The 1119608-nt window shown below is 49.8% G+C and overlaps 1 protein-coding gene, 3 long non-coding RNA genes and 1 other non-coding gene across 10 annotated transcripts; 2 read left to right on the forward strand and 3 right to left on the reverse strand.

Annotated features, from left to right (window-relative positions):
* LOC102163764 lies at positions 5192–531108 on the forward strand. 2 transcript variants are annotated; one of them, XR_002338695.1, is made up of 11 exons: positions 5192–5304; positions 27187–27320; positions 132256–132429; positions 277013–277104; positions 290009–290119; positions 362893–363018; positions 506640–506918; positions 514102–514211; positions 515459–515887; positions 525502–525696; positions 525944–531108. It is a non-coding gene; the product is annotated as an uncharacterized LOC102163764 (long non-coding RNA). The 2 variants fall into 2 exon arrangements; XR_002338696.1 differs by lacking the exons at positions 506640–506918; positions 514102–514211; positions 515459–515887; positions 525502–525696; positions 525944–531108 and adding exons at positions 486536–486607; positions 494081–497376.
* On the reverse strand, positions 536724–571592 carry LOC106506052. 3 transcript variants are annotated; one of them, XR_002338698.1, is made up of 6 exons: positions 570778–571592; positions 570177–570272; positions 559972–563315; positions 544905–559343; positions 543788–543945; positions 536724–541687 (listed from the first exon to the last, which is right to left on the reverse strand). It is a non-coding gene; the product is annotated as an uncharacterized LOC106506052 (long non-coding RNA). The 3 variants fall into 3 exon arrangements; XR_002338700.1 differs by having other exon boundaries at positions 536724–541125; positions 541594–541687; positions 543788–559343; XR_002338697.1 differs by having other exon boundaries at positions 543788–559343.
* Positions 579101–841594, reverse strand: LOC106506054. Of its 3 annotated transcripts, none has more exons than XR_002338702.1 (10): positions 841469–841594; positions 837693–837962; positions 814983–815069; positions 814343–814461; positions 688125–688294; positions 681984–682105; positions 680831–680975; positions 635503–635639; positions 588007–588068; positions 579101–579848 (listed from the first exon to the last, which is right to left on the reverse strand). It is a non-coding gene; the product is annotated as an uncharacterized LOC106506054 (long non-coding RNA). The 3 variants fall into 3 exon arrangements; XR_002338701.1 differs by lacking the exon at positions 841469–841594 and adding an exon at positions 839232–839397; XR_001301036.2 differs by lacking the exons at positions 814983–815069; positions 841469–841594 and adding an exon at positions 839232–839397.
* On the forward strand, positions 859810–1098551 carry ZMIZ1 (zinc finger MIZ-type containing 1). The gene is given in 26 exon segments (XM_013983374.2): positions 859810–863878; positions 905823–905954; positions 927931–928024; positions 948424–948504; positions 987113–987221; positions 993940–994053; positions 1002433–1002538; positions 1061573–1061717; positions 1071514–1071628; positions 1073081–1073298; positions 1074784–1074982; positions 1075946–1076218; positions 1078687–1078750; positions 1078753–1078868; positions 1080094–1080171; positions 1080834–1081008; positions 1081537–1081678; positions 1083171–1083381; positions 1084817–1084922; positions 1085902–1086062; positions 1087007–1087074; positions 1087402–1087470; positions 1087910–1088154; positions 1089663–1089829; positions 1093208–1093465; positions 1094898–1098551. Coding segments are annotated over 22 exon segments (3198 nt in total). The 5' UTR covers positions 859810–863878; positions 905823–905954; positions 927931–928024; positions 948424–948504; positions 987113–987161; the 3' UTR covers positions 1095006–1098551.
* Positions 1051774–1051845, reverse strand: TRNAK-UUU. Its single transcript has one exon. It is a non-coding gene; the product is annotated as a tRNA-Lys (tRNA).

A 1119608-nucleotide genomic window follows, 5' to 3' on the forward strand; every position in this document is an offset into this window, starting at 1 on the left:
GTTTTTTTTTTTTTTTTTTAAGAATAGCTTTAGGAGTTCCTGTTGTGGTGCAGTGGAAACGAATCCAACTAGGAACCATGAGGTTGCGGGTTCAATCCCTGGCATTGCTCAGTGGGTCAAAGATCCGGTGTTGCTGTGGCTCTGGCGTAGGCCGGCGGCTACAGCTTTGATTAGACCCCTAGCCTGGGCAGGTGCAGCCCTTAAAAAAAAAAGAATATTTTTTATATCATTTTATTAGTTTATTTATTTTTTTAGGGCCACATCTGTGGCATATGGAAGTTCCCAGGCTAGGGGTTGATGCCCTATACCACAGCCACAGCAACACCGGATCCGAGCCGCATCTGTGACCTACACTACAGCCTGCAGCAATGCTGGATCCTGAACCCATTGAACAAGGCCAGGGATCGAACTCGCATCCTCAGTGATACTAGTTGGGTTCTTAACCTGCTGAGCCACAGTGGGAACTCCTTCATGCTGTTCTTAAAGAAGCAGGTATGTGCTGGGAACTGGGTCCTGGGAATCTCACCATATCCTGCCTGTAGTTGTCCTCTGGGGACTGGGACTCATGGTCTTGAAGCTGCTCTTGCCGGTTCAGTTCTTCCTTGCCATGGGCATCAGCTGTAAAAGGACAGCATCCTCTGTCATTGGCTCCGAGCAGCAAACGAAACAATTGTGTCTTGAAAAGCTGGCCACTCTGTCATCTCAATTCCATATTTGATGGAGTTCCTAAATTTGTCACATACTCTCTTGTAATTCTTTTCAAGGAATTTTGTTCTAAAGGGAAGGAGAGAAATGAGGTATTAGCTGGAGGGAAAAGTGAGGTTAGGAGAAGCTGCTTAAAAAAAATGAATGAACGAATGAATGAATTAAATAAATAATAAGAGCATGTTTATATACTGAAAGGAATGATCTAGTAGTGAGGAGGCATGTGATGACCTGAGAGAGAGGGGAAAGATGGGTGAAGTCATGTCCACAAGTAGGCAAGAGAGGCATGGATTTAAAACACAGGCTGAAGGGAGTCCCCATCGTGGCTCAGTGTTAGGGAACCAGACTAGTATCCATGAAGATGAGGGTTCAATCCCTGGCCCTGCCCAGTGGGTTAGGGATCCAGCATTGCCATAAGCTGTGGCATAGGTTACAGATAAGGCTCGGATCCTGTGTTGCTGTGGCTGTGGTGTAGGCCAGCAGCTGCAGCTCTGATCCAACCCCTAGCCTGAGAACTTCCATACACTGCAGTTGCTGCCATAAAAAGACAAAAAAGACAAAACAAAACAAATATAGGTTGAAGACTGTTTTCAAACATTTGGCTGAAATCCAGATATCCCATACTTAGAGGACCCTCCAGACCCCACCCCCTAGGCTGGAGGCTGTGTGTTTTGTGAAGGAGCCTTGGGCTTAGCCAGGGAGACTGGATCTCCAGTAGCCCTGTGCTTCCTCTGGAGGCTGGATAACTTCTATGAGCCTTGGTTTTGGTCTCCTTGTAAAATGAAGCTGATCTCACCTACTCCACAGAGTCACAGAAAGTATTAAGATAATGTAAGCAGAACACTTGGCATGGAAAATAAAAGCGATTTCAGTTCCATCATTGAGAGATAACCATGTTTACCATTTTGATGTATTTTTGTGCCAGTCTTTTTTCCACTTAATATAAATACATTCTTAAAAATACTTTGTTCTTATATACTGTTCTGTAACGTGCTTTTAGCACTTAAATATATTGAGAACAATTTTCCATGTCATTAAATATTTTACTGTAACATCACTTTTTAAATGTATGCAGATCATTACATAGGTGGTCTTACCATATTTTCTCTTAACCAATTCCTGTTGTAGAGATGGTGTAAGTTATTTCTTACTATATTCTGTTATAAACAAGATGGTTAAAAATTTCCTTTTGGCTGTATTTTCACACGCATTCATGGTTATTTCCCTGCAGAAGTTCTCTGGCATGTAATTTCAGCTGAGCTGTGGACACAACTCTTTTACCTTCTGTTGACAGAGGAAGAAGAGGATTTGGGGGGATATCACAGACAGGCAGAGTGGAGAGTGATATCTAAAGGGTACTGATGTATGGGATGCTGTCATTCTGGAAGCAGAGCTCTGGGGCCTGAGATAAGTCTCTAGATGTGGCCTATCGCCTTTAACAACTTAATTGCCACTCTGGTTGAAGACATGAAGGCAAGCTTATCAAATATGAGGAAGCTATGAAGTTGAGAGGGATATGTTGAATGACAGAATCAAGATGCAAGGGAGAAATGAGTGGTAGGAAGAGTGGGCTGTGGAGTTCCGTCGTGCCGAAGTGGTAATGAACCTGAGTAGAAACCATGAGGTTGCGGGTTTGATCCCTGGCCTTGCTCAGTGGATTAAGGATCCGGCGTTGCTGTGAGCTGTGGTGTAGGTTGCAGACGCGGCTCGGATCCTGCGTTGCTGTGGCTCTGGCATAGGCTGGTGGCTACAGCTTTGATTAGACCTCTAGCCTAGGAACCTCCATATGCTTGTGGGAGCAGCCCTAGAAAAGGCAAAAAAAGACCAAAAAAAAAAAAAAAAAAAAAAAAAAAAGAGTGGGCCGAAACAAACAAGTGAAACTGAATAGGGAAAACTATACTGCCTTAACAATGATAAATGTGGACCATACAGGTTGAGGCTGGAAGAGAGCTGGATGAATGTCAGGTCATGCCAAAAAGACACAGGGGTTGATGTGATATGGTTGCCCCACAAACTCATGCAAAACAACCCAATAAACTTCATGTGGTATTAGTTTGAGTAATATCTAGACCATATGTCAGTGGAATGTTGATAACCTGGAGCTCAGCCAAAAAAAAAAAAGGTGGTCAGGCTGGTGAATGATCTAGACCATGGCTTTTCAATAGAAATATAATGCAAACTGTCTTTTTCCCTGCCTACTGCCCCCCCCCCAATTTAAACTTTTCTAGTAACAAATACTATATTTTAGATAACCCAGTCTATCCAGAACATTATCATTTTAGCATGTAGTCAGTGTAAAGAAATTGTTAGAAGGATGTTACATTCTCCCCCCACCCCTGAATACTAAGTCTTTGAAATCCAGTGAGTATTTTACATTTCTAGCACATTTTAATGTATATACCACATGTGGCCATTGGCTGCCAGTATTGAACAGGGAAAATCTGTGCCTTATAGCTGCTACTCAGAATATGGTCCATGGACCAGCAGCACCTGCACCCTCTGAAGACTGGTTAGGGATACAGATGCTTAGTCCCCACCAAGAATTCCTGAATCTTAGTTATCATTTCAGCCAACTCTCTAGATGGTTCCTGTGCTTACTACCATTTGAGAAGTAGTGCTCTAGATGTCAGGTCATGATTTGGGGAATGTCTGAAGAAACTGAGTATGTTTTACATAGAAAAAAGGAAGCCTCTGGAGACTCTGATAACAATCTTCAAATATTTAAAGGCCTGTGTGTGGAAGGTGGGAAAGATGTGGTCCCACGTAGAAGAACTAAGACTATAGGTGAAGGTGGGGCTGGGTTGAGAGAAAGGGAACTGAACCTTTTAAAGCTTCCATAGTTAATACTTATCTCATGTAATCCTTATAACAAAAGAACTGGACTTAGAGTTACATCAGTTCCAGGCTTACCTCCGCTAGTCACTGTGCATCCTGTGAAGGAAGAATTACTTAGCCACTCTGTGCCTCAGTTTACTGTCTGTAAAATGGGAAAAATAATAACGCACTTGCCAAGGCTCATGTGAAGACCGTTAGGCAAGGACCGTGTTCGCTGTACCCAACATGCCCTCTCTGGGCTCGGCACAGGCCTGACATAGATTCAGCTCGCAATACCAATTTCTCTGTAAACCAGGCAAAGCTCCAGCCGTGAAGGATGGCTGTTCCTGCTATTAGCGGACTTGTGGTTTGAGGTGATAGGTTATGTTTTTCAGCAGACACAAACGAACCTTGCCCCTGCATGCCTTCATCTCACTGAAAGCCCATTTCTTATTTACAGCCCCAATTGATCTGGATCGATCTATGCTGAAACTTCTTCATCAGGAGAGTGAAAACAGAAAAGCAGGGAGGGGAGGTCGGGGCTCCTCCACCTTCCCGTGCTCAGCACTGGTGCTGGGCCTCTGGCCACTTTCCCATTCTTGGGATAAATATCTCCAAAGCATGGCACTGGGTCATTCCAAAGGAGGGGAAGGACCTGGCCCATCAGAGCGTTTCTCTGAAGAAGATCTCATTGCAGACTCGCCAAGTCACATCTGTGCTCTGTCAAGTAAACAAAGAATATCTACAGCTCTCAGGCAGGCACTAACATTAGCTGAGTGAGGGCTCTTTGGGGACCAGGGAAAGGAGGCTTGCATTTGAAAATGAACCACTGTACGTGGATTTATAGCATTGCTTTTCCGATGGAGAGGGGGAAATATTTTTCTCTGGGAGATTAGAATTTACTAGTGGATTCAAGTGTAACTTTGGAGAGTGGCGGAGGTATTAGATGTGGCAGTATCACAGTATTGTTTTATTGGCAATTAGATTTCAAACTGGCACGAATGTATGAAAATAAGACTCAATTATGGGCCTGTGAAGTTTCCCCACCATCTGTCAACAGTTTGCTCCTTATGCCATAACATGTGTACCTTTGGAGGGAAAATGATTTAATAGCCCAAGTCAAGAGGTACAGCTCACCAAATTATATTGGAGTTTATAGCCAAGGCCTGCATTTGTGATTTCTGATGCAGAGAAAAAGCAAATATAAACTTGTGCACACACACACCCCCTTTCAGGGTCTCACAGATTCACAGCTGTCAGAGGTGGAAAATACCTTCAAAAGGAGTGAGCCTAAGTTCTGTACTTTGCAACTGAGAAAAATCAAGTCCCGAAGAGGGACAGGGACTTGTTAAATGACACTGTGATATGGAGCAGAGCTAGAAGTATGACCAATAGGAAACTTTGGGACCTGCTGCTTAACTAGAGTTTGAACTCCATGAGGCCATGAACCTCTTCTATTTTGGGCATCATTGCTTTCACAGAGCCCAGCACATGCCTGATGTGTGGGAAATGCTCAATAAATATTAGTGGCACATCTTATATTAGGCAGGTTTTGCTGTATTCTGATGCAGTAACAAGCACCTCCCAAATGCCATGTCTTCTAAGAACAAAGTTTTATTTCTCACTCAAAATCTTTTGTTGGCTATAGCTCTGCTCCATGTGTCTCCATCTTAGGGTCCAGACTGATGGAATAGCTCCAATCTGGGACATGAGAATCTCATGCAAGAGGGGAAAAGAGCAGAGGCAGAACCTTGTGATGGCTCTTCAAGTTCCTGCTTAGATAAGGTACTTGGCACTTCTCATTTTCCATTGGTCAGTGGAAGTCATTTTGTGTGGAGGTGTTCTCCACGGCAGGACACTGCATGCCACAGATGTGAGTAGAGATTTATAATCATTCCTCTTATAGGGGAGTGAGAAATGGGGGGTAATAATGCAGGCAACTACACACTTAAAAATAGAATGTGGGGAGTTCCCGTCGTGGCGCAGTGGTTAACGAATCCGACTAGGAACCATGAGGTTGCGGGTTCGATCCCTGCCCTTGCTCAGTGGGTTAACGATCCGGCGTTGCCGTGAGCTGTGGTGTAGGTTGCAGACGCGGCTCGGATCCTGCGTTGCTGTGGCTCTGGCGTAGGCCGGTGGTTACAGCTCCGATTCAACCCCTAGCCTGGGAACCTCCATATGCCACGGGAACGGCCCAAGAAATAGCAACAACAACAACAAAAGACAGAAAGACAAAAGACAAAAAAAAAATAGAATGTGGGACTACAGTCAGGCTTTATCCTGTGAAACTGAATATTTGACCCTGCACTGACCCAGCAATGCCTCTCCTAGGTAGACCCCAGAGAGCTTTTTGCATGTGGGCACCATGAGATGCATGTGGAAGTGTTTATAGATGCATGTTTTGTACAGCACAGAACTCCCAAAACTCAAACAACTGAAATGCCTGTAGACAGGATGGATATATAAATTAGAATATATTTACACAAAGGAATGTAATTCAGCAATGAAAATGAACAAACCTCAGCTATTTGGAACAACATGAATACTTATTTGGAAACATCTTAAGTGAAATAAGCAAATCTATAGGAGACTACACAGAGTTTGGTTCTGATTTTATATATCATTCATATATAAAGAAATTGTACTAAAGACATGAATGATAAGCACAAAAATCAAGATTTGGCTGCTGTGGGTGGGGGAAAGTACGGGAATGGGATAGGTGGATACAAGTTACTGGTGATGTTCTAGCTTTTCAGGTGGGTGGTGAGTTGAGGGGGGGCCATTTTCATATTGTACATTTTGGGAGTCCCCCTTGTGGTTCAGAGGAAACGAACCCGACTACTGTCTATTAGGATGCGGGTTCGATCCCTGGCGTCACTCAGTGGGTTAACAGTCCAGTGTTGCCATGAGGTGTGGTGTAGATTGCAGACATGGCTCGGATCTGGTGTTGCTGTGGCTGTGGTATAGGCCAACAGCTGTAGCTCTGATTCAACCCCTAGCCTGGGAACTTCCATATGCCACAGGTGCGGCCCTAAAAAGCAAAAAACAAACAAATCATATTATACATTTTAACATATTTGTTATATTTATTCTTTTGTCTCTATCAAATGTTGTGTTCAAAATGGAATTAGAAAGAACGCAAAAATAACAACTAGAAAAGGAAATAATTTTTTAAAAGATGAGTGATGATAGAGAAGAGCTGTCTTGCAAAAGTGGGATTCCCAGAAGCAAATTTAGCAAATGCATTTTGGGGCAGAGTTCAGGGGCTTGGAATAGAAGGTGGGGCTTTGAGTGTTCTGGCCTCTCAGTGCAGACGCTGTGCAGTTGGCAGTTCACACCATCAGGCCTTGGGGAGGATTTGTGTCCTCACTGGCCCCAACATCACCCTCATTAGGTTGCTTTGGGCACTGAGATACCTGAAAGGACCCTGCCTATGGGCCTGGACATTTCAGGTCTACAAAGAGAGAGCCGCCACTGTGGATGAATGCAGTTGGCTACTGTGTTTGTCCACAGATGTCCTAATTTAAATGTCCCTGACTTTGGTCCTCTCTGAATGCAGAGAGAAGGCCCCATTTTGGCCTTGTAAAGTTGAAGAGGCCACACCCAGATGGCCAGTAAAGTTGGCCACTGCTCTTGGTTGCCCCTATGCAACAATGACCATCCCACTGAGGCTGCATTCTGCTTGAACATTCCTGGATAGATCTGCTTTCCAAACTCAGGGCAGGAGAAGGAAACTTCAGACAGGATAATCTGTTTCTCTGGCAAAATAATCCAGGATCACCTGCCCCTTGATGTTTTACCACCTTCCTGGACAGAGTAAGTTATATTACAGTGAGGGCTGCCTGCTCTGGTGACTCCAGGGGCCCAAGTGGTGTCTGAGTCCCTTAGAGAGAGGGAGAGGAGGGGGCTGTAGGCCACCTGGAGAAGAGTCAGAGATGAAACCAGAGCACAGGTGAGACCTATGCCACCTCCAAGGGAGGGGAAACCTGACCACACCAGCACTCGCTGAACTTCCTTGCCCACTTGTGGGGTATGTGCAAAATTTGCCCCCTGCTTCCTGCTGAGGGATGTGCTTGGAGATCTCTACTCATTTGGTCTCATTCAGTGTGGTTGCTTCTGGTTGCAAGTAACAGAAATCCAGAACAAATGGAATTTTTGTCCATTTGCACCTAAACAGGAATAGGTAAGCTTTTATTGGTCCAGGTGAAACTTGGTCCAGGAGTCAAAAAAAAAAAAAGCCTCAGAGCCCTCTTTCTCTCTCATCTCTTCTTGAGTCAGTTTCCTAGAGCGGGCTTTATTTTGGTAGACTTCTCACCACTCTTACACCCCAGGGTTCTCCCAGAAGCTCTTGGGGCTCCGTTAAAGTCCAACAAGAAAGAAACAGCTTCTTTGTCCCTGATCCCATTAGAAGCCCCGAAATTCATCCTCTCAGGGCTGGTTTAGTCAAACGTCCCTTCCTAGCCAGTCACAGTGCCTGGAAAATCGAATGCATTGATGGTGTAGCCAGGTTAAAAGATCTCCTTAGAGCTGAGGATGGAGTCAGCATCCCCAGAACCTGTGCGTTTTCAATAGAAATCAAGGACTGTGAGGAAGAAGGAAGGGGGATTGGATGATTGGAGGGTAATCCACAAATAGTCACTTCCTGTCTGCTGAGGCTTATGTTAATCATTTGGGGGAGCACTTTACACCTGAAAGATAGTCATAGTTTATATGCCATTTGGTGGTAGAGGTATTTTTCCCTTTGAAATTTATTTTTTATTTTTAATATTTTTTGTCTTTGTAGGGCTGCATCCATGGCATATGGAGGTTCCCAGGCTAGGAGTCGAATTGGAGCTGCAGCCACTGGCCTGTGTCACAGCCACTGCAACTTGGGATCTGAGCCATATCAGCGACTTACACCACAGCTCACAGCAATGCTGGATCCTTAACCCACTGAGAGACCAGGGATTGAACCTGCCTCCCCATGGATACTAGTCAGAAATGTTTCCGGTGAGCCATGATGGGACCTCAGAAGTTGTTTTTTTTTAATTTTTATTTGTAACCATGATCATTTTCAAATATATATGAAAGCAGAATGAATAGAATAATGAATTTCCCCTGCCCTCTGTACCCACCACCCAGCCTCAACCATTGTCTTATGTTGACTTTTGACTTTTAGAAGTTTTAAATTTGTGCATAGTTCAATCTTGATCTTTTGTACAGTGGTTGCTCCCATTGTTTGTGGTTGTGTTTAGAGAGAAGCTAGATAAATATTCCACTACATTTTTTTCCCCCTAGGTTTGTTTTTTTGGATATATGCTGTGAAGTAGAGTCTAACAGGATTTTTTCCCATGTATCCAGTTTCCCCAACTCTGTTTATTGAATCATCCATTCTCTTCTCATGGTTTCTGAAACAGCTTGATTTGATATTAAGTTCTTACATGTACCAGTATCTGTTTCTGGCTACATATTCTGTTTTATTGACCTGTGTGTTCTTGTACCAATACTGACATTTTAAATTTTATGGATGTATAAATAAGTTTTCATATCCAATATACCTAGTTCCATCACTATATTTCTTTTTTTCAATGTTTTCTTGCCAAACTTTATTCATTCTTTCAAATGAAACTTAGAATCATCTTTCCAAGTTCAAAAGAAATCTCCCTTAGGATTTTGATTAGAATTTGTTAAAGTTCTATATAAAGCTGGAAAAATGGACATTTTCTTCATAGTCACTCTTCAGATGTAGGAATATGGCATCTCTCTCCATTTATTCAGGTCTTGTAAGTCCCTCTGTAAAAATGCATAGTGTTATCTCCTGTGAGGGCCATTCCTGGGTTGTTTTATGTATTTTGCTGTGTCTGTGGATGAGACATTTAAATCTTCCATTTTATTTTCTTTATTCTTTCATTCTGTATGGCTTTCTATTTTGATCAAGTCTGAGTCACTCTGAGAAGCTTAGGCCGTGCTAGCTAGGAACCCACCACCCACCCAATCTACCACTGTTTATATTTGCTCTAAAAATGGAGTCCTTTGAGCTCTTATGTAAAGTGGAAAGAGCATGAGGTTTGACATCTAGATGGTCCTGAGCGCAAGTCCCTGCTCTGGGCTTTATAAGCTGTGTGTCCTTGGGCAAATTTTCATTTTTCTTCCCTGAATCTCATTTTCCTTACTTGCAAATGGTTGTGAGTTGTTTTCTTCATTTTTCGTCTATTTCCATTTATTATGTTTGCATCCAAATTTTTCTTTCTTCTCCAGGGGGAGCTAAATTTTCTGGGAACAGAGGTTATGCCTCCTTCAAGGCTGTATGTGGGGAACATAATCAGATAACGGTGGAAGTGCCGTGCTGCCAGGCAGTACGGACTGCAGAGTCCAGCCCATGGACTCCATTTTGGTTCATTCAAAATAGAAGATACTTTGACATAATCTGGAGTCCTTGCCTGAATTATGGATTTTTAATAAAACTTTGAAATATGGGTGGTTAACAAGATTAAAATAGTCAAGGTTTATTGAGTTCTTAGTGTACGCCAGGTACCAAGTGATCTCACTCCAGGTATGATCTCATGAGACTGCACCATACCCTGGTGAAGAAGATATGATCCCCATCTTAGTTCAGAGAAGCTAAGAAACTAAGATCACATGGTGAGAATGTGGTACAGCTGAGACAAACCAACTCAGTGTCCTGGTACCCTACCATCTTTCCTACAACAACCAAGCAGTGTCTTAACAGTGCCTCAGGCCTGGGAGGTAGCCAGCCAGAAATACTGGTCTTGTCCCCTTCTTCCCTCTTGCTGTCTAGGTCCTGCTTTTAGCAAAGTAGTGAAGCCAGAAAGCCATTGGCTGTGTTAGTTGCCATCTCTCTCTCTCTCTCTTTTTTTTTTTTTTTTGCTTTTTAGAGCCACACCTGTGGCATATGGAGGTTCCCAGGCTAGGGGATGATTCAGAGCTACAGTTATTGGCCTGCGCCACAGCTCATGGCAACACTGGATCCTTAACCCAGTGAGCAAGGCCAGGGGATTGAACCTGCCACCACATGGTTCCTAGTTGGATTTGTTTCCGCTGTGCCACGATGGGAACTTCCTAGTTGCCTTCTCTTTATCCCTCCATTTTAAGAATCCCCAGAACAAGAATGTGGTCAATACTTCTCACTACGGTGTTAAACTCTTACCCATCAAGTCTTCACCACCCCTTACTCCCCTGACAAGAGTGGCAGACTGGCACGGCCTTGAAGGACTGCTAGGTAGAGGAGAAGTGTATGGAGTATGAAGGGGGCACAGAGAATGGAGGCAGAGGGCACAGAGAATGGAGGCAGAGGACTCAAAGCCTGGCAGGATGGCAGTGGGGAAGGAGCTCTGGATGAAGACCCAGATGCATCTGACGCTTGATAACTACGTGATGTAGTGCAAATTACTTATGCTCTCTGTGCCTCTGCTTCCTCATCACAAAAGTGGGGACCATTTGCCCCGATGGGCTAGAGTGATGACAGACTTGGATGGTGGGAACCTGTGCTAGATGGTACAACCTTGGGCATGTGTAAGATGATGGCTTTATTGTTATTTGCACTACAAAAATAATAGGATAAGGAAACCAAAAGCAGCAAGAGAATGATGACTAATCCCTCAAGTTGCTTCTGAATGGTGGAAGCACCAAGGCACCACTGGTGCTGCAGGAGGAAGAGAAGAGAAGAAGGTTGACCAAATGGGCCTCAGGTGGTTTCTGGGTCATACAGATTTCAGAGGCTTGTTTTAGTTTTGAAAATTTTGGATTCCACATTTTTCAGGATCCTAGAGCGGTGTATAAATCAATAATATTAATGATAGCTAATATTTGTGTACTTTTGCTGTGGGCCAGGTATTGTGTGTTTTGGATGGATTATCTGATTTAATCTGTAGAGCAAGCCTATCTACGAAATAGGCATTGTTGTTTCTCCCAAATTATTAGTTTATTTTTATTGTCTTTTTAGGGCCACACCCACGGCATATGGAAGTTCCCAGGCTAGGGGTCAAACTGGAGCTGCAACCGCTGGCCTACACCACTGCTGTTGTAAAGCTGGATCAGAGCAACATCTGGAATTTATATCTCCAGCTCATGGCAATGCTTGATTCTTAACCCACTGAGCAGGAGCAGGGATTGAACCCATGTCCTTATGGATACTAGTTGGGTTCATTTCCGCTGAGCCACAATGGGAACCTGTTTCTCCCATTTTAGAGATAGAGAAGGTAAATCCTGAGGGTTTAAGTAGCTTAAGTTTCCTAAGGTTATGGAGCTGGCAATGGGGATTTATACCAAAAAGGCAGTAGAACTTAAAAAACAAGCAACCAGATACCCAGGTCCCACCTCTGATCAATTAAATCAGAAACTCTAGGGTAGGGTTCTAGGATCAATATTGGTGGACAGCTCTGAGTGATTCTGATATGTGGCCAGGCATGAACATGGCTGGACCAGGTATCTCCCTGGTGGGCAGCAGACGATGGTGAGGTGCTGCAGCCAGGGTGGGGTAGACACTGGTTTGGTTGGGAATGGTGGGGAGGTGGCAGTAGCTGTAGGGTGATCCCGCTGGAGATCCTGAGCATTGACAGCAATGCCATTTTTCTTTAAGGAGAGAAAAGATGGCCAACAGGCTGAGCCTCTCTGTGTGTGCATGTTAGAGAGAGAGAGACAGAGAGAGTGGAAGGTGGAGAGGGGGAATGGAATATGGTGTGTGTGTGTGTGTGTGTGTGTGTTTGAGTATTTGTATGCTCATTGTGGAAATGTGTGTATGGCTGTGTATGTGCGTGTAAGGAAGTATGTTTGTGTATGAGTGTATCTCTGTGTGTGGAACTGTGAGACTATATTTGCATGAGTCTGTATGCCTGTTTATGTATGTATGTTTGTAGGCACATTTATGTGCACATTTGTGTATGTGTTTGTGCTTGGGTATGTATGGGTGTGTGTGTGGCGGGGGTTATGGGTTTGTGTGAATGTGCATGTCTTTCGTCTGTATACATGATGCTTGTGTTAGTATCAGCGTATGTATATGTGGTTGCATACGTGTGTGTGTGGATATGTGCATGTGTGTGTGACTCTATATAGGTATGCATATGTATTTGTGTATCTGTACATATACTATGGACTGAGTTTGTGCAGTGCTCACCCCCTTCATATATTGAAGCCCTAACCTCCAATGTGATGGTATTTGAGTGGAATCTTTGGGAGGTAATTAGGGTTGGTGGCGGTCATGAGAGTTGGTCCATCATGATGGAATTAATGCCCTTACAGAAAAAAGAAGAGGAAGTTCCTCTTGTGGCTCAGCGGTAACGAACCCTACTAGTATCCATGAGGATGGGGGTTTGATCCCTGGCCTCACTTGGTGGGTTGAGGATCCGGCGTTGCTGTGAGCCATGGTGTAGGTTGCAGATGTGGCTGCGTTGCTGTGGCTGTGGCATAGGCTGGCGGCTACAGCTCCGATTTGACCCCTAGTCTGGGAAATTCCATATGCCACAGATGTGGCCCTAAAAAGCAAAAAAGCAAAAAGAAAAGACACAAGAGACTCTCTGTCTGTGCTTCTGAGGATACAGCCAGAAGGTGGCTGTTTACAAGCCAGGAAATGAACCCTCATCAACACTGGATCTGTCAGCACCTTGATATGGCACTTTCCAGCCTCTAGAATTGTGAGATGCAAGCGCTTATTGTTGAAGCCACATAGTCCATAGTATTTTATTATGTTAGCCCAAGCTAAGACGATGTAGTTGTGTACAGGTATAAAAGTGTGCAGGGATGTGTATATGAGAAAGTACGCATGTATGTGTGAGGTGTGGGCAGTAGTACGTACATGTGTGTATGTGCATTTGTGCATGTGTACTGTGTATCTGTGAACATGCTATGTATACACTCATTTATGTATTTGTGCATGAGTGAGTATGGGTGCATATGAGAGAGAATGTGGGTGTGTGGGAGTATGTAATTATGTGCCTAAGTCTGTGCATGCATGTTTGCCTACATATGGGTGTTAGTTTAAGTACATGTGTGCATATGGCTGTGTTCATATGTGGGCATGGGTGTGAGTGTATGACTCCATGTAGGTGGGTATGCATGTTTGTATATATGCCTGTAGATGTTTCTGTGTTCCTATATGTGTGCACAGTTGCCATTTATATACATTTATGTGTGTGCATATGGGCAAGGATATGTGAATGAGTGATGTATCTTTGTGTGTGTAGGATTCTGTGGATATGTGTGCATGGATGGATGTTTATATATGTGTGCATGTAGTTGTGTATGTATGAGCATCTGTGAGTGTGAGTGTGTGCACAGGGGGGCCCTGGTCTGCAGACCTGGGTGCCTTTCCTTCATTCTTGACAGATGGTCTAGCAAACGAGGCCCTCTCTGCCACCTGCCTGCGTGCCCCACCTTAGGGCCTTGCTTCCTTCGTCCAGTCCTGCTGCTGCACTGTGGCTGCTTCTCCCCTCTCTGGCTCCCTCCCTGACATTTGTGCCTTTTTGGCTGGTGTGTGGGGAAGGTGCAGTTAGGACAGAGCTGACAGTCAAGGCTGGCCTGGCCTAAGCCCACTGTGGCAGGGCCAGGAGGCAGGCAGTGCTGAGAGTTTGTGTGTGTGTGGTTACCATGGCAGGGAGGCAAAGCCCAGGCAGCCCTCGCCAGCGCCTGGCCTCCATCCGCAGGTGGGCAGGCAGCCCAGGGTAGAAGGGCCTGTGCTTTGCAGACAAAAATGCCAGATGGTGGGGGATTTAGGGGGGCCCTCCATGGCCTGGCTGCCAGGGGCAAGGAGTTTTTCTGGGGCCTTGGAGAATGAGCTGGGGAGTTGCTTGTGTGCTGCTGGGTTTTTTTTTGTGAGTGTATGGGTGTGTGTGTGTGTGTGTGTGTATGTGTGTGTGTATGTGTGTGTGTGTATGTATGTGTAGGCTTGCTTTTGCATGTTTCAAGATATATTTCCCTTTTGGATTTCTATCAGTTTCCTAAAAAATTTGATCAATAAGATTCAGTTTTTTTTTTTTTTTTTTTTTTTTTTGGTGTAAGGAGAGTGCATGTTCGTTCCTGCAAGGAAGTCAAAACATCTTTTTTAAACAGAAAATATTTATTGACAAGCCATAACAGCAGCATCAAATATGACATTTAGACTGAGTATTTCAGTTTTAAGTGGGCTATAGGGGCATGGCAAGTGGCTGGGTTCTTCTCACGTTAGGAAAGTGTTTTGTCTCCTGCTGGTTGTTTTGCTAACTTTGTCTTCAGTGCAAGGAGTTTTCCTGAGTGGATCTGCTCATTCCTTGCCATGTGCTCTGCCTTGTCCTATGGGAAATGCAAGCTTGCCCCCGTGCAGGCTCAGACAGGGGTGGGGACGGCTCTGCCCCTCCACCCCAGACTAACATGGCATCTCCACAGAGACCTCCCCAGCACCCTGGCCTCACTAGGATGGACACACGTGAGTGGCACAACCATGGGTAAAGACCAGAGGCTTTTCGTCTTGTTGTAAAGGAAATTGATGAGAAGGATGGTTTTATGTGAGTAAAGTATTTCCTGGCCCTCACAGAGCCCAAGTGCTGATGTCTGCACGGGAAGGTGGTGCTCATGGGGTCCCTGGGGACGATGAATGGATCATGATGCTTGCTTTGGAAACAGGTCTTCTCAGCCTCAAAGAAAAAGGCCAGCTCCCTGCCTCTGGCCTCCATTCCCTCATCACCAGGCTCAGCCTCCATGGCTTCATGCTGCATAAAGCCTAGATTCCTTAACAGGGCACTTCAGGCTCTTAAGTGTAGCCAGCTCCCAGGGCACCCATCAGTGGGTGGTTCATCCATCACTACAACCTGTCTGTCTTGCTCAAAGTTCTAAATGCCACTTGCTTTTTAAGCAGAAAAACTTTATCAAGAAGTAATAAAAGCAGTACCAAATATGAAGAAAATCAGACAGACTATCACTCATGCTGCTTCTCTCTCCAGGATTCGCTTCCTGCCCAAATCCCATCTTTCCTTCCTGGCTCAGCTGACTGACACTTTCTCCTTTCCTTCTCTATGCTCCTATGATATTATTATTTTTATTTTGTTATAGGTATGTATGTGTGTCTTGTTGTGTGTAACTGCATTGTGTGATTCCACTGGTCCATTCAGTGGACATGGCATCTACATGGATACAGAGCATTTACAGGTTTCATGCAGGAAATGAGAATGATCCAGAAGTTGTTAGCCATCCACGCGGCATCCAGTTTCACCCTGCAGCACTTTCTGTCTTGAGTGTAGCCTTCATCAACATTGTCATGCATATGGCCTTTCCCCTATCGTTTTTTATTAGCAGCCTTTCTTCCACCTTCTGACACCATCCTGGTTGAATACATTTATATTCTAGTGGGAAAGGCAGGCTAATGATTCCGGGCCAAGCATGCGCTGGGTGCCGAGGATACAGAGATGAAAGAAGCAGGACCCCATCCAGCAAGGAAATCGCATCTGAAATGGAGAGACGTGTGTAGATATTGACATAGCTTTGCTAATACTTAAGTAGAAATAGCACAGATTTGCTTCTGAAGCACAGGGAAGGGAGAGCGTCACACCAGAAAACTCCTACTCATCCTTTAAGGTCCAGTTCATATGCCCCCTATTCTAGAAAGCCTTCTTGTCCTGAAATGTGGTGGATCAGATATAGAATTCAGCCCTTTCCCCTGTACTCCCTAACCCCTGCTACATCACACACACACACACCCACACCCACCCATTCTCTCAAGGCTATGTGTAGAAGGCTTCACTGAAGGGTTGTGAAGGAATGGTTTATATTGCAAAACCACAAACAACTTAAAATTTAAGATTAGGCTTTTTTTGTTTTTCTTTTTTTAAAATGTCCCTTGACCGTTTCCATGACTTGGGTTCTATCCTTTCTTCTCTCTGTCTGGATCAATGTCCCAACCATTCCCATTTCTTGGGAAGAAGAAATGCTCTGTCCACAGCTGCTGGTCCCCGGGATGCGCCCAGCTGGCCTTGCGGTGGTTCACGGCCGGCATCTCTCTGACTGATCCGTGCTCGTGCCATGTTTTGTCATTAGCTGTTTTGAACATTGCCCTGACTTACCTCCAGACTTAGCTCTGGGACCCCCACTGCACATCAAGGACTTGGCTCAGGCACACCCACCTGTTGGGGCCCCTCCCCAGGTTCTGACTGCTGATCGAAGGAGGAGGGTCTCTTGTGCTTTGTTAGGTGCAGTTGCGTTGAGTTTGAGGAGCTCCTAGAGATTGCACCCATGGCATGCAGAAATTACCAACCTACTTCCCCTCACCCAACTCCTCCCCAGAGTAATCTGCCCACAGTACTGAGAGGTGACACTCTCCCTCTGGGCCCACATTCCTGGCTGCTGAATGAAGTGACAGGGAACAAGCTTGCTCCTCAGACAGGGTAGATATGGGGGGGGAGCACCACAAATCTTCCTGTGGAAAATAAAAAGGTCAAACGGTATTAATTCTTCTGCACAACTCACTGGCTTAAAAAGCACAGCCTGAAATGGCTTCTTGATTGAGAGAAGCTGCTTCATTAATCTTGGCCCTCTTGTTTGAGAGTGTGGAGAATGGAGACTAATGGGTGACATTCCAAAGACTCAGGGCTGGGATGTAAACCCGCCGACACTAGGCTGTAATTGCTGAGAAGTCACGAGAAGAAGAGGAGTGAAGGGACCAGTGAGATGAAGGGGGACTCAATATCCTGATGGATAGTGGTGGTGGGGAGGCAGGTGTGTGTGAGCCCCTTTTTGGACATTTTACCTAGTAATTCAATATCCTAAATCACCCTACAGATAGTCTTCCAGGTCCTCAGTGTGACAGCTCTGGCCTGGGAGTCAAGAGTCCTGAGTTTGGTTTCTCCACTGTCCAGCTGGGTGACTGGAACATATTGATGTCACTCTGTATAAAATTCAGGGCAAGGTGATTGCTCAGGTCCCTCTCAGTGTTAGGATGCTTGTCTTTACTGAGTACCTGTGACAGACACCACTTGAGCTAGGCCCTGTGGCCTAGGGTTTAAGGCAATGCCTCTGCCTTTGTGGGATAGCCACACCTGCTCACGAGATCCAATGTGCAAAGAGACCTACACCAAGAAAGTGTCAGGCAGTTAATATGCCAAAGGAGTGTCACATTCAGGTAGTACTCTAATAGGAAAAGAGAGAGACCTCTTTTTAGTTGGGTGTGGGCAGGATCATAAACGGCTTCCTGGAAGAAGAGGGCCTTATGGCAGAGAGGACAAAGGTTGGAAGTTTTTGCTTCCACATGTCAGGTATTTATCTTGGGCCCCAATGAGAAACCCCCCCCCCTTTTTTTTTGGTTGCACCCATGGCATGCAGAAGTTTCCAAGCCAGGGATTGAACCTGTACCACAGCAGCAACCCGAGCCACAGCAGTGACAGTACTGGGCTGGATCCTTTAACCCACTGAGCCACCAGAGAAGTCCAAGAACTATGTATTTTCTGTATATTTCTAGGATGAGGAAAGAGAAAGGCCTGGACATGGCCTGGTTACTTAGAAGGTACCCCCAGTAGCCTTTGAGCTGCACCAAACCTTGTTTCTCACTGCCCAGGATTCCACTATCAGGCAACCTTTCCTGGAGACTTAAAAGATTTTTCTTGTTTGCTTACCTGTATAGTGACTTTGGGTCAGCAAAGCAGCTGCTCCGGACCTTGTTTCTACATCAGTAACAAGGATAATGGCATAAATAGGCAAGCAGATAGTTTGGATTAAATGATATAATGCATATAAAGTATTTAGCACAGTGTCTGGCACATGATAAGGGCTTAAAAACTTTAGCTCCTGTCATATCACTGTCCTGATGACATAATTCCCCAGTACTTACTGTCCCAAGGCGCTGTGCATTACATTCTAATAATAACTAATACATTGTAGTAATAACTCTATGAGGGAAGAAGTATTACCATCCCTTCGTTATAGGAACCTGAGGGCCACATAGGTAGTTAAGGAGTAGAGTAGCATTTGATCCCAGTGAGCTATGCTCTTAACCACCTTGTCACCACCTCTCTTGGAATTAGTATTATTACTTGATATTCACAAGCCAGGCTGCAGGTCCAGCTGATGGGTGGGAGGAAAAGGGTGGGTAGAGGAGGCACGCTAAAATAGCTTTAGGACCCAGGATGAGATCATGGCCTCTGGGGGTATGGATAGGATAGCCTACCTTACACAGAGCTTAACTGGAGTTCCCTTGTAGTGCAGTGGGTTAAGGATCCATCATTGTAACTTCAGCTGCTCAGGTTACTGCTGTGTGAAGGTTCAATCCCTTGCCTGGGAACTTCTACATGTTGCAGGCAAGGCAAAAAAAACAAAACAAAAAACTTACTGTATGGGTGTATGGTTAGGGTGGTGTTGTCCAGGTTAGAATGTAGGTTGGAAACAAAGTCTCAGAAATGGGATAGAATGTTTTGAAGGATGAACTGGGAGCAAGTCCGAGACAAACTTGTCTCACATTTGTGAGGATTCATCTGTCCAGGTTTTGGGAGGTGGTGAGCGAATGGGACTCTTTGGTCATTATCAGGTTATTGCTTCAGACTTGTAGGGTTGCTCGGCCCTGGAGAGCTCCTAGCTTGATATTTGTATGGACTCTTCTGTGGCACATGAGTCCTAGAAGCTGTTGCCCTCAAAGAGTTTTGTGATGGAATTGGTCTTGGAAACTGCAGCTCTCTCCCCCACAGTAGATGCTGCAATGCCTCGCCTGTCTCTCCCGGTTCTTCCATGCCAGCATGCTGGGCTAGACTTAGGTGCCAGATTCTGCAGCCCTGGCCGAGGTCTTTCTGCTCATGCCTGGGAGACAACAGAAAGTCTGGACATTTAATGATAATTAATGACTCCCCTCCCCAGCCTGGCAAGAGCAGCTCTGAACCAACGAATGGCTTCAGTTGGTGTATAAGTACCCCAGCTCCCTTGCTCTCTGTGGGCTAACTCTGAGGCACATGTACCACACCATCTCCCAGAGAGCCCCAGTGGGATAAAGGTCCTGTTGCCCACAGAGGTAACTGGCTTGGTGATTCCTCCTTTATCGCTTCCTTCCTTTCCTTACCTCTATTTTCCTATCGCAGTTTCCTGGGATCACCTCCTAAATAAACTGCTTGCACTCAAGTCCTTGTATCATAGTCTGCTTCTAAGGGAACCCAAACCATGGTAGTAGCTGCTCCTGGAGATTTCTCCTGCACATCGAAGCATTGAAGGCTTTAAGAAACCTTGTAGTGAGATCTAACTTTCACACCGAGTTTCCCAAACCTGTTTGGCCATAGAATTTTTCTTTTCCCCCGCTCCCCGTGGCCTCCCATGGAACACTGCTCTGCAGAACACACTGTGGGCAAGCATGACCTAACCCTACCCTGCAGCTTATAGCTGAGTTATCTGAGGCCCAAAGAGGGAAGTGAGGAGCTGAACCGTTCTTGGCAGAGCCAGTATTAGTTCCCATGCCTTCTCCACTCCTGGTACAGGTGCATTTTCTAACTGCCATACTCCTTCCCTCTTCATCTGTGCTATGCAGAAAATAATATTTCCTCCGTAAGAGCTAATGTAACATGTGTGAAAATCCTGAGTGAGCTGAAGAGGATTATAAAAAGACGCAGGGTGATTATTCTGACAGTGGAAGTGGGGGTGGGGGGCACTAGACATAAGAACCAGGTTAGTTCACTCTCTTGGGGCATTTGAGTTGTTATTGGAGGAGAAAAGGTGACTGGCATTCTTTCAAACTCGCGAAGTTTCCCTCAAGGGCACACTCCTGTGCCCCAGCCCATCCGAGCCAGAGCTGATATGAAATATTAGCTTAGAGGTAAGTCAGAAAATAGCTTGGAGAGGGCCAGCATCCATCTTGGAATGTACTTATCTCATTTTCACAGTCACCGGAGACAGCCAGGAAGGAGAACCAGATGTTCAAGCATCTCTTTCTTGCTCTCACTCACTTGCTAGCTTGCTCTATCTTTTTTGTAAATTGAATTCAAAGGACCTGTTTCTTAGCAACAGCAGCAGTCAGTGATTACAGAGTCCTCCTTGGCCATTTCAACACCCAAGGTTTCAGTAGGCAGATGAACCTCTCAGTATAGGCTGGGGATTGGGGACAGGCCACTGTGGAACCCAGCACATCCAGTGCTGTGTCTGAGGGTTCCCAGAGGCCCCAGGATCAGGGAGGGAGGGTCTACAGAACTCCCTGTCGCTCCCAGGCACATGTGGCATATGATGTGGCTGGTTGTCTCTGGGCTGGAGGGCTGGATGTGGCTGCACAAGCTTTGCCTACAGTGTGTAAAAAGAGCCCTAGATGAAATCTCAGGAAACTCAAGTCTGGTCACAGAAACATTGGTGTGTGACCTTGGGAAGCCATTGAATTTTTCTGAGCCTTGACTTCTGCACCTGTCAGATAGGTGATAACATCCGCCTTGCCAAGCTGAGGAACAAAAGAGACCAGAGCATGTGCATGTCCAAAAAGGCATGAGGAATGATGACAAGGTCAGGGTTAGGAATCTTTCCTTCTTTGGCTCTAATGCTCTGCACCCCTCCTCTTCCTTGGAGAAAGCAAACCATATCCTGGAAGCTCTGAGACAACCTCCCCTCTTCCCCAAAGCCTTTATTTTTTTTTATTTTTTATTTTTTTTGTCTTTTGTCGTTGTTGTTGTTGCTATTTCTTGGGCTGCTCCCGCGGCATATGGAGGTTCCCAGGCTAGGGGTTGAATCGGAGCTGTAGCCACCGGCCTACGCCAGAGCCACAGCAACGCGGGATCCGAGCCGCGTCTGCAATCTACACCACAGCTCACGGCAACGCCGGATTGTTAACCCACTGAGCAAGGGCAGGGACCGAACCCGCAACCTCATGGTTCCTAGTCGGATTCGTTAACCACTGCGCCACGACGGGAACTCCATCTTCTCCAAAGCCTTTAAGATGTCTTGTGGACATAAAAATTATGGAGTGAGGGATGTCCTGCCTGGAGAAGTGGGGGAGAGAAAGCCTCATAGTACAGACCTGGTGATCAGAGCAGTGAGGGGTCTTTGGAGCCACAGGATTGTTGAGAATTGGGTGTGCAGGATCCTTAAGTTTTTGTTTTAATATCTCCTGATGTTTGAATTCTTGAAGACTGAGATTGAAAACCGATGGTTCACAAGTCAGATATGACCCTGATGTGTATTTTATTTGACTTTCATGGGGTTTTGTAATTTGACAAATTAGTTGCTAGCTGTTATCAAATAGGAGACTTCACAAGAAAGTTGTGATTTCCAGCTCCTTTTGAACAGTCAGCAGAAATTTGCACACAATTTGTCTGGAGCTGAGCAGAGGCTGCTCCATTTGGATGGGACATGCACTTTCCAGTTTGTCCCAGGCCCCACTCTGCCCAGCTGTCCGTAACTGGGGCCCCTTTGGTCCTTGTAGGCAGCTGAGCCAAGTTGAGATCTTTGCTTTATTGGCAACCCTTAAACATGTATAAAATCGAGATATTAAAATATCTATCCAAAGGAATTATTACTAAAATAAATAATGCAGTGTGTGTAAAGTGCCTAGAACTTGGCAAGAGTTAAAAAATATTGACTTTTGTCCCCCTAAAGCTTTCAAAACTTTGAGTCATTTGTATTTGTGGGTCAGTTGTACCATTTAGGAAACTAAAATGGGTCTTTCTAGAGGACAACTTTTGTTTAAGCATAAATGCCTTCTGCCATTCATTCAGGCACTACTGTGCCAGAGTTTTGTCTTGAAAGATCAAGGTCAAGTTCAAATCAAGTTCAAGGCTTGGCTGTGTAAGATGTGGGTGTCCTTGGACAAACATTTGACTTCTGAGCTTCCCCAGTTCAATTCATTTGTTCATGCATTTATTATTTGCTAAGTATCCTGGTACTAGGTGATGAGGCTTCAATAATGCTTAAGACATAGACAAAAGCAAGTCTTGGTCTTGTTTACTAGAAGCAGAGCCTGAAACTTATTGAGGGAGTGTTCTTAGGAAATACCTTTAATGGAGAGGGTGAAGCAATATAGAGAAGGAAAAAAAGTTGAGGTCAAATCTTGCCTAGGTCTGATCCACAAGGTGGTGATGGGCCCTGAAGTGTAAACCACACTGCAAAGTGTCCCTCCTTTAGGCAAGAGGAGCAACCTTTTATACTCCCAATTCAATCAGGCATTGGCTAAGGACTGCACTCTGGGGTTGTGAGATCTCTGGGCGAAGCAGCTCTCGTGAGCCAAGGACAGTTCTCTGAAGAAGGGGGATGGCTGTGCCTTAATTAGTAGCCAGCATTCACGGCAGTTGGGAGATGGGTATCCTGTCCAGGGAAAGGGATCTGTGCTGGGCACCGACAGTGTCTGCCGTAGCTCACCACTTGTACCCCTCAGATCCTCTTGATTCTCAAATTAAGTATACTCCACCTGGCCCCAGCTTCTCCAGAATTCTATGGTCACAATTCCCAGGGAAACTTACAAGAGCAGGGTTAGTGGAACAGCTATAGTCCCTGTGGCTGTAGTTGGTCTCAATGCCACAATTGATCATTAGTGTCTTTATCCACTTTTATCTGCTTGAGATTTTTCTTATCCTTGGCCAGTACTTTTGCTGGTCTGGGTGGCTTGCCTGCTGGGGTGGCCCAGTCACTCACCTCTAAGGGGTCTGAGCACCTGGCTACCATACCTCTCTCAGACTGTGATTTGTGTACTGCTATTTATGGATAGCACTAGGCATGGTAGTACCAAGAGGTACTCTGGTGGATCACATGGATTCCAAACACATTTCTCCATGCTCCAATTATATGGAAGAAAGCCACACTTCCTTATGATGACCAGGGCTAGTGACCCTTGACAGTATCGGAACTCTTCCTGTGCCTGCTGTTTGAGTAACCCAGGAAGCTGGGATAGCAGCTAGATGAACCTGGGTGAGAAGAAGCCTATGCTTTTGGGTTCATACATAGCTCAGTCTTTGCCACTTCAGTTACTTTGTCTATGAGCTCATTGTGCAGACTGGAGGTGGTTAAGAACTGAGACTAGCTAACATGGCGCGGCTAAGTCATCCTGTCCAGTCTTTCACAATGCGTGCTCCCTGGTGTGTGTTAACATACAACACAAAGATCTTCACACTTTGTGTCCACTCCCATAAGTCCATTCACATGCCTCTCCCCCAGACTTCCTTGTTCCTGAACTTCAATCTTGTTTTTTTTCAGACTCCTGACCAACAGGCCATGCATGCTCTTCACCATTTCCCATCAGTCTACATATATCCTTACCTCCGGCCACTTCTTTCTCCCTACAAAATGGGTGACCAGATGTCCTGGCTGGAGCTTTGTGCACTGGGAGGGTTTCCCTCACTACTGTCAGGGTCCCCTGAGTGGGGCTGGGGTGTAACAGTATCCATTTTCTGCTTGTACCAACATCCATCAAGCAAACTTGGGCTCCTTCATCCTCTCTCACCTGATAATGGGGAACCTCTCATAGGACCATAAGTGTGAGCTGAGGGAGAGACATTGGTGCCAACATGTTTGGTGACATGGCATATGGGCCCCCTGTTTGTTCAGTTATTTCTAGTTACTTCTGTCCTTGGACCCGTTTGAACCTCATCTTGAATATACCACTTCCAACTTCTGATAAGATTGCTGGCCTTATGACTTAATGGGGCTGATAGTACCCAGATCACAGTGGGTGGCTTTGGTCTCAGGGCTACTTGGGGTCCCATGATCAAATACTCTTTCCTCTACCAGGGCCAGTTAGCATGTTAGGAATTGTTTTTGGAATGGTATATAGTTCTCTGCTGCAAATGGCATGCTTTTGCTCCAGAATCCCATGAGGCTGCCTGTGACTCTTCTGTTAGGACTTGCCAGAGATTCCCTAAGATGTCCTTCCTACCACACATGAGAGACCTTGAGGTCTGTGGTATTATAAGGCTCAAGTAGAAGTGCTTCTTGTACCACAGCCTGAATCTATTGCAGGTGACTTTTCCACCCTGGGCCTCACTCAAAATTAGTAGCCTCCTCGCTGCAGCAGCTCAGGTCACTGCTGTGGCATAGGTTCAACCCCTGGCACAGAAACTTCCACGTGCCTAGAGCGTGAATAAAACAAAGCATGGAGTTCCCACTGTGGCTCAGCGGGTTAAGAACCCAAGGTAGTGTCCGTGAGGATGCAGGTTTGATCCCTGGCCTCACTCAGTGGGTTAAGAATCCGGCTGTGCCGCAAGCTGTGGCATAGATCACAGATGCAGCTTGTATCTGGTGTTGCTGTGGCTGTGGTGTAGGTTGGCAGCTGCAGCTCTGATTTGACCACAGCCCAGGAACTTCCATATGCTGCAGGTGCAGCCTTAAAAAAAGAAAAAAATAAAATAAAACTACAAAACTAGTAGTCTCCTGTATCACTTGACAAATGGGTTGGAACATTATTCCCAAGAGTGAAATGTGTTGCCTCCAAAGCACTTCTTTCTTAGTGGTAGGAGTTGTAAGATACAATAACTAGCTCTTTGGAAGGGATGTCCTAGCATCCCCAAGACAATGAAGTCTCCAAAAACAATGACTGGAAAACTTCTGATTCTTTAAAAAAATTTTTTAATTATAGTTGATTTATAGCGGGCTGTCAATTTCTGCTGTACAGTAAAGTGACCCATATATGTGTGTGTACACACACACACACACATTCTCTTTCTCAGATTATCTTCCATCATGTTCCATCACAAGTAATTGGATATAGTTCCATGGCTATACAGCAGGAGACTTCTGATTCTTTGTAGGGTTTATTTCCTACGCCTCAGACACTTGTGTCTGATGTTATCATACTTGTTACCGCTTACTCATAAAGGTCTGATTTATATGATGTCATCAGTATGGTGGACCAGAGTGATATTCTGTGGAATAGATAGATGTTTCAGGCCCCCTTGGATATCTTATGACAGAAAGGAGAATGAACAGAATCCTGTGAGAGAATGGACAGGCACGGTGGATGAATACTGCTGTTCATCCCATGGGAGTATGAACTGTTTTGGGTTCTCCTTTCTGTTGGGTATGGAAAAGAAAACATTTGCCTACCACTTACCTGCAACTACGCTAATTTGCTCTAGTTAAGGTATCACATCCATGGAGTTCCCGTCGTGGCTCAGTGGTTAACGAACCTGACGAGTATCCATGAGGACACAGGTTTGATCCCTGGCCTCCCTCAGTGGGTTAAGGATCTAGCATTGCTGTGAACTGTGGTGTAGGTTGCAGATGCATCTCGGATCCCAAGTTGCTATGGCTGTGGTGTAGGCCAGCGGCTACAGCTCTGATTAGACCCCTAGCCTGGGAACCTCTGTATGCCTCTAGTGCAGCCTTAAAAAGACCAAAGGCAAAAAAAAAAAAAAAAAAAAAAGGATATCACATCCAGCTGCGATGCCTCAGATGGGGCTAATGTTTGGTTGTTTGGAGCAGTTAACAGTCATCTGGCATGACAGAGGCCAGACAGGTGTATTAAATGAGAAATATGATAGGAACCATCTTCTCTGCATTTTTTAAGTCTTTGAGGATGACACTAATCTCTGCCATTCCCCTGGAAACTGCTAATGTTTTTGATTTACTCTCTTAGTCAAGGGATGGGGGCAGCTGTAGATCCTTCCCCTTGACCTTTTGTACTAAAAGATGTTTTACTCATCAAGGAATCATTGCTACGTAGATTATCATATTTGGGATTATGTATTTGGGAATTGCATATCTGGGAACTGAGAAATGATCACTGATCCTGGGCCATGACTTCATTTTTTTATCTGACCCCCATATACCTCTACTATAATGAAGGAACCATGATGGGATTTTGGGTTTCAAGGTATCCATGGTAGCTTGGATCCTGTATCTAATATCCCTTAAAGGGCCTGGGTAGTCTCTTTTGCCATTGTAATCCTCCTTCCCTTTGAGTAAATGATATTATACTATATATCATATTATAGTGTTGCAGTGCTTGTCTTATGGGGACCAATGAATGGATTCTAGGTCTGAGAACTGGCTCCAGTCTGGAAACTGGACAAGGGACTGTGAGTCTCCAGTGGAGTGTCTAATCTTGGCTTTGGGCTCATCCATTCTTTATCTCATTCAATTCTATATATCTAACAATACCCTGTTGGCTCTTGAATGTTATGTTATTATTAGCCATCTTCATACATCAGAGGTCAGCAAACTTTTCTATAAAGGCCAGACAGTAAATGGTTTACGTTTTAAGGACCGCATGTCCTCCATTGCTGGTTGAATAGTAGTCCCATTTGAGTCTTTGGACCCCTTTCCCTACAGACTGTGGCAGCAGCTTTCAAGAACCATAGCAGCAGCTCTTTGCCTGGAACCATCCTCCAGGGCTCTCTGCCAGAGTGTTAAATCCTGTGATACAGGAGTGCTCCATGTCAATAAGCTTTTTTATCCAGCTTTATATTCAGCTTTCCTCCTTCAGCACCCACTTCCAGATATACTCTTCAGGTTTCTGCTGGTTCGTATTAACTGGGATCTTATAGCTTCTTTGGTGTATAATCTCTCACTCACTCTTAGCAGGCTGAGTACCTGCCCAATGAGCCATGCTGCAATTTCATCCTGGTTATGGCTCTGGTGGCCAGGGAAGGAGGTGGGGGCACATCGTGAGGAGGGCAGCACTGTCTTCTAAGGCAGCTGCCTCATTTGAGGCTTCTGTATAGACTGAAGGCAGGAGACAGTGGGCCTCTTCAGCAGGCCTGGGGGTTCAGGGGAAATGCGGAGTCAGGGGTTCAAGTGTATCTTCCTAAACGTCTTTGTTCCAAATTTCAGGTCCACTTCCCCTCAGGGCCTTGACTTAGCATATGAGAATTACTGGGCCTGAAGAGGCAACTTTCTCCCAAGTTCTGCTGCTCTAAAAGTCACATCCTGGGTCTAGTCTCAGCTCTGCTGTCCAACCGCGGGAGGTGAGTATCTCTCTGGCTCCTTAAATGCCATTGAAGAAGTTGTCTGCCTCTTATAATTGCTCTAAATTAATATTTGATTGCCCAAGCTTTCCATTTTCTCTCTTCAAAGCATTGAGTGCTCTGCAGAGCCACCAGTTTGACAGCCCTTGTACTTACTTACCCTTTCTCCTGTATCATTCAAACCCCAGAGATACTGCATGAGTCTCCACTCCTCCCCTACCTGTTCCCATCCCTGTCACCACAGACAAAAGTCAGCACTTGCCCTGCTCACCCTGCTCTGTGCTCTCGGTCCTCACCTGTGATCAGGCCCTGAGTGATCCACCCCAGAACACCATCCTTAGATCTGCTTCCTAGGTATGCCCACAGCACCGCCTGACTTAGGCTGGGTCCCCAGAGCCTGAGAAGGGATTCCAGTTTCTGTGATTTATTCAGGGAGTGTTCTTCAGTACAAACCTGGGGTGGGGTGAGGGGTAAATTAGGATAGGAAAGGAGAAGAAGCTGGGCGAGGATGTGGCTGCAGATAGTCTAGCTTTGGCCTGGCCCATGGTGGTGGGACTCTGCAGCAGAAATCATCTGCTCTTGGAGCAATGGGTCTATGCTTTCGTATCTCTGTATCAGTTAGTCACTAGCTGTTGGTGTCCCTGGGATGATGCTGGAACCTCCCTGGCAGTATGATGTGGGTGAGCCAAGAGCAAGTTTCTGGAAGAAGGGCTGCTGTGACCTGTCATCAGCCAATCAGCAGAGTAGCTGGGGGTGGGTGGCTCTGGTGAGCAGGAACCTCAGCATCTGCTGCAGAGAGGGTGGAATATTCTGGTACAGGAGAAATTTCAGCAGGGCTGGGGCATAACAGTGAGGAATCCAGGTGCCTATAGTCTTTGGATCAGGGTATTGTTAGATATATAGAATTGAATGAGATAAAGAATGGATGAGCCCAGGAGTTCCCGTCGTGGTGCAGTGGTTAACGAATCCGACTAGGAACCATGAGGTTGCGGGTTCGGTCCCTGCCCTTGCTCAGTGGGTTAAGGATCTGGCGTTGCCGTGAGCTGTGGTGTAGGTTGCAGACGCAGCTCGGATCCTGCGTTGCTGTGGCTCTGGCATAGGCCAGTGGCTACAGCTCTGATTAGACACCTAGCCTGGGAACCTCCATATGCCGTGGGAGCGGCCCAAAGAAATACCAAAAAGACAAAAAAAAAAAAAAGAATGGATGAGCCCAAAGCCAAGATTAGACACTCCACTGGAGACTCACAGTCCCTTGTCCAGTTTCCAGACTGGAGCCAGTTCTCAGACCTAGAATCCATTCATTGGTCCCCATAAGACAAGCACTGCAACACTATAATATGATATATAGTATAATATCATTTACTCAAAGGGAAGGAGGATTACAATGGCAAAAGAGACTACCCAGGCCCTTTAAGGGATATTAGATACAGGATCCTGCGGCATATGGAGGTTCCCAGGCTAGGGGTCTAATTGGAGCTGTAGCCACTGGCCTATACCACAGCCACAGCAACACCAGATCCTAGCCGCATCTGCGACCTACACACAGCTCACAGCAGTGCTGGATCCTTAACCCACTGAGCGAGGCCAGGGATCGAACCTGTGTCCTCATAGATGCTAGTTGGGTTCATTAACCACTGAGCCATGACGGGAGCTCCTCTGGATTTTGGATGTTAAAAAAAAACCTCAAACCCCAACAAAACAACTTCATTGAGGTATAATTGACATACAATAAACTCTACATTTATAGAGTACAGTTTGATATGTCTTAACATATGTGTATATTCATGAAATCATCACAACAATCAAGATAATGAACAAATTCATATTTTAAAAAAACTTTCATTGTGCCCTTTGTAACCTCCTCCTTCTTATCCTCACCACTGCTTGCCCACCATCCCTCAAGTCCCAGACAACCACTAAGATTTCTGTCACTTTAGGTTAGTTTGCGTTTTCTAGAATTTTGTGTAAATCAAATCATACGAAAAGAATCTACCCTTTTTCCTTCTACTTTTTTCACTCAGTTTTATTACTATTATTTTATTGAAATAAAGTTGATTCACAATATTGTGTTAGTTTCAGGTGTACAGCAAAATGATTCATTTATACATACACATATATCTTCTTTTCAGATTATTTTCCATTATAGGTTATTACAAGTTTGACTGTCATTCTCTGTGGCATACAGTAGGACCTTGTTGTTTATCTGTTTTATATATAGTAGTGTATACAGGTCAATTCCATACTCCTAATTTATCTCTCCTTCTTTTCCTTTTGATAATCATAATTTTGTTTTCTATGTCTGTGAGTCTGTTTTTGATTCATAGATAAGTCCATTTGTTTTAATTTTTTTGATCCTGCAATAAATGATATGTGATATTTGCCTTTCTCTGACTTACTTTAGTATGATAATCTTTAGATCCATCCATGTTGCTTGCAAATGACAATATTTTGTTTGTTTTTATGGCTAATATTCCATTGGAGATATCTATCTATCTATCTATCCATCTATCTCACATCTTCTTATCACATGTATGTATGTATATATCATCTTATAACATGTATGTATAGATATAGCTCACATCTTTATCCTTTCATCTGTTGATAGGTACTTGGATGGTACCCATGTCTTGGCTGTTGTAAATAGTGCAGTTGTGAACACTGGGGTGCATGGATGTTTTCAAATTAGAGTTTTTAGCTTTTCTAGTTATATGCCCAGGAGTGGGATTGCTGAATCACATGGTAGTCCTATTTTTAGTTTTTTAAGGAAACTCCTTACTGTTTTCCATAGTGGTTGCACCAATTCATATTCCCTTTTCGCCACACCCTCTCCACCATTTATTATCTGTAGAATTTTTGATGATGAACATTCTGATTGTGTGAGGTGATAGCTCATTGTAGTTTCAATTTGCATTTCTCTAAGAATTAGTGCTGTTGTCAGCTTTATTGTTTTGAGATGTACCCATGTCATAGCATGCATCATTCCTTTTGTTGGTGGTGCATTTTCATTCCTTTTTATTGCTGAGTAATGTTCCATCATGTGGATACGCCACAGTTTCTTTAACACATTCTCCTGCTGATGGACATTTGGGTGGTTTTTCAGTTTTTGGCTATCACAAATGAAGCTGCTATGAACATTTGTGTGGACATGTGCTTTCTTTTCTCTTGGGTAAATATCTGTGGACTGACTGGAGCATATGGTATCTTTGTAAGAAAATGCCAGACTGTTTTCCAAAGCAGTTGGGCCATTTTACCTTCCCACTAGCAATGTATGAGAGTTTCAATTCCCCAAATCCCCACCAACACTTGGTATGGTCAGTCTCTTTAATTTAGCCATTCTAATAAATATTCTGGATGTGTTTTAAAGGTAGAGCCTATGGGAATTTTAATGGATTGGATCTGACATGAGAGAAAGAAAAGGACTTATTTATTCAACAAATATTGAGTGCTTTCTCTGCCCTGGCATTATTCTAGAGGCTGAGGGGCAAGTAAAGAATAAAACAGGAAAGTTCCCATTGCAGCTCAGCAGTAGTGAGCCCGACTAGTATCCAAAAGATGTGGGTTCAATCCCTGGCCTTGCTCAGTGTGTTGAGGATCTGTCTTTGCCATGAATTGTGGTGTAGATCAAAGACATGGCCTGGATCCTGCTTTGTTATGGCAGTGGCGTTGGTCAGCAGCTGCAGCTCCAATTTGATCCCTAGCCAGGGAACTTCCATATGCCACAGGTGAGGCCCGAAAAAGCAAAAAAAAAAAAAAAAAGGTAATAAAACAGATGTGATATCTTTCATCATGGGGCTTATAGTCTACATCTATTTTGTGCTTGTTTGGGGAAGACTGGGGTGGCATGGGGCTCTGGTGGAGGTGGGATGAGAAGGGGAAGGGGGCAGGAGCAGTTGATGGAGGCAGTGAAGAGAGAGGGGGCAGAGGGTGAAGACAGGATGTGCACGAGGCATAAAAACCATTGGGTTTGCTCAAGGAAGATGCAAGGATGTCCTGACTCTACTCTTACTATTAGTGTGACCTTGGCCAAATCGTGTCTCCTCTCTGAGCAGCCTCAGTTTCTTCATCCATAAAATGGGAATAATGATTCCAGCTGCTTAGTAAACTTACTGAAGTCAGTGACCTTGATTCATTTACCCGTTGTGCTTTTTACACTTGATCTTAGCCAAAAGGCCGAGAAGCGATCCGTTGTGCTTTTTAGACAGGACCACAGCCTTCCAAGTGTCCTCAGGAGGGACCCAGGAACCATGAAGCCCACCCACACTCCACCACCTCCTTTCCACCCTCTCTGTCAACCCCTCAGGTGCAGATGCCAACTTATGGGCCCTGAGCAGCTGAGGGGAGTGTGAGGCCTGTTCACAGCTTTATTTTTAGAGCTGCCCCTGGAAGATGGCTCCAGCTTCTGCTCTCTGAGGAGCTGAAGTCAGGCTATATTTAGGAGGCACAGCTGCGTTGCACTATCCCTCCCACATCTCTGGGTTTTAGTCGTCATGGTGTTTGAGGGCACACATCACTTTGTATAGTCTGTGTGTGTTGTCTGCAGGTCACTGGGGAGCAGCAGTCCCTCCTTACTTAACCTCTGTCTCCAGCTCTCTGAGGTGGGAGTACTAGGAGGGGACCATCTGCCTCCTTCCAAGCCCCAGTGGTTTCTGCCTCATTCCCACTCACGGCTGGGATGTGGCTCCCCTTGGTACCCTGTGTGTAGCCATGGCAACTACGATGATCCACTTTTGTTCAGCATTTCTGTTTAGGCGCTTCTACAGCTGTCATCTGTGGTGTCCTCCAGATGGGTAAGGGGCGTGACATCATTGTCACTCTCCCTTCTGCTGGATTGCAAGCTCCCTTAGGGCAGGGATCACGGTCCATTATTTCTATATTCCCCTAGTGTGAACTGCAGGAGCACACAGTAGATGCCTAAGAAGTTCTAATTAAATTTAATTCCCATCAAATTCTGTTACTGGACATTCCCCAGGAATCAACTAGATTCTTGAGCTTATAGCCTGGCTCTGCCATTTGCTAGCTGGATGATCTTGGCTGTTCTCCTAAAAAACTCCAGGCCTCAGTTGGCTCAACCTGTAATTTAGGAATAATCGTAGGAATAATGTCCCATGGGAATAATAATCAGAGGAAAAATCATAAGGTAGGAATCATCTAGTGAGTTTTTTGTGAGGATCAAAAGTGCTGTTGCAGATATAGACCGTGTGCATTACACAGTCTGGTGCATAACAAATGCTAAAAAAGATTTTTTCACAGGAGATTCTTGTTCTTTTCTCAGCAATTTTGTCCAATTCTGTTGGCAGGACCAAGGATCTGCTGACGTGTTACATCAGCCAACACTACGAAGAATAAATGAATGGATATTCATTAAGCATCTGTCATGTGACTTTTTTTTCATTCATTCTCTTGTTCGCTTATCCAGTCAGAGTTGATATGACTCACTTGGGAACATCAGAAAAAGGTGGGAGCTGCCCGCCATCTTCCCTGTCTCATGTTCAGATCTGTGCTCTGGCTATAGAAGGGAGGACCTCTCTGCTTTATTGATGAAGAGGTCAGTAACTTCCCTTTAGCCTCTTTTTATTGTGAACTTGATGTATGTGGCCTCCAGATGGATCAGGAATTAAGAAGAATAAAAATATACTACATGAAAAAGATCCCCTAAAGGAATTATGAGCTGTGAATGTGCCCCTCTCTCCAGCTGTTCCCAGTCCCAGTAGGACTGTGGGCTGGGGACTGGTCGAGAGACAGGGCTTTGGTAGCCTGGGAGGAAGATCTGCCATGGGAGGCTGCCATCTGAGGCAGGGGGATGGCCAGTGCTGGGAACCACAGGTCTGGCAACTGGCAGGGACAGCAGGAGCCAGAGGCAGGGGTCTGTCTGGGGCAGCCCTTTGTAGGAGGGCGACTTGGTTGGCAGAGAAGTAGAGAATTCCCAAGTGTTAAGCAGCAGGGGACCAGTCCTGTTAGCCCTATGGCAGTGGGGGTTGGGGTTGCTCTGGAACCAGGGATGGCTAGATTGGCTTAGTTTGGAAGTGGCACCAACTAGGCACTTTTTGTCACAGAGGAGGGCTTTGCTGACCTTACAACAGGGGCTGCTGACATTGGCCCTGTCGTTGGGGATACTGATGCCCCATTGGCTTGCTTATGGAGAACAGTCTTATGGAGGACAGTCTGGCTTTATTCTGAGGAGATGGGGGAGTGACTTAGTTGACTTTGCAGGAGTGGGGTGTGTCCTTGTATGTGGCAGAGACCATGATGATCACATCACTAAGAGTCCATCTGCTTCCCCAGAACCATGTGACTACTCTGGTCTTTGGCTGAGAAGAGAAGTGAGAGGGATCCCTTCTGGGATGAAGCACAGGAGATCTTACAGCTGTCCCCGCCTCTGCTGCAGTGATGGAGGAGGCTGAAAGATGTAGGCAGTGCAGGGCTAACTTGGAGGAGACTCTGTCAGCCCCGGAGAGTGCCTATGTGGAGCAGAGCTCTCCTGAGACTTCAGTTGGTTCCAGGAGCAACAATAAACCTTTGTTTTGTTGAGCTGCAGAGATTTTGGAGTTGTTTCCACAGCAGAGTAAACACTTGGGGTGACTGAATGTTGGTGGCGATGATGTGGGAGGATAGGGATGTTTCATAGACTCAGCCAAGTATTTTTGTTCAAGTTCCACTTATACTGTGTTCTAGGAATAAACCCCTACCCTAGACCTTGGCCACCTTGCCATCCCTCTTGACCTTACTCAACAGATGAGGCAGTCGAGACCCGGAGAGGTGATGTCACAAGCATAAGGTCACATGACTGGGTTAGCAGCATAGTCCTACTTCTCAACCTCTTCTTTAACCAGCGGCATGTAAATGGGTGTTCTTTCTGCAAAGTGAGCTTCACTTGCCCATTGGCTTTACTCAATCCTCTCAGAGATGCTTCATCCTGATTTTGTTTATGCTTAGGTGAAGTTTAAAGAACCACAGCCAAGGAAGCTTCCTTACCCTTGTAGTCAAGCCTTTTGTGTTAATGAAGAAACACACAGATATGGCGGGAGAGCCCACTCTGAAGGAACACTGGGATGACTCCTTAAGTGAAGTAGGAACTCTTCAAGCAGGGAAGTGATGCCTTTATTACTAGTATGTTTTGCAAACAAGAATTTTTGTGTGTCAGAGATTAAAAAAAAATAGTGATGTCCTGTTTACTTGTGTGTGCATGGGTACATATGTGAGTGTGTATACTCTGGATACCTTGTGGGTGCTGACTTCAAGGGAAGGGGCTGGATTTGCAGAGGATATATTCTTGATCTACATAGACCCAATTATTTGACATTTTTTTTTGTTGTTGTCTTTTTGCTATTTCTTTGGGCCGCTCCCGCGGCACATGGAAATTCCCAGGCTAGGGGTCGAATCGGAGCTGTAGCCACCGGCCTACACCAGAGCCACAGCAACGCGGGATCCGAGCCGCGTCTGCAACCTACACCACAGCTCACGGCAACGCCGGATCGTTAACCCACTGAGCAAGGGCAGGGACCGAACCCGCAGCCTCATGGTTCCTAGTCGGATTCGTTAACCACTGCGCCACGACGGGAACTCCTATTCGACATTTTAAATAATGTTTATCATTTTGTGACAATGAAGAAAGTAATAAAAACCCAGGAATTTGTTTTTGAAAACGAAAACATTTTGGTGTATAGAGGTCTTGAATTTTGATTGTTCCTGGGACCCCAAAAATTTCAGATTATATTAATAATAATAGTTATTATTATTTTCTTTTTGGGGCCACACCTGCTGCATATGGAGGTTCTGAGGCTAGGGGTTGAATTGGACTTGTAGCTGCTGGCCTACACCACAGCCTCAGAAACATAGGTCTGAGCGGTGTCTGCGACCTATACCACAGCTCCCAGCAACACTGGATCCTTAACCCAATGAGTGAGGCGAAGGATCCAACCCAGATCCTCATTGGTACTGTTTGGATTTGTAACCTGCTGAGCCATAATGGGAACTCCTCAGATTATATTAAGAATGAGGAGTTCCCGTCGTGACGCAGTGGTTAACGAATCCGACTAGGAACCATGAGGCTGCGGGTTCGGTCCCTGCCCTTGCTCAGTGGGTTAACGATCCGGCGTTGCCGTGAGCTGTGGTGTAGGTTGCAGACGCGGCTCGGATCCCGCGTTGCTGTGGCTCTGGCGTAGGCCGGTGGCTACAGCTCCGATTCAACCCCTAGCCTGGGAACCTCCATATGCCGCGGGAGCGGCCCAAGAGATAGCAACAACAACAACAACAAACAACAATGACAAAAGACAAAAAAAGACAAAAAGACAAAAAAAAAAAAAAAAGTGAGTGCACATTGGAAAAAATTGAAGTATACCTGACTTGCAATATTATATTAGTTTCAGGTGTACAAAAAAGAATGTTCATTCATTTAATGAATAGTCCATTGTGCATGTACTGTATCCCAAGCCTTACATTGCTGACACTAGGGCTTCAGAGGCAAGGCCCTAACAATGACCTACAGAGGCCTGGAGCTTCCTCAGGGAGAGAAGTGCTTTGTAGGAGGAGCTTCTGCAGCATAGGGAAATCCAGGAGGGAAGTTTTTCCCCACTTAAGACCAGGAATCTGAGAAAGCCTCATGGAGGAGGCATCATTCACATAGACTAAGGGCAGGAAGAACAGGTAGGATTTTGATAAAGAATAGAGGGGCAGGGGAGGCCATTCCTATCAGAGATGCTAGCTGGAGCTCAGGCATGAGGGTAGGGGTGAAATCAGACTAATGTACTTCTACAAGGAGGGAGAAATAAAAAAAGCAATCACAGGTTAACCTCTAATTAACCAGAAAATGCCAGTAACTGGAACCACTTATAGAAGGTTGTTCCATTAATTAAGATTTTCCTGTGTGTGTGTGTAGCGTGTGAGGCCACACAGTCACAGATACACACACACACCTGTTCTGTCCCAGACTCCCCTGAGGATTCTCCTTCCGCACTCAGGGGGTGGCTGGTCTTCGCACCCACCCCTTCCAGGCTGCCTATCAGCCTGGAAGACACCTTCTCCCAGCACGCAGCACCACAGCCCCACAGAGGCTCCATTCCAGCAGGATTGGAAATGTAATCACAACAGTTTTTATTAGCAAAAGAACAGCAGGAGCCCTTCTGCTGTCCATATGGGCAGATCCCGATGGGTATTCATGAAGCAGTTTGCTTCGGGAATAGCCGTGCTTAAAACTCCTCGTCCAATTACCTTTGAACTTGCCTTTTTTTTTTTTTTTTTTTTTTTTTTTTTTTTTTTTTTGCTGTGGTGGCTGTTGCTGCAGCATGTGAAACATCTCGCACACTCTTTTCTCCATGGGAGGGAGAGGTCTGCCTCACCCTGTTTGAGGTTCCTTTGTCCCAGAGGCTGGCCAGTGGTGGGCCAGAGAAGACCCAGGAGTTTGGGGCCTGGTCACTTATCCCAGATATTCTGGAGGTTGACCCAGGTTCATCTGTTTTGTGTTACACTCTCCAGTTAATAGGGGCCAACAGTAGCTTTTGGGGAAGCCCCTCAGGCCTGTTGGGACCTGAGACAAGGCATGATTCTGCAAGGACACCTGGTGAAGTGTAAAGCACTGCCAACCCAAGCATTGCATCCTGGCCTCCTCCACAGGCTGGTGGGTGGAGGACAGTAGGCACAACAATCATGCAACCTAGGTGTTGGGGATGTTTCTAATTCCAAATGCCCTTATCATTATCCCTAGTGGGATATATCACATTACAGGCCCAGGTCTGGGAAGAGAACATGCATTCTGTGCATGGAGACCAAGGGTGTATAAAGCTAGAATAGAATCATTGCTAAAGCAGAAAGAAGCCCATGCCTTCTGAAGGTTATAGGTGCCAGAACTTGGGCTTTGTTGGCTGTAAGAGGACCAGGAAGGAGGATCCAGTAGCTGGATGCAGACATGTGTTTCTGAGTTTGTGAAGATCAATTCCAGGAGAGCCCAGCAGGGCAAACACTGGGCTGATGCTTGTGGGCTGGGCAGGGCTGGACTTCTGCCCTGGACTGAGTTGGGGGGAAGTCAGAGTACATATCTGTTGTTCTGCCTGCTCTGCTGACCGTCTTTGGGCAGTGATGCCTCTGTCTTCTTTCGGGGATCTGTCACTCTCCTGCAGGACAGTTTGACTGAACTGGCTCCCATCCTCCGACTCAGGAGTGACGTGGAACTCAGAACTGGTTCAGTAGATTCTCACAGATTGATTCTAGCATCTTGAAACAAGAAGAATCTGACTTGGGATTTTTGCTGGACGTCTTTAAGAGAGGTTTCTGAGCAGAGGAAATGAACCCTGGCGGTGTGGCTGCCACCTGGAAAGAACCTGCTGAGAATGACTCACATGGTGCCCTAAGCCACATCATCTTGGGTGCTTGATACCATGAATCCTCTTTGTGTTTGAGCCAGTTCAAGAAGGCTCCAGGGGTGAAGATTCTCAGATGACCCTCTTCCCAAAGAGACCAGCACCCCCAGGTCTTTCCTTCCTGTTTCATATACACCACTGAAGGCCTCCCCTCTCTGGTTAGTGTATGGGTTCCTAAGTTGGCTAGAGTCAGTCACCTTCCCTGTGTGTTGTGTCACATATGGCTGTGTCAGATGGTCCTGGGTACAATCCTGGCTCATAGTAGCAGCTCATTAAATCATGCTCATCTGATTGCACACATTTATGAGCCTTTTTTTTTGTTCCCCATCCCTAAAGGCAGAATCATCTTGGGGTTCAGTCTAAGGTGTGGACTTTGGAACCAGGCAGATCTGGATTCTTGTTCTGGCTCTGCTACCTGCAAGCAATGACTTGGGCAAGTTTTTCAACCTCTCTAGGCCTCCATTCATCTGGAAAATGGGTGTAATTATATTTCTCTCTCATGGGAAGTTTCAGAGGACTGAAAGAAAATTCATGGAGAGCAAAGTTTAGCACAGAGCATAGTATGTTTTATGTAGGAGTTATTATTTATAGAACACTCCTCAACCAACCTTTAAAGCTGTTAAAGCAATGCCTCACAATCATTATTCCTTTGGATTTCCCAGTGTGCACACCCATTTCCTTTTCTTTCTATCTTTTCTCCTGGCATCTACCGAGCCCCCCCCACCCCTTTTTATTTTCTGTTCTGGACTCTGGCTACCCAGATGTAGAAGCATACAGCCCAGGAGCTTCTCAGGGCCAGGAACCACAGCAAACAACCAGGAAAGACCAGAGCAGAAGAGAGAATGTTCTAATGGAGGAACAAGAGGCAATGCTCTGTGCCTGAAAGAAGGGGACAGGCTGTGGAGGGCTCATGCATCTATCACCTTTGACCCTGGGATGCTTTATTTGAAACACAAACCCACCCTTGTTCCATCTTGGAGATGGGGAGAGCATTCCTTCAGTTCAGTTCAGTCTTCTGAGCCTTGCTTTGTTCAGTGTTGCGGCACCAACCTCAGCTCAGAGTTTCCCTATCTGTTTTCTTGTCAAATGCTCCAAGTACCAAGAGGGGGTGGGCAGCAACATGGAAATTGTAGAAATTGGCAAGCTGATTCTACAGTTCATATGGAAATGAAAAGGGCTTAGGATAAACAAAACAATTTTGAAAATGAACAAAGTTGGAGGACTAACCCTACCTGATTTTAAGCTATAGTAATTGACACAGTGTCATATTGGCATCAAGACTGAAGAATAGGTCAATGGAGTGCAAAAATAGTCCAACACATATATGGACACTGATTTGTGATGAAGGTGTAAAGACAATTCAGTGGAAAGGATAGTCTTTAACAAGTGGCACTGGTACAATTGAATATCTATGTGCAAAAAAATGAACTTTGACCCATTACTTGCACCATTTACAAGAATTAGCTCAAAATGGATGTGTATTTCTGTTTATAAGTGCATTTTTAGTTGCTTGTTTTACTGGTGTTATGCTTGTCTCCTCCACTTGGCTGGGAGCTCTGATGGAGCAGGGAGCAGCTCTGCATTTATTGCTCTGCATGTATCCCCAGCACTGGGCTCTCAGTAAATATCTGTGGAATGACTGAATGAGATTCCTTTGCTCTATCCTTTGTCCTAATGACCTTGGAGCACGAAGATATGTTTTTCTGTCCTACAGTTTGCACTTCTGAAATCAGGATGGCTCTTATAATTGTTGCGTGTGTTTAATGCAGCAGCATTTTTCCTTCAGAAAACTGCTAACTTGACGATTCAGTCTGGCAGTGGTACACATTATGTCTGACAATTGAAGTCAAAGGAAAAGCTTTGTGTCAGCCCAGAGATGCCATGTCTAACATATAAGGGCATCTGGCCCTTGGTTTCTGGAAGCTTTCCTATTGTCTCTCAGCCATGACACCTGCTTTGTGACCTCACCCTTGTTGTGTTAATCAAATATTTAGTATTTACATTGTTCATATAGATGTGCAGCTTCTCCTTAGCTCAGAGTGTAAGCTTCCTGAGGGCAGTCATGTTGTTTAATACTTTACAGTTCAAGAACTCAGACTGGGCACCAAAGGGAAGAGGACGAGAGAGGAGGGGTGAGGAGGGAAGAGGAGGGGAGGAGGAGTGTCTAGTGGCTCAGCTGTGAGGCCTCTTGAACCCCTCTGGCCTCATAGGCAAGTCCTGTCTTGAGACCTCAAGAGTTCTAGGCTGGAGCTCTCTCTTTTCACCCACAGAATACCCTTGCAACTAGGCCCTCTCTGGTGTGCTGTGCAATTCTAATAACTAGGGTTTGTCTTGTTCATGAGACAGGCCCCACTGATTTATTAGCTGGGTCCCTCCCTTGCCCCTATGAGTGCAGGGCCCTGTATGCTAACTTGAGCAGAGGCTTCACCCCACTCTCTTTGTCTCCCTGGACTTGGAGCTCAGCCTGGGCCACCAGCCTGCAGACCTCCATGCTGATGAGACATTGCGTGATTGGGTACTGTGGCTGGCCTCAGGCCAACTTCAGCTTCATCCCTGCTATGTTTTGTGCTAACAATGTGACTCTGGTTGAGTTGGTTTTTTTCCTCAGAGCCTTAGTTTCCTCATCTGTAAAATGGAGATGATAATAATACCTAACTCATAGGATAGCTGTAAACAGAAGCTATGGTAAAAATGTTGATGACTTGTACTACATGAACACTGGCTGACGGCTAGAACAGGCTCAGGCACTAACCTTTAGTAGCAATGGGGGAGGGGCTGGTGGCTAGGAAGGAAGGAAGACACACAGGGGCCTAGGGATAGCAGCTGTTTACCAACCAAAATGAAAGTGATTCTATATTTTCACAACTCATATGCGCTGCCCAGGTTGTCATGTAACAAATGTGAGGTGTCTAGCCTGGTGCCATGTAGGGAGGAGGTGCTTGATATAAGGTAGCAAATACCAGCGGTATGCTGGTAAAGCCTGTTACACACAAGCTTTCCAGGAAAAGAATTTTTAGTTTGCCAAATTCCATGGTTTAAATATCACCAACATGGTTAATTTCAGAAGAAATACAGCAGCCACTATGATAAATAATTTCCATCATACTGATACAATTGATACAAATAAATTCAACAACATAGATAATAGTAAGATGTAATTAGGAAGTAATATGTTGTGATTACTTTTTACCTTTGTTCTTAATGTAATTATTTAACTGTAGATATATAATTTGATTTTTACTAATGGCTGTGTTTAACAACTATTTGTAGACTTTTTAAAATAATTGCCTCTTGAGGACAGTATAAGCTATGTCTGGCTCCTTTTAAAGAGAATGGCTATTATGTCTGTCTGTCTGTCTGCTAGCTCTCTCTGCTTCTTTCCCTATCTGAGACTTCTGGTCACCCTCTTGCCCATTACCGCTAGCTGGCCCTACTCAATGCTTATTGCATGGCCATCCTTACCTACTGCCATACTGGGAGCCAGGCTAAGTCTGTGCTCCATCCTAGGGGACACACCTGGCCCCAGTCCCTTCCCCTTTCCCTTTGACCACCCCATCATTGCTTCGACCCCCAGCTTCCCTCCTGGGCTGGACCCTGATGGGACAGTGCTAACTGGGGTGGGGAGGGAGGAGACAGTGTGTTCTGGGGTGTGGAAGCAGAGAAAAATGCCTTTCTTCTCAGGTTTAGAGAACCACCTACTAGAGGATTTGGCTCATGGTTGCCAGGTTGCCCCCCCCCAACACGCACACTTGACTACTGTCCTTTAGCATTTCTGCCGGGGGAGGTGCTTGGTAAATGAATCCTCCAAACGCACAAGAAATCTTTCTTGCCAAATTCAATCCTCCAACCAGTGATAAATGCTAAGCACTGGTTTGCAAAAGCAAAAACACAGCACCAACCTCGCAGCAGAGCCTTGGCATCAGGATGGAGAATTGACAACTCTCTGAAACCCTGCAGGTCTGCACTTCACAAGGTTATCAAATGAATTAAAGGAGGAATGGATGCTGCTGAGGAAGGGTGCCCTGCTTAGTTCCAGACTCTGTCAGCAGGCAGATCTCTCATCAAGCCTTTATCTCAGGAAACCTGCTTGAAAGAGTCAGTTTGAGAGTCAGTCTGAGAGGCAGGTTTAGGGAGAGGGAACACTGTCAGCAGACAGGCCTGACCTTGTTTTATGTCTCCAGGATGAGGGGAAGGAGGGTAGAAGAGGAAAGCTAGATTCGGAAGACTGCACTACAAAGTGAAAACCTAGATTTTAGAGGCAAACGGACTTCATTTACATATAGGCTCCGTCAGTTTCTACCTGTGTAACCTTGGCTTGGTGGGTCCCACTTCTGAGTCTCAGTTTCCTCATCTGCAGAAATAGGAATAGTGGTATTGTAATAGATGCTGCTGGTGCTTTGTCTGTATCTCTTGGCACTGACCAGCCCTGGCCACTCTGACCTGGAGGCATCTGTTGCAAGCCCCCTGGGGTATCTATCTAAGGGCTTTTGGATTTATCTGAGTACACACCTGGCTCAGACCAGGTGCAGTGGGGAGTTCAATGCACTGGATGCAGCCCTCAGCCCATGACTGGTGGGAGCTGAGCTTCAGTCCCCTGACTCCCTGGCTCCCAGGGGGACAACAGTGGTAGGCTCTGTAGAATGGAGCCTCGTTTGCTCACAGGAATGGCGTGCTCCACAACACATCTGCTGTTGGCTTCTATCCCTTTTTTGTTTCTCTTCCCTCATCCGAACTGGTGTTTCCTGGGATCACACCCCCAATAAATGGCTTGCACTTGAATCCTTGTCTCAGGGACTCCTGGGGTGAGTCCAAGCTGAGACAGATATTTCTATCACAGGATCAGTTTGAGGGTTGAATGAACAGACACTAAAAATTCTGGGTGCGGGAGTTCCCATTGTGGCTCAGTGCATTACGAACTGAATCCAACTTGTATCCATGAGGATATGGGTTCAATCCCTGGCCTCACTCAGTGGGTTAAGGATCTGGCATTGCCATGAGCTATGGTGTAGGTCGGTATCTGTAGCTTTGATTTGACCCCTAGCCCAGGAACTTCCATATGCCACAGGTGCGGCCATAAAAGAAAGAAAAGAAATAAAAAAAAAATGCTAGGTGAAAAATAAAATGCTTAGTGAATAGTAGTTAGTGGGGGCTGGGCTGAGTAGATGTCAGTATCCTGTCCCTCTCTTCATTGTCCTGTCTCTTTCCCAAGGAGCATCCAACACAGTGAAAATGTCTCCTCTCAGGCTCCCATCCTGATTGCCTGGCAGCCATTTGAGTTACTAACAAGCAAGGGAGCAGGCGAGTGGCTATCTGCAAGGCTGTCTCCCCAGTGCTGGGTTCCTGAGCTTCTCATGGTGTGAAAGTCCCCGCCCGTGGGGTATAAGTGGAGCCTCTGGGAGTTCTTTTGGGGGCTAAACAGACTCAAGGATTAATTAGCTAATGCCTGTGGAGTGCCTCAGAAATGTCAAGTGCCGAGTGTGAAGTGCCATCACTTGAGACAGTTTTCCCTCCTTAAGCCCTCCGTGAAAGATGCCAATTACCACGTCGGGAGGGGCTGTGCTAAGCCTCCAGTTGGGGCTTTTAACCAGGAAGATACTGACAGCCTCCATCAGGTGTTCAGGACCTTGCAGGCCCCCAGAGATTGGCACTCACATCCTGGCTTCAGGCCCAGTGGACAGAAGCCTGGTGAGTGTTGGTGGGCTGATGGCTCCCCCACGGTTCCTCCTTGGGAATCCTGCTGCCTTCTTGTCCCCCAGCTCTAGAACCCATCTTCCAGGGCCTTCCAGCCCTCCCAGCCAAGCCCCATGGTGCTCATTAGTCTTTGATTAATCATCCATCCAGAGCATAGGTGTGAAACCACCCTCTTCTCTCTCAAATCTGTTCTTCTTCCTCCTCCCAACGGTGGCACCATCATACTCCCGGACACCCCAGGCATCTTTGATCATTATTCCCAATGTCCAGCCACTGTGAAGCTGTTTGGATTCTTTCTCTGTACCATATATGATGTCTGCCTCCTCTTTTCCATCCCATAAACACTGCCCTGGTTCAGGCTGTCATCCTCTTCTCGGGCCTGTTGTTTTCATCTCCTGGCCAGTCTCCTAGTGGTCAGCTCTCTGGTAGTTAGTGGAGACTCCTGAAACCCAGTTCTGATGGAATCTCTCCCTCAATGAACATTCAGTGGCTCCCTATTGCTTACAGAATAAAATCCAAACCTTTCTGTTTGCCTAAGGTCCATCATGATTGGCATCTCTTACCTTTTTTGGAACTTTCTCCTTCCATGATCCCGTGGCTCCAGCCAGCCTGAACCACCCTTGAGTTGGAGACCACTCACCCAGTGGACTATCCAAGCCCTCCCCACATCCCCGCACATGCTGTATAGGCCCCATCTTCGCTCCCACTGGTGCCTTTTTTTTTTTTTTTTTTTGGTGGGGAGGGGCACCTTTCCTCTACTTCCCTTCTCCTCTCACCTCCTGTGGCAGTCAGATCCTTATCCTATTATAGAGGCTTCTTCTTTCCTTTTTTTTTTTTTTTTTTTTTTTTTTTGCTTTTTAGGGCCGAACCTGTGGCATATGGAAGTTCCAGGCTAGGGGTAGAATCAGGGCTATAGCTGCTGATCTATGCCCCAGCCATGGCAGCATTGAATCCTTAACCCACTGAGTGGGGCTAGGGATTGAACCCGCATCCTCATGGATACTAGTTGGGTTCCTTACCACTGAGCCACAACAGAAACTCCCTATAGAGGCTTTTTTTTTTTTTTGTCTTTTCTAGGGCCGCACCCACGGCATATGGAGGTTCCCAGGCTAGGGGTCCAATCGGAACTGTAGCCACTGGCCCACACCACAGCCACAGCAATGCCAGATCCGAGCCATGTCTGTGACCTATACCACAGCTCATGGCAATGCTGGATCCTTAACCCACTGAGCGAGGCCAGAGATTGAACCCTCTACCTCATGGTTCCTAGTTGGATTTGTTAACCACTGAGCCATGACAGGAACTCCTATAGAGGCTTTTTGATTTTATATTTCAGTGGTGAGTAGGGGGTCGGCCTCATGCCTCATATTAATGCTGTGTCTGGGGAAGATGATTCTGACAGCAAGTCTGGTGCTGTAATACAGTGATCCCTCTATCAACAGAGAAGATGGTTGCCTTCAGCCTCAGTGCCTGCTCCCAGGTTGTTATCTAACTGAACCTGTGTTTGAGTCTGTATTTTCTCCCAGCCCTCAAGGAGCTCCTTGTACCTAATATTTTTCTTCACTGCCAGCAAATATTAGTTGTTCAATTCTTGTTGAAATAATATGAACTTGTGGCTTCAGAGGCCACCAGGTATGTTATTAAGATGTGGCATCGCTTCCTCAGGATATATTTTCATAAGCTGAGTTAATGGGACATCACAAGCAGTTTGGGATTCCCCTGGGCAGAGGTCTGCTTGAAACTCTTCTGCAGTCCCTTCCAGGTGCTGAGAGCCTCATGTGACATTACTTGGAGGTCCCCCCTGCTGGAGGCGGGGCTTGCAGCAGGAAGGCAGGATTTTGAGACTGAGGCCCTGAAGTGTAGGGATTCAGCATCTGGTTGGGCAGGAAAGAACTCAGGTGATGGAATCATTTCCTTGGCCACACAGTGGTGGGGGTGCTGGGGATCTAGGTGCATTGTTTGGCACTCCTGGGGGTGGGTGGTGAGATCCAACAGGTGCCACAGGAGGATTTCCCTCACTTCTGGGAGGCAGACCAGTCTGGAGTTGGCTTGGAGATCTGAAGGTATTGGGCACAGTTTGGTTCCTTTCCTCTCTTCCTTTTTCTTAAAACAAAGCATAATGGTGTATCCTTTCCTAGTGTAATTCATCCCATCTCAGGAATACTGCCCTGGATAACTCCAGGGTTCAGTGGAGCTCATATACCCAGTAGCCCTGGCAATCCCAGCAGCGCTTTGTAATCTGAACACCTGTCAAGCAGAGAAGTCACTGATAGCAACTTTGACCTGCCAGTGTTTGCAAGAAATTGAACTAACATGTAACAACTGTGAGACTTTTCATATAAGTTTATATTTCTCATTTCTTTAAAAAAAATTAGAAGACCATATATGACTTTTTTTTTTCCTCCCTAAGGCAACTACAAGCTAGAGCCAAGCAGTAGCTCTTGCTCTAGACAGGGAAGGTGGCACCCATGAGCCATGGGTATCATCTGGCTTGCTCCAGTCATTGACTGCCCTGACCCTGGCCTGGTCTTAAGGTCATAGTCCAGGAGAATATTGATACAACAGAGGAGCCTTTGCTCTCAGTAAATGAGGCCAAAACCAAGCCATTGAACCATGTGAATCCAAATCATAGAATGTCAGAGTCAGAAAAAGCCCTTCTGGAACTTGGTTGCCATCTCTCTTATTTGCAGACACAGACCTGGAACTCAGAGCTGGGAATTGACTTGCCAAGGCCACCCAGTGAGTTGATAGCAAAATTGAGACCCAGGTTTCCTTGCCCAGAGCCAGGACTCTTTCCCAGTTAGGGAGGGCTTGTCTCTCTCCTTTCCTTTGTGCCCCTCATTTCATGGCCATCAGCTCCATTGCAGATCTGTGTAGGAACTGGGGGAAGCTTGTGATGGGGAGGGCTGGGGAATAAAGGGTAGGGAGGCCCCAGGCTGCTTGGGATAAAGGCTGAATGCAGGGGCGTTCAAAAGCCACTGGGCACTGAGCGAGTTAAGCCGTGCCTGTCTGCGTTGCCTGGGTACTCTTTATGTATCGCATAATGCCATTGTTCAGTCAGAGCCAGGGGCCAAAATGAGCACTATCTTTGCAGGTAGGCAGCCAGCACCAGCTCAGCAGAAAGAGAGGGAGCAGGAGAGGCTGGAATATTCTAGCTTGAAAACAGCAGCTGTATAATAAAGCCAGACTGGTTCCTCTCTGGGCCCCGCTGTCCCTTCTCCCTGCCTCAAAGTATAAGCAGCATGAATCAGTTCACTGCGGCATTGGTCCAGGCGATGTGACTTGCATCCCCATCAGCTACCTGATTGCGGTCCCTGGATGCACGAGGCACCGGATGTGCCTGGAATACCAAACCGCCTGCCTCTGCACCGCAGCTGCCAGTAAAGAAGATCTTGGCCCCACCCGCCCCCACGGACAGAGCTGGGCATTCTTCAAGGCCACCACTGGCCTTTTATCTTGTCTGGTACTCTGGGACAGTCAGTGAGATTTTGGGGCTGCTTTTGACGGGGGCCACCAGCCTGTCTCAAAGATGCCCTGACAAGCCCCTCCGGCCCCGAGCAGACAAAGGCTTGAAAGGAGAGGAATTGCACACGGTCCAGACGCTGCTGTTTCTAATATGTTATTTTGACACGCAATTAACTGCAAATTTGCTCTAAGCAAAGAGCTTGGGCCCTCACAGGGTCTTCACAGCACAGTTCAGGCAGATTTCGGTCTAGTGCAGACCTTGCCCTTCCCTGCCGGCCGGGGGCCACCTGCTCTCCCTGGTGATGCTACCCGTCTCAGGGCTGGGTGTGGGCACCCAATCAGAAAGTGTGCACCAGCCTACCCAGGGCCGTGCCTGGGGCTCCATACGGGGCAGGGAAACCACAGCACAGGGAGGTGGGGGAGAGCCTGCATGAAACCTTCCAGCAGAGCAGCTAAACAACCCTTCCTGAAATGGTGGTGCTTATCCTCTGCCGACAAAAGGCTGATTTGAGCTCTCCCCGGAGGTGGGATGAAGCAAACACATTGCCTTTTATCTCCCAGTCGCTTTGAGAGGGGAGACAACTGGTACTGAGCGTCGTGGGGAGCCCCAGAGAAGGAGCTCTCGAATGAAAGCATAATCTCCGGCTCCCCAAACCAGGAGGGGAGGTGGCTTTTATCCCCCACCCCCGGCAACCCCCCCCCCATCATGGAGCATCTGAATGGGAGCAGGAGCTGGAAGGAGAGGCTCCTGCCGCTGCACAATGCCACACAATATTGCTTCTCCCCAGGAGCCCAGTGGAGGCCACGGGCATACCGAGTCTTACTTTGAAACCAATCCTCCAATCGGCTATTTAAATAAGAAATATAATCTCATTGAACACCGAGAGCTGTCGGCCTGAGACGCTTCCATTTACAAGGCACTTGAAGAAAGTCCCCAAGCCCCCAGTTTATCAGGACAGCCAGCTTAGGGCTATTTACTGGAGGAAAGAGAGGTGCCAGAGAGGGAAAAAGAGAATTGAAGTTGGCTATTAGAAATCCAGGCTGTTAGCGGCTCAAGAGGTGAACCCGCACTCCCACACCAGAGACCTACATGGAGCAGGTGGGAGAGTCTGTGGGTTCTCTGAAAACCACCTAAGAGCCGGGACGGTGCTCAGCTTAGTTGTGGGTAGGGGGAGAAGGGTGTATGTGCTCAAGACCACTGTTCCCAAGGGACCCTCCTGGTAGACCAAAGCCTGGTTTGTCACTCTTTTGGAAAGAGCTTTTCGATTGTCTGCTAAATTCATCTCTCCAGCAGGATTTGTCAGAGGCGGAGTGGTTGTTAAGACCCAGTGGGAAAAATTTCCCTCATAAAAATCTGGCCCATCAAGGAGGGTGGGACTGATTTGCCCAAGGCCTCTGCTTGAACTCACAGTTTTGCCTCCTGGACCAGCTGTGTTTCTGAGCTTCCAGACTTGGCTCTTCATGGATTCTTGAGAGGGAGACTGGAGAGCCTGTGACTGTGGTCAGTGGTAAGGTCCTGGACTCAATGGCCTCAGTGGGAATCCTAGTTCTGTCACTTACTAACGTTTTAATCCCTGTGTGATTTATTCCCGCAGAGCCTCAGTTTTCCTCATCTACCCATCGGCACATCCAAGTGGGTTGTGAGGGCTGGCTGAGCTAGTACCTGGCAAGGGACTCTGCCCCACATAGGACTGCTATTATTATATTGTAATGGGGTGCCCCGTCTCCACGTACCGCTTGTCAGACACAACCCACTGCTCTGGTTCTGGTATGTCACTTCTGGTCAACAGCTCTGGCCCACCTTGCCTCACTGTGTTCCACCCAATCCTGCCCCACTTCATCTGTTTTGTGAGGAGCCGGGAAGGGGAGTGTCACTTTGAGCTGGAAGGCTGCTTGGATGAGGTGTATACTGAACTGGGCCTGAAGAGTGGTAAGGGCTTGGGGAGCAGAGGAACAAGGGTGTAGTGAGAGAAAGGGAGGGTCAGGAAGCCAGCCTGTGGAGAGGAGACGTGCTGGGGAAAGGAGAAGGGTGGGAGGTGGTGGAAGCTGGTCCTCCTTTCTTTGTTGCTTTCCACCATCTGGGCATCATTGCTCATCAAAGGATGAATTTGCTTTAGAGGGACAAGAATTGAGAAGGCTTCCTGCGTGAGCCACACTGAGCCCAAGTGTGTGAGTCCCTGTCAGTCTTGATCAGGCATGGCCCTGACTGTGTGCTGAGAGGAGCCTTAAGGCCATGGAGGGGCCCTGGGGGACCATGGAGACCAACACCTCCAGTCCAGGGTGAGGAAACCCAGGCCCAGAGAGGGCAGGGAACTTATACAGGGTCACACAGCAAGTCAGCAGTAGGGCAGGAGGCAACCGAGGGGCATCTCAGGTCTGTTTCTTTCCCTTGTTATTAAAGCTAGTTCTGATTGAGCATCTCCTATGTGCCAGGTGCTGTTTTAGCTCTTGTACGTATTTCCATGTTTATCCCTACCACATCCCTATAAAGTAGGGATTATTATCATTATCATTCCTATTTTAGAGACACTGAAGCTGAGCTCACATATCCTGGAAGAGGGGAGCCCAAGCATCTGGTGCTGAAGCTCCTTTCTGTGCTTGGCCCAGCTCCCTTCTCCTTTCCTGAAGGAACGTATCCTTATCGGAGCTGAGGAAAGGAGGTCTCGGCTTTATTTGGTATTCCCTACCTCCTTAGCAAAGCATCGAAGTGCCTTCCCTGCTCCCAGAATGTCAGGGAACATCAGTGAGGCGGGCGAGGAGGCCCCCAGACCCACACCCTGCGCTTCCATTAAACATTTGATGCATCACAGAGCTGCCGAAACTCATCCATCAAGGCACCTCCCTCCGCCTGCCTTCCCCACCTGCTCCCAGAGAGGGCCTTGGCCTGAGCTGCTGGTATGTGGGAAGTGGAGTATGGGAGAGGGAGCATGGCCAGAACTACGTGCCTTTGGCCGCCCTTTCTCTAGTACAGGGGCCCAAGGAGGAGCTTCAGGGTTGGCTGAGTTGTGATAATAACACGAGCACCATTTATTGCACGCTCAGTGTGCCAGGCGGACTGAAGTGCCTTAGGTATTTTATCTCCCTGAACTGCCCCCCACCCCCAACAGGTACAGTACTGCCATTTGATAGACACAGAGCCTCACACTGGAAGATTTAGTCCCTGTGAGCGCTGGCATCACGCTGAGCGCATCCAGGATCTTCCCCACCACCCCCACCCCCACCTCCTCTCTACTTGGGGATGGGCGGGGAGGACAAGTGCTCAGCGGGGAGGTGGAGGGTGGGCCTGAGGGTCAGAGTGCATTTAGTGGTCAGTGACCAGTGGAGAACTGGTCACAGCAGGTCTGAGGACCCCACTGTGAGATAAACCACAGGATCACGTCCAGGGGTGGCAGGACCCCATGCCTCCTTCCATCCAGTTACTCTGGCTAGAAATGGAATCTTTCTGGCACCTCCCTCCCCCTCGGCCCCTAGTTCAGTCAGTCCCCAGTCTCTCAGCTGTCCCCACTAACTGTTCTTAAATCCACCGTCCAGTCCCCTTTCCCATGTCACAGCTGCTCACAGGGGCACTGCTCCAGCTTCTGCTTGTCCCTGGCCTCATCTTCCCAGGTTCTGTTTCTTCTCCCCACCATAGCCAGGGGGACTACTTTGGAACCTATGTGTGCTCACTCACTCCTCTGCTTAAAACCTGCAACCCCACCTCAGGGCAGAGCCCACATGCCTTACTTGACCTGACTTGCAGGGCTGCTCAGCTCTTTAGCCCCTCTTGCCCCTTGCCCTTGCCCAGGCCTTGGACTCATGCTGGGGTCTCTGCTCCTGCTTTGCTTTGGGCAGGTGCACTGTCTCATGCCTCACTGTCTCATTCCTGCTTATCATTCAGACCCCATCTTAGATGGGATTTCTTCCAGGGAACCTTCCCTGGTAGGCTAGGCTGGGCTTAAGGGGCCCTTTCATGTGAGTCCCTTCATGGCACAAACCACTCTGTCTCCAGTTTGTCACCCTGTATTGACTGTCAGATCCGCGGGGGCGGGGCGGGGGGTAGTGAGTATGCCCTCTTCCAGCATTCCCCCAGGCTTTAGCACGGGGCCTGCTCTGGAGCAGGCACTGCATGGATGAACAACTGGTGTGATGCATGAATGATGCTGATAAGGCTGAGATGGGGCCTGAAGGCATTACAGGGGTCAGAGGCTCAGACCTAGGAGGCATGCTGTCACGGGGAAGCAGTGTGGTGTTCTGGTATTTGAACACTGGGATTTAAATCCAGACCCCACTGCTTAATGCTCTTTGTCCGTGGGGTTCTCTCCATGCCTCAGTTTGTTCATGTGTAACACTGGAATAGTAGTAACTGCTTTGCTGGGAACGTGTGGAGAGGGGCCCTGGACACAACGTGTGGACAGCCTCTGGCCCCGTGCTGGGCCCAGAAGAGGATAAAACAGGGTTCCCTTTGGATGGAGCAGGGAACTCAGGTATCTCCCTTGGGCATGAGGCCAGAGCCAGGTTGAAACTTTCCCTGAGATCTGGAGGTGAGGCTGGCAGGCCTGGGCTCTGCAGGCAGGAGGGAGTTGAGGCCTGGACTGCCCGGGAACGTAAAAGAGAGCGGAACACAAAGCCTGGCAGATTCCCATACGGCCCGCAGGCTGCCTGCTGAGGCTGGACTCTCTCTTCCTTAGCTCATCCCTCATTTGTATTTAGCCAGAGTTAGAACTGGCAGCCGGAGGTTTTATGACATGGTAAAGTGGAGTCCCAGGGAGTGAAGGGTCATAACCCAGAGAAAGTGTGGGGTGTTTGGGTGTGGAGGTAAGGAAGGTGGGACACGGGGAAGGGAGCAGACCACCATGTACTAGTTATCATGCAAGCAGGCCCTTTTAATTTTAATTAATAAGAGCACTGGCTTAAAGCCAGGAAGGTGCCTCCAATTCTGGATGTGTGACTTGCAAGTGCTGTGTGAAATGGGAATAAAAAGCACCCCCTTGGTCATTGCAGTGAGCTCTGGTGACAGTGCAGAAGAAATACCCAGTGCCTGTAAATGCAAGCCTATAATGGCATCTTTGGAAAGGCACTAGGGTGATATTATTGTCCCTGTCTCTAGATGAGGACATTTGGCCCAGGGAGCTGAGGCGATGAGCCCCCTAGGGATCAGAGGAATAAGTGACCTGGCTTGGGCCCTCTACTGAGGAGTTTGGCCTCTGGAGCCACAGGGGCGCTGCATATGGTGGGTAGTGTTTTTCTTATCGCCTTCATGTTGAGATTCTTAAAGAGGGAAATTTCATATTCGGCGCCTCATCAATCATTTTTGTGAGCTCAGCTCCGTGGAAAGCACGGAAAACATTTATATTTGCGGCTCAAACTGTCGAAAATGTAAAACAATTTAAATAATATTAACATTTTAACAGCCTCCACTCACCGCTCTGTGAAATTAACCATTATCTCTTGGAGTGTTTGTTAAAATTCAGTAGTGGGTAAGTGATGAGGCCCTGGGTGCGGCCTGGGTTTGGAAGGCTGGACATGGAGGTGGCCCATGTGACTTCTCCAGGGGTCAGTCCCACCCACGCCCTTGCCAAGAGGCAGCCCCCTGGTAGCAGGAACTTCCTGGGGCCTCAGCAGGAAGGCCTCCCAAGTGGGCTGAGTGCGGGAGAAGTAGAGATGAATGAGACACAGACTCTGCCTTCATGGGACTCCAGTGGTGGGGAAGGTGACTGGAAAAGTGTAACCAGGGTGGGATAATGTGCTACATATGAGGAGGGCATGCTGCTGTCCTAGGGGCACTGAAGAGGGAATCAGGATCACTTCCTGGAGGAGGAGGCATCTGTACTGATCTTTGTACCAGTTTTTCCCTGAATGATGGAACAGATCATCTCTGAAGCCTGGCCCTGCTTTAACCTTCAAGAGCCAAAGAGGGTCTGCAGTCTATCCTTAGCAACGAAGAAGAAAGGGCTCCAGAGTGGTGGTGCTTCTATCTGGTCCAAGTCCTGTGCACCTATTGGGAGGGGAATGTGGGCCAGGGGATGGCTGGGGTAGATAACTTGTGGGCATTTGGGTGATGTAGAGGTGATAAACCTAGAAAACTCAAGACTCAGTGGCATAATGATGTCATTTTCAAATAATGGGAATGAGGGATGGAATTTTTTGATGACTTCAATAGGAAGAACTGGGCTTTATATGTACATGTTATCATTTCTGACCTGTTACCTCCTTGTCTATGCTTTTCTGTCCTTTACCACGGAGTCATAAGAGTTGACAAGAATGAAATGGTGAACCTTCAAGATGGTAGTTAAGATTAAATGAGGTTATAAGGGGGGGACCCTAATCCAAGGGGACTGATTGTCCTTATAGGAGGAAGAGACACCAGAGATGGCTCCTTCCCCAAAAGCACAGAGAGGAGGTGCTGTGAGAAAGTGGCAGCCATAAGCCAGGAAGAGAGCTCTCATCAGGATCCAGCCCCATCTGCACCTTGATCTTGGACTTCCAGCCTTTAGATTGTGCGAAAATAAGTTTCTATGGTTGAAGCCACCCAATCTGGGGCACTTTGTAATGTCAGCCAAGTGAACTAACACAGGGGGGCTCACAGTTTGGTGAGAGAGATCCTGTGGTTGCTGATGATAATACAGCATGATCTCATAGGACAGAACACAGGTGTGCACTGCAAGGAGGTGCCTGGCTTAGCCAGGTGGGGATCAGGGCAGGCTCCCTGGAGGAGGCGGTGGTGCTGGAGCTAGGTGCAGAAACATGAGGGAGAGCTAGTCATAGGATGGGTGAGAGGAAGCAGGGAGCGTTGTGTTCAGTGGAGGGAACAAAATGTGCAAAGACACAGAAGTGTTAAAAGAATGGCAGGTTTGGAAGTGTCGAAGGGAGTGTTGTGTTACCTGAGTGCAGAGTAGGGCTGGAATGTGAGGGAGAGAGGAGGTGGGGGGGGGACAGGCAGGGCACACCCACCAGCCAAGGCCCTCCTGCATCTTCCAGGGAAGGCTGTGTAGAATTCAGTGCTGTCCAGACTCCCTGCCTGTCAGGTCTCTGTGATTAGCGACTAACTTGCTGTGTGACCTTAGGCAAGTCACTTAACCTCTCTGCACAGCAATTTTCTCATTTGTAAACCGGAGAGAAGGATCCCTGCCCTGCCCACCTCCTGCATGCTTTGTGGGCTCAATAAGCTAATGCCTGTGAAAGCACTTTGGAGAAAGCCCCACAATAGCCTGGAAGGTGTTATTATTATGTAACCACACTGACTCCAGTCAGAGGAGCGTGGAGTCAATTGGAGTCTTGAGAGATGTCAGGGAATTGGCTGCTCTCTGAAGCTTGTCATAGAGACCCGTCTTTTCATTGTACTCCTTTCATATCACTGTTGGCTCGATGAAAGAAGGGGAAAGAATCTTTGATATGTCTAAATATTCCGCTCCCACCAAGACGGGAGGAATTCCGAGGAAGAGCTATTATTAGAGGCTGAGCTGGAAGCAGGCGCCTTTGGCGGATCAGAGCTGTCAGCTCACATAAACAGCCTCCTGCGCTGTAGAGCTGGCTGGGTGGCTAGGGCCCAGGCACAGAGCAGCCCTGCTGGTTGAGATGTGATGGTGTTGACCTGGGATTCAGGAGGACCCGCTTCTGGTCTTTATTCTGCATTCACTTTGCTTGGCAACCTAGGGCAAGTCGCTTACCCTCTCTGTGTCAAGTAAAGGCTATATACTCTTTATTAATGGAGAAGGTTTTTATGTGCAAGGAAAATAAGATGAGATGCTGCACAGTACAGAGGTCTGAGCAGGCCGGGAGGTGCTGCTGACACCCTGAGTGTGTTGAGGCCAGGAAATTTCCTCTTTGGGAAGGGTGCATCAGTGTCTTGCATCAGAACTACCTGAGGGTTTGAAAAATCAGATTCCCAGGCACCACTCCAGGCCCATAGCATCAGAATCTCTTTGTAAGCTCCCAGGTGGTATGGATGCAAGTGGCTCGCCTTGCATCTGGTGCTCCTGCATTTACAGCCCCCTGGACTGGGTCATCTGTCGGGCTCTGAGATGCTGTGATTCCATGAGAAGAGGGCCAGGGCACAACCCATTGACTCCAGCCCTTTCTCTGTTTGCCTCCAGCCCACAATTAGCCCCCCAGGTGCCTGGGAGCTCTGGGACCTCTAGTCCATGAACTGGGCAGATGGTGGCCTAATGCTGGCTCCTGGTCAGCTCTGGGCAAGATCAGTGTCTTCCGTACCAGTCTCACTTAGATGAGGCCTTGCAGAGACCAAACAGGGAGGGCTTCCGGCTGCTGAAAAATGGACCACATTGGGCTCATTTTTAGCGACTTGTCATTTTACAGAGAGCTTCAGAGAGAGAACCCCGAAAAAGCCTGAGATGTCATCTAAATAAAGCTCTTGTTTCAAAGGTGAAGACATGGGCTTAGCAGGACCAAGCTGTTTACTTTAACCAGAACCTCTGACCTGTTAGGTTAACTCTGGTTCATCTGGGACCTGGGTTAACAGAGCCCAGTGGTTGTAGAGAGTCTTAGCATGTTTTATGTTCTGTGTAGGCTGACAGCCTGGGGGCCGATTAGAGCCTATGCCTGTCCTGGTTCTGAGGGGCACCTTTGAGCAGCTGTGTTGTTATCACTAGGCTGGCTGAATCAACCTTCTTCTCCAGTGCAACACACCACAGCCCCCAGTTCTGCCTACTTTCCCATCACCATAACACCTGGCATCCCAGTAAGAGTCAGATTGTGGTTCTCTCCCCTGGCTGCCTCTTAGAATCTCATCTCCTGGGGAGCTTCTACAAATCCCTGGACCAGTTGAGTCAGCGTCATGGGGGAGATCCAGGCATTAGTGTGTATTTGTTAGCACTCCCCAGAGATTTCACTGTGCTGCTGTGGGAGAGCTGCTTCTCCAGAGCAGCAGGTCTTAGCCTAGGGCAGTTTTGCTCCCAGGGGATGTCTGGCAATGTCTGGAGACATATTTGATTGAAGTGGGGGGTTGCTACAGGCATCCAGCAAGTACAGGCCAGGGGTCCTGCCAAACCTCCTACAATGCACAGGACAGCCCCACAACAAGGAGTCATCTGGCCCCAAATGTCAGCAGTGCTGAGATTGAGAATCCCTGTGTTGGATGAAATGGGAGCAGTGACGTTGCCCCAGGCTTAGCCTGTGGTCTCACATCATTGTTCGTCAGCTCTTGGCAGCTTCTGAGTGAAGCTCTACCAGGGTATCGGAAGTTTCTATGTGGATGTGAGTTTGCTCAGCATATTGGCCCCCTGGGTTTTCTGCCATGTCCAATACCAGTCGTTGAGACAGCTCTCAAAGTCTCAGTGATCTGAAACATTTGCTAGGTGGAAGGTGAAGGCAAACTCTTCTATGATGAAATGAGGGGGTTGGGGACTGGGACCATACCTAGAGCTGGGCTTATACAACTCAGATGGATGACACACACACTCCAAGATAAAAGCTTATTCTCCTGCCATTGAAAGGGGTCTGTTGGAGGGCAGCAGGGCTGCAATGACAGTCCATGTGTCAGGGGTTCAGGCTCCTTCTGGCTTGTTGCTTCTCCCTCCTTAGCCCACTCTTCCCTGATGTGGTCCAAGGTAGATGTTGGAGCTGCTGGATGGACAGCATCAAGAGTGGCAGAGCTCCTGGCACTCCTCGTTCTTCTGTTTGACCCTCATGACATCCCTGGGAGGAATACTGAGTGGTTGATGTGCATGTCCATTTTACAGATGAAGACACTGAGGCTCGGCACTTTGAGTGTGTGTCCAGAACTAGGACTGGACTTCAGGGCTTCTGACTCTCTGAATGGTGCTCTTTCTCCAGCAGGGTATTGAAGGGACATACCCATTCCTCAGCTAAGCCTTCTGCATCTCAGCTCTGGCTGAATTTTTCTGACCCTTCCAAGGAAGGTCCTAAACATATGGTGTTTATACTGAGTTAAACCACCTCATGGCTGGAATGTCCTAAGATAGTGGTTCTCAAACCATTGCAGACCAGCAGCATCAGCATTGCCTGGCAATTCGTTAGAAAAGGAGAGCCTAAAAAAAAAAAAAAAAAAAAGGAAAAGGAGAGCCTTAGGTGGTGCCCCAGATGTGCTGAGTCAGAAACTGGAGGGGGGCTCTGCGATCTCTGTTTTAACAAGCCCCCTGGGGATTGTGACACCCTGCCCTTTGAAGTCCTCTTCTAAGAGACTGTGGAGCCCATTTTGCAAACGCAGCTCAGAGAGGCTTCTGTCAGTCAGATGCAGGACAGAACTGGATCCCAGGATTCCTGTTACTTCCCTGTCTTTGATAGCCAGGACTCTAGGGCCAGGGGAGATGTAATCCCAGTTGCTGTCCACAGAGAGGCTTTGAGATTCAGTAACTGAAAGAATAATGTCCAGGGCGGTCCTCCAGGTTGACGACAGCTCTGCTGCATCGTCTTTCAGGCACCCTCCATCTGCTTTCTCTCCCATCTTGTAGGGCATTGTCCTCATCTGTCTGGGAAAAGAACCCAGAACGGGCTTAATGTGCCAGGCTGGCAGTGGCATGTGTCACTTTCAGCAACATTACAGAACTTAGTCATGTGCCGGGGAGGCTGGGAAGAGTCGTCCGGCTAGGCAGCCCAGCTGCCTTCCAGTGTGGCTGCCTTGCTCTGCTCTTCACTTGCCATGTTCCGGTCACTGATCTTCTCTCAGTCCTCTGAAGTCCCAAGCTCTTCCCACCTCAGGCTTAGCAGATGCTATTCCCTCTGCCTGAAATGCTTTGCCCCCTTTTGGCCTGGTTCATCCTACTTTTGTGGCCCTCGCAGTCTAGCCCTTCCTGCTACTCTCTGTCTCAGACACTTGTTTGTTTCCTTCATTGCCATCCCACTGGAGTTTGCCTCTTTGTCTGATTACTAAACAGTTTTTAGGTCTGTCTATCCTACTAGCTCTAACCTGGACTAGCAGTATTAGCATCACCAGGGGACTTGTTAAAATGCAAATTCCTCAGCTCCACTCCAGGCTTACTGAATCGGGAAATCAAGAACTAGTGCCCTGAGGGTAGAATCAGAAGTCTTCAGGCCTATCAGTGAATCTTGGGGGTGCTACTGCATCCTGCTATAGCCTCTGTGAAGGTGTGAATGTGGGAGCAGATGCGGAATTGGGGGCCAGGGGCACCACTGACTAACCCCCTAGGAAACGTGCAGCATCTACATGAGATGAAGTGCCATGAAGTGTCAAGAAGGGGAAGAGGAGTTCCCATCGTGGCTCAGCGGCTAACGAACCAGACTAGTATCCATGAGGACACAGGTTCAATCCCTGGCCTTGGTCAGTGGGTTAAGGATCCAGCGCTGCCATGATCTGTGGTGTAGGTTGCAAACATGGCTCGGATCTGGCGTTGCTGTGGCTGTGGTATATATAGCTCCAATTCGACCTCTGGCCTGGGAACCTCTATATGCCGCAAGTGAGGCCCTAAAAAGAAAAAAAAAAAAAGAAGGGGAAGAGAGTGGACTGTTGGCCCTGGGAGGTTATAAACATTGGGTCAGAAGGATCGAGGGGAGGTGCTGGGACGCCCACAGCTTGTTGGGCCATCTGGGCAGGCCCTTTCTACTGGCCTCAGTTAATGCATCTCTAAAATGAGATAGCGATGCTTGACAGCCTTTCTGGATCAAGTGGTAAAATATGTGAAGAGTTAAAACAATGAGACTCCTAATAGTACATTTTATTGAGCACCTGCTGTATGCCAGGCCTGGGCCAAGTACTGTACATACATCATATGATTTTGTCTTTCACATCAGCTCTAAGTTTTCTAAATGTTCCCCCATCTGCAGATGAGAAAGCTGAGGCACAGAGCTTATATGACACTTGCCCAGGGGTGACACCAAAGCAGTAGCCAGTGGGGCTGGGCAGAGCTGAGGGAGCACTAGCCCTCTGCTTGGTCTGACGGTGGGCTGTGTTCTGTTCCTGTGATGCAGCCCTTGGACAGCCAGGAGAGGCAGCTGCATGGGCCTTTGTCATGCTCCCTCGTGCTCTCTGCTTATGTGGCATGTGGACTTGATGAGTGCTTGTCAAGTGGGCTAGAACAGAGTTAGGAGAGAACCTTCTTCATCCTAGCCTCTAGGGAGGTCTTCTTCCCAGTGGAGTGGGAAGTGGCTCTAGTACCACCAGGCCTGATGCCACCTGCCTTACCACGTCAGGCACAAGGTCCTGGGCAAATCCTGCCTGACTTTGAGGCAGTGCACTGTTTCCCCAAACCTGTGCATGGCAGTGCCTACCACCAGGATCAGCTGTGTATAGCGGCATGCAGGACTCTTGCCTTTAGTAGATGCTCCACTTAGAAGTCATTCATTCATTCATTCATTCATTCATTCATTGCCATTCATTCATGCTGTCCTCAGTGTGCTCACCAACCCCTTGTTAAAGATGATACGGTATACCAGCCCCTCCATCTCAGTGCAATTCTTAGACACACCAATTAATATGAACATAGAATACTGGGGGAGGGAGGTTGCCTGAGGGTGAGGTATGGGGGTGATATTAAGTGAGGAGGTTGTAGGGAGGCTTCAAGGAGGAGGTGACATTGATGTAGCATCTTAAAGAACCCTTCCCTCTACTCACACCTCTTCTCATCAAAGCCTCCCAATATCCAGCACATAGCCATTCACACAGATAGCACCCAAACTATCAGCCCAACCCCTGTGCCAGGGCTGGGAGGTTCACCTGCACCAGGCACTTCCCCAGGTCCTGGCCGAGACTGTCAGAACAACTTGTGGGTCAAACCCAACCTCAGCTGGATTTTGTTTGGTTTACAATGTTTAATAATCTCTAAAGTGGAGTTCCTGCTGTGGTGCAATGGGATTGGCAGTATCTTGGGAGCGCTGGGACCAGGTTCGATCCCCAGGCTTGGCACAGTGGGTTAAGGATCTGGCATTACTGCATCTGTAGCTTAGGTTGCTACTGCAGCTCAGATCTGATCCCTGGCCCAGGAACTCCATATGCTGTGGGGCAGCCAAAAATGAAAAAAAAAAAAAAATCTCTGAACTAGCCACCAACAATTTAAAAGTCAGAAAATTGTATAAACATGCAGTGTTCTCAACAGCAACAAAACCAACAACCCAATTGAAAAATGGGCAAAAGACCTGAATAAACATTTCTCCAAAGAACATATACAGATGGCCAACAAGCACATGAAAAATGCTCAACATCACTAGTTATTAGAGAAATGCAAATCAAAACTACAATGAGGTACCACCTCACACCTGTCAGAATGGCCATCATTAACAAGTCAACAAATGACAAATACTGGAGAGGGTGTGGAGAAAAGGGAACTGTCCCATACCGTTTGGTGAGAATGTAAATTGGTACAACCACTATGGAAAACAGTGTGGAGGTACCTCAGAAAACTAAATATAGAACTACCATATGACCCAGCAGTCCCACTCTTGGGCATGTATCTGAATAAAACTTTCCTTGAAAAAGATACATGCACTGTGTATTCATTGCAGCACTATTTACAGTAGCCAAAACATGGAAATAACCTAAATGTTCATTGACAGATGAATGGATTAAGAAAATGTGGTATATTAGAAATCTACACATAGAACTTCCATAAGACCCCACAATCCCATTCTTGGGCATATATCCGGACAAAACTCTACTTAAAAGAGACACATGCACCCGCATGTTCATTGCAGCACTATTCACAATAGCCAGGACATGGAAACAACCAAAATGTCCATCAACAGATGATTGGATTTGGAAGATGTGGTATATATACACAATGGAATACTACTCAGCCATAAAAAAGAATGACATAATGCCATTTGCAGCATCATGGATGGAACTAGAGAATCTCATACTGAGTGAAATGAGCCAGAAAGACAAAGACAAATACCATATGATGTCACTTATAACTGGAATCTAATATCCAGCACAAATGAACATCTCAGAAAAGAAAATCATGGACTTGGAGAAGAGACTTGTGGCTGCCTGATGGGAGAGGGAGGGAGTGGGAGGGATCAGGAGCTTGGGCTTATCAGACACAACTTAGAATAGATTTACAAGGAGATCCTGCTGAGTAGCATTGAGAACTTTGTCTAGATACTCATGTTGCAACAGAACAAAGGGTGGGGAAAAAAAAAGTAAATGTAATGTATACATGTAAGGATAACTTGATCCCCTTGCTGTACAGTGGGAAAATAAAATAAAATAAAAAGAAAATGTGGTATATATATACACAATGGAATAGTACTCAGCCATAAAAAAGAACAAAATAATGCCATTTGCAGCAACATGGATAGAACTAGAGACTCTCATACTAAGTGAAGTAAGTCAGAAAGAGAAAGACAAATACCATATGATATCATTTATATCTGGAATCTAATATATGGCACAAATGAACCTTTCCACAGAAAAGAAACTCATGGACTTAGAGAAGAGACTTGTGGTTGCCAAGGGGGAGAGGTGGGAGTGGGATGGACTGGGAGTCTGGGGCTGATAGATGCAAACTATTGCCTTTGGAATGGATAAGCAATGAGATCCTGCTGTGTAGTACTGGGAACTATGTCCAGTCACTTATGATGGAACATGATGGAAGATAATGTGAGAAGAAGAATATATATATATATATATTTCATTGGGTCACTTTGCTGTACAGTAGAAATTGACAGAAGACTGTAAATCAACTATAATGGAAAAAATAAAACCATAAAGTTAAAAAAATAAAAAATGCAGTGTTTTTGCCTCCTCTATAAAAATGGGAGGTCCCTCCAGCAGATATTTTGTGGCTTGGAGCTGAGCTGTGATTTTGCCCTTTAAGAGATGCATGCTGTTTGGTCTCAGCATATTTGGAATCTGCCTGGACCCTGGAGACACCTTGACTTTGAGACCCCTGGGTCTCTCTCAGTGTGTCCTATGGAATTTCCCAGGAGTGGCTGGCTGTAAACTGCCACTAGTCCTTTCATATCAGAATGGGACTGTGAGTGACATTTGTAAAAGAGGATAAATCATTACAAATGTTTGCATTTATTATAAAATGACTTGTGACACACCTCTTACCTGAGTGGGACTTCTGGTGTGATGTGACATCAGGGCTCATAGCACAAGACATTGCCGCAAACTGTGTTTGATTTGGCCTCTCACTGGCATTTTGGGGAAGTTGAGTTCATGCGGACTCTGTCCCAGCTGTCTATGGGAAAGTAGACCCAGTCTGCAAGGTGAAGCTTCCACAGAGGGAACTTAGCTGTCTGTGCTTTCACAGCATACTCGCACTGAAAACACTTCATGCCTTTACTAGAAGGAGATTTCTCAGGTTGAGGCTGTAAGTTTGTGTGTGTGTGTGTGTGTGTGGTCTTTTTAAAGTTGCATCCTCGGCATGTAGAAGTTACCAGGCTAGGGGTTGAATCAGAGCTGTAGCAGCCAGCCTACACCATAGCCACAGCAACGCAGGATCCGAGCCTCGTCTTTGACCTACACCATAGCTCATTGTAATGCCAGATCCTTAACCCCTTGAGTGAGGCCAGGGATTGAACCCATGTCCTCATGAATACTAGTTGGGTTTGTTTCCGCTGAGCCACAACCGGAACTCTGAGGCTGTGTATTTTTCAGTCTCCCCAGATCAGGTGGTAGGGCCTGGCTTTCTGGCCTCAGGGCTAGCTGTGGCCAGGAGGAAAGAGTTGTTTGGAAGATAATTCTATCCTTGGCTTTTCTCTCTAAAGCTGACTTGAAGCAATGGTACTGGGAGTTGGAGGATGGGAGACCCCTGAGAGAAACAGGAGAAGAGAGAAAAGAAGCTGCCTCCCCTTTGTGCCCCCACCATGTTTCCAGACCAGAGCAGAGAGTGGCTGCCAGTTGTTCAAGCACTAGGACCCTGCCTGTATCTGCAGAGGCCCCAGGAGGAATGGCAGTGTGTCTTTCAGCCTCCCTGAAGGTTCCAACCGTAGTGACGGACAGAAGCAGAGTGTGGGACACCTGAAGGGTCTGTGACTGGGAACAGTGGTTGTGTCTGCGGCATGGCCTGGAGGTGTTCCCCAAACCTACGCCTTATATAAGACTCAGGGACCTTTGCATACTTTTTGCATGGGAGGAATAGCTCTTTGCCATGGATGGCTGGGTTACATCTCTAAGCCAGCAGGATCAAGCCTCCAGAATTCAGAATTAAAGTGATTTGTAGAAAAGGCTAAATGTGATTCTTCCTGTAAGTTTGAATTTGGGGACTGAGATTCTCATTCTCAGAATAGATAGTGAAGCGGGTCAGTACCAGAATCATGACACAAGTGGTCAGATGGCTAACATGTATCATCTAGAGACTGACTCAGAGTAACTGGAAGAGGCTACCTAGGGCTTGTGTTGAGAAGGGGAAACAAGCTTTCTTTGACTAGTAAACTGTAGCATATAGGCAATTTTAAATCTTGTTTGACTCTTTCATTTTATAAGCCTGGACGCTGAGGCCCAGAGGGTTAAATTAAGCCTTTTGCCAAAGGTTGCGGTGGAGCTAGAGCCAAGGACTTGTGATTCCAGTTCTCTTCAACTGACGACAATTCACTGGGAATTTTTTGCTTCTTTATTCCAGGCTCTGTGTTAGATCATAGGGCAATTAGAAAGAATGGAAGTGATATAAAAAACTTACTCTTAACTGCCTACCATAGTATTCTAATCCTCACGAGAATACTCTGTGACTGGTATTTCTATGAGTGAGGGTGTGGTAACTGCGTTTGTGAGCAACCTCAGTGTTTCCAGTGAGAGTAGAATGCAGTGTTCCCCAGGTGTGGCCCTCTTGCAGCCAGTCAGGTGCTCCTGTAGCCCTGCCACCTCCCAGGGCTTCGCCATTCTCTGCTGGCAGATGCGGACGTGAGAGGAGTGTGGAGGACTGTGCGAAGAGGTCAGCTGGGGCATGTCACTTCTACCCCCACCCCCTGACCAGGCCTCAGATACCTGCCCACACCCACCCGCAAGGGATGCTGGGAATGTAGGTTGGATGCATGAAGATGGGAAAATGAGAGGGGCTTGTGGTAGATTTGTGGTCCCATTTTATTTATTTATTTATTTTTTTTTAATTTAATTTAATTTAATTTTTTTGTCTTTTTGCTATTTCTTGGGCCACTCCTGTGGCATATGGAGATTCCCAGGCTAGGGGTCCAATTGGAGCTTTAGCCACTGGCCTACACCAGAGCCACAGCAACGTGGGATCCCAGCCGCGTCTGCGACCTACACCGCAGCTCACGGCAATGCCGGATCGTTAACCCACTGAGCAAGGGCAGGGACCGAACCCGCAACCTTATGGTTCCTAGTCAGATTCGTTAACCACTGCGCCACGATGGGAACTCCTGTGGTCCCATTTTAAAGAGGAAGAGACTGAGATTCAGAGATTTAAGTAGCTTGCCTTAAGGTCAGCCAGCTAGTAAGAGGCAGAGTCAGAATTTGTAGGATAAGTTTGCTAGAGCTGCCGTAACTAAGTGCCACAAACTGGGTGCTTAAATGAAAGCAATTTATCATCTCATAGTCTGGAGGCTGGAAGTCCAAAATTGAGCCCAGACTCTAGAACTGTGAGCTGTCAGCAGGACTGGCCACTTCTGAGGGCTGTGAGAAAGAATCTGATCCCTACCTCTTAATGAATGCATGAATGAACCAAGCTAAGTTTTGTAATGGTTAGAGTAGGAACACTGCTGTAACTAATTCAAGACCATCAGGAAAACAATAATTCTAGAAGAATTACCTTTTAGATTATCATCACTTGATAAAGGTGGGCCAAATATTCAAAGATATAAAAATCACGGTATCACTCTCCCATCTCAAAACCTCACCGTTTGCCACTCATTTGCCCTCTTACCGGCTGTCCTCTAGGTCCTGGTAGCCTCAGGCATGCCTTGGCTTGGGTCTTCACTTCTGTCTCTGTGTCCAAACTTCCCCTTTTTATAAGGCATGGATTAGGGCCCGCCCCCATGACTTCGTCTTAATTTGATCCTCTGCAAAAGTGCTATTTCCACATAAGGTCATATTCACAGTTACTGGGGGCTAGGACTTCAACATTCTGGGGGGAAGCAGTTCAACCCAGGTGTGTCTGAAAGTCAGGAGAAGGGTGTGGTGAATCTGCCTAGAGGATTCAGGGGAGGCCTTCCAGAGAGGGTCACGTTCAGGCCGGGCACCGAGGACAGATCAGGAGTTCTTCAGGCAGAGGAGACGGAAGGGAATTCTAGACGGAGGTCTGATGTGTGGCTGTGTTCATGTGTTATTACACGTCATGCCCTAAAGGAATAACATCCTATAATTCAGCTGTGAAATTCAGACAACCTTCCCCCCTTGAATCAACAAGGCCTGACTGCCCAATTAGAGGCAAACATAAATATACTTTGAGGACTGCTTTGTGATGAGCAATCTGCTATCCCTTGGGAACTCAGAGAGTGGTAAAACAGAGCCTCTGCTCCATAGGAGCTCATAGTTTAGGTAAGCACATAGTGAGCCTCCATGAACAAGTAACTAATGAAAGTAGAATAGGAACCTTATGAGAGTGAAGTGAGTGGGAGAGATAGGAACATTTTAGCCATTTATAGGACAGAGCTGGCTTTGGTGGGGACTGGAACAATCATGGAGAGCTTCCTGGTAGAGGAGGACTCTAGGTTGGAATTTGGCAGAGGGCTTGGATATATACTGAGAGGGGGCGGGAATAGATCTTAGACAATGGGCACAGAACACCCAGGATTGCTGGAAGCCAGCCTGAGGATAGAGACTGGTAGAGCCTTGAGCCAGCCTGGAGTTTGGAGTTTGTGCTGTCTGAGGGCCTAGGTGCTGACATCCTCCCACCGGTGGGCAGACTGCGTGCAGGGCCCTACAGGTGAAGGGACACTTGGTTTGGCCAGTACCATGACATGTCCTAGTGTTGCACACCCTGGGGCCTACAGAACCAGCAGTTGTTGGTACAAAAGCTCCTCATCCTCCCCAAGACAGATGCTGTGAGATGACTGTTACGACCGCTGCTTGATATTAGATAAGAGCAAACAAGCAGGCAACTGTGGTTCTTTTCACAAAGGGCATTCGGGGCAGGGGGTGTGGGGGCTGCCAAGATCTTAGCCCAGGGGGCCTGGGCACGGTGGTAGCATCTGCTGCAGCCCCAAATTCACAGTTACTAAATTAAATGACTGCTTCTACAGACACAGCATGGTATCAACCCTCTGTCAATTCTTGAACCTCACTGGGAGCCCAGCTTTTGTTCCTTGCAGCCACCTTGCCTTCCCCCCTGGCCTTCAGAGGTGGAAGAGATGCCCTCCTCCATCTGCTGGGGTGGGAGAGGAGGTTGTTTAAGGCTCACAGCAAAGGCAACCCCTTGGACGACCCAGAGGTTGTAGGTGGAATTCTGGCCTGGGAGGCGGGAGCTCTGGTTCTAGTCTGGGCCCAGCACTGATTCATAGAGAGGTCTTGGGTCCAGCATTTCTCTCTGGGCCTCAGTTTCCTCTCTAATAAACAGAGAAAATGATGTCTATTGGGTTGATTTTATGTTTTGATGTTGGATAAGAAAGAGTTTTCACAACATATGTTCTGTCCTTTGAGTGTTTTGGAAAATTTAGACGCAGTAAAGTTCTAGACTTTCATAACAGACTTAGTAAGGAGGGGATGATTGAGCCAGTCGCCTTCCTTCCCACATCAAGGGGTCCCTGAAACAGACCCTCTGATCCTACCCCATTTGTGCACTGGTTCACAGATCTTTAATTATATGACCAAGAACTGGGAACACAACAACCAAAAGCCAGCCATTGCCAGTTAAAGAAGCCATCATAAATCAGGATTTAGGACTTGAGGCTGACGTAGATGCCAGTGGGAATGCTAATTGCCATGACCCTTTCCAGGAACACTCTTACCAAGCAAATGTTTCCACTCGGCCAAGAGGGTGGCTCCTCTAAGTCCCAGCTTCTCTAGGAAGGCCCCCGATCTCTCCATCTGCCACCCTCCTTCTGCTTACCCCTCTGCACACAGGTGCACAGGCTGCCGTGTCTACGTCTTCCCAGGCTATGGATGCCTCCAGCATGGGGACCATATCATTGTTGTGTCCCCAGAATCTGACACAGGGCTTGGCAGGAGCAGATGCACAGTGAAAAAGCAGTAAGTGGAAGTCTTTGCTGGGCCCCTACATGTGTGCCCAGCAGTGTCAGGCACTGGGCAGGATGCTGACAACTTGTCTGGTCATTGCCCCAAATGTGTGGCCAGGAGGAGCATTGACTGACTGACAGGGTTGAGCAGTGTGGGCAGAGGGTGGGCATGTGAGGGGCTCAGGGAAGGGCAAAAGGTGGTTCTTAGGGAGCCGTGCAGGGCCTGTGCCTTGGGAATGGGCGGAGTTGGGCAGGCAGCAGGGAAGAATGAGGACATTCCAGGGGAATGAGCAACACTCCAGTACCTGGGGAGTGCAGGGTCTCATGGAAGCATGTCCCTTTCTATCCTCTCAACAAGGTTCGTAGACATTATTGTTTCTGTTTTACAGATGAAGGAACTCAGGCTTTTCTAGGTCAGGTGATTTTCCGGGCTTATTCACAGAGTTGCGATTGAGCTCATGTGTGTCTACAGCCCAGGCTGGTGCTCCTGTGCAGGCCAGGGGGAACCACAGGTCCTGGGCAGAGGAGGGGGTGGGCATAGTGGATGAGCAGCAGGGGGGCACAGGAGGAAAAAAGCCAGGGACACAATGGGGCCTCACCCTTCCAAAGATTGTTTCCCATTCCCTACTTGGCCCTGGGACTTCCTGGCCAGTGGACCAGATTTTGATTCCAGTTGGAATGGTGAGAAAATTGAGACTCAGAGAGAGTGCTTTGCTGCTCTGCTGAAGATCACTTAGAGCAGGCACTGACAGAATAGGGGTGTCTCCACTGGAATGTCAGCTCAGAGAGGGTAGCACTGGGCCCTAAACCGAATGACACATGTCCTCATAAGAGACAGAAAAGACCCAGAAACACAGGGAGGAAGGTGATGTGAAGACAGGCGGAGATGGGAGTAATGCAGCCACAAGCCAAGGAATGAACGCCAGGAGCCAGTTGAAGCTGGAGAAGGCAGGGGAGTCTCCCTTTGGAGCAGTTGGAGGGAGGAAGTGTGGCCTTGCTCACACCGTGGTTCCAGACTTCCGGATTCCAGAGCTGTGGGAGAACGCATTTCTTGCTGTTTTAAGCCATCCAGTTTGTGGTCATTTGCCGCAGCAGCCCTAGGAGACTAATGCAGTGCCCAACAAGAGACCCTGACGGATGCTGCTCTGATGGTTACAACCCGAGGCTTGGCTCCCTTCGAAGAGCTCTGCTGTGTTCCTATTTTGCTGCACTCCCCCTGCCCACCCCTGCACCCCCATCCATATTAGAATAAGATTGAATTTTCTAGCTTGGGTTACTAAGCTTTCAGATCTGGAAACTGTGGCCATTAATCAGCTGTCACGGGATGTCGTAAACAAGGGGCTTTAAAAACCATGTTTGCTTTTTAGGCTGATAATACTTGGAGGTGAAGCCGGGAGAGTTATACATAATGCATGCATTTTAATGGGCCGCGCACTACAGCCCTCTTTAGTTGGAATGATTCGTTTTAATGTTCAAAATAAATATCAGAGACAATTTGCCAACAAAGCTGATTTTCTCCGCCCGCCATTAACTTAATCTTTATACCTCAGCCTAATGACAGAGGGACTAGGGATGGGAGGGGGGTGCTTTGTATTGTAAGTAACGGGGAGAAGCCGTCGGTGTGGTCATGAGCCATGAGTGACCACACATTCCAGTTTGCTCAGGACAGCCCTGCTTTTACCCAATGTCCCAGAGTAATTATTCTGAGCTTGGATCAAGTGGGGTTGCCAATATCCAACTAGTTTTGACCTGCAAGATAGAAATTTCCTAGGGTTTAATCAAAACATAGAAATGTTGCTTGGCTTATATGATTAATGATATCACATGCTAAATATGCCCCTTATAGGTGGGGAAACTGAGGCCTTAAATGCTGAGAGGCATTGCCCAGGGCCACTGAGCTTCACAGAAGCAGGGCTCTGGGCTCCCTAGTACCCTGTGCTCCTGTTCCCAAGCCAGGTGTTTCTCTTGGATGGCATCCAGACTATACCTGTCTCTTTTGTGCCTTCAGCTCTAAGGGCTTCTTGCTGCCCTTTTGAAAGGCAAACCTCAGAGTCACAGTTCTTGTCCCTGGCTTCTTGTGGTGATACTTCCTGGGGTGACAACCTGGCTATGGCACCACCATCCACCTGTAATCACCCAAGCACATTACCATGAGAATGGGGGCCACATACTGACCATCCATTTTTTCTTGAAAACAGACACATGTTTGGAGGACAGCCATGCTCAACCACTGTACCACCAATGCAAACCAGCATGGAGTTGACAGGGGAGACAGGAGGAATGTCCCTCAACATGTAGAGGCTGATTCTTTTAGTTTACTTATTTATGTCCCTGTGCAGTTGCTGGTGAATGGGGAGGAATTCAGAAGGTGAGTCAGTCTGAGCATGAGTAGGGCAGGGCAGGGGTGGGATTTACTGAACAAAGCTGATGTTAAACCCAAAAGTGACCTTGCAAAACAAGGAAGTATCATCCCCCCTGCAGTCCCCAGGAAAATATGTATCTACTTGATGGTGTGTTAGGGCCAATGGGAATGTTTTCTGGAGAACCCGTTGCTGCTGGGGACACAGAGAGCAGGAAGCCTAGACCTTGCCCTGCCCACCTGTCAGAGTGAACACAGGACTTTGCACCTCTTATTGGAGAGGTGGGTCCATCTACAGACCGAGCTTCAGAGAAAAAACATGAGGGCAAGAGTCATTCATTCTCTTCTTTATTCATTTAATAAATATGGAGTCCTTAAGGGCCAGCTGTTCTGCTAAGAACTAGGATAAATTCACCTAAAAATCCATGTTTAAGACTTTCTGTGAAAATTGTAAGATCTGGCTTATGGCCTAGCATTCCTGCCTGGCGGCCATCGATAGCGCTGAGCTGTGGCCGCCTGTCCTGGTGTCACCTTTGTCTAGCCCATGTCACTCCCCTAGGCAGCCGGTTTGGTCCTGAAGCTACTTGATTTTGAGAATCCTGGCTTAGTCTCTGCTTCCTATATCAAAGGGAGGTGCCAAAGAAATTCTTGCTGTTTGTTGCATGAAACTGAGTCTAGGTGGTTCTCTAAGGAGGTCCTGTACTTCCTTCAGACATTGCCGTAGCTTGGTACAAGTGCCCTTGGGTTTCGGAGGGGAGGAAGTCTCTCCCCAGGAAGCTCAAATGGGGAAAGGATGCTGAGGGACCACACCTACCTCAGAATCCAGGAGAAGTGAGTGCATAACACTACGGGCACAGCAGCCTTGGTGGGAAGGCAGCTTCACCTAAGCCCTTGGAATGCAACTTGACCACATTTCCCAAAATTTGAAAAGCCCATACCCTTTTGGCCCAGCTGTTCCAGGGCTGTATTCCAAAGATGTGTTTGCAGAAGTGCACTGAGATGTAGATGCAAGCCTGAGTGTTAAGAAATGTTTGTGATAGCAGCTAGAAACCACCAGAATGTCCATCAAGGGGCTGAGCGTATAAGATGTGGTGCTTCCATGCCAAGTGGCTGCAGGACAGAATGTAGCTCTTTTTGTGCTGATATAGAGAGATTCAGAGTTGCATTTTCAGCAAAATAAAGCCAAGAGCATAGCAGTGTATATATGAACACCTCTGTGTATATAAGAAAGGACTGTTGAAAGCTTGGCCTTTGGCACAGCCTACCTGGGGGGTAAGTTCCTGCTTTGCTGCTTTCCAGCTGTGTGACTTGGGGAAGTCACTTGACCTCTCTAGCTTTAGTTACCTCGGCTGGACAACAGAGCTAATAATAGCATCTGATTGTAGCGCTGTTATGAGGATTGAGTGTGTTAAGACACAAAAAGCATGACCAGGGCTGGGCCCAGAGAAAGTCTTTGTCAGCTATTACCATTGTTGTATATACTTACATAATTTTTTTTCCCTAAAGGAAATACAAAATATTAGCAGGGGGCTAGTTTGGGTATTGAGGTGGGGGGCTGGAGGTTGTGTGGGAAGTAAGACTTCCTTTTTATTTTATACTTTAGAAAAAAGTGCAAAAATTTTAATCATTTTTAACTTTTATTTCAAAACCACTTACACACACATGTGCAGGTGCACACACACACATACACACACACACAGAGGACGAAGCTATTTCTGTCTGAAGTGAAGTGGAAGCTGGGAAAGTTAACTGAAGGAGTTGTAGTTGAGCTGGACCTTAAGGGATCATCCAGGCCAAGAAAAGAGTCAAGAACTGGTTTGTTGAATAGAAGAACTGGCATGTGCAAATGCCCCAAGATAGGAAGGATCACAGGGAGCAGTGCAGGGTCATTGTTCAGAGTCACAGAGGAGTTGTTGGAGGAGAGGCTGGAGGGGTGAGGGTTCTCAAAGTGTTTGTGCGAGGGACCCAGGCCTCGTGCCCTCAAACTCATGCATGTGCTCAGGTGACGGAGAATAGATGACTTATTTTTTAGCTGTATGTGAGAATGCAATGTCTCCATTTCCCTGACTATAAAACTGAGGTATGGAGAAGTGAAGTGGCTTACCCAATATCATACATCAAATTAGGGGCACCAAGGACCTCTCGACTTCTGGTGTCATCTTGTTCTGCTACATAGTGCCTGCTTGATCAGTGCCACCAGACAGCACGCAATATAAGGTTTGGGAGATTAAGGTTTGAAAGGAAGCTCCCTTGTTAATTTCTTCATACTTTCTCCCCACTTGGCTGTTAGCTCTAGGCAGGCAGGAATGATGATTATTTTGTGGGCTAAGGTGTGCCCCAGGGCCCAGGACAGTGTCAGGTACATGGCAGACACATAGTAAATATTTGCTGAATGAATGAATAGATAAGGTTGCCTAGGAAGTCAGGGACAACGAGAATAGGAACCAAGGGCTCTGGTCCCCAGTCTGGGCTCTATCCTTCACACTAGGAAACCTAGATTCCAGGGAGGGAGGCTGGGCACTGTTGTTGACTTGTTTCCCAACCCCTTCCAAAAAAAAAAAAAGGGGACACACTGAAGCCCTAACCCCAGTACCTGAGGATGAGGAAGTAGGGTCTTTGCAGAATCATCAAGTCTGGGTCAGGCCATACTGGATTAGGATGGACCCTAAGTCCATGTCTTCATCGAGAGAGACTTGAAAACACAGAGGAGACAGGGAAGAGCTCCACGTGAAGATAGAGGCGGAGGTTGCAGTTATGCTGTCACAAGCAAGGAGGCCAGGGGTTGTCAGCAACCACAGAAGCAAAAGAGGCAAATGAGTCTTCCCTAGAGCCTTTGGTGGGAGCAGAGCCCTGCTGACACCTTGGTTTCAGACTTCTGGCCTTTAGAGCTGTGGGAGAATAAACTGTTGTTTTAAAACACTCTGTTCATAATACTTTATCATGGGAGCTCTAGGAAACTAAAATAGGCATCTGAGAGCAGGGCCTGGCCCTTGTGGTCTGTATTGTCCTCAGTGAGTGTGTGAATGGATGGATATACACATTAAGGAGATGATCTGGCCCCATCCTTTCATGAAGACTAGAGAGGGCAAGGGTGTAGACTAGGTTGCACAGCTGGTGGGCTGAGGGCCAGCAAAGAGCAGAGCCCAGGCCATGTCAGCCGGATGAACAGTACTGTCACTCTGCCTGACTTGGGGCTCCAGGCCAGCCCACCTCTGTGGGACCCCCTTTCCTTCCTATCAGCCTGAGTGGTGCTGGCTGAAGTCGGGTGGAGCCCCTGAGAGAGATGCAGCCTGTCACTTTTGCAAGCATAAGGTCATCTTTCCAAGCCGCTGCCTGTGTTGGTTACATCACTTGCCCATGAATGATACTAACGGTGTCCTAGCCATTGCAGCCAGCCTGCTCCTCACACTTCACTGAACCCTCAAACAGGCATCTGGACCACCACAGGGCCTCTTGGACATCTTTGCCTTTTTCCTGAGGTGAGAAGCCCTGACAAAGGTGAGCCATGATGCTGTGTATGTTGGCTTTGTGCCCTTGGGCGAGTCCCTTCTCCTTTCTGTGCCTTAGTTTCTGCCCCTTTAACCTGTGTGCTTCAGTGCTTCAGTGCTTTTGGAGTAGAGCTGGGACAGCGAGGTGCACAGAGCTGGCTGCAAAGCCCGCTGCACCCCCAACCAGCTGTGTGAGCTGGGGCAGGCTGCACACCTCTCTGAGCCTTGGGCTCCTCCCCTGTCAGGTGGGGCAAGTCATCTAACCTCCTTCTAGTCTACAGTGAGGACTGGATGATGGCACAAGTGGAAAGTACCTGTCACAGGGCTTAGTGTGTAAATGTCCTGGAAGCATAGCTGTCGCTTCTAGTATCATCGCTCCCATCCTGGCACCAGGAGTTTAAAGATTAAAGCATTTTATGTGGCTGCCTCCCCTGTTTACAAGCCTTTGCAAGTGCTGTCCCTTTGCCTGCAGTGCCCTCCCACAGCCCCTGTGCATCAGAGTCACACTGGCTCACGCTTCAAGGCTCAGCCCTGCTGACCTGCCTTCTTCTCAGCATTACTCCAGACAGAACGGTCTTTCCTCTGGGTGCCAGCTGAGGGCCTCATGCCCTGTGACGCAGGCCTCCCTCTGCTGGCTCCCATCTGCTCTCTCCCACCACTCCAGGGCCTTGCCCTCTCTTCCTGGATCCCCCTGCATGCCTCTCCCCTGCTTCAGTTCCCCTGAGGTCAGCGAGGGCCTAGATCAGGCCTTTTGCCTTCCCAGGCCCAGGAAGGGACCGGCCACATTCTTTAGGAACAGAGAACTGAGACTAAGAGAGGCAAAATGGGTCAGTTCCCAGCTCTGCCACTCCCACTTCTGTGGCTAGGGCAAGCAGCCTCATTTCTCTGAGCCTCAGTGTCCTCATCTGTACAATGGGGATGCTAATGGCGGCTGCCTGGCAGGTTTGTCATGGAGGTCATGTAAGCTTTCTGAAGGCGGCTTCCCTAAGGGCTAAGAGTGAGCCACCATTATCATTATCATTATCATCATCATCATTATTATTATTATTATTATTGCTGTGGTTATCCACCCTCCCAGGGGACACACAGCAAACAGAAGAGTATCCTAGCTGGACTGGGTTACCTGGTGCCACAGTCTAGCCAGTTTGCCCCCACCAATCTCCCTTTCACCTGTGAGGCCAGCCTAGAAGCCAGATTTTAAGAAGCATGTGCCGGGTTTTCCCAAGAGGAAAGGAGACTCCAGTCAGGTTGGCAGTGCCCTTCTCTCCTCTGGGTGTGGCTCTGGAGAAGAGGGCAGGCGAGTGGCAGGTGGTGTTGGAACCACAGAGTCTCCTCTTTGCTGTGAGGGACCTTAGTATTGTAACTTGCCTTTGTGCTCCCTCCCTGTGTCTCACTCATCAGATGAGCTCCCTGGGGATTGGTGAGCTTGCCCAGCTCCCTTGAGTTCCCTTCTCTCAGGGGAGCTCTGGGAGCTGCTGAGGTGGGTGGAACAGCACCTCTCTCCCTCCAGAGGCCTTCTCTCTACCTTCTGCATGGTGCTGCTTGTCTGGGGAAAGGACAGCTCAAGTCACAGCAGTGGGTGGTAGAGAGGAGCTGGCGTGGGAGCCTGTGGAACCTCTAATCCCTGGCCCAAGCTTGCTGTGCGACCTTGGGGGCAGCACCTTACCTCTCTGACCTTCAATTTTCTCACTTGAGAAGTAGAGAGCTTGGATTCTGACTCCAGGGAACTGTGAAAATTCTCTCCCTCTTCAGAAGGAAGAGAAAACTGAGTCTTTTATTCAGTGCTGTTGCTGTTGTTGTTGAGTGTGTTTGCCTGGAATTCCACTCTACCTCCTTTGCTCAGAAAGGGCTTAGATATGCCTTCTTCCTCCAGGAAGCCTTCCCTGACCACCCTCTCTGATTGGGTTAGGGGTACTCATAACCTTGGGCTTCCTTCTACCAAGGTATCCATCTCTCTATGGTGCAAGTGATTCTGCCCCTGGATTGGGAGCAGCCTGAGGGTGGGTGTGGGGTGTCCTGCATCTTAGAAATTCCATCTCTGGCACAGAACCTGGTTGGAGAGATTCTCATTCAATATTATTTGAAGCACCCTAACATTAGATCACAGAAGGAGATTCTGGACTTTGCAGTCAGGCCAGGGGAAATGGAAGGCCCTGCTTTCATGGTCTGTGAGGCCCCCTGAAGCATCTTTGAATGACAGAGCTGGGTTGGTATCCAGGAGAAGGGAGGTGGGACCCTCGCCCTCTGAGGGTAGTAAGACTCTCACTTGCATTTTCCAGGCCTGGTTTTCTTTGCAGGCCTTGCTGGAGCCCTCAGTATCCCTGAACGAACCCTGCTCCGTCCCTTGGGGTCCGCGGAGTGTGGTTGGGCCAGTCCTCTCTGATTCTCCCTTTCATGTCAGGCCTCTCTGAACATCCAGCCCTGTGCCCTTGGTCCTCTGTGCTCAGAGCTTCACAGAAGCAGCTCAGCAGGAAGCGAGAGTCGCTCTGACCCCTCTAGTCTCTTAAACTCTTGTAAAGGAGAAATACCCTGACGAGAGTGTCTTCTGTCAGATTTACATTTTTTTTTTTTTTTAATGCCAACTACCGCTCCATGGGTTTCAAAATGGGAAACCCAGGCTCCACGGTGAGGATAAAGGCTCAGGGAGAGAGCCAGTGGCGGCTTCTTTCCTCACTCCCTGCTCTGGGCTGAGGGCTGTTGCCTGCCTGGCTGTCTAGGGGGAGTAGCCACTAGGCCAGCCCAAGGTCTGACTCCCTGTCCCCTGTCCCGACCTGCTCTGGCTCCTCCTCCATCCCCCTTGCCTCACTTGGAGCTTGTCCCTGCCTCTGGATTCCTGAGTGCTCTGCCTCTCCCTGTGCATCATCTCCTAGCTCCTGACTTCCCTGCACCAACGGCAAGGTTATCCTGCTCCACCCTTTAAGGCCACCTCTGGAACCTGGTGTCAGGAAAACACAAGGTCTTTGGGGCCCAAGGGATCTGGGTATAGAGCTTAGCTTTCTAGCCAGCAACTCCCTAACCATCCCTGGGCCTCAGGTTCCCCACCTGGAAAGTAGGTATAAAAGTACCCATCTCTGAGAGTGGCCTGGAGGATGCCATGGTTAATGCATGTGACTTGCCCAGCAGTGACCCTGAGGGCAGCTCTGCTCCAAGTGTGGCCCCAGGGCCAGCACTGTCCCCACACTGTTTATCACAGAAACTGAGAGTAAGAATTAGAAACTAGTATAGCAACTGGGCATTGCTGTGACATCTTAACTTATTTTACAAAATTGCTTTTAACAGATTAGAAATTGAATTGATTGCAAAGATTAAAGTGGTCCTTTTACACAGAATTTTTTTTCAGCTTTTTAGGGCGGCACCTGTGGCGTATGGAAGTTCCCAGGCTAGGGGTCAAATTGGAGCTGTAGCTGCCCACCTACACCACAGCCACAGCAATGCGGGATCTGAGCTGTGTCTGTGACCTATACCACAGCTCATGGCAATGTTGGATCCTTAACCCCCTGAGTGAGGCCAGGGATTGAACCCGTGTCTTCATGGATACTAGTCGGATTTGTTATTGCCGAGCCATGATGGGAACGCCCCATACAGAGAATTTGAGAAGCCTCTCATGGAAATCTCAAGAAACAGTGGCTGTTTTTGTCCATCTATCCATCCATACATTCATTATGTGTCAAGCCCTCACTATCATGCTCAGAGGAGCTAAACTGACTCCTGGCTGTGACTCCTCATTTATTGAGTCTCTTGGGACAGGGGGTTGGCAGAAGCAAGTTTACTTAACAAAGCTCAGATAATTAGACTCACATTATATTTGGAAGGGGGGGGGGTGGACCAGGAGAAGCCCCAGCCCCAATTCCCATCACTTGGCTTGGCACTTGCCTTCTTTGTTGATGGGAAAACTCAGGGCAGAATTTACTTTAAGTCTGTCCTTCATCTTCCCCAAAGTCAAAGTCAGAGTTTGCCACCCCCAACCCCACCCCCCCTTATTTCCTTTTATTATGGAAACTGGGAAGATGACAAGTAATTGTTTGAAGATGTTAGAAAGATTGCATTTTGTCTTGCAACTATCAGCTTAAAAATAATGTTTAAGAGATTATGAATGGATGATTAACTATTTTTTCCATTACTTCCCTCTCAAAATAAAACTGCAATGATTGTGATATGCACAGTAAAACGGAGGCTCTGCTGTCTAAAACCACGAGAGAAAACAAGTAGTCAGTGTCCCTTCTCGGGTGACATTCTACCTCTCAGACCTTGGAGAAGGCTGGGCCAGGCAAAGTGGTGATTGTTGCTAAAACAAACATGGTCTCCATGTGCTAATTTCTCTCCATCGCCCTGTCCCTCCCCACTCCTTATATCAACAGCAGTTATAGGGACTGCAGTCAAATTCGCTATTTACTGCCTTTCCTGAGTCAGTTAGTTTTGGGTGAAAACAGTCTTTGATGCGGCTCTATTGCGCCATTTCAGCAAGTGTTTATCATTTAAAAGGAACAATTTTAATACCTACATTTGCCTTACAGTATGAGCCATAAATGTGATTTAGGCCTCCCTTTATAATAGACTCTTACAAGCGATTGCCTAGGCTCCAGAAGAGCTGTTCCTCCAAGTGGTGGTCATGAAAATGAACAGGCTTTTGCTTCTTTTAGAAAAGTTTTCCTTTTAAAATACCTTTTGAAATTATTGAACGAAGACTGGGTAAATGGGCTGATTTGTGCACCTTCCTTGCTTGAATCCAGAGCTCCCAGAAAGGTCTCGGGGTGGGATGGTTTTCCAGCAGCAGGAGGTAAGGCCCAGGAGATATGGTGCTGATGCTGCACTGATGTCCAGGGGCTGTTTGTCCTCCGTACTGCACCTTGCTTCTGTGGCCTCCAACTTATTCGTCTGTAAGAGGGCAGAGGTGGTGACAATAATATAGATACTCACAGTGAGGTTTGCAGGTCAGACAGTCTCAGCATCACCTGGGAGCTTGCTAGAAATGCAGTTTCCCTGGCTTTGCCCAGACCTGCTGAATTGGAATCAGGGGGTGATGGTGGTGGGGCCCAGTTGAAACTGACAGCCTGAACCTAGCCAGAACACAAACTGGGACTTGAACGCCGGGACTCGAACCCAGCCCAAACCCAGATTGGGACTTGGTTTTAAATTAGAATCACTCACCCTGTGTCTGGATTCACTGACCTTCAGGCTCTTCATGTCTCTGTGCAGAAGGAATTCAGCAAGAGACAAAGTGATAGGCAAGAAGTAGATTTATTAAGATAGGATGCTTGTGAGAGATGCTAAGCGGGCAGGCACAGAAGCTCTGCCCGGAGGATCCGGTGGGCTACAGTTTTGTCATCCACGAGTCGGGTTGGAAAAGCCTGCCTCTTCCTTTCTGGGAGCTCTGGATTCAAGTAGCTCCTCCTTGGTATCCGGTAAGGTGTGTATTCAAATCAGCAGAAGGGTGGTCCTCAAACTCCTGCCCTGGGTCTGAACCTGAATGCAGGCCTCATCCCATCCCCCACCCAACCACCTGAGGCAGTTCTCGTACTTCCATTAGTCAGGCAAGCCTGCCTTGTTTTGATGGCTTTTTTGAGCAATTTATTAACTTACAGTGATCTTCCAAGCCCCCTAGATTTCCCTCTCTATCTATGATCCTTTATTGGGACTTCTACAACCACCTGTGTCTACTCCATCCCTATCACAGTGAGCTGGTTCATCAGCCCACCAGATGATTCTGATGCTTGCCAAAATTTGAGACACTCTGACTTCTTGAGACCAGAGCCCGCAGCTTAATGGAAACATCAGGGCGAGTCATTAAGAGAGTTCTCTAGTTCCCTTAACCAAATGGGTTCCCAATCCTGGGAAGCTGTAGGCCCTCTGTGTGTTTAGGATCCAAATTGACTTATGATAGTAATAATGGGTCCAGGATTAGATGTCACAAACCAAGGTTGACTGTTGATAGACTGGAGTGTGTGTCCTGAGATGACAAGAAGGATGGTGAAAAATCTGGAAGAGGAGCCTTTGTCCTGTTTGTTCAAAATTACTCAATAGATACCCACTGGCCTCCCAAACCCTCCCACATACCACCCTGCCATGGGCCTGGGCATGGGTGTGGTTAACCCAGAGAACAAAAGAAGCCATGCAGGAGAGGTTGAGACCTGGAGACTGTCTTCCAGTTATTGGAGGTCTGGACCATTGATAAAGGAGTTGACAACTATGCAGGTTCAGAGATGCCCCAGGGAGAAAGAGGCAAGTAAGAGGGGGCATTCTCCATCACTGGTGGTGTGTAGGCAGAAGCAGCTGACCGAGGTCCCACTTACCATTAAGGGCTCTCCTACTTTTTGTTCCAGCCTGCGCTTGACCTTCTTGTGGCCTCTCTTCTCCCTGGTGGGAAGGCCATAACCTTGTGAATGAGGAAAGCCCTTCTGTGTGGATATGCCACCTCCTGCTGAGAAATGCCTCCATTCAGGGGAAAAAATGGGATTAATTTTTAGTGGAAGCAGCAGTGGCTGAACCCGCAGTTTTCAAATTGTTGACTATGATATTAAGTAACAAGCAGACTCCTGTCCAATGGATGTTATTAAAATTAACTGTTTTAGCACTACGTTTAGAATCAAAACCAATCTGTCACTCCTAAATTGGTTTCTTTCAACTGCTATTTGCGGGTAAAATGAACAGTTTTAACAATTACATCTCCAGTGCAAATCATAAACTTGATTTACAGGAAAACACTTAATTTACTGCATTTGACTGTGCACCAGGGCTGCCAATTATCTGACTGTAAATTTCCCTGCTTGGTTATTTGTTTCTTAAAGAGCAGCCTTGGTCCCATTGCTTCACTTGCATTTGGGCCCAAGGCCCTACCTGGGGCTGTAGACTCTGATTTGGGGTTTTGTCTACGAGGAGTTGGGTGCTCAAAAGCAGATGGGGATCTGTGTGGAGCCGGATCCCTGAGGGACATCTGTTCTGTGCTGTTTTGCATTGCATGTTGTGAAATATTGAGTGGAAGAGCACTGCTATTTAACCCAATCTGGGCAGGCCATTAAGGAGAGAAGATCAGTGTGTGTGAGCCCTGGGGCCCCTGGAGAAAACTAAGAAATGGTTCATTTGTTCATTTGTTCGTCAAACATTGGATTAAACAGCCACTTTTCCTGAGTGAGGAGCTGTAGGCTATGCAGTGATGGGTGCGTGCCCCACGGTCCCCGCCCTCAGTGAGTCCACAGTCTAATAGGAAACACATGTGCTAGATACCATCACTTTGTGATATAATAAATCACCCCTTTAATGGTTGGCTATTAATGAGCTGATGGGCTGGGGACCACTGAGAGGCATTAGTTCTGCTCAGTGGTATGGTGTAGGGGAGATTATATGCATAAGCTTTGCAGAAGTTTCATTTGAGTTGGGTCTTGCAGGGTCAGTAGGAATTTTTTAGGTGGAGAAGAAGAGTAAAGGGTGTTCCAGGCAGAGGGAGTAGCCGCCACCAACTCCTTCAAGGAAGAGCAGGGTATTTTCAGTGAGGGGCACCCTGTCTGGGGCCTGGCAGGAGGGGAGGGGCCATGACGCCTTGGAGGTAAAGTGGAGCCAGGATGCCTTTTAAGGGGTTTAGATTCTGCTTAGTTTCAGTTGAACTTATAAGTAAGCAAAGGCAAGTCCACAGCTCTGAAACGGCCCTTGTCAGTCAGGAGGGACTATGAATGCCAAGAAGTTACAGGATGGAGGAGGGTTTCCTAGTATTTTGAGAAGTCAGGAAGCATATGCAAACCACATGCAAATGAGATGCAAGACAGCACCTGCTCTGTATTGTGTTGTCAGCCGGCTTTCTGCAGCAGGGAGGGTCCTGTGCATTTCAACAAAGGTGAACAAAAGTAGCTAAGCTACTGGACACTTCATGAGGCTACATAAAAAATAAAATTTCCCCAAGACTTTCCCTGCTAGGGGCCTTTCTGTAGAAGGGAGTGTCTCACTGGGAGAGTGGAGGACCAGAGTTTGGGCTCCGAAAGAGCTGGATGAAGCCCCCGTGCTTGCTCCCGGGTGGGAGCCCAGGACTCAGGATTTCTGGGGTGTGGTTTCCATTGCAGCCAGGAGAGGGCTGGGAGGCTGGCTTGGGAGGTCGAGGCTCTCATACCCTCTGCACATCCCACTCCTCTGAGCTCAGTGTCCCCCTGAGGAAGGGATCAGTGGGATCTGTGGTGTCTCTCAGAGCTGAAGTCCTCTGTCTGGTGAGTGAGTCTTGGGGGTCTGTGGTTTTCTGCTCCTTGTCCAGCACTGACCCTCTGTCCCTGAGCCCCTGGGGTGATCACAGAGATGAGTGATGGCATTTCAGGGTGTTTCTCCTCGCAGGGGTCTTGGGGGTAACTGCCCTGCCCTCCTATGCACCTGAGCTGTGCTGAGATGCTGCTCTGAGCTGGGTTTCCTAGGACCGCTGCAGGAAAACTGGGGCTGACTCAGAGTTTTAGCTTCCAAACTCTCTCTTTCCTCAGGGATTCTATTAAGAAATATGAGGAAAATGACCTCCCCACTACCAGCTTCACATAACAAGGGTCGGGGGCCGTGCCTGGGCCCTGGAAGCTTCCAGGCTTGACTCTTCCTAATCTGCTGTGTGGCATTGGGCAAGTCCCCTCTACAGTGTTTCTGTGAACCTCGGAAGCCCGACCAGATATTTCATATGAGAAACTTTCCCTGTTGAGAGTCAGCCCATCCTGACCTAAGCCCCTTTGGGGCAGGGTCTGCTGGACAAACAGTTTGTAGAGCTGGGGGGGCATGGGTGTCGTGGCCTCCAGGACAGTCTGCTGCCTCAGGTCCCTGCCACCCCAGGGAGGGAGGCTTGCTGCATCTGTGGGTTCTGACGACCTGCCCTTCTGACTTCCTCCCCCATCTCCTTTTTCTCTCCTCCTGTCTTTCCTGCCCCCTCCCTGTCTACTTTTCCTACCTGCCTGACCTTATCCTCCGGGGTCTGGTTCTTTCTGCGCTCTCACTCGCGTTCTCTGGGTCCTGCTATCCTCCTCTTGCTTCTATCTGCCTGTCTCCCTCAGGCCCCCTCTCCTCCTTTGCCTGGGTCCCAAGTGTGGTTCTCTCCCTGCTTCTCTGTGTTTTCCCTAACTGGGCATCTCCTCTCCTTTCCCCATCTGCACCCAAGTCCTGAGCACTATGGGGGAAACTGAGGAAGGGTCTGTGATGAAGGTGGGAGGGGCAAGAAGGAAGAGGACAGAGAGCAGCCTGCCTGCAGCAGGTGGCACTGTTGGGTGACTTTTGCTTGTGAAACCTTGCAGCACTGAAAACACACACCAAAATCTATTGGCATTTGAGAGCCCTTCTTCTTCTTTTTTTTAAATAAAAATAATGACTCTCATTTCCCGGGCATCATTAAACAAGGTGCAATATTTGTGTGTGTGTCTGTGTGTGTGTGTCTGTGTGTGTGTGTCTGTGTTAAGAAGATGTATGAATGCAGATGTCTGCATGTGAGCCTGTGGGGCTAAAACTGTAGGGCCCTAGTGTGTGAGCACATGCCCAGGCCATGAGTATCCATGTCCATGTGTAAACATGATGTAGAGGTGTGCGTGTAGGAGTGTTTGTGTGCAACTGTGTGAATGTGGGTTTTCAATAGCCCAGGGTGTACCAGTGTGAGGCATGTCTACATACGCAGTCAGGTGTTGGGCTCACAGGGCTGTGCCTGTGTGTGTGTGTGTGTGTGGTGTGGTGTGTGTGTGTGAGCCTGTAGGTGCATGAATGGGGTTGTGTGGGGAGTACAGGTGATACATTTGTGTCTTTACATATGCCTGCTGGTGGCGGCTTAGCATAGTGGATGAGAAGGAGAGCCATGGAATCAGGCCTCCAGGTTTAAATTCTGGCTTCACATTTACAGCTGTGTGATTTTGACCTAGTCATCTAACATCTCTGAGCCTTAGATTCTTCTTCTGAAAAATGAGATAATAGCAACATCTACCTCTTTGGATGGTTGTGAGGATGAAATAGGATCTTCCGAGTCAGGGGCCTGGTAGGGTGCTGTCTCAGGTTCAGCGTGAAGGTTAGTAGGGCACCGTCTCTTGCTGTCCAGCTCCACTGTCCACTGGCTGGGCTTGCTGGACTCAGAGGCTGGAAATGCAGCTCTCTGTAGGGGATTGGAGGCCCAAGGAATGGGGGTATCCTCTGGGGTTGGTGGACAGAACCAGTGCTGGAATGAACCCCATGGCAGAGGCCCAAAATGCAAGGGCTGGAGGGGACCTGAAGGCTCATGATTTGGCCCCTCATGGAAGGAGGGGAGGGGGCAATGCAGAGGGGCCAGGGCCACGTCAGGGCCAGGCCAGAGTCTGAGGGCGCTAAGCTGGGCTGACTCCCAGGGGCAGAGCAGCTCCTTGTAACCCTGACTCCCTCCCCTTGTCTCTCTCCCTCCTCTTCCTCATCTCTTGTGGTGACCTTCTCTCTTAGGCTGAAGGTGGAGGGAGGGAGACATCAGTTCCAGTTATCTTCCAATGTGTAACTGTCACCCCCCGATTTAATGTATGGGCACAGTTTGTTATTGTGCCCAATTCTGTGGCTTGGCTGGGCTCAGCTAAGCAGTTTTCATCTGGGGTCTCCTGTCCTGGCTGAGCTGGAGGTCGCTTGAGGAATGGCTGCTTGCCTCCCATGCCTGGCTCCTCAGGGTCGCTGGCCTCCCTCTCCGGGTGGTGTCCCCTCCTCAGCTCCCTCCACATGACCTGGGTCTCTCCCAGCAGGGGGCTTCGGGGTAGTCATACTTTTTCATGGAAACTGGCTGCAGGAGTACAGAAAGTGGAAGCACCTGGGCTAGTTAAGGACCGTGCCTTAAACTGGCTATGTCATTTTCTGTATTCTATGGGACAGAGCAGTTGTGAGCCCAGCCAGACTCAAGAGGGCAGAGAAATTGAACCCTCTTCTTTATGGAGGACAGCAAGGCCATATTGCCAGTGAGCCTGTGGGGTGGGTGATTGTGGTGTGGGTATCTTTGAAAATGCAACCTTCCCTGTATCCTAGTGACATTGTAAGGGGATGACATGCTGGTCCCCAGAATGTTCCTCTCTGTCACTGCAGCGCCTGCGATAGATCTCCCGCTTCTTCACTCATTGTGTGGCCTTGGGCAGTTCCCTTCACTCCCCAGTGTCTCAGTTTGCACATCTGTAAAAATAGGATAATACTAGAGCCTGTTCTCCATCAAGCATGCAGAATGTGGGCCGGCACAGGAAGACCTCAGAGTGTCCTTGTCATCATTGTCATCCTTGTCTGTCCTTCACAGCTGAGGAAATGGAGGCTCAGAGAAGTTAAGGGATTTCCCAGGGCTGCACCGCTTGGAAATGTCAGAGCCAGCTCTAGAATGCCAGAGATCTCCCTCCAAACTCCACACGATTCCCTTGGAGGCTTTGTGTTGTCAGGAGAAGGCTTAGAGGGGGCTGGGAAGCAAGAAACAATAAGAGGATGAGGAGTTGAGGGAAACGTCCTGTTTCAAGTTCTAGGTTATGTCTCCCGGGATGTCCTGACTCACGTGCTGTCTCCTGATTCATCACTGGCCCTGTTCTAAGCCCCCCACTTTGATTCTAGCCCCCTACTACTGGGGGTGGTGGTAGGACCAGCTCTAGACTCCTCCTGGCTAAGAGTCATTTCACAGCTTCCCCCACTGTCCCACCCACACAGGCCCATGGAGGCTGCCCCTTCCAAGGAGAGTAGACTGGGGCCTGGAGAAATCATGTGGTTCCTCCAGGTCCCCCAGGGCTGGCTGTAGGCAGCTCTGACTCATCTGGGCATCTGCCCATGCCAGGAGGGCCTCTCCCCTTGCTCTAGCATGGCTGCACAGGCTTCCAGGCCACGACCTGAAATGACAGTCACCTTGCATTCCTGGCCTTTCCAGACCCTGCCATGTTTCCCAAATGTGTTTGCTGGAGTGCTGGTCCCATGAGACGCTCTGTGATGAAAGAGCTCTGTGGTCAAGTGAGGGAAACGTGGCTTCCTTTGTCCCTTCCTTCTCAGGGACCTACCCTGTATGTCACAGATCAAAGGCCCTGAGGAGTCCTTGGTAAAGAAACAGGTTAACTTTGGTTTAAGCTAAGTATGTCCAATGTAATCATAATACAGCCCCCTCCCCCCCACAACACACACACACACGTATCCCTTCATTTGTTTTACAGATTCACTTTTTTTTTTTTTTTTGTCTTTTTAGGGCTGCACCTGCAGCATATGGACGTTCCCAGGCTAGAAGTCAAATGGAAGCTAGAGCTGCTGGCCTATACCACAGCCACAGCAATGGCAGATCCGAGCTGCATCTGCGACCTACACCACAGCTCATGGTAATGCTGAATCCTTAACCCACTGAACGAGGCTAGGGATCGAACCTGTGTCCTCATGGATTCTAGTTGGGTTTGTTAACCACTGAGCCACGAAAGGAACTTCTCAGATTCACTTCTTGACCCATTTTTGGAATACTCTTTAGAAATGTGGCCTAAGCAATAAAGTCCAAATCTTTATCCCTGATGTTCAAAGAAAGGGCTGCATAGTTGGACTCAACCCCATTTTCAGTTTTCTTTCTCCTTCTCCTCAGCATTCCTTTGTGTCCACAGCACCTGTGGCCTCTCCTCTCCATGTCTTTACTCAGATCTCACTAGTCACTTCTCCAGGGACACTCCCAGCCAGGGGTCACCTCCCTGGGTGTGCTATGACTTCCCTGCCTCCTTCTGTGATGGGTTGTATACCATGTTTGTTGCCTTTTCGTGCCCTAGCCTTGAGGCCCGAGTGTAACATAAACTCTTCGCAGACACAGATGCCTCTCAGGCTGCCATGTCTCCTGCTGCCCTCCCAGGCCCAGCACAGATGTGCACAGTCCTTCCTTGTGGCTGAGTTGGTGGGGAAGCTAAGGAGGGAAGACATTTTGATACCTCACGACTGGCTCAAATGGTTGGAGTTTCACCCCGCTGCGCAGAGGGACCTGTGACTCAGTCTTGGCCTTGGTGTTGGAGACCAAGGACAGCAGACCCCGGTCCATACATCTGCCCCATGTTCAGTTTGAGTTGAACTTGGAACTAGCTCTTCCCTCCTTATTTCTCCCTAGGAGGAATAGGAACAAGAGAAACCAGCTTCTGCTGGAGTGGCAGCGACCCCTGCTAGTCTGGGGGATGGCTTCCCAAGTAGTGGGCTGTTTGAAAGGTTGGAGTTCAGGGGCAGGGCTTGGGCTGAGGGCACCTTTTCTGCTGTCTTTAAGGCCTTAGGAGTGACTGCACTCCTCTGGGTGTGGAAACAAATGACCCTCTCTGCAGGTTTTTATCCCTGCGATTCCCAGGCTGCCAGCTCCCAGGGTCCCTGGTGGCACAGGAGAGGAAGGAATTATGGACCCAGGGAGGAGGCTGGGAGAGGAGAGGAGAGTGGGGGTGTTTTGTGTGGCAGGGTCCAGTCCTGCCCAGATGAAGGGAGGCTGTCGTGCCAAGCCAACCCCAGTGGCTCTTGGAGCCACTCTGAGGCTGCCCCCAGTGCTGTAGTTATTTTTAGCACTGGGATGTGCAGAACATGCTACAGAGAAATAGAGTGGAAAATCTGACACTCAGAGCCCCACTTTGAGGGAGACACAGTTCCTCCAGCTGGGCGTCGCTCACATGTCGATTTGCATCCTTCACGTTTCTCCAGGCAGCCTGACTTCAAATTCCGTGGACCCACTGCAGCTGGTGCCCAGTCTCCTTGGCAGGGTCTGGGGTCCTGGGACTTGGCAGTCATGGCTCCTGGTCAGTCCCTTTTTCCTTCTGCTGACCATCTGCACACAAGCACAGGGTTCTCCTCAAGAAGAGCCCAGCTGTCATCTCCTGGAGCCTCCCATCCACAGTGTGGAGAAGGCAGGGTGGATCTTAGGACTCCTAATGGGTAGGGGATGAAACCAAGGCCCAGAGAGGGTGTTGTGGGGCCCGAGGTTGCACAGAGAGGGAATAACAGAACTGGCCTTTAGGAGAGCCAGAACTTAGGTCCTTGGGGGTGTCCAGTGCAGAATGGAACATCTGGGAAGCCTGGAATCGAAGTCTGAATTGGCTCAGGAGGGGTGTAAACAAACAAAAAAAAGTGGACACAAACCTGGCTCAGAGGTAGGGACAGCTCCTCCCTGCGGGCCTGTGTAGTGGGTATTTAATTAAACATTACTTCAGGTTTTTTTTCCTCTTATTACAAAAACAGACATGTTCTTTGTAGAAAATTTAAAAATACAGATAAGCAAACAGAAGAAAATTAAAAACAGCCCTAATCCCAATACTCAGAGATAAACCCTGTAAATATTTTGGTATTTTGGTAGATATACTGCCAGGTTTTCCCTTTTTTTTTTTTCTTTAAAATGTTTTAATTACACATATAATATAGGAATGCATTCTTGTTAGCAACAGTCACACAATACAGACCAAGGTAACCACCCCCCTCTCTCCCGGCTTCCCTTCCCGTTGAGGTAACCACAGTTATAATTGTGATGTGTATTGTTCCTGATCTTTCTCTGAGTGTACACACACATTTATATCTGTACATATAGAGATACATGGATTTTATTTTTAGTGTGTTGGGATGTTTTTTCCTTCAACAGAAATGGTATCACGCTGTATGTATTGTTCCGCACTTTGATTTTGTCACCTAACTATTAGTCTTGGCGTTCTCTCCATGTCAGTACTTATAGCTCTAACTCGTTTGTTCTAACTGCTGGGTAGCATTCCTTAGCACAGATACATCAGAGTTTATTTAGCTATCCCTCTGGTGATGGGCTTTTAGATTGCTTCCACTTCCCCCGCCCCCATTGCGGTGCTGCCTTCTATGCTCTTAAATAGGCCTCCTTGGATGAGAATGCTTTCCTAGGATCAAAACTGAGAAGAAAAATTGCTGGTCACTTTCTTTTCAGACACATTAAGAAAATGGGAGCATCTTAGACCAACTGCCGTAGGAACTTGCCTTCTTCACTTATCCATGTTAATAAAAAGGCAGCTGTGACAGCATTTCCCCAAAGTCTCTGGACAGCACTGAGGTCCAGTGAGACACTAATAGGTATGCCTGGGGAGGAAGAAATCAGGGCAGGTGTGTACCTGGGCTCTTGGAAGTTCACCAGTGCACATTAGTATGTCAGGAGGCATCCTAAAGTAAAGCCACAAGTTTGTCTTCTCCCAATTCGAAGGCTATGGTGGAGGAAACACAGATTGTAGGAGATGGCAGCAGTGCCCTGCCCACATCCACACGGCCCCGCCACTTCAATGCATGGCTGGTTCCCCTTCCACCTGCTGGTACCTGCATTTTGTTGCCGGAGGACTTTCTCTTGCTGCAGGAGCCTTTGGCGGGCAGGAAGTGAGAGCATCAATGCTCCCCCATCCCAATCCAACAGCCCTCAAGCAAGGACTGAAGGACTTGGTATGTTGGTACCAGCTTCCTTCCCCTCTGGGTGAGGCAACTTTGGAGGCAAGTGTTTTCAGTTGGTCCCAGAGTTTACCAGTGGAATTACGCTCCTGTTGGCCACCATGGTAGCTGGTTTGAAAATACCCCTGTCACTGTCTGCCTGCCTTCATGTCTCACCTCCCCACTGCTCTGCTTTTGCCTCCCATACATTGGAATGTCCCTGCATTTGAGCTTGGATGGGCTCCAGGGAGACCCTCAACTAAGACTGATCAAGGGTTACTTCGTAGTGGCTTCATGTGTATGTCCCAAATATTTTTCTCAACCCATCCTGCATTGTTGGACATTAAAGGTCCAAAAGGCCTTTTTTTTTTTGCTATTATAAACAATCCCATGGTAGACATCCTTGAAGCTCAATAGCTGTGGACATTCTTAATTATTTCCTTAGGGACTATTCCTAGACATTAAGACTCTGGTTCAAAGGGAGTACATTCTTCTAAGGTTTGGGGAAGCATTTGTGGCATCTGTATCCTTCTCTTCTTTTCTTGCTCCTCCACCACCTGGCAGCCCCCATACAGCCCAGAGGGGCCAGCCTTGGGTATGCTCAGGGGATCTGGGGTAGGGGGGGCTGAGGATTTCTTGTAGGGACTGGCAGACCAGAGAAGGTGCCTGCCAGGATCCAGGGGGACAGCCAGCTCTTCACCTGGGAGTTCACAGTAAGGAGTTTGGAGCTTGGTGGTTTGGGGGCCTCTTCCCAGGTTCTTATCTCAAACCCTTCTCATCCTACAAGGCCCATCTGAAACTCTCTATTCTCCAGGAGGTCTTCCTTGACTTTTCTAGCCCATATGAGCCTCTCCCAGAGCCTGCGCATGAGTCACCTCTAACTCTATATGGTCCATATCCTATGGGCAGAGGCTGTCTGTGAGAGTCAGTGTTATACACTGGACAGATTTACCTGCGTGGGGTTTAGTAAATGGTTGTGGTAGGAGCTCTGGCTTGGGAACCAGTGAGCCTGGATTTGAATCCTGCCTTTGCTGTTGATCTCTGGGGGGACCTGTGGACCCTAGAGCAGAGGTCCCAAGGTGGGCTTGAGTGGGAATGGACACAACGTGGGCCCACTCTCTCCCTTTGCAGCCTCTGATTTTACCCCTTTTCCAGGGAGTCTCTGTGCCAGGAGCCCCAGAGGCTGGGCTGTCTGCATTTTGCATGGGCTGCGGAGATCAGTACGCCTTTCCTTTTATCCTTCCAGGTGCACGTTTCCGGAGACAAATATACCCTCCATTCCCAGCCCCTCGATCTGTCTAAACACAATTTGACATGCGTTGCTATTAGCTTAGCACCTTATCAAATAATGCGGCCTGATCGAGATAAAAGGTTTTACAACCCTTGCTGCCTTTGTTTCTGCCTGCATTCACCCGCCGAGACAGCTAATAATTACCACCAAAGACAAAGAGAAATCTATACGCTCAGCGTCGAGGTTCCCGTGCGCATGTTAAGTAGCAGCTTGAGGAGAAAGAGCAAGGAGGAGATGGCCCCGAATGCAGCCTGTGCAGGCCTGATGGGGCTTTGCTCCCTGCTGGGTTCTTGGGCCTCAGGCCCACTGGTTGCTGCCATGACCTCTGTGGTTGGATATTGTCCAGTTCTGGAGGTGGAGAGACAGGTGGGAGGTGGGCTCCAGGGCCCTTCTGGGTTGCCTGGGAGTGAAGTGAAGGGCAAGGCAGGGGATGCTGGCGTGCAGGGCCCGGCCCCATTCAGGGATGCTGGGGCCCCAGGTGTCTGTCTTGGCTCTGCAACTGGGTCATGCTGTGACCTTGGGTAAATCTCTTGCCCTGTGTGGGCCTCAGTCTCGGCTTCTGGAGACCTCAGATCTCGAGTTAGCTTGGCTGTCGACAGGCAGTTACATGCTGTTCTGGACCTCAGTTTCTGCATCTGGAAAATGAGAGTCTGATTGGGATGATGGCTATGGGGGCATTTAAGGGCTCAGTCCCAGGCAGGGATGACTCAACTGGCGTCTTCCTGGGCATCTGTTCTGTGGCCAGGCCTATGTGGAACATTGATTATGGGAGCTGAAGAAGGAGGAGATGTAGGCTTTGAACACAGAAGCCTTTCCAGGGAACCAGTTCTCATCTCAGAATCAACAAACACAGAAAGTGAAAGGAGAGCTTGGAGTTGGGGGTGCTCACTGAAATCTGAGAACACTTCTTGGAAGAGGAGAGCATGGATGCTCTCAAGGCTGATGGGGTGGGGCCCCTGAATGGAGGTATGTGCAGCAAGAGCAATATTTGTATGGCCTTTGGGAAGTGAATAGGTCATGGGAACAGAACCCTTGTGAATGGGATTCATACCTTAAAAAGGGGACTGTGGAGTGCTCCCTCACCCCTTCCATCATGCAAGGACACAGGGAGAAGTCTGCTGTCTATGAACTAGAAAGCAGGCACCACTTCACTGAATGTGCTGGTGCCTTGATCTTGGATGTCTCAAGTCTCCCAGAACCATGAGAAATAACTGTTGTTTGTAAGCCACCCAGTTGTGATATTCTGTGATAGCAGCTCCAGTGGACTAAGACAGCAGTAACAAGGATCATCAATAAGGTAGGTTGCAGGGGCTATGAGTCTCTGATAGAAAGCTCTGGACTCTAGCACTGCAGGTACCAGTTGCTTGCCAGTGGACAAGGATTAACCATGAATCTCAAGACCAAAGGGGCTGTCTGGATTCCCTTCTCCACACAGCCAGCCAGAGCTAGTCAGTGTTTAGCAACTAGCTTTCTGGAGGGAAAAAACAACTCGATTTATATAGTTTGCCAATTTCCATGGTGCAAACACAACCATCATGGTGGATGGCATGTCACTGAATGTGGAGTTGGGAAGAGATACGCAATTGGCTCTTATGATTGGGTATGAGCCAGCTCCAGCACACCACAGGTTGGAACCCCGTTTAAGCTCAGTCTAAGTCAGATCAGAGACTCACAGTGTGTCAAGGCTCAAGAGTCAAGGGATGGTAAGTAGCATATGTTCTACCTCCACTTCCATCTGTGTCTGTGGCAGACATCACTAATTAATCATGTCTGCTTAAACCGCAGATCCTTCTCATCAGTGTTTCAGGCAGCCACTACCAGTCGATTAGGGCTGGTATATAAAATGACACTTCCTTGCCATGGCTGATCTAGACTAACCTCCTCAATGTACACATGGGGAAATTGAGGCCCCGATAGAAGAAGTCACCTAAATAGTTTAGAAAAGCTGAGGCTGGAAGCCCATTGGCCTGCCTCTCAAGCCTGCACTCTCCTGCTCTCCCACACTCTCATTTCTCCCTTTAAGAGCAGCAACAAGGGCAAAACTAACCTCGTTAAAAGAGGTGACTTTGGGCCTGGACCAGGCAGGTCTCTTCCCTAAAGCTCTTACCTTGAAGGCAGGGATGAATCCCCTTCTATTCATGAATTTGTATTATATAAAGACCCATCAGCAGCAAATTGCCCTGTGCCCTTCCTTGGGGTGCAAGTGTGCAAGAGTGTGTGTGTGTGCATGCAGACTTACATATCTCTGCACACACACATGGAAATAATGTATGTATTTCCCATGAGCTGTTGACAAACTTGAGGCCTTCCCCAGTGAGTGGTGGCAGGCCCTCCAAAGAGTGGCCTGTCTGTCTCCCAGATTTATAGTAGGAGCCAGGCACTGAGTCATGATTTATCCCGAAATTGGCTCTGGGCCAGCCTGCTCATGGCTGGGAAGCATTTGGCTTGCTCTCTTTTTTTCCTTCCCCTTTCTTTCTTCCTGGCATTTCCACCCTCAGACACCATTCCTCTGGGAAGCCCTTCCTGGTCCCAGACAGCGACAGTGCGCAGTGCTTCCTGCTTACCTCCGGCTTCCCACTGTCTCCCCACCCATCCCCCTGAGCTGGATTCCTTGCTTTTATGCCCATCTCCCTCCTGGACTGGGAGCTCCTGGAAGGCAGGGCTGTGCTGCTTTCAGTAGAAAAGGCCCTCTATCACTTTTGAGTGGACTCCAGCACTTTGTTTTACTCTCCCTTCTCTGTGCCTCTTTCTGTAGTTGTCCTCATCTTCCTGTGATTTGGAATCCAGGATTGTCAGGTCCAAGCAGAGGCCTGGGGGCCTTGTAGTCACTCCTGCTACAAGGAGTGTATTTATCAGCTAGGGCCTTGAGTTCCAAGCCACAGAAATCGACTTTGGCTGCTGTAAGAAGGAAAGATAACTTATGGAAAGGGTGGTGGGTACTCACTGAATTGCAGGAAGCCCAAAGAACCAAGTTCAGGTTCAGGCAGGAGGCCCAGTTGACAGCCACACTCACAGCCACACAATCCTGCTACACAAGCTGTCTGGGAGGACCCTCCTGCCATGGCACTGCCAGCCATAGGCACTGGACAGCTCTGTGGGCATTGTGGCTGGTTTGGCCTTTGGATATTTGTGCACCTGCTGCAGCCTTTACGAGAATGAAACCTCCTATACCTTATTTTTGGTGTGTCCTCAGCCCAGATTTGAAATTCCAGGTGGCTCCTGGATCACCCGCCATCCCACAGCTGCTGAGCAGCGTCTGGGAGTACAAGCTCTGGGCCTTTTGTCTTCCTAGTATCTGACAGGCCCTGTGGCAAATACTGGTAGAAGGGGTGTAGGCAGGGAGATTCCAGAAAGCAGAGTGGGGTGGGGAAGGGAGAGCAGAACAGGAGGAAGACCATAAAAGGCATGTCGATGAGCAAGCAGGCCCCTGAAAAGAGTGTGGGGTCCCTGGGCATCACCTTGCTGTGGGCGAGGGGGCTGAGGCATGCCTATCCGTTCTGGTCTCTCAAGAGAAAAGGTTGTTCCTGGGCCAAGTTGGCCCCCTGGACTCTGCCCACTGTGCTCACAGCCAGACCACCTTCATCTGGAGGCCTTGGCACCACCAAGAAGTATCTGCAGGAGCCTCTGGGGTAGACCAAGATACTCTCATGAGGTCTTACTGGAGTGTTCCATCCCTCCTAGACTCCAAAAAATGTGAGGGTTCAGGACTGTGGAGTCTATGGGGGCTCCATGGAGCACCCTAGAGGGAGTGAGGGTGGCTCCGTTTCTCCCATTTCATCTTGGGTTCTGCTGTTCTCATCGCACATCCACTTGGGAGTTCGTGGGGACTGTTCTGATACTAAGTGTGGACTCCTATTGTGCCCAGACCTCTTTCCTATTCCCTCTAGTTGGGAGCTCGTGGCCTGAGCCTTATTTGGAGGGCTAATTTAGAAGTGGGACCTGGGGCTGGATTGTCCATGTGCAGGTTTCTAGACAGTGAGTTCTGGGAAGGGTCATAGAGACTCCAGGGCCCCATCCTTAATCATGCATGTGGAAAGGCAGGACCTTCTTCCACAGCACCCCTGATGGACTCCTGGAAGGGATCTGTTCCAGATTCACCAACTTTGCGAAGATGAGTGATTATCAACATTACCTGCCTGCAGCTCTAGCAGGAACTGTGCATGTCTTGTGGGGGTTCCTGACCCAGGGCTAGTCATAATGGATAGTGGGTTTATGGGCCATGTTCCAGGTGCCATCCTGCAGGGGAGCCCAACCATGGGAGCCCAGAGCTTCTACACCTGGGCTGAGGCAGGGTCGTTTGGGAGGGAGGGGGCTGCTGGCTTCAGCTCACTGAGAGGGAAGTTCCTTCATGGCCAGAATTGGGGGATGTGGTGGGGGGATAGCTCATCCATTTCTGCTTCCCCAAAGCACTGGGCTGGGGCACCCGGGGAAAGCCCTGAGTCCCCATGTGCTGGGTGGGAAGATGTTAACCTACGAGGAGGAGCTCAGGCTGGAGGAGGTCCCTCCAGCCAGGGAAGGGTGGGGAGCGTGACTGGGAGCTGAGACCTTGAAAGCTGAGGGAGAGCCAGTGGGGCAGGAGGGGCTGAGGGGTGGGGAGCTCACGGCATCCTCGTTGGTAGGCAGCGCACACTCTTCTGGCCAAGTGTATATTTTTGGGCATTGCTCAGAAGAGTGGGCTGTGCTCAGTGTCACTGTCACAGCACTGCCCTTCCTATCTGCTGATGCAGCTCTGCCTTGGGCCCTCCTTTGTCCTTCATCTGGCTCAAGAACGTGCCACATCCCAGTCAGCTACTCAGTTGCAGAAGTCCTGCTTCCGGGGGCTGGGATGTCACCTCCGTCCTAGCCAGCATCAAAGCAGGCCCTGGAGCTGCCCGTAGGCCAGCTGCCCATCTCTGCAGGAAGAAGGGGCAGAGCTATGTCCTTGCCTATGGGCAGAAAATGGGCATTTATTGAGTACCAACTGTGTGCTTCATATACTGTGCCAGCTTCTTTAATGTCTTATTTCATTTCATCTTCCCAGTAGTATAATATTATATTCCCACGTCAAAGATGAAAGCCAAAATTACCTTTGTCTTAACACAGACTTGCCCAAGATTGGTTATACAGGCTGGAAGGGACAAGGCTGGAGACCTCAATCTGGGTCCTTCTGTGCCCATGATGCCTTACTAAGAGAGAGAGTGATGAAGTTGAAGTTGAAGGGTGAGGCTGACCACCTTAAAACTCATTTTCCTGGGTGGGTCCTGGAGACCGTTTGAGAGTACAAAAGATTGACAAGGCCCAGGGGGACCCCACAATTTTCTACTCCCCAGAGTGAACTCTTAGAAGCCAGGGAAGCACTCACCCTCTCCCAAGGTCTGGGACCCGTATGTCAACTCTGTGTAGGCCTCTGACATCTTCCTCCAGAACTGGAAGTGAATTTAGGAATTTCTTGTTTACACCCCCCTTTTTCAGAGGAGAAGACTGAGGCTGAATAGAGAACTGCCTCAGATTCCTCCCGAGAAGTAGCCAAGGTGAAGATGGCTGCTCTCTGCCCCCAAGTAGCCCTCACAAGCCTGAAGACCCAGACGGGGTTGGGGAGGGCTTGTTAGCCAACAGATGGATTTCTTTGGAAATCTTACAAGCTGGTGTTTAAATGGTAAAACCCTTGAGGTTTGAGCTCATTCATTCTTTTTTTTTTCTTCTTCTTTTTTTTTTTTGGCTGCACCTTGGAATGTGAAAGTTCCTGGGCCAGGGATTAAACTTGTGCCGTAGGAGTGACCCAAGCCACTGCAATGACAACATTGGATCCCAAAACCTGCTGCACAACAGAGGAACTCCTCGACCTCATTCTTGTACCTTATTTACCAACAGAAAGTACTAGCCCTTGGATTGGCACTTGGTAAGGCAACATGAAGGAGTCTGGAGTCCCTGAGCCAGGGAATGTCAGAGCAGCAAGCCCCAAATTCCTGGACTCTGGGTCCAGTGCTCCTTCTGTGGCCTCCTTCTAGAATAAGTAGGAAACACCCAGGCTACAAGGTCTCCGCGGCTTTGGAGAGAGTTTGGACATGGGGCTACAAAATTCTAGAATCCTAAAATCGCTGTCTCTTGGAGATCCTTCTACCCCTGGCAAAAATCCTTAGCCAGTGTTCATTTGAATGCTTCTGGTGATGGAGAGCTTACTCCTCCCCACTGTTGCCATATCAGGTGATACCAAGTTCTCTTTCCTTTCTCCTTATGGCCTGATGGCCATCAGCCTGGGTTCAGGGCTACCTGGGTTTCTGGCTGATCTTCTTGATGTTTTCTCAGCCAGTGGCAGCTGGTTTTCTGGGCATGGCTTTTTTCGTTCTTGCAGACACCCAGCCTAGCTGAGAGTCAGGTATATCAAGTATGACTTGTAGCTCTCCCTCTCATCTTGTGACCTTGGACATGATACTTAGCTTTTCTGAGCCTTTAATTTTCTCATTTGTAAAATGACGGTAACTTTATTGGATTGTTGAGAAGATTAAGTGAGAAAAGGCCTCGGAAGTGCTTAGCCTGGTGGTTGGCACGAGTAAGAATCCAATACATGCTAGGTAGTATTATTATGACCTCCTAATTTGTGAGCTAGGGGTGATAGCCTCTGCCTGGCAGAGTCATCTTGAGGATTAAATGAGATAAACTACATAAGTGCTGATGAGCACAGGCTTTGGCTCATAGTAAAGCTGGCCTCAGAGTGACAGTAGTAGTTTGTCATTCATGTTACCATGGCAAAGGGAGGGTCCTGCCAGTGGAGTGTGTGAGACCCACACTCCCAAGTCCCACATTCTCGATGACATTGGAGACTTATCCAGGCCCCTTAGTTTTTAATTTGGGGTTTTGTTCTTTCTTTTCCTTTTCTCTCCTCATCCCACTGAGGTGTAGTAGTTAAGATACTTTCAGCTGCATTTAATAGGAGAACCAAGTAAAATGGCTTAAATGATAGATTTGTTTTTGTACATTATAAGAATAGTAGAATGATAGCATGATAGCAGAGTCTAGTGTGCCCAGGAAGAGTTCAGAGCCTAAAGCCAGACTGCCTGAGGTAGAAGAATTGCTGGCTTTATGACCTTGAGCTAGTTACTTAAACTTTCTGGGCCTCAATTTTCACATCTGTAAATGGCACTACCAGTAGTCTTTTTCTCAGTGGGCTGCTGTGAGGATTAAATGAATTAATAAAGGCAAAGTGATTAGAACAGTGCTTGGCACATGGTAAGTGATACTTTAGTATTGACTGTTATTTATGACAGAGCTAGGACAGTTCTGGAGCTCATCAATATGGAAACTCAGTGACCTGAGCAAGGCATTGGATTTGTTTTTCCTTTGGCTGTTCTGCCACTGTCTGTCATATTTTTCCATTGCCACTCTGCCTCTGACTTTGTCCTTAGGCTTCTGCCCTCACTGTGTAATATGGCTGCAGCTGCATCAAGCATCACTCCTCATACCACAGTGTACAAAGCCAGAAAGGAGAATATCTTTTTTTTTTTTTTTTTTTGAGAGAGGAAAGTGTTCCCAAATGACTTTTTTTGGTATCTCATTGGTTAGAAATGGATCAAAGGCCTGAACTAATAACCCCTCATGGGAGAGGAGAATGGAATTACCATGATTGGTTGAGGCTAACCCAGATTCTACTTTCTGAACCATCCATTCTTGAACCAACTTGGGGGTCCACCATGATAAGGAAGAGAGTGGAATGAGGAATCAGCCAAACAGTGTCTGATTTGGGGTAAGAGACGTGGGGACACAGCAGTGTGGCAAAGGATCTGCCAATATGCCAGGATCTGCTTTGCAGGCCCTGAGATAATTTTGTGGCTAGTCTTGAAAGCCTGTCTGAGTTGGCTGCCACCTAGACTGTCAAGAGCAGTACAGATGGAGACCTGGAGAAAGAGCACACCCAGGGCTCAGCAAAGGCCTTGTCCACAGCCACTCACAATGATAGCAAGTTCCTTTTATTCAATAGTAACTTCCATTTATCCAGCCTCGCCTTTTTCTCCCTACAATCTAAGAGGCTGATACTATTTTGGCTTTCATTGGTGGATAAGAAAGCTGAGGCAGAGAGAGGTTATGTAATGTGCCTTAGATGATGCTCTTGATGCCTGACTGTAGCCTTTCGGTCCTTCCTGGAGGTCACCTGCAGCCTTGGTGGACAGTAGCTCTACTTGCCAAGAGCTTCCTGCATCAAACTACCCATGTTCGGGGCAGCCCAGGAGCACCAGGAAGTTAATGTGCCTTGTCACGCCCCCAAGAGTTGGTGGATAAACACCCCAGCTTCCTTGGCCCTCAGGGGACATTTCTGAGGTGTGCTCTACTGTCTTTAGAAGTATGCATGACAGCAGTAACCTGCTCACAAATGCACACGCAAATGGATTTCCTCCCCTCACTGTCACACTTTCTGGCTTCCTCACCTGAACTTCTTGGGATCACCTCGCCCACATCCTGGGCTCAGGGGCTGCTTTGTATAACCCAGACTAAGCCACTTGTCTCAAGTTGCAGAGTGAGTCAGTGATGGGCTGGAGAACACATCAGGCCGCCAGCCTGAAGTCTGAGCTCATGACCGCTTACTCTCTTGCATGTCAGCAGAAGAATCAAAAGAGAAACAGGAGACCTCAACCTCAAACCCCAAACCCCACTGTTTTCAGCCTGGCCCACACTTGTGGTGGAGTGATACGTTGGAGCAGTAGCCAAGTCTGGGCTTCCTGCGGGTGCGGGCCTGCTGGGCTCTGACAGCCGCCCTCGGGGACTCCTAAACTGTCTGATGGGATGGGACCAGTGACCTGTGAACTGACTCCGAGGAACAATTCGGCCTTCCCCAGCCGGCTTCAAAGGAGCGATTACGGACCATCCAGGAAATAATACATTTCATGGAAAAGACCGTAATTATGGAGCATTGAGTAAATAATACGTGCTTTTAAAAAGTCTGCAATTATGTATTTATCCTATCTGTAATTAGGGAATTTTTAAAGGGTGCATTATAGGTAATTTAAAAATAAAATAATGACACCACTCAAAACAAACAGCCCCAAACAAAGACAATTCAGGCCACCCCAAACTCAGCTGAGGGATGATTTCAGGGAGACCCACCATGCTCAGCTTTGAGAAACCAGGTGGCCCATTCAGCCTGGGTAAGCAAGGGGAGTTTGACCCCAGCCTTGGTTTGACGCCTGGAAGTTCACTGATGCTAACATTTTCTCGGGAGTTCCTGTTATAGCTCAGCAGGTTATGAACCTGACTAGTATCCATGAGGATGTGGGTTCAATCCCTGGCCCTGCTCAGTGGGTTAAAGATCCAGTGTTGCTGTGGCTGTGGCATAGATCGACAGCTATAGCTCCAATTTGACTCCTAGCCCCATATTCGACCCTATAACTTCCATATGCCACATGCTCAGGCCTAAAAAGCAAACCAAACAAAACAAAAACCCCAAACAAAATAAAATTCACTCTTTGAATAGCCTTCTCCTTGACAGCCTCAATTCTCAGAGATTTCTTCATGTCATGACACAGCTGACAAGTGACTAGTGGGCTCCAGCCAGTTTTTTGCCTTCCTTCTTCTGGAAACCTCAAAACCTCATTGTCCAATATGGTGGCCACCAACCACTAAATAGTGTGGCTCTTTAAATTTAAATGAATTAAAATTAAAACCTTCATTTCCTCAGGTGAATTAGCCACATTTCAAGTGCTCTAGAGCTGCCCACAGCTGGTGGCTACCATGTTGGGCTGCACAGACACAGAACGTTTTACCGACCACAGAAAGAGTGGACAGCATTGCTCCTGTGGTGTAGACCTGGTCTTGATGATCACAGTGAAAAGAAATGTGTTTTCTTTGCCTGGGAGTTTCCTCCCCACTGTTCTGCCTCAGGAATGTACTTCTATTTGTCCTTCCTTCTGGAACCCCCCTCCCCCAAGGGACCCCAGGAGTCACCATTCCCTCTCTCTTTGCTTGTACTTTTGACACTCTTTTGCCCATGTTGTCTTCACTGCAGTCTCCTCTCGTCCTGGGGAACCCTAGTTCATTTATCTTTTTCTTTTTTATTTTTTGGTTAAGAACTCTATTTAAAAGTTTGAATAGCTGATATACTTGTGTATTCAAAAATAAAAATAAAATGGAAGGATTGTAGAGTAAAAATCTCCTCTAGCCCTTCTGCTCCCAACTGTCCATTCCCTCCCCCAGCTAGACATGGCTACTAATTTCTCGTGTTCCAGAGGGTTCTTTTTTGATGTGTTTACATTAAAGCAAACATAAGCATATATTCATTTCTCTCCTTTTTATACCAGCGGCAGCATGGTGAGAGCATGCTGCCCTGAGCTTTGGTTTTTAAGCCGTGTTTTAAGCTGCAGGGTGCTGGGCACGTGTGAGATGTTCATTCACCTCAGACGAACTCACAAGGTCTCTGAGAGCAGGGACTGTGCATCCTTCACTGTGGCTGCCCTCAGGGCATGGCCCAGAGCTGAGCTCAGCATGACACAGCAAGACACAGCATGCATGACACAGCATGGACCTTTGGAGTCAGTGGAATCACATTCTTTGTGAGTTTGGTGGCCTCTGTTTCTATACTGTAAAATGGGAACAGTAAGAATCCCTTTCTGAAAGGGTTGCTGTTGACATGATTCAGTGGAGTGCTGAGTGTATGATGCCTGGCACACAATAGGTGTTAATAGATAGAAGAAATAAGAGCGGGAGTGACATCAGTGTGGCCTTGACAGAGGCGGGCTGAGGGGGCGGTTCAGAGGACCCGGCGGCTCTTCTCTAGCTTGTGGGGCAGGCGGCGTTGAGGGTGCAGCTCACTCCTGGTCCTCATTTACAAGAAAAGCTGGGAGCTCAGGCCGCCTCCTATGTGTCCCATCAGAGGCAAGACTGTGGGTGAATCTTGCCCCAGTGGTGGTGTGATGGTTGGAAGGAGCCAGTCAGGTCTGACCAGGATGTTGAGATGGATGGTCACGGCAGAGGCTCTGTGAAGTCACGCATGTTGCTCCCCAGCATGCCTGCCCCACCCCGTATCCAGTGCTACTAAGGAGGGGTAAGCCCTTTGTCACACAGTCATTGGGTGCACTTAAATGTGACCATCTGTGCCCCTTGGAGCCCATCGAAGCTGTTTTCAGTGCTGGTGGAGAGGTGGGGGAGGACCCAAGGCCCGAATGTTTGCTTTGTTTTCTCGCCCTCCTTGGGTGCCCCTGGCATGACAGAGCGAGGCCCAGACAGGATGCACTCAGATGGACCCCACCTCCAGCCTGTCACTGTAGCAGGCCTCCCCACTTCCCTTCTGTCCCCTCTGGTCTGTACTGCTCACTACCCCTGGAATCACTGACTCACAGATCAGCCCTGATTGCCTTTCTCCCAGGTTTCCTTGAGTGCCTCTCTGGCCTGATTCCCCTCTGCTAGCCCCAGAGAAGCTGCGTCTCTTCATCTGCCCCAGAGTTGCTGGTTTGGGTAGCTCTCAAAGCTGGGCAGAAATGACCTCGAGACCCTCTTACTATTTAGGCAGATGCTTCTCACCTTGTACTCCCCAGCAGTAGTCTCTCTTCCTTCAGCTCCATTCCTGAGCACTTTGCCAGCCTCTAAGGTCCTCTCTATTGCTGGACACCAGGAACCAGGGAGCTTGGCCTGGACCATTTCCCCAGCATCACTTTCTTCAAAGGAAACAGTATACCTTGTAAACAATGTGGCCTTCAGAGTCATAGTCATGCCATCTGGGCTCAAACCCCTTCCTAGCTGTGTGTTTTTGGCAAGGTGCCTCACTTCTCTGAGCCTCAGGTTCCTCATCGGTAAAAAGGAGTAATTGTACCCACCCCATGGCAATGATTGAATGAGCAAATGCAGGTAAATTACCTGTGTAGTACCTGACACAGAGTGAATGGTGGATGCGTGTTAACTATTAGTATGATACCGCTAAGGTCTGATTTCTGTCACAGGAAGAAATAGTCTGACCATCACCCCACCCACCACATGGAGAGAGGCTGGCCTGGTGGGGGACATCAGAGAGGATAATGGTAGTTTATTGGGGGAATACAGGAGAGATCTGATTTACTTCATTATACTCCCCCCAGGTCTCCCCACTCCCAACCCAGACCCAATTGCCTAATTCTCCTTCCCCCAAAGGGATTCCCAGGCTCCCAGAATCCCGATCCATAAACCGTGGGCCCTGCAGGCCGGTGTCGGCCACAGAAGTAGTGGGTTTACAAGGTAAGGGCGTATAAGATGTGACAGGCCCGGAATTAGCAATGCAATTCCTCTGTCATTTTTATCATTGGCCCCTGCAGGGAGGAGCTGATTAAATGGATATTCAACTCTTTGCATTAATGTGCATCCAGCTTCAATTTGCATTTCATTAGCTGCACAAAAAGCATAATTTTATTATTTGCCGTTGGAAAGCAGATCTCTGCTAACAAGCAGCTCCACGCTATTACTGAAATACGATGTGACTGACTTGCTCTGCTGTCTTGCATGCTCTGCCATCCTCTGTCCCTCTGTAGACTTCTGGCTTTCTGTTGAGGGGGACAGTCTTAGCCTCATGCTGGCAGCCTGTGTTCTCCTTCTAGCCCTGACCCCCCAGAGGACTTCTCTGCTTTCCCCATGGCTTCCAGGTTGGGCACCCACTGGCTCCATTTTCTTTTTTTTTCCTTTTTGTCTTTTCTGGGGCCACTCGTGTGGCATATGGAGGTTCCCAGGCTAGGGGTCCAATCGGAGCTGTAGCCACTGGCCTACGCCAGAGCCACAGCAACTCGGAATCCGAGCCAAGACTTCAGCCTACACCACAGCTCATGGCAATGCCAGATCCTCAACCCACTGAGCAAGGCCAGGTATCGAACCTGCAACCCCATGGTTCCCAGTTGGATTAATTAACCACTGCGCCACAACGGGAACTCCATGGCTCCATTTTCCAATGCAGCTAGGAAGGCAAGTGTTGACTGCTATCTTTTTGGATAGTTATTATCATCAGTAGTAACAACAGTGCTACCACTGTCCAAATAATATTTCCACCTTCATAACACCACCACCATTATTGCCGTTATTATCACCATCACCTCCACCATCACCACCATCATCACTTCTATCACTGCTACCCTCATCACCTCCATCTTCATCACTTTTGCTATGTGCACCATGTTGGTACTGCCACGGCCACAACCATTGTCAACATGGTTGTCGTCAACACCCGACCACTCTACCAGCGCCGTTACGAAGCATTGTACCAGTACCAACACCATCTCCGTCGCTATCACTACCACTGCTCTCACCACCTTCCCAGCCCTAATACTTTGACTCCCACGACCAGTATTATCACTCTCTTCATCATTACTGCTGCCGTCATCTCTACTAGCCATACCGTCTCCATTTCTTCTGCTTTCATGAGTACCTTGACCCTTGGTGATGCTGATGGAATAAACAGACTGAATGCAGCCCTTGAGGTGAGCAGGGCCCAGGTGACCAATGCCATGAGGGGATCTGCAGAGTGAAGCAGAGGGATTATTATTATTACAGTGAGAGCCTGACTTTGGACGCAGATAGACCTGATCTCTTGAGTGAGTCATTTTTCTGAGTGTTAGTTTCCTCATCTCTAAAGTGCGACTAACAATATCTGCTTCATTTGTTATGTATATTAGTTAATAGAGGGTTTCACACATATTGCTCCTCAGAAGTATATGCTAACCCCAGGGGTTTCTTAGCATGGGAATTATTATCCCTCTTTTACGGATGTAAAACTGAGGCCTGTGTCTAAAATCATGAAGCTTTTTAAGTGGAAAATTTGGATGTGAACTGTATCTTCTGAATTCAAGTCCAGCCCTTTCCCCCCTATACCAGCCCGCACAATTTCAGAGCTCAGAGTGGGCTCAAGCCTGGGCCGGCATCTATGAATGGTGATCATGGGTCATTTGCCAGGTAGAATGTTGAAACTCCAGTCTTTTTCTCCCCTTACTTTGAGCATCAATAGCATTACCAGCACAGTGAGATCACCGTGGTTAAAGGGATGACCCAACTGGAGGACCTGATGCAGTGAAAGGGACCCTGCTTCCCTGCTCATATGCAGAGTGATCTTGGGCAAACTGCATAATCTCTCTGAGCTCTAGTTTCCCATTTAGTGCTTCCAGTCACTCAGGGAGGCAGGGGCTATTATCATTCCAATTTCTCAGAAGACTGACAGTGGTAAGAGTTGTTCTGAGAAGGGCAAGGTAGATCAGAACAGAGAACGGGTTACTCTCGTCCCCTTCTCCCAGCTCAAGAGTCTTCTGAACTCAATTCCTGACAAAGTACTCCTGGCTTTCCCTCAAAGATTTCTCCATGCCAGGGACCTTGCAGTCTTGCAAAGTAACCCTTTCCAGCATGGCTCTTTTCCATATAGCCAGCTGGATTTTCTGTGATTTCTGCCTGCTGGGTCAGGTTGAATTTGGGGATTGCTCAGAATGACCATGCCACTCAGAGATTTGAATAAAAACTTTCTAAGCTCTCAAGTCTACTTTTTTAAGAAAGAAAGGTCAGTCCCAGCAAGGAGAGGGTAGAGCAGCCCCTGACACATCACTATCATCCCCCTGGTCCTTTTCCGCTGAACCTGTGCTCACCATCCCTCTATCAAGGAAATCGCTATAGCATGTTGGAGCTGTTTATGTTCCTGACTCTTCCATGAGATATGCTCTTTGAGAGTAGGGACCTCATCTTTATTCTCTTTAAATTGTCAGCCCTGGGTCTGGCCTATGGGAAGTTCTCGAAAGTAGCATAATAGAGTGGCCCTTGGAGTCAGACAGACTTGTATTCAGATCCCAGATCTGCTTCCTCTTAGCCGTGGGGTCTTCAGCAAAGCACAGTGCTTCTTTGAACTTCAGTTTCTCATCTGTGAAATGGGTCTGATAGTATCATCTGCTGCATGGGGCTATTATGAGAGTCCAGTGACATCATGAATGGAGAATGCCAAGTCCTGCACTCAGCCTGCAGTGAGAGCACTTGAACTGAGCAGTGACCAGCACCCACTCCCTGCTGCATCTGGTGTCTGGAGCTGGACACTATCCTTGGGGTATCTGAGCAGCTTGAGAATTCTGGGCCTTTCACCTGCCTAGTCCTGGCACCATTCTCACTCTGCCTGGAGCCCCACAGATGGCCGTCTCCCAGTGGAGTTGCCGGGTTGGAGAGGTCTGCAGGCAGCAGATGCAGACAGAGCGGAGCAGGCTTGAGCACCGGCACTGATCACTGTGGTTTGACGGGATACACATCTCCAGACTTCAAGGCAAGCGTCTCTGGCCAAACCCACTGTGGAGATCCTAAATTGGCACCCTGTGGAGTGAGCTGTCTGATTGTACAAAGGCAGTATTTCTGGTTTTCAAAAGAACTGCATAATTTAAAATGCATAAGACAAAAAGTGGGATTAAGGCAATCTGATAGGCTCTCCAGGCTGGGGTATCAATTTACACACTCAACTCGTAAAGCCTTATTTGTGAGATTCAGAATTTATTATCTGTCTGAAGCACTAATTACCAGGTTTCTCTCTTTTAGTCTTACAGGTCTCTTTTCAAATTTATTTCTTGTCCTCCCAACCCCCTCTGCTGTGGCCAAATAACTCTTGTTCCTGAAAAAGGAACTGCCTGCTTGGGAACGAACAGAGGGTGATATTTGAATTTGGCTTGACCCATTCTGGGCACTTTGGGAAGCAGGAGGGAGGGCAGGAGGACTCTGATATATGCATTTCAATAAGTGCACTCTTTCCATTTTAAACTTTTATCAAAGTCATGTATGTTTATTGTTTAAGGGGGTGGCTAGTTCTACATGGTATACTTTACTGTTCCTTTTGTGCAAACTTTTCATTTTCCCTAGAGCCAATAGCTACCTCGTTCTTTTGCTTGCTTGCCCATCTATTTGATGATCACCAATTCCAAATCTTTGCTAACTGCCTGTGCCTTCTCCCAAGGCTTTCACATGCATCAGACACTCTCACCCAGACTCTCTGACCTGGAGCCTTTGGAATGGCAGTGCCCTGTGCCTGGCCACCGTCTCCTCCTGGGGTCTTCCTTTATGACCATCTTAGGCATGCCCTTCGGTCTCTCTTGTGTCAGCATTTCCTATATCCTGTTTTCCTCTATTTTAGATTACACCTTTGTCTTTTCAGAGCACAGCCTCCATAGCTTTTAAGAAAAAATTCATGGGAGGCAAAAATTTTGTCTTTCTGAAAAAATTCACTCTGGTTGGGTGTAGCATTCAGAGTTGGTAGGAGTTGGCATGCTCTCTCTTTACATGTGAAGACTTTTCACCATTGTCTTTGGTTTCCAGTGATGTGAAGAAGTCAGTGTCATTCTGCTTCCCAATTCTGAGTATATTACCTGCTTTTTTTGTTTATTCTTATGAAAGCTTGAGAAAGCTTCTGGGCCCTTCTTGTTTCCAGAGGTCTGAAGGGTGACCTTCAGACTGTGCTGAGGGTCTATTTTTATCCATTGCGTTGAGCACTTAATGGAACTTTTAGTTTATAAACTTATGCCCTCTATTTCTGGGAAATTTTCCCAAATTATTTCTTGGATCACTTCCTTCCCTTTGTTTCTTTGGTTCTGTCTTTCTGGGAATTCTTATATATGTTAGACTTCCTGGATTGGTCCTCTAAATTCATTTTTTCCCCCCTCCTTTTCCTTTGTGTTTTTGACTTCCTTTTTGAAATATTTCTTCAGCTTTATTTTCCAGTCATTTTTGTTGAGTTTTACTACTTTCTTTTCCTATATATTTAATTTTCAAATATATTTCTTTTCCTATATATTTAATTTTCAAATTATTTTCCATAGAGCCTCCGATTGACTGTTGTTAAAATATAGATTCATCATATCGAAGCCTTCCATGGCTATCCATTGCTTCAAGAAGTCCCTTGTCTCTGGTGACCTATAGGCCTAGCCTGTTTCTCAAGCCTCATCACCTTAAGCCTCTCTGTGTAGCCAAAGCTGCAGCTGCTCCAGTCAATTCACCACATTGCCCACATGAAGCAACCTCCTGCCTTTGTGCTTTTGCTCTGCTTCTGCCTAGGGTCCTCTTGCTCTGGCTGCTCCCATAGTTGACTTTGGCTGGTCTTGCCCACTGGATTGTGCCGTCCCTGAGGGCAGGAGCTATGGCATAGTCACATCTATTTGCCCAGCACCTATCAAGCCCCTTTCTTTGGGTAGGTAGGTGTTCAATCAATATTTGATGATTCTTAATGATTATATGCGCTTGTTGAGTGTGCTCATGTGTAGACCTCTGGACTAATCTTATGGAAATCCATGGATGATTTCAACAAAATCCCTAAATTAGGGTGATTATGTAAGGTGGGGTGAGGCCCACTAAGGGTGTTTGCTAACACACACACACACACACACACACACACACACACACACACACACAATTTCTGTACATGCAGGCTGTGATCAGTGTATTAGGAGAGAGACACATAGTTTGCAAGGAGAATGTCTGAGAAAAAACCCTTCCATCCATTCTAATTAAATGAAGCATCAAAGACTTTGTAAGGGGTGTTGGGAGTGTTGCCTCTTTGGAAAAGCATGTGGACTTGGATGTTTCTGCCTGAGCCTCTACCTCTCTAGGTGTGTCTCTCCCTTTGGTCCTTACTGCCACCTCTCCAGGATGCTCTGTCCTCCTCTCAAGGACAGGTGGAAACCATTTTCCATTTGTTTCAACACGAAGCAGCAGGCTGGTGTTTCCAAAAAGTTCTTCTCTGTAAGTAGGAACAAATTGGAAAGAGCTGAATTCTCCCGGGTCAGGCTAACGTTGCCATGGTGGGGTCCATACTTTGTCCAAAGGCTCCCCTGTTTTAATAGTATTTATTTATTTATTGAGTGTTCCCTCTGTGCCAGGCATGTGTTCCTGGTATTTGACCTCGTATCTAAGATCACAACCTCACGACAGATGTGGGCTAGATATTGTTATCATCATTTTCTACATGAGGAAACTGAAGCTCAGGGAGGTTCAGTGTTCAGCTTATGGTCTTGCAGGCTGAAAAGCCAGCCAAAACTAAGATTGAGGTCTGATGATTCCAATTTTTAAGACAATAAGGAAGAAAAACAAGAGAGAAGGAGAGCACAAAGGTTCTCATTTGGAACCCTAATCTAAGGGCTCCTGGCAGGAGGCACCCCAGAGAGACGGGGATCCCATAAAGCTTTCATCCCTGGGCCAAAGCTCGACAGTGTTGTGACCCTGAGAAATCACTGTCTCTTCCTACTGCACAGCTTGCATGATGTTTGGGGTGAGGGCACTGGTGAGGAGCAAGGATGTGACCCCCAGTGGATGCCTCATTTATGGCTGACATTGTCAGGCAGGTACAAAGGCAGCAGGAAGATTTAATTGTGCAGCTTGAATGTGGAAGGGCCCTCAGCGACTGTCCAGCCCAATCGCCTTGCCTCATTCCCCGGGAGGAAGTGACCTGCCCAGGGCCATCTGGTGACTGGGGGCAGGAACTGGCCCATCTCAAGGCTCTTGTCAGGGCAGTTCAGAGACACATCCTTGGCTCTGGAAGGCAAAGGACTCCACTAAGAACATGGCTCAGGTTGTCCAGAGGGGATCGGAAACAATTGGAGATGAACTGAGAAAGCAGGACATGATTCAGGTTATTTGAAAATGCCACGTGTGTTTTTTAGAAGGAGGTGCCATTTCATTGCTTTATGTGCCTGAGAACAGCTCCAACAGCACAGGACAATGTGCTTGAGGAAGGCTTTGAGGCCGAGACAGTTCTCGTTTTGAACCCTCTAAATGGACCCCAGTCTTGTCCCTTATACCCCGCTATGAGGAGAGTACATTGGCCCATTGTTACGGAAAACAATTGGACATTATCCAGAAAAGTCAGAGATGCTCACAGTCTATGACCTGCAAGTGTATTCCTTGGAGTAGAACTTAGCAAATCTCCTGGCCATGTGCTCCAGGAGATTCATGCGGCATTGCCAGTGATAGTAAAAGAAAAGGACACGACCCAGATGCCCATCACATTAGAATGGATAAGTAACTCATGTGTGTTCAGACCAGGGAGAATGAGGAAAGCTTAGCTTCAAACAGCGTGGGTCTCTCTCAGGAACAGAATGTTGAGTGAAAAGAGGAAGCCTCAGAGGAATACACAGAGTGCGATTTTATTTATGGGAATTTTTTTTAAAAAAGAAAAATTACTGTTTAGGGTAGAAATACATACTAAAGTGAAGTTATGAAGAAGAGCAAAGGAATGAGAAGAACAAAATCCATGATGGTGCTGTGTGGTTACTGCTGTGGGGAGGGCAGGGACTGGGGTCATGATGGGTCACAGGGTCCTTAAAGCGCCGTCAGTTCAGTGTTATTCAGCTGCGTGGTGTGTATATGGGTGAGGATATGGGAGGATTATAAGAGTGATGGCTATATGGATGGGTCATGAGTGTTTTTATTTTAACCTTACACGTATTTTGTAATTGCTATTCTGCATTCCAATAAATAGTTAATAGATTTAAAGGGATGATTTTATGAAATCCGGTAAACAAAAAATATCAATCCCTCATTTTTTTCAACCCCAAGGAGATGAACACAGGTAACCTTTTGGTGTAGGTCATTATGGGCTTTTATTTACTTGGTTGTTCATGCATCTGTCTCTACTGGTACTTGTGTCCACCCTGAGACAGAGCTGGGACCAGACTGTCTCTTGCAGAGGGTGGACCTGCTGATTCCCCTCCCCCACCCCATTAAGTTATCTACATGGAAGGGAATTTACATTTTTTTTTTTTTTTGCAGTTGGATGGAGAAAGTTTGGGAGACTTTTTTCTGGAGGAGTGGTGCATGGATGGGACAAGAAGGGAGACCCTTGTCTGGCCTGAAGAATTGGGTTTTGGCCAATTCTTTATGGCGAGGGGATGGGGCAGAATCTTTTTTTTTTTTTGTCTTTTTGCCATTTCTAGGGCTGCTTCTGTGGCATATGGAGGTTCCCAGGCTAGGGGTCCAATCAGAGCTGTAGCCGCCAGGCCTACGCCAGAGCCACAGCAACATGGAATCCGAGCTGCGTCTGCAGCCTACACCACAGCTCATGGCAATGCCGGATCCTTAACCCACTGAGCAAGGCCAGGGATCAAACTCACAACCTCATGGTTTCTAGTCGGATTCGTTAACCACTGAGCCATGACGGGAACTCTGATGGGGCAAAATCTGATTGAGGGGCAACAGGCGCTCAAGGAGGCCTGCTTTGGACTCAGGTCCAACACTGTCAGTCTGGTGTAGAATTGAGTGGCAGTGTGGGATGGGGCCAGGGAGCGGTTCTGAGGTGAGTAGTCCCCCACCAAGTTAGATGGAGGGTCCTGCATGGCACCTCCTTGATTGGCCCTCGGTTCCCATAGGAGGGCGGGTCAGGCTTGCTCATGAGGATACTTGAGGTACCTGTAGCATCTCCGAGCAACAACTGGGCAGATTTGCAGAGGGAGGTGATAACACTTTGAAATTATGCAGGTGGGAGCTCAGAGTTACCAGGATTTGAATATTAATGCTAATATAACTGCATTTATATGCACAGCTGTCATTAAATAATATTTGATTAAATAATTTTTAATAGTTGCCATAGTATCCTATTGTTTGGATGCATTGCAGCAAATTTATCTGATCCCTTAATTAAATTGTTTCTCTCTACAAGCAACTCTGCCATAAATATTTGTGAACATTTGTAACTATTTCCTAGGGAGACATTCTTACTAGGACTTACTAGGACAATGGCTTTGCAAAATTTTAAGCCTTTTCATACAAATTAGTAAACTGTCCTCTACGACTGTGTGAATTTACACTCCCAGTAGCCATAAATAAAAGTTTTCTTACATTCTTGCCAAGATGAGATATTATTATTTAAAAATATATTTTGTATATTGAAGGATGAAAAGTTATAGTGTCTCATTTTCATTTTCATTTCTTTGATTTCCAGAGAAGGTAAACTTTTTCATGTTTATTAGACTTTTATTTTTTGGCATTTTTTTGTTCATCTTTTGTCATTTTTTTTCCATCTGGGCAATTGTATTTTTTCTAATATAGTTTTAAGCATTGTTTATATGTTGAGGATGTAACTTTTTTTGTCACATGATTTACATTTTTCCAGTTTGTCTTTTACATTTTTATATGGTTTTTGTTTTTTACTCTTATTTTGAAATAATCTCAAGCTTATTGCAAAGTTGCAAGTACAGTATAAATATCTTTTCTTTCCCAGACTCGTTTGAGTCTGACTTGATGCCCATCACCGCAGGGTACTTTAGTGCATATTTCCCAACAGGGATGTCTCCCTACATGACTGCAATAAACCATCAAAATCAGGAAACTGACCTTGTACATGGATATTAGCTATTCTTCTGACATCATTCACCTTTGCTAATTGTCCCAATAATGTCATTTGTAATAGAAGAATCTGGTTCAGAATCACACGTTATACTTCGCTGTCATGTCTCTTTACTCCCCTTCCATCTGGAACAGTTCCTCAAGCTTTTCTTGACTTTTGTGACCTTGACACTGTTGAAGAGCACAGACCAGTTTTGTTGAATGTCCACTAAAGTGTGTTTTCTCATGTTTCTCTTGTTTGCTGCAGTTTACCCATAGGTGGTGGGACATCAGAAGTGATGTTGAGTTCCTCTCATTGCATCCCATCAGCTCACACATGATTTGGATTGGTCTCATTACAGAGTAAAGCTTTGATCGCTTGATTAAATCATGGTGGTGTCTGCCAGGTTTTCCCAGTGTAAAATTACTTCCTTCTTTGTAGTAAATACATATTTTGTGGGGGGATACTTTGAGACTATGAAGTTCCTCCTCAAACTTTTAATTTATTCACTTTATATTTTTATCATATAAACTCATGGATTTCTATTTTATGCAACGAGCTATAACCCATTAATGTTACTGTTTATTCTGATGCTCAGATTATCCTTGGTTTGGCCAGTAGGTGCCCCTTCAAGTGGGCTTCTGTGTCTTTTTGAATTTGTCCCCATCGTTCTTTGAACATTTCCATATTATTTTTTTTTTCTGAATCAAAGTGTTCTTAGGCACTGGAATCAGCCATTTCTCCAAGGAACCCTGATGCCTTTTAGTGGAGAATAGTGTTTAGAAGCCAAAATCTGGGTTCTAGGTATGGTCATTAGTATTGGGGTGTCACTGCTTCCAGTTTTCCTCTGTGGACTTGCACATATAAGCATACCTTTACACATTTAATCTACATTTTTTTTTGTCTTTTTAGGGTCACACCCACGGCATGCGGAGGTTCCCAGGCTAGGGGTGGAATAGGAGCTGTAGCCACCAGCCTACACCGGAGCTACAGCAACGTGGGATCCGAGCCGCGTCTGCGACCTACACCACAGCTCACGGCAATGCCGGATCCTTAACCCACTGAGCAAGGCCAGGGATCAAACCCGCAACCTCATGGTTCCTAGTTGGATTCGTTAACCACTGAGCCAGATGGGAACTCCTCATATATATGTTTATAAAACCATTATTTTAATGTCCTCAATTCCAACCTACACCATCTGATACCTTCCAGCTTTCTCTGTTTTCATTCTCGTAACTACCTTCCATGACATGAGAAACCTGGCTCCTACCCCATCATCTATAATACATTTAGTTTGATCAATACTTTGTATGTAAGCAATTTCCCATCACTGTCACTGCCCGCCCCCCTCGGTGCAGATGCCCTTTCATCCTGATGAGGCTCCAGCACCGCATGCTGGCCCACCCCACTGCTTGGTTATCTCCTTGCTCTGCTCAGGCTGTAACACACCTTTCTGGGCTGACCCCACTCCTCAGATGCTCTGCTCACCTCACTTGGGGTATGACACCCCATCTGGGCCACCTGCTCTCACATTTGTCCCCTTGGCCCTGTTCAGACTTTGAGACCCCTTGTTGCCGCCCCCCTCAGATACCCCCTACCTTTGCCCACCTTGTATGGATGCCTGCCTTGCTTGGTCCCACTAATGGTTTTGGCCTGAGTTGTTCTGGAAGAGAAGGGAAGAATGTACATGGTATGTTTTGATGTATAAAAGTTTAACATTTTACAAAAATCTATTGACCTTTTTCTTATGTTTTCTCAGTTTAGTGCTGTATTTAGATCTCACCCAGTCATCTTGGCCTGGGCCCCCTGAAAGCAGAACTTGTGAAGACTTACATGCAGTTTATTTTGATAAATGATCCTAGGGAAGAGGAGTCGGGGGCTGGAAAGAATAAAACAGGGAAGGAGGGGGAGACCACACAAGGGAAGTGGGGTTCAGTCCTGATGGTTTCCTTCCAGGAACTGAGTGCATTGTGCCCCCAAACTGTATCCCTGAGGCCCAGGATTACTTTGGGGAGTGTTAAATCCATGTTAGTGCAACACCAGGATGGCTGAATGGGCTTCTGTAGGTGTCTTCCAGGGCTGTGTCAGAGAAGCTGAGGGGAGAGAGAGACAGAAAAGTAGAGAGAAAGTGGTATAGCTGAGGCAAGGGCCACACCTAGTATAATGGCTGCTACAGCAAGAGCCAGAGCAAAAGTGGATGATATGAAAAAATGAGAAGATGTGAGAAGGGGCATAAAAAATGCCTAGCACATAACACAAAGATAATATAAACATTAGTCTGCATTTTTTTTCTTTTTTTTTCTTTTTTGGGTTGCACCCTCGGCACATGAAGATTCCCAGGCTAGGGTTCTAATTGGAGCTGCAGCTGCTGGCCTACACCACAGCCACAGCAATGCTAGATCCGAGCTGTGTCTGTGACCTACACCACAGCTCATGGCAATGCCAGATCCTTAACCCACTAAGTGAGGCCAAGGATCGAACCCACAACCTCATGGTTCCTAGTCAGATTCGTTTCTGCTACACCACGATGGGAATGCCTAGGTTTTCTCTTAGTATATTTTAATGTTTAACCTAGCTGGAATTTATTGTGAAGTATGATGTGAGGTAGAGACAGATTTCTTTTTTTGTCTTTTTGCTATTTCTTTGGGCCGCTCCCACGGCATATGGAGGTTGCCAGGCTAGGGGTCTAATCGGAGCTGTAGCCACTGGCCTATGCCAGAGCCACAGCAATGCGGGATCCGAGCCACGTCTGCAACCTACACCACAGCTCACGGCAACGCCGGATCGTTAACCCACTGAGCAAGGGCAGGGACCGAACCCACAACCTCATGGTTCCTAGTCGGATTCGTTAACCACTGCGCCATGACAGGAACTCCAGAGACAGAATTTAAATTTGTTCCCTGATGGGTTGATCACTATCCCCAAACCATAATTAACTGAGTATTCCGTAACCATATAGAATTCTGTCTTTATGTTAAAATTTCAGATATATTGAATCTGTGTCATGTTTCTGTCTGCCAGTGTCTTTGCTGGTACCACACTGTTTTCATTATTGTAGCTTTAGAATTCATTTCAGTATCTACAGTGCAAATATCCCTTTAATGGTGTTCTTTTTTTCCCCCAGAAATTTATAAATGACTGATAGTAGTTAATTTTTCTTAGAGGAACTTTTAAATTATTGCACTTTCAGTTCCCTTTCATCTTCCCCTGGGGAAAAGCCCTGACTTGTATATTCTTCAGCTAAATAGCAAACCCTTGTTTCCCAGATGGTAAAAATTATAAAAACAGGACACATAAAGACACAGATGGTATATTTGCACACATAATGCTGCCTGCCTATTAATTGTGCCTTCACAGCAGTCCTGTGACTTTAGGAAGTGGTGGTCATTCCATAGGCCACAAGTAAAGGCTTACAAAGGTTTTGTCCAAGGTCACACAGTACGTATAAGAATAGGACAAAAAAGCAGTTTTGTATTCAGAAGGCTCTCTAGAAAGAGCATCAGTCCAAGAATCAGAACTGAAGTCTATGCCTCTAATGGGAGATCTTTGGTTTTGATATAGATAAATTGAAGCACATTTTTTTTTTTTGTCTTTTTGCCTTTTCTAGGGCTGCTCTCGTGGCATATGGAGGTTCCCAGGCTAGGGGTTTAATCAGGGCTGTAGCTTCTGGCCTACACCACAGCCACAGCAACTCCAGTTCCGAGCCATGTCTGTGACTTACACCACAGCTCATGGCAATGCTGGATCCTTAACCCACTGAGCAAGGCCAGGGATTAAACCTGCAACCTCATGGTTCCTAGTTGGATTCGTTAACCACTGAGTCACGACAGGAACTCCCTGGAGCACATTTTAACTGAGCCTCCAGAAAGACCTTCCTAAGAGTAAGGGGTATAAGATATTAGAAAAATAGTGGGGCATCTTCTGTGTGGGTTCTGAGCCTGGTTCGAAGGACTGTGTCCCTGACACATAGAGCTAATCCTTCCCACTCTTGCAACCCCCACCCTGAGCCTGCTGATAGCTGGTGTTTTGGTTAGGAGCCACTGCTGGCCTCCTCAGTGCTGCCCACCAGGACCTTAGGGCCTTGCAGTCTCTTTGGCCCATTCATTTCCTGCCAGGCTTGTAGCTGAATCTCCGGTTAAAGCTGAGATGGTCCTTCTGTCCTGTTTATCCATTTCTTCCCCTCCTGGACCATCTCAGTTCCACAAAAGCATCCTGGGAACAAAGACATGAAAATAGAAAAGAGGTGGATTCCTTTGGTGATGTTGTCTCTGCCCTCTACGACACTGCTCTTTTTTGTAAATTTCACTATCCTAAAGAAACAGGGTTGGAGTTCCCGCCGTGGCACAGTGGTTAATGAATCCGACTAGGAACCATGAGGTTGCGGGTTTGATCCCTGCCCTTGCTCAGTGGGTTAACGATCCGGCGTTGCCATGAGCTGTGGTGTAGGTTGCAGATGTGGCTCGGATCCTGCGTTGCTGTGGCCCTGGCGTAGGCTGGTGGCTACAGCTCCGATTGGACCCCTAGCCTGGGAACCTCCATATGCTGTGGGAGTGGCCCAAGAAATAGCAAAAAGACAAAAAAAAAAAAAAAATGAACAGGGTGGTGGTGAGAAGAAAACATGACTGAATGCCTCCTCTGTGCCAGGCATTTATTTAATGGGACACATCGTGTAATCATCCCAGCAAGCCTGTCCCCACTTTACAGATTAGGAGACTGAGGCCACGGGGCTTATGGAATTGTACTAAGTCATATGGTATGTTAATAGTGAAGCCAGGGCAAAAACCTGGAGTCTCCCTGACTCCAGGTCTACAAATGGAGATGTTGGTGTCCTCCTGTCTGCCAGGCAGTATGCTTTCAGCCTGTAGCTGCTTCCCTATGGCCAGAGATTTGAGTGGATCAGTTAAGGACAATTTTTGGTAGGTCTCTATTTTTCTTAGAGTCATTCTCCTTTAAGCACATTGGGTGCTGACTTTCAGAGTCTGATTTCTTAAGCTGAGCGTGTATGGAAAGCTATAGAACAGTGGATGTAGACAGGCCATGTGAGATGGAGTCCTGTCTGTTGGGCCCATCAAGCGTCATGTGTTTGCTGCTTTCATTTTCCTTTGGCTCTGGAAAGGATGGTTTGGTTTTGCAAATGAAGGCTGAGGACTTTTGTCAGCTTGCTAACTGCCTTGCCCCCATCAGATGTGTCAGACTCACAGGACATGGCTCCCCAGCTGCAGGCCCACGGTTCTGAAAGTGCCTGAATATAAAACCGCTCATTTCCCTTCACAAGAAAGGCGCCCAAAGCACATATTTCAGTGTATTCCAATTTAGCCAAGGGAAGCCAGAACATGGATGCTGTTGCCAAGGAAACCACCTCCTTCCTCCCTGTGTGCTGTGCATACGTGTATCACTTCATCTTTCTGCTCTCCAAGGTAATATCATAGCCCTGTGCTTGGGGAAGGGTTTTTAAAAAGGCATATAAAACCTCTTAGCATCAAGAAGATTCATTAAATGATCTCACTCCAGAGGAGCTTAAATTATTCTTTTTAGACCCTTTTATGCTGAGGATGGGGAAACGGCTGAGTCAGTGCTATCTCTCGTAGCCCAGCTTGGTGTCTTGGTGGAAACAATTTTTAGAAATAAACAAATCAGGGTGCAGAAGCTTAGACAGGGAGAGTGTGTGTGTAATAATAACGAGGCCGTCATGTAGCTGTAATGTCACCGGCTAATCCCTCTGAGTAGATCTGCTGAGACCACCTTGATCCGCAGGCCTCCTGGGCGCAAGGCCACGTTTCACAGGGCAGGCTTCAAAGTGCAGACAAGGGAGGGTCTGTGTTGCAAGGCCACCTGTCAAAGGTCCCCTTGTTGGGAACTGTGAGAGGATTTCTGCTGCCCGATATGTTCTCAGGCCCAAGCTGGGGCCCATTTCTGTCCTCACTCCAGTGTCTGGTCTCAGTCTGTCTCTCTCCTCCTGATCACCCTGCTCATCTCCACCTGCCCTGATTCTGTATGTTCAAAGAGGGGCAAGTCACCCCCATGCCTCACAGCTGAAAAGGCAAACCGGGCTCCGTTCTAGCTAATCATCTTGGAGTTCCGTGCATTGCTCTGATTTCATGCCTTCTTCTCTCTGTCCTTCCTGGCTCCTGGTTCTCAGGTGCCCTCCTGCCCATCGAATAAGTAGGTTCACTTTGGCTTTGCTTGTTTAATTAATGGCACTAGCCAAGGATACTGGCTTATATTAGTGGTTCTCAACTGGGAGCAATCTTTCCCCCCAGCAGACATCAGCAATTGTCTGAAGGCGTTTTTAGTGTTACCTCTGGGAGAGTCTGCCATCTCTGTGTAGTGGTTTGAGGCCACGGATGTTGCTAAACATCCCTCAATGCACAGGACAGTCGTCTATAACAAGAACTGTCCACCCCCAATGGCAGTTGTGCTGAGGTTGAGAAACACTGGCTTATTATACTTATTCTCTTTGCTCATTCATTTTTTTCTATATCCTTATAGTTTTATTTTTTTATCTTTTATTTATATATATATATTTTCTACTGTACAGCATGGTGACCCAGTTACACATACAAGTATTTAATAAATATTTATTGAGTACCTACTATGCACCTGGCTCTAAGCCAAGGACCTGGGGACATGAGTTAAACAAAGTGGACATAATCTGCTCATTTTTCTCACTTAGAGCCAACTGGGTGACGCTAAATAAATAATTATACAACCAATTATTTAAGTACAGCTGGGATCCTGATAACCAGAATAGGCTTGTATCTCGTGCCCCAGTTCTGAGGCCCACCTGGTATCGCAGCCCATCCCGCCCTGGTTCCTATGGGGTATAGACATCTGTTTTCATCCCCACCCCACCCCCCACGCCCACCCCCCACACCCACCCCACTAAATCTGGCCACAGGGCAGATTGCAGCTGGCCCCAAGGCCTCCTTCCCCAATAAGCCACAGGCTTTTTAAACTGTGTTGTTGCTGATCACTGCAGGGGAATACTAAGGGGACAATGAAAAGAACAACCCTGAGATGTCACAAAAGTTCCAGGACTTTGTCATCTTCTGAAGCCCCAGTCGCTGACCTGCCTCTCCTGAATGACATCTAGGACAGCAAAAAGAAGCTTCCTGTAGCTGCAGCCTCTGCTTTCTTTCTAGGCAGGACTTACCAACCCCACTTCCCAGGCTTCAACCTGGGTTTGAATCCCACCTCCACTACTTACGAGGTGTCTGAACTTGGACAAGTTATTTAACTTCTCTGTACCTCAGTTCATTTTATTTTTTATAGAATGGAGATAATATCTGTCTTGTAAAGTTATCATGAGGATTAAATGAGTTAATATATATGGAGTCCCTGATTCACAGTGCTGTTTGTATTTTGCTATCATTATTATTGCTACTATTTCCCTGGCATGTTGGCCTAATGAGGCAAACAAAGCAGAAATCTTTGTCTCTGCCTCTCGTGGCCATCTGCTCATCTCTGTGGAGCTCAGCCATGCCCTAAATGCCACAGATCTTTCTTTTGCCCTCCCCCCCATTGAGAGATCTGGCTGCTGGAGGGCAATGGGTGCTCTTCCTAGGCATTTTGAGGGTTTCCACATGTAGGAGGAAGATGACAGTGACTGGGAAGCAGAGGGTTGTCATGGAAACCCACCTGTTCCAGGTTGTTGCAACCTGGGCTCTAGGCTGGCTCTGCTTGACTGTGCCTTGCCCTGGGTCTCAGCCTCACCATTTGTCCAGGGGGATGACGGACAGAGATGGACATCTTTCTTCCCTGCCTGTCTGTTCCCGTGGCTTTCTGTGTCCAGTGTCATGCGTAGCTCAGGCTTTTCCTATCTCACCAGGCTTCTGTGAACATCCCATGAGGTGATGGGCTCCGAATAACACTAGTGACAGCTATTGACTGGGTGGCTACCATGTGTATGACAGCAGGGTAGGTGAGGGGAAAGGAACTGAAGGTTATTGGAGTCCTCTTTGTGACTGGGCTTATGTGTGTCATCTCATTTAACTCTCCAGTAGTGCTGGGGCAGCTGAAGCATCCTGATCTCACAGGTGAGGAAGCGCAAGTGTAGACATATTAAGTCACCTGCTCGGAGTCCCACACCAGGGGTGACAGAGCCATGGTTGGTAGCCAGGGGTCGTCTTCCTTTGAAGCTGATGTCATTTCCCCTATATGTAGTTGCTCCCAAGTTGGGGAATCTCCGCTCTATCCTAGAAATGCCAACACAGGCTCCTATCTGGGCGGCCAGAGTCAGCAGAGAGTTTTTGCCAGTTGGGAGGCACCTACACTGCCTCTGTCCTGGGGAGCTAGGGTAGGCCTGGGTCACCTGCTGCAGGGTGGTAGGACTCCAGGGTGCTCTGGGGCCTGACCGATGCTCCCTGCCCCACCTTGTCCAGGAGGTACCTCCTGGGAGGCCAGTGGCTTGTGTAGGGCCCACAACTTGGCTCTTTGATGATCTTTTCCTCCCCCACCACTTGCTAATCTCGCTTCCACACACAAAGCCTCCCCGGCACTCGCTGTGCCCCTCCTCCACCCCTTCCCTGGGTTTGTACTTTATGATGCGGGACTTCAGTGAGGAAACTCATTAGAGTCATTATTCCGCGCGCAGAAATGTGTCTTTCATCCCATTCATATTTCATATTCCTCCCACTTGATCTTTTGATGCTTTTTAATTCCTGATATTACCTGACACACACACATACATAGCTCTCATCGGGGATTGTTCTTTCTATAGAGTTCTTATTATTGCTCTCTGTGTGAGGAGTGCTCCTTGTTACGTATTTATGAATTTCTAAAAAAGATTTTGGGGTTGACGCTGTCTGATGCTTTGACTTTGAGTGATCACAGGCAGTAGGTGGCATTGTGATAGGAGATGTGAAGACAGAGGATCAGGGTCTCACACTTTGTCCCCGTGTCCCCTTTCCTCTCTAGAGGTCAGGCGTCCATCTGTGAAATGGGCAGATCCATACCCCATGGCCTAGTCCAAACCCTGTATCGGGCATCAACTGGGTTTTTTGGGGTGTAAGCATGTGGTTTAAACACTGTCTAGTTTGTGATAAGAAAAATATCTGGGAGGAGTCAGGGCCATCCTCAGAACCACAGAAAAGGTTCAGCCCTGATAGAATAGAGCAGGGCAGCCCCAGGGACCTGGGAGCAGGTCTCTGTAGGCTCCATGGGTGGGAGGAAGGAGATCTAAAGGCTGTCTGTGATTCTCAGCTCAAAGTTCAAATTCCAGGGAGAGAACATGGGATTGGCTCAGCCTGGGTCACATGCCCAAGGAGAGGGTAGGGGGTTTTGACTGACAGTGTATTACAATTTTAGCCAATAAGGCCAAGGTGTTCGCCAAATAAGAGGTTGTTTCCAGAAGGAGGGCAATGGATTCTGAATAGATGGAACAACAGATGCTACGCAGTCCAAACAGTGGAAGTGGTGAGACCACTGGACAAAGAGAGGAGGAAGCACGTCTTTCTGGCTCTCACTTTGTGACCACGAGACATATTTCTGGAACTCAGAGACTGCCTTCCAATTCAGGGGCTGGCAAACTTTCCCCGGAAAGGGCTAGATAGTAACTATTTTTGGCTTTCTGGGCCATATGGTTTCTGCCACACTGATTCAACTCTGCCAAGACCTGTAGGCAGCCATGTAGGCAATATGTAAATGAAGGGGTGTGGCCATGTTTCAATAAAATTTTATTTCGAAAAACAAGCAGCGGGGCCTGGACTGGCCTGCAGGTCACAGTTCTGGTTGGTTCCTCTCGTTTCATGGAAAAGAAGCTCCCTCCCAGCTTTTGCCACCTTGGATCCCTGACTGGTTCTCCGAGTCAGCTCTACTTCAGGTTACCTAAGGAGTCTGCTGAGAATACGGATGCTGGGGAGCCACCTGGACCTCCAGATCAGGATCTCCAAGGATCGCCTGGGGTCTGCATTTTGAACACGTTTTCTAGGTGACTCTGGCCCATGTTTGCAGTGTTGTGAACTATTCTAAGATGCAGTCAAAGAGACAAGATCATCTTCCAAGGACCATAGGAGCAATGGATGAGATGGGCAGGCTTAGGAGCTGAGGGGAGGGAGGCTGTGGGGGTGGGAAAGAGTGTGTGTGCAGGGCAGGCTTCGTGAAGGGGGGCCCAAGCTGCCCCAAAGGAAGTCTGAGCTGTTATGGTTCTAACCTGGCTTTTCCTAGCTCTTTCCCCATCCTGGACTCTGCTGTTAATTAGCCAGGAGGGAAGTTGATTAAAAGTCTAGGTGCTGAACCTGAGACATGTGATTCCCTGCTCCGAGGTCTCAGAACGAGTTTTCCGTTTTCATCATTCTGAAGGGGCCATGCCCATAGCCTAGCCTCACTTCTCGGTCTTCCTCCAAGGCTCCTCTTCCCCTTACCTGTGTCCTGCTCCCTACAGATCTGCTTTCCCACAGCCCCCTTTCTCCTTTGCCCAGGAAAACACCCACCTGTGGATCTTTCTGATCATGACCATGTTCTGACAAAAGCTCCTTTTTGCTGTAATTGTTAATAGGACTAAGAGCCCTGGGAGTGGCCCTCTCCCATATTGCTCCTCTTTGCATGTTTTTTTTCCTAACAAAGACCAACCTCTAAAACTTTGGGGATCTCTACTGATGGGGGAGAGTGCAATCTGTAGGTGCTAGCAAAGCAGCTTCAGCCATAAGGAGGAAAATGGGCTGTTGTTCCTAGGGTGTGGCTTGGACCCTCAGGGCTCCTGGTCCCCACTGCTCTCCCCTTGGACCCAGATAGGGAGTTCTGCTTATTACAATAGTAATCTCTATTGCCTGCCCAATAGTCCTCTCCTTCTCTGGCAATAGAACTCAGTCGGAGTCCAAGTGGATGGAATGTGATAACTCCAGAGTGTGTACGTGACCCAGGACTGGCAAATCTGGATCAGATTCCCCTTGGCACAGTAATTGGTCCAGGGATGAGTCAATGGGCAAAGCTAGTTCAGTACTGGCACTCTTGTAGGGTTGCGGAGAGAAGAGCTCCCTTTTTCTGGATTTGGAATTGTGTTGCTATCAACCTGGAGCCTTTGGAGTTATGCAGGTAGGGAGAGTGTGCCTGAGAGTGAAGGCAGCCTAGAGGAAAACAAAGCCTAGAGACAGACCAGAGAGAGAACAAAGAGTGAGAGAGCAAACACAGGTCCAGAGAGTATGGTTCAAGCTTCTGGAACCAGCGGAAACTGAAGCCAGCACACCTGCTTGTAGATTTTTTTCTGCTATATGAGTCTCATGCTCTCTTCTTGGATTAAGCCAATTTATGCAGAAACTCAGAGAGTCTTGACTGATAGTTGACTTGATACTGGCAGGGTGGGTTCCTCAGTAGGGGTTCCTGAGCTGCAGGCAAACTACCTAGTCAGTTGTGGGCTCCTTATTATGCTAAAAGAACTGCCCAGATAAGTGCTTATGAGGAACAGTTATGAAATAGCTAATTACAACAGGATTAATCACAGGCCTGCTATACTCTGAAAGCTTTGTCAGGACAGGCACATGTCCATTTGCATTCCTGTCCGCCCCTCTCTTGCAGCACCTAGCGTGACCTCAGGAAATGTGTTGATTGTCCAGCTGACCCAGGGGTAGCACGGCCCTCCTGACCACTGGTCACCTGAACACTCTCCCACCAACCGTCTCCTTAGTGTCACTCCACTTACCCATTCTCCAAACTAGAAGCCTGTTCTCCTCGCTCTCCTCCATGTAGCTCCAGACTGTCTCCGCTTTGCTGTCTCCTCCACCACTGCTTAGCCCAGACCTCAGCCTTCCTCAGGAGGAGGCCATATAGCCTTGGATCTGACACCCTCCTGGGTGGCCTCAGTTCACTTGCCTGTGAATGGGGATGAGGCAATACCCTAAAAATGTGAAGTGTACCCAAGAATTTGAATATGACGGGAGTACAATGGCCCTCTGACCACTCAACCAAGATGTTAACCCAAAAAATGGAGCAGAGCAGAGACACAAAATCCCTTTCAAGAAGCAGTGGTCCAGGAAAGCTTGGCAAGCACTGAATGTATGCATAGGTGATGCTTTTCAGAAGGGAGGCTCAGCAGCTCATAGGAAAGGAGGAAAGAGGGTGGCACAGGATCACATGTTGACCGGGCTCTGGATGGCTCCAGCTGGGCTTTGTTGCGAAGATGGACTTGTCACAGCCTGGTGCCACTGGCTCCCCTATGACACTCTAGTGCCTGGCTTCCTGTGTCGCTGGTCCTGGGCAGAGAACCATCTGCAAATGAATACTCTGGCACTTGGGTTTTGGTCATCATCCTTGGGGGCTGTGACTCAGCCTTTTGGAGCCTGTTGAGCCTTGGTGCCTATGACTCTGCCTTTCTGGTTTACAGAGGTGGGTCGGTCTCTGCCCCAGGGTTCTGATGGGTGAAGTTGGGGTGGGGTCAGGCTTTTCCGTTAAACAGCCCCTAAGGAGGCTCTGAGCACAAGCAAGGGGAGACTGGCTGCCAGGGGCAGTGATGTACCACTCTAGGCCACATGGAGCCCCCTGGAACCTCTAGCCTTCATGGGCCTTCCTTTCCCCCTACACTGGTGCTGCTGATTGGCTTCTGGGTTCACTTGAGCGGTTTACACAGAGCCATTTTAATTCCCCCAAGACTCCTTGCAGGCTTTGATGAAATTAACCATGCAAGAGAAGGAAAGATGGGCTCTGTACTTGGAAGTTGTGAACACAGAGGGAAAGGACGTGCCAGCAGCTGCTCCCCTGAGTCATCTGCCTCTAGACCTGTAGTTGGGTGTTGTACCATCCAGGTTTGCTCTCCACGATGGACGTGAGTTGTGGAAGATGGAATCGTCATGATCCTCTGTGCCCCAGAATTTGACCAGATTGATCCCCGTTTTGTAGTGACTTGGCTTTCTGGAAACTGTGGAGGTTGTGCGTTGTCTCTCAGAAGCACCCCCACTCCTGTGTTTCAGAGCCGGGAGCACCCCTCTGGTCCCTCTCCTAAGACTACTGCTGGGTCAGGAGTGGTTGTCACTCATCCACTCCTCCCAGGAGCCAAGTGGAGAAGCAAAAAAGTCTCTTTACTGTGGGCTCCATTACCTTTTGTGACTTGGAAATCCACAAGTATGGTGATTGTAGAAAGCAGACCATTTCTCTGTCTGGGCTCTCTTGACCTGGACAAAATCATCTCCACTCCACAATACATTTTAAACCAAAGTATACTTACTATTGGAACTGTGGAAATCATTAGCACAGCTTTTTATTTTTATTTTTAGAATTTTTATTTTTATTGAGGTATATTTGATTTACAGTGTTGTGATAATTTCTGCTGTACAGCACAGTGATTCGGTTATACATGTACATATATCCATTCTCAGTAGCTTTATAAAATTAAAAAAATTTTATTGCTTTTTTTCTTTCCACAAATCTCTGCTATCACCTCCACACTGCTCTCTCTTTGCCGTTAACCCCACATCCTATTTTGCAGAGAAAATAGATGTCAGTTGGCAATGCCGATCTCTTGCTGCCAAAATTCTAAATTTTAAGATGCCGTCTATCATCCTGTCTTAGTTCCCCAGGCCTCTTTGCAACCAAGGCTAATGCCACCACTTGCTGCTCTCTCAAGGGCATGTCCTTGCTCTCCCCTTACTATACTATTCCATCAGCACTTAGGTATGCTTGTTTCTTCACCATATTCACAATGGAGCTCTTTCCTTCTGCTTCCTCTCCCCCCTCTCAGTTCTGTCTTCTCCGCCTGGTCTCCATTCACAGCCAAGCTTACTGAGAGAATAGTCTACATTCTCCTTCCTGCTTCCTCACCTCCCAGCTACCCCTCAGCTCCTTTCAATAGGGCCTCTGTCCCATACTCTTCCAAGCGCTCTGAACAAAGTCTCCAGTGACCCCCATATTGCCAAGTCCAAGGGACACTTCCGTCCCTGCCTTACTCAAATTTGTAGAAACATCGACACGCTCAGTTTCCTCTTAAAAAATCGCTTTCCTTGGTTTTCAAGACATGAAATCATCCTGTTTTCGGAGTTCCCATCGTGTCTCAGTGGTTAACGTATCCGACTAGGGACCATGAGGTTGTGGGTTTGATCCCTGGCCTTGCTCAGTGCGTTAAGGATCTGGCATTTCCATGAGCTGTGGTGTAAGTCGCAGACGTGGCTCAGATCCCAAGTTGCTGTGGCTCTGGCGTAGGCCAGTGGCTACAGCTCCAATTTGACCCCTAGCGTGGGAACCCCCATGTGCTGCAAGTGCAGCCCTAGAAAATACAAAAAAAAAAAGACTAAAAAATAAAAAAAGAAGAAAGAAATCATCCTATTTTCTTCTTTCTCCTCTTCCTTCTCAGTCTCCTTTGGAAATAGTCTCCCTCTGTCTGTTCTTTACCTCAGGGACTTCCAAATTTTGAGGTGCCTAAAAGTCATCCAGGGTGCTTGGTAAAATGCAGATCAGATTCTCAGGCCCCATACTCCATGCATTTTGATGTTGTATTTTTCACGCAGGCCAGGATTCTGCATTTTATAAACCCTCCTATCATCTATTGCACGTGGGCTTTGGACCGCATTTTGCAAAGACTTACCTTAATCGCTGCTGGTTCTTGGCTTGGGCCCTTTCATCTTCACCATTCACATCCCTTTTGAAATCTCCTCTGGCTCAGTTCTCAGCTACCACCTGGAGTCTACTTTCTATCTGCAGCCCAATCATTGCTGTTGAGTTGAGCAGAACCACATTATCCAACTACTTCCATGAGAAATTTCCAAAGACACTTGAAACATTCAAAGTGGAACCTATCATCTTCTCTAAGCCTTCCTGTCCCCACACTCCCTGTTCCCATCCCTGGTACCATTAGCTACCCCGTTATCCAAGTGAGAAACCTCCACTCTCCTGTTCTCACTGCCCCTTGCTGAAGACCCAATCAATTTCCAAGTGCCATACACTTTGACTCCTAAAAGTGTTTTAAATTTGCCAGTTACTCTTCATTCCCACTGCCACCGACCTGTCCGGGGCCCCATGATTTTTCTCCTGGATGACCCCTACCTGGGCTTTCTGCTTCCAAGCTTGCTTTCTACCACCTGGTTTCCACCGTGACCAGGGGGCCCAAGTCTGACCTTGTCACTCCCCTCCATTCAGGTCTTCATTAGGGTCTCGTTGCCTCTGTTTGGACAAAACGCCACCTTAGCCTAGCACAGAAGGTCTTTCCTGGCTCCCCTCCTGCCTCCATGTGCTCATTCATCGGCAAGATCAACCCATTGCTTCTCAAGCCTGGCTTGGTCCCCGGGCTGGGCAGAAAATTCAAAAGATCACAGCCAAGTTTAGCCAGTTTCTGTCCTTGAGGCAAAATACAATGGGTCAGACTGTCAAATCAGTTTCTTAAGGATCAGCACTCTTACCTGGTATCAAGCTTTACCAATAAATTGTACAGATATAAATATGAAGCACAGGTAAGGTGTGAGGTCAAGAACCACTGGTACTACCCCCCCAAGACCTTTCTTGCCACATTAGGAAGTTCCCTGGCTCAGATTTATTAACAAAAGTCTCTACACGATACATGCAAAGCATCCCTTACTAAAAGGAGAGCTGTCTTGGTCATGCAATGTCTCCATTTTATTCACTGACAGTTACATAGTTCGCACATTTCCCAGGGAGCCATACCCCATAAATCCGCAGGGTCCAGGTTTGTTTACCATAAGCAGGGCTAGACAGATAGGGTACATCTTGCTAAAAGCATTCCATAGATAAGAACTCTTCTGCTAGCCAGTGTCGTTAGTGTGTGTGCCAGAGGCTCTGTCACTAGCAATTATGGGGGGATTTGACCGGGTCATCTTTCTTTTTTCCTTAGTCAAGGTAGAGAGTGGCCTGTTGCTAACCCCTTCCTCCCCAGACCTGCTCAGCCCATCTCTCACATGTCTGTGTTTCCAGGACTCTGTCCTTGACTTCTTTCCACTACACATGGGCCACTGAAGACCTCCTCCATTCCTGGGGCTTCCTTTCTATAAACAGAGACTCCCAAATCCACATCTAACCCCCTTGACCATCAGACCCACTCATTCCACTGCCCACCAGACACCACCACCTCGATGTCTTCCAGATCCTCAAACTGCATGCCCATTGCTGACCCCTTGTTGCCTCGCCAGATGCATTGCTCCTCCTCTGGCCTCCATCTCAGGGCAATAGTGCCCACATCCACGGGTGGCCACCAAAGCTTGAATCATCTTGGTCCTCCTACTTGCTAGCTCTTTGACTGAGGGTAAGTCAGAGAGGATAACCTTGCCGAGCCTCAGTTTCCACAAGTGTAAAATGGGGATATTAGAAATATCTGCTTCATAGCACTGTTGTAGGAGCAAATGAGATGCTAAGTGCTTATCACAGGGGTTGGCACGAGGTGCTCAGTAACTGTCAGCAAGTGTCCTTGATGCCTCATTTCTGCCATCCATGGCTGCTCAAGGCCACGTGCTATAGGTGCTACCTTCTCAGGCCCCTTCTCTGTGTTCACCATCCTCACCCCTGTGCTCCCATCTCTGACAGCCTTGGACCTGCTCTCCTGGCCTCCTCTGTGTGGCCCCTCTAGTCTTCCCTCTACTCCACCACCAGAGATATTCTCATTATACATCAGATTCTGAACTGCCTTGGGAAATTATGCTGCTCTTGGGATAAATCCCAAACTCCTGAAAGTGGCTTAGGAGGCTGGATGAGGTCTAGCTGCTAAGTGTCCCCTCTGACTTCCCACCTCCAGTGCTAACCCCTGGGAACTCCAGACTCTGAGTTCCTGTGACCGTCAGGATTTGGCCAACGCCCTCCCCTCTGCCTGGAAGACTCTCTCCCTTGTCCACCTGAGGTGCTCCCTTTACCCCCTGTCCATCCCTGGCACACTTGCAGTGCTCTGCACTTCCCCCATCAGACCACTTTCCATCTGCATGGACACTGCCAGGTCCCTTGTCAGGACCCCCGTGGGGCTGTGAGCATCAGTGGGCAGGGGCCATGGCTGTTTCAGGTAGTATCTCCAGTGCTGAGAACAATGCCTCACACAGTAGGTACCTGATATCAAGGAATGGAGTCATTAAATGGGGTGTGGGAGAGGGGTGAGCAGGAGGGAGGAGCCCCTGAGTCAGGGCTTTCTTATTTGGATGGAGTTGAGATGGGTGATATTAAGGGAGGTCTGGTTGTATTGGAGTTTTTGTATTAAGAGCTATTTGGACTGGGAGGGCCCAGGTGTTAGGTGGTTGGGTTTGGAGATCAGGCCTCTGGAAACAGACCTAAGCCTTGGCAATAAGGGGTTCCCCCCCCCCACCTGCTGTCCTCTGCAGGTTTGGAGCACAGCACCGGCTCTGCCTCTAGGGGTGGCAGAGGAGCAGGTACGTTTTCACAAGTTTTCTTTCCTCCAGTGTTGCCTTGCATCTAGATCTGCTAGTCTTGCAGCAAACTAGAGCTGGAACTGATGAGGCTGGTCCCTTTCCCCCGTTTCATGTGGCTCGCCTCTCAGGGCCTCTGGGGAGGGACAGTTTGCGTTGGGGGTGGGGGTGTTATTCCCAATTGTCTGCAGGAAGCACTCACTACCACCAGCTAGCTCCCAGTGAGATGGCTTCAATCACCATGAGGGAGAGGTGGGAGCAAAAAGCCACCACTCCCTGCCCCAAATCTGACCTCTGTTTCCATCCCCAAATAAAGTAGGACTTCTGATGACAGTGTGATCGGCTCTGGATTGAAGGGTGTTGGAGGAGGAGGGTGTGGTGGGAGAGGGTGGATCCTTGTTCCCTTGGCCTGCACGTGGTGTGTGGATGCTCCATCTTTGGGGGTGGGGGCATCATTCCTCCCTCCTCTTCTCCTCCTCTGGCATTTTACAGATCCTGCTGTCTCTTCTTTCCCCACTGTGGTGGCTTCTTCTCTGGCCATTTTCTGCTGGCCCTGCAGAGGGACGGCTGCGTTTTGCTCTGAGGAGGGGTGAGGGAAGAGATGCAGGGGGAGGAGGGTGGGAAGGAGTGGGGCGGCTCTCATCCGAGGCTGGGGCTGCTGTCTTCTAAACTAGCAGCAAACAAACATGCCTCACCCCTGTGAGAATTCATTCCCTTCTCGAGCTCCCCTTCAGATAGGTGAGAAATGTGTGTGCCTCCTATTAACATGAGCGTGACCCCGTTTCCTGTGCAATGACAACCCTAGTCTGATTATGCTCAGGGAGCATCCCCACCTGACTGCCCTGGGCTGCATGGCAAAAACTCCCTCATATTAACTGACAAATGAACGTCGTGCGTCCATGCGGCCGTGTGATTGTAGACAATTACTCCAGCCACATGACCGGCTAAGGAAGATGGTCTAGTAACCCTCACCGTGTGCCCAGTGGCACTGGAAGGGGGAGCGAGGCTAGAGGAGTGAGGGGCTAGGAGCAGAGTGGCCCATCCAGTCTGTTTGTTGGCTGTGTATTTGGAATTAAGTCCTTTCCCTTCTATGAGAGCAGAGGGTCAGCCCATTAGACCTGGAAGGGCTTTTGAGTCTGATACTTGGGGATTCCAGGCTCTCACTGAGTACAGTCTTTGAATCTCATAAAAACTGGGCTCCCATTTTCAATGTTGGAAGAAGGGTCTAGAAAGTTCTCTAGGAGGCTGAATTAAGAAGCTGGCTCAGTGGTTGGATAAAGGCCCTCCCCTAAGATACCAGGCTACTCAAGGCACCAGAAAAGCATCTTCTCCTGGAGGCTCAAAGCCCAACCTGTCCTTTGTGTCTAATGGGTGGCAGAGGAGGGTGTCTGGGACCAGGGAGGAATAAGGGTGCATGTTCCTTTGTTCAGACACTCGCTCACCCAGCAAATATTTGTTGAGCACCTCCTGAGATCAGGCAGCATGGGAGAGTGGAAGGAAGTCTGTGGTTAGTCTGAGCTCTGTTGGCCCTCAGCTCAGCCTCTTACTTGTATGTATCTTATTAGAATATATCTTGGACAAATGGCTCCTGGATGCTGGGTTGTGGGGCATGCATCTGCCTGCTTTGTGCTGCCAGCCTGAGGATGAGTTGAGCCATTGTTCCTGGCATGCCATCCTCTTCTACCTCCTCTGCATGCACTGTCTTTAAGTACCTGTCCTTAAGTACCTGGGACAGGGCAGCCAGGTGCGTGTCCACAAATAGCTTTGCTATAGCGTAGGGACCAGTGCGCCACAGTCTGGGGACTCAGAGTGAGAGGTGTGATCAGAAGCAGTTTCATGGGATGGCGCTGAGTTGAGCCTCGAGTGGGCTGGCATTTGGAAGACAAGGGAGGAAGGTCAGTGCAGGGGCAGGGAACAGCTTGGGTTAACGCACGGATGCACAGAGCTTGGGAAGGGCAAGGAAGAGGAAAGAGAAGCCTCTGAGGGGGGTGAGCACGCTGGGCAAGATGGTGGTTCTGTGCAGGTGCTGGGGGAGGGCTGCTCAGACCCCTGTGTCCTGAGAGCTTGGGGTGCCCTGCTGGCATCTGGGGAGCTATCCTAGGCTCCTTACTTACAGAAAAGCAGTCTTGGGGTGATTGTTCCTTCTCCTTTATTCTCCAGGACTGGACACTACTAATACAGGTGTCTGTTCTGTCACTTTACTTTTTCTTAACTCTTAAGTAGGGGGAATACTGTCATTTGTTTGGTTTTGGAAAAATTTTCCCTTTCTTCTTGCAAAATGAGAAGAAGGAGAGCCTTCCTGTTGCCTTCTCTCTGCATTATTGTTCTCCAGAGCATATCTCTCTGTCTTGCACACGTTGACTAGCACTTTGTTTTTGGTTACCTGCACTAGGTTCTTAGCTCTAGGAAGGCAGGGGCCAGCTTTTGGTTTGCTACTGTACCCCCAGCTCTTCAAGGACTGCTGCAACCAGTAGGCTTTCCCTGCATATCTGAAGAATCATTGAATGAATGGCGGTTGGGCTGATGGGTCTTTGATCACTTAACATTGGGCAGGTTGATGTGGCAAGACGTTGAGTAAGTCATCTAAGCCCAAATTCATCTGAGACCCTGCGATGCTTGAGTGGGTGGTGAATGTTTTAGGATGCTGAAAGCTTCCAAGGAGATGACGGAATGATCCCGAAGTTATACAGAGGGCTACACCGGCAGGTTGACTCCTCTCATCTCCCCCAGTGATAATGACTTGTCATTGGAGCTTACTGTTATGGTGATAGCCTGGCTGAACTGGATGGCAATTATAAAGTGCTACAAAAGGAAGATGGGTGTTTAACTTATTCACAGTTTTGTTCAAATGAAGTGCTTTGAAAAGCATTGAGAAGGGGCATTTCCTTTCCCCAAAGAGTTGGTAGGTGTCATGACATCAGTAATATTTCTTAATTTTCAGTAAGCAGACAGACTGGTCCTCATGGGATCAGGGCTATTAAAAGAGAAGAGGGTCTTGATAGAACATGAATGAACATAAATAGAACATAATACGGTTATGAATGGAAATCATTGCCCTGCCCAATTTCTGCCCCGCCATGTCTGTGGGCACTCTCAGTGGATTGCCTTACCCATCTTTCCCCTAAATGCTCTGTTAGCCCTATGCCAGACCTGGAGGTGGATGCTGGATGGGACAGTGCATGACAGTGCAGCTGATAGGGAAGGGACCAGGCACAGACCACGTGGAGAAGCAGGACAGGGGCAGCAGGAGGGGTGGGGGAGGGTGGCGACAGCACAGGAAAGTCTTCAGATGTGAGTGACTCCTGAATGTGACTCCAAAGACTCAAGAGGTAGCCCAGGATTATAAAGATTCCTAAATCTATGAGCTTATTCCCAGGGTGGGGGAGGGAGAGAATTCCAGGCACAGAAAGCAGAAAGCATAAATGTCTCTGTGTGTGTGTGTACCTACAGGTAGGTCCCCGGAGCATGATCCAAGGGGGAAGAGAAGGAGGTGGGAAAGGAGGGGGCAGGTAAAGGAGCTGAGGGCCAGGGTGTGAAGACCTTGAATTCCCTGGATATGATGGGAAGTCACTGGTGGCTTCAGGTAAGCAAGCGACATCACCAGATCTATTCAGAAAAGACGTCCTGCAGCATGTAAAGAATAGATTAGGGGTGAGGCTACAGTCAGGGGCACTACTTGGGAGGCTGTTGGAGTAACAGGAGAGGGACTGGCAGGAACTTGATCAAGGTTGTGGCACTGAGGACAAGCGACAAGGGACAGGTAGGCTGGCTGGGGCCTGGAAACCAAACAATCCCTGTGCAAGGGGGAGGCTTAGGGAGAGAAGTAACTCTAGGAATCCCCTCCCCTAGGGTGTAGTCTACTAGCTGGTGGGAGGGGCAAGTGGTGTCAGTCACCAGGTGGGGTACCTGGAGGAAGACCTCATCCCCAGGCCTGGGAGGGAATGCTTGCACCTCTGGGTGGATGTGAGATGAAGTTATGCAGTGTATAGTAGCTGTTTCCCTTGGGCCTGACCCAGGCTCACCCGGGAAAGGCTGGTTCCTGACTCCTCCCCATCCCTTTCCTTCTTCCTGTCCTTTCCTTCCTCTCTAGTATATTATTTTAAAAAATTATTATTTTTATTTTTTAAATTATAGTCGATTTACAATGTTTCTTCAATTTCTGCTGTACAGAAAAGTGACCCAGTCATACATATATGTACATTATTTTTCATACTATCTTCCATCATGTTCCAACCCAAGAGACTGGACATAGTTCCCTGTGCTGTAAGTAGAACCCCATTGTTTATCCATTCCAAATGTGACAGTTTGCATCTACTAACCCCAAACCCCTGCTATATTCTTTAAATCTCCTCCCTTGCCCTTTCTCGCACCTCTCAGCATGAACAACTGGGCACGAGGTGCCATGGAATAACATCAAATCAGGGAAAGGTTATGAACCCAGGAGTATAATCATGGTGCCTCCTCATGTGTCTTACAGGGAAAAAGGGCAGGCTCGATGGCTGAGCTGAAGGCAAGCTTGGTACTTCCCTCAAGCAGCAGGGCAGCTCGTGGACCACAGAATGCTGCCAGGCCCTCCACAGAATGTACCCCACATCCCTGGCTCTTCCCTGAGAGAGGTGATTGGTCTGCTGTCAGCGTTTTCTCCAAATAGGTAAGACCCATGTTGCCTGTGCCTGTGATTGGCAGCAAAGTGCTCTCAACACTGAGTCCCTGGTTTTGGGGGCCGACAGTCAGCTGTTGACAAGATCGGGCGCGTTCAGGGTGGTATGTCCATAGACAGCAGTCAGCTGTTGAGCAGTTGCATTTTATCCACCTGCCTTGCCTACATCATGCCTTCTTCTGGAAGCCCTGGGATGGGGTGGTGACCTTTCTCTGAGCACCTTGCCTGTGCAAGGCTCTGGGGTCAGTGCTGGGGATGTGCTTGTGAACAGACAGGTTTAGGGACCTTAGGCATTTCTTCAACACTTAGGTCACTGGAACTTGGAGGAGGGGACCGTTGATCTTGGCTGCGTGTGTCTGTCTATGTGAGTAGAGTACAGAAGGTGAGAGAAGGCTACTTGCTAATTTCTAAGTTGCTTCAGCAGCCCCTGTTTGGCTTCTTAGCTCTTTCATCACCTGGGGAACTAATTCTCTATATTAATTTCCCTCTCTTTGAAATACCAGGAATGGTCTTGACTTCTTGACTGGATGCTGATGGATTCAGGTATTTGAGGAAGGTGGAACACAGGTGGTCCTAGGAGAAGGAATAGACAGTGTGATGTTATGTTAAGCAGACTAATATCTTCCAAAGATGTCCTTGTCCTAATCTCTGGAGCCTATGACTGTGTTACTTCACATAGCAAAAGGGACTGGACTATTCAGGATTATTCAGGAAATTATCTTGGATTATTTGAGTGGGCCTCATGTAAACACAAGGGTCTTTATAAGAAGGAGATACAAGAGCCTCAGGATGGGAGATGTGGTGATGGAAGCAGAGGTTGAAGTGATTGGATTGCTGGCTTCGACAGAGAGGAAGGGACCACGGACCAAGGCAGGCAGGCAGCTTCTAGATGCTGAAAGAGGCAAGGAAACAGAGTCTCTCCTAGAGTCTCCAGGAGGACTATAGCTCCACCAACACCTTGACTTTAGCACAGTGAAAAATCATTTCAGACTTTTGACCTGCAGAACTGCAAGATAGTAGATTTATGTTGTGTTAAGCCAGTAAGTGTGTCGTACTTTGTTGTCGCAGCAGTAGGAAACTAATGCAAGGGGCCAGAGTTCATGCTGTAAATCATGCAAAGGAGTTTGGCTCTTGTTCTGCAGGGCCGAAGGCTTATTGCTGCTCCAGAGCCCACATGTTCAAAGTGTATGAGTTCTGAAATCAGACTGCATGGGTTTGAACACCTGCTTTACCAAGGACCAGCTTTGTGAGGCAGGTGTTTTAACTTCTTAAAGCTGTAGTACTTCCATCTCCAAAGTGGTGGAATAGTAATTCTTGTCTCGTAGACACGTAAGGACTAAATGAGATGATGTCTGTAGGGGGTTTGTCCCAGCATAGGCCAGGGAAGCAGTTGTTACTTTTACTTGCCTTGCAACCTTGGAAAATACGGTGTCTCACTTGGAGCCTTGATCTCTGCATCTGCCAAGAGGAGGTAATAGTAGGCCCTCTAGCCTCCATACCCCTTCTGTGGTATGATGAACTGAAGAGGGCTGTTACCTTCGTGTGCCCCTGCTGGCCTGGCATGGAGCTCTCTGCCCGCCTGTGGAGGGAGCAAGTGCCAGCTCACCTTGCCTACCCAACCCCCACTGCCCCCATGCCTGTAGCATGCCTGTATCCCTGTGCCCCTTAAGGGCTGACCTGGTTTCTGCTCCCCTGCACTGTGCTCCAGTATGAGCTATTTTAGTTACAAATTCCTTGAAATGCTACACCTTCCCTGCCCACCCGGGCCTACCTCCCCAGGCCCAGCTGCCAGATATTGATTTCCCCTTTAAATATTACTGCAGCCCAGGAGCATGTATGGATTAATTGACGAGGCTAGGCTTGTACCTGCACACTTCATTAACAGCTGCTACTAATTAGTGGAGTAGTCATTAAGAGACCTACTGGGGTTTTGAGGATAATAGTTTTATTTTTTCCCATGACTCTTAAGCACACAATAAACTGGGGAATGAAACTCCATGGCCCCAGGTTGGGATGGGAGTTGTCGGGTGGCCTGTGCTCAGGCTTGCCCCTAAGAACACAACAAAAACTAGAAAATTGCCACAATGGGACCAGAGTGAAGAGGGCCTTAGAGTCATCTGGTCGACCATATATGACTACTGTGGCTGGGAGAGGGGCAAGGCCTCACTATCAAGATCACATAGTGACAGGGAGGCAGAGCAGGGACAACACCCTGGGCTGCAGGCTTTGCTCCAGGCCAGGGCGCTGTTTACTAAATGGTTATTCTGCTGCATGCATTCGAATAGCCTAATGGGGGAGGTTGGACCAAGCACATAGCATAGCCACATCCCTTACCTGCCTCAGACCTGATGCACTTCCCCAAGATGGTGCTATATTTCCTTGCATTTCACATCACTCCACCTTCCATCTCCTTGCTCCTGGAAACCCGTTCTCTGTCTTTGGCAGGCTTATCTCCAAATTCGTAGGACTCAGCAGTTGGCCTGCTGTGGACCCTTTGGGTCATCTATGCTGATGGAAATACATAGAGAGTGGAATTAAGCCAGAAGTGTGTACCTTTGGACAACTTATTGACCCTCTTGGAGCTTCATCCTTGCTGGATCAAGTGGGCTAATGCGTGTAGAGGGCTGAGCACAGGGTGGGCATGGAGTGAGTGAGCCAGTCCTCAGCAGATGCAGCCACATACTCTGGGCTCTTTAGGAAGGTGCATCTCTGGTCCAATCATTATACTTTTCTCAAGCTGACTTGAATTATTCACACCAAGCACACATTTTGATGTTTTATAGAAAGGGAATAGAGCCTTGACTTATTTCTTTCTTGCTTTAGTGATAATAACAATTTCAGTCACTCACCTTCCTGTAAGCTCACTATGTGTCAGGAGGTGCTGTTCTAAGTGCTTTACATGGGTTAATTCATTTTATCCTCCTGACAACCCTATGAGGCAGGTGATTTAATTATGATTCCTATTTCATACAATTGAAAATGAATGCACTAGACTTGATCATGGTCACATAAGAAGGAGGTGGAGCTCAACCCAGCATAATAACCCTGAATCCAAGCCCTGAGCCTTGGAACTCCTCAACCCTTAGAAGGGGCAATGCCTTGGCTAAGAGAAACCCCTGCCCCTGGGTGCATGCTGCATGGGTAGCAGGTGTGTTTATGTCACATGTCTGCATCCTCCAGCCCTTGGCTGATTGATCCAGGGTGGGCACTTGAAGCAGAGGCTTCCTACCCTATATGCTTTGGGTGGTCTAGCTTAAAACATAAACTGGGCTGCCTCCTAACTAGGGAGGTGTCTGAAAGAGGCTGTGCCTGCGGAGGGGATGAGCTAGACTTAGGACTGGGGACCAATCATATCACCAGCTGTGAGTGGCAAGAGGGAGCCAGCTGGCTAGGAAGAAAGAGAGAGAGGTGCATGGTGCCAGGAGAGAGACCCCTGGTCTTGGAGAAGTGCCTCTGGGTGCTGGTTCCTTTGGATCCTGGCTGCCCCCAGCCTTCTATTTGGGAATCCTGATAAAGGTCTGCTTTATACTGAACTAGTCTCTCTCCTTGTGTCTCTATCATTGAGCTAGTTCCCCCCCTCTTCCTCTTGTAAATAGGAGAACTATAATATGAATAATTCTCTAATCAGGTTTATAGAGTACTGCTGATGAGAGGAGAGGCATACCCCCATCTGTGAAGCAGGCCTCTTGCGCAAGAACAATATCCTAAAATGACATGACTGGGACCTGTAAGAAAAGGTCTCTGGAGACAGTGTCCAGTTGGAGAGAAACATCTGAACTAGTCAGGGTGAGGATGGATGCTTCTATTATGATGATGCAGTGGCAGAAAGAGGATCGACGTTCCTTCCTTTCTTACCTCACAGTTTAAGGTGAATGGTCCAGGTTGGCAGGGCAGCTCATTCAGTCACGGTCATTCAGGGGCTGGGGTCCTTTGAGCCATTGCCTCACCATCCCTGTGAGCTTTTTTGTGGTCTCTCTCAGTGGTGGGGGCTGCCATGCCTGGTTCCAGCCAGAGGTGGAAGAGAGCAAGGTGTACCCCTGATATCTTACATCACTTCCACTTCTCTTCCACTGGTGAGAGAAACCTAGCACATGGCCCCACCCAGCTGCAGGGGAGGGTGGGAAAGGAATCCTGATCTCGAGTCAGCAAATGTTTTCTGTAAAGGGCCAGATGGGAAACATTTTCAGTTTTATAAGCCATATCCTCTGTGTTGCAAGTACTAGGCTCTGCCCTTGTGTCTTGAAGACCATGATATGCAAATGAACAGGCATGGCCAGAACCCAATATGCAAATGAATGAGTATGGCTACATCCCAATAAAACTTTATTCATGGGCACTGATGTTTGAATTTCATATAATTTTCATGTGTTATGAATATTTTCCCTTTTTTTTCAACCTTTGAGAAATGTAAAAACCATTAAAAAATAGGCAGTTTTTGGATCTGGCCAATAGGTCATAGTGTGCAGACTCCTGGTCTGGATGGTGACCTTGGATTGGTCACATTTTGTTGGGGAAGATTGAATTTTTGTGGGCTACAGTGTCACATCCAGCTGTGGTGAGGACACCAGTGGCCAGAGTTAACAGGTGGCAGCCCCCTGCAGCGTAGTATCCAGTCCCCCACCAAGGGGTAGCCAGTCACTCCCAAGCAGGACATTCCCATCCCTGCTGCTGGGGCTCATGGAAGCCATGCAGGAGGTGGCTTTGAACTGGACAATGACACTCTTTATCATTAGAAAGTGACTACTACAAATATTAAATGTGACCAGAAAAAAACTGTCAGCAAGAATAAAGATACTATTATTTGGCAAGTTTGTTTTCCCCATCCCTCCCTCCCCTCCCTCAACTACCAACTTGTAGGGTTGAGCTTGCAGAGCAAAGCTGATAGCAGTTATTGAGAAAAATAGAAGAGTTCCATGTTTGTACATCACTGAGCTTATACTGTCAATCAAAATAGCTACATATATTTTTGACATCAGCTGCCAATTATTCTTTCTGTGCCTCAGTAAAATCAGATCCAAAGACAGAAACACTCACCCCAGGGTGTTAGACATAGACTCAGATCAGCCTGGGTTTGAGTCCTGGCTCTATCAGATCCCATGTGACCTCCACTGGTCCTGTGACCCCTGTGGGTCTCAGCTCCCTCCTCTGTTAAATGGAGGAGAATAAAGCCTGTTGTGCAGGTGTGTTGCAAGAAGGCCATTTCCAATGCAAAGGGTGCATTTGTTCAAATGAAAAGGATGATTTTTTGCTTCTTTCTCTGGCCTCAGGTTCCTCATTTATAAAAAGGATGGCTTGGACTTGGGGTCTGTTCCTGTCCTGAAAATCAATAATCATGTTGCCAGTGGACTGAGGAGAAGGAGAAAGCTGGCCTTCAGAGGTCTTCCTCCTGGTGGGAGTTTTTGAAAGCGAATAAAGCAGCAGCTTCATCAGGAACTTCCTGCTCTCCAGGGGCCTGGGGCGGTATGGAGAGGACAGAAACCAGCTGGCTTAGTGTGCTGATGCGATGTTTTATCAGCCCTTGACCCCAACTGGCTTTATAGAAGCAGGCAATGCAGCATGTAAAGGTCCATCTCCTCCTCCCATCATAACCAATGCTCATCCTGGGAGGGTGACCTTATCTGGGGACCTGTGAGGATGAAAACTGGCCAGTGAGATATATGCTGCTAAGGTAAAGATGCTGGTCCTTTATGGTCTCACTGAACATCCAAACTTCTAGTAAGTATATAGCACACTGTGTTCTGTGATGTCATTCGATTCATCTATTAATTCATTCCGAAATTGGTCTGTCCACCAGGTGCCAACAATGCAGAAATAGTTCCTGATCTTGTGGAGTTTACATCCTGGGGGAATCTACACAATTTAGCACACAATTGCAGAAGTATTTGATGAGCTTGCAGCCTGGGCTATGGAATTGAAGGTGGCCAGACGATGGTAACGTAGGGTGGAACAGGGAGGAACCCTTGGAATTGTTCTAGGCAGAGGAACTATGGGTATGAAAGAAGACAGATGAGAGGAGCAACATTAGTCTGAGGAGCTTAAGGGAGACCCCTGTGTCTGGACAGCAAAGCATGGAGGGAGGAGAGGACAACATGGTGCCACAGGGAGTAGGCAGTGGCTAGACTCTAGAAGCCCTTGAGGAGCATTGAAACAGCATTTGGACTTCAGTCTGGGGGCACAGGAAGCCCTTGAAGCTTTTTCGACAGTGGTACATGTTATAGGCTTTCCTTTGAGGAGTCCCCTGGCTGTCATAGGGTGTTCTGCTAGGAGGAGAATGGGGAGAGGGGGACTCTTGTCATCATCTAGGTAAGATGTGTGGGTGGCTAGGACAGGTGGAATGGAGGGCAAAGGGTAAAAGAAATGCATTCAAGAGCTCTAAGGAGGAAGCGCCAACAGGACTTGGGTATGGGGGAGAGGGAATATCTGGATGATTCCCAGGTCTCTGTTTTGAGCAACTGCATGGATGGTGGCATCTTTAATTGAGATTGAGACACGGAGGGAAAAGCCAGCCTTAGGAGGATGGATGTTATGAGATGCCTGGGAGATACCCAGGTGGATCCAGGGTTTAGGAGAGAGTTCTGGGAGATTGATAAAAAATGGGGAGCCATTGGCCTGGAGATGGGCACTGACTCCATTGGAGGGGTCAGATCCCTTGGCCAGAGGGTTGTACAGGCCTGGGGTGGGGCAGGGGAACTTTTCCCAATGCTCCATGGCCTCTGTCTATAGATGAGACCTGTCCTCATTTATATACCAATTTCACAGCCCTTTTGGTCAACCAGAGGGAGAGCAAAAACAGAACTGAGGGCAGCAGAACAAGTAAATGCGCAGGGCAGTCCTGGCACCTCCACCTCTTCCTTCAGGCCTTAGGGCCTTTGCAACTGCTGAGCTGATCCCTGGACTACCTTTGCCCCATTTTTGGCCTGGCTGGCTCCTCATCCTTCAGGTCTTAACTTTCAGTGTCACCTCCTTGGAGAGGCTTCGCCCTGCCCCATACTGCACAACCCCAGCAGACACACAACAGCACCGGTTCCATTTTCTGCACCTCCTGATGCTCTCTGAAGTCCTTTTTGTACCCTTGGCTGCATCTTTTTCCTGTTTCTCCTAAAGAGAAAGTAAGACCCTGGTGGGCAAGGGCCCGTGCTTGCCAGCATTCTCCTTCCCCTCTCTCCTGCAGGATCCCCAGGAGCAAGACCCAAGGGCTCCAGCCTCCAGGTCTCCCTGGGCTCAGTCTGTTTCCTACCTCAGCCCCCGCTCTCTGAACTCAATCCTTCAGCATGTCTTGCTTGAGGGACTGTTTTTTTTTTAATAGTTATTTTTTTATAAAACTGTAATTTATAGGAGGTAACAAAGTTTTTCTGTGGTATGTTGATGTATTTCTCTTTTTTAAATTGAAGTATAGTTGATGTGCAGTATTATATGTTACACGTGTACAATATAGTGTTTTGCAATGACACTATTGTGTTTTTTAAGTTTATGTATACTCCATGTATAGTTATTCTAGAATATTCGTACACTCCCCATGCCATCGAGCATATCCTTGTGGTCTCTTTTACACATAGCAATGTGTACCTCTTCATCTCCTACCCCTGTCTTGCCCCTCCCCTGCTTATCTCTCCCCACTGGTAACCACTAGTTTGTTCTGTGAGTCTGCTTCTTCTTCTTCTTTTTTTTTTGCTATATTCTCTAGTTTGTTGTATTTTTTTACGTTTCACATCTAAGCAATATCATATAGTATTTGTCTTCCTCTGACTCATTTTGGGTGACTTCTTTTTCCTCCCTCCCCCCTTCCAGTACATTGTCCATTTGCAGCTATTTAAAAATGGAAATTCGGGAGCTCCTGTTGTGACTCAGCGGGTTGTGAACATGGCTAGTATCCATGAGGATGTGGGTTTGATCCCTGGCCCCACTCAGTGGGTTAAGGATCCGGTGTTGCTGTGAGCTGTGGTGTAGGTCACACACATGGCTCAGATCCCGTGTTGCTGTGGCTGTGCTGTAGGCCGGCAGCTGCAGCTGCAATTCGACCCCTAGCCTGGAAACCTCCGTATGCTGCAGATGTGGCCCTAAAAAGCTAAATAAATATAAATAAAAAAAATCTTAGCATGTGGCTCTTGTACCTGAAACTCTTCAAAGGGCACCTGAAAAATTGCTCTAAATGTGGTTGATATTTTCCAGAACCCTCTATAGTCTAGCCCCCGCTTACCTTTCCAGTTTTCTTGATTACTTTGCCCTGGACTCTTTCTGGACCAGACCTATGGGGCTCTCAGCATCTCCAAGTGCTTGGAACACGTAGTAGGAGCTCTATAAATACTTACTGAACAAATAAATGACAAATCCAAGAGAACAAAGGGAGAAAGAACACTCAGCAGATTTGCCTCCAATTTCCCTCCCTTAAGGGGAAGTCTGGCAGCATCTTTCATTCTCCTTGTGTCTCTCTCTTAAGCCTGAAACGCTTCCCCTCCTCCTAACATTTGATGCCTGAGCCTCAAGCCAGTAAGTACCTCCAGTTGCCTTCAGGGCCCCAGCTACCCCAGGAAGCCTTAATTAATTGTAAAATTGATTAAGCAGCCCCCTTTGTTAGGCTGGGCTGGTGTTTATTTGTATTTTCATATTATTATCCTTTTATACTTCTCTGGGCGCCCTCAGCTCTCTACTGACACCTTTTATTGGGGAAATGTTAATTTAAAAATCATCTATAATGCAGGTGTCACAAATCAAAGCTGTTCGGTAATGAGTTGCTCTTATGTCGTATAAAAACAATTAATTAAAACCCTTTCTGAGAGAGCCGTGCCGGCAGATTTATGTTTCCCAGGGTCTCCCCTCGACCTTCCTTTTTAAGGACCCTCATGCACTCGGCTGGCTTCTGGAGCAGGATGGTTTCCTCCCACCTCTGCCCAGGAAATCGAGTCCCAGTCTGATGGAGTGGGAACAGCTGCAGGAGGGCGTCTGGTCCTACCTCCTTGCAGTTGAAGCACTGAGAGTGACTCTGCTGTGGTCTTACAGCATTTGAGTGGCAGTGCCAGACTCAGAGCAGTCTCTATTGCCTGGGTCCTGTCCTGGTCATCCTGCTGGCTTTTCTCCTGCCATCCTCCTGACAAGGCTCACTGGCCAGGGGACAGGAGCACCCGCACTGCTGTTTTGCCAATGCCAGTCTGGTAAATGCCACTCATTCCCCCACTGACAGACACGGTCACTTCTCTTTGCTGATCAGTTCAGCACTTATGAAATATAACTCAGGCATCTGAGTTCTGATCTTGCCTCTGCTCTTGATCCATGGTGTAAATGGATGCTTGAATAATTTCTCCCTGTTTGGGCTCCAGTTTCTCTCTCTGCAAAATGGGAATGTTGATTTAGAACAGGAGTTGCAAAGTGAAGTGCCTCCAGGTTACTGTGAATGAATAAGGCAGGCCTGGTAGGAATTGTGAAGAACTGGAAAAGAGAGGCTTCTTCTAAAGGGGACAGGTCTATCTCCCCTGGATGTTTACTGCATCTAGGAATTTGGGAAAGCAGGCCCAAAGGTGCCTGTTTCATGAAAAGCTGGAAATCCAGCTCAAGATTTTAAAATGTTGGCAGTGGTGCCAGCCCTTGGTTAACTTGCTCTCAGACTCCTTCCTCACCTTTCTTCTTTTGTTTTTCTCTGTATTCTGGGGGACTGGCCCCTTAAAGCTCCTGGATGGGTTACATTGTGTCAGCGAGAGACTCTGGTTGGAGATGGGAAGGTGAGAGGGTGGGAGGGTGTCTCCCCCATTTCTTCCTCAGGCACCACCTCTGGAGGTGCTCATGTCTCTGTGATTCACTAGGTCTTCATGGCCTCTAGGCTCTGGTAACCCTACCTCCTGCCTTCCTTGCTCCAGAGCTGCTGCTAATCTCTAGGTTGCCATGTTGATTTTTCATACTCCCATGTAACCAGTCCTTGAGTTAAATTTCCTCTGCTTTAAAGAGCTAGAGTGTTTCTATAAGTTCTTGGCTTGACTCTGACTGATACGATTAAAAGTTTTATTATTATTATTGAGCACAGTGAAGGCTTCTCTGTGAGCTGGCTGGAGTATGAAGAGCCCTGGTTTGAGACTGGTTTGGGTAAGATGAATTTAAAGGTCATGACTTGGTTTAGGATTGACCTGGAAAATCAGACAATATTGATCCCTGCACTTTGGAAGCCTTCCAGTCCCTTTTATTTTTTGCTTTTAAGGGCCACGCTCGAGGCATATGGAGGTTCTCAGGCTAGGGGTCTAACCAGAGGTACAGCTGACAGCCACAGCCACAGCCATGTCAGATCCGAGCCGCATCTGTGACCTATACCACAACTCATGGCAATGCCAGATCCTGAACCAACTGAGCGAGGCCAGGGATCGAACACGCAACCTCATGGTTCTTAGATTTGTTTCTGCTGGGCCACGATGGGAACTCCTAGAAGCTTCCAGTCTTAAGAGTGAACATATTCTTCAGGGCATCTGGATTCTGGCCCTTCTGCCTGCATTAAGAAGCTGCCTCTCCCTTTCCTTGCAGGGACCTTCCCTGGCTCTCCGTTGCCCAGCCTCTTTTGATTGGCGCCCCCTCCCGGCAATGGGTGGCACTGCTCTTGGGTGGCCTGTGAAGGGCCTTGGGTGGGCTCTGAGCTCCTGCCCTTCCTGCCTTCTCCAAAGCCCAGGCCTCCAGGGGGTGCGAGTCAGGACTAGAACCCAGGGTTCCTTCCCTTAGCGAGGTACTGCTATGCTTGCTGCCAGGGCTGAAGACACCCCCACTGAGAAGACTCAGCCCCTCCTTGTCCTCAAGGAGCTGGGCATCCAGTGGCAGGTGAGGAACATCCTGCCAGTGAAGGTGGGGTGGGCTTTATGGGGGGATCCTGGGGAGGAAGAGCCACAAAGGCCCTGGAACTTAGCCCCTGACTTCTGGTTGTCCCACCTCAGTACGAACTAAGCATCTTTTCATCCTAATGTTGTGTGGTTGGACTCTGTGTGTCCAACTCAAAATGAAAGACGCAAATCATGTGGCGAGCAGCCCCCTCCCCCTGCTGGTGGCGCCCCTCCCTCCGTCCCTCCCACCCTCCCAGTGATCTCACCCTCCCCTCCGAGTGGGGCTGTGAAGTGTCTAATCCAGGCTTTTATCTGGCATCCACAATTATAATGTCAAGATTGAATAATCTGCCTTTATCTCCCGGGTGACAGCCATGTAGAAACTTCAAAAGAAACAGTTTTACTGGCATCTAACGGCTTTTGTTAATTACTATATCCCAAAGAAAATGAAATAAAGGAGGAAGAAAAATGATATTTCTCTGACAACTTTGTAAAAATATCAATGATGAAGCGGCACAGTTTAAGGGCTTTAACTATTCATGCAGCCGAGATGGGCCTCTCCCCACCCGTTCAGGGTCCGGAGGGTGTTCAGAGGGTGCCTGGTGCAACCTCCTTCACACACCACCAGCATGGTCTATGCTGCTCTCATGAACCTCTCCTCACACAGCGCCCCCAAACACACACACACACACACACACACACACACACACACACACACTCATATCTTCTCTCACATGCAAAGACCATTGCATAGACACAGTCATGTAATCTCCCACATGTACACCTCTCTCTCTCTCTCACACACACAGAAGTCCCCCATCCCCTCACACACACACAGCATGCACTCCACACTTCGCTCCACAGCATCACATATGTTCACACTCAATCCCCATGACACACCCCTGACACTCACCCCCATCCATAGCCTCACATTCACGCTCCCTCACAGACTCCCACCCATGCACACCCGCTTATGTACATGTCATTTACACACACAGATGAGTGTTCCTTTCTTCATCGGATCCTTCAGAGCCCTTCCTCACCCACCTGTGCCAGGCTCTGGGCTGGATACAGGGAAACAGGTGTGTAAGAAGTTCTGCTTGGGGTAGCAGGGAAGACACACAGGACAGTAGCCCAACTCCTTTTTGTGCTCATGTCACACTACACTGATGTCCTGTGTGGGGTGGTGTGTGGGGACAGTGTGGTGGAGGGCACAAGAGCTCAGGCTGTGAGGCCAGACTGCCTGCTTTGAATCCTGGCACTCTCACATAATGGCTGTGTGACCTCAGGCAAGTCATTCAACCTCTCTGTGCTACAGTGTCCTTACCTGTAAACTGGGGATAAGGATGGGACCTCCTGTACAGGGCTCTGTGAGGATTAAATGCAGTAATACAGGTTAAGTGTCCCCCAAATGCTAGCTGTCACTTAGGGTCATGCTGACTCTGCCTGCAGGGGATGGGTCTGGTGTTTAGGGGAGGCTTCATGGAGGAGGTGACATTTGAGCTTGGGGCCTTGAAGGTTGGAAGAAGAGACGGAGAACATATGGAGAAGGCTAGCATGGGAAGGGGTTTGGAGGCAGAGTGGGGCATGTATGTCCTACGAATGCTGCATGTTTGGTGTGACTGCAGGAAAGTGTGAGGCTTGGGAGGAGAAGATTTCGGAAAAGCAGGTAGGTCCTGATGGTGACAGATCCTGTGTTTTATTCTTTTTTTTTTTTTCTTTTCCCACTGTACAGCAAGGGTGTCAGGTTATCCTTACATGTATACATTACAATTAAATTTTTTCCCCCACCCTTTCTTCTGTTGCAACATGAGTATCTAGACATAGTTCTCAATGCTATTCAGCAGGATCTCCTTGTAAATCTATTCTAGGTTGTGTCTGATAAGCCCAAGCTCCCGATCCCTCCCACTCCCTCCCCCTCCCATCAGGCAACCACAAGTCTCTTCTCCAAGTCCATGATTTTCTTTTCTGAGGAGATGTTCATTTGTGCTGGGTATTAGATTCCAGTTATAAGTGATATCACATGGTATTTGTCTTTGTCTTTCTGGCTCATTTCACTCAGTATGAGATTCTCTAGTTCCATCCATGTTGCTGCAAATGGCATGATGTCATTCTTTTTTATGGCTGAGTAGTATTCCATTGTGTATATATACCACCTCTTCCGAATCCAATCATCTTTCGATGGACTTTTGGATTGTTTCCATGTCCTGGCTATTGTGAATAGTGCTGCAATGAACATGCGGGTGCACGTGTCTCTTTTAAGTAGAGTTTTGTCCGGATAGATGCCCAAGAGTGGGATTACGGGGTCACCTGTGTTTTATTCTTAAAGGGTGGGGTTTCCTGGTAGAAGCCGAGGCCATTAAAAGGTTATGGTTGGTGGGTCATATATACCATCACAACAAAGGAAGGCCGGGGATAGGCAGGGTGCAGGGTGGGCAGCCTGGGTGGGCCTGAGGGCAGGGGGACCAGAGAGGAAGCTGTGACAAGAGATCATGGGCTTAACCTCCCACCACATGCATGCATCCCCACATACTCACAACACACTCACATGCATGCCCTCACACTCACTCTTACACAATCACACGGGAACACACCCACCCACGTTTAGTTTTACACACACACCACACACACACACGCATACACATTTTCTTTTATTCTTGTCTCCCACATTGAATACATAAATGGACACTTTAAGTTCAGTTCCATTTTTCTGAAGTGGCTCTTGACCCCTAAATCACCTGGCAGTGGGTTGGCAGAGGTGTGACTAATGGCAGAAACTCCCACAATAAACCTCCAGGGGCCTTGCTCTGTGATGCGTGCTTCTATATGATGTGGAGGAGGCACCTTGGAGGCAGAGGCGTGGGCTGGTCATGGTCCTGGCCAGGTAGGGTCAGGAGACCTGGCATCTGGTTCTGGCCTTAGTCTCTCCAGCTGTAAAATGGGCAAGTTGAGCACATTCTCCAAGGGCCAGTCTAGTGATAGTGTTGCAGGATTTTCTCCAGGGTAAACCAACACTCCAGTGCACTAGAGAAGTGCCCACAGGGGGGAACATTTTTGGAGGAAAGTCTCCTGAGTGCCAAGCCCAGTGCCAGGAACTGCAGGGGATTTAAACTTGAGTCAGAAAGACAGACCAGGAAGTCAGCATCCTGCTCACTCTTATCCTTGGCCCTCCTAGGACAGTGGGGGACCCGGGAGGACAGAGATTGTTTCAGAAGAGATGCCAGGGTACCCAGTCCCCAGGCAAGGAGAAGGCTGCATTCTGTTTGGGGAGGGGGCAGTGTGTGAGGACTGCAGGCCTATCGGGGCAGGGAAGCCCAGAGTCCTGGGCAGAGGCTTAGGGTGGGCTCAGGATGTGTCTCACTGTCACAGGGAAACAGGGAGACTGGGAGCAGATATTTAGAGGTCTCTCTATTCATTTTCTTAGTTCCAAAGAATGGAGATTCATCCCAAGTGGCCTCAGCAGAGGCCCAGATGTCCAGGAAGGCTCTCTGGGTTGTCTTTGGGGCCCCAGGGAGGGAGGTGCAGTGGCCATCAGGAGCAACTGGACTGGAACCGGCTAGTCTTGTGCTAAGGTTCACCTCTGAATCACTCTGGGGGAGTCCTGCCTATCACTTCCAGCTTTCTTGTCACAGCTCTTTGCTCTACTTCCTCCCTGATGCTGGCTGGCTCGTGAAGGGAAGTGGCACCCATCTCAGCTTGCCACCACCTGGACCAAGTGCACAGAGCTCTCTGGCTTCAGCCCTGGGCTCTCTGGGGAGAGAGCTTGATGGAGTCTGCCTGGTCTAATCAGATCTGACTAAGCAGTGGCACCCCAGCCCACACAGGACTGTGGTGCTGAGTGGGGCTCAGAGAAGGGGGCACAACTGGCAGCCCAATTCTCCCTTGCTTGCCCTTAAAGGCTGGCAGCAGGCAGTTCCTGTTGGTAGGCCATGCCCTGCTCTAGAGCCATAAGCAGGCTGCCCAGGAGTGGGAATAAAGGAGGATTTCCCCAAACTGTGAGATGGAGAACAGAACCTTTTCCCCTGGGCCAGATGCAGTCCTGGGGGAGGTCCTGCTGTTAAATTTTCCTCTTCTGTGAGTAGCAGCAGGGATGTTTCCTGGCACTTGGGTGTCGCATCTTGACTCACAAGGGCGGGTGGACAGACAGAGATGGTGACTTTCCATGCCCAAAGGGTGGGAGCCTGGCACAGGAAATTTGCTGCTTAGAGTTGGAGGCGACCCTGTTGGTATGGGGAGGGGCTGGGCAGTCACATGGAAACCCACCATCTCTGTCTCTCTCCCTGCCCAGGAACCAGGGGTTTGCCCCTCTGGGGACATTTTGGAAGCATGGAACCTAGAATCGAAGGAGCCAGAGGGGGAGGGGTGCCTGTCTAATGAGAGGCTTGACTTGGATTCCGCTTTTCAAATATCCTTAAGCAGCAGGAGCCTTAGTTAAATGAGCTCTGAGTGGAGTTTTGACATATAAAGCGGGAAGCCCTGGGGCTCTTCAGGTGGGGTCCTGGAGGCCTGCTCAGGACCGTTTCAGAGGCTGGGAAAGGCGCCCCAGTCCTGCTGCTCGTCCCTCCCTTATTCCCTGGCCATTTCCTAGGAGCTCACTGAAACTCCTCTCCAGGAGGAGGCCAAGAGAAGGACACTGGCTTGACCATAGGCACCCCAAGATGTTGGTAGGCAAATGAGGGTTCCACTCAAGGCAGAACTAGATTGGAGTGACAGATTTTGGAAGTCCAGACAAAGACACAGGCTTTGGATTGTGTTGAACTGACGTAGAGACGAGGTGTGGGATGATGCTGGTGGGTCTGGGTCACAGCATCACAGCAAGGAGCTACCCCTGTCCTCTCTGTCCATTTCCAGTATGGACAGCCCCCTCTCCAGGGTGCTGATCCCAGGGGTTGGGAGCCCTCAAAGTCTCAATACTGCAGCATTATCTTCCTCCTGTCCTAGCTAAACCCCCTTCGCAGGGCCCTGGGCAAGGCCATGGGGAGGGAGCTGGAGCTGTTCATTCCCCCCAGTGAACACTGCCAGGCCCAAGGGGGAGCGCTAGCCCTGGATCCAATCCCAGCTAGGTCTGTGCGTCCCTCCACCGCCCCTCCCTCCCACTAGTCATTAGTCTCCCGGCTGCAGGTAGAGTGACAGGCCAGCTCTGAGCTCCTGAAAAGGCCTTTGTTTTATCGCCTTCAGTTCAGATGCTTCAGAGCACTAGCAGGCCATATTTTAATCTCAGGTCTTTGCAAACAAAATCGTTAAAAGCAGATGGCTGTGAAGACTGCCATGAATATTAATAGATATTGAAAAAAAAAGGCCCCTTAATCTTTCCATAAATCTTCTCCGAGGAGGTGGGGGAAGACTCAGAGGAGAGGAGGGCTGCAGTGTGGCTGTAGGTACCCCGGCCTTCCTATCCTGGCTTGATCCTAACGGCTGAGCAATTAGCATGAGGGTCCAGCCCAGCGCTGGGCGCAGAGATGGGCCTAGAGCAGCAGGCCTGGACTCATGGTATCTTGTCCTCCCCCCTCATTCCCCTGTGGAGCTGGGGGGCTAGGGCCAGCTCCATCCAGCACCCTGATTCCTGTGGAGGCCACCTGGGAGGGCCCTGGTTCCTCTGACTCTCTATGTAATGCTGCTGGTCTTTGCTGTCCTCCCACTGTGTGCCAGTTTCTCTGCTTGTCAATCTCATATCACGCTTGTGAGGTGGGCTTATCATCCCCATTTCACAGATTAAGAAAGAGACTCAAAGTGGAAACCACTGGCTCCAGATCACTGGGTTGGTAAATGGAATGGAAGAGGTTTGAACCCAGACCTGTTTGACCCTGAAAGCCTGTGTGTTGGGAACCACCTTGTCCCTCTGGCTCCAGTGCCAGTCTTTCCTGTACACATGCTTTTGTATGGAATGTTTTACTATCCACAATTCATTCATTTGGATTATTCATTTTCCTCTCTTTTTAGTTCTGTTTTAAAATGCAAACACCCCTGGGAAAGGTAACCTATTAAGCTGCTGAGAAACAGTAAAAGCTGCTCAGGCACATAATCCAGGACCTGAGTTGAAGTCTTCTTAGCTCAGCCATTTCCTGGCTCTGTGACCTTGAGCCTGCATTTAGTTCCGTGGAGACCATTTTCTCTGGGAAAAAAAAATTGGGAATAATGAAACAACCCAGTGAGAATGAGTGGATTGCAAGAATTTGAGGAGCTCAAAGAGAGGAAGACACTATGAAAGCCACTTACTGTTGTACACCTACAGAAGAATATTGTTTTCATTGCTGTCCAAACACCTTATTCATTTCTGGGACCACTTTCATGACAGGAGGGAGTAAGCAATCGTGGGGAATAAGGGTGATGAGACCTGGAGCAGGGGCCTGAGCCCTGCTAGGGCTGGGGGGTGGCAGGTGGCAGGAAGGGAAATGGCTGCTCAACAGAGCCCATGACATTGATCTCAGTATTTCTTTTTTGACCAGTTGCATCCAACTAGTCTTTCTCCCTCCCTCCTTGCTTCCCTCCCTCCTTCCTTGTTTCTTTCCTCCCTCCCTTCCTTCCTTCTCTCCCTCCTTTGCCAATCCCAAACCCCCAGTCCATCCCTCTCCCCAGCCTTTCCCCTTTGGTAACCATAAATTTGTTTTCAAAGTCTGTGAGTCTGTTTCTCTTCTGCAAATAAGTTCATTTATATCTTTTTTTAAAGATTCCACATATAAGTGATATCATATGATGTTTGTCTTTCATTGCCTAACTTACCTAGTATCATAATCTCTAGTTTCATCCCCGTTGCTACAAATGGCATTCTTTCTTTTTTATGGCTGAGTAATATTCCATTGTATATGTGTATGATATCTTCTATATCATTCCTCTACCTATGGACATTTAGGTTGCTTCTGTGTCTTGGCTATTGTGAATAATGCTGCAGTGAACATTGGGGTGTATGTAGCTTTTCAAATTGTGTTTTTCTTCAGATAGATGCCCAGGAGTGGAATTGCTGGACCATATGGTAGTTCCATGGTGGCTCTTATGACCAATGCTGGAAAGTCCTGGAGGAAGCAGGTGAAAGCCAATCAGCTAGATGAGCAGTAGTCCAAGTGGAATATCTTTTATGTGTGTTCCTCCCCTCACTAGTCCAGACTCCACCCACCAGGCCACGCCCCTCTCCTGCCCTGCCCTGCCCCTGGCTGGGTCCTGTCCATAGATGCCCTGGTTTTATGGGATAATTTGGTTGGACTTTTGCTCTGAGGAGTGGTTTTAAGCAAATCCCATAGGCTGGGGCAAGGGAGAGTAGAGTTGACGGAGCTATGACAGGCTCATTGCATTCTCTGGCTCCAGGTTTTCATGCACGGCTTTTTTAGGGTGGAAGCCCAGGGACTAGTTTTGGAGGACCTCAGATACAGAAGAAGAAATCCATCACTCCAGTCCCGTTAAACTGTTGTTATTCCAAATGCACAAATTCTTGGAGCCTGAGTACAAAGAGGCAGAAGCTTGTCATGTTTCAACAAACATACTTTATTATACTGTATAATTTAAGGTATCATTTTATTCAAGTGACATTCAAACGTGTGAAAAAACGGTTGCATATGCCATAGCCATTAATGAAATCATTACGTACAAATGGTTACGCTTTACCAAGTCATTCATTAAAAGTAAATTAATGAGGGGGACAGCATTAAAATTTTTTGCAATCATTACTAGGTCCAGCCTAACCCACTTTTATAAATATTCATCAACAAAAACGTGCCTCAAGAACTCACCCAGTAAATTAAATTCTCTTCTTGAAGTGTTTTGCTTCTATTAATGGCATTGGCCGTGGTACTTTCTTTGATTTGTTTTCCGGAACTTTGGGATATATTGTACGGAAATAATGACAAACTCTGAGTAATCGCCGATAATTAGGCCAAATCTATTATTCCCATGGTATTTACATTTTGATTACTATTTTCCCCCCAAAGGCAACATCTTGAATCTATTCTAATACATGACAAAATAGTATCTGAGATTTTCAAGGCTGGAAGAAAACTCAGAAATTAACCAGTCCAGCTCTCACCTGGCGTTTGAATCTGCTGTCAATGTCTCTGCCAGATGGCCCTTTGGCTTTTGCTTAAATAACTTCAGTTCTGGGGAACTCATTACCGTTTCAGTGCCCCATTCCTTTCTCGGACATATTTGCTTGTCATCTTTATCTCTAAACTGTAGCAGTTACTTTCTAATTTCCTCGTGTGTCCTAAGGCTACACACAGGGGGTGGAAATTTAAAACATTTCACAAACAAGGGAAGGTTGTCCAGGGGATAATATCACATATTTGCCTTCCCTCAAGTTTTCCCTCTTCAGGCCAAGCTCTTCAGGGTATTTGAAATTTCTTCCAAGAAAGTGAATTCCAGACGCTTCACTTTCTTTCTCTTTCCTGCAGAGAAGTCCTTTTTACTTAAGTCTGGTTTGACCTTCCCCACCACCCACAATTTTCCCCTGTACTTTAATGCAAGTAACCTTGAACCATGGATGGTATCCCTGTATAGACTGTTCATTTACTCTGAGCCTTTACATAGGCTTTTCCCTCTGAAATGCTCTTCCCCCCTTTATCTACCTGATGAACTCCTACTCATTCTGCAGAACCCTGTTCAGTGATTGTCATGGCCCTTCTGTGAAACCATCCTTGATTCGTTCCTAGTCTCTTAAGAGAACTGTTCACACCTTGTTCCTATGCTACTTCAGTTCCTTGAAGGTATTTAGCATCTCCTAAGGGAGTGGGAGAGAAGGGGCAGAATGGCCTCTGGTTTATGCAGTTTCTCCAGATTAGACTCCTTTTTTCCTTCTTAAAACAACACATCTATTACCTTACAATTCTGTATATCAGAAATCCATGCCTTGGCTCATGGCCTCCTTCCTCCATCTTCAAAGGTAGCAAAATTGGGCTGATTTCCCCCGGTTTAGATTATGATGTTATCCTCTTAAAGAGGTCAGACTATTAGCTTCAAAGCAACACTTTGAAGAGAAATTATCATCCACAACTTATATCTTCTGCCACACGACCAGGCCACATTGCTTGTAGTGCACTATGAGATCACATTATTTTTATAAATAATGTAACTATCTGGGAAAGAGTCTAATTTTTATTTCATTGTACTTGGAGGACTAAAAGCACTAATTTGTGAAATGTAAGCATTTAAAACCTTCCACAGTTTTGGTAACCCTGTTTTTACATAAAAAAACTTGTATTAGGAGAACCAAAATGTGAGGATAGCGGGATTGTCCCTTTATCCCCAGGAAGTCCTGGCAGGTGTATGCACCCTGCACAATGAATTTACTGGCTCATTTTTTTCTGCTGTACCTTCTAGCAGGTGAGAGCACAGATGCTGGAACCAAATTGCCTGGCTTCAAGTCTGGCTGGATGACTGGGTGGCTCTGGGTCAGCTTCTTACCCTTGCTGTGCCTCCCCTTCTCCGTCTGTAAAATGGGGGCTAATACAAGCACCTACCTCGTCAGAGGTTGTGAGCACTAATAAATATCACATGTCAAGTGCCTGGTGTCAGGCTGTGCTCTAAAGCTTTCCCTGTGATGAGCGGGGGCAGGGAGCCAGTCTGTCTTTGGCTCCGGTGTAGCTCTTGGTCTGGAGCACAGGGTCTGCAAACGCTTGCTGCAGCTCTGCTGTCAGAGTGGCCCAGGCTTCCTCATCCATAAAGCCTGTGCACACAGACCACGTGCACTACCCCCCGCCCCACGCCTTTCCTGGATGCTGGGAGCATCTGGGGGATGTCTGTAAACAAGTAGAGGCCTATTACCAGCTGGCGTTTTCCTCCCTCTGCAGACACAAACCATCAGATAAGGCTGCTCCCATTTTCCTCCTGCCCTCAGAAAGGCATGGCATCAGTGTGATCAAATAAGATTTTCCCACTGTCAGTGTGCTATCTGTAGCTGCATTTAGTTTTATTTTTCATGGAGCAACAGCCTTTTAAGGAACAAGTCTCTTTCTCTCTCATCTAGCAAAGAGCTAAAAGACAGCCCGGCTCTTCTCCAGGTAAAGAGGTTGATCCCACTCCTGATATAGAGAACCTTGTTACTGCCCAGGTGCAGAGATTCCTCTTGGGAAGGGGAGGAGATCATATGTTGGCAAATTTAGGTTTTCCTTCTTTAATGGGGAGGCCTTCTAAGGGTAATTAGTCCTAATTATCCTCTACACAAGGGGTCATTGGAGAAGGCTGCATGATACTGTGTAGAGAACCTCTGGGGATGTGACACAGAGAGGTTAAGTAACTTGCCTGAGGTCACACAGCTGAGGTGTGTGGGAGCAGCATTTGGGAGCTGGTTGAGAGCAGTAGGGTTAGTCCGTTGACTACAAGGTGGGCAGAGGGGGGTTACTTGCCTCAGACAGTCAAGGTCTCCCAGGCATTTTGCTAGTTCAAAGCTTAGGGAAGCAGGTATGTTTAGGTGTGTGTTGGTAGGAGCTGAAGAGCTGGATGGGAAGGCAGGAAAGTAATTTTTACAGTCTGGTTGGCTCATTCCAAGGACAGCCCTTCACTCAAAGGCAGGTGCTTTGAGGCCTGGAGAGAGGCACCTCCCACCCCTCTGCCCCAAGTGTGTGACAGAGAGACACACTCAGCCACACAAAGAAATAAACACAGAGATAAGAAGGCACACAAAGGAAAGCGGAGGGCAATCCAAGACACACTGGGGACAAAGGAGAGAGGTGTTCCCATTCACAGAGATGCAAGCAGGAGACAGAGACAAACACCCAGAGACAGATGGAGCCTGAGAGTTCTGCCTGGGCTTAGAGAGACAGGCCAGAGAGATGTAGCCAAAAAGCCAAAGAGGCGGAGACCCAGAAGGGACATTAACTCCTGGGTCCGGAGGAGTGAAGACTGCAGGAGAGGCAGAGCCAGCCACACACACCTGAGAGGCTCTCCTCTAGTCCCGGGCAGCTGGCCAAAGAGCAGAGCAGGTTGGAGGCAGACCTGGAAGCCTCTCAGAGAGAGTCCCCTGATGGTCAGCGGCCACATGGCTCAGAAATCGGGGCCAGTAAGTCTTGGCTGCTGAGAGGGTGCAGTGGTGAGGATGTCCATTCTCTCCGCATGCCCAGGGGGTGCTCAGAGCCCAAGGTGGGCAGTCCAGCCCTGTACCCACCTGCCCAGGGCCATTTAGTGGAGCCTCAGGGGTAAAGGGAGGGGGGAGATTCTCAGCCCCAGGGAGTTCCCGGCTTCTTCTGCTTGCTCGAGTTTGACTTGCAGGGAATAGACAGGTCACCAGGGTGTGCCAGCTCCTGGCTAAACAGCCTGCTGTTGCCCTGAGCTGACCATAAATCTGCCCCAAAGAAGCTTCAGAGGGAGAGGGGATGAATGGAGAATTGTATGTTTAAGAAATAACACCCGCAAAATACTGGATATACTAGGACAGGCACGGTTCCCTGAAGAGCTGGGCTCAGACAATAGGATCCAATTAAATGCTTGTCTGAAGGTACAAACTGTTTAAAAATAAACCTTCGCTGCCTGGGCCTCAGTTTATCTCAGCTGTAAATGGGAGAGCTTGGCAGCTCAGTCACAGATTCACAATCAGTTTGAACTCAGCTAAATCTGTTAATGATTCTAGAAATTCCTCTTAGACCAGCAATTCCCATAGGGCAGGGGCTGTGTGATTTTATCCCCCTCCCCCATATCCCCCATGCCTGGCACTGAACGGGTACTGAATGTATATTGATGAGTAAGTTCTATATTTATTTTTCATATTTATAACTGATTTATTGAGCTCTTGCTGCAGGTCAGGCATTTGGCTGAGAAGATGCACTGTTTTATCCAGACCTGGCCATGGCTCTTAGCGGGTAGGGACTCTTAGGATCCATTTTATAGTTAGGAAACTGAGACCCAATGGGGCAAAGTGATTCCCTCCAGATGATGCACCTGGGAAGAGATACAGCTGGTGTTTGTACCCAGGTTGCTTGGATCTACATTTGGGGAGCTTGCTGTTTCATTGTGTAACTTTTCATAAAACATTTTTTTAAATTGGCACAAAAATTTTCATATCGATAACCTTATTTGCTTTGTAAAAGTGTCAAATCTAAGCACCCACCATCTCTCTCCATCTCTTTTAGCAGCTTCCCTCTGCTCTCCCGGCCCCTACTCCTCCCCGCTCCAGTCGACTCCCATGCTGCACCCAGACTGACTTTTCCAGAATGCATGGCTTATGTGATTGCTGCACAGAAGAGAACTGGGGCTTCCCACTGCTTGTGGAATGAAGATAGAGCTCCAAATGCAGCCCATGAGCCCTTGTCTCTTAACCTGGAGCCATGGCCCATTAGGGGGTTGGGAAGTCAATGTTGTGGTTGGTGACCTGAGTTTTCTCAAGTCAAAGAAGTAGAACAGGGAGTTCCTGTAGTGGCTCAGTGGAAACGAACCAACTAGTGAGGATGCGGGTTCAATCCCTGGCCTTGCTCAGTGGTTAAAGGATCCAGCGTTGCTGTGGCTGTGGCATAGGCCAGTGGCTACAGCTCTGATTTGACCTCTAGCCTGGGAATTTCTATATGCTGCTGGTGCGACCCTAAAAAGACAAAAAAAAAAAAAAAAAAGTAGAACAGAAGAATAGAGATAAAATAGAAGCCTCTTAGAGTAGATCGCATTCAATGTGGCAAGAGAAACTTTGTTTCACCAATTAAAAAAAATTGATACATGTAGGTAATACGCGTGTTCTATGCTCTGGGTCACCATACAAAATGTATTCCCTATGGCATTGTTAACAACCAGGGAAGCCAATAATCAGGAGTTCTGGTCTAGCCTCCTCCTGTCCACAACCCTTGCTCTCCGCCTTTAGCCACAGCAGTCAGCTATAAGTGCATGTAGCTTTCCGTCCAGGACACAGGGATTTTTCCCGGAATGCTTCTGCTGCCTCTTCGTTGAGATCACTCCATCTCATCCTTTGCATTTCAACTCAAGCTTGCTTCCTCAGGGAACCCCCCCACCCTGCCCCTGCCAGGTTATCTGCCTCCAGGGAATCGTGGACCTTCTCTTTTAGCATTTATCAGCATCGTTGCAATTTGATGTTGGTTCATGTGCTGTTCGATCGATGTCAGTCGCCCGCATTACTCTATGTGCTTCAAGGGGGAGTCACCCAGGGGAGGACAGTTGGTCTAGACCACCCTACAAAGGCCAGGACAGGTTCATCTAGCTTGCCATTGTTCCTCATGCCAGTGTGTGCCTGGGATGCAGAGGCATCTATAAGCCCTTGTACAAGGAATAAATCGTGAAGGGCAGAGTGTTGCTATGATCTGTACAGATGAGGAAACTGAGGCCCAGAGGGGCCCTAGAGTGGCTTTGCTGAGGGCCCTGCCCAGTGACTCATAGGAACCCTTCCACCCTTCTGCTCTGCACTCCCAAAATGGCCACTATGGGTGCTGTGTGGTCAGAGACTCTCCCCACTATAGCTCCCTCCCACGGGGCCTCTAGGCTGTGTACTCACAGTATTCCTTCTCCCTCTCCAGCTGGCTGAGCACGAGGCATGGGGTGGCTAGAGGAGCCACAGCTTAGAAAGTGACAGCGACAATATTAGGAGTGAAAAAGATCAATTAAGCCCATCGAGCTGATTTGTGAGGCTGATTAAATTAGGAGCTTCCCTGGGGGCAGATTCTCGCTCAGGTTGACAGGCCAGCTGCCAGCAGCTCAGTGGGGGTACTCACCAGCCCCCTGGGTAGGATGGGGGCCACTTTGCCAAGCTCTGTGCATGGAGAGGGGGACAAGGGGAAGTGACACTTAGCACAGCCCCTGGTCTCTCTTCCCTATGCTTTTTCTTGGAATCACCCCAACAAGTCTCCAGGTGGGTTGGCCTGAATTTAGAATAAGACACGAGGCCTTAGAGAGTTGGGTGTCCTGCGCAGAGTCACCCAGTTGGCAGCTGGAGGTACGTGGCGGAGCTGGTATTGAACTCCTGTGCATTCTGTTCTGTCCTCTAGTTTTTCTGCTCCCATTCTGACTTCAGCATCCTGGTTTGTCTCTTCTCCATTTTCCTAGGCTCAAGACTATCCCCACCACCCCATTCCCCATTCCTCTCCTCCCTTAACTAGTTATAATCAGATCATCTCTCTAGTAACCTGACCCCTCTGCCTTGGCCTCAGGACTCTCTTTCATGGCTTGTCCCCAGGGCAGCTCTGGCCAGAATATCTTGTATTTCAGAATCTATGCCCCCTCTCCTGGCCTCTGGGTGGGGGTTGGGGAGGAACAGTTTGGACAAAAGCTCTTGTATGTGTAGGGAAAATGGAGCCTGGGGAGGTTACCAAAAGCAGGTCAGCATTTCCACAGCACAGGGGTAGGGAGGGCCTTGAATGCCAGGCTACAGAATTTAGTCTTCCTCAAACACCACTTTTAGTGGCAGTGGGGGGGGGAAGTGGGGGGATGTGGGGTGGGGGGGAAGACACCCCTCCCCTGAGACCAAGTAGCCATGGGTGATGCATTTCCAGGTAGAAAGGAGGGCCATGCAGGGAGTAGCACTTGAAGTGCAGAGGTGAAGGAAGGAGCTCCGATGCAGAGGAGAAAGGAGTGAGAATACAGGAGGGCTTCTCAGCAGAGGTGGCCTTGGTGCTGGGTCAGGAAGATGGACAGAGAAGCCTGAAAGGAGTGACTATTTCAATGAGCCTTGAGCATCTCTTAGCCTGGGCCAGAGATGGGGCTACAGAGGAGGGGAGAGGACCTGACCCTCAGACAGGGCCTGGTATCTTATACTCAGGCCTGCTTTCTTCCTTGGAGCAAATCTGTGCCAAATTTATAATCAGTTTAAAAACACACATAAGCCAGAACAGGCTGAGAGTCAGTGCTAGAGTTAGGGTTCACATACACATCCGTGGGACTTGAGAGTCTGGGGTTCTTTCATGGACTATTGTCCAAATGCCTACAGTCTGGGAGTCTGGGGGCAGAGTCAAGGAGACGCTCAAGCATGGAAAGGCAGGAGGGCAAGGTGGTTGAGAGCACAGGTTTGAAAATCAGACTAGGTTCACTGTTCTAGCTCTGCAACTTTCTTGCTCAGTGGCCTTGGCCAAGTTGGTTGGCCTCTTTGTGCCTTGCTTTCTTCCTCTGCAAAATGGGGATAAGAATAGTACCTACCTCCTAGGGTGGTTATGAGGATTAAATGAATGAACACAGATAGAACATTTAGAACAGTGCCTGTCACTCAGGAAGTCTCAGCCTTTGCTACCTGGGATGGAAGCAGGATACAGGAGGTTAGGCCAGGCCGGGGAAGGTCGCAGTAGGGCACAGATCTCTAAGCCAGCGCTCTCTGCTGTCTCCCACAGAGGGGAATTGACCAGCTCCAGAGTTGAGTCCTGCAGCCTCCTTCCTTTTAACAAACTTGGAAAACGAGGCTGAGGCGGGTTGCGGCAAATCTGCTCTGTGACTTTGGGCGAGTTGATCCTAGAGCCCTTTCCTAGACCCAGACTCCTGAATCCCGATATAGGGTCTCCACTTGGCCCCAAAACAAGTTTAATATTTTCCAGGCAGACACCATCCTCATGGCAGAAACATTTTCCCTGTGATCTTATTTGCAATTGCTAATGAGAAGCCAGGCTGTTCTCCATTGCTAAACCTCATCTTCATCTCTAATTTGTTTCACCAGAGGCTGGGGCTGAGGCTTCTGCCATCTCTGTGAAATATTAGCAATTATTTCTCAATTACTTCCCAACTGGAAAGCAACTCTTGGAGCTGGGGCTCTGGAAGCTGGAAAAAGCCATAAGGATGAATTTTTGATCTGGCGTGAACCTTGCTGAAAGGCAGGCAAGCTCTATAGTCACCAGTCCAACCTGAGGGCTGCAGTGGGTAGCATGTGACTCTGTCCTCTTCTCCTTCCACAGGGGGGCTGCTGCAGCCCTCAGATACCACAGGAGAATGGGGTGGGCAGGTGGGGGAAGAAGCCTTCATTGCAACTGTAGAAAATGGCAACTCCGTTCCCATTTTAGTTTGGGTCACAGGCCTTAGGGTTACGCTTAGCTCCTTCTCCCATACCACTAATCCAATCCATTAATAAATCCTTTTGACTCTGCCTTCAAAACACACCCAGAACCTGATGTTTCTCACCACTTCCAATGCTTCCATCCTAGTCCAAGCCAACATTATCTCTCTCCTGGATTACATCAGTGACATCCTGACTGGTCTTCCTGACCTCACCCTCCTCCCCTTCAGTACACACATCTTCTTTATCCATTCTTTTCTAGATGGACACTTAGCTTGCTTCCATGTCTTGGCTATTGTGAATAGTGCTGCTATGAACACTGGGATGCATGTATCTTCTTGAATAAAAGTTTTTGTCTTTTACAGATATATGCCCAGGAGTGGGATTACAGATCATATGGTAGCTCTATATTTAGTTTGTGAAGAAATTTCCGTACTGCTATCCATAGTGGCCACATTGCTCACAACAGTGTAGGAGGGTTCCCTTTTCTTTATATTATCTCCAGAATTTCTTATTTGTACTTTTTGATGATAGCTATTCTGAGCAGTGTGAGGTGGTTCCTCATTGTAGTTTTGATTTGCATTTCTCTATTTTGAACATTTTTTTGTGTGCCTGTTGGTCATCTGTATGTCTTCTTTGCAGAAATGTCTATTTAGGTCTTTTGCCCATTTCCTTCTTTCTTTCTTTATATATATATATATATATATATATATATATATATATATATATATATGTATTTTTTTTTGTCTTTTTTGTCTTTTAGGGCTGCATCTGTGTCATATGGAGGTTCCCAGGCTAGGGGTCCAATCAGAACTATAACTGCTGGCCTATGCCAAAGCCACAGAAACGTGGGATCCAAGCCTCATGGATGCTAGTCAGGTTTGCTACTGCTGAGCCATGATGGGAACTCCCTTTGTTTTTTAATGGCTGCATCCATGGCATATGGATGTTCCTGGGCCAAGGATCCAATCTGAGCTGTAGCTGCACTTCTGCAGTGACCCAAGCTGCTGCAGTCAGATTCTTAACTCACTATGCTACAGTGGGAAATCCCTTTTGCCCATTTCTTTTTGTCTTATTTTTTAGGGCTGCACCTGTGGCATATGGAAGTTCCCAGGCTAGGGGTCAAATTGGAGCTACAGCTGTTGGCCCACACCACAGCCACAGAAATCCCAGATCTGAGCTGCATATTCGACCTACACTGCAGCTCACGGCAATGCTGGATCCTTAACCCACTGAGAGAGGCCAGGGATTGAACCTGCATTCTCATGGATACTAGTTGGGTTTGTTACCCCTGAGCCACAAGGAAACTCCTTCCTATTTCTTGACTGAGTTGTTTATTTTTTTCATATTGACCTGTATAAGCTGTCTGTATATTTTGGAAATTAAGCCCTTGTCAGTCACATCGTTTGCAATTACTTCTTCCTATTCCATAGGCTGTCTTTTTGTTTTGTTTATGACTTCCTTTTCTGTGAGAATATTTTAAGTATAATTAGGCCCCATTTGTTTATTTTTTCTTTTATTTACATTACTCTAGAAGACAGATCCAAAAAAATATTGCCGTGATTTATGTCACGTGTGTTTTGTGTTTTCCTCTAGGAGTTTTACAGTATTCGGTCTTAATCCATTTGAGTTTATTTTTGTATATGGTGTTAGAGAACGTTCCAATTTCATTCCTTTACATGTAGCTGTCCAGTCTCCCCAGTACCACTTACTGAAGAGACTGTCTTTTCTCTGTTGTATATTATTGCCTCCTTTGTCATAGATTAAGTGACCGTAAGTGTTTGTGTTTATTTCTAGGCTTTCTCTCTTTTTCCATTATTATGTGTCTGTTTTTGTGCCAGTATTATACTGATGACTGTAGCTTTATAGCATAGTCTGCAGTCAGGGAGCATGATTCCTCTAGCTCTGTTCTTTTTTTCAAGCTAGTTTTGGTTATTCGGGGTCTTTTGTGTTTCCATATAAATTAAAAATTTTTTTTTGTTTTAGTTCTGTGAAAAATGCCATTGGTAATTTGATAGGGATTGCTTTGAATCTGTAGATTGCCTTGGATAATATGGTCATTTAAACAATAGTGATTCTCTCAATCCAAGAACATGGTATGTCTTTTCGTCTGTTTGTGTGGTCTTTGGTTTCTTTCATTGGCATCTTATAGTTTTCAGAGTACAGGTCTTTCCCCTCATTAGGTAGGTTTACTCCTGGGTTTTTAATTCTTTCTGATGCAGTGGTAAGGGATTATTTTCTTAATTTCTCTGTCTGATACTTCATTGTTAGTATAAGGCAGCCTGCTCTGTCCCTCTCCATTCTGGGGCCCATTCCACCTGCAGTCTGGGTAGATGGAATGAGGCATGCAGTGGCCTTAGAGATGTGACTAAAGTCTAGCTTCCCATGACCCTACTAGCACAGACAGAAAGACAACTCCAGCCAATACCAAGCCCAACTTAGTCATTCTACAGATGAGGAGCCAAAACCAGAAAGGGCAAGGACTGGCTCAGAGTCACACAGCAAGTCAGGGACTGGAAACAAGAGGCTATGAGCGCCAAGCCTGGTTTTGAAACATACACTTGAAGTGGAATTGTCAATCATGGGTTTGGCCACTTAGATAAAAAAGACATCCTTCTTCCCTTCAGAGCCTGAATTCAAGTTCTAGGAATAATCTAAAGTTTAGTGGACTCTACTCTTTCACAGATAATATGCTAGCAGCCCTCAGTGCATATGTAACTGATTTTAGAAGTAAAGCCTCACTTAAAATTTGTGTACACATACATGCACTATTATATTTATTTTTTAGTCAAGGCAAATTGTCAAACCCTGTATAATAGAACTGGATTAAAGACTTTTGAAGACGCAGTGTTTCAGAATGCTAAGCCCAGAGCAGTGAGGGTTACCCAGTTTATGGTTGTCAGAGGAAAAGCAAAATATTAAAAAAGACATAAAACTTTCTAGACCTAAGAGGACCTTTGGTGCAAGGCTCTAATGATGGTGTCTCTTTGTGATATGATTGGGTTTTACCTGTTTTCTTCTTTTGGATCAGAGATATTCTCTACGATGGACTTTTGTAATGAAGGAAAAAACCCAAACCACATCAAACCAGAACTACTCTAATAGTTGTCTGGTTTTCTAACTCTCAGAGTTCAGTCAGTCTAATCCCAACTGAACAGAAACAGAGGACTCATCCCTGTCACCATGTTTGAAGTTTCTTGTTCCCAAGGGGAAGCACTGGCTCTGTAAATCAACCATCCTCCCCACTCCCACTGTTCCCCTGGTGGAAGGAGACCAGGTGGCTCCAAGACAAGGGTTGAGGTAGGTGGCACCACCTCCAGGCAGCCTACTCTGACTGGTCTGTTATTATCCCTCTTCTGCGGTGGCGCTTCTCAAGGAGGCTGCTTTCATGGAACACCACAGTAGCCACAATGACACTGTCCACTTGTCCATCTTGACCCGTGTCAGGCACAAGTGCCTTTACTGGTAACTTCAGTGAGTCACCATGACATTTCCAGGAGGAAGTTGGTACTAATATATATTGGTTTTAAATGGGGAAACTGAGGTTTAGAAAGGTTCGCTATTTTGCTGGAGGACACACAGCCGTGATTCAAACCCTAATCCATCTGGCTCAAGTGACTTCTACACTCTTTGGCAATATCACCAGAGATTATGTGTCGACCTCGTCTTGCTAGAGGGCCGTGTGTGTGTGTGTGTGTGTGTGTGTGTGTGTGTGTGTGTGTGGTAGGAGTGCATCAGAAGAAGGGGAAGGCAGTGGTTAGCAGGTGCCCCTGTGCCAGGCACTATGCTGGAACCTATGCTGTCTTTTTAGTAAACCTTCATGGTCAGTTCTAGTGATGTTCCCATTTACCCCTGAGGCTTGGCCAGTGAAAGACTAAAAACTGGGATTCCAGTCTGGGTTGGTCTAGCCCTGATCCTGACCCCTGCATTCTGCCATGCCACGCCCCTCCCAGGCTACTGACATTCTGCAGGGCTAGGGAAGCTGTGGCAAACTATTGCAGTCTAGGACTGACTCCAGTCTGCTGCCTGTTTGGGTAGTGCCTTGGAGCTCAGGATGATTTTTACATTCCTAAAGGGTTGTCAAAACAAAAAATAAAAGAAAAATATGTGTCAGAGAAAGAGTAGCTGGCAAAGTCTAACATCCTTACCTTTAGGCTCTTTATAGAAGTTTGAGGATCCCTGGCCTAGAATCTTGAGCTCCAAGGAGTCTTCTTTGGGCCTGCGTCCTCATCTTCCATGTTTGGCTGTCTCAGTGTCACTGGTGAGCTATGTACCAGAAGCTCTAGCCGTAGCAGTGGTAGGCAATTAAAAATGATTCCCCAAAGTCCACCACCTGCTGCAAAGGAGGTAGGTAGCCTGACGCCACCACTTTAATTTTGGTAGGTATTTGTGCCTAGGGAAAAACTCACTGTTGGATATCTGGGGTGAAGGACTTTTTCCTCTGGGTGGGGTCAAGTGCATCAGTGTGTGGATGGCAATGATTTTCAACATCTTGGATGACTTCCCTGCAAACTAGAAGGCACCAGTGTCACTCTAGGCACCCAGCCCTGAGTGCCAGGCACTGTGCCAGGCACAAGAGAAGAAAGAGTAGTTTGTGCTGACCTTACAGAGCCAGTCTGGGAGGATAGGGCTGGCGCCAAGACAGGTATCCGATTTGGGGGACTGGGGGTGGGGGGCTGTGAGAACTAGAGTGGGGCAGGCCAGGAAATGCTTCCTGGAGGAGGTGACACCTGTTCTGCCATCGTGAAAAATGAGGCGTAAAGCAGACAACGGGAGGGCACGTGCAGAAGGTGATGGCTGTAAGGCAAAGAGCCAAGGGGATCGGCAGCGGCAGCCAGGCGTCGCGGAGCGCACAGGGGCAGGCCAAGGGTGGGCGCGGGGCTGTAGGTGTCAGCAGAGGCGCGGCTTTGGGGTAGGTCTAGGGCGGCCCGGCCCGCCCCTCCGTGCACGCGCCATTGTCTGCGCCTGGCGCCGCCTTGGCAGCAGAAGGTGACATCTGGTGACTAATAGCCGCGGCTGCGCAGCGCACTCCTCCCTCCCGCAGCGCTCGGGGCGCAGCTGCCATGCTGCCCCTCCCCTCCGCTCGGCTGGCCAGCGCGGGGGTACCAAACCCCAGGAGCTTGGAGGCTCTGCTTTCTTCACGGCTAAGGGTGCACCACCACCGCCACCCGTCCCTGCCAGCGCAAGAGCACAGGCAAGTCCCTGAGCACGCTTCTGTGGCCTCCGCAGGTGTGGTGTGGGCTCCCCTCCCCTCTGCCCACCCTGGAGTGCACGTGCCCCATACACACTTGTGGGCACTCACACGAACACACGAGCTCATGATGACGCATACTGTCACATTTTAAGCCTGTGTTTGTTCATGCTGGTTCACAGATGCATACATGAGGACCCAGCCCATGTGCTCACTTACAGGCTTACCTACAACACATCTCTGCATGTTTTCACAAAGCACACACATCACTGTGGACCCCTGTGGCCACGCCCTGCTCACATGCTTATACGTAGAAACACACATGTCCACATCCATACACACTCAGAGGTACAGCCAGGTGTTGTCCTTGCTCTTGCCAAAGACTGAGGTGATAAGACATGATCTAGGCTAGACTAGCTACCCCAGTGTTTACACTGTTTATAAATTGTCTACATTTAAGAACTTGGCAGTTTCACATAAAGATTTTGATTTCTGCCTTTCTTGCAAAATCAGAACCTCTGGCAATTTGAGGCCTGTTTCAGGGCCATAATGGGTTGGGGCCGAACTACAGGGACCCCTTCAGGCTGTACTCTCCCCTCTCATCCCCCACCCCCTCCCATGGACATTTGAGGCTTCAGCCCAGGTGAGAGGCAGGGGCTCCTTGGGGAGCCCTTGTCAGCTAGCCAAGAGTTCCAATCTGGAGCCCCAGGCCTGGCTTTGGGCCTGAGTTGGGTGTGGGAGGGCCTTGGTTCTCCTGATTGGCTCTAGCCCTGATACCCACAGTAAAAAGATCCTCCTTGCTGTGGGGTGTTGGGGGTTCTGCCAGCAGTGTGGAAACTCCCTGCATTCTGCCTAGTACCTTCTTTGTGGAAAGACCATTTGGTCCTGTGGAGAGGAGGGTGTTTTGCAGTTGAGAAGATGGTGGCTGAGGGGTGGTATTACTACCTACTTAGAAAGTATAGAAAGTGTTTGCTGTCAACACAACTGGGGTGAGGTGGGTGGGGGCAGAGTGCCTCTACTGCAGAATCGAGAGGGTGGGTGGTGAAGGGCTGTGAAGTACTGTGTCTGCCTGTGCCCCAGGAAACTGTCTCCTGCCTAGCCGTGGCACATCTGTCTCCCTTCTTTGATAAGACTTTCTCATCCTCCCAGCCTCTGCCCTTGTTCCCAGAAGATGCCATTTCCTAAGCTTCCTAAGTTATCTGCCTAATGTTGGGCTCTGGCTAAACCAGCAAATGGCAGCTCAAGGGGCACTGGGAAGCCATGTGGTTGTGGCGCCCCACCCACTGACACTACCCTAGCCTCCACCATCCATCTTCTGTGTCATCTCATTCATCCACACAAAGGCTCTGGCAACCTCAGTGGGTTGACCCCCCACCCTATGGCTTGCTGGAGCCTCTGTTCCTCTCACCCTTCTCCCTCTGGAAGTCTGCAGACTCTTAACTCCCAACATTTCAGAAGCCAGTCCACAAAGTGGTCATGGCCAGAGCTCAGATCCCAGCTTCCCTACTTCTTGCTGTGTGATTCTGGACAAGTAATTTAACCTCACTGTGCCTGTTTCCTCCTCGGTAAGATGAGGACAATAGAGGCACTTGCTTTGAGGATTGTGAGATGTGGATTAATGGAACTAATCCATGCAAAGTACTGGTTTTGCTGCAGGGCAAGTAAACATGGGCACTTAGTGGTTCTTCTTCCTATTGCCCCTACCTTGGTTGGTTTTTACTTTCACCAACACATACCTGGGTCCTGAGAATTATACCCACTCCTCTCTTTGCATCTTCCGTACATCCATCCCTATCATTTGACCCCCCAAATCATTCTGGAATCTGTGCTATCCTCTCCACCTGAGTGGCCTCTGCTGGTTTGGCATCACCCCTGCACAACTGTGATCCCTAATCAGGTTCCTGGTTGAAGGCATCTCACACTCAAATCCAGACAATTGTGCCTTTGAAATGCAAACTGTGTTACTTGCTCTTAACAGCACATACCTAAGCTCCTTGACCTGACAGTTGAGGAAGTGGTACCTGCCCATCCTCTGTGGTTGAAGGGATGCACCATGGGTCTAGGGTGGAGTGTTAGCAAGTGAAGCTAGATTGCTTTTTCTTTCACGAGTATGTGTTAGGACCTCACACTTAGCAGCCAGTGGTTCCTGAATACCCAGTCCAGTATACATACTTTCTCCCCTCCATGCCTTTGCTTAAGCTGTGTCCTCTGCCTGGAAAACCCCTCCCCCCAACTCCAACCTGCTTTTCTGTCCTGAGCTTATCTCTCCAGCTCTTCCCTGCTCCATGTTCAGTTAGTTATCTCTCTGCATGTTCTCAGAATACCCTCTGCATTGCTGTAAGCTTGCACTTCCCTCATTTGTTGTATTTCTCTGTTTACATGTTACCTGGATTAGTGCTTACAATTTTATTGTGCATGTGAATCATTCAGGGATCTTGTCCAAATGCAGATTGCATTCAGCAAGACTAAGATGGGGCCCAAGTCTCTGCTTTTTTTTTTTTTTTGTCTTTTTTTTTAAGGCAGCACCTATGGCATATGGAGGTTCCCAGGCTAGGGGTAGAAATGTTTCCGGGCTACAGCTGCCAGCCTATACCACAGCCCTAGCAATGCTGGATCCAAGCTGCATCTGTGATCTACACCACAGCACACAGCAACACTGGATCCTTAACCCACTAAGTGAGGCCAGAGATTGAACTGGCATCCTCATGGATACTAGTCAGATTCATTTCTGCTGAGCCATGACGGGAACTCCAAGCCTCTGCACTTCTAATGAGTTCCCCGCAATGCTGATACTGCTGGTCCCAGACCATATTTTGAATGACAAGAATTGAGATAGTGAGTCTTGAGAGGTCAGTGTCATGTTCTCTGTTCATCTTGGTGTACAGAACTGGCAAGTGGGGAACCAGATGAATGCCTGCTGAAATGATAAAATGAATGAATGCAGAAAGCATCTCATTCAGATGAGGGTGTCAGGAAATCTTCTGAAAGGACTGGTGTCTGAGTTGAATCCTTTGAGAGAGGTAAGAGGTAGCCAGGAAGAGAGGTCTATGGTGGGTTGAGATATTCCAGGTGAAGGCCAGGCTAAAGCACAGAGATGAGCAGATGCATGGATGCAGGATAGTGTGGGAACACAAGACTTGAAGTTCAAGAGGTGGGAGGGGCCAGATTGTCAATGGCTAGGGATGCCAAGCTGGCAGGGAGGGATAGTGGTCTCTAATTTCTCCTGGAACTTCTGAGAGATGGTGTGATTGAAACTTGGGCTACTCATGCAGCGGGATAGGAATTGATAACAGAAAGGAGATGAAAGACCAAGCAGTCATTTAGGGGATTCCATAGTACTTTGCAAGGAGCACAGTAGTTTGCCACAGTAATGGCAGTAAGGATAGAAGTAAGGGCACAGGTTAAAGAGGAATTAGGGAGGAAGAGTAGACAGAACTTGGAAATGGATTGGAAAAGAGAGTGAAGGAAATCCTCCCCCCTTTTGCTGGGGGGGGCACCTTGGTGAGTGCTGGTGCCATTGACTGAGCCTGGAGTAAAAGAGGAGGAGTTGGTTTGGGGAGAAGAATGAGGAGTTTAATTTCACTGTTGGCTTGTGTGAAGTACCCAGGGGCATCCATAGCACGTGTGTCAGGAGCTTCTGAGAGTAACTGGGGCTGGAGATGACAGTATGAGAGGCATCGACTGACAGATGCTCATTGAAGTTTTGGGAGAGAATGAGACCATCTAGGGAAATCTTATAGTAAGAAGAGAATAAGTTAGAGAAGGAGCCCTGGAGGAAAACCATTCATTTAAAGAGCAGGAATTAATGACAACCTGTTAGAGATAAAATGGGGATAGAAAACATTTACAATAGCAACAAAAAATTAAAAAAATCCTAGGAATAAACATAACAAGAAATATGCAGAATCTAAGTGGAGAAAGCATTAAAATGCTTCCAAGGGACAAAAAAGCATTTGAATAATGTTTTTGGATATGAAAACTCATCCATTTGTCCATTTCCCTCCAATAATTTGGAATTTATTAGAATTCTCCACAAAAATGAAGACTTTACTGTTGTTTTTTAGGCAAACTGATAAATTCATATGGAAAAATAAACAATGTTGAGAGACAATTGGGGTTCTCATGTTTCTGGGTGAGTAGAAGCACTGACTAACTTTGTTCCAGGCTCTCTCTTTAGAGGTGATTGTGTAGTGAACACAGTTGAAAAGTAAAGGTAGTGTCTCCCTCTGGAGAACAGGGCAAGTTTGTTTTACATGCAGTATAATGAAGATGATGTCCCTCTCTGGGTCAAAACCCAGGCAGGCTTACTGCCTATTATAAAAGATTTTGGTTCCCTAAACTCAAGGCTCTTCTCCTAGAACACAACCCACTGCATGTGCAGGCAACATGTGGACTTTGTCATGTCACCCTGTGCAAACTCACCCTGTGCAAACTAGGGCTCATGGAACTGTCACAGATGCTTATACTCTGGCTGTTGCTATTATTGAGAGTAAGAAAGTCCTTTGTCTCTGACTCAGTAGTCTCGTGTCTTCTGCCAGCATCCAAGAAACAGGACAGGCTGACTTACTGGCTTGCAGAGTAAAAACTCACTTATACTCTTTACATTCCTTGATAATAATAACAGTCACAAAATTTCTGAAAAACAAAAGTGAAAAGGGGTAACTTTTCCCACCAGAAATTAAATTGTATTATAAAACTATATTGCATAAATCACAGTACTGGACAATTTAGTGGGACAAAATATAATTCCAGGAATTAAACATGAGAATATTGTCTAAGGTAAATATGGCATTTCAAATTGAGTGGGAAAATGCGTTATTCAATAAGTGGGGTTGGGGAACTGGAGGACCATCTGGGAAAAAAAGTTGGATCTATACCTCATACTTTGTAATAGAATAAATACCATATGAAACAAAGATGTAAATGTAACAAAATGAAAACTTAAATGTACCAGAAACATGAGAGAATTTAAAAATTTTCTAAGTACAACACACAACTAAGAAGCCATAAAAGAAAAGACTGGTAATTTTAACTATTAAAACAAAACTTTTGTACAGCAAAACCCAACATACACAAAGTTAAAAGACAAACTTGGAAAGAATTTGCAACTTCACTGACAGAATTTATTTTCCTATTTTATAAAGAATTTCCACAAATCAACATAGAACAGTTCAACAACACAAAAGAAAGATGGACAAGGTGTACAGTTACTGAAACCTAAGAAAAGATGCCCTATTATTCATAATAGGAGAAGTATAATTAAAGTTTCACTAAGACATCATTTCATTTCTTAGTTTGGCCAAGATCAAAACGTTTGATAACACACTGTATGGGGAAACAGACGCTCATGCATTGCTGATGCACGTGGAAATGGTACAGCTCAATGGAGGGAAATTTGGCAGTATCTTCTGACATTACAAATGCTTTTGACCTAACCACTTCTAAGAATTTATCCTGTGGAAATATTCCCACATGTGAAAAATGATGCATATGATATTATTTACTACAACTTGTTTGCAATGGCAAAAGATGGAAAGCAACCCAAATAGGCACCCCAAAAGGGATAATGAAATAAATCAGGTACATGCATATAAAAGTGTACTATGTAGGTGGAAGATGGGAAGGTAGAAGACATTTGTGAAGTACTGATATGGAAAGACCGCTAAGATATATTGTTGCAAAGAAAGCAAGGTATGTTTTGTTGTATATAGAATACTGCCAGTCTTGTGGGGAAAAAGGTGTGTATGGGGGAGAATTTGTAGATATGTGCACATCTATACATAATATGTCTGTGAAGAAATATTTGAAAAACTGATAACATTGATTGCCTCCAGAGAAAAGAATCTCACGGTTGAGAGACAGGAGTGAGAACACTGTTGTACACACTTTTACATCTTTTGAATGTTAAAAACATATTACTTCTATATGCTCTTACAAAAATAACAACAAGAGTGGGCAGAAGAGAAGGAGGCCATGATGGAGACTAGGAACAAGCAGTCATATTCTTAGAAAGCTAGAAGAGAGTGGCACTGGAGGGGCCGGGCTAGGAGAGCATTTCAAGAAACAGGGAATGAGTGGCTTTGTAGCATGGAATGTTACAAAAAGATTAAGGTTTTATATAGAGGCTTGAAGACATGCATATGCAGTTGGCTGGGGCTATGTAGGACCTCAGTCCTCTATGTGTAAGATGTCTTTTTTGATCGCATGTCTAGCACCTTGGCTGGATGGCTGTTTGCTGGCACAGCTGAACAGCTGGGAATCTGGCTGGCATTACTCATTTTTGTGTGGCCTCTTCATATAGCTAACTTGGGTTTCCTGAAAGCATGGTGGTCTCAGTGTAGTAGAATTCTTACATAGTGGCTCAGGGTTCCCAGAGCTCAGGGTAGAAGTTGAAAGGTTCTTATGAAGTAGCCTTGAAAGTCATGCAGAGTTGCTTTCATTGCATTCTCTTAGTTATATATGGCCAGGCCAAATTTAGTGTGGCAGGTACTACATGAGGGTTGGAATAGTCAGGAGGAATTGTTCCTGGGTGGTAGGAGACATCTTTGAAGTTTAGCTACTACAGGGATCATCCAAAAAGTAGATTTTTTGGGGGATGGCCAACAAGGTTAAAATCCAGGGCGTGGCAGGTTCACAAGGATGGTTCAACATACGCAAATCAATCAGCATCATACACCACATTAACAAAAAAAAGGTCAAAAATCATATGATCATCTCAATAGATGCAGAAAAAGCATTTGACAAAGTTCAACATCCATTCATGATCAAGACCCTCGCCAAAGTGGGTATAGAGGGAACATTCCTGAATATAATCAAAGCCATTTATGAGAAACCCACAGCAAATATAATCCTCAATGGGGAAAAACTGAAAGCCTTCTCACTCCAATCTGGAACAAGACAGGGATGCCCACTCTCACCACTGCTCTTCAACATAGTTTTGGAAGTCTTAGCCACAGCAATTAGACAAACAAAAGAAATAAAAGGCATCCATATAGGAAGAGAAGAGATCAAACTGTCACTGTATGCAGATGATATGATACTATACCTAGAAAACCCTAAGGACTCAACCCCAAAACTCCTTGAACTGATTAATAAATTCAGCAAAGTGGCAGGATATAAGATTAACATTCAGAAGTCAGTTGCATTTCTGTATACCAGCAATGAAACATTAGAAAAGGAATACAAAAAAATGATACCTTTTAAAATTGTACCTCACAAAATCAAATACCTCGGAATACACCTGACCAAAGAGGTAAAGGACCTATATGCCGAGAACTATAAAACCTTAATCAAAGAAATCAAAGAAGATGTAAAGAAATGGAAAGATATTCCATGTTCCTGGATTGGAAAAATCAATATTGTGAAAATGGCCATCCTACCCAAAGCAATCTACAGATTCAATGCAATCCCTATCAAATTACCCATGACATTTTTCACAGAACTAGAACAAACAATCCAAACATTTATATGGAACCACAAAAGACCCAGAATCGCCAAAGCAATCCTGAGAAACAAAAACCAAGCAGGAGGCATAACTCTCCCAGACTTCAAGAAATACTACAAAGCCACAGTCATCAAAACAGTGTGGTACTGGTATCAAAACAGACAGACAGACCAATGGAACAGAATAGAGAATCCGGAAATAAACCCTGACACCTATGGTCAATTAATCTTTGACAAGGGAGGCAAGAACATAAAATGGGAAAAAGAAAGTCTATTCAGCAAGCATTGCTGGGAAACCTGGACAGCAACATGCAAAGCAATGAAACTAGAACACACCCTCACACCATGCACAAAAATAAACTCCAAATGGCTGAAAGACTTAAATATACGACAGGACACCATCAAACTCCTAGAAGAAAACATAGGCAAAACACTCTCTGACATCAACATCATGAATATTTTCTCAGGTCAGTCTCCCAAAGCAATAGAAATTAGAGCAAAAATAAACCCATGGGACCTCATCAAACTAAAAGCTTTTGCACAGCAAAGGAAACCAAAAAGAAAACAAAAAGACAACTTACAGAATGGGAGAAAATAGTTTCAAATGATGCAACTGACAAGGGCTTAATCTCTAGAATATATAAGCAACTTATACAGCTCAACAGCAAAAAAACCAATCAATCAGTGGAAAAATGGGCAAAAGACCTGAATAGACATTTCTCCAAAGAAGATATACAGATGGCCAACAAACACATGAAAAAATGCTCAACATCGCTGATTATAAGAGAAATGCAAATCAAAACTACCATGAGATACCACCTCACACTAATCAGAATGGCCATCATTAATAAATCCACAAATGGCAAGTGCTGGAGGGGCTGTGGAGAAAAGGGAACCCTCCTGCACTGCTGGTGGGAATGTAAACTGGTACAGCCACTATGGAGAAGAGTTTGGAGATACCTTAGAAATCTATACATAGAACTTCCATATGACCCTGCAATCCCACTCTTGGGCATCTATCCGGACAAAGCTCTACTTAAAAGAGACACATGCACCCGCATGTTCATTGCAGCACTATTCACAATAGCCAGGACATGGAAACAATCCAAATGTCCATCGAAAGATGATTGGATTCGGAAGAGGTGGTATATATACACAATGGAATACTACTCAGCCATAAAAAAGGAAGACATCATGCCATTTGCAGCAACATGGATGGAACTAGAGAATCTCACACTGAGTGAAATGAGCCAGAAAGACAAAGACAAATACCATATGATATCACTTATAACTGGAATCTAATACCCAGCACAAATGAACATCTCCTCAGAAAAGAAAATCATGGACTTGGAGAAGAGACTTGTGGTTGCCTGATGGGAGGGGGAGGGAGTGGGAGGGATCGGGAGCTTGGGCTTATCAGACACAACCTAGAATAGATTTACAAGGAGATCCTGCTGAATAGCATTGAGAACTATGTCTAGACACTCATGTTGCAACAGAAGAAAGGGTGGTGGAAAAAACTGTAACTGCAATGTATACATCTAAGGATAACCTGACCCCCTTGCTGTACAGTGGGAAAATAAAAAAAAAAAATCCAGGGTGTGGGAATAGTTTGGTGGTTGGAGGGAGCACCTCTCTTACTGGAAGGGGACTGAAGAAGGCAAAGGTAGGTTTAGGTGGGGATGAATAGGGCCTGGAAATGGGTATCTGATGTTCTGATTTTCAAGGAAATGAGGACTTCTGCTTACACAAGAGGGCTCATGGTGAATATATAGAGAGTTACAGATGGAGAAATAAATGACTCACTCAAAAGATACTGAGGCTCACTCAAAGTTAGAACCCACATGTTTACATTGATATTCACAACCATGATTGTATATGGTTTTTTCCTGACTATGCATAGTGTCCCCAAGTGTGGAAGTGAAAACTATCAGAGAATGAAAGATATATGGGGTCGAGGTTTTACTAGGAAGGAGAAGAGTCAAAGGGTAAACAATATTGACAAGAGAATGGCTAAAATAATAAAACATTGGGGCCTTCAATGGTCAGAGAAAAGTATAAGACCAACGGCAGATAGTTTGGGAGAATGTAGATGGATAAAGAGAAAATAGGTCTCTATGAGGTTAAAATTTTTCCTATAATATTTGTGAGGAAAAGATGCAGAAGAATCGGAGATGCTTATTGAAGAATGTACTGGTCTCCTTATGAACATTGCTACAAAAAATTCTTGACAAAATACTATCAAATGAAATACAGCAGTGTATTAAAAGGATTATAGACCACAACCAAGTGGGATTTATTCCTGGAATGCAAAGATGTTTCAATATATAAAAATGGATCAATGTAATATACCGTATTAACAGAATTAAGGTGAGAAGAAAACTCCACATGACTATCTCAATTGATGCAGAAAAAGCATTTGACAAAAGTCAGCACCTTTTCATAATAAAGACACTCAACAAACCAGGAATAGAGAGAAACTACCTCAACACAATAAAAGCCCTATGTGAAAAACCCACAGTAAGCAAATATACTCAATAGTGAAAGACTGAAAGCATTTCCTCTAAGATCAGTAACAATTTAGGATGCTCACTTTTATCACTTCTCTTCAACACAATACTGGAAGTTCTAGCCATGGCAGTTGGGCAAGAAAAATAAATAAAATATATCCAAATCAGAAATGAAAAAGTAAAATCATCTCTGTTCACAGAGAATAAGAATTACATGTATAAAACACTAAAGAGTCCACAAAAATTTGTTAGCACTAATACACAAATTTGGTAAAGTCAACACACAAAAATCAGTTGTAGTTCTATACACTGACAGTGAACAATTAGAAAAAGGAAATTAAGGGAACAATTCATTTACAACAGCATAAAAATACTTAAGAATTAACCAAGAAGATGAAAGACTTAGACAGTGAAATCTTCCATGGAAAGATATATCATGTCCCTGGGTGGAAGGCTTAATACTGTTAAGATGTCCACAGTATCAAACGTCATCTACAGATTCATGTTAATTCCTATCAAAATTCCAATGATTTTTTTTTTGCAGAAATAGAATAATCCATTCTAAAATTCATATGAACTGTCAAAGGACCTCAAATAGTCAAAATAATCTTGATAAAGGAGAACAAAGCTGGAGCATGCGCACTTCCTGATTTCAAAACTACTGTAAAGCAGGAGTAATCAAAACAGTGAGGTACTGGCATGAATACAGACATACAGACCAATGGAACACTGAGACCAGAAATAACTCTAATATATGGTAAAATAAATTTTGACAAGAGTACCAGGAATATTCAATGGGGAAAGAAAAGTCTTTCCAGTAAATGGTGTTGGAAAAAGTAGATATTCACATGCAAAAGAATGAAGCTTGACCCTTAGCTACCATCATATAAAAAATTAACTAAAAAAATGGATCAAAGACCAAAATGTAACACCTAAAACTATAAAACTCTTAGAAGAAAATATAGGGCAAGTGTTTCCTCTTCCAGTTATTTCTTGGATATGACACCAAAGGCATCCACAGCAATAGACAAACTGGACTTCATGAAAATTAAAAAACTCTGTGCAACAAAACACACTATTGACAGAGTAAAAAGGCAGCACATGTAATGGGAGAAAATATTTGCAAATTGCATATCTGGTAAGGGATTAATATCCAGAATATATAGAGAACTTCTAAAACTCAACAACAACAAAAAGGCAAAAAACCCTATTCAAAAATGGGCAAAGGACTTTAATAGACGTTTCTTCAAAGGAGATATACAAATGACTAATAAACACATGAAATGATGCTCAGTGTCATTAACCATTAGGGAAATGCCAATCAAAACCACAGTAAGATACCTCTGCACATCCATATGATGACTATTATCTAAAAAACAACACAAAACAAACCCCAAACTCCTGAAAATAACGTGTTAGTGATGATGGTTGTATAACAAGTACGCACACACACACGTGTGAAATACCACTGAGCTGTTCACTTAAAATGGTTAAATGGTAAATTTTATGTGTATTTTCTCACAATAAAATGAAAATTTGCAAAACAGAAATAATGGGCTGGTCTGAATTTATGATATCAGAGTAGTAGAAGTAGATCAGTTTGAGGTGATGACAAGGCTCAGAGTCTGGCCAAAGATGTGGGTGGCTGGCTGGAATGGAAAGAGGGAGAAAGTTATCATGGAGGAGATTAAAACTGAGCATCCAAGGCTTTGGATGGGACATTCATGTGGAAACTGAAGTCATTAAAGATAAGGTCTGGGTGGAGATGGGGACTGCAACCCCAGTGCCAAAGTCTTCAATTATCTTGGGGAGGGACTGGAAGAATTGTGGCAGATTCAGATGGGGTGGTACTGTAGCCAGGTGTCATGAGCCTCTAGGAGGAGGGGCCTTTCACAGCCTTGGTGAGTTACAGCATGGAGAGAGACAGGATGGACCTCTTCCCAGCCTTTGATTTGAAGAGCATGGGAATGAGTGGCTTTACTGCCCAGGGTTCTGGGGAATAGCATTCTCCCACCATGTGGGGTGACCAGGTCTAACTCTATCTCCAAGTCACCCCCTTTTTTCCCTTAGGGTGGCCATGCAGCATGGCTCGGGCAGTGAGGTCAGATTGCAGGAGGAGGGTTGGAGAAATGTACAATTCCATCCACCCTTTCTGCCATTTGGGTGGCAGCCAACCCACCTCCACTCACATTGTAAATAGGCTTTGTCAGCTAAGAGGATAGAACTTCACCTCACCTGTGGAGTGGCATGGTAAGGAGAAGGGGGGATATTCTGCAAGCCAGGGATTCTGGCTCTTCTAGAAACGAGTATGACATATTCACTGGTCAAGAATGGGCGCTGTCTCTACTCATAAACCCTTATGAGTAGCCCAGAGAGTAGGCTTAGTAGGGTGCTTTTGTGTGTATATATCAGAGTTGGTGTGAGTGGAGACTGGAAGGGAATTATGACTCCCTTCCTAAACATTCTGGAGGAAGGGAAACTCTGTAACTGCCAGAAACATGATAGAAAAATCAAAAGGATGTGAACTTGGGCCACAGGAATCCAACAACATAAGCCATAGTTCTGTTTATCTAAAAATGGCAAATTTCTTATCAGAAAGAAAATTGAAAACAGAAAGAGCTAGGAGCCCTTCAGCATGCTTTTCTGAGGATAACCCCTCAGTGGTGGGTGTCAGTTGTGGTCTGCCATGACCACATCTGACTGGTTGGGTCTCCCCAAATCCTTCTCTCATGTTCTGCCTCTGAGAGTAAATCCCAACAGTCTCTAAAGGTTTGTCCTTTTTGAGGGCAAGTAAGGGCATGTCTCAGTCAAGGTCTGTCATTACAAGTAGTGGAAACTGACCTGAGTTAACTTTAGCAGGGAAGAAAATTCATTGGAAAGAATCTGGTTTATTTAATGAAGACAAGTGCAGCCAGGCCTCTGGAGGGATGGGACCCAGGAATCCATGTCTGCCAATATGTGTTCCATGGAGCCCAAATCCTGGCAGATGCCTGAGGAAATGAAGTACATTGTGGTCCAATGAGTCTAGGAAATGCTACATATCTTTTGCTCAAGGCACAGTAATATATTAAAGGCTCTCATAAGTCCTGCAATAAGAAAGCTTATTTAATTATCTAAGCACTTCTCCCAAATATTTGTGGAGTAAATTATACAATTGTCCCTCCATATCCATGTATTCCCCAGACTATTATTTGACCTGCAGTTTGTTGAACAACAGATGCAAAACTCATGGATATGGAAGACTGACTACTTTTAAATAACCTGGCTAAGGAGCTAGGGACTCCATGTCACCCCAGCCCTCACCCTGTCATGATGGAGATGCTTTACTATGCAAGCAGTACACTAGAGGGGCCATATATCTAGTGGTCAAGGGTGTGGACCACCTGATTTCAAATCCTTTCAGTCATTCCTTCCTTCACTGCTGTGAATAATAGACTAGTCTGAGGGAAGGAGTGAGGATACCCTATTTCACAGCTTTAGCCAACACATCCAGGTCCTCTGTCCCTTCCTTTTATTCTTAAGCCTGGAGAAGAGCAGGCACATAGGTGAAATCTTATCTCCATAGGGATCACCCAGGGTTGGAGCATGCAGATGGATTTAAATGAGGATTAAATGAACTAATAATGCCTGTGTGATCCCAAAGGGAGAGCTAGTGTCTGATTTCACCACATGCTAGCTGTATGATTTGGGCAAGTTATTTAGCCTCTTTAAATCTCAGTTTTTTATCTTCAAATCAGGATAATAACAATAATATCTTTGAAGTTACAATAAGGATTAAATGAGCTAATAATGCCTGTAAACTCTCTGGTCCATTGTAAGTGCTAAAAACATTTAGCTGTTATTATTTTTGTTATGTTATGATGGATTGAACACACTCCCTGCCCTGAACTTCACAGCATCTGGGGGAACTCATGGTTCTGTTTAACAGTCACTTACTAGTAACCACTCTCAGTGTGGACTGAGATATAAAGATTAATCTGGTGGTATGGCCTTAGCCTTCATGGAGTTTCCAATTTTGTGAGTTAGATACAGCTAAAAAGTAATTACAAAGAAGGATGTTGAGAGCATGGTGTTGTGACAGCCCACATGAAGAGCACCAAGCCCAGACAGAGGGGCCTGGAGGTAGGGTGTTGCAGACTAAGAGCATGAAGTTGCTTGACAGCTTTGGGCATCCCAGCAGTTCACCATGGCTGGGGAATAATGTGAGATTGGATTGGGTTGTACTTGCTGGCAGAGTCCAGCACAGGGAAGGCCTTGAATGCCAGACCAAGGTGTTGGGATGTTATCTTATGTGTCACAGGTTGCTTGCTAGTAAAGTGGTTCAATCTAGAAAGTATGACAACTCATTGGTTGAGGAGACACAAGACTGGAGGCCAAAAGGCCAGGCAAGGAGCTGGTTATGGAAATCAAACTGGGAGATGGAGAAATTCTTGGCTTGGGTGACTAGTGATGCCATGAATAGAACTGGCAGTGACTGGTGCTGGTTTAGAGGGAAGGACCTGATTTTGAGTTTTATTGAGTGGAGGTCCCTGTGGGCCATGCAAGTAGCAATAGTCAACAGGCAGTTGGATGTATGGGCTTGGATACTGAGATCTGGGAGCCACCAGTATTTAATTGGAAATTTAATCCATGGGAGTACATGGGATTGTTCAAAGAGGGTCAGGATCAAGGCAACCCTGGGGAGCTTGACTCCTGAGGGGAGGCAGAAAGAGAACCCTCCTGCTAGAGCAGAGATTCTGCAGGCACTTAGAAGTTCAGATTGCTCATAAATTCAAATTCTCAGAGAAACTGAGAATTTCCTCCTCCAGGGAAAACCTCTTCTCCCCTCAAATCCTCTGTCTGTCTGTCTGTATTAAACCTGGGCTGTTATAATTAGGCCCCAGCATAACTTAATGGCTTAGAGGTAGAGAGAGAAAACCCAGGGTCCCAAGCTCTTTACTCTTCCCTTGTCATTGCTATGCTTTGTCAGTGCTTCTGGACCAGTTTTCCCATCTTTACAAAGTTGCTGCTGTAGAAACAACAATGAAGTCATCAGAATGGTAGTTGGGGAAATTGTACAGATTGTCCTCATTTCTTGGGACTTAATCCTTCTGTAATTTCAGCTAGCCGAACATTCATTGCCGAGCTTCAGTGAGAATGAACTGAGCTAATACTTTTATGATCCCAAAGGTGGAACTCGTGCCAATGGGGAGTAGTGAAAACAGAAGTCCTTCCTGATATCAAGCATCTTCCTGATATCAAGTATCTGAGGCAGAGTAGACCCCTGTGCCTGTGCAGATCATTGGTTGGCAACTCTGTCTCATTTTTCTTCTTCTGTGCTCTTGTTTCTGTACCATGGGGCTGGAAGCCTGAGAACTACACCTCTGAGAACCCTTGCCACATAGGTTCTAGGTTAGATTCTTTCAACTGGGAGGCATGAGATTTAGAAGGAAAGAAGCAGAAGCCATATTGTCCTCTAACTGTGGTAGGTAGATTAGTGGGATTTGGCAAATGTGAGGTTTTAAAACAACCTCAGAATTTTCCTGTGAGTTAACAAAATTGGGGGCATCTGTGAGCACTGTAGCAGTTTCCTGCAGATCCTGCAATTGCTTTGCTTCCTGAAACTTGCAGAGAAATTTCTTTAAATATCCAATAACCTTCCATTTAAAAAAGCCATTTCAAAAGTTTTGTAAGCACTGTATCAGTTAGGTTTCGCTGAATAATAAGTAGCTCCACATAGATAGTCATTAAAAGCAGCATGGATACATTTGGCCCACAAAGTTATGGATTAGGATTTGGGCTGGGCTCAGCTGGGTGGTTCTTCTGGTCTTAGTAGGGCTCACTGATGCATCTGAAGTCTCTTGCCAGGTGGCCTGCAGGCTGGTTGATCTAGAGTGGCCTTAACTGGGATGACTGGTCTGTACCCACATGGTCTCTCATTCTTGTATGCATGGTGACTATTCAGGGTTCTAAGAAAACAGGTACATAAATGCAAGATTTCTTGATGTTAGGCTTGAAAGTGGAGCAGTGTAACTTCTTCCATATTCTATTGATCAAACTAAGCTGCAATACCAGCCCAAATCCAAGGTCACTTCACTTGGATACAAGGAGGAGAATAATCATAGCTAATTTTGCAAACAGTCTACCATGGCATTTATTTCTTGTATTAAACCCTTCCTAGTTGAAAGGTCTGAGGAGTTTCTGTTTCCCTGAGTGAGCATTGACAGTTATAGCATCTTTTTGTATTTCAGAAGGCAGTCAGAAAGCAGAGACAGATATGGAGATATGGATTAATGTGGAATGGAGTTAAGGATTTGGCTTTAAGACCTGGACTGCACCATTTACTATAGTCAACCCAGTCAGTCTCTTTACCTTTCAGAGCCTTGAACCTTTTTTCTCAAGTGGAGATAGATAAACTTACGTAGAGTGGTCAAATAAAATACTGGTTGTAAGAGAAGTTTGAATAAGTCAATGGTTGGCACTTGCATTTGAATAACACTGTAGTATAAAACCTTCCACTCTGGAGGTGCTCCTGATGGATAGAAGTTAGAAAGAAACATGTTGGTTGCTGCTTCTCTACCTGCTTAAGTGCCCTGGTAAATTTTGGAACTTAGAAGTCAAGAATGACTACAAGCCAAATCTTCCATCTGGGGCCTCTGTGTTGGAATTAAGCCAGAGTTTGGAAAGCCCTACAATAGCTGGAGCCAGAACAAACTCCAGGGCTGGCAAGAGCCGTCTCCCATCCCCTGCTCCCATCTGCCCTTTTGGCTCTTGGTGCAGTGAGACCCTACTTGTCCTGGCCCATCCCTTCCCCAAGCCTCACGGACACAGCTGTTTGAAGGACCACCCCTCAGCTCCTTGTTAAGACCCTACTCAAGCTGGACATGATTCACAAGGATGATGAGCTTGTAAATAAATTCCTGCTGCATTAGCTCATGGAGCTGAGGTTAAGTTGGGGATGTGGACAAGGGCAGGCAGAGGGAGCCAGGCCCAGAAATTTGAATGTCCACTGTGCTTTCTCTTGGGAACATGTGAGGAGCATGATGAGGACCTAGCAGATTGTGTGACCCCATTACTGGCATGTGCTTCTCTCATGCTGGGGTGATCATACTCTCAGGGCAGAGATCCTGGATCCATAAGCCTATGCCCTAACTCTGCTGTCAGAATCCAGTTCTTCTAGAGACAAACTTTGGGAGGCTAGTGTCCAGGGGCTGTGTGTTAGCAGAGTATAACCAAGTCAGCAAGCCCTGTGTGGGGCCACTGAGGAACAGGGAATGTGCTCAGACTTGCTGGGGTTTGCCAATAGGGTTGAGAGGCTACAGGAAGATGAAACAGTTCAGGGAAATTTCTAAATAAAATGAGAAGTCCCAGAAGGAAGTGCATTTCCTCTCAGTGGAAATATGCAAGAAGAGTTCAGCTTAGCATTAGGGCATCCAAGTGAAGGAGTGTGTGACAGTAGCCGAAGGTTAATTCGATGTCTTTTGAGACCCCCCTCAAGCTCTTCATTCCTATAAGCTGTGGGGAAGCCAATCTGCACCATTGTTTAGCTATGTCTATTTCTGCTTCCAGTGCCTTTTCATCACAATTAGAATGAAATAACACAAAATTTCTCATATTAATATCTTCAGTATTATTTCAGACCATATTCTCTACCTATTCTCTTCTTTCCAATATTGACTATGCTTTATGCCACCTGCCTTTCTTTTTTTATGTGGTCTTCAAACTTGCTGTAATAGTTAGGACAGACTGGGCTGGGCTGCAGTAACAACCCCCAAAACTCAGTGGCTCAGCTCCTATGTGCTTCTTTTTTCTTTATGTAATTTCTGATGTGGCCTGGCAGGTCTCTTCTCTATCTGCTGACCCAGGGATCCAGGATCCCATTTCACGATGCTGCTGTTTTTTTAGAGCCACACCTGTGGCACATGGAGGGTCCCAGGCTAGCGGTCGAATTGGAACTATAGCTGCTGGCCTATGCCACAGCCACAGCAACATAGGATCTGAGTTGCATCTGTGACCTATACCACAGCTCATGCCAATGCTGGATCCTTAACCCACTGAGCAAGGCCAAGGACTGAACCTGCATCCTCTTGGCTCGTTTCCACTGAGCCATGACTGGAACTCTACGATGCTGCTCTCTTAACAGATAGCTTCCAAAGTGGTCATGGTGGTAAATATATTTCACCCCAAAGTGACACTTGTAACTTGTGCTCACAGTCTGTTGGCTCCGACTAGTCACATTGTCCTGACATAAAGCTAAGGGAGGCTGGGCAATGGAAGGGAGCACATGGATATTCAAATGGCTGCTACTGTCTTTGCCATACTTGCCTATATTAGTGTTGTGAGCAGAAAGTAAATTTAATAAACAATATTATGGAGTCAGTGAATTTCTTGGAAGTTCAGAAAACTAAACCTGGAGGCCGTGCAGCTAGAAATCACACCCCAAATTGTGCTGCAGAGCACATCTGAGATACTGCTCCTGGGCACAGACACCATGGCCACCACTACCAGCATGTTGGCACTGGACATGGATTCTGCTGCTAGAGCCATAACCATGGCCATAGCCTAGAGACAGTATGGCTGCTGCACTAAGGACACCCTTTCCAGCCTGCAGTCTGCCCAACCCCCATTTCTTTTGTCACTCACTTCTGACTCAGTTTGGGGTCAGTGTGAATGATTGAGGAGCCAGAAGAGCCACGTGCTGTCTGGAAGGGAGGCTGACGAGCAAACATCTGACATTTTACGTTCTGTGGAAGGATGGGCACCTGGTTGTAAGGGGAGCCAGAGTGACGCTTATTCACCACATGGTCTCAGGGCCTTTGCACTTGCCGTGAACTCTATCTGCAGGTGTTTCCCCAGATGTCCTCAAAGCTGGCTCCTTCTCTGCTTAGATGCCATCCCTGATGATCAAGTCTAATGTAGTCTTTGCCATGCAAAGCATGTCCACCTGTCTTGTTTTCCTCACAGGACTCATCCCTACCTGAAATGGCCTGGTCCATTCAAGAGTTTGTTTATTTGATATCTGTCTACTCTGTGGGTGGCCAAGAGCTCAGGGATTTGTTCTGTGGGCTGCAAGTGCTGCCAGTGGTTTCATGCTCCAGTCTCCTTCCAGCTCTGGGCTGATGTGTTTTGGAGTGTAGAGGTCTGTTTCTTTACTTGATATAATTATAAAATAACCTCCTCTCTTTGGGGGTATTCCTGATGTAATGGGCTGGGAGCCCTTTTTAACCTCTAACCTTTGTCTCTCTGGCTGCAGGTTTTCCCCAGAGAGAATGTGGCACCTGGGACTAAGGCAGAGTGTGTGATTTCAGGTGACAGTTGGAGTTTTCAGGTATGGGTGGACCTTAAGATTTAAGGTGCTGGAGGAAGGGCAGAGGGCCCACAGCAGGAAGGCAGGCATCTGGGTTCCAGGACCTTATTTTGGAATAAGACAGCACCCCTCCCCCCCGCTTCCTTGTTTCCTGGCAGTGATGGCTTCTGGAAGAGGGTATGGGTCCTCAGGTCTATGGAGGAAGACCCAAGCTCACGCAGAGAGTTAGGAGTTAGAGCTGTGTTTTCTTTGATGGCATAAGTCTTGTTAACTTTTCTTGATGCCATAAAGCAGGAATGTGGAGCTTTAATAGGGTGAAAAGAGGAGATAGGAGGTTAGCCCACGGGAGCGGAAGTTTTGGTGCCAGGATGGTGCCTGTGCCATGGAGCTTCCCACGGAGCCTGTGAGCCAAACTGGCCAATGCCCAGCACGACCCAAGGCTCAGCTTGGGAACTGGGCCATGTCTCCTGGGGCCCTGACAGCCCAGCATGAAGGCAGCCAGACCTCTTGGAAGGAGGCGTGTGGAGACCTGAGAGTCTCTGGGCAGAGTTGGGAAGGGAAGTCACTAAGCACACACTATTGACTCCTTGAGATAGGAATGTGGTCCCTGAGTTTCAAGGCCTGTCGTGCACGTGCACCCTCTCCTCTGGGGCTGGCCACCTGACTTCTGTGGGTGGGCTTTGGTCCCCTAGGGTGAGCTAGTGCTTTGGGAGGAGGTAGAGTTGGATAAATCGTATAATGCCAGACTAGAGCAGGGTCAGCCAACTTTTTTGGTAAAGAAAATGATTTTGGCTTTGTGGGCCATATGGTTTCTCTTTCAAGTCCTCAGTTCTGCTGTGGTGGCGAGGCAGGCAACCACAGATGATAGGTAAATGAATGAGCATGGCTGTGGGCCAATAAAACTTTATTTATGGGCACCAGAATTTGAATTTCATATAATTTTCATGTGTCATGAAACATTCCTTTTTTCCTTCAACCATTTAAAAATGTGGAAACCATTTTTAGCTCCCGGTCTGTACAAAAACAGATGGAGGGCTGGATTTGGCCAGAGGACTGTATTTTGCTGACCCTTGAATTAAATCATCTCTAAAAACTGTTCCTGCCCTAATTCTTTACCTGATGGAAGAAGAGACCAAGGGTCAGAGATGTTAGGTGGGTTTTCCCCAGGTGAGCGAACTTGCCTGGAAGGGAGTAGGGACAGACTTAACTCATTTCTAACCTCTTATGCAGAGGCCCTAACCCAGGGCCTGGCGCAGAGCAGGTGGTCACAGTGCTTTGTTGAATGAGTAAATGAATGACTGCCCCATGAATGAATGATGACTGTAGGACCTGAATGACAGGAAGACAGCATTGATTATGCCATTGATGAGTGTCAGAAAACCTGTCAGAACAGCAGGGTCTGACAGTGAGGGGGGACAGAGAAAACTCAGGCACCCCAGGCTGTTCAGTATGGGGGTGAACAGAGATTACTTGCCCCATGGACATCCCTGTCTTCCTCAGAGAAACAAGGAAGTGTGATTATGTGATGACGGCCATCAGAAGGGGATGCAAGAATGCTGTGTATCAGATTGCAGGATGTGTTACCCACGTCCTGAGTGCCAAAGCTTACTTCTTAGGGCACAGTTTTTATGTTAGTAAGTGGTAATCTTTAATGTTTAGGGGCAATTCACACTCCCACGGACGTTGTTCTCCTTGCTGAGGCTAGCTCCAAGAAGTATCAGGTCTGATGGTGGTGGCATCCGACTCCCTCCGGAGTTTCTGGAGTAGGACAAGAATGGCTGCTCCCAGTGTCTGTACCCACCAGGTGTTCAGTCAAAGTCTGCTAAATGAATAGCTTCTCCCTACACCTAGCATCACACCCTGAATGAGAGTAGAGTATTTCAGGAACAGGGGACTCTATGGAACCATTCACCTCCTGGTTGCTTTCTGACATTCGAAATTTATTTGGCAGGCTTACATTTCATGGTGAGAGAGAAAGCTTCAAGAGAGGGCCCAGGCCCTGGACTGGGACCCCTGGTGGCTGGGCTTACACAGTGTGTGTGACTCTACTTTGCTGTGGTTTCAGAGTTGAAGGAGGGGGTGGGGAGGGGCACAGCAGGAAAGGGGGTAGGGGAAACAGTGCTGTGTCCTGAGAAGTGACTGGGGGTGGAAAACAAGTTTCTCTGCTGCACATTTCTCATACAGGAGATCTCAGGGGTATTTGATTTGCTCCTTCTCTTGTCCTGAAAGGGCCAAGGGCAGAGTCAACATGTGTCCTAACCAACCTGGCTGCCCATGGCCGACAGCCAGAAACTGAGGGCAGAAGTATGTCACTGTGGTGGAGCAAGACTGTCCTCTCATGGTGGTCCTTGGTGGCCCCTGGAGTGCAGATGGCCCCTCCACCAGCCTGATGATGCAAAAGGCAGCCCACATGCAGCCCCTCTTTTTATCTGTGGGTTCCTCACTTCCTGCAGGCTGCATGGACCCTAAACCATGTGCAGACGTGCTGAGAAACAGGCAGTACTGGGGGCCCGAGTCCACCCCTCCAGCATCATCTCATGCCCATCCTTGGCACTGCTTGTTCCCTGGCTCTGTGGTTCCTAGAGGAGTGCTTCCTTGAGCCCCATCTGAAGCATGGTGCTCACCAGCCTTCAAGCCAGACCCAACCCTTGTGGATCTGGCCAGGTTCAAACCCATTCCTGGAAAATCCAGAATCAGCTCTTAGCAGCTGCGTTTTTGAAAAACCAGCTTTCCACAGAAAGGGTGACTGTGATTATTTTGTTAATGCTTTGAAGATGTATTAAGGTCCATGACTTTCTGAAGTTAATGTTGGGTTCAGTCACAGCTCTTCCCCAACTAGCTGTGTGACCTCGGGTCATCACCCTTCATCACCAGAGAAGTTAATGCTAGAAGCATGCCCTGTGTGAACAGACCCGACTTTGGATTCTGCCCTTCTATCTTCTAGACATGGTGCCTCGAGTGGGTTTTTGGTTTTTGTTGTTGTTGTTGTTGTTTTGTGTGTGTGTTTTTAAATTCTTGTATCCTGTTAATTTCCTTAACATGGGGAGGTGATAGTGCCTGCTTACAGGATTGTAATGGCTACATGACTATGTTGTAGTAATAATAGCAAAGATTTATTGTATGTTTACTGTCTACTTGGCTGTATTTTGCTGTGTTTTTGTATTTTGCTTGTGTTTTCAGTATTAAAAGATAATCCTGGAGCTCCTGTCGTGGTGCAGTGGAAACGAATCCAACTAGGAATGATGAGGTTGTGGGTTCAATCCCTGGCCTTGCTTAGTGGGTTAAGGATCCGGCATTCCTGTGAGCTGTGGTGTAGGTTGCAGACATGGCTCAGATCTGGCATTGCTGTGGCTCTGGCGTAGGCTGGCAGATGCAGCTCCGATTAGACCCCTAGCCTGGGAACCTCCATATGCCACTAGTTTGGCCCTTAAAAAAAAAAAAAAAAAAAAAAAAAAAAGGACAAAAGACCAAAAAAAAAAAACCAAAAAAAAAACAAAACAAAAAAAAAAGAAGATAATCCTGAAAATAGGCTTCTACTATCTTCTCTCCCATTTTACAAAGAAAACCCTGAAGGAAAGTGTGGACGAGGGAAGTAGCTTTCCCAAAGCCATGAGGTGCCACTGAGCAATGGGACTGGGGGTGAAGCCCCTGAATAGGGCTGGGTTCAGAGGAACTCTCAGTGGCAGCTTCCTCCTCTGGGACTGATGAGCATGGAAAAGTACAGATCTTTGTAGCCTTCAATCCTCTTAAACACACACACACAAACATACACACTGTTCTCTGCAGGCCAGCCTTGCGATGAACACAGAAGATGGTGAGAACTAGCTTGCTTAGTTCTGAAATGCTTTAAAATATATAACCAACCTATCTTAAAATACATGTTTTATTGCTTTTTATTATGCATTTATACACACTGACTTGAAAATATAGTAAAAAGAAGAAATAAAAGTTACTCATAATTCCCACTACCTAGATGAAAAAAACAGTGATCAGCATTTTGTGGTAGAACATTTCAAATTCTTTCCTATGCAAGCATGTATATGAAACAAAAATGGGCACTCAGGGTGTATCTGGTTTTGTAACACTTTCCCCCTCTTATATATATAATCAGTATCTTTTCATCTTAGTCTTTTCCCCATCCCTTATTTTTAATGATTACTTAGTCATCCATTGTGTAATTTGTTTAAATTGTCCCCCACTGTTGGTAAGTTAGGCTTATTCTAAGAGGTTACATTGTTGTTGAGAAGACAGTCAAGCCTATAGAAAACAGTTAGATGAAAATGCAATTGGAACTTGCTAGGGGCAGAGTGACAGCGATGCAGCAGGAGTTCTGGAGGGGTGGCAGTGCTGTTGAAAGAGCCAATGGTGGGAGACTTTGAGTACTAGGGAGGGTGGGATCCATACCTTTTGCAGGGAAGGGCTGGATTTAGTGGTTAAGAGAGTATTTTCAAAGGAGAATGACTGGCAACAGCAAAGGTGTAGAGGCTGGGGGTAGAGGAAAGTGTTTGGTTCAGGGGAGGAATAGCTCTGGGGAGGGCTGTAGGAGGAGGGAGAGGCCAGACTCTAGAGAAGGGCTTAAGTGCAAGTCCAGCAAGAGTGACTTTTATCTTTTGGGGAAATAGGGAGCCACAGAAGATTCTTGAGCATTGTTGTGATCTGAATAGGTCTAGTTTTAGGTAGTTACCCTAAACTGGTAACTGTCTATAGTAGATGGGGAGGGGACAGATCTGCAAGAGATAGTCTCATAGGCAGGGAGACCTCCTCGAAGATGGGAGCAAGTCAAGAGAGAAGGAAGAGGCCTGGCTCTGGGCAGTAGCAAGAGGTGAGGTGGATGGAGTGGATGTGTGTGGCCACAGAAGGGCCAAGGGAGGAGCCTCTGAATGACCCAGGCTCTGGGCTCACTGAGAGGGGCCTGCTGCCTGATAACCGGGTCCAGGGGAGATTTAATGGGTGCCTGTGGGTGAGCTAATTGGGCCTCTAGCAAGGCTGACTCATGCAGGCATCCAAGCCAGTTATTACTAATGCTGGAGAGAGAGAGGAAATAAAGAAATTAAACAACATTGGAGCAGTGGGAATTCTCTCTGATTGAGAAATTCCAGGCCTGGTCTCCTGTTTCAGACAGGCAGCATTGGGAAGAAGGGACCTGCCATGTGGGGGTGTGTGGGAGGGGCAGAGCTGGCAGAAGGGACATTTCCATGAGGCCTGTTAGGACCCGTCCACATGTGCCCCACGGGGTGCAGCTGGGGAAGGCTGGGTCTTTCCCAAAACAGCCCAAGTTTTCCAGCGCCACCCACAGCACACTCAGGGCAGGAGAATTGGGCTGGAGATGCCATCACCAGGGAGGAGGGAAACAGTGCAGGCCAGGGTGCCAGGGCTGGTGCTGTTTATATAAACACTGGCCAAGGTCTGGATGTCTTTGTTGTTTCCGTGGAGTTTTAGATTGTTAACATGTAGCAGTCAACTGTGTTTGCTGGAAGAAAGAAGCGCTGGAGGCAACCTTCTTGGCGTGGGGCCGTGGGGCTGTTGGGCTAGAGGAGGTTGAGAGGTAGCACAGGTATGACCGAGATGCCATCCACTCCTCTGCCAGCCTGCTTCCTCCTTGGTGTGGGATCTTGGTGCCTTGTCCTGCAGGAAAGATGGGGCCAACCAGCCTGGAGCTTAGCAGACCTGGTTCTCACCCTGACTTGCTGGGAAAATTGGCCAAGACAATTCCCCATTTGGGGTGTCAGGAATCTCAGGTGGATCCCTTCCTGGCCTGCAGGCTGGTGGCTGGATCTGATGTTGCTGCCGGCGTTGTATAGCTCATGGTTTCCAGCAGGCATATTCCTTTTATGCCTTGAGTTTGGGCGACCACACCCCTGGGTCCTTCCTGTCATTGAAGTGCAGGCCTTTTCTCCAGGAACGTAGAATTTGGCTCAGGCTGGGCCCTGCTGGTCTAATCTGGGTCGTATAGAACAGAGTCTGTGCTCAGGGACAGGCACTTCTGTGCCCTCTGTCTCGCTCTTCAGGGGCTCTAGCTGGTGGTTCCCCTGAGCCCTCATGCTGTGTGGTGGCCAATCAAATGCATCAATAGGGTATACTGCTGGGCTTGGGAGGGTCACATTGCGACACCTTGCATGGGCCATGGGCACTTTGCACCTGTCATGTCAAGGGCCAGCTTTATGGCTAACTTTAAGTTTCAGATCCAGGGCTTCAGCTGTGAATCCTACACATCAGCAATGGGAGGCTGGCCTGAGATAAGGACTGGGCCAGCTGGCGGTGGGGGCGGTGTGGTTCAGACTGAGGTGTTCCCCCATCCTCGAGAGCCTGGAATTCCTCCCCTGAAGCTCTTAGGCTAGAGGAAGAACCTGAGGAGGGGCTCAGATGGGATGGAGCAGAGGGGAGGGTACTGAGGCCTGGTCCCTGACACATGGGGCCACCCTACTGGGGAAAGAGGAGAGCCGCCTGGAGCAGCCTGAGAGCTAGCGTTGCTTGGGGGGAAGGAGGAGATAGACAGAGGCACATGAGATCCGTGTGATGCTGGAGGTCAAGCTTGGAGCTGTGTGGAGGCCGTGGGGAGGTGGAGCTTTCTAAGGGTCTCAGGAGGAGAAGAAGCCCCCTCTCTTTGACCTGAACTCTCTCCTTGCACAATTAGATGGTAACTTCATTATTGATTTAGTCAATGTGTATTTGTTGAGCATCTGCTATGTGCCAGACCTGGTGCTAAGACCTGGGGATGCGGAGGCAGATGAAACACATCTGGTTAGTACCCACATGTGGCTTGTAGTGGGCAGCAAGTCAGGACACAAGTGCTTTGAAGGGAAAGAGCAGGGAACTGCAAGAGAGACTAGCACAAGGAGTCAGGGTGGCTTCAGGATGGGGGCTGATGATGAAACTGAGACCCAAAGGATGACTGGAGTTACCCAGGCAAAGAATTGCAGAGCCAAAGGACGTGAATGAGGGTTCAGAGGCTGATGGACTTGGTGCATTCAAGTACCCAGGAAGGTCGCTTACTGAGAGAGATTGGGGGTGGGTGACAGGGAGCAAAAGGCAGGCTGCCACCCTCATCAAAGGTGGCAGGGCCAGGGAGCAGGAGTTTGTTCTGTGTGCAACAGGAAGCAAGTGGCAGGTGGACACCCTTCAGGGTGGACATTATGTTGCCCCAAGCCAAGGAATGCCAAGGATTACCAGTAACCACCAGAGGCTGAAAAGCGGTCATAAATCCTTCTCTAGAGCCTTCAGTGAGAACATGAAACTGCTACTTCCTTGATTTTGGACTTCTAGCCTCCAAATTATGAGAGAATGAATTCTCCTGTTTTCTTTCTTTCTTTCTTTCTTTTTCTTTCTTCCTTCCTTCCTTCCTTCCTTTCCTTTCCTTTCTTTCTTTCTTTCTTTCTTTCTTTCTTTCTTTCTTTCTTTCTTTCTTTCTTTCTTTCTTTCTTTCTTTCTTTCTTTCTTTCTTTCTTTTCTTTCTTTCTTTCTTTCTTTTCTTTTGTCCTTTTAGGGCTGCACCCGCGGCATATGGAGGTTCCCAGGCTAGGGGTCTAATCAGAGTTGCAGCCACCGGCCTATGCCACAGCTACAGCAACTCGGGATCTGAGCTGTGTCTGCGACCTACACCACAGCTCACTGGCAATGCCAGATCCATAACTCACTGAGCAAGGCCAGGGATTGAACCCACAACCTCATGGTTCCTAGTCGGATTCATTTCCACTGCACCATGATGGGAACTCCAAATTTCTCTTGTTTTAAGGCACCAATTCATGGTCCTTTGTTATGGCAAAGGAGACTAAAATGTTGGGCCCAGGAAGGGGAATCTGGTGTATTGAAGTCATCCTATGTACAGGTCCACCCACATTCATTATCTTATTTAGACGACAGGTCAGTGAAGTTCCAATTATAATCTCCATTTTACAGAAGAAGAGTTGAATGGTCAGAGAGCTCCATAGAGACACAATGACAAGGCTAGGCTTTGAGCCCAGGTCTGATCTGGCCCCTGCTCTGTCTACTCTGCCTTTTAAAGAAGAGCTAGGCTTTTGGATTATTCATGGTGCTTTAGAAGTGTTATCAAGGTGGTCAAGTGATGATGAGAAATAACAACTCTGCAGATGTTCACTCTCCTGTTTACTGATGAAATTCCAAACCTGGCATTTGTTTTAAAATTCTCCAAAACTGAAAACAAAAAAGACAAATTGTGGGAATAGGGATAGATGAAACAAAAATATCAGAATGTCGGTAATTGTTAAGGCTGGGTGATGGGCCTGGGGGCTTTATTGTTTTACTCTCTTTACTTTTGTGTATGTTTGAAAATTTCTGTAGTTAAAAATTTAAAAAGTAAAGCCATTATTTTTTAAGATATAGAAAATAATAATAAAAGAAAAAAATAAAACATGAGAGCTCTGGGATTAGAGAGTCCAGGGTTTGGATCTCAGCCTTATTCTTTTTAGCTGAGTGACCTTGGACAAGTTACTTAACCACACTGAGCCTTGGTTTCCTTTGCCCACTGGGGGTTCACTACATCAAACTTCATAGAATGGTGGAGGAATTACATGACAGAATCAAAGAGCTCAGCCTAGGGCTGGACACACAGAGGCATTCTGGAACTATGTGCATTATTGTGTTTCTTATGTTTATGTGTACTTTATACCAGCGTCAAAGTCAGGACTTCTTTCCTTACCAGTGACATGGGGGTAAGGATGAGGCTTAAAAGTGGAGGGCCTTACTCTGGATCCCATGGCTGATAGAGACCTGCCTGACCCAGAAATCTCTCCCTGAAGTGACTATTTTCTTTACTCCCAGAGGCACTCCAAAATCTGCTTTCTTGAAAGTGTTCAGGGCCTTTCTCACATGGAGGCCAGCTTTCCATCACCTTGGTTTAGGGATTAGCCATGGAGGGGGAGGAAGACGAAGCCACTCCTGGCTGACCCTGGCGAGTCTGGTCACTCCCTGTTTGCTCAGCTGCAGGGTGCAGGTGGCAGGGGCCAGCACTGCTGGCCTGGCTGATGTTTTCAAAGGTGACAGCCTTTTGGTAATTGATGGTCACTGGGGGTCAATGCTCTGTGAGCATTGTTGGTTTAAGGATGACAAAGATCTGACACACTTGCCACAGCAGAAACTGGACGGAAACAAAGGAGGCCCAAACTGGAGAAGTGCCTGGCTCCTCTGGCCCTGTGATTTACTGGCTCTCAGGGTTCCCATAAAGCTGAGCCTGTGGGTCTTCCTCAGCCTGCCATTGCCTGGCCAGGATCCTGGCACCCTGGAGCACCAGGGTCAGCCAGGGTGGAGGAAGTATCCCAGGTCACCTTGCTAGTCTGGGTGTGGGCTGGAAAGGAGCCATAGGAGCAGCCCAGCAGGGGTTCAGTGACCTGAAGCTGCACCCTTGGGCTGCTTCTGAGCCTCTTCCTTCCCAAGTTGACATGCCTGAGGAGCAGGGTGGAAGTTAGGGACCTCCAGATTGTCACGAAAGAGGGGATTCAGGGAGGTATCTGGTGAGAAGGGGAGGCACAGGGGTTCTGAGCGGTGAGGTGGGCTGGGGGGGTTGGGTGGGGTCGTAGGAGAGTCAGGGCCTGGTGTCAGAGGCCTGGGTGTGAATTCAGGGCTCTGCCAAGAAACAGAATTCACCCCAGATGGTTCCAGTGAAGAGACAACTGCCCTGTGGACAGCGATGAGGAGCCTGCAAGAGGTAACGATTCTGTTGGCAACTAGTAAAGGCTGATGTCGTGACTGTTCCCAAGGCTGAATGGACCAAGGGTTGGGGAACAGTGCCAACAGAACCCCCATGGGGGCTGGGCTCACAGAAGAGGGGTGCCTGAAGTCACTGCTGGGAGGTGGCTGGAGCAAGAGGGAGTGGGGGAGGAGCATCCACCTTCCCTCCTCTCCCCCCAGACTCCTGCCAGCTGGCAAGAAGCGGCTGGTGTGGTTAGGGTGGCCAATGGATGGAGGGCAGGGGAGGGTGGCCAATGGATGGAGCTGGTGGGGCAAATCGTAATTAGCTCATCCTCCTCTTGCCCTGCGGTGGGACAGTCAAACACTCGGAAGGAGGGTATAGATATGAAGTGTGAAGGTCCCAGCACAGGCTCGGCATGTGATAGCCTGACAGACAGTAGCTTCAGCTCTGAGTCTGTCTGTCTGTCTATCTCCCTGTCACGTGCGTGCGTGCACACGCACACACACACACACACACACACACACACACACACACACACACAAGCACACACACATACACACACTCGTGCAAACACATATGGCCCACATTTCTCAGTTCTCTGGCTGGCTATCATAAGGAAGATGGAGCAAGCGTGTTCTGGGAGGGCCAAGGGGAAGCCTGAGGAAAAATTGTGTCGCTGTCAGAATTCTGCGGATCCTGGAGTAGCATGCTCCAGAGGCACTGCGTTCTGTCAAGAGAGGCATTGAGCTCTTTTAATGTATACCTGTTGTGCATGAGGGCCTGCTACATGCATCTCCATGCTCCCCTTCCTCTAATCCGCACCAGTCTCAGGGCAATGTGTGGTTATTGTCCAGTTTTGCAGGTGAGGATGCTGGCCTCAGGGAGGGAAGACTACTTGTCCAAATTTGCCTGGAGCCAAGCTGAATCCATCAGGTTAGGATAGGTTTTGCCACTGTAACACCCCTCAGTGGATCCAGACAACAAAGGTTTAGTTTGTGCTCATGTTACATAACTATCAGGGGTTGGCTGGAGCTCTGCTTCTCGGCACCCTGGTTCTGGAACCCAGACTCTCAAAGCAACCACCACCTGATGCATTGCTGGTTCCCTTGGTAGAGGGAAGAGAAACCTTCCATAGGCCTCATACTAGAGATGAAATGCCTGACGTGCAAGTTGCACATCTCATTTCTGTTCACAAGTCACTGTCTCAGGTTGGTCACATGACCCCGGCCAAGCACAGGGACCAGGATGGGCAATCTTGGTAGGTGCTGGGAAGGTAGAGAGTTGTAAACATTTGGTGAAAAGCATGGCTGGCTACTCTGTGAGCTATGGGTTTATTTCAGGCCCAGAAAACTCTGGGTCTAGAACTCTTCCTACTGCTCTGTGGGTGCCCTGTTTTAGTAGAGGCTGGAGGAGCATCCCAGCAGAGTGGGAGAAGCCTGGGGCAGCAGCTGTCTCAGATTTCTTGAAGGTCTTGTTCCATGACCACTTCAGCAGGATGCCAGGGAAGTCGGCTCTCAAGAAAGATGCCCTGGGTGTAGGAGCAGAGAGTGCTGTGGGCAGGAAAGAGGGGTCTGTTGCCCCCCTTGCCTTTAGGACCCTAGGTTTCTGTCCTTCACCTGCTTCCCACACATGGAAAACCCTTCCCTCTTTTGTAGGCGGGATCCTTTCCTGAGGCCGTCTTCCCAGCTGCAAGTGCTCTCAAAAAGGCTGGAAAGCGTGTCCTGAAGGGCCAAATGAGGTCACTTACTCAGCCTGCTGGAAAACTGGCAGCATGGCGCCTTTTCCTTCCATGACCCCTGATCGCATCCTGATGGAACTGCTGCACCATCATCCCGATTCAGTGGCACAAGTTCAGGAAACAGAGAAGTGTGCTTTCACATAGGAATTCAGCAGAGGGAGGAAGCCAGTCTCGTTTCCTGAAGCCCTGCTGTGTGCCTGCCACCCCACCCCCCACCCCCAGCTCCCCGAGGCACACAGCCCTTGCTGGCTGTTTCCACAGGCATTTTCTCCTGTTACTCACACCTGCTCAGCCACCCCAGCTCTCACACTTTCAGTCTTCTTGAGACAGTTGTCTTCCCTTCCCCACGGACTCCACTCCTCGCTGCCCATCCAGTTCCAGGCTTCATCTCACCTGACCTTGCATAAGCATTCGGTACCATTTCCTGTTTCCTGGAATGATCTTCTGTGCTGTCACACTCTCCGCTGGCCTCTCCGAATTCTCCTTGCGAGCCTCCTTCATGGAATCGTATTCCTCTTTCTCCAGCTGGCCCCTCTGTGCCTGTGGTTTCCAGGGCCCTGGGCACAAGTCACTTGTCTCTTGGGCCACGTCATCCCTCATCTTCACTATAGCCAATCTTTTGATGAATCCTAAAGCTGACTGTTGTTGAATTCCATGTACTTTTATGCATCTGCCTTGTTGACACGTCCACTTGGAGGTTTCGTAAACTCCTACAACTGAACATGGGCCATTCACCCAAAGTTCCTTCTTTTTTTTTTTTTTTTCCCCCGGTAATTCCTATCCCGGTGAATGGCATACGCATCCACTAGCTGTCAAAGCCAGAAGCCTGGGAGTCATCTTAGCTTCTTTCCCCCACCTCATCCATAATAGGTCCTGAAATCTGACCTCTCCATTGCCACTGCCACTATTTCCAACCTGGACTATTATGACAGGTCTTTGGTGCCTGTTCTCTCCAGTCCATCTTCCTGCTGCCCCAGAGATTTCTAAAAATCTAGCCCCTTGAATTCCTTAATTCTTAAGTCCTTTAGGGCTCTCTTCACTCCGGTTTAAAATTCAGACTCCTAAGCATGGAACAGAGCACCTTTATGATCAGCCCCTGCCTCTTCTCCCCCCACCTCAGCACCCCATGCTCATTCTTTTACTGAAAGGCCTTTCTCTGTTGCCTCCTTGTCTGGATGGCTATTTCCTTCTCATCTTTTATGATTTAGCTCAAGTAGTACTTCTTTTGGGAAATCTTTCTTGACTAGTCCCTAACATAGGTGCCCCTCATTCTGCTTCTGTAGAGCCCTTTGTATTAGCATGGCGTGGTAGGGGACAGGTGAGTGATGCTTACCTAAACCTATCTTCCTCTCACCTGGGTGTTCATAGAGAACAGGTCAGGCCCACTGCCTAGCACAAGGCTTGACATTCATCTGGAAGTCCGTCAATTCTTGTGAATAAATGGACAGGTGAACTGCCATGTCCCCAAAGTCCCTTGACTGTGGTCTCAAATTATAGAGAGACCTTCAAAATGATCTAGCCCAATTATTCATTCCGTAGATGAGGACCATAAGGTTCAGGGAGCGAAAGCCCTCATTGGTCCACACAGAGTCATCAACAGAGTGAAGATGGGGATACAGATGGGTGAACTTCCAAAGGCCAGTGTTTTTACATTGTACCATGTCATAAGGAGTTTATTGCTTTTATTGATTTTGTATAGAAGCACTGAATGTTCATTTGAAAACATTCACAAAATATAGACAAGCAAACAGAAAAAGATGGAATTCACCTAACCATTACACTAACCACCCAGAGATAACCATTGCTGATTATATGGTATCACCTTACCACATTTTCCCTGGGCAGATAAATGTATGCCCATTTTAAAAAACAATATTATAATTATACTACAACTATATTTCATTCGTGCATTTTAAGTTGTTTTTGAATGCCTATTCATATTTGTCAAAGACTGAATATTTGTAATGTTCTTAGATGCACCATAATATAATTCAGTAATCATATATATGAGTGTTGGACCTTAAGGTTGGTTCCTTTATTTAAGCAATAACATTGCTATTGTAAACAGTAATATGAAGAACAGCATTATAGTTGAATTTTTGGCCAATTCTTTTTTTTAATTGAAGTACAGTTAATTGTTAATTTACAATTATGTTAGTTTTTGGTGTACAGCAAAGTGATTCATATATATTATTTTTCGTATTCTTTTCCATTACAATTTGTTACAAGGTATTGAATATAGTTCCCTGTGCTATATAATAGGATCTTGTCGTTTGGCCCATACTTTTTTTTTTTTTGGCTTTTTAGGGCCGCACCTGTGGCATACGAAGTTCCAAGGCTAAGGGTTGAGTCAGAGCTGGAGCTGCTGGCTTATGCCACAGACACAGCAATGTGGGATCCGAGCTGCATCTGTGATCTACACCACAGCTCATAGCAACACTAGATCCTTAACCCACTGAACGAGGCCAGGAATCGAACCCACATCCTCATGGATACTAGTTGAGTTCTTAACCCACTGAGCCACAATGGGAACTCCTAGACAATTCTTAATTGTTTCTTTAGGATGAATTCTCAGAAGCAGAACTTGCAGGTTGGAGGATTTGCCTTTTTTTTTTTTCACATCTTGACAAATTGCCCTCCAAAAAGCCCTGACTAATCAGATTATGTATTCACCAGTTTACCATCTATGCTAGGTTTCTGCTGTCTCTGAAGGATCTGAATTTGGTGGCAGCTTTCTCAGTCTGGAGGTGACAGTCTGGCAGCCCCCAGATCATTTTTTGAATTCACAATGTTTAAAAATATTTGAGTTAGGAACCAACTTTATTTTTTTTAATTTTTTTTTTTTTGGTCTTTTTAGGGCCACTCCTGCGGCATATGGAAGTTCTCAGGCTAGGGGTCAGATGGAAGCTACAGCTGCCAGCCTACACTACAGCCACAGCAATGTGGGATCCAAGACTCATCTGTGACCTACACCACAGCCACGGCAACGCCGGATCCTTAACCCACTGAGCAAGGCCAGGGATTGAACCCGGGTCCTCATGGATGCTAGTTGGGTTCGTTAACCACTGAGCCACAAGGGGAACTCCAGGAACCAACTTTACATATCAGTAAGTTTCACATAAAAACTGAACTTCTGGCTCCTGTTTCTGCAAGGCAGCTGTGGTTCTTCCTCTAGATGGAGCTTAGGCTCTCACACTTTGCTGCAGTCCTCACCTCTCCCTATTGCCACCCAGCCTGCCTCATTTATCTATTTTCCAGATCCCTGTAGCCATTAGGATTTATAACCCCTATTTCAGTTCCTTTTCCCCATTTAAAATAGGCCCACCAGCAAAGAACTCCATGCTTTTCATTCTGATTAACTACAGAATTAATTTTTTAAAAAACAAATCCTATTTGTAATAATAATATTCAGGTTAATCATTTAGGAAGCTGCTTTAGAGAAACCTCGAATGTCTTTAACCAATATAAAATACCATGAATCACTTTGGACTCCACAGTGCATTATGTATTTAAAAACAGAAAATTAGACACAGGAGAATTCATCTTAACTTCATTATATATGAAATATTAATTCTCTTCTGGCTTTCATATTATTTACATATTTAATAACATGTTAGCTACAGTCTTTGACTGAGAGCAATTAGAGGCCAGGGGCTGTCTCCTGCCTTAATCTTAAAGATGCCAAAATGTTTTGATGTTGTGGGGAGAAGGGATTGCTAAGGAGAGCTGGATGCTGTTGTTTCCATTCCCTTTTTCACATGTCATAATTTGTTAACCATATTTCCCTCTTAAACAGGATATTGATGACTCTGGATGCCTCAGTAGGAATTCCGTTTCCCTACTCCACCCCTTTCCCTACTCTGGTGGAGAAGAGGAGATGATGACTGTTTTGTTTTAACAAAACATGGAGTCAAATATTGATCCAAACCACTATCCTTTTTGGTTTTTAAGGTCTTAGAATCTTAGTTTTCTCATGAGTAAAATGGGAGTCACAGAACAGGTGCTGTTGGATTTTTTTTTTTTGGTCTTTTTAGGGCTATGCCCATGGCAAATGGAAGTCCCCAGGCTAGGGGTTGAAATGGAGCTGCCGCTGCTGGCCTACGCCACAGCCACAGCAATGCCAGATCCCAGCCTCATCTGTGACCAACACCACAGCTCATGGCAACAATGGATCCTTAACCCACCAAGCGAGGCCAGGGATTGAACCCACATCCTCATGGTTTGTTACTGCTGAGCCACAGTGAGAACTCCAACAGGTGCTGCTGGATTATCATGAGGGTGAAGGGGGCTCCTGTGGATTAGCAAACAGACCATGTCTCACAGTGGCAGCTGCTTGATGGGAGTTTGGTGCTCGTTCCTCTGCTTTGCCACAGTTATGGGAAACACCCTGGCCTCAATGCCATCCTGGTGCATGCCCCAGCACATGGTCCCAGCTGTCACATCGCTGGCAGTCTGCACAAGTGCTATCGGAAGGCTTCAGTGATTAATCTGACCCTGGAAGCCACACCTGTGGGGTCACAACTATGTGGAGGAGGTGAGGGAAAGGCCACTCTGGCCTTGGGAGGTCAGTGGGACAAGGTCAGCCTTGACTGGGGACTAGAAGGCTGGGAGGGTGTGGAGAGAGATACTATAGAGAAGGCATGGGTGTGTGCATGGAGTTGGTGGCAAGCTTGGCACAGAGGATCGTGAGCAAGTCAGCCTGTGGCACGAGGATGAGGGGTAGGGGTGGGAGATGGGTGGGGGCTTGAGTGAGAGATTGTTTTTAACACCATAGAGCCTCAACATTATAAGGGCCTTGGGAAATGTCTAGAGAGGGGGTCACCGGCTGGCTGGGGGTCCTGTGCCAGATAATGTACATTGCAGATATCTCGTTTGGTTCATAGAGTGTTAATTATTGTTATTTTGTAAATTTTCAAAATCTTTTAGGAGTTCCCTTTGTGGCGCAGTGGAAACGAATCCGACTAGTAACCATGAGGTTGCAGGTTCCATCCCTGGCCTTGCTCAGTGGGTTAAGGGTCTGGTGTTGCCATGAGCTGTGGTGTAGGTCACAGACGCGGCTTGGATCCTGCGTTGCTGTGGCTGTGGCTGTGGCCAGCAGCTGTAGCTCTGATGTGACCCCTAGCCTGGGAACCTCCATATGCCATATGCTGTGGGTGCTGCCCTAAAAAGACAAAAGACAAAAATAAAAATCTTTTAGTTCTTGCCTGCATTTTTCAGTTTTCCTAGTCCCCTCTCTTCACTCATTTATGGGGTTAGAGGTGCAACACGATTCCATCCCAGGTTGCCATTGCCTGGTCCAAGGCTCTTGGAGGAGCTTGGAAAGGGCCCTGTGGATAATGGGGAGCCCTTGCAAACCCCAGAGCGGGGCAGTGAGATCCTAGGGGACTGGGTATCATACAGCAGGAAGCCGTGGCCATGTGGCTGACACTGTGACTTAAGCCCACTGGTGGTGCTGGTGTCCAGAGCCCTTCAGCTCCCTGTTAAGTGCAGACTCCCAGGCTGTAGCTGGCTCACCAAAGCCAGCATTAGCTTCCTATCTGCACCTAGGGACCCTAAGCCTCTCTCCTCCACTCTGTCCCTAATGGTACACTGAGATGCTAGCATCATTCCAATCACATCCCACCCCTTGGAAGATTCCTGGGGGCTTTTAGAGAAGGGTGTCCCAGCTAGTCCAGAACGAGACTCAGTGCCCTGAGATGTTCAGGGGAACTGGCATGCATAGTGCTCTCACCTTGTACCCCAATGAGTCCTTCAGGATTAATGTTACACTAATGAATGCCGGAGGAATTAAGCATGATTTGTCGCTGGTGGTAAAGTGCTTCCAGTCATCACCAATCCATCACAGCCGTTCTCCAAAAGCAGTACCTCCAAGAGTCTGTGAGATGCTCACCGAAAGAGCCAGGCGCCCTACTCACCAGCTCTGGACTTTCATTCTGGGAGCAGCAGAGCCAGGACAGAGGCCTAGGCTGATGGGGGCTGCCAGACTCACTGGAAATGAGAATGATACCTCAAGCCATGCTGCAGGGAGCAATGTTCCTCCTGCTCTTTTATGCACGTCCTCCCCTTTAAGCATAAGGGCTGGGGTTTGGAGAATAAGGGCTGAGGGGGAGTCCCCATGTTGAAAATGGAAAAATGGAGTCAGAGGCTCAATGCAGCCTCAAATCTGGCAATTGGAGAACAGCTTTAGTTCTGGCTGTCACTAATGTGCTGTGTGACCTGGGTATGGTTAATACCCCTTTCTGGGCCAGAATTCCAGCATCTGTAAAATGAGAGAGTTATGGTAGAGGATGTCTTTTTAAAATTCTAACCAATCTGATATTTTAGAGAACATATGGCTTTTTTTTTAAAAAAAGATTAAATGCTTTATTTAGATAAAATTTGTATATTTTACCCATTCACAGTGTAGACTTCATTGGTTTTGGTATAGTCACAAAAAATGTGTGCATCCATCAGCACGGTCAATTTAGAAAATCTTCATCACCTCAAAAAGAAAACCCAACTCTTTAGCTATTACCCACCTGGCCACCCATCCTTCACAGCCAGCCCCAAGAAACCACTAGTCTGCTTTCTCTCTTTATAAATTTGTCTCTTCTGGACTTTCATATGAATAAAATCATATAGAATGTGGTCTTTGTGACTATCTTCTTTTACTTAGCATAATGATTTCAAGGTTCAACCATGTTGTAGCTTGGCTGAATAGCATTCCACTGTGTGTATATACCACATTTTTGTTTAGCCATTTGGACATTTGAGTTGTTTCTACCTTTTGAGTATTATGAATAATGCCATTACAAACATTTCTGTAAGTGTTTCTGTGTGGATATAAGTTTTCATTTCTCTTGGGTACATACCTAGGAGTGGAACTTCTGGGTCATATAGTAACTCTATGTTTAAGCTTTTGAGGAACTGCCAGACTGTTTTCTGAAGTGGCTGTACCACTTTATACTCCCACCCGTGTATAAAGGTGTTAATTACTCTACATCCTTGTCAGCGTTTGTTGTTATCTTTGATTTTAGCCATCGTAGTGGGTGTGAAGTTGTATCTTGTTGTGGTTTTGATTTGCATTTCCCTGATGGTGAGTGATATTGAGCATCTTTTCATGTGTCACTAGACCAGTAGACCATTTGTATATCTCCTAGGAGAAATGTCTCTTCAGATCCTTGGCCCATTTTTCAACTAAGCTAGTTTTTTTTTTTTTAATTGAATTCTAAGTCTTTATATATTCCAGATACTAACCTTTATCGTATATATGATTTGCAAATGTTTTCTCCCATTGTGTGGGTTGTCTTTTTACCTTCTTGATGGTGTCCTTTGAAGCACCAAAGTTTTTAATTTTGAAAAAGTCTGATTTCACATCTAATAATTCTTTGCTAAAGCCAAGCTTATGAAGATTTGCTCCTATGTTTTCTTCTAAGAGTTTTCTAGTTTTTGCTTTAACATTTAGACATTTGATCAATTTTGAGTTAATTTTTTGTATATAGTATGAGGTAGGGGTACAACTTCATTTTTTTGCATGTAGCTAGCCACTTGTGTGCACATAATTTGTGGAAAAGACTAATTTCTTCCCCACTGAATGGTTTTGGACCCTTGTTTAAAATCAATTGACCATAGACATAATGAGTTTATTTCTGGATTTTCCAGTTCATTGATCTATACCTCTGTCCTTGTGCTAATACCATACTGTCTTCATTATTGTTGCTTTGCAGTAAGCTTTGAAATTGAGAAATATGAGTCCTCCAACTTTGTTTTTCTTTTTCAAGATTAGCTCTTCTGAGTCTCATGCAATTCTATGCGAATTTTAGAATCAGTTTGTCAGTCTCTACAAAGAAGTCAGCTGGGATTCTGATCGGGATTACGCTAAATTTGTAGAACATTTGAAGGATATGACCATTTTAACAAAATTAAGAATGGGATTTATGCCCCTCCCCCTCATTTATTTAATTTCTTTCAAAAATATTTTATAGTTTTCAAAGTGTAAGTTTTGTACTTCTTTTGTTAAATTTATTTCTAAGTAATTTTTTTTGATGCTATGGTGAATGGGATGTATTCTTAATTTCATTTTTTGGATTGTTTGTGGTGAATATAGAAAGAATTGATTTTTGCATATTGATTTTGTATCCTGTGACTTTGCTGAACTTGTTTATTAGTTCTGATAGTTTTGTAGCGAATTCATTAAGGCTTTTTAATATACAAGGTTATTTTGTCTGCAAATAGAGATAGTTTTACTTTTTCCTTTCCAATCCAGATGGTGCAGGGGCCGCATTTGTTTTATTCTTGGTCTTAGGGGAAAGGCATCCAGTTTTTCACCATTAAGTATGATATTAGCTGTGGACTTTTCACAGGTGCCCTTTGTCAGATTGAGAACGTTTCCTTTGGTTTCTAGTGTGTTGACTGGATTGCGGAAGCTGCTGGATTGTATCAAGTGCTTTTTCTGCATCTACTGAGATAGTCATGTGATTTTCATTTTTATTCTATTGATATGATGGTCAATTGATTTTTGAATGTTAAGCCAATCTTGCCTCTCTGGGATAAATCTCATTTGGTCATGGTACATAATTCTTTTTATATGTTGTAGGACCCATGTTTTTATCTGTTTCTGAATTCTGTTTGCCAGTGTTTTGTTGAGGATTACTGTGTCCGTATTCATAAGACATATTCATTTAATTTTCTTTTCTTGTAATGTCTTTGTCTGGTTTTAGTATCAAGGTAATACTGGCTTCATAAAATGAGTTGAGAGGAGTTCCTGTTGTGGTTCAGTGGGTTAAGAACCTGATGTCTCTGTGAGGATGTGAGTTCAATCTCTGGCTTCACTCAGTGGGTTGAGGATATGGTGTTGCCATGAGCTTCAGTGTAGGTCACAGATGTGGCTTGGATCCATTGTTGCTGTGGCTGTGGTATAGGCTGCAGCTGCAGCTCTGATTTGTCCCCTAGCCTGGGAACCTCCAGATGCTGCAGGTGTGGCTGTAAAAAGAAAAAAAAATGAGACATATTCTCACCTCCTCTATTTTTTGGAAGAATTTACAAAGAATTGGTCTTAGTTCTTTGAATGTTTGGTAGGATACAACAGCGAAGGTGTCAGGGTCTGAGGTTGTCTTTAGAGGATAGTTTCAAAATTACTGATTCATACTCTTCATTTGTTATAGGTCTATTCAGTGTCTCTAGAGAGGGTAGAGTTCTGGGCGTGGACCCTTCCACAGCTGAAAGCTTTTCAGGAACTAAAGCCTTCATGGGTCATTGTGGTCACTGGTGAGTCCCTAGTGCCATAGCAGGGGACTTCTGGTTGGAAATACATATGGATTAGGCTGTGGGCAGGCTGTGAGGTGGGCAGGTCAGTCTACCAGAAGCTGAAGAAGACCCTGTAGGTGGGTCTGCATGGTGAAGACAGCAGGCAGGGTTGGGAGAAGTTCTGGGACAGCAGTGTGCAGGCTGGGCTTTTAGGGAGATTAAACAAGAAGGGTGAGCCTATATACCAATTTTGTGCATAAGGATTGCTGCTCAATAGCCAGGCTGGTGGCTTCCTGGCCCTTCTTCCATCCACCCTTTCTCCCAAATGGTGGCAGTGTCCCTGTGGCTCTGGGTCTTGTTTAGTTCCTGAAGGAAAGCAACCCCTTTGTCTCATTATCATATGTCCCCAGTGCCCTGTAGAGCATGGATGTGTATGGCTGGGGGTGGGGTGGGCTGGGAGTTCTCAGGATTATTTGTTGAATAGAAGAATGGTCAGAGCTGCCTCTTGGTTCTTGTCTCCCAGCAACCAGCAGGCAGACCTGGTCTGAAGCCAGAGAACTACAGGGGCAAATGGTTTTAATTGAAAGTCCACTTTTCTAAGTCACTGTGCATCAGGTATCTTAACCATCAGCCCCGAATGCACCATTTTATTGCACCCTGTGCCACAGGCAAGGCATTGTGGAGGTTAATGGAAGATGAGGCACCTGGTCCCTGCCCTTGAAACAGTAACAATGCAGTCAATGGAAAAAACCACAGATTCGGTAGAAGGAATCCTTAAATGTCCTCTCTGTCTCAGCCCCATAATATGACCATTGTTGTTCTTACAGTCTGGGTCCAGTACGAGTGCCCAGCATGCTGATGCCAACTAGTGTGGGGATTACATAAGAAAGCCCCTTAACCCTCTGGGCTGCCCTTTTTCTCCACTTTTCTTGGTGGGTGGCCCAATTTCCAAAATGTGCCAGCCTCATTCTACCTTGTACATCTGCATTTGTTTTCCTTGACCAAGTCATAACTGTTTCCCTGCACCCTCCTCCTTCCAAGACCCCTGAGATGTGGTGCTGGCTGCCTTTGCCACCCTCTGGTCTCAGTCCCATAACCTGCTGGGAAAGGTAAATGGGACACACACATACACGCACACACATTTGTCCCACCAGTGAAGAAACTCCAGGGAGTTCCCCAGTGGCCTAGCCAGTTAAGGATTTGGCATTGTTGCTACTGTGGCTCGGGTCACTGATGTAGCGCAGGTTCGATCCCTGACCCAGGAATTTCTGCATGCTGAGGGCTCAGCTTAGAGGTTGGAGAATATGGTACTTCATGAGACTACATTTTAATGTTGGTCTCAGAGGGATGCCATTTTGGAAAAAGGCCAAGGAATTCAGCCCATTTTAACTGAGTTCATGCAGGAACTGGGCATTATCTCAGGTACGCTGGATAAACAGGCTCTGCAGAGGGGTCATGAGGGACGGTTATTCCCTATTCAGGAGCTGAAAGCCACTCCCTGTTAGGCATATGGGTGCTGCACAGTTGGTATAGGAAGTGACAACCTCAACATCCCAGCACCCTGATGGGACGATGTTAGAGATGGCTCCTGCCTGCAGGTGGAAAACAGCAAGCCTAGAGTCTATAGCCTGTCCTCCTGTTGTCCTGGCTGCTGATCCTGCAGATGGGGGACTGAGGTTCTGCCCTCATAGTCTTCTGGCATTTCAGCCCTGACTCAGATGCCCATGGCCCTGGGCTGGCAGTCGTCCTGGGCAAGCCAGAGATAGCTGCAAGGCTGTGAAAGGTCAGCTAGTCAGTCAACAGGGCTAGTTAGTGCTGACTCTGTGTGAGGCATCGCTCTAGCCCCATGTTTCTCAATGCTTTGTCCTCAGGGATTTTTGGCAGTGTCTGGAGACATTTTTGATTGTCACAGCTGGGAGGTGGGGGCTGCTATTGGCATCTAGGATATAGAGATGCTGGTCAACATTCTACAGGACACAGAATGGTCCCTACAACCAGAATTATCTGCTCCAAGTGGCAGTGGTGCTGAGGTTGTGAAACCTTGCTCAGACTCTGGGCTCCCTGTGGTGTGCAATCCAGGCCAAGTCCCTATGCTTAAGGAGGCTAGATCCTAGTGGGTGGATGGACAGGCAACAAGGCAGGTCCCCTTCCTCCAAAGACAGTTCATTTGTTAGTTCATTCATTGAGTTAATTTACCACCCATGTAACGAGATTTTACTGTGTAGATAAGCACATACACAAATGCACATACACACAACACACACATACACAAACACATGCTTATATAGACATATGCACACATGTAAAACACACACACACACACATGCACACACACACGAGTTCTGGTACTAAGCCATAGGGCTGATGAAAGGATTATATGGGATTGTAGAAGAAAAGGAGTTTATAGGGGTCTTGAAGGGGGGTGGTCAAGGAGGCTTCCTGGGGGAGGTGAGGTGAGTCTTAAGAGGCAGGGAGACCTAGAAGGGGGAAAAGTCTAGTCCTCCAAGAAGGAAATCTCTCTAGAAACCAACAGAGAATATTCATGTTCCCACAGGCCTCCTGCCACCAGACCTCAACAGCTCCCCCCACGAATCCCTCCCTCCTCTTCAACTGCCATGTCTCCTCTCCTCTCTGCCCCTGTCCCCGCCCCCCATCACGTTTTCAACTCCTCTGTGAAATTGCGTTTCTAACCTTGGCTGCCTCCAGCCCTTCCATCACTGCCAGGAGAGGCCATCAATTCCCTGACCCAGCCTCAGCCCCTCAGCTGGGAGTCAGATGGTGGCCTAATTATTTTCCCAACAATCAGAGGGGTTTGGTGGAGAGGTGGGAGGAGAGAGAAGGGCACTGTGGCCCCAGGGGCTTTAAATTCGACCGGGTGCCCTTTTGTACCTTCTGACTGCCTGTGTAGCTCATCTCTCTCATATGTAAACAGCATTAAAAATAATGAAAGGCCAGGCCCTGGAAGACCTCACCAAAGAGTCCACTGGGGAGAGAATCAAAAGATGTTCACAGCTGGCTGCCCTGAGAAGGGTCTAGAGGAAGATGCCTAGGTCTGGGGTCAGCAAAAACGGATCCTTGTTATGGCTATTTCATTATCTTGCTGGGTGACCTCAGGTAAATTGCTTCACCTTTCTGGGCCATGTGAGCCTCATTTGGGAAATTCGAAGAGTGCCCCATCCCCAGGATTTCTAATTATATAGTCATAACATCTGGTGACACCATTGGCCTTTGATTGATGGGAACAAAGCGGGAAATTTGAAAGGAAGTACGTCTATCCCCTACCACCCATGTCCCCCAGAGGTATGAGTGGCCACAGCTGATAGCTGATGAGACCAGATGGGGTCAGTAGGAAACATCAGCATCTTCCATGAGCTAGATGCATTTGTGCCCTTGTGCCCTTACCATATGCCATTCCCATTGCCTAGAATGCCCCATCCTTCCTACAAGCGGACACTCCATCAAGGTCTAGCTCCATGGCATCCTCTCTGGGAAGCCACCTTGACTCCCCCATCTGGCTTCTCTTCTGGGTCCCCAGTGAACTCTTCTTGCCCCTCTATTCCATCTCCAGTGTTGTTTACCTTCACATCCCTGGCCTATAGCAAAAATCCAATAGCACGGAGCATGCCCACTGCAGTGTAGCAGCTAGCATCTCGCCATCAGGGGAGTGTGACCTGAGTTAGTTGTTACAGTCATAAAGCATTGCAGGGAATGACCTTTGGGGTTGATCTGGACCCAGACACCGGAGGAGTGGGCTGTCCATTGGAGGACTGATGCACATGTGCATCTGGGAGGAAGAAAGGATGAAAACTGTGCATTGACAAGGGCTGGTTATGGAGATGGTCAGTGACACCTTCATTTGGGTCCAGGGAATTGCCAAGGATAGAGGTCTGCTCAAGCAGCTCTTGAAAAGGGTTTATTGAGGGATACAGGCTTTCAGGGAGCCCCAGTGGGGCCTCATAGGAACTGAGCCAAAGTGGTTGTATTTCATATGGTTCTTTGGGGAGGGTGCTCTTGCTTCTCCCCACATGTTGGCTCTGCTCTCCTCTTTCTGTCCGAATACCCCTCTTACTTCATACCTTTACCTCTTAGTCTCGTTAAATTGTAGGCACTAAAATGATGTCATCAAAACATATGTTTCCCCTTGAACTTTTACTTATGGTCATGAAATATCTCAGATGTGACTTCCAGATGTGGCTGTGTGACTTATCTTCTTTGGAGCTAGGTACACATTCAAGCTCAGCTGAGCCTGGTGGAGGAATAGACTGCTCCTGGACGTTATGTGCGAGAAACAGACTGGAGTCAAAAAGTTCTGGTTCTAGAAGTTCCCTTGTGACACAGCATGTTAAGGATCCAGCAGCTGCTTGGGTCACTGCTGTGGCACAGGTTTGATTGCTCGCCTGGGAACCTCCATATGCCATGGCACATTCCACCCCCCCCATGCACCCCCTCCAAAAAAAAAGCCTGGTTCTACAGTGCCTGATCAGGACCCTGAGTCCTGGGCCTCACCTCTGCTGGCCTGTCTGTGCCCTGACATACAATGGAGATGCTCATTGAGTCCTTCTGACTCCACTGGTTAGACTCAGTGCTCGAATCATTCCGTTTAGCCTTAAAAATCATCTAATCCCAAATCTTTTCATTCTAAGTTCCTTCCTTCTTTGGCCCCAGGGGCCCCCGTTCCCTCTTCTGTAAAACAGAAAGGTCTCTTTCTGCTAACTGGCTCTGGAGCTGGTGGGAACTGGGGCTGGGAGTGGATTACCTGGGTTCTTCTTCCAACAACCACCTTAAGAAAGCAGTTATCTCTTGGAATTCCCATCGTGGCTCAGTGGTTAATGAATCCGACTAGGAACCATGAGGTTTTGGGCTCGATTCCTGGCCTCGCTCAGTGGGTTAAGGATCTGGCGTTGTCGTGAGCTGTGGTGTAGGTTGAAGACCTGGCTCGGATCCCACATTACTGTGGCTCTGGTGTAGGCTGGCGGCCACAGTCCTCATTGGACCGTTAGCCTGGGAACCTCCATATGCTGCAGGTGCAGCCCTAGAAAAGACAAAAAGACAAAAACATAAAAAAAAAAAAGAAAGCGGTTATCTCAGCCCCTTGTTGGCACTGTCTTGGCCTGACCCCCCAAACAAATGCATAAGAAACCTCTGGCTTCTTATCCAGGTGTGCCGTTCTGGTGCCAGATGGCTGGATGTTTGGGAACATCTGCGTGAGAGCTTGCTCAAACGGGCCATCATCGCCCCACCCTCAAACCAGAGGTTTATGCCCATCGACCAAGATCTCATGGAATTGTCATCATATGACTTATCCACTGGCAGCCAGGGTTAGCCAAGGTTTTCAGAGGAACATTTGGGAATAATTTTGGAAATGTTTGCTCCTTTTCTTTTGCTTTGCAAATGGTAAACCCAGAGGGAAGAAGCCCAAGAATCACCACTCCCACTTGCCTATGAAGGTAAAGCAGTTATTGGCCCCAGCCTCCTCCTGGAAGAATTTACAGTCTGCCACTTGCAAATAACTGGAGGGAATGGGGAACATGAGTAATGAGGAGGGAGAGCATTTCCTGCACTGACGTGGGTTTCTCTGCATCAGAGAACCAGAGATCGGTAATTGAAGCTCATGCTCTGAACAGTTATAACAAAGGTAATCTCCATGATGGTATCTAAACTATCTCCACTGCACTGGGAAAAGTGCAGTGGTGGGGAAGCCAGATTTGGATGAAAGACAGAACCAGAGACCCTGGGCTTCAACTCAGGCAAGGCCCTTGGGTCTCAAGGAACTCAGACCTAAGGCGGGATTTGCCCCCCTAGGGTCCTTTCCCACCCAATGGGACCCTGACTGGGTGGGTACAAGCTCTTCTGAAAATTTCTTAAGAGGAGGGACTCTGTCTTTTCACTACTACATCCTTAGCTCCAAGCATGGGCCCTGATACTTAGGAGATACCTAACATTTTTGTTCAGCGAATGAATGAATGCATGCATGCATGGATGATGAGTGAATAAATGAATAAATGAATGGTTCCGGAACAAGTGATGTGACAGCTCCATTCCATTGCACCCATGCTCATCTCATGGCTTGTGCCTTGGTTTGCCCAAAAGATAGCTACCAGAATAGTGAGGTGATGTGTAACAATGTCATAATAGAAAGAGTGGAAAGAACAGTGGCTAGCCGAGAGCCTAAAATGCTCCCATCTTCAGGTTTCTGAAGGAAGGTGGAAGAGCAGACTCTTCTCCCTGGTGCTGCAGTGAGAATAAAACTAGGACCAACAGGTAGGACTGAGAGACAGAGACCTCAGATCCACCTAACACTGATTGCTCACTTTTATTGAGCATGTACTCTGTGCTGGGTGCTGTAATTGTTGCCATTACAGATGGAGGGCACTGAGGCTTAGTGTGATGGTTAATTTTCTGTGTCAACTTGACCCAGTCACAGGGTGTCCAGATATTTTCTTAAACATGATCTCTGGGTCTGTCTGTGAGGGTTAGTTTCTGGAAGGGATTTGTGTTTGAAGCGGTAGACCGAGTAAAGCAGATGGCCCTCCCAGTGTGAGTGAGCCTCCTCCAGTCCACCGAGGGCCTGAATGGAACAACAAGGTGGAGGAAGGGAGAATTTTCTCCTTCTGCCTGACAGAGCCAGAAAGTCCATCTTCTCTTGCCCTCAGGCTAGGAACTCACCCCACTGACTCTCTGGTTCTCAGGCCTTCGAACTTGGATTAGAATTTACACTATCCTCCTAGTTTGCAGGCCTTCAGATTCAGATTAGAACTACACCACCAGCTGTCCTGGTCTCCAGTTTGCAGATGGAAGATGGTGGGGCTTCTCAGAATCCTTAATTATTTAAATCAATTCCTTAGAATAAATCTTTCTCTCCACATATATACACACACACTCATCTATGTACTCACATGTATATGTACACACACACACACATTCTATTGGTTCCATTTCTCTGGAGAACCCAGATTGGTGCACTTAGTGGTGTGTGGTGTATTAGTTTCTTAGAGCTGCTATAACAGCTTATCACAAACTAGAAAATAGCAGATATATAATCTCTCATAGTTCTTGAAGACAGAAGTCTAAAATCAAGGTGGCAAGGTCACTTTCCCTCCAAATGCTCTAGGAGAAAACGCTTCCCTCTTCCAGATTCTGGTGGCTGCCAGCAATCCTAGGTGTTCATTGGCTTCTAGACGCATCACTCCAGTCTCATTGCCTACTTCTCTGTGTCTTGGTTTGGACCTAGGGCCCACCCTGACAGTCCTTGGTGATAGCATCTGAAGATGCTTAATTTAAACTTCGGAAGACCTGTTGAACACATCAGGTCACATTCACATGTTCTGGGTGGATGTACCATTTGGGGAGTATTATGGACTGAATATTTGCATCTCTCCCAATCCCTATGTTGAAGCCCTCACCCCCTAAAGTGATGGTATTTGGAGATGGGGCCTTTGGAAGGTGATTAGGGCTAAATGAAATCATGAGATTGGGGCCCTCCTGAGGGAATTAGTGCCCTTATAGGAAGATACATGAGAACTCTCTCTCTCCCTGTCTCTCTGTCTCTGTCTCCCCACCTCTCCCCGCCCCATACACAATGAAAAGGTCACTCCATTTATGTTCAATATGCATCCTTTATGGAGAAATACATACAAAGTAGAGGTTAAATTTTTTTTTTTTTTTTTTTGTCTTTTTGCCATTTCTTGGGCTGCTCCCGCGGCATATGGAGGTTCCCAGGCTAGGGGTTGAATTGGAGCTGTAGCCACCGGCCTACGCCAGAGCCACAGCAACGCAGGATCTGAGCCGCGTCTGCAACCTACACCACAGGTCATGGCGACGCCGGATCATTAACCCACTGAGCAAGGGCAGGGACTGAACCCGCAACCTCCTGGTTCCTAGTCGGATTCGTCAACCACTGCGCCACGACGGGAACTCCGTGAGGTTAAAATTTTTTGTAGAAGAATCACAAATTCAATACTGCATAAGTGAGATGGCATATGAGATGGCATGTGCCTGTAAGCCGTATCAAGTGAGATGGCATATGCCTATAAGCCACAACAAGAAGCCTCAGAATGAAATCTAAATACTGGCACCTTGATCTTGGACTTCCCAGCCCGCTATCTGTAAGGGATCAACTTCTGTGGTTTCAGCCACCCAGTCTGTGGTATTTGGTGATGGCAGCCTGAGCTCATTGATACAGGAGCTACCATTCAACCCACTACCAGGAGGGTCTGCACCTACAGAAGTCACTGGAAGCCTCTGCTTTTTGCCACTTCCCTGTGAGAGCCTATGGAAGGTTTTATCACTATTACTGTGGAAGGTGCTCCCTAAGAGGGAGTGAGTTCCTACTGCGGGGTTTTAACTGGCTCCGATGATCTTGGATAATGTCCTTTGAATCCTGGGATTTCCTCATGGTGCCGGGACCTGCTCCTTGCCTTTTGTCCACTGGCAGTGATCTCGGAAGTCCCAGGCAAAGTCACCACTATGAAAGGAACTCAAGGGGTTTGTCCAGTATTTACAGAGGAAGATACTATTAACAAGACCTCCGGGAGAGGGGGTATTTCTACCTGTAGAAAGGGCTGGTCTGCCATGTGCCCTGGTTATCTCTTCCAGGATTACAAGGTCAAGTCAGAGATGGTTGTAAATCACCCACTGACTCACTCACACTGTAGAAAGGGCTGCTGGGGAGTCACAAGGACCTTCCAGATCTCCCTGGCCCTCTTGCAAGACTGAGCCCTGGGGAAGATCTGTTTCATGCTGGGGGTGGGTGGGGAGGTTTCTTAGAGCCACGGGCCTGGATAAAAGTGAAATCAGCAGCCCCCTTCCGCCCTCCCTGCATGCAGCCTCCCCCCACCCACCCCGACCCCTGGCCTCCCCCAGCATCTGTAATTCCGTTTGTTGTGCTCGCAAACACCGTGTTGGAAGATTTCATGCTAATGAAAGGGTTTCTTGATTAGGTTACGCTGTTACTGTAAATGTTCCCTCATTATCTATGTTATGGTAGGAATTTGAAAAAGTATAAATTGAGCGTCTTGCATAATTTATAAAACCTGAATGTTTCCTAATTAGTTCGGTTAGGTTAATGACGGTGCAGCGTCCCTTCTTCCTGGTCCCTGCTAATGACCTTTCCCCTCTTGATTTTGAACACCTTCTGTTGTTTACAAAAGCTTCCACCAAATCCAACTACCAGCTTCCAGAGGGGCCCCATGCAGCCCTGGACGGGAGGATGAAGTGCTTTGCAAAACGTGAATAGCCCCTTTTTTCTAAATGTGTCCCCCACCCTCCTTTGAGGCCAAGAAGCAGTCTGCTTAAGGGCGGCCAGCACGAAATTTGGCTCAGGCGGATCCCCTGAAGAATGCCGGTGAAGTGCATTCCTTCGGCGTTCGCACAGAGACCGGTCCTGACCTCCATTAGCAGCCGGAGAAGTGAAAATTCTGGAGGAGGTGGGGGAGGGAACAAAACCCTCTCAAAAGGATTCTAAAATAACATTTTGCATCCTCAAGTAATTCCCAGTTCTCCCTGGCAACCATTCATTTCTTCCGAACAGCAGAAATTTGCAATATGAAAGTGGATTGGCTTCTCCCTCCCTCGGGGCCCCTGTATCTCTTCATCCAGCGCCTTGGGTAAAAAGCAATGCATACGTTTACAATATAAATGTGATTTAATCGACCTCCCTGTCAGGGAGAAATGGCAAGCATATCAAACAAGACCAAGATGTTAGAAAGAAAAATCATAAATTATTCTGGTGACGAGTTTCTGCGCCGCCTCCCGGACTACTAGATGATGCTATATAAGGCTGTTCCTTGAAACAATAATTAAGATAATTCTGTATGACAAGGAGAAAAATGTCCAGCTTTGTATGAAATGTGCTTCATGTTAGCAAGCTGAATGCTCGGTATTGATTACACTCCCCCCACCCCCACCCAGCCACTGCGATTCAAGGCTGAAATTAATTGAATGATGCAACATTTCTTTTCTTGAGTCCTTATTTACCGTACATGCCTCCTAGAAGCCATGCAAAGTGGGCTGGCCTCTAATTCTCTAAATTGATCTCTTCCTTTGCCGACGTCTGGGAGAACGCGCACATGTACACACACACACCCGCAGCTGGCTGTCCATTGTTCTCTGCTCTGGAAGGCACAATGTCTCCCCTCAGGGGCAGATTTGATGGACATATCAGCACAGCAGAGCCCTAACTTTTCCATTACGAGGCCACCATGGGGCTCTCCTCCAGAAATACGGCCAATGTCATGGGGAAAATACGGTCCCCAGGCAGTCGGGACTGCCCCCCCATGCCAGCAGAACGGCACCTGGCCTCTGTTTAGCAGAATGTTCTTCTTCCCCTCCTGGCTTGGCTTCCAACCTCCCAGGGTGCAGTATGGATCTAGAAAGGACCCCTCACCCTCCGTCTTCCATTCTAGCTGCCATAGCCAGAGACTGTTGTCCCCCTCCTCCTGTGAGACGCACCGGGCCATTCCTGGCAGAGAGAGATGGTTTATGGCTGTGGCTCTGCTGGTTTTTCTGCGGCTCTATTTCATCCTGACTGCAGTTGCCGCAGTGGCGGCTGGTGGAGAGCAAGGCACGGCCTCAGGTAGTTAATCCACTGCGAGGTCCCCGGGTGCCTGCAGCAAGGCTGATACCCACCCCCGCCTGGAGGAGCTGGGAGCAGCAGCAGAGGCAGCTGTTGCAGGCAGGGGGCCCAGGGCCTGGACCTGGAGCCAGAGGGGCTGGATTCCAGTGTACCCCGACTTGCTGGGTGCCCCAAAGGAGTCTCTTTCCCTTTCTGAGCCCAGCTTTCTCCCCACAGAGGGTAGTGGTGGCGATTCGAGGCAGAAGGGAGGGACAGGGCTGGGATATTGCACACAATCAGTGATTTAAAAAAAAACACACAAAAAAACAGCAACAACACAGAAGCATTAAGGAGATTGTGAGATGAATAAATGGCCTCGGTTTGAAAATCTGCTTGTGACAATCCAGAGCCTTGCCCCCAGGGGGCCATTCTTTCCAGAATGATGACAAAGGAGGGTTCTTCTCTTCTATGCTGAATGCCAAGGAGGGGTTGTGGTTCCCCTGAGCCCCTCAGAGCTGTCCTCTGGGGACTGGCGTCACAGACACCCTTGGACCCCCTGCCTTAGTTGTCCCCGTGAGACATGGGAACATCACTTGGCTGTGGTTACTGCTCATGGAGCCTGAGGGTGATAACCACCACATCATGTCTGAGGGGCCTAGAGGGAGAAAAGGCAGTGGTGGCACCCAGAGTAAAGTGCTGTGCGAAGAGGGCCATGTAGGAGAGTTCATAGGGCAGGATAGGCCAGAAGCCATTCACAGAGAGGTGTCAGAGAGAGCAGACAGCTAGTGGGAGATGGACTCATGGCACCATCATCACCTGTTAACACCTACCCTTAAACCCACCTATCATAGGGCAAGGTGGGAATGAGTCAGGACAGGTTACCTGGCTACTAGGTTACCTGGCTACTAGACGGTAAGCTGCACCTGGTCAAGGACCACGTGCGTCGTGTCTGTACTCCCTTTACAGAGCATGCACCCAGCACACGGCAAGTTCTCAGAATCTAAGCATCGGTCTGCAACACTCCCAGGCCTTGGCACCTTGGGACCAGACTGTTCAAAGGCAGCTTGGGGAGGCCCTTTGCAGTCCAGGCTTCTCCCCCACCTTCCCTCTCTGAGAAGCTAGTGGAGCTCCTGGATAACTTGGGTCTTCCTTTTGTTGGAGGCCTGACATCTGGCGTGAGGCCCAGCCCAGGCAGCTGTCCTCCTCTGACCCGAATGATCCATCAAATCCTCAGACGTCTCTGAATCCCCTGCATGGCCTGGTACCCCTAGGAGCTCGACAAGGACTCGCTGAGTGGTTGGCTGCTTGACGAAGAAGCAGCCCTTCTCTGCTGATGAAAGAGCAATTAAGACTTTCAGAGTCTGTAGTCTAGACGGGGAGCTGTCAAGTCTCACGTAAGTGGGTCTGGGAGCTGGTAATAGGAGATTAGGGGCTCCTAGAGAGGAGAAGGGCTTTAGACAGGGCAGGAGGGAGCTGGGGGCAGTTCAGGTGGGGAGGGCTGGCCTGTTTGTCGCTTGGGGGAGAGAGCATGTGCAAAGCACCAGCCCCTCAGCCTGCCTTCTCTCTGTGTCTCACAGGCTTGTTTTTACACTGTTTTCTTAAATGACTTTTCACCACTGTCAAAACAACTCTCCTGTCAACTTATTACCTTAAAAATAGTTGAAAAGATGACACTTGAGGAGAAAGTGCTTAGAAAGAGCAGCTACTTTTCCTGTGTGCTCCTCTGGCTCTGGGTCTGGGAAGAGCCTTGTGTTTGCAGAGCTGGGTTTTAATCTTGCTCTCTCTCCAGTTTACTGTGTGACCTTGGCCAAGTCCCTGCCCCTCTCTAGCCTCAGATTCCTTACCTGTCATGGGAATAGATCATTCTTGATGTATAGCTCCACACCTGAGTGCTCAGCGCATCTCACATAGCAGCCTGGAAGGGCTTCCTGGGGCAGGTGTTATAGAAGGGGGTTGCTGGATGAAAGATGAAGCCGAGAATTCAACCACTGCAGGCTGGGCTTCTGTGAGTCACCCAACAGCAGCAAGCTGGGGTGAAACGGGGTGGGGTAGGGGAGAGTTGGGGGGTGTGGATGAGTCCATCCCTGCCTTGGTTCCCTGGGTTCTCCCATCATTGTCTGCTTCTTTGCATCCGGGATATACCCATCCCTGTACACTTCCCTCTGCTCTGCATCTCGGGTCCTTAGCATAGTATCTCTGACATCTGCACCCTTCTCCTAGAGCCTGTCTAGCTGGGGGAGGGGCACAGCTCTGTTCTTGGAATTTAGGAGACTTTTAATCGTTCTCTTTTGTTCATGGGCGATTAGAGTGACTCCAGCTTCGAGACAATTAGTGAATTATTATTATTAGTTTCCATTTGTGTGGCGCTGCCCTTTGAGGAGCCCAGCTGATTTAATCAGGGCTGGTTAATGGGAGCACAAGCAGCTCCCCTCACTCCCCACACGCCTGAGAAACCAAGAGTCAGTAAATAGATGGTGCTCCAGGGAGCTCAGCATTGTGTGTGCTGTAGTGAGCCCCTCGGTGCGGGGTGCCTAGTGCTTCCGGGTCTAGTGGGGCTGAAGAGCTGGGGAGGAGGGGCATTCCCTGGCCAGGAGGTCAGGGTCCTGGGTGCTCCCTCCCTCATGTTCTCCACACCCTTTAGCATGTCCACCTCCTCCCCCACCCCCTTCAGATATACTCTAGTCCAGAAGGTCTCAAGACTGGCCTGGCTCAGAATCACCTGGAATGCTTGTCAACACAGATCCCTGGGCCCCATTTCTAGTGTAACTGAGTCCATGGGTAAGGGGTAGGGCCTGAAATTCAGCATTCCTACCAATTCCCAGGTGCTGCTGGTCCAAAGGCCATCTTTTGAGAGCTGCCTTATCCACCAGTTTCCACGCTTGACTACACATGAATTGTTTAGGGAGCTTCACAAAACACCAATTTCCAGCCCATTCCCCAAGCCAGGGTCTGTTGTTAGTTTGGAGAGCGTTCTGGGGTGGATATTTTAAAAAGACTCTCCTGGTGATTCTAATGTGCAGTGTGGGGCAAGAACATCGGCCAGGTCCTTTCCTGGGACACAAGTACCACTTTCTGGGGATCAGAGGAGCCCTGTCCAGTCTCTGAGAAGCCCAGATTGAACAGCAGTAAGAGGGCCAGCAGGATGAGGACACCTGGGTACCAGCTTCCCCATCTTGGCTTCTGATGCCGAGTCTACATTTCCTTCTTTCCTTTCCTGTGACTCCCCTCTTACCTCCCTCCCTTTCTTCCTCCCGTGACTAATTCAGTGAAGGGCCCAGCTCAGTGGAGTGGAGTCCTACGGCTTTCTTTTCCTCCCACCCCTCTCCTCTGCTGAATCTCTCTCTCTCTTTGTCCCTTACAATGTCATGGGCAGTCCCACGACCTCTGGCCACTTTCAGTTGCTAGGGCCCCTCTGCATTGGTCTGAAACATCAGTCTTGCAGCTGTGTCATGTTCTCTCTGGACTGAAAGGGAGGAACTGCCTTCTCATCTGTAACTCTTCTTCCTCTTCCTGCATCTGTGTGAGACCTCCCTGCTTTGTTCATCTGTAGAGAGATGGGCTGGTCTTGCTTTGGCTTCATAAACTTCACCTCCCTCCTGTGCGTCAGCACCTCCCAGTGGTGGCCTTCTCCCTAGGGGTGGTCTTGGGGTAGAAGGTGAGTCTGAATTCCTCAAGAGCAGTGTCCAGCCTACCCCAGTCCCCACCATCCCTGTGAGCCTCCCTCTCTAGCCACCGGAAGTTCACACTTTTCATCTCCCTGAATGGGCAGGTGTGGCCTCGCCTGGGTGGAAGCCACCTGGGCAGCCTATGACCCAGCCCTGTCCTTGAATCTTGGTGCTCATGTGTGTGGAACCCTGAGGACATCTTCTGCACTCTATAGGGCTTGGGAAAGCCAGGATGGGGTCAGCATCCCCCACCTTGCTCCCAGCCCTCTAAACCCAGGTCGCTTTTCCTTTAGCAAGTACAGGCCTTTGCAGCCATTGCAGAGTAAGGTTCCACTTGTTGTGTTCATGCTCACCTTGAATTCCGAGAGACCTCTATTAAGCCCTTCAAGGACTGCCCTCGCCCCACTTCTGCATTCAGCCAGCATCCAGCTAGGGGTGAGTCTCCTCTTCTTGCAGGCCTCCCTGTCTCTAGGAATGATGCTCCTGGAGGCCTTTCTTGCCCTTGGCTTGGGGGAGGAGAGGATTCTGCTGAGAGGCCTCAGCAGTTCCTGCCCCCTCTCTGAGGCTCCTAGGTGGGGACAGGGTGAGGAGAAGGGAGGGCAATTGGTGGCAGTCCTGTGGGGAGTGGCTAGGCCTGCTTGTCAGCGGCTTTCTCAGTACAATGTTGTTGATCCTCCTTTATCACCTCCATGGGCCTCAGCAGCCAATCTCACACCCAAGGGCAAGTTGCAGTTGGCATCCTGTTATTAACTTACCTGTTATCCTTCTCTGCTTTATGTATTCTCTCCCTTTCTACCGTGGATGTTCACTGATCCTGACTCTCTCCCAGACCAGTTCTAGATAATAGGAAGTAAAGACCTGTCTTTAAGCAGTTGGGGCCTGGTAGCTCCCTCCTGGACTCCCTGAGAGGAGGCAGAACTGTCATCTTCCAGGTGTTCCTGGTCTGACCAGTGACCAGGTTGTGATGATGAGGTGGTCAGCCTGTAGTGGAGGTGAGCTGGGCATTAGGGAACACAGGACAGCACCACCTCACCAATTGTGGGGGCTTATGGAAAGCTTTCTGGCTTGAAAGAGGTTTCTGAGTAGGTTCTTTAAGGATGAATAGGAGTTTGCCACTTGGATGGGAGAAGAACCCTTTACCTTGAGGGAATAAGCATGAAAGGGAAGCTGATTGTTTGAGCACCTCTGCAGAGGTTTGGTGTGACTGAAGTATCAAGGAGATGGTACAAAAGAATGAGGCACAGGAAGGGACCAGATCTCAAGGGGCCTTGTATGTAGGGCCCCATGCTAGGGACCAGGATCACTTCTCAGAAGCATCTTCAGTGGATCGGGTTAAGCACCCCCTCCCACCACCCAAGGCTTCTGTTTTGAAGGGTCTGGTTGGCCACTTTCTTCATATAGTGGTGGCTCTAAAGCCCCAATCCTGATTGGGCTGTGTTGAGTGGTTACCATTCCTGAGAGGAGGAGTCTTCCAGCTTTTTTTTTTTTTTTTTTTTTTTTTTGTCTTTTTAGGGCCACACCCACAGCATTTAGAAGTTCCTGCTAGGGGTTGAATCAGGGCTGTAGCTGCCAGCCTACACCACAGACACAACAATGAGGGATCCAAGCCGCATCTGCAACCTATACCACAGCTCATGGCAATGCTGGATCATTTAACCCACTGAGTAGGGCCGGAGATTGAACCTGTGTCCTCATGGGTACTAGTTGGGTTCATGGGTACAGGCGGGAACTCTGATTCCAACTTGATAGCAGCAGAGCTGAGGAAGGGTGGGCTGCTGAGACCAGGCAGAGCTGATGAAGAAGCAGCTCCCTTTCCGTCCTAATTCAGATCGGCTTGCCTGTGAGGAGCCCCAAGCCTGAGGACAATCACTGGCTCAGTTTGGAGAGTCTTTGGCTGAAATCTGAGTGGCAGAAAACTTGGCTGGGAGGTGAGGAATTCATAAGGCTCAAATGATTTACCTAAAAGAAAAAGCAGAACAGCAATTATTTTTCGGAGGTGGGACTTAGGCATGACATTTAAAAAACGCGTTTCCATTTCTCATGTGCTCTGTGAGCATATGCTGCTTTCAATAGGGAGAAAGCCTACATTCATTCCAAAGCTATTTATTCAGTGCCAGGCCTTCTAAGACCCCGTGGATCTAGTGGTACACGTGACAAGCTGGCCCTTACCTCCCAGAAGGTGATGCTGTCTCCCAGTTAGCAGGCACGGCCGTGGTCTGGCTGCACTTTGTACACAATCTCATTAGTCTTGACAATGACTCTTGGAAACAGGCATAATTAACACCAACTTATGGATGAAGAACCAGAGGCTCAGAGCAGTTAAATCACTCAGCTAAGGTCACACAGTTAAGGAAACAGCTATACCAGGATTCAGACCCAGTTGTGTTTGGCTCCAAAGGCTGGGCCTGCCGATGCTGATTCTTTTGATCTCTTGGGCAGCGTTGCAGATGATGTGCTGGGCCTGATGCATTCCTCCATAAATGACCCTGGGGAAGCCATGCTGCTTGTCTGAACCTCAGTGTGCCCCCCACCTCCCCACAGCCGTAAGAAGGGGGTAATTACACATCTCTTACAGGTTTGTAGTGAGTGAGGAGTGGAGAGGATGGATGTAAATTGCTCAGGACAATGCCCAGCACTAGGGGGTGCTTGGCCAGTAAGAGCTTCTAATCATAGTAGGTGGTGATATGAGTTGGTGCTGGGTTTCATTCTTCCTACAAAGAATCCGTTTCTCTCACCTGCTTCCAATTCCCAGCCTTAGAAGATACAGGTCATGGCTTAAGCATCTATACTCAGACTTAGGGAATGGAATCCACATGGGAAATGCAGCACAACCTGGTGCTCATTCCTCTGCCCCGTCCCCCAGCCCCCCACGGCTGTCCTCCCTCAGGCTCAACTCAGTCCTGCGCCAGCCCGGACATGGGCTGTCAGCACAGCAGCAGCCTTCTCCCCACTCATGGAGATCATAGGATTAGTGACAAAGATCAAGTCCAGGGTGAGCCACTGGCAGCCAGACTTGTAAATACTTCTACTGCCATTAATAGCAATTGCTGTTTGGGCCCCCTGTTATGTGTCAGGTGCTTTAGATAGGTAATTCTCACTCTCTGCTTGGTGATGTCAGATGTAGGGCTCCCCCTTCATTGGCACACAGGATATTTGCCCTGCTGGCTCTGTCTAGAGATGACAATTGTAAGAGTTGGGAAGAAGCCACAGCTTCTGGGGGGTTGTGGAAGGTTGTGCTGTCCACTCGTCCCCCAGGGGTCTCTGCTCCACATTTATTGCGGACGGTGCCCTACTCTGCTGCCTGCTTCGTTCCGGGTAGAACTGCCTCGCTGAGCTTCATCTTGGCCTTTTACCACTGGCTTGTTCTGAAGGCAGGGTGTTAGGAGAACCAGCCCTAAGAAGCTGGTAACTGTGCTTCTGGTGGGAGGAACCTCTAGGAAGTTGTGGGGAGGTATTTCTCTCACTCTTAGAACCTGGAAAAGGAGGGTTGATCACAGGGAGTTTTCTTTTTGTCTAGTGGAAATGAGTCTGGACTTGACTGGTACTTCCTCCTTGCTGTGTGTGCAGCCCTCTCAAGGAGGTGCCCCGACAAAAGCATCAACACTTCTGTGTGCTGACCTTACTCTGGTCTAGGGCTTGACCTTGGAGCACACTGGTCCCTGACTCCCTGGGCTGTCCTATGGGGGTCTCCCTCTGACTTTGTTCTCCCCATGCCGGCCAAGCAAGCTTGGGAGCAGGTCTTCCTTGGGTCCTGGCTGCCTCTCCTCCCTGCAGACCTGTGCCTTCCTGGCGTCCTAACAGACATGGCTGACATTTCACGTTTCCATGGGAACAGAGTCTGGCTGTAGCCAGACAACTAACTAGGGAGGCTGAGGAGTGAGCATGAGTGTGTTTGTGTGAGTGTGTAAGGCACCCGGGGTGCCTGTGGAGGATCCTTCTGTCTCACACTGGTGGCAGCAGCCTCCTACAGTAATCTCGCCCCATCTACAGCTCCTATGTCTCCATTGCTGACTTAATATTGCGCCAGGGTCCATCTATCTGCATAATCATCTTAACCTGCTCCCACAAGAGAGTTTAAAAGGTCTGGGCTGTTGGAAAATGACCATAAAGCCTGCATGTAGATACCTTTAGCAGCGACGCCAACATTTATCATGGGGTAATTACGAGCAGGGAGTGAGGGCACTGGCCCTGAGTCTGGGAACTGCTGGGGCCCCTCCCAGTGTCCTGAGCCATCAGGGGAGCCCAGCTGCAGCCTCGCTGCTGCTGGTCTTGCTCTTGGCCACTGGAAGCCACTTGTCTCTCTCTGATCCCGCTGCCGTCTCCCCACCTTTCTCTGGGGTAGGGGTCTCAGGCTCTTGTGATGGCAAGACTCACCATCTCCTTCACCTAACTGTGGGCATTTCAGGCTCCAAGGCTCCCTTTGTTCCCAGCTTTGTAATCTTTCAAACTTTTGAGGGCCTGACCTTCCACCTCTGTTTCAAGGTGGGGCCTCAGGGAGTTTGCTCACCTGGTCATCCAGGACCATGAATTTCCCTAGAGTCCCTGCCTGGCCAGGTTTCTCTCACTGGCCTCTGTCAGACTCCAGTCAGTCCGTTTTCTTTGGCAGCAGCTCTCAGCATGCCCTGCACCTGGGCAGCTGTTTCTGACCAGGCCAAAAGCTCTAGATGTTGCAAAGAAGGAATGATGGTAGCTCTCTTCCCAGGAGGTACCACTACCTCTTGGAAAGTGCAGCTTAGAACTCATGTGTCAGCTGTCAAGAAAGCCTGCTGCCCAAGCTTCTTTTCTAAACTGCCTTGGGTCAGTGGATGGTTCGGAAGAGGAGGGTGCCCCTCCTGAGAGGCTGTTTGGGGGATCTTTTGCCCATGTGAATGTCTTCCCACTGGCCACGGTATAGCCTCTTTAAAGAGTCTGCCTTCTTGGGGACAAGAGGCAGGGCATGAGGTGGGACACTGTGGAGTGTCACCTATTTATTTAGTGGTGGAATCCCTTTTCTGAGGACGCTAAGCAGAGGCCCCAGATGCAAGACATTTGAAAGCAGGGCTGCTTGGGTGAAAGCAGTGGGATGGGATTCTGGACTCTTTTCTTATGGTGCCCCTCTCCCCCAGCACATACACACATTCCCTTTGACCTTGTCCATGACCTCCCTTCTCACTTGAGAAAACAGGCTTCAAGGTCCTGGAGGCCCAGAAAGGGAAGTGCCAGAGGTGGTGCTGGAACCCAGGTCTAGACTCCCCTTGCAGTGCTCATCAGCCAGCTTAGCTGCATGCCTCTGGTGGTTGTTACACTGGCTGGTTGTGGCTGTGGAGGTCTAAAGTTAAATGGAAGCACAGACTCACTCCTGTAAGGTCCTGGGGGTGCTAGGAGGAGTCACTTCTTGGGCAGCAGGAGTCTCAGCCTGTGACCTTAGATCTGCTAAGCCACTGTGTGACACTGAGCCAGCAGCTTGCCCACTCTGGGCCTCAGCATAGTAGTTGTGCAGTAACTGGTTTGACTCTGGGATCTCTCAAGGTCTCTTCAGGAACCCCTTCTCTAGGTAACATCAAGCTCTTTCCCAGGTACAACGGAGAAGCTTTGGCAAGTGGATGTGAGTGTGTGGAGCAACTCCTTCCTACTGCCCTGATCTCAGGGGCCCTGGAGTGGGCACAACTGCCCCCAGCTGGCACAGCAAGTGACAGCTTGCCCTGTGTTTTCATCCCACTGTGCTTCCTGAGAATCTGCTGGTGATACCCACTCAAGGTCTCTTGATGGGAAGTGTACATGAACCATTGCCCAAAGTGCAAGGGAGCTGGCCCTCCCGATGTGGCAGAGTCCCACCTGTTCCTGTTGGGCACCTGGATACACAGGTATGAAGTGAAAGGGAAGAAGGTCTCAGCTCCTGCCCTGAGAGAGCACCTAGTCTGATGGGGGAGATGACAGTATACTCTCGCCATGGTTATGAGTCTTTATCTACCCAATTAGCCTGCTTAGGCAAATCACCCATCCCTGTTTCCATGGCTGCTTCTACAGCTCATCTTTGGGGCCTCCCAGAAACCCTTTGCCCCAGTTCTTCTGGTATTTCTCCTGCCTCCCAGGTGGGGGCACAGTCCAGTGGGCCCAGACATCAGAGGGAGGTCCCTCTGGTCATCACCCCTAGACCCCTCAGGACCTGCCCCTCGTTTTGCCTGTGTGCCCCTTCAAGGGTGCAGGCTGCTCTCTGTCACCTTCCAGCAGAAGTTGTGTCTAGGGCAAGGGTCTCTTTCTGGGGCTACCCATGGTCCTGACTCCCGTGGAGCCACTGTTCTGGGCTCTTTCTTGTTCCCTGAGGCAGCACCAGAAAATAGGTCCCCTCTCCTGGAGGAATGGCTCTCATTGCCCCCCTCCTCTGGCCTGGAGAAATATCTCTGGGTTTGGGAAGAAATCCTTCCTCATTCATGATTCTTCCAAGACCTCTTGCTTCTTGCTGAGAATGTGATTCTCTCTCTTCCTTTTGTCTGCAAACCCTCCACATTCTTCTAAGACATTTATGCTTTGGGAAGCAGAAGGCTGGCTGTCCTGGGGGCAGCTTCCACTTTATGCTGTGCAGCAATCCTTCTGTGAAGTAAGGATGTACAGAGGCCAGGGGCAGAGAAAGGAAAGCAGAACATTCAGGAAGGAAAAGACTCCATGAGTTTGTGTTTTAAAATAGCATCCGGGCACACACCATTTGGTGGAAACATATGTGAACATGAGTGCCTGTGACTGGGCTCGTGACTAAGGTCCCTGTGAAACAAGAGGAGCTCAGACATGGGCTGGCTGCTGCAGTGCTGGCCCAGGCGCTGGAAGTGGGGATAGGACGCACAGGTCCCTGGCTGTATAACTAAGTGCCATCTGTGATGGCAAAGTAGCATGAAGGCTTGCATTGACCAAGGAGGTTGTCCACAAGAAGGCTCAGCCTTGAGGTGCCCTGCAGAAAGAGGGCAGCCAGGTCTTGGGCAGCAGCCTGAGATTCAGAAGAGAAGGGAAGAGGTGGGGCTTGGGGAGCGGCTCCGTGTTGGGGCATGGTTTTGCAATTCAGGTTGAGTTCAAACCTGGTCCAGGGGGCCATGGAAGGCTTTTGAACAGAGAGTGGGTGGTGAGGGAGCTGGAAAAGTCCTGAGTCCACTTGAAGGATAGAGAGAATAGATAATCACTGAGCTGGAGGGTGTGTTGAAGGCTTCTTGAAGGATTCATTTATTCATTCACTGATTCAACAAATACTTAGGTTGAACCCTCATGAGCCAGACTGCTATTGAACAGTGATGCACAAACCAAAGTGTCTGTCTTTACACTGTGGTTGGGGGAGTTGGGCAAAAATTAACTAACACAAAACCATACTTACAGGTGGCGAAACAGACTCAGAAAAAAAATATTCAGCAGAAGGAGGAGTTTGTGAGTGAGAGGGATGCAATTTCTGCTTGGGGGTCCAGTGTTAAAGAAAAATTTATTCAAGACCCTTGTTAAAGAAGGCAGGGCAGACTTTATTGGGGAAGTGGCTACTACAAAGGGTTTTTGTAGTAGGGGAGAGAGATCTGGCTCAATGCCAAATTCAACAAGGAAAAGTAGGGATTTACAGCCAAGGAGCAGAGTGGGGCTTCAGTGGATGGAAAATTACTAAGAGGAAACTTCAGGCATGAGGGGATCTGGCTGAACCAACCCATAGCAGGATTCTTGTTGAAGGCAGGCCAGGGTGGTCAGACATCACTGGGGTGCAGGGGATGGAGGCTGAGAGATATGGGGGTGATCAGATATCAAGGCTGGGGGATTCTAGTTCAACTGACTTAGCAGAATTCTTGCTAAACCTGGACAATGCAGAGATGAAGCCTAAAAGTTGAGGTCTAGTTGGGAGGAGGATTTAGAAGAGGTTGATTAGAATCTGGCCAAGGAGAGAATCTTGGTCCGTGCTACCTCTTGCTCAAGTCCTGGTGGCACCGGACTGAAAAAGGAAGAGAAAGTGGAGTTGCGTTATCCTGAAGACAGTGTGGGCTCCAGACAGTGGAAATGGATAAGGGGCACATTCCAGGCGAGAGAAACGGTGTGGGCCAAGCCTTTGAGGGGAGTTCACAAGAGCTGCAACCTGCCAGCCTGGCTGGCATGGAGGACCTGGGTGGTGAGCTTTGAGTATTGAGGTTGAGAGAGAATTAATGACTAGGCTGAGGACCTCGGTCTTGCCTTCTGAGCAACGAAGTGATGGGACCCAAGGCTTTTGGGTCCCTGCTTGGCTCTCTGCAGAATGCTGCCTTCCAATAACACGGTGGGGGTGGTCAGGGCAAGAAACCTGGAGCCGACTGAAACGCTCAGAGAGCCCCCTCCTCTGCAATTACAAGCCTAGTCTCAGGGCAGGGCCAGATCAGATGAGAATCTTCTCCATATCAAAGGGGAGATTAGCTCAGAGCCCCTAACAATGTTACACGTGCTGCCCTCACTCAGTGGCGACGCCTCTGAGACTGTCAGCTTTATATCTGCTTCTTTTTATCAATACAGGCAAATAATTCTCTAGACATTTATCATTTTAAACTGTCACAGTCCAGTGCCTTTCCCGAGGACCAAAATCAATACTGATCTTGGTTTGAATACTTTTCTGACAAGGTTCCTATTTGTAGATTCACAAGTAGAACTAATGTGTGTTAAAGCTATTCAGTTTGGCATTTTGCAGCTCCATTGACACATTAAATATAGGCGTTCACCACGACGATTAACCTTACAACTATTAAGTAATAAAAATCCTGCATACATATTTATTAGCTGAACATCCAGCTCGGCCTGATGCCTTCCCCAATGAGAAGGAAACCAGAGAGGGTGGAGGCAGCCACTGAGAGGTGAGCTCCCTCTTTGGGGAGGCTGTCAGGAGGGACATGGGGATCCAGGCCTTGCTGGAAGAGGAGAGCTGCTTCTTGGGGATGAAGGCCTAGTTGGATCTGGAGCCAGCAACATTCTGGGATTGGTAGGAGCAGAGCTGAGGGGTCCTGGGGTGGTAGACACAGACCTCCTCATTCCTGGTGCCTCTGAGGAGGCACCTTTTCTCTCTTGGGGACCTTAGTTTTCTTGTTTGTGTATTGAGGTTAGACTGGCATGGATGCCTCCCGACTTTTTGGTAACATCACGTCACACATAGAGAAGAGTAAGCTTTATACACCATACTAGGAGCAACAGGCAAGGCTACTTACATCCAGGAGAAGCTAGCCTGGGGGCTCTGGATGCCCCAGGGGTGCTCTGGCCGTCAAGAGGGTAAAGGGGTCGATGTCTCGCTAGCTAATAACTTGCTCCCCCTTGGCACTGCAGCAGCAGGGACTGCCGAGAAGATGAGTCAGACGTCCTCGTTAGGGTGATGCCTGGCAACTCTGCCTCCCAGCTCACTAATGGGGATGCTTACTTCCTGGATGATGTCGTCTTTCCCAAGCCAGCATCAAGAAAGGTCCTTAGTATGTCTATGTCCTGGCACATGAGTGCATGTACCCCAGCAGCACATGAGTGCATGTACCTCTGGACTCAGGCAGAGGCAGGGCAGATGCCTATCAATGTCTACTGCCATTCTGGCTGGCAAGTACCTATGCTCTGCCTGTTGCTAGTAACTTGCATTACATCCCCACCTCCCCCCAAGCAGGGGGCTTCAGAATGGGGAGGGTGAGGGGTTCAGGTTGGCACTTGCCAATTTAAATACCCCTGCTAGCCCCTAGCTCATTTATCTGTCCTCAGCATTCTGCAGTATTCACGAACTCTGGGACAGTCCCTGGCCCAGGGTGGGTGGTGGCAGTGGCACCACTGAGAGCAGGACTCAGTTCAGTGGGGGGGACAAGGAATCCTCATGAGATGACAGCACAAGGCAGCAGTGATGCCCAGAGGGGGAAGGGGCAGAGATCCAAGAAGGCTGCCTGGAGGAAGGGACCTCTACCATGAGATTCCCTGGATAAGCTAAGATTGGTCAGGCCAAGAGGAGAGGAGGGTGTTGCAGGCAGAGGGATCAAGTGTGGGATGGGGTCTGTGAGAGTGGTGAGGAGAAGCCTCACGCTCCTTCCACCACAGAGTCAGATCCATCCCTGGGCCCTGGGCCCCGACCCCCTGTGGCTTTGTCTGCGGCTGCTGCGGGGAGGTCCCAGGAGGCAGCCTTCCTTCCTCTGCATGGTGCTGTCCTTTGCTCCTTTGCTCACAGTCAGAGTGGCACTGTGATGTGATTGCTCTCCCAGCCTTTCCTTTCTCCTTCTGAGTTTTCTCCCATGAGGAGGAGTTACCCTAATAAACCCCTCGCCAGTTGGTTGAATCCCACCCTGCATCTGTGGTCCGGAAAGACCTGGATGAACATGAGCAGGAATTGTTTCAGGAACTAAGGGTTCATTCTGGCTTCAGAGTAAAGTGCCAGGGCGGAACTGTCACCTCCATTTTACAGAAGAGTTCTAGACGTAAAATGCTTTTCCAGCAGCCACGTGGTGGGTGGAGATGGGACAGTGTTGGTTGCTGTTGCAGAGGCCAGACCTGGAGCAAGCCCTTCCTGGGAACCCCCGTGCAGTTTGCTACCTCCTGAAATGCGTCCAGTGGGTCAGAAAGGTCTGTGTTTTCCCCTTCATGGACATTTGAGGAGATTGGGCTGGGAGACCTCAAGTGCTTTGGCCAAGGGCACGCGAACTCTGGGTCTGGGTTTGAACCTAAGTGTATCTGACCACAAAGGGCATCGCAGCATTTCCCAGGCCTCTGAGGTGTTTCCACACTGTCCACGTGCTGATAGACAGTCCACATCCCTCACCTCCTCCAGGTTCTAACTGACAGGATGAGGCTTCCACCCAGACTCTGTTACAGCCCTGGGAAATGCTGCTAGTGGCCTGGATGAGAAGCTTTTCAGAGAAAAGAGGATTCTAAGAGCCCCTCCTTAGGACACAGCCAGGAGGCTGGGGGATCTGCAGACAACTTTCATAGATAGCACTGTGGTTTCCCTCAAGACCCTACCTCACTTTCCTCCCGACTCCTGGGGGCCCCTGGCTTTCTCCTGACTCCAAAGGGAAAGGTAAGGAAGCCTGAGTTCATGGCTAGCTCTTCTGCTGCCAGCAGCCAGGCTGACATGTGACCCAGTCCCTGTCTGGCATCCTCTGGGCCTGAGATGCCTGTCGCTAGAGGATGGCCACTAGCTGAGGTGGGTGACAGGGCATTGCTGTCAGGGCCGCGGGAAGGAACTGGTTCTACTTTCTCGCTTGATAGGGGGCAGGTAGATGGAAGGCGGTGTGGCTTTTCCCCTGGATTGGGGCTGGGGAGCCCAGATCACTGTTTTCTGTGCCTGGGGGTCTCTGGCCGGGCCGGAGGGTTGCACTTGCCACTGTCAGTTGGTGTATGCTAAAGTGATCCTGGTTTTTCTCTGTTTCTATTTTCTATCTTGACAGAAAAATTGTGATTTTCACACTGTCATGAAACCAATAGGTCCCTGACATATGTTTTTGTAATCTGTGTAGCTGATTTCCCCGTACTTCTGACAGTTCTATTACATCTCTGACAGTTTTATAAAAATTTTTCCTCTGGGAAGTTGAGGGGGGCATGTGCCTCTCCCCCCACCAGAGCTCCGCGGTCCCCCAAGCTAACTTGTATCTGGAGATGAAAGAACTGGAAGGATGCTTTTCTTGTTCCTGCCCCATGCTAGCTGTCAGCCACCCCCTGGGAGGGAGGAGGCTGAATGATACAACCTACAGATATGTGAGGGAGCCCCAAACGCCAAGTGATGCTGTGCACACTGGAGCCTGGACAAGACCACTGGCCAAGCCCTGTACACTCAGGAATCCGTAGGGGTCAAAGTGCTTCATCTGTTGGCTCTGAATTGGCTCATTTCCCTCTGAGTGCCCTGCTTCCACCCTTGGTGAACCTCAGAGCTCCAAGCTGGGGGAGGGAGAAGGGTTACTCTGCTTTATGCTGATGCCTTGTGAAGTGTGGGGATGACACTGTGGGCAGGGGCAGCAGTGTGTGTGTGTGTGTGTGTGTGTGTGTGTGTGTGTTGAGTTCAGGGTGTCACATCCATGCATGTCCACCCCTTGTGGCATGTCACTGTGCCAGGTGCTGGAGTAATGGAGACATGGTCCCTGAGCTTTAGGTCTTCCCAGGATGTGTTTGTGTGTGTGTGACCTACGCTATGGCCCCGTGCCTATGCTCAGAGAGCTCACACTGGGAGGACATGTGTCCATGTGTGGGCTACGCATGTGGGGATAGATGCTAGGGGTCTGTGTCCATCTAACTCGGCTGGTGCTCAGGGGTAATGACTATCTTCAGGACATCCGAGGAAAGTTCTGCTGAGCCAGAGGTGGAAGGGGACTGGTGGGAGGGAGAATGGAGGCTGTGAGCATTGCCTGCCTCAGGAACCAGGGGCCTGGTCTCTCTGGCCCTGTCACCATCTTGCCGGTGGCCTTGGACAAATCCTCTTCTATAATCTCCAAGCCCCCACAAAAGAGGAGGAGGCGCTCAGCATTATCCTGGGGATTCTCCATGAAGCACATATAAGGTGGCCCCGAGACCTCCAAATAGCACCCCAGGCGCCGTGAAAGCTCTACATCTCAGCCTGTTCTCCAGGCATTATTTGGGGCTTCTCAATCGACTTAGCCACTCTGATTTTCCTGTCTATGGGAAACGAGGTGTTGCCATGGCAACTGCCACATTACATGGTTCTGTACTGGCGATGGCTCTGAGATACAGAGCAGCTTCTCAAAGAGATACACTTTTCAACATGTCATGTAGAATTCTGTACTTGTTAGGGAAAATCGCATTTCCAGCAAAATGACATGCTTCTCCTGGGCTTGCCGATGTGAGGCTCACGCCTTTCTTAAACAAAGCATTTCATTCACTGCTGCTCTCCTGCCTCTCTGGCCTGCCGCTGGCTACCTGCTCATCTCTGGTCCCAGTCTCCTTTACTTAAAATATGAAGCTGGAGACCAGGGCCTGGAGGGCAGGGCTCAACTGGCCAGGATGGTCGTGCCCAGAGCTGGCTTTCCCTTACAGTAGAGGGGCTGGGGAGGCCAGGTCAAGGCTGGATGCCTTGGCCTATGACTGCGGCGTCAGCCAAATGGAAGGGTGGATGGCCTGTCCTCTGATGTCCTTTGGCTTGCTTCCCAGTCACTGACCTGATTTCTTAGGGTGGCATTTAGAAGTAAGGATTATGGATGCTCCAGCCCTGCTCCTCAGTCAGTACGACCAAAGAGCCTCCGTGAAGGGCTGGTGTCCTTTTGGGGACACTCCATGTGTTCAGCAAAATTTCCCCTGTGTAGTAAAAGCACTGTTCTGGGCACCGTAGGGAAAGTGAAGCAAGAGATGGGCAGTGTGCTGGGGACAATACCGAGCTTTAGCCCTGCTATCCATGGTGTCACTTTGGGTCATCTTTGTCACCTTGGGCTACTTCCCCCTCTTGGCCTCAGATTTGCTATCAGTCCAACGAGCAGGTCAGGCTGGATGCTTTCAGAAGAGCCTGCTGGAAGTCTGTCCCTTACACTCCAGTGGGGTCTCCAGGCCCCACCTCTCCTCGGAGGCCTACTTTGAGGTTCCGGAGCCCCTTTCCCAGATATCTTGATGGATATGTCGGCAGCTAGGATATTGCAGGGAAGTCTGTGCTGACATGGGGATGAAATTCTACCCTTGAGCATCTGGATGCCTTTACTCATATCAGGGGCCTCCTCTCCTTGAAGCCCACACTTGTGCATTGGGTCTCACTGGAAGGGCATTTGGACCAAGCTGTTGAGTGGCTGGGCACTGGTGCATTGAGGTGAATCGGTGAATTGATTCAACAAGCACTTCTGAGGGATCAGTATTAAGTGAGTTCTTATATGTGAGATTGATACTTCCTGCCATGCCCTGGGCCAGGCAGGATGAGAGGCCTGGAGGAAGCTGAGAGGACAGACCGGCATGGACACTTTGCTCCAAGAGCTCTGGGGGAGGAGGCAGCCCAGTGATGGATAGTCTCGGCCCAGGTAGAGATGTTCAAAGTGGCCCAGTCCTGGAGTGGGGGGCCTCCTCTCATGTTGAGAGGAGCTCTTGCTTGATGGCTGACTTCACAATGTCCCTTCATTCTTTCTTTTTTAGAACAGCCTAAGAACTGAGAAGCACTCCAGAATTTAATCCCACAGCTCGCATTGGTCCCTTTCCAGGGAGTAAGCTTGAGGAAGTTGTTTCCCTCTGCCTTCCTCAAGGCCATCACATTGTTTCTAGAAAGAGCCTGAGTAGTGAGGCTTTATAAGTTCCTGGGCTGTGGTGGTAAGGGACCCCAGGCCAGCCTCCTTTCACAGCCTGGTCCCCTGGGCAAGCTGCCACTCCTTGACAAGCTGATCAGGAGCTGTTCCTTTGTCGAGGGCCACAGGTGACCCCTGGAGGGATGCTGTGGGTTGGCGTTGGATACTGGAGCAATTAAGGAACAGTAAGACTTGTGTCTGACACAGAGAAATCAGACTGGTCCAAGAAGGCAGCCTTACATGAGGAATTCAGGGTCTTCTCACATTGAAACCAGTTCAAACTGTGGTCTGGTTGCAGAGATCTGTGCTGGTCTGCAAAGTGTTAATGGTCACAAAGGAAAATGCATCAGAGTATAAAGCAAATACAACAAAAATCACATAAATATAAAATACTTATAGTAAGACTTTCTCTTTGAAGGGAGCAGTGTGTTGATCTGGGTTCTAGTACAAGGCAGGCATCTCACTGCAGACAAGCCTGCTTGACATTGCTCATCTGCATCCCAGTGTGAGGCAGGACCTGCTCCTGTGCTGCTTTAAGCCAACAGCACCTACTTATTGGACTCCAGGAACCCCCCACTGGGTCTCCCACCTCCGGGTTTACCCTCCTCCAACCCAGTGCATCCTCCACCCTGTAGCTAGAGTGAGTTTTCCAAAATGTACCCCTGGTCATGTCACTTTCCTGGCAAACATTTTCCAGTGGGTCTCTGTTACCCTTAGAATCAAGCCCAAGTTCCTCCATGTAGAAAAATGGCTCCTACACAGCTTGGTCCCCTGCTGCCTTTCTCGCCTCGCCTCTTCCCTGCCATGGGTGAGATTTCTGTCAATTCTCAAAACATACCAAGTTTTATCTCACTTCTCAGCCTTTGTCCCAGCTGTTGATCCTGTCAGGAACCCTCTTATCCTTTCCTTTGGCCTGGCTAACTCCCAAGTCCTCTTCCTTCCTCATCAGAGAAGTATCTCTGAGCCCTTCCTCACCCAGGTGTCACCCAGCCACCTGGATGAATTATTTGGCCTCATCTGGGTGGATGGAAGAGGCTGGTTATTGCTCCCAAATATCCTCTATTTCTTTCTCCTCGGTGGAATTTCCAGCATAAACATGGTTCCCAACCTCAGATGTAGAATCACTAAATTCTAGTCAGTGTCATGTAAACAGAATGCTTCTGGGAAGTCATTTTGAAGGATGGGTGCACCCTTCTGCCACTTCTCCTCTTCCTCCCCACTAGTTGTAATGCAAATGTGATGCCTGGAGCTGGGACAACCATCTTTGATTCACATGAGTGGTAGTCACAGGCTGAGAATGTCAGGGGAGCAAGAGAAAAGATGCTTGGCTCTCTGATGACTTTAAAGCTTCCCCATAACTCTGGACTGCTTAGCTTCAGATTTCTTTTGTATGAAAGAGAAATAAGCTTCTCTCGTGCATAAACCACTGTTATTTGGGGGCTTTCTGTTAATCACAGTCAGAGCTCATTCTAATCGATGCAGGTGGAAGTAACTGAATACCTGAAAGAGAGGCAGATTTTTTAGTTATCTTCTTTAACAAGAAAGCTGGAGGGAGGAGGTTCCATGGTTGCTTCTGCAGCCTGGAGCCTCATCTCTGCGATTCTCTTCATCACAAGGTGGGTTCAGCAACTCCAACCATTGTGTCCTCACACAGCCATGTCCCAGGCAGAAGGATGAGGATGAATTAAAAGGTGATAGGAATATTCCTCACATACTTGTCCTGTTGCTTTGGAGGAACACACAAGCCAACTTCCCACCATATCTCATAGGCCAGAATCCTAGCTGCAAGGGAGGCTGGGACAGGGAGTCTGGATTTGCAGCATCTCCAGTGGGGGGCAGGTGAGAAGATGAGTTAGAGATGGCTGAACAACCATGGTGCCTTCCACATTGCCTCTCTGGGTACTTCTGCTTCTGACCCTGGGCTCAACTATCTATTGACTTCTCTCTGAAGCCGGGGCTCTGTGAAGACGGCAATTGGAACCAGGAGACATGACAGCAGAGCTGTTAAGATGGCAGCATTTGGAGCCCAGCACTTGGATTCAAATCCTACATTTCTGTGCTTCATTGTTTAAAAGGAAATGATAATCCTGACCTGCCTCAGAAGGTTGTTTGAGGATTAAATGAGTTCTTGTTTGTGGAACACTTGGAACTCTGGTTCTCAAACTTGGCTGTGCACTGGAATCACATGGGCAGTTTAAAAAATTAATGATGCCCGGGCCCCTCCTGAAGAGCCTCAGATCTGGGGAGTGGCTCAGGCATTGGGGTTTTCAAAAGCCCTCTGATTGATTTTAATGTATAGCCAAGAACAGTGCCTGACTTAGAGTAATTTATAATGTATCTGATTGCTGTGTTTACCATTGTGACCCCAGCCTCTAGCCTGAGGCCCAGCACATAGACAGCCCTGACTAATTGTTTGATGATGAATGAATGGAAGTTTGGGGGCAGGAAAGGGTGGTTAAAGTCATTTGGTCCAGCCCACTGGCACTGGGATGGCTACTGTGTCCATTCAGTCCCACCTCATATGTAACATCTCTTGAGGTCTCTAGGAAGTCCCCATTCCTCCTTCTCCAGGAGAGCAGCACGATCTCCTCTCTCATTTACCGTCCACAAAGGAGGACTTATGGGGCCCACACAGCAGCTTTGTGCCTGGGATGCCCCCCCTCCCATCTCTGATCTGGCTACCACCTTGGGTCACAGCTGCGGTGCCCCTGGGGATGTACCATGGGCCTTAACAGGGGCTCTGCCTTTTATGGGGGTGACATCCTGGCTGGGTGGTATGGATTTCTGCGGTAAACATGGCCCATCTGGGAGAAGCCCAGGTGCCACATTTTGAACAGCTCTGAAACTTAAAGCTCAGAAGGCTTTGAAATGCAAATATTTTGAAGGAAACATAAGGTAAACATGAGTGCTTATTTCCCCCTGATGAAAACAATATGCTGTTTGCTCTGAAATGTAAATAGGGCCTAGATCGCTTTTAAAGAAAGCCATGTCTCATATTTTTAGGTCCAGGGTAACATCATTCCTAAAAATAGGTGCACGTGGCAGCCTTCCCGCCCCGCCTGAATCCACACACCCTTTTTGGTCCTGGATGCCCCTCATTCCAGGCCTTGGTATCTTCTCCCATAGCTTTTCTAAACCACCTCCTCTCCTTCCCAGCTGGAATGCCACACTCCTCCTCCTCAACCCTCATCTAATTTTTCTAATACTTCTGAGTGCTTGGGAGTTCCTTTTGGATAGAATTGGGGGAAAAAAAATCTGTAGCCAAAGGCATTTCACTGACTTGAAAGAGATTTTATGGTGCATTGAGTTCTAATCAACTTTAATAAGTATTTAATGCAGGAAGAAGACTTTGCCCCCAGCCCCAAGGCTGGCCGTGTGTGTGCTCTCGGCCCCCTGTTGGCCATGGGAGAAAGGGCCTCACTGGGGCCCCATGGTTTGGGTGGTGTGGCGAGTGACAGCTGCAGAGAAACGAATAATTAGCGATTTCAACCCCTGATAATGAGTAGCTCCATGATCCTTCTTGGAGCCATTAGAAGCATCTATCTTATTAATGATCCCGCCAGACAGCTGCAGGCCCAGGCGCCTGGTTCCTCTCCAGTGGGGCTCTTGTGTCTCATCCGTCTACTGAAGAGCAGAGATGGAAGGTGGCCATTTCTTATCCCTCTTAGGAGGGGGACTAGGGCTCTCAGGGCTGGCAGCACCCCTGGGGCTGACCTGGAGAGGCCCCCTCCAACCCTGTGCCCTTGTTCCATTCATACTGAGCACATCTGCTCCACCCAGCCAAGGAACACACCCTTTGTTGGGTACCCACCCTGTACCAATGTGCCAGAATGTGCCTTTACCTGAGATGTCCTCTATCCTTCCCTCCCTGCCACTTGCTGAGAAGTGCTATTATCATCACATTTGTGCAGAAATCTGCTAAATTACCAGAACCTTTCCCAAGTTCACACAGCCAGTCAGGGCCAGTTCTAGGACTGGATTGCCTGTCTTTTTGGTGGGTCTTCCTGCTGTCCCATACTGCTCTATGAATGGATTCAAGGTAATAGCAACCCTTCCTGGCTGGCTTTTCTCAAAGGCCGTCCCCAAGCCAAAAGTTGCAATCTGACTCTCCACTGGGCTCATCTGTTTCTTAATATGAATCCATTTGGCCCACACATGTCTTAATAATTAGAAAATATCCACATAAAACTTAAGATTTACTGAAAAGTTGAAGAAACTAGACACACTAAATTTGCTGTCCCACATAGCTGGATCTCAGAGGCACTTACCTGCTTTTTTTTTTTTTTTTAGTTTGCCACAGACCTCACCATTCTCTATTGTCTCATGCTTTGCCTGATTTGCTAATTTATATTACCTATCTGTCCCCATAAGTGTTTGAGTTTCAGTGAATCATTTAGATTTGTGATTTTCAAACCTCTTTTTTTTTTTTGGTCTTTTTAGGGCCACACCCGGGGCATATGGGAGTTCCTAGGCTAGGGGTTGAATCAGAGCTGCAGCTGCTAGCCTATGCCACAGCCACAGCCACGCCAGATCTGAGCCGCATCTGTGACCTATACCACAGCTCATGGCAATGCTGGATCCTTAACCCACTGAGTGAGGCCAGGGATCAAACCCACGTCCTTATGGATAGTAGTCAGGTTTGTTACCACTGAGCCACAGCAGGAACTCCCTGAAACCTTCTTTTATCAGCTGAGAAAACTATAAAGCTTTCTATAGGGATAAAAAGGTGATAGGGGAAGTCATGGTTAAGGTTGGTATGGACCTGGGATCCCCCTCACTTGGACTCTACCTTCTATCCCAGGCATCCTTTGACATTTGTAGAAACACCAGGTCCCACAGAATGTGGTTTTCAAATGGTTTTCATGGAGAACAAGTAAGTGGCAACATCCTAAGGATCCAAGGAACGCAACCTGGATACACCACCTGAAACCAATACCTTGGAGGTCAAGACCAGTGGAGTTTGAGAAGCCTTAAGAGGCTACAGGGGAAGCCTGGTGAGGACATCTGACTTGCTCATGTAGAAAATGAATATCTGAATCAGCACTTAAGCATGTGGTTTGCATCCTCTTGTCACTCCTACATTTTTTTTTCTAGAAGAATCTGGACACACCACTCTCCTACCACATTGATGTGTTCGCCAGCCTGGAGGATGCCTGAGCCTTGTTGAATTCTTTTTATCTGGGGTTTCATTGGGTCGGTAGAATTGATGACATCATTGGCTAAGTGATTGAATGCAACATCCAGCCCCACTCCCCTCCCTGGAGGTTGAGGGATAGGGCTGAAAGTTTTGGCCCTCTGATCACATGCTTGATCTTTCTGGTGTGGCCAGTCCCTTCCTGGAAACTCTCTAGGAGTCCACAAGGAGTAGGAATTATCTCATTAGCATAAACTCAGGTATCACCAAAAGATGCTCATTATGAATATAGTACCTAACAAAAGGTACTCCTATCATTCAAAAAAGCTAAGAGCCAGGAATGGGGGACAAAAACTCTCTCCCTCCCTCCCTCTCTCTCTCTCTCTCTCTCTCTCTCTCTCTTATATATATATATATATATATATATATATATATATATATATAAATGTGTTTCACTTCACTTGCCAACTTCCATTGATTGATCATACCTATAGATTCTTTTTTTTTTATTTTCCCACTGTACAGCAAGGGGGTCAGGTTATCCTTACATGTACATACCTATAGATTCTGAGGCTGGGTCCAAGTTTATTGGAAAAGACAGCCATTGGTGATGTCTGCTGCAGGCGATATAAGAGGCCTCAGTGGCACGTGTGCCATGTATTGGACATTCCTAAAGAAGGAAAATTTCTTTATCTGGCATCTGTTTTCCAATTAGGATTTTCTTTTTGAATTTTGCCCTCTAACCAGTGATCAAGCTACATAACTTTTCCAAGGGTCTATGCTAAGATCAGCGTATACTAACTGCTGGAGGAGAAGGTGGGAGAAAGAAATCCTAAAGAAATCTACAAAGAAACTTATATTCCTGACCAGACTTTAAGTTTCAGGACTGTATTCTGGTCACTGTGTGTAAGAACTCAAAGGCAAGGACAATAAGGCAGCATGGCCCAGTCTAGCCTTTAATTATGTGCAGAGTTTAGGATGCTAGAGATGAGGGATCAGAAGTCAGCAAGAGCATATAGTGAGCTGCTTCCTGAGGTGGGGAGGGCCCGTCAGGTGCCTGAGCGATGGGCAGGATAGAGCAGGTGGAGCGCAGAGGAGAGGGCATATCAAGAAGCAGGTGTCGAGTGGGACATAAGTGAGTAATTGAGGAGAGTGAGGAGGTGGGGCTGAGTGCTGAGTACCTGACCCTGGGGGGCCCGGGAATCTGGGTAGAGCTGGTAGCTGTGAGAGCCATCATTGTCCCTGAGCAGGAGAATGACAAGGGAACATCTACTGAGCAGGACAAAGGAGGTATGTTGCTCTTTGTGGCAGTCTGGTTATTGCAGGAAAGGGTCCCCTCTCCTGGGCACAGCCTGGCCCCAGGAGTAGAGGAAGCTGATCACTTACCTTCCTGCTCCTGTTTACCAAGAAGTCAATCAAGCCCAGAGAAATGGAGTCCTCGAAAAACCTGGCAGCATCTGCAGGAGTCTGATGGTGGGAGCAGGGAGGATAGAAACTTCTGGGGGATGGAAGATGCTTAGGAGAAGGAAGATGGATATCCCAGATGTTATGAGCAGAGGTTTTCCAGATTTCTTCTGTTTCCGATACATGTGGCTCCATGGAACTAAACTGCACTAGGAGCTTTGGAGCCCACGTACTGACCCAGGTCTGGCGTTCTGATTGGGGTCTTTCACTACCACTGATGAGAGAGGCAGCTGCTGGTAGCTTTCCTGTGATGACCCATGTGAGCCAGTCCCTGTTTAATAGGTAAGGACATCAGGGTGGAGAGAAGTTAAATGACCTGCCCTAGCTAGTAAGTGGCAGTGTCCTGTTTTAAACTGAGTTCTTTGATTCTAGCTTCAGGGCATTTTTTAGTGTAACCAACTAATTCTGTTATCAGATACTGAAGACCCAGAGAAAACAAGGGAGGTGGTTGGCTTTGCAAGTGACTCCCTAGGAATCTCTACTCTGATTCAGCATCTGGACTGTAGTTGGCAACTGCTGTGTCATCTCCTAGGGTGTGCTCCCTGTACTTGGGACAGTTCTCTTCTTGTACACATTCTCCATCTTCTGGAAGTTTCTATTCTCTTTGCTCCCACCACTAGACTCTTGTGGCTGCTGCCATGTTTTTAGAGGACTGAGCTTCTCTGGCATGGGCATCGCACCCATGCTGGGCCTATCAGAATCCCTGCCTGGGATTTTTCAGGATGGAACCAGGAAGGAGTCTCCAGGCTTCCTCCACAATGTAAGCTCTTGGATGGTAAAAGCCAGGAGCACTCGGCCTCTGGGCTTTGTGCCATATTGAGGACGGAAAATGAAGCCCTGTGCGGAGAGAGGCAGAGTGAGAGATGGACAGAGAATGTTCTGGTCCAGTTTGGGTTCCGGTTGTTCTGGGGTCCAGCTGGATCCTGCCTTCCCTCACTTTAGTCATCTAATCTTCTTTTGGATTCTGTGAGAGAGTCAGTTCCCCCTCTGGCCTCAGCCGTTTCAAGTTGAGTTTCTATCACTGGCAGCACAAGTGACACGTGGCTCATGAGGGAGCATTTGTTGTTGTACAGGCATGAAATATTTACAGGGCTCGCCCTGTGTGCCCAGCATTCCTGAGTGCTGCGAGGGCACGGGGCAGGCACAGGGAGGCTCCATTCAGGGATTTTGGGTACAGACAGGACCCATCTGGAGAGGATAGGTTTTTACAAGTTTATTATAGTCTCAGATGCGACAGGACTTCCAGATGTCACTGAGTTCCATGTTTGGGGCTGGACCCATGACCACCAGTGCTGATTCTGATTCTGACATCTTTGTCTTCACCTTGGAGGGTGAACACGAGTATCTTCAGGTCTTAGGGAAGGGACTTCCTGACCCCTGGAGCCAGAGCAAAGTCAATTGACTGGTGTTCATAGATCAATCCCAAGTGGCAACACTAACGTGAGCTGAATGCATAAATGTACGAATACTCCACTCCTCTGAGCTCTCCTGGGCACAGAGCTGTGGGGAAGGCAGCGCCTCTCAGAGGAGCCCTAGCAGTCCTGACTTCTGCACGTGTTTCTTCTCAAAGCTTTCTCAATCCCTTCCCCTCCTCCCTGACCTACACACACCCACACCCACACCCCCACACCCACACACACATATCCACACACCCCTGGGAGGAGCCACATGGGAGGAGCCACATAGGAGGAGGGTCAAAGCCCCAAGTCCCAAGGGCAACTCCTCCCTACCACTGAGACATGTCCTGCCCACAGGTCAAGTTCTGTTGGTATCTTACTCCTGCCCTTTTGTCTGTCTGTCTGTCTCTCCAGCAGTGAAAGCACTCCATTCTCCTCCCCCTCATTTATATGCAAAACCAATACTGTCTTCCAGGCTCTCAGCAAATGTTTACTGAGTGAATGTGGAGTGAATGAGATTAAATGAATACACTTATAGGGCTCTAGTCTCAGCAATTCATGGGAGATGGCAGCTCAGGGACCAGGATGAAGGCTGTACCAGGGCACTGGGAGAAATGGAGGCTCAGGGTATGTGGACACTCCAGGGAGGGACTCCACTCAGATGCTGTAAAAGACTTTTCGAAGGAAAAGTACATTTGTGCCAAGTTTGGGGGAATGAGAATGCATCTGGTCAAGAAGCGGGTGTATCTGTCAGGATGCTTTTAGAATTACAAGCGACGGGAAGAACTGTATTATCTTAAACAGAGGCAGTTCAGGCTTCAGGGCTGGTTGATTCAGCAGCTCTGTGGTGTCACCTGGAACTCAGGTTTTTTCTCTCTCCATCCACTCTGTCATCACTGCGTTGATTTCATCCCACAGTCAAAAGATGGCTGTGAGCAACGTTGGAGGCTAAGTGTGTCCTTGGTCTTGTCTAGTGGGAGAAGGAGCTACCACTCCCCCAAGCCTGGGTTATAATTGGATTGGGGCGGCTTGAGAGACGAACCTGCCCTGGACTGATGAGTCACCAGGGCAATGTCCTGCACTGACTGGCTTAGAGTACTAGGACCCACGCCGGGGGAGAATGAGCTCAACCTCCCTCAGCCACTGGGCTTTGTGCAAGAGAGAGGACACCAGGACCCAACTGAGGCTAGGTGGAATGGGGGATAGGTAGGCAAAGAAGAGAGCCCACGCGGGGCGGGGGGAAGGGGAAGATGTGCGGGAAGGCCTTTCTGGCTGGGGAAACCATTGATGATGCCAAATTGCCATGTTGGAAATGGGCATCGTGTGTTTGGGGTGGCAGACCCAGGTGGGTGGGGGCAGCTGGAGAAGGGACTAAGTCCGAATGCCCTGTGAGGAGTAGGCTGTCTCCAGGAGGGTGAGGAGGGGGAATGGGAAGCGCTTGAGGCAGGCCCACATGATCCCTCCTCCATTCACTCCGTGATGCTATTCCTGGAATCACCATCTGTGCTGGGTTGGGTTCTGCCGGCTTGGCCAAGGAGGGGACCTGCATCTCCCAGAATCCCCTTCTCAGTGGGTTTCTGAGTTAGGGGTGGCCAGAAGTAGAATTGTGTGAGATTTGGAAGGTGAAAGCTAATAAGAATTCATCCTTCTCAGATGGTTGTAATGATCAGATGCAGTGACACACAGACCCAGATGTGTCCAAGAGGTACCAGCTTCCAGTTCATTTGTCTGACTCCTGGCCTTGCCGGCAAGACCAGTGGTAGCCTCAAGCCACCCACCAAGGGCTGGACAGGAGAACCCCTATAGGCAGCACCCTCCGCAGAACTCTCTGTGAGCCCCACATTCAGTGGCCAGATGTGCTGGGGTTTCCAGCTGGCACCCACCTGTGCCAGTGCTTTGGACTGTGGGAGCTTTCCTTGGGTCCTCTCCCAGGTTTTCACCTGTGCGGCTCCACCCATGACTGGGAAAGTTCCTCTGTGAATGGGGCTAAAAATAGGACTTGTCACTGCGTGTGGGAGGAGCTGGTGTGTTAACAAGGCAGCGTACTTAGGACCCCTCCCAGCTCAGAGTAGAAGCCATGAAGTGTGAGTGGTTGCTGTGAGCACCTACTTGCCTTGGTCCAGGCACCAGCCAGGTGTCTGCACAGGTGTTAATTCATTTCATCCCTCCATCAGTCCTGTGAGAGCAGTGCTGCAATTAACCCCACTTTCAGAGTCACTGAGAGGCTATTAGGTGGGAACACATGAAATTGCTAGTTTTGTAGGTCAAACACAGTTCTGTATCAGCAAATGGATGTGGCTCCCAGCTAGTATGACTGCGGGTCTCATAGCTAGAAAGGTGCCGAACCTGTGCAGCCTGCCCACTTACTGAGCGCCTACTTTGTGCTGGAGAGATTGTACCTCTGCTATAGCATTTACAGCATCACAGTGGGCTGTTCATGTTATATGTGCTGCGTGCACTAGAAGAGGGAGCCAGAGGCTATTTTAAGTGCCTTTCCCAACACCGTAGCTCAGTCCTTCAGTATCCAGCATATATGCCCCCTCCTCCATGAAGCCTTCCTTGACACTCCAGCAGAGGAATCCATCTGCACAGAGGGCACAGAGGCAGAAAAGGCCCCTGCTTGTTGGGAGACAGTGGGAAGTTTCATGTACCCAGGATGTCGAATACACTATGGGAAAGGCTGGACAGGGAACAGAGGCAGGACATAGACCTTAGGGACTGTGGAGACTTTGGCTCTGTTATTGTTGTGAGAACCAGGTGCCAGGGTCAGCCCTGCTTAGCCCTGACATGGCCCTGAAGCTGCTCTCTTTGTCTCTGCCTGCTCATGGGCCTACTGGGAGGGTGTTCCCTTGGGGAGGACACTTTACTCCTGCCTGAAATGGCCCATCTTACAGGAGCGTTTCCGAGCTTGATTTGCCTTGTGGCAGGAATCTCCCTACTCAAGCCCATAGGCCCTGGAAGAGTGACGAGGCCCTGGGCCTCCACTCTGGGAGTCTAAGGTTCAGCTCCCACCCTTTGCTTCCCCAAACCCTTGGCACGGCTTCCTTCCAGCGAGTACTGCCTCAGCCCAGGCCTGATGCTCCCTGTACTAACTTCCTTCTTCCTTTAGCCCTCAAGACACCCTCACTGCCCTAGCCTGTCCTGCTTGCCCTGTGTCTGTCCTGTTCCCCTTGTCTGGGGTGGGGGATCAGAGAGCATGTACCAGAAGCAGTCTCTCCTGGGGGCTTGCCTGGGACTGTCCAGGATGCCCCTTCCCCTTCTGTATGCTTAAGAGCTCAGACGCCAGGGCTAGGCTGCCTGGTAGAAGTCCTGCTCTGTCCCCTCCTAACCAGTTTCCTCCAGTAAAGTGGAATTACAGATAGCACCTGCCTTGGAGGCCCTGTGTGTTGGTAAACCAGGTGTAGTTCCAGCTTGAAAGTTTGTTTACAGTAATAAGTAAGGTGAAGGTGAAATAATAAATGCCACAGACAAACTTCACTCATTCTTCAAAAACCTGAGGGACCTTTTTGGCTGAACTGGATGATCATTTTTGGATATAGAAAGACTGTTTTCTCTTTCTTTTGGGTGCTAGTCACAAAGCAACAGCTGCAGCCTCAGGTACACCTTTACATTTCATTTGCATGATTAATATTTTCTCCATCACTTTCTTAAGTCTAGGAAATCAACAAAAAAATAATCAAGCCCTGATTTGCAGCCCTTGACGATTTCCATGTGATGTCACCAAGAACAGAGCTAGGAAGAGATGCTTAATAGCCATCATTGTATAGTATTTCCACCCCACAGATGTCATAGGTATGAATAACCTCAAAAAGCATAGATGACAAAATGCAGTAAGATAATTGGGACTTGATGGGTTTTGAGTTTATGTAATTTAATTTTTAAATAATAGCAGTATTTAAGCCATATTTAATACACATCCTGTAGAATTTCCTAAAAATGCAACAACTGGTTCTTCGGAGATGATATGAGCCAGCTCTAGTACACTGACCCAGGGTTATTGTGGGGGAAAAATAATTTAATGTTTTCAAAATGCCCAGAATACTCTGGCATACAGCAAGCACTCAATTAAAGTTAGCTATCTCCTTCTTATTTACTGTTGCTATTCTCCATTGGGATGTTGGCACCAGAAGTGTGGATCGAGGGTTAGGGGGGTTTCTACCCTAGAAGAGGGACCAGCTTTTGTCTGGTGCTTTGTTCCCCTCTGCATCCAGAACAGGGCCTGGGTGGCGAAGTTGCCAGGCAAGCGCTCATTGAGCTGGTATTTTTCCTACGTGAGCTGAGTGCAGTGGTCGTTTCACCTTGGCTAACCCGTGGCTATCCCTGGAGCCTTCTTGGCATCACAGGCTGCAGATGCTGTCTGGCGGGGCCATCGGCCTCCCTAGGGCTTATCTGGAAGAACCCATGTGAAGATATGCAGGTGGAGAGTCCGTTCTCCTGTGCTGACCTGAGGTAGAAGGCAGATGTTCCCCTCGGGCTCCCTGCCTGCCTGCTGCCCCTTAAAGAGACCTGGGATATTTACAAGGTTGGCTGAAGCCCTGAGATGTTGGGATTGGAGAGGATGCAAAAAGGGTGCCCAGCTTCCCTCTCCCTGTGAAAGCCAGAATCTGCTTGCTCTCTGCAAGGAAGCCACATAGCAAGGGCTCTAACTCCTGCCCAGATGCCGCTGGGGGAGGGGGACCCATGCACTGAGGGAGGAGCAGAGGTTGGCATGAACGCTCATCCTCTCATCCATGTTTATTGAGCATGGCCTGCAGGTCAGGACCGGGTGAACCTCTGGGAATACTGCCCTGCTCTCAGGGCAGAAGGGAGGAAGAACATATCGGAAGGGCCCTCAGTGGGCCTGGTGCAGAGCGGCCCTCACCCAGTCCCACTCTTGGTAGTGGGCAGGGCTGAAAAAGGCTCTGGGGAGGGGCAGTGCCTGGCTTGTGGATCGCGAGGTGAGCAGGTGCTCACCAGGTTGGTAAGGGACAGAGAGAACAGTCATGAGTGACAGGGCAGAGGGCAGGGCTTTGTGAAGGTGCTGGGCAGCAACAGCAGCCAAGGGTTTGCCTTTAAAGGAGCAGTTCATGGAGGGATGGGAAATGAATTGGTCAGAAGGTAAAGGGAGATAAGGAGGTGATGATGCCTTCTCTCGCGGAGAACCTGGACAAGGACGGGTCGCGGGATGTTTATTTGCAAGGTGATCCTGTAGGCTGGGCTGAGGAGGAGACAGTCTGGGAGGGGGCGGTGGGGGTGGGAAGAGGCTAATGAAGAGTGTTAAGCCCACCAGGACCCCAAAGAAACAGAGAACACACCTTAGCATTCTCCCTCCCAAGGATGAAGCACCCACCCCCAGCCCCCCTCTTCCATTGGTTGATGGAAGCCCCTGGGAGCATTAACTCCTCCACATTTTGGCTGCACCTGCATTTGAACTAAGGGGGTCTGGCTTCAGAGGACATCCTGAGGTGGAGAGTCCCCTCGGCACACTTGAGACAAACGCTGGCTGTAGGTACACAGCTGCCCTCCTCCACTGCGCTGAAAGCAGGGGCACCAGGGGATGTGAGCTAGAGCACAGGAAGTATTTACTAAAGGAATCCAGGGAAGGGCCAGTTTCAAGGGGGAGCTGGTTAGCGGCATGTGTGGCTACTGAAAGGTCCTGGGAGAGAAGCTCCAGAAAGTGTCCACTGCGTCTGCATGAGGACCTGCTGGTGACGTTCAGATCAGAGCAGTGAGGACAGGGCCGAGGTGCACTGGGGTGAGAAACAATGGGGGTGAGGGAAGAAGCAGAGATGATGCTTCCATGATTTTACCCCAGATCATTAGCTATGAAGGAGGGGAAGGGAATGTGGCCACAGCCGGAGGTGCCGGTGGCTATGGGATTCGGGGAGAACATTCCGTTGAAGTTGAGGGTGTTCAGAGCTCTGATGTGAATGTGTGAACTTGAGGGTTTTCATTCCCTGTTTTCCTCCCTTCAGATGTTGTTTTCATTGGTTGGCTTTAACGGGGACTGTTAGAGGGAAAAGGAAGTGGGTGGTCTTTGCCAGAGATGGCTTGGGACTGTGGGGTGAGCACTGGGGTCAGAGAGACCTGCTGTAGAGTCCGGGCTCTGCTATGGTGTCATCTGGGGCCTTTGTGGGCTTTAATGGGAAAGGTTTGAGGAAAGGTCTGGGGCATTCAGGTGAAGCCTCAGCCTTGTCTGAGATGGGCGTGGGTGTTCTTGAGCCGGATGCCTGGGATCAGGTCCTGACTGGGTGGTGATGCACGTGGTGCAGCATCTTCGAGCACAGGGGTGTGAAGAGCTGTGAGGCTGGAGAGGTCGGCATTGCCAGACGGTGAGGGCTAAGAAGCCAAGGCTTGACCCTTCTTGGGCTCTGGGCCTGGGCTAGTCCCTTCCTTCCCTTCAGAGCTTTGCTTTCTCCTGCCTTTGCCAGGAGCAGGTGAACAGAATCAAGGCTGGCAAATGTGTAACTCAGGCGCCAGCTCTTCCTGTGGCTGGCTCATGGCATTAGGAACAGACCTGACCCTCCTTCTAGTGGAGCATGGACACTGTCCCACTCACAGTCTTCTTGGCATGGGTCCCAGGTGAGGTCTGAAAGTGGTCAGACTGGCCACCTGAAAATGTCTTCTAGGGTTAGGTGGACTCTGGGGCCTGTCCTTTGACCTGGACAAGCCTGGCTCCTGCCCAGGCCCCATGCTCTGCAGTGTCTTCCTTGAAGTTTTCAGAAAACGTACAGTGGCCGTGTCCCAATGCCTCTGCTTGGGGCCCTCTCCCCACATGTCAGGCAGGTCCAGTGGGCTGCAGGACTCTTGCCTATTGGGCCGACCAGGGCCCAGTTCTGGGAGGGTGGTCTGAATTACCTACCGTGGCCAGCATGAAATTTTTTTTCTTCTTTAATTTTTTAATAGCAGTGTTATTAAGATATAATTCACATACCATACAATCACCCAATGTGAAGTGTATAATTTGGTGGGTTTAATATTCATAGTTGTGCATCACCAGAATCATTTGTGGAACATTTTCATTTCCCCAAATGACATCCCGTACCCCACTATCCCCTCTAGTCTCCCCTATCATCCCCAGCCCTAAGCAACCACTAATCTATGTTCTGTCTCCATAGCATTCTCTGTTCTGGACATTTCATGTGAATGAGATCGTATAACAAATCGTATGACTTGTCATTGAGTATAATGTTTTCAAGGTTCATCCATGTGGTAGCATGAATCAGTATTTCGCTGTTTTTATGGATAAATGATATTCCATTGTGGAGCAATGTCACATTTTGTTTATGCATTCCTCCACAGACAGACCTTGGGGTTGTTTTCACCTTTTAGCTGTTATGAACAATGTTTCTGTGAACATTTGTATACAAGTTTTTGTGTGGACATACATTTTCATTTCTCTTCTGTATATACCTAGGAGCAGAGTTGTTGGGTCATATAGGAACTCTATGTTTAATTGTTTGAGGAACTGTCAGACTCTTTTCCAAAGTGGCCATTTGGAAAATGTACCATTTTCCTTTCTTGCCAGTAGTGTATTATGGTTCTAATTTTCTACATCCTCACCAAGAATTTTATTGTCTCTCTTTTTCTTTTTGTCTTTTTAGGGCTGCACCAGTGGCATATGGAGGTTCCCAGGCCAGGGGTTGAATCTGAGCTGTAGCTGCCGGCCTACACCACAGCCACAGCAACGGCAGATCTGAGCTGTGTCTGTGACTTACGCCACAGCTCACAGCAACACCGGATCCTTAACCCACTGAGCGGGGCCAGGGATCAAACCCGCGTCCTCATGCATATTAGTCGGGTTTGTTCGCCACTGAGCCACAGTGGTTACCACTGTCCGACTCTTTGGTTCCAGCCATCCTAGTTGGTATGAAGATGTGTCACATTGTAGTTTTGATCTACATTTTCCAAGGGGCTAATGATATTGAGGATTTCTTCATATGCTTTTTGGTCATTTTATGTCCTCTTTGGAAGAATGTCCAATCAGATCCTTTGCCCACTTTTAATTATTTGTCGTCGTATTATTGAGTTATGAGTTCTTTATGTATTCTATATACGGTTTCCTCATCAGGTATGTGATTTGCAAATATTTCCTGCCATTGCATGGGTTATTTTTTCATTTTCTTTTTTTGTCTTGTTAGGGCCATGCCCATGGCATAGGCTAGGGGTTGAATCGGAGCCACAGCTGCCAGCCTATGCCATAGCCATAGCAACTCAGGATCTGAGCCACATCTGTGACCTACACCACAGCTCATGGCAATGCCAGATACTTAACCCATTGAGCGAGGCCATGAATAGAAGCCTCATCCTCAGGGATACTAGTCAGGTTCGTTACCACTGAGCCACAATGGGAACTCCATCTTTTCTTTTTCTTGATGGTGTCAGTTAAAGCAGAAAAGTTTTCAATTTTGATGAAGTCCAATTTTTAATTTTTCTGTTGTTGCTTAAACTTTTGGGTTCACATATAAGAAACCATTGTGCAGTTCAGGATCCCCAAATTTTATCCCAGTGCTTTCTCCTAAGAGTTTTATAGTTTTAGCGCTTACATTTGGGCTTTTGGCTTACTTAATTTTTGTGTAAGGTGTGAAGTAGGGATCCAGTTTCATTCTTCTGCATGTTTATCCTGGCACTATTTGGTTGAAAAGACTATTTTTCTTTGAATTGTTTTAGCATGAGGCTGTAATTGTGAGGGTTTATTTCTGGATTCTCAATTCTAATCCATTCATTTATGTGATTATCCTATACCTGTATCACACTGTCTTGATTTCTGTAATTTTGAAGTAAGTTTTGAAATTGGGAAGAATGATTCCTCTATCTTTCTTCTTATTTTCCAAGATTGTTTTGGCTATGCTGGGTCCCTTGAATTTCCATATGAATTTGAGGATCAGCTTGTCCATTTCTGCAAAGAAGTCAGTTGGGATTTCAATAGGAATTTTATCAAATCTGTAGATCAGTTTGAAGAGTGTTTTTATGTCTTAATATTAACTGTTCTGATCTATGGACGTGTGATGTCTTTCCATTTATTTAGAGCTTTAATTTCCTTCACCAGTATTTTCTAGTTTTAAAAGTTTTGTATTTCTTTCGAAATGTATTCCTAAGTGTTCCTCTTGACACTACTATAAATGGAGTCGTTGTCTTAGTTTCAGCTTCATCTTGCTCATTACATGGTATTTCTTTTGTGGGATCACATGAGATTGGGTCCTCAGGATGGTGCTGACACACTGATGTTGAATGACTCAAATTATTTATATAGACAAGGACTTCCTGTAAGAGACTTTTACCTTGCACACACGAGGGGCATCCTAGCTCCTTCTAATTCTGAGTTGTCATTTTATTACAATAGTTCATTTATTATTCTTCACTGATTTGTTAGTTGAGGGTCCCCATGGATCAGACACTGTTCTAGGAGTAAGGGGACAGCGATGGACACAGCAAAGTCGCTGCCCTTATGGGGCTTGGATTCTCATGGGAAAGACAGACAATAAACCAACTAGCTAACTGAATATAATCTCAAGCAGTCACAAGTGCTTTGAAAGAGAATAACTTAGCCTAGAAAAGAGTTGAGGGGCACAAAGGCAGATTAGATGGGGTGGTGGGGAAGCCCCTCCCAGGAGGTGGCTTGGGGACAGAATAAAGTTCAGGGGGGGCTGAGTGGAAAGCCAGAGGAGGAAGACAGCAGGTTCAAGGCCCGGGATGGGAAGGTGCCCCAGGGTTTGGGGAACTGCAGTGACGCCAGTGTGGCTAGAGCAGGAGAAGGATGCTGAGCCGGTTGGAGGAGCTGCAGAGTTGGGAGGGGGGCCAGGCTCTGGGTCAGGTGGGCCACAGGAGGAACTGTGTCTTTTACCCTGACTGTGATGGAAGTCACGGGAGGGCTTGGAGAGTGGGAATAAAGAGGTTATTGACAGCCAGAGGAGTCAGGGAAAATGTCTTGAAAGTCTAGGACTTGAGTTGAATCCTGCAGGGAGAATTGCACAAACAGAGGCTGCAGAGGAACGTAAGCCAGGAGGTAGCAGCAGCAGGACAGTGGCATCAGTATGGGGGCTGGCCCTGCGGAGCCAATTGGTGTGTTGTGGAGCAAGACAGAAGAAGAGAGGGAGCCCGTTCCAGGGATGGGCTGGCTTGCTCTCTGGTTATGTCACAGTTCATCTAAAAGGCAGCTGTGGTTTTAGCCTAGAATGGAAATCAAGGCTTGGGAACCCTAGTGTTGAGCCTGGCACTGACATTGACGTGCTGTGTGATCTTGGGCACATCACCTCCCTTCCTTGAGGTTTGATGCTGTGCTTGTACAGTGGGCAACTTACAGTAAAAACAGCTCCAGGTATGTTGGCCCTGTGATATGATGTGTATCCTTGGGGGTTGCTTGATGTACCAAACCCTAGGAGAGGCCTGTGATGGGAGAGAGCAACCCCCTTCTTTAACCGGTCTGGTCAACAGCTGCCCTGAGTTGAGATGCTTCCTGCCCAGAGGCTTGGTAAGGATGAAGTAGAGTGTTGCTATGATATATCTCTCCCTTTCAGCACTGCCAAGCTAATGTCATTGCCTGTAGCTGGTCTGTTGGTGGCCCAGCTTGTAAGGGACTAATTGGCTGGAATTATGTGTGGCTGAGTTGACATGCAGGGGTGAAGCGAGACGGAGAGGGGTTAAATGTGTCAGTGCCAGGCCCAGCTAGGCCATGTTCATCAAGAAAGACCCAGAAGGGCTTCCAACACTGAATGGTCCACCTCCATTTATTTGCAGAGGAAGTGAGTAGGGCCCAGAGCGGGTATGACTTCTGCTTTAGGTAATGCAGTAAATTGCAGGCAGAATAGAAACAAGGTTCCTGGCTCCTACAGTCATAGTCTTTCCACTGCACCCACTGCCTCTGGGGAGTTGGGACCAAGTGAGGACCAGGAGAAAGAATTAACATGAAGCAGAGGGAAGAATTTGTCTGAGTGTTGGTTAGATGGTAGGAGAAATAAGGCGTGAGCTGTCACACTTCTAGTCGGTGAGGACACATCATCACAGAGGTGCAGACCCATGCGGGGCAGCGGTCCAGCTGTGCCTTCCTGGGGCTGGCAACAGAGGATGCAGGGAAATTCTGGGGACCTGGCCTGAGAGTGCTGGCTGTGTCAGGCCCCTGCACCTGCTGTTTCCTCTGCTTGCATGATCCTAACAGGGTCCTTAGCTGCCAGAACCCTTTCTTTTGTTCATGTGAAGGGCTAAGAGCAACCTCTCCCTGACGCTGCTCTATTCAGACCCTGGGGGGACCTTGGAGATGCAGAAATTGGGAAAGAAAGTATGCTTGTTTTGGTCACAATTTTGAGAATTTAATATTGGAGCCACTTGGAAGAGGAGGTGAACTGCACGCTCTGTACTGGCCCAGAACTCAGACAACATTAGGCTCCTCCAGGCCAAGTGTGGCACCTGCTGCACAGCCTGCTGGTGCCCCAACAGCATTTGCCACATTTCAGAGTATTTCCTCCTTCCTTACCCTGTTTTTCCTCCTTGCCATTTGGAGTATGGTTGCTACTGTTACTGCCCTGACCCTTAACCTTGCCTTCTCCTGGTCACTGCCAGTCCACTCCTGGGCTCCGTGGTGACTGTGTGCTCCAAGCCAGACTAAGAAGAACCCTTCCCCAGGATTTTTGCTATTTGGGCTAGCCTAGGAGAGCATTTGACCCTTTTTTGGTACCGGTTTGTTTAGATATAAGCCAGAGATGCCTGTGGCCAGTATTTCATCCTCTTGAAAACCTGAAAATGGAGATAGAGGATGGAGAGAGAATAGCCTGGGGCATTTGAGTGCTGTTCCTGAGGCCAGACTTTTCCTCTTATTGAGAAAGCTGGTTTGCTTAAGTTTTGGTAGTAACTGAAGGGGTTCTGACTAAGCAATGGGGCTGATAATTCTTGCTTGGTTTCCTTGTGGGTTGTGAGACTCCAATGACCTGCTGGGGTCCACAGCCAACCAGGGAATGCTGTGAGAATGCTCCCCCTGACTCTAATTCCTGTCTTAGCCTTTCCACCCACCATTTGGAAAAATAGGTAACTCAGAAAGGATAGGAAGGGTAGGAGCATGTAACTAGTGGGGTTTGACATGCATAATACCTCTGCTTTATGATAAAACAAAGAAATAAAACTGTTATTTTACAGATTAGAAAGTCAAAGCCACGTTAACTTGACATGTTTCTTCAGGCTCTGGTAAGGCAGTGTCTAAGCCCGAATGGCCAGCTGAGTGAGATCATCCCCATCCCTGGTGGCCCCTGGACCAGCCTCCAGCACTTGAACTCCTCTTTGGGCAGGCCCAGAAATGCTATGTCCTGGGGTCCAGCTAAGAGTCTGTTTTTCTGACATCTCTCTGGGGATTTAGGGATGACCGGGGCTGTGTGTGATTAGAATTACTGAATGTTAGTGGCTAGAGGAATCTTTGAGATCCAAAGTGGGACAAGTGCATGAGATTGAGACACCTGGCCATGATTGCCCAGCTATACAGCTGCTGTGCCCTGGCCCTGGCAAGACTCAGCAAATCTGGGCACAGGAGCTCCCACCACTGCTCCTAGCAATCACACTGCTTCCTGCTGCTTCATCAGTGTCCCTAGCAAGTGACCTTGGACAGCATCCTAGAAGCCAAATGGTGTTCCAGGATCAGACCTATGTGACAGAGGGAATCCAGAAGTCTGAGGGATAGTGCTCTATGGCAGATAATCCAAGTGTATTTAAAAATATAAAAAGGTTAGATTTGGTGACATATATCTTTTTAGGAGATTCCGGAACTTGTGTCTTGCAATTTGTAATATTTATACTTTGCTTCAAGAGCTCAGCTCTAAAACCCAGGACTGTCTTTTCTCTTAGACCTCCTTTGTTATATAGATATAGAACTTGCTTCAGAGAAATAGTAAATGAATGGTCTATGCAACAGATTTCCCCCAGGCTGAAGGAATAAACCATTAGCTTTTTAATGGACCCTCTGCTGGGCCATGCTTTGTGTGGTCATTCATTCAGGTAACTGGCCAGGGATGCAGAAGTCCCCCCCATCCCTGGCCTCCCCCCATCCCTCCTCCATTCTGTTGACCTTAGAATGGAAGGACATTCTGACCTGCCCAGGCATCCACTGCTCACCAGCACCAAGCACGGTGTCCGCATCCTTCTGTTTTCAGGCCTTTTCTCTGCCATGCATCTTCCTCCATTCTCCCATACCCTGGCCCTCTGTGAGATCCTCAGCCAGAAGCAGTGTCTCTCTAGACATGTATAATAAGACGTGGTCCATGTGAGGGTCCCACACCATGAGAAGGAAAGGGATGAGGGGGACAGAGCACTGAGCTTGGAATCAGACGATCTGTGTAAGAGACCCTGACGGGGCCATGCATTCATTGAGCCAGGGTGCTTCACCTCCTTGGCCTCCCTAGCCTCCCTGGCCTGTTGTGGGAAACCAGTTATACTCTCCCACCCCAGCTTGTTGGGAAGTGAGATGTAAAGGGATAAGGCAGTGTGCAAAGACTCCAGGCACAGGGTAGGTGACGGAGAGGCCTGACATGCTGGGGCATGTGGCACTTCTTGCAAAAAGGCACACAAGAGAGCCCCAGCCAGAGAGCTGAGCTGTCGCGGGAACCTTGGCAGGGGGGACAGCCATGGAGGAGATCATGAGATGCCAAGTCCGCTGCCTCCAGTTCCTGGTACCAGTGAGGGCCCATCTCTGTACCCAGATGGCGCTGTTTGTGCAGTGCAGCTTGCCCCCAGTGAGCATCTGTTTTGCGTCTCTCTGAACCAGCCCCTCAGGAAGTTTCCAGCAGACCCTCTGTGTGTGCTGCAGAGCATCGCCTCCCCAGCTTGGCTGAAACAGCCTTCCAGCAGGGGACTCTTTCTGAAGCCTAAAGCAGGCTTCATTTTACTGGTTTCGTTAGCACTCCCCACAGGCACCGGAGGAGACAGAGGCGGATGGGCGATGGAGGAGTGGGGTCAACACTCCCTGTGGATGAGGTGCTGCTTGGTTCTGGGTCCCTGGATGCTGTGGCAGACAGTGCAAAACGAGCCTACATCTGTCCGCCCAGGTCTCCCAGGGGCCTGCCTGTCAGTCTGCAGGCCTTATTTCTCAATCAGTGTCCATGGTCCCCGGTGGGCTGTGCCGATGGTGGGTGTGACCATTATGTTGCCTCATGAAAAGAAGGTCAGTAATCCCTGTGCTGTGGAGAGTCAGAAAGGGCTGTGGATTCCTTCCTTTCACTCATGGCCCACATGTCGTCAATGAGCACCCATTCCCCACCAGGACCTGGGCCAGCCCCTGGGCCAGCCCCTGGGGATGCAGTGGTGAGCAGGAAACACCTGCCCTGCTTCTCCCACTCCCTTTGCTGAGGCCCTGCCCTGTCTCTCACCTGATGGTCACCAAGCAGAGCAAGCTCGTGGTGAAATAGGCAGCCTCCTTTCTCCTTCTCTAACCAAAGCCAGCCTCTCTCTTGCTTGCACCCTGTGGGTCCTGTCCACCCTGTGTCTGCTGTGTAGAGAAGTGTTTTGTTGTTGTCTGAGTAAGTTTGTGTCTTCCATGGAAACTTGGCCATGCTGGCTTCCTCTCTGGGCTGGTACAAGTCAACCCTCAGCAAATGGCTATTGAATGAATGAATCAGCATGGTAGTTGATGAACATCTCTAAGATTAGAATGAAGAAGCAGTTAATCTCATTTCATCTTTACACCATCCCTAATGCAAATGGGGAAATACTTGAAGCTAGCTGGGACAGACCTGCTGCCTTGGCAATGTTGGTGACAGCTGCCAAGGGGTGGCTGGCCCCTGGGTGGGCTGCAAGTAAGGCCAAGATCCCTCTGATTCCTAGGACAGTGCTCACTCCCTTTCCACATTAGCACAAGGTCCTTGGCCTGGGAAGGACAGGTCAGGGAGTGCAAAAGACTCTATTTTCCAGAGATGGCCAGCACACTACCTCTGTCACATACTCTCCTTTTTTTTTTTTTTGTTGTTGTTGTTGTTGTTGCTATTTCTTGGGCCACTCCCGAGGCATATGGAGGTTCCCAGGCTAGGGGTTGAATCGGAGCTGTAGCCACCGGTCTACGCCAGAGCCACAGCAACGCAGGATCCGAGCCGCGTCTGCGACCTACACCACAGCTCACGGCAACGCCGGATCGTTAACCCACTGAGCAAGGGCAGGGACCGAACCCGCAACCTCATGGTTCCTAGTCGGATTCGTTAACCACTGCACCACGACGGGAACTCCTCACATACTCTTCTGCAGTGTGACCTTGCCCCTCCCCTATCAGGAGGTGTTCTCCTATCATGCTTGCTTGGAATCTGGGCTGGGCCTGGCCTTGCTTGACCAATAGGATGTGACAAAAGTGATGTACCAGGACTTCCAAGCCTAGGCCATAAAAGCCTTGCTGCTTCTGCCTGGCTTCCTCGGATGTGATGTGCCTCCTGGGAAGCCAGTTGCCATGCTACGAGATGGCCAAGCCACATGGTGAGGCCATGTGTGGGTGCTCTGGTGGATGGCCCAGCTGAGCTCCCAGATGACAGCCTAGCCATGTGAGGGAGCCATCTGGGACATCCTTCAGATGACTTCCGCCCCAAAGGACATCAGATTGCAGTCCCATCTGGGACCTGGAGTGGGAACTGCCCAGCTGAGCCCAGTCGGTCTGCAAGAACAGGAGAGTGATGATGCATGTGTGTTTGCAATCCCCAAGCTTTGGGTGGCAGTAGCTAAACAGACATTGGGATCAGTGCTGACAGGAGGAAGTCCAGGACATGACTGCTGAGCCTGGCTTCTGGGGACGATTCCAGAGTCCTCTGGCCTATGATTCCTCAGGATGTGGAGGAGAGCACTGGGGATGTGAACCATTTGGTCTCCAATGCCCCTTAGCCTCTGTGATGCTTTCTTGGATTTGCAGGCTGCCCCGGTGCAAAAGGTAGAGGGAGGGTTGGAATTACCTTAGGCTGTAGGAAATCACCAAGATTCACGTGCACAAGTATAATACCTTTGGCCCATTCTTGTTTCACTCCTCCAGGAAAATGACCCAGATGCTTGAGACATGGCAGGAGGAAGGAAGATAGTGACAGGGCACCCGTTCTGTGCCAGGTGGCTGACCTCATTATTTCCTTTGGCCTTCATGACAATTTGATGAGAATGGGAGTATCACCCCCACTGTACCTGAGGAAACTGGGTCAGAAAGGTTCAGCAATGGGTCCATACAGCAAGCAAATCGTGAAGCTGACAAAGTCCAGGCCTGAATCTCCAGTGTTGATAATGTCAGAATTGTCTCAACAATGCTGGGAGGGTTCCCAAGTCCTCTCTTCAGCCCCGACTGACTGGCCAGTGCCTGAAATCCCCTCACCATTGTTTTGCCGCTTTGGCTTAAGTCCTGGATCCTGCCAATGTTAATCCCTCTGGAAGGAGGATGCATTAAGATGTTATTGACCACTCACCCCAGTAGGAGTGAGGTCCAGTTTCTTCCCTGAGAGTCTGTTTCAGTGGGAGGAAGTGTGGGGTGGTGCGAAGGAAGAGCAGAGGTGGGACCAGGGAAGGTTGTAGCCCAGGACTCTCTCTATTCTTTCCAGATGGAGCATGATAGTAGGTCTGGAAAACAGAGATATAGATCCTTAGCACTGGCACGGGACAAGCCCCAGGCCTTGCCTGAGGTCAAGCTCCCCATGGCTGCCCTGGTGAGCATCTAAATCTCCAGCTGAGGGTGCCCAACCCTGGTGCGGATGCGGGCACATTCGTTCTCCTCACCAGCCTCCCCAACGTTTGCCCAGCTTCCCTCCAGGGCTCCTGTGTGTTCGGATCTGGGCTCCAGACTCAAGGAGCGGCATTAACCAGCTGGCATGAGGCCAGAGCAGGCAGCCAGGGTGGGTAGGTAGAGGGTGCTGACTTCTGGCAAAGCGGTGGCCAAGGTCTATGGGAGGTAAGGAGACCTGGGGGCAGGGAGCTGGAGAGCTGACTTGTACCCTGAGGGTGCCGGTCAGCTTAAGCGAGTCACTGGGCTTTTCCCAGTGCTCTTAATAACCCTCTTTGGGATTGTCCATGTCCTAGAAGGGAGAGAATACTCAACATGGGGTGTCCTGAGGGCTAGTGAGCATGCCATCTCTGGAGGTGGCTGAGCAGAAGACCTGAATTCCCATGTGGGCTCTGCAGAGTGACCTGCCCAGAAGAGGGGACCAGGAAAGCTCAGGGGCCCCTTATCATGCTTGGTTTATAGGCTCTGAGAAGTAACCAGCCCAGTCTGCCCCAGCAGGGTTTGTCACTTGGGAGAAAATGGGGGAAACACAATATTCTGGCTGATCTGGTGCTCACTCCCATCCCCTGGCTTCCCTCTGCTCTGCCCCTTTGGTGTCTAACTTCCCTTGGGCAAGAGGCCTTGCTGCGCTTCCTCCCTTTCCTCCCTCCTTCTATTCAGTCAACAAATGTTTATTGAGCATCTGCTATGCTGAGCACTGTGCAAAGTCTTGGAGGACCCAGGGTTGAGCAAAGTAAATGCAGTGCCTGCTCAAATGGCAGAGCAGTGGGGAGCTCCCTCCCGGCGGAGGAGAAGGGTGACAGATGGATTGTAGGGAATGGAGAGGAAACGCTGGGAGACTGGCTGGGAAGTTGGGGCAGCATCCAGGTTGGAGATGATGTGAGGTGGGCAGGGAAGGAGGCAGTGGGGCCAGGAAAAGTAGATGGATCCAAAAGTAGATCTGTCCAAAAGTAGATGGACAGATAGTAGGCAAACTCAGCAGGGCTTGATGTCGGGTTGGCTGTGGCAGGCAGGCGAGGGTGAGGAAGGGGTAGAGACAGACTCCGACGGTGCTGGCTCCAGCCACTGGGTGGGTGAGGGTGCCAATCATGGTGAGCCTCACAGCTGGGCTGGCTCTGCTGGATCCCAGCCTTTGCACCGTGTTCCTTCTTGGGCAGGCCTAGGAACTATGTCCAGCTGCTCTTCTGTTCTTTCCAGCAGCTCCCAGAAGCCTGTCGCTTTCCAGCAGAGCTTCCTAGGTGCCTGCCCTTCTTCCTGCGGTTCCTCTTTCCTCCTTTGCAAAGCATTGGTGATCGACATACCCGAAGGCCAATGAGCTGCCTGGCCCCACCCACTACCCAGGTTCCCCTCTGACGTTTCCCCCCCGCCCCCGCCCCCCTTCTCTTCTGCTCCTCTCTCCCAAGACCTCTCAGAGTATCAAAATACCAGAGCCTATCAAGGGCAGTAGCAGGCCTGATTTCCACCTAGGGAGGGCCCGGGCCCAGCTGGGTCTTCTCACAGCATCCTGCTGCCCTGGATCCACCCCACCTGGCCACCGGATGCCTCCAGGAGGCGGGGGAGTCTCAGGCTTCCGGGCCAAAGCCTGCCGCTAGTAAACATTCCTGCCCCATTTAGAGGGTTGCCAGATGGGCTTGAGTCACAGGGGGCCGGGGGAGGGGCTTTGGCTGGGTCTGCTTGTGCCACGTGGAAGATTTGGTGGTTCTCTGCTTCCAACTTAGCTCCTTGTGAAGCCGCTCTGAAAAAAAAAGCTTCTGTCCTCTCCAAGAAGTCTTTGCGAAGCCAGTGTGCTCATGGGTCCCCCTCCCTGTGTACACGAAGCCACTGCACTGTGGGTCCCCCTCCCTGTATGCATGAAGCCACTGCACTGTGGGTGCCCTTCTCTGTGTGCACAAGGCCAAGGCACTGCGGGTCCCCTTCCTTGTGTGCACAAGGCCAAGGGACTGTGGGTCCCCCTCCCTGTGTGCATGAAGCCAGTGCACTGTAGGTCCCCCACCCTGTGTGCACGAGGCCAGAGCATTGCGGGTTCCCTTCCCTGTGAGCATGAAGTCGGTGCCCCCCTGTGTCCACTCTTTTCACCTGAGACAGGGGAATCCTAGTTTCCAAGCTTGCTTAGTCATCCCCCAAAGTGAGGGGCTCAGTTTTCAGCTGTGCAAACTGAGGAAACTAAAGATGATCAGGTTCATCTAACTGCCTCACGGGGTGGGTATGGGCTAGCCTTAGTCTAGGACAACCTTTTAAATATTAAACTCAGTGTCACAAGATGTTATATTCACAGCCTCAAGAAGTCAAATGGGGCTACTCAGCTATCTCAAATGGGGTAATATTTATGCTAATAGTTACCTTTCTTGAGGGTGTTTTATACATGCTCTTTAATCACAAGTGACCTTCTGAGTATTGTTCTATCCATTTACAGAACTGATGCCTGATGCCCAGAAAGGTAAGTGGCTGGGCTCATCACCTCCTGCTGAGGAAGTGAAGAGCTTCCCTTTGTTGTCAGGGCTCAGGCCCCAGCTGGCTCTGGCTGTAAGGTCCTGCCTCTATTTAGGAACCCGGGGCATGAAAGAGTGATTATGGCCAGGACTGTTCTGTCCTGGGCTCCATCACCCTCCATCTCAGCCTTGTCTGTGTGGCTGGTCCTCAGTACCATTTCCCTATAATGATGAGGAAACAGACTAGGGAGGGAAAGAAACTTGCCTGGGGCCACATGGCAGCTGGGTGGTAGAACCAAGAACTGAAGTCAGGTTCTCTGAGTCCCTTTCGGATACTCATTCCACTCTGTGCCACTTTTAGCTAATTGCATGAAGCTCTTGGTGTGGCCTTCACACCTGGTGGTCCTGAGAACCAGTGTGGATGGACTTCAAGAAGGCAGTGAGGGGTGAGGCCAGGCTCTGAGTCCTTTCCTGTTTCTGTGACCTTGGGCAGTTTACCTCCATCCCCTGAACCTCTACTTCCTTGGGTGTCAATTGGGGACAGGGATCTTTGTCAGGCTCTTCTTGAGGACAAAGAGGTGGCATGGGACAGGCTTTGCAGATGGTCAGGGGTTGCTATTCTTCCTGCTGTGAGGCCTCCACACCTGGGTCAGCCTCGGCCAGTGCCCCAGGGCCAGAGCTCTGTGTGGCCTGCAAGCTGCTTGAGCTTGTGCCTCCTGGGTGGCAGGAGCGCTCAGCTTTCGGAGGCTCTGGGATAGCCTCTCTCAGGCCTGGATGTGCCACACACAGTGCCCTCACCCCCTGCCCACATGCCCTTGCAGAAGACCCTGGTCTCTAGTTTCTGGGAATCAGCTGCCCTGCAGCTTTCTTTCCCAGGAGCTGGTGCCAAGCGGGCTCTGCCTCAGCCTCTGGCGGGCCTCCAGGAGGTCTGTGTTGAACACTTCTCAGCAGCCACAGGAGAACAGACTTCATGGGGGCTGGAAGAGCCCCAGCAACGGGCCTCTGTCTGCCTCACCCCAGCTGTAAAATGGGTGTGTGGTTGGTGCGTGCAGATCCACACACAGGGCCTGCTGCTCCAAGTTGTGTGGGGCCAGCTAGAGACCCTCTCTACCAAGGCCCGGCTAGCAGCCCCAGGGAGGGAACCTGCACAGAGCCTTTCCTTTTTAGGAAGTGTTCCCAGGTGTTCTGTCCCTCATGCATGCAGGGGTGGGAGGGGACACCCATGAGCCAAGGCCACCTGCCTGCCTGCTATTATAACAAGTGCAATTTTGTGTGACATGAAACTACACCCCTGAGAGGTATGGGCCATGATTCCTAGTTCAGATGCAGACAACAGCAAGTATAAGAACTGGGCAGGGTCACTCAGCTCTATGGCAGAGCTGGGTTTGAACCCAGGCAGGGAGGTTCCAGAGTCCGGTTCCTATGTCCACAGCACATGTCCCAGGTTCTCCATTCCCAGCCTCACCATGCCATCCTGTGCCCCAGTGGCAGTGCACTCTATCCTGCAGAGGCAGAGGGGCTCAGCTTGGTGTAGATACTACATGTGCAGAACTGAGGCAAGTTTATTCTAGCCAGGGCATCCAGAAAAAGTCTAGGGGGGAGGGTAGGGGCATCTTGTAGGGCAGGGGTCTTAGTGGCTGCATAGTGAGGGCTGTGTGAGCTAGCTGGCCTGATGGCCTCGGAGAGAGGGAGGGGCTCGCTGTCTCCCCTGGTACCCTGTCTGGACAGTGTCATCTGAGGCACGGGAGGCCGGGAAGGTGTGTGTGTGTGTTTGTGAATCTCCAGTATTTCATCCACTGTCCTTGAAAAATTCTCCCCAGGCAGAGCCTCTTGTTAAAGCCTGGCTCTCTAAACCTGATCAGCTCTTGCTCAAGTATTTGACAGGAAGACTTCTTTACATGGAGTCCTTGGTTCTCTCCTCTGCCACTGAATTCCTCACCGTTCCTTTCTTGCTTCAGGCTTACTGTCTCCCTCTACTTCCCTGCTTTCCCTCCTCTGTGCCTTGGTTCCAGCTGCCTCCTTGGTCAGGTCGTGTCTGAGACTGTGTTTGAGGGGGGCCCCTCCCCTCCTGTGAACTCCCTGGCATCCTAGGACGCAGGATGGGAAGTGACAGAAGCAGCAACGTGGCACCATGGGAAAGCACTGCTGGTTCTTTAATACCCCCCCCCCCGCCACCCCTGACCATGAGACCTTGGAGGGCAAATTCCACAGCAGATTCATGTTTGTAGTTTCTTAGTTTCTCAGAATGTTGGTGGATTACTCAAAAGAAGGAAAGATGGCATGAGCTGAGGGTGGAAGCTCTGTGATTGGCCTGGGAACTAAGATACCTGTGTCCCTTTTCCTTCAGCATCTCAGTAGAGAGTGGGAAGGATGCTGCATATCCCATGGCAGTTTTATTTGGATGCCTCCATGTGTCCCCTTCTGGAGAACATGCACATTTTAACAGGTGCCTGCAAAGCCTTGAGGAGGAGTCCTCAAGTGCCAGTGGGACTCCGGGTGCTGTGGCAGGCTCATGGCTGGAGCTCTGTCTGACCCTCCTGCCCACTTCCCATCACGGCAGGGCAGGGCAAGTCCTGGGCAGCTCCCAGCTGGGAGCGCCTGCTGTCTGGTGGCTGGCTCCCATGAGGCCCTCCCTAGGTTATCCTTTAACTGGGCCCATTTAGGGAAGCATGCCCTTCTCCTTTGCCCCGGATCATGGGGGTGGTGACATTTAAAAATACTGTTAATAGCTGACATTTATCCAAAGGCACATGCAGCAGTGCACTGCACACTTACTTGAATTATCTAATCTCATCTTCACACTAGCCCCGTGAGGGAGGCACGGTGACCGCCCTCTGCATCTCACCAGGGGAAATCTCATTTGTCTCCATGTCTGGCTCCCTCACCTAGGGCTTGGATATGCCCGGGCAGGCAGGAGCCATGCCTGGTTCCACTCTGCGCCTGGCATATCCCTGATAGGATGTGTGTGTTCTGTGCTGGTTGACCAAACAAGGGGAGGATGAAGGAGTCTTTGGGACTCTGATCCTTCTCATTAACCTAATTTGAGGACAGTTGCTCCAATGCTATATAACCTTAATTGAGAAAGTCGGACATAAAAAGTGTGTATGCACATGTGTGTCTCTGCAGGTGGCACATGGACATGGTGACGTGTCAGTCATCAGTGTGAGCTTCAGGTCCTGCTACTTTGGGGGGAAATCCTGATTCTGCATTTTTCTAGCTGTATGATTTGGGGATGATATGCCTAAACTCTGGAGGACTCACTTTCCTTTTCTCTAACAGAGGGGTAATAACAGTATCTGTCTGACAGGGTGGTTGTGGGGATGAAATGAGTTATTACACACAAAGTACTTAGAACAGTGCCTGGCCCAGGGAGCCCTAGGTAAGTGTTTATTATAATTAGTAAACAGTTAGTGATGGAGGGAGCCAGGTAGATGGATAGGTGTGTCGTTAATGGCATGTGGCGAACTGGCCTTGGAAGCAATGCATTTTCTTCTTTCTGAGCACCTCAGCTCTTTGGCCTCTCCCATGTGACACCCAGGGGCAGCTAAATTTTCCTGTTCCTTTGAGCAAGGTGTGTATTCGTTGAGACTGACATGAGGAGGAGGCAGTAGCCATGAGGCTCTGAGAAACAGACTGGCCTGCCAGCCCTAATGTGCTACAGACTCTAGCCCTGGGCTCTCATTTCAGAGCCACTTTTTGCTGGAACAGTTTCTTCAGGTAGCCTACCCTGGCAGGCATCATGCCCTGCTGGGGCCTGCAGCCAAGCTGGGGCCCAGCCTGCTAGTGGAGGCACTTTTGAGCACTTTCCACTGGGGTCTGAAGAGCTGGTGTTGGCCTGTGCTGAGGGACCAGGTGGCCTGGGTCAGAGGGGACATGTGGATGGCTCCAGGGATGTCCACAGCTGAGCACCAGTGCCTTCTCTGGACCACTGCCCAAAGCCCCCATCCCGGCCTCTTGGGCCCCTTAGACCAGAAATGGTGAGATGAAGGGGGAAAGGTTCTGAACTGACTGCATTGAAATCTGCATTTACTAAAGAGAAGACTTGAGGTGTCTGGATTTACCTGGGACTGACTAGATTAGTACTTCTGCTGTTAGGGAAAATGGAACTTAAGAAAGAATAAACATCACTTATAGGAAAATAATGAAAATGTTATTTTTTGCATATATACCTATGTGGCTTATGACATTCTTACTACTATATGCATCTATATGTTTCCCTTCCTGTCCATAATTTCAAAATATGTGTACTTGTGTTCATGTGTGTGTGTGTGTGTGTGTGTGTGTGTGTGTGTGTGTGTGTGTATGAATTGAAAGAATTGGTTATCTGTGGGTGATGGGAGTATGAGCTATTTAAAATTTTTTCCTTAATATATTCCACTGTATCATTCTAATTTTCTCAAGATAATAAAAAAATAAAATAATTATATATCTGTAGACTATATTCTTAGCTATGAACTCTGTTCTTCATGTCAGGCAAATTGGGTCAATAGGTGATGTGTGCCAGGTAACAGCAAGGCTTTAGGCAGGGTCTGTGTCCCCAAGAGTCCCTTCCCTGAGCATGCTTGATTGGTGTCACCTCATTGCTATATGTATTCACATGAAGCTAGAACCCCACGGACTGTTTGTGTCAAAGGTGAGAATCTCCCCAGACGAGTAGAGAGCCCTCAATGCCAGCAGTGCAGGGTCCTTGTCTCTGCTTTACATATTAGAAACTCGGGTGGCCTGGGCACTGTGCAACAGAAGCTGGGCTAGAACCCAGGTCCTCGGACCTCCAGCCCAGGTGTGCCTCCCTCCATACCACCTCCAAGGGTCAATAGGAGGGGCTCTAGGACACCTCTCTGGTCTCACACCCTCAATACTTGGTGGGGATTTATGGCTCAGAGAGAATAAAAGCTTAGAGGGCTTTGCAGTTTGCTCAAGGTCACCCAGCTAGGAGCAGAGTTGGAAGTAGAATTCTGGTGCTCCACGCCAGAATAGAAAGATGCTCGGAAGAGAGCTGTGATATGGGAGTAAGGGCAAAAGAAAGCAAAGCAATGAGAAGAAAGGAAAAAGACTACAAGTGCTTCCCAGAACAAAGAACACAGACCAGTGAGTGAGCGAGTGTGTGTGTGTGTGTGTGTGTTTTAGGGGATGAGTGGGAATGGCATTGCTGTGCTTGGGGAGGCAGGAGGTGAGAATGAGAGTTCGGGAGTGGGGCAGAGGGAAGGAAAAAAGAGACAGATGGGCAACAGTCCGTGAAAGCCAAAAACCTCAAGTCAGACAAATGTTTATTTTATTTAGTGTTGATAACGGGAAAAAATGCTGACGGAAACTCACAACTAGCACAGGCCAACACCAGCTCTTCAGACCCCAGTGGAAAGTGCTCAAAAGTGCCTCCACTAGCAGGCTGGGCCCCAGCTTGGCTGCAGGCCCCAGCAGGGCATGATGCCTGCCAGGGTAGGCTACCTGAAGAAACTGTTCCAGCAAAAAGTGGCTCTGAAATGAGAGCCCAGGGCTAGAGTCTGTAGCACATTAGGGCTGGCAGGCCAGTCTGTTTCTCAGAGCCTCAGTGTCCTGGTCGGTGAAATGGACACGGTCCTTCCTGCTCTGTCCACCTGTTGAAGCTGCTGGGAGGACTTCACTTCTGGTCCATGTGGGATAACAGGCACTGGATATACCCTCCTGTCTGAAACAGATGCAGCAACAGCAGCAACAAAAAATAGAACACATGAAACCATGGTTTTCAAGACTCTGGACATCAGGAAGCAAATGCTGCGATCTGTGAGAGATGGGAGACAAGAGAGGTGAGACCTGACGTTGACCTGACTCTGGGCATCAGGAAGCAAATGCTGCAATCTGTGAGAGATAGGAGACGAGAGGTGAGACCTGCGTGGAGCAGGTCTCAGGCTTCAGCACAGGGAGGGGAGCCCAAGGAGCTGGGTGGACCCTCGGTTGGAGGCACAGAGCAGTTGAGTGCGCAGGACAGAGTGCTGTTGGGGAGATGCAGAGAGGACCCCCTCAGTCCTGGCAGAGTGCTGATCAGCCTGTGCATGTGAGGTTTTTCCCTAGGCTGGGGGAAGAAAACCAGCCAGCAGGATTATCAGGAATGGAGCACGGAGCTTACACGGAGATGACTCTAGTTTCCGTTCCCACCAGCCAGACTGGAAAACTCACCTCAGAGGGCATGGAGTTCACTACTCTATTGCCTCGTCTGCATTCAAGTATTCCTGCTAGTCCAGAAAAAAGTGTCCTTGTTTTCAGTTACTTTGTTTGAATCGTGTTCAAGCTTCTCTTTCTTTGAATTTGGTTTTCACGGCTCTGAACAGAACAGCTTCTCTGTCCCCTTCTCCCACCCCCATATTCCTCATGCTTTCGGCTCGATGAAGAATATGGGTCAGTTGTCCCATAGAATGTCCCACATTCAGGATTTGGTTGCCTTCATTCTCATGGTGTTGTTGAGCTGGTTCCTTTCTTCTCGCGCTTTCTTATACAAGAGACTAGATGTAACAGCTTCTCCAGATTCAGATTCACTTGAATACTTGAAGGGTGACTGCCTTCTTCTTCTTCTTCTTCTTCTTCTTTTTTTTTTTTTTTTTTTTTTTTTTGAGATAGGAGCACTCTATTAATTTCCCAGTTGGCTCATATCAGGATAGGTTGCTCACTTCAGCTGCTGTAAAAGTAGTGTCTGGCATGCTAACTAACCAGAGTTTCACTTCTTTCCATCCCACACAAGAAAGCATATTAGGATGCATATAGGTCAGAATGGTGTTCATATATGAGCAATCTTGAACTCACTCATTAAAGTAATCTTTCTAAATTTGATCCCTTTTTTTCAACCTTAGCATTTATAACCAATGATGGTGACACATGGTGTGTCACATCCTTGAACCACTGGATTACCCGGTCCTAAAGGATTAAATGTGAGTTTGGAGGCTGTCACCTACAGGGCTTACAAAGTAGGGTGACCAGTTGTCTCCGTTTGGCTGAGACTAAAGGTTTTCAGGGCTAAAGTTGGGATTGCTCTGGGCAAAGTAAGATGACGAGCCACCCTGTGACAATGCCCAGACTTGTCAGGTAACCAGGACTGTAAACAAGCCCCTTAGTGTGTCGGAATTGCCAGGGCATTAGCCTCGCTCCTGTCTGACCCCTTTTTATACCAGCTGAGAAGTCAGTGGTTGTCTGGACTTGCCTGTGATGGAGACCACAGTCTTTTCCTTGAGGTGGCCAATTTCATTGAGAAGTCTGACTGTTAAAAAGTTGGGCCTCCCTGGGAATCCTGTGAATGCCCTTGTCAGATGGAATCTTACCCCACAGAGCCAAGCATTTGAGACTGATCTGCCACTCAGACCACAGAAACCTGACCATATTCCCTCCAAGAAGCCCCCTGCTCCAGGTCATCACTGGTTGTGACTTCACATCCTCTTACCCTACTTTCCTACCTGTGACCTCAGGACATAGTCCAGGTGCTGGTGTAGGAGGGTCACTGGCTCTGGAACAGAAGCTTGACTTGAGTGTGAGGGAATTCTCTGCAGAGGAGATGGGCCTGCTCCCTCTTGTCATCTAAAATCCAGGTTCACAGGCATTTCCTCTCCCCGCTTCTGAGCCTTGTGCTATGTAACCCCTGTATAGGGGAGAAATGTGCATCAAAAGGGAGACCTTGTGTGTTCTTACACCCTCTCAAGGGGCTGATAGGGGAAGGGAGTGCCCAGCTCCATCCGTTAAGGATGAGCCAGCTATTCTAACCTACTTGAGAGGATTTAAAAGTGGAGCCAAGAATTTAACTTCAAGATATACTTTACCTCCCGAAATCAAATCATCTCATTTTCAGCACAGTTGTTGAACAGACATTCTTGTTGGGTTTAATGCTGCAGCTTTTCCGGAAACTCTTCTGTGGAATGAAGGTCAGGATTTTATAGGCTCAGATGCATTTCCATCACCAGCTCAGTGATTGTCCTGGGGACTAGCTGGCTCCATTTAAGATGTCTCTCCTGTCTGATCCCTGCTCGGTGCCATCCTCTCTGTCTTCCTGTCCTCTCCCTAGGATTCCCAGAAGAGCCCTTTAAATGCCCCTTTCTTCTAATCCTTCCCTAGGAAGACTCTCCTTCCCTTAATGCCTATCTCATACTAATTGCTTCCCTCCCTACCCAGTTCCCCAGGCTGTCCTCCAAGGGCCTCATTCTTTGGCCCCATGGTCCTGACCAAATCCCCTCCCTCCATGGCCTCCACCTTCCTTCTTCTGAGACTAGTCAAACAGATTATATTTGTTCCCACCTTGGTGCTTACCCTCTTCAAGGACTTCTCCCTTTTCTGGCTTCCAGTGTCACAACCCTATGGACCAATTTCTGTTCCCTAGTGGATCTTTCTTCTATCCCTGGTCAATTTGTAAGTCCCTGGGGGACAGGGGCCAAAAAGTGTAAGAGACTGAGTACTCACCAAAGATCCCATGTCATTCTTTGCATTTCCAGCCTCCTTTGCTGGAATGTGGGGCCATGTGACTAGTTCTAGACTGAGCTGAAGTGACATGTGTCACTTCCTGGCTGAGGCAGTTAAGAGCTGGCAGGAGTCCTCCATCCCTTTCTTTCCCTTCTGCAGCAACCACAGATGCTGTGTGATCCAGATGGTATACTACATGATGACAGATCCTCTATCAGCCTGGATCCCTGCATGACTGCATGGACCAAAGCTTCCTACCTTAGACTTATAATATGAGCAAGAAACAAACTTTATCCTGTTAAGTGTCTGAGATTTGGGGATTTTTTTTTCTGATGCAGCAGCTAGCATTGTTTAATATTGATACAGCATCTCCTTTGTCATGCTTACCCCCTTCATCTTCACTTCCCCCTTTTGGAAGCCCTGAGCACAAACTAGTCACCCAGTGTAGATTCAGTAAATGAGGCTTTTTAGTCTAAATGATGAATTTCATGGAATGGTAACTGAGATGTGGAACTCATAAAAGGAACAACTAAGAGGATGTTCTTAGCAGCACCATGCTTTAACTTAGCCACCATGCTTTAACCACCATCCACTGTCCTCACTCACCAAACCCTGGAACCTTGTAGCATGCTGACCTAGATGCCACACCAGGGCTGGGATTCCTATAGCTCTATGACTTTGGAATAATCATGCGCCTTCTCAGAGCTTTGAGTGAATCACCCACAAAATGACCAAGTGATGTTTATTCCAGAGACCTGGAGCCTGCACCCCCTGCCCGACTCCCCCGCCAGATCTGCCCTTCTAGGAAGGCCAGCATGTTTCCCAGAACACAGGGGCTTCTGCTGTGGCTGTGTGGGTTTGATTCCCAGCTTCCCCTCCCCTCCCCAGCTCCTGGATATCTGATGTATAGAAGGTACAATTGCAATGTAGCTGGGAGAGGCCCCTTATTGGGGCCACGAAACTTCAGACTTTGGCCTGCTGTGTGCCTGGTCATCGTCTTTTCTAGGATTGGTGGACATGCTGGCAAGGTGGGATAGGACCCCTGAAGTATACAGGCAACTTCTGCCCTCACTGTGATATTAGTTAGAACTTCCCCTTTGGCTATAAGCCCTTTGAAGGCATGGCTGTCACTTTTTCACAATCTTGTTCCCATGTCCTTTTTAGAGCCTGGCCCAGACAAAGTACTAGAAGGATAACTGGCTTCCCCTGGGGATGCCAAGTGACCTGGCGGTGGTTCCTTAAGCTGAGGCTGGAGGCTGGAGGACTGGGCCGGGACTCAGAGGATGGTGTCCTGAATTCTAAGAAGAGCAGATGAGATGCCTGAGTGGATTGTTTCAGGATGAGATCCCCCCGGGGTACTCCGGGTGAGGCTGCGTGGGGCACTGGAGAAACTGGTGTTCCAGGCTTACCTCCTGCTGAGGTGTGTCTTCCTCACTGAAGTCAGATGCCTGCTGCACATATTCTTAACATATGTTGACCTCGGTGTTCTGCTCCTGCCAAGAAACTGTCACAGAGGTCTTTAGCAGAGGAAACAGTGTAAGAAGCATTCCTGTTGTACTTTGGGGCACTGTGCAACTAATGGGGCGTGTACAATGAGGGGCTGCAGGGCGGGGTGACCATGCCAAAGCCTGTTGGGTCCAGCACCAGAAGAGCGGGCATGGATGGTGCCTGGCAGCCAAAGCCCAGGCCCCTCAGCTGTCAGAATGAAGCACAATTGATGTAGGTTGAGTACCTACTATGTGCCAGGTGCTGGCCTTGGGCCACACACATCTGCTATCCCATTTCACCCTCACAATAACCCCATCAGGTAGGCACCATCCATTCAGGATGCAGATAGAGAAGCTGCCTCTGAACCAGCTGACTCTAAGGAAATCTATCACTAGTGAAACTCTAGGGAAATTGTATCGTGATTTCCTTGATGCCTTAAATCTAGTGAACCCATTCAGGAAGGGGGAGCCTATATGTCACATTATCTGATGCTACTTCTCTGATCTTTGGGGCCACATGGGGAGCATAAGTTAGCCTAAATGAGAATGATTCTATTTGACAGAGGGCTTGGGAAAAGCCACTGATGCTCGTCATTGGGATCAGGCTATGTGGCTTTTATCTCAGGAAGAGCATGCATTTTCTGGCCTTTTATTCTCATCAATTGCAAATACAACATAAGTAACACACACAACACACACTCATATACCTACCTGGGTGCACATCTCCATCCTTATACATATAAATATACAGGCATGATGCTGTTCACACAATGACATGTCCACATACACCTGCTGGTGTACTCACATGCACACACATGCACCCATATCACTTCGCCTAATTTCATGCACACAACCCACATTAAATTGCCATCAAATTGCCTAATTTCATGCACACAACCCACACGTTCCCCCTCATGTGGACATTCTAACCCAAATACACACGAAGCACAGACAGAAAACTCACACTCTGCACATGCGTTTTCTCTGAGCAAAGAATTCCTGTCTTGTGAAGGAAAAGATGAGGAAAGAGAGCCAAGAGTTCCTAGGTGCTTTGTGCCCTCCCCTCAACTCTATAAGACAGTGAGTAGGAAAACAAAAGTGAGGGGGAGGGGTGGACCTCTCCAAGGATGAACAGGTCCATGCCTTTACCTCCCAGATTTTAGTTTCTGCATCACTCAGGAGGGGATGAAACACTTCCACCCTCTCCATCCAGCCCCGTTACGTGCAGGCATGTGGCAGCCATTGAGATAGGCCAAGATAGGCCAAGTTCTCCCTAATGGGCCACAAGCTTGTTCTCTGCTGGCCCAGGTGGTGAAATGGGCAGTCAGACTCTGAAGGGTCATTAGCTAGAGGTCACAGTGTCAGGGCTGCATGAGCCCTTAGCCATTTAGATTTCCCCTAAGTTGACAGGTGGGGAAGCAGAGGCTAGGAAGGGACACTGGCACCATGACTGGCACATGCCAGTTACTCAGTGGACATTTGGTGAACTACTGTCACATGCTACCTTTTGCCATTTCCAAACCAGCTGTTGAAACATCTGAGAACTTGAACGGAGAGGCCTGGATGAGGCAATATTAAATTTTGTGCAGGTGATTGTGGGCAGTTTGGATGCTGACCTGCTCCTCTGATCCCATGTGAGGACAGTCTCTCTTCCTCCCTTGTATAGATGCCTTACCAAGGAAGTGAATTCCTCTTCACCCAGCTCGTCAGGATTCTCTGTGTTCATGTGTGTGCCTGCACCCCAGGTACACACACAGGCACGCTCTCACACATACACACCCTCACACTTACTCTTTCTCCCACAGGTTCACGCTCATATAGGAAACCGTCTCCCATTGAAGGGATCTGCAGGGAAAAGCAGATACAGGGAGGGCCAGTAAGAGTTTTCCAGGCTGTGTGATTCTGGGGTCCAGAATAACATGGTCAGGCTGAGCAGTGTTAAAGTGAACTTTAATTCTGTGCTTCTGGCCAGGCACTGGATTCCACCAGTGTGAGCCTGAGCATGGTCTGGTCTGTCCTCTTGCAAAACTAAAGTCCACTGGAGGGTCATCACATGTTAAACAACACTGAGGGCCATAGCCGGGAGGAAGGCTAGGACAGTCCTGTGGGTGCATCAAGGAGGGATTCTGGTGAAGAATACTCAGAAAAGGGAATTAGCGAAGGACATGTGGGATTTTGCCAGATCAAGAAGCTGTGGGCTGGAGTCGTGTGCATGCCAGCCTGAGGGGTGAAGTGTGTAGCATATCAAGGTGGTCAAGTTGTCCAGCGAGATCAGAGCCAGGGACAGGAGGGGCCAGAGAAGAAGTGAGGGGAAAGATGAAAGGGACTTTGATGTTTTCTAGGGTTGGCACTATCCTATGGATGGGGAAGTGGGACCCATAATGGGTTTATAGAAAGAAGGATTGAGAAAGGTCACCTTGGTGGCCATGAGGAACCTCACTAAGGGTCATTTAACTAAAGGCACCAGAGACTGAAGTAGAAGATAGTGGGGTCCCTGCCCTCCGGAGTTTCCAGTCAAGAGGTTGATGCAGTAGATGGGGCAGATGTGTTGGAACATGGCCACACCAGCAATGGCTGCAGGAAGTGAGAGGTGGATTGGCAAAGGGTTTCTGAGTCAGATCCTGGAAGGGGTCATGGAGCCAGAGGTGGAGGTGTCAAGGGCAAAGGCAAAGGTTGGGCTGGGGAGGGGGACAGACTCACCTTTCTGAGGTGGGGCAGACAGCAGTGTAGCCTCCCCCCTCAGGCTGCCTCGGGTAGGAGCCAGCCCTTGTTTGTCAGCCTGTGCTGTCCTGGGAGCTGCAGCCCAGAATATTAAAATCTTTCTCAGGTTTATCTCCTCCCCATCTCGCTCGTTTGAAACCCTCGCGCAATTGGGGGAGAAAGTTACTTTAATCCTCTGGTTCCTATCAGCCTAATTATAGTTTCAATAGACAACGGGCAGGGTTCTAAATGAGATCGGAGGACACGGGAACACATTATGTTGGCGCTAATAATGATCTGTCTTTGTTTTATCATTTCATGTTGTTGCTTCTCATTTTGGCTGCCTGAATTCTTAATGCCTTCGAGTGTCTCGCAGAGATTGCTTCCTTTTGCTGCCAGGCCGGGACACAGTTGCAGACTTGCATATGAAAATACCCAGCCTGGTGCCTGCAGCTAACAAGCCAGCCGCCATTTAAATTTCAATCAGCCCTTCTGTTTGTGTGTGAGTTCCTTGGATGGATGAAATTAGCAATTTTGAAAAATTGATTAAAATTGCTGGTTTCACGAAGCCTCAAAACATCAAAATCAATCTTTTTTTTTTTTTTTAAATACACCAAAATTTTTGTTAAACTCACCATGTCTGCAGTATGAGAAACTGCCAAGCATGCCGGTGGGGTGGTGGGAAAGAGGGAGCTGGGTGGGCTGGGGCTTGTCTTAGCTCTAGACCAACTTCTATGTGACCTTCTTAAATGTTTGAACCTCTCTGTGTTTGTGTTTTTTTTTTTTTTTTTTTTTTTTTTTTTTCCCCATATGTAGAATAAAGGGGTTGAGTAGATAGAGGATCTCTAGAAGGCTCTTCCAGCCCTGACAGATATAATTATGTGCTCAGAGTCAGGTTAAAAATGAGTGGATCTTTGTAGGTAGAATCTGCATTTAAATGAGGTGAGACTTCGAACAACAGATAGCATATTAGCCAATTTTAAGCTAAATCTAGGCACTTTATATACATTACTTACATCCACTGACTTGTCATAAGAAGCCTATGAGAAAATACAATGATTATCTCCATGTTCAGATGTAGAAATGGAGGCTTATACCCACCCTTCCACAGTGCCATGATTCCCAGTCCAGAGACATCCCCCCACATCCAGGTGAATAACCCCAGGTAAAGGCTGCTCTGACCTGTGCAACCGAGGGCTCTCCCAGGGCCCTCACTGGTTCTGGGACAGTCACACGCATGCACATGGCTTCTTGGCCTAACCAGGGGACCATGGCAGTGGATGTTGGCAGCAGACATTTGAGGCTTTCCGGGAGTCTCTTTTCTCTGAGCTTTGAGCTGACATTTTGAAGGCTCTATTCATCAACTCTGCAGCAGAGGTGACATGGAGAAGTGAAATAGTAATAAAAGATGCAAATGTCTTCTTTTCCCAAAGCGTGTGAGCTGCTCAACAGCCGCATACCCACAGTCCTGGCAGTGATCTTGGTACAGATAAAAACCCTCCGAAATTATCGCTTAGTTTGAGGAAAAAACCACTCTGCTGCCACAGGCGGGAGTACAATTCCTTCATTTCTGGTCCCAGCCTCACTGGCCCCCACTTGCGCTCACCTTGGTCCATAACTAGGCACTGCTGCTCCCTCCACTTCTATCTGAGTAAGAGGAGTGTCACAGCCACTTTCTGTCTTTTATAGCTCCCCCTGGCACAGCTGTCAACAGTGCTTAATCGCAGGAATCACCTAGGACTCTCTTTAGAAAAGTAGGGATGCTCAGTGCCTGCTCCAGACTGAGCGAGAGAAGGCCAGCCAGTTCAGGAAACCCTGGTTCTCTAGACATGCTTTCTGTAGGTGGACGACATCCCGTGGTCTCATCTTCCAATTCATTGGCCAAGGGTCAATGTGCAGACAATTGGAATTCTGTTTACCATCTTATACATTCTTATTGAAACCCTACTAAGGTTAGTGGAAAAAGATAGAGGTCTTATGGGAAAAGCAAACTTTCTAGACCTAGAATTGAATACCAGCTCCATCACAAATGCTTCATGACCTTGAGAGGTCACTTAACTCTGGCCCTGGTTTCCCTCAATTGTCCCATGAGAACAGTGGTCTCTCTCTCCACATTGTCATGAGGAGACATACATGGTACATAAATGGAATGCTGGGTACAGGATCTGGCACAGACGTAGGTGCTCGACCAGCAGTTGCTGCTATTCCTGCCAGAGGAAACTCATGGCATCCCTAAGAGGAGAGTTCATAGGCTTCTGTGAATCTCCAAGCCACTGGCCATTCCCAGAGGGTATAATTTCAAGAGAAGCAGTAGGCTAGGCTTACTCCCCAGGGAAGTGACTTATTCCTTTTACCAGCTATTATTGTATTTAAAACAAATTTGGGCCTCAGCCTCCTATAAACCACTATATGTTATGGCCCTTCAGGGAATTCACAACCTGTTGAAATGATAATGAACCTCCAGTGTCAAGGTTCTGCTTTCCTGTAAAACACATTGGGAGGCACACACAGGCCATTCTTTTTTTTAATTATTTTTTTATTTTTTGTCTTTTTGCATTTTCTAGGGCCGCTCCCGCAGCATATGGAGGTTCCCAGGCTAGGGGTCTAATGGGAGCTGTAGCTGCCGGCCTACGCCAGAGCCACAGCAACGTGGGATCCGAGCCGCGTCTGCAACCTACACCACAGCTCACGGCAACGCCGGATCGTTTACCCACTGAGCAAGGGCAGGGACCGAACCCGCAACCTCATGGTTCCTAGTCAGATTCGTTAACCACTGCGCCACAACGGGAACTCCACAGGCCATTCTTGTAGGCTGTGCAGACAACAGGAAGGAGGCAAGGGATGAAGATGGAAGGAATTGGAGCTGGCTTTCCTGTGAGTCCCAATCTGCTCAAGACAGTCTTCTGTGCCACCTTGGTGAACATCTGGTACTTCTTGTCTAGGATGGGGCGATAAGCTCAGTCTGGCTTAAGCCAAAAGGGAGGTGGTTGACACATGCTAGGAATCAGGCATGACTGGCCGTGGTTCTGTATGGAATTGTTGGCTCCACTTCTCAGTCTTTGTTCCTCTGTGTTGACTTCATCTTCAGGCTGGCTGTCCCCACAGGGTGGCAGAAATGGCCTCCAGGAGCTGCAGGCTTACATCTTTCCTGATAGGCAGGGACAGGAAGTAAACCTCTTATCCCCATGGTTTCAGCCAAGTCCTGATGCTGACTCTCCTTGGCTCATTCAGCCCTTGCCCTCCCTGAACAAGTGCTTATGGGCCTAGGAGGGAAGGACCCTGACTGTCCGGGCCTGGCCCACTTACCCACCACAGGGCTGGGAGTAGAGAGTCTGGAGGAAGAGGGGTCAAAAGTTGAGTGGGCAAAACCAAGAGATGTCCAGTCCCACTGGTCAAGCAGCCCAGGCCCAGTGACAGAACTGAGGGTGACTTCTCATCTCGCCTGACCCCTTACTCCCCGTCCCCTGCAAACACATTGTTTAGACTCTCAGTTTTGACCTATTAAGACCACACAGTGATGAAGACAATTGGGAATATTTGACCATTGTCTTCATTTGGGCTCCCCAGAACTGGATGCTGAAACTGGAATCAGGGGGTGAGATGTTTACCCAGACAGTCATCTCAGGAAGCACAGTAGGGCTGCAGAGTGAAACAGGGAAGGGAAGAAAACCACTGTGGGCTGAGCTAGCAGGTGTGTTTCTGCTGTGCGCCTTGGGAGTTTGGTTGCATTGGGTCCCCCTTAGTGACTGCCCACAGGACACTCAGAAGGGTCCCTCCAAGGAGCAAGGAAGTACCTAATGACCAAATCTTGCCCCTCAACAGTTGAGGGATGCTCCTGGGGTCTTACTGCCTGGCACTCTGAGCCTGCCCCATTGCGGGGAAAATAGTCTTACAGCGCAAGCCTGCCCTCAGAAGGAAATTCAGGTGCTTGAGCTGGAAGTATTATGGTGCATGAATGTGCCCCACTGCAGCTGCAGCTGACTTCCAGGGAAGAGGGCCAGGAGAGGTGGGAGAGACGCCAGCAGCATCTGCTACAAACTGAGACTGGGTATTATTAAGGAATTAAAAAAATTTTTGCTAGGCACCTTAATGACATAGTAAATAACTTAAAAATATGTTCTTATTATTTTTTTTAGAAATGTGTCATGAAGAATTTTGGTGTGAAAGGTAGTGACATTTGTAATTTGCTTTAAAATATTTCAGCAAAAAAAATGATGAAGCAACTAGTGCAGAATGTTAGCAGTTGTTAAATCTAGATGACAGATATAGATCTATGGGTGTTAATTATACTATTTCTACCTTTCGGGAAGTTTGAAAATGTATGTAGTCAACAAGAAGACCCAGGGTAATGCTGGGATCTCTTTCTATTTGGTGCCTGGGCAGTGGCTGCTTCTCCCTGTCCTGACACAGGTCAAGGGTCTGGAGCTCTTGTTGGGACTCTGGCCTTGCCTCCAAATTTTATGTGACTTTGGAAATGTGTCAGGGCCTCCGTTCCTCTGCCTGTAAATAAAGGACAGAGTTGTTCTAAATTTCTGGGGTCTGCCACACTTGGAGGCTCTGTGGGTCAGAGGAGAGTTTCTGAAGTGCAGTGGAAATTGCAGACTATCAATAGAAAGGCTTTGGAACTCCCAGTCAGCTGTCCCCTGGAGCTTTGTGTTAGGGGCTGTCAGGCCACTTCTGAGCAGCTCCAAGACCCAGCCTCTGATTTGGAAAATGATCCCAGTAAGTACTCAGTTGCCCACCCCCCTTTGTTTTCTCTTCTAGGGCTGACATTGGACTGCAGGAGGAAGGCAAGGTCCTGGGCCTTATGCAAAGAAAAGTGTCCTGGAAGTGAATACATACATTCCTGCTGCATGGTGAGTTTTTACTGTAAATGATGTTGAATTGTGTCAAATGAGTTTTTAAAAAAAATTGTTGGGATAATCATATGATTTCACAGATATTGGAATATTATACTAACTTTTTCTTCCTAGGATAAATCCTTCTCATTCATGGTGTATTATCCTTTTTTGTGTGTGTATTACTGAATACAGTTTTTCCATATTTTAAAGTAGTTTTGCCTCATGAAGAGTATTGGTCTGTAATTTTCTATTTAATAATATCTTTTTCTGGTTTTTGTATGAAGATAAATTGACTTTATAAAATGAGTTGTGGAAGGTTTCATTTGTTTTCTGAAAGAGTTTGATAGGTTTGGTATTTTTTTCTACCTAATTAAAAAAAATAGAATTTACCAATGAAGCTGCCTGAACTGATGCTTTCTTTGTGAGAAAATTATGACTAAAAATTCAATTTACTTAGTAGATATAGGATTATTTAGTCTTTCTGCATCTTCTTGAGTGAGTTTCACTAGTTTGGACCTTTCAAGGAATGTATGCATTTTCTCTAAGCTTTTGAATTTATGGTGTGAAATTGTTTATACTATTTATCTTTACTATACCTCTTTATCATTATATAATTTCCCTTTTTATCCCTGGATAGACTCTTTTTTTAATGAGATCTCCTTTACTTGATATCAGTATAGTCAATAGAACTTTCTTTTAAAAAAATTAAAAATATTTTATTATTATTATTTTATTGAGATATCTTGATAAAAGACCCTTTTTTTTTTTGCTGCTACTTTTAAAAAACTTAAGTATAATTTACCTATGTTAGTTCCAGGTGTACAGCATAATGATTTGATATTTTTTACACATTACAAAGTGATCATCACCATAAGTCTAGTTTCCACCCCTCACCATACTAAATTATTATGGTATTATCGACTATATATCCCATGCTGAATAGAACTTTCTGATAATTAATGTTTGGGTGCTATATGTTATTGTAACCTTTATTTTTAACCTGTGTCTGTATATTTAAAGTGGATATATTATAGACAGCATATAGTTTAGTCTTGCTTTTTTAATCTAATTTGTCAGGCTTGGGCCTTTGAATTGGAATGATCATTAATAGACTGGGTTCAAATATATCATCTTGCTATTAATTTTCTTTTTTTTTATCTGTTCCTTGTTTCATTTTTTTCCCTGCCTTATTTTGTATCAGTTCAGTACATTTTATAATTCCATTCTCTCGTCCCTCTAAAGTTATTAGCTGTATAACTTTGTTTTTTGTTTTCATGATTGCTCTAGAGTTCATTATATATATGTTAAACTTACCAAAGTCTACCTCCCATCAATATTATACTATTTTATTTATGATATGAGAGTCTTACAACAATGTAATTCCTTTCTCTTCCTGTCCTTTGTGCTAGTGTTATTATGTATTTTACTTATACTTACATTATAAACCCCACAATGCACTTCTTTTTTTATATTAAGTAGTCAGCTACCTTTAAAAAAATGGGTAAACACATACATTTTTATCTACCCACAACTTAGTATTTCCAGTACTCTTAATTCACTTTTATAGACTTGATTTCCATCTGCTATTTTCTTTTAGTCATAAGAATTTTATTGAATAATCCTTATAATGCAAGTCTGCTAGTGGTAATGAATTTTCTTAGCTTTTTTATTTGAAAATTCTTTATTTTACTTTGCTTTTGAAGGATATTGTCCTTGATATAGAATTCTAGGTTGATAGTTGTTTCTTTCCTTCCTTTCTATGCATTAGAGACATTGTTCCATTGTCTTCTGGCTTGCATAGTTTCACTTGAGTAGTCTTTGCAATTTTTAGTTGTTTCCCTGTAGGTTAAGTGATGAGTATTTTTTCTCTGACTGAAGATTTTCTCTTTGACATTAGTTTTTGTAAACTTGATTATAAAGTACTTTGATGTGATTTTCTTTAAGTTTCTCCTACCTTGGGGTTTGTCAAATTTTTTGATATGTCAATTTATATTTTTAATGAAATTTAGAAAACTTTCAGCTGTTACTTCTTCAAATACTTTTTATGTCCTCTTCTTTTTCTTTGGGATTCCCAAAGAAAATATATGGTAGACCACTTAATACTAGAGTATGACCCACTCCAAATATTATGACTTAATTGGTCAGAGCAGGAACATTTAGTATTTAAATTTTTTCCCCAGGTAGTTCTAATGTGCACCCAGAGTTGAGAGCCATTGACCTCATCCAACCCTCCCAATTTAGAGCTGAGGCCACTGAAGTGAAGAATGGTTAGAAGCAAATGTAGGTGAGATCATAGTCTGTTGCAAAGCCCACCTAAAACAAAGAGTATAGGATATGTACCTTATGGCCTCCCCGGAGACTGTCTCTTGGCATCCAGGTATTTGAAGTTGTGGCAGGAGGTCTGCAGTGCACTTGAATGCAAGATGTACATCCTCAACACTAGTAGCTAAGGCCAAACCATTAGCTATGCAAAACTATGGATTTCTGCAGTCCTAAAATCATTTAAATCAGCCTGGTACCACAGTAGTGCCCACATATAGACCTGCTGTGAGTCATTGATTGATTGTGATCAAGTTGATGAGAATTCTGGTATTTAACAGACTTCAGCATGGAACCCCAGGGCATATTCTGTCAGTGTTCATATCAATTCCATCTCTAGATTTACATCAGCAAGGGTGGTTCTCAGTTTGGTTTCAGTCATTCCATGCATTAAAAAAAATAGTGCTTTCACTGAGCCAGCAGGAGGCAAATATTACCTAGATTTTGATATTGAGTAGCACTCTGAGATTTATTGATTCATGTTCAAAATTTCAGCTATCCTAGGATTCCTTGGTGAGATCATTAGATGAGAATATTTTCTCTTTCCTTTCTTCCCTCCTCTCTCTTTCCCTCCCCTCTTTCCCGCTCCCTTCTCCTTCCCTCTCCTTCCCCTTCCCTCGTTCTTCTTTCTCTTTTTAAAATTAACCTTAAGTTGGTCATACGTGGAGTGATGGGATGCATCTGCCTGGGGACCACCTGCAAGTTAGTTCAGAATTGGATTATACCAGGGCTTCTTTCCTGCCTTGACATTCTTCTAATTATGTAATGCCCCTAGATGACTTTTGGCCATGCTTGGTTTCAGATTTTAGGCTGATAATGACAGCCAGATGACGCCCTCTCTGCTTCTCTCTCCTCAGCGCACTGTTAGCTTTTGCTTGAGCCTTGACTCACTGTGCAGCTTAGACAAACCCTCTCATCAAGCTGGCATTTTACAGGTGGTTGAGGACAGATGTGGAGAGTGAAAACAAAAAGTGGTGGTTAACACTTATGAAGTGTGTGTAACTGTTTTAAGTGCTTGACCCTCAGAGCCAGGCTATAGACAAACACTCAACACTGATTTACTTATTGGCATCAATGAAAAGCCGAATGGAACATGGGCAGATATCTTATTTTTAACTTTTTATTTGAAACGAAAATTTGCAAATATAGTACAGGAAGTTCCTGTGTACCCTCCTAGCCTTTCCTAATGTTAACATCTTACATAATTTGTAATTATTCAAACCAATAAATTACTATTCAGAAATACTATTACTAAACTATAGACTTCTTTCAGATTTTACTAGTTTTTTTATTTTTTTTCATTAATGTCCTTTCCCATTTCCCTTTTTTTTTCATTAAAGATCCTTTCCTGGACTGGTCCAGGATCAGTCCAGGACCCCATGTTGTATTTAGTTGTCATGTCTCCTTAGTTCTTTCCAATCTGTGGCAGTGCCTCAGTGTGCCATTGCTATTCATGACCTTGACCTTGTATAAGGGTACTGAGCAGTTATTTTGTAGGATGCCCCTCAATTTGCATTTGTCTGATCTTCCCCTTCATGCTTAGATTGAGGTTGTATTTCAGGAACTAGAGTACCGTATACGTGATGTACCCTTCTTAGAGCATTGTAACAGGGGCCACGTGATATTGATAGGTCTGCTGTTGACCTTGATCACCTGGTGATGGTGGGGTTTGCTGAATTTCTCCACTGCAGATTACTCTATGTGCTTTCTCCCTTGGTGTTGATAAATATCTTGGAGGAGCTCCTCTGAAACGATTCAGATATTCTATTTCTCCTCAGATTTTCACCCATTAATTTTAACATCTTGTCTGTAATAATTATTACCGTGGTGTTATAATGGCGAATATTTAAATTTCTCTCATCCTCTCTACATTTATTAATTAGAATTCTTCCATAAGAAAGAGCTGCCCCCCTTTATTTATTCAGTTATTTATTTCTAACTGTGTGGGCTTTGTGGATATTCATTTGATGAATGAGTTATAATTTGATATTCTTTTATTGCTCACAGTGTCCCAGCCTTGGCCCATGGGGGCCCTTTCAGGCTGCTTCCTCTGTCCTTTGGGCCTGTAGGCAGGGTTTAGGAGAGCCCAGAGTTCACCTTGGGGCAGTGAAGGCCAGGCTGTGTGTGGGATCAGCTTGAAGGGGAGAAGTGAAAGGAGAGATGGTGGCACCCAATACCCCCCACCCCATGTAGGATCTGCTTCTCTAAGACCTCTTCAGTTCCAGAATTTTCCTGGACAGCTCTGTTTCCCAGCTCTGTTTACAGCTGAACAAACCAAGCCATCAAGAAAGGAAGGGGCCCTCAGGGGCCACTGAGCAACCTGGGTAGGGGGTGAGGTAAGAGGGGCGACCTGAGCAGGGAGCCATGTTCCTGTCATCCCAGCCTGGCCCCCCGCCCCTGCAGGGCCTGGTTGTAAGTAGCCTGTTTCAGGATCTGGGCAACTGAGGGCTGAGGGAAGTGAGCCCCATCAGCAGAAGCTCAGGAAATAGGAGGCTTCTGGTGCAAAGTTTCTTCAGGAAGCCCCGGGCTGTTGGCTCTGCTCCCTCTCCTTTCTGCCCAGCTGAAAGGGAGGGGTTTTCGGTGCCAAATCCCCAGCTCTGGCTCAGTGGGGGCCTCTAATCCCCTCCTGGCTCAGGAACATGGTTCAGCCAGACCTACTGAAGTGCCCCCAGAGAGGATTTGTGCAGGCCTGGGAACAGGGCACTGTGGGCCTCAGGCCCACCCAGGCCAGGGCTGGAATGTTAGCGGCAGAGCATACGAAACAGGCATAGGGTTGGAGCTGACAATAAGTTCTGCGAGAATCAGGGGCTACATTAATAGAGGTCCAGTGAGCAGAAGGAGGGAGGTGACAGGCTGGCGTGACAATATGAGACCAGCCTATAGCAACTTCAATATCTGAGCCCTTCTGACCCTGACTATCTACACTAGACCCTGGGCTGTATAGAGACATAGCATACCCTATAGAAATACAAAAGCCTCCTTTCAGTCTTGGAAAAGGTAGCATCTCTCCTCAGGCTGCCTCGGGCAAGAACCAGCACAGGCAGAAAGCAGAGATTGTGAGTCACCAGGTCTTTCTAGTCTAGCAGGAACTCTCCTTTCAAATGAAGTGGCCAGGAGAGGGCTGGAGGTGTCCCTGTTTTACAGATGCTACAACTGAGGCCTGAAAGAGAAAGGGCTTGGGGCCTCCTCTGGTGAGTTGAGTTGATTTCAGAGAGAATCAGGTTTTCCCACTCCTGAGTTTTGGGCTATTGCATGATACCATCCTCTGCGGGGCCTGTTCTCCCATTTTGGACCATCTCCGGCCATGATGAGCAGTCCTCAAGGCTCAGTACATGCTTTGGAAAGTTCTCCTAGTATCCCTGGTGCTTCAGCAGGGTGGACTGAGATCTTGGGTGGGTCAGGCAGAGCATCAGCCCTCCCCCAGACTCATCCTTCAACCAGCTAGGTAACCAGGAGTGGAGTGTGTGATGCGAGTGTATGCACACGTGTATGTGCACGTCTGCTGGGTGAGAAAGTGGCATGTGCTTGGAAGAGCCTGCAGAGAGGCACTTGGCCGGATCCCCACCCTCGTCTGGCTCTGGTTTCATACTTCCTTCCCCTGCAGGCCTGGGGAGGCCAAGCTGCACAGATGGCCATCTGGCTGGCACTTTAGGACACGGTCCAGTGCTCACTCCCAACCTTCTCCCCCTCCACCCTTCTCTGCTTCAGTGGCTCAGTGGACTCTGCAAAGGAGCTTTGGGCCCATACAGAGAGGCACTGGGAGTGGTGGGCAGGGGCTTAGGCACAGAACTGTCCTGTGGCAGAGCCGCCCCCACCTCCCGCCCTGTGATCAGACTCTAACTGAAGAGAACTGGCGTCTGTGCTGCCCAGGTCCTGAAGCCGGGGAGGCGGGAGGGTCACAGGATGGAGGGAGCCTGATGCTGTGCCTAGTGGGAAAATTCCACTCATGTGAGCATCCTCCATGGCACCGTAAATTCCAGTCCCAAGAGCCAGTCAGAGGGACTGCAACTCAGCCCATCTATTTGTTCATTCTCTCATTCATTTGTTCATTCCATAACCTTTTCTTGATGCATGTAGCATGTTAGAACCTATTCTAGGCTTTGGCAGGGCCACCAAGATGAATAAAGAGCCACTGGATTTGTTCAGAACCCACTTCTGGCTCCAGTTTTAAGAACTGACTACTGGGAGGATGGGGAAAATTCCTCCCAAGCATCACTGTAGCGACCTGCCCCCTGCAGAGTTTTGGGGGCAGAGGCTACAGGAAGGGAGGGTGGTGGGCGGGCATTGTTGGGGATAGAAGTGAGAGCTGGAGTTGGGGCCTGAGTTCTGGACCTGGATCTGGTGCCTACACACGTTGGGTCCTGGTGTGGTTGGTTACCAGATTTAGCAAAAATAAAAACAGGACTCCCCAGTAAATTTATGTGTCAGATAAATAGTGAAAATCATTTAGGATAAGTTTGTCCCATGTAGTATTTGGGATATCTTTATACTAAACATTATTAGTTCCTTACCTGAAATCGACTTAACTGGGCACCCCGTGTTTTATCTGGCAATCCTGTGGCCTGGGCAAGTGGGTGGCAGACTCTCTCTGGGCCTCTGTTGCTGCATTAGCACCACAAGGGTGAGAAGGGGGCAATGAGAGCTGAGGGCCCTCTACCTCCTCGGAGGGCAGACTGCCTGTTTCACGCCAACCCCTGACCCAATGCCACTTGATGGAAAGGATGCATGCTTCCAAAACCTATGGAAAAAAGTCTGGGTGTTTGATGCGTCAGACTTGCTCTCACCGAACTTCCATTTCCCTTTCACCCCAGTGGAGAGGTCAGCCTGAGTGAACCACTGGCTGTCATCACACAAGAGCCAGCAAAGGGATGGTCCTGGGTCACCAGAGGTGTCCCTACAAAGAGGTCCTGGGCTGTCTTCTCCTGTCCATGTGTTGTTCCCTGCTTCTAGTCCAACCCTGCCCTTGACCACTACAGAGAGAGGCCAGAGAGGGAAAGAGGATTGCTGCGGTCACACAGCATGCAGTGGGGAGCCAGAAGCAGCCTGCCAGCCACCAGACTCCCTGCCCTGTGCCCCCTGGGAAAACATTTTCCTGGCCCCACACAATATTGTCAGACAGTCATCTTTGGTGCCATGAGGGTTCTGCCCTAGAAGGCCTAACAGACAAGGTCTGGGGGCTCTGCCCAAAAGGTGAGTGACACATTTGTCTGAAGTAGTCTGGCCTGGGGCGTTGCTAACTGCTTTGAGCATGAACAGTTCCATATGTCCAGCAGGCTGATTAGCTGCACAGAGATGGGGAGGGGGAAAGATCATGAATAAAGAATTCGTATTAACCAAAGATCCAGTGATAAAGGCCCAGCTGAAAGAAATTAAAAAGATGGTGTTTTCAAACATTGCCCCCCCGACAGGGGAATTTTTTTTAGCTGCAAGCGAGCGCGTTACAGATTTCAGACGCTAACATGTTGACAAAAACAAACACATAAACAAAAGTTGAAGTGTAGGAGGCCTCCTGGGTCTGATGGAAGTCTCAATGATGTCCCCCCTCTCTCTCACACACACACACTCAGGCCCTTGCTTTGGCTTAGCTTTAAAAAAATGCAATTAACAATAATATCTCACAGTAAATTCTTCCCTGGTCTGGATGCTTTTCACCCTTTGTTCCTTTGGAAAAATGTTGTCTCTTTAAGCGTCTGCGTATTGGCGATCGTTAGGAGGAAAGAGCTAAGCAGAGTTTCCTTTATTTATTTATGTCCCTTTTGCTGAATTCTGATGAAGCGCAGGCAGGCAGCGGAGCATCTGGCTTCTCAGGAAGATGGCTGTGTGGAGAATTGGGGCCCTGGCTCGAGACACAGGGAGCGTGTGCAGGCTCTCAGAGCGCATGGCGAGTCCATCTTCCTGGCATTTGGGGCTGCAGTGGAGGCCCCAGCTTCCCCTGGGGACAGTGACCCCTATTCTGCTCAGGGCGCTCCTGCCCCCCTTCAGCCTCAGGCGGGCGGTGCGTGGAGTCGGGGCAGCAGAGGAGGGGAGGTCAGGGCTGAGATCCTCACTCACGCTGGATGGGCGGGCAGGGTGGAGGGGGTGACTCGTCCCAGTGAAGGTCCTCAGGCTGGGGTAGGTCCTAGAAACCACATACTCTGAAGGGGGAGGGTAGGATCCAGGGGTGTGTAGCCTGGGGCAGAGGTGGGGGTGCTGACACAGGGACAGCCAAGCCCCACTTCGTCTTGGCACCTTCACACAAGGTTGCTGTGGGTAGAGGGGGAAGACTGTCCTTAAGGAGCCTATGTTGTGCCAGAGATGGAAAAGAGAAGCCTGTTTCTGTGCTCAGATGATGTCACTGTCCGTCAGAATCGGGTAACAGTTTGGAAGGGCGGCGTTGTAAATGGAGCGAGTTCTCTGTCATTGGACAGGTGGTGGGGAGTGTGCGAGGCTGCGCAACGTTTATTGTGCACCTACTGACTGCATACTGGGTTCTCAGCTGGTCTTCGGCATGACTAGACCTTCCCTTAAGCCTCCAGTTCATCTGCGTGGGGTTTTGCATATTTATATTACAGATAGGCTGAGGTGGAGGTCAGGCTGGGTAAACCTCAGATGGCTGACTGGCAGAGGCAGAATGCAAATCCTGGGGTGGCTGGTTTCTCTACTTATCAGCTGGGGGATGTGGAACCTGTTCCCGCCCCCTCACACAGCATCCAAGGGTTCACTGAGCTGGGGCTGCACATTGCTGTCTCTGACCTACTTGCTCAGCTTCTCTGCCCCAGTGGGATGGAGACCCAGTCCCACCTGTAACTGTCCATGCCACCACCAGGGAGGCTTCCCCAGGACAGGGACAGGGTCTCTCCACTCCTGACAAAAACAGCCATCTATAACCCAAGTGGCAGCATACAATATACTTGCTGAACGTCTTCTGAGGCCTGGAAAAGACTCCCAAGATTTGGGGTGGGGGTGTGTGTATAATTCCCGTGGCTCGCTGGCCCTGGCCTGAGCACTGTCACTAACAGTTTGGAGAAGAGGTGCAGCACTGTCAGCCTGGGCCCCAGGGACATGCAGACTAGCTGGTCTCAGGAAGAAAGTTAAAGGTGACTTGTTCTGCTCTGCAGTGTTCTATGGCAGCAGCAGCGCCAACTACGGGGACTTCTGCTTTCATGTGGCAGCCCATTTGCCGTGGACCTCGTGTGTGCACCAGCAGGTCCAGCTGATGGTGTGAGGGATAGGGTGGCGTGGGCCACAGACCCCAAGTCTGCTTCCCCTCCTCTGCACTGCTCAGATACTAAAAAGCTCTTCCTTCTGTGGAGCAGAGCATCTGCCTCCTTTTGGCTTCTGCACATTTAGCTCATTTCTGTCCTGTGGGTCCCTGTGCTTGGGGGTAGGCTGCTAGATGTTTGGAGACAGGGCTGGGGTCCTAGGGATTCTTCCTGCCCTGGTCCTGTCGCCTTCCTCCCTCATGGCCCTTGTTGGATGGGGGCGGGGTGGGGAATGTGTACGTGTACCTGTCTCTGGCTGCTCTTCCAGGGCTAGCACATGACAAAGGCTTCCTTCTTGGTGGGAAACCCGAGCTGAAGTCCAGCCGTGGCCCGGACCCGCCCAGTCCAGGAGGAAACACACCTTCAGTGTCATTCCCTGACCTCACTTCCGCATTCCCAGATTCCTGTGAAGTGACCATATTTTAAAGTAGGAAGGCACATTTATTTCCTCTCCAGTAGAACTGGGAAATGATCTTGGAGACTCAGAGAGTTCAGGTAACTTGTATAAGTCTCACAGCACTTGGTCGTCAGGCCAGCTTTAGAAACCCAGGCTCTGGCCTCTAGCCCTGGTTCCTTCCCTGAGAACCTCTGTGGTGACCGGCTGGTTCGTCAGGCTGGGGACGGGCCCATAGCTGACATGACTCAGTGCTGTGTCCATTGTGGGGTGTCCTTGTTGAGAACACAGAAAACGCAGCAAGACCACCAGGACTTCCCTGGGCCGGGGAAACACTGGGCCTTTGTCCACCTGGCCAGGGTCTAAAGCAGATATGGAAATCAGCTTACAGCTGCCCCTGAAGGCCCTGCCGCCCGGCAAAGCATGTATGAGGAGGAGAGAAAAAGCAGACACAGCTCAGCTATCAGATCACTCAGCAAAGCAGAGGCTGGGGCCATGGGAATTGCCAGCAGTGTTTCACAAATTATATCAATATGGCCTAGCGGTCTGGGGACCGGTAGAGACACCTGTGGGAGGGGCCGGCTGTCCCCCCTGCATTCAAGTGAGGAATGCTGCCCGGTGAGCACCACATCCTCTTTCATCATAGCCCCTCGTGGAGGTACTTTTTTTTTTTTTTTTTTTTTTGAGAAAACGCCTCAGAGCTCTGCCTTTGCAAGCAGCTCTAGAAATAACTTGCTGGGAAACATTTCTGTCTGATACTTACCACCCACTGAGAAAATGGTCCCTACGTCAGGCAGTTTGGCATCCAGAGAAGCTCAAAGAGGACAGCGTGGCTCGCGGGATGCGGGATGCCCAAGGGTTGGTAGCAGCCACAGGCGGAGGCTGTCAGAGCTTGAGGATTTGTGTTCACACTCCATCTCTGCCACCTACTGCCATGTGACTTGAGGAAAACTGGATCCCCCTGGGCTTTGAGGCCCTTGTTGGTAAATGGGGCTGGTCCCTTATGACCTTGTCCTCAAGGAGCTATAGTTGAGTGTGTGGGAACAAAGCACGGCTGGGTCTTGGACCCCTGGCACAGTGAGGGAAGGGCCTGAGAAAGAAAAGGACAGCGGAATATTGGGGGGCTGGTGGGGGCGGATTCCTCGCTTTCCTTCTGCTGCCAGCCCACTGTATCCTCTTGGACTTGGGGTTCTGGTGACAGGAGGGGAAGCCTGTGATGCAGTAGGTCAAGCTAGCACCCTTATTGTAAGATGAGGAAACTGAGACCCAGAGTGTGGGGGAGGGGTGGTATGTGTCTGCTCAAGGCCACAGAAATGAGGTGGCTGAGTCACGCCTGACCTGCCTGTTTCCTGGCTTCCACCTGTGAGGGCACCTGGCCTGGGGACAGCTACAGGAGTCCAGAGTGTTCTGCCCCTTTGGCCTGTCCTCTGCATTTCCCTATAAAAGGGACCAGAGGGAGCTGGACAGTGGTGAGGGGGATCCTGGATTACATGGGAGAGGAGGAGGAGACCCAGCTGTGCCCGGTCTAGGCTCTGGTATGGCTCACATGTCTTTACTTCCTGGGCCTGACCTGCCTCATCTGTGAAATGGGGGCATGACTCTAACCTCATTGGGGTGATGAGGGGATCGGCCATTCATGGAACAGGGATTGGAAAGGGTATCGTCTCAGCCAGGTGCTGCTCCAACAAGGGGAACAGATGTGATCTAGACCGAGGCTCCATCCTCACATCCCTTTCTAGTGGAGCAAGCAGCCAAAAGACCAGCAAAAAAGGAATAAACAGGATCCCTTCATGGTGAGGTCACCATAGAACAGAACAATGTGAACACCAGTGAGTTGCGTGGGATGGGCTAGGAACTGTTTCGGGATGAGAGGGAGGCAGGCGTGTATAGTGCATCCCAGTTGTGGAAGTTGCAAGTGCCAAGATCCTGGGGCAGGAACGAGGCCAGCAGCTGGTGTGCAGTGGGAGTGGTGGCGGGGTGCAGGGGAGAAGTAGTGGGGGCAGGCGTGAGGGCTGAGCCATGCCCGGCCAGTAGCTGCTCAAAAGTGCTCAGGCCAGATCTGACACAAGAGGCTGAAGGGAGCCCCCATGTGTGCCCCAAACAGCTCAAGCCCAGGCAGGAGTCTGGGCAGCACAGGCTGGGGTGCGGCCTCTCTCAGCTCATAGGTGCCCGTCCAGGCCTGGTGGGAAGATGGGAGCTGGTGTCTGAGCATGTCGGGGGTGCAGAGGAGAGGAGGAAGTAGGATAGAGCAGAGCTGGTGAGGCCGAAGGATAGGGGGTAAGAATGGCTGCAATCAGCTACCCCTAGAGCTCTCACATCCCACAGGCATGCTGGGGGTGGAGAGGTTACCATGTTCTAGGAGGTGATAATGAAGAGGGAAGAGAGAAACATAGAACAGAGCTGCTTGCTTGGAGTAGCTGTTCTGAAAGTGCACACCACTGAACACCAGTTCCCTGTGCAGGGCAGGAACAATGCCCTAGTTTAGCAGCCACTGGTGGTTGCCTTCCAGCATATACCCCTCCTCCTTTCTTCATGAGGGTTTGCTCAGACCTGTACCTTTCATGGGCTTCAGGTGGGGTTGGTTTAAGCCCCAGCTCCTGTCACAAGGAGTAAACCATGAAACATCTAAGCTGTAAGTTCCTAAGCTTTGTTCACCGGCCCTTTGTCTCAGTGATTTCTTTTCCCCCCACAGTGTCCCTAAACTAAAATAAATACTTAACACTCTGCTTAGCTGGGCTGAAACAACTTAATAAATATTTATGCTGGAATAACTTATCAACCAAACTGTAGAAACAATATACATGAAAGGAAAGAAAAAGTAATCATTTCAGTTTATTTTTAAAGAACTACAATTATGTACAATGGGAAGGGTGCACCTGCTGGGCAGTGCACAACTTGTCAGACTTTGGATTTGGGTTGGACAAGCACCACCTTCATTTTCCATTCCACATTGCTTTCCATTCAGGGCTTGATTATCATCACAGCAGCAACCACCAAAAACCGCTTCTCAAGGCTCTAATACCATCAAAGGAATGCAGTGTGATCTATTGTGGAAACTATGAAGTCACGTAAAATAGTAAGTAGCTCATGCGTAGCCGGTGTTTCTGTGGTTCCCTTGAAAAATTTCAATATCCTGTAGCACCCCTAAATTTTTTTTGTGGTGATCCGGGGTGCCTCAGCCCACAGTTTGGGAACCATGAGTCTCAAGCCACCAGTCTTAGTTTTGGCTGGAGCATGTGTCATGACTCTGGCCAATGGAATGAGAAGAGTCTTGGGAGGTTTGTGGGAAAGGCTGACCTCACTCTAAACACCTCTGGGAAGAAGGCATCTCCCTGTACTGCTGGTGGTTTTAGTGTCCACATAGTGGGAGTTCTGGAATTACAGATGCCACCAGGTCCCCTGAGAGTAACTACCCCCAAGGAGAACGCTCTGAGCATGGCGGAGGGGAAAGAGGGAAGGGCTCTGGCTTTGGTGACATTGTTTGGTGTCCACCTCTGGTGTTCCTGTTGCCTAAGCGAGCACCTTCCCAGAGAGTTTAACCAGTTTAGAACTGGATTTCCTATCACCTGCAGCCAAAAGCATCCTTGATTCTCCAGAAGAAGATGCTTGGAAAACACTGTACTTTCTGTCCTCCACTCAGGGTCGCCTATCAAAGCCTGAGAAATCCCACAATCCTCCGCTTACTTGTGCTCAATGCAGTGTTTGCCAGATTTACTTGACCGAGGAAACCTTTTTTTCCATAGTACCTAATTAACATCTTGCAGGACACTTGTGTGCCAAAAAACACACTTTGAAAGGAATGGCTTAAGTCCCGCCTCCTATCCCCTCCACCCCGCCCACCCCGGAAGCTCTTACACAGACTCCCACCTCAGAGGCGCGCCAGGACCCACATGTGTTTCTGTTCAATAGGGGAGACTAAATGAAGCCAGATGTACCTGGGCAGCCCACAGGCCGAAGAGGCAGTGATTTAATGTCCCAGCTATGCAGGGATTAGCTTGCCAGAAAGCTCCCAAGGAGGGGTGGGGACTTGCCGCCAGCCTGCTAATGGATTCAGCAGAACTGCCGTGTGGGCTGTGCACGACTGCTGTGTGCTAGACCGCTGTGGCCCTGACCTGTGTGTGTGACTTCTGTGTGCATGGCCTTTGTGTCCATGACTGCTATGTGCACGACCTTTGTATCCGTGACCTGAGTCTGTGACTGCTGTGGGCATAACCTCTGTGTCCGTGACCTGCGTCTGTGACTGCTGTGGGCACGACGTCTGTGTCCATGACCTGTGTGTGTGACTTCTGTGTGCATGACCTCTGTGTCTGTGACCTCTGGCCCAAGACCACTGTGTCCATAGCTGCTGTCCCATGACCCCTGTGCCCTTGACTTCAGTGGCCATGACAGTGTCTACGATTGCTCTGTCCATGATTGTGGTGTCCATTACCTCTGTGTGCATTAATGCTATGACCATGACCACTGTGTCAGTGACTCCTGTGCCCATGACTGTTATGCCAGGGACTGCTATGTCCATGACCTCTGTGCTTGTGATCCCTGTGCACAGAGGGTCAGACCCTCTGGACTCCCCAGAACGAGGTCCTCCCCTGGCTCTAGTGCCCCCTGCCCAACCCTCTGGGTCACACGCCTATCAACTCGCTCTGGCCTCCTGTTCCCACTCCTGCCCCAGACTCAGTCTCCCTGGGCCAGGAGTAAGAGAACTCTGCTGACCACTAGGTGTGGGACTTAGGCCATTCCTTCCCCACTCTGGGACCCAGAGGTTATTCGGCATGGTGGTTTTCTAAAAGTGTCCCTAAGACCTTTGGAGTTCTGAGGGAGCCCCTTAGGGAGTGTACCCCCAATTCAACCAGAACTGATCTCTATTTACTCTTTTTAGCCACTGGCTTCCCCTGTAGGAATTCATTGGGAGAAAAGGCTTTGTGGCAGGAAAAAAAGTCAAAAATCACTGATGTCGTCCAGCTGAGCATTTTGCAGGTCCTGCTCTGGGATCCCTGGAGGCTTGTGAGAGAACTGGAGTAGAGCGGGAGGGGCTGGGTCAGGGTGGGGAGTTCAGGGGCGGCCCGGTGAGAGGAGAGGCAGTGGTTCCTTCTCCCTGTCGGTTTTGCCAGCTGTGACCCAGGAGAAAAAGCCCTTGAGACTGTTAGCCATGCGTCCAGGAGCCACACAAAGCCTGCTTCTCTAGTTGTGGGTCTGGTTGCTTGTGAGGATCCAGGAGGCGGGCAGCCTGCCTGGGAGGTGGACTCATTCTATTTGCTCAGCTGAGGTGTTGGGCCAGCTCCGGCCGCCCACCCTGGGCCAGACACCTCCGCACCAGAGCTCAGCTCTCGCTCTTTCCGGCTGCCTGAGCTGGCTCAGCCTATCCGGTGGTGTGGATGTAGCACTGGGCGCTTCAGAGAGGGCTGAGCAGGACCCAGGGGTCCTTCAACAGGCACAGTGTGGCCCATGGTACTCTCAGGCTCCCACAAAAATGCTTACATTTCTTTTAAAATAAGTAAAGGAAAACTTTTAGGTTGAAGAAAAGTTTCCAGTGTATCATATTGATATATGATATTTTTATACTGATGAAATTGTAAAATAATAATATATAATGTCAATATCTGTTATTAATATATTAATATTAACTATGTATATATGGAGGAAGGGGCCTATGAAGGGAAAAATGCCCATCAGCGTTATGGTGATGTCATGGTGTGTCCCTGGGTCAGGGACAGTGGACTTTAATCTTTCATTAATTGCTGGAGTAGCCATAACGCATACCATTGACTGGGTGGCTTCAATACCATAAATTAATTTTCTCCTGGTTCTAGAGGCTGGAAGTCTGAGATAGAGGTATGGGCAGGGTGGGCTCCTTCTGAAGCCTCTCTCCTTGGCTTGCATGGGGTGGCTTCTCCCTGTGTCCTCATGTGGCCCTCCCTCTGCACCTGCCTCTGTCCCAGTCATCTCTTCCTGCAAGAACATTTGCTTTGGGCAAGTCTTTGCCTTCCTTGGGCCTCAGGCTCCTCATGTTCTAAATGAGGGAGTTGGACCAGATGACTTATGAGTGCCTACTAGGTACCAGCCGCCAGGAGAGGTGCTAAGGATGCTCAAAGACAGGACGGTGAGCCCGCAGCCTTCCTGGAGGCAGGTAACCTGCTACAAGCCAGTGAGCTTTCACTTACTCATCCCCCCACAAAAAAATGTATTTATTTTATGTTTTTCTCATTATGAAAGCAGTTTATGCTTATTATTTTAAAAATATATACAGGGAATATATGCTAAAAAAACAAAAACAAAAATAGCCCTCAGAAATCTCACCCTCTCAAAGACAACCCCTGTTCATGCAGTGGTATATGTTCTTCTAGACCATTTCCTGTGACTATGGATGTGCATATTTAATCATGGAACCCAAACAGGATCGTATAGCTGTTAATCTTTTTCAGTCCTCACAACCACTCTGTGAAGTGGTTAGTGTTATTATCGTCATCTTAGAGATGGAGAAACAGAAACTCAAAGGGGTAGGGTAACTTCTTCAGGGTTGTAGGACTGCGATGTAACACCAAGCCAGATGGATAGCAAGTCCAAAACTTTCTCAACATCAATGTCTAGGAGGAAGCCAGGCAGGGAAGCATGGGATCGTTCCAGCTCTAACCACACACCACAGGGGCAAGACCAGTGCCCTCAGTTCATTTCTCTCTCAGTATTGAATTGTGAGAGATCACCAGGTTGTTGAGTTTTGTGGTACTTGGCTCCTTCTCATTGTTGTTGGTGGTCCACTGAGCATCACTGCCTTTTCTAACCTCAGGCTGGTATCTGCAGTCCATGGTCTACCTATCACCTGTAAGACACTGCCTTGCTGCCCTGTAGTTACTCTTTTGTATCCTACCTCTTCCTGCCTCCTCAGGCTCACAGAAGGCCTGAATATGATCTGTAACAGGCTGCAAAACTGTTAGAGGGAGGAGGGAAAGGCCAGAGCCATGAACTTGGTGTGCTAAGACCAAATGAGTAATATGCATTGGGGGTGGGGAGTAGAGCAGAGGGTTGGAGGAGAATGTGCCCCCTCGGGCCCCGTAAGTTGATCTGGGCTCCATCACCACTACAAAGGTTGGTGGCTAGGGGTCCTTGGGTGCCTGTGATTGGGGAGACATCTCCTGGGTGTCAGACATCCAATCACCTGGCAAAGGCAGATGCGTGTGGGATAGGATGAGTCATAAGGAGGCTGGGTGGGCTCTTACCTGCAGGCACAAGAACGGTGGCCAGAGTGTACAGATGGCTGCAGACCGTTGAGGCAGGTGGGTAGTTAGGACCTGTGTGGGGGCAGGTTGTGAATGCAAAGAGAAGAAGGAAAAAGGGGATGGCCAAGGTGAAGCCATCTTTAGAAATGGGGGTTCCCAATGGGGGTTCCCTGAGCAAGGCCCCCTCCTCTTCTTCCTTGTTAACCCCCTACCCTGTGCCTGGTGTAGGGCAGGCCCATAGGCAGTGTTAAGGAAAAGAGATGACATCATTCCCAGGTAGAGTTTCCATGACAGGACCTGCAGACCAGGTGGGGACAGTGTCCCCCCACCTGCCCAACTGATGAGGCCTCCTGAGGCCTCCAGGTCCTATAAGCTGTCAGGCAGCCATAGGGTCTCGGCCATTGCTATGCAGGCCGTGGGGAAGGAGGCAGAGCTGGACCCATTAGCTCAGTTCCATTGTCTGGAGAGCAGGCAGGGGGATTATCTGGCTGCTTTGCTACCTCCTGACTTCCCAAGACCACCCCTTTGGGATTTGATCCAAGGAAGTGAGCGATACCATCATTAGACGTGAGGAGTCAGCAGTCCTTCCCTCCAAGGCCATGAGTGGAGTGGGGGTGGAGGCAGAAGGTGGAAAGGTGGCTGGGCCAGCAGCTCTGGTTCCAGCCTGGGGTCTGCTTTTGCTCCAAGTGTGGCCAGGGGCACGCCCTGCCTCCTCCTGGATGCCTTTCCATCTGTATAACCAGTGTGAGTGCCCTTCCAACTGGGGGTCCTTCCAGGCCCTGTCCTCCAACAGGAAACAGTGAGGGAGCAGGGTGGCCTGGTCCTGTCCCTGAATGGGCCAACTGGTGCTCACTCCCATATCCGCTGAGGTTCCCCCTCTCTCCCTACTGACAGGCGCTGTGATGACCGTGTGCCTGGGGGCTGTGATAGCCATGACTTGGCTTCAGTGAAAAATGCCAGCCGGGGGACTGGAGAAATGACAAACACAAATAGAACTCACTGGTGGTGGTCTTTTTGGGGAGAGAGGGAGAGAGGTGAGCAAAATGCCAAAAAGACAGAGAGGCATGGGGTATTTTCTGTGATCATGAGAACAATAGGTATGACCGTCTGAGGGCCGCTTAACCTATACCAGGCACAGCCCTGAGTACTTAACATTACATAGCATCTTGTTTCATCCATAGCATCAAGGACCTGTGACCCAATGGGGACAGAGCCCCAGGCTCAGGCAGTCAGAAGGTGGGGTGAGGTTGCAGTGTGAGGTCCTGAAGGACCCCAGGAGGTAGATGGTGATGGAGAGAGTGCCCTGTGCTCCCAGCTAGTCCCCAGCACATCCCCTTCTGCGTCTGCATGTCTTTGACGGTCATGGGGGCATTGTTTTGACGTGGATGAGGTTCAGTGGCTGGAAATGTCAAATGCTCAGGTATGCCAGAAGTGGAATTTCCTCAAATTTCCTGTAACAATTCAATTTCTGTGTCTAGTTCCCATTCCACCAAGCAGATACACACAGGGTTCTGTGTGCATTTGTGGCCCTTTCCTTCCTTGACATGTGTGACTTCTAGAAGCTTATGCAGGTGGTGGGGTGGGTGGGACACCTGGCTGGATGTGACCTTCAGGCAATGGGGCCTCAGGTGTGTTCCCTGCAGGTAGTGCTGATATGCGGCTGCACCGTCTGTAAGCCACCTGCAGCCTGCAGTGTCCTCTGCCCCTTCCTTGCCAGACTCAGGGACTCATAGAACCAATGTGCTTCTGCTCTGCTCCCCATCGGGGCACGAAAACCTGTGACGCTGCCTAAGGCCCCATATGCCTAGACATATTCTACAGCCACTTATTTTTCAGAACCTTCCCTCCTCTCCAACTCTTTCCAGGCCATGGGGCCCAGACTTTCATCTTCTTTGATTCCGTGAATCTGTCTGGGAAGTTTACTGCCTTCCTGGTTGGGGGATGGGGGTGTGCAGGGCTCATCTCTCTGGGACCCAGTGATGACTCCCTTGGTATCACTCCTTTCCATGTCCCCTCCCTCTCTGTGCCCAGGGAGATCCAGACCTGGGCGCCGGGAACACTGGCTTTGACTCCCTGTGTATCTTCCGTGGCCTTTGTCAGAGACCATCCTTCTTCTGGTTCCGTGATGTATGGCCCTCTGGAATTCCACACCAGAAACAGCTGTCCAGACGCTGTTTCCTACAGCTCCATCCTCTCCCCGAGCCAGTCAGACAGACCTCTGGGCTTATGTGAGAAAGTTCTACCTGGAGGACACTGCATCTAAGCAGAGGGAGAGGCCTGTGAAGCTGGAACCATAGGACCAGCATGTTCTCCAGCTCTCCATCCCAGGGCCATGTCCCCTTGGCCAGGGCTTGCACATGCTCCCACAGCAACTGTGATCCCTTCCATCCCAGCTGGCCTGGCAAATAGAAGGAGCTCCCCAGAAGGTTGCCAAGGAGCCACCACATTTGCTACCAATTTAAGCGAGACTCTAAGGGGAATGTTGAAGACACAAATGTACACCCTGTTTGTCAGCAAGGGGAAATCCACCACCAGACATTTTAGCCCCCCACCACCCTGTGCCACCTTGGGGTGCGTGCTTACCTTAGAGTATCTTGGAAGGCCTCGTGCCTTGTGCTGACCTGGTGCAGCTGGTGTAACAGTGGTTCTTTTACAGACCTGGAAACTGAGGCTCAGGGTGAAGTGATTTGTCCAAGTGAGAAGAGCAGGATCTGGTCTGTCTGGCCCCAGAGCCCACTTTTCCTCCCACACCTCATCTGGTAGGTTTCACAGGGTTGTTAAAAACTGGCTGCCTTTTGGCAAAGTTCAGTGTCCTTCTGATTGTAGAGAAGGGAGGGGGCATGTGACAAGGTAGTTTGGAGTGGGCTTAAAAGGCAGAGGGGGAGCCCATGCCTTCTTTCTACCTCATCCCCCAAGCTGCTCACTGCATGGGTGCAGGGCTTGGTATCAGGGAAAAAGCTGATCACACACGGGGCATGGATTCACTCCCACCCCTTCAGGGACCTGCCAGGGGAGGGGGGGCTCTTCTTCACTACAGACCCTCAGGTGGCTCTTTCAAAAGGGAGATCTATGACATACCGCACACTACACCTGGGGGCTACTGGGACATATTATGGGAATAGGTGTTTCTGTGGTCAAAGAGAAATATAGACTCAAATGGGGTTAAGGGTGTTTCTTTATGCAGGAACCTCTAGAGCCTTCAATATTCGTGGTGCTTTGTTACTCTCCCAGGGGGCTGTAGAATCTGGATTCTCTACTTGATTTACCCCTAACAGCCCCCTCCCCTCTGCAGGGCAATGTGTCTGCAGCAGCAGCCCCTTTGGGAAACAAGGTTTGGTTGGCTGATAGAAGGGAATCCTTAGGAAGGACAGCAGATAAAGATGCTGGGAGGCTGGGTCATGTCCAGGGAGGTAGCTTCTGGCTGTGTGAGTCCTAGGCTTAGAGGAAGGCTTAGACTTGGAGATGGGGAGCTGGGTGGGAGAAGGGTCTTGCAGAAAAGCCTGAGCCAGCTGTGGCGGGTGGGCATTCAAAGGCAGTGGGTGAGACAGGACATGCCCACTTGCTGAAGCTGCCTAGCTGACTTGAAAGGCAGAATGGACACATTGGGTTGGAAAAGAGGCTCGATCAGTTCTTCCAGCTTGGATCTGATCACGGCAGAATGCTGGGGCTTAGCTTGGGGGGCTCCATTTAGAGACATCTTGCCACTGATTTCCTGTAACCCACTGAATTCAGACATGAAGCCAGGCACCTGGCTGAGGACCTCTCTGCTAAACCTTAAGCTCTGGGCCTTCTCTTTGTAGTGGGTAGTTTCCCCTAAACACACCTCCTGACAGGTAAACGGCGCCCTTCTATTCTCTCCAACGTTCTCAGTCCCCTAAGAGCCTCTGCTTTGCTCAAAAGCCAGCAAGCCAGGAGACAAGAGGTGGCAGAAGCACATCTTCTCCATCTGAAAAAACCTGGATGCATGCAGCTGAGAAAGCAAAACTGTTAATTAAAACCCACCTGGGCTCTTGCCAAGTGGGAAAAAGAGACTCAGGGCCAGGAGACTCGGCAGTAGGAAGGAACGGAGTGGTAGTGGGTTATTTATAATCCACTTCTGGCACGATCTGTGCACTCTTTCAGCTCAAGGAAATGCTCCCATCCCCGAGACAGACATCTGATCATTATAATTTTGTGTTTGAAGACAGTTTTAGCCTCCTGCAGACACACATAAAATCTGCATCCGCTGCCTAGGATGGGGGACATAAAAATTCTTTAAGAGGGTCGTAGACCTCCCTAGGATGGAATCCAGGCTGTCTCCAGCTCTGGCACAGGGACTGGCTCCTGTGTCTTTGCTCACACAGGTCCTGCCGTCACTTGTCTCTCTGTCCACTGGACAAAATCTTACCCCATCCTTGAAGGCCCATCAGACTTGTCTTTTCCTGGGAACCTCACCGAGTCTTCCCTCTCTATCTTACTACTTTCTGTGCACTTTTTTTCCAGTTGATTTAATTCACTTGATATTATATTGTGCCTCCTTGGTCCCTGGTTGCCTCTTGTATATATAACCATATATTGAATGGGCTGAACTCGATGGAGTACGAACAGGAAATGGTTTTATTTTTCTCCCTTCAGTGCTTTCCAACATTCCAGGCTGGATCTCCTTCCCTCCCCTTGACGATGGGGTGAGCACATACTGGAGCATCCCAGTCGTTTTCAGGCACAGGATACATTCTCCTCTCAAACATGAAGATGGTCCAGCCCAGCCCGTGCACAGTCTCACTCTACATCCAGCTCAGTTTCCCCCTCCCTGCAGCTCAGTCCTGACCATGTCATCGTGCAGAGTCCTGAGGTGGCCTGGGGATGGATTGTGGGTTCTTTCTCTCTTCTTCTTTGTCTGCTTTATTGGTTGAATTGTGTTCTTCCCCCACCCCCACCCTTTAAAGGATACGTTGTAACCCTAAGACCTGCTCCCTCAGAGTCTGACCTTATTTGAAGATGAAGGGATGTTGACAACTCCTCTTTGAAATAAGGGGATATTTGTTACCCTCGGTACCTGTCTTTGGGGTTTCATCTGAAAGACTGCTGTTCCTAGCCATTACACAGACGTCCTATATGCGTACGAGATTAGCTCCTTCCAGAGCACTGGGGCCCCAGTCTTTACTTTTATTGACTTTATTCCACCCCTGGGAGAGCGTGGCAGTGGTGCTGAGGGGCTAGGAGCTCAGGCTCTGGAGTCATAGGGACACAAGTTCAAGTCCCTGCTCACAATTACTCAGCTGTGGGTCTCAGGTAGGTGACCCAGCCTTTCTAAGCCTCTGTTTCCTCAGCTTTCATGTGGGAATGGGGGGTAATGAAGATAGTGTCTGCCGCGGAGGCAGGCACAGGGGCACCCAGCCACTGCCCTCCATGTTTAGAGTTGGTCACCTTCCTCCAAGGATGTTGAAAGTGTGGACCCGACACTGGTAAGTACTGTGGACCTTCTCCAGCAAAGTGCATGTATGCAAAGTTGTGTATGATTCAGGTGATGAGGCTCCAGGCACTCGACAGCTTATCACCAAATTACATGGAATTTCTCAGAACTATTTGAGAGAGGAACAGAGAAAGAGACTAGAAATATATCAGTAGCATATTAGGATCCTTGAGACGTTTGAGATGGGGACTACCTGGCTTAGCACTTTGAAAAGCTCACATCTTAATTCCTGAGGAACTTTTGTCCCACACCCCTGTCCCACAATGCATGGGGCCAAATCCAGCCTCACCCAGACCTTTGAAAGTAATCACTCTTGTGCATTTAGCAGTGTGCAGTGGTGCCGGCTCAGTGATTCTTAAAATTGACTAACATATGCATCTTAAAAGAAAAAATTATCACAGACCCCCAGTGTTGACTAAAATTATTTTGATCATATTGTTACTTAAATATATACAAACATAAAAGTAAGTATAAATTCCTTATGTTTTTAGCTCTTACACAGCTATAAAACCAAAACACAATTACAAATTAAATGCAAACAAAACTACAAAACTATTAAAATTCAAATTAATGGCATTAATTTAATGTGACAGATGATGTTTTGCTGAAAGTAAAATAACCAATGTTGGGTTTAATAATAGAAAGATGTGTTTCCATTTTAAGTTCTGCTTTTATCAACTAGATTGTTTTAATGTTTGAACATGCTGGGCCATCATTAGAGTGACTGTCAATATTATTGTATTTTAATAAATAAATTTTATCAATATTATAATTTCTCATATGTCATGATGGTCAAACTCTTAACCACAGACAGGATTTTGATAGGCCCATCAATTTAATAGAGCACCCGAAAATATAATAACTTAAAAATATAAGCTATATACCATTTGGCAAGGCAGTTTCCCTTGTGTACCTTTACTGCTGGTGCTGGCTGTGTAAGCATTTTGAACCAATATGCCATTAGTTCCAGAACCTGCTTGGAAGTGACCACGATTCTGCCCCCTTGGGCACAGAGCCAATTGCATGTGGCCTGCCAGTGTCCCCTCTACTGTTTGATGACTCAATCCTCTCACCACTTGTCTCTATTTGAACAATCACTAAACCTTTGTTTGCACAGCAGCCCATGAAGTTATTTGGCCTTCATTTTGCAAAAACGTGATCGTAAACCCAAATGTAAACTCGAGCTCTGACTTCCCGGGGCTTTATTTGGTTACATGATCAACCCCAATAATGTCTCACTAATATTGTTCCATTTCCAAAATGAAAACGTCCAATTTAAAAAATTCTTATACCACTGAGAAACCTCTGACAGTACGTTTGTGGATCCCACTTTGAAATCCCTGGTACATTAAAGAGAGTTCTGGTCTGAGAACCCAAGGGTGGGTTTCAAGTGTAGGTCCTTCACTGGACTAACTATGCCCTATGGATCAGTACTTTCCTCTAGACTTCATCTTGTCATTACCACTAGTTGTCTTGCATTGGTCGTCTTCACATAGATTTCACCTGCCCACTCCATGACGCCCGAATGACTGTCCTCAATGGAAACTGAGACCCAGGTACACAGCTAGTGAGTGAGGAGATAGGGTTAGGAGGCAGGGCTCTCTGACCCCGCGGGCACCACATGACAGTGATTCACAGGACTGAGATGTTCCTGCTTCGGTCCCCCAAGGGACCCTTGCCTCTTCTCCCCACCCTCACCCACACGCATGCATGGCAACAGAGCGCAGTCCTGCGGAGAGTAGGGGAGCAGCTTGGATTCATCCCGGCCGTGTCCTCGGTGGCTCAAATCAGCCTTCTGCTCAGATCTGGACAACACAACCCCACCCCCCCACCAAATGACAAGGGTTATTTTCCCAAGTAAAAATTGAACAAGGATCCTGACAACTGAATTTTCCTGATAAGTGAATCATGCTTACTTACTTATTTGTTTAATGAAAAGACAGATATGTCTATAACTCAAATCATATTGTATACACATGCGGATATAAGTGTCTATAAAGTATTTTATACAAACACATTGGGTGTATGTAATAGACTTCCCTTGGTGAAAGAGGTTGATACACATACATGCACAAAGGTATACATGCAAATATCTACATAAATGGATATACACATGTGTATACATTTGTATCATACACACACATGTATGTATGTGCATCACATATATGTTCTTTGATGAAGGAGAATGAAATCTCCTGGAATTGGAACTGTGTTAGGAACACAGGATTTGTATTTTTTGTAGCTGAGGCACAGATTATTATGGGAGGGTCTTCAAGGAGCCGCTGTCTCCCTGGGCCTTTGACCACTGACCTCTCCAGTCCTTGGTGCCAAGCTGAACCTCCTCCCTGTGGGAGCCATAAAGACTCCTCATCTTATCTCATAAGCCCCCACAGACAGCATCACTCTTGAGATCCTCCCTCTTCCAGGCATGATGTGCATCTGTGTCTGCAGCCTTGACAAATAGAGGGAGGTTAGGGGCTCTCCGGAATTTGGGTGCCAGTGGGGAATTCAGTTCAGATCTAGGGAACTCTGCCCTTGGATTTGCTCTATTCAAATGCAGGGAACTAATCTTTAGGGAGGTCCCCCTTTAACAGCCTCCCTCTACTCATGGATCTGAAGTTTTTAAAAGATTATTTCTTCGAGAGAGAGTTTAAGTAATAATGAACTCATTCTTTCATTTTTATGAAACAAAGACATTTATACTTGACCATCAGAGATTCTAATTGACATGTGGCTCATACTTATGAGACCTGCAGAGGTGATAGAAGAGCAGCTAAAACAAAGACATGTGACATTTTAGTTATTCATGCAGCCTTGCTCAGGGTGTGTGTGTAACGATCACTAGGCTCTTTAAAACAGCAATATTCCCACATTTGTGCATAGAACATACGAGCACCCACCAATCCAACATTGCATCCCAGGAGAATTCTGAAACAAGCAGGTGAATTCAAGTCCAGCTATGCTTGTTTAGTGGCGAGAAAACCCTGCTACTTGTGGGGCCACAAAGGGGGAGGCACTTCTTTGCTCTTGAGGGGTTCCTGGTCAGTGAATCAAGCCAATTATTGGGTCCTGTAGCCTATCAGAAGCTTTCATTTTTTAAAAATGAGATACTATTTTCAAAGGGTGGATGAGAGGGGAAGACTAAACAGGGCTTTCCTAGGTGGCAGCCAAGGGTTCTGTCATGCTCTTGGGGGCTCTGGGTCACTCCTCATTCAATATCGAAAGCTCAGAGTATCTGGCCTGTTTATGGCTGGCCAGGGCTTGTATTCACTTGCTCCTGGTCCTGACTGACAGGGACCATGTGTCACTGGGCATAGGGTTCCTGGGGGTCCTGGGCTTTCAAAGACACTCAGCATCCTGCCCTGGGCCCAGTTAGCTTGCTCTTATGTTTTTTATGTGGTGCAATCCCAGCCTCCTGCTCTGCTCTTGGCTTGATCTCCACTCTCCCCAACAGTTCCCCCATGAACAGCCACTGGCCCAGGGTAGCTCAGTGCATCTTGTGAGTTGACTCATGGAGGACTCCCTGGCCTAGCTCCCCATTGCTCCTAGACTGTGGCCCTTTGATCTTAGTGGAAATCCTACTCTGTGGACTGCTAGGCTGCCGAAAGTCACCCTCTGTCCGGTGAGGGCCCTAACTTCCCTTGTCTTTAGTTCTTTCTTCAACACAGGCTATGCTGTCTTCTGAGAAAACCTAGAAGACTGGACAGGCTCCCAGAGGCAATTATTCACTCAGAAGGGTCTTAGCAGACCCTTTTACTGGCAATCCCAGTGTAAGCCTTTCCTCCAGCAGGAGGGGAGAACTTGTTAGAAATGTAAATTCATTGCGGTCTCTAGGCCCTAGCTGGCCATGCTGCAGCCTGGCCTCCTGCACATCAGTGGGTCAGATAATACCTCTGGCCAAGGCAAAAGGGAGCAACAATCTCTGCTAGAGGAAGAGGGGCTGCCTAGGTCTTGGGCCAGTTGTTCCTGGGGCAGAGTGACAGGGACCTCTTAACTCTGGGCTCTTGGTGTCCATGGGCCTTGGACATCATGGTCCCTGAATTTTAAATGATAATGACAAAGCCAAGGTAGTAGGTTTTAAGAATCATTACTGATTGTTGCTCCTGAAGCCTTCAGCATGGACAGGCCTCTGGTAAAAGGATGACCTCAGAGCTAGGAGTAATCCGTGTGGGTCGTAGGGCCTGGCTGGCCTATGCTGGCCCAGGGAGAAAGGCCAACTGCCCTTTTACTTTGTCCAGGAGAATTTGTGAGTCAAATCTGATGGGGGGAGGGTTCTCCAGGAAGCAGTCTCTGCTAAGGGGTTTATTTTGCAGAATGCATCTCAGAGGACATTTGTATCAAACACCCTTGTGGGAGGCAAGTCAGGGCAGGGGAGAAGTTGAGTTGTGATGCATGCCTCCTGACAGTCCTGACTGATACTGTGGAGCCCTGAGCTTAGGCACCCACCAGAGTCACTTGTGTGGGCTCCACCAGCCAGTCTTCTGCACCTTTCCTCTATCGGTCATTGGTATATGACATCCCAGGAAGATAATGACCTTGGGCAAGGTAGCTCTCAGAAGCTCAGGCACCCTGAGTGTCGGGGGGTCTTACAGCTGAGAGCTGCACCCCCAGCAGCTGGGACAAAGAGAGCTGCACCCTCTCTCTAGGGGAGATGTAAGTGGCACATCTTCACATGGGATGAATGTCATCACAAGATTGGACACCGGGTCCTGATCCTGAATGGAAATTGAGAGGGATGGGGCTTGGCGTAAGTTCAAACCAGATCCCAGACAGCAACCAGAGGGCCAAGGACAGGGTCAGCTCTCCAGGGAAGGGCAGGGAGTAGCAAGGACTATGTGGGGTTCCAGGCGAGCTAGATGGGATTCTGGGAGTGCTGGGGAGGAGCAAGGGGAACTAGCACTTACTGTTCCCTCTATGTGGCTGTACAAGGGCTGCAAACTAAAAAACAGGACAAAGGCTGGGCAGAAGGCTGAATGTTGGGGCCCAGGATGATGTCAGATCTCTCTCTCTGTGGGAGGATGGGATGGGGGGGGGTGTTCAGATTCTCCTGGCCACTGGCCTGGGTTAAAGTATGGAAAGTGCTTAGCTCTCTGTAAGCATCTGGGTGCTGGTGGTTACAATTATCACCATTATTCCCTGGGCTGGAGTGAGTGGGGCAGGGACTTGATGCCTCAGGGGTGTACTCCTCAGTTCCTTTCTCAAGATGCTGATTGGGCTCCCAAGACATTTTGGGCAGTGCAAAGACAGCTGTGATCTTATTTCCAAGGGTAAAAAAGGTCTTGACTCACTCTTCCGTCCTCCCTTACTATTCCAAGCATTCACTTATTTTATTTATTTATTTATTTATTTATTTTATTTATTCAACAAAAATTTTTTAAGCTTATTGTATGTGCCCATGACTGTTCTGGTGAAACAGAAAATAGCAGTGACAAAAGAGACCTGTCTCCATTGGGCTTATGTTTTTTAATAGGAGGAGAGACAACAAACAAATCTCCAGTATATAAGCTGGTGCTAAATGCCAGGAAGAAAAATAAAGCAGAGAAGGGGTGCAGGGAATACTGAGTGGGTCCGGGTTTGTAATTTTCTGTAGTGTGGACAGGAAAGGACACTGAGAGAAAATGATGTTTGAGCAATGAGGTGAAGGCAGGAAGAGAGTAAGCCCTGCTGATGTCTGGGAGGAGAGCATTATAGGTGGATAAAAGGACCGGTGCAACGACCTTGGGTTGGGAGTGAGACTGGTGCGTCCAAGTTCGAGGAATGGGAAGGGGCAAGGGAGTGAGCCAGGTGGGGCTTTGGCTCTTGGTCTGAGAGTGCTGAGGAAGCCATTAGGGGTCCGGGTGGAGGAAGGGCAGCCTCTGACTTCTGCTCTAAAATGATCCTCTGGCTCAGGGTGAAGGATGAACCCTAGGCCGAGGGGGAAGCAGGGGAGGCTATTGCACTAAACCTGGGAAGATGGTGGGAGCATAGACGAAGGACAGAAAGAGGGAAGACATCAAAGCTTAGATTCTGGGTCTGTTTTTAAGGTGGAGCCAATAGGATTTGGATGGAAAGTGGGCTTTGAGAGAACCAGAGGAGTCAGGGTAGTTCTGAAGTCTTCTGAAGAATTCTTTGGGGAGCCTTTGAGTTTGAAATGTTTTTGAGGCATCCAAGTGGATCCAAGAATCTGGAGGAGGAGGAGGAGGTCCAGACTGGTGGAAAAAAAGGCTTGGGTCCTGGTACTATCAACAGCATTCACGCTTTGAGAAGGGAGCAGATTTCCTAGCAGTGCCCTGTCCAGTATAGTGGCCACTAGCCTCACCTGGCCTGTGCAACATAGCCAGCTCTAACAGAGATGAGCCAAAAAGGTTACATACACACCAGGTTTGGAAGACTTAGGAAAAAAAATGTGAACTATCCCACTGGTAATTTCTAGATTGCCTACATGTTGAACCAACAATATTTTGGCTGTATTGGGTTAGATGAAACCTATTATTACAGTTAATCTTATCTGTTCCTTGTTACTTCTTAATGTAGCTACTAAACAATTTAAAATCACATCTGTGGCTTGCATTATATTTCCCCAGGATGGTGACGACCCAGGCAGTGAAGTTGTAGCCCTGAGCCCTTGTGGCATCTGACATGTAGAGGGTTAAAGAGGAGACCGACTCCTCGTGTCAGGTAACTGCTGCAGGTCTGTACAGAGAAGCCTTGAATGTGAGCGTGGGGTTGAGCAAGGTGAAGGTCCCAGGGGACTGTGACCTGGCTTTGGAGCCATAGTGAAGGTGGGAAAACCTGATCAGTGTGGCTTTAGGGAGAATGAGGAGAATGCATCTGGAGTCAGGGCATACAAACATCTCTTGGTAGGAGTTTTGCTATGAAAGGGTAGTAGGAAAGTTGGGATGATGGCTGGTGGGGAGGTGGGGCAAAGAACAGTTTTATTTTTAACATAATGTGGATGACTTTCTAAGGGTGAACATTGCTCTAAGTACCTCCTTGTACCTATTAACTCACTTAATGCACCACCAACACTGTGAGTTTTTTTGTTTTTGTTTTTGTTTTTTTTCTCATCAATTTACTGATGAGGAAACTGAAGTCCAGAGAGGTTAAGTAACTCACCTAGGGTCACACGGCAATTTAGTGTCAGAGCCAGGATTTGAACCTTGGCGATGTGGCCCTGAGGCTGTGCTTTAACCACCTTGCTATGTGCATCTTTCCACTGATAGGAATTCAAGGAGAAAGAGGAGAATTGACGACACAGGCTAACAGGGGAGGCTTGCTGAAATGTTGTCCTTGAGAAACGAGATGGATGGGGCTGGTCGGGCATGTGGAGTTGCCCTTAGCTGGGAGCACAGGCAGGCAGTCACAGGGCAGGGTGGTGAGGGCTAGCATGCAAGTTCCCAAGGTCAGCGAGGCCTCCCCCTGAGTGAGGGGGGCAGGGTGCTGGAAGATGCTCCATGAGCCAGGAGGTAATAATGGGGCATTTCCAGGTAGCACGGAGCCCACTTGACTCAAGGCCATGAGTTCAGGGTCAAAATTGTTTTTCTCCTGCTTCTCCTGGGTGTCTCCAGGCCTGTCCTGTGCCCTGGGCCTTACTCATGGCACGTGTTGGCCATGGAGGGTGTCTGGCAGGCCAGATGTGCAGAGGCAGGGCTCCCCGTGGGCCACGGAGTTCACAATGCAGGCCAGTCAGCAGCAGCTGAGGATGCTCGGCTGGGGAAGAGCCTGGCAGCCGGGCCTCCTGACAGATTGAAGGCTGCTGAGGCTGGGCCGGCTGCAGACAGAGTTGGGGAGGGAGCCAACATCAATGAGTGGGGCCTCCCTGGGCTTTGAAGGGGCCCACGGTGGGCCTTTGAATCGCTCCATCTGGGGTCGGGGCTCTGAGTGGCTGGGCCCCTTGCTCGCCAATAAACTGTGGGGGACGGCCTTCAATTATAGAAGCGTAGCCAACCAAATCAGCTTTCAGATAAATTATTTATGCCAGGGCTTGCAAGGAAGGGAGCCGGGCTGCAGGAACAACGTGTTCATTTTAATAAAACGCCTGCAAAGTTGCCGTGCACTGGGAAGGGAGCGTATGGGGGCTGGGGGGCTGCGGGGAGGAGAGATGATTAGATTAGAAGAGGCCTGCTGTAAATAACACACAAGAAGGGCATTTTGTTTCCTTTTAGACTGTCTTTTGTATCATGTTTTATACAGGGGAGAAAAGCATAATACAACATCTATGAAATGTTAATGAGGGTTATTCGCTATTTACCTAGGTTGGGGGTTTGAAGAAAGGGCTGATCTGGGCTGGGTGGGAGGGGGTGTGGAAGATTGGATTCCATGCAAATGCAGACATCAGGGGGTCTGGAAGGCTCTGGAACAGGAGCTGGACTGGAGGCATGTTGTGTCATATGGAGGGGAAGGAAAGCCACAGATCCCACGGGCTGGGATGGTATTTTCCGTCCTGCCCAGAAGCAAACTGGTCAGCCTGGGTGGGAGGGAGGATTCCCAGGTGGAATGCAGGTGGGTGACTGGGGGAGTCCCTCTGCCCTGAAACCTGGGGGAGAATGACAAGCCAGATGTGACATCTCTGCCCCCCCGCAGGTCATTGCCCCTCCCCCAACCATGGGAAAAACAGGCAGAAATGAGAAGCATGCAGCTGGTGTCCTGGGGAATCTGTCTGGGTGGCGACTCCAGCCACTGCAGCCAGAATTGATGAGTACTTGGATTGTGGTAGAGCAGGTGACAGTGAAGCCTTTCCTGTCACTCTGGAGGTGTAGACGAGAGCACAGCTGTCCTTCCCTAACTCAAGGCAGCACTCCGAGTGTCAGGAGGCACCCTGCAGATCATCCCAGGAGAGTGCTCAGAACTGGTTCCTTCTACCTCTGCCTGCTGTGAGAAAGTAGTAAGAAAAACAGGCTGTGTTAGATGTGCTTGAATGTCAGGTTCCCAGGCCATTTCGTCATCCTTGATGGACCTTGCCTCCCCTCTGTTTTCTTCCATAGTCACTGCTTTGTGATCAGTGAGGCAGTCAGGCAAGACTTCTTAGAGGAGGTTGTGTCGTGTTGGGCTTTGAAAGATGGCAAGGATTTCCACAGGGAGAGGAGGAAGCTTGTTGTCATTTGGAAAGTGACAGGGACAGTGGGTGTGAGTGAGACATGGATCCTTCTGGCTTGTGGGCTGATTTATATATCTTATATCCCCAAGGCCCCAGGCTGCTGCATTGTGTCACCCCAGGGTGCTGTCACGAGAAAGGGCACCACTTGAGCAGTGTAGGGCACAACCTGAAGGGCTGTACATGGCAGCCTTCCCTGTACAGGTTCCATGTACGTGATATGTGGCCACGATATCTTCTTCTGAAGGAATAAATGAATAACATGTGTGAAGGATAGTTGGTTTAATAGCAAAAGAATCTGTACAGGTTTCAACTATTGTTAATGCTGTGAATTGCAAGTGACAGAATCCTCATTCGACTTGGCTTCAGAAACAAGATAATCGATTATTTCCGGTAACTAAAATCTGGGTCCCAGAGGTACAGGCAACTTTAGGCATGGCTGGGAGCAGGGGCCCATAGGATGGTGACAGAAATCTGTTTCACTCCGTCTCTAGACTTTGCCTCTGTGATGGTTTCATTTTCAGACAAGCTTTCCCTGTGAGGTGGCAGAGACGGCCTCCAGCAGCTTCCAGTTTAGGGACTCCGGCAGTAGGTGAACCTGTCCATAATAATTCTAGCAGAGGTCCTGGACTAAATCTCATTGGACCACTGAGTCACATGCCCACCTGTAAGCCTATCACAGAGCTGGGCATAGGATGACATCATAGGTGTAATATGTTGACTGGCTGGGCCAGAAGCTCGGGGCTTGGAATGCCCCCTAACCACATGGGCTGGGAGCAGAAGACCATGTGTTCTCTAAAGAAAATTGAAGTCCTCTTACCAGAAGCAGGGACGATGGATGTTGGGCAGGAAAAACAACAGATGTCCCCTTCTGCAGCAGAACTCTTTGGTCAAATAAAATCTTACTGGGAAGCCAGACATGCAAACCAAATAAAAAATGGGGCTGCTCAGGGGATGCCAGCTTGTAGGAGGATATGTTTGGGGGAATCCTACTCCCTGAACACAGCCTATGCATTTTTAATGCCGCATTTTTTGCCAGCACTGAACCCTTTTTTGGTGATATATGTCCTCCTCTTAGTGACCTGTCCTGGCACCATCAATTAAGTACAGATTTAAAGGCCACCTTCCCACATAGCTAGTCCATCTTTCTTCCCCCTTAGAGGATCTACAGCACAGTGTTTTCTAAAGGGAATTCATATTGTTTTTTGAAATCCTCTGAAAAAAACACACGTTTAGAAAATATTGCACATTATCCTTGTCTTGGAGAGCCATGAGGCACATTAGCATTTTAAAAGCTCTGAAAAGTCCTGCAGTCACTTGTTTGGCTTTATTCAACTCAGGGTTCCTCTAGACCAGTTGTCCAGAGATTTGGCATTTCTCTTCACCTAACACTGGAGGACTGAATATTCCCATGGCACACACCCTCGGTGATGCTGCCAGGGGATATGGCGCCTGGCTTGCTTTTACCTGCTCCCTGCTTGGAGGCTCTCTGACACACATTTCCTCTATCCAGGCTGGGCTTTCCTCTGGGCATCCAGATCCTTACTGGGCCCCGGTGAGCAGGCTTTTCATTGAACTGGTGATCGCTGTGTGGGGTAGTTGACACTGCATCCCTTGGAGATGAGGGGAGGGCTTCTGTGGGTGTCCATGCCTCTTCAGCCCCCAGCCTGGCTGCTGCTGGTGCCTTGTCCTGGCTGTGAGAATTTTTCCAGTTGATAGACGAGCCAGTTAGCTCACAGTGACTCCGAGGAGAGGCTCTTTTCCAAACGGCGGCAGGTAGTTATGAAACCTGTGATTTCTCACCAGAGGAAGGCACAGAGGGTCTGGGACAGTACCCGGTGCCCAGCCATAGGTGGCTGCCTGTTCCTACATTGGGCCATGGGGCTGGCATCTGGGGCTTATGGTGGGAACGCCTGTGTCTCTCCAGGAGGTCCTGCTTGGAAAGGACAGCTCATACTCCACAGGCTCCCGAGCAATGGGTGCCTTCTGGGGTGACTCTGCAGGGTGTGGTAGAAGAAGTGAGTTGGGATGGTTCTTCTCCTTGAGAAGGAAGTTTCAGATGGGGCTCTATGATCCAGGGAGGACTCCCCAAATGGTGGAGTGGGCAGGGAACTGAGAGGGGAGGGTGATGTGAACGGGCTCAGAGAAGCTTCACTTATCCTTAGCAGCGCGCATGTCACTTAACTCTCTGGTCTTGGCAGCCTCCTCTGCAGAATGGACTTACTGCTTCTCCCATCACCTGGCCCTTTGAGGGTTAAATGAGAATGTGTGTGCAAGTGGTTTGCATGCATGAAGACTTACACAAACAGGAGCTATAGTCACAGCGCTCTGAGCTCTGTTTTCTGGAAGGGGAGGGTGAAGGAGGGGACAGAGGTTGGGCCCCATCAGAGCCTGTCTGTTCCCAGGGAAGGTGCAGCCTTGGCAGACAGTTCCGGGGGAGAAGATTCCTGAGGAATGGGATTGGCAGGTCACCGTCTTGGTTCTACATGGACCGGAGATACTGTTACGGATCCTGCCATGGACAGGAAAGAATGGTGAGGGGTGGGGGCACACTGTTCAGCTGTGGGGGCCTCAGCTTTGACTGCTGGCTCCAGAAGGACTTGTCACTCTTTCTCTTGGGCCTCAGTTTCTTCATCTGTGAAATGGGCGGGGGACCCTTATCAGAGTACAAGGAAACACATGGGATTCTTCTTCGCAGCATGATCTGTGATGTTCAGATGAAGAAGAGGGGGGCAGTGTCTCTCTTGCAGAATGTGGGCAGGGGGCACTTCTGTGGTAAGAGTATGGGTTTGCAATCGACAGGCCTGGTCTTGCGTCCCTCCTTATCCAGTGACCAGCTGTGTAACTTCAGGCAGCTTACCTACCCACTCTGAATTGTGTTTATTCTCATCTCAAAATAGGGATAATAATGCTTCCCTCCCAGAGTTATTGTCGGAGTTGAAGGAGAGCCAGCGAGTAACACAGCTAATGGAGTCTGGACACATGCCAGGCACGGATAGGTAGTCATTGGATCACATGCCCGTGCAGTGTTGTTTTCCCACCAGCCTGTCTGCCTCGAGTAAGCCCAGCCCACCATGGGAAATTGTAATTGGCTGCTGGTTCAGTCCAGGTCAGATGCTTTGATAATACACTCTGCTACAAAGCTGAGAGCCTTCCGAGTGCAGGCCACAGCAGCCAGCTCCTAGCTGCATTCTGTGCAAAACCGCACAGTGGCAGCCAAACACGGGCACTTCTTTAGTCCCCTGCAAGCAGCTTCGAGAGGGATCTGGCTCCACAAGACTGCAGAATGGGGGGTGGGGGGCAGGCTGTCAGGAGGGCTTAGACATGGCTCCTGTGCTGTCTGGGCCTTAGTTTCCCCATCTGCAAACCCAGGGCATTGGACATGACCTACTCCTTCTCCGTTCACTTCTAGAATCTGATATTGCTTCCACAGCTCCAGGAGATGGCAGGGAAGAGCAGCTTGATGGGCACTGGACATCTGAAGGCCTGGGGTTTTGGTCTTAGCTCTATGACCTTGGGCACATAGTCATGAATTCACTGCTGTCCTAGAGTTGGGTATATTAGAGAGGACAAGACAGGATCCATCACTCAGGCAGCATCTCTTAATCCAGTGAGGGGACCAGATGTGCAGATGACCGTCCTGCAGTGTGAGGACACTATCAGAAGGCACAGAAGGGCCACTCAGGTTCAGAAAGCTGAGCCCAGGCTGTCATGGAAGGCTTTGGGGAGATCTCAGGTGATCAGAGTCCTGGAGGCGGTGGCAGAGGGGTGGGTGCTAGAGGAAGACCCTGATCACATCGTTTCACCTTGCTGTGTCTTAGCTTTCTCATCTGTCAAATAGGGGTGACTGGCAACCAAGTTATAGGCTTAAATGAGGTAATACATAAAGATGGAAAAAAAGAAGGTCAGAGGGAGTAATGAGGGGTCTCAAGTTATACAGTCCATGGCCTGGAAGTCCAGCCTTTTCCTCCTCCCTCTCTCTTCTTTTCTTTTTTCTGCCCCCTTCTATCTCTCCCCTCTGCCTTCCTTTCCTCATATTTCCTTCTTCCCTCTTTCCTTTCTTCCTCCCTCCATTCCTCCCTGTCTTCCAGCACTGATACCTTGTCTTCCCTGAGCTCAGGACCCTGGAAAGCCCTCCTGGTGCTGGGGGCCTGAGTATGATGCTCTTTGCTCTGATCAGACCAAGGGCATCTCTGGGGGCCTGGCACCCTGAGTAAACCCACTGGCTCTGAGCCTCTAGGCCTATGCCGAGGTCTGGGGCTGAGCCTGGGCTTCCCGTCTGTCCCTCCTTCCCACATCACTTCCCCTCCCCTCAAGCTCAGAGCCACCTCTAGCTCATTCAGGAGGGAAAGCAGAGCCTGGGATCTGTCTTCTGAGACATGTCACTTCCAGGCCTCCATACAGGGCAGAATGAGGTCTGTTCCCTCCCACTGACATCCATCATCAAAACAAACAGCTCTTGACTAGCCAGGAATCACCCCAGCACCCAGAGCCTGAGACCATGAGCTCACTGCCCATCTATCAGTGGCAACTGGGGTCCAGCTTCTGATCCCGGGAGTGACCAGTCTCCTCTCCCTCCTGCAGGGAAAGCAGAGAACAATAGTCTGCTCAGAACCTCGGAGCAAGATTTGGAGTCCTCTGCTAATGGGCAGGCAGGTTTCACAAGCCCTTAGAAATCAAGCGACGGCTTCTGGGCCATAGCAGCCGGAGGACTGAAAACTGAGCAGGGCTCTCAGCTCTCCACCCCCCTTCCTGCTCTGGGTTTTTTTTTTTTTTTGCGCGGGTAATGTCTACATCACCACCCAGACCAATCTCTCTCTTCATGCTGAATTTTTCTAAAACCAAATTGGAAAAAATTGAAAGTCGTCTGCATACTATTCCCCCTGGGCTCCAAATAGGCCTCACAGTTAAGGGAACAAAATATGTTATTTTAATTTATAGTAATAATAATAATAATTATTATTATTATTAGCCACAATAATAACAATACACATAATCCTGCACACGGGAGACTGATTTACAGTGGGTGCACAAAGTGCTTTTCCAGCTGTGATTTCATTTGGGCTCTTGTCTGTAATCTGAGGAGGTCAAATGCTTGGTGACTCCCAGCTGGGGTTGGGGGGCCAGCCCGGGATTCTCAGGTTCTGCTTTTTTCCCATGTCCCCAAGAAGGGATCACATTAGCAACACATTTTTTTCAACGGATGTGGCCAGGCACCTGCTGGGGTACAGGCTCTGGGCATGTTAGAGGGAGTAGAGGGCATCTCTGCCTTCCCTGTGCTCCAGTCGTATGGTGGAGACAGGCTCTTAGCCGGTTCATCTCCTCCCCAGGCAGTTAAGAGCTGGTCATGGCCTCTGGGAGACCCTCAGCTTGAAAGCAGAGGTCAGTTTGGGGAAGATCCCCAAAGCCATTTTAATGAGTTTGGATTTCATTGCAGACATCACAGTCTCTTTCAACTGTGCATTGAAGTGTGTACATATAGCATAAGGCCACAGCTTGGAGTTTTCTCAAACAGAACATGAGTAACCAGTCCCCAGATTAAGAAACAAAAGCCCCCCCTGTGCCCGCTTCCAGTTACTCCCCCTCCCAGGTGACCACTACCTTGACTTCTAGCAACATGGATTAATGCTGCCTCTTTTTGTTTTTCATGGGAAGGGAATCACACACGCTTTTGTGTCGGACTTCTTTCATTCAGTATTATGCATCATGTTTTATCAACACCATGTATGCGGCTGCTGACTGTTTTCATAGCATATGGTACTTCATTGCATGGAGCTACTGCAGTTTATGTATCTATTTATCATAGATGAGCATTTGGGCAGTTTCAGGTTGTGCTCTACTATGAATAAAGCTGCTCTGGATATTCTTGGACATGTTTTTTTGTGTCTGTGTACACATTTCAGATGGGTGCAAACCTAGGAGTGCAAACATCATATCTACTTATGCTCAGCTTTAGGGGCTACTGACAATTTTCCAAAGTGGTTGCACTAATTTATATTACTAGATTTTAGGAGACTCAGATCTCTGTAGGAGTGTCTTTAATTCTGTGAATTTGCATCTGTGGTCCTAGGCTTTTTGATATTATAGATCCTTGGATAATCTAATAGAAGTTGAGGAGTTTTCCCACAGAAATAAATGCACATTGAAAAAAAATTTATTGAGGTATAGTTGATTTATAATGTTGTGTAAATTTCTGCTGTGCGGCTAAGTGATTCAGTTATGCGTATATATTCTTTTTCATACTCTTTTCCATTATGCTTTATCACAGGCTATTGAATTGGTTTCCTGTGCTATACAGTAGGGCCTTGTTGTTTACCAATCCTATATGTACTAGTTTGCATCTGCTAACTCCCAGTCCTTCCCTCTCCAACTGCCCTTTGGCAACCACAAGTCTGTTCTGTCTGTAAACTCACAATTTTGTTTCTGATTACAGTAGCTTCATGGACCCTGTGAAGTTCACCCAGGCTCAAGAAGCTTGATAAGAACTCTTGTTGTGAGCTCTAAATTCTAAGATATGTTGTGCACATTTTGATGCTGCGTTTTAAAGTCTTTGAGTAGAAGACTTAGAACTTAACAAGGCCTCAGCAAAACAGGGGCCCCGAAACCAAAACAAACACATTTAGAAAAATTAAACGCCATTTGGGGGAAGAATTGGATGTTTGTTAATTTCAAAGAAAACATTGAAGTAGTCTTTAAATGAAAAATCATCACATTGTTGGGTATCCTTAAGTGTATTTAACAGATTAGAATTAAGCTCATGTTTTACAGGGAGAAACAATCTCTTCAGGGCTTCTAAATGCCTTCACCCTACCCTGGAGGGATCAGTGACCCAGCAGTGACTGCTTATCCTTCCCTCTGTGTGAGCTGAGCCATTGCACGCTGCCTTGGGACATGCATCTGATGGGGTTCCCTGGCTGTGAAGGGCTCGTGACTTGCTGTATCATTGGGTGCTCACCACACCTCTGCTAGGTCGCCCAGTTGAGTGTCATCACAGGCCACAGTAAAGAAGAAGGTGGCTCTGCAGGTGAGGAGACTGCCTTACCTGTCATAGGAAGGTGGCTGCAGGAACTGGGCTTCTGGCCTGCAAGCAGAAGCATGGTGAGGGTAGGAGTGGAGAGCTGCCTCCACATTTCTGCACCTGGGCCTGTGAGAAGTAACTCATCAAAGGGCAGTGCTGGGATGGATGGATAGACCCTCAATAAAGATGGGTCTCTATTTGATATGAGTAAGAACACCCAAGAGGAAGCCAGGTACCAGAGAGTAGTGAGCTCCTTGTCCCTGGAGGCATGTAAGCTGATGCTAGTTGGCCAATTTACAGGATGTTAACAGACTGAATGATCTAGGTTTCTTCAACCCTGAGATTGCCAGCCTCAGAGTCTCAGTCTCCTGACCCTGCCCAGTGCTCCTTGCACCTCCCTGGTGGCCTGACATAGCTCAGGTCTCACATTGCACTGACCCTAGCAGAAAAGAACCTGAGTTGCAGTGGAATTGACAGAGCAGAAAGTACCTGAGATCTCCCAGCAGCTGTTTTCCTTGACAAGCCAGTGTGGGGGAGGTGGTGTTGTATTGACGGCCCCATCCTGTGAGCATGGGTGGCCATCAGCCTGGGGAGTTTCCTCACACTGAGGTGACATCTCCCACCCCACCAGACCTCACTCCTGGAGGCAGAGCTGGGAAAGCCATGGCTTCTGATTGAAGAATCCAGAGGCCCCTGGGCCACCTGAAGAGGAAAGGTTTTCAGTGCAGGGAAGAACCTCAGTTGGGAACCTGGGGCTGAAAAAGGACCTTGTCCAGTTCCCTTGGGGCCGTCCTTCCCTTGAGCTTCCATCCTCAAGTCTGTGTCTTTGCTGCATGTTTTCTGCCATGCCTCCCAACCCCCTTTCTCTCCCTTCATCTTTAGCAAAGGCCCTCATCTTTGCTCACCTGACTAGTGCAGTAGACACTGAGCTCATCTCCATTCTCTCCTCACTCTGAGCCTGAATTGCTCCCCTCCTGGCCTGGGTCCCATAGCGCCCCCTTTCTTCCCACCACAGACCCCACTCTCCAATTCAGTTCAGCCTCAGGATTCCTCTTAGAGAGCTTCTAGGAAATGAGGAATTCACCTGAGTGGGCAGTGATGGGGAATCGATTTGCCAAATATACCTCTGTGCTTCTGTCACAGCGCTATCTTAAAGATGAGAACACAGCTCACATTACAGCATCCCCTTCCTGCCTCCCCACCTTCCACTCCTTACTCCCCAACCCCTGCCACACACAGCTTTGCAAGTTTCTCCAGTGCTTCATGGTGGAGGTTGAACTTGGCCTCATGCCACCATATGATCCAGTTTGGAAATTCCCTCTTCCACACAGCCTCACATACTTGCTCTGTTTTCACTGGGAAAGCATGAAGGAAAGTAACACCTGCTTCACCTGATCCCATCCAACTGGTCTGCCCCTCAGGTCCCAGGGACATTCTGTGTGCCCATCTCTAAGTGACTGCCCAGTTTGTCCCTTGGTCTGAAGTGTCCCTCCCACATTTCAGGGTCCAGGAATGTCTGGGGTTAGCATGATGGCAGGCAGATGCAGAGGTCTTAGGGGACCCTGGTGGCCCCTCAGACCCATCACTCGTGTCCCAGAATGGCCTCTCAGCACACTCAGGTGAAGCTTTGTTTTCCTCAGACTCTTCACACTGTCTTAGTGGCGGCTGGTCACCAGGCAGCTTGGCCTGGGAGAAGAAACACTAGGCTTGGCATCAGAGGAATCTAGTTCAAATTGTGTGTGTGTAGGGGGGAGTGTCTATGTATACCTATTGGCTATATGACCTTGAGCAAAGCACCAAGCTTCAGATCTTGTCCTTTCCTGTATGATGGGAATGACACAAGAGGGTCAGTGCAACAGTGTGACAGCACCAGGCACATCCTAGGGATTTGAGCCAGGCTAGTTGAATCTGCATCCTACTTTAGATGCTTGCTCTAGACACTCCCTGCCACTGGACTGTGACCCTGAAAGGGGAGTGGTGGGTTCCCATGAACCCTTCTATTCTCATCCAGCTCCAGGCTTGTGAGTTGCATCTAGCAGGTACTCAGTAAATGACTGTTGGGAAAACTAATTCAACAAGAATGGGTGGAGTGTCTCCTCACTGGGGGAACTTGTCCTGAGTTTGGGGGACTTGATGATGACACAGGGCTCACATGTTAGTGGGGGCAGGCAACCAGATACCAAACAGACAGTGAAATAACTTCAATTTGTGGAAAGTATTTATAAGACAGCAAAGCAGATGAATACAAGGGGAGTTATTTTAGCTTGAAGAGTCAAGGAAGGTCACTGAACACTTGGAGATTGACTGTAGAATTAAGTGACTCCTGGACTCAGATGTTCATAAACCCCCAGGAAGAGCATTCCCTGCAGGGAGAGCAGCCAGTGCACCGCGGATGCTCTGTCCTCTCTGCATGTCTGTGCCCAGGCCCCTCCCTGTGGCAAGCCTTTGAGTAGAGGTGCTGGGGGCTCTGCACCGCCCTTTCCAGGGATCTGGATCTGCCTTGTTTGCTGCATGGACCTCGCTGATCTTAAAGAGTTTCCTGAGCCTCAGGGTTTATGAGGAGTGTCTGGTTCCTGGGCCTTCTCTGGATCATGGGCTGATGAGGAGGGTTCTGCAGTCCAGGAATCCAGGAGCCCCTTAGAGCTTGTCCTGTCTCTGTCACTAACAGGCACAGCTGCCAAGTCCTGCCAAACACCCGCCATTTCCCAGGTGATTTGTGTGCACATTACATTGAGAAGCACCGGGCTGTATCATGCTTTGCAACATCTACCTTTGCATTCAATGCCAGCTCTTCCAGAAGAGTCTCCTAAGCCCTAAAAAATCCATGTGTTAGAGCCATCCAGTCAGCCATGAGTCTCTTGACACGGAGGCATCCTCTATAGAGATATTGCACAGACCAGTCTTTCTTTCAGGTTGTACATATCTAGGGTCAAAGCCAGCAGGACCCTTAGAGCTAATCTAGTCCCAACTGCTCATCTTTATAGATGAAGGAACTGAAGCCCAGAAGAAGAAAGCAGCTTATCCAAGATCACACAGAGGCATCAGAGATAAATCAACACAACATGGCAGGGCCTTTCAATTACATATGCTACTTGGCATTGAGAAAAGCACAAAGCTAGAGAGGGAAGACCTGGGGCTGATGGTCCACCTTTGCCAAATGTGACACGTCTCTAGCATTATCCCAACCCTGTCCAAGGAACTGGTACAGGTCACCAAAGTGATGGTTTATTGGGCACTCACCGTGTACCAGGCACTTATCTAAGTGTTTGCATGAGTTAGTTCATTGAGTCTTTATAGCAATTCTATGCCATAGGCACTGTTACTGCCTTCTCTTCAAAGATAGTGATACTGTGGCCAGTGAAGGTAAGGATCTTGCTCAGCATCATGCAGATAGTAAACAGGGGGCCAGCACTCAAGCCTGGGGTTTGGCTGCATGGCCCATGCCCTTCTCCTGCACACTAAGTAGAGAATTTGTATATAAGGGGGTTCCCTGGACATCCATGGCTGCACCAGGCAAGACAAAAGCTATTGTGGACACTCAGTCACCTGTAGATCAGTTTCTGTGATGGTCACAGTGGATTGACAGCCTACTTGGAAGAGAGGGCAGAATTGGCAAGTCACTCATTTTAGAACACACAATAATGCTATACTGCATATTTGAAGGTTGCTAAGATAGTAGATCTTAAAAGTTTGCATCACAAGAGAAAAAACTTTGTGTGTGGTGTCAGATGTTAACTAGACTTCTTGTGTTGATCGCTTTGCAATATATGTGAATGTTGAATAATTATGTTGTAGACCTGAAGCTAATATGATGTTATATGTTAATTATATCTCAATTTAAAAGTTAATAAAAAAAGAACATATAATATCCAAAGTAGCATTTAGACTCATTGGCTTTGGAGAAAGTGGGGTAGGGTGAAAAGAATGATTATCATTCTTTTAACATCCCATGCAGGAATTTGTCTTACGGAGATGACTGTCTTGGTTTAATAAAAAAGTAGTAACTTGCTTGGTTAAAGAAGGTGAAACTCTAAGAGTATGAATTGAAAAGAGAGGAAGAAACAAAGAGAAGCTACCGCATGGCAAAAAGATTATCAGAAGTTTTGAATGAGTGGAGAGGAGGCTGGCAGACCAATATATTGACACAAATGAGCACAGACTCCTTTAAAAGAGAAATCTACTATTTGCTTTAACTTCTTTCTTTCTTTCCCTTTCTTTCTTTGGCTGCACCCACAGCATATGGAAGTTCTCAGGCTCGGGGTCGAATTGGAGCTGTAGCCACTGGCCTACACCACAGCCACAGCAATGCAGGATCTGAGCCCCGTGTCTGCGACCTACACCACAGCTCACAGCAATGCCGGATCCTTAATCCACTAAGCAAGGCCAGGAATCGAACCTGTGTCCTCATGGATACTAGTCAAATTTGTTTCCGCTGAGCCATGAAGGGACTTCCAGCTTTTTTCTATATTACTGTGATGTGCTGTCATCCTAAGCCCTTCTTTCTTAATTTCAGTCATGAAAATATATTTTCCAGTATAGGTTTTTACAAGATATTGAATACAATTCCCTGTGCTGTATAGTAAATCTTTGTAGCTTTTTTATTTTATGTATGGTAGTTTGTGTCTGTTAAACCCACACTCCTAAATTATCCTCCTCCTTTCCCCTTTGGTAACCATAAGTTTGTTTTCCATGTCTATTTCTATTTTTTTAATATAGATTCATTTATATTATTTTTATATTTTATGCGTGATATCATATATTTGTCTTTCTATGACTTAACTTCACTTAGAATGATATTCTCTAGGTCCACCCATGTTGCTGCAAATGGTATTATTTCATTCTTTTTTATGACTATGAATAATATTCCACTATATACATAATGAAGTGTGTGTGTGTGTGTGTGTGTGTGTGTGTGTACCATACTTAAACCAGTCATCTGTTGCTGGTCACTTGGTTTGTTTCCATGTCTGGGCTATTGTAAATAGTGCTGCTGTGAACATTGGGGGTTCATGTATCTTTTCACATTAGTTTTCATCTTTTGGGGCCATATGGCCAGGAGTAGGGCTGCTGGATCATATGATCTCTCTATTTTTAGTTTTTAAAAGAACCTGCATACTGTTTTCCATTGTGGCTACACCAATTTACATTCCCAGTGACAGTTTAGGAGAGTTCCCTTTTCTCCACACACTCTCCAGGATTTATTATTTGTAGACCTTTTGATGATGGGTATTCTGACCAGTGTGAGGTGATACCTCACTGTGGTTTTCGTTTGCATTTCTCTGATAGCCAGTGATGTTAAGCATCTTTTCATGTGCATATTAGCCATTGTATGTCTCCTTTGGAGAAATATCTGTTTAGGTTTTCTATCCATTTTTTGATTGGGTTATTTGTTTTTTTATTTTTTATTTTTATTTATTTATTTATTTTTTTGGTCTTTTCTTGGGCTGCACCTCAGCATATGGAGGTTCCCAGGCTAGGGATCAAATCAGAGCTGTAGCCTCTGGCCTACACCACAGCCATAGCAATGCAGGATCTGAGCCCCCACCTGCGAGCTACTCCACAGCTCATGGCAATGCCGGATCCTTAACCCACTGAGCGAGGCCAGGGATTGAACCCACAACCTCACGGTTCCCAGTCAGATTCATTAACCACTGAGCTATGATGGGAACTCCTAGTTTTGAATTGTATGAGCTCTTTGTGTGTTTTGAATATTAACCCCTTGTCGATCGTATCATTTGCAAATATTTTCTCCTGTTCTGTAGGATGTCCTTTCACTTTGATGATTTCCTTCACTGTGCAAAACCTTGTAATTTTGATTAGGTCCCATTTGTTTATTTTTGCTTTTGTATCTTTTGCCTGGGAGACTGATCTAAGAAAATATTGCCTCGATTTATGTCTGAGAATGTTTTGTCTATGTTCTCCTCTAGGAATTTTATGGTGTCATGTCTGTCCAGTCCTTTTTTAAAATAGACCAGAGCACTGATATTCCATTACTCATTTCCAAAAGAATAGGTGACCCGTGAACACTTTATAACCTCATCTCAGTTCATGCCCTCATCCCTCATACCATATATATCATTCAGCACATATGAACAGGAGTTCTAGATTCCTCGGTGTGAAACTCCAACAGGTGAGATGAATCAACTTTTCTTAAGTGCATGTATGATATAAATTTTATTAAAAAAAACTATTCGTCTCTGACATGGGGACTATTAGAGAAGTATGCAAATAATGCTTTGGTGGTTACGAAAAATCAAAATATTTTAGAGTAATTCCTATTCACATATACTTCTTGCTTAGTTATTTTGCTCAATGTAGAAATATTTGGGAAAAAAAGAACTAGGTAGCAAGAGGAATTGCTCAAATTAGAATAAGATGCAGACTTCTTGAATTCAAACGAATGACATATCACAGACAGTCCTATGTCTTCAGGTAGCTAGTGATGCATTCTCCACCAGGGGGAAAACGTATGGGATATGCAGACTTTCATTTTCACCCATTCTGAATCTCTCCTGTCTCTCTATATATAGATACAGTTATAGGTGTAGATATGCCTATACCTTCGTAGATACATCACATTATAGAGCAATAGATATTGCACACACACATTAACTGTATACTTATAAATATTTACACTACTATATTAATAGTATATTCTAATATTTCATTGCAAGAGTAATTCAAATAGTCCCAAAGAGTATATAATTAAAAGTGGGTCTCCCTTTTGTATCTGCTCCCCAAGACTTCCCCTCACAGGCAACAATTCTAATTGAATATACTTTCAGACACAATCTATACACGTGCTTACAAAAATAAATGGCACGATTTACTTTAATATATAATCTTCTCCTACAGTAACCAGATATAAAATATTATAATTTCCACAATAACAATAAAAACTATAAAATATTTAGAACCTAGCCTAAAAATATCGTACAAGGGCTTGATAGAAAGAAAACTTAAAACTCTATGAGAAGGTTTAAATGAAAACATGCACAATTATATATGTGAATCCTATTCATAGGTTGGACAGCATTACAACTATGTCAGTGTTCTTCAAGTAAATCTGCATATTCAGTGCAATTCCAAATAAAAATATATTCATCACAAAGTTTGAGGAACTGATAACCTTCTTTAAAAATTTGAAGTTCCCTTGCTGTGCAGTGGGTTAAGGATCTGGTGTTGTCACTGTGGAGGTTCAGGTCGCTGTTATGGAGGAGGTTTGATCCCTGGCCCAGGAACTTACAGTATCCTGGGTATGGCCAAAAAAAAAAAAAAAATTATGTGTAAGAGTATAGGTACACAAAGAACTAAGACAATTTTTTTTTTCCTTTTTTTTAGGACTGCACCTGTGGCATACGGAAGTTCTCAGACTAGGGATCACATCAAAGCTGCAGCTGCCAGCCTACACCACAGCCACAGCAACACCAGATCTGAGTCGTGTCTTTGACCTACACCACAGCTCACAGCAATGCCAGATCCTTAACCCACTGAACAAGGCCAGGGATTAAACCTGCAACCTCATGGATACTAGTCGGGTTTGTAACCTGATGAACCACAAAAGGAATTCCCAGAACTAAGTCAGTTTTGAACACTAAAATCAAAGAAGAGGGATTTACCCTACTGCAGATTAGGCATGTGACAATGCTGGAGTAACAAAGTAGAAAAAGGTATGTTAGTGACAAGGATAAAAAAGCAGTGGAACAGAACCCAGAGCTCAGAAACAGATCCGTGCATATGGACATGATATATGATAAAGGTGACTACAAATTAGGGGGGATTTTTGTTCATTAGATGATTGTAGGAAAGATTATTTATAAGATAAAAAATTATTATAAAATAAATTTCTATCTCCCAGCATAAAAAGGCTAATTCAAAATAAAGACCTTGATAGGAAAGAAAAAAATACAAACACATGGGTAGAAATATAAGCAAATATCTTTTGTATATTTTGAAATGAGGAAGGATGTCTTGAAAATCACAACCGTAAGGGGAAAAAAAATGTGTGTCTGACAAGATCAAAATTAAGGATTTCTATCCAATAAAGGTCACCATAGACAAAATTAACACCTGGCAAATAATCAATACCAAGGATGTTCAAGGAAATTCTTGTGTATCATAGAGAAAAAGATAGGAAATTCAAGTTCAAGAGGAAAAAATGGAAATAGGCTTTGAGTAGGCAGCTCGCAAAAGGAGAAATCTGGGTGACAAAGAAGTATGTGTGATTCCTGGTAGTGCAATGCACCTTGGGACAAGGCAGCACTTCATCCTCATTAGCTGGTCAAAAAGTCAAAAGTTGGTCAACGTCAGGTTTGACCAAAGATATAGGACCCTGAGGCTTCTAATCCACTGTTTCAGGAAATGTGAATCAGTCTGGTAATAGGGAAATTCAATGTTCAGATCCTTCACTTCTAGAATACTCTCCAGGGCTCCCACTGGTCCCAGAAGCTGTTCATTGCTGCTCTTTGTGGAAGTGGGGTGGTGGACGCTATTTAGGGATCCACCACCAGGGAAATGAATAGATTTACTAGGAAATGCCAAGAAGCTCTTAGAAACAATGAACCAAATGTATGTAGAGCAACATGGATAGATCCCCCAAAATCATGTTGAGTGAATAAAAATTAAAGGGGAATGGGGTATCTAGCATGCTAACTTTCACATAAAACGAACACAGTCACAACGTTCACTGCCTAATGGAGAGCGAAACATCAAACACGTTGGAAGCACCCCTACTGTGGAAGAGACAATGGGAGGGGAACCCTGGTTAGAAAACAAAACATCTGTCAGGGGCCAGACAGATGGGGAGAGCCTGCCCTGACCAGAGGACTGTGATAAACTCAAACCTCTGCCCCTGAAGAGCAAGAAATCAATCAATAGATAAATAATTCATTTTGCTCTTTGATTTGAACATCGTGGCGTATGTATACCATTTGAGTTACACTTGATTTATTTGTCTCTGTGTTTCACAAACAACTAAACCTTTAATTTTGAGCTTTTGTTTTCTTTTTATATTGAGAAAACTTTTCCCCCCACCCCCAGGGTCTCAAACATTTTCTTTTGCCCTTGAAAGACTTTCCATGGCATTGGGCCTATAGCATTGGATAGCGTGACCATGTACCATAATATATTTGTGTCACAATACATTTAGTAGTTGGTTGTATCACAGTATATTTAGTAGTCAAGTTTTGGTAGGTATTTGGATTGTTCACTATGTTCTTATAAACAGTACTACAGTGGATGTTTTCTATATTCATCTCTGCACAGTGTAAATCAGTAGGTTAAATTCCTAAAAGTGTCATTGCTGAAGTGATATGCATGTATATATTTAAGTTAAAGAGAAATCATCAAATGTATGCTCTCATTCTTCCAACATTGTGTGTTATTCAAAGTAAAAATTTTTTTCTATGCTGGTATTTGAAAAATTTTATTTCATGATTTATATTTTTATTTACTTAATTACAAGTGACTTTGCATACTTTTTCCATGTATGTGATCATAAGCCATTCATATTACTCTTGGTGGTTGGCCTCTTTCTTATTAATTTACAAGTGTTCTTTTTTTTTTTTTTTCCCCATTTCTTGGGCCACTCCGTGACATATGGAGGTTCCCAGGATAGAGTTAAATCAGAGCTGTAGCCGCTGGCCTACACCAGAGCCACAGGAACGGGGGATTGGAGCCGCATCTGTGACCTACACCACAGCTCACGACAACACTGAATCCTTAACCCACTGAGCAAGGCCAGGAATCAAACCCTCAACCTCATGATTCCCAGTCAGATTCGTTAACCACTGAGCCATGATGGCAACTCCTACAAGTGTTCTTTATTTATTAAGAATGCTAGTTCTTTTTTATATGTTCTATAAATCTAAAGCTAGTTACATATATCTCTGTCTTTTTATACTGGGTCTGTATCTAGAGAACATTTGTTTTATATGCAATATAATGTTTACATACAATTTTCACGATTTTGTTTTTTTGTTTAAATAAAACCTATGTGGAATTTGCTTTGGGAAGAAGTAAAGTAGGGATCCAGGAACTTTATGTTTTCTTATATTTAGTTAATTGTCCCCAGATTATTTATTATATTACTCATTTTCTTGATGATTAGATTGGATTAGTTCCTTCTTAGCACTCCTATTTTCATATTTTTTGTGCTTCTTGCATGTTTATTTTTCCACATATAATTTCAAATCATACCGTTGAGCTCTAGGAGTGTGAGGAGGATGTCCCTGTGGGAGGACATGGGGAATCAGAGCCAAGCTGAGCTGGGAAGGTGTTCATGTTGGGAGGAAGTGGTGACCAAAGCGAGAGCTTGGTTCCATAGAGGGGATAGTCAAAGAAGTAAAGTCGTAAGGATAATAAAAGCCAAGTCTGACTGTTGGAGAAGGGAGTTGCTCATACAGAAAGGAGAAAGAAAACTAGAATGGATCTTGTAGTGTTGGATGGAATTGAAGATTTGTGCAACTGAGCCCTTGACCTCTGGGGTCTGCACTAGCTCCAGATAGTGTCAGAATTGAGTCAGTTCTTTGGATACCCACTTGGTGTTAGAGAATCAAAGAACTGATTCTGGGAAAGACACCATGTTTTTGGTGTTAGGGAGAAAATCCTCTCATACAGAGAGCTAACTCTTCCCAAGGAACAGAGGCAGACTAGAGGCAGACTGTTCCACACCAGAGCTGAATTCCAGCATTCACCCTAGACGAAAATTTAAAAAAAAATCAGGCACTATTCTATTGGTTATTAGAAGAAAGGGTGAGATCTCACAGGCAAAGATGTCTCTTACCATATGAGAAATCAAGAGGGAAGTTATCTTTGGGGAAGAGTAGTGCCTCATAGGACAGAAAATGAACTTCTGCTGCACCTCAGCAGAGGGACTGCTGGCTGAAAAAGGGAATTCATAGGGTTAAAAGACCCATAATGTTCAAAATGCTCAGCATACAATAAAAAGATCACTCATATACCAAGAACCAGGAAAGCCACACTATGAATGTGAATAGACAGTAGCACTGGGTTATAAGATGCTGGAATTACCTGAGAAGGATTTTGAAGCAGGCGTCATAAAAATGCTTCAGCAAGCAATTAAGAATTCTCTTAGAGCAAAGGAAAAAATAGAAAATCTCAGCAAAGAAATAGAGCTTATAAAAAAAGAATTTAATGGAAACTACAGAAGTGAAAAAATACAGTCACAAATAAAAACTCACTGGATGGGGTCAGGAGTGGAGATGACAGAAGATAGAATCAGAGAACTTGAGAACAGATCGATAGAATTTACCCAATCTGATCAACAGAGAGAAAATAGACTGGAGAAAAAAGTAACAGAATCTCAGGGACTTCAGTGACAATAACAGAAGAACTAATACTGGTTTCATTGGAGTTCCAGAAAAGAGAGATAGATAAGACCTGGGGGAAACAAAACAAAACAAAACAAACCCTCAAAGAAGTAAAGGGCCAAAAACTCCTTAAATTTGGTGACAAACACAAATTCATGGATTCAAGAAGCAAAGTAGATCCCAAACAGAAGGTGAAAGAGATCTATAACAAGATTCATCATAATTAAACTCCACAATTAAAGACAAAGAAAAAAATCTTAAAAATAGCCAGGAAGAAATGACCTATTGAGAACATCAGTTTGAACAACAAAGAACTTCTCATCTGAATCATGGAGGCCAGAAGGGCATTTTTCACATACTGAAAGAGTAGAATTGTCATCAGCAACTTCTACATCTAGAGAACATATCCTTTAGGAATGAAGGGGCAAATAAAGAGTCTTCAATGGAGGAAAACTAAGAGAATTTTTGCTAGCAAGCCTACCCATAATGGATGGAATTTTTAAATGGAAAAAAATGGTAACAGAAGTGGTGGAACTTCAGAAAAGAAACAAGAACACTGAATAGATAAAAATAGGCTATCCTACTTCTCGTGAGCTTCTTGAGTCATATTTGACACTTGAAGCAAAAATGATGAAACTGTCGGATGTGGTGATCAATGCGTACAGAAAAAATATGAAAATATATTTTATAGTGGGGAGGGTAAATGGACCTAATTGCAAGAGAGTTATCTAAACTTTATTCCGGGTAGTATATGATAAATGATACATGTGTAAATGTAGTATCTAGGTCAACTATTAAAATAATTATACAAAGTGATACTAAAAAACTATAAATAAATCAATGGAATTTTTAAAATGCTTAAATAATCTACAAGAAGGTGATAAAAGTAAAACAGAGACATGAGAAACAGGAAACAAAGAGAAAACTAATAAAATAGCAGACTTGGACTCTAATGAATTAATAATTACTTTCAATATAAATAGTCTGAATATATCAACTAAAGATGGATAGGCAAGTGGATTAAAAAGCATGATCAAACAATATCCTGCCTAGAAGAAACTGACCACAAATGCAAAAATATTGAAGGCTGAAAATAAAGAATTGAAAAGTTATGCCATGCAAACATTAATAAAAAATGTAGGAATGGCTATATTAATATCAGATGAAGTAGACTTCAGAGCATCGAAAATTATTACAGACAGAGGGAGGGGACCAGGTTTGACTTATTAATCTCTGTGGTCTGTTTACTTTTCTTTGTACCTGTGACTATGCCTCTATTTTCATTTCTATTTTATGATTTAATTCCTCTTTTCCCTCAGTCTGGCTAGCTTTTTTTTTTTTTAAACTATACTTTTCTTTTTAAAAGGACCTACTTTTTTCTGTATTATTTGCTCAGTTTCTTATTTTATAATTGATTAATTTGAATTTTTACCTTTACTAATTCCTTCCTCCAGCATTCCTCCTGTCCAATGTTTTGTTCTTTGTATATCTTTTACATTGACTTATTTTCATTTGCTTTTAAATTTAGTAAAACAATTAAGGCTGTGAAGTTTATTGTGGGTACTGTTTGAGCTGTACCCATGGGTAATTGTTGGCAGTGTGTTTATTATTGCTGTTTCCTAGAAATTCATCTTCTTTTTTTTTTGCTCTGACCACAGGTGTTCAGAAGTGGATCAATCATATCCTTGATTTATGAGAGACTCTATTACTGGTCTATGAATAGCTCACTTCTATTCTGTATTTATTTGTTTGCTTTTTATAATAGAGATCTGTGAATCTACTGTAAAAGGAAAAAACTAGAACTTTTACAGCTGTATCCACTTTTGTGGTCCTGTCATAGACATCGTCATGCTTCCTTTCACCTTAATTATTCATCATTAGAAATCTTGGACTGGTATTTTCTAGCTTCTTCACCTATTTTTTTTAAACAGCTTTATTGAGATATAATTCACATACCATGAAATTCATCATTTAGAGTATACAAGCCAATACTTTCTGTATATTGAGTTGTGTGACCATATTCAAATTTAATTTTAGAATATTTTCGTCACCCCAGAAAGAACACCATGCCTGTTTATCAGGCACTTCCAGTTTTCCCTTCCTTTCGCTAGTTGGCAACAACTAGTCTACTTGATGTTTCTAAGGATTTGCCTATTTTGAACATTTCATGTAAATAGAACCATACAACATTGCCCTTTTATAACTGACATGTATCACAACTTCTTTCTTCTTATGGGCAGATAATATTCCATTGTACAGATTTAGAACATTTTGTTGGAGTTCCCGTAGTGGCGCAGTGGTTAACGAATCTGACTAGGAACCATGAGGTTGTGGGTTCGGTCCCTGCCCTTGCTCAGTGGGTTAAGGATCCTGCGTTGCCGTGAGCTGTGGTGTAGGTTCAGACGCGGCTCGGATCCCGTGTTGCTGTGGCTCTGGCGTAGGCCGGGGGCTACAGCTCCGATTCGACCCCTAGCCTGGGAACCTCCATATGCCGCGGGAGCGGCCCAAAGAAATAGCAAAAAGAAAGGACATTTTGTTCATTAGTAAGTTGATGGACATTTGAGTTACTTCAACTTTTTGTTTTTATGAAAAATATTGATATTCATATACTAGTTTTTGTGTAGACATATGTTTTCATTTTACTTGGGTATATATCCAAGGGTAGAATTGCTGGGTCATATAGTAACCCTATTTTTAAAATTTTGAGTGTTTTACATTCCCTCTAGCAATGTATGAGCATCCCAATTTTTCCATATCCTTGTCAACACTTATTATTGTCTATCTTTTATATTTTAGCCATCTTAGTGGATGTAAAGTATTTTATTATGCTTTTGATTTGCATTTACTTAATGACTAATGATATTGAGTGACTTTTCATGTGCATATTGGTCATTTGTGCATCTTCTTCAGAGAAATGTCTGTTAAGATCCTTTGCCCAGTTTTAGTTGGGTTAAATTTTTTTTTAATGGTTGAATTGTAAGAGTTCTTTGTTTTCTGGATATAAGTCCTTTATCAAGTATATCACTTGAAAATATTTTTTCTTATTCTATGAGTTGTCTTTTTACTTTCTTGATGTTATCATTGACATTGCAAAAGCTTTTAATTTTCATGAAGTTCTGTTTATCAATTTTTTGGTGCTTAATATCTAAGAAAGTGTTGTCTAACCCAAGATTATAAAGATTTACTCCCATGTTTTCGTCGAAGAGTTTAATAGATTTAGCTCTTAAATTATTTAGGTCTGGGATCCATTTTGAGTTTTGCATGTGGATATCCAGTTGTTGAAAAGACTATTTTCCCCACTTTGTTGTTTTGGTACCTTTGCTGAGAATCAATTGAAAAGTCGATCCTAAAATTCATAAGGAAATGCAAGAGTCTGAAAAGAGTCTGAAAAGAGTCAAAGCAGTCTTGATCAATGGGTTAGAACTGAGAGGCTAGATAAATGGCTGATCAAGATTGCTTTGACTATTTTTAGTCCCTTACCAAAAAAGAGGCTAGGATTTTCATTAGGGTTGCGTTGATTATGTAGATCATTTGGGGAATGTTGCTATCTTAATCGGTATTCAGTCTTACAACCCATAAATATAAGATAACTCACCATTTATTTAGATCTTTAACTTCTTTCAAATTTTGAAGTTTCAGTGTTTAAACCTTACAATCTTTTGTTTAACTTATTCTGAAGTATTTTGTTCTTTTTGATGCCTTTGCAAATGGAATTATTTTTCTAATTTCATTTTTGGGTTGTTTGTTGCTCGTTTATAGAAATATAATATATTTTTATAATGATAATGTATCCTGCAACATTTCTGAACTTACTAATTTGAATAGGTTTTTAGTGAATCCCTTATGACTTCCTAAATAGAAAATCATGTCATATGCAAATATAGATGATTTTACTTTTTACTTTCCAATATGGGTGTCATTTATTTCTTTTTCTTGCTTAATTTCTCAGACAGGAACCTCTAGTACAATGTTTAATTGAAGTGTTGAAAGCAAAGTCCTTGTCTTGTTCCTAATCCTATAGAAAAACAACTGGCCTTTACCATTAAGTATAATTTTAGCTATCCAGACCTATTTCAGTGTAGTTCTGTTGTATTTATATTCTTTTAAAATATGTTTTATTTGATTTTAATAACTTTATAAAAAGGGCGTCAGGCAGTATGTCACCTCTGGTACCTACTTTTCTCAATATGGTATTTTGTACTATCATATTGTTTTGTGTGACTGTGGTTCATTCATTTTGACTGCTATATACTATTCCATTGTGTAAGTATGATACAGTTTATTTAGCCATTATCCCATCTATGGATAATTATGATTGTTTCTGTGGTTTTGCTATTATGAAGAGTGTTGCCATGATTATACTTATCAATGTTTCTTAGGGTAAATTTGTGAGAATTTCTTTTGGAAAAACACCTAGGCATGAGCTTGCTATGGGAATATTCAATTTTATAATGGCAAGTTTTTTAACATGATTTCACAAATTACATATTCATTAGTAACATATAAGAGGCTTTGTTGCTGTATGTGCTCTCCGTTCCATTGCACTGATAGACTTTGTTTTTCCTCCTTAAAGAATATAAAATGATATCCCATCTTGGGGGCTTAGCTTTCATTTCCCTGATGACTTAATGGAATTGAACACCTTTGCAAAGTTGGGCTTCATTTAACATTGGGTGTGTGTTCCCTGGAGGTGTTGATTTTTCTGCACTTTCAGGCTTTACATATACAAAGACCCAGAGAGCTCCCACTTGCACTGGAAGAGCCCCAGGATAAAGGGAATAAATGCACATGCGTGCTGCATCCAGATTCTGCCAGTGTGAAGTCAGCCACAGCCCCATTGAACTATTTACCGGGTATGGCTGAAATCAGGGGAGAGGCTGAGGAGATCCGAGTTGGGGAATCAGAAATATCTTCAACAAGGTTGTATTTGTTGTTTCACTCTTTGATCCCCAAATGAGAGTTTTTAAAATAAATAATAGATGAGTTTATCCCATTGTATTTAATGATATCATAGGGTATATTTGGTCTCAGTTCTGCCATATTATTTTATATTATGCTTTCTGATTTTAATGCTTCCTTTAAAAGTCTTTTACTTCATGATCTGTATTTCCATGATTTGCTTTGTGTATTAGTTTTCCCTCTAATAATTTGGAAGGTTTATGGAGTATTTTTATTCTCTTAGTGGTAGCCTCGTAACTATACACAGTATTCTTTTATGTCTTATTTCTTGAATTATAACTGAAGAGAGTTTTCCCACCATAAAAAATAGGCAAGTTAGTTTCCTTCCTCTACCTCACTTTCTCCCATGTCTTCTTTGGGTATGTTAGGATTCATAGTAGTTATTTTATACTTTACATACTGTCCTTCTACAGTGATTCCTTGATTTATCAGCTTCAGATGGTGTTGATCCCCTTCCTCAAATGTACACGTTTATATTTATCCTGCTTGGAACTTAGGCTACATTATGTAAGACTTCATGTATATCTTTAATTCTGGAGGACCATCAGCTGATATGTCTTCGAATATTTTCTCTCCCCATCCTCTTTACATCTCATCCCACTACTCCTGTTAGAACAGGTGGGCGATGCTGGTCTGGGGATCCACTTTCCTCACCTGCTTCCTTGTGTTTTACCCTGAGCTCATCTCCAGAAAGTGCTGTTTCCCATCCGGGAGGTTCTGGTTTCGTGGCCACCTCTGCTGCAGCCTTGGGGATTTCCCCAGGCCTGGGTAGGCTTTGTTGTATTTATTATCCTCAGGGTCTTGTACCTGGTGAGGGGCGCTGCTTTGGGGCCCTATGTAGCACTTGGAACAGATGTAGAGTTCTGACTTGCCATAGGTGTCTCCTTTCTCACTCATGGCTTGGGGAGATTTGCCCACTTTCGTGAGGGCCTGGGTGGTGGTCGCCTTGTTTTCATTGTCCTGAAGGACCAGCTCTCCCAGGCTCAGCTCTGAGCAGAAAGATCACTCCTCACCTCTTTGTGCACAGGGCCTGTTGCCCTGCCTCCTCCTCCCTCATGGGTATGGATCAATTTTTTCCAGTTCTCATATCTCTGAGGGCCATTTGGTATTAGCTCCTGCTCACTGCTCTGGTTTTGAATTTTCTTTTGTTTCTGGCATGGGAGGACTTTCCATTCTTGCTTTAAAGTTCATCGATGTGGCTGTAAATCTGCTTGTTTTATATTTTATCTGGCATCTCTCCTTGTTTGTAGTAGGTGTCACAGTTTTGGTGAAGGTGGGGAGGACACTTTCCCCATCAGTTTTGTCCTTCATAGAGAACAGAAGGTGATGGTGATTCTGGTTATAGACACTGGCCCTCAGGCCTGGGCAGAGAGCAAGGGCACTAAACAGAGAAGTCCCAGGGGAGCCAGAGAGGGGAAACCTAGGAAGAGAGTCTGAGGGACAGAGATGAGTGGCTTGGTGGCAGGAGAACTTTTGCACGGTGGGTCAATTGGGGGATAGCTAACACAGAAACCCAAGTCATCTGTGAAACTGGACTGTGGTTGCTGTGAACCTCCAGGACAGCCCTGATGTGCTCAACTGCCTTGTTTGAGTAGTATTTTGAGGCAATTAAGGAAAAGTGTCCATCTTATACTTCAGGGACCACTCAAAATGCAAAGACAAGAGTAGTGACATCAGTGATGTTTTCAGTAACAGAAAACTGGAGCAGGAAATTGAATATTGACTCTCAAGAATTTTCTGAAATCTTGGGGAGGACATTGACCCTCCCACAGGATGTGAGGTAAGGTTGAGCTAACTTTATTTACTAATCAAGGGGTCAGGTGACCTCTAGTTTCCAGACAACTAGTCACAGCTCTTGCCTTGTTTAGTCTACATGACAGCACTGTGAACAAATAAAATAGTCCTCATCTTATGGAGCAGTGGTTCTCAGCCAGGTGTGATTTTGTCTCCCAGGCAATGTTAGTTGATGTATGGAGGCATTTGTGATTGTCACAACCTAGGTGGGGCCAGGTGTTACTGGCATCTAGTGTACGCAGGCCAGGGATACTGCTAAGCATCCTGTGATGCTCAGAATAGGCCCCACAGCATTCAGCCCCAAATGTCAAGATTGAGAAATCCTCATCTAGCTCAGGTAACTGAGACTTAAAGACTTCATATCATGTGCTACATCTCAGAGCCTGACAATTAGAAATAACAATGATAATTCACATAGACAAATAGCCGTATTAGGCTCCTTGAGCTGCCATAACAAAATACCGCAGGCTGTGTGACTTAAACAACAGAAAATTATTTTTTCACTGTCTGGAGGTTAGAAGTCCAAGATTAAGGTGCCAGCGTGGTCAGTTTCTGGTGAGAACTCTTGCTGGCTTGCAGATAGCCACCTTCTCGCTGCTTCCTCAGGAGGCCTTTCTTCCATGTGTGTTGAGGGAGGAGGTAGAGTGTGTGAGCACAAGCATGAATGTGAGGGCTCTGGTGCCTCCTCATATGAGGACACTCATTCCATTGGATCAGGGCCCCACCCTCATGACATTGTTGTACCTAATTGACTCCAAGAGCCCTGTGTCCAAATACAGTTACATTGGGAGTTAGGGCTTCAACATATGAAGCCCATTTTAGGGAGATACAATCCACTCATATCAATTGCTCTATCAGTGCTGAGCATTGTTCTAAGCACTTTCTGGGTGCTGTTATTATCATCCCATGACAGACATGAAATAGTTATACAGGGAAGGGCCACTGACTTATCTGGGGTGATAAGGGTCTGGGGGTGCAGCCAGGGTGTGTACCAGGCAAAAGTCTCCAAAGCCTGCTCTCCACCACTGAGCTGCACTCCTTGGAGGGACTTGGGTGTGAATCCAGGTTCTTGGCTCTGACCTAAGCTCTGCCCTGCACCTCATCGCCCTTTACAAGTTTATAGCCCAAGACACAACCTGAGAATAAATGAAAGAAACCTCAGTGCCGTAGCTTGAACATAGATCAAAGAGATTTGCTTAATGTAGCCAAAGGGACCAACCTTTTCTAGAGGGAAGCCCCTGGGACAGATATGACAGATGGGCTCACGTACCTTCATCCCAGGCCATCCCAGGCTTGGGCTCCAAGGCAGTGTGGTCCTGGAGCAGGCATCTACGTCTGTAATCTGCAGGTCACAGCAGAGACCGTGTGGCTCTTTGAGACAGCATCTGGGGCCTCTCGCTTCTGACTATGGAGGCGAGCAGCTCCCTTTGGCAAGTTCAGAAGTGCTGTCCAGGGACTCATTCCTGGGTCCCAGGACCCAGCCTCTGCTCCAGCCCTTCCTTGTGCCTAAAATTATTCCCAGCTCGGAGTTCCCATCATGGCTCAGTGGTAATGAGCCCAACTAGTATCCATGAGGATGTGGGTTCAATCCCTGGCCTTGCTCAGTGGGTTAGGGATCCGGCATTGCTGTGAGCTGTGGTGTAGGTCACAGATGAGGCTTGGATATGGCATTGCATTGGCTGTGGTGTAGGCTGGCAGCTGCAGCTCCAATTCAACCCCTAGTCCGGGAACTTCCATATACTGCAGGTGCAGCCCTAAAAAGACAAAACAAAACAACATCAACAACAACAAACAACTATTCCCAGGTGTTGCCACAGGATCCATTTCATTCTTTCAGCTAATAACATTGATTGAAACCTGGTTCAGCCTTTCCAGAATACTGTAAGCACCAGTTTCCTGTATTAAGTCCGTCTCTGCTTAACCCAGCCAGAGTGGTGTCTATGATCTACAGCTGCAGGTGCAGAGTGAGGGGGTTGGGGGGAAAAGCTAGGGGAGGTTCCTTCGCAGCCCAGGGGCAGGTTGTGGGCAGGGATCTGGGGTTCTGGGGGGGAAGTGAGAGTGCTGCAAGTATTCTCTGAAGAGCCATGATGGGAGACAGAAAAAATACTGGCTGGGAAGTAGTAGATCTGAGTTCCTAGTTGCATCTCTCCCCTTCGCTTGATGCATGAACTCTGGGGAGTCTGTTGCCCTTTCTTAGACTCAGGCATCTCCATAGGTCCTGCTCTCAACCCTGACATTCTGTGGCATCAGGTCTGAAATAACCAAGGGAGCTCGTAGAGGGTGGGACGCAGGCTGGGATTTTCAGCAGAGCCCTCTTTAAATGTCATCGTGCAAGGCTTTCCCATTTAAAGGGAGATTGACAGCCACAAGCAACCTAACGAGATTGCTGCTCTGCTCCTTCTCTTAGCAGACAGAGCATCTCACAGGCTGGAAATCAAGAGGTGCCTCGGGGAAGGGAGGCAGGAGCAAACTGCACCATTTACCAACTAGTCACAGGTCTGGGCTCTGACAAGAAGCAATTATTCAAGACAAGGCACCTGAAGATAGGGGCAGCTGGGCTTGGAGCCCCAGTGGAACATTCTCCTCGGCTTCCCACAGGAAGGGGGGTGGATGGCTCTTGTGTCCGCTGTAGGCTGCCTCCCCATAGCTCTGGCCCATGAGCCTCTGGAAAAACAGCCCAAGAAGAGGGAGGCTGCTGAAAGTGGGAGAAAGATCTCAGACCTGGTTCTAATCTCTGCTGTGTAGCTAGCATGCTCTGTGACTCTGGGTAGTCTAGTCAATTCTCTGGGCGTTGCCTTTACAAGATAAAGAAAATGGGTTTTCTTCTGAGAGGGCAGGGACTGTCTGCTCTGTTTAGCTCTTTATTCCTTGAGCTGGAATTGTGCCTGGCATATAGCAGGTTTCAATCAATGTTAGTTGAAAGAATGAAATGGATCATATGCCAAGACCTGGGAATAGTTTTAAGCACAGAGGGAGGTCGGGTTCTGGTGGTGCTTTAGATGAAGCACTCTGGCTGCCATGTACAGGATGAGATGGAAGGAAGACTAGAGTCAGGAGAGCTGTAAGGAGGCTGCTGCGAGGAGACGGTGAATGAGAATGATAGATCAGTGAGCTGAGGGCTATGAGACGTGGCAGCTTAGAGCTTTATACCTTGTGAATACTTTGGTGCACTTTGGTATACAGATATGTGATCTTGTGCCATCTTTACAAAAGCCTGGTGATGGGGACAGGGCAGGAATTGGTCCTCAGCTTTTCTAGATTCAGAAATTAAGATCCAGAAAGGTGAAGTCCCTTATGCAAGGGTGGAGTTGGCATGTGGCAGACTCAGGACTCAAATCGGTATGTGAGAAGACTTACTGTCACTACTTACCAGGGGAATGCAAATTAAATGCACAGTGAAATACAACAAATAGAATGGCTAGAACTAAAAAGACTGATCATAGCAAGTGTTGGCAAGAACGTGGAGGAACTAGAATGCTCATAAACTGTTGGCGGGAGGTAAAGGGGCACAGTCACGGAAAACAGCATGGCAATTACCACATGACTCAGAAATTCCACTCCTAAGAATTTACTCAAGAGGAATAAAAATGTGTTTGCATAAAGTTTTGTTCATGAATGTGCATAGACACTGTATTTAAAAAAGCCCCAAAGCTGTAAACAATCTAAGGGTCTCTTAACAGGTGAATATAAACAAATCGTGGTTTGACCATACAATGAAAAGAAGTAAATAACTAATACAGGCACAGTATAGATCTCAAAAAGAAGTATAAATGATAGAAACTATAGCATATAATTCCGTCTATGTAGAACTCTAGAAGTCTAATCTATAGTGACAGAAAGCAGAGCATGGTTGGTTGCCTGGAGATGGATAGAGAGAAGGATTGAATGCAAAGGAGGAGGAGGAAGCTTTAGGGGAATTAGGAGTGCTGTGACTCCTAATTGTGGTACCAGTTGCATTTATTCAAGCTTGTCACAGCATACCTTTGAGTGGGTGTGATTTATTATACTCAAATTATGTCTTGATCCAATTGATGTAAGAGATCAACGGTTTCCTCCTCCAGGACACCTGCAGCACATCCTGGTTCCCTGTAGCCCCTTAGAACCAGGGAGATATGTGGAGCCTGTGACCACCCACCTACTGGAACTGGAGAGTCCCATCCCCACCCAGAGGACCTCTAGGGCTCTCCTTGAAAGTGAGGATCACCAAGCCAGGCAGGCACCAAGGCTGTTCCTGTGGCTGCCTTCCCAGCCTGTTCCCAATTGTGCTGTCACATCCATGTGTCCACCCTGGTCAGGAAGCCTTGCAGAGGGAACAGCTTTTACTGTCACCTGCTCTGAGACAACACTCTGGCTCCAGGCTAAGAAGTGGCTGCCCGTCTCTTGAATAATCTGGGAGTCTTAGGAGTGGCTGGCCCTTACTCTAGAAGGTCCCAATAACACAAAGGCAGGCACAGACCCCCATCTATCTTCGCTCCAGGAGGTTGGAGACCAAAGTGGAATATCAGCTGTTCCCCTGCAGAGCTGTCTTTGTACCCCTGAGGTCAGCAGCTTGTGGGGATTCTGAGCATTCTTCCCTCTCTCCTGCCTCTGTCTACTGGCCCTACAAGGAAAGTTGCAGTTACCAGCATTCACACTGCGCAGTGTTTGGTGACTGGAGAAAATGATCCACACTCAATGGGAAGGAAAATCCCAGGAAGAGAGAGGAAAGGCCAGCGCACCCATCTGTGGGGAGTGAGATCACCAGGAGGTAGGGAAGTCTCAGGTGTGGGCTGGCACAATGGTCCAAAATGAGGGCAGGACCTTTGATGGGCTATCTGGATCTTGCAGCACATCCTTGTAAAACTCGTCTTTCCTTCCTCTGACCTTGGCCTGAGGGACAAAGTTGTCCCCTGCTCCAGAATCCAAGGCTGGTCAGGATCTGGCTCCAGCTGCCCTTCCTGCCACTCTTGTTTCCTTTGCCTCTTGCTCTCTCCTGCCTCCATGCCTTTGCTCAGGCTGTCCCTGTCACCTGGAGGGCCTTCCCTCATTTCTTGATGTGGCATATTCTAATTTGCATTCTGGTCTCAACTTGAGAGCCTTCTTAAAAGCATTCGTTGATTCTCCCAGCAGAAGTCATTGTTCCCTTCTCCGAGCTCAGAGAATACTTGGCTTGTTCTGCTGTTTATTTCTGAATCTGTTCTCAGGACCAGCTTTCTTCCAAGTTGGGCTCTCATAAGGGCAGAGCCTGTGTCCTTGTAAGCTCCCAGGCTGGCCTCGTGTGCCTGATGCAGACCAGGCACCCAGCAAACACTGGTTGAGGGAGTGAGTGCCCTTGGTCTGCACTTGGGCACAGCATCTCTGTGGATGCTGGCATGCTGTGCAGACAGGTCCTGCCTGTGTATGGGCAGCTGAACCCTGGCATTTGGAGCAGGACCCTGGGGCTCGGTCCCATAAGCCAGGCTGGGCAGCCAAAAAGGGGGCAGACTTGGAAGCTGGAACCAGCCTGCTAAGCCTGTGATATTTACCAGGCTGACAGTTTCCCAGCCAAAGCAGCCTGGAGACAGGGGATAGCTGGAGAAAGTGGGTCATCTTGACTCTTATTCAAGGCACCAGGGAGAGCCCTGGGGTTTAGCCATGGCAGTGATGGAGACTGATCCTGTCATTTGCTTGGATCCAAATGAAAGGGATTAGTGACTGCAGAAATATACTAATTTTCCATGCAGCACAGGGCAAGGAGAGGCAGTGAAGATTAAAAAAAAAAAAAAAAACCTGTGGGTGCGCCTGTGTACATGTGCGCATGTGTCTGTGTGTGCATATGTATGTGTGTGTTTTGCATATGTGTGCATGTGTGTGGCTGTGAGTGCTATACATACATACACACCATCCACACCCACATCACATGGTAACATTCGAGTGTGAATATCCACATACATCTGACAGGATAGATTCTCCATTAGCTTTAGGGCTGGGAGACTCTGGTTTGAGCCTCAGCACCCAGTCAGGGCCCCTGCGCACCTTGAGCCTTAGGTTCCTTATCTGAGAAGCTCACAGTTGGAAGTGGCAGTGAGCACGACAGTGAAGGGGGCCTGCCGCAGGCATGAGAGGTGGTCTTCAAAAGCCGCTCTGCTCCTGTGATTAGATTTCCCGGCCCTTCCTGTGCATGGATGATGTTCAGGTCACCAGTTCACACTCAGGATCCACCTGCAGGCCACATACCTCAACCTCTCAGGGGAGCCAGGAGCGGCACCACCCCTGAGCTGGCAGGTGCACGGGTGCAGTGCAGAGCTGGGAGCCTGACTCAGTTCTGGCAGATGCCTTGAACTTTGTTGAGGACCTTCCCCCTCTTGCTCGGTTTCCCCATTGCACAATGACAGCTTGGAGTATCTTCAGGTCTCAGAGCTCTCTGGGGGCAGGGGTGTGTGTGACTGGGCCAGGAAAGCCGGAGGCAGGGCAGGCAACATCAAGTCCAGTTGCCAAAAGCACCACTTTATTTCATCTCTCACTGATATTCTGTCCCTCAGCCTCATGGCTGCCACCGCCTCCATCCCATTACAGAAATCATGTTAAATAAGGTTCTGCTCTTGGAAACTCAGCCCCAGTGAGTGAACTTAGCTCATCTTAATGCCCTTTCCCAGCACTGAGAGCCTGGCAGAAGCCTTCCCCCTCTGCTGGGCAGACAGACAGTCATGTCCACATGGCCCCTTCCTCCATTTCCCTTTCTCTGCAAAAGGTAGGGAAAGGGAAGGGGCACTTTCCCGATTTCATGGGAGGACAAGGCTCTAGCATCCGGGGGCTGCCTGGGAAACTCTTAGTGCAGGACAGGACTTGAACCTCCTTCCTAGTCTCACCTTCCCCCTCCCCCTGCACCCACACTCCTCCTGTGCTTAGGCTGGCATACACCCAGCTCCCCCCGTGCACTCTCTAGAACATCCTAGGAAGCTCCAGGTCATTCCAGGCCCAGCTCCAGCTTTCCCTCTCCAGTGAGCAGAGTTGCTGGACCCATGGGTGCCCCTTGGAATTGTGGGTCCATGGAATTGTGCATTTAATCCCTTACCTGTGCATGTGGAGCTCCATCAGAGCAGCCCCACCGCCTCAGCTATCCTGTTGCCAGCTCCAGCCCAGGATCTGGGTCTAAGGAAAGGCCCAGGAAAGTTCACTGCAGGGAGCACCCTGTGGTGTCCATAAGAGGTGAGCGCTAGGCTTCCCTCGCTGCCCTGGGAGACGGCGTATGGCCCTGGCCTCATTCTGTGAGACGCCTTAAGGATCCACGGCCCCATACTGCTCCCAGTCCAAGTTCAACCTGCTCCCAGGATCCCGCCCCCTCTTCTACCTGAGTCCTGAACAGGAAGGAATGAGATCCCTGAGCCCTTCCCCACCTTCTCTCCCCTGCCTCCCCACTGCAGAGACAGAGGGACCGAGGGAGGCCAGGAAACAAAGAGAAAAAAAATGCAACAAAAGAGAGGTAAACTCAGACAGAGATAGACACACAGAGAGATAAAGAGAGACTGAAAGAGAAAAGGAAAAACATAGAGAGGGAGGAGATACAGGCAGAGAGGCAAAGTGGGAGATTGGAGGGCAGGAGAGGGGAGGGAAAACAAGCTGGAGATGGCAGGGAGGGCCAGGCAGCCTCGCAGCTGCAGAGGGGAGTCTGCCAGCCTGGCCTCCCGGGGCTGGCCTGGGCATAGGGCCCCAGCACGGGGTGGTGGCAGCTGGGCTGGGCATTTGGCTGTCTCTGCTGAGCCCAAGCCCCTGTGCCTGACCTGAGCCCAGCTGCTCCAGCCCTCTTGTGCTGCTGCCTGCAGCTGCCAGGCCCCTTTCATGCTCTGAGACCAGGAGCCAACGGAGCGAGCCTCAAAGCCGGGCCTCCGGGGTCATCTCTGTCAGGGAGGGAGGGGTGACTCCTCATATTCCACCAGCGGGACCCACGCAGAAACCCATTCCATTTGGCTTTGGGATGAGACATGTGGTTTTTGTGACAGTAGATCTCCTTCCTAATTAGAGACTTACTGAGGCGTGTGTCGAAATCAGCGGCGTTTCCTGAGCTCAACAAATAAGAGCAGCCCTTCCCTCTGGGGCTGTGTTTTCTGGTCTTGAGGCACCTCCCGGATGATGCTGTTTCTTGGATAGATTTTTCATAACATCCCCGATCGCTGGATGTCAGCCTAGCAGAAAACAGGGGCTGGGAGGTGAATGATGTGTCCAGAGAGTCCACCTTTATGTGTCAGCACCAGAGCCCGAATCCCATTAGTAGGTGCCGAGCTCCATGCATACTGCTGGAACTCTGTGATCCCATCAAGGCTGACCAGCTAGGGGGCCAAACTGTGGGTGAGCTGCTGAGTAAGGCGAGGTACAAGGTCCGGAGTTCTTTTCCTTCTATTTTGTGGAGCCTGCAGGCATACATTTAAGGATGTGGGTGAGTCGGCCCACATAATTTTTAAAGCAATAAAGGTCTTTTAAATTTTTTCCCTTGAAGCCTACTCACTCTTTGTTCTCTACTGCACTTAACTGGGATCAGAGCCCAGATGCTGGCTGGGTGGCTGCGGAAAGATGGAGCCCAGAATTCAAAATTGAGTCAGAAATGATTGACATGCAATGAGATGGGGGGATAGTCCCCTACATTCCTCTTGAGGCAAAAGCTGAGATCCTGGGTGAGCCCCAGTGGAGGTGGAAGGACCCAACAGGAGGTGCAGGGCGGGGCTCTGTGGGAGGGGATGGGGGACAGGGAGGAAGTAAGGAAAGGGGGGCTAGGCATGAAGCTGTTGTGTGGGCTGTGGGGTTTGTGATGTGAGCCACCCTGCACCCTGATGGCATCATCAGAGTCACTAACTTATGACTTTTTGGTTGTGAATGAATTTCTCTGGGCAACAGGTTGGTTCCCAGATGTCTGCATGACGTTGGGAGTGGGAAAAAGTCAAGGGCAGGGATCTGTGTGTTCACGGACCTTGGAGTTGGGGGTTCTAGCCAAGTGTGCCTTGGTATTCAGGGCCTGGAGGCCTTAGCCAACATCTGAGTTATGGATGTGCAAGAAATATGGCCCAAGAAGCAGAGGTGAAGGTAGAGCTGGGGACTGTATTAGACAGTGAATCAGGATCCCAGAGACCCTGCCGGGCTGAAGTGAAACTGAGTCTGGGAGGCTGAAGTTTGTTTGCACAGGGGATTTCTGGTCAAGATGCTGACACGGCTGATGTGAGACCACTCCTCCCTTTCCAGATGTTTGATGGAATGAGAGGATGAACAGAAGGAGGGGAAGGAGGAGAAAGAGTGGAAGCCACAGGGGACGGGGTACCAGAACAGATCTATGCTTTAGGAGCTGGATGCAAACTGGGGTTGAGAAAGTCTCAGGCCCTGGAACTGGGCTCCCTGGAGAGAGTCAGTAGCCAGGAAGTAATTAGGTCATCTGCCTTTGGAAGCCAGGATCCCCCTGCCTGTGGGGGGTGGAATGATTGGCCCCAATTATGCACCCCTCTCTGCAGCCAGACGCCTGCCATCACCTCATCGTGGGAAGAGTATTTTTTTCATGCCCCTTAACTTTGGGCTCAGCTGTGAATCTTGTTTAGGCCAATGTACCAGATGCCTGAATAAAGATCTGCAGAGATGGTGACAGGCTGGAGTGAGGCTAAATCTAATAGCAGAAGTTTAATTGGGGCTGGAGACTTCTGTCCAACATGGTGGACAAACTGACACAATGTAAAGCGACAGCATGCCAGTCTGCTCCTGGGTCTCTCCTGTTTCTGCTGGCCGTCTTGAGTCTCTGCCAAGGTCTCGGAAGGCTCATGCCCTAGCTATTCTCCTGGTCTAAGAAGGATGAGAGAGCAGAACAGAGATCAGGGTTACCAAGCTGACCATGGATAGGGTGTCCAACCATCCCAGTTTTCCCATGATTGTGAGGTATTCTGGAATATGAGATTTTCAGCACCCAAACTGAGAAAGTTCTGGGAAAACCAGGATGAGCCAGTCCTACCCAAACACTTACTAAGACAGGTGTGGCCACAGCAGCTCCAGTCTGACGAGGACAACCATACCACTACAGCCTCGATCAGGCAAAGCACAGGCAGGCAGAGCTGTCCTAGTTGACCCCCAGACGTGCCATCTACATGAGTGCTTCTTATTGCATTCTCTCCAGTTTTGTGGTTGTTTGTTACATAGCCATATTGTGCCAAAAGCTAACAGATACCTTGCTGTGAGCTCAGGGTCACTGTGGGAAGTGAGTTGCCCATACCAACGGACCCTAGAGCCTCAAGTTGACCAAAAAATCTACTTTGTTGATGTGTTAAACCAGTGGCTCTCTATCCTGATGTCATATGAGAGTTGCCTAGGGAGCATGACAAAACCAGACACCCACAACACGCCCTAGAGAATCTATTCAATTCTTCTGCCATGGGGTCTTGGCATGACAGGTTTTTTTGTTTGTTTGTTTGGTTTTGTTTGTTTTTGTCTTTCTCTCTTTTTAGGGCTGCAGCTGTGGCATATGGAGGTTCCCAGGCTAGGGGTCCAATTGGAGCTGTAGCCGCTGGCCTACACCAGGGCCACAGCAACATGGAATCCTAGCCACATCTGCGACCTACACCACAGCTCACGGCAACGCCAGATCCTTAACCCACTGAGTGAGGCCAGAGATCGAACCTGCATCCTCATGAATGCCAGTCAGGTTTGTTAACTGCTGAGCCATGACGGGATCTCCATTTTTTTTTTTTTTTTTTTGGCATCACAGTTTTTAAAAAAGCCCAACAGGTGATCCTGATGTGCAGGAGGGTTTGAAAACTGGTGGATTAAGTAGTAGAGTAGACACAGGTGAAAGCACAGTGATTAATTTGGCTTAAGTTTTCATATCTGAATCAGCAACCACCAACTCCTTCCCAACCTGGAAGGGGAGATGCCGCTTGGGAGAAGTTCCTGTGCAGGAGACTCGGGGGTCTGAGTAGACCCAAGATCCTTAGTGTTATCAGGGTCTTGGAGGTAAAAAGAAGCCTTGGCAGGAGAGGTGGGAGTCCTGTCCTGCACACCTGAGTTCTGGGTCTCAACTCTAAGAGGTAGGTGGACAGTGTGAGGTAGGTCTAAGCCAGAGCTTCCCAGAACTACAGAGCCAGAAGCAGTGGTGGATCTGGTTAAAGTACAGGCTCCAACTCAGTAAGTCTAGGGTGGGACTGATTCTCTGCATTTCTTCACACTCTCAGGTGATGCCCACACTACTGGAGCACACCTTTGAGTAGCAAGGGAGTGGGGTGGGGAGGAGATAGGACACCAGGTTCCATGATAGCCTTGGACTGTTCATACCAGAGAGAAGAGGATTCACAGGGACTTCCCATTCTAGAAGGGCCGCTGTGGGGTGGAGAGGTTCAGCACGGCCCCACGGGGCAGATCTGGGGCAGAAGGGGGTGTCCCATGAAGTACTGAGACAAAGTCCCAGGTGAAAAGACTGCTGTGGGAGGTGGTGTGCTGCTCTTCGCAGCGTCACGTCACATCAGGGGCCTAATGACCCCTCAGGGTGGGGATGGATGACCTGGGTGGACCCTCCCTGCCCCACACTCGTGGATTCTTGGGTTCTTTCATTTCTGTACTGGGGTCAAAGTCAGATCCCAGGTGGAGACTAGTGGGAGGTGAAGGCCGTGGACCTGCCAGGAAGCCTTCGTTCTGTGCACACAGAAATCTCACAACTTGCTGGATACCTAGGTGGGCACAGCCACGCAGGCAGCCTCTCTGGTTCTCTCTCTGAGGAGCCTATGGTCTCTGGGGGCAGACATGCCTTATCAGCAGAGGCTTCCTCCTTGGCCAGACCCTAGCTGGACATCCGATTCGAGAAGAATCAAGCTTGATGCCGTTTGCGCTCAGTGTGTAAGCTGACAGCAGGATTCTGTCTCATGCTGTCACTGCCTTGCTCTACCTCTGTGCAAGGCCCATCCTCAGGTTTCTACTTTGTACAGTGGAGTCAGTGTGGATAGTCCCTCCAGCTCTGACTTTTTATAACCTTATGGAAAAATTTACCTGTTTTAGCTTCCAGATTCCAAAAGAGTGAAAATCTAGCCAATTCAGAGGAAACACGACATTAGGATGACCTTTCTTTGCATCTCCTTGGGAAGGAGTTAGGATGGTGGAGCTGGGGTGTGGGCAGGGACTGCAGCTGCAGCCAGCCTGTGCAGGGCACCTCTGCTGCCCTGGGCTTGGAGTCAAAGCAGACTGCTTTGGCCCCTGAGGAGCTCCAGACAGCTCTCTTCCTCCCCGACTTCTCCTACTGCCACCAGCACTGTGGGCCAGAGGGATGGGAGGCAGTGGGGGTGAGCGTGGCTGAGGGCTGCAGCTCACTGTTGGGAGGAGGGGGAGAGGGAAGGTGCAGGGCATCCCAATCTAAACCCCAAGTCCAAAGTGCAGAGCGAAGACATGCTGATTTGGGGTGGGAGGAGTTGGGTGGTGTATTTGTCAGGAAGTGCTGAGTTGTGCTGAGGGCACCAGTCTTGGTGGCTTAACACAATAAATTTGTTTCTGGCTCACACATCAGGCCGTGCAGGGGCTGGTGAAGGCCCCATCATCTAGTGATGCTGCCATTGCAACAGGTACCTTCAGGGCTCACCAAAGAAGGAGAGGGACTGTTAAAAGCAAGCCTCTTCTTACCTCTCCTATGCTGAAGGTGGCAAGGGTCACCCGCCCACTGCCAGTTGGCCACTAGTCACTGACTGCCAGAGGCAGGGACGTCCTCCTTGTACTTATAAGAGGGAGAGTTTTAGTACCATGAAGAGATACATACTTTTGTTGTCCTATACGGCAGTGCACAGTATGCTCTACACAATCTCATTTGCTTTTCAGGTAGGGATTGTCATTATTATACCCATTTTCCAGATAGGCAAACTGAGGCACATAGAAGTAGACTGATTTTCTAATGTCAAATGACCAGGATGTGCCAGAGAAGAGATTTGAACTCCATTCTGTTCATGCCTGAGTTCTCAAACACTAAATTCCCAGGCAGATCTGAGGGGCATCGGGTTCCTGATTGTTTGTGATAGTCCCTGAGCCTGCAACAGTGGATGACAGAGCATGGCCACCCCTTCAGGTTGGGTTCCAGGTGAGAGCTCACTCCCTAGCCCAGAGATAGAGGGTTTAGGGTGGGAGAAGCATAGGAGAAACCACACAGCTTATGGGCCGGGCTGACCCAGTGTGGAAAGTAGGACTCAAAAGTCCCAGCTTACTTCTGCCAGGCTCTCAGGTTTGAGGTCAAGGCTCCCTGGAGCAGAGCTGTGGATGCACTTCCTGCCCTGGTCGTGGCTGGCCCAGGGAAGGGGGCCTGGTGGGAGCTCTGGCTGGGAGGGGCTGGCAACAGGTGGGAAGCTGACAGCTTGATATGACAGGACAGCTTCTGATAGAAGTTGTAGGATCCTGCATCCCGTGGGAGAGGTTGCCATTCGTCCCTTCCCGGCATATTGTAGTCTGGGCCCTACAGTCACCAGCAGGACTCCTGAGGTTTCCTGGGCCCGGGGCCCAACCTCTTTTGGAGTTTTCCTCTGGAATTCCACAGCTGAGCCTGATGGAAAAGCAAGAGAAGGCCATTTCTGCATTTTGGACCATTCCTATCAAAATAAAAGGAGCTGGGGGAAAGCGAATATGACTGAAGCCCAGGCAGAGATGGAGAAAACTGCCTTTTATGGCTGAAGCTATTAAAAGTCCACTTAGGAACACGATGACAGGCGGTGACTTGCCTTCCTGCCAGGATTCCTCCTGGCTTTCCCTGGGCTCCTGGCCCTTCCTGATTTCACCTCGAGTTTTCAGGGGCTCCTGACAACTTTATGCACGCAGCTTGGCCAGCACCCATCTGCATGGATCTCAGAGTGCACTGGGGGTCGTTTCCAAGGACCAGTCATATTTCACGGTTTGTGTGGACTTTGCCATATTGGAAACTGCTGGCTGTAGAGGGACCGTTAAAAACAAATGTTCTGTGTTTTCAGTCTCTCTCACCTGCCAAGAGGTTTCCTTGATGGCGCTGGCCCAAAAAACCATGGCAGATGAAGATTAGATTAGAATAAATTGATTTAGAAGTGACACGAGGCTCCTCGGGAGAGGCTTAAATATTTCATACATGTGTATGACATAGATTTCAGCTGGGCCCTGCAGGAAGAGCAGGGGGAAATGGGAATCTTATACCCAGATTCAGCGCAGCCTTGGAATGTGGCGGAAGAAGGCCGGAGGATGGACTGGTCTAATATGCTGCAGAACACTGTCTGCCTCAGCTTCCTTAGCTGTAAAATGGGGGGGGAAAAGTGCATTTATGATTAAACTCCTAGAACTTTTTGAAAGTCCTCCCAAATCAGCTTGGATTCGACCCCCTTCCCAGATTCCCAGGAGCTCAGACAGTGTCTGGGGCCTGAGGGCAAGGTTGGGGGTGGAGGGGCTGCTGGGACTGAGATTCACAAACCAAAGTCTCTGAGACCCCAGTGCTCCAAGCCTTAAACACCACCAGGACGAGGGGGTGCTTCCTCCCACTGCCTCCTTTGCATCCTCGCTGGACTGTTGTCTAGCTCTTTCTTGCCCCTTCCAGCTGCTCTAGCTGTCCCCTGAGTGATGATATTCCTGGAGCGGTTGGGGTGTTTTTCCAGGGCCTGCTCCCTGCAGGCCTATCCCCACCCCAGTAACCTCCCAGTGAAGTTACCTATCTGGAGAGACGAGAACAATTTGCTTTTTGAGCTTGGAAACCTCTAGGTTCCTTGGGGCTGTTCCGTAGCCTTGATTTACCTTGGTGGCCATAGTAGAAGGTGATGGAAAGCGGAATTAGGGATCACCACTAGTGCCTAGAATAATTGGGTGGTCTCTTCTGAAAGGGGTGGGGCTTCTACCCTGCACTCCAATAAATGTCTTTCTGGGGCCAGTGAGACCTTCCTGGGGCTGGGGCAACAAAGAGCAGGGAGGCTGGGGAGCCAGCAAGACTTACTGAAAAAAGACAAGGCAAGAGCTCTGGCCTCAGTGGACCTTTGTGTCTAGTTGTTTGAAAGGACACAGCCAGAGAAAAGAACCTGGTTTCTTATTGCCTAGGAGAAAATTCATCTCCAGGAAAAAGTCTCTTAGAGTGTGGGAGGTCTTTGGGGGAAGTTTTGCTCCTTCAGGGCAGAGAATTTTAATGCGGTATTTGAATGTCTGGCCAGTGAAGTAATCCGAAAGGATGGAGAATAAGCCTTGGGACAGCTTGTGGGGCTGCAGGGCTCTCTGGACCTTTCAGCAGTGACCCTGATCTTGCTGATGATTGTCCTGAGCAGGTCCTCATCACCCCTGCAGTCTTCTTCCCTCCCAGCCCTTCATTCCCACTGCACAGGAGGTGAATGGGATTTTGGCAGCTGCCCACCCTGCCTCACCATACAGATTAGGGGAGCCTCCTGCTGAGAGCCGAAGGAGCCAGCAGGATGGCATTTGTTCATTGTTTGAAAATGCAAACATGGGTGTGGGGAGTTAGAGCCCTCTGCAAGTACCAGTGGCTAGGAGGGTATTGGAAGTGAGCCAGGCTTTCATTTTTCCAACAAATTTTGAGTACCTACAATGTACCAGGCAGTCCCAGGCTCCAAAGATGCAGCAGGGAACAGATGAGGCTTTCACTTTAGAGATGGGGAAGGGGAGAGATAAAAGCAAACATGAAGATTATTTTTGGTGCCATAAAGGCTGTAAGGGAAGTAAAATAGGGTGATGAGAGGGAGGATGAGTGGATGAGGGCAGCTTTTGTTTATTGGTCTAAGGTACACTTTGAAGGAATAAATGAAACAGAGGGGGGACGGGAAGAGATGCAGAAAGGCCAGCATCGAGGCTGTTGTCACTGTCCAATGGCTTGGGCCAGGAGGCTGACAGTGGAGGTGGGGAGGTGGACAGATATGGGACATATTTTAGAAGCGTCATTGACAAGATTTGTTGATAGATTGGGTACAGTGGGTACAGGGGAGAGAGAAGTCAAAGGTGGACTCAGAAAAATTTTTCACTGAGTGTCTGTATTTATTTACTCTATGCTTTTTCCACCAGTGATTTACGACTTGTTACAAAAGAACACAAACAGTAAAATCAAATATTTTATTTCAAGAATCAGAACCAAAGGGGGAAAAAAAAGCATGCAAATAACCCTACCCTAGGGACCAACAGAGTTATCATAGTTGAGTTTCAAATTGGCTTGGATTTTCTTAGCAGGTAGGGAAAAGGGGAAATAATACAGAGTTACGAGAATATTCATGAATTTTAGAGTAAAAAACCAAAGCATACCTTTTCCTCAAAGGAAAGCAGAAAGTCTCTTAGCACTAAATAGTTTTTCCCAGGAGACACTTTTTGCAAAGACCTCTGCTTTCAGGTCTGAGAGGGATCTGAGACATGCCTGTGGCACCTGCACCACGAAGTTGTCTCAGACTTTCCTAAGAGTTGTTGGCTGCAGGCCCAGGGCATCCCATGCTCCCATGCAGCTGAGTGGGGGAAGCGTGACTGCAACCTTCCAATGGTTCGTGGAAGATGGAGTATTAAACTGCCCTTAGAAACGAGAGGGGAGAAATAGAACAAAATAAAGAAGGGCTAAAAATGTGTCGAGACTGGGCAACGGACTCCTTCTGTGAATCAAAAATTTACGTGCATTTTTCTTATGTTTGCTTTTTATGGTCTATACACAGTTTTTTTTTCTAATTATAAAATTAATATCTCTCTCCACATCAAAGATAAAATGGAAAATTACTGAAGAGCGTCGATAAAATAAAAATAAAAATCTCCTCTCAGAGATAACCAGTTAATGTTTAATGCACTTCTGAGTCTAGTACGTGTTGTGTGCACACACACATACACACAAGACATTCTTGTGATAAATTGGTCACATTTCCTTTCTTCTTGAATGCACATTTTTCATCTTTAATGTTTCTGAGATTGTATGCTTATAGTTAATGGTTCTTTTTCTTGAAATATTTTTAAGTCAGTGGTGCATCTTAAAATCACTGCTGTTATAGAGGAAATACTGTATAAAGGCAGACTATTAGAGTAAATACTGTATAAAGGCAGACTATTAGAGTTATTTGTGTATAAATTGGTCTCATGTTACTTCCATTTAACATTACATCATGCATATGGCCGCATGCCTTGAAATATGCTCTAAAGATAGGGGTTTTACCGACTACGTAATATTCCATCCTAAGGATGTCCTCCTATAGACTAAATCCTTTCTTTACTGAAGAACACAATTTCTCAACCACTCACCTGTGAGAGAAGTGACTCCCATAACTTAGCGTGGAACTACCCAGCGAATGAACTCTGAAATGGAATTTCTATGTATCCCTGTGCCATTTAATACAGCAGTGGCCCAAATGGTTCGGAAGTCTAAGTTCTCGTCCCTGCCAATGCTCCAGCTGTGCTAGTATCACTGGGCATCATTTCCCCCTCTTTAAGACAGGAAGGCTTGCTGAAGTTCCTTTCTTTTGAAGGATGCTGTTAGCTAAACCTTGGCTTCCCTACCTGCCTCCAGGAGGAGGTGACTCTGTGGCATGAGTTGTGTTATTTTGAGGAACTCAGCAGACCTGTGTTGATACTCCCAAGTCCTGAGGGATGCTGTGTTCCCAGGCTGAACCCCTGAAGTGTCTGTCACATCCCACTGCCTCCTCCCTGAAACTCCAATAGCTGTGACACAGCTGCACTCTCATTCCTAAATCCAGGGAAGTTTCTTGTCAAAATATCCTCCCCAGAAAACCAGAGCTTGAAGAGAGATAGAACAACCAGGCCTGCTGGGAGCCCCATGTTGTGCCTGGTTAGACCTACAGGCAGGTTGCCAAGCCCAGTGGGATTTCCACCTCAGAATTGGGGCTGGGAAGGGATTTAGAGCTCAGAGATGTGATATTCCTTAACTTGCTGCTTTGTATAAATAAGTGTTCCTCAAATCTTCATTAAATGATGTGCGGCTGAGTGCGTTGGGTGTGGCAGCCAAGAAAAGTACCTATGGAAACGCAAGGACTCAAAGGCTATTGGGGAAGGTTGTGCTCTGCATGGGTCTGTTTGTATCCATGATTCTACAAAGTGAGCGCACCAGAGAGGAGGGGGTGGGGAGCAGTTTCATTGCAACTCTCGTGTTCTTGGGAAAGTCAGTTCACCCCTGGGACGAGTTCACTCATTCAACAGACACAACACACAAAACTGTCCAAGGTCCCTGTGCTGTGAGAGGAAAAGGGGAGATAGGACAACCCCAAGCTTCGCCACTTGGAAAGAGGACCTCCAGCTGGCAGAATCCCAGGCAGATCCAAGATCTGCAGACTGGCTAGAAACACAGGTGCTGCAGAGGCTGCATTTTCTGCCACCCTCAGGGTGGTCCTATCCTGTGATGGACCTCCCGAGTGAATCGTGGTGAACGTCGTTGGAGGTGGGTGACAGAGATGGCAGTTTGGGGTGCCATGAGAGGACTCAGCCTCGCCTTCCACTTCCTAGAGCTGTGACCTCCAGTGTGTTCACTCCTCCCCTTAGGGCTCAGGGTTCTCATCTGCAGGGACTGGGGGTGAGGCTGGTTCTCAGGGGGCCCACATTTGAGGATTCCAGAACCATGGCTCAGTTAGTTCTCAGGTATCCGATCCCTTTGGTTTAGGAAATCTCCAGGAGGTCTCAGGCTGCTGCACCACCGGTTGGATCCCGTTGCCCCTCACACGTCCTAGAGCACTCTATCCTAGAGTACTTGAGGACAGTTTTGCCCTTTCCCTGCACCAAATAGGACAGGTAAACTGGCTCTGCAATTTACTAGTAGTACCAGTGGTACCCTGACAAATACATGTCTGCTTGTGCAGTCCTTTGGTTTCTGAGGCTAGTTGTCATCTGCTGTCTTGCTGAACTTTACAGACCCCCTTGGGGGTGGGGGCACCAGTATTATGTCTGTTTTAGAGGTGAGGAATTTCAGGATCAAAAAGGTGAACACATCCAAAGTTGTACAGGTAGTGAATCGTAAAACAATGTCTCTCATCCCTGAGTCTGAAACCCACTCCAGACACCCTTCCGCTCACCTGGCCGGGGTTAGCTACTTAAAGTTAAGCCAAAGGGAGCTGTAAGCAAGGCCCTGGACAGAAGGGCTGGAAGGTAACAGATGGAGAGAGAGGAAGTGGGGTCTCTGGGCAAATGGGGACCTGGACAGCCAGTGTTGCCCAGCCAGGCAGAGCTGGGGAGATTTTTCTCCTTACTGTCCCTTCCTCCCCTTGCAGATGTCTTGCTGGACTTCTGTGAGACATCTGACATTTCATGATTGCTGGGTGGACAAGAGGAATGTGTTCAAATCCTAGTTAAACCAAGCAGATTTGTAATGGGTTGGGCAACTCATTGCTAAATGCTTGTGAAGGATCAGAAACAACGCAGAAAGAGGTGTGTAGTGGCCTGTCACTGGGCTCTGTCCTCAGCCAGATCCTGCTGCAACCACCTCCTGGGAATATGGGCTGCGGGGAGAGAGGTAGGCTGGCTGCCATTCACAAGTGACATGCTGGGAGAACCTGAGGCTGTTTTGAGTGACAGATGTGGATCCAAATGATTGAGTGATGGGCTGACTCAATCAAGAATTAATGCCGAGTTCTATTCAGGGATTTCCCAAACCTGTACCTGCATAGAAAGGCAGCTATGCGTGTATGAATTTCTAGCATCATTTTTGGAAGCAAAGAAGGAGGCATTCAGGTTTTAATTTGTAGTGCAAAATGAATGCCTTGTGAAACTGTCAAAAAGTTTATTAGTAGTATGGATTCTACTAATAGAGGTAGATGTTCCATCCAAGGGAGGTGATGATGTTAGTTTATTCTGCATATTCATGGATGTGGGATTGCTGAGTTAAAGATTCTGAATCTGTTTATAATTCTTCGTATGTACTACCAGATTGATTTCCAGCTGGTGTGTACCCGACCCGGTTACATGCCCACTAGCAATATGCGAAGAGTGTCCTTCTCACTGCACTCACACCAGCATTCAGTATTATTCCTTTAAAACATAACTAAAAATGTGTTGTGTTGTAATTTGCATTTGTTTATTAACAGTAAGAATCAATTTCATTTTTAGTTTAGTGGCCATTGGTGGTTCTTTGATGAATTATGGAATCATATCGTTTTCTGATTGTCTTTTGAGGTGAGGTTTTCACCTTTTTCTGAAATGATTGGAATGAGCTTTGTACATTACAGAAATTATCGCTTCTCTGTCACATTTGTTGTAAGTATTTCAGAGGAAAATATTTTCTGCAGTTTCTCTTTTCCTCTCTCTGGATCCAGGTTCCTGAATGCCTCAGTCTCAACTTGCATGAAATGTCCCGTGAAATTCCTGGAGAGCCTTCCAGGCCATATGCTCGCAGCTCTGGTGCTCACATGTCAGAAACGATGGAGCTCATTCTCCCTGCCTCTGCCACCATATGCGCGCACCCCTAATCTGACGGGCAGATCGGCAGCTGGGGGGAGGATGTGCCCTGGCTGGCAGAGGGCTGCCTGGCAAATCTTGACATCCTGGAAGGGAGAAGATGGCAGTGGAGATTCCCTTTCTAAAAATGCATCCCTTTGTTCTGAAAGAAAGTCATGGAATGGGGGTTTTCTGGAAATTGAGGCATTTAAATGCACCTCTAAATCAAGCAAAGATTCTGTTTGTTTCCCACATTGGGAGTGTGGAACAAGACGAAAGTGTCCCTGTGCCAGAGCTATGGTGACATGCGACAGAGAGTTCTGGTGCCAGTCTGTCACTGACCTCCCGGATAACTGCGGACAGGCCATTTCACCTGCCTTTGTTCCATTTCTATACCTGGCTCCTGAGCCTGGATGCCAGTGTGGTGGGCTGTGTCACTGTGCTTTTCCAGGGGAGGTTAATGACTTCGTCACCCCCTACCCCCCCACTGCTCAGATGCCTAAAAAGGACAGCCCTCAGTATATTCCTGAAGGACGGCTAGCTTTCTGAGCAGATTTTTCCAGTTTGCTTGTCAGGGAAATGGTAATGCTGGTCATCTTGACAGTTGTGAAGTCCGTGGTGACCAGGCAGGAATGGCCTCGCCCCAGTCGCCCACACATCTCCACCCAGCTCTCTAGATCAGGGTCAGCAAACAGCAGCCAGTGAGCCAAATCCAGCCACTGTGGGTTTTGTAAATAAAATTGCATTGGCACACAGCCATGCATGTTCATTTATGTGTTGTCTGTAGCTGCTCTCAAGCTCCGACAGTAGAGTTGAGTAGCTGTGACAGCGAAAATAATGGCCTGCAAAACTGAAAATCTTTCCTCTCTGGTCCTATACAAAAAATTTTTACCAGCTTCTGCTCTAGGTTGATGCTTACTGAGTTTGGTGCAGGAGGAAGTGCCCACTGGCCTGGGGCAAAGTAGGAAAACAAGCACCCGAATGTGAGTTTCCAAAAAAGTTCAATTTATGTAATATGGAGACTGGCCTTTGTACCAAGATTATATCCTTCTTTTTTTTTTTCTCTCTGTTAAAATATCTTGCCTTTTACAAAATCATGGTAATGGCAGATTATAGTTTTTTTTTTTTTTTCAACTGTCCCTACCTGATCAAATTAAAATTTGGCCATTCTGTGTGGTTTCTTGTAATAGTTTGACAATTTTATCTACCTGTGAAATGTTCGAATCAAGAACTACTAAATCCTTGGACTTCCCATGTGGCTCACAAGCACTACTAAATCCTCGACCTTGGTTGATGCTTTGGCAGCCCTTCCACATTGACCCACTGCTTTTCTTTTCACCACTCAGAGCCATGTTTTTTTGTTTGTTTGTTTGTTTGTTTTGTTTTATTTTTTGTTTTTTGCTTTTTTTTTGCCATCAACATTCTCATTCCTTCATTTATTTCCTTAAGACATGTATTAAAGCCTTTGTGTTAGACCAGAGGGTCTCAAACTTTTGGATTTTATGTCTTTCGTGTTTTTAGAGCTGGACCCTCGGCATATGGAGGTTCCCAGGCTAGGGGTTGAATCGGAGCTACAGCTGCTGGCCTACAATACAGCCACAGCAATGCCATCCCGAGCTGTGTCTGTGACCTACACCACAGCTCATGGCAACGAAAGATCTTTAACCCACTGAGTGAGGCCGGGGATTGAACCCGCATCCTCATGGATATTATTCTGGTTCATTAACCACTGAGCCATGACGGGAACTCCAAACTTTTGGATTTTACAATCCATTTTCATTCCTAAAAATGCCAAGGGTCCCAAAGAGTTTTTGCTTATGTAGTTTATATATATTGATATGGAAAATAACTGAGAAATGTTAATAATACTTATCTAAGAATTCATTTAACAGTAGCAATAAAAATCTGCGTGTTAAATATTTTTTTTACTAAAAACAGCCATTTTCCAAAACAAAACAAAAAATAGTGAGAAGAATGGCATTAATGCCTTTGAAAAATCTCCTTGATATTTGGCATAATAGAAGACAGCTGGATTCTTATACTGGCCTACCTTGGAGATACTGTGGGTTTGGTTCCAAACCACTACAATGAAGCTAACTTTGCAACATAGCAAGTCACACTTATTTTTTGGTTTGTCAGTGCATATAAAAGTGATGTTTACACTATATTGTAGTCTATTAAGTGTACAAGAGCATTATGTCTACACACCAATTTACATACCTTAATTAAAAAATTTTTATTGCTAAAAATGCCAGCTCTTATCTGACAACACAGGGTTGCTACAAGACTTCAATTTGTAAAAAGCTCAGTATCTGCAAAATGCAGTAAGACATTGCAGTATCTGCTTCTGCATTCAGTCTGTTGTGATATATTGTTTTGGTCGAAGTACGTGGAGAAAATTGCGCCTCACTCAGAATTGTAGTTGGAAAAGAGAAGAGCACTGCCTTTTCAGATAACTGTGGATATTCTTCAATACTACACCAAAACTCAACAAGTAGAAATTTCTTAAAGTTTAGCTGTGATGTGGAATCTGAAACCATGTTAGCAAATATTTGGTACCTGACTGCATTAAAATCCATTGATCTGTCTTGGGCTTTAAATGAATCTTCTACCATGCATGATTTTTGAGTATGATGCTTTTGGTCATTTGGAAAATACAGGTTCAGAGTCATACAGACCTTTTGAAATGTTGATCCATTTAATTATGCAACATCAAAAAATCACAGTAATTTATATTACCTCTGCTCTCATCAGAAGTCCATTAAGTATTGGGAAACTCTTAAGCTCATGGTGGTGACTTGTTATCCAAAATCCTAAGTTTCATTTGACAGCTTGGAATTCAGTGTTGGCAATCACACCACTAGTGGTTTTCCTGGAGGTGACAGGCTTGCTTCCTTCATTTTTGAGGAATTGTCTGCCAGATACCTCTATCAGAATAACATTTGTTTGTCATTCAGTTGTGCTTTCAAGTAAAAAATGATGTTTCATGAAAAAAAAAAAAGGTGGCTATTTCCACTTGACACTCAAACCATCGCACAAGTGCTTTTCCTTGAAGTTGCCTTTATATTTCAGTATGTAGCAGAAGTGCTTTTTAAAGACTTGCAGTTTTGTCACACGAAATGTTAAAAAGATATGTTAAAGATATGTTAAAAAAAAAAAAAAAAAAGACAAAAGACGGAGTTCCCGTCGTGGCGCAGTGGTTAACGAATCCGACTAGGAACCATGAGGTTGTGGGTGCGGTCCCTGCCCTTGCTCAGTGGGTTAACGATCTGGCGTTGCCGTGAGCTGTGGTGTAGGTTGCAGACGCGGCTCAAATCCCGCGTTGCTGTGGCTCTGGCGTAGGCCGGTGGCTACAGCTCCGATTCAACCCCTAGCCTGGGAACCTCCTTATGCCGTGGGAGCGGCCCAAGAAATAGCAACAACAACAACAACAAACAACAACAACAACAAAAAAGATATGTTAAACCTATGATATGGTCAAAGGTTGAGCTTTAATTAAATTAATAATCTGTATTGTGCCATCATACCATCAAGGACATTCTTAAGTACAGTTTTGTTTTTTTTTTTAATTGTGAGTATCATGAGTACATCAGACTAACATGACTGTTAGCCCAATTTGGTGCCAGAGCCTTGGTTTGTGCTAAGGCACCAGAAATTTTACCCACCCTTACCTTGCACCATTAGTGTGGAATGTAACAACACCATCCTAGCAAACAGCAAATAATGGCTTAGTAATATTATGAAAAGACTTTGATTTTATGGACCTCCTGGGAGGGCCTTGAAGTCCCCCAGTGGCCCACAGACCACATTTTGAGAACCACTGTATTAGATGCAGTGGGAGATCCATAGATGGGTAAGATCCAATTCTTGACATCAAATCACTCATTATATAATGGCAGAGCTTGACATGCTGGCAGCTGAAATCCAAGTCTGAGTGGGACAAATACTAAAGGATATTTTTTTATTGCGAGAATGTACATAACTTAAATTTCCATTTTAACCATTTTAATTGTATTTAGTGGCAGTAAATAAATTCACAGTGTTGTGTAACCATCACCGCCATCCATCCACAGAAAATTTTCATTTTCTCAAATTGAAACTCCGTCCCCATTAAACAATACCTCCTCATTTCTCCCATCCCCAGTCCCTAATAACCACCATTCTACTTTCTGTCTCTCAGAATTTGATGATCCTGAGTACCTCATATAAATGGAATCAGGCAATAAATGGGCTTTTGTGACTGGCTTATTTCACTGAGCACTGTTATCAAGGGTCATCCATGTTGTAGCATGTGTTAGAATTTCTTTCCTTTTAGGTCGGAATAATATTCCACTGTATGGCTATGTCACTTCTTGTGTATTTGTTCATTCATCCAAGACACGTAGGTTGCTTCCACTTTTTGGCTACAGTGAACTAAGATTTTTTTTCAGCTCTTTCATAGTCTTTATTAATTTTTTTGATTGAAGTATAGTTGATATACAATGTTTTATTAGTTTCAGGTATATAGCAAAGTAATTCAGTTATACAGATACATATATGTCTATGTATAGATATATCAGTTACATGTGTATATAGATATATATGTATCTTTTTCCTTATAGGTTATTGTAAAATATCAAATATAGTTCCCTGTGCTGTACAGCAGGTCCTTGAGTTTTTATATTTTATGTATAGCAGTGTGTACATATTAATCCCAAACTCCTAATTTATCCTTTCCCCTCTTTCCCCTTTGGTAACCATAAGTTTGCTTTCTTATGTCTGTGAGTCTATTTCTGTTTTGTAAATAAGTTCATTTGCTTGATTTTTTTAAGATTCCACATGTAATTTATATCATCTTATGTGAATTAAGATGTTAATTTCAGCAAAGCCTGACCTTGCTCTCTCTTATCAGTTTCTCACTGTCTGTCTTTCCTTGGTAATAATACCCCAGGTGCCTCCAGGGAGGGCCTTCTTCTAGTACAGCTGGCCCCACTCTCAGTCCAGGTGGCTCACATTGGTCAAGAACACCAGCATTATCTTTCTAAAACATTCTGCTCTGGTCTGCCCCCCCCACTGCCCCCACCCACACCGTGTTTTCCTCTTTCACTTTGCATCTTCTACCCAAGACTGAATGTTCAGCAACAGCTGCTCTCGTTCTTTTCATCTCGACAAGTCTTTATTGATGACGCATTATTTGCTCATCAAACAGATCTGCCTTTTCAAACACTTACAGTCTTGGGCTTGGCTGCACGTTTGCCTGTTAAATCAGTATTTGCACACGTTGGAGTTGTCAGCTCAGCTCAATAGAGACAAAAAGCTCTGTGGGTTGGATGTGGGTGTCTGGGGGAGAGTTTCTGAAGCACAGGGATTTCATTAGACTAGCCGTGCACTGCCTTACCTACCCAAGCCTCCCTAAACCTTATTTATAAATCATTTAGATATTTTATTACTAGATTTACCATTTCACCAAGCATTTTGGCTGTCCTGCTACAGCATCCAGTAAATCAAGCGCTGGATAAGAAATGGGTAAATGGGAGCTTTGGTGAGGAAAGACGTATGTTATAGGAAAGACACAGGAAAAGAAATCGCTTTGCCTTCTGTGCTCCTTGTATTTCTCACCAAGGCTCCAGAAAAGAAGCTTCCAACTGGTGGTCACCTATTGTTTTTGAGATGACCCTTAATTCCATGTCACTTGTTGTCACTTTCTGCTCTATGTGCTTGATCTTCTGGTTGGAAAAGCCACTCGTGTTTTTACAATAGAAAACAATCTCTTGAGGCCCCCTGACCATGGTGAAAATGAAGTGTCTGCCTCATGTTTCACCATTTATAAAGCCCTTCTGTGTATCTTCTTTCATGTCACCTTCGCGGTAGACCTGCTGTTCATGATGCACTCTATACACAGTGCTCAGTACAGTGCCTGGTATCCAGGAAGGAGTCTGGAGTAGGTGGTGGTCAGGGAAGTGTCATCCTCATCCTTGTTTACAGATGAGAGGCTCAGAGAGGTTTAGTCAATTAACTAAAGCCACACAGCCTGCAAAGAGTTGCTTCCTGTGATGTAAATTCATCTCTGAGGGATCACTCTGGGGTTTGTTTCTCTGTAAGCAATTGACATTTAATCTCACCTTCCCCTAGATCTGCACAGATATAAAACTAATCTGATGCACTAACTGCTTTTCTGCTCCTGTTTTAGGAGGAACTTGTACCAAGAAAGGATCAGGGGAGGAAGAGGGAGAAGACTGGAAAGCAAAACTGAATTAAGCATTTTCTAGGTCTCATATAATAATGTAGTTTAATGCTTCGAACTAACTACTGGGGAGTATTATCTCACTATTTTATAAATGAAAAAATAGGCTCAGAAAGTTTAGAAAATTTGCTCAGTATCACAGAGCTGATAAGAAAAGGAGCTGGGTTCCCAAACCAGATGTGTTTAGAATTCACGTCTGTCTTAATATGAAACTAACTTGTCAAATTGGGCTACCACGAAGTAGGGTCAAGAAAGGGCAGACTCCTTAGGGACCACCTGATCCAATGGCTTCACCCTGGACTTCATGGTCCAGGGTCCAAGAATCTTCATACTTTTTTTTTTTTTTTTTTTTGGCCGCACCTGTGGCATATGGAAGTTCCCAGGCTAGGGATTGAATCAGATCTGCAGCTGCTGGCCTACATCACAGCCACAGCAACACCAGATCCAAGCTGCCTCTGTAACCTATGCTGCAGGTTTTGGGCAATGCTGGATCCTTAACCCACTGAGCGAGGCCAGGGATCAAATCCGCATCCCCACAGAGATAACATCAGGTCTTTAACCTGCTACCTGCTGAGCCATAATGGGAACTCCTTTTCATACATTTTACAAAATGATACATCTATGGGAGTATGATCAAGGGCATACTGGCATATTCTCGGGGGTGGGTTCAGATTAACAGAGAGAAACAAATAAGTTTACGACTTACTGATTTACTCCAAAGGCAGTTTGCAAGTGGGGAAACTGACACCAAGGAAGGGAAAAGATGTTCCCAGGCTTCGTGTGAATGATGGAGCTGGGGCCCATCTCCAGTCTCCTGACTCCTAATTCACACTGAATCCTGTCCCCCCATGTTAAGCCAAAACTGTTCCTCCAGCATTGTTAAAGCACAGAGCTCAAAGATCAGCATATTAAGTGTTACCTACTTGGCGCTGGAGCAGCCAGGCTGTCCTTGGCGAACCTGTGCCCAAGTGGTCTCAGAAAGCACGGAGGTGAGCAGACCTTGCTTGAGAAGGGAGAAACAAAATGTCAGTTGGAGTTTTATCAAAGCTCAAAGAGGTTTCAATTTGAAGTGTGAGAAAGGGTTGGAGCTTGGCTTTGTCTGAAAGGGCAGCTTCTGAGCCTTCATATCTCCAAGGTTTATAATTTCACCTTGTTTCGCCTCCCACCCCCGCCATGCTAGTCATTATAGCAGAAAGAGCATCTGATGGAAGAAAGACAGGTTTGTCCCTGCAAGAACAATTTCTCTGTTGTCTGTAGAATGCCACCCAATATGATAAGTGAAATGTCGATACTTCAGACAGACTCCACTGGTCAGGATATTTATTCACTTTCTTTAGTTATCATCAAGTTTGCCCAGCTGGCCAAGAAGCAACTTTTAACTTCGTTGACAAGTAAGGATCCACTGTGAGGTGGTAATGGATCTTCCAAAATATTTGTGCAGCTCTTTGGATTTCTTCAAGCTTGTGCCCATTGGTGCTGGGGTGTGGACCTGGGAGGAAGATGGTGCAGGGGGGGAGGGGCTCAGGGAGCTCGAGCTAAAGTGGAGGAGGGGTCAGGGCCAGAAAAATCCCAGACCCTCTGACTTCTGACTCAGTGCCTCCCTGAACCATGCAGACCCAATCACCAATTTGTTCAAGGCCACTGGGTCTCAACCGCTAAGTCTGTTTATGGCAGACTTTTTTTTTTTTTTTTTTTTTTTTTTACAGCAGTGGTTTAACCTCCCAGGGACAATTTTGCTGTATTTGGAGATGTGTGTCACAACCAGGGGGCTGCAGTTGACATCTGGTGTGTTGAGGCCAGGGATGCCAATAAACATTCTGCAGAGCACAGGACAGTTCCCACTACACATACATGCAGCTTAAAATAACCATAGAGATTGAGATTGAGAAACCCAGCGTAGAGGCTTAGGCTGCACAGGATACCAGCGTGACCTCCTACTCACAGGCTGTCTGCCATACTGGATAAGATGCTTACAGCAAAGAACTATCTGGTCCCAAGTATCCATCATGGAAAGCCTGATTTAGGGTGCTGCGGTTCTAAGCAACAGAAACTAGCCTGGCCAACCTAAATATAAAAGGGAACTTGTCAGAAGGGGAGGACTTAGTGGACAGAACAGAGGGAAGCGTTGATTCCCAGATCTCGCAGAGTGGAGATGAGGCCGCTCCAGCATGGAGCAAGCCAGGACTTTAGGCCAGTCTCCTCCAAATGCCTCTGCAGGGTCACCAGTCCCTGCCCTTTCATCACTAGCAAAGGAATGGAGATGCCTGGGAGAGAGGCCTGATTGGCTGCTCTGGGGCTGAGCCCACACTGGCCAGAGGTCAGGAACCTCCAGACCTGCACGTGAGAGGCAGGGGCCAGCCTCTGAGAGGAAGACTGAGCTCTGAGCAGAAGGGGGCTGTGTGCTGGGTGGGCAGAGCCTACAGCTATCCCACCACAGCTGTTGTGTACTGTGAATGGCAGATTAAGAAATGCCTTTGGTTGTGTCTCACAGGACTCACTTGAGAGAGAATCAGGCTGGCAGAGGTGGTCACCAACAACTTGGAGAAGTGAAGCAAAGACATCCAAAGCTGCAAAATACACTGAAATCCATCTTGGGAGAAGAATATCCTGGTGTCTGGTAGGGTGGCTTTTTATTTTCTACTTTTCAGTGATACCGTGTTTTTCCTTTCATGTTTTGATTTGACCAGCACTTACTGGGTCTCTCCTCCTGTGTCCCAGCGCTCTGCCAGGGTACCAAGCATAATCGGTCTTGGACCTTTCCTAGAAAGAGCTTAGAGGGTGAGAGGGTGGGAGCTGGGAGAAAGATGGAGCACAGGCAGAAATGGGACAGGTATAACAGTTATCACGGGGATGTGAGAGTGTTGGAGGAACTGGTCAGGGAACATTGTAATTCCACTCAGGTCACGGTGATTCTTCTATAGCCCCGCTCCCCCTCTGGCAGCAGCAAAGGAGGCGGACAAGCCAGGAACACCCAGGAAGGCAGGGTCACCATTGCCTAGGAGGCGTGTTGGTGTCCCCAGAGCAGCGTTCTGGGGGTGCGGTCCCACTGTTCCCCACGTGGATTCATCAGTGTGGGAATGACGCTTCCCCAGTGACCCTCCTCAGGCCCGCGCGAGGCCACTGCGGTGTTGGCACGGGAGGCCCTGCATCTGTTCCTTTTATTTGTTCTGTTAAAGAAAAAGGCCCATTGAGGGTGCGCCGGGGGATCCTAACCGCTGGTCACAGGGCGATTATTTATTACGAGCCTTGAATACCTTCCTGATTGTATAAGGTTTTATTGTGTTTTTACATGGAGGGCAGACTTGGGGAGTCAATTTGGCAGCCGAGACAGGGGGAGAAAAAGGGCTTTCAGGGATCATTCTGGGAGTTAAAAGTTCACCTCGAGGCAGAGGTTCAGAGACTTGGTGCAATTCTGGAGATACCACCAGAAGCCTCTCGAATCCCCATTAGCGCTTAGCCCTCTGTGGAAAGTCATAAAAAAAGACAATTTCCCCCTTTCTCCTAACAATAATGTGACTTCCCCTCTAAGGCGCTCAACTGTTGGACTCCAGGAGGCCTGAGAGTGAAGGGGAATCAGTTTCCAAATTGCCGAGCTGTTCCTCCAGTATCGTGGGTCCCGGTTGAGCGGGAGGAAGGGCACCTCGGGCTGGTTGGGGGTGATGATGCTGCATAGAGAGGAGCCTCATGTTCTCCATCTGTGAAAAGTAGGGGTCTGGCCAGACCGGTTCTGGGAGGTTTGGTCTTTCCGGCTTGGAAATGCCATGATTCCTTGGGCTTGTGCTTCAACTGCTGTGACGTTTCCGGCAACATTGCTGAGGGTGACAGAACGGGTCATTCTTGGGTTGTGTTGAGCAACCCAGGGCCTCAACACAGAGAGGAGCCTCTTTTCCCTGATACACAAGCTTACGTATGTGCCACAAACTTGAATTCCACCCAGGTCTGCCCTGGCACACGGAGCCTCTGACCACCACCAGCAGCTCCCCACCACCCCTTCCTTCCCACTAGTTACTGAGTGCAGACAGTGTGACAGCCAGTAGATGAATGATATTATTTCAATTCATCCTCACAAAAATCTTATTATCACCTGCACTTGGGCTCAGAGAGGTTTTTGCAACTCATCTAGGGTCTCACCCATAGCAAGTAATAGAGGGAAGCTTTAAACTCAGGTCAGAGAGATACAAATGCCATCTCCCAACCTCCGGTGACCTGCCTCTGGGCAGAACATGGGAATCTCAGCACCTCCTTCTAGTTCTGGAGTCACCTCAGCTCTGGGATTACTTAGCTCTGGGCTGACCTCATTGTGGCCTTGGGCAAACCATGCTCTGCTTCACCTTTCTGTACTGAAAAAGAGAAAGAAAAATACTTACTTTTCAGGGTTTCTGTGATGCTCAATGATCTGTTAGATTCGGAAGTTCTTGATAAATAAGAGTTACAATAGCATTGTTTTTACTGTGTCCTATTGCCAATGCCTTTAAGTGGGGTCCCAAGCTCCTCAGGGTCAGGCTCTGTGTAGATACCTCATTATTTCTGTAGAGTTTCTGACCAGTGCTGCATATATAACTGACACTTAAAATGAAGTGGTTGACCTAATGTAAAAATCTTGTTCATGAATGTGCTTTCTCTAGTATTGTCAAACTGCCCTCGACAGGGCCTGAGCCATTCTGCACCCCAGCAGCAGAAGAGAATGAACACAGCCATTTCTGCAATTTCCCCCAATACAGTGTGTTAGCCAGCATTTGGATTTTTGCCATTCTGATAGCTAAAAGTTAGCATCTTAATATAATTTAAATTTGCACTTACTATGAATTAGGTTAAGCACCATTTTCTTAAGTTTAACAGCCATTTGTGTATCTTTCTCTGCAAACGTTTTGAGCTGGTGGTCTTTTTTCCTCACTGATTTATAGGCTAAATATTTGGGAGATCAAGGCAATATAATTTTGCAAAACTTTCTTCCCAGTATGTCATTTGTTTTTAACTTTGCTTATGGTGTAACTCATTTTAAAAACAAAAGCAAAGGGGAGCCAGGTCATAAGGCCTTTAGAAATTTAGAAGAATCCACGTGAGCTGGAAATGTGCTTCCCCACCATACCACCCCCTATGGATCCCACGAGTACATGTTTGTGTGCCAAGGGAAATAGAGAGGCAGGACCAACAAGGTGGAAACTTTATACGTATATATTTATTTATATATACACCAAGTAACCTACACCGTTACTTTATCGTAAAACAAACATGGCTCTGAAATGGCATAGATTTCAATATTTATATGAATTTTTAAACTAAAACATTGGAACGTCAAAGAAATGTCACATCTGTATTGGCTGCTTTGGGCTCTGCCTCCAGACCCCCGTGAGAGGCTCTTCAGTGGGAAAGTTTGAGAAGCACTGCTCTCATGGGAGCTAGCAAACCCCAGTTCTTGTCTTGGTTAAGTGGGTGACCTGGCTGCATCCCAGTGCCTGTAGTAGACTGCAGATCTGCCAGAATATGAGCTCTAATTGGGCAGAGTTACTGTTTCCTGATGAATCGTCAGTGCCTAGGACAAGTACCTGGTATGTTGTAGGGGCTCATAAAGGAATATTGAAGGTGATAGAGCAACATGCCCCACATTCACTCTATCCATCACTCTCCCCAAAGACACAGTCTGTTCACATCAAAGTTACCAGCCAACTGCATGTGGGACTCTGGGATACAAAGATGCCTGAAGGAGCCCCCTGCCCTTCCCCCTGTTCAGCGGGGCCAGAAACATATGCTCTGATGGGATGATGCTGAAGGATCTTCCTGTCTCTGTGTCTCTCCTCCCCTGGTTCTTGCCTGTGTACGATAGAACATCAGGGTCAAGAGTAAACACTGCATCACAGGTCTCTAAAGGTCACCTTATCTACTCCTCTGCCATCTCTAAACGCTGTCCCCATTTGGGCAGTGGGACCCTTGTGTGGTCGGTCCCACGAGATTATCAGCAAAGGTGGTCCTTCCATGTCATGGTGGTCCCAGGCCCCTTTCACACACCCTGCTCTGAAGAAACATGATCTGGGCTGTTTATGGGGTGTGGGCTCTGATATGTGGGTGGCAGGCTGCTGAGCCATCGGCAGGCAGTAAAGTCTTAAACGTAGGTCTGTTTTCCAGCTACAGCTGCCACATCAAAAGAGCAAACTCCTTACAAACTTTGCCTTAATTAAAAAGTTACGGTAATCCTCAGGATGGAGGCAGGTCAGACACCCCTGGAGACAAAAGTTCTCTCTGTGGCCACAGACCAGGCCTTTCCTCCCACCCTAGGCGCTATTAAAAGCGGGGCGATTCTGTAGGCATCACAGGCTCGGGTAAAATAGGAACAGAAATGTGGCCTCCCTTCGTCCCCATAATTTGCTTTGGAGGGATCTAGGGCCAAACATTTGAAAAGGGGCCCTGATTTCTTGGATGGATTTCTCTTTTTCACATGTTCCCATATATCCTCTGGGGTTTTTCCCAGCTGTGCTTTCCGATGCTGCACGCCCCCCGGGAACACGTGTTGGAGAAACACGGGGTGTGGAACACCCAAGCTCTGTCCTCCATCTGTAGCCAGGGTGGTAATTTGTAACTCTGTTTTCCGATGGGAAAATCGAGTCCTGGAAGTGGGAAAGGGGTTGTCTGCCTGACCTCAGACCAGCACCAGGGCCCGAGGACAGCACCCTGTCCACCCCAAGTCAGGAAAGTCACAGAGACAATAATGCTCCCTGGCCTGGTCGTCTGCTTCCTTCTCCCCCATTTCCCGGTCCCCTTGTAAGTGGGCAGGGTCATGTGACTGGCCAAGGAAAAGCCCATCAGAGGGAAGCGTGCCCCTTGCTGGCTGCTGCAGGGAAAGTCCTGTGTGGGATTCTGGCCCACGGCTCGACTGACCCCAGGACCTGGAACAGTGGCCCACACAGTGAGACTCCCTGGGTGAGGGTCTTGCAGAGGTATGCCCCTCCCCCAAACACCCACATATAATTCACAGTGTGAGGGAGAAGAGATATTTTTGCTCTGTTAAGCCCCCAAGATTTTTTTTTTCTTTCCTGGAGCATAGCACATACTAACCTAACCTAACTAATATGCTAAAGTAGCCCCATGATATTTGTTCTTTGGGGCCCAAAAGACCACCATGGAGAAAAGTTACGTGAAAATAGATTTTAGCTCAAACGTAAAAAAAATACTACCACCCCCCAACCTGCTCCCCAGCCCGCAGAGGGACTCAGTTCTGTCTCTCAGAGGGCAAGTCCCTGCTCCCTTGCCATGCCACGTGTCAGATTATTGCCTCTCAGCACAAAATGGAGCTAGAGTCTTTCTAAAAAATAGTTGAATGTTTTAATAATTTAAAGAATTTATTGCTTTAAATTGTGGTCAAATACACATAATTTAAAATTTACCAACTTAACCTTTTTTCTTTCTTTCTTTCCTTTTTTTTTTTTTTTTTTTTTTTTGTCTTTTTAGAGCTGCACCCGGGCGTATGGAGGTTCCCAGGCTAGGGGTCAAATCAGAGCTGTAGCTGCTGGCCTATACCACAGCCATAGCAACATGAGATCTGAGCCACATCTATGCCTACATGCCAGCTCATGCTCATGGCAATCCCAGATCCTTAATCCACTGAGCAAGGCCAGGTATCAAACCCGCGTATTCATGGATGCTAGTTAGATTTGTTTCCACTGAGCCATGACGGGAACTCCCAACTTAACCATTTTTAAGTCATCCACCTCCAGAACTCTTTTCTGGCAAAACTGAAACTGTGAGATCATGCTTTACAAGAGAGATATCTAAAGATGAGCTGGGCTGCTTCAGGACATGGTGTGCAGCGTGGTTTTGCACACATATGTAGCTGAGGCTGATAGTCTTTGGCGGGCGGAGGCGGGGAGGAAAACCAGCAGAGTGGATTGGAGATGTACCTCCTGTGCTCCGGGGCCCCTCTGCCAGCATGGCACCTTTGTGTAAATGGCGAAGCAGCTTTCTCTGTGCGGTGAATCATCCACAGGTTCTCTGGGTAGAAGAACTGCTTTAAAGAACCCTGTATGAGTGACCAGCAAGTTTAAAAAGCGAGGCAGAATGTCAGCACCACGTGTTCCTTGGCTGGGCATCTTTGGGCGGGGCAGAAACCACTGCACTGTATGTTGCAGCCCCATGTGCTGGGCACCATGTCAGCCCTTTCTACGTGCCATCTCATTCTTTCACTTAGTGCAGTCATCCAGCACACTGGGTGGCATTATCCCTACTTGACAAAATGAGAAAACTCAAGCTCAGAAAAATTTCAGTACATTGCTTAAAGTCACAGCTTGTAAACAGCAGAGTTGTGGTTCAAATGCAGTCTGTCCACTTCTAAGTCCAGTGCTCTTTGTACTGCCTACAGCTGTCCTCACTTGACCCGGGAGTCTATGCCTGAGGTCAGACCATGTACAAAGCCAGGACTCAGGCCAAGGGCCCTGGACTACTGGGGCGAGGCTTCCTGCTTTCTTAGTCCCAGCAAGAAAAGTGAAATTTCCACTGGGGTGATAAACAGGCACTATTTACAGTGCTCTGTCTTACCTGAGTAAAAATATTTAAGGTGGTGTCACAACAAAATGTGTTATTTTGTCTACAAAGCTATTCATAGGGGCTGAAGGATGCTATGAAATATTTGCCACTGGAACCAAACAACATTCTCCTCTTCCATTTCCAGCTCTGTCTGAGGACCTGGACCCTGAATAGGAAGCACAACATACTTAATTTTCTCAAATACCACTAGTTAGGGAAAAAAAAAGCAAGAGAAAAACAGAGTAATTTCCTTTCTCATCTCCTGTGCAGGTGATTGGCTTGCAGGACTGGCTGGAGGGGGAGTGATTTTGTTTCTTGGATAATGGAATTAAGTGGGTACCTCCTGATTTAGTCCCCAAAATGGAGAAGTGGTGTTTATGTTCCTGAAACATGAAATCAGTAGAAACATAGCTTCGGAAAGAAAGGAAAATGAGAAAGAAAATCACCAATCATTTGATTATACGACAACTTGTGAACATTCACATACTTGATTGTCCTCTGCAAATCTGTAGGAAGTATGATTTTTTTTTTTTTTTAAAGGTGCTGGTTTCAGCATGTTTTTGTGAGAATAGGCTATGGCAGCTGGGAAGGAAAGTGTTCTGGAACAAACAGTGGCCCTCACATCAGAGTTCGCAAAGCACTTTCACCTGTGTTATCCTTGTCCTGTGTTCCAGTTCGGGCCCGGCTCTCGGGGCTCCCTCTCAGCCTCCCTGTTCCTGCTTCATGGACTTGGAACACCACAGTGCTGTTGTCTCGTCCCACTGGCTCTGCCCTGTGCACTGGCAGACAGATGCCTATGCAGAGTCCACTCTGCTGGTCCTCAGCCGTCTGCCCGCACCACCTCCTGCTCACCTCTTCCTCATCTTTTCAGTCTGTGCTTAGCTTTGCTGCTGCCACTTCCCGACGCCTTTTCTGAGTGCTCCTGCCATGGCTGGCTGTCCCTCTTCCCTGTTCTCCTGTGTCCTCTGTATTTCTAGTCAATGCGATCGACGTCTCTTGCCGTCTTCTTGCAGAGGATCTGAGATGTTGCAGAGGATCTGACTGAGAGGCCCCTGAACATGGAGAAGTGTCTCCCCTAGGCAGATGCTGAACCTTGCACAGAGCGGGACTCAGCATCTGCACCCGAGAAATATCAGGCGAACCATCAAGAGGGTGGTGTCATTGTCCCTAGCATATAGATGAAGAAACAGGGACATGGAGGCAGGCTGTGTGTCCTGTGTCCCCGGTGAGTTAGAGATGGCGCCTGGACCAAAGCCCAAGGTGAGTGACTCTGGCATTCTCATTTGGTGTGGAGCATGTGGTCTGCATGGAACAGGAGCCTGGTGTGTGTTTGAGGCCATGCCTCTTAGAGCTCCAGCTTCCTCTCTGAGAAGCAGAATTGTCCTGGGGTGAAGAAGCCATGTGTCATGGTGCCACCACTGGGTGGTGTTCTCTGCATCCAGGGTAAGGACGGAGAGGTGGCACAAGGATTTGGAAGTCACTATAGATTGACTTCAGATGAAGGGATTAACCTGGACCAGGTTGGGACCTCAAATGGGAGGAGTGAAGTTGTGTCAACTGCTTTAACGAAGGTGGGTGTTTACGGTCTCCATTATACAGGCACTTGCTGTCTTCTATTTAAAAGATAAGGTTGAAAGGGGAGATGACATTGTGAAAAGAGATAAAATAAAAGCAAACAAAAGATAATATTCAAAAAGGAACTGGACGAAATAGCAAGAGCTGTCTGTGGTGGTAAAAGGAAACACACACATGGGAGAGAAAAACACCACCCTAATTATAGCCGCTGGAGGCTGCAAGGGAATGTTCGCAGCAGCAGCACAGCAGCCCCCCTTCCCTCCCAGCATCATTACATAAAACCAAGAGAGCCATTCAGTTAATGTGTTTCTCCCAAATGCCTACTATGTGCATTCCCCTGAGGACAAAAATGCTCTTGCAGCCCAAGAAAAATGACAATAAAATCAGATTTAAAAAAAACAAAAACAAAAACACGAGGACAGTCTGCAGTGCATGGCGGGAACCCAGAGGAGGGGGTGATCATCTACCTAAAGGAATTGAGGGTGGAGTGAAGGAGACACTGGAGTGAGCCCGGATGAGTGAGGGTGACAGGTGGAGAGATGGAGGAAAGAGTGTCCAGCAGAAGCAGCCACACAGAGAGCCTGCAAATGAGTTTGTTGTGATTGGGAGAAGAAGCTGGAAAAGGGATAATGGTATTTGGTACTGGTTATTGAACCCGTAGCCCTGGGCTAATTGCACTACACCTATTAACTGATCTGTTCAGCACACCATTTTGAGGTAGGCGCTATAATTACCTCCACTTTAGGAGTAGAAATACTGAGTCACTGAGGTTCAGTAACTTGACCAAGATCACGAGGTTGGTGTGGACTCAGATCCAGGTCTCTGTCTCTAAACCCATGTTTTAGATATTAAAATCTTCCAAGAGTTACCCATTGCTGGTGACAAGTTCCCCCCAACTTTCTGAGGGTCAGGCTCCTGAGAGCAGTGGCACAGGGCAGTTCTAGGTTAGGTAGGGTCTCTCATGAAACTGCTGTCACGGTGTCAGCCAAGGCTATAGTCATTTAAAAGCTGGACTGGCTCACTCTGGTGAGTATTGGCAGCAGGCTTCTGTTCCTCCTGATGTGGGTTGTCCATAGGGTAGCCTTCGCTTCCCTCAGGACAAGTGATCAAGACAGAAGGGGGATGGTCAAGATGCCAGGTGTCTCTTATACCTACTTATTTCCAGTGGATATCATTGGTCACATAGACCAACCGTGGTAGGTGTAGAGGAGACCACACACAGGTGCTACATGAGTTGGTGATGTGAGACGCCATCTCAGAAGCTGCCTACCACACATGGCAGCTTAAAGTATCAGGAATTTTTGTTCCAGAAAGACATGGGTTAGGGGAATGGGGATCTGATGCTTGGATTCCTCTAGTGGGAACTCAAGGGCAGAATTTGTTATAAATGCATGTGGAGAAGCCTAATTTGATCCCTCCTGAGAGGCTGAGCAGGTCTTCCCTTCCCAAAAGCACATGCGGCAAAATGGCCCTTTCTCCCCACCCTCTGCTCCAAGCTCCCTGGTTTTGCAGCCATTTGTCTAAAGGTCTCTGCTCACAGTAGGTGCTCTCTGTCATGCTGGCAGAGTTGAATTGGCTGTTGCTGCAGCTCTGGGGACCCTGAGCTGGGCAGTTGTGTTCAGAACTCCTTCAAGCCTGTGTGCCCACTTCCTCAGGCTGGCTCATATTCTGTCCCTCTGAAACTATCACCCACGCATCCCAGTCAGGGACTTCCCATAGACTCGCAGCAATCCAGGCATGAGTAGTGGTTCTGAAAGGCTTGGCTTCTCTTTCTGAGGATTTTAATGGCACACAAAAATAAACAAAGCTTGTGGGATCCTTGATGTCTTCGAATTGCTTTTTAATTACTGCTTCTTTTCAAGAAGGCAGGCTGGCCCCACTCCTAGGTGGACCCCTGCATTCATACAAGCATAGCTGAGGCTGGGGTCTTTGGGCTCAGAGCGTCCCAAAGTGTGACTGACCATTTGGAAATTAGCACTTCATTAGAGGGACAGCCTTTGGCCACAGAACTAAGACTAGCTCCCAGGAACCAACATCTCCCACCAGCTCCCAAAGTGATTTTTCTAGAACCCACCTCAGAGCACACCACTCCTCACTCAAAACTCTCCTTATACCTCCCTGTCTTCAGGATCCAGCTCCGACTCCTCGGTGTGGCTTGAAAGGACTGTCACGATTGGCCTCTGCCTGCCCCCCAGCCTCCCCCACTGCTGCCCCTCCTGTCTCCTCCAGCCCCTCTCCAGTTTCTACTGCAGTCAGATCCAACTGTTTGTAGTCGGTGAATGATCAGTGCTGTCTTTCACCTCACCGCTGCCTCCAATGCCCTTCCCGTGTGTGTAACATCCATGTGTGTTTCAGAATTAATCTTCACCTTCCCATCATCTGGAAAACCTTCCATTAACCACCCCCAAGTTGAATTACATTCTCCTTTCCTTGCTCCCGCAGCAGCAAGACAGTGGTGCTGCTGCCTTGACTCTTGGCAGCTTCTTGGATGTCCTAACCAATGTCCCTACCTTTGATGAGACCCTTCACCCATATTTAGGAGAGCTGGCTTGTGAAGCTAATCATGAAGAAAGTCACCTTGGGAGGGAAGGGGTTCTTGTTCATCATGGCTCTCAGTGGTTCAGGCAAGCATGGTGTGCCCCTCATGCATCCTTGTGGTCTCTAGGTCACCAGGAGTACAGGGCAATAGCTCGTGAAATCTGTGTGAAAAAGCAGAAGTGGTCCAGCCAGCTGAGCCATGATGCCTTCATATCTGGGAAGACCCTACCCTTATGTCGAGATGAGACTCCTGGGTTGACACTTGGCTTCATTGGTTCAGGCTGTCTGCTGCCAACACTTCACATTCTGCATTCTTGCCTCTGGACAGCTTGACAAGAACATGCAAGGAGCAGCAAGGACTTTGAGTAGATGCAGTGTCAAATCCCAACATCACAATGAGCAGTGTGGACTTCAGCCAGTGACATAAACTCCTGGGGTGTCAGTGTCCTTACTGGCCAAGCAGAGGCAACGTTCCCGAGGGGACATAAATGAAAGACATAATACAGCCTTAGTTCTGTCCCCCCCTCTCTTCCTCTGATCAAAATGTATGCTGGGCTCCACTAAGGAGAAAATAGAAAGAAAATACAGACTGCCTTCAAGAGCTCCCAGTCTAGTTTAAGGGGTGACACCTAGACATGTAGATTTATGATATGAAGTGGCAAGTGAATGGTCCTGCAGAGAGGTGCCACTGGGGGTTGGGGGGAGTTCTGAGAACGGGCTCATGGAAAGCTTCTGTTCCAGGGGAATTGAATCTGGAAGGCAGGGTGTGGACTTGGAGCAGCAGGAATCCTGCAGGGTACCAGGATCCCGCCCCCTCACCATGAACCGGAACCCTGCTTGTGGGAGATAAACATTCAGCTGCCAGGGCTGCAAGGCAGGGCTGGGGTTGCAGGAACAGCCAACCGCTCCTGGGGACCACTGTGTTCTCTGAGCCCTTTCTGCCAGGATCTGAGGAGGCCTGTTTACATGGGTCCCCCCTGCGGTCTCTGCTGCTTAATATGCCTTTTGAAAATGATGCTCAGTGGGACGTGTGCACATTTGTAATTACAAAGACCGGGCTGGCTTTTCACAATCTGTGCCTGCTAATTTTTCAGTCTCAGGAAGGGAAATAGCAAAAAGTCCCAAATACTCCTTGTTGAGTGGGTTCCCTGATAGCACTCTTTAGTGCTTCCTGTTTACAAAGCACTTTTATTTCTTCCCATGAGGAAGGCTGGCCAGATACTATTAGCCCAGAGGGGAAACTGAGACCCATGGAGTAGAAATGACTTATCCAAGGTCATGAGGCAAGTAGGAAGGGCAGGCAGAGCTGTACCTTGATTTCTCTGATGTTACATCTGATACCCTTTCCTATCAACCTCTGGCACAGGAAGGATGAGGCAAGAAATTCCCAGAACCAAAGCTGCTTCCCCTATGAGGTGGGCATCCTGCCACAAGAACTGGCTTCTTGGGAGCCACTGGGTGAAAACCCACATTCAGGGAGAGCCTTCCCAGTAACTGAGATCCAGCCCAAGGCTTCCAGGAGCAGAGCCTCATGCAGAATGAGGGCGGGCTAAGATTTCAGCCAACCCTTTGAAACTGAGCCTGCAGTTGAAGTCAGGTCAACACATTCACAGGCATTTTGGGCCCTATCGACGTCTGGGGTGGGAAACCCACCTGAAAGCTGTTGAAATGCAGGGGCTGGCACTGGTTTTGCAGAACAGTGGCTCTTTGAGTGGAAGGTGTTCGAGAATTAAGTTTCCCCAGTGTTCCCAGGGCTCAGACTTAAAGCCAAGGGGGGCCGGGGCCTCCAGTGCCTGATGGAGCCACTGATAGGTCCCTGCTGGCTAAAAGTGATGACATTGGCAAGAAACTGATCTTTCTGGGGAGCAGAAACTCAAGAGCACTCAAGTGCAGAGCACAAGGCAAGTTGTGTTACCTGCCACAAAGCTTCAGCTTTCATGCCTTGGGAGGGGTAAGAGGGACCACTGGTATTGGGTATCAGAAATCTCAGACCAGACTCTGAAGGAGGAAACTGCTGGAGTGGGACCTCTTATCTTGTCTTGCACCATCCTTCTCCATATAGAATTAGGACATGCTCAGGCCCGGGGTGGAGAAAGTGTAATCCATTTGCAGCCTCTGTTTCATAGACAGGAAAATTGAGACCCAGCAGCACCAGGAGCCTCTGGGAGACTCAAGACTAGGTCTCCAGACTCTCAGGGCACTGCTTTTCTGGATTGGGAAAAAAGATGTAAATCAAAGGCCCCAACTCTTTGTCACCAGGTCGCAGGCCACAGCCACAGCCCACCTACCTTGGGCCTCCTTCACACTCCATGTGAGCCCGCTGAGTGCTGTTCCCTGCTGTAAGCCGATGCTCGCAGACGCATGTCTGACCAAAGCAGGTTTCAGCCACTGCATGATGTCTGTTGAAAAGGGAAGTCAGCTTGTGCCAAGCAGACCCTGCATATCCTGGCTCTCTTAGCACCATTCAGCCACGCGATCTCCCTGCTAGTCAATGCTTGGTTGAACGGTGAAGACCAAGGATATTTAATGTGAGTGTCATGTGGGCACAGCCAGGGATAATCCTGGGGTACAGCTCTTGAATGGTGCCCTAGCATCTGCGTCTAAAAGTCAAGAAAGGTCCAATATAGCTGGCTACAAGATACAAAAAATGGCCACTCTGAAGTATAATGGCCTATAGGTAGATTCTTGAGTTGGCTTAGGGTGGGTATAAAGCCCCTGAAATTGCAGGGAATGCCTTACCCATGTTTATGCATGGGCATTTAGGAAGAAGTCCCTAGCTTTCATTAGATTTTCAATTCTGAGTTATTGGAAGCTTAAGAAGCCATCATATAGCTACCTAAAGGCATGTATGTTTGAGCCCTGTCTGCATCCTCAGGTATCCACGTATCCTCGTTCCGTAGTGCCCAGTCTGAGCAGGGGCATTTCTTCTGACTTCAAAAACTGAAGTGTTGAAAGCCTTGGTCTTGGCTGGGTGACCTTGAAAACTGAGTCCTTGTTTTCCTTGTGTTCCTTCTGTAGGATAGTCACTCTGTTTGCTGGGCAATGAGGATGAGGAGCTGCAACAGAAATATGAGGGCCGAGGGTTACGGGATGGATGTTTAAACTCCCCGTGAGACAAAGAAGCCTTTCTTCCTAAATGCAACCTGAAAAACAGTCTCCCACTGGCGGGTGCCACGACACTTCCTGTGTAACATTTATGAACATCCCCTGGCAACCATGGCCTGTGGGAACCCAATAAGGCCTGAATCACAGATATGTATAGAGGTGGTGGGAGTAGCAATATCCATCCTCTCTTCAAGCTTCTTTCAATTAAGGCAGGACATAGAATTTAAAAGTAAAAGAATAATTATGTTGGAATTGTTGAAGACCAGATCTAAGGAGAACTTTAGTTTGCTCAGCTGTGACATGAGACTTGGATGAGAATGGCCTTAGTGGCCTGGAAAGGAGACAGGACTTACCCACAGAGGTAACGCCAAACCCCTTTGACTCTCATAGCCTTCCTGAGAATACAGCCTTGAGAATTGTTTTCTTGTTGGGATGGTCACCACCTGGGGATGGTATCCCGTCATCAGTCCCATAAATGAAAAACCATAAATTCCCATTTTCTTGGATAGGGGTTATTGTTACCTCATCAGTTGGAAAGAACAGTTCCAAATGCTATGCCTTTGAGTGAATGTCTTCCCTGGGCAAGCAGGATAAAGGTATTTTCCTAAAGCACTTGGTTGCAAAGAACCTTAACATCAGAGAGAATCAATACTTAGGAGTTCCCAGAAGACTACCTAGTTAGGTCCTGCCTCTTTGTCATAGGTGTTTATGAGGCCCAGGGAAGAAGAGAGACTCAAACAGATGAGCTGTGCCCATCAGATTCTCCCTTTCAGAAAGGAAACAAGGAGTAGAAAGGAACGTTTCCAGGTGGGCACTGGGGTTGGGAGGTCACATGGCCTTGAGAACCTGGGAGGCGGGTTTTGTTTGTATGTTGGTTTGTGCTGAGATGAGTAAGTCAGTCTTCAGGGAGCTGGGAAGAGAGCAGGTGAACAGAAATGCCTTTTCCTGCCCTGGATTCCCTGCAGTCCTTTAAACCCTGCTTTAGGGGGATGAACTGAGGAGGTTTGTTGAAATATAGAAGAGCCCTGACCAGAATGAGGGGACGCAGGTGTGCACGGGAGCTGGACTGTAGGACCTCTGAGAACCTGGTAACCAGAGGTGCTCTGATTCCAGGAAGCTCCTGTTTCAAGGTCCATTGGAACAAATGAGCCACAAGCCCAGGTAACTCATGCCAGGTTCACTGAAAGTGCAGGTGGTCTCTGAGAAAGGGTCCTTGATAAGCTGCTTGATGCTCCTTATATGGGCCATGGAGCTGCAGCATCCATATCACCTGGGGGCTTGTTGGAGACACCTACACCTCCTAAATCAGTATTTGCATTTTTACAAGCTCCCCCGGGATTCCTGTGTATATTAGACTTGAGAAGCAGTGATTTAGGAAATAGCCTTTTAAAAAATAAAGAAAGGACATAAAGGAGAAAAGTCTGTGAGCAGAAACATGAGGATCTAACGGTATTCCCAGCTCCAGAACAAACTCACCCTGTAGCCTTGGGAAAACCACAGACATGCTCAGAACTGCTGTTGTCTCATCTGAAAGTGAGGGGGTTGGACTGGATGATCTTTATTCTCTAGCCTCGCAGGCATCTCTGATATGAGATGGGAGGGGGGAGCCCCACTCAGCTGAAGATCAGAGAGCTTCTTGCTGTGTAAAACACTCCCTAATCAGCCTTATGTCAAGTCCCCCGCCCCTCGACTAACCACAGTGACAAGTCCCAGGAGTGCACCTTGTCAGGCTGTGAATAAAGTTCAGGCAGCTTGGTTAATTACCCTGACACCAACTAGAGTTAGCTACCCAGCAGCTTGGAAACTCATCTTAATGATTATAGGAATGCACACGCCATAGCTTCAGTCACAACCAACACCTTTGCAGCCTGCAACTTCATTTCAGAGCCTCAGATTCAGGCAGAGGATCCCAAAGGGCCTCAGGGGTCCAGGGGAGGCTCCCCCTGGCCCATTCCACATGGGCGTGAGGTCATTCTCCAAATGTGTCTTTAGTGAAGCCTTGTAACCATCGTAACAAATAACTCATCTCTTTTCTCCCATGCCTCTGCATGTAACCTGCTCCAAGTTCTCCACGCTGTCAAGACAGAGCCATGTGGGATGTACTCATCCTAATTCTTTAGCCACAATTCTATTAATTTCTACCTCAAACCCTCTGCTCTGACCTCAGAGAGCTACCCTCTGCTCCTGTTGTGAGCCATGCTATTTCTTCTATTTGCACACAATGCTTCTGACAAAAACACTCTTCTATGCTCTTGACTATATCATTGCTCCTTCTTCATATTTTAGTGTCTATGTCATTTCCTCCAGAAAGATATTGTGTCTGTATCATGTCTCCTACGACCAGGTTGGATGCCTACATTTCTGTAGCATCTCGTGCTATATCAGTTGTATGAGATGTCACTATATTTTAAGTGTTTCTCTACAAAAAAAGTGAGCTCTGGGTTGTCAGGGACCGTGCCTGCCTTACTTAAGATCTAAGTTTCATGAAGACAGGGATTGTTTTCTGTGTCATTGACAGATGTATTCGAAGTGCCTTTTATATTGCCTGGTACATAGAAGATGCTCAGTAAATGTATTCTGAATGAGTGAATGAACGAATGAAGAATTCCCCATGCTAAACACAGTGTCTGGTGCATGATGAACAATCGGTAGTGTTTTAGAGTGAATGGAAGGATGAAGGGAGATTTTTCTGTTTCGACATAAAGTCTGGACAATGAAATCTCATTAGGATGGATTGCTTGACAAGCTGAAGCACAAAGATATCCACAGCCCCGTCAGCTCTAAAGAGGTCTTCCTGACCTGGTCGGGCAGGTAGGATTTGTCTCGTGACTGTGAGACCTAGGGTGAGAGATGCAGAGAGAGCCCTTCTGTAAGAGGATTACTTTTTTTTTTTTTTTTTTTTTTTTGTCTTTTGTCCTTTTTAGGGCTGCACCTGTGGCATATGGAGGTTCCCAGGCTAGGAGTCTAATCAGAGCTGTTGCTGCCAGTCTATACCAGAGCCACAGCAACACCAGATCCGAGCCGCGTCTGCGACCTATACCACAGCCCACAGCAATGCCGGATCCTTAACCCACTGAGTGAGGCCAGGGATCGAACACAAAACCTCATGGTTCCTAGTTGGATTCGTTTCCACTGTGCCACGATGGGAACTCCAAGAGGATTACTTTGAATGCATGGCCATGGGGAAGTGTGAGTCTCATTCCCTCAGCCCAGAGCACACATCCCCTCTCTCCTGCAAGCTGTCTGAAGGCCTAGAATGCTTGTTCCAGGCCCAAGCTTTCATCTGGACCAAGAGGTAGAGGCAAAGATGGGATTTCTCTAGGCAGGCCCTTTAGAGAGGAGAAAACATTCCCAATTCTTAAAGCCAGTGAATGACATAAATGATATTGGAAGTCACATCTCTATGGGCCTTAAGCCCAGGGCTCTTTCTAAGCATTATGTTTTGCTAAAGGCTTGGGACTTTTATTTTTCTATAAAGCAAAGCTCATTTAAAAATACCTATTTCTTGGAGTTCCCCTCCTGGGTCAGTGGTTAATGAATCTGACTAGCATCCCTGAGGATGCAGGTTGGATCCCTGGCCTTGCTCAGTGGACTAAGGATTTGGCGTTGCCATGAGCTGTGGTATAGGCCAGCAGCTATAGTTCCGATTTGACTCTTAACCTGGGAACCTCCATATGCCTAAAAAGCAAAACAAACAAACAAAACTATTTCTTTACATGTGGTGGCAGCAGTAGGATAAAAGTCCTAGGGCAAAGAATTGGAGAATTTCTGGAAGACTCTTCCCTTTTCTAAGCCATGTTGGTACAGGTTGCTCAGCTTTTCCCTTTGAGGTCTAGGGTTGGGAGGAAATGTTACATTTTATTTCCTTTGTAAAAAGAGATTTCTCTCTCCTCCTTCCTTTCTTCTTCCCTAGTAATCCCTCAGCTTAACTAAGTAGCTTCCCAGGGACCTATGTCAAAAGGTTTCTTTTCATGTGACCAGAGGCATAGAGCAGAGGAGACAGGATAGGATAATATTTAAGAATCCAGGTTTAAAAGTCAGATGCATCTGAGCTTCAACCTGGGACCTCTACCAAGTGACAATGTCTCTGAGTCTCCTTTTTCTCATCTGTACAATGGGATGATACCAGTATTAATCATTTGGCAATTTTATGATAGTGAGATCAGTACAAGCAAGGTCTTTAGCACAAAACCATGAACTCCATCCACAATTCCCGGATTAGAAAATTCTGAAGACTGAGAGCATTTTTCATAACTCATTTGGCAGTAAAATCTGGTCTCACTTGAACTCACTTGGCAACAGGATCTGAGCTGAACTTATGTAAAACTATTTAGAGTTGTTATTGTGATTCTTCATGTGTTTTGCTGCAGAAATATTGATGTGTTTGATTTCAGGGTAATACCTCAGAGTCCCTTGGTAGTGTTAGGTAACATAGCTATTTGTATACTATTACCTTTCCAAATCTACAGTGGTTTGATTTCTAAAATACATATGGCTCTGAAGTTTTCATGTGGACCTGTAGATGATCTGGCTGTGTTGGCTGCTCAGTAGTTGAGGGCTGTCATCAGTTCAGCTTCAGAGATTTGCCCAGGGACACACAGAGACTTGTTTGCATATGGCACTGTCCTCAGGTTTTATTTAGTCCATAACCATGACCTTGACCTTGCCCCAAATTATCTCTTGACTATTCAACTTGAACTTCCTCAGAATAAATCCATTTCTTTAGATATTTCAAGCTCTTTGGTCCTTGAGAGACCACTTTTAAAGATGAGAATCAAAAATTGGTTGGTTGAGAAATGAGAGTGAGAGGTACTGATAAACCAGAACTGGAGAAGGGTGGGGGCAAGATAGGGAATCGTGGAGGTGAAAATGTGACCTACTGGGCAACAACATTAGTTCTGTGCCCATAGCAAGCTCTGGAAATTAAATAGAACTTTGACACATGGGAAGTTTTAAATGTATGGAAGGGGTGGAGAAAGCAATAAAACTCCCAAACATCCTCCCATTTCTTTATCAAAAGAAGATAGAGTTTTATAATAAAAGACAGAAATCTAATCTAATTAATATAGGGTTAAAATATCAAATGTTATATACATAAAGCAAGGAGTAGGGATAAGTCAAGGGAGGTTGCTATGGGTGAGTCAGAAATCTAGCCCTGAGCTTCCTGGCAGTCAAGGGAAAAAGGAAAATATGATGGTTACATATTCTCATAACTTATGTTTTGGGAGTCTACTGTTGCATAACAAACTGCCTCAAAACTTAGTGGTCTAAAATAATCATTACACTTCGCTCAAGATTTTGTGGGTTAGGAATTTGGGAGAGAGTCTGGCTGGGCAGTTCCTCTCTGATATGCACTGCACCAGGTGGGGTGGCTGGAACTGTGGAATTGACCTCCAAGAATGGCTTCTTTAGTCCTCTGCTGCTGCATCACTGCTTCTTGGCTTCTTTCTCCATGCATCTCATCCTCCAGGGACTCTCCCTGTGGTTTGGACTTCTTACCACATGATGTCTTAGAATAGACCACTTTAAACATAGCAACTGGTTTTTCAGAGATAGGAAGAAGCTGCAAGACCAGTTAAGGGCCATGCCCAGAACTGGCACAGCATCACTTCCACCAGATTCTCTTGGTCAAGGCAGTCGAAAGACTTGCCCATGTTCAAGAAGCTGGAGAAGTCATCCCCATCTCCTGACCAAGTTTGAGAACAAAGTCACATTGCCAAAGAGCATGTGGACTGGGAGAGGTTTTTGTGACCATTGTTGGAAAAATAACCTGCCACAACAAGATAAAAGGAAGCATATACATTTGTCAGGAGGAATGACATATTTTTTCTGGCACTGAACTTATAAGATGAATTATGTGGCATCTCTTCTAGAGAACAGTCATTGCACATTGACTGAAACAGACAATGTCGTCAAGAGCCAGTTTGAAGACGATGCAGGCACAGCTCAGCATTTTTTATATGTAGTAATTCTGAAAGCTGAAAACTTGTTTTCCAGGGGTTCTGGTCCCTGAGAGTAGTCTTTGGAACCAAATGTTACCTTTCAACTGACTGGTAACCATATAGTACCTGTGCTGTGAGAACCATGTAGCCAGGTGCCTGGTTCCTGCCTGCCTGGCATTCCATCTTGCAGGGAAGGCAATGCATGTAACAGTACAGAGTGTAGGTGTGGACCTGAATTTCTCTGATATGGGCAGAGAGCTGCCTGCATCAGACTCATGTGAGACATGAGGTGTCTAGACACCTAGACACAGGGGTTTGTTGAGAAGCCAGATGCTTGGCCCCATTGTTGCCATGCAGAAACGCGGGGAGCTCTGCTTTGAAATGCTCCCCAGGTGATTCGAGCATAATGACATTCAGAGCTCTGCACAGGGCCAGAGCAAGACCATTCTGGCTGTGGTCCTTGAGGACTTCCTCTCATGGAGGGATTGCAGTGGGTGTTTTACAGACTACGTCAGTGAATCTTCACAACAGCTCAGTGAACTGTTTTTCTCCATTTTTCAGATGAGAAATTAGAGATTCAGAGAGGTGCCAAAACCTACCTAAAATTTCCAAATGTGATGCCAACACTCACCCCAGGGGTCTGGTTCCAAAGCCCTCATTGATGGTTTTTGTGAGGCCAGACAATCAGAAATGTCTTTAAGCACCCTCTATCCTTCTCCTAGATGTCTGTCCTGGTATTTCTAAGGCAAATTCAGAGAAACTCAACATGATGAATCTTGCTAACATGCTCTCTTTTGAAGACAGCAGGTAGAGAATAGACACTGGCCTCACATTTTTATGCTGCTATCTGTTAGGTGTGAGACCCCCCAGACCAGAAGTTTTACTCTGCAGAACCCCAGTTCACTGCTCTGTGAAAGGGCGACTGCCTTGGGCCACGTCTAGATCTTCACACAGCTCAAAATTTGTCCCAACTCCTGGATGATTTGCTATGACAGCACCATGCCTAGAACTGCTTGTGGATTCACTGATTCAATGATTGTTTCATTCATTCAGTTCATCCAACAAATCGCTTCTCTGCATCTGCTATTGCACTCAGTTCTCAGAAAAGTACATGTTTAAAGTACCGACTTAATAACTTGAAAGCTGGTTTTACCAATTTCATTTCACCGCACAGCCTCCCAAAGGATTCCTGCATTCCTGTGCACCTCCACTCACACCAGCACACAAGCTCCCAGAACTACCTCCCATTGTTTGAAAGGAAACCCAGAAGTCAATCACCCCAGCACTTTCTAATTCAAATCAGCTGACAGTCAATGGCTTTCTGCCTGGGGCAAACCCTCCACCTTCTGTCCTACTTTGATCCTCAAGCCCAGGCTGCTTTCATTTCACAGTTGGAGTAACAAAGGTTAAAACAGATGACAACTCTTTCTAGAGATGGGGTCCTTTGCCCCCAAGACGCACTGCAGTGAGATACAGAGGAGGCTGGTCAGAAGAAGGGCAAGGTGAAACTTTGGAGACCGAAGAACCATCTAGTCTAACATTCTAGCAGCAGATTTTCTCCAACAAAGTTCAGAAACCTAGTATTTACAATGCAAGGCCTGGGGGCAGGGACAGGGATGTGCCTCCACTAGGGACCAGGGACAGTGAAGCCCCAATTCACTGGGGACACTAAAGGGCCAAGAGAAGGGGGCCCTTTGTCCTGAGTCACTGCAAGTTCATGGGCAGGAGGGAAAATGAGGGGGTGCAGCAAAGGAAAAGCAAAATAATTTCCAGCCAAACAGAACATGGCACTCCTCCACAGTGGGGCAGTTCTTTGAAGAACCTCTGGAACCTAAGAGGCCGCTCCCTCTGGCCTGTCCATTGCTCCCCAGGATCATTCCCTCAGACAAGGGTGTGCCCACTGGCCCCCTCGCTCAGCCACCCCATTTCCCCACTTCTACAGCCACTTCCCTCTTTTCTTCAGTTGCCAAATAGAGCAGCCCTGGCTTTGCCCTGGCCCCACCTTGGCCCTCTGTCAGTCAACTGTCTGAGAGCAGGGTCCCTGGGTGGATGGCTTTAAGTTTTACCAGCAAAAGAGAAGGCAGCTGAGCCCAGATGTGAGATGTCCCCCCACACTACCCGCCAAGCCCAACGGCCCCTATGCCCCCGCAGCTTTCTTCCCAGCATCAGGTCTTCTGGGGAGTGCTTAGCGAGTGTCTCAGCCTCCAGACCAAGGCTTGCTGCTCTTGGAGAATGCTCAGTGCAGACCTCTGTGCAGGGATGGGCGAGGGTGGGTGAGGGCAGACCTCTCCACTCATCAGAATGCAGATGTGACGCCCCAACTTGGTCCCCTTGGTGTTCTAGGATGGATTTCAGAATGCCTCCTTCCTTGCTCCTTGCACTTGGGTGTAGGGGGAGCGATGCGTGTACTATACGCAGAATTTGTTGAGATTAGGCAGAAGGAAGTAAAGACACCGTCTTCTGATTCGTGACATGTGAGAACGTTCATTTGACAGAACAGCTCCCAGTAATAGTAACAGCTCACAGGCCTTCGACAGGCCCTAGCCCAGAACCTTCAGCACCCTGCCAAGCTCAGCAGCATTCCTAGGCAGGAGGGGGCGGAGAGTGGGGAGGCAGAGGCTGCCTGGGGATGGGGGCTGAAGACAGACATGAAAAGAGGCGGAGTTAGAAGGGTTCAGGAGCAGAGACAGGGGCATGAAGCAGAGGGACATAGGAATTCAGAGGAATTGGCAGATGGAGACGGGAGGAGATGGCATGCCTGGAGATTTGCCCCTGTCACTCTCACCCTCCCTTAGGTTCTCCCTGGATCCTGCAGACATATCCCCTACCTGGGAGCCCAGCTGCTGGCCCAGCTGGGGAGAAGGGAGGAGTGCCTCATGCCAGGCCACCGGCCACCGTAAATTCTTGTACCTCTGGAGCCTATAGATATTTCATGCCCAGGATCCCTTGTTATAGCTCTGGGAAGTTGCCCTCTCCCCCCTGTCAAGATGTGGGAGCTCTGGGGTGGTGCTGTTTATTTCAATGAGAATAACTCTGTAAAATAAAATGTTACTTTTCCTCTTTTAAAAATAATCTTTTCCCTCCCCCGCTACTTCATTGCAAAAGAAAACAATGCAAGCTTGTCGAAGACAGCTTGGAAAATATGAAAAGATACAAGAAAAAATAAGATGCAAACTATAATCCCATCACCTAATGATAACTACTGCTAGTAGCTGGATGGCTTTCCTCTCAGTCTTTTGTCAATACACAGAGCTATATAATTAGCAATAATATGCCACAAGGATCTTATTAAATATTATTTGACATCACCATTTTATGAGCATATGTATTCTAATATATGGATGAGGCTTTACTTCTTGAGGTAATCTATAGTTGAAGATTTATCTGTTACATCAGCTTTGCTGCTATATAGAACACTTTAATATTTTTATGCCTACATTTTTGCCTTAGTTTCTGATTATTTCTTTAAGATATATTTAAGAAGGAGTCTTACTGTGTCAAAGGCCATGAATATTTTTAATGCAATATGCATATATAGGAGACAACCTGAATAAATAAATAAATGTATTTGGCTATCTATGTCTGTCTGTCTTAGATATTTTCTCTATTTGAGATATTTTCCAAGCTCTCCATGATAAGCTTGCATTGTTTTCTCTTGAAATAAATAGCACCACCCAGAGCCGGCAAAACTTGACATCAGGAAGAAGGCAACTTCCCAGAGCTATAGAAGGTTCTGTTGGAGTATGTTGCTCAGGAAGGCTGGTGTCCCCACTCCCCACACCACAGCTCTCACCAATCCCATACACTGAGGTTGAATCAGACCTCTTGGAGACTCAAATTGATTATGCCAGCTCAGAACCTTCACTGTCTCTCTCTTACCTGTTTCCTGCCACACAAAGAATAGACACAAATTTAAAACTACCTTGCTCTCTATCTACATCTGCTTTTCTCTGTAATTATTGTACACCATCTATGTCTGAACTGAGGCCCTATAGGCAGAGAGGTGAAAAATCACAGACTTTGCCCTTAATGAAAAGGGTTTGCTTGATTAAAATAGTACATAGTCCCTTCCTACCTGTGCTGCTCTACTTTTCTTTAGGGCACTGACCACCATCAGTATTTCATTATTATATTACATCATATAATATATCATATCATATCATATCATATCATATCATATATATCATATCATATCATTTTATTGTCTGTTACCTTTACTAGAATGTAAGCCTCACAAAGGCAGTGGCTTTCTCTGTTTTGTTGACTTCTGTGTCCACCAAGATTGTTGTAGTACATAGTACTTGGCAGTTGCATAACAAATATCTATGAATGAATAATATATTCTGTGGTATTGAACTCCCAGTTCTTTTTTTTTTTTTTTGTCTTTTTAGAGCTGCACCCATAGCATATAGAGGTTTCCAGGATACGGGTTGAATCAGAGCTGTAGCCATTGGCCTATACCACAGCCATAGCAATGCCAGATCCAAGCCTTGTCTGGGACTTACACGACAGCTCACAGCAATGCTGGGTCTCCAACCCACTGAGCAAGGCCAGGGATCAAACCTGCATACTCATGGATGCTAGTCAGATTCATTTCCTCTGAGCCATGATGGGAACTCCTTCCAGTTCTTTTTGATGAGCTAGAAAAATTAAAAATGAAGCAATGCTCTATCTCAGCTAGGGTTGAAAGAAATGAAATAAGCAATTTTCTACATCTCTTCTGTGGTACTGATTTCTGAGATTTTTTTTTTTTTTTAGGGCCATATCCATGGTATATGGAAGGTCCCAGGCGTTGAATTAGAGCTGCAGCTGCCAGCCTATGCCATAGCCACAGCAACACCCAATCTGAGCTGTGTCTGTGACCTACACCACAGCTTACAGCAATGCTGGATCCTTTAACCCACTGTGCAAGGCCAGGGATCGAACCCACCTCCTCATGGATGCTAGTCAGATTCTTAACCCACTGAGCCACAATGGGAACTCCTCTGAGATTTTTTTTTTTTTTTACAACTGCAAGACTTCAGTTTAAGTAGTCAAGGTTTTTTCCTGGTTTCCTGTTGACTTTTGAGATGAGTGACAGCAGTAGAGCATGGAACTATGGAAAAAACAGTACTGACAAAAATAGTGACAGGTTTTCAGATCCCCAAATGTGCCACAGAGACTGCCCCCACCTCTGTCTGTTTTTCTTCATCTTTGCCTTTATTCAAAGTCTTCCTGTCATATAGAAAGCTTTTTAATTACCTCCTGTTGATTTTTAAAAACCATTTGAAGGGTCCCTTTCTTTTAATAGGAAAATTTAGTCCATTCACATTTAATGTAGCAACATTTTTACACAGTTTTATTTCTTCACTTGGCTTTATATTTACTATTTATTTTGTTTCTTCTTTCTCCTTTTCCTTATTTTTTTGTAGTTTCTGTGTTTCTTTATTATTCTTCCCCCTTTTAAAATTTGTAATTTTGACTCAGTTTTTCTCTTCTACCAATGGTTTCCTTCTCTTTCTCTAAACTCATAATTAAATATGCATTTCTCTATTCTGTGAAAACAAAATGCCAAATATTTCCTCTACTGCTTTCCTCCTCACTCCAATATTGTATAGTCTTTACAACTCTTTTAATTCCCTACTCTTCCTACAGTTGAGACCTTCAGAACCCTTTTACTTTTTACTTCTCTCTCTTTGCCCCCTTCACAAAGTCCTAGTTTTTCCCAAGATAATTTTATTATAATTAGTTCCAGACTGTTATTAGGTTTTCTTCTAACATTGTGTCATTCCTGTTTCAAGATCTTTATTTAGCACTTTCATTACATTACACATTCCAGGAAACTCTACAATTATCTATTTAATTTTAACTATACGTAAGTTAATTACTCACTATTATTCCCCCCCCCCACCACCAAGTTTCCTGCAAACTCTGTTTCGATTCATTTTTATTGTCTGAATCCTTCCTTAATGGTGGATCTCATCCCCCTTTTTACCGTATAATGCTGATTAGTAACCTGTGGAAAGATTTTCTGTGGATAACACTTTGGGAAAGAGTGGGGTCTAGGAGCCTCAAGAGACCTTGTGGGGTTCACATAGAGTTCAGTTTCCCTTTAACGCTGAACAGCATGACCTAAAGCAGTAGCTCTCAGAGTGTGGCCCCCAGACCAAAATCATCTGGGAACTTCTTGGAATTACAGATTCTCTGCTTCCTCCTAACACTGTGAATCAGAAACTCTGAGGTTGGGGTTCAGCCCTGTGTTTTTTAACAACCTCCAGGTGATTCCAGTGCACAGTTGAGTGTGAGAATCACAAAGCTGGTGATTAAGAACAAACTCAACCCACATTCTCTTGGTTTAAATTCCACCTCTGCTACTTAGACCTTTGGTGACCTTGGGCGTGTTTCTTAAACTCAAGAAATATTTGTGTGAACTAGTACCTATCTCATGAGGCTGTCATAAGCATTAAGTAAATTTAAATATATAATGCACTTGGAACAATAAGTGCAATATGCTAATTGCCAGTGAGTGTTTGCCATTATTACCATTATTGAGTAGTTCTTCTGTATTTCCACCAAAAGGGCTAAATAAGGCAACATTTATTTATTTATTTTTTTTGTCTTTTGTCTTTTTGTTTTTGTTGTTGTTGTTATTGTTGCTATTTCTTGGGCCGCTCCCGCGGCATATGGAGGTTCCCAGGCTAGGGGTCCAATCGGAGCTGTAGCCACCGGCCTACGCCAGAGCCACAGCAACGCGGGATCCAAGCCGCGTCTGCGACCTACACCACAGCTCACGGCAACGCCGGATCGTTAACCCACTGAGCAAGGGCAGGGACTGAACCCGCAACCTCATGGTTCTTAGTCGGATTCGTTAACCACTGCGCCACGATGGGAACTCCAGGCAACATTTATTGAGACCTACTATGTGACAGGGACTGGGTCACATAGTTGGCAGTGCACAGGTTGGTGTCAAAAAATATTGCCACCTGACTGTGACCTTACAGAACCCAAGACACTCCCATGGGAGGAGGTGTTTTGCACTGTGACCTTCTAGGAAACATCTTTTCATTAGTGTTCATGGTGATTATTAAGAACCATCAGTCGGAGTTCCCGTCGTGGCACAGTGGTTAACGAATCCGACTAGGAACCATGAGGTTGTGGGTTCGATCCCTGCCCTTGCTCAGTGGGTTAACGATCTGGCGTTGCTGTGAGCTGTGGTGTAGGTCGCAGATGTGGCTCAGGTCCCTCGTTGCTGTGGCTCTGGCGTAGGCCGTTGGCTACAGCTCCAATTAGACCCCCTAGTCTGGGAACCTCCATATGCCGCGGGAGTGGCCCAAGAAATGGCAAAAAGACAAAAAAGACAAAAAAAGAACCATCAGTCTTGTGAAATGAGGAGCTCTGAGGAACCAGATTCATTCCTGCTGGGTTTTCTGCGTTGGCTTTAGGTAGTGAATGAAATTTCAGCTTCAGCTTCTGCAAATGCCCTCTGATTCCACAGATGAGGACCTCCCCTGGCCCTTGCACCAATAATCTCATTTCTGTTTGTGTCACAATAATGACATAGAAGCTTCAGCAAATTAACAAAGTTGCCCTGTGGCAGAGTTAGGATTCAAACCCAAAGCCTCATCCTCTGCCTAGAGCTCTGAGCACATCACTGCATGTGTTCTATCTGGAGGACTCTTAGAGGGTGTTGAGTCCAACCCACTCAATTTAGAGAGAGGAAACTGAGGTCCAAGGACACTGCATCTCGCTTAAGGTTGTTACGGCATTGGCTGAGCTACGGCTGGAAGCTGGGTCTCCTTCTCTAAATTCAGTGCCCTTTACTTCAAGATGAGGCTGGTCCCCAGCCTGACTCTTTCTGGTGCTTGATGTTGTGTGTGGGTCAGATCTGTAGGGCATTTCTGTTCTCCAAGCATAATGCAGTGAGCAAGGTGGAACCGGTGTCTATGGTGCGGTGGGCATGATACTGCTGCCAGGGGCCCCATCCTCCCCAGAGGTCCCATCGGAGGCTTTGGGAAGCCAAACAAAAGGTAACTAGAATGTGTCACAGGGGGCCTGTTAGCTTCCTGGAGCCTCCTGAGCATTCCCAGGAGGAATCTTTGCTGGGAGTGTGTGATCAGCAGCAGGAACCGCCACAGGCAGCCACTAGCATAGTAATATTCCAGATAAATGGCCTTTGGCTGAGGCAAAAGATCCTGCTTGGGAGCAAGTTTCTCTTTGAAGCTCCGAAGAGGGGCAGCTTGCAGAAAAAGGCAGTTTTGCAAAATGATTCCATTGGAAACACTCTGCTCCAATCCATCTCTGTTTATTTTGTTGCTCAAAGTCATCTGATCCATAGCAGGCTCAGAAGAAAGGATGAGAGAGGCAGCTTGCCTGTACCCATCCTCAGGGAGGAGCTGTCCACAGTTAGCAGGGACACCAAAGCGGCAGTGCTGCCTGGAGGCAGGATGCACAGCCCATCACTGCCCTGGGTTTGAATTCAAGCTCTGCCACTTCCTAGCTGTGTGATGTTGGGCAGATCACTTAACCTTGCTAAGCCTCAGTTTTCTTGGCTGTAAAAATGGGAGTATAATACCTTTCCTACATGGTGGTTGAGGATTAAAGGGAGCCAGGTGTATAAAGTGCCTAACGCAATGCCTATGGACAGTTGAACATAGAGGCTATTATTATCCAAAGGGAAGCTCAGAGCAAGTGGAGACACCAAAGGGCCTGAGTGGGGCCGACAAGATTAATTTGTCCTTAGTGACCCCACTCACTGGCAGCTGAGGTCCCTCTTTTTTAGGCTGGAGAGTTGGGGAATATTCCAGATATATCTAGCTTAGGGACACTCTAGCCTATTGCCCTTCAAACCCTAATGTTATAGGTGGGGAAATAGGCCCAGAGAGAGAAAGCAACTTACCAAACATCACATAGGAAATTAGATGCTGGAGAGGAGCAAAGACTTGCTTTTTCCTCCATTTTCCTGAGCACCTAAGATGCATTCCCAGAAGGGAATGATCAAGGCCCTGCTCTCTTTACCTCAAAGCCTGCACTTTGAAAGGATTATATTTGTCATTGCAGGTCCATCCCCAGTGGATCAGGCCAGGTTAGATTGGCAGATGGGGCATGTGGTGTAGAAGTTTCCAGACCTCTGTTGCCTTTGGGTCACCTGGGGGAGCTATTCAGAATAGATGGCAGGTTCCCCTACCCTGGTGTAACCTGGAGGGCAGGTCTGCACAGGGGTCCAGGCATCAGAGTCACTCCAGGGCTCCCTATATGTTTTGTAGGTGAATAGGCTGGAGGCCTCCTAAGCTGGAGGACCTCAGCCCCTACTCCTGGGAGGGGCATTGGTTACTGATCCCCACGTGACCCTGAGCAAGTTACTTGTCTGAGTCTCATTTTCCTCATTTGAGGAATGGATAACAGTGCTCCTCTTTTCAGGGGTACTGAGGGGCAAGCAGAAAACATATGGCGGCATGCCTAACCCATCTCTGGTTGTAGGGACTGCTCAGGCAAGCCCAGGAGTGCTCAGTGCAGACCCCAGACCTGCATGGCTGGGAAAGGATCTCCCATGGAAGGACACTACCACATCGCCTGTGGAGAATGAAAGTGCAGATCCAGGCTGGGCTGACCCCAGTGGGAGGCAGTGACCTGAGGCAATGACCCCCATGGTAATGCAGCAGTTGCGCAACCAGTCCCTGTAGCACTGATGGCTCCCACCTCCAGCAGAGAAGGGAAGGGCTGCCCCGGCCTTTGAGAGAATGCTCTCCAGAGGGGTGGCCAGCCTCTGGGCTTGCTCATGGCTTGGTGCCATGTAAGTTTTGGGTAGAGAAGTCTCCCACCTCTCACACCTACCCAACCACAGCTGTCTCCTTGACCATAAGAGGACTTTGTTCCTGACTCTGACTGCCTCACTAGACCTTCACAAGGATATGAACTTGACAGCCCTTGGGAATGCCAAAGCCATATTCAATAGTAAAAAAGATGTAGATGATACAGGAGGAGGGGGAGGAGAGAAACAAATTTCCCCAAAGTCCAAGAAAATGACCATTATAAAACCTCAAACTGAGCTACTCTATAAGCCCAGTTCATCCAGGGCAGGTGACACAATCCTTTCCCTAACAATACCTCCCCTCTCTACTTCCCCTCCTTACCCATGCACACATTCACCCTGGGGCCATCCAATACCTCGGGCACAGGGGCACCACTGCTCTCTGGCTATGGGGGCCACTTGTATCCTGCAAACCCCTCACTATTCCCTGGAATCAGCTCAAATGGCATATCCTGGCTCTGGGGGCAGAAGGCCAGTGCCTTTTTTCCATGAGACTTGTAGAAAATGCTAAGGGGCTGGGACATTAACTACCATCTAAGTCTCCTGGAATTGTCAGGGAGGATGGAGCCTCAAAAGGCCCGGAGTGAGGTCAGGCAAGAGCATGAGCTACACCTAATGCCACGTGTCTTTCATGGTGTCATCCCTGAGGTCATATTACTATGCCTGTAAGTTTGCTAGATCCTTTAATTCTGAGAGTCTGTGATGCACAGGCATGCATTATCAACATCCACTGACACCATCATTGAGAGCATCCTTGGGAAGCATGCATCAGCCTGACCTGCACACTTCTTATGATGGAGAACCATTATCTCCCATGTTTCCCTATGGCTCTTGCCTTGTGAGAGAGTGTTCCTCATGTGAGCTCCAGCCTCGGCCTCCCTGGGGTTGCACCCACTCTCTCTGCCCCACAACTACCCTTTAGAGATCTTGAAGGTGAAGTCTTCCCTCCTCCCTGCATCCTTGTGAGACACATAGTGACAGAAGACTTGAGATGAACCAACTTTCCCACACCTCTAGGGACCATAAGTCAAATGGCTGTTTACTCTCTTCCATGTAAATGTCCAGTCTCCAAGCAGAGGAAAGCAGGTCTGGTGCTATCATCCTCATTTTATTGATTAAAACAGTGAAATAGAGAGCGGATCCTGCCTGTCAAAAACTACATGACTGGCAAGCTGAAGAAGCTGAGCTGAGATGTAAGGGATCGCCCTCTAGCCCGAGGATCTCTGATGCACCAGGTGGAGCTCTGGGGTCAGTTGCAGGGGGTCCTGGGATGACCCATGACCTGACACAGAACTTGACCCCATCACACCTTTTCCAAACAGCATGCAGCCTCCACCCTGTGTGACCTTTGGAAGAAGGGACATCTTAATTCTTCAGAATAGGGCCAGACAGCCCAGGCTGCTGGCTTTCCTCCAGCAGTTCTTGGGACTGCTTCAAGAAGAAATGTCTGGAAATGTGTGGAGTTCATGAGCAAATAGCTTTGTGGAAGCGCTTATTAAAATTTCCTCTACTGAGACTGAAGTAGACAGAACAACAGCCAGTGGGCCTCCCTCCCCCAACCCCCCACACTCCTCCTGGGTCTCATTCTCCCTCCACTCTGGCCCAGCCTTGGAAAACACATACCCTTGTCTAAACACCCGCACAAAGTAGACCCATGCAGAGGCCATATGTGTTAGATTATATTATTGTTTAAAATATTTCTTGGTCTTTTCCGTGGAAGATTATTCCTCCTTACCCCATTAGGCTTGGCCATTTGATTTCATTTAGCCAATGAAATGTGAACAGAAGTAGATTGTGCCACTTCTGAACAGAAGCCTTAAGAGCTATTGTGTTTTGCTCTGTTTTCCTCCAGACCTGAGACTAACAATGCCCTGGATTGGGGCTGCTGTCTTAGCCTGGTACTAGAAGGAAGATGGCATAGAACTTAGCTGCAACTGATCATATACTGTGAGTGAGAAACAAACCTTTGTTGATATAGGGTGCTGAGAGTTGGGAGGTGTTTGTTATTGAAGCATAACTTAGACTATGCTGACCAATGCACCAGACATAGCAGGAGATATGTTGCCATGAGGGCTCTCCAGATCAGATATCCTGGGACATATGGGAAGAGAGAGAAATAAAAGTGCCTGTACATAAATGCAGAAATATGGTAGCTTTATTCCCCCACCTTCCCTCTGCAGCCTTCACTGACTTAAAATGGGAAGGTAAAGTTAGCATTTGCCTCAGTTTTCCCACACCTGCCCTGGCTGTAAATTTGAATGCTCCAATAAGGATGGTGTAAAGCCCAATTTTTACTCAGATAGGGATTTTCATCCTCAAAAGAAAATAATTTGTACTCTTTAAATAGAATAGGAAAACAATCTTGAAATTGACTCCTAAGTGATTTAATCACCTTTTGTCCAGACTTTTCAGAGCTGGCTCAAGGAGGATTGATGTATTCACTCGTGTACTGAATTTCCAGCAACATTAAAAGACATAAGGATATAGGGAGTTTCACTGACACTCTCCCCTCCCTTCCTTTGAGAAGCATGAGACAGAGAGCTGTTTCTGGGCCACAACACCTTCCAAATCATCAGAGTGGGAGGGCCACTGATACCAACTCATGCCTGTGGATATATGGAAAACCTGATGCTCAGAATAGGCACATGCCAAAAATATCTTGATGTGCTAGAGGAACACTTTATGTTTTAAAAGCATGTTCATATCTCTTGTTCTGACTAATTTCCTCTCCCATGTAAGAGAAAACAGTTGTCTGGCTGGAGGTCAGGAGAGTGGGGTCTAAGTACTGCTTCTACCACCAAACTGAAGGGATGTCTTGGGCAAGTCATGGGCTATCTTGGGCAAGTCATGTCATGTCTTGGAGTCTCAGTTTTATTCATTCATTCATTCAGTAACCACTTACTAAACACCAACTATTTATCAGACATAGTACATAGATACATAAAACTAATGAAAGAAAATAAGGGGTGGAATACTCTTGGACTGGAAGAATCAAGATTGTCAAAATGACTGTATTACCCAAGGCAATCTACGGATTCAGTGCAGTCCTTATCAAATCACCAATGGCATTTTTCCATAGAACTAGAACAAACAAACAAACAAACCTTTAAAATGTGTATGGAAACAAAAAATACCCTGAATAGTCAAAGCAATCTTGAGAAAGAAAAACGGACCTGGAGGAATCAAGCTCCCTGACTTCAGACTATACTACAAAGCTACAATAATCAAAACAGTATGGTACTGGCACAAAAACAGAATAGGATAGAAAGCCCAGATATAAGCTAACACACATATGGTCAGTTAATCTACAACAAAGGAGGCAAGAATACACAATGGAGAAAAGACAATCTCTTCAATAAGTGGTGCTGGGAAACCTGGACAGCTACATGTAAAAAATTGAATTAGAACATTTTCTTACACCATACACAAAATAAATTCAAAATGGATTAAAGACCTAAACACAAGGTCAGATACTATAAAACTCTTAGAGGGAAACATAGGCAGAACACTCTTTGACATAAGTGCAGCAATATACTTTTGGATGTACCCCATAGAGTAATGAAAATAAAATAAAAAATAAACAAATTGGACCTGATTAAATTTAAAAGCTTTGAACAGCAAAGGAAATCATAAACAAAACAAAAAGACAACCCACAGAATGGGAGAATATCTTTGCAAACAAAGTGACCAACAAGGGATTAATCTCCAAAATATACAACTACCTCTTACAGCTTTATATTAAAAAAAAACCCCAAAAACCCAATTAAAATTATTCAAAAGATCTAAATAGACATTTCTCCAAAGAAGACAGACAGAAAGCCAAAAACCACACTAAAAGATGCTCAATGTCACCAATTATTAGGGAAATGAAAATCAAAACTACAATGAGATATCACCTTATACTGGTCAGAAGGGCTGCCATCAAAAGTTTACAAATAGCAAATTCTGAAAAGCATGTGAAAAAAATGGAACCCTCCTACACTGTTGGTGGGTATGTAAATTGGTGTAGCCACTATGGAGAACAGTATGGAGATCCCCTAAAAAAATAAATATAGAACTACCATATGATCCAGCCATTCTACCTCTGGGCATCTATCTGGAGAAAAACATAATTCAAAAATATACGTGCACCCCAATATTCATTGCAGCACTATTTACAATAGCCAAGACATGGAAGCAGCTTAAATGTCCATCAAAAGAAGAATGGATAAAGATACATATATACAGTGGAATACTACTCAGCTGTAAAAATGAATGAAATAATGCCATTTGCAGCAATGTGGATGGACCTTGAAATGATCATACTAAATGAAGCAAGTCAGACAAAGAAAGACAAATATCATATGAGAGCATTAATGTGTGGAATCTAATAAAGAATGATACAGGGAAACTTGTTAACACAACAGAAATATACTCAGATATTTTGTTGTTGTTGTTGGGGTTTTTTTTTTTTTTTTTTTTTTTTTTTTTTTTGCCTTTTTAGGGCCATACCCGCAGCGTATGGAGGTTCCCAAGCGAGGAGTCCAATTGGAGCTACAGCTGCTGGCCTACACCACAGCCACAGCAACACAGGATCTGAGCCACCTCTGCGACCTACACCGCAGCTCATGGCAGTGCCAGATCCTTAACCCACTGAGCAAGGCCAGGAATCAAACCCGAAACCTCATGGTTCCTAGTTGGTTTCATACCCGAAACCTCATGGTTCCTAGTAGGATTCATTTCCGCTGCACTACAGTGGGAACTCCAGACTCACATATTTTGAAACCAAACTCATGGTTACCAAAGGGAAAACATTGAGGAGAGGGATACAATGGAAAGTTGGGATTGACCTATATACATTATGCAGGAAATGGATGAGTAACAAGGTCCTACTTATAACACAGGGAAATCTACTTAATACCCTGGAACGGAATGGATATATGTATATGTATAACTGATTCACATTGCTGTACACCTGAAACTAACACAACATTGTAAATCAACTCCATTCCAGTAAAATGTAATTTAAAAAATAAGGCATAGGAGACTGGAAAAATGACCACAGATTCTTTCCATCTCTGCACGGATGTCCTTAACATCAAGAGGTGGGGCATTTCTAGGCTTGGTCATGTGACTTCTTTGGCCGATGTGACAATAAGCAGAGACTTGCAAAGCACTTGCACCTTGGGACTTGCATTCTCTTTCTGTGCTTGGACCCCTGAGATGACCATGTGAATAAGCCCAGCCTAGCCTGCTGGAGGATGAGATTCATGTGGCCCAATTACCTCTCCAACCCTTGCTGACAGCCTGCCAACTACCACCATGAGTGTGAAGTATCCCTAGACCTTTCAGCCATCCGCCAACCCATTAACTAAACATAGTCACATGAGAAAGCCTAGCAGAGATCTGCTATATCAACCCAGACCAAAAAAAAAAAAAAAAAAAAAAAACACCTGGCAGACCCACCTAATCATGAGCTAAATAAAATAATTGTTATTTTAAACAATTAATTTGGGGGATGCTTTTTTACGCAGCAAAAGCTAACCAATTCAGAAAAGACATTCATTGAGCATCTCTCTATGAAAAGTACTGCATAAGACCTTTTCTGTAAATTTCCTTATTACATAATTACTGTGACTCCATGAAGTAGATAATAATGTTCCCCACTTTATGCTGAGGAAACTGAAGCTCAGAGAATTTAACCCATTGGTCAGTTCAGAGATGCAGTGGAGCTAGGAATAAACTCTGAAGCTAATATGGACTTAACCTGCTAAGGGGGTACCTGCCAAGGGAAGGGTTTGTAGAGCAGGAGTGAATTCTGACCTTCAAGGGCTCAGAATTCTTGGTCTGCAAGGCTGTTTGCCTTGATGCTTTACTCCTGGAGAGCTGTATGCTGCATGGGGAAAGGAGTATGCTGAGTCCAGAAACCCTTAAAGAAGATGGGGTCATGATGAAAGGTATACAGAGAAGGGGTCAAGGCAGTGCTTTACAACTGAAATGCCTCATAAGACCAGCTTATGCGAGCCCTGTTTCTAAATGATCAATTCCAATCTCATTATGACCGCAGCTGCCATTAACTCAGGAGCTAATTGCTATTAGCTTGTAGAAACTCAGGAGGGTTTAGCTGCAAAAATTCCATGACATGGGGCCATCTTACTGCTTAAATGGCCACATTTCTGTTATTAATTCCATTTGACTATTAGCTTATTACTGTTAAGTTATTATAACTTTGTATGAAGTCCTTGAACTGGATGCATGTCCTCCATGCACATTTCATTACAGGGAGAAGCGTGAACCCGAAGGTTCAGTATTTTAATTTTCATTTTTCTTTAAGGTATAGACTTATTAAGAAGCATCAGGAAGGTCCGTGGTTTGGAAGATGGCTCCATAAACGAAGGCCATAACAAAAACCAGATTTTGCTCCACATTTTTAGGCAGTTAAGGTCTTGGCAAGTGTAGAACGCGTCTGGGCAACAACAAAGTTTAGCACTGGAAGGGCCCTTGGAGCCTCTAGTCCGTTCTCATGTTACAGTTGGGGAAACTGAGGACAGAAGATGGGGCAGGAGTCGGGTAAGACAAAATGCCATGTGTGCCTCAGGCAGATGACATTATCTGAAATAGCCAGGTCCAGGTTATAGATAAATCAAAAGTCTGCTGAGGATGCCAAATAAGCAAGATTGCCAGTGCTAGACAATTACAGCCGGTTCCTCATATTCCCTGCGAAAGATACCTACGTGCTAAGAAACGGGCCAAGATGCAATCATTTACTCCTTTTCAGTGCAGAGCCAGCTGGATGGAGAGCTACATGACAGTGTGTGAAATTAGACATATTTAACGGGTGACGACAAGGTTCTTTCTGTCTACGTTCAGAAGCCTCCCTTAACGAGCTCCAGTCGGTTTGTTAAGAAAATAAGAGTGTGTGCAATTACCAAGTTCACCGTTTGTTTTTGTTTAACTTTGTAGCTTCTTCCCAGGATGCATTGGGAAATGTCTGGAAAAATGTCAGCACTTGTTGCTAAGCAGAGCCTGGCGCTGGGAGGTGTTCTCTTAGTGCTCTCTGGAGTCCCTCTCTGGCCAGGTCTAGGGAAGCTGCTGGAGGTGTGGGGGCGGCGGGGGGGGGGGGCGGGTAGTGCTTAGGGAGACAGTGTTCTGACTGATGAACCAGCTGTTGCCAACCCGCTGTATGACTGGGAGTGTTGTGGTCCCTCTCAGAGCCTCAGTTTTCTCATTTGTACATCTGAAGAAGAGGAGCTGGGGAGCCTTCAGTCCTTTCCTCTCCCAGATGTCTATTTTAAATCTCTTTTATTGGATTTTTGCTCTTAAAAGCATGGAGGAGGGAGGTGATAGGATGGAGCAAAGGAAATTGGCAGCTTGAATGCAGGGTTTTCTCTGAGGTCAGGGTTTCTGAAAGGATCCTAATTAAAGCCAAGTGAGCTCTTTTGAGTAAAGATCTCCGTAGAGTTGCTTGTTGACCTTGGGAGGTAGGGACAACTGAATGACAGAGAAAGGGAAAGGAGAGAAAAGAGAGCAGAGAGGGGAAAAAAGAGTCAGAAAAGGGCACAGAAGCACAAAGGAAAAGGGAGAGGAAGGAAAGGAGACGGAATGGAGGCAATGAGGAGGAGGAGACAGGCAGACTCAGGACAAGAGGAGAGATTTAAAGCAAGGAGACAAGATGGTGAAAATTAGAAGGGAGGAGACGAGAGCGAAGGAAAATAAAAAGTCAGGAGAGACCCCGATGATGGGGTAATGGACGTGTACACATCTATTGGTTACTTTCTAGAGCATACGGAATAGAAACGGGGCTCCCTTGCAGCATGGTTGGGAGGGTGAAATGGGAGAAGGTATGTGAAAGCAGGAAGCTTTTTTTTTTTTTTTTTTAAGTAAACACCTGGACAAGGTTTTGACATGCTGCACATGCAGTAATAGGCAATTTTTGTCCAGGCATTGTGAAACGTAGCACAGGATTGCCTGCTCACGGTCAACCTTTCCTCAAAACTGTGATACTTCAACTGTTGTGCCTGTTTCCACTCTCAGATGGTAACTGACATTATAAGTCAATAGCTTTATGGAATCCCTGCAAATCCCTTCCCTCTTCCTGCCACCCTGAAGAGACACAGTTGTGTTTTACCTAGAAACAAAGCAGCTGCACCCCAGGGTAGACATGTGAAGAGAGAGGGAGATAATCTCTCTCTGAGCCCTTTTTCCTGGTGACCCACCTCCTAACTGGAGCGCAATATGCAGCCCTCCATGGCTTGGCTGGCTCGCGGTTCCCCATCAGCGGCTACAGGAAGACAGGCGCTTGGGGAGGCTGGGGGAGGCAATTTGATGCAGCGGCTTTATCCCTTCCAGTTCTCTTGCTTCTGGGTCAGGTAATTTGGCCGCAAACAGCACACAAAGATGAAACATGTTGTTCCCTCATTGCTCAGTGGCTCACCCCCAGGTTCCAAAGGTCTCTAAGCTATGAAAACAAAACAAAACAAAAGAGAGCCCCTCTCAGGGCTGCCGAGTCCTTTCAACTTCTTGGTTTGCCTTGATTTTGTCAGTTCCACCCAGAGGACAGGACCAGATGTGATGGTCCAAGTTGGAAAGGTAATATGTAGTCTGTTTTCTGAAGAAAAAAGATGGAAGATGAGATGAAAGCCAGAGTTGATAAAGTCCTGGAGGGGTTTGGACAGAGAACCCCAGATTGTCAGTAAGGCTTGTGCTATGCCCTGTATCTACTTTTCATCCTTAGCACTCAGACTAACTGGGGCTGGGTGGGTAAACCAAGACCATAAGAAAAAAATCTCTGTGTGTAGCATTTGCCAATTTCCATGGTGTAAATCCTCCCACTATTTAATGTCAAGGTATCCGTGGTAACGTCCCTAAAGGAGTTGGGAAGAGATGCACATGTTCAGTTCTGCCAGTTCTAATAGAAGGGGTCTTCAGCACTCCAGGCCTCCCTTCCCTTGTTCTTAACCCTCTTCCATTCAGGGTCTACCCTGTTGCCTGAGATACAGGGATGATTGTAGCACTTCCCTGGTTATAAACTATCAATGGCCCCTTATTGTTTATAAGATGAAATTCAAAGTCTGTAGCTCAGCGTTCAAGGCCTTTTTAATTTGGTCTCACTCTGTTTTTTTTCAGTCAGATTCATGACCCATATAATAGATGTCTTACCTCCACCTAACAGACCCCCTCTTTGGACTGTAAGTTTGCTATGAGGGAGAGTCTGTGTCACTCACCTTTGCATCTGTAGTTCTTGGTCCATCATGTGCTCTGTGCAAATGTGCAGGGAAGGAAGAAGAGAAGGACTGATTAATACTGGGCCCCTTACTTTTCCCCAGCAGGCCATGCTCACCAGTTCCTCTGTGGCTTCTTGCTCTTGCACTCCTAACATTCTCTACCTACCAAATATGTAGACCTGTTGTTTCTAGATCCAGAGGAAGCTGTGTGTGGGGATACCATCTCCACTGCAGCAATCCGTCCATTCGAGCTCCTGCTATGTGTCAGGGACTGTTCTGTGTGCTGAGGATACCGCTTTGGACAAGACAGACAACACCCCTGTCCTGGAACAGACGTCTGGTGGAAAACAGTCATCAAATGAGTATGAATGTTATGCTCTATAGCAGAAGTGACTGGAGAAAATTCAAGCAGGGAGGGGATGACAGTGGTTCCGGTTGATAAGAATGACCAGGCAGGTGTCTCCAGGGAGGGAAGATACCACGCTTTTGTGTTCCCCATGGAGTCTGGCCCCCGTGTCTCCTCCAAGCTTTGCCTCATGAATTATCTCTTTTCTATCTCACAGAGTCAAGCCACTGCTTCCATGGGCGTCTTCCCCTTAACCTAATGAACATGCCAATGAACAGGTCCCATTCTGAAGAAAACAGCCCCCCTGACCTCATGCCCCCTCTTCGGATGGTGCTCTCTTTTCTGCCTCCTCGTAATGGTGACAAAGAACTTGCAATGTGGGTCTCCATTTCCCTGTCTCCTGGGTCTGCTGTCTCCCCTGCTCTGACATCTGCTCCCAGCCTCTAGTGCATCCATTCTTGGCCTCAATCCGGTGACCCCACGGTGCCAAATCCGGTGGACACTTCCTGGTCCTTACCTTGCAGGGTCTCGGCAGAACTGACCTATTGACATCGTCTCTTCCTGAAACTCTTCCCCACCTCTCTCGTCTAGTCTAGCCCTCGTCCTGGATTCTCTTTCCACAGAATTGCTCTTAAAAGCTGGTCTTCCACAGGGTCTTCCCTTTCCTTTGGCTCCTCTCGTTGCTTTACAACATGCCCAAGACATTAGCCTTCAACTATCAGCTGCCAAAACCCTGTCCCCACCTAGAGCCAACTCCTGTCTCATGGGCAGCGGGCCCCAGAACTAGCCCTCCAGACCTGCCCAGCCTTGGGGAGCCCCAGGTCTCCAGGATCAGAGTGTCTGAAACTCACTACTTCATTGCCCAGAGCAGCAGCTCTCCTTGCATCCCAGCTTGTGAATGTTCTGCCAGGACCCCCAGCAAGGAAGCTGGATACCACCCTAGATTCATCCCCACCCCTCCTCTCACCTATCCAGCAGCTCCTGCTTGTTTCTACCTTCTTACCAATTTCTAAGCTGATGTCTCCATTTCCATCACTGTTCCCAAGTTTCCCACCTCTTACCTTCCATCAGATCTCCCTGACCTGGTCTTGTCCCTGATCCACACAGAACCGCCAGAACAATCCTATGGAAATACAGATTTTACCACCTCTCTCTCTGCTCTAAAGCCTTTCTGTGGTTCCTTCTTGCCCACAGCACATGGCTGACAAACCCAGGCCTGAATGCAGCCCCATCATGGCCTCTCCATCCACACTGTCCTCAGCCTCTGCCCCGCACTTGGTATTCCAGGCACACCTAGCTCCTTGCCATTCTGTGCACTCAGCAGGCTGTTTAATGGCTCAGTTCATTTGCTTACTCAGGGCCCTCTGCCTGGAATATCCTAATTTTGTTCCCCAAACCTGTCCCCTAGCTCATCTCTCCTGGTCCTTCCTCTCTCAGCTCAGGCACCACCTGCTGCAGGAACATCCTCTCACTACCACTGACTACTGCATGCAGAACCTGCAGTGTTAAGACAACTTTCCCTGTTCTGCATACACCCATACACACATGCACACATACACACGCACATGCACACATCCTACATGGTATAGTAATTACCTTCGTGCCCATCACTGACTATGAGGGAAGTATACAGCCATGTCATATCCATCTTCACATCCTCTGTACTTGACCCAGACTGTACACTTGAAAAATGGTTTATGCTCAGTAAGAACAGCATTAGGCACCTGGTTAAAAAGAGAGAGAGAGAAAGAAAGAAATGCACACTAGGCAGGGAGACAAGATAGCGTTATGGTTCCTGCCTTTCTACTTAAGGGCTATGCACCTTTGGACAAGTCCCCGGCCCCTCTGTGCCTCTGTTTCATCACCTGTAAAGTGGGTTTATAGCAATGCTGCTCATCAGAGGGTTGCCAGAGGACTAGCTGAGATAGCACATGCTGAGTGCTTTGGGGTCAGCTGTCTCGTTACTCAGGGACACATAGAGGGACCTGCCCATCTACATATGTTATTCCAGTTACTTGCCATAACACTCTTGTGAAGTAGGTTATGATCCTCTTTTTCCCTCTTAAGGAAACTGTTGAGTGGTGTGTGGTCTCCCCAGAGGCCTGTAGCCCATCAGAGGTGGAGCCATGCTGCTCTGGACACCTCCTTGTTGCTTCTTGACTGACCTGGCTTCAGTGAGCTTGAGAGAAGGGGAGGCTCTTGATAGCATCTAAAAGAGTCAGCTTTCAGCCTGAAAAACCCTGCAGTGGGAGTGGGCGGGGGAAGGACAGGCACTCACTGTCCTGCGTGTGACTTTTACTGTGCTCGCAGAGCAGATGGGAGACTTTCTTGGGCCACAGCGTCAGAAAGGAAAGCAGAGTGGGTGTGTTTGAGGCAGCTCTCTCCTCCCTTCGGGGCTGGTGTCTGGGTTGATGCCCTAGCCGGGTCCTCTCCGGCAGACCTGCTTCTTTCTATCAGAAGGGCTCCTGGATGGGGATGGGGGCCTGGTGGGAAGTAGAGTGGGGCCACCTGGGGGTCTAGTCTGCTTCTGCCTGACTGGCATGCATTTCTGTGCCCTAGGCTACTCATCTATGGAAGGCAGGTCATCATCCCTGTCCTCAGAGTTCTGGGCAGAGATAGAAGCCCCTGTCTTTGGGGTTGAGAGGTGCACGGTGGAGAGTCAGCCCCTGTGGGGTCTCCTGTCCTTCCAGGAGCCATTTCTGCTGGAGACTCCAGCCTCACACAATGCTGGCCTCCCAGATGGCCCGTCTTGGCATAGCCCGGATGCCGAAACTGTTCCCACGGGACTCCAGATCAGTGGGGGCCCTAAGACCTTTGGGAAGTCCACCATTTGGAAGGTTACTTTCCTCCACACACTGCTAAGGTCAAATGAAGCATGTGCTTCTGATTTGGGAGGCTTGGGCACATGGATTGGGGTGGGGGGAAGATCAAAGGGGCAGGAGGTGGAAGGAAGCCTGCTGACTGGATGGGGATATGGAGGTCCTTTTCATTTCCTAAGCAATGTCGAGGAGAGCTTTTCTAGGGGTGGCTCTGGTCCCAACTGGGGCAGAGAAGTTGGTGCCAAGGAATGGTTTCCAGACCAAGGCCATGGTAAAACAGTTCTAGCTCTGCCATAATTCATTGCATGGCCTCAGGCCCATCTTATTCCCCCATGAGCCTCTGTGCCTGGCATCAGTCAAATGGGGAGACCACACCCATTCATCCACTCACCCCTTCCTTGTTTGTGCCTGTCCTTGGGCCAGGCCAGGAGCCAGGTGCTAGGGGTACAGAAATGAAAGTCCCTGCCCACAGGACAGCTGACCTCTGCTGCGGAACTAGGCCACAAACTCCCCTTCAAGTGAGGCTGGAAGGAGTCTTGCTCAGGTATTGGGGGTGGGGTACAAAAGAGGGGATTTATAATGGGTTGAATAGAGACCCTCCAAAAGACATGACCAGATCCTAAGCCCCATATGTGACCTTGTTTGGATGTGTCCTAAATCCCATGACATGTGTCCTTATGAGAGAGAGGAGGAAGGAAGACACGGACATGGAGCAGGAGGCCATGTGAGAGCAGGCAGAGATTGGATTCCTGGGTCTACAAGCCAAGGACCGTGATGAACGGCTGGCAGCCGCTGGGAACTAGAGGAAGTCAGGGGATGAATTCTTCTCAGAGCCTCTAGCAGCCACCAGTGCTGCCTGCACTTTGATGCTGGACTTCAGGACTTCAGAACTGTGCAAGCATACATTTGGATTGTGTTAAGCCACCTGGCATGTGGCACTTGGGTATGGCAGCCCCAGGAATCTAATATAGGCACTTGACCCTGTGCGGGAAGGTTGTCTGAGAAAGCTTCTAAAGCCGGTGGCATTTGAAGCGAGTCCTAAAGACTGAGTAGAAGGTAGCTGGCCAGGGGAGGAGAGAAGAGAGGCCTTCAGGGAGAGGGCCCAGCACCGCACAGGCAAAGAGGTAAGAAGAAGCGAGCTGGGGCGGAGAACCCAGATGATCCAGTTGGCCTGGAGCATGGGAACCAGCGCGAGACCACGCCAAAGATGCACGTGCTGATTACAAGTGTGCTTGGATTTGCCCCAGGAGTTTGGATGGTGTCCTGTGGAGAAGGGTGACCTGGTCACCCATTCAGGGGCCCACAGGGAAGAGCCAGTCAGGAACTGAGCACCCGAGGCTAGGAGGCCTATAGGGCAGCAATGCCAGCCCTGGCATGGTGGGAGCTGGACCAGGCTGAAGGCAAGGCAGACATGGAGCCCAGAAATGGTAGGACACATGGGAAGGTGGCACCATTGCTAGAGCCTGGGCTTTCTGTGTGGGAGGCCTCTGGGAGGGCACCCCATTAGGGGTCTGGTGACGGTGAAGTTCCATCACGGGGTGGAGAGAGTCTGTCTGGCCTTCGGAGGCTGTGATGCTTCGACAGGGGACGTGTTGCATCCTGTAGGGTTGCTCAGAGGATCGACCAAGTATAATAAAGGCAAAGCTCCCTACACAGTGCTGGGCCAGGAAGACTGGAGAAAGCACCCCAAGGGAGGAAATAAAGCTTATTTCCCTTCCCATTCCTGGCAGCGTCCACAGTGGATGTGCAGTGAATGCCACCCAAGTGGAAATATGGGCTGGAGCCCAGTCACCATGTTCAAGGCCATCATAAGTGCAGCCCGCTTTGCAGCACAGCGTTCATTCCACAGACCTCCTCATCCTCCACACAGTCACGAGGAGATCAATTGGTCCAGCTCCAGCTGTTGAAACTAGAAGCAGAGGAACCTTGGACAAATAGTCCTCAGCTCAGCACTTTCTCTGTCTGGGAAGAAAACCAGGTGTGGGAGAGAGTACCAGGCCATCAAGAGGTTATGAGGCCATAAATAAGAGATTTGTGGTAAATAAGCTGGCGAACATATCTGCTCGCTGCTCTTTTTTATCACTCACCTAGAGAGCAAAATTCCCCCGCATCTTTTCTGCAGGCCAATAAATATCCTTCAAGGAGCCTGTATTTACATAGAGAGCAAGGGGGGCTGCTGCTGCTCCCTAGGCCCTGTGTCAAGAAGGAACAATGTATAGCCCTAAAGAGAATGGCTGTGCAGAGAATCGATGCAAATGCAGTTTCTTTTCCCAGGATGATGCTCCTGAGCAGGGTTCAGCCTGAGTTCAAGGATTGTGCTCAGATAGGTGGGACAGGCCCTTCCCTAAGCTGAGGGGCTGTCTTTCCCTTTTGCTGGGCTCCTGGCCACATGGCCCTTCTTGCTCCAGGGCTCTGCATGTGAAACTCTCTCCCAAATGAAGGAGACCTGAAGAAGATAATAAGGGACCTCCAGCTCAACCACCAGGTGTTGTTCCACAAAAGGATGTATCGAGGACCTACTGTGTGTGCCAGGCACGATGGAGGCAAGCAGGATAGTCGCTGCTCCTGCCCTCTTGTTATATAAGCACCGCAGTCATGTGCTCTCTCTCACCCAGAAGAGGAGAAAGCCTGACATATATAAGCCTTAATGTTTGCTGTGATTTGAAGATGGCCTGGCATCAACTGAGGAAAGAGGGTCCTGGGCAGAGGAGCGGCCAACACAGAGAGCCTCAAGTATAGGCGCAGCAAAGCATGGTGTCCAGAGGAGGTAGAAGAGTCTGGCACAGCTAGCATGCAGTGGGGATGAACAGAGCTGGCTTGAAGTAGTAACAGAAGGGAAAGCAGGTGACTTTCTGGAATGCGCCTCCTGCTTTCATCTCCAGCCCTCAGGGACCTTGCCTCCGGGCAATGGGAAGCCACTTCAGGGTCTTTGGCAAAGAATGGCATTCCCAGCAAGGGAATGTCTTATTTCTGGAAAAAGAAACTAAAAATTTTTCTCATGATCATGATGCTTGGATCATGTTCCTTTCATCTTAGAATAATGCCCAGTGCAAATAAGTGCTCATTCAACATTTGTTGAACCACTGGAATAATGCATAGAATCCCCTACTGAGTAGACCTTTCGGGTGTGTTGTCCTTTGAATGACCCTGAAAGCCAGAGCTGTGGGCAGCATTTTTCTTTTTGCCTTGGTGACGAAGGAGAGTCTGGTGGTGGCCAGGGACTTGTCCAGGGTCACCCAGCTGTTTGGTGGCTGAGCTGAGACTGAAATTCAAGAAGCATGTTTGTTGAAAAGATTTCATATAATGCAGTTTGGGAAGATAGGCAGACACAATATGGGGACCAAGCTAGGGAAGCAGGGGGAGAGGAGAGGAAGGAGGAGAAACAAAGAGCTGGGTAGGGAGGGAAAGCCCTCTTCCAACCTTTAACCGCTTTGGGCTTTGTTTATGGTCCTTGATGTAATCATATAGGACGTAACATCTTTTAAACATTTATATAACCAACAGCATAAGCTTTTAAACACACACAAATTCACATTCGACCACGGTACATTGTTTTACTTTATAAAGAATGAGGAAACGGCTTTTGGAACATCTGGCTGTTATTTCTCTAAAGCCAGATGTGATAAAGAAAGAAGTCAACAGGCTAGACCTGCCAGGAGCAATTGCCCAGCCCTGCCCAAACCGCGTGCACCATGTTCCTCTGGACTCAGCAGAGCATATGGGCTCCAGCCCCGGGAAGCCTTAGATTCTCTAGAAGGCTGGTCTGCGCCATCAGGGTTCAGTTGTATTCTCGGGTCTCAAGGCTTGGAGAGGGAACTTCTGCATTCACCTTCTCCTACGAGTGTCTCCGAGGTGGTGGGGGAGAGGAATGATGGTGGCTGGGAAGGTTGTTTGCTGATTGGCTACTGCCCATATCAGTCCCTGGGCTGTATTTCCTAGTGGGCAGGGTCATGTGTATTAACAGATCAGGGCTTGCAGGAGTGTCTTCTTTCCCTCAGTTGCCCCTAAGCATAGCTACTTTGCTCTTAGTGATACAGCGTCAGCACAGACAGAGCAGGCCTTGTCATGGTCCTTGTTTTCTTTTCTGGTCATGGTACTCGCCAGCCCATGGTGCTGCAGGAAGGTTGCATGAGGTGATGAGCTACAGGTGATCCCTCTTTGGTTCCAGGGGAAGGAAGGAGAATGTTTCACATCAGCCCGCTCTGGCCTAAGCAGCATATTCCCAGCCAGGCTGTGAGGGAAGAGTGATGCAGAAGGCTGTTGGGTGGTGGTGAGGTATACCTGTTCAGATAAAGGAGACCTCCCACCAGACCTGTCACTGGCCTTCCTCTATCTTATATATGTACCACCTGTCAGAGCCCCTGGGAAAGGGAGTGAGTCGGAGGATTTGGGGGCTTAAGGCACATCATATCAGCAAAGCAGAAAACGTCATTACCAGCTTCTGTCTTCTCTCCTGGTGATCAAAGTGGTTAGTTGTGTTCAGAAGGAAATGCTTGCTGGATAGAGGGGCAGGCAGGGAGGCAGTTCGCTGAATCCAAATGGTGACTGGCAGGGGATAGAGGATGAGACCTGGCTATTTGCACCCTGACTGTCTGTGACTGGCCAGGCCACTTGCCCCAGGGGAATTAGAGTCACTGCATTGCTGCCTTCACCAGGCTATTGTGCAGCTCCAAAGATACACATGTGATATGTGGAACACTAGGAAGTCTACTGTATGTGTGTGGAAGACAACTGGGGCGATATTAGGCCATTGGAAAACTCTGACCTCTGCACGAGGCCTTCAGATCCTTTCTTGCAGAGGCAGACACCAATTAGCACCCCCAGCCCGGCCTAGGCAATGGGCTGGGAAGGGAGTCTAAGCAGGAGAGAAGGCACCAGACCACTCACTGGCACTGGGAGGTTTGAGAAGTGCTCATCTCCACGTGGCCCTCAGCGCTTCCAGGGCCTGTAGGGCAGGGCCAGGATGGATGCAGTCACGCTTCTTCCCTCTGCATATCCCTGGGAACTGTCCTGCTCTAGCCTGACTCGCAATGGTGCTTGTCCCTGGCCAGGCCTTTAGTGGAAGGGCAATTTGCAGAGAAAGTCCTGGATGTGGACGTTCTGCTGTTCTTCCAGTTATTCCGTGACCTTCAATACATCATTTCCCTTCTTGCACCTCTGTTTTCTCATCCTTTTCAGGGTGTAAACCCCATGCTCTGATAAACACACAAGGTTGCCTTAAGAATCAAAAGAGAGCATGGATATGAGAATGGTTTGAAGGTTTGAAGTCTGCTTAGATGTGAAGGGGATTGAAATGCAATGTTTAGTCCCATCCTATCATAATTCTTAAATATAGGCTTGGGCCAAAGAGTTAGAGGTGGTTTAACTTGCTTCCCAGATCCAACACATGCCTTGTTAAATATCAACCAAGGTGGCATATAATAAAGAATTGCACATTGAACCCAATATAGGTTGACAGATAAACATTGACCCTCCAGCCCAAAGCCGAGTTCCCATTCCTCCAGATACTGATGCCAAAATCAATCTGCTCAGGTTCATAAAGAAAGTAGGCAGCCTCTCAGCAGAGCAAAGACCTCTGTAGGTGGCCGCGTAGGTTGGGTCTGGCTTTTCCAAATGAGGTCAGGATTTTTTAATAGCAGCAGAGGTCGGAGTGTTGCTCCACCCACAGCACCCATTCATTCTGTAAGGTAGCACTGGAGTCCAGGGCTGCTCTGTGGTGTCTCTTCTCTGGAGGACATTCCCAGGGTCCTTCAATGGGCTCCACTCTCTTCAGTCCCTCACAGCAGATGGGGATGTCTCCTGTGAGGGGATTCGTGTCATAACATTGTCACTCGCTGGTGGGCCCAGTCGCACCTCCACAGTAGGGCTGATCCTTGTGTACTCACTTGAGATTCACTGTAGCAATGCAGTTTGTAAGGGGGAAGGGTGTTAATGAGGCTGTCACAGATCTCCCTCTGGTGACACACAGGCAGCTGGAACATGCAAACACTCCCGCTTAGGAACCTGCCTCTTCCTATCCAGTCCTTCTTCAGGGCCCCCCCGCCCAGGGTCCAGGACGAGGTGCTGGGTTAATGGATGAGAAGCCTCGGGAGCAGCTGAGTTGGGGGCCTTGGTCCTACTGCCATTTCTCCCCAAGACCTTGCATAAGTTGCTTCCCTCTAGGTGACTGGGCTTCAATATCACTCAGCTGTCATTCTCAAGAACTGAGGTGATGATGAACTAAGATAAAGGATGGGAAAGTGCTCGGAGAATTTGCATCAGCTCAGATCACAATGAGGGCCACTGCTGGCATCTGTGCAGGACGTCACCCTGAGCACCTAGGCTATGCTAATGTCCTCAGGATGGCTCCTCACTGGGGTCCCCAAATCTGAGGAACTAACTCTAATGGAACAGCGTGATCCCCCTTGGCAAGCATTGCAGGACGTGGTACGGGACTCCTGGGTGCAGATGCCTTCTGTGGGCTTCCCAGAGCAGATCCTATTTGATGGGAGGTTGTCACAGGGGAGAAGGAGGCCATCCATTTGAGAAAGGGGAGGGCACACAGGCACGGTGGGCATGGCATCTCATTCAAAGGTGTAACGTGGCCAAGTGCCTGTAGTTTGAGCACAGGAGGGTGTGTGTATGTATTGGGATCGGGGCAGAGATAAGGCCAGAAATACTCGTGCCTTCATGTGGGCACTGTATTGCTGGTTGCCAGTATCCCTCAGTGTTCCAGAAAAGATCCAAAGCAGTTTCCTTGTAGTCACTCCTTTCGGTCAGAAATTTATACCACATCTTGGTCTTCATTTTTGGTAGCTGCAAGACCCCACATCCACAGGGAGAGGTAGTAGTTCTCTTGTCAGAAAAAATCCACGCAGGGACCTGGAAGCTGCTTCAACCCTTTCTCTGGCCAGGACACGGGAAGCTTCTGCTGCTGGAAAGGCCCTGGTCCCTCTGGTAGTTGTGCTCTGGAAGAGGCTTTGCCTTGCCTTCTGGTGCCAACAGCTGGTGTGGACCACCCAGCCCTACTTCTCAAGGATACTGGTGCCATCAGGGTCTATGCCCCTGACCTGACTCCCTGAGAAGGTGGTGGAAAGGGGGTTGTCTAAACTACTTCCCATTTTAGATCTAAACTATTTGGATTGTCCTTCAATCCACAATAGAAGCTATCCACACTCTAGACTCTTGCCAAAGAGCTCAGCCTGGAGCCAGCTCCTGGCTCAGAGCCCAGCTGAAACAATGGAGAAGAATGGCCTGTACTTCTAATCACTGTGCAGCTGAAAGGCCGTTTTCACACATGGTATCTCTAGGGCAGTCTCCTCAACCACTCTTCTAAGTGGTTCTTGTCTGCACTTCATAGATGCTCAGAGGGTTAATAGATTAATACCTGAGATCCAGGAGATCCGTGAACCACCCATAGCTGTGCGCAAAATGTTGGGGTTGTTACATTTTGCTGGAGAGAGGGCCTTAGTGGGGTTGTTTTTTTTGTTTTGTTTTTTAATCAGGCTCTTTAAGGAGGTAGCAGACTCTAAGAATGCTTTCGTTTGGTTCTTCTGTTAAGAAGATGGCTGAAGAAGCCCCTTCTCTCAATCTTTCTTTCTTTCTTTTTTTTTCCGTCTTTTGTCTTTTGTCTATTTAGGGCTTTGCCCGCAGCATATGGAGGTTCCACAGGCTGAGGGTTGAATCGGAGCTGTAGCCCTTAGCCTACACCACAGCCACAGCAACGTGGGATCGGAGCCACATCTGCAACCTACACCACAGTTCACGGTAACCCTGGATCCTTAACCCAGTGATCGAATCCGCATCCTCATGTATGCTAGTCAGATTCCTTAACTACTGAGCCATGACAGGAACTCCCCAACCTTCTTATTTAAGTTTCGCTCCAAAATACATTTTAATATTATGATCCAGCTTTCAGCCAAGGTCAGATGAAGGACTTTCTGTATCCTCTGGTTAACTGTGAAGGAAGGCATGATCCATTAGAGTGCTTGGCAGTGCTCAACCCAAGACCCATGCACAACCTTTTTTTTTTTTTTTTTTTAAATAGTACTAGTAAAGAGTTAGTATCCACTAAGGATGAGGTGTGAGTCTTTCCTTTCCTCAACAGGTGAGGAGTGTATGATCCAAGATGTTTCCCTCCTTGCCTTGGCTGCCAGGAAGTTCTCAGTCACATGTGATATTCATTTATCCAAAGGTTTTTATTCACACACCAAACACTGGGTATAGAGGACTAAACCAGACAGATGTCGTTCCTTCTCTAACAAAACAGCTTTATGGCCCCAGGTTTGTGTGTGTGTACTTGTTCTTCTATTCCACTGTGGGTTTCAAACAGCAGTGATAACACACACTGACAGAGAGCTCACTCTGTCCAGGCACCACGTAACTGGTTTCCCTATATTCACTCATTTAATATCCCTCTTGACCTTAAGAGGTAGGTGCTATTATTATCTCAATCTAAATATGGAAAAAAACTGAATGAAATAACTGGCTAAGGTCAAAGTGCTGGCAAGGGGCAGAGTCAACAGCCAAAGCCCAGCTCTGACTTTCGACTTTTTGGGGGTATCTTTACACCCATTGTTGCCATAACCTTGGTTAAGGAACACTGTTATACCTATTGCTGAGATGACAACACTGATCTTCTGAAAGATGATATGGTTCTGTGCCTCAGGGGCTAAGCTGGGGCCCAAACCACGTCCTCAGAGCCCTAGACTATTTGGGCTTCTTCCCACATGGCCTGACTCCTTCCCTCCTGGCTCCTGTCTGCCTGCCATTGTGAATGGCCCCAGGCCTGGGAAGGGAGTAGAAGGAAGCAGTACTTCGTGCATTTCATTTGATTACTAACTGGCTAAGGGTCCAGTTGGCCTTTTATGGATATGTGGCTGGAGATCCTCTAGTGCTGGTTAAATGTAAGATCAAACCCTTGAAGATCGTCCATCCAGGAATTTCTGACAGTTTGGGGGGGGGGGTGGAGGGAAGGGGTCAGAGTCTCTTCTGAGAATCTGATGCACATTATGGACACTGTCTTCCAAACCCAGGTCACCCTGATCCCCAGCCTTGTTCTTATCTGACCACCAAGGCATTTTAATGATAATTTCTCATTGTTTCCAGAACCAGCTCTCGGGCTCTCCGAAGGAGGCTCTTTGCTTGCTTTCTACAAACCTTTCTCCTAGTTGTTGGATAGAGGGACAATTTTTATTTTCTTTCTTTTTCTTTTTCTTTCTTTCTTTCTTTTTTTTTTTTTTTTTTTCCTGCAAAGGGAAAGAAAGGGAAGTGTTATTTTCAACTCTCGGCATAACGTGCCTTTGATTAATATATATTGTAGTCATCACAGAATCCACGGCTGTCTATTTAGCGACGGAACCAAATGAGTTGAATAGATTATCAAAGACCAGCGGCCCCCATCCCACTCTGAGGTACACGCTTGTCTTTAGAACATTAATCTCGTTACAGGTTGGAGTATGATTCCAATTTCCCTGACGGTAGGCAAGAAGGAAGGAAGGCTGATCAAATGCGCCAGGGGCGGTGAGCGCTCAGATCTCTGTGGGGCTGAAGAGAGGGAGCAGCATGGTTTTCTTAAAATGATTATTCCGATGGGATGAGAAAGGCGGAGAAGATGTGCGAGGCGCTTTGAGAGGGAGAAGTGGGGTCCCGGGATGAGCGGGCTGGGGAGTGGAGAGCAGTTTCCAGCACAGGCAGGGGTGAGGTTCTCTGTAGGCACTGCTGACGAGATGCTGAGCTGCTAGGAAGCGGGTGGAGGATGCGGGGAAATGTAGCAAAGCAGCCAGAGCCCCACCCTCGAGCCTTCTTGACCAGCCAGAGGTACTCTGCAGTGGGGAATAAGAGCTCTGGGCTTGAATTGGCGGTGCCTCGTCCCACCCCTGAGAGAAGCCCCAAGCCAGTCTTGAAACTGGCCTGGGGCTCCTGGGACTGGGGACCTGGGGAAAGTCTTACTCTAATCTTTTTTGGCCTCACTGGTTCCATTGAGCAAGTTTCCACTGAAGTCACACCAAGCTGAAGATGCCCCAGGGCTCCCGTGTACAGCCCACAGCTCCCTTTCCGCGCGGTACCACACCCAGTCCTTCACACAAACAACCTCCCCACTGTGTGCTCAGACACGCCCATGTGTACACAGCCGCTGCTGAGTGTATGTTAAAGAAGGAATTGACACAATTCTTGACCTAATTTGTCAGCTCTTCCTTCATCGGTCCGGACACCCGGCTTCAACGTCCTCCCTCAGACAGCCCACCTTTCAGGGAAACCCACTGACTCGCTATTCCTCAAAGTCAACAAAAATGTTCATGTCTCACTCTTCTGCTTATTGGTCCCCTAGCTGAGACTCTGTTTCTCCGTGCCCATCTGAAAACCTCCCCCTTAAAGTTTAGCCTCCAGCTCAGCAGTCGCTCCTTCAGGGCCATGGCCTTGACCAAACCCTCTTATGACAATCGGTTTCGTTTTCCAGCTAGACCCCAGCTGCAGCCACATCTTAAAGCCCCCATCACACAGGGTGAGAGTGACAGTTCTGCCCACCTGCCTCCCCTCCTTATGAATGCCTCAAGGATGAAGACTCTGCCTTCCTAATCTCTGGGTCCCTAGTGTAAGTCACCCGGCCTGGCTCACATCAAAGGTCATGTCCAGCTTTAAAACCTTTCCAAGTTCCTCTCTCACCTCTCCCTACCTGCCAGACCTCACGTAGGGCATGTTCACTCACTTGGCCTTGCTGAAGAGGGGAGGGTGGTTTTTTACTCCATTGGACAGAGAGGGAGCCCACGCTCAGAAGGATCAGCGTTTTGCCCAAATTCCAGAGCTCCAGCAGAGCTGTGAGCTTGGTCTTCCTGAGCCCAGACTCTCCCACAGTCCCACAGCATCTCTGAGACAGTCCAGTTTTATGGACTAGAGGGTAGAGGTTTCAAGTTATGTCTTAGAAAATGCTCCTGTGACCAGGGCCGGGACTGAGGAGATGTCACCAGGCACTTGCTCTTGGGTTATCAGCCTTGCCCTTGCACACCCTGAGACTGAGGGCCTCCTGAAGTTTTGTGTCTCTGGCACCTCTCTTGCCTCACCCTAGTCCCAGCCCTGCCAGGTACTCCCATCCACTGTGTCAGGAGGGAGGGGCTTTTGTTTTGTCAACCATTTGGATTTTCAGGATTGGCTGTGAATTTGTGATCCATGGGACTAGACTTTCTGAGCGTCAGCTCTGTGCCAGGCACCAGGGGCAGGAAGAAGAAATAGATGCAGCCTGTTCCTGTCCAGGAGGTCAAGAGGAGGCAGGATGCTCCAGACACAGGATGTAGCAAATGAGAAGGCACAGAGGCAGGACAGCAAGGTCCTGTCCCGGGAGCCCCGTTTTAGTGAAGTAGCCATGAAAAAGCTCAGAAGGCAGGCTGGCACCCATAATGTTATCAGCCCCAGGCACTGGCATTGCACCTGGAGGACATAGTCAGTACCTCTGGAGCCACAAGGCTGGGTGTCCTGGATGAGGGGTTCTGGCTAAGGGCAGACAGTGCCACAAGTCGTGTCTCAAGCACCGCCATCTTCAAAACTGTCACCCTGACCTCAGCCAGGCCCAGTGTCTAAGAGTCAAAAGGGGCCTCTGAGGGCCCATGCTCATCCATTCTAGTTTTTTGAACATGCTCAGTCTGCCAGGCACCTTGTCCTGCTGAGAGTGCGCAGAACATGCCAGGCGGCAGCAGAGGGTGCTGGCCCAGCACCACCGCTCGAACCAGAGCAGGGCAAGAATAGGCTTTGTAAGGCTAGGGCTGGGAAAGTCATCACGATGGGGTTGGGGGTGGGATTGGCTGCGATTTCCCCCTTAACGTTCCTCTGCTCCATCCTCTACTGTGACCCATAAATTCACCGAGATGAAGTCATTCCCCAGTCACGGCTGTAAAAAGTCAGCCACAGAGCTAGGGAGTTTGCAGCGAGTTAGATTATAAAATAAAACCAGGGGTTCTGGAGGAGGAGGGTCAAAGCCGCAGAACCCTGGGGGAAGGGAGAATGCCGTTCTGTTCTTTTTAACAAGGACCAGCAGGTTTTCAACTTTGAAAGATTCCTCACCCGACTCCCCCGCGTGCCCCCAACTCCTTTTGGTAAGGGGTCATTCCTGCCATCACTGTGCTGCTTCCTCAGTGTTAAAAAATACAACCAAAATAAAAAATTTAAAAACCAGCCTGAAATTTCTCTCATTCCTGCTGCTTTTGAAATGTGCCTTATTGTTCTGAGGTCTTCTGAATTGTGACTGGAATCTGAGGGCCAAGAGAAGCCCCTGACCCAGCGATCAGCTGGGGAGAGTCAGAGCAGAATTTGAATCCAGATCTGTATTATTACTCTAACGCCAGGGTTCTTGCTTGCAACTGTGTCCTGAAATTGCTATAGCATGCTGGAATATAGAGCTTGAAGGAGATTTTAGAGATCTCATTGCCTGCAACCCATGTCGCAAGCCTTCTGTCTTCACCAAGTAGGAAAGATTTTGTTTTTCTTTCAAGTTTCCCTGGAATTCTTTAGGAAAATGACCTCAAAGGGTTAACTTCCATGGTAAATGTGCTGGTAAATGTTTAACCTTGCTCTCCCCACCCCCAACCCCAAGCCTTGATTTATAGCATTTGCTGATTTCCATGGTGTCATACCCTAACCATAGCCAATTTCAAGTTACTGATGTAAAAACAGAGTTAGGCAGTCTTTCTACTGTACAGATACAACAGATGTTACAGAGTTATATAGCATTTTCACCATATAGATACAATAGACAATGTATAGTTATATAATATTTCCACCATGTAGCTACAATAGATATTACAGGGTTACATGGTATTTCTGCCATATAGATACAAGGGTGAAGACATATCTTTGTCTTCTGAGTGCCTTTCTTTTGCATGTGGTAGGAGCTCCATAAATGATTCCTTATCGATAGACCGTGGTTCTCACTGGGCATCACCAGATATCTTAGGAATAAGCTCTGTTGTGAAATTGCCTTAGAAAGCCTGTGTATTGGAGCTAGAAGAAGGCTGCATTAGGTACCCATTTCTGTGTAACAAATTACCCCAAACTTGAGAGGCTTAAAACAATGCACATATGGTGCCCCACTGTTTCTGCAGATTAGGAATCCAGCACCATGTCCTCTGGCTGAAGGCCTCTCACTGGCTGAACTTAGGGTGAAGCTAGGACCACGGTCATTTCAGGGCTTGACTGAGGAGGCTCCTCTTCTGGAAACACTTCAGTGGTTACTTGGAGAGTACATTTCCTCGGGGGTTGTTGGACTTGAGGGCTCCGTCCCTCAATGTCTTGTCTCATTGGCTTCAACTGCAGGGAGGCCAGAGGGAGTAAGCGAGAGAGCAAGAGAGTGTGTAAGATGGAAAATGTAGTCTTCATTTCTTTCTTTTTTTTCATTTTTTTCTTTTTTCTCTTTAGCTGCACTTGTAGCATGTGGAAGTTCCCAGGCTATGGATCAAACTTGTGCTACAGCAGTAACCAGAACCACAGTAGCGGCAAAGTGTCTCCTTAACTCACTGAGCCACCAGGGAACTCCCAGTCTTTTTTTTTTAACCTAGTCTTTGACATCCCTTTACCTCTGCTGTATTTTACTCATTAAGAGAAATTTGCAAAGCCCAGACTACTCTCAAGGGAACAGCATTACACATGGGTGTGAATACCAGGAGGCAGGATCATTGGGGACCATTTTAGAGGCTTCCTACCACATAACCTAAGTGATAATGATAATGACTACTAGTATTGAGTTCTTATTATGCTCTGGGAACTGTTTTGAGTCCTTTCCATAAATGGTCCTCATACAACTTAGGAGTCTGGTTCTGTGACCCCCACCTCATAGATGAAGACATTGAGACTTCAAGAGGTTGCATAATTCCCTCCAACCACCCAGCTAGGAGCTGGAAGAGCTGTGGACCTGGAAGTCTGCCTCCTCAGAGCCCACACTCTGTGATATGGACTGCCTCTCCCAAAAGACCATCCAGGTTCCCAGGTATTCTTCCCTTTTTGTAGATATCTGAGGTCCAGAGAGCTTAAGTAACTGTCTAAGATCACACAGCAAATTAGGAGCAGGGGTAAAATTCAAGCTTTAGTGTCTCCTGGGCATCCTGGTTTCTGAAGAAAGACTAAAGAGATGGTCATCCAACCCATAAAGTAGGATTAAAAGCTCTTCTTGCCCTCCCGGCTTTCTAGAAGCTGGAAGGTGACTGACACATGGCCCGACACTGTGTCAGCTGGCAGTCAAGCTCCCCTGCGCCCCAGATTCTGAGTGAAGTGATACTCTCACTTGTACCTCTGGTTAACCCATGTCCCTTTTCTATGATACTTAAGCTTGCCTTGGCTGGGGAAAAAATAACCAGGTCTGTCCCAGACGTCAGAGCAATGGACTGGTTTTAAGTTCTCCTGGGGGCGTAATAAAAAGTGGTGGTTTGGGTAACGTCTCTGCGATCGGCCCTTCTGTTAATACTTATCTAACTAATGTATCTTCCAAATGGCCTCAGCACAGCATTCAGGACATTTTGGAGCTTTCGTGATGTTGTTCTACATATGGTATTTCTGCACCAGATTTTTTTCCCCTTTCCACTTGCATAAATTATTTTACGATGAAGGTGGTGATGCTGAGGGAATAGAGGCGGGAGGAAAGGTTAGGATTTCACAGGACCCAGCCTGAGGCATTTTTGGAGCCCAGAGGGAGCCAGGCCTCACATTCTTGAACGCAGGGGGAAACAGGAGGATTGAAGTTTAGTGAGACGGAGAGGCCTGTGGCTGACAAACACCAGCTGTGCTGAGTACATATCACATCCTGGCCTGGCCGACATCTTCCCCTGCAAAACAACACAGGCCATTAGCAGGCTCACCCCAAAAGGCTACACCAGGAGTTGGATGCATGAAATTCCTGCTGATACCCGGGAATCCCCGGATCGATGCAGTCTTCCCTGCCCTTATCAGAACAGCAGAGATAACTGTGGTCGGGGTGGAATCTGAATACCAGGAAGAAGTTCTGCCTCATAAATACCAGGAGCCAGATCCAAGCCCCATGTTTTAGGAATTTGCTCATTCCACATAGCTGAAGACTTGCTCTGTGCCAGGCATAGTGCTAGGCGCTATAGACACAGGATGAATAAAATGCAGTCAGCACCGAGAGGGAACTCCCAGCCTAATGGAAGATGCAGATGGCATGTAGAGCAACTGCACATATACAGTGTGGTAAGTGTGTGGACAGGGTGCAGCCAAGAGAGGGATGGAAGCAGCAGGGGATGGGCCCAGAGTCAATCACAGCAGTGGAGAAGGCTTTTGGAGGATCCAGCTTGAGCTGCGTCTTAGAGGATGCGTGAGTGTAAGGCCGGCAGAGAGAGGTGGCATGCAGAGTCACAGAACATGTTTCTTTGTGGACATCTATGAGGCTGTCTCTGAGACATATACGCAGGAGAATTTGCTGGGCCACGAGGCATAAATAACTTAATTTCACTCAATATTTATATGATTCTCCTAAACAACAAAATTCCTACAGCTGTGTATCCATTTCCCCCACATCTGCACAAGAGTTAATGTTTTCCAACTTTCTAAATGTTTGCCAATGAGGTGGGGGAGAAAGTGGTACCTCACCCCAATGTGCATTTCTATGTTTTCTTAACAGTTTGTGTGCTTCTTCAGAAATTTATTAGCCATTTTGGTTTCTCCTGTGAATTCCCTATTCACAACTTTTGCTCATTTTCTATTTATTTTCCTTTATTTTTCTTGCTGATTTACAAGAATTACTTGAATAATCTACTTCTTAATCATTTGCTGGCTTTAGATTTTGCCAAAGTCTTCCTGCCAAATTGTCATGCATCTGTTAAGGTTTATAATGGTGCACTTTGATGAACACAATCCTGATATAAATCCATTTGTTTCTCCCTTTATGGTTCGGGCTTTTGGGGTCTGTCTTAAATAATTCATGACGAAAAGTAAAAAAAAAAAAAAAAAAAAAAAAAAAAGCAAAAAAAATCCTACATTTTTTTTTCTATTCATTTTTAGTCTTCTTTTTCACATCCAGGTCTTTAAACCATTGGATTTTATTTTTATAGAAAGAATGAGGTAAGTAATCTATTTTTTCTGCACAGGCAGTTACTATTACTAATGTAATTTCCTAAACATTGTTCCGCAATGATTTGTGATGTTGACTCTCCCATATACCTGTTGGGAGGCAGTTCTTCATGTGGCTCTTGCATTTCTGCACATCTTGGGATAAGAGGCTATGACAGATTTTGTTCGCAATTATCTTGAGGATGTTTATATTGCAGATAACCTTAGAAATGGAGATGGGGGAGTTCCCTTTGTGGCTCAGTGGTAACCAACCTGACGAGGATCCATGAGGACGTGGGTTCAATCCCTGGTCTCGTTCAGTGGGTTAAAGAATCCAGCATTGTTGTGAGCTGTGGTGCAGGTCGCAGACACGGCTGAGATTCCATGTTGCTCTGACTGTGGCAAAGGCCAGTGAGAGCTCTGATTCTACCCCTAGCCTAGGAACTTCCATATGCCATGGGTGTGGGCCTAAAAAGGCGAAAAAGAAAAAAGAAAAGAAATGAAGATGTATTCTCCATGCAGAGCAAAGAGATTTTTTTTTATTATATATATGATTATACTGCTCAGTAAAATAAAGATGATACCTCTTTCTGGGGCAAAGGACAATAAGCTTATTGACCACTAGGAAGATGTGGTTTTCTTAAGCTAGGATTTCCTCTCTTGTCACTTAACCCACTGTGTATGCAGACATCACCTGAATCCAAGCATGTCAGCCTAGGATTTGGGAACTTGGGGAGCCAGGACAAATGCTGATACTCTGGCTACTGCTATCAGTATGACCAATAAAGTGTCCTTTGTCTTTGATCCAGGGACCTCCTATTTGGCCAACAGCCCTGAAATTGTGGCAGGCTAACTTGTGAACTTGCAAGTAGCATAAAATTTCAGACACTTAACAGTTCTTTTTTTTTTTTTTTTTTTGTCTTTTGTCTTTTTGTTTTTTGTTGTTGTTGTTGTTGTTGTTGTTGCTATTTCTTGGGCCGCTCCTGCGGCATATGGAGGTTCCCAGGCTAGGGGTTGAATCGGAGCTGTAGCCGCCAGCCTACGCCAGAGCCACAGCAACTCGGGATCCAAGCCGCGTCTGCAACCTACACCACAGCTCACGGCAACGCCGGATCGTTAACCCACTGAGCAAGGGCAGGGACTGAACCCGCAACCTCATGGTTCCTAGTCAGATTCGTTAACCACTGCGCCACAACGGGAACTCCAACAGTTCTTAACAATAGTGAGTTCTCATATATTTGGAACTCTGTATGCTTTTTAAATTAGTTTATTTGTGTTTTATACCAGTAGCAACTAGGTTAACTACCATGACTACAGTAGGTCTTAATGTGTGGTAGGCCAAGCTACTTTATCATAGTGTATTAAAAAAAAAAAATATATATATATATATATATCATTATATCCAGTTATCTAAAAGTATATTTAGGAGTTTTGCATCCATTTGGACCACTGTGCAGATTTTGGTGTTTACTCTGAATGAGATGGAGGGTCACCATAGGCTTTCCAGAGGAGGGCTAACAAGATCTGAATAATGTTTTTAGAAGGGCCATTCTGTCTGCAGTTTTGAATCTAGAGGATAATACACTAGGATGGAAGCAGGAGAAAAGTTAACTTGCCTATTGTCTTTCCAAATATAGATACAAAATGATGGTTTGGAGAAGGGTTGCAGCACTAAGGGGAATAAGGAGGCTGGATGTTGGGTCTCTTTTAAAGGTCAGGCCAACAGGGTGTTCTGCTTGACTGAATGTTGCCTATGAGAGGAATACAAGGAGTCAGGTTGTTGATTTGAGCAAGTGGGAGAATAGAGTCGTCATTAAATTGGAGGAAAAACAATGGAGATAGAGCAGACTGTGGAGTAAAGAGGTAGGGGGGCTGAGGTTACAGACATGAGTTTACTCTGGGCCACAGTGAGTGTACTGGGGAGTTAATGAACTCATTGTAAGGACTTGAGGACCTGTCTTGAGGTGCAGCTTCTATAAACACTGCCTGCAACCTGAGCCGGAAATGGGCTGATAAGGGACCTGCCAGGCCGCTGATGGCCCGTCATTACTACATTCTAGATGTAATAGCATTTATATTTGCCCCTGTCACAATTGCTACCAGCTCCATGGCACTTCTGTGTCCAAATGCAGCTGTGCAGTCACTGCTGCTATTACAGCTGCTGAGACCCCTCAGCCTCCACCCTCATCAGCAATCCCAGATTCAGGGCAGACTTTCTTCCCTCCAGTTTCTCACCTCTAAATCGGACTCTCCAGCAGGTCCCTCTGATTGGAGGAGTCACATGTTTGTGCCAGCTGCAAAGGAGGCTGGGTAAACAAGTGTTCTGACTTCTTCCTTGAGGAGACAGAACTCATTTTACTTAGGAAACAGAACATGGTGTTTAGAAAGTCTCGGAAGCTAGAAAACATGATAAGTAGTTGTTAGAGTACTTGGATCACCTTTCTTTCTCCAGTTTTGCTTGTTTCATCTCTTTCTTTCGGTTTCTTTTGCTTAAATGATGGTTTCATTTGATTCCTCCATATTTTATATGTATCCATGGATTGTATTTTTTTTTTTCTATACCCAGGGCATGTGGAAGTTCCTGGGCCAGGCATTGAACCTGTGCCACAGCAGCGACCTGAGCTGCTGCAGTGATAATACCACATCCTTAATCTACTGTGCTACAAAGGAACTCCTGAATTGTTGAGTATGGTTCCATTCTATGAATATACCATAATTGGTTTTTTTTTTTTTTAAGATTAATAGACATTTGGGTTTTTCCAGTTTGAGGGCAATTATGAATTAAGCTGCTCTGAAAATTCTTGTACAAGAGGTTGTGTAAACATATTTTTATTTCTCATAGGTAAACGTCTAAGATGTATGTTTAGTTTTATAAGGAACTGTCAGATTATAGATGGCAATTATTGTATAGATGTATGTTTAGTTTTATAAGGAACTGCCAGATCTTTTTCCAAGCTGGTTGGACCATTTTGTATTCCCACCAGAAGAGGCTGAGGGTTCCCGTTGTACTGCACCCTCACAAACACTTGATATTCCCAGGATTCAGGCCGGCTCTGTATCATTCCAGAACACATCTGCCTGGAGCTCTTTCCTGCCCTGGGCCATCAGGACACCTGTTCATTTCCGAATGAGAGGAAGTTTACAGTAACGCTTCTCCTTGGGCTGACCTCGGTCAAGTTCCTTCCCTCCCCAGGTCTTGAGTTTCCTTTCTGATGACTAGAAGCTTTGGAGAAGGTGACTGTTTATCTTCCTTCCAGGGGTGACATTTTCCTGTGAGCCTTTCCAATCTCTGTTCTTTCCTGGTTTCCTTTTCCATCTGTCACTTGACACTGTGCGATTGATTACATTTCTTTAACTGCCTTGGAAAAACAGCTTGTATTGAAAAAAAATGTCTTTAAATAAAATAAGGCTTCATTTTGCTAACAAGTTTGAGAAGAAAGTGGAATGGAATGTGACAGGTATTGAACACCTACCCTGAACCTGTTGCTCATTTAATCATTACTGTGCAGCTCTTCTGAGTGAATTTTTAACCTGAACTCCGCTCCCCCCACCCCTGGCCCTGGACCATTCTTCCCCCGGCCAGCCTGTGGCTCGCTCCCCTGCCTCATCCCCATCTTGCTCTGTTGTCACCTTCCCAGGGAGGCCCAGACCAGCCCCTTAAAAGGGCAGCTCCTCCTTCCATCCCTAGTTCTCTTTGGCATCCTCTCAGGCCTCACTTTTTCCCCCACGTTATCACCATATAACATTTTTTAAAATGTATTTTTTCCTTCCCTCCTCCACTTGCAACTAGAATTTAACCTCCATGAGGTCAGAGATTTTTGTCCCTTTTGATATCTCCTAACCTAAACATAGAGGAAGTAATCAATTGATACTTATTGCATGAAAAGAGGAATGAAAAGATGAATGAATGATAAGAAGAAACCGAAGTCCTGAGAGGGATTGTCTTGTCTGAGGTGACCCTGGTAGTGGGCTTGGGGGCACAGAGGTGAATGAAGCTTGGTCACTGCTGGTCTAAGCTGATAGAACAGTCTGGTGGGCAAGGCCATGACCAGCTATGATGACATCCAAAGGCTTCTTGTCTCTCTCTCTGAGTCACACCCTGCCAGCACCCTGGATAAGGTGATTGCCAGCACCTTGTGAAACCACGGGAATTCACAAGCACACAATTGCTGTTGAAAGTAGAAATCATAGCACCCTACCCCTGTTTAAAGTGTTTCCCTGACATACAGTGCCCTTCATTGCTTTAATATGCCCACATGCTCCACTCTTCCTATATCCTGCACCCCTGGATGGGCCTTGGTCCAGCCTCAACAGGAACACCCTCTCCCTTCATCTGTGCTCCAGCGAGTGAACAGGGCAGGCCAAGCAAAGCCCCTTGACCTTTCCCTTTGCCTGGAATTCCTTCCCCTCCTCTTCGCTTTGCTGATCTCTGTGCACCCTCCAATCTCAGCTTAATGTCTCTTCCTCAAGGAAGCCCTGCCTCAGGTAGGTCTCCATCTGAGGGGTGCTCCCCCTATTCTGTCTAGAGTATCCCTCCCTTCACCCTCTGTCCCTGCATCCTGCCTATACGTTACCTGAGCAAGTATAACGTGGGATTTCTTTACTAGCTTTTACCTCTGCAGTACTCTTAGGGCTAGAAGAGGGCTTGTACATCCTTGACCCTCAGCAGACACACAAGTGAAAAGGATGAATTCATTCTCCTGGCTAGCTTAGGTCTACATTACATATTCCTACAGTGCTAGGAAGTCTCTTTTGATGTATTTTTATTCTTAAAACTTATTTATAATTGTCTGTTTAAACTGCCTTTTTCTGCGGGATTCCAAGTTTCACAGGGGGCAGGACCTGTCTCCTGTATTCATGGGCACCAGCACCATATGATACATAATGGACCCTTAGTAAGCCTGTGTTGAATCGATGCATGAAAGGTAATGAAGAGCCTGTTGTTATGGTTAACCAAATGCATCAGACTTCCTGGTGCACTGCTCAGATTCCCTGACTCTGCCAGGGTTAATTTAAGGCTGGAATGTGGTTGCCATCGAGGTGCAATGCATACTTCTCAACTGGTTAAAACTGGGTGGAAAGGCATTTATGATTAATTGGCATCCTCAAACCCCAACAGTGCTACAGACAAGGAATACACAAAATACTGTAGTGATACCCAGGCAATATTGATCGCCTCGGAGAGAGTAGGTGTGGTCAAAGAAAGCCACAGAGAAGAGATGACATCCAAGCTGACTTTGAGGGTGAAGAAGGTGAGTGCTCAGGAGAGAAGTCAGGTGCATATCCCAAGCACATGGCAGGGACTCATGTATGGCCATGTACAGGGCCATGCAACTAATAACAGGTGATGCCAGGATGCAGAAGGTCCTGAACTCATTGTCTCCCTTCCAGTTCAGTCTGGATTAGATAGGAATGCTTTGGGCTCCGAGTAATGGAAAGTCTAACTTGTGGTCACATCAACAGAAAAGGTTTCTCTTTTCTTATATGACAAGACATCTGGAGAAAAGTGAGTGCCAGTATTTCAGTGCTTAAGCAATGCTAAGGCTGACATTCCTGTGCATCTTTTGGTGGATCCCTAACATGTTACACCTTGATCACAGGATGGCTGCTGCAACTCCAGGCATCACATTTACAGTCCTAGCTAGAAGAAGAGAGCACTTGTGGCAGCTAGGGGTAGCCATAGAAAAGAATAGGGAGTGGGTGTGAATATTTACCTAGACACATCTCTTCCTCTGCACAAAATCAAGGCCCTACTAGCAGAAGAGTAGGAAGGATGTCCACCTTTGAGTTTCAAGTCCTAATCATGTGATACAGGGTAATGATCTCAAGGGTGGCTACTTCCAGGGATTCTGTCTGTCCCTGGGAGTCATTTCTTCCATCACATCCAAACTCTGCTTTCCTTGGCACACACAAGAGCAGAGATGCAGCAAGTAGGCGCAGGGCCTTGAGAATTCCCCCAGCTGGGACCCAGATTAATTCTCTTTGAGGCAGCTCTGGGCCCAGGCCAGGACTTTCCATGCAGCTGCAGGTCTCCTGGAAGAAGCCTCATCATGTTGTTTTAGGCACAATAAAGGGCAGTGCCACAGCTGGACTCAGAGGTCCTGGGTGACCAGCCTTTCCTGCCTGACCTCACTCTCTCAGGCCCCCACCAGTGTAGTTCCAGTGGGGGCCAATGAGCATCCACACTCTAGATTTGAGACTTGCTTGATTGGCTAAGAAAGGACCACCTGACCCCTATCCATTTCTCCATGGCCTTTCTTTATCCCCTATATGTAACAAAAAAAGAAGATGTGGTTTGGACCTGGAAAAAGGCCTTGCTCTGACCTCCCCCTCCCTCTGAGAGCTTCAGCAGCTCTCTTCCCAACACTAGGCCTCAGTTTCCCCATCTGTATAATTTGGGGCTGCATTGTCCTTTGACCCCTGAAGGATGTGTGCTGGAGTAGACAGAGCCCTGATATTAGAGTCCTGTACACTTGTTCTGGTGTTCTGTCTCTGATTCTGGCTGTACAATCATGGATAATGAGCCAGTTATTTTCATCTTCTCTGGGTCTCAGGTTTCCCATTCGTAAACTCGGAGGAGATTGCCGAGAAACCTTGCCTTGGATTCTCTGGGAGCCCAGGGTGAGGTGTGCCGGAGACAGAGAGATGAGAGCCAGCTGCAGACCTAAGGTGTTTGTTGCAGGCAAGGCTGAGTCCACAGGAACTCCATCTGCCGGGCAGTGGCTCAGAGCACCACCACGGCATCTGTCTGGGAGACGTGCTGGGCCTGCTGTGCAAGGAGCACATCTGCTTCTGTGGGTCCAGGGTCTAGGGTAGGGCCCTGGCGGCCAGCCTTCCCAGATGCAAAGACTGCCACACAGCCAGGCCTCTCTCGGGCCGCCAGGACCCACCCCAGGCGCTGCAGGATCAGTGGTTGATGACAAGGCCTAGGTAGCAGAGAGGAGAGGGAAGATCCTAGAGCCCTGAGCTCACAGGCAGTTAAAGCCCGTCTCCCTGCCCCCGGGGACCAGCCCGCCCCAGAGGGACGTGCGCTGTGTTCCTGGTACAGGAAGTGAACCGCCCGGGGCCATCTGGGATATGTTTTCAAGGAAATCTTGAAAACGGCAGCTCCAGCCAGAGGTAAACAGGATTTCATTAAATCATGCCTGGCCCAAGGGACAGGGAGTGGGTCTGATTTCACAAAAGCAGCCATGTTCCCGTCTGATGCTCCTGGCTGCCTTTTGGTCAAAGACAGGCCTCCTCAGAGAAGATAAACAGAGACACAGAGACAGTCTGTGTGGCCCCCTCCGGCTTCAGGCTTGGGTGGGGGCGTGGGGTGCCTCCTACCTGCTGACACCCACCATGTGTCCAAGTGACATTTTCCACACCCCTGTGACCAGCTGCACTTTCACCGGCCGGACTGGAGTTGATCTCAGGATCTCTCTTGGGTGGATGTTAACATCCCCTTTCTGCTCTTTAGAAAATCAGGAAACTGAGACTGGGAGATCCAATGTGTTGCCTTGGGTGGTGCAGCTAGGAGGGGGCAGGCTGAGATGCAAAGCCAGGTCTCCTCCCCCAGTATCTAGTCCTAGGTCAGCCCCTCAGGCCCTTAACTCCTGCTCGTTCCCCCCAATTTTCCCATTCTCTCCGCTAGAGATGAGGGTTCATGGCCTGGCAGCCTGGCTCTCGTGATGGCCCTGGAAGACCCCCAGAACAGAGATTATACCCATTCTGCAGATGTAGAAACAAGGGTCAGCAAAGCTGGTCATTAGCCTGGGTCACTTCGCCACTTCAGGACCAATGTGGTTGCTGATCTGAGAGCTCTTGCTTCTCTTGGAGAGTGTCAGGCAAAGAGAGCCACATGCTTGCCAGGGAAAATCTCCAACTAATTTTCTAGACATTAGTTCCTGGGTAAAGCTTTCGTGTCCAGGCTTGTTGGCAAGCCCTTGGAATAGGTTCTCTGTGTCAGCCCTTCCCTTTAAAGATGGGCCTGTGTACCCTTTAGGTGGGGTTGAAAAAGGCTTCCTGCTCCAGGCAGTGTGGTCCTTCTGGTCCTTGGAGCTGCGGACAGGGAGAGCATCAGAGCTTTATGTAGCGTGGGTCCTCACTAGCAGCCTGATCCTAAGTGATTCTCCATACAGCCTGTGGGCAGCCCCAGCACCTGGCATCTCTTCTATAGGGTTCTGCGTGCTGCCTTGGGGAGAAAAACCCCATGGAAGGCTGAGTCTGTGGAATAGGTAGCCCTTCCTACCCAGGGAAGGAAGCACCCTCTGTGTGGTCCCCTGGGTTTGACCCATTACGTGACATGCATTACCTGGCTGACCTCAAATAACCTCAGGATGAAGATGCTAGTTTCTCTATTTCAGAAACAGGAGCTGTGGTTGGAAGAGGTTAAGCCACTTGGTCAGGGTCATGTGGCTTGGAAGGGGCACAGGTGGACTTTGAACTGAGGGCGTGGCACCAGCGTCTATGAGCGATAGCAACTGTTGTAGAGAAGTGATCTGGCTCTCCATCCTGGGAACACAGAGCTGTGGGGAGGTGAGGGGGCAGGAGCCCTGTCTTTAGCCCTAGGAATTCAGCTCTGGGAGGCATGGGTGTGGTTGAATCCCACCTCTCCTCTTGGGAATGGGAGAACTAAAGCCAAGTGATGGGGAGGGGTCGTTCAATGCCACAGCCAAGTTAGCTCTCTAAGGGCCAACACGTTCCCTAAAAGCATACTGGAAGCGGAGTCCTCTCCGAGGCACAGCTGGGGAAGGCTGCCGACAGCTGGAAGCCTGAGCCCTGCCCTCCAGGGCTCCAGAGACGGGAATTCACAGGACAGCTGGGGAGGTCTACACCTGGAGCCACTCTGTCCCACTTCTGCCCAATGTCTCCATCTAACCTTGCCTGTGAGTCCTCGTCTTCCAGCTGCATGTCAGAGTTCCCTGAACCGTTCATCCCTGTCCCTCCAGTGATGGATGGTCTAGCCCTCACTCCCTCTTCTTTACATGCTGTAAAGAGAGAAGTGGTTTAAGCAGTCCCAGGGGAGGCAAGTTAGCTGATAATTGAAAGAGGCATCTGACGTTAAACACTGAGAGCTTGGCCCCAGCTCTGCCACTTAAGTGATGGTGGGCCTTTCCCAGCCAGCCCATCCCCACTCCAGGCCCCTTCCTCAGCCACCCCATGTGTGCCTGAGGGGACTCAGAGCAGGAACATTGACCTTAGTGAGGAAAGCTCCACATGGATGTCTGAGCATCTTGGGAGCCCTAATAGCACATTATTCTCCTGCTCAGCACCACCCTGAACTCCTTAAGCACCAGGATAAAGCACTGAAAGCCCCAAGCACATTTCCAGTCTCTTTTACCATGGATTCCTCCCAGCACACCGGGTAGCTCAGTGGGCTGTTCTTGCCGCATCATATGAGTCTCTGATGAAAAGAGGAAAAGAGCAATCAAAAGCATTTTGAGCCATGGCTGCCTCTAAGAGATGTGAGTGCGTAGGAGCAAGCGTGCAAATGTGAGATCTTTAAAATGACTGAGGGGACCAGAGGTAGCTGATGGTCACACAGGAACACAGGTGGAACACAGAGAGGCTTTCCTCTCTAGAGGGGAGTCACTCATTTTTTCAGTAACATCCTCACTGAATTCTTACCATGTTCCAGGCAGTGCCAGGGACTGGGCTAAATGGTGAACATTTCTTAGCTCTTAGAGCCTGGTTGGGAGGCAGACAGCTACCTAGGTGACTGTATAAGAACAAGATGAGGAAATGCTAGAAAGGAAAATACGAGCTAATGTGAGACTGAATCTGGAGAAGGGGGTTCCACAAGAGAGTGACCTCTGAACTAAACCATAAAGGATAGGAGAGGGATACAGAGAAAAAGGAGAAGAATGTTCTTGGCAGAGGACATGGCTTGTACAAAGGCCCTGTGGCAGGGAGGAGCCTGACACAAGGGAAGGACTGAAAGAAGGCCCAGGTTACTGAAGCTCAGTAAGCGTGGGGATGCGTGAGGCAAGCTGAGCTTGGGGAGGGTGGAGGACACCGTAGGGACAGTTTAGGGGTTGTCCTTCCTCATAAGAGCAATGCAAAGCCATCAAGTAGTATGAAGCACTCAGTGATTCTCAGACTTATTCTCAGGAAGGTCCTGCTGACAGCTTTGGTGGGTGAAGGGTAGGGAGTGGGGACAGGCAAATGAGAAAAGCCGACAGGAGGACTTTGTTTAGGAGGACTTTGCATCATCCATGAGGAAGAGGGATGGCAGTCATTTGGTCAAGAGTGATGAGAGAGTTGAAGAGAAATGGACGCATTTGAGAGATGCTTAAGGAGCCACATGACCCGGTGAAGAGTTTTATTGGGAGGGGCGAGGAAATAGGAAATATTGAGGCTGAATAGACCCTGGTGTCATTAATGGTCCTGAGCATCCTTGGCCTGTTTTCCTGAATATGGATGTGGCCTCCCAGGAGACTCTAGGAGGACAACAGTGTACATCTAGTGGAGAGCGGAGGAGATGAGACCAGAATAATATCTGAGAACAGGCTGGGGCTGGAGCCTGGGGCAAAGTGGCATTGAAGGACAGGCAAAGCTGTAGCCATCTTGGTCCTCACTCCTCTGCCTTCCTGCTCTGGTCCAGGCCCTGCGTGGTGATGCCCACGGGGAAGGGAGGGTGGTGACAGACACTCTTTGGCCTTGGTTTGGGCATTGTCCCTCTTCCCTCCCGCCTCCATCCCTCCCTGCCTCTCCCTGCACTGAGCAGCCTGTGGGCCCTTCCTGTGGGGTCCCTCTCCCACTATGACAGCTAACTAGTTACATTAACCACCCCACTTAACCCTCCTTGCAGCTCTTAGAGGAAAGTACTAGCTGTGTGTATATGCATTTAACAGATGAGGAAAGTTGAAGCTTAAGGGATGACTTAGTTTGCCCAAGGTGATGCCACTGGCCATGGAGCTCTGGTCCATCTGCGTCCAAAGGCCAGGCTTCAATGAAAATCCCTACCCACTTGTCCCTTCTGGTTCCTCAGCCCAACAGCCAGGCCGGGCCTCAGCTAGGGGCTGAGATTTTTCCCCATGTCCCCATCTTCTCCATGCTTCTTCCCTGCAACCAAGGCTCCCTGGCACCTTTCACCTCCTGTAGTAGGGCAGTGGTGTAGGGCCTGAGAAAAATCTAGCAGGCCCAGGATCTCACTTCAACTAGTTCACTCTAAGCCACTCTTAGGAATATGACCAAATGTCCCAAATATGACTCATTCCCTTCCTGCCCCATGTCTCTTTAGCAGTCCTAACAACAGCACATCTGGGATGGAGCACTGGGTGCCCTCTCACCACTGAAGAGCCTCCTTTTTGTCTCAGCAAGCCCCTAACTCACAGTACCACTGGGGTCCCCAGTGTTGGGTCCCAGAAAACCCCATACTCAGAGCCCCACCAGCCCACAGCCCCCATGGACCTCATCCCCAAGCCCCAGAGCCACATGAAAGGGAGCCCTGAGCACATCACCCCAACTCAAGGTGTCTGTTTGGACTACCTCCTCTCTCTAAACTTAGGTTCCCAGATTGGAGAAATCTCGACTTCAGACTAGAGAAATGCACAGGTCCTTTCCAGCTCTAAAATTCTGTAATTCTGGGAGTTCCCTTGTAGCCTAGCAGTTAAGTATCTAGTGTTGTCACTGCTCTGGCTCTGGTCCCTCCTCTGGGGTGGGTTCGATCCCTGTCCTGGGACTTCCACATGCTGCAGAAAATAAAAATAAAATAAAAAATAATAAATAAAATTTTGTGATTCTGTCTGGAAAATGACCAAAAAATAGCATATCCTATTCCAAATAAATAAAGAAGGCTGTGGACACTATCTAAACTCCTAATCACACCTTTCTGACAAACTCCTTGTTCCCTCAGATCAGTAATTCCATGACAATTTTACGAGGGCAGGAACTTTTATCTGTTGGGGTTAGTACTTTATCCCCAGTGCCTCAGCCAGTGCCTGACATGTGGTTCAATAAATATGTAACGGTTAACTGGATGCGTTAGTTTATTAGGGCCACCGTAGCAAAGCCCAGCAAATTAGGTGGCCTAAAACAAGAATTCATTCTGTCACCATTCTGGAGGTGGGAAGGTGTCGGCAGGACCACATTCCCTCAGGAACATGCACCAGAGAGCCTTCCTTGCTTTGCTCCGACTTCAGGAGGTGGTGGCTGTCAACGGGGTTCCTTGGATTGCAGGTGCATCCTCAAGTTTCTGCCTCTGCTATCACGTGGTCATCTTCTCCTGGGTCTCATCTTTTCCTTTCTTATCAGGACAATAGCCGTCCTGGATTTAGACTCCCCTTAATAACCTCATCTTAATTCGATCATCTTCAGACACCTCTTTTCCAAATAAGGTCACATGCACAGGTACATTTATATTTTTTTAGGGACATGCTTCAACCCATAACACTGAATAGATACCCCGAATGTCCTGGGATATTCCACTCCTGACTTCTGTTTCAGAAGGGCTCCTGCTGGAGTGGGCTCATTGCCACTTCCCCGCTGAGCCAGTGTTTCCTTTTCAGGAGCCAGCACAGCCTGGTGCTGGTGATGGTGGGGGTGGGGGCATCTTCTATTTCTAGATCCCTAAGGCTAGAAGGAATTTGGGGCCCATCTGGGCCTCCCCTTCATGTTCTAAGAGAGGAAAACTGAACCAAGGAAGGGACGGGGCTGGCTCCTGGTCCCAGAGGAGATAGGTGAGGCCTGCCCTGTTTCTCCTTGGTCACCATTTATATTCTGTCTGCATTCTAGAATGGACTCAGAGGAGCTTGTATGGTTGCCTCAGTTTGAAGCCGTGAATCATGTTGTGTCTGGGGAATAGGGCTCCGAGAGTGTCCCTTTGTGGCTGGTTCAGTGAAGCCTTTATCTGCCCTCCTCATGTGCTGGGGACAGGGGCTGCTGAATGAGGAGATGGAGATGCAGATAAGATACAGCAGACATTACGGAGGGGGCTGCAGGTTGACCTGGGACCCTGGGCTCAGCCATGTCTGGGTGTGTTGGAAGGGCCAGCTACCGGTTTATTTGCTTAATGACTGCAATTGTTTTCTACCGCTGTCATAAAAATTACCACAAGCCTGGGGGCTCAAAATATCTCTAGTTTATCTGCTCATAGTTCTGTATGTCAGAAGTCTGGGTGCTTGGGGCTGGTTTCTTTGCTCCAGGACTTGCAAGGCCAAGGTCAAAGTGTCAGCTTGCCTAGGCTCTTCTCTGGAGGCGCTGGGGGAGGCGCTGCTCCCAGGCTCATCCAGGCTATTGGCAAAACTCTGCCTTTGTAGCTGCAGGGCTGAGATCCTGTTCCTTGGTGAGGGCTGTGGGAGCCTCTCCTGACCCGGTAAGCCCCCTAACATTCCTCATTCCTCGTCACTCGTTGTCATGTTGCCCCCTTCATCTTCAAGCCAGCAGTGGCACAATGAGCCCTTCTAATGTCCCAATCTCTCTCTCTCTTTTTTTTTTTTTCCCGTCTTTTTAGGGCTGCACCTGTGGCACATGGAGGTTCCCAGGCTAGGGGTCCAATCAGAGCCATAGCTGCCGGCCTACACCACAGCCACAGCAACATAGGATCTGAGCCGCCATCTGTGACCTACACCACAGCTCACATCAGTGCCGGATCCTTAACTCACTGAATGAGGCCAGGGATCGAACGTTCTCATGGATGCTAGTCGGGTTCATTAACCACTGAGTCACGATGGGAATGCCCATGTCCTAATCTCTTTGACTTCTCCTTCTGCCTCAATTCTTCTGTCTCCACTTGAGAAAATTATCTGCTTTTCAAGAGCTCATGTGATTAGATCAGCCCACATAATTCATTCAGAATCTCATCCTGTTTTAAGCTCGTAGTCTTAATTATGCCTGCAAAGTCCTTTTTGTCATGTAACATAACCCATTCACAGGTTCCAGTGATTAGGGCATGTGTGGCTTTGGGGGACCCTCTGTCTCCTGGGATCCCACTCACTCTAAGGAAAGAGGGAGCCTCAAGGGTTGGAGGGAGGTCTAAATACAACTTAGGGTCTCCCACTCAGCTCAGCCCAGCATCTTGGGGCAGAGGGTGAAAAAAGTGGGGGTAGGGATTCAGTTGTGAATGGAAGTAAAAATGCATGAGCTTTTTTTTTTACAAGAATTTTCATAAGTTGGGAGCACTTTGCAACATCTCTATGAAGTGTGATGCAGAAAGTGGGACAGATAACTTTTTCCCTTTTAGCACAGAATATCTTTTCCCCTGATGCACAGGGGCTTAAGGTGGGGCATAGCCCAGTGTGACACCTTAGAGTACTTGCAGGTGTGCCTAGTGGCTGGGTGCTTGGCAGTGCTGGTGGCAGTGCCGGGGTCAGGAGGCAGTGTCAGATGCTAGGGGAGCACAGGAAGACCACCCTGGGCAGCTTTGATGGGTAGGCACTGGGAACAGTGGCTTCCCCTTCGTGGAGCCCTTGATAGCAGAGCTTCTGGAATGGCTGGATAAAAATGGAGCTAATGTGATCCTAACAGACTGATGGAGGATGCTGCTGGGTGTGTGTGCGTGTGTACTTATATGAGTATGGATTTATGTAACCACCATCACAATAAAGATACAGAATAGGGAGTTCCCGTCGTGGCACAGTGGTTAACGAATCTGACTAGGAACCATGAGGTTGTGGGTTTGATCCCTGGCCTCGCTCAGTGGGTTAAGGATCCGGTGTTACCGTGAGCTGTGGTGTAGCTTGCAGATGCGGCTCGGATCCCGCGTTGCTGTGGCTCTTGTGTAGGCCGGTGGCTACAGCTCCGATTGGACCCCTAGCCTGGGAACCTCCATATGCCACGGGAGTGGCCCAAAGAAATAGCAAAAAGACAAAAAACAAAACAAAACAAACAAACAAAAAAACATACAGAATAGTTCTATCATCACCCCCCCTCACACATACACAAAAGTCCCTTGTGCTGCTGCTTTTTGTCAAGCCCTCCTTCCACCTGTATCCCTTGTAACCACTGCTCTGTTCTCCATCTCTACAGTTTGCCTTTCCCGAATGTCATATAAGTGGAATCAGCCAATATCTAACCTTATGAGATGGCTTTTCGCTCAGCATAATGCCTTTGAGATGTGTTCATGTTGTGACACTCATTAAAAGCCCCTTTCTTTTATAGCCAAATAGTTAGTATTCCAGTGTTTGAATGGATCACAGTTTGTTTATCCACTACCCACTGAAGGACATTTAGGTTGTTTCCAGCTTTGGCAATTATAAATGGAGTGCTATTTGTGTGAACACTGTTTTTATTTCTCTTGAGTAAATGCCCTGGAATGGGATTATTGGGTCATATGGTATATGGATGTTTAACTTTACAGGAAACTGCCAAACTCTTTTCTGAAGCGATTGTTCCTTTTTGCATTCTCTCTGGCAATGTATAAAGAGTTCCAGTTGCTCCATATACTCACCAGCATTTCTGGGATTTTGTTTGTTTTTTTGTTGTTGCCATTCTAATAAATTGTAATGGTATCTTGGGTTTTTATTTTATTTTGAATTTCATGAACTTATCTGCCATCTGTGTGTCTTCTTTGGGGAAGTGTCTGTTTCATTGCTTGCCCAATTTTTTATTGGGTTGCTTATGTTCCTTCTGTTGAGCTTTGAGAGTTATTTGTGTATTCTGGATACCAGTCCTTTATTGGATATGTGGTTTACAAATATTTTCTCCCACTCTGTAGTTCGTCTTTTCATTTTCTTACCCATGTGTTTCATAAGGGAAAAGGTTTTAATTTTAATGAAGGCCAATTTGTCAACTTGTTTCTTTTATCAGCGATGCTTTTGATGTCATATCTAAGATCTCTTTGCCTAATTGAAGGTCACAAAGATTTTCTCTTCTGTTTTCTTCTAAAAGTTTAATCTTACATTTAGGTATAAAAAATATGTGGTTATTTTTTGTTTGTTTTGTGTGTTTTGTAATGGATATTCAGTTGTTCATTTCTTGAAAAGATAATCCTACTCTATTGGATTTGTCAAAAATCTGTTGGTCATATCTGTGTCTGCTTCTGGGTCATTCTTTTTATTGATCTACATATTTACAAGTACCCTGCAGTCTTGATTACTGGGGCTTTAAAAATTGAGTGGTGTCAGTTCTCCAAATTTTTTTTTTTTGTCTTTTTTTTTTTTTTTTTGCTATTTCTTGGGCCGCTCCTGCGGCATATGGAGATTCCCAGGCTAGGGGTCCAATCGGAGCTGTAGCCACCAGCCTACACCAGAGCCACAGCAACTTGGGATCCGAGCCGCGTCTGCGACCTACACCACAGCTCACGGCAACGCCGGATGGTTAACCCACTGAGCAAGGGCAGGGACCGAACCTGCAACCTCATGGTTCCTAGTCGGATTCGTTAACCACTGCGCCACGACAGGAACTCCTCCAAATTTATTTTTTTTCAAAATTGCTTTGGCTACTTTACTTCTTCTTCTTCTTTTTTTTTTTTTTCTGTAAATTTTGGAATCAACTTGTCTATACCTACAAAAATTCTGTTGGGATTTTGATTGGAAGTGCATTAAATCTATAGAACAATTTGGGGGAGAATTGATATCTTAACTATATTGAGTCTTCCAATCCAAGAACACAGTATGTCTCTGCACTTATTCAGGTGTTATTGCTCTCATGAGTGTTTGGTGGCATGCAAGTCCTGAACGTGTTTTCTTCTCTTTTCCTTTTTTTTTTTTTAAATAAATGATACCATCAGTCCTTTATTTTATTTGTTTATTTTTGTTGTTTTGCCTTTTCTAGGGCCGTACCTGCAGCATATGGAGGTTCTCAGGCTAGGGGTCGAATCAGAGCTGTAGCTGCTGGCCTACACCAGAGCCACAGCAAAGCAGGATCTGAGCCGCGTCTGCGACCCACACCACAGGTCACGACAACATTGTATCACTGACCCGCTGAAGGAGGCTAGGGATTGAACCCACAACTTCATGGTTCCTAGTCAGATTCGTTAACCACTGAGCCACGACAGGAACTCCCTGAACATGTTTTCTTAGATTTATAGCTAAGTATTCAATTTGGGGAAACTTTCTGTGCATCATATTAGTTTTATAAAATTCTTGTTTCCAACTGTTTATTGCCATCATATAAAAATATAATAGATTTTTTTCCCTGTTGGCCTTATATCCTGCAAACTTGGTAAACTCAATTATAAGAATTTTTGGGTAGATTCTTTGGGATTGTCTATGGTCATGTTGCCTGCAAATAGAGATAGTTTTATTTCTTCCTTTATGATACACATGCCTTTTCTTTCTTTCTTTTTATTTTTTGCCTTGTTGCACTAGGACTTCTATTATGATGTTGAATGGCAGCCATGAAAGCGAACAACTTTGTCTTGTCCTTTATTTTAGGGAGAAAGCATTCAGTCTTTCATTACTAAGTTTGATGTTAATTTTTGTAAATACTCTAAATCAAGTTAAGGAAGTTCTCCTCTAATCTTAGTTTGCAGAAATTTTTATCGCAAACGTATGTTCAATTTTGTTAATTTTTTCTGCAATCAATTGATATTATTTTGTGGCTTTTATTGCTCAATCTATTAATACAATAGCTTGTATTGATTAATTTTCAAATACTGACCTAGTCTTCCATTCCTGAGATAAACCCCATGTGGTTGTGGTATATTACTTTTCAATATGTATTGCTAGATTTGATTTGCTAATATTTTGTTGAGTATATTTGCATGTTCATGAGGGATATTTATCTATAGATTTCTTTTACTGTTGTTGTATGATTTTGATTTCAGAGTAATGGCAGCCTTATGAAATGAGTTGTGAAGTGTTCCTTCTATTTTATGGAAATTACTATGTAGAATAGTTGTTATTTCTTCTTTAAATGTTGGGCAGAATATGGCAGTAAGACTCTCTTGGGCTGGAGTTTTATTTATGTGAGAATTTTAACTACAAACTCATATTTCTTTAATAAATATAGGACTATTCAGGTTATCTATTTCTTCCTAGGTGAGTTTTTATCATTTATTACTTTCAAATAATTAGTCCATTTCATTTAAGTTATTGAATTTATGTGCACAAAATCATTTGTAGTATTTCCTTTTTACCCTTTTAACGTCTGTGGGATCTCTGACTTTGAGGTTTTGAGGAGGCTTAAAAATAACACCCCCAAGTCACTCCCCTCTGCCTAGGAAAGAGTCAGGCAGTAGCCTTTGACCTTGATAAAGCCATCTTGAAGAATGTTGATAGTATCTATTATGTAGATAGTAGCCTTGCTAACACACCTGGAATGATACTCAGCCATCTAATCATAGTAGTCTTGAAAAACACAGGCTCTGTTGTACAAGCCAGCCTCTGCAAAATGCGTGGCTTGGATGAGAAGATGTGCTCTCTGCAGGTGAACAACTTCGAAAAAAAAGTAAGTGCCTGTGCTAGAGACTGGATGTTTGTGTCTGCCCAAAATGTGTCTGCTGAAACCTAATCCCACTGTGATGGTATTTGGAAATGGGGCCTTTGGGAAGCGATTGGTCCTGAGGATGGAGCCCTTATAAATGGGATTAATGTCCTTGTAAAATAGACCCCTTCCGCCTTGTGAGGACACAGTGAGAAAACAGCCGTCTGTGAACCAGGAAGCAGGTCCTACCAGATTCTGAATCAGCTGGTGCCTTGATCTTGGACTTTCCAGGCTTCAGAACTGTGATCCATAAATGTTTGATGTTAAGCCACCCAGTCTCTTGTGTCTTTGTTATAATAGCCCACGTGGACTAAGAGACCCTGCATGCCCATTTCCTTCCCATACATTCACCAGAGGAGTTGAGCAAAGAGGAAACAAGAGTGTTAGGTTAGCAGAGATCCCTCAGTATGGAAGCAGAAGCCAGGGGAAAGGAGATGGCCCTCCAATAACTCACATGAATTCTGCTCTAATGACTGAAATAACTTGGGGAGAGGAGGTGGCCTGACATCCCCCACCCCAGGAGGGGGGAACAAGAGCCAAATCAATCTCCCGTATTAGACGAATGTCATACACAGGTTAATGTCTAACACAGGTTGGAAAAAATCACAATTGATACATTAAATTTCAGATCAGACCTTTTGTGACAGTATGGGGACAGTCTGGAGGAAGTGGTGACCAAGCTCTGAGGGCAGGGGCCAGAATCAGGGTGGGGTCAGGCCAGGCTTCATGGAAGGGGTATGCCTTACATAAGTCAGGGGTGGGAGACTGAGGGCGTGGAGCTCAGGGGGTGGGGAGCAGGGAGGAATGGAGGGCAGTGAGGTGGGGGAGGTGGGTTGCAATGGGATAGAGAAGGATTTTAAATGCCATGCTAAGAGTCAGAGGCGCTCTTTTAGGGAGAGGAGCTAGAGAGGTGTTCATCAAGAACGATGCTGTGAGAGACCCTGGTTTGGGAAGCAGTGAAATATCTCCATACGATTAGCAAAAAGACATTGTTCAAGGCCCGGTGACTTAGAGCCCATCTCCCCCCACACTCCATCTCTCTGGTACCATCCCTTGGGGACCTCGGACCCCCCCCATAGGCCAGTGAGTAGGAGTTAATCCCTGGCTCTGCAGGTCACTGCTTTGGCCTGTCTCTGAGGTCCATTCCGTGGTTTTGGTGGGCTGGTGCCTGTGCATCCCTGCTCTTAGGAATTTCATCTCTCCCCCCTTCAGCAGCCACGAGGACATTATGGAGAACCAAGAACTCCTCTGTCCAGGGACCCTGCCCTTACACTCCCTGCCCTTGAACCCTTCATCTGAACATGGCGGGCACAGGACTTCAGACCTCAGAGAACTCTCCCTGTTCAGATTTAAAAACAAAACCCTAGAATTTCATAGAATTGTTTTCCCTCCTTAGAATGAAAGTTCCAGGAGAGAAAAGTAGTTCCTTTGGCCCTGCCCTCCCTTTAAGTCAAATAATCATCTGTCAAGGAGGAACAAGACAGAATTCCTTGTGATCAAGATGCTCCTGGTTCTACAGCAATTTATCAAAGCCCTTCTCATCAATTAGAGAAATATTTGAAAAATCATCACAGCTCCTGCAAGCGCCTCATGTATAATTCAAAGCGATGGAGTGAGGAAGTGACAGAAGCCAGTGTTGCCTTTTGAAGGTAAACCTGCCTATTGTCCCTTTCATCCCAAACCTGGGAACAAACTCTGGGCCTCTGGAAAATTGCGTTTCTATAGAAGTGTAGATATCTTAAGTCTGAAGTGTAGACACTTCCTCTGGCTCCTGGTGGGCCCCTTTTGGGGAGACCATTTCTCTTTTCTTAGAAACTATGTGTCCCTATGAGATTAAAGCAGCGAGAAGTAACCCCTCTCATGTGTGCTGCATTCTGCTTTTTTTATCCCTACCTCCGATACTGAGTGGTTCAAAAAGGGCTGCAAATAAAGAAAAGAAAAAAAAAGAAAAAACACAAGTGATCACATGATGAACATGTAAAAACCACCCTTACTTTTCTTATATCATTTGCCATTTCCATAATTCAGGTAATATCTCGATTTCATAGATGAGACGACTAGAGCCGAGAGGTGCGGTGAATTGCTCAGAGTCACACAGCAAATTCACTGTAAATAGTCTTTGAGTCCAACCACCAGACACTGACTCTATGGGTATAAAACCCAAATATTAATTTTGACTCTGTTGCTCAACTTGAACAATGTGGATACTAGTAAGTGGGAAGTTGGTAATTTGGGGTTTGTTTTTGATTGAAATTTGTTTTGGAATAAAAAGTCTTATTTTAAAAGTATCAGGGAGTTCCCGTGGTGGTGCAGTGGTTAACAAATCCTAGTAGGAACCATGAGGTTGTGGGTTTGATCCCTGGCCTCACTCACTGTGTTGGGGATCCGGTGTTGCCGTGAGCTGTGGTGTAGGTCGAAAACCCGGCTCGGATCCCTTGTTGCTGTGGCTCTGGTGTAGGCCGGCGGCTGCAGCTCCGATTAGACCCCTAGCCTGGGAACCTCCATATGCCGTGGGTGTGGCCTTAGAAAAAACAAAAAAATAAAAAAATAAAGAATGAAAAATATCAGATACCTTTTGCTAAGTACAGAGGCCGTATTGCTTATATTATTTCAACCACCCCATGCCTAGATTGTATTTAAAAAATTTCAATTGACTTCACTTCTGAATTGCACTAATGACCTATGGAGGGCACATAATTTAAGATCCCAGCACCACCAACTCAGGGCACCTTAACAGCGAGGTTACATGAGGTGGAGGGGCATAGGAAACACATCTCTGTGCAGTGGGGGAAACACTTTCTTTGGATCAGACCTAGAATTACTCTTCCTGCTCACACCCACCTGCCCTTGCAATATGGCAGCAACAGAGGTGGCTCTGAGTTGGACAGCGTGGTCCCTAGGATTCCTTGTGCAGTGAGTCAGTGGGGACAGACCATCTGCAGGGCACATGCAGAGGCAGGAGGACGGTCCTTCTCAGCTCTGTGCCTAGGAGATAGTGGAACACCAGAAATGTGGTAGAGGAAGACCAGAATTCTGAGCAGTTCAAAGGGCAGAAAACGAGTAAGGAGGGGGAGGCAGATAAGACAGTCCATCCCAAACCAGAGAGGCAAAGGGTGCAGAGAGGAGGGGCCAGAAGCTACACAGGCAAGCTGAAATATCCACCTGGGACCAGGGGGTCAAGGCCAACTCCCTGGAAGGAGAGGTGCGTGTAGGAGGGGTCTGATCTGTCCTCATCCCTCCATGCCCGGCCCCCAGCACAGTGTCTAGAACATGGCAGTGCTCAGCGAGGTGGAAGAGGGTGCTCCAGCCGCAACTCCTGCAGAAGCAGACTAAGATACTCCAGTGTGAGCTGTGGGCCCCTTTCTGAGCTCCTATAATCACCCGGGCTCGCTCACCACCAGAGCACTGGCACATTGCCTTATAACAATCTGATTTCCGGTCTGCTTCCTTCCTAGAACTCCTTTTGCATTCCCAGCATCTTCTCTAGCATATGGTGCCTATTAAGCCCTGAAGGAAGGAGAGAAGGACGGGAGGGAGGAGGGATTTAATCAGCTCCTTGGGAATAAGGGGTTCCCCAATAGCTGAGAGAGGAGAAGAAATTGGAAGTTAATAGCAGGTCTCACTGTACATCATCTCAAGGTCGCTGAATATAATCATGCTGCTAAACTCTGTAAGGAACCACATACCATTCTCCTCTTGTAGTGGAAGTTCGGTCATGCCATTATTCAAATGAGAGTGTACATCTCAAGGTGTCAGGGTCTTTCTTGGTCATCATCGTTTCACTAGCCCCTGGCATGTAATTTATTGTCATAACTTAGTATGTATTGGTTGAATGAATGAATGAGTCAGTGAGTGAATTGGGTCCTTTGGGTTCTTTATAAAGTCTTGGCTTACCAAGCCGAACCCATCTGTACGTGGTTCTCATGGTTCTCCAGGTCAGTTGTAACCATGATGATGAGAGTCCATAGCCTGAGGCCCACAGGAAATACTTAAAGGCTGCAGCTCATTGCCACTTGCTTGCTCCTCCCTGGAAATGTCCAACCTCGCAGTTAAACTGCGTGAGGCCTCCTGATGGAGGAAGGACTCTGCTGGATCCAGTGGCCTGCCCTGTACCCCTCATCGTATTCTACCTGTAGAACAGGTGTGAATATGAGAATGGTCCTTCCCTTTCCCGGGCCCCATCTTCCCCTCTATAAGTGAGAGGGCTACCCTAGATGAACCCAGAGCTTTCCCAGCATTTCATGCAAAGATGACGAGGGAGGCGGATGTGGCGATGGCGGATGTGGTGTCCTCCTGTGGCAGCTCCACCCCGACTTCTTAGGATTCTCAGGGAATGGGGCTGTTGTGTGGGATGAGCTTCAAGGAGGAGATGTGAGCAAGCATGAGTTAGCACCCCTGCTCGGGGCCCAGGAAAATGTGTCAGAGACACGGAGGGGGACCTGCCATCCCTGTGAAGACAGCAGACTTTCAGACTATAGATAGCACCTGCCTCCTGACACTGAGGGGGCCTGCGGGGGCTCCCTGCCTCCCGGCTGAGGGATGAGGACCAGCAGAATGCAGCAGTGAGTGCCTGCTGTTATTTTTTTTTCCTCACAACATTTTGGGGCATGAAAATACAAACCATTAAGAAACCCAGTAAAAGTGGTGGATCCTGTCTCCGAAAAAATGCGCAGACATCTGACAGTTTGCATCTGATGTAAGGGAGGGGGATGGACGCCCTGAAGTCCATTTCTCAGCTCGGGGACACCGTAGCAAGCCTGTCCACAGCAGAGGGAGGGAGGGTGGGATTTGGGGGTGTCCTAGTTCTCCTCTGGGCTCTGCTCCATCTGACTGTGCCTTCACTGCTCTGGATGGCCTCAGTCTTGCCATCAGTAAAATGGACGGCCTGGAAGAGGCCATGGTTTGGGTCCTTCCTGGATTCCATCCTAGGATTTGGTTACTGCAAACACACACTCCGAGAGCAGCTGCTGGGAACTGGGCATGGTGGGGGATGGCTCCCTCCTCCGGGAACACTGCTCATGGGGCCTTCAGCACCCACTTTTCCTCTAGCGTTAAACCCAGTCTCCTCTGACAGAAGACCCACAAGTGGAATGGAGATGGAGATGACTCTCGTGCCTGCAGAGAGAAGTATTCAGCATCCTCTCTATCCCCCAGTTCTGGCTAAAACAGCTGGATAATGGGAGTTGGGGTCTCTGTGGGCAATAGAGGCCCCGCTACTGGCTTCCTTTTCAGGCTTCCTAAGGTGGGCCTGTCAGAAAGCGGGAAGGGGGTCCCAAGCAAATTTTCAGGTCGGAGCTAAGGCCTGGATAGCTGTGACCTGCCTCAAACCCACCTGGCCAGGCCTCCCCATACCTGGTCTGGAGAGCTCAGGGTGCTGGGCACTGGCTGAGTAAGACTGAGGCAGTTTCTCCTCCCTCCCCAAGCCTGGTGTTCTTCCTCCCTCACGGCCCCCTCCTTCTCCTCCTCCTGGTAACTTTGAGGCTCCAGAAAAAGAGGGCTTCTGCCAAGAGGTTGTCCTGAGCAGGAGCTGGACTCCTCTGCTCACGTGCTCTGCTGGGGAGAGGATGGCTGTCAGGTCCAGGCCCCGCCCTGCGGTCAGCCAGCCAGGGCCTTGCCCTCCCCCCACCCTGCCTGCCCTTCCCCATTCACGGCTCCGAACCTCCGTGCTTCACGGCAGGAGCCACAGGGTCACTTTCGCTGAGGTTTGCTTCTTGAGTCAGATGATGAGACTTCTTTAGATGGAAGCCATTACTCCCACTCCAAATTATGATGGATTCCCCAGCATGATCAGCAAAACCCCTGTAGCACTAGCTGTCGCAGCCCTTCCCCACTGTCTGGGTTTTCTTTCCGGGCCCCCTATGCCCTCTCCACACCGCACCTCTGTGCCCTTGCCCCCTTCCACCCTTCAAGACAGCACCCATCACCTGCCCTATGAAACCTTTCCTCTCTCCCGAATCAGAGCGGGGTTTCCTTCCTCTGTAACCCAGCTGGGTGTTGGGAGGTGGGAGAATATGGTGCCAAGTCCTGTGCAGCTGCTTCACAGGGCAGGACCTCAGCCAGTCCCCGCGACAAGGCTTTGGGATAGATATTAACATCCCCAGATAACAACTCAGGAACTAGGAAGATGGCGGTGGGATGGGTGGGTTAACTGAATTACCCAAGGTCACACAGCTGGGAGATGCAGAGCTTGTGTCTTATGCCACTGTCCCATTAAGATTCCTGTCTGAGCACCTAATGTTTCTTTCTTCCTGACTTCCTTTTTGTCCTGGTTGGTTTGTGTGGCTCTCCCCCTGCCCTGGGTCTCCCTGTGAACAGAGGCGGCTGTGTTCTCTTCTGCTCCCTCCCAGTGCCATGCAGACAATCTGCTCAGTCATTGTTTGCAGGATTGGATGAAGTCTTGTCACACTGCTTGGTATTTTCCCTGCAACTAGAGGTGCAATAATGAAATGTCCACCATGTGCCGTAAAGGATGGACATGTCCAAAATGTCACAACCTGGAGGAGATCAGAGCTCTTGAAATTTACAAATGAAACAACAGCGTCTGCTTATGGAGCATCTGAGGTGGGACCCTTTGCAGGCCTTTCTCACTGACCCTTGACAATCGATTAAGGTGGCTCCAGGGTCATAGTACTGGTGTCTATGACCGGCATCAGTTCTGATTGGTCAGTGCCGTGTCCCCTTGTTATATATTTTAATACCACACCTGCCCATGAGTCATGTACTGTCATGGATGCCCATTGTACAGATGAGGAAACTGAGCCTCGGGGGCAGAAGTAAATTACCCAAAACTGCACAGCTAGGCCTCAGCAGAGCTGGGCATCGAATCCTGGAGTGTTTGTGGCACACACTACTTAACCAGTACACCATTTAACTTCAAAGCCCGGCCCCCTCCTTTTCCTAGGCTACGTCAGGTCTTTTCCTGCCTTCAACAGGCCTGCGGTCAGTGTTTGCATGGGAGTCGGGGGAGAGCTGATTCACCTGCAAACCTGACCTCTGTGCAACACAACCCAGCTATACATGAGGAAAATGCTCCTGCTGGGTGGCAGCTCTACCCTAGGAGAGCAGACACCTGCATGGGTGCTGGTCTGCAGGAGGGCCTGGGCCTCCACTAGAGCCAGAGAGACCAGTGTTCCTTCCATTCACATGGAAGAGGAGCAAAGGAGAGACCAGCTGCTTGGAGAAATGGATTGCAAGTGCCGATCTTTAGTTGGTTGTATTTTGTTAACTCTACAGGGACAACCCATGGATTTAGGGCCAGAAAACCCTCTCCCCATTACTGTGTGACACTGGCCAGGGTGCTTGCTTTTCCCAAACTTACTTCCCCAAGCCACCTGGGCTGGATGCAGCCCAAGGCCCCCTCCAGCTCCTCTTCAACAAGGGTTGAAAGTGGGCTCTGGGGCCTGATGGCCTGTGTTCATATGCCAGCCGTGGGCTAGGGTGGGGGGGCTCCCTGTGCCTTGGTTTCTGCACCTGCCAAATGGGAATAATGATAGAAGTAGCCTCCTCAACTGGACATAACACAAAGTAAAACAGTGCAAGTCACGAGGTGCATGCTCAGGAATCCTTCAGTACTTTAGGGCTGAAGTGGTCATGTTGGCTCTGAGTATTATCCAGAAGGTATTATCTCCATGATGCAAATGAGAAACAGAGACCCAGAGAGTGTAACTAGCTTGCTCAAAGCCCCACAGCTAAAACAGGGCCTGGGCCAGTCCCTGGTCTCCCCCATGTCGCTGAGCTCTCCTTCCCCCTTCCTGTACCCCAGCCTGGGTCCTGAAGGGGCCTAGCAGTTTGGAGAGCAGTAAGAGTGGGCTCTTCTCCAAGGTGAGAGAAAGATTGGCCTCCATGCTTCTCCACTGGCCCATCACACCGGTCAGCACTGCCAGCTAGGAACAGATGGGAAGAATCTGGAACCTGTGCTCGGTGGCCTTGATCTTCAGTCCTGCTTCCTTTGTTTACAAGCAGTGTGACTTTGGGAAGGACAGGCAACCTCTCTGAGCCTTGGCATCCTCATAGAAAAACTGGAGAAAGCAGCCCTGCTCTCTCCACTTGCAGGGTTGCTAGGAGCATTAACCAAAATGCCAGATGATAAGTGCTTCCTCTGTGGCAAAGGCTGACCGAGGGCTTCATGTCCACCAGGGTCCCCATAGGAACCTACAGTCTCACTCCAACGAGTAACTGAGGAGGAGTGGACAAAGGGTGGTTGACAAAGATGAGGCCAGGGTGGAGGAAGAGCCTGGACACCGTGCAGCACTCAGAAGCTAGTAGGGCTGGGGTGCCCTAATCACCCCAAGTCTGAAGATGCAGGAGGGGGAGAAGTTACGAGAACAAGGAGGCGGCAAGGGCTGAGTGTGGATGCCTGATAGTCTGGACAGGAGCCCCCATGATTCCAGAGTATGGAAGCCAGAGGCCCAATACCCCAACTTCTCTTTCTTCCCTGCTTGGGGTCTCCTGCTGGATGAAGCTGCCCACTGGCTGAGCTCAGTGGGGAGCTGGAGAACACGTGGTCCACCCCACCAGGCAGTGGGGAGGGCCAACAGGAGCCACCCGGGGCCTCTCCAAGGTTAGTCCCCTCTTCCCCTGTTCTGCCTCCACACCCTGCCAGCTGACTAGACAGTAATGGGACCCACACTGGAGAAGGCACCATATTCACCTGTCAGGGGGTTTATTGTCAAAGGAGATTTAGTCTCTTTTTTTGTGAGTAAAACAATGAAACCTCCATAATTGTTCCAGGAGAAATAAACATGCCAAAATATTTAAGTACTAATAAAACTTAAGAATTATCCCAGCATATTTAAATATAGATGTATTTTTATGGCAGGCGATGAAGGCAATTGCCAGCAGAATGCATTTCATCCAAGCCATTTAATACTAAACTGCCTGCCCCTCCTTTGAGGCTGGGGTGGGGAGGGGGCACTGAGGGAGGGGGCGTGGAGCCTTCACAGTGATGGGAAGAGGGTCTCCTTTCTCACAAGCAGGTCCCACTCGGGACACCAGGCTCTGCGCACCACTCTTTCCGTCGCTCACTGCCTCCAGTCCTCACCCAAACCCGGGCAGTGCTAGTGTCATCTCTGTTTGACAGAAGAACCCAAGGCCCAGAAAGGTGACATAAGAGCCCCAGGCTGTTCAGCTGGTGGCTGCTGGAGCCAGGATGAAGCAGGCTGACTCAAAACCCATCCTCTGGATCATCACCGTGGCTGCTTGGCCCTGTGCTGGGAACCTGGGATGCAGATCCACAGCAGGCTGAGTTCCGAACTGGCTCAGCTCTTCCAAGACTACTCACTAGCCTCTGAGCTAGAGTCCCGGACTCTATTCCCTCATGGCTGCCCACCGCTACCCCGCCGCCATCCTCAGCGCTGCAGCTGGTGGTTCCCTTCAGTGTGAGTGTGTGCATGAGTGTGGGTGCAAACCAGACTCCAGGTCTCCTGCCTTTGTTCATTTCCGTGGCTCCCTGTTACCCACAGGATACAGCCTAAGCCACTAGGCTCTATCTTTTGCCCCACCCTGAGCTCTGAACTGCAGGTGGCCCCATTATCTTCTGTTTCTTCAAACAGTGCATTTTGTTTGGTCCTTCTGCATCCTTGCATCCTTGCTCATGCACAGACCTTGGTCTGTAATGCCTTTCTGTCTTTCTTCTCCTGGGCAATTCTTAGGCAGACTTCACAGCCCAGCTCATACACGTTTTCCAGAAATCCCTATTAGAATCTCTCAATTTAGGTACACACTTCTTGGCTTTGGACCCCTGAATGCTCAACATTCACTGTAATACATTAGAATTATCTTTTGATGAGACCCCCTCCCTGAAAGGCAGAACTGTATCTTCTTCTTCTTCATCTTTGCATGAGCCAGCATTCCTTACTGGCCTGAAGACGTCTCAAGGAAGAATGCGTGACTCAGTGGCTCTGAAGAAGGCTGGCTTACCTGGGCATTTTGGCTCCATGGTTCAGTACCTGTGTAACCCTGAGTACATTTCTAAACCCTTCCGAGGCTTAGCTGAAAAAAACAGGGAAAGCCATACCCACCTTACAAAGCTGTATAGGGAGTTAGTAGGATATATCCCTTGTAAACACATTTGCCAGAAAGCTAGGCACGCATTCCATAAGCGCTTGTTGAAGGTCCATCTTTAACTGTATTTGCAAAAATGCCCCAGCCTTGGACCCTTCTGTCCTTTGGTGAAGGAGCTCTAGCCAGAAGCAGCTGACCTCTGCCAGCCCAGTCCTTCACCAGATGTGGGGTGGGGGGGTGAGTGTGGTTTCTCCAGGGAGTCACTGGTTTTTTACAGAAGGTTGTTCCTTACTGAACTGGGAATCTGGGAAACAGCAGTAGCCTGGATACCCCAAAACTGGATACCAGCCTCAGCTCCATCTGTACCTTCTTGTGTGCCCTGGGGTAAAGCACTAACCTCTCTGGGCTGCCAGCTTCTCTCTGCACCTGTACTTCTCAAGACATTGTTCTCCAAGACTGGGAGTGGATGGGAAGGCCTGTGTGAGCGACAAGGCATGTGTGTGTGAGGGGTGCTTGCCCTTGAAATGACTCCTCTCAGGTCTTCCCCTTCCTCATCTATAAAAAAACAAGGGTGTTGCCATTGTGAGCAAGAAAAAAGATTGGATCTGATGGTTTCTAAAACTGTAAAATTTTCATGGTTAAGATCACCACTTATCATCATCGTGGAGAATAAAGATAATTCAGCGACTGGTGATATCCTTTTGGAAATTAAAACCCTCAAGGACCTTGATTTCTTTCTGAGAAATAACATCATAACCCCTGTCTTATGTTTTTTAGAATTTTTTACTGTGGTAAAATATCTATAACATCAAAGTTACCATTTTGATTATTTTTAATTGTATCATGAAGTATATAATAGCATTACGTATATTCACATTGTGTGACACCATCACCACCATCCACTTCCAGAACCTTGTAATCATCCCATTCCCCCCTCCTACCAGCCCCTGGCACCCATTGTTCTACTTTCTATCTTTATGAATTTGACTTCTCCAAGTACTTTAAGTACTTTTATCACTTGTTTATTTCACTGAGCATAATATCTTTAAGTTTTGTCCCTGTCGTAGCAGATGTCAGGATTTTCTTTTTCTTTTTTTTAAAGACTGAATAATATCATAGTGTATTATGTACTGCATTTTCTTCATTCACCTGTCAGTGGACACTTGGCTTGCTTCTACCTTTTAGCTATTTTTAATATTTGTCCTATGAACAAGGGTGTACAAATAGCTTTTAGAATCTCTGCGTGTACTTACTTTGGGTATACACCCAGAAATGGACTTGCTGGATCATGTGGTAATTCTGTTTAATTGTTTTGAGGAATCTTTGAGCTGTATTCAAAGCAGCTGCACCATTTCACATTCCTAGAAGCAGTCCCTAAGGGTTCTACTCTCCTGCATCCTCACCTACACTGTTGTTTTCTGTTCTGTTTTGATTTTCAGTGTCACCATTCTAATGGATAAGTAGTATCTCTTTATGGCTTCAATTTGCATTTCCCTAATGATTAGTGAAGTCAAGTGTCTTTAAATGTGATTACTGTCCATTTTTATATTTTCTTTGGAGAAATGTCTGTTCAAGTTCTTCACCTGTTCTGTAATGGGTTTGGCTTTTTTGTTATGGTCATTGAGTTGTAACTTACCTCCTATTTTAACATCAGATGAACTGTTGGACCATCCTTCCATTGGTAGCAGAAATATGTGTGAGTGAGTGCATCAATGCACAGAACACAGACATTTAGGAAACACTTCTTTTGTTTAGTCCTCCCCATAAATTATGAAGTTAAGTGATATGACCTTTATGTATGAGGAAACGGAGGTTCAAAGAGGCTAGTTGACTCTTCTGAGATCATGCAGCTGGTACATGATAACCAGATAGATAGATAGATAGATACACAGACAGACAGACAAGCAAACAGACAGATAGATGAAGGATTGGGAGCTCATCCTGGCACTCATCCCAGTCTGTCTCAAAGCAATACACCCTCCTTGCCCTACACTGCCTCCCTGCAGGGACCGAGGCTCCTAAAACAGCAGGAGGATGGCCGCAGGGAAGACCAATCCATTACTGTTATCTGCACCAAAGAGACAGCCCCAGGTGAATGATGTAACCAGAAAGTTCAGAGCAAGGCCCGCCATTAATCTCGTGGTTACAAACAATATAGGAAGATTATGCTGGCCTCCGGCCCAGTTAAGTGGACATTTGGATATTTTCCAAAACAAATGTGGATCCTGTAAATACAGGTCATCTGGTTTGCAGGAAATCAGCATCCAGAGGAAGCTGCATCTACAGCGGTTTTCCAGAAGTCCTACTACAAAGAACCTGGGGGTGGCCCATATAGAGCATGTCTTCCACTTGTAAAAATGTTATCCATTCATTCCAGACTCCCTCAGTGAGAAACTCTGGGTACCCAGCTATCTTCTGGGCCTGGGCTTATGTGTGAGATGCTAGAGGTGGAGAATGGCATGAATTATGACTCTAGCAACCCCCCATCTTCTCTTCTCCAGGATAGCCCACCTTCAGACAGGAACTCGATAACCAGAGAGGGGGGAATACTTGCCTTGTGGTCACACAATAAGTTTGCAAGTAGTAAAGCTGGGAAGATGTCCCAAGTCTCCATTAAGTCACTTGACATTCCTAAATACTAAATTTTGGTATTTATGCTACTGAATTTTTCAGATTGCTTCCCAGCAAGGGAATTCCCAGAAGGAGTGCAACAATCCTTTGCCAGAATTTATGCCCTAATTTTGGTTTCAAAACCAAGTAAACGTTTCTTTCTTTCCTCTGGGATCATGTATATAGAGGTTTCAGACTTCTTTTCTGGAAAAGTTTGAGAAGGACAGGAGAGGGAAGTGAAAGTGAGTGCTCTCGGCTCTAGGTGATTAAGTGTTGCACGGGTGGAACAGACAGTGAGTCCTTTTAATCTACTCCTAACCCAGGCTAGATGAGCAAGGATGGTCCTCCTTCGTTAACGCAAAACACTGAGATGGGCTGAGACTTCACATCAGGCACTTTCCAGGAGCTGGATCCTGTGGCCCTGGTGTGGTTCCCCAAGTTTTATCTTCTCTTTGGGGTGGGATGATGTTGGGACACCAGGCTGGCCGAGGGATGGGCCAGGGATGCTTCTCTTCTGATCAAGCTTTGGCTGGGAATGGCTTCCACATCTACTTGCTGGTTTCCCTTAGCAGAGCTGAGGAGCAGTGTTGTCCTCCCTTAATAGACGGAATAAGACTCAACTCAGCCCAAGGCTCAATCCAAACCTCATGCTGGAGCAGCTGGCAGCCTCAAGGGCTCGTGACCTGGGTTTAGAACTTCCTCTTGGTGGGGGTGCCATGTTGCTGCTCTGAGCGGATAAGTTCTTTGGTCCTTTAGCATAGAAAACAAATCTTAAGTCTATATTAGGTATCATTGTTTGGGAAATTGTTGTGGAAAGAAGGAAGGAGGAAAGAAAAAAAGGAAGCGAGGAAAGAAGGAAGGATAAATAGAAATTTTTCCTTGTAACAAAATCCACGCAACGTATCTGGTCGAACTGCATTTGTTGGGAGTGGCAGACGGTTTTGCCAGTAGAGCCTGGCCAATAGAAAGATCCATAAATCAATACATCGGTCAATCAATAGAGGAAATAAGTGGTCGCTTAATGTTTGATGAGTGAATGAATGATTGAATGAGTGAATGAGTATTGTGGAGACTTGTGACTAGCTTGCTGAAAGGGTGATTTCCTTGCATACTGGTCACTGTTAATAAGATCAAGCCTCTAGTTTTAAGTCTCAAGGAAATGCCCAAGCCCATGATGGCATTTCCACATTAGGAGGCCAGTGTGAATAAATGCAGCAATTTCGAATAAATGTAGCGAAGTTATTCACGATGCCAAGTCTGTTCAGCGTGACTTCTAGGCCCCACCTTACCCCAAATTATCTCTCCCAGCAAAGCCTTTAAATTACCAGTGAAAGGGCTCTTGTCTGAACACAGCCCCAGAATCCCCTCTTAACTTTCAAATCAAGAGCAGGGAGAGGTTCTTTCCTCTAAGCGACAGATTCACCTCCTCCCGCACAGTTTCCCTTCCAGGAAATCCAGACCCTGCTCCACCTCCCCTCCACCTCCCAGCTCCTGCTTCAGAAAACGAAGCTTGAAGAAAGCGCCTACAAATCTGAGTGAGCAGCTCCACAGGGTGAGGCCCGACATCTCGCCACATTAACCCTGCGAACTTGGGCCAGGAAACGAGGCTGAAGCCATTAATGCCTAATGATGTTGCATTGTCTTCCAATAACAAACCATCTCACCAGTTGGTTTTATAGGGGACCAGCTGTTGTTAATTGGGGAAGATGAGCATGAAATGGCAGCTTTCACACCTGACCAAGAGAGAGCTGCTGCATCCGGGGGCAAGATGGGAACTGCAGGCTGCAGGCAGGGGGCCCCTGAGCTCTGCCTTGGCAAAGGAGAGGCATGGGGGCAGCACAGGGCTCCCATGCCTCTTACATCCTCAAGTGGGCAGAAAAATAGAAGAGCGTCAGGTTCTTTTAATATCGCACGCCTTCTCCCGCAGCCTGGCAGCATCACTTTGCTGTGCCTTGTCACCTGCATTTTCTTGTGTGCATGTCTTTCTAGCACGGTGAGGGGTGGTCAAAGCCAGGGGCCCGGTGTTACACAGCCAGGCATCTGACATATTCCAGGCTCTGCAGAGGAGGCACCGCTAAGTCCTCTACCTCTGATCCTGGCCACAACTCCCCGGCCTCTGATGACTGGACCAGGGATCAGGCCGTCAGCAACTAGTGACACAGGGCTCGATCGCATTTTCTCCCTTAGCATTTCATAAAAGAGATACAGAAAGCAGTTGTCATCCAGCACTGGGTATGAAGCCAGTGGAGGGTGTGGGGGGAGAAGTGCTGGGACGCAAAGGGATTGGGCGGCGGGTTTGGTCCAACACGAGGAGGGTGCTGATGCATAGAGATGGGAGACTGGTGCTGAAGCTTATGAATGGAAAACCTACCACATTCACTTTATCCTTATGGTCTCAGGTGGTCCCCCCAAGACACCTGGAAGCGTGTTACATTATTCCCATTTCACAGCCGGGAGACTGAAGCTCCCTGATGTCCGACAACCTGCCGATCTTTAGTGGTTGGCAGGGCAGGGACTCGAACCCATTTGGGTGAGTCCCGTCCAGTGCGTGGCTGCTGTTAGCATTTGAGGACCACTGCAGGTTCTCCACCGCCCGGCAGAGGCCGAGAGCTCTGTTTCAGGCTGCCTTGACTCCCGAAGACTGAGAAAAGCACAGACCCCTTCCTCTGCCTATGTTTGCCTTTATTTGCACTGTCGCTGCAAAAGACGGAAATACGGAGCATTAAAACATGTACTGTAAATAAACCAAATTAAAGTAAAATTGACTCATTTAGCAACCAGCCTCCCATCTTGCATTAGAGGCAATTGAAGAGATTTCACAGATTTTAGTAACCAGATAAGATTATTATATAAACAGACTTCTGCATTGAATGATGAGCCATATCTTAAGGAGAATATTTGAAATCAATAGCAATACGGGCTGAGAATTAAGTAATGTGGTTAAGCACCTTTGAATGATGCCATTTTTAAGAGCTGATTAGGAATAAATATGCCAATTGCAGCAGAGCTGATAGCTGAAATAAAGTGATGATTAATCAATTTGGGCCTGAGAGCCACAGAGGCCATCTTGGAAGCTCTGGGACCTGAAGGCGGCCCAGAGAACAGACGAGAAAGGAGATAGCAGAGAGCTCTGCCCACCCAGGGGCCAACCGTGGCGGTGTGGAGGAGGGGCTGAGGGCCGACAGAGGATTAGCTATAAGCTGCTTAAGCTGCTCACGCAGGGCGAGCTGGCAGCACAGGGAGGAAATTATGGTGGGGGACACTGAGGACCCTAGGATTGTGTTTGGAATGCCCAATTACCATTCAACTGGGAAATGATTGGTCTTTTGGCTGCCCTGTAATCATCTCTCACCTGGACAATTGCACCAGCCTCCTGATGGGTCCCCACGTGAGCTGGCGGGTGCATTCCATATGTGATCACTGGAGTTATCTTTCAAAGCATTGCTGCAATGCTGACGCTCACCTCAGAGAAACTACTGCTGCCTCCCTTCCACATCAGGGCCAAGTCCAGTCCTTTAGTTTAGGGTTCAGGGCCCTTCATGGTCCAGGCCTCCCTACTGCCTTGTTCCTCCGACTCCCCATTCCTGCCCTGTGATGACCCTGCAAGAAGGTTTTAGTGGAGCCAGAAGTAGCCTGTTCTTTGAGGTATGGGACAGAGATGTTTCTGTTGGACCCTCTCTGCCTCCTGTCTGCTGAAACCCCCATCCTTTTTCCTGCCTGATTCAAAGCCCACCTTGACTGTTCCTTCCCCAAAACCTTGCAGAATTAGCTGCTCTGTTACCATCCCATTCTGAGCAAACCCTTTTCTGTTTCATATCCATGCCATTCACTCTTTCTTTTGTATTCTGTACATACTCATTGGCACCTTTGCGGTGCTTCTCACTCTAGTCGGCCCTGAAGATACAGGGAGAGAACACAGAAGTGTGTCCCGCCCTTCTGGAACTCAGGGTTTCACACCAAGTATTTAATGCTCTATGCAGCTGTCCCTGCTCTGAGAGGCAAGTCACATTTGTTTAATTCGCCTGGCACGAGGCAAGTGATCAAGAAGTGTTTGAATGAATGAATGAATGAGAGATCCAAAGAATGAATGAATGGCAAAGGCAGATCAATGGGAGGAGGTTACAGTGAAGCAGATTTTTGTGAGGTAGCAGAAATGCAGGGCTGAGCTCCCAGGAACTAGAAGCATCCATGCAGAGGGAGACCATCTGTCAAGTTCCAGAAAAGACTCAGAATTGGCTTTGAGATTGAAGTTGCTGTGATGTGGGTTCCGGGCCATCCTCCCCACTGACTTGCCGTGTGACCTCAGAGAGCACATCCTCTCTTTGAGCCTCGGTTTCCCCATCTATAAAATGAAGACATTCCCCATCTATAAAATGGCCAGTCACGAACCCTTTACTGACATGAAGAAAGGAGGGGATAAATGTTAGTGGCTTCCAGTCCACCCCTTCTTCAGTGGACTATGCTTCGTGTTGGGCTGGGTATATCCTATGTTAGGTGTGGGGAAAATAAAACAATGTGAGATGATGGGAGAAGAATTAAGTGCAAGACTTGGTAATGGGAGTATGGTAAGTGGGATAGTCCTGTGAGCCAGTGTAGGCTCAGAAGGCTTCCTGGAGGAGGTACGACATTGACCTAAAGGATGAATAGATCTTAAATATTGAGGGAAGGAGGGGTGAATTCGGGATAACATGAGAACAGCTCTGAGTGAGGAAGGCAGCATTCCAAAGGTCCCTGAGGGTATATTCCTATGCCATGCCCTCCTCCCTGACCTGGAGGGAGGCTGGCAAAGGAGGCCTTATTTATTTAATTATTCATTTATTTATTGTCTTTTTAGGGCCGCACCTGCAGCATATGGATTCCCAGGCTAGGGGTTGAATCAGAGCTGTAGTAGCTGGTCTACACCACAGCCACAGCAATGCAGGATCCAAGCTGTGTCTGCGACCTATACCACAGCTCACGGCAACGCCAGATCCTTAACCCACTGAGCAAGGCCAGGGATTGAACCTGTGTCCTCATGGATGCTAGTTGGATTCATTTCCACTGAGCCATGATGGGAACTCCACGAGGCCCTGTTTAGAAGGATGAGCTTGCTCAAAGGGGGCAGGCGTGAGTTCTTCTTTACTGCGTTTTTATCATTGTTTCCCTTCAGCAGACCTGTATCCTCTAGCACACGAGGTGCTGGGCAGTGACCCTGTGATGGGCAGGCTGGATGTGGGACTGTGGAGGCTGAAGCTGAGCTCTCTGGGGAGGCCCCTGGCTCTGGTCCTCATGGCTCTGCAGGGGCTCTACTGCTCAGGAAAAGGGGTTTCTGAATTCCCTGACACTCCCTAGAAGGGTGTTGCTATAGCCAGGTTAGCTAAGAGTAGGCAGAGGACCCCACTCCCTGGGTCATCAGGCAGGACCTGGGTTTCCCTGGGGGAGCTGGGGGCTGGGGCTGGGCATGGCCATCTGCTTGAGCTGCTCATCTTGTGAGACCATCTTTATGCCAGCTTGCTCCTCACTCTTCTGCCTGACTGTCCATCCCTGGTGTTCACCACCTGGTGAGCTCAGGGTGCTGTTGGGGCTCTGGGTGATGAGACTCCTGTGGGGGCCCTTCCAGCCAGCCAGCTGCCAAGCTGGAGCAGAGGTCAGAGGAGGAGGCTGTGAGGCTCACAGCTTCTCCTTCTAACTTGCTTCCTTCCTTTGCAGGACAACAACCTGAGGCCAGCGGAAGGGCTCCTAAAGATTCCTAAGAGCATGTAATAGATGGGGAAACTGAGGCAGGAGAAGGCAGGAAACAGAGAAGGCAGGAGACTTGCCCAAGATCCCAAGTCGAAGAAGCCAAAGAGCAGAGACCAGAGGTCCCTGACAGACAGTCCTGTTTGCTGCCCAGCAGAGCATGGGGTCCTGTCGTTGCTCCCCCGCCTCTGCCCTCCCAGCTTGGTATGTCCTGAGCCCTCGGAAGCTCTGCTCTCTGGCCCAGCTCTTCCTGTCTGTCTCATTCAGCACCTGCAACCCTGAAGCTCTGGGCTCTTGGCTAAGAGTTGTGTTGTCACCAAGTTAGAAACTTAAGTGCTTCTTTCTGGTTCAGTTCAGGAGGAGCCAAACAAGAAACATGGCCACGCCTGAATGTCTGAGAGAAATGCATGTGCTTCCCTGCTCACTCCCACCACCCCTGATGCAGAGGGTGTGGGGAGGAGGGCAGGGTACCCCAGATCCCACACACCCTGCAGGGCCTGCAGGGGCTCGGAGGGGGTGGCCTGCCCTCAGCTGGATTTGCAGGGCAGTTGCTCTCGATCGAGGGAGCGCCCTGGCTCTACCAGGGGCCCAGCAGCAGCAGAGCTGGCAGACTTCCTCCACACCCGAGAGAGGAGACACGCAGTTCCTCTTTTTATGAGCTAACCAGACTGAATATAGCTGCACTGTCTATCAGCCGCCGCCAAATATACCCGGTGACTCTTCTCACTTCTTCCCAAGGAATCATACTTATTTAAGTTCAAGCCAAGCAGTCTGTTACCATAATACCAAGTTTTTCGAGTAATAGACCTAGAAAGTTCTACTAATAATCCTGATGGTGGGTGCCTGTTGGAAGGGAGTCCTGTAACGTGACACAGTGAACTTGAAATCCCTGCCCCGGTCAGGTGAGCCCTGGGCTGTCTATCCACCCCCACCAGCTACTGACCACCATCCAAAGCTCAACTTCTGCAACAGGGCTTGGCTCTGACATGCTATAGATTGGACCTGGTGATTGCAAATTCCTTGCAGAGCAATATCCTTGTATCTCCTTGTTGGTGGTGGTGGTTATAGACTTGCCACGAAGGCGCAGGTGCTTCTTCCCCTTTCTCAGTTCTCACCTCTGGGAAACAGTAGGGTGTTTCTCAAAGCTTGGGAAACTTTGTCCTCAGGGGTTATTATTATTTTTAAAAATTATTGATGTTTTAGAGCATGATGGTAGAACTTTCCAGTCCCTGGAGGAGGCTTTTTAAGTTTGCAGTGGGAGGGCTGTTAAGAATGTTTAGTCTGGTGATTGGAGGGAAGGTGGATGTGGCATATTTGAAGATGAACAGAGGGGTGGCGTGGACCTGGGCTGGGAGGAGCCTCAGGAAGGGCAGCCAGAGGGGATGTTATCCCGGTAGTACCAATGTTTGAGGTTGCTGGCACACCTTATGCCCTGCAGACACTCAGCCACACACACACACACACACACACACACACACACACACACACACACGCCTTGTGAGAAGGCTTGTTTATTTAGAGGTAGAGAAAAGGTCAGTGTTCTGAATCTGGTTGGAGACGAATGGCATGGGGATGGTGGCTGTGCAATCGGGTGGGATGGGGTGGATGGTGGAGCTGTCTCAGCAGAAGCCAGAGACCAAGCTGAGGGTCACTGGGCATCACAGCTCTGGCCTCTGTTTGCCCTGCTGATGTTCACACAAATCTGAGTGGGCTCCCCTGGGGGTTGGACATTCCAGTTGAGGCTCTCTGGATCCTTATAATTTTTTAAAAATTATTATCCAACAAACAGTTACTGACCATTGACTCTCTTTTGGGCCAAGTGCTTGGCACCCAGGGGCAGCCTGATGAATCAGACACTGGCCTAATTACAGGCCCTAAAAGAGCTGAGGCCCTAGCGAGGAACATGCCAGAAACTGAAGTAAGATGAAAGGACAACAGAGTGAGACCAAGACGGTGTCAGAACCAGCCGAGCCCGGGACCTTGTGGGAACCCACACAGGGACCCCTCTGGGTGCTACAAAGGGTTTCGGGAAAGGTGTCCCCCGGGACAATGGATGTCTCTCTCTCCAGGCCAACGAGGTGCTTGGCTTAGACACACCCCACATTCCCGGTACTGGCTTGAAGGAGCTTCCCGTCTACTTTCCCAAATGAGTCTCACAATAACTGTGGTTTCTGATCTTGTTCCCCAACACTCTCATCTTCCCCAGTTGAGTAAACATTTCGGCGAAGTGACTGGGTGTAAGCAATTATTCTGGGAACTTGGTGAGACCCTCAGAGGGAACTGTGTCTGCTTTGGAGTCATGTCTCTCGCCTCCAGTGAGATTGGCCCGGCGAGCTGCTGGACAAAGCGGTATCTGTCACAGGCCCATCGCTCGGTAACAGCATCGGCCCACACACAAACAAAATCACCCTAAGTGATCCCTCCAGACTCCCCCTCTCAACTCAATGGTGCCATAAATAACCGCGTCCAGGCCCTGGCAGAGTGGGGACGGGTTTAGCAGGGAAGAAGGATGCTTAGAACAGGGGAATTTCCTCCTTTTGAGAAATGGCTTTTACCGCCTCCTGGTTGTCCCGACGCCTCTAGTCTGCAGCTGCAAGGGAGTGTGCTGGGGGAAGTTTGGCCAGGCCTGTGATGGCAGCCTGGGGGCTCCTGGGGGCCGGTTCAAAGCCCCAAGGTCCTGGGTCCGCTTTCACGACCTGAGGTAGGGGCTGTCAGTGGTCTCTTGTTACTGGAAAGTGGGGAGGAGGGCTTTGAGACAGGGGACATCAGTGCTCTCTGAGCACGTTATCTTAGGCCTGTTTGCACGTGTTATCATTGAACATGAGCCGGATCCATTACTGCGCATCTGTGGATGGTGAACCTGAGAGGGTTGAGGCCCCTCTGCACCACCAGCTGGGGAGAATCAGAGTTGGAAACTGAGCCTGGGTGTGCTGGAACCCTCAGCTGGACTTCCCTCCACTGGTCCACACTTGCTGACTGTCATTACTGAATTTGGTCAGAGCTGAGGCAGGGCTGGTAGCCTGCGGGTGCAAACATGAGGGAGGGGCAGCACCCCAGCATGGGAGGGCCATGAAATGTGGGCCCCTCAGGCCCCTCACCTCAGCCTGGAAAGCAGCTCCAGGCCACCCTCTGTGATGTTTTTGCCTTCACCGACTTTCCACACTCTTTCTCAGGGAGGTGAAAAGGGATTAGGAATGCAGCTGTGACATGGAGGACACAGGACAGTGTGTCTACATCTTTTTTTCTGTCAGATTAATCCAGTTGGACTCCCCACTCACAGGGCCCATGAGAAGTCCAGAGTCTGTCCTTGGAGAGCCCTTTCTGATTCATGTGAGACTCCTGTGCTTGTGCAGTTACAAACAAATGGACATGGAGTTCTCTTGTGGTGCAGTGGGTTAAGGATCTATAATTGTCACTGCAGCCACTCGAGTCACTGCTGTGGCGCAGGTTCAGTCCCTGGCCTGGGGACTTCCACCTGCCACAGGCATGGCCAAAACCCCCCCAAACCTAACGGCCATGAGGGAGTTCCCTGGTGGTCTAGTGGTTCAGAGTCAACACTCTCACCATTGCAGCCTGGGGTTCAATCCCTGGTCTGGGAACACATCAAGCCGCTGCATGTCATGACCAAACAACAGTAACAATAGCAACAACAACAGCAACAAATGGGTGCAGTTTCAGCTCTTCGTCCTCCTCTTATGAGTTTATCGATGTCTCTGCGGTGGACGTTCCTGTGCCCACATGCTTCTTTCAGAAAGGCCAGACCTTCTGGAAACCTCCTCCCCACCCCCTTTTGTGTCCTGACTTGCTGGGTGAAGTAGGTATTGAAAGCTCTTCCCCTCCACTTCTGGTTCTGTTTCTGGGCACATCCCTGAAACGGGGCCTCTAGTCTGAGAGGAGGAGTAATGCACTACGGTGTTCATGACGGGGACACGACTGCCTTCTTGGTCACTAAAGATGTCATGTCACTGACAGTGGCCAGCAATAATAACTGCCACCCACTGGGTGCACACATCTGCTGGCCCTTTGCAGACACCCTTCTGCCCTGCAGAGGCAGTGCAAAAGCTCAAGCCTGGCCAGAGATTCCATGGTAAGAGGGGCCCTCCTTTCAAGGACCCAGCCACCTGCATTGCTCGAAAGACATTCCTTGGTGCTTCACAGTTCCAGCACCCTGGTGAGTGAGAAAGCAAGTTGCAGAATGGTACACAAAACAAAAAGTCATTCTGTTACCTGTACATGCATGTTTTTTTTTTTTTTTTTCTGGCTGCATATGTGAAAACATATGGAAAAACCTAGAAGGACCTACCCCACCAATACCTGTAATCAATGACCTCTCACTGGAAGTTATCAAATCAGAGAGGCAGTGGTCAAATGATATTTTAATCTTATCTGTGATATTTTAATTGTCTATAAGGAGCAGGTATCTTAATAGCATTCGTGTCATTAAAATCAATTTTGAAACGAACTGGCAAAAGATAAAATGGGTGCTGTGGCAACATTAAGGACTGCAAGCCTAATCGTAAACCTCTCTCTGCTGGTTTTTAGCAGCCGCCTTTGTTACCGCCGAAGTGCGAGGCAAATTAAATGGTAGTTTTGGTAGGGATTTCTCTGGAGAGCTGAGGTTCCCCAGCATGGGAACTAGAAGATTTTTTTTAAAGTATGTATTTGTTTTCCACTGACAAAAGTTAACATATATTCACCATAGACAATTTGCAAACTATAGAAAAGTATAAAAAGAAAATTAAAAATCCCTTGTAATCTGCCCACAGAGTTATAATCATGGTGAACATTTCCACACAGGGTCTGATGTGGATTTAGACACACCTGGTGTCACACCCCGCCTCTGCCACTCACTCGCTCGCTGTAAAACTTCGTTCTTGAACTGTGAAAGGGGGAAGATAATACCCAGGTCCCAGGCTGAGGACTAATTAACCGAGTGGGCCTTCTATACAGGGAGCACTCAGTATCTACAAACACTCACTACTTGGTAGTTGGCGGCATTATACGTGTGTGTGTGTGTGTGTGTGTGTGTGTGTGTGTGTATTCCCCCCAGCAAATTGGGATCATACGCTATATAGAGTGTTATATTTTTTTTTCCTTTTTAATTGACACTTTAAGATATGCACATTTAACATGGGCATTCTTGCATCCTTGGGATGAGACTAGTTTTATGCCAGGCCAGCTTGTGGAGCTGGTGTAAAGCCTAAAGCCTCCCTGCTGCCACCAGAATAAATCTAATTCCCTACTTGATGTCTGGGTCTCTGAGTCTGGCCCTACTCTGGTGACCCTACATTCTCCTGTCTGCTTTGCCTTCTCCACCCTGTGTTCATGGGGCCCCCATGTCCTCCAGTATCCACCCACTACCTAGAACACCTGCCTTTCTCCTGGCATTCATCCAACCCCAGTCTGTCCATAGAAGACTTTGTCCTCACTGTTCTGGTTGCAGTGACACCCCCAACTCCCTCACTTTCCAGAGTACTGGTGTGAATCAAATACTTGAGACCTCAATCAGTCTACTTCATTTACTCTGCTATGCTAATTTTTGTCTCCCAATTACATTGCATGACCCTAATGACTGGATCTTGTAATATACTTCCATTTTATTTTATTTTATTTTACTTTATTTTATTTTATTTTATTTTAATTTTATTTTATTTTTGCGTTTTAGGGCCATGCCCACAGCATATGGAAGTTCCCAGGCTAGAGATATAATCAGAGCTGAAGCTGCCAGCCTTCCCCACAGCCACAGCAACACCAGATCCAAGCTGTGTCTGTGACCTACACAACAGCAGATCCTTAACCCACTAAGCGAGGGCAGGGATTGAACCCTGTCCTCGTGGATCCTAGTCTGGTTCGTTACCGCTGAGCCACTACAGGAACTCCCTATGCTTCCTTTTTTTATTTGTAAAAGTTACCTAGCATGGTGCTGAGGACATAGAGCCACATGCATGCATGTTCATAAGTGTTTTTGCACCAACAAATGCACAGTGGGATGTGGGTTTTTTTGGTTGGTTGATTTTCTTAGCTTCAAGAATATCTCCTGGCCAGGTCAGCTATCACCTATAAACCCAGAGACCTTGTTCCATGGCGAGCATATCTGTTGTTTTTGTCTTTCCAGTGTCCGTTTCCCCTTCTTTTCATAACCTTTTCCTATTCTCTGTCTATGTATTTAGAAGAGGGATCAACTTGACTTAGCCCTAGGGCCCCATCTGTAGTCATAGTGATTAATTCAGGGAAGGACCCAGAACCTAAGCCACACAAAGAAGTACAGTCCTGGAACTTCTGCAAAAGAAACAAAGGGAGAAACAGTGCTCTTTCTCTGCCGATCTTTTGTTTTTGGGAGATGAGGGATTCTTCACGGCAACAGCTACATGTGGAGGAATCCTGCCTGAAAGCAGAGCCATTCCAGAGAAAAACAAAGTCAAGACAGGCAGGAAGTGTTGAATGTATTAGTATTAGATGGTGGTATGAGAATTTTGGACCCAGTGAAGCCTGCAACCAAATTTTACCCCTGTGCTTTCAGTTATATGAGCAAAATGCTTTTTCTCCTTAAGCCAGTTTGGCTTAGATTTTCTGTCACTTATAATTAAGACTCTAGACTCAAACTCTCCACTCTCCTGTTCTAAAGCTTCTCCCATCTGAGCTCCTTTTCTATAGAAACCGAGCATCAAGAAGCTGTGAGGAGCTCTGGAGTTCAAATCCACCCTCCTAGCTGTTACATCTGTTGCATGATTGCAATCTAGCGGTGAGGATGGCAAGACTTAGAGAAGCCTGACAATTCTCATAAGACTACCCAAGGGAGCTGTGGATGGAGCTGGGCCTCAGTGATTCCCAGAATAGAGCTGTGCTTGCCTCCTGAACCTGTGAGAGGACAGTGTGCACACCCATGCTCCATCGTGGCTAGAGGGCTCAGGAAGGCACAGCAGTCAGTGGTATCACAGGGGCTCCATGGGCAGCCACAGGGCACCCAAGTGATAACACACAGCTTGCTTCCCATATGCCTTCCAAGAGAAGCCCAAGGGAGCATGTTTTTATTGCTTATTCAATCACTTCAGATTATCAGAGGATCTACTCCTAGGCACCAGGTACCCAGTGCAGCCTGATAGAAAGCTGTCAGTGCCAAGAGCATCTGACAGCATCTGATCTGGCCCCATAGGTTACAGGTAGCCCATAAGCATCATTATCACATGCGACTGCATACACCTTTCCTGGCGGGGAGCAGTTAACTCAGCAGTGGCAAATCACAAAGTTACCACTTCCTAACTTCCAAGGGCATCGGCCATGGATTTCATTCTTGCCAAACTTGGACACAGCCTAAGTCTCTTTCTTAAAGAAGCTCTAGGTGGCTACTACTCATGTTTTGAGAGTTTGAAGTAAGGCCAAGCATTTTGACCTGCTGTTGGAAAGGAATTGTGAATAGGAACGCCACACCCCCAGCACAGACATTCCACACGTGGCGGACCCTGATGTTAGAGCTGGGTAGGGAGTTCAACTAGCAGGTGTTTATGTGACCATCACATTTCATAGATTATGATACTGAAAGGGGGTTTGAGAGAGGGGATGTGATCAACCAAAGGTCATTCAGAGAATCAGTGGTAGATATGGGTCTAGGACTCCTTCTTTGCCTGTGGATTCAGAGGCGTGAGGAACCCAAATGGCTGGGATGGCCATCCTCACTCCCAGTTCAGTGGAATCATCCTTGTGCCTCTTGATGGAAGCAATTTTCTCTTTGGAAATAATACCTGAAAGCCAACAGAGCAGAACATCATGAGACCAGGAGGCAAAAATTTTGCTAGAAAATCACTAGCTGTACAGAGTTCCCTTTGTGGCTCAGTGGGTTATGAATCCTGACATAGTGTCCATGAGGATATGGGTTCCATCCCTGGCCTTGCTCAGTGGGTTAAGGATCTGGCATTGCCCCAATCTGCGGCATGGGTTATAGATGTGGCTTGGAACCAGTGTTGCCATGGCTGTGGCCTAGGCTGCAGTTGCAGCTCCAATTTGACCCCGGCCCAGGAACTTCCATATGCTGCAGGTGCAGCCATAAAAAGAAAAAAGAAAGAAAATCACTAGCTGTGATAGTAAATGGTGCTATTCCCATTTCCACACCTTGATTCCTGGACCCATGCATCCTGGCAATGAGAGAAGCAGCACCGCATCCTGGATGCTGATTTAGAGCACATGCAGCATCATGGTGGGCCCTTCCCCTACCTCCCTCCTACCCTCTGCAAGGCATTATCTCCAAAACATTCTGCTGTTCTATCAAGCCGGCTGCTTCAGGGAGATGAGGAACATGGCAATTCAGTGAATTCCATGAGCACAGGCCCACTGCTGAACTTCAGTGGCTGGGAGGTGAGTTTCTGGATGGAAATGACTGTGTAGAACGCCGTGACGGTGGACAAGGCACTGGGTAAGTCCTTGAGTGGAAATTTTGGCAGAAGCAATGCATGCCAGGAAGGCAAATCCATGTCCAGAGTAACTGACCATCGTAGAGTCCAGTCCCACTCACCCTTCAGTGCCCAGTTCATGTTCATCTCCACCAAAAAGACTTTAATAGCCTCTCAGATTAATCTGACACTCATTCATTCCATCAACACTTAATTAGCATCTTCTGGATGCCAGACGCTCTTCTAGGTGCTGGGGAAAGACCCAGTCCCTGCTATGACGGGATTTGGGAACCAGTGAGACAGAGTCAATGGGCCCATTTCCTGTGTACTCACAGCCCAGTGGACATTGGCTTGCCCTCATTGCTGCAGGTTTCTCTCTGCCAGGTAGCATTGTCCACTTCTCCATCCCCATGGCAACTTGCATAATGCTAAGGACATGAGCTGTGCTGGGTTTCACAGCAGCCACTTCTCTGGATGTGGCCCTGGGGGATCCAGTTTCTTTAGGGAGGGAGCAATGTGAGTGGGGCTGTGGAGGGGACCTTCCTGCCTTCTGCTTGCTCGTGCTCAGCCAGGCAGCCTCTCCGCACTCAGCTCTGCAGTCCTTCCACTTGGGAAGAATCTGCCTCCTTTTCTCCAGGACCATGTTGTTCTTGGCCAGTGCACCCAACTAGAGCGAGTTTGAAAGAGGGCAGAGGAAGCTTTGTGCCCTACTGGCTATTACTAAACCTATATTCCACCCCCTGGCAAAAGCCTTCCTAATGCCAGCCTTGTTTCCTATTCCCTTGACCAAGCCTCCACTCCTGCCTCTGAGTACCCAAGGTACATTATTGATTAATATTGGAACTGTCCATCAGGTATTGCCTCCCTGCGGAGTGCCAGCACCTGCAGTTTGTCACCTGATTGAATTCTCTCAGAAGTTGTAGTGGTGGGCCTTGGATGGATTTGCACTCACATTTGGCCCCTGCAGCTTCACCACAGAATTCAGCAAGCCCACTTCAGGCCTGGCAGTGTAGCTGGGAGAGAAGGATCACTAGAAAGAGCTGGTCTGAGCTGAATGAGCTTGGGCAAGTCACTTCCCCTTTCTGGGTCCAGGATTTCCAAACTGAGAAGTGCGATGTTTGGGCTAGACAATGCCTAGGCCCCCTTTAGTTGTGGGTCATAGATTTTTAAGTACAGCATAAAAGCTAAAGGCCTGACTCTGCCCATAAGGCTTTGCATGACCAAGAATTTTTGCATTCTGCCGAGAACACTGATTTCCCTGTGAGCCTGCTCTTGGAACAACTCTGTTTGCTAGGAAGCTATTCACTTATTCACTCAATGTCTGCACACCTACCTTGTGTATGTCCATCAAAACTGGTATAATGACCACTGCGGTAGAGGGCACTATGGGCCCTGATTCTTCTCTGCTCCCCATTTGCACAAATAGGACAGACTCTTATTCACCTCCTTGGGTTCCCGGCATATAACTTGCTTTGGGTGGCAACAGGATGGTGCCTAGCATTTGGCCCCTCTGCCATCACAATGAAATAAGCACAGGTAGCCCACTGGTCCTAGGAGGAAGGTGAGAATCAAGGGACACAGAGCCATTCCCAGCCAACCCACCCTGGGTCACCTACTTCCAACCACCCTGCAGACATAGGAGCTAAATCAGAGTTTGTGTTCTGCTTCTAAGACTCTCTATGTGTAACTCTGCATTGTTGTGGCTGTGGTGCTCTGAAACAGACCCTTGGAAAGGTGTGAATAATCCAGACCCCCTCCCTGGACCGGCTTGAGGGGCGCCCTTGCCGGTACTTCCCCACCACCACCAATCCAACACATGACCCTCTCTTCTCCTGCACTTGACTTGCTGCCTGGGTGGGGAACTCACTCTTTCCCTCAGCAGTCCATATGACCTGTAGAAATACAGAGCTGCTGAACTTCTGTATCATAAGTCAAACCCTGTCTTTTAACGTTCACCCATTGACCCTCAGAGCCATACGGAATAGATACATACACTTTCTTCCCAACAGCTGCCCAGAGGTGTGAAAAGTGCTTTCCGGTCTCCTTGATCTTTACTTCTTCAGAATAAACACCACCCCAACCCCATCTTCTGCCACCTCTCATCCCCGTTCAACAGCCCCAGCCCTGTGCCATTTCTGCAGCATCACCAACCTGGGCTGACTCCATCTTTCTCCCCTGTTTCACATACCCAGAGCCCCAGAGTGAAACACAATAGCTAGCAGGACCTGATGGGAGCAGAGCAGCCTGGGCCATCGCTGCCTTCCTCCCATCACTGCCAACGCTTCCTGAGAAGCGGGAGAAGCTGCAGGCACAGAACTGAACACAGCCCCAGCCCCATCCCTGAACAAGCACAAGCCATTCTCACATGTGCCATGGCAACCCCAACTCCTGTCCTCCTGAAACCGTGGATTCCCAAGTGTCCCAAAGCATTTGGAGGAAAGGAACCCAACTTTCTCTGACCATCTTGTTGCCAGTGTTGCCAGTAGTGGGGAGTGTTGGTAAGCTGGCCCTGTGTCAGGGAGTGGTGCCTGACTGATTTCTCGGGAGCCTCTGATTCTGAGAAGTGGGGACCAGGTCATGTTCGCTCAGGCCAGTGATACACAGTTAATCTTGGAGTCTCTCCACTCCTAAGCTGGTGGAGAAGCATCCTCTTAGGACCTGCTGGGGCTGGGGAGTTAGGTTGGGATGAGCTGGAGCCAGTTTCAGGGAGAAGTTTTTCAGTGCAGTCTCTGACATTCATGGCCTCATCATCAATTACTCAGGCACTTGGCAGGAGCATGTGCAGACCCTGGACCCCTGGAGGTCTGAGCATTGCAGGGCACAGACCATTTGAGCTGCAAGCCGGGCAGAACCTTCTTTGCATATATCATCGTCAGTGCTCTGGGTGTGTCTGAGGTCTGTGTTCCAGGGACTGTTAGAACCAGGAACCTGGGTGACTGCCTGGGCTGAAGCAAGCCTGCCTGCCTTCCCTAGAAACACATCTTAGGTGATCTCATGCCTCTTTCGAAGTGGCTGTTTTATCATCCAGTATCGAGCATGGGAGGTGGGAGTGGCTTCTTCTGTGCCCAGGCTGTGTCTGGTTAGATGTCACAGAATCCAGGGCTGGAAAGGATGTGAAAGATCATCATGTCTAATATAGGCTGAAGGTTTTTTACATAACCTGTCTCTCTTAACATCCCTCCGCTCAAAGGAAGTTCATTACAGCTTACAATGATTTGAAATTGCCTTCCAGCCACTGATCCCAGCTCTGTCTCCTGAAATCTTGTAAACCAAATTTCTCTTCCATAATGAGCTCATCAGTGAAGACACCAGCCGCAATGCCCCCTTGCCCTCTTCTTCAAGCCAAATGGCCCCAGTTCCTTTGATTATCTGCACAGTCCTTATGCCGCCCAATCTCTGGCTCCCCACACCCTGAACTCCCTTCTGGGGATGGTTTAGGAGGAAATAACCTCTCTCCGATGTCCTGCCAAGCCTGGTGTGGCAGGTAGACCATTAGACAGTGGGATTGGCCCTGATGGTCCCTCTTATAACATCTGTTCTCTCAGGTCTGTCCACTTCCCTGGAAATGGGATGATCCAGGTGCTGGAAGAGGCATAAATGTGTAACTCCAGTGTGATTACTGGCATGGGGAGGGGGTAGTGTAGACCTCACTGTGACTGTGCATCGATACCAGTGTTCCCTTACTGGTATTGAAAAAGAAGGGCCATCCTTTTGGTAACATTGCCAGGACAGTGGGGCTGGGGTGAGTCTGGTTATCTGTTCCTTCTAAGAGTCAGCTGTGATTTCTCCTGTAGATTGATGCACTCAAGGGAGCCAAGACCCAGAGGAGAGGGCTTTACCTAGAGTGGTAGTCACGGTTCCCCAGAAAAAATGGACAGAACCAGTAGGAGACAGATATATATAGAAATGGGTATGTGTGTGTTATATGTATTTTTCAGAAGTTACAATGTAGTTTATATAATGAGATGATCATTTATAATGTGTGTGTGTATATATATATATATATATATATATATATATATATATATATAGAGAGAGAGAGAGAGAGAGAGAGAGAGATGGATTTATTTAAGGAACTGGCACACATGATTGTGATTGTAGAGAATTGGCAAGTCCAAAATCTGATGGGGAGGTCTGCAGACTCAGGAAAGAGTTGCAGTTTGGGTCCAAAGGCAGTCCCTTGAAGAGCCAGGTGGAGTGCATGTTGTAGATGAAGTCTGAAGGCAGCCTGCTGGAGAATTCCTTCTTGCATGGAGGGGGTCAGGTTTTTGTTCAATTGAGGCCTTCCTCTGATTGGATGTGGCCCACCCACATTATGGAGGGTCTTTTGCTTTACTCAAAGTCTGCCTATTTAAGTGAACATCTCATCTAAAAACACCATCACAGAAACATCCAGAATAATGTTTGACCACATATCTGGGCACCCTGGCCCAACCAAGTGGACACATAAATCTAACCCCCACATCCAGCTAGCCCCCCCCCAATCCAAGGACAGGGCACAAAGAATCCAGGAGTTACCTGGGATGTGTCCATACTTGGTTGGGATGTTTTTTTAAAAGATCAAAAAAAAAAAAATCCTTTCTGAAACCTCTGGGAATTTCTCACATTTGCATGAACTAAAGACAATGCCTGATGTTCACTTCAGCATTGACTTCAATGAAAGTGGTTACAAAACATAGCACACCCATCCAGCCATCCAAACCAAAGTCATGTATATGAATACTTAGTTGGGAAGATGTTTATAATATATGTGTTTTTCAGAAGTTGCAATGTAGTTTGTATAATGTGATGATCATTTATAGTATAGATATAGATTATATTCACTAAGGTGTTAACATTTATCTCTAGATATTCAAATTGTGGGTCTTTTACCTTCCTTTCACTTACATGTACTATGTAATGTTCCCATTAAGATCTTGTGCCAAAGAAAATCTCATGCCAAAGATCTTGTACTAAAGAAAGCAATAGATAAATAAAAGATTTGCAGACAAACAAAATGATTTTTGCATAATCATTGCTGTCACCTGAAAATTCAAAAATCTCCAAAATAACAAAAGGCAGCACCTCATTTATCTGGGTTATATTTCAGCTCAATTTGACTAAACTTTTCCCTGCCAGAGCCTGTGGATTTTGTTGGTAGTGTTGCTATTTTGGTTAAAAAGTTCTTTTAATATTTTTGATAAGATTTAAGAAAGCACTTCATAAAAACTAGCAAATATTTCACATCTATTAGTTATTTCTAGAAGATATGCTATTCTTAGACACTGGCCACAATTAATTCCTTCTTGGTCATGTTTACAAATAACCATTACTTTTTCTGCTCTCAGCTGTCACTTCTGCTAAATCCTTAGGGTTCTTATCTTTTGTTTTTTCACAGTAATTATGTGTCTGAGGCTCCCTGAAGGAAGAAGCATCTCTTCTCTTCTCTGGAGTCACATACACGGGCTTTATCACAGCTGTTTCTCACCTCCAGTTAATAGAACCTCATGGCGTTAGGGTTTCTCAGCCTCAGCACTGCTGACATTCGGGGCCAGAAAATTCTTTGTTGTGTGTGCCACTCTCCGCACTGTATAATGTTTGGCATCATCTCTGGCTTCTACCCACTAGATCCCAGTAGTGAACTCCAAATTGTGACAACCCAAAATATCTTCAGAAAGGAGTTCCCGTTGTGGCGCCCCAGAAAAAAATCAGACTAGTAACCATGAGGTTGTGGTTTCGATCCCTGGCCTTGCTCAGTGTGTTAAGGATCCGGCGTTGCTGTTGAGTTGTGGTGTAGGTCGCAGATGCGGCTCAGATTCTGCACTGCTGTGACTGTGGCGTAGGCCAGTGGCTGTAGCTCCGATTTGACCTCTAGCCTGGGAACCTCCATATGCCATGGGTGTGGCCCTAAAAAGCAAAAACAAACAAAACAAAAACTTCATGCATTGCCAAATGTCCCCCGGGGGGCAAAAATCACACCTTGTTGGAAACCACCACTGTGCAGCATTAACTATCCACATAGTCCAGAATAATAGGGGTTACAAAGGATGAGCAGATCAGCATCTGGGGGAACAGAGAGAAAGGACTGGGCTCCATGTGGTGCTTCCCACGCCCCCTCCCTGTGCCAGTCTGATTGGATCTGCTTGACCCTATGTCTCTGGAATCCAGCTCAGTACTTTCCTGCATAGATCCATACTGCCGGAAGCACAACCACCCACCTTCTAGGAGCATCATTTTAGGACAGGCAGCATCAGCAAAGAACCCGATGGAGAGTCTCCTGGAAAGAGAAAGCCATGAGAAGGTGGGGAAATCGTCCACACATTTGCAAGGCATTCAAAAAGCCAAAGGAAAATAAAACTGGACAATAAGGTGATGGGGGATGGGGAATGTCTCATGTTGGGCCCAGGGTTCAGCCAGGTCTGCCCCTCTCACAGTTAGCCCATGGAACACTCATAGGACCTTTCTCCATACCCATTCCCTGAGAGATGTCAGGGAACTGTGAGGGAGATCATTTTAGCAGTAGAGGGAGGGATTGGGGCATAAGGAAAGGAAAATTCCCTTCCCCGTCTCCTAAAAAAGTCTGCCTTTGTAGCTTTGTGCTGGTTTTTTAGCTTTGGAGTGAGAAGACTACAGCGGACCCTCAATCTGGGGTGAAGGAGATGGTGAAGGGTCATACATGGAATGTGATCAGTAAAGCTTTGTGGCTCTGAGAGGTGTCCTAAAACCCAGCCTTTCAGGTCCTTTTCCCAGCTCATTCAGGTCCCGAGAGAAGCCCATCCCACAAATAATTTCAGGGTATTCTTCCATCAACCTGGAGTTACAACACCTTCAGTAGCTCCCTGCTTTCTGCAAGAAAATCTCTGTGGCACAGAATGGTCTTTGTACCAGTTTCGTGGGCTGCCTAACAAAGTCCCCCAAAACTTGGGGGTTTAAAACAAGACATACGTATTATCTCACTGCTCTGGAGGCTGGAAGCCTGAAATCAAGGTGTCAGCAGGATTGGTTCCTTCTGGAAGTTCTGAGGGAGAATTATTCCATGCCTCTCTCCCAGCCTCTGGTGGCTGCCTGCCGCCCTTGGTGTTTCTTGGCTGGCGACTGCATCACTGCAGTCTCTGCCTCTGTCTTCACTTGACCTTCTCTGTATCTGTTTTCTTCCTGTCTCTTTTCTTATAAGAACACTTGTCATTGGACTTAGAACCCATCCAGCTAATCCAAGATGGTCTCATTTCATGATTGTTACCTAATTACATCCACAAAGATGTTTATTCCAAATGAGTTTGCATGCACAGACTCCGGGTAGACATATCTTTGGGGGACCCGTCAGCCACGTTGGTATAGACTTCAAGGACCTCCTGAATTGAGTTTGCTCAGTTTCATTTATTTGCTCACTCACTGACTCATTCATTTGATCAGTTGATGAGTTATTGATGAGCAATGCTTGATATTTGGGGAGGGCGCAAGAAAGTGTGACCTCTTCCTGGATCTGGCAGCCCTCCCCAGCACATCTCCATCTGGACCAGCCTCCTGCCTGCCTGTTTTCCCTGGATATCCTTCCCAATTCCATCCATGCTCTGGTGCTCAGAACTCTAAATCCTTGCCATTCTAGTAGAGAATAGTATTTTATTACAGGTTTAATTTGCATTTTGCCAGTGCTAACGAAGAGGCATACCTTCTCATGTGCTTACTTTCCATCCATAGACCTGTTTCATAAAGCATCTATTGAGATATTTTGCCCACTTTTTATTGGGTTTTTTTTTAAAGCATTATAGTTGATTTACATTGTTCTGTCAATTTTTGCTGTATAGCAAAGTGACCCAGTCTCTCTCTCTCTCTCTCTCACACACACACATATATATACACTCTTTTTCTCATATTATCTTTCATCGTGTTCTATCAAAAGTGATTGGATACAGTTTCCTGTGCTATACAATAGGACCTCATTGCTTATCCATTCTAAATGTAATAGTTTGCATCTATTGTATTGGGTTGTTTTCTTATTATTGATTTTTTAAAGTCTTTAAATATTCAGATAGCTTTGCATTCTCTCAGTCTGGGGCTTACTTTTTCATTCTATTAACAGTACCTTTTGAAAAGTGGAAGGTTTTAATGTGGATGAAGTCCAGTCTATCAAGTTGTTATTTCGTGATTATGAAATGATGCATCTGAAACAAAGCAAGCTGAGTCGTTTACAAGACCCAATCATTTAACATTTATGCAGAACCTACTCTATGCCAAGAAGTGTCTGGCCCTGTGGAGAAAAGAGTGACCGATGTGATATCTGGTTTCCAAGTGCTCCTAGCATAGCAGTGTGTGTGTGTTGGGGGGGGGGGATTTCTATTAGATGGGTGTTGTCAGTGCTGTGGAGGGGGACAAAGAAGAAAATGGACTTCATAGGAGGAAAGAGAAGGAAAAAAGGATACAAGAGGGTGGAGCAGGCCTTTCGAAATAGGTCACACCCTGAACTAGAGGAAGAAAACCTTTTTTGGTTTTGTTTGTGCAAAGGCCATCTTGACCATTTGTTTTTCCTTTGAGTGGAGGCTGAAATATTGGGCAACAGACTTAACTTAAAACAGGAGAGGTTTGTGTCCAATGTGGAGAAGAGCTTGACCAGAGAGGCTGTCAAGAGGAGGGGGAAAGACTGAGAAAGAAGAAAAAGGGGGTGGGGGAAGGTTAGTAGCAAAGAAATATCAAGGGACGTCTCTCCTCATAAAATAGAAATTAATGGATTACAGAGCAAGGACATTAAGAAAGATCTTTAAGAGGTTGCAGGAAATGGGAGAATTAGGGCAAAGCTGAGCTGTCATGAGGAACATTTTACATAACAAACTACTGGTTAAAACTAATATAAGCTTTATATTATAAAGGGTAAGGGACAGCATATTCTCAAGAGAGCTGAAATGGGAGAAGCTCTAACACTGGGAACCCAAACCGTGACTCAGATTCAGCTCCCTTCGCTGAGCAGCCTGGACTACTCTTGGCCAGGCCATCATCTGGAGTTTTGGTCACATACATGGACCTGGAATGAAGCCTCTAGTCCATCACAATTTAGGGTAACAGAGAGTAGGCTATATATATATATATATTTTTTTTTTAATTTCAGTGCCTTTTCATATTGTATTTTCTCTAGAAGTTGCTTCATTCAAAGCATTAAAATCAGGAGCTACGGAAATCTTTTCTCCTGCTGAGATGTAGCTCAGAAGCACAGTGGTGAGAATGATGAGATGGACAGAGCAGATTGGTGCTCAGGGAGAAGTCAGTCCCCGGATGCTCAGTGGAATCTATTCCAGCATCTGACGGTCAGCACGCGGACAGCAGGGCTGAGGACAGACAGAGCGAGAGACTCCAAGATGGTGGAGACGTTCTGCCAAAGTGTAGACTGTGTGTGATCACAGATGAAGACACCGTCTACATGTAGAATAAAAGCCGGGACATGACCACTCCAACACAGAGCAGCAGGGACCGCAGGACAGAGACGAAGAGAAAATGACACCAGATCGAGATGAGAAGCAGACAGTGCCGTGGCCACCTGAGGTCTATTGCTTTCTGTCGCCATGGTGTGAGCACCAAAGCTGATCAGTGTCTCTGTGTTTCGTCTGTGTAATTGAACGTAAGGTGACACATACTTCATCTCAAACACCAACCTCAGTCGTGGCAACTATCTTAGGGCACTAAACTAAACCAAAAAAACCAACTAAACAAAAAGTAAACAGTGACCTACACAAGATAGAAGGTTGTTTATTTCTTACGTAAAAGTTTGGAGAGGCAGATCAAGGGCCAGTCTAGCACCCCACTGGGTCAGGGGCCCAGGAACCTTCTAGATCACCACCTGCCGTCTTTGCAGCATAGCCCTTGCCCTCATAGTCCATGGTGGCATTTGTGTTCCAGAAAAAAGAAAATGATGTAGAAGAAGGGATGAAGTATGCACACTGGCTATCCTGAGGAAAGGTCCTGCTGCTGACATCCCTTTGCTCAGGATTTAGTGACATGACTGTGCTGGAAGGTGGCTGGGAGATGTGGTTCTGGTTCAGGGCAGCCACGCACCCTGGGGAACATTAGTTCCTCTGGGAGAAGGGGACCTGAGTATTGGGTGACCGTATCTGCCACAAAGTCCTAAATTAGGGGAAAAGCAGACATTGGAACAGAGTGAACTGCAGGCAGTGATGGCTTCTTCTCCATATTTGGGCCATGATGCAGGGATGACAGTTGTGCACAGGGAGCATGCAATTCTCCAGCAGAGGCCTCACAGAAAAGCAAAGGAGGGGAGGTCATAGAATTTCAGAGAGAGGCACAGGACAGTGTTCAAAAGGAAAAGGGAGAGCGGGTGAAGAATCTCGCTCAGGGGCACACATTCTCTGGCTGAGGAACTCAGGAGCATAATGGGGAGAAAAGCTGCACCGTGAGATTCTGCAGTGGCAGAAAAGGGAAGAAAGTCGAGAGCGAGGAATGACTGGAATGCGATGTGGATGACCCGTGAGGAGCCACCAAGGGCTCAGATCAGGGATGGGTTGGGGTTTTTTTTTGTCTTTCGGTGGTTGGAAAAGAACTGCACGCGCGGAACAAACTTTTCCAGAACCTGTGCTGTGTGCAGGTCTCCTATTGAGATTTTGAGATGAAGGAAGAGCCACAAGACAGAGGCCCTGCCCTCAGGGGAGCCCAGTCTCTGAATGTAAACTCACACACCACATGATGCTTTAAGCTGCAAAACTGTCATCAACAATTGTAAAGAATTACCGAGGAAGTAATTAAGGTTAAATGAGATCATAATAGTGGTGCTCTGATCCTCTAGGACTGGTGTTCTTAAAAGAAGGCTTGGCAGAGCCTCTGTCTGTCTCACTCACCCCCTCTGCCTCTCTGCATGCAAGCACCAGGGAGAGGCCATGTAAGGACAGAATGAGAAGGTAGCATCTGTAAGCCAGAATGCAGGCCCTCACAAGAAACTGGATTGGCTGGGATCTTGATCTTGGGCTTCTAGCCACTCAAACTGGGAGAAAATACACTTCTATTGTTTAAGCTGCTCAGTCTGTAGTTATTATGGCAACTGGAGCGGACTACGACAAGACCTGCAGTGTGCCAAGAGAGGAGGAACAAAGTAGCTTTGAACTGGGGAGGGCACGAGAGATAAGTGCTGGGGGAGCAAGACTTGCTGGAGGAAATAACCTTGCATTGAGCCTTCAACACTTGAAAGCACTTAGACTCGGGTGGAATGGCTGGTGGAAGAACATTCCAGCGAGAAGAAATGTTACAGACTCAGCCGGCAGTGGGAGAACACATACCTTCCATTTGCCTGGAGAGTCTGGTGTGTGTGATTCTGAAGTGGGACAGCCTGGGTCACGTGGTAAGGGGCCTGCAAAGTCCAGGTGAAGACGGTGGGCTTCCTGTAGGAGGCACTGAGGATTCCCTGCTGATTTGGACAAGTGGAGTTTCCTTGAGCACTGTGTCTTCAGCACTGGGGCTCAGACCTGGAAGCTCTTGTTGGTGAGAGTGAATGCGGGTGCAGCCCAAGGCAGCAGCCATGGGAAGGCCGGCGAGAGAGAGCCAGGAGAGGGCCTCAACCAAATCTTGCATCTGTTGGAATATGGACAAGAGGACAGTGAGAAAGAAATACTCATTATAACTGAGTCGAAAACAAAGTATGTTCATAAAATCATAAAATCATCTTGCTGACTTGTCCGTTTCCAGATTGCTTACTCTTGGAATGTCCTTTTTTTTTGGTCTTTTTGCCTTTTCTTGGGCTGCTCCCTCGGCATGTGGAGGTTCCCAGGCTAGGGGTTGAATTGGAGCTGTAGCCACCACCTATGCCAGAGCCCAGCAATGCAGGATCCAAGCCGTGTCTGCAACCTACACCACAGCTCATGGCAATGCCGGATCTTTGACCCACTGAGTGAGGCCAGGGATCAAACCCGCAACTTCATTGTTCCTAGTCAGATTCGTTAACCATTGCGCCACGATGGGAACTCATCCCGGAACATCTTGAGGATGAGAACATTTAAGCTGAATGGTTAACAACAGCACACAGGACACTGGCTCTTCCTATTATGCCCGGCTGCCACTCAGTTTCGAACCTGAGTGACGAGGCCACTAAAACCGATCGTGTGACCAAAACTAGAAGGAGCTTCTGGGCAATGTAATGCTTTCCTTCTAGTCCTTTGAGCCTGAGGGGGCACCAAGTGGCTGGGAAAGTACTACCGATTTTCTGAGAGGTTGAAGCTGAGAGTAGGTTCAGAGATCCAAGGAACCTGGAGGGATCCTCTTGTAGAGACAACAGAAGATGTAGCCCTGAGGAAAGCCCACGTTTAGAAGATTAGGAAGGAAGGAGAAACATGAGAGGAGACTGGGAAGGCTTTAGAATAACAGGGAAAGCAAACCAGGATGATGTCCAATCAGCAGCCGTCTGGGGGTGGGAATTTCAGGAAAGAACCTGCTCAAATGGGTCAAAGGCTTTCGATTCTAGAAAACATGCATGTATTAGGAGTTTCCATTGTGGCTCAGCCATCACAAATGTGACTAGTATCTATGAGGATGTGGGTTTGATGCCTGGCCTTGCTCAGTGGGTTAAGGTTCCAGCGTTGCTGTGAGCTGTGGTATAGGTCGCAGACGTGGCTTCAGATCCAGCATTGCTATGGCTGTGGCATAGGCCAGCAGCTGCAGCTCTGATTCGACCCCTAGCCCGGGAACCTCCATATGCCTCAGCTGTGGCCCTAAAAAAACAAGGAATAAAATAAAATATATGTGTATCATGACATTGGGTCACCCCGTTCCCTGGAGAAGAGACTAGGCAGCCACCTGCCCTGGATGGCTTAACTCTTCCCTGCCTGAGGGAGAGTTTTGGACTGGGTGCATGAAGGGCCTTTAGAAGGAGGCCACACACTTTGGTCTCCTGTACTCCGGGTGGCCTGTTCTACTGGAGGATGTAAACAAGAGGTGGGAACTGGAGGGACAGACAGCAAGTCTCTACTTGAGAAGGTGCTGGAGAATGTCCTGGTTAAGGAAATTTAGCAGATTCCAAAGACCTCGAAGATCAGAAGCATTGCTTCCTAGACTTTAATGTACACAGGTTTCTAATGCAGGAGATCTGGGCTGAGGCCTGAGATTGTTCAATTCCAAGAGCACCCAGGGAATGCTGATGTGTCCAGTTGTCCTACCACACTTGGAGCTGCAGAGGTCTAAGCAGAAGGTGCAAACTGGTGGCCCTGGGACCACACGTTATATGCAAGTGTGTCTTCCTTGATCAGCATAATGTTCTAAAAAATTAGGACTAGTTGGACAACATTTAAAATTCTGAAGATTTCATGAAAAAAAGAGTCTGCTTCCTGTCTTCTCTTGAAACCTTCAGGAACTCTGGCAACACTGGGCTTATATTCCCACAGGGCAGCGAATGCCGAGCTGACCTGCAGCTGCCCACTTTAACAGAGCATCCGCCCTCCAGTCTCCCAAGGTCTCACCACCAGGCCTGCTTCACACCCTCGTGGTTTTCCTTTCCTGCTCTCCAGCAAGCCCCTCACTCGACAGCAAGGAAATACAGGCCAGGGAGGGCTGACCAATGATGGGTATTCTCCCTGGAACTGGCAGCATCTTGTCTCTGCATCTTTGGATCTCTGAGTGTGGAGAGGGACCCAGTCACTGCTGCGGAATGACTCAACATCCTTGCACAATATCCTGCCATGTCCCAAGAGCCGAGGCTGGAACACATCCCCCCTTCCCCCAGGGCCCCTTGCCTGGGGTCCCCGACCACAGTGCACTGCCCCTCATTAGTGAACAGTCCATGTGAGAGAGCCTGGGCAGAAATCATGCCTCTCTTTGTGCCCTTCTCCAGATCTGTTCTTTTTTTCTTGGGGAGAGGCTGGGGTAAGTCAACTCACAAAAATGTGCTTCAACCGAGTGAGATCCTGGAGTTTATCTAATAGGTAGGTTGGGAAAAATGAAAACGCTAATTACTTGAGGGAAAGCGTGCAAAATGAGTCAGCTGATTGGGCCACCAGGCAGCCAGTAGGAGCTGTTTTTTTTTTTTTTTTTTTTTTTTTTTCTTCCAGAGGATAATGACTTATTCTTGGGGATTTCAGCCATGCTCACACAACAAAAATAATTCCAAGTGTCTGCTAGCAAAATCCCATGCTGCCGAGCATCACATCTGAAAATTAATGTGACAAGCTGGAGGCCCATTTTGCCCCAGGATCAGAAGACAATGAAAGCTGCCTCCTGGGAAGTTTCTCAGGGTAGAACCAGAAAACCCCACTGGAGAACCCAGAGGGGCAACGCCTAGCCGGGGACAGTGGACAGGAATCACACTGCCCTCCTTTGTCTGGGCAGAAGGGCCCAGCCTCCGAAGTTACCGACGATCATACAGGAGCGGATGGGGCTACACATTAATTGCCTTGTTCATCCCATCATTAAAATGATAGGTCTCACCGCTGGGAGTGGTGCTGCCTGGCTGCAGGTCCAGATAGAGACTTCCTGACTGCGCCCTGCACAGGGCTCTTTCTAAAGAGCCTAGCGGTGGTTTGGGTGTTCACGCAGGTATGTTTGACTCCAGACTCTAGGTGCGGAGGACCCCAGGGCCCTTGTTCCCACTCCCTGGCCAGCGATGGAATTAACGAAGCCTGGCAGCCCTGTATGCAGGGCACACTCTGGTCCTTTACAGCTCTTTGTCTGCAGCCGGGCTCTTGTCTTTCATTGCAGGCTGCCGCCCCGTCTCTGGGGCTGATGCAGCGCCAGATAATGAACAGTATATCAGTGCAGGCGGAGGTGGTGGGGGAAGGCGGTGCAGGGGAGGGGGCGAGCGCAGAGCAAGCCGGCCTGACTTATTATTCCTTCACTCTCAAACAAAACAAAATCATTGGCCTGCCAGGGTCATTAAGGACCCCAGGGTTGTCATAGAAACGACCTTTGGGGCCCCGGTGGTTGTTAATGCATGAGTGACTGCCTGCATTGTGTGCTCCCAGAGAGGTCAGAGTTTTGTTGGTGGCTTAAGAAAGAAAGAAAGAGAGTAAAGAAGAAAGAGAGGCAGCACAAAGCCCAGGATTGGGCGGCTGACATTCAGAAAGGAGGTTTTTCCCCGCCCAGAGTGCTGATTAGATGTCTGGGAGCACAAGCATCCCGTGCCTGGCACATAGTAGGCCCTCAATAAATGTCTGCAAAGATAAATGGACAATGGACATGTTTCTCTGCTTCAAAATGTCTTGCCACTTTCACTGCCGGTTGCACGTCCCTGCCTCCCCCAGGGGCCACTTGGCCAGCACACTCCCTGAGAAGTGTTGAGACGGGTCATTGCTCCAGCCAAGATGAGCAAACTTGTGTACAAGTTTTAGAGGGGACTCATATGTCTTCATCTTGCACAGGATTGTCTTCTTTGTGGCTTCCAGGGAGCCAGGAGGATCTGGTTGGGGGTGGGGAAGGGGGCAGGGGGTGGGGAAGGGCACAGGGGCTGTGGCAGGGCAGAGGCAGGAGGGCAGGGCCCACACAGCAAGCCTGGGGCTTTACAGATGAGCTCTCAATCCACTTCCTTAACAAGGTGATGTGTGTCTCCTGCCAGGGTGTGCTCGAACTCCACCCATGTGATATAACTCACCCTCCTGCTGACAAAGCTCAACCCCGGAGCAGCTACAGGTTGTTCTCAGGGTCAGGAGAGGGGGTATGTGGAGTTTGCGTCCTGGCTCAGAGGTAACAAACCCGACTAGTATGCTTGAGGATGCAGGTTCGATCCTTGGCCTCACTCCATGGGTTAAGGATCTGGTGTTGCTGTGAGCTGTGGTGTAGGTCACAGATGCGGATCTGGTGTTGCTGTGAGCTGTGGTGTAGGTCACAGATGCGGCTCAGACCCTGCACTGCTGCCATTGTAGTATAGGCCAGCAGCTGTAACTCCGATTCGAGCCCTAACCTGGGAACTTCCATATGCCTTGGGTGAGGCCCTAGAAAGCCAAAAAAGAAAAAAAGAAAAGAAAAAAAAAAGAGGGGGTGTGTGTATTTCAGAACCAGCTTTACTCCTGACCCTTGCAAGTCCTCCCTGCCTCAGTGTCCTGATGGGTCATGTTAGAGATGAACCAGATGATGTCTACAGCCCACCACGAGCCTGCTCTTTGCCTTGGCAAGAGTTTCCCCTGGATTGAGGATTTTACTTTCCATATGGGAAGAAAGCATTCTAGGAGCATTCTTTGGGTGACTTTAGAACAACTTGACCTTTCTGAGGAGACTTAAACCTGATTGCTTTCTTTGGTCCCTTCCAGTTCTGTTTCCATTGGGGAACTGGGACCTCTCCAAGATCCTCTAGTGGGCTGGAGTCCCTGTAGAACAAGCATGCCAGGATAAGTTGATTCTGATCTCCTAAGACCTTGCTCCTCCCAGGCACCCTCCCATCCCAGCCTGTGTCAGCTACAACACAGTGCCTGCTGCCTGAACCCCAGGTCACACTTGGAGACTGGACTCATAACCTACCAACAGGGAGACACACTCACTTAGCATTAGCTGCCTGGTGTCTTCTTTTAAAAATTCGTTTCGGGGACCTGCCTGCTATGTTTCCTAGTTACCCGGCACATTCTCAGATTTTGCTCAAACAGACCAGACTATCACTCACAGAATCCCTTCATCAGCTCAGGGGTTCAAGAGCACAATGGCTGCAAAAGCCATGCCTCTGATGTGGGCCAGGAATAAGCAAAATCATCATCTTGGTGAATTACAAAGGCCAGCCTTGCACTTCCTTGCTGGGCACTCCATAGGGATTCTTTATGAGAGTGTCTGTCACAGAATCTGGGGTGAAAGTGCCCCAGGAGAGGGGGACCCTGGAGGGCAAAGGACAATCTTATTCCTCCTATAGCACCTAGTGTGGTGCCTACCCTGAAGTAACAGTGAGGTATTGGAGTGGATGTTGAATTTCAGCCTTTCATTTAATGCTTATAAAAAGGCAAGCAGCTGTCATCCCCAAAGGACAGGTGAGGAGTCAGACAGCAAGGAACCTGCCTTGTCCAAGGTCACAGTCCTGGTGGAAGAAGCAGCATGAGAACCCAGACCCACCAGCCCTGTGCCTCATTGCTCTCTCTGCATTGCTGCCCAAGCTGTCAGCTGGGTGGGGACCACAGGACAGGAATCAATATTCTAGTTATTTACACTCACATTGCAGAAAATATTGTGTTCAGGCATATTCAGTTTGCTTTTGTTTTTTAGAACCTGCCCAACTGATTTGCCTAACTGTCAGGTCCTCAGCCTGGCACACTCTCTGCTGTGTATACATCAGAAAGGAGGCTTTCCCTTGAATCATGTTTTCCCAGCTGGTTGCGGAAAGAGAAAGGCCTGTGTCCAGCTTGGACTCCAGTTCAAACCCTGCTAAATGCTCTGTTCAGCCCCACACCTGACTCTGCTGGTGGAAGCTTTTCTCTTTTCATCAAAGAGAGGAAACAGAAATCCCTCAGAGCTTCCTGGGAGGAATTTACAGAGTAAAGAGCATCCAGAGCCAGCAGTTCACCTTAAATTTTTGAGAAAATAAACGAGGAGTTGATGATTTGGAGAAAAGGCCCCAGGCTAGATGTTACTAGCTAACTGGAGCTGAGATTGCTTCTAGATTATTCAGTGACCTTGAGCCAGTCACTTCCCCTTGTGGAATCTATTTCTACTTTTCTAAAACATAAGGGAACCCAATTTCTTAAATGCTTTAATTCTGAAACATAGGTTCCTCCAAAGTATTTGTATTTAATGAAGTTTAACACAAGGTTATAAAGTAGAAGCACTTTGGGGGAGAACAAAGAATCACCTAAACCAACAGAACTGAACAGAGTGTTTTCCTTTGTGTTAATATGTTCCCTTAGGGACCAGGATAAAGCCCAACATTATAAAGAAAAGTCTTGAATATTTGCATAACGAGCTTAGGATCTTGGCAGGTAGCATTTGTGTGAAGCGCGATGCTTATTTCTCATGGTGGGAAGCGGGGAGAGCTGATAACTTACTGAGTGCCTGCTCCGTACCAAGTGCTCGATGTACAACAGGGACTCAGCAACCCAAGTATGTGCCATAGTCATTCAACATTTAATGAAACCGAAGGCCAGAGCAGCTGCCCAAAGTTTCAGGGTAACCTGCAGAGATTTCCTTATGCCTTTATCACACTCCTCCTCCCCTCCAACATCTTAATAGGATGGGCATCCATAGTAGAGGAGAAATGCATGAAATATTGTCAAAGAAGTGGATTAAGGTCAGCAGTTTTTATTCACATTCCATTGTAAAGTGGGAGGGTTGGACAAGGTGACCTCTAAGATCCATTTCACCTTTAAAACCCAAATTTGAGCTACTTATTTAAACAGGATTAGCAAAATGCATTCTGAATTACAACACCCCCAAGAAAAAGCCCCAAAGGCAAATTTCACACTCAAATATGTTTGGAAAATATTACTAATTGTGTCTTTAATTAGAGACTTACAGTGTACTTCATGATGTCAAAGGCTCTGATAAGTCCTGCAACAAAAGTCTGCATAACTATTTAATCTATTTTCTGGACATATTAGAGTCTGAGCCATTTTTTTTCTCCCCATATTAACATTTAGTGAAACTGCTTTGCTATTTAACACACTTTGGAAACACTCTAATAATTGTAAAGTTCATGAATCCTCACTCCTTCCATGTCTTGCCTTCCATCCTCCTCTCTATGGGTAGAAAAGCAGCAGATCTCAGAAAGGGTCATAGGCAGGGAGTAGGAGAAGAAAGTTCATTTAAGGCTAAGGGGCAGGGGTGGGACCATGTTCAGCTTGTACTTGGAAGAACAATTCACTCATAGCTCTTAAAGTGCCGGGAGAGTTCATTCATGAAAAGCAAGAATGTGAACTCAAAAAAGTTCTCCCACAAAATTGGATATTGCTACAGCAGTTTCTGAAACTTTGATGCAAGAAGCACTTTGACACTCCCTCTAAATTTATGCATATGTAAACACATTTATAGGCAAGTGCTAGCTATTCTGTTTGTTTGTTTGTTGTCTTTTTAGGGCCTTGCCCAGGGCAAAGGGAAGTTCCCAGGCAAGGGGTCTAATCAGAGCTACAGCTGCCAGCCCACACCACAGCCACGGCAATGCCAGATCCAAGCCGTGTCTGTGACCCACACCTCAGCCCATGGCAATGCATGATCCTTAACTCACTGATCGAGACCAAGGATCAAACCCGCGTCCTCATGGATATCAGTCAGGTTTGTTACCACTGAGCTGCAACGGGACCTCCCCCATTCTGTTTTCATCAGCCCTTCTAAGGAATCTCCCTCCTGCCTCTCCCCCCTTTAATGTCCATATAAAATGGAATCTCCAAAGTGCTTGTCATATATGGAAACTATTTCCTTGATTTCCCCTGGTTAGTGCCTATGTATCGTTTATATCGCAGTTTAAATGTCACTTCCTCCACGATGGCTTCCCTGACTGCAGATTGATCTGGTCTGCTTTTTCTACTTCTGGGACAACCTGGGCTACTCTATGAGAGCAGTTCTCAGAGCTGATAATTATATATTTAGGTGATTCTTTTCTTAATGACTGCTTCTCTCAGTAGACTTTCGACCTCATGAGGACAGGGGCCATGCCTGTCTTGCTCCTATGGCAAACTCGGCATCCAGCACAGACTGGCAAATAGTAGGAGCTAAAGAAATATTTGTTGGGTGGGTGAATGAATGAACGAATTTTCATGCTAAAAAGTAGGCCTCATCTGCCTGGGCTCTACATCAATCCCTTGAGCGCCTTTGCTATCAACTTTGATGTCATTTTTCTATTTAAACTCTATCTCCCCCTTCAAGTTTGATGCATGCTCTGGCGCCTCTCATCTCCTGACCTCAGCTCCCCGCCGCCACTCTTGGCCACATCACTCACACACCACTAGGTAACGCCCACTCATCACAACAACCACGACCCAACCTCCATCCACCCCGTTGGGCCTGACCCCAGTCATCTTTCCCGTGGATGGGAAGACCACCGGAGGGGTTTATGATTTGTTACCTATAAATAAAATCATTGACTTTTAAACATCAAAGCTACCTTTAAGGCCATTTGTTCAACTTCATCTTTTGTCCAGCGAAGAAAGTAGCAATCAGACAAGATAGGTGAATTGTCCTTGGGCAGAGAGCAGGATGAAAAGATGTCTCTGGGTAACCCTCCAGGAATCCATTCTGTGTCAGCACTAATTTCAAAGCTGTGTCTGCTTTCTTTATTTTTTAAGTAAAAATTCTGATACATGCCTGACATTTGAAAAGAAAAAATGGTGGATTCTAAAGTGTTACTTAGAGACTGTTAGAACTCTACAACTTTGTAAGGTTACTTACCCCCATTTTACAGATAAAAAAACCTGAGAATTGTCATGATCATGAAATTAGTAAGTGGTGCTGCTGGGCCTGTCTGCTTCCAGGTCCTTTGTCCTTTCACTCTTTTGAGTGCCAAACACACAGAACCACTTCAGACTATGGCAGCCTTTTCTGCTCTCTAGTCAACCATGAGCTGCTGAAAAACAGAGATTACATCTTCCTTATCTTTGGCAGTACCAGCCCTGAGCTCAAAATGTTGGCGTAGAATAGATCCTAAATAAACGTTTAATAAGGGAATAAATGATTGAGAAAATAGTCAATAATTAAAAACTTGAAGCAGCCGTTACTTCCTTATTATGTCCATGAAGGATGTGTAGGAAGAGAGAGCTGTCAACATTTCTCTAAAAAATGCGCAGAAGCTGAAGAGAGACCCTTACCTTCCTAAGCTGAATGAACTTATAGAGAACAATTTGTTTTCTTGCGTATGGTTTAGAAATAAAAATCTGGATCGATCTTATTGAAACAACTGGCATATGGTTATAATTGCAATGATGTGTTACTCACCAAATTCGAATCTAGACATGGTGGTGGAAAGAAGGTAGGAACCCCTGAGGGAGACACTGCTTCTTACCACCAAACTCGACATAACCAACACGCACACATACGTGTGTGTGTGTATATGTGCGTGTGTGTATGTATAATATTAGTTAAATGGTTTGAGACCATTGTATGAAAGCATAGACTGTTGAGAGTCCGCATACATGAATTTGAATATATGGATAGAAGTGTGATTTTAATGCTTTTGAATATATATAATAACCCTCCCTTAGTGGCTCTCAAGAAGTAGTTTCAATAAATGTAATTTGACTAGTAATTAATGCATTGAGTGCTTCTAAAGTGCCCTCTTTGTCCTTTTTTTAATAGCTTTAAGCCATCCTTTGTTATGACATTTGTTACTTGCATGAACAAGCCCTTTCTTCCCCTTTCTATCACAAAGGTGAACCTCGCCGGAGCCACCAGCATGGGAAACCCAGAAACTCCAGAAGAAGAGAGGGCATTTCGAGTGAAGGTGTGTGATGTGTGAAATAGTAGTCTCCGCCTCCCAGGATCCCGAGGGATCATGGCGTTGAAGCGTAGTGTGTCTTAGCACGTGGCTTGGCACGCGGTACCTGCTGAAAATCCAGCAACTGTTTATCAAAGCTGAGTGGGGAGGGGGTGAATCTGGGCTGCGCGTGGGGAAGGCAGGCCGGAAGACCAGCCTGGCGACCAGATAATGCTCATTTTCTCCAGGTCTCCTGGGATTGTTTTGGTAATTACTCCAGCTTCTTCAACAGCTTGTGATTTGTCCAGTGCCAGGGAACCTGGATTTGCATTGCATGATGCATAATTCATACGGCACGGACAGCAATTATGAGCTAATTGAGGGGTGTAATGTTTAAAAAAAGGATCCATTATGAGGAACATAAGGGATGTTGGGAGAGAAGAAGCTCTTGAGTCCATGGAGGCTCATTCGCTGTAATTCCGCTTCCTTTAAGATGACTCTAATTGTCTCTTGAAGGGCACGGCAGTTCCCCTCTCTCACGAGAGGTCCTGGGGGCTGGGCAGCCAGAGCTGCTCTTCCTGCAGCAAGAGGGCTCAAGGTGGGCTGGGGTGGGCTTCTCTTTCTCGTGCTCTTATGTGGTTAGCTTTCCAGGCGCAGTTCCTGACATACTGACATAGTCATCTGGGTTAATAGGATTAGAGGGGTGTGATGTTACCGGAACCATAATTTCTGAGTCAAAGTCAGGATCATTTCCTGGGGAGAGAGACAGTGTGGAAAATACAGTTTGGTACAGAATGACTAGAATTTCCAATATGAAATCCTATGTTGGGGGGATTATAGAACAGCCATACATATGTGTGTATGTGTGTGTATACACATGCACATATATATATGTGTGTATATACCTACATAAATATATGTATATATTTGTGTGTGTGTATGTGTGTGTGTGTGTGTGTGTTATTGGGAACTCCACTAAAACATTCAGGAGCTGGGCTATCAAGTTATAAGGAGCCCTGACCTGGTCGCAGTATGGCATGTCTGTCTATGACTAGGTTAGCCTCTTGCTGAAAGGACTTTGGGATGTCACCACCCCTCTTTGAGCCTCACTTTCTCCATCTGTATGAGGAAATTGGGTGAGATGGCCTTCTGGGACCCTTCCAACTCTGATGTGCTGTGTTTCTATGCATCACACCTCATCCTCCTGATCTGAGGTGTTAAACTGTCTTGACAGATCAATCTTTGCTCTCTGGGGACCAACTTTATGTGCCTTAAAACTCAGAGGATTCCTATTGTGTAACTGTCACGTGTAGTAGGAACTTTTCTAAAAACTGGCTGTGGGGAGATAACGAAATAAAATCACTTTTGCATTGGTGTCCATTACAAAATTAGGGGCATATCTCAAAATACTGAATCAAAGATATTTTGTAAAGGAAGGGTTCGTGCCAGCATCTGCTGCCTCTGTTGTGCAAGAAGTTGGGGTGATTGACCTGATGCGCTGTTTGTTTTGCTATCTTTTCAGAATTCCACAGACAGAAGACTCCCTAGCCTATCTCTCATTTAAGGATCATTCACTAATTGCCATTTGAGCCTGTATTTTTCTCTTCACCCTCAACCAAGGATTTCCACATAAACATTTGATATATGAAGCCCTCCCTAAACATGCTGGCTCCCATGAACATGTCTGCTTGAGCTGGGGTGCAATATCACACCTCACCAGTAGAGGCCACTTTCTGGCACATGGTGTACACACAACCTGAAGATTCACAAAATCATGGAGAATGGAAAGTAAAAGAGATCTTATAGATCATTTTGTCCAAACAGGCATCGTGCACAGTTCCCTGCTTTATCATGTCTGGAAATTAGACATTCGGTAGAATTAATCTGTTTAAACTGAAGAGTGCCTCTCGTTGACTGTCATGCAGCTGGCTTACACTGTCTCTTCATTTAAACCGAGCACCTGGCCAGTTTGCATGCCTTTTGAATAATGAGGACATTTAGCATATTCAAGGTGGAGATTGTGTTATTCTCTGCCTGGGGTGCTAATGCAGCTATTTATACCAGGAGCCAAAGCAGATCTTTCACCTGAAAGTTGGGCTGTCATGTCTGTTTAAGCATTCAGGCCAGCTCTGCAGCTTATTTGAGAAGACTTTCAAATGGGTTTTGCCCAGAGTAATTGATCACCTGTGGGCCGAGGGTTTCTTTCTTTTCTTCTTTTTTTTTTCTTCAAATAGCTTTTCCAACAATTTAAGAAATCCTTCCCCAAACCTCAAGAGAATGAGAGAGATGACCTTAAAAAGGATATGTCTATTTACAAAGTCTTGTTTTCAAGAGAGTCAGGGTCACCGTCAGGATATAGCAGACAAAGGAAACTCTTACTTGCCTTGAAGAACTGGCAGCACAGATGACTTTTCTTTTTATTTTTTTCCATTTTTTCATTTTTCCTTTTTTTAGAAATAACCATAGGCGAAGATCCCAGAAGGTAAACTCATTCCTTTAATGCATCTAATTCTCCACGATGCATGTGGCAGGAGCAGAGACGTTTCACTAGCCCCCATTGCTCCTCTGGGCTTAAGGATTGATGGCCTCTGCAAGTTACATCCTGGTAAGAATAACCACTCACAGACACCCCATATTTAATCTTTATTTTTGAGTCTTCCTAAGCGAAAAGTCACAGCAAAACAAAATTGCCATGATGCTCCAAGGGTTAATTAGACATGGCCCAGAAAAAGCGATTTCCTTCTTTCTGCCTTAAATTTGGGGCTTTTCATTCTGAGTGACTCTTGGCTTCTGCCAAATGGAATAAGATAAATGCGAGCTCCTAATTTGAACTCCCCTCCTTCCTTTCCCAGCTGCTATTTTTCAGTTTTCCAAAAAAAAGAGAAAGCTCTTTGGATCTGCTGCTATTCACAAACCTGAAACTTGATTCTCTTCCCTTCTGGTTTGGGGTCCAAGTACCTATGGAAGGAGATGATCCAGGCCCCTCTCTCAAAGGATTCCTCTTCCAGATAATAAAATAATTTCCATCTCCTTTCTCTGCTCTCCAATCAGACTGAACATGTTCATTGTGAAGTCTTCTACTCTGTTCTGACTTCTTTGTTGAGTTGTCCAAAGAGACATCGAGATCTTTTCCTTTTTTTTTTTTTCCTCAAAGGTCACAACTAATTCCAAATCCATCAGCTAGTATGAACACTTTAAATTGTTCCCTTAAATGAAACTCATTTGCTGTCATGTTACTCAATTACTTGGTTTTCCCAGATCCTTCTTGGTTTTCTCATAAAATACCCTTATCTTTGTTATCTTACAAATGTTGAAGCATCAGCAAATTTTTGAGCTCTGTGCTATTCAGGGATGTCTTTAAAATTTCTTATTTCATTTGTTCAAGTATTCATTCAGCTGGCATTGAGCATCAGTGATGCTTGGGGCAGATAATGAAGAGAGGCTGGTTCTAATGGTTTCCTAGATTCTAAATACTGGGAGATTGAACAGGTCCCCTTGTTTGGACAACCCACCAGCAACCATCTTGGAGATTCAGATAATTCTGGCAACTTTGCAAACATAAAGTATGGTCCCCTTGAGGAAAATCACCCCCAAACACAGAAGAGATGGACTAGTGAGAACTTTGTAAACTATTTCATAGTTTCCTTACAACCTTTTGAGTATGTTTTAATTTGCAAAATAAGGCCTTTGGTGCTTTGCAATTTAAAAGGTGCTTCCCTGTACGTTGAGCCCTGTAACAAACCTGAACCTATTATTTGTCCTTTTCTCATCCAAACAGTGCTAATAAGCACCTTGGCCAAGGTCACACAGCCAGCAAATGACAGAGATCACCAAAACCTGAGTTTTCTCCCCACCTAGCAAAGCCTGATTTCTTCACAGCCCCTCAGTGCATTCTCCAGGCTGCTCTCTCTTTTTAAAAGCTCCCTCCACCCCCACCCCTGGCAGCCACCATTCTCCTTACTATCTCTATGAATGTGACAATTCAAGGTGTCTCATACACATAGAATAACATGGTATTTGTCATTTTGTGACTGTCTTATTTCACCTAGAATAGTGTCCCAGAGGTCCATCCTTGTTGTAGTGTGTGTCAGAACCTCATTCCTTTTTAAGGCTGAATAGTATTCCATTGTGTGTATATATCACTTTTTGTTTATCCGTGTATCTGTTGATGGATAGTGGATTGCTCCTACCTTTTGACTGCTGTTAACATGGATGTACAAATATCTCTTCAAGAACTTGCTTGTACTTCTTTGAGTATATATCCAAATGTGCAATTGTTAGATCATATGGTAATTCTATTTTTAATTATTTAACGAACCAGAGCAGTTACACCATTTTACATTCCTACCAACCATGCAAATGGGTTCCAATTCTTACTCTTATTCCAATTATTCTTATTTTCTTATTCTTATTTCAATCATTATTTTCTGCTTTAAAAAAATAGTATCCATCCTAATGGGTGTGAAGTGGTATCCCATTGAGGTTTTGATTTGCATTTCCCTAATGATTAGTGGTGTTGAGCATTTAAGCCACACTCTGAGATGGACGTTATTCCCATAGACTGGGATTCAGTGAGGCAAGGGACTCACCTGTGTAGGTGATACAGGAGTAAGAGGTAGGATTTGAACCCTGTTTTTGAACTCTCAATCCAGTGCTGGGTACTACATGAATATTTCTTAACAGGGTTTTCAGACGCACTCTCTGGGACTTATAAGTTCTGAGCTCAGATGCTTTAATTCAATGACAGTCCAGAACAAGTGAATATAAGCTTATTCAGATCACTGAAATTGTTGGTTCTTAAAATGTGGTCCCCCGAGCAGCAGCAGCAGCAGCAAAAGCATCTGTGAACAAGTCAGAAATGCTACCCTACCCCAGAAATACTGAATTAGAAACTCTGTTGGGTGGGACCAAGCAATGAGAATTTTAGCAAGTTCTCCACATGCTTCTGGTGCACGCTCAAGTTTGAGAATCTGGTCTAGATCGTTGGTTCTCCATTTGGCTGCTTATTGGAATGGCCCAGAGAGCATACAGAAAGGTCCTGATTGGTCTGAGATTCAGCCTGGGTGTTAGAATGTTTACATTCTTCCCAGGCAACTCCAACGTGCAGTCAAGGTTGAGGACCTCCACTTTAGAAGGACATCTTTTCCAAAAGTGGCCCCTACATTTTCAGATGTCCTAAATGTGCTACAGTCATGCTGGCACCATGTTAATTGTTGCAGACTAATGGGGAAAGTTCAAAGGCAGGCTCAGTGATGTCTCCCTCACCAGATGAAAGCCAAGTAGCACCCGTGACCATGCTGTGTGAACGGATGCTTTGCAGATGTTCCAGGAGAGAGAAGTGGTGGGGAATTGCCACCCAGCAACAGGGCCGTGGAAACCTCACAGGATCTGGCCCTGCTGTGGCAGACGTCATCAGATGCATGTCTCAGGTGTGAATTCAAGTATGGCAAAAGCAAAGTGACCTTTCACATTAAATGAATGTGGTTAATTCACTTTTGCTTGCCTTATATCTTATGTTTTCATCTGTAATGATGTTTTTGTTTCTCATCATCTATAAACTACAAGCACAGGAAATTTATTCCTAGCTTCGGTTTGTACGTCTTTAAGGAACATTCAGATATATAATCATTTAAGTCAATAGTGGGCACTAGTGGGAATCTGCTTTTTTTAAGGGTCCTAGGCTCTTCTAAGTTTGGGGAATGATAGCACTCTGCTTTCTGTAGAAGTGAGTCTTGTGTGCCCAGACTTGGGTCCACAGAACCCCTCTTGGTACATGGGAGTTTGAGGGTCCCTGTTGGGGGATCCCAGCAGGGTCAAAGCTAGGCAGTCCCTCTTGAGGGTACCAGTCTGACTCTAGCCTGTTTTCTCCTCCTTGGGTTGAAGCAGAAGTTATCTTTGAAGATTTCCAGGCAATAATTAACTATAATTTCAGGGGAAGGAAATTTGGTCAGTTTCTACGCAGTACAAATTGGCCTTCCCTATCTGTCTTGGATGGAGCTTTGTATTGGACTCTGTTATCGGGCTCTTTCCTGGAAGCATTGTTTCCCATTTCAATATAATTGCTTCAAAATAATGTGAAGAGATCAATTGCCACTTGTCAGCTGTAATTTTCTGCCACTGGAAAAAAAAAAGAAATGTGGGGAGGAGAGCAAACTATGGGATGGCTTATTCACCAGGATGGAGGGAGGGAGGGAGGGGGCAAAGCTGACTCTGCCTGGGAGGGGGATTAGCTGGGATGAGGGGGGCCCCATCTCTGTGCCTGTTGCTCTTGTGGCTCTCCCGGTCTTGAACCTCTCCCTGTGTCTTCCTCATCAAACCCTCCCCATCCTTCCAAAACTGGCTTCTAATCCCAGACCTGAAAGATCGTAGGGACCTCTTGTTCCTCTAAAAGTACTGGTTTGCTCAACCTTTGATGCATGTATTCAACAGATATTGATTGAGCACCTAAGTATATGCAGGAAGGCTTTGGGCTGCAAGGAACCCCAAACCTCACTTAAGGGAGTTTAAACAAATTGGTGTTCATTTTACTCATGTAATAAAAAGTGGCTCTAGAAGGATTTAACATCAGCCTCTCAGGAACATTCTTGCTTTCCCAGCATATTGGTCACCCCTGGTTATCAGATGCTCAAGCTGGGCTGCAGGCATCCAGTCAGCATTCAAAACAGGAAGAGGGCAGAGTAGAGGCTTCTTCCACGAAGGTCCTTCTGATTAGGGAAGCCAGGCTTTCCCAGAACTCCAGCAGAGTTTTTTTTAAATAGCTTCATTGAGATCTGACTCTCATACAACAAATTGCACATATGTAAAGTGTACGATTCGATCAGTTTTTTAAAAAATGAAATGTAATTGTCATGTGACATTACATTAAGTTTTAGATGAGCAACATAATAGTTTGGTATATGTACCTATTGCAAAATGATCACAACAATACGTTTAAAAGCCCATCGCCGCACAGTTACCATCTTTTTTCTTGATGAGAACTTACTTTCCAGATCTACTTTTTTTTAAGCAACTTTCAAAGAAACAACACAGTATTGCTAGCTGTGATCATTTCTGATATATGTATACACATGAGAGCATCACCACAATCAAATACCGACTGTATCTTTTACCTCCACAAAACCTTTTCTGGAAGCCAGCTGCCCACTTTGATGATGTTTACATTTCTTTTTGCTGCTTCATTGGTCACTCTTAACTGGAAGGGTGCCTGGGAAGGTCACTACTTTGATTTCCAGCAGACAAGGGAAAGGGGGATAGAGTGTGAGTGTTGGGCCAGATAATGAATAGAATTTGCCCAGCCTCCTGCTCGGGATCCAGGGAAAGAGAGTTAGTGAAAAGCGCAGGCCCCTCTCATCATGCAGCTGGTGGTCAGCACTCTCAGCCATGTAGCTGGCATGACCTGGTTACGTCCGTGTTCCAGAGCTGTCAACAAATCGGTTGGCTGCTCTACTATTCTCTCCCTGCACTTGCACTTACAGGAACTGACTCTCTCCTCTGCCACAGCTGCCTCGAAGCTCAGATGGAGGAAGGGAACTAAATCTCCTTTTATTGTGCATCTCCTGTGTGCTAGATGTCAAGTGCCTTCTGCGTATCCCATCCTTTCAGCGATCCTGTGTACATGGTATGTGAAGTGTTTGTTCTTTCTCCTTTTTCCATGTTTGGACACTGAGACCCAGAGGGGTGGAGGGGTTTGCCTGAAATGGCACAGCTTGGAAATCAGCAAGCCGGGATTCAAGGCCAGCCTGAGACGATCACCTGTACTTTCTTTCCAAAGGTATCTCTATACCAGACTTGAAATAATGTGTTATATGTAGATTCAAGCTCTCTCACAGGCTCAGGGAGCTGAAGTGACCTGCCCAAGGATCAGTAGATCTTGGACCAGAATCTTTGTCTGGTGGTCTGATCATCGTTTGTTCTACCTTTCCTCAGCTCAGGTCACTCTTGGATGTGTGGTGGGGGAGAACAGAAGGGAAGGGGCAGGCAATAGTGGAAAATCCAGGGGAGGGAGGACTGCCATATTTGGCACCACTTGGAACTGTGAACTGGCTGCTGGACCTTGGGGGCCCCCCTCAGTACTCTGGCCCCGAAGAGCCTCTTTCAGTCTCTGACTCTGGGATTCCTCCATGCCTCTCCATGGCCTGTTGGTGCTGACATGATTCCTGATGCTTCTGCAGCGGCGACAGTGCACAATTGGGAACAGGGATGAATTTCCTGAATTAGAATCCTCACTAGCTGTGTGACCTTGAAGAAGGCCAGTGGCCTCTCTGTGCCTACTTTCTCCATCCACGAAACGGGGACAATTATCCTGCTGTCTCCTGAGTCTGCTGTCTCGTTGGAGGTAATCACCTGTCCTGGGTGTGTCACAGTGAGTACAGGTGGGTCGCCACAGTGAACATGCAGAGGGAGAACTCCCCAGGTGAGCTGAGAAGCAGTTCATTCACGACTGGACCTCACTAGGGGATAAGCCACTACTCAACAATACTGGAGGCCAGGTCCACACCCAGGCACCCTCACATGACCCTCGTGGGGCTCTCCCCATCTTGCAGCTGTGAACCCCTGACTTCAGCACCTGCCCATGAAGTCCCACCCCACCAAGATCTTCCTGTCACCATCAGCCCACACCCCGGTGCCCACTTGCTTTGGCCTCAGTCTGGACAGTGGCCTGGGCCCTGAGGCCTTGGGGCGTTACAATCAGAAGAATGTCAGCATCTCATGAGCTTGGGACAGGGGTTCATGGCTGGTAAATATGCTTTCCCATCTCCTGAGGTCTTTTTCAGAGAGTCCAGAATTCTCAAAGACAGGGTCCTTTAGGGGAAGCAGTACGACTCTTTCTTAATTCTTTAAACAGCCTGACAATCTGAGGAATTGTTCACAATGGGAGAAGTCAAGATATCTCAAATGGGGGAAGCTTCCAAACTGGTAAATCCTGCACGTCTCACAAACATACACAGAATGGCGGTTCCTTGGAACAAGAGCAGGTATTGAGAGAGAGAGAGATCCAAAGTCAAAATCAGTGTGAACAGGTGCCTGCGTCCTCAGAGCTGTGCTCATTTGCCTGCGACACTGTGGGAGTGGGGGTGGCATAAGCAGCCCCCTCAGGGGACTGTCTCTCTGGACGAGAGTGGGGGGAGCGCTGATCTCATCAGCCTCGGGTCATCAGCTGCCTGGTTGCTGGGCGAGACTAATCAAGGCGTGCTCGTTCTCTGCCTCCCTTTTCCCCTCTGGATAATGGGGGTGGTCTTCATGGTGGCCAAATTGAGCCCAGGAGCCTGGAGCAGAGCCCTTAATGAGGGCTGCTTGGTGATGAAAGGCCCCGTTAAGCTTCAGCCACCATTATTGCGCGATGGAATAAATGTGGCCAGCCTAGGAGACGTGCACGAATAAATTTGAATAGCAAGACACAAATGCGGCCCTTAACTCCGACGAGCAAATAGAGTTTAATAAAGAGGTAAACTGAGACCGCTTTTATTTATCGCTGTGTAAATGTATTTAAAAAGGTATTGGCTTTCTGCAGCTGCAGAGGCCAGTTCCTCCGCAGCCCGGTGCTTTAATGCCTGCCGCTGTTATTAGAGCTGTAATGAATGAGCCGCTGTGAGTGCGCTCTTCAGAAGGACTGCAGAGGTACAAGATTAATGAGATGAGAGCATTGAAAGGTACAGACGGCCCCTGTTTCCCAGCCGCGTGCAATGTCTGCAGCGGCACCTCTGGCTTTGTTTGCTCCACAGTGGCTGAGAGGCTGCGTCAGGGAAATGTCCCCAAGATCGGGGCTGCAAAAGAACACACCTCCCTCCAGCACTCAGCCTCGCGCCCTGCACTATGTCCCAGCCCCTACCCCCGAAGGCTGGCTGTCCTGTGGCTGCCTCTCTGTCCTTCCTACCCTGGCCTTGTTTGGGCTCTGGCCACCCCTCCTCTATACGGGTTTTATCCCACACCACCTGCACAGCCCTCTGTTGAGGATGCTTGTGGCATCTTTCCCCGGGGAGCCTGACACACACAGCTGCTTCGCGCATGGGGAGTTGCACTGCAGGGCAGCTTCTAGGAAAAGGTGTGGCATGTCTGGTTGCCCACTTAACCCTCATGGGTCCCCAGGGTAGGGTGGCTGCCCAATAAAGCAAAAGTGATCTTGGGCGATGACAAATGCATCAGTTGGTGAGTGGACTTCCCTGAGTCAGGAATTTTAAAATTATTTATAGAATAGTTATTTGGAGGCTGTAACAAACAAGTCTAAACTTTACTAAGCTCCTTCAATATTCGTCGACGGTGCCATTTCATGACTACCCAGGAGGCAGGTCTTATACCCATTTTATGAATATGGACACAGAGACTCGAAAAGTAAAGAAATATGCCCGAGGACACGTGGCCAGAAAGTGCCAGATTAGAGACCCTCCAAAGGGACCCACTCTTTTATTTATTTATTTATTTATTTTTATTAATGTACAGTTGATTTACAATGTTGTGTCAATTTCCACGGTACAGCAAAGTGACCCGGTCACATATATATTCCCTTTCTTATGTTATCTCCCATCCTGGTCTATCCCAAGAGACTGGATATAGTTCCCTGTGCTTTACAATAGGACCTCACTACTTATCCAAGTAATAGTTTGCATCTACTAACCCCGAACTCCCAATCCATCCCACCACCCCACCCTGGCAACCATGTCTATTCTTTAGGTCTGAGAGTATGTTTCTGTTTTGTAGATAGGTTCATTTGTGCCACATTTTAGATTCCACATATAAGTGATATCACATGGTATTTGTCTTTCTCTTTCTGACTTACTTCACTTAGTATAAGGATCTCTAGTCACATCCATGTTGCTGCAAATAACTATTTCATTCTTTTTGACAGCTGAGTAGTATTCCATTGTGTACATGTACCACATCTTCTTAATCCATTCATCTGTCAATGGACATTTAAATTGTTTCCATGTCTTGGCTGTTGGGAATAGCACTGCTATGAACATAGGGGGGCATGTATCTTTTTGAATTACAGTTTTCTCCAGCTCTATGCCCAGAAGTAGGATTGCTAGATCATATGGTAGTTCTATGTTTAGTTTTCTGAGGAACTTCCATACTATTTTTCATAGTGGTTTGCAAATTTGCATTCACACCAACAGTGTGGAGGGGAACCCACTCTTCAATGGGCACGAATTCTATCCTTGGGTCTCAGGTTATGGTGAGCTTTTTCAACTGAGAAGCAGAGTCTTCTTGCTGTGGTTCCCCTTTCAGACATGACCTAGATTGATTATGGAGAACTGGCTACTAACTAAGGAACAGAAATCACTGCCCACCAGGGCAACAGGGCACAAATAGAGAATAGGAAGGTAGAAGCCGGGTGACCTGAGCAAGTCACTTCACCTCTATGAGCCTTAGTTTGTTCTTCTGTCAAGTGGGTGTAATAAAAAGCATTCACTTCATTTGCATTTTGTGACTAGCCAGTCAGGTAATATGTGTAAAATACTTAAAAACAAATGACAAATTCTCAATATATTTTCAATTTAAAAAGTATGAGTCTGTGATCCAGGTCAATATGTAACAAAAACTCTAAATGCAGGAGTTCCCGTGGTGGTACAATGGAAACAATTCCTACTAGGAACCATGAGGTTGTGGGTTTGATCCCTGGCCTTGCTCAGTAGGTTAAGAATCTGAAGTTGCCGTGAGCTGTGGTGTAGGTTGGCAGCTGTAGCTCCAATTGGACCCCTAGCCTGGGAATCTCCATATGCTGCGGGTGCGGCCCTAAAAAGCAAAACAAACAAACAAACATCAGCAATAAAAGAACTCTAAATGCAGATTTGAAGTACAGCAAAAGAAAAGTTCAGCATCTTTGCCAGCCTAACACGAAACCAGAACAGGCCATCTTGAAGACAGGCTGGAAAGGCTAGGTGGGCACTGGTCACTGGATGGTCTTTATCAGTAAAGTTTCAACAGACAATTGTGGACAAGCTTAGTACCTGCTCCTGTGCTGGGGATACAGCAGTAACCAAAACAGAGCATGTGCCTTCCAAAATCTCACTTTCTAGTAATGCACAGTATCAGGTGGCAAGGGCTGCAGGGAAAGCAAAGAAAGCAGAGAGGGGGGTGCACAGGACCCAAGTTGGTGGAGCATGCCACCTCAAACAGGCTGACCAGGCTCGGCTGCACAGAGAGACCTTCCAGGAATGACCTAGCAGGTAGAGAGTGAGCTGTGTGCATGTCTGGGTGGAGAACTTGCAGCAAAAAGAGCAGTGCAAAAGCCCTGCAGTGGGCGGGGGGGTGCCCCAACATTGGAGGGTAGCCAGCATGCTGGGGCCAATCAGACAAAAGGGAACATAGCAGCGGGCACCCAGCTGCTGCAGGGGGCCAGACGCTTTCGGCCTTGCAGATCCCGCCCCCTACCTTGGGAAGTTGACCTCTTCTCTCCCTGCAATGACAACTAAAGGAGGGTGTGTGCCACCTCCAGTTGACTGGGGGAGGGGGCCAAGTTGTAGAATCAGGGCAAGTTCCGGGAACAATGAGCAGTGCTGTCTGGTGGGCCATGGGGGCAAGAGTGGAAGAACTGGTAGAAAATGAGCCTAGACAGGGTGGCTGGGCACAGAGAAGTGGCCTTTAGAGGCTGAGAAATTCCTTAGGCCCCAAGTTGGCTAAGGGGTCTTCTGCCCATGAATGGTTTGGGTGTGACCAGATGCTGGCAGGCAGCTTTAGCTCAACACAGACTGTCAAGGGGCCTGGACAGGGAGAGAACATGGGGGTGGTGTTGGGCTGGTCCAGCCAGAGAGTAGGAACAGGGAGAAGGGAACCAGGACTCCCAGAGGCAGAACTGGAAGCCGACCCAGGTCGGAGCCCACCCCCAGCCCTCCTGGCCCCACATTAGTGCTTATTAGCACGTCCTCTAATGTACCAAGAAATTCAATTTCCTACAAAATAACCAGCCAAGTCCCAAGGGAGTCAGAAGCCCTATTCATCAACAGCCGGGCTTTCCGGGGACCATGCTGCTGTCTGCCTTGGACTTCCTTCCGTGGGAGCCTGGCCCACTGTGGGGAGAGCGACTTATTGGCACCTTTATAGGTTAGGGTGTTTTTTCCACTGGATTTGCTGTTTCTGGGTAAACAGGCATCAAATCAGCGGTTGGCATGAGCCAAAGGAAAGTTTGCAAACTCACCATGCGGCTCAAATTAGTGAGCAGTGCCGTCAGTAAAGCATGTGCACCAAAAAAATAAACATTCAGGATGTCAGGGTTGCGGATATTCTTTTGCGGCCTTTTAGGGAAGGCAGATGTCAATTCCTTTTCTTTTCAATACCAAATAAAAATGTCACTGGCAATATTTCTGACTCCACTTCTCAATGGTCAGCAGTCATGTGTGCAAATCCACATGAGGGGGTGATGGATGTGTGTGAGCAGGTTAGAGGAAAGGTGTACATGGACACACGTATGGCCACGGGAAGAGTCTTGCAAATTTGTGTAACTGTGCACACTCATGAATGTGAGTTTGTCGGCATTTGAGCACATGTGTGAGATTGTGCATGTGAGCCCATGAGTGTGTATGTGCCTGTGTGCGTGGATTGTGTGTGTGTGTGACTGTGTGCATGGATTGTGTGTGTGTGTGTCTAAAGGCATGGATGTGTGTGTGTATGCACATATGTTGGTGTGTGTATGAATAAGGGTGAGTGTGGGTGTGCACAGGAGCATATACTGGGTGAGTTTGTGCACATGTGCAGGTGTATCATGGGTGGATGAGTGCATGAGAGTGAAGACATGTGCACGCCCATGGGTGCCCGTGTGCCGTGCACAGACCGCGAGTGCTATTTCCTAGCCGCCTGCCCATCACCTCCCTCCCTCATTCTTTAGCAGAAGCCCCAAGGCTGCGCCAAGAAAGCTATCAGGACCCCCATTTGTATCCTGCCTGTCATCCTCCTTGGGGCTGGGCAGGCGGGGCTGAGGGGATGCCTGCCCTGCTCCTCCAGGCTGAGGCCTCCCCTAAAATAGAGGAGGATTTAGCTGTCTGGGAGGGGGCAGCCCCAGGCTTCCACTGTGCTCCCAATTACTGGCACCTCCTGAGCGGCTTATGGAAAAGGCATTGGTTGCCACGAGGAAGATATTCCACTGGAGCATTCCCGTTCCCCACAAAAAGAACCTTCTGCATATTATACACATTTTTCAATGTAATTATCCCCAGCCCACACACACAGCTTGGAGGATTAAAACATAAAATACAGTCTGCTCCCCACACATGAGACCGACACTACAACTGGCATCATAATAAATAAATGAAGTGGCCTCTCCTCTCCTTCCTCCCCCTCCTCCTTCCTCCTTTCCCCTCCTTTCCCTCCTCCCTGCTCCTGTACCCCTCTTCCTCCTCTTCTAATCCCCTCAACCCCTTCTTCCTCCTCCTCCCCCTCTGCTTGGAGCTGGGCTTGGTTTGATTCTGTTTCTAAATCCCATCTATCCCCTCCCGGCCCGCCCTCCACCCCCACCCCAGCACAGCCCACAGCGGGCAGCATCACCGCAAGGGGGGGTCACCCCCAGGCTGCTGCCACTCTGGAACAAGGGCTTTGTTCAACAAGCCACCCAGGGCTCTGTTCACTGCATCTGCTGCAGAGGGTTCACTGCCCTAAAAGCTGGAGGAAGGGCGGGGTGGGGACGGGAGGAGGAGGGAGGGAGATTTTAGAAGCAAATGGCTTCGTGGATCATTGAAGGGACATTAGGAAGCGTTCTGGAGCACCAAAAACCAAATGCCTCGGTGCAAACGGATGGAAGGGCGTCAGCTGTGGAACTGCAGGCTGTGAGCAGCCCCGGTTGCTAGGGAACGCCGAGAACGTTTTGTCTTCAGGCTGCAGATCCTGGATCCACCTGGGATTTCCAGTTCTAGAGTCTCTGCCAGCCGGTGGTGCTGCCAGCTCTGGCGGGAGGCAGGAGCAGGAAAGCTGTGCAGCCCCAGGCGGCAGCCCGAGCCTGAGGGCCAGGCTGGCCCTCCGTAAAACCAAGTATGCCTTGGGGGTAGGTTTGGCGAGCAGCACGAGCCGGTGATTTCCTTTCCACAAAAATGCTGGTGCTGGGCTTGGCACACAAAGCTCGGATCACAGGGGTTTCAACATGCTAGCGTCAGGGTCCCAGTTTGCAACTTGGAGCTGGTTAGTTCTGAGGTAGGGACCCCCTGCCCCGCCCCCACATTCCCCCCCACACCCCCGCCGCCTCTCTCTCTGCCCCACTGCCCCAGCTTTCTTTTGCACATGCATACTCCTTGGGATGCAGGGCCCATGGATTTCTCTCTGATCCCAGCATGGCACCCTTAATTATACTTAAGCTCAGTTCAATAATAAAATATGTGGGGTGGTCCTGGTCTGCACAGATTAATTAGGTGTTTGGGATGAGGGACAAGGGAGCTGGTTCTGTTCACCCTAAGTTTTACTACAGATGGATTGTCCTGGGTGGGAGCTCAGGAGCCAGTTTTTGTTAAGGTGCTGATGAAATACTTCCCCAGTGGTCCAGGTCAGTCTTGCATAGCAGAAAGAATTGGCCAACTTGCGTTCTCATCCCATCTCCAGCACTTAGGGTGATATCACACAAGGCATTGACTCTGGCTGATTCTCAGTTTCCTTATCTGTAAAATGGGCTAATTGAGGATTGAGAAAATAATATACAGAAAGGACTGATCACAGTGAATATTCCCATGACTCAAAGACTGAGCCCCAGTGCTTGTTAGAAACTCTATGAGTTGGGCTGGATTTTTTCTGCCCTACATTCTTGTTCCCCTTCCTTCTGCCCTACCCAGGCCCTGCCCTCAAGCCCTCAAACCCTGGAATCTGCTTGAATTTTCCATTCTGAATCTGGGCCAGACCGGAACCTGCTGGTGAAGTACTGGCTGAGGGTTAACTTTCAAGGAATTTGCAGCTGCTTTCCCTGTCTTTGTCACTGCCTGGTGGCTGGTCCACAAGCCCGTTCACCCAGGACAGTCACTGTGCAGGTAGAGAGCAAAGGCCCAGACCACCTAAGGGAGGCTTCCTTCACCTGGCAGCATAGGCCCTGGGACCCCCGGAGACAGAGACCTTGTCCTGCGCATTTGTTCTTGTGGCAGTGGCACCAAAGCCATTTCCCCCAGCACAGCCCGGAAGAGGACAGAAAAATGTGTTTCTAGCTCAGAGCCTGGCACATCAGGCTGTCCCCAAATCTTTGTTGAATGAAAGAGTAGCTGCTTTGGGGCTATAAACTTGTTGAGGACCCTTGGTAAGCTTAAGGGTGGGTTGCCAACCCCACTTTGCAGATGGGGAAATGGAGGCTCAGGGAAAATTCAATTTACCAACAGTTGTATAGTCAGTTTATGGGGCTCAAATCTAAGCCATAGTGATCATTGGGGTCTAACCAGTCCCATGAGTGTTTTTTCCATCACATTGGACCATTTTCCTGGCCCCAGTTTGGGAGCATCGGCTGAATGGTTCCACCTGAGGGCCTGTCTGGGACCAGTTATCAGAGCTTTTACCAGCCTTGTTTAATGCAGTCAACAAGCCCAAGGAGGGCAGATGGGGATGGATGAAGAATGGAGAAGGAAGTGAGTGAGAAACAGGCTGAGGTCATACTGTGTGATTTCATGTATATAAAGTCCTCAAACAGGCAAAACTGAGAAGAGGTCAGGAGAATGGATATCCTTGAAACCAAGGAAAACTAGGATGGTCTAGATAGATACATGGATAGATAGATAGATAGATAGGTAGATAGATAGATAGATAGATAGATAGATAGATAGATAGATAGATAGATAGACAGATAAATAGACAGACAGACAGATAGATCGATAGATAATCGATACATAGGGATAGAAATATAGAGATGTAGGTCCAGAACCTCTAGTGTGAGCCTGTCCTGATATCGGTCATGTTTGTTTGCTTTGATCCCTTGGTTAAGGTGGTGTCTGCTAAGTCTATCACTATATAATTATTCTTTTCCCTTTGATGAGTAAATAACTTTTGGGGAAATCTTTAGACTCTGACAGTCCTCCTGAGCACCTGCTGTGCTCCTGGCTCTGTGGAGGGAGCAGAGCACCATGGTTTGTAAAGCAGGCACCACCTCACACCTTACAGGTTGAGCGCCAGAGAGGGAACTGAGAGATGACATTGATGAAAGAACCAGCATCGTGCCAGAAACTGTGCTAAACGGGTTCAGTGCATCGTCTCATTCAAACCCCTCAGCAAACAACATTAAACCAAGTGAATATGTTATTCATCCAACACTCAAATATTTCAAAAATAGTGGCAGTAGTAATAATAATAATTATATCCAGCATCCTTTGGCATTTATTTTCTTTTGCCAGACACTGTTGTAAGGGCCTCGCATAAATCCCTTTTTTAAAAATAGGAATTACATCCATCTTCATTTCAGAGGGGAGAAAACCGAAGTTCAGAGGGAAGCAACTTGCCCATGGCCATCCTCCTGATGATTAGGATTTGCTTCCAGGGAGTCTGGCCCTGAGACCATATTCTTAACCACTTCTCCACACGGCCTCTCTAAGATGGTGCTAAAAGGTGGATGGGGAGGTTGCTCCCGAGCTAGTGTTTCAGCCTGTTTCTTCCTTTGCTTCAAGCATACTTGGCTTGCGAGTTTCTGCTGTGGCTCAGAGGGTAAGAACTTGGCTAGTAGCCATGAGGATGCGGATTCAACAGCTGGCCTCACTCAGTGCGTTAAGGATCCGGCATTGCTACAACCTACGGCATAGGTCGCAGATGCGGCCCAGATCCGGCGTTGCTGTGGCTGCATCTCCAATTCAACCCCTAGCCTGGGAACTTCCCTATGCCACAGCGCAGCCCTAAAAAGATGAAAAAAAAAAAAAGAACACTTGGCTTGGAAACATTCAAGCCTGCTGTGTATGCTGAGGTGAAGGTTTTGTGCCTAGACCAGAGGAAAATGCACAGGAGTGAAGCATGGAGGCCGGGTGGGAGGTAGCGTCAGCAGCCAGCAGGGAGTGCCCAGGAGGGAGCCGGAAGGGCTCCCAGCAGAGGCAAGTGGCAGAGTGTGACTCCATTGTCCAAGTTCAAGTTGCAGCCCTTCCTCAAGGTGTGCTCTTGCCCCTCCTGGCCTCCAGAAGCTCATCACTGACCAGTACAGGAAATGGAGCCTGGAGTTTGGTAGGATCTCCCTCTCCGAAGAGCTTTTGGGTTCCTCCTGAACGCCCATCGTTCACAGTACTGATTTCTGTGTTGCTCCCTGCTGGCCTCCTCGCACCACCAGTGCCTACAGATGTGGATGCTGTTGCCTTGATTTCTCCTGGTCACTGGCCTTTTAGTAACATTAGGTTTAGCAGAGGGAAGGCTGTGTTTATGGCTTGGCATGAAGGAAGAACATGCAGATCTCTGTTGCCAGGCTACAAATGACTCTTTTTCCCCCCTAGAAGAGAGCAATAATGATTAAAAAATACTCAGTCGCTTGGCAGGCTTCTAGGTGGCTTAGCTGTGCATATTCCAGGGTGTTTCACAGACCCTGCTGCCTGTCCAGATTCCCTTGGTTTTGGATCTTTACTTCATCCATCTTCTGAAGAAAGAGAGAGTGGTGACCCGAGATCAATGAAAAAAAGTCAGCCTCCTTTTTTTTCCAAGGAGATACAACCCCTTGATTATGTGATTCCTCTCCTAAAATGGAGTGGGCAGAATTCCCAAAAGAACCGGAGACAGCAGTATTCTAAGGGGCAGGTCCAAGATGGAGTGGAGGGAAGGGAGGAAAATTCAAGACGAAAGGCAGAGGGTCATAGATGGGTGAGAACAGCTATTGGTCAAGAAGCCGGGTGGGGGGGGTGGGGGAGGGTACGGGGGGGTGGCAGGCAGCAGGAGGGAAACCAGTTCAAGCTGAAGACTGGGAGCCAGCCAAGATACCTCTAAAATCCTGCACCTATTTTATTTATTTATTTTTAATGGCCACACCCACGGCAAATGGAAATTCCTAGGCCAGACTGAAGCTGAGCCGCTGCTGCGACCTACACCACAGCTACAGCAATGCCGGATCCTTTAATTCATCGCACCGTCCAAGGATCGAACCTGTGCCCCCGCAGTGGCCTGAGCCTGTGCAGTCGGATTCTTAACCTACTGTGCCATAGCGGGAAGGCCCCTGCACCTCTTCTGATTGTCACGTCCTCCCTGGGGCCAGGCATAGTTGTTTAGTGCAAAAGCCCAGGGTCTGACTGCATTCCACTTTGACTCTGCTAAAGACTGAAGGCTGGCTTGCTTACATTTGCAAACACAGGCCTCAGAGCCCGTGGCTGCAGTGCTGGAAGGGTACCACACCATACGGTTAGGTCAGAGCAGCTCTACCTGTACTAGATTTCCAAATTTGCTTGGTAAATCTAGTAGTTTTGGTAAAAAAAAAAAAAAAAAAAAGGTACATGCTCAATGTGAGTCAATTTGTATATCTCTTCAAGACTTTCCTACAAATGTATTTATAAAAAAAATTAATAGCCTTTGTCAGACTCCATATACCTTTTGTTACTGCTGTTTGGGTTTTTATGACAGGGGACCCTAATATGCATTGAAAGTCCATTATGAGGGAAAGGTGTCTTTCTTTTTTTTTTTTTTTTTTTTTTTTTTTGTCTTTTTGCCTTTTCTAAGTCTGCTCCCATGGCATATGGAGGTTGCCAGACTAGGGGTCTAATCGGAGCTGTAGCCACCAGCCTACACCACAGCCACAGCAACGCCAGATCCTTACCCCACTGAACAAGGCCAGGGATCGAACCCGCAACCTCATGGTTCCTAGTCGGATTCGTTAACCACTGTGCCACGATGGGAACTCCATGAGGGAGAGATGTCTTTATGTGGTATGTTATTCTACAAAGCTCTGGGAGTTGGGGTGGTTATTGTCTTTCCCCTTGAACAAATGAGAAACCCAAAGCTCACAAGCCAACAACACACTGAGGTCACACAGCTGATAAGTAGTACAAGTGTTGTCAAACCTGGACCCCAATGATTATGCATCTGCCCTACATAAAACTGCCTTGAGCGGAAAAACACAATGTCCTTTCCGTGGCTTCCCCAGTCCCTGAGGCATGGAAAGACCAATCCCTCAGCCTTTCTTTCGCATTTTTTCCTGTCCAACCATTTTCTTCTCACACAGTTTGTTTCCTAGCCCCAGGAAGCCTGGCGTCCCAGGATCTGCCTCTACTTTTTGAAGAGCTTACCTGCATTGATATCAGAGTTCAGGATAATTCCACTCAAGGCAGATTTCTCTCCCCAAGAAATTCTGACTCACAAATTGGAGGAGCCTGATTAATCAGGAGGGATTTTGCGGCAAATGCCATCAGACATCCCGCCATCCCCTTTCAGGAGGGGAGAAGCCCTGCTCTGGCTGGTGTCACCCAGCAATCAGGACCACCTGTAAGGATGCAAAGGTGAGGTGAGTAATCAACTTCATCATTTCATCCCATACAAAGGCTCTCCCACCGGCTTTTCAGATCTGCCTGCTCCATCGGGGCCACGTCACGCAAATTGCAAAGCCTCTGAGTCAGAACAAACCCGGCACACCCGTGTGTGTTATTCAGAATGCAATGCACATCTCTCAGGCCATGACCTATGAGTTGATTGAAGTGGTCGTTGATTGGTTAATTTGCTCTCAGCCTTGGAAAAAAAATGCGTGTTAAATTGATGGTCTTAGCCATTATTTAAAAATGTGTATTATCTCATTCTCATGACACTGGGTCTTATGAAAGGAAGGTTCAACCAGACAGGTAGAAGAACTATTGGGCACAGTGGATTCTTTGTGGGAATGCATTTTCAAAGAGATAAGTTGACTTTGATATTAAAGTTGAGTTTCCCTAGAGTCAAGGGTTTATTCTCTCATCCTTTGAACAAATATTTAACGGGTTCCATGTAGTATACGAGAGCATTGCTAGGCATCCGGGATGCAGCAATGAAGACGTAGCTGTCGCTCCCATGGAACTGACATCCGAGTTGCGTGCTAGGGTAGAAAGAGTCTGTTTACTTCATCCTCAGGAGAAAACCCAGTGCTTGAGAGTTGATCTTCCCTGCAGAAGAACAGCTCCCAGCATCCATGGCTTGAGTACATTACATCTCAGAATTCAGCCCAGGGTGAGTTCCTGGAATAGCCCTGAGGTGGGAGGCAGCAGGATGGGGCAGGTGCAGCAAACTTGAGATGAGGTTCCAGCAGGTCAGATCCCTCCTCCCGCTTCCCGGTTTCACCTTCAGAGCCTAAGTTTTCTCAGCCATAAATTTGGGATGATGCTGAGGTTTTTTTTGTTTGTTTTTGTTTGTTTTTTTTGTTTTGTTTTGTTTTTTTCTTATAGGGTTGTCATGGGAATTCAGTGAGACATCTTATTAAAATCCCTTGCTGTTTAGCAAGGCCTCTGCACATGCTCCTCTTTACCTTCTCATTTTAAGGTCTGTCCATGACTGAGTAGTTTCATTCATGTTGCCCATGAAGACAATTCACATGGCTCCTAGCTTCTTCTAAAAGAGTCTGGAAGACTCTAAAGAGGAGCTGCTTCCTTTAGCCCAAGTGAAAATAGGGATTTTCCTCCAGTCTCGGTCACTTTTGAGAGTGAAGGGGGCTATTGTAAATAATAACACCCCCAAAACAGGAATGAACCAGAACTGTCTAAGCCAATGGGGACATGTGGTCACCCTTCCACTGCTGGTTTTATCAGCTATAGGTTGGAATAAGACATCAAAGTGGCTTCCTTACAGAATTCTAGCCTCATAGCACAGCCAGATAGGACTGCCTGATAACCCTCTGGTGGGACCTGTGGATGTGATGGGAGATCACTCTTATGCTTAGGCTACATTTGGCAAAGCCGAAGGTATTTGGCATATATAATTAAAGTCTCAAACCAGCTGACTTTGAGTTGTTCAAAAGGGAGATTTCCTGGGTGGGCCTGACTTGATCAGGTGAAGGCATTTACTAGACGGGCCTGGACCTTCCTGAACCTAATGGCAATTTCTAGGAGCTGAGAGAGACACACACACCCCCACCCTGGGGTAATGGCCAGCAATAAAATGGCAACATCTTTTCCAGAACTACAAAGGAGATTCTTCCAACAACCCAAGTGAGAAAAATCTTTCCCCATTCTAGCCTCCAGATGAGAATGCAGCCCAGTGGATATTTTGATTTCAACCTTACAAGACCCTGAGCAAAGAACTCAGGAAAGTTGTGGGTGGACTTCTGACCTATAGACAATGTCAAATAATAAATGGGTTAACCCACTGTTTCTGTTAGTTTGTTACACAGCAGTAGGAAACTAATACAACTCCAAACTCACAGGACCACTTTCATTTTCCACTCCTGTGCTCATTTTGGTCTAATGAGCGCCCAACACACCTTTCCTCCTGCTTTTCCAAAGTCCCACTCCAGCTCCCTCTTCATTAGGACACCCTGCTCTCCTCCTGCTCGAGTTTCCTGATACTTCTTTCTATACACATCAACTCTGCCAGTGCCTGTGTCCCCACCCATATTCCTCTATTTACCCAACTTTTACTAGCTGCTTCTGTGTGACCTGTACTTTGTCCAGGTGTAAGGAAAGTGCCATTGGCTCTCTTCTGCAGTTGAGGAGAGGAAGGCTGAGAGCAACGTGCATCACCCAGGGTCAATCATACGCTGAGTAGTAGAACTAGAATTTGAACCAGGAGTCTCTGACTCCAAAGCCTGCTCTCCTTCTGTCATCCCTGCTGCCTGCTGTTCTGTTCAACTATTGGGGTGCCCCCCCTCCCCAAAGGGTTACATTGCTGTGCTAACTCTTAACACTTTAAGCATGCTTTCATATAGTTCATCTCAGGTAATCTCAGGAACCAAGTAACGTAATTTTACCCACAATTTACAGATGAGAAAGAACACTGAGACACCCAGAACATGTGTTCATTCATGTACTCATTCCACATCATTCATTGTGCATCTAAGAGGTGCCTTAGACTGCTAGGCCCTGGCATACAGAACAGAAACAACTCTGCCGTCAGGGTGCCAGCAGCCCAGAGTGGGGAGGAGATGCGTAGACAGAGCCTGTGTCAATTCACCTGCTGTGGTGCTGACATAAATGCAAGTTCAGAGAGAAGAGTTTGGACCAGGCATGGAATGAGAGTCAGAATCAGAGGGCTTCTGGGAGGAAGTGGTGGGTGCAGCAGCTTGAGTAGAAGTTACCCTTATGGCCATTAGGAGTTGGGGAGCAGGAATCCTTTCCTGAGATGTCCTGCTTGTGGGAGACAGACCCAGGACTCAGTTTGTGCGGATCTTCCTTTGTCCTCCACTGCTTCTCAAGTAGGTTTAGGTCACTGGTTGCTGGGGCCCTTGCAGATATGTCTCTGCATCTCCTGAAGCTTCGACTCAGTATGGCTCTGGGATCCCCTACTGAGTGCCTGATGGAAGCAGAAACAAACATATACACACACAGAAACACATTCAGATAAGTGGACTCACACACACACGCACGCACACACCCTTGTGCCCCAAACATATCGTGTTCACACACATATGGACCCATTTACCCATATCTCTATGTGTTTGTCACTTACACATACAGCTATGTACATATGCCCATATGTACATGTTCATACACATATATACACCTGCTCACACCCTCATACCTACATCCATACACACAGGCACATACCTATACCCCATGTACATACCCATATCCATACATATGCATATTCACACACAGAGACGTACGTGTGCACACACATACCTTTACAGGAAACCAAACAATGCGAAACTCAGCAGAGCCAATAAGATGCCCCGAGAATGGGTTCTTATTATGCAGAACAGAAAGACAGGTGATGGACCATCAAATGCAGTCTTGTCCCCAGTTGCCTATTGAGAACCAAGCCGACAGCATTGTGGTTTCCAGGCAAATTCCAGCTGCTTCCCTGGTGCCCTGGGTACATAAACCCAAGAAGCCAAATGATGATTTTCCCCTTCAGAAGAATAACATTGCCCAGCCCTCCCTCCTTGGGCTAGAACAGTTTCTGTAGCGCTCAGTCCCCGCACAGCCCAGGCAATCCCATCAGGATGAAGTGCCGGCCAAGGAGCCGGGCAGCTCCATCAATTTCTCCTGGAAAGCCCAGAAGAAATTTGGTCGTAGAAAATCCCTTCCCTCTTTGCTAATAAAACTTATCAGTGCAGGGCAGGAGTCTGCGAGGAGAGGGACCGCAGACACTCGCCTTGCTAAATTACTTGGAGAAATGGCCCTGATCAGCCATCCAGGGGGAGGAAGGCAGGAAGTAATATAACATTTATGGAGCCTGATTTTTTTCACCTAGTTGCTCCCCCTCAGCTCTCAGCAGCCCTATGATACTGCATTAGCTCCATCCCCCAGAGGAGGAAACTGAGGGCCCAGCTATGGATCAGAAAGAGCATGGATTTAGGAGGAAAATCAGTGTGTGTCCGACCCCCAACCCTGTTCCCTTGCTTGCTGCCTGACTCAGGCTGGTGACTTCACCTCTTGCATCACAGTCTTCCTATTAGGACCCCAACCTGAGTGGGTGGGCTGATTCAAAGTCAAGTAGATAATGTGGGCAAAGCAGTGACACAGACCCCAAGAGCAGAGCTCATTCTGAGTCCTTGTTCTTTCCAGCTTCTCTCTCTCCCCTATGCATCCACTCTCCCTCCAGAGTGATAAGTGAGGCCCCGTGGCCCTGGGGCCAGCTCTCCTGTGAGCTTACCGAGCAGGCACTTGGCTGGCACCCGATGCTCTGCCCTTTTTGCAGAAGTAGAGCCCTCGCTCAGTTCAGCAAGAGGGAGCCCAGAGAAGCAAGCCATTCTTCCCCAACTGCTCCCCCAGTTCTTGACGAGGAGGACCTTGGTTCCTCGGTGTGCTGGGATTGGCTGCATTTGTTCTTTGCTTCATGAACCAAAGAGCCCTGGTGTCAGCCTTCACTGGGAGCCTCCTTCCAGAGTCCTTGTCTGTAAAACCCAGAGTTTACCCAACAACTGGGAGAGAACATGGGCCCTGAGGCTGTGAAACGTGGGAATCCCAAGTAGGCAAATCCGTCTGGAACGGCGTGGTCCTGAGGAAGCAATGGACGAAAACGACGAAGGAAATGTGGGCTAAGTAACAGGAGAAATTCCCTGTAGGAAGATCTATTAGACTGTGAAAGAGTATTCCACAGGAAATTGGGGAGGGGTGCCCGGAGGTATTTAAAGCCTTGCTGGCCTAAGTAATAGAAGCCGCATGGTGTATGGAGTGGCCGAGAACTGGCCTCCAGGGAGCAGCCGCCTGGCCCTAATAGGCTGTCTCTGTATAGATGTAATTTCCCAGCCTGCCTTAATGTTCCATGGAGCCTCACTGCTCTTGCCAGGAAAAGATGCATTCACTTCCAGCTCAGAATAAGTCTTAGGATTTGAAGTGGGCACAACCATCATGTTGTCAACAGGGTGGCAATCCTTATGAACAGACCTACAGATTCAACACAATCCTTATCAAAATCTCAGTTGCCTTTCATATAGAAATCGATGAGCCAATTCTAAAGTTCATATGGATTTGCAAGGGACTCAAAATTGCCAAAATGTTCTGTAAAAAGAATAAAGTTGAAGAACTCTTGCTTCCCAATTTTCAAACTTCAATTATAAAGTTGTAGTAATCAAGACAGTATGGTCCTGGCATAAGGATAAACAATGGGATGGAATTGAGAGTCCAGAATTAAAATTCCTATGTTTATAGGTAGTTGGTTTTTGACAGGTGTGTCAAGACAATCCAACAGAGGATGAAGAGTTGTTTCAACAAAGTGTTCTAAGATAGGTGATATCCACATGCAGAAGAAGGAAGTTAGATGCTTACCTCACACCACATACAGATGGACTCTGGATCTAAATGTAAGATCTAAAATTGTCAAACTCTTAGAAGAAAATATGCAGGTAAATATGTATCGATTAGGTACAACAATGAAAGGAAAAATAGAGAATGTAACCTCTTTAAAATGCAAGAATACTCTTAACAATATCATCAAGAAAGTGAGAAGATAACCTGGGAGATAATATTTGCAAGTCATAAGGGACTAGTATCCAGAATATATAAAGAACTCTTACAACTCAATAATAAAACGACAAATAACTCAATTTAAAAATGGGCAAAAAATTTCAATAGACATTTCTCCAAAAAAGATATAAACACATAAAAAGATGTTTGACATGACTAGTCACAAGGAAATATAAATCAAAATCATGATGATATCTTTCTTACAGTTAAAATTAAAAAGATAACATCACACTGAATTTGCAGTGATGTAGAAAAGTTAGAACCTTCAGTCATTGCTGGTGGGACTATGGAATGCCATGGCCACCTTGGAAAACCTTTTTCCGGTTCATCACAATGTTAAACATGATATTACTAGCAATTCCACTTCTCAGTACAGACCCAAGAGAACTGGAAATATATTGTACCTTGCTGTTTATATCAGCAAAATGCGTAGTAGTCAAGACATAAAAATGATCCAATGTCTATCAAGTTATGAATGAATAAAAAAATATGATATATCCATACAATGGCATATTATTCAGCTTTAAAGATGAATGGAGGATCGATAAATGCTACAACATGAATGAACCTTGAAAACATGCTAAGTGAAAGAAGCCACCCCCAAATGTTGATAGTGTGTGATTCCATTCATATGAAATGTCCAGAATTAGCAAATTTACAGAGACAGAAAATGTATCAGTGTTTGTGAGGGGCAGGGTGTGGATATTAACAGAAATATAGTTAATGAAATTTTTCTAAAATTAGACAATTGTGATGGTTTACAACTCTGTGAATACACTAGTACCCATAAACATTACACATTTAAAAGGGGGGATTTTTTGTTATGTGAATTCTATCTCAATTAGGTTGTTATTTCATAAAAAAATAAAGTTACCCCTTAACTTACCACATGCCATTTTGATCTAAATATTTCTTTTCATAAAAGTTATTTTACCAAGTGAGTTCTTGCCATATACAACATTTTGTGTTTTGACTGACTCTCCATTGGATTTTAAAGCTTTTCCTGTGTTATTACAAAGTCTTCATTAATATTGTTTTTCATGGTTGCCTAGTATTCTATCACATGGTTCTAACCACAACTTCTTTGTCTATTACTGTGTTATTGGATTCTTTCTCCAGGGTCTGCTTTTATAAAGAACATCTTTGTTGAATATCTCTGTGCATAAACTCTTATCTGCAGTTATGGGGTTGTCTTTTTTTTAGGCAAAATTTCTGAAATTGAGATGACAGAGTGATAGTTGTCAACTTTAAGATGCTGAAGCTGTGAGCTCCACTCATTTGCCTCAAATAGTTTGAGATATTTGACACAGATACACTTAGTTTGCTGAAGTAAGGAGTCACATCCATTAGAATAACTTCTTGGTGTGAGGGAGGTATTGTTGTTAACACTAGACTCACCCAGGGTCACAGTCCAGCCCTGCCACTTAACACTTGAGTGATCTCAACTAAGTGACATAACCTCAACTGAACCTCAACTGAGTCTCAATTTCCTTTCCTCTGAAATGATCACAAAAATAAGGTAATACACATCAAGCGTGCAGTGTGCACCCCTCAAAACTCTACATTTATTTTTTTGCCTGTTTTTCTTCTTCTATTCAGAGCCCCCACTGACATGAAGATGCACCTTTGGATTCTGAGTCCTGCCCAGATCTAAATCCCAGGAGGTAGCATCACTCCTCCAGCAGTAGGACGTGGCAGTGCCCTGACAGGTATGAGCTGAATCCTGCAGCTCAGGATGCGGGCTTGGGTCTGCCACTCATTTGCCTGTGATCTTAGGCAGATCCTCAACAGTGTTTGAATTTGGTATGTCTTTTTTTTTTTGGTCTTTTTGTCTTTTTAGGTCCATACTCACGGCATATGAAGGTTCCCTGGCTAGGGATCCAACCAGAGCTGTAGCCAACAGCCTATGCCACAGCCACAGCCACAGCAACGCAGGATCTGAGCCGCGTCTGTGACCTACACCACAGCTCATGGCAATGCTGGATCCTTAACCCAGTGAGCGAGGCCAGGGTTCGAACCCGTGTCCTCATGGATGCTAGTTGGGTTCGCTAACCCCTGTACCACAACAGGAACTCCTGGCCTGTCATTAAAAATGGAGGCAAGGAAGCAAATTAAATATCAGCCTTGCCATGGGAGTCAGGTGAGAGTCTGGGCAGAACAATGCTGCTGGGCTCTCCCAGTTTCTAAACAGCAATTAGCTGGATCATCACAACTCTTTTCAAATATACAAGGGCTTGCTTGGTTGTACCAAGCTCGATTCATTTTCTGCCACTAGATTATAGGCCCATAGACTGACTGGGTAAGCACCGCATCACTACATACTATAGTAATTACTAATTACATGTTTCTGCATTCTGTAGCTTATTAGTAAATTGCATGTAGAGGGATCTAAAAGTAATTGCCCTTCTCCTGTAACTTCAGCAGCCGGCAGAAATCACAAAGAATTACCTTGTTTACTTCTTAAGTGATTCCCAGTGGCCGTTTATCAAATATACAGAAGAAAAAAATCATGCAATAACCAAATATTCTTCTGCTTACAAATGATATGTGAGGGTCGCGAGAAATCTTGAGTGGAAAAGGCTGTTAAACAGCTGCTGACTAACTGTATGTAAATATCCCCCTGTGGGTAATAGCTTAATTTTGATCATTGTTCAAAAGAGCAGGCATTTTAAATTATTAATAGGTGTCAGCTACCAAAGAATGTTTAACTGGAAACTTACAAGAAGAGAGCCTGATCTGTACAAATGACACTGTGCCTTTAACCACCCTGGTGTGTGGGAAAGAAAGGAGGGAGGGAAGAATAAAAGGCACAATGGGGAAAAAGGCAGCCTCATTTCTCCCTCGGACTGGGGTTTTGCGGCTTGTGGGTGGTGTTACTTTACCACCATGGAAACTGGCCTGGGCTTCATTCATTCCTCATTAAGCTTGGTATACGTAGGTTTCTTTTCTTTTTAAGGAACGTCGATTCCAACCAAGCAGAAAGCTCAAAGCTGCAGGAAGCACCAGGCTGTAATGCAAGCTTTCTACCTTTGCTGTGATGAAAACTTGTTCAGGTCCAAATGTGGAGCCCGGACACCTTTCATTGAGAGCAGCCCTGACATGGTTCTGCTCAAATAAACTAAAGATCCCGTTTCCAATGATTCATTTGATAGAAACATCAGGATCACTGAAGCATGGATTGGCCTCTGTGATCCCTCTTCGAAAAACACAGACAGGGATCATGAGATTGTTGAGATAACAAGAAAGAAGAAATGGCCAGTTTTTTTCTCTTTCTTTCTTCTTGGCTTTTCTGGCGGCGCTGGCTCCTGGCATTTGGGGTAACCCACGAGTGTTAGAGATGACAATAAAGAAGAGATGGGATGTAAAGGATTACGGAAAAGCTCAGGTAGGTGTAAGAGCTGCCAGGATAAGAAACTGCTGCGATCTGCCGGGATAAGAAACTCAGACCTGGTATTTGTGCCCTCTCTGCCCCTCCCCTTTCTCCATACCTGTAGGATGAAGAGTTAATAAGCCCACGTAACAAACTGCTATCAAGTGATATAGGCCAAAATCATAAGGAAACTGGCCATCAGAGATGGCCAAATACTGGCCTAGGCTACCCAGCTAGTGGACAGCAGAGCCAGGGCTTGAATCCAGTAAACAAATTCCCAAGGTGATTTTAATGAGGACTCAGGCCCCACCCACTGTGGATGGAGTCACAGGATCAGCTGCTCGGCCACCCTGGGGCTGGGACAGAGCCGGGCAGCCTCTCCAGAGGCAGAGGGCTGAGGCCCTGGCTGTCCTGTAGTGAGTGTCTTTCTTCCTACTCCTGAGCTGCCCCCTCTTCCTGCCTGTCCTCTGGTCCCCTCCTTCCCCCTAAATCCATTCATCCTGTGGCCGTTAGACTCCTTGGACCACCCAGGCCTCCTCTGTTGTCCACAGAACATGATGACAGGATTGATGGGCCCTCGAGCCCAGGCTGTCGTAAGCACCACACCACTTAAAACTCGCTGTGGTCATTTCGTGGGTCAATAGAGACTCCCGCAAAGAGCCGTAGAGCTCCCCAGAGGAGGAGGGAGACCACCAACTCTGCCCTCGACTTTGGGCTGGGCACTGGGCTAGGCTCAGGGCACTGCCTGCCTCCTGCTGAAGACACATATGCCAGCAACTACGCATCACACGGTGGGAAAGAGGCCAGAATAGGTGCAAGAATGAGAGACATCGGTGACATCGAAGCTGGGTGACCACTTAAGGCATCAGGACAAAGAATGCCTGGATTATGTTGGAAGACGAAGAAGAGTTCGCCACACAGGCAGCCAAGTGGGGAGGTTGTTCCTATAGACTGTGCTTTCATGTCTGATGAAACATTGCGCTCTCCTCCCAGCACACCAGAAATCGCCCAGAACAAGCTTGGACACACTAATGATTTCTCGGTGAATTGGTGTCTGCTAGGGTGTGTCAGGTGGATTTAATAGTCTTAAGCCAAGTTATATGAACCCCTTAGCATCCTTACTGGTTTACTAGAAATAAAGCCACTGAAGCAAAAATTGGCCAATCTGGTGCACCTGTTTGGTTGCAATATTTGACTGATGATCATGCAATAATGAGAGCATGGTGCCTCATGAGTTAGGTGCTTCAGCTCATGTTATCTTAATAATATTTTTGGTGTGATAATGCTCCCATTTTACAGAGGAGGACAGTGAGGCTTAGCAAGCTTAGATAATCTGCTCAAGGTCACACAGCTAGTAACTGGGCAGAGCCAGGATCAAACACTGTTTTGTCTGATGTTTACATTGGATCTCATGGCCTTGGGCTTCCTGGCATGGCATTAGGTGTGCATTGGCCTTTCAGATTCCTTATTCCTTAGCCATTGTTTATATGGGGCCTTCTGTGGTCAAGAGAGTGAAGAATACACAGGTAACAGATGTTATTCCTGCCTAGGGAACTTCATTCATTCAACTAATCTTTGTGTGAGCCAGCCTAGTGTGGATTATCAGGAGAGGAGAAAGGCATCTGCCCTCCAGAAGCTGAGTACACCATGGTCCTGCAGTGGGTAGTTTGTCCATTTAAGGGCTTCACAGGAGAAGGACGGGGAGTCTTGGGAGAGATTCATCTTGGAGGATGATTGGATGGACCAGGGGAGGAAGATGCCCATGAAAGGTCATGGTTCCATGTGGTCAGGGAGAAGGCAGGCCAGGAGTGTGGCTGGGGGTGAAAGACAAGCTGTGGCCAAGAAAGCCCTGATAGAGAAGTTTGGGTTTTGCTTTATAAATTTGGGAGGGCTTTGCCTGAGCTGCTTCTTTAGCCAAGATATACCAACACCGTCCATTCAGGACTTTTCTGCTTGTTGTCTGTCTGACTGCTTTCTGGAGCAGAGGTTCTTGACCTTTATCCTGCATCCTGTACTGGAATGATCTCTCTAGAACATGGCTCTGAAAACATGGTTCCTGGGAGTTCCCATCATGGTGCACGGGAAATGAATCTGACTAGTAACCATGAGGTTGTGGGTTTGATTCCTGGCCTCGCTCAGTGGGTTAAGCATCCGGCATTGCCATGAGCTGTGGTGTGGTTCGCAGATGAGGCTCAGATCCTGCGTTGCTGTGGCTCTGGCATAGGCCGGCAGCTGTAGCTCAGATTAGATCCCTAGCCTGGGAACCTCCATATGCCTCAGGTGCGGCCCTAAAAAAAAAAAAAAAATACCGTGGTTCTTGCATTGGCCAGCAACCTGGGTTTGAAGGAGTCCTCAAGATGTTTCTGAGCAAGCTGAAGTTTGAGGTCTATTAGTCTAGCTCAATCAGGTTCTGTCTCAAACATCATCTTCCCGGAGGCATGGAGGTCTCAGCCAAATCAGGCTTTATTTGCAAGGGAGAAGGGAAGAATAGTTTTTATGTAGACAGCTGCAGAGATCAGCTTACCGTGGTGAGGACATCAGAGAAAGATAGACATGCAAGAGTATAATGGGTGCCAGGGTTTTAAAGTCATTCAACAAAGTTTACTGAGTGGGTGCTCTGTGCCAGGTAACTTATTAGTACAGGGGAGCTCTTCTGGGTATTTTTTAATATTTAATTCAGCATTTATTCCTCTTTCTTTCAATAGCAGTACCCAAATTTTCCTCTGGAAACCTACTCAGACTCAGTTCAAGTGTCAGGTGGAGCTGACTCTAACCTCAGCTCCACAAGTGGACATGTGATTCTTCCTGACCAATCAGAGCACAACAATGCCTTGGAATGGTGATTGGTCAGGGTGGGCGTGTGACTCAAGGCAAGGCTCCAATCACTGTTAACCTTCATGTTTTTAATTAACATGATGAGAAGGATAATTTTCTATTTGTGCTCCACGGCAGTGAGAATAAACCCTAGAGCTTCTAAGGGGCCAAACGTGCCCTTTGAGAATGAAGTCAAGGAGAACTGAGAGACTGAGAAGGTGATCAGGTATAGATGATGTTGTTTGCAACCCTGAACACGGCACTTCCTGAAGCATGGTCTGTCTTCAGACTTTTCAATTATGTAGCTGATGTAAGTATGACCTGTTTTGCTTTAGCTGGTTTTCATTTGGTTCTTGATCGTTGCAAATAAAATAGTCCTAATATTCTAGTGTCAGAAGGCCCACAGCCCCGAGGAGACTGAGATCTTGGGGAAATGAGCTTTTAAATTCATACTCAGAGCAAGGAGGATAAAGAAGAAATTAACCTGCTGCTGGGCCCAATAAGATAATGCAGCTGTGAGGATGGAAATGGACCTTGTCTTTGTAGCTCAGGATGATGTACTTTGGACTGAAAGGGATAGCTGCGCGTTCTGGAGAGAGAAGAACCCACCTGACAAATTTAAATTAATTTCAGATCTCTGGCCATTGGGCAAAAAGAGAACTTGAGAGTGGGGGTTACTCGTCCTTGGCTAGAGATGCGAAAGGAGTTGAGAAGTAAGGGATACGAGAAGATGTTGAGTGTCTTGAGACAGGCCCATGAATTTCCTGTACTTTGAGCCCAGGGCCAGACAGAGAGAAGAGCTTTGATGAAGTTCGAGGGAGGAGTGAAGATGGGCGAGGCTATTTCAGTTTTCAAAAATAACACGAGAGCAGCATTTAAAGGCCTAGGACGGATGTTGTTTCTGCCCAGTCATCTAGCAGTTGAAAGGGACAGTTTTCATGAAAAGATGGTTTGGGAACTAACGTTGATTCCTAATAGTAAGAGTGTCCATTTAAAAATGAATCCCATGAAGGATTTTCTTTTTCTCCCTCTCCCATCCCCAACTTCCTCCCTTCTGGCCTTTTTGTGAGGGGGGTTGTAATTATTAGATAGTTAGATCAGGGAAATGCAATTGGGCACATATATTTGGATTTCCACATGGTATATAATAGAGTTTTTATGATATCCTTTCGGTTAACATGAAAAAACTCTAGCTAAAGTAATAACCTAGTTAGGAAGGTAGACTTGTAACCACTTCAAGAACCATGCCCAAGGCTTGCTGATTAATTCATTCCTGTTCAGCTTGTCACTTCAGGAGCTCTCCCGGGCCTTGAGATAAGGCTTTGTCCTTGGCTTTCTCCTGCTAAAACAAATTTTGTGAATGCTTGAATGAAGGCATAGAAAGGTCCTTATCAAATCTGTAGATGCCACTGAACTGGGAGGGGATGACAAATGAGGTAGATGGAAGAATTCCAATCCAAAAAGCTCTCAGTGTGTTATGGGGATGCAATGAAAATTACAAGGCAAAAAACATAATGGGGGAACATAAGCTTCTGCAGTTGTACCCAAGAACCTCTCCTATGTAAGTGGAGAGTGAGAGAGCTCTGTCTTGGAAGGAGCCTGAATTAGAAAAGAGAGTAGTTTGGATCCTCAGGCACTCAATAGTCACCTGCATTGTGCTCTAGCTCTCACTGGCAAGAAGCAATTTGAGGTTGCAGTAACAGAAGTAGAGCATGTAGAACAAAGGTGATCAAAGTCTCATATTCAAGGCTCTCCTAGTCAGACCTCACCGGAGTCTTGTATTCAGTTCTCAACACCAAGACTGAGGAGGAAAACTATTTTGAACAAGCTCACACATCATCACGCATACAACGAAATATGCCTGTTCAGCCTCTTTAAGGGGCTGCCAAGGGAAAGAGACTAGACACAATGTCCGCCTCCCAAGGGTTAGGATTAGCACCACAAAGCAGAGGCCGTCCATATGTTGGGTCCTTCCATACATTGAATGAAAGAACAATCCAGCTGCCCAAAGGTGAAATTACAGTATTGTAAGGGAGAGAGTTCCCCAGCACAAGAAGCATCCCAACATATGATGGACACTGGCTTAGAGGGGGTTTTTGGAAGTGCCTCGAGGGTTAGCTGAGCCACAGGAAATGATGACTCTACCAAGCCTCCTCCACCTCTGCATAGCTGGATCTCCATGACCACAGGACCACCCATGGCAGAGGGGGCAGCCCACATGTGCAGCAAAGTGAAGGAGGAAGGAGAGTCAGAGTGTCCATCCCTCTGGGGCCTCAGCGGTCACTGGTGACCTTTAAGAGAGCAGCAGGATGCCCTTCTTTCTATTTCAGGGGGTGCTTCTCCAGCTATCTCTCAAGTTGCCACAATGATAAGGAAAAGAACTTTCAAAATTAAACTCCATTGAGAGCACACATTAATAACACGCCAAAGGACACATAAATTACACCTGTGAGTCACGTCCCACTGCCGATGAATACACTGATTAATGTCACATTCCAACAATATCAAGAGCACACCATAATTAAGCTACCTCTGGTGGCCTGAAAACCTGTGTTAGATCACTATGGACACACAGAGCAATCTAGATGACTGAAGCCTGAAGAACCTCCCAGTTTGGAGTCGCATCACTGTAGCGTGGTATTAAAAGTGGGGATTCTGGAGTCAGGCTGCCCTGTATTTTAGTTCTGGTCTTACTACACACCAGCTACGAAACCTTGAGCAAGTGACCTAGCCTCACTGAGCCTCAGTTTCCCATCAGCAGAATGGGAAATTTATGTGGGGATTAATTAAAGAATGAATGCAAAATCCTTGGCCCAGACCACGCACCCAACACGTGGCTCTCAGAGACATGAGTCCCTGTGTCTGGCCGAGGGACCTTCATGTTAGAAAGCATCCACTGGTTCCACCCATTAGCCTCATGCTTGTCACACACTTAGTTCAAGTGAGCATTTCCAGTTATTTTTAAATTGCAATTTGATTGCTGCTTTGACATCATGATTACAGCCCTCATGGTCAACCAGGCCAAACTCTTCCACCCAAAGTGAAAGGATCGTCATCTGCTTGATTCACGGCCTGAGGCTGAGAGAAAGACTAATAATCAATGTCCCGCATTCAACAGGTCAATCACTGGAATATGTCTGGTTCATGCTTTGGTGAGGTGGTCGTGGGATGAAGGGAAAACACTGGCCTCGGTGTTGGCAAGAATATCAGATCTTAGAGCTCCTCCGAAGATGTAGTTTCAGACAGTTCTCTCCTCTTGACGTGTGGTGACATCATCTGATTCCCGGACAGCCATCTAGGCAGCATTAGCATGCGGTTGAGGAGAGTCGCATTTGATTAAATAGCCTTCCATCCATTTCTCTGTGCAGATATGCATGCAGATATCCTCACAAACTGTTCACTCGCTTTTCCCCCTTTCACGTACCCTTTTCTTTCCCAATCCTCTCCTTTCCTCCCTCCTCCTGACTCCACCTTTCAATCTATCTCCCTAAACCGCAGACAGTCAGCAGTAATAATCTGAAGTGTGCCCCGTCCAACTTCCTTAACGCACACATAGTCATTTCTAAGTACACCTCCTGTTGCTCTCTCTCTCTTTTTTTTTTTTTTTTTTTTTTTGGTCTTTTCTAGGGCTGCATCTGTGGCATAGGGAGGTTCCCAGGCTAGGGGTCTAATTGGAGCTGTAACCGCTGGCCTACTCCAGAGGCACAGCAACGCGGGAACCAAGCCGCATCTGCAACCTACACCACAGCTCATGGCAACGCCGGATCTTTAATCCACTGAGCGAGGCCAGGGATCGAACTTGCAACCTCATGGGTCCTAGTTGGATTGGTTAACCGCTGAGCCACCACAGGAACTCCTCTCCTGTTACTCTTGATTTTGCACATTGGGATCCTGTTCAATACACTTCGCTGCATTTGAAACCCCTCCCAGTCAATGGGGGCATGCTTTTTGAAAGGCTGCATGACATTCCACACTGGGGAGAGAGGCATGGCTGTGCTCACACCTACACCCCGCCTGCTGGGCACGGGCCTGGCCGTCTCAGTTCCAGATCCACTAGAGACCACGGTGCTGTAAGCGCCCCTGAACGCATACCCATCCTTCCTTTCTTGAGCTTTGATTGTAACAGGCTGAATTTCTACCTCTTTTGCCTCAGGGAAGAAAACCAAGAGATATAGATGGAGGGGGTTTGCCTGGAATCACACATCCAATAAGTGTTCAAAGCAAGTGCACTGGATGCTGTATCACATACTCTTTATTCCACCAGACACTCTGTCCTTCTTCTAGCCTTACTGCTAGAAATGTTTCTTTCCATCAGATTCAGTAAAGGCTTGCCCTGAAATCCTTCCTCCCCTGGGACAGAGGTGGTCAAGTGCCTGGCTGTCACAGAACATCTTGGTGGCTCTGGGTGGAGGGAATTCAATGCAGACGAGGCATTCAGGGCTGCTGCTAGTGCCAGCATGTAGCAAGCACTTGGGGAAGTCGTGCTAAAAATACTACATCTGCTCAATAAATGGGTATTGAATGCCGACAGTGTTCCAGGCTGGCAGGCGACAGACTTTGTTCAGCCCTGTTCTAAGATGGCAGGAACAGCCTTGGGCCTCATTCATTTCCATCTTGGAGGCTTACTGGCTGGGCCTGGAGTCCCTGGGGTTGTTATCAAGGGGATTCAAGGTCCCCCAGACAGGTCAGACCAGACTGGCCACAAAATTCTGTGGCCCTGCCTCATGAGCCACACTGTCCTCATCTGTGGACTGGGAAGGGGAGAGGGTAAAAACTGGACTTGAGGGACCTTGGACTTCAAACCTGCCATGTCACCAGTGGGAGTAAGGTACAGAACTGCAAAGGGATATTTCCAAAGTGTCCCAGGAGCTGGTGATGGGGTTGGGGCACAAGTCCCTTCTGGGGGGCTTCTAGCCTTATTGTTCTTTGTTCTGTGCTGCTGCCATTTCAACCCTGTGCACATGTGTGCCCGTTTTCTTTTCCTCTCTACAAACCTGGATGAAATACACACTGATGAAAACTGTGGGCTGTGAGAACAGGCAGGCCTGAGTTTGAGTCTTAGCCTCCTACCCATACAGTGACCTCAGAAAATTATTTAACCTCTGTGGGTTCATAACAATGGCCAGTCCCCCAGAGTTCTGAGAATTCCATGAAACAATGACTTGAAAGGGCCTAGCAGGAAGCCAACCACATAGTATGCACTCACTAAATGCTGATCATGTCTTTTAGTTCCCATTTGCATCTTTGAATTCTTGCAGAACCTCTCTGCAATTCCCAGAGTCTCCAGTACAACTTGTTTTCCCCAAACAATAGCTCTCTTGACGTCTGAGGAGAATGGGGGCCTCTGTGAAGCTCTTCCAAACCCTCTATTGCGGGCTTTCATCCACTGAACCCCTGAGGAATTGTCGGCCTGCACTTAACTTCTCCAGAAGCAAGACTCTGCTGATCCCTTTCTGCTGAACAGCAATGAACTTGTCAAGAGACCAGCCAGGAGGGAGGTGGTGAAGGGGCAGGAGCAGGGCAGGCAGGTGTACAAGCCAGCGAGGAGGGCTGGGGCCATCCATCTTGATTCTTTTCTCCGTGTCCAAGTGTAAAGGGATTTGTGTCTACAAGGCTGTCTTCGCCAACCTCAGGGAAGAAGAGAAGTTGTTTAATTGGAAAGTTTTACTTCTACCACAGAGGAAGATTCTGGGACAATTAGGGATATTGTAATTTCTTATTAAGGTCAAAAAGAAATGATAGGTAGAGCCCATGAGTCACTTTCCAACATGGTGAGAAATGGAGTTGCTGGGTGACTGGGTGCGAGTGAGCCTGCGTGCCCCCAGTCTTAACGATGTGGAGGGGGGGCTGTGGGAAGGGCGCTGGCTGCCTCCTTCCTGCCTCTGGAATGCTCACCTTTTTGGAAACCCAATAAAATTAATTCCAAGCTCAGATTATTAATTCGTCCTGGTGTGTGAATAATTCATTGTGGCAGAAGCCCTGTCACATCTTCACGTTTTGGAGCGCATAGCCTCTCCCGCTCTTGCCTTCGGAGAGATGACTTTCCCTTCTAACCTGCCCAAGTGTGAGAGGGACCAAGCACTCAGCCATCAATTCCCCAAGGAGGTCTGAGCCCTGATTTGAGCCTGATGCCTATTTCGAATCCAGCAGCCAGAGTGTAGGTGGCTGCAGTGAACTGAGGCGACCTGCTGAAGTCAGGATGCTTCTTAAGGACCAGGGGGACTTGCTCGCCAGGCTCATGGCTGCACAAGGATGTAAAAGGAATTCCTGTCGTGACCAAACGCCACTGCCCATTACAGTGAGGTCCTCTGAGAGGACCTCCATTGGCCTGCCCATCAATTATGCATTTCCCCAGCACACCTTCCAGGCCAGCTTCTCGTGTCAGGATTGTTCCCTGACTGCTCCCCTCTGAGCAAGTGTCTCCACTCTGCTCCTGGGGAAGAGATAAGAGATGAGGCACTACCAGCTGATAGCCTCCAGGGAGCCCAGTGCCAAAGCCTAAGTGGAACAAGGGAAGGGATGAGTGGGTCCAGAAGCTTCTCTCTTGAACAGGAATAAGGAGCATGGGCCATCCTCTGTTAAACCAGTGGCTCTGGGGATCTTTCTTGCTTTGAACACATGTTGTCACTGAACTGTGTGCTTACAAAGGACCCTGGGATGCAGACGGGTGAGCAAGCTGCCCTTCTGATAGATGAGGCATCTGCCACTTGAAGAGGCACAGGCAGTGTGTAGCTTTGCCTGGCAGGTTCTGGTCGGGCTTGAAATAGTCCCTAATCTGGTGGGCAAATAATTCTCGTATCTCTTCTTTTACCAAGGAGGATGCTCACCCCAACCCTGCGTATTCGTTACCCGCACTCAGGACAGGAGTCCTGGCCACCGCTTGGATCTGGTTCTTGGGCTAAGGAGCTTCTGCTCTGAGCTGGCAGCAGACACCCAATAAGGTCTCAGTGACAGGGCCCTGCTAAGGGATAAGGAAGATACGTGAGGACCCAGGGAAGAGCAGCCTGCTGGTAAGTCCCGGCATCCTTCTCTGTGTAGTGCTCCATTCCTCCCTCTCTCACTAAGTTGAGTTCCTGCCCCCAGGACCCTCTCTCTGCCCAGCGTGTCCTCTTCCACAGCTGTGCGCATGGCTGGCTCTTTTCACCCCCTGATCTTTCCCCCGTCCCTTCATCTAAACCAGCTCCCATTTGACATCTTTCTTCCAGAGCACTGATCACAATTTGTAACTGATTCTTATTCATGCTGTCTCTCTACCAGACTACAAGTTCCTCAAGGGCAAGGACCACGTCTGATGAATGTCCCACTGCAGCCCATCCCACAGCACAGCTGTATCGTGATAAAAGCAGAACGAGAGAATAAATGAAGGAATGCAAGGCAGACCCCAAGGAAAGCCAATGGAGAGGTAAAACCAAGCAGCCCCTGGAGGCCTGAGGAGAGGGTGCTATCTCCATCTGGGGGATCTAGGATGACTTCCTGGAGGAGGTGGCATTGGAACTTTGGGGATTCTCTGGCTGTGAATTCAGAGGGTTCTCCTGCCTCATTTAGACATTCAAAGACGACTTACTAATTAACAACTGGAGAAAGAATTCTGCATGCAGACTGTTTGTACCTTAGCCGAGTGTCCCCAAACTTGGGAAACACAGTAGCACTTTATGTAGGTTTCCAGTTGAGCCTGGAATCAGCGTGAATTGTTGGGAGGGGTTTGGGGAGTAGGGTAGACAGGCACAGGCTCTGCAGAGCCTGGCACCACACCCCTCTCTCTTCCCTTCAGAGCACATCTTTCCAGAGACCATCACATTTGATCTTGCCGATTATTTGGTCAACCTCTTTTCTCTGGGCAGCGCTGATGGGGAACAACATATGCTTGGCCTTCTGCCTTCCTCTCCTATACACACCCCTACACACACCCACATCACACCCATTTATCTCCATGACAACAAGGGGAGAGAGCGTGGCCTGATGCTTCCAGGCCTCAATACGCGGACTTAGAGCCTAGAGACTTAGCAGTTCTGGCCCTGCAGCCTCACAAAGAAGGACTAGAGTGATTGCAGAGGCCAGGCATGGAGAAGGGAGGGCTTTGGGGTTGCTTGTGCCCTCAGAGAGGAGGGGTCATTGCCCTGGGAGCCCTACTGCTGGCCGTTTCCTGATGAAGAGGTTGGTCATTTTGCCCCCAAACACCCTCATCCCTTGTCAGGGATAAGCAGCGTTTGGGGGAAGGAGGGCCGGCTTTGTATCCAATCCCAGCTCTACCATTTCCCTCTTCTTGTGAGTTCTCTGAACCTCTGGATCTGCATCTATAAAAGGACAACTCCTTGAAAGGACTTCTGTGACTTCTAGAAATTGGCATTAAAAAAAAAAATCTATCAACGCCTCTGTTTTAGAAACTAACCAAATGAGATTGGTCAAAATCAGAGATAGGGTGTGAGGGGTGGAGAACGTGCAAACCGGCAAAATAGGGAAACAACTAGTCAGTCTAATTAAGAAAAAGAGTAGAGACAAAACAATACCAAAATTAGGAGTGGGAAAGGGAATATGGCCATTGGTATTACACAGAGGATGTTATAAAACTAATATGAGGATATATGAACCAACTCTGTAAAATATGTTGAAGACAAGATCAAATGCATATTTTTCTATGAAAACATATACTTAACTTTAAAAATGGCAGTTTCAGACTTCCCTTGTGGCTCACAACATAACTGCATAGCGTTGCTTCTACAGTGGCTGTGGCTTAACTCTTGGCTCGGGTATTTCATATGCCACAGGTGTGGCCACTTGTTTAAAAAATAAAATAAAAAAATTTTAAATGACAAGTTCATCAGAGCAAAACCCTGGGAGAAAGTGGAAGAAAAAGTCAATGAATTACATCTCCAACTAATTTGCATCCGTGTAGGAAAACAGGCTAAAATAGTTTCACAGACTGCTTCTTTTTTTTTCTCTTCAAAATTTCAAGGAGTTAATCATTACCAAGCTATACAAAGTATTCCAGAATGTTTTTTTAATAAATCAATACCTAATTCATTTTACAAGTTAGAATATTGCTAATAATCATGTTTGACAACGATAATATCCAAAAAATAAATCTACAAGATATCACCAGTGGATTTACATGTAAAGATTCTAAATAAAGTATGCATATATATCAAATTTCTGAAGTGTATTAAAAGGATAATATACTATGATTAAGTAGGGTATAATCTGGGTATGGTAGGTTTAAAAATCAATCAACATAATTTATCAAGTTAAAAATAGTAAAGTATTGAGTTCCCATTGTGTCTCAGTGGGTTAAGAACCTGACATAGTCTCTGAAGATGTGGGTTCAATTCCTGGCTTTGCTCAGTGGGTAAAGGATCCGGCATGCCGCAAGCTGCAGCATAAGATTGCAGATGAGGCTTGGATGTGATGTTGCTGTGGCTGTGGTATAGGCCAGCAGCTGCAGCTCCGATTCAATGCCTAGCCTAGGAACTTCCATATGCTGTAGGTGTGCCATGAAAAGAATAATAAAATAAAAAATAAAACAAACCTTGATTGCACTTTTACTATCCTATTAAAATACATCTATATAAAAATCCTGAAAATAAAAATTTCTAAACTGGATTTCATCAAAACAAAACAAAAAACCATAAAATAGTAAAATCTTTTAAAAAACACCATCAAGAGGAGTTCCTGTCATGGCTCAATGGTAACAAACTTGACTAATATCTATGAGGATTCAGGTTTGATCCCTGGCCTCTCTCGGTGGGTTAAGGATACGGTGTTGCTGTGAGTTGAGGTATAGGTTGCAGATTTGGCTAGGATCTGGTATCGCTGAGGCTGTGGCATAGGCCAACAGCTGCAGCTCTGATTATACCCCTAGCCTGGAAACATCCATAAGCCACAGGTGTGGCCCAATAAGTAAAAATAAATAAATAAATAAATAACATCATTGAGAAAATAAAGAGATGAATCACGGACGGAGAAAAAATATTTGAAAGTCCTACATCTGATAAGGATGTGTATGCAGAATATATATATATGTATATATATATATATATGCTTAAAAACTACTACAACTCAATAGGAAGGTAAACAATGCAATTACAAAATAGTAAAATATTTGAACAGACCTCTTACCAAAGAAGATACACGAATGGCCAATAGGCACATGAAAACAAGCTCATCCTTTCTTATAATATTAAGGAAATGAAGATTAAAATCAAAGTGTTATATCACTACATATCTACTAGAATGGCTCTAATTAAAAAGACTGGCAATACCACATGTTGAAAAGAATGGAGAAACAAGAAGCTTCTTAGATCATTGTCAGAATATAAAATGGTACCGCCGCTTTGGAAAACAGCTGGACCGCTTCCTAATCAGACCACACAGACCAACAATTCTACTCCTGGATGTCTACCTAAGTGAAATGAAAACAAAGAGCCACTCAAAGACTTGCATAAGGCAGTTCATAGCAACATGACCTACAATAGCTCAAAACTGGAGACCGCTAGAATGTCCATCAGCTAGTGACTGGATGAACAAACTGGTGTGTTCGGACCGGAGGAACATTCTTAAGGATAAAAAAAGAATGAACATCTGACACAGGTGACAACATGGCGAACCTCAGACGTGTTACGTTAAGTGAAAGACGGCAGACAGCAGATAGAAGACTCTACGTTGCAGGATGCCATTTATATGAAATTTCTAGAAAAGAGGCAGAAAGAGAGAGAAAGCAGATCAGTGTTCACCTGGGGCTGGGGGTGAGAGCAGAGGCTGCCTAGAAACAGATGCCGTTGAGGAGGTGATGGAAGTCTTCTAAAGCCTGATTGTGGTGATACCTTCCCAGCTGTAAACATTTCCTAAAACTCATCAATCTATACACTTAAAATGAGTGAATTTCATGGCATGCAAATTATATTCCAAAAAAAGCTGTTTTTCAATGTTTCTGAAAGGACAGGTAACAAACTGGTAAGTTGTTACCTCTGAGGGACAAAATCAAAGGCCACATGTTTGTTTTGTTCTTGGGTGGCTTCTACGTTTTCCTCTCCATCAGTGGGTATTACCTTCGTAATATCAAAAATTCCCTCCAGAAAATACAGTTCCCCAAATAGCTCTTCACATGGAGTGGGTGCCTGAGAAATAGAAGGTTCCCTTTTGTTCAAAAATCTGTCTTCTTAGGGCCATGTACTGTCCAGCCCTCACTCTGAGCCATCCTTCCTGTTCCAGGACAGGGTCAGGGCCCATCCACCCTTCTGTTGGACCCTCCCATTCTGCTCCCCAGTGACTTAAGATATACACAGGACATCCCTCTTTAGGGAGATTTTCCACTGTGGGTGGGTCGTGCCCAACCTGAGCTGGAATCTGATTCCGCATGCTTCCTGCTTTATCAGGAATCGTTACAGCAACAGTCACTCACAATTTGGGTGGCATGTTGCAATAGATAAAGCATTTTCCTTTTTTCTAAAGTTATCTTTACACAAGTGTGGCAAGGCCACGAAGACACAGCGGCTCAGCCATGCACAGTGCCCGCTCAAGCAAGTGGCAAGACGGCCTGACTCCAGAGCCTGCACTTCGGGATTCGCACGACCTCTGGTTCTGGTCCTCCATCCCAACCCAAGAGGCTGGCGATGTTTGCTCCCAGTTTGCAGCTGCACAGACTGCACTCTACCTGTCGTATCCAAGAGCCTCTATTTGCTGTGACATTATAGTTGCTTCGGGGAAAATAGCAGCGTTGTTATGACTCCGGCTGGGGAAGGAGCCGTGGGAGCCAGGAGTCACTGGGAGGAAAGCCGTGTGGAGCAGAGTAAAAGAGGTCCAGAAATCTGCAGAGGAATTCCCTTGGGTCTTCAGGAGTACAGGGCCTTGCTGAGCATCAAACTCCACAACATCAGGTAACCAACGAATGGGGGGATAGTTCCCAGTATTTACCCAGGGCGGGGAGATCACAGGAATGAAGAGTCCTCAGCAGTCACATTGGTATTTGGTGGGACCCCAGAGGGGTCACATCCAGTATATTCAGCTGAACTATCCCTAGAGTGAAGGCTATGCCAGATCTGATCCAGCAACTCTCAGAAATAGGCTGAATGTGATCAAATAACCCATAAGTAACTTAACTGCTTTTCAGAACAAAAGTCCAACTACTTTTAAAAGAAGACGACAAAATCCAGACACTTCAACAACATAACATTCACTGTATCCATCATCCACTAAAAATCACCAGACTACCAAGAAACAGGAAGAGAAGCAGACTGTATGGAAGGAGAGCCTGTCCATACAAAGGGATGAGAAATAGTGGAGATGAGGGAACTGGCCGAGAAGGATGTTAAACGATTATCGTAGTCAGACATTTCAGGGAAAGTAGGAACAACGAGAGAATTGGGAAATAGAAAGAAGAGCAAATGGAACATCTAGAGATTAAAAAAATACAGTATCCAAAATGAATGTTCCACCGGATGAGACTGACAATCTGTTAGATACTGTAGGGAAAGAGATCAGCGAACTTGAAAACTTGGCAAATGAATTTATGCACAATGAAGCACAGATACTGAAAAAGAGCAAAACCTCAATGAGCTATGGGCTAATATCAAACAGCCAAACAGAAGCATGAAAGGGAGGGAGGCAAAACAATATATGGCAAAAAAAAAAAAAAGGTTACACACTTTGATGAAATGTATATACCCACAGACCCCAGAAAGGTCCACAAACCCCAGGCAGGAAAAATACAAAGGAAACCAAACCACAATACATCATAATCAAATTTCTGACAAAGATAAAGTAAAAACTGCAAAGCATGGGGTGGGGGTGGGGATGGGAGACATGTTATACACAGAGGAACAGAAACTAGGAAGCATTTTGAAGGAGTGGGTAGAGAGGGGCTGGAGAGGTGGCAAGGCCAGATTATATGAGCCCAGAGGGGCTGGGACCTGGTTCCAGGGGCAGCGGGGAGGGAGCCAGAGAGGTTGACACGGGGGATGGCCCCTTCACATCTGGGCTCAGGGAAGAGCACCCTGGCCCCCATATGAGAACTGTCGGAAAGCCGGGGTGGGGCGTTTGTGGGATGGGGAGTGACAGCGAGGACAGGCACAGGGGTACCTACACAAGAGGTGTTGAGAGTGTGGGGTCTCCTGGACTTGGCTATGGGCTGGGTGATGGGAGGCTGAGCCTTGGAAATAAGAACACAGCAGAGAAGCAAGTCTGAGGGACTATCTGAGTTCGGTGTTGGGCAGAATCTGTTCAAGGTGCTGGGATGATGTCCCTGCGGAACAGGGAAGAGGAAATCCAGCTTTGTGCTCTGCTGAGGTGGCAGAGACCCGGGCCTTCCAACTGAATTCATTTGCCCCACTGTCACCTGGAGACCTTGTTAAAACACAGATTCGTACTTTGCAGGTGTCTTTTAGGGTCCAGGAACATGCCTTTCTAATGGGCGCCCATGATGCTGATGTTTGGGGGTCTGCACTTGCAGTAGTGAGAATGTAGAGCACACACACATAGAAGAATTGTTTTGTTATTAATTTTTCTCTTGTTCCCACCCCAAGTCTGTATTTGCAAAAGCAGTGATACTCTCTCTAAAGAAAGCAAAAAGCAGAAAGAAAAATCCCCATCCACTCTATTGGCCCCCCCACCCCCACCCCCATAAGACAGAGATCAGGGAACTGGCTGCCTTCCAAATTCCCCTGCCTGGCTCGCTCGCTCTTAAAATACCCTCTGTCACAGATGCTTCTAGAATGTGAGCTGACCTGGAACACTCTTTGTCAAGGGCAGCAAAGCTTTCAAGTGGTTTCCTGGAACAAGAAAAAGAAAGAGAGAGAGAGGAAGGTTTCTGAAAATGAGACTTAGCAGATCACACAAGTGGCACCGAACAGAGAGGGTGGGTTCCTTGGAAAGAACGCTGCCTGCCTGCCTCTTGGAATCTCAGTCTTTTCACCTACGAGACAGGGGACTGTGACGGTCCCCTGGAAGAGACTTCGGGGAGGGGGGGACTCCATAGGTAAACCAGCAAAGCAGCCCAGGGTGTGGGTACAGAGGGCACGTGAAGATGCAACCTCTTCCACATTCTAGAGCTCACGTCTCCTCAGAATTGCCTTGTCCCAGGTCACTTGTACCTGAATGTCACTGTGACCCTGTCACTTTGTACAGATTACTCACCACAAACAACTCATTGCAGATGACTCTCCGAGCACATTTCTTCACCTCTCTGGACCAACAAGTCACCACATAGGCGCATGATGAGGACTAAATGAGCTCGTGTTTGCCAAGCACCTTGCACAGTGTTGACGCAGGTCACCTTGGCTGCTTCCTCCACCCTCCCTTCCCAGAGACACCGTGTTGAGAAGGCACCACGGCCCCTGTACATCCCACCAGTTATTTTTAACATAGTGTAAGTGGCTTGCCGTTCTCTCTTCCTCCATCTCCCCCATTCCCCTTTGACAGGCCTCCCACAAGCCTACCTACATAGGGGCTGGGAAATTCAAAAGGGAAAATAACCCTCTCTGTAGATTAGCAGATGACAGCATGAAACAGAGACATTTTCTCACCAGGCAGCCCTCAGGGCATCCTTGCTGTGTTTGGCTGCCGCCTGCCCATCTCCGTCTCTGTGTATGTGTGCACCCCCCCCCCGCCGCCCCACCCTGGTGCCTAATAAACTATCCAGTTTCCAGAGTCCATCCACTGTGATCCTCGGAGCCCAAGGCAGAGGAAGCGCCCACTTTGTAAAAAAGGAAATAAAGGTGTGTTTACAGGACACTGGACGGTCTCTGGCACCAAAGCGGACTCCTGGGCTCTGGGCACACAGCCAAATCAATCCCTGGCTTTGTAAACAGGAAGGCCAAGCTCTAAAGGACCTCAAGTGCACGAGTCCTGAGCTAGATGCTCCTTGCCACGGTGGCTCCATCACTGCAGGATGAGGCTCCCACACAGGCTCCAGTCTAGAAAAAAGTCTTCTCTGTTCAGGGCCTGTCTGGTTGACTCCAACGAGTGGAAGACAGGAAGGGTGGCGAGGAGAAAGCAAGCACAAGAGACAGCTGGGGATCCCGTGCCTAGAATATTGGCTGCTGCCCCTCCCCCTAGAGAACAGGGGAGGGAGGATGAGCCCTGGGGGGATGGTACCCCATGGATGGCAGAGCAGCTGCAAACCCTCCAGGAATAAGTCCAAATTTGGACTTGGGTGCTGATGGGGGCTCATACCAGGGGCCACTTTATAACAAGACATTGAATTGTTCTGGGCCTTGGGTATTTCTTCTGATAAAATGACTCGTCACCATCCTGAGTAGTACTGAATTAAAACGTAAAGACAGAGGTCCCCTGGGGAGACGTTGTGGTGCCACAGCACTGGAATGCCACAGAGGACCCGGACACGGTGTCGACTCACACCTGTCAACCTTCCTAGCCCTCTCAACCAAGACTTCCAACTCCTTCCCATCGGCCAACATGACACGGGTCTCCCAAAGTCGGCCCCTGCCCAGCACTGCAAACTGCACATCAGGACCAGAGAGAGTTAACGACACACGACACACGGTGGAGAAGCTCAGGTCCTTTGTTCTGGGAGACAGGCAATAAGGGCTGAGGTCTCTATTGAGGAGCTGGGCCTCGAGTCCTTCTCCAGCATCTAGCATGAACAGGTATAAACATCTAGAATTGTATATATCGTTCAAATGGCCCCAAGGAGAGAGAAACGACATCTGTGGTCTTTCGGCATCTATTGGTCCCTGGGACCCCAACTTCTTTGTCAGTATAAAATCCATGCAGGAAAGTGAGCAGAGCCATGAATGAGCACAAGAAAGACCCAGGCCTCCATTCATCTTTAAATAGCTTGATTGAGATGTAATTCGCCAGCCAGACAATTCACCCACTTGAAGTGTAAAATTCATTGATTTCTGGTACCTTTAGAGGTCTGTCTGCAACATCACCATAATCCACTTCAGGAAATTTTCGTGACCCTTCAAATAAAGCCTGAACCCTTTTGCCACGACCCCCTCTGTCCTGTCATCCCTCTTAACCTTTTGAAACCACTAATCTACTTTCTATCTCTATGGTTTTGCCTATTCTGGACTGTCATGTGAATGGAATCATACAGCATGTGGTGTTTTGTGTCTGGTTCCCTTGGCTTAGCATATTTCCAAGGTTCATCCATATTGTAATGCAGATCAGTACTTCACTTCTTTTCATGGTCAAATAATATTCCTTTGCATGGATATACCCCATTTTACGGATCAACTTAGCAGTTAAAGATGATGTGGATTGTTTCCACTTTCTGACTCTTGCGAAAAATGCTGCTATATTTGCATCCAAGTTTCTATGTGGCTATCTGCCTGCATTTCTCTTGGGTGTATACCTAAGGGTGGAATTGCTGGGTCACACAGTAACTCTGTGTTTAATTTTGCCAAGTTCTTTTTGGGAAACTAAATTTTTTTTCTACTATCTAGAGCCTCATGAAATAGTAACTAAGGGTCTACTCATCCAATCCTTGGACAGGTTCAGACCCACCTTTCTTGGTTCTGGTCCATTTCCAAGTCTGTGTCTCCAGCTTTCCCAGTGATTCTGAGAGTCCTCGAGATCCTGCCAGCAAATCCATTGTTTGCTGAATTAGCTGAGCTTTCTTCTGCTGCATATACCCAAAGCTCTCTGTCTGCTGGCCCTTCTGACTCAGAGCACGCAGGCAGCCTTGACTGGAGCATGGCACAGCAGTCAGGCCCCAGCAGGATGCAGTGCTGGGGTGGCCGTGACACCAGATTGCCAAAGCGTGGGTTAAGAGCTCAGAAGTCCACAGGGTCCCCCCAGAGAGATCCTAGTAAAAATTCTTGCGTGGGCTGTGAAGCTTATATCTGACCCCCACACAGGAGACATACAGGGGCTTGCATCACATCTCACAGACCCATCTTTGATTTCAGCTCCATGAGCAGCCCTGTGCATGCTCAGACTCACCCTCTACTGCCAGCCTCTCTGCTCCAGCGCAGCCAAGTGACTCTGCTTATTCTTTCTCTTTGCCCAGCATTGCCAGGGGTCACTCAGCCTGCACACAGAGAAGAGTAGAGAATTACTTCAAATCAACCCTCAAATCAGCAGGGCCTGGAGCCAGTGGATAAATGCCCCAGCTTCTCAGCCTTCCCTCGGGGAGTTCCTCTTCTGTGCTTCTCAAGTCCTGGTGAAACAGGGGCCCTGCTGCTGATGGCAATGACCTCACTAAAGCTGCTGTACTGTGGCTTCCCCCCTTTTAACCTGGTTCTCCCTGCTCCATCACATCTGTTTCCCAAGAGCACTTCCCTGAAAAACCACCGGCAGCACCCATGTCCTTGAATTAGCGTCTGCTTTGGGGAGAATGCAAATTAAGACAATCAGCGAAACCTCTTTTAAGAACTGTGCTCAGCTCCACAGTATGTAGTGCCCACAGGAGACAAGAGACTGCACCAGGAGTCAGCCTACCCAAACCCCGCCTCTGTGAGGCCAAGCAGAGCCTCAGTTCTTGTGTCCTCCTTGGAGTGGGTGCTCTCATAGGCTCCTGCCACCCACAAAGATCTGGGTGTTAAGAAGCGGTGGCTTCTGACACTGCCCAGGGTCTTAAGTACTAGCATCTCACTCTGCTGCCTCACTCACGTCCCAGACCTGTGCCTGCAGAGACACGCAGCTAAAGCTGAGCATCCGATGTGCAGGCTACACCGTGGCCATCTCAAGTCTTCATGAGGGTCAAGCTTCACAGAGGCCCAGTGTGGCCCTGGGCGATAGCCGCCCTCTGGAAATTGGCCCCTCCCAGCTAACCTCCCCTCCAGACCAGGCTCCTTCTTGGGTTGATGATACTGGGACACGGTACTAACATGAGCCACTGGCTTCACCACAGCCCTGGAACCTGGGCTCCAGGTCTCCCTCTGACACATTCATTCATTCATTCACCCATTCACTTATTCATCTTGTGTTTATTGAAAAACCCAGTTTCTTCCAGCCACCCTCCAGGCTCTGGGTATGCAGCGAAGACAAATAATGTGAATCACTGTCTCCCAGGGAGGCAAGGCAGACACACTGAAGCTTGCAGCACAGGATGGGGAGGGCAGACGAGGGACGAGCGGGGTAGGGGAGGGATGGGGCATGGAGGAGATTGAAGAGGCACTTGCATCACAGGTGTTCATGCCTCGTCTAACACGTCAGCCCATGATTGTTCTGGCTACTGCTGCAACAATTAGCTGCCCTCAGAGGTGACTGGACAACACCAAACCTCAGCTGTTCCATGTCCCCTGCCTCCTGTCCCAGAGCCTCTGCCACCACCTGGTGGGACACCTATGAGTCGCTCAGCCACACTGGTGCACGTGAGGGGTCAACACCCCCTGGGGCAACCCAACCCATGGAGTATGTGAACTGCTGGAAAAACTCTCCTGTGTTCCATCAAGGGCGTGAAATTCACAGGCACTTTTCAGAAGCTTGCCCAGAGTTGTAACCAGCTCAATGGCACATTCATGGCTTCTTCTTTCCTGTTTGACTCTTTCAAGTGCACCCACCCTGAGATCATTTCCCCCAATAAATACCTGCCTGCAAGCCCTTGACCTAGGAGCTAAATGGAGGGTGGGGTGAAGGGCGGGGGGACAAGCTCAGAGAGGTAATTAACCCTGTCTTGGGAGGGCAGGAGGAGGTCCTGGAGGAAGTGACCCTGAAACCTGAGTAGGGGGTAGGCTGGGTGAGGAAGGAGATGAAAAGAGCTCGCAATCCTGCATCCCGCATCCTGGGCCAGGGGCAGAGCTGAGGGCAAAGCTGAAGCTGCAAGAGGGAGCTTGGTGCCTCCCAGGGGCTGTGAGTGCTTCACTCAGGGGATGCTGGAGTGGGGGCAAGGACTAGATAATGATCTGGGGGCACAGAGTCTAAGAATACAGGACACAGCCTTTCTACACAGGATCTCGTTGATGTGTAACCTGGTCCAGCGCTCATTCGGCACCACCCGCTAGTCACAGAGCTCATTGGGGCCATTACCAGGGTTTCCCCTGTCTAGATGAATAAACCAAGGCACAGAAAGACTGTCACCTCGCAGGCATGCAGCAGCTACAAACACACACGGCTAATATGTGGTGAAGACAGGCTGTGAACGAGGACAGAAGGCTCCAAGGCTAGGCTCTTGGCACCAGACTGCACTGCTCCTTCAGCTGAAGAGGCAGGGGTGAGTTTGGATTGGCCTCACCTCTTCTTGCTCTGTTCTTTCCCTAGATCAGGGGTTTCAACCCCAGGCATTTTTGCCTTCAGGGGATGTTTGGCAGTGTTTGGAGAAGTTTGGGGTCACAATTAGGGGAGAAGGGTGCTGCTGGCTTCTTGTGGGTACAGACCAGGGGTGTTGCTAAGAGCCCAACAATACACAGGACAGCCCCCCATGCCCAGTGGCCAAGAATTATGCAGCCCAAAAAGTCCATCTTGCAGAGGAGGCCGAGGAACCCTGCTTAGGTGGGGTTGTCTGTGCCCACAGATCCTCTCCCTGTCTTGGCTCCTCTGAGCTGGGTGATGGCCGAACGACCCAAACAATGGTGGGAGGTCGGCCCAGGGGGAGAGGAGGGGAGGTGGGAAGGAGCCAACCAGCCCATGCCCATTGTGCTACTTAATGCTTTCACACTGCTGATGGTGATCGGAGGGAGTGTGCTCCCTGTTAATGAGCTGACCACATCCAATGTCTCAACAAGAGGAGCATGCTGATGGACAAAAGAGTTCTGGACTGAACCTGTGTGTCCACAGCAGCCAGGAGAGCACTCCGGGACACCCAGACATTGAGTAGAACAGGCATGTTGAATTAAGGGGAAATTCAGAATGGTCCTGGGAATCCCGCTATGGGGTCATCAGAGCAGTAAAACTCAGATCTGGAGGGCGAGATGCTGGTGCCACCCTCCAGCCCTAGAGGTCAAAAAGACCTCCAATTGACTTTGTATAAAACTGACATTTTTGACATTTACAGCGAAGTAAAGAAAAACAGAGCCTGGGGTGGGAGTTGCAGAGCGTTAGACCAGACAGAGCAAACAGGAGCAGGGGAATGGGGGTCACGGCCTCGGTGGGAAGGAGCCGCGGGAGCCCTGCCATCTCTCCTGCAAGAAACCTCCCCTCTGGTAACAGGAACACACCCACCCCATGGTTCAGCCTTTCACCTTCACAGAGTGGCAATCTGAGGACAAATATGTGTGCCAGCCCTTCCTAGAAAATCCATCCTCAGGGCTGAGTCCCTGCCCTTTGGCGGCACCTGGGAAGATCTGAACTCTGTAGGGATCCAGCCAAGCCCTGCCACCCCCACCTCGCCACAAACCACTACAGCCACAGCCCAGGGGCGGCATCATCACTCACTGGGCGGGCAGAGTCCCAGCTCTGACATCGAACCCATGGTCCTCCAGTCTCTGGTACTGTTAAATATAAGCGGAGCTGGACACTAGCTAATGTAGTCAGGACGGATTTTAATCAGTAATAACCATTGCAGTAGGGAGAAGAATCCAGCGTGAACTGAATTCAATGTGGACTTATGCAGAGGTGACTGGCTGTTTCAAAGGGAGAGCCAGGGAAGAGGGACTGAGCAGGGGCTCAGGAGACTCTGGGAAGTGAAGAATTATAAAAAGCAGGAAGGAGGTGCTGGTCACTCTGAAGCCCATGTGAAGGGGGTTGGCCAACTGACTTTGTAAGCTGCTCCCCTCCCACAGAGACTGGAAGGACGGCCCCCTCTTCCAGTGATGGCTGGGATGGTCAGTTCTTCGGGCAGCCTGGAGTTTTCCCATGCAGGGACTTTTGAGGGACCAGCATCATCCCAGGGATGTGGGCTGAAGCTGTTAGAAACTATGTTAGTGTCTGATCAGGACTTTATAGTCCAAGGTTGAGGCTTAGTCCAGAAGAGGGCTCAGAGGAGCCTGGCTGGGGTTTGGTCAAGGAGAGAATCCTCGTCGGTCCCCACAAGCCACCAAAACAGCTGATCATCCCACCAAGGCAGCAAGATTTCTCACCCTTCCGTGTGCTCACCGTGGTAAAGGATTCACACTGCTGGCCTCTCATGCACTTCTTGCTGCAGACCAAAGGAGGCTATGGTCTCTTGAGGCCAGCCACCCCATCGTCCTGGGCACCCCACAGCCTGTGTCCTCGGGCCTGGCTGAATTGGCATGTGCCTCTCCTCTCTGGGTAGCTGTGTAGGTTTGCCAATAAAGCAAGGCTACTATTATTACAGCAATCGCCCCTTCATGAGATAGACGTTTACTTCTTTGGAGTCACAGCTGGGATGTAGGAAGTCTGAAGTTCCTGACACAGATTTCTTTCCATTGAGGTTACCATGTATGGACAATACTCCGACTACCACCTCAAGGTCCCAGGAAGCTGGTACAGCCTCAGCCAACATGCCTGGACACCAGTTCGCCAGAGGGGAGGAGAGAAAGCAAAGTACCTGAGCTCACTGTCTTTTCGGGAAGGTCCTGCAAGTGGCTACATCATCCTTACACTACGTCTCCTTGATGAGATTTCCTTAAGTGTCAGGGGAGGCTGGGGAATGTGGTCTTTCATTTGGCAGCCAGGTGCCCAAATAAAAGGCAAGGGGTCATATGACCAAAGAGAGGAGGAGAAAAGGATAGGAGGAGACAAATCATGGCCTCTGCTATGGCGGGGATTTGAGCCAGGGTCTGCCCCTGTTGTGCTGGCCAACTTTCTCTCTCTGGGCAAAGGGAGCAAGCATTGATAGCAAAATTTGGCAGAAGTAGAAGGTTCCCTCCACAGCCTCTCCGCGGAGGGAGGTGGGTCGTGGTTGCTTTCTCACCGGCTGTCTCTAAAGCAGCTCTATGAGCCCCCTGCTCCTCTGCCCCTGGGCTGTGACTCTCCTGAATACTCCAGGAGCCCAACTCTGACACCAGTCCACCCCTCTGGGCCCTTTGCCTGGGATTCTTCCCCTCAGCCTTCCCACAGCCAACTCCTTGGGCAGATCTGAGCTCAGCATTCTTAACTCCATGAGGCCGCCTTGGCCCCGTCTACGCTTATACTCATCCTGGTCTGTACCACATCTGTCTTCTCCATCTCCCTGGTCTCCTGCAGTCATTTGGCTCATCTGGTTCGTTTTCTGTCTCCCCATTCTGTAACATCAACTCCAGGATATAGAGATCCTGCCTGTTTTGTTCGGCACGGCCTCTAGAATAGCTCCCAGTGCCTAAAAGGTGATCAATGAATGTGTCTGAATGACTGGGTGATGGATGAATAAGTGAATGAGTGAAAGGAACCACTTAAGCCCTTACCCTTACACTCACAAACACGTGTGCTGTCTTCCTCACTTGCAGCCTGCTGCCCCACCCATCTGACTACCAGGACCCCCTCCTACCCACTGGCTCCAGCGTCAGTCTCCCTGGTGGCCCTGTAGTGCCCCAGGCAGTGGGAGGAACACGAGGAGGGGGGCTTTTGGACCCCAAAGCTGAGGTTTCAGGCTTTTGTCCACCAAGCACAGGCTGGTTGATTGAGAGGAGGTGACTTCCAACTCGTAGCCTTGATTTCCACACCTGCAACAGAGGGTAAGTTACTGTCTTCCCCCTGTCACTGGGAGCAGTTCTGAGGGCAGGCTTGTCTGACCCTAGGACACGTGGCATGTTCGTGGTGGTTTCCTCTGCCTCCTTGGTAGCCTGGCATCCAGCCTTCAGACTCTTCCTGACAATGTTTCATGATAGTTTATCCCAGGGGAAGGCCTAGGGCATGTTCTAGCCCTGTGAGTTAGAGTCTCAAGAGGGGACATTGGGACTTTTCAGCTTGATTTCCATGAAAAATGCCCAGCACTTAGGATCAGCGCCACAAAACACCGGCCACCCCATTCACTAGATGACTTTCTACAGGTAAAGGACCACCTAAAAAGTGCCCCAGCACAATACCATTCAGCAGAAATGTCCTTCTGCTCCTCTCTCTCTTACCTAGATGAGTTAGAACCTCCTCTTCCATCCATGGCAATTTGTATGTCCATGTGTGACAGTGCTTACCTCCCTAACTGTGTTGAACTCTTCGGTGTATTTATCCACTCACTCATCTGTTATCCATCCATCCAATCGGCAAGCATTCTCTAAGGACCAGTTACTATTGGAGAGGAAGAAACAAACAAGGGTATGGTTTTAACTCAGCCCATAAAAAGCAATATCCATGAAGTGGGGCACATGGGAGTAAGTAAGTAAGAAGGTGCTGGCCAAGGGGGACCCCAACCTTAGCCTTCTGTGAGCAGTGGGAAGATCCCCCAGGACTGGTGGGCTCAGGCTTCCAAGAGCCTCGGCATCAGGTGAGGAGTGGTGATAGACCTCTAGGGAAAGAGAAGAAGGAGTGGACACTGGGGAGGATGTAGTCGTGGAGCAAAGCAGCTGCTTCGCAGTCATCACGGAGTGGCAGGATAAGCTAAATGAAGAGTGATAATAAAGATTCTATGTATTACAGGTATCCCCCACTTTTTGAAAGTTCCTTTTATGCCACTTGGCTTTGCAAAAGACCTACATTGGTACCTATTTTCACAAAGGAAATTCAAAGAGGGTTTTCCCTTTTATGAGAAAAATCGAAAAGCGCAAATAGCATTCAGCGATTGCAGCGAGCTAAGCCATTGCAGAGGCAGCACGCACCCTGGGTGGCAAGTGGCACCACCTGCCCAAACTATACTCTGCATCTCTGCATCAAGCCGCCAGAACTTTGAACTGTGCCTGTGAGCATCTCTGCTTCATCTCCGTTTACTTCGTGCATCCATTAGCAAGAGGTGTCCTAAGGTAATTGCTTCTTCCCTTTATGCCATTTCAGCTTATGGAAGGTTTCCTAGGATATAGGATGGCTCTGCTTTTGGAGAGCAGGGGAAACCTGTATAGAGAACTGTGCTATGTGCTGTACATGCGTTATTTCACCAAATGCTCTGCGGTCCTGTGGGAGGGTATGAAGGAACAGGTGAGCACTTTCTAGGAATGTGTCAGGACCACATAGCTTGTGAGAGGCAGCATCTGATCTCAGCCTACGAACGTATGACTCCCCAGCCCTTGCTGTCACTTCTAGGTTGGACCACCCGCCACCAAGAGGTCCAGTGTGGAGGGAGGAGGAGCGGGAAGAGGAGGGGCAAGGAACTCTGCAGTGCATGGTGCCCAAGGCAAAGGGGAGCCATGGGGACTGTTGAGCAGAGGAGGGTCACATCTTCATTGGCGGCTCATAGGAAGCAGCATAAGGTTGGGTTTCCTTCATCTCCAGGCCCTCAACACCCAGCACACTGTCTAGAGGATGTTTTTTTGTGTGTGACTAAAAAAAAAAAAAAAATATATATATATATATATATATATATACACATACACACACACACATACACACACTTCAGGGAATTTGTGAATGCATAAAGCAATGTGGTGTTCTCAGATTTTGGAGTCAAAGTATATCTGTGAAGATTAGACTTAGTAGTATGAGACGGAAAACTCATAATATTGCCTTAAGCAAAATGGCAGTTTATTAGATTTTCTAGAAAAGAAGTCTATAGGCAGGCAGTCTGGTGTTGGTGTAGTATTTACAAAGAGTGAATGGCTAAATCTTCAGTGTTGCTGAGCCATGATTCCAGCATATGGCTTCTATTGTGTAAGTTACCTCAACTCCCCAAAAAAGGCCAGAGATCCAGCCATCACATCTCCATTCCGGGTAGCAGGTAGCAGAAAAAGAAGGAGTAGGCTCTGCCCTGTCCCTTTTAAGAGATTTCCCAAAGTTACCATCCAACTTCTTCTTATACCTCACTAGCCAAAACCTAGTTACATAGTCTTCTTCAGCTCCAAGGAAAGCCGGAAATAGGAGTCCTTTATCTGGAGCCTCTGCTGCCCTGAATACATGTTGTTATCAAGGAGAAGCGGGAAGGGGGGTTCCCACTGTGGCTTAGCAGCTTACAAACCCAACTAGTGTCCATGGTAATGCAGGTTTGATCCCTGGCCTCGCTCAGTGGGTTAAGGACACAGTGTTGCTGTGAGCTGTGGCATAGGTCGAAGACACGGCTGGGATCCTGTGTTGGTGTGGTGCAGGCTGGCAACTGCAGCTCTTGTTCAACCCCTAGCCTGGGAACTTCCATATGCTGCAGGTGCAGCCCTGAAAAAAAAAAAAAGGAGAGAGAAGAGGGAGAATGGATGTTGTGAAAAGCAACCAGCAACCTCTGTCACCAGAAGTACATGGCTTTGTACAAACCTGCATGCAGATGGCATCTCTTCCTGGGGAAGGAAATGCCCCTTCACCTCCTGGGGAAGCAGTTGTCTTAGGGAACTCCAGGAAGAGCAGGACTTGGCAGCTATTTGAGGAGATTACATCTGCCTGATAAATGGAAGCCGCTGAACTCCAGTGAACGCCTGTGAGGACAGAAGATAGGAGATCGTGGCTGGTTCCGGGTGCTGTCCCCAGCAGCGGGACCTCCTTATCACCGCTGGATCAGGGGCTGCTCAACAAGGCCCATTAAAGGGGCCAGGCTGGGATTCCACCGACGCCCTGGAGCAGGGTGTTCTGAACCACCTGTTTTCTGAAAATAACAAGGCCTGGCCGGATTCCTCCCAGGGCTGCCCTGGGCACATTGAACTCAGACGCTTCCACTGAAGGTGGTTCCCAAAGCCCCCTGCCATCTGCAGAAATCCCCAGCCATGGCTCGTGCTGGTTGGCCAAGTTCAAAGGCACCTTCCACAGGGAGATGAAGACGTGATACAGAGGTCACAAGAGGGGAGGTAGGGACTTCCTAAACCCCAAGCTGATGGGGCCTGTGGGGCAGTGCCAGGAAGCCCCAGAAGAGAGCTGTTGCACCTGCAGCAGGAGGTGCATGCAGAGAACACCGCTCTCAGCCGTGATGCTCTCAAAGGGATGGAGTTGTGGCGGGGGAGGAGGCTGGATCTGGCTTCCTGACAGCGCAAGTTCTGGGTTTCTGTTGGGTAAACCCAAGATTGCCATCCATGTGGAAAGTGGGGTGTCTCTGTAGGATTCTTCTCCCTGGACTCCTGGGTTCCCTGCCAGTCTGGCCAGAGGCCATCTCTTGTCTGTTCCCCGGTAAAACTCTCTTACACTTAAACAGGGTTTTGAGTGGTCCTTCATTTGTTTCCTCGGGGAGACAAAGGGGACCTTGTGATGGTGCCCATCTTTCTGATAAGCAGATTGGGGAGCAAAGAAGGGTTCAGACATCTGACCAAGTTCTCTGTCAGGGTGTGAGAGGGTAAAGCTGAAACTGGGAGCTGGATCTGTCTAACAACCAAGGAGGAGGCTGTCACTCAGACAAAAGGACTTTGGAGGAAGAGTGCCTCTCCTAGCAGGGCCCACATGGACTTACCTTTGTCCCTTGAAGTCCAGATTCAGTTGAGGTGATTAATGCGGGGTGGCCAGCACCTGCCAAGACCCTCATGGGTCTCAAGCACCTTCCTGGTCTCAGGCACCCACGCCAGCCTCCCAGGTGTGGTGACGCCCAGGGACAGACACCAGTGGAATCCCAGCCAGTGGACCTCCTTAGTGCTCAGCTGGCATGAGCCAGCACCAGTCTCTGTTCCTGCTCTCTCTGCTGGTGCACAGGGGAGTGACAGCATGTCACCCATCTCCGTCCTGCTCCACAGACAAGGAAGAGAGGCAGGGGGCAATGAAGGCCACTTCTAGTCCCCACATGCCTGCAACAGGATTAAGGAAGACAGGACCGCCTCAGGACCCCACGGCCCCCAACCAACAACAGCTCAGACCCAGCAACTGAAGCACCACCTTGGTTCCTTTGGGTTCTTGAGAGCTTCCTTTTCATAGGCAAACATTTCCGTTAGGAGTGCCAACAGCCTTGTTTTCCTCATCTATAAAATGGGTATGAAAATCCTTCCCACTCAGGGTAGGGAAACTATAGGAAGCAATAGGAGAAATTGCTGGCATTTTATCTGGGACAGAGTTACCAGCCCAAGGTGACTGGGATCATGGATCTGAGCAATAAGCCTGGCAGGCTTTCAGGTCCAGCAAAGGAAGATACTCTAGGTGAAAGAGAGCTGCCTGTCCCCCCTGCGGCCACCCTAGCCCCCATGGCCACCCCCCAGTGCCCACCCAGCCTATTCATCCATCCTTGGAGGGTTCTGGAGCAGGGCCTCATTTTGGGGACTGTCATGGGGGTCGAGTGGGAGAGGGGCTGGCCTGAGAGCTGGAATTGGACTTGGGGAGGAGGAAGGAAGCTGTGCTGCAGTGAGCCAAAAAGTGGGCCCCAGGGGGCCTGTGGCAGAAGCCAACCCCACCCTCCTCAAGTGCCGGCCATTGCCCTCATTACCATTCATTTGTTCTTTGAACAACATACTTTATGTTTTATAAAGCAATTGTGTATCTTTGCCCTTATTCAATTTACTCTAAGGTATATGTGATAACCCCTTTTACGGATGAGAAAATTGAGGTTCAGAGGAGATGCCATAGTTCACAAGGGGCTAACAGAATCCAGGACCCCCTTTGCCTTGTGTTCTCTACATGCAAATTATAAAATCTTGTCCCAGGAAACCACAGACCGCACCTGTCCAGGGATTGTCAAGAAAAGAGAGCAGGTTTACCAAAGGCGCGACCACGAATTCAATCCATCTAGAGACTTTGACAATTTCATTTTGTGCTTCTGAGTGTTTTCCACATTTCTTACAATGTTCCCTTTGTAATTAGATACAAAAAAGAAATGATAAATACTATTAGAATAATTTTAAATAGGGAGAGAGGACAATTGGGTAATAGGGAAACTGGCGTGGATTTGGAGTCAGGAAGCTTGGCTCCTGCTTCTGAGTCTTTCCCTTCCCAGCTGTGTGACCTTGGCCATGCAGCCTCCTTCTCTGGACTCCTCTTCCCTCATCCAGGACTCGAGCAGTGGGCTAGAAGCTCCTGCAGAACCTTTTGCCACTGGCCTCTCTGGGTCATGAATATTCACTTCTAAGGAGAAAGCAGATTGGGGATTCCCAGTGCGAAGCCCTAGACGCCCCTGCCTTTTCTCTTGGGCATCTGGGCTCAGGGCAGTCCACCTCCACTCCCTGCCATGGGGAAAGAGTGAGAAGAGGCAATTCCCTGTGAATCTGACAACTTGTTTCCAGCTGCTGCTGACATGTCATTAGCAGGACTTTCCTAAACCTCACATCCACTTTCCAAAGTCACACCAGGCACAGGGGCCTTCTTGTCCTCCTTGGCCTCCACGACTCAGAGCCTGAAGAGCAAAGAACGCATGCTCAGGTTTCTGATCAGAGCACTGCTCTCCTAGCTGGCTCCTCACAGGTGATGGTTTAGAAGCCTCTCCGAGACGTCTGGGTGCACTGATCCCTGCTTTCACTCGGGGGCTGTGTCTCTACTACTTCCAGATGTTTACACAGCTGCTTGGATTACTTAACTGCCTTGACATCATACACCTTGATATTTCCTCTACACAAAACAGCTCAGATGGGAAAGAGACTGGCTATTGAGAGCCCGCGCTCTGCAGAACTAACCAAAATAACATTCCAGCTCACCAAGGAGAATCTGAGTGCCTTTGCTTGCATGCAGTGGCCCCACGCAATTGCACAGGCCTCAGTTCCCCATCTGCTAATCGAAGGGGTAGGTCTGGACTGCTTTAGAATTTCTTTGGGTGCAGAGGATTTAGCTGAAATGGCCTCATTTGATAGATTTTGATCCTGAGTCCTGGGATTGGGAATTGATTTTATTCAATTGATAACTAATTATAGAGCACCTGCAATAGGCCAAGAACCAGGGTAAGACTAGACAGACACAAAGATAGAAAGCCAATCATGTTAGCAAGTGTCCCTAGTGATTCCTGTGTGTCAGGTTCTGTGCGAAGCCCTTGGTGGCAAGTGACTCTTTTTAGCCTCATAACAGCTTCAGGAAATCTATATTTTTGCTCGGCTTTATAGGTAAAGTGACTGATGCTTAGAGATGTTAACTAATTCACCAAGGTCACAAAATTTGGTGTATCCAAGGATATCAACCCACACATGACTGATTCCATAACCCACACAGCTAAGTATCACTATATTTTGTTCCCCAAACATTTCCTATCCACACTCACCCTCTAGTCCAAAAAGAGACAAGAGTAAACATTTGCACCACTAGAAGTTGGCAAGTGCCACAACCAAGCCAGACATCAAGTGCTAGGAGGGCTCAGGCTGTTTGGGAAAGGCTGCCTGGAAAAACGGGCCATTTGGGCTGGGTTTTGAAGGCTGACTAAGAGTCTGTCTGGCAGAGGGAACTTGCGGGAGGGCATGCACTGCCACTAGCTGATGATGGTGTCAGGTCCTGACACATTCAATGCTTCCTGCATACTGCTGCTTTCATAGCCTTCTCATTTGAAGAATGGTCCAGGGGGTTCTGGGTCTAGATGTCACTCTGTGGCCAAGAGTGGCTTCTTGGCACAGCCTCTCCCAGCCTGTCATATCTAGGGTGGTGCCGTGGCCCCTGGCACCAAGCAGAGCACAGTGTGTATTTGCTGGACAAATAAACATTTCATCTAGCAGGACCCATTCCCCAAGCAGCACTACCAGCAGCAGCAGCAGCAACAGCAGCAGCAGCAGCATAAACAACTAAATTTGTTGAGCGTGGTGTGCCAGGCACTGTGTTAAGTCTTTTTCATGCATCATCTTATTTAATCCATCCAAAGCCACGGTCTTGAGTAAAGGACGATGATTTTCCATACTTTACACATCAGATTAAATAACTCGTCTGGGATCACACAATGAGCAAGTGATGGAGCCAGGATCATGCCCAGCCTGTGAGGCTTCAAAGGCCATGGCTTTAACCCCTCTGCCATCAGGTTCCCTTTGTCATGGCCTCGCCACCCTCTCGGTTCCCGAGCGAGAAAGGCTGTTGCAAGCAGGCCTGATGTGCCACAAACCTCCAAGCACATCCTGCCCCTTTGTCCTCTGACATCTGTTTATCATTTCCCCGCTCCGGAGCCGGCCGGGCCCTGCCTCCTGCCTCGCCGTGATTCAGATGTCAGGGAGGATGGAAGCCAGAGCCCGCTGTCTGAGCATCTGAACTGGCAGAGAGCAGGATGGCCTGGTGCACACTCGAGTTGGTTTTGTCAGCCTGCAGCACAGCGTTTGTCGGAAACAGGGACTCGGGAGTGCCGCCCAAGCCTCCCCAGGCTTCTTGCTCTGGCTTCCCAGACAGTCCTCCACTGTCACCCCCAGCTCCAGGGAAGGTGACAGACGGGGCACCTGGCTTCCTGCCCCTCCTCACCCACCCTGCTCTCCTCCACTCTCAGATAACACTGCCTCCCCTGCCCCCATTCTGCTAGGAGCCTCCACCAGGACAGAATTCCTCTTTCCCTTTTGAGCAAGAACAGGAGCAGCTCTGGAAATTTCTGAAAGCAGCATTTTTTTTTTTTTCCAAAGCATGTTCTCTAAGACATTGGCCCTGAGAGATGCTCTGAAAAAAAAAAAGAAGAAGTTTGGGGAGATGCAGCATACTCTGCCCTGCTTTTGCAGGGTCCCAGGGCCCACTGGGATGAAGGCACTGAGAAGACCTGCAGCATTTCCCAAAGTATGCTTTATCCTCAGAGCACTTGTTCCAAATGGGAGAACAGACTCCAAGACTGGAGGGGAGATCAGGCTCAGGCAGGAGGCACCTCCTCCAATAGCCCATTCACTCACCAGCAGGAGAGCCCTTCCCTGTGCACTTATGCATGGAGCCCTTCCCACACCGCTATGTGCTGGGGGCTTCCCTCGGTGACTACACCTCCTACCTGTCCAGGAGTCCCTGATACACTCAGCATCCCCAGAATGGACCACTCCTGCAAGTTCCCAGGCCGAGAACAAGACCAGCTACAGAGAGGCGGGAACAGACTCTGAGGAAGGAGGCTGTACTTATGCAGAGCCGCTTCAGACCACAGGAGGTCCGATCACTGAAGCAGCACAGGAGCAGCCTGCGCAAGGCCAGGTAGGCTGACTACAGGGGGAGTCGAGTCAAGGAGGAAGGCTGGCTCCTTCCTCTCTTTCAATTCTGGGACGCAGGAATGCCCTTGGGGAAACATGAGTGGCCTTGGTTGGGCCCTCCAGAAGCAAACCCCTGTGACAGCACCCACCCACTTTACTGAGATGGGCTTACCTGTCTGGTTATCCAGACAGATGGGACCCCACGCCAGATGTTCCATCTGTGGATCTGTCCCCAGTGCCCATGTACATCTATTCCACGACAGGAACTAGATGCAGATTTATTGAGTATGTGTTAGATTTGGGTCAGTCAGTAGCTGCTACAGGTTGGGTTCCCCAGGAAGCAGGCTCTGAGCTAGAAATTAGAGATTAGTGTTCTGATCATCCAGACCTACAGGATAATGGCAGAAAGCAGACATGGCCAAAGGAGAAATCAGGGTTCAATGAAGTCATGGCCTCAGCTGGCCCCATGGGAAAGCGCTGAAGCTGGTGGCCCCCCACAGGGGTCCTGCATTTAGGCAAAGTGGCTGGGCCTCTCCACCTCCACACGGTCAGTTAGTGGAGGTGGGATTCCCTGGGGAGAAGGCATGACCTTGACAATGCAGGGCTCTCGCTCTCTCTCTCGCCCTCACTCCCTCGCTCGCTCGCTTTTTTATTTATTTATTTTTTCTTTTTAGGGCCATACCCGCAGCATATGGAAGTTCCCAGACTAGAGGTCGAATTGCAGCTGCAGGTGCTGGCCTACACCACAGCCACAGCCATGTGGGATCTGAGCCACATCTGCGACCTACACCACAGCTCACAGCAACACCAGATCCTTAACCCACTGATCGAGGCCAGGGATCCAACCTGAGTCCTCATGGATACTAGTTGGGCTCATTACCACTGAGCCATGATGGGAATGCTGCAGCTCTCTTTAGACTCCTAAAGAGGGCTGACCATGGAGCCCTTATCAGCTGACAGTCTTCCCAGCATCTGGAGGAGAAAGTCCTGTGGTCCTGCAGGGGAGTCCTGGGTGCCCAGGACAGATCACAGCAGTCCATACTGCCGACCCCACCCCCAGCTTTGCCACCCACTGATCTGGGCCTTTCTTCTCCTCTTGGTCGCTCTGTCCAGGCCAGCTCTCACCTTCCCTCTTTCAGTTTTCCTTAGTGCAGGCCAGGGGCTCCTCCAAGGGGCAACCCTTGCCTGGGGGCTGGAGCAGGACATGGTCCCAGTCTGTGTTCAACCTGGTACTCTAGGAACCTGGAGCAAAGAGAGCCTCGGACTGCTCCTGTGGGATACCCCACCTGGGCTCCCCTTGACCATATGCAGAAGGAGCATTTGAGATGCCCCCCATCAGGTCCTGATCTCTGGACTACGGACTCTGACTCTCAATACATGTTGTGCCTGCACCCTTATGCCTGGAGGAGTACCACCTCTTCCCTGCCTCCCCTGCTACCTGTCCTGGACATAGCCCAGCAGCCCTGCCGTGAACCAGGAGGGCAAGCACCCAACCCCACTGCAGCTGTCACTGAAGAGCATCTTTGAGGAGGGGAGAAATTGGGCTTTATGGGACCGTGGCTCAAGTTTTGGGACAGGAACAGTTGTGTGCATTTATGTAGGCTCCCCCAGCATCCATTTCTTCTGTAAATGAGAGGCACAGAGGAGACACTTGATAACTGTTTGTGGAGCACATTGGGAGGGTATGGCGTGGACAATGCTGCTGGGCAACACCAAGCCAGCAAGTGTCAGACCAGGGCTGGGATCGGAGCGAGCAGACAGCACGGTGGTTAAGAACGAGGGCACAGCCTGCCAGGTCCTCATCCAACACACACCAGCCAGGTGACTTCCACAACTTGCCACACCTTCTGCTGTTCATGTCCTCTTTGTGAAGCTGGGATGATGGGGCTCCGCTCAGGGTGCTCCCCCCCGGGGGTGGAGTTAGAGCATATACTCAGCATGTGGGTGATCACTATTCTGCTCAGTCCTGCTGGGCCCCATGTCCACAGATCATTTCAGCGCCCCACATGGCTGGCCCCTCCGCTCTGGAAGGAATATTCTCAAATCCTATTGTGAATACACTTGCAGTGCTTTCTTTGGCTTGGAGTCTGAGCTGGTCCCTCCTGCATGGAGCTCTCGGAGAAGCCGGTGAGGTTCCTGGTGGGGGGAGGAGAAATGGATTGTTCTGGCAGGGGCTTTCCCCTGCTGTTCTCTGAGCTGGCTGGGGGCCCCATTAGTGAACCAGCCCAGTCTTTCCCCAGCAGGAGAGGACACCAGGCCTCCAAGGATGGCCTGGAGCTGTGGGAGTGGCCAGCTCCTAATGGAAGGGGATGGCAACCCCAATCACTGTCCATTAGCAGCATCTGCTCTGACCCCGACTGCCCCCTGCGGAGCGGACCTTGCCATCTCCCAGTGTCCCATCTTCACAGACGGTGAATTTTCCTGGCCCAGTCCTCCTCATTAGCACTGAAGGAGATTCTCATGTCTCAGAAGGACTTGGCTGCAAGGCACAAGGGGGCTTTATCAGCAGGCTGGTGGGAAGATAGGAAGGACATTGAGTAGGCAGTGGCTGGTCTTCTCAGGGAGTAACTGTTAGTCAGTACACAGTGGCCCCAGCCAAGGGTAGACATGCAGTAGCTGGGATCTTCGGCTAGTGGGGATGGATGGAGTTTGGGAGGCCGAGGCTCCATGGTTTTGGGGCTGACAGTGGCTGGAGGAGTCCGTTCAGTTCCAGATGGGGCCCCGATGAGCAAGGGACGTCGAACAAAGACAGTTCTCAGAGCGGACATGCTTGGGAACTAGGGTATTAGGAATGCTGACAGGGGCTGGCTGCGGGGTAGGGCTGCAGGCATAGTGCAGGATGGGGTAGAAGTTGGGGTAGGGGCTCTCATTCCAACCACAATCCAGGGAGGGGCCTAGCTGTAGTTCCTGGGCAGGACCACAGGGGTGAGGGAGGGAGTTCACACCCCAGCACAAGGCATAGGAAAACATCAGAGACCTTTTATATTCACTAATCAAATTGCACCATTTCAATGCTTCAACCTTCCAGTGATGTCCTGCACCTTGTGCCCTGGCAGGTTCTTCCCCCCACCTTTCATCACCTTGCTCTCCTCCCTGTGGTCTCGCCACTGCCAGTTCTCCTCAATTCCTCTCAACACTCTAAACATCTTTCCCTACCCCAGGGCCTTTGCACTTGTTGCTCTATCTGGCAGAGAAGCTCCAGCTGCCTCAGGCTTTGATACCAGCCCCCACCCCATCCTTCTCAAAGTCTTGTCTGAGTATCAACTCCAGGGAAGAACCACCCCTGCCCACCTTATCTAAAATCATCTGGAATTCCCATTGTGGCTCAGTGGTAACAAACCCAGCTAGTATCCATGAGGATGTGGGTTCCATCCCTGGCCTTGCTTAGTCGGTTAAGAACCCAGTGTTGCCATGGGCCGTGGTGTGGGTCACAGATGCGGTTTGGATCCTGCATTGCTGTGGCTGTGGCGTAGGCTGGTAGCCATAACTCTGATTCAACCCCAGCCTCAGAACTTCCATATGCCGCCGGTGCCGCCCTAAAAAGCAACAAAATGAAAACAAAATAATCTACACCTTCTGTCCCACTATCCTCTATTTTAGCATCCTGTTCTTTTTTCCTTTGGGCTTCTTATCCTAATTTGTACTTATCTTGTGTAGTTGGTAATTCATCTGCGCATGCGCAGTCGCTCCCTCCAGCGGAAAGACTCCAGGAGGGTAGGGAACCAACTCCCTCCCGCACTTGCCGTTATTGCTGGCCCCAAACATTCAGGAAGCCCTCAGTAAGTGTCAGCTGTTACTTCTACTGTTTTATTACTGCCGTGGTGGTTGTTACTGTAGGCCTGCAATAAATATCGCTTGAACGTTGAATGAATAGCAAGAGTCACTCCAGGCCCCACTGGCCTGGGGGCTTTGAGCTTTGACGTCAGACGAGCTGTAGGCCCTGGGCGGGATGGGAAGTCCTCACTGCCCACTGCTGCCCTGGGTTCTTTCTGGGGCCCATCTCGGCCGAGGCAGCGAGGCACGCCAGTCCCCGGCCCGGGATCACTCGGGCTCCATCCTACCTCTCGTGGGCTTGCCCGGCTGCTGGAGTCGACCCGGTGATTTGCTCCCAGCACTTGTACTGTCATCTCTTCACCGTGAACTGTATTTAAAATGTAAATAAAAAAAGGCTTTTAGGAGATTTAACTGTTTCCCTTGGTATTTAAATTATTCAATTATAACTAAAGCTATTAAAATACAGTTAATTAAAATTGTTAGATTGTTTTCCTTTGCACTGATCACAGCATTGCCCGACTTCTCCCTCTAGCTGTTTAATTCCTATTAAAAATGATAATGCCTCGCTTTATTCATAAATGCAGCCACCTTCCCGCACATTCTTCAAGTGATCTCCTCAGAACAAACCGCGCTGTTTTCTTTTCTTCTAGCAGCGAAGCGGAAATTCTGCTGTAGTCTTTAGAGGTTTAATCAGCAGTAAAAGGACTCAAAATTTAAACATTAGCATTACCGAGTCACAACAAATAATACAAACCCCTGTAAAAAACTGTCTAATTCTGATGCAACATAATGTCATTAGAGACCAAAGGCGAACCCTGAAGTTTAATAAAAGGTGGGACCTGAATAAAGGTTTCATAACTCACAACATAAAATTACTGGATCCACACGTTAAATATTTTATTTGAAAGGTTTCACGGCATTTCTAGTGGGAATAGCTCTGTGGTGGAAGCACAGATGGATAAGTGCTGCTGGAACAAGAAAAAGAAAAAAAAAAAAAATGAAGGAAGGAGGAAGAGAAGGCTTCTAGGACCAGTTTATATCTTGTTGAGTTTGGCATGGTTAAGATGACGCCCCCTGAGGAACTAACTGGTTTTAGTGTTTAAGTTCCCGGGCCATGTGTTCACACAACAAAAATGGCTGTTCCAGGTAAGGGTGGCGAAGGGGGCGAAGGCACTTAGCTTTTCAGAACATGGCGGGTGCCACCTCCGGCAATTGGAGTGACTTGTGAGCCACATGTGGGAGTGGTGGCGGTGGGGAGTCATCCCAGTCCCCACGATCAGGGGGGGGAAGGCATGGTGCAGAAATGCACTCAATTCAGCCGGGCCCAGCTGACGAGGAACCTCTGTGTGCTGCAGTGGGTGTGTAACAGCATCCAGCCTTTCGGCTCACAGGCCCCTCCCCACTCCCCGTGACCCGCATAAACTGTACATGGATCCAGTTGAGACCATGCTGGTCCTGAAAAAACCATCCTTTGAGGTTGAGGAGAGGCACAAGGGACGCTTGGTGCTGTGACAGGCTGAGAAGGTCTCCACTGGCCAAGGGAGGGAGAAGCAGGAGGGAAGGTTAAGGCAGGGAGGCAGGAAGGAGCTGGCAAGTCTGGGACACTGGGGTGTTTGTTAGATGTGGAGCGTAGGCTGGAGGGATGTGGAAGGATGTGGTAGGAAAGACCAAATTTAGGAACTTGATCAAGAAAGGCCTTGCAGATTATCCTTGAGAGTTTTCACTTTACTCTGATAATTGCCAATAACCAAAACCCATCAAAGGCTTATACTGGTCACAGAACTGAACACAGGGGAGGAACTTAAGGGTTGTTGAGCAAACACATCACGTCTGAGGGTTAGGACCTGAAGTATCCTGTGTACTGACTGCCTGTGGAAAAGCTCGAGCATGGGCTGCTGAGCAGGTGGGTGCCCCATCTGAAGGGTGGGTTCTGCTCGTCAGAGCCATGGGACAAATACCTTGGCCTGAAAGCACCCCAGGCTCTTATGTGGCCCTCCAGTCTTCATCCTGGGCCCATCCACTTGCATGCTTTCTGTTCGGGACGTGACTGTTCACCTCTGGGCTGTAGGGGCAAGTCCCTGAGGTCTTGCCCCAGAAGGTCGCAGTGCCCCCAGAAAAGCAGGAGAGGGAATGGCAGGGGGATAAGAGCAACACCACTGGTCACTAGGAAAATGCAAGTGAAAACCACAAGGAGACATCACTACAGGTCCACTGGAAGGGCTCTAATGGAAAAGACCAGCAATACCAAGTCAGTCCATACCAAGGAAAGAATGTGGAGAAACAGGAAGCCTCGTGCACTACTGGGGGGTACAGCTGCTTTGGAAAATAGTTGGGCAATTTCTTAAACAGTTAACACACACCTACCATATATATGATCTAGGCATTCTGTTGAAACAAAAGCAATGCCCACCCAAAGAACTGGGACACAAATCATGGCTGCTTGATTCCTGACTGCCCAAAACTGAAAACAACCAGTGTCCAACAGCAGGGGAATGAATAGACTAACTGGTTTATCCGTTAGATGAAATACTACTTAGCTATGAAAAGGAATGAATTTGGATGCCTGCTACAACATGGATGGCTCTCAAAGAAATTATGTACAAGAGAAGCCAGCAAAAAGGAGTACATTCAACATAATAACGTTTATATAAAATTCTAGGAGATGCAAATCAACCCATAGTTCACCACATTTTGTCTCATTCACTTTATTATTCTCCCTTTCTCATTCTCTCCCTCTCTCCCTCCACGCATCCCCTCCCTCATCTATTTAAGAGTACACTGGGGACATTGTTCCTATTAGTCTTAAACTTCTCCTACATTTTCATAGTATAGTTATTAAACTCGGGAAATTTAACCTCCATAGAAAACTATTATCTGATCTGGATTCCTCATAACATCCTTTATAGCTCTCCTTCATGCCCCCAAGGACCATACACTGTGCTCAGCCATGTCTCTAGCCTCCTCTGACCTAAGTTTGAATCCTGACTCCATCACGTACTGGTCCTGGGACTTTGGGTGTTCACATCTGCAATCCCTGAACTACATAAGCTCAACCTGACATCCACTCTCTGGAGCTTGGGAGAAAGTAAATGAGAGGATGTCTGGGCAGTGTCTTCAGCACAGGGCTGCACACCAGAAGCATTTGGGGAGTGAATTACAGTAAAACAGCCCAATGCACCATGGGCTGTTTGTCATGGACCCTTTGCAAAGACCTGGGGTGCACAGGCTTGGTGCATATCCATCATGGCCAAGGCCCTGGCCGCATATTCCTCCTGCCTAACCTCTCCCCGCCTACCCCTTGTCATCAACAGCTGTCACGCTGACCCAGAGCAATGAGCTCTTCTAAACAGCTCATCAAGGCAGCTCATCAAAAGGAGGCAAGAAGGTTGCAATTTGGACTTTTCAACAGCTTCTATTGATGACACTTTCCTTCTTCTATTGGAAAAAAAAAAAAAAGTGCTTCTTCCCTTTCGCCTTCCTACTGCCTATTCTTCAATTCTGCAGGAAGTTTAGTCTCAGCAGTGAAGGGGCCACCAACCTGGGACTGTTTCCAGGCATCTGTCCTGCCCTTCCAGGGCCCCCTGTGCTGATGGGAATGCCTGGCCCACCTCCCTGGCCATGCCTGGAGGATCAGGGCCAAGGTCTGCTGCCTGTGAGCTGGCCTGGGGTGAAAGCTTTGCCCTTTGGGGGGTGATGGTGGTGAGCTCAACCATCAGCTCACCTCTCTTGGACATTTTTAATATAATGAGAGAGTTGGCAGGTTAGCATATGTAACAGACATGGAAAGACCCCAGACTGATAGACACAGGACAGCTCAGCAGCAGAGCCTTAAGCAAAGGGAGGACCTCTGGAGGGGCAATGTGGCGGGCTGGTGGCAGCTGGAAGAGCAGAGTGATAGAGGAGCTGAGAGGTGCCAGGAAGAGAAGCAGAGGGTACCCACACGTGATGGCGAGGGGTGAGGACCCCCGACTTCCTGGTCCCGATGGCCCTGCTGGGCTTCCCTTGTATTTTTATACTGCTCCATTTCATTCACTTACTAGAGGTGCCTAGGTGACAAATGACCACAATTGGGTGGCTTGAAGTAACAGTTCTCAACAGTTCTAGAGGCCAGATGTCTGAAATCAGGGTGTTGGCAGGATTGGTTCCTTCTGGAAGCTCTGAAAGTCCATTCCAGATGCAAATTATTGCCTTTGGAATGGATAAGCAATGAGATCCTGCTGTATAGCACTAGGAACTATATATACTCACTTGTGATGGAACATGATAGAAGATAATGTGATAAAAAATGTATATATGTATGTGTGACTGGGTCACTTTGCTGTATAGTAGAGAATTGACAGACCACTGAAAACCAACTGTAATGGAAAAAAATAAAAATCACTAAATAAATAAAAGTAAGCAATGACCTTGGGGAAAAAAAAAAAGTCCATTCCAGATACTCTCCTAGATTCTGTGATGCCAGAAACCCCTGGCATTCCTTGGCTTGTAAACCCATCATTGCAGCTTCTGCCTTTGTCTTCACAGGACCTTCTCCCCTGTGTCTATGTGTCTTCTCCTTACTGTCTCCCATAAGGACACTTGTCATTGGACTAAGGGTCCACCCTCCTCCAGGATGAGGTCATCTCTCCCTTACTCTAATTATGTCTACTGAGATCCTTATTCCAAGAAATGTCCCATTCTGAGGCTCCAAGTGGATTTAATTTGGGAGAGGCGAGGGGAGTGGCTTCCAGTACACGGGTGTCAGGAATGGAGATTCTGGTCTTCCCTATGGTTCCCAGAATCCTTACCATAAAACACCAAGGTGCAAGCGTGTTTGCATGAATAGCATGAATAGCAAATACCTTGAATCTTTGAGAACCCCATTTTTTTGAAGAATGATAAATCTCCTGGGAAGGAAGTCTTGCCTTTTTCCATGTGTCAAAGTATCTCTGTGGTCTCTGAGCCTCACTCTTCCCAACCTCGGCTTGTATTGCAATGGCCTTGCTGGTCCAAGGTTGTGAAGCTGATGGAGAAAAGATGAGGAAGGAAGGGTTGGGCAGAGACAAGTCAGGGGTATCTTTGGTAACTGAACAGTGGTATGTGGGTTGTGGATGATGCTGAGACCCCAGAGCAAACAGGGAGGCAGGGAGGGGTAGTGACAGGAGAAGGATACCAGCTGGGCGTCTCCCCAGCCTTAACTGCTCTGAGCCTCGGTGCCCTCACCTATAAACTCAATTTCATCAATGCCAGCTGAGCAGCTACTAGGTGCCTGAACCACACTGGGTGGAGAGGATCTGGCAGTGAGGAGCACTATCTCTCAGCTTGACAAGTTCCCAGTGCAGTACAAGAGGGAATGGGTGCAGGAAGGACCAAGGGGACAATTAGCTGGTAAGGAATACAACAGCCTTGGGTACAAGCTCCATGGGAACATGGGCAGCCAGGTGGGCAGGGGACCCCTGAAGTCAGTGATGCTGAACTGGGTCTTAAAGAAGCCTAAGGGTTGGTCAGCAAGACGGAAGAGACCAGAGGTCCAGCCTAGGCTCATGGCATGAGAAGAGGTATGGCCCCAGAAGAGGTTGGTGTATTCAGAAAGCTCATCATCACCTCCAAGGGAAACTGCAAGGAAAGGGGCTTGTAGAGAGGGGTAGCTGTCCTTGAACACATGGGAGTTGGGACTTTAGTCTATAGCTGGTGGGGCCACTGGAGGCTGTGACACCATCTGTAGGCTGAACAAATTTTCGGTGCAAAAAGATTACTCAGCAAGGGGGCACAGGAGGGTGCGGGCTGGGAGCAGGAGACAGTGAGACGCTATTGCAACAATCCCGGGAGAAATTGAAAGGGCAGTGGCCATGCAATGGAGAAGAAGGGGTGGAACGCAGGAGGCATTTGAGGGGCTGCACGCACGGGGCTGGGTGACCTCATATCAGCCTTCTTCGCCGGCCTGTCTGCGGGTCAGGGGAGATAATGGATGCGATGCACTCTGAAAACTGCAGAGTACCACGTCAGGGCGCGGCGGCGGCGGCTGGTTTCGGTTGGATGCTGTTCAGGCTTTCATGAAGCAAAGCCTCTCTCCTCCTCCCTTGCTGGGCTCCGATGATGCTTTCTTTTGCCTGTAAGCAAGGGAGAGAGGGGAGGTGAAAAACAGAGACATTAAGTGCCAAAGCTTATGTTAATACAGCATTAAGGTTGAAAATGTAATCTCCTAGGAGTCAGGAAATTCCGAACCAGGGGTTTCCATGGCAACCCAGCCACACTGCTCCTCTGTCCATTCGGGCCCTGTTTTCCTTGTTAAATATGATCCCGTCGTATATTATATTTTATCGAGCTAAATGTGTTACCCACAGCATGCAGAGCTCCAGTCAGCAGCAGCACAGAGCTGCAGGAAACGTGTATGTGTGTGTGTGCGTGTGTGTGGCGTGTGTGTTGTGCGTGGCGGGGGTAGACCTTCTGAATCCTGGTATAACACAGCCACATCTTAGGTCCTTGTATCTAATACATGGAAGGTAATTTCATTAAGAGTAGCTCCGGTGAAAATAAATGAGCAACAACACAGCGGTCTTGTGCTGGGGCGGGGGGTGGGCAGGGTGAGGTCTCTCAGGGTGCCCATCCCTCCCGGAGGGACACCATCATGTCCCTGACAGCCTTCTCTCAGCAGCCCCTGGGCCCCAAGGGCAGCGCCGTCACTGCCACCCCGGGCTCCCTCCTGGATGGAGTTCTGAGGAGGTGGATTGGAATTACCTGGTCCAGTGGTTCCTCACACGCGCCAGCCAATTGAAGCTCATCTGTCACTGTTCGTTAGCGTCCCAGGGTGCACTGGGCACCAGCACACAGATGCAGAAAGGAAATTCGATTCTCTTCCAAACGCTCTCTCCCACTAAGGCAGCACAATGGACAAAAAGGCTTCCTCAGTGGCAGCAGAGATGTTAGGAAGGAGGAGGGAAATGGCTTGTCAGGGAGGGCAGCTCGGTGGTGGAATGTGTGACAGAGAAACATCTGTAGGTTAATGTGGTGGAAAGAGCATGGAACGTTAGGATCGGGCTGCCCAGGGCTCGGCTGTCCCCAGCCATGTGGTCTTCAGCAAGTCTCTTTATTTCCCTTTGTCTTAGTTTTTTCATCTGCAAAATTGGGATAAAATTACCATTAACCTCACACAGGCTTGTTGAAGGATTAAATGGGATAATTGATGCAAAAGCTCACTGTAAACGGCTAAATCCCCACACAAATGTTATTCTTACAGGGAGCTCTAGAAAACCGTGCTGGGCTCTAGACTTAGGCAGTGGGTTCTAGATAGTCTATGGGTGTTCTGAGGATTCTACAATGGGTTCTATCTAACTGATCGATCTAGAATAGGGGTTGGCAAATGTGTTCTGTAAACAGTCAGATGGTAAATATCTTAGGCTTTGAGGGCCATGCTGTGACTGGTCCACTCTGCCATCGTTGCTCAAAAGCAGCCAATGATGATACATAAACGAACGGCCGTGGCTGCATGCCAATAAAACTTTATTAACAAAAACAGGATGTAAGCTGGAATCGGCCCATAAACTGTAGTTTGGCAGCCCCTGATCTATAATTGCCTTTGTAGGAAGCTGTGCTCTTTTTGTGAATGCTGCTTTTCTGCTCCGAATTTAAATCTCCTCCTTCCATCCTCCAACGCCTGGCCCACCCACCTCCCACCCACTCAAACACATACTTAGCTCTTTGGCCAACTTCTTAATCTCCTAGAATCAGAGTCCCCTTCTCCAAGAGCAAACAGCAATAGTCTCTTGGCCCTTGTCTGCTTGCCTTGTAGGAGGTGGGATCCTAGGGCAGCCAGCTCTGTCACCCCAGGCCCTAGCTCCCGGTATATGTTCAGGGGATAGTTGCAGAATGGAGAAAGGGAAAAGCGCAGCATCCCAAGGACCTGGAACATTGTCGTTCTCTCAGGAGGTCTGCGAACTGAGGTGGTTTCAAAAAATTAGGTCTGGCATCAGTCTTACGTTGTGAGCTGCTCCATCAGAGAGCTTCTAGAACAATCTGAAGGCAGAATCACCCTTGCAAGCCCAGGCCAACATACATGCTTACCTTAAGAGCCCAGGGTCTGAGCCGCTGTCGCTGCAGGCGGGCTGGAGCCCTGGGTGGCAGGTCAGATAGGCAGGAGTAGGTCTGGCTCTAGTGGGAAGGTGATTCCCCACCCCTCTGGGGTCATGACAGTGCAGGAGCACCACATGCTGCCCTCAGGGAGCCTCAGCCTCCACCAGCCCAGACAAGCAACATGGTATGTGGAAGCTTCCAGAAATGTAGCAGCCCTTTCCACTTTCACATTTGCAAGCTTTCTTCCTTTTGGCCCCATCCTGGGCTGAGCACACAGGCAGGATGGAGTTGTGTAACCTACCTCTGAGTCACACTTCTCCCGGCACAGCATTTGCTTTCTTCCCAGCCTCCCCAGGACAGCCAGACAGGCGACTATAGTTCCAAAGTCAGAGCCGGGTCATGGGCTCTTCTGTGCCCAGTACACCAGCTAAGATGTCAGCATTTCATTGCAATGATACCGGAATAGATATGTGAGTGGGTGCTCACGTTCAGTGGGGGTCACATGTACGTGCATTGTGCGTGCGTGCTCCCATGTGGCATCCATGTGGCCTCAGCGCTGGCTTGAGTGCCGCATAGGTGTGTGACTGGTACACATATGTGTGCATGTGTGCATGTTAGGCACTTGCTTTTGTGTACATGCGAGGCTGTGTAGTTCCCACATGTGCCTGGGACTGTCTGCTGGTCGGGCATGTGCTTTTTTCTGGGTCTGTGCACGGCTTTAATTTAGGACTCTACCTCTCCAGGAGGACACGATCGCTTCCATTCTCCGGCCTCAGCAGATGAATATTTTATGACTTGCTTTTTGCCCTGGCATCAGGCAGCTTTCCTGTGAAAAGCCAGTGCCTGACACACTTCAGGGAGGCGGAGATGGGGACTCTGATGTCGAAGCCGCAGCAAGAAAATCACCCCCTTCCTCCTGTGATGAAGCCTCAGGAGGGCTCACAGATGCTGCCTATTAGTGTCATTAGAAACTGATGAATCAGCCCTTTCTCCCCTCTCCCCTGACAGCCTTCTCTCTAAATACAAAGCCAGCACACCCATTTCACAGGAGGTGAGTGAGAGCTCCCTCCTGCTCCTCCTGAAGCCGGCCCCAAGCAGTTTCATTTTTTTCCCAACTGCCCGGTCTTCCCATGGAGGAGGATGCTACGTCCTGGGAGCAGAAGGTCACTGTACAAGCCAGACCACAGGCAGAAGTTCCTGACTTTTCCATGCCCTGGGTATGGGGGTGAGGCAGCCACATTGAGGAAGAGCCAGGCAACGCTGGAGCCACAAGGCCATGGAGACAGCATCTCCCAGCACAGCTCCCTGCTGGCCCCCAGGCTCGGAGTGACCCAGTCCCGTGTGGCTCTGCAGTTGGGCTCCCAGAAGCAGGCCCTAAGACAAGGATTTGGGTGCAAGCAGTTTTTCTAGGAGGTGACTCCAGCCTGGGGGCACAGTGGGGACACAGGAAACAGGACAGTGACTACAGATAAGCAAATTAAGCATGAAATGGTGAATAGGTGTGTCTCTGGCTCGCTCCCCCGGGGGATCTGTCTGTGAGGTTGAGGGACTGAAGGGTATACCCACCAACTCTTACTTCATCAGGCAGGTGTGGCTGCCCTACCAGCACAACTGGCCCCCTCTGCTGTAGAGCCGGGGGCCAGGGGAATAGGGCTCTGCCGTGCCCCAGAGGGGCAAGGGGCCTGGCCCACACCTCCAGGTGGCAGTGCTAACTTGGGCCCTGGACCTCTCTCGGTGGCTCCTCGCATCCTCTCTGGTTCTCAGGTGGCGGGAGGCGCTCTCCAGGCTGCCCTCTGCAGAAGGCAGAAACGAGATTCCACGCTGGGCCTGTGGGGCAAGGAACACTCGACCAGCCTTGGCCCTGAGACCCCGCGGAAGGCCTCTGAGCCAGAGCTGCTGGGATGGGGATGTGGCCGTACCTGAGGCCCCAAAGCTCTGGAGCCAGGTGCTCTGCACACGGATTTACTCTTTCCAAAGAGTCTGGAGAGTCAGCGCGAGGAAGATGGACAGGGCTTCAAACAAGAGGATTATGGAGATAAACACGATAATGAGAGCAAGACAGGAAGCCCTTCCCGAGTCTCCCCGCCCCACCTGCCCTCTTCCCACCCATGAACCCCAAGAGCCCTTTATTTGTGACTTTCTTACAGTCCTTAAACAGAACTGCTCTTAACTGCTAAACTCTACCCGCAATGGGAGCGAATCCCCACTGTAATTGTTCCGGCACTCAGGCCTTGCATTTAGCACACGTTATTTTCTGCAATCTCCACAAGGCAAAACATCAGGTACAGCCACCTGCATTTTACAGAGAACGAAACAGAGGTTCTGAGAGGGGCCGGTTCTCACCTCCAGTCACCCTGCTCAGAAGGGACAGAGATTTGTCAGGCCTGCTGCCTGGGGATTGGCTCTCAACGCCTTCGCCATCTGTTTCCTACTGGTCAGTGAGCTCCTGGTGGGACAGAGTCTGACCCCTTCGTCTCCAAATTCCTCACGGAACCTGGAACCTTGTCCACTGTGGGTGGCTCTTAAATAGAGCGTGCTTTCATCTTCTCAATTGTCTGTCTAATCAAGAATTTCTGTGCCTTGGCAGACATCCTTTGGAAGGGCCTGTAAGCAGTTCCACCCTCCGGCTTCGAGCCACCCCCAGTGGCCTTCCCTACTACCCTTCCCAAAGAGGAGAGTGTGGGTCTGCTCTCGTGGAAGCAGGCAGGCACTGGAGTCAGACAACCAGGGTTTAACATTCACTTCCACGTGACCCAGCTGTGTGGTCCTGAGCAGGTTACTTAGCCTCTCTGAACCTCTACATTCTCCAGTGGGGGTGTCTACCTTCCCCCAGGAACACTATGAGGCTGGAATTCAAAACAGCCAGGCCAGCCCTCTTGCCTGACGACCTCCAGGATGCTCTTAGCCGTTTTGGATTCCACCCTGACAAGAGCTTTCTGGAGGCAGGCAGAGGCATTTATTTGTCTCTGCCTTGGCCACACCCATCCCAGGACCTAGGCCTGCATGGACACGTGGTAGATGGTGGTGCCACTGAGCTGTCCTCAGTGCCCTGGTGTTTATAAGTTCTTGCCTGAACACACAGGCTGCAACCAGAGAACTGACAAGTTTGGGTTTTGCAGCCAGGACTCCAGCCTGTGTGTGCGGCTCTTTGAAAGCACAGCCGTTCCCTTCTTCCCCTTTGTTTTTCTTTGGCCACTCTCCTTGGTCCCACACCTACAGTCAAAGGTGGCTGGAACAGAGTCTCCAGTCTGTGTTGAATAAGAGCTCCGGGCAGGGGGAAGAGGCCGGAGGGCCCACAGGCAGGCCAGCTGTCAAGATGCTAGGCCTGCATCCAGCTCCTTGGCTGCCACAGGGCCACACCCTGCCACCCAGCCCTGACCTCTCTTGCTGGCGTTGCTCTCTTGGGGTGAAGGTACCACTTTACAGCCACCAGAGCTCTCAGCTGGGGCTTCCATGGCCACCCATGCCTCCTCCACCAGCACGGCTTTCTTCCTGACCTCATCTCCCAGCACATCAGGGTGGTCCCTCTGCTGCCTTGCAGTCCTCTCCCTCCCCGTCCTCTGTGTTTGGAGATGCTCATCACGACTCTGAGTGTTTTGGTGCCACCGTGCTTTTCTCTTTGCCCAGTCTCCTTGGATAAAATCCTTGTTTCTAGTCTGTACCATCCCAACAGTGGTCAGTGATTCTGCTCTGAGTCTGGCTGGTCCATGGGCCATAGATAAATCTCTGAGGAGCGCACACCATCCGTACATCAGGACCTTCCTGCCTTGTAACTGCCCCGCATCCTGCCAGAACTCCGCTTGTCCCCTTGCTCCTTCTCCCTCTACCACGTCTGGGTGGAGTGGGCGCCACCGAGCCCAGTTCTGCCCTGTCCACCCACTCCTCCCATAGCTGGGGGCTCACGTGCCAAGCCTGGCACCGGTGGCAGGCGCCATGGAGGGCAGACGACTAGCTGGGGGATGAAAACCTCCATTCAGGACAATATCAAATCCCTGGCTCCGGACAGAGAGACAGGTTTGCTCCCGGTCCGAGACATCGCCTGCAAAGCGAAAGCTGATACCAAGTGAGAAGCGTCTGGTTAAAGCGGGCTCTGTTCTTTTCACCTGGCAGGCCAAGCACAGCGGCTCACTTGTGCCTCTGAAATCCTAACTGGCTCCTGGCTGGGAGCTTTGGGAACTGCTTGGGAGACATGAGGCAGAGTGTGCCAGGTGTGCGCCCAGCCAAATCCCCACTCTGTCAGGGCCAGGACTGGAGAGGAGGGGCCTGGAGGGGGGACCACACCTATGACATGTGGTCACTGTCAGGATGAGGCTGGACCACATGCTCCAACAGCCCTACTGCCCCTCAATTGCCTTTTTCTTTCCCCTGGACTCCTTTCCAAGTGTATGCTACCAGGTTGGTACAAAGGAATCATACAATGTGGGTATGGAAGGCCCTGAGTAACACCTTCACTCTCTTACTCAACTTTTTAGGGTCATAACTCTCTTATAAAACTGTTGAAAGCTATAGACTCTCCCCCAAGAAAAATGTGTACCCCCAAATTGAGCATATACGCATCCAGTATTCACAGACCCCTCTAGCCCCCTCAGCAAGCCCCACAGAGTCTATGTTAAGAGTATTTTCCAGAGTTCCTGTCATGGCTCAGTGGTTAACAAATCCGACTAGGAACCATGAGGTTGCAGGTTCGGTCCCTGCCCTTGCTCAGTGGGTTAAGGATCCGGCGTTGCCATGAGTTGTGGTGTATGTTGCAGACACAGCTCGGATCCCGCGTTGCTGTGTCTCTGGTGTAGGCCAGTGGCTATAGCTCCAATTAGACCCCTAGCCTGGGAACCTCCAGATGCCGTGGGAGTGGCCCTAGAAAAAGGCAAAAAGACAAAAAAAAAAAAAAAAAAAAAAAAGTACTTTCCAATGACTCCTTCAATGGTTGGGAAAACAAAGGCCAAATAGGGCAATCCTCACTTTCCCAGGGATAACATAGCATGTTGCTGGCAGAGATTTGATGATATTTAACATGTATTTGGTTAAAAATAAGTATGACTCTGCACAGACTATACTTCACAAATAGGAAATATCAAACGCAGAGAAGCCAGTGTGTTTGCACAACATTATTAGTTTTTCCTCCCCAGATCCCTTCTCTCCTTCTTCCACAATGGAAGAAGTGTTAATTGGGCATATGGCAGCCTGCAATTCCCAGCACCCCTTACAATTCTGTACAGTATTACCTCTAAGTTTGGCTAATGGCAGATTTCTAAGTCCTATCTTTGAAAAGAAGGTGCACACCCCACCCTCTTCCTCCTCTGCCTCATTTTACCAGGTGGAATACAGATGTGACAGTGGGAGTTGGAGCAGCCATTCTGTGCCATATGATCAAGGTTGGGTATTGAAGATGGTAGAGCAACAAGATGGAAGGAGTTTGGGTCTTTGATGATCATGGAACCACCATACCAGCCTGAGACTGCCTACCTGATCTTTCACCACAATTTTGGCCACAGTTATTTTGAGTTTCTCTGTCATGGCATTAAAATTAAAATTTTAACTAATAACCTAAGACACCAGAACATCAGTAGATCCCACTTTCCCTCTCACCCTGGTGGTCCCAAGTTCTCCCGATGGGCATTACCATCTCTTTCCTCTTCTCCTCCACCCATTACCACTGTTCTACTCCAGGCCATCTCCCTCTCACCTCTGGCCTCTGAACCACTCCCGAGACCTCCTGGCTGGTCCTTCTGTCATGCAGTCCATCTGGTCCAAAGCAGCTTTTCTGAAATGCACACTCTACTCTTCAGCTCTTCAATAACCCCTTGTTCCCAACCTCTACTCCTCTCTAACCCAGCCCTCAGTCTGCCTTGCCAGCCCTACCTATGGCCACTTAGTTTATGTACTTTCTGCTCCCCAAACAGGGAGTTGCCTGCCCTTTCCTAAGCACCCTGCCACCTCAAAAGCTTTCTCACCATCTCCTAGGCAGCCTGCTGTGTTCATCTTTCAAGGCTCACCTCCTTGGCCAACCCCCCCGGCCCTTCCTCCCACAGGTCCCTCACCACCTTGTTCACACCTCCATTCCAACCCGTAACTCGTGTCACCAACATTGTCCATTCCCCTGCATGACTGTCACTGCCAGAGTGCCGGAATGACCTCCTAGATCCCGAGGTGCCCACCATCAAGAGGCTCTGCTCAAGGAGCTGATGAAGAGAAGTGTATTTTTGCCAGAGTAAGAACTAGAACTCAGCTTTCTTTACACCTCTCTCAGGGCCCATCCTAATTTGTTGGGCTCTATCACCCCAGTGAGAAATGTTCTCCTTCCTTCCTGCTCTCCTTCTTACCTTTATTTCCTCTTTCTGCAAGCAGAAGCCCAGAGCCCTCACAATGCCTGGCAGAAAGAGCAGAAGACCTGCTGACTATTTCTAGAATTCATGAGCACATGCATTGAGCAAGTGGGTATATTTTTTTCTTTTTTTTTTTTTTGTTTTGTTTTCTTTTTGCTTTTGCTTTTTAGGACCACAGGTGTGGCATTTGGAAGTTCCCAGGCTAGGGGTCGAATCGGATATACAGCTGCCGGCCTGCACCACAGCCACAGCAACGCAGGATCTCTACCCCACTGAGCAGGGCCAGGGATCGAACCTGCATCCTCATGGATACTAATTGCATTCATTTCCACTGAGCCACAAGGGGAACTCCACAAGTGGGTTTTGTATTATTTTATGTTTTTGCTGGTCTCTAAGCAGGGCCCTGAGATCACAGAGGTAGAGGAGGCCCCAGCTTGCCCTCCAGGCCTTCCCAGCCTGAGGGGTCAGAGAAGTCCTGCCTCTGGAGGGAGATGAAGGCATCAGCTCTCCAGCCCCTGGTGGGTGGGTCTCGGTAACGTTTACTTTTGCCTGAGTGATGTAACAGGACCCGAGGAACTGGTCTTCCCGCTCCCATGGGCGGGCGGGAAAAGGTGAGAGGTGGAGTGATCCGAGCCTTCTGGCGACATGATGAAGTCATTTGCAGAAAGACAGTTTTGTTCTAACTTGAGTGTTTTTCCACATGACTTCATCCCCCAGCAGGCCCTGCTCGGGGCTTAGTTTGTGACGGGCCCCAGCCCCAGCTGCCTAGAGAGAGAATGGCCCTTGATCCCTTCCTCAGGCGGCTATGCCAGGACAAGCAGGGGGCCTGGCTGTGGCACCCACTGCCCTGTGAATGGTATGACTGCAGGTAGCACCCACCATGGCAGGCGGAGACTACAAGCAGGCTGAACTCAGTATCACAGGGGCTCTGATGACCTGGCGCTCGACGCTGTGGTCAGGATGGGGTAAATTTTTCTCAGAAAAGGACTCGGGTTGGGTCTTAAAAGGTGAGAAAAAGTTTTCAGAACGAAACCAGAGGAGAGGGCATTCTAGACAGGAGGTGGCAGAGGCTGACTCAGGCGTCTGCTAGGATGTATCCAGTGCAAACCAGTGAGCCCCTAAGAGCAGTGGTATCAGCTGAGAGGCATCTCCTCCCTCACTACCTGGGAGCAGCCTGGTCCTAGGCCACTGATGCCCACAAACACCCGGGCTCACCCACATTTCTGCTCAGCTCTTCTTGGTGTACTGGCTTTTTGCAATTGGTGTGTTATCACCTGATCAAATGATGGCTGCTGCTGCTCCGAACATCTCATCTGCTTACAACCAAGCTCAAGATACAAAGAAGAGGATGGAGAGACTCCATCTATCCTGAAATTCTCCAGCACATACCCCTGTTGAAGCCCGTGCTGGCTGCTATCACAAAGCATCATAGACGAGGTGGCTTGTAACTACAGAAATATATTTCTCACAGTTCTGGAGGCTGAAAAGCTGAGATCGGGGTGCCAGCAAGGTCGGGTTCCGGTGAGAGTCCCCTTCTGGTTGCAGATAGCCAACTTCTTAAAATATCAGGTGGGAAAGAGGAACACGAGCTCGCTGGGGTCCCTTTTATTAGGACACTGATCCCATTCATGAGGCTCCAGCCTCACGACCTTATCACCTCGCAAAGGCCCCACCTCCTAATACAATCAGGGGCAAGAGGCTAAGGTCTGAACGTATGAACTTGAAGGAGGCACAGACATTTGGTCCATAACTGTCCCCTATTCTCACTGATGGGCTGGTCACCCCCACCTGTGAGGAAGACTGGGAGGTGCCTGCAAAGGGCGTTAGGATAACCATGATCAGTTTACACCGGGGCTGCTGACAGGATAGGTGCCAGAGTCTCTGCCCACCCCCCACAGCATCAGAGCTCTGGGAGCCGGGAAGACAGGTGAGTAGAAGGAAGGCATGGCTGTTGGGTGGGCAGTGAGTGGGGTTGTCACATGTGTGGCAAGTTGGGAAGCATGAGGTTCCACGGGTCTCAGTATGGTGAAGATGGTGGGAGACTAGAAAGCTTAGCAGAGAGTCTGGGGCTTTACACTGAGATCAGCCCATCCAAAGCTCTAGAAGTGAGTTTGGCCCATGTTTTAGAACTAGCATTCTGCCAGTGAGCACTGCCTAGGGAGACAGAGACACTCCAAGGGTGGTCAGGTCATTGCCACCTTCCATCTGTGCAAGGCCATGGGTCCCTGAGGGTGAGGGGCTACACCTTACTCATATCTCTGTCCTTAGTGCCTTTCACAACGCTGCTCCAACCAAAAGGACGGCTGAATGAGTGAATGAATGAGTGAATGAGTGAAATTCACAACCTCTCCTAGCATCAGTTCCCCCTCTGTATCATGGGATCAATAATAGCTGTTCTGGCCTGGAAGGGCTGCTGTGAAAATCAGATGAGCTGATGGATGCCATGGTGCTTAATAAAGGGGCAGGTAGGAGGAGGCAGATAGGGAACACAGGACATCTGGAACCCCCCATGGCTCCAAGCATAGGCCCCTGCATTCTGGCACCACTCACCGCCTGACCACACAGAAGAGCCGGGAGGTGTCTGTATGGCAGTCCCGAATTTTCAGAAGAGGAGGCAAGGAAACACCTGGAGCGGCCCAGTGGGTCCTGCCAAAGACAGCAATGGGAGAGTGATGAGGATAAACAGCTGTCTGTCTCTGGTAACGCAATTAGGAGCTAAAATATTAAACGCTTTACGACAGGACATATATCTCCCGCATAACGAGCTGCCTCTTGCAAAAGCAAGCCTTGTCCGGGCGGGAGGCAGGCAGGCCTGTGTCTCAGACCCAGCAGTCTCTGAGCAGGGCAACAAGCTCCCATCCCACCATCACCTGGGGAGCTCTTCTTACTTCATCTCATCATCATCATCGTCACTGCAGTCACCATTTACTGAGTTACAGCCATGTGCCTAGAGCACTGTCAGGGTCTAGCTCATAAGGTGAGCCATGTTTTTTAAGGGAAATATGTGGGGTAGGGGAAACATGCAAAAACCCAAACTCAAAGCTATTAAGTCACTTGCCCGCAGTCAGCCACCCTGCAAGAGGCCGAGCTCCTCAGCAGCTACTGCCCTTTGCAGGAAGCCAGCACGGAAGATGGAGAGGGAGTGACTTACTCAGTGGGGGGATGATATTTGGCTTGTCCTGGGAGATGCCACTGAGTGGGTGCCCTGCTGGGTCCCGGTGTCTCAGGTGCTTGGACAGGTGGATGTGAGGCTGATTGAGACGTGAAGCATCCAGATTTGCAGACTGTCTGTGTCTCAGGCAGAGGTGAAGGACTGATGACTCTAATGGGCTTTGAGTTGACGATACAGGCTTGTGATAAGAACAATGGAATTGCAGCCATTGGCCAAGAGTCAGGACACCTCACAGGACCTCTGCAAGCATACTTTTTAGGCAGACACTTCTGGACATGTGTTTCCGGAGCCATCTGTGTTTAACTCAAGGTTACCACCATTCTCACTGGGGGGTTAAGAAGAAAGATCATGCAGCCCTCACATGAGGTGAGAGGATATTTGCCAAAGCCCAATTATGTTCATTGTCTCATCTTGTTCTCACAAGAACCTTGTGAGAGAAATGCATTTTCAATACATTTTAGATATGGAAACTGCGGCTGAAGACTTTAAAGTGGCATATGTGGCCTAAGAGACAGGACCCACACTCGAGCTTTTGCTATGCACTGAGCTTTGGCTGTAACAGAGGGATCAGTGTGTGCAAAGGCCCTGAGGTAGAAAGGACTTGCCATGTTCCTGGAGCTGAGAGGTGGCCAGTGTGTCTATAGGAAGGTGAGTGAGGCCCCTGTCCTTGCAAGGGCCCCTATGTTGAGCCAAGCTTCCCGGTGGGCATCTGACTCCAGTCTAGATCCTCTCCGTGCATCCCCAGGACCAGGTCATCTCTGACTTTGAGCAGTGCCCCCATCTGCTGCAAGGAGGCCCCCTTCTCTACCTGCCCCTTCCCTCTCTGCCTGCTGCCCTCATCTGTCAGGATCCCCCCCAGTGCGTCGAGAGCCCCACCAATGTGGCCCTGTGCTCCCTGCCCGGTGTGGTCCCCCCACCTTCCGGGACCACCCCCTTCCTGAGTCTGGCCCTGTCTCCACATGGCAACGTTCCTAGAAGCCAGGGAGTGGGGGCCTGCGGGGCCAGCCAAGGGAGGGCTGTGCAGGTTTCCACGAGCATTACATCTGGAGAGGGAGACCAGAATGTTTGTGTCTGAAATTTAGCTAATATCCCAGGAATTTCTCCTGGCTTTTGAGAGGGTTCCTAGGGGGACTGCAAAGCTGGGATGTGTGGGTTCTGGGGCGGGCTGGTCTCGCTCAAAGCCTCTTTGTCTCCGTGGCTCTGCCCGTGTTGATCTGACTATGCATCTGTGTGTCTTTGTGTGTGTGTGTCTGAGGATCTCCTTGTGTGTGTATCTTTCTGTTTAGAGTGTATATGTGAGTCTGTGTATATGCCGGTGAGTGTCTGGGTGTGGATGTCTGCAAGTGTGTGCCCTGGGATGGGTGTCGCATCCTCTATGTGCCTCCCTGCATGGGTCAGTGTGTGTGATGTGTGTGCCCCAGCACTTTTCTTTGTGCTGTGGTGTGACTGGGGTCTGTGTGTCTCAGTGTCTTGGTGGGTCAGTGCCTGCCTGCGTACCTTGTCCCTCTCTGCCTTGGCCATTGTGAAGAGCTGACGCTGTCTGGGAGGCTGGACATGTGCTGCTGTCTGGGGCTAGGCTTTGCCCTCCCTGTGAGTAGGGAGGGGACAGTAGGGAGAAAGCAGAGGAGGAAGTAAGAAGCAGGTGGGGGCGGGGAGGACAGAGTCAGGGAAAAAGGCTTCTCTGTGAGTCTGTGTGGGTCTGAGTGTGTGTGTGTGTGTGTGTGGCCGTCTGGTCATCTGTCTGGCCAGGAAAGAGTACTCGCAAGCCTTGCCTTCAGCCTCACCACAAAGATACGGTGCCCTCGAGCTACACTTGGGTTCTCCGGACTCTGCAGCCTGAGTCATGGTCCCCATAATGTGCTCACCCTGCCACCCATTTCGTCACAAAGCATTTCAGAAGACATCCTCCAGCTGAGCCTGCATCTCCCCTCCCCCACAACCCACTGCTCTGCCCCTCACCCTCCAGTCCTGTACACACCCACGGCCCCATCACACTCCCTGGATCATCCCCTGGCTTCCTGCTCAAAGATCATCCAGGTACCCCCACCCCCCAACACACACACACACACACACACACACACACACACACACACTTCCAGACTTCATGGAACCAGATCCACCACTTCTGCCAGGAAGTCTCCCTGGACACCCCAGCTCAGGGAGAAGCCTCCTTCCCCCAATCCCCTGGCATCTTGCCTGCGTCTGTCTGTGACTGTCACCCCTTGGGTCCACCTCACTGACTCCGACCTCCCTGTGGAGGGGACAGGAGGGGACAGGGCATAATTCCCCTCTGGGTTCCCAACACACTGGATCCAGGCCTGGAGCCCAGTAATCTCCACGCTACCTGCCCCTGGATGAGTAGAGAGCTCCGTAGGCCTGAAGGGAGATAAATAAGAGGGGGGCTTAATTTCCCACACTTCTCTGACAGCCAGCATCTTTTCTGTGTCTTTTAATGTTTTCCCACCTTCCACAAACACAGCACTCCAATGTCCACCTCCAAACATCCCTCCCACCCCCAGGCAAGGCACCCTGGGTCTGCACCGATGCTCAGCATCCTTCAGAGCTCAGATGCAGGCCACCTCCCACCAGCAGCACTGACCGCCCGGCCTGTGGGCCTCAACGGTCCCCACAGCCTCCACGGAACCCTGAGGCATCCCCAGGGCCCTCCCACTCCTTCAGGGGGCCTCATCGCCCTACCACACTGAAAACACTTCAAACACATGCATAGTCGCCTTATTTTAAACTTTTTATGCTACTTTCTATAGTGCATTAGTCTTCTAGGGCTGTTGTAACAAATGATCACAAATTGGGTGGCTTACGCAAAAATTTATTCCCACACAGTTTTGAAAGCCAGAAGTCCCAAACCAAACGATCAGCAGGCTTTCCATGCTTCCCGAGGCACTAGGGAGAATCTTTCCTTGCCTCATCCAGCTTCTGCTGGGCGCTTAGCGATCCTTGACGGTCCTTGGCTTGTAGACGCATCACTCCAATCTCTGCCTCCATCTTCACCGGCTCTGGCCCGTGTCTCTGTGTCTCAGATTTCTATCTCCTTATAAGGCACCAGCCAGTGGATTTAGGGCCCACCCTAAATCCAGGATGATCTCATCTCAAGATTCTTAACTCAATTACATTTGCAAAGGCCCTTTTCCCAAATAAGGGGATATTTCACACTCACAGGTACTGGGGGTTTGGACTGGGCATATCTTTTGGGGGACATGTGATGCAACCCACTTCATGGGGTTATCATGCCAGAAACTCGAAAAGAGCTCTCTGGCTTAGGCAGTGGATAATAACCATACCAGAGGCCCTAGGATCATCTGGGTTAGTGGTCCCCTGCCACACCTGGCCATGGGTGTTCCACCTGGTCTCCACTAGGCTGCAGGGACAGGTAACCCATCACCTACGGGGCGCGCCAGCTGGGAAGGGAGCCTGGGTGAGAGGTGAGCTGTCAGGGAACATGGGAAGGAGGATGCTGCCTGCACTCAAGATTCCTCCCACTTTTCTGTGCTTCTTGACATCAAAGATTGGATCCCAGCAAAATGAAGACTAGCTTGGGACATAAAGGAGAGCAAGCACTTCCAGGCGTTTTGAAGCAAGGCTCTTCTCAGGAAGTGACCGGGCAAGGTGCAGTAGCAGAGGCCTGCTGGCACAACCCTGGGCTAATCCACACATACAGGAAGGCTGGCCATCACTGTGGTGGTGGCAGTGCCCATGCTGGCCCTACCAGTCTCAAGGTCACTGAGAGGCCTGTGTACCCTGAGCCATCCTAGGCCTGTGACGGCCAGGGTTGTGTTCACGGGAAAGGAAATTGCAACATCTGGGGCCCAACAGGAGTAGCAGCAGGCAGCTCGCTTTATATGAGTTCCTTAACCCCCAAGAGATCTGAAAGGCAGGCACGTGGCATAATTGAGGACCTACGATGTGCTAGGCATTCTGTGAGGCTGTGGCCTGCAGAACCTCTTTTAACTGTGCCAAGGATCCTGCCGGACCCAGGGGTTAGGCAACCCACGTTTTTTTAGAAGAGGAAAGTGAAGCATAAAAATTGACAACGGTCACGTCGCCAGAAGGCTTTTGAGTGTCTACAAAGAAGTCACCCCAAAGTGGTTTGAGGTGAGGGCCAGGGCAATAAAGGGGCAGGTTTAGAAGCTCAAGTTCATTATGAGACTGGGATAGAAGTTCTGGAGTCAAAAATAAATAAATAAGCTGCTGATTTCCTTGGAGAGAACTCGGGCCACCTCACATTATTTCATTGGCTCAGGAGCCAAAACAGCTGCATTTTATCTTTCCTCAGAAATCCATAAAAGGGTTGGAAAATGCTGATGCTTTTGGGGAAATGGATGAGCATTTGAATTTAATTGTGTGCCCCTGCTGCTCTGTAATGGGGCCTTGAGATGTCACCTATGGGGCCTTGGGGTCACCTGCAGAGCAACAGAGAGGACCGTCTTGCTCTGGGGCTTCGGTCTACATTAGTGGTCTCTCCTTCCCAGTCTCCTCTGGCCTCAGGGTCCCCCCCGACCCCACCCTCCTCTGGTCTCCTGCAGCTCTGTCCTCTCCCTCCCTGTACCCAGGTTGCTGTCCTGAGTCTGTGAGCCTGGCCTCCTGCCCCAGCCGGAGAGCTCCTTGCAGCTGGCTGGCTGCTCCTGACCATCTCGGGCCTGCCCATGGCCGGTCTTGCAGGAGCTGTCCCTTCCGTCCCCACAAGAGCCTTGCCGAGTATTCCCAGCTTATCCTCCTTGGCTGGAACAACCAGGCTGAGCTTCAGCCTTCAAGGCTGGGCTCAGCCCAGCTTCAGGTGCTGACTGTTAGTCACAGAATGCCCAACTCATTGAACCAGCAGGCAGCTGGAGAACCCACGAGAGTTTCATTGTTTTACAACCTCTGTGACCATGTGAATGCGCAGGGCCCTGGGAGAACACAGATGGTGACCCAGGGGCCTGAGATGCAGCCCTTCCAGCAGGGGCCCCTGAAGCTGATCCTTGGTGGACCCCATCTTGAGTCCTAAGGCTCTGGGTCATAGACTAGGTACACTGAGGCCCAGGAAATGGCAGAGGGTTGCCTGAGGTGACACCATGAAAGAGCGGGGCTGAACTGGACTCCCACCCACTCTTCTGCCCCCTGCTCCAGGGTTCACAAACTCAAAGTCCACAGGGGTTGGAAAAGCGGAAAGACAGGTGTCAGCAAATCTCCCAGGGTCTGCTTGCCTCACACACCGCATGTGGCAGGGGTCCAGCCTGCCGGCACCCAAATGCTAGAGCCTAAACAGGTCACCTCCAGTCCCAGGCCTGCTCAGGAGAGGGGCCAAGACACCAGGTCAGGCTCTCTGAAAGGGCAGCATGGAGAATGGGGGCTTTACCCTCTTGCCAACCTGGGTACCAGCACCAGCTCCATGCACTCTTTTCGTTTTTGTTTGTTTGTTTGTTTGTTGCCTTTTCTAGGGCCGCACCCATGGCACATGGAGGTTCCCAGGCTAGGGGTCAAATCGGTGCCTCCGGCCAGCACCAGATCCTTAATCCACTGAGCAAGGCCAGGGATCGAACCCGCAACCTCATGGGTCCTAGTCAGATTCGTTAACCTCTGAGCCATGACGGGAACTCTCCCCATGCACTCTTGATTGTAACCGCTCCCAGCCTCGGTTTCCTTTCATGTAAAGTGCAAAAAATAAAGGCACAGACCCCACAGAAATGTTGTGCTCATGGAATGAGACACAGTCCCTGGTCCGGGGCAGCGGCTCAGCCAAGAGGGGCCCCTCTCCTGGTGCCTGCTCCTTCCGATGACTGCTCTACACACCCTGCCCACTGCCAGGGGCGCCTAACTGCTGCCGACACTGCCCACGGCCCATTTGGTACCAAGAGCCTGTTACCCTGGCTAGGTCTCCTCTCCTTCCCCCTTATGATTTCCTGCCTCATTTTTTACTCAAGCTTTGGCTTTTCCTGGAGATGCCTGGCTCCAGAGCAGCAGCTTCTCAGCAGACCATGCAAGCATGGAAGATAGATTTCATCTCACATCCAAGCTTCACTAGCCTAGAAGTGGCAGCCTGCAGCACTCTGGTCTGAGAGGAGCTCTGAGACAGCGCCACATTCAGGGGGAGGGAGAGCTGTGATCAATTAGCGATGTCTGCCCTGGGCTCCAAAGTGGGGGGACGGCACGTGCACATGCTATCTACCATCCCTTGTAAAGCGAACATGTCATGCAGGCAGCTCTTTTGGCAGCTCGTCCCAATCCACTTTCTTATTCAATGATTCCTCAAAGCCATACTGTGAGGTCAGAAGTGGTACTGCTTTGTGACGGGAGAGAAAAATCTGAGACACCAGGCCAGGACGCAACTTGCTCACAAGTCCCCAGCAAGCACCCAAGGTAAGATGAGCGCCCAGTTTTGCCAAGCCCCTCCCCATACTTTGCCTGCTGGCTTCATTTCTCCCCATCCTACAATGGCCACAGTCTAGGAAGGGCGCTAGCCCTTGGCACGTCCAGCCTGGCCCCCCAGGCACTGTTTGAGCCCTGATTCCTAAGCCTGTTCACACATATCTCAGAGAGGACACAGGCTTTGATGTCTCCAGACCAGCCTGCCTCTCCCTGGGAAGGACCACCCCATTTCCAGGCCTCAGTCTCCCCATTTCTATAGTGCAGGGAGTCGTGCCTCCTGCAGAAGGAATGGCCGGGTGGAGAATCGGCATGCATGCTGGCTTCCCGGAGACCTCTCACAGCTCTCCTCTCTGTCCCTTTCCTCCCTCCCCTCTCCAGCAGACCTGATCCCTGCCGGCTTTCAGAGAAGGGCCTCTGACCCCTCTCCAGCCTCCTCCATAGCTGTGGCTCATTTACAGGCCTGTAAACAGCCCTGGGAGCAGCATCCCGGTGGCCTGCAGAAGGGGAGGCAAGCAAGAGCCTCGCACAGGCCCACCCCCAGCACCTTGGGCTGCTGCCAAGGCCAACGCCAGCAGGAAAACATTTCTGCCCCTCAGGCCACCCAGAGAGGCCAGGCTGGGCCCCGGCTGCCGTTGCGCCCTAGGGTCCCAGGGTCAGCGCCCTCTCCCGCATGTCTGGTAACTCAAACCATATCTTCTGCCCGCTGAGCCCCAACGGCTGGTAGCACCTGCCCTGCGCCCCATCACCTGGCGGGAGAGCGTGATGAGATAACGTCTGGACTGGGATCCGGCCGCGGTGAAAGAAAAGCTCTTTGCACATGTGGCTGAGCCTGCACTTATTTATTTATTTTTATTTGTGGTTCTCAGCTCAGCTCGGCAAACTGGGTCATAGCAGGGAGAAGTGCATATCTCTTCTGCAGCCTGACTTCCCAGGAGAAGGCCCCAGGTTTACAGTTCTGGGGTTTCTCAGCGAAGAGCAGCACTCTGGTCAGAAACTCGTGAGGATTTGGACTGTGAAAGGCCATAAACAACCCAAGAACACAGGGCCTGTTTTTTTGTTTTTTTGGTGGGGACCGTGGGTGCAGGCAGTGTGAAGCAGTCCTAGGAACAGGGTAGAGATGACAAGGGGCAAAACAGAGCATTAATTTAGCACCTACTGTGTCCTAGGTACTCTGCTGGAAGTTTTGTTTGTTTGTCTTTTCTAGGGCCTCACCCGAGGCACATGGAAGTTCCAGGCTAGGGGTCTAATCGGAGCTGTAGCCGCCGGCTTACACCACAGCCATAGCAATGCAGGATGCGAGCCGCGTCTGCGACCTACACCACAGCTCACAGCAACACCAGATCCTTAACCCATTGAGCGAGGCCAGGGATGGAACCCGTAACCTCATAGTTCCTAGTTGGATTCGTTAACCACTGAGCCACGATGGGAACTCCTCTGCTGGAAGTTTTATCTCAGTTCATTTTATCCTTTTATTATTATTATTATTATTGCATTCTTTTTTATTCCCGATAAGAGAGAACTTCTATTTTTTTAATTATTTCCCCAATACAATATTTTTTTCTTACTGTACAGCATGGTGACCCAGTTACACATACATGTACACATTCTATTTTCTCACATTATCATGCTCCATCATAAGTGACTAGACACAGTTCCCAGTGCTAGTTTAGGGCCACACCGATAGCTTATGGAGGTTCCCAGGCTAGGGGTCTAATCAGAGCTGTAGCTGCCGGCCTACGCTCCAGCCACACAGCAATGCCAGATCCGAGCTGCATCAGAGACCTACATCTCAGCTTATGGCAATGCCGGATCCTTAACCCACTGAACGAAGCCAGGGATCGAATCCGCAACCTCATGGCTGCAAGTCGGATTTGTTTCCACTGCGCCACAACGGGAACTCCAGTTCATTTATCCTTAAAATGATCAGACTGGGTTGGCATTCTCGATCCCATCTGAGAGCTTTTAAACATCATCAGTGGTTCTGATTTAATGGGTCCTGAGGCAGGGCTGGGGAGGGGGCAGTATTTTTAAAGCCCTGCAGAGCAGAGCCTTCTAATGTGAAGCCTGGGGTGAGAAGTGGGCCCAAGGCAGTGCTTTTCAAACTTCAACCTTCATAGGAATGAATCTCATGGATCTTGTTAAAATACAGATCCCAGTTCAGCAGGGCTGAGGCAGGGCTGAGGGTCTGTAGTTCTGTCCAGCTCCAGGGGCTGCCCAAGCTGCTGGTCCTTGGACCACACTCTGCATAGTAAGGGTGCCGCCTGTCAATGCCATGACAGCCAAGATTCTCACTGGGTCATTGCTGGATCCCAAGCAGCAATGCCGTATTGGGACAAAGCAGCTGCAGGGTAAATGTTTGTCAAAGGTATAAGGAAATGCACTAAGCTTGGAGGCAGGTGTTGCATACTTACCATTTGATGTCCAAGAAAGTTGAGGTCAGTGCAAGGCCATAAGGAAAATGAGCTTGGGGAGGGGCTGGCCTGCCTGTGAGGTTGCCAGCTGAGTGACCACAGGCTCTGGAGCTCCAGGATGACAGTGAGAACGGCAGGATTCGGGCTCTGGGATTCGACTGCCTGAGTCCAAATGCTGCCTCCAGCATCCACTAGGCAACTGGCCTCAGGAGATGGGGCTGCGAGCTGGGTAATGGTGCACAACTGGCTTAATGTCTCATTCACTCCATTTTTCATCTGAAAGGTGGGAGCATTGGGTTGGTAATTCTGAAGTGTTATTTTGAGGATTAAATGAGATGATTCACAGGCTGGATATTAGATGATATTAAGAAGGGTTAGACTCTTTTGGTTATGATGATAGGTTTTGTTTTCTTTGTTAAAGATTTTGAATCCTGTAGCAATATATCCTAAGGTATTTATAGATGAAATGATACAATGTCTAGGATTTGCTTTAGACATTCAGCAGAGCGGGAGAAGACAGCAAAGCAGGAGGAGGGGAGGAGAAAAGATGAAAGTCCGAAGAAATGGATGAGTAAAGGGCAACAAATGTCAATCATTATTGAAGCCTGGTGATGGGCCCAGTGGTTGATGACTATCCTGTCGGGTTTCGTCTACCCTTGCACACTTCCACAATCAATGGTTCACAATAGCAAATTAGAAAGTGATGAAGCGAGTAACATGCTTGGCTTGGCTCCCAATTCATAGTAAGAGCTCAGCCTCTGAACGTCAGCTCCTATTCCTTCAAGATGAGCCAGGCTCTGGCCAGCAAAGAGAGGCGTGGGGGCCACCGGCTGTGTCCCTCGAGCCTGAATGATATGCCCGGCATCCCACTGTCGGCATGAGCAAGGCTAAGATTTGAAACCAGGCCTCCAAGGTGCTCAGGCCACAGGACTGCGTGGCTGGAAAAGCAGGGTTAGCTTGCCTTCAGGAACATTTAGCGGGAGGCGTGAAGCTAAAAATAATAACCGCTATTGACGACGGATTATGCCAGGTCCTTTGCGTATGTTACATTATTTAATCCCCACAAAATCCTAGGAGGCTGATGTCATCCTTCCCACTTCCCAGATGAGCAATGAAGCCTCGGGCTGCTGGACCGACTGGGCCAGGGACACGCTGTCTGCCGCTGAACATCCTAATATGCAGAGGGCGGCCACTCATCCGCATGTGGCCTGCTTTGGTTCAGGGCCTCACGTTGGGCTCAGATCCTGGGGGTGCGTCTTGCCTGCCCTGCTCTAGGCTGCCCCCAGTGTCTGCACACCCAGCGTGAACACACAGTCTGTGGCTCTAGCCTGCCCGCCAGCCCTTGGCAATGGTGTTCAGGGACTCTAAGGGGACAAGCCCTCCCACCCTTCCCCTCCCTGTCTGAACCCAGCAGGGTGGGATCTCCGTCCAGGCCTGGCCTTTACAGGGACACGGCCGCCTGCTCCCCTGGGCTGCACACCAAGTCCTGCTGCGAACCCCACCATGAATGGCAACCATTCTTTACCCCAACTCCAGCCTGCCACCACCCTGCAGCCTGGGAAGGGAGACCTCAGCCTTCCCCAGGCCTGTAAACACCAAGCCACACACGCAGCAGGGCCCCAGCAGCCAATAAATCTTGGCCCCAGGCTTCTCTTAAAGAGGCAGAGCCGGGACAGACACCAACCAGGCCCTAGGTAGTTGCAGCGACACTGTGTAGCCAGCACTCCACCCAACCTCCGCTCAGCCCGCCCCAAAACGAAGTGAGACAAAGCAAACATTCAGCAGGCACCCTCCCTGCAAGCTTTTTGCTCTTGCTGTATAACAAATAACTTCCCTTTTTCTTTCTTTTCTTTTTTTTTTTTTTTTTTTTTCTCTGCTGCTCACTCTGGGAATAGGATAATAAGAAGACCTGTTGGTGGGACTGAGCAAATGATTCGTCTTCTGGAAGCTGAGCACTGGGCTCACAGCGGGATTTCGTTGGGGAGGCAGAGGTCTCTGGGCTTTGCACCCAGACAAGCCTTGGGGAAGCTGAGAGGACAGTCAGAGTCAGACAGAAAGCAAGCCCAACCCATTCTCTAGAAGCAGAATGTCCCAATGAGGCATAGTGGCCACTGGGAGGACTCTGAGGCCCACAGTACCGAGAGAAGAGAGCTGAGATGTGGATGTGGCCTTAGGGATGACATCGTTTCATGCCACCCCAGGGAAGAGCTAGGCCACTCACTGGGAAGGGTGGTGGCAGTGGGGGTGGGGGGGGGGCTCTAGCAGAACCCGTGCTAGACCCTTCTGCGTTGGTGGCATTTTGGTCTGCTTGTTTTTGGATATGGATATACCTTCATGTGAGGAGTCTGACAATCGCATTCTCCTAGAAATAGTGAGCCCAGTTATTCCTGGAATCAAATTCCCACATGTTCACTGACGCACCAGACAAACGTCTTTCCCAGATTCCCAGCTCCACGCAGCACCCCTGCAGTGTGAATCCTGGCAGGCACCCGGCACCGGTGAGTGTCAGGTGCCGGAGGAGACACGGTTCTGCCCTAAAAAAAGCACACAATTTGGGTGCAAGTTGAGGACTCTCCTGCCTGCCCTGACTCAGCGCCCTTCAATCACTGGTACCAGGCACCCAGAATAGACCCTCCCTGTTAGCCATGATCAGAACCAGAAGACAGAGGGCCCCCGTGAGAGAGCAAGGGCACGGAAGGCTTCCCTTCCCAAGAGGCGGGATGTGGGCCACGGGGGAGGATGGGGTCAATTGGATTCCAAGAGCCAGAGCTGGAGGGCAAAGCAGACTGGGCAGACTGGCTCATGTGAGGCACAGTGGCAGGAAAGCCTCAGGCGCATACGTTCCGGGGAAAGAGCGTGAGAAGACTGTGCCAGAAGGGGAAGAAGTGACACCTGAGCTCACCTGGCCTCAGACCACTTTCCAGCCTTTGAATCCATCAAAGAAGAGCACCTCCTGCACCTACCCCAGAATTCCAAATTCTCGTTTCACAGATGAGCAAGCTGAAGCCACGGTGGAGAAGGTAACTGCCCAAGGTCACTTGGCTAATTGGGGTCAATCCAGATCAGAAGAGGTGCCCCTGAGCCTTGCCCTGCTTGTGTGATTTTTATTATCCCCAGGTATGTGGAAATGAGGTGTTTGCTTGTGTTTTGAAGAAATATTAACTTCTGACCTGCTGACCTTGATTACCTGGTTGCGAGGGCTAATGAGCCACTTGGCTGGTCACCTGGGCCAAGGAGGGCTTGGGAAAAGGCCAGAGCCGTCTGCTCCTGACCAGACCAGCTGCACTGGCTGTCCTGTGCATTGTGACACCATGGGATGTGCCAGTGGGGAAGCCTGAGAGGACAAAAACATTGGCTGCTTAAAGAGGACACTCAGGCCCAGAGAGGGAAAGAGATCAACCTGAGGTCACACAGCTGGGGGGAGACAGGCACAGATGCTCCCAGGAAACAGGGCACACAGCATGTTCTCAAGGACAGGAGAAATGACCCATCCACCCAGCAGCATTGGCTCAGAGCTGGCCCTGCCCAGCCTGGCCCCGACCTGGTGTGGTGGGGAGGGGTCGGCAGACCCAGGAGGCTGTAGATGCACTGAGGACTGACCATCCCAGCCTCCAGCAGTGGATTTTCATGCCTGACCCTCTTCAGTTCTCACTGAAGCCCTGCAAGGCAGGCATCGTCATGCCCATTTTATAGATGGGGAAACCAAGTCTAAAAATTATAAAGATCACATGTTTTTTTTTTAATATTTTTTTTTATTTTCCCACTGTACAGAAAGGGGGTCAGGTTATCCTTACATGTATACATTACAATTACATTTTTCCCCCAGCCTTTCTTCTGTTGCAACATGAGTATCTAGACATAGTTCTCAATGCTATTCAGCAGGATCTCCTTGTATGTTTTTTTAATGACACAGTTGGGATTCCAACACAGTCATTCTGACTCCAATGTTTGTTTCCTTTCTTTCTCCCTCCCCAGGTAGTCCCTGCCCCTGTGGGTCCATAGTCTAGCAAGAATGCCCCAAACTCCAAGGACGGGTGAGCGCCCCTCCTCGCCCCATGCTGTACGCAATCAGAGATGAGACTGTGGAGGATCAGGAAGCCCGAGAGCCAGGCTGGTGGGTGCACCTGAAGGATGAGGGGCTCTTTGAGGATTCTGGAGAGGATTCATCATCACATCTGTTGAGCCACCCTGCCCACGCATGTGCTCAGAGGCTCCTAGGGAAAACTGATGGTTTGGTTGGAAATTCTTCTCTGGTCTGGATGTGGGCTATCTCTTAGGCTTTAAGAAGCCAGGATCCTGCCATCTGAATCCCTCGCTCCCTCCCCACTCACTTCCACCCCAGCCTACGACTCTGAAGGTCTGTTATAACACTGGCACCAGCTGGGGGGTAACAAATGGAGCTGGGAGATTTGCCACCAGGCTTAAGACCTGCCTTGACACGTGGAGGCCGAGTCAGCTTGGGAAGATCTGACAGTCTTGAGTCTCAGTGTCTTTGTTTGTGAAGACATTGGTCCCCCCTTCATGGGGCTGTGGAGAAAGTGGTCCAAGCCATGGAAATGAGCTACCCCTCCCCCCACACACACTCATGTATGCAGGGAATCTCAGAGCTCTGCCTGCCTTGCTAATTGCCCCCATCTCCGCAGCGTCTGCTGCTCACTCCATCAGCACCAGCCTGGCACATCGCAGGAGCTCAGGCAAAGTCTGAGGAACCCCACTGAGGACCACTGAGATGTAGAGCATCCCAAGGGCCCCTACCTGGGGTGCCAGCTGAGCATCAGGAAGGGCTGGGACACCAAAGCTCCATCCTCTGAGGAGGGTCCCCAAGACAGAAATAATGCAGGAAGCCCCCATGCTGAGCATTTTCAGGGTGCTTGGGCCTCCACTGTTGCACGGTAAGGGCAACAGGCCCAGAAGAACCCTCCTCAGAGGCCACCAAACAAACAGCAGGATGTCACGCACTCCTGGCCAGTGGTGAGGATGGGGAGTATTTTCAGACTTGTTCTAAAAATTGGCACCAGCCATGACAACAATGACAATGACAATAATCATAACTCTCATTCACTGAGCTCAGACCTGGGGCCAGGCTTGAACCTAGGACACACTGACATCTTCTAATTCCTGTTCCAGAGTTGGAGGGAAGTTCTGGCACAGCCCTTGAGCTATTATGAGGGTCGGTAGCTCATCAGGCTCTCACAGCCCATGGGGGGAGCAGCCTAGTGGCTCTGACACCAGGCAACAGCAGCCACTCTTGCCTCACATGTGGGTCTGAGACCTGCCATGAGGTTGGCCAATAGTGTATCAATAACTGGTCACTCCTGCCCACTCTGCTGTCGGTGCACAGGCCCCCGAGGCCCAAGGGCGACATTTCCGAAACTTTTGAATGGCCCTCAGGGGTCCCGTTCCTCTGCTCACCCGCACAGATGCAGGGGCTGAGGTCCAGCCGGCTCTCGAGAACACAGGCCATGCAGGGGTGGAGTGGGGGGAAAGGCAGGGGCCGAGGGGCAGGGGTGGGACAGAATTGCTCCTGCTGTGGCCCCATGCCCAGCCCTGATGGAGGGAGACTAGGTCACTGTTAAACTCTGCTTTCTGAAGGCCTGTGTTTTACAAATTGTGTGGACAGGAAGGCATCGTGTGGAGCCTGGGGGCCAGTGGGCATGGGAGGTGAGCAAGGTGCCCGGGAGACAGGAAGCCTTGATAGCAAGTCAGAAGTTGGCCGGCTAAAGGGCGGCCTTTGGGTTCTTACATAAAAAGAAGGGGTCCCATACATAAAAAGAAGGAGGTTTCTCCCCCTCATCCCATTCCCTTTGTCCATGCTCTTATGATGACATGGAAGCATCTGGAAATGAGAAAAACATGTCCTTTGACATATAGGAGACCCGTGTCCATGGAGTTTTCAGCTGTGTCAAAAGATGCCCCCCTGCCTCCCCAAGCCAGGGCTTTGCCAACCCTGACAGCCTCTCCTGAGTGCCCCAGTGGACCAAGGAGCCCTCGAGCCCACAATTTTCCAAACCTCCACCATCTACTGGCCTTCTTGGTTTACCCTCGCCTTTTACCTCCTGGGCTGTTATTGGCTGTTCCATTTTCATTAGGTCAACTTATTTTTAAGCTTCCGTAAGTGCATTTTAAAAGAACATTTCATATCATTCTCATAAAAGGGAAATGAGTATTTTTCTAAAACATTAAAATAACTATCTATTAAAATGTTTGAAAGAGTTTCCTGTGAACCAAATTGCCTCACTCACCATGGATGCTGTTCCAGCTCTTCCTTCTCCTGCTCACCTAACCCTCTGCTGGGCTTGCTGCCTTGTGCCTCAGACACCTTCACAACGGGCACTGGCTCACACAGCTTGAGGTCTCTCTGTCCCCTGTTGGACCTGCCAATCCTAGGTCAGAGCCTCCTGTGTTCTCTGCCTCATGACTCCTCCTTGGGACTGTCTGCAGCACCAGCCAAGGTCAGCTGTGGTGGACATGACCTTATTTACCATGTGGAGAGCCCAAACAGCAGCTCCAGAATTCTGTCCTCCAACTAGATTCCTCCAAGGTAATTCTTGACAAGCTTTTATTATCTGTTTCCCTTTGGGAAACAAAATTCTCTAAGTCGCTCTTCCCACCTTTACCTCTCTCTTTCTGCCTCCCCTCGGATCAAGGAGGATCCTGTCCTGCTTTCCTATAGCCCCAAACACCTATCATAAGCCATGCCACCATCTTCCTTTTAATTGTGCTTGGCAAGGGAACCCCTAGTGAGATGCCTGAATGAATGAAAATGCCCTTGGGTGAACCGCTTAGCCCTACTTCTTCCTTCTCCCTAAGGGCAAGATGACCAGGTGAGTGGCCTTAACTGAGCACTGCTGCATTCTAAGCACTGGGCTGGGGCTTTCTCATGTTGTTCCACAATTTCCCACAGCAACTGAGTCATTTAGGCTTTCAAAATGGGCAGAGCTCCCTCCTCCTCCCCACCACCTCCTCTGCTCCCTCCTGGTCCAAGCCTTCATAATTGGTCCCCCAGAGCCTGTCAACACCCTCCCTGGTCCCACCCTCCTGAGAGGTCTCCCTGGTCCCATCCTTGCCTGCCACGCCCTCTGCCTCATCAACTCCTGGTCTACCCAAATGTCATCTTGATGACTTTTTCTCTGGACATCTTACAGTAAATGGTACCCCAACCCAGCATTTCCTACTCCCCTGCCCAGAGGGAGTTTTCTCCCATCTGATATTAATATGTATATGAACTAGTTTATTGTCCATCTTTCCCTCCCACCCTCCTCGCTATTAAAATATAAGCTTCCCAAGGGCAGGGACTCTTGCCTCCTTGGTACTCTGAGTTATTCCTGGCACACAGTGAATGACTGATTCCAGGGGTACAGGGACTATACCACCACTTTACTGAGGGGTCTGAGGCTCAGAGAAGCTAAGAATGCTGTCTAAGATCCCATAAAGCAGATGACTCATAAAGCAGTTACAGACACTCTGGTCTATCTGTCCTCCACACCACACTCTCTCTTACACCAGTGAGGATGGTTGTGTGTTTCAGTCCCTGTACAAAACAGGAGAAGCAATTGCAACCAGATTCCCCCAGGACTTGTCGGTCTCCCAGCATCACGGGTTTCCTGGATGAGAGGCCCCTTAGTGGCAGCAACTGACAAGGGCCAATAATTCAGTGCCAGTTACCGAGAAAGTAAGACTTTTTTTTTTTTTTTTTTTTTTTTTTTGCTCGTTTTGCAAGAAAAGAAAAATGCCATTTGGCCTCAGAAAGATGTTCTTGCTGCCAAACACATGATTTTTGCACATGGTGAGGATGTGTGATTTTTACATATGTATTTTTTCCCTTTTTTCTCTTTTAGTAAAAACAGATTCATCTTTGGCAACAGGGTGAAAGAAAGGGAGAATAAGAAAATTACTATAGAAAACCATTACTTTGCTATTACAGAGACCAAGAGCCAAGAGTTTGGAATCATCATGGATAAAAAGAAATTTTTTAAAAGGGGGGTGGGGTGGGAGTGAGGCAAAAGATCACCAGAGTTTATGAAACAGAGATATATATGGAAGCCAGCTCCCATGTATCCATTCTAAAGCATCCCAGGTCTTCAGAATACTTAGATAATGCCGTAACTCTGAGATGGCAAAGCACAGGCAGAGGTGATGCCCCTGCCCCCATCTATGCACAGGACAGACATGAGTAATCGATCACAGCATTCTCTCTCACTAAGCGGGAATGCAGATTCAAGACTCTAGAAAACCTCTACCCATTAATGAGAGTTGTCAAGTAAGATGAAACAAGGTTGCTTTTTGCCCTAATTAACTCCTTCATTTTACATATGAAGCAAGTGAGACACACAGAGAAGTAGCAACCTGACAGAGGTTGTGGAATGCTCATATAAATAAGTCCTTTCCAGTTTGCTCCTGCTTCCCAGGCTAGGGTTTATTTCACTAAACTCACCATTTTCTGGGTGTCTCCCAAGTCCCTTCACAGAGGTGAGAGGTCCTGAAGTGCCTGAACACCTAAAAGAAGATTCAGAGAATAAATGTGGAGCTTAGATTTCCTGCCTCCACAGACTTTCCATCGGTATCTATGCAACAGGCAGGCCATCTTTCTCAACAGAATCACATCAGGTCAAAATGGCTGCCAAAAAGAAAGGAAAATCTCCATCCCAGCCACTTGGCCTTTCACATGTTTATGAAGATCACTCTTAAAAGGGAAGAGCTAGGAACTAGGAAATGCCGGCATTCCCACGGGAGATTGTTACCACTCTAGAAATGGTTCTTGTATATTTTTTCTCAGTTGAAGAATAAAGTTTTCCACTAGATTAGTATTTCCAAAGTGTTTTATGGGAAGCATATTCTGAAAATGCTCCATGAGATAACATAAAACTAAAACACCAATAAAATAAAATGGAAAAGACTGGTGGCCAAATATGTTGGAGTTCTCTCTTGTGGAAACACGTATCGTATTTTAGGGTATAAAAGGCCCTGAGAAGTCCTGCAAAAAAATCGCATGTTGTATTTTTCAAGATGCATTTGTCCACAGAAATCTGTTTGCTGGTAGCCTTTATTAAAATTCTGCTGGACCTTCTTTCAAAAACACCAGTTTAACTGCAGCACATTAGAGGGGAAAGAATGGAGGAGTCAGATTCAGAAGAACTGAGTCTGAATCCTGGTCTTTGACATTTTATTCTAAGCAGTTTATACTTCAGATTCTAGGTAATAGAAAATTATCTAGATTTAATTTAGGTTTTTAAAATACATTTATTTGTCAGAGATAATAGAGATTCATTATAGATAACTTGAAAAATAAAAAAATGTAGAGAAGAAATTAAAATTACTCAAAATTTCACCATCTAGAGATAACCACTGTTAAAATTTTGATATACTCTTTCAATATCTTTCATCTAATAAAAGAATCTCTAGACACATTTTTTAAGAAAACACATTAAAATACTCATACCTTTATATTCTATTGGGGGTTTTTTGTTTGTTTTAACAATAAGAAAAAGTATGATTAAAAAATCAAACAACACTCCCTGCGAACATGAATTTAAATGATGCTGTAGTATTACATCATAGGAATATGATCTGAAACCCTCAGGGCTAGATATTCCAGAAATCAGAATTATTTGGATTTGAGAAAGGTAAGACCTGATAAAAATGATATCTTATGAGGCACCTGCAATAGGACCTTAGCAGCAGCCTAGAACTTAATACAGAATCTGAGCAAGAAAACATTTGAATAATCACGCAAAGATGATGGCTGTGAAAAAGCCTCCTTTCAGTTCAGGTCAGACTTTTGCCACCAGTGACTTTGTAGCAGCCTTACAAAAATCTGTCAGCTGAGAGGGTTTTATGGATTTTGTAATTGTACATATTGAATTGTAGGCCTACACTGATTGCCAACTGAGCCAAACCTTCATTGTTGACTACTTGAGTTGTTTCTGAATTTTCATATTATAAGTAAGGCTATAAAAAGCATTCTTGCCCATAAATTTTTTTTGCACATCCATGGTTGCTTCCTCAGAATATATTCCTAGAAATTGAACTCCTGGGTCACTAAGAATTAACATTTTCAAGGTTCTCGATATATCTTCCAAACTGCTCTCCAGAAAGCTGAACAATTTACACTGCCAGCAGCATTGTGCGAGAGAGGCTATTTCCCATCCAATAGCAACCCTGGGTACCATCAGTGTTTGAAGAATGAATTCCAACTTGAAGAGCAAAAATTTTCATCTCTCTCTGAGTTACATTCCCTTTATTACTAAGTGATAGTCAACCTTTTTTTATATGCTACCTGAACGATTATATTTCTTTTTAAAGTGTCTTTAGATTTCCCATGCAAATCTTTTTATTAAGATGTTCATATTTTTTCCTCTTGACTTGGAAGAACTCTTACAGATTAAGTATATTAAAACACTTTGGGTACCACGAATGTTGTAATATTTTCCTCTTTTTGTCCTTTGACTTAATGTTATTGATGATGTCTTAGTGGTTCCCTGAATTTAAAAAGTGAACTATGTAATACATGTGGAATGTGAAACACTTAAAAAACATAGAAGAATATAAGAAAAACAGCTTACCTGTAACTCAGTCACCCAGAAGTAACCACACTAATATTTTAGTGTAGAATTTCTAATATTTTCTGCTTCTTTCAAAAAGGGTGTGTCATTTTGTATACAGTTTCACAGCCTGCTTTGTCTCCTCTTATTCTTGTGACTGTTTCCTCCATTTTAATAAATATTCTTCTATATCTTTATGATTACATAGCATTCCATTGTATTCAACCATCACTTACTTAAATATTCCCCAGTTTTGAACATTCAACTTGTTTCCAATGTTTATCATTATTTGTAGTGGTCTATTGATACCTTCTTACCACCATCCATCCCCTCATCTCTATTTCTTATAATAAATTCCTATAATTTCTGGGACAAAGCACATGTGCATTTTCAATCTTTTATTGTTTTCTCCAGTAATTAATATTTAATTGATATTTATTAAGCTAATTTTTAAAATATGGAGTGATTTTAACTACTCAGCCATAAAAAAAGAACAAAGAACTTTTCTTTTATTTTTTCTGTTATAGTTGGTTTACAGTGTTCTGTCAATTTTCTACTATACAGCAAAGTGACCCAGTCACACACACAAGTCTTAGTCAGCAACATGGATGGAACTAGAGACTCTCATACTAAGTGAAGTAAGTCAGAAAGAGAAAGACAAATACCATATGATATCACTTATATCTGGAATCTAATATTCGGCACAAATAAACTTTTCCACAGAAAGGAAACTCATGGACTTGGTGAACAGACTTGTGGTTGCCAAGGGGAAGGGGGATTGACTGGGAATCTGGTGTTAATAGATGCAAACTATTGTATTTGGAATGGATAAGCAATGAGATCTTGCTGTACAGCACCGGGAACTGTGTCTAGTCACTTGTAATGGAGCATGATGGAGGATGATGTGAGAAAAAGAATATGTGTGTGTGTGTGTGTGTGTGTGTGTGTGTGTGTGAGAGAGAGAGAGAGAGAGACTAGGTCACTTTGCGGTATAGTAGAAAATTGACAGAACACTGTAAACCAACTACAATGGAAAAAATAAAAATCATTAAAAATTTTTTAAAATATAGAGTGATTTTTAAAGAAAGTAAGAATCATCCTTAATCCCCCTCCACCCCAGAACAGCTAATATTGCAAATGTGAGACTTTCATCTATACTGTTTCATCTGTGCATGATGTTTGTGTAAACATAACAGGGATTGCCTTGAACACACTGTCCTCCAAAGGCAATTGTTCGCTATATTATAAACATTTTTTTCCAGTACACATGTAATTTTAAACCAAAATATCTTTACTGGTCACATAGAATTACATCATTTGGATGTCCACAATATACTTGATCAATCTTTCTTTACAAGGAATTTCGGGGTTTTGCTTTCCATCCACAGAACAATAATGAAAATCACTGTGATATCTTTAATTATTTCCCTGGTAAACATTCCTCATTGTGAAATCAGTATGTCAACACTGTACATTTTCGAGGATTTTGCTATATCTTGGTGGCTTATGCTCTGGAGTTTGCTATGATTTCCACTCTCTCCCATAACATGCAAGACTGTTTCCTAGAACCAGTATAGGGGGTTATCTTTTAATTTAAAATATTTAGTGAAATGTGGTATCTTCTTGTTATTTTAATGTGCTTAAAAAAAAACAGCCACATTGAATATTCTTCCACATATTTACTGACCATTTGTTTTTTTCTCCTATTAATTACTTATCCCACATGAGCTGTTCATCTTCTCATTGTTTTGTAAACTTTCTTTATAAGCTGAGCTTATGGACACTTTAATATGCCATATTTGGGGAAGTATTTTTCCTATTTTGACACTCACTACTGACTGTTTAAGATACCTTTAGTATTGGAGTTCCCATGTGGCTCAGTAGTTAACGAATCTGACTAGCATCCATGAATACACAGGTTCAATCCCTGGCCTTCTCAGTGGGTTAAGGATCTGGCATTGCCATGAGCTGTGGTGTAGGTCGCAGACACAGCTCAGATCCTCCGTTGCTGTGGCTGTGTTGTAGGCCTGCAGCTACAGCTCCGATTTGACCCCTAGCCTGGGAAACTCCATATACCACAGGTGCAGCCCTAAAAAGAAAAAAAAGAAAAAAAGATACATTTAGTATAGAACAGCAATAATTTTACCTAGTCTGACCTCTCAGATTTATCTCTATAGCATCTTCTTTCAACATCGTCCTTAGGAAGACCCTCTCCAGTCCCACATTTTATAGACTGACCTACATTTTCTTCTAGTACCTCTGTGACTTTATTTTTATATACATATCTTTAATTCACCAGGGATTTATTTTAGTTTATGACTGAGCTGAGGATCAGAGTTAATTTTTTTCCAACATCATTTATTGAATAATCCATCCTTTCCACAAGGATTTGAAGTGTCACCATTATCACATACTAAATATTTATACATACTCCAGTCTGTCCCTGAGCTTGCAGTTCTGTCCCATCGATCTCTCTGTCTACTCTGGAGCTGAGGGGAGAGAGGTTTCTGGGGTAGAACAGGCAGGACCTGATAACTGATTAGACATAAGGGGACTTGAAGATGACTTCAAGGTTTGAGACTGAATAACTGGATGGATGGTGATGCCATTAATCAAGAAAATGGAGGTGGGGGAGGGCTCGCTCTCTCCCCAGTCTCTCCTCTCTTCAATCCATCACTCACATTCCAGGCAGAATCAAATTTTTAATACATATTTATTTAATATGTAGGAAAAATAACGCATGCACATGGTAAAAAATATTCACTCAGTACGAAAGGTTTACAATGAACAGGAAGTCTCCCTCACAACACCTACTCTCAGTTCTCCATGGAAGCAGCAGTTAGGAGTTTTTTGTGTATCTTTATAGAATTGTCTCCTACAAGCATAGATAGATAGATATGTGCCTTCATGCATGTGCATTCACACACATCTTTCAAACAAATAGAACCAAACTACAAATACCAAACAGCCCCTTGATTATGTTAACCTCAAAGATTTGTCTTAGAAATGGCGCCACATGAGCACATATAGATCCATCCTGTTGTTTTTAATGGCTATTTGAGGATCCACTGTATGATGCACCATCATTTTTTTACCCAGCTTCTGTAGAGGAACACTTCCAGAATTTGTTCCCGTTAATTTTTCTTCTTAAGCGCAGAGTCGATCATGCTTCCCTTCTGTTTAAAATTCTCCCTGGCTCCTCATTACCCACAAAACACATTTGAAAGCTCTGCTTCTAACTAGTGGAGGCTTCACAACATAGCCCGCTTTCCCTCTGAACCTCATCTCAAGCCATTTCTCAGCTTGGCCCTCTGACCCACCGCCTCAGACTTTTTGGAAGTCCCTCTGTACCCGTATGTGGCTTTCAGATACAGTTTCCATTGCCTTAAATCTCTGTTCTGTCTTGTCCAACTGGAGAACTCCTACGCTTCCTTCAAAACTCTTCTCAGTGTCACCTTCTCTGTGAAGCCTTCCTGTAGTCCCCTTTACCCCCTTAAACATATGTACTTACATACACACACACACACACACACACACACACACACACACACACACACAGAGAGAGAGCCAGATCAAAATGAGTTCTTTCATCCTCAATGCTCCTAATACACACACCTTATTCCGTTGTAACTACTTCTAATCCTTTCCAAACTAGCTCAAGGAAAACCTCATCTGGAAGCCTTTTTTGTTTTGTTTTGTTTTTGCTTTTTAGGGCTGCATTAACAGCTTATGGAGGTCCCCAGACTAGAGGTCGAATCAAGGTATGTCTGCTGGCCTACACAACAGCAATACCAGATCCGAACTGCGTCTGCGACCAACACCACAGCTCATGGCAACACCAGATCCTTAACCTGCTGAGTGAGGCCAAGAATCAAACCCGCAACCTCACAGTTCCTAGTCAGGTTCGTTTCCCCTGTGCCATGATGGGAACGCCTGGACAGCCTTTCTTGAGCCCTCAGGTAAACTGACCACTCAACGCCTCATCTCACTATCCTACACCTATTGCAGGACCCGTGATCTTCATTTCCAGCACTGCTATGGCCCTTTTCTTTCCTAGAGAGTAGAAGCCTTTAAGCTCCCTGAGAGTAGCTGTTACCTCCTTGGTCACAGCAGTTTACCCAGTCTGACACTGCATCTGACACATCAGGTGCTCAGCTGGACATGCCAGCTGAGACAGAACAGGGTGCCCATGCTGTTTGGATGTCCACGGGGTCCTCACTCTTCCCCCAGTTGCTCATGCCGATGCCACTCTGAATACCAGCTTATTGCTCCATAAATGCTGTTGCTCGAACTGTAACAATTATTGACATGTCTATAACTCTCATTAGACTGCCTCTGACACAAAGAGTGTCACACTTATCTTTTGAAACCTCAAGGGCCCACAGCAGTGCCTGACATGTAGGAGATACTCAGTGACTACAGCTGGAAAAACTAGCAGATGAACAAGTAAAGAAACAGTTGACTTTGGGGCCTATGAGAGTGACTGTGTACAGCTTCCCAGCCCCTTTGGTTACTATTTATCTGCTCTTAGGCTAAGGACAATGTCCTTAATGGGACCATCCAAACCCTGCGTGGTCTGACTTCTGCCTTTCTGTCTGAATTAGCCTTGCGCTCAGCTCTGAGTGATAGAAACTCCAAAATGGCTGTAGTTGAGATGTTAGAGACATGTATTCCTCACTCCTGAACAGGAGGAGACAAATGGTAGAGGGTAGGGAAGGCAGGTCCTTGGTCATCGGAGACCCAGACCGCTTCCCTTTTGTCATATTACAATCCAAACACGTGATTCTACGGAGTGGTCCACAATGACAGCTCTGGCTATAGATATGATGTTTGGGCTTCACCCAGCCTTAAAGAGTAATGGACAAATGCCTGTGACCTGCCCTTTAAGAATGTTTCCCAAAAGATGCACATAGCACATTCCACAGCCCAGAACTTAGTCACATTTCCATGCCTGGCTGCCAGGGAGGTTGGGAAATGTAGTCTGTCTTAGATCCACTGAAAATAAAAGGTTCTCATAGCCAAGACATGGAAACAACCTAAATGTCCATCGACAGATGAATGGATAAAGAAGATGTTGTACATATATGGACTGCTGCTCAGCCGTAAAAAAGAACGAAATAATACCATTGGAGCAACACAGGTACAACTACAGGTTCTCATGCTAAGTGAAGTAAGTCAGAAAGAGAAGGACAAATACTATACAATATCACTTATATGTGGAATCAAAAATATGACGCAAATGAACCTATCTACAAAACAGAAACAGACTCACAGACGTAGAGAATATAGACTTGTGATTGCTGAGGGGGAGGGAGAGGGAGTTTGCAGTTAATAGATTTAAACTATAACATTTGGCATGGATAAACAGCAAGGTCCTGCTGTATAGCATAGGGAACTATATCCAATTGCCTGAGATAGATCATGATGGAAAGAATATAAAAAAGAATGTGTATAGAGTATATAATTGAGTCACTTTGCTGTATAGCAGAAATTGAACCAACATTGTAAATCAACTCTAATTTTTACAAGTTTTTTAAAAATAAAAGACTCTCTAGTCAGAAATACAGGAGAGACTATATCTTAAGGGACAAAGGGCAGCCTCTTCCTAATTTCTCTCCACCCTGATCACAATCATCCTCCCTTTGGTTTCTCCTACACTCCACCTCCTTCCTGCCATGCTCCCGGGGGGACATGAGATGCCTGCACACATGGTTACGTCTCTCCCTGCCCACTTCTAATTCACTCCTAGTCACCCATCAGAACTCAGCTTAACCTTTGCCTCCATAGGAAACATCCACACTAAGGCAAAGAATCCATTGCTAGAATACAAAGAATCATGTATCTCTCCTTTAAAATGCTTGTCAATGGAGTTCCCATCATGGCACAGCAGAAATGAATCTGACTAGGAAGCATGAGGTTACAGGTTCAACCCCTTGCCTCGCTCAGTGGGTTAAGGATCCGGCATTGCGGTGAGCTGTGGTGTAGGTCACAGACATGGCTTGGATCCAGCGTTGCTCTGGCTGTGGTGTAGGCCAGTGGCTATAGCTCCAATTCCACCCCTAGCCTGGGAACCTCCATATGCTGCAGGTGTGGCCCTAAAAAGACAAAAATAAATTAATTAATTAAATAAAATGCTTGTCAAAAATCTCAGCTGTACATTTATTTGCAAGATTATTTGATTAACCAGACAATAAGCTCTACCAGGCAGAGAGCATGTCTGCATTTGTTCATTCTTTGGTCTCCAGCACCAAGCACAGAGCCTTGCTCATAGTAGGTTCTCAATAGTAGGTTCAGTGTAGGGCAGATTGATTAACTGCATGTACACTGAGAAGTTAGGGATAAACTCTGGGGCCAGGGAAGGAGGTCTTCATGTGGTAGTCACTTGCACGGAAGTGAATGAAATTATGGGAGTAGCTAAGATTCTTTAGAGGTCAAGAGAAAGAGAGGAAAGAGAAAATACTGTTTGTATTTGCAGCATTGATGTACAAGGCAGAAAGATAATAAGAAAAAAATAGAAATAACAAATAAAAAGGAAAAGAAGAGGAGGCATGCTTGCCAAGCCCTGTGCCGGGCTTGTTGTGTGGATTATCTCATTTGTTCTCAAAGCAGCGCCAAGACCAAGCTCTTGCTACTACCCAAGGAAGAGGGACAGGCTGAGGTTTAGTTGAAGGACCACGTGACCTGTTCAGAAACCAGGTCAGGCTGACTCGCAGCCCATGCCTCTTGATGGGATTCTCTCCTGAGAACGTGGTCCTGAGGAGGGAGGAGAGGGCAGGGTGCAAAAGACTATGGACATGAGTCCTAAAGGTCAAGAAGAGTCAGAAGGCCTTGACCACTGGCTCTGCCCATTAGAGCCACTGTGGTGGAACAGGCCCAGCAGAGGAGTGGAAACCCCCGGGACTAGGAGTGACGCACAAGTTTATATCTCTGGAGTTTGTAATAAAGAGAGCAGACAGGGCTCCAAGGAGAGGGTAACCAATGCCAGCTAATGCCGTAGAGGAACCCCCCAATCTCAGTGGCTCAACAGAGGTCCATCTTGCTCCCTTCATAATCTGATGACAGCCCCGGCAGCTATCCTGAATGGTCCTCCTCCAGCTGGTGACTTGGGGACCTGGGCTGCCTCTACCTTGCAACCCCTGAATCTCAGAGACCTTAACTTCCAGCTACACAAAAGCGGACAAAGCAAAGCAAAGAAAAAAGAAAAGAAAAGAGTGAGGAAAAGGTTTACCTGCTCTTAACTGCCTCAGACCACAGGTGGCACCTTATTTCTGTTCACTTTCCATCTCTAAGAATTGGGGTTTTGACTGCTCCTAGCTGCATGGGGTCTGGGAATATACTTTTGTCAGATGCCCTGGGAAAAGAAGTGGCTCCATAAAAATACAGCCTTGCCTCTGCCACATAAAAGCTTTCTAAACTGTAAGAGTATTTGACTTATTTATAAACAGAGGTATAAACTGGCAGACAGGCAGGTATGAAGACAGAAGAGGGCAGACGAAGCCTGGTGAAGGTCTCTGGCTGGAAGAGAGGAAAGTCCCCTCTGAGATCAGAGGTTGGGAGAAGGGCTAGGATCATCCCAGCAGCACACTTGCTTGGAGGTGAAGAGCTCAGGCTCTGGAACCACTCTTCCAATTTGAAAATGCTCTGTTCACCATTTGCCAGCTAAGTGACCTTGGGTGAGTTATTTCTCTGTGCCTCAGTCTTATCATCTGTAAAGTGGGGGTAGCACTGCAATCTGTACCATAGCTAACTTAAGTTAATTTATAGAGTGCTGGGTAGAGTACTTGGCATATAATAATGGTTCAAGAAATAGCCTAGACCCCATTTGTAATGTATGCACATATGTGCTTTTGCTCAAATGGGTATACACACCACAAGTGCTCTGCAACTACTATTCCTACCCCAAGTCATGTCTGGTCTCCCATCAGAACACTTGGGTAGTATTTCATTTCACACATGCACCATCATTTATTTAAACAGTCCCCTACTATGGAGCACATAGTAGCTTCCAGATCTTTAATGCTATTAATAATTTAAACAACACTGTGGCGAATATCTCAGAACTTGAATCTTTGAGCAAACGTGAACATCTATCCACATGTTTTATTTTAGAGACCCATTCCTCTAAATTGTTCTCCATGATGTGGCACCTTTTTAACTCCTCCCAGGAGCCTGGAATGAGGGTGCCTGCCAGCTTCCCATGTGACAGATGTCTGTTTAAGGAGTAAGCGAGGCCATTTTATACATCTGGCACCAAAAAGTCTATGAAAATCTTAGAAACATGGGCACACACACACACTCCAAATTAAGAAAAGAATAGTGCAAACTGAAAAGGAATAAATATTTAATTCAATGGCTCCTGAGCAGAGAAGCAGTCCTGCAGGAAGACAAAAAGCAAAGCCTGTGACAGGCAAGGGCTGCCTCGCTGGCCTCGACCCAGCACTGCATGACCTGGGCAAGCTCCTTAGGCTACTTGAGCCTGAACTGCTTCCCCTGTAAGATGGAAATTCAAGCAAGTCCTACCACTTGGGCTCTTTCTAAGGATGAGAAGATAACCCATGGACATGTAAAGCAGCTGGAACCATGCCTGACAAATGGGGTCTCCAACCATGTCACCTACTAATGTCCTGTGTCAAGAAGGCATCCACAACTCATCTCATAATTGTTATAATTTATGTATACATATATATGTATATATGTATGTGCGCGTGTGTGTACATACACATGGGGGGTGCGTGTGTACTGAATGTCCTGAGATGATAAGGCACAGCTCCCCCACCAGAGAGAGAGTCTGGGGCCCTGAAATGGCCATATGACTTTGTGAGGAAGAAACAAGTCCGCAAAGACAGAGAGAGGGAGTTGACAGAGGGAGTGAGAAAGCTCATGTTCTGTGGCTTTTGCTAAATGTAGAGAAATCCAGCCATGTTTTCATTTAAAGCAAAGGAAGATAAGATATGGAAGCAAGCCAAATGTTCATCAACAAATGAATGGATAAAGAAGATTATATATATACACACATATATATAGGAATATTACTCAGCCGTTAAAAAAGAGTGAACTAATACCACTTGCAGCAGCAGGAGTGGACCTAGAGATTATCATACTAGATGAAGTAAGCCAGAGGAAGACAAAACCATATGATATTGTTTATATGTGGAATCTAAACAAACGATACAAATGAACTTATTTACAGAACAGAAATGGACTCACAGTCATAGAAAACAAACACAGTTGCCAAACAGGAAAGGGAGAAGAGTGATAAACTAAGAGTTTGGGATTAACACATACACACTACTGTATATAAAGTAGACAATCAACAAGGACCTACTGTGTAACACAGAGAACTCTCCTCCATATCAGGTATATATAACTGAATGATTTTTCTGTACACCTGAAACAAACACAACATTGTTAATTAACGATACTCCAATGAAAAATAAATAGGTTAAATAAAATAACGGCAGAGACCAAAGCACAAGGGCTCAGGGAGGGGCTCCCATCTGTGGAGACACACATAAAGGGAGCTTGAGGGCATGGCTGGAGCTTCCAGTGACACTGGGTCCCACGTGGAGAAAGCACCCCATTGCAGTCTCCAGCAGCTCTTCTATAACACCATGTTTGCCGTGTGTCACTGAGAGGTTTGATTCCTACTGCTCAGTGGCTTTAAAACAGGAGGGCAGCCATTTCTGCCAGTTTTATTCACTGGTGTATCCTTTGTCTTAGGAGAACTTGTTACATAGAAGGCTCTCCATAAATATGTGTTAAATGCAATTCAGTGAAACAGGAAGTTTCATTTGGAAGCTAATACGTCTCTAACATACCTGTAATGTAATGTAATGTTGCTGATCTCCCTTTGGAACAAAGAGGCAGGAGTTCTCAGGCTCACAATCTTCTGTAGTGAGAACATCATCACCTTGCTTTGTTTTGTTTTGTTTTGTTTTTGTCTTTTTGCCTTTTCTGGGGCTGCTCCCGCGGCATATGGAGGTTCCCAGGCTAGGGGTCTAATCAGAGCTGCTGCTGCTGGCCTACGCCAGGGCCACAGCAATGAGGGATCTGAGCCACATCTGCAACCTACACCACAGCTCAGGGCAACGCGGGATCCTTAACCCACTGAGCAAGGCCAGGGATTGAACCCCAAAACTCATGGTTCCTAGTTGGATTCATTAACCACTGCACCGCGACAGAACTCCCACACCTTGCTTTGGTTTTATTGTATTGATGATGGACACCTGTCAGGGTGGCCCCGGGGCTGCTCATGATATAGCTGGCCATAGCCTAGCTCTCCTCCCAGCAGCACCCCCTCAGCACTTTGATTATAGCCAGGTCAGGTGACTTGCTTTAGCCAAAGAGATGTGACCGGAGGTGACAGGCAGGCCTTTAAAAGACAGTGCATGGTTTGCAACACGGCCTTCCTCTCCTCAGTGGCAGTGAGAGCCAGGAGCAGATGGACCAGCTTCAGGCTGCATCTTGGGGTGACCGTGAGGAGCAGAGCTCCCTGGCTGGCCATCTTTGCATGTGTATCATGAGAGGGAAACACCTTGTTTCAGTCAACTACAGCTACAACTCCCGAGATTTTGAGGTCTTTGTTGGGCCAGCACAACCTAGCCTAGTCTGTGTGGGTTCCTGCTAATGGACAGGAAAGGCCCATAGAGTGGCCAGTGGAGGACACACGGACGCAGGAGTCCTGGGCTCCCTCATGGGCATGGCTCCCAGAGGGTTGTCCTGTCTCTTCAGGTGCCCCAGGAGGGTTCTGGCCACCACATGAACTCGGAGAAGAGAAAAGAGGAAATCCAGGGTGGCTCAGGGTGCCCCTCAACAGAGGACCAAGAAGGTCCAGCTGAGTTTGGAAAGACGGATCAGACTCCTAAGGGCAAGGACCCTGGCACAGCCATCTCTGTAACTCCAAGCAGGGTCTGACAAGGTGCCTTGCTCATAACAACTGCCTGGTAAAGTTTGTGAGAGAGATGGATTAATTTTAAGCAAGAAGCCTAAGGGAATGGTGACCAGTGTGTGTGGGGGGGGTCCTGAAAATGGACAAACCTGGGCTCAAAACCCAGCTCTACACTGAACTGCACGTGTGACCTGGAACAAGCCCCTTCAATCTGAGATGCAGTTCCCTCATCTCAAAAATGGGGATGATATTTTCTAAGTCCATCCATGCTGCTGCAAATGGCATTAATTCTTTCTTTTTTATGGCTAACTAATATTCCATGGTATTTATGTACCATATCTTCTTTATCCATTCCTTTATTGATGGGCATTTAGAAATTATCATATGAAGTGAAGTCGAAGACAAATATCATATTGCTTGCTAATATGTGGAATCTAATAAACAATGATACAAAAGAGCTTATTCACAAAGCAGAAACAGACTCAAAGCTTTCAAAACCAAACTTATGGTTTCCAAGGGGAAACTCAGGAGGAGGGATAAATTAGGAGACTGGGATTAACATTTACACACTACTTATATAAGTAATAAGGATCTACTGTATAACACAGAGAACGCTGCTCAATACTGTATTATAACCTATGTGGGAAAAGAATCTGAGAAAGGATGGAGACATGTGAATGTATAACTGATTCACTTTGCTGTACACCTGAAACTAACGCAGCATCATAAGTCAACTATTCTCCAATAAAACTTAAAAAAAATAAAAATCAAAAGAAAAAATGGGGATGAGAGCAACCTCTGTTGGTAAGACAGTTACAAGGATTACATGATGTGCAGAGCGTTTCACTTAATGCCTGTCTGCGACCACCATCAGATGAAGGTGAACAAAGCCAGCTCTGTGGCCAGACAAGGGTGTTAGTCCTAGTCTGCTCACCCAAGCCCGTTATGTCTTTTTTTGAAGTTCCTTCATTGCTCAGTGCACATAATGCTCTCTGCTTGCAGGCTGGACATAAAGCCCCCAACACGGTGCCAGAACGGTCAGCGCTCACCACGTCTCCCTCTACCCAGGGGAGTCCCGCAGCAGCCAAGCTCAGAAACAGGATCCTGCAACACCCTCCAGGGCCCTGATTCCAGTTCCCACTTCTTCGAAGTAGCAGCTCATTATGACAAATGAAGCCATGCAGGGGTGTTAACAGGGCATAATGGGTTAATTTGTTACCTCTCCTGGGGTCAAATTTAGAACCTCGTGGTCCTTGAGCTTGAGCAGATCTCTAATGGCTTTGCTAGGGTCCTGTCAATTTTCTGGCGTGGTGGGACGGGATACTTAAAGGTGATCCATCTCTGGGGGCTGTCAGGACGAGGCTGACCGTGATCCTTTCTTTTTTTGCGGTGACCCTAGGTGCAGCTGGCCTAGAGAGGTTGGTGCTCACAGCCAGACCGCCAGCTCAGGGCTGGAGAATTCAGAGTGGGTGTGGGAGGCTCTCGGGCCCAAAGGACTTACTCTTTGCTTCTACAGCTCTCCACCCCTTGCCCCAGCTGGAACCTCTTATCGATAGATCCTTTACAAGCTATTATCAGTCTGATATCCAGATGTCCCGTCTTCCCCACATCTGGAAGCAACTCTCTTTCCCATTAACATTTATCGAGCACCTACTATATACCCATGCTTGGCACTTCTCAAATGCCATTACATTCGGCCCTTCCAGAGACACTCTGAGTTATGCAGCAGTAACCTCATTTCCCAAAGCACTGAGTTTTGGAAATAATAAATGCATTGCCCCCCATCAAGGGGTCAATGATGTATGTTACCCAGGCTCAAAATCCAGTTCTTCTCCTACCTCATTACCTTGCCTTTCCTGCTGGGGTAGAAAGTCAAAAAGCCTGCAAGGACGACAGACTCAATGTTCAATGAGAGCTTTGGGAAGGGAGGGGCTGTGGGCTGTGTCAAATGCGACTGTGGACACTGTCTGATGGAAATGGGAAGAAGGGTGCCACTGAACAGACCTCTCCAGTGATGCTGCCCAGACTCGCCACGTGGAGGGGTTTGAAAGCTGCTCAGTAAGCCTGAACCTTCACGATATGAGAGCTTCTCTCCAGAAAAGAAAATATCTGTTGCCCTTGACAAGTGCAAATAACACCTTAGAAAATAGTATTATCAAGCTCTAGAGCTCAAACCTGCAATTTTAGGGGAAATCAGTAGTTTCCCTGTGGCACAAGGTAAGCTGTTGGGTGAGGACCTGGCTGTAAGAGGCCCTGGAGGCTGAATGGGACAGACCATACTCCGTCACTCTGATCTCCTTCTGGGGGGCATGAAGAGGGTTCCCTGAGCATGCAGGATTGGGGGGGGTGGGAACAGGGGTCCACTCACTGATTGAGGCTGGGGATTGAACCTGCATCCTCAAGGATACTAATTGGGTTCTTAACCCACTGAGCCACAACGGGAACTCCTTCAAGGAATTTTTAAAGCATGAACCTGGAGGAGTTCCCTGGTGGCACAGCAGATTAAGGATCTAGCATTGTCACCACTGTGGCTCTGGTCACAGCTATGGCCCAGGTTCCATTCTTATTCCTGGAATTTCCTCATATCGTGGGTACAGAAGAAAAAAAAAAAGAGAGAGAGAGAGAGAACCCGGAGCCATTTGGCCTGCGAAACAGAAGACTCAGGGGGCATAATGCCACTCTCAAGTCTCTGACAAAGGGGCAAACGGACTTGATGTGAACCCAGGAGGCAGCGCCAGTGCCAATGGTCTGAGCATCAGGGATGTAGTGTAGGATGAGCTGGGATGAGAGAAAGAGGTTTCCAGTCTCCCCATGGCTTGGACCCTGCCTCACGGCAATGGACTTTCTTTCCACCTGTGAAAATCCCCTGGCACAGGGATGGCAGTAACTCTCTGACTAAAACCATTAGAATGGAGGCAGGTGTCAGGGAGGACGGAGGCCACATCAAGGTTTGGATGAAAGGAGTGCCATGATCCATTCACGAGGGCTGGGAAGTGAGGGGACCTGTGCTGGGTACTCGTTATTTCTAGCCTGGTGATGCTCCTTGCACAGGCGAGTTCTAAAACGTGGTGTATGAAACGGAATGGTGTTGCCTTGGATGTGCTGGGCCCAGCAAGCTGGGAGGTCTTCTAATGCAAACTGCCAGGGCCCCGAGACCCCTCTCATCTAGGTGGTCTGGGAGCCAAGTGGGATCCTGTGGGGGTCACGTGACACAGTCTCCAGCCAGCTGGGAGGCTGTGATTCCCACAGGCGTACACATGACTGTGCTATTCTCCATCTGGAGAGAAACACTCACAGGCTCCCTGGCAGAATCTGCGCGCGGTTCGTTAACGTCAGTTGTCTTCAGGTACATGAAGTAAGAGTGCCTTAAGCCAAGGCCAGCACAATTAGAAGACAGAGGAATAGCGTGGACTTTGGCATCTGACTGACCTTGTTTGAAGCCCCAGTTTTGCCATTTCCTGGAGGTGTGCCCTCTGTCATCCTCAAGACTCTCTTCTGTCCACAGGGCCCAGTGAAGGAACCTACTATACAGGTTGACGTGGCAATTACACGAGGTGACACAGGGAAATCACTTTGCCCAGGGCCTGGTTCATGTCAGGCTTAACAAATGGTCACGGTACTAATTAATATAGTTTTAATAAAATGCAGCCCCCTGGGAGCCTGATTGAGTGAGAGGATGGTAATAATTTGTAATCAGCTTGTCAGCAGTGTCTATGCAAGTGGCTACCTTCTAAAGAGTTCCAAATCACCTGTTTCACGAAGCCATTGAGGCATCGTTCCTACAAATGTGCTTGCACTCTTTGGCTTAACCAAACTTCTCTCCGGAGGGGAAGCCAGTCCACTGTCTCCTAAATACCTTCTCTGGACCAGGCACTCTTCCATCCAGCCTCCCCTTAACTCTATCAAGGGCTTCACTGAGATGGACGTGTCATGTTTTCGTTTCACTGGTGAGGACACAGTGCTCTCCCTGAGGTTCCAGAGCTAGCAAGGAGTGTGCCGGCATTCAAAGCCAGTTCTGCTCAACTTTCCAGCCAAATCACTTCCCGTTACGCACAGCGGCTTCTAGAGGAGGCAGTGTGGCCCCGAGGCCAGGCTCTGCCCTAGAATCACCCCAGAATCTTAATCCGGGGGGCTTGCTTGCCTGCTAGCCTGAGTCCCGCAGACGGGGCCAGCAGGGGATCCTCATCCTTCTCACTCGTCGTCGGCTGTGCATGCTGAACACCAGAGCTGCTGGGAGTGGCGAGCGGGGAGGCCCCTTTGAAGGCCTCCCTCACGCTGAGCTGCAGAAAGCGCTTGTTGTCTTATGCAGAGAGCAGTTGAGGATATCAAAGGGAAGATGGGATGTTAAATTTTGAGTGATCAATGTTTAATAGTCAGAGTTGTAAGCTGTCATGAGTGAGGCTCCAGGAGGGATTCCGCGTGAATTGCAGGGTTTGCGATGCGACGTGATGCGACGTCTGGGGAAGATCAGCCCTCCGGAATCCCCCAGCGGGAGCTGTGGTACAGGGGGCCCATATCCCACCAGCCATGGACTTGTCTTGGGGGCTTGACCAGAGGGTGGGCATGATTACAAAAGAAAGGGTGAGGATACAGCCTCCCTCCGCCCCGGGAGCGTGCCTTCTTGCGCTGCATTCATCCAGCTGATGTTTGAAGGTAACTAGGTACAGATGGAGGTCTATGTGGCCAAAAGAACCTCCAGATTTGGCACTTGCCAGGGACCCATCTATTTGATTTTTTAGCGAAACTTCTCTGGAAAACTCCAGCCTTGCCATAAGGCACCAAGAGAAGAAGTAAGTGTCACCTCTGTATCTAGGCAGGGGGCAATGTGGATTCCAGAGATGGTGATGCTAGGATAGAGGTGGCCCCTCTGACCCTGCAGGTCAGGTCTGGCAGGGCAGGTTCATTTTCTTTTTCTTTCTGGATATCCTAACACTAGCTGGGTTCCGTCCCTTACCCACATAGCTCAGAAAAGAGGAGAAGAGAGACCGCATCCCCTTGCCTTGTAACCAGCAGACCCCACAGGTCTGAACAAGACTTCCCAGAACCATGAGAAATGCACCGTTCTCCTTTGTAAGCTGCCACCGCAGCAGAGAACACAGAACTGAGTCCTAGGTCCAGGCCCCTTCTCCCTGGAGCTCATGCTTTCTCAACAGGGAGGCCAGGGACAAGACCATGAGTCGGGTGGAGTGCTCCTTAAAAGCTTTTTTGGCTGGAGAGCAGGAGACAGGCCAGGGTGTCCCCCACTGGCAGCCTTCTTCTGTTCCCAAATTCGGGCATTAGGAGAGGAACAAGGGTGAGTTCCAGGAGCCCCAGGGGAGCCCATGGATGTGGGGGAGAGTGATTGGCAGGGGACAGGGTGGGGGCAAATCCGGAGCCCCAGCCACCTGTGTCAAATGGGGTTGCTGGATGGCCCATGGGCACCCACCATCCCTTCAGCCAAACCCAATTTCACGACTCTTTGGGGGATAAAAGATTTTATTTACTTCTTTTCAAAAGCTTTGGAATTCTTTCTGAACATCAAATAACTTCTGGCAAACATATCCTGATGAGTAACATGGAATGAAATAGAAACAGATGGCCCACTCCCCCCAGGGTAGGCGCTGGAGGAGGAAGGGCACTTCACATTGGGAAGGAGGCCAGGGCTCTGGGCCACAGGAAGCCCACCAGGAGGGGAGGCAGCCTTCCCCAGGGATGGGCCAAAGTCCCCTGGACCTCGCCAGGAGATGGGGCCATGCCACCTGGCATCTGGCTTTGCTGGGAGGAAAAATGAGGAGAGGCCCAGCTGCTACACCTCATGTCACGACTGGAAGCAATGGCCATGAGGGGCCCTGTGGCAGGGACTGGGGGTCACACGTTGGGGAGTTAGGGTGGCTTGGTGTTGCATAGACTCCTGTAAGACCCAGTGGGTAGACTCAGGTAGCTGCGTAGACAACATCCAGTCCCCCTTCCCTTCTTGCAAATGGAACTCCCGAATTTGTTCAAATCCACTGAAGCACTACATTTCCTAGCCTCCCTTTCAACCAGGGGAGACCCTGAGACTATTCTGGCCAATGAGAGCAGCAGGCATCAGAAAGGGGTGCCTAGAAAGCTTGCTTTTCTCCTATAGGCACTGCCCCTTCCTCCTTGCCACTTCTTTGAGCTCCAGGGACATGGATGTGACCCTACACACCAAAAATGGTGGACAAGCTGGAGAAGCCCAGTCTTCAGTGGCTTTGATGGAGCCACCTTGCCATCCTTGGACTTTGGCCCTCTGGACAAAATATTTCATGAGAAAAATAAATCACTCTTGAAGCAGGTGTTCTTTGGAGTCTCCATGACACACAGTCAAAAGCAAATCCCACACCAGGACTGGCAGCACCAGCCATGTACAGGGTCCCAGGATTTGCCACTCTTTCCTCCTGGAGCTCAACTTCCTTTCCAGCTGCCATGGAGTCTCCCACATTCACACCTCTGCAAGCACCGAAGCCCTGGGCCATCCCATTCCTACCCCATCTGAGACTTTGACCGTGATGTTCCATCTCACCTCTAACACCTCTTCCATGCCAAGGTCCTGTCTCTTCAGGCAAAACCAGGGTGTTAGATTCATGGATCTAGGATATAAGATGGCAGCCCTCTAGTTTGTTTGTGACTAAGGGGTTTCAGCCTGGGACTTTCTGAGTTACTGCAGGGAACATCCAGGGTAAACCAGAATGAGTCGGTCAGCCTAAGATGTCAGAGACTCATGGGAACTTGGAGAGTTGGTCCAGAAGCTTCACACATGGAGTCTTAGCAGCAGACTCATTCAGAGGACAAAATCTTAGGTGCAACCCCCTTATACCAAACAGAGCCAAGTGGAACTGCTCTGGGAAAGCCCTGGGGATTCCACTGAGAATTACTGGAAATTGCTGTAGCCATAAAGGGAAGTGACATATCCAATCGCTCAGCAAGCTGGAGGCAGAGGCAGGACTGGCAGCTGGGGTAACTACTGGCTGAGGAACTCGCCTTTCCAAAACCAAGACTCTGAGATTAAACTTGTGCCTACCCTTCTCTTTCCTTTTTGCACCGTCCCTCCCTCCCCTGCACCACCAATTCTTCATTCATCCACCCAGATAATCTTTCTCAAAGATGAATCTAATGATGTGTCTCTCCCATTTAAAACACTTTTGCTATGGAATGAAGACTCATCTTCATTTGGCATTCAAGGTCCTAGCCTTCTGGCTCCAGCCTGACCCCCAGTCTCATCTACCCCTGCATCTGCCCTCCTGCGAATGCTCGGCCATCCCATGCCCCAGCCTCAGGCCACACCTGGCCCCCCAAGGCTCCCTCCTTTCCATGAGCACTGGATGGGTGCCCCTTGAGCCTGAGCACATGCTGTTTCCCTGCCCCTTTCCTCTGCACCGCTGCTCGTCAGCCTGACAACCCCTGCCCACCTTGTCTCTCCTTCAAGGTCTAGCTCTTTTGCTACCTCCTCTGTGAAGCCTTCCCTGATTGCCTCCTTCCAAGGCCACAGTGCCTAGGCCATCTGGTGTTTTGGCACTGCACCCACTGCCTTTTCCTGTTTATTTACTGAGCTGGTACCAGCACCAGACCCAGGCTCCAGAAGGGCTATCATTATTATGTCCCAGGGCCAACCATGTCTGTGAATAGTTGACTTGCAATCAGTTTGTTGAATGAACGAATGAATGAATCACTGTTTCCTCCAAGCAGAGCCTGCATTATTTTCATCAAACAAAAGTAATGCATGCTTGTCATGTTTTGCTGGCCGCCCCTCCAGCACTTTCATTAACAGTGGCTTGATTTCCTTCTGAAACTTGCCTCTTCCCTATTGTGTGTGGTCTTGGTGGAGGGGAATTCTAGTCTTCTGCCTCCCATTAAAAAAGCCAGCTCCCTACATCTCTTGGTCTGCTCTAGGGAGCAGGCACGTGTCCTGCCATCTCTTCTGGGACTTTGCATCTGCAGTGAGTGACGCAGGGTGTCAGCCAGGCTTATTGGTTGCTGGAAACAGCCTCCAACTTGGTCGGATGGGAGCAGGAAGGCGGGTTTATTCAAAAGGAGGTGACGTGACCCACAGACCCATGGGGAAGGATGAGAACCAGGCACAGAAACACACAAAGAGGTCAGGGCACAGCTGACCACAGCCAAATTGTCCTCATGAAGCCAGTGCAGTGAGGATACTGCTGCTGAATCACTAGGCACAGGGTGATACAACTTGCCAGGCACTGACAAGTGTTGCCCCCGAAAGTGGACTTTGCTTCTGCAGTTACTGTCTCCAACCTCCTGCACCAGCAGAGATATGCCTTGTCCCTGTTCCCTGGCCTTGCTTGCTCTTGGCTCAATGTGTGGGAGGAGCTCGGAGGTTGACCCATTCGGGGAGCTGCAAAGGATGCTGGGACCACAGGAATTTGTCACTCTCAGTCCTCAACAGGAGGCTGACTCTGTCGCTTCTCCCCCAGACTTTTTTTTTTTTTTTGTCTTTTTGCCATTTCTTGGGCTGCTCCTGTGGCATATGGAGATTCCCAGGCTAGGGGTCAAATCGGAGCTATAGCTGCCAGCCTACGCTAGAGCCACAGCAACATGGGATCCGAGCCGCGTCTGCAACCTACACCACAACTCATGGCAATGCCAGATCCTTAACCCACTGAGCAAGGCCAGGGATCAAACCCACAACCTCATGGTTCCTAGTCAGATTCATTAACCACTGTGCCACGAAGGGAACTCCTCTCCCAGACTTTTTAAGGTAGAGGATTTCTCAAGCCTAGGGAAGAGGGGTCATCAGATGATGGACAACCCACAAGAATGGCCAAAGCCACTGAACCCAGAGACAGCGGAGAAGATTAGAGGTCATCGGTTTCAGCCGTGGTGGCATGCAGACCAGATGTTTCCCGCTACCAGGTGGTGGCTGTGGTTCTTAATCCAGGCCCTTGGGAGAGGCCTGGGCCCCGGCCCCTCTCCAAGTCTGCTTTCTGGGCTCCTGTCACTTCTGTGAGCTCCCGACATCCTGCCAATAAATTCCTTTTTGCTTAAGTTAACCAGTGTTAGTGTCTGCCGGCTGCAGCCAAGCAACGCTAAGTGAAACCACATGTAAACATGAGTACGCGCTGCTTGTAAAACACTAAGGCAGCCCTGATAAGGGTGCAGGCCTCCTGACACCCCCCTCACCAGCATTCTTCCCTGAGGGAACCACGGGTATGAGCTGGATGTGTGTGTCCCAGAGTTTACCGGTCATGCTTCTACACAAATGTCTATAGCCCTAGTAAGTATTTCCCAGAAATAGTGTTCTTTGTCACTGTGCCTAGGGTGTCTCCAATTATAAGATGCTCCCTTGTTTTATGTGCTACCAAGAAGGGAAAAGGGGAGTTCCCATTGTGGCTCAGTGATAACAAACCTGACTAGAATCCATGAGGACGAGGATTTGACCCCTGGCTTCACTCAGTGGGTTAAGGATCCGGCGTTGCTGTGAGCTGTGGTGTAGGTTGCAGAGGTGGCTCGGATCCCGCATTGCTGTGGTGTAAGCTGGCAGCTGCGGCTCCGATTTAACTCCTATCCCAGAAACCTCCATAAACGGCAGATGTGGCCCTAAAAAGACCCCAAAAAGGGGGGGGGCGGGGGGAGGAGTTGTCAATGAAACTACGACTTGATGTTAAGATCTATCAGTTGTAAACCATATCTCGATGGGTGGTTTAAGATGTGAAAAGAGATGTGTGTGTTAGAATCCACGAAATATGGTCACAGCAACCACTAACCCATTTAGCCCTTACTCTGGGCCAGGCGTTCTCACAGGGACTTTGCTTGTATTAACTCAAGAAATCACTTACTCCATTCAATAATTTCTCAAGGTTGGAATATAATTATCCATGTTTTACAGATGAGCAAACTGAGGTAGAGAAAAGTTAAAACATTTGCCCAAGGTTACAGATCTAGTAAGTGACAGAACAAAGATTCAGAGAAATCCTGGGTTGAGAGATTGCTCTCTCAACACCAGTGCTCAGTCTTCTGTCCAAGTGTGAGTACATGTGTGCACCCGTCTGCGATTGTGTGTGTCTGTGTGTGCAGATGCACCTGAGTGCATGGGTACATGTGCACAGCCATGTGTATTTTTTTCACTTAAGGAGGATCATATTATATATACACTGTGCACTGAGCTTTGTTCATTCACACTCTCCTGGAGACCCTCCTGTCTCACTACCTAAGTTGCTCCGCCGTTCTTTCTAACTGCTGAAATACAGACCCGCCACGAGGCTTCCAGCCATTCTCGCCCTGATAGATATCAAGGTTGTTGCCATTTCTGACTCTGCCTAACAAGGCTGCAATAAACACCCTTGAACAGGCCTCCAGGAATGCATGTGAAAGTGCTTCTGTCAGGCAGGCAGACAGAAGTAGAATTGGTGCATCGGGAGGCATGCACATTTAAGCAACACCAGCCCCCCCATCCAGCCCCCACCCCCGCCCCCCGTTTCCACTCCATCCTAGTGCACCTTCCACAGCTCAGCTGGGGGAGTGGAGGGCAGCAGACTGGACGTGTGTGAGCTCCTACCAGCAACCAATGCGGGCGCCTGCATGCGATTTATGCCCCAGACTCCTCCTCACCATATCTGCCGGCCGTCTCACACCTCCCCCTCCTCAGCATCTGAGGCATTTGCAGCGCTGACCTCCTCCTCACCCGACATCCTCTCCCTCCCTTGGTCTCCAGGAAGATCCACAGCCTTGATTCTGCCACTGTACATTCCAAGTCCTGGTCACCAACATCTCTCTCTAAACAGCCAGTCCTGGCCTCGAAGCCATGAGGCCTAGAGGTGAACTTCCTGAGGGGAGGGTCAAGGGATATTAAAAGTCATTCTGAGGTGGCAAGAAAGGGTGTTCATTGCCACGGAAGAATGGTAGACCCTGGGAAAATGAAAGCTGCTGCAGGACTTCTCAGAGCCTTTATTGAGTGAAGCAATATACAATTACATTCACCACAGATGACCCAGGGCAGCCGCAGAGGAGCAGCCCCAACTGACTCCAGGACCAACCAATAGGAGTACACCTGAGTTAAGCCAGGAATACTAGCAACTCAGAGCCTGCCTCTGCTTCCTGCTCACCACTGCAGCCCAGGCTCCAAAGGCCTCCCTAAGGTCCCTGTCCTCTTTCTAGGTCTGCCTATACCATGCCCCAGCCTCCACAGTCCTCGCTGGCTGTGGGCAGGCTAGCCAGAGAGCTGGCTAGGGGCAGAAGACCTGTCAACTGAAGCTCGAGAGCTTAGGCCAGGTACTTAACCTCGCTATGCCCCAGTTTCCTATAAAATGGGGGAAAATTCAATAGCTACCTGGGATAAGTGCAACTTAAGTGCATTAATACAGAGAGAGCAGACAGAAAAGTGTTTTGCATGGAGTAGGGCCTCAGTCCTCCTCTGCCAGCAGGGAGGCAGTAGAACCAGGTTCTAGAATTCTCCTTTGCCCACTGGCTATTTACCCCTGACCATGTCACTCTTTTCCTCAGGATCTCTGCTTCCTCATTTGTTCATGGAGGCAACAGGACCGCATAGGAAAGCTAGGTGAGTCTCAACTTTTAAAGGATCCCAGCCTATGCCTTGGTCAACCTGGGTTTCTCAGAGCCTGGCATGGAAACTACCAAGCACTGCTTAGTGATTGTGGGCTGAGCTGGGCTGAATACAGGGGTTCCTGGAAGGAGAAGGCGGCACTGACCTAATGCATCAACAGGATAATCAACAGCACAGGGACAGCCCCCAGCAGGGAACATGGGCAGAGATGTGCCAGGCAGGGAGCCTTCTTGCATTCCTGAAACACTCCAGGGAATTACTCAGATCCCTGTGGAATCTAGAGGAGCAGGAATTCAGGAGCGTGTTCTCGAAGAGGGAGGAACTCGAGATCAGCCTGGAATGATGGGTAAGATTTTACTTGGCTCCAGGGAACAAAATTGGATAGTGCGGGAGTGATATTCACAGAGCAGTCACAAGTGGAGAGAGCGGAGGAGGGGTAGAGCCTTAGTGGTGACAATCCAGGCATGTGTGCAGATGTCTGGGCATCTTCACTCTGCTCGGAAGTGAGGCAAACACAACGCCCCTGCCCTGCCTAAGCAGAGATAAGATCTACCCCCTCCCCGGCTAACAAAGCCTGTCTCCCGCCCCCCTCCCCAGCCTTGTGTAAGCCCTCCATGGGCTGAGAGCAGCACTGCAGGCTTAACCATCCCCCGGAGAGAGAGACAAATGAGACGCGACATCCTCCTGGCTCAGCCTCCTGGGAGACCCAGACACCCCTCACGCCCATTACCAGCTTCCCTCCTCTGCTCCCTCATTATCTCTGCCGGGGTGTCCTCGGGCCAAAATAACGCACCCAACCCCTGCCTCTACCTGGGTATCATTATGACGACTCCCACTTGAAATTATTTGTTTTTCTCTATTGATCTTGGTTCGACACTGGAAAAATGTATTCTTTGTAAGGCATTCCCAAGGGCTTAATTTGTCCGTGTTGGAAGCCTTTTTTAATAGGATTCTGCCCCATTGTTTATTCTGAACATTGAGTTCCGAGAGCTGGGATTCAGCTCTTTTAATAGAAACTCATTACTGGGGTCCCTCTGCATCAGAAAGCTGATACTGGCACTGTGAGGAGGAGACAAATTAGGAGCCTGCCAAGGGCCCATCTGACCAGAGGACCCCATGGGGTCCATGGGAGGCAGAGTCGCCATCCAATGCCCTCCACCCTCCTCCTATTAGAGACCCAGGGGGTGACAGCCACCAGGCTAGGTAGAGAGCCCACAGGCCTGTGACCTGTCACCAAAGAGCTCACTGGTGACGCAGGAACCCCTCCATCCCTGACTGATTTTGGTTCTCAGAAGCTCTTCCGACCTTGAGCAGAACATAGTCTTCGATGTTTCTCAAAGTTATGACCCACAGTACCTCTGCATCAAGATCCCCCAGGGTGCTGGTGGAAATTCAGGCTCCCAGGTCTCCTTCTGACAGTATTCCCCTGCCACGTGGCTCACGCTTCAAGGAGCTCCTGCTTTGGAGGGCCTTCCTGGTGCCCAGGACTGGCCGGGTTCATAATGCCATCTGTATGGGGTTCCCCTGCCTGGACCAGGTCCTGTATGAATCCCAATCCCCATGTGTTTCTCTTGCTCAGAGAATGTGTTCTCCCTCTACTACCACCCCACTGCCTCTGAGGGTTGACCAGATGCCCCCTAAGGCTCCTAGCACTCATACCAGTGGGCCCACCCCAGGGTCCTATGACAGCCCTTGTACCAGACAGACAGTTTGGCAAAGAAACTGCTCCTACTAGCCAGCAAAGTATTTCTTTCATAGGATCACATGAGATTGGGACAGTAGAATGATGTTCACATGATTTGGGGTGACTCAAAGTGTTTTGCCTTGTCTGCAAAAAAAAAAAAGAAAAAGGTACTGGCCCAGGGCCCTGTACGTCCAAGGGGGAGCCTTGCCTCCAGACCTACTGAAATAGTAGCCTTGAGGAGAAAGCCCAGGAATCTGCATTTTTACAAAAGCCCTGGGGAATTCTGATGCTTACTGAAATTTGGAATCTACTGGAAGTGTGATGATGAAAGGAAAAGTGAGTGATTTTTTAGAGTTACTCAGAACCAGGCTCAAGCTGTGATTTACAACTAGCTGGCTGGGTGGTTAGGAGCAAATTACGAACCCTCTCTGAGTCTCACTTTGCACTCATAAATATTTTTGGTCCATGGTGGCTTTTTTTTTTTTTTGGCTCCCTTTTAGGAGCAAAGCAGCCTGCAAACCTTGCATATATGAGTCTAGGACCACATATATGACTTCTCCAGTTCTAAACCCAGCATATGGCAGGAATTTAAGCAACAATGCCTCGAACCGTTTAGTTCATCAACAAATATTTATGGACACCCTACCATGTGCCAGGCACTGTGCTTAGTAGTGGTGACACAAAATAGGCTCCTTTGCCCTCATAAAGGAGGACAGATATGAAGAGATGAAAGACAATTCATAAACATTTATTTAGTGACAGCGGTGACTGGTCCTACATGGGGCAGAACAGCATGGCATGTAGGGTAGGGGACATGCTCATGTAACCACCTGAGGGGGTCAGGGAGGGCTTCTCCCAGGAGACGAGACATTCCACTGGGACCTGGAGGTGGAGCAGGGCTTGCCAGGTGAAATGAGAGACCACCAGTACTTTCTGGTCTGGTTTCCACATGTCATGGGCCCTGTCCTCCCCCCGGGAGACAGCTCTTTCTAGAAGTAAATAAAAATGATTGACTTGACAGCAGCTGTTCTGCACAGAATCCAGATGAGCTCAGTGGGTTTGCAGAGGGCACACAGCCGGTCACATGGCACCCCTGAGGCCTGAGTGTGTGCCCTGCCACCAACCGAGTGCATCTCGGGTGCCATCTCATCAGATACTCACAGTAGGTCTGCGTGTGGGTTTTATGGTTATCCCCATTTAACAGATGAGGAAGCTGAGACTCCAAGAGGAGAAGTAACCTGTCACCTAAGTAGGGTCACAGAGCTAATAAACAATAGAGCCCAGGATCCAAAGCTGGGCAATGCCACCTCTCGTGCCTTAGGCTAAGGACCCCATGCTCCACCTGTGACTGTCTTCAGAGCCCACTCAAGGGGGTCACTTTTTCCTTGTAGAAAGGGATCAAACACATTTGAAAGTCATGTAGGAGATAGTTGATTCAAATGACATGAAGCTACACAAGATGATGTACAAGAGGGTTGGAGGGTAATGGATCTAGGATGGCATCTTGGCAGCTCCCAGGATGACTTCAGGCCTCAGCAACCCCATTTACAAGATGAGGAGCTTGGAGCAGGGCAGCACTTCCCCAAACGTGCTCCTTCGAGCTCTGGGCTTCCAAAGAGGTGCCTCGGGGCTGCTCTGGGTGGGTGCAGGACCATCACTCCTGCTGGTGCTCACAGATAAACACCAGCTTTCCGGCAAGTAGTTGCTGGAAAACAGTCTCTGAGGCTGTGACAGCACAGATCATCATGACAAGCATTTCTTCTTTAACATCATTCTTAAGTCAGTCTGCATTTATGGAGCACCCATCACGCTGTGAGCTGGCTGTGGAGGATGAAGACAGGTCCCTTCCCTTGAGGAGGACCTAGGGCGGCGAGAAGGTGCCCAGAGCCAGTGCCCAGGTAACCAGGTGCCATGAGCTGCAGGGAGGGTTCCTCCCAGCTTGGGCAGAAGCTCAGAAAAAGACAAAGGCTAAGTCCGTGTTTAAATCCAGGATTCTTGGCGTCTGGTGGCATGCTTTTCCCCCATCCTACCTGCATCAGGTAAACTGATCTAGGCATCAATAAAATGACCATTTAATGGAATAAAAAGATGGCGGTAGAGTCTCAGAGGGTGAGGGGGGCTGCAGGGAAAGAGGCAAAGGGGAGAGGCAAGAGCCAAATTATCAGACAGAGGCAGGAAATCAGGGCAGAACCCATAGCCAAGCTGGGTTTGCACAAGCACTCCTGATGGTCAAGTCAAGTGTCTGCTGCTGCTGCGGAGGCAGGAAGACCAGGGCCTTCTACTACTCTGTTACAGTAACAACCTTACCAATAATAATCACTACTATTTGTTGAGCACCATCTCAGTCAGGAGCATCTGAGGATGCTGCAGCAATAAGTAGCTCTGAAATCTCAGCGTCTTAGCACAACAAAGATTTGTTTCCTGCCATAGGACATTCATTGCAGATCCTGGCAAATCTCCAGACTGGGTGGTCTCCATGCAGTGACAGGTCCTTCGCCACCCAAAGCTTCCCTATATGACCTTCTCAGTCATGACTGCAGCAGGAAAGACTGGAGAACGATGCACTGGCTTTTCATGATCCCAATTCAGAAGTGACACCTGTCCCTGCTGTTTAAATTTCATTGGCCTGAATGAGGGACTTGGTCCACTCAACGTCAAGGGCATTGTTTAAGCAACTTACATGGGTTATTTCTCTTTGCATGTAAGGCAGTGGAAGCACAGAGAGGATGAACAGAAAGAACCTACCCAAAGCTACACAGCTAATAGTGGAAGACCAATATATCAAACCCAGAAACTCTGGGAGCTCAACGCTCACTTTACTTCCTCCCAGACTCTCAGAGGCCATAGGTACTTTAGAAGTGTGCAATCCATTGTTAGACTGCCATCCTTCCATTGGCCCAATGAAGGTATCCATGTCCCTTTTGCATTAGATAAATTTGGAGATGTATGCCATGCTCCCCTCTGGCCTTGGACCATCGGTAGTCCAAGACTAAAGTGTTTCTCAGTGAGAAAGGGAGGTAAACCTGCCATAAGTGGCTTTTGATGGAGGGAGAGAGAGACCCAGAAACCATGCAGCTTGCCCACGAACTCTTAAATCACAAGTGTCAAGTGCAGGGATTTATAAACAGATCATCACTGTGGTTCAACCCATGCAAGCATTGGGGTCTGAGAGTTCCATTTCAGGACAGGGGAAATAATAAGTAACCACTGACTAGCATATCCAGGTTTATTGACTTGAAAGGTCATATATTGATGGACAAAAAGCCAAGGTCATTATTTGATTTTGAGGCATAATAAATCTTGATATCCACAGGAAGAAGCCATCAGTGCGGTGCTATTGGGCAGAGACAGGGGTGCCTCCAGGGCCGGATACTCACGCCTCCTCTGTGATGGGTGAAGGGCACCCCTGTGTGGAATATTAGAAAGGGGGCCTGTGTGTGTTTAGCCATTTCTAGGTAGTTCTGGATGAATGCATGTTTTTCAGAAAATCCACAAAAAAGAGAAGCATGCACGGTTTTCAGAGAACTGAGATTTCTGTCTCTGTTCACACAGATGGAAGGAAAACACCTGCTCTGAACCTGTCCCTGCTGCCTGCTCCCCGCCCCCACCTGCCAGTATGTGAGATTTACCTCCACTCTCACTGAGATGGGATGTGGATGGAATTTCCCCTTATCTGCCTTCCAGCTCCCTACTCACCAATCCTTCAATGTCTTCATCTCCCCCCACCCCTGCAGATTTGGGTGCATTCCCAAAGATAGGCATGCACTGAAACCCCAGCAGATGGAAACCCATCAGTATCTGCCTTAAAGAGGGGACTCGATCCATTCCCCTCCCTTTTTGTCTCCACTCTGGGCCCTGACCCCACCTCATCCCTCCACTTCCCAGGACCACCCAGACCACTCACCAGCCCTGGGTATCTCCCCAGTTGGGTATCTCGGACCCTCCTGAGTTTGCTTTTGTTGCAGTCGCTACCAGAAATCTCTTCTCCTTCCCTCCCTCTCCCTGTACCCTCCTCCTGGGGAACTTCACTAATCCTGAAACTCCCTGTAGAACACCGTCTCCTTGGTAAAGCCTTTTTTTCCCCTCCCCAGGCATAGAAGGCTCTTCCTTCCATTAACTTCCACATCCTTCCATCCCTGTTCTAGCTCTTGCCTCCTCCCTTGAACCATTTTTGCTCACACATCCATTGGTCTTCATTTTCCTGGGACTGAATGCTTGAAGGACAGGGCTGGTCCTTACTTAATTCTAAATCCCCATTGCCTGGCTGTGGTAAACACTCCATGTGTTTGCAGAATGGGTGGCTGGATAGTAGGAAGATCAGATAGCCCAGGTAAAGGACTCAGAGCAGGAGGAGGGAGGCGAGAAGCAGGGTCTGCAGGGACTGGGGAGGGGGGAGCCCCCAGGCAGGGGAGAGGCAGTGAGCACAGGAGGCTGGGGTGCCCCAAAAAGCGTCCTCTTTGGCTCCTCATCCTCACCGCAGCTGCCCTGATGGAATTAATCAAGGCCAGAGTGCGTAGAAATATCAGTCCGCTGTGTTCTATTCAAGTTCCCTGGAACTAAATTATGTTGTCAGGATTGGACAGAGCAGGAATGGAAAAGACCAGGCTGGATGACATGGGGCTGTTAAAAGGAGATGAATGAGCCCAGTGGTTTCCATTCAATTTTTCAAGGTTTCCCAAGGCAAGTCTGACAAATGCCACCTTATAATTCTCAGGCACCCTGCACAGTCCCTTCCACACTCTCATTTTTTTTATTTCTGCCCGTCAGATTAGAAGGACAAGGGATCCTTCTTTCTGTCTCACAAATGGGGAAATGCAGGAACTTAGGTGAGGGGAGCGCTTTGACCAGAGTCAAGGTCAAGACAAGGTCAGGGCATAAATCAATGACATAATCAGCAGGAGGATGCAGAACTCTGAGTTTGCAGTGCAATGCCCTCTCCATTACCCCACCTGCTCAGCTTCCTCTACAAAGTGGAGCTGGCCAGACCCATCTCTCAGGGCTGCTGCAGAGTGTCAGGGAGAAAATGCACCTGAAAGCATTTTTAAGTGGGACAGCGCTATTCATTCATTCAACCAGCATTTTTTGAGTATCTAACATGTACTGAGCCAGGATAGCATTTCACATTTAATAGTTGTCATAAGAATGTAGAGAGAGGCTGAAACGAGAAATAGATACCCATGGGTTTCATATCTTTCTCACTACTTGGTAGCTGTGTGATACTGCTTTGGATGTAAAACCTCTCTGATCCTCTTCACAAGATGATTGTCAGTCAGGACTAAATCAGTTAAATACAGGACAGCAGCCAGCACAGTTTTGTACAGAGATGAAGTTGCAAATAAGGACTTACTGAATCTGAGTGTGTCCTCGCACAAAAGAGCAATGACGCTTTCCTCTCTGTAGGAGGAACAGCCTCGCTCATTGGATGCATGTGCCTGGCTTCCAGCCCTGCAGTGTGTTGCAGTAGAGCATATCTCACAGCCCAGTGGTGAGTGAGCCTCAGTTGTAAACAAAGGACTAATTAAATTAGCATAAATGATTTTATGTAAATTAAAGATCCACGTTATAGCTGTTTATTGGTAGCAGCATCAGATCTTGCCACTGCACATGCTTGTTTAAAATTAATGTGCATAAATGCTCCAAATATCATATTAATAATGATAATAATGTTGATGAGGATGATAATAATAAACACAGTCTCATAACAATGCCTCCCGGCTGGCTCTAAAGTCTCAGCAGGGAGTGGGCTGAGTGTCACAGCTCCTCAGGGAAACAGCCAGATTACACAGCTCCTTCTCAGCCTCCTAGCCTCACTCATGGTACCTCTGGGTTCTGCTAACTTCTGACCGCTTCATATTCTGTCCATATTTCAAGGTCTTACTCAGAGCCACTTCTATGAATCGGCCCAGCTAACCTGAACTATATAGAGCTCTCTCCCTTCTTTCAATGTCTGAAACAACTTTTCCCCCTCACTTTGTATCTATTATCTCCTTGGACTCACCTCAGATCTGAGGTGGGTGGCAGGTACATTTACAATTCCTATTTTATATATGGGCTAATAGAGAGCAAAGAGTAGAAGCTACTCAAGGTATCATAGCTAGGAAATTACAGAGCTAGGACTAAATTTCCCTGAATTCATATATACCAGAGAAGCACCTAGCTAAGAGACTGGCATATAGTAGATAATTAATGAGGGTTGTTTAGGAAGGAGGGAGGAAGAGGTGAATGAGTGAATGGGTGAATGGAAATTTGCAGAGTTAAGTCTTTAAAATCCCTCAATATAACAATGGTCTTCCCTCTTTATTACTATCAATCTGAGAGTCAACTCATCAGTGAAACTGGGTTTGTTACTGACTACACATTGATAAGCACCCTCTGAGTCCAAACATCCACCCGTCCATATTGCTCATAAGATGTACCCAGAGCACTTTTGGGAGGAATTTAGAAAGGCTATCCCACCCTATCTAGCAGGCTTGGAAGCTGAGCCAGAGTACACTTCACCCACTTGGTCATATGGTGACCCTGGATTCAGCAAAGACTACAGAAGGCAAAAAGATTGAGCATTGCTACCTCCCTCAAAGTTCCATGACACTCTCACTCCTCATGATAGCCTAGAGGGGCTGCCTTCCTAGAGGCGTGTGTGTGTGTGTGTGTGTGTGTGTGTGTGTGTGTGTGTGTTCTACTAGACTAAGATTCTCAAGTACCAGACATCAGGGAGTTGTAGGACAAATGCTGGTTTCTGAACCAGAAGCAACTTGGGTTTGAATTCTAAGCCCCATCAGCATCATGGATAGAATTCTGGGGACCCATGAACTTGAAAAAGTGAAATGACATGCTTCGGGAGCTCCCTTTGTGATTCAGTGGGTTACGAACCCATCTAGTAACCATGAGGAGGTGGGTTTGATCCCTGGCCTTGCTCAGTGGGTGAAGGATTCGATGTTGCCATGAGCTGTGGTATAGATCACAGACTCGGCTCAGATCCCACATTGCTGTGGCTGTGAGAGCTACAGCTCGGATTCAACCCCTAGCCTGGGAATTTCCTATGCCATGGGTATGGCCCTAAAAAAAAAAAGTTGACATGCTTCAATTATAAATGGAAGCATCAAACCACAATAGTATTTGCAGTAGCTAAGATTTTTCTTCAGAAGTAGAAATTGCAGTTATCTCAAAATATTGAACACAACATGAATCAGTCAACTTTTTGGGAAGGTCCAGATACTAAAAATTTAGGCATTATGGGCCATGCATACTCTGTTGCAACTACTCAGCTCTGCTGTGGTAGCTCTAAAGCAGCCATAGACGATAGGAAAACGATTGGGGAGTAGGGGTGGGGTTCTGTTTCAATAAAGCTTTATTTGCAAAAATAAGTGGTGATCTAGGTCATAGCTTGTGGGTCTCTGATATATCCAAGTCACTACTTTAAAATTAAAATAGTTATTAGAATCTTGTTATTTAACACCTTAATAAAGAAGCACATCAATGACTATATCAGGCTTTTCTAGCATTTTGAAAACTGTATTTCAGTATCATTGATGGTCCTTATGAGTCTATGAATTTTGTTTCATGCATTAAGAAAATTTTTTCTAAGTTGAGGTCCATAGACTTCACCAGTCTACCAAGGGGGTCTTTGACCCACTGGATATGAAGAACCCCTGGTATGTAATCTTTCTCAACTTCAGTTTCCTCACAGCAGTAGCAAAAAATAATGATAATATCCATGCCAGAGTGTTTTTGCAAGGATTCAATGTAGCTATGAATGTAGACATGCTGTGTTAACTAGAAAGAAATATAGAAATGGAAGATACGGACAATTCCACTTCCCCAGTGGTGCCTACTACAGGCCTCTCTGTATACAGTAGGTACTAAGCAAATGTTTGTTGTATTCCGATTAGTTGAGCTAAGAGCCTGGCACCCCTTTCTCAGGAGGACTTCTTGTGCAATATGTGGGAGAGAGGGAGAGAATCCTGGACGCTCTGAGGATTCTTTCACAATTATCTCTGCCGAATTCCTGACCATCGCCCATCACATCTGCTTAGAAATTGTGCTGGGGAATGAAAAGAGGAAGGGGAGATGGCTGTGTTCTGAGTGAAGACTTCCTGCTGACGCGGCAAGTTTTAAGAGCACAACTTGCACAGTTTGTGAAAGCACATGAACCTTGAAATAGAAATATGGACCTCTTAATTCATCTCTCCGTTATTTGATAAAGTATAACACAAATGAATGCAGAACATTTTCCCTTTAATTACACAAGGAGAAAAGGATGGGGGTGGGGGAGCAGAGGATTGGGGGTAAGAGGCCCCAGTGAAGCATTGTGTTTCCAGAGCAACTCTACAGAACGGACGCCGCCTGCGTGAGGGCTTCTCTGAGCTTTCAGTCGTGGGAAAGAGGCTGAAGGTGTGGGTCACGATGAGACCTACTCCAGAGCCCAGAGGCTTCTGATCAAGATGCATTCTGAGATGGCAGTGGGACAGGGGGGTCTCTGCCCTCACAGAGCTGACAGTTCAGTTGAGAAAACCAGTGTGAAATGCATAAACCAGGCATCCATATTGCCACATGGTTAAAAGCGTGTGGGCCAGCCACAGCTCCACCAGCAGGGGACCTGGCCTTGCTAAGCCTCACCGTGCTGTCACAAGCAATGTCGACCAAATATTTCCAGTTCTGCCCTCATGGAGCTGACACCTAGCGTGGTGATGGACACTGCAAATAAACCTCCGAGTAAATAATATGTCAGACATGGATCTGGAGTTTAAACCCTTCCTCTCCTCTCTCTCTGGATTTTTTGACTCTCCATCCCCTTCAAACGACTGCAGGCCATTGGTTGCTGAAGCGAGAACGGGCCTGAGGCACAACCAATTTATGTGGCAGTAGTTCAGACTCCTGGTGTCGATTATTCAATTATTTAAAGTTGGCATAGTTCCTTCCAGGCTGCTAAGAGTTCATATTTTATTCAATGTATGATTTGTTAAATTGAAAGTTGTGCTGGATAACAAGAGGATAGCCTAAGTGTTAGAAGATGAGAGTTTGTATGGATTTGCTATGAATTGTGTCCTCCCAAATGTATATGTTGGAGCCTTAACCCCCCAGAACCTTATTTGAAATAGGGTCATTGCAGATGTAAGTAGTTAAGATGAGGTCATACTGGAGTCGGTGGGCCCCTAAGCCAATATGCCTGGTGTCCTTTTTCAAGGGGGGAGTTTAGACATAGACCTGGGCACATGGAAAAGTCCATGTGAAGATGAAGACAGAAAACAAAACCGGGGTGATAGGTGTACAAGCCAAGGAAGGCCAAAAGGTGGCCTGCAAACCTCCAGAAGTTAGAATAGAAGCATGGAACTGATTCCCCCTCACAGCCCTCTACAGGCACCAACCCTGCCCACACTTTGATCTTGAGCTTCTAGCCTCCAGAACTGGGAGGAAAGACATTTCTGGGGGAGGGAATGGAATGGACTTGGAGTTTGGGGTTAGTAGATACAAACTATTATATTTAGAAGGTATAAGCAATGAGGTTCTACTATATAGCACAGGGAATTATAGTCAGTCTCTTGGGATAGACCATGATGGAAGATAATATGAGAAAGGAAATGTGTACACACACACACACACACACACACACACACACACACACACATACACACACGCATGACTGGGTCACTTTGCTATATAGCAGAAATTGGCACAACATTATAAATCAACTAGACTTTAATTTAAAAAAATACTGTTGTTTAAGCCACCAAGTTTGTGGTGTTTTGTTATGACAGACCTAGAAAATGAGTAGAGATCCTAATTTGGCTTTCTACCCGTTGAATGATTCGAGCAAGTATTAGAGGGGCAGCATAAGCAGAGGGGAGGAGGAGCTGGGAGCTCACCTGTCTGGCCTTGAATCCCAGCACTGTCATTATTAGATGTGTGATCAGACAAGGCCCTGAACCTCTTGGAACCTCTGCTTCCTCCTCTTTAAGGGGAAATGAAAGATTGGGTGGTCCTTAGGTGGCCTCCCAGCTCTAATATTCCCTAAGTCAAATGCATACCTTTAAAATATAGCAAGAGAGGCCACTGGGGCCATCCTAACAGGACCCAGAGGAGAAGATGCCCTGTGGCACAAGGTGCCAAAGGAAGGGACATGTTTTTGCTGGCATGGCTGGTTTTTATTGTAGGGAGGACATTTATGATCCGCTCAAGTTACTGGGCCCTTAACTGAGTAGAAAGCTCAGAGTGGGTGAGCACAGCTCCTGGTGTGGGGGCTGTCAGGATGCTGTGGGAAGGAGTACAGCTGTCATTGTGTCATGACACCAAGGACTGACAGTATCTCAACTGATCGCGTGGCAACGAGTATGGCCACCACCTCTGAACTGGAAGGCAGAGCATAGGAAACTGCAGTTTGACCACTGAAACCGTCTTCTTGCCCAGTGCATTTAGTTATCAACTAATAGCACAAAAGAAATTATTTTATTATTGTAAATCTCAGAGTCTGTCGTGAAATCAAAAAGTGGCTTTGATTCCAGGCCCCTCTCTGCATTGCTCTAAGGCGATCCCCAAGGGAGGATCCCCGTCCCTCCCTGCAGGCTGGGTGGCCCTGCATAATTTAAACTTATTGACTGCTAACTCACAGAAGGGCTTGTTGAGACCATGTCTTGGTGTTGTTTTAGGAGCATAGTGTGTTCCTATTTCTCTGTCAAAAGAGAAAAAAAGCAGAAAGAAAGAAACACATCTCAATGACAGTACAACCTGCCCAGCAGAAATGCCAGCTGTTCTTGCCTGAAGCTGCAAGGTCCCTCAGAGTCAGCTGCCTGGTGCTGGCCTGGACCAGGTGCTGTGTGGGTGGCAGAACAGACAGGACAGCAACCAAGACCTGCTCAGAGAATGGTGCAGGCTTTCCCCCTACATTCCTGCCTGAGAAACACTCAAGCTGTGATTTCCACAAATCGCTAAAACCCGATGGTCCCAGTGGGTAAATACCCGGTAATGGACCAGTCAACTCCAAACTACTGACTCCACTGGGCTGAGTTCTTGGGCAAAGGGTTTGGTGTGGCCGACCCTCTGCACATGGGCCCAAGTCACACATTGATACAGAGCTGGTGGCTGGCTACATGTCCAGGACCCTGGAGCACATGAACCCGTTTTGGGTGAATAAATAAGAGACTGCGTATCCATCTGTGCCAGGCACTGTCATAGGAGTTGGGACACAAGAGCAAATCAGTAGATAAACCATCCAGCATTCCCTGCCTTCATGGGAATGTGTTCTAACAAAGCGAGGGCAGCCCGTAACAACAGGATCTTCAGGTTTCCAGAGTTGTTACACGGACTCTGCCACCACTTACAACGTGGCTTGCAAGGTCACTGTCCCTCTTCTAGGCTTCAGTTGCTCATCAGTACACTGAGGCAGAGGCCAGCATTCCCCTGAGAAGAGAATGGTGGTTTCCCATGTAGGCTGCATCCTCTCAGTGGCTTTGTGACAGAGGGCGAGTTCCTTAACCTCTCAGTGCCAGACGCTTCGGAGGAGAGTTGGGGAAACAACTGAATTAGCGCAGGTGGGTGGCTTTGCAGGTTCGCGGCACCCAGGGGACCCTAAGCAAGGATTATTATTACCAAAGAACCAAGGGAGTTCCACTCCTCCCTCCACTGTCTTACCCTCAAGAAGCTTGCTGCTCTCCAGAGAGAAAAGATGCCATGGGCACCTCTCCAGGCTTTGGCATCTCTCTCGTTTCCCCTCCCCTGACCCGAGTCACCTGTCCCTCCACACACACCTCTTCACACTCCCCACAGCAGGCAGCTGCCAAACTCGGGTCTCAATTCCTGGAAAAAGGCATATGACACAGTGGATATCAGCTTGCTCTGGTGTCAACCCAGCCAGGTACGAATCCCGGCTCTGTCACCTCATAGCTCTGTGACCTCAGCCGGTGACTTAGCCACTCTAGAAGACTAATAATAGGGCCTACCTCAGATGGCTGCTGTGAGGATTCGGGGGGAGGATGAGAAAGCGTGCTCAGGATGGCGCCACAGAGAGAAGGGCCAACACGTGTCAGCAATGATAATAATAAACTCCTACAAAACCCACAGCAGAAAAGACAATAGATGCGTCCTCTCCCAGCACAAAGAGTTCTCTACCCAACTCCAGCAAGGAGAAGGCCACCCCCTGGGAAGGCCTGGAATAGCCTGATGAGCTTTTTTATTAAAGGCCTGAATAAGGACAGAAGGCCAGCTTATCAAATTCGAGTCTGACATGAATTTGAAAGGAAAGATAAATGAATCAAATGAAAGTTTGATCCAAAAAGCTTTCAACAGGTAGGAATGATAAGTGGTAGTCCACCAGAGGGAACTGAACAAGAGAATCTAAGCCCTGTGCTTGACCCCCAAAGCTGACTGCACGTACTTGATAAGGGACAGAAGATTTAACAGCAGCAAGGTTTCCAAAAGACGTAGAGGTTTAACCCAGAGCGAGTTTAGAAAAGTCAACAGTGCGGCATGACTGCCCAAGAGTTTTTGCTAACTTAGGGCACATTGATAAATGTATAGGGCCTACAGTAAGGGAGGTGAGAGTGTTCTATTGTGCTCTGAAAAATCAGAGCTCTATTCCTATTTTGGAATAATTTATCAAGAGGGATACTGATATCTGAGACCAAGACAAGGAAAAGATAGCAGGGATTTCAAAACCAAACTGTTGTAGGGTAGGGTCACCAGAAATAGACTCTAAGATGCAGATTTCTCTATAAGAAGTTTATTAGGGACACCCAAGGAACACCACATGCAAAGGAACATCACATGTAAAGGAAAGAGTGAAGGAGGTGAGTTTGGGTAGAAGGGAAGTAGAACTGTGTTACAGTTTTGATGAAGCCCTCGACAAAGGTATGGGGAGCTCTGATGCTAGCATGGCCCTTCAGAGCTGTCCTGATTGGGGATGGAGCTTTATATCTCATATCAACCAACCTTTGGGAGTGGGCTGCTCCAAGAGAGGAGGCATGACCTTGGACATGATGTCTCCTTTTGGCCAAGGGAAGTTCCTGGGGATGGACTTGACTGGGGCCATCTGTAAACAGCACTGCTGGCAGCTGTGGGAGTGAGTGCTCCGTCCAGAGGAAACATGGACACCACACCACAGGGTCCACCACAGTCCACCCCTCACAATGCACAGCTTCACCTTTGAGACTATATCATGACAGAGGATATAGGAGTTAACTAACCCCAGTGAAAGACCTTAAATGTGTCCAATTTTCCATCCCCATGAAAATGTGAATTACCCGGCCCTTCTTCCTGGAACAGTCAGTGAGCACACACCACGCATCCGGAGCTGTCTGTATCTGCTCTAGCAGAGTCATAGCAGCTGCACTGAGGGCTACTACTTGGTCAAATTGTGATAGTCCATGCTCATCCTCCAAGATCCATCTCATTTTGGCAGGCTCCCGCTAGTGAATTAAATGGTAAAGTGGTGGGGACCATCACCCCTTCATTCTTTAGGACTTGAAAGGTGGCACTAACCTCTGTTCTTTCCCTTTCTATATTAACTGGGGGTGGGGTGGAGAAGTTTCAGAAGCTTCCACTCAGCCTTTCTTACTAAGATACCTTGTACTTCATAGTTCAAGGAACCGATACAAGAGGTCTGCCAGCTGCCAGCTACATACATAACAACTATGCATTCAGGGCCCAGGGAAATGTCCCCAGAATGACTCAGTGAATGCTGTAGATCCCCATGAGTCAGATCTGTGCCTGGAGTGTATTTACAACCTGACCCCCACAAGTACCGCCTCGAGTGGTGGCCACGATGGGTGGGGTCACTGTCTATCAAGGTCAGCTCTGGGTATGTCACTTCTCAGTATATAAACCTCAAAAGGACTAAGGTAGTCATCACGGAACCCTGTCTCCATGGTGACATGGAGTCTTTCCTTACAGGCACCCAGCTTCTCCTTCAGTCAGTGGGTTTCCAACCTGAAAATCTGCTCAGATCCAGAAACTGGGCAGGGATCAAGGGGTTTTTGCTTTTCTTTAAACGGAGGCTGTTTTCAGCCTCCTGATCATCCATCTTTGAATTCTCTCGATTTTGTAGATTTGAGCAATGCGTCTAATAACTACCTCTACTCAGAGAGGAGGGTCACCAGCTCATCCCAGTGTGAGAGGGATTTTCTTGGTTTTAACACTAAAAGACCTGTTCCCAGGAACCCCCTCAATCCTGAATAAACCCCCTCAGCTGATCGCCCCGCCCTATGGACACACCCTGTTCTCTCCAGCCACGCCCATAAATTTGTAGGTCAGGCCCACCCCGCTGCCACTCTGACCTTACAGTGACTGCAATCATTGTGCCCAACCTGATTCAGACAGATAAGCCCCACCGCCATCCTCTAGTCTTTCCTGGGATCCTGAGAGTGGGCAGGGAGTGCAGGGCTGTAAGGCCATCTCCTGTGGCTGTGCCTGGTCTGCAGACCACACCCCCACTGAGCTCCTCCCTGCCATTGGCGCCCCCTCACCAGTGCGTCTCCCGTCTCCCGTAGCTTTGATGGATGGCATGCCGTCCATTCTGCGAACAGTCAGTTGGTGGGATTTCCGGCCTTACATACAATATCCTCTCCAGGCTGCTCACTCCTCGGAGTTTTTTGATTCCCTCTCCTGCCATCTGCCATGGTAATTCTGGCATTTCTATTGCACGTAGTGTGGGCCCTATCTTCTTCCAAGCTTCCAAGAGCTTCCCAAGCAACATGTTAGCTTCTTTTCCCAGGGTCCTTGTCAGGGTGTGAAATCCTGTATCAGAGGAGAGGCTCCCATATTGATAAAGTCACTCATCCAGCTTTTTGTTCCATCCGCCCAACTCAGCACCCTCAGTTGGCAATGTGTACTCCCCCCAGCCTTGTCAGTGTGCATGGTGGGTCCCACACGTCCTTGGGTCCCCACTTCCTTTTCTCTCCTAGAAGGGCCCCCACCTCCCCTACTGGTTGGTATAGTGACTTGGTGGTTGCTCCGATGTCCAGGAGGGGAACGGGGTAGCTCCTGAGTGGACAGGTGTCATGGGAGGTGGAAGCTGCTACATCATCTTCAAGAAAGGGGGACCTAGACTTTAATGGTAACCCCAGATCTGGGGTTTCAAAGTTCTCAAGTGCATTGACCCCACGTCTCACACTTCTGCTTCTTCCAAATCAGTGCTCTGATCTTAACACATTCAAGTTACTGCATTTGAGGATTCAGAATGCAGTCTTCTCTGAGCTCCACCCTTAGGGGTAAGTCTGGTCCTTAGGAGTAAGTCAGGTTTCTTTCCTCTCCAGCTACTGGAGAAGTGAAGCTCTCTCTTTACTGACCTTCATTCCTTGCCTTCAATTGGTCATTAATCACCTGTAGGTTTTTGATGTTTTTTTTTTTTTTCCCCCAATCCACCAATTAAATTCAGCAAGAACCATATAATTCCATTGTCCTTCTAGTTACCAATTTCCCCAATCCTCTCAACCTCCTGAAACAGGGACCCTGCCCTTCTACCAGCATCCCATCCCAGTTTCTCCAGCAGGAAAAAGTCCAGCAATTGCCCCAGCCAGGAACTCCCAGTCCTGCACCCACAACGAATGATGGGGTCTTCATTGCCCATGGGGCAGTGGAGGATCCAGTTCCACAGTACCATCTGAAGTTTTATTCCTCAGCCCACTCCAGTTCTATTTGTCCTCGGTTGGGATCCCTGAGTCTGCTATGAAACTTGTCATGCAGGAAGTGTCCTGGGGTGTGTCCTCAGATCAACTCCTGTGGGGACTGATGAAGGCAGGGCTGGGCAGAGGGGGAGGTTGAGCTGCAATGCATTTGTAACAGAGCTTCAGTCCACCCATGGGGGTTCTAGAGTTGGGAATGACTTTATGGGGGTGCTTCAACCAGCCGTTGGCTGTGGCTGCCCTCAGGGAGGGGCAAAATCTTGGGCCAGCCAATCCCTTCTGCCCAGGGCAATTCCTGAGAAGGATTTTTTTTTTTTCTTTTACAATAATTTATCTTAGCCTTCACTAAGTTTAAGTACTTTTAAATTTTATTTTATTTTATTAGAGTATAGTTGATTTATAGTGTTGTGTCAATTTCTGCTGTATAGCATAGCAATCCAGTCATATATATATATATATACACAATCTTTTTCTCATGCTATCTCCCAGCACATTCTATCCATCCTGTAAAGCCCTAGGGAGAGACTCCTTGGTCCTGACAAAGGAGACAGACCGAAAACTAAAGCGGCTTTTCTTTTTAGGTGAAAGGGAGTAGTGTTTTACCTGGACCAGTCTCAGCATTATTTAGGGTTCTGGAATCATCAATATTACTTGCCTCTTGGAGTGGAGGTCATTTGGGACATCCGCTCATGGCTGCTTTGATGGGGGACCCAGAGGCCCTTGGCTGGACGAGGGAGCCCCAACCTCTAAGGGGGGCAGCATGAGCTGTTTACAGGCAACACTCTTGGCAGCAGGAGAACCAGCTCCTCTGTCCTGAGGAGAGTCTGGGTGGTGCATGTCTGCACCCACCTCATAAGCCAGGTGAGGATAAGCCAGCGGAACAAAGGCCAGGAAAAAGAAGGTTCCAGGGGCGTGATGCAGTGCTCAGAGCTCTGAAGGGCCATCCTGTGCTCTGGGAAGCATACTGGTTCTGCGGGATCCCATGGGCCAGCCCAGCCACTGTGGGCAATAATTATAAGACAAATTTCACCTCAATCGAAGGAAGACCCTTTGAGCCATCTGACTCACAGGAGATAGACTCGCATCACTCTCTGAAGGGGTTGAGCTCCCCACCTCTAAGGTCTGCATGCAGAGACTGTCCCACCAATGGCTGAAGCTGTTGTTGAAGGAATTTAAGTTCATTCCAATCTTGAACTCTAGCCATACGGACAATTCCTGCCTGACCAGTCCAGCCAATGAACTTTGAGTAGCCCTGCTCTTAGGCCTCAATGGCAATGCCCTTGCTCTGGGTCCTGTTTCCTTTTAAGGTTCCAAGTGAGATACTGGATGGGTCTGAAGAAAGAGACGACAGGGTGGGTGGATTTAATGCCTGTGCAGCGAGCCGTGGAGTCCATGGTGACGTGGGCTGTCCTCCAGAAGGAACCCTGTGTGCCGAGCCTCCCTGCTGTCACCGCGTGCCCTTCCAGCTGGAACGTGCATCCGCCAATTCTGGGCCCAAACGGGTGTGCGTCCCTCTGTGTGTACACAGACACGCACAAGAGCTCTTCCCAACACAAATATATATTTAAGATTTACTGTTCTGGAAAACCTAGTGAATAATGTAAATGATGAAAGCCTGCGTCTGGCAGAAAATATTGTTCAGGCTGCCTCATTGAAATTCAGCCTCTCATGCACACTTGGTAATACACACGCCATATGAATTATGGATTCTGGGCTTTATCTCTCACACGACACATGAATGTTTGATAAAGATTGTTTCCAATATTATATTTTGTCAAAATGCTCATCTAAAATTCAGTCAAAAATGCTTTCCGGTAATTATGCACTGACTTCACAGGGAGCAGGGAAGGAGAGGGAGAAAGTGCCCCTCTGTGGGGTCATTGCTTTGTGTGTATGTGTGTGTGTGTGTGTGTGTCTTTTTTTACCCTGGGTATTTTTGCTGAAGGGGAGAGGGAGACTGACAGTGTTTGTGCTGAAATTCTTTATTCCTCCTGCACGCCCTCATTACAGAAGCAGCTACAATAAGGTCTACCCTTCGCTTTGCAGACACTTGGTAGTTCATTCGTTCCTTGGATATTTTAAAATTCACTGCTGGCTCATTGGCAGCATGGCCTTAGTCTGTCCTTCCAGCAACTCATGCTCCCCAGAACTTCCAGCTGATCTTCTCCAATGCACATTCTTAGCTCTCACTCCTCAACCCCACCCTCCACCTCCCTCCAGTGGCTCTTCATCTCTTACGACAGAGATGGCAGATCCCCACACACAGACTGCCAGCTCCGCTCCTGAAGCCAGAGCAGGCATCACTAGGGATTGTGTCGCTCTTCCCCCCTGAATCCACAGCAGAATCCTCCTTAGCACGAGATCCGGGCAACCACTATCAATCAGATGAAGATGACATACAAAAGGAAACTGATTTATGCTTTGAAGGTAAGTTCAACCTCTGGAGTGTGGCATTCTAGCCCTTGATGATCTTTCCACAGCCTCTGGTTCAATCTCATCTCCAGTCATTCCCTTTCTACCCTCTCCATGTTCTCTGGACCCACTCTGTGCTTGAGCTCCTGTTTTTCCATCTGTAGAATGCTCTTTCTTCATCCCCCATCTCCTTGGCAAACTTGTACACATATGACAAGACCTCTATAAAGCCTCGCTCCCCTCCCCCGGTCTGGATACTCTGTCTTCTGTGATTCAGGCACTCTCTCTGTCTATCTCTCTCCACTATCAGAGAGTACCATACCCCCAAGGAAGTTTACTAATGGGATTGCTGGAGTGTGAAGATGCTGCCTAACCCAGTCACCAGGAGGAACTTAGCAGATGTAGGTTGGGTCACGGTACAAAGGAAACTTGGGTTCTGTGCTCACAAATGGCCCTGGCCTTCATGGATCTACAGCACAGAAGATGTGACATTCGTAACCTAGATATGGGAAGATGTCCCTTTTACTTCCCAGTATCGAGGAAAATTACTATGTATTTGGTAGCTATGGCTTTCAGAAAATGTGAGGCAGGCAAGCATCCTTGGAGGAGGCCAGTGTTCACCGAAACATTCCTTACCTCTGCGGGGGTCCATCTCCTCCCCAGCCCCCTTCAGTGTCAGCCTTGATGCCTCCCTCTCCCTCTGCACTCACTACCCACCAGGAATGGGGCATCCATCCCAGTCACCCTTTGAATCCCTCCCCTCCTCTCTCCCTGCTGCCCCACCGTGCTGCAGGCTGTCAATGTCTCTCCTAGAGAAGACTGAGGCGGCCTGGTGTCTCCCTCCTCCTCCATCCCTCCTCCAACCCTCTCTCCATCAGCAGCCAGTGTGATCTTCCTAAACCCAAATCTGATCCTCTTACTCCCCGCAAAGAACCCTTTGATGCATCTCCATTTCCCTTAGGCTAAAGGCCAACTTGCCCTCTGTGGCTTGAAGAGAAGTATTCATAATAATGAGTGATCAGTAAGGCCTGGGAATCACCCATCAGAAGGAATGGGGTGAAACAACCATGAAGGCCAAGCATCAAGGATTAGCTCAAGATGAGTCAGGAGAGAAGGCCCAGGCCCAGGTCCTACCCTGACTGGTCTCTGCAGCCACAGCAGTCTCTCCCCTATACTTACACTCTGTCCTCCAGCCCACTCCTCTCCCCTCAGTGTCCCCTCAGCAGGGAGGACACCATGTTATAGCAGAGCGCGGGGTGCAAAGTAGGTGTTTTAAAAATATGTGTTGGATTTGATGGAAGGCCAGGAAATGTGGCAGCCCCAGGGGTCCATCAGGAAAGTCTGCTGTAGCAACAAGCAAGGCTCCCCACGTAAGAGCCAGGCCTGTGAGCTGGAGCTGACAAATGCAGCTTCAGAAGTGCGGAAGCATGTGAGCAGGGGTGCTGACAGCCCCTAAGCCAAGCGCTGAGCAAACGCTGTTCTCTAGACATCGAATATTTCAATATAACTGGTGTAAGAATTACAGCCCCGGATTTCAGCTGTTCCCAGGAGGGCTGGGAGCAGAGTGTATGCCAACAGGGAAAATCCCTGTGAGAATCCCGGATGTGTTTGTTGTATAGTTTGTATCTACAGCCTTCCTGTCTTTCTTCCACAAACGCTGCCTGCCTGCGATTCATTGCCAGGCCCCATGCTGGGAGCTGGGGGTACAATGCTGGAGACTGCAGACCTCCTCTTTCAAAGCTCTCACATCCAGTGGGTCAATCAGACAAGTGAGCAGACATGCTCAGCAGTTGGGAGAGAGCCCAGAGGTGGAGGACCCTGCTGAGACAGGGCAGCAGAAACCCGCATATCTAGGAAAAAGGGCATCAGGGCTAAGTCCATAAGGATGAGCAGGAGTTTGATGAGTGGGGGTTGAGAGAAAGGACAGGCATTTCAGGCACCAGGAACAGAACATCCAAGGGTCTGAAGGCCGAAGGAAACATTGGAATTGGATAAATTTGCAAAGAGTTCAGCAAGACCAACACCAAGGGCCAGATGAAAGGTTTATGTGCTGAGATCAGGAGTCTGGACACTTCCCTGAGGTTTCAAAAGGGCAGAGTATACACAGGCCATTCAGGGAGTCAAAGCTAGAACTGGACCTTGAACCTATCTGTGAAAAACGAAACAAATAAATCTCTAGCGAAACTATTAAGAAACAAAGCACAAACACATATCATTAGAAATGAAAATGGGGAAATAACCACATAGAGAGGAAATTCAAAGAATGATAACATTACTCGGTTTTGAAAACAGGTTTGAAACATGAACAAAATGGGTGATTTTCTAGAGATATAAATGTGAAAACTAATTTTGTAATAGATAGGAAATCTAAACAGTCCAGTTACCAGAGAGGAAATTGGGAATGTTGTCAAAGAGCCACTATCCACTAAAGTACCAGACCCAGACAGCTTCCCAGGTAAAATCTATCGCAAGTTCAAGAAACAGATACCTGCAATGCTATTTAAAGTATTCCCAAACACCATGGAGAGTGGGAAAGGACTTTTAAATGAATCAAAGAATCCAGTATAACGGCAAAAGCAAAATCCAAAAAAAGAGCACCACCAATAAACTATAGTCCTGTCTTTAAGACAGTGTAAATGCAAAATTCTAAAAAATAATACTAGCCAAGAGAACACAAATGTGTTTTAAAAGGATAATATGCCACCACCATTATTCCATAATGCAAGGATGGCTCTCTGTGAGTGGATCAATTAATATAATTCACAATATCCATCATCACTAAGAAAACCATATAATTCTCCATATATTCTGGGAAGGTAGTTGATAAAAATTCAACTATGATTCCTGATTAAAAACTCTTCATAAACTGAGACAACATGGAACTTCCTTAGTTTGAATTTTTACATATATATTTACATATACATTATGTGTGTGTGTATACACCTGTACATGTATATGTGTGTGTGTGTATTGTATATATAATTATTCAAGCTGAGTTACACAATCATTTCTGATGGAATCCTTTTCATTAGAATCAGAGAGAAGCAAAGAATGCCATTGTAATTTGCTCATTGTGCAAGTCTTTACCCCTTCCAGTGTCCTTGTCCTTAGCCATATGATTTTGCACTTGCTCCTCCTACAAGACAAGGTACCTTTCCTATCCCACTTACGTTCAGTTTAGCCATGTGACTTGCATGGGCTGATGAAAAGTAGGCAGAAATGACAGAGTGCCAATGCTGAGCACTGACGTAAGACACATCATATATTTCTACTCACCAATTTTGTATTTCCATCATCATCGTAGAAGAGGATATCACGTTTTCTAACTGGTTGGGGAGGATGAAAGACACACAGAGCAGACCTGGACCACTTGCAGCCTTGAGCCAAGTCCAGTCAAGCCCCCCTCAGTCGACCTGCAGATACATGAACACGGATAAATGATTGTTTTCAACCATTGAACGTTGAATGCCTTGTTATGCAGCATTATTGTAAGCTGATACGTCCATTGTCATGACAATTATTAAACATTGTTTTTGACCCACTTGCCAACGCAACTAAATATCAGAAAGAATTAGGAGGAGAGCACTGAAATGATGCAAAATGATCATCTTTTGTTGGTTATCAGATTGTACACTTTTAAAACAAGGGAAAAAAATCCCAGTTTTTAAAAAAGCTGTGAAAAACCTTTAAAGGACTTTAGTAAGAATTAATATATTTTTAAAATCAATAGCTTTTCTGTAGAAAAATAATCAATTAGAAATTTAAATGAAGGAGTTCCGTCGTGGCACAGTGGAAACGAATCCGACTGGGAACCATGAGGTTACAGGTTCGATTCCTGGCTTCACTCAGTGGGTTAAGGATCCAGCGTTGCTGTGAGCTGTGGTGTAGGTTGCAGACGTGGCTCGGATCTGGCGTTGCTGTGGCTGTGGCGTAGGTTGGCAGCTGTAACTCCAATTAGACCACTAGCCTGGGAATCTCATGTGCCGTGGGTGAGGCCCTAAAAAGACAAAAGAAAAAAAATTAAATGACAATCCCATTTACAGTAATAACAAGATTTTAAAAACCTAAAAACATGCTAAACACAAAATGTGCTTAATCTATAGAAAAAAATTATCAAACTCTACTAAAGGACATAAAATAAGACCTTGATAAGTGAAAATACACCCTGTTCTCATATTGGAAAAGTCCTGTTGGATAGATTCCACTTCTCTAAATTAATCTATATTAGTGGAATCCAAAAGTCCCAACAGTTAACACACAGGCATGTGACCTAGACTCTGCCAACCCCAGGTAGCCCCATGTAAGACTCGAATTAGGAGAAGGTAATAGGAAAGCAGGTACCATCTCATCTGAGTTGATGAGGGAGGTGTCAGACATCAGTGCCATCAGGGAGGGCTGCAGCTTTGTGTCGAGAGGGGGCAGAAGCAGTGGCATCTTCCCCAGAATAGGACCTCCAGGGAGGCAAGTGCCAGCTTCCTGGCTGCACAGCCACCAGATCTGATTCTCTGGCCTTCCCGAAGAGTCCCCACCACCACCCAACCCAATAGTCTTTAATAAATTCCTTTTCTGCTCCAGTTGGCAGAGTAGGTTTCTTTGCAATTTCTCATCTGACACACAAACTAAATGAATAGAATATAAGGTCCAGAAATAGGCCACATATGTCTGGAGGGAATATCAGTGATGATAGTCAGCATTTTATTGAGAACCTACTCTGTGCCAGGCATTGTTGTTCTACATACTTGTTATTATCTCATTAGCTCTTCCAACAATGCTACATTATTATTTTCATCTTACAAATCTGGTTACCAAGGTACAGAGAAGCTCCTGCAACCCATTTATAATATAAAGTTGACATTTTAGTTCATTAGGAGAAAGAAGCATCACTCAATAAATAATTTGAGGCTAGCCAGCTGGAAAAATAATGTGGATCTCTATCTCACTCCTTGCACTAAAACTGATCACCTTGGAAGAAAAAAATTAAGCAATAAAATAAGTAAAAGAAAATATAAGGCTATGTTCCATAATGTTAACGAAGGCTTTCAAAGACGCAAAATTCAGAAGCCATTTAAATACTGATGAGGTTGATCACATTAACATGAAATAATTCATCCTGGCAAGAGGAAGGAGTGGAGACAAACCCAGATCAAGTAACAGCAGCCCATCTGACAATGGGCTAATATATGTAAAGAAATCTTGGAACTCAATAAGAAAAACAACAGCAATTCAATGTAAAGAAAGAGCAAGGGTATTTCACAGAAATAAATACTTATATACATGACAGATAATCTCTCCTATTTTTGAATGTGGAAAGCAAAATAATAATGTGGTATAATGTTTCACTTATTAAATTGATAACTGAAAAACTCAATAATGTGCGTTGTTGAAGATGTCATGAGGAAATAGGTATGTCCACCTGTTATGGAATAAAGGTCATGTAAGGACAGTTTTACAATAGATATTTTAAAATTGACATGCATTTTGAACCTGCAAATCTCACAGAACTATGTCCTGTGGACACACTTGTGCATGGACATAAATATATATGTACATGAAGGCTGCAGTAACGATGTTTATAAGAGCAAAACCCTAAAGACCACCTAAATGTCCATCATTAGGGAACCTGGTTAAACAACCTGATACACAATAATGACAAGGAATAAGGCAGAGGCATTGTCCCTAAGACAAAGTCTTTTTTTTTTTTTTTAACAAAATCAAGGTGCACATCACTATATCAACTAGGTGCTGTCCACTAAAGCTTTCTGTGATAATGGAAGTGTTCTGGATCTGTACTGTCCAGTAGGGTAGCCACCAGCCACATTCAGCTGGTGATGCTGCATGTGCAGCTAGCGTGAATGAGGAACTAAATCTCTCATTTTAATAGTAATTAATATTAACTTAAATTTAGATAGTCACGTGTGCTGGATAATACAGGCTGGGAATAGTTACGTTTGCGCATGTGAACAAAAGTAGCATTTCTGAAAAAAAGGTAAAATGGGTAAGAGTCATGGCCCTTGCCAAGGAGAACTGGGGTGTCAGATGTTTCTGGGGAGAAGGAGGGTTTTTTGGTCTATTTATATCATGAATATCTGAGCAGTTTACCATGTGTGGACTGACCCATTTCATACTGAACTAATGCACCGATGTTCAAAAAGGAGAGTTAGGAAGTTCCCAAGGGAGGCTTGGGTATTTTTTCCTGTGAAATAGCAGTCCCAGTGGTCTGTGAGGGTGCAGGGAGGGCTTGTGGGCGATCCAGCTCCTGGAGAGAGTCAGTTGTTTGGGTCAGAGGTTGAGGAAAAGGAAGGGGCCAACAAACCCTAAATGAAGGACTCCTGAGCTGAGCTGTGGGAAGCATCTTGCCACCCTTGGAAGCCAACATCCATGAAGAACGAAGCCATGCAGCTGAATGATTGTCACCAGCAGCCGAAGTGCAGACACTGAGTCAAACAATTAGACTGATCCCAAGAGACATGTAAACAGAAGAGCTGAGGAGGAAGGGATAGATTAGATTTGCAGACACAGGAAAAGGCAGAATCTATAGAATCTACAGACAGAGATAAGCCTAGGCTAGCTCTCAACGCTCTCACTCTTGGATATATGACTGCCCTTGGGAAAAGAAGGCTTCTAAGAGGAGAAACACCATAAGTTCAGTGCTGGCCTGTTGATCCAACTGGAAACTGCTAGAAGCCTTCAGATAGTTTGGTCCGACGCTCAGCAGGGAGAACTGCACTAGGGAGATCCAGTGGGGAGATAACCAGAGGTGAGTGATCACTGAGGCCAAGAGAACCATCCGACTCACCCGGAGAGGAGGTGTGGCCAGGGACAGAGCCCTGAAAGCGCGGGGCTAAAGCAAAGGGCCGGGAAGAGGACCCCGCAAAGGACACTGAGGGTGGGCTCGGAGGGAGGAAGGCAAGAGGGAGAACTGGGAGAAGGGCCAAGGAGGAGGTGGTCTCAAGAAAGAGGAAATGATGCACAAAGTCAAACGAACAAAGACAGCAGGTTAGATGGGGCACAGAAAAGCACACAGCACGTGGCAATTAGGAGGTCACGGGGCCACCTCTGTGGGAGCAGCTTCAGGCAAGTACCGAGAGGCAACATGATTTCAGCAGGTTGAAGGGTTAATGGGAGATGAGAGAGTGGAGCTCATGAGGGGAGGCCCTTGTTATGTCTGGACGCTCGGCTGTAAAAGAAGGAGACAAAAGGAGCAGTATCGAGAGGACAGGCTGAGAAGAGGGCTGTTACTTTTTATGTTCGCTTTGTTGCTTTAAGATGAGAGAGCTGGGTAGGATGGCGGACGGGGGTAAAGGGCTTCTCAAGAAACCAGACAAAACTGATGGAGTGAGGTCCTCGAGGAGGTGGGGGAAGGTGGGCTCCATGAGGCTCAGGAGGGAGGTTGAGACCTGATCAGGAAACCTCCTTTGATCAGGAGAGAGAGGGATGCAACAGAGAAGTGAGAGGGTAGGGTGGGAGGCTGGAAGCCAAGCAAGTGATTTTGCATGGCGGCCTCAATTTCCTCCGAGACATCGGAGTGTGATCATGAGGATAGAAGAGGGCAAAGGGTGGTCTTAGGTGGAGTAGCATAGGATTGGGTTGAGTAAAGATGACTGGCTTTGCAGAGGGTTTTAGGTTTGTGGACCATGAACATGGAGGGTCCAGGAACTCAGGTGAAAGTCTGGACTTCTCCATGAGTTCACCACATCCCTAAGACTCCTGCTGTTCCTGTATCACATCCAGCAGGAGGAGGCCACCCAGGGGGAAAGGAGCAGGGGACAGTGTTGGATAATGTGTGAGTTTAAAGTGTACTCACTACATGCAACTTTGAGCAAGTTCCTCTGTCACATCTGAGCCCCAGCAGGCAAATGGGATCCATGTTTTCCACCTCATAGATAAAGCACTTAGACTAGAGCTTGACACCCAGAGTTCTCATTAAAGATCAGCAGTGTTGCAATGAATAGCATGCGGGTAAAGATGCCAAGGGGCCTGAAGAGAAGGGTGAAAGTAATATTCCAAGGAGTCTGGATGAGACAGGTCAGTGATGGCAGAAGGAAGTGATGGGCAAGGATCAGAAAACTGTATCCTGAGGCCAAATCCAATCTACTCTCTGCTGTCATAAATAAAGTTTCATTAGACACAGCCATGCCAGTTCTTTATGCACTGTCCCTGGCTGCTTTTGTGTTATGAGGGCAGAGTTGAGTGGTTACAACAGAGACTGTATAGCCCATGAAGCCTAAAATATTTACTATCTGGACTTTAAGAAAAAAATCGCAACCTTGAGTTACAGGCTAGGAGGGCTGATGGAGTCAAACTAATTGAGACAAAACCAAAACAGGAAAACAGGAGTAGAAAGTGAAAAGATCTGGAAAGATGGGAGGTTGAAGTGAAGAATAAGACTAGGGATGAAGGACTGCAGCCAGGCTTGTTGCTGCTGTGGCATGAGTTTGATACCTGGTCCAGGAATTTCCACACTTCCACATGCTGTGGGCATTGGACGAGGGTTCCAGAGGTGGATCCATGCCAGGTAATAGGCAAGGGGGAGTGGGTGACTATGGCCAGGGCTGGATGAGTCCTTTGGAACTCAAGATACTGACCTGGGAGTGTCAGGCTCTCATGATAAGCTGAAAATCAATGGATTGAGGGTCAATAGACAGATTTTCCCATAAGGATGTGGGTAAGATCAAGAACAGAGAGACATGAGAGTTCCCTGGTGCCTCAGCAAGTTAAGGATCTGGTGTTGCCACTGCTGTGGCGTGGGTTCAGTCCCTGGCCCAGGAAGTTCCACATGCCACAGGCATGGCCAAAAAAGAAGAAGAATAGAGGACTTTAAATCACAAAGCAATGTGCAGGAAGTCACCAGAAAACGCCTCCCCAAAAGCCACCCTCCCCGTCTTTGCTATCAAAACTTCGCTTTTGTTCAAAATAAGAGTGTGACCTACACCTAGAAATGAATCATGATTTGTCTGGGCCAATCAAGTAATCATATCCCCTTTTGGCTGATGTTTACTTGCCCAGACTGCCTTGCAGCTCGAAGTGGCCACATGATGAGTTCTAGCCAATGAGACATTTCAGACAGTCAGCTTGCGGCTTTGAGGAAAGCTTTCATTTTTTGATTAAAGAGAGCTTTGCTAGTGCTGCCCTTCTCCCTTTTATGCCTTGAATGCAGAGCTGTGCTTGGGGCTGCGATAGCCATTTTGCAACTGACCATGAAGCAGTAACTATGAGGCATAAATGTAGCGTGGGGAAGATATTGGAGCAGAAAGAACGAGCCTGGACCTTGACATCATCATTAAACCCCTGCCCACCTCCAGACTTTTAAAGTGAGATAAGGAAATGACTTTATTGCTGAAAAAAAAAAAAAAAGTTTTCTTTTTTATTTAAAAGAAGGAAGTTCAGCAGTCATAGTTGGGAGCTAGAAGAACGGCATGCAAGGCTGGGGGAGAAGCAGGGGACTCCTATGAACACAGGATGTATGAATACAGTTGGAACTAGGAAACGGGTGCTTAAGAACAGAGAGGAGGGGAGTTCCTTTTGTGGCACAGCAGGTTAAGGAACTGGCGTTGTCACTCAACGGCTGGGATCACTGCTGTGGCACAGGTTTCATCCCTGGCCCAGGAACTTGCACATGTCACAGGGACAGCAAAACAACAACAACAAAACAGATAGGAGGAGTCTTTGGATGTTGGGTTGAGGAGTTTAGGTTTCTTTTGCAGGTGAGGAGAAAAGATAGCTAAAATTTATTTAGAATCACAGAGCATAAGCTTGATGTAATAGATATTTGCTAAACTTTGTGACTTCTTCAAAAGTCCTTGAAACATTTGCTTTTCTGCGTTTTCTTAAAAAGAAAAAAAATGGCAAGGGACTTGCATTATGGTGGGGTTTTTTTCCTAATTATAAAAGCAAAGTATATTTAGACACTTCAGAAAGCAGATATGCAAATAGAAGAAAACATTTTGGGTGTTTGATCTGAGGGCTGATATTTCAGAAAGGGTGGATGGAGATTGAGACAGGAAACAAGAAGCTTCACTGTAACTCACCTTCCCTGGGCCTCAGTTTTCCCACCTATAAAATGAGCAGGTGGGGAGTTCCCATTGTGGCGCAGTGGCTAACGAATCTGACTAGGAACCATGAGGTTTCAGGTTCGATCCCTGGCGTTGCTCAGTAGGTTAAGGATCCAGCGTTGCCATGAGCTGTGGTGTAGGTCACAGACGAGGCTTGGATCCCATGTTGCTGTGGCTCTGGCATAGGCCAGCGGCTATAGCTCCAATTGGACCTCTAGCCTGGGAACCTCCATATGCCGTGGGAGCGGCCCTAGGAAAGGCAAAAAAATAAAACAAAAAAAGACAAAAAAATAAAAATAAGAAAAAAACAAAACGAGCAGGTGGGCCTGCAGCTAGGAAAGTCTGCGCCCAGCTTTCTAGCCCAGGGATGTTCGAGACCATTCACTTCCCTGGGCTGTTAACGCACATGCTACCGAGCCCTGGGTCACAGTGAGGGTCGTGGTGGGGTTAATATGTAGGAAGCTCGTCCATCCATCTTTTATGGGTTCACACCCAGTGGGCATTGATCCCTCATTTTACAGCTGTGAACAACGGGCTTGGAGGAGCTAAAGTGATGACCACAGCCTTGCAGCTGCCCCATCTCAGAGGTCAGAATCTAGGTCCAGTGCTCACTTCTACTCCCCAGAATTGGTTCCCTCCCTCCCCAACCTGGACCTCGTGCCCCTCAATTGCTCAGCAGTCCATTCCCCACCAGCTCAGAAAAAGCAGTGCACTGGAATGAAGGTAGGTCTGGAGACGCACCCCAAACAGCAGGACCAGCACAGAGAAGGCCAAGGTCCCTCCATTCCCTGGTGGCCCGGTGATGACCACCTGTCTAGCTGTGTGTGTGTCTGCTAACTAAAATGGCCAACTTTGCCCACCAGGGCACCGCTGGGGACCAAGGAATACAGGGAATAGCTTAGAGTTTACGTGTCTGGTGTTAAAAATCAATGGTTTCCTCCTCAGGAGGCACCCTCGGGGCAAAATAGAGCGAATCGCTTATTAGCTTCTGCGTGCACACTGGCAGGTGATGGAGCAGCCCAGGAACCAGTCATACATTGTAATAAAGTGCCTTTCACTGCTGTCCCTGCGCCAGCGAGTGTGCCCCCTCACCCAGCATCGGCTGGGCACCATTAACCCCCACGGTGCTGGGCCGTCACTCACCGATAATCACCCTAATCACCAAGAGCAGCATTGGCATGGAGGCTGCCTGGGGCTTTTCCAGAAGGGAGGAATTCAGAAATATAAGCAGGAGCCTCCCAACATCCTCCAAAGGTGAGTGAGTTGAGAGGCTCTGTCTGGCTTTGAGGGGAGGGGACAGTCAGTAGGCTAATGTCAAGGAAACAAGCCGTCACAAGTTACCCCCGCCCTGCCCCCCTCCCCTGGGCCCATGCCCCAGCTCATTTATTCCAGGGCACTTTGCTCCTCTATTAAACCTTCCAACCCTATCCATAGAAGCAGAGCATGTCTGAGGAAGAAGAAATCAGTGTCAGCGTCAAAACCACTCAAGTGTTCAGCTGCCAGAACCATCCACAGCACTTTGCAGGTGTTGGCTCTTTGGATGCTTACGGTAACCCCCAGAGAGGTGTGCTCTGACTGTGCCACTGTAAAGGCAAGGAAACGGAGGCCCGGGAGGGAGGGGAGGAGGTTAGGCAACCTGCATACTTCACGTGGGGTGACGCTGGGATTCGAACCCAGGCCTCAGCTCAGACCCGGAGCTCTTGACTACTCCATTGTTTCACCCATCCCTGCAGTCCCCCCACCTTCGCCTCATTTTACAAATGAGGAAACTGAGACCCGAGAATCAGCAGAGACTGGCCCAAGGTTCTCTAGCCAGGCAGCTCAGGATGAGGCCCAGATCACCATCTCCCATCCAAGACTCCTCCCATGGCTCCATGATGTCACTTGCTTTCGTTGGGGTTCTCGTCTTAGAACAGCAAAACTGTGCAGATTGGAGTTAAAATCTAAGCCTGCTTGGAGTAATGAAATTCTATGACTCTCAGAGGAACTGGCATCCTTGGACCTTCTGCTTCACAGTGTTAGTAACAAGTGTGCACGCACTTCACAGTTTACAAAACACTCTAATCAGCATACACCACTCACTCCTCACGTAAGGTAAGTCTGACCCTGGTCTCCACTTTGCAGACGAGGAAATGGAGATCTTCTCTCTGGGACAAGGACTAGTATGTCCCCAGCATGGCCCAAAGGCCCATTCCATGGACGCTCTGCCAGCAACACTGGCCCTCATCAGCCTTGAGAAACTGCCACCCTGGGCCTCCCTTTGGGGTCACAGATCTCTGTCCTTCCTTGGGTCAGTATGGCCTCCAGCTGCAGTGTCCACTTTCTGCCTATCTTCAGTGCTGTGATTTAGTTGGGAGCCTGGAAAACCCTGATTGTTTGATAATTATAAGGCAGAGAAATTACCAAGGCATCAAAGGTTGCTTGCAGTGCTATATTAATTGTCCTTTGTTATCTCTCCATATAAAAGACCACTTGATAGAGAACAGAAACCAGCCGGCTTTTATTCTGCAGCCTCCTGACAGAGGATGAGGGCTGTTGTTGACTCCTGTCCATTTCTCCCCAGACGCAAATCTTTGCTGCACCTTGCCCAGCATGGCCGCAGCAGACCCTACCCCCACTTGAGACCAAGAATGAGGGACAGCACCACCGGCCCCAGACCCCAGACCCTGGTTGTCTGCTGGCCCAGCGGCTCGCAGAGGGCAAAAGCCCCCATTCTTAGCTGCATGTTTAGATGTGTTTTTCCTTGAGTGCTGGTGTGTAAATGCACATGGGGTTGCTGCAGAGTGACGAGCCAGTGTTTATTGAAGACTTCCTTGTGTCAGGTGCCATGATGACTGCTTTACTGCTGCTCTTTGCAATGGTAGTTATGGGTGCTATTTCTCTATCCATTTTGCAGATGGGGCTCAAAGACGCTCAGTTCCTTGCCTAAGGTCCCACAGCCATGATGCGCTGGCGCCAGGACCAAATGCCAGGTGCCTGAATGGAGTTCCTAGTGGCTCGGCAGTACTGTTCTCTGAGTACGTATATATATAAGGTGTGCACAGGTGTGCATTGGTGTGTGTAGGGGGAGGTGCAAGAGAGTGTGTGAGTGTCTATAAGAGTGTTTGGGGTACAGGTAAAGGACAGAATTTAAGCAATGGGTCCAATAGAAGAGAGGACTAAGTAAAAAGCATGAAGGAGGCAACTGTCAAGTTCTATCTCCACAGCGGATTCCTTCCTTCCTTCCTTCCTTCCTTCCTTCCTTCCTTTCTTTCTTTTCTTTCTTTCTCTCTCTCATGGCACATGGAAGTTCCCATGCTAAGGGTCAAATCTGAGCTATAGCTGCTGGCCTACACCACAGCCACAGCCACACAGGACCCAAGCCACATCTTTGACCTACACCAGAGCTCATGGCAAGGCCAGATCCTTAACCCACTGAGTGAGGCCACGGATCGAACCTGCATCCTCATGGATCAAACCCGCATCCTCATGGATCAAACCCGCATCCTCGTGGATCCTAGTCATGTTCATTAACTGCTGAGCCACAAAGGCAACTCCCCGGATTTGTTTCTGTTTAAAGACCCAGCCAGGCCTTGCTTAAAACATTGGAGTCTAGCAGTACATGGACTGGTGTTTGAATGTCCAGCTCCCTTAAGCATTTACTTGTTCCGGGCCCTGTGCCCCTGTCTGTGAGTAGCCTGGAGAGGAGTCAACCACATGTCTGTCCCCTGGGCTTCCCACCTGGTCACCAGCCTCAGACACTGGCATGGGCTAGAGACCCCTCTTTCACAGCCTCTGCTTCTGCTGGGAGGGCCTGGGAAGGTTGTTGAGAGCTGCCTTAAAGCCATTCATTTTTTTCAAGGTATTTGCCAGCGTGATCAGACGTCACCTGCCCAGCCAAGGTCTAGACTTATTCAACAATTGATCATCCTTGTAACCAACAAGGCTGTATATCACCAATTCATAATTTGGCTGTGGTTCTGCCACTGCAGCTACGTTCATGAATAAAAAGAACCCACCCGATGGGGCCTGAGCTTTGATTTCATGACTTCCCTGTGGAGAGAGATTTCCATTCCGTGTCACATACTGAGAAATTATAGCCCAGAAGGTGAACACGATTCCCCCCAGTCACACAGCCCATAAAGGGCAAACTGTGGCAGGAATCAGGCTGCCGCTGAGAGGTGACTCTGCCGTCATCAGATGCTTCATCTTTACCTACAACATGCATAGGTTATTTGCAGTTTTTGAGGTTCAGATGGGAAAATCCCAAGGAAGTCAACCCCAGTGCCTGGAGCCAGGCTCAGTCCAGATCTTCTGGATTGTTACCAGGACCTCTTGCCATCCCTGACGAGGGCGCAGACCACGGGAGAGAAAGCTGAGGGCGGTGCTTCACTGGTAAAACTGCAGTTTACAGCTAATTGAGGAGTAGCTGAATTCCCCCAAATCTGGTTGGTCCTATTTCCATAGCCCCCGATCTGTTCTAAACCAGCCAGTGGCTGAAGACAATCAGGATGTCTTAGGAGCATCCAAATAATATGGAAAATAAAGGACAGAGCATCCAAGCCTTTGGGGATAAATGCCTTTCTAAATTTAGGCCTAGAAATGGTCTCCCTAGTTGAGCTGGAAGATTCCTACCATTAGGCAACCTGCTCTGTTTTCACCCTGGTTTCCTGGAAACTGAAAAATAAGACCTGCTTTCAATTGTTATAATTCATCTCAGCACACAATTCACGATAAGTTTAATGCTTCTACTCTCTCCTCACTCATTATTCCAGCCTATGGAGGAGGTATTATCACGCCCGTTTTACAGATGGGAAAACTGAGGTTTCAAGAAGTGAAATGATAATGCCCTGGTTGTTTCCAACTCGGTCTCTCTGGTCACCCAGCCCTCCTAGGATTTTCCTTCCCCCTGGAATCAAATCTGACCTCTCAGCCTGGTCTATGAGACCCTCTGTGGTCACCTCACTTCCTGCCTCTTGCCCAGCTCTCCCCGCCATCGCCCACTTTTCTCACTCCTCTCTCTCACCGTACTTCAGCCACACCAGCCCTATTCTGATCTTTGAATCTACCAGTCTGATCCTCAGCCCCAGTCTCTGTGCTGCGGCTTCCTCCTCTGGACTGCTCTCCATTCAGAGCTTTTCGTGGCTGGCTCTAGTTTGTCATCCAAGCCTCAGCTTAAATATCACTTCCTCAAAGAAGTTCTCCACCATGCTGCCTAAACTGGCCTTGGATGCTGCCTGCCAGATTTCTCATCCTAGCTTTGATCTCTCCTGTCCAGTAAATACTTCCCATTTACTTGTGTAATGTGGTTTACGCTCCACTTGTGTATAAGTTCCATGAGCGCAGATGGGGCGAGGCACCTGGTGAGAGCTCTACCAAGTTTTGGTGAGCGAAGGAATCAATGAATGAATAACTCACTGGGATTCAAATAACCCTGGCATGGAGCTCTCCACCCCTAAGGCAACAGGACTCCAAGGCAGGGAATATGCTCCTGCTAATTTCACAAGGAACATGCACCACCCAACTCTGAGCCAGGCAGCAGGAAATGAGGCCCACTGGGATGTCTTCGGGAGATGGGCAGTGGTCCGAGGACAGCTCCCAGTATCCGGCTTGGGCCTCTCTGGCTCCAAGGAAACAGTGCTCTGCCAGCAGAACTGGTCCGGCCTGGTACAGCAGGCACGGGTATGGCCAAAGCTCCCAGTGTCAGCTTGGTTAGCAGGCCTAGTGAGCAGCAAAGATGCCACATCGAAAAATGCAGGAAGGAACCGCAACACCCTTAGTAACTCCCAAAACACCAAGGAAGGGCAGTTTGCAGCACTCTGAAATTCCTATTGCAGCAGAAAGACTCAGCCGGCGAGATGCAGGTGCTCATGCTAGTGTGAGGACCAGCCTGGGAAGACCAGGCGACTCCTGGTCAGGCCTGCCTTTGAGGCCCTGGCCAGCCCTGGGGGAATGTTCCCTTAGACACTTAATGGATGGGGTCACCATAAGCTGTCAGGGCTGAGACAGGAGGTTTGAAGCTAAAAATAGCCCAACCGGGGTGACAATATCACCAGAGCCTGAGAGGGGAGCCGAGGGCGGGCCAGAGCCCCATGCCAGGTCCAAGTCAGAGGAAACAGCAGATCAGAGAGCTAGCTGAGAGTCAGGGTCATGGGCAAATCCAAATGCAATTGGAAAAGGAGGCCAAGGCCTCAAGGTCAGGCCAAGGCTGCCAGGCAGTTTGGGCTGTCACCTGATGGAGGTGGTCAGAGCCCTCCGAGGTGGGCATCTAACAGGCCGATGGGGGGAGCAGGCATGAGTGGAAGCCCGTTTGAACTTCCTTGGTCCTGTATCGGAAGAGGGAATTAAATTGTTCTGTTCTGCTAGGGCGTTTCATTGACTTCTGGCAAAACATGATGTCCTGCTTCAAAGGAAAGGAAACACACAGGCTTAGGAGGCTCGTTGGACATCAAAGCGCTATTAGAAAACAGCATCCTGATGAGCTAATTGCAAATGCAGCCCGAGCAGACGGAGCACATTTGCCCAGGAACATATGGGCTCACACATCCAGGGAGAGGGTGCCGGGGACAAGATGTATGTGGGCTTTGGTGAACCCAGCGTGTTTGCAAAATAATTCAAGACATTGCCTCAGCCTGGGCTGTTCTCCCCTCTGCATTCCAGCAAGCTGGGTGGGGGTGGGATGCAGGATGCTCAAGGCCTCCGCTAAAGTAGGGAGGACTGGGTCCGAACCAACCAGAACATCCCCCCCAGAGCCAGGGGGACATGTGGGTGGAGAGGGCCTTCTCTTGACTCCCAGAGGCCCCTCCACACTGTGTGCCCCAGACCAAAAGCAGGGTGCTGGGGGGCCACAGGGGGACCATTCTCCTCCTGGCCAACCTGCCTCATGCATCCAGTCAGGATGTGGGGTCCCATTCTTTTCAGCCCTGAGCAGGAATCTCCTCCTGCATCAACATTACAACCAGGCCTGGAGACAACCCAGCCCAGGGCATCTGCCCCAGGGCTCCCTGACATCAGGCCAGTTGAATGGGTGGTGTCCCAGACCCTCCCCCCATCACAGAAAGCTGAGCAACTTTGCTCTGTCTGGTTTATGTATCTGGAAAGGACATATGATTTTCCTTGAAGGAAAGGGAGCTCCTGATTATTAATAAAACACTTCTCTGGAACAACTCCTTCATCTTACTAGTTTAGGAAACTGAGACTGGGAGGGACATGATTACCCAGGACACACAGTAAATCAAGGATGAAGCCAAGGCTAGAGCCTGGGACCCTGGCTCTAGGCCAATGCTCTGGCCACCACATCAGGGTGCCCACATCTTGTCCGGTTCAACCAGCTCACCCTCAGGTACCAGGAAGGTGTCTGGGTCCACAGCCAGGCCCCAGCCTCTCTAGGCCTCTCAAATACATAAGATCCCCTCAACCCTCAGGGAGTGGGTGGGGGGCATTCTCAGCAGGATCTATGCCTCAGGACTCAGGAGGACATTGATGAGGGGCAGGCGCAGCCAGGAGGCCAGAGGGAGGAGGACAAAGTAGAGGGTGGGGAGAGGGGAAGAAGCCAGCACATGAAATTGGCATTGGCTCTGCTGCATCTTCTAAGACTTGTTAGCTGAGGACTAGTTGCAGGGAGGTTGCATGGAGCCTTGGAGGTGGCCGTGTCCTGCCTGTTCATTGTTCAGATGGGAAATCCAAGACTGAGAGGGTGGGGAGGGGGAAATCCAAGACTCAGGGTTGGGAGGCGGAAGCACACCAGGGTTCCCAGAAAGGCCATGGGCAGCCTGGGTTTCTAGCCTCTTCTGCTTGCATTGCCTCCTCACCCCTAGCTCTTAGTCACAGCATCCTTACCTGAAAAGACTCCATCACAGTCTTAAGTGGTAAACTTATTTGGGTGATTCTTTTTTTAAAATTTTTGCCTCCCCCGCTCCAAACCACAAGTTACTCGAGGGCAAAAGTTAGTATGCTTTGCTCACGTCTGAGTCCTCAGCGCTCAAAATATGTTTGATGAATGAATGAATGAATATATCATAGCTCTTTCTGACTTCAAAGGCTGCCATGGCTCCTCCTCACCCCTATGTTTTCACTGGGAAATCCTTTACCCAGTACTGAGCCTATTTATGAGTTGATCCAAGTTCCTTTCTTGTCTCATCTCCTATCATGATCCTTTCATCCATGTCACCACCCCTCACATGACAAGGGCTCTGGACAAAGCCCACTACTTCTCTAGAAGACCCTGTCCTCAGATGCCTTGATAGCTTCAGGCCCAAAATACCTCTTCGACTAGACTTTATCTAGTTAGAGCATCCTACTGATTCTTCTATACCAGCTCAAACATCCCCTCCTTCCTCCATGGTGACTCATTTCTGCCCAGGTCCTAGGCTGCATAGGTATTTCCCTCCTTGGCAGGTGGCCTGTGAATATGGTGTGACAATTAGGATCCTACACAAGTGTATAAGATAAGGATTTGTTTCCATGTCTGATTCTACCATAAGACACTAGGCTCACCATAGGACAGGAAGTATGGCCTACCTAACTCCATGGCCCAAAACCTGGATTTAACCAATGGGAGGGCTTGGGGACCTTGACCTCTAGTTTAGTCAGTGATCCTTCTGCTGTGTGTGTATCAACTTCACATCATTCTATTTCCTTTCAACATTCTCCTTGTATGCACATGTTCTTTCTCTGTCAAAATGCATATCATCTGGAAGTTTCTCATGTCGCCATCCCTCTGATCATCTCTACTCCTCAGCAAGGGAGGTCCAGAAAGGAAGCTCAAGTGATACCAGAGTGGCAGGCTGGTCCTTTGGGCTCAGACCTGTTTCTCAGACCCTCCAATGCCTAGTGACCTATTGACTCTCTTCTATGGGAGAAACCTCAAATAAAGTACAGGAAAATTTTTGAAGCATTGCACAACCCTATTTGTCCTGCACAATGCTTTTTAAAATCAGTACACTTTATACAGAAATACAGATTCCCAGGTCTTCCTGAAAAATTAAAAGATCAAGCCTTTGTGGAGGCCACTTTTCACAAGGCATCAACAGGGAAGAACAAATGGCGGATTTCTCTTTAGACTGAACCTATTCTTCCTGTTTGGCCATAGACCCCACTACACCCCTATTGTCCATCAAGCCCTCCCTGCTTCACTCATCGCCAAAACCTGCCTGGTTCCTTTAGGCTTTTGGGTTTGTGGCCTAGAGGAAGTCTGGAAGACTTTCTTAGCTACTAAATCAGAGATCACTCCTCCAGCCCATTGCCTTCCCTCCTATCTGTCCCAGATCACTCACTCATACACATAAACACACACACACAGACTGACCCTGAATCAAGGTGCAGTGGAACACATAAGTCCAACTGCTGAGCCTGTGGACACAAGTGTCTCACTCGGGGGTATGAGGGAGTCCAGGGAAAGAGCATAAACATGGATGTGGAGACAGATAACTTTCCAAAGTGGCTGGCTGTTTTATATTCCTCCAGCAATGTAGAACTCCAATTTCTCCATACCCTCAACACTTGTTTTTTTTCTTTTTTTCTTTTTTGGCTGCCCCATGACATGTGGAATTCCTGAGCCAAGGATCAGATCTGGTCACAGTCATGACCTACTCTGCCACAGCACATGCCACTGATCCCATTGCACAATAGCAGGAACTCCTCAACACTTGTTATTTTATCTGTCTTTTTGATGGCAGATATCCTAGTGGGTGTGAAATCATATCTCATTAGGATTTTGATTTGAATTTCCCTAATGACTAAAAATGTTGAACACCTTCATGTGTTTATTGGCCATTCATATATCTTCTTTGGAGAAATGTCCATCTAGATTCTTTGCTCAGTTTAAAATTGTGTTATCTGCAAAACACTCTCTGACATCAACATCATGAATATTTTCTCAGATCAGTCTCCCAAAGCAATAGAAATAAGAGCGAAAATAAACCAATGGGACCTAATCAAACTGAAAAGCTTTGGCACAGCAAAGGAAACCAAAAAGAAAACAAAAAATAACTTACAGAATGGGAGAAAATAGTTTTAAATGATGCAACGGACAAGGGCTTAATCTCTAGAATATACAAGCAACTTATACAACTCAACAGCAAAAAAGCCAATCGACCAATGGAAAAATGGGCAAAAGACCTGAATAGACCCTTCTCCAAGGAAGATATACAGATGGCCACAAACACATGAAAAAATGCTCAACATCGCTGATTATAAGAGAAATGCAAATCAAAACCACCATGAGATACCACCTCACACCAGTCAGAATGGCCATCATTATAAGTCCACAATAACAAGTGCTAGAGGGGTTGTGGAGAAAAGGGAACCCTCCTGCACTGTTGGTGGGAATGTAAACTGGTACAGCCACTATGGAGAACAGTTTGGAGATACCTTAGAAATCTATACATAGAACTTCCATATGACCCCACAATCCCACTCTTGGGCAGATATCCGGACAAAACTCTACTTAAAAGAGACACATGCACCCTCATGTTCATTGCCGCACTATTCACAATAGCCAAGACATGGAAACAACCCAAATGTCCATCGACAGATGATTGGATTCGGAAGATGTGTTATGTATACACAATGGAATACTACTCAGCCATCAAAAAGAATGGCATAATGCCACCTGCAGCAACATGAATGGAACTAGAGAATCTCATACTGAGTGAAATGAGTCAGAAAAACAAAGACAAATACCATATGATATCACTTATAACTGGAATCTAATATCCAGCACAAATGAACATCTCCACAGAAAAGAAAATCTTGGACTTTGGCTGCCCAATGGGAGAGGGAAGGAGTGGGAGGATCAGGAGCTTGGGTTATCAGACACAATTTAGAATAGATTTACAAGGAGATCCTGCTGAGTAGCATTGAGAACTATGTCTAGATACTCATATTGCAACAGAACAAAGGTGGGAAAAAAAATGTATACATGTAAGGATAACTTGATCCCTTGCTGTACAGTGGGAAAAAAATTAAAAAAAATATAAATATTATTTAAAATAAATAAAAAATAAAATAAAATTGTTTTATCTTATTATTGAGTTAGACTTGTTTATATATTCAGAATACAAGTCCCTTATCAGATATATGATCCACAAGTATGTTTCCCATTTTGTAAGTTGTCTTTTCACATTCTTGATGGTATAATTTGCAGCACAACAGTTTTTAATTTTCATTAAATACAATTTATTTAATTGGGGGGAGGGGTCACATGTTTTTGATGTCATATCTAAGAAACCAATGCCAAATCCCAAAGTCATGATTTATACTTACTTTTCTTTCTGAGAGTTTTACAGTTTTAGCTCTTAGATTTTGGTCTTTGATCTATTTTTACTTATTTTTTGTATGCAATGTGAGGTAGGGGTCTAAATTCATTCATTTACATGCGGATATCCAGTTGTTCCATCACCATTTGTTGAAAAGACTACTCTTTCCTATCTTAATGTCTTAATACCCTAGTTGAAAATGGTACCCTTGACTGTGACATGAGAATTTATTTCTGGACATGTAGTTCTATCCTATTGATCTCTGTCTATCCATGTGCCACTGCCACACTGTTTTGATTACTATAGTTTTCATAGTACTTTTGAAATCAGGAAGTGTGTGTCCTGTGACTTTGTTCTTCAAGATTGATTTGACTGTTTTAGATCTCTTGACTCAGATGAATTTATAATCAGCCTGTCAATTTCTAGGTCTAACCCCTTTTTGCCACATAAGAAAGGAACCTTTTTACCTAAGTCTTCAGATTTTTTAAGAGAAGTCAAAATTCTGGATTTTTTTTAAATATAAAATTTCCTGCTTAATAAAATTTTTTAAATTAAAAATAAAGAATAAAAAATTAAAAAAAAATAAAGTTTCCTGGCTTAAAACATGATTCAGACCAAGCAAAACAATGTCTGCAGGATAAATCTCAGGGCCACTAGTTTGCAACCCCAGGTCAAATCCCAAATCTAAATTTTACACATGAGGAACTGAGACCCAGAGAGGGAAGGTAAGTCTCTCAAGTAGGGTGTGGAGGTGAGGCTCAGGCTTAGAAGTTAGGTATCAAGACCAGAGCTCCAGGCATTCTCCTCTCCTTAGTTCCACTCCAAGCATTATCTCTAGGAGTGTACACCACACCCAGCACATGGGCCCAGTGGTGTCAGAAGCACTTGGGCTAGAAGCACTCCTAAATCCCTTCCAGCCCAAGGATACTGGGCTCCTGAGATGCTGGGGGCTTCCTTGGTCTGGAGGCTGAGTTCCAAATCCTCATGTTGCCAATGATCCCTAAACATTCAGGCACCATCCTATGTTTCACCAGCTCTGAGCCCAGAAACACAACCTCTCCAGCTCTCTCCTGCTGGTCTCTGGGGTGTACACTCTGAGCAGCAAAAGAATGAGTTGCCCTCTCCCCGCCACCAACTCCCATCGCCCACCTCAATCCTGCCATCACTTTGGGTTTCTACCACCTCACTTAGGAATGAAGAAAAAAACAAAAACAACCAGTAGTAGCCTGGAAGCCTGCAGCCTCCACAAAGTAATTTGGAGCAGGTAGAGTGAGAGAAAGAATTTGTCAAACTGAGAGCCAGGAATGTCATGTGGGCCAGAGCATGGGGGCTTGGGGGGGCCCGCTGGCTGCAACCCTGCTCCTGCAATTAAGATGATAGCATCGAGACTGCCATAATCCTCGGGGTTGTAAACTGTGTCACAAGGCGCCTCCTCGGCAGGGTGAATCCAGCAGGCAGCTGGTCATAATTTTTCTGAGGCTGCCTTTTTGTCTTTTTTTATTTTTTTAGGACAGCGATGCCAGCTCTAATTTTACTGCAAGGTGCCAGATTTTCATTTCATACTCTCTGCAAAGATTGATTCACTGGAGTGTAAAAAACGGAAAAAAAAAAAAAGAAGAAGAAGAACACACACACACACCACCTTGAGGCGTCCCACATTCTCCCTTCCTGATCATTTCTGAGAAATCAAATCTTACAGCATGCTGATTTTCAGGGATTCTTCTTTAAACAGTTTTTTTTTTTTTTTTTTTTTTGGTCGCTTGTATTAGGATTCATAGAATCCAAAAAAGGAACAGTGAGAAGTGTCCTTGAAGCTTATTGCACCCACTTCCCTAAACTACTCCACCCTCTGACGCATGACTTCAGAGTTGAGGACACCAAAAGTCAGAGAAGAGGGGGCTTTCCTGATGCCCACTGTGGCTGAGCTGGGCTGAGAACACACATTTTTATGTGCACAGGGTGTGTTCCACCCAAATACCCATGTAGACAACATCAGCCTCAGAACTTTTCATTTTATTATGTGGAACATAGGCCCAGAGAGGGGAAGGGACAGGCCACGTCCACAGGGGAGCAGGGTGGCAGCTCTCACTGTGACATAAGTCAGCGTAAACCTCATCCACAGATTTCCCTGCTCAACTTGCGGGGAGCCCACAGCCTCAGGAGAGAAAGGAGTGTGGGTGGGAAGAGGAGGAGGCCAGTTTGGGGTGAGCAGGAGGAGAAGCATGCAAAACAGAGAGACCAGGACAGCCCAGGACCCCTCCTCCTCTGTGCCCTCCCTCTGTCTCCTTCCCCAGACACATCCCTTGGGAATAGCCCAGGGTACATGTCCCCAGGCCAACATGTACCCAGACTCCACAGAGGTGGGTGACACATATATGATCAAATCCAGGAGGAGCCCCACACTGGTATCCACAGAAGGTAGCCAGTAGAAGCGAAGACACAATCAATAGGACCCAAAGATTTCCTGAGTGGTATTGGCCTACTTACCCCACATTTTATTCCAGGAGAGACAGAAAGATGTGAGCTCGCCCAAAAGGGTGGGGCACAATGGATCATCCAATACATCAATAACCTGTGAAACTCCAGAGCCTGCTGAACATGGGTTCACAGTGACAAGTAGGAGAAAGTGTCCAGTGGAGTGCCACAGGGCTCTGCTCTCTACACGTGACTACCAACAACTTTTAATAGGTTTATGCATGGACTCTAGGCTGATCCAGTCAGATAGTTAGGAAAGTAAGTGTGAGGGATGACAGCTTCAGGATTCCACATAAGGCTTCAAAAAGCATTTATTATGTGCCAACTATGTGCAAAATTCTGTCCCTTGGGCTCGTGAAGACTTTGCCCTGAGGAGACTAAGGACAGGATGCCGTGGGGTCACTGAGGCAGGAAGAGCCCCTGGGTGATGCAGCTGCAGTTCAAGGGTTTACAGGGACAGAAACCTGATAGGACCCCAAGTGCTCCACACTGCCACCCCAGCCGCTCAGGTGGGGACCTAGTACAAGGAGAAGGCTGGGAGCTGCTGAGTACTAGCAGTAAAGTGGCAAAGCCTCCTGTCCTGTGAGGACCCTGCTACCCCAGTGTGACAACACAGACACTCCGGATGCCAGCTGCTAAGAAACAACCCTGAAGCCAGAACCTTTGTGGCCGCCGGCCTGGGGGATAAGAAGGAGGGGGCGGGGAGGCACTGCCCCCACCACTACCATGCCCCTTACTCTGCAAGCAGTGACCCTGTGGGACAAGGACGCCCAGAAGGTATCTCCAAGGTGCCCACTCCTGGCCGTAGTGAGAGGCTCTCAGCTACTCCACCCAGATGCTCCTCTTTAACCTTGTAGGTTCTGGGCCCCTTTCTCCAGCTTCTGATCAGTCTTGAGCACCACCGCCCATCCCCTGGCTGCAGCTCAGTCTGCCTTCTCTAAGAAGTCTTCAGAAACCCAACACTGCTCTCCCTAAACTCAGGTGGCCCTGTTTCATCTGGCAAGGGACTTCCCTGTGCCTGGAAGCATGCTCAGAGGTCCGTACCAGCTGAGAGGGCCCTGCCCATCTCTGGGCAATATTCATCACCCCCTTTCTTTAACCTCTGGGTTGGATCTTTGCCATCCACAGCCAAATGTGCGGCAGTGTGGGCTCTGCCCAGAGCGCACGCTCTGTGATTTGTTAATTCCATGATAAGCTGTATGCCAAATCCTGAGCTAGGTGCTGAGGATGCCCAGTGAACAAGATACTAGCCCTGATCTTGGAAACTTACCGTCTAGTACAGGAGAGATGCCAGTGAATGAACAGTGCCAGTCCAGGGACCACGCTGTGGGAAGGCCAACCCTGGGACCTGCAGTGGCACCACATGGCAAGGGCACCTAACTCACATTGGGGCATCCAAGAAGGCTTCCTGGAGGAAGGGACATGTACTCTGAGACCTAAAAGATTAGCAGGAATTAGCCAGGCAGAAAAGGGAAGAGAGTGTGTTTTTCCAACAAAAGACACTGAGGATTTTTTTGAATGTCTGCTTTGCACCAGACACTGAGGATCAGCAGCAAATAAGGCCAACACAGTCCTTGCCTTGATGGAGCTTAGAGCCCACTGTGGACTCCTTTGCGACACAAACGATTATAACAGTCCTCTTCTCTGTGTAAGAAGAAATTACAACTGTGTAAGAAGAAAAGGTCAAGACATTCAGAACATAGAGTAGGAAGACTCAGGCTGGGCTGCAGATGGAGACAGAAGCCCCTGGGAAGGTCAATTTAGGCTGAAGTTTGAGGAAAGAGGAGAGGCCTGCCAGGCAAAGGGGATGCAGTGGGAAGGAAAAGAGTGTCAGACGGAACGACCTGTGCAAAGGCTCTGAGGCTGCATGGAAGCTACTACTTGAATAGATTTGAAAATAAGAAGTAAGACAGAGAGTTTTGTGCCCAGTGGCAGTGCTTCTGTTACCTTCATTATAATGATCAACACAATAGGAAGATTTTAAAGGTTCTCATGGGATCACATTTTTTTCCCACCACAGTCATCACAGGTTATGACTGGGACATCTTCCCCACTTCATAGATGATGAAATTGAAGCCAGGTACCGAAGGTCACAGAGCAGGAAGTATCTGGATTCAAATCTAGAGCCATATGACCCCAAGGGAGCCTCTTTGCTCCCCTCCTCACAGCCCTGGTATGCGCCCAGCACCACTTCCTCGCTTGCAGGTGTGAGGTGGTATGGATCAGACACAAGGACGGGGCCCACAGCCTCCCCAAGTCACCGGGGTGTCCTGGCCCCCCATCTTGCCAGCTGTGTCCAGGGACATGCTACAGGCCTCAGAATTAAACACTAATTGCCCATAAAGTTTTTCATCTCAACAGATCCCAGCTGTGACCTGGAGGGAAGTGGGGGACCTAGGAGAAGAGGTTGTTAAAATGTGGAATTTGGAAATGGCCCTCTCCTTCAAAAACAAAAGCGTTGTTTTCGCTACAGGCGTCTCAAGGGCCTCTTGTCTCCTCGGTCACCCACCAGAGTACACGTTGCTTGTCAAGTGATTCCATCTTAATCGACAATTCAATTGGCCTAAATTACATTAGGTATGTAAATTTCCATCTGCTAATCAGCACAGCTTGGACATCGCTCAGGTGGGCTGCTGCCCTGGTCTCCAGCTCCAGGGCCCGCCTTCTGCTTACTCTCTGCCCACCCCGGGAGGGGCGCTCAGGGACCATGAGGTAGATGAGGGCTGGCGCTGCACACCGCAGAGTGGAACTATCCCCAGGCAGAGGCTGGAGGGTTAAACCAGGCTCCAGGTACAAGCTGGGTTTCCGCCACCAGTTTCCAAACTGAGAAAGCACCTTCAGTGAGCCTTCAGCCTCTGACTCTAAGCCGAGGCAGTATCTGGGGACACCAAACAAGGTTGCTGTGTTGTATATAGCAGATAAGAGCATGGGCTCTGGAGCTGGACCGCCTAGGTTCAGATCCCAGCTCTGCCACTTATTTGCTGTGTGACCTCAGGCAGCTTGCCTAACCTCTCTCAGCCTCACTTTTCTTTTCTGTACAATGAAGATAAAATGGCATCTGCCATAGAGATTAGTCAAAAGACGCTATGGAACCCTGTGCAGTCATTACCATCATCATCCTCACTAGTACTACCACTAGTTTGCGGCACAGCATGCTAGATCATTATACTAGTTAAGCATTAGCACGAGTCCTCTAAACTCAATAGGATACAAGTTGGAAATGACCTTAATTTCCTTTACTGCCAGGACTGGGAGTAGCATGAAGCAAGGGACCACTGGAGGCCTTGGGAGCAAAATGTAAGAAGGCACCCCAAACCCCAGTAATCAAAATAAACCACATTGTAATGCAATATTTTTAAAAATCAAAATTCATACAGAATTCCCACTGTGGCACAGTGGGTTAAGGACCCAGCATTGCCATAGCTGTGGCATAGGTTGCAGCTATGGCTCAGATTCAATCCCCAGCCCAGGAAATTCATATGCTGCAGATATGGACAAAAAAAAATTAATGCTCCCAAATTCATGATATACAAAATATCAAATTTTAAGCCCATTTGGTTGACATGGGTCTTTCCCTGAGCTGAATGAAATCTCAACAGGTTGGTCCCATGCCTTTTTTCTCTTACTCTTAGATAACAAAGTCATCTGGTTGCCTGAGTGATCAAAAAAGAGTCTTACTTCAGTAATTAGAATCTGCAGTCCAGTTAAGACCAAATTCAAATCCCATTTCCAGCCTGTCCCTTCCACCAGCTGGGGCTGGACCCCACTGTCTTGAGGGAGAGAGGCAGTCTAGACCCCCTCTCCCGTGACCTCTGCCCTCCTCCTTCAATGCATGACCTCAGATTCCAAACTCCTGGGGTGAGCCCAGAAGGAGAGGGGACCAAGGACAGGCTGTCCAGCCTCCTTGGAGCAAGGCACCTTGAACCTGGCACTGTCCTCCTGGGGGGGGGTGGATGAAATCCAGGTCTTTCTCACTGGAGCTGCCATGGATTCTCCGATGAGTCCCCTGCTAGGAGCTCTAGCTCATCAAGTCCAGAGCCTTCCTTAGCCCTGGGCATCGGAGGCTGCTCTTGAAGCCATGCCGCCCTCCAGGTCTGCTTCCTCGGAGGAGTTCCACAGCCAGCCCTAGAACACAGGTGCTCACCTGTGTGCTTGCCATCGAGAGAAAGCAGCTCACGCTCTGTATGTGCTTCCTTGCCCCTTCTCGTGCCTCGCACTCAGCTGCTCCCCTGCAGATGGCTTGGGCTTGAAGCAGATGCCTATTGTGGTGCTTCCTAAATTTGGGGGCAACCTTGTCAAGCCCTCTGTAATGGTTGATTTCGTGTCACCTTGACTGGGTGAAAGAACACCCTGATAGCTGCTAAAACATTATTTCTGAGTGGGTCTGTGATGGTGTTTCCCAAAGAGAGGCGCTTTTGAATCTGTTGACTGAGTCAAGAAGATCCTTCTTCCCCAGTATGGGTGGGCCTCATCCAATCCCTCGAGGGCTGGAATAGAACAAAAAGGCAGAGCAAAGACGAATTCTTTCTCTCTTCTGGAGCTGGGGCATCCATCTTCTCCAGTCCTTGGGTGTCAGTTCTCTGAGTTCTTGGGCCTTGGGCTCCAGGATTTAAATCAGCACCCTTTCCCCAATTCTCAGGCCTTCAGACTCAAATTAAAATGTACCACTTATAAAATAAAAATTAAAAATTAAAATTTTTTTAAAATTAAAAAAAAAAATGTACCACTGGCTTTCCTAGGGCTCCCAGTACCTCACACCACAGAGCTGAGCAAGAATAACATGAGATCATGAAAACCCAGGACCAAGCAGTAGTCAGTATACATTCATAAGTGCTTCATATTAGCAAAGCAGTGCCTCCTGCTATGTGTCAGGGCCCTGCACCACTTGAGAGCGTGGGCGTGGGAATACTGAGTGGGGTCAAGTCCTTCAATGCCTGGTCTGCACGTTCCATGAAGGAAAGAGGAATTTTTTTGCAAGTGCTGACAGGTCAAGCATTCACTCAACAAACATCCACCAAGCATACAGCCTTGGACCCAGTAGACGCTCCATAAACATAGAGGGCCCCCCAGGTACAGCTGATAAGAATGATGTAAATATAAACTGATCTAAGGGAAAGTCTGATTGGAAAGGGGTGAAGGAGACCTTCCCAGAGGAGGTGCTATTTGAGCCAGGCCTTGGAGAAGGAACAGAATACAGGAAGACGAGACAAGGGCAGGAGAAGCAGAATGGAGCCCCCTAGGCAGAGGGTCACTGCCCAGCCACCAGGGCAGCTACAGGTTCTCCCATGGGGCTGAGGAGGGCTGTGCTCCTCTCTGTCTGCTTCCCCCTCTGTGCACCTCCCCAGGTGCAGGACCAGATCCACCCCAAACACCAGGGTGGCCCAGGCCCCCTCACCCCTGACTATTGCTGCCTCTCAGTGAGTGCTCAGGGAGTTTTGTCTAGCTGCTAGGAGGCCTCTGCAGACTGTGTGTCAGCACTCCCTGGGGCTCTAAACCACCAGCTCAGTTGTCCGGCAGTATCTGGGGAGCAGCTACTCTGTGCTGGGCGCCTCTTTCGTGGGGCTGAGAGTCTCCAGCATATTGATGGGGATGACTCTAGGATCCCAGTCCCCTCCAGTGAGCTTGAGGGGGCAGGGCAGTGGGGAGTCTTAAACTACAGAGAAGAGGGAAAGCAGGTCTGCAGGTGGGCATGGTGGGGGAACGAGAGGTGGCATCAGGCAACTTTAAGGTCCCTTTCAGCCCTGAGACTCTGAATCTTTGATTCCTAGACATTTGTGAATTAGAGAGCTCTGGCACAGCCAAGGACAGCAGCATTCCAAGTCTAAGGAGATGGAAGACCCCAGGCAAGTCCCTGGCTCTCTCTGGGCCAGCAAATGAAAGGCTTGGAAGACACAGCACAGGTGCTCTGACACAGCCGCCCCCCAGGATCCTTGGCCAAAGCACAGGCAGTCCTGGGCTCCAGGGAGGGTCAGACAGCGCTCATATGGGGAAAGGCCCTGCGTCCAGATCCGGTAGGGCTGGAGCCTTTGTGTCTGCTTGTGAGTGGGGCTTAGATATGAGAATTCCAACCCAAGTGTGATGGCTGGAAGCTGCTCTTTGTACCTCTGCCCCTTTACTGCCCTGGCACTCTTTACACCTCTTTCCAACCCTGTTCCCCAGACTCTCATACCAACCCTATCCTCCCAGCCCCATCCTTGTACAGATCCATGCTCCTCCCACCTTCCTTACCTGGAAAATGCTCATTCACTCATTCATCCAATGAACATATACCAAACACGTTGTCCCATGGACAGGCACTGTCCCAGTGGTCAACATTCAAGGGCACCTAAGACAAGGTTCTTTCTCTAGAGGGGACCCCAGGCTCCCTGGGGACATAGACATACAAATGGATCAACTTCGAACAACTTATAAGTGCAGTATGATCCAGGCTTTGCTCAAATGTCATCTCCTCCACGATGCTTTCCTAACATCAGACAGGCAGGGGCCCCCCCTGTGTGCCCCCATAACACCCTAAATGAATTTCTTGTAGGGTTCTTATCACACATTGTATTATGGATACTTTTAAGCTGGAATCAGAAACAAAGATACATTCAGTTCAATAGCCCTGAGACTGAGCACAGGTGCTGGTGCTTGTCAGGATTGGTTGAATGACTGAAGGAATGAAGGAATGAAGGCCATTATCAGTCTGTTCCCCTGTGGCTCTTTTTATTTGCACACGCGTTAGCATGCATGCCGTTGCTGGTAAGCTAACCATCCCTGTGGACCCTGACGACCAGCCCACTCTGTGTGGGGCCCCTCCCTGGGTCCTGGGGCCAGTGGACAAATGAGAAGTGGCTCCTGGCTGTAAATGGCAGGGCATACAGGCTTGTAATCACAGGCTGTATCCAGCCAGGGGTGCCCATGACCTGTGTGGGCGTGCGTCTCCACCTGAGCTGTACCGTTTCACCTGCATCCCCCAAATGATCATTGGAAACGTGCTGTGGGACCCAGGCATCTGCGAATGATTTTGATGATACAACAATTTGGCCTTGAGCAAAAAAGAAATGAGAAGAAAAAAAGGATCTTCTGTCTGAGGAGCCTAAAGACGCGTGCAGCCTGGGGAAGCAGGGACAGCAGCTGAGAAAGGGGGTGGAAAGGGAAGAAAAGGGCTGTGGCATCTGCCCCAACCAAATAGCACGTGGGACATGAAAGGGACATGGATATTGGTTGTGAAATTGGAGTAAGTTGGAAAACAAGAGGTGCCTGCTGCGGGGAGACCAAACCAGCTCAGAGGCAGTGCTGGCTGTGGTCCTGCAAGGCCCTGCCTGTGCGGGTGGCTCACCCCGCTCCCTCTTCTCTCCCCTGCCTTCTCCACTCCTTGTCACCTCCCGGAGGTACGGGGACTAAAGGCCTTGCTCTCCAGGCAGGCAGCACGTGGACAGGAAGTGGCATTTGGTAGAGCCCTGATCAGGGGTGAGAACACCACCGCTTCTCCAAATTGGTTTTCCGACAGTAAATTATAATTGCTCTAAGTGTTCTAGAACTCAGGGACTGAGATTAATTACGGCTCCGTATCCTATGGCGCTCTGAACTTTAAGCACAGCGTGATGTGCAGGTTGTTAATAACCAGGAGGATCTGGGAGGACTTTTCGGATGAGCAAATAAAAAAAGAAAACAATTTGAATTGGCTTCTGCACCTGCCAAGGGCGGGGGGACTCTCTGGGCCTGGAAGGATGCTTTCCAGCTTTCCAAGCTGGACTCAGCTTGTGTTTATTATGATGATCAGAGGCACAGAGTGGCCCCCTGGGGCAGGGGGCCCTAGGGGAGGTCTCTGTCCACCCGGCTCAGAACGGACCCAGCCCCCAGGCCGCTCCGCCTTTTCCAGGACTCCCGTGACCTGCAGACACAACTCAGATGGCAGCTGAGTCAGGAAGGTAAAATAAACAAGAGGGGCTTGCAGGCAGGGCCACAGCAGGAAAAGGTGGACAGTGGGGGAGCCGGGGAGCTCGTTCTCTCAAGGGCAACCTTGGCTCTGCTCCAGCCGACCACCGTTACGTGGGAAAGCAGACCGTGCTGCTGGGTCTTCCAGAGCAGGATTCCAGGTTTCTATATAAAAACCTCTCTATTTTTATAGCTGGAAGCTTATTATCATTTAACATACTTTGCGGAGCCAAATAAAATATATCCATGCTGGAATGTGATCTATAGGCCACCATCCTACCACTTCTACATCAGCAACCAGACTCTCCCCTCCAGGGACAGGCAGGTTTGGACCTCGCTCTTCCTGGGAAGAGGGGAGTTTCCTTGCCCTTCTGCCTCCTGCTGCCTTCCCTCCCGCTGCCTTTCTTGCTGCAACCCTTGTCACAGACCAGGTTTCCCTTCTTTTTTTATTTTTTAGAATGATTTTTATTGTTTCCTTATCTTCCTTTTTATTTTATTTTTATGATGATTTTTATTTTTTCCATTATAGCCGATTTACAGTGTTCTGTCGATTTTTTACTGCACAGCAAGGTGTCCCAGTCACACATCCATGTTTGCATTCCTTTTCCTCACTTTATCATGCTCCATCGCAAATGACCAGACATAGTTCCCTGTGCTATACGGCAGGATCCCATTGCTTATCCATTCATCCATATCTTCTTTTTTTTTTTTTTTTTTGTCTTTTGTCTTTTTGTTGTTGTTGCTATTTCTTGGCCGCTCCCGCGGCATATGGAGTTCCCAGGCTAGGGTTGAATCGGAGCTGTAGCCACGCCTACGCCAGAGCCACAGCAACGCGGATCCGAGCCGCGTCTGCGACCTACACCACAGCTCACGCAACGCCGGATCGTAACCCACTGAGCAAGGGCAGGACCGAACCCGCAACCTCATGGTTCCTAGTCGGATTCGTTAACCACTGCGCCACGACGGGAACTCCCATTCATCCATATCTTCTGATCTGTCTCCCTATTAAACTTTGAGCCCCTTGACAGGTTATGGATTCTGCACCCCATTATCCAGAGCAACTAAGAAGAGGCCCCACACAGTAGGGGCTCGAACCATGTTTGTTGAATGAATGAATGAATGTCACGCATTTTTGAACCTCTCTGCTTTTGCCAGGTCTCTTGCTTCCACCTCAACAGTCCATTCGAAACCTGACACCCACATCTACTCCATTCCCTTCAGCACGGGTACGGGTTCCAAAACTGAGATCAGCATCAAGGAGGATTTGAAGGAGAAAGGACACAGAGTCCATGGCAACTATGGTTCAGACGCAGGAACTAACATCTGGCAAGAAGAAAGGATTTTCTTAGGTCCAAACCGTGATCTGAGCTGAATCTCAAATCTGGAGTGGGGCGGTGTGATCAGGATGTCCCCAATATTTTCTTCCTGAGCCCTCCATCCCTCCCTCTTTCCCCCCCTCTCTCCATCTTTCAGAGCACTGCTCATGCTCTGGGGACCAACCTTCCCTCCTGCCCCCATCCTGGGGACAGGGCTGAAGCACACAAGTTCCCCAAATTCCCCTTCCCCAGCAGAAATCCTGAGAGCCATCATCACCCCAGCATGCACTTGGCTCGAGATGTACCCTGAAAGCCATTCATGGTACAGAAAACAGAAATTACTATTTAGGATGTGAAATGGAGGATTTTTTTATTAAAATGTGTTTTTGGAGCCAGGTCCCACGGCTTCCCTATCTCTGCTGCTGGGCCATGTGTAGGGGACACTGACCCTCATAGCCAGTGCCTGGCTAAGGCCAGGGCTGTGACCCACCCCATCCCAGGGCAGCTGCTTGCTGAGATGGTGACATGCGGGCTGTTACCGGGACACAAGAGAGTCAAAGGAACAGCACATTTGTGCTGGGGGCTGACTGGCTTCCCTTCCTCCGCCTTTTCCCTGCAAGAAACCCAGTGGGAAATGGAGCAGGCAAAGGTCAAGAACGTGGGCTTTGGAGCAAGACAGTTCAAGCTCCAGCGTTTACTAAAGTGTGACCTTGCACCAGCCCTTTTATCTCTCTCTGCCTTGGCCTCCTTCTCTACAAAATGGGGACCTGTGAAAAGAATATAAACCACTATATTTCCAGGTGGAAAGATCTTACACACTATAGATCACTTAGCCCTCATAACAACCCTGTGAGATCTGTATAATAATAGACAATACTCTATGACAACCCTCTCCATTTTACAGATATGGCAACTGGGTCACAGAGAGGTAAACTGGGTTGTACAAAGTGGCACAGCCAGTAAATGCTGGAACTGTGATTCAAACGTAGCTACATATAACTTAAAAGCCCATGGTCTCTTTTCCTTAACTGAAGGAACTTAAGGAAACATAAACATGATTCAAAACCCAGATAAGCATCAAAGATAAACAGAGCAATGCCTCCTTTGCATCATTATCCTGAATCTTCAACCACCCTCCTCTCTGAAACTATTCCACATCTCTTGCTTTAATGTCCAGGGCTTCGTTCAACATATGCAAGCAAATACAACCACAAATTTTACCCGCCCCTTTCACATGTTGTCCTGCACTTTGCTCTTCTTATTTTTAAATAATTTTAGACTCAGATGTTCCAAAATATCTAGAGGATTCCCATGTATCCTTCACCAACTTCCCCCAATGACAATATTTTAAATATCCTTGGTACAACTATCAAGTCAGGAAATTGGCAGTGGTACAGCATGATTAAACGTATTTGGATTTTACCAGGTTTAGATGCCATCATTTTTTTAGGTTGTGGTAAAGAGCTCTATGAAGTTTTATCACAAATGTAGATTTGTGGGACCATCACCTCAATCAGGGTTCAGACCTGTTTCATTACCAAACAACTTCCATAAATGCCACTTTGTAGTTGCACACTTCTCCCAACCCTAACGGCTGGCAACCACTGAGCTGTTCTCCATCACCATGGTTTGTCACTTCAATAATAATAAATAATACACAGGGATTATAGCCAACATGTTATAATAACTATAAATGGAGCATAACCTTTAAAAATTGCGAATCACAATGTTGTACCCTCAAGCTTGCTCTGTAAATCAACTGTGCCTCAATAAAAAATGTGTTTAAAGAATAGTAAATGGGAAATGGAATCCACAGTCTGTAACCTTGGGTTTGGCATTTTGAACTCGGTATAAATCCCTTGAAATGCATTTGACATGTTTCATGTGTCAATATTTGCTCTTTTCTTTGTTGAGTAGTATTACATTGGGTGAGTGCAGCTCAGGTTATCCATTCACCTGTTGGAAGACCTTTGGGTAGTTTCTGTTTGCAACCATTACAGTTGAAGTTGTTTGCACATTTGTGTATAGGTTTTCATATGAGCATAAATTTTCATTTTTCTTGGGTAAATATTCAGGTAAAAAAAGACTGGGTCATAGAGTTTGTACATGTTTAACTTTGTAAGAAATTGCCAAACTCTGTTCCAGATTGGCTGCTCCATTTTGCCTTCCTCCATGACAGTTGCTCTGCATCCTCACCAGCACTTAATATTGTCAGTATTTTTAATTTTTTCATTTTTTAAAATTTTCTTGTCTTTTAGGTCCGCACCTGCAGCACACAGAGGTTCCCAACCTAGGGGTTGAATCAGAGCTACTGCCACCAGCCTACACCACAGCCACAGCAATGCCAGATCCAAGCCGGGTCTGTGACCTACACCACAGCTCACAGCAACAGCGGATCCTTAACCCACCGAGCAGGGCCAGGATCGTACCTGCGTCCTCATGGGTATTAGATTCATTTCCGCTGAGCCGTGATGGAAACTCCTGTCAGTGTTTTTAATGTTAGCCATCCTAATAGTTATGTGGTGGTACCTCATAGTACATCTTACTTTTTTAACTTAGAAAACTTGGAGCTTTTTCTATATCAGAATATGTATTTAACTGATCCCTTTTGGTGGGCATTTGGGTATCTTCAATCTTTGCTATTTCAGATGTTTGAGCCCCAACTCTCAACCACCACATTTTTTTGCCTTTGCAAATACCAAAGGCACTGTGCGTGTATATCCTGTCCCTTTCAGCAAAGGATTCTACTAGTTATTCTTTTGCTTATAAGTGAAAGAAACCTAACATGAACCAGCTTAAACGAAAAGTGGAAGTGATTGGACCATGGGTGGCAGAACCGAAGAACCAAACTGCAGGAACAGTGGGGTCAGGACAGTCAGCACCAGCTGGCACCTGGTCTCTCTCCACCTCCCTTGTTCATCCTTTCCCGTGTCTGGGTCTTGCTGCCTCTCTTTACAGGGCAGCAAGCATGGCCACCAACAGCTCCCAGGCACTACGTCTGACATCTCTCCACACTGTGAGGAACTATCTTTCTCTGCCAGATCTAAACCAAAGGTGTCTGAGAAGGGTTCTGGTCCATTTGAGGAGGTGATGCCTTTTTAATGGAATCCTGGCCATATCCAGGAGGTAAAACAGGTCCTAGATCACTGTGTGTACAGAGGAGGAGTTGGAAAACGAACCCCAAGATGTAGAGATTTCTCCTCTCTTGGGACTGAACACATCAGATTCATTCTCACACCTCCCAACACAAATGGTCACACTCAGCACATATTAGATGCTAAAGGCATGCAACTCATTCGGAACAAGATAGGTGTCAATCAATCACACATTCTAATAAATTGCCTCTTATTTCTTCACATGCTGGGGAACCCCCCATTTAAAATAATGCAGTTAAATTCCTCCACGAAGCAGGCTTTCTTCACCTAAATGCTCACAGTGGGATTTGCTTAAAGTGGGGCATGCCTGTAATCTCAGTTCCTGGGGGAAACCTTTGATTTTCCTGACAACCCACTGAGATAGGCGAGGATGTTACGAGGGCAAATGGTTAATGGATGTGAAAGCTTTCTGTGACCTGTAAGTGGTACAGAAATGTAGGACCTCACCATGACTATTATGATTATCCTTATTTCATCTCTTCTTTGAAGAGCTTTACACTGTAATTTTGGAAGTGGAATAGGAGACACCTCTCTAACAGTTCAACCTCATACTTCTCCTCTAAGTCTCAGTCCTGGGTCTCAGAGCATCATTTCCCACCAGCCTATTGCTTCTATTAAATGCAACATAAAGAGATTTCCGCAGCCAGAGGCCTCCATGGATGGGAATAAAGGGAGGCACTGAGGCACATTTAATCGTCTCTAAACTACCCTGCATCAGAACAGCCCTTTCTAGCCCAAAGTTGGAGATTTGATTTCACAGTCTTCCTAGCACACCTAGCTCTATGCCAAGCCCTGGGCTGGAGGCTGGAGTCCCAGGAGGCCCACAGTCTGGTGGAGGCAGTGTATCCCTCTGTGTTTCCAGGCAGTAAGGGAAGACATGGAGATCCCAGGACAGGGGATTGGGGAGGCGCTTTGGGAAGAGCCCCAGCTCTGACCTTGACAGAGATGCAATGTGTGTTTGAATGATGCCACTGACCCCAGCAACCTAGGCCTGACTCAGCTGCCCCTGTATTCCTAGGGCTCTTGTAGCTGCACAGGAGTCCTTGTAGCTTCCCCCCAAATTCTTCCTTTCCTTCTGTGCATTTTTTCCTCCCTTTCTCCAGATTCCTTATCCTCACTTCTCAGTAACTTTCCCTCCCTTTAATGCCCAGTCCCATTCCTACCACCTTCCATGCTTGGTCTGGCAAAGAATCCCATCACCATCCCCTTCCCTCACTTGCTCTGCTGGGCCACAGTGAAAGGTACGCAGCTCCTAGAGCCTTTGCCATAAATCAGACTTTCCGGAGGCTCCATCATTTTTATTGCGCTTCTGTGAACATCCTGTCATTCTGGAAACCTGGAACTCACAGCCCTCTTCCCGGATGTGTCTGTTAGCGATCTGCAGACAGCCGCCTGCCTTTGCACTGAGAGGCTTCCCCGACCAATTATCTGGACCCCATCATGACTTTTGGCAGACATCCCCCAAAATGCAGTGAGGGTCGAATCTCTACTGTTCAAATGGGAGTCTCCCAGGACCTCAGCACTCCTGTCCTTCCTTCTTCCTCGTTCCCATGAGGCATCACATCTCCAGGAGTCCTGGAAACCATGGCTGAGACTGGACAATGATGCCGATGACCATCCTGAGCCCCTCATCCCAGAAAGAGGTGAAGGGGACCTAACACATTGGAACAAACACTGCACTGCTGTCAAGAGGCTCTGTGATATTTAGCGTGCACGGAAATATTGATGAGTGGGCAATAGTGATCAAAAGGCAATGAATTCTACTGAAGGGGTCATTTATCACAGTGGTTAATATACACAGACGGTCTGAAGTCAGTGAACTCAATGGAAAACATACAGGTCACTAGGACTTTGAGGCAGTACAGACAAAGCAAGGCGTGGGGTTGCCGCAGACTGTGTACATCCTTGCCATCTCGAGAGTGAGGTGAACTGAGAACCCTCTAGAGTTTGACCCAATGAAGCAGGGACTCCAACACAGGCTGGTCTGTTCCTGAGCCCCTCCCTGTCTTAGAAGAGAGTGACAGACAGAGAAAAGCAATGAGTTAAGTGCAGTTATTGGAACTTGGACATGGACCAGCACATGGTCCAATTAGTTCTGCCTTACAGGCTTCAGAAAGGTCTGTGCTAGGGACAAAGTGGGCGTTTGAGAGTTATATCAGATTAAATGGGATCTTTGCTCTTAAGAGGCCATGGTTTCTTCAGTGGTTTCTCCACTTAGAGTGAAATCAGCCTAAATTATGTCATGTGACCACGTGCCCACATGGTACTATCCATTCCACTGATGGGCACTGCTGCCTGAAAGAACTTTGGTCCAAGGGACACTGTCAGTTGTCTTGGTTGAAGAGCACTTGTATCAGTTTGATGCTTAGATACACTACCTACCTTGTTGCCCAAGAGAGTTGGACCCTCCTGGAGGGAATAAAACAGGGAGTTAATAAATGGAATCAGATTTTCTGTTGTGGCTCAGCAGGTTAAGAACACGACATACTGTCCATGAAGATGAGCGTTTGAACCCTGGCCTCACTCAGGGGGTTAAGGATCTGGTGTTGCTGCAAGCTGCGGCATAGGTTACAGATGTGGCTTGGATTTAGCATTGCTGTGGCTGTGGCATAGGCTGGTAGCTGCAGTTCCAATGCAACCCCCCGCCTGGGAACTTCCATATGCTGTAGGTGTGGCCATAAAAGGAAGGGGAAAAATTGGAATCACTGTCTCCTTCAGATCTTAGTTGTTGAGACTCTACTATTACCATGCACTGTTTTAGGGGCTAGGAATGCAATGATGAACAAAACTGATCCCCCCTGCCAAGAAAAAAGAAAAAAATCCCTGCCTTCATGGCATTTATAACCTAGTTCCCTGAATGTTTTCTACAAATCAGATGACCTGTGGGTGGGTAAAATTTAAAGTTTTTTCCTTCCTTAAGTTTGTCCTCTTCCCTTGCAGTCCCAACTACAAAATGGTGATATAATAAAAACACTGAAGCCTTAAAATGTGGTTCAGAGGAAAACAGAAATATGTTTCAGTTGAAGTGGGGACATTGTTAAGCAAGCCCACTCACAATTTCATAGTCAAGAACTGAACAGCAGTCTTTATGTTATATATAAACAAGATTAAAATAATTAGCATTGCAACCAGGCAAACGTTGGTCAGGAAAAAAAAAAAGAAAGAAAGAAAAGGAAAAACAAAAAGCAGATAAAGAACCCAGTCTAGAAAAAAATTCCAAATAACAGAAGAACATTTCCCCATTATAATAAAGCTTAAATAAGCAAATAAATGCATCAACACAAGAAGGTAAAGAACAGATGATTAAAAAAAAAATAGAATAACCTTCACTTGCTGCCAAAATGAAGAGACAGGTACCTGTCACCTGAAAGAAGCAGGAAAATGGACAAAACACATGAAACAACAGTTTTCAAAACACAGGAGAGGCAACAAAGAATGATGGTCCCTTAAAGATGGGGGAAAAAAAGATGAGCCTTACAGTTGTCCCAGCAGATTGCTGGAGCCTCCAGGCATCAACACATGCGTGCTCATGCAGGGAGGGAAGAGTTCCTATCCCCACCAGGCAGAATCCACAGGCATTAAACAGACTACTTACAGGCTTTTCTTCAGGAAGTTGAGTGAAATGGCCCAAGATTATGCTCTGGTCAGACATATATAGATATATATGAATATAAACTATCTGGCACCCAATAAGACAAAATTCAACATTTCATTTCCCTTTTTTTGCTTTTTAGGGCCACACACATGGCATATGGAAGTTCCCAGGCTAGGAGTCAAATCAAAGCTACAACTGCCAGCCTGCACCACAGCCACAGCAATGCTGGATCTGAGCTGCATCTGCCAACTACACCACAGCTCATGGCAATGCCAGATCCTTAATCCATGGAGTGAGGCCAGAGATTGAACTTACATCCTCATGGATACTAGTCAGGTTCTTAACCCACTGATCCACAATGGGAACTCTAAAATTCAACATTTCTGACACCCAGTAACAAATTATCAGAGCAGCAGGAAAAGATAATTTATAATAATAAGAAAATATGATCAATCAAAACTGACCTAGAAATGACAGAGATAATATAATTAGTACACAAAGACATTAAAACAGTGGTTATTATTGCATTCCATATGTTCAAGAAACAAACAGAAAGAGCTATGGAGATTGATGATATAAAGACCAAAATCAGGATGTTCCTATTGTGGCTTAGCAGTAACAAACCCAACTGGCATCCATGAGAATGCAGGTTCAGTCCCTGGCCCCAGTCGGTGGGTTAATTATCCAGTGTTGCCACAAGCTGCAGTGTAGGTTGAAGATATGCCTCAGATCTAGGATTGCTGTGGCTGTGGTAAAGGCCAGCAGCTGCAGCTGTGATTCAACCCCTAGCATGGGAACGTCCCTATGCCATGGGTGAAGCTCTAAAAAGACAAAAAGACCAAAAAAAAAAATCAGAATCCTAAAGATGAAAACTATAATGTCTAAGATGAAAAGAAAAGTAGATGAGGTTAATAGCAAATAAATCATTACAGAAAAAAAGATTCTAAGCTTTGAGTACAGCAGTAGAAACTATCTAAAATTAAACATGAGAAAAAAAATTAAATAAATGAAAAAAGCCTAAGTGTGGGACAAACTCAAGTAACCTAAAAGATGTGCAATTGGATTCATAATGAAATAGCAGGATATTTGAAAGAATAGTGTCTGAAACTTTTTTAAATATGATGAAAGCTGTAAACACAAAGATCCAAGAAGTTCAAGAAAGCCCAAGTAAAAAAACATGATGAAGAGTATACCAAGCCAACGATAGTATGAATTGCTTTAAATTGGTGATAAAGAGAAATTCTAAAAGCAGCCAGATGTAGAACAAAGATGCATCATGTATAGAAAGATAACAACAGATTTGTTGTCAGAACCAATGGGAGCCAAAAGATGTGAAGCAACATCTCTAAAATACTGAAAGAAAAGACTTAGCAACCTGTATTTCTATACCCAGCAAAACTAGTCTTCCAAGAGGAAGGCAAGGGGAAGACTTTTTCAGACAAGCAAGAGCTGAAAGAACTCATCATAACTAAACTTATCATATAAGATTTGGGAAAGAAAAGCATTCAAGCAGAAAGGAAAGGATACCAGAGAAATTGAGATCTACACAAAGAAATAAAGAGTGCTAGAAATGATCACTGTGTGAGTAAACATAAAAGGTATTTTCTTATTATTATTTAATCTTTTTAAAAGATTGAACCTTTAAAACGAGATTAATCACAATACAGCAAAGGGCTTATAACACATACAGAATTAAAATGTATAACAACAATAGCTTGAAGGCCTGGAGAAGAGAAAGGAAGTATATGGTTGTAAGATTCTTATCCATATATGAAGTGATAAAATATCAAATAAAGATCCATTCTGGTTAAATTGAAGATGTATACCACATATGCTAAAAGCAAGACTAAAATAACAAAACACTTAAATAAGGAGGTATAGTTAATAAGACAACGAGGAGATTAAAAGATTACCAAGGGGTGAAAGAAAATGTCAGGGTGGTGTATGTGTCTGTTATGCTGATTTGTGTTACTGCATTCATGATGTATTCATACGTCAAAACTCACCAGACTGTCAATTTAAATATATACAGCTTGTTGTATGTCAATTATATCTCTGTGAAGCTATTTTAAAAAGCTCTAGAACAATATGAAAAGGGAGTTGCAGAGCAAATGGAACAAAAGGAGAACCATCATAATACCATTATAGAACTAATAAATCATTTAAAAATGAAGTCTAGAATAAATGCAAAGGAGAAATCAAACCCTAGTATCAAGTAAAGAATTGTGAATGAGGTCTCAAGTCATATAACTCCAGGGATTTTGCAGATCTTAGTCTATGATGTGAATTGGGCTCCCTGGAGCCCTTAAGTCCATAGCCCTATGCCACCCCTCTGCTTGAGATGATCACAGCAAATGCAGAGGAAAAACACAAAATCAAAGATATAGTAGGATGATGGGAGTTCCCATTGTGCCTCAGTGGTTAACGAACCCAACTAGCATCCATGAGGATGCAGTTTCAATCCCTGGGCTCACTCAGTGGGTTAAGGATCTGGTGTTGCTGTGAGCTGTGGTGTAGTTGGCAGATGCGGCTCAGATCCCGCATTGCTGTGGCTCCGGCATAGACTGGCAGCTACAGCTCTGATTGGACCCCTGGCCTGGGAACCTCCCTATGCTGCCAGTGCAGCCCTAAAAAGACAAAAAGGCAAAAAGGCAAAAAAAAAAAAAAAAAAAAAAAAAAAAGAAGGACAAATTTGACTTTATGTTAGAATAACCGATGTTTCCATAACAGAAAGCATAATAAATGAAATAGAATTGTAAAAATAAAAAATTTTAAATCCCTACAAAGAGAAATAATGGGATTTGCTGATTAAAAAGCACAGTTTCCAAGGGTCTTTGGTGGGAGGTAGGAAGATGATACTGAAGATCAACATTCAGATATAACCTGACAATTTGTTGACCTCTAAGAACAAAGAATACTTCATGAGTCTAGGTAGAAAATAAGACATCAATAAGCAGTAATGAGACCGATTGACCTCATACTCTGGTAACAATATATAATTTCAGGAGACAATGGAAGAATATATTCAAAATTCTGACGGAAAGAAAATGTAAACTAAGATTATTATATCCAGCCAAGATGTTATTCAAGAATAAAGGCCACAGGGAGATACTTCCAACTAGGAAAGAAAAGGATTATAGCACCTTTAATTCTTTGTTAAAAAGCTATTTGACTCTGAAATTTGGCTAGTAGTGGTAGAAACCCAGTGGTGGAGACTTATTATTACCTCCCAGTTTTCCTCCTTCTTTGGTCATAAGAATCCTGATATTTTCCTGGGGACATTGTCATCCACCTATAAGATGACACTACCTAGTCGCTTTTGTAGCTAGTTATGGTTGTCATGAAGTTTTAGCCAATGGTGTATTATCAGAGGCAGTGAATGAAAATTTCAGGAAGTGTAATTAAAGGGAAGGAGGACATCCATCATCAGCCTTCATCCACCCTGCTGCCTAAAGGTAGGGGTGATGGGTGGAGTCCTGGCAGCCATTTTAAACCATGAGGACAAAGGTAAACCTAATGATGATAGAGAAATCAGTCAGAAGGAGCTTGACTTCCTAATAAATTTGTGAATCTGCCAAACCTTCTTTGGACTGCTGCTTCAGGTTTAATTATATGAAAAAGAAGTAAACCCATTTTGCTTAAACCACCATTATTTGTCGTTTTGTTGTTGTTACATGCAGTGGAACCAAATCGTGACTCATATATACCAGTCAACTAATAGATATATCTATGTAAAGAACTTGGGTATGGAGAAGCTATGCTTTTATACACAGAGCTAATTCAATTCTTTTCTAAGGACTTAAAAACTGATGTAATTATGCCTATAGAATGGAACAGAAATGTTGTAAAGTTTAAAATATTTTTTTTAAAAAGTAATAGAACTAACAATATCAGGCAGTGAGAGGAGGGAGGTAGGGGAAGGGTAAGAGAGCTCATCCCCTCATCTCTCTCAGCAGGAAGTCAATCAATACTGTGTAAATTTAAAAGATGTCGTTTTAAAACGACTCCCACCTCCTAATGCTTTCTATAATCCCTTAGAGGGAATCTGTTAGAAAATAATATCGCTTGTGTTGAAGAAATATTTGTCTAAATGGAGCAATTCCTTCCATTTCACTTTAGATTCTTTTTCTTCTTTTAAACTAAAATAAAATTAAATTTAATACTTCTTTTTATTAAAAAGTAGCTTGTGCAGTGTGATCCTACCTTTATATTCCTGTCTGTGTAGGCTTTTATCAAGGTATCTATTGATTTCTTGGGGGTATATTTTGGGCAATTATTTATCTTTTCCTCAGTTGTTTTCTTAATTTCTTGAATTCTTTATAATGAGCATGTATTACATTTTTTAAACATCAATGAATTGATAGTGTACTTTCTGCTGTATTCACCTAATAATTACCAAGGGTATCCCTCCAAGTCACCAATTAATAGTCTATAGCAGGAGGTATATTAATTTATACAAACATTTCTTTATAGACAAACATTCGGGATTTTTTACACATCTCACTTCACCTTCTTAGACAATAATTTTTCTGCAGCCTCACTTTCCAAAACTGGGGGCTCTGATCATAATAATATGCACATTTTAAACCTTAATAGTAAAGAGATTGTGCCCTAATGACGCTCCCACCAATTATAAGAGTGCCCATTTTCCCTGTCCAGCAGTGGATACTACCAACACTCAAATTGTGTCAATTTGGTTTAAAAACTAGTCTTTCCAATGAGATCCTACTGTAGAGCACTGGGAACTATGTCTAGTCACTTATGATGGAGCATGATAAGGTGAGAAAAAGAATGTATATGTGTGTGTGTGACTGGGTCACCTTGCTGTACAGAAGAAAATTGATGGAACACTGTAAACCAGCTATAATGGAAAAAAAATAAAAATCATTAAAAAATACTTTTAAAAAACCTCTAGTCTTTCATTGCTGTTTTAATTTTCATTTCCTTGATTCTTTGTTAGGGTAAGCCTTTTTTTTTCTGTTATTGGTTACTTGTGGCTTTTTCCTGTTCATTTATCAGGTTATTTGTCTTTTTCTTATCCACTTGTAAAAAGCTCCTTTTAGATAAAGGCTATCAATTTTTCTTAATTCATCCTATAAATTTTTTCTTCCAACGTGTATCATATATCTTTTGATTTTGTTTATGGGATCTATTTCCAGACATATATGCTCAATTTTTATGTGGCATAGATCACCTTTGCCATAACAGTGAGGTGATAATTTTTTTTTTTTTTTTTTTTTTTTTTAGTGCTCAAAATAAATGCAGAAGCAAGGCTTCTGCCCATTGCATCACCTCCAACCCCTGCCCTCAGCCGTTGAAAGCCAAGCTCCCCCAGGACATCTTACAAAGCCCTCTGTGAGAGTCCCGTGCACTGGTCCAGCGGGGCCGTACCCTCCTTCTCAGGAGACTGTGACCCCCATAAGCACAAATTGCTCCTAGTTGCTGTCTCATACACAGCAAGGGGCCTCCTGTCTCTGAGCTGCTCCTCTGCTGTTCCCTGTTCTTGGCCAAAGCCCAGTTTCATCCACGACTCTTTCTTTTTCTAGGGAGGTTTCCCTGATTCCCACCTTCCAGCCCATCAACCTAGAGAACTCTCTTGTGGGGTCCCATCATGCCCTGAGCCCAGCCAGTGTCCATCCACCTGCCAGCCACCATGCTGATTGGTCAGAGCTTAGGCCGTCTGTGCTTATGCGCTATTACTTATTTTTAATATCACCACTGACCTCAGCATATGTCTACTGCCCTTATCAGAATTTACTTTAAATATCCTTTTATGGTCACAGCCCCAAGACCACCAGCTTCCCAAAGGCAGAGTTAAGTCTTATTCACTTTTGTGTCTGGTGAGATGAATGGACAAACGAACCGAGGAAAGTCCCCAGAGGTCTGTCAACATAAGAGTATCTAGAGAGGCCAGCAGAGGGCAAAGGTTGAGACAAGGGGACGCCTAGAAATTAGTGATGAGGACAGCTGTTATCTAAAAAAGGCCTTCCTTTCCGAAACTTCTCAGCATCTCCACTTTCAAACATCCCGCCACAAAGACTAACGAAATTAAACAAGATAAAACACACATAGACCATTGCTTCTCTTTCTAACATTGCATACATTCTCAGTTACTGTGATTTTCCAAATCACTCAAATTGATCATATCCTGGGAAGCCCGGAAGAGCAACCACCACGAGGGGATAATGTAACCGTTTTACAGAAGACAACACTGACCCTGGGAGAGGCTAAAAACATGACTTGAATCTTGAGATCTGGGAAAATAAATCATAGGCATGGTTCTGGAAATGACTCCAAAATGTATTCTTGTCCAATGCTATGCCTTCAGATTGATAAGGTACTGTATCTCAAAGGACCATCCCATCATAGCTTACCCATTTTCTGATTTGCTATTTCAAGTACCTTGGGATATGTGACGCCAGCCATCAGGCATGCTCCAGTAATCAGCAGCAAATAGTTCTGTCTCTGAACTTTCAGCAGGTTTGCCAAATGCCTCTTCATCTGGCTACCTCCATATAAATTGCTTTAAAATATTATTTTATGAATATACAGTATCCAATAACAAATAGTATCTTTTGGTGAAATTAATTTCAATTTAGCCTTAACTAATACTAAATTGCTATGGAATTACATATTACATACACATTACTACAGAAAGAAGTTCATCATGATTAATGTTATTACAGTGAACACCAAAGGAATTAATAATGATTTGCAGTTATTATAAAGTGGTACTGGGGTAGGAAAAAAGGTTAAGTCTAATTAAATTCTGGCAACCACTTTAGGGCTCTGCAGCAATGAGGATGCTGGGTTTTATGTTAATTAATTCTATATGAAAGGTAGCGGAAGTGTTTTAATATTGTTCAAAGAGCCACAATTTTACTACCACTGTGTGTTTTGGTGTGTTTTTTTGTTTGGTTGGTTTTTTTGGGGGGTTTTTTGTTGGTTTTTTTGTTTGTTTGTTTTTTTCTCAATAACCTGTCAGCACCGGTGAGGTGTTAAATTCTTGGGAATCACCAGTGTTAGGAGGCTGAGGGTTTCTTATTCTGATCTGAGAGTAGCCATGCCTGGTGGTGACACCAGTGTTTCTGAGGAGTGGCACGTGTTTGAAAATGGATGGTCTTTGGAAGTGGATCGTGGGTTTCCTAAGCAGCTTTCTGGGTTAGGTGGTAGACATGGCTCCACGCTTGCCCCTACACTCGGGTGGGGTGGGCAGCCTAGATATCCTAAAAAGATCTCCCCTTGCCCAAAGCAGGACCTGGGTTACCCAGCACCTGACTGTCCACTGTTCTGAATAGCAGTCAGCGTGGTGGGCTCAGGGTTTGGTAGAATCTGAAGATTCCAATTTCGTCATGGTTCTGTGGCTCATTTCCTTTGTAACTTGGGGCAAGTCATTTAAATTCTGAGTCTGAATTTCCTCAGACTTCACAGTATTGTTTTCAGGATTAAATCAGAAAATGAATAAGGAGAGGTGGGAAACTCTGAGAGTTAAACAATTTAGTGAGGTTATTGGTGACTTTCCCTGGATGACCTTCTACCCACCACATGTCTAATTCCTACACCCAGTGTTCTGAGCGCCTCAAAGATGGGAATAGACCTTAAGAGTAAATATTGCTCCTGTGCTATGCCACACAGAAATATTTAATTCAGTATTTCAGATAGTGACACTCAGAGGGACTGTGTTTTCATTAAAGTATATTTTCAACCTCTTAACTTTTTTAATTAATCAAAGAATACAAGTTGGTATCTCTGGTTGCCTCATTCCTGTGAGCCAAGGGCATAGACGAATGCTTGGCACAGAATAAAGTTCAAATAATTTGACTTTAATTCAAATACATTTTAGTTGAAAGAAAGGGTGGATGATGGATGGATGGGTGTGGATGGATGGATGGATGGATAAATGAATGGATGGGCATCCTGATTTCTCTTACCCAACACAGATATAACATTTGTGATACTTCAGTCAAGGTCAAATCTGAATCTAGACTGTGCTCTCAGGGGTCACTCTTCCAGTCTGTGGCCCTGCTGGGAACAGGTCAGACTTTGGCAGATCTGCCTTCAGCATCCCTACTCTTGAGCACTGTCCTGGCATCTGAATGCCTCCCCCCCTCCCCCAATACCCAGCAGCTAGTTGCCCTCCAACGTCCATTTCTAATGCCTTCCCTGGAGGTGGTCCTTGAGCACACATCCTCATTCATGATGATCATCCCCACATCTCAGCCCAGGGAAAGGAAAAGCCTAGCTCAGAGAGTCTCAAACTTAGGGGGCATGCGAATTGCCTAGAGAGCTTATTTTTTTGGGGGGGAGTTGTTGTTTTGTTTTGTTTTATTTGTCTTTTTAGGGCTGCACCTGCGGAGTGTGGAGATTCCCAGGCTAGGGGTCCAATCGGAGCTGTAGCTGCCCGCCTACACCACAGCCACAATGGAGGATCCACACCATGTCTGCGACCTACACCACAGCTCATGGCAATGCCAAATTCTTAACCCACTGAGAAGGGCAGGGATCAAACCTGAATCCTCATGGACGCTAGTCAGACTCGTTTCCACTGAGCCACGATGGGAACTCCCTCCAGGGATTGTTAAAGTACAGATTGTTGGGCCCCACTCTCAGAGTTTCTGATGGGAACTTGAGAATGTGCATTTTATCAAATTCCCAGATGATGCCGTTGCTGCTGGTGCAGGGACCATATTTCGAAAAACTTAGGTGCCATCAGTCCATCAGTCCTATAGAATTTCCTGTAATTAGGAACTTGTTCCTTAAAAGAGGATTATTTTGAGTCAGGAGTTTGGAGAACACTGACATGGCACTTCCTTTCTGCAAGGATCCAAAGATGATGCCATTACCATAACCTTACCTTCCAGAGGAGGAAGCTGGTTCTCGGAATGGGAGCAGCAAAATCAAGGACATGCAATCAGATCTTCTCTGCGACCTTGGGCTGACAGTCAGGCTGGAAAGGCAACTGGCACATGAAAACAAAGTATTTCTTCCAGGAACAGTGGCTGCAACAGTGAAATACACACTCCATGAGCCCCACAGTATCTCCTAAGGGGGGCGGGGAGCAATAAGGGTAGATTAATTAAGAGTCAAGTGTGGGAAGGACCCTGGGAAGAAAAGTCTAGCCCAGGTCACCTGACCAGCTCTGTGACCCTTGGCAAGCCAATTAACCTCTCTGGGCCTCCCAGGTCATCTTGCCCAAAACTCTCACCCTCTTCTCACCTCCGACTTCCATGCACCTGCTGGACTGCGTCCACAGCTCCGGGAGTGTCTGAGAACCAGGTGAAGTGAGCTTTCCTCAAGGCTTCATGCCTTCCACAGCACCCAGGACAGCGGAGAGGAAGGCCAGGGCTGCTACTTTGGCCTCTTTCCATCCCTCAGCCCCAGGGGCATCTAATTGATCCTCCTGTGGCCTTTGTAGGGCCAGGGAGGAAGTTACCAGAAGCCAGAAATGCAGACAACCAGTTCCTGATTAAAAGGAAACCTATTGTGTGGAAATTATTTAAAAAAAAAAAAAAAAAGCCACCATGGCTCCTTCAGTGCACTCCACATTTCAGAGCTGTGTCATCAGTCCTGAATCCATTCTGAGTCCATTAGCAGCCCAAGTGCTGGCACTAAGGCCCCTAGACTCCCTGGAACCTCGAGAGTGAATCTCTGGAGAGCTGACTCAGCCTTTATCCTCTCAGAGGTAGAGAAATTGGATTCCAAGCCACAGAGGATGGCAAGTCGGCATCCAGAAGGCTGTAGAAACAAAGGGCTTCTGCCAAAGAGGACATTGGCCCCAAGTTCCCCACTAGAGCAAATGTGGGACAGAGGAGAAGGAGGGAGGGACAGAGGGAGAAAGGTGGGAAGGGAACAGAGAGGAGGAAAAATTGATTTTTTGCCCACAGCAGCATGGCAGGCACTGTGCAGCCCATGTCATCAATTCCAACAACAGCAAGCTTTCAAGGTAGATATTATTACCCCCATTTTACAGATGTCATCACTGAGGCACAGACTGTGGAGTGACTTACACAGATCAGTAGATTCCAGCAAGTGAGACGGCATAAATTCAGATTCAGATGCGCTGAATCTCAAAGGCCCCGCACATTTCAAAGCCCGATGTGGTGCTTCGAGGTTGGCTGCCAAGAAGGCCCTATAAAGAGAGGTAAGAGAGGGGTCTCTGGTGAGCGGCCCTGGATAGGGACTCCCACATACCCACTAAGGCTCATCAGGCCTTGAGCCCAGGAGCACATGGTCCCTGCAGAAGAACATAAACAACAGCACACCGGCCTCTGTGGCTGCTAGGGGTGGAGGACAGACATGCTGCATGTCTGTTAGTGCTCACTGCTAACCCACAGGTTACCCTAAGCTCAGGGGCACTGATGGGCCAGTCTCATCCTCAAAACAGCACAAATACAGACAGACCTCTAGCTGAAAATTCCCGGCTCTCTGGGAAGGCTCGCTGACTCTCTAGCTCACCAGGCTGACTACCACAGTCCAGGGAGCTCCAGGTACATCCTTGCAGTCTAGTCATTGGGCCCCTCTTCAACCAAATATAACAGGGTGTGAATGACCCTCCCACCTACCTGTGAGCATCATGGGGGAGGCAGGAGGATTCTCTCTTCCTCCGCCCGGCATCCTCCTCATCCCCGGGCTGATGAGCACAGGATGTAACAAAAACTAGACCACAGCTGCCCAGGAGAACTTTCTGCACCATCCCATGTGACAGCCACGAGCCATGTGAGACTGGTGGGCATTTGGAATGTAGCTAGTACAAACAAGGAGCTGACTTTTTCATTTTACTTTATTTCAACTAATGTAAATTTAAATATCTCCAGGAATAGACACTCCATACGTATATGCTGGGTAGAAAAGAGGGGGGATAAGCAAGAGAAAAAGGAGGAGAAAAAAAGAGAAGAAGACAATGAGGATGAATAAAAAAAATGCATTCAGAACAAGAAAAGGGAGGGCAGGCAGGAAGGAGGGAAGGAAGGGAAGGAGGGAGGAGGAAGAATGGGAGGAAGAAAGGGAGGAAGGGAGGGAGGAAGAAGGGGAAGAGAAAATGCGGATTGTGACTCCTATCAGACATTATCAAGCAAAGCTGCATTGGTGTCTAGTTGCCATTTGAGCACTTTGCCGCTTTGCCTTGGAGTGACTGAGAAACACAGGCCAGCCGAGCTCAAAGCTTTCTTCACCCTGGGTAAGCACAGCTCTTGGAAGAGCATAAGTTCAGGGGTCGGAAAGAACCTCAAGTTCTGATGGCCCGCTAAAGCCTCAAAACGTAGACCCGAAGACTCAAGAGTGTCAGACAGAAGGGGGCCCCGATCTCAGCTGGCCCACCCTCCTTGCTGCACAGAGAGGAACCGAACCCAGAGCCCAGGAGAGATGGAGATGAGAGAGGTCAGGAGTCCCCATGTCAGGTGTGGGCCTGCAGGCTCTGCCCCCTCCCCGCCCCCGCCCCCTCCTCCCTCCCTCCCTCCGCCTCCATCTCCACATTAGCAATATATTTCCAGGACACTCTAATGAAGTACATCTTGAGTCTCCTTTTCACGGCTAATGAGGAGACAACAAGAATTTGACTAATACCAGTACAATTACTGGAGCAGTGAAGCGAGGGCCTCTGATTAGACGTGATAATTTGCAAGGCTGGGCTCTTCACATTAAGTTTGCAAACAGTTTAAAAATCACTTCCTCTATTTATCCAGCTAATCCCTGTTTAATGACTCCAGACCCGAGAAAAGAAAGGGGAAATGTCTCTTTAAAAATTAATAAATAAATAAATTAAAATACTAACAATCCCAACCTTATTTGCCCAGACCGGAGAGATGGCAGGAGTGTAACCGGGTTGTCATCTTTTCAGGCAGACTCAGCCAAGATTTCATAGCTCCCAAGGACACTGCGATCCCCAAACCTCAGTCCTGGCATTCCCTTCAGCCATTAACCCAGCCTGGGCTGCCCCTAACAGGACTGTTTGTTCAGTACAGAGAGAAAAGTCACCTCCCTGGTGATGGGTCTAATGGCCAGATTCAGGAATTGCTTTGGTGACCATCAGGCTCCAATACCACTGAAAGGACAGACACAGGTGAAATCTCATTGCAGCAGAGGCTTCTTTATAATCTTACCAAAGTGTGGTCATAGAACCCAGCAGCACTGTTATCACCTGGGAGCTTGGTACAAATGCAGAACTTGGGTCCCACCCAGACCGGCAGCTTGGAATCTGCCTTTTCACAAGCTCCCGAGTGACATGTGTGTGCCCTGACATTTGACAAATACCATATGATATCACTTATATCTGGAAGCTAATAGAAGGCACAAATGAACCTTTCCACAGAAAAGGAAATCAGGGACATGGAGAATAAACCTGTGGTTGCCAAGGGGGAGGGGGAGGGAGTGGGGTCCTTGGGGAGCTTGGGGTTAATAGATACAAACTATTGCCTTTGAAATGGATTAGCCATGAGATCCTGCTGTGTAGCACTGGGAAATATGTCTGGTCACTTATGATGGAGCATGATCATGTGCGAAAATAGAATGTGTACATATATGTGTAACTGGGTCACCATGCTGTACAGCAGAAAAAAATGTATTGGGGAAATAACTATTAAAAAATAAAATAAAATAAAATATAAAATCAAAAAAAAAAAAAGGAAAGAAAAAGCACAGCTTTAGGACATATCATTTGCCTGACGGGGAGGGTGACTTGGAAACACGTGGCTTTGTTGATTTCCATACTATTGATTCTGTGGGTCTGTTCTTGTCAGAGTGCATTCCGCAGAGATTTATGGCAGGGATTATGCAAAAAGAAAAGTACGTTGGGGAAATGCTGGGTTGAACCAAGTTAAAATTGTTTGTTTACTGCACATTTTCCAGTGTCTTTATAGTAAGGTGAGCATTCTGACATCCATAAGGAAGTCTGTTCGTGGTGTTTCCCAAACTTACTCGAAGCCAGAACCCCTCGTTGGGAGTGAGGAGCATCACATCACGGTTCCCAAGAGCTACCAGGGCCAGTGGGACCTTCTGTAAGACATGGGTGGTGATCTGATCCCAGCCATGGGGCTTCGCTACAACAGAGGTACTTCCAGGAAAGGAAAGCAAGGAGCTCCATGGGTCTATCCAAAATCTTCGTATAGCACTGGAAACTATATCTAGTCACTTATGATGGAGCATAATGATGTGAGAAAAAAGAATATATATATGTATGTGTGACTGGGTCACGTTGCTGTACAGTAGAAAATTGACAGAACACTGTAAACCAGCTGTAATGGAAAAAAATTAAAATCACATTAAAAAAATCTTCCCTCTCCCATCAACTTCCTCCAGTGCTGTCACCCTCAAGCATAAAAAATGACTCCAGGAGTTCCCTACCATTTCAGTGGGTTAAGGATCTGGTGTTGTCACTGCTGTGGCTCTTGTTATGGCTGTGGCTAGGGGTCCATCCCTGCCTCAGGAACTTCCACATGCCTCAGGTGACGCCAAAAAAAAAAAAGGAAAAGAACACCTCCCCCCAACCCCGCTCCAAGAATCAAGTACTTAAGACCATCAAATCCAGGCCTTTGGACAAATCAAAGGATCAGAGGATGGGAAGGGAGGTTTGCTCCTCTTTCTTACAATAATTCGCCTTAGAAGTGACAGCACTCATGCTATTTCTTTTCAAGTTCTTGCTGAGTTAAGAACTTATTTTGTGAGCTGTGAGCCTCCCATTGTGTTGAAAGCTTTCTGTGCTGAGTCCATCAAATCTCCATGAGACCATGGAAGTGGCCACTCTCATCAGCCCCATTTCACAGATGAAGAAACTGAAGCCCACTGAGGTTACGTGGCTGATTTGAGCCAAGCCGGCTAAGGGAGGGGGGCAGCGGGATTCAAACTGACCCACTAGGCCCTGCTCTATTCCACGTGATTGTAATGAAATCCTAATTAATACATACAAGCACCTGCACACCTGACCCTGGTTCCCAAACATCTTACACAAAATTAAATTCGGTATACATGCAAGTCCACAGCTGCATATACAGGACAACATACAGTGAGATGTCTTTTGCCTGCAAAACGTGGAAATCACAGAATTGGGAAGAGCTTGGCACAATTTCCAAAACAAGCAGTTCCCCTCATCTTCACAACAGATGTTACACCTCCACTTTATGGGAGGGAAAGCTGAGCCCAGAGGGAAGAAATGATTTGTCTAAGGTCTCACGTTCGCCAGTAGTGACCCCATATGAATTTAGTGTGGATCTTGAGTTTCCCTGGGGCCTGAGCCCACGCTCAGACCACAAGCAGAAGCAGCCACTGACCTGAGGCTGTTCCCTGCCTACAAGTGCCAAAGGAATCCCCAGTCTCCCGAGGACCTATGAGACTTTCAACTGCATCTCTTTGGAGAACGTCAAAGACCCAACATCAAGAGATCATGATGTGAAGGCTGTGAGCCTTGACTGCCACACACATGCATATATACATACACTAGGTACACATACATACGCATACACACACACACACATGCATGCGCACACATATACACTATACACACATACACACGCATATACACATGCGCACACACATACAAGACACACAGTACACACATTTATACACATATACACCTATACATATACAATATACTCATATACAATATGCACATGTCTGTACACACATGAGCCATGCACAATACATGTGTGCACATACATAAATACACAATATACATGTGCACACACATGCACATACACACTCAGCCCTTGTGTTCGCTGACCAGGATGTGATTTCAGCTGCCAACTTTACCAGGATTTCGTGCACTACCCACCCAACTCCCTTCTCTGGCGGAGGCCACCTTAGCCAATGAATGCTAATGGAAACGGAGTCTTCTGACACCTGGACAAAGGCTGAGAGAAGCTGAGAAATTGCTATCTTGAAAGAAGCCAGGGAGTTCCCATTGTGACTCAGCAGTAATGAACCCAACTAGTATCCACGAGGATGCAAGTTTGATTCCTGACCTTGCTCAGTGAGTTAAGGATCGGCATTGCTGTGGCTGTGGCGTAGGTCGGCAGCTGCAGCTACAATTTGACCCCTAGCCTAGGAACTTCCATATGCCATGGTGTGGCCCTAAAAAAAAAAGTCAGAAGGAAGTTTGGGAAGGGAGGCACACGCACTGCCAGGTAAGAAGGGTGCTGGGTGGGGGCCTGGATAGATGCCCAGACTACAGTCACGGGACCTGGAACCCACGCCAGCTCTGCTGCAGTTGAACTGTGTGATTTTTCCCCTCCTCCCTCCTGCCTTGGTGTGTCCATCTGTGCAATGAATCTATTAAATCATTTAGCAGAGAGCTTCTGTGAATCTGAATTTAAGCCCAGCAGACGGGCATAGGAGCCATCCTGGGCTTGAAGCCAAGGAGTTTAGAGGAAAAGGTCTGCCTGGAGTTCCCATTGTGGCGCAGTGGTTAGCGAATCTGACTAGGAACCATGAGGTTGCGGGTTCGATCCCTGCCCTTGCTCAGTGGGTTAACGATCCAGCGTTGCCGTGAGCTGTGGTGTAGGTTGCAGACGCGGCTCGGATCCAGCGTTGCTGTGGCTCTGGCGTAGGCTGGCAGCTACAACTCCCATTAGACCCCTAGGCTGGGAACCTCCATATGCCGCGGGAGCAGCCCAAGAAATGGCAAAAAGACAAAAAAATAAAAAAGAAAAGGTCTGCCTGAGGAGCCTCCACTCCAGTATGGGAGAGCATTAGGTACCCAGGGATGCTTCCCCTCTGGAGCTGCTGGTGCAGCTGTGTGACCTTGGCAAATCCCCACCCCTCTCGAAGCCAAGGGACCCTTCCAATTCCTGAAGACATGGGACGAGGTCGCTCTCTGTTCCCCAGCAGTGAGACATCATGAAAAGGAAGGATTCTAGGAGTTTCCATTGTGGCTCAGCAGGTTAAGCCTACTAGCATCCATGAGGATGCAAGTTCAATCCCTGGCCTCGCTCAGTGGGTTAAGGATCCAGTGTTGCTGCAAACTGCAGCATAGGTTGCAGATGCGGCTTGGGTCTGGTGTTGCTGTGGCTGTGGCGTAGGCCAGCAGCTGCAGCTCTGATTCAACCCCTAGTCTTGGAACCCCCATATGCCGAAGGTACAGCCCCAAAGAGAAGAAAAAAAAGAGGAAGGATTCTAGAGACAGACTGCTCCAAACTCAAATCCCAGACCTCATCACTTACTAGTTATCCTATTGGGTGTGTTACTTGACTTCTCAATTCCTCAGATTCCTCCCCTGCAAAGCTTGGACAGCAATACCGCCAACGTGGGAAGGAGGGAACGTCCACAGGAGACCATGGCATGAGCAGGGCTGTACAGGGCAGGGAAGACTCTGGCACCTGGGGTTGGGGTCCTGAAAAAGTATATAAAAAGCCCAATTGGGAAATCAGCAAAGTATTTGTAGATGCCTGGGTCTACAAACTCAAATACCTGAAATAACTTTGGGGCAACCCCTCCCAGCAGAGGACTTTGCAGATCTCCACTTCACCAGTGTGAAAGGAACAACGGAGAAAAAAAGAAAAAGTGCAAAGCAAGGCACACAGAATGCTTCTGCTGGGGCAAGAAATTTGGGAGATCCAAACGTAGCTATGTAGCTGCTTATTTTTGCAAATAGAAACACTGGATGAATAAACAAAAAAACAGGGAACACGGGCAGAAGTATCAGGGCTGGAGGTGAGTACACCTTTTCATTTAGTAATCGCTTTTGAGTCATCTTCAAAAATATTCAAAAATAAAATAAAGCTCAGCAAAGCTCAAGGTGCCTGATAGAAGGCAGACAATCTGGAGGGCTGGCCTGAGCCAACCAGCTTCTTTAAGCCAGATGGACAAGTCCACAGACAGATAAACAGCCCAGAGGCCAAAGTCCCCGAGGGCTGAGGAATGGGCCAGCCAGGCAGCCAGCACCGCCCCCTGCCCACCCCAGCCCAGCCCAGCCCAGCCCAGCAGGGAGCCCTGCGCCCTCTCACCCACACCCCTGCTGGCAGGGAGCATTCCACTGCCTGATTCTTCCCGGAATGAATGCTTTCTCTAAGCTCATTGCAAAACATCCTGGCTGGAGCTGCAAACGGGAATCCAGAAGCACCCCCAGGAGAGAGGTAACCCGTTTCCTGAGGACATTCCGGCCTGGTGCGAGGGCCTGCAGCAGGGGAGGGCAGAACAGGCAAGGCTGCCATTTGCAGCTAAGCCTGAGCCCCATGGTGGGCACAGATGTGAACTGAGGGGGTGCTGCATCCAGACTGGACCAGCCACCGACTTTCAGGCAATGTTTGGCATTGGAGGAGTTTCCCCAAGCCCCACTCCATATCCACTCCTTGGGGCCTGACCAGCTGAGACGCCCTCTGATCACCTTTGGGGGCTGTCCCTGGGCTTGCTGAGGGAGAAGAGAGAAGGGAGCCCCTCACGGTAGGTTCTCTCAGCCTCCTACATACCCATCTCCCAAGGTGGTATGTCACACAGTGTGTCATACAGCAGAGCCCTGGCTGGTGTCAGGGACCTGAATCATCACTACTGCCACCATCAAACCATCATCTCCATCACACCACGTCCTCATCCCCATCATCGCCATGATTATCACACCACTATCATCATCTCAGCATCACCATAACCACCATCACATTTTCATTATCCTCATCACTATCGTCATCAGTATCTTCATTATCCTCACCTCCTCCCAGGTCTCTCATCCTCTATATGTGCCTTTGCCGACCAACCCTCTCCCTGGCGCGGATGTTCCTCCTGAGTCACAGATACAAACGAGACCATCATGGCTTGTATTGCCCGCTGCCCTCACAAAAATGCCTTAGCATTTGTCCATTCACAGTCTGACTCCAGCCTCATGTTCTGTCCCCATTTCCCACCAAGCCCACCCTGTACCAACAACACAAAGCTCAGCCCCATCAAGCACTTTCATGAGCACCTTTCCACCTCAGTCTCAGTACATGCACTCCCCTCAGCTTGAAATCCCCATCCCCTCCTCTGACTCCTGAATCCTATTAATCTCTCAAGATCCAGACCAAATTCTTGCCTCTAGTCTGTGTCCAAGCCCTTGCCCCAACTTCCACCCAAATATCCAGTCATACTGAAAATTTGATGACTGTGGTTACTCCCCCACTAGACAGTGAGCCCCTGTGACACATGGGCTACATTTCTTTCCTTGGTATCAGTTTTGTCACTGTTCCATCCCAGTACTGGCCTGGCACAGGGCAGGAGCCCAAGACAGGTTCAATAAACAGGGGATGGGTAAGAAAGTTGGCAAGAATGCAGGCAGGGGACATGAGGAAGGAATTCTAACTGTGTCAATTCACAGGCCCTGGTTAATTTATCCAGAGCTCAGCCCAGGTCTGAACCAGCCTCTTCCCCGGTGCCAAACTCCAGAGGATTGGGAGGCCACTCTGTGGAGAAAAGAGATCTCTAATCTCTGCTGAGTCTTCCTCAAACACCAGCATCCTACTGCCCTCCTAAGTCATTGCCTGGGGAGGAGGCTGCAGAGGCAGCAGAGGGTTCACAGTACCTGGAAGCCTACGCCATGGTGATGACTCTGACCACCTGTGCCTCCCGTCTTTGTGACACATCCAAACTCTCAGCATGCCTTCAACAAGTGAATTCATTCACTTGTTCACAGATATTTATGATGCCCTTGCTAAATGCCAGATGCTATACTAGGGAGGGGAATTCAGCAGAGGTCGACTCAGGCTCCTCCCCCTTCATTGGGTTGGATTTGGGGCTGAAGACCAGGCACCATTTCCATCTCCATCACTACCATCAGCACCACCATCACCATCATCATCATTGCCACCATCACTATTGTCATCACCATCATCATCACCATCACCACCATCACCACCATCACTATCGTCACCATCACCACCATCACCACCATCATCACCACCATCACCATCATCATCACCATCAGCATCATCATCACCATCATCAGCATCATCATCACCACCATCACCATCATCACCATCAGCATCATCATCACCATCATCAGCATCATCATCACCACCATCACTATCATCATCACCACCATCACTATCATCACCACCATCACCCTCTTCAACACTGCTCCAAGAACTTGCTGTACCCAGTACCTCCATGTGTCATTCCTCAGGAAAGGCGTCCCATCCTGTTTAAGCAAACCCTTGGAATAGGCCACTGACCTCAACATTCTCAGGTCAGATGACCATGATTTCTGCCCTGGTTCAAGAAAAAACCACCTAGCATCATGACCTTGGGCAAGAGACGTGGCCTCTGTACCTCTGTTAAAGAGGATGTCCCACTTCCTCAAAAGCCAAAGGTTCAGCTTGACTCCTAACTTCAAAGCCTTGGATGGCTCCAGCCAGAGGTGCCACTAGCTGCCACATCTGGTGGGCCCTGGATCCTGGGCAGGGACAGGTGGGACAGACTGGCACATCTCTCCATCCCTGCCCTGGGGACTCTGGCCACAACTCTGGGCAGGAGGGGGACTCTAGCCAAGGGAAGAAAGGACACAGTGACTTCATCCTACTTTACTTCTCACCCAGCCCCCTCTCCTGACCTTTCCCCAGAAGACCAGCCCATTGCGGAATCTTTTTTTTTTTCTTTTTCTTTTTATAGCGGCACCTGTAGCATATGGAAGTTTCCAGGCTAGGGGTGGAATCAGAGCTGCAGCTCCCAGACACAGCCACAGCAACACCAGACCCAAGCCATGTCTGTGACCCATGCCATAGCTTGCGGCAATGCAGGATCCTTAACCCACTGAGTGAGGCCATTGATCGAACCTGCATCCTCATAGACACTATGTTGGGTTCTTAACCCACTGAGCCACAACGGTAACTCCCCATTGTAGATTCTTGATGAAGATTCTTCACTAAGCAGGGCCTCCTCTTTAAAAGAAAAGTCTTTGTGTATGTTTCCTAATGCCCCGAACTCCATTCTCTGGAATATTGGGACCCAGACCGACAGCCACTTAACTGTCTTGGGTGGTCCAGCTCCTTACAGTGTGATACTGCCTGCAGGGGGTCATCAAGGGTCTCAGTCTTTCCTGAGCCAAATTTTGGGAGGAGACACCCAGTCAAGGGGTTGGAGGGTGGACAAAGGCCATACGCACAGAGAACAGAAACTGGAAAAACTCAGCTTCCAGATAATCATGGCAAAGTGGAAAAAGGTCATGGCTGCCTTCATTCAAGGGGAGGAAGCATGACACCAGGCTGCCTGGGTCTCTGAACTCAGAGTCAGGGCCCTAAGGGAGCACTGACTCACAGAGGGGAAGCTGAGGCCTAGAAGGGGGAGTTCAGCATAAGACACTCAGCAGGTGGCTGCAGAGCCAGAGCCCAGAGCCCAGTGCCCTACTGCCAGGTCCACCTCTGAGCAGGGCCACTGGTGCCAGGCAGACTGGCACTTCACATCACAGCTTAGTGCTCCTTGCTGGGTCTCTCTGGGGCAGGATTTGGGTGTATGGCCATGGTGGGTTCAGGGGCACTACAAGACTTCCACACCTGCAGATAGCCTGTGGACACCTTGCCCCAACCAGGAGGGGCCTTGCCAGAGCCTGCAGTGCCCCCCTGGGAAGAAGTGAGGGTCAGCCGGGCCCACAATCCCCTCTCCTGACCCCTCCCTCCTCCTTGTATCCCCCACTCTGTCCCTATGTCCCCAGACCCTGACCTCGTTCACCCACCTCTGCGCTCTCACTCTTCTGACTTACTTTTGATTCACCCGATTCTCCTTTTCTCTTTTTTCTCTGCATCTCTGTTCCTCTCTCGTTCTCTCTCATGCGTACGTGTGTGCGTGTGTGTGTCTGTGTATTCACTAGGTTTGTTTATCTCTCACACAGCCTTGCAGTATAGCTGAGAACACACTTTTTCATTTATTACCTCATTTGTTTGACAACAACTCTGTGAAGAAAGCAGGGGGAAAAAGAAGGATGATTACTTCTCTCTGTGCCCAGGCTGAAGGCAGAGGCTCAAAGAGCTTGGGAGTGTCTAAGGTCACACAGCTGTCAGGGCCACCTCCTGACAGGAGCATCAGCCAATGTCGGTAAGAGCATCTGTGCGGGGAGTGTTCTGGCCACACTGAGTGCGGGGCGATGCCCAGCCACCTCTTACTCCACTGCAGTGAGCTGCCTGAGCCCTGAATTTCTCTGGGCTTGTTCTGACCCAGATTCTTCCAGATCAGCCAGCCTGACTCCAGACGGACAGCTCCACCGTCCCTAGATGTCCCCAGAGGTCCCTGGATGTGCCAGTAACTGTCAGCATGGTGATTCCTGGAAGCAAGTCTCTGGGGACCATGGCCTGGCCCTGCAGAGTCGTTCGAGGCAGCGAGTCCTGTCTGTTGATGAGTGGCCCCTCGGCTGTGCTGGAGGGGGCTCCCATGGAGATCAGCCTTGTGCTGGAGAGGACAGGGATCCTTTGTCCTGAGCCTGGAGTTTGGCCAGCTGTGGAACAGCCCAGGAGGGATCTGCACTGAGAGTCACTAGGCAGACAGGCATGAGAGTGATGCTTCACTGTCAGGAGCCGCTGCCTGCTGGACCTCTCCTGGGGGGTCTCCCAGGCACCTCCATCACATCCGGGCTCAACATCCCCTCCCACTACCACTGCTAAATCACTCCTACTGGACACACCTTTGGGGAACAAAGAACACCACCAACCAGCATTTGGGGTCACCAACGGCTCCTCAAAGCCCCTCACTCTCAAGCCACATCCCATGAGGGCCACCTCCAAACTGGCCTCCTCTCAGGCTCTCCGTCTCCCCACTTCTGCCACATGGTTCTGTTCTGGATTTCTGCACTTGCTCCCTTCCTGGGCTTTTGCCTCTCATCCACCCCACCTCCACCATGCCCTCCCATCCCAACCATCTCTGCAGAAGAGGAGCAAGAGTGTAGGCTTGGGTTCTGCAGCCAGACAGACCTGGATTTGTGTTCTTGTGCTACTTCTATTAGTGTGACTTTGGGCAAATTACTTACTTTCTGAGCATCTTGACATCAGTGAGCTAATTCTCTTGACTCTCTGTTCATGCTTACGAAGGGACCTACTAATTATGATTTGACTTCCTGCTAGAATAATCTACCAGAAGAGAGCATGCTGAACAGAGGATGAGGCTATTCTACTCAACATAACAGATGTAGGTAGCTCTCTTTGTAAATTCATTATTTGGTATTCTTGTCTGCCAAAAAAAAAAAAAAAAAAAACATAGAATAGAGTAGAGTAGGATAAAATGTCCAAATTAGATGGAGAAATCTGAGGACCTTCTCATAACAATAACAACATCAAAGATGAAGGTGGGGAAAAGGAGAATATGTGTGACTATCCTGCCTTCAAAGACCTGGAAGGCTACTAATAGAATAAGGCCTAGGCTTGTTTTTGTGGTCTTAAGATGCACATGTGGACAGATTTAAATTGAAGTAAGTAACTACCACCTTACTAAATAATTGGGTAGTGAGCCACCTATAACTGGAGGTATGCAAGAAGAAGCTGTGCAAACCTTGGCAGAGAGGTGTCAATCTTCAGCCTTCTTTCTTCCTTTTAACTGCTAACACATTCACTCAACCACAAAGCTCTTAAGTCTGTCTGTCCCCCTCCATCCCCACAGCCACCACCCTGGGCCAAGCCACCATTCCCTCCTTCCTAGATGAAGCAACAGCTCTGGGATGCTTCCCTGTCTCCAAGCTTGCCTCCTCCCCTTCATCATTTCCGGATGTACTCTTCCTAAAGCAAGAAAGAATAGGGTCATTCTGTTCACCTACCACAATCCCACTCCCTGGCCATCATTGCCCTCCTCAGTGCAGAGTCTGAACTCCATAGCACGGGTACCAAGGCCTCCTTACCCAGTCCTGATCACCTCTCCAGTGCACTGTCACCACTCACACCCCCACACGTGATGCTCAGACAAAAGGAGCTACCTGCTGCCTGCTGTTGCTGCCTCCTCTCTCCCCACAACACCCCCCACTTCCCTGGCTTTGCAGACACCACTATCTTTGCCTGCAAGACTGTTGCCTTCTCCATCCCTGCCTGGATGACTCCTACTGTCAAATCATGTCTGAGCTTCCACCTCTCCCCAGAACACCTTCCTAGGTATCCCGTGCACACACCCAGCCTGGGCTAGACCTCTGTAGAAGCCGCATGTCCCTGCTCGCAGCCCGTTATCTCCACACTACATCAGCTGTGGCTTGTCCCTTTCCCCCAAGAAGAACTCAAGGTCAGGGGCCATGCAGGCTTCACCACGACAGCCCCGCCCACACCTGCCGCATTGAATCAGTTCAGCAGCTGCTGGTTAAAGACAGGAAGGAAAGGGGGTGAGGTGGGCACGATGCAGGAGGCCAGGCAAGCGGGGCTGGAGGCTGCCTTTGATGTCCTAGCCCAGCCTGCTTTTCTAGAGCTCAGTCAGAGTACAGGGAGGGAGGACTTGTTACTAGGTTAGGGGCCCTCTGAATAAATTTCTGCTCCTTGGGCCTCTGGCTAGCCAGGGAGTACCACGGGACCACCAGCCAGAGGCCGGGCCCAGGGCCAGGAGGAGAAAGGAAAGCTCCTGGGCAGCGGGGGGAGGTCGGGTCCTTGTTGGCTTGAATGACAGTCCCCAGGCCCAGGCAGGACCATGGCCCCGGCTACTCCTGGGCACTGAGGCCTCTACACCATTTGGAATTCATCACAGCCAGGGCTGGGCTGGGCGCTGGATCTGGCTAACATTATCTTGGAATGTTCAGGGCCTCACATGTATTCTCCAGCTGGTTCCCAGGGACCAAGGACACAGAAGTGCCCCTCCCCACCCCCACCCGCCCTGCTCTCCACATACCCCCCAGGGCAGCCAGACAGGGATAAGAGGAAGGGAGGGACAAGACGGGACACAGATGCCCATCTGGGCTCCAGGCCCTGGCCAATGGCAGGAACAAAAAGAGCCAGAAGAGTGGCCCAGTCCCCTCCCCAGACCCAAGGCATCCACCGCTACCGCTGCCACCACTAATTAGTGCTTACTACCACTAATTACCACTGATGTGGTTAACCAGCTCTATGCCTCTTACCCATATAAATTTATTTCATCCTTATAACAACCCTATGGAGTAGGTGCTGCTATTAACCTTGTTGGCAGATGAGGAAACTTGCCTAGAGTCCCACAGGGACATGTCCAGGGCCAGGATTTAAACCCAGACAGGCAAGCTTCTACTTGCTGCTTCAGATTCTACTGCTTCCAGAATATTCTGGAAGCACTAGAGCTGCAAATAAAGGCTGCACCCAACCCTGAGTCCTTCAGACTTGAGCAAGAATGCTTTGGGGCCCCAGCCATGGACTGTTCGCTGTGCAGCCCGTCTTTAGGATCGTCACCTTCCTAGGTGCTAAGAATTGAGAAAAAATTTTGCAGACATGGGGGTGGGGGTGTTGAAGAGGAGTTTACAGTCCAGCAGACACCAGCGGAAACCATTCTGGGGCTCGCGGGTTTTAGCACAGCAGGATTGAACAGAAGGATTAACCAGGAAATTATAAGAATGAAAGGAAAATGGCAGATCTGATCCTGGCCTGGGCTCTGTCTCCCGTCAGTTCACAGTCCCAGCCGCATATGTCACCCCCAGAACCCTCATAAAATAGACTAATAAAGCCAACCTCGTGTTGAAAAGAGAGAGCAAGAAGCTTGGCCCAGGGCCTGGCACATAGTAGGCCCTTGACTAATATACTTTCAGATATCTGGATCTGAAAGCAGAGCAAAAACAGCCTGAGCCCTTCACCCTAAAGAGGGCTGGTGGCTTCAGGACAGACAGAGCTGAAGGGCCATCCACAGGGATGGAGAGCAGCATGGGGCCCGTGGAAATGTGTAAGCAATGGAAGAGGAGGGAGGGGACGCCCCTCATGGGACAAAGACCCACAGGTGCCCTCTTGGCTTTCAGCCACCTTCCGAGAGGCGTACGAGAGCCCATTCAGCTGGGCGGTTTTTATTCTCTGACAGGCACGAAAGGGGCTCCAGCTCTATTATCTTCTACCCACTCCTGATTCACAAAGAAAAAAACAGTTTATCCAGATTGTAAATCAGGGGCCGGTGACCGGGCATTGCGAAAGCCTGAATCGCAATTCCCAAGGAACATTTTCCAAAGCCCATGGAGAGAAATCATTCTTCCTGGCCCTGGAGGCCCCACAGGAGAAGGAGGAGCCAGAGCTGGAAGCCACTGCTGTAATATACAAAGTGGCCCCACCCTCCGCATGGAGCATACGGGGAAAGGGGGTCCACAACAGAGAGAAGGACCTGGCCAGGGACCCTGGGTGAGATGGTGGCAGAACTGGGTCTTGTTCTGGGCCTCTTGGTCCAAAGCCATCTCCTCTCACCTGGGTCAGGTGGAGTTAAGTTCAAAGGGGACGACCCTGCTGTGGAGCTCAAGGAGCAAGTCTGTGAGTGGAGGGGATGCCCAGGGTCCCCTTCTCAAAGCCAGGAGCTGCAGGGACCAATAAGAAGGAGATGATGCTCTGTGATGGAGAGATGAAGGGGGTTTGGGGTACCCAATTCAAACTCTGCTTCCTTCCCCACCACTGGCAGGAGTGAGCCAGGGCTTAATTCCTCTGCCCTCCGCTTTCACATCTGGCAAAGGGGAAGATGTTGCTTGATCATTCACTGGGATAAATGGTACCCAAGCCTATCCCTGCGCATGGCACCCAGTGGGTTCTCTCTAATGCTCATGAAGGTCCAAATGCCTTGTGGGGACAGGAGTGTCCTATGGAGTGCTTGGGCTGGCTGGATGTCTGCTGAGGCCTGACCGGCCACTTTCTCCTGAGAGTCAGAAGCCCCAGCCTGCCCCAGGATGTCACCTGTCCTGGAGGATAGGACAGGGCAGTGGAACAGGCACTGAACCAGGCCTCACTCAGGACACAGATTCTACTGAGGGACCCTGAGTCAGTGGCTTCTACTCTGTGGGATTCTGCTACCCTATCTGCAAAAAGTAGATCTTCGCCTTTCACCCTCTTAAAGTGCCGTTACTGCTCATGTCACAGTATGACCAGGAAACATCACTGCTTCTTCCTGAGCCTCAGTTTCCTCCTTATTGAAATGAGGCCATGTCATCTCCCTTTCAGAGCAGTTCTGGCCCCAACCCACCATTGACTCACTGGGGATTTATGGCACTGGTAGCATAAGTCTTGTTAGGAGCCCCCTTTCCTTTCAAATGCCGCTCTTAAGTGTCCTCAAAGATAGGAACAGAGAGATGTGAGCCATACCGGTGAGGCTGCAAAAATTCAAGGCCTCCTCAAGCTATTAGACCCAGTGATTTGAAAATCAGTGCTTTTCACCTCTGCATTCCCAGTGTTCCTAATAATTGCGGGGGGCAGCAGACCAAGACACAGCATGCTCAGTGCTATGAGGAGGGAGGGGTGGCAGGATAGGAACCCCAAAGATAGAGCAGGCACTGCCACGACTTCTACTTGGGGGACAGGAGAGTCATCCAAGACCCCACGGCCACCTCAAGACTCTGGTGCCCACATCAGCCATAGTCCCAGACTCTCCCAGAAGGCAGACCCCTCGTCCAGCTACCAGTGGGCATCTCTTTCTACCTGAGCCACAGACAATACAGACTCAGCTCAGTCAAAACCAAACTCACCATCTTCCCTTCTAATCCCCAGCCTTTCTCTCTCTATGTATGGTCTGCCTCCCTCTTAGAGTAAGTACCATCCCCACATCCAGGAACCTGGCAGTCACTCCCAGCATCTCCTTCCTCTTATATCTCCCCTAGTTGAACTATTTCCCAACTGGGGTCCATTCAAATTCCCTTAAGCCCTGCTCCTCATGCCCACTTAAACCCTCATTCAGGCTTTATTCAGGGGTCCGTTTCCTCTGCCAGATGAGGAATTCCTTGAGAGATGGACAATTTCTCACTCAACACATTAACTCCAGAGCCCAGAACATCAGTAACCAGTAGGTCCTTAATAGATGATTCTGAATGACAGATTCAGAAGCCTATGCAACAGAGGAGACATCCGAGGCATCTGTAGGACTGAGTAGATGTTAATCTGATGGCCCCCAAAGGAAGAAGTTTTTAAATGACACTCTCCAGCCCTAGGCAGACAGCCCCTCCCAGCAGAGCTTTGGCGGGTAGAGAGAATGTCGAGGTGCTGAGGCAGGAGAGGCAATGGGGCCAGATCCTAAAAGGCACTGAATGCCACACTGAGGAATGTGGTTTGGGGAAGGCTGATTTTGTTTCCTTTTCTTTTAGATTTGTCTTTTAGGCAAAGAGCACTCTGACGGCACTTGAGGAAGACAAACTGAGACCAGACCAGCACTTGGCTCTGAAAACCTTGCCCTGGCCTCTCATGAGATCAGATTTCCCTGCCTTGGGCCAAACCCTTTAAAGTGCTTTGGCATCGGGTGAAAGATTGTCAGGGCCAGAGGTCTGGCGGGGGTCAGTTTGGGTGGCACCCAGGGTCCCTCTGGTGCTTTGCCTTGCTCCTGCTCTTACTCCCCATCCTGGTGGCACTTCTGAAGCCAAGAAAAGGGGCAAAGGTGGCCTAACCCGGCACAAAGGGTGGGACGGAGACCTGGGCTTCCACCAGACCAAGGACCCTGCTATAGGTTGGTGGCACCCCAGCGGTTGGAACACTCCTTTCTTGATACCTGTGCAAAGTGCCCCCAGCTGGAGCTGCCCTCACAGGCTCGAATCCCACCTCCAGGGCGTCTCAGCAGCCCCCACTCACCCTGCCTCCCGGCATATGGGCCTCCTTCTAGACGCAAAGTTAACCACAGAGCATGAGAGCATGTGGGGATTGTGACAGGACATCTGGGCCCCATGAGTGGCCTCAGTATCACCTCTCCCTGTCCTTTGTTCCTTGCCACCGCAGCCAGAGCTTTTCTGCAGCACCCACAGTAGGGGCCTAGCTGCGGTCCTGGGCTGCACTGCCCCCTGCATCGTCCATGGCCTCCACCCACCTCTTCCAAAGCGTTGCTTTGAAATACTGAGGGACACAGCCAGCTGTGCCCTCTGAGTCCATCCAGGGTGTGCCTCATTCATTTGGGTGCCCTGCACCCAGGACATCCCCTCAAGTCCAGCAGCAGAAGCTTGGAAGGGAAGGTAGGAATGGTGATCCCAAGCCAAGGAGCCAAACTGTGAGGAGGAAGTATTGTCAGCAAGGTTTGGGTGGAGAAGGGAGCCTGGCCCACTGGTCATCAGACTTGTCGGTGCCTCAGAACACCCAGAGCTGGTTAAAATACAGAGAGCTCGGCCTAGCCTCTGAGCTTCTGATGCAGCAGATCTGGGCTGGGGCCCAGGAACTGGCATTTCTAACAGGTTAAGGTGATGCCACCGAAGCTGCTGGTCCTGGGACCACGCTTTGAAAATCCTTCTGAGTTGATGAGGGTGAAGCCAAGAGTTTAGAAGAGGATGAAGAAACCAAAAAGCAGAGGTGGGCTGAAGCCACACAGTGCAGGGCCTTCTACGGTGCCTCGGGGGAGTCACAGCCTTGGGCAAGGACAGGTGGCCCAGAGGAGCAAAATAAGAGAAGCCCTGCACCCAAACACGCCTGAGTCCGCCTCTGCTCCTGACTCTGTAAGGCCTCAGCCAGCTTCCCCCAGGGGGCCTAAGTCTCCTCCTGTGTGAAAGGCACATCCCCCTGCCCACCCACCTCCTCAAGGGGCAGGTGTGCCTGGCGGGGAGACAGCATGGGAGGGGGTTGCAAACTGGAAGGCCCTCAGCAGATGCGAGAGTGATTATTATAATCCCCCTCCCCCAGATGGCACGGTCCGGGTTGCCCCCTCTTCCGCCTGCCAGGCCCCTCTCCGCGGTCCCCAGGGACTGAAGGCCCGGCCAGTCCTTGACTGCCTCAGGGGGCCCCCAGCCCGGGCTCAGCATGGGCCAGCCTCCAGCTCGCAGGGTCTTTCTTCAGGTGCAAGGACCCAAGTAGCTGTCAGCGGGCGGCTCCTCAGCAGGGCACCTCGAACAGGCGGAGGCAGCGGGGGTGGCGCTGCGCAGCCGGGAACAAAGGCCGGCTGGGAGCTGGCAGGGCGCCATCAGGGTTCAATGCACAATGGCCCGGGGGCTGGCGGCTTCGCTCCTGGCCAGCATTTGCATAATGTCTGGGGCAGGAACAGGTGCCCGGTCAATAGGCAATTGTGAGGCTGTTCTGTCAAAAGAGAAGGGGCCTGTATTGAAGGCTCGGCTCGCCTATTGCAATGCAAATAGCATTCAAAGCAGACCAGCCCAGCTTGGGCTCCCGGGAGCTCCAGCTTCATGAAAGCCACCGAGCCGGCCCGGCTGCTGCCTCTGCTGGTGCCCGCTTTGTCTGAGGCCAAAGGGTGGCATTGGCAGCGGGGGCTGGGAGCCCACAGCAGGGAGAGGGAGCAGGTCAGCCTACTCATCCTGGAGGGCTTCCCGGAGGAGGAGCTGATGTCACTGAACTTTGGCCAAATATTCAAATGAAGAGAGCCCCAGAGTAAAGCTGCTAGTCCAGCCAGTACACCTTTGTGAAATCTGCCAGGGCTCCCGTGCCAGGTCACCCCTCACTTCTCTCTGCATGGGCCCAGACCCTGAGATTCAGGGTCCATTCTGTCACCCCTAACATGGACTCGGTGCTTATTGTAGACGAGTGCTGTTGTAACTGGGGTCAATCCTCACAGCAACCCTATGAGATAGAGAATGTTATTTTCATTTAACAGATGAGGAAATTGAGGCACAAAAAGGTTCAAGGTTGCACACCTAATATGAGTTAAAACTAAGGAAAGAAGCCAGGCAGGCTGGCTCCAGAAGCCATCCCCTGGCACCACTGTGCTAGGGCTGCCAGTAGAAGCCCCTCAGTACTTAACAAAGGCACTGAAGTCCAGAGGGAAGCCAGACCTGCCGGCTGGTGGCCCAGAACCCAACGTTCCTGGCTCCCTGCACTGCTTTGTTTTTAATCTCTGCAAGCACGTCAAAAGAGGGAAAGGGCTAAAATCAGATTCAGGATGCAGGGATGGTGGCAGGAGAGGGTAACCCCAAGGTGACTTTTCCCCCACATCAGCGATAAGGAAGCATTTCCTTCATAGAAACATTCCAAACTATGGGGACTTTTGCTTGGCAGGTGGTGTGGTTTCCCCCGGAAAAGTGGGGGCCTAGAAGCTGAGTTCAGATCCCTGCTTTATCACTTACAGGCCAGATGATCTTGAATAACTCACTTCTGTTCTCTAGGTCCATTTCCTCATTTGTCAAAAGGGGAATTATGATCATTCACATTCTAGGAGTGTGAGACATGAAGATAATGTCCCCACGGAGTAGGTCCACTAGTGTCAGCTCACTTCCCCATGCTGTATGCTTTTGGAAAGCTGGCACTCCAAAAATATTCTACCCTACCCAGTTTCATGTTGAGTTGAAGAAGGAGCAAGCATTTGTGTGGGTGTAAATTTATTGTCACTCACTTGCAGTCATTGACTTTACAAGATTCATTCCTTTTTTTTGTTTTAATTTCTTAAAAATTTTCAGGGAACTCCCCAGTGGAAGCCATTATCTCCTGCACAATACTTGAGATGCTTGAATCAGATAAAAGGAAACTCCCTATTGGACAGACAAGCTGAGGGACTCTCCAAGCTTCTCTCCAGGGCCTGAACCCTAGGTCCTGCTCATCGAGATGTCAGAGAACACCAGAGCTCATCTGATCATCAACAGACAACAGATCCCTTCCCAGCCACTCTGATAGATGGGAGGCTGTGTCGAGCCGTATTCTGAAGCAGCCTCCAGGGAGAGCAGGAAAGAAAGCTCTGATCTGCTAGTGAGGTCTGCCACAAGCACTGGACAGCAGAGGGGCAGTATCCGTGTTACATATTTGTCATCTTTGATCCAGTGGCTACGTGGGGAAACCAAACCCAGAAAAGAGAAGTGGCTTCCCCCAAATCACATAGTGACAATGTTAAAGCTAGAAATTTTGATATTTTTTTCTTAAAAAAAAAAAAAAGATCCTGAACATTTTGCATTGAACCTGTACTATTTTTGCAAATGGGAAAATAATTCAAGTATTTTAAATTGAAAAACTAAATAAAATCAAGATGACCCTACTATAAACAGGAATGCCTGGGGTGATGGGGGTAGAGCTGGAGTACCGAGATTTATAATGGTGAGGCTAGTTATGTTTTGCATCAGTGTCGCTGCCCACACTGTGTAATGCTTTACAATCTCCAAACTGCCTCTCATCCAAGCATCCGGTTAGTGCTCCTGAAAATGCTGTGGTCCTAGGAAAAGCAAGCACTCTTTACTCCCATTTTGCATATGAAAAGATTAAGGCTCAGACAGTGGCTAAGACTTACCAGAGGTCAAGGAGTGAGTGGGGGGCAGAACAGAGATTTGAGCCCTGGGGTTAGGCTTTGGGAAGAGTCAGCAGGGAGCCTCAGGAAGTCTGGAGGAACCTTCTATTCACAGCTAGGGAGGGCCTCAGCATCTGAGGATGCAGCCCACCTTGTCAATCCTACTGCCTCGCGGCCCTGACCACATCCTGTACAGACCTGCTGGTGGTGGGAGTCTGGGCTGTCTGTGCTTAGAGGTAGACAGAGTGGATGGAGAGTCCTCTGGTTCCCAGGCCCCTCCCAACCCCCCACCTCGGCTGACCTCGTCAGCTCCCTGGACACAATGCACCCTTCTTCCCCCAGCTCTTAATTAAACTGGCCGGCCAGTGGTAGTCTTCACAGCAGAGGCCCAAGCAAGCAGTGCCTCGTTCCTGAGCCGCCCACTGTCTCCCCCCGAGCCCTGCTACCGGGTCCAGCCTCCCGCGGGCACCCATTTTGCCCCAGGGCCCAGCATCCCATAAGCTGTACCCCTGGCCACAAACTGAAAATACCAGCCTCACAACAAGGAGAACCCAGATTTCTCTTTACTGTATGTCTGTGAAAGAAATCACAAACTACTTCTGGGGTTGTCTCCTGAGTTATAAAATAAACCCCTATTAACAGTTTTTTAGAGAGGGGAAACAAAAGGAAAAGCAAAAGGAAAAAAAGATCTCATACTGTGGTAGAAAGATCTGGAGTCCCAAGGCAAGGGCTTAAGACCTGATTCCACTGTTGACAAACCAGGTGACCTTCGGGGATTGAACGCCTCTTTGAGTCTCAGTTTTCACATTTATAAAATGGGAGCCGTAGGAAAATACGGGCAAAGAAATGACAGGAAAATGCAAACCAAATGACCAGGAAATTTAGAAGGCTCAACTTAATTGGAGCCAAATGCATCTCCCCCAGACCTCATCTGGAGGCAACCTCCTTCCCACCCTTCCTGTTACAGCTGTAAGAAGCCCGCCTTGACTTTTATTATGTCCTCAGAAAAAGAGAACAGATCTTAAAGAAATGCACTGCTTCTCCTCCAACACTTAAGACCAGGGGACTTGGGCCACCGGGGATGGCAGCTTGGTTGTGGGAGAGGGACCCGGGAGTTGGTGGGAGCTGGGTGCTAAGATCTTGCTGCCGCTGCACCACTGACTTAATCAGCCACATCCCTGAAGTTAGAGTCTGGACTCTCAGCCGCCAGGTTTAGGACTTTTCCACCCTGCGAATGTACCGAGCACAGGGCGCTGTAATCAGAGCTCAGACTCCAGAGACACACAGACCTGAGTTTGAATCCTGACTGTGAGCTGCAAGAACTTAGGACTCAACCATCTTGAGCCTCAGTTCCCGGTGGGTGATAGAGCTCCCTCCACCCCCTGTCAGAATCCCCACACTGCCTCCAGGAGGCTCATCCCAAAATATAACCCAAGTCCCCCCGCCCCCAACACACACACACACCAGCTTCAGTCCCTCAAGAGCCCCTCACTGTAATAAAAGCCTAACTTTTTACCAGCATGAGGAAGTATGTCTTCATCCATCCCCTTCGTTTCTCGCCAGCCCTGTTCTGGCCTAGACTCCCCCAAAACGTGCTCCAACCCCGCTTAGTTCCCTGGCCCCCAGATTGTGCCACACTGTCTCCAGGGACAAGCCCTTGCAGGCCCTGCCTCCGTTCCCCGCCTGACCTACTCCTAGAACTTGGCCTCAGCTACAAGACTCAAGAAGACTTCTCTTCGGCTTCTCTCTTTTTGAAAAGGTTAATGATGGCTATTAACCAAAAAAAAAAAAAAAAAAAAAAGTAGGGAATTCATTCACATGATTCAACACCGCGAAGGCACAAAGGATGTATGGTGAAAAGTCTCTCCTACCATGGCCCCCAGCCTCCCAGTTCTTGGCTCTGCTCCCCAGAAGCAGCCATTGTTCACAGGTCTCTGTCCTCCCAGAGGTAAATGTATAGAAGCATTTATACATGTATGTGCATAGGAATATATCGTGAACATGCTACTTACAGTGTGCTATACATAACACACATTATGCTACTATTCAGATTAAAGTGAAGGCAGTGAATTATATATGTTCATATATATGTGTCTTCTTCACCGTTATACAAATAACAGCATCATTTGTACTCCATTCCATTGCATGCCTTGCCCTTTCCACTTAAAAATGTATCCTGGAGCTCAATGCATATTAGTGCATAAAGTTACCCTATTTTTTATGACCTCATAGTGTTTAGTTGCAGAAATCCACCATAAATTATTTAGCCAATCTCCTTGTAGTGGACATCGGGGCTGTTTCTAATCTTTGGTGTTACAGGAAAGGCTTCCATGAACCATCTCGGACGTGTAGGATGGTCAGTCCACATAGAAGCGGGACACGTTCTGGAGGCAGACCTGCTGGGTAGAGGCAGGGCTGAAATACTGCCAGGTAACCCTCCAGAGGAGCGGGGGTCAGGGCGGTCTCCATGGTATCCGTCCAATGAGCAACGTGCCCACTGTGCAGCCGTCTGTGCTGGCTGCACACCCTCCTCAACAGAACTGAGCAGTCCGGGGCTGGAGCTGGCATCTCAGTGACATTTCATGGACACTTCGTTCATGATGAGTGAGAGTCAGCCTTTTTCACACGTCATTGGTCTTAGAGCCCTTTGTACTCCCTTTTTGTGAACTGTTTGTTCATCTCCTTTGCCCAGATTCCTATTGGATTGTTTATTTTCCTTAATGATTTGTAGGAGCTCTTTATTTACCAGGGAAATCAATCTTTTGCCATGACTGGAATGGCAAATATTTTGGGTCTGTTGTGGGAAGGCTTCTTTTAAAAGGTCATCCTCGAGGGGAATTGGGTAACTTTCATCCATGCTGGGTGACTACTGAATGAATTGATGGATAGGAGAATGAATGAATGAATGAATGAGTGAGTGAGTGAGTGAGTGAGTGAGGCTTCTTCTACCCAGCTTGTCAGCCAGCCAAGTAAACAAACCAGAAGCCCTGCCCCTGGCCATGAGCAAGTCGATAAATGACTGAGACCCTGAGCAGCTGCTCACCTGAACTCAGGTTCCCAAGGTGGGCCCAGGGAAGAGGGTCCCCTGGAACCTCCTCTGCCACACAGTGCCCTCTTCCCTGGACAGATCTGAACATCAGCCAAAGCTGCACAGGGCCACGGAACAGGGCTGCAGCTCCCCTTATAGAATTTATCTCTCTTGTCGGCCTGTCAGAAACAGAGAATTTATTGCCTCATTCACTTTGAACAAAACCTGTTTCTGCAGATTTTTATGATGGAGGAGTAAGAAAAGGAGTAACGCGAGGGAGGAAGTGCGATGGGAGGGACGTGGCCTAGAATGTATAATCTCACCGAGAGAAGCCTTTCGGCAAGAGGCCAAATGCAGGCTCTGGGCATCTCTGGTTTCTGGGCAACCTTGTTCCCAGATGCGTGGAGAGCTGCTCATTGATGCATGCACGGGAGAGACTGGTCTTGTCACATGAAAAACAAGGGTTTTGCCTCTGCCCCTCACTCAGGTCTCCAGGCGCTGGTCCTCCCCCTGGCCCTGGCACATTGTCCCCTCTCTGCTCAGCCCGGCTCCAGGACTGGCCACCCTGCTCCCTCCTGGAGGCGCTCACCCAGAAGTCACTGCCAAGGCCTCCTCCACAGGTGAGCTGGGCAGAGAACAAGGCCGAGAGGAGCTCCCAAAGGAAAGGCACCATGGACGTGGAGAACCGATCCTGGGAGCACCCACTGCTCGCCCGACTCTGGGCTGGCACACTATGGGGGTTAGTTCTGTGGGCCTCCCAGTGCCCCAGGGTGCCAGGTCAGTTATCCCCCCACACACACACGCTTCACAGAAGACGTGGAATGAAAGAGAAGACCACCAATGTGCCCAAGGTCATGACTAGGATTCAAGCACCGGCAGTCTGATCCAAAAGCCGTCAACTCAGCCACGGCACCCTGCTTGCTCAGTGGGCGTTACAGCTGCAGGGAACAATGGGGGAGGGGAGAGCTGGGTGTGGTGACTGCTAATTGGGGTAAGCTCCCCAGTCTGGAGGGAGCTTAGAGGTAGCTCTGAGAATACAGAGGGAGGGAGGTGAGGACAAGAGCCAGCAAGGCAGTAGGAAAAGCCAGTCCAGGGTGTGGGGCCAGATGGCCGTGTGGGAGGATGCAGGGCGTGGGCAGGCCACGGCAGGCTGGGCCTGGGCAGGGGTGGGCGGGAGTGGGCTGCCCAGGTATGGGTCACCCCTCCCCTCTCCCCTGGGCCATGCCCCCATCCTCAAGCTCTGCCTTGGCTGACCCTCTCCAGAAAGCCCACCTTTCCTGATTTTCCATTCCCTGCAGCTCCAGGGAAGTCGGCCTTTCTCCCTGCCTTCGTTCACTCATCACGCCTGTTGTGATGCTGCCTGCTAGTCCTGCACCAGCCACTGGGAATAGGACCATTAATGAGGCACATGAATAAATCACAGCGTCTTCTAAAGAGAAGAGCAGTTCTAAGTGCTATAATAAAGTGGCGTGTGAGTGCAGAGGAGGGAGCAATTAAAACTGTCTGGGAGAAGGAGGCCAAGGCTCGGGAAGGCGTTTCTGAGGCCGCAACACTCCAGCTGGGCCTGAAGAGCCGGCAGACAAGAAGGATGGTTCCACCGAGGGCCAGCTGCCCTGGCGGACAGAGTATCCTGGGAACAGTGGCTCTGACACAGGGACTGAAGTGGAAGAAACTGAGGCATGAAGAGCCTTGAGTACCCAGGAAGGAGTCAGGGCTCTTTTCTCAAGACTGGGAGTCTTTGATGGAGACGAGGGGTGTACGTGGCCAGATGAGGATGCTGGAAAGACCTCTCTCACAGCAGGACAGGAGAAGTGATACCGTCTAACTCTGGCTCCCGAGCCCACCCCTTCCAGCCGGATTTTCCTCCATAGCACCACAACCTTACCATCACCTGGATGTTTTGCTTATTCCATTAAATTGTCTGAAATGGCCTTTTTTGTAGGCTGAAATGGTGGGAAGTTAGCAAGCTCAAATAGCTTAACTTTTTATATTATTTATTGTTCATCCCTCTACCTTCCCCTCTCCTTCTTCCATGGAGAGAGGGATTTTAATCATTCTTTTGTTCATTGTTACATCCCCAGGGCAGTGCCTAGAAGAGGGCCTGGTAATGGTGACCAGCAAGTATTTACAGAAAGAAAGAAAGAAAGAAAGGAAAGAAAGAAAGAAAGAAAGAAAGAAGAAAGAAGAAAGAAAAGAAAGAAAGAAAGAAAAGAAAGAAAAAGAAAGAAAGAAAGAAGGGGAAAGGAAAGAAAAGGAAGGAAGGAAGGACGGAGGAAGGAAGGAAAAGAAAAGAAAAGAAAAGAAAAGAAAAGAAAAGAAAAGAAAAGAAAAGAAAAGAAAAGAAGGACTAGGGAGAGATGGGTGGGGGGTAGGAACTGAAACTCCTGCTTGTTTCCCTTCCTCAGCATGGAAGCTCCCCAAAGAGAGAGGTCTTTAACTCAGCTATAGGAAGCAAGAGACCCAGCTCTGTGCTTCTTACTTTCAGAGGGACTCTAACCAAAGAGCTGACTTTTAAAGCAAACAAACAAAAACTTTGGAGTTCCTGTGGTGGCTCGGTGGTAATGAACCCAACTAGTATCCATGAGGATGTGGATTTGATCCCTGGCCTTGCTCAGTGGGTTAAGGATCTGGCATTGCTGTGAGCTGCAGTGTAGGTTGCAGACGCAGTTCGATCTGGCTGGCTGTGGTACAGGCCGTCATCTGCAGCTCCGATTTGACCCCTAGCTTGAGAACTTCTATATGCTGCGGGTGCAGCCCTAAAAAGACAAACGACAAAACAAACAAGCCGAAAAAACTTTGGTTTCTTCATCCATAAATAAGAATAAGGGCAGATGCCTCAAGTGCGTGTTATTGGGATCAAATCAGACATTGTGGGAAATCCCCCACAGAGTCCCAGGCATGCAGCAGGCATCCCATAAAGGCTGTTTCCTCCTCCTTCTCTTCTTTATTTACCAGGCCCTCTTTTACCCTGTTCATACATAAAGACCTATGGAACTGAGGTGGTTTTTTTGTTTTGTTTTGTTTTGTTTTTAATATGAAAATGGATACATTCTGAGTTGGACAAGAGAGAACCCCCCCGCCCCTACCGGAGCCCCACACCCCACAGTGAGTGGTGGGTGTGCTGTGATGAGAGGCAGTGGACCCCAAGCTAGGGGACTCGGGTCCCCTTTGTCTCAGCCCCTCATTGGCTCTGTGACTCTGAGAAGGTCACTCCCCTCTTCGACCGCTGTTCAATAGTAGGAGGGAGGGCGACTAGCCCATCTTCAGGTTCCCCCAGCCCATTGGCTGTAGGAGAAATACCCATGTAAATTTCCCTGTGCTCCCTAGGATTCGGGCTTCCATCTGATCGTGGGAGTGGAGGCCACAGGGCCCACTCAGAGCGGGATGCAGCTGACGACAAACCAGGACAGTCTTCTCCACCCCAGCCAGCCACCTGCCCCCTTCCTCGGGGTGAGGCTGTCACCCAGCATGCTCTTATGGGGACAGCAGAAGGGCACCACCCGCAGGAGTCTGAGCCCTGCCCAGCTCCCCCAAATCAGCTGAGTGCAGACACGGCCAAATCCCCCCCACCCCATGGTGGCACCTCCACCTAACCCTGCATGCCCTGTAGGTCCCCAACATTATGACAGCTTTTGCTTCCATGTTTTGACATAGCCATGTTGATGGGAGACTTGTTGACTCTGCCTAAAACCAAACGTTGGCTTTTCAGGGAGTATTTCATGGCTGTCAAGTAAGACGTGGAAACACCCATTGGCATCTCCCTCCAGCCTCACCTTTCTGGCCCCACTCTTGGCTGAAGACCAGCCAAGAGCTGAGAAGCCAGATGAGATATGAGAGGAGGGCATGGTCACAGATGGTCAAGAGTTAAGGAATGGGGCAGGGATGTCTCTTGGCACCTTCTTGGAAGTAAGGGACAATGATTTTCACTTTGACACAGGAAATTGGATAGAGTCAAATCAAACATTCCCCTTATGACACACCCTCTTCTGTGCCTTCCAGGAGACTCCCACTCTACATATCAGGCAGAGCTGCAGCCTAGCAGCCTGGGCAGGGAGCTCACAGGCAGTAGCTGGGCCTGATTGGGGCTGACAGGACAAGCCACCCCAATGCTGCTAAGCAGAATCTCTTGGAAGTCTTCTCTGGAGTATATATGACTCACAAACCCCACTCACTCCCTGTTTCACTTGGTCTTGGTCAGAGATGGAGAAACAAGGCTGGGAAATGTCCCCAACACCCTGAACTAACCAGAGGGAGCTGGGAATTAAACCTGAGTCCCCTGATTCCACATCCAGATGCCTTTGATCCTCTGGATAATCTAGAAGGTGGGTTATAACGTTAAACTAGCATTAACCCTATTTTATAGATTAGAAAGTTGAGGCTGGGGGAGTAGAAGAAATCTGCTGAAGGCAGCCCACTTTGCTGGTGGTGGAAGAGCTCCAAACCCAAGTCTTTGGACTCCTGACCTAGTGTCCTAGGGCAAGGATAGTGATGGTATGTGGGAAAAGCTGAGGAGTTGACACCGATGGGGTAAGGAAGGCAGAAAGCCAGGGAGAGTGAGGACACAGACCCCAACGTACAGAGACCACGGACAAGTGACCTAAATCATCCCCCGGCCAGCAGACAGATCCTTTAGTTCCAGTGGACAGCCCCCTCTCTGATCAAGCCAGCATGCTGTGGTGACCACAAGAAGCTACTGAGTCCACCCTACCCCATAGGTTAGACCAGCACCCAGTCAGCCAGCCAGGCCAGCCAGCCAGCCATCCGCCCAGGTACTCGTGCTCCTTCTGGCCATTGGACAGATTTATTAGGAGCAGCAGCGGGGCCCATGGGAGCCCAATTGCACGCCCCCTCCCCCATCAGTCCCAACATGCAGAGGGAGCAGGGGAGACGGAATATCTGTAAGGTCACCTGGAGATGGAAAAAAAATCATTCACGGCATTCCTGAAATAGCCCATCTCCACTTTGCAGCAATTGCCACCTTCTGGCCCTAAATCAAATTCTGCTGCAAGAAGCAAACTCAATCTTTCTCTCTAAAGTTTTGCTTTTTATGAGATTGGTAGTAAATTGGGGCGTGGACAGAGAAAAGGCACCAAAGGTTGCTGGAAGCAGGACATGCCCATGAGACCTGGAGGAGATAAAGAGGTGAGGAGAGGAGGGAGGATAGCCTGGGGTTTGAACTGAGGCTGGTGGAGATGGATGGCCCAGCATCTGTGTGCTGAATCAGTACCAAATAAATGAATGAATGAATGGATAGACAGATACACACACACACACACACACACACACACACACACACACGCACACACTTCCTTACTTGGTGAAACTTTCTCCTTTTTTAGTTTTAAAAATATATCTATTTTCCTACAAAAAGAGGAATCCATATGTATACAAATATGCCCACAAATGCTGAATTATTGTGTTGTACACTTTTTCCTATTCTTTTTCAGATGTTTTTTCCCATATAGACTACCACAGAATATTAGATAGAATTCCCTGTGCTATACAGCAGGTCTCCATTGGCCAGCCATTGCATATGCCAATCCCAAACCCCTAGTCCATCCTTCCCCACACCTGTCCCCTTTGGTAACCACAAGTTTGTTTTCAAAGCCTGTGAGTCTGTCTCTGCCCTGTAAGCAAGTTCATTTGTATCCTTTTGTTAGATTCCACCTACAAGTGAGGTCATACGAAGTTTGTTTTTCACTGTTTAACTTCACTTAGTATGATAATCTCTAGGTCCATCCATGTTGCTTTTTTTTTTTTTTTTTTTTTTTTTTTTTTTTTTACGCATATGATTAGCTAGGTCAATCGACTAGTGCAGTCTAGCCACCCATCCGCCCTCCCCACCCCCCCCCCATCGTTCCCTGGCACAGGATCGCCGCACTCTGCCATCGATTCGTTCCTGCGCCACGACAGGAATTGCATCTTCCTTTTCAACGACAGAATAATATTTCATTGTATATGTACACCACATCTTTATCCATTCCTCTGTCAATGGACATTTAGGCTGATTCCCTGTCTTTGCTATCGTAATTAGTGCTGCGATGAACATTGGTGTGCATGTATCTTTCACTCAGGTTAAAGAGAAAGCTTTTGCCTGATCAGATGCAAATAATGAGGGCTGTAACTAGCCTGTGGAATTATAATTATCATAGTCTGGGGGGCAATTAGCCCCTTCAGGGAGTCAGAGACACTCTTTGAGATGAGAGGACATTTAAAACCCTCTACCCCCAAAATGTGGGTGTTTCTCTGGCTTTCACCTTTGGGGCTCTTCTCATTTCACTCAGCATGATTCTCCACCTGGGCACTACTGGCATTTGGGGCTGGACATCTGTCCCATGGCTGTCTTGGGTATCACAGGATATTTAGCAGCATCCCTGGCCCCCACCCACTAGATGCCAGTAGCACCCACCTGTCAGGACAACCAAAAATGTCTCTAGAGGAGTTCCCATCGTGGCTCAGCAATTAACGAGCCCAACTAGGACCCATGAGAATGAGCGTTTGATCCCTGGCCTCCCTCAGTGGGTTGAGGATTTGACATTGCCATGAGCTGTGGTGTGGGCCACGGACACAGCTCAGATCTGGTGTTGCTGTGGCTGTGGCGTAGGCCAGCAGCCGTAGCTCTGATTGGACCCCTAGCCTGGGAACCTCCATGTACAGCAGGTGTGGCCCTAAAAAGAAAAAAAAAAAGTCTCTAGACATTGCCTACAGTCTCCTAGTTGGGGCTCACTGCATACATGTTCTTTGGGGTCTGAAACACCTGAGGGTGGCCCAGCTCCCTCTCCAGCGGCAGGCCTGCCAGCCAAACTCCCCACTCATCCCTGGGAGCCATCTGCCTCTGGGCATTGCTCCCTGGACATCTGCTCAAAAGAGTAAGTCTTATAAATGGAGACATGGTTCCTCCCTGCCAGGTTACCCTCCCAAACCCCCTAACCTCTCCCGACGCCCCACCCTGACCAACAAAACCTGGTCCTCCTTCTCTTCTCCTGGTAGAAGGGCTGTGGATCTGAGCCGCTGTTGTTCTAGGGGAAAGCTGGTTGTCTTCACTCACCTCCGCTCACATCCCACAACCAATCAGGATCAAGACCAGTGGATCTACCCCCAAACTGGTCCCATTCATCAATCTTCCTGTCACAGGCCTGCTGAGGGCCCTCCTTTCACTGCCTCCCCGTCCTCTAGATGTGACCCCTTCCAGTCCACCATCCAGACCTTCATCACAGAGGACTTTGTAAAGCACAGACATGCTCAAGTCTGTCACCTGCCAGTTAAGGGTCCACAGCTTTTCAACATCTCAGAGTTATATCTGCACCCCCAAGGGCCCACAGGGATGGTCCTAACCTTGAGCCCTGAGCATTCACCCACACTCTCTATCTCACACACACACACACACACACACACACACACCCTCACATGGCCTATCTTCCGGCTTGATGATAATAATACTCCTGACAGCTGACATCCATTAAGACCCTTGGCATGCCGGGCACTTTTCTCACTGCTGGAGGCAGTCCTTTATTTACACCTCACAACTACCCCATCAGCAAATACCCCTACTATCCCCACTTTACTACCTGCCTTTACTATAGGGAGCCTGAGGCATATACGGGCTGTGACGGGAAGTCGGAAGTCGGGAGCAGAAGCAGCTCGCTCGGCCAATGTGCAATGCCATTTCTCCGTCCTCCACCTGCAGGAATCTCAGTCAGCCTGAATGCCTTTCCCATCCTGCCCCCTTCTCCCAGAATAGCCTGCCTTTCACACTCACCTCAGCTGGAGCCTCCCCACTCAGAGAAGCTTTCAGCCTGGCCAGGGCACTGTCTCCAGAAGCCCAGGTATGGGAACCTGAGTGCTGTGCCCCTGAGACATGAGAGGCTCTGATCTGCCACACACACAGATGGGGCCCATGGACAGTATCCCCCGCCCCTGCCCCCTTGCAAAGCCCAGGCTCCTTGCCTGCTGCTCCGTGGAAACCAGCCCTTCTCAGTCCAGGGCACCTCCCACTGGACGGGGAGCTGGCATATCCCAGGTACACATTCAGGGGGAGCATCTCAAAGGGTGGGTCAGCCTAGCTTCTGCACCCAGTTCTCATTTCTTTTTTAAAATTGAATTCACTAGAGTCTCATCCTGTTGTTTGCAACAAAGAGTCACAACAGACACACTCTTCCCATTGCCTGTGTCTCCAAGTCTTCCTTCTCCCTCTTCTAGAAGGCTCCATCCTCTTTCCTCTCCTTTTCCAAATCCTTCCAGGTCCAACTCAAAGGCCACCCACTTCCAGGACTCTTTGTCTGACCACATAACATAGTGTTTGGCAATGAGCTGCAGCTCTGCCATCTCTTGCCTGTGTGACCTGCAGCAAAATACATGCAGGCATTGCATCCGAAAAATGACACTTAACGATAATAACCTTCTCCTAGGCCTGTGGTAAGAACAGAATGATATTACATAGGAAAAAGCACCTATGGGATCATTTGTCTGCCATATGGCAAGCGTTCAGTAGATGCTTATGTGAAAATCTTAAAATAATTAAACGATATACCTAAAGATGGGAAAGCATGACCTTAACACACAAGCAGGTGAAACACTGCATTTTAGTACAAGAGATGTCACTTACTACACGCTCATACTTTGATAAAACAATAAATGGATGAATGAACGATAAGAGGCATTTCCTTTCCCAGTTTTCAGGAAATTATGACGTTTGTCAGCAAGTGCCCACAACGTGCTGAGCCCATACTGTCCTCCTTGGCGTCCCTTCTGTCGTCCACCCAGGCGAGCTTGTACATGGCAGGTGTTCAGTGAAGTCTTGTTGGTTCAACACCAACAGAGAATGATAACTCCCCTCCACATCTGTCTTAGAAGGGAGAAGGAGAAAAAGGCGGGATGTTTTTAGGAGTTAAATGGCAACAGACTCCCAAAGGACCAAACTCAGGAAATCCCAGTGTTCCACCTGGCAAGGAGCTTGAACTGAAGAAGCTCAGGAGCCAGGGACACCTTTCTCCAGGGCAGTTTTTTGTTTTGTTTTGGATGTTTTTGTTTTTTGCTTTTTAGGGCCTCAGGTGCAGCATGTGGAAGTACCCAAGCTAGGGGGTCCAAACGGAGCTACAGCTGCTGGCCTACACCACAGTCACAGCAACATGGGATCTGAGCCGTGTCTGCAACCTACACCATAGCTCACAGCTGGATCCTTAACACACTGAATGAGGCCAGGGATCAAACCCACATCCTCATGGTTTCTAGTTGGGTTCGATAACCACTGAGCCACAAAGGGAACTCCCTCCAGGGCAGTTTTAATCCTCATGTTTTGCCACCCCCAAGGAGATGGATGGCATTCCTTTTTTACAGGAGTCCAGCCTGTAAAAAAAAAACAATTCTGAGGATGTGTCCAGCTCCTCTCATTAAACAAAAATTGTGGTGCAGCCATCACTGTCTAAAGTAGGTATTCTCAGTTGAGATTGGGACCCTGCAAAAGAAAGCACAACCTTTTTGAGGACACAGGCTGGAAGGAATATTTGCCATAGGAAACTGTCTTGGTTATGTGCTTGTTGTAATTGGATTTAGCCATCAATTCCCCCGATGGCCTTGACTTTGCTACGTAACTGTAGGATTCTTCACCTCTCTGGGCTGCAGCGAGTTATCTTATGTATAACAAGAGGAGCTGGCCGAGATGATTTCAAAATCTTTTCCAGCAATAATATCCTAGAGGTCAAATCGTCAGCCTGATGTTTAGTTCCAGGCCACAGCGTGGCCATGTGCATGCATGTGTATGCACCTGTCTGGGGGATGGATGTGTGTGTGTGCTCGTGCATACATGCATGTGTGTGTGTGCGTGCACACGCTCGTGTGTGCACAGGGTGCAGTTGTGTGTGTTTTCAGTGTCCTTTAACTGTGTTAGTGCCTCACATCAGATGTCAACAATAAACTCAAGACCATAGAGACTTCACTTCTAGCTTCCCTGCCTTCAAAACAGATAAGGGTTCTGGGAAAAGCATGACACTTCTAACTTGGCAAGCTTTTGAGCTCCTAAGGCCTTTTTTCCCCTGAGGTATGCTAAACGTGTCCATATAATCGTGTAAAAAAATTGTATACAGCTTTGCTCAACAAAAAATCTGGGGTCGCATTTACCCAGGAAAGCTGATATGCCATCTGAAAAAGGCTCAGACTAACTGTTTTTCTGAATTATTATATTCTGATGGCTGCTGGGACACATCATCAGGAAACAAAAGAAAAGCTGAGTTTGAGTATTAGCACTAGATTTACAGGTGAGTCCTTCAGGGAAGGTAGCCTCTTTGATTCTAAGTAAATAACAGAATAATTGGAAAAGCCATTGTTCTCCCCATCATGGTGTGTTTTTAGGTTAGCTGGTCCCTTATTACTATTTGGAGCTTCATTAAATATGCATTTTTAAAATAGGCTATCCCAAGCTTCTTCCAAATATTCTAAATATTCTGTCTCTCAATCATTCTCCCGAGTCCATGTTCTACCCACATCCACATAAAGTGACCTAAAAAAACAAAATACTGTCATTCCCTTTCTCAAAAGCTACCACTGGGAGTTCCCGCTGTGGCACAGCAGTTAGCAAACCCAACTAGGATCCATGAGGATGTGGGTTTGATCTCTGGCCTTGCTCAGTGGGCCAAGGATCCAGCGTTGCCATGAGCTGTGGTGTAGGTCACAGACGCAGCTCGGATCCCGCATTGCTGTGGCTGTGGGGCAAGCTGGCACCTATAACTCCGATTCAGCCTCTAGCCTGGGAACTTCAATATGCTGCAGGTGTGGCTCTAATAATAATAATAGTAATAATATTTACCACTGACCTCCACCAGGTTGGAGTCCAAATAGCCTAATGTCCTTCAGGGCTCCTCAGCTTCTCGGACTCACCCTCCCATTACCATCAGTCTTAGCTGAAGCTCTGCCACCAGATGTGCTCTTCTCACCTGTCACACACAGATCCTCTCCCCAGGCCCCCAAGATCCAAGCTCAAGGTCTTACCCCCCCGGAGACTGACACCCCTGAGCCTTTGTACACACCGTGTCCCTTCTCAGCATGGCCTTTCCCCACCCTTTAGTCACCTAGGAAGCCCCTACTCCTCTTTAAGACCTGGCTCCAATGTTTATTCCTCAGGGAGCCTTTTCCAAATGTCCTCTCTCACTTGATTAACAAATATTTGTTGTGGGTTCCCAGGCCCAGGTGTTAATGACACAGAAATCAATAGTGAGGGCGACACACGGAGACACACTGAGAGGTCATTTGGAAATCAGAGGATGTTACCAAGGCAGCAAGCAGAAGTCTCTGCAGAAGTCCCCAATACTGCTGACCTTGACTGCAGCGCCTAGAACGTGGTGATAGGCTTTCCTAAATGTTGGTGGAAGGATGGGTTGCTCCAGGGACGAGTGGGTTGTTCACTGGGATGTGAGGAAGCTGGGAGACCCTCCAGGGAGCTAGTGAAAACAGCTGCAGGCTGATCCCATGTGGTGCCACTAGGAATGTCACCCCAGCCCAGGCAAGTGGTCTGGCTGCTGGTGCTGCCAAGGCCCAGGGAAGGACCAGGCCCTGCCCTGAAGCTGAAACAAGTCAGGAGCCAGCCAAGGAGGTGGAAGAAAGGAGAGCGAGGGCCTATGGGGGTCTGAGGGAGGTGGTCTGGGTCTCACCCTGGGGAGACAGGGGTGACTCTGGCAAAGTCGCAGGCAGGGCAGCTAGGAAGCCAGTCGCAGCATTCTGAGAACCCAGAGAATGGATAGGGGACTTGGCCTGGCTCCAATGCCCACTTGCAGCTCTGGATGCTGCTGGGCACTCAGTGCAGACCTGCCGAACCACTGCATGGGTTCATGCATCCGTGATCGAATAAACAGGTGAACCGGGGATGGCTGTGCAAGAAATCCCCCTGTCAAAATAGCAGCACCTTGGTGGGGGGGCATCCCTCAGTTTCCCTTTAAAAGAGAAGCCTCCAGGGGGCTTGTTTCTGCAGACAGTGAGACAGGGATGGTGGAGAAACGGAAATGGAACCACCTGAAGAAATAAAACAGGAGGCCCTTTCTTTTTTTTCTCAGGCCTCTCAGGACATTCGACAGACTGTCAGGAGTGGCGTCCCAGCCTGGCACCATGACACACTTGGTAAAGGAGGCTTGAATGCCCTCAATGGGGCCTTCAGCTCTGCAGGTGTTTTAAGAGCATGACCTCTTTCCCCATTCCACCCCGCCCCCCGCCACAGGGCACACTGCGTCTGCCTTACTGGGACCCCACTAGCAAGCTTCTGGCTGAGGTGGGTGCATTTGTTATGAAATGTGCTCCCAGTAGGAAAACATCAGAAACTGGTACAATTATAATCGTGACCTAAAGCCTTCTTGATCGGACTCTAGCCAGCACGTGGCAGGGAATCTCATTCCTCTTCCCCATCCAAGTAGCTTGGAAATATCCTCCAGCAGCCAGGGAAAAGGTCCAGGCAGAGATGAGGGAAGAGTTACCATGAGACCAGCTGCAGACCCTCAAAATGACTCCTGCTGAGCAGAGAGAGACAAGGTCTACGCACGGTGGCCATACGATCCACAAGGGGTCTGGGGCACTAGTAGAAGCAGGTGGGGGGAGGCAGTGGAGGTAAATTGAGGAGAGCTGAGAGGCTGGCTGAGGAGTCCGACTGATATCAACAGGCACTAAGGAGCCATAGAAGCCTCTCAAACAGAGGAAATGCCAACCCAAGGTCAGCCAGAATGCAGGAGGGAGACCAGAGCAGAAGAGCAGCAGGAGGACTTGAAGCCATCAAGGGTGGAGGCTGCCCTTGAGGCAGGGGAGACAAGACCCTCCCCAGTTGGATGCCTAGAGTTCCAGGAGGGCCATCTACAGACAGGGACGCCATCGCATGTTTGCAGGGAGATCAGGAGGCAGTCCTTTGAGGCCCTTGCCTTGTCCCAGGAAACACTTGTCCACAAAGAGCAAGCAAGCAGTGCAAGAGTGGGGGGAGGGGAGATGGATGCAGACCTTCCAGATTGGAGCATCGCTGATGTCCCATCATGATTCAGTGTAGGTGAGGATGGGGTGGGTCGAAGCCCCAGAGTCAAGTGTAACACACTGCCATGGCAGGGGCTTTACGATGTTGGTTGAATGAAGAGTCTGCTCTTTGTTTCTGAGCCTCAGTCCCTTCTCCTGTAGGATCCCTCACTTTGGGGTATTTGTGATGCACTTGGAACATGTGGAAGCTCCACAAATGGTTTCGTTGTTAATTATCCTTCTCAGGTAAAGAAAGTGATCAGTAGAACTCAAACTGTGAGAGGGAATTAACGCTTGATTGAATAGCTGCAATTTTTATAGCACTTTACTTTCCAAAACTTGTTCACGTCAATAGCTTCAGGTGGGTTCTGATCACCTGGGGTTAGTGTTGAGACTGTCCCCAGGAGAGGATTTAGTCGCTTGCCTGGAGTCACAAGGAAAGTCAGTGATAGGCCAAACTGGGGACAGATGCCCCACTTCTCAGTCCAGGACCTATCCAGCCTTTACCACAGCTTCCCTGGAGAAAAGTCAAAGATGGCAGAGTGACCCAGTGCTAGAAGGGTTGTCTTTTCAACAGGACAGTCCTCTGTGGGGTGAGGGGGCTGGAGGGGTCAAGGCTGGGAGAGTCATGAGCAGGCAGGACCCTGGGGACCCTGTTCAGACTCAGAAGGATGCAACATCTTGGCCTTTGTTTTAAGAAGGCAAGGTAACCCCTGGGGGCTCTAGGACCCTCTGAGCATAGCATTGTGCTCTGGGTGGTCTCTGGAGCCAGACTGGGATTTGCGGTGGGGACACGGAGCAGATATATCCCCTTAAGAGTGACTGGTATAAGAGCGAAGTGGCACAGCTCAACCAGACAAGTCTAGGTTCAGAGGTGGGTGCCAGGCCAGCCAGGACCTGGAGTCATAAGAAGGAGGCAGAATTTCTACTGTGAAATTTCTATCGTGGAGAAATTCTGAGAGTCAATACAGCTCAGCTCAGCCCTGCCGATTCTGAGCCAAAAGCTATCCAACTAGTTGGAGGGCTGCCTGCTGATGGGGTTGACCCTCCTGAGGCCTCTTGTCCTGTCCAATTTGTCTACAGCCTCCATCCTCTAGAGCAGGTCAGCTTCAGAGAAGCCACAGCTCGTATGCACAAGCTCTCCAGCAGAGGCTGGATGGGTTTGAAGGTCAAACCGTAATTGGTCTCTTTCGATATCATACTATAATTCCACAAGATGAACCACTAGGGGAAGCTGGGGGAAGGGACCACTCTGTACTATCTTTGCAACTTTCCGTGAATCTAAAATTATTCCAGAATGAAAAGCATGGAGTCATGCATTGATCTTGATGTCATTAATGCCACTGACCTGATGATCCATAGACAATCCAACCCAGCAAAGACCCTGACCCAGCTGGGACTTTTTCAAAAAGAAACTGTGCCCAGACTCTGCTCCTCCTCCTTCCCACCACCACTGCTCTGAGCCAAAGCTGCATTTTCTTTTGCCTGGACTCCTGACCACTCCCTCTAGCCCCCTGTCTGTACTCCTTCCTCTACTATCCAGCCCCTATGTCTCCCCCAGAAGAAAGCCATGTATCTCGGCTCTGCTGCTCCCCCTCCAGGGGGCCCTGATCCTTTTGGGTTGAAGTTACGCTCCTTAGCAAGCTCTTCAAAGCCCATCACAATGTGGTATCAACCCACAAACCTTTCCAGCACCCCCCCACACCACACACAGGCCCCACCACCATCGAATCCCCAGGCCACCAGCACCTGCCACAAAAGAACATCAAACTGTCCTCAAATACACCACTAACCTGTCCAGACTCTTCTCTGCCCAAGCTGCTCCATCCACCCGGTAGACCCCTCCCTATTCAACTCATTCCATCAACACTCCTCTTCCTCAATACTTAGCTCAAAACTCTTTTCTACTTTGACCCACCCAAGGCAAGCCCACCTTCCTCAGGGTTCCCATGATTCCAAGGAGGCACAGGCAGGCCCCTTATCCTCCATCTGTGCTGGGGTCCTTGCCCCCTGGGAGTACCCAGCGGACAAGGTCCCAGGCCGGGTTCACCCTCCGTCCTTCTGGATGTCTTGCCCATTGACGACGCTGGATGGATACTTCCAGAATGTTGAATGTTATTAAAGGAGACTCATTCCTCAGCACAGAGGATCAACATTTGGGTCCCAGAAGAACTGGGCAGTTGTTTTGGAAAGGAGTGGAAATACTGACCTTCAAAGCAAATTTGAGCTGAGGGTGTGTCTGAAACAAAACACAAAAAGGAGGTGGGAGCAGGGAGGGGACACGAAGAGCTTCCAGCTTTGGTGGCGCACCCAGGAGAACATCTTCCAGAGCCAAGAGGAGGTGGAGTTCGGGAGAGGTGGGAGTCAGACCTTCCTCCCTCCTCCCCGTGGCCTTGCAGGAGGCGGCAGGATATTTTGTCAGGTTTTTCTCAGGATGGGAACAGGAGCTGGCTTCCTCTGAGCAGGTTCCCCTGCAAAAGGAGCCCTGGGTCCCTGGAGGGAGGCAGAGTGTGAGCAGGGCTCCAGCAAGCCAAGCCAGCAAAATGGTGCACGGCTGGCCGGCCACATCGATCTGCCATGGGTGGGAGGAGGGCTGGCGGGGCCCGGCCTGCTGTGCTCAGCGGGTATCTCATCTGCTCTCTCCTTGGCCGTGCAGCCTTGAGAGTCTGTTTGCAATTACAGCCTGTTTTGATTATTAGGTCAGAATATTCATCTCCATGGGCTTATGATAAAAGGCCAAAGTAAGACAGCGTTTCTCATTTCAGGCTAAGTTTCCCACTCTTTGTGTGTGTGTGTCTGTGTGTGTGTGTCTGCATGTGTGTGTGTATGCAGTTTTTGCCTTTTCCTTGTTTAACCAATTTATTTAGTTCTTAACTCCAGCAGGGTGGTAGTGGCTGCAAGGGGCACCCAGATGCTGTGAACACAGCGGCCCTGTATGGCAGGAGTGGGAGGCCTTGGCCACTCCCCTGGAGCTCCACCCAGTGAAGAGGCCAGAACTGGGTGGGCTTTCAACTCACCCAGAAGGCAGTTGGCTGCTGAAAGCAGAGGCTAGTGCTGGGAGAGCCCCAGAAGCCTAGGCCTAGAAGGGACTTTACAAGTCAACTGTCCAACCTCAAGCACATGCTTTGTTGCTTCTCCACATCCCTGCCAAGTAGTTAGGCAACTTCTGCTCCCATTCCTCCAGGGGTGGGGAAAGCACTACTTCCTTGGACTACATGGTTCATTGAATATCAGCTCTCACAAGAGGAATGCCCCTTTTCTTAGAAGATCAGTAAATCCTTGGCCTCAAAGTCTTCTCCAGGCCCAATGTCTTCAAGCACACCGAGTTTGACATGGATTCAACTTTCATTACTGTCCTGAGTAAATACAATGTCCCCCTCTGGTCTGAACACACAGAGCAGGCAGGACTTCCCCCTCCTTCTTTCCAAATGTCCTCCTTCTCTGTGCATGGAGCCCATGTGGCTTTGGGGACTGATGTGGTTCTAGACATTCTTCTAGATCTGAAGGGGGAAATGCTCCTGCAAGTCACAAGTGTAATCACTGCTGCTCTGTCCCCTGAAGCCCAGTCATCTATTCTCCCAGCCCAAAGCACCTTAAGCTGAGTTCCTGGGATCTTGACTTGTGTCTCTGCAGAACCTAAGGAATCTTCAGGACAAAGAAGAGAGGGGGCAGAAAAGAGGAGGGAAGCTGCTGTCCTCTTGGCCCCAGAGAAGTGATCACCCTTTCCATGCCTCGAGGATGTAGTGGCCTGATTTCTGGAGGAGGAGAGAGAGATGGAGAGAGACAGATGTCATAGTCTCCTACAGGGCCCTTGAGAGCTTACAAAGATCTTTCTCGTCCATGTCAATGTCACAACAACTCTGAGAAATGGGCATATTTATATGATGATCATTTTGTAAAACTGAGGTTATTCATGTTATTTATGTGTTGACCATTTTGTAAAATTGAGGTTTCAGAAAGGCAGAGTTGACCAAACTAATACAGACTGGCACTGGAAGAAGGGCCAGAGAGGTTCTTCAAGGCAAATTTGTTGACAGTCTGATGGGTGGGTCCACAAAGTGCTGGATTTGCTTTATTTTTTTTATTTGTTTGGTTTTTTTCTTTGTGTTTTTGTTTCTGTTTTTGTTTAGCTTTTTAGGGCCACACCAGCGGCATATGGAAGTTCCCACACTAGGGGTCAAATCAGAGCTATAGCTGGCCTATGCCACAGCCACAGCAAAGCCAGATCCAAGCTGTGTCTGTGACCTACACCACAGCTCATGGCAACAGAGACCCTTAACCCACTGAGCAAGGCCAGAGATCAAACCTGCATCCTCATGGATACTAGTCAGGTTCGTAACCTGCTGAGCCACATAGGGAATTCTGCTGGGGTTGTTTTAGATGTTGTAGTAATATAAACAGCATCAGTTATCATCCAAACTGGTCTTTGTAAGTACTATTCATATCTATACAGAAGACAGACATAAAACCAGGACCTTTCCTGGCAAACCAGGGCATACGGTTCTCCTGCCATAGAGCCACAGAGATGGCCAGTTCCAGGGCCCCCGGGCATCCTTTTCTACTCTACCACACACACTTCGGAGAGCCTGGCAGCATCCCATATAAAGGGGCATCTCTAAGAACTCAGCAGATTTCCTCCATGCTAGCTCAGAACTTCCTTCTGGGTATGCAGATTGTTCCACCCAATCACCCTCTAAACACCTCCTCCTGAATGACTCACCAGCTCTCAACTGCAGCCCTGTGTGGGTCCAGGTTATGTACGGGCATCTGGTCTACCCTATAGCATGTACAAGGAATCACATTAAAAGCCAATTCTCGACACAGACACAGCCTTGAGTTCAACCTCCCCCCTGACACAGACCGCCTAGCAGTTCCGGCTGCTCTCCTCATCCCTGCCAGACCCAGGGGATTTCTTCCCCACTTTCCTCTCCCCATTCAGCCTGATTCTGGGTTTAGGTCTCAGTTTCCCAGTGCCAACTTCTCTGAGGAGCCAAGCCCCTGCTACCTCCTGTCTGACTCCCGTCCTGGTTCACCTTAAACCTGTTCCCACCCCATTCTGGACTTGATTTGATCACGTTTGGCCCAGGTTCACTTCCCACCAGACACAGACATACCCAAGTGAACCTGCGACCTCTTCCCTAAACTCATCCTCCTCCTGGATTCTTGATGTCTATGAAAGCCACCCCCAGGTGTCCAGCCATCAAGGGGAGCCTGTCAGTCCCCAGAACCATAGCCCCATCATGGTGATTGACACTCCTGTCCTCCTATTCTCCATGAGAACAATCACACCATATCTGGGATCACCGCTTCATTCTTTATCTCCCCTTTCTCTACATACAGTGCCCAGCACAGGGCTGGCCTGTGATTAGCTCTCAGCCACCATTTGCTGAAACAAAAAGCAGGACAAATCAATGAATATCACCAAGCCAATGGATGCTTGATCAGGAAATTTGGCTTCATTCTATTTCAGTTGTTCCGAAAGACTGGATTGATTTAATAGGAATGCTTCCTAACGCGTGAACAATTATTATTGTTTTAAATTAGCAAGAATAAAATTCCACCATCTTTTTCCCTGAAGCGACTTCCAGAGATGCGGAGCTGTAAATTCGCAGCACCCGCGAGGAGCTAGACAAACAGTCAGAGGAGCTGCAAGGAAGTGCTGCACTAAAAACATCTCCAATCCATATTTTTCCCTTAAGGGAAGGAGAGGGAGCTAAAGAGATGGGAGGGATTTTTTTTTTTTTTTTTTTCCTTTTGAAAGGGAATCTTATAACTCTTTCCTGCCCTTCTTTCTAGCTTCACGAGAGATGCCTGAGGTTGAACGTGCTTGGCTGACTGAAAGAGGAAAACACGAAATAAATTTAACTAAGTGAGGCAGCTAGTGAGTTACATAGCAAAAGCTGACAGCATTATGCTGTCTCACACACACCGAGCTCTGGTCCCTTCCCATACTCCATGCCATCCGCATGCTCACTCTTCAGACTTGGATTCTGCAAGACAGGGCTGAGGGCCGGGGTGACAAGAAATGGAGGCTGAGTCCCAGCTCTGCCCCCACCCACTGTGTGATCCCGCCCCTAGGTTCACCCCTCTGCACCTGAGGCTTGATGATGAGATTCTCAGCAGATAGTGGTGTTGGTTGATTTTTCTCCCTCTCTTGTGAGGCCATCTCTCACCCCTACACTCAGCACTCATTGGGAAAACCAGAGTAAGGCATTCTGGTGTCACAACCCCCTGGGCGGCTCATCTGCATATGCATCCCAGGACCACAGGGCAGACTGAGCAGTAAGACTGTGCAGGTGATTCTGACACAGGGCCCAGTTTGGAGCCAGGAAGCATGCTGGGATGAGGTTTTGCTACAGTTTGACGCATGACTGCAGCGAGTCTGGTCCCTGCAGAGCGCCCTCCACTGCTCTGGGGGTGATGAGCAGGATCACTTCAGGATTGGTCAGATTTTATTGACTCCTTCCCACATTTCAGGCCCTGAGCCACATACAAGCAAGCACAACAAGGATGAAGAAAATGCACCCCTGAGTGGGAGGAGCCAGAGACAGACGAGGGGCCAAGGCCGGGTCCCTCGAATGCAGTGTGGAGGTAGGTCAGGGGGGAAGCACAGCGGAGGGATTTCCAACTGAGACGTTCGGCAGTGAGATGTCAGGCAAGACACTAACCTGGAAGCCTCCCCTTCCTGGTGTAAGAAATGGAAATAAAAAGAGTGCACCCCTCTCAGAGTGATGGGGGTAAATTCTGGATGTAAATGTGCCTGGCACAATTTCTGGTACCCAGTAGTCCTGGGGACATGGCTGGTGAATCTAAACGTGTTCATCAATTCCCACTCCCGGCTCCACGATTGACCAAGTGGGCATGGTGCATACACACACACTCGAAAACATACACGCACACGCACACCCATCACCTCCAGCTTTACCAGGTCCCTTGTGATAAAGATTTTCCTCTACACATTCCCAGCTCCTGGACCTGTCTCTGCACTGTTCCCCCCACCCCAGCCCCAGCCCCCACCACACACTTCCTCCCTGGCCGCCCTGTTGGAAACTCTTGCTCGGCCTGGAGGAGTGGGCCACACGTGCACATGGGCTTAAATAAGCAGGCCAGTGTTGTTTGTGGTTTTATCATCGAGTTTCCTCGGGAACGGAGAAGTAGGAGCTGAGGGCTGAGAGAGGGGTGGGAGCAAGGAAGGGAGGGGATGCTGGGGGGAGAAGGATCTTGGGGACCAGCCAGTTTGGGTGGAGGGGAAGGCCTCCATTGAAACCACGTGTGGGACACGGGAAAAGGTCCAGGACTCCTCAACCAAGGAAGAATCTTTCCAGGGGCTGCTGAACCATCAGGCCAGTGAGACAGTGGGGCGGGGGGGGGACACGACTGCCAGCCACCTGCCCCCTCCCTTTCCTGTCCTCCCTTGGAGGCCCAGGAGCAAGCCCTGCAAGGACCCTCCTGCTGGTGTGGCCTCCACCCCACTGGGGCAGGGAGGAGTCCCGTCTGCCAGGGTAGCCCCTACTGGCTGAATCCTGCTGTCCTCCAGCCCTTCTCGGCCCTGTCAGGCCCAGCCGCTTCCACGGCCCAAAAGGCCATAAACAGCAGACCACTATGCATAAGAGAATATTCCGGAACATTGGGAAGGTATGGGAAGTGATTACAGCCCAGAGCACAATGAGAAACAAAATGAATGATTTGAAAGGTAGCAGGAGACTGAGCCCAGGCACCTCTCCCCCACCCTCCCTTTCCTCAATCCCTGCACCTGCAACCCCTCCTTCCTCTTGAGTTCCCTGGGGGGCCAGGGGAGGGGGGGGGATAGTTCCCACAACAGAGAAGAAAGAAGGAGGGGAGGATGAGAGGGAGCAAGGAGAGGAGGGTGTTCAGGAAACCCCATCCCCTGGGTGTTTCATTCCACCCAATCTTTTCCCAAAATCTAGGAAATAAATATCATGTGGCAGGTAAGGAACGTGAGGCTCTGAGAGGTAAAGGAGTCGCCCAGAGGGCCACATTCAGAAAATGAAGGCGCTGGCTCTTCCCATTCACTTTCCCATCCATTCATTCTGCAGATAGTTATGGCCCTGCTCAGAAACAAGTCCCTGAGTCCCTTCACACCCAAGCTAGGAGAAGCCTGGGAGCCGGGGAGTCTCTGAGGGGTCAGCAGGAGCCTGGGCCCTGAGTGTCTCCCTCTGCAGCTGGCTCTGGCTCTGGCCGAGACGTCTCCGGGAGCCCGGAGCCACGGGCGCCGTAAGTGCAGGCAGTTTAACAAATGTTTATAAAACCTTTTCATACACAGTTAATGATCCTTATTAGGACCCGAGAAAGCAGTCACTCAGGCCACGTCCCAGTTTTAAGGAGCATTTTATTATTACACGCCACTCCGCAAATTAATGAGAGAAGCTGTGGCCCATTCGTCAGCAGGGCCAAGGCCCAGGGGTGCTGGCAGGGAGGACGTTGTCCTGGAGCTGCCTGGACCCGATCCCCCGCTCCACTTGCCCTCCCCGCAGCCCGTAGACACCCGAAAGGACCCACGTTGAGGTTCCAGGTCCCTGTGCCCAGGGCGTGAGCCAGAGCTGGCCCAGGGTGGGTGTTTCTTCCCTGAGGCACTGGGGTGAGGTCCTTCCACATCCGGGGGGAGGGGTATGAGATGCCTGGGGCCCAGTCCCAATCTGAACTCTTAACCAGGTGTCCTGCTTGTCTGAAGACCAATACTTGGGAACCACCAGGGCCTGAGAAGTGAGCTCGGATGCCTGCAGGTTGCTCCAAGCTCTGCCCCAGACTGTGACCTCGAGCAGATCTCTTTGGGTTTCCTCAGTGTCCCTACGTGTAAAAACAGGACTGTTATATCCATTGCCAAATGTTTTTTTTTTGGGGGGGGAGGTTGTAAATATGACTTCATTCCCATGTGACCAAAGTGTGTTTTGTCAAGACACTGCCAAGCCTGCCTCTACCATTCGAGTCATGAAATCACAGCATTTAGAGCAGGAAACCACCAAGGTCAGGGCAAAAATCAGCTGATGGAACTAGAAAGAGTTGTGAGTGGATGTATGAAATGCCCATAAATTGACTAATTTGATGGTAGATGAATTTTACCTCAATGCAAAAATAAATAAATAAATAAATAAGTTCCTTTCCATCATAAATATGACATGTTTACCAGCCTCTGAGTCTTTGCCCAGGCAGTTCCCTCTGCTTGGTTGGAGCTCCTACAAATATTTCAGGCTTCATCTTAGAAACCATTTCCTCCAGAGCTTCTCTGTTGGTCTCCCCTAAGGGCATGTCCTCCTCCCCACCCCCAAGAAGGGACATTGTCAGACAGTTTAGTGTCCACCTGCAGGTACCTCACTAGGAGATGGTGCAGATATGACCCAGCAATCCCATTCCTGGACATACATCCAGACCAAACTATAAGTCAAAAAGATACACACATCCCTATGTTCACAGCAGCACCGTTCACAAAAGCCAAGATATGGAAACAATCTAAATGTCCATCGACACAGGAATGGATTAAGAAGATGTGGTACATATATACAATACTACTCAGCCATAAAAAAGAATGAAATTTGCAGCAACATGGATGGACCTAGAGATTACCATACTAAGTGAAGTCAGTAAGAGAAAGACAAACACTGCATGATATCGCTTATATGTGGAAACTAAAGTATGAAACAAATGAACTTATCTATGAAACAGACTCAGACATAGAGAACAGACTTGTGGCTGCCAAGGGGGAGAGGGGTAGAGGAGGGAAGGTTTGGGAGTTTGAGATTAACAGAGGCAAGCTAGTATATATAGGATGGATAGAAAACAAGGTCCCACTGTGTAGCACAGGGAACTATATTCAATATCCTCTGATAAACCCTAATGGAAAAGAATATGAAAAAGAATGTGTATATATATGTATAACTGAGTCACTTTGATGTACAGCAGAGAGTTATACAACGTTGTAAATCAACTATACTTCAATAAAATTTAAAAAAGAAAAAAGGATGGGGCAGGGGGTGGTTCCCAGCCACAATTGCTCCTCATCTAGCACATAGTAGGCACTCAGAATGGTTGTCCCTTGGTATCCACAAAGGATAGGTTCCAGGACCCCGGCGGATACCCAAATCCACAGATGCTCAAGTCCCTTATATAAAATGGCATTTGCACACAACCATCCCATAGTGTAAACCATCTCTAGATTACTTATAACAGCTAGTACAATGCAAGGGCCATGTAAATAATTGTAAATTCAATGTGAATGCTATATAAATTGTTGCTGGAGTACAGCAAATCAAGTTTTGCTTGTTGGAACTCTGTGGAATTCCTTTTCCCCAATGTTTTCTTTTTTTTTTAAGTTTTTCTTTTTTTTTTTTTTTTTTTTTTTTGGTCTTTTTAGGGCCGCACCTGTGGCATATGGAGGTTCCCAGGCTAGGGGTCGAATTGGAGCTGTAGCTCCTGGCCTACACCACAGCCACAGCAATGTGGGGTCTGAGCTGAGTCTGGATCCTTTAACCCACTGAGTGAGGCCAGGGATAGAACCCGTGTCCTCAGGGATACCAGTCGGGTTCATTAATGGCTGAGACATGATGGGAACTCCTCCCCCAATATTTTCAATCCATTGATGTCAAATCCGTGGATATGGAACCCGCGGATTCGGAGAGCTAACTAGATTTACTTGTGGCATGGAAGATCTGACTCAACGCCACCCTGGATTGAGAGACAAACCTGGTACAGCCCAACAGAGGGCCAGGCCCAGCCCCAGGTCACACAGTTGCTTAGTCGGTGGAGGAGGTGGAGTCCAGGCCTCCCTGACCCTGGAAGAGGCCCCGTGCCTCCCCTTCTCCGTCAGCAGCTCCCCATGGGTGGAAGCACAGCCCAGACGTGTAAGCCTGTCCTTCCCAGCCATTAGCTAATCTGGGCACGGCCTGTGTGCCAGGGCCTTCTGTCTGCCCTTCCTGTTTCCCTAGGACACTGCTGTTTACGTTGTCAAGGGCTTATCGCAAACAGGCAGGCAAAGACCTGTGTCCTAGGGAACTTTGTCCCCAGAACCTTCTACCAACACAAGGTCTTGGCCATGGGGACCTTCGACTTCCGTGTGTTCGTGCTGGAAGCTGCTCACACACGGGGCCTCAGTTTCCCCACCTCTAACATAACAGTCAACCACCACATATTGATCCAACACCATATCGAGTGAAGTGGCTGAGGGCTGAGCTTAGCTATCTGACAGCCTGGGTCTGAGTCCCCATTCCGCTCCCCGAGCTGGCGCCCTAAGCACATGATTCCACCAAGGTGTACCTGGCTTCCCTACTGTTAAACGGCTGTGATTCTGAAACTTACTTCCCACGTGTGTAATACCTTGTAAGTACTTAGAACCATGCCTGCAGCACTGTAAGCACTTCAGGATGCACGCTATGATTTTTATAACTCCTTTCCCTGCCTGCCATGAGCTTAGATCCAATTGTCCTTCCCTTACAGCGTGAAGTGGTAGCCCAGCATGGTGCTCACCACTGCGTGACTGTCAGCCTCTGGCCGGCACTGGTTGCCAGGACAGCCAGAATACGTGGAGCACATGCAGGGAAAGCCTAGGTGTGATCCCTGGCTCTGGCACCTTAGAACTTGGATATGTTATGAAAATAAAAAGAGGAGTTTATGGAAGAAGATCCAGAGACCCAGGGAAGGCTGAAGCTGCCCTCATTTTACCCAGAGATGCAGAGGAGACTGCACAGCGTGGTGGGGAGAATCCAGGCCTGGGGCAGGGTGTGGGGTCCTGGTTCTGCCTGTGTCATCAGACCACTCACCACCCTTGCTGGGCCTCTGTTTCCCCAGCTCTAAAATGGGCACTTGAATCCCTGCCCTGCCCGACAGCAGAAGGAATATAGTGAATGTGGGAGAGAGGCTGTGAGCTGCACCTCCTGGCAGGTGGGCAGGACAAGCACCTGTCAGTTACCAGATAGCACTCCCAATCTAAGGACAGGTGCCCAGAGTGCTACATTTCCAGCTGTGCCTTCTCCCTGGGACCCCAGCATGGGTCACCTGACTGGAAGCTCCGTTTGGCTATCTCAGAGGCATTTCACAATCAGCATGGCCAAAGCAAAACTCTTCATTCCTGCCCTCAGCTTCCAAATCTGTCCCTCTTCTCCAGGTGAATGTGACTCCCACCATCCACTTGAGGCTCAAGGCCACAAACTTGACCTTTTTCCTCGCCTTCTACCTCCATCCCTTTAGCAAGGCCTACGAACTCAGCCTTGAAAGTACACCTGAAATCACCTTACCTCCATCTCCGATGCCAACCCCAGGGTCAGCTGCTGCAGCCACACCAGCCTGGACCACACAAGAGTCTCCTTCCCAGCTTCCTTTCCAACTCCAGCGCTTAGGGCCCTACCTTTAATTCATTTTAAAAGTAATTGAGGTGTTCCCTCTATGGCTCAAAGAGATTGGGGGTGTCTCTAGAGCACTGAGATGCAGGCTTGATCCCTGGCTAGCATTGCTACAGCTACAGCTTAGGTCGCAACTTTAGCTCAGATCTGATCCCTGGCCCTTCCATGCTGCAGGGTAGCCAAAGAAAAAAAAAAATAAAATATAAAATTTTTAAAGTTAAATTTTTTTTTTTTTTTTTGCTTTTTAGGGCCACTCCCATGGCATATGGAGGTTCCCAGGCTAAGGGTCGAATCAGAACTGTAGCTGCTGGCCTACACCACAGCCATGGCAACGCCAGATCCAATCCGAGCCATGTCTGTGACCTACACCACAACTCACGGCAGTGCCAGATCCTTAACCCACTGAGCAAGGCCAGGGATCAAACCTGCAACCTCATGGCTCCTAGTCGGATTTGCTAACCACTGAGCCATGACGGGAACTCCTAAATTTTTTTTTTATGTTTAATAAAAAAAGTAATTGAGTTCATCACTTCTGTATTTAAAACCCTCCTAAGTCTCCCCCTCTGGTTGGGATAAAGCAGAAGCCGCTGACCTGCCCCACTGGCTCTCTGACAACTGCCTCCCATCCCACAGCTCTTCCTCTGGCCCCAGGGCCTGACACACAGGCCACTTTCCTCCCCTCGAACAAGCCAAGGTCTCTCCCGTCTGTGTGCTCCCCTCTTGGTCTTCCCATGGCTGCCTCCTTCTTATCATTCAGATCGTGGGTTAAGATGGCCCCTCCTCAGAGAGGCGTCCCCACCACCCCAGTGAGTACCTGATCTGGGACTCAAAGCCCCTCAGACCCTTTAAGGACTCTGCATAGAGAATGCTCACCATCGGACATTTTTCTTATCTGTCTGCTTTGTTGTCTCTCTTGCTCCCTACAAGACAAGGGCAAGAAATATGGGCTGTGTCCCAGCATGAGCACAGAGCCTGGCACAGAGTAGGTGCTCAGAAAATACTTGCTGACAGAAGGAATGGTGGGACAAGTGGGTGAATGAGATAAAGCTTCAAAAGGTCCACGCTAGATGCAAAGGTTTGCCTGAAAGGGGGACCCAAGGCCTTAAGTGAAGAAGTGATTCTAAAGGAGGCATCTACCAGGCAAGGAAGCAGAAACCAATGGCTTCAGATGCTCCCTCTCAACTGAGAGGTCTTTTTGGCTATGAATGTTCTGCTCCCTCTTCGCCTAACTGCGAAACTTCTACCTCTCTTTCTATGCTTAACTCCTATCACCCCGTGACAAGTCAAGCCTTTCCTGACCCTCTCCCCCAAGTAATCAAATCTCTCATTCTTCCTTTGCTTTTCTGTGGACCCCCTCCTGCCTCTAGCTTGCCTCTTGATCAGGACTGTCTTTGACCCCTAGAGCTAGGCCAAGACTGGGCCACAACTGGGTGCCTACCACGGGGCATGGCACTTGGTATGGCGTTGGCACTCAGTATAGGTTTGCCCATTAACCATGCAGTCAACCACCAAGCCAAGGCCAGGCTCTGGGGAAATGCTGACGTCAAGATGTGCTCTCTGCCCTCCCCACCCTCAGAAGTGTGCTCACGACCCCAATGGAGAGACAAAGATGATCATCTGACATGCAAACAATTGCTTTAGTGGATATGGAATAAAAAGTGCAACAGGGTCAAAAGAATAAGCAAAAATAAATAAAGTTATAAAATGACAAGCACAGTGGGACATCATTTGTGTAAAACTTTAAAATCTATAAGGCCAACCTATGTATTGTTTATGAATGCATAAATACATCATAAAAAAAAAACCCAACACACATGAGAATGAGAAACACCATCTCTGGCAAGATGAGAAGAAAGAATTGTGGAGGTTCACATATGAGCCTTCAACCATTTCTTTAGTGTTTTGATTCTTAATAAGAAAAATTTGAAATACATAACGGCATCATAGGGTTGGGTGGGTAGTCTTCAGTCGTTTGTTATAAATGTTAGTAAAATATAAGGGTTTGAAAAATTCAAAGATAATTTTATATCAAATGCAGTGTGATTAAAGAAAAAGTATCCAATCTATTGAATGAGAGCCTGACGGTAGGTTGATAAGGCAGTGGAAGAATGAATGGGTGATGAATGGTTGGAAGGGTGGTGGAGGACGGATAGGTGGGTGGATGCATGGAGGATGGGTAGATGGAACGATGAATAAATGGATGGCTAGTGGGTGATTGGATAAATGGATGGGTGGGCTGATGAATGGATGGGTCAAATGGATGGATGGCTGAAACACTGTGAGAGATTCTCAAGGTTCACCATATTCATTCCACAGTCATTCCACTTGACCACATGTCAAGTTCCATGCTTATCTCTGACGATGGTATACATATATATATACATATATACACAGTGTATATATACATATATACATATATACGTGTGTGTGTATACATGTGTATATATACATATACATATATACACATATACATATATATACATACATATACATATATATACCTATACATATACATATATATACACATAAATATACATACACACACACACACACACACACACACACACACACATATAGGATTCTGACAAGTCCCTTCACCATAGAAGTGCAAAGCTGCGGCCAAGATTCAGACCTGATGGGGAAATGACATGCAGTGCTTCAAGCAGTGGTCATGCTTGTGTTCTACTATGCTGAAGGGTCAAGGTGAAAGGAGGGACAAATTGCTCTATGGGCTTCTCCAAAGGGGAAGCAGAATTTCTGCAGGCTGGATTGCTCTAGAGAAGAAAGAGAACCTGGAGTCCCAGGCAGAAAGATGCCTGAACCAGGTGGAGAGGAGTGAGGCCACAAAGAATCTAGAAAGGCTACTAGCAAAAGAAACATGATGCAAGAAATATAAAGCCAGCAAGGGGAGTTGAGTTCCACTCTGAAGAGTCTGGGTTGTCACACTAGGAGCTGGGACTTCACTCGTAGGACAGAGATGCCCAAATTAGACCTATTGTCAGAATCATCTGATTGGTTAAGCCCAGGCATCTGTATGGATTAAAACTGCCCTCACCATCACGCAGGTACCCTCACCCCACCCCACTCTGGTTCATGGAGGAGACCAGCAGTAATTGGCTCAGCTGTGACCAGGTTCTTAAGGGCAGGACTGGTGGAGAAGGCAGAACCCCCTTCTCTGCACATGTCCACTTCACATTGGGTCTCGTGGCCCCAGTACCTGGGCAGGGAGCCGTGTGCCTGTTTGTATGTTGACCCTGAAGCAGGACGTTTTTACCTCATGAAACAATTCTCCAGCAAGAATCTTTATTGCTCGGCACAGTCTCCCAGCTAACTAGGAGAGCATTTTTCTAATTACATTTCCCTTGAAATACACCCGGGTTTGAGTTAACACCTCTTCAGTCTGCCAAAGCCTAAGTCATTTTAAAATTAGTTCTGGAGGTTTTGCAAAAAACCCCACTGGGATGCAACGTTTCTTTCCCACAAAGTTGCATGCTGAAAACTCTCCCCAGACGCCAAAACTGATTTTCCTTGGAGACCCCTAGGAGAGCACCAAGGGAAGGGCCTGAATCCTGGCCCGCCAGGCTCTCCTCTCACTCAGATTCGTTGAATAGCTCTTGCAAAGCTGCTGGATCGATAGAATCATAAATGCATTTTGCCCTAAGCAGTCTCTCTGATACTTTTTAAAAACCATACGGATAGGAGGGAAATGTGATCCATATGGTTTTGAATCATTAACACTTAAATCGTCAAAATAGAGATTTTTTTTTCCTGGAGAAATTTCATAGCCAAGGCGCCTTTAACGGCTCTTTAATAAACTGTTTAGAATTCTGTTGTTCTCCCCAGAACACACCAGCACAAGCTTGCATATGCTGCACGTGTACACACACCCCACTGACTCCGTGATGGCATCATTGGGAAACACAGACCATTACACACCAACTATTCCCAAGACAGGGTGGGTTAATGGCCACTGAGGTGCCTCTTGAGCACTGGTGATCAATGAAATCTACTTGGTTCAATTATTCAGGGTGAAGGTTTCTAGATGGCTTTAGAGCTCATCTGGACAAGCCCCTTAATGCAACAGATGAGAACCCTGAGACCCAAAGAAGGCCCAGACTCCTCGAGATTTAGTAGACATCACAAAGGAGTATTTCAGGGTAAGGATACTACACTAGCAGAGTGCCTGCTGCTGTTATCCCATGTGACTCCTTGGTAGGGCGTGAGGTAGGGATACAGGCAGGAAAGAGAGTCTAGGGACTGATCATGGCACATATTCTGTGACTCCCCATAGTCTAAACACATCCATAGCCTGTCCTAGCCTGTAGGTCAAGGTTGTGGAAGAGGAGACCATCTTCTCCATAAAATACAAGTCAGAGCTGAATGCTTGAAGCAACAGAAGGGATGGTTTAGAAAGATAGAGCGATCAGTTAAAGTTTGGGGAGAAATGACCCTGGCACAGCTTGAGGATAGAAAGGAGGGAGTAAACCTGAAAGATATTTTGGAGAGAAATTTGATAGGATTTGGGACCAAGGGAGTAGAGCCAGTGATGGAGAAGATTAGGATTCTATCAGTTTCCCACGACTGTTGCCACAAACATAGGACTTAAAATATACACATTTATTCTCTTACATTTTGGAGGCCAGAAGTCCAAAATGAGTCTCACAGGACCAAAATCAAGGTGTTAGCAGGGCTAGTCCCTCTGGTGACTCCAGAGGAAAAACCATTCCTCACCTCTTCCAGGGCCTGTCAGCAATCCTTGACCTGTGGCCATATCACGCCAACCTCTTGTTTCCATTGTCACATCTCCTACCACTCAGTCTGACCCTCCTGTGTCCCTCTTATAAGGTCTGTCGTGATTATATCAGACTCCCCCAGATAATCCAGGATAATCTCTGCATCTCAAAATCCTAAACTTAATCACATCTGCAGAGGGATTAGGATGTCAGTATCTTGGGGCAGGGGAGAGGCGTTACTCAGCCCACCACCAGAATGAAACCCAGATTTCTGCCGCTGGCAACTGAGTGGCTCTTTCAACCGAGAGTGGAGGAGGCTGGTGGAGAAGATGAGGAGCTTGATGTAGGAGATGCTGATTCTAATTGGAATTGGGAGACATCCAGGAAGGGGGTCCTGATAGGCAGTGGTCCATGAGGATTCAGAGCAGAGGATGGAGGAGTGATCTGAGAATGTGATATTTTTAAGTCTTCAACAATGTAGACACAGCTGGGTCCATAAGAATAAATGTAGCTTTTCTTATTCCACCCTCATTTTCTAGGCAAAATGTGGCGAGGTGGAAAGCAAGGGGAGAACCAGTTTTAGACGTCAGACAGCAGAGGAAGTGTTGCTGGAGATTGAAGAGGGATCAGGCCGTTGCTTCCAGAAAGGGGTGTGGGAGAGATGACAAGGTGGGGGCGAGGTGGGGGTGTCTCAGTGTCAGATGCAGGACAGAGACCAAGGAGAGTAGGACTAGGTTGTGACCACTCCTTGGTGGCCTCAAAGACATTGGAGCAGAGTGGAAACAAGTGGCCAGATTTCCAGAGTCCTGGCCACAGATCACTTGGAGAAGTGAAATAATGAGAGCACTGAGGTGGCAGCCTTGGAAACTAAGCCAGGTCGTATGCAGAGGGCATGGCCCCCAGGCCTGGGGAGGGTTTGGTGATGCTGTGGAAGAGAGGTGTGAATTCCTGGAGCCCAGAGGGGTGGGACAGCATGGGGGGAGGGATAGAGGGATACCTGTCCCTCCTCCTGGGCCAGTGGGAAAGGGTGGGCACCCATGGTGAAAATATCTAAGATGCAATGATGAGAAGTTGGCCTCAGTTTTGCCAGAAATAGGAGATGAGGTCGTGAGATGTGAATGGAACTGGGAGAGGCTAGAGGTATTTGTGGGCTTATGTGAAAGAGGAAAAGTCCTAGAATGACTCTATGCAGAACCCAGACCCTCTCAGGCCTATGGTTTCTCAGGGAGGGTGGTGGGGGTCCCAGTGCTCATCTTTTGGTGTAGGATGTGAGACTGAGAATATGGAACTTCTATAGCCCAGCTCGGAGGCCTGGTCTCCTCTGCTTTCCTTTCTCTGTTCCTCCGGTGACAGTGACCTTGGGTGAAAGCTGATTAGACATGAGAGGAGGAGGGGGCAGGAGCTGAAGCTCCACATGAGCCAGAACAAGTCCCCCCCGCCAGGAACTTCAGGCTGGGCCCCCCTCCCACGTTCCCCAACCAGGTCGCACGGGGCTCTGCACGACCTTGGCCAACTCACTCCCTGTCTCTAGGCCTCCTGGTGAAATGAGAGACTTGGAGGCAGTGACCGCCAAGGGCCTTTCAGCCCTCAGCCTCTGAAGCACAGCCTTGGACTTGGAAGGGCTGTGTGAACTGCCGTGGGGGCCTCTGCCTCTTTGGAGACTGGCCCAGGCCTCTGTCATTGCGTAAACATGATGCAGGCCTGTTTGGTGCCGCATAGCTGTGGTTTTCTGTTTTCCTCAGCAGTAGCTACAAGGCCGGGGCTGCAGTTGAGACAGCCCAGTGGGGAGGGAGAGGCCGGGGAGGCAGGCAGGGGAGAGTGCTTCTCTGTGCAGCCTCCTCTGCTTGACTGGAAAGTTTGCAGACAGGAAAAAAAAACATGCACACCTTAGACCCTTCCTCCACCACCCAGCACCAGTTCCAAAGAAAATGGGTCCTTTCTAGCTCCTTTTGTAACAGGAAACATATTCTCCAGATCATCTCCCCTCTGCACTGGAGCAGAAAGCATCATATAGTCTTCATGAACGTGGCCTTGGGCAGGTCGAGGCCCAGGGGATCAGATGTGGGTGAGTGTGGAAGCCCTCAGCAGAAGCAACCACAGATCCTGGCAGGCAAACCTGTTATCTGTGTGCAACATCAGCACACTCAGACCTGCCCTGGGGCCTGTACACAGTAGGTCCAGATAATCAGTGTTTATTAAGCTAAGCAGAATTGCATCTGGGAAGAAGACAAGATCCTCTTTGAAGAGAAGACATGGCCATGGAAGGTCGGCGGGCGTGATTGAACTACCACTTGGACCCACTGCAGAGCCCACATCTCCATCCCCCAGCTGCTGAGACGGTGGGTTGCTAAAGGCACACAGTGTACCCTTCATGGAGCTGCCCTTGGCTGATGGGAGCCATATTGCCAGAAGATGCCAGGGAATTTGCACATCCTTCCAAGGGGCAGCCCTCTACCCGTGACTTACAGATGCCAGAGTCTAAATCCCAGCCCCTTTGCTTCAAGTTGGGACAAATCTTTGGTGAAATTCATATTCCAGCACTCTGCCATGAGATCAGGCTAAGAAACTGTCGTATCTCCCCTTGGCAAGAGCTGCCCCTGCTTCACTCGCCCCTTCACTGGTCTCCTGAGAACACCCCTCAATGTGGCACTTGGGCAGGAATTCCGGTTTTACCTTCTGTTTCTAGTAAACCTGGCCTAAGACAATGGGGAGAGCTTTCTAGACAAGACCCTGCTCGGGAGCAGCCTTCCTGATCTAAAACCAAGGGAGCTGCTCACCCAAATGCAGGAGAGAGTAGAGGGCACTTGACAGCTGGCATTTGGCATGGCGGGAGGTTTCTGTGCAGCTCTGCACACCCAGGAGGGCCAATGTGCTCGGCCAAGGCAGCAGCAGGCAGGCCAGACCCTAGTTCAGCTGGTGAGAGTCTCTGAGGCTCCCTGAGGCTGCAAGGCTCATTAGGCCTCCAGCCTTGCTGACCAGTTCAGCCTAGTCGATGGGAGACCAGCACAAATCTGCAGACCACCCAGACCAGGGCATTACAAGGCAAAGAAGCTAGGCTCTGGAACAAGACCACAAAGCCCTTACCTGCACCAGGGCTACAAAACTGTACAAACATTTACAACAAAGGCAAGAGCAATTATAACAGTGATTATAATATGTATATTGTATCAAGTGCCATTCTGGGCCAAGCCACTGCTAGCCCACTGCTAGCAGTGGCTTGTTATTTCGTGGCAAGTTATTTCGTTTATAATACCCACCATTCTACATACCATAAGCTCCATTTAGATAAAATAGTGGACACTCTGACTTCTGTAGCACATACTTGTTTGCGTGTAGTCATGAAAATATATATGTACACATCACACACAGCCCACGTGTCACTGTTTCAATTAGCTGTGGAAGAACAAATACAGGAGCTCCCGCTGTGGTTCCGCTGTAATGAACCCAACTGGTATCCATGAGAATGAGGGTTTGATCCCTAGGCCTCACTCAGTGGGTTAAGGATCCAGCATTGCCATTGGCTGTGGTATAGGTCACAGATGAGGCTTGGACCCCACGTTGCTGTGGCTATGGCGTCAGCTGTCAGCTACAGCTTCAGTTCGACCTCTAGCCTGGGAACCTCCACATGCTGCAGGTGTGGCCCTAAAAAAGACAAAAAAGAACAAATACAGCACTATGCATGGAATAGTCTATTAAGGATGCTGCCCTTAACTGTTTTTTGGGGGGGTTTTTTTGCTTTATAGGGCCGCACCTGTGGCACATGGAGGTTCCCAGGTTAGGGGTCTAACTGAGCTACAGCCGTGAGCCTACACCACAGCCACGGCAACATCAGATCTGAGCCATGTCTGCAAACTACACCGCAGCTCACAGCAGTGCCAGATTCTTAACCCACTGAGTGAGGCCAAGGATGAAACCCACAACCTCATGCTTTCTAGTCGGATTCCTTTCCGCTGTGCCATGATGGGAACTCTGGATGCTGCCCTTAAGACTGCAGAAGGAATTCCCTGATGGCCTTGCAGCTCTGACTGGCAGGCCCTTGCCATCCCTGGTACTCCAGCAGCCGCTAATCTGCAGCCCTGAGCAGACAGATCCAGCCCCCTGTCTGCAGCCCCCTCCTGCCCCGGTCCCTCAGATCTTCATCTGTGGCCCCTCCCCTCTTCCAGGAGGGGCCTGAGTCAGGTTCTAGAGTCTAGGGTCATGTCAGGGAACAGCCGTGATGGAAATCAGGGCTACTTTTCCATCCATGCTGGGAGAAAGGTTGCCCTGAGGCTGTGACTTCTGACCTCCTTCTGTGAGATTAGCAGGGAGGGGTGTGGGGCTGGGCTACAGGGACCCAGATGTCCTTGAGGACTGCAGACACCCTCAGGTACTCCCGAAGTTGCCCATACCCTGCGACTCCAGGCTGAGACCTCCGCCCTACAACAGCTACCCTTCATTCTGGGATCCCTTGGGAGATGGGACTGGTCTTTATGAAGCTTCTGGGCTACCTGGCCTTAACTCAAGGCTCCTAAGCTCAGAGCTCTGAATCTGGAGTCTACAGACCAAGGTTCATATGGTCCTGGTCTCTGTGGGAAGCAAGCTCCAAGTCCCTGCCTCTCCACTGACACTGCCCACCAAAAACAAAGTCTCAGTTTCCACTTCTGTGAAATGCAGATGAAAGTGTGTGTGGGGGTCAGCATTGTAGGTTAAGCTGTGTAACAAATAAACCTTCAAGCCCCAATGACTTCACAGGGTAGTTTTTTTCTCACTCACATAAAGGCACACATCAGGTCAGTAGCCCTTCTTCATCTTGTGATTTGGCCTCCAAGGCCACTGTAAAAGAGGGGACAGCAGGATGGCAGAGGGACACATCAATTAATTGCCTCAGCCTCAGAGGCACAGCCAGATGTTGTGGGCCTGAAACTTATACTCTTAGGGACTCTAAGAAAAGTTATACAAAGTTATACCTGTAAAATATCTATTTTTAAGAGTTCCCACTGTGTCTCAGCATGTTAAGAACCCAACATGATGTCCGTGAGGAGGTGGGTCCCATCCCTGGTCTTGCCCAGTGGGTTAAGGATCCAGCGTTGCCACAAGCTGTGACGTAGGTCACAGATATGGCATGGGTCTGGTGTTGCTGTGGCTGTGGCATAGGCTGGCAGCTGCAGCTGTGATTTGGCCCCTAGCTAGAGAACTTCCATATGCCACAGGAGCAGCCCTCAAAAGACAAAAAACAAAAATCTATTTTTGCATAATCATACATCTATATTTTTACAACTGCTCCAATACCATGGTACATAGAAATTTTTAAAAAAAGAAGAAAAGAAACGAAACATACCCATGGACCCCAGAGAGATGGGCCAGGGCAAGCGAGAGACCTGGAGTCTACACTCCATTAGCTTCAGGATAAATCAGCATCTGTCGGGCCTGGGGTGATGCACTCCTATTGCTCACAATTCATTGGCCAGAACTAGGACATGGGTCCAGTCTCAGCTCAGAAAGCTGGGCAGTGTGAGGGAGCGCCTGGTTCTGTGTGAGAATGCAATGTCTAGTGGCAACTTCTCTTTGTGAGAATGAACGAGCTCGTGGCAGCCGGGTGATGGAGGGCCAAGGAGCAAAGGTAGAAATCACGTTCAAATGCAGAGATCCTGGGGAACAGGAGAGAAGGCAGGGGAACTGTGCCCAGCGCAGAGTCAGAGCTCCAGGCTCTGGTCCCAGAGCTGTGCTTTTGTAACAGTAAGAACCTGAGTGACTTATTCCACCCTCCTGAGCTCCTTGGCCCCATTGCCCAGATATGTAAATTGATCCTGACTGCCCACTGAAACTGTGAAGAGAAAACAAGATCAAGAGCCTCAAAATGCTGTGCAAACAGTCCTGGTTGTACAAAAATGAGCCCCATTGTAATGCTTTTTAACAGAGCTGCTGCTCTGTCATTCTTCCTACAGACACCTGAAATCTGGTGGTGCCTGGGCCCCAAAGCTCTGCCCATGGGCTGCCCTGGCTGTGGAGGCAAAGGTTAAGTCCCCACTTCTCCAGACTGCCTTGCCTTACCCCCTCTGCAACCCCAGCTCCAGGGAGACAGGCCAGGGCAAGCCAGAGCAGATTCAGCTGCTGCACGAACTTGCTGGATGTCTCAGAAGATCCAGCATATTAGAGTTCAAGTGGCTCTCTAGAGGTTAGCTTATCCGTTGGTGAGTACTGAAAATGCTTGGCTTTTCCAGGGAGTCACTAGCCAGCATTGTCAGGACAGTCAGAAAGTAGCTCAGCTATTATGCGCAGCACCCCCACCCTACAGCACCCCAAGAGAGCTGTTTTTAAATCGTCATCGCCCCCCTGCAACACGCTCACTCGAGAATGTCATGCCACATCATAATAAACGCATCAGAATGCGTCTACATCCCACTTCAAATATCATTTACATATAACTTCATAGGAGCTGAGATGAGTTGAATTTAACAAGTTGACATGATGTTACATTATGCACATATTCAATTAAACATCAATTAATTTTGATTTTGCAGTCATTTTTTGAAGTCAATCTCTTTTTTTTTTTTTTCAGTTATCAAATATTCTTGGGAAAATAGTCATCAGGATGTCTCAGGCTTGGTGTGCCTGTGGATAAACCAGCCCCTGGACCCTACCCTTCCTGGGGTAAATAGCCAGGCTCATCTGTCCTCCAGAAGACCCAACTGGCAAGTGGTCTGCTGTCTGTGTTATCCCCAGCAAAGGCTGCTCACGTGCCCCAGGTCAGGGGCTTTACCTTTGTCCTGCTAAGAATGAGGACTAGAGAGCACAGCAAGGGACCGGGTTACCACGGGGGCTGCCAGATCCCGGCTTCAGACTGAGAATCAAGGAGGAGAGGTAGGCACGGGTTGTCAGAGGGGCTGTCCATGACAGTGAGCCAGTGAGACTCCTACCTTGGCCAAGGTCACAGAGCTGGCCCTACATGGCCCCTACCTCTCCGAGCTTTGCTTTCCCCATCTGCAAGTGACCAAGTAGCCAGTGGCGGGGGGGGAAGGGGTTCTATAATCTTCCCTTATTCTCTATCTTTTTCATTTGTTTCAAAACTTGATTTTTATTTATTTATTTATTTATTTATTTTTTGCTATTTTCTTTGGGCCACTTCTGCGGCATATGGAGGTTCCCAGGCTAGGGGTCGAATCGGAGCTGTAGCCACTGGCCTATGCCAGAGCCAGAGCAACGCGCAATCCGAGCCGCGTCTGCAACCTACACCACAGCTCACGGCAACGCCGGATTGTTAACCCACTGAGCAAGGGCAGGGACCGAACCCGCAAACTCATGGTTCCTAGTCGGATTCGTTAACCACTGCGCCACGACGGGAACTCCCCAAAACTTGATTTTTAATTCTTGGTTGTTTTATTTTGTTTTTTTGTTTTTGCTGCCCCCATGGCATATAGAAGTTCCCGAGCCAAGGATCAAACCCATGCCACAACAGCGACTCCAGCAGCTACAGCGACAACACCAGATCCTTAACCCTTTGCACCACACAAGAACCCCCTTCTCTTATTTTCCAGCTCTACAGCCCTATACCTCTACAGTGTGAGGTTTACTCTGACACTTATGGCTACAGGATATCAAACTCAACCCAGTTAAGTGCTGGGATTTCTAACCCCTGGAAAGTCATCATTTGTGAAGGGGTTGTAGGTGTGTGCAGACAAATGCAGGCACAGGTTTGTGCATTTGTGTGTGAACATGTGTTCCCATCCTGAAGTGCGGGTATGTGTGGGCATAGGGTGTGGTGCTGTGTGTATACGTGTTATGTAAGTAGACATGTGTGAGTTTGTGAATTTGCATCCTATGCACATGCATGAGAGTGCACTTGTGTGTGCAGCAAGCACAGGGAACGCCAGGTAGGAGGAATGGCATTCACAGGCCCTTCCTGGTTCCAAGTTCCCTAGAACACTTTCTTTGCTTCAGGAGGGTATTCCTCCCACAGCCGCCCTTTGCTCCCACAGAAGGGCATTATTGTCCTTGAGAACAAGGCGGGGAACTCAGTGACTCTGTCATTAGGCACCAAACAAACATACGTGAGTGACACTTTACGAAGGTCTTTCCCTTCCCTGTCTTCTCCCCCCACACTGAACCTGTGCAGTTAATATCATCAGCCCTATTTTTCAGATGAGCTCACCGAGGCTCTCCCAGAGGCCAAGTGACAAGTGAGAGAAGTACTTGGGCCTGGTCATTCCTGGTCACTGCCTATGGGCAGGTAGAGCAGGCCCTGTACAGACACGGCTCTTTTCTTGGACACCTCTTTCTGTGACTTCTTCCTGGCCCATCACGATCGAGGGTCAGGCAGGACTCAAGGCCAGTGTGTGGAGCAGGGATGGTGGGCAGCAGCCCCAGCCCTGAAGCTGGGGGCGGGGGTGGGCATGGAGCCACAGCCCTGGGTAAAGCAGGCTGCTGAGGCCCACGGACATGCCAGGCCTTGCCTCAGCCTGCTGCTCCTGGAGATTAGCAGCTGCGGTCACGGGGCCAGGGAGCCATCTCCTTGAGCAGCTGGGCTGGGCGAGGCAGGGCGGGGACGAGGGAGCTACTCACGGGCAGGAAGAGTTTCTTGTGGCCCCGTGCCAGAGCACCTGGGGTCACTAGTCCAATGTTCATGTCCCAAGCTGGGGCATCACTGGTTCTCTGAGTCTGAAACCCCTGCTGTGTCTGCAGCCCAGGCAACTTGCCAGGCACACCAGTCATCTGGTCCACTCCTCACAGCAATGCTACAAAGTGGCTACTTTCGTGCCCATTACATGGATAAGAAAATTGCAGTCCTCAGAGATTAAGTGACTGCTCCCAAACACACACATGAGCTGGAATCAGCAGCAGAAGACCCAAGCTCTCATTCCAGCTGGGTCCAGGCAGAGCCCAGAATAAGGTGATTCGTGTCAGAAATTGTGCTGGGAACTGTCCCAGGTACTTCTTAGGTAATGTCTCACTTATACCACAAAAATCAATGCAGTAGAGAGCATCATCTCCATACTGGAGAAGCGGAAGCAAACTCGGAATAATTAATTTGCATGCCCAATGTCTTAAATAGAAAGATCCAAACCCAGGTACACATGCCTCAAAAAACCTAATGCAGCTGGGATGGTCTTCCTAAAATATACATCTGACCAGGCCTCGCCTCTGCTTCCCACTTCTCCCTGGTGCCTCGAAGACCACAGGGAAATTCAAAAGCCTTAATTTGGCATCCAGGACCATCTACCACCTGGCCATGAGCACTGCTCCTTCTTCTCTAGGGCACCCCTTCTACCTCGCAGCCTCCTGCAGCCACGGCACCATAGCCCCTTGAACGTGTTATGTATTTGCAGAGCTCTGGTCTGTGCAAAGCCTGGTCCATCTGCCAGAAAGGCCCTTCACCCCTTCTCCACCTGTCAAATTCCCATGTCACATGGTAGGATCAGAGAAAGTGTCCTAGAGGAGGTGTCATTTGAGTTGGAGTCGGTTAATCCTCTGGATTCATAAAACAACTTTCACATTCGTTGCAGCTTGATATTACTGCAGAGACATTGGTGTTTATATCTGGTCACTAGACTAGGAATGCTCTCAGGGCAGAGATGATGAACTGTTTATCTCTGTATCCTAGCAACTGGCACAGGGCCTGGTCTAGCACAAGCATGCAGCTAGAGTTTGTGGATGGATGCATGGATGCATGAAAGGGAGAAGAGCTGGATGGACGCTTGGATGGAGAAATGTATGGAAATAACATAATGGATGGATGGATGAATGACTTGTTTGGAAAATAGATAAATTAATGGAGATCTTGGAAGGATGGAAGAAGGAACAAGTGAATTACAATATCAACAAGCACAAAACTATTCGGCACTGACAGCGTATAGGGAATGCCCTCTCTATTCTCCACACTTACACCACACTCAGCCACTAACACAAGGAGCCTCCCTGCTTGCCGTCCTTACAACTCATTGTTCCAGGCTGAAAAAGACCTGGCAGGCCCCTTTGGGCAAGGAATGGAAAAGTGTCCCAGATGGGGTGGGAAAGGACCCCCACCCTTTGTGTTGAGCTCACATCCTGGAAACCCATGGCTGTACTCTAGGAAGATGCGGGGCCTGCCCTGTCCCCTGAGATGAGCTAAGCAGGGAGTAGCCCACAGTTCCATCTTTCCATTAGCTAAGAACTCTTCCAATCCTGGCCTCTCCCAGGTCCAAATTCCACTGCCCAGGATAATTGGAGCTGGGGACTAAACCCAGCGTTAGCTTCAATCCTGAAACCAAAGCCACACTTGCAATAGTAAGAGGATCCTTGGGGGTCAGCATCTAGGAGGTGCAGAGGCAGAAGAAACTGGACCAACATCTATAGACAGCTGGAGGCAGCTGGGCCACCATCAGGGGTGGGTTCTGAGAGCCATGGTTCTGAACTCCCAGCAAGGGGATTTCTCCCCAGGAGCACAGAGTCCAAAGCATGGGCTCCTTCTGAGGAGGGGTGAGGGCACCGGCTTCTCCCTGGGTTCCACTCCACCCCTCACATCCCCACACACCCCCTCGGCCTCGCATCTGCGAGCAAGTCCCTGCCAAGTAAACAGCTGCAGCCCATGCTCCAAGGCTCCCCAAACCCCAGCACTACCCACAATAGCCAAAGCCACATCCCATCCGTCCCCCAGCACGGGGCCCACGGGAGGGGAAATGATCGTTAATCACAGGGAGACGGCTTCCGGGCAGCCTCGAAGACAGGCCGAGGAGACCGGAGCTGGGAGGAAGCTCCCCACAGCTTCCCAGGGGAAGGCAGGGCTCCTGCTCTGACCCAGTACTGAATTCATCAGCCAATGGCTTGCCGCCTGGTGCCCCAGGAATCGTTGAGAGCCAGCCAGCCTCGGTTGTGGCCTGGACAACAGAAGAGAAGGGTAGATGTGTCCTCTGCCACCACGCCTTCCTTTCCCCATCCAGTGAGGCACTGAAGAGAGCTTCTGAGGTCAGATGGTTGAAGTCTTGGTTCTTTGCCTGGCCGTCAGCTGGTCGTGTGACTTTGGCTTTAGATTCTGCACACTGAGGACAGAGCTCTGGCTCTACCTGTGTGCACATCCTAGCATTAGTCATCACACTGTGGGAAGGGCCCCTACTGATGCCCATACTCTCCATCCCTAGACCCAGAGAAGAGCAAGTCAACCATGGTCCTTGGCCTGATCTGGGTCACTGGCAGTGGTATTACCGGGTCAGCATGGTTTTTTAAAAACTATGGAGTTGAATGTTTTTGGGTGGGATGTATTTTCAGTTAAACACACCTATCTCCACCACTGCACATTGCCCAAAACCTACCCCGTCTCACACTTAACTTGCCTGCATAGTCCCTGGAATCAGTCAGGATGGGCTAGGTTTTGCTGCAGGAATAGCCAGCCCCCAAATCTCAGTGGTTTAACAAAGCAAATTTAACTTCCTGATCAAGGTATACATCAGTCCTGGGTGGAAGGGGTCTCAGCATCACTTTGAAGGCTGATGGAGTCTCCATCCCATCATGTGCTTCCATGGTCACCAAGACAGGGAAGGAAATGGCAAGTGACACTCCTGCCATTACGGCTTCCACTTAGGAACAAAACATTTTGTTTCTGCTTGCATGCCATTGACCATGACAGGTCACACAACTTTACCTCCCCTCAGAGAAGGATAGGAGAGCAGTCCCACCATGTGTCCAGAAGGAGGAGAAAACAAACTGGGATATCTGAGCAGGCCTAATGACTGCTGCTCCCCAAAGGCAGAAATTTGCAGCCTCTAGTGGAATGAATGAGGCCCCAGACTGCACAATGTGGAAGGCACAAAGGGAGCAGCAGACCTGAAGCAGCTTCTGACCCTCCCACAACCATCCCTGAGCAGTTGCTTTGGGATCCAGCACTGTACTATGTCCTGAGATGCTAGGATGTCGTGCCCTGGAGAGTGCGGTGGTACCTGGGATGCCAGGCCCCAGGAGATGCAGTAAGAAGTAGAGCAGAGTCCCTGCCCCAGAAATCACAGTCTAGTTGGGGCACACATCGACAGTTGAGTTCTATACAAGGGGCTATTTTATGGTTGGCTAAGGGAACAATAATCTCATGGTTCCCTGATTCCCCTAGGCAGAGGAGATGGCATTTGGGATAAATTTCAAAGGAAACATAGCTGCTGTCAAGTGGCTAAGTCAGGGAACAGCAACAGTAAAGGCACAGAGGGGTCAGGGAAGAATTTGTGGTTGCGAGTGGCCACAGTGGAATAGCTGTCGGGATAACAGCAATGACCGGGAAGGGATGGTTGGACCAAGTTGAGAAGGGCCTTGAATGTCATGCTTGAATGCCAGGTCCTGTTGGAATGTATCCTGGGGCAATCTTATGAACTTGAGGATTCCAAGCTTCAGAAAGTATGACAACCTTGGTGACCCTTGACCTTCTGGAGCATTTACTCTGTGCGAGCCCTTCACTCAGGAGGTTGCATGGGTCATCTCACTGAGGCCTTAGAGCAGCTCCCTGGTGTAGGGTTTATCATTGCCCCATTTTACAGTGGGGAAATTGAAACCCGTAGAGGTTGACAATTGCCCGAGATAACACAGGTGGAAAGTGTCAGGGCTAGGATTGGAACATGGATCTGTCAGATCTATTAGGACACCCACTAGAACTCAGGCACTAGATGGTTCTCACAAATACCTGAACTTATTTTCCTCCTAAACCACATGGAGTATGCATCACCATCCCTATTTTATGGATGAGGATACTGAGGCCCCAAGAGGTCCCCCAAAGAGCAAATGGTTAATAAGCTGGCAGACCTTGTGCAAATTGGGATTGGGACTAGGGTGTGCCTGTCTCCAGAGCAGGCTTGGCAGTGGGAGTTGACCACAGAGCCCCAGGGAGCAGGGCTCTTGGAGAAGCCATGGCTGAGAGTAAGGAGCCTGGAGCAGTGGCAGGAATTGAAGACAGACATCTGCCAGGAGCTGGCTGTCCACTCACCCTTCTCAGACCAAGCCCTGTCTCCCTATCCTCACCCTGCCTTTGGTGCCAAGGGCCGTGGCCTCCTCTTGGAACACTTGAGCGCCCTATGTTCCAGATGGATATACTTCACTGTGATAGTCACAAGCTCATAGACTATCAAAGAAAGGGGCTGGCTGACCCTTGACCTCACCTTGTGACCTTGGGAAAATTCCTGATACTCTCTGAGACCAGTCAGGACACCTGGGGAAAGAGCCTGGAGATGCCCCGTGCCTCTTACCCAAGGTCACCGGCATTCCTAGGTCAGCCAGTAGTGAGGTGGCCGAGCTGAGTGGGCCATATGGAAAACCCAGCAAGAGGCAACAGAAGGCAGACAGCCCAGGGCCGCCAGGCAGAGCTGGTGGGCAGAACTTGGAGGACCTAGGGGGTTGTGGGAGGACTCAGGCCCCTCCATGGGCAAGGGGAAGTGGGTAGGACAAGTGATTTTTTTCAAACAAATCTCTACTGAGTCCCTCCCATGCCAGGCATCACAATAAGCCCCCTGGTGTTTTCCCCCAGTGCTGTGAGGAGATGGTTACACCATGTCCACTCCACTGGGGAGGGTGCTAAGGCTTAAAGGTCATAGGAAAAACATTCAAGGTCATGTAGTTAAGTGGACATGCTGAGATTAGAGTCTACACTTTCCAACTCCACAAAACAGCACTTCCCTAGGAGTCAGGGGCAAGACCCTAAGGCCAGGCAGGGACCAGAATGAGACCCAGGCTTGAGGCATATCCCCAGCTACAGACCCTGGAATTAGACAAGGCAGGGGTTGTGATTCTTGGAGTAGAGCAGGCCAGATCTCCCATTTCTACCAAGTCTGGGGCTCCTTAAAATCCTCATCCTATGTTCAGCTCAGGGCTCAAGGGGTAGTCAATCAGGGCTCATCTTCAAGGAGAACCTCCCCCTCTTTGGGGACCACATACTCAGAGGACACTCCCACGCTATTTGCACATGCTGGTGACAGAGAGCTCAAGCCCTCTGAGCTCCTTCTGCCTCCACTCTTGATTTAAGACACACTTGGCATGGATAGGTGGAGGCACCAGTCTTAATGGGAAGTGGAGGACATGGTCTCCAAAGCCCCTCCCCGCCCCCAGCCCTCTCCCCTCAGTCTCCAGATCCCCAAGCACAGCTCCCAGGTTGAACACCATTCCTACTAAAGACCTATGCTCCAGGCAAGAGCCAGATTCCATCGCTGCCTCTTCATTCCTCTCTGGGTGGAGAATCCTGGGAGTCCTTGCTTTTCCCAGCCCAAGCTGCTTGTAGGCTTCCACTCTGACTTCCCCCAAGAGGTTTGACTCAGCCCATAACTTTTAGCAAGTCCCTCCCACCTCTAGGCCCCAGTGGCCACATCTGTCAAATGGAAAAATGATCTCTACATGTGTCACCTCCTAACTGACTCTAAGACTGCTAAATTCCAGATGGGTGGAGAGAGGTGGGCAAGGCCAGTGGAGCCCTTGGCTGAGGCAGAAAATAGGAATAGTAGACCCTGGCCTACCCGGTGCTCATTTCATCAATGGCTGCTTTTGTCTGGAGCACTCAGCCAGCAGGTGAGTTCATCTTCCATTAAGGACAATTATTTTCATTTGCATATGCTAAATGTGACATTTAAGAGAGCAGTTCCTCCCCACCCCAAACAGGATAAAAGTCCAATGACAGGCAGACAACCTGCGGTTTGGGGCAGAGGTGTAATTGGCTCTTATTAAAGGGAAGATGCAGGGAGATAGAGGTTTTGAAATGCAAATGATGGCATCCCTCCTTCTACCGTGGCTGAAAGGAAATGATGAGGGCCAGGCTGGTGCTTCCCAGCTCCTGTCTGCCTACATCTGGGCAGGAAAGGCCTCCTGACCCACAGAATAAGACAGAGGCTAGGCACAGGCAGGAGACTCATGCTACTAGGGGGGAACAGGCAGACTAGCACATGCCCCTCCCCAGCAGCCGGCCCCCTCTTGGCCTGCCAGCCATGCGCACCAGAGTTAAGGAGATTCTGCTGCCTAAAGTGGGGTCTGTTAGCATGTTGGGCTTTGGCTCAGAACCCCCTCCAATAGCTTCATTTGTGGCTACTGCCAAATTTCAGCTATAACACAGAGGGAGCCAAGAGGCCCTAAACATCCCACCCCACATTGGCCTTGGTCATTCTCTGTACTTAAGAGGCCCTTCCCTCTCATGATTCTGGCAAACTCTCAACTTAATCTCTAACCAGTTCAAAGGGTACCTCTATGAAGCCCAGTGGCCCAGGCTGAACTAATGGTGGCCTCCTTCACCCAAAGTACTGGCCTTCCCACTGAAGCTGAGAGCCCCTGGAAGCAGGTACAATCCTGATCCATCTCTGTGCAAGAGAATTGGCTCCCTAAAGTTGCTTATAGGAGGGAGTTCCCGTTTTGGCTCAGTGGGTTACCTACCTGACTAGTATCCATGAGGATGTGGGTTCGACCCCTGGCCTCACTGAGTAGGTTAAGCATCTGGTATTGCCATGAGCTGTGGTGTAGGTCTCAGACATCGCTCAGATCCCACGTTGCTGTGGCTGTGGTACGGGCTGGCAGCTGGAGCTCTCATTTGACCCCTAGCCTGGGAACTTCAATATGCCACAAGGGTGCCCATCCCACCCCCCCAAAAAAGGAGCTCAAAAGATTTGGTGGATGCATAAAAGTAGGCACAGATGGATGGATGTTGTTGTGTACTCTGATTATAATTCTTTTTTTTTTTCTTTTTTTTTTTTGCCATTTCTAGGGCCACTCCCGTGGCATATGGAGGTTCCCAGGCCAGGGGTCTAATCTGAGCTGTAGCTGCCGGCCTACGCCACAGCCATGACAATGCCAGATCCGAGCCACGTCTGTGGCCTACACCACAGCTCACGGCAACGCCAGATCCTTACCCCACTGAGCAAGGCCAGGGATCGAACCCGTAACCTCATGGTCACTAGTGGGATTCATTAACCACTGAGCCACAACAGGAACTCTGATTATAAGTCTTTACCCTGCACTTGTCTGAGTGGTGACTTACATCACCTCCCAGGTTGCAGATGGAGAAAAGTGAGGCTGGGGACAATAGAGCCTCCACCTCTAACTCAGTGAGGGAACTTGGATAAGCAGCGCCTAGAATACCAATCCTGACTCCCCATTCAAGTTGGATCACTGTCCTTGGCCTTGAAGTCCTCCCCCGTCATGGGAGCCTTCCCTGTGGCCACCTTATCGTGTGGTTCTCCCAGGTCCTGACACGGCCCTCCTGGTCCTCTTTAGACCCAGCCGCTGAGCCCAAGGTTGATATTAAGGATATCATCCCCTCTGTCACAGATCCCTGACTCCCACCTGATAACTCTGAAAATGAAGGAAGTCAAGTCAGCACTGCAGGATGAGAACTAGAGACCCATAGATCCCTAGTGCTCAGCCCTAGGAGAACCTGCTCATTACCTTCTTTGCCCCAGACTGTCCTCTGCTCTGGGGAACTGGGGAGGGAGGGTGTGAGGGTGAGAGAGAGCGAGTAGAAGGGACCCTGGATTCACTCTGCCCCCTAAACCCTGACCCCTACCCCTAAGCCTCCTGCCTCTATGGAATTTCATCTCCCCTCCATCTGCACCAGTCCTCTCCCTGCCATAGCCTGGGCTGAGCTGGTGGTCAGGATTCAACAGCACTTCTCTGTTTGTGATCCGTGACACCTTGGGCAAGTCTGGAGCCTATCAGGGCCTCAATTTCCTCTTCAGCAAGTGGGGATGGTAAGGCCATTCCTCCATTAGTTAAGCAAATCTGTGGCGAAGTGTGAAATAGATGTTCAGAGAGCACCACAGGGGAGTGTAGAGGGCAGACCCACCTGCCAAGGCCCCCCCTTCCTCCTCCCTGCTCGATGCAGGGTACACCTGTAGAAGGATGTCAGCAAAAATCACAGGCACTTTTACTCCCCAGACATCTGCCAGAGGCACCTTCTGTAAAAAGCAGGTGTTCACGATTCAAAACTCTCAGCAGGTATTTACAACAACTTGGCATTTACAACAGCCAAGACATGGAAACAACCTCAATGTCCATCAACGGATGGATAAAGAAGATGCAATATATATGTGCAATGGAATATTACTCAGCCATAAAAAAGAATGAATAACGCCATTTGCAGCAACACAGATGAATCTAGAAATTATGGTAAGCAAAGTAAGTCATAAAGAGAAAGACAAATACCATATGATAGCACTTGTATGTGGAATCTAAAATATGACACAAACACATCTATGAAAAAGAAACAGACTCACAGACATAGAGAAAAATCTGTGGCTGCCAAGGGAGGGAAGGATTGGGAGTTTGGGACCAGCAGATGCAAACTAGTATATATAGGATGGATAAACAACAAGGTCCACTGTGTAGCAAAGGGAACTCTATTCAATATCCTGTGATTAAACTATGATGGAAAAGAATATGAGAAAGAATATACATATATAACTAAATCACTTTGCTATAGAGCAGAAATTAACAGAACATTGTAAATCAACTATACGTCAATAAATTTTTTTAAAAACACTCTCAGCAGGCAACAATAGAACAGAAATAGAGAAAAGAACAGGGAAAAATCTGGGCCTGATGTCACCTTGAAGCTCCCTTGTCACCTGATGCACCAGTCAGTACATTTAAATCCCCTGAAAGCTCTAGCATCTCCCAGGACTCAGTCACACCCCAGACCAATGAAATCAGAAGGCCTGGGGGAGGAGCCAGGCATCAGAATGTTTAGGATCCGTAGGTGGCTCCAGCATGACTCAGACTTTGGGAACCACAGGGCTACAGGACAGGATAGGGACTATGGGCAGCTGGCCAAGTCTTGACCATGTTCAAAAGTACTTTCTTATCTTTTGCCCCATCTGAACATCATCTGCTGGCTGAGGAACCACGTTATTATAGCCATTGTACAGAGGAGAAAAGTGAGGCCTAGGATGTCGCCCTGTCTCCTGAGACAGTCTTTGTTGATGTTGGGACAAGAGTCCATGCTCCAGACCCTCTATGCTGGACTCTTCCTGCATCAGCACAGCTAGAGTGCACCCTCGGAGATAGTCACAAAGACAAGGGCTCTGACTTCCAGGGGCGCCCAGGTTCTGGGAGACACCCCATCCTCTCCTGGGAGGAGGTTGTGATGGTGGCAGGGAGAGTAGAGCAGGACTGTCCCTGAGGCAGGCAGGGAGGGCTTTGCAGACTGGATGCAGGCCAGCAGGCTGGGCCAACACATGCCTTGGCCCCAAGTAGGTTCTGGCTCCAGCCCAGGAACTTCTCCCATCTGACTTCATCCTGTGGTGTGTAGGGGTCTGTTCCGGGATGGTGGAGCCCAGACATGGCCTCTTTATCTGAGTCTTTCCTGACACCCCCTCTGATAACAAAGAAGGCAGCTTAACAGGGAGCGGAAGGTTTACTGGGGATTTCAGCCTCTTCCTCTAGGTCTGTGTTGGAAACACGGATGTTCACATAAAGCCCAAGGCACCACATTGGCAGGAAAATCAGAGGGGCCCACGGCAGCTCTGGGGCTGGCTTGGCTCCCATCCCCTCTCCTGGTCCTCAAAGACTGTCAGCAGCCACCAGACCAGCCCACCCCCCTCCCTGGCCCATCCCTTTCAGGGGACAGAGGAAGGGGGCGACGACAAGAACAGCCAAGTTGCACAGCACAGAACGATGCACTGCTTGCAGCCACCCAGACCAGAGTTCAAACCCCAGTTGTGCCACATCCTCTTGCAGTTTCATCTCAGACAAACTGTCTAACTCTCCAAGCCTTGGAACTCCCATCTATAAAACCGGGGCGATAAGGATCCTCCCTTCCAGGTGTCTATGAAACTGGGATTAAAGAACTCCCAAGCTGGCTGCAGGATGCTGAACATATTATTTTGCTTTCCTTCGCCTCAGCTAACCCATCTTTAAAATGGGGGCGATAATGCCTATTCATAGAGATGGAGTGAGGCTTAAACCCATTAAGTGAGTTAATCCACCTCAAGTGCAAACAAGAATGTCTGGCCCATCCCAAGCACGCATTAATTGTTCCCTATTACCACACTCCCTAGCATGGGGCCTGGCACACAGTAGTTCCTTAAGAAACATCTGCTTCCTTCCTCCGCTTCCAGATACTTTCAGGATGTGGCTGAGTGCAGTCAGCTGCCTCCCTCTGATGCTTAGTGACTGGCTCGGAGCCAGCTCCTTAAAAAATTGGAAACATTGCCCACTTTCTCTTCTCCCTTTTCATAAAGTGATCACAGAACAGAGGCACTGACCTTGGGCAACCTTGTACCGCAATGTTTTCCAAAAGGCAAAACACTATAAATCACCGTGGGAGAGCTTGGCACACTACCCATGCCCCACCTCCCTCCTGCGGCCAGGGCCCACCTGAGCAGGGCTGGCCTGTTGGTGTCTGTTTTTTTCATATATGGAAGATGTCCCCCAGAGCCAAGGGAGCAAGAGGGTCTAGATGCCCTGGAGCAGTGAAGAATCATGGAGACTTTTCCAAACTCTAAGCACCAGCCCAATGCCAGACACCAGGTTATGCATTCTGGATGTGTTTCCTCTGATCCAAGTGCAGCCTTAGGCGCACAGTTCCTAGCGTTTCTGGAGGGGAAACCGAAGGTCAACGATCTCAGTGACTGCGGACTCACCTGGAATAGAGGGAACTCAGACCCCAGTTGAGGCATGGTGGCCCCCATTCTGGCCTCACCACGCCACACTCTTCAAATATCAGACAGAAGTTCCTGCAGGGGAGACGTCAGGCTCAGTGACCGAACCGGACCCAGTGGAATCACTGAGAGTGGATTTCTGGTCTGGATAAGCACCACATGGCTCACAGTCCAAGCTGCCCAGAGATGGGAACCGCTGCCTTAGGCCCCATGAGCTCCCTGTCCCCTGGAGCTGAGGAGGGGTGCAGAAGAGTTTCAAAGATCCAGCCGGGAAATGACCTAGATCCCGTCAGAGTGTGTCTATTACAGCACCGTGAAGTTTACTCACGGCACAGGTGTTCCTTGAGCTCCCGCTCAGCTCTGGCCCAGGCTCCAGACACAGCATGGATGAGATAAGAAGCACCCTTCGCAAAAGACCTGACTAGACACTTCTCCAAAGGAAATATACAGATGGCCAACAAGTACAGGAAAAAATGGAGTGGGATAGATTGGGAGCTTGGGGTTAATAGATGCAGACTATTGCCTTTGGAATGGATTAGCAATGAGATCCTGCTGTGTAGCACTGGGAACTAAGTCTAGTGACTTATGATGGAGCATGATAATGAGAGAAAAAAGAATGTATACATGTATGTGTAACAGGGTCACCAAGCTGTACAGTAGGAAAAAAAAAAAACTGTATTGGGGAAATAACAATTAAAAAAATATTTTTTAAGTGCTCAACATCCTGATTATTAGAGAAATGCAAATCAAAACTACTATGAGGTACCACCTCACACCAGTCAGAATGGCTATCATTAATAAGTCCACAAATAACAAATGCTGGAGAGGGTGTGGAGAAAAAGGAACCCTCCTGCACTGTTGGTGGGAATCTAAATTGGTACAAGCACTATGGAAAACAGTATGGAGGTACCTTAGAAAACTATATATAGAACTACCATATGACCTAGCAATCCCGGTCTTGGGCATATATCCACACAAAACTTTCCTTGAAAAAGACACATGCACTTGCATATTCATTGCAGTACTATTCACAACAGCCAAGACATGGAAACAACCTAAATGGCCATCGACAGATGAATGGATTAAGAAAATGTGGTATGTATACACAATGGAATACTACTCAGCCATAAAAAAGAACAAAATAATGCCATTTGCTGCAACATGGATGGAACTAGAGACTCTTGTACTCAGTGAAGTAAATCAGAAAGAGAAAGACAAATACCAATGATATCACTTATATCTGGAATCTAATATAGGGCACAAATGAACCTTTCCACAGAAAAGAAAATCATGGACTTAGAGAACAGACTTGTGGCTGCCAAGAGGGGGGAGGGAGTGGGATAGACTGGGAATTTGGGGTTAACAGATGCGAACTATTGCCTTTGGAATGGATGAGCAATGAGATCCTGCGGTATAGCACAGGGAACTGTATCTAGTCACTTATGATGGAGCGTGATAATGTGAACAAAAAGAATGTATACATGTATGTGTGACTGGGTCACCTTGCTGTATAGCAGAAAATTGACAGAACACTATAAACCAGCTATAATGGAAAAAATAAAAATCATTATTGAAAAAAAAAAAGTGGGAATTCCCATTGTGGCACAGTGGAAACAAATCCAACTAGGAACCATGAAATTGCAGGTTCAATCCCTGGCCTCACTCAGTGGATTAAGTATCCAGCGTTGCCGTGATCTGTGGTGTAGGTTGCAGGCATGGCTCAGATCTGGCATTGCTGTGGCTGTGGTGTAGGCCAGGAGCTACAGCTCCAATTAGACCCCTAGCCTGGGAACCTCCATATGACGCAGGTACGGCCCTAAAAATAAAAAATAAAATTAAAAAAAAAAAAGTGCCCTTCGTCTTGGAGGTGGGGAGGACAAGAAAAGAAGTGAGAGCTCTGGAGACAGTAAAATGGTGTGTGAGGATAGAGTGAGTGAGGTGGGGCAGTGCCAGACCTCGCGGTCAGGGAGGGCCCTTTTGAACAGTGTGTTTGACCTAGCTTTAAAGGACAGGCCACATAGACACCCAGGGGAAGGGAATTCCAGGCAGCAAGAACACAAACAGAGGCCAGGAGGTGGGACCAGCAGAGAAGCCAGGGATGAGAGACAAGGGCTCCTATCCTGGTTTTGCCATTTACCTGGGGTGTGACAATAGGAAAGCTGCCTGTGTATCTGTTTGTTAAGCATGACTTTTCTTGCCTGTGAAGTGGGGATAGTAACTACTTATCTCATAAGGTTATTATGGAGATTAAATAACCTTGGCTCACTTCCTTCAGTTGTGGCATCTCAGAAGCTCTTCCTGGCTCCCTGGATGGAAGCGAGTTCCCCACTAAATCATCCCATCCTAGAGTTTGTCACACTGTGTGGTAACTGGAAAGCCACAGGTATGTCTCCTACTCTATTATGTTCACCATCATGTCCTCAGAGCCTGGCACAGTGTCAAGGATGACACTGATGCTCACTAAACTGCTGAAAGGATGGATGGATGGATGAATGCATTGGTGGATGGAAGGATGAGTGGAGAGAGAGATGGATGAATGGATGGAATGACTGAACAGATGGGTGAATGATGAATGAATGAATAAATGAATGGATGGATGAATTATTGAATGGATAGATGGATGGTTGGATGAGTAAGTGGTTGAATGAATAAGTGAGGGAGTGAGTGATTGAGAAGCGTCGTCAGGCCTAGCCAGCCTCCACCTCTCTGGAGAGATGTCTCTAAGGGTCTTTGTCATCCTGTGCCAACCATGCAAGGCACCGGGGCTGGACTGGAGCTGAGCAAGAACCCCAGTTTGGATGTGATCTGCATCTGGTCACTTGGGACTTTGTGTAATTCCACAGTTGGCAGGGAAGCCAGGCCTTAGGGTCTGAGCTGGGAGAAAAGTTTACAGCCAGGACTCCTCTCCAGTTCCATGCATGTCCCCCAGTCAGATGTGGGTGAGGCAGCTCTGAGTGGACAGAGGTCTGGGGCATCAGAGTCTAGCCTGTCCACTGTACAGATGGCAGACCTGAAGTCAGGGAGGGCAGGGATTTCCCCAAGGTCACAGGCCCATCTTTGCAGTGGCTGATACAACACACCCGGTTTCCTGACTCCTGAGCCCTGAATGGTGTATTGGGGGAGAATTAGGGCAGGAAGCTATGGGGATCGGGCCTTCCCAAGCCTGCTTGGGGCCATGAGAACCATCTCTGAGCCTCCTCCAGCAGCCCCAGCTCTCACGGGTAACCTGCTGCCTTTCGGAAGCAGCTAGCTCCAAGCAGGCAGATGGCTGGCGGGCCCCTGGCCCAGCCCTCAGGCCCAGATGGCAGTCCTGGGCACTAGGTGAGACATCGCAGCAGCAGCAACAGGAAGGCCTCTGCCTGCCAAGGCTGCCGGAGGCCCATCAGGGAGTGCCAGCTCCAGCCACGTGGCTGCTGCCCTCCTGGGCCTGGCATTGCTCAAAGGCCAGAGAGCCAGAAGCATGGAGGCAGGGTTTGCCCCCCAACACTTGCCGTACAGATTTTGCCTGGGCCCTACTGTTGAGGGTTGCACTGAGTGGGGGCACAGCCCAGAATGGGCAACTCCTCCCAGGTTCAGCCCCCACCACTCGCTGCCTGCTTGTCTAGGACCAAAGGGCAGGGGCTCACATGCTGCCCAGAAGCTGCGGAGTCCCCATCAGGCCTTTGTGTCCCAAACAGGATCTCTTAGGGTCACATTGAATAATTCTAGCCATAATAATAATTGCTAATATTTCTTGAAGGTCTGCTGTGTACTGCACACTAAGGGCTTTGCAAGTACAAATTCAACCCTGGTAACAATGCTATGAGGCAAGGCTATTATTATCCCATTTTACAGATGAGAAAATGGAGGCTCAGAGTGGAGAAGCAGCTTGCCCAAGTCAATTCCTAATCACACAGCTGGGAAGTGGCAAAGCCAGGATTCAAACTCAGCCAGCCTGTTTCTGGAACCTATGTCCTTAAGCACCCCCCAGTTCTGGCTGTACCCCTACTAGTGAGTCCTACACAACAAGGAGCAGAAGGACCCCCTAACTTAGGTTCAGGGGGGTGACTTGCCAGCTAATGAGCTGCCCGTCACAGGCACTCCACCCCAGCCCCAGCCCCAGGTTGAATTTTCCAGGCAGTGGGGGCCTCCTGCAGTGGAGCCAGGACAGCCCCAGGTGAGCCTTACGAGGTCAGGTCAATGGAACAAGCAGCACTACAGAGGCCAGGCTGTGGGTGTCTCTGGGAGAAGGCACGGGGACCCCAGAAAAAGCAAACACACTGACATATAAAATTACACCTTCCAGTGCTCATGAGGGCCAGAAGCATAAAGGCAGGGGTTCCCTCTGACCCCTGACTATACAGACCTTGCCTGGGCCCTGTGGTTGAGGGTGGCACTCACAGACAGACAGGAACCTGTGTGCACACATACTTGGACACAGACAGAGCCGGCCACTCTGAGAAGTAGGACACCAAGATAATCACCGACAATTCTGGGTGCCCGTAAGATTGTGGTGGGGGGGTGGGGGTTGTCTTAATGTTTGCCCCCAGGGAGGCATGAGGCCACCCCATTCCCTCTCTCAGCCTCGATTTCCCCATCAGTGCAAGGAGAGGGTTGCCTGAGGTCATCTCCAAGGTCTTGGGCTCTGTGCCGCCTGGCCAGTCACCTGCGACTCTCTGTCCCCAGAGCCTGGCAGGGAGCTGTGACTCAGCAAGCAGCGGTACAGGAGCCCCCTCCCCCGCCCAGCACACACAAAGGGCATCTTGTTACCACAGCCTGCCAGCGGAGGGGCGGGCAGAGAGGGCTGGGGAGGTGAGAGGCCAGGAGAGAACCTATGTCAGTCAGCAGAGCCACGGGAGGGCCACCCAGCCAGTGGGACAGGGGCTCTGGGTGGACAGCCCCAAGCGCTGGTCACTGGCAGAGGCTGCCCCTACCCTGGCCTCTGCACTGTTTACTAAGTTCCCTTTTACACTTTTACAGTCTGAATGAGCTTTGCTCTCTTAGCAGCTGCAGACCTGGGATTTCCCTGCAGTGCGGGGCAAAGCCCACAGCCCAGGGCTCCAACTCAGAGTCTCTACGTCTCCATCTGCACCGTCTGGGGGGTGAGTGCCCTTGGCCAAGCCCCCTTCCTGGACTGTCAAATGGAGAACTAAGCAGAAGGGAGTTGGCAGCATCCTCACAGGTAAGGGCAGCATCCTAGAGTCACACCTGCTGCTACTGGCTTGCCACTGCCCTGCTGTGGGACCCTGGGCAGACTGCTTACCCTCTCTGGCTTCCGTCTCCCGATTCATAAGATGGTGGTGGGGGGAGGTGGGAGAGAAGTGGACAGAACAGTCTTCCTGGAAGTCGTTGGGGAATCATTTGTCCATGCGCCTTGCATAACAAGAGACATGAGACACCTGCTTAGGTTCATGCAAGTAAGAGGGTCAGTCAGGAGCCCTGTATGTTGTATGCTTCCATGTGTGTGTGTGTGTGTGTGTGTGTGTGTGTGTGTGTGCGCACCTGTGTACATGCATGTGTACCCATGAGAAACGTGTGATGCATAAGCAGGTGTATCCCCACCATGAACCTGTCCATCCTTCAGGCATCCAGGCCATGGCCCAGGCAGGGAGGGCCCAGGGCAAAGGGTTTCCATAGCCAATATCCCTCTGGCTATTCGTGACCAGTGTGAGACGTTCGGGTGAGCTACAAGCTGTGGCTTGGCAGAGCAGGTTGCCTGATTCAGATGCTTTCTCCTCCAAGCACTGGACAGAACTCGCTATCAGCTGCCTGTCTGTCTCAGGTCCCAGCACAGCCTCCTTGCTTTATGGCCAGGACCACGTACATAATATCCACATGAATGGGGCCCCCAGAGTTGCACCTACACCACGGCACTCCAAACTTTCACATGTGGCTATTTCATCTCCCTAGCGCGCATTGATCTCTGCTTGCCCTAGAGAAGGGTCCCTGCATGGTCATGGTCCCTGCAAACATACATGATAGATTATTACAAAATATAAAGTACTATGAGAGCTGGTCATTGCATTGGATCCTCAAAATACCGTCCAGCTTACAAGGTTCTAATTCCCATTTCACAGATGAAGAAACCAAGGCCCAGAGGAGTGAAATAGAAGACCCAGGGGGAAAAAAAGGACAAGATTAAGAACCCCACATAGTCCCTGTGAGGCTATAGGTTTGATCCCTGGCCTCACTCAGTGGGTTAAGGATCCAGTGTTGCCAAATCTGTGGCATGGATCATAGATGTGGCTCTGATCTGCTGTTGCTGTTGCTGTGGCTGTGGTATAGTTTGACCCCTAGCCCCAGGAACTTCCATATGCTGCAGATGTGGCCGTAAAAAGAAGAAAGAAAACAAAAGAAGATCCAGGACCTGGGTGGTTTGATAAGGAGACATGAGCACCAAGCCTGCAGTCAGAAGTGCCAGACACCATTTGGGGAGACAATGACCCAGGCTGAACACAGCCACAAAGGTGCGCATGGACGCTCTCTCCTAGCAGTGGGCTTCGAAGCAGCCAAGGCCCATCATCAAGCCAAGGAAACCTAGCTGCTTGGGCGCAGATACTCTCCCTGACCAGGATGGATCCCAGGAAACCCTGGCACATGGGGCTCTCTTTCAAGCAGACCAACACTGGGGGCTCAGGCAGCAGGTACACCTCACCTGTCTCTTCCTGCCGTTGCTGCCTCTTTGGCTGAGAGGATTGTAAATCCCCCAGTGGACAAGCAAAGGCAGACCTGAGGGGGCCCAATTCACAGCTTTCTTCCAGTAGAACTTCCTACTGGAAGCCTGAAATCAGCAACTTCTGTGGCTTCTGGGGGCCACATTTAATAAGAACTGCAGTTGGTTGAGTCCCTACTATGTAAAGACACCTTAAATTTGTTATTTACTTAGCCAATATTCACTGAGTATCTTTGAAGTGCCAGGCCCTGTCTGGGTACCAGGGAGACATGACCCCTGCCTTCATGGAGCCCACTGAAAATGGGGGAGGCCAATCCCAACAGAGACTCACGCAAGAACCAGTGACCAGGGAGGGCTTCCTGGAGGAGGTGACACTGGGCCCAGACTTTCCGAAGGATGAATAGGAGCTAGCCAGGCAAAGAGGGGAGAAACACTTCAGGCAGAGAGAACCTGAGGAAGAAAGGAACAGACACAGTGGTGTCTATAATTTCCACAACAGCCTGATGAGATGGGAATGGGAGTCCCATTTTATAATTGAGGAAACAAACTCTGAGAGGCTGAGTCACCACAGACCCCACATATGCAGCTGGGGTGCATGACCCTGACCCTACACCACAGTTCATGCCTTTCCCATCCGCAAAGCCCTGCACCTGAGCCCTGAAGCTAAGAAGCAAAGGCATGGAGGGAGAGGCCAGGTCTCTTCATGCCTGCAGTCTACATGCATGGAAGTGAGTGAGGGCTCTCTGTTCGGCGGGGGGGGTGCTGTTGCTGTCACAGGGACCCATGTCTCCCCAGATGGCTTTGGAGCTGCTCATAACGTCCAGCAAAGGCTCATCCTGAGCTGCATGTGGGCCCCATCACTGCCCGTATAGCATGCTAAAAGCATGGTGGCCTCGGCTTCTCAGGGACACTATGAGGCCCACTGATCCTATGAGGACATCAGCAGGGAGGGCCCAGGGCATGTGGAAAGTGAGGCCTTCTCCAGGCAAGGCTTCCTGGAGGAGGTGGCCCTGGAGTTGAGTCTTAAGAATTGAGAGGATTTCTGGCATTCCTGTTGTGGATCGGTGGGTCATGAACCCTAGTATCCACGAGGATGCGGGTTAATCCCCGGCCTTGCTCAGTGGGTTAAGGATCCAGCATTGCCATGAGCTGTGGTGTAGGCTGCAGACGTGGCTCAGATCTGGCATTACTGTGGCTGTGGTGTAGGCGATTTGACCCTTAGCCTGGGAACTTCCATATGCTACAGGTGCGCCCCCCGCCCCCCACCCCCCAACACATACAAAAAAAAAGAACTGAGAGGACTTCGAAGCAGCAAAATGGAGTAGAGAAGGGAACACTAAGCCTGGAAAATGGAAGCAAAGGCCCAGCATGCAGCATCGTGGGAATGGTGAGTGGTGCCCAGGGTCTGGGGTGTCCAGCACTCTCAGGGACCACCAGGGCCCCAGCTCCAGAACCGCCCCAAACCCCTCCTGTCCCAGGCCCAGAACTCAGCAGAGCCTGGAGGGTAGTAAGACGCAGACTTCCCTTCGGCCTGCTAGTAACTCCACTATGTTTGGGGAAGGACATTGGGCTCTGGCTCCGGCTGTGGGTCTCTCAGCCTTGGTCCCTGCCTTCATGAAGCTATGGTGTCACAGAGGCAGCGGGTATGAGCAAGCATGAGAGCATGACAAACTTACAAAAGGAGAGGCGCCATCAGTAAGTCTTCCTTTTGTTCGAGGGCTGGGCACCAGCCATAGAAAGGTGAAGATTCTGCAGACAGGGCTTAGAGTCTGCAGAGTTGCGCCCACACCCTGCTGTATCCCTCATCCCAGAGCCGGGGAACTGGGCCAGTAGAAGGCAGAGGGCAAGCAAAGTGCAGAGGAGCAGGCAGGCCCTTGCCATACACTTTTCCGACTTCCAGCCCTGGACAGCCAGAGCCCTAGGAGCCAGACCCAGCCAGGAACATCCAGATCTTCCCCAGATCCCAGATGAGAGCCTTAACAGACATCAGCACCCCTGTGCATCCTCCTAATGACCACAGCTCTGTCAGATATATTGATGTTCCCGGAACCAAGATATCTACATTTAATTTCCATAAAAGCTTCTTTTGCTTACAAAGGGACCCTCCCAAATGCCCTGGGTCACCTCTACTTGAACCCAGAGAGGAGGGGGTTCCTAGCCCTTTCGGGAGGATGACACTTCAGCCTGGGTGGGCAGGAGGCTGGGTCTCTGCTCAGCTCGGACTCTGCCCTCCCCTGTCCCTCTCAGGAAGGCCACAGGAGCCCTGTGCCAGCCCTTGGGGATCCCAGCCAGGACCCACCCCCCCCTTCATTCCTGGAACCCAGCTTTACCCAGGTTCTCACTTCCGCCCCATTGCCTCACACCCTGTGCTCCCTTCTCTAGATGGACCCTCAGGTGGGGGTCTAAGCTGATATTTGACTGAATGCAGCCCGGCCACTTTTCATTAGCTAACCAACCGGACCAGTCCCCACCTCTGTGCCCAGCTCCAATGCCTAAAATCCCACCTTAAGTTCATGTCCCAGACTTCCACTTATTCAAGAGGCCACCTGAGATCCACATGATATGAGGTTTGTTTCTAAAACAGGAAGGATCAATAAATATCTTCACACAAAGCACCTCTGACTCAATGGTATCAGCTTCCTAGAGGACTGTAGTGAGGAGGATTCTGAGGCTGTGTGTGGGCTCAGTGGGAAAAAGAGTGTCATGATTGATTAGTGATGTCTGCTGTGAGCACACTCTAGGAAGAATGTGCCACTGGTTTGCCATATTGGTCAAGATTCTTGAGCCATTTTAGGAGATGTAAATATGGGCAATGCCATTTCCCAGCCCCATGCCCAAGCATGTGTAGAGCCCATGCTCTGTGCTCAGCCTTGGGCTGGACCCTGTGAGGAGAGCCAAGAGCAAGAAAAAGTTCTGTCCTTTGACCCAAAGCATTGAAGAATGACTGGGAAGTGGGGGGGAGCTGAGAACCCTGGATTGAGGGCTCCTAAAACATTCAAAGTGATCCTAGAGATTCCCAGGTCTGAGAGAAAAAGCAATCTGCCAGGGAGGGCACGGCTCCTGTACACTGCAGGGCAGCTTCCTAAAGCCACTGTGTACCAAGCAGCACTACAGGGCTGGGCCCCTGAAAAGTGAGGAAGTGGGCAGAGCTGCAGGTCTGAGGATGGAGAAAGCAAGAGATGGAGAGAGGAAAACATAGGCCAGAGGGTCGGGCGTGCGCCCTGGGCCTGGGGAAAGGGGAGCTGGTCTGAGAAGGGATTAAAACGATAGGGGTGGAGGTGGCCAGAGGGGAGAAACCCTGGGGCCAGGATTAGAGCCCTGGTCTCCTGAATTGCAAGCTGCCCTCCATCTTTTAGGGCAGAGATTCAAGCTAACTTGGCCCAGAATCCTATCTGCTTCCCAACCTCCTTTCCACCGCATAGGATGGGGAACTCTGAGAGTCTTCCCCAACCACTCACACCAAAGGAGGTCCCCACATTCTTCATTATCTCCATCTCAGCATGCTGATTATTACCACAATCTGTAATTCCTTCTTTTATATACCTGTTCATTTTGTTTTGTCAGTCTGTCCCAATGGTCTGAGTCCGACAAGAGTAAACCCCAGTGTCTTACATAGCTCTGTCTCCATAGCCTAATACAGTGCAGTGATCAAATTTGTTCAAATTAGTCATTCAATGAATAAACTGCAGTCGGCAGGGTCACACACTCAAACACCCAGGGGGCCAAGCAAATAACATACATGATGTGAGGTGGGCAGATATGAGAATCTGGTGCAGACACCACCCACCTGGCCCCTCCCCGGTGTCACACTCAGGGCAGGCATCACCATGGCACTTTACGTAGTATCCATTTGACATACGTGCAAATTGTCTGCATGCAAACACAAGGGGAAATCTTTTATATCTCCAAAGAAATATTCACATCTCCATTTTAATCAAACAAATGATACTGTCATTTTTTTTTTTCTCCTACTTTTGCTAGAGTTTGAGTATAGAGAAATATATGACATACTCCACAGGAGAACAACAGGCCAAGTGAGCTGATATATGGTAACCAACTTGGACTCAACATCACATGGGGCAGGAGTACACCAAGCGGGTCCCTAGACCAGCAACATCAGCACCGTCTGGTAACTTGTTAGAAATGGAAAGTCTTGGGCCCACTGAAATAGAAACTGGGGTGGAGCCCAGCATTCTGTGTTTTAACACGGAGATGATGCTCCTACACACTCAAGTTTGAGAACAAGATCAACAGGGAATGGTGGCAATTGCAGTAAACAGACAGCACACATCCTGCCCAAAGGGGTCCCCCACTTCTCAGCTCCAGCTCACATTTGCCACATAGGAATATGAGCCCAGGGTGACCAAAGCTCCTAATTATCCTAGGAAGTTGAAAAATCCACATTTTCATGGGAAATGCCTCCATCCCTAAGTAGTGGCTGCTAAATCCCACGTAGACCAAACAACTTGTCTACAAATCGAAGCCAGCCCAGACACAGCTAGAGTAAGACCTGAAGGGTATAGACTTCTCTCCACAGGGAAAGCCCCAGGAGGATGCCGTAGGTCCATGCTGTCCTGCCTAGAAGGGCCTGGTTCTGAAGGACAGGCCCAGGGCCCACATTACCCTTGCCTCAGAGACCCCCACTGCTGTGTGGGACTATTTCTGAGTCCTCAAATTCCAGACAAGGGCCACAGGGCTTGACCAGAGGATAAGCAAGTTTGGGCAGGTAAAATTCTAGGCCCTGATGATCTAGGTCCAGGTCAGGCTGTAGGAGGACAGAGGGTAATCTATTCTTTTTGGAGGCTCTGTTCCATGCTAAAGACTCAGGCATTTTTTTCCCTTAACATTTGCAACTAAACTGTGAGGTAGGGGTCAGTTTGTACATTTTAAAGAAGAGGAAAGAAGGGTTCTGCAAGGTTGTGTTACACAGAGGGCAATGTGAGGAAGCTAGACTGTGAACTCACATTTACCTGCCTCCCAGCTCACACTGATTTAGCTACCCTTCCAAACTGTTTGCCAGATGAAGGATGGGAAGGAGGCTGAGAAATGACCAAGGTTGGCCTACTGCCCCCAGGGCCAACTCCCGGTCAAGGCCATAACCAATGCCATGATTCCAGGGCCAGGAAACCAAGTCCAACAAGCAGTGGGGCTGCAGAAGAGGGTGATAATGGGGAAAGGGCAGCAAAACTGCACCTTGCTTCAGCTTTAGGGAGATCTGGCCCTGAATGCAAATCCCCCACCCAAAGTTGGAGAACTGTAGGAGCTGGGCCAGCCCATGGAGAAGGAGCAGGACCAGAGATGTCAGGGTACTGGACCCAGCCAAGCAACTAGGGCCAGGGCTGGAGCTTGAGTCACGGCCATGCTCAGTCTCACCAACTTTCCTCCTGAAGGCTCAGCGGTCAGTACTGGTCCTGGGATGGACCTCTGTGAGGGTGTGTGGTTGCTGGGGAAGCCAGAAGATATGCCCAACCCCTGCCCCTGACTCTGACCCATTGCATGGACTCCTCTCTACACCAGAAGGCCCCAGAAGGTTTGGACTAGCTCAGGCCCCTTTCCTCGAGCTCAAGGGCTCAGGAGAGCCCCCAGAGGCAGGGCCCAGAGCGCCCTCCCCACAGGGGGGGCTCACCCAGCCTGGGCTCTGGTCAGACTCTGCTCTGCTTTGCTCTCGCCAGGCATGAGTCAGCGCCGGGAGCCTGCGTGTGGCCACAGCTGGCTGGACGCTGAGGCCAGCCAGGCCAGGCCCTGGAGGTCTGCTGGGGCCCTGGGGCCTCACTAATGGGAAGAGATGGCCCCGAATGACCCACAGGATCACACAAGGGAAAGGAAAAAGGCCCAAGTAGAAAACTAAGCACAAAGAAAGATCTCAAATCTTAAAGCGGCAGAAGCAGATTCAGAGTCAGAAAAATGATTACACAACAAACACACACACAGGCTACCAGCCCTGGCACGAACACACACTCATGTGTACCCCACACTCCACACACAGACACTCCACACGCTCACACACACATCCCACATATACCCGTCTTCACAGTGCCCTAGCGTCTGCAGCACATACCAGATATACACATGCAAGAGAAACCACATCAACAAACACACACACCACGCATGCGTGCACACACGCGCTCGCGCACACATACACACACAGCATTCCCAGAGGGTGAGCCCACACAGGGAAATCAACCCCACACAGCAGATGCTCACATGCCTGTCTGTGGCGTATGGCTTTTGTCAAACCCAAGGAAATCAGACTCACCACCCTCAGCATACGTGTACAGATAGGTTTGGGGACATTGGGTCACACGCTGTCTAACGGACTCGATGTTTCTGAGGGCTGTGCTCAAGGTCAGCCTGGTAACTGGGGTCCTGGGCACCCCACCCCTCGCCCACGGAGAGGGGAGCCCGCCCCTGCCCATCCCAGCCAGCCAAGCTTCTGCGCCCCGCCAGGAGGTCGCGGAGCAGAGCGCGGCCAGGAAGTCAGCCCGGAGTGACAGCTCCCCCACGCTGTTTGTTTATTCATGACTCATTCGTCTCCACAGACTGGCTCTTCTTTCTTTCGGGAGGAGGGGAGAAAGGAGCGGGAGGGAGGGAGGCGGGAGCGAGGGAGGGGGACGGGGAGGGGGCGAGCCAGACTCCACAATAAACAATGAGGCAGCTGAGCCGGCGGGCGGGGGAGGCGGCGCGGGTCGCGGCCCGGGCCGGGCCTGGGGGACAGGCGCCCCCCGACCCGCTGCCCGGGCTCTGCGCGCACGAGCCCCGAGCCTCCCGCTCCACCCGGCCCTTCCCATCCCCGCCCGCCCGCCTGCCTGCCCGGCCCGCCACCACCTCCCGGCGACCGGGCAGGAGCAGCCGTAATTGGATCCGCGCCTCCTCCTCCCAGCTCCCCGCCCCCAATCGGGGAGCCGGATAAATGCCGGGTACCTTGGCAAAACAGTCGGATCCAAACCTATTATTTGGCTAATGGGCTTCCCCCGTGCGGCTCCGCAACACCCCGCAGACTCCCCCCACTCCATTTCCCAGAGCCGGTCCCGCGCCCCTTCGCGCCGCCGCCTCCCCGCCCCGCTCCAGGAGGGGCTCGGCCGGGCCTCCGGATAACTGGAGGAAGCGCGGGGCCGAGGCTTCAAGGGCCTCATTGTTCTGCCTCGAGGGGCACATTGAAAATGCTCCAGGATTTGCTTCCTGTGAAAACAGCCTGGGAGGGAGGGGGCGATTCACGGTGGAAAGACATTATCCTCCTGGAAGCTGCCCAGATTACACAGGGAGAAAAGGGTTGTTTTGATTGTTGCTGGCTCTTTCTTTCCTTCTTTCTTTCTCCCTTTTTCTTTCTTTCTTTTTCCTTTTGGCCCTCCCCGCCTTTTGCTACCCTCCCAGGGCCCAAGATGAATCCTGAGGGCTGTTGAGCAAGTTGGAAATGTGGAGCTGTTTTCCGCATAAATAAGGCCAGTGAGCGATAGCACCAGATATAAAGTCTGATTCAGAGAAATTCTAAAGAACGCAGGGGCGATGAGGTGGGCAAATCCAAGAAACTCATTTCCCCAGCATGCCCTTCTGAGTCACATCTTGCACCATGAGGGGAAAACACATCACACCACAATATGTCACATGCCTGCTGCAGAGGAACGGCCTGGTGGGGGATGTAGAGCTCCTCCTTCCTGAGCCTGGGTCAGCACAGCCAGTCCCACTCAGGGCCAAGGTCAGCTGGGCAGAGGCAGGGATCAGCCTCACCACAGGCCCTGGGAAAACCTGGTTCTTCCGCTTTCTACCTGAAAGACCTTGAACGTTAATAATAGTAACAGGGAACCCTTAATAACACCTACTGTGTGCTGGGCTCCCTTCTGTGTGTTTTACATGTATTATCTCATTTAATCTTCACCACACCCTGATAAGGCAGGTGCTTTGATTATCCCTACTTCCAGATGAGGAAGCTGAGTCTAGAAAAGTTCAGGAACTGCCTGATGTCACGCAGTTAGGAAGAGGAGGGGGCCACCCAGCAGACCGGCTCTCAAGTTCCTGATCTTGGCCTCTGTGTGACTCTTCTGAACCTCACACTCCTCATCAGGAAATGGAGATAATGACTCTGACCTCATGAGGGGGTGGGAGGATGCATTAAGAAAATGTGGGCAGTGTTCAGGACCACACTGAACTAACTCCTTTTGATACTGCCATTGTTTTCATGTAAACAAGGGACAAATAAGGACAGTTCCTTCCTAACTCCTAGGCTTGTCAGGAAGGCTAGTAGAGGCTGATTAAAGGGGCCATCCCAGCACAGTGCCTGGCCCTTAACAGATGCCCATGGTTATTTGTTTTCATCTCCTTCCTTTTCCCATTACTTCTCAGCCAACCTAGCAGCTTCTTCTTGTCTAAAGATCCTCCCGTGTAACTACCCATCAGGGTAATCATATAGATGCCTCTCCCCATATGCTTGCCACCCATCCATGTCAAACTATGTGGATTTTTCCACAAATAACCTGGCCCTATCCTGACCACTCTACTTTCCATTTCAGTCCACTGCTCCCAGCCCCCTGCCCTGCTCCACCTGTACCACTCCTGATCCATCTTACACTGCCCTGCTGCTTCTTTATTTCCAATGCCCCCTTGCTTCTCATATTCTAAAATCTACTTCTCACCTGTTTTCTTTCTGTCCCCCAACCCACCACCCCCAGCTAGAATGTAAGCTCCTTAAGGAGTTCCTGCTCTGGCTCAACGGGATCGGCAACATCTTGAGGACAACATCTTGGGAGCACTGGGATGCAGGTTCCATCTCGGCCTGGCACAGTGAGTTAAGGATCTGGCATTGGCACAGTGGGTGGCTTAGGTCAAGACTGTGGCTTGGATCTGATCCCTGGCCCAGGAACTCCATATGCCATAGGCGGTCAAAAAAATGAAAAGAGGAAAAAAAAAAGAAGAAGAAGAAGAAGAATGTAAGCTCCCTAAGAGCAGGGAACATCCTTCTTTCACTGATGAATCCCAAATGCGGAAAACCATTCCCGTCTCGTAGAAACCCTTGATAGGTATTTGTGGAATGAATGAATGGGCCTTCGCACAGGCTCTTCCCTCTTGTTGAGTCCTCATCCACCTTTCCCACCCCCAAACCCTGTCCTTGTTCACCAGGGATACTCCGATTCATCCTCCAGGTCCCCACCTCTCTGAATCCTTGCACCAGTCTTCTCACCCCAGGGCCCTAGTCGTGGCTCACAGTGCACCCTCCTTTCCCCCCACTGCTCTGTACCTCACCATGCCCACCCACCTTCCTTCTCAGACCTCCCCACTGGCCCTTCTGGAACTCACTTCCTTTAAGAAGTAGGTTCACTTCTTCTTGTGAACACAAAAAGTATTCATGAGGACACGTCCCTCTGTCCTTGGCCTTGTGATGGAAACCTTGCAACTCCCACGCCCTCAGTCCTCCCAGGGGAGGCTATTCCTGTTTCCACATCTCACTTCCTTGAGTGCTCCCCACGGTGCCCATACCCCTTCACATCCCCAGGGGTGTTTCCAGACCATGATTCCGTCAACCTCTGTGATGGAGTTTTTCTCTCTTGGGATGCATGCCATCCAACTCTCATACCTTGTCCCTCTCTTCATGCGTCTCAGACTCCACCTTCCCCGCCACCCTCCCATCCCTCCTTGCCCATCTGACCCCAGATCACAGTCTCTCCTTCTCTTGTCCAGGTCTGCCATCAGCCCGATGGTCTTCAGCATCTGTTTGGGTGCCATCCAACACCTGGACTCTCCAGAGCTTCGGCTCTCCCTCCCCAAGGACCTTCTCCCTTATTCAAACCCAGCCCCCCATGCGCCCTCTCCCAAGGCCATCACCTAGAGCTTTTCCTCTTCTTCCACTTTTGTGTGTGTGTGTGTCTTTTGTCCTTTTAGGGCCACTCTCGTGGCATACGGAGGTTCCCAGGCTAGGGGTCTAATCCAGGCTGTTGCCGCCTGCCTACGCCAGAGCCACAGCAATATCAGATCCTACACCACAGCTCACGGCAACACCGGATCCTTAACCCACTGAGGAAGGCCAGGGATCGAACCCGCAACCTCATGGTTCCTCGTCAGATTTGTTTCCACTGTGCCACGACAGGAACTCCTCTTCTTCCACTTCGACCTCAACAGCTCTTTCCCTCTGACCACATCCTCTAGCTGCCCCAATGGTCTGGTCATCTGAATGGCCCTCTTGCCAGCACCCTCGATTCCTTTGCACACCACCCCTCCTTTCATCTGTCCACCTCACTTCACCCGGGGCCAATCCAAGCACCATCTTTACGCCACACGCTCAGGCTGCTAAGGACCCACAGCAGAAAGATTTTGGGCCCATGTCAGTTATAAGGTCTTCAGCCTTAGCTGAACCTTTGATGTCCCCCCAAAGTCCCCTGGCCTGCCTTGGCCAGCTTCCAATTCCATTCCCCTCACCAACCCCTTGCCTCATTGACCTTCACCCCTCTCCTCATGACCCCTGTCACTCCTGCCCACCTCGTTTCCTGGAGACGCCTAACTTCTTCAGAACCATTCAGGCCTTCGCAACCCGCACACCCATCCTGATCACCTCTGTCCAGAATCAGAGGGAAACGACAGTCCGTCTTTCATCTGACAGGCCACCTTTCCGATTGTGTGCTGGGCCATCCACTCTGGTGCCTCCATCAATTACCTGCCTCCCCTGGGCCTCTAGAACCTCCTTCTAGAGGCCCACGCAGTTACCCACCTGCCCTCTGGCAGGCCTTCCTCACTTGGCCTGCATGACGTCACTTGGGCTGGCCTCCTGCCTCTCTATCACCTCTTCATCTCCTGGGGCCCTCCCTTCCTCCGCCCACCCCCTAAAGGTCAAGGTCCACAGGGAGAGATCTGCTCCTCCCTCTACGTCTGCCTGTGCCATCTCAGCACTCCAGCCATCCCCTAAGCTTATCATTCCAAATCTGCCTTTCCAGCTCAGGCCTCTCCCCTGACCGCCAGACCCTGGGTTTCAGGCCACCTCCTAGGATTCTGTCATCACCTTACCACCGCCCCAACACCTTAGACTCACCATGTCTCAACCTGAGATCAGCCTTGAGTCTCCAAGTGTGCCCCGCCCCCTGAATTCCTTGTGGCTGGAGTTGCACCACTGCTCAGCCCCTGACAAGGACAGCCTTGCTTTGACTCCCTCCCACATCCCGCATGTGGCCAGTCAGCCACTCGGTCCCAACAACCTGCCTTCCTAAGTGTTTCTCAACTCATCCCTCTCCCCGGGTCCCCACTAACACCACCCAAGGTCAAGCCCTCATCTTCTCTTCCTGGGTGATTGCAACCATCTCCCCTGCCTCCCGCCTTGGCTCCGTCTGAGTCAGCCACCACAGTCCTGCCCAGGCCATTGTTTGAAACACAAATCCAAACAAGCCCTCTCCAGCTTAAAACCCCTGTAGGATGGACTCAAACTGCCAAGGGTGACTGATGGGGTCCCGGACCTGGTCCCCTCCCTGATCCCTCTGTTGTCCCCTACCTTCACCCTTGAGCTGGGGCATGTGTTATCATAGCATAAGGCAGCAATCACTTTACACAGCTGCATGACTCTGTGGTTTTGTTCACGCTGTTGGAACTGCTGTCAGCACCCTGCCCCATTTGCAGTCTGCTTAATTCTCTGTCATCTTTCAAAACTCATCTCAGGTGCCTCCTCTTCCAGGAAGCCTTCATTGGCCATCCTTCCTCCATTTAAGGTTAGATGCTCTGCATTGGGTATAGGACTATTCTCTTAGAAGTACTTATTTAGCTAGCCTTCTCAAGTTATGAGTCTCTCTTGTTATGTGAATTCTAGGCACCTAGAGCTTATGAAGTGCTCAGAAAGGTCAAATGGAGGTGAGGATGGTGCCGGGCACATAGTGGGTGCTCAGGTGATGGCCAGCTCTCCCACTCAGGCCCTGCCCCAGGCAGAGGCTGAGGGCAGCTTTTCCCTTCAGCCTTTGAAAATACTGAAAACATGATATTGTCCTTCTTAGACCGGCCATCCTTTCCAGTGGGGGTGGTAGAGGGGGTGAGTCAGGAGACACCATCACAGCTTTCGAAACAGAAGGAGTATACTATTTCAGACCAAATCTAAGCCAGGTCTTCCAGCTGACACTCAGTCCCAGCTTTCCATGGGTGTGTCTCTCTGACTCCACTTTACCTCCAGCTCTTATCCTCAGTCCAGCATCTCCCCTCCAAGCTGTCCCTAACTCACTTCAGTTCTCACACTCAGAACTAGCCTAGGGCCGAGAAAAACCCCTCACCCAGGAACAAGAAGCAAGGTTCTACTCCTGGTTCTGGCATTGACCCCTGGTGTGAGCTTAGCTGGTGCCTCCCCACTCGGGGATCAGTTCTGCCTCATAGAGTGAAGGATAGAACAGAGGACCCAGCAGGCCCTTGAGTCTGCATGTAGAATTCTCAGAGGCAATGAATACAGCTGGGATCTGGAGGTGACCAGGGGACTCCACCCTCAGGGACCTCAAAGGCATGTCACCTCTCTGCCCTCGTCCTTATGCATCTTGTGCTTCACCTCTGACCACAAGACACTTCTAGCTGTTAAAAATAAAAAGAAGCCAAAGCCACCAGATCCAGCTAGGACAACTCTCCTAATACAAGAGAGGTGGGGGCTATTTTTATTGCGGTCACTAAGCTTGAGACTAATCCAGGAAAATCAAATAGTGACATGACTTGGCCCATGCGAACTGATCTGACCCCAGAGAAAATCCTTGTTGGTCAATCTTTGTTGTGGTGGCCTTCAAGGGTTTCAGGCCAATGTCACAGAGCGAGGCAGGGAGCGCCGTGTTCGCGTGCTCAGAGCATCGGCCAGGTTTGGCGGAGGCTGAAAGGTGCGCGGCCCACATGGAGCTGCTGGTGGCCTGGGAGGAAGAGGACAGCCACCATCCTGCGGAGGCAGCCTCACCTGTGCCCTGCTGCTGTTGCTGTCCTGAGCAGGGTGGGGGGGTGGGGGAGACTTGGGACATGTAGGAAAAGCTCCAGAGAGGAGGCAGGATTTGAAGACAGCGTGAGGAGGAGACAGTGTCAAGAGGAGCCAAAGCATGTTTTTGATCTTGTCTCTCTCCGCTAAAAGCCTTCCTTGGCTCCCCGCCGTCAAGTGGATGAAGTCCAGACTCCCTGGCTGGCATGCAAAGGCCTCCCCACACTGACCCTGGGGTGACCCCTCCACTCCTGCCCACTCTCCCTCACAGGTCCTGGGGGTCAGCCTCCTCGAGGGCTGCTCATGGCTCCGCCGACGTGCCTCGTTCTCTCTTGCTATGCAGTGGCTTTGCACATGCCATTCCTGATGCCTAAGACACCGTTCCCGCTCCTCCTCAGTCCCCCCACTTTCTCCCATCTTTGTGGAAAATCCCTTCTTCTTCTCTCAGGCTCACCTCCAGTATCCTTTGTCAGGGGCCTTCCCCAAGCTCCTAACTGGAATCAAATGATTTGTCCTCCAGTTCTGCAGAGCAGTACCTTGTATTCACAACCAACCAACAAATACACAACGCCATGCTCTGAGACAGAAATAATCCCTGTCAACTATGAAACATGTCACCACCCTGCTTTCACAATTGCTCCATCACCTGACTCTCACTGTCTGTGGAGTGGGAAGGGACAGAGTAACACTGGCCACACCTGACGAGCAGGCACCTGGGGCTTAGCAACCTCAGGGGACTTGTCTGCAGCCAAAAGGTCACTCGCTGGCCATGTCACATGCAAGGCTGGCTCTAGATTCTAGATTCTGGAAGGTGGACTCCCAGTTCTGACCCTGTTCGACCATCTTTCTCCCACCCCTCCCTGTCTCCTTAGGTGAGCCTCTTGCTCCCTGAGGGCAGAGGTCTTGGCCAGGTCACACAATGTCCCCTGGAGTACACAGCATTCCGCACACAGCAGGTCTGCTGTTTCCATGACAAAGAGGCGGGCTCTGAGTAGCACGGGGAGCAGGGAGAAGAGGTCCCCACAGCCCTGCTCACGGCAGTGTGTCTGGGACAAGTGGGAGAAGGGGCAGGGGGCAGCCTGAGTTAGGTTGGGTAGGGCCAGCCAGGCCATGGGTGAGGATGCGAGGGCATGGGAGCAGCTGGAGGATGTAGAGAGAGGCTGTTTTGCAACCTTCCTAGCCAGTGCCCCCAGGAAAGAGCCATCACTGTGCGAGGGACTCCCCAACCCAGCCCAGACCCCCACACCACCCCAGCTTAGCTGCAGCCCCGTGTGTAGACTCCATTTGGAAGGGCCTGCTCCTTCCTGGGATGAGAGACTTTAGGGACGGTTGTTGGGGTGGCCTGGAATGCACACGTGGATTGGGGTCCACTCTCCCGAGGGCAGGCCAGCAGCCGTGGCAGACCCCAGAGTGGCGACCTGAATGTGTCCCTCCTGGGAGCTCTCTACAGCCCAGGGTTGGAAATGGCTTGGCTCTCAGGGAGGCAGAAAGAGTGGTGACAGCTCCTCTGGTTCCCTGGCCCTGCAAGTCCCCTTTGCCGCCAACTCCCCAGGATTGAGTAGACGCTCTCTCTGTGCTGTGGCCCAGGCCTGCTCAGGGGAGCTCCCCCTGCACAGGCGGCAGACTGCTCCCCAGACAGAGCCAGCATGTCAGCGTTTCTGAAGACACGGAGGAGAAGTCTGGATTTACTGAGATAGCAGTCTGCGAGGGCAGCCAATGGGACAGGGAAGGAGGCGCCTCTGGGGCCCCACTGGGCCCGCAGCCTGGGCACCCAGCCACGCAGGGAGCTCCTAGCAGGCTCACTCCTCACATGCTGCAGGGAGGGGCTCTGTCAGGGGCAGAGGGCCCAACCCTTGGCCCTCCCCGGTCACCAGCAGCACACAGAGACCAGCACAGGGGCCCCGGGTTCAGCTGCTGCCAAGACACCTGCCACAAGAACATACAGCAGTTCCATCGTGAACCCAGTACAGGATCTCAACCCACAGCATCGCAGCTGGCTCCCTGGCCCGGCTCCCAGAAGGCCCTGCTCATTTGGGCCCAGGGCCCCTTCCCCATTATCTCTCAGGCTGATGTCTTCCTGGAACACCACCTCCAGATACTTTCACTGGCCACTCCCCCACTTGGATCAGGGTGGCCAGGTAAAATACCGGATGCCCAGGTAGATTTGAATTTCAGATTAACAATGAATGCTTGGTATCCCATGTAATACCTGGGATATACTTATATTAAAACCGTATTTACTGTTTATCTATAATTAAACTTGGCAGCCTATATTTTCAGTTGCTAAGTCTGGCCACCCTAACTTGGATGTCTTATCCATCCACCTCACCTGTAAGGACAGGTGCTCTTTCCTCACATCTAGTGGGTAAGCCCTGCTGGCTTTGCCTCCCGAGGGCCTCTATCTTCCATCCTGTTCCAGTTTATCTATTGCCATACAGTAACTTGTTCATAAACTTAGTGGCTTAAAACACGAACTATTTTAATATCTTCTACGATCTTGTAGGTCAGGAGTTCAGGCAGGGCTCGGCTGGGTGACGCTTCTAGTCCATGTTATGTGGATGGGTCTATCTTAAAGTTCTATGCTGGCTTCATTTGCATGTCTGCCACCTTGGCAGGGATGCCAGAAGGCAGAGCTCTGCAGAGAGCTGCATGTGGCCTCTGCAGCATGGATGCTTTGAAGCCATCAGACATCTTCCATGGCAGCTCAAGGACCCCATATGATATCTGTCTGTCCTAAGGGGCTCAGGGAAGTTGCAGCCAGACTCAGAGTTCCCAAACATCACTTCTGCCATATTCTATTGGTCAACAGAGTCACTAAAGCCAGCCTAGGTTCAAGGGTCTAAAATTAGATGGCACCTCTTGAGGGCAGGATTAGCAAAGAGTGCACGGGTGTCTTTACCCTATTACACACATCTTGCCCTCTCCATCCCTTCCGCATGGCCCCAGGCTCAGATTCTCAGCTCCTGTATTCTTTCTGGTCTTCTGACCAGTCCCTCTGCCTCTGCCTTCTCATCCATCATTTTCCATTTTAGCTACTGCCATACTTAATTTTTCCAAGATCCTGATCTGACCATGTCACTAATTGCTTAAGCAATCTTCAGGGGTCCCTTTTAGACTCCGAACTTTGCCAAGATAGGGACCAAGTTTGCCCAGCACCAGCACAGAGCCTGACATAATTAGTGCTCAGGAAATATGGTCAAAGACATGCCTGAGTGAATGAGCTATAGGATAGTGTCCAAATTCCATAGCCCAATATTCACAAGTTTTTGTTATATGCCCCCCACTCACCCATCTTGACCCCCTGCATGCAGCCTTTAAGGCTGTTCAGAACACACCTCCTTAAGACTTCAAACACACCTCTCCCTCCATGACTTCTCATTGGCTGTTCCTTTGGCACATGCTGTCTTTCCTCCTTACCTACCTTGTAAATTCCTATGCATCCTGCACAGCTCTGCCTGAGAGTCAGTGCCTATCTGAAGCCTTTCTCAAGCTTCCCCACCCCACTTCCTATAGCTTTATCCATATCAATCAGTAATACATTTATCCCAAATGTAAATTCCCTCTGCTATCTAGCTCCCTGAATACGCAGCATGAGTGAAGGGCTTCCTGAGATTAGACAGGCTGCCACTAGGTCAAGCGCATTAATGAACATTTGTGGAAAGCAATGAAAATAGCTCTGCTTCTTTCTGGCTGTTTCACATCTTCCAAGGCCATGATCAAGCTTCACATCCTCGAGCAAACATTTCCTGACCACTACTTCCGACAAATGTGTGCTGTGTGGTATAGAGCCCTGACCTCCCAATGCAGCCAGCCTGCACTCATTTGGCACTTTCTGTATACAGACAGACAGCACCCCTTCGGTTGTTTGACTAATATTCCCTGGGAACCTCCAGTGAGCAGGGCCTGCAGTGGGTGCTACAGAGTGTCCTCTGCTGCTTGGAATTCACCATCTGAGAAGATACACAAGTAAAAAGTGATGGCGGGGAGTTCCCATCATGGCTTAGAGGAAACGAATCTGACTAGCACCCATGAGGACACAGGTTTGATCCCTGGCCTTGCTCAGTGGGTTAAAGATCCAGCATTGCCATGAGCGGTGGTGTAGGTCACAGACAAGCCTCGGATCTGGTGTTGCTGTGGCTGTGGCGCAGGCTGGTAGCTGCAGCTCTGATTCAACCCCTAGCCTGGGAACCTCCATATGCTGAGGGTGCAGCCCTAAAAAGAAAAAAAAAAAAAGCAATGGCAATGCTGAGGATGATGGTAAATAGAAGGGGTGTCCCCAGGAGGGACTCCCTATCCCCACTTGGGTCGGAAGAGGTTGTCAAGGAAATGATGTCTAAATTGAGACCTGAAGGAAAGTAAGGATTGGCAAGCTTTGTTCAGATTGTGGGAACGGCATCAGCAAAAGTCAGGAGTTCCTTTCATGGCTCAGCAGTTAACAAACCCGGCTAGGATCTATCAGGATGCGGGTTTGATCCCTGGCCTCGCTCAGTGTGTTAAGGATCCAACATTGCCATGAGCTGTGGTATAGGTCACAGACACAGCTCGGATCTAGCATTGCTGTGGCTGTAGCATAGGCCAGTGGCTACAGCTCCAATTCAACCCCTAGCCTGGGAAACTCCATATGCCATGGGTGTGGCCCTAAAAAGCAAAAAAAAAAAAAAAAAAAAAAAAAACAAAGGCCAGAGACCAATTGAGGAACAAACTCAAAGGTTTCTTTTGGCTGGGACATAAAGTAGAGGGTGGGAGGGGATTACGGCAAGAGGAGAAACCAGAGGCGCCATAGCAAAGGGCCTTCCATATCCACTAAGACATTGGGACTCTGACACAGAGGACAATGTACTAGTTAATAATAATAGCTAACCTGTATTGACCAAGTACTATGTGCCAGATGGCTTACCTATAGTCAATCCACCCATCCTTGCTCTGAGATGGGTTACTGTGATCAATCATCACTCTCTCCAGAAGAGGCAGCTAAGACTCAAAGCTACTCTTCACCTAAGGTCACACACCTGGCAAAACAGAGCCGGGGCTCAACCCAGGCCACCTGACCCCAGAGCCTATATCCCAACCGCCCTATTACTCACAGGAGGAGCTCAGAGGATGGGGAAATGGATCATTAGACATTCATACCTTTCATCATTGGAGTGAGAAAAGCCCTGAGTTCTTGCTATGCAGCTCAGTTTCCCCATCTATAAAATGAAGAGTCTGGACAATTTGAGCTGATGCCAGGATGAGGCCTTCTCCAAGTCCTCCTTTTGCTTCAGCCTGCCAACCCCCAGGGGGCCATGCCCTGACTCACTGTTCCCCTGGGCTCCCCCAGGAGACCCTGGGGAGGGTCAGACCTCTGTCAGAGCAAATTCACAGATCCCATCCTCAAGTTCTTATCAGGAGCTCTTAGCAAGCAAATGCCCTCACCCCAGCAGTGAGCACCCTGCTGGAGTTCAGTCAGGGGAGGAGGGCGGGGGCTACCCAGTAAACACCACAGTGCCAATGCCCAGAATGGCCCAGACGCTGGGCATTGGGTTGGCACACCCGCAAAACACCCCACTGTCTTGGGACCTGGTCCAGGTCACCTTACCTGGTCTCCCCCAGGAGAAGGCAGAGGTTCTGAAATGGGGAGGGGCTGGCTGGCCCCCATTACAGCAGGTCAGAGGCAGGTTGGGTCTGGATGCAGCCAGCAGTCCGCTACATTCTCACATCATTAGTGTTCCGACTGAGAGGCTGGCCATGGTCATTGGGTTATCTGGTCATCATATGAGGCACTGCCATCCACTCATTCAGAGCTAGAAGCAAGCAGCAGCCTGTGTGTCTAGATATCAAGTCCTCTGCCTAGGGCTCTGGGATGCCCTTGATAAAAGCCGAAAATATCCAGAGCTAAAAACCCCTCCAAATAGTGAGGCTGGAGGGGAGAAAGGCATGTAGCCAGATGGTTCTGAGCTCAAGTTCTGTTCGGCATTCCTAGCCGGGACCTGGGGCAAGGGGCACAACATCTCTGGGTCTGTTTCCACATTTCAGAAGGGGAATGTTTGCTTCTTTCAGTAGTCGTGAGAAGGGGCCTGTGGCTATGGAAAACAGCATCCCTGTTTCAAAGATGCATGTGGCATGAAGGTCAACTGCCACACATGAGGTTTGGCGTTTGCTCTATCCCAGAACTGCTCCCATGCTGCGGTGCACACAAAGCCCCCGGGTCTCCGTTAAAAGACAGACTCAGGAGGTCTGGGGTGGGGCCCGAGGTTCTATATTTTTAGCTCACTGCCAGGTGACACCTGTGTTGCTGGTCCATGGAGTGGTATAGGTTTAAGAGTCTCTAGCAACCCCATTGGCAAGAAAGGTAGAAGCCAGATGGAATTTGATAGCGATGAAGCTGGGTAGCGGGATAAAAGGAGTTCCTTATGCCATCTCTACTTTTTTGGTTCGTGGGGAGGAGAGAGAGGGAGGGAATGGAGAATGACTGCTAACGGGTACAAGGTTTCTTTGAGGGATGGTGAAATGTCCTAAAATTAGATTATGGGGATGCTTGCACAACCCTGCAAATATACTAAAACCCAATGAACTATACACTTTAAATGGGTGAATTGTAAACAATAAAGCTTTTAAAAATAAATAAAAGAAGAGTAACTCCTTCGTGGGTTCTTCTGAGGAAGCAGTGACTGTGGGTAAATGCCTAGTTCCCTGGGAGAGAATGAAATTGCCTTCCCCTAGAGGCTGGATTTTCACAGCCTGCAAGTCTTTGAAGCAGGACCCAAGCGTGTCTAAAGCTAAACCCAGCGAGTTCACTGCCAAGGAGGTGATGAGTTTCGGAGAGAAATAGGTGTTGGGAGACTCCAGGAAAATGTTGGGGATCCAGATTCTGAAGCATGGAGGGCCCAGAGGAAAGGCCCTTCTGTTCTGAGCCTGGCTCTTCCCAGGCCTCGTACGAGGGATGGCCAAGCCCCCACCCCCAGGGCCTGAGCCCTTCCTCCGTCCTGCCCTCCCCTGCATCATGGTGATGGAATTCAGCTGAATTCAGAGTTCTGATGACCAAATTAGATTTCCTATCCTTGGCCCAGAAAGTGATTTTCCTCTCAACATTCTATACCCAGTGCCAAGGCCACCTCCTCCAAGGAGGCTTCCCTGATCTTCCACATCCCTGGATTCGCCTCTCCCTTAGAAAAGGGACCATTTTCCTCAGCCTGAACTATTAGGTCCCACAGGCTGGCTCTGGAGGACTCAGTGGACAGCTAGGACTTACAGAATCCCTGCAGGTGCCTGTTCCTGAGCAAGGTCCCCACTGTGGGGCATGCATCAGGGACCATTCATTCATCCAGACATTCCTTCATGTCCAGCTGGGCCTGAATCTCAAAATCACCTGCCAGGGAGATTGGTTTTGTGTGCCAGGCTCCTTGACTTCTCACCCGGACTTTGAGGCAGGTGAGCTTGTGGAGGCCCCTCGTGACAGAGTGTCATGGGTATCCTGCATGGAGCCCAGGGCTGGAAGCCAGGAAATCAGGACCTTCTTCAGATGATGACTGCAGGCAACAAGCTTCAGCTTTCTGGGCCTCAGTTTTTCCATCAGCAGGATGGGGGTAAAAGCCATGCCTGCTACCCTCCTCCTAGGGCTGTTGGGAAATCAGAAGAGCCCCAAGTGGGGACCCTCCCAGCCTTTAGAAACACTCTCCCCTCTGTGAGGTCAAGCAGCTGAAAAGCAGAGAAGAGGGCTGTGGACTGGAATCAAGGCAGCGCCACTGTCTTCCCCTGCAGGGCCTCAGTTTCCCCTTTGTCTAACGAGAATGAGTCCTCCCTCATGGGACGGAGGGGCCAGGCCTGCCAGGACCTGACAAGATCAGCAGAGTCAGAGCTCCCAGCCAGAAGAAGCCCCACTGAGAGGCGGCAGAGAGGAAGCCTTCATGCACACATTGTCTGGGGAGAGCAGTGGAGCCCCACGAAGCAGGCACAGGGCCAGAAGCAGGTGGCCATCACCTCAGAGGCTTGAGAGCATCACCCCTGGCACCAGACTCCCTGGGTTCAAATCCCGGCCTCACCACTTACTAGCTGGGGGACACAACCTTTTTGCTTTACAATGAGGATAATAATAGCACTACTTGATAAGTTGTTAAGAGGAGTTATTCCATTAATATAGGCAGTTTAGAACAGAGCCTAGTGACTATAAATACCATCAAGTGTTAGCTGTTGCTGTAATTCATTCATCAGGCACCTGCTATGCTGGGCACTGGGAGCACAGCCCAGAACAAGGCCACAGTGACCCCACTGCACAGAGCCGACTGTTTAGCAGGTCAGGCAGACTAGACCCAGAACTCATGAACCAGCAGACATGATAGACGGTGATAGTGCCGGGGTGGAAAAAAGGATGGGGTGGAGGAGCTGTCAAGGAAAAGAGGGGATGTATTTTGTGGCAGTCTGGGAGGGCTTCTCTGAGGAAGTGTCCTTTTGGCTGAGAGCTGAATAACGTAGAGAGCCAGGCATGAAAAAACAAAAGGAAGGCGGGTCCAGGCCATCCAGACAGCATGCAAAGCTCAGCACATCAAGAAGGGAGCTGCAGCCAAGGGCCCAGGCTGCTCCTCTGCTCATGCAAGCCAGGCCTTGCTGTCACCATCAGTCCCATCCGCCCCCTACCTTGCCCCTCTCACTGGAGATTTTGCTCTCCAGGTAGTGCTAGATGAACAGGTCTGACCTTGGGCCTCACGGTCATCATTGGTCCTGGGAGGACAAGGTAGCAAGAGCCCTGGGCTCTGTGGGATAGGCCAGGATAGAGAAAGGCTGTGCCAAGAGGGGAGGGAGCAGGGGACACCAGAGCAGTCCAGAGAGGCCAGCTGTGTCCATCAGGGCAGAGCCTGGGGAATACTGATCTGGCCCCACAGTCCCTACATGAGCCTATCAGGGCGGGGAGGGAGCTCCAAGAAACATCTAGCCCAGCCTTCATGGGAGCCCATGCTCCACTCTGGGCCCCAGCTGGGGCTGTGCAGCATCCTCCATGCTCCTCCAGCCCCCAGGCATGAGCCCTCAGGTGGCCTTATCCTGGAATCGGCCTCCTCCCATTCTGCCTTTGAGGTCAAAGAGACCCCATCTCCTCCTCTGCTTCCTGCTGCCCAGGACAGCCTAACCCCACTCCCTGCCAGAGCCCCCTCTCTTCTGAGAACACCAGGCTCAGCCTGTGACTCCCTCGATCCCGGGATGCGGGCTTGGCCTCTGCTCTGCGTCTGCCCTTCCCTTACTGGCCAGTCCCTAGCAGGACAGAAGCACAGGGAGCCATCCTTCCTCTGCTGTGTCCTGTTCCCTCAGTGTCCTTGGGCCCACCTTCTTACTCAAGTGAAAGCCTGCTCTCAAGAAAGAAGCATACATTGTAGTGACGGCAATGTTCCCTGTCTTATCCATTGGTGCCGAAGTCCACACAGTGACAGTGTGCTGCGGGTTTACACGATGTTACCATGGGGGGAGACTGGGTTACAGGTACATAGGACATCTGCAGTATTTCCTTTCTTTCTTTCTTTCTTTCTTTTTTTTTTTTATTTTTATTTTTAGGGCTACATTTGCAGCCTGTGGAAGTTTCCAGGCTAGGGGTCTAATCGGAGTTATAGCTGCCAGCCACAGCCACAGCCACAGCAACGTCAGACCCAAGCCGCATCTATTACCTACATCATAGCTCACAGCAAGGCCAGATCCTTAACCCACTGAATGAGGCCAGGGATCAAGCCTGCATCCTCATGGATACTAGTCAGGTTCATTACCACTGAGCCACGCTGGGAATTCCCACGTATTACTTCTTAAGCTGCATGTAAATTACAATTACCTCAAAATAAAAGATTTTTGGGGTGTTTTTTTGTTGATGTTAGTTTTTGTTTGTTTGTTTTTTATGGTTGCACCTGTGACATATGGAAGTTCCCAGGCTAGGGGTCAAATCAGAGCTGCAGCTGCCAGCCTACACCACAGCCACAGCAACAGCAAAGCCAGATCTGAGCCACATCTGTGACCTATGCAGAAGCTTGCAGCAATGGTGGGTCCTTAGCCCACTGATCAAGGTAGGGGATCGAACATGCATCCTCAGGAAGACTACTTCAGGTTCTTAACCCACTGAGCCACATTGGAAACTCCAAAAAGGGTTAATTAAAATTAACTTATAAAAGAAAGAAGCATAATAACATAAAGTATTATTGTAATTATTTTGGCTCCTCCTCCTCCTCCTGCCTTCGGTGTACAAACTTTCAAAGATGCAGTCAGACTCTTAAAGTGACTACGGGCTCATGGCCATAAATGCCCCTCAAAGGCAGCCCCCTGCACCAGACAGCTCCAGACACAACTCCCACTTTACCTAGCTCAGCCTTTCTCCTCACATGCTCCTGTTACACAGATGAGAAGACTGAGGCCCCAAAAGGAAGAATGGTCTGCCTGACATCAGGTGCACACAGCATGTCGTGGCAGGGCTGTTGCACTTGTGAGTTGGTCTGACTCATGATCAAGATGTGTGACTAGCTCAGAGCAGGCACTCAATCATCACACATTTCAGTCTCTTCCTCACTCTTCCTGCCTGCCTGCCTTCTTTCATCCCTTACTTCTCTCTGCCTTTCCCCTTTACTCCTTTTCTTCCCACCCGAGTCTTACTCAGCCTCAGAGGGCAAATGCTCCAGTTATCTAATTCTGTGAAATAAACCACTCCCAAAACTTAGTGGCTCAAGTCAACAATGGTCATTTATTTTGCTTGCAAATCTGCGTGGAAGGCAAGGCCTAGCAGGAAAGGTCTGTCTCTGTTCCGTGCAGCACTGGCTAAAGCAGTGCACCAGGAAGCTGGAGGATCCACCCCCAAGACAGCTTCCCCTGAGGGGCTGGCAGGTCACTGCTGCTGAGACCTGGGTTCATCTCCACTCAGACATCCACAGGGGCCCCTCCAGGCTGTTGGACTTCCTCACAGCATGGTGGATGGGTTCCCAGAGCAAATATCCCAAGACATAGGAAGCAGAGGTGGCTAGCTTCTAAAGACCTGGGAACTGGCCCGAGGTTACTTCTGCCATATTTTATTAGTCAAGAACTTCCAGAGCCAGACTCAAAATAGGGGCATAGATCCCAACTCTCAACAGGATGAGTGTCAAGACATTTTTGTTTTAAACTGTCATAGTATAGAAGATAGATATACAAAAATTAGTTGCATTTCTATCTACTTCCAATGAACAAGGAAGATAAAATTAAGGCAATTCATTTACCATAACATCAAAAAGAAAGGAGTATTTAGGAGTAAATTTAACAAAAGAAATAAAAGAATTGTACACAGAACACCATACAATATTGTTAAAAGACATCAAAGAAGATCTCAGGAAAAGGAGACTTAAGTAAAAATGAATTGGAAGACTCAAAACTGCTGCAATGGTGAGTTCCCCCAAATTACCATTAAAATCCCTATCAGGAGCTCCCATCATGGTGCAGCAGAAACAAATCCGACTAGGAACCATGAGGTTGCAGGTTCAATCCCTGGCCTTGCTCCACGGGTCAAGGAACAAAGAACAAAGTGGGAAAACTCACACTACTAGATTTCAAATTTTACCGCAAAGCTACAGTAATCAAGATAGCACCATAACAAAAAGATAGGGGAATGGATCAATGCAAGAGAGTATAAAATCCAGAAATAAAACCACTTATCCCAAGTTTTAGCTATGCAACGACTAGAAAACTATGCAACCACTAGAAAAATATAGAACACCTTTATGACTTAAGTAAACATTTCTCAGTTATAGATAAATACGACCCTATAAATATGATTCATAGTAGAAAAGAATAGATAAATTTTAAACTTTTTAGGGAGTCACCTGCAGCATATGAAAGTTCCCAGGCTAGGGGTCAAATCAGAACTGCATTGGAGTTCCTGTTGTGGCGCAGCAGTTAACAAATCTGACTAGGAACCATGAGGTTGTGGGTTCGGTCCCTGGCCTTTCTCAGTGGGTTGGGGATCCGGCGTTGCCGTGAGCTGTGGTATAGGTTGCAGACACTGCTCAGATCCCCATTGCTGTGGCTCTGGTGTAGGCTGGTGGCTACAGCTCTGATTAGACCCCTAGCCTGGGAACTTCCATATGCCGCAGGAGCGGCCCTAGAAAAGGCAAAAAGACAAAAAATTAAAAATTAAAAAAAAAAAAACAACTGCATCTGCTGGCTTACACCATAGCTGCAGGAACTCAGGATCCAAGCCACATCTCAGCTTGCAGCAACACTGGATCCTTAACCTGCTGAGCCACAATGGGAACTCCAAAATTTAAAACTTTTGCACTTCAAAAGACGATGAAGAAAATGAAGATGCAAGCCGCAAACTAGGAGAAAATGCTGACAAATTATGAATCTGATAAAGAACATGTATCAAAAATAGATGATAAACTTTTACAAATCAATAATAAAACAAAAAACCCAATGAAAAGAAGAGATTTGAATAAACACCAAAGATCCACAAATGACTAACAGGCCCATGAAAAGAAACTCAGCATCATTAGCCATCAGGGAAAGAAATGCAAGTAAGAGATACTCCTATAGACCCAGGAGAACGGCTGTAATAAAAAGAAAAACAGTAGTAAGCATTGGAGAGGAAGTGAAGAAACTGAAATCTTTACATGGTGTGGGTGAGGATACAAAATGGTACAGCCACCTTGGAACACGTTTGGCAGTTTCTTTTAAAGTTAAGCATATACTTAGCATATGACTCCTAGGTACTTACCCAAGAGAAATGGAAATAAATATCTATGCGAAGACTTCCCTACAACTGTTCATAGCAGCCTTATCTGAAATGTCCCTAACTTGGAAGCAGTCCTCATGTCTGTGATCGGGGGAAAGGATTAATAAAATGTGGATAACCACACACCAGAATACCACTTCGCAATAAAAAGGAATGAAGTCCGGACACCTGAAATAAGAAGAATGTACCTCAGAAGCATTATGCTGAGTTAAAGAAGCCAGACACAAAACGTTCCTTATCATGTGACTCCATTTACACAAAATTTCTAGAAAAGGGGAAACTGTAGAGAAAAAAAGTAGATCAATAATTTCCTGGAGCTGAGGGCTGGAGTGACTCAAAGTGGGTGTGAGGGAACTCTTTGGAGTGATGGAAATGCTCTAAACTGGTTTGTCATGATGGCCGTGCACTATATAAATTTATTAAAACGCATCCAACGGCGCACTTCCAATGGGTAACTTTCACGGTTTGTAAATTATATTTCAATAAAGCTGGTTTTTCTAAAAAGCTACAGCAAGGCGCCAGCCTAGAAAAGGCCGTGGGAGATTCTGGGGGACAAGACTGGCCCCGGAAAGGCAGAGTGCTCTGGACTCAAGCCCCCAGAACACAGACTGACCTGAGCCTCTCAAAACCCTTTAATCAGGCCCTGACCCCAGATCCCCCAGCACCCTGGCCACGGACAGCTCAGAGGCCTCTTCCTGGGCTCCCTGGGAGCTCACCAGTCACGGGATAGCACCATCCTTCAGTCCACTGTGCCACAGTCCTGCTGGCCTCACACGCAGCTCTGCCACCTGTACTGCCAGTGCTGTGTGGCCAGGTTCCCACCCACCAGGATCCCCAAAAAAAGTGTGGTGGACCCCGGACAGGTCAATTCACCTCCCCGGGCCTCCGTTTCCTTGTCTGCCAGTGTGGCACAACCACCTGCCTCTCTCAGGAGGTAGGTTATGTCGGGGGAGTGGGTGAGATGGTGCCCAGAGAACTGGCAGGTCACGGGTAAACGTGGTGGGAAATTAAACCACTGGGCCCTGGGGCATCATGGGAAATGGGAGAGAGGCTTCTAAACTCAGGTCCAGTCCTAAATCTATGTGCCCAATCCCCCCATGCAACGATGTCTCGGTGAGGGGGGAAATCCTTGGAGATCTCCATCCAACCTCTATCTCATTCAGGGTCTCTTCTAGCACAGCCTAGAGGGTTGGGAGCTCACATTTGGCTTGGACTCCTCTAGCACTGGGGGACTCACTACTTTTCTCGTCAGCCCTTGCCTCTCTGAACGACTCCAAATGTTGAAAAAATACTTCCTACCCTTGAGGGAAGCACAACATCTTGTATGACCTCCTCCAGCCATTTGGGGCCAGGAACCCTGGCGTGTATCTGACACCTCAGCCCTCAGAAATGGTCTGAAAATTCAGATTCTAGGTTTGGGGTGATGTGCTAGCCTGTCTATTCTGCACACACCAGGCTGAGAAGCACTTTCTAAGGCAATGGATCTCAAAGTGTGGTCCACGGACCAGCAGCATCGGCATCACCGGGCACTTGATAGAAATGCCCGTGATGGCTCCACCCTAGACCCACTAAATGGAAATTCTGAAACCTGGGACTCACAGGCTCTGTTTTAACCAGGCCTCCAGATGATTCTGATGCATGCAAAAGTTTGAGAACCAGTGCAGCCCTAGAAAGCCTGACTTGAGAAACAGATTTAACCTGGGATGGGGGTCCTGAATGTCACCCACTGAGCCTACCAGGTCCCCTCAGCAGCTCTTAGTTTGAAAGCTACCAATCCTGATGCTTTGGCGGGGGCGGGGGGGGCATTTTGGTTTCCCCACCAGGAAAATAAAACATTTGATTTAAACAAAAACCTGACCCAAAGCTTTCCCTCTGTAAGAGAGGTGATGGCAGGTGATGGCAGCCCATCAGTCCCAGGGTGACAAGCACGGTGACAAAGCATCAAGGCAGGCCAGGCAGGCTGTATGTTTGCCCCTACAACTGTCAGGGCCTGCCTGGCAGGCCAGCGGTGCCCAGGGCCAGGCCACCAAGGCAGTGGGGGGTGGCGGGTGGCCATTGTTCCCATCCAGACTCCAGCAGCCTGGAGTAATGACACCAGGGTCTGACAGCCTCTGAGGAAGCTTTTTGTCTCACAGCCACGGCCAATGCCCATAATTGATATGGATTGCAGGGCTGCCACCCTCACCCTGGCTGGCAATTAGTGCTCGAGTTGCCGGCTGTCAGGAACTCCCGACGCTCGGGGGGGAGTGAAGGCTTGTCAGGTTGCTGGGCCCACGTGGCTCATTATGTTAGGGGCGTGGGTCCCCCGCCCTCAGACCCCTTTGATCACAGTGGGGCGGGGAGAGCAGGTGAGCCGAATTGTCATTCCCACTCTCTTTTCAAGAAGGTGGACCAAGGGCACTGGTGACAGTTTCCCTGTCCCTTTTCCCTCTGGAGTCCCTGAGTTCTGCACAGAGAGGCCAGTGGGGAGGGCTCTGGTGGAACTCAGGTTGAGCCAGAGATAGGAGTGGCTGTGAAGGTCAAATGGCCTAGGAGGTTGAGGTCTTGGACACCTCCCAGGCTAGAGGGTGGGGCTCGTCATTCCTGTGTCCCTTTCCTGTGATAAGTCCCTTATCAGAAAACTGAGGAGGTGGATCGGATCAGAATTCACCACTCATTAGTGGATCATAAAACTAATTTAATAGATTGAGACAACATTTTAAAAGCAGAAAAAGGAGTATGAAGTGGAATGAATAGAATAAAACAGAACAGACTAGGATAGAATCCCAAGCATTCATTAAGGGTGAGTATTGTTTCCTAAAATATTTGGTCCAATTATGTACATAGAACACAGATGTGTGTACTGGGGTGTGATGTAAAAAGTTCTTCTTATTTTGGGTAAATAAAGTTTGAAAGCTATCACACTGGATGAGCCCCTACTTACTAGAATAGGGGCTGAACACTCCACCGGAGCCTCAGCTTATAGAAGGTGAGGGAACAAGAAGGTCCAGATTTTGGCTTCAGGCAGCCTCCAGTCCCATTGCAGTGGAAGGGAAATGGACAAGAGTGGAGGCCACATGGGACCCAAAGGGCTGGGCAGGGTCTCATTCATTTCCTGTGGCTCCCATTGCCTGCTCTTGTCCAGTGCCTGGCACAGAGGCATCCCCTGAACGCTTCTATAGGTGTTTGCAACGTGGACTCATGTAGAGGGAGGAACAGCCTCCGCTGCTGTTTTCTGAGGGCCAGGCTCCCTGCTGCTTCCTCCAGAGCCCATCCAGGCTGAATGAGTGACAGAGGGCTCGTGAATTTGAAGAACATTCCTGAATGGAGACCTGCATGATGGAGGTCATGGGCACAGAACTGGACAGTGCACTCTGCAGAACCATGTCATCCCACCCCCATGCAACACCAAAGCCAACCCTGCACACTGAGAATTGCAGAATCATTTTCCGGCTGGGGTCACGTTCAAATGAACACTAAATGGCCAGCCCCTTGTACTTTAGTTTCTAAAATTCTTCCTTGTGCACCAGCTCATGCATTCCTCCCTAGGAGATCAGCATTCCCATCCCCAGTTTACTCAGAGACATGCAGCAGCCTGGCCAAGGTCACACAGCCAGCAAGCAATCAAGCCAGGAGGCTACCCAGCCTGACCTGGGCACATGGGTGTGATCCCTTCCTCATCCGCCAAGCCTCCCACTCCCTGGTCAGTGTAGGGTGTGAGAGCCCTGCCACTCCTCCCCTTTCAGACAAGCGCAGCTATTTTGGAAAATCCCTGCTGAGCCAAGTCAGGTTCAACGGGGTCCAATAAAGGCTTTATATTTTTCTCTTTGCTGTTAAATTACATTTTATTTAAAAGGCTAATGCCCCACAAATCACCACTAAAGCAGCCTGCCCCACACTGGCTAGGGCTGTATCCACCAGCCTCCACCCGCTGGAATAGGCAGATGGCCCCACCCACCTCCCCTCCCCCCACCACACACAGGGAGGAAATATTGGAGCTTATGACTATTATATTGTATCTGTCTTAAAAGCCAGCCCCTCTTTGCAGACACAGACACTCCCCAGCTCACATTTATCAGTTTTATTCCTTTAATGATTCAAACTTGTGCTGTGATGTGCTACTCGGAACGGAGGATTTTATGGATTTAACAGTTTTATTAATTTAAGAGGTTTCCACTGAGCGCCAGAATGGCTCAGTGTGACAAAGAAGGTATCATAAATGAATTGATTTGTCACGTATCAGAATGCGATCCAGCAGTGATTTCATTATTGGAGTTATTTTCCTCCAATTATCTGCAAACTTAAAATGCTAAAGAGCAGGCCCCTCACTCCCACCCCCAGCAGCAGCCAGCCTGGATCATTTGAGCAGGAAATAAATGCAAATCGATGGCCCAAATTTGCCACCATGTGTGGAGGCTGCTCATGCCTCCCTCCTCCCCTCAGCTCTGCCACCCTGAGAAAACAAAGCCACAGGATGCAGGGTATCTGTGCCAGGACTGAGGGCAGAGGTCATGGGCAACCCCACATGCTGTGTCCAGGAAACCGGGTCTCATCCTCAGTGGGTCCTAGGCCTGGAGTAACCTTGGCATCCGGTCCTAAGCGTAGTGAGCAGACAGGTCCAGAGAACGGCTGATGCCTCTCCTGGCTATCCAGGCATCTAGGCTTGGGTCAGGCACACGTGGAATGAACCCTGGACAAGGAGCCTGGCCAGGTGGGTTCTAGTCCTGGCTCTGCTCACATCTCACCCTGTGGCCTAGGCAGCTCCACACTCTTAATAACCTCTCCACCGTGTTCCCAAAGCAGCTGCGTACTGTCACGGCAGGGCTGCCAGATGCTGTCATCTCATCACAGAAGGAAGACACCTTGTCCTGCCTCACCCTCTCATCGTCTCCCCTCTGCTCAGCTGCCCTCCATCTTCTCCTGCACCCCAAGCCCAGATCACTTGCCCACAGACTCCTGAGCTCCCAGTCCACTGAGTCCTCTGCCTCCCCCGGAGACTTCTGCTCCCAGGTCTCAGGTTCCTCAGGAGACTGAGGGCATGAGGGCTAGGAAAGTTCCTAGCCAGGACTAACTCCCCTGACTCCAAGAGGTCCCTGAAACCCTCACTCACTGCTAAATTTATGGTGTTTGTTTATTCTGCAAACAGCCACCACGTTCAGGCATCCATCAGAGGCTGGGGAGAGAAGTGATGAATCAAAGGGCCCCTCACCCTGACAGAGAGATAGGACATGGGGTCCAGAGCCCAGAGGGATGTGCACCCTCACTGGGCTCCTAAACCTTGTAGAAATTCAGAGGGAAGGGTTGGGGATGTCCCGCCTGTCCTCCCGCCAGGGTGCTTTTCCAGCCTCCATCTCTCCCTGATCAATGGGGCTGCCAGGGCTTGCTGTGGGGGCCATACGGGAAGGGAACAAATAGTAGGGCTCAAGGTGACAGAGTGGAGAGCGACGCAGAGGACCGTTGCAGCATCCTCACGGGCACATTGGCTCCCACCTACTTCCCTGGCACAGAAGCCCTGAGCCTATTCCAACCCACTCAGTTTTAAGGGGAGGGAAATTGCCAAGGATCACTTTATGAGATACACCTCCTAAGCTCCAGGAACAAACCTGGGTCCTTCCCATTTCCTCCTGATGAGAGTTTTGTACGTGAAGAAAGGAAGGCCCAGAAAGATGAAGTGACTGGCCCAAGGTCACACAGCTGAACCCAGGCCAAGTCTAAAGGAGCAACTCCAAAGCCCTCAGAGAGGTGGGCTGCCCCTCCCCACTGTCCACTTAGTTTACAGGCCCTTCCGCCTCTGCCCAAAGAAGCATCCAGAGGCTGCAGGAGAAGCAGAGAGAGGGGAGTGGGGCTGCAGGTCCTCCCTGGGTGGCACAGGGGCTCTACAGCAGACCCAGTTCAGTCCTCTGATCGCTGTCTGCTGCTGAGAGGATCGCCACCGTCTCTTCATCTGTCCCATGGGCTGAGGCTGCTGCCAGGACAATGAGGGCTCTTCAACAAGGGAGGAGAGAGTCCCTGGTAGATTGTAAAATGCTGTGCCCAGGAGGGCAACTGTGGGGGCCAGCAGCCTGGGGTGGCCAGAAAGAGCTCTTGTCCCATGTCACCACAGGGTGCCCCAGGAGGGCACTCGCCTTCCCACACCCTCCGTGAGTCACAGACTCCAGGCCTTTCCGAGTCCTTATGAGGGTGAAGGGGACTCCTCACACCTGCTGGCTTATTAGGGAAGCTGAGATCCAAGAGGAAGCCAGAGAGTGGACGGGGGGGAAGGGGATGCCTAAAGGGTACCACACAGGCCTTCCAGAAGCATCAACAGCCAAGCCAAGAGCCCCAGGGGAAGGGAGCAGAGACCCTAGCACAGGTCTAGGGGACACCGCATCCCCTGGATCCGGGTGAGGGTCTGCTAGCCTTATGGAAGCCCTATAGTACTAGACAGTAGTAGACTAGACAGTACTAGAGCCACAAGGAGGTACCGGTTTTCCCGAATGGCAGGCCAGAGATCCCGAGTCGGGATCCATAGGCTGAGTGTGTCTGCCACCTCTGCAGTGTCCTTCCTCCCATATACAAGCCCCTGAGAGGCTGGCTTCCCAGGTCTCAGTGAGCACCTTGCATGACAGAGAGCTTACCCCTCCACAGGCAGCCCATCCGTCTCCTCCAGCTCAGTTAGAAAGGTCTCTGCACACATATACATGCATGGAAACCCAACCACTCTTCACACACGCATGCACACATTCACTCCTAGACACACAGACACAGGCACACTCACAGGTGAGCTTTTTTTTTTTTTTTTTGTCTTTTGTCTTTTGTCTCTTTAGGGCCACACCCGCAGCCTATGGAGGTTCCCAGGCTAGGGGTCCAGTCGGAGCTACAGCCACCAGCCTACACCACAGCCACAACAACACCAGATCCGAAGCTGGTCTGCGACCTACACCACAGCTTACGGCAAGGCCACATCCTTAACTGAGCGAGGCCAGGGATCAAACCTGCAACTTCATGGTTCCTAATCAGGTTCATTTCCACTGTACCACGATGGGAACTCTGAGCTATTTTTTTAATTTTGAAGTTTTTTGATGCACAAAAAGAATGTCCCAGAAACAGAACGGGTATTGACTTATTAACGACGAAGCACTATAAAAAGGAGCCCCCTCCCCGCTTAGGAAACAGGAATATAGTGTAAATAGACATGAAAGAAGGTGAACATTTGAGGATTCGATGCAACCCAAATACACACACAGACTTTAATGCCCTGCTCCTGTACAGGGTGCACCTGGGTCTGATCACCCAGGCAGGCCCTCCCACTGCCTGCCCGCCCCTGCTCTGGGATGTGTGAGACTCCATCAGGCCGTGGGCAGCACCTGATGGATGAGCTGACGCCGGTGAAACACGAGGGAAATGACCAGACTCAAGGTGACGCGTGATTTCTCCCTCCTAGCGCAAGTACTTCATTACCTCCCTGACCTCCAATGGCTAATAAAGGTGTCTAATTCGTGTGGCACTAAAATAGCCTCCTAATGTGCACCAGGACCATCTCCTAAAATTAATGCCATGACAAGTAATGAGGGTCTCCATTAGCTAATATCTGCATGTGGAAATTCTCATTTTCCCAGAGTGGGCTAATGTCTCTGAAAGCCCCCCTTTGGGGAGCCTGCCTTTCCAAGCTCCAGACATGGAGCAGAATGAAAGGCACTAGAACTTGTCACCAGGCTACCACAGAACAACTGCCACCCAGTCACTTAGGATAACAACTTTGACCAAGGACCACCAGTGACTCTACCCCAGGGATGGAAGGACAGGCAGAAGGGCCCAAGTGTCCCTAAGCTAACCCAGGCAAGGGCATAGAAATATCTCCCCAGGAGAGCCCATTTTGGGAATCATGGGCATTCCTAGGAGGCTGTAACTCACTGAGCCCAGGGGAAGTCCATAAGGCTTCTTGGAGGAGGCGGTATTAACCACCATCCTTGTTCCATTTGATGTTTGCATGAGTAAGATTGGTAGATTGAATGGAGATGTGATGTGAGTGTCCATAGTTTCATTCTTTGATGGTGGTACTAATTCCTGGGACTCCCCCCAGATTCACGATTGTATCCGATTTAAGATTTGGGATACGACATTGCTAATTATGAGAGAAATGCAAATCAAAACTACAATGAGGTATCACCTCACACCAGTCAGAATGGCCATCATTAAAAAATCTACAAATAACAAATGCTGGAGAGGGTGTGGAGAAAAGGAACCCTCCTAAGCTATTGATGGGAAGGTAAATTGGTGCAGCCTTTCTAGAGAACAGTGTGGGGGCTCCTTAAAAGCTAAAAGTAGATCCTGCAATATGATCCTGCAATTCCACTCCTGGGCATATCTTGGGTGAAAACGCTATTGAAAAGATACATGCACCTCACTGTTTGTAGCAGCACTATTTACAACAGCCAAGACAAGGAAAGAACAAAGTGTCCATCAACAGATGAACAGAAAAAGAGGGTGTGTGTGTGTGTGTGTGTGTGATGAAATATTAATCACAAAAAGAATGAAATAATACCATTTGCAGCAACATGGATGGACCTAAAGATTATCACATTAAGAGAAGTACATCAAAGACAAACATTACATGGTATCACTTATGTGTGGAATCTTAAAAAATGATACAAATGAACTTATTTATGAAACAGAAACAGATTCACAAACATAGAAAACAAACTCATAGTTACCAAAGGGTAAAGGGGAGGGGTATAAACTACGAGTTAGGGACTAATATACACACATTGCTATGTATAAAATTGGTAAACAACAAGGACCTGCTGTAAAGCACAGGGAACTATACTCAATATCTTGTAATAAACTATAATAAAAAAGAATCTGAAAAAGAATATATATACGCACACGTATATAACAAAATCACTTTACTATACACTTGAAACCATCACAACATTACAAATTAACTATACTTCAATTTAAAAAAAAAAAGATATGAGGCATAGCCAGATCTTTCAGGCCAGAGCCCTTTCCTCGACACCCTGCATGGACACACAGTACTTGTCACATGCTGACTCTCACCAACTCCTATCAGACTTAACAACGGCAAGGCCTGAAAGATGTTAAACCAGCAAGAACCACCCAAGTGCCTTTCTTCCCCCCTTCTCCCTGACCTCCACCCTGAACATTCTCACTTCCTACAGATCTATCTACCTCCTTCCTTCCTTCAGATCTCAGCTCAGAAGTCACCTCCTCCAGGAAGACTTCCTTGGTTGAGGTTCTTCTGCTATATGCTCCCATAGCTCCTGAACTGACCCTGTAGGAGAACCTTCCACGTGGGATTTTCTAGTTTGATTACTTATCTGCCTGCCTAGTAGACTGTGAGCTGCATGAGGGCAGGGCCAAGCCTTCCTCTATCTCCGGAACTCACAACAATGGTTGAACATAGCTCACCAGATGCCAGTGTAACTTTATCCCCTTTATCCTACTTGATCCTCCAACTGTCTTAAGAGGCAGAAAGGTTGTTACTAAGATGCCCATTTCACAGATGCAAAAACAGAGGTCCTCAAAAGGGAAAGCAGCTGCCCAGCATCACATGTCAGTAGCAATTAACAACTGGAGGGCTGAGAGAGGGACCTCTTCATCAATGCCAAGACTGGCTATTCTCTGAGGCTCCTGGCACCCCTTGAGTTGAGGTCTTGAGGCAAGTTGAGGCAAATTACTGCATAGAGGGATTGGTTCATCTCAAATCATTACATTATCCAAACAAATGCTAAACTTAGGTGCCTCAGCTTCCCAGGCATGGCATATCCCCTGCCCAACCCTGCTGTTGCAGATGATTCTAAAAACAGAGTGCTGGAGTTCCCATTGTGGCTCAGCAGTTAATGAACCCAACTAGCATCCATGAGGATGTGGGTTCAATCCCTGGCCTTGCTCAGTGGGTTAAGGATTTGGCATTGCTGTGAGCTGTGGTGTAGGTTGCAGATGCGGCTCAGATCCCACATTGCTGTGGCTGTGGTGTAGGCTGGTGGCTACAGCTCCAAATGGACCCCCAGTCTGGGTACCTCCAAATGCCATGGGTGCAGCCCTAAAAGACAAAAAGACCAAAAAATAAAATAAAACAAAATAAAATAAAAACAAAACAACCCAAAAATCCATCGACGGAAGACTGGATTAGGAAGATGTGGTATTTATACACAATGGAATACTACTCAGCCATAAAAAAGAATGAAATAATGCCATTTGCAGCAACATGGATGGAACTCTCATACTGAGTGAAGTAAATCAGAAAGAGAAAGACAAATACTATATTATATCACTTACATCTGGAATCTAATATATGGCACAAATGAACCTTTCCACAAAGAAAATCATGGACTCAGAGGATAGACTTGTGGTTGCCAAGGGGGAGGGGGAGGGAGTGGGAGGGATGGGGTGCTTGGGGTTAAAAGATGCAGACTATTGCCTCTGGAATGGATTAGTAATGAGATCCTGCTGTGTAGCACTGGGAACTATGTCTGGTCACTTATGACGGAGCATGATAATGTGAGAAAAAAGAAAGAATGTATCCATATATGTGTAACTGGGTCACCATGCTGTACGGGAGAAAATTTATAGAACACCATAAACCAGCTATAATGGAAAAAAAATAAAAATCATTTGAAAAAGTAAAAATAAAAATAAAATAAAATAAAAAATGAAAACAGAGTGCAGACCCTCCTCTCGTGGCCTTGAATCCACCTGGAGATTTCCTTGGCCCTCCCGCAGAGAGAATCTAGTCCCTTCTCTGCCCTACAGGATGTTTTCTCGCCCCCCAAGGCCAGCCCTCCACCAGCCATTTTGTCCCCTGTTTGGGTGACAGTTTCAGTCAATACCTGCCTATTCCAGACGTGCCTATCACCCTTGCACACCAGGCTCCCGCGCACGGGGGCTTCCGCTCTGGGGCACTCCAGGGCTGCTTATCTGAGCTCAGCAAATCCAGCTCTGCATCCCCCTTCCTGTGTGGACACCAGCCCGGGGACCGGCGGTATTTCCCAGAATGTCCACACCACACAACCGGTGGCGCAGCCCCACAGTTGTGCTTCCTCTTGGAAATCCCGAGGCACAGGGGACCAAGGACATGGGGGGCACCTCAGGTAAGGACCTCAGTCACTGATGTCCTGGAGCCCTCTTCCTGTGTGGTTGATGGCATGGACCCTCAATCACCCTCTAGCCCCCAGCCTAATTGTCACTTCCTCCAGAAAGCCTTCTCTGATTACCACCATGGCCCCTCTACTCAGAGAAATTTTCTAATTCAATGAGACAACTCAGGGTTTGTGTCCAGGGTGGCCAGGTTCAAAAGGCTCCATTAGACAAGCTCAGGGATTTGAACGTGCCCTTAAGGTCCACGGAAGCCACAAGGAATTGTAAGGAAGGAAGGAAGATTAGCTCGGTTGTGCCTTGGGAAGACCTCTCACCCTGAGAGACAGAGAAATAGATGGAGAGAAGAAGCCCGTGGGTAGAGGAGAAGCAGCCAGAGACCATGGTGGCGACCCAGCAGGCCGGAGGCAGTACTGGCAGTAGGGCAGGGACAGTGGCATGGGAAGGAAGCAGACAGAAGCAAGGGCAATAGGAGGCAGGACCTTCAGTGGCTGACAAGGCGCGGGTTCTCAGGCAACAGGAAGAGTCCAGCAGGCCCCCCAGAATCTTGTCTGGGGGACTTGGATAGGTGCAGGGCCATCACTAAGCTGGCACATGAGGGTGAGGTGAGAATTCCCCGAGAGGGCTCTGAAAACTGCCTGTAAATCACACAGTTCTGCTCAAGTAGTATTGTCTTGACATTTTATTAAAGATTTCCCCTGTGTGCAAAGTCTAGCCAGGAATTCTCAGATCAGCTGCTAGAGTCCCTGTGCCTATAGGTCCCTCTGATGATGTCCCCGAATCCAACCTGACTCTGCATGCCAGCTTCTCTCGTTCTCCTCTGGCAAGGAGGCTGACCTCCCATTTCTCAGGGGCTTCCTCCTCCTGCCTTTCACCAGCCCTCTGTGGGTTCAGAACTGCTGAGATCACCAGGTCCTTTTCTCATTTAGAGGTCCTCTCGGCTGCACAATCAGCCAGCTCCGGGGAACACCCCACATCCATCTCCCTGCCACCTAGAGAGGAGAGGACCTGGCTCAGGGCATGGGCTGGGACGGACACCCAGGTCTCCTGACAGCTGGTCCAGGGCTCTCTTTGCTGCTGCATACTTGTGGCAGGGTAACACGACAGCTAAGAAGGAGGTTCAGGATTTCCCATCATGGTGCAGCAGAAATGAATCCAACTAGGAACCATAAGGTTGCAGGTTTGATCCCTGGCCTCGCTCAGTGGGTTAAGGATCCGGCATTGCCCTGAGCTGTGGTGTAGGTCACAGACGTGGCTTGGATCTAGCGTTGCTGTGGCTCTGGCATAGGCCAGCAGCAACAGCTCCGATTAGACCCCTAGCCTGGGAACCTCCATATGCCGCAAGCACAGTGCTAAAAAAAAAAAAAAAAAAAAAAAAAAGACAAAAAAAAAAAAGAAGAAGAAGAAGGAGGAGGTTCAAACCAGGCTTTGTGACATACCATCTGATGCTGTGAGTGATTTACTCAATCTCTTTGTGCCTCAGTTTCCTCATCCTGGACCGGGGCTGGTGGGGGGAGCACTGTTAACAATAGCAGCTACCCCACTGGTAGGTTTAGGGATCAAAAGAGGCTCCAGGGCTCTGCTTGGCCTGCCATGCAGTCGGTATTCAGGAAATTGCAACAATGATTTGCTGTTAAAAGGTCTGTGTCCCCAGGGCCCTCCCCTGGCCTGGGTGAGGGGAACCCAGCAGTCACGGAGCAGCCCACATTCCAGGGGAGGGGACGAAACTGCACTTTTGAAGGAAAGACTGTCGAAAAGTAATGGACACATTTTCAGGCTTCACCTTTGGCTCCTATATGTGGTGAAATTTGACCCCATTGTCACTAGCCATGGTGACAGCTGGTCAAGGGCACAAGCTGGCCTCCTCCAAAGCCCCTGCTCTTAAGCACTCACTCACAGGGCACCCAGGCCACGTGGGTAAAATCACACACCTTCTCTTTCAAAGGATAGCGGGAGGGATGTCTGTTACGCCAGCAGCCTCATGCCCAGACTTTGAGGGAACCAAGTCTGCCTCCTCCAGCCCACTGTGGGCCACCCCCGCTGTCTGCTAGCAGAGTCTAAGAGGCGGCCTTGCCCGCCTGGCTGCCCGGGGATGGTGAAAAATGGCCCGCTCCCCGTTCAAGGGTGCTCACTGGCCCTTATCACAGGGAGAGTGATGTCTGCAGTGCTGAGCCACCGATCCTGCTTGCCCAGTCAGCACTCTGCAGCGGGCAGGGCAGCCACAAGAGACAGACCCTGCGCTTGACAAACTTTCCACGCAGCCAGGCGGCAGCCAGGGAGGAGCAGAATGAAATCGGAAGGGAGGGAGGTGGGCCCGGCATCCCGATCAGGTGTTGAGATTCCACAGCAGATTCCAGAGAGGAGGTCTTTGAGGAAGATAACTGATGGCCTTGGTCATAAAGGGGACTGATTGGCCCAGGATACATGTGCCTGCCAAGGTCAGCAGAGTGGCCTTGGCCAGCCCTGTTTCCTAGCGGAAGGGCACCTCAGAGACTTCAGTTCACTGAGGTTCAACTGGCTAATAAGTTGTGCTGGGGGAGTTCCCATCGTGGCTCAGTGGTTAACAAATCCAGCTAGGAACTATGAGGTTGCGGGTTTGATCCCTGGCCTTGCTCAGTGGGTTAAGGATCCAGCATTGCCATGACCTCTGGTGTAGGTTGCAGACGCGGCTAGGATCCCGTGTTGCTGTGGCTCTGGCGTAGGCTGGTGGCTACAGCTCTGATTAGACCTCTAGCCTGGGAACCTCCATATGCCATGTGAGTGGCCCTAGAAAAGGCAAAAAGACAAAAAAAAAAAAAAAAAAAAAGTTGTGCTGGGGCGAGAGGAGGCTGGAGGAGGGCTCTAACTATGGGCACCAAAAGAGAAGATTAGCAGACCTGAAAGCACCTGAACCTGACCCTTATCTGTGGGAAGAAGAGGGAGCTAGAAAAGACTATGCCTTGGCTTTGGACTCGGAGTTGAGTTTAAATAACCTCCTTGAGCAAGTCCCTTCCCTCCCCAAGGCTGCTTCCACATCTGTCAACAGGAGTGACAATGCCATTTACAGGGAGCAAGTTATACACCCGACACTTGGCTACCAATCTTAAAGGTGCGAACTGATTTAAACAGAGCCACGGTCTTAGGAGGCAGCTACTACTATCATTATGAGCATTTTACAGATGAGGAAACTCAGGCCTGGAGAACCCCACAGTGAGCCGATATTGCAGTTCCCACCTTGCATATTGGAACCAAATGCAGGCAGCCGGCCTGTGCCTAAACCCGTGGCCACTCCCCTTTCTTCCTCCTGTTACCAAATACACTACCAACTGCAAATGAGCAGCATGATCTATGTGCTGAAACAGTAACAAGAACTTTCCACTCGTGAATCCTCACAAGAGAGCCTCAAAGTGGGGATGACTGTGATCTCCATTTACAGATGAGGCACCTGAGAAAGAGGGTGAGTTACTCGCCCAAGTAACCAAGCTCATGGGTGACAGAAATGGAAGTCGAGCCAGAGAGTCTGGTTCAACAGCCCTGGCTCCAGGGTCCTGACCTTGATCCTATGCAAGGGCAGGAAAGGGCCTCGCCCAGTGCTTAACACATGGCACAGAGCAGGCTCCATGAGGGACTTTTCTACCTTGGGGCAGCCCTTCTCCCAAAAAAGAAGCTGGATGCACTGAACGCTGGAGGAGGCTCCCCAGGTACGCACGGCAAGCCAGGAATCTGGAGGGTATGGCGATACAGCAGGCAGCCCCAGGTCTTCCTGGGCTCCCAGCTTGAGCAAGGAGTTAGACAGACTCAGAAATGCCTCTGGTTCAGAGAAGATGGAGGGAAAGCCGGAGCCAAGGGCCCCAGCATGTGGAGCTTCTTAGCAGAGGTGGGCTAACAGGCAGGTGGGGCAGCATCAGAGAAAGGGAGCATGCCCTTCTGGTGAGCCGCTGGGCCTGAGTAAGATTTCAGGGGTGAGAGGCTCTCAGACAGTGGAGGCTAAGGTAGCAGACAGGCAGGAAGGCAGGAAGGACTGCCAGGATCTCTCACTCAAAAGGTCCCACAGTGCCTGGCCAGGGCTGAGCGGCACAGGGAGAAGCCAGCATGTGGACAGTTTGGGGGAGTGACCAGGAGGAGTGGACAGCTCCAGCCCAGTCTGCCACTCAGGCTTGGTCCAGCCCTGCCTTTGCCAGGCCAGAGACCCTGAGTCTTACTCCTGAGGAGACCCACCGTCCTCCCAGCAGCTTTTGCTCCCATCCTCCAGCCACCTGGGACCCCACCCCTTAAATCATTACTCCAGATAATTGAACTGGAGGTCTATAATGCTGACACTCCCTCAGAGAGCATTTATCTGCAAAGTCATAAAATCGCACCACGCATGGTAATTAACGATTAGAGATGTTTATCCCTCAGCTGGCTCTGGCCTGTGGGAGTCTGTCGTGGGGACAGAGGCCAGCTTCCCTTCCCAGAGTGGAGGTGGGTGGCTGCTGCTGCCAGGTTCTTGCCATCAGAGATGTGCCATCAGTGGAGGTGGAGGCCAACCTCACCTGCAGCCCCTGCAGCCCCTGCAGCCCCTCACTGGGGTCCCTGTTGGCTCACCAAGCCACCTTCCCAACAACGCCATCCAGGGCTGGCTCCTAACACCTGACCATTCCTACCTCCATGCCTTTGTCAGCTCTCTGCTCCTCTCCAAGAATACTATCCTGCTCACAACTCAAGGTGGGCCACCTCTAGGAAGCCCTCCCGACCACTCTGGGCTGCTTGCAGACCATCAGAACTCTCACCTCCTCTGATATTCACCTGGATGTGTGCATCCTGTGGCTGTACCTTGATCACTCAGCCAGACCGGATGTTCCCAGAGGGTACAAATTCACTCCCATCCTGCACTGCTCCACTCTGCCAAACCCAGTACAGGACCAGGCAACCAATAGGTCCTCAAAAATGAACCATGACTCAAGTGTTAGGGCTGCAAGAGAACAGCCCCCTCATCCCCCATACAATGATCTGCATGATGGACACTGGCATGTAGCTCTGAGAAGCAGGCTCAGGCTCCTTCTCAAAGGGGCCTGTGACCCAGACAAGGCCAAGGACCAGCACACACCAGCCTGGAACCTGGAGACCTGGACCGGAAGTTAGGGGTTTCCTTAGCATCTGACAGCGCTTTGGGTGGCAGAGACAGGACACAAACCAAGGTCTTCAGGCACCTTGGCCTGGCTCCCCAGGAAGTGTGGTGGCCCACCTAAAGAAGGTGGAGAAGGCTAGACAGGATCCCAAGCTCCAGGCTGTGGGCTGGCTCTACCACCGACTTTCTATGGCATCCTAGGCATGTCCCTGGTATCCTGGGTCTCAGGGCGAAGATGATGAGCAGAATATTAATCTGCTGGTGCACAGGCACGCTCTGAGTAGGGTAGCCAGGCCAAAGTGTCCACCTAACCTAAAGCAAGGAGGATCTGGGTGGGAGGGGGCTCTGGGGCTAAGTAGCCTCTCATTCTTCCTTGGACACAGATACCAACACATGCACTGCCCCTCCTCATCCAGCCCGCCCAGCCCCCTGCAGGCTGCAGCTGCCCATGGCATTCTCAGGGAGGCTGCAAAGGCCAGGCCCCCTGATGCTGGCATTCGCCCACCTAGGCCCAGTGCTCCTGCAGACAGAGCCAACCCCAGGATAGCAGCCAGCACCCACCCACCCACCACAGAGAACCTCCCCTGCTGGTTTGGGAGTCACTGAAGCCCAAGTGTCAGGTCATCCTGCCCCAAGATGCTCCACATTGTTGAAAGGGGCCCAACAGGGAGGAAAGTTATGCAGCATAACTAGTGTTGGAGATCAAGAGCCCATCACATGTTAAAGGCACAGACAAGGCTTTCGGGAGAAAATAAGGCCAGGTTCTAAAACACCCTATGTATGTGTAAGTGTGTGTACAGGTGTCTTACAGGCACTGAGAGAGATGTGTAAAGACATAGCCCAGGCCATTGCTCTGAGACATGAGAATGACAGAGGGTGGTGGCTATTGGCATCTGCCTTATATGACTTGACACTCCCCACTGATCATAGTTGAATATGCATTTCTTTTGCAATTAAATCAATTATTTTAATAAAGTAGTGTTATGAAAAGAAAACTGTTTAACATTGTTTACCCCAGCATTTCCCAAACTAGATGATGAGTCGTTGTTTTGTGCAATGCCTAGAAGGATCCACTGAAACTAGGGACAGGCATAAAATGCACTTTGAAGGAAGACAAACTTGTCTATCTGTTAATAGATAAAACCATGGTCCCTTCTGACACTGAGAACCAGGGAGAGGAAGGGGCTTGCAGAATCCAGACATACCATCAATATCAGAGATAGACCAGGCACGTCAGTCAGGGAGGGGAGTGGGAAGCCTATCTGGGAAACAATTGTTTGCCTCCATTTGGAGCCTGTTGAGTTTCAGGGTCTTTGTACCCAGACAGGAAATGCACAAGCCTCTCCCTTTGGGTCCCACTATGGCGTCACCAGGAAGGTGGCACTTGCTGGCCTGGGAGAACAGCAGGGCCTGAATGACTTGGTCTCATGGCCACTGGGCCCTGGAGATGCTCTGCCTGCCACTGCCTGGTCACCCCAGTCCAGAGGTCCCCACTAAAGCCATGCATTCAAGACGGTTTTCTCCCCGATGCCTCATGCAGGATGTTTGTCAGCTCATGATACTAACATTATTTAAGGCCCCAAGTCTAATGGAAGGCTTCCTTTTAGTGAGATTGTCTCATTTAATAAAACTCCCTGTCTCTGTTCCCCCAAGGTAATCACGCTGATGATAACGCATTCCCCGTGCTGTGATTTGATCTGGGAATAGAATTAGCACACAGACTTGCTTCATCCTGAGATTTGTATTTTTATTCCCCCTACCCCAAATAAATAAACAGGAACTCATTCACGTGAAAAGCAGTTCTCTACCCCCCTGAGACCTTCAGTCACTGGCCTCCTAACTGGGTCACACCCCATCCTCAGGGCTCACTCATTTATTCTTTCATTCATTCTTTCATTGATTCAATCAACAAACACTGCCCCAGGGTCAGTACTCTAAGTTGTACTCAGGCTCTGACCTGGGTAGTTGGGGTGGCAGAAAAGACCTGTCCTCAAGGAATGGACACCTTCATGAAATGACCCTGTACCCCTCATCTTTTGGTGAGTGGCCCCCCCCCCCCCATGGCACCAGAAGGGCAGCAAGGAGAAAATTTAGACTCTCACTCATATAAAGGCATCTCTGAGAAAGAAGATCTGGGCTGAAGGAACATCCCTGTCCCTACATCCCAGTGGCCTGAGGCAAGCCACCTGATCCATTTGTCTAGTCCTGGGTGAGAAGGACATAATGAAACCAGGGGCTTAGAATCAGACAGAGCCTGGTTCAAATCCCAGCTCTGCCTCCTACTAATCATGGCACTTGGAACAAGTCCCTTTCCCCTGCAGCATGGTGCCATCTTTGAGAAAATGACCTGCTTCGCAGAGACGTTATGGGCAGGGTTGGGATGACAGGCACAACCATGAAAGAGGAGCTCACCCCAGGAGCCACTGAACTTGCACAGTCCTAAGAAGAAGAGCCCCAGAAATGTTGCATTATATAAGAAGGAGGAAGGTTAAATGAGATGATGTAGGTCCAAGTAACCAGCTCGTGGGAACTCAGCAAACTATTGGGGTCACCATCATTGCCACAATCATCATCAGCATCCTCACCACCACCATCACAGCAGCAGCAGCAGCATCAACCTCATCATCCTCACCACCATCATCATCCTCACCACCATCATCCTCCTCACCACCATCATCAACCTCATCATCTTCACCACCATCATCATCATCATCAACCTCATCATCATCCTCACCACCATCATCCTCCTCACCACCATCATCAACCTCATCATCTTCACCACCATCATCATCATCATCAACCTCATCATCCTCACCACCATCATCATCATCAACCTCATCATCATCCTCAGCACCATCATCCTCCTCACCACCATCATCATAACCTCATCATCCTCACCACCATCATCATCCTCACCACCATCATCATCATCAACCTCATCATCATCCTCACCACCATCATCCTCCTCCTCACCCCCATCATCATCAACCTCATCATCTTCACCACCATCATCATCATCAACCTCATCATCATCAACCTCATCATCATTATCAACATCATCATGATTGCTGTCATTTATTAGTGAGAAACAAAAGCTCTTTAAAAGCTGTAGGGACCTAGGGAATTCTTTGGTGCTGTGGGTTAAGGACCCGGCATTGTCACTGCAGTAGCTCGGGTCACTGCTGTCGCACAGGTTTGATCCATCGCCTGGGATATTTTACATGCTGCAGATGCAGCCAGAAGAAAAATAATAATAATAACCTCTAGGGGCCTAGACTGATGGGTGTGCAGGACTGACACTAGGCTGGGAGTTCTCGTTCTATAACCGTGCCTGTTTACCTCTCTGGCTTAGGTATTCAGCTATGAAGCAATATCCTTCCTAGCCCTGATGCCCCGGTGCCTGTGAGCAGGTGGGAGAGCATGTCACTCACCTCTCCATGCCTTCAGTTGCTAGCTGACCCAGAGAGGGCCAGGGGCCTGGTCGGGCCCAAGGAGTTCCCTAGCCTGGGGACACCACAAACAAGGTCACACCAGGCTGGGAGCTGAACCCAACAGGCAAAGATGGGGTGCTCCAGGGCTCCGAGGGAACAGGGCTCTTGGGCTTGGCATGGATGAGCCCCCTCTGACTACACACCACTCGTGGTGCCTGGAAACGTGTGCAAGACAAGGAGCCAGGAGTTCAAGATTCCAATCCTGCCCCCTCCAGCCACTTGCTGAGGGAGGTACTCTTGAGCCGCCTTCTAAGACATAAGGTTTATTAGTGATGATTCTGGCAGAAATGGTCACTGGAGAGGGTGACTGATAGTTTAATGAAGGGACCCTTTAAAAGCACTAGGATTAGGGTTCCCTGGTGGCTTCGCCATTAAGGATTCAGCATGAGTTCCATCCCTAGACAGGAACTTCCGCATGCTGCGGGTATGGCCAAAAGGAAAAGCGTTAGGGTTAAAGGAAACCAGAAAGTACTGGTGCCACCCCTGGAGCTAAAAACAGAAGGGGAAGGAGTGATTGCAGAAATGCCTGTGGAGTGGGAGCCACCACGAAGGAGGACAAACCAACAGGACCTGTCATGTTTGGTAGAAGAGCAGTCATTACTGACCCGGTCCGATAGGAAGGAAGCCTGGAATGTTTGTTGATGGAACCAAGAGTAAGTGAATAAATGAATCTGATTTCTTGCTGATTTATCCCGTGGCAGGTCCCATTTTCCAAGTGGCTGCTTAGATATCTCCCATCCCACACACTCTTCTCACAAGGGGACTTCAACACACCATGAATCTGGGCACAGCCATGCTTACAGTGGGAGTGACATCTGTAAGGTAGTAAGAAGCGAGGCAGGGAGTTCCCGTCATGGCACAATGGAAACAAATCCGACTAGGAACACATGAGGTTGCAGGTTTGATCCCTGGCCTCGCTCAGTGGGTTAGGGATCCGGCATTGCCATAAGCTGTGGTGTAGGTCGCAGACACGGCTCGGATCTGACGTTGCCGTGGCTGTGGTATAGATAGGTGGCTACAGCTCCAATTAGACCCCTAGCCTGGGAACCTCCATGTGCTGCAGGTATGGCCCTAAAAAGACAAAAAGACCAAAAAAAAAAAAAAAAAAAAAAAAAAAGGCAAGGCAGCTTCCACCTGGCTCTCTTTGTGGTGCTCACTCTGAAGTGAGCCACCATGCCACGAGGAAGCCCAAGCAGCCATGTGGAAAGGCCATATATAAGGGCTCCAGTGGACTACTGGTGGTCCTGGTCTACAGTCAGCATCATTGTCACACAGGTGAGTGAGTAAATCTTCAGACTCAAGATGATTCCATCCCCAGCCTTCAAGGCTTCCAGCCTGAGGTCCCAGACACTGTGGGGCAGAGACAAGCTGTCCCCACTATGCACTTTCCAAGTTCCCAACTCATGGAATCAATAAGCATAATCAAATGGCGGGAGTTTTAGGCCACAATATTTGGGATAGTTAAGAAAATTGTTTGCTTTGGTCCAGAGGAGCCATGCTCCGAGAGCACAGAGCAGGGTGGAAAAAAAGAATGTGAGAGGGAAATGAAGAAATGTCAGCAGAACAGAAGGCACATAGAGGGCCGGAGTATTAGGATCCATCCAACCTGGCAGAACCTGAAAACCTATTTTTACATCCAAGGTTAGTGCCACTAACCTGCACTATTGCCCCAGGTGCCTAAATAGCCTTTTCCATTTCCCACCTGTCTTCCCCACAGCCCACCCTGACTCAGCCTCGGCCTCACTGCCAGGGAACAAGCACACTCCTCCCAACTGGGCACTCCATCCTTGACCAGGGGAAGCTCTGCACACTCTGGCCTGGCAGAGAGAAGAAGGGGGGTAGCAAGAGGGCCTGGAGGGACTGGTGTCCTCACTCTGCCCTACACTGGGCACCTGCACACCCTTGCCCTCCCCTCACCTGGACCTCTCCCCCCACCACACGGCCATTGCTACCAGTTCCATGACAGTTTCATAGCATTAACCCAGTGCCATGGACTGCATGCCTGTGTCCCCCTAAACGTCATATGTTGAAGCTCTAATCCCCAAGGTATCTGGAGGTAGGGCCTTTGAAAGGTAATTAGGTCATAAGTGTGGAGCCCTCATGATAGCATTAGTGCCCTAGTAAGAAGAGGTACTAGAAATCATCTCTCTCTTTCTCTCTCTCTCTGCTTGTGCATACACAGCAACAAGTTTGCCCCATCTGCAAACTAGGCAGTGGGCTCTCACCAGACACCAAGTCAGCCAGCACCTTGATCTCAGCTTTCCAGCCTCTAGAACTGTGAGAAATAAATGTTTGTTGTTTAAGCCACCAGTATTTGTATCTGTTACAGCCTCCAAGCCACCTAAGATACCACAACCACTATGGCCCTTCCCACCTGAACCCTGTCCCAAGATACATGTGCTTGTAATTTTCCTGAAAATGCCAACAGGAGACTTTGAGAGCAGCCTCTGAGTGAGAGAGGGGCATTTACAAGAGCTGTCTCCCCAAGAATGTAAAAGGGTCTGTTCTAAATCCCACATGTACCTTCCATGGGCAACTCTGGGCAGAGCTCACAACTGCTTGCTATCAAGTCATTACTAAGGCCACAAATACCCCCTGGCTCCCCTGTGCATCCTCAGCATCTTATGTATGCACCTCCCAGCCGCCCTGGCCCAAAGCTCCCCTTACCATAACTAATAGCTTCCCTAACCACGGCTGCCACGAAGCAGGGCCCGTGACTTCCCATCACTCTTGATAAAACAACCACACTTACTGTTTCAGTCACTGCTAATAACAGCATCGCATTTCCTCACTTGATCCTTGCAACTGCACTATAAGGAAGGTAGCCAGCATTAGTCCCACCTCACACATGGGACAGGCTCAGAGAGGGGAGGTGACCTGCCCAAGGTCACCAAAGAGGTGGGGACCAGAGCTGGGACTCAGAGCCAGGTCTGGCTCTCCCCACACCCCCCACCCCAGAGCGCTTTATCACTTCTGCAGCTCCAACACAGAGCATGGGGGCTGAGCTCGAAGCAGGCGCTTGACAAATATTTGTAGACTGAACAAAACCTTAACAAATTCCCGTTGCATGAATAAAGCTCTGATATGGAATAGAAACCAAACCACCTCGGTGATTTCCAATTCAAACACCACCATCCGCTGGGTGCATTCTGATGCACTGATGTCTTTTGTTTTTTTGGAGGGGTTTTGTTTCCTCCAGCAACACGAGTGGGCGGTGAGGAGGTTCGCAGAGCCTCCCGGGGAATCGCTTCTGCACAGCATCTCAGATGTGAGGTGGGGAAACATTCTAGAACAAATATGTTCTGCTTATCACAACACCACTGACAGAGAGGTGGGCAAAGACTCAAGGTCCCAATTCCAGATGACAAAACTCAGGCCCCCAGCATCCAGGGACATGTTTGGGGTCATTCAGAGAAGGAGGGCCCTCGCCAGCTGTCTTGATGCCCATACAGGAAGCTTACAATTTCCCGGCTCCTCTTCTTCCAAAATGGCCAGCTCTGGACACCGCAGCCTCATGAAAAGGAGAGAGAGCGTGGCTCTAGGGAAAATGGGTGACAGCTTCACGTGCTCACAAGGCTGGGCTCTGAATTCTGGCAGAGACCAGCATGAAGCTTCCCGAGGCAGAGGCCTCATCGCCCCACATACCTCCACCTGCTTCCCCTTCCCCATTTCCATGTCCAGCAGCAGATCATCAGATCATGTGGACTCCACAGCCATGCAGCTCTGCAGAGCAAAGGGAGAGAACACGGGGGAACCTGTGCCCTCTTGGCAGTTGATGGCTCTGGCTGGGCGTGGGGCTCTCAGAGGAGTGTGGCCTTCAGAGGGAGGGAGTGACTGGAGTACCTGAATCCTGAGCCAACCTTGGGAATACCGTGCTGTGTGTATGCACTTGGTTATATCTTGCCTTGTTCCAAGGCAAATTATTTAAAGCACACACAAACCCATAAGGGATTTACAAGGAAACCAAAAATACTGCAATAAAACATAAATTAAAAATTGATAGGAAGTAAGAAACAAAACAGAGGAAAGGATGTTAAATAAGCCAGAAACCTGACTAGTTCAAAAATGAAAACTACAAAGTTCTAAACATGCTTACAAAGGAGCCAGATTTTGGAGCTGAGTTTCCTGGTAGCAAGTGCAAAAGGAAAAACCTGGTCACTTACGTGATGTCCATGAAATAAAAAATAAATATAAAATAAAGCCTGATATTTAGGAAAACCATCCCTGCCTTTGGTTGTAAAACAGGAATTTTTCCTGGTAGTCTTCATCATAAAATTCTCAGAATAGACACAAATCTCATGGAGATGTTTTCTGAGGAGTGACATACATATGGATGCTTCAAGCAAAGCAGTCCTACAGGGATCAAAATAATGCTCTCTGGAAGCCATCCTCTCGTAGCCTGGCTTAAAGCACAAGCAGATGAGGCTGGGATATTTTAAGCAAGTAGCATTATTCCTTTTACTGCTAGTAGCATTGCTGTTATTTGTTTATTTATCTAAAATGATTTTGTGCGATTTATATTTACTGAGAACCTAAGTAGTGCCAGTTTTGTTTGGAGCATTGGAGACACAGAGGTGAGCAGGACAGACATGGACTCTGGTCTCCTGGGGCTCAAGGTCTGGAGGAGAACCTGTAAGTAACAGGCAGTTACAGACCACAATTCAAGAGAGGTCCTGATGGAAAGCCCAGGGCACTATGGGAGAACAGAAAAAAAGCCTAATGCTGTACATCAGGGAAGGCTGCCTGGAGGAAGTGAGGCCGGAGGTGGGCTTGAGAAATACCTGGCAGGTGAAGTAGCAGAGGCTGGACCACAGGTCAGGATGCTGATGAACCCATTACTGCCCAGAGATGACACTGGGAATGGCCTTAGAAGGGGCTCCGGAGTCCAGGCCTGGTTGGGTTGGGTCCATCATCTGGCCACTATGAGGAACAATCTCAGGGAAAACTACAAGTGTTGCCAAGCTGGGAGTAAAGACCCAGTGTCCTGGCTGGGTCCTTCCAACTCCCAAGTGGTGCCACCTTTCCCTTCTCAGAGCTTGGCCCTGCTGCCCTGGAACTGGGGATGTTGGGCCCTCTTGTTTGTTCACAGCCAGGACAGGCTCAGCTTGGAAGGAGCAGCAGGCAGTCCTGCGAGCAAGCCACCCCCCCACCCCCAATATGAAAACTCAACTTGATCATTTTAGAGTCAAAAGTGCCCTTCAACATCAGCCAGCCCAAGCTCCTCATCTCACAGAGGGGGAAGCTAAGACCCAGATAGGGGATATTATCCAAAGCTGCACAATCTAAGACTGCAGAAGTCCAAGGGCAGGAGAGAGCAATAGTGAGGAGGAGGCCAGGCAAGTCAGCCAGGAGCCCCAAGATGGGCCAGAGAGGAAAACCCCAGAAGATGTTTGACAAGAGTAGGAGAAAGCGCTTCTATCTGAGGCCATGGACACGAGCCACATCCCAGAGAACTGCATTTTCCTCATCTGTTCAACAGCAGTCGCCAGGGGAACTAGAAGGTACCTTGTAAACTGTAAAGTCCTGGGCACAGGGAGATGGCACAAGGGTGACATCAGGAATGAGAACAGGCCACACTGATCAGGGTGTTTGTGCTCTGCACGGCACTGCTCAGACAACAACCCTCTCGGGTGCATACTTATCACCCCCAGCTTACAGACTAAAGAAACTGAGTTAAGTAGCTTGCCCCAGACCTCAGAGCTAAGAAGAGGTAACGCAGGAATCAGGACTTTTAACCACACACAAGGCCCTGAGGCAGATCCGGATTTGAGAACTTATTTCTGAGAAAGGAGGGGGAAGAGGCAGCTGAGCAGATGCAACCCCCAGGAGCTATGGAGCGCCCCAGTCTCAGACCCTTCCCTTGGAGCAATGCTTTGCATGAAGAGTGTGAGCCCAGCCACTGGCCAGGGGCCGTGAGGGAAAGATGGTCTGGGTAGGAGTCCTGGTGCAGCCCAGCTGCCATAGCTGTGCTGGTTATACATTGCTGCATAACAAATCACCAGAAATTGACCCTGCTCCCAGGTTCTATGGGCCAGGAGTTCAGACCGAGCATAACAGGGCAGATTTGTCTCTGCTCCATGACATCTGAGGCCTCAGCTGGGAAAACTCAAACAGCAGGAGAGGCTTGATGGCTGGGCTCAGCTGGGACTGCTAACCAGAGTGCCTAAACCCAGACTCTCCTTGTGGCTTGGGCATCCTTACAGCATGGCAGCCCCCGATCAGTGATTCTTCTTACACCCTCTGTGGTGGCTCAGGGCTCCAGGAGCACATGAGCCAGTGAGCAAAAGCTGCATGGTCTTTACTAACTTGGCATCTCTTCTGCCATTCTCTGCAGGGTGAAGCAGTCACAAATCTGCCCAGACTAAAGGGGAGGGATCACAGAGGTTGTTACTCAATAAGAGGAGTGTTGAAGAACGTATGGCTGTGTTCTTAAATTACCGCAATGACCATGGGTGGCCCAGCAGCCTGAAAAGGGAGCATAGCAGGGATTCATCCCTCCACGACAGATTCATAGAGGCTAAAGGAAGTCACGGTCAGTTGGGGCGGGACCCAACCAGGCCTAGGCCTCCTCTACCTTTGCTCCTGGCCTCTTGCACCCTACCTTTGTCTCAGAGCTTCCTCCAGAATAATGAGAAGGTTAGACCAGGTACTCACAAAGCCAGGGCTTCATCGCATCTCTGCCACAGCAGGATGACCTTGAATGAGTCATATGACCTCCCAGGGCCTCGGACTCCCCGCTGCATCATGGTGGCAGCTTCCTTGCTTCTAGGTTTCTGGGAAGAAAGGGAAGAGGGAACATCTGTGAAACTCAGACACCCAGTAGGCACCCAAGGAACGCTGGTTTCCTTCCAGGGAGAATAGGGTGGGGCGGGGGTGCCACATGTAGGGAGAGGATCTGAGGGCCTGACTCACTGGGTTCCCACCCAGGGACTTCACCCGGGCAGCATGTCTGCACTTGAAGCTGCGGCAGGCACCTCTCAGGCCTGTGGCTCCCAGCTCTAATTACAGCTCTCTTAACACGTTTCCTGTTTGGGAGCTGGCAGGGTCCCCTCAGAGCAGCCACAGATAATGAGCAGCTGGCAGCAAAGTCTCCAACCACGGGGACGCTGACCCCAGAGCAGGCCTGAGCAGGCCCATTTTGGAGGGCAGAAGACCAAGTGGGCAAAATCCCTTGGTCTTGATCCTGCCCTACACACACACACACACCCCACCATCATGGCCATAAGATTTCCTGGTCGTTGCTTGCAGAGCTCCAGTGACAGAAAGCTAACAACCTCAAAGGCAGCCTGCTGACCTCCAGACAGTACAGGTAGTTAGAAGCACATCCCAAATCATCCTGAGCATCCAAGTCTGGCTGTTGATCCCCAGGTCCTCCAAGATCCTGGAAACATAGAACAAAAGAAACGGCATGGCCTCTGGGGACAGGAGGAGCTGGGTTCATGTTCTGACCATCATTTTCAGGTTCTACAGCTTTGGTGAAGTCTCTCCACATCTTTGAGCCTCAGTTTCCTCCTCCATAAAATGAGAATAACATTACACAGTAGGAAGGGAGATCAGGAGGGTGAGATGCCTCAGCACATGTGAAAACAACAGAGGCCAAATAAAACTTGCTTCCTTCCACTTTCCTCTTCTATACTTTGCTTTAGGGTGGCTTTGTCGGGCTCAGATTTAAACAAGTGACCATCTTGCTTCACTGCCTGGGGAATCAAGGAGCCCTCCTCCTCAGCCTCACAGCCGAGCTTCATGGTAAGCTAGAGGGGGCGGGGGCGGGGGAGTGGGGGTGGGGGGGCGAGCTTACCCATCTCAACTTCTAGGTGCAACTGAATGTCTACCAAATACAAAAGAGGCAGATGGGAGTTCCCATCATGTCTCAGCCATTGGTGAACCCGACTAGTATCCATGAGGACACAGGTTCGATCCCTGGCCTCACTCGGTGGGTTAAGGATCCAGCATTGCCGAGAGCTGTGGTGTAGGTCACACACGCAGCTCAGATCCCACATTGCTGTGGCTGTGGTGTAGGCCGGCAGCTACAGCTCCAATTAGATCCCTAGCCTGGGAACCTCCATATGCTGCAGGTACAGCCCTAAAAAGACCAAAACAAAAGAAAAAAAAGAAAAAAAGGCAGACAGATGGAGAGACAGACAAAGGAATAGACAACCAAACAGACAATTTCAATAGGTTTCTAGGTCTAACTGGGAAACATCCACCCCTTTGAATCCCAGCCCTGCTGAATGTCATATTTTTGTTGAGAAAGTGTATAAAGCAGTGATTTTTAAACTTTTAGGAGCATCCAAGGAAGGCTTGGAAAATACAGATTTCTGGGTCCTACCTCCAGAGATTCTTGATGCTACAGGCCTGGGGTGGGGCCTAGGTCTGCATTTCTAACCAGCTCCCAGTTGATGCAATTGCTGCTGCTCCACGGGCCAGGCTTTGAGAAGGGCTGGAGCAGAACAGAGCCACTGACTTTAACGCCCTTCAGATAAGCCCGTGGCCAAGGTGGGATTCCCGGGCCTGGGGCATTTTTGCAGGAGGGAGAAGGAAGGTGGCCCTCCCAGCCCAGGGATGCAAAGGGAGATGTGACAACACCCCCACTTCCCACCTTTTCTAATCTTTCGCTCGCCTCTCCATCCCATACTTGGAGGGGCCAGTTGAGGTTCTCTTCTAAGCTGTGATGGCTTCGTCGCAGACACAGCTTCCGTCAGAAAGAGAACAGCTCCCTGAAGGGAGTTCAGACTACATAAAAATCCCATAATAGTTGAGGTGTGCCAGAGCCACGTGGAAACAGCGGACCATGACAGGCCTTCCCACAGGAGGGAGGAACCCTGCAGAGGCTCGAGTCTCCTGGCTTCCCAGACGCACACACAAGCACGCATTTGTGCACACACACACGCACATGCATGCAAGCATGTGCTACAGAGGAAGGCCCAGCCCCCTCCTCCGGAAGCCCTTTCTTGCCGTGGCTGCAGGCAGCAGAGCCTGCGTCCAGGATTCAGTTCAGGCTCTAACTTGCTGCCCGCCTTACACAAAGTCCCTCCCCCTCTCCAGGGCTTAGTTTCCCAGCCTGAGGTGGTTGGCCTGAGCCTTGCCTAGGAAAGAAACTGGCATCACTGAGCCACGGATGTGTTCATTAAGTGATTCTTTGATTCAACAGATATGTATCAAGCAATTCCTGTGAACCAGAACCTGATCACCAAGCAGAAATGAAACGAAGCTCATGCTTCAGGGAGCTGGCCCAGTTCTTCGTACCGGATGCTTTATCCCTTTTATCTCATTTCACCTTCGCCTTCTCATGTCACCTCCAAACAAGCACATGAGCAGACGTGCTCATCCCTGCTTTGCAGATGAGGAAACTGAGGCAGAGCGTAAGTGGCAGAGCCAGGATTCAGACAGTCAGTGGGTCCATAGCCCATCACACAGCCCTGAGACCTCTGTCCTGTCCAGGGCCCACGTCCCCCTGCTCTCAGCTAGGTGGGAGTTATTCCCTCAGGAGCACTCTTTCCCACTCCCCACCCTCCAGGGTCCCCTGCCTCACACAGAAGTGGGAAGATCAGCAGCCACCAGGGAACTGTTCCCACCTGGGCCCAGATTTGGGGATTCCAGGCTGGGCCAAGGCTTCTACCACCACCTCTGTTCCACTGATTTCAGGCCAGGATGCTTGGACCCTCCCTCAGCAGTGGGTGCCTGGAATCACTGGGTGCTCTGGAAGTGCTGGGTGCTCTAAGTGCCCCATCCCCACCTACCCTCTGCGCACCCATATAGGACCCATGAGGCAGAGCAAGCCTATACCACAGGCACTAACACAACACAGCACCCCCCAAATGAGACAAGCTCTGCATCTGTGCACTTAACCAGTTTTTCAGTCCAGAAACTAGAAAGGGCCTTTTTTTTTTTTTTTTTTTTTTTTTTTACATCAGCACGCAAGGAAGCTTAGTGTCACTATGGAAAGTAAACTTTATTCTGAGTTATGCAGAGTGGCAGCAAGCACAGGGATCCTCTGGGTGCTCAGGGCCCTTAAGGTCTCAGCCAAGCTTGGCCCCATGCCTCATCATCCCACTTTGAAGATGCAACAGTCATTTCCCCCAGAAAACTCCCTCTCCCCTCTGCATCTGCTAAGATGCCCATCTGTCAAGGCTCCATCCACCTAACGTGTCCTCCAGAAAGCTGCTCTCGGCCCCACTTGCTCTCCCAGTTCCCACTGATCCAGCTCCCAGCTCCCAGGATTTCTGAGCTCTTGGACCTGGTGTCTGGCCTTCAGCTGATTGCTGGGTTCCTGTGACATTTGTCAGGTCGAGGAGTCCCTGCAGGGGGCCATATCAGGAGCAACCCAAGATAGATTCTTTCAGAGGCTCTGCAAGGTTAAAAGGTGTTATTTGGCTTATTTACTCTCTTTCCTCTGCAAACATACAGTGGAGTTTTCCAGAGGCTCCAACAGACTGAATGCAGAAGGATACATGAAAACCCAACCCTCTTCTCTTAAGTGAGCCATTAAAGAGAACTACAAAAATGTAAGATGGTACTACCCCTAAGTTTTATTTTTTTAAAAACAGCAGTGACAGTGCCAAGTCTTTAACCACTAGGCCACCAGGGAACTCCAAGTATTTTTGTCTTAGTCATTTGCCATGAAAAATGTTAATGGTTGATATGCAATGATTTATTCTTATTGTTCTTCAAGAATAAATATTTCATGATTTATACATGTATGGTTTTTATTTCGAGTGTGGTAAATATCAATAGATGTACCTCCATAAACAAAAACTCTTTCAGGTCCTCAATAATTTCTAAGAGTAAAACCAGGTCCTGACACCAAATTTGAGACCCTTTGGTTGATGGGAAAGCGCCAGTCCCCCGCAGCTGACTACACCAGGGCCAGGGCCTGACAACAGGCAGCCAATCCAGAGGCAGCTGGGACGGGGGCAGGCAGGGTGGGAACGTAACCTGGGTTGTAGACCTTGAACTGGGAAATAAGTGAACTGAGCAGGCAGCCCTGAAAGTTGGCCTGAAAGGAGGCGTGGACAGAAGCAGGGGGAGAGTTGCGCTGTCAGGCAGCAGCATCTATGAAGAGCAGGGGGCCAGCACAGATACACAGAGAGGAAAAAGGGAGCACACGAGTCAGTGTGGACAGACAAGCAGAGACGGGAGGGAGGAGACCCACTGGGGGTGATGCTGGCACTGCAGCCGGGGGAGTTCGGGTGGGTTTTCAACTGCATGGAGGCCCCCGGCTCCTGTCACTCCACCTGCAGTCCAGCCCTGCCTGCAGCCCAGGGAGCTGGCTCACCCCACGTCCCCACGATGTTCCCCTTTTCACTCAGCCCTCCCTTACGTGAGGTCAGCTGAGTGCCTCTCTTCTTTGCCACCCTCAGAGCCCAACCAAAATAGCCTTGAGTTCTATCCTCGCTCTGAAACCCTGGCCAAGGGCAGAGCATCCGGCCGCTTATTGTCAACATGGAGACAGTGAGCCCTCTCACGGCCCAGGGGAGCCTGACATCAGAACACGTGTTGGGGGCCTGGCACGTGCTGGGCCCTAACAGGTGCAGCTAATATTAGTACATTTGCTCCTGCCTCGACGACGGCTACTGTTTATTATTAGTGGTGGTATTAATATCCCAGCAGGAAATGATCTTCAAGGTCACAGAGCTCCTGATGTTACTGAGGGACAAACAGGAAGGCCAGGAGAGGTCAGGCGCAGAGCTAGAATCAGAAACCCAAAGTGTCGCCGTGAGACTGACGGCTCCCAGAGGCTGGGACATGCCAGCAATGTTCACACTCACAACTCCATCCATTCCTTCTTTCAGCAGTTATTTTTTTGGACACATCTCATGGGCCAGGCACTAGGCCAGGTGCTGTCTGCCCGCTACCAGGGCTTGGCCCCAAATTGGTTCAATCAATGTTTATAGATCAATCCCTGGCTTCTCCCATCTGGCTGGCCACCGGGACTCTAAGCCGGGAAGGGGTTTGGAAAGGGTTCCGCGAGCCATCACCTAGACCACCAGTAACAAAAACACAGCTGTTACTCTGAGCAGATCCTGTACCTGCCACCCACTCTGGCCCTCCGGGGGAAGTAAGGCTGATTCCTCATCCTCTTAGCAGGAAAGAACACAGGGTCCAGAGAGGTCTAGTGCCCGGCTCAGGACACAAAGCCAAGTCTGGGAGAGCCAAGGAACCCAGGCTTCTCAATATATGTTCTGGATTCCAGAGTGTGGCCAGTGATGGACAAGGAGGGTTCAGGTGAGTGGACACTGGTCAGGATGGGTCTGAGAGTGGGGAGCAGGGAGCAGGGTCTTCATGAGCACAGGAAAGGGTCTGGGAGGGGAATCTGTTGGTGCAGGCATCCCAACCAAGCCCCTGGAACAGCCACTTCTGCCTTCTGCTCAGCGGGGCAGCTTCACACTCAGATAGCAGGGCACGTATGCTGGAGAAGCCTATAGTCCTGAAAAGGAAGGAAGGTGGAGCCTGGGCCTGGCAGAGCCACGCATCCTAGCCAGGGGCCGAGTATGGAGGAGAGACGGCGGCCTAGGGCAGTGCTCACTGAGGAGGAGCCAGATGGGCAAGTGGGGCAGGGGACACTGAGGCAAAGGAGCCAGCCTGAGCTGAAGCCGGGAGCCCACAGGCCCCTGGAGAGGAGGGTGGAGCCCAGGGCGGCGAGGAGGTAGGATATGGCTGGGACCCTTCCCTCCCTCTCTGCCCACCTTGTATTCTCCATCCCAGCTAGATGTGAGGCTCCCTGAAGGCAGGCCCAGGTCATCTTACTCACTTCCAAATCCAGGGCCTGGTCCAGAACAAAAGCTCAGCAGGTATATTGAGCAGGTGCCTACAGAGACTGGCTACAAGAGCCCAGGACACTGAAAATAGAGCCCTGACTCCAGAAGGGTCTGTTTCTAAAAGGCTTTACCTTTGTTTCCTGATTTGTTCTGGGTAGTATGACCCAATGGAAAAGGAGGTGGCAGAAAGAAGGGCCTGGAGTGGGGGACCACCAGGCAGCCAGGTGGCAGCAAGACCCAGGCGCCACCCCGCGGCAGCTCTGCCCTCAGCCCTAGATGCCCCTGGGGCCAATGTGCAGACAGGGAGGATGGATGAGGCACCAGCCCTGCCTGGGGAACAGCAGCTCTTGCTCTATCCCTGAACACAGCACGGAGGAAAGAAAAGAGGGCTTTGCTCAAAGAGCCCATGGGGTGGGGTTTAGGGGGTAGGAAGGGGGCAAAATCCCCCTTGTCAGCACCCAGGAGGCCTGAGTTCATCCAGTCCCCTGGACGTCCTCAGCCAGGTCGCTGACCCACCATCTCTCTGATGTCCCAAAGGGCGCTCTGCCATCAGGTAAGGCCCACATCTAGGACTGTCCCCGCAATCACACACACACACACACACACACACACACACACACACACACACACACACAGGATGGGCTCTATGAAGCGCCCAGCCTGCAGGGGAAGGGATGTAAGGCAGCCCAGGCAGCAGGGCCCCTAACAAAGGCAGCGGGGGTGGGGGGACGTTGGCAGCCAGGAGCAGAGGGGGAGGGGGCTCGGGCTGGAGAGGGATGTGGCTCAGAGCCTAACAGGCCACCAGCAGCCGCAGCATCTGCTTTTTCTCACCTCTAAAGGGAATCGATTTGTCTCTGACTGATTTCCCTGACGTCTAGTTTTCTTCTCCGCCCGGCTGTCAGCCCAGCCACTGTGTGCAGGGAATCGGGACGCGCCCTGGCCGCCTGCCTGCCTGCCTGCCTGCCTGCCCGCCTGCCTGCTGCTCTCCCCCCAACCCCCATCCCCGCCCAGACTGCCCCCCCATCACACTGCCCCGCACACTCAGCCCACATGCCACACTCGCACAAAGAAATCCACACCCACCCACACCACAGCCACCCTCCCAGACTGACACACACTCACACACACTCGCACAACCCAGACAGACCTACACACACACACTTCCTCACACTCGAATCACAACTACCCTCCCAGACAGACACACCCACACCCAGACAGACAGACACACACCCAGCCAGACCCAGAGATGCACACACACTCCTACCCATACCCAAATCACAACCACCCTTCCAGACAGACACACCCACACCCAGACAGACACACACGCACAACCCCCTCCATGCTCACACTCCCAAGCACCACCAAAGTGCTAACACACCCGCACCCACCACCTACCCACAAGGTCAGGCTCACCCATCTGCACACGCGCACACGCGCGTGCACACACACATGCACGCACTGCAGCACCCCCCTCAGACACCTAAATGGATGGAGACACACAGAGCACACTCACCCACGTGATCCCGCACAAACTACCTTCACCTCACAGACCGCACACCACACCTCTCTGCACATTCCTGTACCACTGCCTCCCACCTTGACCCCACAGCCCAGGCTGCCCCACAGAGCAGCCATGAGCCAGAGCTCCTCAGACTCCCCTGGATTTCTGAGGACGAGGATGGCACTCTCCTGCTGTGACACTGGGACTCTGGAAGGGAAAAGTCTTGCATGGAGACTTGCACCCCACGCTGGGTGGACGGAGGCCTGGGCATGGACGGAGGTGGTCAGGAACTGGATGTGGACCAGCTGAGGGCATGGCCACGTTCCCTGGCCCGGACGGGCTTGCTGCAGGGTGGCCTGGGTGAGGCGTGGGGCTTGGGCCAAATCCCAGGGATTTGGGCTAGGGTGTATCCAACCCTCAAGGTCACCAGGATCAGGCCAGGTTTTCCTAGTCACAAGCACCTCGATGGGGCTTTCCAGTCCTCCAAAGGACCCTAATGAATCAACAACAAGTATGGCAGCAGACGGCAATAACAGTTCGCACTAACCCTCTGTATGTTCACATCTGCACTTCCACGATAGCACCTGCTTGGATCCTGGAAACACCCACTGGGCTTGGCATTGTTCCCACCTTGCAGAGGAAGAAACTGAGGTCTGGATTGGGAAGAGGACTTGTCCAGGGTCCTGCCTGCTTAGTGAATTTAGACCTCTGCCTCGAACCCAGGTCTCCTGCTTTCACAGCCAAAAATTCAAGCCAAATGAACCGCCTCCAGGTAGTGATCCATCTGCCCTCAGAAACCCCATAAGGCCAGTCCATGCTGGCACCACTCTCAGCCTTGGGGAACACGGAGGGAGCCCTCGGCATGGGCAATGGCGAGGTGTGTGCGTGGGGAATATGTGTATGGACGTGTTTGCAGGCCAGTGGTGTGTGGAGCTGTGTGTGATGGTCAAGGCAGGGGACAAGTGTATGGACGTGAGCGAAGCAGGTGGAGCTGATTCTGTGGGCAGATGTTGGGGAGGGTGTGTCTACCTCGTGTGTCCGTTACTCTGGGTGTGGGAAGCCGTGTGTACAGGGGACATGCTCCGGGAGCAATCCAGGCATGATATGGCTTCATGTGCACTAAAGATATGTGCAGGAGGGCCTGTCCAGGCTGTGGGGCTGAGTGTACATGTGGGAGGGGTGATAGGTGTGCCAGAGATTCTCCCATTGTTGTGTGTGAGGGTGCAGGGGTGCACCCCCCTTTGGTGTATGCCCACCAGACGAGGGGGAGCTCCACTCCTACATCCTGTCTGCTTCGTGGTCCCCTGCCCCTCCCTTAGGGCTTTATCTGGCCAGGCAGCCCTGCTCTCAGCGCAGACAGCAGATAATTGATTAATAGAACTGGTTCTTGGCTCTTCAAGGTCTGGCCAGAGATAAGAGGAGACGTGAGTACCAGCTCAGAGAGGGTGCTGAGGGTTCAAGGACCACAGACACTCCCGCTGGAGCCTTTGCCCTCCTCCCTCTGCAGCCAGGGATCCACACACCCACCGCAGCAGTACAAGAGAGCCAAAGAGGGGCAATGAACACCTGGAGGGCCAGGCCCTGGGCAAGGGTGCCCCTCCACCAGGCCTGGCACAGAGAGAGGCTCAGTGATGCTTGCTGAATGAATTAGCAGCTCAGCATCCATTCATTCCTTCCAACACCTGACCCAGCAGCTACTGATCTGGGGCTGGCTCCAGAAGCCGGGGAGCCCTCTGTGGGCCCACCCCGGGGCGGCAAGACTAACAGGGAACAGAAACATCAACCCCAAAGGGCTGGTCACATCAGGAGAAGCCCCAGAGCTCAGAGCTGCAGTTATACCAGGCCAAGGTCCCCAGCAGATGTGAATGAATGGACATGGCCTGCCCGGGGGCAGCACTGATAGGAAGGCCACCACCCACCACTTACTTCCTGTTATGGGCCAGACCCTGTGCCGCCAAGCACTTTAGAGTGACGGTCACTCCACTTGTCCAAAGCCCCAAGGGGTTACTGGTTATCATCCATGCTAAGGAGCTTTTCCATAGGATTTGAGAAACATGAGGCAAGTAAACACACAAGGTTTTAGAAAGACCCAGGCTCTGTCCTTCTGTGTAAAAGAAAGATGCCATGGTTATCGGCCAAGAACACCAGCCTCTAGCAGGGCTTCTCCCAGGCTGCCAGAGAGCTCTCCCTGGCCTGAGATTCAGAATGGTTAGGGCTTCTGGGAGTGAGGGCAAGAAGGCCTAGTTGGGATGAGGAGGGGGTGGGGAGGGGCCTGGACGGGACCCCTGCCCTTAACTCAGGTGAAGGAGAGCAGCTCACAGGCCCTTGCGGGTGGAGAGTGGCCTATATCTGCAGCCTCCAGGGTCCAGGGTCCATCGGGCTCCATGGTCCTCCCTTCAAGGAGTGGTGGTGGCAAGTTGACTGATGCAGGTGGATGCTGCCTCCACCCTGTCAGGCAGCCCTTCTGGGACAGCCCCACCACCCTGGTCTGGCCCCCGTAAAGTCTCCCCATGGCGTCCTCAATATGACCCGCTCCAGAACTATCAAAGGCCAGAACCAGAGGGAACTCGTTTCACCAAGGGAGTAACTGAAGCCAGTGAGACTAGGGAGCAGACTGGTCTCTGGTCACACAGTAGGACTGGGACTCCTGATGCTCTGCCCGACCTTGTATTGAGTGGCTAAGGCTGGCTGACATGGGATGAAAGTCAATTTTCCATCCTTCTTCTCGTTCTTCCTTTCTTTTCTTTTCTTTTTTTTCTTTTTATGGCTGCACCCGCAGCATATGGAAATTCCCAGGCTAGGGGTCGAATTGGAGCTGCAGCTGCTGGCCTATACCACAGCCATAGCAATGCCGACTCTGAGCCACATCTGTGACCCACGCCGCAGTTTGTGGCAATGCCAAATCCTTAACCCACTGAGCGAGGCCAGGAATCAAACTTGCATCCTCACGGACACTCTGTCGGGTCCTTAGCCCGCTGAGCCACAACAAGAATTCTCATCCTCCTTCTCTTTCTGCTGCCACTTCTCCTCCTGCCCCATCTTCCCCTCCTGTCCTGCCCCCAAGCCCACCTCCTCTTTCTCCTCTCTTTCCTCTCCCTCTTTCCTCTTCCTCATACCTTATCTTGCTTAAGTAATCCAATGTCCTCTGGTTCCAGATTAGAAAATCTCTCTGTGACAGGCAGAATAATTACACCCCCAAAAGTGTCCACATCCTAGTCCCCGGACCCTAGGAATATGTTGGTTACATGGAAAGAGAAGTTAGGTTCCGGATAGAATTGAGGTTGCTGATCAGCTGACCTTAAGATGGGGAGATAATCTGGGACTATCCAGATGAGACCAATGTGGTCATGAGGGTACATAAAGTGAAAGAGGGGGGCAAAAGAGAGAACCAAAGGGATGGCAGCATGAGAGGGACACAGCCTGATGTCACTGGCATTGTAGATGGAGGAAGGGGCTGTCAGTCAAGGAAAGCAGGCAGCCTCTAGAAGCTGGAAAAGGCAAAGAATTGAATCCTCCTGTAGAGGACTCCAGAAGAAACATAGCCCTGCTGACAACTTGATTTTAGCCCAATGAAACCTGTTTTGAAGTTCTGACCTCCATAACTATAAGATTGTAAATTAGTGTTGTTTGAAGCCATGACTGTTGTGGTCATTTTTCACAGCAACAATAGGAAACTAATACATGGTTCCATGCCCCCCAAAGCCCTCTAGTTGCACTCCTCCGGTGACAGGGAGCTCCTTCTAACCTCAGCCAGCTCTAGTCATTACCAAATCCTTCCTCATGAGATCCAAGCTGTCCCCCTGGGACTGCTTTCCAATGTTCCACGTCTATCCCTCTGGGCCCCCAAACAAGCCACTCTCAAACTTTTGTGTTTTTTTTTGCTGGTTTTGTACATTTTTTTTACTTTATTTTTTATTACTCAAATGAATTTATCACATCTGTAGCTGCATAATGATCATAACAATCTGATTTAAAGGCAGTGATCATGAGTGTAATCCCCCTCCGTGTTTTCCTTCTTTTTGCCCGGCATCCACAGAATTCTTTTCCCACTGCCCACCCAGAAACTCCTCTCAAAAAAATCTTATTCCCTGTTCCTAACTTTCTTCTGAGTTCTGGGTCAGGGGGTCACTCATGCCCAAGTCAAATTCTCAGGAGGAGAGACTCAACCTGCCAGCCAAGGAGGCATCGGGGTAGGATGGAGGTCATGGTCTCAGCTCGCTGTGTGATCTTAGACAAACTCATGCTCTCTCTGGACTTCTGGTGTCCTTTCTGTGCAATGGGATAAAACCCCATGATCTCTGTGGGCAGCTGCGGGACAGAGTGGGTCTTACCTGCCCTGATTCCTTTGCCAACACAATTCTCAAGCACCTGCCTTCTCTCCTTGTTGTTTGTCATTAATAGGAGAGGGGTGGGGAGGGGAGGGGAAAGAGAGAAGAGAGGAGAGGAAGGAGAGAGAGATGTACGTCCCTGCAGAAATTGTATTCGAATGTTTTATTATGTGCTCTGGCTCGGGCAGCACCTTAGTTAATGGTGTGTCAGATGATGGTACAAATTTATAGCTGAAGGTTTACATCACAGACAGCTGGAATGAATGACAATAAATTAATTTAAAGTGCTACCAAAGTGTTCCCCAAAGTATATGTGCTTATGAGCTCCGGGCTAATAATTTATAAATGCATGTCTTTTATAATCCTGGTCTTAAGTCTTGAAAGCAGCTAGTTAAAAAGCAGTCACATGACATAAATTATTTTTATTAATATCACAAGTGCATGATTAGGGTGGTGGGAATGGTGGTCACCCATCCAGATTTCTACAGCCAACCTTCTCTTCCTTTCTCTCTGTCTTCTGTCCTGAGGGACTTGAACCTCACAGTCCCAGGTTCCGCTCCAGCCCAAGTTCCCCTCAGGCTGCCAGGGCCTGAGCTGGTGCCCCCACTCCCTGATCCCCTCTCCTGGGTGAGAATTGCATTCCATGTCCATTACAGATTCCCTCCTCTAAGGAATTATTATGACATTAACATGCTCCTCAGGTAGGAAAGAACAAAAATCTTTTATGTGCAATCAACACATTCACATAAACTCTAAGAGAGAAGGAGACTTGCTGAGCCTCAGTTTCTTCACCTGTAAAATGGGCATCATAACCTCGACCTCAGTTGACCAAATAGGGCCATTGGGAGATTTGATGAAGGCCATATATTAGCACTCAATAATATGTGTTGTCCTTGGCAGTTTCTCTATTATCCTATAAAGGGAGGGGAAGTTCAAAGTGATTTGTGCAACCCGCAGTCTTGTGGTTAGCAGACCTACTCAGATCTTGGCAAAACATGAGATGTCCCTACCTTCCTGGAACCCCACTCCAAGCCTTCTTCTCTCTAAATCTAATCCCACTATATGTGCCCTGGGCCCCCACTCCTGCCATTTTCTTGATGGATTCATCTTCTCTTATAGTTCACCTTCTCCTGTGTTACGTTAAAGGTTGCCCATGTTCTTCGAAGCTCCTGCCATCAAGAAGAGATGAAGTCCTTTCCCCCCAGGCCCCTTGAAACAAAGCTGGCCTGTGACTTGCTTTGATCTATAGAATGTGGTAGAAGCAACACTGGGTGATTTCCAAGACTTGAGTCTTAAGATATCTGTAGCTTCTGCTTTGGAGCCCTTGAAATATCCCTTTAAGAAGTCAGCTGTTATGCTATGAGAAGCCCAATCAAGATGCAAAAGCCACACAGAGAAGAACCACTATATTCTGGTCGGCAACTTCAGCCCAACTCCCAGCCGATGGCCAGCGCCAGCTGCCAGCCAGGTGATGGCCTATCTCAATGTTCTAGCCAAAACTAGAGGGTGACTGCAGCCCCACGGGAGCCAACTGAGCCCAGTTATTCCAAGAATTCTGAGAGATAATAAATGGTTGTTGTTTTCAGGCATTACGGCTTGGGTGGTTTGTTACCCAGCAATAGAAAACAAGAACACCCCTCTCTCCTGGCTGCTTTGCATCAGCTCTTAAATGAACCCAGGCTTCTCTCATGGAAAATCCTCCCTTGATCCCACATCCCTTACCAGCTCCAGCCTTAGCTCACCCGCCCCCACCTTGTTCAAAACCAAACTGTGATGCTCCAAGCTGCCTCCCCTTCAGTCCCCACCACCCACTCCCCACCACAAGCAGTGCTGTGGCTTTTGCTCCTCCCACTCTTCCAAAGGGCCCATCTTTAAGGTCATCAGAGATGGATTGTCCTTGAGTCTTGCGCTTTATTGGACCACCCCTGGGCAGCATGCCAGCTGGTGCCCATCACCTCACATTTCAACACCAGCTCCTCCAGTCCCCCTTGGTCTGCATCTCTATTTCCCATGCCATTTCCTTCAACTATACTTGGACACCTCTTTTCTTTCTCTTAAAATCCCGCTGTTCCTCGGGTCTCTATCTTGAGTCCTCAGCCTTCCACACTCTTCACTCATTTTTAGGTAAGTTCATCTATTCTGTCCCTGGTGCCAGCGCTGCCCAACTCTGCATGTGCACCCAAGATTCCCTCTCCAGACAATATCCAGCTCCTAGACTCTCCTCTTGGACACCTTGTAGACACTTTAACCTCAACAGTTCCCACATCTCTACACTTTCTGCCCCTTTCTTACTTGCTCTCCTTCCAGAGACATGGTTGCCCAAGTCCCAAATCTGGAATTTAGTCTTATTTCAGTCTGCCTCATCCCCTCATAAAGTCAGTCAATCTACCCCTAAGTCAGTCTAATATCTCTGCTTCCCATTGCCCTTGCCCAGGTCACCACCATCCCTTACCTGGAATATTTACAACACCCCCCAACTGGCCTTCCTCCCTGCCCTTATCCACACAATTCTTTCTCCACACTGAAGTAGATAGACCCTAATTAATATCACTTTGTAACTTAACATCTTTCAAAGTGGATCTCTTTTGTCTTTAGAATAAAAGCTAAACTCACTCGCAACATATGGGCCTCTGGCCCCAAATCTGACTACTTCCTATGTACACACAGGGCTTGTTCCTCCAACCTCAACCCGCTGTGTGCTCACACATGTTCCTTCTGCCAGGCACACCCTTCCCTTCTCCACGGTCCAGCAAACACCTCCTCCAAGCCTTGACTTCCTCTGGAAATCTTGTCCACCCTGCCCACCCCACCCTGCTGTCTACTGCACCGCCTCCTTGGCCTGCCCTCTCCATCTCTCACCTTTGACCTGTCTTCCTTTCCCCAGCACTCTTCTCCTTTGGTGTTAATTGCTTAGTGAATTATTTGTCTTCTCAGCTAAGAGTCAACTTTGGAAGGAGCAGGAACCATTCATTACAACCTAGCTCAGCACAGGGCAGATACTCATATAAGGATCTGTGAATGAATGAATGATAAACAAGTCTTGGGGAAACGTCATCACCTTGCCTCCTCCAATCCCCATCAAAGCCCGGCTTTAACAGATTTGCAAAGTCCCCACCTTCAGCCTCCATTCACCTCTCAGCTGCTCAACATCCATGTATTGAGTACCCATTGTGTGCCCAGCCCTGGGATGGAAATGAGTATCAGATGTGTGGATTAACAAAATACCAATGAAATAAAAAGGGTCAAGCTACTGATACACACAGCAACAGGGATGCATCTCAAAAGCAATATACTAAGTAAAGGAAGCCAGACAACAGACCACACACTGGATGATTCCATTCATATGACATTCTAGAAAAGCCATAACTGTGGGGACAGAAAACAGATTGGGATGCCAAGGCATGTGTCATAGAGAACGAGTGAGGCAGAAGCAGAGTCGTATGTTTGGTTTTTTTCTATAAGACAGAAGTCATTAGGCATCACTTCTGGCATGTTCTGTCCATTAGAAGTGAGTCACTAAAGCCAGCCTATATTGAAGGGGAGAGGAATTAGAGTCCACCTTCCTGTGGAAAGTGTCAAAGAATTTGTAACTTGAAACCATCACAGGGACCACTTGACTACCAGCAATGCCGTGTCCACCAGGCACAGCAGCCACACATTCTAACATTCACAGTGTCTGCACGCCACGGGGTACCATGGACACCTGGATGGACCAAAGACAGCTTTAAGATTAAGCTTTTAACACTATTATTACACATCATATTATATATTATATGTATATACAATAGCATCATTATAATATTAAAAGAGCATTTTGACAGAAAAGAAAACCACCTCTAATTTACCCTCTCAGTGCCTCGGTTTCCTGATCTGTAAAATAGGCATAGTTATAGTCCCTACCACACAGTGTTATTGCGAGGACTAAATGAGGTAATTGTGTAAAGTGCTCAGAAAAACACATGGCAATTCCTAGCAGCATTGTAGTCTTTCATGAGCTGGCACAGGAGCAAATGATACATCCATGGAAAGAGCTTAGAGCAGTGCCTGCCTGGCACATGAAAATAAATCAGTTACATGCTATCGTTGTTGTAATTATTACTTGCTATAGCCTCCTCAAGACCTCCAGGATAATATGCAAACTCCTAAATGTCATTCCAGGTTCTCTGCAAATATGAGCTTGCCTATCCCTCTGCTCACCCATAACCCTCCCCACTCACATACCACCAACACCACCCCTGGACATGCCCCAAACTCACAACTTTCTCCTATGCAGCTCCTTCTCCTAAGATGCCCTCCTCCACACCTCTTCCTGATAAACTTCTACTCATCATCCCAGTGGATGGGAGTCAATGATGTCCACTCCTAGCCATGACAGAGTAACTGGGAATCAGACTGGCATTGTCACCACAAAATAGAAGAAGAAAACTGAAGAGACACAGAAATACCTATTTTCACATAGAGACACATGATGGAAGATAATATGATGGAAAATAGTATGAGAAAAAGAAGATATACGTGTGTGTGTGTGTGTGTGTGTGTATATATATTTGTGTGGGCCTGGGTCAATTTTCTGTGGAGCAGAAATTGACACAACATTGTAAATCAACTAACCTTAATTTTTTTTAATTTTTTTTTTTTTTTTGGTCTTTTTAGGGCCACATCCATGGCATATGGAGGTTCCCAGGCTAAGGGTCAAAACAGAGCTGTAGCCACCAGCCTACACCAGAGCTGCCACAGCAATGTAGGATCTGAGCCGTGTCTGTGAGCCACACCACAGCTCACAGCAACCCCGGATCCTTAACCCACTGAGGGAGGCCGGGGACCGAACGTACAGCCTCATAGTTCCTAGTCGGATTTGTTTCCACTGCACCATGACAGGAACTCCCTTAAAAAAATTTTTTTTTCAAGAGAAAAAAGGAAGCTGAAGAAACACAGAAGCACCTATTTTTACACAGAGGCACAGATCAGTGATTTCTGAGAGAAGGGAAATGGATGAGGTAAGCACTCTGATTGTCTCAGTTTTCTAATTGGACACAAGTTCCAGGCCTCTGAAGAAAGAGAGAATCCAAGTAAAGCATAGCAGCCTCACTGAGCTGATGAGACAGAGGGTGGACAGGGAGGCTAAGGCTCTAGAAAGTCATAGGCAGAGTACCAGAGGGGAGGGAGCTAGGCAGAGAAAGTTCCAGAAATCTGTATAGAGGTCCTCTTAAGCTTTAGAATGAATTATAAATTGGGTGTGTCCAGGGTGAGACATGATAGGCCAGGCAAAGACGAACTATCAGAGAAAAATTACTACAAGGAAGCTATGAATTTAACAACTATCAGAGCTCACACAGAGCTGACTCTGAATTCCAAGCAGCCAGAACGGAGCAGAGAGGCTTCATTGATCAGCTTAATAAAGCTTAAAAATAAGCCTCAAAAGGAACAACTTGATCTACAAGTAAACTAACTGTCTGCCAAAGCAATATATTTTAATACTCTTTAAAGTAGACAACAAAATCCAAACACACAGCAATGGAACATCAAAATGTTCAGCATCCAAACAAAAACTGCTAAATATGCAAAAAAGCAGAAAAATTCAATCCACGACTAGAAGAAAAATAATTCATTTTGCATAGATGTTAGAAATGGAATTAGCAAATACTTTAAAATAATTACGCTGAAGTTATTCAAAGATTTAAGAGACAAGATAGCAGAAATGAATGAAAACCATAAAAAAAGGAGTTCCAATCATGGCTCAGCAGTTAACAAATTTGACCAGGAACCATGAGGTTGCAGCTTCGATCCATGGCCTCGCTCAGTGGGTTAAGGATCTGGCATTGCCGAGGGCTGTGATGTAGGTAGCAGATGCAGCTTGGATCCCACGTTGCTGTGGCTCTGGCATAGGTCAGCAGCTACAGCTCCGATTAGACCCCTAGCCTGGGAACTTCCATATGCCACGGGTGCAGCCCTAGAAAAGACAAAAAGATAAATAAAAAATAAATAAATAGAAACAAATAGAATTTCTAGAGCTGACAAATACAATCTATGAAATAAAAATTTCATAGTAAGGAATTAATAACAGATAAGATGCCATATGCAGAAGTTCCCATAGTGGCTCAGCAGAAAGGAATCCCTCTAGGAAACATGCAGTTGTGGGTTCAATCCCTGGCTTCACTCAGTAGGTTAAGGATCCAGTGTTGCCATGAGCTGTGGTGTAGTTCGCAGACACAGCTCAGATCAGATGTTGCTGTGGCTGTGGTGTAGGCCAGCAGCTACAGCTCTAACTCGACCCCTAGCCTGGGAACCTTCATATGCCATGGGTGCAGCCCTAAAAAGACAAAAAAAAAAAAAAAAAAAAAAGATACAGGCAAAAAGATCCATGAATTGAAGTCAGGGCAACAGAGATCACAAGGAAATTGGAAAATATTTTGAACTGAATGAAAAAATAAAAACATAATATATCAGTATTTGTAGTATGCAACTAAAAGAAAGACTGGCTAGAGGGAAGTGCATAGCTTTAAATGCTTATATTAGATAAAATGAAAGTTTTTAAACATTTGTGCAGAAAAGAGGTAACAAAGTGAGCCTGAGACTTGTATCATTAGAAAGATCTGCTTACAAGATTGACCATTGACTGGCATCTGAGAACTTACATTTCAGGAGTGTTCCCATCATTCCTTAACAAAAATGGCTTACTGGGTTTACATAAACAACATGGTTTATGCTAAATGCTATTTTCTTTCTGGTAGTCTGAGATATTAGTATGTGCCAGGAAGAAGGAAGCTATATGATGACCCCCAATAAAAACCATAGACATTGGTCTCTAATGAGCTTCCCTTGTAGGTAACATCTCATGTGTGTTGTCACAACTCATTGCTTGGGGGAATTAAGTGCGTCCTGTGTGGCTCCACTGTGAAAAGACTCTCAGAAATTTGTGCCTGGTTTCCTTTAAACTTCACCTGTGCCTTTTCTCTTTGCAGTATTGCTTTGTATCTTTTGCTGTAAGAAATCTTAGCAATGAATATGTCTATATGCTGAGTCTTGCTAGTCATCCTGGAAAATCACTGAACCAGGGGGTTGTCCTGGGGTCTCTTAACACACTATTAATTTACCTGAGGAAGTTTGAAAGAAGAAGACTGTATTAAAACCAAAGTAAGTAGAAGAAAGGAAATAATGAGCAAAACTCAACATATACTAAAGAACCTCAATAAAACCAATAGCTTATGCTTTTGAAAAGACAGATAAAAATCAACAAACCTCTATCTAAATTGATCATGAAAAAAAGAAATAAAAGATAAATTATTAATATCAGGAATCAAAGTGTTTAGAAGACATTAAAAGAATATTAGAAACAATTTTAAGATAACTTTGGCAACTGAAGTGAAATCATCAAAGTCCTTGAAAATCACAAATTATCAAAATTGACATAAGAAGAAAGAGAAAACATAAATAGTTCCATATCTATCATAGACACGGAATTTAAATTTATTTCGTAAAACCTTTCCACAAGGGAAATCCCTGGCCAATATCGCTCCACAGAGACTCTTATCAAACATTTGAGTAAGAAATAAATCCAGTAAGTCAGAAAGAGAAAGACAAATACCATCTGATATCACTCATACCTGGAATCATATAAGGCACAAATGAACCTTTCCACAGAAAAGAAAATCATGGACTTGCAGAATAGACTCCTGGTTGCCAAGGGGGAGGGGGAGGGAGTGGGGTGGTTGGGGAGCTTGGGGTTAAAAGATACAAACTATTGCCTTTGGAATGGATTAGCCATGAGATCTTGCTGTGTAGCACTGGGAACTATATCCAGTCACTTATGATGGAGCATGATCATGTGCAAAAATAGAATGTGTATATATATGTGTGACTGGGTCACCTTGCTGTACAGTAGGAAAAAAAATGTATTGGGGATATAACTATTAAAAAATAATAATAATAACAAAAAACACAATAAAAAAAGACATCCAATCAAATACAAACTCTTAAAATACTGAGGAGGGTGGAACACTTCCCAATATTTTCATAAGGTCAGCATTACCCTGATACCAACACCAGACAAAAATATTATGAACAACTGCAAAGAAATGAAAAATTAGAGCAGGCTTTCTTATAAATAAAAATTGGAAGGCTGATTCTAAAGTTCACATGAAAATGAAAAGAACCTATAATATCCAAAACAAATTTGAAAAAGAAGAACATTTTTGGAGGACTTACACTGTTTGATGTTAAGACTTACTATGCAATTACAATAATCAATAGAGTGTGGTATTAGTGTAGGAAAAAACACGTAGACCAATGGAAGAGAACAACTTCTCAAAATAGACCCACACACCTACGATCCATTTTTTTCAAACAAGAGTAACAAGGTTATTCAGAGAACAAAGGATTTTTGGTTTTTTTGCAAGAAAATGTGTTAAAACAAATGGATATCAGATTTCCAGCTTCCAGCCTGGCCTGTAAAGAGCTCGGAAGTCATGATTCCCATCTACATAATAAGAAAAAAATCTAAGCAAACTGAAAATCAACCATTCTTCTTAGATCTGTCACAGAAATGAGGTCATAGGACAAACCACTGCCTCAAAAATTAGAAAGACAGACAGGTAGATAAGGCAGATACAGAGAATCACAACTTACTGGAGCAGAAACCTCTGTGGGAACCATGCCATGTTCCTTTTATCTAGGACATCAAGTCAGGCTTTCAATGAAAAAAAAAAAAAATTCCAAGGCGTCATAAAAGGGGGAAAATAGTTTGAAGAGACAGCAAGCGTTAGAAGCAGACCCAGATATGGCAGAAATATTGGAATTATCAGAAGACGAATTTAAGATAGCAATGGTTAGTATGTTGAGTCCTCTAGTGGAAAAAGTCAGCCACATGGAAGAACAGAGGGATAATACAAGCAGAGAGATGGGAATTCTAAAAGAAATGTTAGAAATAAAAAATATTGACCCTGCATCACTGACATAAAGTCGGACCCCACCCACCAAGTCTCAGGCTGAGTGATTTGGTGACTCTCCCCAGGCCCAGAGCCCATGGGGAGGAAGAGCCCATGGCAGGCCTGGGCAGGGCCGGGGCTGTGCCTGGCTTCAGTGGGTCCAGGGCCGGCTCTGCAGCCAGCAAGGGCTATGAGAAGCAAGTCAGAAGGCTAGAAGTTCTTCACGCTGGGCAGAGGGCCTGGAGGCCTGGCATGGGCAGCCAGCCCTTAGCTGAGGAAGATGGGATGCTGGATGGGCCATGGGCTGCTCGGACCATGAGGAGGGCTGCTTAGTGCCTAAGCACAGACTGGGAGTCCTCCCTCACTTCCTAGATGTGTCATTTGCCCAGGTGGTCATTATGGTCCCACCGGTCCCTCAAGTGGGGTGGTCTTGCCTGTCAAAGACGCATTAAAAAACGCAAAAAGCTGTGGCGGCTTTAACATCAACAAACCAAGGTTTTAGTCCCCGATCCACCAGTTCCAAACAGGACGTATTTGGACCATCATGAACTCTCTGAGCTGGACTTTCCTTATTCCTCCAGTGTGTCTAATAGAACAATGACCAGGGCATGATGCTATACCAAAATGCACAGCTGCAAAAACATCACATTCTGGATTTTTCTTTCAAGAAGCTCAACTGTGACAGTCCCACCCCCATCATCTTCAGGCTGTCACCCTCAGCCTTAGGAAGGGGGAGGTTCTATAGTGCCCAGGAAGGAGGACAGGGCCTTGGAGCTCCACTCTGTCCTGGCCACTGCAGAGGCCCTCATGCTCTGAGACTGTGTGGCCCCTGATGTCCTCCAATGTCCTGCACATGCCCTCCACTGGGCATGAGCCTGGACCAGGTGCAGGACCGGTCTCCCAGGCAGACCGAGGCACGAGTCACGGGCCCAGGTTCGGGCCTCTTTTACCTGCTGTCCTTCCCAGTCTGGCCACCTTCCTCAGGCCTTGTCCCTCAAAGGTCTTCCAGGCTACCTTACAGCATCTTGTCCAAGATGAAGAGAGAGAGAGAGCTCTGGGCTTGGGTCAGATTCTGCTACAGCCCCCAAACCCCCAGGTAAAGAGATGCAAAAGCTGGCTCAGCAGGGGAATAACTAGTATAATAGCTGTAAAAATTCAGCTGGACAGAACCCCTCAGATAGTGGATAGTAAGTGGGTCCATGAAGAGCACTCCGTGCCAGACATCTGAGGCTGCTGTGAAGACAAATTAAACCCCAGAGAAGGTGGCTGGGCTCTCCAGCGCTGGCCCACAGAAAGGGCTTCCAATCCCCTTTCCCCATATCCTTTGATCCCTGCATTGCAGATGACATGGGAGAGGCCTAGAGAGGGTAAGAGCCTTGGGGAAGGTCACACAGCAAAGCAGAGTGAGCACTCCTTCCCTGCGCAGAGGTTGCCATCCCCAGGACAAAGGGTAGAGCGGGCACATTCTCCTGAGTATCTGGTTGCCAGCCTTGTAGGCAATGCAGGTCCTAATGAGAGTTAAAATTAGAACTAATTGGAGAAGTATTTTTATTGCAGGAATGAGCATGTGGGCAGCAGAGAAGCCCAGCGTCACAAGAGCAGGCACAATGCGGACCAGGAACAACATCCCTCCTCCTGCTCAAGAGGCTCTGGCCGGCCAGAAATTGAGAGTGGCTGAGGTACAGGGCAGCACTGCCCTGGAAACCGGCAGAGGGAGAATTTCCCTCTTGACCCAAAGTCCAGGGAGTCAGTCTCTGAATATGAGCAAGGACATCTGGGCTCTCACTCCAAACCTTAGTCTGCTTGTCTAGGAAGTGGGTACAATGTCCACGGGGGGGGGGGGGAGGGGGGGGGCTGTGAGACTCCAAAACTCCTCTCTTGTATCATTAAAGAACCTTTGTCAGAACAAGATTGCTGACATTGTAAACCAACAATCATGGAAAAACTAAAAATCACTAAAAAAAAAAACTGGGAGTTCCCATGGTGGTGCAGTGGTTAATGAACCCGACTAGGAACCATGAGGTTGTGGGTTCCATCCCTGGCCTTGCTCAGTGGGTTAGGGATCTGGCATTGCCGTGAGCTGTGGTGTAGGTTGCAGACGCGGCTCAGATCCCGCATTGCTGTGGCTCTGGCGTAGGCCGGCGGTTACAGCTCCGATTAGACCCCTAGCCTGGGAACCTCCATATGCCGTGGGAGTGGCCCTAGAAAAGGCAAAAAGACAAAAAAAAAAAAACAAGATTGCTAAGGTCTGAACACTTCCTCTGGAAATTCATAGGTTGAAACACTGACCCCCAAGGTGACAGTACTAGGAGGTGGGACTCTGGGAAGGTGGTTAGGTCTAAGGGTGTCACCCTCATGAATGGGATTAGTGCCCTTATCAAAGAGGCCCCGGAGAGCTCCGGCATCCCTTCTGCTCTGAGGACACAGTGAGAAGACAGCCAGAGTCTATGAAGCAGGAAGCAGGCGCTGGCTAGACACTGAATCTGCACTTACCTTCATCTCAGACTTCTCAGTCTCAGGAAGTGTGGAAAATGAATGTCTTGTCTATCAGCCACCCAGTCTGGGGTAGTCTCTGCAGCAGCCTGAGTGGACCCAGATAAAGGTGGGCCCACTCTCCACACTCTCCATCCCAGACACATTTCAGGAGAAGGGGAAACAGTAAAGCTTCCTCATGTGATGTGGCCTCCTCAGCTCCTCCAGGCTGTGGCTCATCCCCAGAAGACCCAGCATGGGGGGCGGAGCATTATTCATCTTTAAGAACACCTGTGACACATGCAGAGAGACACGTGTCAGGGGAAACTGTTTACGGTACAAAAAAGGATGTTTCCTTCACAAAAGGAGATGCCCTTTGATTCCCTGCATCTTGAGCACCCTTCCCACATTCCGGAAGTGGGAGAAACTGGCGGTGTGGTGGGGAAAGTGCAGACAGACGGCTCAGGCGCTGCCCTGCTCTGAGGGATTTCTTTACTCGTCGACTCAGGGAGCGTCAAAAAGCTCGAAACCCAGTGGACAGAATAGTAAGAAATGGAAACCACGGTTCCTGCAGGAGTGTGAATACACAGGAGGTGCTGCAGAGTCCAGCTGGGTGCACAGCAGGTGTTTACTCCGCACACCTGGATTGCCCACCCTTCTTGGGGACACTGGGGCTGTTGGGAAGAAGAGGATACCCCACCTCACACCTGGCCGCTGGGGTGGGCTGTGGTTCAGGACCCCTTAAGACCTCCAATTCCTCCTCCCACAGGGCATGACAGCTGAAGCTGGGAGGAGGCCAAGGGTGGGGTATCTGTCCTGGGAAAGAGCAGGTGCACCATCATGGTCTGGCCTCCATGATTCTTGCTCCTGGTTGGAGGGTGGGGAGAAATCACCTGTTTTTCTGAAAAGGCAGTCAAAGCCCCCTTCGACAGCCCCCTGGCCTTCCCCTCTGCCCTGTAGTCTTCACCCATCTGATGCCTCCATGATCCCACGATCCTTCTGGAACATGGTCTTGATCGTGATGCTCCCTCGTTCACCCACTTTCAGTAGTTCCCACCACCTCCATCAGTTCCCCCGACCTGGTTGACGATCGAAACTTCCTGAAGCCCTTATTAAGCAGATAAAGGCCCCGTCCTCCTGCCTGAGAGCCTCAAAGGCCACCAGGCTCTCTCAGGGATCTCTCTAGGTTTCTCATTTGATGCCTAAGCCATCTGATACTCAGAGAAGCCAAGTCACTTGCCAGAAGTCACATAGCAGGAGGACTTGAAATTCAAATCCAGCTCTGGTGATGTGGCTAGAGCTCACACCCTACCTACAGAGGGGCCACGAGGCCAGGACAGAAGCTTCAGGAGCTGTGTCCCTCAGCTGGGGATGAGCCTAGGCCCTGGGTGGCGGGGGGCGGGGGGGGAAGGCAGGTAAGGAAGGAGGAGGTTAAACGCTGAGCTCTGAAGGCAGCATGGTGCTGTGGGCAGAGCCCAGACCAGAGGCCTGGGGCCCAGCCACCTCTGCTGAGGCTCAGCCGCCTCCTGTGGGAAAAGGATAATAAAACCCCGCACTCACGGGTTCCTGCAGGAGTGTGAATACACAGTAGGTGCTGTAGAGTCCAGCTGGGTGCACAGCAGGTGTTTATTCCACACACCTTGCCTTTGCACAGGATCCAGAGGTTCAGGGTTGTGGGTGCAGACTTTGTCCCAAATCCACCCCCCAGCTGCAACCCACAGTGAGGCTTTGCAGACCCAGTAAACAACCCCTCACCGCCCTCGCCAAAAGGAAACTTTTTTTTAAAGCAACAGAAACCGACATCTCTGCGGGCTGCACTTCTCTGCAGTCGGTGTGCTGGCAACGGGAAAAGAAGCCTCGCTTCAGAGAGGAAAGGGCTACCGGAGGTGGGGGCGGGGGCAGGCAGAGGCAGCAGAAAGGAGGAGAGAAACGGCGATCTGATAAGTAACTCTGCTTTTTAGGGCCCAGGGAGCAGGAGAGGCTGGGGTGCAGGGGAGGCTGGGGTGCAGGGGAGGCTGGGGTGCAGGGGAGGCTGAGGCGCTCACACCCTCTGCATCCCCTGCAACCTCTGATGGGGGTGGGGTGGGTTTTGAGATCGACCCAGGGTAGGTGGCACCCAGCCCCAATGGGCACTCAGGCCACAGGATTGCACAGTTCAACCATCCTCCCCTCCCTTGGGGCTGGCCCTTACCCTGGATGCAGGAACCAGCCAGGGGCTCAAAGGTTGGTGACCCTTTTGTCTAGCTCTGTGTCCACTCACCTGTGGCTTTGGGCCGATCTCTTGGACACTCAAGGGGTCTCAATGTCTTCCTCCCCCAAAAGAAGGTACTGTCTATAGAGACAGCGTCAGGTCAAGTGCCAGCCTGGGAACCAGGAAGTTCAGAGCCATGGGCTTGCTATGGTGGCCACAGCAAGTGGCTTTAGCTAGGGTGATGGAGACCATGCCAGTTTAGCACTGAAATTCTGCATCCCAGGAAAGCCCCTTGGTCCTAGGGAAAATGCTCATCACCTGTTGTCCCCTCTGGGCTGGGATTTCCTCTGCTGAGACTAGAGGACTTTCCCAGCTCCCTGCATGACCCTCCCCATGATTAAGGACTGGGCCTGTCCCCTTGGTCAGATTTACAAACTGATTGGAGAGACTTGGATGTGAACTTGTCCTGGGTAACAGGGACAGGCAGGCAGAGTGAGCAGGTATCGGGGACTGGAGGGTGAACACACACAGGGAGGAAGGCTTGGTGTGGCATGGGCTTCACAGAGGAATCTCACAAGCAGAGAAGAATAGGGTAACAGCTTCAGCCAAGGCTGAAAGGCCAGACAGTGGAATAAGCAGTGTGCCAAGCCCTGTTCTAAGGATGGTGGTTTAGACGGTGGGGCCCCAACTGGCCTTCAAGATCCCCCAGTTGAATTTCTAAATCTACTGCTTCCACTCTCTGATTTCCCGCTACCATATCCACTGCCAAATGATTTACATCAAAATGAATACATAGAAAACTGCAACAAACAACAAAGGTTTGTCTGGGGTTTTTTTTTTTTTTTTTTTTTTTGGTTTTAGTTTTTGTTTTTTGTTTGTTTTTTTAAAGAGATGGGCTTTTCACAAAATTAAAAGCAACCGAGGGACTCTAAAATTTTATGTCCACCCCCCCAACATGCTTCCCTGACTCCCTGTGCAGCCCACCCCAGCAGAGGCAGACCACCCTAAAGAGCCTGGGAGCTGCGTGGAGAGGGCCTAACTCCAATATCCAAAGGCCCACCCACACCCCAGGGCACAGGATAGCTCCACCTGACCCTGCCCACCTGCCAAGCTCACCCCTTCAAAGCATCTCACCAACATAACCTATGTGGGAAAAGAATCTGAGAGAGAATCAAAATGTGTAAATGTATGACTGGGTCACTTTGTTGTACAGCAGAAATTATCACAGCCTTATAAATTAACTACACTTCAGTAAAACTTTAAAAAAAAAAAAAAAAGCGTCTCACCAACAACCTCAGGGATAGCAGGAGAGTCACCAGCCCACCCTAGTTTCTTACGCCCAAGAGACCTCACACTTTCTAGCTGGGCTGCCCTGAACAAGTCACTCACCCTCTCTGAGCTTCAGTTACTTCATCTGCTAAAGGTGGACAGTAAGACACACCAGAGGGTGGAGGAAGGCAGGTGTCTGGTTCATGTGCCAAGTTCAGGGGTAAGAAGCCTTCCAGGAAACCTAGCAAATGCATTTCTGATCCTCCTCTGGAAACCACAGCCCCCACCCCCCAGAAGGGCAGCGAGAGGCAGACAGAAGGGTAGGCCCCACTCTTACCTGCCGTCCTAAAAGCTCAGGCCTATTCCTGTCCAGAACTCTCCACTGGGAGGAGGGGAGGGGCCTCAGGGGATGAGGGCAGGAGTGCTAGAAGCAAATGGCATCATTGTCCCTGTGGCCACCTCAGCTGGTCTGGGGCCCTAGTGGGGGCCAGGGCTAGATCTGCCCTTCCTCTCTCCCCAGGCATTTGCTAAGCTTCTCCAACCTCTCACCAGGCCAAGTCACATGATTCTGCCGCACCCCCACCCCCACCCCATGCCTTGTGAGTTACTCTGTATTCTCAGTGACCCCATCCCGAAGGTCTTGGTGCTCCTACTTCCTTAATCAATCAACTGAGGCTCCCAGAGGCAGGGACTAGCTCAGCGAAAATCAGAGCAACTTCAGCACCACGTCTGACAGAAGATGCACTTTCCACTGCATGCGAAGTTCCCAAAGCAAAAGGCCCTGGGAGGAAAGAGGACTTTGGGAGCCACCAAAGTTCCTGAGCAGGGGAGTGGCATGGTTAGGTAGGCTGTTGGAAGTTGGACTGAGGCTCCCCAACCTGGAGACAGTGAGACCAGCAGGGAAGGTGCAGGCAAGTAGGGGAGCAGAGGGGAGTGTGGGGACGAGGGGTGCCGGGAAGGCAGGCCACCATGGCTCTCGGCCTCTGGGGACTCAGAGTCGGGAAGCAGAGGCACAGAGGAGGCAGGGGCTGGGGTGGGCAGGGCACCTGGAGTGACCAGCCATTCCTCCAGCTCACCATGCAGGGGGCCCTACGGGGTCATCCCCTCACCTCCCCAGGCCGGAACAGCGGGGGCTGGGGATCCCCGGGTACAACTCAGTCAGTGAGGGGCTGTTACTGCTCCCCACTGCACACCAGGCTCCTGCTCCCGCCTCTTTCTCCAGGCAGCTTCCCCATGCCAGATTGATGAACAACGTAATAACGGGGGCAATCACATTATTCCTGAATGCATTTTAATAAAAATCAAATAAAAGCAATTATGTGAATTTTCAAGAGGATCACCTCTCCTCCTTTCCCTGAGGTAGGAAACAGAATGAATTCAGGAAATCATTAAAATCAGAAACCCGAGCTGCGCGCCACCACCGCGCTGGCGGCTGTCACACAAAGGCAGCAGGGAAACCCAGTCCCCAGGCGGCAGCACGGGTGCCTTTCTTTAGCTCTTTGAGTGGAAATTCCACCTATGGGTGAAGAAGGGTAATTAAGGGCCAGGAGAGATGCTTTGAATCCAGGCTGCCTTTGGCCCTCCAGTATAAATTCCCCAGCTTCAAAGGGGCCTCAGATTCCCCAAGGGAGAGTTCTCCAACCTGGCAGCTCGGGGGCCTGCAAGGAGGGCAGGCACAGGCTCAGAGGGGCCCCCCAAATGAACACGCTCTCCCCTCTGTGAGGGACGTGCCACTCTCAGCCCAGCTAGGGTACCAAAGGCAAGGTCCCATTGATGGGTGATGAGTACCAGTTCCCCACCCCAGCATTCCCAAAGTGGACATTTGCAAGGACCTTCCCATCTGATTGGTCATTCCAGCCCCTCATGACCTTCAAAGGGGTGTGCTCCTTGGGGCTGAGGTGAGTGAGGCCAGAGGGGGCCAGATCACCCAGATGGTAAGGCGGCTCCAAGACGGATCTGGATTCTCCGGAGGCTGGGAGGCATGGCCAAGTTCAGTGGATCAGTCTGGACACAAAGCAGCCTGCCCCTCATCTTGCAGTTAGAATCGAGGAATCCTGGATGTGCATGGGCCCATCAGCCTCCAGAGCCTGCTCCTCAGGCTGCTCGCCCAGGCCACAGACCCACCCTCCTCACAGGAAAGAGACCTTCATTCAGGGCTTTCCAAGTTGTATTTAGACACCGCGGGGAGGAAAGGCAGGGATCTTCTCCTCTTCTGGCCCCGTATTCACACTGGATAACCCATGGCCCCCTCCCACCTGAACGACAGGCCAACAAGCTGCAGACGGAGCGCTAATCACCCCAAGGTCATCTCCCACAGCCGCCAGGATCCTGTTTCTCAGATGGAAGAAAGCTGGAAAACCGGCAGCCATAGGTCCCCCTTCGGGGCATCCTGAGTTGAAGGAGCAAATGCGGCAGGGAGGCAGAGGGCCAACATTGGCTGTCTGAGACTTTTAAGCAACTCCCATCATCTTTCTGCACAAGTGTGCATGTGTGTGCACATGCATGTCAGTGTGCATGAGTGTATACATGTGCGTGTGAGTGTTGCTGAGGGGAGGGCAGGGCCCGGTCCACAGTTCAATCCCTTGGTGCTGTTCCCCACGCTCCCGTCTGACTCAGCTCAGGACTACCCTTAATCCCTGCTGCTGGCTAACAGTTATGGCGCCCTCCTACAGGACGCTCGGGGAACTGTCACCTAAAAAGTGCGGTTTTCACCAGTAGAGTGACTGGGAGGATTCTGGGTGGTCCCTCCCAATACCAGGTTTCCCTTGAAAGTAGGGACTTCTGGCAGGCCCTGCACCATCTGGCACCCAGGTCTGGGAATTGAGCACAGAGCTTCTGGTCTCATCCCCCTGTCTCCACTGGTGCCCCTTTCTGGCCTTTGAACCTCGGGTGTTTCAAAAGAGAAGTGGAGGCAGTGGCACCTGGCTTTTAGGGCCAGTACATGGGGGAGAGCAGGACAGGGAGACAGTAAGTGACCCCTCCTCTGTCATTCCTGTCCCCTCAAAGGCCAGCTGCTCCCCCACACTGCTCTGCACAGCCCCTCAAGCCTTGCACACAACAGGCACTCCATAAATGTGTTTGGTGTGATGCTCAGAGAAAAGACAGGTTTGTCCAGGAGGGGGAGTTGAAAGCAGGAAAAGGAAGTGCCCCTGCAGGTTCCCCGGGGCCTGTGGACTGGGGACCACGTGAATGCACATGGGTGTGTAAACACATGGGAGAACGTGTGCACTCCTGTGACCACAGCCACCAGTTGATGTGCTCACTGCCCTGCACACATGCCTTGTTCACACACATCAACACAGCAAATGGATAAACAGCAGCACCAAGCCCCAGGCGTCTCCTCTCAGCCTTGCCTCCAAATCCCCCATCAAGATGGGCCTTGGCGCAAACTAGCTACAACCTTGGAGGTTCAGGTCCATGGGATCGAACAGGGACATCCATTTGCTTTCAACCTCACCCAGATTCTATCTTGGTCACTGTGGGGGCACCTGCCCAGATCTGACACCAGCTGTGCCTAGGATGTGGGGATAAAGGCTGCTCTTGGGAGCAACTAGAACATCTGACCTGGGATGAGGGCTGATGGAGGGATGCCCAAGGACTCTGACTAGGTAGAGAGGGGCATATTGACTCTGCTGCGGGGTGAGGACACAGGGGTCACAGGGAAGACCTCCCAGCAAATGGAACCTTGGGGCAGGACCTAGAAGGAGCTGGGCTTCCTGAGCAGACCAGATGGGCAGGGCTTCCAGGTGGAGGGAACTGCTTATGCAGAAGACATGGTGCATGCCTTGTTCAGGGAATGCCCGGCTGCCCAGGTACTTGCCCTGCTTCTGCCGGCTGCACCAGGAAGAAGTGTCCTTTTCAGAGCGAGAGAGCAAAACAGGACACCGCATTGCAAATAGACCCAGAGCTGAGACCAAGAGCAGAAGGCAGCCTCTGAAGGAAAGAGGCACTTAGGGTGTGTGTTGCCCCTCAACGCTCCCCCTCTCTCCCTCTAAAGAAGTCACTCCCCCTGGCAACGCAGCGTATAATTCAACGTCTCAAAAGTGCAGTTAGCCTGGGGATCCCACAAGTGTGCTAAAACCCTGTGTTAAAGAGAGGAAGGGAGAGGCGAAAAATGTCAGGTAGTGATTTCCCCTGGAAAGCGAGGGGCTGCAAGGGGCAGAGCCTCACCAGTGTCTGTAATGTTCCAGTTCTTAAGTTCAGGGGTCATGAGCGTTCATCTAATATGCTTCATGGCTTACAAATAATCTTTTATATGTATGAAATACAACATAATAAAAGTTTTAATTGTGTTTACGGGGCTGTTCCAAGGCCAGGTTGGCTGAGATGCCTTTATGTGATTACATGAGCTTGGCATCCTCGCAGGTGCCCCAGCCCGGCTCTGGGGCAGCGTAGAGGCTGGACTAGTTAGCGTCTCAGCTCCACTGGACCCATACAAGATTGCAGTCATTTCTGGAACAAAGCTGGGTGTAGCTAGGAAAGGAGGAGATAAATGCCCAGCCAACTACCTCTCTGTATTTTGTCCCTTCCCATCTCTGGGTCTCAGAGGTCCCTCTATACCATGAGGGACTCTGCTCAGCTTGTGTCCTGGGTTTGAATCCAGATGGCCCCACTGCAGCACAGTTACATGGAGCAGTTTCCCTCCCTGGAAAGTGGGACCATGCAACGCTGCCGTGAGGAATGAACAAAATGATGCTTTGGGAATTCTCACTGTGGCTCAGAGGGTTAGGAACCCGACCAGTATCCATGAGGATGCAGGTTCCATCCTTGGTCTTGCTCAGTGGGTTAAGGATCCAGAGTTGCCATGAACTGTGGTGTAGGTCACAGATGAGGCTCGGATCCTGTATTGCTGTGGCTGTGGTGTGGGCCTGCAGCTGCCTCTCTGATTTGACCCCTAGCCTGGAAACTTCCATATGCTGCTGGTGCAGCCCTAAAAAGGAAGGGAAAAAAAATATGCTTTAAGACACAGTTCCAAGCATGTAGGGTACTCCAGAAATATCATGTTGGCATTTTTAAATTTTTTTTTAATCACCCAAACAAGCAAAGACCCTCAATGGAATCAGGGAAAGATTGAAGATTGGAAATCGGAAAATCTGTGCTTCAGGTCTGGCCCCACCATTCACTGGCCCCAAAGCCTCTGGCATCCTTTCATCCTGGGCCTCGCTCTGCTCCTGTGTAAAATGGGAACCCCAGAGCTCCCCTCGGAGAGGAGAGAGAATGTGAAAGTTCTGGCAAAGGAGAGGGCATTGTGAACGCCAGGGTCAGTAACCGGAGCTTTAATCCTTAAGACCCCTCCCCAGAGGAGTAACCCCAGTCTGCTGCGTAGGGGATACGCCCGGGGGGCCTCACCCAGGCAGCCCTAATCTCAGGCCAGGCCCAGCGCCGGCTCCGCTCAGAGTTAGGGGCCTGGGCTGGATCAAAGGCGGAGGGAATTAGCATCACAGAGAGCCCGGGGGAGGGGAGGCCAGAATTAATTCACTCTCCTCTTCCTGCTGTTTTTCCAGCAGCCTGTGGAGTTGGGGGAAGGGTGACCGTCCACCCCCAAGCTCCTACCACACCCCCAGGCCAGTTCTCACAGAAGGAGCAGAGCAGGGGCAATGATTTGGGCGGGACCTGCTGTTAAAAAGGGAAGCGCTGTGCACACATTCTGGAGCCAGGGGCTTGCAGGGAAAAGAATGCAGATGCCTGGGCCCAAGGGACGTTCACAGAGGCTGGACACGGGGCAAGGGGAATGCCGTGTGAGTTCACAGACCCCACTGTGTCACTTCTGGGACATAAAAGTGTGGGAGTGTGTGTATCTATGGCAGAGTGGACACAGTGCCTGTACGTGTGTGTGTGTGTGTGTGTGTGTGTGTATGAATCTACAATTGTGAGCCTCATGTGTATGTGTCTACATGAGTCTGGGTGAAGAGGGTGTCAAGTGTGCAGACGTATAGACACGTGTGTGGACAGAGGTGCTGCCCGAGAACTTTGAAATGAGCAGGAAAGAAAAGTGTGAAGGGGCTGGGGGTGAAGTATTTCCCACAGGGAAACGTCTAGAAAGGGTCAAGACAACGGTCTGGCAGGCCCTGCCTCTAAGCTCCACAGGTTGTGTCGCTCCTTCAGGCTCCACCTGTCCTGCCAGGGCACTGCCATGGCACCACCTGGCTTAACCTTGCTGTGCCTCAGTTTCCTCACTCGAAACATGGGGAATCACACAGTGTGGTTGCGATGATTCAATTAGCTCATATAAGGGAAGCAGTTAAAACGGTCCTCGGCACACAATGAATGCCTTCAGAGATTTGTTAGTACAATTAGTGCACCTGGAGAGGGCACAATGGGGTCGAACTGGGCTGAACTGGGCTGGCCGGAGGAACAGGGTCAGCCCAGAGCCTGCCAGGAGCTGTCCTCGCAGAAGTCTGGCAGGAAGATTGCTTTTAAGCCAGCAGAGCTGGGCAGCCTCTGGCGGTGCCGGGAAAATGGAGCATGTGGTGTTGGAAGAATCATGAGGTGTAACCTCAGCCAACTTGGCAGGCTTGCCACTCACTGGCTGTGCACCCATGGAGCTCCTCCCGCCCCCTCCCCTTCTAGCTTCCCATCCCCCCCAACCCTGTACCTCCCACCCACCTTCTGGCCCAGAAGGTGGAGCACGTGCCCCCCAGCAGCCCAGTTTCCTCCTTCGCCTGGTTCACAAGGTCCATTCTTCAGGCCCATTCTGCAGATGGGGAAACGGAGGCTCAGAGAAAGGGAGGGATGCGACCACGAGGCAGAGCTGGACTCGGGAATCTCGGAGTAAATTATAGAGTCAGGCCCCTGGAGCAGCCCAGTCAACTCTCAGCTCTTTAGGGTCTGTGCTGGCTTTCGAGGTCCCTGAAACAGTTCCCTCGGCTGTTCCTGCATCACAGATGGGGCAACTAACGCTTCCCTCCCCATGTTCATCCTGTCTGCTCCACCGCACCCTCAAGAACGAGAGAAAGCATCTAGCCTGACCCCCACATGAACCCGTAATGTCTCTCTCTCACCTCTGCACTTTTGCTCCTGCTGTTCTGTCCTGTTCATCCCAGTTCAAGTCCTCTTCATCTGTCAAAGCCCATAGAAAATGCCACCTCTTCCATGAAGCCTTCTCTGATTGCATTGTCCATTCATGGCTTCTCAGTCCCCTTCCCCCCAGGGGCCTGGAGACATTCTTCTCCTCAGCTCTAAACACTTTATCTTTTGGGCGGTCCTAGAGGGCAGACCAGGAGCCTTTCTGTACACCCCCACTCCCACCCCATCGGTCAGGGCAAAGATGTCCACAAGCTGAGGTGCACAGTGGGTACACACTCCCCCCACCACTCCAGAAGCCCCTCCAAACCTTTGTCTTGTGGCCATGCGATGTAGTAGTCAACCGTTAAGACTTGGAGCAGGTTTTTCTGGGTTCAAATCTCAACTCTCCCACTCACTAGCTATGTGACCTTGGGCTTGTTATCTAGCCTCTCTGAGCCTCAGGTTGCTCACCTATTAATGGGAATAATAATAGTTCGAAGGCCCAGGTTGCTGTGATAGTGAAGTAAGTTAACATATGTTAGTTTTAAGGATAATATCTTGTACACAGTAAGTGCTTTGCGAGTGTGTGCCATTGTCGTTAATTGTTATACTGTTATTGTTACAACCAGGAGAATACAAAGAGGCACTAGGCACAATCTTTGTCCCTAAGAGGATGAGAATCCAGACAGGAACAAGAAAAGAGGTTTACACTTCAAATTGCATTTAATGATCAAACCACCTTAGTAGTTATCACCAGCCCCACTTTATAGACAAGGAAACTGAGGCTCCAAGAGATGGTGTAAGCTCCCAAGGGCTCACAGCCCTAAGTGGCAGGGCTGGGATTCAGGGCCAGGTCGTGCGGCTCCAAAGTCCACGCTCTTTCAACAAGCCTGAGCTGCCTCTCAGTCTGGCAGCAAGATAAGCCGTGTACACAAATAGCTGTAATCCAAGGTAGAAAGTGATAAGTGCCAAACAGGGACCGATAAAGGCTCTGGGAGGGCGGGGAAGGGGTGGAGGTCAGGGCAGGCTTCTGAGAGTGGGTGACATCTGAGCGTAGCCTCAAAGCTGGACAGGCTGAGTGGCGAGACTGTCCAGATGGAGGGGCCAGTGTAGGCAGACATGGGTCACTGTGTCCACAGTACCTCGCACAGTACGTGTCATTGAGGCCCAATAAATATTGGAGGAAGCGGCGGCGGGGGCGGGGGGAGAGGGGGAGAGGGGGGAGGGAGGGAGGGGGAAGGGGGGAGGGAGGAGGGGGGAGGGAGGGAGGGGGAAAGGTGGGAGGAAATACCCTGACCCCACTTGGCCCAGGAACTACCCTCTCACGAGGAGACAGGGTCAATTCCTCCAATTCTCTGAAGAGCTTCATGGGGCCAAAGGTCCCCCTTGTCCTCTGACACCCCAGAACAGTAGCTCAGCACTTCCAGGCTGGAGTTCCTGATACTTAGATGTTTTGCTCAATAACAGGAAGAACTTCCCAACAAGTAAAGAAGGACAGGGCTTCTCTGTAGGGTGGGGCAGTGGTGTGCCGATCCGGCTCAGACTGGCTCACAGGGGGCGAATGTTACATTTTTAAGAACTGTGTGACCTGCTGGATGTTAAGATGGCAGCCTGAAATTGGCCATGGTGGAAGTATTTTACACCATGGGAAATCAGCAAATACTACAAATCAGGTTTTCCCTACTTGGGAGAACCAGCTGTTAAACATTTACCAGCCCGCCACTGGGCATCTTCTGCTACGTAAGGGAGCAATCTTCCCATTTCTAGAAGGATGCAAGCAGAGACAGTCACCTCCTAGGAAGAAAGAGGCTAAGGGACGAGTCTTTAGTGATAGGGCTCAGATTAGATGACGTCAAATGCCCCTTTTTGGCTCCAGAGTCTACGAAAAGTCAGGTTTAAGAAAAAACTTAATCAGGATAATTATTCATGCCAGGCAATTATTAACCACTTGACTCAGAGGCTGGGAGTAGGGCGTGAGGAGCCACATACTTGCGGATCTCACAGATGGAAAACCCTGTCCAACGCCACACAGGGAGTGGCACCAATACTAGGACCGGAACTAGGTCTCCAGCTTCCCACCTCCCAGCCAGAGCTCCTTCCAAGGCACGTGGGCTGGGCTGGGGAGAGACAGAGACATCTTCCTGCAGTTTGTCTGGGGTCTGTCTCCTTCACCAGAATATAAGCTCTGTGACAGCACAGACCACATCTGTTTTGCTCACTGTTGGATCTCCGGTGCCTGGTTTCGTTCGTGTATTCGATTCATAGCAGGTAGTCAATAAACACTTGTTGAAAGCATCAATGTGTCTGAGATCCTTTCTCCTGGCAGCATCGGGGAAGCTGGGAGCGCCAGCATCTGAGGCCATTACCACTTGGGTCCCCATTCCTGCTTAGTGACATGGAACCAACAGATCAGGGTTCACATACCAACTCTGCCCCTTCCTGTGTGACCCTGGCCAAAGCTCCAGGCCTCCTGAACCCTCAGTTTGTTCCTCTAGCAAGTGGGTTGTACCATCTCTGCCTGCTTCCTGAGGCTGTTGCACTCAGGTGCAACAGAAAGTGTTCATTTCAACCTCTAAGTGCTGTTCCCTTCGGAGGAAGGTGAGAGAATAGAGAGCTGGCTTTGGTGGCTGGGTAGTGGTCAGGCTGATGCTCTCTTGGGGCTGACTTTTGGGATCATCTGGGCCAGACCAGCCCATGGTGGGGTGGGGGTGGGTTGCAAAACAGAGCTCCGATTTCTAAAGGGGCAAGAATGGGGGAGGATGAAAGGAAGATAGTAAGGGAGAATTGGGAGAGGCATTTTTCTCCTGAGACCAAGTCTCTAGGAGCAGAGGGGGCAGGCGAACCAGGGACTTTTAAAAGCACTTCTGTGTCTCTGCAGAGCTGTTTGTCCCCGCCACACCCCACAGCCCAGGCCTTCCCTATTGCTTAGTGGGTGAGCTGAGGATTGGTACCTACCAAGTCAGGTCAGGGGCGTGGGGGGTGGGGGATGGAAAATCCTCGTATGTTCTGAAATCAAACCTGTGTTCCAAAGGATTCCATGGAAGAAAGATCTACGTCACTTTCCCAGACAGGCATCCACAGGCCCCTCCTGGTGGTGGGGGGCAGGGGGCAGAGAGGGAGACCCAGCTCACCCCAGGCTGTGAGGGGGATGAGGAAGGCAGGCAGGGGGCGGCAGTGCTCCTACAGCCCTCCCAAGTGGCATCTGATTCTCTCAAAGAGGGTGAGGGCAGGGGGAGGCTCAGTGCCGGGGCCAGGGAGGCAGGTGGAGAGGGTGCCAAAGAGGGGCTGCAGTGTCAGCCTGGGCCCCTGGTGAGAAGCAAAATAGAAAGGCCCTGTGTCAGCAGCCAGGCCCCTGGGCGGCAGGGCTCTCGGCTCCATTCTGCTCGGCAGGATTCTAGTTGGCACCAGCTGCAGTCAGGAACAATGCCTGGATTTCTTTTTCTTTCTTTCTTTCTTTCTTTCTTTCTTTCTTTCTTTCTTTCTTTCTTTCTTTCTTTCTTTCTTTCTTTCTTTCTTTCTTCTTTTTTTAAAAAATTTTAATAAAGGGGCGAGAAGGACCAGAGCCACTCATGGAACAGCTCAACATCGTGGAAGCGTCTGGGACCATGTGTCCTTGAAAAAGCACAGACACAGGGGCCCCACAGCTGGCTGCAAGGAGCAAGAAGGCACATCACACTGGTAGCCCAGGGTCTCAGCCCCACGGCTGCATCAAACTTGCTGTGTGATCTTGGGTAGGTCAATGCCTCACTCGGGTCCTTGGTCTCACCATAGCCTCCAACAAAGCCTGCCTTCCAGGCCTGACACAGTGATAGTATCTCTTTCCCCAAACTCTTACAGTGGCATTTGGTGTGGGTAGCCCATGACAGCCTGGGAGCTCCTGGAGGGATGCTCTGGTGCATCCTTGTGTGGCCCCTGCATCTCTTGCAGCACTTGACCCCCCATCCATCAGTCACTCAGAAGCTATGCTGGGTGACGGGACAGAGCAGTGAGCCATCCAGCAGCCTGTGGTCTCCAGGGAGGGAAAATAGGTGCTTATGAAATAACCTGACTAGGGAGGCATCACACCAGGTAAATGAAACTCCCTGTGCCTCAGTTTTCTCATCTGTAAAACGGAGACATAATAATACTAATAACTAGCTCATGTGAGGACTAGAGGAGTTTATACACAGTACCTGGCACGGCACATAGAAAGAACTTAACAATTGCCGTAACGATGATGATGCTATGGGGACAGCAGCATATGGGGTTGAGATCGGGTAGGCAGCACATCCGTTAGAGGTATCAGAAGAGGCTTCTCAAGTAGGTGGCTGGCTATGTGGCCTGGAAGGCTGGGGGGCAGAGGTGTTGTCTTAGGCGGCAGAAGAGCACGACGGGAAGAGTATGTATAGAATGCTGACAATTCTGGGAGCCACTCAGCATGGCTACATGACAGGGTCTGGGTGAGAGGTATGAGCCTTGAGGCCAAATGACTGCTGTCCAGGTGAGGAGAGGAGATGCTGAGACTTTGAGATCTTCTCCCACCCCCTCCAGCATCAGAAAGGAGGGACCCTCTCAGAGCACAGGAGCTGTAAGAGGCAGGAGGCTTGACCCTCTTCTGGTCACTTGTCCCAGAGTTCCCCTAGCAGTGCAGGATGAACTAGCTCCCAGCTCACCACTCTGGCAGCACTGATGCAGGTGAAGGATTAGGAGAGCTTGTTTTTGGCCCAGCTCTAACACTTCCCAGCTCTGTGGCTATGGGAAAGCCACCACCTCCACCTGAGGCTCAGTTTAGTCACCCATAAAAGGGCCGCTGTGAGGCTCAGAGGGTGAGAGGTACCCCATGAAGCAATGTGTTAAGGTTATTAACTATTCACAGTTCTGGACAGCTCCCTCCCTATATACATATTTTCCTGTCCCTACCTGGCCAAAAGGGGGCCTCTGAGAGCACTCCCCAAAAGCCATCCCTCCAAACTCTAAAGTGCACTGTAGCTCAATCCAAAGGCTCAGACCTACAGAACTGCAGGATAGTCAGAGGCACATCCTCTGTGTGTCCCATGTGCTCTCACTTGGCAGTTGGGGAAACAGAGGCACAGAATCTGTAAGGTACTCAAGCCACAGTGCAAGTCCAGCAGTGCTGGGCTGGGTGCACAGGTGTCCAGCTCCCGAGGCAGGGTCTTGGTTTACTCTCTGGGGCCCTCTGAGTGGAAGAAGGGGGTGGCAGTGGAGCGGGGTCTGGAACCACGGGGTAGAGCTCCAGGATGAAAACTGAGAAGATAACATGCCTGGTAGAAGGGCTGGGAGAGTCAGATCCTGGAGGCTAGGAAGGTGTGGCCTGAGAGAACAGAGGGAGGGATCCATCTGACTGGAAGACAGAGAGGAGGCCAACCAGGGAAGCCTGCTGTGCGCATCTGCTCTCGGCTGGACCTGACCACCCACCCTTCGAGGTCTCTGAACTGGGCAGGGACCAAATGCCTCCTGGATCCAAACAAGGCGTGGAGACTAAAGGTACTCCCCAGGACGTCACTGCCACGGGAAGGCCCAATCATCACCTGGTAAGTCAGTCTTTACTCCATCTCGAAGTACCTAGAAGGTCACCTTGTCTGCACCATAGCCTGGTGATGAGATAAAGACAGTCCCCATTCTCAGTCCAGAGGCCCAGCCCAGACCTGCAGCCCAGTCCCAGCCTAGCCCACGGAGTAGCTGTGAGGTCCTGAGCAGGTCACTTAATCTCTCTGAGCCTCTTTCCTTAGAGGCAAATTACACCTCTGGCTTGTGGAGAGAATGTGATGAGAGGATAGTTCCCGGGCTTGGTATACAATAAGCACTCAATAAATGTGACTTTCCTCCTGCCCCTTTAGCCCTCTGGTTCCCTTCTGGGGAGGAGGGAGGTTGAGAGTGGAAAGCAATCCTGGAATTCACCCCAACATGTGCCAGTCCCCTATCCACCCACAGCCCACTGAGGCCCCCCTACCTGAGGGGCCCATAGTCACACACCCTGCAGAGGACCTAAAGCCTCCCACCGCTGCCTTCCTCCTGGCCTCTGGCTCCCCTTGCCCAGACCTAAGCAATGGCTCCCCAGAGGGTAGAGGGTGAGGAAATTAATAGCGCTTAAGTCTGTTCTGAAGGTGGGTGTGGGCTGGGCCCTGTGCAGCCAGCACCCTCCTGATAGCTGATGAAGCCGCTTCTGGAGCTGGGTGACTTATGGGCCTGCACCGGCTGAGCGGATTCCATCTTCCAGCTCCCAGTGGCTGAGAAAGGAAAGCACTACCTTCTTTGTTTCACTCAGACCTCCAGGCCCAAAGCGGCCAAAGCCAAGAACAAAGAGGCCTGAACACCTTATGTGACCTTGCCCTTGGTTTACAGATGCCCAGAGAGGGCTAGCTACTTGCATAGGGTCAAACAGAGCATCTCAAGATGAGGATGCAGAGCTGGGGCTGAGGAACCAGCAGGAAAGTTGGTTAATAAGGACCCGAGTTCCAATCCTGTGGACCCTGGACAAGTCCCTCACAGTGTAGTTTTCTCTGAAGGGGAAATGGTAGTAGCACCTAACTTAAGGCAATATGAGAATTCAACAGACTAATGCCTAAGAGGCCCTCAGCATAGTACCCAGCACACAAGAGGCACTAAGAAGTCATAGCTTTTTCCAAGACCCCACAAGGATCCAACTTGCCTTGTTACTTCTCAAAAGTGGAATAGAGACAGCAAGGGCCTGAGTCCCAAGGCCTGAAGCTCAGGGTGCCCAGGAAGCCGAGGCAGACTCAGGGCCCAGGTGAGATATTTGACTTGCTGTCGTTGAGTGCCATGCTTGCCCAGGTGGGAAGAGCTGAGGTTATCCCTGGCTCTGTGCTACAGAGTTGGGCCTGCTTCGTGTGCTAGCCTTGGCTCCTCTGCCCTCTGCAGCTGCTTCCTAGTTTCCAGATGCAAAAGGAACTAGCAAGGGAGGTGGGGTGGGGGGCGTCTTCTGGGCAGGAGCTTTTGAACACAAGTAGTCACCCTCAAGGTCACCTACATCCCCCATTTCCTGGACATAGTTATCCCTTGTCACTCGCTGAAAGATTTGGACAAAAATGTTGAGAGGGCTGAACATCTTGACCAAGGCAGTCATCAAGGCAACAGGAACTGGCATAGTTGTCCTTAAACACTCAGAGACTCTGCCTTAAGGTTTTGGACCTGGGGTGGGGATGGCTTTCTGGCTGCTGCAATGCAATGGATTCTTGCTGGGGTTGAGGGAGGGGGCGTGGAGAGAGGGCAGCTGTGGCTCCAGCCAACCTTTCAGCAAGCTGAATTCCCACCTTCTAGCCCTGGGTCAGGACTTCAAGGATTTCTCAGGCTCCCCTCAAGTCCCAACTTAATGAACCTGGGCCACCTTGATGATGAGGGGCGGGGGCTCTCTCCCACAGGAATGTGCTGGGACTGTGCCTCCCTGGTTTCCCTGGAAGGCCAGAAGGCTTTCATACCATCCACCCTCCCCAGGGATGCTCAGCTGGCACCCGTGCAAGAGTAGCAGCAAAGCAGCAGCATGATAACAGCCCATGTGACAGGTTGAAAGACTGAGGCCCAGAAAGAAGTGCCTTCCCTTGCACTTAATGGTATAGGAAAGCAGAATTTCCCATAGGAAAATCACGCATCCGCCCTCTGCCACCCCTCCCGAGCCCCACGTGGACCTGAGCTGCAGTCCTCTGAGCCCTCAGGAATCCAGGCTGAGTTTGCTGGCTGTCAAAATAGAGTAGCCTTGAGAATGAATTCAGGGCTGGCAAATTCATATTGCCTTTTCTCCCTCCGGTGGTGGAAGGAGTGATCTTGCCGGCCCCGAAGGAGTTCAAGTCGAGGTCAGAGAAGCCCTCTGAAAGATTTTCTAAAATGGGGGATGGGGGGGGAAGGTACTCCAGCCTGCTCCCGCGTTGGCCCAGGGTCCGCGCTGATCATTCATTGCCCAGGAGGCCAGGGGCAATCCTCGAGTCTGCGTGGCACGTCCGCGCTCCCAAGCGGGGCTTCGTCAATCAGGCAACGGCCCTGGCCAGGCCAGGACGTCTTCCGCTAGTCTCAGGCCCCGAGGGAGACCCCCGCCCTGCTGTCTCCCGGTGTCCGCCTCCCCCCCCCCACGGCAGTGTCATTGTTCTCTGACGTCACGCTGCGGCCCCGCCCCTCGCCCCCCACCCTCCCTCCCTCCTTCCCTCCCTCCCCCCTCCCCACCTCCAGCTCCTGGCGCCCGATACCCTGCAGCCTCCAAAGCCCCGGCCGAGCAAGGCTCCCCCCACGGCCCGGCCGGGGCTGCGCCCCCTTGTGCTCTCCCCAACTTGCCTTTGTTATTCCAGCTCCCTTCCTCGCCTCGCCTCCAACACCGCGGCGGGCTGCAAAACGCGGAGCACGGAGCCGCCGCCACACCTGGAATCCGAAGCGGGCGCCCGGCCGAAGCCTCCCCCGCTCGTGCGGGGAGGAGGGGTAGTGCGTGCGTGCGCGCGCGTGTGTGTATCCAACCTGGGCTCTGCGGGCGCTGATTATGATTTGGGACTGAGGGTACCGCAAATCATGAGTACGGAGATTTGAGAAAGGAGTATGGAAGAGAGCATGGGGGGATGTGTTTGCATGTGTATGTGACCATTTGGTACACAGGGAGACGTTTTTTGAGTGTATGTGGGTTTGTACAGTGATGCGTGTGAGTGTGCTTGCCGTGTATACGGGCATATTTGTGAAGGAAAGTGTACGTGTGTGGGTGAGTGTGCGCGTGGAAGGGTGTTTGTAATACTGAGTGTGGGCGCGAATGTGTGTGCCGTTTGTGTAGGAGTTTCCGTGAGAGGGACAGCGGACGTCAGCCAAAGTGGGCGCGCACTTAGATGCTCTTGGGGGTGAGTCTGCCAGGGGAACCCCGCGAGCGGGCGCACCCAACTACGTCTCGTGAGTGCCATCGCTCTCTACCGGCCCTGGCCCAGTGCCCAGCCCTGGGGCAGGTTCCCGCCGCCCCCACCCCACCCACGAATACTGGGACCCGGACGCTCCCCGCCGGTTCTCGGGGAATCCAAGCGCTTTTGGACCGCGCAGGCTGCGGAGCACAGACAGCGCTCACGGCTTCTTCCCAGCGCTCCAGCCTCCGAAAGTTGCCCTTGGTGAGGGGGTGGTCCTCTGCTCGCCCCACCCGCCAGACCCCTGGCTTTAGGAGCAACCCCAAAGCCCCTGCCAGAGGAAGGCTTTGGCAATCTCGTTAGCAACTCGCTTAGCCCCAGTTCGGGTACCTGACAGTTTTCGAGGCCCCGAGCGCTCTCCAGTCTGGGGCGTGCGAGAAAAGGGGGGACATTCCGGTGAGACAGGTGATTTTAGCCCCCTCCTCAATCTGATCCCATCCTAGTTTCAGCATTTCTCTACTGCTCCAAACTTGCTGGAGCAGCTGGGGTGGGGTGGGGGGGGTGGCTGGGGAGTAGTGCAGGGACCGGAGGGGAGAGGAGATGAGTGGGAGTGTGGCAGTGGCAGTGGCGGGGCGGGAGGAGGGGGAGTGGGTGACGCGCGAAGCCCATCGGAGCCATACAGGGAAAAGCTTGGAAAGCTCCCAGACTGAGAAGCTGGGGAGAAAGGGAGCAAAAGAGAGAAAGGAAAGGCGAGAGAAAGAAAGAGAAGCGAAAAGGAAAGAGACAGAGGAAGCGGAGAGAGCGCTAGGCTAGCCGAGCTGAGCGCTGGCGGCGGCGGCAGCGACGGCGGTGGCGCGGCATCCCGTTCCGTCCGTAGTTCCGCACCGGCTTTTGTGGCCGGCCGGCGGCGCGGGGCCCTTTGGAAATAGAATAGCCAATGTAATCTGACACTTCAACTTGCTCGGCTCCGGGCGAGTTGATTCACTTACTCACCCCCTAACGCCGAGTTCCTTTTCACTGTCTGTGGACATTAAAAAAGCGAGCGGCGGCGGGCGCCCGGGAGAGCGAGCGGCCGGGCGGCGGGCAGGCGAGCAGCTACCGGGCAGCCGAGCGAGCAAGCAGCACCGGCGCAGCGCGGTGACCCCAGCCCCGGTGGGCGCGGAGCAGAAGCCGGCGCCGAGCCGATCTCAGCGCCCTCGCAGTTTCTCCCGGCCCGAGCCGGCCCTGCCCGGCAGCGGCGGCGGCGGCAGCGGCGGCAGCGGCGCGTCCTCCAGCGGCGGCAGCGGCGGTCGCAGCTCCCGGTAAGTTTGGGGCCAGACCCGGGCGCCCGCTGGTCCCAGGCCTTCCTCCCGCTCCCTGTGGACTCTCGGGGTGCGAGCGTGGGGCGCTGGGTGCTGGTGCTTTTCCCTTTAAGGGTCCCCCGGGACCTGGCGAGCGGGACGAGTGGCCGACGGCAGTGCTTCGCTGCGATCCCTTCGGCGGCCGGGGGCCAAGGCCCAGGCGCCCCGCTAGTGTCGGGCTGCGCGGAGCCGGCTTAGTCTGCGCATGGGGGCCGGGGCTCTTGGGGTGTACGGGGCGTGAGTGCAGTTGTGCGCGCGCGGACCTGGTGCCCGCCTCCTGCCGGCGCGCCTACAGCCGTGGTTCCGTACACCCGGGGGCCGGGCAGGACCGGGATTCGGGAAGGAAGGAAGGGAGGGAGGGAAGGACGGGAGTAGGATCACCTCGGTCTCCCTCGTCTCCTTTGGGAAGACGCGAAGTTGAATGCCTGTGTGTAGGAGAACCGCCAGGGAAGGCGCCGGATTTCAGGGCGGCAAGGGATGATGGTGTTAAGTTGTGCATCTGAATTTCTAGGGAAAACACACACTTTTGTAAATGGGAGTGGGGGCGCGGTTAAGTTGTTTGTGTGCGAATTGCCGGGCGAGACGCGGCGCTCCGTACTATAGGGGAACGCCAAGGGGTGTGTGTAGGGGCTTCATGTAGGTCTCAGAAGCCCAAGGGGCACCAAGGCCGAAGCCTGGCTGGGGCTGCCCCGGCCAGGAGGGGAGCCCAGGGAGAAGATGTGCGTGTGTGTGTGTGTGCGTGCGCGCGCGTTGCAAATACGAAAGTAATTTCCCCGTGTTCTTTCTTCCTCTCCGTCTCCGCCGGCGGCGGCCCCGGGGGAGTGGGAGGCCGGCCGGGGCGGAGGTTGGGGGGCCGTGCCGGGGCTGGAGCTGGGGTGGTGGGCGGGCTCTGGAAGCTTGTTTCGCATTCCTGTCGTCTGGGCTGGGGAGAAAACAGTGGGGAGCGTGGCCTCGGCGTCTGGGGTGCGGGCAGCGGGTGCGCGTCGCCCCCTCGCTAGGGACATCTGTCCAGGAAGCCAGCCGGGCGAGGAGAGGGCGCGGTGCGGAGGGCAGGCTCCCCGCCCCGGAGCAGCAGGGGCGCGGGCGAGGGGCGGCCGCCTTCCCGGCCATTGTGCGCCAGCAGATTTTCACGGGAGACTGCCTCGGAGCCGCCGGAGAAGGCTGGGAGCCGGCCTCAGCCCCGGGTTTAAAAGACACTCCAGGAATGTAAACAACCCGAGCGGGAGGGTGGCGGGCGGGTGCGCGCTTGGGCAGCCGGCCCGGGCCCCCCACCCCTCCCCGGGGGACAGCCCCGTGGCAGGGCCGCCCAGCCCTAGCCCTCTACCTGCCGCAAACTTTTTCCTCCCTTGCCTTCTCTTCCCACCTCGCTCCTCTAGTGGGGCACAGAGCGAGGGCCTCTCCCTGGGCGGGGGCCGAGGGCGCCTGGCAGCCGGCGCCTGAGCCTGGAGGCCTGGCGGTCCGGCCCCGGCTTGGTGTCCGGAGTCCCGACTGCGCCTGCCTGGGAGCCACAAGCTTCCTGGGCAGGCAGCGCCGGAGTACCTGGGTCTCCAAGAGGCTGCCCGCCTGCCTCCCTCCCGCCTCCCTCCCGCTGCTCCTTCCCCCCGCTCTTCCCCGTCTCCTCCCCCCTGACTGATTTTCCAATGCCCTGACATGAGGGAGGAAGATTTAACTTGGCAGCCCAAACAAATGTTCTCTCAGAGGTCCTCCAAGAAGCTGGCGGCTGGGCTGGCAGAGTGAGGGCACTGCTCGGCCAGCCTTTTCTTCCTCTCAGCTCTGCCATGGCCATTTGTGAGCCCCCTGGGTGGACAGCCCAGGGCATGGGAGAGCAGGGCCCAACCTCACAGATTTAAGAGGGCAGGGGGAAGCTGCCTCTGAAAGCCCCTGGCTTGGCGCTTGGCAGGAGCTGCCTGGAGCTGCTTCCTGGTGCCAAGGGTTTTCTGGAGGATTTTCTTGAGCAACAGTTTGTCTCCCTGGTGCAACTCGGGCAACAGAGCCTGGTAGACCAGAGGGATAACCGGTGCTGTCTCCTCCTCTCTTGTGGGTATGAGGACAGGCTGGTTACACAGGGCAGGGCAGGAGGCCAGAGGCTGTTCCCAGAGGTACCTGGGTTTGCTTATTATTGTTTCTTGAAGGTAGAGATAAAGAGGCAGGCACTGTAGCTGGAGAATGGGCAGCTTGGTGGGTGTTGGTGGGTGATGAATTCTGACTGGTCTTCGCTGGCATTTGTGTTATGGTCCTGGGAGTTTGAAAGTTGCTTTTAGGCTCTCCGGGAAGTTTAAAAGGGGAGCAAGCCCTTAATTTTCTCTCTCCTTGCTGCTTTTCGAGGGGATCCAGAGTAGGGGGGAATTCCTGGCTTCCCACTTGCCTGCTGCCTGGCCCTCGTGCTGCGGTTGGTGAATGCCCCAAGCCTTGTGCTGACCTCTGTCTTCAGGTTGAAGATGTTGAAGCACCAGCATCAAACAAAAGACACATTGAAAGCCGAATCTGCCACAGAGCACGTGTGACTTTGAGGCCAAGGGAATGCGTTTGGAGGGAGATGGTGTTTTCTTCTGAGTTTTATGTTTTCGGTTGGATTTTGTTTTTCCCAAAAGGCCAGAAGCATCTCCTTGTCCCAAGTCATGAGGTTATGCAATGCTGTTTTCACACATAAATCTCAAAACTTTAGACTTCTGAGTTGGTGGCAGTGACGGGGTGGGGGAAGGAGTGGTAGGGAGTTTTCAAGAGTTTTAAATGGTTTTTGGATTGGTGTTTTGAGGCATTCAGGGTATGGCTCACGAAGAAGAGTTGTGAATAAGAAATTGCTGCACTTATGGGGAAGCTTTGATAACTAGTCCTGTCTATGCAAAAAAGGATTGCTGGCTTCTTTAGGGGACAAAATGTCCTGTTTCCCTCCTAAGGAAGGAGAGAGGAGGAGCCTCATTCCTTTCTCAGCCAGGAGCAAAGAAAGGTCCAGAGACTGTGGGGTTTATCTCTCTCTCTCCCTCCCTTCCCCCCACTTCCCCTAACAACTGTAACACAACATTATCTCCATCCCTGGTCCCCAGGGATGTGCCCCAACCTAGGACAAGTGTCCACCATCAATGGAAAATTGCAGAGGGAAGGACCCAGCCAAGAGCTACAAACTTCACTTTTTTCCTGATTGACAGAGATGGGGTGGATAAGGCAGGAAGACTCTTGGAGGCTTGCTGTGTCCCAAGGGTTTTGTCACAAGAGTACCTTTGTGTGAAGCCATGGATACCGAGGTCTCTGGCCTTGGTCAGCATCCAGCAGACAGCCGTGACCCTAGTCTAATGGTGAGGTGTTGCTGTAAGAAGTTCAGGCACCAACAAAATAATTTCTGGAAGCTTCTCTGGGCATTCTATCATGGAACCAGGAAGCAGGGTCTGCCAGATCCCGACTGAGTCCCATACATTTCATTCATAACTTTGTTCCCGAGGGCCCTTGCCTAGCTCCTATCAACGCCTCATCTTTATGAGGTTCCTTAGTTTTTGTGTGGACAACAAAGGCCAGGCTGTTGTAATTACCCTGAACCCTGCTGCAGCCTTGCCTGGTGACTGCTCTGACCTCTCAGCAGGACATGGTGGCCTCCGTCTACGCCCTCCGAGCAGGGAGGGCCTTTTGTCCCTAGAGCTGTACCCTGAGGATAAGGGAAGCAGAGCCTGCGTAGGCTCAGGATCTAGGGGTGATCCTGAAGTTGGACCCTTCCCTGAGGGAAGATGAGGGGAGGCTGAGAAAACCAGTCCCAAGCACAGACTCTGAGGAAAGAGTTCAGAAACCCATCACAATTAGGTGAGTACTTCCTATTACTTGAGGAGCTAGAGGAGAGGTGTCTGAAGGCTGTAGCTGGTTAGCTGCTTTGGGACCAAAGCTTTGCTCAGCTTGGCCTCAGTCTCCACATCTGTAAAATGGGCCCAAGGGCAGAACACCCCCCACCCCCACCCCCACTTAGTTGCTGTGAGGGTGAAGCAGATATGGATATAAGATCCCTGGGCATGTGTCCCCTGAAGGCCTAGCAGGTACAGAATGGATAGAGCACAAAAGGATTGGATTAGAAGTGCTGGAAGCATTTTCCAGAAGCTGCTCTCCCATCCAAGCCTACCTCTTTGGCAGCTTACTGTCCAGCCTTGGCCTGCATGCTCCCCATGCCAGAGCATTCACCATCTCTGGGCAGCTTCTGCCTCAGTGGACAGCTCTAACTGTTGGTGTGCTCTGCCACAGGCTTTCTGGAAACCAGCCCCTCCCGACCCTCACTCTGGGCTTGAGGTGCAGGGGGTCTGCTAGACCACAGACTCATACTTTCCCTAATGATCCCAAGTTCAGTACCAGTGCCCAGGTGGGCTGCACTCCCGTGGGGTGGGAGGACACCCTTCAAAGGGCTGCTTCTAGCCTTTACTGGGAGTGACCTGCGCAGAGCGCGGGAGGCTCTGCCCCCGGGCTCACCATCACCTGTCTTTGTGGACCAGGTTTGCCTCCTGGCATGTTCCTTGGATGGGGTGTGAGGAGAAGGAAGGAAATACATGGCAGGGAGTGGGGTCGGGTCAGGGGTCCGGCGCTGATGCCACAGATACTTCCTGAGAGTCCACAGTGTGAGGACCGTGGCCTGTGAGAGACCCTGCAATGTGTAAGACAGTTCCTGTTCCTTAGGAGCTCACAGTCCAGCAAGGGCAGGAAGATCAGTCCAAATAAATAATTAACCACCACCAGCTGGCTGCCTGCCATGGGGCTCATGATGACAGTAATAACCACAGCCCCTCGCCTTTGTATGGCACTTGGTGGATTTAGAGGCACTCTTCAACTTTGCTCAACTCCAGTAACAGCAGCGGAAGCCACTGCTATTTGGAATCAGCCCCCTTTAGTACAGAAGAAACCCGAGGTTCAGGGTGAGATGACCTGTGACTGAGCCAGGACCAAATCCCAGGCCTTATAGATGCCAGCTGCTGCCTTCCCAGCCCACCAGCCAGGCAGGTACAAGGATGCAAAAATCTGTGTGAACCCCAAGAATGGTGACAAGATTGAGGCTAAGGAGGGGAAGCTGTGCCCAGGAAGGGTCATGGGGCGGGAAAGCTTGCCTGCCCCCCAGTTTGGCAGCACAAGGCCCATGCCCCGAGCAATGGCACTGCTTTCTTGTGGCACAGTGTCTTACAGCCAGATCTTGCTCTGAGTCCCAGATCCTGTCATGACTGTCCAGGGCACACGTGTCTGTACATGGGCCTTCACCCCCATCCCTGGCCCTGGAGCAGGAGACAGAGATGTTTCTAAGCCCCAGGTCCCTGTGCAGACCAAGGCTCTTCCCTGGGCTGTGATGGTTTCTATAGATACAGACGTTGACTCAGCCTGCCCCTCCCCTGGCTGAGTCAGTCCCTAGGCCCTGTGGGGTAGCCGCCCTGTAGGGGCCCTTGGTTTCTTTTTGCCTCTTGACAGTGCCTGCCTGCTGGCCATGCCCCTGCACCGGCTTTTCTGGAGCTCATCGGAGTGCTACCCCAGAAGAAGGCTGCAGGTGGTGGGATCCACAGCAGGGAGCAGTGGGGCAAGCTGAGTGGCAGCTCCCTGGGAGGCCTGGCCCAACCTGGCACACCTGCACAGGTAATGACGGCAGCCCAGGAGGCCCCTGAACCCCGCCTGTCAGGGCCAGCTTCCGGGGTTACTGCGGGATCGTGCCGGGGGAGGCCAGGGTGTCTGAGCTAATTAGATTTCTTAGATTTCAATGCTCCCCTAATCCTGTTAGCCCGGCTGTAATTGTAACCACTCGAAGGTTTCAGCCATGGCAGGCTGTTGAGGACAGACGGTGTGGGGACTCCGCTCGGCCCCAGCCCCCAGCCTTAGCCAGCTGGCTGGGGACTGGGGACTCCCTTCCCAGGTCTCCAGGGTGGGGGCCTGAGTGATGTAGGTGTTGTGCTTTTCCATAGAATCTTGGCATCACGGACTGTCAGCAGGCATGGTCCTTAGAGATCATCTGGCTCAAACCCTTCGCTGTGCAAATGGGGAAACTGAGGCTTGCAGAGGGGGAGGGGCTGGCCCAAGGCCTGGGTGACTGACTGGTAGTGGCCGGGTGTCAGGGCCTTCTGCTCTGGCTTGTGATCTTTGTACCTGGAGACTTCAGGGCAGGTCTGGAATTGTCCAGGGGCTAGTAAACCCTCCACAGATGTCTGCTCCCAGAGATGGGGGCAGACGTGATTTGTTTGTATCAAAGTCTGCTCCCCAGCTGGCATTACCTACTCTCTCTCTCTCTCTCTCTCTCTCTCTCTCTCTCTCTCTCTCACACACACACACACACACACACACACACACACACACACGCATGCACTCATGCAAAATGCTGTTGCCTGTGCTGGCCAGGGTTTCTGCTGAGGACTCAAGCCTGCGTCTCCCAGGGCTCCCAGACATGGGAGGCTTTCTCCCTCCTCTCCCACCAGGCTGCCCCAGATTCTTGATATCTTGAAGGGTCCACTTCAGTGTAGATTATTTATAGCTTTTTTGCCAGAAGATGACAGAGCGATTCTGAATGTTGGGGAGAGGGATCATTTAAAATACAATCTTTTTGTACTTTCTGTGGCTCTTCTAAAATTATTTTGGAGTCTGGTTTCAATGGAAACCACACCCACTTTCTGTCCTTTCTCCTGCCCTGCCCCCATTCCCATTTCCTAACAAACTCCAGTCGTTCACCCACAGAGGTTGGTGTTTGCGGGAGGTTGGGGGGTAGGGGGAATGGCTGCAATGATGCCTTCAGAGCCTCTGCCTGGGAGTTCCCACCTGTGCTCCTCATCTCACTGGAGCAGTGGGGAGGGAAGTTTGAAACTCCTTCTATTCTGGAAGCTCCCTGACTGTGCATTGCAGCCCTAAGCATGTGGTATAGAATGGATGGGCCATAAGGGTTACCTCGTTTTTTTTTTTTTTTTTTTTTTCCGGCTCAGGAAACCCAACTGTGGAAAGAAACAATTGGCTGTATCCAAAGGCCGTAGCGAATTAATGACAGAGCCAGGCCTGGAACCTTGTCTCTCTAGCTCATTAGCTCATTAAACATTTATTGAGCGCCTATTGTTGGTCTGGTGCAGCCCCGTTAGCCACCCTTTGGAGCTGAGCAATGAATGCTGTTCCATCTTTGACTTGGGAAGGGCCAGATGACCCTGAGGAGGACAGGGTTGGTCTCTGAGCTCTTGGGGTGAAGAATAAGGATGAGCTATTTTCGGTTGTAACCCCAGATCCCCCACAGCTGGGGGAGGATGGGCCTCGCAGCCCCAACCCAGCAGCATATTTCTTGCAAGGTAATAATAGGTTGGTTGCATTGTAGATTTGAGGGAAGTAAAACAGAAACCCTCTTGGGAGGGCACAAGATTTCTCATCTGCCCAGGCCTGTTTAGTCCAAGAAAATGGGTGGCTTCCTCTGCCTGTCCCCCGGCCCCACCCAGCCCTCTGAGTGCTGACTTTTGTCCTTTGTAGGACTAATGACCTACTGCCTTGTTCCTGCTAACACTTCCTCTGTGGACTGAGAAGCAGGGAGGGAGCCCACTCGCTCCGCCCTGGGAGTCGCCTCTGTCACCTCAGGACAAGGGAGGAGATGCCAGGTGCCCGGACCTCACCCTGTGCACAGGCTTTGGTCCAAACTCCCATCCAGCTCCCTAGTAGACCTTGACCAAACCTGGGAAACGGCTGTACATGGCTGGGATCAGGAATTTTCTTACTGATGTCATTGTTTTGGTGCTTCTGCTGTTTACATCTTTGAAACAACTCACTGAAAGTCCTCCATAAATATTGTAATAGCCACCATTTCTTGGGCAACTAGTTTGTTTTAGCTCTTAAGCTGCCTGGGATCAACTCTCAGCTCCACCCTCTGGTGACATCGGTGACTTTGGGCAGTTCCACATCTGCACAACAGGGCTCACGAATGATATACAAAGAACGTGTCGCTTTCCCCTTAGGTTGAGAAGGTGGAGCTCGCCCAGCATCTGGCACAGAGTAAGTGCCCAAGACACAGTAGCCTCAGTTATGGTCATTGCTCCCGTGATACCTGGCCAGCTGTTAGCACTGCATTACCTCCACCTGACCCAGGAGGAGACTCAGGTCAGAGGGGTGCCACAGGGGCACTCAGGACCAACAAAACCAGGCTCAGGGATCCAGACTTCCCGACACCCAGCCCCCTGCCATTGCCCGCAGACTCCCCTCTGTAGCAAGAAGGGCTGGTGGAGCATCTCGGAGAAGACCCTGTAACAACCCAAGTCGATTTTCCTTCCCCCTGTGAGGGAAGCCTATTCCCCTGGGACAGATGATCAGAAGGTGGACGCTTAGATCTGGGTTCCTGCCTCAGAACCTTGTCGTCCTCACCTGGAAGTGGAGGAGGTTGTACCCCCCTCGCAGGCTCTCCCTGGGCGGAGAAAAGGAGAGGATGGAGGGGCTGAACCTTGTCAACCACAGGTTTGTGCAGAATCGCTACGAATGGTAACTGGCTGTGGGACCTGAGGCCAGACACCGACCCCACTGAGCCTGTTTCCTCATCCAAAAATCTTGCACCAACACCACATCAAGGGTTCCCAAAGTGGGTTCTTGGGAACACCAGCCCACAAAAGGAAGGTCAGATGGCGGAGCACACCCTCCCTGTCTTGGGAAATCACCAACCCTTTTGCCCTACCCAGGGTCTCCCAAGCTACAGGACACTCCTCCCACCTCCCTTTTCAATGCAAAATAGTCATTGAAGATATCAGTGGGGCTAGATGAAACCTTCTAGCTCAGGCACCTACAGCTCTGCTAGCAGGTGGTTTCCCTGCTAAAGCGCCACCTTCCCGGGGGTAGGGGTGGGGATGCTCACAGGGTGGTGGAGGGCGCAACAAGGACAACTTCCACATGGACAGAACCCCTGCCAGGCTCTGTCTTCTTGGCACTTCTACCTGACTTCTAACCACCTCAAGCTTGCAGCTCTCTGTCACTTTTGCCAGCCTCCTTTCTTTTACTGTTAGCAGACCACAAATCATTTGCGGTCGGGCAGGCCCCAAAGCAAGGCCAGCTTGGCAGAGAGGTGGGACCCTTGCCATGTCCCTAGAGCTAGGCCTCAAAGACTTGCCACCTGTGAGGCAGGAGGGGCTTCTCCCCGACCTGCAGAGGCCCTGAACCTGCGTGCCCACCTTTGCACTTACATATTTTTCTGGAGAGGTGATCCCCAGCTTTATTCAGATCCTTGAATGAGTTTGGACTCCTAAAAGCAGTGTAAGAACTGCAGCCTTCACCCAAGGGTCTAGAATTCCCCTGGCCCTGGAGTGAGCACGACTGGTGGGTCATCCTTCCTTCCAGTTCCCACTTATTTGCATGTGTCACTTCCGAGTCACGAAAGCATTTGCGCTTAAACTCCTGCTTCTCATCTAGCCTGATGCTGGCCTAGGGAGGAAACCGAGGTTAAGGGAGGGGAAGGGATCTGACCAAGGTCACTAACAGTGGTGAGTCCCGGGGCACAAGGACTGGCACAGGGGCTGGTTTGGGCCAGCCCCTGGGCCAGCTGACGTCACTGCTGAAACCATTCTGTCTCAACTTCTGTGAGCGCCAGGATTCAGCGTCCTCAGAAAGGCCTAGGAATTAGGGTGAAGGGAGGAAATTCCCGCCCACTCCCTCTTCTAGGAAGGCTGGGCAGGACTGGTGTAGGGCTGACCTCCTCTGGGTCAGGAGGCCAGTTTTCATTCCTGCTGCCTGCACTGCCGAATGTCTCTCCCGCTCTGGTTCATCTTTCCTCTTCACGGTCTCGGAGCGCTCTGTGTCTTCAGGATGCCCTGCTGCTATGAATCAGCTGTGAGCTGTTCACTGGGGGTGTCGTGCAGCTGTTGGGAAAGGGGGAAGCAGCCTGGGGCCCGGGGGAGAGCCCTGGGCCCAAGCTGGGTTCCCACACTGGCAGGCGCGCTTGGTGACCGTGCACACATCATGCCGCCTCCCTGGCTCACACTCCTCCTTGTCCCTGATTCTGTGGGATTGTGAGGAGTGGTCTCTGGGGCTGGCAGGGAGCCACAGTCAGGGGGACTCTTTGGCCCTCAGCCTCCCTGCCCGGTCTGCCTAGCCCCCCTGAGCTCCAGGATGCCCTTGTGCTTCTGATCCTAGAAAAAGAGGGGAAACCTCAGGTGTGATTTCTTTCCTGGTGTTTGGTGATGGGGCCTGGCTGTGAAAGGAGCTTTCTTGAAACTGTAAGCTCAGTGTTGACTTATTTCCGGCAAGAGGTTGGCTTTGTGATTCCTCCCACCCCAGCCTGCGTTGACACCTTCATTTTCACATGTGCTTTGTCTATAGGGCTGAGTTCTGTTGGCAGGAGGGGAGCTGTTTTGGTGGTTGGAATCCTTGTGGGCCCCACAATTCTCAGTTTTTCTGCTTTGTGGATGGCCGCTGTCCTAGCCAGCTCCCTAGAGATGTGGTCATCCAGCCAGTGTGATTGTCCCCATCCCCCCCCCCCCCCCCGCAGCCTTGCTCCCAGGAGGCTCTGGACACTGCTATTCCAGGTATTCGTGGGCCCTTTGATTCTCTAGACTGCAAGGGAGCTTGGCAGTCACCTCATCTGATGCCTTGTTACACAGATGATTTCTGGCCCTCTGCAGCATCCCCACAGGGCACCGTCTGTTGTGGGCTTGCTCGCCTCCAGGGAGAGGCTGCTCCCCGCCTCCCAGCAGCTCCCTCCACCTAGGAAGTTCCACCTTGTGGGGAGCCTGGAAGGATGCCTCCCACTAGTTCTCATCCAGGACCATGCAGACATGGTGAAGGCAGTTCCCAGGAACTTCCTTCCATACCCTACCTCATGGGTATCTCCCCAGAGACTTCTCCTTACTAGATTGATTCCAAGGCTGGAGTGGGCAGAGCGGGCTTCCTGGAAGAGGTAGCCTTCTTCAAGCCCCTGGGCCTCATCATTCTCTCTGCCTCTGGTAAAAGCTTGGCAGCTTGGAGACTCAGGCCTGTCCTGGAAATGGTCTAGCTGCAGTTGTGAGACCTGGAAGTAGGCTGGGAGGTCCCAACAGTGGCTCATTAGGGTCCAAGAGAAAGAAAGTGGTCTGGCTCTGCAAGGGTTAGACATGCCCAGTGGTTCGAGAAGGCTATCTTTCTAGCCTCTCCCAGCATGCTCACCTACCGCTGGAGCAGGGGTCCCTTTCTGGAGGGTAGCCAGAGGGGTGTGAGTAATGCTTCATCTCACTGTCTGCCTCCACCTGCCTCCCTACTGAGCCCCTCTCAGCCCCACTATGCTTCCTGCCCCTCTGTCAGGGAACATGCTGCCCAAGTGTCCTGAGGCCCCAGAGACGTGGGTGCCTGCAGAGAGCACTGAATTTAGAGACAGAACTTCCTCCAATGATGATATCCCACCAGGGCTATGGCAGAAGTCAGAGCGGAAGGCCAGCACTTTGCATGCTGTGCAGTGTCACGGCACCGGGGAGTGTAATGTTTTATTACCATGTGCCATGATGACAGTGTCAGTGCAGAAAGGCCTTGGAGATTATCAGGCCAACCCTCTCATTTCGCTGCTGAGTCTGACCCCAGAGGGGACAGAGGCCTCCCCAAGGTCACAGGGCAAGTCCATGGCAGAGCTGGAGCTAAATAAAATGCAGGGCTCCCGACCGTCAGCTCATGCCCAGCCTCTGCCTTGTCACTTAACAGCAACCCTTTGCTCGTGTGAGATGTGGGGAGAGGTCCCTCTCTGGTTGGGGTGATGGTGCCAGGCTTGCCTGGGATTTAGCGTCTTCATCTCACAAAGATCCTGGGCCTTATGCCTCTGGCTGTGCTCAGCAGAACCCCTGGGCCGGGGGCAGGTGGGTGCTCCCTGGGGTCTCCATGAGACAGCTGGCTCCCCCAGCAACGGGGCTGCTGTCCTAGAGCAGGGCTCTCCCATCCACTTCCTAGCTCAGACAGGGCTTCCCTGCGTTCTGCCAGCTGTCATCTTGGGTGGAAACAAGGTCTCCAGGAGCCTACCTGACGTCCCTTGTCCAGGCATCCGGCTGGACTGGCTGCAGGAGGTTACCCTGGCCTGGGACTATGGGTTGAATTTGTGGCCCTAGTTTCAACCTGGTGTGACTCCTTCAAGGGCTCTGAAGACCCAAAGATGCCCAGAGTGTTGGAGCAGGAGGAATGTGGGCAACCAGCTTGTTTTATCCCTGTGTCATCCCCATTTCCCAGACTAGGGAACTGAAGCCCAGAGAGGGAAGCAAGCTGGCTGCAAAGATTCTAAGATTCTAATTCCTCCTGCCCTAACCAGCCCAGCCTCCTTCTATCTTGTGCTCCCTGAGGCTGATTCCTTGGGCTGCCTAGGCCCAGTGTGTGTGAAACAGGGACACTGGTAATGAAATAGCAACAGTTGCTTTCCCTTCAGGACTCATCCAGGCCCTCAGGCCAGGCCCTGCTTCCCTTCTGGATCTGGGTGCGTGTGTACTAAGAGGGTAGCTCATGATTTCTGCTGGTGGGCCCTCATGCCGGCCTGAGAACAAGGTTTCCTGGCTGGTCTGGAGTCCCCAATGTTCTGCCTCTGAGGGAGCAGGGCCTGGGATCTTTCTGTGCCTCCCCTTGTCCAGCTCTCCAAGAAAGATGGATTACTTGTTCATTCATCAAGTTCACTGAGCACCTAGTATGTGCTAGGAACCATGCCAGGCCCTGGCGATATAGTGGTGAGCTTGACAGGGGCCCTGCTACCTTCTCCTAGGTGAGATAGTCAATAAGTCTATATATGATGTCATGCTGAGTTATGCTAAGTGTTTTGAAAAAAAAAAGTCAGATTCAGGTGATATAAGGAGATGGGAAAATTGGGCTTCTATAGATGGAGTGATCCTGAAAGGCTTCTCTGAAGAGGCTGCATTTGATCAGATACCTCAGGGAGGTAAGGGAGAGAGCCTCATGAACATTTGGAAGAAAAACACTCCAGGCAGAGGGAACAGTATGTGCAAGGGCCCTGTGGCATGCTTTAAGAAAGGTAGGGAGGCCAGTGTAGCTAGATGGAGCGCAAAGAGGAGGAAGTTAGCAAGGTGGTTAGGGGCCAGGTCACAGAGGGCTCTATGGAGCACGGGAAGGGCTTCTGACTTCATGCACAGTAATTCAGAAGCCACTGGAGGATTTTAATTAAAAGACTGAGGTTATCTGGTTATCTTCTAAGAAGATCCCTCTGCCTAGTGAACTGAGAATAGACTCTAGGGGACAAGGGTAGAAACTAGGAAACCAGCTGGGCAGCTTTTACAGTAACCCAGATGAGGATGCTGGTGGTTTTGACCAGAGTGGTTAGTGAAACAAGATCAGATCCTGGATGTTTTTTAAAGGTTGATCAAGGTTATGTCCAGAAGCCCATTGGGAATGCCTGCCTGCCTCTGCAAAGCAGGCTGAGGGGTTGGGACTGGAGAGCTAGCTCAGATCTCCAAGTCCTGTAGCACTTTTCCATTTGTGCCTGTCACTTCCCGTGGAGCTGTAAGCTGTTCTATCAGAGATGCCCATTTAACAGTTGGAAAAATAGAGGTATGGGAGGTGTTTCTTGCACCCTAGTCTGTACTTGTGATTTTGCCCTTCTGTATTTGGTTTCCATCATGATTTTCTTCTGTTCATCTCCTATACTTGCATGCCCTCTATTCTCTACATTGTCGTTTTCCATTGTGCCATTACCCTCAAGCCGTGAAGCCTTGCCTGTGTCAGTTCTTCCCATAATTCTATGTGGTAAACTCCTATGCATCCCAATGAGCCAAACTCAAGAACGGCCATCCTCCCCTGACCTTGCTCCCCTGGCACTCTCAGACACTAGGGATTTCTTGCTTTATTTTATTTATTTATTTATTTATTTATTTTGTCTTTTTGCTATTTCTTTGGGCTGCTCCCCCAGCATATGGAAGTTCCCAGGCTAGGGGTCGATTGGAGCTGTAGCCACCGGCCTATGCCAGAGCCACAGCAACGCAGGATCCGAGCCGCGTCTGCAACCTACACCACAGTTCACGGCAGCGCCGGATCCTTAACCCACTGAGCGAGGCCAGGGATCGAACCCACAACCTCATGGTTCCTAGTCGGATTCGTTAACCACTGTGCCACGACGGGAACTCCTATGTTATTTTTTTTAATTGAAGTATAGTTGATTTATAGTGTTGTGCCAATTTCTGCTGTACAGCAAAGAGACCCAGTCATACATATACATACATTTAGGGGTTTCTTCTTCAACTGAAAATTCTGTTGTTCCTCTCTCTGTTGCCCTCCATTGCCTGGGGGCAACCAGAATGGGGGCTGGGTCTGTTCCTCCCTTCATACTCACTCTTTCTGCTCTGTGTTCTCACAGCCCGGCCCAGGGCTGGCACAGAGGAGGGAATACAAACATTTCAGTGTATTCCTGGAGCAGTAGCTAGTCACTATGGAAACAAGGAAGTGTTGCAACTTCCCTAACTTTTGAGGTTGGGGTCACAGAGGGCAGCTCTATCTTGGCCCCACAGGTTCAACCCAAGAGGACCATCCTGGGATTTGTATTGATTCAAAGTCACCTTTGGCATATCCTTTCCCATCCCTGGGCCTCACTGCTTTACCCATCAGTGACATGGGCACACTGCTTGGCTCTCTGAGGTCAATTCTACCAAAACATTCCTTATCCCCATGCCTCCAATCCTGCCTTGTAACCCCAGGCAGCCCTTCGCCCTCTCAGGGCCTCCATGTCCCCATTTTGTTCATCTCTTTCCTCCTAGAGGATAACCTGCTTGAATCGGTCCACTCCAGAATCCCAGAGTTTCCATTGCTGGGAGGCCCTTGGTAACCAAACTGGGATTTGTGTGACATGCAGAGGCACGAGGAGGGAAGTCCTGCTTCCTGGGTGGTAGCAGGGGCCGCAGGAAGGTGACTGGTGGGGGAGAGGCCAGGCCAGCTCACTCTGGTCTGAACCTGTGCAGGCCCCTGGGTCTCCTTTCTCCACCTTGAAGGTGGCTGGAGCCAGTGTTCGTCAGGTGGCCCTTGCCTCTGCTGGCTGCCACTACTCAGTGTTCTGGTGCCAAACAGAGGGCTGGGGCAGCGAGGTGGGTGCGTGGACACTGTCTTCTTGCCGGGAATCTCTTCTCTCTACTTATTGCTTAAAAGCCAAGAGTTAGCAGAGCTCAGAACTGCAGGCTGGCTGCTGGCACCATCCAGAGCCCTTCAGTGCCTGGGCAGGGTGGTTCTGGGGTTCTGCACCAGCCACACAAGGCTCAGACCAGTGAGGCCAAGGGTCCAAGATACCCCACGAGGGCCCAACACTGAGCCAGGTCCCTAATCGCCATTGGGGTTCAATGTGCAGAGGACTCAGCCTGTACCCACCCACCCCAGCTTCCACCTGGCACTGAACCATGGGTCAGTCCTCCCCATCAGGCCCAGAAAGAGAGAGATCTGGGATGAGGGGCCTCTGGGCTCTCTGGATCTTGTTCATCTGTAGAATGGGTGGAGGGCCCGCCTCTCAGCACTGCCAGGAGGGCAGGCTAAGGAAGGAGGTTTGTACCCACTAAAAACACTTGTTAGGATTGCCAGCTGGAGGCAGCAACAGGCCCCAGCCAGAGGGATGCCCCCGTGAACATCTTTTTCAGGAAATGAAAGCCTGCAATTTTTAAGAATGAGAATCTGGTGTGGTGTAGGAGAAGTACCTCCCCCTCTGGGTCCACGTGGTCTCCAGGGGCCAGGGACTCAAGTGGCCATCCAGATGTGTGTTCCCGGGCCATCACATTTCTATGTGTGTCTGATGTTGGGCTAAGTAGCACCCCCAAGGCAGCAGTGGACATTGGACATTGGCCAGGGTTGGAGACTCATTTCCCACCTTCACCAGATAGCAGCTCCTACTAGGTAAGGCCCCGGCTGTCTCGGCCCTTGGTTTCTCCATCTGTGCGTTGAGGCCTCAGCTAGCTGGGACTCTTTTGGAAGCCTGTTGGAGCATTTTTACCTCCAGCGTGGGCGAGGCTTTCTATGACAGCCCCCCAAAATTGAACGTGTTCTATCTCACCTCAACTCATATTTGTTAAACAGGCCTGGCATCTGTCCGCCGGGCTTTTGGACATCATCACGTGGGCAGTGGCATAAGGCCTCCCAGGCCCTCCTTACCAGCAAGCCTCAGTTCTGTCATTGCCTTCTCCAGGGAGGCCTCTCAGATGCCCCCTTCTGTTCTCCCCATCCCTCCGCATTCTTGCCCCCTGGACTCTCCCCTCCATAATGGTACCAGGTGGTTCTCGTTCTCGTGTCCCCAGACAACCTGAAGCAGAGAAGGTGTTCAGTAAAGCTCAGATAGATAGACGATGAAATGGACACCCTCTGCTACCCAAATACTCTCAATTTTCTCAGCGCATGGGTCTCACTCGGCTGTGTTCACTTGGAGTTTTGCTCAGTCTATAGGATCCCTTTTAAAAAATTAAATTTTTTACTAAGCTTCAAGGCCAGAACTGGTTTTCTATACTTTTGACCAATCCTCATCTTTCAAAACTGGTGCTTTCTGACTTGCGTTTTTGTATTTCCTTTATCTACCTTGTTCGAGCAGCTCCTTTTTTTTTTTGGATTCCATATAGTAAATAATCCCACCTCTTATTTTATTTAGCTTTCTCATGCCAGAATGACAGGGAAGTTTAGGAAACACTCTGGTTGTTCTTTGCTTTGCTTGCGTTTTTACCTTTGCAGACTAGATTTTATCTGGCCGTTCTTCTTGCCCAAACCCTAAGTCTCTGATACTCTATCTTCCCAACACTCATTCAGTACATTTTGTCTGCTGGGATCACCACATGGAGTAGTAGTGCATGTTGTGCACTGCACAACTTACCATGTAGTCCCCACAGTTTACACATTTGTTAAATAAGTTCAGTGGATGGTGGTAGAGTGTTTTGAGGAGGGGAAGCCTTGGTCTAATTCTTATAAAGACATCATAAGGACTAGGAGCAGGACTGCCATTAGCTCACTGACACGACTGAAACTTGGGAGTCACCTTTGACTCCTCCCCAGGACTGCTACCTGTGACATTGGGTTTCCATGTCCCCATTGCCCTGCCCAGAGCCTGGCCTGTGGGAGAATGTAGTCAGGGAGCTGACACCTCAGACTCCACCTTACAAATGTTCCCGAAGCAACCCCTCCTTTCTGCCCCCATGCAGCAGCCTTTCCCTCCCTTCCAGCTTCCCTTCTCCTATCCTCTCTCCACGTGGCCACCAGGGTGACCTTAATAAAAGGCGCCTTTGATGCTATTACCTCATCCGCCCCCCTTAAAACTTCTTCATAGCTCCCTGCCACCTACAGCCTGGCACTCAGGGCCCTTTCTTCTCTGGCCGCCAGCTGAACGTGCACTTGTGTGTGTGTGCGGCTTGCACTTTGCACATTTTGTTCTCTACTCTATCTGCCTGGTGAACTCCTAGGCGTACTGCAAAGCCCTGCTCGAGCCTGGGTTTGCCCTCATGCACCAGCCAGATCAAGGAGGTTGGTCCCCTGCCTCTGTCCCAGTTTCCCCAGCACTGCTGCAGTCCTCATCTGGCAGGATCTCGGCTACCTTCAAGGGACCTTAACCACAGGCAGATTCTGACTCCCTGACCCCCAGCACCTCTCTTCGCATCTAGCAAACATTCCAAGATGCTTGCTGAAGAGATGAATGAATAAATGATGGCCATACTTCACCCAGAGCTGGTAGGTTTTGTGGTTTGGAGATTCATACAAATACGTTTACAGATATGTATGTATTTGCCCTCTAGGTGGGTGCCTTGGCAGTGATTTGCACACTTTGCTTGAGAAAATTGAGTAACTTCAGTCCCAGAGTCCCAGCTGCCCTGTGTACACGGTCTGACCCCTTGGCCCCTTCTCCCTTGCCCCCTACCCCCTACTCCAACTAGAGCCAGAGGGGTGGCTGGGGCTGGCTGGGCTCCCGGGAGCGCTTCCTGGCCCTGGTGGTTTTGCCCGGGGTTGCCGCCCTCCGTGGCTTGGCTTCCTGGGAGAATTGGCTCAGCTGCAGCCTGGCCAGGCCTCAGGGCCTCTTGGGCAAGACTCCCTGGGCAGGGCCAGGGGCTGGAGCCTCATACGCACAGCCTACGCACCAGGCGAATCTGCGGGCGAATGGGCTCCAGCTTGCCACGGAGCTGGGGGAGGGCAGGAGGGAGGGCCATCCTTCTGTTGGGTAAACACGGGTGTTCAGGCCTGCTGAGGCACATCCCTGTGCTATATTGGTTAGAGGTGCTGGGCTGGGAGTTGCCAGGTGTCAGCCAGAGGGTGGCAGGAAGGGAGACTTGCCTGGGATTCGGCCCCTGCAGCAGAGCAGAGGCTGCCAGAGGTTTGGGGTCCCCAGGCCAGCCTGACTGCTGTCTCTTACATCCCTGATGATCTTTTTTTCTACCTCAACGCTGGCAGCTCATGGGGACCTGAAGAGGCTGGGACGATCTTAGGCAGGCGAATTCACTAAGCTGTGACTGAGATCAGAGCTTCTCTTTAACTGTCCCAGTGTAAATACCTGTCAGTCCATGCTCGCCTGAAGCAAAGCGCATATCCTTAGCACATTGTGCACCAGGCCTGGTTATTTGGGACCTCGAGGTTGTTACAACAACCCTCAGATGTGGATGTGGTATTATTCCCATTTTAACCAAGAGGAAGCTGGAACTCGGAGGGGTGAAGTTGCTTCGGGCCCCACAGCTACCCAGGGGATGCTAGTGTCTTTCTCTCTGCAAAGGCCCCTCCTAGATTTTTTTTTTTTCTCTCTAAATCCATGCCTGTTGGGACAAATCAGTAACCCAATGGACATGGGTTGCCAGCCTCTGCCTCTGACTGCAGAACCTGGGCAGGTGCCTGTGCCGCACCTCTCTGAGAGATGTGGATGGGTGGCCAGGGAGCTTGGAGCAGCTGATGGAGTTCATTGCCACCAATGAGAGCATCTCTGTGGCCGATGGGTGGGACATGGTGTGCTGGATCTTTCTCCGCCCGCTTCAGTGGAGGAAAATGTACCCTGTGGTACTTCCATAAACACAGATTGAGGGCCATGGCATTGACAGAGAAATCCAGATGCTGCCCATGAACCCAGCACTGTAGGCGGGAGCATCTGTTCTCTTTCATTCTTGAACTTAGCTGAAGGTGTTTTTTGTCTTCCCTGATTTCATCTTGGCTGATTTTGGCCCAGCGCTGTTGGAGTCCCACCTCATGCCTGGGGAAGTGGCGAACCCCTTCCCCGGGCCCTGAACACCTAGGAACCCTAGGACTGTGATATTGGATCAGACTGGGGCTAGCTAGGTAGAAATTGGCGATGCTGAGCCCTGCAGGCACTTGGGGCTCTCTGTGTGCCTCCCAAAGTGGAATCTCACTTAGGGCTTGTCATCCGAGTGTAACTTCATCTGTCCGTGGGGACAGCTCCCTGGCTGTGGAGGGCTGCTGTGAGCAGCACCTTTACTGGGTGCACCTGGAACAGGGAACCCACTGGCCTCTCCTGGAACAGGGGCCAGAGCTGCCTCCTCCCCACCCCCCTAATCCACAAGCCCATGTGTCCGTGCGTGTGCACAGGAGTTCCTGGTTTTCCGAAGGGAGGGGACAGGTGGCAGAGAGACAGGATGAGCCCGAGTGTAATTTTATTTCTGTGGTTCTCCTTTCAAGCTGTCACGGTAAATCTATTTTACTTGTCACTTTGTAAATCATTATGCAGTATTAAGCCTTTTACCAGCTTTTAGGGCTTCTGCAGCTATCAACAACCCCACCTCTTTCCCATCCTGCCTTCTGAACGCCCCTTGCCACTCTGGGTACTGGCCCTACTGCTGTTTATTCAGGCGTGGCTGGTTAGAGCTGCCATGGGGGGCCCGGGAGACTGCTGGCCCCTCATTGATTTTAGCCACCCCATTTTACTGATGGGAAAACAGGCTGGGGGTGCGGGCAGGGACTCCCAGGCCCAGTGCCCAGGATGCTCAGGTATTTCTGCTGCCCCTGAAGCAGCAGGGAAGGAGGCTGCTGACAGTAACCTGAGGTGCTGCAGTTGGAAGCTTTTTCCTTATCATCTGGGGGACTTGGAGGCTCCCCTCTCCACAAGCGCTGTGAGACCCACAGAGAGCTCCAGCTTGGAAGAGATTTTGAAGGGAGGCAGGTTCTGCTCAGAGCCAGAGAAGAACCTTCTGGCCCCTCCCAGAGTGCAGGACTAGGCCAGGGACACAAGCTTGGGTGACAGGGAGCTGGATGCAGGGGTGTGGTCAGAGACCCCCACACTGACATGTAGGACCCTGTTAATTTATTTCTCTAGAAACTCATGCCCTTCTCCAGAGAAGGCTTCAGGATACAAGAACAATGAAGCCTTTCGCTGAGATGTTCAGAGTTGCAGACAGTGGCCAGGGCCCACTAGGCCAAGAGCCAGCAGCGTGCGGTGGTGCCTTTCCCATCGCCGGCCCATCTGGAGAGGGCTGCTCAGCAAAACAGCAAACACAAAGGCCCCACCCGCAAGGCTGACACAGGTTTCGGGAGCTGGAGGCTCATCGGGCCCTGGCTTTGAGGGGCTAGGGATGTATGCGCCCCAAAGACCCTGACGGCTCAGCCTCAGCCCCTTTTCTCCCTGCCTTTTCCATCTGGGTGGACTGGCCTCCCATCAGGCCAGGGGATTCTTTCTTGTCACTTGTGTCCAGCACTTCCTCTTGCCTGTCTGCTGGTAGAAGGCCAGCCTTGGAGGCCAGCATTCGCCCAGCCTGCCTCCCCGATGCTCCCACCCAGACCTCCTTTGTCTTGCATCCTGACAGGTGAATCATTTGCCTGCAATTTCAGTCCAGCAGGAGACCTGCTGGAGCATAGGTAGGGCCCTGTGCTTGGCACGGTGGGGGCTCCTGAAGGAGAATGAGAACCTGGACCTGGCAACAGTCCCGCAGCCTCCTGCTTCCCCTCTTGCAGCCCCCACCATGCTGGGTGCCAACTGCCTGTTTATTTTCCCATGTCTATAGGCGAGCTATTTCTAGAAAGCCAGAGCCCTGTCTCCTGTGTCTCCTAGCTTGGGAGGCAGGGAGGAGGTGTGGACAGAGGGGCACAGGCTAAGGCAATATTTCCTGAGTGGAAGGGATGACCACCAACCGAAAGTCCTGAGACCCTGACTTCACCAAATTTCATGGTCTAAGTTGGAAACTAAGCCTTTGCTACTTGGCAGACTAGGAGCAATACATACTTGAAAGTGCCAGAGAAATCTGCTAAAAAGTTCCAAGGAGACCCTGGAACAAATAGGAGAGGAGAACAGGCTAGAGGGGTCAAGGAGGGCCTCCTGGAAGAGGGGGCATTTAAAGGCAGTGTTGAAGGTGCAGAGGCTTTAGCTGGAACAACACAAGGAGGAGGAGGAGGAAAGACAGGGGTCTCGGGGGAGCCCAGCCAGTGGCTGTGTAACTGTGTGAGCCAGTTCAGGGGAGTAACTGACATCAGGTGTCCCCGGGTGGCTGGGACCCCGGAGGGAAGGCAGGGTTGCAAGGAGACACTTATCCTAGAGGCGAGGGATGTCAGGGGAGGCTGCTGTTTCAGGAGATTAATCAGGAGGCAGGGAGCTGCTTGGATTGGCAGGAGAGACTGGAATGTGTTGATTACAGAGGTGAGTGGGGTCCCTCAGGTGCGTTTTAGGATCGACCTATCCATGCCAGGTGGGAGGGTGTGGGGTCTAGGGGGCTGGCCTCTCCTCCAACCAGGCCCCTCCCTTCTGAGGCAGTGAGGAGGAGATAGAAGCGGCAGGGATTTCTGAGGGTCCCAGTGAGGCTTGGCTACTCCCTGACAGGGTGATGTGCAAAGGGGAGATTTAACCATCCCTGCCCCAGCACATCTGCCTGGCTGCTGTGAGGGGCGCATGAGGCCCAGGGAGGGAAAGGTCTCTGTAAACTGAGATCATCCATCAGGTTTCATCCCATTTGGGAAAATTGGTGGCTGCAGTGGCATGGCTGTTTCCTGGCTGCTGGTTTCATTAACAACAAACTGGGTGACCTTGGACCAGTCACTTCCCACCTTCAGGCCTTAGCTTTCTCCTCCATAAATGGATCCATCCTGGTAACGCATTTCCCTGGGTGCTAAGTGTTGTGGTGGATGCATGCCACATACAGGCCACTCCTGTTCCCTGCTAGGAGACTGAGGCCTGGGCATCCCTCTGTGGGCAAGGCTCCACATTGCCCGGCAAGCCCAGTTGTCACGACAGCATCGTGACGCCTCCTTGTAAACCTTGGAACCTCTACGAAGAGGTTCCATGCGTGCCTTTTGGTTTCTGGTGACCTCTGGGTCCATTCTGAGTTGACTTGCACTTCCTGTTCTCTCCCTAGAGGCCCCTTATTAGTCTAGTAGGTAACAAACCCTTATCAGTTCCCAGTCATCCTCAGCAAGCCTTACACAAGGCATGTGCCTTTAAGGGATGCTCGCGGCTGTTGAGACATCTCGACACCAGCCGGCAGAGGGGCCATCAGGTTGTTTGCTTTTCTATAAAATGAGGAGGGGTTATTTAAGAACAGGGTTGTTTTTTTTTTTTTTTTTTTTTCTTTCCTTTTTTGCTTTTTAGGGCCACAACCACGGCATATGGAAGTTCCCAGGCTAGGGGTCAAATCAGAGCTACAGCTGCCAGCCTACACCACAGCCACAACAACACTGGATCTGAGCCTCATCTGTGACCTACACCACAGCTCACGGCAATGCCAGATCCTTACCCCATTGAGCGAGCCCAGGGATCAAACCTGAAACCTCATGGTTCCTAGTCGGATTTTTTTCCGCTGTGTCACAACGGGAACTCCAGATTTTTGTTCTTCTAATGAAGGATCCCTTGAGGGAGTGAAAAGGCATGGTACTGGGAACAGCATCCCCAAAGCTGTTTGAATATGATGCACGCAGTCCAGGGGCTAAGCGACCAACCAGTGGGAGAAAGACTCCTGGGGCCTCACTTTATGGTAGGGGAAACTGAGGCTCAGAAAGCAAAGGGGACCATCCTGCATCCTGAAGGCAGCCAGCAAGAATAACCAGGTGGCAGTTGGGAGCTTCAGATAATCATAGTAACTCCATAGTTCCCGACATGGCTCGGTGATTTACGAACCTGACTGGCATCCATGAGGGTGGAGGTTCAATTGCTGGCCTCACTCAGTGGGTTAAGGATCTGGTGTTGCCGTGAGCTGTGGTGTAGGTCACAGACGCGGCTCGGATCCAGTGTTGCTGTGGCTGTGGTGTGGGCCAGTGGCTACAGCTCTGATTCACCTCCTAGCCTGGGAACCTCTATATGCTGCCAGTGTGGCTCTAAAATACAAAAAAAAAAAGGCAGATAATTCATAGTAATAATGACAACTGTCTTCTTCTTCACCACCACCGCCTTATTCAGGAGACTTATTAAGGTTCAGCTCTGTGCCAAGCAGTGTATATACATTATCTCATTTAATTCTCTAAAGAATCCTTTAAGGAAGGGACTGTTTTTAATCCCCGCTTGACACACACAGGCGCATGGAGTGATGCGCAGAGAGATTAAGCCTGCAAAGTTAGGAACGTGTCAGGGGCAAGATTTGAATACAAGTCTCAGAGCTTAGAACCTTCTGTCCTCTGCTCTCGTTGATCCGCTCACATGCGCTGGACGCCTCTGCAGGGCCTGTCCCCATGCCAGCCCCTCTGAAGCAAAGAGAAGGCATCTTCCTCTTTCTAGGAGGTGTGGGACTTTCTGTATTGGGCAGATAAAAGAGCCCGTTTGGATGATTTTTATCAGCTTGAGCAAGCCAGTTTGACTTACAGGAAGAAGCCAATTTGCATTTTGGAAAAGAGCTGAGCATAAAGGCCACGGTGAGCGCTGGGTTGATTTATAAATAAACAGTTGACCAAGGGCATTGTGTGTCCCCAGCCGTACAATACTGGGCTCATACTGACACCACAGACCGTTCCGCACGTCACAGCTGCCCTTTGGACAGAAAGGGCCTAATTGAGTAAGAGCCTGCTGCTAGAAATGCCAAGGAACCCGTTCCCCCGACCTGGCTTCCCCGGGCACAGGCCAGCCGGGTGAGTCCGGCTGCAGCCAGGGCTGTTTACTGCGGCTGCTGGCGACGCGTGCCAGGTGCAGGGCCCGCCGGCAATGACACGCGGGCGGCTCAGAAGGCGGCGAGTACTGGGGCCCGGCAGCCTAGAGGGAAGTGTGTGGCATGGGGCTTACCAGACAGCCTCCCCAGCTGGGTCTAGACCCTCGCTCTGCTCAGCAGTCCTCTGGATTTCAGCAGATTTAATTCATTGGCCATGAAATCAGTAGTTCTTTCTCCCCAGATTATTTTGAGACTTAAGTGGGGTGATGGACACAGTAGGTTTATCCGTTGTCGCTGCCCTGCCCTAGGATAACTGCATGATGGGGGGCACCTCCAAGGCCTTTTGAGCCTTACTTTGCTTTTCAACAGCCGTGAGACTGAATGCTGGTCAGGGGCCTGGGGCGCGCCAACCAGAGGCGCTATCCCGGCCCCTTCGGGTCCAGGGACTCTGACTGTCGGACCAGCCAGGATTCATATCCTGTGTCTTCCACCTGTGGGACCTCACATATTCCAGCATCCCCTCCCAGCCCCTGAGTCTTTATGGGTATAAAGTGGGGAGACTGAGATTGTTAGGATGAAACGCAATAATGTAGGGTAAGTGCTTAGCGGAGAGCTGAGCACATGTTAAATGCACATAAATTATATCTGAAGTGTTTATTTCTGGAGAAAAAATCTATTCTCAAATCAGAGCACTATCAAGTCAGTTATTCTGAGGGAGTTCCTGTTGTGGTTCAGCAGGTTAAGATCCCAGCTAGTATCCATGAGGATGTGAGTTCGATCCCTGGCCTCCCTCAGGGGGTTAAGGATCTGGCGTTTTCGTGAAGCTGCAGTGTAGGCTTGGATCTGGCGTTCCTGGCTGTGGCGTAGGCCAGCAACCGTAGCTCCCATTTGACCCTCAGCCTGGGAATTTCCATATGCCGTGGTGCGGCCGTAAAAAGAAAAAATAATTATTTTGATTTAATCCCCAAAAATACTAAATAACAATAATAATCATAATACCAACAGTTAGAAGACCAGCCCTACAAGGCCCATCCATTCACCCCACGAGATTCTAGAATCTCCGTGATAACCTTCATTCACGGCTGAACTTAACCAGTTCTCACCTGGCCTTTCAGCCTCTCCAGTGTCCAGCTGGCCTCCGTGCTCAGATAAGGATCATCACGTCTTTCTTAGCTGACTGCTCTGAGGGCAGACGTGCTGCTTCCCCCGTCTTCTTGCTGCTCCTCTCTGTTGCCTTGGGCCTGGAATGCACCTAATAATCCTGCCATGGGAACCAGGGCCCTTGGGGTCCATTCGCCCAGAGACACCACCCTGACTCCTGTACCCCATGAGGCACTCACTTATTCTCCAGGGTACAGTGGGTCCCCCTCCCTCAGAGTCCAGTCTTCATTGTTCAAATCTTTGAGAGATCCACGTCCCATGGCCACCTGGGGTCCCTGCACCTCAATCCTCATGGTCACTTTGTTTTTTTGTTTTTTTTTTAATTAAAGTATAGTTGATTTACAGTGTTGTGTCAATTTCTGCCCTACAGCAAAGTGACCCAGTATATATATACACGCACATATTCTTTTTCTCATGTTATCTTTTATCATGTTCTATCACAAGTGCATGGATATAGTTCCCTATGCTATACAGTAGGACTCAGGGTCACTTTGAACCACTGTCATCTCCTAAGGTCCCAGTTTCTCACCCTCATTTTGTAGGAGGTAATTGGGCAGAACTTGGTGCAGCTGGGATTTGAACTTGGCTCCCAGCCTGACCTCCAGCCCTCTGAGGACTCCTGGTGGAAGCTGAGGGTGGTGGTTGGGCAACCTGTGCTAAGGCAGGCCCTGAGACCAGGAAATGGCATGTTCTAGAACTGAGAGGAGTCTGGCGGGGCTGGAGGACTCTCTCGAGTGGCCTGAGGCAAGGTGGGTACCACTTGCCATCTTCCATCCCACCTGGGGTCTCCCTCCTGCCCCAGGAGACCCAGCAGAGCTGCCCGGCCAGGTATGGACTTGGACCCATATCTGCTTGTGGGTTTTCCATGAGGCTGGCTTTCTGCCCTAGCCAAGGGGCAGATGACAGGTGACATCAATGGCTATTTCTGTCTTCCACCGGCTACCTACATCTTTGTGACATGAATGGGAGGCCAGGCCTCAGCTCTTGGTCTGTCCCCCACTCTCCTCTCCATGGGGAGGCCACACTCTCTGCCATCTGGTATTTGAGTGACTCCTCTGCAGGGGATGGAAGGGTTGCCACCAAGGGTGCCAGGATGAGCCCAGGTTTTCCTGCCTGAGGTCAGTCCTGACCCTGAAACCTTTCTTTATTTATTTTGGTCCTTGCTCAAAAACTCTGGTAGCAAGCTGCCTGGAATGAAATGTGAAGAACTCGAGATAATAATAAAATCAATTGGACTGTTTCCCCAGTAATTCTAGAGACTGATGCATCATTAATGTTGGTAATACAGTGCCTGTCAGATCACAAACTTCTCAATAAATGTGCAGCTGGCAAGCTCTGATAGAAATTGGAGGCAAGCAGAGAATGAGATTTGGGGCCTTTGATATATGGGGTGTCAGCGGTGCGGTGAAGTTTTTATCAATTTCTGTCACTTTGGGCTTTTGTGCTCACTACACATGTGGTCTTCAGGGCACCTCTCTGTGGGCTGCCTGGATGCTAACTGTCCCCCCAGTGCTGTGAGGAAGAGCAGCTGCTGGAGGGGCCTCGACATCCAGGCGTCAACATTCCTGTGGGGCCTCTTTACCAAGAGCTTCTCAGGTGACAAGGACTGGCTGGATGGACAAAGCCAGAGAGGCCTCTGGACCTGACCCCATGGATCACTGAGCCACTCCACAAGTATAGAGTCTCTGCTGGGGTCCAGAACACCACAGGGCCCCTGCCTTGGGGGCACCAGGGACTTTAATGTATGCCTAGGGCTTCGGGAGTAGAGAATAGTCGAGGGTCACTTCTCCCTGAAGTCAAGGGTCAGAAGGTAAGTAGAAGGCGTGCCTAGCTCATGTGACAGTGTCTGCGATAGACAAGGAAGGAGGGGGCGCGCTGAGGACCAGAAGCACAAGGTACCCTGGAGTTGAGGGGACTGTGAGGAGTTTGATGAGGCTGGGCCCCCAGCAGCATCAGCGAGAAGGTGGACCCTTCATGCGGGCACCAGAGTGTGGTTAGTGCATGCTCTCTGGGGCCATCCTGCTGGGGCTGAATCCTAGCTCCCGTGCTTAGCATGGGGCAACCGCAGAGAAGAGACTCAGTTTCTTTATCTGTAAAGTGGGGTGGGGGGTGTAGTCTCAGAACCACGTTCCTGGAGGAACCTTAATGCCAGCACAGAGCTTAGAACGGGTGCTGGTACCTGTGTGCACTGAACACTGGCATTACTTTGGCTTGATTATCAGTTACTGAGAGCCCTGCAGCTGAGATTCAGAGGGGCGAAGGAGTGCATCCCAACTCACATAGCCGGTAGGCACCAGAGCTGGGACTTATTTGAACCCAGTTGCCACTGGGTCTGGGGAGGAGGTGGCATGGGGCCAGGCACTGGGCCTGTGAGGACATGTCATTAGCAGTGAGGTTAATTAGCAGATAGGCAGTGGGTGGGCTCAGGCCTTGCTGGTTGGTGGCCTCTGGGAGCCCAGGAGATTCTGAGACTCAGGGCCTGAGGGTGGAGCTTTGGAGTTGGCTCCTGATGTTTGGCTAGAGAAGGGTGGCTGCATCTATCAAATGAGCTGGATGGGAACCACTTTGTGAATCCCAGAAACAGGTTGGAGTTCAAATGCTCCTAAAAGCCAGCAGCCTCCTTGACCCCCACCGCAGAGCCACGGCCTTGGAAACCAGAACGAGAGGACACCTGGATGATAGGAAGGACTCTGGGGGTATTCTGACACAGCTGTGGCTGCTGGGGACCCACGCTGAGGACCTGGAGGCTGGGTGTGCCCGTGCTGGGAGGCCGATGCCGTGGGAGTTCCCTGGGTACAGGGTCCCTCACTCCGCTGGACAGGGGGTCCTTGATCATGTTCCTCTCTCATGTGGCTTCATGGGAACCCCAGGATTTGCTCTCTGGTTCTGAACTTGTGTTTGCTTTGAAAGGAAGACCAGGTTGTGAGGTCCCCTGGGGCCTCAGGAAAGAGGAAGCACTCTTGTTAGACTGGGGTGTGCAAAAGACAGAGGACCCTGCACTGCACTTTGGGCAAGGAGAGGGGAAGACTGGACCCAGGTCTGGCCCAGACACCCCTACTCCTCTCTCAGTGCCTGCGTGAGCCCTGTGGGCCCTCCTGGTGCTGGAGCCTGGGAAGCTGGCACTTGTTCTAGGTGTGGGAGGATGGCTGGTTCTGCCGTCAGCAAGTGACTTGCCTGGGAAAGCTCTTTCTCCGTAAGGTTCCCCACCCCCCTCTCATAGCTCAGGCTGAGAGGAAGTGTCCCCTTGTGGAAGTGGGAGCTGGGTGGGGGCTGGGGAACATGCTGAGAGAAGCTGTAAAGAGCAGTAGCACAGTGGCAACCAAAGGAGGAGCAGGTGGCCTTGTTTTCGCTAACTGGGGGGCCTGGTCCCAAGAGGGGTGTAGGAGCATGGGCAATGGCTCCTCCCATCCTGCGTGAGTGCTGCCATCTCTGCTTCTGTGACTTGAATGGATCCTCAGTCCCTCTGAACATCACTTATCACCTGACTGGGGGTGTGGTGGGTGTGCCCTGTGATGATTGGAATACTTCTGCTGCTGAGTGCCAGCCCTGACCCAGGTTCTGGGTGACTGGTCCCTGCCTGCCCCCAGGAGCCCAGAACCTCATGAGGGACTAAGATAGGCCAGCATTCCTACTGCAAGAGGGCCTCATGGCCATGATGAGGGGCCTTCTGATGGGAGTAGCCTGAGTAAGGCTGCTGGGGAAGGGCATTCAGGGAAGGCTTCCCACAGGAGGCGACCTTTGAGTTGCACTGCCAAGGATGAGCCAGGGAATGCTCAGCAGAAAGGAGCAGTGGAAGGCCTCAGGCCAGGTTGCTCAGAGGGGTTCTGATCACATCCTGAAGGGCCTGAAATGCCATCCATGACTTAGAGTTTTTCTTTGGTTCAGGGTCAGCGAGAACAGATTTGGGGTGAGGAGTGATGTAACCAGATCTGACTGACAGAATGATCACCATGGGGGCTGCCTGGAGGGCAAACCTGCCACCTTCGAGGGGAGAGGGGGCATGAGGCCCAGCGCTGGCAGGGCCTGCAGGGATCAGGGGCCACAACAGTGCTGTAAGAGGGGGAGATGGTGGTTGCTGGGGGCACTGGGTACTGTGATATCCAAGGGGAGTGAATTCCAAGTATCAGGGGATGTGGGGGTGCCCTTGGCCTTTGGGGCTTCTGCATAAAGAACCCCCGGGTACCTGTTTAACTGTGCAGGTGCTGAGCCTCACCACAGCATTTCTGGGCAGGTGCACTTGGAAACCTAGTTGAGAACCGCAGGTCTGATAAGGAGCACAGAGGCAGGGACTCTGAGAGGGTCCCAGGACCAGAACCATGCAGGAAAAGAGTGGAACTAGTTGCAGACTCTTAAAGGGATATGGGGAGGCACTTCAGGGAGCAGACTTGGCTGGAGAGAGGAGAGAAGAGGACTAAGCTTTTGTCTTGAGAGTTAATTTAGCAAACAGGTACAGAGCATCCTTCTTATGCCAGTCTTGTGGATGACCAGGCAAAGTCCTTGCTCTCAGGGGGCAGACAGCCCTACCGACTTGAATGGAGGGGGTGAGCTCGCAGCACTGGCAAAGTACTGAGCTCACCTTGCTGGAGAAGGAGGCAACTGAATCCGTCATGTGGGATGAGTGCGAAATTCCCAGGCCAAGAAGTCAGGGAAAAGCATCTGAAGAAGAGGGAACAGAACCTGCAATGGCTCAGAGTACCAGAGGGATGTTGTCAGAGGAGGACAGCCTTTGAAGTCAGGCCAGTAGGCATGGACTTTGTTCCCATCTAGAGGCAGCAAGTCAGCCAGGCCTCCCAAATTGGAGGAGAAAGGCCTGAGGCTTCTGGATCCTAGGAGGTCTGAGGCTCTGCCTCTGGTGGTATTTGAGGGTAAAGGGAGTCACCAGTGCTTGCTGGGTGCTGCCTGCCCAAGAAAGGTAACTGAGCAATGTGCCAGCCCTCTGACAGCCTGCGTGTTTCTTTTTGGCATGGCCACATTCGCGGGAACTGTAGGGTCAGAGAAGGGCTTGTTTGTCCAGAGGGAGAGGCTGCCACTAGGCAGGTGACTGGCACCTACCCCTCCAGTGCTAAAGTCCATCTGGGCGAACCAGGGCACGAGGGGGGAGGGTGGCCAGGTGACAGTCTTCCTGACAGGTGTGCCCTGTCATCCTGCACGAAAACAAGCCACAGGGCCCCAGGGGCCAGAGCTGTCCCTTCCTCCAACACACACACACACACACACACACACACACACTGAGGATGCACTCTCAGCCCTCCATACTCTGAGAACGTGACTTGAGGAACAGGGAAGATGTTAAATACTGACTGCCAGTTGCCACAGTGCACAGAGGTCACTGAGGACCAGAGAGGGGAAGTGGCCTGCTCCAGGTCACACAGCAAGTTAGACCACCCACCAGCTCCCAGGCTTCCCCATGGCATTGCAGCCCCAAATTTTTGCACTGAACCAGCTGGGCCCCCACCTGGCTCAGGATCTGGCTGCCACCACTTGAACTCCTGCTTTAGCCGCATCTCTGAGCCCAGGAAGAGGAGCTGTCTGCCAGCAGTAAGCTCTCTCCTGATGGAATCAGCTTGCTCAGCTTTCTTCACCGCCCCCTGCCTCAAACAACCTGGGGAAATAAACCCAGATGGCTCTGGTCCTTGCCTGTGTTGGACCAGCGCTCCCCAGCCCGAGTGGAAGACGTGCAGTGGGGAGCATGGCCATAGTGTAGTCCTCAACCCCTCCTGACAGGGAGGCAGAAATCCCAGCTCGGGAAGTGTGTAAACATGGTTATTTTTAGCCCTGGGAGGGCTGTGGGCACAGCAGCGTGACCCGCATTTGACTCAGCCCCCTCCTCCTGCCCCACCCGGGGGAGGAGGCCCCCCTCTGCTCCCCTGGCCCTTCTCTGCCACCAGCCTCCGGGCTGGGCCAGTGAATTCTAGGACCCAGCAGGAAGAGTCGGGTGGGGGAGTCTCAGTGAGGCTGCCTACAGTGGGAGCTGAGGCCAAAACCAGCTCACAAGGGGCAGGATGTGGTTTGCAGAGAGGAGACATTTCACGTTGCAAGAGAAATATTGGAGCCACACAATGTCATGCTTTTTCCATGGACGCTTATTCCCTAATCCTTGTACCTTCCCCGGGCTGGGCGTCATGAGGCCTGGTCCCAAAAGAATGTGCTGCCACTTTCACCACTGTGAGCTTCCAACTTGTATGACATCTCTCAGCGTCTCATCCATGCCCTCATCCTCAAAGTGGGATATTTCCCAACCTGGCTGGCAGGAGTGGGGGGTGAGCTTTAACAAGATCATACATGTTCATTTATTCATTCGGCAAACACTTACTGAGCATTGATTTTGTGCCAGCGGCTATTCTAGCTACTAGATATAAAACGGAGCCAGCTTGACATGGTGCTAACCCTCCCAGGATAACATCTTCGGGGTGGGGGCAAGAGACAGGTAATAAATAGGTTCATGCATAAACAATAATCCGCTTGCAATATGCATACATGGTGGGAATAAGACAGAGTGAGGCGTTATGGGGTGGCTGGGGTGGGGAGGGGCATGCATTTTAGACAGGAGCCATCAGGAAGAAACTTAAGTAAAACAGAGCCAGTCACGGTGGGGGGAAGAGGTGGTGAGAGGGAACAGCAGGTGCAAAGGCCCTCCTGAGGCAGGGAAGCCAGTGGGGCTGGAGGACAAGCCTTACTCTTGGTAAAGTGGGCAGAAGCCGGATGCACCGGGCGTATGGGCCCATGGGGATGCCTTGAGGAGGACTAAAAACAGGAAAAGCTTTACAGCTACAGGGAAGAGCAGCAGGGATGTGAAGGGGGGGAGGCCAGTGAGGGGCCACTGCCCTCACGCAGGTGGAGCTGGGGAGCTGTGCGCAGACTGGACCACAGGGAGGGTGACCTGTGGAAGTGGCAGATGGCTAGGCTGGGAGGGAGCATCATAATCAAGGATGGCTCCTGGACTTTTGGATTTGATGCCTGGGTTGTGAGGAGGGGAGGGCACTTGATCAGAAGGGGCCAGCGCAGGGTGGAGGCAGAACGGGACCTGGGGACAGAGGCTCTTCTGAACACACGCATTGGTGATATCTCTTGACGTTCAAGTGGAGAGAGTTGCTCAGGCCATTGGTCGCAGGGGGAGTCCCAGGCCCCCAGCTGGCACCACTTTCCCTCCAGAGGGCTCTCTGCCAGCTTTTAGCCACGCTGTGTGGACAGATGCTCCCTCAGGGCCTGGCCTGGGGTTTTGTCCCAGAGCATCATGGATACGGGCCTTCCAGTCCCTTGGCTTGGGTGGGGATGGGCAGTTCCTGCAGCCTCGGTGGGATTGAAGGTTCTGCCCCAAAGCCTGGGCTGGATGGACCAGAAGGTGCCCTGCTGGGGGCTTTGGAGAACCTCATGCCTTTAGCTGGACCTGAGCCCTGGGTGTCATTACCACACCTCCTGCCCAGCTGGTTTGACTTCTTATTGTGAAGTAGCAGTGGCCTCTCGTGTGTCTGGATCTGGATGTCAAGGACAGAGTAAGCAGCAACATACTGGGATTTTTCTTTTTCCTTTTTTGGCCGCACCTGTGGCATAGGGAAGTTCCCAGGCCAGGGATTGAATCTGAGCCACAGCTGTGACCTACGCCACAGCTGTGGCAACATCAGGTTCTTTTAACCACCTGTGCTGGGCCAGGGGTCAAACCCACACCGCTCCAGAGACGACACCAGATCCTTAACCCACTGTGCCACAGTGGGAACTCCATGTTTGGGATATTTAACAGCAAAACTGCTTCCCTGTTATTTTGTCATCAGCCAGCTGTGTGATCCTGAACACATCCCTTCCCCTCTCTGGGCCTCTGAATTCCCATCCGAGACACCAGGATGGAGCGGAAGGTTCTCAAGATCCTGCAACGACAATGCCTCCAGCTTTGATGACAGAGATTTGATCTTGAGGGTTAGGGTGTGAGCAACAGCCCAGTGGCTGGACCATGGAGATGCCCTGCTTTGTCCTGGGGAGCAGATGAGTGTGGTGTGGAGACCACTTGAAGCATGGTTACAGGAAATGAGGCAGGAACACCAGCCGCCTGTGGAGGGTCAAAAGGCTAGGCTTACCATACAAGCAGCTGTGCTTTTGGGAAAAACTTCTAGGGTTTTTTAAGTCTCAGTTTTGCCATCTGTCAAGTGGGAGTGGTAAATGTCAACAACCTCAGAGGGATGAGTAGCTTATGACAAGAGCTCAGTGCAGCCCTTGCTCGTAGAATGTTTTCGATTTCGATTTCTGGTGGCCAGTCCTCTCCGGTTTGCAGGCGGAATCCAGATTTCAGGGGAGGGCTCGTTTGCTGTTGGAGCTTCCTGTGAGAGCCACAATCCCGGGCCTGGGAGTCCTGCCAAACCTAACTGTGCAGGCAATGAACCTCGCCGTGGCCTTTGGGGACTGGCCCACTGACCACGGCTCTCTGAGCGTCAGCCTTAGGTGTTGCTCACAGAGGCGCGGTGGGGCTCCAGCCAGAGGTAATGGGCTCTGAAATCATGCCAGCTTTGTATTTGATGCTCAAAGAAGAGATGAGTTTTGATTTCCTATCAGCATTGAAGTGATTGCTGTTGTTGTGTTGTGTGTGTGTGTGTGTGTGTGTGTGTGTGTGTGTGGTAACTGCTCAGGGTTTTAGAGCTGTGGTAGAAAGTGAGGAAAATAGCAGATGCTGTATCCATTTGCCACCAAACTGTCTTGAAATGCTATAAATATTTTCTAAAAGACTAGCTTCCCGAGCCCGACGTGTTAGTTATCTCTTCCCGGAGAAACTGATTCCTGAAAATTAAGACAAATAACCTCTTAAATCACTGCTGTTAACCTCAGGTGTAAAAACCGCTACCACGCCAGCTGCGGGTCAGAGCGACTCTGCTCCGCCTAAGTGACTCCGCGTGGCATGGAGGCGACAGCGGCAGAAAGGAAAGAGCCTTGTGCTCAGTCAGGTGGCCCGAGTCAGAAGCCTGGCTTGGCCACTCACTGCTTGGGTGACCTCAGGCTGGTGGGCTCCCCTCTCTGAGCCTCTTGTTTCCTCATCTGTGTCACAGAGACATGCTGCCCACCACCTCTCGGAGCTGGCACCTGTCAGAGCTGGCCCTTGGGCTCCTCAGAGGTACACAAAGGTGACCATCGGGATTCAGCCACTGCCCTAATCACAACTGAGAGGGTCCCTCACCCCCCAGGCCTGTCCAGCCTTCTGGCTCTGAGGTGAGCAGCCTTCATGTCCTGGGTCCCTTGCTGGTCCCTCTTCCTGGTGGGGCTTGGAGCCTCCAGCAGGCAGGCAGCAAACTAATGCCAGTGTTTCTTCTCCCTGCTTTCGTTTTCACATTTAACTTCTATTTGTGGTGAGTGAGGTTAATTTTGTATTTAAGGTAATCCTCTGAAGTAATGTATTTTAGCAAAAACTGTGAATTGATTTCAAGAAAAAAAAATTTTTTTTGGTCTTTTCTAGGGCTGCACCCGCGGCATGTGGAGGTTCCCAGGCTAGGGGTTGAATGGGAGCTACAGCCTCCGGCCTACACCACGGCCATGGCAACACCAGATCTGAGCTGCATCTGTGACCCACACCACAGCTCACAGCAACGCCAGATCCTTAATCCACTGAGCGAGGCCAGGGATCAAACCCGCAACCTCATGGTTCCTAGTCGGATTCGTTAACCACTGAGCCACGACGGAAACTCCTGATTTTAAGAAAATGATTAAACGAGTGGTAGACTAGATGGCTGGAGGAAATGACAAAAGCCAGAAATACGGTCAGGAAATGTAGGGGGCTCTGTGAATGACCTGGGTTACCCTTTTCTTTCCCATTCACCTCTGCTAACTTTTCATCTCTGTCACCTTTGGCACATCCTCCGTAGAGGAGTGGACGGGGTGGGGTGGGGACCGGGGGGACATTTTGGTGACTTGTTCTCCAGTGGCCCAGTACTTAGCAGTGACCACTAACTCTGTAACGCCGAGGGCTCAGGCGTCCCTCTCCTCAGGGCCAGGCCTTGCCTCCACCAGGTGAGGCCAGCCCTCGCCGGGGTATAGTAGCTGCTTCCCTAACAGGGATGTCAGATACTCGAGGTTTTGTTTTATGCTCCACCTGGGGTGGGGGGACGGCCTGGAGCGCTGTTTAGAACAGTCATTCTGGGAGTTCCCGTCGGGGCTCAGCAATTAATGAACCCAACTAGCATCCATGAGGACGTGGGTTCGATCCCTGGCCTCACTCACTGGGTTAAGGATCCAGTGTTGCCCTGAGCTGTGGTGTAGGTCGCAGACGCGGCTCGGATCCCGTGTTGCTGTGGCTGTGGTGTAAGCCGGCGACTACAGCTCTGATTCAACCCCTAGCTGGGAACCTCCGTATACAGCAGGTGCAGCCCTAAAGAGACAAAAAGACAAAAAAATAAAAATTAAAAGTACAGTCATTTTGAGGTCAGGTGTGAGCTCTGAAGGAGAGCGTGGAGATGGGTGTGTTGGTAAGGCTGTCCTGGGTGTGAGGATGAAGCTCGGTGGCCTAGCTGCCTTTCTGTCACTCGGGAGCTCTCCCAAGCCTAAGGCTGGATTCTCTCCGCAGGCACTGCCGGCACCAGGCATGGTGGCCAGCCAGGGATGGGTCAGGGGCTCCTGTTGGAACAAAGCAGGGGCTCCTTGGATGGCCCCTGCCCCTTATGCAGGGGGCGTCCCCCAGCCAAGTCGCAGGCCCTGGAGGGTGTGCACCACTCCCGTGCTCTTGAGGCCTGTTGTGTGTCCCACATGCCCACCCTGCCCAGGATCATACACAGAATAGGTACTCAGTAAGTGCATTTACCACGCCCAGAGATCCATGCACTACCAGGATTTCATTGTTCTTGGGGTTCCCACCACAGCAGGCACTCAGGCTTCTAGCTTGGAAATCCTGGCTGCTGTACTCACAGACATCATGACCATGCCCTGTCACCGAGGTGACAGCACCCTGGTGTTTCTGCCGAGAAATGGACTCTCCATTGCCCCCCCTCCAGCGCCAGCATTTCTAGGTCCTAGGGTGCTGGCCACACTACCATTGCCTTGATATCTGGCCAGAAGACAAAGAAGCCCCATTTGCCCCCATTTCACAGGTGAGCAAATTGAGGCCCAGAGTTGGCAAGTGACTTGTTTGAGGTCACACAGCTGATTAATGCAGAGACCTGGCCTGAACCCATGACACTTATCTTCTGGCCACTTTGCCTTCCACCCACAAAAATTGTTTAAAAGACTTTGTGTTTTCTGTTTAAACTTCATCTGTTCATTAATTCGTTTGGAATCTGTAGCCTAGTGGGTAAGAACTTTGGAGCCAAATGGCCTGTGTTGCATTTCAACCACTTCCTGGCCATGTAACCTTTGGTAAGTTCCACTATCTCTCTGTGCCTCTGTTTCCTCATCTATAAAATGGGCATAAATACCACATGGGGCTATTGTGATGATTAACAGGTTAGCCGTGTCTGGCTCAGGGGGAGGTTCTCGAGGGCCTGCCTGGCCATGCTCACTCCTTTGGGCGTTGTGGCAGCTATACTGCCCCTTGCTGGGCACTGAGGCATCGTGGAGGTGGGTCCGGTGAATGTGAGGTGAGAGGTGGACCGGTGCACAAAGACAGAACATTTGGGGTTGACAGGTAAGCCAGAGGTACACTGGGCCCCACAGGGTGGTGGGGAGATGGGACAGCATGCACTGTCCCACTGCATGAGGGGGCATTGAGAGAGGCTCATCACTCAGAGGGCTTGCAGGAGGTGGCAAGGGCCTACCAGGCAGAGGGACCTGAGTGTGCAGGGACACAGTTGTAGAGCACTGGCGTGGGGGGCCGGGCTGACCCTGGCAGGTGGCAGTGTCCAGGATGTCTCTGGACAGACGAGAGCCCCCATCCCTACCCCCTTGTCACCCCCCCCAGCAGAGGCCCCTTGTCTGCTGTTCATCAGCTGAGAAGCCAGGTCCCCACCGTCTGCCCTGTCTGCCTGCCTGTCTGTCTCTTTGCATCTGTCTGTGCAGTGCAGAATAAATAGCCTCCCTCCAACACACCGCCCCCAAGGATCCACTTGCAGGCCTGGGGGTAATACTCCAGCCCACCTGGAGACCCCTTTATTCTGCTGCTGGGGCATGGAGCCTGGTTTTAATCATCCTCGCTCCACCATGAGGTACAGATGATTGTATGATTAATAGTCATAATTCATCAGCATCCACAGAGGAGCTTTTCCCTGGGCATCAGATCCTCAGGACGAGCAGCCCCAGGAGGTCCTGTCCCGGTCCTCACTTTGCAGAGGGGAGGTGTGAGGCTGAGAAGGAGGAACCTCATGGGAAATACAACTAGAAGATCCCAGGTCTGGTGACAGCACTCCGGTGTTTCTGCCCAGAAGTAGACTCTCCATCACCTCCACCCCCTGCGCCAGCTCTCCTAGGCCCTAGGGTGCTGGTCGCTGGGAGAAGCCTTCAGTGCTGGGCATGGGAGGGCAACACTCAGTCAGGGGGGTGAACTCAGGGGTCTTGGTCCAAGAGCAGAGGAAAAAAGGTAGAACGAGAGGAAAAGCCAGGGGAGGCAGGGCGTAGTAGCCTAGCAGGTCTGATTGGGGGCTGAGGAGGGGGAAGCAGCATTGGGTAGAGGGGGTGCCAAATACAAGGTACCCCTCTACCCCTACCCAGACGGTGGGCCTGGGCCTGATGCAGACTGCTTCTCCGCTCTAAGCCCCGCATCCTAAGGATGGTGATTTAATGCTCACTGCAAGCCACTTCCTGATTTATGGGCCTATTCTGGTCAGGCCTAACTTCATGCGCGCAGCAGCAGCAGCAGCAGCAAGGGGCTCCTGCATGGTTCTGCAGATGGCCGTCTGCCCACCTGCTCCCCACGCCCGCTCTCTTGGGCTCCACCACGGCTGCCAGAACCCTGCGCATGCATGTGCATCAGAGCTGTCTGCATCCCTGCTCCACAGCCTTCAGATGCCCAAATGCATGTGTGTGCTGTTCTGGGTGTGAGCATGTGTGCAGATGAGCACGTGTGCCCAGGTGCCTGCAGCCGCTAGTGAGAGGAGGGCCTGTGCCTACGTGCCTCTGTCAGAGTGTGATGGGGTACGTACCTGTGGACATTCAGCCACCCCCTCATCCTGTTTTCCTCAGATGGACACCATCCACCCTACACATGGTGACCCATGTGCCTGGCTGAGATGTGCTGGCATGTTCCTTAGACTCATCACTAGGACCTTGACATCGTAATCGAATGCAGAGTACCTCGGACCAGGAGTCTTGTGGGGAAGTCGGAGGTGGGCTTATTGTCAGAGCAGCTACAGCCCATCCTCCACCCCCATAATCATCAGATGCTGGGACAAAGTGACACAACCCCCGTTCCCGGGCCATACTCCAGTCACCCATCATGCTCACTTAACTCTGTCCCAGACTTTGGGGACAGCCCCATGTCATGGGAGAAGCCCAGTCGAGAGTCAGACAGATCAGGGCACCAAACCCAGGCTCTGTCCCCAGCATGTGGGACACTTTCCTTCTGCCTTTCCCATCCTCAGCATTTTCTCATTTGCAAAATGTTTTAACAACAGCCACCTCATGGGGTTGTAAGAATTAAAGGAGTACAAACTCTGCTAAATAAGTCAAGGCCCTGGTTTCCCAATCTGTAAAATGGTAATAATGACTCTTACTGGCCATCTCACAGGACAGTTTAAGGATCAGATGAGAAAAGGGCTCAGCAAAGAGGGTGGGGTGGTATCCACAGCGTGTCTTACTGCTTTCTGGGTACATGGGGGTGGGTGCTGTGTGTGGTCCGGGTCAGACACTCCATCTGAATCCCCAGCCGCCCAATTCAGCCCAGGGACTCGGGCACATTACCTCATCTGCATCTGCATCTCTAGGAACCATGGCTTCCTCTTTTTCCAGGCCAGGCATATTAATAGTAGGTGCCTCATGGTGCAGTGGAAGGATTCATGAGAAATGTGTGTTGAGCTTAGCACAGAGCTTGACACAAAGCAAATGCCCAAGTCAGCAGTATTTGTTATTTTTGCCAGTCTTATTGCCACACAGATGGACACTAAATTCAGAAACACAGGTGAATGGTGTCTTGACCTTATATTATAATAGGTCTGTGTTTCCAGACTTCATGTCCATCAGTCCCCACCCCAAAGGAGTCCCGGCCAGCCTCTCTTCAGGGCCACTTGAAGGGGCTGTGGTGAAATTGCACCCCAGCCTGCAGGATGATACGTCTGGGCTGGAGCTGGTCAGGGCTGACCTCTGCTGGCTCCTAGGAATGAGGATGCTGGCCCCCACAGCCACTTAGCTCGGCAGTGGGAGGCCAGCAGGCACCTCTCTGTGTCTGAACTGCACCCTCACTGGCCTGAGACCCTGAAGGGAGGCCAGTGAGCGGGACTCGATGTTGCACCTGAGCCAGGTGAGGCCTGCAGATGCTTTCCCCTGCTGGGTACAGACAGAGCCCACAGGCAGCCCCATCACCCGTGGGCTCCCTGACCTTTGCCCCACCTCAGCCCAGCTGATGGGGTCCAGGAGAGGGGCAGAGTTCCCATCTTGCTGAAGGAATGAGCCCCTGTGCCCAGGTCAGGGCTGGCAGACATTGCCAAGGCTACAGGTGCTCAGAAGTGGCAGGCCAAGGTGGACCCAGATAGGCAGGGCAGAGAAGAGGCAGGCCAGGCTGGAGCCAGCCCTCAAAGGACAAAGGGACTTAGCTTGCTAAAGGGACAGCATTCCAGAAGGACAGAAGTGTGTGGCAAAGGTTTGGAGTCTTTCCTGGGGAAAGACATGCCCTCTCCCATAAGACATCTGGGCTGCTCTGGTCCAGATGGCCTCGGCTCTCAGTGACCAGTGGCTGTGGGGTGAAGCAGATGGCCAGTGGGGGGAGGGGGCGGGGCCACCCTCAGGCCTGAGCCAAAGAGAGGCCAAGTGGCCCACACAGGCCAGAGCCTGAGACCTTGGCACCAGCCACACGGAGCTCTCAACTGGAGAGTTAATGATTCATTTGTGGCCAATTTCTGCTGGCCTTTGCCTGGAAATTCCCAAGCCAGCCCCTTCTCTCGGCTCTGGGAGCTCCACGAGTACATTCTCATTTACACTTGGCCGAGGACTTCTCACCCACTCTCCAGGGAATGGTTTTTAAAATGACAGCAGTAGCAATGCAGGTTAGCCCTTAGGAGGAATTGCTTCTGGCCTGCAGGCTGGAGGCTGGGATGGCTGTTTGACTGCAATAAAGTTGGAGGCCCCTGTCTGACCCCCCCGGGCAAGTGCAAGTGGAAGGAACCCTCTTTGTGTCCATGGTGCCCTCCACTTAGTTCAGAGCACATGTGAACAGTATCCAGTCTGGGGTAAATGTAAAAAGTGTCGCAACAGTTACAAAGGGGGAAATAGAGCTTGACCCAGAGCAGGACTTGGTTGCACAGAGAGAGAGCAGTACCATACGCCAAGTCCCTGGGGCATGAAAGTACAGAGAAAGTTGAGTGATTGTGCTATGGCTGGAGTGCAGAGCCTGTGAGAGACTCCTGGAAGTTTGTACACAGCACACAGGTGAAGGGTTTTGTAGACTTGGGAGTTTGACAGTGGGAGGTGCTCACAGTGGGGAGTCAGGGCTGCTACCCAAGCAGGACAGGTGTGTTTGATTTGGGTTTGGGGGTCATTGGCTCATTCATGTCTGGATTCTGCTGGTCAGCAAACCTTCCTCGACAGCCCACTCTGTGCCAGCTCAGGCCCAGGCCCTCCACCTGTGTGGAGGTGGACTAGAGGGAGGAGATCTCACATAGAAATCCAGGTAGGGGCAACAGGAGCCCAGCAGAGCCGCGTGCCTTTGGCAGGAGTATGGGTTTGTGCAGAGGCCGGGGCCTGACTGATGACTTTTTCAGACTCTCCCAGCCCTGTTAGCCCAAGTCTTCGGGTCAGTGTGGCGGAGGTGTTGAGGTAGTCTTGAGGAACTGCATGTTCCTGGCAGACTGTGGACAGACAGCCTGGAGGTTACCCCTGTCGGTAAGATCACGTGGTCTTATCAAGTCCAAGTGTGTATGTCGCTCTGCACCTGAGCACAGAGGCCAAGGTTGATGACAGTTCTCAGGGCCCCCAGTCCTGGCTGGCTGCACATATAACCCGCCATCTCTCGCAGCCTCCTGCAGATTTAAGAATATTGTCCCCAAACCAGCCAAAAAAATAGAGCAGCCTGATCCTCCAGGTTGAGAATTCCCAGGCTTGGGGAGGGGGCTGCCTTTATGTCTTTTCGACTTTGCAAATTTAATTTCTTCTGATTATTTCTTGACAGTCCCAGGCGTTGGTGGTAAACAACCGCTCTCCCCAGAATGTTTCCCTGTGACAGCAGCTTTCTCTGGAGAGAGTGCTATCAACACTTGGCAGGGCCTCCTCCCAGCTCCCGGCTCCCGGCTCCCGGCTCCCAGCTCGGGCTCCTGAGAAAGGAGAGCTTCTGAAAGGTGTTCAAGAATGTGATGCTCTCCTGGTGTGCCGGGGGTGCAGGTTGAGGGTGGGCATGGGCTAGCCTCTTTGTTCCTCCCCGTGGCCAGCTGCCCAGCCTGGCCTGAGAGCCTTAAATGGCCCCTGGCTGTGGATGGTCCCCAAGTGGAGAGATGGGGTGGTATCGGGTGTCCGCTGGCTCCCGCAGCCCTGGTGCCCTGGTGCTTGGCACAGCTCAGCGACAGGAGGGAGCCCATCTCCTGAGGACAGCTCTGCCAGGCCTGTCTGTGCCCGGGAGACCAGCAGTGTCCCGCCCTGCAGCTTCTGTGGTCTGCGTCACGCGCTGGCTTAGGTGTCCTGAGTCAGAGCCAGGAAATGGATCTGCCAAGCGGGGGTGGAGATGCCACTGCCCCGGGCAGCTGGGGTGAACCCCAATCTGCCTGTCCATGCTGAGGGGGACCTGTCCTCGCGTATCCCTCCCCTGGCCTTTTGACCAGTGCATGGAGGAGAGGCTGAGATGACAGCAGGCTCCCTGCTCCAAAAACTGTTCCCCAGCCCCTGACCCCACAAGGCCAGTAACTACAGGGCCGTTGACAGGATGCAGCATTCAGATCGGGCACAACGAAGCTGCTGGGCCTCTGCCAGGGCTGTACCGATTTTCTGGAATGCCCTTCCTGGACTTCTGCTCTGGGAAGAATTTACCCAAGAGTGACTTCTTTGGCAAAGCCTTTCCTGGCAGCTCCTCCTCCAGCCGAAGCTGTCCCCTTTTCCTCTGAGCCACCCTCTGACAACCTCCTTTTCGGCTCCTATCACAGTGTCGTGTAATCACGTTTTCCTGCAAAGGGCTCGAACATTTGCCTGCCTGAGTGCTTTGAGACTTATTTATCAGTGCACCTCGCCTACCTGGTGTATACTGGACGCTCCATAAAAGCAGGCTGGATTTAATGAAGGAGGTTCCTGGAGGTGGGGTCAGAGTCTCCCTTTGTTAGTGACGTGGTAAAGATGGGGTGGGGGGTTACCAGCAGGGAGACTGACCTCCCCCACCAGATCCCCTTCGAAGCCTCTGCCCAGGTAATTGCTGGGGGCTGCAGCGGCCCCCTCCCCGTTTCCACGCAGGCAGTACCTTCCTTGCCAGCGGGAGTCGGCTCCCTGGGCTGCTCGTGTGATCACTCTCCAGAAAACACCCCAGTGGAAACTGCATGAATGATTGATAAGAGCTGAGAGCTGTTTAATTTTTCCCCCTGTTTAATGGCTATCAATAATTTAATACGCTCTCTGTATGTTTTTAAGAAATAGCACCCATTTTGCCATCTCCGGTTTAGCGGGCTAAATGATTTAAGTGTTGGAAATGTGCTCTGAGGATGGAGGTTGAGAGTCGGAGGAATCTGGAGGCTGGGGGTGGGGGAGATGGGTTCAGAGCCAGCCAGCAGCATCTTGGCCTGTGTGTGTGTGTGTGGTGTGTGTGTGTGTGTGTGTGTGTGTGTGTGTGTGTGAAGGTGGGAGGGAGGGGGCGGGTAAAAGCCAGTGCCTTTCTGCTAAGAGCAAGATAATTGCTTTTCCGGGTCTCACTGAGCAGCAGCTGAACAGCTGTCAACTTACCCCTCCCCAGTGCTGAGCTTTTCTGGATGACTCTGGGGGGCCCCGGGGGCTAGGAGGGAGCCGCTGCTGGTACCACCGTGGACTGAGCACCACCCTCCCCCTGACAGCTCTGCCCCCTCCTAAAGCTTTTAAATCATTTTTATTTGAGCGATGCAGTTATTCTGCTGCCAGCCGTGTCTTCCAGATAGCGTAGGGGTGGGTGTGGAGTGGGGGCGCGCTCAGAATCACTAATCTCGGGGCCCAAAGGGACCTGGAAGGTCATTTGCCAGTGCTCCCCCAAACTTTCCAGATGCACAGGATCACCTGGGAGGACTTGTTAAAAATTTAAATTTCTGGGCTACATTCCAGAGCCGCAGACTTCCATTCTCTGGGGAGAGGCCTGGAAAGCTGTGGGTTTAACAAGAGCCCAGGTGATTCTTATCATCAGAAGAGTTTGGGAAATACGGGGTTCAGCTCCAGTTCTGATGCGTCCAGTGCCCACAGTGCCACATGGCCACTGCCTCTGCTTGCACACCTGTGGGGACGAGGCCCTTGCCATTTGGTGAGACCACACTCCTACCTGAGGAAGGTGTGGCCCAGTTGGGAGCTCTTTCTGATGTGAGGCTGGACCTGCCGGCTGCCCTCCCCTGCTCCTTATGTGGACTCACCTCTGCTACAGGACAGACCCCCTCTCCTGGGGCCTGGCGTCCCGCCCTCTCCCATCCCAGCCACCCTCTGGCTTTTCTGTGCCTCTCTGTTGGACGAGGAGCTTCCTTTCTTAGCAAAGGAATCTGGGTACCAGAAAAAGCATGTGGGTGGGGATGGACTCTCCCCTCCAGGCCTGAGTGCCGCTTCCCAGGGGCAAGCTAGGTGACATGGCTGGCCTGTGGTGGATTGCAGTGGGCACATCAGCCTCCTTCTGGCAGGCACCATCGCCGGCCCAGTGAGGATTCTGAGGGAGGCAGAAAGATTCCTGAGCCTCAGAACCGCCTTGGCCTATCAGGGGCCTGTCTTCCCACAGGAGAGACAAGTGTGACTCATCAGAGACTGGTGACTAAGCTCATCACTGGGATGAGAGTGGAGGAGCTGAGGCCAGAGGGGGCTCTGTGGAGGACAGAACCGGAACTGCTAAGATGGGGCAAGGGTCCAGAGAGGGCCCCCCAGGACTGAGGCCCTGGCGCCAGGGGTCAGCTGAGACCCCAGTCACTGAGGGCAGAAGGCAGCCAGGGGAGAGCTTCCACCTTCTTGCTTGGTCCTGATGCAGATGACTCAGTACATGGAAGGATTTTAGCAGAGCTGATGCCCCGTCCATCTGATCAAACAACTCTTTCTTTGCTTTGGCAATTTGCATTGTTTCAGCAGAGATGCAGTACTGCATGCCGGTTGGACTGGCTATTTTATTTTAATAGACAATTAAGAAGAAAGGAGTGATACCCTTTTACAGGTGTCATCATCTCCTCAAAATGGGGGACTCCTTTAGCCCTCCCCTTCTTCGTAGACCTTCTTTGCACCCCCAGGTTCAGCCCTGCCCTTAGTCTGTGTGGGAGAAGCCCAGGTCCCAGGAGGTGCTGGCATACGACCCATCTTGTGATCATCAGGTGCCCCTGTGCCCCTTCATCCCTGAAGCCTTCTCTCATCATCACAGCATCACTGTGGGAGTCCCAACCCTAGGGGAGTAGGAAGAGGGGTGCCATCTAATCCTGACAGGACCCCTATTTGGAGAGTTCCAAAAGCTGGGGAGACTGAAGGGAAAGACTTAACCCTGTGCTCAGAAAGACTCAGCTCTAGAGAGAGCACTATGTGACTATGGATACTCAGGCATGACCCTGGCAGTCAGGGAAGGCTTCCAGGAGGAAGTGCTGCCCACCTTCAGGCTTGAAGTATGCCCGGGAGGAAGGGGAGAGGCATTCCAGGTGCCCAGGTTTGAGGCAGTGTCTGTGACTGTGCTGAGAGCAGTAAGGTGAGGCCAGCAGGGCAGGGGCTGGGCTAGAGAGGTGGGCAGGCCAGGGTGGGGCTGGATCTGGTCTGCCTGGGCTGAGAGCCACCAAAGGTTTATTTGTATTTGTTTTTAGCTTTGGTTGAAGCATTACATCCATGCAGGAAAAGTGTGCACAGCCTAAGTGTAGCTTGACGAATTGTCACAAAATGAATATACTTAAGTAATCACACTACAGATCAAGAAACAGAACATTCCAGATCCCTTAGAACTCCCCTGCCCCCACCACGTACCTCCTTGCAGTCACTGTTCCCCCTCAAGGATGAAGACTTCATTATCCTTATATTATCAAGAGCACATGATCAGTTATCTATTGTTGCCCAAAAAGCCACCCCAACACTTAGAGGCTTAAAACAAACAACCACCACCATGTATCATGTCTCCTAATTCTGTGGTTTCCCTGGGCAGTCCCTCTGCTGGTTTCCCTTGGGCTCATGTGACTCCAGTCACCTGAAGGGCCGGCTGGACCAGATGGTTGAAGATGGCCTCAGTCACAGCTGGCAGTTGGTGCTGGCTGTTGACTGGGCAGCCTCAGTTCTCCTCCATTCTCCAGTAACGTAGACCAGCTTCCTTCTGTGGACTGCAGTCCAAGAGGGCAGGATCCCTTGAGACCTGGGCTCTGTAAGTCACAAAATACCACCTTTGCCAAGTCCTTTTGCTCACATCAGGTCTCAAGGCCAGCCTGGATTCAGGGGTGGAGGGTAGACTCCACCTCGTGATGGAAGGAGCCGCAAAGAATCTGTGGCCATAAAGAATCTGTGGCCATGTGCAATTAGTCTGCCACAAGCATAAAGTAGTAGTTTTGCTTGTCCTTGACCTTTTTCTGAATGGACCCCTTAAATGTGTTCTCCATTGCGTCTGGCTTTTTTGGTCAACATTGTGTTTGTAAGACTTGTCTTATTTTTGGATACAGTTGCAGATTATTTGTTCTCATTGCTGTGTGATGTTCCATTATGTGGATACACTGATTTATCCATTCTACGGTTGATGGCCATTTGGAAGTTTTCATTTTTTGGCACTTATGAATAGCAGCACTGTGAGCATTCTAGGATACATCTTTGGGTGACCATATTGCACACACGTCTATGGAGGTGGAAATGCTAAGTTGCTGCTAGAGTAATATTAGGTGATACTTCCAAATCCTTCTCCAAGGTGGTGACCGGTGCATCCCCTACCAGCAGTGTTTGGGAGGCCCAAAGGGGCTTTACGGAATGGAGTAAGATTGCCAGCGGGGGTTTTGGGAAGGCCCCCCAGCAAATGAAGTCCTGTAATGTCCCCTCTCTGCCTGCCTCTAGCCTTAGACCTCCAGGCTGAGGAAGGAGGGCCATCAGATCAGATGACCCTGTTTTGAGTGTCATTGCTCCCATGCTCCTTTTCCCATCCCAAGTCCCTCCTCCCACTGCCCTCTTCCATTTACCCAGAGGTTCCCACGCTAGCCTGATCCCCCACCTTCAGGGAAACTGGGTGCCGAAAGAGCTGACACGTGAGGACGCAGGAGCTGGGAGGGACTCTGCCATGGCAGCCTCCATCCATGACAGCACTGGGCAGTGGGCAAGACCGGGAGACTTGGGTTCCACTTCTGGCCTTGCCTCTCTCTTTGCCTGTCAGGGCCTCAGATTCCTATTTACAACTTGGCAGAAAAGAGAGTTAACCTGGAGTTCCTGTTGTGGCTCAGTGGTTAACGAACCCAACTAGGAACCATGAGGTTGAGGGTTCGATCCCTGGCCTTGCTCAGTTGGTTAAGGATCCGGCATTGCCATGAACTGTGGTGTAGGTCACAGACCCGGCTCAGATCCCGCGTTGCTGTGGCATGGGCCAGCGGCCCTAGAAAAGGCCAAAAAGGACAAAAAAAAAAAAAAAAAAAAAAAAAAAGAGAGAGAGAGTCAACCTCACCAACCTGAACCCTGGATTCTAGAATCTAATGGGGGGAAGGACGTGTGAGCTTGGTAGGCTTCTGGATTTCAGGGCACATCAGATGGCCCATTTGGTTCAGCTTGTTCTCTGAATGTCTTCACTGTCCCACTCATTCATTCATTCATTTGTCCACCCATCAAGCGATCTCTGTGGCCTTGTAAGACTCAGGATAAACCAGACCTCATTCCTGACATCCAGGAGCTCCACTCAAGGGGATGCCTAACCTATAGAAAGCTGGGGGAAACACGGTCAGCTAGGCCCAAAGCCACTGAGGGGGGTGAACAAATTGAGGAGAGTCAGGCCAGAGAGGGCTCTATGGAGGCATCTGAGCAGGGAGAGGTTTTGATAGGTGTGCCGGTATGGCTGCTGCTATGGTACCGGGTACAGAGGGGCTGACCTTGGTGCTGGGGCTATTTCTGGGCCTCCAACGTGTTGAGGAGATGGACTTTTATTGTGGGGGTTGGGGGGCAGCAGCCAGTTTCTAGGGTGGCTCCACTTCGGTGTCCCAGCTCGGCCTTCCAGGAGATGACCACAGGGAGCTTGGGCAGGCGGGACCTAGAGGCAGGTGCAGGGGGTTGGGCTGGGCCCCAGGCTCAGGCTTGGAACTCACCACACCCTCTCCTCTCTGTTGTAGGACCTGCACCTGCAACAGCTGTGCTCAGCCAAGTCAGACTGCTGGGACCGGCGCCTCCTTCCCACCGCGACCTCCGTTTCCCTGACGTTCTTAGCAGCCTCCAGTCCTGGTGGTCAGCAGAGGCCTTAGCAGGTAAGTGGGAGGGTGGGGCCAGGGCACTGGATGTCTGCAAGTGTAGGGCCCAACCCAAGTGTCAGGTGCTTTTTCAGGGTCTGGAGAGCCAGGAGCTGGGCTGTCCTCACTGAGGCATTAGGGGAAGGGGCCTAGTTCTCAGTTTTCACTTCCCTGTGGCCTCCTCCTCTCAGGGGGAGCCAGAGAGTGGAGGGTTGGGGGAGGGGTGCGCCCTGGCCTGCCCCTTGGACATTTGGTTTTATACTCTTGCCAGCTCCTGGTGTAGCCTTGGGTAGCCCCATCCCTTCACAGCTGAGACCCTCAGCTCTCTCATCTAGTACATGAAAAAAATAATGTCCTCTAACATTCAGAGCACTTAACTGTATGCCAGGCACCATGCTAAGTACTGTGTAGTTGGTAACTCTTTGCACCCCAACCCCATGAGGTAGGTGCTTTTATCATCCCCATTGTACAGGCAAGAAAACCAAGGCTTGTGGACTGAAAGCAACTTGCCCAAGATCACATGCCTGGCTGAGCCCCCGTGGGGTTCATTCCAGGTCTGTGCAAGTCCAGTGCACCAGCCCCTGACCCCTGGTCCATTGTCCATTCTGCCGCTGGCCTTGCCACCCACTCCTGGCCTATTCTTGGGCCATCGAGAAGGTGATCATGGGCGTCAAGTCCTGTCCCAACTCAAGACCAAGGGAGGGGCTTTTACAAGGTGATGGTGGCCACTGGTTGCCTGTCGTCGTGACTCCTTTGTGAATGTGATATGACATGAACCAGGCCTGGCCTCTGGGGTCCCCAAGGTAGCGCACAGGCCCCTTGTGGAGGGGGGGTATGTTGGTTGGATCAGGCTCTCTCTCCTTCTGCTGCCCAAGTTCAGTTTCCCAAGCTTGTATGTCAGGCCCTGTGATGCAGGCAAAAGGGCCTCATCCTGTTCTGTGCTCTGGTGGAGAAGCAGGAAGATCACAGTAGATGTGGCAAGCTTGGTGACAGTGGTGTAGACCAGGTTCATAGGTTAGAGTGGGACTTTCTGGGGCAGTGACCCCAATGTGAGTAGCATTGTGGGGAGACGGGGGCAGGGGATGGGTGGAGAGCCTGGCAGGATGAGGGATGAGGTCAGAAAGGGCACAGGAAGATCATAAAAGGCCACCAGTGCCAGGCTGGGCAATTAGATCCCACGAGCAGTTAAGTAGGGAGGCTTGGAGGGTTCTAAGTCAGGTTGTGGCTTAAGGAAGGTGACTGCATCGGAGAGGCTGTTGGAAAGGTCCCCGTTGGAAGCAAGGAGATAGTGGACTGTCCAGGGACCCCGTGGAAGGTTGGAGGCTTCAGCTAAGGCCAGAGCCATGGGCACAGGTGAGTGAGAATCATAAGAGACTGAGGCAGAGACGTTGGCACGATTTGCAGTTGGCTGGTGGGGGGCATGAGGTTAGGAAAGCTGCCATGTTGTGGAGCGGGGGTTCGCGCTGGAGTTCAGGGCACGTTTGGGAGTCTGGAATCCAGGAGGGCTTCTTGGAGGAGGTGGACCACGTGGTGGTCCAGAATGTCTCTGAGAGGGCCAAGATTTTCATGAGGAAGAAGAAGATTTACAGTCACACATAGGCTGGATGTTTTTCACCCAGAACTATAGATACAAATGCTGGTTCCAGAGGATTCGCCCAACTCACAGTCATGCCTGAGTCCATGAACATATGTGCACATAAATACTCTACACAGACACACACCTTGTCTCTGGATGCTCAGGGTATATAGCTGTGCATGCACACAGGGCTAGGAATGGTCATGTGTGTGCAGAGATGTGCAGAGATGTGCTCCCTCACATGCATATGTACAGAGACATCACGTATGGTGCTGCAGACATACACGTGCTCACACAGACTTGCTGCACATACACACTCACAGATGCCTGTTCACAAACTTCCGTGTTAGCACTGCACACGGATACACAGGCGTAAGTTCTCATAACACTTGGCGCCCCCTCCCCCATACCTAGGGCCTCTGGGAGGGGGCTCTCTCAGGGTGTGAGGCTCAGCCATGGGACCACAGCCCCACTCTTGCCCTCTGAGGGCCTCAGCTTCCTCATCTGGAAACAGAAACAGTCACCCTCCAGCTCCAGCATCCTGGACAAGGTGGTCGTGAGGATTAGAGACACCGAGGCCCAGTGCCAAGAGCAATTCCCAGCACTCTGCAGGGCTTCAGTAAGTTGGAACTGTTCTTCTCATGAGCAGAAAACAGGTTAAGGGCCTCACCGTGGCCTGTCTCCAGGAGCCTTCTTCCTGCCCCTCATCTCCCGCAGACTCCATCCCGGCTCCCCGGGGCCTAGGCACTTCCTGAGCCCTGGACACAACAAGCTGGTAGGGCCTGTGTCATCCCTGCCCCCAGCTGCACGTCTCCTGTTGGCCCCTAAGGAGTTGGGGTCCTGTGGCGTCCAGCTGTGTTACACCAACCGTGCTAGACTTCCTGCCAGGGGACTGGCCTGTTACATACATGAGCTTAAGAGCCCTGAGAGGGAGGCTTCACTGAACAATTTCTAGATTCGGGGACTGAGGCCTAGTCAGCGTAGGTGAGGTTCTCGGGGACACCTGCTCACAGGTGGTGAAACCGCGCTCCAGACCCGATTCCAGATTTTGTGCTCTTTTTTCTAGTGAGTTCCTTTTGGGCTGGGATGGGGGTGGGCAGGTCATTTAATGCCCATTTTACAGATGAGGAAACTGAGGCTCAGGATGGGAGGGCCATACAGTGGTCCCTGCACCCCAAATTCAAGACTTCTTTTCCCCTCTCCTTCCCCTTCCTAGAAGGAACCCTCCAAGTCCAAGGAGCTTCCCAAGGGGGTTCTCTTGGCTTCTGGCATTATCCTGGCCCCATCTTTCCAGGCCAAGGAGTTCCATTTTTTTGCAAGTAAAAAAGTGGGTTGTTCTGGGGTCCACTGTCTGGGCATGACCTAGTAACGTCTTCTCCAGGATCCTTTTATAAAATGTCCTTCGTGTGGTCCTTTGGAAACCTAGCCAGCAGGGAACTCTGGGGTACCCTAGTCCTGGGGGAGGTGGGCACTGCTTGCACACCCACCAGCAGGCTTGTGAGTGGGGTGAGGGGGTGTGGGACCATGACACAGGGAGTGTGGGTTCTGCCTGGTACTGCGGGGCGGGGGGGGGGTCAGGTCTATGTAGGGGGCAGAAATCTGGGAGGGTTCCCCAGGGGGTGACAGGTGAGTTGGGCATTGGAAGATAAGGAGAAATTTACTAGATTGATGTAGAGGGGAGAAGGGAAGACCAAGCAGAGGGCCTGGCTCTTACCAAGTCCCAAGCAAGTGCAAGTTCCCTCACTGGCCTGTCCTCTCCTCCCCCAACAGTGTCGATAAGTATCTCCTAGAATCATGGAGTTCCTGTCATGGCTCAGCAGGTTGAGAACCTGACTAGCATCCATGAGGATGTGAGTTTGATTCCTGGCCTCACTCAGTGGGTTAAAGGATCCAGTGTTGTTGTGAGCTGCGGTGTAGGTCTTGGATGCAGCTCAGATCTTCTGTTGCTGTGGCTGTGGTATAGGCCAGCAGGGATGGCTCCGGTTGAACCCCTAGCCTGGGAAGTTCTGTATGCTGCAGGGGTGGCCCTAAAAGACAAAAAAAAAAAAAAAAAAAAAAAAAGAATCTCCTGAAATCAGCACTGACTACATAATTTGCGGCGCAACTGTAGGGCCCATTGTTCACAAATTATTAAGGATTTCAAGACAGTGACCACAGAGCATTAAACCAAGAGTGGGTCCTTCTGAGCCTGGAGCCCCATGCGGCTGCCCGTGAAGCCAGCCCTGCCTAGAATAAGTGAGGAGCTGAGTTCATGAACAGGCTCCACCAGTTGCTGCCTGGCCCAGCGACCTTGGGCCAGGTCCCCATCACCTGGTGAGTCACGCCTGCCCAAGGGAGAGAGATTGCTCTCCTCGCAGCAGCAGAAGCGTCAGTGGTGCCAGCATCTAGCTTGTCCCAAGCATCTAAGGACAGTGGCTTCAGTGAGGGTGGGATTACAGCCCTTCCTGTCAGATGGTAGTGTTTGAAGAGTTCCTGGTCTGCCCTGTCTACATTTTCAGCCCAGTCCCTGCATACCTCAGAAACCTGGGTTTTTTGTGCTTTTCCAAATTCACCGAGAAGAGGGGGTTGGGAGGGCTTCTCTGTGCTTTGTTTGCAGAGTCTTCTGCCTGATAGCCTTGCCTGCCTATCTCTGCTTAGCAAACTCACTCCTTCAGGTCAGATGCCATGGAGCCTTCTCTGACCCCAGCTCCTCCCTCCCGACCTTCGCCCTGTGACCCCCTCCAGTAGCCATAATGACCTCTTGTACCAGAGAATTCTGTATAGTATGCAAGCTTTTTCACACCCTGTCAGACCATTGAGAAAGCCCTTAAAAGTTTCTATTCCCATTGCCAGATGGGAAAACAGAGGCTTAGAGGTACCGTTTTCACCCTAGCTTCTGGGCTGAGGTCAGGCCCACGTCAGGAAGGGATGCAGACAGTGGCGACGGAGGGTGGCACCTGGGCTGTGCTCTGGGGCCCTTCATATTTAAGCATTTTGAAAGACAGCTTTCCCCCTGGGAGGGAGCCCCAGCCCCTGGCCCAGCAGAGGTCCCCAGGTGCCTGGGTTGTGGAAGAGGACCCAGTGAGCTGGAGGTCTGGCCAGCTGGAGCACACAAGCCCCCAGCCCTGCCCCTCCCTGCGGGGCACTTGGCCCGCTTCTATCAGCCTGGCAGACTGGAGCGTGTGTGTGTGTGTGGTGCTGAGCCCTGGGCAAGTCCCGCTGTAGGCAGAGGTGAGAAGGCCCCTGCTGGTGTGGGCTGTGACAGCCAACAAGGCTGGACACAGACAAAGGGTGTCTCGCCGGGAGCATAACAGCTGTCCCTTATGACTGGCACTTTATAAAAGGCACTCAGAGTACCTTTGGTGGGTGACTGCAAAGGGCACTGGCAGGGTAAAGGGTATGGAATCTCAGCTGTGGGGTTTTCTGCCACTCCTCTCTTTGTGACTTCAGATGAGTGGCTTAACCTCTCTGTGCCTCATTTCCTCATCTGTAAAATAGGGATAATAACAGAACTGACTCCACTGAGTTGTGAGGAATTCAGTGAAGTTATCCGTGTGAGCCCCACAGCAGCACTTGGGACGAGGATAGAGCTCCATGGTGTTTGAATTGACGGTGGGCGAGCAGGCAGGGTGAGTGATGGAGCTGACCCCGAGGCTGTGGGCACACAGGGAGGGACATGGTTGGATCGTCATTTCAGAGGACCTAGAGGGGCAGCGGGGTTGGGGTTGGGCTGGCTTGGGGTTTCATCTGAGATGATCCCAAACAGGTGCTGCTAAGAGCTCTGTGGGCAGGGAGCTGGGGTGACAGCCACACTCCCTGGCCAGCCCCTCCAGCCCCAGGTTTGTGGCTTCCTGGTGACAGCGTAAACACCATCAGCTATCAGTCAGCAGATTTCCATGGCTCCTCCATGCAAGGCAGGTTTGGGGCTGGCCTTGAAGAGCTTGACTGCCAAGCCCAGCTCACGGCGGGCCTCGTCATGGCCACACAGAGCTGGGATTCCAGGGTCTCCACGTGGCGTGCCTGTCAGTCTCCAACGCCAGCTGAGAACGCACACCCTCCTCTCCCTGCCTGGAATTCATAGCCTGCAGCTCAGGCCCCTCCACCCCCAGCCACGGCAGGCAGCCCTGACCCTGCAACCCCTACCCTAACCTGGAGCTGGAAATCCTCTACAGCCTACTGGTCATTCCTGCCTGAGGTGGGCTGCCCCCCGGGTCACCAGAGTGGGCTGCTGTTCTCACAGGCCCTTTAGGCAGGATGTTCGTTCAAGCCTCAGTCCTGCTGCAGGCCTGCTTTGTGACCTCAGATAAGAAACCCTCCCTCAGAGTTCCCATCGTGGCGCAGCGGAAGTGAATCCGACTAGGAACCATGAGTTTCGATCCCTTGCCTCGCTCAGTGGGTTAAAGATCCGGCATTGCCGTGAACTGTGGTATAGGTCGCAGACATGGCTCGGATCCTGTCTTGCTGTGGCTGTGGTGTAGCTCCGATTTGACCCCTAGCCTGGGAACCTCCATATGTCCGGGGTGCGGCCCTAAAAAGCAATGGGGAAAAAAAAGAAACTCTCCTTCTCTGAGCAATTGTTCATTGATCTATAAAGCCAGAGGCTCTGCTGGGATGGGTCAAGGTTCACAACCTGCAGTGTTTTCAGGAGTGGCATCAACCCAGGGAAGCTTGGATTATCCCACTCTGTGGATGAAGAAACTCAGAGCACAGAGAGGTTAAGAAACATACCTAGGATCACAGAGCTATCAGTGGAGCTGAGATTCAGCCCAGTTTTCCTTGGTACCCTATGTGTTTTCCCCACTACATTGAACCATCTCTGGTGGGTACATATATGTTTGCTGTGTGAACCATTTACTTCATCAGCTAGAGTGGGTTGAACACTTACTGGGCTCCAGCACTGTTCTAGGCACTGGCATCTAAAAGCAAACCTTTAAAAAATGAAATGAAATAAAATAAAAGTGGGTCTCTGAGCACTGGGTGAGCACAGCCCTGGGCTTGAGTGGAGGTCACTGAGTCTTCAGTGTAGCGTGGGCTAGGCGGGTACTCTCAGCAGGTAAAGGCAATAGGAACTGTGAGGGGCAGTGCTTCCCTGATGCTAGAGGAGGCAGCCAGGGGAGACTGCCTGGAGGAGGGGGCTAGATCCCAGCACAGAGGAGTGAAGGAGTAGGATCTTCCTGGGGTCTCTGCACACCTTGGTGGGGTAGGTCAGGAGTCCAGCTGGAGAGGAAGCTTCATTGAGCCACAGCTGGAAAAAGGCACCGAGGCAGCTCCTGAGAGCCACAGAATTTGACCTTGATCCTGCAGAAAGTAGGGAGCCAGAAGGAGCTGTGGTGCATTGACAGCTCCTCTCTAAAGGCCAGGAGGCAGGGTCTGGCCCCAGCCTGCAAGCTGGGGCTCACAGCTCACCCAGGGACTGTGACAGCAGGGAGGGGCAGGGCTGGGAGCTTGTGTACTCCAGCTGGCCAGACCTCTTGTTCACTGGGTCCTCTTCAGCACCCCAGGCACCTGTGGGGCCTCTTTAACCCCCAAGGGGCTGGAGCTCTATGCCAGGAGGAAAAGCTAGTCTTCCAAAATGCTGAAATGTGAAGCTGCCTCAGAGCACAGAGCCTGGATGCCATCCTCTGTCGCCACTGTCTGTACCCCTTTCTGATGTGGGTCTTATGTCAGCCCAGAGGTGGGGCTAGAAGGGAGATATGGATAAACCTGCTCAGTGACATGGTGGGACCACAGAGGCCCAGAGCCCAGCCCAGGGACACGGAGCCTCATCATGGCAGGTGCAGGAGGGTGACAGGCCAGACAGGAGGCATCCTTTGGGGGTGGGGAGGGCAGGAGGCAGGTCTGGTCCCCCTGGTTCTGCCAGAGTCTGACGGGAGCCTTGCAGATTGTGTGTGAGCACCCACGTAGGTGTTAGGAACTGCACACGCACCCCAAGGACCCCTGACCTCAGCCACCAATAGAGCCGTGCAAAGACAAGCTAGGATTTGGTAAACCACACTGGGAAGGATTCCTTGGGTGTTACTCACCGCAGGTGCTTCTCCCTCCCACTGATGATTGCTCACCGCCCCTCACCGAGCCCTGGAGTTTGTCTTCCTCTGGTCCAGGAGCCACACAGTTAGGGTGAGGACGGCCACACCCATGCCCTGTGTCTCAGGTCCAAAGCCTGCATGACCTTACAGGGTGGGAACAGACACCCGGTGGGGCTGCAAGGGTGGCCTCTTTATTCGAATCATAGCATCCCGGCCTCTTGGGGAAGGAATGGTCTTTAGAAATTATTTGGCCCAAACTTTTATGGTACAGATGGGGAAACTGAGGCTCAGAGATAGGAAGCTGCATCCCAAAGTGGCCCTGAAAGCACTCCAGGCTTTCAGCTGAGCTCATTGCCACTCTAAACAGCTTTGGATGCATGGCAGGTGTAGACATGGGCAGGGCACAAGATCTACAGTGGTGGTGGTGACCCAGTCTTGGGGCGTGGTGTTTGCAGGAAAGTCTGAGGAGCTTGGGGTGCAGCGTGTGGGACTGGGGACGTTCTGGGGCCCAGTGGACATCCGCCCAGAACCAGGACTGAGAACTGTGCAAGGTTCCTTCAGACTGGGCTCTGTTAAGTCTCATTTGTACTCCGCCTCCTGTACACACTACCTCCTGCCAAGGTCTGCTACCACGAGGGCTTTCCTCCCATCTGTTTACCCAGAGAGCCGAGCAAGGCCTGGAGATTGCAGGCCCAGAGGCCAGGACAGAGAGAATGCTCTGGAGTCAGACCCGGGATTGGAAAGCTGACAAGATGCAAGGGGGTGAGGAAGAAAAGTGGACTCTGAAAACCAGGGGTCACCTGGGTCCCTCTTTAGCTCTCTTCCCAGCAGTCTGGGAGGCTGCTAGATCTGCAGTACCTAGGACAAGTTCTGGGGGCTCCAAGGGACTCAAGAATCAGGGAGGACTTCTTGGAAGAAGTGGGGCTCCAGCTGGTTCCTGAAGAATAAACCTGACTATAAACTGAAAGCATTCCAAGCAAAGGGACCAGCTGGGCCAAGGCCCTAAGGCAGGCACGCTGGGGACAGGTCTGTGGAGCTGGGTGGCAGGGCCAGACTGGGCAGCGAAGGAAATGAGGTTGGTGATGCCCCCTAGAGGCCAAATGGCAGAAGAAAGAGGAAGTGTGTACTTGGTTTCTAACTTGCTAAACATCCCTGAGAGGTTCACTGTCCCACTTATGTGCCCCTTCTCTCAGATCTCCCCGGAGCTTCGGGCAGGTGGGAACCACAGCAGGGCAGTGCCTCCGTAGAAGAGTTTGCCTTTGGGAGTTCCCATTATGGTGCGGTGGAAAGAATCTGATTAGCATTCATGATGCGGGTTCAATCCCTAGCCTGGCTTAGTGGGTTGGGGATCTGGCTTTGCTATGAGCTGTGGTGTAGGTGGCAGATGCGGCTCGGGTCCCGCATTGCTGTAGCTGTGGCATGGGCCGGCAGCTGCAGCTTTAATTCGACCCCTAGCCTGGGACCTCCATATGCCGCAGGTGTAGCCCTAAAAAAAAAAGTCTGCCTTTGGGTAGAAGGTGCGAACAGGTGCCAGGATCCTAGGCTCCCCTGGGAGCTGGTGGGCAGCTGGCCAGGGACACTGCTGCTGGACCCGGGCTTCTTTCTGGCTGGAGAGAGTTGGCCCCAGAGCCCTGGGGTTTGCCAGGAGTCTTCCCCAGCCCAGGAGGATGGAGGAATAAGGCCCTGAGGCCGACCCACTGTGAGCTGAAGGTCTGCCTCCCAAAGTGGACTCCATGGCTGAGAGTTGGGGGGGGGTAGGAGTGGGCTGAGAGATGGGCTTCCTTCTCCTTCCTTTTTCTCAGAAAGCTGCATGGGGCAAGGATGGGAGCAGGGGGCCCTCCCTGAGGCTTTGGACTGACAATGAACCTGACAGAGAGGCAGTGGCCCTCTGAGCCATGTGTGCTGTGCCAGGCCTGTGATCTGCTGCAGGCACTGTGGGTGCCTGGTGCCCCCTTGGGTGCAGCCCCTCCCCGCAGCCCTGGGCTAGGCCAGGTTGTATTCACTGCACCTCCACTGCCCACAGCAGCCTCTCTCTTGCCTCTGTCATAGAGCAGCAGCCATGGGCCCTTTGATTCCCGGTACCCAGGATTTTGCAAATCCCTCCAGGAGTTTACACAGCAGCTGGCTCAGGCCCCATCAGCAGGAGCTGGCCCCAGGTTCCTGCTCGGGTAACCCAGAATTCTTTTCTGGAACAATACAACAGCACTTCCACAGCAGGAAGGGCGAGCTACCCTCATGGTCAAGCTTCTTCATGACCCCTGAGTCCTGAATATCAGGTGGGCTTGGCTGGGGCCCATTTTCCAGGTGAAGAGTTAGAGTCCGGAAGGAAAGGCATAAGACTTGGCCAGGGTCACATGGCCAAGGCAGGACTCACCCGGGATCCTAGACCCTACTCATGCTCCTTTCAGGATGGAGCCAGGGTTTTTTGTTCAAGGCCATTAGCTGATGGTTCAGGGCCAGGGGTGGGAAAGAGGAGGTGGAGGAAGAGAGCCTAGTTGTGGGGGGCAGGGGGGTGCAAGGGGGTGCAGAGGGGTGAAGAACCTGAGGGAGATGCCAGAGTCACTGTCTCTCCTCCTCGGCTCCAGCCACTTTAATTGGCGGGTCCACCAGTGGTGCTGACATTTACCTGGTGGGGAGGCAGGCCTCCTCCCTCACCAATCAAGATACTAAAAATAACTGGGCCCAGCTTCCCAGGGCCCCAGCCCAGCTAGCGCCTGCCTCCCTGCCTGCCTGCCTGCCTGCCTGCCTGCCTGCCTGCCTGCCTGCCTTGGCGACCTTTTTCCTGGGTGCTAGAAGCTAATTGCTCTGTGAGAATACGGTTCCTCATGCTGAGGACTTCCTAGGAGCTGGAGTGGGGATGGCATTGCAAGCTCAGCTCCTGAAACTGCAGAGGGGTCTCTGCAAAGCCTGCCTATCCCCCAGGTATTGGGGTGAGGGGCCCCTGCCCAAACTCTGGCACCCGCCTGTTTTCTTCCTGGGGCCAGTACCCTGCCAGGCTAACCACTCTAACCCCGGATGCTTGAGCCCCTTCCTTGAACTGCCGGACTTTCTCCAGTACCTTTCCCCAGAGTTACCTAGTGCTCACGTTAAGCCCTATACCATGCCCAACACAGGCGTCCAAGTTGTGGCCTCCTGCCTTGGCATTGCATGTTCATCCTGCAGCCAAGAGAAGCCTAGACTTGGGAGCGGGACATGTCTAAATCCAGCCATGCAACCTTAGCACAGTTCTGAGCCTCTGTATTCTTACCTCTGAAATGGGCATCATAATTGACTTTGTAGTATCGTTGCAAGAATGAAATGTGGTAACAGGCAGAAGCTTTCAGATTAAGAGAGCTGCCTCCAGCCCCCACTCCCTGGGCCAGCAGGCAGCCTGAGCACCTCTGGGGGCTTTCCTTTCTCTTACTGTGTAAATAGACCCTGAAACCTCATACATTTGATGTGTTTAGCCTGGAAGGGGAAGTTTTTAAAGACCCAGGTTGAGTTCTGGGGACTTGGTCTCCTCAAAAACAGGGATCCCTTGCCCACTCCCGTGTAGCTCCAGAGTGGCTGCCCCACCTGCCCCACCTGTGTGTTTGTCCAGTTCTTGCCCTGGGTCAGTATGATCACAATTGTGTTGACATTGGCCTGTGTGTCCCTGGCTGTAGGGTCAGCCCAATGGACATGGAAGTGATTTTCTGGGCTCCGTACTTGCCCATACTGAGAACCTGGGCGGGTGGCTTGGTCTCTCCATGCTTCAGGGTCCCCTCCTCTGAAAGTGGGGACAATAATGGCCCCTTCCCCATAAAGCATTGTGAGATTAAATCAGCAGTGTAGGTACAGTGCTTAGGAGATGGTCTGGCATGGGGTGGGCCCTAGGTGCATGGTAGCTGGGCCTCATAGTAGTCAGACTTGTCATAGTACTAACAACGGCCACCTGCCATTTGTGGGATGATTAGTATCAGATGCTGTGTCAGAGACTAAGCACAGACAGTATTTAACTTAATCTTCGTGACAATCATACACAAGGTACTCCTACAAGCTCCGTGTTCCAGATAAAGAAAACTGAGGCACAGAGAGGTCACACACAGTCTGAAGGTGGTAGATCTGAAAACCAGCATTCACACTCATCCCTGCTAGGTGACCAGCCATCCCCGGGTGCCTGTGACCATCATGGTTTTAACACTGGAAGTTTCGCCTCCCAGAAGCCTCTAGATTCCAGGCCTACAGGGACAGTTGACATGCGAGCCCCATCTAATCCACCACTCCAGTCCTGCATCCACTGACCCCCTCCTCAGCTTCAGGACTGGCCAGTTCACTCTGGGCTCAGCCTCGTCCTGCCTCTGCTTCCTTTCCACACCTTATAGATCCCTCTTCTCGCCAGATCATCCTTGCCCATCCCCCATGGCCCAACTCCAGTCTTCCCGTCCAGCTTCCGCTCCCCTTCACCTTCCCTGCTGCCAGCTGGAGGGATGTGGGTCACGCCTGCGGGGCTTGCTGTGCCCAGGGCTGTGCTGCAGGGGGCTAGTGGGTCCTGGGTGGCCCCTCACAGGCCTCAGGCTCCCCATCTGCACTGAGGGCTTTGGCACCTCTCCTCCCAGCCTTCCAGAGACCCTTTGGAAACCTCTTCCTTAGAAGAGGGCAGATGGAGTGAGCCCCTGCCCCCAGCCCTGGCCCCAGGCAGCCGGGAGAGATTGCACTGGCCCTTCCGGGGCATTGATGGAGAGCACTGCTGACAAAGGAGAAAGGTCAGCGGTGGGACAGAGCGGAGTTGGTGGCGGCCTGTAGGCCAGCAGCAACCTCCCCCCCCACCCCCCGCCCTGGTCAAGGCTTCCTGGGGGGAGGGGCCCAGTGCTCCTTGGGGTCCTGGTCAATTCATATTGACTCGGGCAGCCGCTGGTTCAGCGAAGCTGAGCATCCAAGCCCCCAGAGGGCTGGGGGAGACGCTGGGTTGTCCTTAACACCTCCCTCTCCCTCTCCCCCACAGTCAGTTCAACCCCCGGAGTCATCTCTGGACCTGTGTCCCCTTCAGCACTCCTACCCTCTGCTGGCAATCAGGTCTTACGGTCTCCCTACCTCTCAATTACTGAGCCCTTCTTAGTCTGCCCTCCCTGGCTTCCCGCTGACACCAGGAATAAAGTCCAAATTCCAGGGCTGAGATTAAGGCCCTTCTTGAGCTCAGTGAGGCTGCCCAGAGCCGCTGGTCCTTCCCCGAGGACTTGAGTCTGCTGTCCCCACTTGGAGGAGGGCTAAGCCTCTTCTGGCCAGCACAGTGTCGGGGGTTGGGGGAGTCTCTTCCCCACCCCCCGCATGCCTTTCCAGGACCCAGCCCACTGCTTTCCTTCTCCAGCACTCCTGTCCTCTGTGAGAGAGGTTGGAAGAGGTCGTGTGTAAGGGATCAGGGCACCCTGAGTACCAGGCAGCTCTGCACCCAGTGCTCCAGCTTCAGCCAGGTGGCAGGGCCAGGCCCACAGTAGAGCCTGTGATGAGGATGCCAGCCCAGTGCATGGCCCGCTCCATGCCATTCCTCACTTTCCCCCTTGAACTGCCCAGTGCATCTCATGCCCCAGCTCCTAGAAGGCAGGAGCCATCTATCTCCCCAGTTCACACAGGAGGACAAGCCCCAGAGGAGGCAGGAGGTCCAGTGGCTAGTGCACAGGCTCAGGGGTCTAACCCCAGCTCTATCTCTTAGTAGCTGTATGACCACAAGCAGTCACTTAAGTCTCTGAGCCTCAGTGGTGTCATTTGTGAAATGGGAGTCCTTCTTCATAGGTTGGTGAGATTTATTGAAATGACACATGTTTGCAGGATGCTGGAACATTGTAAAGATCAATAAAGCCAGCTTTCATCATCAACATCATCTTCTGGGCTGATGGGTACTATATCCATGAGATGAGAGCCCGCTCCCCTAAGTGGGCTCCTCCTGATTATTTGTAACTTCCACTCCTGCCCCTCGCTGCCCCCTTTTTGTCCTTTTGTCCTTTTCCCCCAGTACTTCTCTCCCACATTTCCTAAGATCCCAGGAAGTTCAGCCCTACCTGGCCTCATGTTGTCACCTGCATTCCTGCCTTATCCATCCCATCCTTTGGAGCTGGGCCCAGGATTTATCCTGTTCCCGCTACAATCCCTCACAGATGCCTCGCACACAGTAGGTGCCTGATCTAAGTTTGTTGCATTGAACGTTGATGGAGCCAAAGTCACCTCCAAGAGTAGCATGGCAATGACAAACCAGGCCTCTGGGCGCATCATCTCTTTAATAAAGGGGATGTCTGAGATGGGGCCCAAGCCACCCCCCCACCCCCGGGATCATAGCTTGTGACCACTCTGGCCTCCTTGATGTGGGGTTTGGGGGAGCTGGGGCAGCCCTGGGTGGGGCTGCTGCATTGGAAGATTTTTCAAAGCTGGTTCCTCTCTGGTCCTCTGCACTGTCCCTGTGTTGTGTTTGCCTGGGTCCTTTCCCCACCCCCACGGTTCTCTGTTAAATTGTGTTATTATATTTAAACAAATCAATTCCATTGCAGAGTTTTTCCTGTCCTAATGATGAGTTTGCAGCACAAATGCCATTGATTTCTCACAGCCCTGAAAACCAGTTGATGAATAGCACCGGGCTTGTCTTTGGAGAGGCACTTAGAGCAGCTCTGGGCAGCCCCCCTGCTCTCTGCCCATGCTGCCCCGCATCACCACCCCCAGCCCCACCTCCAGCCCACATTTCATGACTGCTGCAGTGGGTCAGAGGCTGTGTGTTGAAGGAGGACCTTCAGTGTCCGCCAGGAGTGGAATGTCATCACCAGGGGCCCAGTCCCTCGTGCTGGTGAAACAATCATAGTGGAGAATGTTATTGATTTTGGCCAAAGGCAGGAGCACAACTTACAGAGCAGAGAAGCGGGGCGGTGTGATCTTTGTCTTCCCTTACGAGTTCAGAGCGTGGTCCTGAGTGACAGCAGATAAGAGCTCAGGCAAAGCTCAGACACCGTTTCCAGACCTTGAGGGGGCTGCCTGGTCCCTGCTTTTCTAAAGGGGTGGTTCAGAGGTTAGGGAGCTGTCCCCACTGGAGAGTGTGAAACTTCCCTTTGTGAAATCCTTCCCAGCCTCCAGTGTCAAAGTCAGACCACTGCACTGGGCTTTGCCCTTCAGATCACTGCCAGGATCACAGCTTGTTTGAGCTTTGTACTGACCCCAGGGCTTGTGTGGACAGGAATTATTCTTCCCTACTTCAAGCCAGGCAGCCTGAGTCAAGGACAGTCACTGGAAAGGGAAGGTCAGCAGCCACACACGCCTGTGAGTTGGGCTTGGGTGAGGCTGGAGGGACTGGGGCAAATGGGAGTGCCTTCCTTACCCAAATCCCTAAAAGTTAACCCCATGACCACGAAACTATCCATCTGGGATGGGGCTGTGGGCTGAAGTAGCCATTGCCTCTCCCCCAGTCTAGTGCCAGCCTTTGTTTGGGGGACAAGAATGTAGCCTAGAGTTGGGAGTGGCTCTTCAAGGTCACAGCACAAGGCAATGGTGGAGCTGGGGTTTCAACCGGAGGGGAGGGGAGAGGCCTCTCAGGCAGTGCTGCTCCCCTCCCCGCAGCAGTCAGGGTTGGGGGCAGGGCGGGGCTCCATTGTAGGGGAAGACAGGCCCCTTGCTGAAGAGACCCAAGAGTGGCCCAGCGTGCCCCCCCTTCCCTTGGCCCTCTGAGTAGTCACCCTCCCTCCCTCCCCGCAGACAAACCTCCTGTCCCTCCTAATCAGGTTAGCCTCCTGCTCCATGCTCGCTCTGCTGAGCTGGACCAGCTGCCTCTAATGGCCTGTCGACCTGGCCCACTCCCTGGCTCTGGGGTGGGGGAGGGGAAGCTCAGAAGAGAAGTGAGTGGGAAGGGGCTGCCCACCTCCCTCGATTTAGATCTTTTCAAGGCTTCTAGGATTAAGTCCAAACCCTGAGCCTAGATTCATCCAAGATTCATCAAAATGAAGGTCTGCTTATTTCTCTAGTCTCTACTGCCCTGAAGCACTCTTTACTATAGTCAAAGGATGCTATTTCTTGCCTCCCTGCCTTTGCACATGCAGGGCCTTTTGCTACTTCCCACCATCTGAGAAAACTCCTATGCATCCTTCAAAACCCAACTCATCTCTTCCTCTGGGCCGCCTCTTCTCAAGACTTTTGCCTCTGTCTCCCACAGGATGCTCCACTGATCTGGAACTTAATCCCACTCTGTTTGAGTACATTATTCCTAGACCTACTTCCCCTTGAGTTTCGGGAAGAAAGAGAAAACGTTCTAGAAGAATATCCCTCAGGCAGCAACACAGAAAAGTACTCAGTAAAGAAATAAGGCTAGGAGTTCCTGTCGTGGTGTAGTGGAAACGAATCCAACTAGGAACCACAAGGTTACGGGTTCAATCCCTGGTCTCTCTCAGTGGGTTGAGGATCCGGCGTTGCCATGAGCTGTGGTGTGGGTCGCAGATGGGGCTTGGATTTGACATTGCTGTGGCTCTGGTTTAGGCCGGTGGCTACAGCTCTGATTAAACCCCTAGCCTGGGAACTTCCATTTACTGCGGGTGTGGCCCTAAAAAGACCAAAAAAAAAAAAAAAAAAAAAAAAGAGAAAAGAAAGAAGGCCAGCAAAGAAGAGAGAAGTGGGGACCTGGGAGGGAAAGAGACAGACAGGAGTGTAGGGAACAGCTGCTCTCAGCCCCTCCACATCGGCGCTCTCTCCTGCTTCCTGCCAGGGAGGCCATTCCCAGCAACACATGCGAGGCCTGAAATAGACATGTGGGGGCCTCGGTGGTACACTTTCACAGCCCAGCGCTAAGCACCACCCCCCATTCCTTGGACACAGAAGCTCCCTCTCCTCCCTGGGCCCTGTCCCTGCAGCCAAGACCCCTCCCCCAGCAGTGCCCAAGCCTCGCCCCTCTGTTCCTGCTAACTTTGTTTTATAAATAAACTATATAAATAGGCTCCTCTGATTCCTCGGAGCATGCAGCGTTTAAGGACTGGGGCACTGCTGCAAGCATAATTGTACTACCAAATCCATCAGCTGCCTAATTACCATTCATTTTGCATTTATTTCTGCTAATTAAAAAGAGAGAAACTCCTAACAACTTTTACGTAAATACTATATTTGTTCTATGTAAAGATGGGATGCTAATTTGCTGGTGATTAGCTGATTATCTAATTTTATAGCTGTCACACTGGCTGGCCCTGTCTCCCCTTCGCACCCCAGATGCCACTTGTGTCCCCCTGATCAGGTGTGGGAGGAAAGGGTCCAGAGAGGTCCACAGAAGTGATTAGAGGGTCTGTCGGAGGCCCAGGGGTCACCCGGAGCATCATATGGCACCGGGGTTCAGGGGGGCTGCAGTCTGACTGATAGAGTTGGGAGGAACCACTGGCTCATCCACTGTTTCTCTGTAGAGTGAGAAACTGAGGCTCAGAGAGGCCCGGCGTCCCCAAATCACACAGTAAAAAGACGGACCCCTGACCCAGGTGTCTGGGCGCCCCCTCCAGTGCTCCCTCTGTGGAGAGCCACTGTCAGGAGGAATTTTAAGGCTTTGCCTGCAGCTGGAGAAATACCTGGACCAAATTCCAGCCCCAGTGGAGGAAAGACAAAGTCTGGTCCCATGGCCCAAACCAAACCCTCTGTGTGCCAGCAAGTGGGACTCTATTCCCTCTCTCATCAACTGAGCAGGTGTGGGTTAATTCTTGGGCTCCCTGGCCGGCCTGGCTCTGCAGGGCCAGGAGGCAAGACCCTGGCTAACCCTCCCTCCACTCTCTCTTCCTGGACAGTCTGAAAACGGCCGGTTCTAGATATAAAGGGAGAATGGCATTGACTAGACCAGGTGTCGTCTGGGCTGCCGGGCAGGTCAGGGCCACGGTCAGCACTGCCCGTTGGAAATCCCCGAGGCCAGGGTTCCGGTCCTGGCTGACACTTTCTGGGGCCTCAGTCTCCTCTGTAGATTGGGAGGCTGCTGTGGTTTCCTCCCAGGGTTGCTGAAGGGATTCTGAGAGCCACATGCAAAACCTCTCAAAGGGGCGCTTGGTGTAGCTGGTGGGGAGCCTGACACCTGGCCCAGGGCCCCCCTAGGCCTCCCACCCACCGCCACGGTGTCTGTGCAAGGTGACCCGCTGCCACCGCAGATCTCCCACTCATCTGCCCTTTTATCACTCTGCACACAATCGGGGGAAGCCTGGAAGGCCACAGGGGCACGGGCAGATGGAAAACAAAGAGAGAACAAAGACACTGCGCTGAGGAGACCAAAAGGCAGGGCACCTCCTCCCCCCACCAGCACCACCTGTCCCACCAGCGCCAGGCTTCGGCCACCCCAGGCCGTAGGCCACCCACCCGGCCCCTACAGAGACTAGCCCTAACCTCGCGTGGGGTCCCCACTTGCTGGGTGACCCTCAGGAAGTCACTCCCCTCCAAGCCGCCTTTTCTTATCTGTAAATGAGGTCACCGCTTGCCCTGTGACCTCCAGCAGACCCTGCCCCTCCGACCCCTCCAGTCTCTTTGGGGCTGGCCAATCCATCTCTAGGGCACCGTCCTAGGCCCAGAAGGTCAAGTTGGGTGCCCGGTCCTGCCCACAGAGAAGACCCCAGGGTGCCAGGGGCCAAGTGAGGCACCTGTTCACATCTGAGATCTGGGCGCTGGGTGGAAGCATTTGTGTGGAATGATTGAACTCTTTAATCAGAAAGGGCTTAACTGTCAGCTCTTTGATTGCTGCTGCTGTTAGAGCCTCTGAAGGAGCCTGAGGCCCCCCCCAGAGCAGAAGCAGAGAGGAGTGCTTGAGGGCTTCTAAGAGCCCCGAGGCCCGACTATCTGGGTTCGTACCCTAGCTGTGTGACCTTGGGCTGCTTTCTTAACCTTTCTGTGTCTGGGTGCGCATGTGTTAAAATAGGTATAGTACCTACCTCACAGGTTGTGTTGAGATGGATGAAATGACTTAACTTGCCAAAAGGATGTACTAGGACGTACCAGATGAAGGTCCATGAATATTGGACGTTACTGTTATCATCAGTTTCATCACTATTATTCTTTCAAGGTGGACTTATTGGGAAGCTCACGTAGCTTCTGCCTCCAGACCTCCTCACTCCTGCACCACTTGGGTGAAGGCAGGGGTTTTGCTGGCAGCTGGGGAGGGGGTGGCACATTGCCCTCAGGAGCATTTCTGTGTAGCCATTTCTGGTAAATTGTTTAAAGGGGCCTGGCTTCCTAAGGCTCTAGGAATTTGTTATTTCTTTCCTCATTCTAAATACGTATTTGTAAATGTATATATATATTTCTAAATACGACCTCCAAAATAGTATAAGCTTCAGGTCCTACAAACCTGGACCTGCTTATCCTGTTACCTTGACTGGATTTCTGGGGCCTGGCCCTGTGCTGCCCACCTCATGGCCTCCCAGGGGGATGGCAGAAGCCTCGGGGCTGGAGGAAGCTAACTTCTTGCACTATAGACAACCATGTATGTGCAGGCTCGGCCCTGAGCACCCCAGACTGCATCTATACCCCACCCTCCAGGTCAAGGGAGCCCTGGGGAGAGTTGGCAAGGAGAATAGGCCCTTCCCCTGAAGGAGACCCCAATGTGCAGGGCACCGAGCTCTGTGCCCAGGGGCCTGAGGGCTCCTGCACTGCAGGCTGGAGCCCTAACCCCTACCTCCCCTGCCTCCTTACCCTGTGTGGGCAGCTGGGCAGTCACAAGGGGTGGTTGGGGCTGTGGGAAGCAGGTTGCTGAGCTGGAACAGTTGCCCTACAGGCTGTCTTGTCACTGGTACGGCTGGCTGTGTGCCAAGCCCCGGGCTTAGTGTCAGGTAGGTGGAGACCCAGGATGTCCCCTGCCGTCTAAGAGTGCCTGATGTAGCTGGAACCACAAGCTTTGCACCTGGAGGGCTAAAGAATGAGCAGTGTTGGGTGGTATTAGACCCTGTGTCATCAGGCATCTCAGAGAGGAGTCGAGAGAGCCCAGCAGTCATGAGGACTGGACACTCGGGGGTGGGGGGGCAGGGTCGGGGGGGTTCCTGGAGGGTGGGAGGCCCCCAGAGGAGTGGGCGCCATGGGCCCTGGCGCCTCCACCAGCAGCAGGGCCTCTCGGCCCAGGCTCTGACAGGGACATTTATAACTCACAGCTGTGCGGTCCTGGGCCCAACTGACTGTGGTAAACCGATCAGGCTTCAGGAAGTCGCGTCCTGAGGCCACTCCCCACCCCGACCCCACACTCTCCTTCACCTCCTGACACCCACATCCTGTTCTGGATGGGAGGGGCAGGCAGCTGGGGCAGGGAGCCAGGGGCCCAGCCAGGGTCTCCAACCTGTGGGCAGAGCTGGAGGGGACAGAGAAGCACAGTGAGGCCCGAGAGCTGTGCAGGGGGGCCTCCAGGATCAGCAAGGTCTCCCCCTCAAGGCTCATACAGGGAGAGCCAGGCCCAGAGGGTGCCAGGGGCCACTCAAGAGCCCACAGTTGCAGGGAACGAAGAGCTCAGGCTGTGGGACTCAGGGCTGTGTTCTGTGCTTCCATGTCTAACCAGAGAGGGGATTAAGCTTCAAGCCCCTGCTGACCAGCTCCAGCCTGGGGCAGCCTGATGAAAGGGGTTGGAGGTGAACCAGAAGCTTCAGAGGATGCTGGGGAAAGTGCCATCTTGGACCCCAGGGCTCTGCATGGCCTGTAGCCCACAGCTAGAATTTTATGTCTATCCCGAGACCAAATTCTTCACAAGGCCTGTACCCGTCCACCTAGATTTTCACAGCAAAATTCACGTTCAGGGAAGGGACTGGTCTTAGCCAGTGCTAGGAAGAAAGGACAATACAAAGAGCTTCCAGCATGCCATGATTTTGACCCCCTTATCTCTCCTGGCCTTAGTTGCTAACTGATTCTTGGGATCCATTGGCCAGCTCCCCCTCCCCCATGCCTCTTTCTCCTTCCATACAAGGATGATAAACCACAGTGAGTTTGCCAAAACGTGGCCCATGTTTGGTAACCTGTGACACGCCTCCAAAATTAGTACCCAAAAGAATATATATGTTTGTTTCATTACTCATATACTTACTAAGGTGTATTTGAAATATATAACTAGCCTATCAAACCAGTGATTCCACAGATGTGATCTCTTTGGACAAGGCCAGATTTTTTTTAGAGCTTAAAAAAAAGTGAGTTAGTAGTTCCCGTCATGGCTCAGTGGTTAATGAATCTGACTAGCATCCATGAGGATGCAGGTTCAATTCCTGGCCTCGCTCAGTGGGTTAAGGATCCGGTGTTGCTGTGAGCTGTGGTGTAGGTCGCAGGCATGGCTCGGATCCTGCGTTGCTGTGGCTGTGGTGTAGGCTGGCGGCTACAGCTCTGATTAGACCCCTAGACTGGGAATCTCCATATGCCATGGGTGCAGCCCTAAAAAAGACAAAAAAAAAAAAGTGAGTTAAAGTAGAGGCAAATATTAAGTCATCATACAGACAGGACTCCGCTCAGACCAAGAATCCTGAAGGGCATAGGAGAAGGCCTGAAGCTTGGGGAACACCACAGGTCTTCTCTGCTTTAAACTCTGTTCCTGGGCCTCCTCCAGAACCCTGGGCCTAAGGGTTTGGGTTCTTTTCTTTTTGTCCTTTTAGGGCCACATCCATGGCATCTGGAAATTCCCAGGCTGGGTATCGAATTGGGGCTACAGCTGCCAGCCTGCGCCACAGCCACAGCACCACCAGATCCGAGCCACATCTGCCACCTACACCCCAGCTCATGGCAACGCCGGATCCTTAACCCACTGAGTGAGGCCAGGGATTGAACCTGCATCATCAAGGATCCTAGTCAGATTCATTTCCACTGAGCCACGACGGGAACTCCTAGGCCTCGGTTTTAAGCAGAACCGTCCAGCCCTGCTGGCAGGAGGGGATGAGGAGGGAGCGAGCTGGTTTTCCAAGGAGGTGTACACACATAAAATGACTCCAAGTGTTGGTCAGGGATCTGGTGAACAATTCATAATGAGGAAAGAATTCAGGCAGGGGTCAGAGAGTGGCTTTGGAAGTGGCTGCCGGCCGGCACTGTGAGATAATTCCCCGAAGCCAGGCACGGCGCAGAGAGGAGAACACTGCGAGGGCTTAGAGGCCTGGCTAAAAATACCCCCGACAGCTTCTCCCTGTCACCCTGCCTGGGCTGCAGAGGAAGGCCCTGGCTTTCTGCCTTTCTCACCAGGAAGAAAAAGACAACAACACAAAGCCCCTGAGCCCCAGAAGAAACAAAACTTACATAGATTTCAATTTTTTTTTAAGAATCCCACAAGGAGGAGTTGGCTTGCTGGTTGGAGCACCGCAGGGTGGGAAAGACAGTGGCTCTGATAATTCAGGCATCCCGGGGCATGCTTAAGTGGCCCGAGAGGCCACCAAGATTAGCCTGCCAGTGGGGACAGAGGTGGGAGGGACTGGACGGCTGCCTGCGACCCTGGCCACTCACACATGTCCTGTCTCTCTCCCTGTGTACCCAGGACGAGGAGGAGGAGGCCTGTTGGCACCAGACCAATGCTGCGAGGTGTGTGAGGATTAGAACCGCTCCATCCCTCAGCTGCCAGACCTGGAAAGGTAACACCAGACCCCCTGATGACCTGGCCACACTGCCACCTTCACCTGAAACCTGGCTCCGGTTGAGATGGGGTGGGGCCAGAGCCCAGGGTCATCAGCCTTTACGCCAGCCCGGGGCTTCAGGGCTTCTCTGTAATGCCTTGGGAGTCCGGCACAAAATGCTTCTGAGCTTCAGTTTGTCCATCTCTATTATGGGTCCTCCACTTCTCCAAATTCTCGAGGATTCTGTGAATCACTTGGGCTTCATTGTTATTTGGAGTTAAGCCATCTTTGCAGCTTGGCTCAGTTTGAACTCTGGTGCCATGACCACGGGTCCTGGCCCTTTTGGGGGGAGCATTGAGGCCACAGGGCCCAACTGGGCTTGAGAAGAGAGGATTTTTTAAGGTCAGCCTGGCAGGTATGTCTCACTGGAGATGTGGCTGTGGTCTCCTTTGTGGCAGGATTTAAAACTCCAAAGTGATCTCTTGGGCAGCTCTGGACAAGAATTATTATCTGCCTTTTTAGACCGTGACACCAAGGCCCAAGGAAGTCAGTGGACCTGCCCAGGGGGGTATCCCACAGCAAGCTCTTGCCACACCAGAGCAGCTCAGCTTTACCCTATTTGCCATATCGGCCTCTATTCTTTTACTACACTGAACTGGTTGGCCAGAGAAGTCTGGCTTTTGAGCCCAATAAACCACCAGTCTTCATTGTGTGCCAATGGCGGGGTGCATCCATCCACCCATCATCCATCCACTCACCTCTCCATTTGTACAGCCTCACACCCAACCACCCTGCTGTCTAGCCATCTTCCCACCCATCCACCATCCACCAGCCTCCCATCCAGCCTTCCTTCCATTCACTCATCCATCCATCCATTTACTCATCTCTTTATCCACCCAGTCTTCCACCCATCATTTACTCATTAATTCATACATCAAACACACACTGACTCTTAGACCAGGCCAGCCTTGCACTCAGGGCTGGGTTTTGAAGGTGGATCAGATCCAGTCCTGCCCTGAAGATGGTATGATCTCAGAGCCAGGCTCAATTCCATATGTTCAATGCTCAAGACTCGGGTAGTGTCTGAGACTGCATGGGGAAAGGGGGAAGGCCCACAGGCTGGTCCTGCAGGCAGCATTCAGAGAGTGCTTCGTAGAGGAGGTGGCCTTGTTCTCATATTCATACCCCAATTGTTCACTCAGAAAGTGTCCGTGCTAGGAATTGCTTGATGTTTTGGAAACATAGCAGGGAATAAAACTGACAAAACTTCCTTTCCTCATGGCACTTACAGTCTCATGAGGAGACACGGACCATAAATACCTGAAACGTGATGTATCGTGCCAGATGATGCGAAGTTTTAAGAAGGGAGGTTAGCTGAGTAAAGAAATGGAGATTACAGGGTGAGGTGTTCTTTGACAAAGTATGGTCGAGGAAAGCCTCAGACAAGGTGACATTTGAACAGAGACATGATTGCAAAGAAGGGGTGAGCTGGGGTGCACTTTTCACATTCAAGAAGGTAGCAGGGAGGGTCATGTGGCAGGAGGGAAGTGAGGGGTAGGAAGGGAATTCAGAGAGACCCTGAGGGATCCGCTCATGTCAGCAGATGGAGTAGAGCAGGGAGATGGCTGAGGAGCTGTTGGCCACATCCAGATGGAGGAGGCAGTGGCTTGGACAAGAAATGCAGGGAAACGCATCAGTCTGACCGTATCTCAGAGACCTTGCAGGCAGGCTTGTGGGTGGATTAGAAGTGGAGGATGAGAGAAGAGGGGACGGTCCTGGAAGGCTCTTTTTGGGTTTGGGACAGGAGCCCCCTAGGAGAACCAAGGTGGCTGTTTCACTCAGCCAGGAATGAGAGCAGGGAGGGCTGAGCGAAGCTGAAGAGATGTGTTTTAGACATGCTAAGTTGGAGATGCCTTTGAGACATCCAAGTGGAAAGGTTGAGAAGGCAGTTGGATATATGAGTCTGGGAGACAGAGAGAGGTCCCGACTGCAGATATAAATGTGGGAGCTGTCGTGTACAATGGTGTTGCAAGCCATGGGGCTGATGAGGTCATCTTGGGAGTGAGTGCAGATAGAGCGGATCAGAAGCCTGCGTCTGAGTCACGGGGCATCCAGCCCTTAGAGGGAGGGAGGATGGGGCGGAGGCAGTAAAGGAGATGGAGAAGGTACAGCTGAGGAGGGAGGAGGAGAACTGAGGGAACAGGCTCTTCATGGATCAGGAAGATTTTGCTGGCAAATCAGGGAAAGGATACTCCAGGTAGAGGGAACAGCATAACAAAGGCTCAGAGACCTCAGTAAAGGAGCCTTATTTGGAGACGGTTGGTGGAGATGGAGGGGGGACCAGAACAGCTCCCAGCTCTTCACCTGTGGCCTCGGAGAAGCCAGTACCCATGGATATCTGGCTGGGCTCTGGGTAAGCCCATATCCAGGGACCCTCCCTTGTCACTGAGTCCTGCACTCCTTGGTCTCAGCTAAGCCTCTTGCCCTATGTCTGCATACTTTGCACTTTCTTTTAAGAAATTTTGCCTGCCTCTCCTGACCTCCCACCACCCCCTTGGGGCCCCTGGGCCCAGGAGACCTCCCCCTTGCCTGGAGCACTTGTCTGAAAAGAGGGGGCTGGAGGCGACAGCTCATGAACTGTCTGCAGGGGGAAGGAAACCCATCAGCCTCCTACTGAATCTCTAAGCACTGCCTGGATCCTCTATCTTAAAAGAAACTGTAGAAACTTCCTGGGCTAGGAGCATGTGTCAGAGCTGCCTACTCACCGTTAGAGCAGAGCAGCTCACTGCCTCTGGTGGGCAAGTGTGTACGTGTTCGGGTGAGGAAGCATCCGCCTTTATGCATCTGTGATGTTTCACACTCTGCACTCAGCTCTCAGTAGAGAGAATGGTCACCGGCTCGGTCAGGGAAGGCTGCAGAGAGGAGCCGCTGCCCAGAGCCTGGGCAGGGGCTCAGCAGGGCCTCGGAGGCAGGATGGGAGGTGCCAGGGGAGTGGGGAGTGGCCAGCCAGTGGGCTATAGGGGGCTAGCCCAGCCCCTCTGCCCCTCTGCCCCTCTGCAGTGAACACAGCCTAATGCACTTGGGATGTGACAAAGGCCCAGGAGACTTCTCCATATTGCGTTTGGGGTGGAACCAGGCAGGGACTTGGTGATGCCTCCCCGCCCCCCCCCGCCGCCGCCAGTCCCTTGGGGAGATATGTCTCTGACTGCATATCAGGGACTGGGGGAGCCACAGGAAACCTCTCTGATGATGCATGGCTCAGCCTACATGGCAGGCGGGTGGCAGGAGGCTTGGGTAATCTAATTAGTGTGCCAGGCGGATGGGACAAGTAATCCCGTGCCTTTAGACTCACTTTTCTTTAAGCCTGCCCCCACTCAATCTCTCCCTAAATCCTTCCACGGCCCGGGTGACAACATCAAGCGGGAGTAGACTTATCTCCATTGAATGGATGGGTAAACCAGGACCCAAGAGGAAGTTGGCACAAGGCCACAGCTACTAAGTGGCAGGGTGGAACCCTGAGCAGGGTCCATCTGCACCCCAAGCCCACACTGTTACTGCTGCCTTCTACCATCTCCCAGGCTCTCCTAGAATAGCCGCACCTACAGGCACCTTCATGTACACCACCTCTCCAGAGTCCTCATTTTGTAAATGAGGAAACGGAAGCCCAGAGAAGGTAAGACACTTGTCCAGCACCACACAGCAAGTCAAGGGAAGAGCCCATAGCAGAATCTGATCTGGCCCACTGTGTCCACCCACCCCCACACCCCATTCGCTGGCCCAGGGATCCCATCCTGGACCCTGCCCACTTCCTCTTGGAATATCCACTGCCTTCTGTTCTCCAGCAGCCTTTGGCAGTCTCTCGGGTTGAAGGCACCAAGTTCCACATCAGAAAGCTCCATTGTGCCTATTGTTTAAATATAGATTACTAATGAAATGCCTTTTCATTGCCTTCCCAGTGAATAGTTTCGTGTAAAGTTAATTTGCAGTGTTATGTAAATTCTGTTTAACTTCAATCAAGTTTCTAATTATGTTTTTACCGCGGTAATTCCCATTTGATTTGTCATCTCCTGTTAGGTATTTAATGTTCAGGGTGGGCGGGTTTGCTTGCCCTCCGTCTCTCGGTTTTCCGAGGCCCGCTCCCTCCCTGACCCCTGTCTGCCTCCCTGTCTGTCTTCCTCTGCTCCTGCTTCCTTCATCCCCGGCTCCTTCCCTGTGGACTGTTCCCACCTCCTCTCCTTACTCCTTCCCTTCTTCTTCGTGCAGCTATTCCTTCTTCCTCTCCTGTTTCCCTCTGCTCTTTCTAGCTTTGTGTCTCCCCTCCTCTGCTTCCCTCCTCCCTCCCTCCCATCTTCTTTCTTGCGGTCACTCCCCCATCTTCCTTCTCTTTCCATTTCTCCATCACTCCTTCTTTCTCTTTTGCTCTTCCTCTCTCTCTGTTGTTCCTTGCCTTTCTTCCTCCACCCTCTCTCACCCCCAACCCAGCCCTCTCTTGCTCTGTCTCTCATTGTCTGGACCCCATGTCTCTCCTTCCCCACCGTTTCTCCTCTCTCACCCCTCCACCGCCTTCCTCTCACCCTGTAGACCTTCACTGATGCCACATGTTAAGGCAGCTTCCATGGGTGCCCGGGACAGACAGGATGAGAGGTGGGCTGGCTCCGGGAGCATCCCTCCGGAACCCAGGACCTGGCCCTGGGAAACCTTGTCAAGGATGCTGTGGAGGACAGGCCTGGCCCGAGGCTGGGGGCCCAGGCCCTGGTACAATGGGAACTGCTTAAGGGCATGGGTGCTAGAAGTGAACTCTCAGGGTGCAGATCCTGACCGGCCCCTTACTAATGATGTGACTTTCTGGTTGCTAGTCCCTCCTCTGTAAAATGGGGTGACATTACCTACCTTGTAGGGTTGTGAGGATTCAGCGGGATGGTATTTGAAAAAGGGTTTAGCAAGGGGTCTGGCAGGAATTGGCTTTCATTTGAGAACGCTTGGCCACACCTTTCATATCTCTGTGGCCTTCCTGAGGTGCCTCTGTAGCAGGTGTCTGTGCCACTGGGGCGGTGGCGGTCAGGCCTGAGGCCAGGCCAGGGTGGGTACCAGCCACAGACCCTCACAGAGCTGGTGGCCACCCCCCCTCCCCCAGAATCCCTGTCTCAGCCCTGCCTGTCAAGAGATGGGGCCTCCTTCTTCTCCTTTAGACGGCTCATCTCAGGGCTGTGAAGATGAACAGACCTGCCTTCTGGGAAAGATCTGAGGCCCAGACCCCCAAAGCTGGAAGAGGCCTCGGGACCCTGGCCCCCAGACCTTTCCCAAACCACAAACCAAAGGCAGAGCTGCTGTACCAGGTTGGACTAAACACCCCTCTCCTCCCCTTTCTCCCACCCTGGATGCCCCCCGGGGCCAGGCCATGGACTCAGGCTGCAAAAATCACTGCTCTGGGTACCAGGTCCTGACAGGCCTTTGGCTGACTCCCTGGAAGACTCCCCTCGGAGCCCCAGCTCCCCTGCTGCCCACGTCCAGCCCTGGGCTTTGGGATTCTCCCTGCCGTCAGCGTCAGCATCAGCATCAGCGTCAGCGGCTGGGCGGCCACGGTTTCCCAGCAGGCATCTGCCCTCTGGGTGGGGAGGGCGGAAGGAAAACACCAGATCAGGCCAGGGCTGAGGGCTGGCGCATGCTCCTCCCCCTCCTTCTCCCCTCCTCCCCCTCCCCCTGCGCTCTTCCCATCCACATGGCCCTGACGCGGCCAGGAGGCAGAAAACAAGTGTTTGGAGAAGGCATTCTTCTGGGTGAAGAAAGGCAGGCCTGGTCACTTGTCCTTCAGACACATGGAAACCTGAGCCTGCTGGGCCGCATGACCACCTGACCCTGGCCGTGTGTGTGTGTGTGTGTGTGTGTGTGTCTCCCTGGTCCAGGAAACCTTAGCCAGTCACGTGGCTGCTTTCCCTGTTTGTCTAAGTAAGCAGTTCAGGCCGGCTGCAGCCAGGAGGCTGAGACAGGGAGCCAGGGGAGGGGGCCGCACTGGTGGGGGATGGGAGTGGACATAAGGATCTCTGGGGACAGAGGGCAGCCCTGTGCTGGGTCCTGGAGTTCTTGGGCCTCTGGATTTGGTGGGGGGAGGCCTGGCCTGAGGAAGGGCCCTGCTTCTGACCGCACCCCCCCATACACACTCCCCAGACCTCCCCCAACTCCATCTGTCAAGAAAAGGTATTGGGTTTACTAACTACAGAGAACACATCCAGCCTAAAATGCATCCTCTGTCCAGAGGCAGCTCAAAAAGGCCGAGCCCTGGCCAGAGAGGGATGCACGTGGAAGCAGCCACTGCCTCTGGTGTCCCCTGCTGTGTGCTGCTGAGTCCTGGCCCCTCAGCAGGAGAGCCCAGATCAGCCCATCGTCATCGTGCATCCAGCAGGCCACTGATTAATCCGTCAGAGAGGTATTAGCACCCATTGTGTGCCAGGACCTGGGCTGGGCAAAGGGTTAGGGTTGTCAGCACACGGGTCTTCTAGAACTTCTGTGGATCTCACACCTGTGACTTATTTTCCTCCTGTTGGATAGGCAGGATCACCTTCGTTGCAAAGACCGTGTGGCAGCCGTGTCCCACCCCACTGCCATTCCAGGAGAATGAAACCTCTGTGTTAGGAAGGGGATGCCAGAGAAGGTGAGGGGCATCACTGAGTCCCTCATGGACCAAGTAGTTGATACAAGAGTCCCTGTCCTCCAGGGAGGTGGGATGGAGCTGGGCTTCCAGAGCAGATGTGGGCAGAGTGCAGACACCCTGAGCCCGGACATCTGGGGGCCTTCTCTGAGACAGCTGAGGCAGCGGAGCCCTGGAACACAGCTCAGGGCCTCCCTCACCCTTTCTCCATGTTTACCCGGTCTGCACTTTATAACCAGAGAGGGCCTGGCAGAGGAGGAGGGCTCTGGTAGCCTTTGGGGACCACAGTTCTGAGAACCTGCCTGAGTTCAAATGTCTGTTTGTCTGTCCCCCTCCCTCCCCGCTACTTTCTCTCTCTCTCTCTCTCTCTCTCTCTCTCTCTCTCGTTCCTTTGACAAACATTTCCTGGCAACCAAGTCAAGTCTGTGCCAGTCTGTGCTTAAGTAAAAAGCACATCCCTGGCCCTGGAGATTCTCACTGCTAAGCTGGCATCTCAGGGTGGGCCGGGGGTCCGACCTGAGCTGAGGCCCAGGGAGAGGCAGCCACTGCGTGGGGATGAGGGTGCAACCGACCCCACAGGCTGCCCTGGGTTCTGGGGAGGCTTAGGTGTACTTTCCCTGGATGGGCCAAGGCCAATTCCACCAGGTGCTTGGGATGAGGGGCACAGAGAACTGGCATTGGGGCCGCACAGAGCCTGGTTGGACCTTGTCTCTGTTGTGAGAGGACTTAAGGGTGTTCAGCCTGGAGCTCAGGAGCTCAAGGCCATTCTGATAACAGCTGGAAAACTCCTATCCAGCTAAGGAACGGAAGTGGGGTGACCAGTGGTTGAGCCAGTGACGCAGGCCAGGCATCCTGCCACCCACGGCTGAATGTGAATTCTGGGCAGGGATGATTTTAAAGTCTGTGTGTGCCCAACCTCATTTGCATGCATCCAGGGTTGGGAGGCTCACTACTGTGCCGTGGCCATCTTAGTAACTCTTGCTGGTAACTCATGCCCTGGCCACACAGCAGGCTGAAGTCTGGCTTCTGTTTTCCATCCTGCTCACGTTAGGCCCACAGACCTGAGGCTTTAGCCTCCTTGACCTAGTCCCTCCCAAGATTGGCTGCTTCCAGGTAGAGCATCAGGCTGGGCCCCCACAGAACCCTGTCAGGGCCTGTTTGATTGGACCAGTATAAACATGTCGTCACTGTCCTGTGCTGGACAGCCAAGGTGAGGCCAAGGTCAGTCCCTGCCTGAATGAGCAGTCCCACCTTCCCAGCACAGCAGGCCCTGGGGCTGCCCACGGAGCAAACAGGAGACCTGGATCCCAGTTCTGTCCCTGTCCCTGGGGTGATCTCAGGCAAGGCCCGGCCCCAGTTGGTCCAGACCGCCTCCCATTTGCACTCCTCCCTGACGCTGAGCTACAAGAGGCCTTTGTTCCTGGTGGGGCCGCAGCCTGGAGAAGTGCTGCACACTCTCTGGCCTGTTTGCTTGCTGAGTTGCCTGTTTGCCAAGCAGCCCTGAGAGACTGGGATGCTGTGGCCTCCCATAGTCTGTGTCCCAGGCTTAGGGCCTCTGTTCAAGCCTCTTCCCCCTCACTGGGCCAGGACACTAACTTCTCTACTCCCATGACATATCCACCTGCAGGCAGGTGAGGCCCCAGCTTCTGAGGCCCACGGAAATGGGTTGGGTTCACATGGAGCCCATGGGTGGCCCTGCAGCCCCTGGGCAGATGTCCCATCTCACCCAGACATCTGACACTTATAAGGATCCAGGCATTTAAAACTTGAGTGGGGGAATAAAGGCATCTTATTACCCTGGGTGCTGTGCCCATGGTTTGACATCACATTGTCCCTGACTTGGGGGCCGCCCTGCCCAGCTGAGATGCCACACCTTCTATGGAAAGTACCACACTGCCCCTCACCTTTGAACCCTGGGAAGTTCTGCCTCTGAGGCCTGAAATCTACCCCTCTTCAGTGCCTCCCTTTGTCCTGGTCCCTCCAGCCTGGCTCCTTGGAGGTGACACTGCCACTCTGCCGGGAGTGGAGGAAGATAGTGACCGATGCCCAGGGCGGGGCTGATTCCTGCAGCCCCTACTCAGCTGTGCCTAAGCTGTGAGCTCCTGGGAATAAAACCCAGGAGTGCTTTTGTCAAGGCCTCTTGCTGCAAAACAAAGAACTGAAGGCCTAGAGGTCAGGGGCCAAAGGCCGCCAAGCAGGGTGGGGCAGCCTTGCTTACTCCTGCCCCAGAAAAGTTTGGTGCTTCTGAGGAGGCCTCCTCGGGGGCCCTGCTCCCTCCTGGGCTGGGTGGGGCCTGTGGGACAGGAAGCCATAGCAGGCCAGGAGGATGGGACTCAGGGTGGCCTGGGCCTGAGCCAGGGATGAGGCGAAACCCAACTCTGGCCTGGCCCCAGGGCCACAGCCACACAGGTCACCCACCCAACAGGAAACCCTACCCGACACCCCCTTTGTCCCACCCCGTGTTTCCCGCGGGTGGCGCTTCTACTGTTTCCTGTAGGAGCTGCTGCCAGGAATCATGCCCTCTTGAGAAAGGAAGCTGGACCTCAGGCTCGGGGCTGCCCTGCCTCTGACCTGTTCTGACCCCCTCCCGGGACCTCCCGTTGGTGGAAGCTCTGGGCCCAGGCCCATCCCTCACCCACACAATGCTGGTGACTTATCTTCTCCTAGACAATCAGTCACCTTTAGGGACCTGGCAAGACAAACCTCACAGTGAGGCCAGGCCTGGAGCCTGGAGACCAGGGTTTTTATCTGGCATCCACCACTAGCTTGCTGGTGTATGTGGGCTAGTCACTCAGCCACTCTGGGCCTCATCTGTAGAAAGAAAGGGGAAAGGAGGAAGCCTTGCCCAGCTATGACATCCCATAGGACATCCCATAGGACAACTTATACCCTATAGGACAGCCAGCTTTGGGGTCCCAGCCCCTCACCCCCATGCATCTCACATCTCTCTGTATCCAACCCAGCGGGGCGCAGTGTCTATGATGCCCCCAAGCAAGGTAAGAGATGTGAGTAGTTGCCAGTTGTCCCCATGGGGGATGGGGATAGTGATGCTATCCCGGCCCCACTCTGGGTCATCCCACTGACAACACAGAGGCAAAGCTGGGTACCTCTGCCCAAGAGGGAGCCCGCCCTTCTCCCCTCTTCACAAGAGCTGAAAGGTGGAGTGTGCCAGGTCTCTCTGCCATGCTCAGGCAGGCAGGCCAGGTGGCAGCCTTGTGGACCAGAAGCCAGGAAGTGGGCAATCTGAGGGGCAGATTCTCCTGCCACTCTCCCGCCCCCCTCCTCTCTCCTGGTAGGTGCTCTGAGGCCTTCAGTTTTCCTTTGGCCGTGACGTTGAACTTACAGTGCAGGGAGGAACAGAGCAATGATACTAAGCACTCCAAACCCTCCTAAGCCCTTCTGTAGCACTCTGTGGGGATGCTGCTCCGATCGTGACCTACAGGAATTCACATTCACCATGACAGCATCTCTGTGAGGTCACTTTTCCATTATCCCCATTTCCAGAGGAAGAAACTGAGGCACAGACAGGTGAATCAGTCAGCCCAGGGTGGTTATGCAGGCATTGAACCAAAGAGCTGGCCCCTGAGTCTATGCTCTTGGCCACAGAGCTGCACAGCTTCTCATCACCCACCTCCCCAGCCTGGGGGCCCCAGCCTAAGCCCAGCTCAGTGTCAACAGGGGTCGCAGCGTTTTCCCAAAAGAGGGCAAAAGGAGGATCAAGATGCCAAGGTTAGCAGACCCAAGTCACCTTGACATTGGATAAGCTAACAGAGCCGGAGCCACCCTGAGCTCATGGATGAGCTGAAAGCTTATCAGCACCGGAGAAGACCGTAGGTCCAAGCAACCCAAGGCCCTGCCTTTATGGTGACAGCTCAGCCTCCAGTGGCCTTGGACACATTGCCGCTCTGAGCCTCAGCCTCTGCATCTGTCAAATGGGCCTTTCAGAGCCAGTGGCATAAGGAGCTATGAGGAGTTGTTGAGATATTGTGAACCCAGTATCTGATTCCTGTGGCCCCTTGATGGCAGTGTGAATTTCCTTCCCAGGGCATCAGGCCACAGGGACGGGGACATTCCTGGCAGCAGGATTAGGGTAGGCGAGGTACAGAGGTGGGAGCTGACACATTACAGATCAGAGGCAGGCTGGGGCTTTGAACATGAGGCTGAAGAATTAGTGCCAACCTCGTAGACAATGGGGAGTCACGGAAGATTCTTGGCCGGTGGGGGGGTGTAATGCCTTCTCGGGCATTCGTGAAATAAACGGGTAGCAGGAAAACCTAATATGCTTTGCCAGGTGTGGGGCCCTGATGCAAAGGGTGTCACGTGGCTAAGAAAGTTGGCCCTGGTGGGTGTCAGCGCCAGCTTTCCTCCTGTCCACAGGGTGCTTGGTCCACAGGGTGCTGGCCAGCACAGGCTGGGAGTGTGCAGGGCACTGCAGGGAGGGGCAGGGCTAATTAATGCCTCTTCCTCTGCGTGTAGAGTCCCCCCTTCTCGGGTCGTCTGGGCTTCCCACCCAGCCCTGGGTGGGGCGCCACCGCTCCTTCCTCCCTCTGTGGCTCTCTGGTCCTAAATGGGAGGGGACTCCAGAGGGTGCAACAGGCTGTGGAGTGTAAGCCAGGGTGGGGACGCTGGCGGTGGGTGGAGTCACGGGATGGGTGGCCATGAGTCAGGAATTGCTGGGCCTGTGTGTCATCTGGCTGCGTGCTGCTCTGGCTTCCCCGCATCTGTCTGCCTCATCTCTCCCACCCACGGCTGCGCCTGTGGGCTGCTCTGCTGAGGCCACAGGGCTCTGTTTCCAAGAGCTCCAGGCCCACGAAGGAGCAGTCATGGGAGCTGGGCTCCGGGTCCCAAGCTCCCCTGACACGCAGGGTGACTTTGAACATGCCTGCCCTCCCTAAGCCACGGTTTCCCCGACTGCAGAGTGAAGGTGAGGCTGGCCGGGATTCCCAGCTCCTGCCGAAAGCGAGATCCAGGGCAGCTTTGAAAGGCAGCACACCCCAGACCAGTTAAATCCCTGGGGCAGGGCCTGGAGCCTGGGCAGGAACCTCTGGTCTGGATGGGCCTCTTGACACGTGATCTCTCCCCACTCTCCACAGCCCCCAGGCAGCATTGTGGACCAGCATATGGATTCTGGAGTCCAGGGCCTGCACTGAATCTAACTTTGCCACTTTCTAACACTGTGGGCAAGTGACTTCATGTCTTGGAACCGCAGTTTCCTCATCTGTGAAATGGGGATGATGTTACCACTTTATAGGATTGCTGTGGGGACTATTGGGTTAACCGGCATAGACAGCCTCTGTTAGAGCCGGGCCTAGGATGGCTGTGGTGAGCACTGTGCAAGTGTCAGCTGCTCTGTTCTCTGATCTAAATCTGTTTTCACACCACCCCTCCCATAACTGCTCATCCATCCATCCAGCAAACATTCTGGGGGCAAACCCTGTCCTGGCTGCTATGGGCAACAAGACAACACTCATTGTGGGGGCTGACCTTGCCCCCCTCTTTTTAGCCCATCCAGGGGTCCAGTCCCAGACAGCAGGTTCTCTCAGTCCCAAGGATTGATGGGCAGGTGGGGAGTGGCTCCCCCAAGAATCCCACCAAGTTGCTAGGCTGAGGGAGCCCTTCTTTCTGAAAGGACGCAGAGACCCCAGACTCACGGGAGAAGGAAGAGCATCCTAGGCTGGTCCTGACAGCCTCAGCTGGGAGGTACCTGGAGAGTCCTCAGTGCCTCCTGGTGAGGACCTGGGGATGCGCTCTGGGTGTGTGATGGCTCAGACCAGGCTGGGCACTGAGGCTGCCCAGGAAGTCAGGAGCAGTCAAGTAAGCAGTGTGTGGAACAGAATAGGGAACCTCACAGCCCATCGCAAGACCCGGCCCATCCTCCATCTCCTAGCAGCCTTCCAGCATCCTGGGACATTAGGCAGGCATTGTTCATCCCACTTTGCAGATGAAAGATGGAGGCTTCGAGGGGTCAGGAGGCACTTGCCCCGGTCAGGGAGGGTACATGCCAAAGATAGGTCTCGTGTCACCTCAGTGTTAACAAAATCCAGTGGGACCAGTCAAGCCCCCCTGGGTGGCTGCATTGGTGGAGCATCTTGGGGCAGACTGTGGATGCAGTTTGATGATTAATAGGCCCCCTTCTTCCCAGGCTTCCCAGCAGTGACCCTGCAGACCATCACTGGGTCACCCTTACAGGGATGGCTGGTGTCCCTGCAAACAGCAAGAGCTCCATGGCCTGGCTCCTCCAAGGACCAGGGGTTGGGCCATGCACTTACCCCAGTTGAACCTTCTCCCTCCCCATTGCACCACTGAGTAAACTGAGGCAGGGAGAGGTGCAGGGACCTGGCTGAGGCCACATGGCTTGCAAGCAGCAGAAACAGGATTTCAACCAGGCCAGGGTGACGTTAGTGCCTGTGCTCAGACCCGCCACCTCCTGCAAGCAAGAACAGTGCTCTCCTTTGTCTGGCATCTGCAAATCTGGGCCTCGGCCATCACTTTAGACTGGCCTGGCCCATGTGTGGCCAGAATCCCAGAGGGATGCCTGTTTGGGGAGTGTGACCGCTGGGGGCTGGCCCCTGGCCCAGGAAGGGGATCATCAGGAACACTTGGTACTAGGTGTTTGGCATGACCTGTCAGGGGTGCCCATGCCTTTCAGTCCTTTGACCTTCCTGTCTGTCCTCTCGACTGGAGGGAGCACAGGGCCTGGAGTCCAGGCTGCCCGATGGAGCTGACCACTGATGGGGCTGCCCAGTCCTGCCCCAACCATGGGACTAATCCTCCAGCCAGCGTTCATCCAGATGAGGAGGCCTGGCGGGACAAGGGACTCGTGCATGAGTCCTTACCTTCTTAGTCCAACCTCCAGCTAGCGCTGCCCTGGCTTCTCGTCCTCTCTCTCTCTCTGGACTTATGTCCCCTGCTCTATATGGTGGCAGGCTTAGACTGAGGACCTCCATGGACTCTTCCAAGAGGAGGATGGGTAAAGGTCCCTCCTGGGGGCCCAGGTGCTGCGCGAGGAGACAGCGAGGACTTTCCACTCTGATAGAGCTCTTCCAAGGAGGTGCTACTCCAACCTGGTCTTGAAAACACAGCAAATCAGGACTGGGCTCTAGGTGAAGCTTTGGGGAGGGAGGGGCTCCAGGGGTGTGTCTGCATGTGCCCTTGAACGCAGCTGTCCCCTGCTCCTGATTTTACCCATCATTCTCTCTTCAGGCTGAGGCTTTTCTCCAGACAAGCGTCTGGGCCTTTGCCCAGGAGGGGTGCCCTCCTGCCTGAGAGACTCTGCCCAAGAGGATGATGCCCCTGACCCCCCACTTTGTTGCCCTCCAGCATTCTGTCCTGAATTTATCCTGCGTCCTAGAATTACTGTGTCTTGCCTGCCTTTCTTTAGATGGTGGGCAAACACCCTTGGCAGGCATGCTGGCTGGTGACAGTGGCCTTCAACCCTGCCTTCTTCCCCCCACCCATCCACCCCTACTCTTTTCTCTTCCCTTCCTCCTCTGGGGCATAAGTAGGCAGCATCATGGGTTGTTGAGAAGGAAATGAATGAATGGATGAATGGATGAATGTATGAATGACAAACATAAAGGAATAATGCCTAGAAGTCCCTTTAGAGCCCCCATTTTCCAAATGAGGGAACCAAGTCTCAGAGATGCTAGATGGGTGGAGAGGTTCTGCGAGGCCCTGTCTTTCCCCAGCACCTTCTGTTTGGGTCCCCACAGTGCCAGGGGCAGCCCCAGGTTTGCGCTTGGCATCTCCTGCCTCCAGAGCTTTTCCCACCTGGAGGCATCTCTGAGGGCCCACCAGCAGACTTCCCAGGCCTTCATTCAGCAGAACCTGCCCATCTGCCTGTCCTGGTCGCTTTTGACGTTTCCATGCAGGAGAGAGGGAGACGGGAAGCCGAGGGGTGTGCAGCGAGGATCTGCAGGGCAGGGCTAGACCAGCCGAGCTGGGCTTCCCTGGGCCTGGACATGGGCAGGCTGTTAGAACAACTAGAAATATTCTCAGAAGAGGTAAAAACAGGGTTATTGAACCAAGGGTAGTTCATGATTCTCAGGCAGCCGTGGCCTGGCGTTTCCCTGGACCCCAAACATCCAGCTTCTTAGGTCTGCTTTCTTACCTGTTCCTTGAGGCCAACTCCAGCTACTGTTCTTTGGTGGAAAGACTCAGGATTTCAGGCCTCCCCTGAGCACTCAGGGCAACCCAACCCTTTGGGTGCAACCCCGCTGTGCCTGGAGTGAGTACAAGGGTCTCACTGCTGAAGATTATCAGACAGTCTATTTTAATTATGCAGGGAGACAGAAACACCGTCCACATGACTGGAAGTTCAGGGCAGGGAAAGCTCGCTTGGGGGACTATCAGGAAGGCAGCATGGTGGAGGGGGTCCTTTGGGCATGGAAGGACGGACAGGGTTCCAAGGGGCAGGGCTGGGACTGCAGAGCTATAGAATGCGTGGTTTGGGTTGAGACAGTGCACATTCTACCACTTTCAGCTACGTGACCGCCGGTGTCTGCTGCACAGTTTCTTCATCTATCAAATGGACCTTACAGTTTCCTGGTGACAGGACTGTGCTGAGGGTGGAGGGAGGCAGTGAGAGTGTCTGGGGCCTGGCAGGCAGGGGCTTCTACCATGTTTGTAGCAGGCTGAGTCCCTTACTCCTTAAGTACAAGTCTGTGTGTGTGTGTGTGTGTGTGTGTGTGTGTGTGTGTGTGTGTGTGTGTGTGTGTGTTATTGGCAGCAGGTGTGAGGAGCTGAGACCTGGTGACAGCCCTGAACTGTAGGGTGTGTCCCCCTGCCTACCACATTGGGGGGGGGTACAGGCAGGGGGATGCAGGTCAGTGCTCTGGCCCAGCCCATGTCAACCTGAGGCCTCCCCTAGTGGGTGAGTAGCTAGAGAGACAATTCGAAGCTGCCCTTTTTCCTCCTGGGCAGTAGGCCTTCCTTGGCTTCCATCGAGGCCCTGGACCCTGGGTCTGGCTCTTACCCATGTCTGGATTCCACCCCCCCCAGCCCCCCTTCCCCCCCCCCCCCGCAGCTTGGTGAGGTCAGGGAACATGTATTCCAGGAATGTGGGAGGTGGGGCCGCCAGCCCGGTTTGGATAACCATCGGGGTAAATATTTGCCTTGCTCCTGGAGCCAGCCCGGGCCGCCAGGGGAGGACGAGGGGCCTGTTCCCAGGGTCATGTAAGGGGATGCTTCCCTGGATGGGTCTTTGAGGTGGAGGAACCCATGTCTCCCCAGGGAGCCGGGAGCTGGGTCTGAGCCACCATCCCTGTGTGGGGTCAGAGCGGGACCCCTGGCCTGCAGAAGCAGCAGCTCTTCGGCCCATCTGTAAAAACTGGAGTAAGAAGAGCTACCTAGTCTGGCTCAGGTGGGGAGGGTGAAGGCCATACGGGAGCTAGTTCGGGTCAATCAGTTCAGTAGTGGAGCAGCAGGTTGGACCCGGTTTGGATGGGCTCTCACGTGACCATGTTCCGGTTCCCACTTGGCCACTTAGGACCTTGAGTGGTTACCCCCTCTCCGAAACTTTAGCAGTCGCCGTCACTGACCTGCATCTACATATCATTAAGTCCTTGCAGCCACCAGGGCATGAGGGGCTCTTGTGTGTGATTAGCAGCAGATGACAGGAGCCCTGAACTTCAGCTCAGCAGTGCCACCGGTGGGGTCCCCTGCCCTGAAGATGACACTAAGCCAGTCTGACCCCTTCTCCCAGGAGCCTGTGGGTAGATCAGTGCTCTGGCCAACATCAGCCTCTACAAGGTCAGCCTGAAGCTGGTGGGTGAGTAGCTGGAGGGGGTGATTTGTCCTTGTTTAGAGAGGAGATGGGGGCTCAGAGATGCTGAGTGGCTTGCTCAAGGTCAACCAGCTTTAAAGAGCAAAGCAGAAATTCAAACCCAGCTCTATCCACCCCTGCCCTCGATCTCACCACTGAGGACTGGGCCAGCGCTCCAGCCCAGAATTTGGGCTCCCAACCCTTGGTAGCTTAGAGAACCACCAGTCACAGCCACAGGCCTAGAGCCATGGGCGTAGAGCCCTCACAGCACCCCAGATCCTGGACACCCTGTGGCATGGCCCCTCTGTCCTCTAGGAATCCTGTTGGCCCTGCATCTCTCTGGGCCAGCCCCAGTCCGCTTGGCCTGGTGCCTCCACCCAAGCCCACACCCAGGTCCCTTCCCCCAGGGGATCCCTAGAGGAGCAGAGGATGGGAAAGAGGGGTGCGGCTGGGAGAATCCATCTGGGTCCTGGGACAGTCCCCACGCCTGAGTGACCCCTGCCAAGTCCCAGACCCAGCCATGCCGCTTCCCAGGTACGATGCCCATGGCAGCTCTCCCCTCCCTTGGAGCCCAGTGTCCCACTCTGCACAATAGGCGCTTGTTCTGGCCCTGCCCTCGGGGAGCTCCAGACATGCCATGAGGGTAAAAGCACGTTTCTGCTGGTGGTCTGCACATTGCCCCTTTTGGCCCTTTCTGGCCTTCCCTTCTCCCAACCTAAGTGAGGGTCCTGAGCTGAGGACACCCACAACAGCCCTCTGGGCAGTAGGGTGTCCATCCCTCAGGGAGACTGGGCGGGTCCCACCACCCCACTCGACCCTGAGTCTCAGGCTATGCACTGCTCCGTTAAGCAGAGATGCTTTTAAGCAGAAAACGGTTACCCACGTGGATCTGTGTCCTTTGTGGTTGTGGTCTGCTCAGGCTGGGACCAGGACGGGACCTCTCATTGGTCTTGCCAGGTGGCCAAACCCCTGCAAGCTGTGAGGCTCACCTAAGAGCACTCTGGGGATGGGCATGGGGGTGGATGATACTGCCTCTGTGTTCACAGCCCTGCCTGGGTCTGGCTCCCCCACCTGCACCCCAGCCTGTCTGGATGGCCAGTGTGAGTTGACCCAGCACACAGGGCCCAGGGAGCTGAGTGCCCAGTGCCGACTGGGTAGGGTGTGGGCTCCCTGGCTGGTCATCTGGTGATGGGCAGAACCCGAGTGGGGGCAGACCACCCGCTCATGTCCCGGCTCTGTTTTTGTTACTTATTTGCTCCTTATTACTTGTGTATGACCTTAGGAAGCTATAGAACTTCTCTAGGCCTTGTGCGTAAATTGAAAGTGCTAGTTTAATTTCTATGTCACAGTATTTCACTGAAGGCTAAAGAAGTATCCCAGGCATAACCCAGTCAAGACAAGCCTTCTGGTCCTCTCTCGTTACCAGGTAGGGGTCCAGTGCAGGCTCATGGGCAAAGGGTTAATTCTCGACCAAGCCCTGAGTTCCTATCCTGGTGACCCCACAGTGTGGTACCCCTGCTGTGTGACCTTGGACAGGCATCTTCCCCTCTCTGTTCTGTTTGCTCCTTTGCATGAGCCCAATACCAAACAACCGGGGTAGCTGGGGTCAGAGGGACACAGGCGTGTGCGCCGTGAGCCAGAGTACCTTTGCGAGGCAGGATGGGCGGGCTTCATTCCTCGGGGCTGGACGTTGCTCACCAAGTGAGCAAGGACTTTCCGGCTCTGGCTTCTGTCTCAGCTGCCAAAATAATTATTTTCTCTTTGTCAGCGGCTCTGCGGCCAGCCGCCTTTGGGAAAGGCCTGAGCTGTGGGCGGTGGGGAAGCAGGAGGCTGATTCCACTTCTGGCCCAACCATTGACTGGCTGCATGACCCCGGGATGGGGTGCCCTCTGGGCCTCCATCTGTGGTTCCTCCTCTGTGAAATGGGAGAGTTGAAGTCAAGGCCAGCAGAGTTTGGGCATTGCCAGAACTGACGGGTCAGGACACAGAGACATTCTCTTCCCGTGTGGGGTGGGGGTGCCGGGCCTGGCTCTGGGAGCTTGGGGTTTAGGGGCCCAGCACTCTATGAAGCCTGGCAAAAACTCCTGCAAGGTAATTTAGCCTCATCTGACAAAGCCCCCAAACTGCCTGTGTGTCCAGCAGTCATGTGCATTACCTTATACAGTCTGTACCACTCTTTGAAGGAGGTCCACTTCTTATCGCTATATTGCCTAATACAGATGAGGAAACTTAGGCACAGAGAGGTTTAAGAAACTTGCCCAGGAGTCCCCGTCATGGCTTAGCAGGTTAAGGACCCAGCATTACCACAAGCTATGGTGTAGCTCACAGACGTGGCTCGGATCCCGCATTGCTGTGGCTGTGGTGTAGGCTGGCAGCTGCCACTCTGATTCGACCCCTAGCCTGGGAACCTCCATATGCCTCGGGTGCAGCTGTAAAAAGAAAGAAAAAAGAAATTTGCCTATTAAAAAAAAAAAAAGAAAGAAACTTGCCTAAAGTCACACTTGATAAGGGGATGAAACCTGCCTTGAACCAGATCGTTCTTATTACTGAATCCACCTCTCAAATGCCAGGCCGTGGTGCCCCTTGTCGAAGCCAGCCATAGGCAACTACTTCTCTCCCTGCCTGCCGCACAGGGAGGCGATCCTAGGTCTGAGGCCTGTGCCAGCTCCCGGCACATGGGAGAGCCCACGCTTACTGCGGCCTGGGCACGCCCACTCCCACTGTAGCCACAGACTTCATCCCAGGAGGCGCTCAGCCCTGCATGTAGGTTCCCTCTTTCTTAGGGGAGGGCACGCAGGTGCAGGGAACGTGATCACCAGAGCCACTCAGTGAGGTGCCTTCATAGCTGGGACTCAAAGTTGGGGCTCTGCGCCTCCTGCCCTGCAGCCAGGACTCCAGGAAAGCCCCCCTGCCAGGCCCCTGGGTCTGCTCCTCCTGATTCCTGGGGGCCCTATGGATGGACAGGAGAGGAGAGCACTGGTGCCCATTGTAGAGGTGGGGCAGCTGGACCCCACCCAGTAAGGATAATCATGCCCCCGCTACTTGGGGGCACAGGGACTGGGTTCCCCACATAATCAGCGCACGAGCAGGTCCTACCACAACTGCCTTCTGCTCTGAGCACCACTGCCTCTGGCCCAGACCCCTGGGACAGCCTCCCCACTGGTTTCCCTGCCTCCTCCTGTCCCATTGAAGCCCTTCTTCCCAGCAGCCATGGGGATCTTCTCAAACAAGACCTGGGTTCATGTCCCTCAGGTGCTTAGACCCTCCTGTGGTTTCTGTCCCCCCTCTCGGTGCTCAGCCCTGCCTCCTAGCCGTCACTTACTCCACTCCCTCTTTCCCTTGCACACCGCACCTGCCACACTACCCACTGTCAAATTCTCCACTGAAAGAGGCATTTTTGCCTGATTTGGAGTCTTCACATGTACTGTTCCTTGTGCCTGGAATGCTGTTCCATGCATCTTGACCTGCCTCTCTCTAGCTCATCCTTCAACTTTACTTCCCCAAAGAGATGCCCCTGAATCTTGAATCTATGCTGTGTCACCCCTATGCTTGTTCTTTCTGTGAGACACCACTTTTAATTATGTATGGTTTGGTTCTTTGCCTGTTATCAGAGTTCCTAAGGATGGGGCTGCTATCCTGTTCATAGCACGGGGTGTTTGCTAAATGTTTCTTGAGTGAATGAATGTTGAGTGCTTCTTTCACCATATGTCCTTAGATCTTCCCAGAACCCCTGGGAGAGATCACCATCATCCCATTTGGCAGATGAGGAAACTGAAACCCGGAGAGGTCAGAAGCTTATCTGCAATCGCATAGCCGGTAACTGGCAGATGTAGGGTGCCAGGAGCCTGTTTGTGTTAGAACCCTTCAGCATTATGCCTCTTTCCTCTCCCTCCTTCAGATTTCCCATCTGTCAGGAAGGGATGATTGGGTTTGGCCTGTGGTAAACTTCCTGCAGGTCAGTTCTGGGGTCCCTGCTGTGAGTGGTCCCTGACTGCCTTCTCATTGCAGCAGGATGGAGCTGGAGTGAGGCGGAGGGGCTGCCAGCTGCTGACCGGCACGTGAGACGCTGGTGATTCGTGGGTCACTGAGGTAGGTGTGCCACTGGGCTGGTGAGGGCAGCTGGGCCGGGATGCTTGGGGCCGAGGCAGATGTGTCGTGACTGGGTGACAGGTGCTAACCCCAGTGCACTGCAGCTTTGACTGGGGCACAGCCCTCAAGGGCAGGATTGGGTGCAACGCTCACCCTACCCCCACTGAGACCATCATCAGCCCCCAAAAGGGCCCCCAGGGGCCTCTTAGTCCTGGCCTTTCTCTAGAGTGGCTGCCAGGGCAGGGGTCGGGAGATGCACTCAGGGAGAGGGGCAGGTTTGGAATCTCCAGCCTTGGCACAGCAGCCCTGTCGGTACCACCCAACTCTGTGGCACATGAGCCTTACTGCTAAGCAACATGGTAGCCATACTGTAAGAGGCCTGGGTGAACAGAGAGGACTGTTCCTTGAGATGGGTGCTATGGCTGTCCCACCCACTTCTCTCCCACAATCGCATTGAGATGACGTCTGAGCTTTCACACCTCTCTGGGCTCTGACTCAGGTCAGGGTGCCTGATTGCAAATCCTGGCCTTGCCACTCATCCACCATGACCTTGTGCGGTTTCCTTGTGCCTCAGTTTACCTGTCTATAAAAGAGGGATTGGGACTACAGCACTTGCCCCCACAGGTGCGCCAGCACACCTGGCACATGGTAAATGCTCAGGATATGTCATTTTTCTCAGCGATGCAAGGATCCTTCCTTCTTTTCCCACATTTCCGTTCCCACCATCCCCTCCCCCCAAGGACCCACCAGTGCCAAGATAGACACAAAGTGGTTATCTAGCCTGTTGAGGGGGCTTCGGCCCCCCAGGGAACAGCTGGAGCCTGAAGGTCCCAAGCCGAGCCTCCCAGGACTGGTGTGTCTCATCACAGAGTGGCATTTCAGGGTTGATGACACTTGGCCTTGTGCCAGAGGGTGACCTGTGTAATCCCTCTTTACTCTCTGTGGCTCCCAATCCAGAGATGAGAGGCCTTCACAGAAATGCTGACTTGGGCTAGAGCCCTTTGTCCCAAGGCTCTGGGGCCCAGCCCAGGGAGCCCGAGTCTTCATCCTGACGTGAGGCCCTGCTTGTTGTCTTCCTGCTTCCCTCAGAGGCATCTTTCCTCAGGCCCCACTGCTCCCAGGTACCCAGACGTAGGCCCAGGTGAGCCCTGGGGTACCTCTGCACTTCATTCAGGCTCTGAAACCAGAGAGCGGGCCTCGACCTCCCTTTGTGCTGTAGGAAGTCCTGGCTTCCTGCTATCAGCTGCGTGACCTTGGGGGAGTCCTTTCACTTCCGTGAGAAATCTCATCTGAGAAGGAGGATAATTATGCCAACATTGCTGAGAAGGCTGTTATGAGGATGCTTAGAAGCCAGGAATATTTTAAGTGATACAGCTTGGTGAGAGTCGGCTGTGTACCAGGCACTACGCTCCTTAAACACATATTTCTCCACATGGTAATCCCATGAGGAGGTGTGTTTAATGCCTCATTCTCCAGAGGCTCAGAGTGGTTAAGAAACCCATAGAGCTGTAAGTGGTGGAGTAGGGGTTTGAACCGAGGGAGGTACCTAGGAATGAAGTGGTACATGATGCCTTAAGACCAGGGGCAGAGCTACAGGCGGGCTCAAGGTGGGTGCTCAGGAAACAAGCCCCATTTCTGCCGGGTGGCATTGGTCCAGCTTCCAAGCCGGGCTGCCCTCGGGAGCCCGTGGGTGGCCCCCATAGGCTGGCGGCCTACCCCTCCTTGGAGGGCTTGCCGGCAACTCGATAAGGCTAGGGGAGCCCACTGCTAATTGTGAGGTAACCTTTGAAATTCTCCTTCACGGTGAGTTCTCTTTTTGGATGTTTTTCAAGGTAATTCATTCCCTTTCCAGAAATTGCCAGTGGAGGAGCATTAGGCAGCTGGTAATTAATCATAGGAGCGGCTTGGAGTTTATTCCTTAAAAAAAAAAAAAAAAAAAAAAAAAAAAGGAGGAAGCCTTGGTGGAAGAAAAGAAAAGAAAACCACTCCAAGGCGAGGGTGGTAATCAATACCTCGGTGTCCTAGAAACGGCTGGGGGTGGGGATGGCGCCCGTGCGGCCGTCTCCCTTTCTTGCCGGGGCTGGCAGATGGTCAGTGCCTACAGCATCGTGTGTGAGGCTCTATCCTTAACCATCAGCTCCCTGTGTGACTCTGGGCAAGTCGCTGCCTCTCCCTGGACTCACCTCTGCCACCTGTAGCATAGGTGAAGGTCAAGTGTCAGACGAGGAAAGAAGTTTAAATGATTAATCTTGCTCACTGCCACATCCTAGTGCCCGGCCCGTAGTAGTTACCCAGTGGATGTCTTATCAGTTGAGTGAGTAAATGAAGGAGTGGTTTTTTTGGGGCTTGGTTGGCTGTCCTCCACCAAGGAGGGATCCTGGCTACAGGATATTTTTCCTCTAGTTCTCATTCTGAGTGACAGGGTAATGGGGCAACTCTGTGACTTTCCAAACTAATATCGAAAGGACAGTCTTGTCTGGCAGACTCTGGCCACCAGATCTTGGGCCCCTCAGGGGCAACCATACTGTCTCTCTGGGGTCCTCAAGTTCAACTTTCCAAGAGTCTGAGCTTTCTGAAGATTGTTTTTCTTTAAAGCTTCTTTCTGAGGAGGTAGCGAGTTCCTTGTCACTAAATTGGCCCTGGCACCTCAGGCCAACTCCACACATGAGGCTTGGACCCAGAACACAGACCTCCCAGCCCCCAGCTGGCCCTGCCCTTGGTCATGGATGGAGGTGGTTCTTGGAGGTCCATGCCTCCTGCTCCAGACTCGAAGCCTCTGAGTCTAGTCTGAAGAGCGGTGGGCCCAGCCGGCACCCCCTGGGGAGGTGGGTGGATCTGCTTGGGGAGTCCTCTGAGCAGCCTGGCTGACTTGGCCCTAGTTGTTTCTTCTTCTCTCCTTGGCCTCCACGTCTTAGTTCGTGTGTGTCTGTGTGTGTGTGTCTGTCTGTCTGTCTGCCTCTCTTTCTGTCTGCCCCTCCTTGTCTTTGTCTCTCTCTGTCTGGTTCTCTCTGTGTGGGCGCCTCTCTCCTGCCTCACAGCAGCAGCCCCACTCCGCCTCCTTCTCAGCTCTGCATCATCACCTCCCTCACCCCAGGACCCCGCAGAGCTGAGACCTCCTAAGCTCCCAACCTGCCGCCTTTTGCCCAGTGATGCAGCTCTGGCGTCATACAGCTCCCTCCCACCCTGCTCTTTAGAGACGTCCGAGCAGCACCCTGCAATCCCGCCGCTCGGAGGCTGTGCGCTGTGTGTGGTGGGTCCCATCCCATCCCCCGGGTGAGGACACCATCCCATCCCCATGGACCTGCCATGCTAACCACTCAGGATGGAGCCCCATCTCCTGGCTCCGAGATCTGCCCCTATGGCTGCCACTCTGTGCTGCCCTGGGCCTCTGGCCACAATCTCAAGCAAGGGAGAAAGAGGGAGTCTGCGTCCACTAACAGGGGCAGTCGGAAACCCGGCATTTCCCTCCAGCACTAATGAAATTCCTGCTATAATTAGAAGTGAGGTGTCCAGGAGCTGGCTGCCTGGTGGGAGCGAGTGTATGCTCATGAATAAATAAATTGTCCTTTTCGGAGGAGAGAAGGCGCCAGAGGGTGGGCTCCCGGACAACTGTGGGCCTGGAGGATCTCAGGGGTCTGTGAGGTGGGTGATGGGCCCTGGCGTCCCCACTCACCTGGATGTCCTTGGGGACCTCCCTCCATCCCCATCCCTGGCCAGCCAGTCTTCCTGCAAGTGCCTGCTGTGTGCCCCGCTGGCTCAGCCTGGCATTTGAAGCTGCCACCACCTGGCCCTAGCCTCCTTCATGGCCACATCACACACTAGCCGTCTGCCGGTGTCCTGTGCCGCAACTCTGATGGGCCGCCGCCCCCTCCCCATTGCTGTCACAGGTCCCCACTGCTGCCCCTTTCTCCTGCGTTTCCTGCTTCAAGAGCCCTCTGCCCTATTGCACGGGACTCGAATCTTTTGCAGCCTTTCTCAAGCCATGCTTCCTCCACAAGATTGGATGCGGCTTCGTCCCCCGGGCCATGACCTCCCTTCCTCAAAGGCCCTGGTCGTTTTCCTCCTGAACTCTTCTTAACTCAGCCCCCTCTCTGAGTGCTCTGGTGCCCTTCAGAGCACTCATCAGACTGCCCACCCCGACGTCTTTTATTTTGTGTTCCTTCTGTGTTGGAGTGATTACATATTGGATGTTTTACACTCTTTTTTCCTACTAAGCCTCCAAAACCTTCTGTGTGTCTAACACAGACAGCGCATCACAGACTTTGCCGTTCATTTGCCGCGTGTGCTATGGTTCTTGGCTGCCATGCGGGACCCTGCAGCCTTGCGGGCCAGGCTTCCTCACTGGCAGTGGGGGGAAACTGAGGCTGGAGAAAGATATCTCGTAGATGAAGAGTTTGCAAAGTGAGTATGCTCTCTGTAGGCAAGGCTGCTGCCATCCTGCTCTTCCGAATAAAGAACTGGGCACACTGCGCTGGTCGTAAAGGTAAATTGAGGCAGGCAGGACTGTGGCTAGTACCCAGGCGACCTCAGGAAGAATAGAGGAGAGATGATGCGGAGGGTTCTATTCCCCAGCAGGGGGTTCCAGGGCTCATGGGCTTCCCCACCTCATCCCCAAACAGCCCCAGACCCAGGCGTCTCTCACAGGCTGTGCCACACTTGGGGTCCATCCCGCCCCTTTTCAGCCGCAATTTCCTTCCTTAGAACACAGGGTTGAAGGTTGGAGCCCGGGAAGGGAGGACATCCTGCCCTCCACCCCTTCCCACATCATCCCAGAGGCAGTCTGAATTGCAGAGGTGCCCAATGGGTGTGCACCTGTGAACACGGAGGTTTCCCACAGGGCGGGGAGATAGATGCCTGGGGCAAGGGTGGCAGGAGCCAAGAGAAGGGAATCTCTCGTCTCCCTGGAGTCCAGCCCTGCCCACCTTGAGGGGCTCCCAGAGAGGAAGAGTTTCTCCGGAGCAGACTAACAGCCAAACTGCCCCTCCAGATCCCCTCCAGAGGCCCCCGCCCTCCGGAGTTGATTTCCCCCCTTGTCACCTGCAGCCTCGCCGATTGCACTGTGCTGCCCACTCACTCCTCTGACAGTGGCGCTCTTGTTTGCCTCCACACAGGCGTCGTGGTGGGAAGTCTCGAGGTTCAGGTGCTGGGCTCATCCTCCCTCTGTGGGACCCCTGCCTAAGGAAATGCCCCTCACCACCCCCACCTCCTGGAGGGGCTGTGCGTGTGCTGAGCTTACCCCATGAGACACATCCATGTCCTCCTTCAGCCCCACGCACCCGGGGCCTTTCCTGGCCGCTGCTCCTACAAAGCAGCCAACCTCTTCCCCCAACTGGAGTGCACACCCCTTGAAGGCTCGGAGACTCTGAACCATGACCCTGGCACAGGTCCTCGTTCCAGCCCATGTGCCCTCAATTTCCTATGGAGACGGCAAGGAAATTTTATCTGGCATGCTAGTTTTTAACGTGTTGGGCAGACTGTATCAAGAAGGACTCTGAGTCTGAGCACAGGTTATGAGAAACAGTGTCCTGCACAGCATGGTACACACGTGCCCTTTTGGCGCCGGCTCCCTAAGCATCCGGTCTACTTGTCTGATGTGTCGATTCTGGGCTGTGGCCAGTGCGGACATAGGGAGGAGACAGTCACCTCAATGTGATCCTACAGGTGTCAGGCTGCTATGGCTGCTGGACAAACAGTGCTCAGGTAACCTTCCAAAGCACCCGAGTTGTGGGGACTCCATACACCCTCGGCGAGCTGACTAGGGAGCACCAGCCCCTGCTCCTCCCCCCTCCCCAGTGAATGGAGAGCAGGGGTGTGTGTGGAAGCTTTTGCCTCCCATCTGGCTCTCCTAAGAAGTGTTTCTCACCGTTCTTCAGTTCCGGTTTGGGAAGCAGCACATCTTGCCTCACAGCTGTTTGGGACCCTTCATTGCTTCCTTGAGGCATCTTTGGGGACCTCTTTCAGAGCCCGTGGGAGCATCTCTGCTTCATGACCCACGTGGAATGCTCTCGTGGTGCCCCTCCATCTGGCCCATACTTTGGTGGGTGGACAGCCCTCAACTGGGTGACCCCTGCTGAGCCCACTCAGCCCCGCCCCTACCCAGACTCCCCACCCCAGCCACCCCCACCCTGCCTTTGTCACCATCTGGGGAGCCAACCCTTTGAACTTCCTGCTATCTCCACCCCCAAAAATGCCTTCCACTGAGACTCCCGGGCATCCCCTGTCTGGCAGCTCCAAAGGTTGAGCCAGGAGGACTTTGATGAACTAGAACCTGTAAATACTTGGACCATTTTTCTCTGTGCGGAAGAAACCCAATGAACACCCTTGCATCCTTTAGCCGGCTTAGTTTGTCCCCGGTCACAGCTCCAGGAGGGTTGATCAAGGCCATCCCAGGCTTGCCAAGGATCCTCTAATAGCTGCTTGCATTACCTCTGCTGCTGGGGAGCTCACCACCCACGAATCCACTCATGTCAGCTTCGATGTGGTAAGGGATGCAGTGTGACACGCAATTAAAGCGAGGGTCTTAGGGACAGGAACTTCTGGGCTCAAATCCCTACTCTGCCACCTCTCAACTGAGTGAATCTGGACAAGTTCCTTCATCTCTGGTACCTCTGTTTCCTCATCTATAAGTGGGCAGAAGCCTATCCACCTGTAGGGTGTGAAATGTAGTGGGGCTGAAATGTAGCAATGGCTGCAGTCGCCAGTCTTCTCTTTGACAGCAGACAGATGCCCTCACAGAGACATCTCCCACCCCTCAGCACTGAAGCATCTTCTTGAGGCTGGTATCTGTTAGGTCTGGTACCCAGATACTTGCCTCCTGCTGGGATACTGGCCTTCTGGGTCCTCTCCAGAGCGCTCAGTTGGGAACTGTCCGAATAACACTTAAGATGACACTCCCCAAAGGGCCCGCACAAGCAGGCCACCTGGGGCACTTGTTTAAATGCCTATTCTTAGGCTCCTCTCCTCTCCTAGAGTTTGATTCTATAGCTAGAGTTAGGCCTAGGGCTCAGAATTTTTAACTGATACCCCGTAGAACACCTGTGATCATGCCAGTCTGGGATACTCTGATGCCATCGAAGGGGAGCTGGCTCAGAGGTAGGGCCATAGACATTATCACAGCCTCACTGGGTACTTAGACAAGCCCTGTCCTTCTCTGTGGCTGTTTTCTCATGAATAAGTGAGGGGTTTAGATGATCTATAAGGGTTCTTCCTGGCCTTAGAACCCCATGATAGAAGTTCCCACTGTGGCTCAGCAGAAACAAACCAACTATTACTCATGAGGATGTGGGTTCAATCCCGAGCCTCGCTCAGTGGGTTAAGGATATGGCATTGCCGGGAGCTGTGGTATAAGGTCGCAGATGCAGTTCGGATCCCGCATTGCTGTGGCTGTGGCTGTGGCTGTGGCTGTGGCATAGGCCGGTGGCTACGGCTCTGATTCAACCCCTAGCCTGGGAACTTCAGCAGGTGTGGCCCTAAAAAGCAAAAAACAAAACAACAAAAAACAACAACAACAACAAAAACATGATAACCAAAAGGACAGTCCCGGGTATCTCACCTGCCATACTCTCTGGGTCAGATCTGTAGGTTTCAGCTTCATTCCCTCTGACCACAGAGGGTTCAGGTCCGCAGCCGCCTGCCAGCCCCAGGGCCCTAGGGACAGAAAAGCTGTTCCCTGGGCATGACGTGCCATTTCGTGGTGATTCCCCAAGGCCTTACAGGAGGCCTTAGATCAGTAGGCATCTGCTGGGTCCACTCAGATCTGAGATCTCTTTGGCAAGCCGAGCCGGACCACTAGCCTGGGGCCAGCCCAGGGAGGCAGCGTGAGTGGGCCCATCTGGCTCCTCTGAGGGACCTTGGAGCTTTATTAGTTAACCCACATGGGAACCTGCACTGTCAGAACTAGAGGGTGGCCCTTCTGGAGCCCCTTCTTTTTATAGACAGGGGAACTGAGGCCCAGGGTGGAACGTGACTTGCCGGTTCCCACAGGCAGAAGTGCGGGGCAGGCCTGGAACCAGGCCTCTTGGCTTGTGGTCTGATCTCTGGGCCGTGCCAGGCCACCTGCCACCTCACTCCTTGGATAGTCCATCTGGGATGGTAGGCCTGACAGGCTTGAACCCTAAACCAGCCTTTGAAGCTCCTGAGGAGAGATGAGGGCTGTCTCAGCACAGGGACCAAGGGACCGACTGCTCCTAAACACTGGGCCTTTTTTGACCTGCGCTGCTCTGCCTAAATCAATAGTCCCTCCTATGCCCTGAGTCTTCCCTCCCCAGCCAAGGACACCTCATGGAAGGTTTCCAGGAATATCCACGCAGAGGGCAACATACTCCAGAAATGACAAGGCTCTTACTCGCTGGTTCCCTCCCATTTTCCACTCACTGGTGCTCAGGGAAGTTAACAGGCAGAGGTGAAAAACTGGCCCTGCACCCTAAAAAGACCTCGTTCGAGGCAGCTGGACCCTGGCAGGTGGCAGAGGATAAATTATTCCTACCAGGGCCTTCACCCCCAACTGGGATGATGTCAGAGTCTGGTGCCCAAGGTCTGGGTTATGCAGCTCTGGCCACTGGCATCCTGCTGGTACTGCCAGCCCTTGTGTGGGCCAGGGCCGGCGGCTCTCTCTCCTCCCACATGGGTCCTTGGTTCATACTGGTGCCTGGTACAGGGCCCTTGCGCAAGCTTGTCCTCTGCATGCTCTGCATCCGCAGTCAGTAAGGTGGTGGTATTTAGTAAGCACCTACTGTTTGTGTGGGTCTGTGTTAGCTGCTGGGGATAAAAAGGAAGCAAAAGACCCCATGCCAGCCTTCAGGTGGCTCACAGTCTGGGCCAAGTCTTACATGCAGGAAACAGAATGAGTGATGTACCTAGTGCCCCTGGCACCAGGGAGGTGTTAGAATCAAGGAGGAGTTTTTGCAGAGCGAGAGCTGCAGAAGGCTTCCTGGAGGAGGCTGATTGGAGCCAATCAACACGCGAAAGACTTCAAGGATTTCAGGTAGGGCTCGAAGTGAGACAGAAAAAGCCACAGCCTTAGGTCAGGTGTGGTCCAAACCAGAACCCTAGATAGATAGATGCCTAAGTGTGCTTGCGTGTTGGGGGGGCTGGGTGGTGTCATTTGCACCAGAGCATCAGCAGGCACACACCCAGCCCTCTCCTGCATCAGGGAGCAGCAGAGAGGCTCACTGAATGGAGTGAGGCTGTGCCTTAGCAGCGGTGCACTCAGGCCTGGGACACTCTAGGCCATGCGCCTAGTAAGTGGATGAACAGCACAGAGTAGCTATCCTTTGAGTGTTGCAGGAATGAACAACACATAGTAGTTGCTCAATAAAAGCAGATCGAATGAATCTGCACATGACACACACTCTGGTCTCTGCCAAGTGACTGAGAACCCAGGTCAGGAAGGAGCAGGGACAAAGAGATGGGGACAAGGCCTAGGGACAGGGAGCAGAGCTGAGAGTGGTCCAGCATAACTCCCCAGAACCCAGGGTAGCTGGTGCCCAGGGCTCAGTATAGGAGCTGATCTAGTGGGGACTCAGTGGGCCAAGATACTCAGGGCCCTGCTGCAGGGTGGGGGAGCCTCCCTGGGGCACACTTGTACAACCACCCACCCTGGAGCTCCTGGACAAGAGGAAAATGACTGCCCATCACACCTCTGTCACTGAAAGAGAAGAGCCAAGACACAGGACCCTCTGAGGATAATAATAATGATGTCAGCAGGCGATACAGCATCTTCCATCCAGCAACACCCTATGAGGTTGGGACCACTGCTATCATCTCCATGTTGCAAATGGGGAAACTGAGGCAGAGGACGGTCAGGAAGACAGCCAAAGTCACCAGGTAGCAGAGCCGGGATGGAGCGCATATCATCTGACCCCAAACTCCTGTGTCCTGCCTCTCCCATGGGCTCGACCCCCTCGGCCCTCACTGCCAGCCTATGGAACTCAAGGCTCTCTGGAGCATCTTTTTTGACCCAAAGAAAGAGGAGGACACAAACTCTGAGAAAGCATTGAAAGTCTTCTGTTACCAATCTTTGCACAGGTCCTTCCGGAGCCTTCCCAGCTCTGTGGGAAGATGACCTCCCAGTGGTTAGAGAATGGGCCCTTCCCCCAGTCAGTCTTTTGTAATGGAAATAAATTATCTGCCAGCCTTTGGTGCCGGGCAGTTTGATAATTTAGGTGTTTAAATGGTAATGACCATGGGGCCAGCCAGGGGAGGAGGCCCGTGAGTCAGATGGGCGATTCAATAGGAATTAAAGGCATTTAATCTCAGTGCAGTATAATTTTTCCAAATCCGTTGCCTCTGCACCAAAAATGAGCTGACTAGAGATACTAGGACCCCTCTACCGGGGGCTGGTGTGGAGTTCCCTGGGGCTGACCACACCCAGATTGCATGGCTCCACCAGAGAGGGCTTGGGCTGGGGAGATTCTGAGAAGTGGCAGGAGCTTGGTGGCTGTGAGCACAGAAAAGAACACAGGGGTTAAAGGGCAGCCAGCACATGCCTCAGGCCCCAGGGACAACCTTTTTTAGGGGCTGGGGAGGGGTCTCCTGGAGAGTAATAAAGAAGAATTTTAAGAGTGGACCTCAGTCAGCAAACAGAGTGACTTGCCCAAGGTCACCCAGTCAGGATTTAAAACCCTGTCCTGCTGTTAATCACAAAGCTATATTGCCGAGGGCAGGGTCTTAATGGCAACTGTGTGGAGTTAACACTTCCTGGAGTTCCCATTGTGGCTCAACAGGTTAAGAACCTGATTAGTATCCATGAGGATGCAGTTCAATCCCTCAGTGGGTTAAGGATCCAGCATTGTGGCTTGAGTTGCGGATGTGGCTTGGATCCTTCGTTGCTGTGACTGTGGCATCCCTAGCCTGGGAACGTCCACATGCCATAAAAAGACAAAAAAATTAACACTTGCCCCATGAACTTTGTATGCATTATCTAATTTAATCTTCATAGAGCCTGTTGCAAATGAGTGAACTGTGGAAGAGAGAAGTCAAACAGCACATCCATGGTACACAGCCTCTTGGAGCTGGGGCCAGAATTTGAACCCAGCTCCCTCTGACTTTCAAGCCCGAGTCCTTAGTCAGGCCCAAGGCACAGAGCACTCACTCTGGGCATTGCTCGGGGAGAACCCTCTGCCAACCAAGAGGATCAGAGAAGGCTTCTTGGAGGTATATCAGTTTTGCGGCTGACAAACCCCTATCTTCAAATCTTCAGGTCCTGAGCTTTGTAAGGTCAGATCACCTGACCTCCCAGAGGCCCTTCCTCTTCTTCATAAGATGAGAATAGGACCTCCTTACTGGGGCCCGGGCTGGCGGGGGTGGGGGGTGGGGATTGGGCTCAGAGTAGGTACGTTCTACAGATTTAGCTGAGATTCTGAAGCGGCCAGAGCAGCCATGGGTCAGGCCTGCCTGTATCAGGGCTCAGGGCCCTTCCCATCATCAACTTGGACGGTTCTCACGGCCAGGGGGGGTTCAGTTGCAGGAGTGCCTGGGACACATAGCTCTCACTGGGAGGGGCAGGAGAAGGTGAGACAGAGCGGGCAGAGGTGCCCCTGGATGAAGGCCACAGGCATGGCCCATCCCAGCCACCAGGTATTGGCTCCTGAAGAAGTGGTGTGATGGTTGCTCCTCCATCTGCCTATCTGTGTGGCCCTCCCTCTCCTGCTCACCCTCACTCTTCTGCCTCTCACGCACCAGTTTTGTCTGTCTCCTTCCTCTGCTCTTGGATTTGTCCTATGCAGGGCAACTGCACTGCACAACTCCAGGTGGCACTCTTTCTATAGATGCTCTCTGTCTCGGCTTTTTGCCCTTTTTTTGGCTTTTTTTTAGGGCTGCACCCACGGCATATGGAGGCCCGGGTCGAATCGGAGCTACAGCTGCTGGCCTACACCACAGCCACAGCAATGCCAGATCCGAGCATCATCTGCGACCTACACCACAGCTCCCGGCAACGCCGGATCCTTATCCCACTGAGTGAGGCCAGTGATCGAGCCCGCGACCTCATGGTTCCTAGTCAGATTCGTTTCCATTGCACCACAACAGGAACTCCTATATCAGCTATTTTTCAGACTCCATCTCGGTGCTGGTCGTCCCTTATGGCCTCCCTAACTTGTGCTGTTTTTCTTCCTGGGTCCCTTGCTGGTTTTTTTCCCTCAATCTCTTACTTCCCTCTCTGGATGTGTGCATGCTTATGTGGGTGCCTGTCTATGTGTGTCCCTCCCACTCCCTACACACACACACACACACACACACACCTCTGCCCCCTGCAAGCTAAGTGCAGCTTCCTCCCCATTCCTAAAGGCACAGCCCAGCTCCTCACAGTCTGACCAGCAGGAATGCAACCCAGAGCTGCAGCCTGAGCACCTGCCCCCCCAGTAGCCCTGGTGTTCTCTGCACCCAGAAGGCTCTGTGTCCATGTCTACAGTGTGCCTCCCCAGCCCAGCCCAGGGACTCCTCAGAGCTGGTGCGAGCCTGGCCATCACCTGCCTGGAAAGTGGCTCCCATTTGGAAATAGGGATGCCTTGGATAGGAAGAAGCAGGGAGAGGACAGTTTGCGGGAAGAAAAAAAAAAAAAAAAAAAAAAAAACAAGCAAGGGATTATGATCCCTGAAAATGCGTCCTTTGTCTAGTGCTTAACTCAGCAAGTCCCAGAACATGAGAAATGGCACGGAAGGGGCCCTGTGCAGATGGAGCCAGGCGAGAAGCCTAATGGAGTGATGGGCCAGGGCCATGGGGCGGCGATGTATCTCCTCTTCCCTTGGAAACATCATAAATACGTGGCTAATGAGAAGAGCTTCCAGGCCTCGACAGACCCACCGTGTGAGCAGAGCGCCCACCCAACCACCACCCCTCAATCAATCATTTAGCAGGTGTTGCTGTAACACCTGCCATGTCCCAGCACCTTTCCGAGTGTTTGGGAAACCTCAGTGAACAAGAAACCAGGTCTTTGTCCCCACAGGCTGACACTCTAGCAGGCAGAGACAGAAGCCTGGGTTGTTAGAGCCCCAAGGCCTACCCCATAGTCCCCCTTGTGCAGCAGGGAGGTGGGGCATCAGCCCCAAGGTCCTCGTGGGTGCCACAGTACAGCCTCCTGCCCACCTGCATTGCTCGGTTTACTGGGAAGTTCCAGAAGTGCCTGGAGTTGGGAGGGACCGGCTGGACCTGCATGGTAGTGAAGCTATGCCAGCCTAGACAAGAACAGCACCAAACACCAGGGAAGTGAGCCGAGAGCAGCATCAGGAAGGAGTGGAGAAGGCCAGCTTTGCAGGGGCATGGAGACCCCCATCTCCGTGTCACCACATGACCCTAGAGAGGTTTCCAGCCCCCTCTGGGCCTATTTCCTCATCTGTAAGATACGAAGATCAGGTAGCTCATGGGCCTGTTCTGTGGCTTAAATGTGGTCACAGTGCCTGGTGTGCAGTGGCGGTCAGCTATCATCAGCGTAGTGTCATTAGGGGGCGGGGGGACAGTTGCAGGACAGTCCTTTTTTTGCCCAGGGATTCCATTGGGAATCTGCAAATCTGGATTGAGGCCATTCTTTCTTCGCTGATAGTCTGGTGGTGTTGGGAAGCCTCTTCTCTCTGTGGGCCTCAGTTTCCCCATCTGTCCACAAGGGAGGAGGATAAGCCGATGAGGAAGGCGGAAGGCCAGGGATTGGAGTTTATGGAGTGGAATGTCCAGGTGCATCAGCTGCTGAAACCATGGGCAGAGTTGTCCCGGAGCAAGGCCCCTGGGGGATCCCATGAGGTCCCTCTGCAGTCCCGGAGCTCCGCCAGGCCTGCGAGGACTCCCAAGGGTGGCGGGGCCTGGAATTGCTCTCCCCACACAGCCGATTGGTGGATCGAGGGCCTGCTCTCAGCGCCTGGCAGGGACCCGTAAATTGAAAACATGATGTTTCCTGTCGGAGGCCAGCGCAGGGCTGGACTCGGTGTGGCCTTGGAAAGCTGGCCTCGCTCTCAGGAAGCCCTGCTCCCCACAGCACCGCCACAAAAACAGTGGAAAAGTGAAACCTTTTCAAGTCTGTGTTTCCACTGTAAACAGGGGATGAAAGCTGGCCCCTGGCCTCCTGGCGGCTGCTTGGCCTGGCTCCTCCACCCTGCGCCCGGCTGCCCAGTCTTTGGAGGTACCTCAGTTGCCCCCTCTACCCCAGACAGTGCCCCTCCGATGAGAAGCCCTGTGCCCCTAATTCATAAAGGCTTATGAGTTTGGTTTAAGCACGCTCAGGCCCAGGAGGCCTCGGCACCCATCCAGTGAGGTGAGCAGGGCAAAGAGAGAACACTAGTGCACAGAAAGGTACAGAACCCCCCCAAAGTCACACAGCAAAGTGAGAGCAGCCCTGGTCCCCTCCCTCTTGCCTGGAGTGACTTCACAAGGAAGGCTCTTGTGAGTGGGCACGTGTGCCTGCGTGAAGCTGCTGCCTAAATCCAGCAAGAGTTTCATTTGACGTTGTCCTGTAAATGGAGAATGTGGCACAAGAAACTCTTAGTGGAAGGGGCTTACTTATGTTAAACTCTAATAATGTCCTTTTGTCCTTATTGTAAAAGCAGTGCATGCTTATTGTAGAAAGTCTGGATGTCACAGAAAAGTTGAAAGAAGAAAAACAAAAACCGCCCATCATCCTTCCAACCAGAGGTCTTCCTGGTCAACATTCTGATGTATTTCTTGCTGGTCACTTTGTAATTCTTTTTTCCTTCTCTTTCCACTTACCTATCTCATGAGCAGTTTTCAGAATCATTCAATGTTCCTAGAAAATGTGATTCTTAAAGGGCCCTGTGGAGTGATCCCCAGGAGGTACGACGGGGCCCTCTCAGGGACTCGCAGGGAGAGGCACCCCTCAGCCTGTAGGTCATGGTCAGGTGGCCCAGCCTGGACTCCAGGCTGGAGAACCCAAGCAGCTCTGATCTGCGTGTGACTCTGGGCCTGTCTCCCCATCTGTTACGCAGGCCAAAGGGCAGACGGGTTCCATCCAGCGCTCACACCTAGTCAGCCTGCTTTGAGGCCTGTTTGCCAGCTGCCTGCGGACACAGCCACGCACTCCTCCCACGGGTCAGCCGGGCCTTGCGTGCCGACTGTGTGCAGGTGTTGCTCAGCCTCAGTGACAAGAGGCCCCCGTTCCTGGCCCTTTTCTCCTGAAAGCTGCACCTCCCCCACCTTTGCCCCTTTTAACCCACAAGCCCATCCAGCCCTCCCTGCCCCCCCAGGCCCTCACCAGTCAGGGGCTGGAGCCTGGCTGAGCAGGGGTGGCAGGGGCCCCGGGAGGAGCCCTCTCCAGTCCCCTCTGGCCGCCACGTCCTTGGTGGCCCTAAGACAGCTTTATGGAGGATGGATCGAGGCTGCCTCCCTCCCGGCAGGTTTATTTCTTCATTTTTCAAGCCCTGCTCTGATTTTTCCTTGTCTCCCCTCCCCCTCCCTGCACATGCTTCCCTTCCCTCCCCCTCTAATCTGTCAGCCCAGCCAGGAGAGAGGGCCACTGGCCTCCAAGGTGATTGAATTATTGGGGGGGAGACAGGCCAGGGTTTTCTGCGTGAGTGCTTTTGGCTTCCTGCCCTTGAAGAGGGGCTGGGGGAGGGGGCGTGATGGTGGCGTCTGGGCCCAGGGTTTCCCAGACAGCCCTGCTCTCCCCTGTCTGGGCCACTGATGAGCCCTGCCACCGACAGTGTGGGCTGGCCCAGGGTTACCACTCTCCCACCCTGCTCTCCCAGCAGCCCAGCCTTGCTCAGGCCTCAGTTTCCCCTCCAGCTGAATAGGCAGGTCTGGGAAGGAGAGGCCTCTAGGCAGCTCTGACTGCCAACTCGCACGTGAGCATTTCTTAAACATCCGCTATCTCTGCGTTGCAGGCCAGGGACCCAGGATGATGAAAAGAAGGGAGATTAGCACTTATAAAACACCTGCTGTGTACACCAAGCATGTTCACATGCATAATTTCATGTACCCGCCCCCAGTAGTAACACAAATGTAGTAACAGGTAAGAGTTACTGACCTCATTTTTACGGCTAAGAAATGTGCCAGTACAGATTCCTTCCCCTGATAATCCGTGGGCTTCTGGGGGACAGGGGCTCTGTCTGGGTCCCCTCTCTCTGGGGACAGCAGAAGGCCAAACACTCAGAAAGGACCCAAGAAATGCTTGGCTGACCTTTTTTCTACTAAAATGAGACCAGAGAGGTGAGATCACTAGCCCAAGGTCACACAGCTAGAAATGGAGCCCTGCTTTGCCTGGTTCTAAGCCAACCTTCCTGGTCTGGGTGTTGGCAGGGAGGCCTACCATTCTAGCTGGTGTTATCCAGCCACAAGGGCACTGTGGTGGATCAAAGCTTGGTGGCTCCAGGTCTCATCCCCCTGCCTGATGGTGTTTCTGCCTCCTCTGCTCAGGCCCCCCAATTCTCTGTCTCCAGCCCACCTTCCCCCAGAGGAGGGGAGGGTAAGGGAAAGCCCCCTCCCCTGTGCTGCTCCACACTCCAGCTCATGGAAATGAAAAACACATTGGCTTCATTATCCTGGACTGAATGAGCAGGGTTGCCATGGTGACAGCCATCTCAGGCCTGTGAGGGGGCAGGGAAGGGGCTGGCGAGGCTGTGGCAAGTGGGACCAGGCTATGGGTGAGCAGATGCACCAGGTGGGCAGGGCCCAGAAACAACGGCCACTCACGCTCCCCGCCTTCATATCGGGCCCCCAGCTTCGGATCACCATTCTGGAGCAGAGAGAAGCAGACAGGCCTCGTCCACGACTGACCGGCCCCAGTTCACCTGTCCTACCGCCTGTCCATCTCTTCCCTTCCTGGAAGGGTGCTGAGGGTGCCTTGCATGATTCTGGATGTCAAAAGGGAAGGAAAAGATGGAGGGGGCGGCCAGGAGGGGGCAGTGGCCTATTTTCCTACAGAGATCAGCCCTGGGTCTTCATTCACCTCTCCAGGGGCATGGCCTGAGGAACTGGCTGAGGATGCCAGGCCCTGCACACCCCAGCACGCCTGTGTAACCAGAGCCATCCTGGGGACCCTATCCTCAAGCATAACCCTCTTTCAAGAGGTCAGGTTTCCAAATATCCAGCAGAACAATAGGTGTGTTGGTGGCTATGGGGATGCCAGCTGGGAGCCCTGGCCCAGTGCGGCCTGTGTCTGTGGAGGCCCCAAGAAGGTGTCCTTAGTTCCTGAGCTGGGCCATCCCCATGACCCTGACCCAGGTGCCCTGATACCCAAATGGGCCCTGCTCTCCCCAGGACCTGGCACCCTGGGGCTTGAAGCATGGCACCCATGGATAAGTCCTGGCCCTACTACCCCTGTGCTCAAGCTGGTCCATGGGAAGTTGGCTCCACCCCCTTTCTCTTCTGAGCTCCCTGGTGGTCAAGGAGCACAAGATGGCCCTCTGGAGTGGCCATTCGGTCTATCTGTTCATATGATCCAGAAACATTGGGGCAGCTGCCAAGGGCCCCTGCTGGGAGGTATCGAGTGCCTTCAGAGGGCTTTACTTTCAGACAGTACCAGTCAGAGAAATTCAGAACTGACCCCAACTCCAATTTCAACCTTGACCTTAACCCTAACCCCAGATCCAGCCTTGGCCTCAGTCTGCTAGCCCAGCCTGCCTGGGGCATGCTTCCAGTGGCTTTCTCATCCCAGCTGCTGTTCAAGCCATTTTGTCCACCCTGAGTGCCCCCACTCACACCTGCACACTGCCAAGTCCAGCCTCTTCCCACCTCCTATTTTAGACAAGAATACCCAGGCCAAGAGAGACATATGACTTGTCCAAGGCCATGGAGAGTCAGGGCAGCATGGCCTGGGGCGGGATGTCCCTTTCCCAGGAGGCCAGCTCTTCATTCCCTGGAGAAATGGGTTAAGGGTCCACAAGGCCCTGGACCAGAGCCCAGCAGCTCTAGGAGCTGGTGACAGTTCCCTGCCAGAGCAGGTTCGGAGGGGAGGCAGAGTGTGCCAAGGTTTCAGCTTTTTGACAGCTGTTCTCAGTGGGAGGGGTGCTCGGGGACTGGCCCCAGTCTTGCTGACTGAGCCTCAGTAAATGGGGTCACTCTGCAGCCCCGCCCACAAACCGGCCACGTGCCTCTGAGGAGACAGGTGGAGAGCAGCCGAGCCCGGCAGACGTGGTCGGGGCGTCCATGGCACGGCTGTGGTCCTGCCTCCTGCCAGATGGAGGCTGGTGCTGAGAAGAAGGCCGCCCAGGCGGGACAAACCCCAGCACCTCCCTGTGACAGGGGAAATCTAGTGGTTCCCAAGCAGCCACCTGCCGCCCCACTGCAACCGGATCCCAGGGGCTCATTCTCAAATGCAGATTCCCAGACCCTCGCAGGGCTGGGCCAGAGCCCAGGAATCTGTGTTTGCAGCTTCCCAACCCCCAGGCTCTGAGCAGTGCTTGCCTTGCTGCCTCCAGAGGCCTGGCCAGCATCAGGGTCTCCGGCGGGGCCTTCACCTTTCTGCAGAGGCCGCCTCCCTGTGCTCCTGGCTCCAGGGTCACAACCCCTTGCTGACCCTTCCTGGGCCATATTCTGCAGAAAATCAGCCTGAGGCCAACCCTGTGGTCTTGTGCCCTCCCCTCCCCCCGCTTCCCTCTCATCCATCGTCCATCCACCCAAAGCCCACCACCCCCACAGCACTTGTCCCCTGCCATTGACCTCCCCTGACTTGGCGGCTGTGTGTCCTGGGCCCGCCTCCCAGCCACCACCATGGCCACCGCCCGGCTCCCCGCCCGTCGGCCAGGGGCGGCCACTGGGCAAGGCTGTCATTTTCCCTGCTGGAGATTATAGGTTTGGGGCTGAGGGAGTCTGAGCTGGAGGAAGAAGAGTGGGTTCTCTTGCCCTGGTGCCAGTCCTGAGAGACACCTCACGGGTAGGACAGCCTGGTGTGAAGTGCTCTTTGGGGCAGGATGGGGATTCCTATAACCTGACGTCACCCCAGCTCTGAGTGTGCAGGTGTACGTGGATGGGTTCACCTCTCAAAAGGGTCAGACAGTCTCTCATGCTCACTGAATTTAGTTCTCCCAGCAGTTCTGCAAAGCAAGCCCAACTCATTTCCCAGAGAGAAAAGACAGAACTCAGAAAGGGCAGTGCACTGGCCTGGGTCACACAGCAGGTTAGGGCAGAGCCAAGACTCTGCCTACCCTTGCTCTCGTTTGCTGCCTGGTTTGGTACTCTCTCTGCCCCGCCCTCACCCATCCTCCCATCTATGAGGGCAGGGAGCAGGAGACTTGCTGGGAGATCACAGCCTCCAAGAGGGGCTGCCCACCTGCTAGGTCGCCCATCCAATGGCAGGTGATGCAGTCACCATGCCTGCTGCTGAGGAAGGCTCTGCGGAGCAAGGTTTGGGAAGAAAGCATGCATCCCTTTTCTGCTCTGCCCTCACAGTGCCCCCCGCCACCCCCCCCCCCCAGAGCTGGGTCTGGAAGGGACAGTGTGAGTCAGACTCAAGAGTGTCAGAAGCTGGAAACATCTTGTGGGCGTGCAGAAACTGGAAACATCTCGTTGTTCACAGCTGCGGGAACTAGGATGGGGTTTCACACCAGTGGGGTGACCCCAACCAGACCCAGACCTGGGTCCCCTCTTTATCTCCTCTGGGGGTAATGCAGTGAGCATCTGTGTGCCCAAGAACCCCAAAGGTTTGAGGATTTGAGGGAACACGGTGGAGGGGTTCTCAAAACAGGCTCTGGAATCAGACTCTGGAAATAGACTGTGGAATCAAAACAGACTCTTGGAATTCCCGTCGTGATGCAGCAGAAACGAATCCAACTAGGAACCATGAGGTTGCGGGTTCAATCCGTGGCCTGCTTGATGGGTTAAGGATCCAGCGTTGCCGTGAGCTGTGGTGTAGGTCTCAGACTCGGCTTGGATCTGGCATTGCTGTGGCTGTGGTGTAGGCCGGCAGCTGTAGCTCCGATTGGGCCCCTAGCCTGGGAACCTCCCGGTGCTGCTGGTGCAGCCCTTAAAAGCAAAACAAAAAACAAAAAAAGCAGACTCTTGCTGGGTTGCTGGGCTGAAGTCACAGAACTTCTCTGAGGCTTGCCTCCATGTGATGTGTGTTTGAACGAGACAAACCTTAAACACTTAGTATAGTACGAGATATGTGGTAAGTTCAAGGGATGTTTACTAGCATCCTCCTTCTCAGTTCTGTAGGTGCTAACAGGTCCTGTTCCCCGCCTTCTAAGCAGTGAGGACCAGGGCGTGAGGGCTGGCAGTTCGGTGGGACCCACTGGATGGTAACTTGTGCCTGGTGGGGCTTCCCCAAGGCCTGGTTGCTCTGGAGCCAGCATTTCTGATAAGCAGAACCAGGCCCCCCCTAGACTGGCAACCACTCCCAGGGCTGAGCTGGCCAGATCACTGGCTACCTGAGGAACCTCTGCAGAGCTGATGCATAGGTGGCCAGGTCACCTGGGCCAGCCCCAGGAACAGAGGCCGTGGAGAGGCCTGCCTGTTCTTGGGAATTCACGGCATGTCTGCCTGTCACAAGTGCCTCGATATGCAAGATTTGTGGACGAGCCTTGCAATTCTGTTTTCTCTGAGGGTTATAAATCAGCTGTATGCACACCCTGGATGCCACCCAGCCTGAGGCGCACACACATGTACACTCCCATCCACGCATGGAAACACAGTTCAGACCCTACCCACTGTTCCCCAGGGTGGGAGAAGGTGCTCCCCTGGGAGCTGAGCCCTAAGAAGGGAAAAACTCAGGCCACCAACTGCTGCCTGGCCTTACCAAATACCAGAACCATCCAGAATCAAGGACTCAAGACTGAGGCAGGATGTCCCAGTGGTCGGAGAAACAGCATACCATAGAAGTCATTAGTGTGAACATAGGGGGCCTCCCTGGCTGGGTCCAAACCTTGGCCCTGTAACTATGCCCCTGAACATATTGCTTCTGGAACTCGGTGCCTCGGTTTCCCCATCTGTGAAATGGAGCTAATTATAGCATGAATGTCCTAAGATGGTTAAGAAAATAAAATAAATAAATGTGTGTAGAAAGCTTAAAACAGGACAGGCTCAGGAAGGTTTGGCTCTCATCACCATTAAGTAAGGGTATATCTAGATTTTGCCGTCACACCAGGGCTTGAATTCCAGCTCTGCCTCTAGCTGTATGAACTTGGCAATGCTACTGAGCTCACCTGTAAAATGGACTATTACTACCTACTTCATCGGGCTGTTCTGGCCTTAAAGGAGATAAAGCTTATAAAGGATGCAATATCAGATCCTCAGGAGACATCAGCCAGTGCCCTGATGTGGAATGTAGGGACTGGAGCCTGTGACGGTAGCTTGGCTCCAGGGCGTCTTCCTGGGGAATGTTTAGTTGGGGGGGGCGGAGCAGGGAGTGGGGTGGAGGGGAGTGGAAGGGAGAATTCCAGGAACCTCTGTCTTCTCTTCAGCACCAGGGGAGTAAACCAATAGCCAGAGCGACTTTCCCCTCCCTGCCCCTGTCCCTCCATCCACCCCTCCCCTGAGAACAGGCTCGGAGACTGGCAGGTGTGACTCACGGCTCTGCCATTCACTTACTGGGTGGCCTTAGGCAGGTCACTTGACCCCTCCAATTCCCTCCAGCTAGGAATAATTGTGCCCACTTCCCCCAGCAACTGGAGAGAGAGTTAAATGAGAGTGCCTGTGGGACCCTTAGCGCTGCGCTGGGCTAAGTGCTCTGCAGATTCGATTCTATCACCAGCCCCTCTTGCCTCCTTTGCTCTCATTCTCCCCCTCACACTCCACCCCTCCCACACCTGATGTGGATGGCATCTTCCCAGGCCAGACGTTTAAATATTCCTCTCTCCGGGAAGATGAGCTCTAAAACCCCAGAGGCGCCTCTGGAGCCACTTGAGCAAGCCTGGATAGAGGGAGTTGACCTCAGAAATTCAGACCCGCTGTCCTGTGATGCAGTTCCCCTGTGCTAGCCACAGGAGGCTGAACATGTTGGACATGCGGCCTGGCCTTGCTGGACTACTGGCCACCCACCCCGGAGCCTCTGCTGCTCCCTCGAGGCCCTGGCAAATGCAGGCTTGTTTCCAGGCTGTTGCTGGCATTTTTACCTGCTCAGCCATAAAGCCCTGGAAAGCGGTGATCTGGGGATGAGTAGCTGCTTGCACAAATGCAGGGGGGGAGAGACGGGGACCGGTGCCCACATTTTTGCAGAGCTGACATTTTTGCACCTCTCCCACCCAGCACACTGCCTGGGAGAGCGGGATGGTGACGGCTTGGCTGTGGATAATTGTCGGGAGCATCCCAGGCCAAGCCTTGGTCTCCCAGCAGAACTTTGGAGGCTGGACTTCTCTGTTGTCAGGGAAACCAGTGTGTTCCCTGGAAAGGAAACCACAGCGCCTTTGGCTGTCTACACCCTCCTCCCTCCCCCACCAAAAAAAAAAAAAAAAAAAAAAAAAAAACGAGTTCCCTCCAAAACTGATTTTCCCAAAACTGTCGAGTCGGCAGCATCCTGCCTCCTCCTTGAGCCTGCTAAAATTATAGAAAATGAAATCTACCCCTGACCTTGTGCTTTTCACCTCTTTTTTAAACATCCCACTGTAGCACGAGGACATGTTTTGTTTTTTCTTATTTATCTTCCTCCTATGCCAGCTGGGGCTCTGAGTCCTTCTCTTCTCTTGTTGACTGGAACCAGAAGGGGAAGGACTTCCACATCTTCTTTTTTTTTTTTTTTTTTTTTTTTTTCCTTCAGCTGTCAGCAGAAATAAACAAGCAGGTTTATATTTGGAAAACAGAGGGTCCCAGCCACCAGCTTACTATGTCCAGGGTAGGTCCCAGCCTTTATAGTCCCTCACATGACAAAGGCTTGAAACTTGATCTACAGATTTGCGGGGGGGAGGCTTTTGTAGTAGGCCTGTCTTTACTCACGTTGACTTTTAAATGCCATTGGAGGCTCATGGGGGATTCTCCAGTGGCTGAGGAGGGATGGTTCTAGAAGAGAATTCTCTGGAGCACTGCTAAAGCAGTCTGGTATGGGCAGGGTCTGAAGGACCCCCATTTTCTTCCCATCCATCTTCTGATCCCTGTGGGGGGGGGCAGGGAGCTTTCACCCCATTTCACAGTCAGGGGACCTGGGCCTCAGTGGGGGTTCGAGATTGGCTAAGAGTACAGTTGGGATTCACAGCCAAGGCCCCAAGGCCCCCCTGGGTCAGTTCATTAGGAGACAAAACAAAACAGGAAAGAAAAGAGAGAGAACCGTCGCCAGGCTTCACCTCAAGATCCCTGATGCTTTGGGGGGCCGGCGGAGACGGATGTCAAGGGACCTTGATCTCAAACCCAGACACGCCCCTCCCCCTCTGGGGCTCGCGTCTCCTCAGCTGAACGACTGTCTGGACCTGAAGCCTCTCGAGGCCCCTCCCAGCTCTGCCCCACAGTCAGTGTTCCCAGGGCCACTTTGTTTTGGTGATCTAAGCAGTTAATTTTTCACCTAGAAGTGACTCTCTGTTCCGTAAGTAATTTTAAACAAATTCTGTTCCTGTTTCTGCACTTCCGTCGGGGAGAAAACAAGACCCAGCTGGGTTTTCCACTATCCTCAGCAGACAAGGATCGCGAGGGTCCAGCAGCTCTGTCCAGGAGGAGAGCCACGAAGGGCCCGACGACCTGGCCTCGGGTCAAGCAGATGAGTCCTGAGGAGCCATCCTGATGGGGTCCGAGTCCTTCTCAGCCCCATTCTAGGTTTCCAACAGATCTTTCACAGTGATTCCTGATCCCCTCTGTCAGATCTCGCTATTAGCATGAGGCTCTGAGTGTAGAGTAAACTAATGAATTACAGCATGATTACACAGCACATAATTAACTTTGTAATTAATATGCAACTGCCACTTAAGCTAAAACACTGCTTATAGAGACGTACGGCAATAGTAAATCACAGGTCAGAAATAGCACTTTGGAATTTTCAAAAGAATGAGCGTAAGCAGGGAATCACTTAAGGCAGCAGGGCGAGTTAATTAAAAAGCAGATGAATTGTGAGCATCCTGCTTCATTTCAATACCTTCTCCCTTAAGAAAGACCCTGAGGCCACCCTACCAGGCTGGCTGGCCAGGCCTGGTCAGAAGGACACTGGGCATGGGTGGTTTTATTTCCAAAATAAGCAGGCCTTCCTTGCCCCAGCCCAGCCCACCCCCATGTCTAGGCCCTCCGCCCAGCCGCTCTGCCCCTGCTGGGGACCTGGACCCTTCCACCTCCAGAAAGCTTACGGGGTTGTCCCCAGCCCAGCTCTGGCTTTCCATTGTGGGCACTGCCAACGGGTCAGTTAGTACAGCTTGTCTGCCTTCACCTGGATTCTAGGGTTCTGGAACTCAGGGATGCCATCTTTTTTGCGTTATTTAATCCTTTTTTCTCCCAGCCTCCTGCCAGAGCACTGAAGCTAGAAAATGCCTGAGGAGTCATCTTGCTCAGCCCGAATTTCACCAGGGCCAGACAGTTGAGGGACTGAGTGCTACAGGCACACGGTGATACAGACCTGGGCCTGGCAGGAATCCCTCCCCTGCATCCTCTTTCAGCCCTGCATCAGGCTGGATGGACTTTGGAAATGAGTCAAACGCAGGTTCCAGTCCCAGCAACCACACTGCCCCACTGTGTGACTTTAGATATATCCTCTCTGGACCTCAGTTTCCTCATCTGTGAAGTCTGAGCAATGATGCCGCCTTCCTAGGTCTGTGTGAAAGTAGGTGGGAGAGCATGTATGAAAGGGCATTGTACAGGAGTTGCCGTTGTGGCACATCAGAAACAAGTCCACTAGTAACCATGAGGTTGTGGGTTTGATTTATGGCCTTGCTCAGTGGGTTAAGGATCCAGCGTTGCTATGAGCTGTGGTGTAGATCACAGATGCGGCTCAGATCATGCCCTGCTGTGGCTCTGGCATAGGCTGGCAGCTGTAGCTCCAATTAGACCCCTAGCCTGGGAGCTTCCATATGCTGCAGGTGCAGCCCTAAAAAGCTAAGCAAAAAAGAAAAAGAAGAACCCGACTAACGTCCATGAGGATGCAGGTCTCAATCCCTGGCCTCATTCAGTGGGTTAAGGATCTGTAAGTTGCAGACACGGCTGAGATCTGGCATTGCTGTGACTGTAGTGTAGGCCGGCAAGCTACAGCTCTGATTTGATCCCTAGCCTGGGAGTTTCCTTATGCTGCCCTAAAAAGTAAAAAGAGGGGGGGCAGGGTACAGAGGGGGTGCTCACTCAATCCCAATACCCCCTACCATCCTCTGAGGTTTGGGGGGTATGATGAGAAGTATGTGACATCGCAATCAGCCCTGTCCCTCAGACCCAGAGCATTGCAAGTGGAACTGGCATGATTGGGGCCGCCCAGGCCAGGAGCCCCCTGAGAATGGATGCCTCTTGTCCACATCTCCAACTCTAGACTGGACACAGCTGATGCAAAGCTGGCAGAGGGTAGTGCCCAGCAGATGACTGAACTGAAAGGCCTCTTCCGGGCAGTTTAGAGCTGGGCAGCTTTCCCAGCCCCCAGCCCCCTGCCCCAGGGTGATGTGGAAGCAGCTAGGTTTAGGGGATGGATGCTGGGCTTTGAAGTCTGAGAGACGGATCTGAATCCCGGCTTTTCTGATCTTGGGCAAGTTCCTTCATCATTTTCAGTCTTATTTTTCCCATGTATAGATGGTGCTCATCATTCTACCTATATTGTTGTAAAGACAATTCACATGAAAGACCAAATGTGCTGCCTGACACACAGTAATACTTAATGATGTTGTTCTTATTCATAATTATGCATGGAGATTTCTGAGTGGCTTCTGGAGGGCTACCCATGTCCACAACCTCAGGGAGAGAACTCTGGCTGTCTGGGCCACCTTGGCCTGCACCCTCTCTTTAGAGATCCTGGCTTAGTTGGGGCAGGGGAGTGCCAGCCTCCCCAGACAACCCGGTGCCTGCCTCCAGCAGTTCAGTTGACCTTCCAACTCTGGCCTTTGCCCTTTGAGAAAGTGACCTGGGTTTCTCGCCTCCTGCTGTGGGTCAGTCTTGCTGGGGGCAGGGAGCTGAGGGGAACCCACAGACAGAGTCCGGCTGGTTGGGTACCCATAAGTCATGGAGGCTTCATGAAGTTGGCCTTCAGTATTGGATTCAGAATCCATAGCCCCAGTCCTCTTGGACAGTGGGTTTCAGACCTTGGCATGGGTACCCTGTGACTTCTCTTCCTGTAGACACTTTAGTTTCTGGTCCCCACCCCGACGGACACCCCTCCCCTAGGCTGCCAGCCCACCCATCTTCCTGTGCGATCTCTCTCCTTGCTGTCCAGGCTCTTCCCCTGACAGCCGCTCCTCTTAGATTCCAATTTGTCAAAGCCAGTTCCAGGAAGACTTGCTCTGTGGGATGTTACAAGGTGTTTAGTGGGAAAAAAAAAGAAGTGTTTTGTACTCTAGTCACTTTGGGAAATGCCAGATTCTTCAAGACCCTTCTCATGCAGGTGTGCAGCCTCCTCTCGAGGGGTCTAGAATATGCAGCTTCTCCCTAGCCAGTTGACCAGAGAATGCTTCCTTCTAGGAGGCTCTCACAGCTCATGGCACCCTTTCCAAGGCACAGACCTCAGGAAGCCTGGTCTGGGGTGTCCTAGCCACTGCCCTCCTGGACAGACTCCACATGGGGGTCCAGGCACTGGTCTGGAGCAGCAGTGCTCAGCTCACAAGTCCTGAATCACTGACCCCATCCTTCCTTCAGGAACTTTCCACAACTGGCTTTTGCCACCAGGACACATTCCTCCAGTTTCTCAACCCAGCATTCTGGCCAGTGGGCACGGGGCCCCTGCCTCAATCACCCACATCCTCCAAGGCGCCCAGCACTGAGGTGTAGGATGGTGAGAGCAAATAGCCCAGGTAGCCTCACCCCCGCCCCTCCAGCCAGAGCCACGCCGCTTTATTGTTGCATAAACTGAGCTTCTGCCTAAGATGTTGTTGTAAGGTTACAAAACTAAGTTTTGGGAGTGCCCGTCGTGGCACAGCGGAAACGAATCCAACTAGGAACCATGAGGTTGCGGGTTCAATCCCTGGCCTTGCTCAGTGGGTTAAGGATGCGGTGTTGCCATGAGCTGTGGTGTAGGTCGCAGGTGCGGCTCGGATCTGGTGTTGCTGTGGCTGTGGCAAAGGCCGGCAGTAACAGCTCCAATTAGACCCCTAGCCTGGGAACCTCCATATGCTGCCGGTGCAGCCGTGAAAAGACAAAAAATAAATAAAAATAATACATTTTAAAAATAGGTTTAAAAAATAAGTTGGAAGTCTTTAGTGTCTAGGGTGGTGGCTTTTAACTCCCCCTCCCCAGCCCCCCAGCAAGCACCAGCCCCCTGGGCCCCTGTTTCTTCCTGCCTGTGATGGAGATGATAAGGCCCACCTGGGCCCTGTATAGAGCCAGCGCCCCATGCTCGGGGCTGTGCTAAGTGCTTGCTATTCACTAACTCACTCAGGAGCCCAGCAGCCTAGGAGGTAGAACCCACTGTTATTGCCTCCCTTTGCAGAGGGGGGAGCCTGAGGCACACAGAGGACTGCATTTTGCCCCAGGTCACAGAAGCTAGCCAGTGACAGAGCCAGGATTTAAACCCGGTGACCGTAACCACTAAGCTCCATTGCTCATGTAAATGAGGTGATAATGAGGTTCTGCTACCCTTGCTTTGGAAACTGTATTGTGCCTTGCACCGTCAAGTCAGCCCATGGTTTTGGAACACCCCGTGTGAATTTCTGTCTCTCAGCAGACATTCAGGAAGCAAGTTTTCAGGTTGCCTGTGGGGTGCCCAGCTTGTCCCTGGAGGGTTTCAGGGATAAGTCCCCCACTCCCAGCCTGGGTCAGGGGTGGCCTCCTCCCCAAGTAGCCTCACACCCAGAGATTCCACAAGTGCAGATGAGATGACAGGCAGGGTGATGGGCACCAGACACAGCTGACTCACCCCCTGTACCACGGGCCTTCTAGAAAGAGGCAGGACTTGCAGGGTCAGTGTGCCAGCTTTAGCCCAGCTGAGATGCCAAAAATCAGCGTGGAGCCATGGGAATTTCACAGGGCTTCTGTAGAAGAAACCACAGATGCTTCCCAAGTGGGAGCGGAGCCCCTGCTCCTGCCAGGCCTGCTCCGGTCACCCTGTCCTTCCCCACCCCCACCTTGAGGCTCCTGGAAGCTGTCCAGGGAAGCTGGCACCTGCAAGGGGTGCCTGGAGTCAGTTGGGGCCGAGAAAGCTGCGACGTTTAGGGCCCCCTTGCTCCCAAGGCCTGGATGTGGGCCTGGCCCCACTTCTGACCCAGAACAGGGCCTCAAGGTTCTGCTCCACCTCCACCCCGACCCGTGTCCTAGGCCTGTTTCCTTATCTGTAAATGATAGACCTGAGCAGATCCTCAAATCCATTCTAGATCTTAGCCGTATGGAGTGTTTGCTTTGGGAGTTCCCATTGTGGTGCAGCAGAAACGAATCTGACTAGGAACCGTGAGGTTATGGGTTCGATCCCTGGCCTCACTCAGTAGGTGAAGGATCCAGCATTGCCATGAGCTGATGCGGCTTGGATGCAGTGTTACTGTAGCCATGGTGTAGGCCGGCAGCTGTAGCTCCAGTTAAACGTGGTGCAGCCCTAAAAAGACAAAAAAGACCGTTTGCTTTTTTATCATCTATCACTTTTAGCTCAAGTAAATGCCTGCTTTCTGATTGCTCTGTTTCCTCCACACACAATTTTTAGGGGGAAATGTTTTTTAAAATCTGACAGTTTATAGCAGCTAACTATAAGAAAAGCCAGACAAAGTTCATAAAAATAAAAGCCCAGGCTCTGAAGAAACAGCTACTGTCCTAAAGCAGTCAGGCATCCCTGTGTGACTCAGTAATAATCGCTCACCCACTCTGAGCCTCAATTTTCTCCTCCACAAAATAGGATAATACTTGTCCACTAGCTGCTGTGAGGCTGATTGATGATGTAAGGTTTGTTGAAATGTGGCTGGCTTGCCTGAGTGATCTAGATGTGGGCTCTCAGCTTGAGAAGGGCCTGGCTGTGACTTCCAGTTTTGGGGAAAGAGAATTAAAGTCAGGAATTGGGAACTCGGCTTGAAGATCTCTGCTCGTGCCTTGACTGGCTAGTGAGCCCCCGCTAAGCTCTCCCCATTCTGGGGCTCTCTTCACTCTCCTTTTAGAAATGGAGCTGCCCAGAAGTTTTCTTCTCATGTGTAGGCACCAGGTGGTTAAGATGGCTGGACAGGAGTTCCTGTAGTGGCACAGTGGTTAACAAATCTGACTAGGAACCATGAGGTTGCCGGTTCGATCCCTGGCCTTGCTCAGTGGGTTAAGGATCTGGTGTTGCTGTGAGCTGTGGTGTAGGTCACAGACGCAGCTCGGATCTGGTGTTGCTGTGGCTCTGGCGTAGGCCAGCGGCTACAGCTCTGATTAGACCCCTAGCCTGGGAACCTCCATATGCCGCGAGAGTGGCCCTAGAAAAGGCAAACACCCACCCACCCACACACAAAAGAATGGCTGGACAGCAGGGAACAGTGTGGAGGATTGGTTGAGCATGTCTGGACCCAGTGGGAAAAGTGCGTGACTGATTAGCCATGCCTGTTATGGGTGCAGGAGGTGGGGGTGGCGTCCCACACACCACAGCCCTGCCATTCCTGTGCTAGTTGGTCCTTGAAGGCTCGTCTAGCTCTGACTCTCCCACGGACATACCGTCCGCCCTGCCCCTGTCTGGAGCTCCTAGAGAATGCCAGGTGGGTGGATTTGGAGTCTTGAGCTGGGGTAGAGAAGGGACAGTGGAGAACACCTCTTTGTCTGAAAAGCTGGAGCTGTAAGAACATCTGCAGGGTATTTATAGCCTTCTGGAGGATACCAGCTGGTGGTCGGGAACCCTGGCTCCATCTCCAGCTTCATCTCACCCTGTGTCCTCCCAATGTCCTGAGGAAATTATTTCCACCCTCCCTCTTCCCCATTTCATGGTGCATGAACCTTTGGAATCGTAGGCCAGATCAGGGTCACTGCATGGGCACTTCTATTCTAGGGAAAGCTTGCGGTCCAGACCCAGCACCAGACAGCATCATGCTGTGACTCCCTGTCTCTGCACTGTCCTCAGGGTTATACAGCAGTGACAGTCACCTTTCTCACACACAGGGGCAGGGAAGGAAATGAGGAGGAAGCCTGCCACATTCCATGGAGAGCATGATGCAATAAAACATCATGAGCTGTATAACCAGACTGGGGCTCAAGTCCTGGCACTGCCACTTTCAGTAGTGTGGCACTGAGCAAGTCATCAGAACTTTCTGAGCCTCAGTTTCTTCTTCTATAGTATGGTAATAATAATTAGAACATCACAGTGGAATTCTGAGGCTTAAGGTGATATGAGTAGAGAACCTAGTATCTGGCACATATAGCTTCAATAGTTGCCGCTTTCTCTTTCCATGCCGAGGAAACAAAAAGCAGTGGTGGCATAGCCTTGGGGATGAGAGCAAATCTAGCAACCTTATCCAGAGCTGAAGCTGGCCCTCCTTCACCTCTGGGGGAGAGAAGCTGTCAGGGAAAGTTCCCTGTGAGGTCATGGATTTGGAGTCTAGCCAGAAGGTGGCAGGAGGATTTGGCCTCAAGGACGTAGCCTGGGCCTGCTAAGGTGTCACATGCCCCAGAGGGATGGGACACCCAGAGTGCAGATTCCCAGCTCAGGGTGGGTCGGGATATGTGTCAGGGCAACATCAACATTTTCTCCTAGATCAGCCAGCCTCCCTCTCTAGATGAACTCCTGTGCCCCTAAACAGGTTGTCAGGTATACATAGCTGTGTGGGGCTGGCCCTCAGGAAGCCCCCAGTCTGAAACACCCAGGGTACGTTGTGTTGTCCCTTTAACCACCATTGACAGTGGGGGTTCCCATAGGGTGGGTACTGGGAGATTGGGTCATGGAGAGAAGTAGGTCTACCCTTCCAGGATCCTCAAGTGTCAAGCCAAAGCCTCTGGGGCCAGCGGGTGCAGAGTCTTGGCCTAGGGGCATTCCCCGAGTTGAGGAGGGGGACCTGGTTTGGGACGAGCTCTTGTCCAAATCAGGATTTCCCTTTTCTGAACACTCTACCCTGAGCCACTTCACTTACTCAGCTCCTCAGCCCAGTGGGTTAGGGAAGGGATGCACCTTTCTGCCTGACAGATGAGAGCACAGGCTCCGGGAGATAAAGCGCCCCCCCCGCCCCACGGCCTCACAGCCAAGACGATCTGGCTCTCGGGACCCACCCCCTACCCAGGGACCTCACCCTGTGCAAGGCCACAAGCTGACCCAAGGGCCTGCTCCAGTTGCCCGGCCAAGAATGGGAAGCAGCTGGTCCTGGTCAGCTGCCTGGAGCTGCCTCTTCCCTCCTCCCCCCTCACGTTCTGTCCCTCTGCTTCTCCTCCTAACTTCCCTGGGGTAGGGCACAAAGTCACTCTGACTGTCTTTGCCTCACCACCACCCTCTTCCTCTGTCTCCAGGCAGTGTACCCAGTGTAGGCACCGAAGATTGGGTGTGGAAGTGTCACCTGCTGTGTGACCACAGGGAGCTGCTACATCTCTCTGAGCTCCTTTATCTCTCTTTTTTTTTTTTCTATTTTTTATTTATTTGTTTTTATATTTTTTAATTGTTATTTCCCCGATACAATTTTTTTTCTGCTGTACAGCATGGTGACCCAGTTACACATACATGTATACATTCTTTTTTCTCACATTATCATGCTCCATCATAAGTGACCAGACATAGTTCCCAGTGCTACACAGCAGGATCTCATTGCTAATCCATGTCAGGATGGCTGAGGGGTCTAAGGCACCAGACTCAAGCTTCTGCTTCCTTTATCTTTAAGATGAGAAAGGCATGGGATTCCTGTCGTGGCGAAGCGAAACGAATCCGAGTAGGAACCATGAGGTTGCAGGTTCGATCCCCAGCCTCGCTTAGCAGGTTAAGGATCCAGCGTTGCCATGAGCTGTGGTGTAGGTGGCAGATGCAGCTCGGATCTGGCATTGCTGTGGCTGTGGCATAGGCCAGCAGCCTGTAGCTCCTATTGGACCCCTAGCCTGGGAACCTCCATATGCCGTGGGTGCGGCCCTAAAGAAAAGCCAAAAAAAAAAAAAAAAAAAAAAAAAGATGAGGAAGGCATCAAACTACAGTGCTTTCTTAACCTCAGTCACTTTCTTCCATTTATACTGGTTAAGATGTTCCTTTAGTCTGTTTAGGTCTGCCATCCCTCCCTAATTTAATCCTATCCTAAATAATAATATCCACCAACTCACCAGTGATCATTGTTTTAGTCCACATCCTTCACTATGAAAATGTAAATGTCTTCCCACCTAAAATCCTCCTTATTCTACCAGTGGTTATATGCATCACTCTTCGGGAACCCCAGACCGGGTTGTCAGAGTCTCTTTCAGTCCTGCGATGCTCTGATTAGGGCTGAGTCATTGAATTTTCTTGCCACTCTGGGCCCAGTGATGGTCATCTGTCCACCCATCTATCCATCTATCTGATGAGCATTGTTGAGTACCAGGCTCTAGGCTAAGCTGTGGGAATCCATAACTAGAAGATATCCCAGCTGATGGGGGAGACTGATGCAAAGACACCCCACTGGTCTAGTGCCACCAAGCTGGGGTGCATGACGGGGGCACTGAGGACATAGGAATAGACAACCGAGAGGGTGGTCGTTGAACCAGGCCTTAATGGAGAAGGGGGCCAGGCATTCTGGGCTGAGGCACAGAGGCAAAGACCTGGAGGTGTGACCTTCAGAATGCAGTCCAGGAGGCAGGGAGCAGCATACGGTGGAGGACATGGGATCTGGTGAGGAGTGGTGGGAACCGGGGGCCAGGCCAAGGAGGACCTGGACTGACACTGTCACGTGCAGGTCATCGCTGAACGTGGGGCCCACAGTATTTGCCCCTCTTGGAGTCCAAGAGCTAGAAAGGGGCTGGCTGGGGTGGGTCCACTGGAACCCCACGCTGTCCTGCCAGACTGAGCGGCGGGCAGGTCCCAAGCTCCCTGGCCCTGGTGATGTCTTGGAACGCAGGATCTGCTCTGCAGACTAGGTACAGCCCCCCCACCTCTGCTGCCGGCATCGCTCGCCCCAGGGGATCCGAGCTGCAGATGTGCATGGTGATTGAATCGTTTCTGCACACCACTGCTCACACAGCTCCCCTGGGGACCCGCCACTTGCCTGTGCAAGCTGTCAGAAGATGTGTGTGCGCCGTGCGTCTGGGCCAGCACTGGAGTGTGTGTGTGTACCTACACTGAAGTGTGCAAGGGGGTATATAAGTATGTGGGTGTGCACACACATGTGCAAATTCCTCTCCCCTGGGTGCATGTGTGTTTAGTGTACCAGTTAACTCTTCTGGCCTCAAGAGGGAAAAATAAAACATAGCGATGTTTGTAATGCAGGTGTTGGCCTGCCACCCGAGGGAGCTCCCTCTGGGCTCCAGGACTCCACTTTCCACAGGGAAGCTAAAAGCACCCCACTCCTTATTTCTAGGGAAGAGCCTGCTGAGGTCACATTTCAGGCCGGATGAGACAACCAGGGCCCTTCTTAGACCCAGCCAGATGGGTTCCAGTCCCTCTTGATCCTTGTCTCCCCATGTCCTTCCCCTCTCTCGGCTCCTGCTTGCCATCCTGTCATCCTGCATGACGGTCCAGGACCAGGTGGTCCCCAGGCACCATTGCAGCTCTCAACAGTCTACTGTCTGAGCAGCCATACGTGCCCGGGAGCAGCTAGCTTTTCTTGGGTGCATCTTCTTTCCTAGGCCCTGCTGAGTCTGAATTCGCCAGCATCCCGCTAGTGGTGAGACTTGCATGCTGGAAGCTTGGCCCTTTCAAGGACTCCCCTGGGAGTTGGGAGGACTGAGCCAACCCAGCTGTCACTGTCAGAAGACCTACTATGTGCAGTTAAGCCGAGCTGAACCTAAACTGCAAGGAAAAGTACGTAACAGAGAAAGGGACAGTGTCTGAGGTGTTAGGTGACCCTGGAACAGCCCCTCAGGACTGCCTTGCAACAGGCTTCGCAGTTCTAAAGTCAAACATCCTACACTTGTTGAGATGGCATTTTCCAGACATCCAAATCCTAAGATGTTGGAGTTTGAAGGGCTGTCAGCAGCTGGCTAGCCTTCATTTTACAGATGGTAAAATTGAGGCTGAGTGGCAGAGCTGGGCCACTTCCAGGGCCCCAGGCTGACTAGCTTTGCATCTCCTATGGACCTCACACCAGCAGAGGGCCAGGGGTCACAATGGGTTAACCACCTGAGCCCACTCCCCAGTCCAAGGCAGACAGATGTCAGGAAGGGCTGAGACCATGAGTGCACCCACGGCCAGGCCAACAGTGATTTCCAGTTGGGAGAAAGCCCAGCCATGGTGGGCGCTGGAGCTGCAGCCACCGCCATGGATTTGTAGAGACTTGTAAAGGCTTAAAAGGAGTCCAGGCTTGGAGGGGGAAGGCAGCAAAGCCCAGCGATGCTCCTGCGGTGGAGGGCGACCTCTGCTGGCCACTGAGTGCTTGCCATTTCCCTGTGCTGGCCAGCATACCAGGAGCCGGGTGGCCCTGGCCTAGGATGGCCTTGGAAGCAAGTGAATGGGTTTGGACAGGTTGGGTGGAACTGGGGGAACATCTCTTTGGGCCCAGGCACAGCTTTGGGTGGGGACTTCTAGGACACTCTGACCTCTAGTCTGGGAGGAGTGAAAAGAACAACACATTCATGGTTAGAAAGGCAAAAGGGTTTGAATCTCAGCCCAACACCATTCCAGCTATGTGACCCAAGGCAAGTCACTTCACCTCTCTGAGCCTGTTAGGATTAAGTGAGTTAGCAATGCACAGGGCCTGGCCTGATTCCTGAATACAGCAGGCGCAGAACAAATGGAAGGTCTCAGACTGCCCTCGGTGTGCAACCTCTCATGCCTCCTCCAGCCCGCCTCTTCTCTCCCTGCCCATGACTTTCAGCCTTCTCGGCTTTCAGCCTTTTTCTGCAGGGGCTGGAACTGCCAGCTCCATCCATTCCTAGTGTTAATAACGCCAATTTTCCATTGATCTTGGTGGTTTAAAAACATCACCTCACCTGTAAGTATCTCCTGAATCAGCCAGACATTTTGTTCTTTTATAGGTTAAGACATTCATGACACACAGATGTCCCTATGAGCTGTTCTGTCTCTCCTGATCTCGCAGGTGTTCCAGGCTCAGCCATTCATTTCTTGGTTTCTACAGCGAGGAGCCCCCACCTGGGAGAAAAGCCCCCTGGGATCTAGATCCAGCCCAGAAGGGCCTTGTGGCCTTAGACACCACACTTGTGGGCCTCAGACTCCCCCAAATAAAACCAGCTGAACTCAGGGTGGTAGGAAACCTCAAAGCACTTTGGCTAATGAGATTCTAAGCATCTTTGAATCCAGAAGCCAGCTCAGGCTGGCCACTGGCTTCTAGATAGGATAGCCCATGAGCCAGAAGCAGACCTGAACTTAGTATTCCCTTTACTGTCGGCTTCCTCAGGTGAGACCTGAGGCCTCCTGCCATGGCCCAACAGGGAAGGACAACCTCTGGATTCCCAGGTGGTGGTCAGGATGGAATGAGCACCCCACCCCAGGCCCAGGAAACGATCTGTCAGTCGTTCTACAAGCATTTATCAAAACCCCACTAAGTCTCTGACACTACAGATGAAATGCCATGCCCATCCTGGGAAAAGTTCCTACTCAGAGCATTGTGAGGCCACCTAGTCCTCACTCCTCACCAAGGATGCTCTACAAATGGGGAACCCGAGTCCTAGAAAGCTAGAAGGAGCCTGTTCAAAGCCCCTGTGCTTGGAGGCATGCAGGTGCTCACTACAGAGAAGGAAGGCCCTGAAAAGAGTGCCCCAACCCTCCACAGTGCAGGTTTCTAGCGCCCAGGGCAGTTAGCTTCATCAACAGCACCCCCTGCTGGCACTTCGGCTCACCGCAGGCTCTTTGTCCTTTCCATCTGAGATTGAGGAGCAGCTGCTACTATTACCCCTGAGCCTCAGTTTCCTCTCCTGTAAATGGGGATATAGCAACAGTGTCTGTCTGTGCCCAGTGGCGGGACCAGCGCCTGACTCATAAGAGGAGTTCAACCTAATAGGTGACATGGAGTGGATATGGGCTTGGATCCAGAGTTCCTTGAACCCAAGGAAATGATTTTATTTTAATCTCTCCATGGCCCATAGAGCTAGCACAGTGCAGATATCGACAAGTATTTACCAGGTGAGTTGGAAACATGTATGGATGGGCAAGTGGAGACTAAAGATGTTTGGATGGATAGATGGACAGACAGGCATCTAGATGGATAAATAGTGGAGAAGTTGGATGTCTGGGTGTATAGATGGGTGATAGGTGAGGTGAATGGAGAGATGCCAGTTGGGTGAAGGTAGAAGAAATCAATGTGGGAATACTTTGATTTTTTTTTTAACCTTTTGGAGAGCTCTGAAATAAGGTGAACCCAGCAAGCATTTATCAAAGTCCAAATGCTAGAATGGCCCAGAAACTCCACTTCTAAGAGTGTGTCCTTGATTAATTCACACATGATGATGTGGCCAATATACAAGGCAGCCCTCCAGCATTATTTGCAATAATAAAAGCTGGGGGAGTTCCCGTTGTGGTTCAGTGGTAATGAACCCGACTTGTATCCATGAGGCTGTAGGTCAATCCCTGGCCTTTCCCAGTGGGTTAAGGATCCAGCATTGCCGGGAGCTGTAGTGTAGGTCACAGATGCGGCCTGGATCTGGCATTGCTGTGGCTGTGGTGTAGGCCAGCAGCTATAGTTCTGATTCAACCCCTAGCCTGGGAATCTCCATATGCCACAGGTGCAGCCCTAAAAAGATTTAAAAAAAAACAAAAAAAACCTGTGAACGGCTCAGGCCTCATCACTTGGGCTAGAATGTGAGCCACCCCAAGCAGAAGGGCCTTGTCTGGGGCCTCAGGCCTTAACATAGCCCCTGGCAGGGGTGGACATTTCAGGTGGCAGGTGACAAGTAATTCATCAGTACCTTGGAACACTGTGCAGCCATTAAAAATGAAAAGGCTCCTTAGCTCTTGATGTGAAATAAACTTTGAGATATTATGAAGAGGAAAAAAGCAAGGACCAGATAGTACTATAGAATGCTATTGTTTTATGGTTTTTTAAAGGGGTGTCAGGGGATAGTACATATAGATATTCGCTTCTCTAAGAGCGCCTCAGAAGGAGGCAGCTGACACTGGTTCTCTCTGGGAGGGCCCCTAGGGCAGGGGACAAGGCCAGCACGTCACTGGACATCTGTGATTTTTGAACCATGCACGAGTTGCCTTTTCAAGCACAGTTGGAGCAATAAGAAATACTTTAAAGGAGCTGTGTAGTGCAGAGCTTCTTGGAAGATGAGCAGGGCCTTCTTCCTCCCAAGGCTGGGGCCGGCCATGCTGTTGGTTCCCTCACAACCAGGGTGCTGGGGCTGGGAGCAGAGAGCCAGGACATGGGAACAGACAGGCTGACAGACACAATCCAGGCTCCCTCTAGCCAGGGGTCTTGGCAGGTCTCAGACCTCAGTTCCCTCATCTGTAAAATGGAGATGATTCTCATCTTACAGAGTGGGCATGAGGAATCAGGAAATGCAAGCGCCCAACACCCAGAAAGTGCTTGGTAGATGGGACTTTTAGTGACATGGCCGGAGATGAGGGGCTGTCAGGGGGCAGTACTTTGGGATCGCAGAGAAGGCCAGGGGCCGTAGGCCTCTTTTCAGCTCTGTGTCTGACCCATGTGTCTGCAGCCTGAAATGCCTGCCACATTGTGGGAGCGCAGACCCAGCCGGCAGCAGGCAGACGTCTGCTTTGGCCCAAGGACCTGGTGCCCTGAGCAGCGGGGGGAACCAGAGCTGAATCTCTCTCCTCTCTCCTCCTCTCCACCTCTCCCAATCTCTGCCTTCACCATCATGGCCTCTCTTGAGAGGCGTTGGGGGCTCCAGGGGCTTTCTGGAGCTGAGAGCCTTCCTCACTTAACTTCACCACCTAGAAGGATGTCACAGCCATGCTTGCGTTCCCAAGGCCCAGCACCATGCAGGAAGAGTGAGTCTGGCAAACATGACATCCGTGCACCACTCGGCCATGAATCGGCAGTGTGGCTTCGGCTCTGACACGGGCTCCCTGTGCCACCCCGGGCAACTCCCTCCTGCTCTGAGCCTCAGTCTCCTTATCTGGGAAAGAGGGTGCTGCTGATGGCTGCCCTCCTCCTCTCCCAGGAGGGCAAAGGGGAAAAATGGAATTGTGTGTAAAGTGCAAGGAACTCTAAGGCATGGGGGATTCGAAGAGGGGGTGTGGCACCCGTGAGAGGATTGCTGTGCATACACCACATGTGCATCACATGGAAAGATCCCCATACACACGTGCACACACACATGCACACACACACGGCCACATCGAGGGTGCTAAGCCCCGAACCAGGAATTCCGAAGATGGGGCGGCCGTCCCCACCACCACCACCCTGGACACGCGTCTGTGTGGAAATGTGTGGTGGACATGCCTGCCCAGTGTTCACATGAGCCACCCACAGAGGACACCCGGAGCACTTCCTGCCCTCGCCCCAGGGTGCAGTTCCTCCCCCCAGCACAGGGCTGCCCAGGGCAGAGGCCACTGCGGCTCACAAAGGGTCCTGGAACCTGCTGGAGCCACTGGGGTGAGCAGGCTTGTGTAGAGGCAGGAAGGTGGCTATGAGGTTGGCAGGCCTGGCACAACCCCAGTGACACCCACTCTCCCCTGTCTTCACAGGCTGGACAACGTTCATGGCTCTCGGGTAGAACCCAGCGAAACGGCCAGAATGAATTCTATGGACAGGCACATCCAACAGACCAATGACCGACTGCAGTGCATCAAGCAGGTGGGTGTGTGGCCCAGGCTCTCTCCTCCTCTTCCACCAGCCTGGTGAAGGCAGGGCAGGCAAGGCGGGCAGAGCTGTGGGGTGCTGGCCCGAATAGTAGCCGAGCATCCGGGGTGCTGGGTGAAGGTGATGGTAGGTGAAGGCTGACTGCCTGAGGCTCTTCGACCACCCCCGTCGTGAGAACACGGCTGGCATGGACCAACCTCACACTCGAGTCACACACCTGGATTCACATGTCCACTCTGCCCTGTCTTTCCCTTCCCTTCCCAGCTGTGTGACTCTGGGCCAGTGTTGTGCCCCCTCTGGGCTCTGCTATGTACTCTGGGCTGTTCTGAGGATGTGGTGAAATGTCTAATCTCCTTCCTAGACCTAAACTCCCCACCCTCTGCACCAGTGATTCTCTGTAAAGAAAGAGAAAAGGAAAAGTCCTGGGGAATTTCATCATCTTACAAAAAAGGAAACGAAGGCATGGAAGCAGGAAAGGTGTGGCCTGAAATCACAAGCCCAGCCCCACTGGTGCCAGAAGGGCCTCATTCCAGAGGGTGCAAGATCCCTCTCCTGCCTGTGCTCACACCAAGCTTAAGGGGTGATTCTCCTGCCAGTACCCTGTCTGGATTGTTCCGAGGTAGGGAATATCATTGTGGGCCCAGTAGGTCCCCTTTAAGAACCCTGCTTGAGTCTGGGCAGGTTGGCGCCCCCAGTGGTGACCATGGGTGATGCACCTGCCCTCTGAGCTCAGCCTCCCAACAGCCCGGTGTCACAGTGTCCCTGCACAGATTCCCGAGTGTTACTTTACTCCAGGAAGGAGCAGATATGGTGGAAGGGGCATGGGCTTTGACATCAAACAGAGTGGGCCCAAATCCTCACTCCTCCTTGAACTCACAGTATGATTTCAGGCCTGGCCCTCTTTGTCTGAGCCTCAGTTTCCCCTGTCAAATGGGTCCAAGAAAGCCAACCTCATAGGATGTTCTGAGGACTTGATGGGTGGGACATGTAGTCCAGCCTGGCACGTGGCAGGTGATCAGCTATTGGTGACGGGGCTGTTGTCCTCAGTGTCTCGGTGACAGGGTGGGGCGTGCTGGGGCGAGTCCCTGGCTTAGGCAGGCTTAGCAGGCAGCTCACGGCCCCAGGACCCTCACAGCCCCACCCCCTCCCAGTCCACCCTCCCCGAACACCAGAGCCCAGTGGAGCTGAGGTTAGTCTGTGGGAATGAGGGATGCGTGTCCTCTCATTAGCATCAAGCAGAGCAATCTCAGAAGCCTGTGCGGGGTCTGAGGAGAGGAAATTGAAGAAGACTTGTTACAGATTGAACTCAGCCCAGCAGCTCTCCCAAACGCCAATTACGCCTCTGTTCACAGTCGCAGAATAGAAACCAGACGATGGGCTTCTCCTCCCCTGCCCTTCTCTCCTTCTCCTCCTCCTCCTCCTCCAGGCTCTGCGGGGCTCTCTCCCAGCTCTGCCTTTGACCCAGTTTCTCCCGCCCATGAGGGATCAGCTGTCAGTGGCTCCACCCCCAGGAATACAGTCAGGCCCCTGTGCCTGAGCCCTCTAAGTGCCAGGCACACAGCTCCTCCTAAAACCTGCTCACAACCTGACTTCTCTCCCTGCATCTGGTTCTACATCCCCAGGAATCAGGGCACCCTTTACTCCCTGGGCCTCCCCAGGGGTCCAGTGCAGGCAGAGGCCCACCCAGCAGCTGCTCTCTTGAAGCACGGCACACAGGGCTCAGGTTTACCAGTCAGCGAACCTGGTCCCCTAGTGCCACTCACTAGCCTCCTGACCTTGATTAAGTTGCCAGTTTACCTCCCCTCATCTGTAGAATGGGCATCGTGATGCACACCCAGCCAGTGGGTCTCAGAGCTGCTGAAAAGCCAGGGATCACCTCCACTCCCCCGCCTGCCCCACACATACATGTGCATACCCACACACAGAAGCCTGCTTTGGGGCTAGAAGTGCAGTGGCTGGGAGGGTGAGCAGGCTGTCCAGGTGCCCCCCAGCCATCCAGAGCTCCCTGAGTCCTCCACGCCTGCTCCCGAGCTTCTGGTCTGACACAGCTCAGTACTGATATCTATCTGCTCAGCAGCTGCCCGGAGACAGTTGGTTCTCAGACATCCTGCATCCTAATCAGAAGAGAAAGGTCTGCATGCTCTGAGGATGATGCATGTGCTGGCTCTGCCTACCTCTGGCCAGTGGGACTATGGCTCCCATAGGGGTTGCCTCACAGCCTCGAACCCTCCGCCCCACCTCACTTCTATAGCACAGCCTTCCCTATCCATGCGACCTGGGTCTGGCCACTGCTGTCACTCACCAGCCCCCCAAGCACACAGCAGTCCATCTTCCCTCCAGGCCTCTGGCTCAGCTGCCTTTCTGCTTTCTCAGCCTCAGGTGCTGGGAAAACTAGTGCCCTCTCTACACCACCTCCTACTCAGGGACACAGCACGTTGGGACTCCACGTGAAAGCTGTGCAAATCAGCTACTTCCTGCCCAGCAGCCTCCCCACACCCCAGGTCCCTTTGGAGTGTCTGCACTTCCCATTTCTGAGCCCCAGGGCTTCCTCGGCACCCAGCTACGTCACTCACCCACGTCACTCACCCTGCTCTTTGTCCCTCAAGCTGTAGACCCTGTAGGGTCTACAGCAGGTCTCCCACCAGGCTGAGCTCCTCAGGGGCAGAGGATGTGCCACATTCATCTGTAAGTCAGCAGAGCCCAGGCCAGGGTGGGGCCCAAATACATTGGGGGGAAGTGGGGGAGGGGTGGCCTCAAGGAAGATAGCTAAGGGAATAAATGAACGGGTGCAAGGATGGACATACAGCTGGACAGCTAGGTGGATGGGTGGTAGGTGGATATACATGATGGATAAATAAATGATGAGTGAATGGATAAGTAGATGGTTGGATACATTCTGGATGGATAGGAAGATAGGTGGGCAGATGAATGGATGGGTGAGTGACGATAAAGTAGTGAATGGATGAATGGGTAGGTGGGCGAGTGGATGGATGCATGGATGAATTGATTCATTTTGGGATGGGTGGGTAGGTAGATGGATGGATCACTTGATTCACAGATGGATTCATAAGAAGATGCATTCATCACTTGGCTTGGGTAGCCAGTCCCTATTCTAGGCATTGGTGTCCCCTACTCCTGCCCCAATAGTCTCAGTGGCCACTGAACATAGCCCAGATTTTTGGAGGAATTGTGGAGGTGGGCAGGCTTTGTGGTGGAGGGTGGGATATTATCCAATAACAGCCACAAGTAGGGAGGCCTCTGCCTATGATTCAAATCTGTGCTCCCATCCCCAAAGCATCAAAATCTAGCCAAGCTCACCCCATCCAGCCCTGGCCCCTTTGCCTGCCGCTAGGGGTCTGTTGCTGGCATCCTCCACAAATGGACCATCCTTTGGACAGCTAACTGCTCACCATTTCTGCATGGACCTGGCCTCAGGCCAGTTTGGGGGATTCTGGAGGTGAATGAGGCACCGATTCTACTCTCAAGGAGCTCGTAGGAGAAACAAGAAACCATATAGAAGTCCTAGCATAGGGAGCAACAGCAGTCTTTAAGTGACAAACTGTGTAACAGGGACATCATTATGTACGTTGTTTGGAAACTTTGTAGCAGCCCTGCAAGCAGTCCCTACCCCATTTTGCAGATGAGAGATCTGAAGCTCAGGAACACACCTGGGGTTGTGTGACTCTGGCTGAGACAGGTTTGTCCTGTTCATTCCACTGTATCACTTAGCCACCTCGTAGTCTAAACAGACGACAAAAGCCCAGAGAAGGGAAGAGGCTTGGTCAAGGCCTCAGAGCCACTGACCGACAGCTACTGAGTGGGATGCCTGGCATCCTTTCAGCTATTGAGTTGCACCCACGAGTGACCACCCATAGCTCAAGCCATAGGCCCTCTGAGCTGGCTGGAGGGAGGGGAGAGAATCTCAGAGATGGGCTGGCCAGATATGAAGGCTGGGTGCTTGGGGGCCCAGAACAAAACTGGACCCTTGAGACTGGCCTCAGAGACCACTTGTGAGCCCAGAGCCCCAAAGGGGGTGCCAAGAGTAGGGGTGCTATGGGCGGGCAGCTCCGAGAGTGCCATGCAGTGGTTGCTGACCCTGCTAATTGGGTGTGACATCACGTAAATAAACGGAATAACTCAGTTAGCAGAGAGAGGCTGCTAGGCAGGGAATTAACTGATTTGCATGGCTTTCCAGGCAGAGACCAGATGCTGCCCGTGGCCTTGGAGGGCCCATGTTTTAAAGAGGGCACAGGAGGCAGAGGTGAGGGCCCACTGCTGCCCTCTCAAAGGGTATGCTTCTCGACGTGGAAGTCCTCTTGTCTCCCCCGATCACGTGCAGGGAGCTCTGTCTTCGCAGAAAGCTGTGTGTGGAGCCAGGGCTGGGAACTGCCCAGCGCAGCTGTGCTTCCAGCAGAGCCTTGGGGAGACAGAGTCGGGGCCAAGGGCAGCCCCACGTGGGAGCAGCCCACGCGACGGGCATTCTGCCAGGGCCGTATAAGCTTCATCTTGTTTAATCCTCACCACGAGACAGAGGGCTGTGTTGCTGCTCGCTTGCCCTCTTTCTTTCCTTCATCTCTCCCTTTCCCTCTTCTCCCACAGAGAGAGGTTATTCCATTTTGTTTCTCTTTTTTCCATCTTTTTTTTAAATTTTATTTTATTTTTATTTTTCCGCTTTTTAGGGCCACACCCACAGCATATGGAGGTTCCCAGGCTAGGAGTCAAGTCGGAGCTATAGCTGCTGGCCTACACCACAGCTCAGGGCCATGCCTGATCCTTAACCCACTCAGCAAGACCAGGGATCGAACCCACATCCTCACGGATACAAGTTGGATTCATTTCCGCTGCACCACATCAGGAACTCCTCTTTTCTCCATCTTTTTACATCTTGCATTTCATAAACTATGTTGTGAAGCCCTAAGCAAAACAAAAATGATCGCCACCAAGCCACAATCTGCCATCCTCATTTTACAGATGGGGTGACTGAGGCTCAGAGAGGCAAGGGGCTGCCCTGTCAGTAGCTAGTTGCGGGTGAAGGCAGTGGGTCTCCAGGGCCAGGCCCCACAGGGGCTCCCCCGGCACATTCTGCTCCCCCAGCAAGTCTGGGACCTGGCAGCTCCTGAGACCTTTCCCTGCCTTGGCTCCAGAGCAGCCTCACACTGCAAGTTGGGAGAGAACCATTGCCCCAGGCACAGCTGCTATTCCCAGTGTCTCCCAGCATCGAGGACATTGGGATCCCCCAAGGTACCATCATCCCCTTCACAGCTGGCTTACACTCTCCTGCCAATGGACACTTTCCAGATGTCCTGACCCATCAGCACTCCCACCCAGCCCTGGGGTCCCAGCTCCATGTCAACCTGCTCTGTGACCCTGGACTCAGTGCCTAACTCCCCAAGGGGTGGAAGCCATGGAAGCCACCTCCACCCATTAGCCCCGTGGCCTGGCTCTGAAGCAGAATCTAGAGCCTTTGGCACCGGAAATCGGTCTCCATTGATTCAGACCCCATAACTGGGCAGGGTCTGATCTCAGTCCAGGACCCCTCCCAACAATGCCAGCACCCCCGAACCGAGTCAGACTGAACCCAGGAAATCTGGGTTTGGGGAACAGCGGTGGTTAAGCCACATATACCCAACCACAGTGTGGTAAAACCTGGGCACAGCGTGCTCGAGCGCACTTTCCCGACTAAGTTGGCCCAGAGGCCTCTTTCTCATCCCCCTACCCCTGCTCTTTGGCCGTGACAGGGCTTGCTGAAGCCAGAGCTGATGGCATGCAGGCCTGGGGTGTGGTGGTAGTGGTTAAAGGGCCAGGGGAGGGGGGTGCCTCATCAAGAAGGAATCTCCAGGAGTTCCCGTCGTGGCGCAGCGGAAACGGATCTGACTAGAAACAATGAGGTTGCGGGTTTGATCCCTGGCCTCACCTAGTGGGTTAAGGATCCAGCGTTGCCGTGAGCTGTGGTGTAGGTCGAAGACATGGCTCGGATCTGACATTGCTGTGGCTGTAGTGTAGGCTGGCAGCTGTAGCTCCGATTAGACCCCTAACCTGGGAACCTCCATTTGCCGAGGTGTGGCCCTAAAAAAAGCAGGAAAAAAAAAAGGAAGGAATCTCCAGGGCCAGTCCACCCTGACTCAGGGACAGCCAGCCCCACAGATGGGAGCCACATGCGCCCCCACCTCCTGAGCCCTGCAGGATTCCCTGCCCCATTGCCAGCCTCCAGAAAACGTTTTTCTTTAATGGCCAAACCCATAGCATATGGAAGTTCCCAGGCCAGGGAATGAATCCAAGCCACATCTGCAACCCACACCATAGCTGTGGCAACACCGGATCCTTTAACCCATTATGCTGGGCCGGGAATCTAACCTGCATCTCCACGGTGACACGAGCCACTAAAGTTGGATTCCTAACCCAATGCACCATGACGGGAACTTCCGGAAAACATTTTAATGTCTACCATCATTTCCCTTTTCTTGACTTTATTTTCTCTTCTTTGCAATAGGGCCACTGATCCCCATCCCGGCAGGAATTGGGCTGAGGGTGGAGATGCAGGGGGAAGGTGGATGAGAGGGAGTTTGAGAAAACTCATTAGTCCTGGCCTGCCCCTTTCTGTGCGTCTCCTCCTCAGGGAGGTCTGGGGTCTTTACTGCCTAGACAGCCACATACTAAGCTGTGCTGGCCTCATCCCTGGAGTCTCATGCTGCCTCCTTTCCTTCTCCCACAGCACTTACAGAACCCTGCCAACTTCCACAATGCCGCCACGGAGCTGCTGGACTGGTGTGGAGACCCGCGAGCCTTCCAGCGGCCCTTTGAGCAGAGCCTGATGGGCTGTTTGACGGTGAGTCTGCACCCTCCCTGCATATGCTTGCACCTGGGGAGGACAGCTGGGGACTTGTGCACCTGTCCAGTGCAGATAAGGTGGGGGCAGGGTGGGGGCAAGAGATAGGAAGGCTGGTGCTGGAAGGGAGGGCCCTTCTGTGTGTCCCCCCCCAACACACATACATCCTCAGGGAACCTGGTCTGATGGGGAGACATGGTCCTCAGGATTCTGTGGGTTCTCCACAGTTGACAAGAATGACACAGGTCCTACCTTGAGGAGTTTCAGGTCTGATGGGAGTAAATGGTCCATCTTAAGTAAAGCAGAGAGAGGCTTTTTTTTTTTTTTTTTTAATGGCCATACTGGCAGCATGTGAAAGAGTTCCTGGGCTAGGGGTGGAACTGGAGCTGCACCTGCCAGCCTGTGCCACAGCCACAGCAATGCCAGACCTGAGCCACATCTGCAACCTATGCCACAACTTGTGGCAACGCCAGATCCCTAACCCACTGAGCGAGGCCAGGGGTCAAACCCGCATGCTCATGAATACTATGTTGGGTTCTTAATACCTTGAGCCACAATGAGAATTCCATGAGAGAGAGACTCTTGAAGGGTTTTCAGCCCTCTTTTCATCCATTCATTCTTTCACTTAGGTAAACATCTGTTGAGCTCTTTTTACAGTCATCCATCCATCTATCCATTCATATAAGCATTTATTGAGCTCCTGTTACAGCCATCCATCTATCCAAGTCAGCACTGATTGATCCCTCATTTATCATGCACAAACCGCTCTGCTAAGTCCTGGGAAACCGAAGATGAGTATGACCTTGCCAAGCCTGATTCCGTCTTTAGTGGGGGAGACAGATGTGGAAAGAGATGGCTGGGAAAATCATGTGCAAGGTGGAGGCAGCACAGGGAAGGGAAGTATTATCTGCCTGGGTAGTGGGACATATTGCAGAAAACTGAGAAAAAGAGCCACTTCCACATCTGCCAGCGTTTAATACATGTGCACAAGCAGCTGAGTATAGCGAGCGTGTTCTATAGAATGGCACACACCAAGGCCCACATGTGCAAGAGAACCCAAGGAACTGCAGTTATCCCAGCTCAGTAAGGGTCTAGGTAGGATACAATCTGGGCAGAGGCCAGGCCCAGAGCTAGTGGTATGATACGCCAAGCTGCAGAGCTTTCCAGGAGTTCTGTGGCATAGCGGGTTAAGGATCCAGCATTGTCACTGCAGTGGCACAGGTCACTGTTGTGGTGCAGGTTCGATCCCTGGCCTAGGAACTTCTGCATGCCACAGGCAGAGCCTAAAAAGAGCTTGCAAGAGTTCCCACTGTGGCTCAGCAGAAACAAACCCGACTAGCATCCATAAGGACACAGGTTCCATCCCTGGCCTTGCTCAATGGGTTAAGGATCCAGCGTTGCCATGACCTGCGGTGTAGGTCGCAGACGCTGCTCAGATCCAGCATTGCTGTGGCTGTGGGTGTAGGCCAGCGGCTACAGTTCCGATTCCACCCCTTGGCTGGGAACCTCCACATGCCGCGGGTGCGACCCTTGAAAAAGACCAAAAAGAAAAAGAAAAAAGAAAAATTTAAAAAGAGTGTGGTTTTTTGTTTTTTTGGTTTTTGGTTTGTTTGGGTTTTTTTTAGCAAAAAAGTGCTAGCCAGCTGACAGCCACGTGGAAGAAGCTGGAAGCTTATGATTGTCTCCAGCCATGTGGCCTATATTACCTCCGAGGCCAGTGAAGACAGCTGCTCAGAGGGTCCTGAGTCAGCTTTAAAGGGAATGTGGGTAAATAGATTGCTGGAGAGTTCAGCTACCCCCAGGCTTGGAGGAGGGCCCAAGACGTATGCCTGGCCAGGTGAGAACAAAGGGTAAAATCCACGGGCGCAATGTTTCCTGAAAACCTCTAGACCAGTGAGAGGCAAGAGAGCTGGCCTGGCCCCGGCCTGGAGCAAAAGAAGCAGCAATGTTAACCTGGGCCATCACTGCAGAGCACCTCTTCTGTGCCTGGCACTGAGCTTGGCCCACTGGAGGTGTCTCCCTGAATCCCTACAGGGCTGGTCCTGCCTTCTTCCGCATTTTATAGAAGAGGAAACTGAGATGTCGTGGCTGACTTCCCAAGGTCACACAGCCTGTTAGAAGCGGACCTGGGATTCACGCCAAGGTCCGTCTGCCTCTAGAGGGGACATTCCTGGCCGTTAGGGATGCCAAGCAGGGACACAGCCAAGACCCTCCCAGGGCTCCTCCGTTCATGCTAAGCCGACACCATCTGGCTCCCTCAGGGCCCCTGGGCCAAATCAGGAGGCCGCCTGCACTGCCCAGCCCTCCTCATCCTCCAGCCCCCTGAGCCCCCCCTCCCTCACCCAACTCCCTTAATCCTCTTTGTGGGGATCCTGGTTCAGGCTAAGCCCGCCAGCAGGGACAGATGTTGCTCCCATCCCAGCTGCTGATGGCCATAAGTGAGGGAGGAGGTGGGGCCGCCCCCTCCCCCAGCACCCCACCCCGATCCTGGCCTAGAGGTGGGGACCTGAAGCTGAATCCAGTGACGGCCCTGGCCAGGGTGGTTGGGCAGGTGGGCATGAGATGACCATTAACTGGCCCTGCCTTGGCTCTGTCATCCATCTATTCATTCAACAAACATTCTCCAGTTTTGAAGTGGGTGGGTCCTCCGCTGGGCCTGAGGGGAGTGCAGTGAGCATAGTGGGCTTCTCTCAAGCAGCTTGCCTTCCGCTGGGGGAAGCTGACACTAAACCCAAAAAGGAATACCTGAGGATGCTTCCCAGCACCCCATAAGAAGGGGTGGGTGGTGGTCAGGAAAAGTCTCCCAAGGAGGTGACCTCCATCTGAGACCTAAAAAGCAAAAAAGGAGTCAGCCAAGGGAAGACAAGAGGGAAGGGTGCTGCAGACAGAGGACACTGCTTATGCAAAGGCCCCAAGGCTTGGTTTATTCAAGGAACAGACGGAAGTCTCCGTTGGCTGGAGCATCAGAGGGAGAGGGTGTAAGATGAAGAGGGAAGGAGTTCCCATCGTGGCTCAGCGGAAGCAAATCCGATTAGGAACCATGGGGTTGCAGGTTCTTTCCCTGGCCTTGCTAAGTGGGTTAAGGATCCGTCATTGCCATGAGCTGTGGTGTAGGTCACAGACACGGCTCAGATCTGGCATTGCTCTGGCTCTGGTATAGGCCGGCAGCAAGAGCTCCGATTAGACCCCTAGCTTGGGAACCTCCATATCGCTGCGGGTGTGGCCCTGGAAAGACAAAGACAAAAACCAAACAAACAAACAAAAAAAACAAACGAACAAAAAGATGAAGAGGGAAGCAGAAACCGGCTAGCACAGAGCCTGCAAACTAAGAAGAGTTTGGATATGATTTGAGGGCCAGTAGGGAGCCCTTGAAGGGTCTTCAGCAGATGAGTGATGGCATATGATTTGTGTGAGGACAGAAGCTCTGAAGGGCCGCATCCTTGGAGGCTAGGGTGGAGAGATTTTGGAAGTCTTCCTGGAGGAGAGAGCCCAGAGATGACCCTGTAGGATCTGACTGGCTGAGGTTGAACCCATGACTTCTCAGGCACAGAACACTGTGGATAAAGGCCGAGGGCCAGCTCTGCACCCCAGCTTAAGGTGTAACTGGGTTGAATGGCTGGTTCTGACCTCCACCCCATTGGCCTGCTGCTTAGCCAGAAAGGGGCCCTTGGCCCACAGGCCACAGTTGCAGAGACCTGAGTCTGAATGTCACTGGAGCACAGGAAAACCAGCAGCAGGAAAGGGGGTGGGGTGGGGTCATAGAAGACACCCTTGGTACCCACAGCATTTTCCCAGCTCTGTCTCCTTGCATCCTTATGAAGACCCTGCAGAGGGGCAGGGAAGGCTTGTCACTCCTGTTTTACAAACAAGGCAACAGAGAGAGGGGAAGCAGCTTGCTATAGTCCCGGGCTGGTACCACTGCTCTGCCAGGAGCCCCAGGGCCCTGCTGCCAGTCCCCTCCATCACCGAGGCATCCTTAACCCCAGCCATGCCCCAAGGGTAGGGGTAGGGTGGGATAGACAGATGAGAGATCCCAAGGGCCTAGGCAGGCTGCCTAGACAAGCTGCCAAGTGCCCCCCATACTCACCCCTCCCCATCTAGGGGACAGCCTGAGCTCTCCAGGTTGCCATCATCCCCTTGGTGATCTCTGGAAACAAATTCCTTTGGATCCGGCTTTACTTGAGGATATAAATTAAAAACCACTTAGCCTTGGGCAGTAAATGGGCACATGTTGGCTATCCCAGGCCCTGGAGTGAAGAGCCATGGGCCACTGGCACTCCCCTGCCCCACCCTCGGCTTCATGCCCTCTGACCCCAGGATGCAGAAGTGCAGGAGCCCCACACTCCATCCCCAGGGGCGTCAGTTGGGGCGCCACTTCCTCTTCAGGACCAGGCTCTTCTTGGCCACTCTCTTAGCGGCAGGGCTGAGCCCCCTCTCTGGGTGTCCCCTTCGGAATCAGGCCTCTTTAGACTGGTTCCTTCTCCCCCACCCCCCACCAGGTAGAACACACTTGATCTGCTTGAGAACAGAAAGAAGGCTGAAGTGGTCAGAGCACAGGAGAATGGAGGTGGGTACAAGAGGAGATGAGAAAAGAAACAGAAACCAGTTAGCACAGCAGCAGTGCCCTCCCCATCTCTCTGGTGAGGAATTCCCCACAGCCTCAAAGCTTCACTGCTGAAGCTGTGGGTGTATGTTCACAGACGGCATTCATTGAGCTGTGTGCCTGGTCCTGGCTGTCCTCCTTGCAAGGAGGAGATTTTTGTACCCATTCCACAGATGAGGAAACTGAGGCCCAGAGAGGTTAAATCACCTGGGTGAGATAGAACAACTGGTCGTGGGCAGAACCAGAACCCCATCTCATGCCTAACTCCAGAGCAGCAGCAATGACCACAAATACCTGTCCACTCTGGCAATGAGAATGGTAGCAAAATGGGAAATGATGGCTCTGTCCTGAGGGCCTTAGGGTATAGTCATGAGATGGAACTGGGACACATGGAACTGGCAGAGCCCATCACACACAACCCTGGAAATGAGGGACATCCTTGTACCTTTATTGAGGAGGAACCTGAGGCTCAGAGAGGTGAAGTAACTTGCCTTAGGTTGCACAGTATAGCTGGAGCAGGATTGGTACACAGACCCAGCATGCATCGAGTTCCCGTGACTACCTCATAGGATGTCACAAACCACCAGGCAGGAGCAGAAACCCCTTCTTCAGCTTTTCCCACACAGGCTGTCCTGCTTCATGGCCCAGAGGCTCACTGCTCTTCAAGTCAACACACTCCTTATATGGGACTAATGTAACTGCCACATGACTTTAGTCATGCCCCCTCTCTTGCCTCTGGGCTTCAGTTTCCCTCTTTGTGGCATGAGGGGCTGGACTTCCTGACCTGTAGTTCCCCCTGGGACCCTGGGTTCTAGGTCTCAGGCAGCCAGGCCCCACAGGTCAGCCTTAGGAGCACATTATGGGAGCATCTTATGGGCTGGGCTAAGCTGGCTGAGCCCAGGCAGCCAGCAGAGGGCAGCAGCGCCAGGACCACCCACTGCAGGGCTTTATGGGGCAGGGGTCTTCACTGAGGGGTCTTCATGCCCATTGGGGTGAGAGCAGGCCTCTCAGAAACACAACAGGAGTCTGCTTGGCTGAGTCAACCCTCCCTACCACGGTCAGTCAGACCTGCTTCTCAGGACTTTCCTGGCGGTCCTTAAGCTTGGCCGGCAGAAACCAGGGGTTCCTAAGGCACTCTAGAATCATAGGATCCAACTTAGCCTGCTCTGCCACATCTCTGCTGTGTGACCTTCTGCCAGGCCCTGCCCTCTCTGTGTCTTGGCAAAAGGAGACTTGGTAAAAGAACAGCCAATGACCCTTCTGAACACTGGGCTTAGGAGACTTGGTGACAGATACTCCCAGGCCTTCAGGACAGCCCTTGGAATCAATACCAAGCCCCTCTTGTTCAGTGTAGCTAGTTGGGCTTTGTTTGTGTGTATGTTATTTTTTTGTGTTGTCTTTCTGGGGTGGTTTGGTTTTTTTTTTTTTTTTTTGGAACCAGAACAACAGGATTAGCCAGTATTGGCCAAACCAAGGGACCTTTGCCTTTCTGCCCTTAACCAAGAGCCTGAGGGTTTGCTATGTAGGTTGGGAGTTATGGCCTTAACCCTTTGTGGGCTGAAAAAGAAGTCCTCTTCTGGAAAGAGCCCAGACTTTGCGGCCTGACTGCCTGACCTCATATCTTAGCTCTGTCACCAACAGGGGCTGTTACTCATCCTCAGTCTCCTTCGTCTGTAAAACAGAGATACTAATAACACCTCATAGAGCTGTGGTGAGAAATTGGCACCTCAGTGCTTACCAAGCATTTGCTTAGTCCTCTTACCTAGGAGACAGCATTCTCATTACACACTTGTGTCAACATATCCCACAAACATCAGCCTCACTGATGCACCCGTCCCAACAAACTGCCTACCTCACTCACATCCACCCCAAGGCTCTCCTACCAATGAGGGTGCTGCAGTCAACATCTGAGCTGACATGACCCTTCCAGAACCTTCTCCCTGCTCTACAGTATCTATCTCCAAAACTGAAATACTCAACAGGCCATAAAGAATTTGGGGCCTTGGTTTTTCTGCTTGGACAGTAAGACTAACAGCGAGGACCCCCCAGCCCTGGGGTGGCCCAGAGACTCTGGAACGTGGTGTGTATGTGGCAGAAGGGGGGTGGTGCATAAGAACCACAGTACAGGAGCAAATAGAGCCTGTGGGAAAGAGGCCTGTGGGGAGCGGAAGACTTCTGTGTCTGGGGCTTCTGTTTGCAGCAGAGACGCTGAGCAAACATTCTAACCTGAGAAAGTCCTTTTTCCTCCCTGCACAGGGAATTCCCAGGAGATGGGGGCAGGGAGGCAGGGCCAGGAGACTCTGCTGGTCCCAGGAAGGGGAAGCCACTGGCTCCTCCCTGGTTCACCGCCGACACTGTGGGCCTCAAGTGTCCATGTTTTTTAAATGAGAGGTTTGACCTAGATAAGTGGTTTTCCCACACTTTGTCGCCCTAGCGCCTTTATGATGACCCCCCCAAGCATAAAGCAGATAATGGGGAACTATTCTAATGGCTGCGGGGGCTGGGCCAAACCCCATGACAGCCGAGACCCTCTGAGGACCTCTGAGCACCTCTGGAGCAGGTGGTCTCTAGGGGCTGGCGACGGAGCCTTCCCTTTCTCAGGAGAATGAGCCCCACACCTGGGAGAGCTCCTTTCCCAGCCAGCCATAGCCGCCCCAGCTGCTTCCTGAAATGACTCCATTTTCCAAGGTCCTTCCTTCTTAATAAGGAAACCTAATTTGGCTGCTGTTAATGAGGAAGGCGGGCAGGATGGAGCCGATCTGGCAGTGGCGGGACACCTGGGAACGGGCGCGGGGACAGAGCGGCTCTGGGTGGGTGTGAGCCTGTAGTACCGAATTGATCGTGGGGCCCCAAGAGCCCCCAGTCCCTCACTGCCCCCTGACCCCAGGGGACTGACAGCCTTCCCAGCCCCTCCCCCCTCCCCCTTCCAGCCCATAGCTCTGAGGTTCACAAGGAGATGGGTGGGACCTCCAGCCCAAATGCACAGCTGTTGTCAAACTTCTGCTGGTGCCCTTATAGGTGCCTCCCGTGTGCTGGGATGGTGCTTGGTGCTAGAGACAGACCCCGGCTGAGCATGACAGCCCTGCTGTTTGGGGACTAGGGTCTGAGAGGCTGCAGGGTGCTTGGCATGGAGCTGGGAAGCATGAGGCATGTCCATCTGGGGAATTCTTAGCAGTCTGCTGGGCAGCTTCAAGCTGGAGCTCCAGGGAGGCAGTGTTTCCTAAATCAGTGCTTCTCCCTGGGCGCAAACTCTGACTCAGGAGGGACAGATGCTGCTGGGTGGGGACTGTGCTTGGAGAAGCGAGGATAGCAAGTGTCCCCTAGATAATGGGTGCTGGAGCTCACCGAGGGAAGGGCGTGGGAGGCTTCCTGGGGGCCAGGGACTTGGGTGGGGGGAGTTGAAGAGTTGCACTGGGGGAGCAGAGGCCTCTGGCTATGCAAAACACAATGGGACAGCATCCCTCCCAGATTCTAGAATGGGGCCAAATTTGAGCCCTTGAAAGTGGCGGGGCCTGGGCTTTGGGGTCAGGCCCACCTCTGGACTGTTAACCCATGAGGACAGGGCCCCGGGTCCCAGGGCCTGTCAAGGTGGAGACGCTTAGTAGTGTTTGCTGAGTGGCTGAACCGGCAGTTTGAGTCCCAGCTCTGCCTGATGCTGGGGACCTGCATTAGCCTGCCCGCCTCCCCTGTGAAATGGGCACATCCACCACTCTGGGATCAGAAGCCTGGTGTGGACGGTGACTCACTCCTGCCCTTCCCTCCCATCTTGCTGGCAGGTGGTTAGTCGGGTGGCAGCTCAGCAAGGGTTCGACCTGGACCTCGGCTACAGACTGCTGGCTGTGTGTGCCGCGAACCGAGACAAGTTCACTCCGAAGTCTGCCGGTAGGTGACGGCTGGGGAAACCACGGGGACATTGGGAGGTGGGAGGGGCACTGGACTTGAACTCAGGGCTGGCACCTCAGTTTGTCCAGGTGTGGTGTGAGCCTCTGAGGAGCAGCAGCTCATCTGCTGGGCTCTTGAGCCCATGGGCTTGTCCCTCATCTCAGGGCCAGCGAGGGCCCAGAGCACACCACACCCCAACAACAGGCGAAAGGGAGACATACCTCGTCTCATTCCATCACTGTTGCGTAAGTCCTGTGATCATCCCCACTTTACAGCCAGGAGACTGCGGCTCAGAGAAGCTGAAGGGGTTCTCCAAGTCACATAGCCGGAAAGTGACAGAGCTGGGGGTTAAGCCCAGGCCTATATTCCAGAGTCAGCATTCTTTTTTTTTTTTTTTTTTTTTTTTTTGGTCTTTTTGTCTTTTTGTTGTTGTTGTTTGTTGTTGTTGTTGTTGTTGCTATCTCTTGGGCCGCTTCCGCGGCATATGGAGGTTCCCAGGCTAGGGGTTGGATCGGAGCTGTAGCCACCGGCCTACGCCAGTGCCACAGCAACGCGGGATCCGAGCCGCGTCTGCAACCTACACCACAGCTCACGGCAACGCCAGACCGTTAACCCACTGAGCAAGGGCAGGGACCGAACCCGCGACCCCATGGTTCCTAGTCGGATTCGTTAACCACTGCGCCACGACGGGAACTCCCAGAGTCAGCATTCTTAACCCTGATGCCACACTATGGTCATTCAATTTTTTTTTTTTACACTTAAAATAAAACACAAATTAAGATGAAAGTGAATCAGTGCATTCAGGGGTCTAAAAATCCACGCTGTACAGTATTGTCCGTTGCAACTCTGTCACCACATGGGATCTCCTGACCCCATAGTACACAGAACCAGGCAGTGTTCTGTGTGTGAAGGTTTTAAACACACCAAACATGCAGCTTTACCTGTCCCTCCATCCTCATTCCCTCGCTTGAGCAGGGGACGTGTGTAAGCTTTTGCTCTGACCGACCTGGCCAGCCCAGTCCTGTCACCTGCTGCGTGTGTGGCCCCTGAGCCTCAGTGTATCTCCATGGGAAGGCAAGAATGACAGTGAGACCTACCTTGCCGGGGTCAGCGCCAAGCACAGGGTCTAAATGTTGTTAACATTCTTTATCGAGTCTAAGCCATTCATTGACAAAGAAAAAAAAGCAGTTATTTCCTCTGTATAACAATAAAACAGACGTTGTCTCTGAATTCGTCCATCAGTTCTTTGGAGTATATATAGTAGCATCCTTAATCCAGATGTTTAAAGGACATCTCATGGCGGCTTTTCATCAGTCTGGGCAGCCCACAATCTCTTGAATGTGGCTTTGCACTCTACTCTCTGTATGTTTACAATGGGTCATTGATGAAAGGTGGCAAAGGCCTCATTAGCCAATAGCTGCTCTGAGATCCCTGACGTGCCAGCCTGTGTTGGGATATCACTATTGTACTGCATTGAACCGCTTGCCGGAAAACGGTCTTGAAATCTCATAAGTGACGTCTGTTCCTGATGGAATCTGCCGTTTTAATAATAACTTAAGTCAATACAATGTTGACAAGGTAAAAACTGCTACTTATCCAAGAAGCATTGACCTCCATATCTCAATCGAGCACCTGCTCTGTGCAGCCCCCTGGCCAGGGCTGGGTTGTGCTGAGGAGTAAAGCAGACATGGTCTCACTCGGCAATCGTACTGTCTAGAGCAGGGCTGAGCAAACTTTTTCCTGTAAAGGGCCAGATCATAAATAGTTTAGGCCTTGCAGGCAGTACAAAAGCAACCATAGACAATATGTAAACAAATGAGTGTGGCTAGTTCCCAGAAAACTTTATTTATGAAAGTAGGTGATAGGATAGTTTCCTGATGCCTGGTCTAGAGGGAGAGAAAGTCGTTGATCACCGCTGGGAGTTCCCATTGTGGCTCAGCAGTTACAAGCCCGACTAGTATCCATAAGGATGCAGGTTCAATCCCTAGCCCCTCTCAGTAGGTTAAAGATCCATTGTCGCCATGAGCTGTGGTGTAGGTTGCAGACACGGCTTGGATCCCATGTTGCTGTGGCTGTGGGGTAGGCTGGCAGCTGCAACTCCAATTTGACCTCTACCCTGGGAACTTCCATATGCCACAGTTGCGGCCCTGAAAAGCATTAAAAAAAAAAACAAAAAAAAAAAAAACACTACTGTTTGCTATACACTAGAAACTAACACAGTATTGTAAATCAATATGTTTCAGTTTAAAAAAACGCATGCAAAAAATCACAGCTGTGTGTACATGCATGTGTTTGTGTGTGTGTGTGTGTCTGTAAATTCAGGCTGTGATAAATGTCAAGAAGGAACAGTCAGGGATGTCACGTGACCATGTAGGAGTGGGAACGGCTTCCCTGAGACCCAAAGGTCGAGTAAGAATTGAATAGGTACAGAAAAGGAGGAAGGGCTGCCCAGGTAAAGGGAACAGCCTATGCAAAGGTCGTGAGGTAGAAGGAAGCATGGCTTTTTGGCAGAACTGAAAGGAGGGCAGTGGTTCCAGAGCCCAAAGGCAGAAGAAGTCAGCAGCGATTGGGCACACAGGGCCTGTCTTGAGGGTTTTGGTCGTTGTCCTAAGAGTAGCAGGAACATTGCTAAATCTCATTTTGCAAAGATCAATCCAGCTACAACAGAACAGATTGCATAGGGGAGACTGGTGTAAATGGAGGGAACGAGTTGGCAGATTGCTAGGATGTCAGGATGAAGGTGATGGTGGCTGGGCCAAGAATGTTGCACTTCCGTGGAGTGAAGTGGAGAAAAAGGCATCACGCTCAGGGATATGTAAGAAGCCAAACCTAGACAGGGGGAGCATGGCTAGGGGGTAGAAGGAAAACAGGAGAATGGGCTATCCTAGGAAGCCCAGCTGCTCCCCAGTTCCCTGGGTCGCCCCTCCCTCAAGGGTCTCTCACACCCCTGCTCGTACGTCCAGGGTTCTCTCCTGTATTTTGCTTCAGTGCCCAACTCTGTGAGACACAGATATTCTCTCCATTGATGGATGAGGAAAGCGAAGCACAGAGAGGTCTTGTGACTTGCCTGCTCTCACACAGCTTGTAATGACAGCGCTGGGACTTGAAGTTGTGGCCTCCTGGCCCCAGGCCTGAAGCTCTGCCCTCTGTATCATGCTGACTCTGGGGCTGGTGAAGGAACTTAGAAGCGGGAGCCCTGTATTCTCCTGGATCAGCATCTGAGAAGCTACTCCATTTGGAAGAGCCCTTTGCTTCTCTCAAGTCTCTCTAGTGTGGCCCTGGCCTCCCTAAGTGGTATTTCCAGCATCACTTCTTCTCCTGAGACAAGGGGTTCGGTCCTTCCCCATCTGCACCCCCAGGAGTGCACAGCTCTTTACAGTTTACAGAGCCCTTTCTCGGGTGTGTCTCTGTCTAGTCAAGCGATAGGCCCTAGGTCCTGATGTAAGTGCTCAGTGTACCCATTCTGCAGCTGAGAACACTGAGGCCCAACAGCACGGCTTTGTTTTCACCTGAGTTCACTTATCAGGAGTCACACCCAGGTCAGCACAACTAACCACCTTTTACAACCCGCCCACACTTCCTCAAGAAGGGTAGGCCTCAGGGCTCTCAAGGGGTGTGTGTAGTGGCCACACCACCCACCACTGGGACCATCTGGGCTTCTCCCAGCCAGGCCTCTGCCATTCTAGAACATGCTCTGTCCCCAGAGCTCGGGCAGCCAGCCCTGCTGCCTCACCACCCTCCTGTCTCCCCGTCTCCATCTGGGCTCCCACTCTCGTCTCACTGGCTTGTGCAATTTTTACCCTTCCAGTCTCTCTCGATCCTTTCTCTCTGAGGGTCTCTGATGCCATATGTCTGCCTCTGTCTGTCCTTCCCTTCCCTGCTGCCTCTTTCTCCTCATGTTGTGCTGTGTGCGTATGCATGTGCGTGTGTGTGTGTGTGTGTGTGTGTGTGTGTGTGTCTCCCCCACTCCCTGCCTCCCCACCCCCTCTCCTGCTCCCTCTCCCTGTCTGTCTCTCTTGTCAGGAGGCCAAGCTGGGGCCAGACGAGGGCCGGTGGGATGAGCTCATACAGTGAGGAGCGGTGCTTTGTCAGGAGAGACGGCAGTGGGCTGGGCTGTGCGCGCCAGCATTGGTGGGCTCTGGAGCAGGAGCTCAGGCCTGGGGGCAGTGCTGTGGTGTGTGTGTGTGTGTGTGTGTGTGTGTGTTCGCGCGCGCGAGAGCGTGTGTGTGTGTGTGTGTGTGTGTGTGAGAGAGAGAGAGAGAGAGAGACAGAGACGGAGCGTGAGCGCAGAGCAGACACTGCAGCAAACCGCCAAGTCAGGCATCTCCACGTGGGCCCCTCAGATACCCAGCCCCCAGCTCTTTGTTCTGGTGCAGCCTTTAGCCTGTGTGCTCGCACACGGAAGCACGCGCACACGCGCACACATGGGCAGCATCCTCCTCCTCGAGAAGGTCCTTGGGGACCAGCAGCTCCCTCCACGGCCTCGGTCCAGAAGGTCACCTGCCTTGCGTCTCCCCCTCCCCCTGCCAAGGCTGCGTCAGGCCCACCCTGCCCCCAGCCGCTGTGTGCCAGCCCTCAGCAACTTGGCAGGCAGCACTGAAATGTCAGCCTCCTCAGCACCGCACTGTGCGGGCCCATACCTGCTGGCTACGTGGGCACCAAGCCCCAGGCAGTCGCCATATCTGAGGTCCCCAAGAGCCTTCTGTGTGCCTCTGCCAATGTCCACACTTGAATGACTCTGTCCTCTTAGCTGACCCTGTGAGCAGCCTAGCGGTGTGTTAACATAATAGAATAGGGAATGTCAGAACCCAGGGTACAGGGAACCCAGAGAAAGAGGGACCTGCCACAGGTCACAGTGAGGCTGGGCAGAGTCCGTACAAGAGCCCGGGTGCCCACTGCCCCTCCTGCCTCCCTGCGTGATGACTCTGGGCTCCTGTCTGAGAGGCACGGGGCTGTTGGCCAAGCAGAAAATGTGGAGGAAGCAGCAGGGTCTGGAGGTGCCAGGGCATCCCAGGGGGATGGTGACAGAGGCGGCCAGCAGGCATCTGGAGAAGGGACCAGAGGACTCAGGAGAGAGGTCAGGGCTGGAGGAGGCAGCCCCTGACACCTCCGAGGAAGAGGAGGCCGGTTTTCTTAGGGACAAGCAGGGGACAGTTGTCAATCACCTGCCTGTGGGCTAGAAGTGACCTGCAGACAGCTGACGTCCATCAGATCTTTTGGCGGTTTGTAAAAATGCATATTAATTGCCAGCCCTTGCTCTTTGGGAGATCGCACTGTCCAGTCAAATGCCTGACTTCCTTTGAATGGGAACCTTGGACCCACAATCTGCCACTGCCTAGGTAGAGGCTGACCCCTTTGTGAAGTGCCATGCTTCCCCCATTGTCTTACCCCACAAGCATTTCCTGCATTTGGGAACCTGCTGGGCCCTGTGAACCTGTGTGTTTCTTACCTCTGTTCTACACACACCATCACATCCCAGCACAGCAGCCTGAGCCCTGGGCCCTGGAGTGGAAACCCAGGCAAAGTGGATCACTTGCTTTGTGCTGACAAACATCTGCCTGGTCTGGTTTCTCCAGTGAGCTGACAGCAGACCACGGGAAGGGACTGAGCTGTGCCCTGGGCCCCCAGCCAGCCTGGGAGGTGAAGACTCAGGAATGGGATGGAGCCCTGGCCCTGCCTCTTCCTATCTGTGGCCTGTGGTCCGCTGAGGAGGGGCTCCGGAGAAGCTTGGTCCTTCTTGGAAGCCTCCAGCCCAGGGACCCTCTGTAACAGCTCATGAGGCAGTCCTGGGGCTGAGATAGACCCCAACGGGGCACGGGAGCTGGTGTGGGGGAGGGGGGGTGCTATGGCAAGAGTCCCACCTCTGTCAGAGACCAGACAGATCATTTCACCACTTCCCCTCCAGACTCCTTAAGCAGAAGGCGAGTCATAAACCATTTTCTTCTGTCTTTGAAAACAGTCCTTCTTGCTCTCACCTGGCTGAACGCGGGGCTCTCGGACCCCCAAGGGGGTGGTCACAGTCCTGGCCTCTCTCGGAGTCCCAGCTCTTATCTCTAGTTTTGTGCCTCCCCCATGGCCCCCTCTCTACCCCCTCTGCCTCTGCCCACCCCAGATCACACAGCCGCCTTCCCGTCACCGTCACCAGGGAGGACAAATGGCCTCATTCAGGGACACCCTGCCAGATCTGTCTCTCTAAGACAAAGCTGTGCGCAGCTCTGCGTGAAAAACGGCTCGCAGCCGCCCAGCGAGCAGGAGGGATTGGTGGGTGCAAATTGCAGGGGATTGTTAACGCTTGCTGCTCCCCCAGAGACAGCGAGCAGGCAGGCCCTTGCCCTTGAAATGCCAAGCTGCCGGGCGGGGCGCCTTGTCAAGGCCGGGGACAGACTTCCTCCTGGACACCAGCCCCCACCCCCACATCTGAGCTCAGCAGAGCTGGGATGTGGGGGAGGGACTTGGCTTCCTTCCTCCTGCTTGGTCGCCTCTGCACTCCAGGTCAGGTCCTGCTCAGGAAAGGGCTCTGGATTTCATCACCAGGCCCCTGGGAGCTGACTCGGGGTCAGCTCTGTTTAAAGGACAAGAATCTGTTTATCACTCACCTTCCGTCGAGTCACTGCTGTGGGAGAGGTCACTGGAGCTCTTATCAGCACACCCATTCTGTAGACGAGGAAACTGAGGCTCTCACGGGGGAAGAGACAGACCCAGGTCACATGGAAGCAAGCGTTGGACCTCCAGGTGGTCAGATTTGGAGCACAGGGAGCCATCCCCCTTCTGAGTGACCATGTGTGAACAGGTAGGATGGGTTGTCCTGGGCCAGTGGTCCCTGGCTACCTCCCCTCCTCCAGCGCCCTGAGGACAGAGCCCTGGGATCCAGTGGCCTCACTCTGCTCTTGGAGAAAAAGAACAGTGAGGAGGAGCCCATGTGACCGAGGACTTGTGGGACACAGCATTCCCAGGCTGAGGAATTGGAGGGAGGGGTGTGTGATGGTCCCTGGGGTGTCCAGAGTGAACGGTGAGGCCGGGGGGGCAGTGCCACGGAAGAATGAGAGAGGGCAGACTTGGAAACAGTTTCAAGCTCCGGAAAAGGGAACTGAGTGTTTCCTTGGCCACTCTGCAGCCATTAAAAATGAGATTCCCCAAGAATGATTACCCCATGGAAATGCTTGTGACATAATATTCTTTGTTATTTTTTGAAGGTTAACAAAATGTCATGGTCAGTATGACCTCAACCAGGTACAAAAACAAAATATAGCTTTAGTTAGACACAGGAAACAAAAAATAGAAGGGGTTATACCAACATGTCAACTTAGAAATCACAGATCTATCTGGATAGGGGAGGTAGTTGACTTCATCTCCCCTATTTCTTCTGGGAGCACGGATTCTGTTTTAAGCAGAAGCAGCCATGGTCGTCCTGGATTCCTTTGGAGTTTGGCTGGAGTCGGTGGGAGTGGCGGTAGGCGAGAGTGCCGTGGTCTGAAGGCTGGCTCACCAGTTTCCCCAGCACAGCTCTCGCTGCTTTCCCCAGGGCCCGGGGGGCAGGCCTCTGCTCTTTGGGGAGGCTACTCTTCCTGCTTCCCTCTCTCCTGTGGGATTAGCTCATCGCTGGCTCTGCCACAGAGCCAGGGTGTGCAAGGCCCAGCTGGTGGAGATCTGCTTTCCAGGCCTGTCCACAATGAGAGGGGGCAGGGAGATGTGGGTATCGGCTCGTGGCAGTGGGGTCTGGGGGCTGAGACCCTGACCAGCTGTGCAGAACCCTCTCAAAATGCAGCTGCTTGTCTTAACCTGGGCCCTCACGCTCTAGTCCAGCCCTTGCTGGAACTCACTGCCTATGACTGGACCATATGATTGGGATGGGGGGAGGTGTGAAGCCATAGGGGAAGGAGAGGCCGCTAGAGGCACCTCAGTCAAATGTGTCTGAGTTTGGGTTCCCCCAGATACAGACCCCACAATGAAGAGGCCAGTGCAAGCGATGTATTTAGGAGCCCAGAAAACACCGGCAGAGAAGCAGAGAAATGAGTTACGGAAGGGAAGGAGGTTTGTAGAGGCCGAGTGTGCTGTTGAGCACTGTACCTGCTATGGGGAGCTCCTGGAGACAGAGTGGAATGTGCCCCTTGGTCAGCCTGAGGGGCCAGGACAAGGAGGTGGGTATCCAGCATCTAGCATCCATTATTGGTTGGGGGCTCCTCAGGGTCAGGGCGTGAATGAATGCACCTCCAGCACTTGGCTTGGCAGAGATGCCCGGCAGAGTCACAGCGCCCATGGTAAGAAGAGGGTGCGTGATCAGGCATCCTTGATGCCAGTAACAAGGCACTTGCCCGATTTCTGTCACCTGCATCCCATCCTCCCACCCCCACCCCCTCCTCTGTATTCCAGTCCCACTCGTGTTCGTATTGTTACTTACTTATTTAGACTTGAAGATGGAAATTTAAAAAGGAAACTTTCTATCTTCTATCACCACTGTAACTGGCAGACCTGCCCCTTTGCCACATTTAGAAGCTGACTATCCGGGAGCTGAGTACCGCCTTCTACCTCTGCCTCTCCTGGGCAGGCCATGCCCCTGCCTCCAGCATCAGTTTCTTCCATGGTCAGTAGCATCTACTGCATTTCTCTACCTTCATGGCTACGGGAGAAATGATGAGGTTATGTGTATGAGAATGCCTCTCAAAATAAAAAACACTAAACGGGAATTTTCAGGGCAAGGAATGATAAGCATCTTGTGCCAGGTCCACTCTGTGCCAAGCACAGGGGTTACAAACACATATAAATACACCACACACAGTCCCTGCTCTTGGAGTTTGAAATCAATGAATGCTCCCATTCTGGGGGCGAGAAGTGACAGTAATCCTCCAACAGACACAGCCCTTTACATGGCCTTCCTTGTCCAGCCCTGTGAGATCCCCAAAGAGACTGAGGCTCTGAGGGGCAGGGAGGTGGCCCCAGCAGGGGCAGAAGTGAGACCAGAGCTCTGCCTATCCCTGCTTCTCTGCAGGTGTCCCCGAGGAGATGCACGGCCTCTGGGGAGATGCAAGGCCACAGGGCCATCAGCCTACAGGCACCAAAGTTGTTGCCACCTTGCAGCCACAGCGCTGCCTTCCACCACCCAGCCCAAAGGTGCATCTGGGACAGAGGTCCTGCCAAAACAGTCCCCACCGCCCCAGGGGGCCCTGAAGATGCCATGGCTGCCCAAGAAGTTAATAAAGCCATGGGCAGCAATTAATTCTGCAGAGGAAAAAGCCAGGTAAGAGGATTAAGGAAGCCAGAGCTTTGGTTTTAAGATGGAGCTTGGCATGCTCACCCCCCCCCCCAGAGGAGGGATTTCAGGGGATTCAAGGGTGTGAAAGTGAAATGGAGCAGGGACTTGGCAGAAAGCAGGCAAGGTGGTTATGGAACTTTTAAAGCAAGCATTGCCAGCCTCAGCCTTGTAAATACCTTCTGGGTTAGATCGACAGACAAGAATTAACAGCAGTGCAGCTATCATCAGCTTTGTCTGTTTAGTCTTACAGAACCAGGCCAGAGCATCTGGATTAGTTTAAAAAAAAAAAAAACTGATTTATAGCCCCTTTCAATCATGATGGTAGCAAATATTTGGCCAGTGTTTTCCCAGTACTGCTCTCTGTGTGACCTCCATGTCTGCCCCATTTTATAGATGAGGAAACTGAGGTTTAGGAAGATTGAGTGATGCAACCAAGGCCACTTGGTTAAAATGAGCCAGAATTATGATTCAAACAAGAATATCTCATCCTGAAGCCATAAGATGCCCCTACTCTTATGTCCAAGATAAAATGAAATTCTGGGAAATGAAATGACGCCAGGGAGCTTGTCAGGATCACCTGAATTGCTTGCAGGTGGCAATATTAAGTATTTGACAACAATTTGTCCTTGTTGATGGGTTAAACAACTTCACATCTTGGAGCTCATTCAATAGTCACAGTCCCATGGATGGTGAGGCGCAGAGAGCCTGGCACATAGTAAACACTCAGGACATGTCAGCTGTTCTTATCACAATTTCCTGGTTGGCCCCAATTTCTAACATTTTTTTCCCCAGAAACCATTCAGCTATTTCCTAGAGAGGAGTAAGGATTGAAAGCATGGGTTCTGCTGGGAGTTCCCTGGTGGCTCAGTGGGGTTAAGGACCTGGCATTGACACTGCAGTGGCTCTGGTTATTGCTGTGGCTAGGGTTCAATCCCTGGCCTGGAAGCTTCTGCATACTGCAGGTGCAGCCAAAAAAAAAAAAAAAAAAAAAAAAAGCAACAGAGTGTCTGTGAAAACCACCCAGCCTTCCTCTAGCTGTGAGACCTTGGAAGAGTCACTCAGCCTCTCGGTGCCAAACTTGCATCCCTTGATAAAAGAGGATAGTAATGCCTACATCATAGGTATTGAGTTAACATATGTATAGTGCTTAGAACAAGGACTGGCATATACTAAGTGCTGTATACGTGTTAGCATTCCGACTTTCTTAGGATGCCTCTTATACCCGGAAGAAACCCAAAACTCTGTGCCTGACCCTTTGTCATGGTGTGGGGTCTGGAAAATATGGAACCTATTTGTAGGTAGGGCCAAGATAAATGCCTCCCACACCTACCTCCAAGTGGGTAGGTTGATAAGTGGGGTCCTGTTAACTCAGGCTAGGGAATGGCCCCTTCCTGAGGCTCCAGGGCCAGAAGCCCACAGCTGTCTCCAAGATAGCAGAGGTTCACACGGGATTAAGATCACATCTTCTTTCCCCCAAGAAGAGCAGGTTGGGCTCAGTGCAGAAGGCAGGTGGCCTACAGGAGTAGAGAGCTGACTGAGACAGGCTAGACAGCCGGCAGCACCTTACCTGTGCCTTGGCCTAGGGAAGGGTCCTGCAACCCTTCCTAAAGTTCTTTCAAGAGAGAAAGTAAGGGAGTTCCCGTCGTGGCGCAGTGGTTAACGAATCTGACTAGGAACCATGAGGTTGCTGGTTTGGTCCCTGCCCCTGCTCAGTGGGTTAACGATCCGGCGTTGCCGTGAGCTGTGGTGTGGGTTGCAGACGCGGCTCGGATCCCGTGTTGCTGTGGCTCTGGCGTAGGCCGGCGGCTACAGCTCCGATTAGACCCCTAGCCTGGGAACCTCCATATGCCACAGGTGCAGCCCTGAAAAAACGGACCAAAAAAAAAAAAAAAAAAAAAGCACAATTTGTTTAGCTCCTGTTTTATACCAGACTCTGTCCTGGATACTTTATGAACATCAGCTCTGATCCTCATGAAGAACCAATCTGTTTTATTGATTGGAAAACTGTTGAACAAAGAGATTTATTCACTTGCCCAAAGTAACTAAAATTCTCTCCATTAACAAGACAAGAGATGGGTGGATAGATGGCTCTGACTGGATGGCTGTTTGGATGGTTAAGACTAAAGATAAGATGGGAGGGAGCAAGGGGATGGGGTGTGGGGGGCTGTGGACCTGCCTGCCCCAACTCCAAGTTCTTGCCTCTTTTCCTCTCTGATTGTGCTTTCTCTCTCAGGGATCAGGCTCAGTGTGAGTGTCCCACTCAGCCTGTCCCCAGGGCCCATCTCTCAAGCAAGGACAGGTAGGAAGGCCCTGGCCAACAGACCCCCATCCTCTTGCCCCTCATAAGCTACCCAGGTCAATGTGCACAGCAGAGCAAGGGCTTGGGAGGGACCAGGTCCTGGAAACTGTAGTCTCAGCCTGCAGGCCCCCAGCCTTCCTGGCCTCCATGCTTTCAGTGACCCTTGAGTCAGGTCCAGCAGGCTGCTGGGAAAGGGCTGGTCTCAGGACATGCTGAGCCAAAATCTGGAAACCACAGAAGGGGCAGAATGGGACAGGGGTCCAAGCTCAGGCTTCTGGATCAGGCTGACCTGGGCTCAGCTCAGCTCCATGCCACACGTGACCATGGCCTCAGCTCCCAACCTCTCACAAAATAAGGGGTACGAAATACTTGACTCAAGCTGGCATCTCAGAAGGGCTCTGTACATAATCGTTCTGATTATTAAGTCCTGCATTATAGCACAGGCTCTGAGACCTACTTGTTCTGTGACTTTATGCAAATCACTTCACTTTTCTTAGCTTGGGGTCCAGAGGATCCAGAATCCCAGTCTCCTGGCTGGAGCGGCAGCAGTTCTGTTTCCGTGGCAACCCAGCTGCCTCTCAAGGGACCATCTGGATCACGTCACCCTGGCAAGGTGCTGCCCAGGCAACCAGGTGTTTGTGTTTTGCAGTAGAAGCTGTGCAAGGTGGTAATCCCCCTCACTGGGGACAGGGTGGTGGCCAGGCAGGTGGCTGTAAGTAATCATCGCCATCTCAGCCATGCTGCCTTTGCTACTCCTGGGTCCAGAGAGAAAGAGACTCCAGAGCTTGGGGACTCTATCCAATGACTTTCCTTGAAGAGCTATTAACAGATGCTTCATTATATTCCTGGGCACATTTTCTGGCTTGTTGAGGCTGGCCAGGTGGAAAATGCTGCCTGGGGCTGGACTCCTGTAGGGAATTCCAAAGGACCCAGTCTCACCTGTTTAGGATGAAGAGCCACTATTGTCTCTGGCAGGAAATAGGAATTACTGAGTGGGGGAAACTAAGAGTCTGCCTTTGAACACACACATAATTATAATGACAGCAGGAACTTGGTGCAAAGGATAAGCTAATTCACCCCTTCGACAAACGTGCTTGGGCACCTATTCTAAGCAGACTTTGTGATTGGCACGTAGGTAACCCTAGAGACGGTCCGTATCCACAAGGAGCTCACAGACCTGGACAGCTTAGGAAAAACACAATGTCAACAGACCCACATCAACTACGGGAGAAGCTGAAGGGGAAGTGGTGTGCGGAACCCTCTAGGGCCAGCCACTTCCGGCAGGAAGCTCCCAACTCAGAGCCTTTGGAACAGCCAGGGACAGTTCAGGGAGAGCCCGTGCTCTGCCACCACTTCATACGGGTGAGAACCTTGATTTTTGCAACGGCCCCCGAGGCTAAGCTCTGTCCCCTTTTCCAGGTGGGGAAAACTGAGGCTCAGAAAACTGAAGTCTGTGCCCAGGGTGATACAGCTGGGGAGTAGCTGGGCTGAGATGAGACCTGGGACTGCGTCCACAGTGCACTCTCTTGGGGGGGACCCTGCTCTCCTGGTGGGCTGCCCGCAGTGACTCTATTTCCTGGAAGCTCGGGGCCCCTCTCTAAGCTGAGCTCAATCAAAGCCTTCCGCCTTTCTGTCCTTGTGGCTCTTTCCCTCTCTTCCCCATTTTCCCTGTGTCTCTTCCCCTCTCCCGACGTCTCTCCTCCCTCACTCCTTCTCTCCCTCTCCTGTTCCCCCTTTCTCCTTCCCTCCCTCTCTTTTCTTCTCTCTCCCTCATTGTCCTCTCCACTCTCCTTTTATCTCTTCTTCATTTCCTTTGTCTCCCCCTTTCCCCTTGGGACCGCAGCTCCATGCACCACTGGTCCCGCTGGCAACAGCTCACCTCTGCCCAGACATCACCTGCAGCCTCTCGCCCTGGGCCCCAGGCTCACTGTCCACAGGTGCCCCGCCCGGTCCAGCCCTGGGCTATGCCCCCAGAAATGCCTGCTGCTATTTGGTGCCATCCCCCTCCTGAGCACCCTCCGCTGAGGAAGTGACATAATTGCATGTCTTCCCATTTCCTCCCTGCTCCGTGTGGTCCTGAGCCCACTCTCAGATGTGCAGCCCAGATGTTTAGAATCACTGCCTCCCAATTAAGCGTCTGCTGGGAGGCCGGGAGGCAAGGGGCCCGAATGTGGGAAGGACCCGTGTCTGTGCAAATGGGGCTAGGAAGAGATAAAATGAGAGCTCTGCCTCCCCAGGCACAGACGGCGGGAAATTGGTGTGCCGTTGAGCTCCATGGGGAAGCCGAGCGCTGGCAAGTGCGGCGAGACGCCCCGTATGCTTGACTGTATATGCCTGACTGTGAGCCGCTCCTCAGCCTCTCTGGGGAGAGATTGCTGTGCCCACCCCTGGGGACAGGGCTTCTGCATCTGGTTCTTTTCTCCTACCCCAAATGAAGAGAGAACTGTGGGAGGAGAAAAACAACAGAGGAGAAGGCACTCACTGCCCCTCTAAAGAGAGAGGACGGAGTGTGGAGGCAGCCCCATCTGTAGGGTCTGTTCCCTCCCAAGCACTGGTGCCCTGGTCCAGCCTCGGCTACACTTCGGGTCTGGGTCCCAGGCAGAAAGGACTTCCTCAAGACCTTGTGCAGAAAGGGCTTCCTCAACACCCCCATGTCCATACAGCCAGGGGGTGATACAAAGAGCGATGGCATCCAGGTGGGAAATACAGGGTGGGTCTGGGGGGGTCAGAGAGCCCAGCACCCCTAATGTGGCAGCCGCCGTGCCCGGGGCCATCTGACGTCATGTGAGACGTCATATGACAACATGCCCCAAACTGCCAGGGCTTCCTGGTTTTTAATGTCGTCGACCACCGCTTATTTAAGATCCAGGGCTGGCCAGTCCAGCCATGCCTGAAGGCTGGCTCTCAGGCAGCTGGTGGAGGCCTGGGAGTTAAATCACTGAGGACCAAGCAGGGACAGATGGACTCAAGATTGATGGGAAGAGGGAGGTTTTGTCTATGGAGTATGCGGGACCATGTCCTTTTCATTGAATACAGAAAGAGGCCTCGGACCAGGTCAGCAGGGGAGGGCTGGTAATGAGGAGCACCTGAATAGGGTGGGGAGGGGGGTGGGGCACAGGACCTTTGAAGTGTGGAAATCACCCACGTGGCATGTCCAGCCACGGAGGTAGACTACCCTGGGTTTATGTCCTTCTCCCTGCTTTCAAGCTGTGTGACTTCAGGTAACTGACATAACATCTCTGAGCCTTAGCAGTAGCATCAGGAAACAGGTGATGGTAACCATAGCTCCCCCCCTCCCCCAGTTGTTTGTGGTACTTGGAGTGTTAAGGATTAGACTGGAGATGTGGGGGAAGCTGTGCCCTGTGTGCAGTGAGGAGGACACGGTATCCTGGTGACTGAGGCAAAGCAGGTGGGTGGAGAGTACCCTCTCCCCACAAATCAGCTGTGAGAGGAAGATGGCTGAGTGGAGGAGGAGGATCCTGTGTGCTGGAGAGGAAAGGGGAGGACGGTGCCTTTTTTGGAGTTCAGGAGGAGGTATATAATAAGTATAAATAGTATGTCGTAGTTTCATTGTCATTGCCACTGTTCACCCTCTGATGTGAATGTCAGTGTGCAGAGGGCCTTTCAGGGTCACTTGGCCCAGCCCCTTATTTTTATCTGAGGGGAGACTGGCACAGAGAGAGGGAGCATTCCTCCCAGCATCCCTCATCATACCAGGGCTGGGACCGGCCTGACATGGTACTAACCACTACTACTCTTCCATTATTACTAGTAGTACTCTTACTCCCATGGCAGGTAATACTGCCATTGCTACTACTCACACTGGCCTATTGCTTGTTATACTACCATTATTTTACTACTACTCTGAATCAATTAAGGAGTGAACTTTTATTGAGTTCTTACCATGTTCCAGACGCTGGGCAAAATACTGCACAGACTTCCTCTCCTTTCATCTTTATATAAAAATGTTGAGAAGGAACTGAGACTCAGAGAGGTTAATTGCTTGCTCAAGGCCACACAATTAGTGAGTGGCAGGGCTAGAATTAGACCCAGGCAGTCCCGCTCCTGCACACTTGGGTACCAGGTCAGACTGCCTCCCAGAAGCAGGAAGGAGGCTTGACAGCCCCGAGCCTGGATGAATGGAGACCTGGATGCATCCGAGGAGCAGGGCTGCTTGTGAATTAGCCCAATGGGCAGCTGCCTTTGTGTGTGTTTAGGAATCTAATAATCTCTCTGCTTCCTTGTTTCCTAAGACCTGAAATTCCACTCTTCACCTGATTTTCTTTGGATTAAATTACACGTGCCTCTGTCGGTTAGCGTTGTTCATTCACTCTGTCATTTGATAATAGCATGGTGAGGGGTGGTGAGGCCAGGTCCCAGGCTCAGGCAATGCTGGCTTCCAGTTCTGGCTGCCTGCAAACTGGGTGATCCTGAGCCTGTCCTTTCATCTCCAGGTGGTGGGATCTCATATTTGAAGCTCCCAGCTCAGGGCCTCACAGAGTGGCCCTCCTGTCCTTCTCCTGTAACTCTGCAGGACGCTTGTGTAGCCCCAGGTGCAATACTCCTGGCAGATGAGCCCCCGACCCTCCTCCCACCCCACAAGGCCCAGGCCAGTGATGGCCGGAAACCAACAGGCTGTGTCTGGAAAAAACCTAGAATTTAGAGGTTATTCATCCGTGAGCAAACATGTATTAAGCACCACAGTGCTCCAGGCCTGTGCTGGAGGCCTGGGCAGTGTGAGTGAGGCAGATGCGCTCCTCACCCTCCAGGGGCTCAGGACTTGATGGAGAGGACAGACTTGGAGTAAGTGCCCTCGGATGATGATGTAATCATTGTGACAAGCTCTATAAAGGACACGTGGAGGGGGCCACGAGCCTGGGTGCTTAAAGAAAGCTTTTTCAAGGAAATGACTCTTGCAGGAAGGCTCCAAGGAGAAAACCTGCCTAAAGGAGAGGACAGAAAAAGGAATTCCAGGCAAGGGAAGCAGCATGTGCAAAGGCCCCAGGTGCAGAAGGAATGTGGGTTCAAATTTTCTGCTTCTTCTGACTTGGTATCCCTGTGCAAGATGCTTCTCTCTGAGCCTCAGTTTCCTCATCTGTAAAGTGGGAACCATTGCCACCTGCTCCCCAGGGTTCCAAGCAGCTGCGAGGTTAAGGGAGAAGGTGCTGGTGCTGGCCCTGCTGCCCTGAATGCCTAGGGAATCTGGAGGCTGCCTCTTGGCTCCTGGCTTCCAACCACCCCGGACATTTGAAGCTTCTGTCAGTACTGGTTGTTCCTCAGCACAATTAGGTAATTAGGCCAAATTCAATTACACACCACACTCCCAGGTCTGTCTGGGGCCCGAGGGGTGGGGCATGGGCTCCCTTTGCTGGAAGGGAGCAGCAGGAGCGCTCCCAGAGCTGTGCCTTCCTACCATGCATCTCAAAATACTGCCTGCCTCCCAGACAGGGAAACTGAGGCAGGGAAGAGGCGGCGCTGCTTGACCCCAAACCATAGCATCCTCAGGGCTGATTTTTTTTCCCTCTTTGAGAGCCCCAACCGAAGCCGCTGGCCCATGTCTTATGCCACTTTTCAAATTCATCATGGGGTCCCTGGCTCCAGGGCTTATCCAAGGGGAAGAGGAGCCAGGAACCCCATGATGATCTTCCTCTTGGACAAGCCCCCCCCCCATTGGTGGGAAAATGGGGTTTAGCTTTCCTGCCTCCCTTGGATTCGTGGCAGTTTCTCCTTCCAGCTGTAGACTGAGACCCAGCCACTCTTCAACATTATGATTGGCATGTGAATTTGGGGAGAGAGCACACCTCCAGTAAAGGTGGGTGAACCAGGGTTTATAAATGCCTTCAAGGGACTTGCTGGAGGCATCCAGACTGGAGCAACCCAGATTGAGGCTGGCACAAGGGTCCTCTTGGAGACTGTTTTTAAAATATTTTTAATCAGAAGATGCAGTCTGCAAATACTGAGGGTCAACTGTGTGTTGTTGGTGTCTTATTTGGCCTGCTCCAAACTTTATGGGAAATCAGTGGGGGTCAGCTCAATAGTGACACTTCTTGGAGCCTTCAGCCAGACTTGGGGAGACAAGTGTCCCCAGCAGCAAAGAGGGGTCTCACCTCTGCACTAGAGATCTTCCAGGACCTTGAGTCCAATCTAAGGAGCTCGAACTTGCACTTGATCCTGGCAGCACTGGGAAGCCAGGGAAGGTTTTAGACAAGGGGGTAGTGTGATTAGATTTGCTTTTGAGAAAGCCTCAGGTAGACGAGGGCCCTAGGCTAGAGGCAGAGAAAACAATTTGGAGGCTGTTCCTCCAGATAAGAGACTGTTGGGGTGGGACTGTGCTGTAAGTAGAAAGAAAGGGATGGCTGGTGGTGACTCTCAGCCCAGTTGATGACGTGGAGTTGTTCTATGCTTGCCTCTCAAGTTACCGCTTCTGAAGATGATGCACAGCACTCTTCACGTTGGGGAAAGTCGTTTCTTTGAATTCATTTAATTCTGAAATGAAAGTGGTTTTATAGGGTGTTTATATCTCCTCACAAAAATAATGCATACTCCTCATAGAACAATTAAGGCATGCAGAAAATTAAAAAGAAGTTAGCGAATAGCTGAAATCCCACTTCCATGGGATAATAACTTGGTGAATAACCATTATTCAACAGATATTTGTTACATGTCTACTATGGGCCAGGTATAAAGCCACCAAGGATAGAGCATTAACCAAAACAGACAAAATCTCTGCCCCATGGAGCTCACAGTCTACCAAAAATGATATGCCTTCAGGTACTTGAAATCATCCCTAGATTACTTATAAAACCTAATACAACATAAATACTAAGTAAATAATTGGAAATACAATGTAAATGTTATGTTAGTAGTTACTAGCATGTGACAGATTCAAGTTTTGCCTTTTGGAACTTTCTGGGAAAATTTTATTTATTTTTTTTAATTTTTGATGGGAAGATGCAGTCTGCAATTACAGAGGGCCAACTGTGTGTTGTTGGCATCTTGCTTGGCCCACTCCATCCTTTATGGGAAATCAGTGGGGGTCAGCTCAACAGTGGCACTTCTTGCAGCCTTCCAGCCAGACTTGGGGAGAAGTGTCCCCAGCAGCAAAGAGCAGTCTCGCCTCTGCACTAGAGGTCTTCACTGGGTGGAGAAGCTGTGGCCCAGAGAGAGAGAGAGAGTGACCTGTCCTTGGTCACACCGCAAGTCCCCAGGCCTTTCCCCAGGCGGCATGTATCTCACTTGGGAACTTGGCTTCCAGGCGCTGTTCCCACCTGGCGAGTTCAGCCCTGCAGATCCTGATTTCAACATCAGGCCTCCCACTCCTTGCACTGCCCTGGCGGCCACTTTGGATTTTCCCCAGACAGACATTCCTACGTGGCCTATCTGCTCAGGTCCAGAGCCCCGGGGAGGTGGGGGACCTCTGGGAGCATGATGCAGGAGTGAAAATAGTCCCCAGATGCCCTGGGCTGCCCGGAACTGGGAGCACGGGGCTGGAAGGGAGCAGGTGACTGGGAGAGTGCCCTCTTACCACAGCAGTAGGCACTATCGGACTATTGGGACTGTCGACTGTTGGGAGAGAAGGGCAGGAAGCGCCAGATGATGGGGTTCCCGGTGAGCTTTAATGGGCTTAGGAAGTTCAGAAAACTGCTATACTCTTGCCCAGGATGCACCGAAGTGCTTGGGCATGCCTCCCAGTCACCCTTTCTCTCCTCTTACCTATCACAGCACCCTGAAACAGAAAGGGCTCAGACACCCCGGTGTGGGACCCCTGCCACAGCTCCCCGTCCTCAGCTCTCACACCTCAGTTGACAGAATGCTCACTACCACCCTGGGCAGCCCAGACTGTCAGGAGCTCATTCCTTCTTTTTCTTCTTCTTTTTAGGGCCACACCTGTGGCATATGGAGGGTCCCAGGCTAGGGGTGGAATTGGAGCTGCAGCTGCCGGCCTACACCACAGCCGCAGAAACACAGGATCCGAGCCACGTCTGCGACCTACCCCACAGCTCATGGCAACGCTGGTTCCCCAACCCACTGAGTAGGGCCAGGGATCGAACCTGCATCCTCATGGATACTAGTCGTGTTTGTAACCCCCGCTGAGCCACAACAGGAATTCCCTGTCCAGGCTCTCCAGTGCTAAATGAGTAAGTAGGCAAGTGGGGGCTCTGACAGGGAAAGCGGTAGGCGTGACAGGCCATGAAGGTTGCAGGCCACATTGAGGTCACAGGGTTGTTGGAGCAGCCTGCATTCAGCCCCACTGGGGCCCCCAGGCTTGAGTCAGAGTATGTGTGGCCTGAGCCCCATTTCTTCCTCTGCATCCTGGTGCCTGGGTGAGCCTTTGTCTGGGGAGCATCAGGAGTGGAATTTGGCCGCCCCTACCCAGACAAGGAGGTGTGCCACCCAGCCAGGCAGACCGGTAGACGGGCAGCTTCAGCAGGAAGGGAAACTGCCTTTCCAACTGCAGGGAGCTTATCTCTGTCTGACTGGGGGCCGTCAAGGAAGCACCCCTCAAATCTGTGTCCTGGGAGGAGCAATAACATCCCAGGACTGCTGAGGCACGGACATTCGAGCTGCCTTGGCCGTCCTTTCCCTTCAAAGGCAACTCCAGAAATCAATGGGAAGAGATTCATTAGGGGCCTGGGTGGCGAGCGTCCCACCATCTCTGGCAGCCCCTTTGTTAGCTGGCCTGAGCGTCCTGCCTGAACAGGCTGCTTCCACTGCGAAACAACCCACGTTCTTGCAGACAGCAGGTCAGGGACCCAGTCTCCAGGCAGGCGGGCAGGCAGGCAGCGGGACAGGGCACCACAGACATTACTATTCCCTCATTCATTCCTTGATTCACTTATTCTTTCAGGGAGCTGGTCCATGCTTCATTCATATAGCAGACATCATATATCTGCCTGGCCTATGTTAGATCCTATCGATATTATATGTACAAAAAGAGACAAAAGTGACCGTTGACAGGAAGCTTGGCTTCTAACAAGGGGGACAACATTAGCCCGGGAAATAAGTGAAATGCATCAATCATAACTGCTAAGGAGGACCCTAAGTCAGGAGAGAGGTACGCAGTTTGGGCAGGGGCCGCAGCATTGGGCAGAGCGGCTGAGGAAGGCTTTCTAGAGGTGTCACCTGAATGGAGGCCTGCAGGAGGTGGGAAGTCAGCCTGGCCACCCGAAGAAGAGCATAGGGGCGTTTGTAGCCTGAAGGCAGGGAGGCTGGAGCAGAGTCAACCAGAGGAAGACCGGAAGGAAATGAGGTCAGGGAGGTGACAGGGGCCAGGTCACGTGGGGTCTTGTGGGTGATAAGAAAGACGTGGATTTTTACACTGACTGAGTTGGAGCCACTGGAGGAGCGGTTTGAGCAGAGGAACAATGAGTTGCATCCTAGGTTTTGGCAGCATCACCATGTGTATAAGCTTGCTAGAAATGCCACGACAAAGCACCGCAAACCGGGTGGCCTGAACCACAGGACTGTCTTGTTTCACGGTTCTGGAGGCCAGCGTCTGAGATCGAGGTGTCTTGGCGGCAGGGCCATGCTCTCTCTCAAGGCACCTGCAAAGGACCTGTTCCGGGCCTCTCTCCTAGCTTCTGGTATTTCCCCAGCTCATAACAGCAGAACTCCAGTCTTTTCTCCCTATGTGCATGTCTGTCTCTGTGTCCAGATTTCTACTTTTCATAAAGATACCAGTCATATGGGCTTAGGGCCCACCCCAGCAACCTCATTTTAAATTAATCATGTGTGACCCTGTTTCCAAAAAAGTCACACTCCCAGGTCCTGGGGGTTAGGGCCTCAGCATCTCTTGGGGGAAGGGAGCCCACGCCACCACAGCCTCTCGACCTCTTGTGCATGATCGAATGATCACTTTACCTCCTCCGGTCCTCCCTAGCAACTCACTCCCATTTTACAAAGGAGGAGATGAAGGCCCAAGGAAGCCAAAGTGACTTGTCCAGGGCCACCAGCTAGTCAGTACTTGTTTCTTGAGCCTCAGCCTCCAAATCCAGGCACATCCCTTCCCTCCATAGCTCCTCAGCTAGCGGTGACCTGGCCAGTTCCTTCCTCTCTCTGCTCCAACCCCTCTGGCCTCTCTGCATAGTTGAAAGGCTGCTGCAGGCATCCCAGGGGCATGGACAGACACCCTAGGGCGCAGTTGCCTTCCCTGCTGAATGGGTACAAGGGCAGGCAGTTCCTCAGGACAGACGGAAGCCACCTGAGTGACCATGTCTTGCCTGGTTCCTGGGTCCCCCCTCTCCACCCTCTCTCCTCCTTTAGCCTGGCAGGAGGCTTTCCTGGATCCCCAGTAACCTCACAATCATAGGGCTCCTCAGAGGTGCCGATAGAGATGTGGGACAAGGGTTAGTTTTGTTTTCTTAATGAAATGATTATAGGATTTGGGCTGATGCCAAGTGCAGACTTCTGGGAATGCAGCCTGAGGGTGGGATGAGGGCCCTCCTGGGGGATCAATCCAGGAAGGGGGTGGGGTGCAGGGACAGGAGGTTCTGAGCCATGGAAGTCTCCTTCTCCACCGTTGACTCCATCGCCCCCCTCTCAGGTGGAGCCCTGGCCAACCCAGACTGTCAGGTGGCTGCTTAAATAGCACAGATGCTAAACAGGGAAAAGAAACACAAAGAAAGAAAACATTTCCATATATGCAATGTGGTGTGTTGCAAAGAACATTAAGCAAGAGTCAGGGGGACACGACGCTCATCCCAACTCTAATGCAGTGCGTGACTTTGATGGTCATTCTCCAGACCCCAGATGCCCATCTTGGGAATATAGTATGATGGTTACTGGTGCAAACTGTAGAGCCAGATGGCTGGGTAGTTTAAATCCTTCTGCAAGTTGTCTCAACCTCTCTATGCCTCGATATTCTCCTCTGCAACAGAGTGGCAATAATAATCACACCTTATCAGGAGTTCCCGTCGTGGCTCAGTGGTTAATGAACCCAACTAGGATCCATGAGGATGCGGGTTCAGTCCCTGGCCTTGCTCAGTGGGTTAAGGATCCGGTGTTGCCGTGAGCTGTGGTGTGGGTCACAGACTTGGCTTGGATTTGGTGTTGCTGTGGCTGTGGCATAGGTTGGCGGCTACAGCTCCAGTTCAGCCCCTAGCCTGGGAACTTCCATATGCTGCAGGTGTGGCCCTAAAAGGACTAATCATCATCATCATCCTCATACCTTATCAGAGGTGAGGATAGCGTTGATGATACTTGGAAGGTGCCTAGAACTGTGCCTGGCAACCAGCAGGCACTCTGTCACTGGGAACTCTGTATGACTATGGACATAGGAGAGGCCTGAATCCAGCCCTGGGGCTCCCAGCTCTGTGTACCCAGTGGAAGTGCGCCCTCCTGCCCTCATGTGTGGTTGGGGTCCTGAGACCTGGCCAGGACACCTGCATTGGCTGGCTGGGAGCCGAACCTCAGTTGGTGTCTTCCTTCTTCTGGACTGTGGGTGTAGAATTAAGGAAGTTGACCAGAGCAGGAAGGGAAAGCAGCAGAGAGAACAGGGTTATCAAAGGACACGGGAGTTTGTATCCTGATCCCTCAGAAGTGGACAGAAGCCCCATAAAAAGTTCCCTGGAGGCAGAGCCTCTGAATCAAGTCGATGTCCAGTGCAGCTGCTAGAGCCTTCCTGGGGCAGCTAAGCTGGTAGACAGATGCTCCATGGCCACTTACCCCCAGTATGTGTGCATGCCTTTACTGAACCCACTCCATGTCCTGCACGCCCTTCCATGCATCCTGAGAAGGACCAGTTGTATGGACAGATGGCCAAGCAGCTCCTAAGACCTGAGCTCATGCCTGCCACACTCCCGTGGACGCCACCCGGGGTCCTCCTTGTTTATTTTATTCTCCCTCAGGGTGCTGAAGCCCACATGGGTAACATCTCTGAGTCACGGGGGTCCTTGTTGAGACCTGCTGAATTAGAAAGCCCTGCTTGAGGAAGACCTGGCTCGGTGGCTCTGGGGTTCATTGTTATGCCTCTCAGTCTCACCTGCAGGGAGCTGGGGTTTTTGTATGTCCCTAGGCCTCCCTCCCCTGGACACACACACACACACACACACACAAAGGCTTACAAAAGAGGTGATCTGGCCCTGGCCCTGGGAACCACTTCTTCCCCACCCCAGGCACCTACATCTTCAGTGGCTTTGCTCTTTCCTCCTTCCTGGACAGGGCTGGGACAGGATCCAGGTGGCCCATCCCTCTGACAGTGAGCTGGGAAGGCCTGGAGGAGGCTCCTCCCACATCCCAGACTCTGCCTTAGTGGTCCCCTCCCCCCATGGCCTGGTTGGTCCAGCGGAGGTGGGTTCCGCACGACAAACTCCCCAGCCGGGTGAAGCATCCTCCCTCCCAAGCCCTCCAGTGTAAGCCGGGGCTGCCTTCCCGGCTGCAGTGCTGTGATTTATTGGCAGCTCCTCCTCGCCAGGGCCCACGGCAGGAGGAGTTCAAACACCCGCAAGAAAAGCCACCAGCTATTGATCCCCGAATAGGCTTCCCAAGCGCTCGCGGGCATTCATCAAGGAGCCTCGGCACCGGGCCGCAGCTCTCTCTTTCTTCTTCCTTTCTTCTGCCTCCCAAGTCATTCCCCCGGGCTGTGCCCCCCTCGCCGAGGTCACTCAGCGAGCTCGTCGAGTGACTGCGTGCAGAGGTGGAGAGAGCCTTTGTCTGCAGTCTCTTTCCTGTAGATCCTTATCAAGGCAGGCGCCCAGGGGGTGGAGCAGGCCACTCTGGGCCCCAGGCTTTTGAGCAAATCTTTGGAAGTTGGAGAAGTAGAGTGGAGCAAGTGGGGAGAAGCCCTTCTGAAGCAGGAACTGTTTGGAGTGCTCATATTTCTCCAGATTTCGGGCTTACAGTGTTAAGAGCGTGCTAACCTAGTGGACCAGAGAGGGGCATAAATAGGACCAAACAGGCCTTGAAATTTGCATGTGAAAGCCTCGGCTTTGGCTAGGAGGCCTCCTGTTTCGGGCTGGTTGAATGGGTTCTTAAAAACAATTTGTTTTCCTAATTGCGTAAATCTGCAAATGGAGAGTATTTACCCTTTTTTTTTTTTTTTTTTTTCTCACCTGGGGAGTGTCAGTTGGTCCCAGGCCTGTGAAGCTTAAATAAGCACATCAAGGGTCTTCTCTCACTCCACCCTGGGGCTCCTTCCAGAGTAGATCCCTGGGAGAGACGCTGGGGGTGGGGGAGGGGAGTGGTAGGGCTCTCATTGGTTTCTCAGGCAGGGCCGCCAGGTCTGAGTCCTTAGGTTGTAAATCTCTGCTCAATTCCAGTCCAAATTCTGGTTCAACCTACAGGAGTAGTTTTTCTGAATTCAGTGCCTGGAGCCACACGGTACCAACACAGACAAGGTATTTCAGGAATGAACCTGGAAGTTCTAGACATTTGGGTCTTTGGTGGCTCCAAAGATATTAAGAATTGGACCAGTATTGTGAACTCCTGTTGCACAGGACTTGGGGAGGGGAGCATCTAGGAGAACGGTATTCTGGTTATTTGAGGTCTTGGCTGCTTGGATTCTGTATAATCAAGGTTTGAGCCCTGACATCATTCAAAACCAGATTAATGTTAGAAACTGGGTGTTGGGGACAGCCATCTCAGTGTTTTCTTCTGAAAAGTGGGCCAAATTGTTGTGCCTCCTCTGTTCCTGAGTGTCATGGACTGAGCACCAGGCTTTGGAGTCTGGGGGCTTTTGGCTCTGCAGTGGGCACTGGGCCAACCAAAGAGAGAAAGATTACGAGATCCTCACTGGCCGATCCCAATTCCTTGTGGAGCTGCTTGGGCAGGGCCCCAGTGGACATCTCAGTGAATAAATAACTGTCCCTAAAGAAGCCATTTTAAACCCAAGATGAGGGAAGGCCACTCAGAGGAGGGGAGACAGGGCAGAGCTTGAAATTTGGACAGGGCAGAAAAGTCTCCCCTGGCTGCCCCCCCACACCCCCCACCCGGGGTTGGCCCTACAGGAAGGCGATGCCAATTAATCTCTCTTGCAGGAAGCTAGTTCTTGTCCAAAAGGCAGCAAGTTATGAAGTATGAATTAATCCATTTAACCAGCTTCTCGGAGGGAAAGCCCATGACAACTGCATTTCCAAATGCCATCTCTGAAAGCGATATTTCAAGTGGCAGTGGGTGGGATTAGAGCCTGCTAACGATTTATGTCAAACAAGGAGCAAGAACATAATTTCTAGATAAGTGATTTGTCTCAGCCACTTCCAGGGCTGGCAGTAGAAAAGACACTAAGGTTTAGGGGCCAGCCAGAGCTCAGACTGAAAAGGGTGGGGAAGTGGGGGCGGTAATCAGGGATGAAGGCAGGAAAGCAAAGTCAAAGGCGAGTAGACCTGGTCATTTCCCCATGATGGCAAGGAGAGCAGTGCAGGGCTGTCCAATATAAAGGAGATTTTAAAGACAGTTCCAGCTACTTTTCTCTAGGGTATATGATGGGGCCCCACTTACCTTCCTAATTGTTTGGGCAGTTAGGTCACCATTCGAGAAACTTTCCCTGCAGGGGGGCGGGGCTGGGGAAGGAGCTTTAAATAAAGTTTCTCCCCAAAGGGTCGTCTTTTCGTTTCTCTCAAAACAAACAAGGGAGGAGCGTAGAACCCTTTGGGGTGGTAGGGCGGCGGGTGGGCTTCCAGGGGTGTCTGCTCAGCTCAGCGCCAGGCGCCCTTGCGACGGACAGGCTAGAAGGAAGAGGCCGCGGCCACCACAGGATGCAATGTCAGGAAGGCAGCAGCTCCCGGGGCGGGGCGGCGCGCAGCAGCCGCCCCCGGCTTCCCTACTGCCTCTGGCTCCAGGGCACAGGAACTCCCCGAAGTCGGGGAGCTCGAGCGTACGTGCGCCCGCTCACCCTGCCTCGGGGAATCCCAGGGGTGGCAGGGGCCTCTGTGCCAGGGACGATGCCAGGCCGCTTGCCTTCTCCGTCCCCTAACCCGTTCCGAAAATCCTTTAAACCGGGTCGCAATCCGGATGCCCCAGTCCTGCCCCGCCCCCTCCCCTCCCCCGGGCCGAAGCCACCTCCAGGCCAGTTCCCTCCTCCGCCCCCACCCCGCCTTGGACCCTCATTAGCATGACCACTTAGGAGGGTTCTCTGGGGGGCGGGAGACACCCGAAGTCATCCACCGCCCGCGCCTTCCCGGCGGCCCCCTCGGGCGGCAGCGTTCCGGGAGACCCACTCGCACAAGTGTTGCTTCCAATTAATTGCCTGGACGGGGGAGGGAAGGGGGCCTGGTCGCCGCCCCCGCCCGGAGGCTAGAGCGCTGCTCGTCGGGTCGTGCGTTCGCTCGGCGGCGGCGTGCACCAGCACCACCCCTGCGTGCAAGTTTGAAATGTGAGCTGCCTCCGATTCATACTCGCTCGCGCTCCCTCTCAGCAAAGTGGCTGGGCCGACGGTCTGCGCGCGCGAGTGAGTGCGGGCGGCTGGCTGGGGGGCGGGGGTGCGGACGGCGAGGCTGGCGGGGCGGGGAGGGCGCGCGCGAGCCAGGGCTCCCTGGAGACGCCGAGGCAGGTCTGCTAGCCTTTCATCTTCCTCCCGCGCTCCTCCTCCTCCTTCCCCTCCCCCCCGCCGCAGCGCGCCTGGCCTCCCCCGAGCCCCCAGCCCCACGAGGCCGAACAGAGGGTGGGTGATCTCGCGGACTAGGTACCCGGCGCGCCGCGCAGGGCGCGGGCCGTGGGAAGTTTCGTTGGCGCGCCCCTTGCGCCCCCGCCCCCCGCGCGCCCCCGGCCCATCCCCGTCCCCGGAGGGCTGTCGCTTGCGCCCGGGCGCGCGGCTGGCTGCCTCCTCGGCGGCGGCGGCGGCGGCCCCATTAGCGGAGCCTCCGCCTGTGATTGGCTTCGCCCGGGAAGCTGGAGACGGGCGATGAATAATTGATGTGTGCGGTGCGGTAGCCGGACGGCGGCGGCGGTGGCGGGCAGCAGCGAGCGAGAGCGCGGGAGCCGGAGCGCCCTCGGAGCGGGCAGCGCGGAGCGAGCGGGCGCCGGAGCCGCCCGGGCCCCCGCGCCGCCGCCGCCGCCGCCGCCCCGGCGCGGAGCGGGGATGCAGGCGGCGCCCGCTGCCTGCGCGCAGCCTTTGTTCGGCGCCGGCTGAACCCTGCCCGGAGTCGCTCGCCTCGGCCGTCCCCGGCCGAGCCCCAGCCTCCCGCAGGCGCCAGGGCGGGTCCGCGGCCGGTGCAACTTCCAGGTAAGTGCGGGGCCGGAGGGGTCGGCACCCGGGCGCCCGCAGGCTGGGCCCCGGCTCCCTCCGGGAGCGGGGGTGAGTGTGCGTGCCTGTGTGTGACAGAGGAGGGCCGGTGCATTGTGGGTAGCACCGTGTGCTGCATGGTGTCAGCCCGAGGCTTGGCCGCGAGTGGCACCGGCGTGCACCGGGCCCGTTTTGTGTGCCCACACTGGGGGCCCTCGGTCTTTTCCGGGCCCTGGGGCCAGGGTGCTCCCTCATCTCTCACTCCCGAAGGTGAAGTGTTGGCTCTCTAGCAGACATTTTACGAGGCTCTGTCCTCAAAAGGCTTCTGTTGCAAAATAAGAATCGGCCAGGAAGCCTTCGGGGAAGGCAACGGCCAAGGGTCCTTAACTTCAAGCTGTTCCTTTGTCAGGATACAGCCCTAATGCTGAAAGCGCCCCAAGACCCCCATGGGCGCTGGTGATCCACCATTGCAGTAAGGCGCCCTGCGGAGAGGTGGTGGGTGCAGAATAGACTTCTGACAAGTGTTTGCTGGGCAGGCAGCTGGAGGAGGAGGAGAAATAGGTTTGCACTCGAAGGCAGGAAGAGGCCTTTCTGGGGGTACCTGACACCAGTCTCTGAAGATCTTGGAGATCTTTTAAGATCTGTGAAGATCTTTAAGACGTTGGAGAGAGGGTTTTCAAGCCTGGGTTGAAGGTCTGTCTTGGTGGTCAGAAGCACGTGGTTTTGGTGTTGGGGTCTTACAACCCTTGGTGCCTGGGGCATCAGATAGGTCCCAATTCCTGAGTCCAACTGGAAGCCACCTTGAGTGAGACTGGGAGAGGTCAGGCTGTCTTCCCCTGTCCTAACCCTCTGAATCAGTGAAAGGAGGTGGTGCCTCCAGAATGGGCTTTAGGAGACCGTCACTTTCAGGATGGGGGCCTGGGTCCTCTGCCCTTGACCGTCAGGCTGGACTGGCAGATGGGTGCTAGGCATGGCTGGTAGCTCCTTCAGCAGGAAGGTCTTCTGAGGCAGCTGGCAAGGAGTTGGTACCAGAGAGCTTCTTAAGGCCCATCCTCGAGAGTGGGCCACAGAGTGGGCCAGAAATCTGATTGGGGAATGAGTTAGAGCAGTCAGGGTTAGGCACCCTGAAAGCGGGGTGATCCCAGATGATATATAGGGCCTCAGGCCCCTCCAGTTCTGGGGATCTGGGAGGAAAGCTCATCTCCCATTCACTACAGAGCAGAAAGCCCTGTCCCACCACAGGGGATGTGGGGGAGTGAGTCTTGGAGTCCACGTGGCTACTAGTAAGCCTGTTCCCCTTTTTTGTATATTAGCCAGGCAGTGACTACCCCCCAACTAGCAGGATTCAAGTCCCCTCTTGAGCTATTTTTACGCTGAACTTCCTTAGTGAGAAACCACCAAACAGCGATGCTTTGGTGAGAATCTGGGTCTTTACCGGAAGCAACTGCCTGCCCAGAGTTTGAGACTTGCTTCCTAATGCTGTCTCCACCCCTCTGCACAGCCTCCCTCTCGACCAGAGCCCCTTCATCTCTCCCTCTCTCTCTTTTGCCTCCTGGTTCTCATCACAGCCTATGCACTTGGGAGTCTTGTTTCAGGTGGGAGAGCTGAAGGGACTTGGGAGTCTTGTTTCAGGTGGGAGAGCTGATGTGCCCAAGACCACCCAGCGGGGGACAGAGGAAGGCAGCAGGAGCATAGCCTTGACTGTGAGCTCCTTGAAGCCAGGGGCCATGTGTTACTCATCACAGGATACACTGCCTGGCAGGTGGTGGACGCTCAGGGACTGCTGAGCAACTGCATGAGCTGAAAGCTGGCCACATGCTGCTTCCCCTGTGGGAATAGGGAGGTGATGGAAAGAGAGGTACGTCAGTGCTGGCCGAGTACTAAACAGCCTGGCCATGCTCAGTCCCTGGGAGCTCCAAGGATGAGTTCTGATGTCAGCCAGTCAGAGAGAGGAGACTCTCCCACAGATGTTCCACCAGAGTCCCTATCCAGGAGCTTCCCGATGACTCTTGCTGGGTCACACTCCAAGGAGTAGGGATGGCAGAGCTGTGTTTAGAACTGCGCCATTCAGTTTCGTACTCCTAACCATGTGTGGCTGTTTATAAACTTATATTAATTAAAAGTTCAGTTTCTCATTTTCACCAGCCACATTTCAAATGGTCAGCAGCCACATGTGGCTGGTGCCTACCAGCCTGGGCAGCTCCGATCACAGAACATTTCCACGGTAGCAGAAAGTTCCATTGGACAGCTCTGGCCTAGGCTGGAGTTTTAGGGCAGAAGTGAGGTGAGGACACTAGACCAGAGCCCACAGGTGTGACAGTGCAGGTGAGGACACTAGACCAGAGCCCACAGGTGTGATAGTGCAGGATGAGTTGGTTGGTAACAGGGACCTTCCGTTTCCTGGCACTGTATTTTCCGACAGCCTCTCAGTGAGGAGAGCGTAGACAAGCCAAGTGCTCCCACTTAGCATAACAGAGAGCTGAGATTCAGTTTTGCCCAAGGTCACCCAGCGAGTGGCATGAACCCCAGGTCTCTGACTCCTCCTCCAGAGCACTGCCACCCAGCAGAGGTCAGCCAGGGGGCAGGGGTGGGCAGCGGTCCCAGGAGTAGCCTCAGACCTCCCTGAGGACTGTCTTGGTGCCCGGTAGGCGTCAGTCTCTGTGAAGTCATCCATCGATCGGGCGGGAGAGCCAGCTCAGCCCTGAGTCCCCAGGAACAGAGAGTTCTGTGCTGGCAGAGCAGAGAGAGGGAGAGAGGCTCTCGGGCGAGGGAGGTGTTTACCTCGATCGAAGTAGCTTTGGTCCTAAGGGAGAGGCTGGCTCTTCTCTGCAGGGAAGGACCCCGTCAGTGGGGCCGTGGCCGAGTTCATTAGCACCACCCCAACGGGGGGTGTGCCAACCGCAGCAGGGAGAAGAATGGGGGCATACCCAATTCCTTGGCTAACACAGGATATCCTTTGCTCCATCCTGCCAGGGCTGCTGCCCCTCATGTCATAGGGCGTTGGCGATGCCACACTTACCCTTGCTTTTCTGGAAGCCTCAGCTGCAGGAGGAACTCCCCCAGGGCCTGGCAGAGAGGCAGCAGCCTCACAGGGGAGCCTGCTCAGGGAAAAACAAGGCCCCTACGCTGGAAGCACTTCCAGCCTCTCTGGGAGCTCCTGGGCTAGAGGGGCAAAGGGACTTCCTTCTGCAAGGTCACCTGGCAGGGCAGACCTGGGGTGGAGCTGGTGCCCTCTCATGGTCACTGCAAATCCCAGTCTGCCATTTTGAACTTGAGGTTTATATAAGATGTAATGGTGCCTTGCTTCACTTTCTTCCTCCAGCCCTATGAGGTCACTTTGTCTCTAGCTTTGCTCCTGTGTCCTTAGGTGCCCCCCGCCAAGCCCCTAGCAGCAAGCCTCCAGCTCCCCTTTGCCCTGAGCTGACCGAAGAGGGAGGTCTGAATAGGGGCTGGCTCTCTGCCAGGGACCCCAGCACACCCAAGAGGGGGTCTTCAAGGCCCATCCAGGGGAGCTTGAGGATAAGAGGATCTTTGGGGACAGTCCCAAGTTCCAAGTCCCCTTGAATGAGGTGGGGGTGGTGTTCAGGGCCCCTGCTTTCTGTGCCTTTCCCTGTAGCCACCTCCTGGGGACACTCACACTACTGTCCATCTCCAGAGTCTCATGTGCTGAGTGCCCTGCAAAACTGACTGGCAGCCGGTCTTCAGCATCAGACTGGGCCTCCAGGCGGTCTGCTGCCCTCCTGCCCAAAAGTCACCCCAGCCATGGCACCAAATCCTGCTTGGAGCCCCTACAACCCTGTTGGGTTCTCCAACTTCCCCCACCTACCCTGGGGGCAAAGCCAAGCCTTACACCCAGGACAGTTAGTGGGTGCTTTGTGCATGTGTGGCAAATGAAGGACGGGACTTTGGACAGGATACCACATTCCCTGAGGCCAAGGCTCCCCAGTCACCCTGGAGATTCAGTAGCTGTGGGGTAGGGCCCAGCCTCTGTGATTTGGCCTTGGTTTTGTAAAGTCCCTGCAGGTAATTCTGATGCTGTTGGTAGCAGCATGGCTCCCAGGGCCTAGTGCTCAAGTGATAACATCTGTGATCTGGTGCCAAATTAGTGTGTGACCTTTGGCAAGTCACTTCCCTCTGGGGGGACCTCTCTTCTCATCTCTGAGAGACTCCACTCCAAGAGTGCTAGAGAGGGTGTGTGTGTGTGTGTGTGTGTGTGTGGTGAGGAGACAGGAGGCAGAAAGAGGCTTAGCCCTGCCTTTGGATGCTACCGCCAGCACTTGAAGATGCAGCAGAGAATATTAAGGTTCACCAGGGCGAGGAGAATTGAACGAATAGAGGCTTATGCTCCCTCCACCCTAAGAGCTGTGGAAGGCAGGGGGAAAGTGATGGCTTTGGAGCTGGGGTAGCCCGAACCTCTTCCCAGGCGGCCCTTGATTTTGGAAATGGGGAGGATTTGGGCCTTGGGTGGAAAGGGGAACAAATGTCAGGCTGTCCCTCCAGGTGAAGCAGCGGAGGTAAGCATGAGAGGTGGAGCCACTGCTGAAATAGATCTGACCCCTGGGGCCAGGGGAGCCACGGAGACCCCGGGGACTCCAAGGGCTTCTGGGCGCAGGGATGCTGCTGGGTCGAGGCGGGAATCTGTGCAGGGAAGTGGGGGAGCCCTGCGAGGCTGCAGCTCTGCTGTGGGAATGTCCCTGCCTCTGCTGACGCAATGGAAAGCGTGTCTTGTTGCAAGGTTCCTGTTCTGCGGTTGCCCGTGGTGGGGGGCGAGGGCAGCCAGCTCTTCTGAGGAGGCCTGGAACTTGGTAGAACTTGTCCAGGCCTCCCCCCTGCTGTCTCCTAGGAAAAAAAAAAAAGAGAACTTCATTTTGTGGAATCTGCTCCCAGTCCCTCGAGGGTTACAGCCACACCCCAGGAGGGTTCCCTGGGACTGAGACTTGAGGGGAGAGGTGACAGGGGACAGCCTCTGGACTGGCGGGAGTTTGGCCTCACACCCCCTCAATGCCTTCGCAGTCAGAGCTTCAGGCCACTGTTGATTTATACACACCCTGACCGCTCTCCAAGAGTGTGATCTGGTTGGCAGATTCACAATGCACAGAAGATTTGACGGCCTCTGGTTCAGACCCTACTCAGGGCAGGGAGGGCAGTGGAAAATGGGGAGGGGCACATTTCAGGGGGAGGGGAGAAAAGCCCAGGGAGCCATTCTTTCTATCACCTCTTTTCCACCCTGCCACTTCCAGGCCCAGCTCAAATGTCGTCAGCCAGGAGGTCTTCCCTGGTCCCCTGCCCCCAGCACACACGCACACCCCCAACCCTGTCTCCTGGCTATCTTGTTCACTCCTTTGTATGTCTGGGACCCACAACCTTACATTAGTCTGTTTGATGTGGTCATTTGACCACCAGGTGCCATCCCCACCTGGTTGTAAGTTGCTGGACAGGCTGTCCATGACTTGTTTCAGTGTTGGGTATTCAGTTGATATCTCTTAAGTGACCAGCCCGGGCATGGGTGGATTGCAGCAAAAGCAGTCACCCAGGAAGAAATAGAGAGGTCCGAGCTCTTGGTCCAGCTCTGGCTTCCCAAGTTGACCATGTGATATGCAAGGGCCTTTGCCTTCTCAGGGCTCCACCTGCAGGAAGAATCACTGGACGTGCTGTGTTATCTGATAGAAAGGCCACTAGCCCCATGTGGCTATTTAAGGGCATATTAGATAAAGTGCAATGAGATGTTCAGTGCCTCCGTCACACTAGCCACGTTTCCAAGTTCTCAGTAGCCCCATGGGGCTGGTGGCTGCCATATTGGATGGTGCGGTGGTTGAACATTTCTGTCCTCCCAGAAGGTTCTTTTGGACAGTGCTGGAGGGTCTCAAGGGGCTTGTAGCTCTGTTATCATGGACCTATAGCGTGACAGGGCCCCAGGGCCTCTGTCTGCCTTTCTGTTAGCAGCTCCTACCCATCCCCCTCTATGCACAGGGCCCTGGACTTCCCCGCTATCCTTTCTGTGAAGCACAGGGCCCCGCAGGATTTCCCTGCCTTGCACCACCCCCACCCCCACCCCGGGTTCTTTAAATGAGGCCGCCCAGCAGCCTTCCCAAGACAGCATTGGGGAGTAATTATGAAACCCACATCTGTCGTTTACTGGGTGACTTTGGGCAAGTCACTTCACTTCTCCAAGCCTCTGTCTCCTAATGAAGAAAACACAGCTGCCCGTACCGGCCTGGCCAGGCAGGGTGGTATTAGGCAGTGAATGAGATGGGGGGTCTTGGTGTCTGGCTCCCCGTAATTGCCCTCCTTACTATCAGGTTGACTTCTGTACCCTTGCAGTGTCTGATTAGCTCCCAAGCCAGCTGGCCTTTTGGTTTCTCTTGAGGTTCCCAGCTCAAGAGCCTGGGTTCTTCCTTGCCCGGCCACACCTCGGGCCTCCATTCCCTTTTTGCAAAGGTGTTCCCCACGCTGTGTGTTGTGAGCCTGTGGCTGCTGGAACAGGAGAGCCTGAGAAGGGGCGCAGGGGTGCCTGCCGCTTGTTCTGTCCCTATGAGAGGCTGCAGGGCTCCTCCCCGCCCCCTCCGCTGGTGGCCGTTTGGTGTCCTAGCCCTGGAGGAAGGGTGGCTGGGCCAGCACAGACGCCCACTTTCATTTCCTTCTTGAGGAAGGAGCCGTAAGTCTACACCTCGGACTCCTGAAGCCCTCTGGCTGACTTGCCCAAGAACTTCTCCTTTCTCAGGTCCACGGATCGTTTATTGGGGTCTCTGAGCCCCCAGCTTGTGGAGGGTACCTTTTCTGGGCAGAGGGTCTGTGAGCCCTGTTGTGTTGAGGTAACTCCTGGGGCCCAGCAGCCCAGAGAACATGGGCTGGCAGATCCAGGCCCCACTTCTCGCTGTCCACAGGGCTCCTGAAAGGAAGCTCCCAGGAGCCAGTACGTGGCTTCCTCTCACACCCCAGGACTTGACAAATGCTGGGTGCACCTTGAGAGACACAACAGCACTCAGGCCCAGCCTAGGAGGCTGAGGTGGCCCCAGGTCTCTGGGAGCAGACTACATGCAGGAAAAGTGGAAGGGCAGCTGGGGCATGGGGCCATGTGGCTTCCTGGGGCTTTTTCTCCGGGGGGACAGGTTGAGGAGGTGAGAGCTGGGCATTTCCAGGGCAGTGGATATGGGGGCACATTCTGGGGGAAGGGAGTACATAGCCCTCCTGTGCCTTCCCCCCACATTAGAGGCTCAAGGAAACTCCGAGTAACCTTGAAGCCAACAGCCCCCTGCCTCCCCTGGGCCCCGAGAGCTCGTGGCCTGGCCCTGGGCTCAGGGCTCCCTCACTGCTGCTGAGAGGAGCTTGTGGCTTCAACCCTCCCGTGTGTCTGCTTTTCATGTGCCAACGTCAAGCCCCCAAAGGGCCTGGGCAGTCCTGGGGAGGCCCTGGAGGGAGCCATACCAAGCCCTCCACCCCCACCTTACTGGACAAAGGGCAGCCTTACCCCTGCGTCTCTAATGACTTCTGGGTGCCCCCGTCCCGCCCCAGGGGGGCAGCCCAGCCCATGGAGGAAGGCACCCAGAGGTCAGTGTCAGGACAGGAGAAGGGGCAAGGGCCAAGCACAGGTCCTGGCTCCTCCCATCCAGGCCACTCTGACCCTTGCACCAGGCATGGGTCCTCCACTCTCTGACATGGCCTTGCCCCCAGGTGCCGGTGAGCAGCAGACAGGCCTGGTAAGGAAGAGGGATCATCCCCACCCAGCTGCCCTCCTGACCCCACCCCACCCGCACCCCCTGTGAGCCGAGCCCCCACAGCCTACCTGCCCGGCATTAAGCCTCCCAGCATCGGGCCTGTCAGGGGCGGATAATCCTCTCAGAGCTTTGCATGGTGTTGTACCTTCTCCAAGAAATGCGTTTGATGACCTGGATAAGATCTTTTTCCTCGGGTTACAACCTCCTCGCCTCCTCGATGGCGATTTCCTCCCAGGCTGTGGCTTCCTGATGGCCCCTCCTCTCCTGGGAGTGTGGGGTGTTCCCCGTGGAGCCCTGAGGGCCCCTGCCCAGATAGCGGGCTCAAGACAGGCCTGCCACACAGAGGCTGGGTTCCCCCGATGCCTCCCTGGTCTTAGACATCTGTTACCTGAAGCCTTGCTGGCACCCACCCCACCCCACCCCCGGGTGACCTGGAGCTTGTGACTCCCCTCTGCCACTTGAGTCGCCTCTTCTATAAAATCCCCCTGCCCTCACCCACACCTCACAGGCCTGTTATAATAGCGGGAGTCCCGGAGCAGGCATCCTGCTGAGACACTAACCACTAACCCGTGCCCTCCTGACATACCTGCTTAGTCAGACACACGCCTGTGCCCCCTCTGGGTCCACCGTGCCGTAAGCTCCAGCCTTCAGTTTGCCCTGGAATGTGTTATTTCTTCACGTTTGACACTATAGCTCATTCAGGTTTGCATGCTCCACATCCACGGGCAAAAGGCACATATTAATGTGTTTCGAGTGAGTGAATGAACAAATGAAGAGCTGGGCTTCGGGTGGGGCACTGTGAGGAAAGTGGAAGAACAGGGTCCTTGCCCTTTGGGAGCTTAAAGTCCCCAAAGGAAGATGGCAGCGCTGGCAGGCACCGGGTGTGCAGGGCCATGTGTGAAGTGGAAGTGTGCCTGTTTCGGGAGGGGGCAGGGAGAGTGCAGAAAAATATAAGATGGAACATTGGGAAATGTTACCTGGGGTTTGCATCTGCGTACATACATCGTGGATGGACATACGTGTGTCCGTGTGGACGTGGAGGGGAGGCTCACACGTTGAATGATTGTTGGATGTGTGTACATGATATTCTCGTGGGTTTGTTCGATTTGTGAACACGGGGGATGTTGGGAGTATCTGTGACATGGAGGGGCACCTTGAGAGCCAGACGGTGTCTGTGTGCAAGGATTAACATGTCCTGATCCCTTTGGGGCATGCAAGCGCCTGCACCCTCCCTCTCCACCATGCTTGGCAGTGTCAAGGAGAGGGAAGGCCAGCCTGTGTGCGGTTGTGTGACCCCTGGCAAGTTACTGAAGCCCTGAGATGTCTCAGCCCCCACAGAAACAGATAGTAGTAACCTCAGTGGCTCTGAGGACCTACCGAGTCCATGTGCCTGGCACAAAGGATGCATTTTATAAATGTTAGTTGTTAGCATCATGCTTGGGTAGGAGGGCTGGTCCCCCAGCCGGCCTGGGGGCCCAGGATAAAGGCAGTCACTGCACCTGGCCATGTCCTTCCGCTTCTGCAGTGCAGACACACCCTTAGCGCACTCAGACCAGAGGGCAGACGTGGAGCTCTGAGAGGGAACTGGCTCTGAGCCGCTAGGCATGTTCCTCCTCCCTCGAGAAGGCCAAGGGCATCTGGCCCAGCAGCCCTTCTCGCTGCACCACTCCAGGGACTGGGGGAGGGGCCTGGGAAGGCTCGCAAGCGCTGACCCCAGAAGGCCCTTCCCATCCTCGGGAAGATGACTCTGGGCCCTTCCAGACCTTCAGGAAAGGGCGTTTTGTGGCTTCCCAGGGAAATCAGCCCTGGCTCTTCAGAACTTCCTTTCTGCCTGTGGCAGGAATGGCAGAATTCTGTGAATATACTCAGAGCTTCCTGAGAGAGACTTTAGGGGGTCCGTGTTTCAGAGCACTGTAGAGCCAAGAGACCACCGGGGAGTTCCCGTTATGGCTCAGTGGTTAACAAATCCAGCTAGGAACCGTGAGGTTGCAGGTTCAATCCCTGGCCTCACTCAGTGGGTTAAGGGTCCAGTGTTGCCGTGAGCTGTGGTGTCGGTCACATACGCGGCTCAGATCCCACGTGGCTATGGCTGTGACGTAGGCCGGTGGCTATAGCTCCAATTAGACCCCTAGCCAGGGAACCTCCATATACCTCTGGTGCGGCCCTAAAAAGACAGAAAGACAAAGAGAGAGAGAGATCACTGGGAAGTCACTCGCCTCTCAGGAGTGACTTTCCCCATCTGAAAAATGGGGTGGTTGATTCCCGACCTACTTAGCACTGGGATTAAAGTCCAGACTGGGTTTCTGAGCCCTCACGGCCCTGTCTCCTGGGCACAGAGCCTGGGCAAGGAGCACCTCCCTCAGTCAGCCTGGCCCCCTCTCAAGCTGGCCCTGGCCCCTTCCTGCTGATCCTCTGCCTCCTGTCACAGCTGTGCGAGCTCACCTGGACCGCTGTTCCCCTTTGGGGGTTTGGATGGGAAGGAGGACACCCTGGCCAGGTGGTCTTACCTTACTCTCTTGACCCAGGGTCCTGTTTACTAAGTACACAGAGGTCAGAGGTTGGCTCAGGTTTACAAGGTGGAACAGGGAGCAAAAATAGCTGATGTTTCTAAAGCACTTTAAGGTCCAGAAAGGTGCTTTCACGTGTGTGATACCATCCCTCCCCTGGGAGGGCGGGGGTAGAGTTGCCACTAACATTGGACAGACAGGGGGCTGAGGGTAGATGGGGGTTGTCAGGGTGGAGTTGAGGCTCCAACTCTGGCTTACCACCTTCAGATTCAAGTTTTTGGTGCCCACCAGAGACCCTCCCCTCCATTTCACTGGCACTGCCTGAGCGAGTGTGGGGTTCAGACCACAGGATCCAGGGCTTGGTTAGGGGCTCCTGCTATGAGACCATGACCCTAAAAGGTAATCCACCTTCTGATCGCCCAGCATGCCCTGTGTGGACGTGCAAGCCTGGGCGTGCACCCGCACTCGCGCTCACACACACATGCACACACACGCACAAACTCCCCGCCCTTGCGGGGGCAGGGGGCCCCTCTCCATTTAGACAACTTCATTGTAGCTTAAATTCTCATTTTAGCCAACTTTGTTTTTAATGTTGAACAACTATCACTTGTTTGTATATACTTCAGAAGCAAAGTCCCTCCGGAGAAGCAGTCTGTTTTCTTAAGCTGAATCCTGGAAGTCCAATTAGGAGCAATTGTTCCACTTCTAAGGTTTTCCAGCAGCTGCCTGGCATGCCCCGCTGAGCCCCTAATTAGGCAGCCAGAGCGCCCCAGCTCAGGGCCCAGCCCGGCTGAGGGTGCCTGTTTGAGGGCCAGGCCAGGGTAAGTTCAGGGCCTGAGCTCAAGCCGAGGAGGTCCTGCTCCATTCGAGACGGGGTCCTCTGCTCCACTCGAAGAGGACCGAACTTACCATCCTGCATTCCAGGGCCCCGGCTGCCTCTGAGGGACAACATGCAGGGCAGGACAACAGAATCAGGGCGCGCTGGGTTTGAAGGAAGCCACCTCATTGGGTCAGGGTTGGCCTTCCTGCCCACACTGAAGCGGGTGGGAAGATTGCCAAGTTGCTCCTCTTGCTCTGGGTACTGGGAGGTCACCTGTGATAGGGCCCAGCCTGCCTGTCACCCGTTCATTGTTGTTTTACTGGGCTTATTAGAGCCAGGTCCTGCATCACAGTTAGCATGACACTCAGTAATGTGGGGTCAGCCAAGTGGGGAACGGCTCCTCTGGAGAGGAGAAGGCAGAACCACAAAACACAGAGGGCCGTTCAGGCAGGTAGAGGGGGCAGGAGCGGCCAGGAAAGCCGGCAGAGGTGAAGGGGCGTCAGGCCTGAGGGCTTTGGAATCCAAACACCTAATATTTTTGGCCATAGTCATGTTTTCAGTACATTGCCCAATGGTCTCCATGCACTTTTGCTGGGGGAGAAGGGCATGTAGTTGAAAATAAACATGCCTGCAGCCATACTCAGCCTGCAGCCGAGGGGTTTGTCAGAACTGCACACACAGCTGGTGCCTGCTCCCTCCCTGCGGGGCCTTGGCCTCCAGCCTAGGCTGGCTCAGCCCCATGGTGCCATGGAGTGCCCATGACTGCCAGGGGTGGCGCTGCCCCTTGCCCAGCCTGGGCCTGTTCCCTGCAGCCTCTGGGAGGTTCGGGTTTCTGCCTGCCAGGTGTGCAGCTCCCACCTTTCTTTGCAACACAGCTCGTAATGCTGCCCTGCTCCTGCCACCTGAGCCCCCCAGGTGCCATCTGCCACCCTGTTTCTAGGCGGCAGGTAGGCAGCTGTGGGGTAGGGGCAAGGAAAGCACAGGCAAATCCCAGATGGGACAGGTAGGGGGCTCCAGCCCTGAGGGACAGGTAGTGCCTGGCCTGCCACCTGGCACCTGGGTGTCCCCACCTCCCCAGGAAAGAATGGGTGAGAGCAGATCTGGTAAAGTGTGGGCATGTGTAAGGGGGGGTCCTCCTTGCTCAGCATATCTGCACGTGTGAGCAGTACGGTCTGTCTGCCATCTCTGTGTGTATCCCAACATCTGACCGTCTCTTTCACGAGCCTGGACATTCCCCGGGGCATCGCTATCCACCTCCCTGTGTCTCTACCCACCTGTGTCTCTGTGCCTCTCTGCCTGCACCTTCCACATCTCTCTCGCTGTCTCTGCATCTCTGTGTCCCTCCCTGTCTCTCTCAGTTCTGAGCTGGTGAGGGTGCCTTTGCCATCAGAGCCACCTCCCCCCATATGGGGTTGCTCTGCTTAATTTCATTTTCCCGGGGCTCTAACTCACAGAAATAAACCCTCCCTCCCCACCCCTGTACTTTTTTGATTTAACAAGCCTGCTGGAAAACAATAGTGATTTCCGCATCGATCATAAACAGAAGTGATTACCATACAATTACAGCCTGAACCATCAGCCTCGATGCAATCACTGAGACGCATTGTAAATAGGAAGACAATTGCCTGCAGAATTACCCCCAAATTGGTTTAAGTGGCAACAAAAGAGTGTTGGCATTTTGGGGGGTGGGGGGAATGCTGGTGGTCCTGGCAGCAGAGGGTCCCCACTGGCGTCTTCCTTGCCTTTGTGGAGGTGGCTTGCTAGGGAGAGCTGCCTGCCACTTTCCCCCACCTCATTCTTTTTCCTTCAGTTATTACTCCTTGCCCATCTTGGCACCGTTTGTTATAAACTCATTTATACTAATGTGTGAGTGGCTGAGTATACTTTCAACCGGGACAGCAGAGAGGGTGTTCCAGGGAGGCCCCTTCTCATCTCTGCCTCTTCCAGGTCACTTCATCCCGCTAGGCTCTTCTTCTGGCCTGGCTCCCACCCTGCAGCTTTCCCATCCCATCTCCCAACCTGGTGGTGGTCTCCCACCAGGAGCCTCCTGCCTTCGGTCCAGGGCAGCCCTCCCCGCTACAGCTGCAGTGTGTCTCCCACATCTTTCCCAGCCTCCCAGGCCAGCTGGAAGCCCCCGTGCCTGGCCCAGTGAGCAAGGGCAGACCACTCCTGGGAACCTGCCAGCCACCCTTGCCGCAAGTTCCGAGCAGGGCTCACAAAGCAGGCCTCCGTTGACCTGGATCTGCCCCTTTCCAGCCTCTGGCTTTATGAACAGCAGGCCGTCTCTTGAATGTCTGGAGCTGGGACTCCTGAGTGCCAGCTGTTTCTGCAGGGGGTTGTCTTTGGCCGCGGAGGCGATTTCTTTCCAGGGTCGGGCTGCTCTGAAGTTACCGGGAAAGCTTGCCCACTGGCACACTTAGATTCTATCAGATTTGTCCAAATCCAGGTTAGAAGTGCTTTTGCATGTTCCATCTGATCCTCACAGAAGGATTAGCGTGTGCTGCTGATTTTATTCTCATTTTTGATGGAGGCGTGATGCAGCTGGCACCAGCTCACACAGCCTGCCAGTGAGGGGCGGGGTCTCGAGGCCCCTGCTGGAATGCGTGTTTCTAGACTCTGTCTCTCTAGCCTTTCCGGATACAGGATGCAGGCTGAGGGCTCTCACCTAGTCTCTGACCTGCCCCGAGAGCTTGAACCATACCGGTGATCTGAACAGGTCCCAGCGCGTCAACACTTATAGGTGCTGAGTTCGGCCCACACATTCATTGGCGCCTCTCATTCCCACCCCAGCCCTCTAAGGGACAATCAGGTCCTCATCGAGGGAACTCACTTAGGGCTCAGGTTTCTAATACAGAAGCCGGTTTGAACCCATGTCTGCCAGCCTTCCCGCCTATGCTAACTGGCATCCTATAAAGTAGAAGGAGGCCTGTGGTCCCTGGGCTCTAGGTGATCCACATGTCACAAAGGCTGCCTGTCTGGTTGTCTCTGCCAAAGCCTCAGGGTGGGGCCGCATCTAGAGTTGGTATATTTAGACCCCGAAGTTCTGTCAGCTGCCCCATCTCTGCCCTGCGAAGGGCCTCAGTGCCGCCTTAGTCCTGGCCAGAGGGACTGGGGCAAGCTAGGCAGGGCCTGGCTTGGGGGTGACACTGGGGATGACCATGGAGTGTTCCTGTGTGCCCAGCATCCACCTCCTTGGCACTGCATTGAGATAAAACCAATCCAGAGGAGAAGCTGGCCAAAGTAGCCTCCACACACTGTGCTCAGTGCTCAGGGGAGAAGCTGCTGCCTCCTGCCTGCCCTGCCCACCTGCCTCACATGCCCCATCCTTGACCTTTGCTCCTGCTGTGCTTCTCCTGGGTAGCCAGGTGTTCAGTGGGAGGATAGGAGGTTCAGAGCCACAAAGACCTGGCCTCATGTTCTGCCTCTGCCACCTTATGGTCTTGCCATCCTTTCCTCTGAGTCTCGCTTCTTCTTTGCAATGGGAGTCTGCCTGCCCTGCTGGACGGGTGAGACAGCAGAGGTGACCATGTTATCAGATAACAGCTACTGTTACCCTTGGCCTCAGAATCCAGCCCTCCTTCAAGAAGGAGGGGGCCCAGCCTTCGGTGAACATTTGTCATGTGCAAAGCTTCCCGCTGGACATTTTAAGGCTGCCTGGTTGACCCTTTGCTACAACCCTGGAAAGGCAGCAACCACTCTATTGCTGAGCCCCGTGTGGCCAGTCACACTTAAATTTAATGAAGTAACATTCAGTACAACGTAAAACTCAGCTCCTTGGGCACAGCAGCCACGTGTCAAATGCTCAGTAGCCACGTGTGGCCCATGGCCCCTGTTTTGGGCAACGTGGATACAGAACATGTCCATCACTGCAGGAGTTCTGTTGGACAGGCTGCCCAGTGTTACCATCCCCTCTCATGGGTGTGAAGTCATGGACTAGATCAGTGACATGTCACACTCAGGTCCCAGCTGGAGGAGCAGGAGCAGGGATGCAAGCCCAGCCCCCTCAGCAGTATGACACACGGAGCTCTGCTTTGTTACCAGATCCCATTCCTCCTCACACACCCTCCATGGGCCCCTCAAGGGCAAGAACCATGTTTGCTCTGCACCCCAGTGCCTAGCTCAAGACCTACCCCAGGGTGGACATTTGGGGCAGTGTTTGCCGGGAGGGTGATGGAATGAATGACTGAGCGAGCACCGCCTGCTGGAACTTGGGGACACACTTCACTCCCCTCCTGCAGGAGGATGTGCAGAGCCAGCTGCTGAGGAGTGATGGATGGCCCCTCTCCCGAGATAAATGTGGCAGTCAAGGTAATCGGATTGTGTGTGACGGTCTCATTTGTAGGCGAGGGTAGGAAGCGCCCAGCCATGCCTCGCCCCAGCCGCCCATATTAGTTTAATCAAATGCCCAGTATCTAAATGACTGGGCCCCAGTGATGGATGATGTGAGCTTTCTTAAATGCTGTTGCCCTGTCAAGCCCAGCTTCTCAAGGCCCTGCCAGGCTCCTGGGCTCCCTCATTTGTTTTTTTCTTGCTTGGTTATCTCTGCAGGGGGGCAAAGAAGGGGGTGCTGGGGCTCTTCTGTCTCTCTTAAGTCTGGTTTTTCATGGAGGAGGAGGAAGAGGCCAGAGCCGGGGGAGAAGTGAGATGGAGTCACCTTCCGCCGTATCTGAGGAGCCTTCCTGGGTGGCTGCAGGCAGTCTGGAGGAGCCTGACTCCCCAGAGCCCTTTAACCTGGGCCTCACCAGGCACTGTGTGACTTCTGTCTCGTGCAGATTCTCCCCTACCCTGTGCTTGCCTTTGCACTCCGGGATATATCAGAAGTTCTTCACTTTAATGTTGGGAGATTCTTACCTTTCCCTTATGGTTCATGGTTGTTGTGTCCTCTTTGAGAATCTTCTCCAATCCCAAGGTCATGGAGATATTCTCCTCTATCATCTTGTAGACAGTGTATTCGTTTGCCCTTTTTTTGGTCTGTGGTGTGAGGGAGGGATCAAGTTTCCGGTCTGGTCATTCTGAGCTCTGAGCACCTGTTGTGTGCCCCAGACCAGGCTGGGTACCCAGGAGAGATAAGAGGTAGAAAAGACACACTTCTGTCTTCTACAAATGACAGTCAGTTTGAGCTGAAATCTGTGTTCTTAAAAAGGAGGCTGAGCCCAGCATGTGTAACACGCCACCCTTGGGTCAGAATGCAATATGCCTGTACGCCCAGGGCTTCCAGTGCAATTAACTTTCGCCTGTGTGTCAGGCGTTGTTCTGGGCACTGGAGATGTGGCAGTGAATGCAGGACATGGAAACCCATGCACTGGAATAGCTTTTGCTTCAGTGCAGGGAGTGGGGTGTCAGATGAGAATAAGCTAAGAAGTAGAAGGTGATAAGTGCCATGGAGAAAGATTGAGCAGGGGAGGGTAATACTCCCTAGACAGTGAGGGTGGTGTTGCCATCTACAAACTAGAAGGTCAGGGAAGCCCTCGCTGAGTAAGCTGGTAGGGGCTGAACCACATCCGTGTCCAGGGCAGGAACCTTCCAGGCAGCTGTTGCAAAGAGAGTGACAGATGTAAATGATGGGAATAACTTAGGAAGGCACACTTCTGGTGGGAGGAACTAAGCAACAAGACTGGGGAGGGGAGACTGCGTTTTGCAGGACCTGCTTTTTCCCTACTTCAGTGTATTTCTAATCACACGCATCCATTACTTCTTCAAAAATTACCATTGAGGAGTTCCCGTCGTGGCGCAGAGGTTAACGAATCCGACTAGGAACCATGAGGTTGCGGGTTCGGTCCCTGCCCTTGCTCAGTGGATTAATGATCCGGCATTGCTGTGAGCTGTGGTGTCGGTTGCAGACGCGGCTCGGATCCTGCATTGCTGTGGCTCTGGCGTAGGCCGGAGGCTACAGCTCCGATTCGACCCCTAGCCTGGGAACCTCTATATGCCGCGGGAGCGGCCCTAGAAGTGGCAAAGGGACAAAAAAATAAAATAAAATAAAATAAATAAAAAATTACCATTGAAAAGTTAAGAAGGGGCGTTCCTGTCATGGTGCCACAGAAGCAAATCCGACTAGGAACCATGAGGTTGCAGGTTCGATCCCTGACCTCACTCGGTGGGTTAAGGATCGGCATTGCCGTGAGCTCTGATGTAGGTCGCAGATGCGGCTCAGATCTGGCGTTGTGGGGGCTGTGGTGTAGACCAGCAGCAACAGCTCCGATTGGCCCCCTAGCCTGGGAACCTCCAAATGCCATGGGTGTGACCCTAAAAATATAATAAAAAAGGAAGGGTGCATGGGAAAATGTAACAATGAGGTGGAACCATCAGATGTAATAGAAAAACTGTGGGTTTGGAGGCTTGCAAATGTGAGCCCTAATCCCTGTCCTGGCTTTTATCTGAAATGTTAGCTTTCTGAGGAGACTGTTTGTTTGTGCATTCACTTAGGTGAACAAAAAATCATTTTATTAATGGAAAATAAGTAGCTCCCACTCTGTTGATTGTCTTGGCTGGTTGTCATGGGGCAGTTTCCTTACCCTCTCTGAGCTCCAGTGTCCTCCTGGAAAATGGAAGTACTGATCCTGCCATCACAGGATTGTTAGGAAAATGAACAGAGAAAAGGTGCGTGTTAAGTTTTCTGCCTGGCCTGAAGGTGACCTCCCCGAGGGTGTCCCTAAGTGACCTGACCCTCCGCAAGGCAGAGAAAGAGAATCTGTCCCTGTCCTCAGATGTTCCCAGGGCTTGGGACCCCAGGAACAGCCAGGTCTGGATTCCAGCTCCCTGAGAGGTAGATGGATTTCCTCTGGCCCCCTAGGCTGACAGCCATCCACGACCCTGTGGCCTGCTGGGTGGTGACTTGTGGGACCGGCAGGCCCTTCAGAGCGCCCCCTCAGGCCCCAGCCTGCCCAACTGGTACCCGCTGGTCTGGGACCAGCTGGTCATCACCAGCTGGTCACCTGGTTCTGACGCCCCTCCCTGCCCTGGTGTCGCCTCTCTGGGTGCTCTGTGAATTTTTCATGGCCTCCCTCCGAGGCAGCAGGTAGAGAGCTGTTTCCTGCAAGGAGAGAGCAGGCGCCGGAGCGGGGAGGAGGCAGGGAGAGCTGCATGGTGATTAAACACTGCAGAGGCCTCGACAAATGACAGCTCCCTCCCCCAGCAGCTCTGGAAGAGAGAGAGCTGGCCTGAACTGTGGTGGCCCAGGCTGCTGTCTGTCCCCTCCTGCCTACTTGGAGCTGCCCTGGGGCTGCTTCCATGAGTCACAGTGATGACTTTAGGGCCCGGCTCAGGCCTTAGGGCCACTGTGAGGTAGGCCCCGAGGCAGAGGGGGCTCAGGACTGCACAGCTAACACACTGGCAAGTGGTGGGACTGGAAATGGTTATGGACCGGCAACAATAGTTACCTCTAAGAGTGTAAGGCTCAAATGGGACAGTGCTCAGAACAGCGCCCAGCCTGAAGCAACGTCTCAATCAGCAGGAGCCACTGTCAGGGTTACACCTTTAGAGCAGCTGGGTGAGATAGATTTGCATGCCAGTGCAGAAACTGAGGACACACACCTGCCAGGGTCTTGCTCAAGACGCTGTAGTGCACATAGTAGATCAAACCTAGGTTCACCCACTTCTGGCTCCCTGCCCAGTGTTCTCTCTCCTGGACCACTGCCAGGACAAGAGTCCGGGGTCCAACCTCTAGAACCCTGAACACAAAGGTTGGGGAAGTTCAACGGTGGTGTCGGAGGCCATCTGTCAGGCACACGGTTCTTGCCAGAGAACTTGTAGGGGGAGGGGAATAATGTGTTCCCCCCACTCCACCCCCGCATTCATGCAGCAAACAGTAGCTCAACTTGACCCCCTCCATCATTCTCAAAGTGGGGTCGTTCTCAAAGTGGGGTCCCCGCACATCAGCATCACCAGGAATTGGTTAGAAATGCAAATTCTTAAAATTCCACCTTAGACCCACTGAGTGAGAAACCCCACTGAAAGTGAGGCCCAGCACTCTGGGCTTGAACAAGCCTTCCAGATGCTTCTGATGCACAAGTAAGATCAAGAACCCCTGGCCTGGAAACTCAGGTGCTTCACTTCTGCCCGGGCATCTCCCCATCCAGGCCGCAGTCACCCAGACATCACCCAGGTGTGTTATACTCTGAGTAACAGGTGCAGCCAGGAAGCACTAGATGTAAATGGAATTCTTATAAACGATTCTTATTTTCATTGCAATAAGGCAGCTGGATATTTAAAGAAACCTCACGGAGAATCATTTCATCACGCAAAGGAGCTTCTGCAAAGAGAAAACTCCTCTCTCATTTCCTTCCCCCTCCTCAAAGTGTTTCTATAAATTCAGCCTCTATGTCAGGTTTTCTTTGAGTGGTGTCTATCTATACATAAATAAAACAAGTAGATAGTGTGCTAAAAGAATGGCAGATAGCCTCCAAAATACATCAGGAACCCCTGTGGCTTAGAAGGAGAGCCCAATGGGACAGATCTGATGTTTGAGGCCAGTCTGATGTTTGGGGTAGATGGGTCACCCATTGGAAGGGTCGTGACAGCCAGGCGTGAGTGGTTACCAGGGCTCCGTCAAACATCCACACTCAGGGATTCTCAGAAAAGAAGTGGAGTGACCAATTTGAAAGTCAAGACATAGAAACATGAAATGTGCGGGCATTCTGCTGCCCTTGCTGGCTAAGCGGATAAGAGAGAAAACCCTGCAACACAGTTCTGGATGGGAACCCACTGGAAGGTTGTCATCTCTCACAATGCAGGGTCAGGAAGGAGCATCTAAATCTGCCACTGAATGCCCCCCGTGGGACGAGGTCAAATGCCCCTGACCTAAAAGACCTGCCTCATTTGCAGAGTGGCTGGAGCTGGAGCAGAGTCCTGCCTCCGCCTCTCAGCCACCTGCCCAGTGCTCAGGCTTCCCCTTCACCAACCCAGAGCAGGGAGGAAGCAATCGCCCTCTATGTTTCTTGCACCAGGAACCTGAGATTCTGGGAGGTTAAGCTGGTCCCTCAGCAGGGGGAGGCAGGGAAGAGGGGTGTGGAGTGGGGTCCACATGCTTGGAGGCAGGAGAGCTGGGGGTCTGGGCAGCAGGTTTTTCCTGAATCTGCTCTTTCTCAGAGAAAGCAAGCTGCTCTGGGATTGATCAGCACCTCTCTGAGGCTCAGACCCCAAATGGTCTACCCTGGCTTCTTGAGCCCAGGCTGGGTACAAGGAAACCACCAGTTGAGGGTCCTGGGGTTTGTCCCTGGCTCCTGCCTGCCACAGGAAGTGCCAAGGGCCTGAGATTGGTCGTGGGGGCGGGAGCAGATGGAGGGAGCACTGGGCAAGGGCTCTCAGCTTCCAGACTCGCCACCCTCTGACCTTCCACGAAGGTGCAAAGCTGTATATTTGGTCTCAGGGGGTTGATTGACTCTGAGAAGGGCCTGGCCTCACACCAACCTCTCCTTCTTCTGCTGGGAGCAGGAGGACACAGCCAATCTTAAGTACTAGCTGGGAAGCCTCAGAAAAGTAAAATACCCAGAGAAGAAACTGATTCCCGTAACCCCTCCTTACCCCTTGGGCTCCCTGAGAGTGAGAAACAGGCAGTGGTGTTCGTCTCAGGAGAAACTATTCTTGTAGATGAGAGCAGACTGTCCAGGTGGCCTGCTGGAATGAGGGTGTGGGCTCTGCGGTCCCTGGGGCCATGGTTCCTGGGCCTGTGGGCGGTCAGGTGTGGCTCCAATCTTAGCTTGCAGAGGCACAGGTAGTGTCCTCCCAGGGCTGATGGCATGGGGAGAGCATCCTCATTACCCTGGGCCTCTGGGTCTCCTCCATCCTGCTTGGGTGCTGCCTTAGAGGGGGATGGAAGTGGGGAGACTCTTCGCTGTCCACACGCGCCCCCCAACCCCAGCGGCCATCCTTGGTCCGTCCTTGGGTAGCCAAAGAGGTCTGTCCTGTCGGAACCCAGGTTCTCCCAGAATATGGGATATGGGTGCTCAGAAGCCTCCTGGCCTCAGTCTCTTGTGGGGGTGGCTCAGGGCCCCTCCCCTCTCCAGCACACTTGTTTTGCTGTTCCTGCTGCGTCATTTTCAACTGAGATGGTCTAGACCCCCACCCCCACCCCGCTGGCAGTAAATATCCCAGGTAAGATGGGAAGATCCTGCCTTGGTCCTCTCCTGCCGCAAGCTCAGGTGTGCCCTGAGCCAGGTTATCTAACGTCTCTGTGCTCACCCTTCATCTCTTAAGATGGGAGCTGTGTGACTTCCCCACCACCAGGTGGCTTAGGAGAGTCCGGGGGGGGCAACGAGTGTGCCAGCTGACCCCTCACAGGGGTGCTGTACACAGTGGCAGCTGCCTGCCAGCATCTCTGCAGACAGCAACACTTTGGCCAATACCCTGTCCAGGCCAATCCCATGGACTGGCAGGACTGAAGGGCACCCCAAGAAGAAAGGGACATTCTCTTTCCCCTCTTTTTTTTTCTTTTTTTTTTTAGGGTCGGGTGTGGGCCATATTGCACAGCGGCTTGATGTGGGATCTTAGTTCCCAGACCAGGAATTGAACCCAGGCCACAGCAGTAAAAGTGCTGAATCCTAACCACTAGACCACCAGGGAATTCCTGGGACATTCTCTTTCTGATGAAAACATCCCCTTAAGCTTGTTTTGGGTGTCTTCTTCAGGTGAATCTTAGTTATCCAGAAAGGCACAGAGGGTGGTGTGAGATGGACAGGGAATTTTCCAGGCTAAGATTTCCTAAAGTCCATGGACAGGCTCAACCTGTCTGACATCCCCTCTCGGGTCGGGTCCAAGCATCCTGCCCCGCAGGGTTGAGGGACAGCCAAACGGGTTTGGGAATCAGCCCTGCTGGTTCCAAGGTTCCCCAGAGTTCAGTTCCCAGGGTAAGTTCACAGGCTTGGAGACTCCCAGCTCCTGCCAACCCAGGCAGCCCTTGGGAAGAGGGGGTGGGAACATTGGAGTATTCCAGAAGGCATGGCCCAGAGGCCCTCTCGGCTGGCCTGGACCATAGGACCAGAGGTGGCAGGACCTGCCCAGCACGGGAAAACATGTAGGGCTGGGCGGGACAGGCCATGAGCTTCCCTGCAAATCCTGGGACTGTGCACCACCCACCTGGTCAGACACCTTGCACGTGGGGCCTGAGCCTGCACAGATGAGGGAGGCAGGCAGAGATGGAGAGAGAGACTCACTCATAGCCAAAGGGCCAGCAGTCCATCCCTGTTTGTTTTGACTTTCCTATGCATGGTGATGGAAGATGACAGAGCAGGGAGCAAAGTGTGGGAATGATCTAGAAAGGACAGAAGCTGTTGAAACTCAGGACAGTGTGCTACTGCTGCTGCTGCTAGTGCAATGATACAGCCATTTTGTAGGAGAGCGAGATTTTTCCCCAAGAAAAACACCTCCAATTTTTTTGTCCCAGGTGTCAGCTGTCAGGGCCACTAAAGTCCAATCCACAAACCCCCAGGGATGATGTTTCCTGTAACCAGGGGGAAGTTCTAACCCAGCAGCCCCAGCCTCTGTGGCTGTGCAGAGTCACACCCACTGGGCCCCGTCATCCCTGGGTCCTGTGTACACCAGCCAACCGACCTCAAGAGATCCACTCCCTGCTCTGGCTGGGTTCAAGGTTTTTGTAAACATGACACCTGGGCAAGGTGAGCAAGCGCTCTGGAGTCCCTTCTGTCTGCAGCCCACCCTGGTGGAAGGGGAGGATCCAGGATGGCAGTTTATCCCACCCCCAGCATCTATAGGATTGAGAAGGGGTCGAGGCTGGCCTCAGCCCTGAGAGACTTTGCTGTGAGGCCAGGGCTGATTTATGGGGCCAAAGACTTCAGAAAGCACAAGCACCCACGCTCTCTTTTTCATACAGCCCAGAGAGGGAAGGAAGTTGCCTGAGGTCGCACAGGAAGTTGGCAGCAGACCAGGGACAATGAGCTTGGGTGGTGCTGAATCGTGGGAGTTGGGAGTGGGTGGGAGGATATGCCTGCTTTCAATAGGTGACATCACAGACTGGTGGGGATGGAAACGGGGCTGCTGCCTGTAGCGTGACTGTGGCTGACTCACCTCTTGGGCCTCCATTTCTGCTTCACACAGCAGGGACAATCTCATTCTTGGCCAGCCCCTCTCTGAGGATTTTTGAGGCTTCAGTGAAGCAGAGGGTACCAGGTAGTTGGGAAAAAGAAAGGCCGGCCTAGGGAGTTCCCTGGTAGCTCCCTGTTAGCTTAAAGATCCAGCGTTGTCACTGCTGTGGCATGGGTTTGATCCCTGACTTGGGAACTTCTGCATGCTGCAGGCGCAGCCAAAAATTAATTGATTTATTGATGGATTGATTGATTAAAGGCCTGTCTGTGCTCCCCCATGATCCCATGAGGTCGGCCCTCCCTATCCGAAGTGGGGCATAGTCACCCCATTTCACACATGCACACCTGGCCCCAGGCTGCCCCACTGAGCCCGTGACCACATAGGGATGATGCCTGATCCCCTGAGGTCGAGCAGCCACTGCCCCTGGCCCAAGGACTCTGAGCCACTGTCCCTGGCTCTGACCCTTTGTGGTCATATTCCTGTGCCATTCCTGGGAGGGGATGAAATGACCTGAGAGCCGGGCAGGGAGGGGTACCCAGCAGTGGACGCAGAGGAAGATGGGCAGATAACTGTTCCAGGAGTAGCTCTCCTCTCAGGGGTCAGGGATCAGAGCAGGAATCCTGACCTTAGCTCCTGTCCCACCTCCTGCTGGACACACAGAAGCACGGGGACTGAGGAGGGGCGGAGGGTCTGCCTGCCACCCAGGTACTCCTGAGACAGGAGTTTGCCCAGACTGGCCGTCTGCACTGCGTTGGCCTCAGAGCTGAGCCAGAGTGAGCAGCTACTGGGGCTCAGTTTCAAGGGGCCCCCTGGGTCTGCCCAATCTAGAGTGTCTGAAAGAAAAAATACTGGGTACCAGGGAAAAACTGCCCACCCGGAGAGTGCCCGGTGTGAAGGATGTGGTGTAAGGCTGGGCCCAAGGCATATACACGTTTTTTGTGATTCTCTTGGAGATAAGTGAAAGGAATTGTATCTTATTTGAGCAATTTGAGTATGTAGATGGGGAGACAGAACAGCCTCTTCATCAATTACAACACAAATGATAGTTTATTCTTAGAGTCCTTCCTGTATGCTTGGCATCACACTAACATTTTATGTGTATTAGCTTGTTTAATCTTCATGATGGCCTAGGAGGTAGGTAATATTTATTATCCTCATTTTACCAAAGGGAAAACCAGAGCACAGAGAGGTTAAGTAACTTGCCCAAGGTCACACAGCTGCTAAATAACTGAGCTGGGACTTGAACCCAGGCAGCCTGGCTCAAGTCTGTGCCCTTGGTCACTCTGCCTTCTAGGGGTAGGAGGTAGTCAGCATTTTTGCAGCATTGGAGTTTCCAGTTGAGACTCTGGTACAAGACTTGCCATCTCTCACACATGGTATAAAGCTCGGGTCATTCCTTCATCTGAGGGCTCCTCATGCGAGGCCTGTGAGCAGAGGTTCCTCTTCTTGTCTCCCCACTTTACAGATGAGATGGACAGATCAGCCCAGGCCTGTGTCATCTCAACATCCCCCTTTGTCCTCTCCTCCCAGGCTCTCATCACTCTTCCTTTTCCCTGCACAGGTCTGGGGAGTAGAACCCTGGTCCCCAGGTGCAGGCAGAGTCTTCACTGTCTCTTATTCCCCCATCCCCACCAAGCTTCCATGGGCAGTGGTCCCAGGCAGGAACCCATGCTTTGGGAGATGAAGGAGGAAGATGAGAGGGTGTGGCCTGGGTCCAGTAGGCAGGAGGAGCAGCAGCATCTCCAGGGAGCCTTGGGTGAGATGCTCTGGGAAGGCCCTCAGTCATCCCCTGTGTGATGAACGCATCAGCATGAACACCAGAGCCCACTCATAAGCAGGGAAAAGCCAGGGCTGCATCTTGGCATCCGAGTGGATGTTGTTTCTGTCACCTGCTTACCTTTCATTCCCCATTTCAGAGTGGTCCACCATTGGGTGTGCATGTCACAAAACAGGTGTCACTTGACTTGGTTGTAGATTTTATTTGATGACAGCACCCACCTGGACACATGGAGATAGGATTCCATTCAGGGGTGATGATCCGGACTGGATCCCGCCCCCAAGGAATGGGGAGCTGCTGGCAGGTTTAAAAGCCACAGGATGCCAGGTCACAGGTATTACCCTGATCATCTGGGTCTCAGATACAGCATGCCCAGTGTCTGTTCATTTCTCCCATCTTCTGCATATTGAGTCATGTAGCTGTGATTCATTTTAATCCATTAGTTTTGTGTTGGCTGCATAGCCTGTGCTGGGTGCCAGGGTTGCAGAAATGAACCCCTTAAATCCCATTATGTGGCCCTTGGGGTTCATACTCTCACTATAGAACCCCCCAACCTTCCCTGGGGTAGCCAGGCTCTGTCACTCATTTCTGCATCCTTAGAGCATCTCCTGTCTACCAGGCCCTGTGTAGCCTCTGGGGACATGGACTGGAATGAGGTGAACAGAATACATTTGTGGGAAAATTCCTCTGGCCGCCTTGTGGAGTGTGGGTTGGCAGGAGGCAGGATTGGAGACGGAGATAAATGATAGGACGCGCTTGTCATCATTCAGGAGAGAAAGGACAAGGCTGCAGAAGGTGATTGGAACAGGCAGGAAGCAGAGGGGACAGACTGCGCAGATAATCAGGCTGCGGTGACCCATGGGTGGGGCCGGGAGGTGGCTTGAGGTCGTCCTGGGAATTCTAGGGGATATGGGAACCGGAACTCGCATGTGTCTGGAAGGAAAGGAGGGGGAGGAGGAGGAGCCCAGCATGGAAGCCTGCTTCTTCTGCCCTGACTCACCTGGCAAAGACCTTGCAGACTTCCCTGCTGAGAAGGGGGACCGCCACACTTCTGCTGCCACATCAGAGGGTCTTATATCCATATAGTAAGCTGACAGTATGGAAGCATTTGAAAATGTGTCATTAGTGTGTTTCATTGAACAGTGAACCCCACTTGCGTGCTCCCAGGGGCTCTTTCTGCCTGCTTCTTCCTCTCTGCCACCTGAAAGCAGGGTTCGAGAGGCTGCTGCCTGGAAGGCACGCCTCCTGGGCACCCCTGAGTCCTGCCCCATCCCTGGGTCTCAGAAGCCCTTCCCCCGCCACTTCCCTCCCCATACACACACTCACTCACACTCACGCGCTCCGAGTTCCTCTGTTCTCTAGCAGCCTTTTAGCTGCTAAGATGCTCTTTGATACCTAACACGCCTTTGTTTCATTTTGCGTGTAGCTTCCCCAGGCTGCAGCGAGTTTGATAATTCTCCAGCTTGGCCCTCACATCCAGGTCTCCATACCCTCCTCCCCAGATGGCCTTTCATCCTCTCGCACCAGCCATGGCTGCTCCCATCCCTTCCTGAGTCCCAGACCTTCCCCAAATGATTAGCAGCCCTCTCACTGTCTGAATATCCCTCTGCCCGCCTTCATAGGGAACGAATGCTTTTTTTTTTTTTTTTTTTTTTTGTGGCCACATGGCTGCCTCTGGTTTCTGGCTCCTTTTCAAGCCTGCGTCCTGCCTGGCAAGGGGCAGCTTTTTGCATATGCCCAGGCCAGCTCATCTTCCCCTTTGATGCTCCGACTCCCAGACCCCAGCCTCTGCCTCCCTTCCACCCCCAAGTGGCTCATTGTCTGTAGTTGCCCGGCTGGTCTGGAGAACACAGCGCCATCCTCCCTCCCTACCTGGAGCCCAGGCAGTTCTTAGCTGCAGCCACACAGCCTCTTCCTTCTGCCGAGTATGTATCTCTTGGGTAAGATGAGCAGTCCTGCACTGGTTCATCTGGTCAGCTTGTCCTCCACATCCCTTCTGCCAGGAGCTGCAGGTAGAGGCAGATGCAGGGCCTGTCACGTTTTGGGGAGGGCACATCTGGGACAAGCCAGGACGAAGATGCCCCAGGGCTCCACTCCAGACCTGCCCTCATTCCTGCATTTGGTTTCCTTTTTCTTGTCCCTAAAGGATACTGTGGTGGCTGCCAGCTGTAGGGGGAGCATCCAGGGAGCGCTTGGGGACCAAATGTTGGGAACTTGCTTTCCCTCGGTGCCTTCCCTCAGACCCTCATCCTGTGTCCCTCCTGATTCTCAGACCCTGTGTTCATTGTCATTTCTCTTCCAGAGAAATCTGTGCTGCCTTACCGTAGAGGCCTCTGGTGCAGGGGCCCATAGGCACATCTGGATCTCGTTAATAGATGTCCCCTTTTGTCACTCACATGCGCATCACTATTTGATGTATTACTTGAAAGGAGAAACATACCACCAACCACACCATGGTCTGGCATCGACTGTAAGACACATGCTGCTGGCAAATGACATAGCTGTTTAAGTCCGTGGAACCCTGGCATCCCTTGCAATGCCCTGGATAAGCTGCCAAGATGAGTGCAGGCAATGGGAGCATGAGAGGTCAGCCTGTCCACCTGTCGTGTCTTCTCCCTTCCTCTGACCCCTCAGGGCTACTTCCATGTGGTCAGAAGTGGACAGAGACTCCAAAGCCTGTCCTGTTGGTCACTTACCCAACAACCAAGGTCAATAATACCAGTTGTCATTGTAGCAAACACTCACATAGCCTACTGGGTGCCTGATGCTGGTCCTAAACTTCATGGCAATAACTCGGCGCATCCTTACAGCTGTTCTATGGGATGGGGAGATGAATTACTTCCACCCCATTTTAGAGATAAGGAAACTAAGGCACAGGGGTTCAGGCGATTGACTCAAGGTGTCCCATGGATGGGTAGAGACCATGGATTGGAGAGTCCATGCCTCACCACCTCACCAGCTCTCCAGGTGCTGTGTGATGCAGAGGTTGGGTACCATTGAGGAGTCACTTTTTCTGGGACTGCTCTGAATTACAGGGTCCTTTGGGCCTCTGTCCCTTTTGGCTTCTGCTTGGAAGCCCATGCTGTTGACCGACAGCACTAATTTATGGCTCATGTCCACTCTAGGTCGGGCAGCTCCTATTAAGCCCATTTCAAAGATGGGGTTACTGAGCTCCCAGCATTGAAGCAGCCTGTGTGAACTCTCCCAGCTAGAGAGCATCAGAGCGCAATTCAAGCCCCACCCATGGAACTCCAGAGCCAGGGTACTTAGTCCCCACTGTCCACAGCCTGCTCGCCATTTTGTCCCCTCTCTCACCTCTCCTGGGGTGGTGAAGGCACTGGTCTCACCCAATCAGAGAGGAACACTTGGCTCAGCTGTGTAAAAACAGCTCAGATCCAGGCACACACACACCCAGACACCCACCCCACTAGGCTGTTTTCTGTCCTGTGTAGTCTCCTACCTGCTTCTCTCTGTCAGCCCTCCTGGATCTCTGATTCTTTGGCTGCAAATTCCCACGTGTTTTCAGTAACCGGCCTTTGCCTGGGAACAGCCTGTCTTGGTTCCACCATGATGAGAGCCCACTCTGTGTCCACTGGTTTGCACCATGATGTGTTTGCCAGCGTGGCCTCTATGCTAGCTGGCTGCTCAGGCCAAGGGGGTGATGGGTGGTGCCTCCCTCGCTCCCCATCCTTTCCCTCTTAGCTGTAGGAACGTGGCTGTCCTGGCATCTGTGTTGTGTTGTCACTGCCTAATACCCACATCACATCTGCTCACAGCATCCCAGGCCTTCCCCAGCCAGGCCCCACTACATCACCAGCCTCCCTTTATTCTCTTTACAGAAAACCCCTCCACTAGCCATAGGAAGACAAGGGCTGTCCTTGACCAAGTGGGGGGCGGGGGGGCTGTGACATTGGAGGAAAGCTCTGAACGCCCCCATGGTGCCCCATTCCCTCCCGTGGTGTGGTGGCCCCCAGGAGGAGCGCAGGCTGGGAGGGGTGGCCGTGGGCAGGGCGGGCAGCCGGCGGCACCATCTGCGGCCATCCTTTGTGCTGGCAGCCGAGCAATCCCTCCATTGCTGTGATCCGCCGGGCCTCGTGCTTGGCGTGCAAATGAGTTTCCAGATGCCCGGTGCCCCCCCGCACAAGAAGCAGTAACTAGGGGCCTGGGAGAAGAATGGAGCAATCTGGAAATTCATTTCTTTTTGTTCCAGCCTCTCTGAATAGGCTACTTCCCCTTCCAGCTGTGGCAGATGTGTGCTGGGTACCCAGTTTAGAGGCATTTTGCCACGGTTTCTGGGCAGACACACGCCAGGGTGGGTCCCCTCCTCTCTGGCACCCTCCTCCCCGTGCAGGTGGTGGCATGGTGAGGCCCACAGAGAGAGACAGGGCGCAGCTTTTAAGACACAGTTCTCTCACTGGCACCTCCACCCGGAGGGAGAAACAGGCGCCCCCTTGGGACGGGCACAGGCTGTATGTCAGCCTTGCCCCCTTGGCTGAGCATCTTTGCACACTGCACAGGCGGGACCCCTCACCACCCCGCCCCACTTCCACAAGAGCTACTGCCTTTCCTTTGCCTGCCCTTCCAGCGGACCCTTGGGAACATGGGTGCCTCCCTCCCAGCCAGCTCTCAGCAGGACTAAATGGACAGCCTTCTCCTGGTCCTTCTGGTCCTTGCCACCTGGCGAGGGACAGGAAAGAATCTGCTGCTCCCAAGATGCTGGATCCCATTCCCTCCCTCCCAATAGAGCTTAGCTGGGCCATGGGTCTCAAAGGGTCTGCAGCCCTGCCTCTCGGAACCTTGGGCTGATAGGGGAGCCTGTGCAGGATGTGGACGCTTTGAAGTGGCAGCCCTGTACAGCCACTCTGGGGCCTTGAGCATCTGGGCATCTCCCCCAGTGCCAGCTGAATGTGGTAGAGGGTGTGATTCAGATGAGGCTCAGGAAAGTTACTCATTGAATCAGGGGGGCTGGAGACCATAGTCACTTGGTTTTTGCCTTCTGAAGGGTCTCCTCCCTGACAATCTGGTCCAATTTCAGACTCCAGCATGTAGCAGGGTCGCAATCTGTGTGTCTGCCTCTCTCTGGCTGTGGTGACTGTAAACAAGTGACTTTACCTGCCTGAGCCTCAGTCTGCTGATCTGTAGAATGGGGATAATAGCTGATATCCTGGGTCACAGGGTGTATTTGAGAAAAGGACACAAAAGCATGTTGTACAGCATCTAGACAGGAGACCCTGGAAGTGGAGTAGGTCCCTCATCCAGCCAAGTTGCTGAGCAGTCCTGATTCAGAAGGCTCCTGACCCCCTGACTGGGTCAGCTCCCTCCAGCACCATCAGATCACTCTGGCTGATTAGTCATGGCAGGAGCGGAACAGTGGCCAGGCTGTGATCAACCCTTTTTGCTTCCACAGTTTCAACAGTTCCTCCTCCTGCCTTTGACTACAGCCCTGGAGGAAGACAGGACAAGAGTCACTGCCCCTCATTCCCTGCCAGCAAACTGAGGCCCAGAGAGGGTCTTTGAGCTCCTTAAGGTCACACAGCGGGTTGGTGACACCCCAGCCTGACTCCTTCCCCAACCCTCAGCTCCTGCATGCACTACAGAAGGACTGACCAGAAACACTGACCATAATGGTGATTTGGCCGCTGGTGGCCACATTGGAACAGCTCAGGATGAAAGAAGTTGCCCTCTTCCCCCAGCACCTCGTTCATCCTGGTTGCTTTTCTCTTGGTTTCTGAGGCGTCGCTAAGCCTGGATGTGGAGGGTTGTCATGTGCTCCTGTCTTTAATGCCCCTGGCAGACTCTAGCTCAACCCCCACCCCAACCCAGGGCCACCCTCTGCCCTGGAAATCCCTTGTCCTTTCAAGCATCTGTACCTGGCAGTGCAGGGACCTGTCATAGGTCTGACCAGAAGGCAGAAGGTGGGTGCACATGTGTTCAGCCAGCAGAGCACTTTTGGGGGAGGAGTCTTGGGGAGAACCCTGCAGGCACTCCTGGGATTACCAGTAGGTTCCAGGAAAGATCCGAATTTTGTTTAAACCTTGTGATTTGTCCCCACCCACGAAGAGAAGCCATGTTGAGCCACGATTGTCCAGAGTCAGAGGGGGTGGGCTTCACTGAGACATCTGGGGTGGCCACTGAGATGTCTGGGCCCACACAAGGTTCGTGCTCGGCCCCTCCCTCCATCACTGGTCTCCCCTTTGCACCTCCTCCGCAGTCCGCCTCATCATTTTGACTCTCCTCTTTGCCATCCATCGGCCCTTCTCTGATCTTCTCCTACAGCAAAAGAAGCTTTATTCCTCCTCCTTTGGGGGTGTTAGTCCCACTGTACAGCTGAGAACCCTGAGTTCTCCCAAGGAGGCTTAGTGACTCTCCTGGTGTCACACCAAAGTGAGGGCAAAGCCAGCGTCGGGAACACCCAGTCTGGGTGGGCGAGGTGACCGAGGAGCCCACTGACCGTCCTGTCCTTCCTTGTAGCCCTGCTGTCCTCCTGGTGCGAGGAGCTTGGCCGCCTGCTGCTGCTCCGACATCAGAAGAGCCGCCAGAGCGACCCCCCTGGGAAACTCCCCATGCAGCCCCCCCTCAACTCCATGAGCTCCATGAAACCCACTCTGTCGCACAGGTAAGTGGGCATGTGTCACCAGCAGTGGGACCAGGGGCTGCTTGGGTGGGTGCTGGACAGCCACCCCTTGGATCCCCACATCTCCTTGGAAATGCCCTTCAGGTAGAAGGACTGGGGTGGGGGCCTCTGAGCAGCCAGGAGGATAGTATGTTTTCTAAAATGCAGTTGTTGTGGGGTTTTTTGTTTTATTTTTTTGTTTCACTTGCTGTCCCTGCAGCATGTGGAAGTTCCCGGGCCAGAGATCAAACCCTCGCCACAGCAGTGACCCGGGCTGCTGCTGTGACAATACCAGATCCTTAACCTGCTGCACCACAAAGGGACCCCCAATGGTCGTGTTTAAATCCTTAGGAGTGAGCCCTATTTCTCCCCCATCAAAATGGAGGCTGAGAGGTCTGGTCTCACCCAACCTGGCTGCTTCGTCCCTTTGGTGGAGGGCTGGCTCTTCTTCAGGTTCTAAACCTTTGGCAGAAAGTTAGTGTTCCTGAACCAGAGCCTTCCTCTTTGCCGAGCAGGATCTTATGCAGAGCTGGAAGGGGCTCAGGAAGTTCACAAGGCTGGTGGTCCCATCCCCAGAGGGGGGTAGCCCAAGCTGTCCAGGCAGGAGCTAAGGAACACTGGGGCCTTCAGCCTAGGGTCAGGGCCACCAGAAGCCCAGCATCACAGGTGAGGCTGGGCTTGCCAGAAGCCACCAGGCCCTGAGGAACTGTCCAGTCTGCCCTGCACCAGCCTCAGAGGGAGCACGTGGTCAGGACTGGCAAATGCTCCAGTTAATTATCATGCAGGTCCCTTGCTGAGCTGGGGTGTTCTCTCCAAGCGCTCTGTGGGCTGACCCTGGAACAGCAGAGCCTGTCATGCTGTCTGCTCTCCCTGTGCGGGTCCCCGCTGATGACAGGGAGGGGATTCGCAATCAGAGCTCTGCTCTCATTACCCAAGCTGACCAAGGCACCCGCAGCCCGGCACCCACTGTAGGAGACCTGGGTCGCCCCATCAAGGCACTGCCGACAAGTCGGGTGCTGGCCATCTTCATAAATTGAATTAGAGGCAGTTGATTCATGGAGCCAGTAGGGAACTGACTTAGAGCTCCTCAGGTCCAGCATCTGCCTGGGCAGGATAGCCCCCCATATGGCTGGTTCCTGCCTTGGTCAGAAGCGCTTTGCACCATGGCAAGTCCCCTGCCCCTTCTTAAGGTCACTGCCTCATCATGCCCTCAGTCAGGACTCTGATAGTTCTGATGCTTAGAACAGCCCGTTTCTTTTGAGTGTTTCTGTTACCATTTGGGCCAGGGTAGTTTTTATGGTAGAGGACTTTGCAGGGCATGTTATGCCTTGGTCCCTGCCTACTCGATTCTTCTAGTGACCCCCAGGCATTGCTAAAAGACACTCACACCTTTGAGGGGGTAGATGTATCACCTGTGGTTAAGAGCCACTGCTCTAGAAAGGCAAAACCCTCCTCTGTCTACCTCCCCCCCACCACCCTCCACTCAGCTAAAAAGCCGCAGTTCTTCTCCAACTGACCTGCTGCCCAGCCGCCGAACACACGCTGTGGCTCAGTGCCACCCAGGCCAGATACTTTGCATTTCTCCTTGTTGCTTTTTAGCTCCTTAACTCTCCGTCCTGCCAGAAACATCCTGTCACTTGTTATCCCACATCTCATGTCCTTCTCTGCCGTCCCTCCAAGTCATTTCACTAAAGCTGCTGCTGATGGCAGGCCAGGCCCTTCCAGAGACCTGCCACAGACCTGCTTGGCCATGACCACAGCCAGCCCTTGGCCAGGTCTTTGCTGAGTTGAGCCAAAGGCCTGAGATCGCCTGGTCCTGGTTAAACAGATGAAGGGTGTCTCTGCTCCAGGGGCTGACTCTTGGCTCATTGGGGAAATAAGACTCAGTGAGGCAAAATTGGGAGAGGGCAGATGGAGGCATGGCAAGAGTTAGAGGACACGCAGATTGGCTTTGGGGTTCTTTAGGAGGAAGCTGGCCGGGCTGAGACAGCCAAGAGGGTGCCCAGAGGATGTGGGCCTTGACCATGAAGGACTTAGGGTGGAAGCTGGGCAGGTAGTAGCTGGCTACTCATTCTCTGAGTTCCAATTGACTTTCCCAAGCAACTCTGTGGGCTGGAGAATCCCCGTCTGGTACCCAGTGCCCTGCCACCACCCCTGGTTTGGGCACCCTGAACATCACTGTGGAGTGCCAGAGAGTGCAAAGCAGGCAGCCTCTCACAGAAGGGAGCCGCAAGACTCGCTAAGTGTTGATAGGTGACCAGTCAGTTCCATGGAATGCGACGTCCTTATAGAGCAGCGAGAGGTGGCGGACATTCTGCATAGTACCTTACATCCCAGCGGCAGAACTGGAAGGGAGACACCCAGAGCGGGACAGTGACTTGCCCAAGAACACACACCCAGGAAGGGGCAGGGCTCTGAACCACACACAGCGCCCCTTCACCCTCCCGCTGGCCATTCAAGACCAGGGACATGGTATCTGGTCGTTAATCCAGGCCTGATCCACACCTCGCCCTATTCCCCGAATTATAGTGGGGCTGTTGAGCTCGGAAAGAAGTGTCATCTGTTGAACAAGGCCCAACCCATTTCCCTTCAGGCCAGCGCTGTTCCAAGGGCACATTGTGTGTGTGACCTGTGATTCCAGGTTGACTGCTCTCTAGTAGCTTCCTGAGTTTCCCCAAGGTGGGGAGTCCCTCATTTCCAGAGAAACAGCAGCGGGGTGCATCACCTTCTCACTCCCTCATGTAATTTTCCAAACCACAGGGGAAAGTCGGAGAGGAAGTCGGTGCTGTCACAGATAGGAGACTCTTCTGCCCACCCTCCCCCACAGCTGGATCGAATGATTTGGAGGAAAGCAGCTCCTTTAGGCTTTTCATTAAGGAGACCTCCAGTCGGGGGTGAGCTTAGGGACCCTGCGTGTTCAGGTTTTGGTGCTCGGAGGTGGGCGGCTATTCTGGAGACTTGACCTTGTCTGAAGGCAAACAGGAGAGCGTGAGGGAGCCCAGATGCTGGAAGCCCTGGGCTGTCAAGAGGGTGGGGGATTGGGGGCCCTTTGTGAGGCATTTCCATAGTTCAAGCACTCGGTCACGTCCCCTATAGGCCGTGGGGGTCGGCACCGCAGCAGCAGTCTACGTGTCAGGGCCTATGTCTCCTTCCACGTGAGGCCTGTGACCTCTTGAGCCAGCTTCTGAGGGTCATGGCAGTGGGGGGAATCCTGGGGACCCGTCCATTTGGCTGGAGTTGTGTGGGTTGTGGAGCAGCCCGTTGGCTCATCCCTAATGGTCCTGACCACCAACCCATCAGTGTGCCATCTTCCCACTTAACAGAGGTGTGCCGAGTGCTGCACAGGAGACAGGAGGCCGGGGAATGCCGGCCTAGCCAGCCCAGGGCAGGAAGGGGCCTCGGGCCTGTAGCCAGGCCCTAGGACCCTGTCCTAGTCCCTGGAGTGACCCAGACTTGATGCCAACAAATATTCTGCCTCTTCTCCCAGATTTTTAATGAGTGGCTAAAAAAGTCATTTGCGATTAGCACATTGTCCATATGTAAATCAGTGCTGCAAAGGTAATTGAAAGGCTAATAAATCTTGTTTACACTCTTAATTTGATTACAATCAAAGCCTGCTAGAGCAGGGGAAGCCTCCAAGACTGAAGGGTGCCACCTTTCTTCTTCCAGGTGAGGGATTCGCAGCCCCCAGAGGAAAGGTTCCTGGGTGGGACTTCCCCTGGGACCCTGGGCAGGGTTCCGTTGCTCCCTGCTGTGCAGCAGGTGGGTCCAGGCTCTGGAGCCAAGCTTCCAGGCATCGAGTTTCAGCCCTGCCTCTTCTCACTGGCTCACTTCGGGCAATTCTGTGACCTCTCTGTGTCTCGGCTTCCTCATGTGTAGAAATGGAATCACAGCAGCGCAGGACTTACCACACCCTTGTCGCCAGGCCAGGCACACAGGGAGCCCCATGAACTCACTGTTACTCTCCAAACCCTCAGCCCAGCGCTGTCAGACTCTGATATGCTCCTTCATCATTAGCCAACAAAGAGGAGTTCAGGCAAAACTGACCCCTGGTCTTCTCCCCTTGATTCCCCTTATGCTACCTCTCCACTGCTTGCATTTTTAGCTCTTTTTTTGCCCAGCTATACCAAAAGCTCAGTTTGGAATAGACCCCTCTTCTTGCCCCCAAGGGGAAAAAAAGCATTGAAAGGGAGATTGAAGAATCTATACATTTGGCTCCATCAGTTCCAGATTGCCAAGATGCAAGGATCTTTCCCTTTCCTCCTTCCTATTGAAAAAATTTAAAACCCTCTAATATGCAGTTAGCTGTGCAAGTTCCTCTCTTAGTTTCACCGCGGGGAGGGAAGGAAGTGGTCCCGAGTAATTGTGATGATGGAGAGCGCGGTTAATGGCCCCCCTAAATTAAAGTGGGTGGGAGCTTCAGCTCCTCACTGGCTTGATGTTTCATTAGTGGTAACACTACAGCCTTGCATGGAGACGGGACCAATATAGCCGGATCAGGGAAATTAATTAGGGTCTGACAATACCCTTAATAGGAATTTGTTATTTCTCCCAAATAAAGTGGCTGTTAGAAGTGCCAGGGAAGAAATAATTCAGCCCTCCCCTCCTTTTCCCTCCATGAACGTCTGTAAAGACACGTTTACAGGAGGCGCCCGAGAACCAGGAACCATCACTCCCTCTTCGCGTATTTTCTTTTTCACAAACAAATATGTAAACTATCTACTATAACTGTAGTGTGAAGAGCTCTTAAATGTACAAAGGAACATAGGAACAAAGGAAAATGCCCTTGGTTCTGCTTAAGAGAGTCACAAAAGGGAGTATCCAAGCTGGGCTTTGATGTGTAGGTATGAGTTTGTTAGAGAAACGAAGGCAGAGGAACACTGAGGACTCAGAGGCTTAGAAAATAGAGGTCACAGAAGTCATCAGTGGCTGGCCGGAGCCAAGGTTTGACCCCAAAGAATCTTAAGTTCAGAGCCCAGATAGTTAAACACTGCTGGAAGGCTTCTCTCTGCCGTTCGAATATTAGCTAAAAAAAAAACACAAAAGTTTGGTCAGAGTCCTTGAATATTTGCCAATACGCTCAGTCCAGGCCAAAGCTAGTGGTTTGATATATAAGGTGGTTTTCCTTGGGCACTGTTTTGGTTTCATCTGCAACCAGCCTTTGAAACATAATTTGACATCTCTGTGCCTTCACTGGGTGGCTTCCCAAAGGCAGCTTCCCCAAGAACCCTTAGGAAGCCATGCCCCTTCTTGGAATTCTCATGGACTTCTAGATCACCTTTGTAATGTGTGCTTCCTTGAAATATCGCCATCTTTGTACAGGGAAGCGCCTCCATAGTGGACCCTAAGCTCCCTGAGACAGTGGGATGTGATTAAGCCCACAGGGCAGCCTTGACCTTGACTGCCTCTGGGAGCCTGGAAGCCTCAGCTCCTGAGAGATGCATCTGTTGAGCACACTTCAAGGGATTAGATGAATTCTTGAGTGAAAGTCACTTCACAGTTCCTTGCAGGGAGAAGTCACTCAGTAAGTCATCACAATAACAGCAGCCAGTAGCGTGTGCTGATCATGGTCATTTTGCCTCACCCAGGTGAGCTTGCTTAATCTTCAGGACCGCCTTCTGAGAGAGGAGCTCTTGTCACCACTGGCGTGGCTAGGGGTGGTCTCAGTGGACAAGGAGGCATAGTGAGAGTGAGCAGCCACGTCATTACCTTTCCTCTGGCCCCCTCCCAAGAGGGCAGGACCTCTCGCTTCCTGGGTACCGCTGCCCATGTGGTCACAAGTGCACTGTAGGTGGTCAGCAATCAGGCTGAACGAATGAACACATCCTTTCATTCTTAGGCTTCCCTCTGAGGGTGAGCACAGAGAGGTGGTGTTTCTTTCTGGCATTTCAGTTAACAGAGGCTTCCTGAGCCCTGCAGGTGTGTGACAACATCGTGCCAGGCGCAGGTAGCCTGAGAACTTGGGGCTCCTGGGGCAAAAGGAAAAAGTCAGAAGGGTCCTCCCTCCGGCCCCCACTCAGTCCCCAGAAATGTGAGGAGCTAGTGGAGTTCAGGCCAGTGGATGTGGTGAGGGCTTCCTGGAAGAGGTGGCCTTTGGAGGAGGAGCTTGGAAAGGATGAGTGGCACCTTTCAGGGTGGGGACGAGGCATGCCAGGCTGAGAAGAGGCACAGAGGTGGGGAAGCAGCTGCCCCTGTGTTGGGAGTTGCTTGGCAGGTAGAACACTACTGAGATTCCAAGTGGCTTCTGGCACTGGTGCCTCTGTAGGTAGAACAAGATTCTTGGGGCAGGTTTGACTGGACCGGACTGTGGCTGTGGGTGGCTTGTGGCATGAGACAGGGCCATGCTCGACTGGGGGGCATGGGGAGCTGGGCAGGACTCCTAAGAGTGGGAATCTCAAACCTCAGAGCTGCTGGCTTCCCTCTGAACTATAGACAGGAAGAGGGAAGTGGTTCCCAGTGAGTGGCCCTGAAATGCCGCAGACCTCTGACCTGGACTGAGTATATCTGCTGATTAAATAGTACTTGCAGAGGAGAGAGGAGGGACACAGCCTCAGGGCATCCCCAAGCCCCTAGGCCTTCTCTTTATCACCCTGAATTCTCCCCACCCCATCCCCCTGCCCATAGGGCCCAGGGGCCTGGCCTGTCTTTGACCCTTGGACACCAGGAATCAGGCAGTGCACCCCTACCCCCACCCCCACCCCACCCGGTGGTGGTGTCTGAGTCTGGGCAGAGGCATCGGCAGGGCTCACTGCCACTGTGGGCCTGTGGGGGCGAGCGCCTTGGCTACGCCAGCGGGAGCCGTCTCCCCAGGAGATGAGTCACAGCCGTGTCGGTGCGGCTGCCACTTCTGCTTCTGCAGCAGGTGCGAGTGGGGGCGAGCAAGTCCCCGAGACCACCCCTACACGCGTGTGCTTGTCTCCCCCCGATGTGTGCACAGCATCATGCCAGCGGGGGCCCAAGTGTGCACAGCACATATGGGCCCCCACACAGCGCATGGACTCAGGGTGTGCACCTGGGCTCTGGGGTGAACCTTCCAGCCAGACGGCAGGATGCCCAGTTTGGAAACCTTCGTTAAGTTTGCTTCTCACTGAGCTTGAGGTGGAGGGGACAAAACAGGAAGGAGCTGGTTTCCGCCCACAAGGCCCACCCACGAGCTGCAGGGCAGTTGGGAGCTTGCTGGCGGGCCTGTATCCCAGTGAGCCGGGGGCCTCCCCGCCTGAGGTGTTGAGGCAGCAGCTGTGGGGCCCCTCCAGGCCCCCGGGGGCTCCCAGGGGGCTTCACTTCCTGAGCCTGCCAGGCATGTTCTGAAAGGACCTGAACCTCGGTCTGAGCCAGACCTCAGCCTGGAGAGTTGGTGGCAGCTTGTGGGGCAGGAGTTTTGGGGAGAGAGGACAGATTCAGGCCTCTACTCTGCTCAGTTGCTGGGGTCCTGTGTTCAGTCCAGGCACACCTAGAATGAGGGCCCTGCAGCGACTCCATTTGTTGTTTAAAACTGTAGCCTGCAGGGCCTCCAGGGAGACTCTGGTGTGCCCAGGGGTGTCCAGGGGGTCTCCATTTGTTGTTTAAAATCATAGTCTGCAGGGCCTCCCTGGGAGACTCTGGCGTGTCAGCCCTGGGACCAGGCGTGCCCCCGGGTCCCCACTGACCTCCTGGAGAACAGAGCTACTTCAGCCCAGCTGCGTTAAGGAACAGGCTTTGCTTGTTTTTCTATGCTCCTCTGCCCCGCCCAGGCTCTCTGGGCTCCCAGGTCCCCCAGCGGTCCCCCCATGCAGAGGGTGTGAGCTGTGGATCACCTTTGGCCTGAGCATCTGGGCCTCACCCCATTTCTGCTGACCCACATCCCATCTGGCCTGCAGAGACAGGCAGCAGGCAGGCGGGCTGGTTCTCTGAGGACGGCTCCTCTCCCCCAAGTGCTAGGTCTGCTGTGTCCCACCCCCCACACTCCAGCCCCAGAAATCATGAGTAATGCAGAAGTCTGTGTCACTTTCAGCTGAGAAAGCCTTTTTGAACGCAGTCTTCTCTTTGAGCCACATCAGACTTAGGCCACCAAAGCCCGTGTTCAGACTTGGGTGACTAAGACCCACAGTAAAATACGCATGTTACCCCGTGACCCAGGGCATGCGTGTGCTCATATGTTAAGTCAAGAAGTCAGTTCAAGGGATGATAGTCGTAATTACTAGGTGCTTACTTTCTGTTTTATTCCCTTTTTTTCCCCCTTATGCTGGTTCAGTGTCACCACCCACTTGTGGCTCATGACCTGCAGTTTGAAGACACAGAGTAGGGGGTGGTTGGAGTGTATGGTTTTCTTATGCCCATTTAACAGATGGAGCGACTGAGTGCAAACAGGCTCAGAAGCTTATACCAGGGCCCTGAGCCAGGAGGGACAGATCCAGGACTTGAACTCAGGGTACCAAAAACAAGCCAGAGTGGGAGGAAAAAGGAGTTAGGGGTAGGGTTGCTCTTCTCCCAGGAGGTCAAGGCAGCCCACTCCAGTGAGGTGACTTCTGAGCAGAGACAGGAAGGAAGCCAGGGTCTGGCCAGGCAGAGAGGGTGTTCAGGCAAGGGGACGGCAAGCATGGGCAGTCAGTGACATGACTTGGTCTGACTTGGCCAACACTACCGAGGGCCCCGGCCAACAAGGAGCCAGGCACAAGGCTCAGACCCCTGGCTCTTCTGCCCGCCTGTCCTGCAGGCCTGCGTCGCCCCCGGGAAGCCTGACTTCTGCACTGGCTCCCAGCACCTCTGCTCCCAGTCACCCTGACCCCTAGGGCCTGGACTGGCAGCTCGGCTAGGCTACGAGTTCTCCAGGCAGGAGTGAGAGCTTTTGCCTTCTGCTGACCTCCTGTGATGAAGGCACACCGCAGACAGAGGCCTGAGGGGCTTTCTGACCAAGCTGCCCTCCCTCCTCCAGAACCCCCGCCCTGCCTACCCCCGCTCCCCAGTACCCAGCAGTTCTGCCTCACAGGCCTCACACCCCGGGATGCCACGGACAGAGGTGGTACGACAGATGTGGGTGATCTCCCTTTCTGCTCTTCCTGGGCTGTTTCTGGGATTTTCTCTCAGAGGTGCCAAGAGTCAATGCAGGACTGACTCCAGAAGAGAAGCAGCCCCAGCCAGGCACTTCTGGGGCCTGGGACCCCTGGCAATGTCTTTATATTGTGACCTCTCCAGCTCCTGTCTCAGTGGTTTGAGGGAGATTAGCTTGGCAGGGGTGTGCAGGAGAGATGGGGGTGGGAGCAGAGGAGGAAGCACAGCAGGTAAGCCGGTATCCATCCTGGATGGGAAGACAAAAGGAAGCTTCCAAAGGCCAGATCAGCTGGGCCATCCCCCTCTGAGGAGGAAGGAGGAAGAGCCGAAACTCAGACCAGAACTTTTCCAACCTTTTCTGAGAAGGAACCAGGAAATTTTGAGGGGAAGCTGGCATCAGAGAACCAGAGTTCTTTCTGAAGAGCTACCTAGCGTCAGAGCGCGGTTGACAGCAGGCCTCACCCTGAGCACACCAGTCTCTCTTCCTCCGTAGCATGGCCTGTGAACTTGGGCTAAGAGAGACAGACAGCCACAGGGTGATGCTTCCATGGTGACAGGGGAGAGGTGGTCACAACTTCACAAGCTGTCACCATTCGAGGTGCACCCATTCTGTATTGGACACTGTGCCAGGCCCAGGGGACCCAGAACTGACTGAGAAGGGGGTCACATGGGCTTGGCTAGGAGCCACAGAGCGTGGTGGGGTGCTGGGGCATGCCTCTGCTGAACCTGTGTCTGCAGCCCCTGAGAAACCCCTCTCTGTCTCCCTCTGCAGTGATGGGTCATTCCCCTACGACTCTGTCCCTTGGCAGCAGAACACCAACCAGCCTCCCGGCTCCCTCTCCGTGGTCACCACGGTGTGGGGAGTGACCAACACATCCCAGAGCCAGGTAAGAGCCTGTCCTCCCCCAGCCATAGCCCGTCCCAGGCAGGACCATTCCTCGAACCCTGAGCCCTCAGATCTTTGTGCCATCCAAGCCCTGCTCAATCTCCCAGGCTGGAAAGACCAACTTTCATGGCACACCCAGCTGTGGACATGCCTCTACCCAGATGGGTCCACACCTGCCTCAGGAGGATGGCACCTGGCCCCGTGCACTGCCCCCACTCCAGGGCCTTTCTAGGGGGGTGGATTTCACCTGGCAGCAAGGGGTCCTTTCCTGGCCCACATTTACTTTGGTTGGATAAGTGGGAGAACTTCCTGGGTGTTATTGTCCTCAGGGTCAGCATCTTTGACCCTGAATAGCCTGGGTTAGATTTCAGCCAAATGTTGAGCCTTAAACTTGTGACAGATTCCTCTCCACGGCCCTTGTCAACCCTGCCTCCCACTCTCTCCTTCCTCTTTCCTCCACTCCTTCCTGTCCCCACTGCTCGGCCTCTGCTGCGGCCACATGAGAGACTCAGGGCTGCTTGCTGGCCTGAAGGGGACCATTGTGCTTAGCTGTGGTCTCAGGCCACAAGAAGCCCCTCAGCCAGGACCCTGTCACCACCCCTCCTCCCAAAGCTGGCAGATTAGACTTCTCTCTGCTCACACAAGGCAGCAGCCCAGGGCCCCTGCATGGCCTGACCCTTGGGCATCCGGGCCAGTGGGAAGGCTAAGAAGTCCTGTGCTTCCCACCTGTCACCTGGTGCAGGACCAGCCTCACCTCATCCCATCACAGGCTGAAGTTCACATCTACACTGCCTGCTTCCGGTCTGGGCTTACCCTCTTCTATTTATTTGTATACTCTGCCAACATTTAATGCTCAGATGAAATTTTTTTTTCTTTTTTCTTTTTTTTTTTTTTTTTTTTTTTTTGTCTTTCTGCCATTTTTTGGGCCGCTCCCGCGGCATATGGAGCTTCCCAGGCTAGGGGTCCAATCAGAGCTGTAGATGCCAGCCTACGCCAGAGCCACAGCAACGCGGGATCCAAGCTGCGTCTGTGACCTACACCACAGCTCACGGCAATGCCGGATTGTCAACCCACTGAGCAAGGCCAGGGATCGAACCCACAACCTCATGGTTCCTAGTTGGATCCGTTAACCACTGCGCCACGACGGGAACTCCAGAAAAATTTTTTTTTTTTTTTTTTTGGTCTTTTTGCCTTTTCTAGGGCCGCTTCCCGCGGCATATGTAGGTTCCCAGGCTAGGGGTCTAATCGGAGCTGTAGCCACCAGCCTATGCCAGAGCCACAATGCTCAGATGAAATTAAAAAAGCCCACCCTTCTTTCTCTCCCTCTTCACTGTTGTCCTCCCTCTGTTTTGGCATCTTCTCCATCCCCACCCTCACCTCTGCCCTTTCTCCTTTTCTCTCTCCACACCACCTGGGCTACCTGCTTGAGTAATGGTACTCCCTTTGTCCACAGGTCCTCGGGAACCCTATGGCCAATGCCAACAACCCCATGAATCCAGGCGGCAACCCCATGGCGTCGGGCATGACCACCAGCAACCCCGGCCTCAACTCTCCACAATTTGCCGGGCAGCAGCAGCAGTTCTCCGCTAAGGCTGGCCCCGCTCAGCCCTACATCCAGCAGAGCATGTATGGCCGTCCCAACTACCCTGGCAGCGGGGGCTTCGGGGCCAGGTGAGCAGGGCTGGCCCAGGGCGGCGGGCTTCAGCAGCAGTTTATCAGGCCTCCCCCTTCCCCTCTATGCAGGCAGAAGAGTCAAGTGTAAATCCCAGCACATGCTTCTGGGCCTGGGAGGTGTGGGGAGCTCTGGCACTCCCCTCCTCCTCAGTTTCCCACCAGCCCTTGGGGCATAGTCATCCCCCATCCTCGGGCTGGCCTGTAGGTCAGACGCTGCACAGCTGGGTGGTGTGGGGGGTTTTTTTTTAGGGCCACACCTGCAGCATATGGAAGTTCCCAGGCTAGGGGCTGAATCAGAGCTGGAGCTGCCAGCCTACGCCACAGCCACAGCAATGCTAGATCTGAGCTGCATCTGTGACCTACACCACAGTTCATAGCAATACCAGATTCTTAACCCACTGAGCGAGGCCAGGGATCAAACCCCAGTCCTCATGGATACTAGTTGGGTTCATTACGGCTGAGCCACAATGAGAGTTCTAGCTGAGTGGTGTTCTGATGGCTCCCAAGTCCATGGGCATCGAAGGACTACATTCGAATTCTTCGAAATGACCCTTCTCTGCATCGTATCTTTATAAGCTGAAAGATGCTAGGAGAGCAGCTCCAGACGGGGTTCAGGAGGGTCAGCTCTGTCCTGCTGCTTGTGGAGGCAGAACTCTGAGGGGAATGGGAATCCCTTGATTCAAGAGTCAGGGAGGGAGAGGGCAAGGAACCTCAGGAAAGCACTCCAGGGACATGGAGTGGGGCAGAAGCGCCCCATGCCTCCTCCTGCCATCTGTCCTGCTCTGTCCAAGGCTTCCTCTTAGCCTCACCCCTCCCCAGCTCCCAGGGCTGACTTTAGCCCTGCCAGGCGTCAGCACAATGGAGTTGAGTGGTGAAACATAACTGCAACCCCACCCTGCCATCCACTGCTGCAGGCCTTGGGTCAGTTGCTTGGCTTCTCTGAGACTAGGTGTCTCCTCTAGAAGACAGACTGACTGGGGTGGCCGAGGATACCGTGAGCTAGTGCATAAGAGCAATCACCATCTGGCACCCAGCTGAAGCTCCAGGAACCCAGCAAGCTGGTGGTTGCCAAGTGGCATGAAGGACACCCACTCATAGGAGGCCCCTGTCCCCTCTGGGTTCTGAGTCTAGACCTCCCCACTCTGTGAGCTGTGGGCAGGAGGGTCTGGAATGGCCTGACCTCTCCTTCCCTGCCCAAGCCTGGTCATGGGTTCATCTTTATTTTGTTTATTATTTTTTTCTTTTTTGACTACCCTGTGGCATATGGAATTCCTGGGCCAGGGATCAGATCCAAGCCACGATTGTGATCTATGCCACAGCTGCCGCAACATCAGATCCTTGAACCCATGTGCTTGGCTGGGGATCGAACCTGCGTCCTGGTGCTGCAGAAACAATACCAATCCCATCGTGCCACAGCAGGAACTCCATGAGTTCATCTCTAGATTCTGGCAACATCTAATTTCCTTCTTCTCTCCCTCGCAGTTACCCTGGGGGCCCTAGTGCCCCTGCAGGCATGGGCATCCCTCCGCACACCAGGCCGCCTGCTGACTTCACTCAGCCAGCAGCTGCCGCAGCAGCAGCTGCAGTGGCAGCGGCAGCAGCCACAGCCACGGCCACAGCTACGGCCACTGTGGCAGCCTTGCAGGAAACACAGAACAAGGATATAAACCAGTATGGACCGGTAAGGGCCGCACTAGTCCTGGTCCACTCAGCCAGGCAGACAGCCCCGGGAATCGGAGTTGGGGTGTTGGTGTCTGTGTGTGCTGGGAAGAGCTGATGGTGCATTTGGGTTTTCTCAGAAGCACATGGAGAGGTGTGTGTTAGGGTGTGGGCATGTCAGTGCAGTTGAGTGTGGGGCTGGGGGTGTTTGGGAGCGTGTATTCTGTGTGGACTGGTGGCTTGTGTGTGTCTCTTTATGGGGAAAGACGATCCATATTGCAGTCTGAGCGCCTACTCACCAAAGAGCGGGCTGTGTCTAAAGTAGCCTTGTCACCAGTCTGTGCCCCCTGGTGGCCTCTGAAGTCCATTGTTCTCCAGTCATCCCATCTGTGGAATCGGCCCAGGTCCCAGTTCTGCTCTCCTGACCTTCAAAAGGATGGGAAGTGGTGTGAGGAGAGGGGAGCCCCCACAGAAGTGCAAGATGGGCATGGAGGTGGGGATTGCAGGATGGGGACAGTGAGGCAGGTGGGCAGAGGTGGGACCTGAGGCCGCCTCACACTTTGTGGATGGAGGATGTGTGCCTGATGGCCGAGGAACAAAGACGGGGCCAGGCTTCCAGGAAAGAGGCTCGTGCCTCCATCCTCATCCACCTCCATTCTCCCATGCCCTTCCCCACCCCTGCACCCTCTTTCCCATACCCTGCCTGCCTCCCTGGAAATGCTGCCTGTGCATTGGAGTGACTGCGCCCCACCCCAAACACCCCTCAGCTGCGTCTTTCCTGTGTGGCCTGCAGAGGGCAGCAGTGAGCCCAGAAGGCCAGTGGTCCTTTGGGGCCTGGTCACCAGCTGCAACCGTGCAGGAAAGAGGCTCCCCCTCACCCCAAACCCCCCACTCCCCCCACCCTTCCCTCCCTGCACTTTCAATGCATGTGGCATTTTATTCTTTTTTTTTTCTTCTCCCGTTGAAGGTCTGTTCCTCTTTCCAGATGGGTCCCACCCAGGCGTATAACAGCCAATTCATGAACCAGCCCGGGCCTCGGGGGCCTGCCTCCATGGGGGGCAGCATGAACCCCGCAAGCATGGCGGCTGGCATGACACCCTCGGGGATGAGCGGCCCTCCCATGGGCATGAATCAACCCCGGCCACCCGGCATCAGCCCCTTTGGCACACACGGGCAGCGGATGCCCCAGCAGACCTACCCGGGCCCCCGGCCCCAGTCCCTTCCCATTCAGAGCATAAAGAGGCCATACCCGGGAGAGGTGAGTGTGACAGCAGGCGGGTGGTGGGCAGGTGGGAGGTGGGGAGGAGCTGGGGCTTAAAGACACAGGTGCTGTGGGCAGTACCTTGAAAAGGGCATGGGTTGACCTTCAGGGAAACTGGACCAAAAGGCAGAGAGCCTTAGGAGGTAGGGTCCTGAGGTGCTCCTGAGTTAAGGTCAGCTCTGCCATTTCCTGGCTGGAAAGTCATGTCGCTTCTTTGAGTCTCTGCTTTTTCTTTCCTAAAAGGCAATGACAGTTCAACCCACCTGCTGGGGCTGCTTGGGAGTCTTGAATGAGGGGGTGTACTTGAAGTGCCTGGCCTGGGGTGGGGATAGGCAGGCACTTAGATAATAGCCGCTGTTAGCATTCTCTCCTGTCTTAGTGCAGACAATAACTGGGTGACTTTGGGTCCACGTTCCTCAAACCCACACGAGGACATCTCACACCCAAGAGTGAGAGATGAGACAAAATTCTAAAAAGATCTAAAGGCCATGCCTGTTGGAAAAGTGTTTGGAAGGCAAATAGTATGTTACACAAGGGAATGATACATGATGGGGTGTATGGAACTCAGTATGGAGGAGGCGTCACAAGGCCTTCAGTGAACACTTAGAAAATGAGTCGGTAGCAAATGGCCTATGAGTACCAGGGTAAGGATTTAGCTCACCTGCAGAAGATGCAGAGACCCCAGAATTGTGGCCCAGCACACACACTCCTTGGGAGGCCCACCTTGATTCCTCATCTGGATGGAGCCCCTTCCTGAGCATCTCCCAGTGCTCTTTTACATACCTTCTTTCAGGTTGGCACCACCCCTTTTCAGAATGACACCTTCAGCTCAGGCTTACAGTGAGCGTAGAGCCCAAAGACCCTGTGTTCCTTGAAGATCTGCATGCTTCCCCTTAGCATCCACCCTTACTTAGGCTAGAAGGTGGCTTGGCTACTGATGGAGATGTCCTGGGCCTGAGAGGGGAGAAGTCAGGGACTTCCTCAAACACTCAGAATCCTGGGTCAAGCCTGGACCTCCTCCGGGTTGGCAGCAGCTCAGGAAGGGGTCAGAGAAGGATGGCAGTTCCCGAGGCCCTGACTGTCCTTGGGGATGGGCTTCTCAACCTACAGGCCTCACTCCCTCGCACAGGCCCCCCGCACAAATTCTGGGCCCTCTCAGCCCCCTCTGTGCCCAGATTCCCAGCATCCCTGCTGTCTGGGCTGGGACTGCATCTGTAGGCCCAGCCATGGGGCTCCTGGCACACAGGAAGGCGATCACAGAAAAAGCAGCAGAATTCCCGGTCATTAGCCTGACATCAGCCCTGTTGACTCCCCGGCTCTTGCCTGCCACAGCAGGGCACATGAGCAACTCCCAATTATCTCTACTAAATCATCCTCTTCATAGACCGATGCTGCCCAGCTACAAAATGCCTGACACTGGGCTGTGACGCTAGGATCCACAGCCCGCACAGCCTGACCCTGTTTGGGAAGATGCCTCACCTTGAAGTACACACTCATAGAACCTTTGAATTGTCAGAATCCTGGGGCAGGGGCTGGCATCAGGTCACATCGTCCTGCATAGGCTTCTTCTCCAGCCTGGTGGAGAGGCCCCAGCCTCCACTTCCTCTCCTGCTGTGATGTGATGGGAACTCCACCGTCATGCAGAGCCGCCACCATATTGCAACAGTGTGAGCTGCTCAAAGTTCTAAGGCAGTGATGCACACCTCTCCTCTGTCATTCACTCCCGGCCTTTTCTTCATGTGTTGAGCAAGTATTAATTGCGGGCCTATTCTTGGCCCGACCTGGGGATGCAGCCATCTCCTGCACCTCTGAGCCTAGAGGGCACGAGAGACAGTTAATAGGCAAGGAGTTTTCAACAGACAGGGAAGAAGCCCCGACTGCAGGATGTAATGGCCTGGGGTGCCCTGAGGATCACCTGATTTTACAGACAGGGAGGCAACTGGAGGGTGGGGAGTGGCTCCCCCAGGACATCAATCCTGCCTCTCCCTGGAGATGTTGCTTCCTTCTAGAGGAGGCTTGTCTTGTCCCTTCACCAGTCTGGTTCTCCCAGCCTCTGCACAGATGGCCCAGAACTAAACATCAGTGTATTCTGCTCAGTATAGGGGAGGAGGACAGCGCCTCCCAGATTCAGCCTCAGAGTATGCAGAGGCCGGGGAGCACCTTCCTGGAAGTACATCCTGTGATCTGTCACATGCCAAGCACTAGGAGAGCCTCACAGCACTAGTAGCACCCCCAAGCTCGAGGGGCATGGGGGCTTGGAGAAGGACAGCTTCATCTCATGCTAGACAGACAGGAGGTGGTGGCCCTGGATGTCAGAACAAGAAGGGGCCCCAGGCATCATCTGGTTCACTTGTTCGCCTTTGCAGGTGGGGTGGGCATTTTGAGGGTGGAAAACAGCAGGGGCAGAGGACAGGAGGTGGGGTGGTCCTGATGATCTTTCCCTGCTTCTTTCTCTGCTACCACAGCCCAATTATGGAAACCAGCAATACGGACCAAACAGCCAGTTCCCCACCCAGCCAGGCCAGTACCCCACCCCCAACCCCCGCGGCCGCTCACCTCTCCCAACTACCCTGGGCAGAGGATGCCCAGCCAGCCGAGCACCGGGCAGTACCCGCCCCCCACAGTCAACATGGGGCAGTATTACAAGGTGAGTCCCACACCCCACCTCACACCCCTACCCCGGCCTGTGTCATCCTAGCCCTGGGCATCCCCCAAGGTCACCAGGGGGCAGGCGGAGACTTCTGGATGTGATCTCGTGTGCTCAGAGCTGTGCCTGCTGTGGCCACACTGACAGACGGGCTTTCCTTGGTTCCTTTTCTCATGAGGCTCAGATGATGGTTTTCCTTCTTTTACTATTTACAGCACACACAAGATAATAACAGTGAAGGGAATATATTTTTTAAAGAAAAAGCCTCCGCCCGAATATATTAACGTTTTCTTGTAAACTTTGTCTCTATGCACTGGGCGCCAGCGTGTTGTTCAGCTGTAATTTTGAATCTGTTTGTTTCATTTGACAGGAAGTCACCAGCCTGTTACTTATTGCCACAGTCCCTTTGGTTTTCATTTTTAATGGCTGCCTAACATTCCACTGGGAACCATACCGTATTTTACCATTCCTTTTCTGTTGGACATTTGGGGTTTTTTTGAGTTTTCACTTTTGAAATAGGACTGCGATGAATATATTCAGGCACACACTCTTTCCTTCTTCAGGATTATTATACCGTACCTTCTCAGAAGTGAGGAAGACACAAATATTTTACACTTATTTGCCAGTGATTCATACCAGTTTACATGACCACCCACCATGGGGGCTTAGTTTGGTTTTTTTTGTTGTTTGTTTGTTTGTTTTTGGCTTTTCTAGGGCCACTCCCACAGCATATGGAGGTTCCCAAGCTAGGGGTCTAATCAGAGCTGTAGCCACCAGCCTACGCCAGAGCCACAGCAACGCAGGATCCAAGCCGCGTCAGCGACCTGCACCACAGCTCACAGCAAGGCCAGATCCTTAACCCACTGAGCGAGGCCAGGGATCGAACCCACAACCTCTTGGTTCCTAATCGTATTTGTTAACCACTGAGCCACGACGGGAACTCCGGGGGCTTAGTATTTTTACCCCAACTTCAGCACACCTGGAGTTGCTATTTTTATAAACTTACTAAATTAGTAGCTATGGGCAGAGAGAGGTAAACCACTGACCCACAGCAGTGACCTGCTCTATCCTCACTTTGTGCCCCCTCCCCACCCCTACCGCAGCACTGGGTCAGCCTCTGTCACATGCCCTGTCCCCCCAGAAGATTTTCATTTCAGGAGAGAGAGTGGGCTTCTGGTAGCTTTGCTGCCTTCCATTCATGGCATTGTTTATCTTGCTTTACCAGCCAGAGCAGTTTAATGGACAAAATAACACCTTCTCTGGAAGCAGCTACAGCAACTACAGCCAAGGGAATGTCAATAGGGTATGTTCCAGTTTCCATCTTGGGACTTAAACCCACATGCACTGTGTTAGAAGGGGCCTCACTGTTCTTGCCCCAGCCTCTCTGGACCTTAGAAGAGTTGTCTGCTCCTGGGCACAGAGATACTTAGAGAATCTGCGGCTTAAGTGTGTGGGCCAGGGATGAGGGTGGACCTGGCCAATACTGGAAAAAAGCAAAGCAAAAACTGAAAGAGGAAAGGAGAGGGCCTCCTGGAGATGCTTCCCACCTGACTCCATCTGGGGACCCGAGCAGGATGGGGCTGAAGGACAGGGACTAGAGTCATGGTGTGGGCAGGAGGAGACCTTGGCTTGTTCCTAGCTTTTCTCGTCTCCCGAGATGATATTAAACAAGTCCCTCATCCCTCTAGCCTGGGTCCTCCTTGGTCAAGTGGGCTGGGGACCCTACCATCCCCAGTGCTATGACCCAAGTGAAGGGTGGGGAGGCCCTTCCCAAGCCCACCTGTCTTCCCATGGGAGCAGAAGCTGGAATGGAGGAAAGGGTTTTCCTGGTTGGGGGGGGCTCTCCTGAGAGGAGCAAGGGCTATAATCCTAGGATCCTAGAGTGGGCAGGTGTATGTCCACAGCCATGGCCCCTCCTCATTCCTGTGACCCCATAACCTATATGTGGTTTCTCTTTCCCTCCAGCCTCCCAGGCCGGTTCCCGTGGCAAATTACCCCCACTCACCTGTTCCAGGGAACCCTACGCCCCCCATGACCCCTGGGAGTAGCATCCCCCCATACCTGTCCCCCAGCCAAGATGTTAAACCACCCTTCCCACCGGACATCAAGCCAAATATGAGCGCTCTACCACCACCCCCAGGTGAGTGTCCCACTCTCCCCACCCCCACTCTCTCCCTCCCTCAGTCCAGCCCCTTCCCCCTGCCTGCCCCTCCCCCTGCTCAGGGGGCCAGGAGCCAAGCGCCTTGGAAGTCAGACCTCCTGCTGTGGGCGCTGGGCATGTGGAACAAGCAGGAGGGTGTGAGAGCAGGCCTCCTTACCACCTGCCTGGGCAGCTGGAGGCTGGCGGGAGAGCAGCTCTCGGCTGTGGGAAAGCACTGCGAGGAGAAGCCAACCGGGGGCTTCCAGAGCAGGGAGCGGGGAGGGATGAGAGGGGGTGTGGAGCGGGATCAGTGGGATGTGGGACCCAGGGATGGTCAGCATGGGATCGGCTGGATTGGAAGAAGCCAGAGGCTGCCCGATGTGCCCTTGAGCACACAGCCCAGCTGCCGTGGCCCTGTTCACACATATACCCAGAGCCTGCAGCCAAGGGTGCACGTCATGTGCATGAGCCTAGGCTCTTGTCCGTGGTGGCCAGGGCCGTGCAGCTCACCAGCTTCTCCCCGTACAGCCAACCACAATGACGAGCTGCGGCTCACATTCCCCGTGCGCGATGGTGTGGTGCTGGAGCCCTTCCGCCTGGAGCACAACCTGGCCGTCAGCAACCACGTCTTTCACCTGCGGCCCACGGTCCACCAGACGCTGATGTGGAGGTGAGTGTCGGGGCGAGGTGCTGCCCAAGCTGGGTGGACACCGGCCCACCATGCTACTTGACACCGTCACCATGGACCAGGCCCTCCTGTGCACAAAGCCCTGGGGGTGTTGTGGGGAACCTGCAGGAGACCAACAAAGGTGCCTTGGCCTTAGTAGCCTGAGGACAGGGAGCAACTGTCACTCACGCCAGTCCTGAGAGAGGGATCAAGGACAAATACCAAGAAGAAAAGGTGGCTAGCTCAGACCTAAAGGCTGGGGAGGAGGATGTTCCAGCGGGGCCCCGAGTTGGCCCTGCACAGGGCTCATGTGGTCAGAGTCGGGAGTATAGAGAGAAGAGGCTAGAACAGGAACAGGGCTGGGTCCCTCCTGCAGATGGCAAGGAGCTGGCCACCAGCAGGGCTCTGGAATGCAGGCTCTGGAGGTCCCCTGCTGGGCCAGCCCAGACTCTGTATGCTGAATCTCCTCTGCCTCCTCTCCTTTGACCTGTGAGTGGGCATTGCCTGCCCCACTGGCAATGAAGAAACTGAGGCCAGAGAAGTTGATTTTCTTGCAGCGAGTCAGGGGCAGAGCTGGGACTTGAGCCCCGGTCTCTGGGATGCTAGAACCCATTGGCCTCTCCACGCTCAGTTCCTCCTCCTCGTGCAGGACTCACACCATCCCACCATGCCAGTGACCAGAGCCCTTTGCTGCCCAATGAGTACCTTGAGGGCACCTCGATGTGTTTGAACCGGGCACGTGCACATGCACATACACCTTTGCACACATAGCCAGACCATTGCCTTGATCAGGCTGAGCTGGCTGCAGTGCAGGCCAGAGACAGCACAGGTGGGAGGGGTATATATGGGGAGGGGGGCTCAAACAGGAGTGTGGAGAGACCCCTGTGCATGGGCCCTGCTCACCCACTCCTCCCTACCCATGAGTACCCTCGCCTGGAAGGCCTCCTGTGGCCCTGGCCGCTGGCCCTGCTCAGTTTTCACGTGTGCATGGTCCCTGCTGGGTCTGAAGGGACTCCTTCAGTGTTGTATCTTAGGGCCCCACCCTGAGGGGGGAGGGGGACCTGAACTAGATTCGGTGGCCTGGGGTGCGTCTTCCACAGAAGCCTGGGGCATAACCAGCCTCCCAGCTAGTTTGTTGAGTTAGTGTCCGTCCTTTCTGTATATTTGTCTCTGTCCTAAAGGAACAGGGGTCACACTTACATGCAAACTGTGGCCAGAGCCATAAGGCTATGGTCAGAGGGCATGGGGCTGTGGTTGGAATTGACGGTGGAATTTGGGTTGCTGGGAATGAGTTTTGATGGGAGTTATGAGCAGGGTGAGAGAAGAGAGCTCGGGGCGACGGGGGACCCTTCATGGTTGAGAATGGGGTCCCCCCCACCGCCCTCAGCAACTCACTGGGGGGCTGTGGTGAGTTAGGGGTGTGGGCCAGCCAGGCATCATGAAGGCCCTGGGCAGCCCCCTCGCAGAGCCACCCTGAGCCTCACCCTGCCCCCAGGTCTGACCTGGAGCTGCAATTCAAGTGCTACCACCACGAGGACCGGCAGATGAACACCAACTGGCCGGCCTCAGTGCAGGTCAGCGTCAATGCCACGCCCCTCACCATCGAGCGCGGCGACAACAAGACGTCCCACAAGCCCCTGCACCTCAAGCATGTGTGCCAGCCTGGCCGCAACACCATCCAGATCACTGTCACAGCCTGCTGCTGCGTGAGTGTGTGGGCGGGGCCAAAATCCTCAGCCCCCTTGGGGTCTCCATCCTCCCTCCCCACAGCTCCTGGAGTAATCTTTCAGAAGTAACCCATAAATGTGCCATGGTCCCCCCCAGAGTTGTGGGATGAGGTTCAAGCAGCCATGCTTTGGCCTGAGGCCGGGCCTTTCCCCCTGTCATCCTGAGACCTCTGTCCTGTGTACACTCTCAGCTCTGCTTTCCTCTGTGGCCCCTCCTCCCGGACAGCAGCCAGCATCCCGTGCCCCACTCCTTTTTCCATGTGGCAGTTCTGTGGGTCCCTCAAAGCTAGGCTCTGTGTATGCCTCATTTGCAAGAAATTTTTATAGTCTTTTTTTGCTTTTTTAGGACTGCATCTGCAGCATATGGAGGTTCCCAGGCTAGGGGTCGAATCGGAGCTGTAGCCACCAGCCTGTGCACCAGAGCCACAGCCACGCCAGATCTGAGCCACATCTTCAACCTACACCACAGCTCACGGCAACGCCGGATCCTCAACGCCCTGAGCAAGGCCAGGGATCAAACCTGCAACCTCATGGTTTCTAGTTGGATTCGTTCCACTGAGCCACGATGGGAACTCCAGAAATTTTTATATTCTAATCACCTTTTACCCCTAAACCCAACTCTACCAAATCTAAAGTTAATTCGCTCCCTTCATCACCCATCCCCACTGTCTTAGAATTATATGTGTGTGTGTCTGTCTGTCTGTCAGTCTGTCTGTCCCCTGGCCTTTGGCTCATTGATCTGGGACCATGTCAGAGCCATGCTCCTGTCCCCCAAAATCAGGCGTTGGCACATGGGGCTTGCTCAGGGATTTGCATGGAAATAGATTACCCGCCCCACTCTGCTGGCCTGCCTCAGGGAGAAGGAGGGGCTCTGATCATGCCCTTAAGAGGGTCAGGGCACTGAGACATCCAGAGGTAGGAGTCACAGGACCAGGGATGCTCTCAGAGTGAGGAGCCTGTGGAGGCCTGTTGGAGTGTACAGTCCTGGAAGGCTTCCTGGAAAGGTAAAGCAGAACAGCATCCTCTGGCAGGAAGGGTGGAGGAAATATGATAGGGTGAGCAAGGGTAGGAAGGAAGGTTGGCTCCAGTCCTGGTGCTGTGTGACCCATAACCTCATCCCAGAGGTGTTTCAGTGTCAGAGTCAGAGTCAGCCTTGGCCTAGACCAGTGGCAGTTGTGCTTGAGTGGTAACCCTGGCCTGGGACCCCCGGCTCACAGGTCCCAGGACGCATCCTGGATCTCATGGGCTCTCTCCCAGGTCACAGGGGACCCTCCTAGCAGAGCATCACTGTGGATGTCAGGCCCTTTCCTGGGCTTAGCCTCTGGGTTGCAGGGTGACCTAGGCCTGCAGAGATGCAAGTGGGCGGGCCATGGGGGCTACACGCAGGGACTGAGCCTCCCCTCTTTCTCGGCAGTCCCACCTCTTCGTGCTGCAGCTGGTCCACCGGCCCTCTGTGCGCTCCGTGCTGCAAGGCCTCCTCAAGAAGCGGCTCCTGCCTGCAGAACACTGTATCACGAAAAGTGAGTGGGGGCTTAGGGCTCGAGCCAGTCCTCAGTCCCACTGCATACACTGTCCCTGGGGCGTGATACCACTGGGCCCTGAGTGTTCCCTGGCACCAGCCCATCCTCCTCCCCCTCCAGTGTCCCTCTTCCAGAGCTGTGGGGCCCATCAGATGAGCACACCATACTATGAGCATAGGATGTAAGACAGATTAAAAGAAAACACCATGGTATAGGTAAACCAGGCAGGCTTCCTGGAGGAAGCGCTTACCTGGAAGGATAGGAAGAAGTGGAGAAGGGGATTATTCCTCAGTAGGGAAGCACTGGGGGAGATTCCAGACTAGCCACCCCACCTCGACAGCCCAGGCCTGACTGAAACAGGGAGACTTGGCTCAGAGGCCCATTGCAGACACTTGCTGGGGGCGCCATGCTCGACAGCCCAGGCCTGACTGAAACAGGGAGACTTGGCTCAGAGGCCCATTGCAGACACTTGCTGGGGGCGCCATGCAGGGAGGTGCACCCCTGCTCCCCCTTCAAATGTGCTTCTTGACGTTATGTCCTGAGCCCTAGAATCCCGGCAGGCAGTTGTCCAGTTCCATTTCTGCACTTGGAGAATTAAGTGCAAAGGCGCCTGTGAGGCTCTCCACTGACCCAGAAAACCAGTGAAGTGCCAGATTGGGTTTCTGCAGGTTTTGCAGAAAGTCTTCCTAGTGAAGGTGGGACCTGAGCTGCAGAGACTGGGGGGCAGACGTGGCCACCTCCAGGGGAGCATGCACCTCACACATGTCACACGTAGGCTGTCATTCCAGAGTTTTGGGCGGCCCAGGGTCCCCAGGCAGCTGAGCTCCCTTCACCCAGGCCATGGTGGCCTGAAGCTATTCATAGGACCTCCCACTGGTGGGGGATGTGGAGAACCAGGGCATGTCCCCGTATCGAGAGGGAGTAGGGTATGTGCAGGGTGGCCCTGCCTTCCTCATCCACCCATGCCTCTGCCCCACAGTCAAGCGGAATTTCAGCAGCGTGGCCGCCTCATCAGGCAACACGACCCTCAATGGGGAGGATGGCGTAGAGCAGACCGCCATCAAGGTGTCTCTGAAGTGCCCCATCACATTCCGGCGCATTCAGCTGCCTGCTCGAGGCCATGATTGCAAGCACGTCCAGGTGAGCTGTCCCAGGGGAGCCGCCCACAGTCTGGCTGGGATGGCGAGGAGTAGGCAGGAGGCAGCAGGGCCTGTCTCTGACCCCCGAAGGATGCCGTGGCTGTCAGCAGCTGGTTTCACTCACTCGCTGTTGCCATCATTTATCCTTTGTGCATCTTTCCTGTGTGCTCAGAGCTGGGTTCCCAGGGAGCTTCAGAACTGGATTTAGACGTCCCTGCCCTGGCAGGTGTCAGATGCCAGCTGGAAATCCTGCCCATACGGCCACCACGGCTGATAGAGAACCAGAGAGCAGGGACGCCTCTGCCTGGTTTACTGCTATCTCCCAAGGCCTTGCCCTGAGCAGGTGCTCAGGAAGTGGCTGTGGGATGAGTGACTATCACAGTGTGGGTGTCAAAATGCAGGCAGCCTGGGTGGGTGGGATTCATTGGGTGGGGGCTACCGCAGGGCCAGGCCAGCTGCACCCTCAGCCCCACCCTCTCACAGCCGGCCCCGAGGGCTTCGTAGTGAAGCAGGAGCCTTGCTTCCCTGCCCCCCACCACCCTTTTCCAGGAGACTTTGTCTGACACACAGTGATGAACTGGGCAGGATATATCTTCCATGCCTGGGCTGGGTCAGTGAAAGGGGCTGTCATGAGGCAGGACCTGCAAAAGGCAGATGCTAGGGAACCAGGAAGCCTTCTCAGAGGTCATGGGTCATCTGGGGCACAGGGATGGTATGAGGAGGCCTGGGCCCGGGCATACAGGGACTCCACATGACCAGTATGCCATATGCACAGCAGAAAATCAGCAAGATCTTTACCCACCCAGCCTCCAGCCCTGCATCTCTCTCTCACCTGTCCCTCCCCATGGTGGGAGGTCTTCATGGGGGTCCCAGAGGCAACGACACTTGCATTTAGGCGGTTTCTGAAAGCCCTGGTCTTATCTGTGTCTCTCCCGGCCTCTGCAGTGCTTTGACTTGGAGTCGTACCTGCAGCTGAATTGTGAGAGAGGGACCTGGAGGTGTCCTGTGTGCAAGTGAGTGACTCCCACCTTGGCACAAGCTTCCTCACCTGGCTGTGGGAGGAGCTCTGGCTCTGCTCTTTGGGGTCCAGCAGCCTACACCTGCCCTAAGTGCTGAAGAGAGAACCCAAACACAGAAGAGGGGCTCAGGTTGCGGGGACTGTGCATAGTCCCTTTGTATCAAGCTGTCACAAGGCTGTCCTCTCCTGTCGGTGCCCCCAGTAGTAACCAGCAGCAGGGGCAGGGGCTCTTGGGCACAGTGGGGAGGAGTGGACTGGGCCCCACCCTCTGGGGTCCAGGAGCAAATGCCAAGCACCCCCCACCCCCCGTCTCATTTTCTAGTAAAACCGCTCTGCTCGAGGGCCTGGAGGTGGATCAGTACATGTGGGGCATCCTGAACGCCATCCAACAGTAAGTGGGCCCCTCCCCATGTTAGGGCCGGGGTGGGGGAAGGAAGACTGGCCTAGATTTCAGGAGGCGATTATGTGGATGTCCTGATACCCCATCCCCCGCTGGGTTGGCTGACCATTTTCCCACATCCCTCACTTCTGCAAATTTGAGGGCTTCTGAACCTGGGGGCAAAGGAACTTTCCATAAAGGACCAAGCTCAGCTGGAATAGGAAGCTGGCAGTGCCTTGGGTGGAGGCCTTGGGGCCAGGTACCCCACTTGCCTAGCCCCTGGCCTCCAAAGAGGTAAAAATCCCCACACCTCTGTCATATATAGAGTGTGGTGGGCATGGGGTCAGAGGGAGCCTGAACAAGGACATCACAGGGTCTGTCTGAGCTGGAGGCTCTTGTGTCCAAAGCCTGGTACCCCAGAGCCTCAGCTTTGCCCCCTTGCTCCTCCTAGCTCCGAGTTTGAAGAGGTCACCATCGACCCCACGTGCAGCTGGCGACCAGTGCCCATCAAGTCGGACCTACACATTAAGGATGACCCTGACGGCATCCCTTCCAAGCGGTTCAAGACCATGAGTCCCAGCCAGATGATTATGCCCAATGTCATGGAGATGATTGCAGCCCTGGGCCCTGGCCCATCCCCCTATCCGCTCCCGCCTCCACCCGGGGGCACCAACTCCAACGACTACAGCAGCCAAGGTGGGTGATGTCCCAGCAGGGGCATAGGATTTCTAGGATGGTGGTGGCAGGTGCAGGGAGGGTATGGTGTGACAAGGCAGAGGTAACACACAACACCCTCCCCAAAACAATCCCACATCTCTGGACTTGGGGTACGCCAATCCATGCAATACCAGCCTCCCCTCTCTGTCCAGCCTTCTGGTTCCATCCAGCTTTGTGGGTTGGCACCCAGCTAGGAAGGCATGAGTGAGCAGCTGCTCTGTGAGCCAGCCTCCTGCCTCTGCCACCCCACCCTGCCCAGTCTTCTGACTCCTGGAGCCCCTGGGCAGGCAGGTGCCAAGCTCAGGGGCTTCAGAGTCTGCTTTGCCAGGGTCATTAACACCACAGTCCCCTTGCCCTGACCCTCCTGTGTTTCCTTCTGACATCTCTATGTTGTCCCTGTCTGCAGTACTCCCACCCTTCCAGAGCTAGAGTCCACAGGCCTGGGACACCGGCCTTTGGGCACCAAGGCCCTCTCATTCTCCCTGCTGTCCAGACCAAGCTGCACTGCCCTGCCCTCGGTTCCGAGAAAGTATCACCACCCCACCCCCACAAACACAGAGGATGGCAGCTCCCAGCAGGATCCCTGCTCTTAGGTTCCTGAGGGCTCCTGGATGACTAGAGGTCCAGAGAGGTTAGCCTACCTAGCCCAAGTCCACAGCATGCTGAGGGCCCCAGCTTTCCAGTGTGCTATTCCTCTGAGCTCTCATGGCCACATAGTGGAGGGAGCAGTGGCTTGGGAAGCCAGACAGCTGGTTTCTAATGGTGTCATCTTGAATCTGACACAGCTTTCTTCATGGACTTGGCAGATCCTGATCTCCCTCTCTGGGCCTGGCTCGTCCCAGTGATGAAGTGCAGCCATGTGGGACCCTTGGCGGGGGGACAGGTCATGGAGCTCGCTCACAAGATCCCGTGGAAAACTCACACATGGGCCTTATTCCACATCCCCCTGCCCGCAGGAGTCTGACCTTTGGCTTTCTGTCACTCTGCCCCTGCTTTTTTTTTTTTTTTTTGTGTGTGTGTGTGTGTGTGTCTTTTTGCCATTTCTTAGGCTGCTCCTGCGGCATATGGAGGTTCCCAGGCTAGGGGTCCAATCGGAACTGTAGCTGCCAGCCTATGCCAGATCCACAGCAACGCCAGATCTGAGCCGCATCTTCAACCTACACCACACCTCACAGCAATGCCGGATCTTTAACCCACTAAGCGAGGCCAGGGATCAAACCCGCAACCTCGTGGTTCCTAGTTGGATTCGTTAACCACTGCACCACGAAGGGAACTCCCACTCTGCCTCTGCTCTTAGCCCTAGGAGATCACGCACCCTGGGTGCATCTCTGCCCTGCTGTAGAGCCCAGAAACCTAAGGCTGCAGGTGCCCACTCCAGCCCCACGGAGGATGGGACTTGGTGCTTAATTTACACACTCTGCATTCCCTGGGGCGGCTGTCTTCCATCTGTCTGACCCCCCCTCCTCCCCATCTCATTCCCTAACCAGGCAACAACTACCAGGGCCATGGCAACTTTGACTTCCCCCACGGGAACCCCGGCGGGACGTCCATGAACGACTTCATGCACGGGCCCCCCCAGCTCTCCCATCCCCCGGATATGCCCAACAACATGGCCGCCCTCGAGAAGCCCCTCAGTCACCCCATGCAGGAGACTGTGAGTACCTCTTCCTCGACCCCAGCCCTCCACCTCCCTGTGCCCCTAGCCTCTATGTGGGACGGACGGGGACAGAGGGCTCTCCCTGGACCTTTTTGATGTTTGCCTAGGTCCCTCCCAAGCAAAAAGGAGGACTGAGAATTGAGTCTCGGGACCCAGGAGGGAGTGGGAGGCCTGAATGAGGCCGGGTCGTGGCCCATCAGCATCCTTGGATCTGGCTCCTTCGCCTGGGGCATCAGATTCCCAGGAGATGGGGGAAGCTTCACACTCTTACCTGCACACACACATCACATACAGATGCACGTGTGCGTGCAGACGCCTGCACACCCCCCACCAGGCTCACACACCTCCAAACACCCTGGACACACACAGACACATGCACACACACCCCTTGCCTCGCTCCCCCTTTTACACACACTGATACTGACTTACTGTAGCTCTATCCAGCCATCCAGAATTTTGTCCCAAACCCAGGCACTTACTCTCCAAGGGTCTGAATCTTCAGGGTATCACCTCCTTCTGCGTAAGAAACATTAGGAACTCTGCTTATCCCAAGGGTACTTACTTCTCATCGTGTTTCACATACTAGCACACGCCGTATTGCTGAGAAAGCCCCTTTGGGTGAGGTGTCCTGTGCTGTCTGGAGGCCTGCCCTTCCTATGGCCCTCACAGCAGTGGTGGGAAGCCTGGTCACCTCCTAAGTCCTTATCTAGGGAGCACTGGATGATTCCACTTGATCTAGCAGATGTTTTCTGAGCCTGATCTCTCACCTGTGCCTTGTACCAGATGTAAAGCAAGACAGACACAGGCCTCATGCTGATGGAGCAAAAGTTCTGGCAGTGCCTGGATGGAGAAAGAATCTTTGGGGTTTGGGGGAAAACAAGCCCCAAGGGCTGAAGTCTGAGGCCTTAGTCCTTCTTTCTGTCCCTGGTCTCTCATCTTGGCCAGAAGGGCAATCACTGAGGACCTGGCAGTGGTTCCTGGACCACAAGAGCCAAAGAAGAGAGGTCCAGGGGTCTCACCAATGCCTGATAGTGGGGTTGGACCTATGCCCAAAGGCTTCCTCTCCAAGTTCTCCCATCCTCCATCATGTGGCCTGGAAAGAAGGGGCCTCTGAATTATACTGTGCTCCCCACACCTGATATGGAGTTGGCTTCACCACTGGGCAGGGAGTGTCCTGTGCACCAGGGCCACTAATTCTCAGCAAGAATGACTCTTCACCAGAAGGACTCTGAGGGCACTGCAGCAACTTTCCCGCAGAACCCCAGAATGCCAAGGCAAAAATAGCTGCTTTCATGGGCCATTGGCCATGTTTTTGCAAGTTACTTTCTGCCCCATGGGAGCTTCCAACTTCTGGGGGCCTCTCTCCTGGTCCCCTTCCCCAGTCCTGCTCCCCAGGACCTCAGCATTTTAAGCCCAGGAGGAGTCTCCCAGATCACACCCCCCCATCCCCGTTCCACGTTCACGTGGCACACCTTCTGAGTCTTCACAATTCCCCGCACTGGAAGATGGAGGCCAGAGTGCTGTATGCTTCCTGTGTCCAACATGGCTTTCTCCTGCCTTGTCGGCCCTGCTGCCTGCAGAGGGACCCAGGCCTATGAGTTGACTTCACAGCCCCCCAGGATGCTCTTCAGATATGCACTGTCCCTCCCCGTTTCGAGGCTTTTGCTGGATGGAAACTGGACCCAGAAGTACAGCTGTGCAGGTGGCGTGGTGCAGTCACAGAGAGACCACGCCCACACCTGCCCAGCCAGAGCAGCCTGACCCAGCTGAGGCCAGGAAGGATTCCCATGAAGGAACAGACAGCGGGGAGGGCTCCAACCAGGTGCTGGTTTACCCAGGGACTCCCATGTCAGCTGGGAGGTTGAAAGGTGTATCAGCAGGTCGCAGAGAGTACCTACCCCTCGAGGTTCTGAGACATTCCAGCAAGATGCCAGGGCCGAGGAGGGCAGTAGTTTCAGTAGATCTGGGCACTGTCTGTCTGGGGCTGGGCCGTTCCCAGAGGGTGGAACCCCCTCCCCCAACTTCCCTGAACCGTCACTGTGGAGCAGCACAGGAGTCACAGGCTGGCCTCACACTGACCACTGTGGTGACCATTCCTCCAGCCTCTCCTGATCCTTCTTACTTCATGTGCACACACACGGTTCCCCAGGGTCACCAAGCTTAAGATCGTGTGGTCATCCCCCATTGTCAGGGCCTGGGCTGGCAGGGCACGGTGTTGCCTGGGGCCACCTGGACTGTGGGCAGAGGCCAACCCACAGCACAGCCTGGGGAGCAGCTTTTAGGAGAAACAGGAAGAGGAACCAGGTCCTGGAGAAGATCAGGGGTGGTATGGCTGCCGTTTCCAAACCCAGGAAGGAAGGAGGTGTAAATGTTTCTGTGTGGCCCAGAAGACAGCGTGGGGAGGAGGGTAAAAGACCAAGGAGATGTTTGGTCACCAGGCTACCCCTTCCGGGCAAGCGGCCTGGCCAGTCAGTGAGCTCCCTTCACTAGCAGAGTGTAAGTGGGGCTGGGGGCTCGTAGGTGATGCCGGGAGAGGGGCGAGGACTTGGGCTCAGCCTTTCACTCTGAGATCTGAGCTCTGAAGGAAGGGCTGCTGGAGGCAGCAAACTGACTAGCAGGGGACGTTTCAGTCTCACCCACCCATGTTTCCCCCGGACCCTCTAGTTAATCTATGAGAGAAGCACACCCATCACAGCCTAGGCGGGTGGCCAGCAGGAAGGGTTTGGCAGGACTCAGAAGCCCCAGCTCTGCTCCTTTACTTTGGGCTCAATTCCATCCTGCTCCGGGCTTGCACTGAGGTCCCAGCTGCCACCGGAGCCTGCATGCCCAGTGCCACCCCCAGCCCGGGGTCCATGTGGGGGCACAGACCCCTGAGCTGCACGCCTGCCCCATGCCGTCGTCCTCGTCCATGTCTGCTCGCCGCCGCCGCCCCAGCTCAGGGCTGCACCACGCCGCCAGCAGCACCCCCGCCCGCCTCCCTGCTCCCTGGAAACATGCCCATTTCGCTTCTGCATCCTGCCCTCACTGTTGTTCATTGTTCTGGTGTCCGGGCGAGGGGGGCAGAGGGGCTCCCAGGGGCCTAGACCCCACTCTCAGAATCTCCGCTTATCTCAGAGCCTCTGGCCGCCTCCCTCCCGGCCCCATGTGGCCTCAGAGCCTCCCTGACTGGCACTTTTTGGGGGAGGATTTTTTGTTTGTTTGTTTCTCTGAGGAGGAAAAAAAAAAAAAAAAAGCATTCAGCCTTGTAGAGGGGTGGCTTTGTTTTGGGGGTTTGTTTTTTTTTCCTGGTTTTGTTTGGTTTTCATTTCTCCAGGCATCTCGTCGCTGTACCTCGTCACCTCACCTTTCTTTTTCCTGCTCTCTCCTCCTCCACAGATGCCACACGCTGGCAGTTCTGACCAGCCCCATCCCTCCATACAACAAGGTTTGCACGTCCCACACCCCAGCAGCCAGTCAGGGCCTCCATTACATCACAGTGGGGCTCCTCCTCCTCCTTCCCAGCCTCCCCGGCAACCGCCACAGGCCGCTCCCAGCAACCATCCACACAGCGACCTGACCTTTAACCCCTCCTCAGCCTTAGAGGGTCAGGCCGGAGCGCAGGGAGCGTCCGACATGCCGGAGCCTTCGCTGGATGTAAGTTGGGGTCACCACGTGCCTTGGCCTGGGGCTAGGCCTGGCGCCGGGACCTGCCCGAGAGCAGGGGTGGGTGTTGAGGGCCCGAGGCCCAGGGTGGAGGAGGTGTAGCTGTGAGGAGGGATGGGTGGGTGGAGGGTGGGCTGCCCCAACCTGCCTCCCCTGGCTCAGAACCAGGGAACCCCACAGTGGGCAAGCCTCATAGAGAGTCCCAGTGTCCCCTCCCCGACCCTGCCAGCCCTGCCCCCGGTCCCCCTGGCCACAGTCCTGCAGCCCAGCCCTGCCCCCACCTTTCCCCAGGCCCTCACAGAGACCCTCCGGGCCAGTTCTGGAGGCAGCACAGGAGGGTCCCTGCCCTTCTCCCCACTTCCCCTTCCCCCCACATTGGCTTGCCATATCTGCATCTGCCATGCTCTCTGGCCCGAGGCAGGGGAGGGGCTGGAGGGACAAGGTCCCTCTGTCTGTCTCGCTGGTATATGTCTGTCTCCAGTTTCTAGTCTGTGTGTTGTCCATGCCTTGTGCTTTTGCTCGCTCCATCGCTCACTGAGAAGCCCCCGTGTGGGGTGACAGAAGGATCGGCCTCGGGTCACGCTGGGGGGTAACTGAGGCGGAAGTGGGCAGCTGAGATTCGGGATCAGCCCCCTTGAGAACGGAATGGTCTGGAAGGTGGGGGATGGGAACACTGAATGATGGGTGCTGGGCAGCTGGCCAGGGACATGCCGTGTCCCTCCCACCCCTCCCCGCTTAGGTTCTAGATCCCCCGAGAGGAGGCCTGTCCTCTCCTTGGTCACTCCTGCCCTTCATGCCCCAGCCCCAGCAGGAGTTACCCTTGGCCCCAGCAGTGTCAGGCTTTGTGGTGAAGGGGGTTCACTCAGCTTTTTGACCATCTTGGATTCTTACCCAGCTCTCCTCCCCAAGTCTGGCCAAGGCAGGTGCTTTTAGATTGAGGAGGGTCCCCTGTGTGACCAAAAGATTCCAAAGACCTCATGGTAGAGGGGAGGACAGTCTTCCTGGGGGCCACAGGGAAGAAGAGAACTGCCAGCAAGCCACAGGCTCAGAGCTCTTGGGAGAGGTGCAGGGTAGTGGGAGCTGCAGAGACTGCTCAGCCTTAACGTGCAAAGCCATGTGGTTTCTGCTGGGAGGCCCAAGTGCCCACGGCTCCTGGTGGCAGCATCTGAGCAACATGGTTCGTGAAGAGCCTTCCCAATTGGTGAGCTCAGGGCCCCTGTGTCTCAGGCTCAAAATAAAACTAGCACGGTGGCCTGGGTGCATCTGGGGACCACAGCGCTGCTAGTTTCCTTTGTTTGGGCCAGGACCCTAGGAGCCAGGTAGAGAGCAAATGAATAGGCCGAGGGGTGCCCTGCCTTCCTCACCCTGGGCTAGCCCAGCCCTCGGCCACCACCTTATCTGGGCGTCTATACTTCTTTTCCAGCTCCTTCCAGAACTCACAAACCCGGACGAGCTCCTCTCGTACCTGGACCCCCCCGACCTGCCGAGCAATAGTAACGATGACCTCCTGTCTCTCTTTGAGAACAACTGAAGCCCACCCCTCCGACGGGGCCACCCCTCCCCACACGACCTCCTTTCCCGTCTGCCCCACATACACCTTCCCGCTGGGAGCCCGTGCCCTCGGACCGCCGCCTTCTCAGTGTGGAGGGGCGGGAGGGTGCACTGTGAAGGCGCCGTGGGTCTGGAGCCCACGGCCAGAGCAGGCCCCGAAGATGACCCTCGAGATGAAGATGACCCTCGAGACGGGGCGCCGGCCCAGGGCGGGGGCACATGCTGACGGCGGCTTCCGAACGACCCTCCAGTGCCCCCAGGTTCTTCCAGTTTCTAAACTGTAACCCGGCCTCCCCGCTCCCTGGCCCAGAGCCGCCTCCAAGTGACTGTGAACCTGAGGGAAGGCCACCCAGACTCCAGCAGCCCCAAGCCTTGGAGGAGCAGCGGCAGTTGGTGGCAGTGAGAACGGCCTGCCTACCACCACCACCACCCACCACGGAAAAGCACAAACCTCTGGGAAAGAGAACTCTCAGGGGCCAAGGTTGTCACTTTGATCTCTGACCTCGAAGCCAGGATTCCCTATAAACACTCTCAGAAAGTGGAAAAGAGGACGAGATTCTGTGTTTGAGAGAGGGTGAGCCGTTTCTGCTTGGGGACCGGTGGGAAAGGGAGTCAAGGCCTCCTCGGGGCCAGGATGGCTCAGCAACCTTTGGACTCAGGCCAGGGCCCGGCTATAGGAGAGCAGAGAGAGAGAACCCAGCCAAAATAATCGTGCCCTTAGTTGGGGGGTGGGGTACTGCCGGCTAGAGTTGGAGTCCAATAGAAACGGCAACTTAGAACTTTGCTCCAAGCCACTCCGTTTTCAAACGAAGCAGCTTAAAGCTATGAAGTCATCTGGAGAAAAGGAACATTGGACTTGGACAGCAAGCGAACCATTTCTCTCCATACGTTCTGTTTCCTTCCTCCTGCTCCCCCCTCCCCACCTCCCCAAGACTGTTTCAGGGGACACCACTTCCCGCTGTCCTCGTACCCCTTTGGCCATCCGGACGGCAAGGTCAATGGTGGAAAGGCAGGAGATGCGCAAGCTCAGCGCAGGAACCCCAGGCATCCCTCTCTCTCCGGTCCTCTGTCTGGTCTGGCCTGTCCCTGTGCTTCTCTGCCCCAAGGCTTCAACCCACTATGTTGCCCTGTGTGCCCTCGAGCATCCCGTGGTGTTTCTGTGGCTGTCTCAGATGCCACACTTGGCTGCCAGCCTCTCCTTCCCTCTGTGTCCCTCTACCCCCACACTCCTGCTCACTCCAGCAGAAGCAGCCTCCCTCCACCACTTTGCTCCATCCCGCTTACTGCTCCAAGTCTTGAGCAGTAGCTTTTTGTGCATTGGTTCCAGGCTCCCCTGAGCCGTGTGGCCCCTGATGCTGCCGGGCCATTGGGTCGCTTGGGTTCCCTCTGTAAATGTGTCGCGCCCCTGCCTTCTGCTGCTGGGGCCCTCGCCTGCTCCCCCGTCCACTGTCTGTAATCTCAGTCTCCCTCTCCCTCTCTGTTTGGGGGGATCCTCAGCACTCCTCTAGATGTGACCGGAACGTTGGCCCCAGCTGTTGACTTCCAGTCACTGTGCCAGACGGGCCCCGGCACAAGGTTTTCTGTAGGAAAGCTGCCATCGTCCTGTCCCTGCCCCTTTTCCTTTGTCCTGTTGTCGAGGTTTTTTCAAACAGCCTGGTGTTCCGTATGCAAATCAATTATTTTAAGAATTGCTTTTGTAAATATCTTTGTGAATATTTTAGTATTGTCTTTGATAATATTCAACATTTTCATGACCTGGTTATAGCCTTTGCTGGTGTTTTTAAAATACCTTGACTCAACCACAAAAGACCGAGTCCCTTTTTTAAAAAAAAAAAACAACAAACAAAAACAAAAAAGCAACCAGGGCCATTTGTACAGATGAAGGGACGAAGAACATGGGTGGCTGTACCATGAGTTAGAAGACCAGGCCACCCACTGTTTCGAGCCATCCCCAGTTGGCTGGTGGGAACAAAGACGACACCAGGTAGCATGCGGCCATCTTTGCCCAGTGGCCGATAGCCCAGGCTGTGTCAGGCCATCTGGGAATGTTCCACCCCAGACAGACTTACAGACACCTTCCTTAGAAGGTCCCGCTTCCTGCCATGCAACGTTTTCTCAGAAAGGCCCAGGGTCCATTCTGGTTCTTATCAGGATGCCCCACTCTGCTCATGGACTTGTCCACAGCTTGCAATCGCCAAGGGCCGATACGCTCCCACAGCCCAGGCTCCAGGCACCTCCCTCAGCCATCTCGGAGGAAGCCATGGGCTCGGCACCTGAGGCAGGTTTCCTGGGTCCCCTCCCAAGTGAGCCTCCACCAGCAAGTTCAGCAAAGAGCTTTCCAGAACTGGGGTGCCTGAAGCCCGTGCTCTGGGGACAGTACTCTTCCAGGTGATTCTGGAGCCAGGCCAAGGGGGGCGGGGCAGGGAGGGAGGCATCAAGGCGCCTGGGGTTGGAGCAAGCCCCAGCTGGTGACATTCAGGTGACCACAGCCTCCCCAAGCAGGGGCGGTTCTGAACTCCGGGGAGATGCTTCCCTAATCCTCTCGGATGACTACTTGGAGCCATAAGTAACCTCAGCAAAAAAAAAAACGATGCCTCAGCAAGCCACTTCTCCACGACAAGCATCCACCCAGGCCTCAGGCATGTTTCTGCCTCCACTCCACGGGATGGACAGGGCGCCGGCGGGCAAGCGGAACGGCCCAAGTACAAGCGATCGCCCCATCTCCTTGGTTTGAAGCTTTACCCATGTATCATGTTCCTGTAGCCATTTTTATTTTTTAAGAAACTTCTGATACTTTCTCCCTAACGGAGGCCCTGAACCCCCAGAGAGCTACATGTCTGCTCCCTCGGCCTGACCCATCCAGATAGGGCGACGTCGGCAGCAGCGACTCAAGGGACGTGTGTACATATGTAAATGAGAAATAGAGACATGTTAACAGATGCATTCATTTCCCTTGGAATGTGTATTGTTTTTATTTTACGGAACAAAACAAAACAAACAAACAAAAAAAGGCTTGGAACTCCATCTTGACGTGGAAAAACTAGATGCTGTCTGTTAGCGTATGTGAGGTCTCCCTCCGCATCTGTCTCACTCATGTAATATACTCTGACTCTGTGTGGAAAGGAATTTTTGTTCCGTTTTGTTTTTTATTTTATCTACATGTACTATTTAGCTTCAGTGTACTAGTCCTGCCACCTGTGTATTTTTAGGGTGCTATGGAAATAATGAAAAGAAACGGGGATTTCAGAAGAAAATTGTAACCAAATTCATACTTTGTATAATTTTTGATATCATGATCGCAGGTGATCCACACGTACACACACGAACACGCCCACCGTGCAGCCTGAAGTTACTCCCACGGCGACCGTCATCGTCTTTGTACATCTCTGTACAATGCAATCATTTCATACTTTAAACTGGTCAGAAAACTAATTGTGATTTCTAGTCTTGCAAAGCTGTATGTAGTTAGATGATGTGACAACCTCTAATATTTATCTAATAAATATGTATTCAGATGAAACCTGTATATTAGGTGTTCATGTGGTTATTTTGTATTTAAAGATCAAATTATTTGACTATTGCTAGACATTTCTATACTCTGTTGTAACACTGAGGTATCTCATTTGCCCATGTTAATTTTTTTCTAAATAAATGGACAAAAAACAAAGGTTTGGCGAATTAGCTATTTTGTGAATGTTAAGGAGTGGTATGGGTGTTTCTGTTTTTGCTTTTAAACCACCACCCTTGCCCGATCACGCTACAAAAAAAAAAGAAAAATCAGCCAGGTGTTAAGTTGGAAGAGCCTCTGACAGGTGTTCCTGGAAGAGGCTCTGGAACCTGGGTCAGAAGGATGTTCAGAGCCCAGTGCTCTTGCCTCCCGGTGTGTCCAGGTCTCCAGCAGGCCCTGTGCCTGATGGTGGGATGGACAGGCAGGCAAGGAGGAGGCCCTGAACAAGGCCAGGCTCTGTGTGGGGTGTGGGGAGTCAGACCCAGTGTGCCACAGGGAGCGTGTGCAACGCGGGCCGGACTCTGATAACAAGCCCCTCGTGGACTCCCTGGGCTGAGGAAGAGGAATCTAGTCATGGTTACACAGACGCTGTCCTGTTAACCACCTCTCTCTGGCCACCCCACCTCCTCTAAGGAGACCTTGGGTCTTTTTTTGCATAACTGTGATTTACGTAGGTTTCTCTGCTACAGCCCCTATCCAGGTCCCAGTTCTAACTGTCCTTACAGCCTCCAACTCGCAAATGACTGCCCATCCTGTGTCTCCTCCTGAACTTTGGGGAAGTGAATCTGATTCTCAAAGCCTAGCAGCCAACTGCTGGCCCCTTCTACTCAACTCTGCCCTCAGGAGATAGAACAAAAGCAACTGTGGCTGTCATGGCCTCCCCTCCTTAGAGACTAGGTGAAGGCAAGCCCTAAGAAGGAAGTGGGGGCTGGCAGGCACCCCAAAATATATCCCCTGGAGTGTGTGTGGAGGGGAAGGGGGTGTGTCAACAGAGAGTGGAGGTCTGTGAGTATGCGTGCGCACGCGCATGTGTGTGTGTGTGTGTGTGCGCGCGCGCGCGCGCGCGTGTACATGTACGTGTTCGCACACGCATGCGCCAGAGTGAGCCAGGAGGACATGCGCAGGGTGTCATCCGCCATGGAACTGCTTCCATGGAGAACTGGGGACCAGGAATTCCTTCACCTCCCAGGCTTCTCCAGGGCTGCCAGTTTCTCTTCTCCGAGGGAGATGAAAGGTGAGGAGGAGAAGGCAAATTCACATTCAAAATGGAATCCTGTGGCCACTCCCTTCTTCCGGCTTCACAGAGCAGGAGACGTTTTTGTCTGAGAACAGACCCTCCCAGAAGAGGGGTGAGTAGCATCAGTGAGTTTCCCAAAGGGGCCCCCCAGCTCCGCACTGTCTTGGAGCAGTGCTTCTCCATGACCCCATCCAGTGGTCGGTGAAATCAGCTTTGTGGGTTGTGACCAGCACTTTTAAAAGAAACAGATGTGGATAAAGTAGAAAAACATCAAGGGTGCCCAACACAGTAAGGGTGAGCATTGTATTGAGAAATTTTCTTACAGTTGTGTGTATGTGTGTGTCTGCCAAATCATGATGTAATGTTAATTCATACTTGTGGGTTGTGGTTAAAAACAAAAAGTTTGGAGTTCCCATCATGGCGCAGTGGTTAACGAATCTGACTAGGAAGCATGAGGTTATGCGTTTGATCCATGGCCTTGCTCAGTGCGTTAGGGATCCAGCATTGTTGTGAGCTGTGGTGTATGTAGGTTGCAGACGCGGCTCGGATCCCGCGTTGCTGTGGCTCTGGCGTAGGACGGTGGCTACAGCTCCGATTCGACCCCTAGCCTGGGAACCTCCATATGCTGTGGGAGCGGCCCAAGAAATGGCAAAAAGACAAAAATAAAAAATTAAAAAAAAAAAAAAAAAAAAAAACCAAAAAGTTTGAGAGTTCCCGTCATGGTGCCGCAGGAACAAATCTGACTAGGAAGGAACCATGAGGTTTTGGGTTCAATTCCTGGCCTCGCTCAAGGGGTTAAGAATCCAGCGTTGCCGTGAGCTGTGGTGTAGGTCACAGACGCCGCTCGGATCTAGTATTGCTGTGGCTCTGGTGTAGACCAGCAGCTGTAGCTCCGATTAGACCCCTAGCCTGGGAACCTACATGTGCCTGTGCCGCAGGTGCGGCCCTAAAAAGACAAAAAGCCAAAAAAAAAAAAGTTTGAATGCCATTGCCTTAAAGGCAGGAAGTGGGCAGGGGGTGGGGCAGAAAAGGCAAGGGGGTATGCTCCCCTGACTTCTTGGTAAAAAGCAAACCTTCCTGCTGGTCCAGCTTCAGAGCTTGAAGCCAGAATACAGCTAAATACAGGCCAATGACCACCTCGCACGGCTGCGTGGAGACCCGCCCACCCCACCCCACTAACTCCTCCCAAGACCAACTACTTCCTTGTGGGTCTAGAGTGAGAAGCATGCACAGGAAAAGCCTAGCGAGGACCTGGCTCAACGCAGCTTGGAGCTCAGCCTCCCACCAATCCCCTCTCCTCCTGCTACTCTCCTCCCTCCCACCCCTCACCCAGGCCTGTATCACTTCCTCCAGCCAATCAGTCATCTTGTGTGTCCATCTTGTGTTTTGTTCTTCCCAACTCACCCTGCAAAGCCTCCCCACCACCCCCACCTCTGAGCCCAATGACTGTCTCTCCATATAAGGTCATAGGGAAAGTTATCCAGCCCTACGGAACAAATTAGGGTCTCCAGCCTTGCTGAAACCTCAAGGCAGGGTCTCCCCACCCATCGACCCACTTCCCTCTTCCTCCACTCCAGCCTCCTGCTCCACCATCACACAGATCCCCACTATCTTTCCCCCACCCACGAACCTACCTCCATCCTCCCCTAGCCTTATCTTCTTCCGCCCAGGCCCAGGGGATGTGCTGTCCCTTCCTCAGTGGGGGCCAACCCCTGACACTGTCACCACCTCTTCTGGGAGGGATATCAGCCCCTTGCCTTTACCCTCCCCCACTCATCTTCCCTGGTCTGGAGCTTTGGGCTCTGAGTCTAACAGCTTCATCCCCACCCTTTGCTGTCCAGCCTCTCTCTGCTCCTTCTTACCAGACTTAGTCTCTCCTTGATCACGCATCATCCTTGATACCCTGCAGCCTATGTCTCTGAAGTTCTCTGAAACTTCTCCTACAAGCTCACTTGTGACCCCTTGGTTGCTAAAGTCTGTGTGGCTTTTGGAGACTGGATCTCGCAGCTGACCTTGACAGTTGCAATTTCTGCCTTGAAACTCCCTGCTCTTGGATTCCATGACAACACCCTCTTCTGGGTCTTCCGTGTTCCTGAGATCCCCCTGATCGTAACTTCTTTGTCGAATTCATGGGTTCCATGGTTACTCAGTACAGCAAACTCCGTCAAGGAGAGCTTGATGATCTAAGGGTGTTGGCTGCCAGCAGCTCACTTCTCTCTACTAAAGAACTGCCCTCAGCAGACAGGGACCTCCTTGCCTGGGGTGACCCACCCTCACCCCTGCACATGCACCCCCATGAGAAAGTCCACAGCCAAAGACTGATTATGAAATGCCACCAAAAGACAGCCTCTTTGGTGCAATGCGGCTACTGTTCCAAAGTCTTCCCTGTGGATCAGGTCAGGGCTGGACTTCACCCAAAGCAGGATGGTTTCCCTAATCTTTCCTTCTCTTCTTCCTCGTTCCCTCCTTTGCAGGATTCTCCTGAGAGCACTCCCTCAATAAACCGCGGGAATCTGAAGGCTCATCTCAGGCTGTGCTCCTAGGGAACCAGACTAAGATAGTGGGTGCCAGGAGGGAGCCAGGGAGGCAGCCTCTAACAATAGGGTGCTGGAGGCCAGTCACTGACCAGATGTGAATGAGGTCCCATCACTGGTGACAGTTGCAGGCATGGGATAACCATGCATCTGCTATGATTTTCACCTGCAGTAAACTAGAGTGGCACATGGGTGTGGGTGCTCTGCCAGCTGGTGCAATGTCTCTGGCATTTGAGACATAGGAGGAAAGAATAACTATTAGGACTATGGAATTGAGTGGCTATTGCTAAGTGTCACTGACTCACTGAGGAAAAGAAATGACAGTCCCAGATCTCTTCCTCACACTCAAAACAAAGGGGAGAGGCCACGGAAATCTATTGGAGAGACGTGCAGATCTTATCTTCTGCAGCTCTAGAGCAGAGTGAGGTCAGGTAGGGACTTCATCATGAGTGGCAGAAGCTCAGAAAGGGCTGGGTGCTCCATCAAGGTAGTTTTCTGACACCAAAATCTAGCCTTTAGTATGGAAGAAATGAGACTCCAAGACTTGAGATGAGCCTGGTGGCCTCCACGCCTACCCCCTCAGCAGATGTCTGTTGCCTCATGGAGGCTTTATTATAACCAGCTGGCAGACGAGATTCCTGAGCATGGTTCATAGATGAGGCCACTTGGTATGTGGATGCAAACCACATGTGGGCCGAGCCCACACTCCAGTCCCATTCAAGGGGCTAGAAGTCCTCAGTGAAAGGGCATCCATCTTATAGGCAGAGATTTGGGCATTGGGCCTGGTCATCTACTCTGCACTGAAAGAGAAGTCACTGAGGAAAAGATATCCTTATGCTCATCATGGCAGGGGGCAAATGGCTTAGCCAGCTGGTCAGAGGTCTGCAAAGAGCAAGAGTGGACTATCTGGGTCAGGAGCCCTGAAAAACAGCCATGTGGTTAGACCTATGAGAGGAGGCGATAAGTGAGGATCCATGTGGCACATTTTAACAGACACCAGGGAGCACTCACTGCAGAAGAGACACCAACCAACCCAGGAGAAAGGATGACTGGGCCAGTGGGTATTAGCCAGCCTCTGTCCAGAGCCCTTGCTCTCTAGCTAGTCTTTGGACAATAAGGGCCTCCATACAGCTTCATGGAGAACAGAATATCACAAAGGCAGAGTCCAAGTTAGATGTGAGCCCTACAGCTTGGGTTCCTCTGAGCACCAGAGCTGATCTAGCTACTGCCACTGCCAAATGGCCAATCTGTCATCCACAGAGACCAGAGCTGAGCTCCTGATATGATAACGCTGCAGGAGGAAACAACCAGCCACCCGGTGCTAGTTTACTACCTAGGACTCCTACTGTGGGAAGGGCAGTGATTCACCTCAACCAGCATTGATACATACACTGGGTATGGGTTTGCCCCTCTATGAGGCCCAAAGCCAGCCCCTAGCTGAGGGCTCACAGAGTGTCTGATTCACTGCCCTAGGCTCTCATTCAACATTGAGGCAGGCCAGAGGTCTAAGCTACAGAAAATGTAGTGTGAGAATGGCCCTGAGGTGACAGAGCTGCTCTTCTGAGAACTTACACCCCCTGAGGGGTAGCCCACAGACAATGGCAAGGTGGGGGTGGGGGGTGCAGTGAAACTGGGAGAGGCTAGCCTTGACCTGATCACAGAGCAAGGGCTTTGGAGCTTAAACTATCCACAGTGACGTCTTCCCAGGAGTGGGAACTCTCTAAACATCCAGGAACATCAAGCTTACTAGGAGGAAAAAGGTCAAGTTACATAAGCTGGAGAAATGTTTCTTATAGACCTGGGAGACCCTGAAGAAGTCCATCTATCTGAAGCCACAATGTGGAAAGAGCACAGGCAGGGACCAGGTGGAGAGTGAGCGATGCCCATGGAGTCAGCTGTCTCCACCCCCTCCTGTCTGAGTTTTTCCAGCCTGAGCCCCAGGCATGGGAGTGAGGAAGAATTCAGGCTGACCCCAGCCCAGCCACCATCTGGCTGAGGGCATAGAACACCCAGAGGGAGGACTGTCAGCCGAGGGCTGGGGCTACTCAGTCCCCAGGTCCGTGGGCCGAATTGGTGATGGTTATTGATTGAAGCTGCTGTTCCAGGCTAGTCTGTTATGCAGACATAGGTTGCCAAACCATCAGCATGTAGCAAATTCATGTTTGCCATGCAGGATGTGCTGGAATTTGTTATTTTAGAAGAGCACCAGCTCAGGGAAGGGAGGTAAACCCCCACCATCCTCTCCATGTGTCACTCCCAAGACCTGTCCAAACAGGACCCCTGTGGACAATGTGAGGACTCAGGAAGGGCCTGGGCTTTCGTAAGGCTTTGAGGAAAGATGGGGTGTCCCAGGAGAAAGGTTAAAAGAAAGAGATGATATGGGGAAAGTGTCAGGAAGTGCCTGTCACTCTGAAAAGGCAGATTTTCGGAGGCCTGGGCAGGGCCACCCCCCTGTCAGTGAGAACACCACTCATGCTAGGAAGGGCACGGTGACTGATTCCTACCCACCCCCCAAAGGTCTGAGACTTTGAAATGATCACCCAACCCTCTTCAGCACTTTCACAGTGGCTCCACACTTAGGAGACAGTGAGGGTCTGCAGCTATGGGCCCAGGGGTGGCACCCCCTGGGTCCAGAAGGGCAGCAGCTTCTCCCTCACTGTGGCCTCAGAGCTGCACCAGGCACCTGCCCCCCAGTGGTATGTGGTGGAGAAACAGGTGTATGTCTGCCAGCCTCTTTCCTCCAGGAGCAGGAAGAGGCTGGGAGGAGACACCTGCCCAGATCTTGGTGCCTGTTGGAGGAGGAAAGAGCCTCAGGAAGCACTAGGTAATTCATGCAATGGAGCTCCTGCCCTCCTGGCACAGCAGGAGAAACAGGACCAGGGGCATGGCCCCAGGCAGATGATCCCTCCCACCCTCGGAGCCCTGACCCCGGTGACCACAGAAATGAGCTGGAAAGGCCCGGGGATGCAGGTTCCAGGAAGGTCTCAGGTACCGTGCACTGCCTCCTGAAGACCCAGCCCCTGCTGCTGCCAGAACAGACCAGAAGGAAAAAGTACAAGGATAAGCCAAGTGCCCTCAGGGCCTCAGAGGCAACATCACCATGAAGAGGGTACCACAAGGAGGTGTACTTGCAGCCCGTCTCCTGTGGCTTCCTTTGTAAATAGCACACCTCCCAGGAGAGGATGCCCAGAGGACTACTTGATGCTCAGGTGTTTGTGACTCACCTGAGCCAGGCTAAGGGCGGGGAAAGAGGCTCAGGAGACGTGACAATCCTTCCATGTGCTGCTCCAGGTGGTGACCCACGATACCAGCCCCTGGGCAGTTGTCCTGGATGGGCCTGGAATCACTTCCTGGTACAGAGACACCCATCCTTGGCCTTCAGAGCTGGCCAGGCCACAAGGGACCTGGAGTAGAGAGCGAATGAGAGAGAGAGAAGCAGGCTTCCTATTGAAGTCCCAAAGCTGTGTGACCAGAAACATTCATCCACTCTCCTTTCAAGGCTTCAGTGTCCTCATCTGGGCCCCCTGCCTTCTCATCTCCTTGTCACAACTACTGCCTTGCTAAACAGAGGAGGTGAGCAGGCAGACAGAGCCAGGACTGCACAAGGGTTCCATAAGGTGTGGAAGGAGGTGCCCATGGAGGAAGCAGAATCCTAGCTCTGAGGCCTGGGAGAGCCAGTCCTGAGTCTCAACCCCACAGAGTCCTCAGCTTTGTGGGGATGACAGTGTCACTGTCGACATGTGAAAGCCCAGAGGGGTTAATGGTTGAAACAGAATGTGGAGGAGGCCAGCGGGGCAGTGGCTGCGGGCCAACGCCTTACATTTCCTAAGTGTTCTATAGATAGTTTTCACGAGACAGACACACAGGCTTCATGAGGACCAAGTCTGTTTTGTTTGCTGTTGTATCCACAGTACCTAGAAAAGAGCCTGGCATATGGCAAATGCCTAAAATAGTTACTTACTGAATAAATGAATGAATGAATGAATGAATGAACCACCAGAAGAGGGGTGAGTGAAGGCTGTCAGGTGAGCTGGACCATAAAGAATGAATCAGAATGAGATGGAACAAGGACCAGGAAGAAGTCACAGTGTGTGCACAGGCTCAGAGGCGTGACAGTCTTTAGCACATCTGGAAATGGCAGAATTTCCACTGAGCCTGTAGAAGACAGGATGTTGACGAATCTGGGGTGGGAATCGAGTCTTTTCCTTGAGGACACTGGGGAGCGGCTGGGGGTAGTTTGCTAATTAAATGTGGTGGGTTTTGTAAACAGCTTTATGGAGATGCAATTCGCAGACCATGCAATTCACCCATTTAAAGTGTGCGATTCAACTGCTTTTAGCAGAGTCACACAGTTGTGAATCACCACAATCGATTTCAGAACATTTTCACTGACCCCAAAAGAAATCCCATGCCCATTAACTCTCATCCCTCAGCCCTCCCATCCCTGCAGCCCTAGATAGGCATGAATCCGCTTTCTGTCTCTATAGGTTTGCCAAATCTGGACATTTCATGAAAGTGGAAGCATACAGCCTGTGGTCATTGGCTACTGACTTCTTTAAGTTAGTGTGATTTTTTTTTCATTTTTTTCTATTGAAGTATAGTTGATTTACAGTGTTGTGCCAATTTCAGCAAAGTGACCCAGTCATACACACACACTCACACTACACATATGTATATGTATGTATATATTTTTTCTTTCCTATATTATGTTTAATATACATGTTTCTTATATTATTTCTTATATTATGCTCCATTAGAAATTTATCCCAAGAGACTGGATATAGTTCCCTGTGCCATGCAAAAGGACCTCACATATAATGTTTTTAAGGTTCGTCTGTGTTCTAACATATACTGGTGCTTGATTTCTTTTTATTGACAAATAGTATTCTATTGTATGGATTTACCGCATTTATTTTACCCATTCATTAGTTGATGGACATTTGGGTTATTAAGACGTGGTTTTTAAAAAGGTCCTCTGATGGCTAAAATGAACAAGACTGGCAACATGAAATGTTAGCATGGATGTGGAGTGACCAGAACTCTCATACATTACTGGTGGGAGTTTGTAATAGTATAACCACTTTGGAAAATGTTTGGCAATTTCTTATAAAGATAAATATATGTATCTACTATATATCCCAGCAATTCAACTTGCAGGTATCTCCTCAAGAGAAATGAGCATATACATCCACACAAAAACTTGCAGCATTTTTCATAATAGTAAAAAAAAAAACCTGGGAGTTCCCACTCTGGTGCAATGGGATCTGTGGGTCTTAGGAGCACTGGGACACAGGTTTGATCCCTGGCCCAGCATAGTGGGTTAAGGATCTGGTCTTTCTGCAGCTGCAGCTTAGGTTGAAACTGTGGCTTGGATCTGATCCCTGGCCTGGGAACTTCATGTGCCTTGGGCGGCCAAAAAAAAAAAAAAAAAGAAAGAAAAAAGTGAAAAAGTAAAAAACTGGAAACATCCTACCTGTCCATCAAGAGGAGAACAGATGAACAAATTGAGTTACATTTGTAAAATCAAACCTTATCCAACAAGTCCAAATGATGGATAAGGGTGGTGAAACAGCTTGTTGGGTGGAAGAAGCTAGACATAAAGGAATACGTTGTGTATAGTTGTGTATAATTACTATGAAATTCCATTTTATGTGAAATTCAGGAACCTGCAAAACACATCAAAACAGAGGTTGTTTTGAAGGTGGAGTGGCTGATTGAAAGGGGGTGCGAGGGAATTTTCCAGAGTGATGGAAATGTTCTACAGCATGTTTGGGATGTTGGTTGTGCAGGGATATACATTTATCAAAACTTTTCAAACTCTACTCTTCTCTAGTTCCCATTGCGGCTCAGCAGGTTATGAACCCGACTAATATCCATGAGGATGCGGGTTTGATCCCTGGCGTTGCTCAGTGGGTTAAGGATCCAGCGTTGTCATGAGCTGTGGTGTAGGTCACAGACTCGGCTTGAATCCATTGGTGCTGTGGCTGTGGTGTAGGCCGGCAGCTGTAGCTCCGATTCCACCCCTAGCCTGGGAACTTCCATATGCCATGGGTATGGCCCTAAAAAGACAAAAAAAGAAAAAAACAAACAAACGCTGTACTCTTCAGATCCGTGCATTTTGTGGAATGCAATTTATACTTAAATGAAGTCGGGGATGAGGGTGGGGAGCACCTCTTTGAAGCACTGAGGAAATTTGACTTAGGGGCTCAGGCTAGAGCATATGGAGAGGCCTCTTCTGGTCTCTAAGGTGAGGGGCTATGGCCTGGACCTGGGGCAGGAGCCGCAGAATGGGGATGGAGAATGGGCAAGAGGGATGCTGAGAAGGTGGAGAGGGCAGGATGAGAGGGCATGCTTGACTGACAGGAGGGGGCAGTGGGGAAAGGGAGGAGGTGTGTGTGACTCATGGGTTCTTTCTCTGCACCTGCAACAGGTTAGACCGCAGCCTTTTCCTCCTCCTTCCCTTGGGCTTCCAGCTGTCACCTGTGTCACCATCTTGTGATACTTCCTGATTCATGGGAGAAGAAGCACAGATGACTTCTGCTTTATGAGGTCAGCAGAGAGGGGCCCTGGGGCTTTCCAGATGTGCCTGCTGCGGTACAGGGGTTGGGGGGAAGAGGGGGGAGGAGGGCGCAGGCCTAGCAGGCCGCATTGGATCATGAGTGGTTTGGAGCATTTAGGGACCATCAGAACTTCCAGGAAAAACCATGTGGGAGATGTAGCCAACCTCCGCATGTAACTAAGGAGAGGACCCAGATCCCAGAAATGAGAGGACTAGCTCAAGGCCTGCCTTCCTCCCACCACCTCCCATGCACCTCTGATTTCAGCTGGGTTGGCAGCTGCTTGTACAAGAGTCCAGCACAGACCCTTCCCTCCCAGAGACCTGTGAGTGGGAAGCCTGAGAGGAGTTACCCCTCGGAATATGGCTCAGGAGGGTGGGGAGGCACAGAAATCCAGCTGGCTCCCTCTGTGGGCCTCAGCCGGTGAGGTACATGGTGGCCTGGGGCAGAGCTGGGAGGAAAGTCTCAGCTGTGTCATGCTGTCATCATCTACCCCACCCTTGAACTTCCCTTAAGAGTATCCTCTCCTCAGCATCTGATCCAGCCCCTTGCCTCAGCAAGGACTCAGCCCCTTCTCAAATAATTCCTCTGAGATGTTTTACACTGACTCTCAAGAACTGTGCTTTTTTTTTTTTTTTCCATGTGGATATTTATTTATTTTTATTTTTATTTTTATTTTTTTTCCCACTGTACAGCAAGGGGGTCAGATTATCCTTACATGTATACATTACAATTATATTTTTCCCCCACCCTTTCTTCTGTTGCAACATGAGTATCTAGACAAAGAAGAACTATGCATTTTTAAGGAGCTGTGATAGGGTTCCCTTTGGGTTCCACTTTTTACCCTACTTCCAGGCTGGTGCTCTGAATTATTCCAGAACAAAGGAAACTGGAATGTATTTTTTTAATGTTTTATTGAGGTATACCAAAAAATATGACTGCATTTATCATCAACGTAGAGTTTGATGAATTTTACACACACACACACACACACACACACACACACACACACACACACACACCAGCCAGATCAAAACATAGAGCATTTCCAGAATCCCAGAAGGCTCCTTATACCTCCTTCCCCCTAACCTAACCTCTAAAAGCTGGAAAAAAAAAAAAAAAAAAAGAGGTGGCAGGAGTTCCCTGTTGGCTCAGCAGGTTAAGATTCAGCTTTTGGAGTTCCCATCATGGCTCAGAGGTTAATGAACCCAATTGGTATCCATGAGGATGCAGGTTCGATCTCTAGCCTCGCTTAGTGTGTTAAGGATCCAGAGCTGCCGTGGCTGTGGTGTATGCCAGCGGCTATCGTTAGTTTCGACACCTAGCCTGGAAACCTTCATATGCCATGGGTGCAGCCCTAAAAAGACAAACAAACAAATGAAAAATCCAGTGTTAGGCTGTGGGTCTGGTTACTGCTGTGGCGTGGGTTCAGTCCCTGACCCAGGAACTTCCACATGCCATAGGTGTGGCCAAAAAAATAAAAAGGAAAAAAGCCAAGATGGCCTGCCAGGGCGGCACCCAGCCCCCAGTCCCCCACCCTAGCATTGCAGCAAGCACATATGGAAAGCCTCAGGGCCCCGCTCTGCTACCTCATAGAACCAAAGTCATCTGTGCTCCTCTTGTGCTATCTGATTTCTCTCACTCTAGATTAGCTTTACCCACTCTTGTACTTCATACTCTGGCTTGCCTTTTTTTTTTGCTCAACATAATGTCTGTGAGATTTACCCATGCAGTTGTTTGTAGCAGTAGTTGGCTGCTTTTTATCACTGGGTGGTCTTCTGTTGTATGGGCGTGCCACAATGTATGCATCTCTATTATTGCTAATGGGCATTTGGGTTGCTTCTAGTTTGGGGCTCTTATGAAATTCAAATAAGGTATTTGTGCAAATGTACACACTCATTTCTCTTGGTTATACACCTAGGAGTGGAACTTCTAGGTCACAGATAAGCATATTTTTAGCTTTAGTAGATAAGTGCCAAGCAGTTTTCTAAAGTGATTGTACCAATTTACACTCCCACCTAATAATGTACATAAGTTTCAGGTATGCCTCATCCTCACTGACCTTTTTATTCTAGCCATCCTTAGTGGCTTTAATTTGCTTTCCCTAATGATTAAGGATACTGTGTGTCTTTTCATATGCTTAGGGGTTATTTGAGTATCTTTTTTTTTTTTGTGAAATGCCTGTTCAAGTCTTTTAACCACTCATTATTGGGCTGCTTGCCTTTTTGTGTTGATTTACAGGCGTTCTTTATGTGTACTATATGTGAACATTTTTCAGATGTATGTGTTGTGAATATCTTCCAGTTTGTGGTTTCACTTCTTTCTTTTTGAATTTTACTTTTTCTTCCAGTTTTATTGAGATATGTGACATATAGCACGTGTAAGATTAAGTCGTACATCATGATTTGACTTGACAATCATCATCAAATGATAACCACAAGTTTAGTGAATATCTATCATCTCATATAGATGTGGCTTCACTTCTTGTCTTATGTGTTTTGTTTTTCTTTTTGTTTTTTTCTTGGCCACGCCCATGACATGCAGAAGTTCCAGGGCCAAGGATGGAACCCATGCCACAGCAAGAACCAGAGCTACAGAGGTGACAACGCCAGATCTTTAACCTGCTGTGCTACCAGGGAACTCCCACTTCACTCTTAATTTCATTTTCTTAATGGTATCTTTTGATGAACAGAAGTTACTAATGTTAATGAAATCTAAGTTATTCATCTTCTATGTTTAATGCCCTTTGAATTCTCTTTAAGAAATCTTTGAGAAGCCTAGGTTTTGTGCTAGTACGGGAAAAAATTCTGGCCTCCTTCTAAGGCAGGATTCAGTCAGCTATTCCTCACCCAGCCCTGTCGGTGAGGTCAGCTGTTTCTTAGTTTTCCCACCCATTTTCCATCCACCCACCCACCCTCTCATCCCCCTTCCATCCATCTACTCACCCATTGATCTATCCCATGTTTATTGCCATCACCATGAACTAAGTGACGATAGGTACTGAAAGACTGAAATGGAGATGGAGTTATTGAGATGAAAAAGACCCCCAAGGAGCTTAAGAGCTGGTGGCAAAAATACAACCTACATGAAATCCTTGACAGATTTCCATTTATCCTCATGCTATCCTGAAATTTGTAGCTTTCATACATTACTCTCTGTAACTTCCATTCATTTGTCATTGTTCTGTGACACTTCTTCCAATATTTGTAGATAGTCCTGTTCCCACAAGTATGAGCTGCAAATAGCAAAGGTGATTCTCACCTCCCTCTTTTTAGATACTTGGCCTTTATTGATATGGTCCAAAATGGTCAGCAGTCCTGGTCCACCATTGGCTTAAATACTGCTTGTGACCAGCCTGTACTCAAAGAAATGTCCCTGTGTCTGGGGTGGGGAGGAGACAACTTCCTTAGGGTTGACTGGCCAGCTGTGGATATTTTAAGGCTGGCTTTGTGGGGCCAGCATGTGGCCCAATCTGGCAGCAGAGAGGTGGGCACTGGGCCCAAACAAGAGTTTCAATAGTCTAGTGGAGCTGGCCAAGAAGGAAAAAGGGTCTGAGGGTGGGGGTACAAACAGCTTTGCAGAAGGATAGTCTCCTTCCTGGCTGAAGAGGGTCACCTCCAGGTTTCTGCTGCTGGTCTCAGGTCAAGCTGGGGCCTGGGGCTTAGGGTGGGGCCTGGGGGCTAGCAGTGGAGAAGGTAGAGAATTGACATCCAACCTGGGGGGCCCCCATCTAGTCTCTAGCCACTGACTTGGCAAATGTACCTCATCTCCCAGCCCAAGACTCTCCCTGCCTGCCTCCCCGCCCTGACCTCTTTCTGGGGCAGTGGCTCAAAACCAACAAAAACATTGAAGAGCCTGCCGGCCCTGTCCCCGACCAGCCAGGTCCAAGTCACTCCTCTGTGATCTGACTGCCCAGAATCCCTGCAGGCCTGGCTGCCATCCTGCCTGCATAACACCTGCCCTCCCAGGGACACTGGCCCTTTGTTGAAGGAGATGGACTATGGGGACAGCCCTGGGGAGGGGCTCAGCTAAGCAGGCCAGGCTGGCGCCAGGCAGGACTGGGGGGCCTCGGCAAACAACGCCTCCTACAGAGTGGCCTGCTGGGCGAGGGCAGGACGGGGCAGTGAGCAGCAGCCCAACCACAATGCCAGATGGGACTGGAACAGGGATCAAGGACTAGAAGGTGAGCAGGCCTGCAGGCCCCAGCCACAGGACCCTCATCAGACACACACTCACAGACATGGAGGTTCCTCCTCTTCCCTCTCCTCATCTCTCTGCCCAAGCTCAGCCCCTCATGGTGTCTCTGCCAGGTCTGGCTCGGGGAACCACAGCCACTCCTGCCAGGGGTGACTGGATCCATGGCTCTGATCCCTCAGTGAACTGAGAGAGCTTGAGACTGGTCCTTCTGTTCCCTCTTCTCCCAGAGCTTAGGGGTGACAGAGACCCCCTGACCTGAAGTCAGCCCCTCACGGGCTGTTGGTTGTGCCAATTGAGAAGTAGATCTGGGCTGAAAATAGGATCATTTCCACCCTCTCTCTGCTAAGCATGGTGCTGAGTGCTTGACCTGCAGCCTCTCATTGGATCCCCCCCACAACAACCTCCTCGAATTATGCCGGGGTTACATCCCAATAAATGCATCTTAAGTTGAAAAATATCATTAAGTCAGAGTTCCCGTTGTGTCTCAGCAGTTAACGATCCCAACTAGCATCCATGAGGACACCAGTTCAATCCCTGGCCTTGCTCAGTGGGTTAAGGATCCAGCGTTGCCGTGAGCTGTGGTGTGGGTCACAGACTTGGCTTGGATCCCGTGTTGCTGTGGCTGTGGCATAGGCCAGTGGCTACAGCTCTGATTGGACTCCTGTGAACATTCACTTGCTGCGGGTACGGCCCTAAAAAGACAAACGGACCAAAAAAAAAAAAAAGGAAAAAAAAAGAAAATATCATAAGTCAAAAATGTATTTAATACATCCAACCTACTGAGCTTAGCCTAGCCTACCTTAAATGTACTCAGGATACTTATATTAGCCTACAGTTGGGGAAAGTCATCTAGCGAAACCAGTTTTACAATAAAGTGTTGACTTTCTCATGTACTTTATTGAATACTATACTGAAAGTGAAAAACAGTTGGTTGTATGGATAAACAATGGTTGTCCATGTGTTGGTTGTTTACCCTCGTGATCAAAGGCCAACGGGGAGTTGTGGCTGCCCAGCATTGACTAGAGGGTAACACACATCGCTAGATCAAAATTCAAATTTAGAAGGCCTGTTTCAACCAAATGTGTGTCAATTTCACACCATCTAAATTGAAAAATCATAAGTGGAACCATTGTTAAGTCATGGACCTCCTATCCTAGTAAGAGCAATATTAGGTGACTCCCCAAGATCACCCAAGTAGTTGGCAGGGAGCCCTGAGCTCAGGCTGCCTGATTCCTAAGCCCATGTCCCTAGATAGTGGGTATAGTCGTGGACAGTGTCAGGTGGGAGGGTGGAGGCCCTGATGATCAACTCTGAAATCTGCTCCTTATCCTGGAGGAGATGGGAATTATTAGTGGATTTCACAGTGTGCTTTATTTTTATTTTTTAATTTTATTGAAGTATAGTAGATTTATAATGTTGTGTTAATTTTTGCTGTATAGCAAAGAGACTCAGTTATACATATACATACATATTCTTTTTCTCCTTTTTTCCAGTATGGTTTATCATGGGATATTGAATATAGTTCTCTGTGTTATACAGTAGGAGCTTGTTGTTTATGCATCCTGTATGTAATAGTTTGCCTCCTCTAATCCCAAACTCCCAATTCTCCCCTCCCCTACAGTAATCCCAAGTCTGCTCTCTATATCTGTGAGTCTGTTTCTGTTTCATAGATATGTTTATTTGTGTTATTTCATTTTATTTTATTTTAATTTAATTTAATTCAATTTAATTTTTATTTTTTTGCCCTCACCCACAGCATGTGGAAGTTCCTGGGCCAGGGATCCAACCCTCATGACAGTGACCCAAGCCACAGCTTTGACAATGCTGGACCCTTAACCCACTAGGCCACCAGGGAACTCCTCACAGTATGTTTTAGAACAATTGCTCCAGACAGAGTTTAGGCAGAGGGACCGGAAAGCGGGCTGTCTTAATGATCCAGGTGGCAGCCATGGAAGGTGCCCTGGGCTCTCTATCCAGGAAAGATGGCAAGGAGTAGGGTGAGCTGGGAGGCCACGCTCCTCTGGGCAGCCCCAGCAACACCTGCACACAGTGGGACGTGCAGGCCTGGCCACTTGAACTGGGTGGGGCTCCCACTGGGGGGGTGCTCAGGTTTGGGCAGAACTGCATGAAAGTCTGGCTATCCCTGCCCAGGCCTGCTCCCTACGTCTGTCTCTCAAGGGTTTGTCTCCCCCAGTAAACCACAGTCTCAGCTTCTGCTTCCCCGAGGACCCAGGCAACCTTGACCACAGCAGCAGTAGAGGAAGGGGCAGGGGTAGATCAGAAAGAAACTCTGTCTCAAACAAACCTTGCTTTGACTTATTAAGGATTTAAACTCTCAGTGGCCAGATTTCCTCATCTGAAAAATGGAGTTAATGATCTCCAGAGCTAATGATCTCTTCCTTGCAGGGTTACCATGGGGAGTCAATGGTGGAATGAATGTGAAGCCCTCAGCATTGCAGGCAGATTAATTAATACACACGGGTGTTAAGATTTTAGCATTAGCTCCATGTGTACTGAACAATCTGCTTTATTGTAAGCTTCCTGAGGTCAGGGACTAGGTTAGTCTCACTCTTCAGCTGGGCTGGAGTCCTCGCAAAGGCTGCCTCATGCATGTGTCTGGCAGCTGGGACTTCAGCAGGGGCCATCAGCAGGAATGCCTTCATGTGGCCCCTCCATGTGGCCTGGGCTACCTCACAGTATGGCAGCAGGTTGTCAAGAGCAAGAGTCAGATGGAAGTTGTGTTGCCTTTACTGCTTAGCACAGGAAGACATGCAGCCTTACATTCTACTGGTTAGAATCGAGTCCCAGAAGCCAGCCCCTATTCAAGAGAAGGGAATAAGACATTACCTCTTGATGTCAGAAATGGCATTGAAATTGTGGGTGTATTTTAGAACCACCACAGCAGAGGTTTACTGGCAGCTCAGCACTCCCAGACTCTGGGATGAGTACTATTTCTAATAGGGGCATTTTAATAGCTCAGGTGACAACTGGCCTGGCCAAAGAGCTCAGCATCTCTGCCCCAAGTTGAGTCTCAATTGCAACTGCTCAATAAAGAAGTGAGTAAATGCATGAGTTAGGGAGGGAAGAAGGAAGAGTGACCAGGTCCTGGGCATCCTGGAACCTAGCGCTCAGCCAGGAACCAGTCCTATCTGATCTTGCACTCAGCTCTCACATTTGGACCATGTCTGGCCCCCCAAGCCTTCTATGTCCTCACTCTGTGGGGCCGCTTGGGCTACTAGGACAGAGACCTGCCTCCCTCTCCATGGAATTTTGGCCCTGTCCCCAGCTCCAGGCTGTCAGATGTTATGGATGACCATCACCTTCCAGTGGAGATTCCAATCAACTCCTCTCAAAGACCCCACCCCTGTATGGTGCCAGCTGAAGGTTTAGGGTCTCACATCTCCCCATCCAGAGATGCTCAGCCTCGCTGAATTTCCTCTCTCACTGCTCCATCCCAAATCCCCTCCCAGACTACCACCTCTGTGCCCTGAAGTATTGGGAGTCCTGAACCCAGAGAAGTCCAGGGGTTGGATGAGAGCACAGATGGAGACAAGGCAAAAGATAAAGCCCTGGCAAAGCAACACAAAAGGCTGGGCAGGCAAAGGGGGGACTGAGACAACGATGGGAGGAGGGTGGTGGGAGAGATCTGAGGGAAACCGGGAGACACAGCCCAAGGTCAGCCTAGCATCAGAGAGCAGCTTACCAAGAGGTTATGCTGAAAGGTGCCCTCAGCCGAAAGGATGGCCAGGGAGCAGCCACCATGAGGAGCCGTGAGGTGCTTTCAGGGAAGAAGGGCATGGGAGTTTTGATACTTTGTTATGGCATCTATGGAAGCTCTGCAAAACTATTATAACACCCCAAACGAACAAGAAGGAGGTCTTGCCAGACAGAGGCTTGTATGGGGCCCTGGTGCATTGATGGGAGCGCTGGGCAGGGCAAAGAGCCCTCACCAGGCTTGGGAGTACACGGGATGCCTCCCTGTGGCAGGGGGCAGGAGAGCTTGAGGGGGATGTGGCTGCAAAAGTCTGCAGTACCTGGTCAGCAGGTGGAGCAGGATCCTCCTTATATGGCCAGCCTGGTGAAGCTGACCTTCTACTGTAAGAACAGAGCAACTCCATCGCTGTTCAGGGAGGGGAGAGGCTACACCTGCAGCAGTGGACCCACGAGGTAAGAGCCCAGTCTGTGTGGAGAGTATAAGTTAGGGGCCTCCAGGAAGCAGATGCCAAGTTGAGATTAGATGGGAAAGAAACATATTAAAGGAAATACCTGTGAAAGGCAGTGAGGCGGAAGAAGGGGGAGGATGGGCGAACTGTCACACTGTCAATCAAGTCTGACCTTGAGTAAAGGAGAGAGGGAGGGAGGGATGGAGGCGGAGGAGTGGAAGGAGGGTTGGTTGAATGGAATCCTCTTGCACATCCTTTCAGGGAGTCCTCTGGCCAAAATCCACCATTGGAGGGATTATTGTCTCCCAGAATGGGGGCTGTTGCACCCCTGCCACAGTCAGTCAGTGGCTGGGGTCATGGCTCAGGGGGTGGACATGAGGATAGATTCAGAGGCCAACCCCACACCTTGCAGGCAGAAACCTGAGCAATGCTTTCTCGTGGCTGCCATATCGGGCAGTTGGGAGGGGAGGGTAGGACACAGTGGAGACCCACAAAAAAGCATGAGGCATTAGGGGTAAATGCACAAGGCTGATGATGCCAGAATGATATCCCATAACTTCTGTGGACATTTCTTCTACAGCTTCCAATGACTTTGAACATCCTTTTTCTTCTGACTGCTGGCCATTTCTGTTTTGCAGTTTGTGACCTACCTAATCATTTCCTCTGTGTTTTCTGTTGCGATGTTAACGTTTCTTGTTGATTTTCATGAACAAGTGCTGTATTAAATTTACACACATATTGAAAGGATGAAAATGCAGCCTAACCCTCCAAGACCCCAAGAAGGTAGTAAAGAGCCCTAACTCCAGCTTCCTAAAAAGCCCTAGATGCCCCGAATTCCAGACCCTGCTCACTGCCAGTAAGTAGGTAGAAGGTCACACTTCTTGCTGTTCCAGGGCCTGCTATCCTGGCCTAAGTAAGATAACAGGAAATGAGTTGACTAATCACTTATCTGGATTCTGTAAAACTGACTGGCGCCATAGAAGAATTGATTACACATTAAAAGCCCTAGTGACCTATCTCAACTGCAATCTGTCACTCTGCCCAGGAGCCCACGCAAATGCGGATCTCCAGAACTGTAGAAAAAAATGATTGGTCCACGGAGCGCGGGCTCTCGATGTTTTAAAATGATTGGTTTGCGAAGCGCAGGCTTTGTTGTGAACTCCATAAAAGCTGCCCCGATTCCGCACTCGCCGCCGCAGTCCTCTACCCCTGCGTGGCATACGACTGTGGGCCCCAGCGTGCTTGGAATGAAAATCCTCTTGCTGTTTGCATCAAGACCGCTTCTCGTGAGTGATTTGGGCTGTCGCCTCTTCCGAGTCCAGACGAGGGGGATTCTACTGGCCTTTCAATATCACAGATGGTTATTTGAAAGTGTTTTAATTATGTAATAGATAAGAACTTTGGTCCACAAGCCCAAGTATGCAAGAAATACTACTAAATTTACTTTTTTTTCTTTTTAGGGCTGCACCCATGCCATATGGAGGTTCCCAGACTAGGGGTTTAATCACTGCTCTTGCTGCTGGCCTACGCCAGAGCCACAGAAACACCAAATCTGAGCCGCGTCTGTGACCTACACCACAGCTCATGGCAATGCCGGATCCTCAACCCACTGAGTGAGGCCAGGGATTGAACCTGCAACCTCATGGTTCCTAGTCAGATTCGTTTCCACTGTACCACAATGGGAACTCCGAGTTCTATATTTTTCTTTACGGTTCCTCCTGTTTGCTTCTATGCTCCAAAACTTCTGACCATTTTGAAACCAGTAGTCATAGGATTACCAGGATTCTCTTCTGGTTGTTATGGTTTCATGTTGCAGGCACCTCACCCACAGGCTAATCACTGAATTTGAGTTTGCACCTTGCTCTTTCTTCTCCCTCAAGTTGCCTCCACCTTTGAGGACTAAATGGCAGAGTCTCCAAACATCAAGGAGCCTCACGGGTTCCCTGGTCCTCACTCACCATGAGCAGGTCTCCCTTCTGTGGCATCTCCCCAGTCATGAGGCATTCACTACTACAAAGAATCATTATGTGATATCACTGATTGATAGAAAATGTTCTCATCTAAATAAGTCCAAATCTGGCTCCTGCTGGTCCAGCCTCAGGCCTTGGGAGCCCCACTGTGTCCTCTGCCGGTGACAGGCCTCATCATTCTGGAAATGGCATCGTCTCCACCCCCTCCTCTAGACAACAGCCTTGCTAGAGCTGCCCCCAGGGTGATTCCCAGGGTCCCCTGCTCCCCTTCCTGGTTGGATCTTCTGCTGAATTTGTTGGGTCTTCCTGTCCACATGCAACTGAGGCCAATGCTGTGATCTGATGTGTCCGGGCCAGCCCCACACCAGGGCCCAGGACACTGACATGAGTTCTTAAGAACACAGCCTGTGAGTGGAT

This window comes from Sus scrofa, chromosome 14, assembly GCF_000003025.6.
Source record: "Sus scrofa isolate TJ Tabasco breed Duroc chromosome 14, Sscrofa11.1, whole genome shotgun sequence".
Taxonomy (NCBI): domain Eukaryota; kingdom Metazoa; phylum Chordata; class Mammalia; order Artiodactyla; family Suidae; genus Sus; species Sus scrofa.